We start from the raw sequence: 1,153,433 nt of genomic DNA, 5'->3' as shown, positions 1-1,153,433 counted from the left end.
CAAAACTCAAGCAAAGGAGAGAATGAGAAAAGGGAAGGGGGAACTTTCCTTTTGGATTTTCATTGCCCAAAAGGGGAGCATCAAAAATTTTCAGCTGGGCCTGACCTGTGGTGGCGCAGTGGATAAAGCGTCGACCTGGAATGCTGAGGTTGCCTGTTCGATACCCTGGGCTTGCCTGGTCAAGGCACATATGGGAGTTGATGCTTCCTGCTCCTCCCCTTTCTCTCTCTCTCTCCTCTCTGAAAATTGAATAAATAAAATCTTTAAAAAAAAATTTTTCAGCTGGCTGATGAAGGGTGAAATATTCCAGGCTGGGAGCTGCGCAGCTCAAAGAGAATTAATTTTGAAGTTTTCTGCCAATTATTTTCTCCTTCATCTCTCCCCCACAGAAATACTTGTCTTAGTCACATACTGGATGAATAAAATAAGCACATAGTCTGCTGCTATTCAGAGCTGGGGTAGGGGTCATTGTCTGCTTTGGAAGACATTCAAGGACTAATTAGACATCTATCTCTTCCTATCAAGATATGACAATCTGGAAATTTGGTGGCAGCACACAGATGGGTCTGTCGACAACGGCTCTTGGGTAGAAGACACTGTTTTTAAGATTAAGAGCCTCACAAAATTAGGCATCTGGTATTATTTGTCCTATTGCTTGCTTCCTGTATCTCCTTCACTGGTGATATTAAAATATGACTTAATGGGGGAATATTTTCCTTCAAATGTATGTGTTTTCTCAACCTCCATTTGAGATTTTATGAATAAGAATTTCTCAGGGTGGTTATCAATAATCTACAGTTTCAAAAAACATTTCCCAGGTATTTCCGATCATCACCCAAGTTTTGCATCCATAATCTAAGATGATAAGAATTTAACTGGGAAGTAGAACCACAGAAGAGGGAATACTTTCTTTTGTTGCTATATACCTGGAAGGTTCTAGAACAGATGAGAAAGTTCTCCATTTATTAAGAATGCTAGTAATGTAGCCGCACACCTCTTGAAAGAGCCATTGGTGGTTACTTCAGTTTTAACAAACACTCTTCTAAAAACTGCCAGCCACAGATGAATGGTCCTCTCTTTGACAACAAAACCTACTAAAGCTTGACAGAACTCCATCCTACATCACAGAATATCTTCTTTCAGAGACACCGAGATTAGAACACTGTTGCATGCACAGTGGAGACATCATTCAGTTAATTTTTTAGACTTTTTTCCTTATATATTGAGAGAAAGTGGACATATATCACTATATAACTTTAAGATGTATAATTTGATTTACACATAGTATGAAATGGTTAGCACAATAGGTTTAGTTAACATTCACTACCTCACATAGTTACAATATTGACAACTTGTCTGTGTATCACACAGCTGGGTTAATTATAGTCATCATGTTGTCCATTATGTGCCTTTATCTCATAACTGGAATTTTGTACATTTTAACCACTTTCATTTAATAATATCTATCATTCACCCACCTCTCGTCACCACAAATCTGATCTCTTTTTCAATGAGTTGATTATTACTGTGTGTGTGTGTGTGTGTGTGTGTGTGTGTGTGTAAGATTCCACATATAATTTAGGTCATACAGTATTTTTCTGACATTTCAGTTATCTGAATACCTTCAAGGTTCACCCATGTTGTCACAAGTGGCAGAATTTCCTACTATATTTTATGGCCAATTTTCCATTATGTAAATCACATCTTCGTTATCTATCCACCCATTAATAGACACGTAGGTTGTTTCCATGTCTTCTCTATATAATGCTGCTATGAACATTATGGTACAGATATCTTTTCAAATTAGTGAAATTAACAAGAGGTGCTACTGCTGAATCTTATGTTAGTTCTAATTCTAATTTTTTGAAGAAGCTCTATAATGTTTTCCCTCATGCACTGTCGGTGAAATTGCAAACTGGTGCAGCCACTCTGGGATACTAACCTCTTGTAGCATGTATCATTGGTCAGTATTATCTCCCATTTAGTACTTTGTCTTTTCATTTTGTTGATGGTTTCCTTTGCTTTACAAATTTTTTTCCCCTGACTGGCTAGCTCAGTTGGTTAGAGCATCGTAACGAAGAACAGAGGCTGCCAGTTCGATCCTCTGTCAGGGCACATGGAGAAACATATCTATGTCCCTGCCTCTGTCTCTTTCTCTTCAACTCAAGCTAAAATCAATCAATTAAAAAAAAAAAAAACTTTTTAGTTTGATGTAGTCCAATTTGTTCATTGTTTTTCTTTGCCTGAGGTGGTTCAATATAAATTTTAGAATTATTTGTTCTAGTTCTGTGAAAAACACCCCTGGTATTTTGAAAAGGATTGCATCATTGACTTTATATATATTTATAGATTCATTGGGTAGAGTGGACATTTTAGTGATGTTAATTATTTCTATGTATGAACACAATATATGCCTCTTTATTGGTATCTTGTTTTATTTTCTTCAATGTCTTATAATTTTTAGAGAACAAGTCTTTTAACTGCTTGTTTAACTTTATTCCTAGGTTTTATATTTTTATATAATTGTAAATGGAAGTATTTTCTTAATTTCTCTTTCCTTTTTCTTAAGTTTTTTTTTTTTTTTTCCAGAGACAGAGAGTTAGAGAGAAGGGTGGATAGGGACAGACAGACAGGAATAAAGAGAGATGAGAAGCATCAATCATCAATTTTTTATTGCGATACCTTAGTTGTTCATTGATTACTTTCTCATATGTGCCTTGACTGTGGGCCTTCAGCAGATCGAGTAACCCCTTGCTTGAGCCAGTGACCTTGGGTCCAAGCTGGTGAGCTTTGCTCAAACCAGATGAGCCAGCGCTCAAGCTGGCAACTTCGGGGTCTCGAGCCTGGGTCCTTGGATTCCAATCTGACGCTCTATCCACTGTGCCACTGCCTGGTCAGGCTCTTAAGTTTTTAAAAATACTTTATTCATTTTAAGGAGGAGAGAGAAAGAGACAGAGGCAGAGAGAGAAGGGGGGGAATAGGAAGCTTCCATATGTGCCTTGACCAGGCAAGCCCAGGATTTCAAACTGGTGACCTCAGCATTCCAGGTCAACACTTTATCCACTGTGCCACCACAGGTCAAGCTAAATTTCTCTTTCTGATAATTTATTATTGGTTTATTGAAATGCAACTATTTTCTGAATATTTTTGTATACTGCTACATTACTGAACTCAACTCATTTATCAGTTCTAACAGTTTTTAGACTGTAGGATTCTCTACATAATATCTTGTCATCTGCATATAATGACAGTTCTGCCTCCTTCTTTCTAATTTGGATGTCTTTATTTTTTATCTGGTTGCTGTGGCTAAGACTTCTAATACTGTGTTGAATAAAAGTGTTAAGAGTCTACATCTTGTCTTGTTCTTGATCTTAAAGCAAATACTCCCTGCTTTTCACCTTGAGTATGAGGTTAACTGTAAAACTGTCATATATGGTCTTTATTATATTGAGGTGTATTTTTTCCATTTCCACTTTGCTGAGAGCTTTTCTTATAAATGGATGCTGGATTTTGTTAAATGCTTTTTCTTCATCTATTGATATGATTATATAATTTTTATCCTTTATTTTGTTTATGTAGTATATCACACTAATTGATTTGCAGATATTAAACTAATCTTGCATCTGAAATAAATTCCACTTGATTAGGCTATATGATTTTAATATAATCTTTTAATATATTGCTGAATTTGGTTTGCAATTTTTTTAAGGGTTTTTGCATCTATGTTTGTTGGGCAGATAAAATATATTATGCTCACTTTGTTAAAGATGGCGCTGCCCACATGGATGCCATTGCCCAGGTGATATTAATGTGTGTTGGGGGCGGGCTGTGGGCAGGCAGGATCCTTGTAGCCTGGGGCTTGGTTCTAGGACTAAGCCTTTCCCACTCTTTTTGATGTGGGGTGGTACAATCCCATCATGCCTCAGATAAGTGACTTTGTATTAGAGACTTCCCTATTTTGTATATTGGATTAAAGGTTTTGATTTCTACACTATAAAATGGGGGCAGAACGGGAGCTTGCACTCTTGGTTCCTGAGATTAGCATTAGAGGAGAGAGCAGAGAAAGGCCACGTGGAGGAGGCCAGGAGAAGCAGCCAAGATGGTGGAGTGTTGAGTGAGAAGCCAGTTTGTGAAGAGTTTGTGCAGGGAGAAGGAAGGAGATGGGAAACAGAGGTGAATAAGTCTGACGAGCTAGAAACTTTTTATATTAGGAAACTCGGATAAGTCAGTAGCTTTGTGAGCACTGAATGAGTGGGTTTTGGAGCCCAGTGTGTGTTTTTACTTGCCCGCCAGGAGCAAGCTAGGATTAAAGATGATGGCCCATCAGCTTTTGGCTCTATTGTTTCTTTATTGACTGTCCGAATCCAATGCGAACCTGCATGGGCCAGGCGGCTGTGATGGTGGCCCTGGCCACTGTCTTTACAATGTTTATCAAGGATATTGGCCTATTATTTTCTTTTTCTTTCTTTCCTTTTTTTTTTCTTTTTTCTTTTTTGTTTCTGGTTTTAAAATCAGGATAATGCTTCATAAAACAAGCTTGGGAGCCTTCCTTCCTCTTGAATTTTTTGGAATAGGTTGAGAAGAATAGGTATCAATTCTCTTTTGACTGTTAAGTAAAATTCACCTGTTAAACCATCTAGTTCAGGGCTTGTGTGTGTTGGGAGTTCTGTTTTTATTACTTATTTGCTTTTGTTAGCAGTTATCAATCTGTTCAGATTTTCTGTTTCTTCTTGATTCCTACTTAGAATATTGCATGTTTTTTAGAAATTCACTTATTTCTTCCAGATTGTGCAATTTTGTTGGCATATAGTTGGTAGTATTTTCTTACAATCCTTTGTATTTCTGTGTCAGTTATCATTTCTCCTCTTTCATTTCTGCATTTATTTATTTATTTATTGTCTTTTTAATGAACCAGCTCATGGTTTTACTAATCCTTTGTATTTTTTATAGACTCTATTTTGTTTATTTCTGCTCTGACCTTTATTGTTTCCTTCCTTCTATTTATCCTGATGTCCTCTGGTTGTCCTTCATTTCTTAGGTCATTTGAACTTCTCTCCCAAAGAGAAATCTACTGCTTTTCTTGTCATCTTTGGTCACTTCACAGATCAGAAATGGTGTCCCTGGCACTCAGCTGAATAATAGTGTAATCCTTCCATTCCCAATTAATGCTTGAAGTACTCAACTACTCATTTCTATTTCTGTAAAAAGTGCCTTTGGAATTCTGATAGGGAATACATTGAATATCTAGATGGCTTTGGTAGTATGGACATTTTAACAATAATAATTCTTGCAATCCATGAACACAGAATACTTCTAGTGATATATCATCTTCAATTTATATTATAAATGTCTTATGGATTTTATAGTAGAGATCATTCTTCTCCTTGACTAAATTTATTCTTAGGTATTTCATTGTTTTTGAGGCTATTATAAATGCATTCAATATCACTATTTTTCAGAAAATTTGTTAGTGTATAGAAATGTAGCTGATTCTGGTATGTTAATTTTTTATCTTGCAACTTTATTGAATTTGTTTATTAATTGTATCCATTTTTTAGGGGGTGTTGCCTTTAAGATTTTTCTCTATGTAAAACCATGTGATGTGCAAATAGACAAAATTTTACTTCACCATTTCTATTTTTAATGCCTTTTTTTTTCTTGCCTGATTGCATTAGCTAGGACATCCAGTATGATATTTAATAGGAATGGTAAAAACGGGAATGCTTCTCTTGTTCCAGATTTCAGGAAAAAAGATTTCTAACTTTAACCATTGAGTATCATTTTAGCTCTGGGCTTGGCATATATGGTTTTAATTATGTTACTACTATGCCTAATTTAAGTATTTTTATCATGAACAAGTGCTGGATTTTTTTCAAATACTTTTTCTGCATCAATTGAGAATATCATATAATCCCTTTCTTAACACTAGTTATATTGATTAATTTATGAATGTTAAAACATCCTGGACTTTCAGGTATAAATTCCACTTGATATTGGTGAATAAACTTATTACTGTGCTGCCAACTTTATTTGCTAGTATTTTGTAGAGAAAGTTTGTATTTCTTAAGACATAAGATTGGGTTGTATATCCATCAGGGATATTGACCTGTAGTTTTCATTTGTAGTAGTAGTCTTTATCTGGCTTTGGTATCAAAATAATGCTGGCCTTGTAAAATGAGTCTGGGCATGTTGCCTCTTCTTGAATTTTTTTTGGAAGAGTTTGAGAAGGATTGGTATTAATTCTTCTTTAAAGTCTGGTAAAATTTATGAGTGATACTATCTGGCCCAGGACATTTTTCCATTAGGAGGTGGTTTTTGATTACTGATTCAATGTCCTTACTAGTAATTGATCTGTTCAGACTATTTATTATTTGATTCAGTCTTGGTAGTTTTATTCTCTTAAGAATCTATTTCTTGGTTCCCCAGTTTGTTGCATATAGTTGTTCATGGTAGTCTCTTAGAATTCTTTGTAATTTTTTGCTATCAGTTGTAAAGTCCTTTTTTATTTATAATTTTGTTGACGTGGGTCCTCTTTTTGCCTTGGTTAGTCAAGCTAAGACTTTGTCAGTTTTGTTTATGAAGAATCAACTCTTAGTTTGGTTAATCTCTATTTTCTGTTCTCTGATTCTTTTTTCTGTAATGTTTATTATTTCCTATTTTTCTGCTAAATTCGGGCTCAGTTTGTTCTTTTATGAGTTTCTTAAGACATAAGTTTAGGTTGTTTATTAAGTATTATTAAGTTTAGGCATCTTTCTTCTTAATGTAGGTGTTTATTGCAGTGAACTTTCCTTTTAGGACTGCTTTTCCTGTGTCCCATAAATTCTTATATGTGTTTCCATTATTATTGGTCTCAGAAACTTTTTTATTTTCTCCTTTAATTTATATTTGATCCATTGTGTGTTCGGGAGAGTGTGTTTTTATTCCCATGTATTTCTGAATTTTCTAGTTTTCCTCCTGGTACTGATTTCTAGTTCATGTCATTTTGCTAAGAAAAGATACTTGGTATGATTTCAATCTCCTTGAATTGGCTAATTCTTCCTTTCTGGTCTAATATATGGTCTATCTTTAAAAATGTTCCATGTGTGCTTGACAAGAATTTAAATTTTGTGGTTGTCTGTGGAATGTTTTGCATGTCTGTTAAGTTCATTTGACCTATATGGTGTTATTCAAATCTGCTGTTTCCTTATTAATTCTCTGTCTGGATTATTGATCCATTTTTTTAGTGTAGTATCTTAAAAGTTCCCAAGTATTATTGTATTACTGTTTATTTCTTTCCTTTAGCTATGTTAGTTTTTGCTCTGTGTATTTTGGTGCTCTTATGTTGGGCACATAACTATATACAATTGCTATATCTTCTTGGTGTATTGACCCCTTTATTATTATATAATGCTCTTCTTTGTCTACTTTAGCATTTGTATTTAAAAGATTATTTTGTCTAAGTATAGCTTCTCCTTTTTTATTGGTTATTATTCGCTTGAAATGTCTTTTTCCATCCCTCACTCTTATTTTATATGCCTTTAATGCCAAAATTACTGGTAGTCTCATGTAGATAGTATTTTGATGGATTTTGTATTTTTATTAATTCAGCCACTTTATCTTTTGATTAGAGAATTTAATTTGTTTACATTTAAGTAATTATTGATAAGTAAAGACTAACTTACCATTTTCTTTATTGTTTTCCTGTTGTTTGTATATCCATTGTTCCTTGTTTCTTATCCTTGTGTTTTTCGTGTGTTCTGCTCTCTTTCGACATCAGTGTGCTTTGACTTCTTTGTCAAATTGTTTTGTGTAATCCGTAAAATTTCGACAGTTTTTTCCCTTATGCTTATCACGAGGCTTACATAATATATATTTGAAAATTATAACACCTTTTTTTAACTAATAACTTCAATAAAACTTCTTAACTTTATGCTTTCACTTCTCCTCCCTCTAACATTTTACTTTACATGTTTTACATTGTGTAACTAATAACAGATTATTGCAGTTATGGTTATCTTTACTGTTTATTTTTTCAACTTTAAAGTTGTAAGTGGATTATATGCCACTAATACCATATTGAAAAATCTAACATTGACTATATATTTTTACCACCACCAGTGATTTTTATGTTACCATTTTATGTTTTTATGATTTTGTTGTCATCCTTTGTCATTCCAAAGAACTACCTTTAGCATTTTTTATAAAGCAGGTTTAGTGGTAATGATGATCCTCAGTTTTTGTTTATTCAATAAAATTTTTATTTCTCCTTAGTTTCTGAAAGACAGCTTTACAGGTATAGAATACTTGGTTGAGAGTTTTGCTTTTTTGTTTTTTTTCTTTTAGTATTTGATTATGGCATCCCGTTCTCTCCTGGTCTGAAAAGTTTGAGAGAAATTAGCCAATTATTTATGATGTTTCCATTTTCTGTAACTTCTTCTCTTTTCTCTTAATGCCTTTAAAATTGTCTTTGACTTTTCATAATTTGTGTCTTTGTGGAACCCTATTGAGGCTCAAATTATTTGGGATTCTTTAGGCCTCATGGATCTGGATTAGGGAAGTTTCCTCTTTTCAGTTTTGGAAACTTTCAGTCATTATTGCTTTAAACATACTTTCATCTCTTTCTTTTTTTTTTTTTTCTTACGTATTTCCCGTAACGCAAATATGGTTTCTTTTGACTGTGTCCTAAAAGTCCTATAGGCTTTCTTTACTCTTTTTATGTTTTATTTATTTTTCCTCTGACTGGATAGTTCAAATGCCTTATCCTCCACGTCACTGATTCTTTCTTCTCTATAGTTGAGTCTGCTTTTGAAGTTGTCTATTGAATTCTTTAGTTCAGTTATTATATTTTTAAATCTAGGATTTCTGGGAGTTTTTGAATGGTGTTTATTTCTTTGTAAAACTTCTAATATTGTTTGTGTATATTTTCCTAACTTTGTGTGTATATCTGTGTGTTCTTGTAATTTACTGAATTTCTTTAAGGGGATTATCCCAAATTCTTTGTCTAACTGTTCATATATTTTGATGTATTAGGGTAAGTTACTGGAACTTTGTTAGTTTCCTTCAGTGATCTCAGATTTATCTGATTTTCTATGGTCTTTGATTTCTTATATTGGTGTGTGTGCATTTGAGTAAGTGGTCTCCTCTTCAAAACTTTTCAGGTTTGCTTTGGCAGAGACTCTTATTATATCCGTCTGCTCAGTTTGGGGGAGTAGATGTCTGCTAGTAATGTTGTTGGGCAGGTGGTACATATACATATTTGGGCAATACAACTGCTTCAACTCTGAGGTCAGGGATAGGTTATGTTGAGAAGAGTTGGATAGGTCTGTTAACCCTACCCAAGTAAGGTAGGCTCTATAGTTTCTCAGATTCTCTTGTTGGGCTTACTAGACAGTCAGAATTGGGTACCCTATTCACTAATGATATGGGATTTGAATCAGCTTCATTGGCAAGGCAGTAGGACAGGACCCAGAGCCTATATATCTCTTTATTCGGAGACCTGAATCAAGCAAGAGTGTGCACTGAATTCCCTGGTCAGGTGTGGCCTCTGGGCCACTGGTGATACTCTGCAGAAAGGAAAACCACAGGTTGTGCTCTCTATTCAAGTGTCACTGAAAGTAGGGCTACTGGATGGGCTATGAAGCTTCAGATGTGCTCTAGTTGTTATGATCCTTGGTTGGAAAAGCTGAAGACGGTATTCAGCAATAAGAGCTATTCATTAGTTTCCCTGCCTGGGTACAGTGGGAGAAGCAACCCTCAAGTCAGTAAAGTACTTTGGTGGTGTCTTAATTCAAGCTGACCCATACCCCAAATTTCCCAGGCAAACAGGGCCACTGGCTTGGCTCTGGAGACTGAGGTCTTCCACCTTCTCTTGACTCAAGCATTGATGGCTTATGCAATTTTCAGGTGTTCTCACCAGCACTTCTGGTCAGATGGAGCCAGGAGCCACTCTTCACAGCCAGTGGGGTTATGTCTTAATTCACTTGCCAGGGTGAGGGTAGGGGCTACTATAGGCTTCTCCATTTTTTCCCAAACAGGCTTTTTACTGGGGTCAAGAGCTAATCTCAGCCTTTTCTATGGATTAAGCCCCCTGCCTGTGTATAGCATAGGGACCCTCTATACTTAATACTGATTTTTCTCTGGGGTGATCAGCTCTGTTTGTTCTCTCTGCTTGAGCTTTAGTCATCAGACAGCTGCCAGGTGATTTTTTAAGCCCTTCTAGTCTGATGGTGCCCAGGAGTCATAGGGTTGGAGCTATGTTTTAGTCCACCTCCAGGGGTAGGATGGGTAAGGAGCACACCAGGCAATTCCTAATACTTTTCAAGCTTTCTGGTTGGAAGGAGCCAGAAGTGTCCTCCACAGTGGCTGTAAATTAATTCCCCTGCATGAGCATAGCAGATGAACTCTCTAGACCAGGACTGCCTTTGTTCTGGAGACAATTAGTTTTACCTATCCAACTCTTAGCTCAAGTATGGCTGTTTATACTGTGTGAGGTGCTACTGCCAGCCTCTCTGGCCAACTGGGGCTGGGAGACACTTTCCTCAGTGTGGAGGTCTGTGACTCAGCCCGTAGGTCTGTGACTCAGCCAGTTGCGTGGCCATGGGTAAAGCAGTCTCAAGGAATGGTAAAATGATGGTTTGAGGAACTGAATCAGGTTAATATGCACCCCAGTGACTAACCTGGTTTAGTTCCTCAGATGAGTCAAGTTGCTGACTGAAATAACTACCGGGCACTTCAGGTCAGTGTGTCACCGCTCCTCTCACCCTTCTACTGCAGTCTGTCTTCTCCATGGTGCAGGGGCAGTGGAGGGTTCCGCATGCTTCAGCCTCACCTCCGTGTTCTAGGATTCTTTCTATGGTGTTGTGTTCATGAATAGTTGTTAGTTGTTCTTTTGAGGGGAAGCAAAGTCAGGAAAGACTTAAGTAGCCGTCTTGGTGATGTCGCCCCTATGTAACAACTTTGTTTAGAAGCTAGATCAATTTATAATAGATATGACTCCAGAATAGCCAAATGGAAGAGATGCATAGGGCAAGGTAGGTGGAAAAGAGCATGGAACTTCCATGCCCTCTCCAAGCGGGCTACTCCATCCAAGTTTCTACATGTTCACCAATCCAGAAATTCCCACTGGGTTAATTTTGATGAAAATGGCTTATAGGAAACTCTGAGCTTATCAACTCATTGAGTCCAGGTCCAATGTGTGTCTGTATTTGATTGCAAAATGGTGCTCATCCAGGTACAGGAAAGGCTCCTGCCCTCCAGAGATGGTTTGTAGTGACAGAAGACAGGGTCTATGGCTTGTGGTTCTACACACATGGAAGGGCATGTTATAATCAGGGAGCCAAAGGATGCTTCTTTAGATGGTCACTTGCCATTTCCCAAGACCAGACTTTCCCTATTGCTGGAGCTGCTCTGCTTGAAAAGTATTTGCTGGAGCTACTCTGCTTGAAAATTGCTATTGTATTCATCCCGGTGTTAAGATTGTATCTTGAGTAACCTCTCCTGACTTAGCCATTAACCCTCATCACAGTTCCCCACCTCCAACCTTCTAATCTAAGGAATCAGCCATGTAGACAGCTGTGATCATAATTAATGATGGAAAAATCAGTGCGTGTTCACATGCCAAGAGAGGCTGCACAAGAGGACTGACACACGTGTTGAGAAAGCAGTGCTATTTGGCAGGAACTAGAGCCTGCTGGCTCTGCACTGTTTCAAGTGTAGGCAGCAGCTGCATTTCAATTGCTGACAGGAAGCACAGGAGATCCAGGATTCCCAGATCTTCTGCAGAGAACGATTTCTTCATGTTCCCCCTGTTTGGTATCAAATATTAAAGGTAAAAGAGGCAAGAATATCAGTTAGAACAATTTGGCCAACAAGATTATTTGTTCCTGACAATAAAAAAAATAAAGTATTGAGAAGAGTTGGGTAGGTCTGTTAAATATGGAAAAAGCTCAACATGATAATGTCACTGTAGTTTAGAAAGATGATTAATATCAGTGGTTTCATAGGTTGTAGCTAAGAGAGAATGCCGGAAACAGGCATATTAGTTTCCAAAATGGAAAGAATAAAAAAAAAAAAAAACCACATAGTAGTCAATATATCAAAAAGAAAGACTATCCAATGTCACCTAGCCTCAAAATATTTCTTTAAGACAGTTTGTTTTTCTTCAATTAGCCCCCAAATAATATAAACATTGGATAAAATATATAACTTTTTTATATTCATCCTTTAAAAAAAGTTTCCCGTTCTTATTATCCTAATGTAGAGATTAACCGTCTTTTACAAGTGGTGCCTGCTTTTTCTAGTTTGCTGAGACCAGTGATTTTCAAAGTCTATTCTCCTGAACAGCAGGATCAGCCATCTCCTGGAAGCTCAGTAGAACTGTATGTATTCTTTCCGGTTCCACTGGAGATCTACTACATTTGAGGGACGCCTAAGTTTGAAAACCACTAAACTGGTGTATGCTGTTGTAATCATCTCCTAAATCTCAGAGGCATTAACGTGCCATGTATTTTTTAAATCACTTATTCAAAGTCTGTTAAGGGGAACCTCTTCAGTGCAGTGCCTTTCTAAGTGGCGAGTCAGAAATTTAAGACTGCTTTCATCACGTGGCTTTTACCCTTTCAACGTGAGGCCTCCAGGATCATCAGTGAAAAGGGAGAGAGAGCTGGAGAGTTAGTCTATTCATGAATCAACTCGGAAGTAACACATTTTCAGTCACAACTCAATGGCCAGAAATTATCATGTGGTCTCTCACATTTATAAGATGTGGATACACATGGATATTGGGTGAGCATGGCCCATATTTAATGGATGTAGTAGCCAGTCTTTTCTTTGATCAATATAGTCTACATAAAGAGAAGAGGTTAATTCTTCTAACCAAAGTTTACTTTATGGATTTTCTTCTTTCAGAATTATCAATATCCATTGTCTATAGTCTAATGGATGAGTGTAAATTAGTGTCATGATACTCAATAATCTCACAACCTAGTTACTTTACTGCTTTTCCAATTGCTGAAGTTCAACACAAATTTTCAGTATTAGCTTTATGTATTCACAAATGTCTTTCTTTTGCTTCCCCATAAGTTCTTCCCATGAAATGTGTTCCCCTCTCATTTCATACCACCTTCCTTTTCTACTTTCTCCCAATTCACATATTTCTTATCCTCCAAGACTAAAGTCAGCAGCTCTCAGCATGAATGTCACAGACTACTGCTCTAGGAATGACCCCATTGTTCCAGAAACTCTGTCTACACTATTTGACTCTGTTCCCTTGGTTATTTTTAGTACAACTGAGGCACACATGTACCCATCTGGAACACTAAGATTTATGTAGCAAATATATATATTCAATAACAGTGAAGAGGCTTCTAGTGATTATATACTTGGTGTGTATGTCATAAAACATTCTCTTAGTGAGATGTCATATGACCAGATAGGTTCCTTAACAATATGGTATATGTATGAAAAGGAAGTAATTGTCATTATGCAAGGTTGAATGCTGGGACAGTGACAACCATAACTGGTTCTGGTTCTACATTACCCAGATTCTTAAGTGTTTTGCCTGGAAAAAAATCACAGAATTATATTTATTTATTTATGTATGTATGTATGTATGTATGTATGTATGTATTTTTCCGAAGCTGGAAACGGGGAGAGACAGTCAGACAGACTCCCGCATGCGCCCGACTGGGATCCACCCGGCACGCCCACCAGGGGGCGTCGCTCTGTTGCGACCAGAGCCACTCTAGCACCTGGGGCGGGGGCCAAGGAGCCATCCCCAGCGCCCGGGCCATCTTTGCTCCAATGGAGCCTTGGCTGTGGGAGGGGAAGAGAGAGACAGAGAGGAAGGAGAGGGGGAGGAGTGGAGAAGCAGATGGGCGCTTCTCCTGTGTGCCCTGGGCGGGAATCGAACCCGGGACCCCTTGCACGCCAGGCCGACGCTCTACCACTGAGCCAACCGGCCATAGCCAAAAATCACAGAATTATTTTGGACTTAGTTTTATTCTTTATAAAGAAGGTTTAATCTTTTAATCTTAGAATTCATGGATCACTGGTTCTACCCCTTAAATGGGGATTATGAAGGAATCTATACTTGATTTGGTACTCAATGCCATTAAGGGTCAAGTCATCAAAATAAGTCTTTGAACAAATATAAAAGTTTATGCTTTCAAATATAAAAAAATGTATTGCAAATATCATTGTCATAATGCTAAAATTACATAAAATATGTATGCACAAAATTATATTGCAGTTCCAGTTTAATATGATATAATGCCTGTAATAAGCAGCTCTACGTGCTTCATTTTCTATTAATCTCATCAGTTTCACAAAAGGAAAGGTGTATTTTGACTCTAGAATACACTCTTGTCAAAGACATTGAAAACGTCCCAGGATATTGTCTGCTAGTTCCCCAGTTAGGAGAGAAAAAATAAAAATAAAATGCTTCATCGCCTCCTTCTGTTAACAAAACCAAGCAGTTTCAAAATCAATTCTCTGGTCCTCATCATAGAAACAATTTCTTTAATTAGGCTTTGCCATATCACATCTTCTGCTTGTTAGTCCATTATGTCCAGCCTAAGTTTCAGGGAAGGGACTAATCCACTAGGTATTTTAATGAGTTTTCAGAATTATCTGAGACAGGTAATTCTCTGAGGTTAAATAACTAAAATAGTGATTGACCTTTGTCATCTCAAATTCAGGTATAATTAATTCCTTAGCAGCTTACACTTAGGTTGCACTATGGAGGTTCATATATTTCTAACCTTGGTCTAGATTTATCTCTTTTTCAGTAATTGACTATGAATGTTGCCCACTTAGGGAGCATCATCACCTAAAGTGAGTTTGATTCGTATATGCTTACATTGCAAACTTTCCAAAATAAAAAAATAGGTTGGAATAAATTTAAGGTTATATACATGAAGGAAATTACTATCTATATACTGTAGTTGATCATAACAGTATATTTTTCATTAACTTTTTGAATGCAAACTTAATTGCTTGAAACACTAGCAGTTTTATTTATATTTTACCTACAGTTATAATTTACATGTGTTTGTGGTTCTTTTTAAGTAGCTTGATTATAGCCTTGTGTACAAAATGTAGACATAAATTATAGAAGTATTTTTACTGAAAATGAGATCATCATTTTTCCAAAACTTTTACAAATATAGAATTCAAAATAAATGGACATTAAATAAAAACTGTTTAAAAATGTGTTGAGTGTTTTTTGTATTCAATAAGCGTACAAAAAATTTATAAAGTAGTGACAAAAACAAAAATAACTACGCTCAACTGAATATCTTATAACATTACTAAGAATATCAGTTTGAAATTATTTTCCCCAGTCTTTTGTCACATGTATATATTTCATATAAGTGATATAAGACTTTATGTAAAAGTTCCTCTTCCTTCATATTTATAATAAAATATTTGATATTCTTGAATTATATCTTCATAGTCATAATTTTAACTTATATAATATTCCAATAGATAATGGTATCATAATTAATTTCCCCCAATAATTAAATATGTATATTATTTTTAATTTTCACTATTATATATAAATCAAGTTTTTGTATACTGATAATTTCTATATTTTGAATTATCTTAGTGTCCAGAGTTTTACTACAGAATAGGAAGATATAAATATTTTTGTAATACTTGCTATACATTGTCAAGTTGCTTAACAGAAAAAGCTATAGGCCATTATTAATACAAAGATTATTCTAATGTTCAGTGCTACCATATTTCTATTTCATCATATACTAGCTAATATTATTATTATTTTAATCTTTGTTTAATTAACAGGTAAAAATGTCTAATTGTTGTTTTGATCAGTCAAAACAGTTTCATTAGTCAATCTTTCGCTAGGTCTTTTTAAAACATTTTTCTAGTTACCAGTATGCTTTAATACTTATCTATTCATGTTCTTATATTTATTGATGGAAAACTTAATGTTTTTCTTATTAGTGTTGAAAAAATATTCAGCATACAGAAACATTTTATAAGAATTTGCTTGAGCCATAGTTTTGTGGACATTCCCAGAAGCAAAATTTCAATGGATTGAGAAAATTCTCTGGAAAATGGCAGTTCTGAAGCTTTTAAACATTAGAATCAAAGGAGAAAACAAAGAGTATTACATGAAATTCATTGGTTGTAGATTAAGGAGACAGGACAGAGCAGAGTAGTAAAGATTAGATAAAAAGCAAAATGGACTCAGTGGTAGAGCGTTGGCCTGGCGTGCAGGAGTCCCGGGTTCGATTCCCAGCCAGGGCACACAGGAGAAGCGCCCATTTGCTTCTCCACCCCTCCCCCTCTCCTTCCTCTCTTTCTCTCTCTTCCCCTCCAGCAGCCAAGGCTCCATTGGAGCAAAGATGGCCTGGGCGGGTGCTGAGAATGGCTCTGTGGCCTCTGCCTCAGGCGTTAGAATGGCTCTGGATGCAACAGAGCGACGCCCCAGAGGGGCAGAACATCGCCCCCTGGTGGGCATACTGGGTGGATCCCAGTCGGGCTCATGCAGGAGTCTGTCTGACTGCCTCCCCGTTTCCAACTTCAGAAAAGTGGAAAAAAAATGAAAAAAAATATTAAAAAAAAAAAAAGCAAAATGGAGAACCATACTTTTACACTGATGCGTACAAAATAGTTAATACTTGGTGTTTACAGTACATAGAGACGGACTGTGGGCAGTAAGAGTTCTATGGTCTTGTGTTTTGGTGCCAGCGGTTGTGCCTTCAGGTGTCTGGAAAAGAAAATTACATTGACATTTTAAAAATACTTTATAATAAATGAACAAAGATAATAGGGCTTACTTTAGGAAAAGACTTACCTTTGTCAAGGATGCTACAAGCCAATATTGCGATTACCCTCCATGATTCACTTAGGAATTTCTATGACTAGACCATCCAGTGTTATCTTCTATCTGCCATGGTAGTTTTTATTATATTTTATCTATTGATAACATAGCATGGCAGCAAGAAAGAGCAGTGTTATTACTTTCAGTCACTGGATTTGTAAGACATGCTGTTCAGGTCCCCCATGCGCTAGTCAGGGCGTGTCATATTTATAGTACTTAGGTTTCAATGTGGTCTTGCTAATTTTATTTGTGGGAGAGATGAAGAGAATTACAGATGCTTTATAAGTCAAATATGTCTATATGTATTTATTCTTCATTTGTATATGGTTTTTATGAATAGTCATCCCCATTTTTCTTAACATACCCACTTCTTAAATTATATTTTCAATGATGAGCTTCTTCCATGGCCTGATTTATTTTTTTCTTAATATTTGAATTCCTATGTGTACTAGGGTTCTCCAGAGAAACAGAATACATATGTCTTCTGAGAGAGACATTGATTTTAAGTATTTGGCTCATGCAATTAAGGGTGTCTCCCTCTCTGTACCAGGAAGAGGTCCAAATTCTAAAGACTCTTATCAATGGAGAAGTGTCAACTTAAGTCTGCATAGCAACCATACCCTCATTTACAGTGCTTTACCTGATAGACTCCTATAACTGGCTTCCCCAATCCCACATTTTCTTTTGTCTTTAGCTGAAGATGGTATTGAAGGTGGTGACTTAAGCCACGTGGGTGAGTTACTCAATTTTCCTGGGTATCTCCCAAGTATACAGGAAGTATACATGTTATTAAACTTCTGTGTGTTTTTCTTCTGTTAATTTGCCTTTTGTTAAAGGGTGAAGGGTGAGGGGAAGAGTCTCAGCCAAGAACCAGGAAAGGTAGAGGAAAAATGATTTTTTCTGTCCTATAGTTTGGTGACTTTATGATGAGACCTGCTGACAGAACCTACTCACTCCAGAGCCTGCAGACCAGATCCTGGAAAACTGGAAGACGCCAATGAAGGGTAAGAATTCTTACCAAACTTAAGCTCTTCTAGATTTCACTCTGGAGAGCCCCATTGAGAGAGGAAGAAAAATTTAATCTTCACACTTCTTTTCCAAATTGAGAGAGTAAGAGGAGAAAATATTTGTATAAAGTAGTTCCGTGGGTATAAGTACTCTGGCAAAGATTTGTTATGAGTAAGCATGTTTTCTATATGTTGATGTAAAAAACATCCAAACCTGTTGAGAATTTTGATTGGAGGCTATTTGAACAAAACTGTCAACGTATACCAGGAAGTAAGATCTCAAGTGCTCCAGAGAATAACAGTTTTTCAGTTTTTATGCATTTGAAATTAAGGAGTGAAGGTAAGGAAGATAACAAAGACCTGGGAAGGGATAAAATTACAGGATAGTCAACAAGATTATGTGCTTTTTTGTGGGTGGTCACTTTCACAGCTTGTTTCAAAGATGCACAGAAATAACAGAGTGGCTTGCTTACAGCAAAGACAAAACTTTTACCAAAAAGTTTAATGCCTGGGGCATGACTACCCATTATAACCTCCTTCCTAATTAGGAATTTTTTATCAGATCACACTGTGCGATTACTTTCCATAAAACCCACTTTTAAAAAAAATAAATACAAAAATATTGATTTTTTTTCTCCCAGAGTGTTTTCTTTTTATCTCTTTTATGTCATTTCTCATAAGGAGAACCATAGGCCAGATGACATTTCTTTTTGTCTTGTTTTATATCTTGAGAACTTGGCTTTGTGACCAGTGAGAATACATTCTCTGGTCTCTATCAGACAAAGGCATTCATCTAGCGGACAGCCAAACAGGCTGCAGATCTTAGAAGTAGCATTTCTTTGTGTCACCATGCCAGCTTTCAAGGGAGTTTGACATAAGGGGACTTTGTCTTATCAACTTTCATTGTCTTGTTACTGCTGGGAAACATCCACTCCAGTAATACCTCTCTGATTATCACAGATCAATGGGTCTGTGACGAGAGATGTCTTATGGGGAAGCCAGGGTCTCCATTTTCACCACAACCTTCTAGCCTCCCGTGACAAGGAAAGTCTTTGCCTTTTTTAGACTAACTCTGGTAGTGAACTTTCTGGGTCTTGTGAGGGTTGCCTCTTTGGGATACCTCTTGTATCTATGGTGAAATTTTAAAAAGTCTTTGAGTCACTATTGAGATTAATATAAGATCCTATATGTCAATGGCCAGTTGAAGATCCTTTGAATTGGAGACAAATAAATGAAATTAGCTCTTATCCAAAACAAGTAGCTTATTGGCACCAATAAAAAGACTGAATTGAAAATAGGATACTAAAGAGTATAGCTGCTAACCTTAGGGGATCCCTTCACAGGATAAACTGGGAAAGTCCTTTCCTGTCTCCTCTAACTTTGGTAGGATCTTCTCTAAGCGAACAAACAGTTAGAAGGTCATTGGTCATTTACCACAACCACATAGGTACCTGGGTAAGGAGGATTCTTCCTACTCATGGTTATACTGTAGTTAACAGATAAGCCAGATGACCCCCTGGGAACAACCCCTCACAGAGGAAACAAATGATCAAGAAATGGATCATCTGGAGGTCTGTATTTAGGGGCTGATAGCAGCAAAATTAGAGGGTCTTATGTTGAATTGTGCACTCAGAAAAATAAAAAAAATTTGAAGTCCTTTATCGACGCTTAATACAGACTCTACAAAGCCATACTGTGTTAAACCCAGAAGCTCTGGAATACTGATTTGCATTTTACATGGAAGTCTTCTACTTGATATATATAAAAAAAGAAACAATTTGAGGCCCTGGCCCATTAGCTCAGTTGGTAAAAGTGTCATCCCAAAATGCCAAGGTTGTGGTTCAGTCCCTGGTTGGGGCACATATGGGAAGCAACCAGCGAATGCATAACTAATTGGAACAGCAAATTAATGCTGCTCTCTATCTCAAATCAATCAATGAGATAATATAGTTGGATGGGCAAGTCAGTTTCTTGATATCCTTCAGACTGCAATCCAATTATTTGAGGCATTACAAGCAACTGTTACAAATCTTTACACTATTAGAAATGGGGCTCTAAAAGCAGTTCAAAGCCTACCATCGTCTTACCAATTCCAAACCCTCCCTGTTCCTCTCAGTGCTTGTAGATATTGCACAGGATCAGAACACTGGAAATAGAATTCTTCTGCACGTAAGAAGAAGAAGAAGAAAAAAAATTAAATTACTCTAAATCCCTGATAATAAGCAAATATAACCCAAACATTCCTAGAGAGTACCTGGATATTTATTCTGTGCCACTGTGATACAAGTTTTCTACCCCATCTTTTCTAGAACCTAAGCGACATTTCTTTCAAATTCAAACTTTAGAAAACTGATTCTTATTAGAAAAACAGATTCAGCTATCAGAGTGGGTAAATGGTTAGAAACACAATTTGAATTCAACTGTTATTTAAAAACTAGTAAGTTTTGTATCACTGTACCTAATTCATGGCTAAAATTTTATATTAATAGCTACAAGATCTCTGTTTGCATCTGTTGTAGCATCTGTTGCATGTTTATCTGTATATGTATTTTACATATATGCACTATTTTTCAATTTTTAGATGTTATTTCCCAAATTAATTTGTAAAAAAGCATTTTTTTAATTGTCTTAAAAATAAGGGCTTATCAAATTAAGAATTTCTAAACTCAGAAATACAAACGCTAACTCAAATGTTTTTCAAGTTAATGTTATCTGAGATCATCTTTGGGATTAAAGTTTATTTAGGTTTGTTGGTTAATTAAAATCAACATATCTGCAGTGCTATTATCACTAAATATAACACAAACATACATCTTTTATTCTATCTGAGTTTTCTAGTCAAGTAAAGTTCATGTTACAAAATTTGTCAGCCAACAAAAACAGCTTGGGATGATGGCTGACTTTTTCTAGAGTCTCAAAATTTTTGTGAATAGTCTAGACATAATTGTTGAGCAAGTGATTTAGATAAAATGGGATAAGAGCTTTTATGAAAACTTTTCAGCAATGATTGTTTATGGTATGCCCACTTAAAAGTCATTTTCCAAACTTCTTTGGTAACTTGAAACTAATTTTGCAAAGATAGTTAAATGATGGAAGGTCATTGGATATCTAGATCATTTCCAAATTAGATAAAATACTGAATATCATTAAAGGTGATTTTATTACTTTTTGGCTTTTTGTTAAAGGGGAGCTAAAGATTGTTGAGTCTGTTGTAAATTAGTCCTGTGCTTCACTGAAAGACGGAACTGGAAAGAAGCATTTTTCTAGAAATTATAAAATATATTAGTAAATTTGCCAATATAAAGAATGCTGGGTAACAGTCACAATTGCTTATTTCTTAGTTTTCACTGAAAATTAAAGATTTTAAGGGTTAATCTAATTAATGGATGTCATTAAAACCACTAGAAATAACTCTATGCAAAGAAAGCAGGATGTATTTTGGAGTAAGAAAATAAGATATGGAAATGTATTTTTGTTAAGGGAAATGAAAGAAATGTCCTAAAGTAAAACTAGTTATTGCAGAATTGGAAAAGGGGGAAAAAGGACAAACAAAACTGATTTAAAAGGGGAGAGGAAATGTTACCTTGTGTCAATGCAAGAAAGTCAAACCTGTTAGAATTTTCATGAGTTTGAGCCAAACTGATGTTAATTGCCCAGAAGCAAAATCTCAATAGATTGAGAAAATGCTCAAGAAAAAAAAAAAGTTAGTTTCACCACTTATGTTACTCATCAGAATCAAAGGGGTAGAGTTAATGGGGTCACATGCAATCCACTGGTGATAGATTTGGGAGGCAGGAGAAAGCAAGGCCAGGAAATCTTTGGGATTGGATAAAAAGTAAAATGTATAGACAGATACTTCTTGTACATAAGCATGCATGGGATACTTAGCAGTTAATAATGAACATGATAATAATAATGAGATTCCTGGGCTCTGTTTTATAGCATGGTGGCTGTGCTTTGAGGGGTCTGGGAGAGATCACTCCTATATTTCAAAGGTGTGCTATAGATGCAAAAAAGGCCACAGACTGGATCATTTAAGGTAAATATTGACTTTTGTTAGGGGAAAATACCACCCTAGGATATGACTACCTGCCATGAACTGCTTTTATTTTATTTTTTTAATAATTTTAATAGGGTGCCCTGGCCAGTTGGCTCAGCAGTAGAGCGTTGGCCTGGCGTGCGGGGGACCCGGGTTTGATTCCCGGCCAGGGCACATAGAAGAAGTGTCCATTTGCTTCTCCACCCACCCCCTCCTTCCTCTCTGTCTCTTTCTTCCCCTCCCACAGCCAGGGCTCCATTGGAGCAAGGATGGCCCGGGCGTTGGGGATGGCTCCTTGGCCGCTGCCCCAGGCGCTAGAGTGGCTCTGGTCGCGGCAGAGCGATGCCCCAGAGGGGCAGAGCGTCGCCCCTGGTGGGCGTGCCAGGTGGATCCCGGTCGGGCGCATGCGGGAGTCTGTCTGACTGTCTCTCCCCGTTTCCAGCTTCAGAAAAATACAAAAAATAAAAAAATTAAAAAAAAATAATTTTAATGGGGTGACATCAATAAATCAGGGTACATATGTTCAAAGAAAACATGTCCAGGTTATCTTGTCATTCAATTATGTTGCATACCCATCACCCAAAGTCAGATTGTCCTCCGTCACCTTCTATCTGGTTTTCTTTGTGCCCCTCTCCCTCCCTCTCCTCCCCCCCCCATAACCACCACACTCTTGTCCGTGTCTCTTAGTCTTGTTTTTATGTCCCACCTATGTATGGAATCGTGCAGATGAACTGCTTTTAGTTAGAAAGTTTTCATTGCAGACCATCCTGTGTGGTTACTTTAGGTCTCTGAGTCTGTACGGCCACCGTACAGGACTCCCTGAGCTTGTCAGGTTTAGTATGTGGCCCCTGTTCTGTTCACACTTGTGTGACCCAGTTGGCTAGAACTGAATAAATTCTTATAAGCATTTTAAAAGTAATCTTTAATAGCTACACTGTATGTATATAAAACAAATATTTTTTCATATGCTAAAAGGACAAAGTTTTATGGGACTGGTTGATTCTTCATAAGAGATTATAAAAGATTTTTCTTTACATTTTAAATAATCTACCTAGAAAGCCAAGATTTTGTGCTTTATCAAAATAATTTTCTGTGCTGCCTTTATTATCAGGGCTTTGATTACTTAGGAAAATTGAGTCTTAAAATATTAAGAGTCTTAAGTTTAGTCACAACTAAATAACCTTTTATATCTGCTCTATAAAAGCTTTTATTTTCACGTTGGTTAAATGGATAAGTATTGTTTCATAATAATCTGTAATCCTTTTCAGTCAAGTGTCCCAAATCTTTGATATGTTTAACAAACTTCCCAAAATCAAATTCTAAATAAGGTCTTCCTGACTTGAATTAACTTTGGGATTTTATAGAAAGCCAAAAGTTTCTTCTTTCTTTCTAAAAAGAGAAATTTTAAACTAATTAGGCTTCTTTGATATGTTAAATTACATGGGAAGCAATCTCAAATAAGAACACTAAGCCTTCTTAATGTTGTATTTTTATAGGTATTTATTGTGTTTCAAAAGTGGTATGAGGCCCTGGCCAGTCGTCTCAGTGGTAGAGTGTCAGCCTGGCGTGCAGGAGTCCCGGGTTCAATTCCCGGCCAGGGCACACAGGAGAGGTGCCCATTTGCTTCTCCACCCTTCCCCCTCTCCTTCCTCTCTGTCTCTCTCTTCCCCTCCTGCAGCTGAGGCTCCATTGGAGCAAAGATGGCCCGGGTGCTGGGGATGGCTCTGTGGCCTCTGCCTCGGGCACTAGAATGGCTCTGGACGCAACAGAGCAATGCCCAGAGGGGCAAAGCATCGCCCCCTGGTGGGCATGCCGGGTGGATCCCGGTCAGGCGCATGCAGGAGTCTGTCTGACTGCCTCCCCGTTTCCAGCTTCGGAAAAATGAAAAAAAAAAAAAATGGTATGAAATTCTGGTATAAGGCATTGGTCATAATTCTAATATCTTGAAATGTGTATCACAGAAAAACTAAATTTCTTTGTCAGTTGAATTGTAATAAACTATAATCAGATCTTTACCATGATCATTTTTAAAGTGTGTCAGTTGTAGACAGTTATTTTAGTCTAAGTCTTTTATAGAAGTTTTTTATTTTCAGAGAAATTCATGGAAAGGACTCTGACAAGTAGAGTACATGTTTCTATTAACTTTAAGATCATAAAATTGAACTGGTAAGAATTTACAGAACTCTAATAGAAAAACTGAATTCATAAAACTGCTTATAAAAGATCACAATTAACAAGAGTTAATTGAATGAGATTGAATGAACTGCTGAGAATAATTATAATTTTTACAACTTTTTGTTTGATACATTGCTGGTTCTTTAATGTTTTATTTTTCCAAATTTAAGGAAACTTATAGTTCACAGAGATATATTCTGCTCACAAAAATTAGGGAATATTTTCTTGCTTCATATTCATTTTGAAATATCCCCTAATTTTTGTGAGCAGTATACTTTACCAAATTTCTGTAAGTTGGAGCTTAGATGAAACAATTACTTTCTGTCTCTAACTGATCCCTTGAGAATTCAGAAACTCTTAGTGACAACCCTACTTTTTATGACCATATAGCTATATGCATAAGTTTACTAAGAATCAGTTCTTCATGTAAAGTACAAAATTGGAAACATTGGTGATATTACCAAGGCCTTGACTGATATGCTATACTTGAGAAATATGTACATAGACTCAGATATGTCCAGACAACATTATGGAATCAATAAAGCCCCTTGGGAATAGAGCCTGGTAACTTGCTTACACAGATTTCAGCAACCTAGCTCGTGAGTAAGGAATATCACTTCCTGGCATTCTCAGGAACCTCAGATATTTGGGGGCACTTGAGTAGAGAGGAATTAATCCAAATATATAGCCATCATAGGCAAAGTCTAATGGTACTTGGCTTGGCTTCCTAGCCTTGAGAACCTTTTAAGAGTCCAATATGAGATTCCTTTAAGTTACAGCAAAGCAGATTTAAAGAATCGATGTGGTCAATAATTCTAGCTGCAATTATATAAATAGTATTCAAGCTAAGTTTATTGAAACCAGACTTACCTTGCAGACAAATTAGTTTTACTGTTATATTTCTTTGGCAGAAGTGGGGGGGGTGACTGTAGAGAGAAAAGTTATGGTTGTACTTTTTAGATTAGATCCTAGTGCTGTTAGTCAATGTGGTTTTATTTTCTGTCTGAATCCTGAATTCCTTGTTTCTTCAAACACCTGGCTATGAATCTCCAAACTAACATTTTCAATTTTCTCGCAAACTTTTGATTTGCAATCAGTAAGGACAAAAAGTTTCCTTTTCCCTGAAGCCCTGCCAACTTATAAAAACAACTTGACATTAACCTCAGAGATGTCACCCCAATAGCTCACATTTATACAACCCTTCTGCCTGTAATGTAGCTGCTCAAAAAATTTACCTCAACACCAAAGACATTAATCAGACATTCAAACTGCAAAAGATGCTGTGAGCCCAAAGTGTAGAAGTCTAGGATGGCTGCCCTCAGGACTCAACTAGCTTTTTTTTTTTTTTTAATTTATTTATTCATTTTTTTAGAGAGGAGAGAGAGAGAGAGAGAGAGGAGAGACAGAGAGAGAGAAGGGGGGGAGAAGCTAGAAGCATCAACTCCCATATGTGCCTTGACCAGGCAAGCCCAGGGTTTCAAACCGGCGACCTCAGCATTTCCAGGTCAACGCTTTATCCACTGCGCCACCACAGGTCAGGCAGGACTCAACTAGCTTTATAGTCTGCTCCAACGTTAACTCTTACTTTTCTTCTGTTTTGCTAGAAATGCCTCTTACTAAGTATCTGATTGCTTTTTAGTTATAGTTGACATACAATATCATATTAGTTTCTAGTGTACAACATAGTGATGTAATATTTAAATACCTAGTGAGGTAATTACCACAATAAGTCTGGTAACCATTTGTCACTGTAGATAGCTATTACAATATGATTGACTAGAACAATGGTCCCCAACCTTTTTTGGGCCACGGACCAGTTTAATGTCAGAAAATATTTTCATGGACTGGCCTTTAGGATGGGACAGATAAATGTATCATGTGACCGAGACAAGCATTAAGAGTGAGTCTTAGATGAATGTAACAGAGGGAATCTGGTCATTTTTTAAAAATAAAACATCGTTTGGACAAATATAAATAAAACAGAAATAATGTAAGTTATTTATTCTTTCTCTGCGGACCAGTACCGGTCTGCAGCCTGGGATTTGGGGACCACTGGACTAGATTACCTGTACTGTACATTACACACCTGTGACTTATTTTATACCTGGAAATTTTTACTTCTTAATCCCTTTTTCTTTTTCCACCATTCCCCTCCACTCTGTCACTTCTAGTGTTTTTTGTATCTATGATTTTATTTGTATTTCACCTTATTTTGTATTTCACCTTATTTTGTTTTATAGATTCCACATATAATTGAAATCATATAGTATTTGTCTTTCTCTGTCCAACTTACTTCCCTTAGCACACCTCCTGGAACCAAAGACACACTGTTGAACTAGACTGACCAATACTCAGGACGGAGAGATGGGTTCAATGAGATACAGAGTATAAGGCTTCTACTTTTTACAAAAAGTACACCAGCCTTATACTCTGTGTATCCACCATACCAGCCACTTGGCCCATGCAGGTTCACATTTGATTTGGACAGACAGTAATGAAACAACAGAATCAAAAACTGGGCCATTACCTTTAATCCTAGCTCACACCTGGCAGGCGAGAAAATATACACAGTGGGAAAAGACTTCCCTTTCCATTCAGGGCTCCCAAAGCCACAAACTCTGCACAAACTGGCTTCTCCTTCAGCATTCTGCTATATTGGCTGCCTCTCCTCTGCAATGCTGATAGCAGGAACCAAGAGAGAGAGAGAGCCCCCAGTCTGTCTCATTTTATAGTGTAGAAATTAAAGCCTTTAAGCCAATATACAAATAAGGAAGTCTCTGATACAAAGCCACTTATATGAGGTATAAATGGGATTCCTTATAAGAGTGCAGCACCCCACATCATGCAACAGTCAAGGGTGTGGGGAAAAGCTCAGTTTTGAGAAGATCTTAGTATTAAAAGGATGGGAATGGCTTAGTCTTAAAACCAAGCCTTAGGCTATAAGGACCTTGCCAGCCTACAGCCTATCTCCCATACCCAATGCAAACTATAAGCGAGCAAACATACACAGTGTGTCCGTAAAGTCATGGTGCACTTTTTACCGGTCACAGGAAAGCAACAAAAGACGATAGAGCGTCGATCTGGAAATGCTGAGGTCGCCGGTTCGAAACCCTGGGCTTGCCTGGTCAAGGCACATATGGGAGTTGATGCTTCTAGCTCCTCCCCACTTTCTCTCTCTGTCTCTCTCTCCTCTCTCTCTTTCTCCCTTTCTCTGTCCTCTCTAAAATGAATAAATAAAATTTAAAAAAAATAAAAAAATAAAAAAAAAGACGATAGAAATGTGAAATCTGCACCAAATAAAAGGAAAACTCTCCCAGTTTCATACCTATTTAGTGCAGTTCAATGTGGGCTCATGCACAGATTTCTTAGGGCTCCTCAGGTAGCTATGCCGTATAGCCTCTACAGACTCGTCACTGACTGGTGGCCTACCAGAACGGGGTTTCTCCACCAAACTGCCGGTTTCCTTCAACTGCTTATCCCACCTAGTAATGTTTCTTATTCCTATGTGGTTGCGCTTCGTTATAAACGTGCCGATATTCACGTTGCACTTTGGTCACGGATTTGAATTTAGCGAGCCACAGAACACACTGAACTTTCCTCTGTACCATCCACATCTCGACTGGCATGGCTGTGGGCTGCTCCGCTGTATACACGGTGTTAACGTCATCATCTGCGCACACGCACATGCTGCCACATCATCCTACAGAAACTGGGAGGGTGTCCCTTGTATTTGGTGCAGATTTCACATTTCTATCATCTTTTGTTGCTTTCCTGTGACTGGTCAAAAGTGCACCATGACTTTATGGACACACTGTATATCATATTTACAAACTTATTTAACACAGAGCCAACTATCAACTCAGTTTCTGGATTGTAACGTTTCTTAAAAGTTTCAAAAGTAGGTCTGAAGAGAAGCGGAGTACACTACCCTAAACTATGCCTCTGGCATAAGAGTAATTTTCAGCTGGTTATTTTCAGGAAACAGCAGATGTAGAAACACCTCCAAAAACCAAGAAGTTAGCCTTTAATAAAAGACATTTACAAGGAAAATCTGTGTGGTGTCTCCCGCACTGTACCAGAAATAAGGACAAAATTATTAGAAAGTCTTATAAATACAAAAGCACTGACAAATCTGTATAACTAGCATACATTTGTCTACTGTGCTTTGCCAGCTAACTTCCCATAACTGCCTCCTCCCTACTCTCAACATCTTTGTCTTCAGCTAAAAATAGTATCTAAGGTGCTGGTGTTGGGCAGATAAAATATATTATGCTCACTTTGTTTAAGATGGCTCTTCCCACGTGGAAGCCATCGCCCAGGTGATATTAATGTGTGTTGGGGGTGGGCTGTGGGCAGGCAGGATCCTTGTAGTCTGGGGCTTGGTTTTAGGACTAAGCCTTTCCCACCCTTTCTGATGTGGGGTGATGCAGTGATGCAATCCCATCATGCCTCAGATAAGCGACTTTGTATTAGAGACTTCCCTATTTTGTATATTGGATTAAAGGTTTTGATTTCTGCACTATAAAGTGGGGCAGACCAGGAGCTTGCTCTCTCAGTTCCTGAGATTAGCATTAGAGGAGAAAGCAGAGAGAAAAGAAGAGAAAAGCCACGTGGAGGAGGCCAGGAGAAGCAGCCACGATGGTGGAGTGCTAAGTGAGAAGCCAGTTTGTGCAGAGTTTGTGTAGGGAGAAGGAAGGAGATGGGGAACAGAGGTCAATAAGTCTGGTGAGATAGAAACCTCAAATTCTAGAAAACTTGGATAAGTCAGTAGCTTTGTGAGCACTGAATGAGTAAGTTTTGGAGCCCAGTGTGTGTTTTACTTGCCCGCCTGGTGCAAGCTAGGATTAAAGATGATGGCCCACCAGTTTTTGGCTCCGTTGTTTCATTACCGACTGTCCGAATCCAATGCGAACCTGCATGGGCCAGGCTACTGTGATGGTGGCCGTGGCTACTGGCTTTACAGCTGGGTTGGGCCACTTCAGGGAGTTATTCAATTTTCTGGGGTGTTGTAAAGCCAGGAGCCATGGCCACTACTACTATCACAACAGCCTGGCCCATGCAGGTTCCCATTGGATTCGGACAGTCGGTAAAGAAACAGTGGAGCCAAAAACTGATGGGCCATAGTCTTTAAGTCTAGCTTGCACCCGGCGGGCAAGTAAAAATTCACACTGGGCTCCAAAACCCAGTCACATTCAGTGCTCACAAAGCCACTGACTTATCCGAGTTTCCTAGAATCAAAGGTTTCTAGCTCACCAGCCTTATTCTCCTCAGTTCCCCATCTCCTTCCTTATCCCAGATACAAACTCTACACAAACTGGCATCTCACTCAGTACTCCGCCATCTTGGCTGCTTCTCCTGGCCTACTCCACGTGGCCTCCTTCTGCTCTTTGCTCTGCTCTCTCCTCTAATCATCCCAGGAACCAAGAGCGCAAACTCCCGCTCCGTCTCCATTTTATAGTGTAGAAATCCAAACCCTTAATCCAATATACAAAATAGGGAAGTCTCTAACACAAAGTCACTTCTCTGAGGCATGATTGGATTGTACCACCCCACATCAAAAAGGGTGGGAAAGGCTTAATCCCAAAACCAAGCCCCAGGCTACAAGGATTCTCAATACACATTAATATCACCTGGGCAACGGCCTCCTCGTGGGCAGCATAATCTTTAACAAAGTGAGAATACATTTTATCTGCCCAACAGGTGTATTGCATGTATACAGGAGAAATACATGTTATTAAATTTGTTTGATTTTCCCTTCTCAATCTGCTTTTTGTTACAGCAGGATCTCGGAAGGATAGAGGGAAACATTCTTTTTCCATCTCATAATATTGCATTCTTGATTCTAAAATCTGGAAATTCCAGCAAAATTTGTAGATTATAGTCTAAAGGCAAAATTGCTTCCTGAGCAGTGACCTCAGACTTTGCTATAAGGGGCCTAAACTGACTGGACGAGGACCACCCATATAGAGGGTACTCTACTTTACTAGGAGGCTACTGATTTAAGTGAGAATGAGGGGAGTGATGTCACCAAGATGACACAAAGAATGTAAGGATTCACCTATCTAACCTTGAAGCCTCTGTGACTTGGACTGGGGAACTTCAGTTAAAAGCCCTGAGTGAGTGACCTTTGTGCAGATACAAAGGAATTCATGTGAAGGGGATTTAGAAAATTAGCCTAGAGGTTCTAGATTGCCCCTTCCTTTGTCCTTATTAGCAAAAGAAAAAGAGTGTACTGACCAAATTAGCCCTTTCTCCATGTCAGCAAAATGGCCATTAGTCATTCTTTCCCCTTATCACCTGATTTCCTTCCCTTGTAGTCCTGTTACCTCTGTTCTGCTTCTGATCAATAAAAGCTGAGGGAGAAGGAAATTCAGGAGGTCTTCTTGGCCTCCCTCGCAAACTTCCCCCTCTCCCTCTTGACATAAGTTTGCATCTTGAGTAGTTTTCTTCCCTGGGACATTGATAGTTGCCAACGGGCTGGCGTACTACAGTAGAACATCCCTCTTTTTCCCCCTCACAAGAACAACCACTACTCATGAACATTACTGAGAGAATGCTAGAACTTGAGGCTGGAGCACCCCACTGCACCACAGGGACCAAGACAGAGTTCATTTGAAGGCAAGAGACGCAGCCACTCACTGCCCCATTCCAGGCCAACACAGCCCCAAGCAAAGAGGTCTCCCTTAGCCTCTGTTTTCTCCAGTAAGAAAAGAAAGCAGATAGCAGACAAGCAGCTGCCCAGGGGGTGGGTTGCTTTATGGGAGTTCTTGCTCTGGTTTTGCCCTGCAATGATTTCTGGGGAACCTATAGGCTTAACTGCTGGAAATATGTGATAAAGAAGGAGGGGCTTCTAACAAAGGAATCCTGACAGATCCTTAATTCCTACCGGTAGTGTACAAGTAGTCCCAGCAAGTGGCTTTGCTCATCTGCAGAACCAAGTAAGTGATGCAGTCTGCCCAGGGACCTTGGGGAGATACAGATCTACCTGATTTGGGTCCTCAAAGAGTTTGCCATCCCTAGACCTGGTTTTAACATACCCAGGCAAGGAGCTGAGTCAGAGCGCTACCACACTGGGGAGAGCACCTCTTGTCCTATCTGGCCAGAGGGGCTGACAGGAACACCTGCAACCATGTAGAGAAGCAATGCATGAGCTGAGGGATGAGTTAGGGGAGCTGACAGCTCCCAGGATAAAGCCAGTACTGGGCTTGGAGGTTTTCAGCGCTATACCCAGGAAAGGAGATCATTCATAGCAAAGGCTGAGGATAGGTGCGGACCTGCAGGCAAAAAAAAGCCAGCTTGAAAAAAATTGGAGAGTTACCTAGAGTGGTCTCTCCCTCTCCCACCTGGCAAATGAGCTGAAACATACTAGCTCCTCCCTCTAGGGAGAGTGTGTCTCCAGGCCCCATCTATCTAGAAGGGTTGGCAAGAACATCTGGAAACTACATTAGACAGCAATGCTCAAGCTGAGAGAAGGGCATGTACAGCCAATAGTCTGAAGATCAAAGCCAGTAGCCCTGTGGGTTGAGAGTTGACTTGAATTAGGACAAGAGCTTTACCATCTGTAGAGCTGCCTTCTCCCACTGTGCCCAAGAGGAAAACTAATTTGTAGCCTGACTCAGGAAAACTAATCAGAGCATAATGGGCACTATATAGCATATCCAGCAACCCGTGGCTTCCTCTCTGGAGCAAAACCAATGAACACCTGACCAGAGAGTTTTATGCACATTGTTGCCTGATGTAGGTCCCCCAAAAACCAGGCCATACCAGACCCTGTCCTGCCAGTTACATAGATAAAGAAGTTGTGCTGTATGTATACAATGGAATATTACTTGACCATAAAAAAGAATGAACTCTTGCCATTTGCAACAACCTGGATAAACCAAGAGAGTCTTATGCTAAGGGAAGTAAGTTGGACAAAGAAAGACAAATGCTATATGATTTCAAGTATATGTGGAATCTATAAAACACAAATAAAATCATAGATACAAAAACAGTGGAAATGATAGAGTGGAGGAAAAAGGGATTAAGAAGTACAAATTTCCAGATATAAAATAAGTCACAGGTGTGTGTAATGTACAATGAAGGTAATCTAGTCAATAATATTGTAATAGCTGTCTACAGTGACAAATGGTTACCAGTCTTATTGTGGTAATTACTTCACTAGGTATTTAAATATTGCATCACTATGTTGTACACCAGAAACTAATATGATACTGTATGTCAATTTTAACTGAAAAGCAACAAAAAATTCCTGAAAATCCAAATGAAAAAGGACCAAGAATCTAAGGAGGATTAAGACTGGCTCAAGATATGTTAGACATTTGATAGAAAAGGAAATGTGCTGCTAAACATGTGAAAACACATTCAAATTCCTGAAACTCATTAATAGTAAGAGAAATTCCCATTTAAACCACATTAAATTTGGTAGACTTACCACCACATCCCCGCTTAATGAATCACGCCTCCAAGTGGTAAGGGGGTAATGGTGTTAAGAGGTGCCTTCCATTTTGACACTGCTTGCTTTGTCATTAAGACATTTGACAATGTGAGGTATTCACACAGAGTGACATGATCAGCTTTTGACTGTCCCATCAGTCTCTTCCCCCGAACCCGCCAAATAAATAAACCCAGGAAAAAACAACAGAACTGCCCAGTGAACCCACAGAGTGGTGAGAAATGGAAGTCTTACTTTTGTTTTTTGTTTTTTTAAATAAGTTGTGTGTGATGGTGGTGGTGGCTGTCACATACCAATAGATCATCATTACACTAAGATACTGTTCTCATGGAATCGGTAGAAATCCATGTATTTCAAAATTCACATTGGTGGTAAGTCATGGGGAAAAATACACCGCTGGTGGGAGAATGAATTAATATAATGCCCTGTAGAAGGCAATTTGTCAATGTCTACTAACATGACAAAAGCTTATTCTTTTCTACCTGACAGTCACATTTCTAGAGAATTATTCTACAGATATATTTATGCAGGCGCAAAAGTTAATCCAAGCTTATTTTTGTAGCACTTTGCGTCGCAGCAAAAGATAAAAATAACTGCAATGTTATTAATAGGAGTCTGGTAAATTTATAATAAAATTATCACATGTAAAATATTAAAAATGAGGAATCTTTTCATGTATTTATAGGAAAATAAAGATATATCATTTGATCATTAAGTAATAAAAGCACAGTGTAAATGATGCAAATGTATGCCACATTGTTTATGAAATGGAGGGAAAAAAGAAATCTATACTTATATGATTGTTCATCGATTGCTTTCTCATATGTGCCTTGACCACGGGCCTTCAGTAGACCAAGTAACCCCTTGTTCAAGCCAGTGAGCTTGGGTCCAAGCTGGTGAGCTTTGCTCAAACCAGATGAGCCCGCTCTCAAGCTGGCCACCTCAGGGTCTTGAACCTGGGTCCTCCGCATCCCAGTCCAACGCTCTGTTCACTGCACCACCACCTGGTCTGTACTTATATGATTGAATGGGTATTTTAAAAACTATGGAAAATATTTTAGAGTTAGATGGGTGGGGCATTTGGGCTGAGAGAAGATAGCAACATGTGTGGATTTTCTTACTATATTTATATTTTGGCCATTATGTAAATATAAATATTTATTTTGCAAGTTCAAAATATAAATAACTCTCAAAAACTTACTGTTTGTGATACATTTATCTAATGAAGCCCTTTTACTAGCAAAGTTGGTTATTACCAGTATAATGCTATTATAAACAACACTGCAGTAAACATCTTTGTAGTGGAAAACAAATTTTCCTTCTATCCTTGTAGTACAGGAGAGGTGGCTTTGGCAAGAATTTGGTACATATATACTACGGAATACTACTCAGCCATAAGAAATGATGACATCGGATCATTTACAATAACATGGATGGACCTTGATAACATTATACTGAGTAAAATAAGTAAATCAGAAAAAACTAAGAACTATATGAATCCATACATAGAGGGTACATAAAAATGAGACTCAGAGACATGGACAAGAATGTGATGGTAACGGGGCGGGGGAGCACAAAGAAAACCAGATAGAAGGTGATGGAAGACAATTTGACTTTGGGTGACGGGTATGCAACATAATCAAATGTCAAAATAATCTGGAGATGTTTTCTCTGAACATATGTACCCTGATTTATCACTGTCACCCCATTAAAATTAATAAAAAGACAAATGAATTCTTACCCTTGGTTGGCTTCTGCCAGTTTTCCAGGATCCCAGCAGGTGCCATCTTAAGTTGCTAAACTGTAGAAAAGGAAAAATAATTTTCCCTCTCTCTTTATAGCAGAGGTCCCCAAACTTTTTACACAGGGGGCCAGTTCACTGTCACTCAGACCATTGGAGGGCCGGACTATAAAAAAAAACTATGAACAATCCCTATGCACACTGCACATATTTTAAAGTAAAAAAACAAAACGGGAACAAATACAATATTTAAAATAAAGAACAAGTAAATTTAAATCAACAAACTGACCAGTATTTCAATGGGAACTATGCTCCTCTCACTGACCACCAATGAAAGAGGTACCCCTTCCGGAAGTGCGGTGGGGGCCGGATAAATGGCCTCAGGGGGCTGCATGCGGCCCGCGGGCTGGGCCGTAGTTTGGGGACCCCTGCTTTATAGGTTCCTGTCTGAGTCCCTCCCCTCATAATAAAAGGCAAATTAGCAGGCGATAAACATATTTAATAACTTGCATACCTCCCCTACACACGAATGATACCCAGGAAAACTGATTTAACTCTCTAAAACGGCCCATGCCTCCACCTTAAATTTCATCTTCAGCTAAAGACAAAGATGTTGGGGTGGGGGAGCCAGTTATGGGAAGTCATCAGGCAAAGCGCAGTAAATGAGATAGATTGTGGTACTTACGAAGATTTAAGCCAGCGCTGTTACATTGATAAGAATTTCTAGACAATTGGTTATTTTTCTCTTCCTGGTAGAGGGAGGGAGAAACCCTTACTCTACACAGAGATTTCCTTATAAATGGAAGAGCCTCTTACAAACAGGTAACTTCTACTTGTTTTTTTGGAGCTTTTCCTGTTTCCTATTTCTTAAAAATAAACTGCTGAAAATAATCCTTATGCCAAAGAGGTCTAGTTTGGTCTCATTTATTTTATGCAGACATTTTTCATTTTATCTTTAACTCTCTAAAACAAAAATGTAAAATGTGGACTATGTCAAAGGATATAAACATTTTAATTACTTATAAAACAAATTTTTTTTCCTAGAAATGAGTTTAAAACTTCTTTGTTTTGAAGTACTGGAATGTTTTTTATATTCCTATTTAAAATGGGTTATTTTGTTGATTTTCAATCCCCCTTTAAATTATAAGCAATCTTTTGTCAAACTTGAGGCTTAATATTTGCTACATTTCATTTCTTTATTAAATAACTCATTATATAAGCAACACAAGTACCTTAAAATAATTAAGACAATCAAGAAATAAATGGAAACAATATAGTTTTACCTGGGGCAACCATTGTTAAAGTTGTGGTTCATGTATTTCTGACTTTTCCAATTTAAATATATGAATTTTAATTAGCATTTGTAACTACTTTTATCAGCCAATCATCTCCACTCCTCTATTTCAGAAAATTTTAATCTCATTTAATAAAAACAACATATGCAGGTATCTCCAATAATCCTCAAAATGCCCAGTACAGGTGTTTGTCAAAGCCAGTATCCAGTACTAGCCCGCCCACATATTATATCTGGTTTTTAGGCACCCTAATTCAATGCAATAAGAAAATGGTTAACTGTTGGGTTAAGGCAAATCTTCAATTTCCTCATTTTTTAAACTATTGTTAATTTGGTCTTTATTTCTGCATGATGTTATGTTATATGATAACTAACCCAGAATTTGATATTTAGAAGTGAGGTGCTGCTACTCTGGATTTGTAGCTAGCCCGCGATGAGCACAGACCCATTGCAGACTGGAAAACTGGAACCTTGTCATCTCAGGGTAAAGCTTTTGGTTAAATTGTCATCTGTTACCTTTGGAAATCAGAAAAACTTTGTAAATCAAGTGAAATAGGTTGTAAAGCCAGGGCCAGGGCCACCATCACAGCAGCCCAGCCCATGCAGCTTCGCATTGGATTCGGACAGTCAGTAAAGAAACAACGGAGCCAAGAACTGATGGGCCATAGTCTTTAATTCTAGCTTTCACCCGGCGGGCAAGTAAAAACACACACTGGGCTCCAGAACCCACTCACATTCAGTGCTCACAAAGCCACTGATTTATCCGAGTTTCCTAGAATCAAAGGTTTCTAGCTCACCAGCCTTATTCTCCTCAGTTCCCCATCTCCTTCCTTCTCCAGCGTCAAACTGCACAAACTGGCCTCTCACTCAACACTCCGCCATCTTGGCTGCTTCTCCTGGCCTCCTCCACGTGGCCTCCTTCTGCTCTCTGCTCTGCTCTCTCCTCTAATGATAATCTCAGGAACCAAGAGCGCAAATTCCTGTTCTGCCCCCACTTTATACTGTAGCTTCACAACCTCTAATCCAATATATAAAGTAGGGAAGTCCCTAATACAAAGTCACTTCTCTGAGGCATGATTGGATTGTACCACCCCACATCAAAAAGGGTGGGAAAGGCTTAATCCCAAAACCAAGCTCCAGGCTACAACGATCCCCAACACACATTAATATCACCTGGGCGACGGCCTCCTCGTGGGCAGCATAATCTTTAACAAAGTGAGCATAATACATTTTATCTGCCCAACATGGGTTAAAAAATTTTAATGTGGGTATCCGTGGCTTAATTCTTATAGTTTTGTATTTTAATCAAATGACTACAAGAGACCAGAGTTTAACTCATACTCTAGTTATAAAAGCTGCCTCCACAGAAGCAAGCCAAGTAGCATGAGCCTGTGCCTCTACCCGTCACCTCCTGTTGGGTTCATCATCAGGTTGAGGGTTTTGCATCCCTATCCCCTGCAGACTCTGTCAGGACTGCCAGTATTCACTGTGATCCCTTCACTGCTCAGTGCACACCAGCTCTGAGACTGCTCCCTTTTCCTCCAGCCAACACCTGCAGCTTTTTTTCTTTCTTTGGCAGGCTGCCCTTGGGCTGCTGGAATATCTTGGCCTCAAACTGTTAGAGCCGGAAGTGCCTGTGAATGTTAATTTCTTCATTCAACCTGGTAGAGCCCCAAAACAATAACCAAGACGTGCAGAACTACAAATATGCCAGCTGTCTTTATTACTTGACTGGAACTTACAGTTGTGACTCCGACCATTCCACCACCTCCAGAACGTCCCAGCACATCTGAGGCGATGCTGCCTGCCCCTGGTACTTGCCATCCATCATGTCCTGTCCCACCGCCCTACTCCTTTATCGGTTTTCCTTGATTGCACTTGCTAAAGCCACATTTTCACATAAACACTTGTCTCACGTTGCACCTCCTGGGAGTCCAATTGAGGATGTCATTCAAGCTTGTTATTTTAATAGGGTTCCCTTGATCCTCTAGTAAGTTGTAAAAGATGGAAATGGGTATACCATTGAGGCTAAGATACAAAGAAACCAGACTTTAAAGTGTAATGAATATACCTTTGGCCATGTTTCTGGCACTTAGTATTGCCTGACAGCAAATAGACTAGAAGTCTACATGTCATTGAGGTTATTTTACTGTTCAAAAAACCACAAACCTGAACTTCAAAGCCTGTGGCTGTCTGATACCTAAAGTCAACCCAGGGTTCCATAGACCTAGAGAAGGGAATTTTCCCCAATGCCCACTTCAGGGGTGGCCACAGAAGATAAAATACAAGGAAAAGCCCCAAACCACAGAAGAAAATTGATCCCGAAACAAATGAACAACTACCTGTGTGTTGGGCAGATAAAATATATTATGCTCATTTTGTTAAAGATGGCATGGCCCACATGGAAGAACATCGCCCAGGTGATAATATTAAATTCTTGCTTGGGATGGGCGTTATTATATTAATGTGTGTTGGGGACAGGCTGTAAACAGGCAGGATCATTATAGCCTAAGGCTTAGTTTTGAGACTAAGCCTTTCCCACCCTTCTTGATGTAGGGTGGTACACTCTCATGAGGAATCCCATTATGCCTCAGATAATTGACTTTGTATCAGAGACTTCCTTGTTTGTATATTGGATTAAAGGTTTTGATTTCTACAATATAAAGTGGGGCAGACAGGGAGCTTGCTCTCTCGGTTCCTGAGATTAGCATTAGAGGAGAGAGCAGAGTAAGGCCACATGGAGGCCAGGAGAAGCAGCCAAGATGGCAGAGTGCTGAAAGAGAAGCCAGTTAGTGCAGAGAGGAGATGGGGAACAAAGGAGAATGAGGCTGGTGAGGTGGACACCTTTGATCCTAGGAAACTTGGATAAGTCAGTAGCTTTGTGAGCACTGAATAAGTGGGTTTTGGAGCCCTGTGTATGTTTTTACTTGCCCGCCGGGTGCAAGCTAGAATTAAAGATAATGGCCCACCAGTTTGTGGCTTTGTTGTTTCATTATCGTCTGTCCGAATCTAATGCAAACCTGCACTGGCCAGGCGGCTGTGATGGTGCCTGTGGCTACTGGCCATACACTGTGCTAAACCAGAGCGTTATTCATGAGCAGGACTGAGAATATTTAAAGTCCTTGCCCAGCAAGATTTAATAATTGTTCTGAAGAGTAAGTGCTGTGTCTTCCCCTTTCAAACCTTTTCAAAGAGGAGTTCTTATTGTAGGCATGAGGTGCCTACTCTATTCTGCATCATTCTGTATTGGACATACTCGGGATTGATTTCAAAGTAAAATACTTACATTTTTAGTTTTTACATTGCAAGACAATGAAAGGGCATCCTGAGAACTGAAGGAAAGTACTTTCTACAAACTGAAGACAGCTTGGATCTTGAGCTAAAGGCAATACCTAGATGGGATTTGTAATCCTTTTGGGAAGAGTGGTGATTATATCCCTGAAGAAGCTGCAATAAGTATGAGAAGGGTAGATTGTGGAAGATAGTTTTCCATACATATCTATTCTCCTTGCATTCTTCTACCTTTAGTAATGAAATCCCTATATTTTTTTAAATTTTTAGTGAGAGGAGGGAGATGGAGACAGACTCCTCACATGCACCCCAACCAAGATCCACCCGGCAAACCCACTAGGGAGTGGAGCTCTGCCCATCTGGGGCCCTTGCTCCGTTCTAACGAGCCATTTTTTAGCACTTGAGGCAAAGGCCATAGAGCCATCCTCAATGCCTGGGGCCAACCCACTCTAATAGAGCCTTGGCTGCAGGAGGAGAGGAGAAGAGAAAGAGAGAGAAGCAAGGGGGGAGGGGGAGAGAAGCAGATGGGTGCCTTTCCTGTGTGCCCTGACCGGGAATCAAACCTGGGACATCCACACACTGGGCCAATGCTCTACCACTGAGCCAACTGGCCAGGGCCAAAACCCCTAAATTTTGATGGGATATGAATTTCGTATGGCCATCCAGCTAAAAATATTTCCAGACCTCCTTTGCAGATAGGTGTGGCCAGGTAAATCCTGACCAAAGATATGTGGATATGTGAACAGAAATGATGAGTCTAACTTTCACTTTATGCCTTCAGAGAAAATAGGTATGTCGTGTGTGTGTGTGTGTCTTTTTCTCTTTTTTCTGCAGCTAGAATTGTTTTTGATAGTGAGATCTGAATAACAAGACCACGTCAAACCTGAACTTATAACTGGAATGTTAAAAAAGAAAGAAATCAGTCTCTACCTTTCACAACCATTTTTATCTGGGTGTTTGTGTTGGCTACTTATCTAGTATCCTAAGGAATAAGAATAGATTTGCATACACCAACAAATTTGAACTTCTATAAACACATGCATCACCTAATTTACCTTTATGTCTTCAACCAGGTACAGAGTTGTAAATGGACTTCAAGTTCTCTAGGCTTCCCAAACCAAACACCAGCTGAAGTCTTCATCCTTCTAGCCTCGTGCATCCTAGGAAGATAAAAACAACCACTATCAATTATTTTAGGTTACTGGACCTGGCTACCAAGGATAGACATCCCACTTATCATAATAAAATATTTTAAGTATGTCATTATAATTGCTCTATTTTATTATGTATGGTTGTTAGTTTCTTCCTTGCTTAATTTATAATTTAAGCTTTATCATAGGTATGTATATATAGGAATAAAAAGGGTATATGCCAGGTTGCATGCATTCAGTGGGGGTTTGGGATAAGTGGGAACAACTGTATTACCATATTCTGTGTGTACCGTGACACAAAAAACTGTTGAGAAGCAAAAGAATAAGGAGTGTCAACTATATATAACTTAGTATTTTAAACTGTGGTTCTCCCTAGTATTTTAAAAACATACCCTCTCATTTTTACAATTTGCTAAGACTACTCTTCTATGCAATAACTCCTTTATTTGAGATGCAATTGAAATTAAGATTTGTACTATTTTTCCACATATCTAAGCTCTTTCTTTATATTTCCTTGTAATCGTTACAATGTTCTGTAAAGTATATACTATTATTATTCCTATTTTACTGCTGAGGAAACTAAAGCAGAAGGTGTCAGCTGGGATTAGAATGTAAGCAACCTTAAGCAATATTTTGGGCTTCTAAACAGCACTCTCTACTCTTCCGTTCTATCGTGTATATCCTGAGGATTTGCAGAAAAAAGCCTTATTTTTCAGGAAATAAAAAGATTGAGGCATCCAGTCTAAATAATAGATACTAAGATGAATATTAAACATTTCAAAACCCATGCTTGGGGTCCAGGGATATAAATATGTACATTTTTAAAAAAAAACAAAATGTTTACAGGTTGAACTAAAAGGGATGGACATGAAAATAGAGAAGTTTTTATTTATTTTTGTTTGGCTCATTTTTTCGTGCAGAGGTGGTGAACAGAATCAGAACAGTTAAATTCTACTCTATCTCAGAAAGTAAATTATCCCTGTTGTATGTTTTTCTCTTAAAGTTCAGATCTGAGCCTCCTATAGGGAATGACTCCCACTCCCGGCCATTGCCGACATGCCCAGAGCAGAGCCCCATCATCACCTAGTTAGGGGGAGTAAAAAAAACGTAGAGAATGGAGTGGGCCAGTGGGCGTTAAGCCAGTGATGATATAGTTTAGAAACAATGAAATTGTTGGGAAGAGAGGAAAAGAATTGTAAAAGGAGGTAAGCAAAGTCCACGAAATCTGATTTCGACTGGTAGAGGAAACATGATTTTTTTTTTTTCCAAAAAGATTGTAAAGAGTAGCTGGAAAAAAAATTAAACAAAGCTGAGGATAGGAGGATACATTAAAAGCAAATGTCTTTCAATGTATAAATTCACTGATATATCAAATATACATTAATTATCTTAGAACCACTTGGATGATGTCCTACTGTTAATTCATTTGTCAGACAAAAGCTAGCAGCCCCAGAAGGAAGCCATCAAATGTGTAGCAGACAGGGATACTTGGCAGGCAGGCAGGCAGGGAGACTTTGGCCAAGCCAATACTAAACCACTGCAGGAAATGTAAACTTAAAGAATGTCCTGAGTAAGTCCAGGAACTCAACACCTGGCAGATTTAGGCCCCAAGGACAAAAGTGTATATTTCACTTACATGTGCATGAATAGGACTCTTGGAAACTGACCTAACTTAAGGTTTACATGCTTGATAATTTTGCTCTTCCTTACAGAAACCTTTCATAAAATAATAGGAAATGCCCTCTCTGGTTTTGGTTTCAAAATACATCACAAATAATTCTACAAGTGTGTATATATACACACGCACACACGCACACACACACACACACACACATATATATATATATACACACACACACATATATTCCTTTTTATCTTCTGTTTTTTTGGTTTTTTTTCTTTTGAAGCTGGAAACGGGGAGAGACAGTCAGACAGACTCCCGCATGCGCCCGACCGGGATCCACCCGGCATGTCCACCAGGGGCGACACTCTGCCCACCAGGGGGCGATGCTCTGCCCCTCTGGGGCGTCGCTCTGCCGCAACCAGAGCCACTCTAGTGCCTGGGGCAGAGGCCAAGGAGCCATCCCCAGCGCCCGGGCCATCTTTGCTCCAATGGAGCCTTGGCTGCGGGAGGGGAAGAGAGAGACAGAGAAGAAGGAGGGGGTGGGGATGGAGAAGCAAATGGGTGCTTCTCCTATGTGCCCTGGCCGGGAATCAAACCTGGGTCCCCCACACGCCAGGCCGACGCTCTCCCGCTGAGCCAACCGGCCAGGGCCTATATTCCTTTTTATTCAGCACATTATTTTATCTCTGAAGATTCTTAACTAAAGAAAATGCCCCTGAAAAAAATGACGTTAATTTCCCTAGCTGCTTAGGAAAGTGGATAAGGGTTTGCAAATGTCATGGCATGAAATTTAAATGGTTCAGTGTCAGTCTTAGTAGTGTGACTCCAGGGGGCCAACCTTCTCTTTCCCTGATCTTAGAGCAGCTCGGGTACCTTCCGTGTCAGAGCTGACATGGAAAGTGGTAGTTTGACAATTGCCTGTTTCATGGTTGGTAGGGAAGGTTGAGTCAGAAAGGCTCTGATTTGAATAACTTAAGATAATGCTCCAGAAATTATTTTTAGGTTGATATCCTGAATATACCTTGTCCAGCAGAGGACAGTTGTTTAGATCGGAACTTCAGGAGATGTGTGTTAGTTCTAACATTGTTTCTGCAGGCAATTGAGTTGTGTGACCCAAAAAGTGATATATGCTCTCTGGACAGCCCTCTAGCTCAATAACAAGTGAGAATGACTGCAGAGTCACTGAAGTTACACAAGAAACTCAAACTCTAATTTAATACCTCTATATCCAAAAAAGAGGAAGAATTTAGAAATGGGTATCCTTATCCCCAAAGGAAAAATTGAGATATTAAAAATCTCTTAATATCCACAAGTATTCTTTCTTAAAGCACTATAACTGTCCACCACATAATTTTTTTTTCTTATCTTAGTTTTATTCTTGTGGAAGACATGTTTAATCTTCATTCTCGAAATGATAATTCTTTTCCTTACAGCACACTTCATTTTGTCTTTATTCAATAACCTTTAACAGAAAGTACCGTATCTCAACCTTTAATGCATTTTTTAAACCCGTATTCTGGAAAGTTCTTAAAGCAGTGCTGTACAATAGAATTTTCTGAGATGATGGAAATATTTTATTTCTGTGCTGTCCATTATAGTAGCCACTAGTGACTTGTAGATACTGAAGCTCTTGAAATCTGGCTAATGTGAATAAGAAACTGAGATTTAATTTTAATTAACTTAAATGTAAATAGCTACATGTGGCTAGCTAGTGGCTACCATGTCAAGTACTGTAGCCTAGAAGACCAGAAAACCTGTCAATAAAAAATTCAACAAGGCCCTGGCCAGTTGGCTCAGCGGTAGAGCGTCGGCCTGGCATGCAGGGGACCCGGGTTTGATTCCCGGCCAGGGCACATAGGAGAGGCGCCCATTTGCTTCTCCACCCCCCCCCCCTTCCTCTCTGTCTCTCTCTTCCCCTCCCGCAGCCAAGGCTCCATTGGAGCAAAGATGGCCCGGGCGCTGGGGATGGCTCCTTGGCCTCTGCCCCAGGCACTAGAGTGGCTCTGGTTTCAGCGGAGCAACGCCCCAGGGGGGGGCAGAGCATTGCCCCCTGGTGGGCAGAGCGTCGCCCCTGGTGGGCGTGCCGGGTGGATCCCGGTCGGGCGCATGCGGGAGTCTGTCTGACTGTCTCTACCCGTTTCCAGCTTCAGAAAAATACAAAAAAGAAAAAAAATCCAACAAAATCTGACTATCTAACATTTAAAGAACCTGTCCAAAGGGTTGGAATAGATTTTAGGACTGGTGGTGGGTTCAAATCAGAAGGTTTTATTGATATTCGAAGTCCAATTTCTTTACCTAGCCCAGTCAGGGGGTTTGGCAGAAACTGACTGTATTAAAGAGGGAAATTTATGTGAAAACTATAGTGAACCTAGCAGAATCAAAGGAAAAGTTCAGTCACTGGGGCCTCAAAGTATTATATAAAACCCAGTGATGGGCCAGGGAAAAAGGCAGTGGGAGTAAATGGACCGCTTCTTTTGTAAATGTTCGCATGGAATGAGAGCCCTCCAACTACGTTCCTTTCTGGAACTTTCTTCCCCATATTCAAAAGGTGGTAAGATTGGGCTGGCTTGGGCCACAAAGCACTCTTTCCCCAGGGAAAGTCGGGTACCTAGATTCAGAAATCTACCATTAACTTTTCTGAAAGAAAAATTCAGGGGCTGCTCACAGGACAACCCGTGAGAGATGTCAGTTTTCATGAAGTGCAAGTGTAACAGATGCCATCCCTGTCCCATAGTTACAGACTGACCCCTGGACGAAGACATCTTCATTCTCTTGTCCTTCCTACTTGGTATGTTTTAATTCTAAATACAAGAAGATATATATTGCACAGTTATCATGTTAGGTGCTTTGATATACACTATTATCACTTAAGTTCTACAGAAATTTATGAGGAAAGTAGGACTTTTTTTACTTTTCCATCTGAAAACTGCATCTCTGCATATTTGTATAACGGGTTTGACTTTAGAAGAAAGAGGTACCTCCAGGTCCACGCTTGAAGCTGTTGCATTTAAGGCCATATTCTGCAAAAAAGCAGCACTACAGAGTTAAATATTCTTAAAATATGGATGAGATGGCCTATTAAACTGCTTTATTCTAGAAATTAGGCCCTGAGAGTCTAAAACTGCATTACCCAGTGGCTCTGAGCTGCAAGAGACTACTGAAGCCTTGAAATGTGACTAGCTTTAGTGGAAATGCATTGTAAATGCAAAATACATACTGAGGAGGGAGATATATTCGGGGGTACACTTGTAACTATGAAAACACAACAAATTAAAATCAATAAAAAACAAAAACAAAAAAAAAATCATATACTGAGTTGTGCAGACTTAGTGTGGGAAAATGTAAAATATCTCAGTAATTTTTAAACTGATTACTTATCATAAATGTAAAGCCAGTAGCCACGGCCACTGTCAGAGCTGCCTGGCCCATGCAGGTTCGCATTTGATTTGGACAGACAGTAAGGAAACAATGGAGCCAAGAACTGGTGGGCCATTACCTTTAATCCTAGCTTGCACCCAGCGGGCGAGAAATACACACAGTGAGAAAACACTTCCCTTTCCGTTCAGGGCTCCCAAAGCCACTGACTCATCCTACTTTCTTAGAATCAAAAGTGTCTACCTCACCAGCCTTATTCACCTCTGTTCCCCATCTTCTCTTTGCACAAACTGACTTCTTCTTTAGCACTCTGCTATCTTGGCTGCCTCTCATCTACAATGCCAATGACAGGAACCAAGAGAGAAAGAGAGAGAGCCCCCAGTCCGCCCCATTTTATAGTGTAGAAATCAAAGCTTTAAGCCAATATACAAATAAGGAAGTCTGATACAAAACCACTGGGGAAAAGCTTAGTTTTGAAAAGATCTCAGTATTAAAAGGGCAGGAAAGGCTTAGTCTTAAAACTAAGTTTTAAGACTAAGTCTTGGGCTATGAGGACCTTGCCAGCTTACAGCCTGTCTCTCACACCCAATACAAACTATAAGTGAGCAAACGTATATATCATATTTACAAACTTATTTGACTAACAATAAATAAAATACATTTAAAATTAACTACCTATTTTTTAAAAATATATTTAAGGTAGCCTAAATTTAATTTGATTAGGCAGCACTGATCCAGAAGGTTAAATGACTTGCACAAGTGCTCACAGCTAGCCAATGAGGCAGGAGTCAAATTGAATTTCTTGTGATCTTCTCCCTCCAGTATTGCAGCTGTGGTCCTGCTGGCTGGATCCTTCCTTCACTCTTTTTTCTTTTAGTTCTCTGCATGACAACTTTCTGTCCCTGTTTAAAATATTGCGCCTCTCAATCATGTCAAGTTGCTTAGCTGTAATTATTATAATTAAGAAACCACAGTCCAGTAAAAAGCACTTGGCAAGGAGAAATTATGTCAATGCATTTTTTTTTTGTCTCAAATCCGATGACATCAACATTAAAGCAAATGTGACCCTGAAATATCTAGAGACGGTTTTCAGTATTGTTCCTGGAACATTCGGTGTTGCACCATTTCACACCTTACCTTGAAGAGGGCTCCTACTGTGCTTTTTGTTATTGTTGTAGTTTGTTTGTTCTTTCTGCAGGTGAATTCCTACCTCAGTTCAGGCGCAGCCCTCTTGCTCACAAAGCAATCAGCAAGTAGATAAAGTTTAGAGCTGTCTGTCCAGCTTCTGTGAGAAGGAAAAGGTAGCCTCCAGGGGATGATTAGGGAAGATTTAATGACTCCTCCAATCTGCAAACTGAGGAACTCTCCATGTGGAACCATAAGAAAACAGAAGTAGAGATCTCCCATATTTAAACTCACCAACACACCTACAGAGATGGTGAGAGATGAGACTTATCATTTTAATGTGTTTTACTTGGCGTTCCTCAGTCCACTTCCACTTTGCATGGAGTGAGGAAATTCACTTCCACCATTCATTTCAATTATTTAGACAGGAATGCAAAGCTCACATGCATGTAATGAAACCAGTATACCTCACAGAGAAGAACAATTGTGAAAATGGGACATTCGTCTTTTGGTAAATATGTAACCTTATATGCTTATGTTGTTAAAAAGACATGAAGCTTTCTGAAATGTATTGCTACAAAGACAAAATCTCCAGACACAAATGTCTTGCTTACCTTACAATCTGCTCAGAATCATCACAAGTCAATTACATTCTGAGGCTACAGCAAATGATAGGTCCAGGGTTGGAGGGAAAATTATGGTGTCAGTTTCCTGAATCCAGTCAGCCAGGTCTTGTACTCACTCTATATAGTTTTAAAGTTAACCTTGAGAAAAAAAAACAAGATCACAATCAGTTTAGTTATTCTCTTTATAATAAATATTTAAGTTTATTATCTCTTCAAAACTGCATTGTCTTGGAGCTTCTGATCATTTATAAAGAAGCAGTAATCATACACATTTGTAAAATTGGTATGTGTAAAGCCAGTAGCCATGGCCACCTTCACAGCCTTCTGGCCCATGCAGGTTCGCATTTGATTCAGACAGACAGTAATGAAACACAGAATCAAGAACCGGGCCATTACCTTTAATCCTAGCTTGCACTTGGTGGGCTAGAAATACACACAGTGGGAAAACACTTCCCTTTCTATTCAGGGCCTCCAAAGCCACTGACTTATCCGAGTATTCCTAGAATCAAAGGTTTCTACTTCACCAGCCTTATTCACCTCTGTTCCCCATCTCCTTCTCTCTACACAAACTCTGCATAAACTGGCTTCTCCCTCAGCACTCTGCCATCTTGGCTGCTTCTCCTCTCCTCCACGTGGCCTTTCTCTGCTCTCCTCTCTAATGCTAATCTCAGGAACCAAGAGAGAGAAAGCTCCTGGTCTGCCCCATTTTATAGTGCAGAAACCAAAATCTTTAATCCAATATTCAAACAAGGAAGTCTCTGATACAGTCACTTAGGGTGGGAAAGGCTTAGTCTTAAAACTAAACCTTAGTGTTGGGCAGATAAAATATACTATGTTCACTTTGTTAAAGATGGTACTACTCATGTGGAAGCCCATCACCCAGGTGATATTAGTTGCCCTTCTTGCTTGGAATGGGTGTGATTATATTAATGTGTGTTGGGGGTACAGGCTGTGGGGAGGCAGGATCATTGTAGCCTGGGGCTTGATTTTAGGACTAAGCCTTTCAACCCTTTTTGATGTGGGGTGGCGCACTCTCATGAGGAATCCCATTATGCCTCAGATAAGTGACTTTGTATCAGAGATTTCCTTGTTTGTATATTGGATTAAAGGTTTTGAATCTACTCTATAAAGTGGGGCAAACCGGGAGCTTGCTCTCTCTTGGTTCCTGAGATTAACATTAGAGGAGAGAGCAGAGAGAGGCCACATGGAGGAGGCCAGGAGAGGCAGCCAAAATGGCAGAGTGTTGAAGGAGGAACCAGTTTGTGCAGGGAGAAGGAAGGAGATGGGGAACAGAGGTGAATAAGTCTGGTGAGCTAGAAACCTTTGGTTCTAGGAAACTCGGATAAGTCAGTAGCTTTGTGAGCACTGAATGAGTGGGTTTTGGAGCCCAGTGTGTGTTTTTACTTGCCCGCCGGGTGCAAGCTAGGATTAAAGGTAATGGCCTACCAGTTCTTGGCTCCTTTGTTTCATTACCGACTGTCCGAATCTAATGCGAATATCCATGGGCCAGGCGGCTGTGATGGTGGCCGTGCCTACTGGCTTTACACTTAGGCTATAATGACCATGCCTGTTTACAGCCTGTTCCCCACACTCAAAGCAAACTATAAGCGAGCAAACATATATATCATATTTACAAATTTATTTGACCAACAGTATGAGAAGTAAACAATACATCTGGGTTTTCTTTAAATATTACTTAAGATAAGGACACAGTACCACCAGACAAATGTTAATTTTTTCTAAAGAAAAAAATGTATCTAACTTCCTAATTCAAACAATTTCTCTTTAAAACTTCTCTCATCTGTCCATTATTGGTGCCAAGAACAAACCGGAGGCCCCAGGAAAAGAAGACTAATAGATCATATAAATTAGTACACTGCTCACAACAATTAGGGGGTCCGGGAACATGCAGATACTCCAGTATTTTCAGTCTTTTGTGTAGTGCATTTTCACCAATGAAGTAAAAGTTGGTTTTCACCAATGAAAGAAAGTTGCATAATTGAACAACTTTCTTTGACTTGTTTCCTTTTCTGCTATTCTTGTTTGATAAAAAAAAATCAAATGCCTTTTATCGCTTCATATTCATTTTGAAATATCCCATAATTTTTGTAAGCAGTGTATTTTATAATATATTTTTATCATTTGAAAGCTTTTTCTTTGTCCTAGAAATTTTTTTGACAATGAGTTTCTGAGATTTTAATTAAGAAGTTATGTTCATTGAGAACTTATTACATGCCAGGCACTCTACATGTTAATCTCATGTAATGTTTCCAACAACCCAGTGGACCCGATTTTTATCTCTTTCCTTTGGATATAAAGCCACTGAAGCTCAGAGGCACAAAGGATCTTCCAAGGTTGTGAAACTACATTAGAACTGAGATTTTTCACACTTGTTTTCTGACTGAAAGTTCTACCCAATTTCTTTGTACTGTACTGAAAATACTCTCTACTTCCAGGTATACATAGTTATAGATTATATATATATAATGCAGCAATGTATTTAACATTCAAGTATATATGATTATTTGTTATCCTCATTTTATCTCTAATAAGTGTGAAGTAAGTAATGCTATTTATGGTGCCTATTTGCTTCCAACCTCTTTCTTGTTTTGGATAATTTCTAACATCAATGGAAGTTGAAAGTGGGGAGAGAGAAAAGAGAGAATGAATATTTCTCAGTATAATTTCATTTGGTTGTCGCTTCCTTAAACAAAGAACTTACACTCATAGTGTACAAAGCTATGAATATAAAGAAATCTGTTTTATAGTTATCCTGACTTTTTGAAAAGTTGCTGAGTCAAGTGGAGTCTTTGACACAGAGAAAGTCAACAGGAAGCAAGGAGAAACTTCTGGAACAGACACAATGCTATCACCCATTTCTACTATAAGAGGCAGACTAACCTCAAAGATAACCTTGTCTCAGGATACAGTGAAACCTTTTTAGCAGGGGACACATAAGCTAAGTGACCCGATGTAAGACAGCACTCTGACCAATGCGAGAGTCAGTATGTGTCTACTAGCAACTCACTGGCAAAAGCAATTTTTATATGGCTATTAAAGCTGAGATTGACAGTTCAAGACCTGAAAATAAACAGAAATGGGATCAAAGCTTTGAAATATGAAGAATTTACTTGCAATTCGAGTAAGATTTACTGAGACAATAGAAATTTTAATTTGCTATTCTATTTAGATTTTAAAAATTGTTATTTAAAATTGCTTTTTTACTTTGTTCTGTTTGTATTTTGCAATACAGACTTTTTAAGTCATATTTTGCAAATTCTTTTCATCATTGGAAATATGAATATCCATATTTAAAAGACTGATGAGTACTATCAAGCTGTGCATCTTTGTTTAATTAGCTTTCTTCAAGATGTCAACCCATAAACACCTTCATGTTGTGCCAAATAATGTTGTGTCATTATCTAGTTGATGCTGACAATAAGTAATAAAAAAAATTAGGAAGAACTTCATAGTTTGCTTAAAATATCAATGATGGGGACACACTCAGCAAATCAGTTGGTCATGATGTCAACTTCTTAGGTAAAACTATAACTTGAGGATGAGCAAGAGAAAGTGAAAAAAAAATATGCTTAAAGATAAACCAGTCAGAAACATACTCCTCCCACCCCAAATGCTATACTCTCTGCCTTCCAGGACAAATGTCCAGACAAGGCACGAGTCAGAGGGAATGCCTATCAGAGGAAGAGCTGCATGTGTGGCATTTATTCACTGTGGGGCACTCTGAGGCTCCAATTGTTCCTACTAGGAGATGTGTAAGCATTATTATGTGAGTAATTTAAAATGTCCCTGACGGAAATCTCTGGGTAGAGGTCTATGGGGATCCATTTTTCTCTGACAAGGGGCAGCTGAAGGGGAGGCATAAGAAGTTCTATAAATAATTTACATTAATTCATGAGCATTACTCATTCGGCACAAATTTAAGTCCGTTGGGGGATATCAGTGTTCATTGCCAAGACTGCATCTTTGCAGCAGTTCCATTATTTAAAAGCTTTTCTCTCATTTTGATTTTTTTAAATGATAATATTTTAAAGTTCTTTTTGGAAGAGAGACCCAGCAATCATTTAAGCCACTTTCCAAAGTAAAGTTTTGACTTTGTACGTATCGCTGTCCCTCAAAACCCATCAGTAAAACCTGATGGGTTGAAACTCACAATTCTTGATACATTCGTTTCCTTCTTCCTCATTCCACTGCCATATTACTAGCAATTACATTGCACAGTTTTCTGATTGGGGATTTAACTGAATCATCTCCATCCACAAAATGAGGCCACTTACCTGTCCTTTGACATGCATAAATAACCTTCTCAGATCTATCCCTTTTATCTCAACAACATAACCAACTCTAATCATTTAACGTGAGAGGAAATGAAACTCAAACATAAGCCTTGGCACTCAGCTTAATGGACCATTTTCAAATTCTACCCTTGCCAAACCTTGTTCCAGATCTGATGTAATGCCACCTAAAGAGATTTTTGTGTCCTTTCTCCTCCCTTTGCACTTCTTGTAAGAATGCAATTGTGCAAATAGTTTGAGGCCAACACAGAAAGGGGGAAGGGCTTGAGGAAACCTCCAGGGGGTGGAGAGGGAAGGCTAAAAAAAAAAAGGTTGTTCTGAAAAATCTGAAATTGCCAAAGCAAGATAACCATTAGCTCTTGCACATGTCCATCTATCTGCAACACTAGCGTTCCAGCTTTCATGGTGGGCCAATCGCAGCGATGTTTAGTTGCACTGCTACCGCCCACCATGAAAGCTGAAACGCCCACTAGTGGGCGGTAGGGACTAGGTTGACCAGCACAGCAAAAGTGGGCGGTTTTTTATAAAAAGTTTGATGACCCCTGGCATGGGTAAAATGGATATCAGGTGTAGAATGATGGCTTATTAGTATATTTGGGCCAGCTGAGCCTACAGCAAGTTTTTTGTTTTTTTTTTTTAATTCTGTTGTTAATCTGCTTCTAAAAGATAGAAGTAATTGCAACAGGTTAACGAAATGAATGAATGAATGAATGAATGAATGAGATCAGGAATGTTATCCCAATTGAGATTTCACAAACCTCCTCTTAACCATGTGAAAAACTAACTCTCCCAACCTCTCTCATCCAGAGGTCTCCAAACTTTTTACACAGGGGGCCAGTTCACTGTCCCTCAGACCATTGGAGGGCTGCCAAATACAGTGGTCCTCTCACTGATCACCAATGAAAGAGGTGCCCCTTCCAGAAGTGCAGTGGGGGCTGGATAAATGGCCTCAGGGGGCCACATTGCGGCCCGCGGGCTGTAGTTTGGGGACGCCTGCAACAGACAACCATGCAGGTAATTTCTCACAAATACCAGATACACTTGTCCCGCTGGATTAAGAAATGTACAAAATATTTACTGTTGTGAGACATTTGCAGTTTTAAAAAAATTTTAAGAATTTCTAAGGCAAAAGCTCTGCATTGGCTGAAAAGTACAAGTCCATCAGCTTTGCTCCCTCCAACCTTCTGAGCGGGCTGCCGGTTAATTTCACACACTACTTGCCTTTTATGTTCAATGTTTTTTGTAGTCATGTCATAATTATGAAGTGATGAATTCCCCAGTTCCTTGCTGATGACCTTAAAATCAGATCATTCAAACCACAGTGAACCTCAGCTCTCAGGTTTAATCAGGTAGACAGATTTTGGAAATTTCAAGCTGACTTTTCAACACTTCATATTGCTTTACCAAAATAAAACACATGTATTTCACCCACTCAGCCTGTCTGATTAAATCTTAGGGATTTCCACCCTGGATACCTTGACTTTTCTATATTTCTGCCAGGTTCTTTATCAACAGGGAAGGGCAAAGAGACTTGCAGCGCTTGAGTAAGATTCTGAGTCTACATTATTTACTTCTAAGGGTATACACTCAATTGTCCTGTGATGATATATGCGATCTGGTCCCTGGTGTGTTTCTTCTGAATGTATCATTGTGTCTAATCAGAGCCCAGGTGAACTCTAAATGATGCAGCTCTCTCTGTTGGCTGAGAATAATGTATGGAGTTGTCCACCTTGAGATTCAGAGGGAGATTGTCGTCTGTGCACAGATGAGGAATAGCCAGGAGTGATACTCAATGCAGAAGATTATTCTTATCGATCCATCTCAGAAAAAGAAAGCTTGTATTCTTGGATGTCAGAAAGAATGCTGGTTCCATTTCATCAAAGAGAGAAATGTGCATCCACACCTGTCCCCAGAATAAATCCCCTGCCGTGGAGAATCTAAACTTACCAAATTGATACTGATGACTGTAATGTTAATGGGGGGATTAGAGAGGGAGGACAGGCAGACAGGGAGTGAGGGGAGGACCAACAGAGTTCCAGAATTCATGTGGGGAGAAGGATTTTCCATTTAGAATGAGTGATTTTATTTCCAGGTTTGTCTTTAATCCTCGGACCCAGGGTAAATTAGTCAAAAAGAAGCAGAGGTATTTTTTCCTCTGACAGAGGTAGCTTAGAAAGGTCACATTGCAGCAAGCCCTCAGTTCAACCACGCCCTATGGAAGATGTGACCACATCCTTTAACCTTCCAGATCCCTACAGTCTGGGAAGGTGGCAAGAAATGCCAGGATGCAGAAACTGCAGCAAGTTCTAATAAAACATAAATCCACAACACCTCTTGTCCAGGCTGCTCATTGGCAGTTACTCATATACTGTTATGTACCTTTACACTCTCTGTTGATCCTTAAACTTTTTTTGACCGGGATCCACCCGGCATGCCTACTAGGGGACGATGTTTTGCCTATCTGGGGCATTGCTCCTTTGCTGCCAGAGCCATTCTAGTGCCTGAGGCAGAGGCCATGGAGCTGTCCTCAGCACCTGGGCCAAATTTGCTCCAATGCAGTCTTGGCTGCAGGAGGGGAAGAGAGAGAGAGAAAGGAGAGGGGGAAGGGTGAAGAAGCAGACGGGCACTTCTCCTATGTGCCCTGACAGGGAATCGGACCTGGGACTTCCACATGCCAGGGCCAACGCTCTAATGCTGCACCAACTGGCCAGGGCTTGATCCTTAAACTTTTTAAGTTAGTTCAGTATCTTTTTTTCCCCATGTCTTTCTGTAGGATGCATGCATGTAATTACATTGCATATTTTATCTTTTATTGTCATTTCCCTCTGATCCTTACCTCTCCCCCCCAAAAAATTTTCACTCCACCTCTCTCCTTGACTCCTCTATCAGACTTTTTGAAGTAAAGAGAAAATGTATTTGAGAGTCACCGCCTTCTAATCTTCAAGTTTTTGTTCTCCTCGGCATTCAGAAATCTGAATTGTTTTGCCACAATTTCAAACTGCTTTTACAAAGGTAACCAACAGCTTCTTAACTCCTTGGCCATCACTTACCCTCGGAAGGGTGGGTATTTTTTTTTAACTTTTTATTTATTTTTATTTTATTCATTTTTAGAGAGGAGAGAGAGAGAGGAGAGAGAGACAGAGAAAGAGAGAAGGGGGGAGGAGCTGGAAGCATCAACTCCTATATGTGCCTTGACCAGGCAAGCCCAGGGTTTTGAACTGGCGACCTCAGCATTTCCAGGTCTACGCTTTATCCACTGCACCACCACAGGTCAGGCATGGAAGGGTGGGTATTATGTTTATCCTTTACCTCTGGAATGTTCCTCCTCCTTTTTAAGTAAGCCTACCACTTCCATCTGGTTTTCCTCTGGAGGCTTTTTTGTTTTTGTTTTTTTGTATTTTTCTGAAGTTGGAAATGGGGAGGCAGTCAGACAGTCTCCCGTATGTGCCCGACTGGGATCCACCTGGCACGTCCACCAGGGGGCGATGCTCTACCCATCTGGGGCGTTGCTCTGTTGCATCCAGAGCCATTCTAGCACCTGAGGCAGAGGCCACAGAGCCATCCTCAGTGCCCAGGCCAACTTTGCTCCAATGGAGCCTTGGCTGAGGAGGGGAAGAGAGAGACAGAGAGGAAGGAGGGGTGGAGGGGTGGAGAAGCAGATGGGCACTTCTCCTGTGTGCCCTGGACGGGAATCTAACCTGGGACTCCTGCACGCCAGGCCAACGCTCTACCACTGAGCCAACCGGCCAGGGCCTCCTCTGGAGTTTTTATTTAAACTTTGTATATTTTGTTCTCTGTGGATTTCTGTTTGTCTCCTCCAGGCCTCTTGGCTTTCAGATCTTCTTATTGTTCCCCATTCTGAGCAATGACGTGTGTGTCGTTGGCTCCTGTCTTGAGTTCTAGACATCTACTGTAAATCATCTGGTGCTTTCACAATGCTTGACACTAAACATCTCCAACAACCAGCTCTCCGAGTTCTCCCCACACCTGCCGCTCCTCACGCGTTTCCTCCTGCAGTTGCAGCCAAAGCCCCTCAGCCGGGTGTCAGATACAATTGTTGAAGTCATGCATAAATTCTCTTTCTAATCTTTACACTCAATACCTCACGTGGCTTCTGTGTTTGTCATGCTCATCACCTCTACTTCCCTGTACTTCATAGCTCTTGCCTGGACTCTGGATTATTAAAAAGAAAAAGAATTCCTAATTTATTTCAGTGTGATGCCTCTCTTCACTATTATTAACCTTATATTGCTTCCAGAGACATGGCTGCCACATATATAATTTTTCCAAAAAAAAATAATAATAATAATAAATAGTGCCATAGCTCACAAGCACCACTTACATGGCAGGAGGTATAGATTTTCAAATTATGGCAAACTTCCGGCTGATGACAGTATATTGGAACTTTTTTTTTTTTTTTTGATGTAAGGAAAGGAAAGTGACTTAGGAAAGGAATAAATGTCTTTTGCTAGTTTGAATCCAGGTGCCGTACGGAATAGCTAGCCCGGAGTCCAGTTCACCTTTTTGAACAGAGATTGAATGATGAGATTTCTCTGGGCAGGTCTTTAATTCTGCTTGCTTGTATGATAGATTCTAAACTTCTCAACACCTTGTACAAGGCCCTGCATACTCGAACCTATTGTTAGTGAAGTGCGTCTTTCATATTCGCTCTGTGCTTTAGCCCCACTGTGAGGCTTCGGTGTCATCACTTCTTTTTACCTACTCAGGTTTTCTTCCATCTCCTCCCCTTTCTTCTCTACCCACTTACCAAATCTAACTCAAAATGTGTCTTTCTGATGAGATACTTCCCGGGAGCATTCATTAATATCTTCACCTATGCATTTATATTTAACATTATAGCCAGTGTACAATTGTCGAGAATTAATTATGTAGCAGACTGGACTTAACATATAGGTTGGGCCATATAAAATTACCATAAATATGGCCAACTATTGGCAATTTTATATGACTCAATCATTTTTTTTTCATTTGCTAATGAAACTGTTTTATATAAGTTATCTATTTAGCCACTAATCCAGAGATCTGTTTTTGTATGACCATGACCCTAGAAAGGTTTTGACAGACACTTTAAATGGTTATGGAACAATAAAAAAAAAGAACATATGGCAGGCACTATATATGGCCAGAGAAGCCTAAAATATTGATGTCTGAACTATATACAGATAAGTTTGCAGACTCTTGAATTAAACCATTAACCAAATTAGGGGTAGATCTTTGTGTTACCAATATAATAGCACAGTGTGTGAGACTAAACTTTACTGCTCAATTAATGCTTTCTTTTGTGTGTGTGTGTGTGTGTGTGTGTGTGTGTGTGTGTGACAGAAACAAGAGAGACAGAGAGAGAAACAGAGAGGAACAGGCAGGGAGAGAGATAAGAAGCATTAAATTTTCATTGCAGTACCTTAGTTGTTCATTGATTGCTTTTTCATATATGCCTTGCTTTCTTGTGTGTGTGAGTGCACATGTGTGTGTGTCAGAAACAAAGAGAGACAGAGAAAGGGATAGATAGGGAGAGAGATGAGAAGCATCAATTCTTCATTGTGGCTCCTTAGTTGTCCATTGATTACTTTCTCATATGTGCCTTGACCGTGGGTCTACAGCAGACTGAGTGACCCCTTGCTCAAGCCAGCGACCTTGGGTCCAAGCTGGTGAGCTTTGCTCAAACCAGATGAGGCCGAGCTCAAGCTGGCAACCTCGGGGTCTCGAACCTGGGTCCTCTGCATCCCAGTCCGATGCTCTATCCACTGTGCCACCACCTGGTCAGGCAATTAATGCTTTCTTAACTGAACTAAATGACGATGAATTTCCTTAAAAAATAAATAAATAAATATAATAATAATATTGAAAATGTTTTTAATTTTGTTTCCTCAGTGAAGCCTGTTTGAAAAATAGGAAACACAAATATTGCTATTTTGAGCACACTTTGCATTTCACCCAAACTCAAGAATCGGGGAACAAGCACAGTCTAGTGGTCCTTCCCTTGTCTGCAGGGGATAACTGCCAAGACCCCCAGTGGTTCCCAATCGTGTGTGTGTGTGTGTGTGTTTATATTCCTCACTCTTTTTTAACATTCATATGCATAACAGTATATTCTAAGCGCCCACAGTCATGTTCATTCTGTCCATAGGTGAAAAGAATTGCAAGTGAGGATGCCAATCAAGAAGCAATATGGAAATATCTTAACAGCTTTATTGTTTTTTGTCAGGTATTATTTAATATTTTTTCATTAATATTTTAAAACTCTCCCTTATAACATAATCTAGTTTTATGTACCTCTTTTATTGTTCTTATTTAAGTACTAAGTGCATGAAATAACAAACTACCTTTCAGTATATTGTTTTTTAATACTTAGAATAGTCATATCTAGAGAACCAGTTGTTAAATTATTTGAATTCCACCAGTGCACACATACACGCCTATGATAAAGTTTAATTTATAAATTATGCACAGTAAGAGATTATCAATAATAACAATAAATAGAACAATTATAACAACATACTTTAATAAAATTTATGTGACTAAGGCATTTCTGTGCCTCTTTCAAAGTGTCTGCTTGTACTGGACTCCCCTTTCCACTTACAGGAAGCATTTTTCGGCTTCTCTTTGGCATATCTGAATTATCAGCTTTGCTACTCTTGCACTTTGGGCCGTTATTAAGTAAAATATGGTTACTTGAACACAAGCACTGTGACATCAGGACAGCTGATCTGATAACGCAGAGGGCTACCCGGTGACCAAGGAGTGGGGAGCATATACATACAGTGTGGATGTGGTGGACAAGGTACGATTCACACCCAGGGTGGGACGGACGGAGCAAGATTGCATTATGCGACACACCATGGCGCTCAACTTAAACCTTATCCATTATTTATTAAATTTTCCATTTAATAATTTTGGACCACGGTTGACTAAGGTAACTGAAACTGCAGAGAGCAAAACCACGGATAAGGGGGCAGGGGGGACTGCTGTATAATCAAATGATCTAAAGCAAAGATTTTCTGAGGCTGCCAGCCACAAGGTCACTGGGTCAGAGCTATCTGTCAGTAATCCAAATGTATCCTGGGAGGACACAGGGTTGGTGGTGGAAAGGGTGTGTGTGACACAGAGCTGCTATTAGCTTTAACATTAGTTGACATTATAAGTCTTAAGGAAAAAACCTCTTCCTGAAGTGCATCATTGCAAAGTGCTTAAGAACAAGGTCCAAGAGCCCAAAGCACTTCATCACTAGCTACATTCCCACGGAAGAAATTATCTGGAGAAGATTGTCCTTAAATCAAAAACTATGAAAGGGTACTTGGCAGCCACAATGCAGGGAAGAAAAATCCTGCTTGGAATAACAGCCTCTTCCTCTATTTTGTACACTCACTTTTTTCCTCATTTCTCTTGCTTTTGACCTTTAAGTTGGGTGTCTCCTGCCGGCTTAGAGAAAAGGGTCCGTTTTCAGGATCTTTCTGAAACTGGGGTCTTCTGAAATAGTCTGGTAAATTTCATCCATTCCTTCACGGTTAATCTCGGAGGGTATTGCCATGGGTCTTCTCCCTCTGACATTTAAGAATTTGCTTTGGAAATGTAGAATTATCGAAACTCCCATTTCCTGTGTTAAGTCTGTGTCTATCAGCAGCTGTACTCAAGTAAAGCTTCCTGTAAGCAGCAGATAGGAAAGAAAACAATGTCTTTTCTTTTCCATTCTTTGTAATTCTTTGTAATAAATAAATAAATAAGCCTTACACTTCCAAATAGAACCCCTCCCCCCAAAGCTTTTTAGAATTATAGACACCCTAAGGCATCATTTCTAAACAATAGGAAAAAATAGCACATTGCTAACTAAACAGCACAGTGTAGGGAGGCCCTTTATTTCCAACTATGTCCGGGACTATGTTAGTTCCTTTCTGGACTTCATAACTGCCAAACTCAAGTCATTTCAAACTCAACATAAAAGCTTTCTCGTGTTGCAAATACTACAGTGTGTCAGGAACTAGTTATAACAAGCTAGACTCTTCCTCAAGGCAGCAAAAGGTAGGAGAAAATCAAACAAGAGCTACAACTTTCAGTCTGGGTTGAGGAGTTCATCCAAAATATTGGACTATCCAGATCTCTTAACTATAGTTTGGCCTGTATGACACCCCCATGCTGCTGCACAACCATCAAAGAAACCTTTCTAAAATGTGAATGTAACAATGTCACTGAACTCCATGTGATCAGTGACTCCCAGTGACTAAGAGTGCTGATTACAAACTTTGCACGGGCATCAAAATCTCCTGCAGGCTTCTAAAAGTGTGTGTATGCTTCTCTCCACCCTAAAAGTTTCTGGCTCATTGGGTTAGGGATGAAGCTATAGGCATTTGCATATCTAAAAAGCATCCAGGGGATTCTGATGCACAAAATCAAAGGCAGACAGTCACTGGACCATAGAACAAGAGCCAAGCCCTTCCGCAGGGCATATAAGATTTCCCAGCTGGGCTCATTATGTTTCAAGCCCAAAGAGTACATTTTAGGAGTGATCTTCACTGACTTCTGGGCAGAATTTGATAGCATTGACTTAGGCCAGCGATTTTCAATCAGTGTGCCATGGCACCCTGGTGTGCAGAAGACTTTTTAAAACATGCAGCACCTGACTATCTAGTCAGGGGCACTGACCTCTTTTCCCTTTGATTGTCACATAAAAAAATGATTATAGCCAACACAACAATAGCTGTCTGGTGTGAATGAATCAAGTTTATGCCTTTTTTTTTTTTTGTCATATTGGCAAAAGATATATTTCTTGGTGGGCCATAGAATTTTAGTAATCAGTTTGTGTGTGCCACGGGATGAAAAAGGTTGAAGATTGCTGGCTTAAGATGTGGTTTTCTCTTCGCATTATGGCTATATAGACAATAGTTTCCTTTCTCTATTCTTCTCTCTTTTTTATTAATTTTAGAGATAGAGAGGAGGAGAGAGAAACACTGATTTGTTGTTTCACTGGTCGATTCTTGTATGTGCCCTGACTGGGGATCAAACCCATAACCTTAGCATATCGGGATGATTGCTCTAACCACCTGAGCTATCTGAAAAGGGCTCCTCTTCTTCTTCAAAAAAAGAAAAATCTTTTTTCTTTTTCTTCTTGTTCCAAGCTCTGAAATCTTGGTGCTTTTGGAGAGTCCAGGTTCCTCTTTGAGGCGGCATCTATAGTCACTCACACATTTTCCTTGGGTCATATACAGTGTGTCTGAAAGTCATGGTGCACTTTTGACCGGTCACAGGAAAGCAACAAAAGACGATAGAAATGTGAAATCTGCACCAAATAAAAGGAAAACTCTCCCACTTTCTGGAGGATGATGTGGCAGCATGTGCACATGTGCAGATGATGACGTAACACTGTGTATACAGCAGAGCAGCCCATGGCCATGCCAGTCAAGATGTGGATGGTACAGAGGAAAGTTCAGTGTGTTCTGTGGCTCGCTAAATTCGAATCCGTGACCAAAGTGCAATGTGAATATTGGTGCATTTATAACGAAGCGCCACCACATAGGAATAACATTACTCGGTGGGATAAGCAGTTGAAGGAAACCGGCAGTTTGGTGGAGAAGCCCCGTTCTGGTAGGCCATCAGTCAGTGACGAGTCTAGAGGCTATACAGGATTGCTACCTAAGGAGCCCTAACAAATCTATGCATGAGCCCACATTGAACTGCACTGAATAGGTATGAAACTGGGAGAGTTTTCCTTTTATTTGGTGCAGATTTCACATTTCTATCGTCTTTTGTTGCTTTCCTGTGACCAGTCAAAAGTGCACCATGACTTTACAGACATACTGTATTAATCTTCCTATGGGTTCAATTACTTTGGTGGTTAAGAGCACGGACCCTAGGGCCAGGCTGTTTGGATTCAAGTCTGGCTCTTTCACTTACCAACCTCTCTGTCCCTTTGTTTTATCTATAACATGGGAATACAAATAGTACATATAGCAAAGACTCTTTGTAAGGATTTAAGTAACTAATATGAATAAACTATTTAAAATAGTAATTAGGATATAGTAAATTCTAAATAAGGATTTATTTTTCTTATTATTATTCTGCTTATGTTGGTGACCTACTACCTTATTCCTTCTGTTCAAACCTCTCTCCTAAGTCCTAAATTACCACATCCAATGGCCTGCTTGACATTTCCACTCAGAGGTTACATGCACGCCAAAGACATAACTCTTCTAAAACTGAATCCCTGTTCTCATCTACCGGTCACAGTTTGCTTTTTTTTTTTTTTTTTTTAATCTGTAGCTCTCCTAACTACCACTCATCCAGGTGCTTAAGATAGGAAGTCGAGCCTCAAACCTGATCAGCTTCTAAATCGCTCCACATCAAATCCATCACCAAGCCTTGTTGATTCAATGTACACTAATGACTCAAATTCTTTCATATCTCTTGAATGTTACTTGTCACAAACCTATATATCAAACCACATCAACTTGTGATATTTCTTCTATTCTATATTCTTCACTTCAGCTATAGCAACCATTCTAAATCATGCCAATGTTCATTGGAAGATGTCTAGTGGCTTCCCATTGCCTTCCGAATTAAATTAGATGTTCTTATCACCTTCAGGGTCTACTTTGCTGACATCCCCTAACTCTACATCACTCCCCACACTGTACTTTATATTCAGCTTAGGCTGAAATCTATCCCATTTCCAAACATCATCTCCTTGGTCTTTGGACTGCTGTATGATTTCCTCCCTGCCCAGACTATTCTATTAACCTCCAATTTGCCTTGGTGCAAATGTAGCTTCTCCAGGCAGCTCTCTTAACATACCAGGTTCTAATTAGATGTTCTCTCTCTAGGTAACCCCTAATACCTATCAGACTTACCACCTAATTTTGTATTTGCTCTATCTTCTCCTAAAATGTTATTACTTTGGGAGAAAGAACTTAATTATCTCTCTATTCATAGTGGTTAGAACATTGTCTGGCACATGGTAAACATCCAAAGAATTTATGATAAGTAAAGGAATGTATAAATATATGAACACATACATCCCTATCACATATCTTGTGTTTTATCCATGTCAAAATTTGGTTCTAGTTACATTTATATTAAGACCTCTTCTGACTTTTTTCTAGTATATGTAAGCACAAATAAAACAAATGTCCAACTTTTAAAATAAGAAACATCTATAAAGTATTATATGAAATACAAATGCCGAGCATTACCACTTTTTAATACAGCATATTTATTATGGAAAATTATATTTGAAATAATGGCAGGGATTCCAAATCCTCTATTTGCCCCTTGGGCATTTATCCAAAACCGTCCCTGGTTGTGGGTAACCACAGCATCTTTGATATTAATGTTAGCATCTTAGGAGATTTTCAGTTCTTCCTGATTTCTGGTTTCTGGTCTGATTAGCTTGTGAAGTCTGGGTTTTGTGTCAAGTCTGGATTTTGCTGATTCTAATACCAACAAAACCAAAATACATGAAATGAGCATATGGGAAAGAGATTACGTAAGTTTCCAAGGATTGTCAATGCTGATAAAAGATATAAAAGCTGAAAGAGATTTGAAATATTACCAAGTCCAACCCATTCATTCTGTAGATGAAGAGAGCTACTATTCAGCCAGAGCAGCTAGGTAAATGGCCACAATGAGCAAGCTATTTATTAGCAGAGTTGGGTTTGTATTGGTTGAATCCTGAGCACTTTCTGCTCACTCATATGACTTAGAACTTTTACATAATGCTCTACAGCTTTATGTAAATCCATCCTGCCACCAGATTTTTGTTTTGTTTTCCCCAACCAGAGGACAGTTCACGATGACAGACCTTGATGGTCCCAATAAATTGTATCTCCCAATGTTCATGGTTGTTTAAAGCCAGTATATTTCAATACTATTGTTATATAGCAATAGAAAATAAAAACATTGGTCATATCATTCCTTAGCATATATTGCCCTGAAAAAAAAAAATCCTTATTGTCCATAGTCTTTTACCTGACTGGTAAGTTAATTTGTTCTCTGACCCTAACCTATTTTTCCACCCTTATTCTCTCTCAATATTTTACTTTCCTAATCCTGATTCCCAACCCACCTGGCACATACACTACTTTTCCCAGGAATACCATCACCTCCAAACATGTCTCACATTGTTCATCAATTTCTTCTATATAAAAATTATTGCCTCCTGGTCTAGCTTTTCTGGAATAAAAATCATCAAAAGACCTCAAAGAATAGCTTTACCATAAAATATAGTGGTAATTTTTTTCTTGTCTTTGAGAGCTTAAAAGTCTTGTTTCTTAGCATTCTAAGACCATCTCTACCTCTAAGACCATCTCTACCTTAAGAACAGTTCATATTAAACAACTCATGCTATTAATAAATAAGTTTTGAATGTCAAAATGTTTTTTTATTCCTTTGAAGGAAATTTCTACTTCCATCCTCCACTTTATCAAATGCTATCCCTAGAGGCAGAATCTCTGGAAAGCCTGTAACAATCAGAAGGTGACTTAGGTAGTGTGAGATTAGAGCAGGGTTAGGACATTCATGAGTTTCATGTTACCATGTCAACTCAGCCAGATTCATCCTTCTTCAATACAGGAAGTCACAGGAAATCCTTGTGTTCATCACCATTTCTTGGGCAGAGATTTCTGGAGCTCTGGGAAGTCCTCTTTAAATCCTCATGTCCCTCACTTCCATAGTAGACCAATACATTCTCTCTTTAGCCATGTTACCCCTTCGTTCACTCTGTATTTTAGTATGACTGATTTGAGAGCCAATGTCTTTAAGATGATTTTACAGACCTATGCATTAATATCTAATGTATTTATTTTTAAGTTCAAAGAAGACAAGTTTGTTTTTCTGTGTTTTAATCTATGAAAAACTTTCTGCCCCATACACTGACCTCATTGTTTTCATGTATAGTTAGTTATCAAACTGTATTATAGTTATCTTTGTGTAGGTTTTCAGAGCAATATGACCTTATTTTTAAAAACATGCTTCTATATAAAAGATACTCATATCTATTTGAGTGAATTATTTGATAAGTGATAAGAGATGAATTATCTTAAAAATAGCTCAGGTTTGAGCATGTTGACCCTGGGTGCTGAGGATGGTTCTGTTGAAATTCCACCTCAGACACTAAAAATAGCTTGGTTGCCAGTAGCCCCAGATGGGCAGAGCATTGGTCCCAAATGAGGGTTGTCGGGTGCATCCTGATCTGGGCATGTGCGGGTGTCTATCTCCCCTATACTCTTTTAAAAATAATAATAGGCCCTGGCCGGTTGGCTCAGCGGTAGAGCGTCGGCCTAGCGTGCGGAGGACCCGGGTTTGATTCCCAGCCAGGGCACATAGGAGAAGCGCCCATTTGCTTCTCCACCCCTCCGCCGCGCTTTCTTCTCTGTCTCTCTCGTCCCCTCCCGCAGCCAGGGCTCCATTGGAGCAAGGATGGCCCGGGCGCTGGGGATGGCTCTGTGGCCTCTGCCCCAGGCGCTAGAGTGGCTCTGGTCGCAATATGGCGACGCCCAGGATGGGCAGAGCATCGCCCCCTGGTGGACAGAGCGTCGCCCCTGGTGGGCGTGCCAGGTGGATCCCGGTCGGGCGCATGCGGGAGTCTGTCTGACTGTCTCTCCCTGTTTCTAGCTTCAGAAAAATGCAAAAAAAAAATAATAATAATAATAATAATAATAAGTAAATAAATAACTTACCTACGAAGTTGTCACACAATCTAAAATTTCCATCACTACACTTCTGATTAATTAAATTTAGGCAGATAAAATGTTTTAAAATAGAGGGAGAAACTAAAATTTATTGAAAGCTTACTATGTATCAGATATTTTACATCATTCTTATTTTAATATTCAAAACTAGTAATAGGAAAAAAGAATGAATAAGGCATAAAAAGAATTAGCATCTCATGGGAAACTGAAGATCAAAAGGAATAAATAACCCAGCCACATAGCTGATAAGTATTAGATTTTAAAACCGGTATTTTGCACCAAGTTTCACTATCTTGGGATCTCAGCAGAAAGGAAGAGAGAGAAGGTATATTTAAGGAGTATTAACTTGTAAGGTAATCAGCTAGGTTTTAAGGGATACAAATATTTTTGGAATGTTTTTCTTTCTCATAAGAATAAAATAACATTCTACAGGTATTCTTCTAAAAATTTTCCTACAGTGTATTTTCAGAAATGACCCTATAGCCATAAAACCAACAACTTAGAAACCTACAAAGCACCTAAAGAAGAATCTCCTCCATTTGATAAAAAAAGATCTACAGAAGACCTGGAACTATTAAGTGCTGAGAACTAGATCCCTTCCATTTAAGAGTGGGAACAAGGTAATGGGAACATGACTGCTGTTCATCAACTTACTGGAAGTCCTTGCTAGTCCAATAAGAAAGGGAAATAGCCCTGGCCGGTTGGCTCAGCGGTAGAGCGTTGGCCTAGCGTGCGGAGGACCCGGGTTCGATTCCCGGCCAGGGCACATAGGAGAAGTGCCCATTTGCTTCTCCACCCCTCCGCCGCGCTTTCCTCTCTGTCTCTCTCTTCCCCTCCCGCAGCCATGGCTCCATTGGAGCAAAGATGGCCCGGGCGCTGGGCATGGCTCTGTGGCCTCTGCCTCAGGCGCTAGAGTGGCTCTGGTCACAATATGGCGACGCCCAGGATGGTCAGAGCATCGCCCCCTGGGGGGCAGAGCACCGCCCCTGGTGGGCGTGCCGGGTGGATCCCGGTCGGGCGCATGCGGGAGTCTGTCTGACTGTCTCTCCCTGTTTCCAGCTTCAGAAAAATGAAAAAAAAAAAAAAAAAAAAGAAAGGGAAATAGAAGGTGCACAGATTGGAAAGAAAGAAAGAAAACTCTTTTTTCCACAGTGATACAATTGTCTATGTAGAATGGCTCAAAGAATCAATAAAAATATTCCTAGAACTAAAAAGCAACTATAGCAAGTTTGCAGGAAACGAGATTAATATGCAAGAGTTGATTGCTTTCCTACATACCACCAACTAGAAATTGAAACTTTTGTAAAATTAAGAACATTTATAATAGCACCAAAAATAAAATGGATGTAAACCTAGCAAAATAGATAGGTACCAGACCATCCTGCAGAAACTGTAAAGCTCTGATGAAAGAAATCAAAGAATATCTCAATAAATGGGGGACTATTCTGTGCTCATTAATTAAAAGGCTTAAGATTTTTAATATGTCAGTTTTTCTAAACTTGATCTGAAGCTTCGATGCAATCGCAGTCAAAATTCCAGCAAGCAATTTTGTAGATCTCTACAAACTAATTCTAAAGTTTATACGGGAAGTAAAAGTAGAATAATCAATGATACTGAAGAAAAAGAATAAAGTTACAGGACTGACATAAATTGACTTCAAGACTTAGTTTAAAGCTAGAGTAATCAAGACAATGTAGTGTTGGTGAAAATATAGACACACAGATCAATGGAACAAAATAGAGATCCCACAAATAAACTCACACAAATACAGTTAACTGGCCTTTTAAAAAGGAGAAAAGGCAATTCAGTGTAGAAAGAATAAGACTTTTTTCAACAAATGGTGCTGAGATAATTACATTTCCATATGTAAAAAATATGAAACAAAACAAAGACCTTGCATCTTTCCCCCAAATGAACTCATAGTGAATTAGACATAACGATAAAATGAGAAACTAAAATTCTAGAAGAAAACAGCAAAAATCGAAGTGATCCTGTTGTTTGGCAATGAATTTCTGGATACAACACCTAAAACACAGAAAAACTGATAAGGTGGGCTTCATTAAAATAAAACCATATTCACCATATTCTCACAAAGACACTGTTAAGAGACTAAAAAGACAAGCCACACACTTGGAGAGAATATTTGCAAGACACATATCTGATAAGAGCCTGTGTACAAAATCTACAAAGAACTCTTAGGAGGAAACAGCAAAACAGAACCCAATTAAGAACTGGGCACAAGATCGGAACAGAAAACCAGCATATGGAAAATAGGCATGTGAAAAGATACTCACATGATTTGCCATTAGAAAATTGCACATTAAAGCATCAATGAGTTCCTGCTGGATGCCTAATAAAAAGGCTAAAAAACAAAAAAGTGACACTACATAATGGTGAGAATGCAATGCAACAGTGACACTTAATCACTGCTGCTGGGAATGCACAATGGTACAGCCATGTTTGAAAGATAATTTGGCAGCTTCTTACAAAGCTAACATTTTTGCACTGGATAACGCATCAACTTCCTCCCAGCAATTAACCAACCAAATAAAAAAATTATGTCCGCACAAAAATCTATATACAGGTTTCACTAGGTTAATAAACAAACTGCGGTGCCCCCATACTATGGGATATTATTCAGTGATAAAAGGAAATGAGATGTCAAGCCACAAAAGAGATACGGATAAATCTTAAATGCATATTGCTAAACAAAAGAAACCCATCCTGGAAAAGCTACACGCTGTATGGTTTCAATTACATGACATTGTGGGTAGGCAACACTGTAGAGAAGGTTGCCAGGAGAACGGGGGAAGGGCAAAGAGTTAAACAGGTGAATCACAGGGACTTTCTTCGGCAGTGACACTACTCTGTATCGTGCCTAATGGTGCATACATGACATTATGCATTTGTCAAAACCCATGGAACTTTAGCACCTATAAAGTCAGAGTTAATATATTCTAATTTATAAAAAGTCACTTAGGAGTTAGGAAATTCAAGAAGGAATAAAACTAATGACAAGAGAATAGAACTGTATTAAAATATATGCTAACTAGACATTAATGGATGTTAACTAGGCTTACTGTGGTGATCATTTTGCAGTATATACAAATATCAAATTATTATGTTGTACACCTAATGTTGCACGTCAATTATACCTGAACTAAGAAAATGTATGGAATAATCTTACTGGAAGGTGTGGGGGGAAATGTACTAACCTAAGTATTTATATTTTTGGAATTTAGTACAGTCTATAAATAAAGACAAAACAGACTGTACATTAGCACTGTATTCTCATTGATAAAGTTGTTTTCAGTGGAGTTTTAGATTAACATCTTTAATGTATTCCGGAGTTGAACAGTTAAGTAGATGGATGGGGGATGCTGGGAGCCAGATTTCTCCCTATAGGAGCATGCACACACTGACAAGCTAGTGGAGGAAGCTAAAATGATCCATGTAGTAACAGATCAGAGTTCAAGACATCCATATGAATTTCTGTTTAGCTTAAAATAGATAAAGATGGCTACAGATAGAAGTATTTATAGATATGTGATATATATGGCTTTCTATAGATCTATATGTTCTTGCTCCGTTAGATGAAAGGGTTTAAAAGCAATGACACCCCAATAGCAACAAGTGGTTAACCAGATCGTGGTTAACAAGAACCAAGTCTAATCCTCTGGGAAATGACTGGGTCTAGGACTGGGACAGGAAATATATAAGATAACTGTAGAGCATCTCATTGTACCAGAAAGGAAGGAAGTGCTAAAATAAAAACAAATCACATTGAGGGAATGTGTTAAAGGGACACAAGTGCCAACTTTTAGCTTCAGCTCTCTCTGAGCTTACTGCAACCAAAGACAAAACAATTTGAGCCCAATAATGTAGTGTTGCTATATCACCCAAAATATAAAATAAATATCCATTATTCTATAACGATATAAGTGAATACTCAAGTCATTAAATAAATACATGCGAAAGAATAGACAAATCTCCTTCACAGAATTCCAAATAACGTACGTACACACTCTGCCCACGAAGAGAAGCAGCATACATACTCATTCTTAACTAAAGTGTGCACTAGGTATAATGACTCCCTCCTCCAAAGTGAAGTACGCCAAGGTAGATTCACGATGGAGAAAGCTGACAACCACCACCTCAGCCAGGTCATCAAGGTGAACACCTACACCAATAAACCACGTTGACAATATGTGCTCTTGATGTGCTGTGATGGAAATGTCTATTTATATCTCCCCAAATCTCATACCTGCAGTTTAATGATAACACGTCAGGAAAATTCCAACAAAAGGGCACCCTATGAAATGCTTGACAAACACTCCTCAAAAAGTATCGGGGCCATCAAAACCAAGGAAAGTCTGAGAAACGAGTGTAGCCAAGAGGAGCCGAAGAAGACACAAGAAATAAGTGTAATGTGGTGTCCTGCATGGGGTCCTGGAACAGAAAAAGGACATTAGGTAAAAATTAAATCTGAATAAACTATAGATGTTGGTTAATAATGTATCAATATTGATTCACTAATTATAACAATTATACTCATATAGGATGTTAATAGTAGGGGTAACTGGGGGTATATATAAAAACTGTATGTATTATTTTCTTAATTTTTCTGAAACTATTCCAAAGAATAAATTTTATTTAAAATGACGACAAAAATCAAAGCACCTAATTAATGGCTTTAGCTGGAACAGTTTTAGCAAAAAAATAAGTAATAGCCTTATATTAGAATACTAAAAATAAATAAATATCCTTAGTCCATACCAATGAAAACAAACAAATATAAATATAAAAGCAATGGCGAAAATAGGAAGTTGTCAACTGCACACTGCAGTAATAGTTGCTGTAGGCATGCACCGGAGACAGTTGTTGAAATTAGTGAAAAGAGTTTAAGGGAAACAGGATATTTGCATAGTCTAAAAGCAGCCACTCTGAATTAAATAATAGCAAAGGGAAAATATATAATAACTATATAGTGGAGAAAGTGTGTCAGATACCACTTTGACCAAGGATAGTGGTTAACATCACCAGTAACTAGACATTCTGACCCCCTGGACCCCTGATAGACTAAACCGAGCAAACCACAGTTCTTCTGTAGTTCTCTCCCCAATAATGTGTAACTCCAATGTAGTCATGCGAAAATATCAGATAAACTTACAAGGGACATTCTACAGAATAAACATTCAGTACTCTTCAAAATATCAAGGAAACAACTAAGTAACTATCATGAATGGAGAAGACAAAGATGAACATGAAAATTAAGAGGAATGTGTGATACTAGATTAGATTCGGGATGAGATCCTAGAACAGTATGAAAGGTCTATAGCAGGGGTCCCCAAACTACGGCCCGCAGGCCACATGCGGCCCCCTGAGGCCATTTATCCGGCCCCGCCGCACTTCCGGAAGGGGCACCTCTTTCATTGGTGGTCAGTGAGAGGAGCACATTGACCATCTCATTAGCCAAAAGCAGGTCCATTGTTCCCATTGAAATACTGGTCAGTTTGTTGATTTAAATTTACTTGTTCTTTATTTTAAATATTGTATTTGTTCCTGTTTTTTTTTGTTGTTGTTTTTTTACTTTAAAATAAGATATGTGCAGTATGCATAGGGATTTGTTCATAGTTTTTTTTATAGTCTGGCCCTCCAACGGTCTGAGGGACAGTGAACTGGCCCCCTGTGTAAAAAGTTTGGGGACCCCTGGTCTATAGTTTAGCTAATAATGGCATGACAACAATGTTAATTGTAAGAATGAGATGGCACTCAAACACCAGGTGTGAAGGTTTTATTAGAGGAGAAAGACCTGCCAGGGCACTCCTCCAGGAGAAGTGCACTGAAACAAACTCTGAGGCAAACATTTATTAAGGTGGGGAGAGCTTTGAGCAAGTGTGCGTTGAGTTAGCAATTCTGGTATGCTCCCTTCCGCAGTCCTATGATTTCAGCTTCCTGGAACGCTTCTCCTCGGGGCAGCTGATCAGCTTCCTAGAACTTTTCTGTTTCAGGGGCGATAGTCCAGTAAGTAAGGGTGGGGTCAGACAGACAAGTGGAACAGCAAAGGGGCAGTTTGGAAGTTTTGGTAAATTCATGTATCTATCATTAATTTGTTAGTTCGGATTATTGTAGTGCTTACAAAAAAAATCGTTAATATTAGGAGACAGGAGAAAGGAATAGAGAAACAGCAATTATTGCAACTTTTCTGCAGTTCTAAAAATTTCACAGAATAAAATCTTTCAAGGTTACAAAGTGAAACAAAACTTCTTTACAAAATTCTTCCCACTAATAAAGGTTTGCCCATTTTGTAGGAGCTGTTATTTTGAGGCAGTGTTTTTGTTTGCTTGTTTTTTTAACTAAGCAGTGGTATTTAGCAAAGAAACACCAAGGGACAAATAATCACTGAGCACTTAATTAAATGATAAGACAATATTTTTCTCCTTCAAGAATGTAGTAACTCCTTCAAAATACGTGTTGTTCTCTCATTTGTAAAAACAACAGGTTCCCTGCCGTTTTCAGTGTGTTCTAAATCAAACCCTTTCCGTTTGGGTAGGAGATTTGGTTCAGGGTCAGGTAGATTCCAATTCTTTGAGAAATTGCTTTTAATGATAACCAAAATCCAGGTACATAACAAACGCCAAGAGAAGAAATAACTCGTTCACCCAGTTCCACTTCCAACAACTTTCTTTAGTCCAATAAAGCTATTATATCCAATAGTGTATACACATAAGCCCCCAATTTATCAGTAGCCAAATCTCTTTAGACACAACATGGCTTGAAGTGTTTCATAAATTCATTCCAACAGTCACAAAGTACCTAGCTAGCCAATCTTATTTAGCTTTATAAACTAAATACAAATGCTAGAGGAGGTTGCAGGTAGGATAATCAGAGGTTGTAATTTGCTAGTTAAGTAACACGGGAGTAGGACTAGATTTAGAACTCCTGTCTTTTGATACTCCTCCCAAAGTTCCATTTTGAAGGCTAACTACTAACGAGCCATTAATGTCTGTCTGTTAGGCACTGAAAGGACCATCCTCTCCCCGCTCCCCCCCCTCCATGGAATGTTCTACTTCTCATCCCACCCCCAGGCCTTTTGCACCAACCCAAGAGTCCCTCTCTCTATTTGCTGTCTTGAACCACATTTTGTTCTTTTTCCTTAATTCATTTATGAATTTGACAAATATTTATGAGACCCAAATTTTGCCAGGTATTTTTTTCTAAATTCTAAGAAGAAATATATGGAAAGAAATCAAGACGTGAACCTATTAATGTGGGGTGATGTGTACATAAGCACATCACAATTTCATTTGAAGAGTTTATCCATTGAAGCCCTGCAGGAGCACCAAGGTAACAGTGGGGTGTGAACCAGGAGGAGAGGGAGGGGAAGGCTTCCAGGAGGAAGTATGGGAGTTTGCTCTAGTATTGTCATCATTGATTGAAGTGTTCCTCGGGTCATATTTTTCTTACATTCCATTAGAAGGACTAAAACTTCTGAATGAATGAATGAGTGAACAAGCTTTATTTTGGCCTTTTCAAATGGAAGCTCTAATGGAGATAATAGATAGTGTATTTACATTTGAACAGTGCCCTTTTCTGGGTCTTTGTAAAAGCGTGTTTATACACAGCATTTGTAGTCAGTCATTTTAATTAAGAATGACTCCAAAGCTCTTACTCATGCTAATCTGTCACTAAATTCATGAGAAACTTGACCTGATAATGTGCCTCAGAATTAGGTTCAAATTACCTTGGAACCTCCTAATAATATTTTGGTCTGCTCCAACTCTAGATAGCTGGAAAGGTCAGGAAAATAAAATTTTCATCAAGCATGTATGAAAGCATTCGTGGATTTTATTTTATTGCTAATCTCTGCCTAACACTGTTATATTTATTTTCCTTGGGCTGTTGTACTATTCACTGCTATTAATTAATTCTATAGATCCTCAGAATGCAAGGCTTTGAACAAGAAACTGAGGTACACAGCAATACACAGAATTATTATGGTGATTTAGATGGGAAAAGTATAACTTTTGGCTGGCTATAAAGACCAAACATGATACGTAGAAGAGTTGGCATTTGAGATAGAACTTAATACCTGGTTAAGGAGGCATCTCAATTGGAGGCAGCAGCATTACATTAGAAAGCAGTGTGTGGCCCTGGCCGGTTGGCTCAGTGGTAGAGCATCGGCCTGGCGTGCAGGAGTCCCGGGTTTGAATCCCAGCCAGGGTACACAGGAGAAGCGCCCATCTGCTTCTCCACCCCTCCCACTCTCCTTCCTCTTTCTCTCTTCCTCTCCCACAGCCAAGGCTCCATTGGAGCAAAGTTGGCCTGGGCGCTGAGGATGGCTCCATGGCTTCTGCCTCAGGCACTAGAATGGCCCTGGTTGCAACAGAGCAACACCCCAGATGGGCAGAGCATTGCCCCCTGGTGGGGATGCCGGGTGGGTCCCAGTTGGGCACATGCAGGAGTCTGTCTGACTGCCTCCCCGTTTTCAACTTCAAAAAAAATACAAAAAGAAAAAGAAAAAGAAAAAAGAAAGTAGTGTGTGTGTGTGTGTGTGTACTACACACGCATACATGCATATGTATGGAACAGTTAGTCACCAGCCAAGCAGGATGAAAAATATAAATGTGTGAATATGTGATGTAATTCCTTTGCTCATTGAACCCACAGTCTAAGGAGATCTGGAAATTCACCATGCAGGGAGATAAGCCTAGAAAGACAAGTTAGGAATATTCTGTTGAGAACTTGCTGGGCTTGTTCTTTAATGATCAAAATATGGAAAGCTGCTGAAGGAAAATTAGGTGCTCAGAACTATGCTTTATAAAATTTAAACCTGAAGAACTATTTAGAACAAATTGGAATGCGATGTGGCAAGGGGCAGGGTGACAAGCCACATAACATGAGTCTTTTGTTTTTTTTATTTCAAGTGAGAAGAGGAGAGATAGACAGACAGACTCCCACATGTGCCCACACTGGGATCCACCCATCAACCCTGTTTGGGGCCGATGCTCTGCCCATCTGGGGACATGCTCGCAATAGAGCTATTTTTAGCACCTGCGTCAGACGCTCCATGGAGCCATCCTCAGCACCCAGGTTGATGAGCTCAAACCAATTGAGCCATGGCTATGGGTGGGGAAGAGAGAGAGAGAAAGAATGGAGAGGGGTAAAGATGTAGAAGCACATGGTCATTTCTCCTGTGTGCCCTGAACAGAAATTGAACCCAGGACATCCACATGCAAAGCCAACGCTCTACCACTGAGCAACTGCCAGGGCCAACAGGAGTCTCACATAAATGTAATTCTATAAGATAGAGAAGTTTTTCAAATCCTACTCGTCTCTAAACTCCTGGTGCACAGATTGTATCTGCTTTCTCCACCAATTAAAAAATAGGATACACTTTACTGAGGAGGAAGGAGACATTATACAAGGGACACAGTATGAGCCATAGAGAGTCCTCTGAGATATAGGTAGCTTGCTAAGATAAGGCCCAGGAGCAATGATCTTGAATATATAAGATAAAAATGTTTAATTTCATATAATTTCCATTGTAGTTCACAAAAGACTGATAGCAAATAGCAGCAAACAGTAGGAACATTAGTTAGATCAAATGATTTAGAAGGTAAGGTTACAGTGGCCACAGAGTCTGGTTAATGGGTAATATACACATATATATTTATATTTATACAAGAGATGAGAAATGCTTGGACTGACATTCCGTTTCTAGTCTAGCATATAAGAAACTGGAAATTGATACTCTATCCTAAACAAATAAAAAGCTGAACTACAAAATCAACAATTCTTGAATCTGTCAGAGATGTGAGGTCACCAGGCAAACCATTGGCCCCAAATGGGAGACCGCATCCAGGGCCTTGATAGAAAACCGGAGCTCTGCTGACAAGTCAGAGGTAAAAGCTTCTGGGGGACCCAGTCATCTGGAGCTCCCCAAAATTGGAATTTTACCTCCATGAGCTCAACCGAGTTCTTACAGTAACTAGAAAACAACAAAACAAAACAAAAACAACAAAAAACGCAACTTCTTGTACTTTTAGAAGAAGAAGGGAGGGGAAAAGGATATATTTTGAAATAGACCAGAGTAATCTGTTGTTAACAGGGCTTCCCTCAGGAGACACTATTTAAACAAAGCCTAACCTGCTGAGGTTTTAACTAACCAATCTCAGGGCAAGGAAATACCGGGCCTCTCCCACCATCCTGTTGCACCGAATGGGGCAGGGCGAAGGAGGGAAGACTGAGAAGCATGTGTGAAGTTCAGAGCCCAGAGGCACAACCTCACTGAGAGACTGCCTAGATGCTCAGACCAACTCATAGAACTCTGGAATGCTTCTCCCCACACACCTCACCACCACATACTAAACATCTATCCACAGTGTTTTCATTGACTGAATACTTCCTTTTCAGCGATCAAGAACAAATTATAAGACATTCTAAAAGTCAAAAAGCACAGTGTGAAGAAACAAAGCATGCATCAAAACTAGACTCAGGAGAGAGGATGGCAGCGGAGTAGGCGGATGCACAGACACCCAGCTCTCAACACCAAACTGGAATACAAATCAATTTAGAAAAAATCAGCATGAAAAACCAACACTGAACTGCAAGAACAGCTCTCAAAAACCAAGGAGCAAAGAGGAAGCCACAATAATCCTGGTAAGGAGTGCCTGAATCTCCTCTGCTTACAGGAAGGGAAGGAGGGGGGTGAGGCTGAGAGCCCAGAGAGGATTTCACAGAGGAAAAAGAGCAGAAACTACTGCTCACAGCCACTTACCTGGCGACCAGGGAGCAAGGTGGGTTGAAAAGACCAGCTTATCTCAAAGTGGAAAAGACAGGGAGAGGGACAGACTGTGAGGGGCTAAGGTATGCAAGAAACAAAATAAAAAAGCTGACTCATTCATGCTGGAGGCGGCCATAGCTGGGGGAGGGACTGAACCTTTCACAAAACAGAGCTGAAGTGCTTCCAGATCAGAGATCTCCGGACATCTATCCAGCTCCAATCAGCACAACAAGACACAGCTGAAAACAAGAAGTGGGGAGGAGGGGCAGTAACTCAGGTCTCCATGGAGATCTGAGATACACCTCCCCCTACTAAAGCTGAGAAAAAACCCTGCCCCCAGTGAGATTAGTTGGTGGAAGAGACCTTCAGCGTCTCAGGTTGCACCCACAGCATTCCTGGATACAGTTTCAAGGAAGCCCCCTGCTGAGATCAGTTAACAAGACTATCACCTGTTAAAAAAACAAACAAATCAAGACTTCAAAGCTGCCCAAATCCAAAAGTGGATTACAAATAATAGCTGATACCAACCCACAAAGACCTAAAAATAACACAACTGAAAACTGGAGGCAGACAACACCAAGCCTAGACTCAACCAACTCTACAAATAAAAAATAAATAAATTAAAAAAAAAAAAGAAGATGAGAAGACAAAGGAGTGCAATCCAAATGAAACCACAAGAGACACCTTCGAGAGATGAACTGAGTGATATGGAAATAATCAAACTTCCAGATGCGGAGTTCAAAATAATGATTGTAAGGATGCTTAGGGATCTTAGAACAACAATGGAGGGGCAGTTTGAAAACCTAAATAAAGAAATAGCAAGTATAAAAAAGAATCAGTTGGAGACGAAAAATACAATATCAGAAATAAAGACCACAATGGAAGGAATTAAAAACAGGATAGATAGAGCAGAGGATCGAATCAGTGAGTTAGAAGACAACTGGAATGAAGGCATGAAAGCAGAGAAGAAAAGAGAAAAAAGACTCAAAAAGTCAGAGGAAACTCTTAGAGAGCTCTGTGACAACATGAAGAGAAATAACATCCGCATCATAGGGGTTCCTGAAGAAGAAGAAAAAGAACAAGGGATAGAGACTTTGTTCAATCATATCATAGCTGAAAACTTCCCTAAATTAATGCAAGAGAAACTCTCACAAATCCAAGAAGCACAGAGGACTCCATTAAAGAGAAACCCAAAGAAACCTACACCAAGACACATCATAATTAAAATACCAAAGCTAAGCGATAAAGAGAAAATATTAAAAGCTGCAAGAGAAAAAAAAGTTATCACTTACAAAGGAGCCCCCATAAGGATGACATCTGACTTCTCAACAGAAACACTTGAGGCCAGAAGGGAATGGCAAGAAATATTCAAAGAAATAATGCAGAACAAGAACCTACAACCAAGACTACTTTATCCAGCAAGGCTATCGTTTAAAATTGAAGGAGAAATAAAAAGCTTCCCAGACAAAAAACAACTCAAGGAATTCATTACAACCAAACCAATGCTGCAGGAAATATTAAGGGGCCTGGTGTAAACAGATAAAGTGGGAAAAGAATACAGAAAAAAAAAAAAAAAAGGAATACACCTTTTAAAAAGAAAATGGCAATAAACAACTACATATCAATAATAACCTTAAATGTAAATGGATTAAATGATCCAATCAAAAGACATAGGGTAGCTGCGTGGATAAGAAAACAGGACCCATACATATGTTGTCTACAAGAAACACACCTTAGAACAAAAGACACACACAGATTGAAGGTAAAAGGATGGAAAAAAACGTTTCATGCAAACGGAAATGAAAAAAAAGCTGGGGTAGCAATACTTATATCAGACAAATTGGACTTTAAAACAAAGGATATAGTAGGAGATAAAGAAGGCCACTACATAATGATAAAGGGAGTAATCCAACAGGAAGATATAACTATTATAAATATCTATGCACCTAATATAGGAGCACCCAAATATATAAAACAGACTTTGATGGATTTAAAGGGCGAGATCAACAGCAATACTATAATAGTAGGGGATTTCAATACCCCACTAACATCACTAGATAGATCCTCAAGAAAGAAAATTAACAAAGAAACAGCAGACTTATTGGAAACACTAGATCAATTTGATTTAATAGATATCTTCAGAACCTTTCACCCTAAAGCAGCAGAATATACATTCTTTTCAAGTGCTCATGGTACATTCTCTAGGATAGACCACATGTTAGGGCACAAAAGTGCTCTCAACAAATTTAAGAAGACTGAAATCATATCAAGCACTTTCTCCGATCACAACGGCATGAAACTAGAAATGAATCACAGCAGAAAAGCTCAAAAATTCTCAAACACACGGAAACTAAATAGCAGGGTGTTAAATAATGAATGGATTAAGAATGAGATCAAAGAAGAAATAAAGAAATTCCTAGAAACGAATGACAATGAGCATACAATAACTCAAAATTTATGGGACACAGCGAAAGCAGTGCTGAGAGGGAAGTTCATAGCACTACAGGCACACTTTCAGAAGCTAGAAAAAGCTCAAATAAACAACTTAACCCTGCATCTAAAAGAATTAGAAAAAGAACAGCAAGTAAAGCCCAAATGTAGTAGAAGGAAGGAAATAATAAAGATCAGAGCAGAAATAAATGACATAGAGGCTAAAGAAACAATACAGAGGATCAATGAAACTAGGAGCTGGTTCTTTGAAAAGGTAAACAAGATTGATGAACCTTTAAGTAGACTCACCAAGAAAAAGAGAGAGAGGACTCAAATAAATAAAATTAGAAATGAGAGAGGAGAAATAACAACTGACACAACAGAAATACAAAATATTGTAAGAAAATACTATGAAGAACTGTATGCCAAAAAACTAGACAACCTAGATGAAATGGACAAATTCCTTGAAACATACAATCTTCCAAAAATCAATCTGGAAGAATCAGAAAACTTAAACAGATTACACCAAAGGAGATCGAAACAGTTATCAAAAAACTCCCAACAAAGAAAAGTCCGGGGCCCGATGGCTTCACAACGGAATTCTACCAAATATTCAAAGAAGAACTAACTCCTATCCTTCTCAAACTATTTCAAAAAATTCAAGAGGAAGGAAGACTTCCAAACTCCTTTTATGAGGCGAGCATAATTCTGATACCAAAACCAGGCAAAGACAACACAAAGAAAGAAAATTATAGGCCAATATCTCTGATGAATATAGATGCTAAAATCCTCAACAAAATATTAGCAAACCAGATCCAACATATATGGAAAAAATCATACACCATGATCAAGTGGGATTTATTCTGGGGAGGCAAGGCTGGTACAATATTCGTAAATCAATCAATGTGATTCATCACATAAACAAAAAGAAGGAGAAAAACCATATGATAATTTCAATAGATGCAGAAAAAGCATTTGATAAAATCCAGCACCCATTCATGATCAAAACTCTCAGCAAAGTGGGAATACAGGGAACATACCTCAACATGATAAAAGCCATCTATGAGAAACCCACAGCCAACATCATACTCAATGGGCAAAAATTAAAAGCAATACCCTTAAGATCAGGAACAAGGCAGGGGTGCCCCCTTTCACCACTCTTATTTAACATAGTCCTGGAAGTCCTAGCCACAGCAATCAGACAAGAAGAAGAAATAAAAGGCATTCAAGTTGGAAAAGAAGAAGTAAAACTATCATTATTTGCAGATGATATGATATTGTATATAGAAAATCCTAAAGTCTCAGTCAAAAAACTACTGGACCTGATAAATAAATTCAGCAAAGTGGCAGGATATAAAATCAATACTCAGAAATCAGAAGCATTTTTATACACCAACAATGAACAGTCAGAAAGAGAAATTAAGGAAACAATCCCCTTCACAATTATAACCAAAAAAATAAAGTACCTAGGAGTAAACTTAACCAAGGAGACTAAAGACTTGCACTCGGAAAATTACAAAATATTGATAAAAGAAATCAAGGAAGATACAAACAAGTGGAAGCATATACCGTGCTCATGGTTAGGAAGAATAAACATCATTAAAATGTCTATATTACCCAAAGCAATTTATAAATTCAATGCAATACCAATTAAAATACCAATGACATACTTCAAAGATATAGAACACATATTCCAAAAATTTATATGGAACCAAAAAAGGACACGAATAGCCTCAGCAATCTTAAAAAAGAAGAATAAAGTGGGAGGTATCACACTTCCTGATATCAAGTTATACTACAAGGCCATTGTACTCAAAACAGCCTGGTACTGGCATAAGAACAGGCATATAGATCAATGGAACAGAACAGAGAACCCAGAAATAAACCCACAGTTCTATGGACAACTGATATTTGACAAAGGAGGTAAGGAAATACAATGGAGTAAAGACAGCCTCTTTAACAAATGGTGTTGGGGAAATTGGACAGCTACCTGCAAAAAAATGAAACTAGATCACCAGCTTACACCACTCACAAAAATAAACTCAAAATGGATAAAAGACTTGAATGTAGGCCGTAAAACCATAAGCATCTTAGAAGAAAACATAGGCAGTAAGCTCTCCGACATCTCTCGGAGCAATATATTTGCTGATTTATCTCCACAGGGAAGTGAAATAAAAGACAGGATAAACAAATGGGACTATATCAAACTAAAAAGCTTTTGCACAGCTAAAGACAACAAGAACAGAATAAAAAGACAAACTACACAATGGGAGAACATATTTGACAATACGTCTGATAAGGGGTTAATAACCAAAATTTATAAAGAACTTGTAAAACTCAACACCAGGAAGACAAACAACCCAATCCAAAAATGGGCAAAAGAGATGAACAGACACTTCTCCAAAGAGGACATACAGATGGCCAATAGGCATATGAAAAAATGCTCAACATCACTAATCATTAGAGAAATGCAAATTAAAACCACAATGAGATATCACCTTACACCAGCCAGAATGGCGCTTATCAACAAAACAACACAGAATAAGTGCTGGCGAGGATGTGGAGAAAAGGGAACCCTCCTGCACTGCTGGTGGGAATGCAGACTGGTGCAGCCACTGTGGAAAACAGTATGGAGATTCCTCAAAAAACTGAAAATCGAACTGCCTTTTGACCCAGCTATCCCACTTTTAGGAATATACCCCAAGGACACCATAGAACGGCTCGAAAAGGAGAAATGCACCCGCATGTTTGTGGCAGCATTGTTCATAATAGCGAAGATCTGGAAACAGCCCAAGTGTCTGTCAGAGGACGAGTGGTTTAAAAAACTTTGGTACATATATACTATGGAATACTACTCAGCCATAAAAAATGATGACATCGGATCATTTACAATAACATGGATGGACCTTGATAACATTATACAGAGTGAAATAAGTAAATCAGAAAAAAAAAACTGAGATGAATCCATACATAGAAGGGACATAAAAATGAGACTCAGAGACATGAACAAGAATGTGATGGCAACAGGGGCGGGGGGTTGGGGGAGGGGGGGTGGGGTGAAGAAGGAGAGAGGGGTTAGGGGAGGGGAGGGGCACAACGAAAACCAGATAGAAGGTGACAGAAGACAATTTAACTTTGCGGGAGGGGTATACAGCACAATCAAATGTCAAAATAATCTAGAGATATTTTCTCTCAACATATGTACCCTGATTTATCAATGTCACTGCATTAAATTTAATAAAAATTAAAAAATTAAAAAAAAAACACAATGAAATACCACTATAAAAACAAAAACAAAAACTAGACTCAGATATATGGCAAGGGTGTTAGAATTTCAGACCAGGAATTTAAAACAACTATGACTAAGATGCTACAGGCTGTAATGGATAAAGTATATAGCATGCAAGAACAGATGGACAACATAAGCAGAGAGATAGAAATTGTAAGAAATAACCAAAAGGAAATGGTAGGGGAAAAAAAAAAACTACAGCAGTAGAAATAATGACTTTGATGGGCCTCTGAGCTTGAGAATATCTCAATAAAAAGTTCCAAAACTTCAATGCATAGGAAAAAAGAGAACTGGGAAAAAGAAACAGGAAAAAAAATTATCCAGTATCTGTGGGACAACTATAAAAGGTGTAACATTATGTAATGAGAATTCTAGAAGAAGGAGAAGAAGAGAAAAGAACAGAACATTTGGAAAAGATAATAACTATTTCCCAAAATTAATGTCAGACACTAAACCACAGAAACAAGAAGTTCAGAGAAGGCAAAGCAAATAAATGCAAAAACAAACAACAACAAAAAACCCCACAAAATCCCAAAACAACAGCAACAAAAGCCAAAGAAACAAAACCGAAAAACCTACAGCTGGGCATATCATTTTACACTGTAAAAAAATCAAAGATAAATAGAAAAATCCAGAAAGTCAATGAAGGGTAGGTACACCTTCTATAAAGGAACAGAGAGAAGCATTTCATCCGACTTCTCCTCAGATCATGGAAAAAGAGAATGTAATAAAATATTTAAAGTATTGGGAGAAAAATATTCTGTGAACTACAAAATTACCTCCCAAAAATGAAAGAAAAATAGACATTCAAGGACAAACAAAAAATTGAGGAAATTTGTAGCCAATATACTTGCCTTGCAAGAAATGTTAGAATAAATTGTTTAGAGTGAAGGAAAGTGATGAAGATCAGAAACTCAGATTTACATAGAGAGAGAAAAAGCATCAGAGAAGGAATCAGTGACGCGTTGATAAAAGAAAAACTTAATTTTTTTATTTTTAATTGAGCTAACATAAATTTGTTCAAAAGAACAATAGCATCAATGTGCTTGATTATGTATGCTTATGTATAGATGTATCCATGAAATGAAATGGTAGCCATGAGGAACAAGGAACAAGAGGGAGGATTTAATATTATTCTGTTATTATAAGGTACTCAGCCTAGTGATCAGTGTTATTTGAAAGTTGATTTGAATTAGTTGTAAATGTATGTTTCAAACTCTAAAGCCATCACTAAAAAAATATTTATAAAAAAGACAACTAAGCCCTGGCCAGTTGGCTCAGCAGTAGAGCGTTGGCCTGGCATGCGGGGGACCCGGGTTCGATTCCCGGCCAGGGCACATAGGAGAAGCGCCCATTTGCTTCTCCACCCCCACCCCCCTCCTTCCTCTCTGTCTCTCTCTTCCCCTCCCACAGCCAAGGCTCCATTGGAGCAAAGATGGCCCAGGCGCTGGGGATGGCTCCTTGGCCTCTGCCCCAGGTGCTAGAGTGGCTCTGGTTGCGGCAGAGCAACGCCCCGGAGGGGCAGAGCATCGCCCCTGGTGGGCGTGCCAGGTGGATACCGGTCGGGCGCATGCGGGAGTCTGTCTGACTGTCTCTCCCGGATTCCAGCTTCAGAAAAATACAAAAAAAAAAAAATTAACAGCAGGAAAGAAATAAAAGGTTACAGCAGAAATAAACAAACTAGAGAATAAAAATAATAGAAAAGATTAACCAAACTAAGAATCGGTTCTTTGAAAAGATCAACCAAATTGCCAATTCCTCAGCTAGAATAACCAAGACAAAAAAGAGAAAGAATCCAAATTAACAAAATTATGAATGAAAAAGGAGACTTTATGACAGAAAACACAGAAATATGGAAGATCATATGAAATTTTAATAAAAAACACTCAGAAACTGACCAACCTAGAAGAAATGAAAACATTCTTAAAAACATACAAACTACTAGGAGTGAATCAGAAAGAGAGAGTCTGAATAAATCAGGGGTCAGGAACCTATGGCTCATGAGCCAGATGTGGCTCTTTTGATGGCTGCATCTGGCTCGTAGAGAAATCTTTAATAAAAAATAATAATAACGTTAAAAATATAAAACATTCTCATGTATTACAATCCATTCATTTCCTACCGCTCATGTTCATGGTTGCAGGTGGCTGGAGCCAATCACAGCTGTCCTCCGGGACTACACCAAATTTTTATTGGATAATGCGTAAAGTACACGGGTCGTTGTATGGCTCTCATGGAATTACATTTTAAAATATGTGGCGTTCATGGCTAGCTCAGCCAAAAAGTTTCCCAACCTCTGGAATAGATCAATTACTAGTAATGAAACTGAATACATAATTAAAAATTTGCCAAGGAATAAAAGTCCATACCAGGTTACTTCACTAGTAATTTTTTTTTTAATTGAGAGACAGAGAGAGGGACTAATAGGGACAGACAGACAGGCAAGAAGGGAGAGAGATGAGAAACATCAATTTTTTGTTGTGGCACTGTAGTTGTTCATTGATTATTTTTTCTGTGTGCCTTGACCAGGGGCCTCCAGCTGAGCCAGTGACACCGTGCCCAAGCCAGCAATCTTGAGCTTAAGCCAGTGACCATGGGGTCATGTTTATGATCTCACACTCAAGCTGCAACCTTGGGTTTCAGACCTAGGTCCTCTGCATCCCAGGCCAATGCTCTATTCACTGTGCTACTGCCAGGTCAGGCTTCACTAGTAAATTTTAGCAAACATTTTAAAAATAAACATTAATCCAATTCAAACACTTCTAAAAATATTGAAGAAGAGGGAACACTCCCAAACTCATTTTACAAGATCACCATTATTCTTATACTGAAGCCAGGTAAGAACACTACCAGTAAAAAAATAAAAATAAATTACTAACCAATAATTTTGATAAAAAAATAGTTACAATAATTCTCAACAAAATACTAGCAAACAAAATTCAGCAGCACATGAAAGGGATTGTTCATCATGATCAGGTGAGAGTTATCCCTGAAGGATGCTTCAACTAATGCAAATCAAAGAATGTGATACATAGCTTTCATAGAATGAAAAAAAAAATCATGTCATATATTTCAAAAGACAATTTTTTTTAATTTAACCTTTGCCAAGCCCACAACTAAGTTATTCTCACTAATGAAAGGTTGAAAGTTTTTTCCCTAAGATAAGGAATAAGGCAAGAGTTCCTATTCTCACCACTTCAATTCAAAATAGCTCTGGAAGTCCTAGCTAGATAAATCAGTCAAGAAAATCAAAAGGCATTCAATTTTAGAAGAAAGAAGCAAAATCTCTTATTTGCAGATGACATGACTATATATATAGAAAATCCAAAAGACTGAACAAAAACACAATGTTAGAACTAATCAAAGAATTTAGTCATTTGGGAGGACGCAAAATTAACATACAAAAATATTGTTTCTATACAACAAATTCTGAAAATGGAGGAAATTGACTTATAATAGCATCAAAGGGAATAACATACTTATAAATTTAATCACAGGTAAAAGATCTCTAATCTAAAAGGTATAATACATTCATGAAAGAAATCAAAGAAGACACAAATAAATTAAAAGGTACCCTGTGTTCATGACTGAAAAAATATTATTGTTTAAATGTCTATGCTCAAATCCCATTGTTAGATGCAATGAAATCCCTATCAGGATTCCAATGATGTTTTATTCAGAAATAGAAAAAAAACACTCCTAAAATTTTATGGAACCACTAAAGACCCAAAATAGACATCAAAATCTTGAAAAAGAAGAACAATTCAAGACGCACGGATTTCATTATTTTGAGCTATATTATCAAATTATAGTAATCAAAACCATATGGAACTGGCATAAAAAGAGAAATACAGACCAATGGAACAATATAGAGCCCAGAATAACCAAAGCATATATGGTCAACTAATATTTGAAAAGAAAGCCAAAAATGTTCAATGAATATACTCTCATTGCCAAATGGTGCTGGGAAACCTGGTTATTCACCTGTAAAACAACAAAACTTGGAACTTACACCATTCACAGAATTTAACTCAAAATAGATTAAGGATTTAATGTGAGAACTGAAACCCTAAACTGAAACCCAGAAACTTCTAGAAGAAATTATAGAAATAGAGCTTCTTGATGTGAGTCTTGGTAATGATTTTGATAGAAATTGTACCTAAAACACAAACAACAAAATAAAATATAAACAAGTGGATGATATCAAATTAAAAAGTTTCTGCATGGCACAAGAAATCATCAAGTGAGGAGAAAAAAAAAAACTATGGAATAGGAAAATCATTTGTAAATTATACATCTAATAAGGGGATAATATCCAAAATATATATTCACAATACTCAATAGCAAAACAGTCAATCCAATTTAAAATATGGGAGAAAGACCCGATTAGATATTTTTCCAAAGATGGTATAGGAATGGTCACAAGTACATGAAAAAATGCTCTACATCTAGTCATTAGGGAAATGCAAATTAAAACCATAATGAGATACTACCTCACAGTTAGAATGGCCATTATCAAAAAGCCATGAGTTACAAATGTTGGCATGAATGTGGAGTAACAGAATTCTTGTGCACTGTTGGTGGGAGTGTAAATTGGTACAGCTACTATGGAAAACAGTATGAAAGTTCTTCAAAGATTAAAAAAAAATGAAAAAACCTTTTGAGCCAGTAATCCGACTTCTGGGAATATATCCAAAGGAAATGAAAACACTAACTGAAAAAAATACCTGCGCCCCCATGTTCAAAGCAGCATTATTGCAATAGCCAAGACGTGGAAATAGTCCAAGTGTCTATCAATGGATGAATGGATAAAGAAGGTACTTTATATATATATATATATATATATATATATATATATATATATATATATATAATATATATTTATAAATATAAATGTACAGTTATTCAGCCATAAAGAAATGAGAAAATTTCACCATTTGCCACAACATGAATGGATGTTTGAGGCATTATGCTAAGTGTAATAAGTCAGACAGAAGAAGGCAAATACTATGTGACATATATAGAATGTAAAAAACAAAACAAAACTAATACTGAACCCACAGAAAAAAAATCAGATTTGTGGTTAGTATAGTTGGGGAGTGGGAGGAGGGAAAATTGGAAGCAATCAAAAGGTACCAGTTATGGTGATAAAATAAATAAATACTAGTGATATAATGTACAACCTGATGACTATAGTCAACACTGCTGTGTGAAAAATAGCATAGCCGAAGTGCTTTCATCATAAGGATAAATTTTCTTTTCATTCTATTTATATGAAATGATGGATGTTAACTTATCAATCACTTCACAATATATGTAAATCAAACCGCCATGCTGTACACTTTACACTTATACAGTGATGTATGTCAGTTACAAGGAGGGCAGAGAATTAGATGCCTAGCATTCAAAGTTGTTTCCACTTGCTCCTACTTCCTTATTTTTCCTGGAGTTAGTGATCAAATATTGAACTATTTTTTTTATGTCCAAATTCATTTGTGTGTGTGTGTATAAACCTTTATTTCATACACACACACAATTTACCCAAAATTCAAATTGTGAGTAATGTTTATAACGCTCTATAAAATATTTTTCAAGCCAAACTATTCTTCTAATTGAATGAATGCCACCTATATGCTTGTCTCTGAGCTCACTATCCCTATAAATGTTTTCCTTTTCTCTTTGCTTTTATAAAAGAAACCACTTTCTCAGAGCTTAGCTCAAGTTATTGCTCTTCTTTCTGTTCTTTCTCTTTTTATTCTTCCTCACTACCCACCTACATTGAAATCTGTTGCTTTCGTAATAGTATTTATTTAGTAAATGTGCTTTCTTGTTTTGTTTATCTCTTATATGTACGTGTATTTTATACCAAAGACAAGCTCTACTTTTCTACCACTGAGGGATAGGATGGTTCTCCTCTGTCTTGTCTATATATGTGTGAGTATATAGGTAAATAAATGGCAGAATATATTCATAATAATTGGTATTTTCAAGCTATACCAATGCTTTAAGCTAAGGTTACTCATAGTCCTCCCTATTCACTGAATTTTTAGGAGTTTTATCTGCACGTTTTTGTATCACCAAAATAGTGCAGTCACATATTTTTGCTTGCATAAGTCAATATAGGGGATTCATTACCCTATTATACAGCCTATTCCCAAGAGATGAAAATATAATAACATATTTGTATCATTATCCTCTTTGAAAACAGGATTTGGTAATTCAAAGATTTCCCCACTACTTATGTCCACTTTAACCAGATAACATTTTGTGATTTGGCCAATTAGCTAAAAGTCTGTTGAATAATTTAAATTCTTTGATAAGATATTAAGGTTTAGCTATCTCATTGTAGCTCAGATATTCTAATAATGATATCCAAAGGTGAAGCCACACACATAAATTACTGAAGAATTTGGTTTGCAATATGACAGCTTTTTTCCTTGGCTTTTCACAACTCACATCAAGTTCAAATTTGTATTCACAAGGCAAATCCAAGGAATAATTCATCTTATTGTACTCATATTTAGTATTTGGTCAGACATATAAAGGGACCTATACATGAAACCTTCGACTATGACATTAAAAAATAATCTATTCAAAATAAATCTTAGTTTAATTTCCTAATTTGGGAGGCAAAACTGTTAATGTGACTCCTCTCTGGGCTGTATCTTGATGTTTTTTGACAGAATGACTCTGACTGGCTTTAAAAAAAAATCAGTCTTAAAGAACTAGAAAGTGTGCTCTCCTGCATGGAGTTGGCATGCTGAGAGGTGGCACAGCCACCATGCAGTGAGGTCAGGTAAGAAGTATCTGCTCTGGTATCTGGCATATTAACCAGAAGAAATGGGGTAACAGCAGTCTCTTTGAGAAATACTATGTAGCCGGATGCAGGCCAACCAGACTTTGAAGGTGGTCGCTAACACGATTTATCTTTAAATTCCTCTGTTGAAGAGGAAGACCTAACACAGAGAACAAAAAAGGCAATGACACTGGATTGATAATCCAGGTCCAGTGAAGAAAATAACTCACCGCTACAAGCTCTCATAGGCTTAAATTTGTCCATTCACATTTGCTGCCATTAAGTTGATACATTATGGTATTGCCCCTTACCTGGTACAGCTCTGAATTCCTGGTGAAATGGGAATATGAGTTCCATGTAGTGTTTTTGAGGAGCCCTGAGGAGCCACTGTACCACTTCACCCACAGGTGTTGTAAGGTACCAAAAACTACAGAATTAATATTAATATTTTAACAGGCTTGAAGAACATTTTATTAATTTGGGTTAAGGTGTGCTGAGAAATTGTGAGAATAGTCTCTGTACTGTGTGATTGGCATAACCACGATGGCCCTTGGCATTGTGTTGTAAATGCAAAGGGGAGGAAAACATGGATTCCCAGACATTCCACCACACCTGTGGGGAAAGGGGTGAATGGCTAGCCAGGGGCAGGAAGAGAAAAGCCAAAATAAACCTTTTCTTATAGCAATGAGCCATTTGCGGGCATTTGTCCCCACGGAAACTACCTCTCCTATGTAAATGCATGTGGTTAATACGTGTGACTCTGGACAGAGAGATAGCAGATGAACACTAGAAAATATAGGAAGGCCTTTTAATATGTGAAGAGACATCTTTCTACCATTGTGTTGATTTGTAAATTTTGTTTTCTCCAAAATGATGTATGGCTTGCAAATTGAACATGGTCCTATCATATTAAAGGACATATGACTATAACCAATAGTGGTAAAGGGCTCCTAATTACAATTTTTGCTTCTGTACTTCCCACTTACAAAACTATAAAAACTAGGTAAAACAAAGGGCCAGGGCGCACTCTCCCTCAGATTTCTGTCGGAGTTACTGCCGCTTGGCCATGCTAGACAATAAAGCTTTGGTGTGTAATCGATGGACCTTGTTCGTGTCTTCAATGTTTTGGGTCCCTCCGGATTGGGCTTAACATCTTGGAGGCTGCTTGTCCAGGATCAAGGGACTGCTGTCGGTCTGCACACTGGAGTTTTTTTGTTCAAACCCAGGTAAGTAGAACAAGGTCACAACTGTTTGCCACGGAAGCCCTGGCTGACGAGCCAGGGAAGGGGCCGGTGGCCGTCTCCCTTCGGACGCGAGGTTAGGAGATTTGGGAGGGCACCCCGCTTTTAGGGAACCCGTTTGAGTTTAGATATTCCCAGCTCAAGGAAAGTGTGGCACCTGTTTGTCTATCTGTTTTTTGCTGTTTTGTCTGTTTTTGCTGTTTGTCTGTTTTTGTCACTGCATTCGTCTTGGTCCTATTCTCCCCACAGCCAGACATGGGTGGCAGAAGCAGCAAAGGTCTGCATTCCCCCCTTGAATGTAAGATTTCTCATTTTAAACTGGTTTATGTTCCACAGGAGGATGTGTAAGGGGAGAAATGCTCCAAGGGCTGCCTTCGCTCGTTGTGCGAACATGAATGGCCCACACTTGGGGTAAGCTGGCCCACCGAAGGGTCATTCGACTCAGTCCTGGCCCGGAGGGTATGGTCAGTAATAACAGGTAGGCCCGGGCATCCGGACCAATTCCCCTACTTTGACATTTGGGTCGCTCTCTGTGAACAACCCCCTCTGTGGATGCAGAAATGCTCCCTGAAAAGAAGTAGTAGGGTGTTAGTAACTAGAGTGGCCAGGCCCTGAGAAGAACCCAGGCCGGCAGTCCTGCCAAGCACACCAGAAGATGAGCTCCTTTTGCAGCCCTCTCCATATTGGGAGCCTCCACCACAGGAAGAAACCCCGAATCCCTCAGATGAGCCAGAGAGGGAATCTCCAACTGAGGAGAACAGGGAGCCTCGTCCCCAACCCCTCCTTTCCCTCACGCACACTAGGCAAGGCACCCCTTACCAAGGGGAGGACAGGGACAGTGAGGTAAGCTCTGCCGGGAGGCAGGAGTCCACCCTCTTGCCCCTCAGAGAGGTCCCCGGGGGTGCTTTCGTGTATGTGCCTTTCACCACTTCTGACCTGTACAACTGGAAGCACCAGAACCCTTCTTTTGGCGAGAAACCCCAAGCATTAACTGCCCTTCTTGAGTCTATTTTTCACACACATAGACCAACATGGGACGATTGCCATCAGTTGTTACAGGTCCTGTTCACAACGGAGCAGCGGAGCGTATCTGTGCCGAACCAGATGCACTTTCCTGGCGGGCCAGGAAGCCCCAGATACCCACACGGGGCGGGCAGCCCTAGAAGTGGCACTCCCCACTGAGAGACCTAACTGGGACCCCAACGACGACGGAGGCGGTAGGTAGGGATGCGCTCACAACTTACAGCCAGTATCTCCTGGTCAGGATGGGGGCGGCAGCTTGCAAACCCACAAACTTGACCAAAGTAAGTGAAGTAACGCGGGGACCGCAGGAATCCCCTGCCGCATTCTTAGAGCAGCTACTAGAGGCATACGGCACCTGGACTCCCATTGATCCCGATGCGGGACCCAATAGGCATGCGGTTAACCTAGCATTTGTTACCCAGTCGGCCCCAGACATTAGAAAAAAGTTACAGAAATTAGAGGGATTTGATGGGGAAACTAGGGAAAAATTAGTAAGCATAGCCACTCGGGTGTATAACAATAGGGACACTGAAGCAATAAAAGTGGCGAAAGAGACAAGCCGGTCCCTAGTGATGGCCCTACAACAACAGATTGTAACAAAGCAGGGCGAGGGAAAGCAGCGTAGCCGCGGGAAACCACATAGCCGCTGAGAGCCCCTAGGAAAGGATCAATGTGCCTACTGCCGCGAGCACGGCCACTTCAAGCGGGACTGCCCCAAGTTGAAAGGAAAAGGAACGGGCAGCCAGGGACAAAATCCCAAAGCCCTCTGAGGAAGAGGACTGACGGGGCCGGGGCTCAATTCCGCTAAACCCCTTGAGCCCATGGTCATAGTCCAAGTAGGGGGAAAACCCGTATCCTTCCTTGTGGACACGGGGGCGGAACACTCTGTCCTGAAAGAACCCCTGGGCCCCTCTCCAAGAACACAATCTCCGTGCAAGGGGCTACAGGGAAAGCCGACAGATATCCTGGGACCACGGCCCGGACGGTGGACCTGGGACGCGGGTTAGTCACTCATGTGTTCATAGTAATGCCCAACTGGCCCTACCCCCTGCTGGGACGAGACCTACTGCGGAAAGTGAGTGCCTCCATCACGTTCCAAGGGGGTACAGGTGCCATCGCTTTCAACAAACCGGAGACAATTACATTCACCCTGCCGCTGGTGGAGGAGCACCGCCTTGAATGAACCGGTAAGGGGCCCCAGGCGGACGGGGAGTGGAGGACTCAATACCCCAAAGTGTGGGCAGAGGATAACCGGCCTGGGCTAGCGAGCCACCACCCGCCCATCATCGTGGCTCTAAAAGCCCAGGCAGTACTGGTGCGAGTACGCCAATACCGGATTAGGCCCAAGGCCAGGCGGGGGGTAGCGTCCATAGCCGCCAACTGAAAGAGGCGGGGATTTTAACTGAATGTCAATCTCCCTGGAACACTCCGCTGCTGCCGGTATATAAAGGGGACACAAACGACTACAGGCAGGTCCAGGATCTTAGGGAAGTAAATGCCCGGACAGAAACCATTCACCCAGTGGTGACAAACCCGTACATCCTCCTGGGACAGTTGTCACCCGATTTAGCGTGGTTCTCAGTCCTAGATTTAAAGAATGCTTTCTTCACCATAGCCCTGGCTCTGCAGAGCCAGACCCTGTTCACCTTTGAGTGGGAAGATCCTGACACGGGTGACTCTGGTCAATTAACATGGACCCGATTGCCTCAAGGGTTCAAGAATTCTCGGACCTTGTTTGGAGAGGCACTAGTGAAAGACTTGGTCCCAGTCCGGGGGGCACACCCTAAAGCAATTGTCCTCCAGTATGTGGATGACCTGCTGGTAGCACCAAGCCTAGAGGGATGCGCGGTGGCTACAGAGGGGCTACTGCAGGCCCTACAGGACCTGGGATATAGGGTCTCTTGGAAAAAAGCCCAGATTTGCCAGAAAACTGTCCGATATCTAGGATACGTAATCAGCCAAGGGACGCGGGCGTTAGCTGAGTCAAGGACTCAAGTCATCCAGGCCCTTCGGGTCCCTGCGAGCAAGCGACAGCTTCGGGAATTCCTGGGCACAGAGGGGTACTGCGGAATCTGGATTCTTGGTTTTGCCCACATAGCAAAATCTCTGTACGAAGCCACGAAAGGAGATGGGCCTCTCCGGTGGACTCCCGGAGTGTGCCCAGGCTTTTAAGGATCTGAAAAGCCCCCTGCTTTGTCGCTGCCTGACTTAGAAAAGCCTTTCGATCTCTATGTGACTGAAAAAGGAGGGCCTGCTGTTGGCATGCTTACCCAAAAGCTAGGACCCTGGAGGTGTCCCGTAGCCTACCTCGACCCCGTCGCAAGAGGCTGGCCAACCTGCTTGCGGCATCTAGCGGCGGCGGCAGCCCTGGCGCGAGAGGCGGACAAGTTAACCTTAGGGCAGAGCCTCACAATCATCACTTCCCATTCGCTGGCACCAATTCTCACCCAGGTGTCAGGGAAATGGCTCTCGAATTCCCGTCTCATTCATTATCAGGGCTTGCTCCTAGAAATGCCCCGGGTCACCTTCGAGACTGTAGGAGGACTGAATCCCACTACGTTGCTGCCAGAAGGAACAGGGAACCGACCGGAACATGACTGCATAGAGGTACTGAACGGGGCACAGGGAACCAGAGAGGACCTTAAGGATGAGGCTATCCCTGGGGGAAAGGATATTTATATGACGGCAGCAGTTTTGTCCGGGAGGGCCATCGACTGGCAGGAGTGGCTGTGGTCTCAGGAGATGGGACAATCCTCTGGAGCTCAGCCCTACCCCAGGGTACCTCAGCCCAGAAGGCAGAATTAATTGCCCCGACCAAGGCCTTAGAACTATCACGAGGCGAGGTAGCCAACATCTACACAGACAGCCGATATGCCTTTGCTACAGCCCACGTCCACGGACAAATTTAACAGAACAGAGTGCTTCTCACCTCAGCAGGAAAAGAAATCAAGAATAAAGAGGAAATCCTTAGCCTCTTAGAGGCCCTCTGGCTCCCACGAGTGGCAATTATCCATTGCCCCGGGCATCAAAAAGGGGACTCCCCTCAAGCTGCGGAAACAGGTATGCAGATGCCGCCACCAGGGAGGTCGCCGCTCGAATTCTCCCCCTCGCCATAGAACCCACCATCCAGGGAAAGCCAGCTTACTCCAAAGAAGAACAAGAGACATACCAATGGGAGGGTTGGACTTTCTCAAGCAGATAGTGGAAGAACTCACAAGATAAGGTAGCCCTACCACAGCCCGGCCTAGGTGAAAAGCTTCTCAAGGAAATCCACGGAGCAACGCACCTAAGTGGAAAGAAACTGCAAACCCTGGTGTCACCCCGGTCCCAAATTCCACATGTACGCAGACTGGCAGAACAAGTTGCTCGCTGATGTCAGGTCAATGCTGGCAGAGGCCCTGGGACGTCTGGAATCAGGTATCGGGGAACAACCCCGGGGGGACACTGGGAAGTGGACTTTACTGAGATGAAGCCTGGCAAATACAGGTACCGCTACCTAGTAGTGCTCGTAGACACTTTTACAGGATGGCCAGAAGCCTACCCAACTTGGAGAGAGAATGCATCCACAGTAGCAAAGGCACTGCTACAGGAAATAACCCCCAGATTTGGCTTTCCCTTTTTCCTGGGGGCCGACAATGGCCCGGCCTTCACGGCCGGAATGTCAAAAGTCCTTGCTAAGGTGTGAGGAATAAATTGGAAACTATACTGTGCATATAGGCCTCAGAGTTCAGGACAGGTAGAAAGGTGTAATAGGACCATAAAGGAAATGGTCACAAAAATTCATCTGGAGACTGGCTTAGGTTGGGTGGAAGCGCTTCCCTATGCCCTCCTGAGGGCTTGGTGCACCCCGGGGACACATGGGTTTTCTTCCTACCAAATCCTCTTTGGCAGGGACCCCCCAATTGTCCCTCATATAGGCCTAGAGCTAACTCCAGCACTCACTAAATCACAACTTAGTTCTCACTTGAAGGCCTTTGAAGAAGCCCTACAGGAAATCCATGACAAGGTGAGACGAGCCCGCCCCCTAGGGGCTGCCTCCCCGAGCCCATGTAATCCAGGGGATCTTGTCCTCATCCACAGGTATACAGCTTCGAGCTTTGAACCTTGGTGGAAGGACCCATTCCTGGTGGTCCTCAGTACCCCCACGGCTGTAAAGGTTGCTGGCCACGCAGCGTGGATTCATCGAGCTCACATCAAGCCAGTTCCTGATCAAACTGACACAGCTAAATGGAGGGCTCAACCGGACCCCAAAGATCCACTCAAGGTCAGATTTACTCGTGTCGCACCTACCACATCTGGGTCCTAGCCCTGCTGGTAGCAACAACAACAGGGAGCCCTCATCTCCCCGTCAGACGAGTATGGGAACTAGTAAATTCAGATACTAACCAGGTTGTGAGCTCCATCACCAAGGTGGCTCCTGCGATGGCCAACCGGCCCACTTTTGTTTTTGGCTTTTGTTCTCTAGAAGGGGGCAGAATCAGTGGGAAGTTCCAATTTGTTGACTGTGCTGTTGGCTGGAGCTGCACACCTAACACTTGTGGGTAGGAGAGGCTACAGCGCCACTCCTTTTACATTTATTTGCCCTGGGTATGGGTCCCCCTTCCGCAAGCTGGCCTGTGGAGGACCCGAGCAGTATCACTGTTATACTCCCAAATGCGCCACAATTGAGACTACCCCCTCCTCCGCCATAATTCATCAACCCGGTGGCATAGTGATCCGTTGGGGAGCCACCAACTCTGACGGTAAGAACGGATGCAATTCCCTTACTCTTAGCATCTCTACAGAGGGGCAACAACTCTCGTGGGCCACATCAGAAACATGGGGTCTCCGAGTACGGCCTGAGAACACATGGAGAACCATGGGTGGGAAAGGGCATCATTACGGATTCACCTGTAGCATCCGCATGACAGAAACGCCTTATGCGCCCCCCATAGCAATTGGACCAAACTCTGGCTTGTACCCAGTGCAGCCAAAGCCCCACCTGAAAGTAGGAACTCAACCTACTACAGGGCCATCAGCGGGGCTGAAAACAGCAATCCTTCCTTCCCCAGGACCCCTATTTCCCCTGTCCATTATCCACCTGGCATATGAGGCTCTTAATAACTCCCTGCCGAATCTCACCAGTGACTGTTGCCTATGCCTGTCTAGCAGCCCCCATACTATGAAGGGGTAGGCCTCAATGCCTCCATCAGTACCAGCTCCGTTGCAGACAGCTACCAAGAGAACCCTGCCCGTCTCACCCTGCCTTTAGTCCAGGGACAGGGTACTTGCATCGGCTCTGAAACTGCCAAATTCTCGGAGACTCTTTGCGCCAGCTGGCACCTCCTCCAGGAAGATAACTCAACTTACTATCTAGCCCCTACAGGGGCCTGGTGGGCCTGTCCATCAGGTTTAACCAGAGGAGGACCTAGAGGCTCTCTATGACCAGCCACACTCTGACTCCCCTCACTGAAGAAAAAGGGCTATAGGCCCGGTGGCGGTAGCTTTGGCCAGCCTGTTAGGGGCCGTCTCACTAGGAACAGGTATCTCGGCCCTAGTTGTCCAGAACTCGGTTTCAGGGCTCTTCAGGAACTCATTGACCAGGACATCGCCGCCCTTGAGAGCTCAATCTGAGTTCTCGAGAAATCCTTGGGCTCCCTGGCAGAAGTTGCACTGCAGAACCGAAGGGGACTCAACCTGCTGTTCCTGCGCCAAGGAGGACTGTGTGCAGCTCTCCAGGAGCAGTGCTGTTTGTTGGGCAGATGAAATGTATTATGCTCACTTTGTTAAAAATGGTGCTGCCCATGTGAGGCTGTCACCCAGGTGATATTAATGTGTGTTGAGAATCCTTGTAGCCTGGGGCTTGGTTTTGGGATTAAGCCTTTCCCACCCTTTTTGATGTGGGGTGGTACAATCCCATCATGCCTCAGAGAAGTGACTTTGTATTAGAGACTTCCCTATTTTGTATATTGGATTAGAGATTGTGAAGCTACAGTATAAAATGGGGGCAGAACGAGAGTTTGCGCTCTTGGTTCCTGAGATTAGCATGAGAGAGCAGAGGAGAGCAGAGAAAGGCCACGTGGAGTAGGCCAGGAGAAGCAGCCAAGATGGCGGAGTGCTGAGTGAGATGCCAGTTTGTGCAGAGTTTGTATCTGGGATAAGGAAGGAGATGGGGAACTGAGGAGAATAAGGCTGGTGAGCTAGAAACCTTTGATTCTAGGAAACTCGGATAAGTCAGTAGCTTTGTGAGCACTGAATGTGAGTGGGTTTTGGAGCCCAGTGTGTGTTTTTACTTGCCCGCTGGGTGCAAGCTAGAATTAAAGACTATGGCCCACCAGTTTGTGGCTCCGTTGTTTCTTTACCTACTGTCCGAATCCAATCGAACCTGCATGGGCCAGGCGGCTGCTATGATGGTAGTCCTGGTTCCTGGCTTTACACTGTTTCTTCGCCAACCATTCTGGAGTCATCCGCCAATCTCTGGACCTCCTCAGAGATCGCCTGGATAAACACCGTTCGGACAGAGAAGCACATGGACTTTGGGTCCCCGGGTTTACCTGGCCCTCATGGGCTACTACATTGCTCTCCTCCCTTGCAGGTCCCATTCTGGTGCTCCTTGCTGTGCTCCTGATCAGCCCCTATGTTCTACGCACGGTGGCCACCCTGGTCAAATGCTAGCTAGGGGCTGCCAACCTCCTGGTCCTTTGACCCATGCTTCAGCCCACCTACCAGCCTCTCCCCTTGGTAGATACCACGTCTTATCCTCCCATTCAGAGGGGGGAATGAGGAGCCACTGCGCCACTTCAACCACAGGTGTTGTAATGTACCAAAAACTACAGAATTAATATTAATATTTCAACAGGCTTGAAGAACATTTTATTAATTTGGGTTAAGGTGTGCAGAGAAATTGTGAGAATAGTCTCTGTACTGTGTGATTGGCATAACCACGATGGCCCTTGGCATTGTGTTGTAAATGCAAAGGGGAGGAAAACATGGATTCCCAGACATTCCACCACACCTGTGGGGAAAGGGGTGAATGGCTAGCCAGGGGCAGGAAGAGAAAAGCCAAAATAAACCTTTTCTTATAGCAATGAGCCATTTGCGGGCATTTGTCCCCACGGAAACTACCTCTCTTATGTAAATGCATGTGGTTAATACGTGTGACTCTGGACAGAGAGATAGCAGATGAACACTAGAAAATATAGGAATGCCTTTTAATATGTAAAGAAACATCTTTCTACCATTGTGTTGATTTGTAAATTTTGTTTTCTCCAAAATGATGTATGGCTTGCAAATTGAACATGGTCCTATCATGTTAAAGGACATATGACTATAACCAATAGTGGTAAAGGGCTCCTAATTACAATTTTTGCTTCTGTACTTCCCACATACAAAACTATAAAAACTAGGTAAAACAAAGGGCTAGGGCGCGCTCTCCCTCAGATTTCTGTCGGAATTGCTGCCGCTTGGCCAAGCTAGACAATAAAGCTTTGGTATGTAATCGATGGACCTTGTTTGTATCTTCAATGTTTCAGGTCCCTCCAGATTGGGCTTAACATTTTCTTGGCCATTTTGTTAAGGTCACACTTGGCACTCTTATTCTCATTTGGCAACATGGGATAAATTGTTTTTTCATTACTATGTATTACTTTGACTAGTAATGGCACCAAACAAACCCTTAACCATGGCTGTTTTTTTCACATGCATTTGAAAACTTGGGATCAAGCCTAAAAGTATCCAGGAGTTCCACCTCTATTCAGAAAGATAAAGCAATGTTTGAACTCAATGTGGTATTATAATATTTAGTGAAGCTATTTAGAGCCAAAATATATAAAAAAAAATTAGTTGAAATGTAGTTATTACAATTGTGTCCCCAATCTAAAGCTATGTTTATTTTGGGAGTGTTTCCATTGCTGAAAACTCAACCTTGAAAAGACTGAGGTGATATTTAGATTTTTAGATGTCTTCTATGTGATTTATATTTCTGCTTGTATATAGGTTTATTAAACAACTTCAACCTGACATTGGGAACTGCTGTAGAGGGCTGTGGACTCTAAAAAAATTATTTGATTAATTGATTTTATAGAGAGAAGAAGGGAGAGAGAAAGGAAGGGAGAAAGAGAGAAAAATAAATTTGTTGTTCCACTTATTTATGCATTCAGTGTTTAATTTTTGTACTGTATGTGCCCTGACCAGGGATCAAACCTGCATCCTTGGCATACTGGGACAACACTCTAACCAGTTGAGCTACCTGGCCAGAGCTGAGGGATGTGGACTCCTATTCTTGCTCTGAGAAAACTAAAAGAGAGAGTAAGTTTATATATATTTTCATTTTATCTTTTCTCTTTCTTTGTTCATTTACTATTGCCTAACTTGGTAATGAAATGCTGTCATTGGTAAAATTTTTATATACACAGTGCTAAATTAAAGGTGATAATTGCTTTCTGTGGCAAGGTTTCAAATATGAAGAAAGTTTTCAAAATGGACTTGGGGAAAAGAAATAAAATATTATATTTGAACATCCGTGAGCACATTTTTCTTCATCAAAGAGAAAAAAAATAAGCCTAAGAGTTAGCCCAAAACAGAGATTAATTTTAATTAAGGTTCAGAAGAAGATGACAAGTCTATTGATAAATGACCTTTTTATTTGCTTTCCTTTTAGACTCCTTTCACAGTCTATGCTTGAGGTCAAAAGATTTTCAAGGCTTCGGGAGATGTTCATTATAGAGTAGAAAACTAGGGCACTTTCAGGTATTTCAAGGAAAGATCCAACAGTTTGGGGAAAGGTAAGATGCTGACATACTTCCCCAGACTTCACAATTCTATTAGCCTAAAATATTCATTGAGTTCTTGCTCACCAAAGGACACTGAATTAATTATACACCGTGAATACTACAGAAATACTTCAAAAACATACCAAATCTATTGAGCGATTGATATAAATGTACAAGTTTGTGTAAGGATCCCAGTGGAGGCAGGGAACTGGATTAGAAGTTCATGTTAACTACAGTACAGTAGTGAATCAGGCTTCAAGGTGATCAGTAAATACCGTAGTGCCCAGAGAGGGTGCTACCTTCACGTAGACCTAAACCTGGACCTAAAACATCCAGGGGACAGGAAACTGTGAAGATGGACCAAAGTCTTCCCACGCCAAAACAGACCTCTTGGGATGTTGATGTGAAACTGGTTATTTTTAAGAAACAAAAGACTCTGATATAACCTTTGACCCTCCTCCTTCTCTTTCCTAAAGGAATTCAGATAGAAAAACCTGCTTGCATATTCACCTTTGCATATTTATATTAAGTGTGGCAAACAGAAATCTATTAAAGCCTGTTGTTTGTTAAACTCTCTGTGTCCCATTGTTTCTGGGAAGCCCAGCAAGAACGCTTTTTAACCGTTTGTTTGCTCTTTTTCATCTACATGCGAATTGTTTCTCCTCCCTTTGAAATCCCAGACCCTTGTATCCCACTCCTTTGTGCAGAATGGCAGAAAGCCTCAACAGCCCAATGTACCCCGAGATCGCATACTCTTATAGAACCTTCATATGAACATATGTAATACATTCGGGCATTTTCTCCTACTAATCTGTCTCGTGTTAATTTGATTATAAGTCCAGCCAGAAGAACTTCTAAGGGGAGGAGGAAAATTATTTTTTGCACCCCCACACTATTATTGATTAAACACCAACTATGTGTTAATGTACTTTCTCATTTAATTATCACAATAGTCTTGTGAAGCAGACATTACCCCAGGTGAGCAGATGAGAAAACTGAGACTTGAAATGAATATATAATATAATAACCTCCAGTGAGCCCTGGCCAGTTGGCTCATTGAATAGCGCATCGACCCAGTGTGTGAAAGTCCTGGGTTTGATTCCTGGTCAGTGCACACATGAGAATCAACCCTCTGTTTCTCTTCCTTTCCCTCCCCCGCTTTGCTCTCTCTTTTCCACCCGCTGGTCCAAGCATCAGCCTCAGGTGCTGAGGATAGTTCAGTTGATTTGAGCACTGGCCCCAGAAGAGGGTTGCTGGGTGGATCCCGGTCAGGGCACATGTGGGAGTCTGTCTTACTTCTCTCCCCTCCTCTCACTTAAAAAAAAAGGCTCCAGTGGATATCACTAATTAAAATCTGTACATTTCAACACTGTTTCTGTGCAGTTAGAGAGGCACAAAGTGCGTGTGTGTGTGTGTGTGTGTGTGTATAAATTGCTGACTGATATTTTTTGGTATTTATTATGCAGATGCCCTTAAGCAAGAAATCTCAACCCTTTATCTATTATTAGATACACCATGGCAGGTAACGTTCAGAGTTAGAACATTCTCCTAAAGTTATAATCACAACTATCCCGACCCCTTAAAAAAAAACCTTAATTAAAAACAAACTTAGGAAAGCAGAAAGAATAGTCCTACTCTAAACACCTTAAAGCATTCGTTTAGATTCGGCAGTTGTCACAAGTTTGGCCCTTTGCTCTGTCACTCCCCTTTGCATTCTCCTCTTCTCTTTCTCTTTCCATCTCAGTTGTCTGGTAAAATATCCCACAATCAGGTTTTATATGATTATGTACTCAGGAGATTCAGCAGAAACATAATTTTGGCAACACCACCACACAGATGAGGTTTACATTCCATGTCTCACACCGGAGGCATAGAATATTTGTTTGATTCATAAATGGTGATTCTAAGTTTTCTCTCTTTCCCCTTTATAAATAATAAAAAAACCTATGGGACATATGGCATCAAACTTAAAGATGAACAAATATTCTGTTTCCCAATAACCTTCACTTAGACTTTAGCATTTATTAGATGTCCCCTGCCCAAATCAAATATTAATTATAGTTGTATAATTGAAATCCTATAATTCGAAACATTATCATGTATTTTAGTTGGCATGTAACAATGTACTTTAGAGTTTATCATATATGTAAAAGCAAAGTTTTTGACATAGGTCAAGAAGAGAAAACAGAACTATACTATTGTAAGACTGCTATACTATATGAACAGTAACATATTATTACTTGAAACTAGATTATAATAAATAGATATGTACACACTGGATTCTAAAGTGAACACTAAAATAAAAAAAAAGAATTAGCCCTGCCAGTTGGCTCAGTGGTAGAGGGTCGGCCTGGTGTGCAGGAGTCCTGGGTTCGATTCCCGGCCAGGGCACACAGGAGAATCACCCATCTGCTTCTCCACCCCTCCCCCTCTCCTTCCTCTCTGTCTCTCTCTTCCCCTCCCACAGCCAAGGCTCCATTGGAGCAAAGTTGGCCCGGGTGCTGAGAATGGCTCTATGGCCTCTGCTTCAGGTGCTAGAATGGCTCTAGTTGCAACAGAGCAACACTCCAGATAGGCAGAGCATCGCCCCGTGGTGGGCATGCCGGGTGGATCCCGGTCGGGCGCATGCAGGAGTCTGTCTGACTGCCTCCCCGTTTCCAACTTCAGAAAAATACCAAAAAATAAATAAAAAGAATTATAGCTAGGCCCTGGCCAAGTGGCTCAGTAGATAGAGCATTGTTCCAGTGCCCTGAGACTGCAGGTTTGATCCCTAATCAGGGCTCATACTAGAAGGAACCAAGGAATGCAAAACTAAGTGAAACAATGGATTAGTGCTTCTCTCTCTCTCTCTCTCTCTCTCCCCTCTCTCCTTTCTCTTTCTCTTTCTCCAGTCTTCCCCCCTTCTCAAAGAAAAAAATTAAAAAAGAATTTTAAAAAGAATTAGGTAATTAACTAAAGTCATTTATAAAAATCAGTTAATCCAAAAGAAGGCAGAAAAAAACAAAACAAAAAATTAGACGTGGTTCAAGATGATGACTTAGGAAAATCCTGAATTCACATTCGCCCACAGGCATACCTAAACTAGAGCTACAAATGGAACAATTACCTCAAAAAAAGACTTGGAAACTAGCTAAACAGCTCCTTCAAATAAGCAGAGGAGGGAGGGCCATAGGAGGCAAGCAGAAGAGGCTGAGCTATGGTGTCACCATGAACTTCACCCCAGCACAGCCAGCTACCCACAATGGGAGCGGACTCACACTTCTGGAGCTTGTCTCTGAGGAGCAAAGGGTTTATACCCCACCTGAGGCACCCCATCTTTAAAGACCTGCACCTGAGAGACAAATCCCCCCAAACATCTGGATTTGAAAACCAGTGGAGCTTGCTTCCAGGAGACCCAAAGGGCTGTGGAGACCCAGTGAGAGAAACTGCCCTGGCAAGGCTTGTGCCCAGACTCCCTCGCCCAGGGCCCAGTGCAAAGGCAGCAGTTTGAGAAACCGCCAGACTCTTTGTGAAGGGGGACATATTTGCTAACCTTAAAGTACCTGCTGGAAAGAGAGGGGCCTGTTGTGCTACTCTCCAGGGACAGAGGCACTGCTGGGTGCCATTTAATTGTGTTCTTTCAATGTTGCTAAAATGGGTCACTGCCATTTCTTTTTTCTTAGTAGGTGCCATCTTTACTCTCCAATTAGTGGAAGCCACCTCTGCACCTCTCCTCTGCATTGCCACCACCAGTGAGCACCATCGTCCCCGCCCACCCATCCTCAGTAGGCCCAATCTTTGCGCTCCCCCTCCTCAACCACACCCCACTGGGTCAGTATCAGTGGGAGGAGAGCTTGTCCATATGCCTGGTGTCTTGGTCCTTTGCAGATGGAGCTCAAGAAACACCTCTGATCACCTGACTTTGGAGGCCAGGCGGTGGCATTTCTGAGTCTTGTAGGACTGTAACATTTACAGAGTCAGTTCCTGGCAAACTTTGATCCCCATGGTGCAGAATGCAGACTGCAACACATGCCCAGTTATTCTCAGAAAGACACCTATTTGTGCATCCAGGAGCTCTGGGCTGAAGCGGGCTTCTGGTCGGGCCCACAGAGGTGCTCTCCCAGAACGGAGGCCAGTGATGCAATCTTTGTGCCTATCCTCTGCCTCACTCCAGCTTGCCGCTACTTCCAGAAAGGAGTTTATGCCTTTTGCCGGGTGCTCAAATTTAGCCACTTCCCAGGGACACTTCTACATCACCTGGCTCAGGTGGCCAACTGAGAAAAAGTTCTGAAGCAGCTACCACCCTCCAGGCACAGCAAGTGGCAAAAGACCCCACAGCTCAGGTTTTCTACAAAAAACGACCTATAAGCTTATCATCATAGCTGCCCCACGTATAAGCTTATCATCATAGCTGCAGACTTTGGGGCAGCCTTCTACTTAAAACACACATCTAAGGGCTGACTAGAAATCTTTCCAGAGGCCTTGGACTATGAGTGCTATCTTGTGCATTCCTCCGCTGTGCTACTGAACACCAGTATCCTTTGCAGGAGCGCTCTGACACATCTCCTACCCTGGGTTTCACGTCTAGTTCCATCTAAAAGCAGCAGTATACACAGTCTTCTCAAGTGTATGTTAGACCACAAAGCTAGTCTTAACAAATTGAAGAAGACTGAAATCTTATCAAGCATTAATAGTATGAAACTAGAAATTAATGAAAACTGGAAATTTTACAAATGAGTGGGGATTAAACCACATGCTTCTGAACAACCTGTGAGTCGATGAACAAAATCAAAGGAGAAATTAAAAAAGTACTTTGAGACTAATGAAAATGGAAAAAAAAACATTCCAAAATTTATTCAATTCCATAAAGGCATTTCTAAGCAGGAAGTTTATAGAGATAGAGATGTACCTCCAAAAACACGGGGGGAAAAAACCTCAAGGTACTAAATCAAAGAAGCAGCAAAGCCCAAAGTCAGCAGAAGAAAGCAGTAACAACAATCAGAGTGGAAATAAATGAAATAGAGACTAAAAGGACAACAGAGAAGATTAATGAAACCAAGGTCTGGCTCTTTCAAAGTAAACTTGATAAACTTTTTAGTTAGACTCCCCAAGGGGACAGGGGAGAATAGAGATGTCTCAAATATACATACATAAAATTACAAAGGAAAGAAGAGATGTTTCCATTGATACCACAAAAATAGGAGGCTGAATGCTCTCCCTTTTAGGAACATGACCACGCCGTTCCCTTCCCCACTTCTTCTTTCCAGGTGCATTACCTCTCCCGCTTTTCTCTCTCCTGAGCTCCAAGGGTCCTTCTTCTGCCTCTGTACCTTGTATCCTGAGCCCACACAGCCCATCTGGCTCACTTCTTCTACTTCTGTGACTTTCTAAAGAAACTTTCTCTTATAATTTGAAAAAAAAAAAGAGACTACTTTGATAATAAGAACTACTATGAACTACTATATGCCAACAAATAGAAAAACTTAGAAGAAATTATTAAATCCCTAGAAATATACAACCTTCCAAGATTAAATCATAAAAAGATAGGACAATTATTTGTAAGGAAATTAAGTCAAAAAACAAAACCTCCCAAAGAACAAAAGTCCAGAACCAGACAGCTTTACTGGTGAATTGTACCAAACAATCCAAAAGAATATTATCTTTTTTAAAATTCAAAAATAAAAGAGGAGGAAATTCTTTCAAACTCACTTTACAAGACCAGCATTACTCTGATACCAAAACTAGACAAATCATACACACAAAGAAAAAATTATAGAACAATATCCCTGATGAACATAGATTCAAAAGTCCTCAAGAAAATATTAACAGATAGAATTCATCAATACTTTGAATGAGTCATATATCATGATTAAATGGGATTTATTTCAGGAATGTAAGATCAGTTCAACATCTGCAAGCAATCAACGTGATATAGTACATTATTTAAAATAGCCAAGATATAAAGACAACCTAACTGTCCTTCAAGGTATGAAAATAAAATAAAATATGGTATAAAATAAAATAAAATATGGTATTTATATATAAAATGAAATACTATTCAGCCATAAAAAATAAAACCTTGCCATTTGTAGACAAATACCATATGATCTCACTTATATGTGAAATCTAAACAACAGAAGCAACAACTAAAAAATAAACTCAGAGATACAGAGAACTGATTGGTAGATGCCAGAGGCAGGAGCAGCCGGTAGGTAAAATGGGTGAAGGAGGCCAAAAAGGTACAAACTTCCAATTATAAATAAGTCATGAGAATGTCATGTATAACATGGTGGCTGTAGTTAATAATACATTATTGCATATTTGAAAGTTGCTGAGAAAATATTTTTAAGTTCTCATCACAAGGAAAAAAAAATTGTAACTATGTTAACTAGGTTTACTGTGATGGTTATTTCACAATGTATACAAATATTGAATCACTATGTTGTATACCTGCAACTAATATAGCATTGTATGTCAATTATAGCTCCAAAATGTAGAAATAGCACAAGAGTAAATCAAATAAAAAGATAATAGGTTTAGACTCAATCATATCAGTAATCAAAATAATGATGAATAACAAGAACACCACAGTTAAATGACAGAGATTGGCATATTGGATAAATTCATAAAATTCAACTATAAGCTGCACAAAAGAAAAGTATTGCAAATAAAAAGCGATAAATAGACTAAACATAAAAGGATGGGAAATATATACAATGCTAATAGTAATCAAAAGAATATTGGAGTGGCTATGTTAATATCAGACAGCAGATTTCATAGTAAAGAATATTAGTGGGATAAAGAGGATAATTTCATAATTATAAAGGAATCGATTTATTAATGTAAGATAGCAATTCTAAACACTTACGAAAATATTAAAGTTTTAATATAGTTAAGGAAAGAATTGTTGGAACTTCCAGGAGAAAATGACAAATCCACAATTATAGTTACAATCCTGCTTTCTCAGTAAATGATAAAACAATAGGTAGAAACTCCTTCAGAGCATAACAACCTTAAAAAATCTTATCAAATTACCCGACCAAACCGACATCTTTAGAACACCACCCAACAATAGAATTCATTTTAGAAAGTGCTCTTGGAACATTTTTACAGATGGGACTATATTCTGGGCCATAAATCAACTCTCAGTAGATTAAAAAAGATGAAGAGATTACAAAATACTTCTCTGACCACAGTGAAATTAAATTAGAAACGAAGAACAGAATGATAGTGGGGAGATTTAGAAGACCGAAGGTACCAACCATTGCCAAGAAAATGGAGCATTGGAACTCTCGCAAAACGTGAATGACACATTCATTTCTTAAAGAGTTTGGCCGTTTCTTAAAAGCTTAAATACATACTTCCCATGTGATCTATCAACTCCACTCCTAGAGAAATAAATGCACATATTCATGAAAGCCTTATATTGTACATGAGGTTTCATAGCAACATTATTTGTTAGACACCAACAAGAAGCAAATGCAATCAACAACTGAACAAATTGTTGTAGGGACCTACATGTTCAGCAACAAAAAGAAACTGTGAACACATATAACAACAGGAATAAATCTCCATATAATTATGCTGAGTGAAACTGCACACTAATCTAGAGTGACAGTCAAAACTTATCCAGTTGTACATTTTAAATATGTACAATTCATTTTGTGTCAATTATACCTTAATAAAGCTGTAAAAGCTAAGTAAGATTAAATTCATGGCTAAAAAAATAATAATATTGAGTAGTTTTAACCGCCATCTCTGTATCTTTCATTATATAAAATTGTGGGGAAGACAGCTATGTTATAGGCTCGCTTGCTGGTTTATGGTGGCAAGCGCTTTGCCTGATTAGTGCTTGAGCACGTGACAGTGCCCCATGTGGATGGTCTATGTAAGGCTACGGGAGCTTTCCCTCCGTGGTGATTCTCCCAGATTGCTCTCCTGCCACTGCGAGGTGCGGTTTTCCTGATCCCTTTCCCTTCACTGCAAAAAGCAGGTTTTCCTCTGTTTATTAACTCTTTTCCATTTTTGTTTATTCACTTGCCTGTTTTTGTGAACCTCCAATAAATGAGTATGGCCCTAGGCTTTCTGACTCCACAGTTTCTCTATCATCTGCCTGAATTCAGTGGGAACCTGCCTGGTCTCGGCCACCAGCATTACATCTATCTACCAGAATAGATGACTAATATATAAGACAGAGAAAAAGACACATTTACTTCCTAGAAATATATATCTTTTAACTGGATATTGTTCAAATATATTAAGGCTATGAATTTGGTTATTCTAACTTTATATTTTTGTCCTTTCTTATCAGTGTTAAACCTCTATCATGGATTATCTGAGCATCTCATCAGCAAATAGCTTTACTTTTCCAATTCTCATACCTGTATTAGATTTGCTAACCACAGCAAACACACACACACACACACAAACATGTTTTGTGCTGAATGCCAAAAGGTTTAAAAACTCCTTCCATGAGCAAAATTTAATATAGTTCTATTTCTTGTTAGATATCAAGAAATAAAATCTCATAACTGGGACAATGTTTAAGGGTATTCAAATATTTATATACTTCATACTTAAAGGAGGAAGAGTCACAAAAGAAACCATATAGTTTCCAAAAAATGCAAGTTATATTTATGTTGGTTGTATATATCAATAAAATTCTTAGGAGTAAAAAAGATGAGGAAAAATATTTTTTATTCATTATCTCACATAATTCTCAAAACAGCTCCAAGTAAAAAGTGATATTGTTATTGTCATTTTGTAGTCTTTGAGAATCAGAATGTTAAGAATGTGGCAACAGTAACCAGTAACTAATTTTGGAGGCTACTATATAAGCCAAGTCTGATTTCAAGGTACCTGATCTGACCATTACAGTTGGCTAACCCAGACTATAAATTTTAGAAATGATTTGCATTATCTGTTATTGTGTAATAAACCACCTCAAAACTAAGTGACCTAAAATAACATTTAACTCACAAGCCTACCATTTGGGCAGGGGTCAGCAGGGAAGGCTTCTCTGCTTCACATGGCATCAGCATCAGGCGGTGGCTCCATCGAGGCTGACCCACTTTTACAATGGCGCATTCCCGTGGCTGGCAAATTGATTCTAGCTGTCAGCTGAGGGATTAGCTAGTATTGTGGGCTGAAATAGCTACACATAGCCCCTTCAAGTGGCCTTTCTGCAGAGGATAGTTGTGTGTGGGGGGGGGGTTTCTTTCACATATGCAGCAGCTGGGTTCCAAAACAAGCCTCCCAAACGTACAAGGTAGAAGCTATGTCATCTTTTATAACCTAGCATCAAAAGCTACATAGCATGGCCCCAACTCACCTAGATTCAAAGGAGAGTGAGTTACTTAAATAAACCCTACCTCTTAGTGGGAGTTGTATTAATGCCACAGTATAAAGAGAACAGTTGAGATGTTATATAATGTGGAAGCCGTCTTTAAAAAATGCTACCTATCATAGGATTTATCTATAACAGGGGTCCCCAAACTACAGCCCGTGGGCCACATGCGGCCCCCTGAGGCCATTTATCCGGCCCCTGCCTCACTTCCGGAAGGGGCACCTCTTTCATTGGTGGTCAGTGAGAAGAGCATAGTTCCCATTGAAATACTGGTCAGTTGGTTGATTTAAATTTACTTGTTCTTTATTTTAAATATTGTATTTGTTCCCGTTTTGTTTTGTTTTTTACTTTAAAATAAGATCTGTGCAGTGTGCATAGGGATTTGTTCATAGTTTTTTTTATAGTCTGGCCCTCCAATGGTCTGAGGGACAGTGAACTGGCCCCCTGTGTAAAAAGTTTGGGGACCCCTGATCTATAACATTGTTTCTCAAAGCTTGGTCTGTATATAAAGATCATCTCAACAAAATTACCTAACATATAGTGATAGGTACCTGTTTAAAAATATGTAATGTAAAACTCTGAGATCAGGCCTAAGAATGCACCTTTTTAACAAGTTATGTGGGTGGGTCTTATGCATACCTAAAATCAGAGAATCACTTATCAATCCAACTCTCTCATTTGAAAAAGAAAAAGAAAATAAAAACAAGAGAAGTTAGACTATTCCAGGAACCCACAGAGTTAAATATGCTATTTTCAGCCTCACTTTAGAAGGAGGTTACTGTTGACTTGTTAGGAGCAAGGTTCTTTATGATTTCTATCATGAAGATAATAAAGAGTAAGCTCAGACAGGAGCATTGCATTCTCACACTCCTACGGGGCAAGCAGGTGATATAAATGCGTGTGGCAGACCCGATATAAGATAAAACAGGAAACCAGGAAAAGGTCCGAAACTGGGAACAGTTTAATCAAAAATCCAGGGGACAATAAGGTTTTATTCCAGACCCAGGTTACTTGGCCTGGGAAATAAGGCGAAGGCAATGGCCGCTGCAGTAAAAAGGTTACATGGAGAAATGAAAGATCCCACCGGAAGGCGTAAAATGCCTTTGGTCCAAAGGTGGGCAAGTATGTTTGCTGAATATTTATTGAATTGGGTACGAGAAGTCAGATTTCAGGGTCTCCAGGACATAGCCGAAACTGAGCAAATGGTACACGCTGAGTTGTTTGCCCTAAATTTTCACTGTGGGTGCCGTGGCATATTGGTGTGAGACAAGAATTTTTAAAAACCTGCCAGAACTGACTATTTAGCCAGGAACAGTGATCTCTTTTCCTTAGATTGTCAAATTAAAATGTGCCAGTAGCTAACACAATAGCCATCAGTGTGAATGAATCAAAATTATACCTATTTTTTTTTGTCAGATCAGTAATATATATATTTTTGGTGTGCTGCAGAATTTTAGTAATTAGTTTATGTGTGCCATCAGATAAAAAAGGTTGAAAATTGCTGGCTTATACCAATAGAAGTCTTTAGAACCTTGATAATACAGATACAATTCCTTTAGTATTTATAATTCTATGAACACACTGTCACTTCTGTAGGTAAAGGAATCAATCAAGAGTTTGTTTTGCCCAAGAGGTAGAAGATCTCCAAAAGTTGACATCAGTGATCCCTAAGGAAGAGGATCCCTGTTGACCTTGTTCAGGAACCCTCCAACAAACAGATCACCCTATCAAGAAATTGTCATTTTTAATTTTTTATATGTGCCTTGACCCAGGGCGCTACAGCAGACTGAGTGACTCCTTGCTCAAGCCAGTGACCTTGGGCTCAAGCTGGTGAGCTTTTTCTCAAACCAGATGAGCCTGTGCTCAAGCTAGTGACCTCGGGGTCTCAAACCTGGGTCTTCCGCATCCCAGTCCGATGCTATATCCACTGCGTCACCGCCTGGTCTATTTTTAAATTTTTTTTTTTTTGTATTTTTTTAATCCACCCGGCACGCCCACCAGGGGGCGTCGCTCTGCCACGACCAGAGCCACTCTAGCGCCTGGGGCAGAGGCCAAGGAGCCATCCCCAGCGCCCGGGCCATCTTTGCTCCAATGGAGCCTCGGCTGCAGGAGGGGAAGAGAGAGACAGAGAGGAAGGAGGGGGGGTGGAGAAGCAAATGGGTGCTTCTCCTATGTGCCCTGGCCGGGAATCAAACCCGGGTCCCCCGCACGCCAGGCCAACGCTCTACCGCTGAGCCAACCGGCCAGGGCCTATTTTTAATTTTTTAATGGCCCCTTATTATGGAAATAAACAGCCTGCACTCTCAAGTCCTGTTGCTTCAAAGGCTAGTTCTATTTCCATTGATTTAGAGGGGAAGGGGTGGAAGAGGAAGAGACAGACAGAGAGAAGCATCAACTTGTTTCACGTAGTTGTTCAATTTATTTGTGTACTCATTGATTGCTTCTTGTAGGTGTTCTGACCACAGTAGAACCTGTGACCTCTGGTGTGCCAAGTTGACGCTTTATCCACTGAGCACCCAACCAGGGCCTTATGTACACTTATCTTTATGCAAGAGGACAAAGAAAAATATTCTTGGAGTCTGATGAAGACTACTCATCAGAGTTCTTCCAAATATAGCAGAAAAAACAACCTCCTTAAAATAAATTTCCAAAAAGACCTGCTTCTACAATTCTGGGGTACTGAATAAGTAGCTTTTAAAAGAATCAGAACCAGAGAAAAAAAGGTTCTGCTGCTGCTGTTGGAATCTCTGTCATAAGCCCCTCATTGGCCTTTGCCTGTCAGGGGCGGTTGACATCCGTCCACATGTCCATTTTATCTCTCTGCCATTGCTGATTGCTAATTTCCCGAGTATTAATTACAAAGTTCAGTACTTCCCCTATTGTGTCTGAAATAGAGAATGAGGGCTAACTTTAGAACAAAAGCTGTCAAATTCACCCATCCACTCAGTACATTTAAGGCCAAGGACATGCAAAGCGAAGAGACACATTCCTCCCCTTTCAGGAAAATTCTGTGAAATTAGGATGACTCAAACTTTCCTTGTTGGTTCCTAAAATAAAGGGTGAGTGCTAAAGGCATTCCATTTCTGAATGGCCCTAAAAGTCTTTTTCTGGGAAATCTAGAAAGAGGGGTAAAATGATCTCAGCTTATTGAACACAAATTATTATTCTGGTCATCCTCCCCGCCCCATGATTAACCCATTGTCTTCATCACAGCCTGGCCTCCAATTCCCAGATGAGTGCATTGCCTCTATGGTCGTTTTTCAAGAGGAGATAAGAAAAAAAAGAATTTTGATTGTAATGAATTCCTTGAGATGGTTTTTTTTGGGGGGGGGTGCTGGGAAGCTTTTTATGTCTCCTTCAATTTTAAACAGCAGCCTTGCTGGATAAAGAAGTTTTGGTTATAGGTTCTTGCTTTGTATCCCTTTGAATATTTCTTGCCAACCCCTTATGGCCTCAAGTGTTTCTGTTGAGAAGTCGGATGTCATCCTTATGGGGGCTCCTCTGTAGGTAATTAGCTGCTTTTCTCTTGTAGTTTTTAGTTTTCTTTCATTGTCTCTTAACTTTGGCACTTTAATTATGATGTGTCTTGGTGTAGGCCTCCTTGGGTTCCTCTTTAATGAGACACTCTGTGTTTCTTGAACTTGTGTGACTTTTTCCTTCATCAATTTAGAGAAGTGTTCAGCTATGATTTCTTCTAAAAGGTTATCTATCCTTTGTTTGTTCTCTTCTCCTTCAGGAACCCCTATGACACAGATTTTGTTTCTCTTCATGTTATCACAGAGCTCTCTTAGAGTTTCCTCAGACTTTTTGAACTTCTTTTCTTTTTGCTGTTCTGCTTCTGTGCTTTTGTTTATCTTGTCCTCTAAATCGCTGATTCGATCCTCTGTTTCATCTAGCCTGCTGTTAATTCCTTCCAGTGCAGTCTTCATTTCTTTTTTTTTTTAATAAATAAATTTTTATTTTAATGGGGTGACATCAATAAATCCGGGTACATATATTCAAAGAAAACATTTCCAGGTTATCTTGTCATTTAGTTCTGTTGCATACCCATCACCCAAAGAGAGATCGTCCTCCATCACCCTCTATCCAGTTTTCTTTGTACCCCTCCCCCTCCCCCTCTTCCTCCTTCCCTCCCCCCACCCCCCGTAACCACCACCCTCCTGTCCATGTCTCTTAGTCACAGTCTTCATTTCTGATATTGTATTTGTCATTTCTGACTAGTTCGTTTTTATGATTTCAATGTCCTTTTTGATGCTTGCTATCTCTTTATTCAGGTCCTCATTGTGTCCATCCATTGTTGCTCTAAGATCCTTGAGCAACCTAAAAATCATTGTTTTAAACTCTGCATCTGGTAGTTTGGTTACTTTCATCTCATTTAGTTATTTTTCTGGGGATTTCTCTTGTTGATTAATTTGAGTCACATGTCTTTGTTTACCCATTTTGTCTGTGTATAGGCTCCTCCTTTGGGCATGCTGCTTGTGTAGCTAGCTGAGTCTAGGGTTGGTGCTGCCACTAGCTAGCAGTTGTGTTGGTTCTAGATCTTCTGAGCTTAGCATCAGCTGTTGTTTGTAACCTGCTGTGGGCTACTTGTCTGCAGTTACTGCTCTTTTTGCTGTTTGTGTCTGTGTTTTCTGTGCCTGGGTAGAGTGGGATGTGCCAACCTGTGTATAAGGATCAGCTTCCTCCTGACAGCAGCTCCATAAAAGCTCCAATCTCCATAAGGTTTGCCTCTACTTTTCAGCTGCTCCACTTCCTCTTGCAGCTCTTCTCAGAGTCTTCTGTAGAAAGAATGTAGTGTGGACCCAGACTGGCTTCACCCAACCAATCCCTCTACAGGTTGCAAGCTTGTTGGGTTAGGGCAGCTAAGGTTGGGAATACAATGCTATGGCATACTTTGAAGACACAGAACAAATATTCCAAAAATTTATATGGAACCGAAAAAGAACGTAAATAGCCTCAGCAATCTTGAAATAAAGAATAAAGTGGGAGGTATCACACCTCCTGATATCAAGTTATACTACAAGGCCATTGTACTCAAAACAGCTAGCTTGGTAGTGGCATAAGAACAGGCATATAGATCAATGGAACAGAACAGAGGACCCAGAAAAAAACCCACACCTTTGTGGTCAATTAATATTTGACAAAGGAGGCAAGAGCATACAATGGTGTAAAGACAGTCTCTTTAATAAATGGTGTTGGGAAAATTGGACAGGTACATGCAAAAAAATGAAATTATACCACCAACTTACACCATTCACACACAAAAAAAACTCCTCAAAATGAATAAAAGACTTAAATGTAAGTTGTAAAACCATAAACATCTTGGAAGAAAACATAGGCAGTAAACTCCAATATCTCTCGTAACAATATTTTTGCTGATTTATTTCCATGGGCAAGTGAAATAAAGGACAGGATGAACAAATGGGACTAAATCAAACTAAAAAGCTTTTGCATAGTAAAAGACAACATTAACAACAACAAAAAAGACAACCCACACAATGGAAGAATATGTTCGCCAATACATCTGATAAGGGGTTAATAACCAAAATTTATAAAGAAATTCTAAAACTCAACACCAGGAAGGTAAAGAATCCAATTAAAAAATGGGCAAAAGAACTGAACAGACACTTCTTCAAAGAGGATATACAGATGGCGAACATGAAAAAATGTTCAACATCACTAATCATCAGAGAAATGCAAATTAAAACCACAATGAGATACCACCTCACACCTGTCAGAATGGCGCTCATTAAAAAATCAACACACAGTAAGTGCTGGTAAGGGTGTGGAGAAAAGGGAACCCTCCTGCCCTTCTGGTGGGAATGCAGACTGGTGCAGCCACTGTGGAAAACGGTATGGCATTTTCTCAAAAAATTAAAAATAGAACTGCCTTTTGACCCAGCTATCCCACTTTTAGGAATATATCCTAAGAATATAAAATCACTGATTCAAAAGAAGATATGTACCCCCATGTTTATTGCAGCATTGTTTACAGTGGTTAAGATCTGGAAACAGCCCAAGTGTCCATCAGTGGACAAGTGAATTTAAAAGCTGTGGTACATATACACAATGGAATACTACGTGGCCATGAAAAAGAAGGAAATCGTACCTTTTGCGATGGCATGGATGACCTGCAGACTATTATGCTAAGTGAAATAAGCCAGGCAAAGGAAGACAAATATCATATGATCTCACTTATATGTGGAATCTAAGGAACAAAATAGAGGCAGAGGTGGGGTCACAGGGACCAGAAAGACAGCTGTCAGAGGAAAGGGGGGTGAGGGGATGGGATCAGAGAAGGTGAAGGGATTAGTGAAATTATATACATAACACAGAGATACAGATAGCAGGACAGCAGGTCCCAAATGGAAAGGGGGTAGGTGTTTGGGGGAGAGGGGCAAAAGGGGTATAGATAGGGACATGGGGGGTGGGGGGAGGGTGTTGTATTCAGTGGGATGCTTAAAACCTTGTTAACACAATAAATTAAAATTAATTAAAAAGGGGGGGCTCCCTAAGAGCAACTCCCAAAAAGGCAGTTTGAGGTGATAATCCTGTAGATTGACACCTGTTAGAAGGCATTGGCCAGAAAAGGTACTAAAGCTAAGGGGCCTCCTGCTGCAGTAGTCGCCCAGACTCCAATGTGTATGTGGACTATTTCCATGCCACTCTGAGCTCTGACCAAAGACAGCCGAGAGGAGAACGCCAATGGGGCCCCCTTAAGCTGTACCCAGGCGCACCAAAAGGATTTGTAGTAATAAACGGCCTATGATGTGATTCATGCAACTAAAAAAAAAAAAAAAAAAAGAAAGGATTGAGATAATTAACTTTTATATTTTTGATCTCAGGGACAAATCACACACACTGGGGCTGCCAATTGCCTGTTTCATTTGCAAGGGTCAGGTTTTGGTCCAACCTCATGCCTCCTTACCCAGAATTGTTTCATGGTTAGCAGTTCCCTTGTAGAACAGAAAGAAGAGGCAGAGAAAGAGAGGATCAATCTAGCTGATGTGGCGCAAGCGGCAGTATTTAAGAGTCTGTACTAGCCACAAACATGATTTTACTCAAGTGTGAACTTTAAAGTGAAATATATCTTCCATTTTAAAAATTTCTTAAGCAATTATGATAAAGTAAATGGAGAAGCTGGGAGAAAGTCAATCTGAAACTTGTGCACTGCGCCCACTTCTGAGGAACTGAGACTTCTCATCGAAAAGAGTATTCTAACTTTATAAAGTTAAAAAAAAAATGCTTTAAACCCTAAGAATAAGACTACATCATGAAAATCCATTTTGGTATTGTTCAGTGACTCTGTGACTCCAGTGAAAGACATGAGCCTTCTCCAGGGCTTCCTCACTTATAAGAAAGAGATGCTGGACTGAACAGTTTCCAAACTACATTCTCTCAATGTCCAAGAATATACCCTGTTTCAAAAGCTAGCCTGACCAGGTGGTGGTACAGTGGCTAGAGCATCAACCAGGGATGCTGAGGACCCAGGTTCGAAACCCCAAGGTTGCTGGCTTGAGCGTGGGATCATAGACATGACCCCATGGTTGCTGGCTTGAGCCCAAAAGTTGCTGGCTTGAAGCCCAAGGTTGCTGGCTTAAGCAAGAGATCATTGGCTCAGCTGGAGCCCCTCCCCCCATCAAGGCACATATGAGAAAGCAATCAATGAACAATTAAGGGGCTGCAAGTATGAGTTAATGTTTATCTCTCTCCCTTCTTGTCTGAAAGTCCCTCTCTCCCACTCTAAAAAAAAAAAAAAAAAAAAAAAGCCAGATGAAATTGTCCTTGTGTCTGAAATAAAGATACACATCTGCAAATCATCCTTTCTCTGCTTTTAGCTGAATCTAAATCTATTCTAAAAGGTGTGATAATCATTTAGTGGTGAGAAGGCAAAGGTCAGTTTGAAGCCCTCCGATGTACTGACCTATAAAAAAAACAGTCCATCTAACCCATGCCCTCCCACACTGGGAGCACCCCACACTCCTATCACCTGCACATCACTTTGAACATGATATCACATGGTCCATGATTCCTCCATACCAAACAGCTTATGAATGATGGTAACATGTTGATTAACCTCTACCTTCTCCTGGTAACTCTCTCTTCCTTGCCTTCCCCTGACCCACCGCTCTGATTAAAACCATTTGTCATTTAGCTATTGCTTTTTAAAAGTTTATGTTGTTGAATTCTCGTTTTCTACCCAAACTAGCTTAAGATTTTTTTTCCTTTCAAACAAGAGTATTTTCTTCACCTCCTCATACACATTTATTTTATGAATAATAATTTATTATGTTATTTGATGAAAATAACAAAATAAATATATTAGCTAGGATTCCCAGACTAGTGTTTAGTCTGATGTCTAGTTATCACAGCCTAACCAAGTTGGCGCATAAAGTTAATCATCGTAATGAATTATTACTTATTACTGAATGCAATTTGATCAATTCTTTCAAAAATAGGAATTCCAGACGATGAGAAGTTTGAAGACTATACCTGAAGAAGTTTTCTGAGATTTTTCCCAAATTCAAGGAAGGAGATAAATCCTGGCTCAGCTGACTTTTTGTTGGGTCGTTTAACAACAATAGGGTTTTCTCCTAACCTTTTGAGTACCTCTTGAAAAGATTAGTCCAAGGTCTTCTACCTGTATGCCCTGGACTGAGTGATAATGGTATATTTTCTGATACTCTCAAGCCCATTTTCTTCAGCTTGACTCAACTTATTATTGGTTTCTTATTGTTTATTTATTTTTGCAAAGATAGTCTTAGAACCAGAAGAAATAAGGAAGGTTGTGGATTGCCCCATAGCTTATCTCTTAGGAGATTTTAAAGATGTGCGAATACAGAAAAACTTTAAGCATCAAGGAATGAAAACAAAGTCAAAATAGAAATAAAATATGGTAATTGCCTTTGGATTTTCACTGAATGAAACCAAATCGTTTTTTTTCCAATATTTTTTTAAATCTTTATTTATTCATTTTTTTTCAGAGAAGAGAGAGAGAGAGAGAGAAGCAGAGAGGAGCAGGAAGTAACAACTCCCATATGTGCCTTGACCAGGCAAGCCTGGGGTTTTGAACTGGCGACCTCCACGTTCCAGGTCAATGCTCTATCGTCTGCGCCACCATAGGTCAGGCACCAAATCAGTTTTGAAGTCACTTTGGAATAAACTCTGCAGCAATCAACATTTTCTCCTGCAAAATTGCACTTTCCGAATCTGACCCAATACAGACAACTGGCAGAGACGCTTCTCATATCCCTCCTGGATCAGGGCTTTCTGCCCCTCACAGTTCTTGCAGCTCAGAAAACTGCCGCTCAGGAGAGTTTTACTCCCAATGGATAAATAGCTGTAAGCATTTTATTTTGTTATATTATTTAGTTTTCAAATATAGATAAAATTAGATCTAGATACACATTTAAATGAGATCAAAGCCCAAACACCTGTCTTCGCACATTTCAACGGCTAACTCTTCCTGTGGAAAGAAAAAGCCTGTGCACAGACTGGGTCTCGATTTGAAAATCAGTGTTCATCTTTTTTAAATACTTTTTAGAATTAATGTGCTTTGATGGAGATAAAAATGGAAAAATAATTAGACACTTTCCTCCTTATTTGCATTCTTCAGGCCCAATACTGATTAAATCAAACTAGTAGGGTGGTTTTTTTTTTTTCTTCCAGTGATGGCATTTTTTTTGTGGAGTGCTAATTAAGTCTCAGCCATGATGAGTGACCCACCAGCACCGTAGGAAAGCCATTTTCTGAGACAGGGCTCCCAACCAACCCGCTAATAAGCAATTGTTTGTGAGTTGAGGATTTCTGTGCACAGGCACAAAGACTGTATCACATTAGAACTAACAGTCTAGCTTTTGGAGCTAGAGTGAGCCTGAAGGTCTCTCTGGAAGCTGCTGAACTCCAGCCCTTATTTCCCTGGTGTGTTTGTGTAGGTGCGCATTGTGATCGAAAAGAGAAGAATCTAAAAACTTTGTAAACTTGCAAATATAGATTGTGCAAATCGCTGAACTCGGTTACAATGGCTGTTGGATGGAATTGGCAAGAAGCCGGAGCTGAAAGTAATGGTGTGGACAGCCTCACCCCATTACTTTCAAAGCAATTGATTCTGTTGTAGCCATTATATCACTCTCGTTTTAGAAAGAGAAAAATGGAGGTGGTTTATCATCTCTCCCTTCTAATGGATAGGAACATAAATTTACTCTCAATGTGGAATAAGTGAACTAAATATAAGGTGTTCAGCTTGTCAGTCTCCGGCTGACCCAGTGATGAGATGACAGATGCTCAGCTCAGTTGCCAAACATGCACACTTGCTTCGTGTATGAGGGAGCTTCTGACTTGTGTGCTTGCCTATAGTGGCTTCTGAAGGTCAGACTTGCTTGAAGGAAAAAGAGCTACTTGTCAAGTTTTGTCATTCTTCAATGCTTTAATACAACGTACCGTGTGATTGTAAGATGGAGGATTTTTTTAGGGTCTGGCACCATTATTACTATGCCTTTGGGTATATGAGTTTTGTTGTTTACTATACAGTTTGCTAGAAAGAGACATTATTGATTAAGGGTGGTTATATTGTCCTGCAGTGAAGAATTAAAAAAATAAAATAAACTGTAGAAAGAGAAAATTCTGTTCTCAATACCAAATACCTAGTTACTCAAACATACATGAGGGTTTTTTTTTTCAAAGCTTGTCTGCCAACATTGATTTAGAACAGATAAACAAACAAATATACCCCAGAAAACAATCTAATGTCAGAAAGTAAAGTTAAAGGGTGAATTAAAAACAAGGAAAATTTCTCCATTTTTATGGCTGTCTAATATTCCATTGCATAAATGTACTACAGCTTTTTTATCCACTCATCTACTGATGGGTACTTGGGTTATTTCAAGATATTGGCTATTGCATATAGAGATGTGTTATAGAATTGGGCACCTAAAACCTGTATAATTATGTTATCCAGTGTCACCCCAATAAATTCAATTAAAATGAAGAAACAAGGAGATTCAGATACATTTTATAACCTTCTAGTTGCTTGGTTAATTGCTTAAGTCAATTGTTGTATGCCTGCTGGTTTGGCTGCTGAGTATAAAGGAGAAAGCTAGAATGTGTTAAAAGGTCTTTGCAGCAAGATTTCTAATTGGCTAGTTAACCTTTTGAGTAGTGAGGTTTTTTTCATGCTCATTGACCCCTGGGAGTGAGTTTCTTTAAAAAAAAGAAAGAAATTAGTTCCAGTTCCAGTTTTATTATCTTAAAATCATGGGTTTTGATAACCAATTTATGGCAACAAGAAGAACATACATTTGCCTTTTTTTTTTTAACATTGCCTTATACATTTTTAAAATAAAAATTTTGTACGATTGTAACCCTAACTACACGAGGGCATACATAAATGTTTGTACTGCTCAAAAGGTTAATGAGAAGGAAGCCATTTTTTTTTTGGAGAGATGGCAGCCAAGATGGCGGGGTACTGAAGGAGAAACCAGTTTGTGCAGAGTTTGTACAGAGAGAAGGAGATGGGGAACATGAGGAGATTTAGGCTGGTGGGGGCCTTTGATTCTAGGAAAACCTACATGTGTCAGTAGTTTTGTGAGCGCTGAGTGAGTGGGTTTTGGTGCCCAGTGTGTTTTTTACTCGCCTGCCAGGTGCAAGGAATGGCCCACCAAAAAAAAAAAAAAAAAAAGGTTAATGATAAGTTCATGTTTCTGGGTTGAACACAAAAATTCTCACTTTGTGGCCCACTGGCTTGACACTGGAGCTTTAAAACATACTGATGACCTCTCACGGAGACTTGGATTTAAATGTTCTGGGTTTTTAGCTTAGCTATCAGGATATTTTAAAATTCAAGATTATTGCAGTGGGTAACCAAATTCAGAGCCCTAATTCTCAGAGATGAGATCCCAAATCATGTCCAATGGTCTCATAAATGCAGGCATATGAGATTAAATTGGTGTTGGTTTGGGGAAATTGTTGCTACCATTAAAGTATGACAGGACCCATAGGCTGTCTTTCTGCATAATGATGTCAATATCTTCAAGCACCGTTGAATTTACATTTTCATTTTTAAAAACAAAAGCTCAATGGGGAGTTACTGGAAATATTGAATGGCTCATTCAGTTGCTAAAGTTAAAGAAATTTTGAATATCAGCAACAAGTTATCCTTTAGCTTGCAATCCTCTCAAAGAACTTTGATTTAGGTAAGAAAATTCAAACCCTTACGGTCAATGGTTACAAATGTCCAATTACAAGAAGAATAAGTTCTGAGGATCTAATGTATAAAATGGTAACTATAGTTAACAATACTACACTTTGGATATTAAAAATTATTAAATGAGTAAATCTTAAATATTCTCACCATAACAAAAGTGGTAATTATGTGAGGTGAAGGATATGTTAAGTAACTATTGTAGACATTTTGCAATGTACACATATATCAGATCATCACATTGGACACCTTAACCTTACACCATATTATATATATGTACAATAACCATAAAACGAAATAGAAAACAATTACTAACCCCATTTTACAGAAGATGAAAATAAATTTTTGTGATATGTAATGACTTGCCAAGGCAACTCCTCTACAAAATAATGAAACCACAATCAAAACATGCTTTCTTGGCATAAACTAATATATCCTTTCTCTGGCAGAGTGGTACCTTACAAAGTCTCTTAGAGCCTTAATTTTCCCAAGGAGAAGCTAATTGAAATTGAAAACTTTTTAAAAAAATCTCTGCTGTTTTCTTCTTTTTCCAAGTGAGAGGAGGGGAGATAGAGAGATAGACTCCTGCATGAGTGCAGAGACTGGGATCCACCCGGCAACCCCTATCTGGTGTCAATGCTCTGCCCATCTGGGGCCATGTTCACAACCGAGCTAATTTTAGCACCTGAGGTGGAGGCTCTCTCTATCCTCAGCACCAGGGACAAATGCACTCAAACCAATTGAGCCATGGCTACAGGAGGTAAAGAGAGAGAGAGAGAGAGAGAGAGAGAGAGAGAGAGAGAGAAAGCGGAGGAAGATAGGTGGAGAGGCAGACGATCACTTCTCCTCTGTGCCCTGACAGGGAATTGAACCCAGAACATCCACATGCTGAGCCAACACACTACCACTGAGCCAACCAGCTGGGGCCAAAAACTTTTCTTTAAAATCAGAGCCAGTAGCAAAGCATTAGAAGGAAACACATCTATAGACAAACTAATTTTGAGCAAATATCCCTGCACAATTATAACACCTATTGCTGAATAGCGTTGTTGTTAGGTAACAAATTATGAAATATGGTACTTGGTAATTATATAAGAATTAATTTAAAATATATAACATAAATAAAAATTATTTTTTGGTTGATATGTTCATTTGCAAAAATATCTGTAAATAATCATTTAATGATTTGTGGGAGTTATATTTAACACCTACTTCTGATACATTGAGAAGATTTTGGTAAGCATACTGTCAAAAGGATGTTAGGATTCTGAGAGCTATTTTGACATTGATATTATTTCTAAGGGTCAAATTTAGAAATTAAGATCATAGAATGAAGTACGTACCTCTATGTACTGATTCTTAAATATTTTTACATTACATACCTCCTAGAGAAACTAATAAAAATTATAGAAGTTCTTTCTAGAGAAACTTGCCCATCATCACATTTTAAATACAACTTTGAGAAATTCATACTCTCAGACCTCCAGATAAAAACTGTGCTTCATTAGAAGAATATAAAAATTCAACTGATAGAAAGTAATCCTTTTAAATAGTCATTTTAGGCCAGGAGACTTTAAATGAAATTATTTTTTAATGGAGAACATTCTCGTTTAAAGAGTGACAGCAGGCCCTGGCCAGTTGGCTCAGTGGTAGAGCGTCGGCCTGGCGTGCAGAAGTCCCGGGTTCGATTCCCGGCCAGGGCACACAGGGGAAGCGCCCATCTGCTTCTCCTTCCTCTCTGTCTCTCTCTTCCCCTCCCACAGCCAAGGCTACATTGGAGCAAAGATGGCCCGGGCGCTGGGGATGGCTCCTTGGCCTCTGCCCCAGGCGCTAGAGTGGCTCTGGTCGCAACAGAGCAACGCCCTGGAGGGGCAGAGCATTGCCCCCTGGTGGGCAGAGCGTCACCCCTGGTGGGCGTGCCGGGTGGATCTCGGTTGGGCGCATGCGGGAGTCTGACTGTCTCTCCCCGTTTCCAGCTTCAAAAAATAAAGAAGAAGAAGAAGAAGAAGAAGAAAAAAGAATGACAGCACCTGTCATGTCTTTATCACTGGGAATATAACTTCAGATTGAAGAAATTGCTTATTTCCTCTTTTGCTTTTCACCAAAAATTTTAATACAGAACTAGAATCAACAGAATTAGATAACAGCTAGGTTTGGTAGAATTAATCATAAAGAGAAAATATATATTTATATATACATTTTACTCAAATATTCTAAAAACAAGCATATAAGGACTCTTCTCATAAAAGCTAAAGTTAAATGAGTTAGGAGAATTCTCCAAATCACTTTTAATAGACATTTTGGCTGCATTTGTTTTTTTTTGTTGTTGTTTTCTCACTGATCCTTAACTAGTATCACTTACTGAGTATAATTTAACATTGTTATTATACCCATTTAAAACATACTCTCAGATCACCCTAAATTGTCACAAATCTTTGTGTTTGATCTTCCCAGAATTCATTGGGAAGGTTTAAAAATTTCAGAGCTCAGAGTTAAAAATAGCATTATCAATGACTTCCAGTTTCAGTTCTGAGATGTAAAGAGCTTGGAAGTTTGTCATTTCAATCGTTACAAGAAATTTTTGGCAGCTGAAAATCAATGACTATTCTTGGACCCACCAGAAAATTAATGTTGCAGGGAAAACTGTCCCCCCCAAAATTGAGAGAGAGGGGCACATCAGAGACACAGTGACTGACCTGCTTACCTTGAACAGAAGAAGCTACTGGCATTATAGACTAGTAAGAAGGCTTAAATGGTAATTTTTGAATACTGGTTGGAGTTGGAGTGGAGACTAGTATGAGAGTGAAGTGGGAATGCCTGGAGACACCGTCTTAGGGGACCTCCCACATTTTTGTGGGTTCTACCTCTCAGAACGCCACTAGAGTCTCACAGTGAAAATCTAAGTCTCTTGTGGCTAAGCCCAGGGGAGGAGTGGAGAAATCACTGTGAAATATGTCAAGATCCTTCTGTATAAAATATAATAAATCCTCGTCTGCAGGGGTAAAGACTTTGCCAGAACTTTATCCCAGCTGGAAGAAGGGAATGTCTCCCATGACAGCCCTTCTAGCCCTTCCGAATCACTGAAGGATGAAAAAAAACATAGTCAACAAGGGTCAGGCTTCAAAGAAATAGATTAGGAGAGAAGAACAAGGAGATAGGGAAACTTTTCTACCAATGAAAAGTCATTTGTGAAGTTCATAGCCCCAAATTACAGACCCATTAAAACACTGAGATGCAATTGGATTATAGAATGCTTCCCACCCCAGTACCTTGTTAGGGCTCTAGCATAGTAATATTGGGTTACAACTTGAAAGAGCTATAAGGCAATGATTCTTTATGGGGAGAAATAGTTAAGGAAACCAGAAGTCATGAGGAGAGATGAACATAAGAAGACTAGAGGAATCTGAAGCCTCTCTAACACAAAGAGCTAGCTTCACAAACATTAAACACAGCCCTGCTCTTAGAGTAACATAAATCTTCACACTAAATAGAACATTATTATATCAGGTCCTATTACTCAAAACAACATGTCTACTTCTTAAAAATCATTTAGGAGGTTGACATATTCCATACAGAAAGCAGAATATATTAAAACAATATAACTATATTACAAATATATGAAAAACATCTTACTAAGGGTAAAAAGTGCTGATCTAATTATACACAAAAGTTAAAGGTACCCAATCACTGTACTCTAGCTGATAAAGTTGTTTCTCATGGGGATATGGGTAAATAATTCTGAAATTGTATACTGGAATTAAGTGATTTAAATAAATGAATGTGGATGGTTGAAGGCAGGTTTTTCACTGTTGGAGTGTGAAATTCCTGATTAGCAATGGGAGGAGTCCAGAATGATGGATGTGGTAAAAACTTGAATAGGAAACATCAGTATGCATTCTGGCTCTAGCTTAATATGGGTCAACTGGTTAGAGATAAAAAATATTTGTATGTGTGTGTGTGTGTGTGTGAATGGGTTAGTATAAATAAACATATATTTTCTTCTCTGTCAGCTAAGAGGGTCTAGAAGCAATAACATCTCATTATAAATGTACACAGTCAGTGCCTAGATCTTGGTTTCTAATATCATTCTACAATAAAAGGAACCAGAGGATACTACAGAAGTGGCTGATTCTAGGACTGAGCAGGAAATACTTCAAGTGTTCCTGTAAGTGAGAAAAAGTCAAGCAAAAAAGGACCACAATGATGAGACATGCCAAAGAAATGAAGGGGTCAACTGAAAAACTCCCAATAGCCAAAGCTGAGCAACAAAATAAAGTCATATCAGTTTATATCCAAAAGTCCAAGGTAAATATATAGAAGTTCATACTGATATAAAATACTGATTGAGTAAATAATCAATAATAGATTAAACTCTCTCACAGTAGATACTCCACTCACAGGTTATTGACACATAACTCCTTACTCTCACTCAGTATAAGCTGCACACTGTGACTTTTTTCCAAAAAGTAAAGTGTGGGCACCAGGAAAGAAAAGAAGCTAATTTGTAGGAAAGAAATCTGGTGAACACTACTTCAGCCAGGTGATCAAGGTTAATATTAGCAGTGATAAGTTAACTGTTTGTGCCCTTGACATGAGGTGGATTAGAATAGATTTTCTGTGGGTTTCCTTCCCAAAACCCACCAATCCAGTCTAATCATGAGACAACACCAGACAAATCCCAAGTGAGGAATCTGTTACAAAATATTGGACCGGCACTCCTCAAAATGTTTGAGATTATTAAAAACAAGGAACGTCTGAGAAGCTATCACATTCAAGAAAAGAGCCTAAGGAGACATGAGACCTAAATATAATGTGGTAGCCTATCTGAGAACCTGGAACAGAAAAATGACGTTATGTCAAAACTAAGGAAATCTGAGTAAGGTGTTGATTTGGGTTAGTAACATTATATCAACATTGGTTTGTTAATTGTGACAAAAAGACTATACTATAATAAGGTGTTAATAATAGGAGAAACTGGGTAAGTATGTGAAAATTCTGCTCTTTCTTTATAATTTTTTATAAATCTAAAACTATTCTAAAATAAAAAGTTAATTTTTAAAACTTTCATAGAGTGTTTAACATTTGTTAAATTTTATAAACTGTCTGTTCCTTGTTAAAACATAGCACTTACAAAAAGCTTTACTTTTGTCCTGGCCAGATAACTCAAGTTTGTTAGATAAAGCATCATCCCAAAGCGCAGAAGTTGCCAGTTTGATCCCTGATCAGGGCTCTTACAGGAACAGATTGATGTTCCTGTTTCTCTCTCCCTCTCTCCCTTCCCCCTGACCTCTCAAATCAATACAATAAACATTTAAAAAAAAAGTCTTGCTTTCACTTACACCTCTACACCCCATTTTTCTCTTTATCAGTCTCTGTATATGTAATATATAACTTTGTATGTTCACAACAACATAAATATTATAGAACCCTCTGCTATTTTTATAAAAAATTGCTTATTTCTAATTGCTTTGTCAAAACCATCTGACATGTCTTTAGAAAGATGTAAACTATTTTAATTAGTTCTCACTTTTTTTGGTGACTGCATTTCTGAGCTGACAAATGTGGATTAGACTCAAACTGCTTTCTTTTCAAAAGAACTAGTTCATTCACTAGATTAACTTTTAACAACACATTGAAAAATTAGTTACTAAAACCAGGCTATAGTTTTAATATACAAATGCATCATGTTGTGTCTTTAAATAATCAACAGAAGTCAGTTGAATACTAGAGACGTATCAACCTTGCTGGTTTCGCACATTCTCTGGATTGGAATCTACAGTCAGTGGGTTGTGAAAACATGATGAGACTCGGATTCCCTGCCTTCTGGAGACACATTTACAACTGCACCTGAACACAAACACAAGCAGAATCATAAATGGCAAATTGCATGTTTCAGATGCCAAACTGTGAGACCAGATTGATATTTACACCTGCAATTACAACCCAAAGCACATGGTACATTGAATGTTCCAAAAGACGTATGTGCTCACAGTTCACAAGCACAGCCTGACTGCTGGAAAGCACTACTGTTCCCAACACGCAGCGAGGATTCTGCAAACAGGCATGACTGCAGTGATGTGAGAGTCTCAGAACTGTGCTTTGGAGGAAAGTCTGCCTTTTTTATGTGTTCCAGCTTCAAGGCTATTTCTGCTAGAAATGAATTAATCATTGGAACTAAAATACAAAGGGGATAATTTGTATTCGTCAGTGAAAGATTTTGTCATTTCGGATCTCTGAAAACCTCAGAGTCATTTTTTTTCAGTGTCATTTTTTTTAAAAAAAGTTTATTTCTGTGTGAACAAGTGAAGGAGGAAAAAAGTGTAAGGATTATTTAAAAAGAAACATTTATTGGGTGCAATGCTATCTCGTGATGGAAATTAAATGGGATCTTAAATCACACAAGACTTTCCGATTGTAGAAATGTGGAAGAAAAAAATGGGGAGGTGGGAAGAGGAAGCCAATGTATGTAACATATAAAGAGACTCAAGAAGACTTGACTAAGGATAATGCGAGACATTCAAATAAAAATTTATTCATTTCTCCAATTTCTGAAAGTATAATCTCTCTAGATAAATGACTCGAGAAAAAAAAATAGAAGTATCCAATGAAGATATTTTAAGACCACAGAATATGAAACTGTGGGAAAAAAATCTAAACATGACAGAGCTGCAAGATATAATGGAAGACAACATAATAAATACAAATTAAAATATCATCAGTGATGTGTTAGACAGATCAGGGAAAATAATCCAAAACCAAATGGTGAAGAACTAAGATATAAACCTTATCATTAAAATGATAGATATAAAAAGCAAGGGAAGTTAAATTCCTGAAGATCAGAACTGAGTAAAACAGAAAACACCAGAAATATAATAGAAGAAAACTATTGACTGCAGATGAAAAGAATTTAGCATATCCTGGGATTTACTAATAGAGAGCAACATTATAATTCTGTGATGGAAATTTTGAGGTCAGTATTGAGAGCACCAGTATCAAAGGGAGAGATACATTTAGGTGGAGACACACTGGGCCTATGGGTAAGGTATCCTAATGAGGTAGTGAGTAGGCAGTTGCCGATACAGGTCTTGATTTCAAAAGAATTATATGTTAATATATTTAAATATATAGCTTATACAGAATCTTTCTGGAATTTAGTAAATAGAGAACAGATAATAGTATGTAATATATAAGGTCTACTGGAAAGTTCTGTTCATTTTTGGAGTAAAACAAAATACAAATTTTTCTTACAGTCAATAAACTTTATTAAATAATATAATTGCCATTATTATTAATGATTTCTTGCCAGCATGAGGGCAATTTGTATATCCCATTTTTGAAAAACGTTTTATCTTTTGATGAGAAAAATTGAACCAGTGCTTGTTTGATATCTTCTTCATTTTTGAATTTTTTGCCCTTCAAAAAATTTTGTAAGGACAAAAACAAGTGATAGTCGGAGGGTGCTAAGTCTGGGAAATATGGTGGATGCGACAGACATGCTTCTGTAGCATTTCTTCCTTGTTGAAATTCATAAAAATTACAGTGGCGTAAATGAACTTTATCAGTAGCCATGGGTACACTATGGCTTCACACATAAGACTAACGTGAATCAACTTTGTTTTAGTTAATTTGTTACGTCAGTATGCATACATTAAGTGATAAAAATAGAGAGGCACACATGCGCCAAATAAACATGTGCTTCGTGTCGAAACTTGTGATAGAAACAGAACTTTCTGGTAGACCTTATATAATAATTATGTGCTTGTCATACAAAAAGCAATGACAAAATCCACAGATTACTGGGAAAAAAATCACATCAGATGAAAAGAAATTAAAAAGACCATTTTTCTGATGCTTTCTTCATATTGTTGGTTTCCCTGGTGGATTGTGGGGTAGATATAACATAAAAATTTCTTTTTCCATATTCAAATAGTGAATTCAGTTTCTGATTGGTTCTAAAACTAACCTGAAAATAGAGGCAGAGAGTACTTTGAGTAACAGCAATGAACCCACAATTACAGAGTTTTTTTCTCAGGTCATAGTAAGCTCATGTTAAAAACAATATTTATCTGAGGAAAACCTGAAAGATACAGGTCTATGAGGTTTAATTTTATCTGTCAACTGGACTGAGCCACAGGCTGCCCCGGCATGTAGTCAAGCACTATTCTGGGTGTGTCTTTGAGGAGGGTTTGGGTGAAATTAACATTGGATTTGCTAAGCCAAGGAAAGCCGATTGTCCTCTCTCTAATATAGGGGTCCTCCTCCGATCAATGGAATGCCTAAGTAGAACTAGAGGCTGGGAAGAAGGAACTTCTCTGTGACTGCTTTTAGCTGAGATATTGTTCTTCCGCCTTCCGACTCAGACAAATTGGAAATATGCTCTCAGGATCCCTGGGGAAGGAGGAGAGAAAGAGAAAGAAAAAAAGAGAGACAGAAGCATCGACATTGCATTTAGTTGTGCACTCATTGCTTCTCGTGTGTGCCCTGACCAGGGATCACACCTGTGGCCTTAGTGTGCCCAGACAATGCTTTTATCCATTGAGCTACCTGGCCAGGGCTGCATGCTGTGTTTCTTAACACTCCACAATGAATACATATTGCCTTTTAATTACAAATTAATTTTTTAATTGGCATTTTAACATTTGGTCTCACAGCAGTGTACATTTTAGGAAATTTTGGTGTCCATGAAATTTTCACACATAACTGGGATAACTTTTCCATTTATCATTTTATGGGAGATACAGGCTTTTTCCTTTTTGCCAGTGTAGTAATTTTTGATGGTTAAACTACATTTCCCGTCTTCTTTTGAGATGAACTATTAAACAACTGTTATTTTAAAATGTACCCCCACCCGCACGATTGGTTGCCAGACTAACTCAGACTTGTCTTCCTGTAGGACAAGAGACCAAGGTGTGCACACTGTGCTTCTCACGGTGCTTCCACGCCTGGGTTGGAATGTGTGCAGGCGGCTCTTCTAGGCCTGTGACAGGCATCACCTCTCTGGTCATTAGGACCCGGGCTTTCTAAAGACGTTTACCAGGGATGTTATCTAGTTTCCAATTTCAAGTTTAGTCCTTCATACTACATGCAGGCTCCTCATGAGTCATTTCCCTTCGGACACATGTAGTATCTCCTCTCACTCCTCCAACACTGCTATTTAATTGGGCTCAAGGGCCCTAGAAGCAGCTGAAATGGGGGGGGCGTATAGGCGTGTGTGTAAATACGTTTGTATGAGTGTGTGTGTCTGTGCATATGTTTGTGTAAGGGGCAAGGTGCTGCCTTTTTTAACAGCCAATTCCCTCAAGAGCCGATTCCTTCTAAACTGGAAAGTGCCTTTATTTGGCGTGACTGGCTGGCGTGATGTCTGGTTAAATGATTGCCTTCTAAGTGCTGGCCCGAGTGCTTGGATCAGGCTGACAGGCCCAGGTAACCAAAACAGGCATCTATGCCAGCTGTTGTTAAATGAAGCAAAGAAAGAAGATTAAAATATACAGCTGGGGTTCCAAGAATGAGAATAGAGCAACACAGCAGTAACAGCAGCAGCGAGACAGAGGCATTAACTAGCTTTCTGTTCTTGTTACCATTTTAAGACGGGACAGCTTTGCATTTGGGAGGTAAATCTCAGTCCCGTTATATATTTATATATTTCCTAAAACTCATATGGTTTCTGCAAGGTTCGTGCTACCCAGAACAGACCCATGCCTTTCCATTCCTTTTGTTTGTTTCTCTTTTTGTATCTGCTCCCAGCAAAATCAATTGCTTTCCAGCAAATAGAAAAGGAGGCCTGTGACAATTGTTATTAGAAATGAAAATGAGGACTCCCGCCTCGCTCTTGGTAATTTAGTCCTACCTTTGTAGAGCCAGACTTAGTTTTAGTTTTTATTTTGAACCAACTTGAACTTTTAAAACTGGCTTAATAACTTGCACGGCATATATAGCTGTTAAGAAAACCTGAATCTTTGGATAAATCTTGCCAACAAATCAAGAAGGCAGATTATTACCCAACAAATGTCATTCTAATGTGAGGTTCCACTTTTATAAAATTTTCCAAGGCCTAATCAGCAGTTCATCTATTTTCAGCAATATTTGACACAGCAAAATGTCAGTGCATCAAAGGCATGTGGGCAATTTCATGGCATTCCTCACTGGATTTAACTAAGCAAAAAAGGTTTGGGTTTATTCTGGAATCTTTGCTTCCAACGCAAGTGATTTAGAGCAGAATATGCTTGAAATAGTTGACTGCTTTTTTTCCAAATTTAGGTGTACCTTCACACATAAGCAATTTGCCCCAAATAAAAAGTAACAGATTCACTGCACATCTAATTATTGCTCGCCAAAAGGCCAAATTCAGCATCTTCATTAAGAGTAACTGACCTCACTAGAAAATAAAAAGTTCATAAAATAATCAGATTAGGTTAATTACGTGGCAGTGTGCATGTGTGTGTATGGGCATTTAACTTGAAAAGACAATGCAAAATAATCAAGAGCTGGATGGTTGATTTAATTTCATTGACAAACACAATGTTTGAAATGGAAATGAAGGAACCTATCTTGATAATTGCTTTCACAGTAATTGAGACAAAAATGTTACTGAAATATTCAATTAGTTGTTTTACTTATCCATCTCATTTTGTATTTTAATAGAGAGATTTTGAGACCTCGGCTCTCAAAAACTTGTCAACTCATAGTTATTAAAAGGAGAAATCAATTTCTGCATATCTGTGAGATTAATTTCTAAAAAAAAAACCCAAATGAATAAATTAAAAATGAATGTAAATTAATGAAGCTGGTAGCTATTCAGTGCCCTCTGGGTTTCAAAGATTTTTACACATATGACTTAAGTAATAATTGTTAATAATCAGACAAAATTCAAATTTGAGAATTCAGCTTGTTTCTTCATTTCTCACCCTCACCACCAATCCACCCTAAGCTCTACCTCAATTTTTTATACAATAAAAACAGTAGGACATAGAAATATACACCAACTGACTCAACAGCAGGTACAACTCCATCCATCCATCCTTCTCTCTTTTCTTGCACTCATGCATTCATTCGTCCATACATTTAACAAATATTTCTCATTGCCAATGTTAGGCTGAAACTGATTATATACAAAAGGAAATAGATAAAAGTTTGATTTCTAAATTCCAGGTGCTTATACCATATATAATAAGCTGCACGATGTAGGAATGGAATAAGTAAATCTGTGAAATCCGGGATAAGATTCAGACTATCACTTTCTAGCTATGTGTGATAACTAGTTGTCCCAAATCCATCTTTGACTTTGCTTTAGAGACAAACATTTTCTGCCCCTTTTTCCCTACCAGCAGTGATACTATGATGGACCAATGGTGCTTAAGAGAGAGTTGTTGTGTCTGTGTGTAGTAGAGTTGAGAGAACGGGGGGACACTCCAAGAAAAATTTTTTGGAGAGGGACACACAACTTTAATGGACTCTTTCTAGTCTCCCTAATAGTTTCTCTCTCGTGCTTCTTGAGTGGAATATAAATGTGATATCCATCACTTCAGCAGCCATTCTGGGGGAGGAAAACTTGAGAATGAATGGCAGGTACATAGGTTGGCAGAGCAAGAAGAGAAAGAACACCTGTCTGTGATTACTTATTTGAGGCTCCACACAAATCATTGACTGCCTACTTCTAAATATGTTTAATGTGTGAGTGAAATTAACTTCTATTATGTTTAACAGTTAATTAACAACAATTCCTAACTGATAAAATGTGTGATCTTGGAGAGTCCCTAATGTTTCTGAGCCTCCTTCTTTTCAGCTTTAAAATAATGCTAGTTTTATAGAATTTTCAATTAAAAGGTCTGTTAGACAGCCAGTACATAATAAGGATGTACACAGCAGATACTTCCTGAGTCTGGAACACTCTGACAGTCTTACTGCTTGATTACAGTGAGTGTTTAAAAAAATACTTTCCATTTATTTAGAGAGAAAGAAAGAAAAAAGAAAAGGAGGGGGAAATAGGAGGGGAAAAAGAAAGAGACAGAGAAGCATCAACATGTCTCACTTAGTTGTTTCATTTAGATATGTACTCATTTATTGCTTCTCATATATAGGCTGACCAGGGATTGAACTTACAACTTCATTATGACAGGAAGAAGCTTTATCTTGTGAGCTACCTGACCAGGGTTCAGTGAGTTCAATTTGGATTGGTCAGAAACTATGTCTTATCAGGGGTTCATATGGCTTTGAATATCATCTCAGACTATGATAGAGCAATTAATTCCTCATCTATAGAGAAATTTTACATATATAGTCACAGCTGTAAAGCCAATATCCAAGGCCACTATCACAGCAGCCTGGCCCATGCGTTTGCATTGGATTCGGACAGTCGGCAATGAAACAATGGAGCCAAAAACTGGTGGGCCATCATCTTTAATTCTAGCTTGCACCCAGCGGGCAAGTAAAAACACACACTGGGCTCCAAAACCCACTCACATTCAGTGCTCACAAAGCTACTGACTTATCCGAGTTTCCTAGAATCAAAGGTTTCTAGCTCACCAGACTTATTCACCTCTGTTCCCCATCTCCTTCCTTCTCCCTGCACAAACTCTGCACAAATTGGTCTCTCATTCAACACTCCGCCATCTTGGCTGCTTCTCCTGGCCTCCTCCACGTGGCCTCACTTTGCTCTCCTCTCTGCTCTCTGCTCTCTAATGCTAATCTCAGGAACTAAGAGAGCAAGCTCCCGTTCTGCCCCTATTTTATAGTGTAGAAATCTAAACCTTTAATCCAATATACAAAATAGGGAAGTCTCTAATACAAAGTCACTTTCTGAGGCATGATAGGATTGTACCATCCCACATCAAAAAGGGTGGGAAAGGCTTAGTCCTAAAACCAAGCCCCAGGCTACAAGGATCCTGCCTGCCCACAGCCTGCCCCCAACACACATTAATATCACCTGGGCGACGGCTTCCATGTGGGCAGCGCCATCTTTAACAAAGTGAGCATAATATATTTTATCTGCCCAACAACGGCATGTTGGCATTAATGGGAAATGAGGCCATTAGAAAAATTATCAACAAAATATAAGATGTATATCCTGTTACAATGTGAATGGAAAAGTAGGAAAACCCCATATGTAAAAGCCATAACAATTACACATTCCTCAAACTGGCATTGTTTAATCCAAATGCACATTCTGTACATGTTTTTAAAGTTTAATTCTTATTTATTTCAAGTACATCTCAAACATATGTATCTTTTTAAAGCGACATAAATGCTGTTTGGAAATAAGAGGGTACACACTAAACAGCATTTAAAACAAGTGCATTGAAAAATAAATGTGGAAGAATGAAGCAGAAATAGGTAATGATTAGTTTTGTCTTTGGCTTTTGGTATAGAGAATTTATTATTGCAACCTGCTCACGAAATGCAGAACACTCCCAAATGTTTATAAGTTTATCTTAAGCCCTGATGTTTAACCTAATTAACACAAATAAAGGAAATGATAATTACTACACACCAGGTTCTACATGACATTTATGGTCCTCAGTGTGATGAATGAGGGGAAACGCCCAGCATTTTGAATGATGCGATAATTAAATAGGAAGAGAAGAGGGATCCATTGTCCCCATGATAATGAAAGACAAGATGACTTTCTAAGAACACAGACTGCCTCAGGTTTTGATCAACAGCTGCTCTAGACCAGAGAAGGAATAGCTGGATGTCTTTGTGGTCTGTCTCTTTAGGGAGAATTGAGTTATAGTCATCCCTTGCCATATCACAGTTCACTTTTCGCTGTCTCACTGTATCATGGATTTTTAAATTGTATATATCTAATTTTGTATTGCAGATTTTTTGCTATATTGTGGGGTTTTGCAATAAATGTTTTTATATATTTATTATTTTAAATATATTTTGCAGTAAAATAAGCATTTTCTAGACTAAAAAATTGAAAATAGTGTAGGAAAGGTTTATAAGAGTGTGGGAAGGGTTTATAAAGCCTTAAAATTAAATATAAGGTCACTACTTTGCGGATTTTCGCCTGTCGCAGGTGGTTCTGGAACCTAACTCCTGTGATAGACGAGGGACCACTGTACTTACAACCCTTTGAAATACCATACCCTTAACTACTGTGTCGTAGAAGAAATGCAGTTTAACAAGCACACAACCTTCCATTCTACAGTTAAAAAGGAGAGAGAGGCCCTGGCTGGTTGGCTCAGTGGTAGAGCGTCGGCCTGGCGTGCAGGAGTCCCGGGTTTGATTCCCGGCCAGAGCACGCAAGGAGAAGCGCCCATCTGCTTCTCCACCCTCCCCCTCTCCTTCCTCTCTGTCTCTCTCTTCCGCTCTGTCAGCCAAGGCTCCATAGGAGCAAAGTTGGCCCGGGCACTGACGATGGCTCTGTGGCCTCTGCCTCAGGCACTAGAATGGCTCTGATTGTGGCAGAGTGATGCCCCAAGATGAGCAGAGCATCACCCCCCTGGTGGGCATGCCGGGTGGATCCTGGTCGGGCGCATGCGGGAGTCTATCTGACTGCCTCTTCGTTTCCAACTTCGGGAAAAATCAAAAAAAAAAAAAAAAAAAGGTGGGAGAAGGTATGTCAGTCACATCACAGACAGAAGTGGAAGAATATTGGAGAGCCAAACTTTTAGTTTGTTTATGGGGCAGCCAAGGCCAGGAAGAGTAGTAGGGTTTTTTTCCTTTTTTAAAAAAAATTATTGATTTCAGGGAGAGAGGAAGGGAGAGAGAGACAGCAACATCAATCTGTTCCTGTATATGTGCCCTGACCGAGAACCTATGCGCATTAGGACGAAGCTCTAACTAACTGCACTATCCAACCAGGGCTGTTCATATTTTTTTGACTTAGAAATTTCTTTTAATTTACTTGAAGGAAACAATTCTAGAGAAAGACAATGTCCTTATCTATGTATAAGGGTATCTCCTTCACAGATTTACTTACAATGATAAACCAAAATCAACTCAAAACCCTAGATGTCAAAGCCAGAGAAGTGGAGCCTTTAGCAAACATAACAGTAATATATAAATATTAACAATTCACAAAAAATTTAAAAAATTCATTATATAATATAAGGTTAACAGGAAAAAGGATATGAAATGGTATGTATACGACAACTGAAATTTTGTCAAAATGTGTATCCTTAAGGAAAGTTAGTATTAGGAAATGCACTAAAATAATATGTTACTAGTTGTAGGCCTCTTCTCAGGTAACAGATGCCCTGCCAATTTCAGATGTTATGTGCCAACAGGCCTAAGACATGCTCTTTCAGTGTGTACCTCAGCCTCAAAGAAAGGCAGTTTTAACAAGCATTCGCTTCTCTCTCCCTCGGACACCTCATTTTACAAAGTTAAGTCTAAACACACTACCTCTGCAGCTACTCCACAAACCATAAACATACAGTACGAAAAAAAGGACGCACCTATCGTCTAACTTTTTAACCCGATAAAGCCAAGGGAGAGCGCACAGTCCCCCACTACCACAAATTATACAGTCAAGTTCCCCATATTTGGAGAAATCACAGAGGTCAGCACACTTGGAGTGCAAGGAGTGAGCCCCACTCTGGAAAAACCACCTTCATGATCATGGTATCTCCCCTGCTAAGTAAGTATGAGTTATAGCTTACCCTCGGCATTACCCGCTTTTGGGCACACTGCTGTAAGATTAGGGTGACTCATGAAACGACTCTAATTAGTCTTGATCTATATATATATAGCTATCCAAAACTCAGAATTTTGTACAAAAACTCAGTACTGAGAACAGAGAATATAATGCTTATCTTCCCAGGAAGCACAGTTCCAACGACCCTAAAGCTGTAATATACAATACATACTCCGCCTCCCTGCGATATGACAGCGCAGCCTGGCCTTCCTCGCTACCGCTTGGGAAGATCCGTTCCTCCTTCCAGTATCCCCGATTTAAGTGACTTCTCTCTGGCTGTTTACCTGACATAAACCCAAGATCTGGACTGCAGTTCAGTGTTCACATTGCATGACTCTAGATTAGCTTCTACCCTCTGAGTCAGTTCCGGCAGTTGGTACACAATGGGGAGGAAATATCCAGTTGGACGTCCCAGGCAGCTCAGGCTTTGTCTCCTGCCCAAGTTCTGTGATGGATTTTTTTTTAATGGGGTGACATTGATAAATCAGGGTACATATGTTCAGAGAAAACATCTCTAGGTTATTTTGACATTTGATTATGCTGCATTCCCATCACCCAAAGTCCAATTGTCTTCTGTCACCTTCTAACTAGTTTTCTTTGTTCCCCTCCCCTCTCCCACCTCCTCCCTCTCCTCCTCCCTAACCCTGTGACCCCCACACTCTTGTCCATGTCTCTGAGTTTCATTTTTATGTCCCACCTATGTATGGAATCATATAGTTCTTAGTTTTTTCTGATTTACTTATTTCGCTCAGTATAATATTATCAAGGTCCATCCATGTTTTTGTAAATGATCCGATGTCATCGTTTCTTATGGCTGAGTAGTATTCCATAGTATATATGTACCAAAGCTTTTTAACATCCTTTAATTTTTTATTTTTTTTTAATTCATTTTAGAGAGGCGAGGGAGAGACAGAGAGAGAGAGAGGGGAGAGACAGAGAGAGAGAAGGGGGGGAGGAGCTGGAAGCATCAACTCCCATATGTGCCTTGACCAGGCAAGCCCAGGGTTTTGAACCGGCGACCTCAGCATTTCCAGGTCGACGCTTTATCCACTGCGCCACCACAGGTCAGGCGTACCAAAGCTTTTTAATCCACTCGTCCACTGACGGACACTTGGGCTGTTTCCAGATCTTCACTATTGTGAACAATGCTGCCATAAACATGGGGGTGCATTTCTTCTTTTCAAACAGTGCTATGGTGTTCTTGGAGTATATTCCTAAAAGTGGGATAGCTGGGTCAAAGGCAATTCGATTTTTAATTTATTGAGGAACCTTCATACTATTTTCCACAGTGGCTGCACCAGTCTGCATTCCCACGAGCAGTGCAAGAGGGTTCCCTTTTCTCCACATCCTCGCCAGCACTTATTCTGTGTTGTTTTGTTAATGAGCGCCATTCTGACTGTTGTGAGGTGATATCTCATTGTGGTTTTAATTTGCATTTCTCTAATGATTAGTGATGTTCAGCATTTTTTCATATGCCTATTGGCCATCTGTATGTCCTCTTTGGAGAAGTGTCTATTCATTTCTTTCACCCATTTTTTCTTTGGATTATCTTCTTGGTATTGAGTTTTACAAGTTCTTTATAAATTTTGGTTACTAACCCCTTATCAGACGTATGGTCAAATATGTTCTCCCATTGTGTAGTTTGTCTTTTTATTCTGTTCTTATTGTCTTTAGCTGTGCAGAAGCTTTTTAGTTTGATATAGAATAAAATGGTAATAAACAATTACATATCAATAATAACCTTAAATGTAAATGGATTAAATAATCCAATCAAAAGACATAGGGTAGCTGCGTGGGTAAGAAAACAGGACTCATGCATATGCTATCTACAAGAGACACACCTTAAAACAAAAGATGCACATAGAGTGAAGATAAAAAAATGGAAAAAAATATTTCACGCAAATGGAAATGAAAAAAAAGCTGAGGTAGCTATACTTATATCAGACAAAATGGACTTTAAAACAATAGTAAGAGATAAAGAAGGTCACTACATACTGATAAAGGGAGCAATCCAACAGCAAGATATAACCATTATAAATATCTACACACCTAATATAGGTGCACCTTAATATATAAAGCAGACTTTGATGGAATTAAAGGGTGAGATCAACAGCAATACTATAATAGTAGGGGATTTCAATACCACACTAACATCACTAGATAGATCCTCAAGAAAGAAAATGAACAAAGAAACAGCAGACTTAAAGGACATACTAGATCAACTCGATTTAATAGATATCTTCAGAACCTTTCACCCTAAAACAGCAGAATATACATTCTTTTCAAGTGCTCATGGTACATTCTCTAGGATAGACCTCATGTTAGGGCACAAAAGTGGTCTCAACAAATTTAAAAAGATTGAAATCATATCGAGCACTTTCTCTGATCACAATGGCATTAAACTAGAAATCAACCACAACAGAAAAACTGAAAAATACTCAAACACATAAAAACTAAATAGCATGTTATTAAATAACAAATGGGTTAACAATGAGATCAAAGAAGAAATTTTAAAATTCCTAGAAATGAACGATAACGAGCATACATCAACTCAAAATTTATGGGACACAGCAAAAGCAGTCCTGAGAGGGAAGTTCATAGCATTACAGGCATACCTCAAGAAGCTAGAAAAAGCTCAAATAAACAACTTGACCCTACATCTAAAAGAACTAGTAAAAGACAACAAGTAAAGCCCAAATGTAGTAGAAGGAAGGAAATAATAAAAATCAGAGCAGAAATAAATGACATGAGGCTAAAGAAACAATACAGAGGATCAATAAAACCAGGAGCTGGTTCTTTGAAAAGGTAAACAAGATCAATGAAACTTTAACCAGACTCACCAAGAAAAAAAGAGAGAGGACTCAAATAAATAAAATTAGTAACGAGAGTGAAGAAATAACAACTGACACAACAGAAATACAAAATATTGTACGAAAATACTATGAAGACCTGTATGCCAAAAAATAGACAACCTAGATGAAATGGACAAATTCCTTGAAACATATAATCTTCCAAAAATTAATCTGAAAGAATCAGAAAACCTAAACAGACCAATTACAACAAATGAGATTGAAACAGTTATCAAAAAATTCCCAAAAAAGAAAAGTCCTGGGCCTGATGGTTTCACAAGTGAATTCTACCAAATATTCAAAGAAGAACTAACTCCTATCCTTCTCAAGCTATTTCAAAAAATTCAAGAGGAAGGAAGACTTCCAAGCTCCCTTCTGAGGTGAGCATAATTCTGATTCCAAACCAGGCAAAGGCAACACAAAGAAAGAAAATTATAGGCTAATATCCCTGATGAATTTAGATGCAAAAATCCTCAACAAAATATTAGCAAACCAGATCCAGCAATATATGAAAAAAATCATACACCATGATTAAGTGGAATTTATTCTTGGGAGGCAAGGCTGGTACAATATTTGCAAATCAATCAATGTGATTCATCACATAAACAAAAGGAAGGAGAAAAAACACATAATAATTTTAATAGATGCAGAAAAAGCATTTGATAAAATCCAGCACCATTCATGATCAAAACTCTCAGCAAAGCAGGAATACAGGGAACATACCTCAACATGATAAAGTCCATCTATGACAAACCCACAGCCAACATCATACTCAATGGACAAAAATTAAAAGCAATCCCCTTAAGATCAGGAACAAGGCAAGGGTGCCCCCTTTCACCACTCTTATTCAACATAGTTTTGGAAGTCTTAGCCACAGCAATCAGACAAAAGAAATAAAAGGCATCCAAATTGGAAAAGAAAAAGTAAAACTATCATTATTTTCAGATATGATATTGTATATAGAAAACCCTAAAGCCTCAGTCAAAAAACTATTGGACCTGATAAATGAATTCAGCAAGGTGACAGGATATAAAATTAATACTCAGAAATCAGAGGCATTTTTCCGAAGCTGGAAACGGGGAGGCAGTCAGACAGACTCCCACATGCACCCGACTGGAATCCACCCAGCATGCCCACCAGGGGGCGATGCTCTGCCCATCTGGGGCGTTGCTCTGTTGCATCCAGAGCCATCCTAGCCCTGAGGCAGAGGTCACAGAGCCATCTTCAGTGCCCGGGCCATCTTTGCTCCAATGGAGCCTCGGCTGCGGGAGGGGAAGAGAGAGACAGAGAGGAAGGAGAGGGGGAGGGGTGGAGAAGCAGATGGGCACCTCTCCTGTGTGTCCTGGTTGGGAATCGAACCCGGGACTCCTGCATGCCAGGCCGACACTCCACCACTGAGTCAACTGGCCAGGGCTCAGAGGCATTTTTATACACTAACAATGAACTGTGAGAAAGAGAAATTAAGGAAGCAATCCCCTTTACCATCGCAACCAAAAAAATAAAGTACCTAGGAATAAATTTAACCAGGGAGATTAAAGCCTTGTACTCAGAAAATTATAAAACATTGATAAAAGAAGTCAGGGAAGATACAAACAAGTGGAAGCATATACCATGCTCATGGTTAGGAAGAATAAACATCATTAAAATGTCTATATTACCCAAAGCAATTTATAAATTCAATGCAATACCTTAAAATATCAATGACTTACTTCAAAGATATATCATAGAACACATATTCCAAAAATTTATATGGAACAAAAAGAGAATACGAATAGCCTCAGCAATCTTGAAAAGGAAGAATAAAGCGGGAGGTATCACACTTCCAGACATCAAGTTATTTTATAAGGCCATTGTACTCAAAACACCCTGGTATGGCTTAAGAACAGGTGTATAGATCAGTGGAACAGAACAGAGAACCTAGAAATAAACCCACATTTTTATGGACCACTGATATTTGACAAAGGAGGTAAGAGCATACATTGGAATAAAGACAGCCTCTTCAACAAATGGTGTTGGGAAAATTGGACAGCTACCTGCAAAAAAGTGAAACTAGAACACCAACTTACACCATTCACAAAAATAAACTCAAAATGGATAAAAGACTTAAATGTAAGCTGTAAAACCATAAGCATCTTAGAAGAAAACATAGGCAGTGAGCTCTTTGACATCTCTCGCAGCAATATATTTGCCGATTTATCTCCACAGGCAAGTGAAATAAAAGACAGGATAAACAAATGGGATTATATCAAGGTTTGTTTTTTTAAGGAATTTTTCTGAAAGAAGAAAGTGTGGGATGGGGCTTTTAGGGTCAAAGTATACAATGGGTATCTGGAAAGGTAAATATCAATAAATTTCGGTTGTGTTTGAAGTACTTTTCGTAGAATTCCTGTCATTTGTAAGTGATAGAAGATTGACTAATTCAACTTTCAAAAAAAAAAATCTTCATTTTAAAATCAATGAACAGTAATAATATAATAAAAAATGTTTAAACCAAAATTGATTTTTTTCTTAAAGGACAGACTAATAGGCTAATCCATTTCAATGCTGAAATAAAATGTACTTCTCGGGTACTTTGCTAATACTGTTTGTAACAGTGTGTGTGGTGTAGGGTGAGGGGTGGGTTCAGGATAAAACTCAGAGCAAATAACTGAATATGTACAAAGCAATTCAGAAAAGGTGCAGGTTTTTGTTTGTTTGTTTGTTTGTATTTTAGTAGTAGGTATTGGGTAGATTCCCCAATTTCTTCGGCAAAAAAAAAAGTTTAAGTTGAATGTTAAGTTTTTCTTACAATAAAATTCATTTCCAAGACAAACAAAAACAACTTCAAAGAAATACGCTTAAGCAGCTCATCTTTAGGCTCAAACTTTCATGTAGTGCTTTTTGCAGAAGAAATTTAAAAGAAAAATATGTTTTGTTTTGTTTTCAACTACACACTCGTTGTGTAAACTTATTTCCCCGATTCTTCAACTGTGACCTAATCCAATAGGTTATCACATTTCAAATACTTCTAGGATTCTGTAGAAGAGGAAAGCATAGATGGAAAAAATGTGGCCATACTTGCAGGCTGCCACGGTGAATCTTAAAATGAGAAGCTAGTAACCACCGTGCCATTTCAATTTAAATGAACACCTGGTGCAGTATTAGAACAGGTAGGAGGCTGTGAGCACAGGAGGAAAATTAATGGACATGTTGGTGAGGAGATGGGAAGCAACTGAGGAATTTCCATGTTTATGTCAAATTAAATTTATTAAGTTTATTCTGTTGTTACCTGACTGTTTTACCCTTTCCCAACTTCCTGCTCTGCATTGTTTCTATTTGTTTATGCAGTTGGGCATAACCACACACAGCATGAGGCTTTTCATACAATTTTCATGTACTAGGAAGGGCACTGATTATAAGAGCCTTCAAAGCTCCCTGGGAGCCAAGGTAAACTCCATTAAGTGACTCATCTTGTGTAATGAAAAATGAGCTCTACTATATCTCAGAAGGTGGGCTCTCCCTCACTTTTCTTCTTTTTTTAAAAATTGATTGATTTTAGAGAAAGGAGAGAGAGAGTGAGAGAAGGGGGGAGGAGCAGGAAGCATCCATTCCTAGTTGCTTCCAGTATGTGCCTTGATCTTGCAAGCCCAGGGTTTCGAACCAGTGACCTCACCAATCCAGGTCAATGATTTATCCACTGCGCCACAACAGGTCAGGCTCTTCCCCACTCTTATAAGGTGCATTTGTACAACTACTTGACTATTCTGAGCCTCTATTCCTGCTATGTGTAAAAGGGGAATATATAAATACCTTTGTCCCAAGGTTGCTGTGAACACTGAAATGAGATAAAGATGTTTTACTCTGTATGCCCGAAGAGCATCTACACAAGGGAGTTATCAATCAGATGTCACTGCAACAAGAAAAAAAAAGGGGTAACAACTCTTCATCTTCATCTCCAAACCCAAATATATTGATACCATGCAATAGGTATACATATGTTTGTCTCTCTGGTGTTTATACTCCGTATTTTGATTGTATGTTAGGGCTGAAAGTTTCTTTTCATAATGCAGTTATGTAAATGTACTTTTATGTTCATGCCATAGAGACAAGTCACAAAGATAATAAGACAAAATGTGTTTGACAGTAAATATTTCTATACTTTTATATCTATGATAGCAAATATTTATAATATATACAAGGTAGGGCAAATTTAGGTTTATAGTCAAGTACACAAAACATAAAATTTATTCTTGTATCATTATTTATTAATTATTATATTTTCAAACAACTGTAAACCTACTTTTATCCAACCCTGTGTACATATTAAATATGAAAATGCATCATTGTCTGCTAGTCTGGGATATAATTTCAAGTGGAGAATTCCTCATTGTCGGCAAGTTCTTTGTTTATGCTATAATGAATGGCAGACATTTGTATCATAGGTAACTACTGTACTCAGTAATGAACAAAGTTTTAAAACTGCATTGTGATCAGACTGTATCTGGATGACAACTTTTTTGTACAAGATTGATGACTGTAAATCATACTGAATCAGATATCAACGTGGCAAGCACTTTGCTAAGGGCTTTACCTATATTATCTCACTTCATCTTTATAAAATCTTCAGTGAAAGCGACATTACTGCCATTTTATAGTGGATGTGCTTTATAAGTATTATCATATTGAATTCTCACAACAAACCTCATGGGTACCACTATCCTCTTTCTTTTGGAAATGATAAAACTGACATTGACAGAGGTTGAAGCAGTTGAGCAATATCTATTAAGTAGTAAATGTTGGACATCAAATTCAAACTCAGATCTGTCTGGCTTTTCACTCTTGCAAATGACATAATTTGGGCAGAAATAAGTACACTGACATTTTAGAATAGATGGTCTATGTTGAAGTTTTAACCTAGGAGTATTTGGTAAATTTAAGAACAATCATTTGTTAGCATCTCAATGAAACCAATATATATTTGTCAACTAACAACTTTCCTTTGTGTCTTGTGAAAATTTATGTCTAGACAAGCACCATCACAGTATTATACTATGATAAAAAAGAAAGTAACGAGGAGAGCTGATGAAAGAAGAAGGAAGATGTGAAGTAGGAGGTAGAACATGGGAGCAAGAGGGGAAAAAGGAGAAAAGGCAATTATTATTAAAGTTATTTTCTTCTTTGTTCATTGAAGACTTGACTGGATGGGGGCAGTGAACATATTGTAATACTGTATAAAGAGATGTGTTTAGGATTGGGCCCATGAAACCTATATAATTATGTTAACCAGTATCACCCCAATAAAGTCAATTGAAAACATAAATAAAAACATCAATAACACTACAGTCTGAAGAGACAAATCAAGCATCAGAACCAGATTGATATGATACATATGTTGGAATTATCACACAAGGAATTTAAAATCGCCATAATTACTATTAAAGGTTCTAAAGGAAAAAGTGGACAACATGCAAGAACAGATGGTAATGTAGCAGAGAGATTGGAAGTTCTATGATAGAATTAAAAAGAAATGTTAGAAACAAAAACCACAGCAACAGAAATGAAGAATACCTGGTCCGTCTGGCTGACAGCAAAATTCCCTTTCATACCCCACAGCACTAAGATGAGTCTGGGAGGGGAAAATCCTCAGTACCTAGGGTTCTGGCTTGGAGAAGTATTGATTTTTTTAAAATATCAAATATTTTAATTCATGAACCTGATTTCTTATCTAATTTGATTTGATTTTACTTAATTGGTTTACTTTCAGCAACATTTTCTGGGTTTTTTTTTGTTTGTTTGTTTGTTTGTTTTTTTACAGAGACAGAGAGTGAGTCAGAGAGAGGGATAGACATGGACAGACAGACAGGAACGGAGAGAGATGAGAAGCATCAATCATTAGTTTTTCTTTTCTTTTTTTCTTTTTTTTTTTTTTTTCATTTTTCTGAAGCTGGAAACAGGGAGAGACAGTCAGACAGACTCCCGCATGCGCCCGACCGGGATCCACCCGGCACGCCCACCAGGGGCGGTGCTCTGCCCCCCAGGGGGCGATGCTCTGCCCATCCTGGGCGTCACCATATTGCGACCAGAGCCACTCTAGCGCCTGAGGCGGAGGCCACAGAGCCATGCCCAGCGCCCGGGCCATCTTTGCTCCAATGGAGCCTTGGCTGCGGGAGGGGAAGAGAGAGACAGAGAGGAAAGCGCGGCGGAGGGGTGGAGAAGCAAATGGGCGCTTCTCCTATGTGCCCTGGCCGGGAATCGAACCCGGGTCCTCCGCACGCTAGGCTGACGCTCTACCGCTGAGCCAACCGGCCAGGGCAATCATTAGTTTTTCATTGCGCTTTGCAACACCTTAGTTGTTCATTGATTGCTTTCTCATATGTGCCTTGACTGTGGGCCTTCAGCATACCAAGTAGCCCCTTGTTGGAGCCAGCGACCTTCGGTTCAAGCTGGTGGGCTTTTGCTAAAATCACGGTGCTCAAGCGACCTCGAGGTCTTGAAGCTGGGTCCTCTGCATCCCAGTCCGACGCTTTATCCACTGCGCCACCGCCTGGTCAGGCCATTTTCTGGTTTTTAGTGTAGAAGTCAAACTATTTTGTTAGTTCACTTTTAGAAATGTTATGATTTGGGGTACTTTTAAAGATGGAATAGTGTTTTAAATTTAATTTCCTGCTGTTACCAATATAGATATAAAAATGTTTATGTATGTTGGTTTTAGAAGCATAGTCTGCTAAATTAACACATCAATGCCAACGTATATACATATATATTATATATATGTATATATGTATATATATATCAGCTATTTTTGGATTTTCTGTGTATACTATCTTGTCACTGGAAACAACATTTTATCTTTTATCAGTCACTATGCCTTTTATTCGTTTCTGTACTTCATTGTTTTCTCTAGAAATTTTATTAAAATGTTGAAAAGAAAACAATTATTTTCTAAATGACATGGCAGAAATGCAGAATGATAGTTGTATATGAAACCTATTAATATAAATACAGCATGTTCTTACTATGGAACATAAAAATATATTTAAGTAAAGTCTATGAAAAAGAAAATCAAAACAATGAATCTAAATCCAGAATTGAATATTTTAAGATTTAAGAAATAAAAATAAACTGTCCACCAAATAATTAATCATAGAACAAGAAACGCAGATCACATCTAAGAAAAGTACATTTAAGAAGAAAAGATATGTAACAAAACATTTTAGGTAATATAAACTTTCCTCTAAAATCAACCAAAAAATATAAGAAAACTATAACATCTCTGTACTAATTTGATATGGCATCTGTAACAAGTTCTCGATTCCCAGGGATTAGGACATGTATATTTTTGGAGACTATTATTATGGTCATCCTCTAAACTGAGTCAAATATCCTACTATATACCTGTGGGATATGCAAAACAATATGAATCTGTTATTTAAAACTTAAACACAGAAATGGACAAAAACAGTAAGAAGTCAAATATGTTGATTGAATTAAAAAGATATAGAAGAAAATACAAAATTATATCTGAATTGAAGATAAAATTGTAAGATATTCAAGATACCCAAGGAATAAATGTAAAAGATAATTAAATAAGGAACATTGTAAATAAGCAAGAGAATGAAAATGAGATAAAGTAAAAAAAAAAGAGTTAACGAGAAAATTGTTGAAAAGGAAAAGAGGTACCATGATATATACTAAAAACAAAACAAAGACACTGGGACAGATAAAATGCAGAAAATTATGACACCAGAAAAATTTCTAGATGCAAAAGAAAGCCTGAAAGTCTCCACCCACTTACTAGAAATACTGACTGGCAAGAATCAATTTTGAATTATATGCTAGTAAAATTATTTGAATTCAAAGGCAAAGAGGATACCTCAGTCTGTCAGGCGAAAAATAAAATAACTTGGAAGAACAAGATAATTACTAGCATCAGAGTCTTCAAAAATAACATATAAGTCACAATGGAGCAGCATTTTCTAAAAACAAAGAAAGTGGGAATGAAAGATTTCCTATTAAGTGTCAAAGCTATTGGAAAACAATTTTAACATGTGGGTACTGAGATACTATTGTATATATGTGTTCTCCCTGAGCAGACGACTAGAGGTAGACTTGACCCAACAAAAAGATGGCTGGGAAAACTTTGGCAAGCATATCAATAGTGAGTGTTTCATACACTTAATAAGGAAGCTCAGTTTAAACAAAAAGTGGAAGAATAATATACATATGTTATATGCTCTGGTAAAATAAAAAGAATGCAATTAAAAATGGGAGGATAAGAGAGAGAAAAAGAAAGTAGAATAAGTCATAGACTGTTGTGTCAAAATACCAATTAAGAGTGGCCAACCAGATAATAAAGAGAGAAAGGGAAATTAGGAGCACAGTAAATGGTATGAAAAGAAACGTTTCTCTGAAAAGAACAACAAAGCAAAAACCCACATCTTCATAAATACCAAAAGAAAATTTTAAAGTAGCAAAAACATACCAAATGCAGAAAAAACAGTAAATATAACTCACACGGTAATTATTAAATAATAATACACAGTTGAGAGCAAACATATCAATCACAACACAAGTTTTTAGGTTTAATTGATCTCTTAAAGGGAAATATTTTTGGATTAACTCATAAAGCAAAGTCTGCCTCTGTGTATATACCAGGGAATATGTAAAATATAGGGATTTGAAGGGCTTAAAATAAAGGGAAGGACAAGCATATATGAAAATATATATGAAAGCAGTGATCACAATCCTGATAGCCAGATAAAGTCAAATTCCGACCAAAAGAAGCATTAAGGAGACTGAAGAGGCAGTATAATGCTAAGAGTACATGCTTGGGAGAAAAATTGCATTGAGTTCTACTTCTAGTATGTACACTATAACATTGAGATCTTGGAAGCTCAATTTCCTCACGTGTGAAATGGTAATAATAAATTCACCACTCCGAAAGTACTTGCCTTTTGTATTGAATATAATCAGGGTCCAACAAGGAAACAATTCCTATCACCATCCAGATGTTTTAATGCTGAGTGTCATATACACACACTATTGGCTTCTGTGTCCAGAATATCTTAAGTTCTCCTCTAGATTTAAAAATATATATATATATATATATATATATATATATATATATATATATATAAAATTTATATAGGCACCCCTGTGTTCTTTTCAGCATTATTTACAGTGACCAAGACATGAAAACAACCAAAGTGTCCTTCACTACATGACTGAATAAAGAAGATATGGTACCTACTGCTCAAAAAAATTAGGGGCATTTCAAATGAATAGGAAACAAAAAAAAAGCAATTGATTTATTATTAAACAAGAACATCCGAAAAGCAAACAAGTCAAAGAAAGCTGTTAAATTATGCAAATGAGATGCAAAACAAACTTTTATTTCATTGGTAAAAATACACTATACAAAAGGCTGAAAGTACTGGAGTATCTGCATGTTCCTTGATTTGTGAGCAGTATATACAGTGTGCCCATAAAGTCATGGTGCACTTTTGACCAATCACAGGAAAGCAACAAAAGACAAGAGAAATGTGAAATCTGCACCAAATAAAAGGAAAACTCTCCCAGTTTCTGTAGGATGATGTGGCAGCATGTGCACATGCGCAGATGATGACATAACACCATGTATACAGCGGAGCAGCCCACGGCCATGCCAGTCGAGATGTACATGGTACAGAGGAAAGTTCAGTGTGTTCTGTGGCTCGCTAAATTCAAATCCATGACCAAAGTGCAACATGAATATCAGCGCGTTTAAAATGAAGCGTCACCACATAGGAATAACAAACATTACTTGGTGGGATAAGCAGTTGAAGGAAACCAGCAGTTTGGTGGAAAAACCCCGTTCTGGTAGGCCATCAGTCAGTGACGAGTCTGTAGAGGCTATACGGCATAGCTACCTAAGGAGCCCTAAAAAATCTGTGTGTGAGCCCACATCAAACTGCACTAAATAGGTATGAAACTGGGAGGGTTTTCCTTTTATTTGGTGATTTCACATTTCCATCACATTTTGTTGCTTTCCTGTGACCAATCAAAAGTGCACCATGACTTTATGAACACACTGTATACAGGGGAATAGTACTCAGCCATATGAAAAATGAAATACCACTATTTGCAACAATTTGGTTGAACCTTGAGACTACCATACTAAGTGAATTAAGCCACACAGAAAAAGCTAAGCCTAATATGATTTCACTAACATGTCATATGAGGGATGTAAAACTGAAAGCAATAAATGAACCAAAGGAAACCAAACATACAGAAACTCATGGACACAGACAACAATATGGTGCTTACCTCAGGGAAGGTGTGTGGGGGAGTGCATAGTAAAGGACACAAGGGGGTCAAATATATGGTGACAGAAGATGACTTTGGATGGTGGGTACCCAATGTAATATACAGACCATGTACCATAGAAACGTACACTCCAAACCTACATAATCTTATTAGCCAGTGTTACCCCAATAAAATTAATTAAAAATAACTGAGAACCTCCTGGTCCTTTTGTAGTTCTAAGATTACAGAACCATATTTTGGTTGTGGGTTTCCAAAGGAACTCACCCACAGTCTCCTGTGCTGAACACACAGAGAAAAAGCTGACCAGCTTTTGTCAAAACCCATTGCTTTTCCTCCTTTGGAATCAACACGAATTTTGAATTCTACTATGTGCCAGACACAAATGGCCCATTTTCTTGCATTGCGATTTATCTTAACTTCACACATTTTTATTGAGGCACTATTATGCCAGGCACTAAGTCCTGCTAGGGTTGCAGATATAAACACGTGAGTCATCATTTTCAGGGACCCCTGAAGGACAACTGCATTTCCCATCTCCTTATTCTAAGCAGTTCTATCTAATACTGCGGCCCCACGCATTCTGAACATGATTATGTATCTGGAAATTAGTCTGGAGGACCTTTAAATACTGATTTGTGGAGGTAGTTGAAGCAGGCACACAACAGTCCACAGGACAGTCCAATGTGGATCAATAAGGGAACCCCCAGCTTGACGTTCACAGACTAGATTGGGTTTCTACAGATGTGCAGTAAGCAAAGTCCGAGTTTCCTCTGCAGCCGCATAAGCAAGAAATCTTTCATTAAAGCACTAAAAAGGGGGTGGGGGATGGAAAGAAGAAGAAATTAAGGGAGAATATAAGATTTTTTTTTAAAAAAAGGAAGGGATGAAAGAAAACAGAGCACCTTGTATATATTTATAGATTTTCAAATGCCAGATAATTTGGCTTTTGAATATTGCTAGAATATACCTGTCTTTGACTTCAGCTTTTGCATTATGTATTTATGTAAAATACATATAGCCAAGAGGAGCCTTTGAAATTCTCATTACTATTCCATGAGAAAAAATTATAAACTTATTCCTGCTCATACAAACTCAAACTTGTTTGAGATCCTCTGCAATTTAATTTAATCCGAACCTAACTGCATGTCTCTTTTTCCTTTCTTGCCATCTGATTAATTGACATGAAATTGTCCCACAGTTATTATATTTCATTAATGCCTTTGGGTCCTGTTTTCCCATTTTGTTGTGCCATCATTTGATTTTAAATGCATTAGGTATGATCAGTTTAATCCCAGCTATACTATATCTTTTTCATCTTGTGGCACATAAACTAATGACTAAAATTCTGCAGTATACCGAAAAATCAATTTTTTTGCCAATCTGACAAAAAAGAGTGTAATTTTGATTTATTCACACTGAATATTGGCCATTGTAATTTTTTTAAAAAAACTCATGCTCTTTTTTTATTTTTATTTTTTATTTATTCATTTTAGAGAGGAGAGAGAGACAGACAGACAGGCAGACAGAAAGGAGGAGCTGGAAGCATCAACTCCCATATGTGCCTTGACCAGGCAAGCCCAGGGTTTTGAACCGGCGACCTCAGTGTTTCCAGGTCGACCCTTTACCCACTGCGTCACCACAGGTCAAGCCATTGTCATTTTTTAATTGACAATCTAAGTGAAAAGAGGTCAGTGCCCCAACTAAGTAGTCAGGTATTTCATGTTTGAAAAATTCTTGTGGGCATACCACTTGAAAATCGCTGCTATATCTAATGTTTGTCACCTACAAAGTTTTCAGGTGTATTTTCAGTTTGCAGAGTAAATAGAGAGTTGAGGGTCTCAGCCCTGACTGAGATTTGGGAACTATTCTTTGGAATAGCAGAGACTAAAAGAACTCACATTTAAAGGTGCAAGCTGTTTTCCTTTTGCAAGAAGATCTGAAGGCAACTTGAGGCATATAGTTTATCAGATACTACAAAACCATCCAAATGAACCATTTATTTATGCCAACATAAAGCAAAATCCATAATATAAATGCAAACATTGAAGTCATTGTGATGACACAAAAATACAACTGAAGTGTACTGTAATTGTGAGTTTTAACAGGCCATCTTTAATTGTGCCTTTGGGTGATCTGTTAGGTTTTATCAATATATCAAGATGATGCAAATTTAACTGTTAACACTGTAAATATTGTGATCATGTTTTCTAGGAGTTGAGGGAATAAAAATGAGAATAATTCCAATTCTGATGCAAACATGATCAGATATCACTGCAAAAATGAAGGCTAAATGTCTGTATTATTCCAATAACAAATGAAAGTACAACTGGACTAGTGAGGTAAATGATCAAAACGGAGCATATTAAATAATATTGTTGAAATAATTTGGGAATGGGCAGGAGTTTTGAAAACACATATGGAGACATAATCTCACAAGTTTGTGATGAGATACGCAAGTACTTCTTAATCAATTACAAGTTTTTTGCTCTGCCTAAAAGATAATGCTCGATCAAATATACCAACCACTTAATTCATGTGAACATCCCTCACACATGAATACACATATCAAATGTGACTTTGTTAAATCAACTTTTGGTAAGTAGGGAATGGTAAGCCTCAGTTCAACACAGCCACAAAGGAAATTGAAATAGAAGTCCTAGCTGATTGGTGGCCCAGTGGTTAGTGTTAACCTGGCATGCAGACATCCTATGTTTAATACCTGGTCAGGGTACACGTAAGAGGTAACCATCTGCTTCTCTTCCCTTCCTTCTCCCCCTTCTCTCTCTCTTCTTCTTGCAGCCAGTGGCTCAACTGGTTTGAGTGCTGGCTCCGAACACTGAGGATAGCTTGTTTGATTTGAGCATCAGCCCCAGATGATGGTTGCTGGGTGGATCTTGATCAGGGCATATGTGGGCATCTGTCTATCTCCCCTCCTCTCACTTAGAAAATGAACAAACAAACAGACAAATAAAATAAAGAAATTGAAAGAGAGACATGAAATACCCACAGATCTGGGAAGAAGTACATGGCAGGCCTCAAGGGGCCACATGGGGAGGTCAAGGAAGAGAAAGCTACGGAACCTGGGGCACATACATTTATTCCAGGGGTCGGGTACCTTTTTGGCTGAGCGAGCCATGAACACCACATTTTAAAATGTAATTCCATGAGAGCCATACAACGATCCGTGTATGTTACGCATTATCCAATAAAAATTTGGTGTTGTCCCAGAGGACAGCTGTGATTGGCTCCAGCCACCCGCAACCATGAACATGAGTGATAGGAAATGAATGGATTGTAATATATGAGAATGTTTTATATTTTTAATGTTATTTTTTTTTTTATTAAAGATTTGTCTGTGGGCCAGATGCAGCCATCAAAAGAGCCACATCTGGCTCGCGAGCCATAGGTTCCCAACCCCTGATTGATTAGGATTAATGAGTAGGATGCTTTAAAGTTCTCAGGCTAAGGCTAGATCAGTCAATTCAAACTAAAAAGAGCGCAGTTTTAGTAAGCTCCATGGGTTCTTATCTAAGGTGACACTAAGGAAGTCCTGGGAAGCTGGGGAGACTTTTATCACAAGGGCCACTGGGGACTTATATCTCCTTTTATCTATGAAAGGATTTCCATCTAAAATGGAACCAAAGATTATGACATGGAGAATCTCATACATGCACCCTCAGAAAAACAAAACTTAAAAACTGAGAGATTTATTTCCTAGAATTGCCTAACTTTCAGGAAATTGGGCCTTAGCTCCTGACCAGTGAACACCCACCAAGAATTTCTTCCCATCCTCGAGTCAATGAACTTACTGCTTGAATTCTGGCTAGACTCCTCCCCTCCCCCACTTTGTACATAAATACAGCCCACCTCAAGCCTTTAGTGGACTCACCTGCAGCTTGCTGCAATTTGCTTTTCCTGAATTGCAATTTCTCTGCTATTCCTGAATAGATTCAACATCCGGTATTTCAAGCTTAGCTTGCCTCTCTTTACCTCTTTATTTAGGTTTGAGAAGGCTGTGCTCTTGCATGAGGGGCAATTGTCAGTTTAAAGCCCCCATGTGACAAAATAAAATGGATGCCAAGACAACAGTGCCAAGCAGTACCTTAGCCACGGTCTTAACAATATCCTCTAGTTCCCTTCATTGGTCTGTGAAAATGAATAGTTACATTTCTTGCTTCAGAGACTGTAACTAAAATGTCACATGAGTAAACAAAAGCAGAAATTCTGAAAATAGATAGGTTGGCTCTTTATAGAGTACAGCTTTTTTTAGTCAGACCTTATCAATGGTCATACTTTCTATAGTGTATCAGCAATAAAGCTAAATCATGGCAAAAAAAAACACACCCCAATCAGAATGTTATCCCTGGCTACTAGGCACTTTGATTTAAAAAAAAAAAAAGTTTAAAATCATTTTCTAAATTTCTGTGAAGATTTTAATGAAACATCAGTAAATGTAAAATATAAGATTGTTAATACCTCATCCAAATACCCTCTAGAGAGTCTGCTTATAAATCTGCATATTTGGCCAGTTAGGGCAAAGATAAATTTTGAAAAATTATATTCAGTTTATAAACTTCTTACAATGAAAATAAAAAGATGTAATCTGTTCCATTTCCTGCAAATCTCATACACAACACTGTTAAACTGGGATGTGATTTTTTTATCTGTGATATCGAGAATTTTGTAATGAAAAATTTTTATCGCTTTGCAGTTTCCTTAAAATGTGCAGAAACACTTAATGGTGTTTTAGGCTTTTATGGAAATAAAAAGGAAATGGCCTTCACGTGTCTACAGGATGGATCACATTGATTTCAGCCATAGGGAAGATATGAAAATGTTGGCCTATTGTAAAACCATACTTTCAAAGACTGGGAAGAATGTTTTCCAATTTAGAAATGCATCGACGATGAGAAAGGGATTACTTAACAGAAACTTATATGCTGTTTCTCCAAGACTGTCTGATGATCTTGGAAGGGCCATTATGAGTCAAGAGAAGGATGAACTGACTGACTGAATTATTTGATGCTGTGTGTAGGTTGCAGCAAACACTCAGCGTAAAAAACATGACTCATTTTTATTTTTTGGAAATAAGACTGCTTCAGAATCCAAAGGTTTGTTTACAGAAAAGGGAAGCCAATTGTAATAGGACTTTCTCAATATCTTTACTAAAACTGTAACTTATTTGGAATCCAATTGTTATTTCAAAAATTGAAATGATCTCTGTAGCTATGCCAATCCTATTTCAGCTTCTAGGACCTTTGCACCTGCTGTACCTACTACCTGGAATTTTCTTCTTTTTAATATTTGCATGGCTTGCTCACTCATTTTATTCAGAACCATGATGAAATGTCACTTTTTCAGAGACTCCTTTCTCAGCATCTCCTTCTGTAAGATTTTCCTCTCCCTTTTACCTTTCTGCACTATTCCATTTTTATTCATTGTGCTAATGACTACCTGGAAATCTAGCTTTTAAATCTGTTTATTTCTCCTTTTTCTGTCTCCCCTTGGCAATGTAAGATCTGTTAGAGCTGGGCTCTGTCTTGATCATCATGATCTCTCCAGTGCCTTAAAACAGTGCCTAACTCAGAAGAGGCACTTCACAAATATTTGTCAGACTGTGACCAGAAAGAGGATTCAAAGTAGGTGTCTTCTAACTTTAATAAAATCTTTTGGCACATGTGTTGGCATTATGAGATATTATTATGTTTGTCTCAAACTATGCCATTATGGCAATAATATCATTCTCTTGGAGGAAAAACCAGGCCTTGGCTCTTGATATCTACTTTCAAAACAAAACTAATCAGTAGAGAAATAGAGGAAATTTCTCTAGATTTGTGTAAAGAAGCTTGAATGTTGCTTAGATAGAGTAATTGTTAAATAAATTATTCACATCTTTTCATTTTGTTTTGTTTCGATTCTTTGGCCAGTAGCTGGAAGGCAGTAGCTGAAGGATTGGCAACCTGTTTTTATCTCAACATCGTCCCCAAGTCCAAAGTCTTCTAATGTGCTTTCTAAAAAATATATAAATATATATAATATTTATATATATATAAATATTATATATATTTATATATATAATATTTATATATATAAATATATATAATATTTATAAATATATATATAAATATTATATATATATTTATATATATATAAGCCCTGGCTGGTTGGCTCAGTGGTAGAGTGTCAGCCTGGCGTGCAGGAGTCCCGGGTTTGATTCCTGGCCAGGGCACACAGGAGAAGCACCCATCTGCTTCTCCACCCCTCCCCCTCTCCTTCCTCTCTGTCTCTCTCTTCCTCTCCAGCAGCCGAGGCTCCATTGGAGCAAAGTTGGCCCAGGCGCTGAGGATGGCTCTGTGGCCTCTGCCTCAGGCACTAGAATGGCTCTGATTGTGGCAGAGTGACCTCTCAAGATGGGCAGAGCATCGCCCCCTGGTGGACATGCCGGGTGGATCCCGGTCGGGCGCATGCGGGAGTCTGTCTGACTGCCTCCCAGTTTCCAACTTCAGAAAAATACAAAAAAAAGAAAAATATATATATCTTTTATTATGAAAGATGTCAAATGCAAATAACAAAGTAATATAATGAACCCTCAGTTACTCATCACTTTTACTACATTATAGCCAATCTTTTTTTCATCTATAGACCCATATACTTAAAGTTCTCAATTATGTCAAAGAAAATTCAAATAATCTATTCTGACCACAGTATTTCATTGCGTGTATTTAAAAAACAAAAAAGCTTTGTAATATAACCACAATTGTATTATCTCTCATAACAAATTGACTAATTCCTTAATATTATCAAATATTCCTTCTACGTTCAAATTTCACAAGGCAGATACATAAGGCAAAATATTTAAAAAAAAACAATGAAACTAATAAAAAAATAAATACAGGTAATAAATGAAAACAGAAAAATAGTATAATCACATTAAATGTAAATAGTCCAAACACTCAAAGAGCAGTAATTGTGAGATAAGGTGAAAGATCAAGACTCAACTATATGCTGCCTAGACTAAACTTACTTTAAAAATAAGAACACACATACAGTGAAATTACAGAAAAAAATACACCAAGATAACAATAAAAAAAGATGTGTCAATATTAATAACAACCAAAGTAGATCCTTACAATAAAAAAAGAGCCATTACATAATGACAAATGGGTCAATTCTCCAAACAGATGTAACAGACCTACATGCCTTTTACATTATAACAGAACATACAAATAGATGAAGCAAAAACTGATAAAACTGAAAAGAGAAATAGGAACATCCATCATTACCAACAGAGATTTTAACAAGCTTCTCTCAATAACTAATAGAAGAAAGCAAACAGAAACTCAGTAAAGATATAGAATACTTAACAAGACCATCAATCAACTTTCCCCTAATTGACATTTATTGAATGCTCCAATCAAAACAAGCACAATATACATTCTTTTCCAGTCCACATAGGACTTTAACCAAAAGGACCAAGTAATACCAAGTATATTCTCTAATAAAAAAGAATTCATTTAGATATCAATAACAGTATATTTGGGGAATCCACATATATTTTGTTATTTAAAAAAATTTTTTTTAATTCTACCAAACACTTAAAGAATAAATAATACCAATTAGACACAAAATGTCCAGATAATTGAGGAGAAGAGCATACTTTTCCCTGCATTCTATGAGAAAAAGTTTGTCTGATATAAAGAAAGAGAAGGAAAGTGAGAGAAAGAAAGAAAGAAAGAAAGAAAGAGAGGGGGGAGTTGTAGGAAAAGTAAACAACAGATCTAAGCCCTTATTAACATAATACAAAATTTTAAGTCAAACAATACATAAAAAGGATGATATATTATTACCAAAGAAGGTCTATCCCAGAAATGCAAAATTGGCTTAACATTCAAAAATCAATAAATGTAATTCATCATAATGCCATACTATAAAAGAAACACCATATTAACATTTCAATAGATTCAGAAAAAGCTTTTGACAAAATCCAACATCTATTCATGGTAAAAGCTCTTCACAAACTAGGGAGAGAAGGGAACTGCCTCAACCTAATAAAAGACATCTATGAAAAACCTTCCACTAACATACTTCAATAATGAAATACTAAATTATTTGCTTCCAAGATAAGAAATAAGGGAGCTTTGCATTTGCAATACCCACAGACTTGAAGCTATGCCTCTCTCTTTAGCACAGTACTGGAGTTTCTGCTAGTCAATGATGGAAGAAAAAGAAAAGCATCCAGGCAGGCAAAAGAGAAGAAAAGTGGTCAAAATTCACAGATGGCATTATTGTCTATGTAGAAAATCTGATGGCATCTATACAAAATAGTATTAAAATTAGTAACTGAGCTTATCAAGATTTAGAATACGTGAGTGCAAAAATCAATTCTATTTTTATATATTCATAACAAATAATCAGATATTAAAATTTTTAAAATACCATTTAGAGTATGATAAAAATATGAAATTTGTGCCTGAGGATACTTCTGACAAACATGGGAAAGACTCTAGCTGAAAACTTGCCAACATTGCTGAAAGAAATTGAAGAAAACCAAACTAAATGGGGTGATACACCAGTTTCATATAAACTTTCTTTAATTTATATAAGTTGACATAATTTCAATCAACACTCCAAAATACTGTTCTTGTAGAAATAGGCAAGCTGAAATTAAAAATCCATACAGAAACTCAAGAGCCTTTTATAAAAAAGCTCAAAATTAGACTTAAGACATTATAAAACTATAGTATTGAAGACTATGATTTTGACACCACGATTGGTAAATAGAGCAATGGAACAAAATATGGAGCCCAGAAGTAAACCCATAGATTGGGAAAAGCCAAAGATTCGGAAAAAGCAGTCTTTGTAAAGTACATATCTGATAAAAGACTCAATTCAAGAATATATAAATATTTTCCAGATTTCAATAATAAGAAAATAAAGAACCCAGTTAAAAGAGATGGGGCAAAACATTTGAAGACGCACTTCACTGAACAAAATATATGGATGAAAAATTACACCAAATTCTTAAATGGTTAGTCTTTAGAATATCCAATTAAACCACAATAAGATACCACATCTATTAAAATGGCCAGAATGAAAAGAACTGACCATATAGTGGTAAGAATATAGAATAATTGAAAACAGAGTAATTGGAAACAAACAAGAAAATCAATGGTATGTCAATGCTAAAACAATGGAAAACAGCCCAGAAAATTTTTTTAAATTACTTATTGCCTCAAATGCCCTTGTCATGTCCTTTGTTGCCTAGATAATGCTTATTCATTTTTCATCTAATTCAGTTACTTCCTCCAGAAAGTCTTCTGTCACATCCTCTTCACCACCCACCACAGGCTCAAGTTTGTGGTCCTCCTTCGTGTTTCCTTTGTGCTTCGTTCTGCGTGGCAGACACTTCCAGAGGCTCATAAACCACTTCCTTCTCCCTGAGCTTATAGCTAATTGCATTTCCCAGTCTCCCTTGCAGTCAAGTGTGACTATGCAATCGGTTTCTAGTTGAGGGAACTCGGGCAGAAGTGGCATGTAACTCTTTCCGTTCTAACCTTCGAGAGCCTCTGTAGTGTGATCATCCATTCTCTTTGTCCACTACACTGAAGATTAAGCAATGTTTTCAGAAAAACGGAGTCATAAGATGAAGAAAGGATTCTGAGTGTTAAGAGAACCCGGGAAGCCCACTGACCTAACCATTAGGAACCCATATTGAAATTATTCACAAAAATTGTTAAATTGGCCTGACCTGTGGTGATGCAGTGGATAAAGTGTCGACCTGGAAATGCTGAGGTCACCGGTTCGAAACCCTGGGCTTGCCTGGTCAAGGCACATATGGGAGTTGATGCTTCCAGCTCCTCCCCCCTTTCTCTCTCTCTGTCTCTCCTCTCTCTCTCTCTCTGTCTCTCCCTCTCCTCTCTAAAATAAATTTAAAAAAGAAATAAAGTGCCCTTGTTTAAAAAAAATTGTTAAATTGCTGAGATTTAGGAATTTTTCTGTTACAGCAGTTAGCATTATCCCCAACCAATCCACTCTGCAGTCATACAAAAACATTGTATTAGAATTATACTTAATGTTTCTGAATCTCTTAGTAGACAGCTATAACAATTTGGACTTTAGAGCTTGTGCCCTGTCTTATTCATATTTGTGTCCCTAAGTAAATGCAGGTATTCAGTGAATGCTTGAGTTCAATGATCTATGATCTGATGTTCTACATTTATGGAAATAACATGTTTTAGGAAATTTGTAAGTTATCTTATTCAATCATCTCAACATTGCTCGTGATATAGATCATTTTCTCTCTGTTTAAGCAAGAAAAGAAATACAAAAGGGCTAGTAATTTGGGCAAGGTTGACAATCAACATATTGAGAATAAGAAATGATACTCAGATTTGCCTAACTCTAAAACCCACAATACTTTCTTGAAACATGTATTTCAGAGTCTGAACATCTGAAATTCATCTCTATCCCTGTATCTTGTCTTTCTCAGAAACATTTTGGCCATATTTGGTTTCATAGATTTCTGACAAGAGCTGAACACTTTCAAAAATCCCAGAAGTAACTTTTTATTCTATGAAACCTTATTAGAAGTTATTACTTTCCAAAATATTTTAGGTCTATCATGAGCATCTCTTTTGTCTCTGAAAATCCTGTAGGTTTACCCTTTGAATAAGTGCTCTAAGTTTTGTGGGGGTTTTTTTTGTATTTTTCTGAAGCTGGAAACAGGGAGAGACAGTCAGACAGACTCCCGCATGCGCCCGACCGGGATCTACCCCGCACGCCCACCAGGGGCAACGCTCTGCCCACCAGGGGGCGACGCTCTGCCCACCAGGGGGCGATGCTCTGCCCCTCCCGGCGTCGCTCTGCCGCGACCAGAGCCACTCTAGTGCCTGGGGCAGAGGCCAAGGAGCCATCCCCAGCGCCAGGGCCATCTTTGCTCCAATGGAGCCTTGGCTGCAGGAGAGGAAGAGAGAGACAGAGAGGAAGGAGGGGGGGGAGTGGAGAAGCAAATGGGTGCTTCTCCTATGTGCCCTGGCCGGGAATCGAACCTGGGTCCCCCGCACGCCAGGTCGGCACTCTACCACTGAGCCAACCGGCCAGGGCCTGCTCTAAGTTTTTTATAGGAGGGAGAAGATAATGTTTCTTCAAACAATGAGAGAGTTTATAACTTACTCAAAATCAGAATACCAGTGCCTTGTTATCTTCCAAAAAGAACTCCGCAGTCCTTTGCTTGCACACTCCTTATTAGTCTCCTTGGCAACGGGTAATCACTTGTTTTCCTTAAATAGATGAGATGCCAACAAATATGTAATAGTGGTTTGATACATCAGCAAAGAAAAGTGCTATAATGACAGTGTAATAAATCTGAACACGAAAAGTTAATAGCCACATTAGTGACAGTCTAACTATAGTGTGAGAAGCACATGGGGCCTGAATTTCAACTTCCGTTTCATTCTTTTTGTGATACTCAGTTCTCCCTAGAATGCCCTCCTCCTCCCTCCCTCCCTTTGCACAGCCACAAACCTGCAATGGATAAAAACTCTTCAAAATTCAAATAGGCCTGTTAATAATCCCCCCACACACAACAGAATAGATGCTAAATTTATCTGAATGTAGTTAAATATTTTTATTAAAAATATGACTGAGGTCACTCTTAAAGAGTTAAGTGTACAATTTGAACCTAATAATATGTTTACATAAATAGGTTATGCTTTGGGGTATTCACCTTGATCTGTTCCAGTCAAGGTCATTATTCTCCGTTAGGACAGTCTCTCTGATTAAGCATCACAGCTCTGTAATAAAGCCCAGTGTAGAACTCACCATGGTTCTTTCACAGTGGAGCCAGGGATAGCTGGGGTGGGTTTGAATCCCTGCCTCTGAGGGTGTAACTAGATACCATGACCCTGCTTGGTCCATGGAGGGGCCATCTCTTCTTCTCATGCTTGCTGGGCATATACGGGCATTTTGTGGTGGCCAGTGAACAGCCATTGCTTTAATTCATCCTGAGAATTAACTATGCTTAGCCCTGGCACCAGATTTAGGCCAAAATGAGGGGCCAGTCACTCAGGTCTCCTACATCTCCTCCCTTCTTTATTTTTAGCTTCACTTCCTCCAGTTCCAACGGTTCCTTCTAGTCTTTTCCATCTTCCCTTAACGTGGGCTACCCAGTTCTGTCTTTTTCTTTAACAGAGTAACAAAACCATCTAAAAAAAGTCTCCCCAAATATATTAAGTAGCCAACATTAACAGTGAGATGAAAACAGATTAGGGAAGTAAAAACTTAAACATAAATGATATTAGAAAATATTTCTGTCATCTTCCAACTATTGCCCATGTGTCAATCAGTGAGCCAAATTCTGTGTACATTCTTTCCATTGACTCCTTAAAATATGAATGTTACTGCCTTACTTTTACAGGCAACTTGGGCTTCCATAGAGGTTAAACATCCGGTCCAGTGTCACATAACTAGAAAGTGGCAGAGTCAGTATTTTAATCTGCATCACCTTGTTTCCAAAGCCAGTGAAGAGCTGAAAAGGGTCATTCAAGGCCAATAAAAATTTTTCTACAAATTACAGTCATCCTTCATCCAGAATTCCTAGAGGGTAATTAACCAAACTGAATAGTTCCAGGTCCCTGCTTTCCAAGGCATCTACTCCATTATTAATAATAAGAGAAGAAATAGCTATTATTTATGTAATGCTTTCAATGTGCCAAGCACATTCCTAATCCATAACATTATCACTGATTATAACCATGGGCTCTGGAGTTTGACTGCCTGGGTTGGATCTTTGTTCTACGATTGTGAGACCTTGGGTTTCCGTATCTTATTTAAGACCTCAGTTTTCTAATTTATAAAGTAGGGAATAATAATATTCCCCTTAATAGAGGGTTATCATGTGAATTAGATGAGGCAACACATATAGAACTCTTGAGACTGTTGAATGCACATAGGAAACATTTTGTAAATGAACTAGGTTGTAAATTGTTTTATTGTTATATTGAGGCAATGTGATTAACAATTCATATACATTATTTCATCTGCTTCTCTTATTAGTTCTATGAATTACACCCTATAATTATCCTTATTTTACAATTAAGAAAGATAAGGCACAGAGGGGTTATGTGATATTCCTAAAGACACAGAGCCGGTGGTCGAGCCAGGATTCCAAGTCAGGCATTACGTCTCCAGGCCTGCCTTCTCAATATGCTGGTACCCTGAATCTTCACTGTTGGCCAACACTCTTGGTCAGAAAACACATTTCTATTTGAAGCCAAACTGCGTTCATGAAACTTGAACCCTTTGATCTTAGTTTTTGTTATTAGTTTATGTACATCAGTGAACCATGAGAAATTTCTTTCTCCTCCTCTCATCCCATCCCTCTTTACTTATCCCATCCCAACAGTCCTGCTTCACTAACTTTCCATCATATGTAGCTTGTACAAGATATTCTAAGGAAATGTACAAAACAAATATGTGTAACCCAAAGCAAGAACACTGAAGTTTCATGTGTTTGCCCAAAAGCCTGTCTTAAATAGATTTATTTAGGCATCGATGCTTATGATGGAATTTAACAGTGGCAATCCATTTAATCTGTGAATTTCTCGGCCAGCTCTATGAGAGTCAGTTATGTTCCTTCTTCACCACCAGGAGAGGGACATAGATATCCAGATTTTACTCTGCCCCCAAGGAGACACAAAGCTCTACTTGACAGCGTAGGTTACCATACACCCACAATGCACAAGGACTGCCTTTCAGGAGTCAGCAAATTTATAGAAATTATGTGCCTGTTGCAAATTTGTATCATAGCAACACATTCAATTTTAATAAATAAATAAAGTTATTTGTTCTCCAAATAACTTTATTCACTGAGGGGAGATTTTAGGTTCTTGTCTCTCAGTCTAAGTAGCACTTGATGTTCCAGTCTTCCTGTGCTGAATCTAAAAACCACACACACTTTCTTCCCCTCTCTAAATTATTATCACAAATGGAAAATGCCTTGGTTTTCAGGGGACGGTAAAACATTGTTTTTCAAAATTCTCCGGAGTTATTACAGAAACAATGTCAGGGATGAGAGTTTGATTTAAAAAGATGACCCTCCTGTCATGTCATTTCTGAAGCTGACTTGGCTAAGGAGATATTCTGATTTCATTTCCAGTCAGACTGCCCTTTGAGAGCTCCTCTCAAGAATCTGGAAGTTTAGTGGAAGGGAAGAATGGTAGAGTGGAGTGACAGACAAAATATGACAAAATAGAACCTTAAACACATTAACACATAATTATGTGAGGAATTCCGCAACTCAACCAATGACCAGGCGAAGTTTCAAGTAATCTCTGTTGAAATGCCAATTATCTTTGTTTTCACTTACACCTCACCCTATCCTACTTCTGTTTTCCATGGTGTATGGTAAGTGAATCTAACATAGGCCAAAGACTCTGCGCATAAACATGTCTCCAGATGTCTGAAAAATACTTGCCCAGCCTCTACAGACCAGAATGTCATCCGTGAGAACAATCGTGGCATCCCTTCCTGTGTGGCTCTAGATAAGTTTCAGCTCATCTTTTTTCTGAAATGCTCTGCCGCCCGGGACCCTTCCCTGACCTCCCTTCTCCTCTTCTACCTAGAAGTTAGGTGCTGTCTCTTATGGTCCTCAAAGCATGTCTATCTACTTTCTAAAATGTGAACTTCTCAAGACAAATCCTATGCCTTAGGGTTTTTGTTTTGGGGGTTTTTGAAAAATCCCAGTTGCTTAGCAGATTTTTGCTTCAAGTAATGTTTGTTGGAGAGCTGGATGAATGATGTAACTGGTAAGATAGCACAGCAGAAACCTTGGCATCACTACCTTGAAGGCTCACTAATTAAAGTCATTAATTTAGGAGATGGCTAGCTAGATTACCTGGGTTTAAATAACTACTACAGTACCTATTGCTGTGTGGTCTTGTTCTGACTGCTTAACTTTTTAGACTGTAAACTATCTTCCATAAATTAGACCTATGAAAGCTTACCTCAAGGGAGTTTTATAAAAATTAAATAAAATTATAAAGGGTCCAGTCAACTATAAATGCTCAATAAATGGCAACTACTGTTACTTATAAACCTAAGAACCACACTTTAAAACATTTTTGTTTCTATATAAAGATTATTGAAGACCTCCCAGCACACACTGGGAGGTCTTCAATAATCTTTATATAGAATAGACAATACATGCATAGACAATTCCTCCTTAACACTAATGTTCAAACCAATAGATGACATACCACTTATGTGTGCCAATGCACATGTACACACTCAATCATCAATGCAACATGTCTACTGTTTCCTAAAACTACCAGGTTGCCTAGAAGCCCTTCCTTGTTTGTACAAGACAGCAGAGGAATAATAATAACAATAGCAATATTTATATAGTACTTATTATGTGCCAGGTGCTGTTTCAAGCACTTTACATATATTAAGATAGCTAATGGACACAAGGACAATATAATGTATGCATATTATTAGTATCCCCATTTATCATATGGGAAAAAACCCAGAGTAATTAAATAACTGGTGCAAGCTCATACAGTTTGTGAGAAGCGTAAGAGTTGGGCAAGTTTTTCAGGTAGCAATGACACGAAGTTGCAGCACTATCAAAGAGGTGGCTGGACAGGAGCTATTCAATATTTGCAGAACAGAATATAATCAACCTTATCAAGTTAAACTTCTTGGGAAGGAAGAGTGAACTGTACTATGCTAATCCAAGATACACATGGTTGGAATAGAGACTCAATTTCCACCTAAGTGAATGGTGCTTTTTTTCTGTTTTTTAAATTAAAATTTTATTTTGTGACAGAGACAAAGACAGACAGAGAGAGGGACAGACAGACAGTAAGGGAGAGAGATGAGAAGCATCAATTCTTTGTTGCAGCACCTTAGTTGTTCACTGATTACTTTCTCTTATGTGCCTACACTGGGGGCCTACAGCAGACTGAGTGACCCCTTGATCAAGCCAGCGACCTTGGGCTCAAGCTGGTGAGCCTTGCTCAAACCAGCTGAGCCCCTGATCAAGCTGGTGACCTTGGGGTTTTGAACCTGGGTCCTCTGCGTCCTAGTTCTCTGCTCTATACACTGTGCCCCTCCTGGTCAGGCTTTCTTTTTTTTTTTTTTTTAGACTTTATTCATTTTAGAGAGAGAAACAAGGGGGTGGTAGGAGCAGGAAGCATCAACTCCCATATGTACCTTGACCAGAAAGGCCAAGAGTTTCAAACTGGTGACCTCAGTGTTCCAGGCCGACACCCCATCCACTGCGCCACCACAGGTCAGACCAATTGGTGCTTTTTTATTGTTTGCTATCTACTGACCCTTAAAGTTAAAATACTCCCAGGTAGGCCCTGGCCGGTTGGCTCAGTGGTAGAGCATCGGCCTGGCGTGTGGGAGTCCCGGGTTCGATTCCTGGCCAGGGCACACAGGAGAAGCGCCCATCTGCTTCTCCACCCCTCCCCCTCTCCTTCGTCTCTGTCTCTCTCTTCCCCTCCCACAGCCAAGGCTCCATTGGAGCAAAGTTTGCCTAGGCGCTGAGGATGGCTCTGTGGCCCCTGCCTCAGGCACTAGAATGGCTCTGATTGTGGCAGAACGACGCCCCAGATGGGCAGAGCATCGCCCCCTGGTGGGCATGCCGGGTGGATCCCGGTTGGGTGCATGCGGGAGTCTGTCTGACTGCCTCCCCGTTTCCAACTTCGGAAAAATACTCCCAGGTATGGTGGGTGAAAGGCAGGGGTTCCTAATGTAGGCACCCATGGTTCCATTTGAATTTGGAGCTTACAATGATGTCCTTGCAGAGGCATACAATGATATCTGAGGCATGTCAACTCGCTAGCTGTTACCTAAGCTATGTAGTCATGGAAACACTCCCATTTTTATTCTGGCCTGTCTGCATAATGTTTAATCTATGAAAAACAATTTAGTTGTCCTTCATTATAAAGCCTTATGGAGTCATCGCAGAAAACAAACCAACCTACCTTTGCCCCTTCCCCATGTATATATATTTCCAAGTTGTTTGTTTCATCTGTGGAAAAGCAGGTGTGTAAATAATACCAAACCTCAAAACAATGTACCTGTTACCTAAATGCTGTTTATCTATCCACCGAAGAAGATTAACACCAACATGAAGACATCTCTTTGGAGGAAAAAGCCTACTCACGGTGGTGACAGTATTTCAGTGCTGCATATCATGCCCAAGATGATGAAGGAAGGGCACTGAAGAATGTCACAATGAGTGGCTCCTTTAGACAATGAGGTTTAGTGCACATAAAAATCACCAAGAGAACTAGAAACAGGGAGGTTATCAACTTCAAAGATTCTGATTCTTTTAGTTGAGGCCCAAGAATTTGACTACTAATGAGCTTTCCTGGTGATGCTGATAGAGCTGGTGTATGTACCCCAAACCAACACTGCTAGAGAGCATCTTTAATTGGTAATAGTCAACACTATTTGGTTGAAATGCCTAGAAACTGTAGAGAATTAAAAAAAATTCTTTCTGGACCCTCCTGTTATTACTCTAGACTCTAAGATACGCAGGTATTTTTATACCAGACGTTGGAAGGCAATTAGACCCAGATGCATCATAGATCATAACAAGATCCTCCATTAAGTGATGAAGATATTTTTGTCCTCAGAACTTTCAGAGTTCCCTCAGGAAGGCAAAATTTGGCCTTGAAAGCTTTTCTATCTTATTTTAAATGTCCATTTCCTGTCATACATTTCGCCTGCTTTGGTTGGAGCCTTTGCTCGCAACGGGGAGCAGACAAAACGCTATGATGAGAAGTCTTGGGGTTCTGTGATTTGACTGTTGTTAAAGAATTCATTAGGTTCAGCAGGGCCTCTCCTTGCCTCTGTGTAATTGGTGACCCTCTCCCATCAATATTATTATTATATTAAAGTGCCTACAACACACTGAAGACTACATTAAAATAAAATTGAAATTGAATATAACAGGGATTGCCAAGAACAGTAAAAGGGTTGATGACTGGGAATAGAAGTCATACTTTGGTCTGAAAGTCTTAGATCACTTTAGAGCAATAGCAAAGATGGTCAAAGTGAAGTGGTCTGAATCTGAAATGAGCTCAGAGCCATCAACACCGTCATCATCATCATTGTGATCATGGCCAACATTATTATTCCTCAACAAATTTAATTAAAAGCTGTGTCCTTTAGCTTGTACTACAAACGATTTCTAGTTATTTATTCTCTAGCCAGAGTCTATGACATTTTGTTAATTCTCTTGATGAAAGAGCCTGGTTAAATATTTTGCATTGTAAGGTGGAAAAAGAAATTAGGCATTGAAGTTCTTGATTTAAATATTGTCTCCAAAGCTCACTTACTATTTATCTTGGGGAAGCTGCTTGACTTCTCTGATCTTATTATACATTTTTAATATGGGAATGATAATATTTGTCCCTGTGATCATTGGAAAGATGATAGTAAAAATATATCCATAAGCATAGGGTTTGGTATAGACCCTGGTGCTAAATATGCTTTTGTTACCTTTTCTTCACCTATCCAATATAGTATAGGATATGTTATAACTGCACATAATAAAGAATGTATGAGTGGATGGATGGGGGATAAAAGGATGGACAAAGAGGAAATTTAATAAAAGTTCATTTATAATTTATAAATGAAACACATTCTCTTTCCCAAGTGAATTGCCCCCAAAAGCAACATGTTCTATTAAATACAAAACACTATGCAGAAACTTATTATCATCATCATCTATTTCATCTAACTCATTTAATAATTTGGGCAAAGAAGAATCACAATTAACTCTCCAATTTATCAACTAAACAAGGACATTTTTGAGCTTGAAGTGAAGCACTATTAAATATTACCAGTACAATATGTAAAAATTGGAAGTATTCCAGCAAAATGGGATTCCAGCAAAGTAGGTTTACTAATCAGCTTATCCAAAGATGGTCCATGCCTTGCCAAAAGTCCTTTTAACCATCCTTTCTTCTTAGTTCAGCACTTTTTCTGACCACATGTCTCTTTTAATACCTTATCCTTAGATTATATTAATGTTCAAATAATATATTAAAGAATTATTGAAAATATTCAGAGCTTCCTAAATATTCAGACCACTGTGAAGCTAGTTTTGCAGCTTTCTTCTCTGGCTCTATTCTGCTTTCCTTATTCATCTCTCCTGAGAGCATACCCCCAGTAAAAATCAACTCTCATTAGTTTTCCATTTTGGGTTCTGCTTCTCTGGGTCCAACCTAAGATGACAGAGTTGATCATGGAAAGGAAGAAACAGAATGCTTGAGAAATAGAAAAATAGAGGAATAGTTTCCAGGGTCCTGTTCTGCTTGCCTTGCCACCTCCAATTTCAATGATAAAGGTGGAGGTATTGTTGGTATTGGTTTGGCTCAAGAATTAAGCAAGTCCTGCCTGACCAGGTGGTAGCATAGTGGATAGAGCGTCAGACTGAGATGCAGAGGACCCAGGTTCAAAACCCCGAAGTCATCAGCTTGAGCATGGGCTCATCTTGTTTGGGCAAAACTCACCAGCTTGAGCCCAAGGTCTCTGGTTTGAGCAACAGGTCATTTGGTCTACTGTAGCCCTCCAGTCAAGGCACATATGAGAAATCAATCAATGAACAACTAAGGAACTGCAACAAAGACCTGATGCCTATCATCTCTCTCCCTTCCTATCTGTCTGTCCCTATCTGTCTCTCACTCTGCCTCTCTGTCTCTCACCAAAACAAAAAACAAACATACACAAACAAAAACAGATTATCCAAGTCCTATGATTATAAATAAGCATTTGAAAGGAAGGATACAAACTGTTGGTATAAGTTCTCTGGGAAAAGCACAGTAAACCTAAAGTGGGTTGGCTATCTTCTCCAAAAAAGATACATTGTAGTCCTGCCTTGAAATGTAAAAATGTGACCTTATTTGGAAATAGGATCTTTGCAGATGCAATTACTGAAGAAGGGCCACCCTGGAGGAAGGTGGCTTCTACATCTATTATGACTGGTTCTTATAAGAAAAGAAAAGACAGTGTCTCGGAGGGGAAGGTGATGTGGAGACCACACGGAGAACCTCAGTGTGAAAATAAAAGCAGAAACAGGAGTGTGAATGTATAAATCAAGGCCTGTTGGAAACCACCAAAACCAGGAGGGGGCATGGAACACATTCTCCCTGAGTCTGTAAGAAAGAACCAGTCCTGCCTACACCTTGATGTTGGACTTTCAGCCTGAAGAACTGGGAGAATGGATTTCTGTTGTTTTCAACCATCAAAGTGGATGATTATTTGTTAATGGCCTTCGGAAATGACAATGAGTTAGCATAGACTAGGCTTTTCCTCATAGATCTGGTAAAATCATAACTATACCAGGTGTCGCTTGCAGTTGTGTCCTTGTCACTCACACTTCTAGAAGGAACACAGGAAAAAGAAAACAGCGGCCAAAACAGACTTCATTTTCTTCAACCCCGTATAGCATTTTGCTTCCGCTAATTCTGCATTTTTTGGCTAAATAAATCACAAACTCGCAGAGGGTATGTTTATGCTGTCCTTCCCATCATCACCCTACCCACCTGAAATGCTCTGCCACTCTTGAAAATTATTCCAATTAATGAATAAAACATGATAAACTGATAATTAGCTTTTGAATGGTGAACCTTTTAACAGGAGGTTGATTCAGTAATGTTCTAATTGTTTTCCCCAGCATCAGACCTTAGCTGACATTTGGTTTTAGCTTTAGTTTAACAATTCCCAGGCTATGATTAGAGAGAGACCATGAGCAGCTTCCTAGGACTTGGCCAGAAATTATTCACAATGCCTGGAGTACACCCGTTGAAAAATGTGAAATTGTATGTTAGTCCAGATTCCAAATCTAGCTTTGGCTTAGGCCGCTGGCCTGGAATACTCAGCAGAAACTCATGATCCGCTTTGTTTCTTTTTATTTCCAAGCAAAACAACATGAAAGAGACCTTTGCTAGCAGATAGTTAGCAATTTAAAAATCATGGGTGTTAATGTCAATGTCAATGTGTCAGTTTACTGTCCAGGCAGATAAGCCTAGCTATTTTAACAGTATTCCTAAATGTGGAAAGGAAAGATGATTTCAAAAGCCAATGAAAACTATGTTTGTGTAGATTTTTCCCCAAGCTAATAACCTGGCAGCAAAGGTTATGTTCAGAAATATTATTTCTGATACTTTTCTTCATAGTTTACGTAAAGGAAGAAGAGATAAGGATTTATTTTCAGATGAAATATATGCTTGGTGTTTCTTCCTAAAATTCAATTTCTGCTAATAGCTAAAGCCAAACCTTCCTGTAGGGAAAAAGAGAGAAAATGCTAGCATCCCTTTCCTGAATGTAGTCACCCACTGCCTGACTCAAATCTTTCCTGGATGTCAACTCGAAGAAATCCCACACACATTCTATTCATTCATTTGTCACAGGTCATATTCTGGTGATGGGAGCCATAATGAGATTGACGTTTGCAAAACACCGCCCCTTATAAACGCGCATCCAAAAGGAAAATTTAAAGCGTAGCAAGATGAACCCAACAATAATGAATTGGGGGAAGAGTGGGAGGAAAAGGGCCTTGAGAACTAGCTGGCGAAAGAATATGTGGTGGTTGAGAAGCAATATTTCACGCTGGGGTTTGCAAATCGAATGATTACACGGGGCAGGAAACAGGAACTGAGGCCGGCGTGCAGATCATAATAAACCACAACACTCCGCTTTGTCCAAAGGGGGCAGTCACAGTTCAACGGAAGCTAAGAGTTGTTTAGTAGGAATGCAACATGAAGGCTCTCAGATTTTTCAAGAGAAATCAGAATTTCCAATTACAAACATAATTCTTTAATTTTTAGATTTAGGGGAGATGATTAAGATTTGTTTAAAAAACACTGTTCAGGCAAGAACACCTTTTTCAGTCCTATGAAAACATAGACTATGATCTTGCAACCCCTTACCTGCACTGAAATTTTATTTCAGCCAGGACCAAACACAAGGTGTTTTTTGATTTTTGGGGTGTTTTGTTTTGTTTTTTGTTTTTTGAGAGGGGCGGGGAGAGAGAGAGAGAGACAGGAAAATCAAGCTGCTGATGACCAGGGAATCCAACTGGCAACCTCTGCACCGGAACGACATCCCAGCCAACCAGCCAGGGTGAAGGTTTTCAGGTTTTAAATGAAATAACGGTTGTGCTTTACATTTAATTGAAATGTACTAAGTGGTCACTTTAAAGATGAAAATGCTTGCCTAACAAGAGGGAAAGAAGGGACAATGGAACAGGCATCGTTCAGAGATGAAAAAACCTTTTTTCTTCAAACACATTTCTTTTGAGAAACAGTCACAAGACGCGTACTGTGAATCACTAAAAGTCTTAGCTGGCACTTGGAACAATCATGTTTTGTCGATTTTCTTTACCTTTCTAAATGGTAAGATAATACAAGTAGAATAGAACATATCAAATACACACTTAATTTGTTCTAATATTCCCCCTCCAAAGAGCCTTAAAACAAATTGAGGTAAGTTTTCCCAAATTGATACATTGCCTATGGATTCTTTATAGATGAGAGGAAAATCAGCAACCATCTTTATTTCATGAACCAAGTGAAGAATAAGGACATAAATGTTTCCATTTCCTGAAACCACCAGTCATATTACATTTACCTGGACAATTTCAATATTGTCAAAGAGAGAGGAGATGATGGCTACAGATGTTTCTAGAGCTGCTGAAGTAACCACGGAGCTTCTATCGAATAGGAGTATCACTAGTGTCTTTCTTTTATTGAAACTGTAAAATTCTTAAAGAATTCTTGACAAAAAATGATTAATTTGTTCAGATCTGCAAGTTTAACTTAGTATGAATTGGAGACAGAATTATATGTGCTGCTTTTTTTTTTATGTCTGAGCCAAAAAAACCGATAGCTGCTTCATTTCATATTGGGGACATTTTTGGCTTATGGGGGAATTTTATTACATGATTTAAAACAGGAGAATAACATGATACAAATATACAAATTGTCCTGAAGTTATTTTCAATTTAAAGCTTTACTGGCATATAAAGGGTAGTTCTTTGGATCTGCAATCAGAATAAATAGTAACTGCATAAATTATCAGAATTCAAGTATTCAAATGTAAAACAAATAAATGCCATTTCAATGGTCCGAGCCTACCTGGGGAAAGCTAAAACATCTGACTAAAGGTCATTCAGCATGATTTGGCGAGATGAGAAGAGCAAAGTTAGTTACTGAACACATGGGCTGGTCAGTTGGCTCAGATTCCTGAGCATTTTGGCTTCTGCTGTTCAAGTCAAGCTCCCAGATGTGCAGATGAGACTAGAACTTGGTAGTTCTACCATAAGGTGGCAGTACTGAAGCCGACTGATGAATCAGAGACCCATAGCTGTATCTGTGTGGCAATAGGCAGTCAGTATCTTTAATCTTTGTTTTTCTTTTCCTTTTTCTTTTTTTTTAAATCAAGAAAGTCATGTTGACTATAGCTCTTCAATGTTTGTGGTAATTCTTTGTCAAATAGCAAGTATTATTGTTATCAGGTAAAACCTTATAAAAGTCTTTTGCCAAGCGGTTGATATTGAACGAAGCTCTGTTAGTATTTTCTAAGGTATGAGATTTTTAAGGAGAGAGAGAAAAAAATCACATCCCCCACCCCATTAAGTAGTTTTTTGCAGGGTTACAAAAATGTGGGACAAATTTTGGTCTATTTTTATTTAAAATTTTAAAATATGGTTTTGAATGTTAATGCCAAAATTTCCAATCAAAAACAAATACTGTCTTCAATGTGTGATCACTAAATGCATTGGGAATAAGCTATTTTTAGTCTTGAGACTAAGAGTCAAATTGACTGATGTCAGTTAATGAGCATAGACATCACTCAATTCATTTGATACAGTCGATTTGTAGTTCTATTGTTAAGAATAACTCTTTAAAAATAGCCAAAACTCTAGTGTTCATGGGAATTGATTATTTCATCACACATTGGCTAATACTATATTTCCTATAGACCACTCTTAGGAAACAATTTAATATTAACTATAAAATTCCAGTAAATTAAATATTACTGGCAGAAATAATTTCTTACCAATAACAAAAACTTAGTTGAAACTGACATGAGTTGAACTGATAAAAATTTTAAAAATACAACTAAAAATCTCCCAAGAAAAACAACAGTTCTACATGTATAAGGAAGTGGTTCTTTAAAAAGACATTACCCCCAGAACAAAATTGTCTAGTATAGCTACATACAACATGTCTTTGGTATCAAATTAGTCTAATTTCATATATATGGGAATATGAACACCATTAGTACAAAATACACTTTGGAACAATTTTATTGATATTTATAGGAATTAGACTTAAGATTCTGGAACCAATTTTGAGACAAAAATATCTAGCTTTTGCTAAATTCAGTCTTATTAAAAGCATATCTTTGTAAAGTAATCTTATTATCACCCACCCCCACCCCCAAGGGAATCATCAAAATAACCAGTTAGCCTAGTTTCCTCACAGAAATCATGATCAATGTCCTGTGATGATCAATCTTTTGCCACAATCCCTTGGCCACAAGGCTTTTCTCCAATATTTAACACTTCCATACAATTTTTTCCATAATTCTTTAAAAAAAAAAACAAAACAAATGTCATACCATGAAATTGCTTTGACTCTTTCATTAAAGCAAACTTTCCAGAATCTCAAGAACTTGGTTTCTTTTCTTATGTCTAAAAATATTAGCTCATAGTCATAATAGACACAAAGCATTTAACGGGGGGTCTTTACCCAATATTGACCTCCCCTAGCGTTAGGGTCCTAATCTTAAATTATACAATAATGGGTTTTTAATTTAGTTGACAAGTATCCAACCAATAAAACCCACATTGTTATTTTTGGTTAAAAAAATTTCCATATACTCTCACCATGGCTTAAAAACTCCATAACATTGTTTCTCTATGAATTTATGTCTCAAGAGATCTGAACAGTTAAATAACAGGTGACTTAAAAGGCAAAACAAAACTTGTTTCCTAAAAAAATGCAATAAAGGACCCTCTCTTTGCTAATTTTCTTTAGTTCTGTTTTACCATGTTCTGCATACTACCTGCATTTGAAGATTTGAGAAAGATTCAACTTCTATACTCAAAGTCAGTAGCTTGTGTGAAACATACAACTAAATTGTTAGCATAATATTACTAGAGAGCATAATACTTTGATACTACAGGATATCCACTCATCAAACTCTCCAATGCCCTAAAGTGATTTAGATTCCTTTGAACTGGTCACTGTGCAACTACTTATATTTAGTTAGACATTTTTGCTCACAAATTATTTTAGTTCTACTCTGGAAATTGCTTTTAAAACTAATTTGTCAGCCATAAAAAGAACATGATCCCATTTTCTAAGGTCTCAGTAAACGTCACTGAACTCTACGATACTCCACTTGCTCATTCATATTATCATATTTGACTTCAGATGCATTTTGGCAGTTTCTAGAGTCAACTCAACTATCCAAGAACGATGGTTTTCCATCACTGGGAAGAGGGACCAGAAGACACTCAGATTGAAGGTAATTCTTGCTCCCTTCACACATGAGCATTGATAAACCAACCAGGGACTTTTTAAAACTCTGTGACCCTTTGTAACCTGCATGAACTTCTAATCAAGTTGCACCTAGGAGGTTTATCTAGTGCAAATCAACCTCCCTTCACCATTCATAATTCTGGTCAGGCATAAATCTCTTTCTGAAAATAAAAACCTTATAGGCCTCCTGAGGATGATATAGCACCATATCCGTCTCTCCCTGGAAGCCCTGATATCATTCTCAGAAACAGTAAGTAGACAGTGGAGACCTGCCATATAAATGATCCATTTCACTGCCTGATAGTAGCCTCTGTAGTGATCGAAGCATACCTTGGAAAGACCAGCAGGGGCGTTTCCAAAAAAAAAAAAAAAAAGTCCGCCATTTTCATGAAAACCAACAGCAATCAAAATGTAAAACATCCACTGTCAGTATTGAATTCAAATATAGGCATACCTCAGACATATGGCAGGTTCATTTCCAGACCGCCGCAAACAAGCGCATGCAGGAACACCTCGGAGATATGATGGGATGGCCGCTCCGTTCCAAACCACTGTAATAAAACATGTCTCGCGATAAAGCAAACCATGATCTTTTATGCTGGTGGAGGGTCTTGCCTTCAATTTGCTAAAAAACCAACATCTGTGAGGCTCAACAAAGCGCAGCGCAATCAAATGAGGCATGCCTGGTGTTTGTGCTGTAACAATGGGGAGAGGGCACACATAATATGCTTTGGCTGTGGGGCATGTGATTTTAATAATGCGGCCGTTCGTTAAAACACCTGTAAAACTAGGGCAGAATTAGTGATTGATTCCATGTGTACTGTAGGCAGAAAGGACAACCGAAGGCGTAAGGAAGAGATGTTGAAAACTGTGGCTCCCTTCCACACCCACACGGCCAACTTCCTATTGCTTTCATTGGGATTTGTTTTGTTCAGAATTCAGTTATGTTCTACACTGAGAAAGGAGATGCAATGTATTCTTCATGACTTCATTGTGAATCAGCACATCCACATTGTTATCCTCTGACAATTGTCAGTCAAGTCAACATTCTGATTCATCAGATCAATGTCCTACTGTGTGGTGAATACCCAGGATGAAAAGGAATGCGGGGCACTTTTCTGGACACATGCAAATATGGGAAGAGCTGTATGATTCACTATGAGAAAGCTGTTTTATTCCTGAGAGGATGACAGAAGTGGTCTTTTAAGTGAGAAATAGTATGCCAGCTCCATCTTGATTCACACTCACCTATATCACTGACGAAGAAATGAAGGACAAAGCATTAGTTGACCTATTTCATTGTTACCCTGCTGGTCAGAGACTAAGTCTATGATAGCTGTAACTTCTTTCAGGCTCACTGTTTTCCCCACCACTTTATAGTGCTTTCCTGTATACAAATAGTGATGAATACAATGTTATTCATGCCATGCTTTCTGTAGTTCTATACACCAATTCAGATGTGAAGAAAGAACTCTCTAAATCACTGGAGTCATCTTTTAACTTTGTTATCTTATTTCTTCAGGAATGTTGAAACATTGCATGTGTATGGAGACAAAAATACTAGTTTGAAATTTAATTATAAGTGAAATTTAATGCCCACGTCTGCCATGTATTGGTTTTGTTCCTTAGAAACTTACTCAGGCATATCTATAGTAAATCTTGAACAACCTTTTTTAAACTTTATTGTCTTTTAATTTTTAATCCTTTGTTTTGTGATTTACTGCTTTTTTAATTTCTGAGAATAAACACTCAGTTAGTTGGCTAAATAGTTCTTTGGCAGCAACATATGTAGCACCTTTCAAAACAACAATATATATATGTGTATATATATATATTGTTCAATATATATATATAAACAGCAGTGAATTATCACGATAGATGAGGAAAAGCCCAAAAGTACCTAAGCATCACAATCCTTTCAGATGAGGCAGTGATGGTATAAATTGCCAACAGCCAACTGTGTTTGCTTATGTGAATAGAACAACCACTCTTCAAAATTTAGGACCAGTGAGAAGAGCAATTTGTCATTTGTAATCACCTGTTTTCTCAAAAGAGTAATACAGTACTTCCCCAACAACTGTTTCCCATTTGTCTGGATAATCTGGATGAGACGCAACAATGCTTTTTCCAGAGGCATTTGACTCTCGCAATGCATTTATATTTGTTTCAAATGAAATCAGAGATGCTTTCTCCCTCTCTCTCGTCACGGGTGTGATGCATCAGTAATGATATTTATAACCATAAAGCCAGACCACCCTTGGGGGTTTTTAGAGCACCACTGCTGACCAATCAGAAATATTGATCTTTATTCATGAAGAAAGTTCCCTCTAGGAAAGGCTATAGCTTTATAGCAGTCTGAACTGTAATAGATGTTGATCTGCTGTTGATAAATATGTGGGATGTGTGTGTGAAGGGGAAACAATTCACAGAGAATCCATATGTTCTAAGGTTAGGCTTCATCCTTTATTAGGTAGTGAGTAAAAGACAACTGATGATTACAACTCCAATTTAAGAGACCATTTAAACAAAAATGGTTCCATAGCGAAGTGAGGCAGAAGGGATTTACGTATTTCTGAGTTTTTTTGTTTGTTTGTTTGTTTTTTCATATGGCTGATGGAGAAAATATGGCTGATTTGTTTGTTCCCAGCAAATCATTAGTTAGTAACACCTTGTGGTCCAGGACTCCTGTAACCCACAGGCCCTGACTTCTAGCAGACTGGCTCATTCGCTATGGTGAAAACGGGACAGCGAAAGCACGCTGTAGTGAGATTGCATCAGTTAACACTAATTCTCCAACAGAAAGAGAGGTTCTATCAGGTGTAGGTGGTTGGATAAAGAATTCAGGCTGACTTATAGCGAAAGATCAAAATATTTAACAAAGCCAAAAAAGAGGAAACTCAAGTTCAAAACGGTCAGAGGACGGTCACATGAGATATAGACAAAATCCCAAACAACAAACTCATGAAGAACTCTCCGCCTGCTGTACTAGCAGAGTCTGTGGGTGAAGACAAACACTTGCTAAGACCAAAGAGGGGAGGTATCAGGAAATGCAAAGTCTCCAGATACCTCAAATACAAATCTCAATGCTACCCAACACATTTAAGCAAGATGTATAGATTAAAATTCTTCTCAGCAAAGACTGATGAAATAGTTTTTCTTTTGCTTCCTTCCTAACTGCCCTCCTCCCTTTTTTTTTTCTTTTGCTTGTTTAACAAAAGATATATAAAGCCAACTGCTTTAAAGATATATTTATATGACAAACATCTATAGCTAGATGGTAGACAAGGACTTCAAAGACCATGTTGAATGTTGAGCACCAAGCACGCTATGGGTGTTTCTTAAATATAAAATGACAAATGCTAAATACCTCTCTCTCGAATGGTTTCATCTTGAATCTTTATACCTCTCAAAAGGTTACTACTACAGCTTAGATAAGAGCAGTTTCAGAAAGGCCATTACCCGCCCTTCCCTATGTTTTTATAGTCTTTACAAAACCTTTTCAAAAATATTTTTTTTTTTCTTTAAACCTAAATCATGTAGAGTTGATTTGTACATGTTTTTTTTATCATTGTTCTAAGTTTGGCTGCCATTGTTCTTATTAATGCAACAGACTGGCTGCATCAAAACCCCATCTTAGTGCTAGGCATATGTTAGCTCTCTATGGGAAAAAGCAAATAGCCTTTATCACAAATTAAAGGCACAGCTATTTTTATGCCGTTTGTTACCAACTTAATGATAACATGAGATGGTTATATAATTATTTTATATAGATTTCCTTTTTATAAGTTATTCTCTTAATCTTTCTAACATATATACAATATACATAGATTTATATATACCCCTGATAAATCTTGTTTTAAAGGTAAAACATCAGCTCCTTTCAGCCTACGGTGAATATCAAAGGCTGTCCGTATTTTACAACTCCACTAGAGAAATGATGGTCAAATGCATCTTACCAGTAATTTTTTTTAACATTATATCCTTGGTCTGCAATGAACCCAGATTCATTTTTCATGTTTTACTAACATTTAAATATATATTAATTGTTTATATCATGTCAGTAGGAATGCTAAAAAACAAAAACAAAAAATCCACAACAATAGCTAATATCTACCATCATATTCAAAGCAGAAACCTTTGCCTAAGAGACAACCCTACTGGTATGATATAAAGGGATATTGCAGAGGTACAATATTCTGTTTTTACTGGATATGAACTAACAGGAAAAATCTTTACTTTGCATTATCATCCTAGGTTATGATTGTCTCTTATTCACAGAAGAGTTGTACTGATTTGTTTATAAACACCCACGATGCATGGTTTTACCTGTTTTCATATATAGGTTCATTCCACTTTCCTATTTCCAGCAACACTGCTTCAGGGTGGGAAAAATGGTATTTGCAAGAAATTATTAATATCATTTCCACATCTCTGCTTGGCACTGTTCTATTGTTCTGAACCTAAAGTCATCTCCGAGCTGGACAGGAGGAGGGAGAGTGTGGACCAGGGAGAACTCCACAACACCATGAGGTGTTTGTTTATTTTTTGACTGTTTACTGGCGTGAAATAGTTGTTCGTTCTACCTTTTGCAATTCTTTAAAACCTAGTGGCATAGATTGAGACACAGCACTATTGTTTTACAAGACATCTACTGTATCTACTTTTGTTGGGATTAAATACCCACTAACTGCTGTCATAGCAAGAGGACCAGCACGGGTACTACTATTCACAGTGTTGCTTTTGTTTTTTATCTCTTTTTCTTTTTGTATGATTTTAATCTACAGGGTAAATTATTATATATACACTGGAACCAGTTAATGCCCTTAGACAATATATAGTTGTTTCATTAAAGCAGAAAAGACAATGCAGAGGGAAACAGGTGCCCAAAAGCACAGTTACAAAGGCTTCAGAAGTTCTCGATACCACTACAAGTTGATGCTGGAGATCACTTCTAAAACAACCAATGTTCAAGAGGAATGCTTCAATTTGGAGAAAATACCACCCCTCCCCTCCCACCCCCCCAAGCCTCCCTCCTTTGTTTTGAATAATCTTTTCAATTCACTATCAAAAGTCCTGGCTCTTCAGATAGACTTTAAACTATAAATAAACACTGCATAGTTCTCTTTTGTTTGTTTGCTTTTTTGTTGTTGTTGTTGTTGTTCTTTGAAAAATTATTGCAGTACAATGACTCCCACGGGGAATTCAGTAAGGAGCAAACAGCACGGGAGTGTGGGCGGTCCGAATGGGCCCCGGGGCCGGCCGCAGGAGCGCTGGCGGAAGCGCGGACGTCTGGAACAGGGTCGCTGCTGGGGCAGTTCGGAGGCTGAAGGGGGAGTTCACGGCCACAGCAGCAGCGGCCGCCGCAGCTGCCAGGGGGTTTGGTAGAATTCGTGGAGCCAATGGCTTTGAAGGTTCTTTCGAAAATACTAATTTTACCTGCAAGGGAGAGAGAAAAAGAAAGAAAGAGTACAAGAACAAAGGACTTGGAGTCTACACTTAGAATCCGAAATGGTGGCAGTTTTGAAAAGACAGTAGTAAACAACTACAAAGATAAATGCCCCAACTGGAAACTGACAATGAAGACAATGGAAAGTGTAGAATATCTGTCCTTGGGAAGAGTTGGAAGATGCCTGGAAATGGCCAAACTGGGGTTTTGAAAAGTCCTTTGGGGCCCTGGCCAGTTGGCTCAGTGGTAGAGCATCAGCCTGGCGTGCAGAAGTCCTGGGTTCGATTCCCAGCCAGGGCACACAGGAGAAGTGCCCATCTGCTTCTCCACCCCTACCCCTCTCCTTCCTCTCTGTCTCTCTCTTCCCCTCCTGCAGCGGAGGCTCCATTGGAGCAAAGATGGCCCCGGGCGCTGGGGATGGTTTCTTGGCCTCTGCCCCAGGCGCTAGAGTGGCTTTGGTCGCAACAGAGCGACGCCCCGGAGGGGCAGAGCTTCGCCCCTGGTGGGCGTGCCAGGTGGATCCCGGTCAGGCGCATGCGGGAGTCTGACTGTCTCTCCCCGTTTCCAGCTTCAGGGAAAAAAAAAAAAATTAAGGAAAAAAAAATGTAAAGGAAAAAAAAATGTAAAAAAAAAAGAAAGAAAAAAAGAAAAGTCCTTCGGAAAAGGACTCAGCAACCTAATTTTATTTTCCTTGATACATTTACTTCCTGAGGAAGGTATTCATTTTGAGAAGAAATAAGGAGTTTTTACTCCACCCTTTAAACACACAATAAGTATCACAGAACAGACATTTTAAAAGAGAGATTCATAAATGCTGCCAGTTACTAATAAACTACCCAGGTGCGTAACTGAGTAGTGTAGAGAAGTATGAGGTACGAATGAAGAAAAATAAAAATAACAAAATTCCACTTTCAAAAAAGAAGTAAAGAAAACTTATCTTCCCAAGTATTTGATATGTTCTGCTTTGTCTGTGCAATGGTAACAACACCCTCTCAAGCCTACTTAAGGCACCAGTTCATTCTCTGATCAGTAGCACCAGTAAGATGGCTGGTCTAGTGAAGAAAATGTTCCCATTTATGAAAACAGTAACATAATGATAGGGAGTTCTGGATGCCAACATTATCACAATTTGACCTATTTAAGAACCATTCACTTGATTGTTGAAGGCTGCATCTATGCTGGTGAGACAGCACTCAAGTTCTGACTAGTGATGCTGAAACATCAGCTCTGAGCAGAATTCACAGCCTCACATGAAGATAAAATGGCTTCTGTACAAAAGATGAAAAGTGACTTCCTTTGCATAAAAATAGGTGACGCTACTAAATTAATTGGGTCAGCTCATACTTAGGTCTCATTATAGACTGAAGTTTTTCCCTTAACTATATTTTCGTGTGTCAGCAGCACATGATCGTGCCAATTATAGTTGACCCTTAAACAATGCAGGGGAAAAGGGGTGAGAGGTGCCAGCCTCATCCAATACTGTTGAAAATCCCCGGGGAACCTTTGACTTGTTACAAAATTTAACTACAGTCGGCCTGACCCTCCACATCCAAAGATTCTCAACCGTGAATTGAAAATTCTATTTTTGAACTGAGAGGTTGGTTGAATCCATGAATGCCAAACCCACAGATATGGAGAGTCAACTCTATTTACTGAAATTCGCATGTAAGTGGACCTACACGGTTCAAATTGTGTTGTTCAAGGGTCAACTGTATTAAGAAAACAGATTTCAAAATGCACAATTCAGTATGTATTTGTATATCAGTTGTTCTGAACTCTTTGTGCCCTGGGTCTCTCTGTTGAAAGCTATGCTCACCCGTTAACCAAGAAAAAGGACTATATGCTCATTAATATTAGCCTAAGATGTCAGGAACTTTACAGATTTCCCTTAAAATCTTACAAACATTGCAGGTCAGGACATCAGTACCAGTATGTTTACTAATCTAAAAGGTACATTTAAAGGAATGGAAAGAGAGCATTTCCCAGGAAGTTTTTCCCAGGTATTCTAGAATGACTTTGGGTGAATAATTAAATAAAATAAGCCATGCCTTTGAGACTGTATTACTCACAAGCCAAAATATTTTTTTGTTTGTTTTTGTATTTTTCTGAAGCTGGAAACGGGGAGAGACAGTCAGACAGACTCCCGCATGCACAGGACCGGGATCCACCCGGCATGCCCACCAGGGGGCGACGCTCTGCCCACCAGGGGGCGATGCTCTGCCCCTCCGGGGCATCGCTCTGCTGCGACCAGAGCCATTCTAGCGCCTGGGGCAGAGGCCAAGCCAAAATATTTTTGAGAGTATCAGTAATACCTATGCTTTGTCTCTTGAAGATACTACAAAGGATATATAAAAAACTTGATTTTCACTGATGTTCTTTCCTGAAGGTTTCCCCTAACATCAAGACCAGATTTTAGGCGATTACTTTTACCTGACTCAAAAGAGTTGGGCTTTTCCTCTGTCCCATGCTCTATAATAAACCTGAGCCTAGCTCAAGAAAATAAGATCCTGGGCTGTGGCTAAAGGTGGCAAAACACCCCAACAACTTAGAAAGCCAGTAATTCTATTGGTGACATAGGGGTTGGACTCCCGAATCAATGGTCTGTCATTACTTAGGCACCTCCCATTTATTCCATTTAGTGAATGACCAGAAATCCAAGTTCAGCAGACTGTGGGAAAGCAGAAATGACACTCACCCCCAGTGGATGTGCTGCCTTCTGTAACTTGTTGTAAGGACTGTATTTAGGTTTGGGGGGTTTCCCAGCAGCTCTGTCTTTGTGCCTTCTACTGCTAATGTGCTGTGAAAAGCAATGGATAATGACAGCTTAAAAAAAAATCCGCACAAATATTGCTTTAACCTGGGGAAGAATATTAATTATTTCATGCAGATTTCAGAAAGATAAATATAAAAAAGCATGCACTTTTTGTCCTTGGATTCTGATGCTTTTGAGGATATAGAAATTTACGCTCTCCATTTGAGTATATATTTTAACAAGTAGAAGGATCTTTTATTTCCCCAGCCTTTCTCTTTATCATTGCATAGATCTCCTTTTTTTTTTTTTAGAAGTTTATACAGGAAAGGAATGTCTGAAGGAATTTTATGGGCAAAGAAACAAAGATGCCTAGGAAGGCATGAATTTATCTCCATACCAATATTCATCCTCATATTTGTACAGCCAAGTGTCATCCCCTTACATTCTAAAGATAAATAACTAAGGGACATAGAATCAGCGGAATATTGTACACATGCATATAAAACACAACAGAATTTGAGGTGGGCCTTCAATCGGAAACATAACTGATCTCTTTGTAAGACCGCTCAGAGGAAAAGTAAACGCAACAGAATTAGTCATCATTTTAGCAGGTGTTGGCAGGATTTAGAAATACAGTACGACACCAGGTCATAAAGCACATCAAATAAAAGAATAGCAAAAGATAAAGTTAGCATGAAAATACCTAAACAAGTAAAATTGGAACATTTTAATTTGAACTGAAAAAATATCAACACTTTTTTTTTGAGTGGGAAACCTGGTAGAAAAATGATCTAACATACCTCTCCAGTCACTTTATATAGAAAAATCATGTAAACCTCATATAATTTCTAAAAGGTCTGAGAAACCATTATATTTTAGTATTCCCTCAGCCACTAAATAAAATAAACCTACATAAATAAGGACAGTGGATAGGAGATAAGTGGATGAATGGATGGGTGGATGGATGATAAAGGGTAGGTGGATAGAAGGAAAAAACCAGAAAGGGAGTAACAGAAGCACAGACATCCTGCTCATGAGGATGTCCCCTATCTGTTCTCATTCCTAGAACAGATGTGACCTACCTGTTTAAGTTGTGTTTCAGAGTTGACGTGCACATCACAGATTTCACAGTGAAATGTTTTGTTTTGCAGGCCTGTATTTCCTTTATTGACTGGTCCTTTGCCTTTCACACCTGCCCTGGGAAAGGCTTTGATAGTCCCGCTTCCATTCCGGGCTTCTAGCATGGTTTTGTGCTTTGTACCTGCCAGGAATATTTAGAAAAAAAGAGCAGACAAATCTTAGCTGGTATATGCCTTCCAGAAACAATACAGTAATAAAACAGGATGCCTAGTTTAAGTGCAGTTCTTCCGGAGACTGTGGTAGAAGTATGAGAGTGACACAGAAGACTGTAAGGATACATTCACACCACCTTATACAACATTATGTAATTACTGGTTCTTTTTTATTTTTTTTAATAATGTCCCACATTACAAATAAGCACCATCAATATAGTAACTCAACTCGAGAGTCCTGAAATGAAATTAAATGGGTGTGACTTCATTTCATTTCTTCGTGATGCTAATAATACATAAATGAAAGCTGATGAAGAAGAGTGGTTTAGCTGCTAAAAGGTATAGTGGAAGGTGATGTGTAACAAATGTAATGGCTTTAAATGTGGTGGATCCACAGAAGTGGCACTAATACTCATTTTGTAAACAGACTACAAATAGGCTTTCCTAGCTGTGTGCTTTAGGTTCAAAGAGGAATAGTATCAACATCTTAATGACAATAAAAGAAAAGAAACCTTATTAGGATAATAAAGCTCACACTGATGGGCTATGTGATTTCAAATGCAAATCACTGACCAAGAAGAAGAGAATGGAAGAAGTGGCTAAGTAGATAATACTATAAGAATCTTTTAAATAAACCAGCAACATCTTTGTACTGTCACACAAACTAACGTAACTCAGCATTTGCTTTTTTTTTTTTTATCACTAAAGTTCATATGGGGGTTTTCTCTCAAAATTTTGCTCACAATTTCTTTTTTCTTTTTTTAGAGTTGATAAGAAGTTTTTTTTTACTTAGCCATGTGTTTTTGATATGAAATTTTCACTTGAATCATTTATGTCCTTTTTGCCACTCTGGCTTTTTAAATCCTTTTTTAGTGATTTCTCCTTCCTGATTGTATTTATTAAATTGTTATCAGTTCTGCAAGCGCACAAAAAAAGATTCCTAACTTATAATTCTGGGGCCAGACTCCCGGAACCATTGAATATTAATGAGGAAACATGTTGAGGACACCCTAGGTCAGCGCTGAACCCAGTCTTAAATAAGAGGCAAGGAATACATGAAACAGGTGTATAGCCACGTTTCCGTTTTCCAAAATGATTACAACTTTACAAAGCTTCATATAAAATATGTATATTATTACAACTTAGATTCCTCACTTTGAATCTCAGAGAGCCATGGAAATGTTCCTATCTCAACATATAAAAAAAAGAAAAAATGTCAACATCTAGCAAGAAGACTAGAGAAACCGAAATGTGGGGCCACAGGTCTGCACCATGGTGGCTGCGGGACCTCACCCACCTCCCTTGCAACACAGTGACACAAACGCTTTCTACTTTTTATGAAGATAGTCTGAGAGTCAGGCAAAAGCGTGTTCATCTAGGGAGCAAGACATAATTAATATATACATTGTGTGCATGTGTATGCATAGATGGTTGCTGGTTATTCAACCTTCTTTATCCAAACAGGTGATGTTATCAGAATATTTCTTTTTCATGCAGCTTCTTCAGTCAAACTGCGACGCACTCCTGGGGCTGCTTTGGCATGTGAATGCCTAAACCAGTAAAAGGAGCCAGTAGGAGACTAATTCTCATCCTGACTTTCTTGATTCCCTTGTGATAGGAGTCAGCGAGTGGTGGGTGAAAACTGCGTGGATCAGAGGAGAGTTTTAACCTATTCAACAAAATTTAAGTAATGTATCTTTATCTTGCCAGAGAAGAGAAGAAAGCCAGATGCAGGTGGTTTGGCTCGGGATGGAGTGTTGGGTGAGTTAGGGAGATGAGAGGAAATTCAAAGGCTTTGGCCCCAATAGTGGGGGATTAGAAACAGTCGGTGGAGGTCCAGAAAATAAAAATTTCCTCATGATATTTTGGCAAGTTAAGTCCCACCTATGTCATGTCCCTAGAGGAAGAGGAGAAATGGAGTAATTCATATTTTTCACTCCATAAGATGCACCTAATCATAAGACATACCTAGGGTTTTAAGGAGGAAAATAAGAAAAAAAATATTCTGAACCAAGTGGTGCGTTAAAATACTTAATAAAATACTGTATTTTTCACTCCATAAGACTCATGGGTATTCCCCTCTCAACTTTTGGGGGGGGGGAGTGTGTCTTACGAAGCGGAAAATACGATATCTGAACATTTGAGAAATACCCATTCTCCTCAGAAAAATCAGTGGCTTTTTAGCATTATAATTTCACTGTTCATCTCTCCACAGAAGCTAGCAAAGATAGAAAAAGTAAAAATACCTGCTTATGCATGCCTTACCTTACTTGCATGCGTGGGCACACGCACGCACGCACACATCATACACCATGCACCATACACACGTGGTTAAAAATGTGGCAACCCTGCGTGAAAAACCTCTAACAGCTTTGACTCTGGGCTTACTGTTTATCATTAGTAAAGTGTGACTTTTGCACCATATAACCTCCTACATTTTGTAGCAGATTGTCAATCATAACCGAATAGCTATTAGATAGTTTCAGAAGATCTTAAAGCTTGAAGAAGCTGTGAGGGTAGCTGTATTGCCTCGAAGCAGAGCTAAAATTAAGGAAAGCTGTCCTCTTAATTTTAAAGCATTTACATTTTTAAGAGTTTGAATGTATGTTAATATATATAAAAATAGTGATTACGACGCTGGCCGGTTGGCTCAGTGGTAGAGCGTCGGCCTGGCATGCAGGAGTCCCAGGTTTGATTCCCGGCCAGGGCACACAGGAGAAGCGCCCATCTGCTTCTCCACCCCTCCCCCTCTCCTTCCTCTCTGTCTCTCTCTTCCCCTCCCGCAGCCAAGGCTCCATTGGAGCAAAGTTGGCCCGGGCACTGAGGATGGCTCTGTGGCCTCTGCCTCAGGCGCTAGAATGGCTCTGGTTGCAACAGAGCGATGCCCCGATGGGCAGAGCATCGCCCCCTGGTGGGCGTGCTGGGTGGATCCCGGTTGGGTGCATGCAGGAGTCTGTCTGACTGCCTCCCCGTTTCCAACTTCAGAAAAATACAAAAATAAATTGGGATTACTAGGAGAACTCATGCCCATTTTACTTCTGAACCATTGCATGTATTGCACTCCACTGTTTACCAGCTCACAGCTGCCCTATGCGTTCGGTGCATTTATTATACCCATTCTAGAAAAAAGGATTTGTGACTTAGAAAGGTTAAGTTGTTTGCCTGGCTCACAAAGCAAGCACTGCTTAAAGTTCCTGGCAGGTAGAAAGTGGATTTCTGAGTCCCTACAGCTATGGGGACTCAGCTAGAAATCCACTCAGATGATCTGAGCCAGCTAAAGTCCAGTTACACACACTCTCTTAGCACCTTTAATTTTCTCCTTTGTTAACGCAGTCTTTTCTAAACTTGAATTTTAATTTCTTTCAAATCCTCATCCCCCAGCTGTTTTTTTTTTTCTTTTTTCTTGCAATGCTCTATTCTGCTCAGCTCAGTACCATGAAACAAGATGCTGAAAGGAATGTGGCTCTGTGATGGCCAGTTTGATCAGCTCTCTGATTACTCTGGTTCAACTCTGTAAACATCTTGCGTGACTTGTGCCTGCCTCTGTGATTGCACAGCAGGTTGGCTGCGAGTCTGCTTCTGTATTTTATTCCTCGTCCCTCAGAGGACGGCATCTGCAAGAAGCTAAATGGGCTATTTTCTTCCTATCACTTTTAAAAGGCTGACACTGGCTATGACCTTCACTGGAAACTTCATGATTGCTGAAATGTGAAACCACACTCCAGCCCGTTTCAATTCAGTAAGTTGTAATGCTCCAATAAATACTATCGTTGTTTGCTTTTTTTGTTGTTGCTGTTTGTTTTTGGTGACCCTGGGTCAAGATATTTATTTATCTTATATCTGCAAAAATCAAAGTCATACATGGAAGGAGGTGAAATGAGCTGAGGCTTCCTTTTTATTCCCTATCATCTTTACAATGCCCCCTTTTCAGATGACTCTCAAATTAGGTACAAAGGAAAGGCAGATGAGTAAGAAAACTGGCAAACGACTTTTAAAAATTAAATCATTCATGGGGTCATCAGAAAAATTGAGGACCTGGCCAGTGGCTCAGTGGCTACAGCATCGGCCCAGCTTATGGATGTCCCATGTTTGATTTCTGGTCAGGGCACACAGGAGAAGTAACCATCTGCTTCTTTCCCACTCCCTCTCCCCCTTCTCTCCTTCTTACCCTCCTGCAGCCAGTGGCTTGATTGGTTACAGCATGGCCCTGGGCACTGAGGATAGCTCTATTAAAGTACATAAGCCTCAGGCACTAAAAATAGCTCAGTACTTGAGCACTGGCCCCAGATGAGTTGCCAGGTAGATCCTGGTCAAGGTGCATGGGAAGTCTGCCTCACTATCTCCTCCTCTCACCTAGGGACCAATGCTCTGCCAATCTGGGGCCCTTGCTCTGTTGCAACCAGAGACAGTTTTTAGTGCCTGAGGAGCCATCCTCAGCACCTGGGGACAACTTGCTCCAATTGAGCCATGGCTGCAGGAGGGAAGAAGAAGAAAGAAGAAGAAGGAGGAGGAAGAAGAAGAAGAAGAAGAAGAAGAAGAAGAAGAAGAAGAAGAAGAGGAGGAGGAGGAGGAGGAGGAGGAGGAGGAAAGAGGGAGACACACACACACACAGAGAAAAAGAGAGATGTGAGAGGGGAAGGAGTGAAGAAGCAGATGGGCACTTCTCCTGTATGCCCTGACCAGAGATCAAACCTTGGACATGCATACATTGAGCCGATGCTCTACCACTGAACCAACCAACCAGGGCCTAAAAAATATAAAAAAAAAATTTAAATTGAGGAAAAAAATTAAAAATAAGAAAAACATTTTAAGGAGAATTATATCAAAATATTAATAGTGGTTATCACGTTCCAGTCTTTTATTTTATCTTTGTATATGTCTATTTTCAAAAGTATGAATAACATAGTTAATGGGACTTTGTACAGAATTTCCCATGGAATTATATATACTTTCAGAAATGCACATGATTTTTAATGACAACGTAGGCTTACAATATGTGGATGTGATATATTTAACCACTAATCTTAGACATTTATATTGCTTCTGTTTTCCCTATATAATTAGGTTGTAATGAACATCCTACTCGTTAAATCTTTTATCCAATATTTGGTTGTTTTCTTAGAATAGATATTCATCAGGGATATTATAGGTGCAAAGAATATGACTATTTTTAAGTCCTGTTTCAAGCTGCCAAGCAACTTTCTAAACATTACAAAGAACGTTTCAGAGGGATTCATTTTATAGAAACATGTATCTTGGTATAGTTTGCAAAATTTGCTCCTGTATAAAATAAATTTCAGTACCTTACAATCAATTTCCAGAATGACCATAAAATGAGATTTTTAGAGTTAGACTAGACCAGCAATTTTGAAACTTTTTTATAATTTCATGGTACACATGAACTAATTACTAAAATTCTGTGGCACACCAAAAAATATATTTTGGTAGTCTGACACACACACACACACACACACACACACACACACACACACACACACGGTATAATTTTGATTCATTTACACCAAATGGCTACTTTTGTGTTAGCCGTTGTTTTCACTTTTTAAATTTTACTATCTAAGGGAAAAGAGGTCAGTGCCCCTCACTAAATAGTCAGGTACTGAATGTTTTAAAAATTCTTGTGGCATACCAGTTGAAAAGTGCTGGACTAGACCCTTAACAAACCCATGCAACTGCCAGCGATAATTTAGTTACCTTCTCATCGACAAATTCAGATGATTCAGCTTAGAGATAAATGGGTCAGTCTCCACACAAACAGCAAATGCAAAGGTGTTTTTTTGATGTGTTTATTTATGACATTTAGTATAATGACATTATTTTCCAACTCTTATGTCCTAAGAAAGAAAAGTGCTCTTGATTCTCTCTCTACACCTGAACTGTATAATTGGCATCAAAAGCCTCCACATTCTGTTTCTTTTTATCTTCTAAATGTCAAATTAGAGTTTTATTACCCTAACCTCCTGTAATAATATGCATTTTCCTTGTTAATAATGATTGCATGTTGTCTTAGCGATGAAAAGTCTGGTTTACTTTCTCAGCATATCAACAAACATTAAGCACCCAGAATGATATCCATGGTATCAGGTAATCAAGTAGTGTCCTGAATGAGTTTGGCTTCTGGTTAAAGAGAATTTGCTCGTTCATCAGTAATGTTTTGAAGTCCAAGTTGCTGAGGTGAAAGAAGAGAGAAGGGAAACAAGAAATCTAAAACAGAAAAAAAGGTAGAACTTCACTTTCAGCATCCGATGAAGAGCCCTGGAGTTGGGATGGGATGGGATGGGAGACAAGCCACATGTAGGACTACCAGTGGGGATGGACTTGGTGAACAATGAAGCCCCAGAGACCCAGCAAACTCAGGGACCCAGGGGGCAGCGCACGGGCTAGGTCTGATGGGAAGGTAAACACAGGGATCCTCACAGCAGCAACCCTCAAGATCCCGGGTTGTGAAGAGAAATGTTAGGCATTCAGAAACCCTCTTTTGTCCATAATCACTGACTGCAAAACACCGAGGCTTTCCCCTGTGTCCTTAGACATGCATTTAATACACTTTATGGGCACAGGTGTTATCTCCTTAAAGCAATACTCTTAAGAACATGAAAAAATGTCACATTGCTTTTCTATCCATTACACAAGAGGGCCAAGAAAAAAGGTCTTCACACAATAAACACTAAACAGTCAATCCCTGGACAGACGAGACACGTTTTCATAGTAAGATAGATATGAGGTTGTAATAGTTATGTATAAAAGCAGTGCCTTTGTTTACCTTTTGTCTAAACTGGTTTTATCTCTAATTTTTAAAATTATTTTTGATGAAAAGTAAAATATACTCTTAGTGGAAAATTCAAAGACCATCTAAAGTGAAAAGCAAAGGCCTGTCTACCTCTAACTATCAGGTGTGCTGCATGCCCTCGGGTGTAACACATTTTCAGATATATACTTCCAGAAATGTTCTAAGCATCAATGACTTTATATTAGGTAGGAGTAGGAAAAATAATACAGGTCGAACATTCCACTTGGTCTGTATATGAAACTACTTTCAACAGGAACAGGGACACAAAAGGACACATCAGGACCATTCATGTGGCCTAACCAGGAGGTGGCACAGTGAATAGAGCATCAGACTGGGATGCGAAGGACCCAGGTTCGAGACCCCAAGGTCGCCAGCTTGAGCACGGCTCATCTGGTTTGAGCAAAGCTCACCAGCTTGGACCCAAGGTCACTGGCTCGAGCAAGGGGTTACTCAGTCTGCTGAAGGCCCGAGGTCAAGGCACATATGAGAAAGCAATCAATGAACAACTAAGGTGTTGCAACGAAAAACTGATGATTGATGCTTCTCATCTCTCTCCATTCCGGTCTGTCTGCCCCAGCCTATCCCTCTCTCTCTGTCTCTGTAAAACAAAACAAAACAAAACAAAACAAAACAAAACAAAACAACAACAAAAAAACCCGTTCATCTGGATACAACTCTGAAGGTACTCCTTTTGATTCTTAATCAGCGAGATGTCACCAAATGTGAAATAACTAAACCTCAAATACTCACAGGTATGCAAAAATTCTTTTTATTAGGCAATACACTGCATATCATAATTCCCCAAATGTATCATTTGTGAATTATAGCTGTCTGAGGTGTGGTAATGAAAATGTTCCTGTACAGTCACTATGGTGGCCATTTGTCATATGTGGCTCTTGAACACATGAAATGAGGCCTCTGTGCTGTGCAAGTGAATTTGTAATTAATTTAAATTTAAATAGCTACTGGGGCTGGTGGTTACCATAGCAAGTAGTACGACTCGAGTATTCAAATATGCTCTACATGGGCATGTCGAACAGGAATGAGGTACAAAGCTGAATCGTTCTCTTTAATCATTTGTAGAAAGTTTAAAGAAGGCACAATAGTAGAACTGTGATGGGAGAATTTTTATCTTTATTTTTTCTTTCTTTTTTTTAAATTTTTTATTTTTTTCTTTCTGAAGCTGGAAATGGGGAGAGACAGTCAGACAAACTCCCGCATGCCCCCAACCGGGATCCACCCGGCACGCCCACCAGGGGCAACGCTCTGCCCACCAGGGGCCGATGCTCTGCCCCTCCAGGGCGTTGCTCTGCCACGATCAGAGCCACTCCAGTGCCTGGGGCAGAGGCCAAGGAGCCATCCCCAGTGCCCAGGCCATCTTTGCTCCAATGGAGCCTTGGCTGCGGGAGGGGAAGAGAGAGACAGAGAGGAAGTAGGAGGTGGGGGTGGAGAAGCAAATGGGCGCTTCTCCTATGTGCCCTGGCCGGGAATCGAACGCGGGTCCTCCGCACGCCAGGCCGATGCTCTACCGCTGAGCCAACCGGCCAGGGCTATTTATTTTCAATCAAACCAAAGTCTTACCATTATCAAAGAAGATGCTGAGTAGGACTAGCTCATCCTCTTTGGGCCTTAATGATAACAAGGACATGAACATTGGCCATGGCTTGCTTGCTTCAATGAGGTTTTCCCTTGAAGGATGACAACAACAGATCTCCTGATGGAACAAGTCTTTATGGATTTTATTCCTGAATTCAGAAGGACAAACTAGATACGGGGCTCTTGAAGACCTGGTTTTGCTCACATTTTTATTCTCAGTGCCTAAAACATTGTAGGTGATGAGTGAAGACAGCTTTAGTATTAGATACAGCTAGTGCTCGACTTACAACCACAATTGGTTCCGACAGACTGGTCGTAACACGATTTGGTTGTAAGTTGAGTAGACTATATGTACAGTACTGTGAAATGATGTTATAAAAATCTTTAAGTCATATTTTATCATAATTTTCTTTCATTATTGTTATATATCATAATTTTCTTTTGTTCATTTTATGCCATTTGTATCATCTCTATACCATTTTGTTTCTTATTTTTACATTTGTCAGGTTTAAGTAAAACACTGCATTACCAATACAACTGGTTTAATGTTCGCAAAGACAATTTCCTCTTGGTAGACATCTTGGGAAGGGTTTGATGAAAAATATCCAAGACACAAAACACAAATTGCTGTACCGAGTCTGGGATAACAGTGAAATGGTGCATGCAGAGATGGTAGTGCTGCCGGAAGCTGGTCCACACTGTCGTATGCCCAGCTGGGCAATGCTTGTGCTGCCAGACACGTAGCAGTCGTGGCTAGCAATTGTGGTCATAAAGTCGAATGGTCATAAGTTGCATGGGTCATAAGCCAATCAATATTTGTATTAATAACGTTCAGCAAACAAACAGTTGTAAAGAGAGTCATGAGTTCAGACTCTGGAATGGTATAATAAACCTTTAGCTGTGTGGTTTAGATTTCTGTGTGTCTCAAAATGCTCAGCTATAAGAAAGGAAATTATATGCTCTTTTAAAATGTCTTAAATGCATTTATTGTTTTAAAGATTATTTTTGGCACTTTATGTGCTCAATACATTTTAGCCAGTCTTCTCTTTCTCTTTACACTGTTGTTTTGTTTGGGCAAAAATTTAGAAATATTGAAGCATTTTAAAATTTAGTAAAACCCATCCTTAAACAACTATATTTTATGAATATTAAAACTTAGTGAGGGATGAAATAAACTCTGTTTAGGAACAGAAGAGCTAGAAGAAGCTTACTGGAAATTGTCAAATGGTACCACTTCAAGCCATCACCAGAAAAATCTGCCTAATATATTATAGTAATGTGTTAATTATAAAACATTTTAAAGTTTTGTCTTTCAATTATATTGAAAAAAAAATCATCAAAATTTGCTAAGCAAAGCATTACCTAGTAGGATGTTTGGGGAAATTTTTAAAAAAACAAAACATTTTGTAGTATCTGTGTCTATAATATACAATAAAAGGGGAGTTCCAGATTTCTTGAAAAGAGTATTTCTACCTAAGAAGTTTTAAGCATCCTTAGAGTATTTTGTGAACCCTGCTAGTAAGCTCAAGAGAGCTACTTCTCTTCCCAAATAAAAAAAACAACAACAACAAAAAACAAGACAAAGTGGGAATGGTTCTATTCAAATTCTGTATTCTAATGTTATGAAACATAAGCCAATTAGCATCAACTTTGAATGGCTACACATTTGTGAAAAAGGAAGAGAAAGAAAACGAGGTAACACAATTAATCCCTGAATAATGCAACCAGCAGCTGTGGTTTTATCAATAATTATGCCATTATATTTGATCCTTAAAAAGTGCCATATGGCGACCTGGCCGGTTGGCTCAGTGGTAGAGTGTCGGCCTGGCGTGCAGAAGTCCCAGGTTCGATTCCCAGCCAGGGCACACAGGAGAAGTGCCCATCTGCTTCTCCAACCCTCCCCCTCTCCTTCCTCTCTGTCTCTCTCTTCCCCTCCAGCAGCCGAGCCTCCATTGGAGCAAAGATGGCCGGGGCGCTGGGGACGGCCCCTTGGCCGCTGCCCCAGGTGCTAGAGTGGCTCTGGTGGCAAAAGAGCGATGCCCCGGAGGGGCAGAGCATCGCCCCCTGGTGGGCGTGCCGGGTGGATCCCGGTCGGGTGCATGCGGGAGTCTGTCTGACTGTCTCTCCCCGTTTCCAGCTTCAGAAAAATACAAAAACAAACAAACAAAAAAGCCATATGGCTTCTTAACTCAGAGAGAGAGAAAGAGAGATGGAAAGAGAGAGACTACATGGGCTCAAAGAGGACAATTAACTTGCCCAGGTTCACATTGAAAAGCTATTGCAGATCTGTGATAAAAACTAAGTCTGACCACTTCTAGCCCACTCTAGTACATTCTACTAGACAGTGCCACAAGCAATGTTTGATGAAAGTTATACTCCCAAAATGTGTTTATGATTAAGAATGCATTTTTCCAAGATTAAAAGAAAAATACACTTTGAAAGGTCATTGGCATCCCATGAGCAGACCATAAATGCACAATTCCACTCAGTGCTGCAGGCCTTATTTATGCATACAATATGCTTTTAAAGGAAAAACAAACAAATGAAAAACACTTCCATTTATAATATGGATGCAAGGAACACATTTCCCCATCCTGCATCTTGGTTGCTTTTGATCAGAATTGGCTTTCCCACCTGGTTCCCTGAAAAACACCATCCAATCTTAGTAATGCTTTCATATTTTGAAGGCGCAGGCATGAGAGAGTAGGAGGCAGTGGACTATCATTCATATCAAACTGTTTATTCAGATAATTCTTGGGAGTATAATTTTACTTGTGTATCTTTCCCAGGGAAATTTCTGTATATATTTCAGCTTGCAACTGTATACTATAAAATATTCTCATAATTCTCTTTCTCATTCACATTAGTGCAAATGGATTAGAAAAGGTAGTCTGCTTTCCACTAGCATGGTGAGCTGGCAGCTCGAAATAATGTCAGTAATAGACTACTTCCCCCCAAATATTTTGTTGGCCTATATTCTAAATCATTGATGTGGTTACTGTGAAGCTTTCATACATTAAATGATCACATTTTATTACTAATCCTATAGTAAATATCGTATGATACATTGAAATTAATTGGAAGAACTCTCCATTATACAGTCAGCCCCAGACACAAAGGCAGTCATCTATAAACTTTTGTTTCATTAATAAGTTGTAATAGTTTGAAATCCTGTGAGATCCCAAATGCTTAAGTTGATGCAATCAACCTGTGTGGTACTATATATATTTCTTATGAAAACAATGACCTCTAAGTAAACAGTGATAGCCCAGTGATTATGAAGAGGAAGAAACAATATTTGAGTTAATTCAGTTCCGTCAGTGTGTGTGGCCACTTGAAGTGGTAAAACCACTGAGCAGTGTCCACATTTTCATTGAGCTTCAGTTGCCCACACTGATAATCGCTTCAGTGAAGCTCCCTGCAATGCCTTCCCCCCCCCCCCCATTCCCTTTCCCGCTGCCCTAACCCGTTTCCTTCACCTCTTCTGAAAACTATCTGCTCTCAAATCCTTGTCTCTGATGTTGCTTCTGACGAAACACAAACTAAAACACACCACAGCAATCCCGGGATAAACCTTGCAACTCCTGCTTCTGTTCCTCCAGGGAGAGTGACACACACACAGCCCCTCTCCTTCCCATTCACCCAGTGGGTTTCCCACATCAGACCCTACAGGAAAGATGCAGGACACCAGTGGGCAAGTGGCACTTGTCCGGATGCAGGAAGGACAGCATTCGCCTTTGCTTTGCAGTGGTCCCCAACCCCCGGACTGCGGACCAGTACCGGTCCGTGGGCCATTTGGTACCAGTCTCCAGAGAAAGAATAAATAACTTACATTTTTTCCGTTTTATTTATATTTAAGTCTGAACGATGTTTTATTTTTTAAAAATGACCAGATTTCCTCTGTTACATCCATCTAAGACTCACTCTTGACGCTTGTCTCGGTCACGTGATACATTTATCCATCCCACCCTAAAGGCTGGTCCGTGAAAATATTTTCTGACATTAAACCGGTCCGTGGCCCAAAAAAGGTTGGGGAGCACTGATGTAGAGGGAGTCCCAGACCAGACGAGCCTCCCAACACTACTGAAGGTACAAACAACACAGCTGAATCTGGAGCTCAAAACTGGTGCCCAGATTGTGTCGTCCAAGAGCATCTAGCGGTACACCCTTCCTTCTTCCCTGGCCGCCGCCCGTTCTGGCACAGCTGGCTCATCCAAACCTAGGGTGACGCCTAAAATGAGCATTATTAGGCCTGGACCCTGAAACAGGTCCCTGACATGGAAAGGGGAACACAGGGGGACGGAACTCGCGCAGAGCAGGGAGGGAAGGGAAGTGCCTGCAGTCCATTGCTTAGGCTGAAGGTTCAGAGCACACGCCCCATAGACAGATTCAAGTAAGGGTGACAACCACACTCACCACCTTAAATTTCCAGATGAGACAGTTTTAATACTTCTCAGCTATGACGGCACAACATTTGTGAGAGTTTTTGCTTTTATTTTCTCCCCTAACGCTATACCTTACAAATCTTGGATATGTAATAAATAAGAACCCCTGGATATAGAAAATATATTTGAAATATAAATTTACTTAAAATAGAAATTTAACATATACTTAATATATTTAAAAATATTTTAAATACGTAACTATAAATATTTAATTATATATTTATATAAAATTAATGTAAATATTAAAAAATATATTTAAAATATATTTAGAAAAAATGTTAATACATTTATGTATTATATGAACATAGTTAATATTCATATAAAGTATATGAATATATACACACATATATTTAAAGCACCATGAGTGAAGGTTTTTAAAGCTCAGAGAGTAATTCTGACACACAAAGCAGAAATGAAGAGAATGTAATTGTAATATGAAAAATGTTGAGATGATGTGATATAATCAAGTCAGTGATTCCTCTTTCCTTCTTTATCAGATATTTCTGATAAGAATTCAGAAAGGATATCTAAGTTCTTCGTAAATTAACTCCAGCCTCAAAGAATATGGTTTGTGTCCCTCAACTCATGAATATTTCTCTGTTACTATGCAAATGATCAAGAATTCTTGAGAAATATATGGTCTTCCAAAGACATCTATGCTCTCCCAATTATCTTGCATCCAGAAGAATGTTTGTATGAATAAATCCGTGGCACATCTGCATAGTATAGATTCTGACTAGTGGACAGGTGCTCTTCTGGGTTTCTTGGCCCCTGAGCTCATGAACTCTGCCTGAGTACAGCTTATTTTGTACTCAGGAGAAAGGGACATGTGAAGGAATTGTTTTTCATCTGCAATTACTCCCTTAGAGTCTTGAAGTCAATACTAGCATATTACCAAGTGCAGCACAGTGACTGGTCAATGACTCAGTTAACATACAACTGCTGTACTAACTCAGGGTATAATTCACAAATGATTCATTTTTTACTGTAATTACTGACAGAGTCCTGGCAGTGAACCCAGTCTTTTAGGGAAAAGTTGAACTTGGGCAAAAAGGCCGGCGAGGCAAGCCATCACTAACTGACTAACTAAACGAATAAATAAATAAACACATAATTATTTATATCTAGAGAGATAGCTATACCCTATATATACACATCTTGACAGATAAATATAGATACAGATATATAATATATTTATATAGATATAGAACAGGTGGATGAAATAAAAATATATTAAGAAAAATATATATTAAGAAAGAATTTTTATCTTGATTTACCAGTATTTTCTGTTACGATAGATTAGAGTTTATAGTTTACGTCATCAAGAACTGAGTTTGAATGATGGCTCAGTTACTTACATTGTCACATGCCTTTTCTGAGCCTCAAATAAGATAATTAGTATCTTCAGGTTGTGAGAAAGAGTGAATAAAATATTACATGTAAAAGTCATGCCTCAATAGCTGCCCATAGTAGGCCCTTTCTTAAATTTAATTGCCTAGCTCATATAGACTTAGCCCAAACAACATTATTTGTCATAAAATTATAATAGCCAAAAGTATAAGGAGTTAAGGAACCAAATTTTGCAACCATGTTATTGGTACAACTTTAGAAAACTTCATTTAGATGCAAATGCATGGAAGCACTTAGTAATCTAGAAATCAAATAAATGGAGAACTTATATTTTAGAATTATACTTTACTTTATCCCCTAATGTTTAATAACATGCGCGTGCACACACACACACACCCACACACACACACTCGCACACACCCCAAACACATAAACAACGCAGCCCAGGGTCCCTGGAAACCCTCCCATGACCCCATGTAGATGGTACTTTGTGTGTCATTTTTATTTTTTAATGGTTAATGAATTGCATGTAATAATTGCCCGTTTTCTGGCACCTCTTTGTCCCCTGCTGCAAAAGATCTAATCTATTCAGAGGAAGATAATTGCCGAGCTGTTGAGACAGGAAAGAAATTGCTGCATCTCACCACTGTTGTGGGCCTCCAGCTGTGAGGCGGAGTTGACAGCAACCTTGCATAGTGAACAGTAAAGAAGCCGTTTTGCCTTTTCTTCTTCGGTCTCCGTAGAAGGACATGAGCTATTGCCAGTGGCTGTGGTAGGGCTTTTTTCCACTTTAGAGGTGATCTCAGTTGTCATAACACTGCTTTTGCGAATTTCCACAGTTGTCGTTGTAGATATTGCTGGTGTCCCTGGAGTACTGTCTGCATTCAAAATAGCATAAAAAAAAAGAGGGAAAAACAGTGGTGTGTTATCTTTTTCTATTTGGAAATATATCACTAATATTACATTCTGCTAATAATGATAAGAGCAGCTAGCAATTGCTGCCTGTCAACTATAAGTCAGTCATTGCATGAGGAATTTTACATAGATGACCATATGGAGTTTCGTAAATTGATAAAAAACATTCAGACAATTCTTGAATATATACAAATACATTTTACATTATTTTTCTATGGAGTCAATAAATATACCCACAACTTTCTGTTGTTAACATATGACCTTGGTATAATAATCTTTACAATGTATTATACCTTGTATACAGATATGTTTATGCAGATGACTTTTTAAAAAACAGGATAAATCTTTTTAATATATTTTTATTTTTACGTTTATTTTTACAAAAATAGAGACTATTTTCCTTTTTTGTTCATGTCTTTAATGAAAAAGTAAGTACTGATCCTTTTGTACATGCTTATACAAAAGAAAAAAAAATGGAACCTTGATGATATATTGCTTTGTCCAGATCAACAGTTTAGAAAACCATCCTTTTATTTACAAAGTGTATATTCAACACGAAGTACTAAGGTCATTAATATACAAAATCAGAGGATTCTAGTATGGCGTATTTAGTAAATGCATACTCTGTACCAGGCTGTGTTTGGGGAATGTGTGACATAGCATTCAAACATTAATGGCCACTCTTTACAAGGAATTCACAGACTGGTCACACCATGTTAATGTCAAATAGTTTCAAGAATTGATAACCGTGGAAGTGTTGATACACTGTAACCCTATAATCTTCTGTCTTCATTGTCCTAACTTCATTGTCCTAACTTCAGTTGGATATACACAGCTCTCATTCCAAATACACCAATTACCATAATGTTAGCAATGTTTGCATATCCAGCAACCAACTGCAAATGAGCTCTACGCTGCTTATATCCTTTCTACTCTTATACTACTTATTCTGCCTCCAGGCTGGCTGTTTCTTCAACCTCCTATTCAAAATATTCCCAGGTGGTCTCTCCAGCTCCAGCAGCTGCTGCAACTTGCAATTTCTTCTCATTTCATATGCTGCTGATGTCACTACCTAATGCCACACTGAAAAGTCCATGATAAATGGATGGAGCAGTGGCTGTAACAGACAGTGGTCTACCTGTAGTGAAATGCTGTCCTCATCGGCACTTACTTCTTGTTAGCTCATCCTATCAAGAGTTGATTTCAGCTACAGGATGCATTTTAACTTGGGGACCCCTTTGATCCAGAAACAGACGTTGGGAATATAGGTGAGATTAATGGTGGCTTCTTTCCCAAACATGGTGTCAGAAACACTAGTCAATAAGAAGATAAATGAGGTCTTGTTGAGGGCTGTGTATAAAACAATTCATCTGGATCCTATTTCCTTTGCCTGACACTTCACACACTTTTAATCACTTATTTTAGCTGCTAAGATCATCAAGTAAGCCTCCTTCAGTGTCATGGAAATTATCCACCAGCCTTGGGGGGGGGGGAGACATCAGTCTCTCATGGCTAGAGAAAAATAAAATTACTGTTAACACCAAGTTTTGCCACCAGAATTCATTCATTCTTTCGAACATGGAGAGGTCCATTCCCTGAATAGTTTTTACTTGCCTAATGAGGTACCTGAATAAAATGACAATTATAGGTAATAGCAAGAACAACTATAAATACAGAGATATATAAACTCAGTGCGGCCACTTGTTGGAGCTAGAGTACAATTCGATGATTATTTATTTCATTTTAAATCTAAGTAAAGATAGTCCTAGTAATATCTTACTTCTAACAAATTTTCCTTTGGATTGACCATGTTTATTTTAGGTCTTGGTCTGAAAATTACACAGAGCATAGATCATAGCAATCTTAAACCAACTTACCTATGTATAGTGAAAATCATAATAAAAGTGTAAAATAAACAAAACCATGGATCTTCCAATCCCTGTGACAGCTACTTTAGTGTCTTTTTCCCTAACTCCAGAGGATAATGTGCATTGAGGGCAGACACCATAAGATAGAGATGCTAGAATTTAAGATAATCTATGCCCAGGATTTAGCAAAGCATTAACATTTCTTAAGGCAAGTCCCTTGCATAAGACAGGTTTAGGGAATTAGTATCAAAACGATTAATTTCTGGCGCTTCTACTTTGTTGCATTCTTTAGACCACACAGCTGAGCACAGATCTGTTATCAGTTTGCAGTAAATCTGAAAAAAACTGCAGTTATATGTTTCATTTTTAATTTTATATAGAGAACTTGAGTCCACAAAGGTAGGATTAGCATTAATTTAGAACAAGATGCATTTTCCACTTACTTTTTATTTGTAAGTGGTGAAGGGGATGTTTTTAACAAAAAATTATGGTACATATATATTTTAAGATTATGCTGGATTCAAAGAGAACCAACTATTTTGAAACTGAATAAAAAATTACATATAGCAAAGAAATTTGTCTTAATATGCTATGTTAAATTAACAATTATACATAATTATCTTTTTGAAAATTTGTTATTTATTGATTTTAGAGAGAGAGGAAGGGAAGGTGATGGGAGAGAAAGAGACGGGAACATCAATCTGTTCCTGTATGTATGTGCCTTGACGGGGGATCGAACTGGTATCCTCTACACTTCACAATGATGTTCAACCGAGCTATCTGGCCAGGAAAATACATAATTCTTACCCACACATTAAAATGGAATCTTAAATCGGTGGTTGTGTTAAAAGCATATACTATTTATATGATGTGATGAGAATGACGATTACCGCTGTGATCTTCCTCCCCAAAAGTCATAATTCCTGTCTCACCATGAGAAAAGCATAAGACAACCTTCACTTTAAAGGACATTCTACAAAATTCCTGACCAATAGTTTTGAAAACTGTCAAGGACATCAAAGCAAGGAAGTCTGAGAAACTGTCACAGTCCAGCAGAGTTTTAGGAGACATTAGGACTAAACATAATATGGTATTCTGGTTGTGATCCCGAGGCCAAAAAAACAAAAAAGCTTTTTATGCAAAGAAATCTGACTGAAGTATACATTAAGAATAATGTATCAATGTTGGTTCATTAGTTTTGAGAAATTCACCATAGTAATGTGATATATTAGCACTAAAGGAAACTGGGTGCAGGGTATACTGGAACCCCATGTAATCTTGCATCTTTTCTAAAAATCTAAAAATATTAAAAATTTACTATATTTAAGGAAATAGAATGATAACCAGTCACCTGTGTATCATTGTTACTTTGCAGACTCACAGTAAGACAGGATCTTAGATCATAGGCAGAAGCTACAGTATAGCTTTCTTAGTTTTTGGATTAGAAAATTTTAGTAAACTTCTCAAGGTCATATAGTATTCTAGGGGAGAAGCTGGGACTTGACATTGCATCTCCCAGTTCCAAATCCAGTGCTTGTTGTCCTACATTGCAATGACTTCGGTATTCAAACTTCATTCCATCAACATATGTTAGGTAGCTATTTTGTGCTAGGTTCTATATTAAGTCACTAAGAATGAGAAGGCCAATAAATATCCACCCCAAACTAAAGGGGTTAATGAGACATTTCATTATGATTTTAAATAATAACAATAAACTTAACCCTCAATCAGCATAAAAGGAAGTCAATAAATATTTATTGAAAGAAAATAAATGAATGAACGACTAAATAAACAACAATTATAGAGAATGATTGTGGATGCACTTTTTTTTTGACAGAGACAGAGAGATTCAGAGAGAGGGATAGACAGACAAGAAGGGAGAGAGTTAAGCATCAACTTATATTTGCAGAACCTTAGTTGTTCATTGATTGCTTTCTCACATGTGCCTTGACTAGGGGGCTACAGCAGAGCAAGTGACCCCTTGCTTAAGCCAGTGACCTTGGGCTCAAGCCAGCGACCTTTGGGCTCAAGCTAGCAACCATGCGGTCATGTATATGGTCCCACACACTCAAGCCAGCGACCCTGCGCTCAAGCTGGTGAGCCCGTGCTCAAGCAGGATGAGTCTGCGCTCAAGCTGCCAACCTTGGGGTTTTGAACCTGGGTCCTTCACGTCCCAGTCTGATGCTCTAGTGGATGCACTTTTAAAGCATTTACAGGTATTAATTAACTCATTCAATCATCACAAAAACCTGTAATGGGCATGCCATTTTATCCTTGTCTGAGAAAAAAGACTGAGGCACAGAGAGATTTGGGAATTCAGTCGATGCCAAAGCTGCTACTCAGACAGTCTGGCTCAGAATAACATGATCTTCACTTATTTTATCCATTTTTTATTACTAGAATGTTAATCTTTTCATAAAGGAATTAACTACCTCTTCTTCAATTAATTCACACTGGTCATGATTTATTACACACATTTGAAGATAGCATCTTAAAAATTTGATTTTAAAAGAAACTAAACATGGCCTGAGCTACAGTCTATCCTGTATGTCTAAAGCAGTGGTAGTCAACCTGGTCCCTACCGCCTACTAGGGGGCATTCCAGCTTTCATGGTGGGCGGTAGCGGAGCAACCAAAGTATAAATAAAAAGATAGATTTAACTATAGTAAGTTGTTTCATAAAGATTTATTCTGCCAAACTTAGCAAAAATCTGACATAAAGTACTTGATAAGTAATTATTATTATATGCTTTAACTTGCTGTTAACTCTGTTACAAAGTAAAGTTACTTCCCTACTTTATAAATCATCATTACTGTGGAACCGGTGAGTGGTTAGAAAATTTTACTACTAACAGTGGGCGGTAGGTATAAAAAGGTTGACTACCCCTGTTCTAAACATTCATTTATGTTAAAGTATTTAAGTTACTGGAATCCATTTAGGAGGAGGAAAGAAAAACCTACAGTTCTCAAACAACCTCTTGTGCAAAATGATAAAATGTAAAGCACAGGCCTTCCTTATTCTCCTTTTTTTCTTAGTTTTTTTTTTTAAATAAGAAAATAGAGAAATAATTCACTTTTCTTACTGTTTCCCAAAGGCGGATTCAGATTTCTTTGCACTATTCAACCAATGACCCTTCTCGGAACAATCGATGTGACAGGGAGTTGAAAATAATGGGTGCAGCTCAGAGGGAAGAGAGAGGTTTGAGATGATCTGAGTTTGCATTTCTAGGTCATTTTTTTTTTTTGCCAGTGCCCTGTAGCAAATACTCATTATTACAACTGCCACAGTTTGGCTCTGGCATCAAAACAGACTGCCAGTTCTCTGTGGAATGGGGCGTTAGTCGAGAATAAAAGGAAACTTGACTGCAGAGTGGCCCCTTTGCTGTTCTCATCTTTGTATGAAACAACTGTAAATAAAATATATATATATATATATATATATTTTTTTTTTTTTTAAATCCACAAAACATAAGAAAAGATCCCAGAAAATACCAACAAGTGATATGGTCTAACAAATTTATTCTCCTAGTTACAGACCTCATTCATGAAGTGGGAGAATGGGTGGTGAGTTAAGTTTTCTCCTAGGGAACCGGAAATAAGATTATGATCCAAAGATGCTCCTCATGTTTTTCTGTAGATTGAAGACTCACAATTACACACAACTTATTTCCTTCTTCCCTAAGTGAATTTAAGTCTCACCTAGGCTTGCTAAAAAGTGAGCAGAGAGCTCCTTCCTCTTGAATATGTTGACATTTTGAAGAATAAAATGGCGCTATGACAAAAAAAAATCACAAAGTTTTTAGAAATTATTACTGGTGGTTTCTTTCCTATGCATTTTATTTAATTTAACCGACATTTATTTAGCACTCTAGGCTCAGGCAGAAATGGCCCCTGCATTGGGCTCTGTATTAGGAGAGCTCCATGTATCACCAAGCCACTAAAAATAGTCTATTGTGTTTTTCGATTTTGTAAAATGTTTTAGAGACTTTGATGACCAATTGAGCAAATAGGACTTATAGGAAAGGCATGTGAGAACTGAACTGGGTGCCCCAAAGGCCAGAGTTCACAAGTTTGTGTGTGTTTGTGTGCATGTTTGTGACAGTGTGTGTGTGTGTACGGCTGGCTTTGTGTGTGTTGAGAGCTAAGAGGACATCACAGCTTCTATGTGGAAATCAGAGAGGAAGGTTGGTTTGTATAAACTTGGCTGTGTCATCACTAACACTAATGTATGTCTATGCAGACAAAGGTCCTCAAAACATTCCTTCCGTCCCCTCTACTATGGTGGATGGGAAGTGCTTTAAACTGCCTGGTAATGCTGAACCCAGAAAATGAGGTTGTGATAAATGAATACCTCCTCCAGAGGGCTACCCAGTTTCTCTGGGCCCAGTCACCCTTTAAACGTCCTGGCTTTGCAAACAGCTTCTGACCTGTCCCTGCAGATCTGTGTCACCACTCTGTAGGACTCAGGAGAGTAGATTCCTCATCCTCCAGGTCCCAAGGGCAATTCCCAGGCTTAAAGGCTGCCAGGTGAAGCTCAGGCATAGCCTGTACATCTTCAGCTACATGGCATATGGGTCCATCTGTACTCTTGTCTTGGCCCTGCAAATTGTACGGTGGTCCTGATTAAACCCTCTTATGGCAGGTCCTCTGCCTCATTACTGGAGGTTTATTTAAATATACCTGATTTGAACACTGAAGAGTGGCAGGGATCTCATGTGATGAGAATGGAGGGGCTATGGGTTTGCTTTCTTTGAGGAGGAAGAGCAGGAGGAGGTGTCACTGGAAATTATTAGAAAAACAAGTTGTACTTCAAACTGGTTTATCTCACCCCCAATACTTTGTACCATGCAAAAAGTGATCCACTGCGCTTTCTTAATCAACTGGTATATTCGGTCCTATAGTGACCTGAATAAAACTCTTAATGTCCTAAAAATTTCTTTTGAGAGCCAAATTTTTTTAAACTTAAACTATATAGGTAGAGGTACATTCCTTACCAAGGTAGTGCCTGCACGTGGTATTTTATGGAAGAGCCACACTCAAGGGGCCAAAGAGCCGCATGTGGCTTGTGAGCCGCAGTTTGCCGACCACTGTAAGGGATCAGGTGAGTAATTCTTTCTACTTTTATACCATTTGAACTAGAGTTGCCATGTCTTGCATTTAACAGAAATTATAGAAAGGCAAGAGATTTCAAAAACCTAGAAAGCAAAAATATTGAACTGCATCTTTTGAGATGCTCTCCAAAGCTTCCCAGTCTATGGTCTGTCTGAGACAATTCTATCACATATAGACTCACACTTGGCGATGTCGGTTATCTACTGAACTCACTCTGTGCCATGTACACCACATACAGGTTAAAACGCAAATTATTCTGATGAAAAGTACTTCATTTCTCCACATATAAGATGCATCTTTTTTTTTTTTTTTTTTTTTGGAAAATCTGGGGTCTAAAAACTGGGTGCATCTTAGACAGTTGTAGGTATTTTTATAGATTTTTTATTTGCATTTCCTGCTTTTTTGTGAGGATGAGGAGTTGTATGAATTTTTATGATGAATAAAACTTGAGTTCAATAACTTTATGTAATACATTTTTTTTTTCAAATTTCGGGCCCCAAAATTAAGGTGCGTCTTATACATGGGGGAATATGGTAATATGGTACTTGGGCAAGAGCTTTTTTTTTTTTTTTTTTTAAGGTGATCTAACTTTTGGATTTCCCTCTTGAACTGGGACCAATGAGGTTCATTTGGATTGGCCCATTTTTCAGAGGATGTGTTTTGAGAGAGTAATGTCAGACTAACCTTCTTTTCATGGGATAATTTATCAGAAATTTAGGGTATTATTATACTCAGTGACTAAAATTTTGGGCTAAGAAGGCTGGAGAACGCGGTTGTCCGGTTAGCGTGTGGCTGCAGAAGCCCTCAGAGGAAGGCGCTGTTCAGGGCCAGATTAAAGAAGGCTTGACTTGGGTCAGGCAACCGATAGCGGTGCTAATGAGGAGGAGGATCAGGTCACGCAGGAGGGAGATCAGAGGCTCCAGAGGCACAACCCAGTCCCCTGGGGAGTTAGGCAAGCTCGCTTCAACAGCTGGCCAACCAAAGCTGAGATCTACTTTGTATCTTTAAAGCTTCCATCTCTGAAATGTCCTTGACCTCAAAATGGAATTGAAATTTCATCAAGTATAAAAGTAGGCATAAAATTAGAAAATTAGGCAACAGTCACACACACACACACACACACACACACACACACACACGCCCAGCAGCAGCAGAGAAAGACAGAAGATATAAATGAATGAATAAGGCAATTACCAACCTCAGTAGACGGGCGAGTACACAGCCTCATGAAAACACAGGTAGCACATTACACCGCTCAAGTCAGTTCCTGTCCTTTTCGACATGCAGGTCCAGTTTTACCAGCCATTTTGATTATCATTTTGAGAAAAGCCAAAGAGTCTTATGTAAAAATTCTACATTTCCAGTTTTAGCAACTATGTATCCGTGTGTGTGTGTATAAAACCTTGTGTGGGGCACAACCTTCTCTGTGTTCTGCATGAGCTGCAGGAAGCTGGCTTTGAAAGGTTCTCGAGGGACACCGTGCTCCCACACACTGCTCATTGCCACAATGGTTCAGAGACTCCGATCCGACGGCTTGACTAAGGTTCCCCTTCATATGGCAGGGTTACTACTTCAAGGAGAGATGTAACGATGATGGCCTGTCTTAGTTTTCCCTTTACCAGATAATTTGCCCTTGTTCCTTTCTTTCAAGTCCACAAGAAGAGACTCGCTGTAGGGCTGAAGCCTTGGCACGTCTTGTCAGCTGTGGGTAAGGGTTCCTACTTCATAGCCCAGTGGGATTCTTGACTGGTAACAGTCACCTCAGCAATCTCTAATATCTTACCACAATGGAGCTTCAGTTCCTGCAAGTCAATGAGGACTACATTCCCTACTCCTATAGCGCATATGCGCACGCGCGCGCGCGCACACACACACACACACACTCCATAATACATCTAGATCAGAGCTTGTGAGATATTTGGTAATTGATAAATGTAGCGGCTATGGTCAATACATTTGTTCTGTTAGGCACCTGCCTTTCTTTGAAAAGTTGAGATTATCCTCCCCAGCAGGCGCTAACATGAAAATGGGCACAGCAATTCAAATAGCAAATCTCTGACCTGCTAACCTAAGTTTTCCCTCTTACTCGTTCTTTGTCACATTAATTTTTCAAACTCTGCTGTTTTCACTCTATTCTCTCTGCTCTTTCTGCTCTCACCACATCCACCAATGATGGGGCCAAGGGACTGGGAACTTCTGTGCATCAGAAATCATCCTGTCCCTGTGAACTAGTGGTTCTAAAACTTCCCTACACTTCACCATCACCTGGGGGTTTCAGAGGAGACAGGCTGTTGACTCCTGCCCACGGGGGGGTCTATGATTGCTAGGTTTGGGTTGGGGCCTAGATGCGAGCATTTCCAACAAGGACCCAAGTGTCGCTGCTGCAGCCGGGCTCAGGACCACACTTCTAGAGCCACCACTGACAGATCTGCCAATTAGTTTCTGGTTTAGCTTAACTGGTCTTAGCTTCAGCGCTCTAATGTCACTTAAATAGAAAGTCACGAAAGTCAAAATGGGAAATGAGGGATCAGATGACCACCGACTTGTTTTGGCCTGTGACTAAGGAGTTCCTGAGAAACGGAACTTTCAGTCCTAAAGCAGAGAAAGTCCCCAGTAAGTCAGGACAAGTTGATTACCCTGATTGGGAATTTGGAATACATTAGAAACCAACTCTTGAGAAAATATTTTAAATGCTACTCAAGCAAGCAATAAACCATGTCTATTAAAAAATGCATTTTTTAAGATATAGGTAATAATACACGAGGGAGGATGGAGACACATTCAGATCTTTGAAGCTGAAATAAATAACTACTTAGTGGTTCCATTTAGCAGTTAAACTAGGAGTCCTTTTGTAAGAAGAGAGTCTTCTCTCTGTAAGTTGGAGTCTATGTTTCTAAAGAAATTTGTTTTCTAAATTTTTTTTTCTTTACAGGGACAGAGAGAAAGAGTCCGAGAGAGGGATAGATAGGGACAGACAGACAGGAACAAAGAGAGATGAGAAGCATCAATCATCAGTTTTTCATTGCGACACCTTAGTTGTTCATTGATTGCTTTCTCATATGTGCCTTGACTACGGCCTTCAGCAGACCGAGTAACCCCTTGCTTGAGCCAGCGACCTTGGGTCTAGGCTGATGAGCATTTTTTATTTTGCTCAAGCCAGATGAGCCCGCGCTCAAATTGGCAACCTCGGGGTCTCGAACCTGGGTCCTCGGCATCCCAGTCCAACGCTCTATCCACTGTGCCACCGCCTGGTCAGGCGGAAATTTGTTTTCTATATTGTTCACAGAATCTATGTTTTATCTCTTCTGAGTATTATCAGAAGGGATAAAGTTAATTGGAAGGCAAGACCGCTAGGCCCCGAGAGTTCATTGAGAGCGTCTGGCCAGCGGACAGACAATTGAGAAGGACGAAGGGGTTTGCTTTGTCCAAATTTCTAAACTTTCTGATACATAGTACAAAGAGAAAGAAAGGGGGAAAAAATCAATGTATTCCAAAGCTATTTTAAGTGACTTGGATGCCACTGCATTAGGACACTGCCTTTTTCAGGCTTCTAATAAAGATTTTTTTTTCTTCTCTCACTAAGGCAGAAGAAAACAAATCATCTTTTCAAATCTATAAATGGCAGTTCCCCTGTTCTGAGAGCTTTCAGAGGGACAAAAGCGTTGCCCGCCACCGTAACAGCTGCCATTTCATTCATGAGACCTGTGCATTGAAAAACTCCATGTGATCGCCATCAGAAGTCATGGCCTGCTTTTCCAGTGGTTGCCTCCGGCAGTTTATCTGTCTATAGTAATAGTCTTCTTCCTTTGGCTCTGTGCTAGGTTAAATGCAAGGGTTCGCCTTGTGTCCTTAATGTCCATAACGTCTAACTACCGAGGTTTATGACACGGTAGATCATGAATCCTGAAAGCTTTCACTAATTGAAACAGAACACAAAGTGAGGGAGATCGTGCCGTCTGAACAGTGAATTTAGAATGTGTAGAGAATCGAGAATGTGGAGGGAGTCACGCCAAGCCATTTAGGATATAAATCTTTGCTGTCAGGCAGCCCATTTAATAAGAAAGTAATAATTGTCAGCTCTTCAAGTTTTTTTGTACCTTAGTCTTAGAGATAAGAAAACAAGCCTCATCATGGATGGCACAATGATACAATATTTCATTTTAATAATATAAAACAGTATTCCATGTGGTCTCACGCGTTTCATTGTACGTGTACGAGTTACTTAGCAATTGTCAGTACAGTGTTAGTGTTTCATAGCTTAACTATGTAGGGAATATTCAAATCACTAGAAAGACACCATGGTGTAACTGCTAGGACCTTGTCATATTGATATCCAGATGCAATTTTTTTTGTCTTCAAATTTTAATGTGACCAGGAAGGAGTTTTCAGGGAATAAGTTCCACTGGAAAAATTGTGGGAAATGGTTGGTAAAGACGAGAGAAATAAAGAAAAAAAGAGAGGACACTTAAAAAATTCAGAATACATATTATATATTTTTTAAATGACAAATTTTCAACAAGTTCTAAGCATTACATTTAAATGATAAAGTATATTGTCTCAGGAATCAAACTCCGAGTCATTCCATCCCCAAAAGCAATTTATTACTAATTCATTTCCCCCTCTGCAGAATAGAGAACAGAAGGAAGGTCATCATATAATCATTTTTGATAACATTTCTCTCCTCAAAGTAGTTGTTTCCATGTAATGTTAATATATTGATACTTCAACCAAGAGGATTTTTAAGAGTTGGAGGACAAATAAAAATTAGAAAAAATGTGCACATCAAAATAGAGCAGCAGAAATCAAAATTCTACTCATTATTTACTGAAGGGTTGGCTGCTGAAAAATTAATAGAATTACCTGGAAACTAATAAAATTATGGAGCACATGCCTCTTAGTGAAACCAACAGACCTCATTCTAAAATGGGAGAATTCCCCTTTTACCTGCACAAACCATATAAACCAGATTTTCATGAAATTCCAGATATAAAACAATCTCTCCTATTATTTCCATAAACTACCATACTTCCAGAAATTCCAAGCTACAATAGACAGCTCCTGCACAAAAATGTACCACACTGTGCATTCTTGTTGTTTTTGAGAATACAGTCATTATAATCATATCACAATTCCACCAGAACACTAATTAAAACACTAAAGAAAAATCCACTTCTCTTTTGTCTATATAATACAGAATAACCATGTTGATTTTCCTTAGACCTCATTTAACAGATTAGTTATTTTGGAATTATTGAAATAGCTTCAAATCTAATTATGTATTTTGTGTACATACGAAGGGGGGAAAAAAAGACTTCTTGGTTAGCTCAATCATCCAAGATATAACTCAGTACTTTATGATAAATAGATTTTAAGGTAGAGCTATGTTAAAGAATAAACCATCTGAGAATTAATTTCAAAATAAATCTGTATTATCTCTGATGGTTCGTCCTGGCCATTCATGTCTCGTAGAATATTTTTATAGCTACAAAAGATATAAAATAAAGAGCTACTATATATAAATTATCTAGTCCCATGATGTATCAAAAAATGATGGCATTTCTATTCCATTTCACCCTTTGCTAGATCATCTCATAAGGCAAATCCTAATACGACTGTAGAGACCATTTGATATAAATAGAAGTTCTGAATTTTCATCACTAATTTAGATAAAATGATTAAAAATTAATTCTGAGTTAAGCCTTAGAAAACAACCATTATTTTATTTTGGACATATGTTTGTTTAGCTGTTTTTAATTAGCATTATTTCAATTTTTGAACAAAGCCCAGCTGTGAAATTAAAATTCAGAGCTAGCACTTTGGGTAAACCACGTTGCTTTATTGATCACTTTAAAAAAAAATCATTTTCTTGGAATAGAAGAGATTCTTTTTTTTACGAATCCTGTTTTCTGTAGACCTGTTTTAAATCAACATTGGGTTCTTTTGATGATGTTTCCCCACAAATGGAAAAGGCTCACTGCAATGTGGGACTAGTTTTGTTCCCGTTCTTCCTGGCAGTCTCCCCCGGCTCCGGGGGGGGGGGGGTGAAGCCAGGCCGAGAAGCTAGCAGTCCAGGGCTGGGCGTGTGCAGTGAATAGTCTGAGCAGCTAGGGAGTGTGCGAGGTGGACCACATCCAGGCGGTTGCCAAGGAGTCGAGATCACAGCCAGATCATGACAGCCAATTCACAGGCCTGGGGAGAGAAGTCAGAGCCAGAAGGCAAGTTGGGTGAGAATGAAGAGCCTGGGGTTATTTGAGGCCGTGGCCACCAGACAAGGTGGCGACCTTTTCATGTTATTTTTAGCAGGAATGCCTTACCTCTTGGACAGCTTTGTCCTGATTTTATTGAGAAAAGAGTATCCATGGCCACTGTCTGCCTCTCCCACAGAAGGGGAGATGAGACAAAAAAAAAAAAAAAAAGATGATCACCCTGTGTCTGAGACTTTGGGCTTCGCACCCCTGGATCTCACTGGAAACCAGGACGGAGAGGCAGGTGAGGCCAGCACACGGCTCAAGCTTCCTTTCTTCCTCTTGTGTTCAACTCGCCTACTCCCCACCTCACCCCAAACAGAATAACAGTATAAACACATTTATAAAATAACACATGTGTAGATGTATTTCTTCTTCTGAGATTTCATTCTGCTCCCATAAGCCACCCCTCATTGAGGACATTTCTAGAGAAAGCAAATTTAAAATATTCCAGATCGGCTGGGCAAAAACAATAACAAGTGACCAAGGATTGGGCAGTCAGCTCACAGAGTTGAGCTGTATGTTCTGGTTCAGTGAAGTCATCTTTTCTCAGAAGTTCATCCAGAGAACATTGCTGCTCTGGCCTAGCTTTGTGCAAATGCAATGCTTTTTACCAAAATTGAAACCGAGAATAAATCTACTTGGATAAATAATTTAAGTGCACCGATGATTCTAAGGGGGAATTCTTTTTTAAAAAAAATATTTTTTTAATTCATTTTAGAAAGGGGAGGGTGGGTGTGTGTGTGTGGGGAGAGAGAGAGAGAGAGAGAGAGAGAGAGAGAGAGAGAGAGAGAGAACGGGGCAGAAGTAGGCAGCATTAACTCCCACATGTGCCTTGACCAGGCAAGCCTGGAGTTTTGAACTGGCAATCTCAGCATTCCAAGTCGACACTTTATCCACTGTGCCCTCACAAGTCAGGCCCGGGAATTCTTGCAAAATGCTTAGACATTAAAAAAATAATGCTTTTTATTTCCACTCAACACATGATATACGCATCTTTAGCATCGTGATGCCATAGTTTCAACGGTCATTTGCTTTTACTTCACACTAGAAAAATTCCATTGTGACTTAACCTTCAAAGTACAATCCCAAAGTCAATGAAAGTCTCTTCACCACCCGATTTGCCAATCTGGGTTAATAAGCGTTTCCTCAGACTTGCAGTTTAATTAAGTTGAGTTGATCCGAAGGAGATAGAAATTATTTATTTTTGCTTATTAGCTTCACTTTTTACAAGATAAGAGAGAACTCGAAAGAAGGAAGAGGGCAAGAGAAATGTCTTATTTGCCCTTTTAAATTACAGATGTCATAGGAAGAGAACTTTTGTGAGCTTCTCCTCTTAAAGGATATTTTTTTATCAGTCAGCCCAGATGGATCAATGTGATGAACCAACCCATAGAATGTGGATAAATTTCTTCTCTTTCGATCTTTGAAGATCCCATCATCACAGATGCTCCGTTTCTATTGAGGGATATATCCTGTTAAGATGTCTGAGATGCTAATGGAAAAGGTGCCACCGGATATGATGATTTATGAATTCTGATGTGAATATTGCTGACATGCCAAAGTAAATGTCGAAGAAGTCTGGAGCTGATTTTGCAAGATATATGGTACACAATATACTCAGAATGCGAGATAATGCATCACTCAAAATGAGATAAAGACTGCTTCTTCAACTATTTTCTGTCTCATTATTTTTGTTATTTTTAATTTTGCATAGTATAGAGAGGCTCTCTCTAGTTAGTCCAACAATCTAATTGCTGCCTACTTTTATAGGTCCTTATTCTAATTATCATTACTGGTACATAAATCAGCTATTGGGTATAACTACCTTTAAAAGTACAACTAAAAAATTATAAAATTAAACACATATGTAATAAAGAAAAGTTAAAAGATGCAAGTAACATTAATGTACAACATTACTTTTTAGTCCTTTTCAGTTTTCAAATAAATGTTGTAGATTCTTCTCTTTTTATCCTCAAAACAATACTGTGAGGTAGATATCAGACTTCTTATTTCATAAAAGAGAAGACTGGCTTATTATTATAAAGTCACTTGCTAGAAACACATAGTGATTAATTAGAAAAGCCATTACTGGTACCAAGATTTTTTAAAGTTTATTGTTGCTGCCTGGTAGAAAATATTTAATCATCAAGAGCTAAGTATAAAAATAGTTACCTAATATCAGTAGGACATTGCAGAATCATATATTAATTTTTATATATAAAGTGGGGCAAAAATAGAATTATAGTTGTATGTGAAACACAGTTTATTCTTGCATTATTATTAATTATTGAATTATTTCCCGTAAGAACAACTGTAAACCTACTTTTGCCCTACCCTGTATTACTGCTAAGGCAATGTATATGGCTAGAATACATTACATGTTTAGTTTTGAAGTAATTTTGTAGTACTTAGAATAAAGACATATGTATTACACATTTTTATGGAGTAATACTATTATTAAAGTTTAATGAAGCATGTCAGATTTATATATATAAATAAAAGGAAATAAAAGGTATCCAAATAGGAAAAGATTTAGTATCTCTTTCACAGATGACATGATCTTACATACAGAAAACCCTAAAGAATCTTTAAAAAAAAATTAGAGCTAATAGACACATTCAGCCATGTTGCAGTACACAACATCAATGTAAAAAAATCAGTTGGAGTTCTATAAACTAGCAATGAGCAATCCAAAAATAAAATCAAGAAAACAACTTGCTTTACCACAGCACGAAAATAATAAAATACTTAGGAATACATGTAACCAATAAATGTAAGACTATACACTAAAAACTACAAAACACAATTGAAAAAGTTTTGGGTTTTTTTTTTTTTGACAGAGACTGAGAGAGTCAGAGAGAGGGACAGATAAGGAGAGATAGACAGGAAGGGAGAGAGATGAGAAGCAACAATTCTTCATTATAGCACCTTACTTGTTTATGGACAGCTTTTTCAAACTTGCCTTGACTGGGGGCAGGGAGCTACAGCAGAGTGAGTGACCCCTTGCTCAAGCCGTGACCTTGGGCTCAAGCCAGAGAATATGGGGTCATGTTTATGATCCTACACTCAAGCCAGCAACCTTGGAATTTCAAATCTGGGTCCTCCCTGTTCCAGTCTGATGCTCTATCCCCTGCACTACTACCTGGTCAGGTTGAAGAAAGTTTTAATACACTGAAATAGCCCTGGCCAGTTGGCTCACTGGATAAAGCATCAGTCTGGAGTATGGATGTCCTGGTTTTGATTCCCAGTCAAGGCACATAAGAGAAGGCCATCTACTTCTCTCTCCATTCCTTTCTACCTTCTCTTCCTCTTCCCCTCCTGCAGCAGTGGCTTGACTGGTTCAAGCATTGGACTCAGATGGGGGTTGCCAGGTGGATCCCCATTAGGGCTCATGCAGGAATCTGTCTCACTCTCTCCCCTTCTCTCACATAAAAATAAACAAAATAAAATAAAAATAAATAAAACATAACACAACACTTAAATAAAAATATATTTCTTACTCATAGATTGGAAGACAATATTGTTAAGATGTGAATATTTTCTGGAGTGATCTATAACTTAAATACAAAACCTATAAAATTTCCAATGGCTTTTTTTTTTTTAGAAATGAACAAGCTGACCTCAAGGGCATACAGAAATGAAGAGATCCCTTATAGCCAAAACCATATTGAAAAAATAAGTAGCATTGGAGTACCATACTTTCTGATTTCAAAGCTTACTAAAAAGCTATTGTAATCAAAACAGTACAGCACAGACTAGACAAACATAGATTAATGAAATAAAATTGTGAATCCTGAAATAAATCCATATATCTATTGCCAATTGATTTTTGACAAGAGTGATAAGACAATTCAATGGAATAATAGTCTCTTTAACAAATGGTGCTAGAACAAATGAGTATACACATGTAAAAGAATGAAGTTGAATCTCTGCTTCATATCATATACCTTTCAAAATAAATCAACCACCTATAAAAGAGTTACAATGACAAAACTCTTAGAAGAAAACATATGTGACCTTGGATTAGGCAATAGTTTTTAAACATTTATTCAGAATTTTGTTTTAAACAAAATTCAAAATAAGTTGGAAAAACTTCTCACTAAAAGGATCAAATATTTGCACCATATACCTGATAAGGGCCTGGTGTCCAGAATATATAAAGAACACTTGTAATTCAATAGTAAATATACAAACAACCCAATAAAAATATAGACTAATAATTTGAATAGATATTTATCAAAGTAAGACATAATAAATGGCCAAGAAAGATATAAAAAGATGTTCACCGTCATTTTACACTAGAGAAACACATATAAAAACCACAGTGAGATAGATACCACTTTCACACCTGCTAGGATATCTATAATGATAATGACAAGTTATATTAAAAAGAAAATAACGAGTGTTGGCAAGCTTGTGAAAACACTGGAATCCTCATGCACTGCTGGTAGGAATATAAAATGATACAGTGACTGTGGAAATGTCTGCTAGTTTCTCAAACAGTTAAATATAGAGTCAATATATGACTCAGCAATTCCACTTCTAAGTATATACACAAGATAAATGAAAAAATTGTTTTAGACACAATCTTGTAAATGAAAGCTTATAGCAGCCCTTCATAATTGGCCCAAACTGGAAACAACCCAAATATCCATCAACTAATGAGAGGATGCACAAATATGGTATGTCTATACAATGTAATATTACCCAGCCATATAAAGAAACGAAGCACAACGCGTTACACCATGGACGACTCTTGGAAACTTTATGCAAAGTGAAAGGAGTCAGTCATAAAAGACCACACATCCCATTATTTCATTTGCCAGAACAGCCAAATTCATACTTACAGAAAGTAGATTAGTGGCTACCAGAGAATGGGGAAAGGGAAAATTAGAAGCTACAAGGTTTATTTTGGCGGTAATGAAAATATTCTGGACTTAGATCATTGTAATGGTTGCACAACATTATGAACATACTTAAAACCTCTAGTGGCACACTTTAAAATAGTCAAAATAGGGAACTATGTTATGTGATTTTTATCTGCCTAAAAATAGTTACTTTTTGAAGCTGATGTCCTGCAGTGGCCAGAAGGCCCTATGTGGCCTAGTCCTCCATTAGCTACCTGGCTTTATCTTTTTCTGCCCTCCCGTTGGTAACAACTACCACCCCCTGTAACAACCACATTGCACTGGTCTTTGTTCTTCTTCAAGCCTCCAAACATGCTCCCATCTTAGAAACTCTGAATTTGATGTTCCACCTACTCAGCATCCTCTTCCCCAGACAGGCACATGACTCACCCTCTCTCCGTCTGTAAGTCTGTAGCACCTTCTCAGGCAGGCTTTTCCCTTCCGCCCTCGATACAACTTTATCCCTCCACCCATGCCTGCAGTTCCTCTTTCTCTTCCCTTCTGCATGTAACCTCAACAAGGGCAGGGGTTTTTAACTGTTTTGTTTTCTGCTGATCTTTATCATCTAACAACCTAAAAGATTCCCAATATATATTTCTTTTTCTTTACTTTTTAATTTTTTTTTTTAGTGAGAGTAGGGGAGATACAGAGACAGACTCCCACATGTGTCCCCACTGGGATCTACCAGATGATCCTCATCTGAGACCTATGCTCTGCCCATCTGGGGCCATGCTTGCAACCAAGCTATTTTTAGCACATTAGGCAGAGGCTCCATGGAGCCATCATCAGTGCCCAGGGCCGACATGCTCGAATCAATTGAGCCATGGCTGCAGGAAGGGACGAGAGAGAGAGAAAGAGAGAGAAGGAAAGAGGGAGGGGGAAAGAGGGAGGGGGAAGGATGGGGAAGTAGACGGTCACTTCTCTTGTGTGCCCTGACTGGAAATCAAACCCGGGACTTCCACAGGCCGGGTTGGCACTCTACTTTTAAGCCAACCGGCCGTGGGCAATACATATTTCTTGAATGAATTAATATACAAAACAGTCTCAAAGAAAATGATGCTTGGAAAAGAAAACAGAATAGTAGAAGACAGAGAAAGACTCAACATCAGTGTGACTGCATTTATGTAGAAATCTTTTTTTTTTTTCACTTTAAAATGTCTGCTTTCTTTTGGTCAAAGTCTGGTTTAATTAGGTGATTGAAGAAAAGTGGCTATGATTTTTTTAAATGAGGAAACATGTTGTATGATTTCTGAAGTTCCTCCCAGCTCTAAAATAAAAGGATGCTCTGAAAACCAGATGTCTATAAAAATTCAGCTGTAATAGCCACAGTTTCTTTAAAAAAAAAAAAGTGATTAATAAATTTGACAATTACACACATAGGTAATTCTTCACTAGCTCTTCCATTACTGAAAGCCAATAGGCAAATTAGGCAAGATATATGTAGAAAATTATTTTCTGTATTTGTGAAATTATGCTAGGAATCATATCAAGGCATTTCAACATGCTTTTTTTTTTTTTTTTTTTCTTCACTGTTCTGCTAGGTCAGGGAGAAAGGGAAGATACAGTCCAGAAAAAAAATGTTTCTGAGACACTTGGAGGAAAAAAACTCCAAATAACTAAAGGTTAAGCAGCTGAAAAAAAGATTAAGCTAGTAATGCAAGAAGAGAGACTGTAGGAAAAATGTGAACTTCCAAGCATTGAATAGTTGTGTAAAACTTAGAAAAGTGACTCAACATTGAGAAAAATATTTAGGTTTTCTCTTTAAAACCACAGGTAAAAATATAAAAATAAAAAAACCTTTTACTTTTACTAACAAGGTTCTTTAAACCTTGTTCTAAACTTAAATAAATGTTATTCATGTTATTAGGACTAGTTCATAGTTATAGTTTGTTTATTGATTTAATTTTTTTAAATTTAAGTGAGAGGAGGGGAGATAGAGAGACAGACTCCCACATGCACCCCAACTGAGATCCACCCAGTGACCCCCATCTGGGGCTGATGTCTGCCTATCTTGGGCTGATGATCATAACCAAGCTATTTCTAGTGCCTGAGGAGGATGCTCCCATTTCAGTTTTTAAAAACAAGAACCAACAACATTGAGTAAAAACACACACTGACTTTTTTTTAGTTAGTTAATTCCACAAAAGGCTATATACTAAGAGTATCAACCTCTGGAAACTTAAGCAATTTTTAATGTGGTGGCTAAGAATAAATAGTCTCAAGACTAATAGCCAATAAGTTGGGGCAGTCACTTTGGAGAACACTTTGACACAGCTCCTCAAAAGACTAACCACAGGGTTACCACAGGACCCAGAAATTTCCATCCTATCCAACACCATACATACCTAAGAGAAAGAAAAACATATATCCACACAAACACTTGCAAACAAATGTTCAGAGTAGCATTATTTATAATATTCCTAAAGGGGAAAATCCAAATGTCCATCAACTGAAAAAAAAAATCTAGCATATTCAAACAATGAATATTCTGCCCTGAGGAGAAATGAAGTTGTGATACATGGCACATTGTGAATAAACTTGGAAAACATTATGTTAAGCAAAAGAAATCTGTTGCAAAATACCAGGTATTACGTGATTCCACTTTTATGAAATATCCAGCATAGGAAAATCTATAGAAATGTATTAGTGGTTGGCAGGGGAGAGGGGCTTCCAGGAGTGAGAGAGAGTGACCACTAATGGGTAGGAGGTTCCTTTTGGGAGTTCTAACATTGATTGTGGTGATGATCACACTACTCTGAAAACACTAAACACCACTGTGCTGAAGACTTTCAACAGGCACATTGTATAGTATGTGAATTATATCTCAAAAGAAGCAGTTACCTTAAATAAGTAATGAGCTGTGAAAACACCTCTTAAATTTTAGCTCCTTCATTTCTGGCTTATTATAAAGAAACATGGCCACCTGCCGACCACGTTGTCACCAGGGAGGACAAGAGGGTAGCACAGGTCATATTGACTGTTATGTTGGTGCAGGAATAGACTTCAGAGCTATCAAGAGAGGGGCAGGGTCCCAGTGCTACTTATGCTGCAGGTGACTCTGTTGGGAGGTTGAGCCATATAAAGCCATATATTTCCCCATGTATAAGATGCATCTTAATTTTGGGGCCTGAAATTTGAAATAAAAATGTATTATATAAAGTTAGTGAACTCAAGTTTTATTCCTCATAAAATACATACAACTGCTCATCACTATCAAAACTCCCATCCACTAGCTTGTCCTCATCTACATCTGATGACGAATCACTATCTTCAACAATGAGCGCAAAGGACAAGTGCAAAAAAGTGGGACAAGTAAAAGTAAGACACACCCCGTTTTTAGACCCAAATTTTTTGAAGAAAAAAAAAAGGTGCATCTTACACATAGGGAAATATGGGTAATAACATGCAAATGGGACAGTAGTTATCATGTATCTCAAACCAAAAAAAAAAAAAAAAAAGAAGATCCTTCTAAAAGACAAGTATAATCACTCCTCTGCTAAAAACCTTGTAAAACAAAATCTAAACTACTGTGTCTAATATACCAGCCTGGCCCTCGAGAGTTGCTGAGATTCAATTCTATCTCCTCACCCACGCAGTACATTTTAATCTTGTCAAACTATCTTAGTGGTCCCCAAAGCTATGCTCTTTCCTAACTTTGTTTGCACCCTTCGGCCAGGGCTTAGCACAAATGTCACTATAGAAATTTGGTGACTCCCTCTCCATGTGCTCATAACACCTTGTCCGTATTTCTATTTGGGTACTAATCATTTTACTATAATGATTTTTTAAATCAGTAATCTTTTCCCCAGACTATGAGTCTCCCAAGGCCAATATTGGCAAATGGTAAGTGCTTTAATAAAATACTTATTACTTCGCTGGCTGGATGATTAAACCTAGTGTCGCATTTAACTACCTCTGCTTAATGTCTCTGCTCTACAGGGAAGGAGGGGCAGGGTGGAGTGAAACAATATTTTATCAATAAAATGTAAGTTTAAAATTATTTCAGTGGTGTGAGCCATCCCAATTAAATGGGTGGAAAACAGCATGGAATTAACAGTTAGGATATGTTTCACTCCTAACGAGTTCTCAGTCCCTGACAGGTGAGCAGCATTCCACCGAACTACGTAAATTATATTTTTAAACAACATGGCCCATAAACACAAGCCAACTCCCTCATCTAGTACTCACACAATGTACCAATCTATGGTATGATTTGATAAGAATGGAAGAGGTTGAGCATTCAAGAGAGATAAAATGTCTACACCAACCCGCCACCTTTCGAAGGTATGTTCGAAGGTAACTAGGCTAATACCTCATTTTCATCTTAGGTGAAGAGCAGAGCGCACCTCCCATGTAAGATGGAACTCTATTCTCTACGTCTGGGGATACAGGATTCTGTTCTAGGTCCCAGAATGACCACTTCCTACCTCCCACAGCGGGGCTTCACAATCCAGGCTGCAGCAAGCATGGACCCACGTCACTAGTATTATTGTCTGCTGCTAACTCAGCTGTCAAATTATCTGAATTCTCAGCCAGTTTGCTCTGGATGTTAAGTGTGATGTTTTGTGTCAAGATTTCTGATGCTGTTTATATAAGGATGCCTAAGAGACTCAGGTTTGACCTCAGTTTCATGCTCAGATGCTCTCTCACTAACACTGTCTTTTTTTCTTTCCTGTGTTAGATAAAATGAAATTCAAAGATAGTTAAGTGTTGTAGGCACCAGCTTGCATGAACGACAGATGTAGACTTGGAGCAGAATGCTTTTAGTTTCTATCTCTGCCTGAAATTCAGATGCCTCAGCCTAATGCTCTGTGTAACTATTTCATAGATTTCAGATTATGTGAGATATAGTGTACAGAGTCATAAAACAGCTGGTAGATATTGGGTATTTACCCTTTAACTTTGTATCAAATTATATTCAGTATAAAGCTTTAACATCATGCTTTTAGAGTGTGTATTTCAATGGGGACAAAAGCAATAAAGCACTGATTTTTCTTCAAACACTATATTGCATGTTAACTTAGAAATTAAATCTTTGTGTGTAACCTGGTGATGAAGCTACAAGAAGAAGTTGATTTTTTAATAGACATATGAGAGTTTTCATGTGCGGTTTTTGTGCTGTATAAGAGAATACCATTTTTTTTATTGATCACGATGTTATTTATTAGAGCAATTGTGATCTATATAATCGATGGTTTTCTAATTTGATATACAGTCATGATGTAGAATTTTTATTTTTTTGTATTTTTCTGAAGCTGGAAACAGGGAGGCAGTCAGACTCCCGCATGCGCCCCACCGGGATCCACCTGGCACGCCCACCAGGGGGCGATGCTCTGCCCATCCGGGGCGTTGCTCTGTTACGACCATAGAATATTTTTTAAAGAACAATAATTAAGGCAACTGAATTTCTGATATAGTTCCTGAAAGACTGAGAACTCAGTTTTCTGTCATAAAAATTTAAGCTATCAAGTTGATTGCCTTAATAAATCCTAAGATTTGTTTAGCGCTGTACAGTTTGATAAATGCTTTTACACCCATTCTTTCTCACTGAATTCTTTAACAGAACAGGAGCTATTCTTGCTACTTTTAAAATGAGTGTAGTTGATAACACTATATTGTAGAATTTAAATTTGGTAAAAGAGTAGAACATTATGTGTTCTCACCAAAACAAACAAATAATCAAACGAAAACAAACAAACAAAAAGATATATTAACCAGATTGGGGGCGGGGGGGGGATCCTTTTACAATGTATACATATAATAAAGCGCCACCATGTGCACTTTAAATATCTCGTAAATTTGTATGCCAATTAAAAATGAAAAATTAAAAAAAAAACAAAAAAATAAAAATAAAACACAGAAACAAAAGTTGGTGACTCGAATCAACTCACCGAAAGACATAAACTGTGCCTCAGTGCCCCGTCCATAGGCTCCTCCCCCATCGCATATAGTATCTTAGAGAATTATGGTGACGGAAGGATAGAAACGGGAAGAAGCAGCTCAGCTTTTCACGTTCTTAAATCATGTTCACTGTGTTGTTTTTCCTCTTCGGTATTCACATTTTAAATGATATGTGCGGGGTTTTTTTTGAAATTTAAAATTTCTCTTTGAAATTAAGTTTTAATTTAGAAGAAGACAATTTAAGAGAGCAATTCTAGTACAGATGTTATAAATTCAAATTATTCGTGTTGGGCCAAATGTTAAATAGGAACCTAATTGCCTTCAAATTTGCAGAGCGACTAATTAGGCCTCTAGCCAGTTGAAATCACACAGTACCACTTGTAGCCGCGCATTTCATTGCTCTCAGAGAGGAGCCCGCTCCGCTTGTGACCGCGTGCTCCCTGAACAGCTGCAAATGGCCAGTAAAGCTGCTTGCTGGTGCAAACGGTGATAAAAATACATCTGCAGCCACACGAAAGTATTTTTAACTTCTGAGCACCTAATATCTGGCTTAGATTACTCCCTGTGACTTTCTAGTTCTTAGTATGCTACGTAAAAGTAGGTACCTGGCATATAGTAGTTGCTTAATAAATCACTTACAAGTGAGCTAATTTTTTGGAACCTTTGAACATTTTCATAGCTGAGTTTTGTCAGGTGTACACATGATTTGCATGCATAATTCCAACAACAATCAAGAAGAAATCCCTTAGACTAGAATCTCCAGGTGCCCCATAGTGGCTTGGTGGTTGGAACAGTTATTTTCAAATTTAAACACAACTTTTTCTATTTTTAATTTCATCTCTTTCTATTTCCCTCCCACCCCCCGCCCCTATTCACAAGACAGGATGGAACAATTTTCAGGTACCTAAGATTTCTCAGACTATAATGTTGTGAACCAGGATTTACTCTCTACAGGCAAAGTTATATGATTACTGAGAGCACCTAGACTAAGCAACTGTCATGGCATTAACTAACTGGTCAAGAGAGAGAGATTTACTTCACAACTGATCCTGACGCCTATGATGCTTGCTTGCAATTGACTAAGTCAACAGAAGAAATATAAGCTATAAGCAGAGAGAGATAAGTAGATAAATAGCTAAATATTACATCAATGGCAAAAGTAGACATTAGAATGTGTGTAACATTATACAAGACATAAATAGCAATTTTTAGGAGGCTAAGAATAAAAACATAATGGAGATAAAGAGACAAAATAAATTCAAATAAATTTTCAATGCTATAAAGTTTGAGTTATATAAGGTTACCTTATAATTATAATCACAGTAATTATATGTAATAAATAATTATGTAATTTATATATTATACATAAGCATTATTATATAATGTTTTACATGAAAAAAAATCTAGGTAAGCAATACCAAGTAAAATAGTCTTTAAAATATTAATATTGTTTGATCAAAAATAAAATACAGACTTGAAAGATTTAAAAAGAAGAGCTAAAATAACATCAAGGGTAATAACATATAATTTTATTAATCTAATTGGTAATTAAAATAGTAACTATCCCAAAATAATATAGTTTAAGAGGAAAAATAAAGTAGAATAGAAAACATCCAATAACATAAGATTACAAAACATTATGTGTAATGTGATCCCATTTTTATAAAAAAGTACATCCCAGATATTTTTAAAGGGAGACCAGAAGGGTCTATCAGTGATTGACAGAATCTGTCTTTCTGTGTTAAAATACACACACAAGTTATCGCTTTCACAATTAGGAAAAACACTAAATTACCTACAGTAATGCAGAGACAGAATGCTGGGCAGCGGCACAGCCAGGCAGTCCCCGGAGGCTCAGCAGCTGGGACACACACAGAAGCCCAGAGGAGCCTAGCTAACCTGGCGGTGGCCTCAGAGCAGAACACACGGGGCTGGGAGGGAAGGCGCAGCTAAGCCCCTTCAGACCTGACCTTGCAGAAGGCTCTCAGTAACAGCTGGTTAGTTTTTGCTCACCCATGACTGCAGACTGGCTAGCCTTCTCCATCGATGCCTTAGAGATATGAAAAGATGCCCATTTCCAGGTGGTTCCACGACAGCCCAACTATCTGAGAAGCAGGAGAAACCTCTTCAGATCTGAGGTCTTACCATTTTTTTCCGTGACAGAACTTACTAGACATAATCCAAAATCATGCATGGGGTTAAAATGTACATTTCTGTCTTCCTAGATTGGAACTACTAGATAGTGCTCTCTTGGGAGACTCAGCCTCAGTTTCCTCACACGCAACAGGAATAAAGAGTATCTGCCCTATACTCTCTTATTTATAGGAGGTGACAGGACCCACAGAATGGAAACAACTGACACACAGCCAAGAACTGAAGTGAGTTCTGCTGAGGTACATGCTTTATACAATTCTCGGTTTAACCAAAGGAAGCAAAGGTTGTAAGACTTAAACTTATTTAAATCTCTACCTAAAGCTGATATTTTAGATTACAATATTCTCAAGAGTTTTTCATGAAGCAATGCTTCAAACACATAAAGCAGACTTTTGAGAAAGTAATTGCAGAAATTTCAAAATAACTTCATAGTCACTGACTGGAATTTTAATGTAGAATAACACATTTTATTTTGTTAACTATGTATGTAATCTTAGGATCTTAAATGGACAACCGAAAGCTTTCTTTTCAATGGTTACTAATTTGAAGCAAATAAATCTTAATGTTTATAAATGCATTTTTTTATTAAAAAGAAAACCAAGACTATATTGGCATGCTGTCCCTCTGTCTGCCCGTCTGTCCATCTGTCCCTCTCATTGGCACAAGCCCACACTGTGTGCCCGCCCAGACAACCTCACTGAAACGCTCATTGTTTTTTGTTCACCCTGGAACATTGTATTAGCTCCATAAACAACAGCAGTCAACTCTTCTCCAAATAAAGTAGGCTCTATCTAGAATGGCAGTTTTAAAACCACAGCTGTTAGAAGCTGCACTCCAAAGTTAGTATGTTTAGGCTGTGTTTTCAACTCATAGTCTCCAAAAATCCCTTTCTTTTTTTTTGTAAAAAACACAGATGCACGCCCTCAATTATTTACAGCCACCGGAAAAGAATCACACCCATGCGTGTGCACACATACATATGCAACTCATGGATACCATTGCTGTGGTAATTTCTGAATTAAGAGGGAAGAATAATTACAAACCAATGTGCAACATATTAAAATAGTCACAGAAAGAAAACCCATGTGAAAAGAAGACAGTACTTCTGCTTACCACACACTACTCGCTACTCTCTGCTTCTCAGTGGGGTGCAGGCGGAGGGTTCCAAGAGAATTTATGAGGTTGTCATGTGATGCCACTGCCGGCCAAAGTCTCCGCTTCAAAGTAAGATGCTATAAATTTCTTTCTCATTAAATACTTAGTCATCTTCACAGAAAGATTTTATATCCAAGTTCTTGATATCCTGCGGTTCAGATTTCTGTCTCTCTCTCTCCATACGGGACATTCTCTGTTAAATATTTCTTTGCACGTCTGTTTTTACTGTCCTTGACCACTTGGGAAACCGACACTTGTTCCCATGTAGACAACTATACTTACATCTAGAATCTTCCCACTTTCTTTTGCCTTTAGATTATGTTTTTACACAACCCATTAATGAAACACACTATTTTTTTAAAAAAAAGACTGGTGTTTATTGAATATTTTTAATTAGACCCATGGTTTTGTAGGTGCTAGAAATTGGTATACCACTGCCATATATGATCTTGGTGAATTTGAAGTCCTCTCTCTCTTCTCAATGGGAAGAATGGCATATTGAAATAGTTCACACAGAGCTTAGATCTAACAGGCTGATCTCGTCCTATCTATACATCTGTAGGCACCTCTCCACCAAGCTCCATCACAACGGGAGGGCCATATCTTCTCATCACCTGGCAACGGTAGACAACACAAGCCAAAACTTGTGCAAGTCCAGGAAAAGCCATAAAAATGAGAGCATCAGAAACCAAACCTGCCAATGAGCGCCGGGGCTTACGCCTCAGTTCTTGAACAATTCCCCTAAGAATGCATTAGAGCTATTTCTTTTTCTTGGCACTCTTGCCTCACATCTGCGGGAGCTCCAATGTAGCTTGTTTGCTGTCCTGACCCTGCCTCTTCTTTTATTGTGAGAAGTAAGCTGTTCAGCGTCCACCCGTGCGAATTTCGTAACAGTCCTGTAATTTGTTTCCTAGTCACCCATGGTCTGTTTGTGGTGAACTGTGCGGTAGAGGTAAGCGGAGCAGTGCGGATGGGAGTTGGCACATGCGCAGGCTCATCGCCTGCAGGCTGACCTGCTCTCTCAGGCTGTGCTATACGCTCCTGCTCCGTCATGCTTCAAGCCACAGAAACTGATGTGCATGGGAAGAGAGATGCTCTTCTGCATGAATTTGTTCCAGGCACTTTTGCTACTGTTTGCAAGGATCTTAGAAAGTTGTCTCCGTTTCAATAATAAAGCTCAGAGTACTATTACTTCTTACCTACACCACTGAAAGAGCTCTGTGAATGATTCCACACACCTTCTATACCCCACCCCAATCCATTCTAATAGGCAAATCTATTACAATTATTACCTTATACTACAGTCATTTGCTCACCATTTTGGAGATCGAAATCCAATATCCTGCCCTTAATAGGACTTGTAAGTCCTTCAGGATCGGGTCCCTGCTTAACGTTCTAGACCCATCTTTCACCTTGCCTGGTCCTCCATATATCCAGGACCAGGCATATGATATTGATATGACCAGGCTCTGGTCATATCAGACTTTTCTCATTTCCTAGAAAACCATTCTTACCTTAATGCTTCAAACATTATGTTACCTGTGCCTTTAACATCATTCCTTCTCATTATCTGGGAAATGCCTATTTATCGCTCAGCTAAGAGAATTCTTTCTCCAGGAAGCCTTCAAGGATCCCCTACTTCATATCAATGATCATGGCTTTGAACTTATTTATGTTGATTTCCTGCCTACTACATGCATTCCTCACTAGTCTGAAAGCTCTATAATAAATAGCAATGTATTCATCTGTTCTCCATTATGTCTTGTGATTTTCTTAAGATATTTATTAGGCACCCCCCAAAAATTGATAAATGAATGGAAAACTGGTTTCATCTCCTTAAACTCCATGTTCTCTTCCAATTACACATGTCCTCTTTGTTCCTGTCTTAGGTCTCCCTGTGTTATTGACCTTGATAAGTAAATACAGAAAAATGCAGGGGACTAGAAACTTCAGAGAGTACCTATTACTGTCTCACCATTTGAAAAATGAGAGCATAGGAGCCCAAAGAGGTTAGAGAGCCTGCCTGAGACACTGAGCTGAAGAGAATCTGGCTCTGGATCTGAATTCAAATCTTCTAAATCCCTGGTTTACACTCTCTCAACCACACCTACAATAATCAAGAATTTCTCATCAATTCTCTCTCCAACAGGTGCTTGTACCACTGGCCCTAGCTTTTACATCCTTTTCCGTGCCAAATACTGACGGGGGCTGGTAACTCATTTCATTAATGTCTCTTCATCAGTGTGCTCATTAAGTACACATGATAGCAAAATTAAAAAGGAAACAGTGAACTTCTGTGTCAAAACTTACCGGACACATTACAATTACTTTTCTACTGCATGAATTTGATAGCATTTTCAGAACATGAAAACCAAGGAGAGTTTTGTTTTTTGGGTGTCATTGTTCTTGTTAGAGGTTTACAAAATATCCTAGATATTAAATACTTTTTCCTCCACGAGAGTCATGTGCTCCTAAATGAACATAAACTGAAAGACTAAGTAAGACAGTTTCTTTGAGACATTGTTACTGACACACGAAGACTTTGAGTTTACCGCATTGTTTGCCAGTTGTAAGCCATCTCCCCTTGAGTCTAATTTGCAGAATAAGGAGAAAGCAAACCTGCTGATTTTGGTTCACTTCCATGACTGGAGCTTTGTCCTGGCCTTAGATGTTTGGTGTCAGTGACATTTTTTCTTGTGGGATTTCCCTAATTATTCATACTATCCTGGTTCTGTCCCAGCAAACCCACGCTTCCCTTCAATGACCATTCGAGGCTCACCTGGGAGCTGCATTCATCAGGACTCAGAAATTCCACTTGTGAGAATATGCACGGTAGTTAAGAGCACATTGGAAATGCTGGTTCCGCCACTTGTGCATGGTGTGAATTTGAACAAGTTAACATTTCTAAATTACAGTTTCAGCACCTATAGAGTGCGGGGCGGGGGTATTAACCACAACAAGGTATCTATTACATCACACCCACTCAGCAAGGCTAAAGTTTAAAAGAACACCACCTCCATGTTGGCAAATGAGACCTATCTATTGTCTATGAAATGTAAAATGGCACAATCTCTTTGGATTAAAAAAAGAAATTTGAGTTTCTTTGATAAAGTGAAACATATTCCTATCTTAGGAGATAGCAATTCTACTTTCTAGGTATTTAGAAAGAAAAATAAACGATGTCCACACAAAAAGTATACAGACATATTCAGAGCAGCTTTGTACATAAAAGCATCCCAGCAACTCAAACTGCCATCGCCAGGCAAATGGATAATTTGTGGTATAGTCATTAAATGTGGTACTATCCAGCAAAAAGAGAAAAAACAAATTATCTAATATAAAAACAACATGAATAAACCTCAGAAACCATGCAGTGCAAATGACACTAAGCACATAAGAGTACACAGTGTGATTCCATTTATATCACATTCTGGAAAAGGCAAAACTAGCCTACCATGAGAGGAAGCAGACCAGAGTTTGCCTCTGAGTTGGGAGGGAACAGGGTATGAGTGAGCTTTCTGGGGCAATGGAAAGGTCCTATCTTTTGGTGAGGTTGATGGTTATACTGCTGAATACAATTGTTGAAGTTAATTGAAAATTTGTGCACTTGATTGTGTATCAAATATGCCTCAATAAAACAACAAAGCAACTGAAATTTGTTCACCCATTCTGATTCTTGCAGTATTGTAAACAGAACATGGGAGGAAGCCACAGACTTTCGTGCAGTGAACTTGGAAAATAATCCTTGTCACACTAATTTCAGCAAGGTGAATGACACACTCAGCCCTCCCCATAAACTGCCAAATTTGAGTTCACCTCCAGCTGACCCCATCATGCTTCACAGAGCACATTTTAGTACATGTGGCTTTCTTTTTGAGGAGGAAATATAAGGACATTTTACTAGTTCTTTTCAAACATCATTTTCCCCCTAAAAGAAATTTAAGAAATGTAGGGGGTTTCAAAATGAGGGGGATTTTGAAACCCTAACAATTAATATACATGGGACAAATAGATAAAAGAGTAGTCTTAGGTTCACGTTATGAGAAAAAATTTTAGTCTGTTTTTATTATGTTATTCCACGATGTTCAAGTTGCTTTCTTTTCTCTGAAAAAATAATTACATAGGCCCTACCTAGCCAGTGGCTCACTGGATAAGAGCATCAGTCAGGGGTATGAAAGTGCTGGGTTAGATTCTGGTCAGGACACATAGGAGAAGAGACCATCTGGTTCTTGCCCATCCCTCACCCCCCTTCTTTCCCTCTTGCCCCCCTGCAGCCAGAGGCTTGATTAGTTCAAGCATGACCTGAGCCACTGAGCATAGCTCCATTGGAACTCATCAGACTCAGGCACTAAAAATAGCTCAGTACTTGAGCATCCACCCCAGATGGAGTTGTTGGGTGGACCCCAGTCAGGGTGCATGTGGGAGTCTGCCTCACTACCCCCTCCTCTTACCTACAAAAAAATAAAAATAAAAATAACTACATAGACTAATAGAAGTTCAATTACTTGAGAAAAGTTTTAAAGTTTTCTTTACCTTATTTTATTGTAACAAATAATTTGGCATAGGCACGGCCACTTAAAACTCAAGATAGAATTATTAAAATGGAACTCAATGTATTAAAAAACCACACAAAGAAGACGTAAAGAGGAAAAAAGAAAGCCAGTAATTGCTTTGTGGTCTAGAAGTTTAATATTAGATATCCAAAGCAATCTCTCATCTCTTGCAAAGTACTCCACAAAGCAGGTGCATTAAGGAAAAATTGATGGGTAAGAGTACTATGAGTACAGCTACTAATGCAATGTGTTGATTTTAAAGTCGGATAAAATGGAAGTCATATCAAGTAAGTGTAACTGTTTTTCTCTCAGCACTTTGCTTGCTGCATGTCGCATTAGGCACTTATAGCACATCTTCCCTCTTGAAGCTACAAGTTCACTTGCATAATCATGGTAAGGAAACATCGTGTGCTTCTTTTCCATTTTCTTGCATTGCCTAGTAGAGCGCTGCACAGACCGACTCTTCCACAAGTGCTAACAGAACTGAAGAATGGAAGGCACATTATGAAAGGCCTTTATCTTTAAAATGCCCTGGGACCTAAGTCATTATTAAGGTCGTCTGAGGAAAGTAGGGAGCCTCCCAGCTTTAGGGTTTTCAGAGTCACTAGTATTGTTCTGAAATGTGATGGGGATGGGTGTTTTCTGCCTACATTATCCTCAGATTTCTAGAAAGCTGTCAGAGTATAAAATGACTGAGAAAACACAATATAAATTTTCATATAAACCTTTTTAAAAATGTAAGATATTGTTTTGAGAATGAACATCAAAAGGACATCACTCTAAAGAAATTGGTGATCTGAAAATATATTTTAAAAAGGCCAAATAAAATGAGATATGAACCTAATATAATTTCTATCTTTTAACTTTCAGGGAAAGCAAAAATTAAATGGTTTACCTAACGTTTGATCCATGACTGTTCTTTCCTGTCATATCGCAAATCCTAACCAAGTAGGACAACAAGTTGAAAACTGCTCCTGGAGACGGAAGACATGTCCTCTGAGGCTATGAAGATGAAAAGATTTAGGACACAGCAAAATGCTGAAGAAAAGGCCTGGTGAAAACTACCCTTTTGTGAGGCAATAGTTTCTGAATGATCATTCATAACCTTCAGCCACCACTGGGCCCAAGGTACTTTTATCTACATGGAACATACGTTGGGAAGGTTTGCATTCCATTCCAACACAATGTGGCCATCAGAGTCTGATGGCAAACTAAAGCAAGTAATGGGACCCAAATTCATATTCTGCATCCAGTTCTTAAGGTCAGTATAAGTTAGTGAGTCATAAAATTATTGAATTTGAGACTTCAATGGTGGGCCTTATATTATAACTCTCTCAATTTAATATGAAAAAAAAGGGGTAAAGGCCCTGGCCGGTTGGCTCAGTGGTAAAGCATCAGCCTGGCATGCAGGAGTCCCGGGTTCGATTCCCAGCCAGGGCACACAGGAGAAGCACCCATCTGCTTCTCCATCCCTCCCCCTCTCCTTTCTCTCTGTCTCTCTCTTCCCCTCCCACAGCCAAGGCTCTATTGGAGCAAAAGTTGGCCCGGGCACTGAGGATGGCTCTGCGGCCTCTGCCTCAGGTGCTAGAATGGCTCTGGTTGCAACAGAGTGATGCCCCAGATGGGCAAAGCATCGCCCATTGGTGGGCATGCCGGGTGGATCCCGGTTGGATCCCGGTTGGGTGCATGCGGGAGTCTGTCTGACTCCTCCCCATTTCCAAATTCAGAAAAATACAAAAAAATAATAATAATAGGGGTAAAGAAAAAGATGAATAACTTGCAAAAGCAACACACATATGTTGTGTCATACCTGGGGCCAATCCCAAATCCTTCAGAATTCTGAGTTTGGGTTTCTTTACTGCATCATTCTTTAGATTATTGTCTTATCATTATGTAGTAGGATCTGTTCATACAAGGACATTATTTTTATGAACAAAGTTCAAAGCCATAGTCTGCTGATAGTACAGAGGTTCCACTATAATATATAACCCCTAAAGCAGCTCTGAAAACTCTCACTGAAGAGCTCAGAGCAAGTAGGCAAACTCACTCCTCTGTAATAAAATGTCAGCCTTTTAAAACTGTGGTAAAAATCCTTTACCTTTAATTAATCTATTGTATCATGTCTTCTAACAATAAAAATTTCCCAGAAGATAGAGTACAGGGAACAGTTTTCACCCCTCAAGTTAAAATACAAAAATATTTCTATTATGCATAATCAGTTTTGCCTTATTGGAAATAGCCTGCAGTATGTAGGGTTACATTTCCTTGAAGATTTTTTAGTTTTGACACAATTGAAAAAATGATTTCTTTCTGAGAATATTTACAGGGTCTTTCTGGATATTTTTCACAGACAAAGAAAATCAATTATCACTTGCTGGTTCAGTTTTCCCCCCTCCCTGGTGGAAGAAAAAATAACAATTCTTTTTACCTGTTTCATTATGTACACAGGTTCAGAAAACAAAATGGTAAATTTGCTAAATCACTTTGCTTAATTTAGGGAGAAACTGTGTTTATGTGAGTACTGGTTACCACTATTGTCATCTCAAAATACGTTCAAGACAGCCTGACCTGAATGTTTAAACTTTATCTCATATTACACTCTTTGTTGAATTCTCAAGATCCAACTTTTCCTATAAGCTTTTAAAGTGACAATTCCTTATGTAGCCATGTTTCCAAAGATTGGCAGGTGACAGAGAAAGAAACGTTTAATTCTATCTTAACATTTTGTGACATAAGGAACTGTGCTAGACACTTCAAGAGGATAAAAAAAATAAGTTGTAAAAACATATGACAAGCCTGACCAGGTGGTGGCACAGTGGATAGAGCATCGGCCTGGGACACTGAGGACCCAGGTTCAAACCCCAAAGTCTCTGGCTTGAGCGTGGGCTCATACGGTTTGAGCACGGGCTCATCAGCTTGAGCATGGAATCATAGACATGACCCTATAGCTGCTGTCTTGAGACCAAAGGTCACTGTCTTGAAGCCCAAGGTCACTGGCTTGAGTAAGGGGTCACTCACTCTGCTGTAAACCCTGGCTCAAGGCACATATGAGAAAGCAATCAATGAACAACTATGAGTTGATGCTTCTCATCTCTCTCCCTTCCTATCTGTCCCTCCATTTCTCTCTCTCTCTTTCTCTTTCTCTCTCTCTCTCCTTCTCACTAAAAACAAACAAACAAACAAAAAGAGAATAGTATGAGAAGCAGTCAATGAACAATTAAAGTGAAGCAACTACAGGTTGATGCTTCGCATCTCTCTTCTCCCTCTCTCTCCCTTCTTGGCTCTCTCACTTTTACTCTTGCTCTTTCTGTCTCAAAAAAATATGACAAGACATCTCTACCCTCGAAGAGCTTAAAGCTAACAGAAGAGAACAGACAAGCGTTTTACCCAATGACACTTCAAGGGGACATAGTGGGAGGGCTGCAGCCCAGGAGTGGACCCCGAAGAGGAAATGATGACTCCCATTTAAAAAATACGACCCTCAGCCACAAATGGCACCACGACACAGCCGACTGCTTACACTGCTTACACCTGCTGCTTGTCCTTGTCTCTTACCTCTCACCTCCAATCTGATCCATTAACAATTCCCTTCCTTCTCTATCAAAATGTAATTTAAACCCACCCACCATTTCTGTGGCCATGCTGTTCCTGGTCACCATCCCTTCTTGCCTTGACTGGTTGATCACCTTCAGTAGGTCTCCCCGATTCCACTCCTAATTTCAAATACATTCCGTGCACTACAATGAAGGGAATCATTTCCAGAACATGAAAAAGATAACTCCTACTTTAAATCCTATAATGGCTTCCCATTGCTCTGAGAAGTCCAATGGCTTGTCATAGTGTGCAAGACATTAGCATGACCGAGTTCCTGCCTGGCTGCACACCCTGCTCCTTTCTTTTGTTGAAGACGTGGTAGTGTGGCTCAGTGTTCCCACTAGAGGTGGAGAGCAACCAACTCTATGTCCCAGATTCCCTCCCACAAAGGTCCTGGCTATAATTTAGTTTCTATCAATTCAATTGTGTGAGATTGAAAGACAGGATATTTTAGACCAGTGGCCCAACCTTTTTTGGGCCACGGACTGGTTTAATGTCAGAAAATATTTTCACGGACCGGCCTTTAGGGTGGGACGGATAAATGTATCACGTGACTGAGACAAGCATCAAGAGTAAGTCTTAGATGGATGTAAAAGAGGGAATCTGGTCATTTTTAAAAAAATAAACATTGTTCAGCCTTAAATATAAATAAAACGGAAATAATGTAAGTTATTTATTCTTTCTCTGCGGACCAGTACCAAATGGCCCACGGACCAGTACCGGTCCGCAGCCTGGGGGTTGGGGACCACTGTTTTAGACTACATTTCTCTCCCTGTTTTCTCTGCTTTTTCCAGCAAGTAGTGTGAAGGAAGAGTCCGGGTTTTCTGGGGACATTTCCCACGTGTGACTATTTCCTGATCGTAGTGTCCCCCTGAAACTAGATGTGGCCCTTGCTGGCCTAGTGCTCCAGCTTGGTTTGTTTCTTTCCTTAGCTTCCTTAATGAATCTGTCATCCATTTTACCCTCCTTACTACAGCTAGCTCAGGTGGATTCTAAAGCCTGCTGTTTAGCCCTGAATGATATATTTATGTACAATTTCACTAACATACCGAACTATTTTTGCTGTTGTGTTAAGGTCTTGGTACGTACTTTCCTTCATGATTGAGCTGGCTCTGTCTGGGCTCTTTCTCGTATCTAATTTCTTAATGTAAATCTTAGCACATCAGAGATATTTTCCTTGGTTAGTGAACCCAACTTAAAATACTCCCTAATTATCTCCTATAAAATCCTCTATTTTGTAATCTAATAATTGTATAAGCTGTAGTATATTAACAATTATCATTCAATATCAAATATTTTGTATATTATATATAAGCTATAGTTATATACTTATCTATAGGTATCTACAGGGTGGGAAAAGTAGGTTTAGTTGTTTATATGGAAAATAATACAGTAATAATATAAATAATACATACAAGAGTAAACTTTTGCAAACTCACACCTGTAAACCTACTTTACCTACACCTGTACATAACCTTGTTTACCATGTTCAGCCACCAAATTGTTAAGTTCTGCTACTTGCTCAGCAATGTATATCTAGTACCTTGGAGATTGCCTAGCACAACTACTTTTAGAATAAATTTACATTGCTTCAAGCAGTTTGCCAACGTTTCAGTCTGCCCCGTCTTCTTCCATAGCTTCTCACTGATCATGGTGTAGCTAGGGAAACCAAAAGGGAGGTTCCTATCCTGAGTGGCAGGGGGGTGGGGTGGGGAGGGGTGTTTCTTCAGACCACAGCCTCAGGGAAAACCACAGCACAAAAGTTGGAGCTGGTGAGGATCACAGATGTGGGGAAATAAGGCAGAGCCTTATTTAGGTCTGTGAACTTTGCATAGGTGCTTGAGAAGTAAATGTTTGGGTCAGTAAAGAGGTCTCATTCAATCATTTCATCTGAGAGTGATCCAAGGTCAAGGAAGGTTAAATCACTCTCTCAAGGTCAAGTATGTTGTTTGGAGGTGACTCTAGCTCCAGTATCATCAGATACGCAGGGATCACCCTTTTCCTTGTGCCATTCTCTTAGAGGTCAGTCTGTCATACATCTGACCTTTCTCATATTTTACTTATGAGATTAGAAACATACTTCATTGATTTTAAATCCTGCATGATAAAATCAAGTAAAGTTTGAGGATTTTGGATCCTTAAACTTTAAAATGTATAGAATATTTTCTAAGCAAAGCCCTCTCACAAGTCTCACTGTTCTCAAAATCCAAAATGATTTTACACAGCTTGAGTCCCAGATCGAGCCTTTGCTAATAACATTTTATGTGAATGATAAAGTCCTCATACGAATGGTTTCATTCCTCATGACGTTTTCTTCAATAGTTTCATTATAACTAAGATATATTTGTGTAATTGATAAAGATCCATTTTTCTATCTGTTGATATAGAAAATACAGAATAAGTTCAGAAAAAATTTTTGTTTTGCAGTAAAATCTCAGAGATATTTATTGTTCATATGGTATAAAGAGTGATAAGATATGACTGGGATAATTAGAAATTTAAAATAAAAAAATAAAAAATAAGAAAATTTGGTTGGGAGAGACAATAATTGTTTTCTGTTATTCGTTACCAGTAGTTGAATAATATTTATATTAAGTAATGTGATTAGACTAAGCATTGTTATTAAAATGTATATGTATTCTGTGACAACAGAAACAACATGTCTGAAGCCATCTATTTTAAATCGAGAACAGTTAACTCCTGTTTTTGATGTTTAGGTAAATAATGACATGCAAAATAATACATCTTCATTTAAAATACCGACTGGCTCTTTAGTTTGATTTTTGTGTTCAGGAAATTAGGGACTTGATATATATTTTTAAATCTCTCACAGCTACTAAAACAAAAGTTTCCTCTTTTAAAAAAAATATTCCAAAGCCATTATTTAGACTGAACTCATTAATATAAAAAAAGACCCAAGGGGCAAGGCCTTCTGAGATCCAGCACTGTAAAACTGTATAAAATGTCAATATATGCTTATTTTTCTTATAAGTCAAAAAATTCTATTCTGCTCGAAGGACACACACATTCATATCAGGCTCTGGGATTTGGGGGGCTGGATGAAAAAGTAATGGTACTAAGCAAAGAAAAACCACTTAGAACACAGACAACAGCGTGGGGATTGCAGGAGGGAGTGGGGATGTGGGGAGGCAGAGAGGGTAGCGGAGGGGACAGATGGTGTCGGAGGAGACTGGACTTGGGGTGGTGAACACACAGTGCAATATACAGATGATGTACTGTAGAATTATGCACCTGCAACCTGACTAATTTTATTAATCAATGTCACCCCAATAAATCCAATATATTTTTAAAATAAAATAAAATGTCAGACCCAGCCCTGGCCAGGTAGCTCAGTGGGTTAGAGAGTCATCCTGCTACATCGGGGCTACGGGTTTGATTCTAAGTCAGGGCATGTACAAGAATCAACCAATGAATACATAAATAAGTGGAACAACAAATCAATGTTTCTCTCCCCCTTCCACTCTCTCTCTCTCAAATCAATAAATATATGTTTAAAAGAATAAAGATAAAAATAAATAAGATGTCAGGCCCATTAACTTTTTCGGTCCCCCAAAGAAACAATCAATGCATACCCGTATCAGTACAAATCAAATTTAAGACAAGAAAAAAAGATTTCATTTTACAAATACTTAAATTTTGAATTTTAAGCGGACTCCATTGGCACTCTTTAAAGAACCTATTTCTTTCCTCTTTGTTTTTACGGTTTGATATAAAATTATTTCCAGTGTTTACATAGGGAAAAGATCTCACTTTTTTAATAAAGCTTGTGTGTATATGTATTTTGCATAACCAGTTAATCATCAACAAACAGAAAAGCATGTTGTTTTCTTGGCAATTACTGATCATATGGATTAACAGATAGAGCACAGTTAAATATTCCTGATTATTTGAACATAGCTCTGTAAATATTCCTCAGCTCTGAACTGAAGTGTCAGACATTTTAAAAAAACTGAAATTTGTTTGGGCAGAGAAGCTGCAAGCTATCACAGTGTGTGTGTGGTGGCTTTACTCCTTTAAACCACAGCATTTTTTTTTTTGTATTTTTCTGAAGCTGGAAACGGGGAGAGACAGTCAGACAGACTCCCGCATGCACCCGACCGGGATCCACCCGGCATGCCCACCAGGGGCGATGTTCTGCCCACCACGGGGCGATGCTCTGCCCACCAGGGGGCGATGCTCTGCCGCGACCAGAGCCACTCTAGCGCCTGGGGCAGAGGCCAAGGAGCCATCCCCAGCGCCCAGGCCATCTTTGCTCCAATGGAGCCTTGGCTGCGGGAGGTGAAGAGAGAGACAGAGAGGAAGGAGGGGCGGGGTGGAGAAGCAGATGGGCGCTTCTCCTGTGTGCCCTGGATGGGAATCGAACCGGGACCTCTGCACGTCAGGCCGACGCTCTACCGCTGAGCCAACCGGCCAGGGCCTAAACCACAGCATTTTAAACACAGTTAAATCCACTTTAGTGATGGTCTGAGGCTGGAATTAAACATGTCTCCTTTAAGGAAGGCCATTCTTTATTTAATCATCCACTCAGCTCCAAAGACAGGACGAAGCAACCATAAAAGGGGACTGTTTCAAGGGATAATTGACAAATATATTATTTACCTAATAATTCTAAAAATCAGAGCCTTCTATTCCTCTCACATATATTAAAATATTTTTTTAATGATGTCAAACTCAATTTTCTCCTTCTTACATATATCTTTGTTTGAATTATGTCTTTAAGATGCTTAACCTCAGGCTGGCGTGTGTGTGCACATGTGTGTGCCTGTGTGATGAAAGGAAACATTTTTTTTATTTTGCATTTGTAGCCCATTAAATGTAACCGTTTTGAGGTGAGAGTGGCTGCCCTTTTCTGATTACAGAAAGTGAATATAGGTCATAATTAAAATAGAACATTTCTATTGAAGAAAATATTTCCTTATCCAAAAATCTATTTATTATCTCCCCTTTTACTTTTAATTTTGGCCAGTCCAAGTTCTTCCCTGAAAACTAGTCCCAGGAAGCTTTCATTCTTTCCCATTTAATGGAAGAGATTCCAGGGTGACCATATTGTTGGATGCAGAATCTCACCTATATCCACATCCCTCTCTTTGTTCTGATCACTTGAAAAGCTTACAGTTACTCTCTGAATCCTTTTCTGTCACATGACCCTTGACCATTTTTGTAACTGCCCCCAAACTCCTCTAGGACCATCAAACTTGGTCTTTAAGGCGCTCTTACCTCTTCCCTTACTGCATGTGATAAACAAAATCTCCCCAACTTCAAACTTCTCTCCAGCTCACCCCTTCCTTCCCTGTGATAGACACCCCAATGTTCTGGACAGTCATTGCATCACATTTATAATTTAGCAAAGATCTCCCCAACATACTCCCTTCTTCATGTCATTGCTGGCTCCCCAATATCCTACCAGCCATCAGATTGGTCTCACTAATGTCAAGCCCTGAGTCCTTAATCTAATCGACTGTGTCTTACTTTTTTTGCTGGTGTTCCATCCTCCTATCCAACCCGAGCATTCTAACTCCCCAACAACCAACATAATGTTCATTCTTGCATCCCTATCTTTGTTCACAGTTACTTCCACCAGGCTTGCTTTATCTCTGACATCCCCAAAACCCATGTCTAAGCAAAAGTTTCCTTCAAATTTTACATCTCTCATAGAGCCTCATCTCCAGAAACTAAATCCAGCAAACATATATACATGGTCACCAATTTTCTACCCTATATGCTACTACCCACATGAAAAGACACAAATCTGCCTGACCAGGTGGTGGTGCAGTAAATAGAGCATCAGCCTGGGATGCTGAGGACCCAGGTTCAAAACCCCGAGGTTGCTGACTTGAGTGCAGGCTCATCCAACTTGAGTGTAGGTTCACCTGCTTGAGTGTGGGATCATATTCATGACCCCAAAGGTCACTTGAAGTCCCGGGTCATTGGCTTGCGCCCAAAATTGCTGGCTTGAGCAAGGGGTCACTGGCTTGGCTGGAGCCCCCTGGTCAAGGTACATAAGAGAAAGCAATCAATGAATGACTAAAGTGCCACAACTATGAGTTGATGCTTCTCATCTTTCTCTCTTCCTGTCTGTCTCTCTCTGTTCCTCCATCTCTTTCTCACTCTCTAAAAAAAACACCCACAAATCTATGGGTGACAGTGACATTCTCTACTATTACAATAAGGTTGGAGAGGGCATCTTACAGAATTGCTCAGTCTCTAGACTGTGTATGAAAATGTCCTTGAGTCATTTCATGCTCCCTAAACCTTTAAGATATTTCTTTCAGAAAGGAAATTACTCTATGAAATCAGCATAAAATTTCAATCAACACAATAACTATGAAAGAAAAAATTATGTTTATGTTATTCATGACTGTAGCCTAACCCCAGCACAGACCTTAGCGCCTATTAGATATTCCAAAACATGTATTATAATAACAAATACTTACTGTGTAGATGATTGCATCATTGTTCAAAACCCTTTCTCTACAGTGCCCTTCTCTACCAGACAATTGTATATGTCTGTGCCCCACTGACATTAGGACTCACCAACCGACTTGACTTTGGCCCCTCAATAGAGACATGAATGAAAGTGATCCATGACACCTCCTAGCAGATAGTGGCTACCATTTCTTTATCCCTGTACTGTAAGACAAGCAATGCCCAGGTACACTTGCTCCATCAGACTATGTCCAGAAATAAAAGCATATTCAGCAAAGTCATAGCAAAGAACAAACCTTTGTTTTTATAAGCCACTGAGATTTGGGGCCCGTTTATTACCATAACATAACTCAACCTAAGCTGTCTGGTACAGAGATAATCAAATATTTGAAGTAGAATCATTATCTTCTAGTACTGGTTATAGTTTCTGAAAGAAAGAAAAGAGAATCCCTTTTTTCAAATTTCTGAATATCTTCAATACAAAAGCCTTGTCCACAAGAAACAGAAAGCTGACTCTGAAGGAACAGAAAATGTGACGACACCTTATTTTTTCTTCTTTGTTCGAATCTGGTAGCAGAAAAGCTGTGGAAAAGGAGATTATAGGAAGTTTTTTTTTACCTTTGAGGTCATAGAAACCTTATAAAATGTGTATAATGAGCTTGTATTATGTGTGTGTGTATATATATATTTTTTTATTTTTTTATTTTTATTTTTTGCATTTTTCCGAAGCTGGAAACGGGAGGCACGGGATCCACCTGGCACGCCCACCAGGGGGCGATGCTCTGCTCATCTGGGGTGTCGCTCTGTTGCATCCAGAGCCATCCTAGCGCCTGAGGCAAGAGGCCACAGAGCCATCCTCAGTGCCCGGGCCATCTTTGCTCCAATGGAGCTCTGGCTGTGGGAGGGGAAGAGAGAGACAGAGAGGAAGGAGAGGGGGAGGGGTGGAGAAGCAGATGGGCGCTTCTTCTGTGTGCCCTGGCCGGGAATCAAACCCGGGAATCTTGCCAGGCCGACGCTCTACCACTGAGCCAACCGGCCAGGGCGTATTATGTATAACTTTAAAAATAGTGATAAAAAAAATAGATGACAGGGTAAAGTGACAACCATAAGATTCTGATGTAAACATTGGTAGAAATATCTTTGTGAACATGGATATTAACTATTTCAGATCCAAAACATAAATGATCAAGTTAATGTTTTTATACTTGAACTGCTAGCCTAGAAGTATTGGTATATTCCCTGTATAAAAAAGTGAAGAAGATTCTAGAACTGTTAGTTAATATAGTTCAATATTCAGGCAGGAAATGCATAGCTCTCTGTATAATTTCATCTAGGATACCACTTGAGAAATTTATCTTTGCTTTATGTAACTTTTGTGGCAATTTTACTCCTCAGATCTGATCCATAATTTAGCATGTGTAATTAACACATGTAATGATGTGTTAATGATCTCTTATTTATACAGCATCTAGCTTCAGTGAACACAAAGTACTCTATTTACTTAATTTATTCTCTAAACATATGCATCTGGAACTAACTTTGGACTTAAAATAAATTAACTCCACTAAAGAGTAGATTTCTGTAAAAAGATTTATTTAAAAGCAAGAATAGAAAATCAAGACATGCAAATATTCTTTTGCATGACGAACTATATGAAGCTTTTGATTTAGAATGAAGAGTACCCAAAAGTATCTCCTACCTTCTATCAGTGTTCAACAGGCTCCTGATGACAACCTAGAAACTTACATTTTTATTAACATCATAAGAACTTAATTTGTAATGAAAGGCTATTTTGCAGTTGCAGCTAATTCTACATTTACCTGCCTCTATAATTTGCTTTACTTAGGGCTGTCTCTTACATTAATATTCATCACAAAAGCCCACTTCTGATATTACTTGATTTGACAGAAATGCATTAGCTATGAAAAATGCTTCATAATGTACTCAGTGTTAATGCAAGCTGAATCTATGGTAATTATTGGTATTTAAACACACAGATTAATCCTGTTCTTCTTCAAGAAGTGGAAATAAAATCTACAGCTATCAGAAATTAGAAATATCTGTTTTTAAAGTACACTATATGAATATCATTCCCCTAAAACAGCCATATAAAGAGGTAGTGACATGTCATCATTATGGTGGACTCATACATATATATATTTATTAGAAGTAAATAAAAAAGAATAAACTTCTCACTTGCATGGGAGAAAAAGGGATCTCCAGAGTATGAGCTACTTAGTAGAACAAACAGAAAGGTTCTGCCTTCCCTCACTCAATATCAGTTCAGCCTCCAGACGGCCCTTTCTGTAACCAATCCCCTGTCCTCGTCACAGACAGCCAGATCACCAGCTCCTCCCCAGCAGAATCCAGAAGATGAAGAGGGATTCCTCTCTCACTTTAATGACACTGAAATGCATAACACGCATGGCGTGGTTCACTGGTAAGTTATTTGACGTGGTGGTATTTGATATTTGCCTTGTTTGATTGTGTAAGGTCAGCCCACAAACGTAGTCATGTCCCAAATCATTCAACTTATTTTGGGGGGTAGGGATCATTTCCAATTAGCAATTAATTTAAAACTATCCTAGGAGTCAAATATATTCATATGGATATTTGGATATATGTGGTGTTCTCAAGGATTTTAATCAAATAGCAGTACCATTAACAGTCGTTTGATCAGTTACCTAAATCACTAAATGTCATTTTCCAAAAGCACATTTCAAGTTTACTTGTCGCATAAGGGAATTCTTAACTATATATTTATTTAACCTTCTAGGTTTTCCAGATTTGTGAATTGATTTATTGAGGCTGACTCCATGCTAGGCAGAGTGAGTGCTGACAGGAAACACAAAGCTTCCTGAGACTGGCTGACAGAGCCCTGAGTGGCTGAGTCACCTGCAAGGGACATTGAGATTTCTACTATCACAAAAATGGGGACCTAGACAGAATTTGTTGGATAATAGGAACAGAAGTAACCTATTAAGTATCAGAATGTACAGAATGTAAAAAATTGAATATAAATGGGTTGTGACGCAATAAACAAAGTAAACCACTTTTTAGAAATAAGAGGCAAGTCCAAAAAACAGTAAAAAAATAAAAAAAGATACTATCAAAATAGGTATTATTTCCAACAGAGTAACCTAGGAATTTCTGTAAAGTCTCTTCAAATTATAGTTTCTGATCATGTATTATAATTTTGAAGAACTCTACTTGCAGCTGCCTACTTTAATAAAATAAAAATTCAAATGTAAAAAAAAAAAAATCCCTCAAAATGAGAAGAAACACATTTGATTAAAACATTGTATCGGTGGTTTTGAAAATTTTCTCCAAAAGAAAAAGATTATGCAGTTTAACTGTTAAAAGAGAAATACAGAGATGAACATTAGATCGAGGGATTCAGAGCTCTGAACTCCACACTATGGTCATCTGTGGAGCTCAGTGTGGGGCCTTCCAGAGGGCAGAGAGTAACCCTCTGTCCCTACATACTCCCCACTAACATGCCCTAAGCCATATTATTCTATTTGTTAGATTGTTTTTGCACAGCTCCAAACACAGAACTGACCATCCTCTGAGGCAGCCCAGTCCCCCAGATAGCTCTCAGTTTTCAGAGAAGCTTTTCTTATGAAACTAGAATACATCCCTCTGCAACTTCATTTCACCATCCAGTTAACTAGTAGATCTCTGGGGGCCAGTGCAGCACATGCATGTAGTATGTGCTCAATAAAGACTTGTTGAATGGATGAGTGAACCAACAACCCTCTTATTTATTTATTGCTTTGTCCTAAACTTCATAATCTCTTTTCCAAATAACGAAGTATAATATTTGGGCGCTATTCTCTACATTTTGTGCAGGCTCAGTGTTCCTGTTGCTTTAGGTACTTTCCCATGGTGTGGTTTCCAGACCCTTCACTGTCCTTGGTCATTTATTTTAGCCTTAAACAGTAACACGAACGTTTTTGAAGTGAGGAGGCCAAAATTAAGCTCAATGCACTAAGTGTGAGTTGACAAGAACAAAGTAAGTCAAGCCATTGGTTTTATAAGTCTGAACTCATTTGTTTATTAATTCTGAATAGGATTGCAATAATTCATGGGTTAGGATCATCATTTAGTTGACTCCCACTAAGTATATGGTCTGTTCAATTCTTTCAGTTAATGGTCAGTGAATTATGACCCATAGGCCAACTCTATTTCAATGTCTGTTTTTTTGCTTTGTTTTGTTTTCTTTTTTTTTTATATATAATTTTTATTTTATTTATTCATTTTAGAGAGGAGAGAGAGACAGAGAGAGAGAGAGAGACAGGGGGGAGGAGCTGGAAGCATCAACTCCCATATGTGCCTTGACCAGGTAAGCCCAGGGTTTTGAACCGGCGACCTCAGCATTTCCAGGTCGACGCTTTATCCACTGCGCCACCACAGGTCAGGCTGTTTTGTTTTCTTAAGTAAGAGGATGGGAGACAGAGACAGACTCTCTCATGTGTACTGACTAGGATCCACCCTGCAACCCCTGTCTGGGGCTGATGTTCCAATCAACCAAACTATCCTCAGTGCCCAGGCAGGTGCTTGGACCAACCCAGTTATCTTCAGTGCTTGAGGCTGATGCTTGAACCAATTGAGCCACTGGCTGTGGGAGGGGAACAGAAAGAGAAGAGGGGGGGGAAGCAGATGGTTGCTTCTCCTGTGTGCCCTGACTGGGTATCAAACCTGGGAAATCCACACACTGGGTCAACACTCTATCCAGGAGCTAGCAAGCCAGGGAGGGCCAATGTCTGTTTTTATAAATAAAGTTTTATTAGAATCTAGGCACACCCATTCATTTATGCATCATCTATAACTTCTTTCACATGACAATGGCAGCACTGAGTAGGCATGAAAGGATTATACGGCCTGCAAACTTTCAAATATTCTCATTTGATCTTTTACAGAAAATAAAATTCCAATCTTGCTCTAAATCACTCTTGCCCAGAATCCATTAAAGTTCAAGCCAAGATAAATAGTGCCGCTAAACATCATGAACCCAGGGAACCTAGGAAAATACTCCCTCCAAGGCAAAGCTAACGTTTGCTTTAGAATTCCTTTAAATCAGCATTCCCTCAATCTCTGTATCCAGAAGAATTACCTGTGAAATTTTTTTCAAGTGCCAATTCCTGGGACTCTAACTAGGTCAACTGGCTCAGAGACTCGAAGGTGTGGCTTTGACTAATCCCTGGATCAGCAGCCCTGCCTTAGTCCTCTCCTACCACAGTGCCCCTCAGCTTCCTTCTGTTTTTATCGTGGATGTCTGCTTGCTTAATTATTACCTTGAAATTATTTTAGAGCCACAGAGAACTTGTAAAATTAGTATAGAAAGGGTTCTTGTGTAGTCTTCATCCAGATCCCTAGCAAAATTGTCAAAATCAGAAAACCAATGTTGGATAGTACTATTAACAGATTACATATTTTTTCAGATTTTACTAGTTTTATTTTTTTACTTTTTAAATTTTATTTAGAAAGTTAACTTTAACATGGTGACATTGATCCATAAGGGTACATAGGTTACAGGTGAACATTTCTAGAGCATTTGAACCGTTCATTATGTTGTATACCCATCACCCCAAAATCAAATTATTTTCTGTCACCTTATATTTGTCCCTCTTTACACCCTTTCCCCCACCCCATCCTCCATACCCATTATGACAACCATGATGAAAGAAAGTATAGTGGTTCTTCAAAAAGTTAAGAATAGAATTACCATATAACTCAGCAATCCCTCTACTGGGTATCTACCCCCAAAACTCAAAAACATTGGTGTGTAAACCCACATGCACTTCCATGTTCATCACAGTATTATTCACAGTGGCCAAGGCATGGAAACACCAAAATGTCCCTCAATAGAATAGAAGATTGAATAAAGAAGATGTGGTATATATATATATATATATATATATATATATATATATATACACACACACACACACACACACACACACACACACACACACAATGGAATACTACTCAGCCATAAGAAATGATGACATAGTGCCATTTATGACAACATAGATGGCCCTCGAGAATATTGTACTGAGTGAAATAGGTCAATCAGAAAAAGCTAAGAACTGTATGATATCACACATAGGTGGGATATAAAACTGAGATTTTACAAGTTTTAACATGCAACCTTCTAAAATGTATATTTCTTTGAAGTTTTATCACATATAGAGATACTTGTAATCACCATCACAACCAGGAAATAGACTATTACATCACACAAAGGAAACTTGCTCATGCTTCCCATGGTAGCCTTCCTCCAACTGTAAATCCTGAAAAGTATTGCACGTAATTTGGAGAATGGTACAAACGTGAAACAATGAAATATGGACCCTACTGAGATTGGTTCTGTCCGCTCACCTCAATGCCCTTGAGATCTGCCCAGGTTGTTGCATATAATAATAATTTATCCCTTTTTATTGGTGAATAACAATCCATTGCATTGATGCACGCTAGTTTGTTAATCCATTTGCCCAGTGAAGGACATCTGGGTTGTTTCCAGCATTTATTAAGTATGAATAAAATTGCTCTAAAAATACGTTTTCTTTTTCTTTTTCTTTTTTTCTGAAGCTGGAAACGGGGAAAGACAGTCAGACAGACTCCCGCATGCACCCGACCGGGATCCACCTGGCACGCCCACCAGGGGCGACGCTCTGCCCACCAGGGGGCGATGCCCTGCCCCTCCAGGGCATCACTCTGCCACGACCAGAGCCACTCTAGCGCCTGGGGCAGAGGCCAAGGAGCCATCCCCAGAGCCTGGGCCATCTTTGCTCCAATGGAGCCTTGGCTGCGGGAGGGGAAGAGAGAGACAGAGAGGAAGGAGAGGGGGAGGGGTGGAGAAGCAAATGGGCGCTTCTCCTATGTGCCCTGGCCGGGAATTGAACCCGGTCCCCTGCATGCCAGGCTGACACTCTACCACTGAGCCAACCGGCCAGGGCCAAAAATACGTTTTCAATGCTCTTGGGTAAATCCTCAGGAGTAAGGATGCTGGTTCACGTTACAAGTGTATATTTACCTTCATAAGAAACTGTCAGGTGTTGGCCTTGGCCAGTTGGCTCAGTGGTAGAGTGTCAGTCCAGCATGTGAAAGTCCCGGGTTCAATTCCCAGTCAGGGCACACAGGAGAAGCACCCATCTGCTTCTCCTCCCCTTCCCCTCTCCTTTCTCTCTCACTCTCTCTTCCTCTCCTGCAGCCAAGGCTCCACTGGAGCAAAGTTGGCCCGGGCGCTGAGGATGGCTCCATGGCCTCTGCCTCTGGTGCTAGAATGGCTCCGATTGCAGCGGAACAACATCCCAGAGGGGCGGAGCATGGCCCCCTGGTGGGCATGCCTGGTGGATGGCAGCTGGGTGTATGCAGGAGTCTGTCTGTCTGCCTCTCCCCCCACCCTGTTTCTCACTTCTGAAAAAAAAAATTGCAGGTGTTTTCCTCAGTGTCTGGACCAGTTTGCTTTCCCACCAGCAATGTGTTCTAGCCATTCTGCTTCCTCATCAGTGCTCAGCATTGGATTTATTTATCTTATTTTAGCCATTCTAATCCCTGTGCAGTCTCAGAATGGCTTTATTCTGCCTTTCCCTAACACCTCATGATGTTGAATATCTTCTCATGTGCTCATTTACCATAGATGCATTCTCTGGTGAAAGTCTGGTCAAGGTATTTGCCCATTTTCTAATCAGAATGTCTGCCTTCTTACTCTTGAGTTTACTGTGTTCTTTATATATTCTGGATATAACATCTTTGTCAGATAAGTGAATTGAAAATAATTTCTCCCAGACTGAGGTTTTGCTGTGGCAGATCAAAAGTTTTAATTTTGATGAAGTCCAACTTATCGATTTTCTTTTTTGCTTTTAACAGGTCATGCTTTTGGTGTCATTCCTTATCAGCCAAGCTCCAATCAGGAGAGAGAAATTACATAATAATTCAAACACAGAAAGGTTACTATGAGCTGTAATAGGGGATTGCTTAATGACGGTTGGCTACTAGGAAGTAAAGAGACCTCTAAGTATTACAGGACTAGCAGATACAAGGAGCAGCCACTCCTCTCAGGCTGAGCTCCAGACCTTGCGGTAGTGGGTGTGGCCATGGCTCACACAATGGTTGAGAGGTAGCTGTGGGGCCTTGCTGTTGGACCTTGCTGGAAAGCTGTCCTCTAGGGAAAGCTGTCCACGGGTAGGTATCATGCTGGAGTCACAAAGCTACCAAACGGCCAAGGAGTGTGCTGTTCTGTGGGTATCTCTGCATTTACATCAGGATCCGAGTATCTAGGGGAGAAGCTGTCCACGCTGCAAGAGTCTGGCCAGGGAGGCCAAGAAGACAGACCCCTTCTTCCTCCTGCAATGTCTCTTCCGCGCCCTCTACTAACACACCTTCTAATCATGCCAGTTGGTAAAGGAAGGAGAGTAAGAGGACCCATTTTCACAGGCTGGGGCTGGTTTACAGGGCCTGTGGAGAGGGCACTGCCTCTGCCTGCATCAGGATTGAGCACAGTGGTCAACAGACCCTCAGCCCCAGTTTTTAATGTGCCCAGTGGGAAGGGGGCAGAGGCCTGGCTTCCCTGCGACATTCACCCAGAGAAGAGAGTGTATAGCCATAGGATGCTCTCTATAGGGCTACCATCTTCTAGATCTAGAAGAGGGCTCGACATAGCAGACTTTTCTTGCAGCTGTTGTGTCTGCAACCATTTCCGGTTCCAGGTTGCAGGCTGTGCTGGCACCCAGGCTGGGATATATGGGAGGCAAACCAAAAACAAAAAAACACAGAAAGAAATAAACAAACAGAAAAACAGGAAACTTCCTAGTGGGTCATCCTGATGTCCTTAGTCTCTCCACCCTTCAAAGTCTTCTAATAGCTGCTTTATGGATTTTGTCCAGGATTTATACATGTAATTTGGAGGATAGGATGGAATGAGCTTCCTCCATCTTCTCAGGATCAAGCTACTCCCCAGGGCCTATGCTTACACTGATTTATTTCCCAGACCTCCCACCAACGCTTGTTCCACGTGTCGGTGTTTCTGAGCTGGCCTCGGGGAGATTCCTTCTCAGACGCTTATCCTGATCCACAAGGTTCCTTATTTTCAGAAACTGGAGATGAGCCAGGTTGTGGGCAATAAAGAGAAAGCCATATCTTTAAGAAAGAGGGGCAAGCTTGACGAAATACGGGAGCAGCTCTACGGAATACTGAAATTGTCCTAACCTGCAGCTGGTGGTGACAAATGTTCATCTGGCATCACTGGGTGTCAGCTCGTGGCATATCAAAGGTCCCAGAATGCCTTGGCACTCTTTCCACTAGATTACCATTTTTTAAAAAATTATTTTTATTTATTCATTTTAGAGAAACAGAGACAGAGAGGAGAAAGAGAGAAAGTGAGAGAGAGAGAGAAAGAAGGGGGGAGGAGCAGGAAGCATCAACTCCCATATGTGCCTTGACTGGGCAAGCCCAGGATTTTGAACCGGCGACCTCAGTGTTCCAGGTTGATGCTTTATCCACTGCACCACCACAAGTCAGGCCTAGACTACCATTTTTGACCTTGCTAAATATCAGCTTACTTCACGAGATTTCCTTTTTGTAGATGACTTCTTTTTAATCCTCTCCCCATTTCTCCCCCCATAAAAGTGTAGACCACAGAAAAGTGGGAGATTCAACTTCCATCTCAAAATTACACAAAAATTCAACAATCATGATAATGATAATGATCACAGCAGTAAATAGTAACAGTGATGGTACTGCCATTTCATAGTACCTACTATGTGCCAGTCACTGAGATAGGTGCCTGAAATGCCTTATTGATCATCCTCACTACAATTTATCATTTGACAGATGAAGAAAATTAAACGGTACAGCAGAGATTAGAAACCTAGAGTCTGATTCCAAGTCTTATCTACTTTTCCTAAAATATTCCCTCATGCTTACTACTCCCACACTCCTTCCCCCCACATCTGTACCACCATTTTTTTTTAATTTTTTTATTTTTTTTATTTTTCTGAAGTTGGAAACGGGAGGCAGTCAGACAGACTCCCGCATGCGCCCAACTGGGATCCACCCAGCACGCCCACCAGGTGGCGATGCTCTGCCCATCTAGGGAGTTGCTCTGTTGCAACCAGAGCCATTCTAGCACCTGAGGCAGCGGCCATAGAGCCATCCTCAGCGCCTGGGCCAACTTTGCTCCAGTGGAGCCTTGGCTGCAGGAGGGGAAGAGAGAGACAGAGAGAGGAAGGAGAGGGGGAGGGGTGGAGAAGCAGATGGGTGCTTCTCCTGTGTGCCCTGGCTGGGAATCAAACCCAGGACTCCTGCACGCCAGGCCGACGCTCTACCACTGAGCCAACCGGCCAGGGCTGTACTACCTTTTTTGTCTCTACATTTGGCGTGCATCATAGTATTTAGATTTTGGTTTTATCCATAAAGTAAACATAAAAGCTCCCAGTAAATTATCGTAGGTGTTAAAATACCTACGTGACACCTAATCCTGCTTTAGGCATTGAGTGGCTACTAATTTTCAGAGCTGGTAATGTAGAGGCTGTCCCTGTCTGGAAACTGACTTAGCAGAGAGATTAACAGAATTTATCTAGAGAGTCACAAATCCATTCAATGACCAGCTGAGTGGAAGGGATGCTCAGTGATTAATGAGGCTCATCTGACGGATGGTCAAAAGTTGACCATGCATACATATGAGCACCCAGCTTGAGACAGGGAGTCCCTACATGCATTAATTTATAGCTACATATTAAAAAATGGAGCCAAGTGTCATAAATGCAAGTACAAGCATTTCAAACCCACACGTTCCGGAAACACATATTTGACAATGATACCTGATAAAGGCTCCCATCAGTCATGCCACAGCCTCCCGTCCTGATTACAAAGTACACGCTGTCCATTTCTCTGCACATGATGACATGTTGTCAAAAGATGATAAATGACCTCACAAATAGGTAGGGCTAAAAAAAAATGCTTGCAATATTTCTCTGTGGTTTTGCAACAACAAACATCTTGACTGAATTTCCTACATGCTGGGAAATAGAAAGCCAAAGGCTATCAGAAGAGCTCAAATGTAAAAAGATAAAAATCAGGGATTCTGGGCATTGGAATGGACATTATATTACATAGAGCATAACCACAATCCAGAGCTGGAATTTGCTCTAAAAATCCTTAATGACTAGTCACACAGGCAGTACCAGAAATTTCTCCACAGTCAGCAAAATATCTGGAGTGCTTTATTTGATAGAAAGTTCTTTTGTTTATTTGATCATTCATTCATTCATTCATTCAAAGACTATTTACATCATGATTTTTAAAAAGTAGGTCAAGAGTATATGCAAGGCACTGGGAAAATAGCCATGAACGAGGCAGACATATTTCTGCTCTTAAGGAACTCCTTTCATCACTGGAGGTGAGAGACAAGCAAAACTGTACAAGAAATGATTTGCAAGTGTAATAGAGAGACCATCTGTGGTATCAAAAATAAGTTCCTTTTTCCATTGAACCTAGTCAGCCCCTCTGTATTTTTCCCCAAATAGCACAGGTTGTATACTTAGGTGCCATACAGAATGAGGCTTCACTCATTCTTCTACATGGTGACACACTAGATACTTGAGGACAGTGAGCATTGTACCTTCAAAATATCTTCAGGACAAATTCCTCCAGAATTTTAAAAATTCTTTCAGTCAACAAAAAGTTATGGCTCTTAATTCACAACTCTGGTCTTACATGATGAGTTTTTTTTCTCTATAAATGCAGGGGTTCACAATCTATCACATCTGCTCATAATCACATGTGCTACAATTCATTATAAGGCCCCAATTGTAAGAAGGGCTTGAGAATGGAGGGGAGTACCTAGGTATTTGCTGAATGCTACGAATTTGCCATCTCACCTTAACATCCTGATAATACATCTAACCACAATTATTAGTGCTAGACCTTTACTTACATTACTTCCTTCTGTAATCACAGAACTCACATGCACTATAGTATGTACATAAACAATATTAAAATAATATTAGAATGGAGAAAACTTGACTGAGGAGAGAGAATCAAATAACATGCCCACTGAAAATACAACACATAGAGCTGGCTCCTAACCTCGCATCACAGAGGCAACAAGCCCACTGCTCAGGATTGGGCCTCGGGAGCTACGTCTGCTCGATTCCAATCTTAGCTCCATCGTCACCGGTTGTGTGACTCTGGGCAGGTACTTAACCTCTCTGTTCCTAAGTATCTTCATTCACAAATAATAAGATCAGAACCTTTGTTGACCTGTTGTGTGAATTATATAAATCAAAAATATGTAAAATGTTAGCATGCTTGACTCATAGTATAGATTACAGATGTGTACACTATTGTCATAATCACAATGAAACGTGCAACAAAAATGTAACTTCTTTATTGCTAAACCCAAGCCAGTCTTCCGTAAGAGCTTCCACCATGCCAAGTCAGTGGGAAAATGGACTTTCACGTTGAATTTATTAACAGCATCATAATCTTTCCAGGTTGAATCGTGTCTTTGGATTTTTTTTTTTTTAACTATGGCACAGAGCTAAAATTTGTCTCTTTCTCCTTTCTTAAAATGATATGAGACCTTTTGATTTTTTTTCTTAGTAACAGTTTCTTCATGCTAATTATGTTCCAGGCAGAGACCTATGAGGAAACCTATTTGTCAAATACGACAAAATAGGGGGAGACACATAGGACAGGCGACACAAGGGAAGGGCTGCCTGTCCTGGATGACCTCTTCCTCTTTCCTTTCATGAACTGCAGGAGAATTGCAATCGTTCATAAAATTCATCCTCATCTTTGTGGCAGTCAAGGCGAAAAGAAAACACAACTCTTGTGAGACAGAGAGAGCATGTCAGTCTCACAGACAGCGAGTATCAATGAGCTTTTCTGTACCCTGCATGCATCTCTGTATCTAGAATAGAATCTTCATGGTACTACGACCAAGGCGTAGTTTATAATCTTATTCTAGTACATATGTCTCTCTGCAGAGCTGACATGCATCCCTCTGATTAACCTGGTTTTTAACCTTCTGTCCACCCAATGTCACAGCTCTATAGAAACAGGACAGAAATGACATTAAGGAGTTTGCAGTTGGGTCTACTGGGCAGTTTGCTACTTACGTCTTGGCTGTTTTCTTATTTTAGAAGATGAATAAATTCAAGCTCTCCGGATGGAAAATTGTAGCATTTATTTGTTTAATCTCTCCAAGCAGTCCAAAAGTATTACCTGAAGGTAGAACTTAGAATTGGATTTCTAGTCCCAGAGGACATTGCTGTTGCTGCTAGAATCAGCCTAAAGCCCTAGCATGCAACAAGCACATTTGCAGTTAAAATCTATTAATAAACTGATGAAAGCTCACCAGGTAAAAGCTGAACAATGCTATTTAATGCTCTCTTTTGCTTTTAATGGACTGAAATATGTTAAAACACTGCTAAATAAAAAGGCAAAATTTTCTTACAGTTGACAGAGGGACAAGAATGCATACATACGCAATTGAGAGATTAATTTCAATGGGCTCTCTACTAAAAGCAGCTGGAATTGAGCAAAACCTAATGTCTAGAGGGTCCAAGAAGTCCCATAGAAAGACTGGAGATAAAACTCAAGACATTTTGCTCAGCCAGAATTCTATGATTAGATTATCAACTTTTCCCAGAGCTATTAAATCACTGGAGCAAAAAATAGGCACATTTGGTCCACAGACAGAGAGAACTGGGTACAACAGAGAGAAGACCGAAATGGCACAGCAGATGTCTCAGCGCTCTCATATTAAGGTGCATGCTCGGAAGGACTCTTCTGGGGGCTCTAATGCAGAGAATGGCTTATTGAGCGCAAAAATGAGAGAAGTTAAGGGATGGGGTTTTAAAGACTTTCTCTATCCTTTAAGTCCCCAGATGGGTTGTTTCATCTATTTTTGGAGTCATGATGTCAAAAGCAACCAGCTGATGCAGCCACTGCAGTGAGACTTTTGCTTTTGTGACACCTGTCAGGATTCAGCTTCACGGTCAACTCTTGGTTCTTCCTTTCCACTTGGAACATTCACTGGTCTGACCTACTCTACGCCATGGGTTGCCCTTGACTTACAGTGGGTTTTAGATCACCAGAAGATTTTGAAATTCATGGTCAATTGAATGTGGCCCCAATGTCAAGGGCACCTTACTTCTCTGGTTATGGAGCCCTCTTCTGATTTCTTGTCGTTTGCCTGAATTTGAATTCACAACCTCCATCTGAAAGGTTGAGGCAATACATTCATCTTTTATAGATACAGTTTTCCTAAAATTCTTTTGTCTTGATGTATGGCTCTGGTGTTTTGAACTTTATACGGACCTAGATTCAGCTCCTTCTTACCTTAGTCACCCCAATCAATGTGTCCTTCCCTGCTACCGACCCGATTTCCCCCTTGCTCTCCAATATGTGTCATCCTGCCCTTTTCTATTAGGATAGGATAGGATAATATAGGATAGGATACATAGGGTAGGGTAGAGTAGGATAGGATAGGATATGTAGGATAGGATAGGATAGAGTAGAATAGGATAGGTATGGTAGGATAGGATAGGGTAGGTAGGATAGGGTAGGGTAGGATAGGATAGGGTAGGGTAGAGTAGGATAGGATAGGTATGGTAGGATAGGATAGGGTAGGTAGGGTAGGGTAGGGCAGGGTAGGGTAAGATAGGATAGGATAGGATAGGTAGGGTAGGGTAGGATAGGATAGGATAGGGTAGGTAGGATAGGGTAGGATAGGATAGGGTAGGGTAGAGTAGGATAGGATAGGTAGGGTAGGATAGGATAGGATAGGGTAGGTAGGATAGGGTAGGGTAGGATAGGGTAGGGTAGGATAGGGTAGGGTAGGGTAGGATAGGATAGGGTAGGGTAGGATAGGGTAGGGTAGAGTAGGATAGGATAGGTATGGTAGGATAGGATAGGATAGGGTAGGTAGGGTAGGGTAGGGCAGGGTAGGGTAAGATAGGATAGGATAGGTAGGGTAGGGTAGGATAGGGTAGGTAGGGTACGGTAGGGTAGGATAGGACAGAATAGAATAGAATGGAATACCACTGTGGCACATTTTATTTTACTTTTTCTTTCTAAATTTTATTTAGAAAATTATCTTTAATAGGGTGACATTGATCAATAAGAGTACATCGGTTTCAGGTAAACATTTTTATAGCATTTGAACTGTTGATGATGTTGTATACACATCACCTAATGTCAAATCATTTTCTATCACTTTATATTTGTCCCTCTTTACACCCTTTCCCCCACCAACTCCCCCATGTCACCTTCCTCCTGGTAACCACTCACTTTTATCTGTGTCCATGAGTCTCAGTTTTATATCCCAACTATGTGTAAAATCATACAGTTCTTAGCTTTTTCTGATTTACTTATTTCACTCAGTACAATGTTCTCAAGGTCCATCCATGTTGTAAAAGTCAATATGTCATCATTTCTATGGCTGAGTAGTATTCCGTTGTGTATGTGTACCACATCTTCTTTACCTAATCCTCTATTGAGGGGCACTTTGGGTATTTCCATGTCTTGGCCACTGTGATTAATGCTGCACTAAACATGGGGGTGCATGAGTCTTTATGTACCATTGTTTTCAAGTTTTAGGGGTAGATACCTGGTAGAGGGATTTCTGGGTCATATGGTAATTCTATTCTTAATTTTTTGAGAAACCACCATACTTCCTTCCATAATGATTGTACTAATTTGCATTTTCACCAGCAATGAATGAGGGTTCCTTTTTCTCCACAGCCTCTCCAACACTTGTTATTACTGGTCTTGTTGATAACAGCCAATCTAATAGGTTGTGAGGTGGTATCTCATTGTAGTTTTGATTTGCATTTCTTGAATAGCTAGTGAGGATGAGCATCTTTTCATATATCTATTAGCCATTTGTATGTCCTCTTGGGAGAAGTGTCTATTCAGGTCCTCTCCCCATTTTTAATTGGATTGTTTGCTTGTTTGTTACTGAGCTTTGTGAGTTTTTTTATATATTTTGGATATTAACCCCTTATCAGAGCTGTTGTTTGCAAATATCATCTCCCATTTAGTTGACTATTTGTTTTGTTGTCAGGTTTTTTTGCTGGATAGAAGCCTTTTAGTTTGATAGTCCCATTCATTTATTTTTGCCTTTATTACTCTTGCCTTAGGGGTCAAATTCATAAATTGTTCTCTACAGCCAAGGTCCATGAGCTTAGTACCTATGTTTTCTTCTATGTAATTTATTGTTTCAGATCTTATATTTAGGTCTTTGATCCATTTTGAATTAATTTTTGTACATGGAGACAAACTGTTGTCAAGATTCATTCTTTTGCATGTGGCTTTCCAATTTTCCCAGCACCATTTATTGAAGAGACTTTCTTTTTTCCATTTTTTTGGCTCCTTTGTCAAAGACAATTTGTTCATATATGTGTGGTTTTATTCCTGGGCTCACAATTCTGTTCCATTGGTCTGTATGTGTGTTTTTCTGCCAATATCACACTTTTTTGATTATCATGGATCTATATAGTATAATTTGAAGTCAGGTACTGTGATACCTCCAGCTTCATTCTTTTTCCTCAGGATTGCTTTGGCTATTTGGGGTTTCTTATGGTTCCATACAAACCTGGTAATTTTTTGTTCCATTTCTTTAAAAAATGACATTGGGGTTTTGATGGAGACTGCATTAAATTTGTATATTGCTTTCAGTAATATGGCCATTTTAACTATGTTGATTCTTCCAATCTATGAATATGAAATATTTTTCCATTTTATTGTGTCTTTTTTAGTTTCTTTCAATAATATTTTGTAGTTTTCAGTATACAGGTCCTTCACGTCCTTTGTTAAGTTTATTCCTAAATATTTTATTATTATTTTTTGTTGCAATCATAAAAGGAATTGTTATTTTTAGTTCATTTTCTGATGTTTCATTGTTGGTGCATAAAAAAGCAATAGACTTTGTATATTGATTTTGTTTCCGGCAACTTTATTGTATTGGTTTATAGTTTCTTGGTGGAGTCTGGGGTTTTTTATATACAGAATCATGTCATCTGAAAAATGGGCTACCTTTACTTCTTCTTTCCCAATATGGAGGCCTTTTATTTCTTTCTCTTGCCTGATTGCTCTGGCTAAAACTTCCAGAACTATGTTGAATAAGAGTGAAGAGAGTAGGCAGTTTTGTCTTGTTCCTGATTTTAGAGAAAAAGCCTTCATTTTTTCACCATTTAGTATGATATTAGCTGATGGTTTGTCATATATATATGACCTTTATTATATTGAAGTGCATTCCTTCTATTCCAATTTTATTGAGTGTTTAAAACATAAATGGATGTTGTATCTTACACCAAATGCCTTTTCAGCATCTATTAATAGGATCTTACATTTTTTGTTCTTTGTTTTATTGATTTGGTATATTATGTTGATCAACTTCCATATGTACCATCCTTGTGCTCGTGGAATAAATCCCACTTGATAATGATGCATTATTTTTTTTAAATATGTTGTTCTATTCTATTTGTTAATATTCTTTTTTTTAAGGATATTTGCATCTGAGATATTTGTATTCATTAGAGATATTGGTCTGTAGTTTTCTTTTTCTGTGTTGTCCTTGCCAGGTTTTGATATGAGGGTTATATTGGGCTCATAAAATATGTTAGGGAGTATTGCTTCTTCCTCTATTTTTTTGGAAGACTTTGAGAAGGATAGGAACCAAATCTTTGAATGTTTGGTAGAATTCACTAGTGTAGCCATCTGGTCCTGGACTTTTGTTTTTGGGGAGGTTTTTGATAGTTGTTTCTATTTCCTCCCTGCTTATAAGTCTATTTAGGTTTTCCACTTCTTTGTGACTCAGTCTAGGAACATTGTATTGTTTTAGGGATTTATCCATTTTCTCTAGGTGTTGATTTGGTGGCACCTCTGTTGTTCAGGGGAGAGAGTGGCTCTGGAGAACCAGCTGTGAGGTTTGTCTCTGACACTCTTGGTACCGTGAGATTAGGGAGGTGTGATCTGGGAGGCTGGGGGCCACACCTTAGCATTCTCAGTCTCTGCTGAATGCAGGCTGCAGGCAGACCGTGGAAACACTGGCCATGACCCTGTGTTCTGGCCGCCTTGCTTTATCTTCCCCTCTGCCCCTCTGTCTCACTGCTCATCCGGGCAGAAGGAGACCCAGTCACTCCAGGTTTCCCTCTCTGTACCCTTCAGACAAAATCCAAACAGCCTGAACTCCCCTTCTCCCTGTAGTCCAGCAGAGAAAAAAAATCCAGTCACACTGGGTTTGTCTCCTCCTTGGAGCTGACCATGAGTGCAGTTTATTTTCTCCCCCTTTTCAACCCACCCCACCGTTAGTCCATTCAGTGTGCAGATCTCTCAGGTACACCTGCGAGCCAGCTGGGGTTTCTTTGCTGCATTAGAGTTGTTCAATCTGTTGACATTTCAAAGGGAGAGATCAGGAGTATTTCTCACACCACCATACTCTGACATCCTTACATTTTATTTTACAAGAAGACCAAAGCAATAGTTTTCACCTTACATGACCATCATACATTGTGACTTTGACCATCTGCCATCATTGAATGGAATCTAGGCCCTCTCCCCTTGTACCTGTCTCAACCAATACAACATGGTAGAAAGACATTATGCTTTTAGATGCTAGGTCAAAGGAAATAAATCATCAGCCTAGCTGTCTCTTTGGAACTCAGATGCCATGCTGTGAGAAGTCCAGGAAACAAAGAGGCCACCAGTAGGTGCTCTAACAGAAAGTCCCACTGAGCTTCCAGCCAAAAGGGGACATCAACAGCCTCACATGTGAGTGAGGAAGGCTTCAAGATGACTCCAGCACAAGCTGCAATTGAACTGTAACTTCACAGAAGACAGTCCTCTTCCTCCTTTACCAAAGCAAATAATCCCAGAATCATGATATAGTAATAATAGCATCGATATTCCTAAGACACTAATAATCATAAGAGACTAAAATAAATAATTGTTTTTCCCCCACTGCCAAGGTTGTAGTGTCTTGTTTTATATACTCAAATAATTGAAACAAACAAACAAACATTACATAGCTGAATACTCAGAGGCCACTAGACTAGGTATAGAGAAATAGAGCCCTTGAGATAAATCCAGCAGACTGCACATTTTAATAAAGTTTTATTGGAACTCAGCTCATTTGTTTCCATATTGCCAATGCTGCTTTTGTAAAATAGTGTTAAAGTTGAGTAGTTGTGACAGTGAGGGCATGAACCACAAAGGCTAAAGTATTTAAAACCGGCTCCTCATAGAAAAATATGTTCTGACCCATAATCTAGACAAATGGCTTACTTTTCTTCTATTATTTTTTTTTTAATTCAGTGAGAGGAGGAGATGCAGAGAGACAGACTCTAGCAAATGCCCCAACTGGGATCCACCTGGCAAGCCCACTAAGGTTGATGCTCTGCCCATCTGGGGAATAGCTCCATTACTCAGCAACTGAGCTCTTTTTAGTGCTTGGGGCAAAGGCCATGGAGCCATCCTCAGTGCCTGGGATCAACTCGCTCAAATCGAGTCATGGCTGCAGGAGAGGGAGAGAGAGAGAGAGAGAGAAGCAATAAGGGGAAAGGTGGAGAAGCAGATGGGCACTTCTCCTGTGTGTCCTGACTGGGAATCGAACCTGGGACATCCACACACCAGGCAATGTTCTACTACTGAACCAATTGGCCAGGGCTCTGCTGTTACTTTTGACATTGTATATTTACCATATTGCAATGTAATATACTTGTATCCTACCCAGCTATGTAAAGTTATTTTCACTTATGCACCAAAGGTAAAGCTATATACATAAACGCTTACATATCTGAGTAAAGCTTTCATTAAACTAAAATAAACCACAAAGCTTCTAAATAGCCACATATGTGATTTTTATAATGCTAATGTTGAATTTAGTGTGATATGAGGTACCCAAAAGTAAATATTCTCATTGCCCAAACGAAGGAGTGTGACACATTATAATAAATGTCTGATTTTTCCTTCTGGAATTAGCAGACAGCTGATAAAATCAGAAGTTCCTGACTTTTTGGAAGTTTACACTGGGTTGGATTTTAATGAAGATAAAAACAAATTTTTCAGGTCTTTAAGTAAAAACAGATATTCTAAAAAAAATAATAATAATGGGCCTGGCCTGTGGTGACGCAGTGGATAAAGCGTCGACCTGGAAATGCTGAGGTCGCCGGTTCGAAACCTTGGGCTTGCCTGGTCAAGGCACATATGGGAGTTGATGCTTCCTGCTCCTCCCCCCTTCTCTTTCTCTGTCTCTCCTCTCTCTCTGTCTGTCTCTCCCTCCCCTCTCAAAAAAAAGAAAAAAAAAGAAAAAAAATAACATCTCATCCGCATTAACCTGATCACAAAGTATCTACAAATTGAATGGGCTTGCGTTATTGATTCTAAATGTGTTCTGTGTAAAAAACATAACTTTGTCAATCAAGGTCCACTTGACCTTTTTCCTTCATTACTTTTTGCACTCTAGAAAAATAAATGTTTGCAGGCTACAACTTTGGAGAATTATCTTACCCTCTTCTCTTAATTGCAAGTGTGATAAAAGATGCTTTTATCCTTTTGAATAAAAGGAATAAGAGTTAGCAGAAGTATTCAATGGTTTGACAGCCATGATAATGAAATTATTCTATCACGGATCCAACCATATGTATTAGGTCAGTGGTTTGGACACCAAGATACATAATCTGGTTAGAATCTAGGGTTACTTTGAAGTAAGATACCATATTCACCTACTGTTTGACATTTTTATGACCCATTAATCCTTCAGGGTGATGACTAGTTCCCTTCTTTACTAGGACACAAAAGTTAACACATACTAGTACCTGGAAATAACTAAAAGACAAATACTACTACATCACAAATATGTTTCCCATAATATTTGCAAATGAAGCATTTATGTAATGTTTCCACAAGAAGAGAAATAACTATCATTTCTTTCTAATTTATGATACTCATAGCCTTCAACACGATGATTCTTTAAAATGGGGATATCAATAACTTAGTAATAATTATTTACAAATAAACTGTTTTTAAATGTATAATTTATATGATGACATATTGAAATTTTAAACCTATATAAATAAAAATCACCCTGTTTTTCATGTTTTGGAAAGTGTCCACGTTATAGGGAAAACTTTTTATAACCTTGAACTCTAGACCACATTACCTTATTTTTAAATATCACTACATACTGATTTAACATGTTTTACTAACATAAGAGGAAGCTTGCATTTATCATCCCTGAAGCAATCTTTTCTAGGTTACTGGGCTTTCAATTACCAAAATTACTGCACTAAATATCACCTTAGTTGCTTGAAAGAATTAAAGCACTTTTCCAAAGCAGAAATTCCTAGGACTTAATATATATTCTCTTAGACATTAATCTGTTCCAATGTAAGTCATCTTGTATCTTTATTGATAATTTTGTATACTCACTAAGAAAATTAACATTTAATGGCAAAAATAAAAACCAGACTTTTCTTTTTCTTTTATATAAGGCCTGAGTTTTGTTCTTCCAGAGAATACTGCTGTTGTCTAGGGAGTATTACAAAATCAACATATACAGAAACACTAAGGTTGAAACAGCTTCGTGTGCAACTCCTAAATCATCTGCCAAAATTTTTACATAGAGATATCAAAGACTTTACTTTCCAATACACATGAAGCTTTTCTGTCTGGCAAAATAATTAAAACAGCACGATTTTCATTTACAAAATGTAAATGAGCAAATAGCTTTGGCCCTTAACCTTATCTTCTTTTACCAGTATCTCTGCAGGCGAAAACCACAATAAGGACGTGAAGGGCATAAATGTAGCCAGACACACACTAAATTTAAGAGGTCCAAGGGCTGATATGCAAAAGTAACTATATATTTATAGTGGCACTTTATAGAGGTGTCAGAAGCTTTTGCAAAATAAGAGGACTGTCTTGAATAATCCAACAGACATGGTAATAGCAATTAGCAACCAACACTGTGTCTAGAGCTAGCAAGGACTATGGGAGGATTAGGCATTTTGCTGACTAAGAGAAGATAAAATGGCAGATCCCTGGGAGGAATCAGAACTCAGTTCAAATCCCAACTCTGTCTTGGACAAATTTGTTGACCTCAGTCAAGTAATCTAACTCAGAACCTGGTTTCTTTAACTGCAAGTTAAGAATGTCTGAACTTGTAAAACTCAACACCAGGAAGACAAACAATCCAATCAAAAAATGGGTGAAATAAATAAATAGACACTTCTCCAAAGAGGACATACAGATGGCCAATAGGCATATGAAAAAATGCTCAACATCACTAATCATTAGAGAAATGCAAATTAAAACCACAATGAGATATCACCTCACACCAGTCAGAATGGCACTCATCAACAAAACAACACAGAATAATGCTGGGGAGGATGTGGAGAAAAGGGAACCCTCCTGCACTGCTGGTGGGAATGCAGACTGGTGCAGCCACTGTGGAAAACAGTAATGAGATTCCTCAAAAAATTAAAAATTGAACTGCCTTTTTACCCAGCTATACCACTGTTAGGAATATATCCCAAGAACACCATAGCACTGTTTCAAAAGGAGAAATGAAACCCCACGTTTATCACAGCATTGTTCACAATAGCAAAGATCTGGAAATAGCCCAAGTGTCCATCAGAGGATGAGTGGATTAAAAAGCTTTGGTACATATATACTATGGAATACTACTCAGCCATATAAAATGATGACATTGGATCATTAACAACAACATGGATGGACCTTGATAACATTATACTGAGCGAAATAAGTAAATCAGAAAAAACTAAGAACTATATGATCCCATACGTAAGTGGGACATAAAAATGAACCTCAGAGACATGGACAAGAGTGTAGTGGTTATGGGGGGGGGAGGGAGGGGGTTGGGGGAGGGGAGGAGCACATAGAAAACCAGTTAGAAGGTGACAGAAGACAATTTGACTTTGGGTGATGGGAATGCAGCATAATCGAATGTCAGAATAACCTAGAGATGTTTTCTCTGAACATATGTACCCTGATTTATCAATGTCACCCCATTAAAATTAATTAAAAAAAGAAAAGAATGTCTACAGCTAAGAGTCAGATACTCCCATAACCTTCACAAAACTCTAGCACAGAATTTCTAAACCACTTTGTATAGAACTTTGTCTCTGTCCCCTCCACTACAGTGAGTCACTGGAGGGCAGGAGCCGCATACTACACACCAAGCAAAAACTGAGTACTCATTAAATGTTGTTTAAAGAAACATTTCGGCCCTGGCTGGTTGGCTCAGCGGTAGAGCGTCAGCCTGGCGTGCGGGGGACCTGGGTTCGATTCCCGGCCAGGGCACATGGGAGAAGCGCCCATTTGCTTCTCCACCCTCACCCCCTCCTTCCTCTCTGTCTCTCTCTTCTCCTCCTGCAGCCAAGGCTCCATTGGAGCAAAGATGGCCCAGGCTCTGGGGGTGGCTCCTTGGCCTCTGCCCCAGGCGCTAGAGTGGCTCTGATCATGGCAGAGCCACGCCCCAGAGGGGCAGAGCATCGCCCCCTGGTGGGCAGAGCGTCGCCCCTGGTGGGCGTGCCGGGTGGATCCCGGTTGGGCGCATGCGGGAGTCTGTCTGACTGTCTCTCCCCGTTTCCAGCTTCAGAAAAATACAAAAAAATAAAAAATAAAAAAATAATAATAATAAAGAAACATTTCGTCTATGGAGTTACCTTGGGGATTCTATACCCTTGACATTAAGTTAAGCGCATGCTGGTTAATAATATTTGTGTCTCTTTTTACCTTTCGTATATAAAAGGGCCATTTCAATAGCTCTAGACTTACGGGGCACCCTATCTGCTATTTTCCCCAACACACCATTTCCCACCCTGGAATATATCTGGGGTTTCTTTCTTGTTTTCCCAACCTTGAGATAGAACTTGTATTCTGTATCTTAGTTTTTTTCATCTTGCAGCATCTTCTATATTATAGCAAAAATACTTATAGATGAAGAAGTGGGTATGAAAGAATGGACGGATAAAAGAGTAGATAAATAACCTAAACTTCATGATTCAGACTTTAATCTCTGAGTAATTCAGAGAAGGATGAAGATTTTCTTTTCCACAAATTCTCCTACTTCCTGGGTAGCGTGAAAGAAACGCATCATTATTTTTTTTTCTGGTTTTACTTAATTCTACGTGGGGAAACAGAAAACTAAAATAAGGTACCCATGGGTATCATTACTGCTACATATGCGGAATCTTGACCTTCTCCTTGCAGCTTGGCCAGGCACCAATTGTTTGTCTGAGGGTGACTGATTTGAGCAGTTCCATAAATGTAAAGAGCCATCAAGGCTGCCCCCAAACTGAGTCACAACAGAAGCAAATCTGAGCACTGGCTGTGCACGTACAAGTGGCAGACGCCCTCCCATGGAGTTAAAAATGCTCTCTGCCCTCAAATTTAACCTGATACCAATGTCACAAGTTGAAGTTAGTACATAGTCAATGTGACTCAATAGAGCTTTTCAAAAATGTTCTTAGCTCTCATTAGAAACTGAAGTAGCACAGTAATTTAATGATGAATCTGAATGCAATTATGATAATTAAAATAGCAACTTAATTTTATGCTGTCTCTGAAAAATGCTCCACCCAGGGGTTGCATATTCAAAGTCTGAGTTACACCAGTTAATACCTTCGATTTGGATCATAAAGAAGTAAATGGAAGAAAGTTCAATTAGCTGAACTTATTGACTATGTGCCTTCAAACCATTACTAAATATTTTAGACTGTGTTAGTTTTTTTGCTGTTAAAAAGAATTCTTAGGATGGTTGTCCAGAAAATAAAAGTAATACATCATTGTTCATTGATTGTTTTCATGTAAAACTGCTAGTTGCTGAGATAAAAATGTGTAGGACTAAGGTGTGTGCCCCATGAAGGAGGTGAAAATTTGACAGGGGTGACAAGGAGGTAGATAAACCATTTCAACAGGTGCTGGAAGACAGAGCTTCTGTAGAAGACTGGGAACAGAAATCATCCAGAGAAAGAGCGTGATTGCATTCGTACACATTTGCACATGTCCATTCACGTATGCACTAGGCCATAACACGTACATCTTCTGTGTGTAAGTACATGACACATGGCATGAGGTGAGGCGTCAAGGGGACTTTGTCAGGCAAAAAAAAAAAAAAAAAAAAAAACGTATGGGCCTTGCTTTCGATCTTCTAGTGATTTCGCTGGGCTGTTGTAGCTAAGGAGAGATTTGGAGGCCTGCCAAACAATGGTAGGCGATGGCTAGATCACAAAACAGGTTCGGATGCCACGTATAGAGTTTGGACTTCACAGAATGCAAACGTAATTGTGATTTTTAATTTAAATATGTTTCAGTTTGGGTTTCACCAAGAATTCAGTATAAGCTTTTGTCTCCTAAAAATCTCCTAAATACAAGAACTGTGCTGTTAACAGGTTTTGTTTCCCACGTCATGTCTATTACTGCCAGCTACTGAACGCTTCCCTTCCCCACCTTGGAGACCAGGTTCTCCACAGCATTTTACAGGTGCTTATTTAACATTCTGTCATATTGGATAACGGTCCAACTTTTTGTTACAGTGAAGATTCTACCTTTAAGAATTATCTTGCAGTGGGAAAATTTTATCATTATATAAAGTATTGTCTATTCAATTCCTAAGAACAGCATTAAAAACAGAGAAAAAACACCTCTTCAGAAATGGGGAAAAAAACACATAAAAATGCACACATAGGACACAGATGTTTCCATATGTATGACATCTGTAGACAAAGCCAATGGGAATTTAATTTAATTTTTAAAATTCATCCAGATGCCTACTATTTCATAGGTAATGATTAGGTGTTTAGCTTATCAGTTATTTTCGATTTGATATTTGTGGTAAAGAAAATCCCATGCACAGTATATATGCATACACACACATGCATACCAATACAGACCTGTAACACGCATAAGTAAGGAAGCTGGGAGCATTGGACTAGAATATAAAATCATCACTAGCTTGTCAATTTAGTTTCAATTCCCCTCTTTCACACCATACAGTAGCATCTGAATAAAGCTATATGACAGGTTCTTTAAGCATTTACTTTAAGCATCTTACTACTTCACTCATTCATTATGTTGAAGAACACAACATGTTCTTGTCCAGATGACAAGATTGTGAAATTCTCCTGTGATTCAAGGAGTTCATATGTAATGTAGCTAGGTCAAAAATAACCTAATGGAACTATAAAAAATAAACTTCATCTTGATTTCCTCATGCACAAAAAAAAAACCACACACAAAAAAAACCATGATAGGATTTCTTTTGTTATTCCGCATCACGGCTAATATACAATCTGTCATCACTGATTCAAATACAAAGATTGTGGAACCACAATATTCAAATGAGTGTTAGGTCTATCTTCTTTAATCCCTTCTGAATTTCCCTTCTCTTTTATCAATCTCTCTAAATACCTGCTACCACCATACTCTGTTAGCACATCACACATTGAGGGAAGGGGACAGTTGATAAAGTCTCTTCCTTTGACCATTCTGAAACATGTCATGAGTCAGTGCTAAGGAAAGAAAAAGCACCTTTTAAAAAAATAAATGGTCTCACAATGATGCTTCAACTCCTGTGCCAAGATGCTTGCAATAGGGTCTTTTATCATCGTACTGATTGTCCCTGGGAGGCTTTGTTTGGGACAATGGGTTGGGAAAAAAACACCCAGGAGCTAGCACAATTTCTACTATGCCAAGGAGGCATTTGTACACCTCTGCACCTGATCTATAAGTGCTGATAGAAATGTGTCCCTCTTCAAATGGCTTTATATTGCCTCTTAAAGTACAACAGTGCTATGGATTCATAAGCCACAAAAGTGTTTTTGTGTGTGTGTGTTTTTTTCTTCTTAAACAAAATGTACCACACTGATTATAAAGAGCAGGTATACTGGGATACTTTTCAGACAGGTATTAAAGACAGAATCTTGCATATAAATATGCATATAAAATATTTATGTATAATACATATATACCATACTATAGCACCTGTACACATACAATATCGAAAATACATGGCTTTCTGATGTCAAGACCAGTTTGTGCTCTGTTATAATTTGCAACATTTGGGACATTTGTATGAAACCTACATCAAAGAAAAGGAAACAAAAACTTTTCCCATCTTCCTTTTGAAAACAGAAAGAAAGCTAATTCCTACTTACCTTCCTCTGAAAACTCTATGCCTATTTTCTAAATTACATTGGGACTGGCTTTTCCTTACAAACTATTCATCTACCACTTTTATTTCCAGATCACCAGTCTATTGATTTACCTCCTAGCTAAATGAAAAGGGCAAAAATGTGTATGGCTACTTGTGCCTGGCACTGGGCCTGATATAAATAAGATAATGGTCAGAAAAGGAAAGAACCCAGACTTTGTGACCTTCTAATTGACTGCTTTTCCCAAAGAGGCTTTGTTTCCTGATGCATTTGTTTGCAGTCCCGGACATCACTTTACATTAGCTTTTTTTGTTTGTTTGTTTATTTTTTAAGGTGAGAGGAGGGAGATAGTAAGGCAGATTTCCACATGCACCCTGAATGGGATCCATCTGGCAACTCCATCTGGGGCCAATGCTCAAGTACTGAGCTATGTTTAGCATCTGAGGCTGATGCGCTCCCAGGGAGCTATCCTCAGCACCCAGGGCCACGCTCAAACCAATCGAGCCACTGGCTGTGGGAGAAGAGGGAGAGGGTGGTGGGCGGAAGCAGATGTTGCTTCTCCTGTGTGCCCTGACCAGGAATCAAACCTGGGATGTCCATTTGCTGGGCTGATGCTCTATCCACTGAGCCACCATCCAGGGCCCAGCTATTTTCGTTATCATTAGAAAAAGTCTTCTATTGATCTACGTCCTTGAAAAAATAATGTGAATTCCACTGAACATTTAGAGTTGATTATTAATCCCAAGAAATGCTCCTTGCATTCACAGACTTTCTCAACAAGATTCAAAAGTACTTCACTCTTGGGCCCTTTGAGAGGTGAGTATAGCATTCCTGGGTTATAATTTTGTATTTAAAAATAAAGGGAGGGAAAATGGATGCAAAAAAGTCTATAAATAAATGAAAAATAAAAATTTAAATGGTAATATTGTAACGAATATATTGGCAATTCACGGAAACTTCATAAGGAATTGTGTAACAGAATCCAGGAAAAATGTTCTCAGAGCTTACCAATTAGATGATAACGGTAAATCCACATATCTAACAGGCTTATTAACTCCTGATTGCTAGTTGCTAAAAGGCATTAGAAATGTCTAGCATTCTTTGTGCAAATAGAGAATCTCAAAGAATAACTAAACAAATTTTATGGGTTAGACTTGGTGACCCTTATGAAAACTCTCACCTCTAAAATTTGATAAGCAATATCTCAGAATTTTTTAGAATTCCTTAAAATTAATGAGAACCATTGTTCTTCCATGAAACTATCTACTCAGAAATTTAAAAAAGTCTAAAGCTTTGCTATTCTTCAGATCAAGAAAAAAACCCCCACAAAACTCAGTGCTTCAACTTTTAAAACTACTTACTATGTTTTATATGAAAAGTACTCTATAGAGAAATGAATAAATAGAAAGATTATTCAAGTATTACTCTCAACAAACGTGTCAACTAGCAAAGCAATAAAAATAGGCTAAAGATGTAAAAATTATATTTTAAGAAGACTATGACAGAATAGTTAGAAAATTATGGATTCTTATGTGAATTCATGGGCAGAAGGACAAAGAGAAAAGTAATATACTTTTAAGAAATTTAAAAGAACAATATAAGAAACAGACAAAAAAAAAAAAACTACCTGTGCCTTTAGTGGAAAATATTGCAAGTGAGTAAGAGAAGAGAAGTTTAGAAAGGAGGTTGTGGTCAAATCCCAGGGGACCATAAAGTTCAGCACAAAGACCCATTAGAGTTTTCTGAATGGGTAAGTGCTGTAACCTGTGCACTATCTAGTATAAACAGACAGTAGAATGAAGATGGTTGTCAAGGGGCAAGAATTGAGGCTAGGGCTATTATACAAGCAAGTCACAGATCTCTGAGATGCCAGGAAATGGACAGTTACCATGTGTGAAAGAGAGAAAGACCTTCTCTGGGATTGTGAGGGAAGTGGATTTCAACAGTTGAATCAATGTGAGAACAGAGATAGCCAGAAGAGGCAAAGACAAACTAGAAGGTTTCAACTCTGTGATCTGCAGGAGCAAAAATAAAAACAGAAGAGACAGGATGAAGAGAAAGTTGGAAATGCTCATAAAAATTAGCTCTACTTTTTTTTTTTTTGGAACCTGTAAAATAGAGGTGCCTCAAACCATCCGAGCGAGTGACTAATAATTCATGAAAAAACCAGTGGGGAACTGAGGACAAGAACACAGTTAGAAATGTGGGATGCTGAGACATCTAGAGGCACAAGTGATAGTTGAAGCCGTGGTGGAATAGTGTTTCACTGTTTACTAGCACTGCTTCTCCTGCCCGGAGGAGATTACTCCTCCTTGGCCATTATAATCAGGTTTGATCACATAGGTGGCCCGTGGAAGGGAGAGATATATTTATTATATGTCACTTCTATTAAAAAGCTTTAAAAGCCTATTGGTTCATGACTCTCTTTTCCCTCTGCCATAGAATTGGTAATATTCAACTCATGGCTGCTTCAGTCGCCTGGACCTGGAGTTAAATTAACACGGAAAGAAAGCTACGGTTGATGTGTTGTGTAAGAAGTAAGTAGTTGTTGTAAAAACCACTGCGATTTAGAAGTTGTTTATTATTGTAGTATAATCTAACCTAACCGACCTGATAGGTGATGGGAACAAGTAAGATTTCCCAAAAAGGGGAAGTAAATAAAGATCATAAGATGGTCTAGCATAAGGTTAAATTTAACAACTCTGAAATGGTCATTTCATAGAAAAAAAAATCAGCGGAGTTACATTTGCCAACTTTGAGCAAAATTTCTTAATTTTTGTCATTGCGTTTTCTGTATAAAACCCTTGTATTTAAAAAAAAATAAACTTGCTAGATCAGACAAAGTTATTCTGGCCAATTTTGAAAATGTTTGCTCTATGAAATATTCTGTAATAGCCTGACCTGCGATGAGACAGTGGATCAAGTGTCGACCTGGAATGCGGAGGTCATTGGTTCGCAACCCTGGGCTTGCCCAGTCAAGGCACATACGAGAAGCAACAAGTTGATGCTTCCCGCTCCTCACACCCACTCCCCCACACCCCTCTCTCCCCTCTCTTTAAAATCAATAAATAAAATCTTCAAAAAAAAAGAGAAATATTTGGTAATAAATAACAACCACCCTCATATACCAACAATTTTAAGTGTTCAGAAATATTACTTTCGCCTATAAATTTTTCTTTGTGTAAATTCACCAACCTAATAATCCTCATTAGATCACAAAAACCAAAGTTATGTTTTAATGTTAGGAAGTATCTTTCTTGCCTAGAGATAGAACTATGCTTTCTTTGAGCAGTTGGTGGTTGATCACTGCACATTCTCTATTACTCACCACTCCAGCATGCAGACTGACATAAGCAATAAAAAAGAATTCCAAGATCATAAAGTTAGTGGCTAAAAGCTTACCCAATGTGTCATTTAGACATATTTGTTAGCCTAAGGCAGCAATTAAAACCCATAATATATGATTTAGAAATTTGGGAGGAAGAATTGTTTGTCACAATTCTCTTTTCATCAAGTAGATTTGCGAGGAAACTTTGTTATTCTATGAGTCTTTTATTTCTTGTATGTTTGAGACACCCAGAAAAACCTCCAAGTGTATTTCCTAATTCAAGTTCAAAATCTTTTTTCTCCTTTTCTTTACTGTTGCCAAACCTTCTCTCAAGGTTCTTATCTACAAAATCATTGTATATCTAGACTTTTTTTAAAAAGCAATTAGTTTTTATACAGTTGGATTATATTTAAGAGTAATTTGGTAAAATGTCATTTAATACATCTGTACTTTTCAAGTGTGGTTAAGTCCACAAAACAACTTTGTGTATCAAGCAAAATGGATAATATTTTTAATTATTAAAAGATACCCGATCTTTATAACTGGAGTCTTATCTCTCTTTCCGTCTGCCTCAGAGTATTTAACTGTCCTAGGAAAGGATCCCAGAGGCCCATCTTGTTTTCCGAGCTGTGTTTCTTTCTAATCAGTATGAGAAAACAGGAAGTAATAAGAAGAACAAGAAATAGTTTTAAGAAAATTCCAATTGGTTAATATAGTTGCCTCTGATTTATATTACTATACAAATGGGATAAGAATCGATAAAATGACAGAAGCTTTCTTGGGCTACTTCTTAGAGATAGTTTTGTGGAAATTCCAGTTTGATAAAATTTGGCTTAAAACATCTGGTAAATGTGTTAGACTTCTTAGTCTTTCTCCCTAACATACTGGGGTTTTTTTGTTTGTTTGTTTTTGTTTTTTAGTATAGTTCCCCATAGATTAGGACAACAATGTTCTCCTTGATGCCCATCATTCCTCCTTGGTCTTTAGAATATTGGTAACAACTTTTCCGATCGTTTACATCTCTTCTGCTTTCTGGAATTTTCTCTAGCGAACAGCTTGAAAGAACGGCTCACCGTTTCAATGCCATTCCAACCATTAGGTAAGTTCTGGCATCTCCACTGTGAATCGGTTTATTTTAAGTAGGTTGTCACCCTCAGCCCAACCCAAAAATGGTTTCCATTCAACATCTAAAAGGACAGAGCCTTGATGACTGCCACCTTTATATTTTAAGTCTTTAGGCTGAGGAATGGAAGAATGTGCTCATAACACAGACAACACATGTAGGAGCCTTTTCTAACCCAAGTTAGCAGCTCTACCCACCATGTACATATATTTTTGTAAATGACGTGCATCCTCAATGTAACAGGGACTTCTGCACTCTAAAGAGGAGTCAAGGTAACCTAAATAACCATTATTAATTAAAATGTGTAAACATGGAAATGTCTGGGGCCAAGCAAACTGTTTACAGCAAACACATCTTTTTGAAGCAAACCCTTTACATTAGACCCATCTCTTTGTTCTCCCCTACCTACTACTTTTATTTTTTTTGCCAATGAAAGAAATTTCTTTGTGGGAAATAAGGCTCTAAAGAGACCCCGATATCTGGGAATAAAAATTATACTCACCTGCTTCATTACTGCTCATTCCTCTACAGCCCCCCCCCCCAAGCAAGGAGTACGTTTTAAATCAATAGAGAAAAGATGAATGCTGTCCCTGTTAGAGTGACATCTACATTAATAAAACGGCATAACCCAGCTCTTGCTCTGGATCCCAAAGAAGTGAAGTTGTCAGGCCCTTCTTTGTTACCTCTAGTATGTTGTGGCACAAAACTGAGTGAATCGGAGAAGCAAGGGGGTGGGGGGAAATTCAGCCATCCAATAAACATTTTACTCAACACCTACAACCTGGTGACAGGGTACAAAATGACAGATGTACTCAGCCGCAGAGAGTACACAGGGTTTTCAGGGAGGGCAGCCCGATGCGTCTACCAATAATACCTGGGTAAAGGGCAACAATCTTGTCATGGGGATTTGGAGGAAACATCAGTGTCCCTTACAGGTTCATGCAGAAGCAAGCATGTTCCCAGATCCTTCAGCTCGCATGTGTGTCTAACCGGCTGTAACAAAGTCACTATCATCTGTTCTACTTGTTCACTGTAGCATTTTCTATTTCTATCAGTCAGAAGAGTCTCTCTTGGATAAGACATTACCCTGTAGGATGATATGAATGTTCCCTGATCACTACCGTTTGAGGGACCGGAAAACAGGGACCAGCCCTTCTGTTGTAGACAGTGCTTTATTAAAGGTACATCTATGAATCACAGAGGACTCCCTTGCATGGAAATTTTGAGGACCAGTGTTCTATTTTTTAAACTGTCGGCGCAGGGAAACCCCTCGGGCTTCCTTTGCCACAAATAAACCGGCTGTTTGCAGGCGCTATCCCAAGGGGCCATTCAGTGCCCATTATTTCACTGTGAAGACTCTGTTAAAAAGAATAATTGGTATCAATAACACTTACCTGTGTATGCAGAGGGAAGGTTAGCCAGCCGTAACAAGCCCAGAATTACACAGCCAACTACTTAAAACACTGCAATGCTTGGGATTTATGGGAAGCAGGCCTGTCAGTAATAATGCCCTTATTGGGGCCTTCTCGACTCATTTAGCATACTTTGCTGTGTGCTCACAGTTCAATCAGATCTGCAAACAGTGCACACTGAAAAGATTCACTTCTCAAACAATGCTTCCTGGGGATCTGGATTCGAATGCCTTGCTGACTCTCATGCCGCTTGAAAACAGCCATGGGCCTGTTTCAAAGGCAGACCCCGCAGTACCACGCGCGATTATCTCCATGTCTCAAGGGCATTAGAAAAACGAGGGGAAACAATTACCATCACAGGGAAAGATGGAGCAAGCATGACTCAACGCGGCAGGAACATAAGTAAACAGACACGGGGTTAGACAAGGGGAGAAGCCCCAGCGAACAGCAACGATGGTGAGGACAGCAACAAGAACAACAACAACAACAACAAAGATTGTCGCTTAACCTGTTTTGTCAGAGCTGGTATTGATGGTATTGGTAGTGATGGAGGTGAAGGTAGTCTTTGCGCTGTCCTTGGCAGTGACAGATTTCTGCTTATTTTTCATGGCTTCCAGTGCTTTGAGCTTCTTGGCATGTTTCGTGCCTTTGTAGTGGGCCGCAGCCTGGCTCTACAAAGGAGAACAAAATGAACCATGCAATCAGGCTCATTTCTAAACTAGCATTCTCTGTATTACTGCAAATACAGACTCCCTTTCAATAATAGGTACCATTCATGCTAACTTTGGCCGCGGCCAAGCAGTGGGTTTCTATTTAGAATGATGCTAGAAAGCAATGGGAATCAAGTTCTAAAAACCTCTGGATGGAAGGAAGGAGTACTCAGTTGCTTCTCTTAAGAAAAACGTAGCTGAACACTAACACATCAATGAAATTTTCTTCATGGAGCGGAGGGGGGGGGCAAATAAGAATTTATACCCGTGTCATCATTGTTCTGCCATAGGAGATGCTGGGCTCCCAAAGATTAACAAGAGCCCTGGAAAAAAAATAGCTCTCACCTTCCTGGCTTGGGAAATGTGTTTTCTCTTTCTACAATGTGTCTTATTAATACAGTCCCCAACAGGTGTCTACAAGAAAAAGTTCACATATAACAAGGGAAGTGGGCACCCTGGAGACAGAGATTGAGGCTTCAAGAGTTCAAAAGCAAAAAGTACTTGCCTAAGTCCCAATGGAATAACACAGAGGCTGGGCAATTTTCTGATTCTTTCTTTCTCCTTGCTTCCCACAGAGGGTAGTCTGAGAAATGCAAGGTAGTGGCATTCTTTCCACATGGGGGTCTTTCATGCCCCGGTCCATTGTCAGAAGGCTCCTGTGTGTTCTGACTACCTAATGGGGCCAATGTGATTCTTTTGTCCGTGTCTCTGTGCCTTCTGAGTTGTTTTTTTTTAAAAAGCAATATACATTTTCCCAAGTTTATATTTTCTCAATACTATTTTATTTTTTAGTCCTGGAGAGATATATCCATTGAGATAGAAAGTCATCTTAAAGAAATCTATATTGACTAATGTTTATTTATGCAAAAAGAAAAAAGGTTTTGTCGCTTGGGGTGGGCTGGGAGTGGGCAGGAAAATTCTTAGATCAGAAAGTTTTCCAGCTTAAAACCTTTAAAGATGTCATCTCACAAAGAAGGCATCTTAGTGGAGGACTGTGAGTGTTAGACTACCCATTACTTTCAAAGGCTTACTTAAATTCGAGTTTCCATTTTGCAAGAAAAATAATAATCACATTGTCCTCTTCATCATAGCAACTGTGGTAGGTAGGCTGTTGCAGTCTATCTTTTTATGAATGATACATAAATAATCCACACCTTCATTTGCATCATTCTGACAAGCCTCCTCAAAGGACTAGGTACCCTTATTGAAAGAACACTGGACAAGGAAATTATATATTAGAAACAGTTTGAACAGAGAGGACACTCATGCATCAGTTACAAGTTTTCCAACAACACATAACATCAAAAGACATAGTGTGAGCCAAAATATGAAGTTAAGACTTGCTATAGTTAATTGAAGAACCAGTGATAGATTGGATTGGTTTGATTCTACATGGAGAATGCTACTTTGACGGACAGAGAGGTTTTTATTTCCTGCCTAGTTTTCCTTATTAATACATCAAGTCCTTTGGAGATATCTTTTGAGGGCAATATGCTATAGTCAATTAAATCCATAATATAGTTGGTCATCTGTAGGCAATTGGTTACATACTTTTCCTTAAAGCAAAGTTCCTCTCTTCTTGCTGTCAGTATTCCTACCCTGGTAGAGAAGTGAATGGTTTATATACAATACATATTAAAAGACAGTGTTTAAATTAACATTAATACTTCTGTTTATATCTCCAAAATATACATCTTAAGGTTTTTAGCAAATCTGCATTTTCACTGGTATTTCAAACCAGAAAAAAACTTGGTTTTAGAACATCATAGGGCCAGGAGAACGATACCATTTTGAAAGTTACGAAACTTACTCCAAAAGAATCCAATAGAGAGGACTTATAGACCCAAAATACTGTCTACCCACATATAACTAAGCCAATACGTCCAATAAGTGAAATGGCTCAGGGAGTTGTGGGGACAAAGGGATCATAAAATGACCAATAGTTGGTGTGACGCAACTGAGACATTTGTTATATTAAAAAAACAAAAAGGAAACAATATTAAGAAATGCACACTCACTCGTTAATTGAATAACAGTCCCGAAGCACCTGATAATAATCATCTTAATTAAAAATTATCTGATTAAAAGAAATACAACTAAGCCTCCCATGCATTTGAAAAAAAAAATCCAATAATATGAAGGTCCAATGTGCTATGGAAAACTCATGCATGTAGACTTTAGGGGATGATAGCCTATAGAAGGGATACAGCACTGGGGGAGATCAGTGTGATTGTGATGGTGCAGGTGTGTGTGTGTGTGTGTGTGTGTGTGTGCAGTAGAAGTGAAGGTACAAGTTGGAAACCAAATGTAGACAGATAACCCTTTTGGATATTATACATTCTTATTGTCATCGACCTTTATTTAATGTTTTTAGAATTTATTGGACTACTCTTGGGTTATACTAGTATTAATTTTTCTATGTATGTATATAAGCCCATATATATATATATATATATATACACACACACACACACACACCGATCCACTTTGATAGAGGTACGTTGTATAAAAGCGTGTTCCAAAAAAACAAAAACAAACAAACAAAAAAACACAGCCAGCTCTCCTTACTACCTCTTTCTGTCCCTTTACTGAGTTGGATAGATTATTCAGCCACGTCTAACCTGTCTGTGGCTGTAGACAAAGCTACAGCCTCAGAAACAATACTGCTGGGAGATTTTTTAAAAAGCAGCAGTTGGCCAGAGATGTCTCTCTGAGCCTCGTCTGGGCAGAGACCCCGGCTGTAACCTAGCACCCCGCATTCCCTCCAAGGTTGTTTCCCGTTATTTATTAGCCAGTCTCTGAGTCAAGTCTTTCCCAGAAACCTAGGAACGGTCAGACACAAGCAAACAGTTATTTTTCACGGGAATGATTTCAAAGTTAAAGAAGTGTAGTACTTCATTATGACACGTTTCAGAATTTCGTAGTTTAAAACTAAAACAGGATCAAGGCGATCGTAGTACACATAGAAGTGAGCAGAACAATCAAAACTGGGCTTTGACAACTTACTTTTAAATAATCAGTGGAATACTGAAGTATTGTGTAATAAAAATCACTATCACCGACCTTGAAATAGCACATGACACCAACAAATCTAACACACGTGTCATCACAGAGGCAAGTGCTGACATTAAAGACGTGTGCACATTCCTGTAGAAAAGAATGGTGCTACTTTAAATGTCATCACCAATCCTAGTCATCAGTGGCCAGTCAGACTGTTCAGTTGTCAAATTTTATCTTCGGTATTTCAAAATGGCTTCCAATTAGAAAACAGCGGAAGTTCCAAAGTAGATAAAAATAATTGTTCAGTGGCTAACGTTTGGGAGAAGAGTTTCATCCTTCTAAAACAAACACACACATTTATTTTACTTATCTAAGTAAGAGGCATCTTTGTAAAATAAATCAGTAGGATCCCATGAAACTCACAGGTACTTAATATTCATGTATCATTTTATTCCTTTAGCACCGATACCTTCAATACTTGTACTCTACATTTTAATATACTCCTTTTAAAACTAGGAAGTGTATTACAGGCATACATATCTGGTTATCATAATGAATAAATTTTCAGGAACATATTATTTCAAAAGGAATAATGTGGTCTTTGTTGGTTGATATCATGTAATTTTACCACATATAAAATTTATTAAAATGAACATTATTACATTAAAATATGAGAAAAATGAAGAGTAATTACTAAAGAAGTTACCATCCTCTTTGGGGAGGACAGAGATAACACTTGAGCCAAGAGAATTCTTTTTCTTTTTTCTTTACTGAGTTTGAAAATTTTAGCTTATTGTTTGGAGATGACAAAATGAAATGATAAAACATGATATAGCATCCTAAACTTTAAACACTTACTTTAGATTTCTATTTTGAGAACTAGTAAAAAATTACTCCAGACAAAAATGTTTAAAATTTTGATTACTCTTAAGTACAGTTGTTTTTATGTAGCATACACTCACTCAAGTCTACTATTGAGGCAGTGGGCACAGACTCAGCCACATGTGTTAACACGAGTATACATTCTGATTAGTCCGTGGTTTTGTTAAATATTTTGAATATCACGTTTGTTTACACCAACAGAGCACTTCCAGGTCCTTATTCTATCTTAATCCCCTTGTTATCAACTTTCAGCTTAATTTAACATTCACATAAAGCCTTAGTCCTCAAAGTGTGGTCCCAAGACCAGCAGCTGCAGCAGAAGCAGGGAGCTTGTTAGAAATGCAAAATTTCTACCTCTATCCCAGTCCTACGGAATCAGAAACAATGAAGAGAGGGCTCAGCAATCTATGTTTTACAAGCTCTCCTGGTGATTCAGATGTATACGGAAGTTTCAGAACCACACATCTTAAACCAGGGGTCAGGAACCTATGGCTCGCGAGCCAAACGTGGCTCTTTTGATGGTTGAATCTGGCTCACAGACAAATCTTTAATAAAAAATAATAATAATGTTAAAAATATAAAACATTCTCATGTATTACAATCCATTCATTTCCTACCACTCATGATCATGGTTGCAGGTGGCTGGAGCCAATCACAGCTGTCCTCCGGGACAACACCAAATTTTATTGGATAATGTGTAACATACACGGGTCGTTGTATGGCTCTCACAGAATTACGTTTTAAAATATGTGGTGTACATGGCTCTCTCAGCCAAAAAGGTTCCCGACCCCTGTTAAACACTAGTGCATTTTCTTCAAAGATGACCCCTTCGTCTCTAAGGAGCCCAAGTCTAGGTTTTTTAAGACTGATGCGTAATCATTTGAAGACTGAACATTTACAAACAGGGGTGGGCAAAAGCAGGTTTACAGTTGTTCACATGGAAAAAAGACATGCAGGTTATAATTATTACAATAACTTTATTAACTGTATTTTGCATACTCAGAACTGTAAACCTACTTTTGCCCACCCTGCATGTCTAAACGTCAGCAATACCTCAAGAAAAAAAATTTTTTTTTTCTTTTTTTTTTCTTTCTGAAGCTGGAAACAGGGAGAGACAGTCAGACAGACTCCCGCATGCGCCCGACCGGGATCCACCCGGCACGCCCACCAGGGGCGACGCTCTGCCCACCAGGGGGCGATTCTCTGCCCATCCTGGGCGTCGCCATGTTGTGACCAGAGCCACTCTAGCGCCTGAGGCAGAGACCACAGAGCCATCCCCAGCGCCCGGGCCATCTTTGCTCCAATGGAGCCTTGGCTGCGGGAGGGGAAGAGAGAGACAGAGAGGAAAGCGCGGCGGAGGGGTGGAGAAGCAAATGGGCGCTTCTCCTGTGTGCCCTGGCCGGGAATCGAACCCGGGTCCTCCGCACGCTAGGCCGACGCTCTACCGCTGAGCCAACCGGCCAGGGCCAAGAAAAATTTTAAAATGTTTCATTCCTTAAAAACAAGTTATAAACAATAGTCCAAAAAATAACTCAGATACTTATGTAATTGGAGAACTTCCCTCCAAGATTGTTGAAGGAAAAATAAGAAATCAACCTTGGAAATCTCCATACAATGCTAAAATTCCATGTAAGTGCTTTCCAAGTCCTTGTGACTTTCTCTTTCCAGTTTTTCCTTTCTGTCTCCAAGCTCATTATTAATGTGGCGTGACCCTCTGACCACATTATTATTATTTTTTTTTACCTCTATATGATATGGTTTGCCATGATCTGTTTTGTGGGGGTTGGAGGAAACTCCATGTTGGGCAGATAAAATATATTATGCTCACTTTGTTAAAGGTGGTGCTGCCCGCGTGGAAGCCCATAGCCCAGGTGATATTAGTTGCTCTTCTTCTTGGGATGGTCATGATTTATTAATGTGTATTGGAGGCGGGCTGTGGGCAGGTAAGATCCTTGTATCCTAGGACTTGGTTTTGGGACTAAGCCTTTCCCACTCTTTTTGATGTGGGGTGGTGCACTCTCATGAGAAATCCCATTATGCCTCAGATAAGTGACTTTGTATCAGAGACTTCCTTATTTTGTATATTGGATTAAAGGTTTTGATTTCTGCACTATAAAGTGGGGCAGACTGGGAGCTTGCTGTCTCTCGGTTCCTGAGATTAGCATTAGAGGAGAGAGCAGAGAGGAGAGCAGAGAAAGGCCACATGGAGGAGGCCAGAAGAAGCAGCCAAGATGACAGAATGCTAAAGGAGAAGCCAGTTAGTGCAGAGTTTGTGCAGGGAGAAGGAAGGAGATGGGGAACAGAGGTGAATAAGTCTGGTGAGCTAGAAACCTTTGGTTCTAGGAAACCCAGATAAGTCAGTAGCTTTGTGAGCACTGAATGAGTGTGTTTTGGAGCCCAGTGTGTGTTTTTACTTGCCCACTGGGTGCAAGCTAGGATTAAAGATGATGGCCCACCAGTTCTTGGTTCCATTGTTTCATTACCTTCTGTCCAAATCCAATGTGAACCTGCATGGGCCGGGCTGCTGTGATGGTGGCCGGGCAACTGGCTTTACACCCCAGCTCCGTGAAAAAATCAGTAAAGACAAGCCCTGTATCACAATTCTTAACACTTCACTGTAACAAGGCTCTAATTCACTATTTTATTTGCATTAAACTAGTGTAGTGTTAGTCATATCCTGGTTCTTTCTTTATGACCTTAGGGCTTTTTTATTGAGGAAAACTTCATGCCAGGAGGCAAATAAAATCCCCTCTACTGAGCCAAGAAGAGTGCCTCCTCAGCCACTCCACTTAACAAACTATTTGAAAGAGAAATTTAAACACAGAAGAGTTCATTGTTTTACATTTTCCTCCCTGCTGTGAATACACATACCTTTCAAATACTCTCACAGGATAGGAGAAATGATGTGTTATAGATATCGTTATTCCTTAATTATATGTCCCATAAAAAGTATTTACTAATTTATGCTAACTTGTGATTGTGTAGTTAATGTGGAAGCAGATGACTGCATTATAACTGAAAATGAAAATTTACTGGCATTGAGTCCAAAGTAAAAAAAAAATTTAAAACATGATTCGATAGTGTTCTCTCTGAGCTCCAGGGATGGGCGCCTTACTTTAAATGCGTTCTTGTCTTCTGCATTCTTCAATATAGAAATGAACAGTATCAGTCAGAGGAATAGAAAAATAGAAAAAAAGTGGTAATATAGCAAAAGTGAATTTTATACTCTACCACTACTCACTGGGAAAAAAAAATCTAAATAAACAAAGAAGAGAGGCTTGTCCTGATCTCTCAGATACATTAGGTAACTCTAACTTTTATTTTATAAGCAAAGAAAATACCCTGCCAGTAAGTACTTACGCGTTTGTAAAAAATATAATCTAGATGGACTCATCTTTTCAAAGCTCTTTAACTCTTCTACAAACATCACGATTTTTAAACATTAAGCATTTAATGTTGTCAAGTTGTTAATGTGAATGATAAACCAGAGAGTACTTATCTGAGTGAGAGAGGCTAATATGAGAGGTTTTGCTTGGTTCCTGTTGTGAAACCGTTGTTTTTTCGTAAATTTGGAATCCAAACAGCTGTCTCATTGACCTCTATTGTTGGGGCCCCGACTGGGGGACACAGGCTAACAGTTGGCTTATGGAAGCTGATGCACATGGTCTAGTTGAACGAAAGGAATGTTTGGCTCTGGTTAAGTTGGCTCGAAATTTGTGGGAGCTTTTTTGTAAGCCAGAGACCTCCAGTGAGTTTTAACTCTAGTGATATAATCACAGAAACGTCTTGTATGGAACCGAGACGTATTAAAAAATAATTTTGTCTAGCTACATAATGCCTGTAGTTTAATACTTTACTCTGTGTGTGATTGTCACATACCGTTTAAAAGTTTACAGGCAATTAGAAATGTTGAATCTAATTATGTCCAAGAGTCAGGCTGTCATAGGTGTTGATAACAGTAGCAGAGAAAAATGTCTAGTTCCTGGCACACAGTACATGCTTCCTCTAAGTAATCCCCCAACTTCCTCCTTCAGGCAACCTACCTGCCCCAACCTCCATGCCTCTGAGTCACAGGCACGATGTCTCTTCTCTAGCAAGGATAACTGCTTGCAGTGTAGATAAATGAGAGATATACCTCCCTCGGATTCTCTTAAGAAAAATACCACAAGAAGAAATCATTTTCAAGCCTGCGTCTGACTAGTTCCCTCTGCCTAGCGTACCTTATATCTCACTGGCAGATGTCTATCCATCATATGTCCCCTCCTCCCTGTTGTCTTGCATCTGCCTGCATTCTAACACTGATGTCGCTGCCATCGCGGAATTTCTTCCCATAGAGAGTGAATCTCTCAACAGAAAAGGAAAGGCCTGACGTTCCTTGTCATTCCATCCCTAGCTCCTAGGTTAGATCTCTAAATAGGTGTCTATTAAATACACTTTGAATTAGCTTCACATTTTGATTTCAAAGTGGAAATATGCATATGGTGTCTCGGTGGATTTTATATGTGAACAGGGTTCGACTTAATTCTCTGCCATTCTTTGGCACTTTGCCTTATCTGTTGAATACACTTCAGGGGATTTTTATGGCACTTAATGCTGGAAAAGCATCTGGCACCAACACAAACTATTATTATTTTTTTCTCCAGGAGAAGCTTACCACCAACTGCAAATTGTGCTATTTATCGGAGCTCTCTTTGCAAAGGAATAATATGAAGATCGTTTCACTTTTAAAAAATTCTGATGAATAACAAGTTTTTGTTTTTTTTTAATTTGGGAAAAGCAATGAGTAAATTCAGTGATGACTTTGCATTTTAAGATTTATTTAAAAGACCCAATTCTTATAAATATACAGATAGAACTTTTCAGTACTCAAGAATGGTATTTCTCTGTTTATACCATTTTTAAACTCTAAAATGGAATATTTTATGCTCTAAAATACTATAGAGAAATTAATTCTGACACCATTACCCTTTTCCTCCCTATAAATCTACATAACAATATATACCCTGTATTTGCTGAGGAAGAGCATCTTTCATTAGGGAAAAATGATTAAATTCCTTATTTCTCCGTAAATCAAGGAAGGACTGCTTTCTACAGGTTTGTAGCGTTTCTAATTTCTAATGAATACATCTGAGAATTGTAACATTGTTCCTTTAATGAACTTGTCCCAAAGATCACCTCAAAAATATGCAATTTTTAGTGAAACTCTTCTGTAATGGTTTCTATTTGAGCCAGATGTTCCCTAGTGTTAAAGCACCATAGCAATTTTCTGAAGCACTCTGGGTACACTGGGAGTATGAGATCACAAACAGCCTCAAGAACCTAGTCTAGTAGGCGGAATCCACTCTTATTCCAGTCCTTCTGCTGTTCATTCATTCACAAAGGCCTCACTGACCCGTGTCCAGGCACTGTTGGAGTTATGGGGACAGAGAAGAAGTCAGACTGATAAACCAAATTTACATATCTGCTCTATTAAAAAAATACACTATAGGCAAAGAAAAAGAATACAAAGAATAGGCAAAGTTTGAAAAATATAAAAACTATTGGCCAGTCCTATTGCAAAGGGGTTAAACTTCACATCACTGATTTTACTCTGTCTTAGGCCCACGCTTGAGATGCCATTATGAGTGTCATTCTATCTAAGCATTCACCTATTTCAGTTATTTCAATACAAGCTCTTGAGAAATTAATGCTGATGCGCTGAACAAAAGGGTGGAAAACTATGTGATGTTTGTTTGTATCTCAAAATGTGAAGCCTTCAGGCATCAGAATGTGTCACTGAGCACAAGTCATTTCCTGCAGAGAGCCTTGTAGTCTCAGTTGAGGATTACGTTCTTTACTCTCTATTCAAATGGAAGGCTGCTCAAAGGTTTTTTTAAGAAATGCAGACACATAAACACGTTTGCACGTTTTATGGGGTCACTCTGGCAAGAGCAACGGGGCTTGGCTGGGAAGAGGAGGGCAAGAATGAGGAAGTAGCCGAGGGTGGGATTCTTGTCGATTATTACTACAATTAGTGGTCCACAGAAGAGAGGTTCACAGCTAAGAATTTGATGATGACAGGGAAAGCAGAGAGAAGAGTGTACACAGGTTTGGTTAACAGGTGAGTTAAAAATGTTAAGAACTGATGGCAGATTTTGAGGCATGGCCTGCCTCAAAGACGCCTCACAGAATTCTGCTTCTTGCAAACACATGATTGGAAGTGCCATTTCCTACATTTGTTCGTATTCCAACAGGTCCAAATGTTTGGGGAGAAGCATATGAGTTGGGTTAGGATATGTTGGGTTTGAGTACTCTTTAAAACTCAAAAGTAAAACGTGGCTCTGCATTTAGCCACGTGGTCTGGCGCTTAGAGATGAGGTCTAGTCTGTAGCTAAATTGGGACATTATCAGCAACAGATGGTAACCCAAGCCACTGGGACATGCCATTTGAAAGGCAAATAAAACATTTTTCCCTGGGTAACCACTGAAACACAATCCTTAATCAGCTGCCACAGCTGAATAAATGAATTAAGACTCCAACCGACGGTGTATGAGATAACCTATTTCCAAATTCTTCATTGAGCGAACGTATACATCACTTAGCTTTAAAAAAAAAGCCTTGTCTTAAAGTATTTCAACTCTTCAAATTTCAGCTACCGAATGAATCGTTCCCTTTTCTCTTCACACCAAAGTTCACTAGAAAGAAAGGCCCCATTTCTTCCGATATATAGAGGATCCTATCTTAGCATTTGGTATCTAGCCAAGCCCATAGGATAAAGGTCCTATCACTAGAGCAGCGACACCAGGATGGGTAAAGTCTGACTATCTAAGGCTACAATGAGGTGCCCTCCAAACCTAGTGGGAGGTCAGTTAAAATTATAGTGGATGGAATTAGCCATTACGGGGAAACTTATTAAAGGGTAGGTCAAAAGCAACAAGGCGGGCCCAGAGTAGTAATCAAGGATTGACTATATAAAAAAGAGAGCTGTGCTTAATGAATATTATTAACATGTCTGAAGTAAGACTGTCTGAGTTGAATAGGTTACATCCTGGCATCCAAAAATAGAGAATTTAAAGATTAATGTCATATTGATTTCTTTCTCTTCCCCCGATAAATATAGGAGGAAAAAAAAATTAATGCCATCTGTCTCTATGTATAATGACCAAAGTTTATAAATGTAACATTTGAAAGTCTCAATCCTATGAAATTTAAGCACTCTCTGGCTTCCGTATCTAAAGAGGTAAAAAGTTGCAACACTGTGAGATTTCTAAGATTTTAGTCCATATAGTTTTTTTTCAATATTTTCAAATGTTAATTTTCAATTTTTAAACAGAATTTTAATTTCAATGCTTTGGGGGATGGTGTCAAAAAGGGGAGCTTCGTTTGACATGGTTTTCTAATATTTTTTGTGACTGACACAAAAAAAGTCAAAGAAAAGTTTATTTAAGTAAGAATTATGAAAACTTGAACTTTTGAAATATTAAGAAATTTCTAACCATAAGATTTTCCATGGTATTATTGGAATCCCTAAATTGTTGGAATTTACCAGGGTCAAAGGAAGTTAACAAAATGAATGAACATTAATATTTTCATGACAAGTTAGAATATTTTGAATCCAATCTTAAATACAAGCTTTGTCTAAGTGGTACTTGTTAATATCACTGTTTCCACTGCTTAAGCCAGGGAGAGATTTCCCCCCTTGGGCATATATTAACAATTTACTTTTTGCAGACAAGTGCACAAATATGATTAGCTTTTGCAAATTGCTCTTTATTCTGTTACTGGTAAGTAATTTTTATATTATTACAGTGTAAACAGATGCTATTTTCTACTACATATTCAGCTGTAATGAGCTAATTTAATGTGTTAAAACAACAAAAGAACTTCAAGAATGATTCACTGATTCAAGCTTCATGGAAACCAAGAGAAAAATCAAGCATGAAGTTTGCAAAATTATTCTAACATTTAGTTTTCAACAAGGAATTGCAGAGCCCCTGTTCTTTGAGGTTGTTTTATACAAGACCGTCCAGAGCGAGTTTTGCCAAATGAAAAAATTCAACAGCTTCCTCTGCTCACTCTTCTCTCATTTCCTGAAACTCCCACCATTAGTGCCTCTCCTTTAGATTGAAAATTAGATTTATTTGTTTGTACATCTGGTCATTTAAATACTGATGTACTTAACAAACACTCATGCCATGGGGCACTCCAACATACAGACTGGCACTATAGGAAGTGAAGCTAGAAAAGGGATGAAGAACATGGGAAATAAGATAAAAACCTAAAGAATCTGTGAGGATCATGAAAGCCAAGAAAAATACCGGCTTGTTAAAGGCAATGGATTTCACTATCTTTTTTTTAAACCTATTTATTACCTTTTATAGAGAAGAAGGGAGTGAGAATGAGGAAAACATCAATTTGCTGTTCCACATATGTATGCATTCATTGGTTGATTATTGTATGTGTCCTGACCAGGGATTGAACCCACAACCTTGGTGAATGGGAACAATGCTCTAAACAACTGAGCTACCTGGCCAGGTCAGCTTTCACTATTGATAGATGCTACTGCATCAGATAAAGGGAGAGCACAGGATGTCCCTTGAATTTTTACAATACGTATATTGTTGATGATTGTGATATAGGACAGGAAATTTAATGCTTAATCAATGAACTGGAACAACAGGTTTTTGGAAAGGTATGCAGAAATGAAAAATCTGAATGCTTGCTCACGGAGCTGCTAATTCAAGTGGCCGCCAGATGCATGCACACTTCATCCATCTGACACTACCATTCTGACCTGGGCACCATCACCTTATTTAATTCTACTAATACATGTTTCCATATTATAAGTGGATATGTGGCAACAGACCTGCATTTTGATTCCATCATTTGTAAAAATCACAAAAATGAGCTAAGATTTTTAATAACATCAATGAGTTATCTTAAAATAGTTTCACATTTTTATTTAGACAGTCCTTCGAATAGAAAATCTTGAATGTTTCAAGAAAGAGAAGAAATAACATAAAATAACCTATAAACAAACTATCCAGTATTAATCTTTGCAGACTTTTAGGAATTTTATTTTGTCAGTAGGTGCATGGAAGATGCTCAATACCCATTTGTTGAATGATAATTATATATTATGCAAGAAAATAAAATCACACTCATTATGGTCATAAGAAATACTTATTAATATATATATTTGACATTTCTTCATTTGATCAATAACTTTGGATCACATCTTCATGATGATAGCCACTCTTAGGGAGAGGCGGTGTAGCTTGGAACAATAAGTAACAAGCTAGAAATGAGAAGGCACAGCTCCCAACCAGTCTCCTAACTTTATCCTTATACCTAACGTACATCATTTTACCTCCTGGGTGAAATTTTCCCCATCCCTAAGATAGAGCACTGTTACAAGAAGTTGTAAGTAGGTTACTGAATGAAATAATTTATTAGTGACTTATAAAAAGTAAATTTTGGGTTAAAAAAATTAATCTTAATTATTCATCGAAATAATAACTCCAGGCTTCCTTCCATAGATTCGTATTATAAATAGGCTACCCTCTATCTTCAACACCCTCAATGTCAGCAAAGGCCGTGACTTGCTAAATCACGAGAACCACACGGAGCATGGCTGCCTGATCAGAAATGCTCACTGCAAGATTATGTATATGGTAAATAGACATCAATGTTTTCTAAATTTAAGGTCTATTTGTTATAGCAGCTCAGCATTAACATAACTAATACAAATCCTTTTCACAGATTTTTCAGATGAGGAACAGAGAACTTAAGAGTTGCTCTAATAATGACAAAAGTACTCCCTCCTTATCCACAGAATATATGTTGCAAAATACCTAAGAAGATGCCTGAAACCATAAATATTACCAAAGCCTATATATTCTATGTTTTTCGCATACATATAATGAAGGATTTATTGTAAAATTCATAATTTGCCTCAAATTTTTATTTCATTATATCCATTTCACAGATGAGAAAACTGAGGCTCATAACGTTTAAGCAACTTGCTCAAGATTGACAGAGGAAAGGTTTGAAACCAAGTCTTCATGTCTCCAAAGCTCATGATCCTTCTATTATATCATAAATAAAATTTTCATATATCTCTGCCTTCAATGCAAATATTTAGCCAAATTAAGAAAAAAAAAATGATCCAGGAAGGGAAGAAAACATTAAAAAGAGAAATATACTTCTGATAGAGCAGATTTCACACCTTCTTTTATGACCCTCTACCACAGAAAGAAAATAATACCTTTTGTAATATTCTACCTAGATTCTGGGGCACAATGTCAGGAACTCACAGAAGAAATTTATTTTTTCTTCCTTGGCACACAACTGCACTATGCTATCCTTATACTTAAGTGTTATGTGATTAAGTTGTAGACAAGGAGTGTGAGTGGAAGTTATCTGCAATATATCCAGCCTTGGTTTACTAAAACTTTCCAAGCACAGTTTTCCAGGCTCTTTTACCTTCTGCGTGGTTGATGCAAATAAGCACAGCCACTTGGAACAGGGGTCCCCAAACTTTTTACACAGGGGGCCAGTTCACTCTCCCTCAGACTGTTGGAGGGCCGGACTATAAAAAAAACTATGAACAAATTCCTATGCACACTGCACATATCTTATTTTAAAGTAAAAAAAAAAAAAAACGGGAACAAATACAATATTTAAAATAAAGAACAAGTAAATTTAAATCAACAAACTGACCAATATTTTAATGGGAACTATGCTCCTCTCACTGACCACCAATGGAAGAGGTGCCCTTCCAGAAGTGTGGCGGGGCCGGATAAATGGCCTCAGGGGGCCGCATGTGGCCCGCAGGGCCATAGTTTGGGGACCCCTGACTTGGAATCTACACATTAAATTTGTGAAAACCACAAGATAACAGGGCCTGGATTCCTGAGTCGCAACCTAGAAGAGATGTGCCAATAAAGGAAGGACACATGTTTTGGCTATTACATAAGCAAAATTTAAATATCTATTATTAGAGTCATGTTACATCTTTTGATTGATTTACATGACAGCCAGGGGTTATGTTAACCTAATGAATGCATCTACCTTCTTATTATGCTTTAAATCTAGATAAACAGAGCTCCCAGCCAAGGAGAAAAGAGACTTTGGGTGAGCAGAAATGCACTACTAAGTCTGCATAATTTACTTTGTAGATAATCTTTGCCTAAATGAAGCACTGAAGTGCTCTGAAAATCTACATCAGGGGTCCTCAAACTACGCCCAGCAGGAGGCCGTATATCCGGCCCCTGCCGCACTTCCACTTCCGGAAGAGGCACCTCTTCCATTGGTGGTCAGTGAGAGGAGCATAGTTCCCATTGAAATACTGGTCAGTTTGTTGATTTAAATTTACTTGTTCTTTATTTTAAATATTGTATTTGTTCCTGTTTTGTTTTTTTTACTTTAAAATAAGATATGTGCAGTGTGCATAGGGATTTGTTCATAGTTTTTTTTTTATAGTCTGGCCCTCCAATGGTCTGAGGGACAGTGAACTGGCCCCCTGTGTAAAAAGTTTGGGGACTCCTGATCTACATGTTCCATGATTTTAAGAGAAGCAAGAATATTACATATCTTTCTTTGGGCCCTTTTGGGTACTTCTTGGGATATCCTAGAGTAAAGAAATATCTAGGAGGGGTGCTGAACCATAGATCTGGATAAATCCAAATCACACTTTCCATATAATTCCCATCCATTCTTTTTTTTTTTTTTTTTTTTTTTTTGTATTTTTCTGAAGCTGGAAATGGGGAGGCAGTCAGACAGACTCCCGCATGCGCCCGACCGGGATCCACCCAGCATGCCCACCAGGGGGCGATGCTCTGCCCACCCATCTGGGGCGTCGCTCTGTTGCGACCAGAGCCACTCTAGCACCTGGGGCAGAGGCCACAGAGCCATCCCCAGCGCCCGGGCCATCTTTGCTCCAGTGGAGCCTTGCTGCGGGAGGGGAAGAGAGAGACAGAGAGGAAGGAGAGGGGGAGGAGTGGAGAAGCAGATGGGCGCCTCTTCTGTGTGCCCTGGCCGGGAATCGAACCAGGGACTTCCGCACGCCAGGCCGACGCTCTACCACTGAGCCAACCGGCAGGGCCTCCCATCCATTCTTAATAAACCAATATGGTTGGCAAACCTGGGTTCCCCAAATGCTCACTGTGCCTGAAACCAGAGGCAAGACTATGACTGAACAGTTTTCTCAAATCCAGGCAATGTCTACTTACAACATGCAATGGAATTTTAGTTTCTGATAACCTATTTGATTTTGACAGAATAAATCAAAAGACCTTGCTTCTTCCTAAAGAGACCTGCAATTGATGGATGAAACTATCCACAATTTTAACATCATGCACTTTATAAATAAGTATTGCTTTTATTCTAAGAACTCTTCAAACGTACAGCTTCTTAAGTTTCTTCATTTTTCCTGGCTGTCCTTTCTCATCGCATACTTAGAAAGCTTAAAAAATAAAATAACTTACTTTATGTCTTTAAAAAAAATCTTTTTAGGAGTCACAAAGATAATCTTGTGATTCTTTTTTCAAACTTAAATGAATTTCATCTAAAGATTTCAAGTCCCTTTTGCAAACATTCATTCATTTTTCATTATCTTCAAGTGAAGAAGATAAGAAACAGTGCCTTGCAATACGTGTCTGAAAGCATAAGATGAATACATCTTTGTACAAATCTTAATACAACCCAACCCAGGAGATCACGGCACCAGATTGATGTGTTAAGTTTTAAGTGTCAGTCTTATTCTAAGTAAAATGGAATAAAACTAAGTTTGATTTTAATGGTTCTACATTTAAATTTTGACTTCCCAATCATGGACTGTGTGACCTTATGCAAGATATTATGTGCCAAATCTCAGTCTTTTTCACTTGAAAAAAGTATAATTAAAAATGCTATTTTTTACTTTGTGAGGATCAAATTAGAGAAGCAAAATTTTAGTGCCTTGAACAAAGACTAAATCTGAGTGAGAAGTTCTGCAGTCTCCAACCTGGCCTTTGATTTACTTATTCTTTATCATATTAGAATTCTCTTGTAGTAGAAATAGCATTTTCTCCATCCAACTATCAGACTCATCCTCTTCCAGGAACCTCAACTAACTGCACCCTGTCATGTCTAAGTTACACTAATGGGAGGAGAAAATGGTCTTAGCGAGATAGAAAAACAATATTAAGAAGGTTTCCAGAATAACTTACAGAATTGAGCTAAAATGGACCCTCAGCATGTGGAGGGAAGGTTTGTTTTATGGGTATTTCATTCTAAGGAACTTTGAAAGTCTATGTTCCCCCTCCAGAGCCCAGAGGATGCAAGCTCTACAGTTGCTCCACCCAGTTACAGTTACAGGAATACAAACTGGAAAAACAGTGAAATAGAAAATGAAGAACAGGGGGTCAGGGAGGAAGAAGTCCCTGATTCTCATTCAAAGGGACTAACAGATGACTTTATACACTGATTGAAGATTATCTGGGAAAGATAAGCCAATGGATGAACGTACACAGTCATCTAACATACGATTTCCTTACTAGCGAGGGATTGGATCTTCCCAACTTAATATTATGGACATAGCTATGTTTTTAAAAGTTCTTGCAATGAAATCATTCTTATCTATATGTAAATACAGAAAAGAGGATCTTCTATGCTACAAGCTAGGAGGGGAAGGAGGTGAGAACATTTTTCAATCCTTCACTCCTTTGCCTTACTCTCCACAGATGCTAGTTGCTCCCCCCCCCCCAGATGGTTACTGAGGACTTTCTTTTTCTTTGGGACCCTTAATACTCAAGGGGAAGGCATGGGAAAAAGGGATGTTCTCAGAGAGACCTTTCAGTGAAAACATTATATGGAACTATCACAGTACATTTTATTTTATTTTATTTATTTATTTTTTAAAGTCTATCTCAGATCGTTGTTATGACTATTTATTTATTATTTTTTTACAGAGACAGAGAGAGGGATAGATAGGGACAGACAGACAGGAACGGAGATGAGGAGCATCAATTATTAGTTTTTCATTGTGATACCTTAGTTGTTCATTGATTGCTTTCTCACATGTGCCTTGACCACGGGCCTTCAGCAGACTGAGTAACCCCTTGGGTCCAGCGATCTTGGGTCCAAGCTGGTGAGCCCTGCTCAAACCAGATGAGCCCGCGCTCAAGCTGGAGACCTTGAGGTCTTGAACCTGGGTCCTCCACATCCCAGTCTGATGCTCTATCCACTGCGCCACTGCCTGGTCAGGCATATCACAGTACATTTTAAAGAAACAGAAAGCAAGACATGCTGTGTTTTAGAAACATTCCTTTTCCTTCCTGAATATTTTAATTCTTGTTGGAAGTTACTTGAAGAAATATGGTCAAAAATTTTTTTTATTTTTTATTTTTGATGGGACACAATAAACAATGTTTTTTTGTTGGTTTTGTTTGGTAAATACTGGCTTGACTACCATCACAGTTTTGACTCTCACGCTCTCATTTTCTCTATAATCCAAATCTGTGCCAGATCTTTCTTAGAACTTTCAGGGTCTCCGTTCAAACTGCCAAAGAAGGAAGGGGTTGTGAGGGAAGGAGAGGGGAAGAGGAGTAAAGAGGACAATTATACGATGAATGATTTGACTTTGGGTGATGGGTACACAACATAATCAATGATTCAAATGTTGCAGAAATGTTTACCTGAAACCCTGAAACCTCTGTACTCTTATTGATCAATGACACCCTATTAAATTTAATTCTCTAAATAAAATTAAAAAGAAAGGTGTATCTTCCCTTTTGTGATGGCCATAGGGAAGTGCTACATGTAATGAAATGCATGGCCTTTGAGGTCCGAAGACGCGGTTCCAATCCTAGCGCCACCGCCTGGTGGTAAAGGGGATTTACATAGCCTTTTAAAGTTTGAGCTTCTCATTGGCAAAGAAGTAACAATGCATAATCGTCTCTTCATTTTTTCCTCACATCAAATGTTGTTGAAATCCATGCCTGACCTGTGGTGGCGCAGTGGATAAAGTGTCGACCTGGAAATGCTGAGGTCGCCTGTTCGAAACCCTGGGCTTGCCTGGTCAAGGCACATATGGGAGTTGATGCTTCCAGCTCCTCCCCCTTCTCTCTCACTGTCTCTCTCTCCTCTCTCTCTCTTTCTCCTCTCTAAAAATGAATAAATAAAAAAAATAAAAAATAAAAAAAGAAATCCATGCCATGGACTAAACTCAGTGCTAAATACCAGAGCTGTCCTGGTGGATACAAACCAAGACATCACTCAATCCTTGTCCTTGATGACCTTGGCTTCATAAGGATTAAAGGAAGCAGTGAATTCAAAAACATTCAATACATAATAGTCATATCTATTATTGCTCTAGACACTGCTATTATTTAAGACACATAAACCAATATGGTGCAGGTCGTGAGGCTTTTAGATCATTTCAAGACTTACATTTGAAAAAACCAGCACAAAAGGGCAATTTGCTTTCAGATGAAGTATATTCCTCCCACAGATTCTGCTGTCAGAATAACCAAAATGCAGTTGTATGCACCTATGTATGAATCATATTAAATTGCCAGTGTCTGACCATTTTTTGACCTAGAAAACCAGCAATTTCCTATGCCCATCCTGCTGTATCACCAGTGGGGGGTGGGCTGCACAAAACGTGTGCAGGAAGGAGAAGGGAGTGATCAATAGTCCATGTTGTGAAAATTTCAGCCTATTCAACATCATTATTTAACTAAATATACATTTCTGATTATTAGATTTTAAGATAGTCTTAAACATGGAACAGTGTTGGCTTTAGCTCCCATGTGAATTTTTTCAAAACCTAATGAATAATACTTTAAAAATGAAATCATCTACACCCCATATACGAAACAAATGCTGGAAGCATTTGTACACAGTTTGTATCTGTCAATTGTCCATAATATAATATCTTGAGTAAATATTCCAAAGAAAAATATAACCAGCAACTTCCAGGGTCATATTCTTCACATTTCTGTCTATCTTCCACCAGCACATATTCATCTCAGCCTATACTGAATTCAGTCAATGCTTGTTAAATGCCTACGATGGCCAGAAACTATTCTAGTTACTGTGTATTCACAAACACACGTAAGGTAGTAGATCAAAGCATTTCCCAGAGACAAACAGCCTATACAATTCATTCTCTGGCACTCTAAACTATCACTAACCTCTGATTTTGGAGCATTTGTATAGCTGCCTCACCTAGGCCCAGAAATAGAAGGGTTAAAAATCTTGCAATGCAAAGCTTGAGTCTGTATTCTGTGAAAATGGATATAATCACTGCCATACACTGATAAGTGATGCAGAAAGCCACAGTGACAAACAAGGCCACAGCCATCACAGGTCCCTGAAATTACTGATGTACAACAAAACCTCCAGTGGCCCTCGCCCAGGCGGCTGCAGCTTTAAATCTTCCCAATGGACTGGCAAATAAGCACTTCACCATTTAACAGGAGCAGAGGAAGTCACTTCATCACTGGCCTGTCGCATGAATTGCTGACACAAGAAACTTTTCCCTTCTTAGGAAACCACAAGTACCATGCGATTGCTTATCAGTTAGAAAATACCTGTGTGTTTTTTTGGGTTTTTTTTTTTGCCCATGCTAACTGTCTCATAATCGAGATTAAAGGCCAGTTCTCTTTGAGAAACATTTTGGTGCACTAAGCATCTGAACTCCAGTCATTCTCTGCTCATCTTGTATCAGCAAAACTTTCGTGAATCTGTCAATGGTACGTACATTTATTTATAACCATAGCTGTGCATCTATTATCCATCTATACAACTCCAAATGCCAGCTGTCTGACACCTGAACAGCAATTTGCTGGGTACCATTTTCCAAAAATGTTAGGTCAAACCCGCTTGTATTACACAAAAATCTAGTGGCTTTGGATTGGAAAACAAGAGAGAGAAAATCCAGAATCCACCTGTCAGTTACAGAATGAAGCTATAAATTGCTCTCAGAATTAATTTTTAAAAATAAATTAATGGCTTTGTATGTTCAAAGCTTTGCTGAAAGAAATAGTCAAAAGGATAGAATACATTGGAAGGTCCAAATTCACACTCATTTATTGAATTGAGAAAGAAAGACAGAAGAATTGGACATCTAGCAATCCTTATCACAGACACATAATTTGTGATTTTGGAAATCTATATCAAGTATAAAAATATTAGTATTTGTATGCCAGTATTGAATATAAGGAAAGAAAATTAATACCTACTATGAATCTGTAGGCAAAGTACCTGTACTTTGCTTACAGTACTTTCTTTAATCCGCACAGACATCTTATTTGCTAGTCTTATCATCTTCACTGTACGAGTGAAAATCTGAGATTCACTGGTGAAAAACTAGCTCAATATCACACCACTAATAAGTGCTGAGACAGGATTAGCCTGATCTAAGTCTTTCCATATTGTGACCTGGAACAAACAGTATTCTGGAAAATAACTCTTTTCTCATCTGAACCGGCACTGTGGATTAGGCACAAACCTGAAACAATTGTCTTGGTGATTTATCAAGGGATCATCCAAAGATTCGGATTGCTGTATCCACACTCTCAGGTGTTTGCCGCAGTAGGCTTAATATAATCTTCCCTCCTCTGCCCTCCACATCCAACAAAAGGGGGTTCAGTTCTCTGCCACAAAGAAACTGGAACTAAATAAACTCAACTTACTCAGCAACAAATCCCTCACATGCTGACGGGCAAAGGAGAGAGCCGGAGTAGTGCTCGTACATGTCGCTCACTACGATAAGCACAGCTGGGCTGCGGAGACCACTTTTCCTAAATTCTGTTGCCAAGTTGAATTTTATGATCTTTACTGGCAGATGATCAAATGCGAACTCTTAACTTCCAGCCAAGTTACCTTACCAGCAGCTGCTGGAAGAGCTCATTTAGAATGCAAATCTACCCCCCATCTATGGGAAAACCATTGCAGTGATGGATGACTTCTGAAGCCCTAGTTCATGAAAAGACACCCCTGATGCCCTCTAATATTATAGAAGAAATATTTAGGTGCCATATATTTACTTTTGAGCAACTGCCCCCACAGTGGGGATTGTAGTGCCATGAAAAGAGGGTCCCGGTGCTTAAAATCAGCCTCAACTCTCTTTTCCACATGAGGAAAATTGAGATCAGATGACAGATGTGTAGACTAATTTCAGACAATGTCTTCTTGTAGTTAGGACTCCACTTCTTTAGACTAAACCATCTAAAGGGCAAGGCAAATGAAATCTAACCATTTGCCTAGAATTCTTTGTGATTTCAGGAAAGTAGAAATGTTAGCACCTATCATTGATCCTGCATTTAAAAAATCCTATTACTGTAAGTATGAATTATCAGTTAAAGTTGATACTCTCTCTTCTTTTTATTCATTTAACTGCTAGCGGACATTGACCTTTTAGAATACCTAATATATGACGAGTTCACGGAATCATTCCACAGCTTTGATCTTCATCTCTTCAGTTGTATAAAATCTTTGAAAAAAAACTAAGGCCTGGTTATTAGGAAGTTTCTCATTATTCCACTGAGTAAAGAAACCTAGGCTTGTGCAATATATATGAAGCTCTCATATCTTGGTAACTGTTAAAGTTGATGCAATAGAAAAAAAAATGTACGTTTTTATCTGTTCTTCTGTTTTGTCAGGCATGGAGAATGATTATTACGGAACTTGAAAAATTCAAAGAGTTACTAGAATAAGAATAAAAGGAAAATGCTATAGTAAGTAAAGAATTAGAAAAGGGAAGATATAACCATTTTAATTTCTTTTCTATCTGCTTGGCTTTGTATACAATGGAGAAACACATACCTACCTTTGATTATTAGACTAGAAACTCTCGTAATGTGTTATATCATCCGGTCACTTTCACATGTGTTCACTGTTCTACATGAGCCAACACGCATGAAGGAAAAACCAAAATGGTGCTACTGATCATGACTGTTTGTGGTCCTGCAAATCCCTGACCCTATCCCATCACTGTCACCCCTGGTTTTCTTAGATGCACAACTGTCTATATTACTGATTTACAACAGTCTGTGGTAGAGAAGGTGGGGCTCAGAAAATATTGTCCATTCCCCACATTCACAGCAAGGAGCTGGATCTATTGTTGTTAACAAATACTCCTCTATTAGGCACTAAGATCTGGACCATCGTAAGTTTTCCTGGTGAACAAACTGTGGCAACTTACCTGGAAACCCAGAACACTTCTCTTTCATTTCACTACTGCCCTAGTTGACATGTGAAAATTTACATATTTGGGTATTCATCCTATTTGCTGATACAGTATGTGGTAAAGGAGCCTATCCATGTGTTTGATGTTAAGATACAAGAAAAGCCTGGATCAGTCTATCATGTCCATAGACAGACCAAATACTACGATGTAGTAAATGATATAGACCAGGGGTAGTCAACCTTTTTATACCTACCGCCCACTTTTGTATCTCTGTTAGTAGAAAAATTTTCTAACTGCCCATTGGTTCCACAGTAATGGTGATTTATAAAGTAGGAAAGTAACTTTACTTTATAAAATTTATAAAGCAGAGTTACAGCAAGTTAAATCATATAATAATAATTACTTACCAAGTACTTTATGTCGGATTTTTGCTGTTTGGCAGAATAAGTCTTTATAAAACAACTTACTATAGTTAAATCTATCTTTTTTTATACTTTGGTTGCTCCGCTACTGCCTATCATGAAAGTTGGAATGCCCATTAGTGGGTGGTAGGGACCAGGTTGACTACCACTGATGTAGACAATGAAGTGAGCTCTCAGGAGGAAGACCAAACTGGGGCAAAAGCAGCTTCTCCCATCTCTCCAAAGAATGGCTCTTTTTCATGTTATGGGGCATAGGACTTTTATGGTTTGAGTTGGAAAGAGGAGGAAGATGAATTGGGAAGGAAATGAAATATTAGAACGTTTGGGTAAAATAGAGCTTGGATATATGAAACGTTATATTAATTTAGTCCCTAATATATGTACTCAATAAGTATTTATTAAGCACTATATATCAAATACTGCTTTAATTAATTAGAAAAAAACAGTGAACCACACGGGCCAAAGTCTGTGACATACTAGAACTTACATATGAATTGTCAGTGGATAATAAACATAATCTAATCAATAAGTAAATTATATATATAGCATATTAGAAGGTGATTAGTTCTTAGGAGAAAAAAACATCAGGAATAAAAGGGACTGAATCCCTAAACACAGCAGTTATAATAAGCATCACAAGGTGGTGACATTTTATTTAATTTATTTTTATTTTTATTTTTTTTGGATTTTTTTTTTTTTAATTTTCTGAAGCTGGAAACAGGGAGGCAGTCAGACAGACTCCCGTATGCGCCCGACCAGGATCCACCCAGCACGCCCACCAGGGGGCGATGCTCTGCCCATCCAGGGCGTCGCTCTGTCGCAACCAGAGCCACTCCAGCGCCTGGGGCAGAGGCCAAGGAGCCATCCCCAACGCCCGGGCCATCTTTTTGCTCCAATGGAGCCTCGGCTGCGGGAGGGGAAGAGAGAGACAGAGAGGAAGGGGGGGGGGGTGGAGAAGCAGATGGGCGCTTCTCCTGTGTGCCCTGGCCGGGAATCGAACCCGGGACTCCTGCACGCCAGGGCGACGCTCTACCACGGTGCCAACCGGCCAGGGCAAGGTGGTGACGTTTTAGTAGAGTTTAAGAAACATGTACAAATATGAGGAAAGAGGGTTCCAGAAGAGAGGAGAGTCAGCGCAAAGGCTGATGGGTAGGAATGAGCCTGGTGTACTCACCTATAGTGAGGACAGCGCTGGAAAATAGGGGAGGCAAGAGCAGGACTTGCCTAGAAGACAAATGTAAGGGGATGCTAAAAAACCCAGCCATCGAGAAAAATAATATTTTAAAACAATTAAACCAAAGTAATAAAGAAAGTCCATGCTGAACAAAATAATCCAAATTTTAACTTAAGCCAGGAACGGACCCTGCACTGGTACAACCCTGCCTCATTCACCTGGTTCCAATAAAAATTTATTTACAAAACTAGGTAGCCAATGTGATGGTCACAGTTGGCTAATTTTATCTTTTGGATACTGCATTTATTATTTGTCCTGCTTCCTGGGTGTTTTAGCAGCCCTAATATTGCACTCGAGTGCCTTACTTGCCCTACCCTAGTCTGGGGTCTCGCCAAGAAGGCCACTGTCTCCAGAGTAACAAGGGAGGGGTGGTGGGGGAAGAAGTCAGAAAGGCACCTGGAGGCCACATTTCATAGGGCTGTGTCGCCATTCTAAGGATTCTACCTGTCAATCAAAGCCAGACACCTGATCTCAACTTACAGTTTTTAAATGATGAATGAAAGAGGGAGAAGCAGAGAGAGTTTGTAATAATCCAGGTGAGAGACGATGGTGGCTTGGACCAGCGCAGCAGCACAAAGATGGGGAAAAGTGGCCAGATTCTGGACACAGTTTGGAGGTGTGACTAACACGATTTGTGTAGCATTGGACATCGGGTGTGAGATGGGAAGGAAGGATGATTCCAATATTTTTCCAAGATCAAACGGAAAGATGGAGTTGCCACTATCAGAGAAATGCCGTCTCTGGAGCAGGTTTGAGGGAGGGAACCATAGCCTTTAGTTTTGAGCATTTTAGATTTTGGATATCTATTAATTACACAAGTGAAGATACTGAGCGAGCACTTGATACTCTAGTATGAAGTTGAGGAAGTGATTTCAGCTGGAGATATAACAGGGAAGTCATCCTGAAATTTATATAGATAACATATTCCTTTCTTCCACTTCCAGATAATGAAGCCATTCTTCTGTGAACTAAAACTGAGAAACCTTTTTTTTTTTTTTTTCCATTTTTCTGAAGCTGGAAACGGGGAGAGACAGTCAGACTCCCGCATGCGCCTGACCGGGATCCACCCCCCACGCCCACCATGGGGCGACGCTCTGCCCATCCTGGGCGTCGCCATATTGCGGCCAGAGCCACTCTAGTGCCTGAGGCAGAGGCCACAGAGCCATCCCCAGCGCCCGGGCCATCTTTGCTCCAATGGAGCCTTGGCTGCGGGAGGGGAAGAGAGAGACAGAGAGGAAAGCGCGCGGAGGGGTGGAGAAGCAAATGGGCGCTTCTCCTATGTGCCCTGGCCGGGAATTGAACCCGGGTCCTCCGCACGCCAGAGCCTGAGAAACCTTTTATGGAGACTACATCTCTTCATGAGTCAGGACTGTGCTAATTTCCGCTCTTTCCAGACTCTTTCTTTCCTCTGACGTTTAAATTCGTAGTATTTTTTTTTTTTTTTCCAATTTAAAATATTGGCAACATGCTTTAAGTTAGAGAGGTGACTTTGGTCAAAATGTTAGTAACCTGATCCCACAACAAATGTGTCACTTCCTAAAATCTGCATCAAATTTTCTACCAGCATGTAAGGTGCTAATATAATTACAATATAACTAAATATCTCCTCAGTGGAAAAAAAAAATGGAGAAAGGAAACTCTTCCTTGAATTATTCAGTTAAAATAAACATCTGTCATTTCCCACCAATCTTTAATAAGTTGTAATAAATTTTCAGCCAATCTAAGTGTTTTATGAACATACAAACCTGGCCACTTTTTCTTTAAAGTTAAACATTAGGTCATATAATGTGGCAACTGTTTAAAATTATAAAAATCATACGGCAGGCTAAGATGACAAGTTCCTTGTGGCAAACCATTTGACTGGCTTCTCTGGGCTAAGAAGTGATGAACTATTTTGACCTCCTGTTCATGATATGATGCAGTTTGCTGACTGCTAATAAAAAGAGAGAGAGCGGGTGCAGCAAAATATTCATGTTAATTATTAAACCTGCATAATAATGACAAAGCACCTCTTGACAAAACTAATCAGCTCCTATCCTGGGAAGATTCCAGACCGACATATATCAGTGAACCGGTTTGAGCTCCTAGCTCAACTTTTCAAAAGCAAATCCCATTCAGTGCTGTGTGGTTTATGTTTCTCCATGAATCAGTTTCTCATCAATTGATGCCATTTACCCTTGTTTTGTTTCATAGATTAAAGAAAAAACTAACGGTTTCTGTATATCGGTATCAAATGAAAACAGCAATTTTTCTTTATTGTCCTACTTCACTCAAAAATAGAAATACATCATTACCACTAGAAGTCCATCCATAGAAGAAATTTTAAGTTTTCTGAATAGTCCTTTTAACAGAGAGCCAAGATTTGTAATCAAATCCATGTTATCTTATAATTTCATATTCTACTCAGTTTTATTTATACTTTAAATTCTAAAAGTTAAAATACATTTTATATGTCTCTCAACGATTGTTCCTGATTTTATAAAGTAATAAAAATACCACAAAATACAAAAAAAAGAGAATCTTTGTGGAATATACAAAGGACATGTTAAATGTTTATTTAATCTGATATTTATTTTAAATACTTTATGAAACCAATAAATATTTTACCATAATAATGTTCTATCATTACTCTGGTACTGTACTGAAAATACTACCATTTTAAGAAATATAAGTTGGCCTAGAGAGAAAACATATCATTTCACTGCATATAGCATGTATTACAGACACAGCTAAGAGCAATGCTGACTTTGAGGAAATTTTAAAACACATTTACTTCTCAATGTCTTTTTAAACCATGGGAATAGCTAGTTAGTGTTACTTAAAATAAAATGAAAATTAAAGATAAATATTCCCTAGCCCAAGTTAAAACATAAAACAAAAAGCCTAACTTAGGAAACCATTAAAAATCAACAAAATTAGACTTGCAAACATTCTAGTAAAAGCATATGCTAAACTGTTTCTTACAGAATTACTGAATATTCATTGAATTATAATTCACATGATTTTAATATCTACAAGAACAACATTAAGCACTGGGGAAAGTTAATATGAAAATAAGGAAATAATAGATCATAAACTATTCTTTTGCATTAAGAAGGCAAAATCATGATGACAGTAACATAGCAAAAATTATCAACCAGACTTTGAAAGCTATGTCTTGGAGAATATTTTATATGAGAGAGTGATAGAGTCAAAAGATAGACATGACGACTCAATGAGACCCAAATGTAAATGATAAAACCATCGACAAAAGCCTTCAAGAAAAACACTTTTCCCATCGAGGGATGATTTGTACTGGCCTCCAGGTGTAATATTATGTGCACTGATGAGCTGATCAACAGAACAGAACTTCTACCCAGCTGTAATCAAGAGTGATTGATGGTTGGGACAAAAAAAGTTGATTATCATGACAAGTTCACTGATGCAGAGAAAATAAGCTCTGCCTGGGAAATGGATAAAACCTGTTCAGAGACTACCTTCTGAAAGGTATAAGGAATCTAAGAGAAGGTTTCAAGTTGTGCAGACGGACCTGAAATTCCAATAAGCCAGATAAGAATACATTTACCGTACATCAATTTTCAGTTTTCCTATGTAAGGAATTTAAAAGCTCATTTAGGTCCAATACGTGGTAAACCACATAACGCTCAATTATATGTGTGAGGCTCCTATGTTATCTACTTCTCAAAGTACCACTGCAAATCATACACAGACACAGAGAATTAAACTTGCACAGCATACCATGCCTCCAGTTGCCCTCCTCAGCTCCCTCCTCCCAAAGAATGAGTTCCCCAAATGACTGCAACCTTTACCACTATCAGATTCAATTTACATCAAAGCATAGATTGGGGCTGAGACAACAGATCCCAGAGGCAGTAGTCTGCATTTAAAATGAGGTTTGGTAGGCTTGAAAAAGGTGAATCTGGGCCAAAATCGTGGTTCTAAGGACAGTGCTCTAAAACAGTAGCTAGATCATGCAGAGAATCATAGAATATGAAGAAATATATCCATGTTTTCAAGTTCTGGTTCTGTCGTAGAAGAAATTCCAGAGATGCAATGCCTGTGTAGTATGTGATTACAGCATGCATGGGTCAACTTCATTCTCCTTAAACTCACGATAAAACCAAAGAACCACTTCTAATCCAGGCATCGGAAGAAACTTTGAGCGTGAAGAAGGTAAAATGAATGGATAGGTTCATTTCATCTATATAGAGATCTTTGCTCAGGTGGACACTTGAGAAAGGTAAATGAATTTCCCTGTAATTTTTCTAGTTAAAACAGAAAATAGGACTCAGGAGAAGAGATAATACAAAATAGCAACTGTTAAGAAAGGCAGGATACAGCCTGACCAGGCGGTGGTGCAGTGGATGGAACTTCGAACTGGGATGCGGAGGACCCACGTTCGAGACCCCGAGGTCACCAGCTTGAGCATGGGCTCATCTGACTTGAGCAAAGCTCACCAGCTTGGACCCAAGGTCGCTCAAGGGGTTACTCGGTCTGCTGAAGGCCCACAGTCAAGGCAAATATGAGAAAGCAATCAATGAACAACTAAGGTGTCGCAACGAAAAACTAATGATTGATGCTTCTCATCTCTCTCCGCTCCTGTCTGTCTGTCCGTATCTATCCCTCTCTCTGACTCTATCTCTGTCCCTGGAAAAAAAAAAAAAAGAAAGGCAGGATACAAAGGATCACGAAAACCAAAATGACTCAATAACAGCCACTAATATGAATTACCTTTTTCTCAAAATGTTTTGCTCCTCTGCCCTGAAACAATTCTCTGTTTTTTCCCCCCAATATCCAGGGTTGTAGTGAAACTGATAATTTAGTAAATGCTGAAATAAACTATAATGAAACAGAACAAAAGGACAAGGTGTCTGAGAGACAGCAACTTCAATGAGTGAAAAGGGATGAACAAATTTTATTCTTAAGACTTTCAGTTATTGGTGATTTTTAATCCAGTTTGTTGTGTCTTGTCATACTCCGAGAAATGTCTATAGTTGTTAAAGGAGATACAAAACAATTGCTAGTATTGATATTGGATATGTCTATCAAGCAATATCTGGGCGACTGCATGACATCAAGGATTTTATTCCGTGGCTACTAAAGATTTCATTAGCCAAACAGACTTAAGGTTGCTGATGTGCGCTAAAGATCTTCAGGGCATAATCATCCAAGTTATAATTGGGTACTTTTGACTATACTGATACATTTTATAATAGTTTAAAATTCAGAGGTCGCTATAGGGAAAGCTTTCAAAATCAGTCTCCAGGCAGCACTCAGACCCAATTCCACTTTCTCATTTCCCTTCCGAGTTATGTGAATTTTCTTTTTTAGGTGTTAGGGAACCAGTCGCTGAAGACACGCACTGCATTGCAGAGGAATGAGGCCCTGGGGAAAAGGCAGCCTACAACTCTATTTGTATCAAAATGTAGTGATTATTCTTAATGGCCTTAATGAAGCTGAAACTTAGATCCTCTCAGAGATTCCCATTTCTATCTCTATTTTCTTGTTACACGAAAAATGTACTTACTCAACATTTTTTTTTGAGTGATATCTAAGACTCATAGAGCTTTCTCAACATTAATAGGCTTCTTGCCTCATCATTTGGGGACACGAGGACAACATTTAGTTCATTTAATTGGAAACATAGCTTTTGCTTCAACAAGTACTATCCACCCCATCCCATTCTTTTTTTTTTTTTTTCATTTTTCTGAAGCTGGAAACAGGGAGAGACAGTCAGACAGACTCCCGCATGCGCCCAACCGGGATCCACCCGGCACGCCCACCAGGGGCGACGCTCTCCCCACCAGGGGGCGATGCTCTGCCCATCCTGGGCGTCGCCATGTTGCGACCAGAGCCACTCTAGCACCTGAGGCAGAGGCCACAGAGCCATCCCCAGCGCCCGGGCCATCTTTGCTCCAATGGAGCCTTGGCTGCGGGAGGGGAAGAGAGAGACAGAGAGGAAAGCGCGGCAGAGGGGTGGAGAAGCAAATGGGCGCTTCTCCTGTGTGCCCTGGCTGGGAATCGAACCCGGGTCCTCCGCACGCTAGGCCGATGCTCTACCGCTGAGCCAACCGGCCAGGGCCACCCCATCCCATTCTTTCCTTTCAATCTTCTCCCATATTTAACCCTCTGCACAAACTCACTGCATTCAACAGGGTGGCATTTGATGAAACACACTCAGCCCAGATTCTCTCTCATCCCCTTCGACACCTACTACATTATTATTGCCCATTAAATGCTTCTCAATTTTGAAATGTGTTTCTCTGTTTTAGCTATCTGGACTTCTAGGAATCTAGCTGTGAGTGTACAGCTAGGATTAACCTTGATTGACTCCTGCATTGTGTGCAGTAGACCTTAAGGTGATCCATTGTCTTTGCTGAACACTGTCAGCTGATACCAGGGTAAGTCTCAAAATAAATTTCCCTTAGGGTCTGTCACTCGGGGTGATAAACAAAAGTGCTATGCTGGGACTTAAGAGCCCTGTTTCCAGTCCAACTAGCCGTTTCAACATCTTCAAGACCTTGAAAAAACTCAACTTAGTATTTTGGCCTTTGATATTTTCTATCTCTATAATCTATAAAATGGACAGAATGGTTTCCAGACATCTCTTAAGTCCTAATATATAACAATTCTCTGAGGGGCTCTCAGTTCTCCCTGGAAATATAAATATCTCTTTGATTCCTGGAGGTTATATTCACATTTACCTGTCACATCGAAAATCAACTTTCTCTTTCTAGATTTGAAGGTCAAATGTTCCTTGTCTAGGAGAGTGCCATAGAAAAGTACATTTTATTATTGTGTTTTTCTTTGTCCCCTCCCCAAAAAAGGACCAGAGAAATATGGCCTCTTTTATTTTTATTTATTTATTTATTTATTTATGTATTTATGTATTTATTGTTTTGTGTGGGAGTGACAGAGAGAGTCAGAGAGAGGGACAGATAGGGACAGACAGACAGGAAGGGAGAGAGATAAGAAGCATCAATTCTTCGTTGCAAATATGGCCTCTTTTATAAAGATTTCTCTTTCCTCAGTCCTTACTCTTCATTCCATCCACAGATGAAACTCTAGAATATCAAAGCTTGCCTCAGCGAGTCCTAAAATGCCCCAATGTTGAAGTTTGATTTTCAAAAGCCTGGCAAAGAAGTACAGTGCTTAAATAGATCCCTGTGCTCTTGACTGGCTTATTTGCTCCTGAAATATCTAGCAGCCCAACCCAATTTTTCTCGCTTGGTCTTTCTGTTCGTTTTGTGTTCTGAGAATGCCGACAGTGGTGTGGGCTCTGTTTAGGAGGGTAAAGCTAGTGACAGTGATGGATGAAATAGGGTTGAAATGCCCACTCAGAGTAGAACCCCTTCCGAAGAGACATCCTAGTTACTTCTTTCAAACTCAGCCACTAGCTCCAGTCCATCAGCACATACTCCAGAGCCAGCTCCTCACGCAGGCTTGACCCGACAGCCCGACTGACCGACCGTCCTCGCGTCCCAGGCGTGTCTCCTCTTTCTCAGAAACCGAATGGCCCTGTCATCGAACTACTTCTGAAGAAGAAAAGCCCCAGTAGGAAGGTCACGGCGCACAGGCTACAGCTCTAAATAGCTCTGTGCGTCCTGGAGACTAACAGAGGACACTCTCTAATGAAAGAGATGTTTCAAAGCTGCCTGAAAATTTAATTTATAACTGGGTCCGGCAGACCCTTTGAGACTTCGCAGCTGCAGCAGCAACAGACTTAAAGAGGTTGAGAGTTTTTTAATAAACGCAGCTTTGCCAGGGACAAGTTGCCCCTGCAGCTTTTCAAAGGTTAAAGGAAAAGATTTACCAGGAATGAGAACCTCAAATCAGTCAAAAATGCATTCATGGCGGACACTTTAAATTGAATAGGTTCCTTTACATACTTAAAGATATAAAAAGATTTTAAATATTTATATTACTTAGGAAGTAGGTTAGCATTCCAAAAAACAAAACAAACAAACAAACAAAAAAACGTTTGTAATGGTATTGTTTATCCCATAAAATAAAAATGATCTTTCCATTTCATTTAGTATCATTCATAAACCAATTGCCTAGCATGTTGTATGCTATAATCCTTACAACATGGCTGTAAAAAATGGCTAGTCATTTCATTCTATTTTTTATTTATTTATGTTAAATTATGAGTTGATTAAATTAGTGTCATCCTCATACTCTCAATGGACACCTCACTCTGGGCTCCTGTCATAAAAATAAATGGAAACACCTTGTCCTGTTTCTGATGGTGACAGTTGGGGCCCAGGTTATATTTTTCCCTGTTCCTGTAAACTGACCACAGTCTAGCCTTGGAGATTGAACTGTCTCTTTCACCCTCTCAGTCCCAGAAAAACAGGGCTTTGGCCATGAGCTACAGCAGGAATCTGTTGGGTCCAGGCTTTCTTTTTTTTTTTTTTTTTTGTATTTTTCTGAAGCTGGAAACGGGGAGAGACAGTCGGACAGACTCCCGCATGCGCCCGACCGGGATCCACCCGGCACGCCCACCAGGGGCGACACTCTGCCCACTAGGGAGTGATGCTCTGCCCCCGGGCGTCGCTCTGTTGCGACCAGAGCCACTCCAGCGCCTGGGGCAGAGGTCAAGGAGCCATCCCCAGTGCCCAGGCCATCTTTGCTCCAATGGAGCCTTGGCTGTGGGAGGGGAAGAGAGAGACAGAGAGGAAGGAGGGGGGGGTGGAGAAGCAAATGGGCACTTCTCCTATGTGCCCTGGCCAGGAATCGAACCTGGGTCCCCCACACGCCAGGCCGACACTCTACCACTGAGCCAACCGGCCAGGGCCTGGGTCCAGGCTTTCAACACCCATTTGTTATCAAAGGAGCAGCCATAGTAGAATTTCACCTAGAGTCTGTAGGCCAGGGGTCCTCAAACTTTTTACACAGGGGGCCAGTTCACTGTCCCTCAGACCGTTGTAGGGCCAGACTATAAAATAAACTATGAACAAATCCTATATCTTATTTTATTGTAAAAAAAAACTGCACATATCTTATCTTAAAGTAAAAAAACAAAACGGGAATACTATATTTAAAATAAAGAACAAGTAAATTTAAATCAACAAACTGACCAGTATTTCAATGGGAACTATGGGCCTGCTTTTGGCTAATGAGATGGTCAGTGTCCGGTTCCATATTTGTCACTGCTAGCCATAACAAGTGATATGATGCGCTTCCTGAGCCGTGGCGCGTGCGTCCTGCATCACCGGAAGTAGTACTGCGTGAGCAACGCTGCGCTTTGCATTCACATCCTGTGCTCCTCTCACTGACCACCAATGAAAGAGGTGCCCCTTTCGGAAGTGCGGCGGGGGCAGGTTAAACGGCCTCCGGGGGCCACATGCGGCCCACAGACCATAGTTTGGGGACCCCTGCTGTAGGCAATCTTTCCTGAGGTTTCCATGAGGACCTGGAATTTTAAAGCAATTTCGGGGAGGAACATTGGAAAGAAACTGAGGGGCAAAATGGTAGTATAGTGACACTGTTCTAGCACACACCATTTCTAGAACCATAGGCAACGGATGAGTCACTTCCCCTCTGTGCCACTTCCTCTCGCAGGGTGCAGGGCTGTGCGTGACTTCCTTGGGTACAGGTATGACCTAATCTCTGCACTCAACACTGGAAAAATTAGATTTGAATCCTCAGAACACATTGCAGAATCACTTTTGTTAGTTACTTGCGGTGTGACCTTGGGGAAGTCACTTAACCTCTCTGAGCCTGGGTAGCCTTGAGAAAAAGTTATTTTGAAAGACCTCAGATGAGATTGTGTGCAAATCCGCATGCATGCGTGTGTCTGTGAAAGAGAATTTTTCATATTATGAATGGTAAAGTGTTTTAAACAGCTCACATTTACTGTGTGCCTAATAACAATATATGCCAGGTAGCTCTTCTAAGCCTTTATGTGTATTAACCCAGTTAATTCTCAACACAGGAATATAAGGTAGATACTATTATTCTCTCCTTATTACAGGTGGAAAACCAAGGCAAGTGAGTTAAAGTAACTTGTCCAATTCCATATAGGTAGCAAGGCAAGATTTGAATCTAGGCAATCCCCTCGAGGGCCAGCTGCCATCATTCATTTTATCCAGTTCCCGGTCCCCCCACATCCGTAATCCAATTCCCATCACTAGAGAGTTGTTCTCTATTGTGGCGCAGGAGTGGGGCATCCAGCTGCCCTTGCCCATAGCCTGGGGCAAGTGTCCTTCAAAGCTGTTCACCCAAAGTAAACTACCTTGTAGTTACTACAGAGAGCATTTATCAGTGAATTTCAAACTTTATGAACTTAAGATTCATTGGAGATTGTACAAAAGAAAGGGAGGGAGAGAGGTAAGAAAGGAAGGAAAGGAGGAAGGGAGGGAGGGAGAGAGGGAGGGAGGGAGGGAGCTGATGTTTAAACACCTCCCTGAGACATTCTGATTCAGTGAGCACACCAGTCAGGCTTCAGTTACAGACAACAGCAATCACTATTGCTACTGGAAGCTGATGTGATTCAACATCACGGAGAAGGGGAAACAAACATCTGGACAGGGCTCATTAGGTGTAGCAGTCGGAGATGCCTCGCTTCTCTCCCTTGAAGTGACCCATGAATTCTGGCAGCACCATCACTGGCTCAGAGCACACACTACATCCTATAGGACAGAACTCCAATGTCTCCAAGCTGGTGTCATTCCTCTGCCTTCAACAGGCCATTTGTTCTACCATCTAGAACAGCGGTTCTCAACCTGTGGGTCGCGACCCCGGCGGGGGTCGAACGACCAAAACACAGGGGTCGCCTAAAGCCATCGGAAATACTTATGTTGAGAACCGCTGTTCTAGAAGATCAGCTACCTTGGGTTCAGGGAACATTGTTAAGACCAGAGAGGATCCCGGAATACCAGGTCATGGACTCACTTATTTTACTGTAAATGGTTTCATGATCAGGAGCAACGTGGCTTTGTTATGTTACTTGAACTCACTGCGTTTAGTTACATGAGTCCCCAATGCCAAATTCCAGAGGTTGTGGCCTTCCATTTCAAAGTTTCCCATAAGCTGAGCGTGCTTATATTTCCAGATCAACACCTCAGAGAATAACCACCCTGCTTGTTCCCAATGCTTTTGAATGTCGAGTGAACTTACAATGAAGGAACCTGTAAATTCAACGAAGAGCTCAAGAACACAAGGCCACTTAAGAGATGACAGACCTGGACAACCAGTAGTTCAATTCCTGATCCAGTGATTTTCTTACCGTTCCACTCAGCTTCCCTAGATGCTGTTTTTTAGGTCTGGGGTTAGATGCATATCCCCCCCGTGCACAGATTTTTATTAACTTTCTCCTAGGACATGTAATAAAATACTGAAATCGGAATGAAACAATGATAATATCTGTGAACTCTCCTGGGCATGTTTTGAGCCTGCAGACTGCCAGACACAGGCAAGAGAAATGGAAAGTTGCAACAGAGGCCTTCAAAATGGAATTTATCATTTTGTATAAAACATGCAGTTTAAAAAACCATAATAGGATAATAGGTGCAACAATTTCTTTTAAAATTTAAGTGTGCTTATAAAGAGGATTTGGAAAATTAAAAAAAATGTATAAAGAAGTAAAAGAATAGTTTTTCTACTCAAATATAATCACCATTAGTTTCTGTTTTTCTCTCCATCTAAGTAGTATTTCCTTTAAATATTACCACCTCCAGGAAATATGCTGACATATATATAGTTAAAAAATGTGTCTTAAGATGATGTTAAGAAAGTTGAATTACGTAACTTGGTCATTTGATAGGAAAAAGTATTCCCGTTAGCCTTTGTATCCTTATATTGCCACATTTGGTTATGGGAGTTATGACAGATACGAATTAAATTCAGATACACTGCTTAGCTTCACTACATTTCTGGGTTCTACAATACAGAACCCTATAATGTTATAATACCATTGGAAATGTAGCAATTTCTATTATTGAGGATTCCAAGGGTCCCCCTTTGGAGGGGTCTGCAACCTCTGAGCAACTTTAACTCCTAACAATGGGATTGTTTTCCTTTCTGGTTGATCACAGTCCCCTGAACTAATTAATGCTTGACAGTCCTGAGTCATAAAGTACATGTTGCTACAGTATTAAAGTTCAGTAATTTGCGCTGTGTTTACAACCGAACTGTGAGTGTGATTGACTGAGGGCTCGAAGCCATGTGAGAGCACATGTGAGTCGTTAGGTCAGTGGTCCCCAACCCCTGGGCTGCGGACCGGTACCAGTGTCCATGGGCCATTTGGTACCGGTCCATAGAGAAAGAATAAATAATAAATAATTTACATTATTTCCGTTTTATTTATATTTAAGTCTGAATGATGTTTTATTTTTAAAAAATGACCAGATTCCCTCTGTTACATCTGTCTAAGACTCACTCTTGACACTTGTCTCGTAAGTTCGACAATTATATTTTAAAATACCAGTTTTTATACTGGTCGCATAATTTTATTTTGTGCATTTATCCGTCCCACCCTAAAGGTTGGTCCATGAAAATATTTTCTGACATTAAACCAGTCCGTGGCCCAGAAAAGGTTGGGGACCACTGCCTTAGGTGACACCTTACCTGGGCTACAAATGACTTTCCTCAACAGTGCAGACTTCACCCTGTAAGTTCTACAAGAGCAGGAGGCCTCAGGGTCTCTCCTGAGATAGCTGGACAGGGCAGAAAAAAACACAGATCTCCATCCACGCCATTACTGTAGGATCTGCTGGAACTTAGGGATGGATGTGCTGGTTCACCAGGGCTGGATGAAGGAGCAACATCCGAGATGTGCGCACTGACCCTGTGGGGTCAGCTGTTATCTGGTGGCCTTGTATAACCTCCCATGCTCTCTGCACTTCAGTTTCCACATGTAAAATTAGCAGAAATTTTCTTTTGTCTCTACCATATTCCGGAATGCTATTACAGTACAGAATTAGGAAGTTAACCATAGTGACTCTGAGATGCTACAATGTTACAATTCCTTATTTTGGGGCCCAAGATCTAATTTTCCATTAATAAACAGTTACTGAGCAATTATTCTCTACCTCACTTAATCTTACGTCCATGCTATAAACTGTGTTTCAAAGGCACACTTACTAAATTGCCCAGGCCAATGGTAATTTATGCTTATTTTAGAATGCTGATAAAATAATTGGGCAAATTGCAACTTCAGTCTTTAACTAGAAGCTTTTTGCATACCTGCATGTGTGTGTTTCATATAAACCTCCAGCATAGTCTTTTTTTGTCCCTCCCTCCCCCCCCCCCCCAAAGAATAGCCTACTCCAGGAGCAGGCAATCTGATGTAAAGTACATACACTATAATGTGACTTTTCAAAAGATATCGTCAGGGCTCCAAATGGAGAATGAACGACTACACAGGAAACAGGTACAGCGTTAACACCAAGCTATGGGGTTAATAACAGAAAGGGTTAAAAAAATAAATAAAAGCTTAGAGGAAAAGGAAATTGAATTTTCATGATGCAGAGATGAAAAGAGCCACAAACTATTATTTTCCTTGGAAGGGGAAGAAGCTTTGAAATGTAAAAAGCTAGCTTCATAAGGCAAAAATACTTCCCTATGTGATAGAGGATCCAGCCAAGCATACGAGTGATTTGCAGTGTTACTTTTCCAAAAAGATTCTAGGTTTAAGAATGAAAACAGGAAGATAAATCCCAGATTTACCTGTAAAGAGTGAAGAGGCAGTTGTATTGGGATTATAAATGGCATTCTCGGAATTAAAATGATTCAGTATGATAAACGTCTGAATCTTCTCTTTATTTAGTGATTATTTTCTTATATGTGAATGAAGGGATGATAAAGTCGATTGATTTTGGTGTTCAGTTTTAAATATTATATAAAATTGATATTTATGGATATGACCAGTCAATAAGTAAATAAAACTAATATTTCCAGTACATAAATTCCCTTTATTGACATAATAATGCCACAGAGATCTTTTTAAAGTTCTACTAGAGTTGCTACCCCTGTATCTCAATTTTGTGTAATTATATTTTGCTTGTAAATCATAGTTAAAATATTGCTGTGTCATTTATAAACTCAATTACATTGAGTCTTCCTATTTAAAAAAAAACTTCAATTTTAAAAATTAGCACTGTGTAGTGAATTTACGTTCAGGTTCAAGAGAAGGAAAAATGTGAGGACAGTGAATTTACATGTGTTCAGTTTATATAGACCCACAAAAATGGATTGATTATCTGGTAAATTCAGGTAGTCATGAAATTCAATTTAAACCTAAATCAGATATGCAAATGAGTATCTGTGGTAGGCAGAACAATGATATTTTAAGTTCTAATCCCTGGAAACAGTAAGTATATTACATTACACGACAAAGGGAGATTAAGTTACAGATGAAATTCGGTTGCTAATCGGCTGAATTTAAAATAGAAAAATTGGTCCTGGATGGTTGGCTCAGTGCATAGAGTGTCACCCTAGCATATGGATGTCCTGGGTTCGATCTCTAGTCAGGGCACACAAAAGAAGCAACTTTCTGCTTCTCTTCCACTCCCTCTTCCCCTCCTGTAGCCAGGGGCTCATTTGGTTTGAGCATAGTCCTCAGGTGCTGAGGATAGCTTGGTTGGTCCGAGTATCAGCCTCAGATGCTAAAAACAGTTCCATTGATTTGAGCATCAGCCCCAGATGGGGGTTGCCAGGTGGAGCCCAGTCAGCACAGGCAGGAGTCTGGCTCACTATTTCCCCTCCACTCAGCTAAAAAGAAAATCCTGGATTATACAGGTAGGTCTACATATGTAATCACATAGTTCCATAATTGTGGAAAAGGGAGCAGATGAATGAGAATCACAGTAATAAAGACTCGATTGGCCCTAACTGACTTTGAAGATGGAAGGGAGTCGCGAGCCAAGGAAAGAGGGCAGCCTCTAGAACAGGGGTCCCCAAACTTTTTTCACAGGGGGCCAGTTCACTGTCCCTCAGACCATTGGAGGGCCAGACTATAAAAAAAACTATGAACAAATCCCTGTGCACACTGCACATATCTTATTTTAAAGTAAAAAAACAAAACGGGAACAAATACAATATTTAAAATAAAGAACAAGTAAATTTAAATCAACAAACTGACCAGTATTTCAATGGGAACTATGCTCCTCTCGCTGACCACCAATGAAAGAGGTGCCCCTTCTGGAAGTGCGGCGGGGGCCGCATAAATGGCCTCAGGGGGCCGCATGCGGCCCGCGGGCCGTAGTTTGGGGACCCCTGCTCTAGAACAAAAGGCAAGAACTGAAGTCTCCCTCACAGGCTCCAGCAAGAACATAATCCTGCCGACATCTGGATTCTAGCCCAGTGAGACCCACTTCTGACTTCTCAGCTCCAGAGCTATAAAACAATACATCTGTGCTGTTTTAAACCACTAAGTTTGCGGGAACTTGTTCCACCAGCAATAGAAGATTAATATAGTCATCACAGGGAACAGACATGCCCACAATTGTTTAACTATGACCAGCCTGATTAATCTGCATTCCCCAATACCTTGGCTGTTTTCCTTTTACCACATGCCAGACAAACCTGAAAGCGAAGTTGTGAGAATGAGAAACAATTGTCCCTAATAAATACACATTGACTGCTGTATCATTTTGAAACTTCACTAGCAAAATAAGTTGCTATGCTTTTTCACCATGGAAATAAAACTACATTTTAGAAAAGAAGTATGTATTATGTTTCTATTCTTTATGTTAATGTAAATAATCACCTATGTAACTATATATATGTAATAATCACATATGTAACGATAATGTATTTCCTAAAGCATACCTGACAATACTGCTAAAGTCTTTAAACATGCCTTTGAGTTCTATCTACAGAATAAGAAACAATAAAAAAAGAAAGAAAGAATTGTCAAAGTGGTGAGCGAGCCATCACTGGGGGTAATCAAACAAAAGAGCTCACTTGGATGTGTCAGATGGGTTTCCTAATAAAAAGGAAAATGATAGTGAAAGTGTTGGCAGGCGGGGGTCTTAAAATAGCCTTCACTAGATGAGTAAAGTATCAGTATGATTAAAAAAGAAAATAAACCAATGAAAAGCCACTTAAATTTACAATTACAGAACTATCCGATTGTTGGCTGAGTGTCTAGAAATGATCAAAATTGCAACTACAGTTGACCCTTGAACAACATGGGGATTAGAAGTGTCAATGCCCTGTGGAGTTGAAATTCCATGTATAACTTTGACTCCCACAAAACTTAACTACTAGTAGCCTACTGATGACTAGACACCTTACTAATAACATAGACAGTTGATTAATACATATTTTCTATGTTGATTGTATTATATACTGTATTCTTACAATACAGTAGGCTAGAGAAAAATGTTATTAAGAAAATCATGGCCCTGGCCAGTTGGCTCAGCGGTAGAGCGTCGGCCTGACGTGCGGGGGACCGGGGTTCAATTCCCGGCCAGAGCACATAGGAGAAGCACCCATTTGCTTCTCCACCCCACCCCCCCTCCTTCCTCTCTGTCTCTCTCTTCCCCTCCCGCAGCCAAGGCTCCATTGGAGCAAAGATGGCCCGGGCGCTGGGGATGGTTCCTTGGCCTCTGCCCCAGGCGCTAGAGTGGCTCTGGTTGTGGCAGAGCGACGCCCCGGAGGGGCAGAGCATCACCCCCTGGTGGGCAGAGTGTCGCCCCTGGTGGGCGTGCCGGGTGGATCCCGGTTGGGCCCATGCGGGAGTCTGTCTGGCTGTCTCTCCCCGTTTCCAGCTTCAGAAAAATACAAAAAGAAAAAGAAAAAGAAAATCATAAGGAAGAGAAAATATATCTACAGTACTATACGTATTTATTGAAACAAAATCTACCTATAAATGGACCCATACAGTTCAAACACATGTTGTTCAAGGGTCAACTAACTGTACTGAGTTTAGGATTTTTATTTACATGTCAGACTCTCTCTCACTCTCTCTATTTTACAACAGCTAAAAGATTACTATGTAATATTGATCACTTGAAAATATTACCGGTTAAATTACGGTGAATTTCTTAAAATTCAAATCAAAGTGCTCAGTATTAAAAAGCAACAAACCAAAACAAAAAACAAAAAAAACACCCCTTCAAGTAAAATGCTTTAGTGCATTCTTTTTTATAGCAGCAAAAACCTTTCAGATGCTGTGCAGGTAATCCACTCTTCTCTTTTTTTAAGCCAACAGAAGAAATGTTATAAAATTACCTGATGATTGTACTGTACTAGCAGGTATGAGTTCATAGGACGGTAGCAATCCTTATACAAACTGAAATGCTCTCACAGAAGAGAAAAGCCACTTTATTTGCACCCCATCTATTTCCTGTGCCTGATTCTCTCATCTACTATCCTCACTGGAGAGGATACGACCTAAGGGAACGACTTGCAGCCCAGGGAGATTAAATACTGGAAGTACTAACATTCTTTAGAACCCAGACCTGTTAGGTCATCTCCACAATGCATATTAATTGAGTGCAAGATAATGGCACTGTGGAGGGGCCATTCTGCTAAGAGGAGGTCTTCTGTTTGCCTAGAGTATCCACAAGGTACTATTCAATTCCTATTTCTTACAAACCAACATCCCCTCTCTTTTCCGTATTTCTCAGGACCAACTCCACACCAACGAACGCTGTGGGAGCAGTATTTTTTCACATTGGCCACAAGCCAAAACTAGCGTCTCTCTGATGAACCAAGAGTCTTCTTTGACTCTTAGTAAAGGCATGAAAGAGGTGACTAACGCTCTGTGAATAATTCGCAAAGCACTGATCACGTCCACAATTGTCTACCTTCTGTCATGTTCTCCTCTCTAGTTTTATTCATTAGGGGCTTGAGTGTTTCAAGGTCTTTAGGATCCCTGTTAAAGAGATAATACTTCCAGGGCAGTAAATTGAGAGCTCAACATAAATATAATTAAGGACACATGCCTGACCTGGAATTGGACACCACCAAGGCAGGCAAAAAGGATTTACAAAGCCAAAATCTTGATCTTGAAATATAATTTGGTCCCCCCCCTCCTTCCTCTCTGTCTCTCTCTTCCCCTCCCGCAGCCAAGGCTCCATTGGAGCAAAAATGGCCCGGGCGCTGGGGATGGCTCCTTGGCCTCTGCCCCAGGCGCTAGAGTGGCTCTGGTCGTGGCAGAGCGACGCCCCGGAGGGGCAGAGCATCGCCCCCTGGTGGGCGTGCTGGGTGGATCCTGGTCGGGCGCATGCGGGAGTCTGTCTGACTGTCTCTCCCCGTTTCCAGCTTCAGAAAAATAAGAAAAAAAAAAAAAAAAAGAAATATAATTTGAGACCTAAGTTATTTCAGACATGCCATTTATTGAAAACCTTAGTGGTGCTATATTTGACTATTCCCTGAAGAGAAAGTATATGACCTAAACTAAGCATTCTTAAGAGACTAAAACAATACCATTCAACAGCAAGTGTATAAGATGATATATATGAGATTTATCCATAGTAAACAACCAAATATAATATAATAAGCCCCCAAATTAAAGCACATAAGGAGTTAAAATATTATCTCAGCTTTGACAGGCTCCATTATTGGAGAAAAATGTTTAAGAAATCCCTTCTGCAAGATTAGAATAGCATAATACATTTTTTTTAGTGCACACTAAATGATAAACTTACATCGGAATTAAATCTCAACTGGCAAATGTTGCATGATATGATTTGCTTTCTTCGATGAGGAAGAGGAACCCCGAATGTATGATTTATTACAGCTTTCTGAATCGGGTCCATCTGTAATGAGAAAAAAAAATACAACAAATAAAAAGAAAGCTTGTCAGTTCCATTGGAATGTTGCCTATTTCATTAAAGAGCCAATCTGTACAGCTTCAATCTACTGCTCACATAATAAAAAATATTTTTATTCTAAGAAATGGCATTTCTACTTTGTCAAAAAATAGAAAACAATAAGCTCGAAGCTCACTATGATAAGGAAAAATAATAAATGTACTCATTAGAGTCTGCATACTAACTGTTTTTCTCATTTAGGATCAACAATTGTCTCAATTTGATAATCCTAAAAAATAATGAAAGGTTTATCAAAACTCATGTTATTATAAATGCCAGCAATCTTATACAGAAGTGCGTCTTCCACATTGCTCCAAATGGACTTCAAAGAATCAGCTTTAATATAAATTATATACCATTATTCAATATTAACTTTATGTATGTTTGGTATCTTTTCTACTTTAAGAATATACTAGAGTAGAGAAGTTCTGCTTCCTGAGAATTCAAACATATGGAGCTATCAATGCATTCAACAAACATTTATCGATCCCCTAACATATACTGATATCCTACAGATTTATTACTTGGTGTTCAAAAAGTTTGAGCCATATATCAGTTTTTCTTTCTCCATCTTATTTTCCCAGGACAGAACAAATGACACCAAAACCATACTGTCAATAATCCAGCTCTAATAAAACTTAATGTCTCCTCACCAAGCTTTGTTCTACAGTACACATCAGTGGTTCTCACCTGTGAGAGTCAACTAAAATTTTTGATCTGCTTCTTAATATGTGTACAAACTCTTTGTTTATCTGTGTCTATTAAGGCTGTGATGAGGTTTAATAGTGATAATTCATGAATTAGCACAGTGTTGGGCACATTAAGAAATCAATAAAGATTGGTTATTAGATTTTCTCTATTGTAGCACATGTGAGATCAAGGTTACCATGAGCCTCACACTCCTCTAGGCATTGTTGGCATATTACCCATTTCTCATGTGGCCCAAACAAACAAACAAACAAACAACAAAAAACACATTTCAAAATGATTTAAATGTTACACATATAGTCATGACTTCTGATGAATGCCTGCACACTTCGGAACTCTTAACTCTCACCAGATATGAAGGTCTTATGAAAGTGCTCACGATGGGTTGAAATATTTCAGACATGATTTGACAGATACACAACAAAGCTAAGAATGTATCTATAAATAATGCTCTAATATTCACTTTCTTTGATATACTGTAGTTTGTTAATTACCCCAAATAAGGCATTGATAAATTCTACCTCCTTTTGTGTGTTTCAAATCATCAGAAACAGTTGACTCACAGGCTCTCCTCACTGACAGGTAGGAGAAAGTTCCTGTCGAAATTTACAACTCCTATCAAGTTACCTAAATACTCTTAATGTCCTGTTCTAAATAACACCTGCAACAATAAAAATTAAAGCACTCAATATTTATGAAGTGCTTTCTATGTACTAAGCACTAGGCTAGATGGCTTATAAATTAAACAGTTATCATGGATATAACCATTTTTATCTTCATCACTTTAATTTTATTTATCTGATGTTAAATCTTGTCCAGATACTGGGTGAAACTCAGCTACTTGATATTTCTGGTCACTTCCAGGTATTAAAAAATTCTAGGGCCCTGGCTGGTTGGCTCAGTGGTAGAGCGTCAGCCTGGCGTGCAGGAGTCCCAGGTTCGATTCCCAGCCAGGGCACACAGAAGAAGTGTCCATCTGCTTCTCCACCCCTCCCTCTCTCCTTCCTCTCCGTCTCTCTCTTCCCCTCCTGCAGTCAAGGCTCCATTGGAGCAAAGTTGGCCCGGGTGCTGAGGATGGCTCCATGGCCTCTGCCTCAGGTGCTAGGATGGCCCTGGTTGTAATGGAGCAATGCCCTAGATGGGCAGAGCATCGCCCCCTGGCGGGCATGCCGGGTGGATCCCAGTCGGACATGCGGGATGACTGCCTCCCCATTTCCAACTTCAGAAAAATACAAAAAACAAAAACAAAAACAAAAAAAAATTCTAATATCCTTGACCCCCTTACTAGTAAATTCAAACATATTTTCTTTTTCACAAGTTTTATTTAAGTATAATTTGCATACAATAAAATTCACCAATGTTAACTGTTGAATTGGTTGTGATTTTGACCAATACATACAGTAATACTAATTACAACATAGAACGCTTGCATTACCTGGAAAAGTTCCATTCTACCCCTCTGTAGCCAACCCTTCCTCCCACTTCAGGTCTTTGAAACTACTGGTCTGCTATGGTCAGTATAATTTTGCCTTTATCAGAAGTTCATATAAAAGGAATGGTACAATCTGAGGTCTCTGTGTTGGGCATCTTTCATTAAGGACAAGGCATTTGAGAATCAATCACGTTAGTGAGTCTACCTGTAGCTACTCCTTTCTACCCCTGCGTTGTATTCCTTTGTATGGAAATACCACAATGTGTTTATACCTTTGTCAGCTGATGAGTATTTCAATTGTTTCCAGTGAATTCTATCATCTCTTTAAATCTCAATACACATCTAAAGCTCATTCCTAAATTCAGTTCAGTGACTTAATCCAAACCTTAAAATTAATTTAAAATTACAGTCTCTTTTCCATAGGTTGAACCTACTATCAGAGAGCAGTTTTAAAGGGCATAGGGAATGGTAAGGATTCCTGTCTCTCCCTCCCTCTCATACACACACACACTTCTCCAAGTCCCCCCACCCCCCCTCAGCTACTCTTCCAAACCTTTGTCAACTCCGCATCACCCCTATCTGCTCAAACCCAAACTGGACAGTGCGCAGAGCTTGAGAAAGCACACAGGCAAATGAGAAAATCTGGGCTGCTTCAACAGCCTTCAGTGTACTGTGCAGGATCATTCTCATACTACTTTAAACATACCAACACAATGCTTCTATGACAACAGTCAGAGAACGCTGGGGGATCATTTCCCTTTTAGCCAACAGCTACAGAAAATTAAAAGCAGAAAAGGGGTCAATGACTTAGAGAAAGTTGTCTCATCATGTTATATTGCATCTGTTCTGTGCATAAATGGGGCCCATTTCCATCAGGGGATAAGGTGAATTATGCCTATAACCCACTTAGGTATATTGCAGTCCCCTTATAATAATACTTATGAAATAAAAATGAACTACACATTTATATGAAATATTCTCTCTGAGATGTAGTGCTGAGTTTTTATCATATATTGGTGAGTAAGCCTATTATTTCGATCTCTCAGTAACCCTGGGGAAGCAGTGACCGCATTCAATTCAAATTTGTGTAGGAGGTAGTTTGGAACTAGACACCATACAAATGTGGCATATTCCCTAGATTCAATTCTTTTGTTTGAATTGAATGATGTTCTGATCACTGTGACTATAAAAATCAAATTTCACAATGCAAAGTCATGTATTCTTCTTCAGAAACAATTTTATTCCCCAGTATACTTAAAAAAAAGATACCTAACTAAATTATATTTTAAAGATGAATTTCACAAACTATAGTTGCACCAACACAAGTATTTATCTTTTCTTTATCTTTAAAGATTTTATTTATTCATTTTGGAAAGAAGAGAGAGAGAGAGAGAGAGAAGGGGAGTGGAGCAGGAAGCAACAACTCCCATATGTGCCTTGACCAGGGAAGCCCAGGTTTTGAACCTGGATCAATGCTTTATCCACTGCATCACCACAGGTCAGGCAGAAATAATCTTTTATAATTTTAGGAATCTTGCACAACAAAATGATAAGTTTAATGCCTTTATTAATGAACATAAATCATATTCAAACCCCTAATACATACATCTATAAATATATGTAAAACCATTCACAACAAGAAATGATGAAAGGGTAAAATCTAAATAATAACCAATTCTGCTGCTAAATAGTTAAATGAATCTATATAGTATGCAATAAAAGTAGCATCTACTATAAACTCAGGTACACGCACACAGCCACTTTGATAATTTTGTTTAAACATACCATTATTCACCATTGTGATTAAACTTTTTGTTAAAAAAAAAAGTCATATATGTTAGTCCTCCCCCTAAATAGAACTGATCTGTCAAAAAAATCATCCCTTACTATAAAACTCCTAGAGATGTCAATATGTGCAGGCAAGAAAAAAATTAGGGTCAAATAAGTTGTAGGATACCCAGGTATTACAATTTGGATATTCACAGTGCACAATAAAATATTAAATTCCCTGAGAAGCTCCATCATAAAAAAAATCTTTCAAATAAGTTCTTTCTAAAATAATATAACTAAAGCTTTCATTGTTTTGTTTGTTTTTAAATTTAGCATCCCTGGTTCAATTCTGCAGTTTACAAAATAACAATCCGAAAAATAAAATCATTATCAAATAAGAATGAAATGTAAAGCCTTCAGTACAAGAACATTTAAAGCCTTCAGTACAAAAATAAAAACACTAAACTAAAACGTAATACTTGGAAATCAGATCTGCAAAAGCTTTGATACATTTCACTAATGCCATGCAGCACTGAATTAAAAACTGATAGACGTGGTAAAATATACATGGTATTTTAAGCCATATTTATCTAATTTCTAAAGTGGAATATTTTGAAAGCTATTCTTTTCTAAATACAATATCCAATCTCCCAAAACGAACAAACACAAGTAAAGAATGATTCTGTACCTGTTAATATGCTTCCACAGACTCTAGACAAAAATTCAATTTCAAACTCAGCCTATGGCCTTATTTAAAGCCAAAGGAATATGTTTTTCTTCATTTCAGGCTGAAGGGATCTTTGCATTTCTATCTTAGGCCCTGCTTTCCCCTCCCCTCCCCTCTGGGTATTCTGCTAAATTGATTTGTAAATAAGTGTGCAGGGCACAGCCTCAGGTAAACAGCCACAACTCAAGGTTCCCTTCTCTAGGGTGTTGGCTGTATTTTCAGAGAGGATGGGACTTAACCCCAAGTTTACATTTCCGGCTCTAAGAGACCTCTTCTTTTTTTGTTCCTATTATTATTGTGGCTGTTTTAAATTCAAAGAATAAGAACCTAAATGCCAGGCAGTTTAGAAGTCCAGAAATATAAAGATTGTGTCTTCCAGTTGGCATTTCTCTGTGACAATGGCAGTGACGAGAGCTCTAAAGGTTACACTTAGGGCACCTCAGTACGTTTTTATGTTTATAAGCATTATTTCTATCCTAGCAACTGACTGAGGAGCTCTCACTGCCCCTTGCTAAAATCATACAACCAGTAAGCACTGTGCTATCCATTGTCCCGGTACTTGTGACCCTGTGGTATTAAGTGACAATCAGTAGATTCCACTGTAGATTTATTACATCAACTATGAATTAGTAAAATGTGTGTTTATATTACTTAGATTCAACATTCCTAATAATACCATTCCTGCAACCAATTTGTCCATTGGAAAATTTTGAATTTGTCCTTTTTCTTTAATTTTTTATAACTCATAGAAAAAAAGTATATACATTTTAACTGTATCATTAGTTCATTTTTAATATATGCATACTTTGCATGTTATCATTATCCCAATAAAGATATTGATCATCTTCTGTAATCCAGAACTTTCCTAGTCCTGCTCTTGCCCAATCAATACCCCCTAGTAATCACTACCTTTATAAGATTATCAATGTAGATTTTGTCTGCTTTTGTACATCATAAAATATAATTGTACAGCCTGACCTGTGGTGGCACAGTGGATGGAGCGTCAACCTGTAAATGCTGAGGTTGCCGGTTCAAAACCCTGGGCTTGCCTGGTCAAGGCACATATGGGAGTTGATGCTTCCAGCTCCTCCTCACCTTCTCTCTCTCTCCCTTTCTCTCTCCTCTCTAAAATGAATAAAAAAAAAATCCATTCCCCTTTAAAAAAAATGTAATTGTACAGTATGTAGTCTTTGGTGTACAGCTTCTTGCATTCAGCATTGTGTTTATATTTTATCCATTTTCAGTGCTGTATGCTATACTATCATGTGACCATAACACAACTGTTTGCCAACTCTACACTTGATGGAGATCTGGTTTTTCAGTTTAAATCTATTATGAATAAAGTTATTGTAAGTATTTGTGAGTATGTGTTTAGTTGGGTATAGCAGTCATTTCTCTGAGGTCTAGAACTAGTAATTAAATATCTAAATAGAGCATGTAAATTAAGCTTTAATAGGTAATACCAGAGAGTTTTTAAAAAATGGTTGTTATATACTGCAATAGTCCTGGAACTAAATACTTGGAGTTAGTGTAGTCTGCATGGGTTAAGAACACAGTATCCAACAAGACTGTCCTCATTTTAGAATCTAGCTATAATTTCAAAGTCCCCAAGCCACCAGTACTTCTGACAAACTGCCAATTTGAGAATTAACATGACCCTGAAGGTTCAATAACTTCCTAGAATGACTAACAAAACAAAGGACTATACTTATGATTACAGTTTTAGGATAATGGCATTAAGTCAGAATCAGTATAATGGAGAGACCCTGAAGGCAAGGTCTGGAAGAATCCTCAAGGTGAAGCTTCCCCGTCTTCTCCCCACAGAGTCAGGGCACCTTAGCAGGATGATTACCATCCCGACACCTTCCCAACCAAGAGGTTTGCCCAAGCCTTGCTTTCCAGAGTTTTTAGTGGGATTTCAGTACATAGGCATAATTGACTGAATAATTGGCCATATGACTAAACTCAGTCTTCAGCCCCTTTCCCCTCCTTGGAGGTCATACTGACATTAACTGCTCAGAGACAATCCCCTAATCACATGGTTAGTCTTTCTAGTGACTGGTCCCCATTCTGAGGCATCTTGTTAGCATAAGCCAGGGGTCGCCAAACTGTGGCCCGAATGCGGCTCCCTGAGGCTATTTATCCGGTCCCGCCACACTTCCGTAAGGAGCACCTCTTTCATTGGTGGTCAGTGAGAGGCGCACAGGATGCAGATGCACAGGAGTACTGTATGTGGTGGCTCCGCAAAGTACGGCGTCGCTCACGTACAGTACTACTTCCGGTGACGCGGGATGCATGCGTCATGGCTCCGAAAGCGCATCATATCACTTGTTACGGCTAGCAGTGACAAATATGGAACTGGACATTGACCAACTCATTAGCCAAAAGTAGACCCATAGTTCCCATTGAAATACTGGTCAGTTTGTTGATTTAAATTTATTTGTTCTTTATTTTAAATATTGTATTTGTTCCCGTTTTATTTTTTTACTTTAAAATAAGATATGTGCAGTGTGCATAGGGATTTGTTCATAGTTTTTTTTATAGTCTGGCCCTCCAACGGTCTGAGGGACAGTGAACTGGCCCCCTGTGTAAAAAATTTGGGGACCCCTGGCATAAGCCCTGGTGTGATCCAAGGAGTGAGTGATTAAGGAAGACACTCTCATTATTCAGGAAAATCCAAGATGTTAGAGGTTACCTCCCAGCAACCAAGGATGAAGATAGCCAAATTCTTTATTATACAACAGTTATATACCTTTATACTTTTGAAAACATTTTACATAGCTGTATGCATAAAATAGAAAATTTTCTGTCTTTTCATTTAATGTTGCATCAGATTATTATGTTCATTTAACTTCAGTTTTTATACTTACCAAATAAATAGCAGCATACTGTTTCATGGAATAATTGTACCACAATTTCCTGAGCCAATTCTCTGTCACTGCACATTTAGGTTGTCACAATTTCAAATTACACTACACAGATTACCTTTTTTGGGTGTAACTTTTTTTCCCCCTCGTCAAGAAAAAGACAGAGACAGGAAGGGAAGAGAGATGAGAAACATCAACTCATAGTTGTGGCCCCTTAGTTGTCATTGATTACTTTCTCATATGTGCCTTGAACGGGGTTGGGGGTAGGCACCAGTTAAACCAGTGACCCCTTGCTTAATCCAGAGACCTTAGACTCAAGCCAGAGACCATAGGATCATGTTGATGATACCATGTTCAAGCCAGTGACCCCATACTCAAGCCAGATGAGCCGGTGCACAGGCTGGCGACCTCGAGGTTTCAAACTTGGGTCCTCCATGTCCCAGGTCGACACTCTATCCACTATGCCACCATCAGTCAGGTTGGATATAACTTTTTCTAAGAATCATAGCATCTTAGAGCTGGAAAAATTGCAGTGATTACAATTCCCCTCTCGTTCTATTGCCAAGGCCACTAAAGCTGAAAGAGTTGTATTATTCTTGTAAAAAAATGAAAAAAAACAACAACAACTTTCCACCTCCCAGTTCTAGGTTCTTGCAGCTGTTATATATGACACTAAGAACTGACCCGTCCTATTTCCTCACGAATGGGCATGACAAATAGTTAATTAAGAGGTACTTTAAATCCCGCTCTTTTATTTGCTGTTTTATTTTAATGTTTCTAAGCTTCTCTAAAATGGAATAACAATCACTACTGCGCTGTGGTGAATAATGAATTATATAAAGTGTACACAGACTCCCAGCACTGAGTCTGACACATAGAAAGCACTCAGTAAATGAAACTGCATCTGCTATTATTTTATAGCAATACTAGTAAATGTCACCATTACTTTTCAGAAGCAGAAAACATAGAAAAATGCCTCAAAGGATCCATATGATCCAAAACCATCCAAGAAAAGATATATAAATTCAACTGTGTTAACTCTAAGTTATATTTAAGAAAACAATAACTAACTTTAGGAGAGCACTTAGAGGTGTGATGTGAGGCACTGTGGACAGGAGCTGTCTTATCTCGTTAGGTCTTTACAGTATCGCTACCAGGTAGATAGTTGAATTGAATTTTTCCTTTTAACTTTACATTATTTTTAGAGCAGTTTTTGATTCACAGCAGAATTGTGCAGAAAGGACAATGATAGGTACTTTCTTTGCTCTCAGTTTGCATATGAGAATGTCTAAGTACAGGACCATGAAGTTAGCTGGACTAGGGTCAGCACGCTAGGCACTTACAGAGCGGTTATTTGAATTCAGGTAATCTGACTCTACCATTTGTACTCTTAAATGCTGCGCTAGGTTTTCTTTCATCAGCAAAAATAATCAATCAATTGATCATTAAGTATAAACAAACAAAAAAAGATGGAGAGAAACTGTCTGCAACAAATCTAAATAAAATCTAAAGCAATCCAAGTTTATGCATTCCAGGAACACAGAAGAGCTCTAGACATCATGTATAAAAAAGTTGGAGAAATGATTAACGGCCAAAGAGCTATAAAATGAAATGCCAATACAAAAGTTGTAAGCATTTTGCTAAGTATTTCCATATCAGTATGGATAAACAGAAACAAAATGCATAAGACTATCTACATATAACAGACACGCACACACACGCACACACACACACACGCACACACACACACGCACACACACGCACACGCACACACACGCACACGCACACACACACACACACGCACACACACACACACATCACACGTGCACACACACACACACACGCACACACACGCACACGCACACACACGCACACGCACACACACACACGCACACACACACACACACACGCACACACACACACACACATCACACGTGCACAGTCAATGAAGTGGAAAAGAGAAAATAAAACTGAATATTTATAAGAAATTATTTTTTATTTTAAATTGTGATGACTGCATTGTAATTATGTGTTTAAAAAGGCATTGTCATTTAATAATACACAGTAACATGTAAACTGAGTAAGTAACTTTGATTTGCTTCAGAATAATCGAGGATATTTGGGGACTAAGATGAAGGGTGTAGAGATGAAACAAGATCGGTCTTGAGCCTGACCTGTGGTGGCGCAGTGGATAAAAAATGTCGACCTGGAAATGCTGAGGTCGCCGGTTCGAAACCCTGGGCTTGCCTGGTCAAGGCACATATGGGAGTTGATGCTTCCAGCTCCTCCCCCCTTCTCTCTCTCTCTCTCTCTGTCCTCTCTAAAAAGGAATAAATAAAAAATTAAAAAAAAAAGACATTAAAAAAAAAAAAAAAAAGATCGGTCTTGAATTGCTAGAGCTAGAGGATGGCTATATATGGGCTTTGCATTACACTGTTCTATTCTTCATGTTTGAAATAGTCCATAATAAAAGTGAACAATAATCACATATAAAAAACATAAATTGTTTGAGATGCACATGCTTGCATGTAAAAGTATGCAAACTCAAATGTAAGGAAGAGTGCACTCCAAACTCACAGCAGTTCTTTCTGGGATCTAAGGGAGGGAGTAAGTAGGACAGTGGCTACTAAGAAAGACATTCATAATGCTCTATTTCTTCTAAAATTCATAAGACATTCATAATGCTCTATTTCTTCTAAAATATAAAACTAGAAACAAAAATGACAAAATACTAACAACTGTAAAATTCTCATTGAATGTGGGTTTTGTTATACTATTTTTCACATTTTTAATGCTTTTTAAAAATCTAAAAGTAAAGTTCATGTGCAAATCATTCTGTAGAGCATACATAAGTAAAATTCATTTCAGGGATGATGACTTTATTCTCCTTTCTATGGAATTTGGGTTGGTAGGGAGTTTAACAGGAATACCAACTACCTAAGTCAAGACATAGCTCTGGCATGTGTGTGTGAGTGTGAGTGTGTGTGTGTGTGTGTGTGTGTGTGTGTAGATTGAGTGCAGGTACACATGAAGCCGGATCATTTCTTTGCTTTTCCCAAATAACAAAGGACATACATGAGTTGATTTAACAAATACATTCATACAACTAGAGGCAGATTTATTTCCATCAATCTCTTTAATTGGTTCAAGCCCAAATCTGCTAATTTAAATCAAGTAAGAAATAGAACACATATAAGTCACCTAAATACATTAAGGAAACAATTTTTTAATTCACCAAGCTCTCTCTCCCTCCAAGTCTTATGCACATTTCACTTCCTCTGACTGGAAAACTCTTTTCCCATGCTTTCCAGTTCATCTTCCCCCCATCAGGACTCCAATTAGAACTCATCTTTTTCTCCAGAATTTATAGCTGACCCCCTTCAAAAGGCCAGGTGCTCCCACTCATCCTTCACAACATTCCATCATGGCATCTGAAGTTATCTCATAATTTTTTTTTTCATTTTTCTGAAGCTGGAAACAGGGAGAGACAGTCAGACAGACTCCCGCATGCGCCCGACTGGGATCCACCCGGCAAGCCCACCATGGGGCGATGCTCTGCCCACCAGGGGGCGAAGCTCTGCCCATCCTGGGCGTCGCCATGTTGTGACCAGAGCCACTGTAGCGCCTGAGGCAGAGGCCACAGAGCCATCCCCAGCGCCCGGGCCATCTTTGCTCCAATGGAGCCTTGGCTGCGGGAGGGGAAGAGAGAGACAGAGAGGAAAGCGTGGCGGAGGGGTGGAGAAGCAAATGGGCACTTCTCCTGTGTGCCCTGGCCGGGAATCAAACCCTGGTCCTCCGCACGCTAGGCTCTTAAATTTTTTTTAATCTCCCAACACAGTCAAGTCAAGGCTGGTCTGACTCTTTATCATTCTTTGTACGCAGCAATTAGTAGAGTGGCTCACACTTACCAAAGGCTTAACACATACTTGTTGAATTGCTAAATTAATCAGAGCCCCACATCAAATCATAATAGTGTTGGAATGGTCTTAACAATAGCAGTGGGAAAATCTGGCTTCACAAGGAACCTTTAGACATTAGGGGTATAAAGAACTTATTAGGAGCAAAGGAAAGTGGGAAATGACTTCATGATATAATACGGGATAAAGGATATAGACAACGGGAGTAAAATCTACAACTTCAAGCCACGAAGCAGAATTTTCAAATTATCTATTGTTATCTAAGCAGTAGAAAAAGGTTGATGGGCTCTCTTTACAATTTATGTGCCAACACCAAACCATTTTTCCACCAGGCATCTTCCTAGATGCAGGCTAACAAACATACTGGTCCTCTGATCAGTTGAGAAGTTGATTTTGTTGAGAAAACCAATGCTTAAACTTCAATGAGCAAATTCATTTGGATGCTCTCCAAGTAAGTCAGGACAGAACCACACTGTCGGTAGCTTTCTGCCATGGCTATTTTCCATAATGTTCTATGAGTCGGACAGTCAAGCGAAACACAGAAAGTTCAAAGTAAAGGATGGATAAGCTTGAGGGTATCTTAAGACATTATTTTTCTTTGAATGATTTATGTGCTCAAGCAAATTGCATTTAACCAATATATGTAGCCCTGTCATGGAATGTCCACAAATACCTTCACTCAGATTTTTAAGTGTATATATAGAATTGTTACCAACACAATTTCTCAGCCATGGAAATTTAATAATGGGTATACTTTCAGAAATTATCTATCTATGACATTTTCAGTGGGTAAGGGCTAAGTTTCACCTGTGCTCATACTCCCAATGGTTCTCAATCCTTTCCCTAATCCAGTGAGCACTCAATATGTATTTAAATTTTATTGAGATTTATCGATTAATAAATAAAAAAATCTATACCCCTAGGAATAAATAAAGGTCAGAAAAAAAGAATAGAAGGCAATTTCAGTCTATTAAATGGGCTTCCTTTTTCTACAACATTATTTTTTTCTAGCCAAAAATATATTTAGTTTCTTTAAAAAAAGACTGAATAGTGCCTGTTCTACTAACAGTGTTTAATTTGGGTACTTTAGAAACCTTGTTAACAGCACATTATAGAGACTTAATCTGACTCAAATGTTTTGATCAGAATCCTGTTTCTGGTAGACAAATATATAACAAAATCTCTTTCAAAGACAATGGATGCCTATGGAGCCTAACTGAATAAGAAGACAGGTTTCACTATGGTCTTCAGGCCTGGGCTCTGAATAAGGGTTCAGGTAACCAAACCCAACAACTCCAGAACTGGGATTCCATTCCTAGGGAATGTCCCAGAGAGCATGGCATTGACTGAGCAGGGGAATAAATTCCCCAAATCCATTCTATTAAGCACCTGTACTGGAAGTCTACAAACACATCTGGTTCCTGGGAAGGTCACTGAAGAGTGGGACAGCTGTTAAAATCCGCTGTATTCCGAGATGAAAAGAAAGATAAGGACAAAATACTTTTGTACATAAATCGCTGATGCCTAGATTGAAAGGGTTTTTTTTTTTTAATTCTGAAATCCCATCCTTGCTACTTTTCTATTGTTAAACTTCTTTCTTTTTCAAATTCATGGTGCTATTAGTTAGGTTGATTGACTGAAACAATTAAAATGTGAAAGTACTATGTTAATTGGGCTTTTAATAATACTTTTTTAAAAAATATTTTAACTGTGCATTAGTTTCCTAGGGCTTCTGTGAAAAAAGTATTGCAAATTTGGTGGCTTAAAACAAAGAAATTCCTTATCTCACAGTTTGGGGGTTGGGAGTTTGAAATCAAGGTGTTGACAACCCAATCCCCCGACACCTGTCAGGAGAATCGTTCCTGTCTATTACTAGCTTCTGCGGTTTCAGCGGCATCTTTGGGAATCCTTGGCTTATATTGAATAGATACACATCACCCCAATATTTCACCTTTATGATGAATTTTTCCTATGTGTGTTGGTCTCTGTGTCCGAATTTCTATTTTTTATAAGGACACCATTCATATTGGGTTATGGACCACTCTCCTGAACTCATTTTAACTTGGTAACCTCTGTAAAAAGCCTATTTCCAATTAAAGTCTCATTCTTATGTGGTTAAAACTACAACGTATCTTTTTCTTTTCTTTTCTTTTTCTTTTTTTGTGGACACAATTCAAGCCATAATAAATGGAATGGACAATATAAACATCTAGAGACCACTGTAAAATTTTACTCAGGCACTAATTCTAGGATTTCTTGGTTACAGGGCAAACACAAATTAAAGTAAGTTTTCTTGTCTAGTGATTATAACTAAAAGGGAAAATCTGAACAATTAATATGTCACTGAGACCATTCTTTACATGCCTTCTCCTTAACATGATCAATTTTACACTAAAAGAGTTTTGTGATCCCAACATTCTGGGAAAACCAGAAGAGTTTGAGGAACTGAAATGTACATGGAAATGAGGATGATGGAATTGCAAGAAGTAATGTAGATCAGTGGTCCCCAACCTTTTTTGGGCCACGGACCAGTTTAATGTCAGAAAATATTTTCACAGACCGGCCTTTAGGGTGGGACGGATAAATGTATCACGTGACCAAGACAAGCGTCAAGAGTGAGTCTTAGACGGATGTAACAGAGGGAATCTGGTCATTTTTTAAAAATAAAACATCGTTCAGACTTAAATATAAATAAAACGGAAATAATGTAAGTTATTAATTCTTTCTCTGTGGACCAGTACCAGTCTGCGGCCTGGGGGTTGGGGACCACTGATGTAGATCATTACTAGTAAGCCTGCATATAATTTGGATGAGGGATATTAAAAAGTCACAAAATCAAAGTTATAAAGTCTATAGAAAAAAATTAAATAAGGCATATTGCTATTAGCTATGTGAGTGATTATTTTAATTTTAATTGTTTGGTTAAATTAGAGAAAACAAACTTTGGGCTACATGTTTTTGCCTTGTTCTTTCTCATTTTTATTTTTATTTTTTGCTCCTTTATTTGGTTGTTTCTTTGTTTAAACCACCAATTAATGACTTTGAGAAAATAAAATGATGGGTGAAATGGCTTTTTTTTTTTTTTTTTTTTTTTTCCATTTTTCTGAAGCTAGAAACAGGGAAAGACAGTCAGACAGACTCCCGCATGCGCCCGACCGGGATCTACCCAGCACGCCCACCATGGGGCGCCGCTCTGCCCACCAGGGGGCGATGCTCTGCCCATCCTGGGCATCGCCATGTTGCGACCAGAGCCACTCTAGCGCCTGGGGCAGAGGCCACAGAGCCATCCCCAGCGCCCGGGCCATCTTTGCTCCAATGGAGCCTTGGCTGCGGGAAGGGAAGAGAGATACAGAGAGGAAAGCACAGCGGAGGGGTGGAGAAGCAAATGGGTGCTTCTCCTGTGTGCCCTGGCCGGAATCGAACCCGGGTCCTCCGCACGCTAGGCCGACGCTCTACCGCTGAGCCAACCGGCCAGGGCTGAAATGGCTCTTTTTATACAAATTCCATCTCTGTAGGTAATCTATATGCTCTCTTCTCGCATAAAAATGCCAAAATAACACATGCCTATGGAATTAAGCACATAAGGATATCTTTGCTTTTTATGTTTGTTTCAAAAATGCAAAGAGACATAGCTGTCTCTGCATATATATGCATGTGTGTGTATACAATTTCTGGACCATTTCTGTAACAGTATTTATCCACTCTACATAAAATCTCTCACCGCTTGAAATTTGGCATAACTGAATTTCTGTGTTGGGGCTAGACTTAATAATTTCATAAAATTTTCTACTTCTCCTTGGATTGAAGTAGTCATTCACTAATTTTCACACGTATTTGCCCCCATCCCCTGTGGGTGGCCCAGATATCCCTTTCTGGTGGCCAGTGATGTGGAATTCAGGCCATGGGGGCATTTTGTGCCAGCAGACACAGCCTTCCAAGAACCTGCCCAGCTCACACATCTCTGGATTCATGTCCATTCCTCCTTGCCTCCGACATTCTCCTCTGGTAATACAGAATCAACTTTCCGTGATGAAAATGTTTTCAACAGATGTTTCCAGGAAACCAGTGTCTTCTTTTCCACCAATAAATAATGTTTAGATAAATAATCCTATAAAGGATGTGATATTATCCTCATTTTATAGAAGTGGAAACCCAGGAACAGCCAAGATAAGTGATTTGCCATGGCAACCGATTTCTTATCAGGCAGCCCCAAGATTTAAATCCGGGTTTATGAAAATCTAGCGTTCTTTCTACATATCACACTGACCTCCAAACATGTTTAGCAGCTCAATAGACTTCTGAGCTCAATTTCAAACTAGATCTGAATTGGGGGTCTTGGGTAATTGGCAAAACACAGTCAGGAACACAGAAGACATTTTTAAAAGAAGAAAGAACTGATGAAGAAAACTAAACCAGAACAACTTGAACAAGGGCTATTATTATAAAGTATTTCCAACAACTGACTCGGTTTTTTTCATGGCAGGCTATTTTTAATCCCCAAACTGTCAGTTAATCGCTGTTTCACTTATGCCTAATCTTTTTCTGCTTTGCCTGTTTTTCACTTCCTTTCCTTTGGAAAGAACTTACAGAAAACTAATGTAAAGTTAAACTATAATAAGAAGCTTGTATGTGATACAATGAAGGCAAAGTGGTCAGCAAAATGTTTCCAACTGTGGAGGTCAAGGAAGAATGAAACTGAGGCTATCTGGTCCGCCCAGAAATCCTCAAGATCAAATCCACCTGAACCAAGAAAAGGTAACCCGCCCTGGCCGGTTGGCTCAGCGGTAGAGCGTCGGCCTAGCATGCAGAGGACCCGGGTTCGATTCCCAGCCAGGGCACACAGGAGAAGCGCCCATTTGCTTCTCCACCCCTCTGCCGCGCCTTCCTCTCTGTCTCTCTCTTCCCCTCCCGCAGCCAAGGCTCCATTGGAGCAAAGATGGCCCAGGCGCTGGGGATGGCTCCTTGGCCTCTGCCCCAGGCGCTAGAGTGGCTCTGGTCCCAACATGGCGACGCCCAGGATGGGCAGAGTATCGCCCCATGGTGGGCGTGCCGGGTGGATCCCGTTGGGTGCATGCGGGAGTCTGTCTGACTGTCTCTCCCTGTTTCCAGCTTCAGAAAAATGCAAAAAAAAAAAAAAAGAAAAAAAAAAAAAGAAAAGGTAACCCAAAACCTAAGAACCTCTCTTAGCCATGAAGGCACAGTTACATTCTGGTTGCATTTTAAACACTTAATATTTTTTTAATTTTATTAAAAATGTTAAATTACAGTTTACAGTCAGTATTGATTTGTAGATATTAATCGTGTTAGCTTAGGCAGTTAGGTACTTATTAACAGTGGGAGGAAATGGAATCAGATATGAAGCCTGCCTGACTAGGAAGGGGTAGCTTCCAGGCCCCCCAGGGGATAGCCATAGCACCACCAAGGGGGAAACAGTCAAGGGGAAAGTCCTGTGCTGAGCGAGGTACGTGCAGCAGAAGCCCAGATGGGCAGGTGCTGGGAGGTGGTCTTTCACTAGGAGGTATGCAGAGTAGGAGCCCAATGAATCTGGGATGATCCAGGAAAGGAACTCATGAAGGGGAGGGCTCAGCAAATAATTAGGAAGAAGATTGTTTAGTGTGAAAGAAAGCTTACACCTCCCCAAACCTAAGGAGATACAATCAAAGTTTAACCAAAGCCTGGCGCTCATTGGTTCACTCAATCTGCTAGCATGATCTCTCTACAGAGTTGCCATGTGGTCTGAGCAGCAGGGTGGCCCGTCTGCCACTGGGCCTTGGCTACGGATGGACAGGTGGGGAAATAAGGCTCAGAGAAGTTTCTGTATCTCTGGGTCTTGGCTGTTCTGGACTTGATGGGTGGGGGTGCAGTTCTAAGGCCCCAGAGGCTGGACTTCTTTCACAGTCAGACAGAGTTGAGCCACTTGGTTGCGAATGAGACATCGGGCACTTGGTCCAATAAATCTTATCACTAAGCCTCAAGTCCTCCGATGCATGGGCCCCCGAAACGCATTTCTCATGACTCTGGAAGAATTCTGTTGCCTCCGGCAATAGTTTCATTGTACAGCATTGTGTTTAGCCGATCACATACTTTACAAATCCCCTGATGTTGCCCGTACCCAACGGTTTACAATAATTACAATATTATTGACTATATTTCTTACGTGGTATTTTACATCCCCATGACTATTTTGTAACTTCCAAACTGCACTTTTCAATCCCTTCACCTTTTCCCATCCACTATCCCTCCCCACCCCCTACCCCCAGCAGCCACTAGTCTGTTCTCTGTATCTAAACACTTTTGGTGTCTCCCATATAGAAACACATGCAAAATTTTTTTGAAAAATAAAACAATACAGTGTCATTGAAGTATTGGTGACTTATTGTATAAATTGTAGTCTAAACTGTACCCACTCAAACCACTCTTCACATGGCCTGAAGAGGTCCGAAGAATCTCAGATGGAGTCCTATGAGCAGGCACACTGAGAACCACTGACATAAGAAGTTATTTTGTTAGTGGGTGCATTCGCACATGTTGTATTTCTCATTCACTTCAAGTCTCCTTATACAGGAACTCTTGGAATATATTATTCTATAATTTCTGTTCTAGTTTTGTTCATTTTTATCAATGCATGCATTATAACGAACCGGAGTACAAAGAGCTTCAGATAAAAAGTAAAACTCTCCCATATTAATCCTCCCAGGCCAGAAGTAAATGCTTGAAATGCTTATTGTTATCTTAGTTGACATTATTGCTCTAACATGTTAACATCTTAATACCTCTGGATACTAATAAAGAACTACAAAGTTCTGATTTCATACTTTTCTCTATTTCTTTATCTGTGCACTTCTGTTTCTATCAGAAATCTATCAACCTGCACCTGTTGGCTACTCAATACATTTCTGTTCTTGTGCAGTTATGTCTCCTCTATGTATTTCTTTAGGTTTATTTCAAGGAAATCTTACATTTGTGTGATCGTTGTCCCTTTTTAAAAAGAAAATGACAAGCTCTTTCCAAATGTGTTTTAATAAAAAAAAAATCTGAGAAAAGGTGAAAACTGTACACAAGTACAAAATACCTGATATCTGATATCACTAAATTACAGTCTTCAGCTAAAGGATTATTGTTGCTCACATTTGATCAGAAGAAAACTATTTCACTTAAATAATCACCATTCTAAACAGCATTTTAACATCAAGAACATGATTTAGGATCATGCCTCTTCATCTGAATTCTTCTGGGAACATTTAGTGAAAGTCTTTTTGCCCTGCTTCTTAGAATATGAATTTCCTTCCATCAAAACAGTAATACATGACAGCTAAAAACTATAGCTTTCTCCTCCCTCCGTTGCTAAGTTTACTTTGTTTTAAGTGAAATTTCCAAAGCAATCCTCCAGATCTCGATAATAATTTGCATTTTGTAAAAAAAAGAAAAATAAATAATAATCCTTGGCTAAAGGAAAGCAAATGTAAAAAAGGCAATCACAAGGAAGAAAATGTACTAGTACTAAAGATTTCTGCTAATTACCTGGCAAAATTATCTGGCTGCCTGAGTACCACCAGGAAGTCAATGCTAACTCTTAAGAAAAACACATCACAGATCAAGTGCAGGCTGCTAAGCTGAATTTCCAACAAGTCCACAATATTAAACAGGAAAAGACCGTGCACTGCATGACACAGCTTGGTGAGTGCTCCTACAACCATTTTCACTTTATCATGTAACCGTACACAGGAATAAAAAGACAATAGACAGTTCCAAAAAGTGGTCAAGTGGACAGCTGAGAATTGGAAATGGAGAGATAGAAATGAATCTAAAAACAAAATAAGGTATCCTGGTATACCAATCTTTGGGTGGATAGCCTTGGATTTACATCTGGGCGTGGTCATCTACTATTCTTCTTTTGACCTTGGGAGAGAGTCCTGGGAGGATTAAATGACGTAATCCACAGGAAGGCCCTGAGGCACAGACAGGCACAGACAGAACCCATAATAGTACTGTGGTTTTCAGACACCATCCTTCTATTAACGGGGACCATAGAAGTGGGAGAAACAGTTAGTCCTATGCTGTTTTTCCCAGGCCTAAAATACACAAATGAAAAGATATTCTGTATTGATTGTTGAGAGAATGGTTCAGATGATAACAAATGGAAAGCGCTGAATTAAAGACAAACTGGGAGGGCTGATTAGTTTGATATGGTTTTAAAGCAAAACCTCAACCTATAGAACAAATATGTCGACTTGCAAGAAGGATGGCCTTCGACTGGTGTTGATGAGAGGGAAGGGCGCCTTGGGAAGGGAAGCAGACGGAAGGCATTTTCTGGAACCCTGCAGACTTTTGTCTGAGAAAGGATATACATTCTAACCACTGGGGCAGATACAATAACACAAAACACATGTTCTGATCTCCAGCAAGGAACTTAGAATAATGAAAGTTAGAAAAGCATATAAATTTTAGATCAAATCTGCAAGCGTTGGACTAAAGATACGAGCACAGTGCCACGGAGGCCGAGGGAAGGAGGCCGTTACTCAGCTCAGGGCGCTCTGGACGACGTCAGATAAATGACCATACTGGGGTTAAAGGAGTAGGAAATACTTAGATAAACAAAGGGAAATGATGATTGTAACAGAAACCACCTATGTAAAGGGATAAAAGAATGTGACGTTTTCAGTAAACATTTACAACCAAGGTATGAATGGAGACCAGTATAAATGGACGATATACAAAAGCGGCCCAGGTCAGTCGGGCCTGTGCACAGCACATGTGCTCTGTCAACGGAGTTGGACTCTTGTCCTTCAAGCAGTGTTCAGGTATAAGAAAACATGCAGCTCAAAAGTATGTGTAACAGCATTTGTATTTTTAGGAGAATAATTTACGCAAGAACCTGAAGGGAGAAAATCAATCTGGAGTCAGAAAGACAAATCTGGAGGCGTTCGCAGCAGCCCAGCTGCAAACCGCAGGTCATAACTCAGGCAGGAGCAACTGGGATGTTGAGAGAGAGAGATGGGGGAGATTTTTAGGAGACAAACTCTGAAGTCAGCATTTTCTTTTTGAAATAAAGCCCAAGGAAAACTGATTCTACTCATTTGGGCAACTGAATGTGTAGTAACAACGTCTAACCATCACATAAATAATGGAAGAATGGCAGATTTCAGAAAGGGATGTTTGCAGGTTTATGCATGGGTAGATGGATTAATGAGCTCATTATTGGAACTTATTAAATTTTATGTGCTAATAGCAATCTTTATATGAGAAGCAGAGAAGATATGGAGGAAATCAGAAATAAGACTCCATAGAGTTTAAGAGTGTGTTCAGTGTAGAAGTTACAAATTTTATAATTCTTGGTGCAACTGAAGAGTGGATGCCATAGAATAGACTTTTAAGTAAAATGAGAAGAGAGGGGACTACAGAGAGATTCCTGGAGGAGCCCTGATGTTTCCAGAGATGACAGAGGTAAAATTCAACAAGGGAGTTCAAGAAGACAGAGTTGGAAAAGAAATAGGAGAAAATGGAACAATTGAATCTAAAGGGACAGAGAAATTGGAAGGAATTACCTCACATACAGGCCAATTTCTGTACAATTTTTGAAGATTTTACCGAGATCAGATTCTAGTATTGCCTTCGGATGCCCAATTTTAATGCCTGAAAGCTTACAGTGCTACATTCTACCTGGGAGGCACTATGACTGATCCTAGTGATACAGAGACAAGATAAAATCCCTGGTGTAAGTGTGCAGTAGTGTGCAATCCAGTGCGGAAGATAGATTTGTGTGGAGATAATTACAGCACAAACCAATTTTATTATAATTGCTGTAAAACAGGGTGATAGTTAAGAAAACAAGTGAGAAACTAATGACTGTTGTTGGGGATGGATCATCGAAGGCCTTATAGTGGGAGAAGAGATGCTAGTTAAGAGTAAAGCAGTTTTCTCCTTAAGCCTTCTCAGTAGTTTTAATTAGGTTCTTCTTTTTAGATTCTCATCTCTTCGCTAAATGGAAATCTTCTGATGACTTGTAATTACTAGCGTCTTACAAAAATTTACTTCTATTCAAAAATCCATGATATTTTATGATTTAATTTTGAGAAAGTATAGTGTCAATGTTTCGTTAAAGGACATCCTGATTCAAATGGAAGAATATATCATACAAAGAATTTTACTGTGTATGCAAGCATAATAAGAATTTATCACAGCGCAGAACCATTTATAAAGATAGTTTTAAAAATATATGAAAAAACATTAAAGAAGAACTAAATAAGAGATATATTCTACTATGGATAGAAAAATTCCAAATAATAAAATTTGTCTTTTTGTTTTCTCCAAATCGAACTAAAGAGTCAATGCAATGTGAATCAAAAAGCCACAAATGTTTTTCATGGGACTTAACAGGATAATTCTAAAATTGACAAGAGAAAAGGAATTATCAAGACTAAACAAAGCATCCTTAAAGAATGGGAACGTACAGAGGTTATATTTTATCAGCCATCAAACCTTATTGTAAAGCTATGGATCAAGACAATGGTACTCACCCAGAGAAAAAGATACAGACAAATAAAGCAGGCCTGAGGTTTATAAATAGATCCATTTTCAAAATGAAATGCACTCCTTCATCCAGTCATTCCATGAGTATGACTGAGTGCTGATTATGTGCAGAAATTTTCTAAGTGCTGTGTTTCTAATAGCAAATAAAACACACAAAAATACCTTTCTCTTCATTGGACTCAACGTCGTTATAGTCAGAGAGATACACAATAAAATATACAAGACAAGCACATACAAATTCAAATAGTCAGAAGAGTGACAGGAGAGTATAGTAAAGTAGGGACAAGACATTGAATAAGTTTGGGGAAGTGTTGAACTTTAAATAGAAGTAAATGGGGTCTCACTGAAAAGGGACCTTACAGACAAAGGCCGAGGGAAGCGTGGAAGAAGGCATGCAGCCACCTGAGGAAGAGAACTTCAGGCAGAGGGCAAAGCAGGTGCAATTACCCTGACCCGGGAGTGAACTGGAGGCGTATATGTCACTGTCATGTGGTGGAGACAGAAATGACAAATCAATGAGCGAGGTGGGACATTTGTTTACCCTTGTGACAAAAAATGAAATTGGATTTATACTTCATGCTGTACACAAAACTAATTCCCAGTAGATTATAGACTTAAATGGGAAAAGTAAAATTTTACCTTTTAGAAGACAGGGAGAATATTTTATTGGATTTGTAGAAAAATTTTTTCTTTACTTAAAACAAGAAATGGCTCAAACAACTTTGAAACTAAGAACATTTGTTCATCAAAAGTCACTGTAAAGAGGACAAAAAGACAAGTCGCCAACCTGACAAAGGATTAATATCCTTTATATATATATATATATATATATATATATATATATATATATATATATATATATATATATATATATAAAGAACTTCAATTATTCAGTAAGAAAAAGTCATAACCGAATAGAAAATGGACATTTCACAGAATAGAAAAAATAAATAGTTAATGACCATGACAAGTTGATCAATGCTGTTAGTAATCAGGGAAATTTTGTAAAACACAACGTAACTATAGGACTTTACGTTTATTCAAGAAATTGACACAGATTTTAAAAAATATACAATAAGCCCTGGCTGGATGGCTCAGTGGATAAAGTGTTGATCCTATTCACCAAGGACATGGGCTCAACCCCCAGTGAGGGCATATACAAGAAGCAACCAATGGGTACACAACTAAATGGAACAACTAAGTGAAACAACCAGTTGATGCTTCTCTCTCTCTTTCTCAATAGAAACATTTTTTTTTAAAGTACAATAGCACCAACCACTGGTATAGATATTGAAGAAAAAGAACTCTTATGCACCCAGGTGGGAGTAAAAGCAGGTACTACTTTTTGGTAATATCTAGGGAAGTTGAATTTCTGGTACTGTAAGACCCAGCAATTCTATTGCCAGACAAGAAACTCATGAGGCTATGTACAGATACACATATGCAAAAGCATGAGGAGTAGCAGTCCTTTTTAACTGCCAAAACCTGGATTCAGATACTCATCTGTACTAGAATAGACCATTACCCTGTGGTCTAGTCATACAATGGATTAGCTGTGCAGCATAAGAAAAGAAGTATAGGTAAATGTGTCAACATGGGCGAATCTCAAACATGTGGTCTTGAGTGAAAAAACAAGTAACAGGAGATATATATATATATCTGTTATATATATATATCATAGTTTTATATATATATATCATATATATATATGATATATATATATAAAATATTCCTGTGGTGCTAAAGAACAAGAACTAAATGATCCCTTATTTAAGGTTATATCCTTAGGAGCTAAAATGATAAAGAAAAACATAGGAATGATACATAAAACATTTTGGATAGCGGTTACCTCTGATCAGCAGACAAAAGAATACAAAACCAAAGGGAGAAAAAAACAAATGATTTTGAAAGTTAAAGATAATGTTCAATTTCTTAAGCTGGATAGGTGGTTCACGATGTTTTACATTACAGTATGTTTTATAACTTCTTTTTCTTCATTTGGTGGTGAGGAATAGAAAGTAAAAGGGGTGTGTCATAGCCTACATAATAGTTATTGCTTTCCACCTAATCAAATTAAATTGTAATAAACTAAAAGTTCACATTGTAAATTTATCTTTTTTCACAGGTGATGCTTTGTCTCCTCAGTAAACAAAGCTATTTTACAATATTCTCTTCTATCTAATCAAAAAGAAATAGTCTATTCATTCCTATATTACGTAAATACTTCTTTGGGAGGGACAGAGGAATCACTAAATGGTTATGGAAATAAAAAGAAATGAAATAAATTTAATGGATACCCCAAATCATTATTTACTCAGACTTCCCTTTAATGAATGGATTATATAATTAAAAATTAAGATAAGCAATGTTTAGTTTTAAAAGCCAACTTTATTAAGTTCAATATAAATTAACTTACGAGGTACTCATAAATTTTACTATGCAATAATTTAGTATGTATTAACGTACTTAAGGGCCACACCCAAAACCTTTATTTTACCAGAACTGCCTCTGAAATTTTAAGTACCTTGTTCACTCTGTCCACAAGCTTCTTCAAGTTCTACTCCATTCATTTCTCACTGTATTATGGTTTTAACTTTCTTCAAAACACTAGTTCTTCATAGTTAAATTATTTTACTCGATATCCAGCCTATAAATTTCACACCAATGGCTTTCATGCCTCATGGTTCCACTCTACTTATAACACATTTTTTAAAAAAAATGCCCATCACAGATCAAGCAAACACTTGAAGTTTCTAAGCTCTTTTGATTATTATTGTTTATTTATTACCAGTTGCTCAAGCCTGACACTCCTTCATGTATCACCTCCTAACTCTTACTAGTGGTGGAGATATCAAACAAGTTAATTAACCTCTTTAAGCCTGAGTATTTATAATTAAGATAATGATATGGGACACAGAGGTATGTTGTGGGAGATCAAGTGAGATTATATTTGCAGAGGACTTAATTAGCATATTTTCTGGCATGCAAGAAATTCTCATAATTATCAATTATGACTATTAGTAGTTTTCATGATCTACCTGAGACAAATAAAACCCTCATGTAAATTTTCCTGCTTGGTTCCCACATTCTTGCTGCTTCTCTTGTAAATTCTATTACAAGATCCTGTTCCTCTGCCCATCTCTTAAATAATATCATTCTCCAATATTCCACTATTTTAAAAATTGCGAACACTAAGAGAAAAACGTTACTGATTGCAAAGGATGGCAATATACTGATGTCTTACATTGCCTTCTTCTCATTGTGTCCTCCATTTACACATTCTCATAAAGTCCCCCTTCTTTCATAATTTTGTCTTCAAGGCAAAAAACAACTCTTGCATTATGTATAATTTTCTGCTCTTTGAGAAAAAAAATACTTAAAAGAAAATGTATCTGCAGTAAAGCTTTGGTTGTTTCCAACTCTTGTTCTCAAATCAGATCTTTGAGATGCGAAAGGAATGGCAACTTCTATTTAAAGATTTTTGAGTCCCAGCAACAGGTGCCCTTCAAGAATAAAACCTATTCCATTTTCTTCTAAGCAGAAAGCAGTTAGAATGCGTCAATCACAGCACAAAACATCCACAAGGGGAAAGCATTCTAGAACATAAAGCCATTCATTGATCTAAATCAAATGAAAAGGTAGATCTCTTAGGCAGGCTCCTTCCTTAACATGCTCTATTCCCTACACTGGCTAAGGGATGAGAGCTGAAATACGGCCTGCACAGCAAGCTACGGACTGCAAAATGCCACCCTGCACGGCAGATTCTCGTAGACCTCCGAGTGTGCCTGCGCGTCTACAACCACCAGAGGGTAAGATCCCAGATCACAGGATGCTGCTTCCCCAGCTGCTCTCCTCTATTTCGTGGTTACTCCCAACTAGTCATGCTTGAAATCTCTCAGCCCAGCTCTACTTCTCATTTTATAATGCGGATGCTGTTTATCTATCTATTTAAAGAAGGGCTAGTGGACCAGCGGTGGGGATGGGGTGACCTAGGATCTGGCTTTTCTCCACCCTGCCCCGCCTCCCCTGGCTCCAAAGGCAGGGATGTCGGTAATGTTTCTGGCTTCCCTTCCATCACCTCTTTTCCAGACAAAGCTTTTGTCTGACTCCCTTCACCCCTGGACTAGACCCAAACAATCACAGTCCAAACAGAATCAGGCTGAGGTCAATCAGACTGGGTCAAAACAGCTTCTGCAATGTAAATGACTCTTCTTCCATCCTTGATGGGAAAAGATTCATCTTTTCTCTATGAGTTTAACTGAAAGACAGAAGGATGGGGAAGCAGCACCTAAGTGAAACACAGTCTTGGCCCATTTCTTGTTTTCAATACAAGCAGTAAATCTTTCTCTCTAAGCACTAGCCCCACCCCACTCTAAAAACGCGCGCATGCATGTACGTGCACGCACACACACACACACATATACATGTACACACAGTGCACTTGAACAAAGCTTATTTTTGTATCCGGGTCCCTAGGAATATATACTGCTCACAACAATTAGGAGATATTTTATGGCTTCATATTCATTTTGAAATATCCCCTAATTGTTGTGAGCAGTATATTATAAACTTTGTTTCAAATTACAACGGACAGCAGGAAAGACAAATGTGATCTGAAACTACTGGTGATGAAAACAAAGAGGCTGAAGGAGAGGCCAGTCCCAGAAAAATGCAGGAAAAAAGAAAAAGAGAGGTTTTTAAAGCAGAAAATAATATAAAGGCGCCGGGGCACTTGTCAGAGCCGAGAGGATTTCCGATGGGTTTATTCTGCCATGAAGACCTATCCTCCTGCCGCTTACTGTCTAAACCCTGGCTTCTCGGTTTACAGCTTTACTTGCAGCGGAGTGGACGTGGAAGAGTTACAGTAGTACCACTCCAAGGAGACAGAAACAGATAGCCTCTCACTAGCCTTGCTGTCCCTGAAGAACACTGGTAATGGAAGGCAAGAAGCAACTCTAAGAAATCAGGCTTCTGTATGATGGGGTGGGTTAATTCAGCCAATGTTCTAAAGTTGTTCTTTTATCCATGAAAACCATAGGGCTTTCTATATAATCCTTCACCCCAGAACTGCCAAGATCATTTATTTATTTTGCAGTGTGTATCTGTCCTGTCGATTTCCCATGATTGTAGCATCTTCCTGGAAGCACAGAATGACAAAGAGGAACAGAGCTAGCTAACTGATGAAGTCTGTGTAGCTTTTCTTTGTTTGTTTATTTGTTTATTTGTTTGACTTTTTTAAATGAGAGGAGGGGTGATGCACCCCAACTGGGATCCACCCAGCAATGTCCCTCTGGGGACTGATGTTCAAATCAAGGAAGCTATTTTTAGCACCTGAAGCTGATGTGCTCAGATCAACTAAGTCATCCTCAGCACCCAGGGCCAACACTGGAACAAATTGAGCCACTGGCTGCGGGGAGAGAAGGCGGAGAAGAAGGGGTGAGGAAGCAGATGGTTGCTTCTCTTGTGTGCCCTGACCAGAGATCAAACCCAGGACCTCCACATGCTGGGTTGATGCTCTATTTCCTGAGCCAATTGGTCAGGGCCAGTATACCTTTGTTTTAAACAGCCCTGTCTTAGTCCAATTTCCCAGAAGCAGGCTCTGACACACAGATTACCCTGTACAAGTGATTTTAAATGACATCCTTCTAGGGGAGATTTATAAATCAGCAGGGGAAGAAGGACAGAGAGAAGGAAGAAGATAATTAAGGGTGTAACTTCAGGCTCTGCCCATGGAGAATGACTTCAGCTTGATCCTGCAGGGGTTGTTGAGAGCTTAGACTATACCACAATTTGTCCTGACTTGATATAGGGGAGTTGAGCTTGCATTTTCCCACATTTGTCAATCATAGCTAAGGACCTCCCTAAGACATCTTGCTTAAACTTGCAGAGCTATCTAGTGCTCAGCCTGAATTGGAAATGTGGCTTCAGCAGCCCAATGGCTGTGTTATAAAGAGTCTAGGTGTGAGTGTTGGAAGTAGGCACATGCCAAAGCCAGAAGGGGCACACAGATATAGTCAAGGAGATCGAGGGGATCTGGGTGGATGAGAGACAGTACCCACTTAAATAGCAGGACACAGTAACTGCAAAATTTAAGCTCAGTGGTCACTCCGATGTGAATAGGAATTGGAGAAAAATGTAAGCTAATCCTGAACTGCAGTGTTCTTTCCATTTTGACTTGCATAAGGATATTTGACTTTGGGTGGTAAATATATAATGCAATACCCAGATGATGTATCAAGGAATTGTATACTTGAAACCTATATAACTTTATTAACCATTGTCACCTCAACACATTTAATAAAAATAAAGATACCTGTCAAAGATTTAAAAATAACAGCATTCAGCAAAACTAAAGACAATAAAGTTCATTATAATCTTAAAAAATATTTTTAAACTTTTCAACCTGTTTAAGTCTATGTTCATTTACACATACTATTATTTCAATCTTCTAGTCATGAGCCACAGAAAAAAGAGGCAAAATACACCCATGACCTAGGATACAACTTCCCTTTACAATTACGTATTGAATCATAATCATAATTATGTACACATTTTTAAAAAAACTCATGGACATATATACACACCCATGTGTCATACAGTCAATCAATAATAAAGTACAAAGTTAAACTGCTCATTTGCTATGACAGGTAAAACCAATATTTAATCAAATGTCCTAACCTTTTATAACCAATGTTAAGTAGTTGTAACATTCTGTAGCCCGGTTAAAAAGATATGGGTTTTTTTTTGTTTGTTTTTTTAACAGAATGTAGAGCAAAAGAAGGAACCAGGGAAAGAATGCTCATCACTGCTCACAGACACCAAGGGTCTGTGTGAGTTCCAACAGACAGCCATGTACTCGGACCCCACCCAATATTTCTCCCAGGACAAGAGTACAGCATCTCTGTAAGCTTGGTTCTTTATTGCTCCAGGCCCTATAAATGGCTAGAACAGTCTGTATTTGTAGGCCTTCTTAACAACGAGACTTCGAACCTTTGTTCAGTTCTCTGCTTCATTCTGCATGCCCTATCATTCATGTACAAGTGTTACTTTCGCATAGCTGGGGGCATGAATCCAACACATATAAAACAGGGAAATCGGTTACCTACTACATGAACAATATTGAATACCAGACCATCTTTAGAAATCAAAATGAACTAATCCCCAGTTTCCAATTGCATTAGAATCTATAATCAATGTGATACACCCGCCAGCAGCACTTCCTCACTAGAGAGGAACAGTGTTTTAACAACTGAGGTGATGTCTGAGTAGCAGAAATCACTGTCTTCAGGCATGAACTTTCTAGACCAAGAAAGACAAAGAAAAGAGGATGATCATGAAGTCTTAGAGCGATCTCCCAGAGTACTGGTATATATCAAACATCAGCCTCCAATCCTTCTTCTGTCACAGTTTTCCACCGAAAACATGCACAGCACCTAGTCATGGATGAAACTCTCCTAACAACATTCATCAGAGGCACAGGTATCGATGCAGTTTTACAATGCATGGCATTTTGTTTTTCAGGCCATAAAACCCAGCCATTTGATAGCTGTGACTGAAACATACTAAATATTTAATTGCAAAAGTTTGCACAGACTTTTTCTCTATCATCTTTTCATGAAAAGACAAGATGACACAGGAAAGCAGTTACCCATAGTGGTTCTGAATTTTAGCTTTGACATCTGTAAGCAGGAAAGAAGGAAATTTTAGTTTGAGAGTAGTTTATTGTCAAATGCTTCAGTAATATTTTTTAAAGGAAGATAAATAAATTACAAAGCAGAGATAAAATTAGAAAGTCACAAACCACACTATTCAGTTTACAGAGCTAGGGAGCCATTTTTAGAGGGGAAAATTACTATTCTTCAGAGATTCCTTGAACTCATCTTCAAATAGTCTACAAGATATGTGACCCTGTCTGAAGACAAATTTTCACCTGTCAAATGTCCTCTGATTTTTTGAGGTGATGCTTTGAGGAAATGGAAGTTGAGGTACAGCATAAACAGAGGTGCTCCTGCACGTAGTTGTAATTCCCCTTCATGTTCCTGAGAAGTTGGGTCCTTGCAGACCTCATCTTTTCTTTCTCTTCATAGGTACGAGATACAAAGAGGATTAATGATGGAAAGAAAAAGGTAATATCACTTTATGATATCCTTTTCCTCCATTTCCTGACCTGAAAATAACTAATTCAGCCTGAGAATGCATCCCTTTGCTAATGTACCCTGAGAAATGGCAAATCTTACATTTATCATAGTTATCTTGATTTTTCCGGGTATCCATTATGCTGGCAAACTTGATGCTAGCAGATATTGGAGGCAATAGTTGGTGTATTCATAGATTTGAAGAAAAAAAAACATTGATGACTGACCTAAAAACAAGGCATTTTAACTGAATAGAGTTTGCTTTAAAAATGAAGCTATGTTCCAGTTCAAGGTTTAATCAACTAGTTGTAATTTATAGCCTAATTAAGTAGTGGCTTCATTTTCTTTTCTAGTGGGAACACTCAGAGATTATATTCAAGTACGGTTATCATGTGACTCAAAAAGTTCTGCAATTCAAGTTGCATTTTAATACTTAATAAATGGAATAAGCAGAGTTCCTACAGATGTATTCAACTTATATGAACTAGAAGCTGTGTTATTTTTTCAAAAAAAATCTTTAAAAATGAGACATTATCTCTCCTCTCATAAAATTTACAAACAGAATTCACAGAGTCAACAAACCACATACAAATAAAATGTTATAAGAATTCAGAAGAAGCCTGACCAGGCAGTGGCGCAGTGGATAGAGCATCGGACTGGGATGCGAAAGGACCCAGGTTCGAGACCCCGAGGTTGCCAGCTTGAGCGTGGGCTCATCTGGTTTGAGCAAAAAGCTCACCAGCTTGGACCCAAGGTCACTGGCTCGAGCAGGGGGGTTACTCGGTCTGCTGAAGGCCCACGGTCATGGCACATATGAGAAAGCAATCAATGAACAACTATGGTGTTGCAACGAAAAACTGATGATTGATGCTTCTCATCTCTCTCCGTTCCTGTCTGTCTGTCCCTGTCTATCCCTCTATCTGACTACTCTCTCTCTGTCCCTATTAAAATAATAATAATAATAATTCAGAAGAAGAAAGAGAAAATGAGTGATTCCTGATAGTGGTAAAAAAGAAAGATTTCAATAAAGAACAGCTTTAAAGCTCAGAATTGAGAACCGGGTAGAACCATAAAAGTGGAAGGAATGGTGAGAGGCACATTGGACGTGGCAACTTTATAGGAAAATGGGTGGGATGGAAAAGACATGAAAGTAACAGCTTTTTCTCAGCCAACTGAGAGGTCTGTGATGCATCTGCAATATGGAGTAAGAGGAGGTGATAAACCTAGAAGGTTGTGTGAAAACAAATTTACTGAAGACCTGGAATGTGTTTTTTAATGGATAGCAAATGGCATCATAGACAGACTTTAGAAAGTTTAATCCAACATTCATGTGACGAGACGGTTGAATAGGTAAGAAAGGTGAAGACATAGAAACGTAAGATCTGTCTGAGAATGAGCCAGGCAATGTTTAATGAGTGATGGAAAACAAAAGGTGAACTGGAAGGATAACAGACATTGCAGAAAGGAAGAGTTAAATGGAAATAGCTGATTCACATGTATCCTTAAATCAAACAAACAGCAACAACAACAAAAAAACCCCGATTACTTTATAGGACACCTATTAGAAAGAAAATACATTTATAATATTTCATAAAGGGCTGCATGATCCATGACAAAAGATAACCATGCGAGTCTTAGAGAAAATGATCAAGGAGCATTCCACTGAAAAAAAGGTAGTGCTTTCTAAATATATTTCAACCATTTTAAATGGGAATCTGAGGTCACATATAAACCTTTCTGCAGAAGGTCACTGAGAAGCAAATGCTGCTTCCAATTGCAGACTGGCTCTATTGTTTACAGACAGACTCCTTATAGCAAATGGATGGCAAGATATTTCATAGATCTGGTTGAAATACTGGTACTGAAAATGTGAAGATGTGAAAGTTGAGTAGGATTTTGGAAAGAATTTTCAAGAGAGAAGTGCCGTGCTTGGAAATACCAGAACACATATTTATTGAATGGGTAAGTTGTATGCTATCAAAAGATAAAAACATTAAACATGAAGAGTTTGCATTTAGTACTTTTAAATGCCAATGTTTATTTTAACTTGATAAGCACTTGTGTCTTGGTTTATAGAAGAGACAATTTCTCTAGGTGAACTAGAACAGGCATTATTTATTGAGCATCTGCCCCATGCTAAGTTTTTGCTGACTCTAATGCTAAGCTATTGTATAAATTTGAAACTTGGTGTTGTAATTCTTGTTTACAGATGAGCAAAATAATGCTCAAAGATGTTATTTACATAAAGTCACAGGGTATGTAGAACAATATTTAAGGCTGACCAAAAATACATATGTTGAAAAGAAAGTAGTCTTAAAAAAGTAGTATTCTGAAGATTTAAAAATTTTTAACAGTAGAGCATTTCTATTTTAAAAATGTCCAGTCCCTTTTATAAAATTTCCAAATAAGGCTTTCTTACCTGATATTTATTTTTTCCTCAAAATGACATAGTCAAATATATTCATTAATATTAATGATATAAAATCAATCATATAAATGTAAGATACCAATTTTAAAAGGGCAAATTATTGCATCTAATATGTCTTATTTTCATTTTTAATATAAAATGCTTAAATGTCTATTTTAAAATAAACTAAATTATATTTACCCATAAAATATACTATAAAGATGTATGGAACATTCATCTTAATGCTTTTTATAGAGAAAAAATAAAAACTTATAATCAGATCAAATTTTCTAACCAAATATAAATTATTGTTTTAGACAGGTCTGGACTTACACTATGAATATCTATGCAACATGTTACTAGATGATCAAAATATTTCAATTCTTAAGAAAATGATTTTTAAGGTGGTTAGTGCAAGTTCTAAATTAAGTATTTGAAGAAAGTCAAAGAAAGCATTATTTTATGGAATCAAAACAAATTCAAACGGAAGGTAAAGCAGCTCTATCATAAGATGGGGGATGAATACATTTCTGTCTCTTTCTTCTTCATCATCTGAAAAAAATTCATGAACACAAGAACTTGAATCAATATCTCTATGTGGGATCATAGCAAGATACACATCCCTGTACCAAAAATATTAAACAAAGTATAAAAAGATGAAGACTAAAGACTTCAAGAGAGAAAGAAGAACAACAAAAAATCAATTTGAGCTACCCCTCAGAGTCCCATAGCAAGCATTAGTAATCTGCAACACCAAACCCCTTGGGGTCAATACTCAGGGCTTAGAGGAGTAGTGGGTGCTCTATGAGCAGTGGTTAGACCTGCAGGCCCCACCTCCATTTCCTGTCTCATTCCTAGTCTTGATCCATCACATGGGAACCAAGAGATACAGTCTATGGAAATGTTAAAAACCAGAAGATAATCAAATACAGTAGTCATCGGGAGTAGAGTAATTGACTAAATGGGAGTTTACTAAATATCAGTGGAATAAATGGTAAAATTTCCCAGGCATTTTATTTTCTTTCTCCCAACATATAGAACTGTGCTGTTCATCATGGTAGCCACCAGCCAGTTGCAGCTATGGAAATTAAATTAAACTAAATTAAAACTTATTTCCGCAATTGCATTCTCTACCGTCTAAGTGCTCAAGAGCTACATGTGGCTAGTGGTTAATCTCCTAACAGGACAGGTGCAGAACATGCCCATCATCATAGGACAGACAGTTGTAAGGACAGTGCTGAAGGACTAAGCAATCTGTATCACTGCCACCAGGGAGAAGATTAAATGATACATCTCAATAACATCTGAAAGCCCCATAATAAGATACGCCATCTTTAATGTTAGGTTCTTCTAATAAACCGTACCTGTCAGTCACAGTCACATATTTACTTCTACATTGCTGATCCTACCACTGTTCACACAGGGCATCAAATGAACTGCTCGTGATGTCCTTTTAAAAATAAATTTAAAGGTGTGGATCGTGAGACAGTTGAGAAACATTCCTACACGGACGACAGAGATTAGAAAACAAAGATAAAAACAAAACCCACCCACACTGAGGAAATGCAGAGGAAACAGAAACAGTGCAGGAAACAGAATATATTATTTTCTCCATGAAATATAACAGACTGTGTTCATAAAATAAGAAGATACTGTTAAAATAGAAATATTCAAATATGAAAGAAGTCCAGAGAACTTATAAATATGCATGTAAAAAGTAATAGAAAATATTAAAGATAGACTTGAGAAAATATCCTCACGGTTAAAAATAAAAACAAACAAAAATAAGCCAAATGTATTATTCACCATGGATTAAAAAATGTGAAAAGTAAAGATTAATCCTAGAGATCCCACACCTGAGAAAATCCGGAGAAAATGTGGATAGAGAACTGCTGTAAAGCCCAGGGAATGTTGATTAATTTTACTGATAAACATTAACATAGTAATTATGATTTGAAAACCCACAATTTTACAAAACAAGTTGAATCCGTATCTTCCACTAGATGGATGACCCAGTTATCTTACCAAATGCATAGCTGAGTCAGTTCCTTAGGGTGAACCCCAAAGATCTTCCCATTTAGAAAGCAGAAGATACACAAAGGCCAAGACAGATCTAAACTCTTACTGCTGACTCATTTGCATGAATGTAGCAAAACAGTCAAAACCTCCCTAAAGATAAAAACTCCAGCTAATTAGGCCATTTGTGCAATTTCATTACCATGAATACTTCCAATTGATTAACACAAAGTGCTATGAGGAAACCTCAAGAGGAAAAAGTAACACAGACAATTGGAGGCTGCTCTCCCCAAACACAGAAAATTCCCCGGATGCAGCACCAGGGAGTTAAGAAAAGCATCTGGCCTCCTTTGTAAACGAAAGTCTCATAAAAAGCATCTAGCAGTACTTATAAGACTGGATTAGAGCACGTGCTTCACTTTTACAAGGTTACAAAGTGTGAATGAGTTAAAGAAAGCAAAGTTTAATGCCACTTAATTGTAAAGTGTTACCATTTATTTTTTATAAACGGTCACATCACTTGGACGCACAAGCATCCAAAGATGCCTTGTTCCGTCCCAAGCCAGGTGACTATCTTTATATCAATGATCGGGAAGACATATATGACCCCTGAGATGACTGCAGCTGTTCCATTCCTCTAAGTCCAGGAAGAACAGATCAGCTAATTCTGTGGTGGGGGAGGTGCTCCCACTAATGGCATACACTACCCTTATGCGTGTTCATTTGCAGCACTTCTCACAACACTGGACTGATCTCTTCATTTGGTCCCTGTTCTCCATGATAGGTTATGTTCAGAGAGCATTAGGGACCAGGCTATCTTATCCAGGGCTGTACGCATAACAGCTGACAAACTGACCGGCACACCTTGGCAGGTGTACAAATACTGATGGAAAAAAAAAACAATAAGTAAATTGAACTCTTTACTTTAAGATAGGAACTGCAGTGCTAGGGAAGCAAATACCAGCCCAGGGTCAGTGAGTAGAAAAACCAGGAGCAGAACTTAGGTGTTTTGCATCCCTGCTTATTGCTTTTTTTTTTTTTTTTGTATTTTTCCGAAGCTGGAAACGGGGAAAGACAGACTCCCGCATGCGCCCGACTGGGATCCACCCGGCACGCCCACCAGGGGGCGACGCTCTGTCCACCAGGGGGCGATGCTCTGCCCCTCCAGGGCGCTGCTCCATCACGACCAGAGCCACTCCAGCGCCTGGGGCAGAGGCCAAGGAACAATCCCCAGCACCCGGGCCATCCTTGCTCCAATGAAGCCTCGCTGTGGGAGGGGAAGAGAGAGACAGAGAGGAAGGAGAGGGGGAGGGGTGGAGAAGCAGTTGGTCACCTCTCCTGTGTGCCCTGGCCGGAAATTGAACCCAGGACCCCTTGCACGCCAGGCCAACGCTCTACCACTGAGCCAACCGGCCAGGGCTGCTTATTGCTTTTCTTAAAGCATTCAAGTAAGTCTAATGCAGTCATTTGTAAATTTAAAATATGAAAACAGAATCTGTTAAGCCCATATTGAAGAGCCACGACTGGCTACACTAGTAGAATATAATATGTCAACAATAATTGAAAAATAAAGTCTTTACAAGTTACCCAAGCATCTTTTTGTATGTAATTTGTTAACACTCTAAAAAGATAATGGAGAAGATATTGTTATCAGTGGCATTGTGAGGAATGCCATTATGAGAGAACTTTCATGATTGGCTTCATAGATTTCTATAATGTCTTAATTTTCTATAATCACGCATTTTGTAAACTTAAAGAAGTAAAAACACTGCAAAAGAAGGAGAGCCACAATATTGTGATTATAATCTTCACCTCCCGCCCTCTACTATTGTCATAGCTCTGGACACAAAGCTGTTTACTGTTTGATAAAGCCGCTACTCCCTCCCACTGCCTTCTCCATGCTGCTGCCCGTAGCAGGAACCTCCTGCCTCTGTCGTTAGCTACTCCAGACCTACTACTAGCATCCAGGGACCAGCTCAAAGAACACCATGTTCAATTACCAAAAATAAAAATAAAAATAACTTGATACAAAGCAGGGGTAGTCAACCTTTTTATACCTACCGCCCACTTTTGTATCTCTGTTAGTAGTAAAATTTTCTAACCGCCCACCGGTTCCACAGTAACGGTGATATATAAAGCAGAAAAGTAACTTTACTTTATACAATTTATAAAGCAGAGTTACAGCAAGTTAAAGCATATAATAATTACTTACCAAGTATTTTATGTCGGATTTTCGCTAAGTTTGGCAGAATAAATCTTTGTAAAACAACTTAGTATAGTTATATCTATCTTTTTATTTATATCATACTTTGGTTGCTCCGCTACCGCCCACCATGAAAGCTGGAACGCCCACTAGTGGTGGTAGGGACATGGTTGACTACTACCAATATAAAGTAATATACCGGCCCTGGCCGGTTGGCTCAGCGGTAGAGCGTCGGCCTAGCGTGCGGAGGACCCGGGTTCGATTCCTGGCCAGGGCACACAGGAGAAGCGCCCATTTGCTTCTCCACCCCTCCGCCGCGCTTTCCTCTCTGTCTCTCTCTTCCCCTCCCGCAGCCAAGGCTCCATTGGAGCAAAGATGGCCCGGGCGCTGGGGATGGCTCTGTGGCTTCTGCCTCAGGCGCTAGAGTGGCTCTGGTCGCAACATGGCGATGCCCAGGATGGGCAGAGCATCGTCCCCTGGTGGGCAGAGCGTCGCCCCCTGGTGGGTGTGCCGGGTGGATCCCGGTCGGGTGCATGTGGGAGTCTGTCTGACTGTCTCTCCCTGTTTCCAGCTTCAGAAAAATGAAAAATGAAAAAAAAATAAAATAAAATAAAGTAATATACCGAACACTTTCTACGTATCAAGCAAGAGGGGGGAAAAAAAGATGGAGAATAAATGGTCTCTCTTAAAGCAGATCATTTAATTAGATGTTTAAGAGATTGACAATATCTAGAGCTGCTGAGTGGGTGAGGAAAAGACACCTGTATACAATAGTGGCAGAGATGTAAGTCAGTGCCAAGGTCCTGTGTACTCTTATATTGGGAGGAAAGGATTTGACAGTGTCCTTCCAAGTGCAAAACACATGTGCCCTCAGCAATTTTGCTTCTAGTAACTACTTATGAAGATATGTGTTCAATACGTTTTACATTATGATGCCATATTAGGTATGGCCATGTGATTTGTTCTAGCCAATGAAATGTGAGTGGAAGCAGAACACCTCATCTCCAGGGTACCACAGTGAGAGCCCTTGTATAATTGGATTCAATGATTGAGAAGGGCTTGTGTTGAGTTGGTGGAACAAGATTGCTGAGTACTTTAAAAAGAACAGCTGCCCTGTTGTACCACATGAATCATCATGAATGAAAAATAGAATTTCATTGTGTAAAAACCAAAAAGCTTTGAAGCTATTTGCTACTATGGCCAAACTTAGCCTGACTGTTGCAGACAATATCAGACGAGGAAATAACATTATAGGGAAAGGTTTCAACAAAAGGGGTCTGTGTTTAGAACAGAATGTCTACTCCATGTGTAGAGGCAGAGATGGAGGAGGTGTTGAACACGTGGTCTGGAGTTGAAAGGCAGATTAAAATTGATGGTTATAAATGAGAGGTCAATCAATGAGGATTAACAAGATGAGAAAAGTGTTTTGTTTGCATATTTTTGCTGTTGGTGTTGTGTGTTTGTTTTCATTTTAAGATGAGAAGTGACATGATTAAAGTTTAGGAACTTTAAAAACCCAGGAAGATGAGTCTGGCAGTGCTGTGCTGAAAGGGACATGTAGCTTTAGGAATGGAAGAGGAGTACTCAGCCAAGAAGACAGCACAGAGTACCAGTACGAGTAGTTTATGTTCTAGAATCCAAGGACAAAGGAAAGAATGGGCAGGTGGTTTGCCATGTGAAACCCGGAGGGGTGAACTAAGGTAAAGCCTGAGAGTTAAAGTGATTCTGGTGATTAAGGGACAGACTTAGAGAAAGTAATTAGTTGAGTAAGGTGGAAAGAAACTAGGCTGTAAGAGTGGAGCAGTGAGTAGGTGGGTAAGGAAATGGGGCTAGTGCGGGAAACTTTGTATAAAGACATATACAAAGACAAGAGAAGAGGGAAAAAGGAAGCAGGTTGAAAGAAAACTTTTAAAAGTTAAAGAGAGGTTGTTTATTGACTTAGCTATTTGTTTAGAGGGAGAGGATCATGAAATATTTATGGACAAAGAGGAGTCGGGTTGGGAGGAAGAAACGATGCTAGAGGCTGGTCAGCAATGCCATGTCGTGGCACACACGTTAGCAATGGGCCAAATCAAACGTACAGGTGAACGGAGTAGCCTTGACCGTACTTCTGACCTAAGCAAGAATCGTGAGACAATGGGCCAACTCACTGAAAGATGCTGAAGGGCAGAAGAGGGAACGTAAAGAAAAATTGAACTTAGTCCTAGCTCTTCCGGTAGAAGAAACTAAAGGCATGCCCTTTGCATCACAGTCTGGAGGCTGCAAGTAGAATTTAGAAATAAGATCACTGGAGCGGGGTGGTGTGGGGAGTTGGGGACAGTTAATTTCCAGGAATGGATAAGGAATTGGGGGGAGGAGTTAAGGATATCTGAGCCCAGCTGCGAGTTCATATACAGAGAGAAAGATCTGTATTGGACTTAATGCAGATCTTTGATAATTATCTCCCATTGGGTACAGCACCCCGAGAACAGAAGGGAGAAAACAGGACTGGGTGTTACTGGGCTTAAACTGAGCTAAGAAGAGTAAGACAAAGGTGACTCATAGCATGTCTAACACTGACTTTTCTGTATTCGATGGCTCACAGGTGTGGCCAGGGTACAGAGTTATGAGGGTCAGAGGTGGTGGGCCACACAGAGGGACAGCAGAATGGTAGTAACAGACAACCTAATCAATGAAGCTTTTCCTGGTCACACTAAAGAAAAGAGATCATACCCTCTTCAAAGCCTTTCAATATTTTTGTCTGACCCACTCCCTTGGTATTTATAGCCTCTCCATGCCTCAGTTTCTTCATCTGTAAAATGGATGTACTACTACTATCAAGCACCCACAGGGTTAATGTGAAGATTAAATATTATTGTTGTCTGAGTTAATCATCTCTACCATCTGGTGAGTTGGGTATTATCATTAACTGCAAAGCTATAGGTGAAGAAATTGAAAGATTCTTACTCTGATGTTGAATAACTGTATTAAAATATTTTAACATAAACATTTCTTAACAAGAGCCTGTGCTACTCAACACTAGCCAACACTGGATGAAACATGCATAGCGGTTCTGTACACTACATGTAGGAAAACCAGATGGTACTCACTCCAGAAAGTGCAGACTGGATCGGTCATTCTCTTCTTGCCACCTCCACCCAGCCCCTGATGTCCTCTTGCCTCTGTTCCCTGAGGGGGCTCACTCCGTGGACCACCCACGACCCGGATCCCTTCCACCTGACTTTGGGTTGTGTTAGACGGTAGAGGCACCAACAAGGGAACTGAGGAGTGGACGTGAGAGAGGTCAGAGCACACCTACCCCTGTGCCCTCCAACAGTCCTCACCTCCCTGACAGCACACGCTTCTGTTTAGGGCCCTTCGGCACAACAGCCCAGCGTCTCAGCTCTCCTGGACTCCAACAGCATTCTTCCCTCCCCACTTCCTGTCCCTGCCAGCCCTGAGGTGGTCATGATGCCACCTCTGGGTACCTCGACACAACCTGCTGGCTCCTTTAGCACTGCCCTCACTTCTGAGCAGTGCCGTTTTAATTCTTTTCTATTAAACCTTTTGAGTAGATTTTGTTTTCCTATTGGTACCCTGACTGATCCACAGAGTATTATGAAATACTGTATCAGGGGTCCCCAAAATTTTTACAAAGGGGGCCAGTACACTGTCCCTCAGACCGTTGGAGGGCCGCCACATACAGTGCTCCTCTCACTGACCACCAATGAAAGAGGTGCCTCTTCCAGAAGTGTGGCAGGGGCCGGATAAGTGGCCTCAGGGGCCGCATGTGGTCCATGGGCCATAGTTTGGGGATACCTGCATCTTATGCACAAAATGGAACACCAATAATACATGTTAGAACCCTAGGTAAGCCTGACCAGGTGGTGGCGCAGTGGACAGAGCATCAGACTGGGATGCGGAGGACCCAGGTTCGAGACCCTGAGGTCGCCAGCTTGAGTGTGGGCTCATCTGGTTTGAGCAAAGCTCACCAGCTTGGATCCAAGGTTGCTGGCTCGAACAAGGGGTTACTCGGTCTGCCGAAGGCCCACGATCAAGGCACATATGAGAAAGCAATCCATGAACAACTAAGATGTCGCAACTAAAAACTAATGATTGATGCTTCTCATCTCTCTTTTTTCCTGTCTGTCTGTCCCTGACTATTCCTCTCTCTGACTCTCTCTCTCTGTCGCTGTAAAAAAAACCAACCAAACAAAAAAACAAACCACAGGTGACTTGAGAATGCATTTGAACTAGATGAAGAAACTGAAGCCTGTAGAAGTCACTCAGCTCCTGGGCTGAGTTAGTGCAGAGCTAAGTGAAGGACCAGTCTGAGGACTCCCAGAACAGATGATTTGTGCTCCATCATGCGATCTCCCCTGCAGAGGGACCCGGATGGAAAAACAAAAGGTTCTGATTATAGGAAGCAGCTGCAAGACAGTGACTGTGGCTTCTATAAAATAAATTCCACTGCCAGACCTTTCCACCCCATCCTCAGAGCAGTCCTACCAGCTCTCTCTGCGGAGGTAATTAGGATTTAACCTCCATGTTGGAGACGGAAAGCCGCTAGCTTTCCAAAAGAGGTGTTCCTGAAGGGTCAAAACTATTTTCTTCTGATCAATTCTGCTGCAAATGGATGAAGTTCTTCTGTGTGCTTCTCGTTGGGGGAGTGGCCCGGTACACTTCTCTCTGCTTCTCTTGCCTACCTACTTACAAATCATGTATCATTAGGCGAAGTTAAAGGATAGAGCCTTTAATTAAAACAATTCCTCAATTCTGATGCATTACAGAGCAGAGAAGTTATTTACATTAATCAAAATAGACTTCCTGGCTGTGTTTTGTTCTCCACAAAATTATTCTTAAAATTGATGGTGGGCGCAATAATTGATGGCATCTTAAATATACACATACACACATATCACACAAACACACACATAAAAATATATACAAATACATACACACAACTATATACAGACATACACACACAAATGCAGTCTTTAAAAACTAATATAAATTTAATTAGTTTAATGTACAATAAATAATAATAAACATTTATGGTTTCGTTGGGAAAACTTTTGCATTAATGACTTAATGGACTACTCTATTATTGTTGTCATGTTGGACCGGAGAGAACTAGCTATAAAGACAATGCAAAGATGCACATCTTCAAAGCGAATCATCTACAAATTAGAGAGCACTTGGTTCTGTCTGAAGAAAGGGAGAAAGTAATCCAGGTCCCTGATGGCTTCCTGGTCTTGTCCCTTTAAGAGGCCTCATTGTTGGATCCTGACTTTGAGTTCCATGAGATATCCCTTTTATTATTATAACATTCAATCTGCTCTTTTAACTTACATAAACAAGTTTAAATAGTTTCATGTTCCTTATAACGAAGTGACCCATAATGCAGAAATAAACTTCTTTCTGATAATTACAGATTGTTTTTAGGAATGGGATTAAGAATATGAATTCCAAGTATTGGTTATTAAACCATAGCATGAATAGAATATCAGATCACTAACAATGGAGAATTACCAACAGTGTTTAAAAGTCCAGGCTCTGGATTGGGATCGCCTAGGCTCTAACCTTTGCATCAGTAGAAAATAAATCAACTTTGTTTTACCTGTATGCTTCGGCTTTCTCTGCTAAAGAATATGGAAAAATAAGAGAATTTACCTGAAAAGGTTGTTTTGAAAATAAAGTAATATATAGAAAGCAGCTGCCACAGTAACTGACCCAAGTAACTGCTCAAAAATGTCAGTTCTTTTTTGTTATTTTTACTAGAATGATTCTCGTCATTATTTTTCCCTGTCTTACTCTCTAGATAAAGCCTCATTTGGGGGTTCACACAGTAAGGTCAAAATGTCATCTACAAATGAGAGCAGTTTCAAACTCATCTGTGAAATAAGATCAAGGTCTGCTAACATTTATAATTCTTCCTATACCCTTGTTTAAATTCCCAATAAGTTTCATTTATTCCTATAAGAATGGGCTGGGGTGATGAGACTTGGCTGAGACAGGGAGAAAAATGCATTTTCAACATCTTGTCAATGCTAAGTCAGACAACCTTGGGACATAATCAGATACCTAATATGAAAATAATTGTGCCATCACTCATAAATGTAAATGACTGCCAACCACTTTCGTGAGGAGTTGTCCAGGAGTTCCTGTCCCAGTTGTGCTAAGTAGAATTGTGCTAAGTAATTTTGCTTGCTATGTCCTAGATCCCACAGCAAGTATTTTCAGAAGAAGAAAGTTAGAGCAAGAGTATAGAGTTCATATTCCAGAACGAGTAAAACCTACTGGTCGACACAGGGATGTATCCACCACATCAGGCTCATTAACATACAGCTCTAGCCAATTGAGCTAAATAATTAGGGTCAGCTATAGATAGAATTATCATTAATTGTTTCCAGATTTCAATCTCTGGTCCTTTCATTCCAGAATTACTAATTAAAATAAGGAAGGAAAAAAAATTACTCAGAAATATAGTCAATTTATGCTTCATAATCATCTATTAGCAAGCCAAATGGCTCATTTATGGGGACTGCTATCCAAATCAGGTTTTTCAGTAGTAAATATTTAAATTCAAGGCACTTGAGAAAAATGTCACTAAATAAATGCTAGCCGCCACTGTTTTGTCTAGTTTACATATCTTCCCACTCTTATTCTGAGAATAGTTCCACTCAGGAACTATTTATTCTGAGCATCTTAGAGTACCTTGCCCACAGTGGTCATACTCATTGTTCATCAATTTTAGTGTAGAACTTAAAGGGAGCCCATAATATTTATCTTTGAAAGAAGGAACTTAGAGAAGATGTGTTCTTGAAACTGTGTATCTCTAAGCTAGATTGGTTTGCAATCATTTCCAAAGCTACACAAAGACAAATGAAACCCACTATAGAGGAAAACAGAGATGAAAAAAGAGGAATGATGGCATTTGAACTCCCTTCCAACTGTCCCTAGCTTTACTCTTACCACTCCCCAATTATACAAGCTAATATACTTTCTCATTTTATTAAACTAATCCACTACACCAGGATTATGTGTTTAAAATATCGTTGAGCCTTGCTTCAGCACAAAGACCCTAGAATTATAGGGACAATTTAGATAGTACTTATTTATACAAAAATATGCATATAAATATGCATGAATATAGAAATATGTCTTTTTTATTTATTTACTTTTTTAGATTTTATTTATTCATTTTTATTAGGGGGGGGGGAGAGAGAGATAGAGAGAGAGAACAGGGGGAGGAGCAGGAAGCATCAACTCCCATATGTGTCTTGACCAGGCAAGCCCAGGGTTTTGAACCGGTGACCTCAGCATTCCAGGTCGACGCTTTATCCACTGTGCCACCAGAGGTCAGGCCAGAAATATGTCTTTATAAAGGCCTGATACCAAGCTCCTAAGATATTATATGGTAACAAAGGACAGGCATCATGGAGCCAACTATACAAGAGCACATATCAATCAGGATATGACTCCAGAACTGTCCTGACGTTACGGGATTAAAGAGTAAAGCATAATGGCGGTGCTAACTTTTATTGAGTTATAATGTGCCTGCCATAGGTATAGCATTTACACATCTATTACCAGATTTAATCCCACAATATTTCTAATTAGGGTGAATTAATGATCTACTACTGTATGGTAATCTAACTATGAATTTAGTGGCTGAAAACAACATGCATTTATAATGTCACCGTTTCTATGGCACAAGTCCAGACACAGCTTAGCTGGATCCTAAGCCTGAAATCAAGATGCCACCCTGGGACACAATCTCATCAAAGGCTTAGAGGGGGAAGGATCTGTCTCCTCCCACACTCACTTGGTCATTGGTTGCGTTCAGCTCCTGGTCAGCTGTTGGACTGGGACCCATTTTCTTGCTGGCAGTTAGCCAGAGGCTGTCCCAAGTTTCCTGTCATGGGAAATCTCTTCTATAAGGAATGCGCAACAGGTCAACCTGCTTCTTCAAAGCCAATGAGAGAGTATCTCCTTGCAAGACTGGCATTTCTATCATATGCAACAAAATCAAATACATATAAGCATGCTCTTTCCTGTCACCTCTGCCATATCCTTTGGTTAGAAGTACTTCAAAGGTCCTGCTTACAGGTAAAAGGAGGAATTACACAGGGTTGTGAAGGTGGAGCTGATGGGAGCCACCCTAGGGTCTGTCTCCCGCACAGGTTGATATTATTTCCCATTTACAGACAAGGGTGCTGAGGAATCTTTATCAGAGCAGTTACGATGCAGAGCTATGCCTCAAATCTATATCCATATGAAGAAACTAAGAATCAGGGAGAGTCAAAGAACTCTTTCAATGGAACACTTAAACCCAAGATTTCTTCAAGTTGGACAAAAGGGGGAATATATATTTAAATATTTATATTTTATATATAGCATATCATGGTGAGATTCATTAATTTATTCAGTTGTCAAATCACCAAGGAATAATTAAGCCCAGATGTCAGTCACAGATATACGAAAGGAATGAGAAGTGAGATTAATGTCACAGCATTTTGAAAGAGAAACCATTTACTTGGAACTCAGAAGACATCACTCTTCTATCTGGCTGTACTTCTAACTAGATATATGTCCAAGTCATCTGATTTTGATTTTATAGTCCAAGCCTCAGTTTTTCCTTTGTAAGAATGTGCCAATTCCCTCTGTTCTTTTTTTTTTTTAAACAAAGCAGCGATTGGAATCAAATTAATTAAGATGTCCATAAAAATAAAGCTCTATAAATGTAAGAAATTATCACAGTCATGGGTAAACAAACCCAATCTGAGACTCACTCAGCTTTGAATAATAGTCAAAACAAGCCACCCTTATTCAACATCTTTCACCAGAGTACTCAACACACTCTATTTAAGACAACTTTGAAGCCTCTCAGATTTAATAGTAAATGTAAAATATGTCCAAGAAATAACTAAACTAAATAACTGTGACTTTTAATCATTACATACATTCACATGAGCTAATTTCAGAAAATGATGATACAATTTTATGAACTACGAAGAGGTACAGGCATTCTATTTACAGAGATTTCTTTCCCCATAAATCTTTCATGTTTCATTTAAAAGCATGATAGGTTTTAATAAAAACCAATCTAGAAAACATGCTACACTTCACACACTCACTTCCCTGTAATGTCAGTGTTTAACTGTGAATACACGGAAGAAAAATGGGACTTTCTCTCCAGGTCTCCAGGTCCCTGGAAAATCCAAGACAATGAGTAGAAACTGATTTCAGCACAACTGAATCCACACAAACAAGGGAACAACAACACTAACAACATACTAACATTTTCCTGATTAGGACCACCCTACATCGACAGGAGAGACCTTCCGGTGGGGTGAGAGGTTCTTGTCACTAGAAGAGTTCAAGCAAAGGTTTATTACTGCGCTAGATTCAGGTTTTATACAATCTAAAGTTAAAGTTCATACAATTTTGGTGAATATTTTTAAGAACATATTGTTACAAATACAAAATTTGAGAAAGAATATTAACTTATAAAGAAGAATATTACAATTAATCCAAATATTAAAAAATACTCCAAGAGACACCACAAATATATACAAACTTCAGAAAAATAATAAATATTTTTAAATTAACCCACCTTGATAACACTTTTTTCCCTCCTCTACATCACTTGGATGCATACTCTTGGATTGCCCCTTTATATGACAATGATTTTATATGATAATTTTCTTTTTTTCTCTCTCTCTCTTTTTAAATTAATTGATAAGTAGGGAGACAGGGAGGCAAAGAGACAGACTCTTGCATGCATTGTAACTGGGATTCACCCGGCAGATCCCTTATAGGGCGATGCTTTGCCCATCTGGGGCCGCTGCTCCATTGCTTGGCAACCAAGCTATTTCAGTTCCTGAGGAAAAGCCATGGAGTCATCCTCAGTGCCTGGGGCCAAATTGCTCAAGTCATTTGAGCCAGGGCTGCAGGAAGGGGAGAGAGAGAGAAAGAGAGAGAAAGACAGAGGGGTGGGAAGAGGTGGAGAAGCAGATAGGCACTTCTCCTGTGTGCCCTGACCAGAAATTGAACCTGGGACTTCCATATGCCGGGCCAACGCTCTACCACTGAGCCAACCGGCCTGAGCCAAATAATTTCCAATGAAGAGTTTAAAAATCAAAATCAGTCTTTCTTCTTGTATCGGTGACTTTTTAAAAATAATAATTTTACAACAATTTTTCCTTCACCTTCTAAATAACTTATTATTGACAATGTAAAGTAAATTTTTAGGGTGGCTGTCCAATTTGGGACACTTTTAAATCTGTTTTCTGATCTGAGCTATAAGATTTAGAATTATTTTCCATAGAATAGCTATGGCTTCATAATTTCAAACCTCATTTCTCTTTTATTACACACACCCTTTCCATGTAAGACGTTTTGGAATTGGTTCATATTAAATTTAAACTCTATCTGACATTTTTGTTATGGCACTCTGTGTATCACTGATAATATAGAAGAGAACCTAACATCAGATGAAGTTTGGTCAGGAAGACCTCTCATGAACTTCCTATTATAGTTACATTTTGTTTCTTTATTCAGTAGATGACCCTTTAAACTTCTGAATCAGCAACTAGGGAGACTCATATTATCAGACTGGGAGAGAGTAAGAATTTTAAGGTTGAAAGTTGGAGTTAAGCATGTGGACGAATCTTAAAAAACTGCTTCGTAAGGCGGTGGGCACATTTGGTTCTCAGCTCGTTTCTATGCCCGCCCCTTCTGTGTTTATTTGAGCAATCAACTCCTGCCCTTATATTTCAAGGTCGTTGTGCATAGAAACCACTTCTACTAGATGGGAAAGGCAAACTGCTCTAACAATTAGACCTCAAACACAGAATGAGTCAAATGCAGGAAAGGCTTTAAGTCTTGTGCACAAGACAATACTGGAAGGGTGAGCAGGTCTGAGTGAGATTCTCATCCATGTAGTCACTCAGGGACCATGGAAAACAATGGTTCCACCAGCTGTAACAGGTGGTTTCCACTGCCACTGCATTAAGTTTTTCAGGGCTGCCATAAAATATATACCACAGACTGGCTGACTTAAACAACAGAAATTTGACACCTCATTGTTGTGGTGGTTAGAAGTTCAAGATCAAAATGTTCTGGTGGTTAGAAGTTCAAGATCAAAATGTTTGATTTCCCCTGAGGTCTGTCACCTTGGCTTGCAGATGACCACCTCCTCACTGTGCCCTCACATGGCCTTTCTGCTATACATGTGCCTCCCTAGTGTCTCTTTATGTATGTCCTAATCTCCTCATTTTATAAGGACACTGATCAGATTGGATTAGAGCCCAACCTAACAACCTCATTTTAACTTACTTACTTCTTGAAAGGCTGTATCTTCAAATACAGAGGTGCTGGAGGTTGAGGCTTCAACATATACATTTGTCAGGAGGTACATGATTCAGCCCATAATAGTTACCCTGGGGACTCGATTCCAGTTATGCAGAAGTAGAAAGAAATATAGGAGAAAATGATATAGTGTGACTTTTTTTAGCCAGGCCTGAAATACAGGATTATCGATTCCAGTTTCATTCCTTTAGCTAGAATTCAGACATCGGGCTATACTCACAAGGAAAGCTGGGAAACTCAGTACCCCGGGGAGCCACCTCCCAGCAAAAGCTCACACGTGAAAAGTAGGACACATTTGGGGTAGACAGGTGGGTATTAATGCTACAGAGCTGTATTCTAATCTGCAAGTTGATTATATTAAAGCACCGAGTCTCACAGAGTGAGAACAAAGTGTGTGTGTGTGTGTGTGTGTGTGTGTGCGTGCATGTGTGTGTGTGTGTGTGTATTGGGAGAACGGTGAAAAAAAGAACTGCTCATTTTGTAAAGACCTCATTATTCAGTGGAAAAGGGGAAAAGGCATGAAAGCTCATCTAAGTGCAGCTTCAGAAATCTGAGCAGTTTTATTTACCTAGGATATGAACACACGAATTTCTGAAAGGCTAATCAGAATTAATGAAAAGAAAAATTAAGGAATAGAATTAATGCATGGGAGACAGGAAAAGAAAAATTGTAATCAGGCATCAAGTTTGCTCTATTTAAATAAGTTGAAATCTCTTAGAATTTACAAACTAAAGACATCTGAAGACTTCCCCTTCACCTTGACAGCAACCGCTCCAGAAAGAATGCTGGTATGGTTAAAAACCAAAGCAAGAAGAAACAGAATGTAAAGGAAACATACACAAGCATATATCCAGTAGCTGTACTCATAACAGACCACACCAGGAAACAATACATTGTCTCTCTACGTTAGGATTAAAAAATAAATAGTAGTTACCTTTGGATGACGGTATTTACTGGGAACAGACCTCATGTAACCTTGTGGGTTGCTCAAAATACTTTATAATGGTATCTAGATTGTAGTTAAAACAAGTGTTTTGTATATGAAAAATTGCTAAAACTCTTATGGTAGTATACTGGATTGTATGCATATTACGACTCAACTAAAACCCTAAAATAAAAAAAAAATGGTTATGTATTTATTTTTTTAAAAAGAGGACTACCCACCCTGTAAATTATGAAGAAATAAATGAATAAAATATAAGACAAAAGAGAAAAGGCAATCTGATAGTAATCGTATAATGTGTACAACGTGAGGAACATAGAGGACAACCAATGGGTTATGCTCACACAATACCAGGGAGTTTGAGAATCTGGGGTGGCCACACTTCCTGCTATTCCCTTACAAAGAAATCTCAGTAACAGAGGCAGGGCAAGGAATGGCTTAATTCTTGTTTACTGTGGGGAATATACAGACATCTGACTCACTGATAGTGCTAAATTAGTTGCTTCTCCACTGATGCTAAAGATACCCTTCAGTACCTTCCATCAGAAAATCAATTTCCTTGCAGGAGAGTTTCTGAAGGAGGCTTGGGGACCTTCTATAACCAGCCGTAGAAAACATGCTTTCATTTCTAAAGTGACCTCTACGAAACAGGGCGCATTTCTTTTGCAAATCACAAATGTTTCCCTTTCCTTTCAGTAAAACCAGGTTTGCCATTTAAAAAATTTAAAAACAACTCATGTTCTCCTGCTTTTTTTTTAAATTGTTTGTTACACTTATTAAGTGGTTTGTTTAAATGTCTCCAGACAATACTGAACAACTACGGAAGTGTGTGTGTCTGCGTGTGTGTAAGGCTCACTCGATAAATATAGTATCTGGTATCTAAACTCACAGGATAAAATACTTTTCATGATATTTGTATTTTTTGATAAATAGGACAGAAATTACCAACACTGGTCATTTTGAAGCTGGAATTTCAATTCGTTATAAAAAGAATGTGCACACTGTCATCCCTACCAAATCTGCAATAGAGTTCTTCATTGCAGCAAATACCCAAATTATTACTTCCTTTTGGCTGATTATTTTTTGAGAAGTCAGGAGATACCACATCTGACTAAATCACTAGAGTACATTGATTTTGCCCCTACCACAAATTTTAAAAATACGAACCTAGTATTTTCCTTCTTTGCAAGAGCCTGAATTTCAGCCACGTCCTCTCTGTCCTTGAAACCCGTACCATCAATAATAATTTCTACCTGTACAAGCCTTAATGTGTTGAGTGATAGAAAACCCCGGCTTCTCAAGCCACTAAGGATACCAACTTTTCTACTTAATACAGTTGAGATCAAGGTGTCTCTTCTCCCATGTGCTCTGAACAATCAGCTAAGCTAGTCATGAAAGTTTTCTGGAAAGAACCAAAGGTGTAATATAGGTGCTGGATTCCAGAGAGATGGGTTTGAGTCTAGTTCTGCTATTAAAGAGCTGTGTGATCTGGAACAAGTCACAACTCTTGGGACCTCCTGCGCGCATCTATAAAGTGTGTATTTGGACGAAATCCTTGCTAGTAATAGCAAATGCTATAGAATGCACTTGTGGCCCCATTACGTCTTGGACATGTATTAGTTTGCTGCATCCTCTGAACAACTCCAAGAGCAAAGTACTTTTATTACCTTTGCTGTAGACATGTAGAAACAAATCCAAGGCATGATGAAGTTAAGATTCTTGCCCATGGTCAAAGCAGCAAGTGATTATGAAGCAAATTCAACCCAGAAGTAAATGCTCTTAGCCACCTCATCATACTGCCAAGGTCTTTCTTAGCACTGCTTCTCTCTGAGATGGATATATATCTCAACCTTTTTTACAAGGCACTTAGATCTAGTGTCTCCTTGGTAAGATTTTTGAGACAAGTAATATGACCAAAACAAATGAACTTGGATCAGGAAGGAACCAGACCACGGGCCTTCTCTCCCTCCTGCACTCTTGAGAAGTTGTGTGTTGCCAGAATGGTTGCCAGTAAGCTTTCTGTGCCTCACAAATCCTTAAAGCCCCTTCTGCTTCTCCATTTGTGGAATTTTAATTCAGGATTAACAAACGGTGCCTCAGTCATTGTGAACGAACACCTAGATTCCTGGTGCAATGGGTCCTTTCCTCCTATGTAGGGAGTAGAACAGTGGCCTCCCAAAAGATATGGTCGTGACCTGATCCCTAGAACCTGTGACTATTTCCTTATGTAGCAAAAGAGTAAAGGTTACCTTACTTGGGAAAAGGGTCTTTATTATGTAATTAAGTGAAGGATCTTGAGTTAGACTCCCTGGATCTTCCGGGTGAGCCCTAAATGCTTAATAACCAATCACAGCAAAACATACTTTCATTCCTAAAACGACCTCTACCAAAAAGAACATAGTTCTACAAACGACAAATGCTTCCCTATCTTGTAAATCTAGCCTTTTTTTTTTTTTGTATTTTTCTGAAGCTAGAAATGGGGAGAGACAGTCAGACAGATTCCCGCATGCGCCCGACCGGGATCCACCCGGCACGCCCACCAGGGGGCGACGCTCTGCCCCTCCGGGGCTTCGCTCTGCTGTGACCAGAGCCACTCTAGCGCCTGGGGCAGAGGCCAAGGAGCCATCCCCAGCTACCGGGCCTTCTTTGTTCCAATGAAGCCTCGGCTGCGGGAGGGGAAGAGAGAGACAGAGAGGAAGGACAGGGGGAGGGGTGGAGAAGCAGATGGGTGCTTCTCCTGTGTGCCCTGGCCAAAACTGAACCCGGGACCCCTGCACGCCAGGCCGACGCTCTACCACTGAGCCAACCGGCCAGGGGCCATTTTTTTTTTTACCGTAAAACAAACTGGAAAACAGTTCATATGAGTGTACTTATAAAACAGAGGCAGAGGAGAGTTCACTCATGGACACACAGAGAACAACATGTGTAAACAGAGGCAGGGATGGGAGGGAAGGATGTGGCTACAAACCAAGGAATGCAAGGATTTCCCAGAGCCAGCAGAAGCTAGGGAAGGGCAAGAAAAAAAATTTTTGAGCCTGACCTGTGGTGGCGCAATGGATAAAGCGTCAACCTGGAAACACTGAGGTTGCCGGTTCAAAACCCTGGGCTTGCCTGGTCAAGGCGCATATGGGAGTTGATGCTTCCTGCTCCTCCCCCCTTCTCTCTCTCTCTCTCTCCTCTCTATAATGAATAAATAAAATCTAAAAAAAAAAAAAATTTTTGAGAGCTATCAGAAGGAACCCACCCTGCCTATACCTAATTTTGGGTTGCCAGCCACCAGAACTGTAAGAAAATAATTTCTGTTGTTTTAAGACACCCATTGTGTGGTACTTGGTTACAGCAGCCCTATAAAACTAATATAGTATCCTGTTCAGAATGAAGTGGATAAATCAAATACGTAATAGCATCAGAAATATATTTATATCCAGTGACTGCACTGTAAGTAAGCAAGGCGTATATTCTTTGAAATGTCAAATCATGTCATAGAAATTAGTATACTGTAGGCCTTTTAAGTATAAATCTGGAAACACTAGCAAAAATTGGTAATCTTTTATTTATTTTTTTATGACAGAGACAGAGAGAAGGACAGATAGGGACAGACAGACAGGAAGGAAGAGAGATGAGAAGCATCAATTCTTTGTTGTGACACCTTAGTTGTTTATTGATTGCTTTCTCATATGTGCCTTGACCGGGGACTACAGCAGACCAAGTGATACTTGCTCAAGCCAGAGACCTTGGGTCCAAGCTGGTGAGCCTTGCTCAAACCAGATGAGCCCACGCTCAAGCTGGCGACTTCGGGGTCTTGAATCTGGGTCCTCTGCATCCCAGTCCAATGCTCTATCCACTGCGCCACTGCCAGGTCAGGCAAAAAAAAAAAAATTGGTAATCTTAAATAAGGAAAAAGTCTATTAGGAAAAGAACAGAAGTCTACCTAATGTAAAGTAATATAGTCAAGAGGACTTGAAACTTAAACTTACCATCTTCAGGCCTCGACCTTTATGTGTTATGTGAATATATATGTATATATGTATATAAAGTACAGACATATTTAGATCCAACCAGGTATGCCTGTAGTTTTTCTTTTCTAAATTTATACTCCATTATCCAGCCAAAACAACACTGATAAAACAAATCTAAAGATCACATTATTTTGCTTAACACTAATGATGCTATAAAAGAGAGGTTCGCCCTGGCCAGTTGGCTCAGCGGTAGAGCGTCGGCCTGGCGTGCGGGGGACCCGGGTTCGATTCCCGGCCAGGGCACATAGGAGAAGTGCCCATTTGCTTCTCCACCCCCCCTCCTTCCTCTCTGTCTCTCTCTTCCCCTCCCGTAGCCAAGGCTCCATTGGAGCAAAGATGGCCCGGGCACTGGGGATGGCTCCTTGGCCTCTGCCCCAGGCGCTAGAGTGGCTCTGGTCGCAGCAGAGCGACGCCCCGGAGGGGCAGAGCATCGCCCCCTGGTGGGCAGAGTGTAGCCCCTGGTGAGAGTGCCAGGTGGATCCCGGTGGGGCGCATGCGGGAGTCTGTCTGACTGTCTTTCTCCGTTTCCAGCTTCAGAAAAATACAAAAAAAAAAGAGAGGTTCTATTCCACTAAAAATTCCATGAAGGGAACAAGTCTCTGTCTGGAAAATGGTGGTAACAGTGGCAGAACCTGAGGCAGCTTTCGTGTTCTCAGCCCACACCTGCTAAAGAAACGAGGAAGAAGACCCTACTCTCCTTGGATCTAATTGACAAGGTCATTCTGGGCACTCCGTCAGATCAAGAGCAATTTGCCCACGTTGTACCTGAGAAAAGAACGAGGAGGGACTGACTACATCATGTCTCTGGAGGCAACAGCATCCCGTGCTGGGTACCAAGCAGGCACTCTCTTCAACACACGCTATCAACCAATGCAATGTAAAGGTATGTGTCACCTGCCTGAAAGCCCATCAAAACTAGCACCGTGAGTACCCTAGCATGGTAGCAAAGCACGGGCACAGATTTCAGTGCCATCTTAGAAAGCAATGAATAGTACAGTGTATCAGAAATACAGCATGGGGAAGTTGCTGTTTGAAAACAAATGTAGTCAGAGGTCTCTGGATACTCTGTATTTTAACTTGAGGCCAGAAGATCTAGACACCGGGTCTCCCACCTCTAGAGTTCAAAATCGAGGATGGATGGGACGGCTAAAATGGGGCTGTTTGCTATTCCCATTAATCACCATAACTCACTACAGAAGTTCTCTTCATGCAGAGCTTTAAAACTTTTCCCCCCTCTCTCCCCATGTCCTCAGCCCCTATTTAATGACTCTAGGTGAACAGACATACAATTGCATCCAATGTTTTCTTGCTTCCTTAGCAGGAAGCTTTGTGCTAATGAAGTGCCATTTTATATTAACAAGCCAATAATTAGTCTCGTTCAAATCAGTCACTGAGTACGGGCTTGGATGCAGGCTCACCCTACGCCAGGGCAGTTCGCTTTGAGCACCTAAGCTCCTCCTTTCCTCCTCGGGGAGCACAGGAGAGCAAGCAAGAGGGATTTTAATCTCAGCTCACTGATTCTTCTCATTTGAATGCCTTCTGCCTATTTGATTCCATGTTTTGATTGAGTCATACACCCAACAGGAACATGGGTGGCTATGATAGAATGCTTGCCAGTATACCCCAACCCTGAAGTGTCACAGTGGTAGGAGGCAGTTTTCCACAAAGGCTTCAGGAGGCAGAACTGGCAAGAGATGCTAAGTCCAGAACTGGCAAGCTGCCTATGCAAACGAATAGTGTGTTATTGTCCTGAAAATCGGCGCAGGTGAGCTCATCACAAATCAAACACACTAAGTAAAGCAAGGCTGTGTGTGCCTGCCTATGTATGCTGTCCACACGTGCACACACACTCGCACATTCATTATTTTCTGAAGCATTAAATACCTAGCGTGGGTTAATCGGTAAGCAACAGAAAGCAATCATTTCTTCTAAAAACCTGCCCTACTTACCCCGATGCTACTGGGAAGGCTGCAGAAGCACAAGTCAGAAAGCTGGACGCCTTGGCTGCAAATATTGGGTGGCTCTTTCCCTTGATAATTATGCATTTGCTGTCTAAGATTAATCAGGGAAGTTAATGATGCAAAAAATTACATTTATAATCCAGTCTGAATACAGCTGTACTGCAAGCTAAGTTCTAAGTCCTATTAAAGTAAATGGAATTAATGGGCTGTCGCTGGCAATCTTTATATCTATCAGTTACTAATTAACATTCTTCTGTAAAGAATAGTTTGTGGTGGGGAAAAAATAAAACATACCTTAACATCAGCTATGGTAAAGCTTAAGGGGAATCGTTAAATACAGGCCAAAGCAGGGGCTGGTTAGGGGTGGCGGTGCAGGGTGTTCACAATGCAGTGAACGAGAAACTGCCGATTGCTCACGTCATTAGTTTACAAAAAATCGTGTGTGTGTGTGTGTGTGTGTGTGTGTGTGAAGTTGTCTGTTTTGTGCAGAGGCAAATGATCACCACTAAGAACAGCCTTTCAGTGGGAAATGCCGACGTCAGCTAATAATGCAAGAACAGGATGCACTGGAGCTGTGAAATGGGTTAAATTAGTTACCGAGGACAAAGGAAAGCTGCCTGTGATCTTCAGAGACGCTCAAGCACACTTTCTGCTCTCGTGACAAAAAAAGAATAAGAAAAAGCTCCCTGTTTGATTACTAATTCTAAACTGCTTTCTGTCCTTGTACTAATTTGAAGTGTCTCTTCCTTCCTGCCCTTTACTGTGTGTGCACGTGAGTCTCTGTGTGTGTCTGGTCCTTAGTACACAAGGGGATATATATGACTCTGCTGGACTTTCATTCTCTTGTATTTTGGATTTGCTTTCATTTCCTTGGCTGGGAACATGGGCTCCATTGCTTTACAGTCAAGAAGAGCCTCAATTTGCTAATAAAGACTGCAGTTACTTTTATAGGAGACACAAAGTTTCCACTCATTTTTTATTTTTTTTTAATTCTTTGCTTTAATTTTTTTTTAATTTTTCTTTTTTATTAATTTTTTAGAAAGGAGAGAGAATGAGAGAGAGAGAGAGAGAGAGAGAGAGAGAGGAGGGAGGAGCAGGAAGCATCAACTCCCATATGTGCCTTGACCAGGCAAGCCCACGGTTTTGAACCGGCGACCTCAGCATTCCAGGTCGACGCAGTGGATACACTGCGCCACCACAGGTCAGGCTCCACTCATTTTTTATTACTCACAAATTGAGACTCTGATGTACTAAAATCTCCCGCAGGTCTTATCATAGATCAAAGATGAATATATTTTAACAGAAAAAAAAAGTGACAGAAGAGGAAGGCAGTCAAAAATAATGCTTTTAAAAAATAAAAGGTCAAGACCATTTGCCCTCAGAGTTTCAATATCCCCAGTTTGCCTTGACACCAAATAGTAAACACTGGTAGACACCAGTGTTCGTTTGTAAACTTTCCAGATGGGCGGGTCTTCGGTCCTTCTGTTAGATTCACGCTGAACCTCACAAAGCAGAGGAAAGACAAGTCTTTTGCGAAGTCAAATGATAAAATAAATTGAGCTCTGAATTTTGAGTAGAAAGATCAAGGTTCAAATTGTACGTTTGTTACTTACTAGAAGCAAAAGCCTGCAAGTTACATTTTTGCTCCATTGAAAGAGGATAAAGCATATAACCTTCATTCCTCCACAGGAAAGCATTCGATGTTAAAGACTTCATGTAAGCTTATGAATAGAAGAATGTTCATAAATGTAAATTAATCCACGGTGTTAAATGTAGTCCATCTACATAGCTAGCAAGAGACATATGTAACTTTGGTACAGACTGTCTTTCAGAATCCCTAGGGCTGGGGCCCAGGCATTAATATGGTCCTTATTATTAAATTTTTATTTTATTTATTCATTTTAAAGAAGGGAGAGAGAGACAGAGAGATAGAGAGAGAGAGAGAGAGAGGAGAGAGAGACAGGGGGGAGGAGCTGGAAGCATCAACTCCCATATGTGCCCTGACCAGGCAAGCCCAGGGTTTCGAACCGGCGAATTCAGCATTTCCAGGTCGACACTTTATCCACTGCGCCACCACAGGTCAGGCTAATATGGTCCTTAGACTTAGGAATGAAGCCAGCCTGCCTCCACCCTGCACTTTGGGGTGTTTTCCTCAAAATATTCTAAGTCTGGCATGGGTGCCAGGACCCGCAGGTGATGTCAGGGTCATCCTTGGAGATACCCAGATGCCCTACTCAGAGCTCAGGGACTTGCTCTTCTGAGGCCATCACACCTGTGGCCAGCATAGTTCCAGGAGCATGATCATGAATAGCTTGTATGTATCAGGCTACCAAAGCTGCTGACACCTGATTTGGGATAATATTTACATCCATCAAACCCACGGCTCGTTTGGGGCTCTGGTCTATCTACCACCCACCATGGACCCTGCTTGAGTTGCACCCCTGGGACCTACAAGGGACCTTGCACCCCCTGTTCTGACCATCTAGGTCCATTCCATTGACACAGTGGGCACTGACCTTGGCCCTGTGCACCCCCTCAGTCGACACCCAGAACAGCTACCCAACCTCACCATCAGCTCCACTGTTAACAGACTCCTCCTCAGGTTAACAAATCCTTCTGGTCAAAGTCCTTTCCTGTCTCCCACTGACGTCTTCCATCTTGTGCTGTCCCTGTAATCTTAGGCGATGCCTGAGTGTGGACCATTTTTTTGCCAGAATGGAACTGCCCTTCTCTCTCTGTCCTTGCAGGCCAGCGGTCTTGTTTTGGTGGCAGGGGTGTAGTGCCCATTGAAAAGAGCACATTCTAGAAAAGCAATGATTACCTCCTCAATTGTTCAGAACGCAGCGGGAGACATTTATGCTATGTTTACGCAAGAAAATTCAAATTGTAAATTTAATGTCACCAAGAATTATCCTCCACACTTTGTTACATACTTTGGAAGACTTGCAATTCTTGTCATCATCAAGGGGAAAAGCACATAACAACCTTTGATCATTAGATCACTGGGTCACTGGATGTAATCTTCATCTGGAGCTGATGGATGAAGCAGCTCGTGAATAACAATGCAACAACCCTTAAATAATGGTGGTTAAAAAAAGCGAAAGCAAGATCTACTCTTTTAATACAAACCAGCTCTGAAGGGCCCTGGCATTTTTATACAACGCTGTTCCCTCCTTCTTACAGTGAAAGATCTCAAATCCACCTGGAATTGTACACTGGGTAATAAAGAACAGAAACAGACACTATCTGGACCCTACAAAAAATCATGGGCACTAAGTGGACAACAAATATAGAAGGAGCTCTTGCTACTCATTATTCTAATTTTTCTTTTCTTTAAATGAGCATCTTTTTTAAAAATAACTTTATTTAGAAAGTTAAATTTGTGCCTGACCTCTGGTGGCGCAGTGGATAAAGCGTCAACCTGGGAACACTGAGGTTGCCGGTTCAAAACCCTGCACTTGTCTGGTCAAGGCATATATGGGAGTTGATGCTTTCTGCTCCTCCCCCTTTCTCTCTCTCTTTCTCTCTCTCTCTCTCTCTCTCTCCCTCCCTCCCTCCTCTCTAAAATAAATAAATAAAAAAAAAAAGTTAAATTTAATGGGGTGACAATCAATAGGATTCAGGTAAACATCTCTACAGCATTGGAATTGTTGATTGTGTTGTGTGTCCATAACCCAAGTCAGATCATTTCCCGCCATCATCTATTTGTCCCTCTTTACTCCCTTCCCCCCAACTCCCTCCCCTGGTAACCACTTCATTTTTATCTATGTCCATGAGTCTCAGTTTTATATCCCACCTAGGTTTGAAATCATATGGTTCTTAGCTTTTCCTGATTTACTAATTTCACTCAGTATAATGTTCTCAGGTCCATCCATGCTGTCGTAAATGGCAATATGTCTTTATTTCTTATGGCTGAGTAGTATTCCATTATATACATGTACCACATCTTCTTTATCCAATCCTCTATCAAGGGACACTTTGGTTGTTTCCATGTTTTGGCCACTGTAAATAATGCTGTAATGAACATGGAGGTGCATGTGACTTTGTATACCAACATGTTTTGGGGGGTTTTCTTTAGTGTTTTGAATAGATGCCCAGTAAAAGTATTGCTGGGTCATATGGTAGTTCATTTCTCACTACACCTCGTATGGGCCCATTGATTTTGTTATACATATTAAAATCAACTTGTTCCAGAGCCAGGATCCCCACTAAACAATACTTGGCCAGGCTCTGCAGATACTAGGGGAAATTCTGTGGGGTATCCTGTTTTGTTCATTTAAAAAATATATATATATATACACACACACATACACACACATACACATACATATCTATATCTATGTCTATATATCTCTACCTACATATGTATATAAAATTTATATAGCTATATAGTCAAATTCACTTTTGTGTTAAATTCAATTCATCTAGATAGCTTAAGAGGTCTTCATTTTAATTTCCCTTGGACACAATTATTATTTTTGCTTTTTCATGTAAACTAGATGCAGTTTGCCCAATTCTCACTTTACCTGATGATGGCTGTAATACTTCTATATGTAGCTTCATTTTAACTAAGACTCAAGTCTTTAAAATAATTCATCTGTTCTTTCAAAATGATTTATGTGGAGGCTCGAAGCAAAATGTAATGGTAAAGGAAAATAATTTAAAAATCCTGCCCCCAAATGAAAAAGAAAATGTTTATTAGCTTTTCTTTCTCAACTTGTCACTGAAACGAAACAATGATAAAATAATGTCCCCAGCTAGAAGAAGTACCATTTTTTATAGTCAGAAGTAGTATAACTGGTGTTTGAGAATACGAGCTCAGATTTCAAACTGCTTTCATTCACAGGAGCGCTCTGCTCTTTATCAGTGGCGTGATTTACGTGAGTGTGGCTCTCAGTTTCCCTGTCTGTATATGAAGATATCACAGCACCCACTCCACTGAGCTGTTGTAAATAGCCAAAGAAATGATGTTGGTCAGGCATTAATGTATAGTACTTACACAAATACAAGTTCCTATTACTTTATCATAGGCTATAAAATGATGCTTTGCCTTAATAACAATACTTTTATTACACATTAATAACAAATCTCAGGGAAAAAATAACTTTGTACATGATCCTTAAAATATCACTGCAGTATATGGTATGGTCATAGCACCATAGCAGTTTTGTTTTGCTTCTTTATATAATACATGGGGATGATATTAATTTTAAACCATCTCCCCCACCATTTCAGTAACTCATGATTATCTGAACTGCAGATTATCTTTCTTGCAAAAGTAGTACTGAGCCCTGGCCGGTAGGCTCAGCGGTAAAGCATTGGCCAGCATGTGGAATTTCTGGGCTTGATTCCCAGTCAGGGCACACAGGAGAAGCAACCAATTGCTTGTCTTACCCTGCCCACTTGCTCTCCCCGCCCCCCCTCCTGCAGCCATGGCTCAATTGATTCCAGTGCACTGGCCCCAGATGCAGAGGATGGCTTTGTGAAGCCTGTGCCTCAGACGCTAAAAATAGTTCTGTTGCAAGCATGGCCCCAGATGGTTTGCCAGGTAGATCCTGGTTGGCATGTAGGAGTCTGTCTCTCTATCTTTCCTCCTCTCACTTAGTACTGAATTATGCTCATCAATGAGTTTGAAGTGAAAAGTTGAAATATGTTAAAATCATCAGGATCTATTGAGAAAAAGGGAGAAATGGCCCTAAGGTGTTTTATGGTGATTGATTTGTTTGCTTTTGCACACATAAATGGATTGAACCATGTATCTGGTCAAAATGGAACAAGACACAGTAAAGAAAATGTTACAAGTACCTATTCAGTTTAGCTTTTATTCCCAATTCATGTGCAACCAACGACACTATTTTAAGAGATGCCTCTACTCATAAAAGTGCTTTTTCTGCATCACAGCACAGCTTGGGAAATCACAGTGTGATCTGCTGTGGAGCCTCCCAGGTTGGCCACAACCTTAAAATGAAGCCCTGCTTCCCTGCCTGAGGAGGACCTGTCATATATCCGCTTTCTGCGAGACTAATAAAATGAGCCCCAAACTAAAACTTGGCATTAAAGAAAGTAATTATTTTTTTTTGCAATAAAAATAAAAATGCTATTTCCAGTCAGATACGTGTAAAAGATAAAAATGCATTACCTAAATGGGAAAAGATTTTTTTTGACTATTTGTTGTTGTTTTTTTTTATTTAAATTTATTGTGTTTACATATTCAGGTGTCTCACCAAATACATCTCTCCCCACCCCCGTGTTCCCTCCACATCCCCCCTGCCCCCTCCCCCAATACCCTCCTCCCTTCCCCTCCAGGATTTGCTTTTCTGCTCTCTATAATGGTGTGCTATGGATATATAATTTAACCAATCTCTTTCCCTTCTCTGATCCCATCTTCTCTTCTACTTTCCCTCTGTCCACTTTCCCTCTCATCCCTTTGATTCCACTTCTGCCTCTATTCCCTTTCTCAGTTCACATTGTTCATTGGTTTCCTCAAATGAGTGAGGTCATATGATATTTGTCTTTCTCTGCCTGGCTTATTTCACTTAGCATAATAATCTATAGGTCCATCCATACCATCACAAAAGGCAAGATTTCCTTCTTTTTCATGGCCCCATAGTATTCCATTGTGTATATGTACCTTTTTTTTTTTTTTTTTTGTATTTTTCCGAAGTTGGAAACAGGGAGGCAGTCAGACAGACTTCCGCATGCGCCCGACCGGGATCTACCCGGCATGCCCACCAGGGGGTGATGCTCTGCCCATCTTGGGGTGTCGCTCTGCCGCAATCAAAGCCATTCTAGCGCCTGAGGCAGAGGCCACAGAGCCATCCTCAGCGCCCAAGCAAACTTTGCTTCAATGGAGCTTTGACTGCAGGAGGGGAAGAGAGAGACAGAGAGGAAGGAGAGGGGGAGAGGTGGAGAAGCAGATGGGCGCTTCTTCTGTGTGCCCTGGCCGGGAATCGAACCTGGGACTCCTGCACGCTAGGCCAACACTCTACCACTGAGCCAACCGGCCAAGGCCTGTACCACTGCTTTTTAATCCACTTGTCCACAGACAGACACCTGGGCTGTTTCCAGATCTTGGCTATTATAAACAATGCTGCCATAAACATGGAGGTGCATTTCTTCTTTTGAAATATGAAAAATAATTATATTCTGAGGCCTTATAATGACAATTAGCAAGAACTGGATGGGTGGTGCCTTGGCTGGTTAGCTCAATTGGTTAAAGCATTGTCCCTAAATGCCAAGGTTGCCAGTTCGATTCCCAATGAATGCACAACTGAGTGGAACGACAAATTGATACTTCTCTCTTTCACTTTCTCTCTTGTTCTTGCTCTCTCTCTCTCTCTCCCTTTATTTCTCTAAAATCAATAAACATTTTAAAATAAATACGTGAAAAAAGAATTGGATGGGTGGAAATCCAGGCACCTGGACAAATGCTGGCTCAACAACATTCCCAGAAACCCTTGGGTGCCTACATAGAACTCAGAAAGGGAAGCATCACTGCCCAGCGCTCTACCAGCACCTCAGAAGACCCAGCACAAGCATCATGCAGGGTTAGTATTCCAGGAAAACCATGAGCCAGCTGCAATCTGAATCCCGGATGGCGAGAGAAGCACATCTTATTTCAACTGCAGTCACACTGCGGTCTCCAGACTGTTTCCTGCTTCTGAGTTGAAGCCAAGTTTCAATTTATTAAAGACCAGAGGTAAAAAAATCTTCTCCTTAGAATGACCTGCCAAACCCACCCCTTTCCTACCACCAAATATGAGGTTTTCAAAGGATTAAGATCCCATAAAAATTGGACTTTTTAACAGTCTAGTCACTCATAAATATTCATCATCAGCCTCTTGCCTACCTCTCCAATACTTTCTTTAATCCAAGTTTAAGGATGCATAAGCTAAAATGATAATGTAAAAAGGTAGAACAAAATTGATTTTTAGAAAATACTTGACATTCTTTGATGGTAGACCACAATAGTCAAAGTAGTCAAGAACTAATCTAATTAGCTTTGTAAGTAAGAAGAAATAAAACATTTCTAATGATTCCAAAATCAAGGTAGGGGACTTCCTAAGTCTTCCCAAGATTCCTATTTTTGCAGATACGGGCATTTTAGATGTTTTGGCTCTTCCTGTTGATAGTAAGAATATGAGGTGATCCAAATGAAGAATAAGCAGGAAGGACTACCTCAGAATTGTGCAGGGCACACTGAAATGTAAAGGTTCGAAACCGGCTGTGCGGAAAAGCTTTCAGGACTGCAGGGACACAAAAAGCTCACACGGCTTCTGTTCCTGTGTTGTCCAATACTGAGGACAGAGTTAACTGTGACTATTTACTTTTAAATGAATCAAAAGTAAATATTCAGTTCCTAGATCTCCTTAGCCACATTTCCTGTGGTCAATAGCCAGTTGTGGGGTGGAGGAGGCGGTGGAGGGTACAGGGGGATAGATGGTGATGGACAGAGACTTAACTTGGGAGGCAGATTAACACACAAAAGAGTACATGGATGATGTGTTTTAGAATTGTGCACCTGAACCCTGTATAATTGTGTTAACCAGTGTCACCCCAATAAATTCAGTTTAAAAAAATAGCCAGATGTGGCCACCACATAGAACAAAAACTTTACTTCTGATGGACAGAGCTGCCAAGGTGGTCAAAGCAATCTGACGCTGTCACTCAAGCACTCTTTCCTTCCAGAGTTCTTAAAGGTTCCATTTTATTTAAATCATACTGTTGGTCAGGTACTTTCCACATTTTTATCTCCATTTAATTCTCAGAGCTGCCCTATGGAACAAATGATACAATTCTCATTTTACAGATGAGGAAACTTGGAATTGAAGGAGGATAAACACACTGCCAAGGTCACCTCCCCAGGACTGAACCCCATGTCTACCTAGCTCAGAGCTCCTGCTCTATGTATAATGCTCCAAGGCTTTTGGAGTTTATACTCACTAGTCCAGAATATTTCAGGGACACAGCCAAGAAGAATAAACCTACCCAGGTGCCCTTGCTAGGTATCTTTTGTGTGACTATGTGACAAGGTGAGGAAGTAGAAAAGAAATTGGCATGGTCCAAGAGCCACCTGTGCTAGAAACTATGCCTAACGTGTCTCGATTTTCACCAAAAGCCCTTACAACATATACACCTAACACAGACAGGCAAAGTGATGGCCACTGAACTTGAGTAATAAAAGGGCTTATTTATTGAAACGGATGAAATGTCATGTGCTGAGATCAGATCTCTCTCTCTCCTTGCGGGATGCTCCTATCTGGTTCCAGTCACATTCCAGTAGCTAAGGCAGGATCAAGTCCTGAGCAGATTTATCACTACCACCACCTTGTGGCGACCTTGGCCACTGCCGGTACTTCCTCCCCTGAAGGGAAGGCTAGGTAAGTGGCGGAAGCACCTCTCACCTTTGGTTGAGGTGCCTGGATGTGATGGGAAGTGTCAAGATGGAACTGATCCTCCTTCTTCAAAGACTTATATGTCAACATAGAGCTCCATGTTTCATAGGACATACTCAAGCTCACTCCATGCTCCCTGGAGCTTTTTTAGCACAAGGGAATGCCCTGCTTTTTGTTGGGTTTTTTTTTGTTTTGTTTTGTTTTGTTTCTCTCTTTTTTTTTTTGTTGCATTTTTTTCTTTTATTTATTTATTTCTGTATTTTTCTGAAGATGGAAATGGGGAGGCAGTCAGACAGACTCCCGCATGCACCTGACCGGGATCCGCATGGCATGCCTACCAGGGGGGAATGCTCTGCCCATCTGGGGGGTAGCTCTGTTGCAACCAGAGCCATTCTAGCGCCTGAGGCAGGGGCCATCCTTAGTGCCTGGGGTGGCTTTGCTCTGGTGGAGCCTTGGCTGCGGGAGGGGAAGAGAGAGACAGAGAGGAAGGAGAGGGGGAGGGGTGGAGAAGTAGATGGACTCTTCTTCTGTGTGCTCTGACTGGGAATCGAACCCAGGAATCCTGCACACCAGGCCAATGCTCTACCACTGAGCCAACCGGCCAGGGCCTAGGAATGCCCTTGTTGATCAAGCTACCCAAAAGAAAATTATATGGAGCAACCATGACAGACCGAGCAAGTCAGTCTCATACTATTCATCACCAGAACGCTGCAGCCCGGTTTAAACTTTCCCAGGAAGCAGCATGAAAGATTGGGAAATCCTGTCCAAGGGGTCCTATACTGCCCCTTCATTTGGAGTTAACCCTCAAGGACCCCTACCAGGACAACTTTGGCAGATGGATGTTACTCATATACCTTCATTTGGCAAACAGTCGTATGTCCACATTACAGTTGATACATATTCCGGATCTATAGTAACCTCTGTCAGAACAGGAGAGGCTGCTAAGCATGTTATAGCTCATTGTCTGTATGCATTGTTCTATTATTGGATTTCCTAAACTGGCTAAAATGAAAATGCTCCTGCATATGGAGCAAAAGCATTCACTGTATTTTGTCATGCTTATAATCTTTAAAGTTAAGGTATTATTAAAGGGTACTCAGCAAACATTTTAAGGTTAATTTAAAAAAAAAAATTAAAAGAGTGTAGTCATATCCTGGAACTCCTACGGGTCTACTATATCATGCTTTTTACTTAAAAAAAAAATTACATTTCTTTTGAATGCTGATGAACAGGAGACACCAAATCTTTTTTGCCTGCAAACTACTACCTTCTTTATTAGATCCAGCTAATAACACTGTTTTGTCTTTTTCCAAATAGCTCCAGATATATGGAAAAGATTTATATAGGCGGATGGGGATCCTCAAATCCCTCAGCGAGATCTTCTGAGCATGGCTTTTAAGATACCTAGAGGCAGAAAAAGCCCAATAGAGATCAGCGGAACTACCAGCTTTTAGGATACACCCTTAAAGGCTCCAATGCCCCAAAGGGGTCTCATAGGATGCCATCTGGGGCCTGCTTCAATAGTGGAAAGGAAGGTCATTGAGCTAAAGCATGCCAGGCTTACACGCCTCTGCTGTGAAGAAACAGGGACACTGGAAGGTAGGCTTCCCCCTCGCTCCTCTAAGGGAGGGTTCAGTCTCTTCCAGCCCTGCTCCAGCCACCTATGACCTAACCTTGCCCAGAATGCTGGGGTTTGCCACTGAAGGCTGAAGGTGCCCAGGGCCGTCGGCCCCATCTACAACACTGTGGACGAGCCTAGGGTATTTCTTCCAAGAAGCAGGTAAACTGATCTCATTTGCACAAGGGCCACTTAACTATGTTTTGCCTGAATAGTCAGGTTTTTTATTCTTCCCTCAAAGATCTCTGTTGTGGGTGTTGATAATCCTATTTTCTGCTGCTTTGCTTAATATATAGTGTTTCCTTTATCCCTCCTGCCTCAGTGCCCCACTCATATTTCAGGCTGGGACTTACTCCTAATTTAGAGCTCTCTTTCCTCCTTTTGCCAACTTCTATTATGAATCTACCTGGATACAGCTTAGTGTATCCCAAGGTTCTCTTTACCATGCCACAGTCACAGAGCTCCAGGGAAGAGCAACCTGGTCTCATCTCTCCAGGCAGAGAACAGAAGCTCCATATCCACGCATGCTGCAAATGGCTTTTCCAGTCTACCTGAATCATTACCAGCTAGAAGCAGCGGTCATTGGGACTTGGACATGAGCTGCAAAGTATAGAATGGTGACAACAATTCCAGTGCCATGAGGACTTTTCCTGGATGGGGACTTTTCTGGACTCCTGCTCCCTGTGACAGCTCCTAACAGAATGAACTGTGGTTGGGTTGCATTTTTCAGGGATTTGGCATGGTGATGGGGCCAACTTGGACTTGGTGAACATGTTAAGGACACTACTCTTTTATGGATTCTTGCTGTATTGGCCAAGAGTTTGCTTAAAGGCTTTTAATCACTGTAAAAAAAAAAGAGAAGACTGGGTAAAGAAGATGGGGCACATATACACCATGGTATACTATTCAGCTAGAAGAAATGATGACATCAGATCACTTACAGCAGAATGGTGGAATCTTGATAACAGTATGCAGAGTGAAATAAGTGAATCAGAAAAAAACAAGAACTGCAGGATTCCATACATTGATGGGACATAAAAACGAGACTAAGAGACATGGACAGGAGTGGGGTGGTTACGGGGGGTGGGGGGAGGGAAGGAGGAAGAGGGGGAGGGGGAGGGGTACAAAGAAAACTGGATAGAGGGTGATGGAGAACGATCTCTCTTTGGGTGATAGGTATGCAACAGAACTAAATGACAAGATAACTTGGAAATGTTTTCTTTGAATATATGTACCCTGATTTATTGATGTCACCCCATTATAATAAAAATTTATTTATAAAAAAAGTAGTGATGATTACACAGTTTTGTGAATATACTAAAAGCCAAATTGTACGCATTGAAAGGCTGAATTCTGTAATTATATATCAAAAAGATTTTATTTAAAATAAATTGCACCTCTATAATGAAAAAAAAAAAAAGATGGAACTGAAAAGTGAGCCCAAGATGGGTGCCAATACAAAAGACCTAAGGCAAATACTTGGAGACAGAATGGAGAACGCGAGAGCATTAGAGACAGACAAATGCATTAGAATTTGTAAACAGGCAGTGATCCAAACAAATTTCAGAGGCGGGGGCCGAGGCTGGTGGGCTATTTCCACGCTTCAGTGCACACGGACATGGCTGTGACAGGCACGGTTAAAGGATTTGTGTATTCAGGGGCTTAGGAGAAAAAAGAAAATGTCAATTAGGGATTTGATGTCTATCAATGATGAGTTTTACCGTGCTTTGCAGTAAAACACAATTTAAAAATTAGGACATTTTAGGCAAGTTTTTTTGTTTGTTTGTTTCTTTTTATAAAACTAGATGACTGTGATGATAAGATTACCTTTTTTTTTTTTTGAGGTTACCTCATTTGGTGCTAAAATATATTTTTCTAGATGACATGACATCAATAGCTTATGCAAGGTTGTTTGGTTTAATGACCTTTGTTGTCAAAATCAAAAACTGTGTGTGTATCTGTGAGAATGAGAGAGAAAGAGAGAGAGAATCATTAGCAGGTTGTGAAGGTCAAGCCCAGGAACCACGGTGCTACGAGACTCCTAGCGAGGAAGCTAAACTAAGGCCAGCCTGCATATTTGAAGGTTTGCACATATTTCTGTTTACACTGGGTTCTGAATAATTTTAAGAATGACCCTTTATTCAATATGTCATGTTTTATGAGGAAAGCTGGGAGTTTGCAAAAGATGCCAGGAAATGCAGGTGGTAGATCAAATGTCTTTTTCTCACCATCCAATCCCATCTCAATTACCGAAATTCTACATGCCTCCTTTGATTATTGTGGCTTCTAAGCTGGTGCAGATCATAAACAACAGAACAGATACAGATAAAAATGGAATACAAAAAAAAAAAAGGTTTAAAACAACCTCCTAAGGCAATACAGAGTAGTATGAGGCAGACGGTTTCCCGTGAAACAATACATCAGAGTGTGTGGTTAGAGCTCTCTATCAGGTGCTGTTCACTATAATAAGGCTTGACTTCTACAATCCATTCAGCATGCCATTCTCATTTTGTTCATGGCTAATGAATGTGATGTTCTTTTTTTTAGTGAGAGGAGGAGAGGCAGAGACAAAACTCCCACATGTGCCCCGACCAGGATCCATGTGGCATGTCTGCTAGGGGGCGATGCTCTGCCCATCTGGGGCCCTTGCTCAGTTGCTCCCAGAGCCAATTTTAGCACCTGAGGCGGAGGCCATGGAGCCATCCTCAGCACCTGAGGCCAACTTGCTCTAATCGAGTCTTGGAGGTAGGAGGAGAGAAGAAGAGAGAAAAGTGAGAGGGGAAGAGGTGGAGAAGCAGATGGGTGCTTCTCTTCTGTGCCCTGACCAGGAATCAAACCTGGGACATCCACACGCCAGGCCAACACTCTACCACTGAGCTAACCGGCCAGGGTTGTATGGGATGTTTTTATAGATATTTGTAGATATATTGAGAAAAGCTGTTCTTCATGGGGTTAATTAAAATGAATTATTAAAACTAAAAAAAAAATGTGTATTGTTGGGACAGGCATCACTCATGAAGTATTCATTGCTCAGGAGTGGAAGGAAATTTTCCTGTAAAATGCTAAGCCAGCTGCTTCTGTGGAAAGAGATCTGCTAGTCATCTATCTGCCTTTGTATCAAGCAGTGATACTGATAGATTTTTATGTATATCACAACTATTATCTGATCTAAAGAGTTTAAATTTGTTGTACAGACAACAAGCAGAGTGGACCAAAAATGTCTAGCATTCCCTTTGCAAATATATTTTAAAATAAGGAGCGGGTAGATTAATAACCCCTTTGTCTGTAATTTGCAAGACGTTGAGCAACGACCTGAACGACTACACTCTTTCCAAGTAGAGCCCCCCCCCCCCCCGCTCGGCCCTAACACTGTGGACAAAGGCTTGTTGACTGCTGCTGTGTGAAAGTCTTAGAAGCACGTAAAGGGGGCAATGAATTCATGAAAGCTGAAGCTGGAGATGAGTGAAAGGCTGTTTCAAAAAGTCTGTACTCAGACACCACAGGCTTTAAGTGGCATTTCATTGTCAGAAGGGATCCAGTTTAATTGGTCACAAGTTACAGCTTTGCTGTAAGGCAAAGTGACATTAACTGAGGAAGGCTGTGGGGTTTGATAGAGGAGATATTAACTGGTAGTAAAAAAAAAAAAAAAAAAAAAGGAGAATTTATTCCCAAATCTGCCACCCGCTGGCTATGTCACCTTAGGCAAGTCATTTCTATTCGTTTCCGAAAGGGTACACTTGGAGGGAAAGAATGTAAGTTAGCTTTCATGAACATTTTAGGTTAAAGGGGGGAAAAGGGCAAGAGAATAAGAGGAAAATAAGAAGTTGTTTAACTTCTCCAAATTCCTATTTACTGTTTTCTAGGAGGCAGGTGGGTCTGTAGGTAGCTGCTGAATTCTATATCATAGCTCAGTGACTGGCTGCTGACATCCGAGTAACATGGGCTCTTCTGCATTCCGCAGATTTCCTGAAACCACTCCCAAAGTTTTCACTTCTTAATATGGGGAGGAGCCATGGAGTCTGAACTGTTATAAGCACCCTAGGTATTTAGAAATACATAACATAAACTGGAAGTAGTCATAGTAATAGTAATAGTAAAAATAATAGCTAAACTTCCATGGTTCATAATGTGTACAAGAGACTCTATTAAAGTAATAATTCTGCCCTGGCCAGCTAGCTCAGTGGTAGAGCATTGGCCAGCATTTAGAAGTCCTGGGTTCGATTCCCGGCCAGGGCACACAGGAGAAGCGCCCATCTGTTTCTCTGCCCTTCCCCTTCTCCTTCCTCTCTCTCTCTTTCTTCCCCTCACACAGCCAAGGCTCCATTGGAGCAAAGTTGGCCCGGATGCTGAGGATGGCTCCATGGCCTCTGTCTCAGGCACTAGAATGGCTCCAGTTACAATGGAGCAACGCCCCAGATGGACAGAGCATTGCCCCCTGGTGGGCTTGCCGGGTGGATCCCAGTCAGGCACATGCGGGAGTCTGTCTCTCTCCCTCCCTGTTTCTCACTTCAGAAAAATACAAAAAAATACAAAAAATTAATTAAATAAAAAATAATACACCCCTTTATCTCTTAAAATGTGACCTATAATTTCCTTCATGACTCCATGATTTTATGATTCCATGTACCCTCCCACTCTTATTTTTGCCTGGGAAGTATTTAGGAAGGGTAGAACTAGCAATTTTTAAAATCACCCAACTAGCAATGTACCATATAGACAGTAAAGTTGGCTAAAATGCAGAGAATCAGACTAAAGTCTCTTTTACTTGTAATCTGTTCTTAGCCAATCTGGGGAGAACAAGTCTGTCATATTGGTGACTTGCACTTCCTCTTTTCCTGGAGATCTACTAAAAGTATGGTCTGCCCAAGCCATTTGCTATGGGCAGGAGAACCAAGACAGGCGCAGGGCTCTTCCTTGCGCCTTGAGCTGGGCTGGAAGTTGGGGGTTGTGAGAAGCTCATTCAGCAGGTGGTTCTTCTCCATAAACACTCTATGAAAATGTACTTCTGATTTTCGTCTGGTTTTTTGCCACATCTAGTCTCCTCTTACCAGGTAAGATGGCTCAATTTTAAAACAAAAGAAAAAAAATAACATATGCGTGTTCTATATTCCCTATTCCCTTGTTCACTTTGAAACTGAAAGGATTAAACACATGAAGAATGACCACTTGACTCGGCAATGGGAACCGCTGCCAATAACTGTTTAATCAAGCACACACTTCTATCTGTCCCTGTGGAATTTCTTATTTCTCCCCATCCGTACCCCCCTGCATTTTTTCAGTCTTCCTTGTAGAAAAAAAAGTGACCTCAAATTCCATCAGAAGACGGGCAGCCTTTCATGTGAGCTATTTTAAGCTCTATAGGCAACTTGTTTCCAGTATTTATCAGAGAGGAGAATCTAAGATGCAGTACATAACACAAACTCATCTAGCTTTGGAAAGTCCAGTCTTGGATTCAGCAGAAAGATGTGAAACTGGAACACACTGTCCTGGCTCATTCTAGAATTGCTCTGATGGAACTGTACTCTGACATCATTTCATGGGTCTCTGCCATATAACACTGAGGAAACCCATCAGAATCTTTGCTGCAAGGACGTGATTAAACATCCATCATACTGGTGGTACTTTCTCTGGGAGGAACCAGGGAGGAAGTGTCCCTCTGTATATATTTCCTCACTGAATCCACCCAGGCATCCTCTGAAGCAGTTTTTGTCACCATCAATCATCACTGTATTGGACAGGAAAAAGAGATTATAAAATATAAGAATTTTTTTTTCACTTTTATTTAGCTAGTAAATGGAGGAACCAGTGTTCAGAATCAAAATTTCCCAAATCCACAACCTTAACTTTCGATGTGAATTGAATTTCTAAAACACCTGCCATGTTCCAGTGTCACTAACACACTATGTACACTTAGGGCAAGTCACTTCACTCTTTTAAGCCTCACTCTGCTCACCTGTGAAACAGGAATCTATAGCTAAGCAACCTCAAAAGTACAACTGAGTGTGGATGTTATGATGACTCTGGAATCACTGCTGTCATCAGCAATGTAAAAATCAAGTTCCTCTTCATCAGCATCATGAATTCATCATCATAACAATCTCCATCACCAGTATCTATCTATTGAGCACACGTTATGGTTTATCACTGTGTAGGGTTCTACTCCTCTAACACACCCTGTGATTTAGGTACTGCTGATTTCTCTAGTTGAAAGATGAAGTAAAGGAGAATTAAAGGCATGAAGTAATTGTCCCAAATACACATAATTAGTAGGCGATGAGGATAAAATGAAAATCCAAATTGTCTATTGAGTTTCATGGACAGATACCAGAGAACAGCCCTTTGACTCATGCAAAGAAATATTTTTTTAAATATGCATAATACTTAGTTATACTTAATGGTTTTGTTTGTTTTTTATCAAGAATGACAAACGTATCATGTGTAAGTTTGTGCTTTGGTTGGTAGAGAGGGTGAAGTATGTCAGTGTGACATTATATCACACATACTCAACATGGAAACACTGAATCACAATTTCCTGGTGACCTCCTCCTTTTCTGTGCTGGATTTCAGTGGAAGGTTGGGTGGCAGTAGCCCCCGGCTCCTCACTTGCCCTCTCAGAGACCATGGCGCACAGATGCAGAGTTCTTCCTTCCTACTCGCCTAATAAAACAGGTCAATCTGAAACTATCTCATGCCAGTCAGCGTTTCTAGGTTACGTCTCTTGAGCTTCCTGGATTCTGTATTACCACAACACAGACTCGACTCTTCTCACCCTCTCTCCCCGCTCCAGCACCATTATAGATGGGCTTCGATATATTTGGAACCAAGCAAAGAAAGATTTTTAAAAATCCCTTCCTTTGGAGAAAAAACCTACTGTAATACCAAGGAGATCACCACGAGTCATTTTTTCTTCTCATTTTTGTGGCCAGAAATCTGTCCTTATCCTCATTGTTTGAAAAATATGTATTTGTTTATATTTTTCAAAATATCCTAATGCCCTTGGGGCAATCAATCAGCCTTTCTGAACCTCAGTTTCTTCCGCTTTAGACAGGCATCTAAAGGCATTTTGAGCTTGCAAAATCTTTGAATTTGTGGCTTTCTTTATTTAAACTTAAGTCCAGATTTGAGATAGGGAGAAGGTTCCTAATGCCAGTACTTGGGTACAAAATCATCAGATATTCCTGGTAAGCACTGGGGTAAAAGATATTTATTTTCATCAGTTTACAAGAAATAAAAGCCTTTTCTTGAAGGCTTCAGATTCCCAGAAATGGATCCTTGTTCATTAGGGGTTTATATAAAATCTAAATGTATATACCGTATTTTTGCTCCATCAGACACACTTTTCCCCCAAAAAAAAGTGGAGGAGAAAATGCCCATGCATCTTATAGAACAAATGTTTTGTTTTGTTTTGTTTTAGCTGCTGTAGAGCATAGCACAGATAGCAGCGGGAGCGTAATCATACCCGCCACAGGGGTGTGCAGAACCCCGGCATCTGCTGAGTGATCTCCTGGTTCTGGTTTCCACTGCAGCGCAGGAGGGAAGGCGAGCGATGTCGTGTGGGCGCATTCATCTGGCACTATCGAGGGCAGAGGTGAGAGGCGTGCGACAGCAGTGGAGGGCTGCGCTGCAGCAGCTGGAGCTCTGTGCGAAGTGCTGATGTCATTGACTGCCCTATTAGTGCTTGACCAGTTTAGAGAACATATTAGTGAAACCACTCACACACACACACACACACACACACACAAAAAAAAAAACTTTAAAGAGGTGAAGACTCGTCTAGCTATAATTCCTGGGGGTCTTACAAGCTAGTTACAACCTCTGGACATTTCCATCAACAAACCGTTTAAAGTCTTTATGCAAGAAGAGTGGAACAAGTAGATGGCTGCTGGTAATCATGATTTGACAAATCATGGACGAATGAAGAGACCCACTGTCACTCAAGTTTGTGAATGGGTGGAAACATCATGGCAGTCAGTAGAGAATAAAACTGTAGTAGAGTCATTCAAAAAATGTGGCATCAGCAATGCCTTAGATGGCACAGAACATGGTATCATATATGAAAATAGCGAAGAAAGTGATACCAGTGATTGTGAGCAACTGAGCTTCTTAAATTCTGACACTAGCGATGATGAGTTCCTGGGGTTCCCGAACAACTAGAAGAGTATTTGAACTTTAAAGTCTCTCCTCATTTGTTAATAATAGTGCTAATGGCTGTTAATATTGCTGTTGAGTTTACATTGTTGAAATATTATTATGGCATATTTTATTAAATATTTTAACACACCATTTGGTTCAGAATATTATTTTTTCTTATTTTCCTCCTTAAAACCCTAGGTGCATCTTATGGTCAGGTGCATCTTAAGGAGCAAAAACTACAGTAAGTGTATAGACAGCATGTCATGCCTATGGATATTCAATAAAGATTCCCCTCATTTAACCATTTTTTAAACCCAAAATAGGCCAGGCACTATACCAGGCACAGTGACATGGTGGTAAACAAAAAGAAAAAGAAAATCCTCAATGTCACAGAGATTACAATCCAGTAGTAGGTCAGACAGTCAACTAAAAATTACCTAGGTATACTGCGGTAATAATTTTGCAATATATACAAATATTGGACCATTACGTTGTTCGTGTGAAACTAATATGGGGGTCCTCGGGTTATGACAGCCTCGACATATGTTTTGAGTTTACGATGCTCACTCTCATAAAAACTTTAAAAAATTGAGACATGAGTGTTTCAGCTTACATCTTTAGCATCATACTTATGGACAATGTGGGCAAACTTGTTTGGTTGCGTGTAGCAGAAGAATATGCAGTACAGTGTACAGTACAGTATTTTACGTCCTTTTCCTTTTCTGAGGCTTAGTTGCGTTTTTATGTTCCAGATTATGATTTTACCACTGTGTTAGGATAGGTAAGTGATTTAGGCTAGGGTGTGTTTCAACTTACACCAAAATTCAGGTTACGTCACTGTTGTAGGAACAGAACTGTATTGTAAGCCAAGGACCCCTGTATGATGTTATATATCAATTATATCTTAATAAAACATAATAAAAATAAAAATCTAAATGGGAGGGAAATTATAACATCCTTACCCTCAAAGAGTTTATAACTAGTGATGGAGAGATAAAAAGCAAACAAATGTATAAAATAATGTCAGATGTTGGTAAGTATCACGTAGAAAAACAGTATTCAGGAGGTGGCAGGGCATACTGATGAGGTAATGGAAGATTATAAGTTGCAATTAAAAGTGACCAATTTGAGGCTACTTTTCTTAATTTGTTCATTTACTGAGTTTATACCATTAGTTTAAATCCTTAGCAAATATATTAAATTTTTACTTTCTTCTCATGCTGATTTTTGTCAATTCACAACAATTCTGCATGAAATATATTAAGTTAATTTACAAAAGAATGTAATTAAAGGGGGGAGGAAAGGCAATATAATAGTGTCTTGCTCTAGGAGATTGAACAATAATGCATGACATGAATTAAGATCATGAAGTGTATTCTTTGATGGAAAAAACTAGAGAGGCCCTGGCCGGTTGGCTCAGCAGTAGAGCGTCGGCCTAGCGTGCGGAGGACCCGGGTTCGATTCCTGGCCAGGGCACACAGGAGAAGCGCCCATTTGCTTCTCCACCCCTCCAACGCGCTTTCCTCTCTGTCTCTCTCTTCCCCTCCTGCAGCCAAGGCTCCGTTGGAGCAAAGATGGCCCGGGTGCTGGGGATGGCTCTGTGGCCTCTGCCTCAGGCGCTAGAGTGGCTCTGGTCGCAACATGGCGACGCCCAGGATGGGCAGAGCATCGCCCCCTGGTGGGCAGAGCATCGCCCCTGGTGGGCGTGCTGGGTGGATCCCGGTCGGGCGCATGCGGGAGTCTGTCTGACTGTCTCTCCCTGTTTCCAGCTTCAGAAAAATGAAAAAAAAAAAAAAAAAGAATAAACTAGAGAAAGGAGACATCACAAATCGAATTTTGGATTCAGCTGACATGGACTGTTGCCATTCTCTAATTTGTAGTGGAGAACCCAATATCTCTGCTGGAAAGGACATGACAAAATTTGAGGAAATTAATAGAAATCATCATTTTGTGCAAAAATTGGAATCGTTACACTGTCATCAAGCAATATGAAATTCTGAAAAATTATTTTTTCATGTATCTTAGTCAAATATAGTCTTAACTGGGGCATTTGTATTATATCAATTTTATTTACTTATTTGATGAGTCAGTTTATAGCAAAATCATTTTTATATGTTTACTTCAATAAATTGATTATGAGTGAATCTATGATGTCATTAGAGTGGAACTTTTGTAAGTTGGATGAAATTTGAACATACAGAAAGAAACAAACCAGTATAGTTTTGAGATTTAATAGAAAAATGATCAATTTTCTAGCTGGCATTTAAAAGCAGGAGAAGATAGAAATATATAAACTCATTCATTTTGGTTTCCTTTATGAGAGTGAAATTAAAATTAAATCATTAAAAGCATACCATTTTTTACTCTATTCCATTACCTTTATTTTACTCCTATTTAGGGTTTTCATTTACTTTGAATAAGAGTTGGCTAGACCACTTGAATTACACAGTCACATAAGTGTGCTTGGCAATACGATAGATCTTTAAATTGGAGAAGGTATGCAAATGTACAAAAGCACAACAAACTAACAAGAAACAAAATGTAAAGAGAGGCACCAGAAAGAAACTTCAATATTCAGCTATTGTGCCAAATTACTATTTTAAGATTATTAGTTTTGGATGTCCTGACTTTACTAAAGAAACTTCAAATTACATCTTAAGTTATTTAGACAATCAATAAATCCATTAAGATTCTAAAAGATGGAGCTTTTAGCATTGCGTTCTTATGATTCTGGTAAACAGAAAGAATTATATTCAAATATAAACAGTTCATTAAACTGGATATTTCTCCCAACGCTAACCTCCCAATAATATATATATATATATATATATATATTACATTATTCATAGCATATTGGTAAACCTAATGAATTGATGATCATATACTTATATATTGTCTTTGTTAATGTTTTAAAACAGTGATACTGGTGGCTCCTACACATAGCAAACTAAAAAAGAGAGATGGCTTGTTTTTCATAATGAAATAAGCCAAAATATCAGTCATAAAGAAAATCCATGTTTTTCTAGCTCTAAATACCATTGCATGATACATATTTTCATATATAAAAATTAGCATATTTTTAGTATTAAATTTGAGAGGTACTTATCAAAATTGAAAAATTCTCATCTTCCAGTCAGTAGAAAAGTGAATATATGACATACTTAGTTAAGAAGGACATAAATCTAAGTCACATCCTTCTAGCTTTTTCAACTACACAATACCACTTGTGGTAAACTGCATATATGTTATGTTATTGTGATGGCATCTTAAGTATACAGCTAATCAAATTACATATAAATAAATCAGTATTTTTAAGTCTAGTGCTTTCCTTCAGTATGTTCTGTAATGTCAAGCTAACTCTTTTTATTTTTGGATTGCAATATTTTTTCTTTTAGATTTTTATTTTTCAGAGGGAAGAAAACTATCACTTAGAAGAAATATAACCTAAAATGTGTAGCAAGAAAATAAATTGATTCATACACATCAGCGTAACCAGTGTCAACTGGTTTATGATTTCAATGGGAGCAAACTATGCTTTTGCTCTTCAGGTTTAATTGTGGTATCAAGAGCCACTTCCCTAAGAATCAAAGCCAATCCTTATGCAAATAGAAGCCTATAAACACCTACACATTCATACTACCACAGCCATAATTTACATGCCTGAAATTCTGTGATCAGAATTTTAATAGAATGATTTCTTTTATTCACCTATTTAATAAATATTGATCGAGCATCTACTTTGTACAAGGCATTGTGATTGCCTAAGAACATAGTGGTGATGAAGCAGAGTAGGGCCTTGTTTTGGTAGGATATAATGGATTTAGAAATGTCATTATTTTCTAAGAAAAATTGTACACGTAATTAGATGATATCTAATAATTAGACGTACTGAGTGTCCATCATATGCCTGGTTTTGTTCAAAGTATATACTTAATTTGTAGTAAGCAACAGTCCTACAAGTTGTGTTCACTAGTATCCCTTCTACATAGATGTAGAAACCGAGGCACAATAAATGTAAGTGACTTGGTCCCCCACTACATAGCTACTAGAGTGGGTTGGATGAGATTCTAGCTTAGGGTGTCTTCTTCCAGAGTCCACACTCAAAACAAACACAAACCAATAAAAACAAAACAAAACAAAATCTGAATAAACTTCAGGCCCTGGCCAGTTGGCTCAGTGGTAGAGCATCGGCCTGGTGTGCAGGAGTCCCAGGTTCGATTCCTGGCCAGGGCACACAGGAGAAGCGCCCATCTGCTTCTCCACCTCTCCCCCTCTCTTTCCTCTCTGTCTCTTCCCCCTCCCGCAGCCAAGGCTCTATTGGAGCAAAGTTGGCCCAGGCGCTGGGGATGGCTCTATAGCCTCTGCCTCAGGTGCTAGAATGGCTCTGGTTGCAAGAGTGCGACGCCCCAGATGGGCAGAGCATTGCCCCCTGGTGGGTGTGCCGGGTGGATCCCGGTCCGGCGCATGTGGGAGTCTGTCTGGCTGCCTCCCCGTTTCTAACTTAGGAAAAATACAAAAAAAAAAAAAAATCTGAATAAACTTCAGTAAGTGATTGACTAAACCACCAACAATTCATATTTTCCAAGTAACTTTCACTGTGGAGTTTAAAGAGTAAATTCTCTCCAAGAGATCCAGTTTTCTTTTCCAATTCTTCTGCTTTTCTTCCCTAATATCTTTTCCCCAAAAAATCTAGATTCTACATTTTAGATTACTTCAATGGGTGATCTTCAGGATAAATTGCTTCTTTGTTAAAGGGGAAAATAAAATTTGATTATTTCCATAAATTCAAAATATTTACTGCTGACTCTGGATCTAAACTGAATCTAAAATTTAATCACAATATTTGTCTCTGTACTTTCCTATCCTTATCTTTTATTGAACACATAGCCCACAAAAATTCCAAATAATAATCAGAGGAAATTTGTAAAAAAAAAAAACAAAACCATAGCAGTGAAAAATACTGGTCATTTCTTTATACTGTGTACATGTTAATAGAGAAACTTCAGCCTGCATTTTTCTTAAACATACTAACAAAGGTGAACAAACTCAAGCAAAGACACAAGATTTAAGAAAATACAAATAACTCATCAAGAAACTTAACATGCAATATTCAATTGGGAGAAAATTCTCACTGGGTTTTACATTTCTGCACTTCTGAGCAAAGGGCCTTGATACATTTTTTTGGATTATCTTTTGAAGGATGTCTGTATAGCAAACACCTTTAGAAGTTAGTGTATCTCTTTGAGCAGAGGACAAATTTATTTCTGGACCAGTTTAATAAAGATAATACCTTTCTCTGGGGGAAATATGGGCAGGTTTGCTAGGAGTTTCCTTAAGAAGATTGTGTTTTTGCTAAGTTCAGGGTTACTCAGCTATGACTTAAAGGTACTACATACATAGTATCAACCGGAATCCACCCCTGCATCACCCTGTGGACTTGACAGGCAATGTGAACACAGAGCTCATGGTGCCTGATATGCTGAAAGTAATGAAGTCATTTGTCTCTGACCTAGGAGTTTCATGTTCTGTCAGCATCAATAAAACCGTGATAAGACTTATTTGTTAACTTGCTAGTAGTGTTAAGTCTCAGATCCTGTATTGTTCTTGAGATATACTAGTCAATAAGAGGAATATTGGTTTTGTGTCTAGAAAGCTATTTTAGTTATAATTTATGTAAATCTTTATCTAGCTCATGTAATCCTCAGTTTTCTAGAAGAATGCATAGTGAAATACAAACTTGCACTTGAACTTGACAAAAAATGACCCAATGGCAATCAAATATTAATCTTTATACCTAGAAAAATTTCCTTAATTGCTGAAGAATACACACATATTCATTGATATGAAACCACAAAGAAATGATAATTTATACAAATCCAACCTCAAAAAGAGTTCACCTCATATTCTCATCTAATCAATCTACCAATCTGTTATCAGAATTCCAGAACATGGATAGCAAATGATTACTATTTTTCAACTTATTCAAGAACAATTATACATAACAGTTTCATACTCAAATCTTTCAATAACATAGAAATAGACACCCACTACTTCCACATTCCCTACATCTCCTCTGCTTTTATTCTCGAGTACCTGGCACCATCTGACATTTTATAAATCACCTCTTTATTAGCTAATTATCTGTCTCCCTCCACTAAAATGCAAGCAGTATGATCCTCAGAGCTATAATAGAATACGATATATAGAAGAAACCCAATTAATGTTTGCTGAAGAAATTGATTACTAAATACATTAAATAAATAAACATTCAAATTAAATTATTTTCAAAATTAGGAAACTACTAAAACAGTTTTATATTCTGCTTTTATAAGTTAAAATATTATGAGCCTTTCTCTATGCTATTAAATATCCTTTTAAACAATTAATTTTTATGGCAATATAAAAATTCTACTTTAGCAATCCAATGTAACTTAAATATTTCCTCATTAGTAGGGACATGGCTTTTGTCCAGTATCTTGATACTATAAATAAACTGCATCATACTTCTATGAATATTAATCTTTGGCTATCTCAATCTGCTATTGGATGATATCCTCATTTCAGTAAACTCTTGTATATAGAATTTTACATATAAATCAATGTGCTACAGATCTTTCCTACTTAAAAAAAATTTGGATAAAGTGTAATTATTTGTATTAGTTATAGCTCTTATTTTAAAATATATTTATCATATGAGTTCCCTGAAAATAGATTCCCTTCACCAAAGTGTTTTTTATTTTAGTTTAGAAAAAAAAAATTGCGACCAAACATCTCAGATATAGTTTTATTTTATAATACACAGTCCAGATATACCTTAAAGCTTTCAAAGGATCTTTCTGTATTATTACTCTTTCCCCAACAGTTGAAGTAACTAACTATTTAAATTACTGACTCAAAATTATCTTGGACTTAAAAATTGGAGTTCTTTTCCCCCTTGTTTAACTTACTTTCTTTTTCCAAATCTTTGAGAAAGAAAGACGTTTGAAATCCACTCTGCAGAGTGGGAGATCTACAGATCTTACATGTTCCTCCTAATGTTACTAATTCACATATTATGCTGTAGTTAGCGTTGTGGAGAGTCTGCCTCAGAGTTGAAACACACACATACCCACACTTATTGTATCACAGCAGTTTATCATCCAAGTTTTGCCTCTCCCACTTTCTTGGACTTTCTGGTTGAGCCATGACAGTGGCCACACACACCCCCAAAAAAGTGAAAGAGTGTCCCACACCAACCACACTCCTAATATCTATCTTCAAATAACAAACCATTTTAGGCCCACCACTCTTGAAACTAAGATGCTTACTATTTTCCAAATGTATTCTATTTTTTCCTACGTATTAAGAAGTACAATGGCTATTAAAGGTGAAAGTGGCTCTATAACTGCAACTGCCAACTCCATATAAATGTATTTTATATATATATTTATATTATTGGCCCAGAATTTTCTGTAAATGTGTTCTTCAGTATGTGTGATGGCACACGTAAGAATCTACAGCTTTGCTTCCTAGGAAACCTATATAAACGGGTTGGATGGTATGGTAACTCTAAGTTGAAAGATTTCACTGCCTTCTTATGCACACTGAGCACAGCTCTTCAGGAAGTTAGAACTTTTCTGTGGCAAAGGACATGGTAGGATAGCCCTTCTGTCTTTTTGACCACAGGGTCAAAGTCGTTCCAACACACTAAATTTAAGTGTTTCATACCAGCTATATTCAGTCGTCTGCAAACTGACTATACAGAGAGCTGAGAACTATATTAAGCATACCTGATATGTGCAATTATAATGCAAAGAGATCTGGAATGAGACCGAATCTATACCACAGGCTGACAAACATTTTCTGTAGAGAGCCAGATATTAGTATTTTAGGCTTGGTGGGCCATAGGGTCTTTGTCACAACTAGTCAATTCTGCTATTGTAGCATAAAAGCAGCCATAGACAATATGTAAACTAATGAGTGTGGTGTGTTCCAATAAAACTTTATTTATAAAAATAGGTAGCCCTGACCGGTTGGCTCAGCGGTAGAGCGTCGGCCTGGTGTGCGGGGGACCCGGGATCGGTTCCCGGCCAGGGCACATAGGAGAAGCGCCCATTTGCTTCTCCACCCCTCCCCTTCCTCTCTGTCTCTCTCTTCCCCTCCCACAGCCAAGGCTCCATTGGAGCAAAGATGGCCTCTGGTCACGGCAGAGCATCACCCCCTGGTGGGCAGAGCATCGCCCCTGGTGGGCGTGCCGGGTGGATCCCGGTCGGGCGCATGTGGGAGTCTGTCTGACTGTCTCTCCCCGTTTCCAGCTTCAGAAAAATACAAAAAAAAAAATAGGTGGATCACTGGATTTGGCCTACGACCACTGTTTGCTGACTCTCATCTTCTATCGGCTTCTATTCTAGCAAGGTGACTAAGCACAGGTAAATTACCTAATTACTTTGGCCTAAAATGTACTGTCTATAAAAATATTTATAGAATTCTAGAGTCTTAATGTACTAAATGATACTGGCAATGTGTCTATACAAAAAAAGACAATCACACATTGACCTGCAAATATTGATTTGCTATAAATACACAGACACATGTGAATTTGATAAGATGCCATAATTGACGTCTGTACTTTAGTTATTCCGAAGATACCTTCAAATATCAAATCAGAAAAATGTTGTCTGTAGCCTGGGTCTGTCAACTTCTAGCTTTGTGAACACGGGTAAATTAGTAACGTTATGTCTCAAATTCTTTTATACAATTTAACTACATATAATGTAACCAAAATGTTCAAATCTAGATGGCCCAAGTCATTCAATCTTTTAGTCTACTCATTCATAAGCAAGACTGTCCTGATGTTCATCTTAATGTAGCGGAATGTCCCAAATTCTCACCAATATCTCCAAAAGCAAGTAGAGTTATAGTTTTTTTCTACACATGCATTTGCTGTATCTACTTCCCCACTCACTCCAGCAGTAAGCATCCCTTCTCACTGGACTGCTTTTGTCCACAGTGGAGATCACCCCTAACCTTCAATTTTCCTAAAGCTTTTGCATTTAGTTGAGTATTATAAACAATTAAGGTATATCAAGAGTACATTTTAGAATGAGGAAGGAAGCATAGTATCAGACAAGTTGGAATAGAAGCAAGAGGGGAGGAGGAAGAAAAGAAGGGGAGGGGAAGGGAAAGGAGGACGAGAAAAAATTTTTATTATTATAATTTTTTTATTACTGGGGATTTCATGGGTTATATCCCTTTATTGCTAGTCTTCATGCCATGGACGCAGGCTCCTCTTTCTTGATATATTGTTACATCTCTCTGTTGTCTCTATTCCCAACTTCCACAACCAGACAATGTCAAATTTTTCTCACTTTACTATGCAGAACAAAGCAGATCTCCTTTGAAACGATATCTTTATAAGTCAAGATGCACAACAGAGATATTTTTATTCTAACCCCATTTAGTCAGCAGCATTCACTAGTTACAGGAAAGCAGAGACTCTTGGGTAATACTCAAAAATATGAAAGCAGAAACTTGAACAGATATTGGCACACCTATATTTATAGCAACATGATTCATAATACCCCAAAGGTAGAAATAACCCAATCATTCATTGAGGGTGGATGGATGAACAAAACGTGGTCTATGTGTACAATGGAATATTATTCAGGTTGTAAAAGGAAAGAATTTCTGGCACATGTTACAATACAGAAGAACTGTGAAGATATCCTAAGTGAAAAAAGTCAGATACAAAAGGACAAACATTGTATGATTTCACTTATATAAGGTGCCTAGATAGTTCAGAATCATAGAGACAGAAAGCAGAACGGTGGTTTCCAGGGGCTGGGAGTGGAAGGAATGGGGAGTTGTTATTTAATGGGAATAGCTTCAGGTTTGGAGAAAAAAAAAGTTCTGGATGGTGGTGATGGTTACACAACAATTTGAATATACTTAATGCCACTGAACTATATACATTTAGAAATGGTTAGAATGGCTAATTTTGTGTTACATATATTTTAACACAGTAAAAGAAGACAAAGCAGAGAGAATGCATTTGATTTTCAAAAGCCAATGTTTTTGAACTCTAAGAGCTGGTTTTTTGAGTTTAAAAGCATAAGCTCTAAAGGCCACAGAGTATAGAGTTTCCACCATAAAAAGACAGATTGAGAAAAATGCATGCTCATTAAGAGCTATTTTTCTCACTTCAAAAGATAACACCAATCTCTGGGGTGGGGAAGGCAGCGGAGGCAGAGAAGACGAAAACTTAAGAGTTGCCTGGTAAATAATAAGAGTCAAGCTGAGTACTATCAAGTGCTTCTTTTGAGAAAGTAGAGAACAAAAGATCTGTTTCAGCTTCAACCCCTACCTGCGACCTCCACCACACCAAGAACACCCAGTAACACAGCAGGAGACCTGAGAATCCTTGTGCCCACCATAATTCAGAAGCAAAATATATGTCTGAATTGGGGTGGGGGATGGAGATCTACACAAATAAGTGAATCAATCTCACAGAATTCGAGAATACTCCAGTAATGTCAAGTTGAGCAGAATGACCAGAGTAGCACCGAAGTTGTTACAGCTTTAGAGAGCCCCTTCAATTTCCTGAGGACCTAGAGCATCAGGGAGAAGGGACTGAATTTACACTGCTCACAAAAATTAGGGGGTCAGGGAACGTGCAGATACTCCAGTACTTTCAGCCTTTTGCAGAGTGCATTTTCACCAATGAAATAAAAGTTGTGTTTGCATTCATTTGCATAATTGAACTTTCTTTGACTTGTCATTTGCTTTTCTGATGTTCTTGTTTAATAAAAATAAAATCCAATGCTTCTTTTCTTATCATTTCATATTCATTGTGAAATGTCCCCTAATTTTTGTGAACAGTATATTTTAAGATCCATCACGGTGTGTAGAAATGGCTGGAGGTGAAGTGACCTGTAGCGACCCTAAGTCTTAGAGTGTGCTATCCAATACAGTGGACATTTCCATGTGTGGCTCTTTAAGTATAAATAAGTTAAATTGAAATGTTCAGGCATAGTAGCTACCCAATTAGAGCAGATAGAGATCATCCCCAGCACCACAAAAAGTTCAACTGGATAATGCTGGTTTGGAACAAAAAGCTACAATAGCAATATATATAGCTGGACAACCCAAAATCATACAGAATAGAGCAGCATGCATGCCACCTACTGCCCACATAGACAGAAACGGATGCAGGCACCTCCTGCCCCCTGACATTTTTAAGACATCCAGAATATAAATAAAACCCAGAAAAGTAAAGAATACAATCCTGGAAAGTAAAGAGGAAAACTCTGAATTAATAAAAATAGTATTCTTACTACACACATAAGAAAGTGGAAGTTTGCTCTGGCCAGATAGCTCGGTTGGTTAGAGCATCATCCCAAAGCGCAGAGCAGGGGTCCCCAAACTACGGCCCGCAGGCCACTGAGGCCATTTATCTGGCCCCCACTGCACTTCCGGAAGGGGCACCTCCTTCATTGGTGGTCAGTGAGAGGAGCATAGTTCCCATTGAAATACTGGTCAGTTTGTTGATTTAAATTTACTTGTTCTTTATTTTAAATATTGTATTTGTTCCCATTTTGTTTTGTTTTTTTTTTACTTTAAAATAAGATATGTGCAGTGTGCATAGGGATTTGTTCATAGTTTTTTTTTATAGTCCGGCTCTCCAACGGTCTGAGGGACAGTGAACTGGCTCCCTGTGTAAAAAGTTTGAGGACCCCTGGCACAGAAGTTGCTGGTTCCATCCTCAATTAGGGCACATATGGGAACAGATTTAAATTCCTCTGTCCCCCCTCCTCTTTCTCTCTCTCTAAAATAAATTAAATTTTTAAAAAAGAAAATGGAAGTTCAAAATAGATAATAAATTCAGTTTTAGGGGAGAAAAAGTCAAGTTCTCAGCACATATAACCTTACAAATTAAATTTTATATCTCATCACATGTAAATCACACTTCCCTGAGATGAAACAGGCCACGCTGTTGTGTGAAAGTGACAGCAGCAACTTTTTAAGATACAATCATGTTCTTATTACCACCCTTACATAAAACTAGGTCCAGTTTATAGGCCTAGTTTATAGATAGCACTTAAGAATAGTAGCTTTTCCGATTATTATACTCTCTGAACACATCTGGTTAAAACACACAAAATAAAAGCGTGTATCTGAGAAGAAACAAAATCTCAGTGTCTGAAAACGACAAAACTACCTGGGAGGATAAGCAGCCAATCAACGCCAAGAGACCTTGAAGTCTTTTAAGTGAGAAAACTCCTCGTGTCTCCTATACAACGGTCTCTGAGAAAGTTTTGCGAATCCCCAATTGTAGGATACACCAGATTCTGGCCCCCACTGACAGTACTGGAACTGGTGACAGCTGCACTCTCAAATTTACAGTCAGTGAACAGTTGTCTAAATCCAACGGCAGTGAAGGTTGTTAAAGAGTGGCTGATAAAATAAAATAAACAGTTGTTGAGAAGGAAATGGCACATGCTGGTGAGATCACACTAGCAGCTGGACCTTGGGGTGTGAACGAGGATGCACAGGAAGTAGGAGGTCGGTTGAGTCTTCTGTGACCCTCACATTTGCTGACACTAGTATAGCTAACCGACCAACCCTTTTGTCTCGAATCTTCTAATGGCGGGGATCTCAACCATAGCGGAACTAATGGAGGAAGAAAGTATACATAGATAACAAGCCACAGGGGTGTTCCTGACATACAGCCTCCATTTTCAGGGTAAGACCAGGGCTTAGAAATAAATAATGAGCCTCAGAATCCAGTGGTAGGCCAAACTGGGTATTTAAAGGTAGGCTGGGAGGTGGAGAAAATAGAGCTATTAAATTAGCAGTTGATACAACTGCTATAGGAGTGTGCGTAACCCAAGAGTTTCCAGAAAAGCTAAAGTTCCTTGTGGTCAGTGACTCGCCAGGAAGCCACTAACCCTCATTCTCGGCCAAGTTTAATGCCAACAGTACCTGCACATGGGGGAAGAACAGACAGAAAAAAGGGCAACTGAACAACAGTCAAGTGACTTCATTTGAACTAGCTGTTTTGTTTTTTTCTACCCCATTACCAAGTCACAGCTTCTGGATCTTGATGTAAATTGAGCTTGTCTGGGTGCATGTTCAGGATTAGATACAGAGAAAAACTACATTAATAAAGCTTGAGCAAATGTCTCACCAGGAAAGATTTTAGTTTTGCATTTGATTTATAATTCAATACAGGCAAATCTCAAATTTGTCTTCCCCCTGAAAGGGTGGCCAATGCCAAGAAGTGAGCGGAAATGAGCATATTGCGAATCTCAGAGAAGTGTCGCCCCATTGACAGGAACTTTTAGAAAGTAACAAAAAGGAGAGTGGTTGCCAAAGAGCACAGGGCTAAATTCAAGGCACCTTTTTTTGTTGTTGTTGTTAGAGACAGAGAGACAGAGAGGGACAGGCAGACAGGAAGGGAGAGATGGGAAGCATTGATTCTTTGTTGCAGCTCCTTAGTTGTTCATTGATTGCTTTCTGATATATGCCTTGACTGGATAGGGGGAGGGTTACAGCAGAGCAAGTGACCCCTTACTCAAGCCAGCAACCTTGGGCTCAAACCAGCAAACTTGGGCTTCAAGCCAATGACCTTTGGGCTCAAGCCAGTGACCATGGAATCATGTCTATGATCCCACGCTCAAGCCAGCGACCCCACGCTCAAGCTGATGAAGACTGCACTCAAGTCGGCTATCTCGGGGTTTTGAACCTGGGTCCTCTGCATCCCAGTTCGACGCTCTATCCACTGTGCCACTGCCTGGTCAGGCTCTAGGTAATTTTTAAAGTAGTTCTCCTTTTCAAAAATTGAGAAAGAAGGGTACACACTGTGGGTGTAAATGCAGTTGTGGATTTGGTTATGTTTAAAAAAATAAAGAGAGAGGGAAAATGCCATTTATTGAGTACCTACTTATTCAGGACTTTCTTAGTACTATGTAAAGTTGTTAGATTAGAGGTTTTGTGTGCTACGGTGTTACACATTATTATCCTTATTTTATAGATGAGGAATTAGTCACTTAAGCAGGTGAAGTACATGGACCAAGAGCCAAACCTGCCAAGTGGCAATGCTTGGATCTGAACCCAGATCATTATCTTCAAAGGTAAGCTAAAGCTGTGAAAGAACACGTATCAGCCACAGACTTTGTTCAGTGGTCACTGTGACTAATTCATTCAGCCAACATCAAGTGAATGCTCACTGTGTGTCAACCACTGTGATGGGAAAATGGAAACCCATTAAACTTGAAGAAAATCTGAGTTTAGACAACTTTACAGTCTCATCTCCACCTACATCCGAGACCATTACAATAAAAGAAACTAACCTTTCTTCCCTCTCTGCCATCAGAGGGAACGCCCCTCCACTCACTCTCCTTCCACACAGTATCTGGGAACGTTGGCAACCCGCATGGAAGGCCAACATCTGCAGCACGCTGGATCACAGAAAGCTCCAGAGAGGACTGGTTGTCACCTGACTGACAGCCCAGCCCAGCCCCACTTTGCCTGAGTCTATGGCTTGCTGACATCAAGGCCCAACACAATCGAGAGCCAGTCCAAAGTGATTCTGTAATCTGTCATTTATCCTATGCTACCAGTGATCTTTTCATTGGTAATCAATTTCTTAGTGACATAAGTAGTTTCTCATTCCTAAGCAAAACAGAATCCTCAAGGAAAACAGCAGGTATAGACAGATCTAAGGTTTTCAATGTTTTATTTACAGATAATCCAACTGTCCAGAAGAATTCTTACTATATAAATTCTGATATGGCTGTTAAGTAAATTGTTGCCATTTTCTAAGTACTAATCTTTGAAAGGGATTAAGTAACATGTAGTAGAAACAACACAAAACCACAAAATGAGTTTCCTTACTGTTTTGCTGTAAATCATTTCCAGACCCATATTTCTTTGGCAGAATATTCTAGAATGACAGTGATGAATGAATCCTCCCTTGCTTCCCACCCTTTTTCCCTTCATCCTTTTATTTATTTACCACCACAAATAAAACCATGCTTATTTTTCAAGAATGCTTTAAGTTCTGAAGAATGTCAGATAATATAGCTAATTAAATAATACCCATTACTACAGCTAATTTCCTTAAAAAATTATTATGTTTCATTTGCATTATCTGTAAGTTTGTTTTCTTTACCCACAGAATTAATTGTGATGGTAAAATTTGCTTCTCTCTTTATATTCCTGATAACTTTAATCAAATAATTTCTTAAAGTATATCACTTTTTATTTTAAATATAGCTTTAAAAAATAGGTGAACAACTGTCTACACATAACTGTAGATTTTATGTGCTATAATATTATGTTATCCATTACCAATTTTATAGGCTTGGTGGAATAAAATAATCATTGATCTTTTTCACATAATGTTATTAAGAAACACAGCGTAAACTTCAACTGATTAAAATGTTACTTAAGGTGCTTTATTAAAATTTATTTTAAAGTGATTTTTCTCATTAAAAGTTGACAACTCTGAAGAGCACTTCATTTAATCTCCTTTGTGTGGGTGTTCTGCCTGCTGAAGGAACTGTGAGATTCCGGAGTTGGGCGGTCTGGATTTACTGGAACCTGTAGGTAGTTATTTCTTGCAGATCTGCTGTGCAAATTGCTTTTTACACAAATCAAGGTAGGAAAAAAAAGCAGGAAATCATAATCTTGTTTGTAGGTTCAGTTTTCTATAAACATCAGCAGCAAACGTAAAGGACAGCAACTGCCAATTAAAATCTATGATTCTTACACATTTCTAATGATTACTGTACTTGAATAAAATAGCCCATAACAACAAGTCTACCAAGAAATAACAAAAATGCAATTATCATTGACATTTTCACAACTACCCAAGGCCCGTACACTATTCTGGAGGTCAGCTGTGTTCCCAGAAATAAAATATATGTGATATCACATTTAATCCACAAATAACCCAGGAGTCAGTTCGTAGTATTCCTTCCATTTTGCAGATGAGAAAATGAGCTATACGAAAGACCAAGTAACTTCCCCATCGGTAGGAAGTAGGGAATCTACACCATAAACCTTAGGTTCTTATTATAAAACTCATCATCTTAAACTCTACGGACTTGTTCTTCAATGTGTGGTCCTCGGACAGACAATATCAGCTTTACCTGTGATTTTGTTAGAAGTACATACTCTGATTTAATTGCATAATGACATTTGGGAGCACTGCTCTGTATTATAACAACAACATAAATAATAAATAGCATATATTGCATAATATCTTTCTTTATGGTTTAAAAGTATGTGTGCATACACCACTCACCTGTGGGCGAGACAAGGCAAAAAGTCAAATTAAAAAAGAATGTTCCAGAAGAAAAAGAGTCTATTTGGATATCACTAGCGAGTATTTTGTCTTGCAGTTGATAAGATAACACGATCATGCTGTAATCTTGCATGATTATGAAGGGAGTGATCATGGATTCATGTTCTCAGAACCTACTTAGTGGGTTGACATCATGGAAATTTGCCAAATTTGCCTGGGAAGAGGTGTCCAACCACATCACAAAGCTATCTTAACAAAAGGAACACAAAATGTTCTTTCTGAGGATGTAATGAAAGGAACTCTATTCATGAGTGTTTCCATTTATACAAGGAGAAATCTTGGCCAAGAAACTCTTCAGCACCAAAAACTATTTAAAGCTCCAGTCAATTTTATTGAATATTTTAAATAGCTCAAAAAACACATGTAATTAATTTATATTGAATGCAAAACTGAATATAGTTCTTTTATCAAAAATGCAGGTTAGCTAAAAAAATTGATGGGATAAAATTTTTTTTTTTTCTAATTCTTTGACATTGTCCAAATAAGCCAATTCAATAAAGGAACTCAATCTGTCAAATTAGTAGTATCAAATTTACTACTAAAAGTATTTTAAATGTATTGATTCTTGTGCCTGCCTCCATGGCTAAATTATAAGCTTTATTCTTCATTTATTCAACAACATACCACAACATTTATGATATTGTAACTCTGAGAGTGCCTAGCATGGTATGGAGTTACATTAGTAACATAATAAATAAATCATTATTGATTCGTAAATTAAAATAAAATTTATTCAAATTTCCTGAATCAACATGCTAATTCTTTCCTTGAAGAAAAAAATTGGGTCTTTGGTCAGTTGTATTTCCCATGACTAGAACTTGACAATAATAAGAGTATTTACTGGAATTAACTAATGAGCTAAAAGTTGGAGAGAGGTAGAAAGTTACCATGCTTTGAAGCATACCATGAAATATATTAATTCCAACAAATAATGCCCATTTTGATGGCAATAATGTCAATATTTTATATTTTAAAATAGAAATTAATAATAGAACCCTATGTCTTAAACACCTATAGTTCACTTAATTAAGACAAGCTATTACCAAAGTTTTCAGTTTATATTCACTTTCCATGAGTTTATACGTGTGGTTCAATATTATCTGCTAGCAACCAAGCCGATAAGTACATTTTTATATTTGCAAATGTTTCTTTTATTTCCCCCAATTAACTTCTACTTAATACTCACATTACCAAGAGTCAAAATTTATGGGAGCCAAGCTCACAACTATGAAGCATGCATTAATGTTTTTAATAGCAGAATTCCTTAAGTTAGGTCCTTTTTAAACATCAGCTCTATAGAATGACAATTTTTACAAAAGTATTGGTAAAATACAGGTTTTTATTACAACAGGTGTTTTTTAAGAGCACTTCACATCCATAAGATTTTTGTTTAAGTTATTCTTTAAACAATAAAAAAGAAGAAAATAATGCAGACATGCTGAGGACAGGAAAGAAACCTAAAGCCATTTACTCCTTCACGTCATCCACTCAAATATACAAGATGTCAATACCAGTTAAAAATAATGGCAACCAACCAGCCAATACATCCATATGAAGAACGAAAACAGCTTGATGGAAGCAGGCCAATGCACTAAATATGGAATTCACAGAGCTAATTACCATATTTACAGTCAGACACTGAAGGTTGCAAGAAGATTCAAAGATGTGTTCAAAGGGAAGCATCCTGGAGTACTAGTATTTAAAAATCTGAAAGTGTGGGAAAGGTGACCAAAATTAAAGCAGAATACGAGGAGGAATCACATACATAATCAATATTTCCAAAAACCTACGAAATTGCGTATTCAATAAAAATAATTTTTTTTCTTTCTTGTCTGAAGCTGGAACCGGGGAGAGACAGTCAGACAGACTCCCGCATGCACCCGACCGGGATCCATCCGGCACGCCCACCAGGGGCGATGCTCTGCCCCTCCGGGGCGTAGCTCTGTCGCGACCAGAGCCACTCTAGCGCCTGGGGCAGAGGCCAAGGAGCCATCCCCAGTACCCAGGCCATCTTTGCTCCAATGGAGCCTTGGCTGCGGGAGGGGAAGAGAGAGACAGAGAGGAAGGAGGGGGGGGGGTGGAGAAGCAAATGGGTGCTTCTCCTATGTGCCCTGGCCGGGAGTCGAACCCGGGTCCCCCGCGCGCCAGGCTGATGCTCTACCGCTGAGCCAACCAGCCAGGGCCAAAAATAAATTTTAGATGTTGTCATCTTGAAATCCCCAGAATGATTCCAGGAGCCGAAACTCAACCTGGAACATTTTTCTTGACTCCTGGGGTGAATCTTTTCCTTCCAGATGTTCAGAAAGGTTTACTTGCATCTATTAAGGGTACAGCCAATGCCTCCTCCCAGCCACTATTGTAAGGACCTTTTTATTTATTTATTTTTTATAAAAAAATTATTTTTATTTATTTATTCATTTTAGAGAAGAGAGAGAGAGAGAGAGAGAGAGAGAGGGAGAAGGGGGAGGAGCAGAAAGCATCAACTCCCATATGTGCCTTGACCAGGCAAGCTCAGGGTTTTTGGAACCGGTGACACCTCAGTGTTCCAGGTCAACACTTTATCCACTGTGCCACCATATGTAAGGACCTTTTTAACCAGATGAAAATAGGCAGCCCAATACACAAATGAAAGGAAGTGGCTTCATTCACTTATGTTTCTTTATTAGCCATACAAGTTTTTAAAACAAATTTAAAAAGTATTCCTCCAAACAGCTCACTGGCATCTGCAAAGGATATTGAGGATAATACATACAGGGCATCACACTTTCAAAAGAATTTTGAAAGCAACATAGGCTTTTCAGTTCTGCATGTTCTCACAGATTCCCAAAACTTTTTAACCAAGTTGGAAATCAGCTATTATCCAATAAGGCATTGTGTTTTTCCTCCTCATTTTGTACTTAAGAGTTTCGGGGAAGAGGACATTTGGCTTTGAACAGAGTAAAAGTCATCATACAACACTTGCAGACTTAGTCACCTGAATGGAAGGTTGTTGATGTGAGTTGTTTTCCCTTTTAAGGAATATGTTAGCTTTCACATTTTTATTTCTGCCAGAAATGCGTTTTCAGGCTCTTACAATTATCTTAACAATTTACATTTTTTAAAGAAGGAAAAAAAAGTGAAGAAACATTCTGGGGCTAAGGCCTATAAAATATATATTTTCTCATTTATGTTTTGGCTCGTGTTTTCACTATGTTCATCCAGCTAAAGCTGTATATATTCATCAGATATGCCACACAGTGTATCTAGTATAGTCACTAAATTCTACTGCGTTAAAGAAATGGTTCAAAGGTTCTGTTTGGGTTAGTAAGCCTAACAGTCTGATTTTTTTTTTCTGTTGGCGAAGGGGAGAGTTTCCTACAAGTTATTACTAAAACTATTTATAATAACAGTATTTATATAGCAAGTTAAATGTATAGACAAGTCTGGTCAACCAACTTTAAATTAAAATTCGTCTGTTTTAACCTCATACAGGAATTCTATAATAGATATGTGATAGCGGGCTCAATGATCCTTTCTTCCAAAATGAAAATTTTCCTAATACTCAAACTCAGTAGTTATCTCAAACTATAGCAAGCCCTTTAAAACGGTAGACCATTCAACAGAAGATTGTCAATTTGACATTTTAAATTTGCTGCCTGGACCACACTTGTTTTAAGAAAGTGTAAATGAAATTAACCATTTCTGAGAAATGATACAAAAGCAGTGTTTGAATGGTGATTCTAATTTGCCCGACACTCTAAAATACCATCCTTACTGTACTATGAAACTTTATGTGAGCTAGAATACCATCTCAATCAAATTCCAGTATAACTGACTTTAATAAAAAAAAAAAACACAGAAGTTTTGCTAACAACCTCTTTTTGATTTGCACTGATCGTCCAAGTACTTAAATGATATTTTTAATAAGTAAATTTGAATTGGATTTTAGGAGTAAGTTGCCAAGCTTGGTCAACACATTTTCTGATTGATTTTGCTATCTCAACTAAATAATAGGTTATAAGAATCAATACGGCAACCTTTCTACCTGGATATTAATCTAAAATAGTTCTCCTAGAAGGCCTTTGAGCAAGCCAAATCATGTGTGCCATAGAAAGCTCAGAGTTGAGGGCATGTTGATCACAAAATACAAACTAGCATCTTGAAGCTGCCAAATCTAAGTATTAATATCAGTGAGGCCCTGAGCTAAGAACATATTATCATAATACATAATATAATTAAATATTTTTCTGAAGACATTTGCAACTTAAAAAATTAGAGACTTTTTAATTCATAAATTACTCAGACTCTTATAAAGAACCATGTGCTGATCACCTAGATTAAAACACTAAATATTAATGACTCTTTACTTTTGTTACAGTTATTTCTATTTTAAACAGAGCTGGAATATTATAGGTATACTGAAGTCTCCTCTGTTCCTCTATCCAGCGCTGCTGACTCACTCACTCCTCAGAACCACTGCCACTGAGGGTTCGATGTGTGCTCTTCGGGTCCATGTTGTTATATGTAATAAAAAGCAATCTGAGGCATTGGCCGATTGGCTCAGTGGTAGAGTGTAGGCCTGGTGTGCAGGAGTCCCGGGTTCGATTCCCGGCCAGGGCACACAGGAGAAGCGCCCATCTTTTTCTCCACCCCTCCCCCTCTCCTTCCTCTCTGTCTCTCTCTTCCCCTCCCACAGCAGAGACTCCATTGGAGCAAAGATGGCCCGGGTGCTGAAGATGGCTCTGTGGCCTCTGCCTCAGGCGCTAGGATGGCTCTGGATGCAACAGAGTGACACCCCAGAGGGGCAGAGCATCGCCCCCTGGTGGGCATGCCGGGTGGATCCCGGTTGGGCGCATGCAGGAGTCTGTCTGACTGCCTCCCGGTTTCCAGCTTCAGAAAAAATGCAAAAAAATAAAAATAAAATAAAGAAAATAAAAAAAGCAATCTGATAAGACTGTAAACCAGTCTCAGCCCATCTCTCTCTCTCTCTCTCTCTCTCTCTCACTTGTTCACTGTGTCATTGCCATGTGATTATAAAATACACAGATACACACACACATTCTTAAATTCCATACACATTCTGAAATTGCTTCCTTCCTAGCCAATATTATTCTGTTATGCTATGTCCATGTAAAAAAAAAAAAGGTTTCATTCCAAATTCCTAAGGTACATTTGATAATTGATCTCAATTTATATATCCATTTCCCCATTGATAATCATATTTGTTATATATATTTTTCTTTTTTGCTAATAAAAACATTGCCACAATAAATCTTTTTTTTTTTTTTTCCTGAAGCTGGAAACGGGGGGAGACAGTCAGACTCCCGCATGCGCCCGACCAGGATCCACGGGGCATGCCCACCAGGGGGCGGCACTCTGCCCACCAGGGGGCAATGCTCTGCCCCTCCGGGGCGTCATTCTGTTGCGACCAGAGCCACTCCAGCGCCTGGGGCAGAGGCCAAGGAGCCATCCCCAGCGCCGGGCCATCCTTGCTCCAATGGAGCCTCGCTGCAGGAGGGGAAGAGAGAGACAGAGAGGAAGGAGAGGGGGAGGGGTGGAGAAGCAGATGGGCGCTCCTCCTGTGTGCCCTGGCCAGGAATCAAACCCGGGACCCCTGCACGCCAGGCTGACGCTCTACCACTGAGCCAATCGGCCAGGGCCACAAAAAATCTTTAAATTAGGCCTTTTGACATTCATATGGAAAATTGTGTCTACATTGCGTTCAGTATTTTAAACCATGATCCACAGTGGGAAGCATGTATACATGCATAAACATATAATACGCATGTGTGTGTGTATATATTTCCTTCTTCAAAATTTTAAACTTTTTACTATGATTTTAGGTAAGTAGAATTAAAAATTCGAAGCTCAAAATCATTCTACTCCATTTCTCTGCCTCAAAACCAGAGTATGTCAATAAGACCTTATATTGTATATAGGTAGTCCAAGATCTGCTTAAGTTGATTCTGAAAATCAAATTAGTATTTTCTGAACATTTTTTACTGAAAAAATAACCAGGTACATCTGAAACTAATATAATATTGAATGTCAACTGTAATTGAAAAAATAAAATTTAATTTAAAAAAAGCAGGATTCCCTGGGAAAAAGGGAGGAGTTTTCCCCCTAGCCCAACAAACCCATGTACCTTCTACCTGAGTATATAAATTCTACATATGTAGAAAGCGCTAGGAAGTCCTGGTTACCTCTCTTGTTTCTCTTTTCCACTACAAGTGCTTAGGAAAGCAGAGGAAGCTACATTTCCATTCAGTGGGTAACAGAGTCAAATCAGCACTAAACAGTAGGTATGCATTGATGTTCTAAAGAACACAAGGATGTTTTGGTAAAAACTGACTACTTTTCTGTGTAATTTCCTTGAAGAATCTCCTTCACAAATGTCCCAACCTATTGTGCTACTAGACTATTATTTATTCTAGTTTCTTTTTTTAAAAAAAATGATACGAATTAGAAATCAAAACAATAACATTTCTTACCCCCACACATAGTCACTTGAAATTTCCAAATGTTTTTAGCTTCTTAAAAACCCCTCAGCAAGGTCCTTGAAGTCAATTCCATTTAAAGATGTTCATGAAAAGAAGCTCAAGAATTAACTACTGACTCTACTGCTATGTTATGTGCCCAAACTCAAGATAAAATGTGGCGTAAGCGGTTCTGCTTCAGAGAGACAAAACGCAAATTATCTCACTTTGAATTCTACTACTGTCTTGATTTATGAGTTTCAGCGAGAGCCATTTGCCATTGCCACACCTCACCAGGATAAGGGAAATTGGATAGAGCTAAAATAATCTGAATCAAATTGTATTTGCAGCTTTCTCAACCATACATTATGCGAATTACTTGAATAACTGCTTCCAAGTCTCCTTTACTCTCTACAGATAGAGGGAACTCTGAGATCCTTAACAGTGACAGCATAGTGCCTCCCAACTCTCTCTGCTGAAGGATCAGCCTCCCCCCATCAATCACAGACCAATACTTTCATAAAATATAATAAAAACGAATTACCAGGAAATAAATAGAATGAAAAAGACATATAAAATATAAGCTTATTAAAATATAAAATATAATTGCTTATTAGCGTCAACAGATGTAATATTGCTTTCTTAACGTTGCTACAAAAATTTCTAATAGCTACTCCCTCTCAATCTCTGTCTTTACCTCTCTTCAGATCTGTAAACAGTTCTTGGGCGAGTACAGCTCTATGAACCAGATTTGGAGAAGCACTAAGTCATGAAACAAAATAGTCTTGCTGGCAAAAAGTTTTTATTCCTTTGATAAAGAGTAATAAGAAATATCATTAACCCTGTTCTTTACATTTGTTTGGGGGTGTGTGGAAAAGACATATTTCCTCAAAAAGTCTGAGAAGGTTATTTTTTCCTCTGTACTTAAGCTGTGAAAATGAATTTTCCTGCCCATATTGGCCACAGGGGGAATGCAGTGATTTTCAACATTTAAGGGGCAAAGAAATCACCTTGGGGAGGCTATAAAAACATGCCCATTCAGATCCCAATGCCAGATGCACTGATTCAATAGACTTCCTTAATGCCTACTCTATCTGTAGCACTTTCAATCTTTAAACACCTTTAGACGCTCCTGTGTGGTCAATATGATGATTCCTAATTTCACAAATAAAGAAACGTGAACCCAAGGTTTTGCCAAAGAGAAAGTATTAAACATAGAACTTAAACCTTTCAGATTCTAAGTTTAGTATTCTTTTTTATGTTATGTGTGCAAATGTGTCTTGAGCCTTAAAAAGCCTAAACCGTTACTGGGATGGGAATTTTTTCATTTACTACCACCTAAAGTGATTCATTCCCCTTTACAATGATTGCCCATATGCAACACAAATGTTTCTGAAGCTGACACAATCTATAATCCACTGGTGTTCTTGACGTTCTTAAATTATTCAAGAAAGAGCTTACTACTGGCTTAGAGTTCAGTCTTTCAAGGCATTACAGATTATTGGATTAATTAGCTATCACAATGCGCCAAGGCTTTGACAGCTGATGAAAGAAATGACAACTTTTCAGGCAGGAGACCAGCAACCAATGTTTAGATGCAATGTCATTGGACTTGGACCACTAGACCTAAATCTAGTCATGATTCACAAACTCACTCTTTGTGTGATTTGGGACAAATTATTTTATGTCTCACCTTAAGTAACATTTCCTTACCCACACCACTCAGATAATACCTATAACATGCAAGGCTCTTATCCAATTAGATTTTTAAAATAGTGAGTGTAAAATTGCCATCCTTAATAGCCCTTGTCACTTCGTTTGTGATTGATGAAAAAACAGTGTATAAAAAAAAGCAACATATCATGCACTGTCTTCTTCCATGGTTTACAGTGGTTACAGAGAGCCTCCAATAAAGAACTTCCTTATAGTGTAGGCAATGCAGGGGTAGAGCTGAAGATGAGTAAAAAGGGTGGATTGCAAGTTGTCAAAAACATCATAGAGCCTGGAAAGAATCCTGGCTTGTTAGAGTAGCCGTAAGATAGTACTACAGGCCCTGGCCGGTTGGCTCAGCGGTAGAGCGTCGGCCTGGTGTGCGGGGGACCCGGGTTGGATTCTCGGCCAGGGCACATAGGACAAGCGCCCATTTGCTTCTCCAACCCCCACCCCTCCTTCTTCTCTGTCTCTCTCTTCCCCTCCCACAGCCAAGGCTCCATTGGAGCAAAGATGGCCCGGGCGCTGGGGATGGCTCCTTGGCCTCTGCCCCAGGCGCTAGAGTGGCTCTGGTCGCGGCAGAGCGACGCCCCGAGGGGCAGAGCATCACTCCCTGGTGGGCAGAGCATCGTCCCTTGCTGGGCATGCCGGGTGGATCCCGGTTGGGTGCATGCGGGAGTCTGTCTGACTGTCTCTCCCCGTTTCCAGCTTCAGAAAAATACAAAAAAAAAAAAAAAAAAAAAAAAAAAAGATAGTACTACAAACTTGGTGGCTTAAACAACAGAAATCTATTTTCTCCGAGTTCTGGAGGCTAGAGGTCCAAAATCCATGTGTCAGCAGGATTGGTTCCTTCCGAGTGCTGAGAGGAAGGATGTGCTCCAGACCTCTCTCCCGTGGCTTGTACCTGGTGGTCGTACTGAGTCTCTTCACATCATCTCCCCTCTGTGTGTGTCTCTGTGTCTCAATTTCACCTATTTATAAGTATACCATTTTTAATGGATTAGGCCTCACTCTAATGACCTCCCCTTAGCTAATTACATTTTCAATGACCCTATTTCTAAATCAGGTCACATTCTGTGGCACTGTGGGTCACTAATTTTGGAGAGACACAACTAAACTCACAAAACTATGGTTCAATGATTAGCATTCTCATGAGAGACAGAAGTCAGAAGTCAAGTTTTCTCTTAGTTCTGCACTTCCTAGCCATGAACCTGGAAATCTCTCAATCATTTCCGGGCTTATCAGTAAAATAACTGTGTTAGAGTAGACACAAATTAACCCTAAAAAAAAAGAGCCTTTCATTTCTAAAATATCTATATCTATGTGTGAGCAGGGATCTCCAAAATAACTGCTGGGGCACAAAATGAGCTATGAGCTTAGGTATTCTCTTATTCAAATCCCCTGATATGCCCAGAATCACAGCTAGTAAGAAAGCAGACGAGGAAACAGGTCAAATATATTCTTTTCAAGAACAGAGCTTCAGCTCATTATGATTAGGTTGACTGAAAAAGGAAAATAAATATATGCTGTGTGTTATGCCTCAATTTTTAGTGAGAAGAAGGTATTCATGCATCCAGATATGTCTGGAAGGATAGATACAAAACCAATTTACCACTTTGTCACTTAGGTGAGAAGTGAGCAGCATGGGAAGAGCACTAAGGGAATACTTTTTGTTCTCTTTACATCTGAACCACAGGAAAATGTGTTACCTGTTCTGTTTGATAGTTATCAAAACAGAAAAATACTCATGTATTGTGCTTTTGTTTAGCCTTTTATTTTCAAGCCTAGATACCCTGTATTTAAGTCCTTTTCTGTTTGGGGGTCATTATAAGTAGCCGTGACTTTTGCACACTTTGGGTTTTCACAGGAAGCAGGAGGGCTCAGCCAACGTGCTTATATATATATTTGTTTCAGTGTGAAGATATATAATGAAAGAAGACTTCATAAGCAGATGTTTCTGAAGAGGCTTTTGCTCTACAAATATGATACACTCAGTACTCAGAACCTGCGAGCAATCTGCTACATCTGTCTTCGAACAACAAAGAACTCAGCAATCAATACCATATTTACTGTGGAATTTTTCACACCCTTTACCAGTTGTGACTAAGAAAGACAGGCTTATTTTTCGACCCATAACTTCAACCTGGCTGCCTACCCTTTTTAGTGACAGCAGCAGTTGTAAAAGCTTCAAAAGAGCAGTTAGTAATGTATAAACAGAATTTAGTTTAATATCTTTCTGAACCAAACAAACGAAAGTGCGCTTAAATCACTGTTTCTATCACTGCATTGCTGGCTGCGGTTGGGAGAAGTCCGCATACCTGAACCATGGAACAAAATGCAGAGCTACAGAGGAGAGCAACGTCAGAAACGATTTTTGAAAGAAAAGGAGACAAAATGTGACAAATAATATGATGGTGTTTGCATTTTAAAGATGGAGAAAATAAAGATCCTAAAGGATAGATATCCAAGTATAAACAATAACTTGAATTTGAAACTTCCTAGTTGGGGTTCTGTATTTTTGTCATTTACTTATAATATTATAAATGAAAATTTAAGATGCAATTGTAGAATAACCTCTATATTTTAAGCATATTTAATGCTGTCATTTTAGAGTCTGAAAGCGACTCACCACTCTTCTGTGGTGATGGACCTTCAACTATGTGAAATAGTTAATGAGTAGTATGAAGAACGGATTTTAGAATACATTCTATAAGCAACCACTAGGATTTTTACATCACTGTCCTTTTATATGACCAGAGTAAACAGATACATGAGCTAACATAAAATTATGAATGCAAATGAAGGGCATGAGTTGATGCTATGCTTGCTTATGGTTTTTAGTAATTGCTTCAAATAATAATTTTGTTTAGCTGTAAATGATGTAATGTATAAAACCAGTGAGAAATTGGACTTATTTATTAAGATATTGCTATCAATTATGTTTATTATGGTATAACTGTAATGGCTATTTCTCTTCTATTAATTATCTGTCACGCATTTATCTATCAATTGATCGATAGACCGATCTATCATCTATTTATCTCTTCATGGATCTTACTATCCTCCACTCATACATTCAATAAATGTATGTTGAGTCTTTGAGAAGTTTCAGGCTCTATAACACATTACGGTGACTATGGTTACATTAACAAATCAGATAAAGAGAGTATCACCACCCAAATGAAACCATAATCCTTACCCTCTAGCTTCCGTGGACACCTCCAAGAGACCTTTTCTTTTCTTTTCTTTTTCTTTTTTTAATTTTTTAATTTTTTTTTCTTTTTCTGAAGCTGGAAACAGGGAGAGACAGACAGACTCCCGCATGTGCCCGACCGGGATCCACCCGGCACGCCCACCAGGGGGTGGCGCTCTGCCCACCAGGGGGAGATGCTCTGCCCCTCCGGGGCGTCGCTCTGTTGTGACCAGAGCCACTCTAGCGCCTGGGACAGAGGCCAAGGAGCCATCCCCAGCGCCCGGGCCATCTTTGCTCCAATGGAGCCTCTGCTGGGGGAGGGGAAGAGAGAGACAGAGAGGAAGGAGAGGGGGAGGGGTGGAGAAGCAGATGGGCGCTTCTCCTGTGTGCCCTGGCCAGGAATCGAATCCGGGACTTCTGCACGCCAGGCCGACGCTCTACCACTGAACCAACCGGCCAGGGCCGGGGACCTTTTCTTTTCTTAAACCCAGGGAGCACTTACATTTCCAAAGAATTTAGTTAAGCATTTGATTACAGAGTTCTTTATGAAGTTACTTATCTACACCACCCTATTTCTAAATAAATGAAGCAAACTATATAGACAGGGTTCCTGCATGCACAGAGTTTACTGTCTAATGTAGTGCATTGACATTTAGACGGTTTACTAGTGGCAGACAGAAGAGTGTTTTAAGGAGTGAATAATGAACTATGTCAATGCCATAGATACCAGAACCATTCCTCCCCTTTGCCCTCTCTTCCTCCTGCTCCCTTCACATCCTCCGCCTCCTCCTCCTTGTTGACTTTGCATGTCCAGTGTCTCCTATAGTGTCAGACGCATAGCCAGTGTATAACAAATGCCGAGTGTGTGCACCACGGAGTAAGAGATGAACTACCTCTCCTTTCTCATACTGTCCATATATATATATATATATATATATATATATATATATATATATATTTTTTTTTTTTTTTTTGTATTTTTCTGAAGCTGGAAACAGGGAGAGACAGTCAGACAGACTCCCGCATGTGCCCGACCGGGATCCACCCGGCACGCCCACCAGGGGCGACGCTCTGCCCACCAGGGGACGATGCTCTGCCCCTCCAGGGCATCGCTCTGCCGCAACCAGAGCCACTCTAGCGCCTGGGGCAGAGGCCAAGGAGCCATCCCCAGCGCCCGGGCCATCTTTGCTCCAATGGAGCCTTGGCTGCGGGAGGGGAAGAGAGAGACAGAGAGGAAGGAGGGGGGGGTGGAGAAGCAAATGGGCGCTTGTCCTATGTGCCCTGGCCAGGAATTGAACCCGGGTCCCCCGCATGCGAGGCCGACGCTCTACTGCTGAGCCAACCAGCCAGGGCCTGTCCATTATATTTATTAGTGCTGCCGTTATAACAGACACTTGTGATGAAGTCCAAGGCACTGAACCACTCTCTAGACTTCCCCTCCCTCCACCCACATAAGTTTAAAATCTCAGGCCCCACCCCTAAGCTGATGTATCTCCCCATGTATAAAACACACCTTATTTTGAAAAATTTGGAGTCTAAAAACTGGGTGCGTCTTACACAGTGGTTGTAGATATTTTTTTACTTGTATTTCCCACTTTTTCATGCCGTGATAAAGAGTTGTATGTATTTTAGGATGAATAAAACTTGAGCTCAATAACTTTATGTAATTCTTTTTTTTTTTTTTAATTTCAGGCCCCCAAATTAAGGTGCATCTTATACATGGGAGCATCTTTTTTTTTTTTTTTTTTTTTTTTTTTTTTTTTTTTCTGAAGCTGGAAACGGGGAGGCAGTCAGACAGACTCCCACATGCAGCTGACCGGGATCCACCCGGCATGCCCACCAGGGGACAATGCTCCGCCCATCCGGGGCGTTGCTCTGCCAAGACCAGAACCACTCTAGCGTCTGGGGCAGAGGCCAAGGAGCCATCCCCAGCGCCCGAGCGGGCCATCTTTTGCTCCAATGGAGCCTCGGCTGCGGGAGGGGACGAGAGAGACAGAGAGGAAGGAGAGGGGGAGGGGTGGAGAAGCAGATGGGTGCCTCTCCTGTATGCCCTGGCCGGGAATCGAACCCGGGACTTCCGCACACCAGGCCGACAACGCTCTACCACTGAGCCAACCGGCCAGGGCCGGGAGCATCTTATACATAGGTAAATACAGTACCTTATCAGAATCTGCCTTTTAAATACTTTCCCTGATGATTTATAGGCTCCCTAGAGTCTGAGAAGCACTGCTACAGCTCACACAAACTTCACTTTCCTGCCTCCAACTAATAAAACTTCTGTCCCCAAACTAACACTACATTCCAGTTTTTAGGGAAACTGGTTTTTGAGAAATGGGAAGAACTAGAATAGAGTCACATGCAAGGCTGGGATCTCTTCTTCTCTCTCAGTCTTTCTCTGTCCTCTTCTTTCCTTCCTTTCCTCTCTCCCCCTTTTCTCCCTCTCCCATAATGAAATCTTATTATACAGAGCAGCAGCACAGTCAAAATTCTATGCTAATCGACATAGCTTAATCTTTATAGACTATTAGCCAAAGCTAGCTGAAAGCAAACCAGCCCCTCTCCTGGATTTTCCCACCTTTCTGCCTCTGTGTGTGACCCCCTTACTCATCTGTGTGCGTCTCCTGGAAGGGGGGGACTTACTATTTATTATCAGATACCTGCAGGTGCATCAGGGCAGGTTATTCATTTAATCTTTACACCAACAGGAAGCACAGCCACGGATAGGAAAGCATGGAATCAGGTTCAGTCAGTCCCCGAAAACACAGCCCAAAAGTTGTACTTTCCAACCACATTTTGAAGGTTTGTTATTGTCATAGCTATTGATCCAAGTATGCAGAAAAGATGTTAGAGAAATAAAAAACGAAAGGGATACTGCGAGACCCGGGGAGCAGGGGGTAGACTGTCAGGAGTATACTCACTTTTTAATGATTAGCTACCATTCTAAACAACATCCCAAGGTCTTACTTATTTAAGCTCATTTTCGGCTTCAGTCTCCAGCATTTTAAAACTCAGCCATCCCCCAGATAACAAGCCTAAGAAAGAAACATTTAGTCCTTCTCATTTTACAGGACAGGACACTGGAAGACCAATGGATTTCGCGTCTTGCCCACAACTGCAGACACGCTCAGGTTTGGCTTATCCCTCACAGCACTCTGCATCCCGCCATTACGCTGTCTTCTGTTGGCAAGTCAGTACTGTACTCCCCTTCTGGGTGTCTCCCTTCCATCACAAGGACTGGAAGCCTGAGATGGTCATGCCTACACATCTCTGCCAACAGGGCTCATGTTGGATTCCACTAAGAAGAGGCATTTCATGGGATTTGGATCAAAGTGACTGGGATTACTGGGTATCCTGTATTTCTGCAACTTCCTGAAAGCAAGCAGAAAAAATGGGGTCATCAACAGCCTTCTCTAACCTCCAATGGTTTTGTAAGTACCTAAATCCTTATTTGAAATCCTTTCCTGTTTGCATGCCTAAAATAGTTTCTATTTTTCTCACCAAATCCTCACTAAGACAAACACATACAGCCTTTCACAGCTTTCCCCAAACTGCCATCCTATCCTACATACATCTTTTTCTCTAATAGCACCTGTATTTATAAATATGTCTTTAGTTGTCCTACTTGTCCTTTATAAACTGAATTATTTTGTGGCAGAAGTCACAACATAATTTTTGTTATCCTTCCACGTAATAGATGCTTAATACATTGTGGTTACCTACGTGGAACAAGATCACACCATGTCTTAACATTTTTTTTTACTAAACCTCATCTACTTTTTTGCCAGTATGTGTTGCCTAAACATCATCCGCTTACTTACAGGATTGATTCCTGTCAAGAAACGCAGACTCAGACCCTGGCCGGTTGGCTCAGTGGTAGAGCGTCGGCCTGACGTGCAGAAGTCCCGGGTTCAATTCCTGGGCAGGGCACACAGGAGAAGCGCCCATTTGCTTCTCCACCCCTCCCCCTCTCCTTCCTCTCTGTCTCTCTCTTCCCCTCCCGCAGCAAGGCTCCACTGGAGCAAAGATGGCCCGGGCACTGGGGATGGCTCCTTGGCCTCTGCCCAGGTGCTAGAGTGGCTCTGGTCGCAGCAGAGCGACGCCCCGGAGGGGCAGAGCATCGCCTCCTGGTGGGCGTGCTGGGTGGATCCCGGTAGGGCGCATGCGGGAGTCTGTCTGACTGTCTCTCCCCGTTTCCAGCTTCAGAAAAATACAAAAAAAAAAAAAAAAGAAAGAATCGCAGACTCAGAATGGGACCACGGGGATCAGAATGGCCCTACGCACTGATACTCCAATGTCCTAAGAGATTGAGGAGCAGGGTGGGGTACATGAGAAATTCAAGAAAAGCTATTTCTTATCTGAAAGCTACTAGAACACCCAGTGATACACTATCCCTAGGTCAAGAGAACAGCTTCTGTTGCTATTTTTTAAAAGCTGGCTCTAGGTAGTCTAGGAGATCCTACTAATTTCATCGAATGCCCTCGTTTTACATTCACATCTGAGCTCAGGTCCCACATCTGTTCTCCTTTCCCCTCCAACTGTGCTTATTTTTACAATATTTTTTGGGTTTGTTTTGTTTTTTTACACAGAGACAGAGAGAGAGAGCCAGAGATAGAGATAGATAGGGACAGACAAACAGGAACAGAGAGAGATGAGAAGCATCAATCATCAGTTTTTCGTTGTGACACCTTAGTTGTTCATTGATTGCTTTCTCATATGTGCCTTGACTGTGGGGCTACAGCAGACTGAGTAACCCCTTGCTCAAGCCAGTGACCTTAGGTTCAAGCTGGTGAGCTTTGCTCAAACTAGATGAGCCCGTGCTCAAGCTAGTGATCTCGGGGTCTCGAACCTGGGTCCTCCACAACCCAGTCCAATGCTCTATCCACTGTGCCACCGCCTGGTCAGGCATTACAGATGTTTTGTTATTCTTCCTGACTCACCTCCAAACCCAATGGCCTATACTCTTGGGGAAGGACGATAATTAAAGATACCTACTTTTGTTTTCAGGTATTTTATTTTATGTGTATATATATTTTAAATTTTCCTTCACTATTCTGCCTCCCCTCTCCCCAATGGATAAATGGTCCCTACTCCAATCCTCAGAGGAGACATATAACAGGCAGATGGTCTTCAGTTTTTACCAACATTGCTTCAAAAAGGTCAGATGGGGTGAGGTTTGTTGGGTGGCAATGTGGTTCATCATTTTCTTGGCAAAGAAGTAATAGCAGTATGGCACATCTAAGCAGGAGGGACCACTGACGGTCTCTCATAGTTTGTATGCCCAGAGTTGAGAGCTGGGGACTTGAAGGATCCTGCTAACCAGGTGCTGACCATCACATGAGTCCCTAGGTGTTTAAGTAACTTGATGACCAGAGAAAGTCTCCCATCAGATGCTGGATGAGTAACCTATTGATTCGTGAACCTCAGTACACCCTGAAGCAGCATTCATTGCATTCCCCTCCAGTCTGATCAAATGAGCTCTTGCACCAGATAGAACGTCAGTTCACAGAAATAAAGAGCTATGTTGCATACGCCCTGAATGTGTGGACTGAGATTCACACAAGAACTCAGGGTGTTACTTAAAGAGACGCTCTCTGCCCTAATTCTGAGTCTGAAACCGCCCGATTCTGGCTTTGCAACCATTCCCCTCAGCTGAGAGCAAGGAGCGGCTTCCCCCATGGCGGCCTGCACCCTGGCTTGCCCTGGAAGGAAATAACCAATAGATGGAGCAAGAGAGGGTTGCTTGATTTAAATGGAATAAGTGCCAACACGCGTCAAAATCCATCATAGGAAAAAAAAAATAATAATCAAGTCAAACTTTTGCAATCAGTGCACCAATGAATTTCTACATTCAAAATAAGAAGGCTTTACACGCTATGATACCTATCACTCAAGTAGCGCTTGTTATATACTGAGCCCTGTTTTAAGTGATTTAACCCACACACATGTGACCACACACCTATAAAGCAGGTTAATTAACAGCCCCATTTTATAGATGAAGGTATTGAGATTCAAGGGGTCATGCGACTTACCCACGGTCATATTGATAGTAAGTAGCAGCTCTGAGAGCTGAACTTAGTCAGTCTAGCTACAGAATCCAGCTTGATCACACACAACTCTGCCTTTGCTCCCAAAAACTCAAATATTTGATAGTTCAGCCTCCAAAGAAAGGGGTCATCAGGTTCACTCCCTTTACGGGAAAGAAGAGGGAAGGAACGGTAGTAAAGGAGGTAAAGAAATTGGCTCAGTGTCCTATAACTCAGCATATCGCTCATCAATTTAATCATTTTGTTTTTAATGTTTCCCAAAGGGCAAATCAGAAGTTGTAAACCGGGCCTTTACATCTAGCCTTCCAGGAGTTTTACTTCATCTGCTGTCAAGCTGACATGAAACCTGAGTGACAGGATGCCACGTGGTCCCAGAGGCCAGGTAAAGCACCTGACTGTGCATCCCCGGGGGTCCGCGAAGAGAGACTGTACCAGGAAGCTACTTAACAGAAGAGCAGAGAAGCAGCTCAGGGCAAGGGAACTAACTCAGGGGACTTTAGTGTGGTCATTTAAGAATCAGGGGATGCTGAGCAACTGTTTTCTACTTTCATTGAAACACCTAGAATTAGAAACCTTTACTTAGGAAATGTGATCTCTTCATGCTGTCCTATTTGGGCTCCAACGATTTCAAATTAAGAGTCCCATGGGAAACTCCCTCAACCCCCCAAAACAGCAAATTAGTCATTGTGATTCTCGTGTGCCCTGAAGTCAAGATTAGCATATATGGGTACCATCTCACTGATGTGTCCAAAGTATACCCATGGTGAACTTTTATTAAAAAGTATAGGACCCACTATATTCTTCTGAAGGAGAAAGATCTAATTTGGGGCAGATTGAAAAAAAAAATCCACCATGGGTACACAATACTGCAATGAGAAATCTGTACTATTAATATCATTGGGCACTCAGTGACCTCCCATCTTAATCCTCTTTGCTTTCCTTGTGTTGACATGTCCTGTCACTGATAAGCTCAGACCTGCATTCTAATAACCGCTGACAGCTGAATCAGATGATATTAGAAAAAAAAAAAGGTCACTTACTGGCTTCTAACCTTTTCAACTCTTATTTCTGTTTCCATCCTAAGAAGATGATCACTGTTCACACACAAAAATGATGATGAATCTGAGGAATCCGCCAGCTTACAAAGGCATGCTTAAGAGTGAAAACAGAGGCAAGGAAGTAATCGAACTTTTGTTAAGAAGGCTGTTGACAAAGTGACCCCAAAACAGGGTCACTTCAGAAAGACAGCTGAGCAGAAAAAAGAAAAAGAAAAACTCTTGCCACCAGAACCCTGAGCTGTTTGAAGGAAGCAAAAAAAAATGTTCTATGCAGGGAACGCATCACTACTGGTGATTTGCACGATTATCTTTATTAAATTAGATAAGAAGTAACAGATTTGAAAATTAAAATAGAGGGTCTATACAGAAGAAACATGTTTAAGTGTTTAGACATCTGTTTGAATTCTAATGTCCTGTCTAACAAATTCCTTCAACTTCAAGGTAGATACAGTTCAACAAAATAATAAATGTGTTCACGTTACCCAAAAAGACACTAAAGGGGAGACATGAAGTTATTATGGTCAATCTGATAGACTGAATCTCTTTTTATTTTCCATTGAAGGAGTCTGGCTCCAGGAACCTTACATAACCAGGAGGCAATTAGTTTCATTGTGGCTTTCAGACAATCATGGAATAAAAAAAAAACATAGCAAAATAGAGGTAGTGACCGACTCACCCCTGACCTTAATCGTTTCCCAGTTACTTACCACTCTGGTGCAGTCAAATATGACAGCGGGACTTACCGCATTAAAATTGGGAAAGAGGTTGACTGCGGCTGCAGTGTCAAGAGGAAAAGGAAGAAACGGCTTAATATCCAGCGAGGGTTGCAAAGGAGGGGCTGGTGGACGGACCAGGGCTGGGAGAGCAGGGCTCTGGCATGTACCACCTGCAGAGAGGAGAGCAGAGGGAGCAATCAGGGACATCCAACACATTAAACACACACACACACACACAATCACCAAGGTCTCTCTTGAGACCAAAAGGCCAGCTTTGTGGGTCACTGGAAAAAACAAGACATGGAGTGTACTGACCTCCATTGGGAACAGGCCAGTGGGCAGATTTACCATTAGGCAGAGGAAACTGGTTGAACTGCCTCTTTCTCCTCCTTGGATTATAACTATCTGGTTATATAAATAACAGTTGACATTTCCAACATTTCATACTCCCCACCCTGGCCTTCTTTTCCTGCCTAGAGCTCCGGATTGGGTCAGCAACCAATCTGCTACCCATATCCCACGATTCACAAGGAAAACTTCTTCATGACACCCCATCCCTCTTTACAAACGAATTTCTGCTCAGAATAAACATCCAGTCTGAGTGACTCTTTCACAAAACTGCTCCCTTTCAATCACATCCAAAACTCCGGCAGCCAGATGCCATGAACTCGGTAGAGCAAAGCAACTCAACCACAAATACAAGCAGCTGCTCCTTCCTCCTGGGCAACTGGAGGGTTAAAACCAGCGAACCCAGCTACAAGTAGAGCAATCCCTGAGCTAGTCAGCAACCCCATAGCTCTAGCAGTCAGCCACTACCTGCATTCTTCCCAATCTTGAGCTGGTGGACTTCAGAAGGTCACCAATGAGCAGGCAGCGGAGTATTACACCAATAAAGACACCCTCTCTGCGTACAGTAGTCCATCTACGGGTGGTTTGCAAGGAAGCGCACACTTGCCCTCCATAATAGAAATCCGCTGCACTCAGAGGCTGGAAGGACGGACGCCCACTTCACTGTTCCATATTTTGTTAACATTGCAAAACATCAACTTTCTGTTAATCGAAGGCTGTTGAATCCTAGGAATCTTAAAATATGCGAGCATTCTTCTCATCTGAGAGGCAAGCAACAGACTGTAACAACCTGCTGGTGAGAATCCAAGAAGCATCAGAAAAACAAAATGCAATTGGGTATTTTTTTTCTTTCTCACCGACAAGAATTCTAAGAGATAGAAAAGAGAAAAAGGCTCCTGCCTGTGCCGCTTACTCGCCTGTCATCATGTTGGTAAGACAAGGGGGTAGTGAGACCCCATACGAATAACCTCGACAAATCTCACAGTCAACTCTGTCCATTGTACACAGACCACCAGCTGGTCGCCATCAGTTACCTGAATACTAGGTAAATGTTTTAAAAATGATTCCCCAATCAGTACCGGGGGATCCAAGCCTACTGGACCAGAGGATCATGCTAACAAGGTGGGTGACTTAGGACCTAAACCAGGCGCCATCAGCACAAGGTTTAACTAACCATCCCAAAAAATCATCAGCTCTCCTGCTTCCGGGGATAAAATCAGCTGGAGCCAAATTAGCACAAATAGCATTTTGCCCACTCCTTTAATTTCCTTCTTGAAAAGTTTTCTCAGCAACAGCAAGGACAACAGCAGCAAGTGTAAATCTGCAGAGCAATTAAAATAAAAAGTAGCACGAATCAGAAAACAGAGGGCAGCTATTAAAACAAACAGAGATAAAAGTAAAATATAACAAGTCCACATTTACCAGATCACACCATAAACTTCTTTTATTGTCCACATGGTAATATATTGAGTGTGGGTGTGTGAACTTTCAAAGAGAACATCCATAAAACTTGTGTGATAGACCTGTCATGAGTTTAGTATTGCTAAAAATTTCTCTTTTGATGAAAAGTTCAAGAACCAAAATAAATTTTTCAGTGGGTGCCTGTTTAGAAAACTCAGAAGTAAAACTAAGTTTTGGTTGAAATCAGAGGTATGGTTTAACATGCCCACAAATAATAGTAAGTTTCCCTAAATCATTTCAAGTTATTTTTATTTGTGTCACATGTCATGCGATGCAGAATGTATTTATTATCTTATTAAATCCAAACATCATGAAGAGAAAAGTAAGTTGGTAAACCCTTTAGGTATTTATGCTGCCTCCACAGAAACATTCCATTCTTTTAACTACAAGAATGTAATTTAGCACGAATAGCATATTCTGTAATGATTTCATTTACAAATCCCCCTCTCGTTCAGTATATCCAAAGAGAATAAGAGAGAGTTCAAATTTAGTTTCTCAACCAGCACAATGCTTGGCAGAAAGAATAAACAGATGTTGATCTGAGTGCTAGGTAAAGTTGATCCTCACTTTCTCACTTCTTCCAGGATATATATATATATATATATATATATATATATATATATAGTCTACCGGAAAGTTCTGTCCGTTTTTGGAATAAAACGAAATACAAATTTTTTTTTTACCGTCAATAAACTTTATTAAATAATATAATTGCCATTATTGTTAATGATTTCTTGCCAGCGTGAGGGCAATTTGTATATCCCACTTTTGAAAAATGTTTTATCTTTTGATGCGAAAAATTGAAACAGTGCTTGTTTGATATCTTCTTCATTTTTGAATTTTTTGTCCTTCAAAAATTTTTCTAAGGACAAAAACAAGTGATAGTTGGTATTATTCCTTCACCAAACACTTTCAATAAATTTCTACATGCTACTGTAGCATTTCTTCCTTGTTGAAATTCGTAAAAATTACAGTGGCGTAAATGAACTTTATCAGTAGCCATGGGTACACTATGGCTTCACACATAAGACTAACGTGAATCAACTTTGTTTTAGTTAATTTGCTACGTCAGTATGTATACATTAAGTGATAAAAATAGAGAGGCACACATGCGCCAAATAAACATGTGCTTATGTGTCAAAACTTGTGATAAAAATGGACAGAACTTGCCAGTAGACCTTATATATGGTTTAGGGCCTTTCTCAATAATGTAAGTGGGATTTCCTTCCTGAGGATTAAAAAAAAAAATTAAGGAAGAGTCATCAAAGTCTGGGAAGCTGGAAAAACTATTTGAGTTCATTTCTTCCTACCTGTCTGAAGAGAGAAAACGAAAAGATTATTGGGAAGCAGAGGATGTGTGACTACATATTCTTTGAACCTTCCTGTGCAAATACAGGCATAGTGGATGCTGTGGTGTGCTTCCCATAGTCCTTTTCAGGAATGAGAACTCATTCTCCCCACTGATGGCAGTGCTGGAGCTGGGGACACACACTTAAAGTGCTCTTCACAAGTTGCCCCAGACCAAACAGGGCTGCCTCAGCTAAAGTCACACCGCCTTCCAGTGTGCATTGGGTTGGCAGGCCAAGGCAATGATTTACCGTATTTCCTCATGTATAAGACTCCCCCACATATAAGAGGCACCTTAATTTGGGGGCCCAAAATTTGAAAAATAATGTATTACATAAAGTCATTGAACTCACGTTTTACTCATCTTAAAATTCATACAACTCCTCCTCCACGTGCAAAAGCGGGATGTGTAAGTAAAAAAGAAAAACAACAAACTACAACCACTTTATAAGATGCGCCCAGTGTTTAGACCCCAAATTTTCTGAAAAAGTTTGCATCTTATACATGGGGAAATACGGTATTCATGGAAGGCTTTAACTGCTTTTTCCCCTTGCCTCAAGGTTGAACAAATCTGAAACTGTATCTCAGCCTTAAAGCTCCTCCCAGGATCTAGAACAGACTCGATCTCCTTTGTAATCGCATAGTAGCACAACTTCTCCCTCCGCCCAGTCCTGCACTCCTCACTCCTTGCAGCAGATGTTCCCAATGGCACTATCAGTCAAGTCCGAGCCCATTTCCAGAAGAACGTGACCTGTGACACCAGTGTATAACAATTCATGAGACTAAGTGAAATGTTGAATCACTGTAAATCTACAGTGTTGATACTGAAGCACAAAACTGAGGCTACCTCTTAAAAATTATCTATGACTGCCCTGGCCGGTTGGCTCAGTGGTAGAGCGTTGGCCTGCCGTACAGAAGTCCCGGGTTCGATTCCCAGCCAGGGCACACAGGAGAAGCACCCATTTGCTTCTCCACCCTCCCCCTCTCCTTCCTCTCTGTCTCTCTCTTCCCCTCCCGCAGCCAAGGCTCCACTGGAGCAAAGATGGCCCAGGCGCTGGGGATGGCTCCTTGGCCTCTGCCCCAGGCGCTAGAGTGGCTCTGGTCGCAACAGAGCGACGCCCCGGAGGGGCAGAGCATCGCCCCCTGGTGGGCAGTGCATCGCCCCCTGGTGGGCGTGCCGGGTGGATCCCGGTCGGGCGCATGTGGGAGTCTGTCTGACTGTCTCTCCCCGTTTCCAGCTTCAGAAAAAGGAAAAAAAAAAAAAACCTTAAAAAAAAATTATCTGTGACTAACATTTCTGCCTTTAAAATTTGGGTACTTGTACCAACCTGTACCGGTTTAGCAGTAAGAATATTACGTCAATAGTGCAGAATAAAAACCAGCAAAAAAATCTACAAAGCAGATTAAAATTCGTTCTTAAGGTAATAGCTGTCTCATTCCTTTGTTTCTTAATAGAAACTATTGCCTAGAAGATATGAATACATGTTTATTACTATTTTCCTTATCATAAAATTGTCTTGAAAGTAATAAACATCAAAATACATAGAGTGTTTATAGACATTTCTGTAAGTTAAAAAGAGTTGTTTTGTTGTTACTAGGTACAAGCAGTGCTGCTTCATAGAGTGGAATGTCACACTTCTGAAAATACTGATATTCTTTTTTTTTGTTTTTGTTTGTCAGAGAGAGAGAGACAGAGAGACAGAAACATCGAGCTATTCCTGTATGTGCTCTGACCGGGAATCGAACCAGCCACCTCTGAAATTCGGGACAACGCTCCAACCAAGTTATCTGGCCAGGGCTAAAGTTTGAATTTTTGATACATTAAAATGTAAACTTGGAAACGTTTAACAATTAATACAGACAAAAAGGAATTCTAACCAGTGGTTATCAGTTAAAGCTTATTGTATAAGAGATCATGTATATAAAGTGCCTAGATAGTGTCTAGCCAATTGGTGCTAAGTTAGGTATATCTTTTAATTGAACCTAATAAACTCTAAAGGAGCTGTTTAGGTCAGTCCAGACTCTAATACAGGTTCTCTGAAAGTAGTCAATCAAGATAAAATTTAAAAGAAACTGCAAATTATTCACTTTATTTTGAATCCCGCAGAAAGAGACTCTTTACAGTAATAGGCTACTTTTTAAATCAATCTTTTGAAAGATTCCTTGAGAGTAGAATTGTCTTCTTTCCACAGTACAACACATTTAACCTTGAATTTCTGCACTTGATTCATTTAGAGTTCATCAAACAGTCACACAGTCATAGACTTGCTGTCTGACAGCTTAACCTACTACTTAATCTTTCATTTTCAAATTGACAAAACCAAAGTTCAAAATAATCAGGGGGTGCTGCTGTTAAATATTCATGCCACTGTGTGCTCATGAACTGTGAATCACGTGTGTGTGTGTGTGTGTGTGTGTGTGTGTGTGTATCTATATATACATAGAAAATCTACATTTACAGAAAGCAGCAGAAATCTGTTACTTCCCAGTGGGGAAATAATTCCTATAGTATCTTCTTTCTTCACCACCAATTTAATTATAAGTATATATAAATTATATATATGTAATATATAGTGAGCTATTATTAAATTATAAAACTATTCAGAATATTCATACCTAACAGGAAAACATTTATGGCATTTATATAACATCAAGTCCTAAGTAGTTACTTGCAAAGCAACTAATTTCATAACACTAAGTCTATGCATAATGACTCCCAACTACTTTGCCATGTCCTTGTGGGAGAGGTAGGCACACTAGTTTTGGGGGCTAGGTGATGGTAGGAATAAGGAATTTAGTTCTGATACTACAAATAGGAAGTAGAAAAGAAATTATGGATTTAGGGTATTAAGGCAAAACTTGATTTGACATAAAACATGGCCAGAGAGTGCTCTAGCTAGTAAAAGTGACCACCCAGGGTAGTAGGAATGATTTTAAAGAATATAGCTAAATTTTATTTTTTTAATTTCTTTTATTTTTAAATTTTATTTATTTATTCTAGAGAGAAAGGTAGAGAGATGAGAAAGAAATATCCATTTGCTGCTCACCCATTTATGCATTCACTGGTTGATTTTTGTATGTGCCCTGACCAGGTATCAAACCCACAACCTTGGTGTATCCAGATGATGCTCTAACCAATTGAGCTATCTGGCCAGGGCAAAACTATAACTAAATTTTATACATCTACCCATTAATTAGCATGAACTAGGACTGCTATCCCTTAAATCCATTTAAAAGCACCGTAGCTCTGCCAGGTATCTATTTAAATACCCAATTTGCAAACTCAAAGTCAAGACCCTAGGAAGCAAAATACATTACCTAAAATCATACAGGTAAGAAACGGCATTTAACGCGAACCTGAGAAAACCTAGCAATTTCCAATGCACTGATGAAAACAGCTTTTACATTGAAACAAGAACAAACAAATGCTAAATCAACAAAGTCTACCAAGTCAGTTTTGTCATATCAGGCACACCAGCTCTCTTGCACCCAGAATGCAATGCAATTTAAAATCATACATCTTGTGAGAATCTGTTACTATGGTTCAAAAAGGGAAGAGACACATTCCTTATAAAGGAGATGATAAGGGAACGTTCAGTATTTATAACCAATATTTATCTTCCATGGGGACAAGCTGGCACATGCTGGATTTGAGAAAGAATCCAGAAAGACATGCCTATCATATCAAACTTGTTTCAAAAGCCCTTGACTTTATATTCTTTAACATCTACTTGACAAATCAGAAAGAGGAATGTGTATTCCTGTGTGTGGCTGCCTCTCACCTACTCAAGGTTGTTAGCTGGGTATTATACTGGCAGATTATTGCTATTTTTTACTCCTTGACTAGGAAAACTGTATATTTATCATGTTTCCTAAAACTTCAGTGATCCAAACTCTCATTCAGTTCCTATCTTTGTGCAAATGTTCTCAACTGAATGATAAAACTAGAAATGTATTTTAAGGTAAAATTTAAATTTTGTGTAAACTGGACACAGGTTTTCTTTTTGTTTTTAAGTTTCCTCTCTGTTTTGGAGTGTTAATTCACCTACTAGGTTTTGAAAAGTTGATCCGGCACTTTCTACTTCAGGAAGAAGGTCCCCATTGGCTTAAAGTGACTTGCCCTTGGCAGGTCAATTCCAGTGTTAAAGCAAGGTCTGATCAACAGGGGTAGTTGGTAGCATTAAAGCCAAAGAGGACGATGACTGCTGTCTTACACACCCACTCCTGACCACAGAAAGGAATGAGGTAAGAATGGAAGCCTGAGTCAGGGCAGCCAGAGCACCATTCTGGAAACACTGATTCAAAACACCATTTGCCGCCCTGGCCGGTTGGCTCAGTGGTAGAGCGTCGACCTGGCGTGCAGGAGTCCTGGGTTCAATTCCTGGCCAGGGCACACAGGAGAAGCGCCCATCTGCTCCTCCACCCCTCCCCCTCTCCTTCCTCTCTGTCTCTCTCTTCCCCTCCCGCAGCCAAGGCTCCACTGGAGCAAAAAGTTGGCCCAGGCACTGAGGATGGCTCCATGGCCTCTGCCTCAGGCACTAGAATGACACTGGTTGCAACAGAGCAATGCCCCAGATGGGCAGAGCATCGCCCCCTGGTGGGCATGCTAGTTGGATCCCAGTCGGGCGCATGTGGGAGTCTGTCTGATTGCCTCCCCTTTTCCAACTTCAGAAAAATACAAAAAAAAAAAACCCAATACCATTTGCCTGAATCTATGTTCAGTGCCTTGATCTTTCACTTGACACGTGAAATAAAGCACGTGTCAGTGATTCAAGTTTTCCATTATCCAAATTCTTTATTTGTTCATAATAAGTTGTGGTGTTTACATAGTCCAGTAAGTCACCTCAAACCTCATTTTGGAAGTCAGCTAAGAAAGTGAGACTAACTAATCTTGTTTTCTTTGTTACTGTCATTAAATGTTGTGACCAAAAGCAAAATACTGCTATTGTCTATATCCTGAGGCAAGTCTTCACTGGACGAAAAGTGGAGTCTTGGGCCCTGGCCGGTTGGCTCAGCGGTAGAGCGTCGGCCTAGCGTGTGGAGGACCGGGGTTCGATTCCGGCCAGGGCACATAGGAGAAGCGCCCATTTGCTTCTCCACCCCTCCGCCGCGCTTTCCTCTCTGTCTCTCTCTTCCCCTCCCGCAGCCAAGGCTCCATTGGAGCAAAGATGGCCCGGGCGCTGGGCATGGCTCTGTGGCCTCTGCCTCAGGCGCTAGAGTGGCTCTGGTCGCCGCAATATGGCGACGCCCAGGATGGGCAGAGCACCCCCCCCTGGGGGGCAGAGCACCGCCCCTGGTGGGCGTGCCGGGTGGATCCCGGTCGGGCGCATGCGGGAGTCTGACTGTCTCTCCCTGTTTCCAGCTTCAGAAAAAAGAAAAAAAAAAAAAAAAAGAAAAGTGGAGTCTTTCTCTTCTTTAACCAGGTTTCAAGACAATTTCCGGTACCTGGGCAACACTGGAGAAGATTCTGCTAGGAATGCAGGAGCACAGAGTTTTAGCCATTTAACCCTATGTCTCCCTTCATACGCCAGGCCCTCTGTCCAACAGTGCCTAAGTCAGGACAAGCACCTACTCATAGGAAATCAAAAGATTTGCCTGGAAACATCCTCTGAAGTCAGCAACAGTGAAGGTAAAATGTAAAATTTCCCTCCTGGGGAATTTCCCAAGATTTAATCATTTAATTAATCACAAAATCAATTATAACTAATAAAAGAAGGTGCTCTAGTGCTGAGCTGTCCAATATGGTAATCATTAGCCCTATGTAGCTATTTTAAATGAAAGTTAAATAAAATTTAAAATTCAGGGTCTCAGTCACATTAGCCATACTTGTAAATGCTCAATAGCCACATGTGGCTAGAAGCTACCATACTGATATATTGCCGTTAAAAACACAACATTTCTATCACTGCAGAAGCTTCTATAGGACACCACAGCTCCAGTGCAAAACCAACCTTCTCAAGTGATGAGTTATGTACAGATAAGGTTGCCTTACACAGTCTGTTTCAAAACACATTGTAGATAGGAGAGGAAGTCTTGCTTTCTCCTGGGTCCTTCTCCATTTGGGCTTGAGGAGGAGAGCATTCCCAGAGCCAAACAAGGACAGTGCCAGACACTGCAGGGATCGTGCCAGAAAGGATCAGTTACCCATTCCTAGAGAAGACAGTGGTCTATCTCTGAATCTTCATGCGTGATCAATGATGAGAACAAAGGGCAACCCAATTTTTAAAAAAAATTGTTAATGCTGAAATCAATATTAATAAATGAGTATTTTGGATAAAAATTATACCATATCTTCAAGTAAAGTATGCAAAATAGAATAGTTATGGAATAAATGGGCATTTCTTAATGTCTGATCATCCTTGAGTGTGCTATCACAAAGTTTTTATTCCATCGATGTGTGTCATAAGCTGGTCTCACTCACAGCCAAGTGTTTAAATCCGGCTAATACAGGCAATTAAACCTGGCTCGAGCCTGGCCTGTGGTGGCGCAGTGGATAAAGCGTCGACCTGGAAATGCTGAGGTCGCCGGTTCGAAACCCTGGGCTTGCCTGGTCAAGGCACATATGGGAGTTGATGCTTCCAGCTCCTCCCCCCTTCTCTCTCTCTGTCTCTCACTGTCTCTCTCTCTCTCTCCTCTCTAAAAAAAAAAAAAAAAAAAAAAAAAAAACCTGGCTCGATATGTCTGCATCTCAAGGTAATTTTGCCATAATATCTAGGCTTTAGTCATCTCATTCATTTAAGAGATTAGAAGATCCTGAAGTCGTGTTACATGGTCCCCTTCTTCTGTGATCTCTGCCTTTCAACTGGGACTTGCCTGCCTGATCTTCTTTATGCCAGTAAAGCCAGGTGTGTGGCTTCTCCAGAGCCTGATAAATATCTTCTTTCCCCCATTTTCTCCCACGTGATAACTGTGTCCTATTCTTTGCTTCATCTACAAGCACTTGCCAATCTATGTAGGCACTAAATGTGATCTAAGCGGTATCAGTGAAAGAAAGACTTCCTGAGCTTCAGGGGTTGAGTGTAGCTCTCCCAGTACAACAAGGAGAGTTGAGTAGGACTCACACAAAACAGGACACACCTTCATTTCTCTCACTTAACTGCCCTTACCATGTAGATGGTGAGGCTACTGGCTGAGATAGAGAACAGCAGAGGAAGGGGGGGTCTAAGAGAAGAAGACAAGCTAAGTTTGTGACATGTGAGTTTGAGGTGGAAGTGGAAGTGCGGCCATTGGGTAAGTGGGACTAGAGCGTAGAAGACAGTTCTGGGAAGACTTCATTCAGAGTAAATACTGGGGAGAGTCACGTAGGCACTTGAAGTCATGGACAGGATAAAGATTTCCTTGGGAATGTATAGATAGAACAGACCAGGGCTTAAGTCTTGAGGACCTTTAGCCAGTGAAGAAGATTGAGAACTAGCAAAGGAGCCAAAAGGGGGTCAGAGGGGAGAATGTGCTTGCCCAGAGGAACAAAAGGGCAGACTGGTTAAAAAAGGAAGGAGAAGTCAACAGTGTCTAAGGCAGCCTGCGGGGGGATCAAGAAAGACAGCAACATCTGTTAGATTCAATGTCTTGGAAATTTTTGGAGACTTTTATGAGTCATCTAAGTGCAGTCATGTGAGTTGAAAACATCAAAGAGGAGCCACTTTTGAGAAGGATCAGGGATGATGGATCAGGGATTCAGAACGGAGACAAATGAAGAAAATTATTTTTGAAAAATTTGACTGGGAAAGAAAATAAAGGTTACCAGAGATATGGGTAAAAACATTTTAAAGGCAGGAAAAGAAACTGATTCAATCCAGAATTGCTACTATAATTCACTTGTGGAATGGTACATATCAACTAATTAAGCCCAGAAAATGTGAACCTATGACAGCATACTAAGCATTGTAATTTAGATTTGTCTCAGTACATCCCTCCCTATGTATTCTCTAAACCAGCGGTTCTCAACCTGTGGGTCACGACCCCAGCGGGGTCGCCTAAAGCCATCGGAAAATACATAATGCATATCAGGTATTTACATTCCGAATCATAACTGTAGCAAAATTACAGTTATGAAGTAGCCACCAAAATTATCTTTTGGTTTGGGGTCACCGCAACATGAGGAACTGTATTGCGGGGTCACGGCATTAGAAAGGTTGGGAACCACTGCAAACCTACATCAAAGTGTGGCAAATAACCAATCATGTACTTCTGGTTCAGGACACACCTCAAACATGATGTCCGCTGTGTAGTATCTGACGTCACTGCAGAAAGATCGCTCTTGCAGTGCCCTAGTCTGTCTACCCAGCATGCACTGCCATCTGAACATACATCGCTGGACTCAGAGCATCCACATAAGGATGCTGGGTCTTGAGGAGTATGTTATTGTGTTCCTCCTTGATGTCAGTGTATTGGGAAGTTCTTGACACCCACTCAGTGATTGTTTTAGAAATGGATAGATGAACAAAGAGTTGGATAAACTAACAAATGACTGGCAGTGAATCACAGGCTTCTGAGATACTGTTCCCTCTCTTCTATTGAGCCCAAATTGCCAATTTCTGTCCATTTCAAAAACCAGAAACTCTCTTGAAGAACTAGAAAAGAAACAGGTAATAAACAATCAGAAAGTTTATTGGAATACATTAATAAAAGTTGAGAAAAAACGTATCATAGATAACGGAAGTTCAATTAAACTTCCATTGTTGATTTTTTTTTTCTTGAAAATAAACAAATGGCCTGACCAGGCAGTGGTGCAGTGAATGGAGCATCAGACTGGGACCTGGAGGACCCAGGTTCAAAACCCCGAGGTTGCCAGCTTGAGCGAGGGCTCATCTGGTTTGAGCAAAGCTCACCAGTTTAAGCCCAAAGTCACTGGCTTGGGCAAGGGGTCACTCGGTCTGCTTTAGCCCTTCAGTCAAGGCATATATGAGAAAGCAATCAATGAACAACTAAGAGGCCCAATGAAGAATTGATGCTTCTCATCTCTCTCCCTTTGTGTGTGTATGTCCCTATCTGTCCCTCTCTGTGTCTCTCTCTGTCTCTGTCACAATAAATAAATAAATAAATAAAAGGACCAAACACAAGAAAGCTCTATTTTTTTATCTTATAATTTTATTAACATTTTTCTCTACATAAGTTACTTAAATATGAGTTCATTTTTAGGTGTACATTTATTCTATCTTTGTAAGCGTTCCCTTTCCTCCACAGGCTTAAAAGCAGTAACATTTCAGTGCCTGCACACTAGGCGCTGCGCTGGATACTCTATGTAATATATCTCCTGTGTCCTTTCATAGCTTATGCATAAGGAAACAGAGCAACGGTGAGATTAACACAATTGCTCAGGGTCACAGAGTTAATAAGCTGTAGAGCCAAAAGTGACATCAAATATTCTGCTTCCACAGTCCAAACTCTTTCTTTTTTTTTTTTTTTTTTTTTTTTTTTTTCATTTTTCTGAAGCTGGAAACGGGGAGAGACAGCCAGACAGACTCCCGCATGCGCCCGACCGGGATCCACCCGGCACGCCCACCAGGGGCGACGCTCTGCCCACCAGGGGGCGATGCTCTGCCCATCCTGGGCATCGCCATGTTGCGACCAGAGCCACTCTAGCGCCTGGGGCAGAGGCCACAGAGCCATCCCCAGCGCCCGGGCCATCTTTGCTCCAACGGAGCCTTGGCTGCGGGAGGGGAAGAGAGAGACAGAGAGGGAAAGCGCGGCAGAGGGGTGGAGAAGCAAATGGGCGCTTCTCCTATGTGCCCTGGCCGGAATCGAACCCGGGTCCTCCACACGCTAGGCCGACGCTCTACCGCTGAGCCAACCGGCCAGGGCCAGTCCAAACTCTTATAGCAGCATTTTATTCAGAGATTGCCATTTGCCAATAACAGGGGGTAGAGAAAAATAATTTTATAAATGCAAAGCTTCAATTAAACTTTACCAAAGCAAATCTCATTAATGCATACTAAGAGGCACTCTTTTGTAAGGGACCAGACAGTTCAAGCAATTTCATCTATTTCTTGCCTCCACTTGGGGCTTATACTGTATATAGCAGATTATGCATTTATTGTGTCTACCAGACACTATAACACTACAGACTCAGTATTTGTGTTCCCCAAAAATTAATATGACAAACCTAACTTCATGTGATAGTATTTGGAGGTGAGGCCTTTGGGAGTTAATTAGGTCATAAGGGCAGAACCCTTAAGAATGGAATTAGTCATACCCTTATTAAAGAGGTTCCAGAAAGATTCCACACCCCTTCCATCATGTAAGGTGGCCATCTAGGAACCAGAAGTGGACTCTCATTAAACGCCATATTTGCTGACACCTTGATCTTGGGCATCCAAATCTCTAAAACTGTTACAAATACATGTCTGTTGTTTATCCGCCACCCAGGCTATGATATTCTGTTTTAGCAGCCCAAACAGACTAATAGGTACATAAACATATATGTTTATCTGCAAGTACCAGATTTTTATTCTATTTGAATTAACCTAATTTTGGTTCAGCTCTACATTTCCCTTTGTTTACATAATCCACAAGAGTATAATTAATCTTATTGAACCTCATGGTAATAACTCCTAGAGCAGGGGTCAGGAACCTATGGCTCGCGAGCCAGATATGGCTCTTTTGAGGGCTGCATCTGGCTCACAGACAAATCTTTAATAAAAAATAGTAATAACGTTAAAAATACAAAATATTCTCATGTATTACAATCCATTCATTTCCTACCGCTCATGTTCATGGTTGCAGGTAGCTGAAGCCAATCACAGCTGTCCTCCAGGATAACACCAAATTTTTATTGGATAATGCGTAACGTACACGGGTCGTTGTATGGCTCTCACAGAATTACATTTTAAAATATGTGGCATTCATGGCTTTCTCAGCCAAAAAGTTTCCCGACTCCTGTCCTAGAGCCTCTGCTTGATTGTACATGTTTTTACCGAATGTTTCACTATAATTTTTCCCCACGGTTCAATTAAATTTTCTTGCATAGCCATGCACAAAATTCCTAGAAAAGGCTATTAGAGTTAGCACTGGGTGACACTAAGAAAGAACCATACAAGAAGAGACTCTGTCACTATCAACATCATCAAATTAAATACGAGGTGTTAAGAACAGTGAAGATCACATCGATGCTATCTTGAGGAGCCTCTACTTAACACGTCCTATATACAGCATCCATTAGCTTCCAAGGTGTAGGAACTGTTAGTTCTGGTGTTCCATTTTGGTGAACATTCTTACCAACTCTCTAATAGCAAAAAGAAATTCTGACTTCAGTTGCCTCAAGAACATTCCCTGTGGAGCTGACATGGGCTGTGTTTAGTCTCAACCTGAATGGGATTGTTTCTTCTGGCAAGATTTTGCTTAAAACAAACCTAATTTTAGATTTTCTTTTAATTCTGAAACAATTTGGTCCTTGGAAAAGCTGTGAATTGGTCACTAATGGAATTGCACTAATTGTGGTATCCTGAAAATGGGTGGCTTTAAATGGAAGAGAAATAAAATGCTTGTTAAGCGACTGTAAGCAAGAAGATGCTCATCACCATATTTCTTTTTCATAAGGAGTCCTGTCGTTTTGAGCACTGGCTTTATTCTAGACTCTGTGCTAGATGGCTTTACATACATTATTTATATAAACAGTGAAGGTATTCTTATTCTCATTTCACAGGTGAAGAAATGGAGGCTTAGCGAGATCATTGTACTAAAGATAAACCACCCTGTTAAATGGTAGAGCCAAGAAGAATTAGAAACCAAAGAAGTCTTATTCCAAAGCCCATATTCTTTGATTATATTACAGCCTTCTCCCTCTCCAGTAGCTACCAAGCTACAATTCCCACCCATTTAAATGAGGAACTGATGGAAGCAGAAATTCCTCTGAGAAATGAACCCAAGTGTTCACATTCCAACAGCCAGGAGGCAGCAGGTACAGGATTTACAAATCCAAGGGGGTGGGAAGGGGGGAGAAGTTGCTTATAGCCTCAGGGAGGAGAAAGTCATCACACCAAGGTTATGGAGTCATCATCAAGATACAGCACACACTGAAAAGGGACAGCTATGTTGTGATAAAATAAAAGACATCATAAAACAGTGCAGTTAAATAAAGGATTAAAGCTAACCTAGAATGAAAGGGAAGCAGATAATAGTGGGAGCTGTCATTCTGGGGAGCCATGTTGGTAGAGAGGATGAGCACTTAAGGTTGAATCCGGGGAGTCCCTGAGCTCAGAGAATACCAGACATTCACTGAATGTCCAGGATCAGAGACTGAGGTAATCAGAGAACACAGGTTCTTCCATCTCCATGATCAAGTTCTTACCTTCCTGTGAACTGAAGCCTAAAATACACAGTTTTTGAGTTGCCATGAGGCACCTATGTTTCTTGACTTCTGCTACTAATTCCCACTGATTTTGCTCAACACAGACTGAACCAGAATTAACTGGCTGATGTACGAAATCAGAGAAGTTGTCTCTGATTTTTATTTTAAATGCAAGTTTACAAGAAACCCATTTCTTATTATTGCTTAGAATTTGGGTGTCCAGAATAGCACAGGCCTAAATAAATTTCTAAGAGAACAATTTAATATAGCGATGAGAACAAAATATTCCAGTAATAAAATTACGCTATGCTGGCATGTGGTGAACCATATAAACTGAATTACTCCAAGTATTCTCAATTTCAAAAAATAATGATAACCACTAAAATAATAATTATAACCACAATTACATACATATGCATATATATGATTTTAATTTTCACAACAATTCCATTAGGTCTTAAAATTTTAGTTGTTTAGCAGTGGAAACAGGACATATGAGAATAAGTACTGTATGGTAGTTAATTCAACGTAGGGATGCAAATCTAGTTGACTGATTTCAATCCTCTTGTTCTTTGTAAAAATCATATTCTGTCCATTGTCCCCACTGACGATGGGCAGAAATCCATAATGCTGCTTTCCTTTAAGGTACTCAGAGCATATGTCACCAATTAATCCATTTGTAGTGGGACTCAGAATCTAACACAACATACCAGTATCTACTGTAATTCAGTTGGTCGGAGTTTGCTATCCCCAACATACATGTTTAAAATGATCTCAACATGACAACATTAGGGCATCTGAAACTACGCATATGCTCATTCATCAGGTTAGAGCAGGCGTCCCCAAACTATGGCCCGCGGGCCACATGCAGCCCCCTGAGGCCATTTATACACACACACACACACACACACACACACACCACCGCACTTCCAGAAGGGGCACCTCTTTCATTGGTGGTCAGTTAGAGGAGCACTGTATGTGGTGGCCCTCCAACGGTCTGAGGGACGGTGAACTGGCCCCTATGTAAAAAGTTTGGGGACCCCTGGTTAGAGGATTTACAGAATTCCTTTGCAAGCAGTGAAAGATGGATAGCGGAATAACCCTCATGGATTTTTTACACTAAAGCAATTGACTGAGTGCTCAGCATTCTTTCGGTTAGAATCTGGTGAGAGAACTACGAAGAGAATTCGAGTTTCCTGACAAAGCGTGTCCAGGTTACAGGCTAACTGGAGATTTGCATTTGCTCCTCAATAACTGGAGACTTCCATTCCCTGGCTCTGTGTAACAGTGGGTGTTGCCATAGTAAACATGTTTTCTAAGACTCCTCATGAGTCAGATGTGATTGACCGTCTTGAGAATACAAAGCTCCTTTGCTGTTATTCTTCCTCATTGATCTGTCTTAAGACAGTGGAAGTCTGTGGATTGACTTGATCAATGTAAACCCTCAAAATTCTGTGGAAAACAAAACAACTACTGGTCCCAAAATGAAACTTGAGGAGGGGCTCTAATCACAGGCCCCAGGAACTGGAGTTAGTAGTTTTGAATTCAAGGGCCTGTTTGCCTTACATTGTAAAGATTATTTTGTGCTTTTGAAGGACATTCATCCCAAAGGAAGAAAGAAACAGAATGAGTCCAATTGCTTTGAACAGGAATACCTGCTGAGAATGGAGAGAAATTCTGCAAAAAATGTCTCATCTGAAATTGGCCCCTATTTTCCTAAGTGATTCTGATCTGTCCTGCATATCATTTTCAAAAGTCGTTATGCCTTCCAAGGGCTAACGATATGTCTCCTGTGCTATCAATGTCATTATGACTTTTTCTTGCCTACTCGTACTATTTGTTGACCTCCTCATATAACTAAGATAAGAAAATAGTTTTTAATTTTTTTTTTAATTTTGTGCCATATCTTTAACTCCTCCCTGCCCTTCAAGGTTTAGCTGAAACACCACCACTTCCTCCTCCCCCTGCCTCCTCTGTCCATGCAGCATGGTGATCAATTTTCTCTTTTGTAAACCTCCACGGGCTATTTTAAGTGGTTTTGGGAACAGGCTTTGTCATCAGAAACCTGAATCCAAATTTCAACGTCTTCATGTCCTCAGGAACTTGGCAGCTATTTAGTTTCTTCCTAAGTTCAGGAAAAACAGTACCCGAATCACAGGGATTCTTTAAGGATTCCACGAAGAAATAGTTCACAGAGTAAATACTAAACTGGAGTGACTATTATTACTGCCTCTTTTATTCAGGATTATTTTGTTAAAATTATTAAAAAAGTAAATTTATAGTATTACATTTGATTTTATTAATGTGATTGTTTAAATATTCAAACATTATGTCTCTTTTTTTTTTTTTTCTTTTTTGCATTTTTCTGAAGCTGGAAACGGAGAGAGACAGTCAGACAGACTCCCGCATGCGCCCAACCAGGATCCACCCGGCACGCCCACCAGGGGCGACGCTCTGCCCACCAGGGGGCGATGCTCTGCCCCTCCAGGGTGTCGCTCTGCCGCAACCAGAGCCACTCTAGCGCCTGGGGCAGAGGTCAAGGAGCCATCCCCAGCGCCCGGGCCATCTTTGCTCCAATGGAGCCTTGGCTGCGGGAGGGGAAGAGAGAGACAGAGAGGAAGGAGGGGGGGTGGAGAAGCAAATGGGCGCTTCTCCTATGTGCCCTGGCCGGGAATCGAACCCGGGTTCCCCCGCACGCCAGGCCGACGCTCTACCGCTGAGCCAACTGGCCAGGGCTAAACATTATGTCTCTTATGAGTCTTATTTTTTGTTTAGTTATTTGGTTGTGGCTTAAACGTTTTTGAAAAGAAGTGCCCATGTCTGTATTGCTTTAATTTTTTTCCATGTCGCCTAACAAAGTACTTTGAAAATTACAGGCATTTGAGTGTTCCTGAGTGAATAAAATAGTAAATGAATGCATAAATAAGACAGTGTTTATTGGAAAGTGCATCTAAAGAGAATAAATGGAAATGGTAAAATACATTTAATTTCATTACTACTATTTGGTTGATTCCTATTAAAAACATGAAGTATTATTCATTGATGCCTGTTTCCAAAATATGTAATGAGTATAGAAAACAATATGAAAATGAAAGAGAAAAAATAAAAAGGAAGGAAAGAAGGAAGAAAGGAAAGAAGGAAGAGGGAGGCAAAGAGGGAGTGAAAGAGAGAGGCTAGGAAAAACAGTTATCTGGTGAAATGATCAAATCCAAGTCAGACAGATACACAGTTGACTCCCTCAACCTGGAGTCAAACTGTAACTGACACAGCCTCCTGTAAACAAGATGGCAAATGTCTCAAAAGATATCTGATATGGAAATAACCAATACAAAAGATCTCATCGTGAATTATGGAAGTATTTCCATCTTTTAACGTGGGCAGTAACCAATCAAGGACATAACAAAGTATTTATATTATACAGACTAGAGACTAGCTCCATGCCTGCTACCCTGTGGCAACTTAAAACATGACCACTGACTAGGAATCTGGGAAGGACACATTTACTAATATTCTTTTTTGGTCAGTAGAAAAATAAACACACACTATTTCATAATCATCCTTTTTTAGTTCTGTTCTCAAATACTTGCTCTGCCATCTCTCTTACTGCCTCACTTCTCCTTCCTCTTGGATTTATTTCTTGGTTCATTCATTCTTTCTCACGAACATGTATCAAATATTTATTGGTTGTCTACTGTTTTGAATGCACTGGGTAAATTTCAATGAAAGTAAATATTATCCTAAGCCCTTTAAATAAAGATAAAGTAAAAGCAATAGCAAGGAATAAGCAAAACAAGTTTCCCCCCCACTTCTATTCTTTCTAGTTTCCCCTCTCGGATAATAGTTTTCTCCTATTTCATAAAATGAAATCCTTTCCTGAACCATCAAGTAAAACAAATGCAATTTGTTTTTTTGTTTGTTTTTTTTATTCATTTTTTTTATTAGAGAGAGAAAGAGAACAAGGGGAGGAGCTGGAAGCTTCAACTCCCATATGTGCCTTGACCAGGCAAGCCCAGGGTTTTGAACCGGTGACCTCAGCATTCCAGGTCGATGCTTTATCCACTGTGCCACCACAGGTCAGGCTGCAATTTGTTAATATTAGCATATGTCAACAAGAGCAAACTAACTTCTAACTGGACATTGATTGGTATCAGTTTGGTCTTTCTTCCATATTTTCAAATAGTTCAAAATCTACTTCTTTAGCGAAGAGCCATTACGTGCTGTTTAATGAACAGTATCAGATATGATAACTGACACTTTTTTTTAAAGCAGTATGTGACAGGCTCTAGCATTCAAATGGACTAGAAGCAAGGCCACTGGACTTTATGAGGGGCTCTCTTGTCCATTTGCTACATTTCCATTGACTATTTCAGGCAAAGTTTCAATGTTCTATGGGCACTTGGGAAATCTCGGTAATAGTTTTTTATGTCAGTCTTGCCTGTAGCTGAATTCAATTAGCCCAGCCAAAATTTCAGTGGGCTCTTTTTTTTTTCAATTACTCCTAGCCAAATCACGAGCACTGCACAGTTCTGCACAGAAGTATTCTGTCTTCTCTACCCTTCATACAAGCTCAAAATTTTACAGTCCCTCTTCCCGACTGCTGCATACACAGTCTTTCTTCAATAACCACTGCCACGAAGCCAAGGGACATTTTGGATTTTTTTTTTTGTAATTTTGTTTTTAATTTTGTGTTCCAGTTTGAATTGCCCTAGGCTACATTTTCATTTGGCCAGTTTGGGTTGGGTCTCACCCAATTGATAAATTCCAGTTCTAGACATGAACACAGTAAAAACTGTTTGCCAAGAACGCTCCCATCACATTTCAGAATATAATGAGTATAATGCTGTAATAAATTTCTCAAGTCCTTCCCTGATAACAAAAGAATGTGGTGAGGCAAATCTTCTTAGGAAATGGTATTTTTATTTTAAATCAGCCGTACGTTTAGAAAGCCTCTGTGAATAGATTCTGTGAGTAAAAATCTACATTTTGGCACAAGGGATGCGAATTTGATTGGCATGGAGCAAATTATGTTATTCATTATGTTTCTGAAAAGGTAAAGGCTGTACAATTGGTAAATTAAAAGTGATTATTTTGGTAATGAGATATTTCAAACAAGCAGGCTTTAATTTTCTCAAGGAAATAGCAGGATGTACCTCAAGGGGCAAGCTTAGGAGAGCTGGCTGTCCCTCAGAGAGGTCTGGAATACCAAGAGCACAAATGTACATCACAGATAAAGTTGGTGGAGTGGAAACTAAAAGGGAACAAAGCAACTGCTCCGCATATACACTGCTCACAAAAATGAGGGGATATTTTATCGCATTAACGATGAAAATTTTTGTGAGCAGTATATTTGGAAGATGCATACACACACAAACACACATGTACAAATATATACATATATACATATACACACAAGTTTCCTGGAAGAATCTAGACTAAGAATAATAAAAGAATACCAAAGAAAATGTTGAAACAACAATCATGTGTATTTTTAGTGCCACGAGTCAGAAAATATGAAGACTGAAGACCAAACTCAATGTAATAAAAAGAAAGAAACAGAAATTTCACTGACTTCATGGATTGATGAATTTGATTGGCTGCTCTGCCAGGTACTGAAAATATGGACAATAATAAGAAAAAGACTGTAAAATTAGAGTTGGATACCCTAGAATATGTTGAACCAATTATTGGCCAATTAAAAATACCAAATGCCAGTGTAAACCTTCACTATGCCAAAAATGTTTGACATCATTGAGCCCAGCCTCAAAAAGTCAGAATTATCCACAAGAAACTCATCACTCAAATCTGATTGTTGGACTTGTTTTGGAGAGAAAGGATTTGAAGTAAGGGATGAAGGTCACATTTGGTGAGCTTCAAGCAAAGGAAAGCTGAGAAGATACACAATTATGTATGTAGAACTCCAGAAAAGAAAGAGCTGAAAACGAGACTATTAAAGCGTTTGTTATTTCGTTTGGTTTTCGTGTAGACGCCAGAAAGATGGGCTAAATATGTTCCTAGTCTAATAACCTATGAAATATCCAAGGCAGAGAAAAAAAACATGACTAAAAGGTATACAAATAGAAAAAGGGAAAGAATGGGGAAGAGCTAACGGTGCTGTACTGACGATGTTGGCCTGAAGACTCGATAGCCTTCAACTCTTCGCAAAGTAATGTGGGAAGGATGGTGAACAGATATTCTCCGTTTCAACTTAAGACAGCAAAAGCAGACAGAGCACTGGAAGTGCACAAGAGGGATAAAAGAAAAACTCACTGTAGTTGCAAACATATCTAGAGAAAATGACACACTTTCAGGCCCTCTCACAGGAATGACATGACCGCCAAGGATTCATCCTATTTAGAAGAATGAGCCTCTACCCTGGGCGCTGGGGATGGCTCCTTGGCCTCTGCCCCAGGCGCTGGAGTGGCTCTGGTCGCAACAGAGCGACACCCCGGAGGGGCAGAGCGTCGCCCCCTGGTAGGCGTGCCGGGTGGATCCCGGTCAGGCGCATGCGGGAGTCTGTCTGACTGTCTCTCCCTGTTTCCAGCTTCAGAAAAATACAAAAAAAAAAAAAAAAAAAAAAAAGAAGAAGAAGAAGAATGAGCCTCTAAATCTCATGCAATTCTGTAGGATTCATATGGGAAGATGTGCAAAATCAGAACAAGTTAGAATTGGATAGGACTTAAGCAATCAAGTAACCTACTTCATTGGTTTTTTGTTTTTTTTTTGGAAAAGGCCAAATAATAAATATTTTAGGCTACATGGGCCGTAGGCTTTATACTATAATTCTATCACTGTAGTGTGAAAAAAAGCCATAGAGAATATGTAAACACATGGGCGTGACTATGTTCCAATAAAATTTTTATTTACATCCTGACCAGGCGGTGGCGCAGTGGATAGAGCATCAGCCTGGGACACAGAGGACCCAGGTTCAAACCTTGAGGTTGCCAGCTTGAGCACAGGCTCACAGCTTGAGCACTGGGTCTCTGCCTTGAGCATGGTCACTGGCTTGAAGTCCAAGGTTGTTGGCTTGGGCAAGGGTTCACTGGCATGGCTGGAGCTCCCCTGGTCAAGGCACATATGAGAAAGGAATCAATGAACAAACTAAGGTGCTACAACAAAGAATTGATGCTTCTTATTTCATTCCCCGTCTCTCTATCTCTCTCTCTCTGTCTCTTTAGCCAACAATAATAAATTTATTTATTAGTGATCACGTGAGATTGGGCTCTCCAGCACCAGCCTTAGTTTGCTAATCCTGGCCTAAAATGTGGGTTCTCAAACTCTGGTGAGCATCGGAAATACCTGGCAGACTTGTTAAAGCAGTGGGTTACAAGCTTTTTCTTGTGGCACACATAAACTAATTATTGCCGAAAAGGAGAGGCCCTGATTTCTTCTCCCTTACTAACTCATTTATTTATTGGTGCCATGAGATGAAGACAGTTGTATTTAGTCAGGGGCCCTGACCTCTTCTCCTTTAGTAATTAGTTTATGTGTGCCATGAGGGAAAAAAAAAAGGTTGAAAATCACTGTGTTAAAACACAAACTGCTGAGGACTGTTCCTATTTACAGTTTTTTTATTGGGTCTTGAGTAAGGTCTGCTAATTTGCACTTCTTGCTAATTGCCAGGTAATGCTGACACCTATTGGTCCAAGAACTGACTATATGTTAAGATCCCTGAGGCTAGAGAATGGAAATGATAAGCCCAAAGTCCAGGTAAGGGTGTGCGCGTGCACGCATGTGTGTGTCTGTGTGTGTTGAGCAGAATTCTAACATGGCCCCTTAGAGTTCCTGCCCCTTGGTGTGCACACTGCATAATCCCCAAGACTGTGCTTTTCGTGTGGATATCACTTTTATGTTTAGGTTATGCTAACTGACGTGGCTTCGAAATTGAGAGATTATGAGAATAGGCCTGAGTTAATCATATATACCCTTTAAAAGTAAACATTTTTCTGCTGGTCACAAAAGCACTCAAGGATGGATGGATGGATGGATGGATGGATGGATGGATGGATGGATGGATTTATTTATTTATTTATTTATTTATTTATTTATTTATTTTTAATTAAGTTAGGCAGGCAGAGAGACCGACTCCCACATGCGCCCCGACTGGGAGGTACCCAGTACCCCTACCAGGTAATGTTCTACCCATCTGGCACCATTGCTCCATTGCTCGCCAACTGAGCTATTTTAGCACCTGAGGCAAGGCCATGGTGCCATCCTCACAGCCAAGGATCAATTTGCTCAAATGAGCCATGGCTGCAGGAGGGGAGGAGGAGAAGGGGGGGGGAGGGTGGAGAAGCAGATGGTTGCTTCTCCTGTGTGCCCTGACCAGGAATCAAACCTGGGACTTCCACACACCAGGCTGACACTCTTCCACTAAGCCAACCAGCCAGGACTGCACCCATGGATTTAATGTACTGGTGCTGCCTTGAAAATGGAGGTCATGTGTTTAGGAGCTAAGAGTAACCCCTGGGCTGACAGTACCAATGAGACAGACCTCAGTCCCACACCCACAGGATCGACGGAATTCTGCCAATAAGAATAAGCTGGAAAACAGATTCCCCCCCCCCCCCCGACGGGGCCTCCAGATCAGTACTCAGTCCAAGCACTATCTTGATTTCAGCCTTACGATGCCCTGAGCAGAAAATACAACCACACCCCTGCTGGACTTTAGAACAACCAAATTCTGAACTAATAAATGAGTGCTGTTTGAAGCCACCAAGTTTCTGATAAACATAATCCACAGGAATAGAAGCCTAATTCTGTGTGTGGTATGTGTCCCACCTTAGACCTAAGCCTCTCCAGTGGAAGTGTTATATATCCACGACCAAATGTCATTATTAACTCCAACAACTTCCAGGCATGCTCTGCTCTACCCACTGCCCTCTTTACACGCAGAGTCCCCAAAGCACTGTGCTCAGGAAACATCTCTCTTTGAATGAAAACATCCTCCAACGGCTCTTTTGGTCAGGGGCTCAAAGAAATCAAGGCAAAAAACAGCTTATATGTTTGGCAAACTTAATAATACTAAACCTAAAAACACTTGCCTGTTCTTTCTTTCTTTCAAAGCCAGAAACGGGGAGGAAGTCAGACAGACTCCCACATGCACCCTACCGGGATCCACCCGGCACGCCCACCAGGGGCGACGCTCTGCCCACCAGGGGGCGATGCTCTGCCCATCGGGGGCATCACTCTGTTGCGACCAGAGCCATCCTAGCACCTGAGGCAGAGGACACAGAGCCATCCTCAGCGCTTGGGGCCAACTTTGCTCCAATGGAGCCTCGGCTGCGGGAGGGGAAGAGAGGGACAGAGAGGAAGGAGGGGGGGAGGGGTGGAGAAGCAGATGGGCACTTCTCCTGTGTGCCCTGGCCGGGAATTAAACCCAGGACTCCTGCACGCCAGGCCGACGCTCTACCACTGAGCCAACCGGCCAGGGCCTCTTTCTTTCTTTCTAAGTAGCTTTACATTCTCTAGCATCTCATTTCAAGCCAACTCCATTTCAGCGACAGACCCCTTTAAGAATCTTTAATAAGTCCCCAAATTCATAAAAAGTTCAGAAATACCCTCAGCAGTTAAGTATTACAAAATTACATTAATTTAAAAGCATTATATTTTCTGACATTTAAAAAGTCTCTGACATGGCGTATCCATAGTTTGATTTTTCTAATGTTTTTATAAAGGTCATGTTTATGGTATAATAAGCACACATTTGCAAGGGTTATTAATCAGAGCAATGCTAGGTTGCAAACAGATTTCCAACAAATATCCCATTTTTATTCTGAACATATTAGCTACTTAAGAATGTCACATTTTTCAAGAGCCTACTTGGAAAAAAAATTAATGATTAATTTTGTTCAAAGGGATGTCTTCATTTTAAATGAAGTGGAAGTGCAGCTTAAGAAAATGAATGATACAGGTGTATTTTGCTAGTTCAGCAAACTTCCTTGGCAATTTGGAAAATTCTGATTTTTAAGCTAATACTTTAGAACAGGTACATTGCCAGTTAGTGAGAAACTGATGGAGTCTGTGAGCTTCATAAGGAATCCGCTGGGTATCTGTCAACAATACACTACTAATTTCTATGCTGCAAGAAATGCTAAGAAATGCAGCAAAGTCTTGTTCCATATAGGTGTTAAACTTTATTTTTCAAACAATTACCTTCCCATTTTGTTTTTTTTTTTTAGGTGAGAGAAGAGGAGATAGTGAATCAAACTCCCACATGCACCCTGACCAGTATCCATTTGGAAACTCCATTTTGAGCCAATGCTTGAGTACAGAGCTATTTTTAATGCCTGAGGCTGATGCAGTCCAACACAACCATCCTCAGTGCCTGGGGCCATGCTCAAACCAATGAAGTCACTACCTTCAGGAGCAAAAGAGGGAAAGAAGGGGGAGCAGAAGGGGTAGAGAAGCAGATGGTCACTTCTCCTCTGTGCCCTGACCAAGAATCGAACCTGGGACATGTATATGCCAGGCCAATGCTCTATCCACTGAGCCACCAGCCAGGGCCCCCGTTTTGTCTTAGCAAGAGAGGTATTAAATAGATTCCTTCTTGATGAATCTAAAAAAAATACTTTTTATAATATTCATGAAATGCCCAGAAGAGGAGCGTCCCTATACAGTTTTGGCTGCTATCTATTTGGAAACATTATTTGTCTTGGTGATAAGAATTCAACCTACCCTTAAAATATAAACACACTGTCAACATACTTAAGCTTAGCAGAAAAAAAAAACAAAACAACTATATAGCAGAGCCTCACAGTTCATGAATGAGAGCACAAGTAGAAATCTTTTAAGCATCTGATATTTAAATTTCTGTATTTCTCTTCAGTTTTTCCATATGAATGTCTCTAACCTTGTGTGTGATGAACTTTACAAACCAAACAGATGAACTGGCACATGCGATTTTGCTCCAACAAGAGGAAGTATCAGCTTCAAAGAGCTGTTTCCCCAGAGGGGTGTTTAAACCAAAGGCTATAGCCAGATTTCAAGGGCTCCAAATAGCACGGCACATAAGAAGACAAAGTACAAACCCAGTAGAAAATGATAAAATTTGTCATTGGCATCACCAAATTACCAACGACACGGGATTTCTGGAAAATGCTTCTCCTATGGAACAACACCTCTTCCTCTCCTACTTTAGAAAATGAAGTGTTAGAGATACAAAGAGTGAGCCACCCAGAGGTTTTGGCCAACGGACCAGTAAAGCAATAAGCCAAGAGTGACACCAAGACAGGTGATTTCCCAAGGCATTAATTCCTCAACTGAGACAATCAGAGCAGGGACAATGGGTCAACCAATAAAGCAGAAAGAGAACAACAGGGAAAACTGGCAGGCAGGCCTCGTGGGTGTCACGGATTTCCATCTTGAGTTTCCATGTGGACAAGGGACAAAGGCAAATTGAAACATTCTAGCCTTTCATGTGACCCACATAAAAGTAGTTCAAGATAAGTAATACAGAAAAAATGATAAAGAAACAATAAAAACGAAGAAATTCTCTTCAGTATCTAGCCATTTGGTAGCTATAAATATTATAACAGTGAGCAAAAATGTGTATCAATTCACCATACTTTATTTCTAGTTCTCTTCACCAATATACCACGAAATAATTATTGTGTTTGGATTATAGGGTTGCTATAATTAGTTCTGGCAAAGAAACAGGTGAAATTAGTTTAATAATATCTTATATTTAATTCGATATACAGCAAATAACATTTCTACATATAAGCAATCTAAAAAAAAACAACCCATTTTACATCCCTTTTTTCTCTGTTTTCATAAACCAGTGTGGACCTCACCCCTACAGCGCACTTCCCCTGACACTAGCCAATTCTAAGTCTGCAATAGCCACATGTGACCAGCGGCTACTGTACCTGACAGTGCAGACACAGAAGAAATACATCGGGCTTCGGAGTCAGACTTTGAATTTAAATCCTATTTCCACCATTAACTAGCGGGGCCCTGGGCAGCATGGTTAGTATCTCTCAACCTAATCTCTCTTATCAGTAAAATGAAAAAAAAAAAAAATAGTATTGTCCTTTAGTGTTATTCTGTTGATTGAATGAGATAATTCCCACAAAATAACAGAAATACTGACTTCATAATTACTAAACATTTGATTCTTTTGAATTCTAATAATATTTTAACAGGACACTGAAAACACTTAGAGTTTCAAGATGTGAGAGCTACAAACACCTTTTATGAATCACTATGGGATCCTGCCTTTAACAGTTTGATCATCCCTCATGACAAATTAGACATGGCCACTAATATTTTGCTGATCCTCTTATCATAAAGAGATGCCTATTTTATCATCCCACAAGTCATCACTGGACTCGTGACCTGCTTTCCCAATAGAATATGGCAGAAGGGATACCGTGGGCAGTCCTCAGCCTGGGCCTCAAGAGGCCTTGCACACCTGCCCTTGTTCTCTGGTAACGGTGTCTGGAGAGCATCAGGTGAGGAAGCAAGTCTAGCTTCTTGCTGGAGGATGAGAGACCTGAACAAGCAGAACCAGGGTCCGCAGTCAACAACTAGTACCAGACTCCTGAAAGGCGAGTATAGTCACCTTGGACCTTACAGCCAAGAAGACCCTCCAAATAAATGATGCTAAATGAATAAGCCAGGCAAAACAGAGGAAGTGCCCAAACGCAAAATACTGTGAGAAATAATATAATACATTGTAAATAGCATAAGCCAGTTAGTTTTGGAGTTGGTGTATTATGCAGCAATAGCTAACAAAACTATTACCCATAATCCATGAATGTGTGTGTGTGTGTGTGTGTGTGTGTGTGAATAAACAAAGGCACTTCTAAATTCAGAGGGGATAAACACAAAGAAGAAAAAGCTATGGCTTATCAATGATGATCCTGTATGTACTGTTTTGATTTGTTCCATTTGAGAAATATACGATAGCTAAATGGATTAATGAAGCTTTATGGTTATTGTAGAAAAGTTAGAAAATATAAATCATCAAAGAATAGAAAAAAAATGAAATTACTATAATCTCACTAGCAGAAATCACCTCTGTTATTTTTGGTATTTCTGTGGCTTTTCTCCTTTAAAAAATATATATATTTGAGGGAAGCAAACACATTAGTTTACAGTAACAGAATCATTTGATGCTGCCTTTGTCCTGTTAAGCATAAGTGCACATCTTAGTAAATATCCTTCTAAAACATCATTTTATTATCTTTCATTTTTTCTTTTATTTCTTTTTTAAGTGAGAGAAGGGGAGAAAATGCAACAGACTCCCTTATGCACCCTGTCTGGGATCTACCCAGAGACCCCTGTCTGGGGCCGATGCTCAATCAATTGAGTTATTTTTAGCACCAAGGCTGCTGTGCTTGGACCAACCCAGCGTTCCTTAGTGCCTAGGGCCAACGTTTGAACCAATTTAGCCAGTGGCTGCAGGAGAGGAAAAGAGAGCGATGGGGGAGAGTAGGGGGGAGAGAAGCAGATGGTCACTTTTCTTGTGTGGCCTGATCAGGAATTGAACCTGGGATGTCCATATACCAAGCTGGCACTCTATCCACTGAGCCACAGGCCAGCGCCTAAAATATCATTTTAAATTATGAAAAGTACTATACAATATATTTTAGAGATATAACATAACTGATTTAACCAAGGCCCATCATTGACAATTTTTTTTTGCCATTTTAAGTGAAACATATATAATACTTTTACATCATAAATAAGTTATTTCAAATAAAACAAAATAAGGCGATCAATAAACTGAAGGGAGATGATATGGCATACCATGAAACATATAATGACATTATTTGTTAATTATCTTTTTATAATAAAAATTGGAAAACAAGTCTTTATCACAGCTAGACATTAACTGCATTTTTTTCGAAGTCTCAGCTACTTTAAGTGTTTTTACTAATGTCTCTACTCCCATAGGGTGTGCATACTGATAAACTGTTTTTAAAATTCATGAATTATATCAAAACTATTATAATCTTATGAAATTCTAGTATTCAATTAATAATCTAATGTTCAATTAACAACTCCAGAAATACAACATAAAAACTAAATACCAAGCCAAATAATTATAAAAATGACAAAGAAAAATTTCTCAGTTCCCACACAACAGCTTTTACTATACCATATGTTTAGAAAATCATTAAGAGCACACCAGGGTTTCTGAAAACAGTATTTGAATACCATGACATTGTTATAAGTGCTTGTGTTCCCAACAACATACTTTGATAATGTATAGAGAGATAGTTCTTTGCCAAGAAGTTCAAGTCTAGTTAAATAAATAAACTTAAAAAAAATGAAAGGGTACTTACTTGCACGTACAAATCTTATATACTCTATACTCCCCTGGCTGAGACTGTGTAATCTCAACATCCAGAGAATTTTCTAATATCCAAATATTTAGAACCATCTGGCCTGCACTACCTTCTTAAAGTACAAAGTTACTATCACATTTAAAGATTTGACAGTGAAATCTCAGAGTGGTTAAGACAAGTTGTGTTCTAATATAATACTATAAAAGTAGAGGTTAGAGAGAGAATGTTGCCGTGTTTATCTATTACTATCCAGAGGAGAAGACCACCAAATTTATGAACCACTGGAATTCAGTCACTGGGGAGGTGTGTTCTGTTGTGGGGTAACATAAGCCCCTATTAAAATTATAATGCCTACATGAACTATCACTCAAAGTGATCAACCGCCCATTATCTCCAATACTCACCAAGCAACCTGCATATTGATAATGTCTTTTTAACAACCTGAAGAGTAGACTAGAAAAGCAGTTATAAATATAATTCTTACAGGAAATTCAATGTAGACTCAGTTACGTATTAATAGTTAGATACACTTAGGTTGAGATTTCATGTGGATTTAGTTCGTAGGTATCAATCTTTGAGAACTGGCTAGCTTTTTGTTGTAGTAATAACATTAGAGGGAGATCAGTCAAGGAGCTGTCTAAGGCTTCGATCTATAAGGAGCTCTGAAGCAGTGATTCTCAAACTTTTTCAGAATCATCTGGAGGGTTAAAAAAAAACAAGATTTCTGGCCACCCCCACCTGATAATTTGCATTTCTAAGATCTCCCCAGGTGATGCTGCTGATGTTACTGGTTTGATGGCCTTGAAAGTCACTGCCCTAAAATATCCCTGGATTACCTTGGGAATGTTACAGCAGTTTGCATTGGTTTCTAAATATGGCTCTTCACAGATCCAGTGAAATATAAGTGCTTCTGCTCTTGCCAAAGTAGGTAGTGACCTTGAGTGATGTCTCAGACCTGGTTCCTTAGGTAGCAGACCTAAGCTGAGACTTAAGTGTTCAGGCTTTATTTGGGAAGTGCAGGGCCAGGGCAGAAAGAGTGAAGAAAAGGAATGCGAGGCAGGGAAGAAGAGCAAACAATGCGAGGTAATGCACTGACACACTGACCGCTGCTTCTGGACAGTCTGTGAGGAGGCACAGCCAATTCCGCTGCGACCCACACGTGACATCTCTGGACAGACTATTCAGAGAAGCTGTACCTTGCAGGCGTAGGGCAGAGAGGGAAGGGCGAGGGAATTTAGCTGCTTTCCTTCTCTGCGCACAGTGAGCTCCACAGGAAGTTATCACCCTGCCCTTCCAAGTTTCATCATCTGACCTCCTTGGGGGAAAACCACACTCCAGTTTTCAAAAGGTGTGGCATCTCATCCCAGTCTGGAAGCGTGAGGAGAAAGCAGAAACCCCGGACTTAGCGCTGACTGTACTAGTCTTTTAGCAGAAGCTTAAAAGAGTTGGGCCCTCCCAGCTAGCTGCTAGACTGCACCAGCTGACAGAACGATGAGAGCCCAGGCAAGTTGAACTGTGTTGGTGGGTAACGGAGAGCAAGAAGCATAGGTCTAATAAATGGGGGTACTGAGTATTTCCAAGGAAGGCCATAAAAATCTGTCTAATGCCAGTAAACACTGAAAACAGTACCTCATTTCACCTACTTACCTCTAATGAATGGGGCAGCATAAGCCCCACCCAACTCTGAAATGACAGATGCTGCTACCCAGTCTGTGATCAATGATTTCACAGTGGCCTGAAAATGCTAGACACCAGCTGCAATTCTGAGGCTGAATAGTGCTGCTGACTGGGGATGAGGAGAGTATTCTCGTTATTTTTGGAGATCTACATGTAAAACTCTTTCACACATCTTCTAAAATGTTGGCTGGGTCAAAAAAAAATTTTTAATTAATAAAGAAAAAAAAGAGGAAGTGCTGTTTGTATTTTTAAGTGAAAAAACATTTGCCGGTAAGAAAGAATGAGGACATTTAAACATGTCTGAATGAGACTCGGCAACTGTCTTAAGAAGTGTGATCCAATAAACATTTGTGAGCGACAGAAAATTAAATGGAAAGTCCAAAAATTAAATATATCAAATATATGAAGTATGTGTTTAAAAAATCCTTCATTCTAGACATAAAATTTATATCCAGTTTTTTATTCATATGAAATATTTATTTTATCAGAAAGATCTATTCTTTATTCTCTTCACTAAACATGGTTTTCATGTAGAATAAAAATATACATGGATAAACATACACGTTCACTAATAAAAAGGGTTTGAAGGGGCACTAAATCATTGAACCATCTGGGATGCATATATAACTCAACCCAGCCTGTCTAGGGGTCCTTCGGGACTCTGAGTCTGCACACTCAGTGCCTGCCACACCGAAGTCTGAACACTACGAAAGCCTTGATTGCAGGGTAAAACAGTCAACCTAGCAGAAATAGCACGTGTACGTCACACTCTCCTCATCGTCCTCTTCAGACCCCTAGGTCATCTCCTTATGATCTTTGAAAACTTTAGCATATGGAATAGAGCCCTCCTTCTCCACCTTCTGCCATGTGGAACATCTCTAATGAAAATCCACCCAACCTTCTACACTCTATTCCAGTGGTTCTCCAAGTACGGTTCCCAGGCCAGTAGCATCAGCATCAACTGAAAACCTGTTAGGAATGCAAAGTCACTGGCCCCACTCCTGTCCTATGGATCAGAAACGCTGGGTGCCCAGCAAAGCATGTGTTCAAGGACCTCAGGTCATTCTGATGGGCCTAAGGTTTAAGAACCACCACGTTGCATCCTTCACCAGCCACGTGCCTTCATCCTGAGCACTTAGCCGATCAATATCTGGAACCACTCTGGCATTCTAATCCTTGGTCACAATCCATGTTTACTTGAGTTTCCCTTCATTAAAATCTCTGATCACTTGAAAGCCATCCAGGTTTCCTCTCAGTCCCTCAACCCCTCCCTCCCTCCTTGCTTTCTTTCCTCTCCAGCCTGGACCACACAGTCAGCCAATTACATTGTATTCTCAGGAGTACCCTCAATTCCCTCGACTCTTTAACTTTCAACTATAACCGTCCTGCCAACGCCATCCCCTAAATCAATCCCACTGCCTGCTTCCCCAGGGTGTTGTTGTGTGGCGGCCAAGTTCTACTACAGAAAATGACATACCCATGCTCACTGGCCCCATTACAAATGTCTCACAGCCAACTTCAGCTGGTTGCTCTCTGCTACTTAGCAATGGTTTGATTCTTCCCGTTTCCTTTCCTTTCTACAGCTTTGTGACGTTCCCCATGCCTCCAACCTTACCTTCAACTTTCACATTCCTTCACCAAGAGAAGAAAGTCACCATGCAGGAGTTCCTTACACCACCTTCCCCTCTGTATCGAAAAGGATTCCAATATCTGTGTCCATCCTTTCCCCCATTCCTTCCTCTAAGAAGAGGTGTCTTGACCTTCCTTCCTAAGCCTTCCCACCCATCTCCCTTTGCTCCTGGTCCACATTTGCCAAGATCCGATGCCTAGCTATTGATCATTCTGGTCATCATTGCCTAACATAACTATGTTATGTATAGGCACTACCCACCTCAATGCTCACAACACTTTGTTCTTTATGGTGGTAAAATCGATACAACAAAACTTACAATTTTAAGCATCTTTAATGGTTAGTTCAGTGGCATTTAGTACATTTGCACTATTGTTTTATTGGGGGATGCTTTTTATTTATTTTCTTTTAATTTTTATTGAATTTACTGGAGCGACATTGGTTAATAAAATTAGACAGGTTTCAGGTGCACAATTCTACAAAACGTCATCTGCATAGTACATTGTTTGTTCACTACACCAACTCTATCCCCCCTCTACCTGCTCCACCTCTCCCCAACTCCTTTTCCTTCTAAAATCCCCACATTGTTAACCAGGGGTCCCTAAACTTTTTACACAGGGGGCCAGTTCACTGTCCCTCAGACCGTTGAAGGGCCGGACTATAATAAAAAAAAAAAACTATGACCAAATCCCTATGAACACTGCACATACCTTATTTTAAAGTAAAAAAACAAAACAGGAACAAATACAATATTTAAAATAAAGAACAAGTAAATTTAAATCAACAAACTGACCAGTATTTCAATGGGAACTATGCTCCTCTCACTGACCACCAATGAAAGAGGTGCCCCTTCCAGAAGTGCGGCGGGGGCCGGATAAATGGCCTCAGGGGGCCACATGCGGCCCGCGGGCCGTAGTTTGGGGACCCCTGTTGTTAACCATCACTGCTACCCACCTTCAAAACGTCACCATCTCAAACTAAAACTCTATTTCCCTACCCTAGCTAACTTATATGAATGCAATCATGCAACATTTGTACTTTTGTGTCCAGCTTCATACTCCGTTTAGCATAATGCTTCCAAAGTTTAACCATGTTGTAGCATGTATCAAAATTTCATTCCTTCTTAAGGCTGAATAATACATCATTGTATGTATTTAGGCTGTTCCAGGATTATGAACAAGATAGGGTCTGTAGGGTTGTTCTTAAGTTGAATTTGTGTGTAGTTGAAACAGGCACATTTACCTATTAAATAAAAGCAACTTAGCTGTTTGTCTTACAATAGCATTTTTACTTTTCTGTGCATATAAATACTTAAATATTTTCAAACCTACAAAACCTATCTCGTTCATAACTCCAGGACTGCGTGTATACCACATTTTGCTTATCCATTCATTCATCAGTGGACATGTGATTTGTTTCCACTTGCAAAACTTTTGTGTGATGTCTCTTTTTTATCTCATATTTAGATGAATATCATAAGGTTTACAGAGGTTAAACTAAATTGTTCACATCCACACAACTGTTAATCAAGTGAAATAATCACATCTAAAAATGTCTAGCTTTGTATCTCTGGCTTTTTTGCACTATCTCCCAGAGACTTGATCACAAACACTTTCCCATCTCCGGTGACTGTACCGCATCAGTTTTCACCCTCAGTCAAGCTGACTCTCTCCCTCATTACCCACTCCTTTCTAAAATCATACTCAATTCTGTTCAATCCTATAAATCATTGACTTCTCACATTCAATTTACTGCCCAAACTCTCCCAAATTTGGCCATCAACAGTCACTAATGATATCCTAAGGGTCTCTTCTCTCTCCTCTTCCTACTCAACGCTGGTCATTCTGTGCCTTTACAACCTACCACCAATGTCCTTTTCAAGCCTCATCTGCCAATAACACTCTCACTGCATAACTCTATGCCACAGGCATGCTGGATGCTCATCCCTCCCAAACAGTGCATGCCTCCATTCTCCTCCCTACACTCCCCTTAGAATGTCCTCTTTGGTTATTGCCCCTTCTGACAATCTCCTGTTCATGCCCAGGACAAAAGTCACCTTTGTGGAGACTCCCAGGTCACCCCAACTCGCACCTGTCTCAGGCACATAACCACACCTTTCTTTGAGCTACCATTATTTACCCTACTGCCCAGCATTTTCTTACCATTATCTGAACATCTGTCAGCCTCCTCCGGTACACTGTGACTTCCTTGAAAGCAATCACTATTTTTAAATAGAGCAGAAAAGTTATATATTAGATATTTCTGGTGACCTCCTCAAAACCTCTTAGCCGTTTATTTGTCCAGATACAGTTGTGGCAGCCAGCTTCACGCTGCTATAACCAGCCAACTCCTTGCCTCAATAACAATGGTTATATCCCCAGGGCTTTTCTCGTACCTCAATGAGACATGCCAAGGGAAGGCTGAATTTGCACACATATTCAGAACTGAATGCAGGCAGGAGTTATCCCATGTTGCCACCTATACCCAAAGGGAAACTGGGAGCTGGTAGACTGCCTCCATCTTCAGTTGCTTGAGTGGAAATTTCTGAGGCTACTGAACACAGAGACGAGGGGTCCCTGTCAGACTGAGCCTTGTTGCCCATATCAGTGATCAGCTTGGTAATATACCTTTCTTTTGCTCTTTCCAGTTCTCCGCTCCTGATCCTTGTGATGCTTTCTAAAAATAAAACTAGAGTTCGCCTTTGAACAACAAGTATTTGAACCGCACAGGTCTATGTATACAGAATTTTTTTTTCAATAAATACAACATTGGCAAGTTTTGCATCTGCTGGAAAACTATTTTTGCATTCCCAACCCAGTTCAAAATTAATATTTTCAATCCACACTTGTTTGAATCTGCAGAGATGCAAGACCCACTATAGAATCAGAAGCTATAACAGGATTTTCAACTGCCTCACCCTTTTCTCCCACCACCATCGTTCAAGGGTCAAGTGTACTTGCATTGCAGACCCTTCTCTCAAGCTCTGCTTTCTGGAGGTGGGGGGATCTCTGACTTATAATCAGAATGCTAATCTTGAGCCCAGCTTTGCCAATTATAGCTATGTATCCTTGGACAGGTTACCTGAGCTCCCTGTGATTCATATGGAAGAGATGCTAAGAGGAATTATACTATAAAGCTCGTAAGCTGAAGAAGTCTATGGCATTTTGTAAATTATAACTGGTTTTAGAAATAGGAGAATTATCTCCATATTGTTATGTTTCAAATTTAAAAGTAAATTCCCAAAGATTTATGCAAATTAAAAAAAGCCAATAGACGGTTGATAAATTTTAAAAATAAGAAAATAATGGTGTATCACCTAGCTAGAGAGAAGTAGAAATTACAGTCAAAATGATTGACACTGTAAAATTTTAGGAAATGTTTCAGTAGGCTCTTTTAAGTTATGCCCTCTAATATAATAAAGGCTCATGGGGAACACCCTGCACCTTGGAAATATATTCGAGAGCATCCCAACAAAGTGGAAGGAGCTCAGGTTAGGAGGTTATCACTTGTCCGAGTGGCCTGAATCTGCTTTCTCTCAGCCTTTCCAAAATACTAACTGGTCCTACAGCCAGATCTGGGCACTCTGGGCAAGATTCTTGTGTCTTGGACTATCTTATACTGGGTAGAGGATGACACTCTTGGGGCAAAAAGAGAAATCTGAATGATAGCGACTAATTCTCTAGATCTGGGGTCCTCAAACTTTTTACACAGGAGGCCAGTTCACTGTCCCTCAGACCATTGAAGGGCTGCCACATACAGTGCTCCTCTCACTGACCACCAATGAAAGAGGTGCCCTTTCTGGAAGTGCGGTGGGGGACCGGATAAATGGCCTCAGGGGGCTGCATGTGGCCGGTGGGCCGTAGTTTGGGGACGCCTGCTCTAGATGATAACTTAAATACTCATTTGTGTACAATATTCTGTCTAGACAAAAGACAGAATATCCAGTGTTTGAACATATGACAATGAATGGGATAACTTAGAAAGTTTTTTTGTGATGAATTTCAATTATTCAGTCTTGTAATTACAACTAAGATCCACCTCTTATCAACTATTCAGGGTCAAACCAGTTATTTAAGTTCACTGAGACTAATTAAAAAAAATGAAAGAGAGAATTTTTCAAAGAAAAAGAAAGGGGAGAAAAGGAGGGGGAAAGAAAATAGGGAGAAAAGAGAAGAAGAGAAAAAAGGAGGAAGGGGAAAGAAAGAATTAGCTTAGCTTTAGAAGTGAGGCCAACCTGGGCTTAGATGTTAGTTCCACCACAGAATTGCTTTTGTGATTTAACACATCATTTAACTTTTCTGTAAAAGGAGAGTATTATCTCGGCGATACAGGGTGTATAAATCTCCTGAAACACAGGAGTTGTGCAAAAAAAAGGATGTCATCTTCGCCTTCGTCGTCATCGTCGTCATCATCATCATCATCATCATCACAATTAGCATCATACCACTTCCCAGAATGCAAAAGCGCAACGCGAAAAGCCAAGGGTCAGGCAGCCGAAAGCACATCAAAAGAAGAGCAGTGTAATGGAGTTATTTTTCTCTTCCAAAGTAGCTCTCAGAAATTACCTCTCTTTTCTCTTTTAAATTAATCTTGGAATGCCTCTGGAGACAGGTAATTTTCAAGAGCTGAGCATAAGTGAAGCTGATCCGTAGTGGATGGCAATACCCAGGGGACATGGTCTGGTTTGCAGAATGTAGATCATCAGCAAGATGCACCCTATGAAGCTCTTTCAGTTCAAAGGTTGCAGCGCCAGATGATTTTAAGATCCCTGCAGGACACAGGATGTATTATATCTTAAATAAAACTGACCAATAGACCATCTAGCTAACACCAGGCTTCTTCTTCAAATGATACCAGATGCTTCAATAAAAACTACAAAATGCATCAATATTCCTCAGCATGCTCTACCACACCATCAGAGAACATAGTCTTGACCTCAGCAAGTCACAGAGCCATGCCTAGGAGCGTGAGATGAGATCTTACCGCCCTCCTAATAATTCTACCCTTGTAGTGAAACTGCACGCTATTAAGAATATTTATATACATATAGAGTCCATGTAGGTATTTCATTCCATTCCTTTGAAATGCTCTCCCTTTTCATTCTAATTGCTGCTACCTCCTGTTAGGGTAAAAAGATGTAGTTTAAATAAGAACAGCCTTTTATTCTCCTGAAGTATAATTATAGATCATTTCCGTTACCGTGGTTCCTCAACACCAGACCTCGTGCTAAGCAACTTTCATATAGGACTTTTCATCATATTCGTTCTAGTGGCATCATGGCCCCATTCTCCAAATTAGAAGAGTGAGGCTCTCAGTGGGTAAATCACTTCCCTCTGTTTCCTAGAGTTCCTAAGTGTCAGAGCTGGATGGGAATCCATTTTTGTCATCTCCAAGGCCATCATAGTGTATTTTTTTAAGTGCCTTCAGAGAGTAGAGAGAGACAGAGGCCTGGTGAGTTCGGGTACTTAAACTGTCAGGGTGGGGGTGGGGAAGTTGAACATGGACTTCAGAATCAGGTCAGAGCTCCGACACTCAGCAGGTGTGTGACCATGGGGAATTTGCTTAATCTTTTCATGTTCAGTTACTCTCTCTGGAATGGAGACTGCCTAAACCTGCTTGAGATATCCACTCACCCCATATATATGTGGCTTAAAGAATACACACAACAAATATTGGTTGTTATTTTGATGGTCATTGTGTTATGACAGCGTATCACCATTACGTGCAGTCAAGTAGAAGCTGGCCCACATGAGTGAAACCAAGATCGTAAATTCAGCCATCGTTCAGAGCATTTAAACATTTTTCTCTTAAACCACTTGATCAATGAGTAAGAGGCTTTCTGATCTAATCAGCAGAGCTGTGTGTCCACATAGCCTACCACATCCATCAAATCGCAGCCCTTTAAACAACTGATCATTGTCTATCAAGCCCATATAATGCATTTCCAGTGAATTATCCAACGAAATAATGAGAACTTAGCTTCTACAGAACAATGCTTTATTGTGAGGGAAAAATCTGCTCCTGAGCCAACCTCCCCACAAATCAGTAAAGCCTGCAATTACTGGGATCAGAAGGAAGCGAGGGCATTACCACTGAACCAGTCCTCTCTGGCTAGCTATAAAAGACCTGATGTTATTTTATTGATCAGTTTGTGTCTTGTTAATATTCCTTTGTTTGAATATTATTTAATACAGAAAACGTATGAGTTTATCATTTTCATCAATGTGTATGTATAATTTTGTTAGTTCAGCAGAACAGCTTAGATTAAGCTTGTGCTCCAGAAGAGCAGGTGGCCTGGGTAGAAAGCCATTAACTAGTCGTGCAACCTAAAGACAGGTTCTTGTCTTCCTATGTTACTGTCTCCTCGTCTTACATTGGTGGGTGCAGCGATCAAAGCTGAATCTTCTCCGTAACATCACTATTCATCCAACAAAAACTTTGAGTGCTTCCTTTCAGCGAGATACTGTTCCACATAACGCAGGTATAACAGTGAATCATTTTACTGCCCTTAAAAAAAGTTATAATCACAATAAATCGATATGTACTACATTTATATATACAGATGCACAAAAAAAACGTTTATAGAGTAATGTTTTCATAATATAGTTCTCTCATAGAAGTCCAAAGTATATGAAACAAAGCTACTAATTAGAACCTAATGTGAACCTTAATGAAAAGTGAATTGTACTGTGGTAAAAACTCAATGATCTCAAGGATCCCAGGATTTTCAATTCATTTGTAATGTGGTTCTTCTTACTCAATGGGCATGGGAGGGGGGCACAGAACACAAGTGTACAAAGTGTCCCTTGAAACACATTTTGTCAATTTCTTCCTATCACAGATAAGGAAATTAAAAGTGGTCGAATATGCGACCTGCCAGAGGTCACGTGACAGCAGAGCTGAAATCAGAACTCACTTCGTGTTCTTCTGCCTCTTTCTACCATCCCAACATCCACTTGCTCCTGCGCCTCTCCTGTGGTCCAGGCCCTCTCTTTGCATTAGATGTGGGCTTTGCTGTTCTATTCACATGTTTGGGTTTGGCTCTCCCGATTGTCCTTTGCTTTCTGCCCCAGAAGTACTCAATGGCCCAATTCCTGCCACTCCCACATCAAGGCCCGGTTGCCAAAGCCTCAGCCTGGGACATGTGCCCAGATGAGCTCAGTCACCAGGGAGAAAGCATAACCTGACTAATGATGGCGGAGGTGGGGGTGGCAAGTGGAAATTTACCATTCCCGTACACTGCAGAACATCTGATGCACTGTTTTGCTTCCTCTAATGGTCTAACTTACTTCCACACAGTGACTTGTCCTTAAAATAACTACTCAGTGGTCATAGGACTAACAATGACTAAAAAACCATCATACTTTCCTCTGGGACCAAAATAGAAGAGACTTCAGCAAGGCCATAGAGCATTACAATGATTATACATTGATGTATCGCAAAGCTCTTTATTGAGAATTTTATCAGCTTTTAAAACTGTTTTTCTAACAGTTTGATTAAGATATTGTTCACATACCCATATGATTCATCCTCTTCACAATAACTATATATGAGGTCCGGGTGGGTACTTGAAACATCAGAGTACCACTCTCTAAAGTACATTATTTTTCTACCTACTATGCTATACCTCAGAAACTAATACAGAATAATATTCGATGTTAACTGTAATTGAAAAAAAAGTTTTTTAAACAATCAACTTTTGATAGCTCACCTCTAACTTCTTACACTGGAGTCAATGGAAAACCATATATCTCTATAAACAAATGAATCCTTTGGTAGAAACGGCAATGAGGCCAGGCATTAAGTACTCACAGCCTATTTACGACTTGATACAATAAAGAAGAGTTTCTGACTTTTACTAAGCTACAGCTGTCCTCTTGAGTAGAAGCAGAAATTAGGGCTCCAAGGACAGTTGTTCAAATTCATATCTCTTAGCTTTAAAATGTTATGATCAGAAGTGAACATGAACCAGGCTTTATTCCAATTTCTCATCCTTTTAGGTGTTAAAGAGTCTATTATAATTAAGGCTGACATTCAGAAAAGCCTATTGCTTTGCATGTACCATGAAGGCAGCAGTTAGGGTAATAAGAGTACCATATCTCCTAAAAATCGATTTCTGGGGAAGGGCTAGTAAGATAGATACTAATGCTAGAAATAAAATCAAGTTTAGAGAGCTGACAGTTTGGTTTTTTTCTTCCTCCTTCAAGTGGCTGCCTTAACTCGCCTTCCTTTGTACACAGACATATCCATAGAGACAACTTGATAAGCTTGAGGAAATTTAAGTTCAGACTCTCAGCAGCTTACCTTTAATAAAACACCCAGATGTGAGTCAATCTTGAGTGGATCTTAGTTGCTAAGAATATTTGTTATTATTGAAAGAAAAATTGAGTGAGCTGATGATCTGAATCACACTGCCGGGGGGGGGAAGAGAGAGATGCTCAGTTTAAATAGTTATTATTCTTTTTAAATAACTCCTCGTTAGATCGGCTTCAAATCACATCATCTTTATTAAAGACACTTAAAATATTCAACAAGAAATGAAATTCGAAATGCTTGATTTACTACAAATTGTGCACAGGTGTGGGACTGTTTACAGTCCTTCGGTACAGCAGGAACTTCAGCTTTCTTTTACATTGCATGGTGCAGGAAGTACCGTTTACCTCACAAATGTTAGGATCACTACAAGAAGGCTTTAAAATGAAGTCATGGTCAGGACAGACTAACTTTAAGACTCAACCATCATCATGGTCTCTCTTTAAAACACTGCAAGTGCTTCTCTGTTTGCACCCCAAACGGGATAGATCCCTACATATAGAAAACGTTTAAATCACTAAGTGCTCTAGGGAGATAAAAAGACAAGATTCGCCTGACCAGGCGGTGGCGCAGTGGATAGAGCGTTGGACTGGGATGCCGAGGACCCAGGTTCGAGACCTCGAGGTCACCAGCTTGAGCACAGGCTCAACTGGTTTGAGCAAAAAGCTCACCAGCTTGGACCCAAGGTCGCTGGCTCCAGCAAGGGGTTACTCGGTCTGCTGAAGGCCAGTGGTCAAGGCACATATGAGAGAGCAATCAATGAACAACTAAGATGTCGAAATGCGCAATGAGAAACTCATGATTGACTGCTTCTCATCTCTTCGTTTCTGTCTGTCTGTCCTTGTCTATCCCTCTCTCTGACTCTCTCTCTCTCTGTCTCTGTTAAAAAAAAAAAAAAAAAAAAAAAAAAAAAAGCCCTGGCCAGTTGGCTCAATGGTAGAATGTCGGCCTGGCGTGCAAGGGGTCCCGGGTTTGATTCCCGACCAGGGCACACAGAAGAAGCGCCCATTTGCTTCTCCACCCCTCCCCCTCTCCTTCCTCTCTGTCTCTCTCTTCCCCTCCCGCAGCCAAGGCTCCATTGGAGCAAAGATGGCCCGGGTGCTGGGGATGGCTCCTTGGCCTCTGCCCCAGGCGCTAGAGTGGCTCTGGTCACGACAGAGCAACGCCCCGGAGGGGCAGAGCATCGCCCCCTGGTGGGCGAGCCAGGTGGATCCCGGTCGGGCGCATGTGGGAGTCTGTCTGTCTCTCCCTGTTTCCAGCTTCGGAAAAATACAAAAAAAAAGAGACTGGAGATTAGACAGGTGTATGCCAGTATGGACAAAACCTGAAACAGGCTCCCTGGGACAGCAGCGTTTGGGAAGGGCACGTCCAATCTGAGTACAGCTATAAATTTCTTCTGAAGGTGAGATCATTTGAGAATGTACTTGTCTCTTTAACTACGTCTTGGTTTAATGTTTCCAATTAGTAAGCTCTAGTCCCTAATCAGCCCTGGGAGACTGGAAAAATACAAATTGTAAAAGATGACACATCAGCTCTTTTAAAATTTTAACAGATGAGGAGTGAGTGAGCAGGATTATATGTGTGTATCCGTGCTTAGTGACCTGAAGTCATTTATTCTGTGAAGTGGAGGAGGTCTGGGCTGGGAACAGACAGCTGGGTTTTAGTGCTGGCTCTGGAAGGAAAGGCAGGAGGGATATTGGAAAGTAATAACCTCTCTGTGACTAAGTTTTTGGATCTGTCAAAGGAGCAGCTGGAAATTCACCTGGACTTCCTCCTTGCTCCTAAACCCTATGACGAGGGGAGTTCTAATATTAGGTCAAAGCTCATGAGTATCAGCTTAAAATTGTTGCTGGTTATAAGTAAAAAAGAAAAAAAACAAAGTCCCTTTGGGTTAATTGTGGTTACTATTACTAACATGGGCTGCAGCAATAACTATGGGACACTGAGTTATTGCTCCCAGGTGCTGAGCTAAGGAATTTGCAAGTTCACGTCATGCTTACAACAATGTTTGGAGGAATCTGATATGTCCTCTAGGATAAAGTGAAGTAACTTCACCAAGATGCCTCAGCTCCTAAGTGGGAAAAATTGGATTTAAACTCAGGATAGTGTGTCTCAACACCACTGCTCTTAAGTAAATACTATCACTTCCTCATGTAATTTGGGATCTAGAATGTTTCTGCTAATCTGCCAATCTCATAGTTGCCTCCCTCCCATGGACATTCGAGCAACCTTCATATTTTACCAATTTTCTAGATAAAATTATTTGTTCTAAGTACCAAAGTATGGAAATAAATTTCATATTGATGTTAACATTACTTACGATTAAAAACATGCTTTTACTCCTTCCTTTTAATTTCATTTTTTTGTTTTTCATTTTTTTGTATTAAATGTTAAAAACCATTTTATTTAACTATGGTTTGAGTCCCTTCGATTCCACTATTTATATTTCATCACTATTAAAAAGAAACATATTTTATTGTCTAACAATTTCAACTGATTTGTGTCCATAGCTTTCATTGGTTCTTCTTTTTACAGAGGACCAGTTTAATTGAGCCAAAGATTCAAACTTCTGGAGTGTGTTTTACACATATACAATAGGGGAGGGATAGAGAGAGAGAGAGAGAGAGAGAGAGAGAGATAAAGCAATACCTTGATCATAATGTCCTTACCAGAACTTGCCTGACCTGTGGTGGCGCAGTGGATAAAGCATTGACCTGGAACGCTGAGGTTTCCGGTTTGAATCCCTGAGCTTTCCTGATCAAGGCACCTATGGGAGTTGATGCTTCCTGCCCCTCCTTCTCTTCTCTCTTTCTCTCTCTCCCCCCCTCTCTAAAATGAATAAAATATTTTTTAAAAAATTTCCTTAGTAGGACTTGAATATCATAGAGCAATTTTTCCTAGAAGGCAAGGTTTCTGTGGTAGAAGAATGCATAGTTAACAGACTTGAGACCACACGGGTTAGACTGGGATTCAAGTTGTGATAAAAATTCTATAGGCTCAATACTTCCCTTCATATTTCTTAAAATAAAAAGTGTACAGACCACAAACATAATGCACGTCAGTGACACATGACACATTTTACATTCGTGATGACTGACACCAAACTGTTGGCCCAGCTTGACCCCTCTTAGGTACTTTCACACTATTTCTGAATGTCTACAGTGAAGTTACTACTTGGAATCACCAAAAACTGGAGGCAAGAAAACGATCCTTCAACAAATGAATGGATTGAAAAACTACAGTTCACCCATTCATGGAATACGATATGTAAAATAGTAAATAAATAAAATTAAATAAATCAGATCAAATTGTTGATGCACAAAACAACATGGATAGATCTCAAAAGCTTGAGGTTCACTGAAAAGAGCCTGCCTCTAGAGATTACATATTCTGTGGTTTTATTTATGTGATAATCTGGAAAAGACAAAACTACAGCGACAGAAGTCTGTAAGTCTTCCAGAATCTGGAGCTGGAAGTAGGCATTTACTCTTAGACAGCACAGAGAAATTCAGGGAGAACAAATGGAACAGTTCTACATTTTAATCATAATGGTAGTTATGAGATTATATGCACCTGACACAATTCACAGATTGACAGACTAAACTAAGGGAGAAGTTATACCTTAATAAAAATAATCAGACTTTTTAAAAGTAAATTGGGCCCTGGCCGGTTGGCTCAGCGGTAGAACGTCGGCCTAGCGTGCGGAGGACCTGGGTTCGATTCCCGGCCAGGGCACATAGGAGAAGCGCCCATTTGCTTCTCCACCCCTCTGCCGTGCCTTCTTCTCTCTCTCTCTCTTCCCCTCCCACAGTCAAGGCTCCATTGGAGCAAAGATGGCCCGGGCGCTGGGGATGGCTCTGTGGCCTCTGCCCCAGGCGCTAGAGTGGCTCTGGTCGCAACATGGCGACGCCCAGGATGGGCAGAGCATCGCCCCCTGGTGGGCATGCCAGGTGGATCCCGGTCGGGCACATGCGGGAGTCTGTCTGACTGTCTCTCCCTGTTTCCAGCTTCAGAAAAATACAAAAAAAAAAAAAAGTAAATTGGGTCTGCCAGACCCAGTGCTCTGGTGAAAACAGGTGTAGGGTGATACGGGTTATAAAATGTCAGACACAGGACTGCAAGGAAAAAATGTCGGTCTTAGAAATGACAGTCTTCCTCTAAAGGAAGAGTGACACGTTCTGCATCTCATGTTTGACCTTGTCTCTTCCTGGCCACAGCAGAATGGACCCCGTGTGACAGTCACTGCCAGGGCAGGTTCTGAAGTTTTTATGATGTAGACGACAAGGAAAGAGAAAAAATGCTGTAGGCTTTAGCTTGGGCTCTCAGAATTGTTTTGGAGAATTTAAACTGAGAAAAAAAGAGAAAACTGGGGAGTGGAGAGCGAAGATTGTGCGAGAAGCAGTAGGCGAGTCAAGTCATGGGAGAAGGGTGAGAACGAAGCCACGTGAACCGCTGCTGAGGAGACATCAAGCTGAGCTACCCAACCCCTGAATCCCACCGTGTCTCCCCAAGGTCCAGCTGTCTGACTTTCTCTGAGTCCCTAGGAGGTGCTTGCTTGCTCGGACCTCTGTCTCCTCATCTTTATCACAAGCCTCCATCACTTCACGATTAGACCGTTCAACTCCGAAATGCCTATTATTGGGCAGTGCCTAACTGGCACTGAATTTTTAAGTTAGTATTTCACAGTGCTCCTGTTTACCCAAGTTTGTCCCCTCAGTCATTATCACCTATGCTCAGGCATGTTTGTGACAGGGTTCGTTAAGTTCTAGTGAGGAGCAAGCGGGCGTCTGTGCTAATTCCGCACACTCTCCGTGTTGGGAGAGGTGTAAGGCTTAGGAACCATGGATGCTTGACTATGGCCTCTGTGATATCTCCTCCAAGAAGTTATCTAGCCTGTGCTCCACTCCCTGTGGGGAGGGAGGAACTCATCACTGTGTAGCTAGGCTGATTACGTTATTCCTTCACAGCCCTGATGTTGAGAAGTTCTTTGTAAAATTCAGTCACTCCTCATGAACCAAATGCTCAGATTTTTCATGCTATTCTAAAGCCTCTCTCATTTTCCTTTATCCCCTCCTCTACCATAGCTGTGTGACCCTTGTCCTTGGGCAATTTGAGTTTCTCTGGGCCTAACTTTCCCATCCATCCAAAGGTTATCTAGCAATAAAATTTACAAGGGGTGGCAAAAGTAGGTTTACAGTTGTGAGTATGCAAAACACAGTTTATTCTTGTGTTATTAGTTATTATTTTTCATACACAGCACTGTCAACCCACTTTCGCCCCACCCTGAAATGGGATCCTCTGGTATCTCCTCTTAGGTAGTCAAGTCACATTCCTCCATGCTCCCTGGTACTGTCTGTGCTGTTAGTGCTAAATATCATACCTGGCAACTGTGTGCTCAACCCCCATAATGCTTTTCAGAATTTCTTATATGCTATTAGTAAGTGTGTCAAGATGAGAGCAATGGTTGGGATGTCTGGAAAGGATTCACCTCTATCTCATTTCAACACTTGGTTTTGTGTAACTGTGATCACAGGGCGATTCCGGTAAGAAATCTAGTTCCGGCAGCCCCGCTGCCCATGCATCCCTGGCACACAGCCCGTAGTTACCATGTGGAGAAAATAGAATATTTCCTAAAAGATTCATACTGCCTTTGCAAATTTTAAAACAGTCAAGGAAGTTGGGCTTTATATTTAGCTTTACTGACATGTGCGTTTCCAAAGATATTACAAGGAAAATAAACAACATCCAAGGCCAATCCTAGCTCCTGCCGGAGAGGGCGAGAGGTTTCTGAGAGTCTGGGAGACGGACCAAAGCACTGGGGCTGGAACTCCACCTGGAAAACCCCATTTTTCTACCTTCTTCATATCACTGGGCATGACAGTGAGCATACAGAATTATGAACCAAACAGCTACTGTCTGAAAAACATACAAGGATACGAATGTCATTTTACTAATTAAAACTTTCTAAGCCCTGGCCGGTTGGCTCAGTAGTAGAGCATCAGCCTGGCGTGCAGGAGTCCCGGGTTCGATTCCCGGCCAGGACACACAGGAGAAGCGCCCATCTGCTTCTCCACCTCTCCCCTCTCCTTCCTCTCTGTCTCTCTCTTCCCCTCCCGCAGCCGAGGCTCCATTGGAGCAAAGATGGCCTGGGCGCTGAGGATGGCTCTGTGGCCTCTGCCTCAGACGCTAGGATGGCTCTGGATGCAAGAGAGCGACGCCCCAGATGGGCAGAGCATCGCCCCCTGGTGGTCATGCTGGGTGGATCCCTGTCAGGCACATGCAGGAGTCTGTCTGACTGCCTCCCCATTTCCAGCTTCGGAAAAATACAAACAAACAAAAAAACCTTTCTATATTCCCTCTAACCTATTGTGACAATAATACCTGAACCTTTAGTTGATGGAGCATTTGAGGCCATTGCTAAAGGCCCCATCACCATCTCCGGTCTCCTCCACCACCACTTACCACCACGATGCTTACTCTCTGGGGCAGTGGACCAGTAATGGCTCCCTGAAATCACCGTGTTCTTTCACATCCTGCAACCCAACCCTGTTCACACTGGTCACTCTGCCCTAAAATCAGTACCTCTTGAAAAATCACTACAGGTATCCTCAAGCCTCCCTTCTTCCCTTGGATATGTCTGTTTCCAAGGCATCACTTCAGGAATGTGATGCCCACATTATGAGCCAAGATCTCTGCCACTTAAGGCCAGGTGTCCTCTATTCCTTATTCCCCAGTGAGCACCTCAGCCACTTGCCCTAGTGGAGCTCATGGCCTCTTCCTGTCTTACTTCTTTATGTGGAATGTCACTCCCATCCCCATATTTCAACGTGTACTGTTTCTAAAACTTGTAACATCTTTGCACTTTCTTGGCTTAAACTGCCACAAAGTAATGTCTTAAATAATGAAAAAGCACAGATGTAAGAAAAATATTTCTCAGTAATATGTAGACCCTTGCAAAATTCTATTAAATAAAATTCTTATTTGGAGATATTTCACTCTGTACCACATTGGTATCCCATGTGAAAAACACACGCTGAAGGAAATAAGAAGAGTTCATAAAGAGCGTATTCAGGTTTGCAAATACGCAAGCTCTTAAAAACATGGATTTGAATGTTAGCTAAATACCTAAGACCTAGTGGCTGCCTTTACCAACTCTGAGCAAATACAGTTTTCTCTACTCGATCAAGAGTAAATTATTTCTTGAATCCATCATATACTTTCAGCCTCTACTGGCAGTAAATTAATCCATTCTCTATGTATCTGATGAAATATTGCAATGGATTCCTAAACGACACTATGCTTTCAGTCTGAACCTGCCACTCACACAAATACAGACACACGCGGACTTTCTCTTTTCAACTTCCCGATGGTGCCACATTTTTTAAAATACACTAGACTCTTGGACAACAGGAGTGTGAACAGTGCAGATCCACTTCCATGCACATCCCCCCCCCCAATAAATACAGTCAATCCCTGCTATCTTCAAATATCTTATTGATTGATTTTTTTATTTTTTATTTATTCATTTTTTAGAGAGGAGAGGGAGAGACAGAGAGAGAAAGAGAGAGAGAGAGAGAAGAGACAGAGAGAGAGAAGGGGGGAGGAGCTGGAAGCATCAACTCCTATATGTGCCATGACCAGGCAAGCCCAGGGTTTCGAACCAGCAACCTCAGCATTTCCAGGTCGATGCTTTATCCACTGCGCCACCACAGGTCAGGCCAAATCTTCAAATATCTTATCCGCAGATTCGAGCAATCCCAAATGGAAAACAGTATTTTCACATTAACATCACAGTTTCACAACCACAGCTTCTCAGTCACAGATTCCCAGCCTGAGTGGAAAGTACTATCTGTGATCCCTGGGTGGTTGAATCCCGGAATAGAATGTGCTGTGACTGAAGTTAGGTTTTGGGGGGAGTCAAAAACTATAAAGGGATTTTTGACTCAGTGAGGGTCCATGCCCCTAACCCCCAAGTTGTTCAAGGATCAGTTTTTTCATGTAAAAATAATTTTCTTTTACTTCCTTACCATGCCACCTTGACCAACCTTGGAGCCTCTAATAGAAAGTCAACAGAGTAAATTAATTAAGATGGCTTCTCTATTTCCATTGCCAGAAGTTATGGGCAAGTCTACTAATAGAATAATCCCTTTGCAAAGACACCAAGGATTCTACCAGGTGAGTATAAGCCAAGTCCCATTCTAGAGAAAAGATGGCTCCTTTTCTCAACTTCCGCTTGTCAAAGTGGCAGCCCCCATGCTCTGGGTGCTCCTGCAAAACTCTTCCATGGTTTTCCTTTCAGCGTCTTCCCTGAGGACACTGCTTCCACTTTAACCCTCTCAGGCACTGGCTTTTTCTCTTCCATCCTCCTTGTACCAATGGGCACAGAGTTGTCTCTCATCACCATCCCTGAGGAATACTCAACCTCCCTATGCCCAGCCTCAAATTTTATACAATTCAGGCAACCACTGTCAACACTGACCCAGTTTCTCTTCTTTTCTTCATGGTGTCAGCACGTTTCTCTACCATCTACATTACTTTTGACATACGCCCTGCAATTATTTCAATACACCCCTAGCCGATACTTCTAGTTCACTGGCATTTCTGCAGCTCGGCTTCCTCTTCTCCAACAATCTTGTCTTCCACTCTACCTCCCCGACCTCCCCGACTCTTTACTAGAGTCATCAGTTAGACCCTGCCATTCACAAGGTCATCAAGACCTTGCCATTCACAACAACTGCAATTTCACCATAATCCCAGTTTCAAACATCCGGTCCTCCAAACACCACCATCATTATTAACAGATCACTCCAATTATATCAACTCAAACAACCTTTCATCCCATGAGTATCTACACTCTGCTCATTTTACCACCTTTTCAGTCCTTCGCCCTGTTCATGCTTTTCTATCTCTACTCAGCTTAAATATTTGGTTAATCATAATAACATTTTTTGCATGTATCCTCAACTCCCATGCCCTTTCTTGCTTTTTTTTATCCCCCTGACTAAATGAAACCATGCTTAATCTCTGCCTACTTTTGCCTACACTCATTCAGCTGAATTGGACAGGAGAAGAAATTAAATGGGCCATAATGACTATTCTCAGCTTAAACCTATGTTAACAACAAGTGGACCATCCGTGCTGCCCAGTAAATAGTCTGTTTATTCACTCCCCTTTTTTCGTAGATGAGTGACTTATTTTTCCTTTTTTCTCTTGAAACTTCCAAACTCTTCACCAACTCCATCCTTGCTTCACGTCCCATTGAGTAAATGGAAGTGAAAAAAAGTAAATACTAAAGTTCCCACAATCTCCTCTGTGCTCATCTTGCTCTTGACCCCTGCGCTGACATCTGACACAAACTCCACTCCTTCACTCTTCCCTCTTTCCTGCATCCTTAAATTTCCCTCCCTACTGAATCAGTCCTGTTAATATTCAAAGGTTTTGTTATTTCTCCCCTATTCAAAACTGAGAAAAAATGTTTCCTGATCTCACATCCTTTTCCAGCTGATATATAATTTTCTTCCTTAACGGCAAAGCTGCTTGACCGTGGCACAAGTGGGCTACAGGTTATCTATAACAGCTGTCCCCCAAATCCTCATTCCTGTGCTCTCTTAACCCCAATCCAACCAAGCCTGTGCTCACAGCATGGCATGCAAACTTCTCCGACTCAGATCACTAAAGACAGTGGCCAGTCCTCATTTTACCTAACCCTCTTTCTCTTTGGGTTGTAGGTCTTGGCTTTTCTCCTCCTACTCTAGCTGGTCTTTCTTATTCTCCTTTGCTAGTTCTAACTCATCCCCACAGTTTCTAAATGTTAAAATAAAAACAAAAAACAAAAACAAAAATACTCCTCAGAGTTGGGTCCTTATAACTTATTTAATTTCTATTTATTTGTACTAATTTCTTTGGCAATTTCTTCCAGTCTCATGTTTTAAGTATCCTCTATATGCTGATGGTTCCCACATTTACATCGCTAGCCCAGACCTTTCCTGTAGACTTCTGACTCAGCATATCTATCTGCCTACTCAGTATTTCCCACATGCATATCTAGCAAACATGTCAAGACGTTTATGTTCAAAACCAAACTCCTGCTACTCCATCCTTCAAATCTGCTCCTCCTAACATTGTCTCCATCTCAGATAATATGGAAGTTCCCCATAATCTCAAACCTCCCCCCAAGAAAGAAAAATGAAACTTTTGAATCAACCTCCATAACCACACCCAACCCCTCAACAAGTCATGTCAACTCTACCTAGAGAACAGACATTTCCCATTGTCTCTGCTCTTACCACCCTTGCCCGGGGCACTATCATGCCCCAGCTAAAATAGTTCCCCAGCTTTCTAACAGGTTTCCTTGCTTCCACCTTTGTCCACGTTCAAATTATTCCCAACACAACAGCCAGAATAATACTATTGAAACATTATTTCAGGTCATTTTTGTCCTGTCCTCAGAAACTGTCAATATCTTTTACTCACAGTCAAATCAAAGGTCTTACCATATCCTAAGGTCCTTATATAATCACTCTAGTATCTATTTCCCATATTATCTTTACCACCACCAACCTTAACCACTCGAAGTTCACCCTCTGCAAGTCTGTCCCCCTCCACTGCCACTCCAGCACACTGACTCCTTGTCATTCCTCTAACATAACAGGGACAGTTCTCCCTCAGGCCTTTTACATTTGCTGTTCTCTATGCATGGGACAATTTTTGCCTATATATATGCCTGGCTCAATTTCTGAGCTTCTGAAATATATTACTCAAAGTTCACCTTGTTATTGAAACCTTTCATGAATCCCCAACATTTCTCTTCACCCTTCTTTTCTTTATTTTTCTATTTTAAAATGTATTCCTATATAGCATAGAAAATGCTTTACTTATTTATGTTGGTGTGTATCGCTATATCCCTACTAGAATGTAAGTTCCATCAAGGTAAGAAACTTTATTGCTTTTTGTTCATTGTTCTGTCCCCAATGCCAAGAAAAGTTTCCGGCACATAGACATCCTTACTAAATATTGCATGAATAAATGCTTTACCTCCAGCTATCAGCTGACTGAGAAAATGCATGGTGAAAAGATTTTCATAGATACATTTATGCCTTTCAATGGATTCATCCTTATCAATCATGAAGTCCCTTAATACATACAAGGAAGGGTAAAATGGATATGTACAAGAGAATGTTCTGAGCCCCCTCTGAAACTTTCAAACTTGCAGATAATATTGGGAACCATGTGAGATTTTCAAATCCCTTGTGATGACTTCCTGGATCTATCTGCAGTCCTGATCCAGAGACTGGAATCTATGCTCCATCGTTCTCCTGAGATGGTCTTTCCAAAATACAAAGCCGCATCACATCAGTCCTGGGTTCAAGTCCTTCAGGTTTGCCTGTGCCTAGAGCAGTGCTTCACAAATTTTCACCAGCAGCAAAGTCACCTGGAGGAACCCTTAAGGTACAGACTATTGGGCCCCACCTTAGGGTTTCAAATCCAGTCCGTCTGAGGGAAAGGCAGACAATTTGCACTGCTAACAAGTTCTCAGACACTCGGCTGCTACTAGTGCTGGGTCCACACTTTGCAAACCACTGAGTTAAACGCGTTTGCTTGCCATAAGGTGTCCCCCACATGTGAACCAATATTATATATTTCAGAAATAGGAGTTCTGGGGCCCTCCCAGGCCAACTCACTGGGACTTTCCTGGAATGCTCACGCAGTTTGCTCCTGACAACTGCTTCTGGGGACTCCCGACTCAGATTACTCCACTCTGCAATTTCATCCCCTGGGGCTGATATGATGAAGGGTTCTGATTTGGTCTCCTGAGAAAGCCTTCCAGGGACATTTCTGACAGACAAGCCAGAAGATGAAGTCCTGGGAAGCACAGGTGTCCACACCAGTCATTTGGTGGTAGCCACCACCCCATGAGACAGGATAACAACGAAAGCCAGGGTTTAAGTGCTTACAAAGTGCCTGAATATTTGCTAAGAACTTTCCACGTCATGGTTTATTCAGTCCTCTCGAAAACACTACTACTATAAAGGCAGGTACCATTATGATCTCCATTTTATAGATGAGAAAACCGAACCTCCTCAAGATGAAGTGCTGTGCTCTTAATGAAATTTAGTTAGTGGCAAAGCCTGGGCTTGAGCCCAGATAGTCGGACTCCAGAGGCCAAAGTCGTCAGCAGGACGCAATAATACCTGCTCCTAAATACGGAATCAGGAAGGAAAAACTAAAACAATCAAAGCATTTACTTTCCAACATGATACAGGAATTCTGAGACAGAACGGGAAACCGAATTGAATCACTTTCAAAAAATATTAGCATGGTGGAACTTAGTTGTCTTCGAATCACTCAATTTTCATTTGTCTTACATATAAACTTTATTTTCAGCAGAAAGCTAAAAGGGTTAAAATGATTAAAATTCTTACCCCCAAAATAAAGGAGCGAGCATGAAAAAAATTCACTATTCAAAGGGTTAAGGTGTCTTCCTTAGACCAGCAAATTAAAATTATTCAAAAGCTTCTAAAACTTTAAATGGCTAAAAATTGATCTAATATAGTTGCCTAAGCTGTGCCTATTTTCTTTATAGTACCTATTATCTTATATTTGGGGTCACAGTTTCTATTATAGGTAAATTTAAAATCCTGATAATGCCCAGGTAAAGGTTCATTCCAACCTCACCACTGAAATTGTGTTCCATATGGAGCAAACCTGGGGCTTGTTAGATATGCAGACTCTCAGACCTCACCCTTGACCTTCTGAGACAGAATCCACATTTTGACAAGATCTCGGGCGACTCTTATGCAGAAGTCACAATATGCAATTGCTGCTAAGTTTTAAATCTCAGTATCCTGTTAAAGAACTGCTATGTAGTGAAAGTGCCCTGCTCCAGATATCAGGAGATTCTCCACGACTACCTGGATGACCAAGAATGCTTTTATTTCTTTTGGTATCATTTCTTCATTGAAAAACAAGAAGAAAGCCTGACCAGACGGCAGCACAGTGTATAGAGGGTCAGCCTGGCACACGGAGGACCCAGGTTCAAAACCCCAAGGTTGCTGGCTTGAGCACAGGGTCATCTGGCTTGAGCGTGAGATCACTGGCTTGAGCCCAAAGGTCGCTGGCCTGGAGCCCAAGGTCGCTGGCTTGAGCCCAATGTCATTGGCTTAAGCAAGTGGTCACTGGCTCAGCTATAGCCTCCGGGTCAAGGCACATTAGAAAACAATCAATGAACAACTAAGGTGCTGCAACAAAGAACTGATGCTTCTTATCTCACTCCCTTCCTATCTGTCTGTCTCTATCTGTCCCTCTCACTAAAAAAAAAAACACAAAAAAAAACAAAAAAAAAAAAAACAAGAAGTCAGATGGACCTAGAATAGTGGCTTGCAAACTTAGCTGCACATTGGGGTCCTCTGGGAATCTTGAAAAAAATACTGATGGCCTACTTTGCACTGCTAAGATCTTATTTAAATTAGTCAGGGGTATGGCCTAAGCACTAGGATTTTAAAAACTTCCCCCAACAATCCACATATGCAGCCAAGAGTGAGAACCACTGGCCTCAAAAAGTAGCTCTTAACCCTTTTAGTACAAACATTCATGTACGTCCTTGTGCCTCCTGACCATCCAGAGTATGATCGATTTATTTTAAAAATGTGTAAGGCAACATTAAAAAAAAGGCAAATGTATGTTCTTCTTGTTTCCATAAATTAGTTATCAAACAAACATGATTTTAAGTTAATAAAACTGTAACTGGAACTAATTTCTTTTTTGAAAAAAAAAACACAAAAAACTCATTCCCTGTAGTCAGCGAGCATGAAAAAAAATCACTATTCAAAGGGTTAAGGTGTTTTCCTTAGATCAGCATCACCTGGAGACCCCTGAGAAATGCTGGTTCTCAGGCCCTCCCCCAGACCTTCTGAGTCAGAAGATCTGGAGTGGAGTCCAGCAGCCTGCATTCAACAAGTCCTCTGAATCCGCTGTGCACTCCAGTGGCAAAACTCTGGCCCAAAGAAACCATCAAGGCCCCTTTCATTCTGTGCAGCTACTGTAATTTTTGCACATATCTCTGACAGCAAATATTAACAATATGTTATCTAATGATACCTAATTTGAAAACCTTCTCTTTGAGGCCAGTGAGTGAGGAAGAAAGAGGAGAGGCCCAGGAAGATTTCCAAATGGTGACAAGAACCATCCCAAAAAGCCATGCAGCTATTTGTACCTTTTTCCTGTAAGATGGACTTCACAATCGAGGGGGCAACGAGCATACGCCCATATGCCAAACGAAGTGCTCTATTTAGATGTTCTTCGTTCATTGTCTTAACGTACCTCTCAGGATCATGAGAAAATTGAAACAGAATTGTTTCTAACGAGTTGACTTCAAATGTAAGTATGACCCTGTGGTCTATGTTCCTGGAAAGGGACACATCCATCTCACCTGCTCCATTGTTGCACTGGTTGCCTAGAAGTCCCTTACAAGATCTCAGTGGGTATTGGTCCTCACTCTGCCTGTTCCAACATCCGGGATCAGTCAAAGAATTTAAGATGTCCACCTGCAGGCAGAGAGCTGAAGCAGGGTGGGTGAGATCTGAACATGGCTGGATATTTTGATGCATTGGGAAAAAGAGCAAGTGAAATCCTTTGGTCCGGGCTCTGTCTCTCAACAGTCTGAAACAGCCTTCCCATGGTTATAAAAAGAAAGAAGCCAATAAGAAATGTACCAAAAGTTGGCATACCCTAAAAAAAGATTCCACCAAAAAATTCCCCTCTCATTAAATATGAAGAAATAATTTTCTGGTGCTTTGGGTTTCTTTGAGGTTTTATAATAAAAATGAGGACAAGAATATCCTATTTTAGAGTACCTAATTTATTTTGAAATGCTTTTGATCCTTAAATCCCTTAGCAATGACAGTAATATTAATTCAGACTATTTTAAGTGATACAAGGGTAATGTTACACTTTATGGAAAAGATGTGTTTATAAATACACAAAGCCTGTCAACTGTATTTTACAAAGATCGGGATGGAATCTGAAACTCAGCCTGGTGTTTTATCTCTGAATTGTAACATTGTCCCATCTCCCAGAAATATTATGAACATATGGGGCAGCAGGGGTGGCTCTGGGTCCCCCAAAGGGACAAGTAATGTAAGTGGCTGTTTCTTACAGACATGAGGTACAACAGCCGTTCCTTCCCTGTGGTTGTACAAATCCACAAGCAGCTCCAAATAAAAATTGTTTCTTAGACTCCACAGTGTGTGCACAATAGATATTTTGTATGTTATGTCTATATATCCCTCTTCCTCTCTACCTTTGAAAACACAATGATTTTTCGCTACCTGATGTTTAGGCCTTATCTGTCTGCCTTGCCTTTTCTGTCTCTCTGCGTTAGGAAATGCTATGGTACCCATGTAGCAGGTCTGAGAGCCCAGGGCCTGAGCTCTCAGGGGTCTGCGTCCCTCTGGCTGGAGGCACTTAGAATTCTACCTTGCTCCCCATGAGGAAGGCCACAGTGAGCTGTGAGATGCAGCTCTGATTTTCCTCATTCCACCCCCTCCAGGGGCCTGCTGGGGTTCCATACCTCATACTCAGAACTCCTTCTATCTCCTGAAGCCTGCTGTGACCTAAATCCTCTGGCCAACAATCAGACCAATGAGACCAGATCCTTTCCTCCAGGTTTCTAACCCATTTTGAAGCCCGCTGACCTGAACAAATGCCCTAAACCCAGCACATAAGTAACCCTAACCAGCTCCCATCTATAGTGTGACTGTTCTCCGTCAGCAGACTTCCCACCATCCCCTCTGCCATTCCACATACCTTTGTGACTTGCACACCTTCGGAGAGTGGGTCTCTGCCTGGCTGTCCTCCGTTAGTGTCCCAGCTCCATGCAGCCCTGGCTCAACCTGCTGCCCACCCAGCTCCCGGGTGCCTTCTGGTTTGATGCCTCACATCAAGCCTGTCTGGGTGAGGACCCAGGGGGGTAACCCCGATATTATAGAAAAGTAAACAGAAGGAAAGTTCAGATTGCCACCCAACCAGTATGGTGGCATTTTCTTTCCCAGTGTCAGTTTACAAAAAAACAAAACAAAAATAAATAAATAAATAAATACATGACCAAGCTTTTCCTAGATCATAGAAGCTTAAGGCCTGTGTGACATTGTCACAGCACACACATCCACTTAAAAAATACATGTAATTATAAACAGTTTTATTAACCTTTTAATAAGTGTTAAGACCACCTGGATATGAGATAAAACAAGCAACAACCCTACACTGTCCGAGGATCTACCGTAGGACAGCTGCATCCCTGGGGTCAGCTGCGTCCCTGGGGTCTGCTGCGTCACTGAGGTCAGCTGCGTCCCTGGGGTCCGCCCATGTAACTCGCTCCGCAGCACAAGTCACATGCTTTTCTGCCACTTCACAGGTAAGATGCCAGTGTGTTCAGATGTTCTGTCCAACATACTCAGCAGGATAGTGGCAGAGGAGGGATTGAACTCATTCAGATCTTGGCTGAGCTCTGACCTCCATGAAGAAGCCCCCTCTGGCCAGCTGCCAGCCCCTCCAGTGGGTGGCCAGATCTCTCCTGAACTGCAGTTCCCACACACAGCCCATCTTATCTTCTAACATCTACTTCCCATGTTTGTGGTTTCATATCTGTCCCTTGCCAAGAAAATCTCAATTCTTCAAGGGCAAGGATCTTTGTTTTTGTTTTGTTTGTTTTTTTTCACTGAGTTACGTCTAGTATCTAGAACTGTGCCTGGGACATGGAAGAACTCAGGATATATGTGAGGAACCTACTAATCAAATTGCTGGTCACCTTTACTGCCTATGTCTCAGCGACTGCTCTCCACTGTCTCTGTTCTGAGTGCAGAAATAGAAACTCCATCTCATTCCATCCTGAGCTACTCTCTCTTGCTAATAATTCAGGAAGGGTGAATGGGAGATCTTCTCCCACCATTCAGGTCTCCCTGGTGGCAAAAATCAAAGACATAAGTATTCAAGTCTGCCTTGAAGGCATAAAGATTTATAAATAATGAAGATTTAAAAGCAATAAAATCCTAAAAACAAGTTGCTCATTAAGACATATTTATTTAAATATTGGTTTGCTAGTCATTGGCTAAAAGACCTGCATTCAAGTTATCTTAAGACATTTTAAAATGAGGCAGCACTTATTTCATAACCCACAGTGAAAATGGATTGTCTTCACACTCCAGTGTCTTTGAAGATAACACCGCTATTTCCACAATCTGTGGAACTTAGTGTGTCTCAAGGACCTTGGCAATCTTGTCAATTTTAAGGAACTCCAGTGGGATGGAGGCATCTCCCCTCAAAATATTTAAAAGATTTTATTAAAAATTTTAGAGGGAGATAGAAAGAAAGAGAGAGAGATAGAAACATCAATTTGTTGTTCCACTTACTTATGTATTCATTGGTTGACTCTTGTATGTGCCCTGACCGGGGATGGAACATGCAACCTTGATGTGTCCGGATAACACTCTAACCAACTGAGCTACCAGACCAGGGCTCTCCCTACAAAGAATTTTTTTTTTTTCTGAAGCTGGAAACAGGTAGAGACAGTCAGACAGACTCCTGCATGCACCCAACCGGGATCCACCCAGCACGCCCACCAGGGGCGACGCTCTGCCCACCAGGGGGCGATGCTCTGCCCCTTCGGGGCGTCGCTCTGCAGCGACCAGAGCCACTCTAGTGCCCGGGGCAGAGGCCAAGGAGCCATCCTCAGTGCCCGGGCCATCCCTGCCCCAATGGAGCCCTGGCTGCAGAGGGGAAGAGAGAGACAGAGAGGAAGGGGGGGTGGAGAAGCAAATGGGCGCTTCTCCTATGTGCCCTGGCCGGGAATCGAACCCGGGTCCCCCGCACACCAGGTGGACGCTCTACCGCTGAGCCAACCTGCCAGGGCCTCCCTACAAAGAATTTTAAAGAATAAAGTCTTTGGCTTATCAGTGATTTACCAGGCTTCTGTATCTCTCAGGATACAGAATTGGGCTGTCAACTGACTGACTGGGAAATCTGGCAAAAAATGAAACCGAGGGAGGTTTAAGAAAGACAGCAAGATCTCAGAGAGCCAGGTTTAGAAAGACAGCAAGATCTCAGAAAGCCAGGCGATGAAGACACCACTCAGAACACCTCCTAGGAAATACACCTGCAATAATAAGTGACTTGGCTAAGGAACAAGAAATATAGACTAGGCCCCCCCATTTAGATTGAAGGGGATAAACTGGATATCCAATTAGGAATAAATCAGGTAACTTTATAAAATTAAAATCCCTCCAGAGCTATGTGATGCAGAAGGAGCCTGCTTCAGGCCTCCCAATACAATGTGTGAGCTTTATTCTTCCCAAGTATCCACTGTCCATTCATTCGGTGATCATTTACAGGCTACGTCACTTCAAGCTAGATAACTAACTGCCACCATCTAACCCTAAGACGATTTTATTATGCATGACCTCATTCAAGAAAAACCCTATGAGAAAACTGAGACACAGACGTTAAATTTCGGGTGATCGGGGCAGGGTCCCTCAGCTGACCTGCACGAGAAGTGGGACTAAAACCAGGCAACCTGACAACACAAGGGGCCCAAACCATTTCTCAGCATCGGCCAAGAAATGCCTCTACCTGCCAAGAGCTAGGTGATGCCTGACCACAAACATCTGTCCTGCTATCTGAACAGGCCCATTCTCAAAGGCAAAAAGATGGGGCAACAACTGTCATCTCCAACTCTGGCTGAACATCAGCACCACCTGCGAAGCTTTTACTTACATTGCTTATCATTCTCTACTAATCTATTTCCTATCTTTGCTAATGCAGAGTAATATAAACAAGAGGAAAAAAACAACGTGGTTCCTAGTCCAATGACAGATTCCACTTACAGTGATTGAGCAGCTATGAAGGGCCAGGCGCCTTCTCCTGCCAGGCATGGAGCACTGGACAAGAGACATGAACTCCCGGCCTCATGGAGCATTCCAACTGCACAGAATGATGTAACAGCTGGACCGCACTGCCCACCTGGACGAGGAGTTTGGGTGCTCTGCATCAGTCCTGCCCAACTCTAACAACTGCTAACAACTTTTTTGTATTTTTCTGAAGTTGGAAACGGGGAGGCAGTCAGACTCCCGCATGCGCCCAACCGGGATCCACCTGGCATGCTCACCAGGAGGCGATGCTCTGCCCATCTGGGGCATTGCTCTGTTGCAACCAGAGCCATTCTAGCACCTGAGGCAGAGGCCATAGAGCCATCCTCAGTGCCCGTGCCAACTTTGCTCCAATGGAGCCTTGGCTGCGGGAGGGAAAGAGAGAGATAGAGAGAAAGGAGAGGGGGAGGGGTGGAGAAGCAGATGGGCGCTTCTCCTGTGTGCCCTGGCCGGGAATAGAACCAGGGACTCCTGCACGCCAGGCTGACGCTCTACCACTACATGAGCAAACCAGCCAGGGCCGCTAACAATTTCTTACGTTCATTTTTGGAAATAGTTGTTGGTGTTTTCTAGTTGATTCTTAAGAGTTCTCGGTTTCTTAAAGAAATTACTTTTCTGACATTGGTGTATAAATACTATTTTCAAAATTTGTCATTTTTTAAACTTAGTTTTAGATTTTTTTCACTAACACAAGTTATTAATTTTATGCAGTGAAAGTTATGATTTGTCTCCCTTCTAGTTTTGGATTTGTATCCTGATTCCAAAGGCCTTCTCCATTGTAAGAGTATAAATTTATTCACCTGGGCTTTTTCTCTATAAATTTATGGCTTTAGTGTTTAGGTCTATAATTTATTCTTGTGTGAAAAGTGAAACAGGAACACACTGTATTTGTTTTATCTAAATGTTTATCCAGTTGTGCCTAAACCATTTATTACTTCCTGCTTCCAACAATGAACTGAAATGTCATTTTTATTATAACCAAAATCCCCTCAATACATAAGTATTAAGATTTACTTCTAGATAGTCTAATCTGATTTTTATTACCTATCTTTCAGGACCAAATTGTTTAATTATTATGGTTTTATGATATAATTTAGGATAAGTCTCTCTTGTCAGAACATTGCTTCTTCCCAGTTTCCTGGAAAGGTTGCTTGTGTTTCTTCTTTCACATAAGTTGAAGTGTAATTTTGTCTGGTTCACAAGCAAGTCCCACGAGCATTCTAAGCGTATTTGTATTACAGTTATAGATTTATTTATGGAGCGCCAGCTGAGAATCTCGTGATATTAAATTTGGGGGTGGGGTGGGGGTTGAACACACTGGTAACTGGGCTCCATCCTTGGAGATTCTAACTCAGAAATCCTGAGTGGGAAATACAAAACCTAGAACGTTTAAAACATCCCAGGTTCTTTCTGAGACAGGCTTTAGCGATACTATACATGGAAATTCAGAGAAGAGTTGTTTATTCTTTTTATAAAGAATTAGATGGTCTTCCTAAAGATGAGGCATTTGTAGACCTTCATGAAGATTGAGTAAGATTGTGTTTTTACATAAAACACTGAAAAGGCAGAAAAGAATAAAAATGAAAAAATGAATGTTTCCATGTTGGTGACATAGAGGCCAAACAGTGTGAGGCACAGTTTCCAAAGGGTTAAATACAAAAACAGGGAGAGGTTTTGCAGAGTTTAGGATGAAATAAGGGGAGTTTTGTAAAAATAAAACTGCAAGGTGAACCGGTGCCAGAACCCAAGTTCACTGACCATCCGATAAGAAGTTCGAATGCTTTGTATCAGAAATAAGGATCACTGAAGGCATCTGAATGTGTGCGGACACTGGCAGGCGGGCATCATGTCTAGAGCTATGCCTCGGGACAGCGAAGTGCTGGTTGAGTTGGAAACATGAGAGAATGAAGTCCGGAAACTCATTAAAGACAATTATAGCAGTTCACTCAAGAGACAAATGATGCAGGCTGCTGACAGTGAGCAATGGAATGAGGGAGACATGATCATGCTTTTGGGACTCATGTAGGCTGTCGTGATTTATTGCTCCAACGAATTTCACCCTTTTATCTCCATGCCTATTGTAGGATTAGTGATTTTTAGGGCTGAGAGAGAACTTTGAATTCATTTAGACCCCGAGACGTACAGAGATCCACCCGTTTTTTAAACCTAACGCACATAAGTTAGCCTGGAGAGCAGAGCATTGAATCCAGGAGGCAAAGAGGAGGGGTAGAGCCTGAATTTAACTCCTGCCTTCTATACTCTCTGTAGGACCTTGGGGAAGTAACTTAACTTCAGTTCCCTCATCTATAAAATGGGAAGAATCATATTCATCTCTTCTATTCACATGAAGAAAGAATAAGCCCCTGAGCATCCCTCTTTCATCCCAAGAAAGGCAAACAGTAACTGGGAAGGAGCCAACAGACCTGATTCCTAGGCAGCCCGGCTCTCCCACTCAGTACTGACTCTTTATTTGGGTTAAATAATTAAACTGTTATCTTTCTTTTCCTCATTTGTAATTTTAAGGGTGTCAGATGAGATCCTAAGCTACAGTCCAGGTATGAAATTATTTTAGTGCATATTACACAAGGTATGTGTGTCCAATAGGGTGGGGAAGACTTCCAATGTCTCAGTAAAAAGAACGGATACAAACTAGGACCCTAGAAGGTGATTCTACACAGCATTCTTAATTAGCATATTATAAAGCTCAATGGTTTACTGGTTTCCTTCACCTAAATTATATTGCTTTGTAAGCACTGGGGCCTGCTAAGATGGTCCAAAGAGACAGCGCTCTCTTCTCTCCAACAGAAGAGAGAACAGATGACTGGTCACCCCTGCCTCCTCAGAACCCCTGCTGTAGGGTAGGCATCATAATAGAATTTCTGTGATTATCCTTAAGACTTCAACAGCAAGGACCAGGAAAGGGAGGATTTGCACTTGATAGGGAGTTCCTTCCCTACTCCCTAAGTTCCACAGACATGGTCCAAGAGTAGTGTGCTCGATGGGAAATACCAAAGGGCAGGGTCAACAGTTTGACCTACAAGATGTCCAATCAGAAGATCTTGGGTTCGAATCCTGTGTTGGCTATTTTCAATCTATGTCAGCGGCTCTCAATCTGTGGGTCACGACCCCGGCGGGGGTCGAACGACCAAAACACAGGGGTCCCCTAAAGCCATCGGAAATACATATTTTATTTAAAAATTAGGCGACCCCTGTGTTTTGGTCGTTCGACCCCCGCCGGGGTCGCGACCCACAGGTTGAGAACCGCTGATCTATGTGATCTTGTGAAAGAAACTTAACCTTTAGTCACATCTCTCCCCATTTGTAAAATAGAAAGAATAGCACCAAGTTCATTAAAACAGTATTATCCCTTTAAGGAATAAATGAGTTGATGTTTGTAAAGAGTTCAAGAACTCAATAAATGGTGACTGTTAGCAAGACTTGATATAATTTAGGTTATTTTTCCTTTAATAAATGTCACATTTTTATCACAGAGACATGCTATAAACATTCCAGATTATTCCTAAGCCTAATGTGTTCTAAACAGAGATACTGAAAAAGTAACATAAGAACAAAGAGGAATAGAAGAAAAAACACTGAAATATGTAATTATGCAAATGTACTTTTACTTTTAATGCCCACTGGCTGCAAAAAAAAATTAAACTGACAAAGAAATTAATAAAAATAAAACTGCCAATCATATTTAGCTTTAGATCTAATTAATTTAGAGATCTTTCAAGGATCAACATCCTGGTTTCAAAGCAGAGGGGTACAATGTTACTTACAAGATGCATTCATTTTGTTGTATTTATCCCCATTCTGAAGCATAGGAAATCTTTCAATTTTACAGCACCATTGCTTCTTTGAATACTGAAATTAATATCCACATGGAATTAGCACAAGGGAAGTGAAATGGAGAAACAGATTGGGGAGGGAGAGCGATGAGAGAAAGCAAGACACTGCTTCCCTTTGGTGGCCTTTATTCCACTTCGAGGATCCAGGCCCTGAGTCTTCCAGGCAGTTTCCACATGAACAGTTATCAGTTTGAAAGTAACTGACGTATTTATTTATTTATTTATTTATTTGCTTGCTTGCTTGCTTGTCTTTTTCCAAGTGAGAGGAGGGGAGACAGAGAGACAGATTCCCACATGTGCCCCCACTGGGACCCACCTGGCAACCCCTGTCCAGGGCTGATACCCCACCCATCTGGGGCCATGCTCACAACAAGCCACTCCTAGTGCCTGAGGCAGAGGCTCCATGGAGCCATCCTCAGCGCCTGAGGCCAACACACTCGAATCAGCTGAGCCATAGCTACAGGAGTAGAGACAGAGAGAGGCAGAGAGAGAGAAGGGGAAGTGGGGTGTGGGGTGCAGAAGCAGATGTTCACCTCTCCTGTGTGCCCTGATCAGAAATCAAACCCAGGACTTCCACATGCCAGACCAACGCTCTACCACTGAGCCAACTGGCCAAGGCCTGAAAATGACTAATATATTTTATAATGACAGAAGTACATAGAGAAATTTACCAATAAAAATTTTCCATGGGGCACTTTGGAAGTACTCATGAGTATTAAACATGCCTTGTCCCATAAACTCCACGTCTAAGAATTTATTCTATAGACATGTGTGTCCACGTGCACAAAGAATTGTGTGTGCACAAAGACAATCATTGTTTATATTGGTAAAAGAGTGGAAATAAATTATTTTTTCTTTGAAAGGGGCCAGTAAAATAAATCAAAATATGTTCCTGCATTAGAATACTATGCAGTCCTACAGGACAAAGAATGAGAAACACAAATATATGCTGAATGAAGCACATGCAAAACAGGGTAGATGATATGCTCCCATTTCATGTAAGAGAGGGAGGTGTGTAAATATATATATATATATACACACACATACACACACACACACACACACACACATATATATATATATCTCCCCTTCCATAGAATTTATTTTTTATAATTTTTAGATATAATTGACATATAATATTATATAAGTTTTAGGTGTATAGTATAATAATTTGATATAGGTATATAATAGTAAGAAATGGTCACTCCCATAAGTTTAATTTACACTCATCGTCTTAGATAGCTTCAATTGTTTTTTCTTGTGAGGAGAACTTTTAAGTTCTATTCTCTTAGCAACTTTCAAATATACAATACAGTGTTATTAGCTATGGTCACCAAGTGTACATTACACCCCCAGGACTTACTTATTTTACTTGAATTTTGTACCTCTTGACCACCATCAACCATTTCCCCCACCTATCTCCCCCTGCCTTTCATAGAATTTAGTCTCTCAAATGCAAAAACTGGTAACTAGGAGGTTTGATTTTCACTATTTAGAATATTTGATCTTTAAAATTGTACATATTTTCTTTTTGAAAAAGAGAAAATACTCTACTGAGGATATAGAAAGGTTTCATGGTCTCTCTCAGTGCCTGGTATTCCATGGACCTAAAAGAAATCCCCGCATGATGTGCCAGGGAGGAAACAGAAAGGAAAGCCATCTGGTAGAACAGGGCCCCGATGTAAGGCAGGGAGAGGCCACAGCGTACCTCCTGGCACCCAGAAGCCAGCTGTCAACGGGATTAGCATCATCTGTAAGCCAGCACTTTGGAGCATCACTGGGAGTGGTGCTGCGTGGTCCACAAACAAGATTTTCCATCTCCTGCCCTCGTGCCTTTCTGGAAGGGAACTGGAATCTTTTCCTGGTCTCAGCCTCAGGTCCCACCCACCACCTGGTAGGCGGCTGGTTGGCATGCAAGCACACAGGGGTTTGGCTTGTGTGTGGATTCACTTTTCAGCTGGTTTCCTGCTTCAACCCCCACCGTTCCATCTGAATGGTGAGAATAGCGTCCTGGGCTTGGGCTTGCGGAGGCTGAGTTTTATTCAAGGTCACCCCACACGGTGTGGTGGGTGGCGGCTGTGCCGGGGAGCTAAACCTCTCAGGTATGAACCAGCGCGCCTGCTGACTGCAGTCTCATTGCTTCACCTCTCTGACCCTCATTTCCTCACCTGTAAAGCAGGTATAGTGATCATTCCTTCATCACAGGGCCGTTATGAAGACTGCTTGAGCTGATAAACTCAGAACAGTGGCTAGCAAGGACTAAGTACTTAATAAACCTTAGCTATTTTTAGTAGTCATAGCTCTGCCCTGTGAGATAGGGTGAGTTCCCATTATCTCAATTTATTGATTGGAAGTGGAGGCTCCAGGGGCAATTCATCCAAATTCACACCACTATATCAAGACTTTGTTTTAATTACATAGTTTGAGTATCGGTACTAGCCAGTGAGATGCATTTCCTAGACACTGGGCCTCCACTTTACCGCCTATGAAATGGAGACTTCGACTTCGCATGGGGAATGAGAGCACATAGGCTACGACAATGGCAATCCGAGATAGGAAGAGGGACAAAAATCTCCCACTTTTGCCTCTATAATGGGCACAATCAGCGAAAGTGCGATTGTAACTGGGCCCTTTCTGCAATAGCATTTTGTGCTTGAGGAAAGTGCAAGTACTGTAGCTTCTGCTTCGTTGTTCATTTGTTTTCCTGTCAAAAATGCTAATCAGCAGCAGTTCAGGCCTGGTAACCCCTACTGTGGAATAATTTGCCGCCTGTAGCAGCCCTACTTACTAGGCATAATGAAAACACGAAAGGTGCACCTTGTTTCGCACATGCAAGTCACATATTTGGCAGACGAGATGCTCTGATGAGCGGATGGCATCTGACAGGAGGTGAGTGAATTGGACTTGCTAGGTAAGAGCTGGCAAAGCCAACTTCTTCACTCAACACCAGCCAATTGAACATGAGGAAGTGGAACCTCGGGTTTCTACTGGAAGTTCATCAAAGGGAGGCGCCTGCCCACAGCTTGGCATGACGCTCAATAAACATTTACGAGTCCAGCGCCCTTGTGCCAGGCTCTGTGCTAGGAAGTGTGTGGGGTTAAAAGTCTATTTTTCCCCTCCATGGGCACTGAGTGAAAATGTCAGCACAGGGGCTACCTTGTCTGTTTGTGTGCATGTTGTTTTAAGGATATCGATCGCTAACACGACGACAGGTCAGGAGACGGAAGGCACAGTTATTAGCTGCAGCTGCCCTCATAAGTTGTTACAGAGCTCAGAGAAACGCTAATGGATAAACAGGGTCGACAGAAACACATGGGGCCAGTTCAAAAAGTCCCAGGGTGGCTAAGCCTTTAGCCAGGCCTTTCTTTCCCTAAACAGCAAACAGAAACCATTAGTATTGATATTCAGGGTAGAAAAACTGTCCAGTGAACCAAGAATGACTTCACCCTGGCTCACCCATCGTGTCAGGGCAGGGAGTGATTTAGAAGCGGCTTCCTCTGTACAGTGATAGTGCAATAAGATGGTCCACGAGCACTTACATTTGATCTATGGGGTGTTTCTTCTCTTCAGCCACGGAGAAGAATGCAGAGTCAGGTCTATGAATTTGTGGCCATAGCCACTGCCAACATTTAGTGTGAATAATCATTGTGACAGCATGTTGAATACATTCTATAAGGCTAAGCCATTTAACTTCATCCTTGCAAATATCCTAGGAGGTAGCATTTATTATTCCCACTTCACAGATAGGGAAACCAAGGTTCAAAGGAATCAAGTTACTTGCGCAAGTTCTCCACGGGGAAACTTGGTCTTGACAGTTGATTCTAAGATTTCAAACTTGATCTATTGAAACCTAGGGTTTAATTCATCCCAGCCTGCATGAGACTTCCTTCATCTGAGCACCAAAAGTTCTACATCCTGGGATATAGATACCTCTCAGTCTCAAGCAAAGCGGGATAGTTGGTCACCCTAAGTGGACCTGTAACCACGGACCACTCAGTATGTTGCAGAAGATAAAGAGAGCAATTTAGGTTAGACATTTAGACCTGATTTCCCATATGTGCGGAAAGCAGTCAGCAAAGCTCAGCTGAACAATCTCTAAAGCCTTACTACTTCAAGTGTGGTCATCAGACCAGCAGCACTAACATCACCTGGGAGCTCCTCAGAAAGGCAGTATCCCAGGACACACCTGAGACCTAAGGAATCAAGATCTGCATATTAATATGCTCCTTAGGCCTTGGCTGGTTGGCTCAGTGGTAGAGCGTCGGCCTGGTGTGCGGGGGACCCAGGTTCGATTCCCGGCCAGGGCACATAGGAGAAGCGCCCATTTGCTTCTCCACCCCCACCCCCACTCCTTCCTCTCTGTCTCTTTCTTCCCCTCCCACAGCCAAAGCTCCATTGGAGCAAAGATGGCCCGGGCGCTGGAGATGGCTCCTTGGCCTCTGCCCCAGGCGCTAGAGTGGCTCTGGTCGCAGCAGAGCGACACCCTGGAGGGGCAGAGCATCGCCCCCTGGTGGGCAGAGCGTCGCCCCTGGTGGGCGTGCCGGGTGGATCCCGGTCGGGCGCATGTGGGAGTCTGTCTGACTGTCTCTCCCAGTTTCCAGCTTCAGAAAAATACAAAAAAAAAAACAAATGCTCCTTGGGTGATCTGTACCAATATTAAATTTTGAGCAAAGTTCTAAAATCATTTCCAGACCCATACCTGTGTATCCTGAATCGACTAATGTACCACAAACCTTTTTTTTTTTTTTTTGGTGCCAGCTCTATAAAGGTTCCCAAATATAGGGGAGGGGAGCCCATTGCTAGGGATTTCATTTTGAAAACAGAGGGACAGGATAGAGGAGGTGGATATCACGCCATGGAATGAGTGTCCTAGGAGGAAACAGCATGTCAGGCAGAAATGAACACAAGCTTTGAATTCAGATTGACCTTGGTCAGAATCCTGATCCCACGGCCTGGGTGAGCTGGGGCAAGCTGGGAACGCCTAGGGCAGGGGTTGTGAACCTATGGCTCTTGAGCCAGATGTGGCTCTTTTGAGGGCTGCATCTGGCTCACAGACAAATCTTTAATAAAAAATAATAATGTTAGCCCATGTTAAAAATATAAAACATTCTCATGTATTACATTCCATTTCCTACTGCTCATGTTCATGGTTGCGGGTGGCTAGAGCCAATCACAGCTGTCCTCTGGGACAACACCAAATTTTTTATTTATTTATTTATTTATTTTAGAGAGGACAGAGAGAGAGAAAGGGAGAGAGAGAGAGAGAGAGAGAGAGAGAGAGAAGGGAGAGGAGCAGGAAGCATCAACTCCCATATATGCCTTGACCAGACAAGTACAGGTTTCGAACTGGTGACCTCAGCGTTCCAGGTCGATGCTTTATCCACTGTGCCACCATAGGCACAACACCAAATTTTTATTGGATAATGCATAACGTACACAGGTCTCTCACGGAATTACATTTTAAAATATGTGGCGTTCATGGCTCTCTCAGCCAAAAAGATTCCCGACCCCTGGCCTAGGGGCACAGGATACATTTTTCAAAATGGTTAAATTACCCATCTTCGAGGTTCTCAATTCCGGCCATCCTTCAGAATCAACTGATGTGTTTTAAAAGAAAATGCAGCAATGCAGCCTGACCAGGCAATGGCACAGTGGATGGAGCGTCGACCTGGGATGCTGAGAACCCAGGTTCAAAACCCCGAGGTGAAGCGTGGGCTCATCCAGCTTGAGCACTGTCTCACCAGCTTGAGTTTGGGCTTGCTGGATTGAGTGTGGAATCACAGACATGACCCCTTGGTCACTGGCTTGAAGCCCAAGGTCTCTGGCTTGAGAAAAAGGGTCACTGGCTCAGCTGGAGCCTCCCGGTCAAGGCACATATGAGAAAGCATTTAATGAACAACTAGGACACTGCAAGTATGAGTTGATGCTTCTCATCTCTCTACTTTCTTGTCTGTCTGTCTCTGTCTGTCTCCCCCTCTCTCACTCGCGCAAAAAAAAGGGAGGGCAGATGCCCGGACTCCACCCTCGCAGAGGTTTATTCAATCCGATTACGGTGGGGCCTTGACAGGAGCATCACTTCAAAGTTCCCCAGGGGATTCCTCTGTGTGGCCAGGACTTAGATCTACTGAAATTCCTCTTCAGGAAGGTGGTAAGGTGCCAATGAAGTAACTCACACCAGCACCTGGCACGAAGCAGGCATTCAGGCTTTGTGCAATCCCCCTTTCTGTCAGGAGTAGCGTATCACCTGTCGGTGCCAGGGCAGCTCTCCACCAAAAGGAGTTGAGAAATTCTCTCAGGAAACCAAGTGACCCTCAAAGCCCATGCCTTGGGCGTCTCACATCGTCTTACTGGTTAGGCATGTTAAAGTGAAGAAAACCCAGGAAATAGTGCCAAAAAAGAAGAAATTTACCCAAAGATTCATGTGTAAGACCTTAATACAACATATTTTTTTAAAGAAAAAATTTTGGCCCTGGCCAGTTGGCTCAGTGATAGAGTGTTGGCCTGGTGTGTGGAAGTCCTGGGTTTGGTTCCCAGTCAGGGCACAGAAGGGAAGTGCCCATCTGCTTCTCCACCCCTCCCCCACTCAATTCTCTCCCCCCCCCCCTCTCTCTCTTTCTCTCCTGCAACCATGGCTCGATTAGAGTGAGTTGCCCCTGGGTGCTGAGGATGGCTCTATGGCCTCTGCCTCAGGCACTAAGAAAAGCTTGGTTGCTGAACAACAGAGCAACAGCCCTAATGGACACAGCATCACCCCCTAGTGGGCTTGCCTGGTGGATGCCAGTCCGTTTGCTTGTGGGAGTCTGTCTTTCTGCCTCCCTCCTCTAACTGAATAAAAAAGAAAAAAAAAAGAAAAACATTTTTAAAAAATGCCTGATTCTAATGCATCGTTTAACTGATAAAGCTGTCTTAAGATGTGACTCTCAAGAACCCCCACAGCCCTCTAAGTTATAGCCTGCCATTCCTCGGGGCAGCTAATGAAAACACCTGGTGCTAATCAGCACCTTCCATATTGTGTGCGGCGAGGGCGATGCTCCCCAGCAGTTACTGCTGTGTTGTCTCAGAACGAGGGTACCATAAGTTATGAACTGTCACAGGGCTTTGCAAGCAGCCTTTGAGAGGGACGCTAATCATTCCATACAGAAAGGGCAGAATGTTTTGCCTTCGTTTATTTATTTATTTTAATAGGAGGGCCAGTCAGCCAAAGAAACCAGTGTTTAGAAGAGCAGCAACACAAGGAAGGATATATAGAAATCGATAGCAAACCCCTCATTCCTTCCAAACCACTATGAATAAAGTCCCACGGCTCTCACAATGTCTAGCCCCATTAGCACCTTGGAGGGAAAGAAATACGGGGTACAGGTTCTTCATGGAGGGTCTCCTGCCCAGCTTGACTTCTCTCCGCCGCCTCTGCTTCTGCAGTTTCCCTTCGGTATAGAACACTGACAAAGAACAGATTAGAAGTAGCCTCGAAGGTCCACCTGACCCTGTAATACAAGGGGCTATTTGAGGGAGTAATCAAATGCTCCCTTCCTCAGTGCACTAGAAATCTCTGCTGGAATGCTAATCTGCAGAGCTGAACATATTATTTCCAAATTGTTATTATTTTTTTTTTCTTTCCAAAATCCACTCTTCTTCTCATTTACTTGGTTTTCATATCCTTGGAGCAAGGTCCTTTCATGTGGCGCTTTGCAGATTATGAAGCATGCGTTAAACTTCTTGTTGACCCTCGCTGTCAGACAGACTCTTTAACCCGCTGTCTAAAGGGAATGGCTGACACAGAGAGAGTCACTCACTTGTCCAATGTCACACTCTGCTCGTGTGACAAAGTAGATACTTGAAACTGGGAGGACAGGTGAAAGCTCTTCAGCTATACTTTTAATCCCACTTGTGTCTCCCCCAAGTGAACCTCTCTCTGACAACCTGAGACGCGTCTACAGATGCGCTGTCTCATCGCAAGTGCTACGTAAAGCAGATGTAAGACCTCCTTCCAGGTCCTTGGCCAGTTTGCCCTGAGCGGTCCAGGTGCTGACACCTGCAGGATACAATGCCCAGGCTGCCTTGTCAGTTGGCCATCATTAGCTCAGTTCCACCAATAAGGGGTCAGAAGCAGTTCATTGGAGGCTGGGCAAAAGGGAAAAGGCAGGGTACATCTCTGCCTCTCTCTGGGCGGAAAGCTGAATCCTTCCATCCTTCCATGTGGTAGGCCTGCCATGACTCCAGCTCTTCCCACAAGGCCCCGGGCCTTGGCCTCCAGGTTGACATCTCGTCACTCCATCTCACAACAACCAATTTCTTGCTACTGCTAATCCCTGGTTTGTCTGATTGTCCCTCATGTGGCTTCTCGGCTCTTTCATCACCCATATAACCAACTACCTGCACGTAAGTCCTTTTTGTTAATTAGTTGGCATGGTTCCTGTTTTCTGGTTGTCCCAACAGAAATAATCACCTTTTTCACTGTTTATACATTTGTATATTTGGTTGGATAGAAAGGGAAAAAGTAAAAAAAGAATCAAATTTTACTGACGGCTTAACATGTACTTCCTAGGGCTTGGCACTTTTATGTAACTTGTATATTTTAGTCCTCAAAATAGAACTGTGGGAAACATATTATCATTATTCTCCTTCTACTAAAAAAAAAATCTAGATATCAAAAAAGTATGGTGACTTGCCCAAAGATACAAAGCCAGTAAATAGAACAGCTCAAACTCTAATATAGGCCATTTTCTCCTCTTTCTAAGTCAAGGAATAAAGGCTGGGACTTAATCTTGAAAAAATATTGGAGATGTTGTCACTGTAAATACCACAGTTTATAGCACAAATGACTTAGTTTTTTTACAAGCATTGAGTTAAACAGCAAGACAACAGGAATATGTAACATACAATTAGTACAAGCCTTCATATCTAACACTGCCTTAGAAAAACTGAGGCAGGCCCTGGTGAGATAGTTTGGTTGGTTAAAGCATTGTCCCAAAGTGCAGACATTGCTGGTTCGAGCCCCGGTCAGGGGACATCCAAAAATAGATGGATGTCCCTGTCTCTCTCTCCCTTTCTTTTCCTCTAAAATCAATACAATAAATAAATAAATAAATAAATAAATTTTTAAAAAAAAGAAAGAATGAGGCAGTAGAAAAAGCCTGAGTCCTGCCTGAAGCCACTTCATGCCTTCTAATTAGTATTTTTTCCTGATGATTAATTATGTAATATAAAAAGACATGGCAGAATAAATAAAAGTATGATTTACCGATATGTTCAGACCTCTGATCGAAGAGAATTCCACAAAGTCAAGCAGCAATGTAGCTTAGTTCCTAATCATTTGTATTGAATTCTTCACCTATTGGCCGGAATATTTTTTCTAGCATTATTATCATAGATAATCTTTCATTCATAAAATATCCCCTCCCCCCCCCGTTTCTGCTGCGAGGAGTAAAGAGCACTGAAGTAAGTCTCAGAAGGACTGAATTAGAGTCTTGGCCTTAACATGTACTAACTGTGTGACCTTGAGAAGCTTGTCTCAGTCATCTGAGACTCAGGTTCCTCATCTAAAAATAGGAACAATTACATTTTGTCTATCTCCCGCAATGGGTCATTTGGAGTACAAAAATAATGCAGAGTGTTGATGCATTTTAAAAAACACAAATTGCTCTGAAAGTGTAAGCGATCATGTTTATTAAAGTAACGTTTCCATTCATTCTTGCAGTTTTTATCCTCCGAGCAATCTGCCACAAGTACTTTCCTTCATCAGCAAGAGGCATGAATATGAAAAAGGTTAAGTGCGAAGAACAATTTTATAAAATCCTTGCAAACAGTGTCAAAATTATCTCCACTTTCTTCAGCCTTCACAAATGGCAGTCTTTGAAATGAGTGGCCTTCCTGGGCATTTCGCTTCCTTACACATGGGGAAGGTTTCCCCACCTGTCCCCAACTCCCAGCTCTGCCAACATCGGGGTCAGATTCACTGAAACTAATGAAGCTGAAAACTGAAGTTGAGATCAGGTGAATTGATACAAGGTATAATTCTACCATTTTATATGATGATTTTAGATATTCTTCAGCATCGATCTTAATATTCTAATAGATCTGAATATTCTAAATCTTAATATTCTCCATCTTACAAATATAAGATGTAAGATCTTACTATGTAAGATCTTCTATCTTACATAGATCTTAATATTCTAAAGATCTAATAGATCTTTTACATGGCAAAGTCCTATGAAGACGGATGTCAACAGAAGCAGAAAAAAAAAGGATTGTGAAATTCCTCACATTTATTGTAAGATCTCATTTTCAAAGTCTAGTCCCATGCCTGACCTGTGGTGGCGCAGTGGATAAAGCGTCAACCTGGAAACACTGAGGTTGCCGGTTCAAAACCCTGGCTTGCCTGGTCAAGGCACATATGGGAGTTGATGCTTCCTGCTCCTCCCCCTTCTCTCTCTCTCTCTCCCCCTCCTCTCTAAAATAAATTAAAAAAGAAAAAAACTATCACAAAGTCTAGTCCTTACTTTTACAGATTTTTTTTTAAAAAAAGATAATGTTTCAGGAGCAGGAGGAGTGTTTCTCTTGTCAACACACACAAACCAGCTTTCCCAGGGAACACGGTCAGCCCTACGGGATCTCAGGCAGGGGAAGCGGGCTCCCTTGCTCTCTGATCTCCAATTCCCCCTTCAATCTTGCACGTTCAACACATACTTCTAAGTGCTGATGTGCCTGACACTGAGCTAAGCAGGGAGCTGAGCATACCAGCTAAACATTCATCCATTAAAGAACTCGGCGGACCATAGGCCCCATCTCCCACCAGGTACAATGGTGCTTTGGGACGGACAGCGGCTGTGGGCTCAGAGCACCAATCAGGACACTGCTGCTGACTTCCCTCCTGACCTTGGCCAGGTTACTTTTCTCTTTCCTCCCGATTTAAAAAAGTGTGATAGTGCAAGTGGGCAAAAAAAGAAAAAGGAGGAAACTGAAAGGCTGATAAGGAGAAGGGGTGCAATGCATTTCTCCCCATGCCCCGATGAACGTGCGCGCGCACTTAAATTAGGGAATGGAGAGTTTCACGGCACTACCTTCAATTTGAAAGGCTGTGCAACCCTGGAGTTCACATTCAACAAAGGCTGACTTCCAGCTGCTTCGTAACGATTTTAACGCTGCGACAGAGCAAAGCATCTTCCTATTTTCAACCTAGGCAATTTGGTTCGAGCATGATCTCAACCACTTTAAGCTCTGATATTTCTAGCCACTTCTTATGCTGTATTTTCTCGTAATGCCACCAATCATGTGTGAAATTCTGTTGCAAAACTAATCTTTGTGGGAAATGATATGTAATGGCTTCTTTAAAGAAAGAGAGAGGGGGCAGAGACTATGACCTTTGTTGTTTTCTGCCATGTTTTTCATAGTATAATAGAAATGAAAACATCTTTTTCTTAAGGTCAAAGTAGAAACAGGTTTCTGCCGATAAAAACATCATTCTTCCTTAAGCAGGAAAAGCCCTGACAATTATCCTTATGACTTTATTTAAAAAAGAAAACTGCTAGTGTAGATAATGGTTCTTAAACTTAAAAGTCAACTGTGTTAAAAAAAATAGTTAAATTTCCATCTTATTAAATCAATACTTGATGTTTTACCTTGTAAACAATGTGAAAAGATTTAGAAATACACAAAAGATGTGAATAAGAAATAATAGCTGAGTATTTATATAACAAGGCAGTATTCAACAATCCAGTCTTACACACACACACACACACACACACACACACACACACACCAGCACATCTTGTCATATCAAGGGAGGTCTCAGTCAAAAACAGCTGTGACCATATCTTCTGGGATAAAAGTCAGAAACCACTCATTTAAATTTTTCATTTGTTTTTTTGGAACAATTATACCCACCCACAAAAGGGTAACTTTGCAAGTTGTCATTATCTTATGAATTTTGGAACTAATCCCTTAAATAAACCCATCTCATTTCCATTTAATTACAGCAACTAAGAAGTTCCTTTAAAAAAAAAATAGAAAAATTTTAGCTCCCAAAACTTAATGATATAAATTAATAAGGAATCTATGTTACTGGCATATGGATTAATTTAAAACTTGATTACTTAAAATAAGAACTTCATATGAATTTATCAGAGATCAATCTGGAGGTTTTCCAAATTCTCTTCGATTTTAGGTTCCTTCACACAATCCTTTGCGACAGTATTTACCTGTCAAATTCTCCTCCCCTGTCATGTATTGCATGTTGTTGAGATTCATGTGTAATGAAACGTAATGGTAATGACTTCAAACTTTAAAAAGAGGGAATATGAACTAACAAATTTCTTCCTGAATTACTCTGTCCCTGGGTCAGCCTCAGGAAGACAGAAACGCCTCCAGAGTGTTTAAAAGACTCTAGTGGACCTCATTCCCCATAACAGATCACTCAGTGCAAACTAATTAGAACGAGTTAAATGTTTCCACTGAAAACACCAAAAAAAAAGAGGAATGTTTTTCTCTGCTGCCTGCTGGTTTCTGCTCACTTCCTTCCTCATAACCTTGCCACTTAACTGTGTTCTAACATACTGCGTTAGAGGTGAAACTTGATGGGCCAGCCACAGCCAAAAGTGTAAATGCTGACTTAAAAATGTTCTAAACGTCCCAGAGGAAAAACAAAAGTCCTTCTTACGACAATGTACAAACGTGTTTATTATAGGCAGAGGTAGGTTTCTGGTCCAGAATTTTCCTACTAAATTTGTTCTAGCTTTTGTATTAAAAGCTTCCTCAATTAAGTGGTTCTTGTTATGACAGGCATACCACTAAGTATTTTTTTCTGTTTTTCTTAGGCATTTTAAGAAAGACAGCTGATCCACAATTAACATGGAGCAGAAATGGCTTAGTCACACGTTCTAAATTTTGCTCACCCCTTTCTTGCGGTTTAACTAATATGCCATTAATAGTAGCATTTAGAGTAACCTCTAATATCTTGTCCCCAGTTCTGCTCATTTGTTCAAGATGTCTCACTTCCATTATCATGTCTTTCTTCATGTGATAGACTCGGGCCTGAGACTGTCCTGATGTTCAACCATGTAGAATTTCTCAGTGCAATCAGCCTCCCACTTTCTCTCCTGATGCCAGAGGGTTGTGACATGGCACCTCTCTCTGACCAACCATGGACAGTCGGTGAGCTTGACATGACTAGTGGCAACGACTCACCACTCCAGCAGTGGAGAAATGTGTTGGGCCAGATGGAAAGGGGAAGATGATTCAGACACACAGTGCTTAAAGCTGGAGACAGTATATGGTTACAACCTTCTGCCAGGCTCCAAGAAATAACCGGGCTGCACTCAAGCAAAGAATCTCTCTTCATACCAGCACATGCCTCTTAACCAAACTGTAACCTGGTGGCCCCTGTCTGTGTACTGACAACCACCCACGGCCTCTGTTGCTTAATCTGAGAAGAAGTCTCCCAACTGCCTTTCTTTCATTTCTGGATAAATTTTTAATGGCTATTCATCCTTGGCACATGTAATTTTTAACTATGTAAAATATTTATGGGGGTGGAGAGGGTAACTTCATAAGCATTTATTACTCTCCCTTGCATTTACAGTAAATCCCAATCAGCTTGCTGACTGGGATTTTCCTTACTTCTTCTCCCAAGTGAACCTTATTTTTTAACTCTAAGTAATGAATGCAAGATCGATAGAATAAGTAACAAAAGTATCCAGGGTGACTGAACAGCGAACTCTTAAATCACTGCGCAGTAAGTGCGAACGAACAATTATTGAAAACACTGCAGCGAAATCTCAATAGGAGATGAGAGTGAGACTTAAGCCATTAAAAGAGTCCATTAGTCATGTTAAGTCTGAGACAGCATACTCAAACATGAGCTGTTCCTGAGAACTGGAAATATGACATCTTCCACCAACTTGCATACAAACAACTGACTTCAACGGAACAAGGGCAGGGTCCAACTGTCTAGTCCCTAAGGGTCAAGAGGCCAGCAGAGAAGCCAGACCAGCCTGTTTAGGCAGTGATTCTTCAGTTATATTTGGGGGGCGGGTATAACAACTGACAAACTAGATTATTTATGAGGGAAGTAAATATCCTGCCCAGAAATCTAATCACTCCACATTACAGCATCATTACGCTCTTCATCACCCCCTGCCCAGGACACAAATGAAAGAATTCTGACACTTCTCCCCCATCCCCACACATCACCAGAAAAGTCCCAAAATGCAGCCCGGCTTTCCCTTTGTCCCTGTTCTCCCTGACTTGATAAATCATTTGCAGTTCAAAAATGAAGGGAAAGTAATAAGCAAAGTAAAAGCATGGCTCTGAAAAATTACCTGAAATAGCTGAATTTTGGACATGCACGCATAAATATACACATAAACACACACACATATCTATACATATTAGCCCAGTCTCAGGGGTTTGCAAACATTAGAATGCTACCAAATCTTCACATGCCTGGCTTGTAATGCTCAATGCTTCTTGCCCTCACTCTTGCACCACGTGTTTGATTAGAGACAGGTGGGCTCTCCGTTCTGGGTGTCTAACAGCTTGAGCAAGGGGCTGCGCAGCCTACCCTGAAAGAACTGGCATTCCTGAATCCACACAAATTCCTCCGCGAATAGAAAAACATATCTCATGCCGGAATTATGGTAAGACTGAAGCATGCTCGTGACACAGAGGGCAACTTTAGCCTTGCCTTTAAAAGCTAATCGTTTCATCTGAAGTAGGACATCACATTTCAATTTGTACTATTAAAAACTTGCATTGCACAGTGAAACTAACTGCCCTGTGAATCACCCTGCTTTACAATGGCTGGACTAGCGTACAGTTAATAACCTGAGTTAGCCCAGCGAACATTTCTCCCATGGCCACATGACAATCCAGTACAGCACGGATGTCCCCTGATCAGTACTTTTAGACTATGCCACTACTCCCGTTAACACTACTCCCTCACTGCAGTCACATAAGGAATTGTTGCAAGAGGCTGAAAACTTTAAGTAAAATTACAATCTACTTTCTACCCCTCAAATATCATTACAAATGCCAAAATTTTATTTTGTCCAACAGATATATTATCTTTACAAGCTTTTCCATTTATCAAAAATACATTCATGATAAACAATAACCACTTGCTATTTTCATTAACTGCCCCCCAAAACAAGCTTACCGCCTCCATCCATAACCTCAGAAAAAGGGTATTGTTTCACTCTGAAGTCTGCTTACATTTGGTTATTAAATGAGGATTGTGTCTTCCAAATTAATTTTAATTATTTCAAGAGCTCTTTTCTAATATGACACAAATTTCAGAGAAATCAAAACCGCTGTCACAACGAAAGGCATTCAGCTTTTGCAACTTGTGTTCCTCTCATACTTTCACAAACGCTTCAGAGGCTCAAGAAAACAAAACAAAGCACACGGTACACACGGAAATAAACACCCAAGAAACTAATACTGTCCCAAATGCATTTATCTAAATATTTCTTTAATCTGAAAAAATGACTCTCCACTTCATATTTAAGCTAACCAAGAAATCACCCAAAGCCTTTGCCTCTTGGAATCCTTTCCTAGACCACCCCCCACCCTCTCCAGTTGCTCTCACAAACCTTTTAATATCAGATAGATGCCCTTAGATGATGACCCAGGGTGGAATTTACAGAAGGAAAGCATAACTTCAGGGAGCAGGAAAGGATATTCAGTCCTAATCCGTGGCTTCCTATTTAGTGAAGGGGCTATGCCTTCTCTCCTAGCAGTAAGTTGCAGCGTTACAGTGAACGTGTACAGCTCCCCGCCTGCTTACACTGTTCCACTGATAGCCCAGATCTACGCCTCAACACGCTTTCTGGAAATGCAGGCAGCTCAGCTGAAAACCTCAGGGAGGCTTCCACCGTAGCACCCAACTACGCTGCACAAAAATTGAACAGCTCCGAGACCTCTGAAGGTTTTAAATCATATGCATTTTGTGCTAGGCTGCTCTAGCTAGACGGAAAACTGGGATGGTATGGAGAAGCGTTCGCTGCTCAACCACCGCACGCCAAAGAATGTTTTTATCCCTTTCTGCCTCGGAATTACAGAAAATCCGAAATGTTTAAGGAAACACTGATATTGACTAAGCGTTCACAACATCGGTGGCATAGGAACTTTGTTTTACATTCCATTAAGTTAGCCCATGACTTCCCACGCGGCCCCATTTCTCCCTCTCCACCTCGCTAAAAAAGCCAACTTCATGCAGACAAATCAAGGCACAAAGTTTATCCACCCTCACCCCTGTCTCTTTTCCTTTTCCAACTTAAGCTCATCCACGACTAATAAATAGCCTCAGCTGGAGCACAAAGGAAGCTTTGAAGGCTGCACCAGCCTGGTCCTCCAGTTGCCAACTGGAGGTAGGTTTAATGTAATAGATTCTCGCGGTTTAAAGGTTGTTTTTTTGTTTTTTTAAAGGGCTTGTCTGCACCGACGAAGCGCTAGGCACCCTCAGAATCACATCATCAGAGTGAACACTCACCAAAATACATTATGTTTCTCATTAATCGGACAGCCGGAACCCCACCGCAGCGTCTTCAGCATCGGCTCGCACCCCAGGCTGCCACGCCGAGCAGAGCCGTTTCATGCTACATTCGGCGGAAGCGTCCCCGGCGTGGAGAGCAGCGAGCGCCGAGCGTGCGTCCGCCCGCCCGCCGCGGGATGCGCGCCTCGCAGGCTGCCTCTCCCGGGCTACGAGCCCTGGCGGCTGGAGCGTGCGCTCCGGCTGCCTGCTGCACTGCCCATCCTTACTGTAATCCGACTCCTCCTTGCGATGTCCTTGCCGCGCCTGTGACATCAGGACTGAGAGTACTACAAACAGACCCCCCCGCCCCAGCGCACCCCACCCCCGGTTCGCGGCGGCTCCAGGAGGTGCTCCGCTTGCCGGCCTGGACCAACCATGGCTCTCGGGAAGCTTTGACGAGCCCCGAGACCCGGAGTGGGCGGAGTGAGGGGCGCGGGAGGCTCTCTTAAAGAGAGAAGGGTCTCTGTATCCACCCAGGAGCACGCGGAGGATGTACACCGGGGTGCGGGAGGGGACATGGTGAAGGGGAGGTCTACCATTAACGTGTAATTAGACACACTTTTATCCCGCCCCTCCCGTGAATGGCATCATCCTCGCCAACAGTGAGCCTCCCTTACCAAGTTAAAAAGGCAAGTGCGAAGAGGAAAATGCTGTCTTGTGTGCCGGCGTTTTCTTTGCCATGGGCTTGAGGGTTTCCCGTTTGTGATGTCTATATCCACGAGGAATAAAAGACTCAAGGGACCATAGCTAGGGACTTAGAGGTTTTCACTTAGGAGTGGTCAGATCACAGAGAACCAGTACTGGATGAAGAGTTCTTTTTTGTTGTTGTTGAGTATTTCCTCAGAGCTGGGTTGATAGAGAAATGTAAACAAAAATAAATGCTAATAAAAGTCTCCTCCCACACACAAGATCACATTTGCTGATTCCCAGTAGTAGATGATGGAAAGGACGCTGAGGCTGAAATGATATCTCGACCCCTTAAAGGCAACCAAGATCGTGTCAAAATTGCAGTCTAATGGCCAGTATAATATAGACACACGCACACACACTCCCATTAAATTTGCGATGAACAGTCAAGAAAGGAGAGCTTAGAAAAGCCTCTGGCTCCTCCAATGGTCTAATGAATTGCAGTTCTTATCTTACATAGAAAAGGGATGTTAGAAAGAAATCCCTGAAAGCTTCCTGATTAATACTTAAATGCTCAGCATGGAAAATAAACCCACAGAGCAAGTTCATTTTCCTGAGGACTCCTCACTTTGCCGTCCAACTTATGTACTGGACTATTTAAACTTAAAAATGTTTTACAAAAATGTGTGAAATGAAGAACTAAAGATAAAGAACTGTAGCCTCTGAAAGGAAGCAATTGATATCCTTTTTAATGTGGGTGTTTTTTTAATATGGGTGTTAGCAAATATTTCTACATTTTGATATTAAAATATCCAAGGGTCTTCCCTTGCAGAATTCTGTATTTGTTTGGTGTATTTAACACATATTTTCGGAACTAGGGAGCTGACGCTGAAAATAATGACAGCTTGCTATATAATTTTGCAAAAAATAAAATAAATAAAAGCTTAACTGCCTATATCCTCTCTCTGAAAGGAACCCTATAACCAATATCCTCTCTCACAATGAATTACAAAGAGTTTGGCAAATAGACAATCATACACAGGAGTGGGCAAAAGTAGGTTTACAGTTGTAAGTACGTGAAACAGTTTATTCTTGTATTATTATTTACTGATTATTGTATTATTTTCCATACAAACTCTAAGTCTACTTTTGCCCACCTCTGTCTAAATCAGAAACATTACACTGAGTCTTAGAATAAATCTAGTGATGTCTTTTAGGAATAAGACTATTCAGGTAGAGCTATTTGGAGAAAGAAATTTTAAATAGTAAAGAATATTTACTTTTTTACTCCTCCTATAAAATTAGAAATGAAAATAATGTTACAGGAGAACACTAAAGAAAACACATAAGTGTTTTTCCTTTTGGACAGATGGAAATCATCCAAAAGCCCAGTTAATGGCCCTCCCCTCAGACAGAAGAACCACATGTGGTAAAGCTTATTCATGAAGCTCATCAGCTGCCTTGACAGCCGATATGGGCTAGGGGGCACTGCAGTTTAATGTTAGAATTTTTGGTCCTTTTGAGTTCCTGTAGTTGGAAGATGCAAGCATTGACAGTGGAGTTTAAAACAGGAGATTTGAGACACTAAAGGACTGTTTAATAATTAATAACACCCTTGCATTTGCATGGCATTTGCAGTTACAAGGTACATGCACTCATGTCATCTTTCTTACTTCCAAACTGAGATCTAGGAATGTGAATATGATCAGTGTCACACATGAACAACATGAGACTCAGAGATGTTAGCAACTTTTTCAATGATGTGGTCAATAACGAGCAGTCGTCTTACTATTTTTATGTTGAATTTATGTTCCAGTCCCCATCAGGTTTCTTTACTCAAAGAAATAAATTATTAAATTTCTATTTATAATGCCTCAGGTAAACATCTTCCTCAGTCAAATTATGTCACAGCATGCTCCAGGAGGGGAAATAATACATATAATTATTTTTCTTCTCTGCTCCCACATCCAGATATATATATATATATATATATATATATATATATATAGAGAGAGAGAGAGAGAGAGAGAGAGAGGAGAGAGAGAGAGAGAGAGATTCATGAATATACAGGCAAAAAGCATTTGGTAATATTAATAGAATATTCCAACCTCTGCCTGATCTATAGAGAGTTAGCCTAAAAGAGCCGCATACAGCCTCTAAAAGAGAAGGGAATCCAAGAGGCAACTAGTGTTATATCTAAACAATGGAATTCTGTTCAATCAAGAAAAGAAAGACTAGGCCCTGGCCATTTGGCTCAGTGGTAAAGCGTCAGCCCAGCATGTGGAAGTCCCTGGTTTGATTCCTGGCCAGGGCACACAGGAGAAGCACCCATCTGTTTCTCCACCCTTCCCCTTCTCCTTTCTCTCTTTCTCTCTCTTCCCCTCCCACAGCCAAGGCTACATTGGAGCCAAGTTTGCCTGGGCACTGAAAATGGCTCCATGGCCTCTGCCTCAGGTGCTAGAATGGCTCCAGTTGCAACAGAGCAATGCCCCAGATGGGCAGAGCATTGCCCCCTCGTAGGCATGTTGGGTGGATCTTGGTCGGGGCATGTGAGAGTCTGTCTCTCTACCTCCCTGCTTCTCACTTCAGAAAAATACAAGGAAAAAAAAAACAACAAAGAAAAAGAAAGACCAAGTATCTTTATTTAAAGGTGTGTGCCCCTCTTGCCTCCAGTTAAGGGTTATCTGGAATGCCAAGGCCTCAGAGATAAACACTGCTTATCTCTGGATGGAAAACAAATAATTTTAATTTTAATGTTATTCTCTTTATTATTTCACTTAAATGCATTTGTATATATTATATTGAAAGAGTGAAAAATGCAACTATTTTTATTTTGAAACAGAATAGGATCCAAAGGACGGCGCAGCTAGACACGAGGTTGTGGACCTGCCACCCGTGCCTGAGAGATGCTCCCATATGTCAACTCAAGGACAGCACCTGGCAGCTTCCAAGGAAGGACTAGCGCACACTCCTGACCTTTATCTGTCTCTGAAAAGGTTTGAGAAGCTGGGAGATGCTGAGGAGGAATTAGGTCATTGCTTGCCTGATAGAACTCTATTCTTCACTATTAAAATGAAGGATGCTATCAAAGCAGTTACATATTTGGGGCTAAAACTGTAATAAACATGAATTAAAATTCTAAGTGATAAGAAAAAACACGACGTTAACATGAGAATTTTCTCTCTGCTCCCAATTCCAGATAGCTGCCTCCTTGGATCCCTTATCTCCTTCAAGTCTTGCTCAAAGGTCTGTCCTGCTCTCTCTTTCACAGTCTGACTGCCTTGGTTTCTCCCCTGGCGTTTCCTCCCTCCTCCCTCCCCTTCGGATTCTCCACTGCAGTCACCACCATCTGACACACTACTGTACACATTATTTATTTTGGTCTCGCGTCTCTGGAATATAATCTCTATGAGGACAGAGTTTTGTTTGCTGTTCATTGTTGTAGCCACGGTTCTGGCACTTGTTGTTACTCAATAAATATTTGTGAAAGAATGAATGAACATTACCGAGTACAACCAGATAATGTATAAAAGATCATACTTTTCTGTGCACCAGCAGTCAACTCTTTGAGGTTGATGGTGTCTTATGCAAAGTGTTGACACAAATTGAATTTGTCTGTGCTTAGCAGCAGCTGTTCTCAGCTTCTATGCAATACAGATGCCAGGTGGGACTGCAGGCCACAGTTTGTGAGCTTGCTTGTCCTTTCAAATTCTCATAGCCTTATGCAGCAGTAATTTAGTGTTGAGTTAGCAGACCCCAGTTGTCTTACAATGCCTTCCTTGAGCCTCGGTTTAGTCCACTTTCATCTTTTACATTGCGGCAATAAAATTTTATCCAGTGTTCCTGACTCCAGGCTTGCTCAAGTTCAATTTATTCTACATATTGGATACATCATTCTCTTTTAAGAACAGAGATGATCAAGTCACTCAGTGCTCTTCATGTCTTTTTATTTCACCTACCAGGGATAGAAAGGTCAACAGGATCCCTGATTACTCTCCTTCACACTCTTCACTCCAATCCTACTGCATGACTACAGTTTCCCTAAAGACTGTTCTCCCTCTTACTTGCTCTCTTTGCCTGGACAGTTTCTATTCAACCTTGATTTTCTAGTCAATATTATTTCTCTGAGGCTACTTTCCTAACTTCGAGACTGAATGAGGTGCTGTTTCTATTTGTTTGTTTGTTTGTTTGTTTTTTTAATATAGCACACAAGACGATTTCTGATAAAGCACACAACACTAATTCCTACTCTGGCACTTAAACATAGTGCTAGACATAATGTATTTGTTTATCTCCCAAATAAAAGAGGATGCTCTTTTATCTCCATGACCTAATATAAATTGGTATTTAATGAATGAATCCTTTATTAACCTGTTCATTCATTCAATATTTATTGAATACATTTAGTATCTTTTGAATGCCTATTTAATACCATCCATTGTTCTAGGTGCTGGATAAAGAACACTGCAGAAAGTGCAGAGGGCAATGGAAAGACATGCCCGAGGGGTCCCAGGAAGAGCAACAAGACCAGCGTGCTAGAGCAGAGTAGGTACTGAAGAGTATATAGGAGTTAAAGTCAAATGGGTCACGTGGAGTCTAATTCGGTAGGCTTGTAAGTGATCATGTTAGAACTCTGACTGTCATTCTGACTTATACAGGATGCCTTTGAAGGAACATGATTTTGCATATTTTAATAGGTTCACTATGACTAATGTATGGAGAATGGATTAAATGGAAGAAGGACAGAGGAAAGGTGACCATCTAGGTAGCCTTTGTAATAATCTAGAGAAAAGTTGGTGATTTGGATCAAGGTAGGAGCTGTGGAGGCGGTAAAAAAAAATGGTTAGGACCTAGACTTATGTCAAAATGGATCAACAGAATTTCCTGATTGCTTGGATAGGTGATGTAAGAGTCAAAAGAGTAATGTATAAGGTCTACCAGAAAGTTCTGTCCATTTTTGGAATAAAACAAAATATAAATTTTTCTTACCGTTAATAAACTTTATTAAATAATATAATTGCATTATTATTAATGATTTCTTGCCAGCGTGAGGGCAATTTGTATATCCCATTTTTGAAAAATGTTTTATCTTTTGATGTGAAAAATTGAACCAGTGCTTGTTTGATATCTTCTTCATTTTTGAATTTTTTGCCCTTCAAAAAATTTTGTAAGGACAAAAACAAGTGATAGTCGGAGGGTGCTAAGTCCGGGCAATATGGTGGATGCGACAGACATGCTTCTGTAGCATTTCTTTCTTGTTGAAATTTGTAAAAATTACAGTGGCGTAAATGAACTTTATCAGTAGCCATGGGTACACTATGGCTTCACACATAAGACTAACGTGAATCAACTTTGTTTTAGTTAATTTGCTACGTCAGTATGTATACATTAAGTGATAAAAATAGAGAGGCACACATGCGCCAAATAAAGATCTGCTTACATGTCGAAACTTGTTGTGATAGAAACAGACAGAACTTTCTGGTAGACCTTATATTATTCAAGAATGGGGAATGAACAATGGAAAGGTGGAATTTTTACTGATATGGAGAAGACAGTGGAAGAACATGATGGTTGGGGACTAGTAGGTAGCCAATGTGGGGCATATTTAGTTTGAGATACCTATCACATGTTCAAGTGGGAAAGTACCATAGTTCATAGAGTTGACTAGGTGACTCTGAAGTTCATGGAAGAACGTTGGATATTATATTAAAGTTCTGAAGCCATTAATTTGTAGACGGTAATTAAATGCATCAGGTCAGATGATATCTCTTAGGGAATATAGATAGAAATGGACAAGCAGGAGGATTAACACTGAGCCCTGAACATGACAAGCAAGAGGCCAAGTATGTGAGTATTTGGTGATTGAATATTTGTTGAAAGCATAACAATTTGTTGAATAAATATTTATTGCCATATGAATGGCATTTTATGAAATGCTGTTTATTTTAAGCCTGACTTTGCCTCTGTCTGATATACCACCATCCACTGTAAAACAGTTTGAAAAGTGGAGAAATAAGTAATTTGTCTTATATGAGAACAAATGCCTAATTCAATTGATCTGTGTAGTGTTTTGATCAGAATTTTTCAGATTGTGTAGATACTGCTATAAACTCATAAATCATTTTTATTATCAGATTCACACTTGAAGCTTTCATTGAAATTAATGCCTAGAAACCGTAGTCTGAAAAAATTAATTGTCCACAAGAAAAGACATGCTAATACCTTGATAAAAATACAACCATATAAATAGTTTAATATTCTAAAATTCTATCTATCTAATTTTCTGTGATTTTACAGACATCCAATAAGTATCTTTTATCTGAGGTCCTGTCTATTCTGAAAATCAGTTAATAGGGGCTCTTTTAAAATATTTAATAACTGGCATTGAGAACCTGCTTATAATTCTTACCTTAGAGCTGGCTATGACCTAGACCTAGGTATGTTTTATTTATTTAAAGAATAATTATTGTATACTCAGTATTGCCAAGTGCTACTCTACTCCAGGTGCTCAAGGTACATCAGTGAAGTTACAAAAATCTTTGTCTACAAGGAGTTTACATTCTAGGTGTTTTCATGTTCCAACTTGTACTGTTGGATTTGGAACCTCTTCCACCTTTCTCTCATACAGAGGAAAGGACTTGAAACATACTTCATATTATTTATTCATGAGTTACAGTTTCTTTCTTCTTTTCCCTCAATAGGTGAACAGGAGGGCAGGAGCATGTCTATCATGCTTATAGTATATATAATGCCTCAAATAGTGGCTAAACAATAGGAAGTATGTAATAAATACTTGTTAAGTGAATAAGTATCACAAAAGTCTTCTACCTCTAGGTAATGCTCCATTCTGGTCCTACTGAGGATATAGTTATATTCTACCAAGAATGCCCTATTCTATTACTCTTTATTTGTCAAAACAGTTATATTTACCACCCCAAACTATCCATATATTGTTTTGTTTTCTTTTCTTTTTTCTCTTTTTTTTATGACAGAGACAGAGAGACAGAGAAAGGGACAGATAGGGACAGACAGAAAGGGTGAGAGATGAGAAGCATCAATTCTTCGTTGCAGCACTTTAGTTGTTCATTGATTGCTTTCTCATATATGCCTTGATTGAGGGGCTACAGCAGAGCTAGTGAGCTCTTGCTCAAGCCAGTGACCTTGGGCTTCAAGCCAGCATCCTTTGGGCTTCACGTCAGCGACCTTCGGGCTCAAGCCAGCGACCATGGGGGTCATGTCTATGATCCCACACTCAAACCAGTGATCCCACGCTCAAGCAGGGTGAGCCCACGCTTAAGATGGATGAGCCTGTGCTCAAGCTGACAACCTCAGGGTTTGAACCTGGGTCCTCTACATACCAGTCCAACACACTATCCACTGTGCCACCGCCTGGTCAGGCTATATTTTGTTTTCTAATAACGCTTCCCTGGGTTTATATATGACTCCTGTGTTTTCTTAAGGAGCTGCCAAACATTCTTTGTGTAACTATATTACAATATTTATCAGATTGCATTTCAATGACCTGTTCAGTTGTCAATATCCCCAAAGTGGAATGAAGTCCCATTGGAGTCTTGGAAAAAGTTATATAAATGTTAATTCCTTGAATGTTCTAACATATCCCAGAACATAGCAGAAATGAATGCCCAGGACCAAGGACATACTGGGTTAGTGACTAAAGCATGCCATTAATATCAGACACTGTCCATGATTTAGGAGGCAGAAAATTTTGCTGTGGTTGGAGACAAGAACCAGAATTACATAGACAAAGAGGAGACACCAAGAGTAAATCTCAGGATACAAAGAGAAACCCCAAAGCTCTGAGGAAAGGCCAGGCGGGAACCAGAGGGCTGATCAGTCAGTAGGCAAGAGACAGATAAAAATTTTGTGGGTAGAAGAGGTCAGGAGGCTGATATAGGAACCAAATAGGAAGGTCAAAATCAGGAAGTTTAGGCCAAGGGTCCCCAAACTACGGCCGCATGCGGCTTCCTGAGGCCATTTATCTGGCCCCCACCACACTTCCGGTAGGGGCACCTCTTTCGTCTGTGGTCAGTGAGAGGAGCACAGTATGCATCCTGTGCTCCTGGAGTACTGTATGTGGTGGCGCCACCAAGCATGGTGTTGTTCACACACAGTACTACTTCCAGTGATGCGGGACACACGCATCATGGCTCCGGAAGCACGTCATATCACTTGTTACGGCTAGCAGTGACAAATATGGAACCGGACATTGACCATCTCATTAGCCAAAAGCAGGCCCATAGTTTCCACTGAAATACTGGTCAGTTTGTTGATTTAAATTTACTTGTTCTTTATTTTAAATATTGCATTTGTTTCCGTTTTGTTTTTTTTAATTTAAAATAAGATATGTGCAGTATGCATAGGGATTTGTTCAGTTTTTTTTTATAGTCTGGCCCTCCAACAGTCTGAGGGACAGTGAACTGGCCCCCTGTGTAAAAAGTTTGGGGCCCCCTGGTTTAGGCCAAGAGTGATTCAGGGGAAGCTAATCAAACCCCTAGCTTCTCGTACAGGCGGCATTCATTAGTGCCCTTGCCGTCACTGAGAGTACTGATTTCCTTATAACCGGTAAGCATCATAAGCTTCCTTTCTGAAGCCTTTCAGAGTATCTCTCTGCTGTGCCTTGCTTTCTTTTCTTTCCCACAAAGCCCTTTAGGAAGTTGTTTATATTTTATCTGGTATTGTATAAGGTCAACTCTGGCCTGTTGGCAGTACCAGATCACCTAGTTTGGTGCCTCACTCATAAGAAATTAAATTGTTACTATCATGAACATCACTGGCAAAAAATATAAAAGGAGGAAGGTCTGGAAGAGAAGGGAGGAAGGGAAGGAAGGAGGAAAGGAGGAAGTGGAAGAGAGGAGAAGTAGATGCTACATAACAAGGCCCTGAACTCTAACATCTAAGCTCTCATTCTGCACCTCAAAGCATTTGTATCATATTAAAGAAGATGAAGCGCATTGCCAAATATATACATAAAAATAAAAATATATACATAAAAATAAAGGCAATATGAAGAAAATGACAAATTAATAATCTAGGAAATGTATATAAAGGTTTGGTAAAAAAAAAAAAAATTAAATCCTGATAGCTTTAGGCAAACCTGGAAAACTGCAGAAAAGAATTAGAATTTATGCTTGGTCTTTGAACACTTGACCAGATTGATAAAATGCAGTAAAAATTGCCAAACAACATAAAGCAAAGGTGGGATTGTTAATGACATGCCTGGAAGAGCAAAAAAAAAAAAAATGCGAGTAGTTAAGAGCAGTTTTTATAGATCTTCATACAAAGTAAAGTTGGAAAGCAAAATACAGAATCCATATTGGATGTGATCTCACATTCCAGGTTAAAGAATTTGAATTTTATTTGACAGATAACACAGGAAGTGTTTGCTGAATGAATAAAGAAATGAGCCTCAAAGTGCTTCCAAAGACAGAAATGTAATAAAACGGCTCCGAAGACACTTGGTGACACAATAACATGAGTTAATACACCTTGTATAACAGGTTGAAAGATCTTATACACTCCAGAGGTTTCCAATTTTTCTTAAAATAAGATTCAATTGTGGTTCCTGGGCAGCTATTTGAAAATCAGCCTTGTCCCCACCCAGCCTCACTACAAATGTGTTTGCAAACAAAATGAAAGAAAAAAAAGAAACATATTGAATTTCTTCTTATGCTTAAAAAAAATAAAAAGATCTTTCAAGATAAATTGAGTACAGTGCTAGTAAATATGGATGCTTTAGGTCACAGACATTCCATTTTTATATATACTGTGATAATAACTATATACAGTGAGCAGAGAAACAATGCTGTCCCAATGTTGCAAGAATTCACAAAGTAATTGAAAGTGTTTCCAAGTGTGCATAATTCTGTGCCTCCAGTCAAAAAAGGTAGATGGAAATTTGTTTGGCTTCCTCTGTCAAAATGTCTAAAACACATAAAGAAAATGTGTAAACGAAAAACAAAATATTACAGTTTCAAAATTCTTTTAATTATATTTCAATTTCAATCTTGGCTTTGCTCAAATATATTAATAATCCTAAGGGCTCATCTCTGATCTTTCTGGTGGGTAAAATGACCGAATGTGATTTTTACCCTTGACTCAAAGTGTCAGTTCTGGAAATCTATAGTATTTGTCACCATGAATACCATTTAACTGCAGCCGTACCCAAAGGAACTCGACACAGCCATACGTGAATACAACTGGATGAACTTAATTAATCTTGCTGTCACTTCCATGATGCTTTTCATTAGTTTTGCTGCTATCTGATCAACTGGCCTTCTCCATATTGGAAATGCTACCCACAGCTTCTTGTAAAAGCATTTTCAAAAGGTAAACAAAGACTCACCTCTGTCACAGGGAGCTTTTATGCAGATGGACATTATTACTGCAACTCCGACTCTGATATGGAGATAACCCTCACATTTCATATTTAGATTATTAAATCATAGAAAACATAAATATCTACTCTGTCCCCAACTGAGAATGTGCTTTAAAATCTATACACAGATTACATATTTAAAGTAAAAGGTCATATTTTTCTTTACATTCTTTTTCATGAATACTGATGCTTACTACACGACCAGGAGTTAGACTGAATAAATATAGAATTTAATTCATAAGAAATCCAGACTTTTTCACAGACCACTGGGAAATAGATTAGAAGAAAAACAGATTTAATTGATGGAACAAAGCAAGTGATAATTCAATGAAAGTATCAGCCTTCTTTGAGTCACATTTTTAAAATAATTGATTTAATATGTGTATATTTTAAGTATAATTGTATTTATATGCAATCTCTTTTGCACTATTTTTAAACGATAACCATAATTTAATTTACTTAAACTTGGAACGATTTTATAAAAAGTTACCACATTTTGATGACAGTTGACTCAAACGAAGGAAGGATTAGGGGTGCCAACCTCCCTACACAAATAAAAATTTATGTATCACTTTTGACTCCTTCAAAATTTAACTAATAATAGCTTACTGGTGACTGGCAACCTTACTGATAACATACTCAGTTAACACATCTTTTGTATATATATTATGTACTATATTTTTACAATAAAGTAAGTTAGAGAAAATGAAATGTTAGAACTCAAAAGAGAAAATACATTTAAAATATTTATTTTTAAAAATCCGTGCACAAGTGGACCTATACAGTTCAAACCAATGTTGAAGAGTCAACTGGATATGAAAGGTAATTCATACCTATGGGATAGCCACGGAGAACTAGGAAAGGAACTCACTGACAGCTCAACTTACATGGTGGGCTCTGATGGAGAAATATCAGAAAGTAATGTAGCCCCTTTTTTCATGTGCGGAAGTCAGCCTTCAAAATAGTCCCCGGGGATTCTTGCTTCCCAGTAGTTACACTTTTTTTTTTTTTTTTGTATTTTTCTGAAGCTGGAAACAGGGAGAGATAGTCAGACAGACTCCCGCATGCGCCCGACCGGGATCCACCCGGCACGCCCACCAGGGGGCGATGCTCTGCTCCTGGGGGGGTGGTCACTCTGTTGTGACCAGAGCCACTCCAGCGCCTGGGGCAGAGGCCAAGGAGCCATCCCCAGCGTCCTGGCCATCTTTTGCTCCAATGGAGCCTCGCTGCAGGAGGGGAAGAGAGAGACAGAGAGGAAGGAGAGGGGGAGGGGTGGAGAAGCAGACGGGCACCTCTCCTTTGTGCCCTGGCTGGAATTCGAACCCGGGACTTCTGCACGCCAGGCCGATGCTCTACCACTGAGCCAACCGGCCAGGGCCTAGTTACACTCTTATGTAGTCCCTTCCCAGTCTGAAGAGGCTGACCTGTGTAACCAACAGGATAATGTTAAAATGACCAAGTGTGACTTTTAAGATTAGGTCATAAAAGGCAAAGTAGCTTCTTTTCCTCTGTCTTAGATCACAGACTCTAGAAGAAAGCAGCCGCCGCCATGCTGTGAGGACACTCAAGAAACCCTATGAAGCAGTACCCGTGAAGAGGAGCCGAGACTGCCAATCAACATCCAGCATCACATTGTCGGGTATGTGAGTAAGCCACCCTGGAAGTGGATCCTTCAACTTGGGTCAAGCCTTCCGATATCTGTAGCCATGTTTAAATAAAAATCCTGGGAGAGGCCCTGGCCGGTTGGCTCAGTGGTAGAGCATCGGCCTGGCTGCAGAAGTCCCGGGTTCGATTCCCGGCCAGGGCACACAGGAGAAGCACCCATCTGCTTCTCCACCCCTCCCCCTCTCCTTCCTCTCTGTCTCTCTCTTCCCCTCCCGCAGCTGAGGCTCCACTGGAGCAAAGATGGCCCGGGCGCTGGGGATGGCTCCTTGGCCTCTGCCCCAGGCGCTAAAGTGGCTCTGGTTGCAACAGAGAGACGCCCAGGAGGGGCAGAGCATCGCCCCCTAGTGGGCAGAGCGTCGCCCCCTGGTGGGCGTGCCGGGTGGGTCCCGGTCGGGCGCATGTGGGAGTCTGACTGTCTCTCCCCGTTTCCGGCTTCAGAAAAATACAGAGAAAAAAAAAAAAATCCTGGGAGACCTCAAGTCAAAACCAGTCATCTGAGCAACTTCCAAATTCCTGATTCACAAATGTGTAAGATGATAAACAAATTTATTGTTGTTTTAAGCTTCTAAGTTTTGGGGTTGTTCTTTGTTTTGTTTTGTTTTTAAGCATCAATAGATAACTAATACACCATGGAACTTCACAGCCTAGTTGTAACAATCAGACAGCTCTGCAGTGTTAATTAACATGATCAAAATGTGATCTAGATCTTAGGTGAGATAGAAATAAAGCTTTGAGGGTGTCACATATCCTTGTGGGTCTTGGTTTCTTAATTAGTGAAATGGTCCTGTGGGGATGAATGTGGCCACCCCCGCAAAAACCTATAGAGGTTGGAAAAGTAACACAGTTGCCTAGGTTTTATAGAGAGTTTTGAGGGATTAAAGAGTGTATCAGCTATAAAGGGTGTATCTGTTAGTTTCAACTGATAGCATGTCATGAGGAAAGCAGACAGAGGCCTCCATATTTTTTCCCCTTAGGTTTTATTTTCTATGACAAAAACATTACCCATTTGATAAGAACTTTCATATAACTTCATTTTGAAGCTATGTGCTTTAAAATTATGATGGAAACTTTTCTTTTTTTTAACTTTTATGCATTTTTCAATATCTTCTTTAAGACTTTATTCAAGGATATATCTGTTATTGTATTCAGCAGCTCCAGCCCTTCTTCCCTTCCAATACTATCTCTACCCGTGTCTATCTCACTCTCAAACTTCTACCATTTGTCTACCAAGACATATTCCTCTCTTGATGGTCCAATCACATGGCACCTCCTCTAGGAGGCTTTTCTTAGTTGCCAGTCATAATTAGTGACTAGTTTTATTGTAACTCAAGAATTATTTATCCCTTATGTCCTACTAGGTATATCTCCCTTCCCCCCTCCCCCATTGATTTGAGAGGAAGTGTCAAGGAGTGGAAGACAGAAAGAGAGAGAGAAGCATCACCTCATTGTACCACTTAGTTGTTCAATTTAGTTGTGCACTCATTGGTTGTGGGTAGAGCGCAGAGCGCATTCCTAGCAGCTGTGGCTGATGCAATGTTGTGAGAATACTCCAGCTCCCAGAAGCCTCCTGGGTATACCCAGGAAGGAAGCTCACCCGCTATAAGGAAGTGACTTAGCGCCTACCACACAGCTTTCTGATCTTTTCAGCCATTGGCTATGAAGGACATGCTGTAATACTCTATAGGCTGAACCCATGTATATAAGCTAGCTTACTTCCTGAATAAAGTGGATCTGTGTCACTGAACCTGGTCCCCGGAGTCGGGTCTTTGCGTCTCCATTGTCCTCACCCCCTGCAGGACTTGTCCATAGTTGGTTGCTTCTCATATGTGCCCTGACCAGAGATTGAATCTGTGACCTCAGACCTCTGGAACGACAGTCTATCCTCTAAGCTGAACAACCAGGTTCTATACCTCCCTGTTTTTAATGTAAAAATTCATTAGGCAAAATTAATATGTTTTATTTTATTTCCCACAGTTAGAAACAAGGATCAGAATTACACAAGCAATGCCTGCCTGCGACGCACTGTCCTGGTCTGCCTAAAATGACAGAGTTGTTGCTCAGCTTCTGGGAGTGCTGTAGTCAGATAGTTTTCAACTGCCAGGACCTTTAGTTATTGTGTCAGCTACCAGAAGCTGCTTTGCCAATGCTCCTGGCCTTTGTGGTGGACCATATCAAATGATCAATGCAGGAGTAAAAGAACTGGGTCACTCAAGCTCCAGAGTATCCAACACTGTCTTTGGACCTGCAGCTCAACTTCTTCCTCTCCCTGCTCCAATTCCTCTTCTCCCTTTCATAGAGCTGACCCAGAGCACTCCCTGATAAATATCCTGTGTGCTAACCTTCATCGGAGTCTGTTTCTTGGAGAACCCCTCCTGTGGCCCTATGATTATATATATATATACTCAATAAATGCTTGGTGGTATAAACTTCAGTTCTTAGTATGATATTTACAGACAAATAAGACTAATTTCTTAAAGAAAAGAATATGGTTATTCCTCCAGAAGCCCTTGGAATTGCTGGTAAACTTAGAAAGAAAGCCAATCTATTCTCCAGGGACTTGTTGATTTTGGAATTAAAGAAAGGAAAGCCCAGAATTGAAATAAATGCCCTGGTTGGTGTACTCCATCTGAGTAATAGTGATGGCTCCCAGCTATCAGCCCTGCCAGGAGATACTCAATCATGATACTCTCTTCTTTTTCTCTTCAACAAAGGTAATCACTCATCATTTTATCTTTTCTAGAAGGTGTCATTACTTTGAAAAGACAGTAAAAGTCTCACAAGGGCTTCTATGTAATGGAAAGATTTCTCTTCACCTTCAAGAAGAAAAAAAAAAACTAAAGGAGAAAAAGAGCCTAATTAATTTGAGCATAAAGAAATAAATTAGCTTTGAGGAACTTCCATAATTTTCAAGTATATATAAAATTTCTTGGGAAATTTTTTGAAACTGAGTAAGTGATCATGTTCTTTAGTGCCTACACTATATAAAAAATATATTTTAAAATTACATTTGTTTGGTTACATAACAAAACCACTCTTTCTGGAGAAAAAAAACAAACAAATAAACAAACTTTGCTTTGGAACTATCTGTGATGCAGAGGTACGTGTGAACAGTCTACCCTAAATAAACTATCAACAGTAAGTTCTTCTTAACCTCTGACAACATGTTACCAACAACCGAGCACGGACTAAAACCAAGTGATTTATCACCTATTTTCAAATCAAGTCTCAATCTGGATGTCATTTATTTTTTCTCATTTTTTTTCTTCATTTAACAAATATTCACTGAGCACCTATTTGTCAAACACTTTTCTTGGGACTAGGGATATAAGAGTGATCAAGATAGATATTGTTCTTATTTTATGGAACTTACAGTGTTTCAGAGAATGGAGGATTGTAATGAAAGGTGAATCTATGAATCTATGGCTGCAATAATGTGTTGAGAAGCAAGGAAGAAAAAAGGTGGGCATTCAGGGAAGTTAGAAAAGAATTTTTTTGAGAATGTTACATTTAAGTTACAAGGTGGGTATAATTTGAAATTAGACAGATAAACATAAAGAAAGAGTATACCAGGCAGAGTTAACAGCATGGGCAAAGGCCCCCGAAAAAAGGAGTATGGGACAGCAGCTAAGAGATATTCAATAAGGAAATGCAGGAGAAAGTGGTACAGAATAAGGAAGGACTGGTAGTTTGGAGACATTCATGAACCTGTAACAAGGATGTGGAAAACCACACAAAGAGCTTAATCAAGAAAGTGATGGGCTGCATGGTTATAGATTCAAAAAGTATTAGACTAGCACTGGTTGGTTGGCTCAGTGGTAGAGCGTTGGCCCAACCGACGGGTTTGATTTCTGGACCAGGGCATACAGTAGAAGCACCCATTTGCTTCTCTACCTTTCCCCTCTCCCTTCTCTCTATCTCTCTTCCCCTCCCACAGCCAAGGCTACATTGGAGCTAAATATTGGCCTGGGCATTGAGGATGGCTCCATGGCCTCTGCCTCAGGCACTGGAATGGCTCCAGTTGCAATGGAGCAACATCCCAGATAGGCAGAGAATCACTCCCTAGTGGGCATGCCGGGTGGATCCTGGTCGGGCACATGTGGGAGTCTGTCTCTCTTCCTCTCCGCTTCTCACTCCAGAAAAATACAAGGAAAAAAAATGGTACTAGACTAGTTAACAACTAAGAATATTGTGGAAATAAAGCTTGAGATAAGCACATGCACATGCAGGAATGCTGTAAATCTTTGGTATAAGCCACAGTTTTCCTGGCTCAGGTTTTCTGTCTATATAACATTCAATAAAACACAGCAGGCAAGGGGGAAAAATGTCTTGCATAGTTGGGCTTGTTTAGTTGGGAATCACTAATTGAACCAGTTTCTAGATAAATCAGCTTTTTTTTAGCTGTCATGGAAACTGAGCATTTAATACAGGAATAAACATTCTAGTTGATTTTTTACAGTGACCTAGATTAGTCTTCAAATGAAGGAGTCAGTATGTTTGCTAGGTTGCATTCTGAGCCACACACATATGGGCACTGAAAGATAGATTAGATGTATGGTTCTCAAACTTTTTGAAGTCGGGAACATTTAAAATCCTACAAATAATTGTAGATGCACTATATACAAATTTCTGAGAAATATGTTATAATAATTAAGTCAAATATTAAAGAAAAAATATAAAGTCCAAGCATGCTTTTATGGTAATTAAACAAAATAAATATGACAAAATTAAATTTATTCTGACATTTAAAAAGTTTTATGTTACATTTTTTGAGTTATGCTTTTTAGAATTTATAAAAAAGAGGGGTTAAAAAATTTAAAAAGAACAAAAAATTATCTTTTTATATATATAGACACATTCTTAGTAAGATTTAGTAAATTCGGCAGGTCCCAGCACAAATGTGTTTTTTCATTCTTGTGTTTATGAGAAACATAAGCCTGATGTTTCCTAGCGATTTCTTCAATGTTTGGGCATATATTTGAAAGGCAAAACTCTTATTTCCTCATCAATACATTGAAGAATTTCTCTCTTTTTACTCTTAATTGTGTTGAGTGCAGAAAACCCTACCATATAGATCATCTTAACTTTACACTAAACAAAGACTAGAAGAAACTTGCCTCCAGTCTTTTCAGGGAACATAGGGGGTAGTGTAAACAATTCAGCACCACAGTTTAACAGCCTTTTGCAACCTAATCAGGCAAGTGAGGTGGGGAGTTGGGCAGACTGTCAGTTTACAGCCAATTCCCCACACCTCTGTCCCCCAAAAATCTAAACTCCAAAAACCCTGTTGGTGTTTTGGTCCCCAACAGGCACATATTTCTCTGGAATACCATTAGGTTGCACCTGGAAATCTTCTAGGGTGCATCAGTGCACCCTGGCGCACACTTGAGAAACACTGGATTAGATAGATAGATAGGTAGATAGATAATATATGTTATCTATTTATAGGAATCATGAAAGAAAATAGGGAAAATGACACCGCTGAGTCATATACCATAAGTTTTAGGTTTATATGCAAGTTGTGGTATAATTTTTTATTTCTGGCTTCCAAACCTTTTTTTTTTTTTTTTTTTTTTCAATTTTTCACTTCTCTCCTGCCTACAAATTTTCTAAATAATTTCTGACAAATTATGAGTGGCCCTGTTTTTGAAGATGTTCAGGGACAGAAGAGTATTCTTAGACTCCCTCAAGGAAATAAAGCCCTAGATATTTTCTGTGTCCAAGAATTTCATTTCTTCTCTAAAATTTCAAAAATAAATGCCTTTCTAATCTCAGTAATATCTTCACAAAATAAGTTGGCTATTGCATTTATTTCAGAAACATAAAAGAGGCCGTTTCCAAAATGTTGTGTTTATGTGTAGCATTCACACACTATACAACATGAGTATGTGAGATTGCACTCTTCCTTTTCTAGAAACATAAGTGCATCAATCTTGATGGGAAATAAAGAAAACTTTGACATATTTTAGGGTGGCTGCCAAGCCATCTTCCTCTCTGGGGAAATTCCTTCGCCATATGAAATATGCAGGCCTTATGCACTTCTGGACATGACTGATTTGATTAGGGCGGCCTCTGAACAGGATTTTCTGAGACCTATGACTTACATGACCTCGCTTGAAAAGATGAACTGAGACAATCACGTTTGTTCTCGAAAACATAAATTAAAAGATGGAGAAGGAACTTGTCAATTGGTGATGGGCCATGAAACAAGGAGGTCATATAGACTCAAGTCATCTAGATTCCTGTGTGAAATTGATCAGCCCAGGAAAGTAGAAAAGAGAGGAAAGGGCAGAGACAAAGAAAGCATGTACACACTGGATGCTGGATGTAGAGAGAGGCACATTTATATAGGTGGGCTTTGGTCATTCAATGGTTTCTTTTCCCCACGCACCTTTCCAATAATCTCATTTTTCTTCTTGAGGCAAGTTTAATTAGTCTATTAGTTAACTGGAACAGATTCAGTAGACTGACACTAGGAGGAGTCATGGACACGCCTTGTGTACTATCCTTTGACTACTCCTGAACAAGGGAACACAAGATGGCAGCATTGTGAAGCAGGGAAAGATGGGAGTCAAGGAAAAAAGGAGGAGTCAGTCATACTGGGGTCAGGGGAATACAGGGCCTTCAGGAAGTGAACTTAAGGCTAATTACAGGATAAATAATAATTTCTACTGAGAAAAATAATTATTTCTAGCTCTCCAGATCAAACATTTATTCTCTTTTGATCTTTATTTTCTACTAATATGTTGTACATGTAAACAATAAAGGTAAAAAATTTTTGACTCTTAGTATTGATATGTAGCCTGTATTAATTATGCTTTTATGTATTATTTTCCTAATAATCGAACCTCTTTTATCACTAGACTTTTGTCAACTAGATGATTTCTTATCTGTATGGGTGAGGGGCATGCTTATTATAAGTGTTAGAACATTAAATCATGACTTTGGTCCATGTATTGAGGCTCAGTCAGCATAGTTTTAAGGGATAAACTTGTGTTTTAGTGAAGAGTAGGAGTGTGAAATATTATTGGCCATAAGTAACATGAATTCATTGATTCTCTGCTTTATCTCAATTTCTGGTAGTTCACAACAAATCTGCTCTAAGATGTAAATCTCAGGGAAGATCTCGCAGGAGAATAGAGAAAATTTTATTAAATCATTATAGAAAGTCAGGTATGGGCTAGAGAATAACAGAGAAATAAGTAGTGAGGACAAAGGTACGTTAGAATAGATGAAATTTAAAAGGCGGTCTCTTAGAAACAGAGTAAAGTAGAATGAAAGGATATAATGAGTTAGAAATCAGGATAAAGAAGTAGAGATCCTTGAAGTCAAGAGCATATAGTTAAAATTGTATTTACTAGAAACATCTTTTATAGTTGGAGCCAATGTACTTGAAAGGATTTGTGGCTGTGGGTAAAGAGGACAGCCAGATGACGTTCTATTAATATAAATCTTGCCTAATCCTATACTTGATTCAAGTGGTGGGCTCAGTGACCATATATAATGGTAGCTATCAAATATAAGATCTTTTTTTAATACCAATCTTTTCTTTTTGCTCATGAAAAGTGGCTAAAGAAAGTATGTAACACCCTCCCCGCAGCCCATACATACACATGCACACCCCAGCTAGATCTGTCTAAGCATACATTGAAATAAGATTTGGTAGCAAAGATGATCAGTTGAAAGCCTTCCAGAAATCACAGTTCTTAGAGGAATACTAAGGCAGCATGAGATAGCTAGCCACTTTTAAACATGACCGAAGCTACGCATGTTTTCTTTAGGTTTGTATTTTTGGTCTACAAAATATATTTTCTCTTTTTTAGCTCAACTCCCTTCTTATAGCTGACAAAACTTACACATTTTTTATTACCTCCAAACTTAGATACAATTTCTTCCAGAGCATTCCATGACTCTGTGGATAAACCTCCGATGTGCTCCCTCAGCACTCTCTCCTTAGTGATAACACATTTGTTTTAAATGCTTCTACACTTGCCTGTTCTATCACAAGACCCTAAGATCCTGAAAACAGATACCATGGTGAGTTCACCACTGTACCTCCAGGGTCCAGTGTGTAATTCACAGTAAGTACCCACTACATACTTGTTAAGTGATGGGTGGATGAATGGATGGTGAATGAAAAGAGAGTTGGGTGGAGTGTGGGATGGGGGAGAGAAAAGAGGAAGACAGGGGATTACATTCTGTGATGGGAGTACATAAAGTGATAGTTGTAGATGTTTGGGTAACAGACAACTATGCCCTTTGTTTTGGAGCATTTTGGTATATAAAGATGTGGACTCTCTTTATAATGTTAGGTTAAAGCTCAGAAACCTGCATATGATACTTTTATATTGTGATGACTATCCATTGCATACCCAAGTCTAACCAACAATTAAGACTACTCATATTTCTACATTACTGAAATTTGTTGTCACCATCTACATAATTACCGTCTTAAGTATGAGGGGATTTTACAACGTGTGCTTGTCTCTCATTTATAGGGAGAAATCTTAGTGGGATATAGAAACAGATGAATGCAAGGAATGAGAGAATCATCAAGGTCACTCATGCCATGTGAACTGGAATGGGCAAAGATGAAGGATCTCCTTGAAGTTACACTTATGACCCGTTTTATAACCAGAATAGAGCATTTATAAAGGAGTGATATACTATGGTTAAATATATATATAAAAAAAGGAAGTTGATAATAAGAATGTATTCTTTTTTTTTATTTTATTTTATTATTATTATTTTTTTTCTGAAGCTAGAAACGGGGAGAGTCAGACAGACTCCTGCGTGTGCCCGACCGGGATCCACCCGGCACGCCCACCAGGGGGCGACGCTCTGCCCACCAGAGGGCGATGCTCTGCCCCTCTGGGGCGTCGCTCTGTTGCGACCAGAGCCACTCCAGTGCCTGGGGCAGAGGCCAAGGAGCCATCCCCAGCGCCCGGGCCATCTTTGCTCCAATGGAGCCTCGGCTGCAGGAGGGGAAGAGAGAGACAGAGAGGAAGGAGAGGGGGGAGGGGAGGGAAGCAGATGGGCACCTCTCCTGTGTGCCCTGGCCGGGAATCGAACCCGGGACTTCTGCACGCCAGGCCAACGTTCTACCACTGAGTCAACCTGCCAGGGCCAAGAATGTATTCTTAAACTAAAAATTTTTTTTTCTTGCTAGCTTCTATTTCCTCTTTATTTTTATTTCAAGTATCAGAATCAAGGTGCAGTTAACAGGTTTGTCCAGGCCAGGCAAGCTTACCTTAAGGAATGAAACTCTAAAGAAAGTCTTCTTTGACTACTCTTTTCTCAAGGGAGAGATAAGGCCTTGCCTCTTTCTCCATCAATTTCAATCTAAATACAATTCTCTTGAAGCTTTGATGGCAGTGAGTGGCACATCTTGGTTTGTATGTCCTTTTCCTTCACTGGACTGTGCATTCCCTGAGGGCAGTGTTGTCTCTATATTTGTCTTACTCATATTTGTGCTTCCGGCACCCACAATAGTGCCAGGTGCATAGTGAACTCTCTATAGATGGTTGTTAGATGAGTGAATAAATGTATGTATTTGGAGTGAATGGATGACTATGAGAGGAATAAGAGTCGCCATTGACCATGTTACTGGGAAAATGTATATTTTGTCTAATCAATCTCTGAAAATATGGTTAAAAATATTTTAGGATAGAATGCTGCCATGAGAATCTGTTTTACTGTTTTGGTTTGTTTATACCACAAATAATTATTGGTTTAAGATAGGAAAGCTCTTTCCAATGGAATATGCCAATGTTCCCTATATAAGACTTTCTCCCTTTCCTAATATTATTTCACTGAAGAATAGAAATATTAGATGATTAGTTCTTAGGGAACATAACACCAGACCTAAAGGAGATAGAAAGACAAAATTTATCCAGGTCATGGGGAGGGACTCAGCAAAACTCTTGTCATATATCCTTAATGTTTATGTCATTAGAACCTAACATCTCACTCATCTGGACAGTGTTGGACAGATACTGCCAAGTTTGAGGCATTTATTTATTATTATTTAACCACAAAAGTCCTATGAAACTGCTTTATTTCCAAAGCTGATTTTCTAGGACCCCATGAGAAAGGCACATTTGCTACCCCTCTGGGCAGTGTTCCACTGAAGAAATTCTATACACCTTAATTGAGGTAGTGGTTAAATAGGGGACATTTGTCAAACTAATCAAACTTTAAACTTAAGAATTGTGTTTTTTGTTAAATGTAATTTGTATTTTAAGAAAGACAATGGAAAAAAATAAATGTTAAAAACACACACAGATCTACAAGAAAGAACTGGATTGGGTGAACATAAAGTTGAAAGTTAGATCAGACATATATTCAGAAAAAAACAAAAAAACAAAATGAGTCTTATATGTCTAACAGGTTTGAATGAATTTGGTTACAACATAAGAAACACTGGGCTCCTTGGGTTTGCTGACAAGCAAAATGTTATAGTAGAAAGGGCATAGATTTAAGGTAATATTGACCTAGGATGGACTCAAAGCATTGACACTCAGATGCTGTGTGACCCTATGAAAGTTACTTAATTTTTGAGATTCCATTTCATCATCTGTAAAACAGGGACAATAACTCCTACTTTGTTTTGTGGTTTTGAACAGATGGTTCATATAAGTGCTTAATTAATAGTTGCTATCATTATTATCCATCATCGATGCATAATGTTAATTGCTGTACATTTTAAATTGTTATAGTAATGTTAAAAAGACATTCACTATTTTGTGATTTTTGTGCTTGGCATCTTCAAACTTTGCTAGTAGTCTCCTCCCTGGTGTGGGTTTTCCTGTTAAAAACAGGGGTCAAATTGAAGGAACACCTTTAGCAAGAGAGGCCATGAGACACTGTGATGGAAGCAGAAATGGAAAATAGGGAGAAAGTCTCAATTCCATAGTAATCATGAAGCTCCAAGACCAGTCAAAAAGAGAACGGTTCCCAGTTAAGGCTATTATGGTAGACACCGGGATGGACGGTGTTGGGAAAACAGCTGTGTGAGGCTTACTCGCTGTTTTACCGGCTGCAAGAACTTTGTTTGATTAGTGCATGAGCACGTGGCAGCGCCACGTGTATATAGCCTATGTAAGGCTATGGGTGCTTGTGCTTGAGGGGATTGCAGATGGCAGATTGTAGATTGCCTCCCAGCCACTGCGAGGGGCCGTTTTTTTGCTGTTTCTTTGCCTGAGAAGAAGTTTTCCCCTGCCTGTTTGCTTGTCCGCTGTTGCGAGAATCTATTAAACAGGAATGGCCCAACCCTTTCCGGCTCCGCAGTTTTCTCTTCCGTCTGCCCGAATCCAATGTGGACCTGCCTGACCTTGGCCACCGGCATTCCAGATGGATTTGAGAAATATTACAGAGATTTTGTTGACTAACTGGATAGATAATGATGGGTGCTGCTGGGTTTGATGAAGGAGTGACTATGATTAAGAATAATTTAGGCCCTGGCCGGTTAGCTCAGCGGTAGAGCGTTGGCCTGGCGTGCGGGAGTCCCGGGTTCGATTCCTGGCCAGGGCACACAGGAGAGGCGCCCATTTGCTTCTCCACCCCTCCCCCTCTCCTTCCTCTCTGTCTCTCTCTTCCCCTCCCGCAGCCAAGGCTCCATTGGAGCGAGGATGGCCCGGGCGCTGGGGATGGCTCTGTGGCCTCTGCCTCAGGCGCTGGAATGGCTCTGGACACAACAGAGCGACGCCCCAGAGGGGCAGGGCATCGCCCCCTGGTGGGCATGCTGGGTAGATCCCGGTCGGGCACATGCGGGAGTCTGTCTGACTGCCTCCCCGTTTCCAGCTTCGAAAAATTGGGAAAAAAAAAAAGAATAATTTAAGATTTTGACTTTTCCCATTCAGTGCCTCTCACTGATATGGGAACTTGAGGAACTTTCAAGATGCCCTGTGTGTGTGTTGGGGCGCAGGTATCAGATTTGGATACGATCTTTGTGGTATCTGGGAAACAAGGAAATGGAAATAACATGGGCAGTTGAACAAAGGGTCTGAAACTGAGAAGGCAGATCTAGGCTAGTGGTATGGTGATGTAGGTAAATGCTTCAACAACTGGTTCTCCAAAGAAACAAAGCCCTGGTTTGTAGTATTTGACAATCTCCATGGTGTAAATACTCCCACCAAAATACCAATTTTACATTATCAGTGCAACCAACATAGCTTTGGAAGAGATGCATGTGACCTGCTCTTGCATAGGGGTGCAACCCAGCTCTATCACATAAGGGGATGTTCAAGAAGCAGCACATAGTCAAAAGTGTAAAATATTTATGCAAAGCTGTATAAATTCCCCTGGATGGGGGTTTCCTTTTGCATATATTTTCCTTTTTATTTCACATGTGTTTCCTTTTTTATTAATTTTATAATGCCTGTTTACATAGTACTTGCAGGAAGAATTGGCATCTGATCCTTAAATCAACTTAGAGCTTTCAATGTCTGCATCTACAACACCAGGAGGTTAGGATAAATAATAAATAGCTTCTCCTTACGGAAAAAAAAAAGAGAGAAAGAAAAAAGGAAAGAGAGACAGAAAAAAAGAAAGAAAGAAAGAGAGAAAGAAAGAAAGAAAGAAAGAGAAAGAAAGAAAGAAAAAGAGACAAAGAAAGAAAGAAAAAGGAAGGAAAGAAGGAAGGAAGAAAGGAAGGAAGGAAGGAAGGAAGGAAGGAAGGAAGGAAGGAAGGAAGGAAGAAAGAAAAAGTGATGGAAACTACTTTTATGGATCTATTATCCTAAAAGTAGTCTAAACTGTTAATGAACCTATTTGTACCTATCTGAAGTTAAACTCTCTGGCTCTGGCTATCTCCTTCAGCAAACGGGACCAACCCTGTATGGTATCTAATTTCCAAATTTAAATCTTCTATAATTTTATCATGACTGTATTGATTATTTGTGTCTTTTTTTTCCTCCATACATGTTTGCCGTTTTAGTATCCCCAGAAATTAAATTTTTATATTGCAACGCTTGCGGGTTTCAATGACAGGGAAATAATTATTCTCTTAATGATAGGAAAATATGAATCTAGAGTACATTTTGGATTATGTAAGCTAAAAATAGTACACATTGCCCTCATTTTAAAAAATTGCACTTTTCACTAAATATAAAATTACAAAACACTCCTGTTAAAAATTTTGGAAAAGTCAGAAACAAAGTAATGGAGAAAATAAAAACCCATAACCCCATACACAAATATTTTAATAGTATTTTCTTTCAGATAGGAAACTATATATTCACAAAGGCATATGTTGTTTACATGCTAAATATTTCACACTATATTTTTGTATTCTAAAATTTTAATATTCTACTCTCATCTTTCCCATGTAATTAAAATTTTGTATAACATAACCTTAACTGTTGAACAATATCTGTGGTGGGCAGTTAGACAGACATGAGCAGAGCAAGGACTATAGGCCAGGTGCAGAAGGTCACAAGGGCCGAAAGACTCAGGTGACTAAGCAACAGGCAAATGAGAAAAAAAGGACCTCACCCCCCAGGGTGATGTTTCTTCCACTAGCATATGCTGGTAATGCAGTTGAGACCCCCTGATTTCATTTCTCTGGTCATGCGGTTCAGACTCTCCCCTGACCTTTCCTCTCCTGGCATGTTGCTAGTCACGTGGGCCAGAGAATAGTGCTTAAGCATTAAGTCAGGGGTCCCCAAATTATGGCCCGTGGGCCGCCTGCGGCCCCCTGAGGCCATTTATCTGGCCCCCACTGCACTTCTGGGAGGGGCACCTCTTTCATTGGTGGTCAGTGAGAGGAGCATAGTTCCCATTGAAATACTGGTCAGTTTGTTGATTTAAATTTACTTGTTCTTTATTTTAAATATTGTATTTGTTCCTGTTTTGTTTTTTACTTTAAAATAAGATCTGTGCAGTGTGCGTAGGGATTTGTTCATAGTTTTTTTTATACTCCGGCCCTCCAACGATCTGAGGGACAGTGAACTTGCCCCCTGTGTAAAAAGTTTGGGGACCCCTGCATTAAGCTGTAGGGATAACATCTAGGCCTCAGATGTGTTTCAGCTCTAAGCCCAGAAAAGCAGAAAACCAGACAACTGATGCCACAGCTGACCCTCAGCACCAGCTGTATTGACTAATGTTCCCTCGCCCTGGTGCCAACCAATCAGGGGAGACCACGACCCTAAAAGGACCTGGAGAGCTCAGAAATATTCTGTTGACATCCTTATAATCCCCACCCTTAAAATTCCTTAGGACTGAGGACCCAGAGCACTCTCCCTCCCAGGAGCTCACCCCTGCCTTTCCCTTCACTCTCTCCATCTTCTTCCCCCACGTGAATGTATCTCCTAAATGCTAAGGGTCCTCATGAGACTCGCAACCAGGGAATCGGTGGACAGCAGCAACTCATCCTGGGCTAACCCCCTAACCCCAAGGTGCCCTTTCCCTGACTTCCCAGTGAGCCAAAGCAGCCCTGCCTATGCTCTCTCCTGGTGCTTTTTCTATTCTAGGCTCTTCCTTGTTTCATCAACCCCTGCTTTATTAACTTACTCTCAAAACCACCTGGACTCATGCTGTAAAACTTTCCCAGCATAAAGTCAAGAACCCACAGGTTACCAGCTGTCCCTGGGTGGACCCAAAGGGCCAGGTTCCATGTCTGGTAACATCTCTGCCCATGGCCAGGCAGTAATGTATCCTCTGAGTGTACCATATGTATTTAAACATTGTTCTATTTTTGGACACTTAAGATGGTTTTTATGTTTTCATTATTGTAAATGAAATGGCAACGGACATCCTCTTTCATTAGTTTTTGTGCTTATTACCCATTGCTTCCTTGGATAAAATCCTAGAAATGTAATTACGGGGTTACAGTATAAAATTGCCGCAAAGAATTTTGGTACAGTGTTTAATCGTACTCTCAAACTGATTATATCGATTTATATTCATATCAATGCTTCATGTGAGTGTCAGTTTTCACTCCATCACCAGCATTGAATATTATCTTTAAGAAAAGAAATGTTTGTGTGTGCGCACCCCATTTGAAAAGCAATAACTAGCATGTCATTGTTATTTGCATTTATTTTTCTTTTATTGATAGGTTAATAATGTTTATAGAAGAAATTTTTGTGTCTGTGTGAATCTCTTTATATCCCTTGCTCATTTGTTTCTATTGATGTCTAATGTTTTACTTTATCCAAAGAATTTGATGTAATTTAGAAGTAACTGAAATAATAAACTTTATTTGAGCTTCTGAAAATATAATTTCTAAGTAGAGCATCAGCAATGATCATAACAGAGAAAATAAAGCTCAACTATGAAAGTGATATTTACAAATCATGATTACACAAAGCAAATTCCTTACACCTATTTGGACCCCCTTAAGAAAGGCACATTTTCTACCCCTTTGGGCAGAGGCTAAAGGTATATTCTTCTGTCCATGAATGCAGTTGGATTTTAGAGTGAAGATGAGATTCAGAAGGGTTTCCAGCTTCCTTCCCATCACTGCTGAGCCGTGCTCCAAAGGAATCCTTGCAAACATTTGCTATGAGCTTTAGATATGATTTTCTAATCCTCCATTGGCCCCAAAACATGTGTTTTCCTCAGCCTTTTCCCACATGGGATTGTGCTGCCAATAGAGTCTTTGGGATAAATTTAAATTCATCAGGTTTGAGTTTAATTACATTACGTAAGCTAGAAAATGTCGCCAGTCAGCTTTGAGAGAGTAGCTTCTGTATACAATTGCAATGTCCCGTTTTGTTTTAAATATTTGTATTCTGAGAAATCCACTTGGACTCCAAGCCCTTTTTGTTGCTGCTGTTGTTATCCTTGTCAAGAACTTATCTTTTTCACATTGGCCAGAAATTACTCTTTGTAAAAAGTATTTTTAAAAATTTTGCATAAATTCCTTTCCTCTATTCTACATCCTTCCCCAAAGCCTCTTTCTTTACCCAGCTGGGGCAGGGATGGTAAGAGAAGATGGACAAAGCATCATTTTTACAGGTTGTCCTCTGGACACCGTGCAGGTTGACAAATATTCATCAAGTTCTGAAGAGAGTATTCTTAGAGCAAAGGGAAGAAAGGCTTTCAAACTGCTCGAACTGGGAAAGAAGAATCATTTGAAACACGAAATGGGCTCTACACCTGGGTCCATTATGACATTTGTGAAGTGGCTCATACAGAACTCCCACTGTAAATTGCACCAGTGACCTGAATGTTCATTCCCTACCCCATAACTATGCCCTTTGCCATTTAACTTTATAGTTCCACCTTCCAATGGGCATATATTTCAACCCCTGCCTCATTTTGGACTTGGCTCTGTGACCACTTTTTTTTTTTTTGCATTTTTCCGAAGCTGGAAACAGAGAGGCAGTCAGACAGATTCCCGCATGCGCCCAACCGGGATCCACCCAGCATGCCCACCAGAGGGCAATGCTCTGCCCCTCTGGGGCGTCACTCTGTTGCATCCAGATCCATTCTAGAGCCTGAGGAAGAGGCCACAGTCTGTGACCACTTTTGATCAGTAGAATGAGATGTGCCGTATTTGAGCCCTGCTCTCTCACATCTCCAGTATCATTGCTAGAAGAACCTCCCCTGGAAGCTTGCTGGTCCAAGACGAATGAGAAACACAAGGAACAGAGACAACCCAGATGGCTGAACACCTGCAATGAGAAGCTGAGCTTCCCAGAATCGCAGCCTGAAGCAGACCCAGGCAGCTGAGCCAAGCCTAGGTCCACTGAACCCTGGCCCATACACAGAGCAAATCCAAGAAGGAAGACCATAAGTAATTGCTCTTTTAAATCAATGAGTTCTGTTTGTTAAATAACAACAACAAACTAACATATTATCCTAGGAGTTTTGCCACTTATAACTTACACACTCCAATGCAAAAATGGAAAAAAATTAAAAATTCCTCAGTTAGGAAGAAAGCCAGTCAATGCTCCTCATTTAGGAATGCTGTTCAATTTTCTCAGGCTCTTGTTTATAGCTCCTAAATGGTGCCTTCCACTGGAAGCCTATCTAGGTGTTGGTTTTTAAAGTAACAGTTCTCACAATAAATATCCTTTTCTCTCCTCCTCGACATAACTAGTCATCTCTTTTCAAAGCTCATCCCAACTACTTCACTCTTTTCCTACCCACAGAGACACATAGAGCTTGAGTGAAAGGTGGCAGGTGGTTGAGTTCAGAAATAAAGCAAGCCTTTCCGTTTCCCATCCATCTCATAGGAATAATCTAAACACCGAAGCACCCTGGAGTCAATCAGACTTGCTCTCACTGCCAGCTCTTGAAAGATGCAGAGAAATAATTCTGATTCAGGGCATGGCTCATGAAAAACAACATCTACAATCACAGAAAATAATATATGTCCACCTGTCTCAAAGGAGGCAGAAAAATAATCTCCCATATCTTTTATTTATTTACTTTTCTAGGTGAGAGAAAGGGAGATAGTGAGACAGACTAACGCATAAACCCTGACCAGGATCAACCTGGCAACCCCATCTGGGGCCAATGCTGTAATCAACTGAGCTATTTTTAGTACCTGAGGCTGACGCACTTGGATCAACTGAGCTATCCTTAGCGCATGGGGCTGATGCTTGAACCAATCAAACCACTGGCTGCAGGAGAAGAAGAGGGAGAGAAGGGGGAGAGGGAGGGGGAGAGAAGCAGATGGTTGCTTTTCCTGTGTGCCCTGACTAGGAGTCAAACCTAGGACGTCCATATGCCAGGCTGACACTCTATCCACTGAGCAAACAGGCCAGGACCCATGTTTATTTTATAATCTCATTAAAATAAATTTTAAAATACCAATTCAAATTCTCCAATGGTCATGTTGTGATTCCATTTTACCCAAATCAATAAGCCACATGTGGCTAAGTTTTTGATAAATAGTCAGCAAACTGAGGGGAAAATACTATGATTAAAAGACTATTTTAGGCCCTGGCCGGTTGGCTCAGCGGTAGAGCGTCGGCCTGGTGTGCGGGGGACCCGGGTTCGATTCCCGGCCAGGGCACATAGGAGAAGTGCCCATCTGCTTCTCCACCCCCACCCCCTCCTTCCTTTCTGTCTCTTTCTTCCCCTCCCGCAGCCAAGGCTCCACTGGAGCAAAGATGGCCCTGGCGCTGGGGATGGCTCCTTGGCCTCTGCCCCAGGCGCTAGAGTGGCTCTGGTCGCGACGCCCCGGAGGGGCAGAGCATCGCCCCCTGGTGGGCAGAGCGTCGCCCCTGGTGGGCGTGCCGGGTGGATCCCGGTCCGGCGCATGCGGGAGTCTGTCTGACTGTCTCTCCCCGTTTCCAGTTTCAGAAAGAAAAAAAAAAAAGACTATTTTAATAAAGCAAAATCACTGTCTGGCATGCAGTCTGGAACATTACTACATGTGGACCAGTCCTATTAATATCCCTAAATTTTCTAAGAACAACAAACCTAGCCCGGTTCTTTAGACAAAGCTAAAACTTCCCACGGAAAACCAGGTTGGACAAGGAGATACTCTTTTAGCAACACTCGGGGTGGTGATCAGTGGATAACGAGGACAGAAGCACACTTTTAGGCTGGAACAGAAAAATAAATCAACCTCAGTCATGGCTGGAACACAGACAGCTACCTAGGGATTACTTTGCATTCAGAAACATGTCTAAATAATGCACATGAAGAAATATATTTACTTTTTTTCCTGCTTTTTAAAAAGATGAGGAGAGAACGCATTAGGAAAGGATCATTGTTGCCCTTCTTTAAACAAAAGCATAATGGTTTATTATATGGTAAATATAATAAAAAGGCAATTAAATATTGATTGTAATTAGAGAATTTAGCACATTGACTTTATACAATAGCAATTTTTTAACACGAGAAACAAACTCTTTTTCTGACTTTAATTTCTATCTTGGGGCCTGGCCAGGTAGTGGCGCAGTGGATAGAGCATCAGACTAGGATGTGGAGGACCCAGGTTCGAGACCCCGAGGTCGCCAGCTTGAGCACAAGCTCATCTGGTTTGAGCAAAGCTCACCAGCTTGAGCCCAAGGTCTCTGGCTCAAGCAAGGGTTCACTTGGTCTGCTGTAGCCCCCCCCCGTCAAGGCACATATGAGAAATCAGTCAATGAACAACTAAGGAACCGCAATGAAGAATTGATGTTTCTCATCTCTCTCCCTTCCTGTCTGTCGGTCCCTATCTGTCCCTCTCTCTGACTCTCTCTGTGTCTCCCACAAGAAAAAAAAATATTTTTTCTATCTTGGGGAAACAGAAAGGGGTCAGAAGTTAACACTGACTATCTTCTGACTGATTGCTACTGTACCTATGTCAGTTCATTTAATACAGTGCAGCAAAAGGATCTATAACAGAATTGTAAGGAGAATGTGATGCCCAGGCCTGTTCAGAACTGCCAGGTCTCAGCTACCTAGACATGTTTATATGAGTTTCTGGCCACAGCCTTAGATTTAGCAAACTCTATAGCCTATTGAAAAGGACAAGCATCTACTAACTCAGTTATTCAAAATAACTTTTTATTTTCCTTTTTGGCCTCTCTATATATTTCCTTCGACTTTGCCTCAAAATTAAATTTACATTTTATAAAAACAGACTCAGAAGAAACCCTGGCTCTAAATGTAATTTCTGGGTATTGTCTTACGAGGTTGTCTTGCTCACTGAGAATAAAGAAAGATGAGCTTATCTCTTGTGTTATGTGCAAGTGGCTTACGGGATCTAACTAGTATGTCAGTGACTAGCACCCATTTACAAAGAAGCACACACACAGCATCCTTATAGAAAACAGACACTTCCAGAGAGCCAACAACAACCGTAATAGCAGCAAGTACATAGCACTTACCATGCGTCAGGCACTGCTCTAAATACTTCTATTAACTATTTTAATCTGCCTAACAATCCTATGAGACAGGTTTCACACACTTCACAGGGAAGTAACAGCTTAACAGGGTGCTAACAGCCAAAGTGAATAGGAGATGAAGGGCATAATAAAATCATCGCAACTTCTAACAAGGGAGCCATGTCACCGTTAACTGGGTTTCTCTCTGATGTTTCCTGCTCCTCCTTACTTTCTCCGGTTTCTACTGCTCAGCTTACGTATTCTTCTGTCTCAATATTTTCCATATATAAATATATCTTTATACTCTCCTGCTATACTGAAAAATATAAATATATTTCTGTTCTTCATATTAGGAGTAACTTTCTTTAGTATTTTTTTTTTCTCTTTACATAAAAATGTGTTTCGGAACAATAGGAGGACATATAGTATCTTTTAAATGTCCACAGGGGCAGTATTAGTGCCTCTAACTACATTCCGGACTAGCCCACATGACCTTCAGGGAGTTACTGGATTGTCCTCCAATACACCCTCTTTTCTCCAACTTTTACCTTGGGAAACATTTGTTGGAGCCATCTCCACCAGGTGACTAATAACAATACTCAGACATTAACAACAACAAAACCAAGGTCTTCCTGTGAGGTCCATCACCAGGGCTGCTTGTGTATTTCCAAAGCTGTCACAGCAGTTATTTAACCCATAAGCCTCTGAAACAATCAGTTTTAGATCTATCATACTTGAGAAATTTTAAGGCACTGATTTTACTGGAGTTCCCCAAGTTGGAAGGAGATGCTAGGAGATTATAACAGAGAGATAACTCAGAAGAGAGAGGTAAGGTCAGGTACATTAATCTTTCAGAAAATTAAAGGGTACAAGAGAAATATGAAGTCTATGAATAGGGTAGCTATCCATTTCTTTGAAAAATAAAGAGAGGAGAGGGAAACAAATGGACTTTAGCAAGAGAAAAAAAATAAAATAACAGTGTCTTCAGATAAAATATTGTCAGAAGGAATGGGAGGTGGAAACCTACTGTTCTCTGTGTACAATGGGCAGCCTTTCTACATCTAAAAAGGAAACATTGTATACAATATGCCCCAAATTCCTGATTTATCTCTCTCTCGACATCATCTGAAAGCAAACCATGTATAACAATGATTAAAACATATCCAAGGTTCTCCTAAGGAGTGGCAGGTCTTCCGTGTCCATGTACGGTGCAATATTTTGAGAAACCAAAAAATTCTTTATAGAAAACCTTTTTGAATAATAATGGTTCCTTCATGTCATTTGGGACAAGTGTTTCATGAGTCTCATCTCTAATAACACCTCATATAAATTCAAGCCAGAGAATGACTAAGGATTCCTTGCTGTGTTAATGACGTAAGCCAGACACCTGGAGCAAACACTTAAGTTTTGTTACTATTAGGCCTCCTAAAGTCGTCATATGGAAGGTTATAAATATCTAAGCATCAGGGGTTTTAGAGGCTCATCCCTTTACCACGTTGACAGGGAAAACTTCTTACAAATAGGCCTCTAGCCCACAGGTCAAGATGAATCAAATAATTGACTTCCCCAGCAGTGTCATTTGATCAAGAAAAATGCTTTAGCAATAAAGTGAAAGCTTGAAAAGGCTAAATGGGGATGGAACAACTAGCAAGTTTCATCACTTCTCAACTGATGTGAATTTGCCTCCTTCAATAAAATCGGCTCTTTACTTGGCTGGCTCTCTCTCCTCTCCACCAGGGGGAAGACTGGACCGTTCACATTCTCCGCTCCTCTCTGATGATAATGCACTCATTTCAGGACTTGGATCAAAAGCTGAAGCTCTCTCATCATTGAATACACTGTTAGCATAATTCATTCAGAAAAGATGCTGCCCTGCTTTTCATGGAGGTCAACAGCTACTCCTGTTAAGGGCTGTGCATCTGTACTTGTTGGTGGTATTCAGTATCCTGGGCAGTATTCAGTGGTGCCTTCTGAGTGGAGGGCAAAATAGGAGTCCTTGTCTTTAGGAAACATCAACATAAAATTTTTCAAGCTTGGAACAGAGAGAAAGGATTGGTCACCTGGAGGGAATTTAGAGATCAGAGAATTTAAATACATTTTTATAAAGTGAGGAAACTGAGGCTCGGTGAGATGAAGAGGTTTGCTGAAGGTCATCCATTGACTCAAAACAAATGAGCCTCTGAGCTAAGTTCTTCTCATTTAAACTCTGATCATTTTCATTTTCATACTATGAGCAGATCATCAATTTATGTCTCCTTTTCCAACTTGTCTTTACCTTTAAGCCTCTCCAGATGTGCTATCTGTGTGACTCTGAGCAGGTTGCTCAACCTCTCTGAGATTATTTCTTTATAAGTAAAAACGTGCATCATAATTACACGATTAATATTGTATAATGACTCTCTTTAGGATTATTCGGAGAATTAGATAACACTTTTAGGAAACATAGTCAATTACTTATATAATCAGTATTTGATAAATATTAATTCTCTGCCATTACACTTTTGGGTGAGGGTGATAAAGGCATTGGAATAATGAATCTCTAGGTTATGATGTGTATGAACAGAGGCTAAGAGGCAAAATGGAGCAGGAACTTAATTTAACCTGGTCACTTCAAATCATGCATAATTAGACTTACCCACTTGAAAATCTGTTGTGCAGTTATAATTACATTCAGACTTGGAAAAGCAGGATGTCACTGAAATATTCACGCCTCAACTGCATTTCCTACTCATAGTCCTGCTGTTTTGCTTGACCTTCATGATTAGTAAGTGATCACTATTCTTCCTAACCTTGAGTTCAGTATTTCAAGATCATCATAGAAGGAGAACACTATATTCCTTTCACAAACTAATTTAGGAATGCTCATGTATTATGATTTTCTGGTGTTGTAAATAGAGAGCTAGCTGAAACAATCTGATATATGGATGACCTAGATAGGTAATGCACAGCCATTAATTCAGACAAAGTTTTATGGGGAGAGGGTTTTACTTGATCAGGGCTTCCATTAAAATACATTCAAAAATCAAACACTCCCAGAGTCTCACACATTCCATCAGAACAGTGGAGAGAGAAGAGCCTGAGAAGACATCTTCCCTGAAAAATCTTCCAAGTAGAGGGGAAACAGCACCTTTTCTTAAGAAGACAGTTGGATGTTATCACCCATCACCCTTTGGCAAAAACATTTTCAGAGAGATCTAATTGCGTGTAGACTGTCTACATAATGCATGAATCTAAAATATCATCAGCAAACATCTCAGATGCTCTAACAGCACAGTTTAATGTGTAAGCACTCGGCCCTTGGAAAATCCATCTGACACATTTTATAATGAACTAACAATCTGTCCATTTTTGTTCCCACAGTGTCAGGATCCTCACCCAGCCTTTCTGCATTCAAGAGGAGCACCCAGGGCCCTGGCTGGTTGGCTCAGTGGTAGAGCGTTGGCCTGGCGTGCAGAAGTCCCAGGTTCGATTCCCGGCCAGGGCACACAGGAGACGCGCCCATCTGCTTCTCCACCCCTCCCCCCCTCCTTCCTCTCTGTCTCTCTCTTCCCCTCCCGCAGCGAGGCTCCATTGGAGCAAGGATGGCCCGGGCGCTGGGGATGGCTCCTTGTCCTCTGCCCCAGGCGCTATAGTGGCTCTGGCATAGCATTGCCCCCTGGTGGGCAGAGCGTCGCCCCCTGGTGGGCGTGCCTGGTGAATCCTGGTGGGGCGCATGCGGGAGTCTGTCTGACTGTCTCTCCCCGTTTCCAGCTTCAGAAAAATACAAAAAAAAATAAATAAATAAAAGAGGAGCACCCAGGACAGAAGTGCGAAGGTACCAGCTAAAAGATGCTCTTTACAAACATAAATAATAAAATAAACTAAAATAAAATAGCCCCAGAAAAAGCCCACTGATCTCTCTTCCTTTACAAATGTGGGGATATTTATTTGAACTAGGAAACATTCAAAAGCTTACACTATAGCTGAGGAAAGTTAAGCTTTTCCTAAAACATCTGATGGACACTCACTTCCCATGACAAGACGAAAAATATAGCACGAAAGTAAATCTTCCAGAAACCTATGGCAGTGATATATTTTTTCTCTTTTTTTTTTTCCTTCTCTATCAGACCTCATAGACTGCAGTACAGCGTTATCAGCACTGCCAGACTAATACAGCAAGCAGTCAGGTTCTCTGCTACACATGCTTATCAGTCTCCTGTAAGAAGTTTGTCATTTAGGGCACTATGGGCATTAGGACTGAGTTACTGGGAACAAATTCTGCCAAGAACAAAACTTTAAAAATCAGTCTGTAAAAGAAGACTGCTATTATGGCTTCAAAATCTATATTATTTAAAAGGAAACTATATTCAGCCGTTGGATGTGTATTCTTAAAAATGGAAATGTCTCTTACTACCCAACTCTTGGTGTGACCTACTTACTTACTTAGCTAAAGATCTATCTATTGGGTCATTCCCTTTAAGGCCAGCTATGCTTTGAACTTCTGGTCAAGATGGTGGCATAGGTAAATACGGTACTCAGATTTTCCCACAACCATATCCAAAATACAACTAAACTACAGAATAACCACCATTCCAACCACCTGAAGTCTGGCTGAGTAGAAGTCCTAATAGGGAAAACTTAAGAATTTAAAATTTAGCTTGAGTAAAGGCACTTTGGTTGTGGTCAGTGGGCATAATGTTTTCTTTTTCTTTTCTTTTTTATTTTTATTTTTGACAGAGTCAGAGAGAGGGACAGATAAGGACAGACAGACAGGAAGGGAGAGAGATGAGAAGCATCAATTCTTCATTGCGGCTCCTTGGCTCCTTAATTCATTATTGATTGCTTTCCCTTATGTTAATTGTAGGTGGGGTAGGGAGTGCTACAACAGAGTGAGTGACCCCTTGCTCAAGCCAGCAACTTTGGGCTTCAAACCAGCAACCCTTGGGCTCATGCCAGTGACCATGGGGTCATGTCTATGATCCCATGCTCAAGCTGCAACCTCACGCTCAAGTTGGTGAGCCTACACTCAAGCCGGTGACCTCGGATCTTCAAACCTGGGTCCTCAATGTCCCAGTCCAATGCTCTATCCACTGTGCCACCACCAGGTCAGGCACATAATGGTTAATGCAAATAAAAGCTTTGCTGCAGCAGTTGGGATACCTGAAGAGGCCTACAAGACTTAATGAAATCTGAGGTCTGTGCATGATCCCATGGGGCTGCAAGCAAAGCCTTTGTACTCCAAGGATAAGTGCCGGCTGATTACAGTCCTTATTAACCGACTGTGATCTGATTAACTCTCCCTTGAAGTTCCAGAACTCATACTTGTCCTTTTCTTTCTCTTATAAAAGGTTGGCTGGGGAAAAAGGGTTGAGATGATTTGTGAATGTAACTGCCATCTCCCCCCAAATTGCCGGCCATTTGAGTAAAATGCCTATAAAGATTAAATACTTGTCTCTATTTTCAGCTGCATTGGTGACAGGCAGCATGACTCTGATACTTTCTAGTTTCAGTCCTCTATGTAGGGATTTAAAGCAGAAGCCACATCCAGTCTGGTAAAAGGGGCATACACGAAGAAAGGGCTGACCCTGCGTCTACATGTGGAGGATAAAAATCTGGTAGATTAAAATCCGGAGGCATATCTTGGCTGTGGAAGTCCCTCGGGATGAGCAAGGGGTCACAGTCTCATACCAGGCCCACAGCCTAGGATTCCTATGCTGGAAAGATAGGTACCCATAAATTCTGGCTCTAAAACTCAGCGGGAATGAAAGTTGAGTGAGACAGAGGGCTGCTGGAGTCCCAGGCAGTTTCTCTGAAAGGGCCCACACACAGACTTACTCTGACTCACTTTATCTGAGCTCCAGTGCTGGGGCAGCAGCTTGAAAGGCACCAGAGACACATGGGGAGGAACTGAATTGTCTGGCATCAGAGAGAGACCGGGGGCAGCTTTCCACCAAAAAAAAAAAAAAACGCTGGCAAAGGCCACTATTCCTTCTCTGAGACCCCTTCCCCCATCACAGAACCTGCAGGTAAATGCCATATCTGAGTCTTCATTAACCTGGCTATCACTGTGTCCCACCCTAGTGATTCCCTGATACACTGTCCCTCCAAACATGGAGGCTGACCCAAACTGTTTCCAGTGCCTTTTCCATATGCATGGCCTGTCTTGGCACATGCTTCAGACTTTCCTAAAAATCTCTCAAGTAAGCAGTATTTGGCCTCAGCATGCCCTGTACCTCTTGTTTAAATGGCCCCAGGCCCAGCACAAGCAGCAGCTGGTGGTGGCTCACAGCTTGGTCTTTCCTGTGTATCTCCAAGCAAGCAGCTGCAAATTGCTTTGTAGCTCAAGCTGGGTGTCCCTGGGCAGAGCACAGATGGCAGCTGACCTTAGCCTGCACCTCTTAGGAGGCCCGAGAGCCAGCACACCTGGTAGACAGCTTCAGATCATGTAGAAACACCACCCATCTACCTCCTCAGTGACACACTTGAGGGGTGGACTCAGTGGGCAACACAGCTTTTCCGAAGTAAGTCCTGCTCTGTTGGGTCGGCTGATCCTTCACAGCTGGCAGTTGTTGCAGCCAGTCCACACAGCGGATCAGCCCGGGGAGCAAATCCCTCCCATTGACGTGCCAACAGCATCGAGGCTCAACTATAACAGGAGGCTGCACGCTGCCCATAGTGGGGGGCGCATACCTTAAGCACCCAGTTTGGATGACCAGGAAGGCTGTGCCAGCCACCAGATGCTACAGAATACCTACATTAGGCCACTCTACCAAGCCCAGAAGATGTAGCAGCTCTTCCAAATAAATACCTAGAAACAAACCCAGGAAGGCTGCCCAAACAAGGAGACAAAGAAACACATCCCAAAGGAAAGAACAGGTCAAAACTACAGAAAAAATACTAAAAAGGATGGAGACAAGCAATCTAACAGATCAGAATTCCAGAGTTTCAAAATACTGGTTATAAGGATGTCCAATTGGACATAGGGCAAGAGTAGCTGAACTCAGGGAGAACTTCAACAGCATAAAAAAGGACACAGAAACCATAAAAAGGGAACATGGAAACCATGAAAAAAGAACCAGTCAGAAATGAAGGATACACTAACTGAAATGAAGAATAATTTATAGGAAACCAATAGTAGAGTAGGTAAAGCAAAAAATCATATCAGTGATTTCGACCATAAGAAACCAAAATATACTGTTGGGCAGATAAAATATATTGTGCTCACTTTGTTAAAGATGGCACTGCCCACATGGAAGCCTGTCGCCCAGGTGGTATTAATGTGTGTTGGGGGCGGGCTGTGGGCAGGCAGGATCCTTGTAGCCTGGGGCTTGGTTTTAGGACTAAGCCTTTCCCACCCTTTTTGATGTAGGGTGGTGCATTCTCATGAGGAATCCCATTATGCCTCAGATAAGTGACTTTGTATCAGAAACTTCCTTGTTTGTATATTGGATTAAAGGTTTTGATTTCTGCACTATAAAATGGGGCAGACCGGGAGCTTGCTCTCTTGGTTCCTGAGATTAGCATTAGAGCAGAGAACAGGTTGGAGAGCAGAGTAAGGCCACGTGGAGGACAGGAGAGGCAGCCAAGATGGCAGAATGCTGAAAGAGAAGCCAGTTAGTGCAGAGTTTTTGCAGAGAAAAGGAGATGAGGAACAAAGGAGAATGAGGCTAGTGAGCTAGAAACCTTTGATTCTAGGAAACTGGGATAAGTCAGTAGCTTTGTGAGCACTGAATGAGTGGGTTTTGGAGCCTGGTGTGTGTTTCTACTTCCCCACTGAGTGCAAGCTAGGATTAAAGATATTGGCCCACCAGTTCTTTGCTCCATTGTTTCATTACCGTCTGTCCAAATCTAATGCAAACCTGCATGTGAATGACCACGATGGCGGCTCCTGGCCTTACAAGTGAGTTATACAATGTCTAATCACCTAAAACTAACATAATATTGTTACTGTATGTCAACTATAATTGAAAAATAAAAAATGATTTAATTTTTTTTAAAAAAATCTATTTTTTGGTGTTACTTTTCAAGATACCAACATAATGAGATTAACCATTTTATCAGCCCCTGGAAGCTCTTAAGAAGTTTTGAACTAAGTCTCCTTTTCAGTGCTAAGTAAATGTACACACACTCATATAGATAATCAGGAAATGAACTTGGGTGAGGAGAGTGAGAACACCAAACATCTAAGTAATCAATATAGAAGTATATTCATATATATATATATATATTGATATATACATATATACACACACATACATATAAAAACAAACAAACAGAAAATCTAAAATAATGCAAAAAAAAAAAGAGAACAAAATAAAGAAAATTTAAGCCATTTAATTAAAGGCAAGATGGTTCTTATTAATTTCTCTTCTTGCTTTAGGCTCCATATGGGTCCACACAGCACTGTTACTGATTGTGACTTTTATTTAAAACTTTCATATTTTATTTGTCAAGGACTTTTATTTTATTTTATTTAAAAAAAAAACGCTGTGTTAAAATATTGTTTACATGGTGGTTTTGGAGTATTAAGGGATATTTTGTGACTGAGACAAGTGCCCCACTACCCTCACCCTAGTCTGGCCCTGAGGGAGATGAACATGGAGCTGGGTGCTCTGGCTGTCACTCATGGCCTCACATCTGGGCCTCACATCTGGGTCTCCTTCACTGTGCTGTGCAGGAGGCACGGTACAGAGTTGCAATTACTCACGGATGGATTTTAGGAGAAAATTTACTATGATTAATAACAATAAAAATATAATTAAGGCAAAATCAAAAGGGGATTTGAACATATATAACCTAAAATAGAATAAAGAAAAGGCTTGGTATAATCAACACAATGATAAGCTATACATATCCCCAGACAGAGGAATATCAGCCTGGGCTCTAAAGTAAAAGCCCTACACAATGTCTCCACACAGAGAAACATCAGCCTGAGTTCCAGAGTAATAGCTAGTGAAAGCAATTGACTAAGAAAAAGAGAATTATGAGTATGCGCAAATCTCACCAAACCAGGAGGAACACATCACCAGGCCGGAAGCATCAGCCTGGGCTCCAGAGTCAGCCGCCCGCCCTGCCCGTGGATGAAGACGAGTTCTCTAGACTGGGGCAGTCCGAGACCCTAACTATTTTATGGGGAAAGTTTGGCTGGAGGCTAATATACGGAAGCCCTTTGTGCATAGTCTCTAGTAACAAAGAAAGGTCACCACATTCTGGAAGAATTAACTAGGCCAGGAGCCAAGTGATAAGAACCTCCTACCTGGCTTCAGGGGAAACTGCACACCTGAGCAGCCTCGGGGAAAGCAGGGTGTCTAAAACCGTCCTTCCTGGCTTCTGGGGAAAAGACAGGAGACATCTCAACCTGCCCTGAGTAAATGACTCAGTCATTCCTACAGTCGTTTTTTGTGACCCTTATTGTTCATGTTCAATTGAATTCAAACACACACACACACACACACACACACACTCACACACACATATTTTATATACTGTTCCTCCACACTCACACCCCACAGCCGTAGGAGAGCGGAGTTGGGAAAGCTGAGTGTTACAGTGCTTTAATGACTTTCCCTAAATCATGTACTGAAGAGGGCAGCTGGCATGTGAACCCCCATCTGTGTCACACCTGGAGCTCCACATTTAACCTCTCTGCTGCATTGTCTCTCATGTCTTTCCAGGATTATCACAACATAATAACATACTCCCCTAAACCCAGTGTTGGGCAAACAAGTTTGTAACAAGTGTTCTTTAGATTGGCTTGCTTGTATTGGGGCAGTGCCATGTGTGTATAGTCTACAGAAGGCTGTAGGTGTTTGCCCGAGAGATTGAAAATTGTGAATTGCCTTTCTGCTTGGGAGGGGCCGTTGTTTACTACTGTTTGCTGGAGAAGGAGTTTTAACCCCCCGCTGGTTTTGGCTGGAGAGAGCAGAGAGAGTGAGAGAGTGCTGAGGCTGGTGGGAGCCTGTGAGTTCGGGTTGTGAGTCCAGAGGGGAGTCAGTGCTTTGAGGAGCCCCGAGTGAGAGGGAAGCAGTCTTCAGTGCCTGTTTGCTCATCCGCTGTTATGAGACTTTAATAAATGCAATGGCCCATCATTTTCTGCCTCCACAGTTCCTTTACCATCTGCCCAAATTCAATGAGAACCTGTGTGGCCATGGTGGCGGCCACTGGCCTTGTATCTGGCGTAGTGGCAGGATTTGGGTCATCTCAGTATGGAGCCACCACCACCTTTGAAGGGTGGGGTAGAGGACTGGTCATTGTTATGGTTCCCCTTAGCTATCCTTTTGGGGACTGTGGGCTGGCTGTTTTTTACAGCCGTACAAGAGGCTGCACGAGGTCTAGAGTTCCAGAATGAGCCGCAAACCAAGGGACAGCAACAGCTTGAACGGGAGCAATGCTGGAAAAGGGGGACAACCGGGCTCAAGAGCTGCTGAGCACTGATGGTGCCTGGAACTGGAGCGATCTACAGGTTCTTGAGGATCTTCAGTTGCAGATTGCCCTGGAAGTTGAACGTCGGCAGCAGCAGTTGTTTCTCCAACAACTGCTGGTTCAGCTTTAGGCCAAGAGCTGGCAGCCGCAGGAGCTGAAGATGGAGCTGTACCTGTGGAGTGGCTCTGAGTCAGCGGGAGCAGGCGTTTCCAGCTCCTCTTCTGAGGATGAGGAGGTTTGGGCTGAAGCTGCCATCTGCACACTCATAGCTTAGCCAGTGTTCATCCAGAAGGTAAAAATTCAGTAGCAAAGAGTACTTACTGAGCCCCTGGTAGGCTAGTTGTGGTCGTGGGATACAGGGGTGGACAGCATCATGCTCTCTGAAGTAGAAGTGGATAGGTTGGCCCCTGTTACCACGTGCTCCTCCTTGAGGTGGCGTCTTCAGAGCTGCCATGATGGCAGGGATGAGGGGAGAGGCCTGAGGCTCTATGTAAACCTACTTGCCTGTAATGGACCTTTACCTCGGTGATTTTCACAGACAGCTGGGCTGTCTATCATGAACTAATCACTAAGTGGTGTACTGGACTCTTGGACTGCAGCCAGAGAGGGGGCACCAGCTCCCTTGTTGGATGGACATGCTGCTTTTGGACAGTGTCTCATCCAGTTGGAGAGACACACCAAGGACACATTAAGGTTTTCATGGACACAGCCCTGGACTATACAGGCCCTCCCATCTACCGTGGAATAGGGGGCTAGAGATGGGCCTCCAGTTAGCACACTGGGCAGAGTGCTCAGGAAGACATTGTGAAGGGCACCTTTGTAATTGTTGCAATTGTATAACTTGTGCTGTTGCTGTAGTCTGTTTATGTAATATATCTCATTCCTTACATAGGGATACCTGTTATGTAGATTGTGAAGCGAGCAGAAGTGTTGGAATATAGAGCAAAAAAGTTTGTAACAAGTGTTTTATAGGTTTGCTCGCTTGTATTAGGGCAGCATCATGTGTGTATAGTCTATGGAAGGCTGCAGGTGCTTCCCTTCAGGGCAGCAGATTGCAAATTGTGGATTGCCTTCCTGCTTAAGAGGGGCCATTGTTTGCTACTGTTTGCTGGAGAAGGGGTTTTTCTCCCAGCTGGTTTTGGCTGGAGAAGAGAGAGAGAGAGAGAGAGAGAGAGAGAGAGAGAATGCTGAGGCTAGTGAGGGCTGTGAGTCTGGATTGTGAGTTTGAAGGGGGTCAGGGGTTTTGGGGAGCCCTGAGTGAGAGGAAGAGGTCTTCCCCACCTATTTGCTAGTCTGCCATTATAAGACTTTAATAAACAGAATGCCCCATCATTTTCTGGCTCCACTGTTCCTTTACCGTCTGCCCAAATCCAATGAGAACCTGCATGGCCATGGTAGCAGCCACTGGCCTTACACTAGGAAGTGCCTACTCCATAGTTCAGTGGTTCTCAAACGTTTTGAAGTCAGTGTGCATTTAAAATCCTACAAATAATTGTAGATGCACTATATACAAATTTCTGAGAAATATAATAATTAAGTCAAATATTAAAGAAAAAAAATATAAAGTCCAAGCATGCTTTTATGGTAATTAAAACAAAATAAATATGACAAAATTAAATTTATTTTGAGATTAAAAAACACTTTTATGTTACATTTTATGAATTATGGTTTTTATTTATTTTATTTTTTTATTTTTTGTATTTTTCTGAAGCTGGAAATGGGGAGAGACAGTCAGACAGATTCCCACATGCGCCCAACCGGGATCCACCCAGCACGCCCACCAGGGGCGACGCTCTGCCCACCAGGGGGCGATGCTCTGCCCATCCTGGGCATTGCTATGTCGTGACCAGAGCCACTCTAGCGCCTGGGGCAGAGGCCGAGGAGCCATCCCCAGCGCCCGGGCAATCTTCGCTCCAATGGAGCCTTGGCTGCGGGAGGGTAACAGAGAGACAGAGAGGAAGGAGAGGGGGAGGGGTGGAGAAGCAGATGGGCGCCTCCCCTGTGTGCCCTGGCCGGGAATCGAACCCGGGACTTCTGCACGCCAGGCCGACGCTCTACCACTGAGCCAACCGGCCGGGGCCATGATTTATGCTTTTTAAAACAACAAAAAGTTATCTTTTTATATATATAGATACATTCTTAGTAAGATTTAGTAAATTCGGCAGGTCCCAGCACAAATGTGTTAAGTTTTTTCATTCTTGTGTTTATGAGAAACATGAGTCTGATATGTCCTAGCAATTTCTTCAATGTTTGGGCATCTATTTGAAAGGCAAATTCTCATTTCCTTGTCAATACATTGAAGAATTCCTCTCTTTTACTCTTAATAGTGTTGATTGCAGAAAACCGCCACCATACATATCATCTTAACTTTACACCAAACAAAGGATAGAAGAAACTTGCCTCCAGTCTTTCCGGGGAACATGGGGGTTAATGTAAACAATCCAGCACCACAGCTTAACAGCCTTTTGCAACCTAATCAGGCAAGTGAGGTGCGGGGTTGGACTGACTGTCAGCTTACAGCCAATTCCTCACACCTCTGTTCCCCAAAAATCTAAACTCCAAAAACTGTGTTGGTGTTTTGGTCCCCAACAGGCACATATTTCTCTGGAATACCATAGGCACACCTGGAAATCTTCTAGGGTGCTCCAGTGCACCCTGGCACACACTTTGAGAACCACTGCCATAGTTTATGGCACTCTGCTAGAAATCTGAAAGTAAACAGAACACTCTTTTTTCAGTGTAGTCTGACTTACCGAAGCAGACATAAATCTATTTGATTAACTGTACTAAATACGATAATCATAAGTCATACAGCATGATACTCCATTTCCATAGAGGTCAAAACCTTGATGGGAGACAGGGAGGGGAGGAACGCAAGAAACATGGAGCATGCTATTTTTCCCAAATGTTGGTATTTTAGGATATTTTAACATGTGGCTTCATGTCACCTTCATAAAATCCTTGAGTGATATTGATAGCTTTATTATTCTAACAAAGAGGTTCACAAAGGTTTATAATCTATTCAATATCACAAACATATAAATGATAGAACTGGGACCCAAGTTCAACTCTCCGACTGTCTTTTTACAGAATTTCTCCTGAAGAACTTTCCAAGCTGCTCCGAATGCAGCGTGGCCCTACTAACTGCCCTGGGAAAGAACAGGGCACTGTGTCCTAAGCACGACGTGCTAGTTAATGGCCTGACCAGAAATGTTTTTGAAAGTCTCAGTCTAAGAGAGCCAAGACTGTTGTTAGTACAGTACTTCTCTAAAGAAGTCTGGTTTTTTTTTTTTTTTTAATCTTCATCGTTTGCTTTGGCATATTTCCTATTTTAAACATACACAAATTCACAGCAAATGGAATATAGCGCCTCTGGCAAGAATTATTCAAAAGGTTTTAATCAGAAATTTTGCTCCTATTCCCAGTGCCCTGCAACCACATATCCTGTCTTCCTCAGCACATTATCTCTGACTCAATCTATCTCGGCCATCAGTGAGAAAAACAACTTTAAAATACCTCCTATTGTGCAAAAACTATGATCTGGAACAGTACAGCATCAGTGGTGACAGAATAATAAGGTCATTTATACTTTTCTGTTTGGTAATTCATAAAACCAAGCTGCATCTAAGTAATTTCTTTAGCATTAAGCTTTGCCATGTCTGTGGACATATGTTAATAAAGGAAATAAACAGATTTTTGTGTGTGTAAATGAATCTTATCTTTTAAACCAGAAACAAATTCCCAAGCTGAATCTCCAAATATATTTTCTTAAGCCCATGCAAAGTAAATCATTATGTTATTTTAGGAATTAAGCTACAAAAATAAGAGAATAAAAGAAAAAGAGAATTTTACATTTATTTATGCCTAATGAAACAACATAGTGGATTGAACACGCGTTTATCTTTATTTTTGCCTGAAACCACACTTAAACGATAGCAAGAAATGAGAAAAGAATTAATCCACAAAGATGTACAGTGAACAACAATATATAAGTAATATTAACTCATTTTTGGAGGATAGAGAGTAGAAGAAAAATACGTGATCAAGCAAAAGGAGTGGAAGCTAAAAAAAACCCTAAATATTCAGAGGAGTTGTTAATGTGATCAAGTTGTTGAACTTCCAGAACTTCCAGGAATTGGAGGTGGGAGGTATCTCCTCCCAAGGCGTGGGTACAATCAGAGGGCATTTCTTCTCTAAAATTTGCAGAAGAAAGGGGGTTTCAAAGACAGACCAAGTTGAGACATGAGGCACACAGGAGGGAGGAAGGGAGACACTAAAATAGAAACAGAAGTACTTAGTGAGAATCTAAAAATTAAATGGTAACATCCATCCCAACCCCAAGTCTTCTGCTCCTGCTCATCATTTGAACATCGGCATTTGGCACACCCCCTGAACACACACACCTTGCCCCACAAGGCACTAGCAGCTGCTTCTCTGGAGAAACAGAAAGACCCAAGAGAAATGCCATTCTGATGCTAACACTTTGGAAACTGCCAAGAAAAAAAACCCAGCTTTCTACCCAATCACCCTACTGAGAAGGACAGCAACCCCACAAACTCTGCCATTAATTTTTTAACACTTTTTTTTTTTTTTTTTTTGTATTTTTCTGAAGCTGGAAACGGGGAGAGATAGTCAGACAGACTCCCGCATGCACCCGACCGGGATCCACCCGGCACGCCCACCAGGGGCGATGCTCTGCCCACCAGGGGGCGATGCTCTGCCCCTCCGGGGCGTGGCTCTGCTGCAACCAGAGCCACTCTAGCGCCTGGGGCAGAGGCCAAGGAGCCATCCCCAGCACCCGGGCCATCCTTGCTCCAATGAATGGAGCCTTGGCTGTGGGAGGGGAAGAGAGAGACAGAGAGGAAGGAGAGGGGGTGGAGAAGCAAATGGGTGCTTCTCCCATGTGCCCTGGCTGGGAATCGAACCCGGGTCCCCCACACGCCAGGCCGACACTCTACCGCTGAGCCAACCAGCCAGGGCCAACACTTCATTCTTAAATACATATGAACAGAAAGATCATCACATATTTGAGGAAAGTCTTTCCCATGAAAACCAGAGACCAAGATAATTGAGAATAAGACTCAAAGAAAGAGAAGCTATTTTTTTTTTCAAAGAACAATGGTTAATATAACCTCAGAGAAGTAGGAGTTAGTATTGCATCATTAAAAAGAAAGAAAGAAAAAAAAAGAAGATGCCAGGAAAAGGAGCCATCAGATAAGAAGAGCTCAGAGAAATTAAAATTATAATAGGAGCAATCAAATATTCAACAGGAGCAGTAAAAGGTAAAATTAAATATGTCTTCCAAAGAATAGAAATAAAAAGACAATTGGATGGGAAGTGAGAGAGAGAAATGATAACAAAATTAGAGAATCAATCTACACAATTTGATATCTGCCTAACAAGAGTTCCAGAAACAAAATTAAGGCTAGCAAGTTATAAAAAATAAATAACAGAGAAATCGAAGGACATGGCCAGAGAGATAAGACATAAAATAAAATTTTAAAAAGAAAAATGATCCCTGGCTGGTGGCTCACTGGATAGAACATTGGCCTGGCATATGAATGTCCTGGTTCAAATCCTGATCAGGTCACACAGGAGAAGTGACCATCTGCTTCTCGCCTCCTCCCTCTCCCTTTCTTCTCCCTCTTCTCTACCTGCAGCCAGTATGGCTTGATTGGTTCAAGTGTCAGCCTGGGCACAGAGGATAGCTCGGTTGGTCCCCATGCATCAGCCTCAGGTGCTAAAAATAGTTAGGTACATGAGCAACAGCCCCAGAGGGGGTTGCCAGGTGGATCCCAGGCAGCGTACATGCGGGGGTCTGCCTCACTATCTCCCCTGCTCTCACCAAAAAAAAAAAAAAAAAAAAAAAAAAAAAAAGAGGACAGGATCCGCACTAAAGCACATAATATAAGCGTGAGGCTAGAATAAAAACATTTTTGAGACACTAGATTTTTCAAAGAATAACTTGTTCTCTACTCTTTCTATCCACATTAGGAGGCACTTCATTCTAAAGAGGCAATAACCATGCCGAAGGATACATGGAATCCACAGGACCGGAATCATGGGCTCCAATACCTGCTGGGTGTGGAGAACTCCAAGGTGGCAGTTAATGGGATATGTGATACAACAGCCACAAAGGAGGTTTAGAGGGCTGCTGGTCTAGATTAGGGCAGGAAGTCAGAGGATATAAAGAAAGAGAAATTTAAAAAAAAAAAGAATAAATCAGCCCTGGCCAGATAGCTTGGTTCATTAGAGCTTCACTTGGATGTGCAGAGATTGTCAGTTCTAACATTGGTCAGGGCATATAAAGGAATAGATTGATTTTCCTCTCTGTCTATCTCTCTCTCCCCTTCTCTCTTTAAAATTGCAAAATAAGTTTTTGTTTTTTTTTTTTTAAAGAATAAGTCAGATGGAGAATCTGACAGACTAGACCATATGCGACAGACTAGACCATATGCTCTTGAAAGGTGTGGGGGAAAAAAAATAACCCAAAAGCCCTGAAAAAAATGAAAACAATGTTCTAGACAAACAAAAATTAATTATACAATAAAGTAAAAGTAATTATAGTCCATTGCTTGGCTTCACCGTGAAGAGTATGTCCACAGGCATAATAAATATAACACAAAATTCTGATTTAATTAAAACTATAATATAATTATCTTGGGAAGATGGGAGGGTGTGTGTGCCAGACACATTTGGAATTCCAGACATACTTTCTAAAATTATAAGTAAAAACAAAAGCAATAAAGCCCTGTTATTAGTAAAATTAATTAATTAATTAAAACCTGGAAGAAGTATGCAGGAGAATGGCAAGTGGTGGCTCTGGTGAACAGGACAATTGGGGCAGAATGTTGGTCTCGTTTGTTGAACTTAAATTTCAAGTACAATTTAACTTTTAGACTATGCTCGTGTGTTCATTTGTTCAACATATAAGATAATAAAAAGTTAAAATCTTGGCCCTGGCCAGTGACTCAGTGAACAGAACATTGGTCCAGTGTATGGACATCCAGAATTTGATACCCAGTCAGGGCACACCAGAGAAGTGACCATCTGCTTCTCTTCTCCTCCTTCTCCTCTTCTCTCTCTCTTCTCCTCTCATAGCCAGTGGCTCAGTTGGTCCATGCATCAGCCCTGGGGGCTGATAGCTTTGTTGGTCCGAGCATGTCAGCCTCAGGCACTAAAAATAGCTGATTTGAGCATCGGCCCAAGATAGGGATTATCAGGTGGATCCTGGTTGGGGCGCATGTGGGAGTCAGTCTCTCTACCTCCCCTCCTCTCACTAAAAAAAAAAAAAAAAAAAAAAAGAAATAAAAAAAAATCAAAATCTTAATAGATGTCTTTTAAGAGTATTCTTGCAGATAAATCTTCTGCAAGAAGTAGACCTCACTGATTTACAAGGTCAGAAAACAGCCTTATTCACCTCTCTTTAAGAAATTCTGGCCTGACCAGGCAGTGGCGCAGTGGATAGAGCAGGAGTCCCCAAACTATGGCCTGTGGGCCGCATGCAGCTCCCTGAGGCCATTTATCCGGCCCCCACTGCACTTCTGGAAGGGGCATCTCTTTCATTGGTGGTCAGTGAGAGGAGCACAGGATGCGGATGCAAAGCGTGGCGTTGCTCACGTACAGTACTACTTCCGGTGATGCAGAATGCACGCCTCTCGGCTCCGGAAGCACATCATATCACTTGTTACGGCTAGCAGTGACAAATATGGAACCGTACATTGACCATCTCATTAGCCAAAAGCAGGCCCATAGTTTCCACTGAAATACTGGTCAGTTTGTTGATTTAAATTTACTTGTTCTTTATTTTAAATATTGTATTTGTTCCCATTTTGTTTTTTACTTTAAAATAAGATATGTGCGGTTTGCATAGGAATTTGTTCATAGTTTTTTTTATAGTCTAGCCCTCCAACAGTCTGAGGGACAGTGAACTGGCCCCCTGTGTAAAAAGTTTGGGGAGCCCAGGGATAGAGCATCCAAATGGGATGCCAAGGACCAGGTTCGAGACCCCGAGGTCGCCAGCTTGAGCATGGGCTCATCTGGTTTGAGCAAAAGCTCACCAGCTTGGACCCAAGGTCGCTGGCTCGAGGAAGGGGTTACTCGGTCTGCTGAAGGCCCACAGTCAAGGTACATATGAAAAAGTAATCAATGAACAACTAAGGTATTGCAATGCGCAACGAGAAACTAATGATTGATGCTTCTCATCTCTCCGTTCCTGTCTGTCTGTCCCTGTCTATCCCTCTCTCTGAAAAAAAAAAGAAAAAAAAAATAGAAAAAGAAATTCTGATTTTACTTGTTTATTTAAACCCAAAAAGAATAAAACACAATAGGAAATTAAACATTAAACAAAGATCGAGAATGCTTAAAGTATTTAGCAACATTATTACATTTTTATTATGTTTATTACAGGTACTCTGACAAATTTTTGGACATAATCAGTGAATATTCTATGACCTTCATGCATGTGACTTCTGGGCTTCCTTCAATTTGTCCATGTCATCAGGTTACGGCAAAGGATGGGGTAAAGGAACTCACACTCTTCAACTAGGCAGACCTTAAAATGAAACATTGTGAAGCTGTTACTAGCCTGAGATAGATCTATTATAAAAAGATGTCCAGCAAATATTAAGTAAAAGAATAAAGAGGTGAAAGAATAGCACATATTCTGTGATTACACACACACACACACCACACACACACACACACACACAATTATTGCTTGTGGACACACAGACTAATATTGAAAGGACACATATTGCTAAGTGTTGGCCTCTCAGGAAGAAATATCAGGGTAAAGATTCACATTTCATTGTAGACTCTTTCATTCTCTGTTTTTTTTTTAAAAAAAATTATGTCTATGTGTTTATTTTCAAGATAAAAAGAGTTTCATAAAGATAAATAAAATGTTGATTTTTTTTATGCTACTGTTAAAATAGATGGTGTTGAAGAAGAATGGAAAGCTCAATCAAGTTATACAAAGGGAAACAGACATTATGATATTTATATAAAACTAACACACTGAGTTATCTGTTGGTTATATGATTTAAAGTGACGGCTGTTTATTCTTTATGGCTTTTTTTTTAAGTTTACAAATTTTCTACAGTTATATTTCTATTACTTTTAAAATAAAAAAAATGCTATTCAAAAGGAAAAAAAAAAAGGAAGAGGAAATGCCATTTCTTTATCAGTTCTCAAGGGCACAGAAGATGTGCAGTCAGACCGTAGCTTTCCTGCAAAGGGGAGTGAACATCTGGGTATTACATTTGCAGATGGACTTTATGCAAAGCATATGGTAGATTTTCTCAAGGAAAATTGTTGCTGTAGAGGCACAAGTTGCTATTTAAACCTTGGCAGACTAGGTCTTTTTTTATGCCTGATTTTTTTTTTCTTTCCAATATGCGAATTAAGCTTCTTCTCAGATTTTCTTAAGGAGTTCCCCCATTATTGAAAGGATTTTTCTTCTTTGTAAATACTTTAAATTATAGAATGTGAAAGGTGGATAGCTTAGAGAGTCAAGGGGGGATCATTTTTTAACTTGTCCTTTAGGCCTATATTTATTTTTTTCCCTTTCCGCTCCCTAAGTGGCCAGATATGTTAAAACAAGGTCAAAGGAAAACAAAACACGAGAAAACACTCCAAGCCAATATGAAGATATTCACTGAGCCAAGCAGGCATAGCACCAATTCTGAATAACAAGCAACTTCATCCTCAATTTATCAGAGGTTATATAGCTCAAAAAATCACAAGCACTTTTCATGAAAAATAAATGGCTTTATAAAGGTCAATGCAGAATTTATCAACTTCATTGCATGTTTTCTGTCCTTTCTTAGGGTATGTATAAGGAATACAATAGTTGTTTTGTTTTTTTTTTCTTAAATCTCTTTTCTGCAACAGGACTAGACAGAGCGATTGCTTTGCTTCTACTTTAGTAAGTTGTTTGGGTAAGTTGTAGGTCCATTTTTTAAAAATATTTTTTTATTGATTGATTTCTTTAGAGAGAGAGGAGTGAGAGAGAGAGACAGAGAGAGAGAGAAGGGGGAGGAGCAGGAAGCATCAACTCCCATATGTGCCTTGACCAGGCAAGCCCAAGGTTTCGAACCGGCGACCTCAGTGTTCCAGGTCGACGCTTTATCCCACTGCGCCACCACAGGTCAGGTCCTATTTTTAACAATAAACAAACCTACCTTCAGTGGCCCAAACTAAGAAACAGACACAAGGTGTGCAGTAGCAATGTGACAAACATTTATGCAGGAGAAACGATGACAGATGCCAAAGGCATTGCAGAAATGTCTTCTCTGCAGGTAACTGGCCCCTTCACCTTTAGGGTTTTCAGCTAAAAGCCTTAGAAGACAGTCTGTTCCCAAAGAAGAAATATGGCCCCTTCTCTTTCTCATCCTGCTCTGGGGACAAAAATCTGGAAATCAGCCAGTGCTTAGAGTCCCCCCAGGGGATATTTTACAAAACATTAGCAACTCTAATGGTTTTCATTATTTAATGATTTCTCACATTATGTAGCTGAATGATAAGTAAAGCAAAGTTTAGAAAGTTTAACAATTCATAGTCTACTTGATGAGACTAATTTTTTTTTTGTGTGTGTTTTTTTATTTATTCATTTTTTAGAGAGGAGAGGGAGAGACAGAGAGAGAAGGGGGGGAGGAGCTGGAAGCATCAACTCCCATATGTGACTTGACTAGGAAAGCCTAGGTTTTCGAACCGGCGACCTCAGCATTTCCATGTCGACGCTTCATCCACTGCACCACCACAGGTCAGGCCTGATGAGACTGATTTCAATCATGTTCACAAGCTCTTTCTCCTTGTCTGCAAAGAAGTATTGCGTAATCAAAAGATGGGAGCTGAAAGTTTTTAAATTCCCTTGTAAATTGTATGGTTTTGAGCACATAACTTCTCTTGGCCTTACATTTTCATATTTGTAAAATAAAGTGACAGAGCAAATAAACTCTGATGATGCTCCTGACTTTAATATTCAATGACAAAGGCATAACTTTCCCGGGAGGGCGCTTTCCACCCTCCGTTATGAGACTATGGAGATGTATAAAGTCATGGCAACCGCTCTGTGTCTCTAGGTAGGTAACAGTTTGTCTAGGGAAGAGGTTGACATAGTTCAGCCCTCGGGCCAAATCTGGCCAGCCACTGTTTCTTAGGATAACATTGTATAAGAACACAACCACACTTATTTATTTGTGTATTGTCTGGCTGTTTTCAGGCTGCGTTGGTACATTACTTACATCAAACATCATCCGGCATACAAAGCATAAAATATTCACTGGCTAGCCTTGTACAGAGAGAGCCAATCCCTGGTCTAAAAGCTCTCCCAACTGCCAAAGACTTTCTAGGCACCTGGGTGTAGCTGGGAACTGACACAGATGTCCAGGTCAGAATGCAAAAGAAGGGCGTACACAGCCAAAGGCAGACCTCACTTTCCATCTCATCTTGCTCACTCCTCAGAGATAGGCCCCCTCTACCCCCTTCAAATGAGCAAAACCCAATATCCAGAATCTTGACATTAATAAAACAAGCTTTCACCAGGACCATCCAGCTACATGATAACAAATGATTCTTTTCACTGTCTTAAAATATTGTTCTCAATTCTCCTTGCTTCGTACATTTTAATCTCTGACCAATACTCACACTTTTTGGTTGGCCACTGACATTTTTGAAAATCTAATAAAAAGCTATGGCCCTGCCCCAGGAAAATGTGCTTAGCATAATTCAAACAACATTTTGCATCCAATTTTCTGAATGGGATTAGTTAACATGAAGTCTAAGACTTCACACACATAGCCGCCATAGCTTTTAAATGAAATAATTTGTACAATATTCTCACCATAAAGGTCACTGCTACATAGTATTGAATGTCAATGTGGCATATCATAAAGAATTATCACAGGAGGAACGAAAAGAACAAGTTCATGCATTGTCTCTGCCACTAACTAGACACGACAGCCCAGTGAAGCACTCCACTGCTTTGGGTTCATTTGTTAATTAGGGAACATAATTAATGTCCCGCCTACCCCACAGGCTGTGGCACGAATCAAATGAGGTAATGTGTAACAGAAAATTTTCTAAGCCACACAATTCTTCCCATCTGAGCGATGAGAGATTTGAAAACCCATTTCATAGGTAAGAACCAAGGACCACGGATACTTGGCGCTCGAAGTGGGATCCTTGGACCAGCAGCACCAGCATTATCTGGAGGCTTGTGACAAATGCAGGTTCCCAGACCTCCCCCCAGACTAAGTGAATCAAAATCTGTATTTTAACCAGCTCACCGGGAGATCTGTGTGCATGTTGAAGCCCGACGAGGAACATTACCCTGGAAAGATCTCTCCGCTCTCAAAGTACAAACCACACACAGCCTAAGGCTGTTCTCCTTCGGGAAAGGAAACTGAGGCACATAGAAATAGCAGGACATGCTGAGGTTTGGCACAAGTCAAGATGCAAAGGGATGGAAGCAAACAGAGGTCAGGTTTAAAAAAATATTTTCTAAATAACTCTGAGCTCACGGTGCTCACTGCCTAGTGAAACTTCAGCATATCATTAAATTAATACAACGTGCTGTGGGAGCGCGTAGAAAAAGCTTGACCCGGTCACTGAAATCCACAAAGAGCTGCTGTTATTGTGAGGTCACGGAACCACTGTCAGGGCAAGCTGCTGATGTCTAGGTCTTCTTTTTTATCTGCAAACTTGTCATATGAAAAGCGGCATATCTACTTCCCTGTGTTCTCTCACTGAGGTCGAGTAAAATTAGTAATGATAATTGCATAGCTTTCTTGCCAACACACCCTGCCACACTTCACTTCTGCCTCTAAAAGGGAAGTTTTAGAAAATAACAAGATCAAGGGCACGGCATAGAGGAAGATGTGGACAGAGAAACAAAGAATGACTGGAGATATTAAAACAAAACCCACTGCCGACAGTATAACCAAGAAGATCGAGGAAGTCTACATGGGAAATAGTGTTACCTTGGCTTATAGAGGAAGACACTCTCTCTCGACCTTCTCATCCTTTGTCACCAGGTGTCACTTGCCAGGTGAGGGAGGCAGGGATTAGGGATGAGAAGGAAGGGAGAAGAAATGGAAAGTTTTAAAGAAACGAGAGCTTAAACTGATAGGGAAAAATGGGTTGGGTTTACACAAGTGGGAACCCCTGCACACAGGACTTTCCTGACGGTTTCTGGGTTCTGAGGTCTCTCTCCTCTTGAGAACTAGAGGTGCCAGAGTGCTACTCAGAGGATAGACAACAAAGAGTGGATTGAGAGGTTTTGCCTGAACTGTAAAAGAAAGCCAGCTTCTAGATGTTTTAGTTCAGACCACCAAGTTGAAGGAAAATAAGGATTCAGAGAAGAAGCCATACATAGAGATACAGTTGTAGAGACCTTACACATCAAGTTAAAGCACTGTCCCTGCCTTTTATTTCTCAGAACCCTGAGCATAGTGGAACATTGAGAATAAGCCAAGAGGTGATAGCATTAAACATCTGAGAATCTTTGAATCTGCCGTGGCTACTCACTCGGGGGGTATAAGAGAAAGGGGCAGAGTTTGGAATCCAAGAAGCAGGGGTTTGAAGCCCTGTTCTGCCCCATACTTTACTGTGTGACCTCATGTACTCCAGTCACCTGCTCTGGGCTTCATCTGAAGATAACACATTATTGTCACGCGTCACAAAATGTTATTGTGATAATTACATGAAACAATGACTATGAAGTGTTGACAAACTGGGAGTGCACATGACATTCACTCCCTCTTCCTTTTGTACTCACACTCAGTGTGTTAGTCCACACTCACAGTGTCAGTACCCAAAGTGTCTTGGGAATAGCACTCTAAGAGAAATCAAGTCAGACACAAACCACTATGGAAGAAAGTATGGTGGTTCCTTGAAAAATTAAGAACAGAATTATCATATGATCTAGCAATTCCTCTACTGGGTATTTATCCCCCAAACTCAAAAACATTGGTACATAAAGACACATGCACCCCCATGTTCACCGCAGCATTATTCACAGTGGCCAAGACATGGAAACAACCAAAGTGTCCCTCGATAGAGGATTCGATAAAGAAAATATGGCACATCTATCCAATGGAATACAACTCAGCCATAAGAAATGATGACATAGTGCCTGACCTGTGGTGGCGCAGTGGATAAAGCGTCGACCTAGAAATGCTGAGGTCGCCGGTTTGAAACCCTGGGCTTGCCTGGTCAAGGCACATATGGGAGTTGATGCTTCCAGCTCCTCCCCCACTTCTCTCTCTCTGTCTCTCCTCTCTTTCTCCTCTCTAAAAATGAATAAATAAAAAAAAAAATTAAAAAAAAAAAAAAAAAAGAAATGATGACATAGTGACATGTATGACCACATGGATGGACCTTGAGAACATTATACCGAGTGAAATAAGTAAATCTGAAAAAGCTAAGAACTGTGTGATTTCACACATAGATGAGATATAGAACTGAGACACATGCACATAGATAAAAGTGAAGTGGTTACCAAGGGGAAGGGGATGTGGGGAAGAGAAGGGGGAAGGAGTGAGGGCAAAGGGGTAAAGAGGGACAAATATCAGGTGACGGAAAATAATTCGACTTTGAGTGATGGGTATACAACATAATCAACAGTTCAAAGGCTATAGAAATGTTCACCTGAAACCTATGTACTCTTATTGATCAATGTCACCCTGTTAATGTTAATTTTCTAAACAAAATTTAAAAATTAAAAAAACTAAGAATCATAAGATTTCACTCTAATGTGGGATATAAAACTGAAAGCAACAAATGAACAAACAAGAAAACAAAAACTCATAGACACAGACAACAATATGGTGGTTGCAAGAGGGAGGGGGATGGGAGGTTAGAAAAGGGTAAAAGGGGTCCGACATGTGGTGATGAAATATTTGACTTTGGGAGGTGGGCACACAATGCGATATACAGATGAGGTATCATCGAATTATATACTTTAAACTTACTTGATCTTTTAACCACTGTCAAAGAAGTGGTCAAAGAAGTGTCAGTCTCATAAATTTAATTAAAAAAAAAAAAAACAGAATGAAAAAGTTAAGAAAAAGAATGCTTACGTTGGGGTCCTCCAGCCCTGGTTGTCCTCAGCTCACCCTTCTGGTTAAGTTACCCAACAACAGCATGAGCCTGCTCTGTGATCACCCAGTGTGAATGGGAAAGCCATCGAAGTCTTTCGTGTAATTACGGACACAGTTACTATAGACCTCAGGGGCCCCACTGGCCCTCTCATAACGGAGGCAACTGGAAAGCTGTTCCGCCCCAGATTACAGCAGCGGCAGGCTGTGGACTCACCCCAGTAACAGATGGTATTATTAGTGGCCACTGCCAGACACTTGGCTTCAGCAGAGCACATGCCATTAGCGTCTGTTCCACTTTGGTGAAGTAGTGACCATGTGCGCAGAGAATGCTGGGTCCGAAAACAATTGACAGCGAGGGAAACGATGTGTACTTGATGTCACCTGGGGACAAAACCAAACTGCAAAAACAAAAGTCCTGTCCTTCAGCTCCTAAAACAGAAAAGATCAGCTCAAATAACTGTGTTATTTCCATGGAAGGGGAAGGTCAGCCCATCTCCTAGTGGGGGAAAAATATGTCCTCGCAGGGAAAACATTATGTTCACAGGTGCCTACTGCTCAGGGAATTTGGGGGAAGAAATTCCGACTCTGGCTAGTTAGCAAACAAATTAAAAACAAAACTCTTCGCCATTGACCACTTTCTACAATTATAGGCTCACAAATATGGTGAAGAGACAACGATCAGACAGCATGCAATAGAAAAGGCATGCTCCATTCTCAACGGCAAACATATAATAATTCTTTTTAACCCAAACAAAGGGATATAAATATTTAAGACCAGAAAAGCAAAAGGTGATAGCTAGCTATCAACACAAGTATTTAAGTATTTAAAAGATCTTGGAGTTGCCTGACCTGTGGTGGCGCAGTGGATAAAGCGTTGACCTGGAAATGCTGAGGTCACCGGTTCGAAACCCTGGGCTTGCCTGGTCAAGGCACATATGGGAGTTGATGCTTCCAGCTCCTCCCCCCCTTCTCTCTCTCTGTCTCTCTCTCCTCTCTCTCCCTCTCTGTCTTTCTCTCTCCCTCTCTCTCTCCTCTCTAAAAATGAATAAAAATAAATAAAAAATAAAAATAAAATAAAAAAGATCTTGGAGTTTATGGTCAGCCACTCAAACAGAAGTAGATTTGCAGCAATAGCATCGTTGCAAAGCCCAGAGAGCACTCAGTTTCTTTTCGCACTTGGCATCAAAGAATAGAAATACTGTCACCAGCTGTTTTGTTTTTATTTTTAATCAAGTTCTAGTAGGTTTCCCTAGCTCTTTGGAGCTTTCAGAGTCAGCATGTATTAGAGAACTTCACTGCAGTGAAATCTCTCTATCCATCTTAGTTTTCTACTGATCAGTGACAAATTACCACCCAATCAGCAGCATAAAACAGCACAAATTTGTTATCTCACAGTTACATGGGTAGGAGTCCAGGCCCAGGTGAGCTGTCTGTTCTGCTGACAGCCTCACTAGACTGAGACAGAGACGGTGCCTAGGTCTGATACCTCCTCTGAGGGCCAGGATCCACCTCCAAGCCCACTGAGTGTCAGAAGGACCCATATCCTTGGGTCTGTACAACTGAGGTCCCCATTTTCTTGCTACCTTTAGATCAGGGGTCACTCTCAGCTCCTAGAGACCACCCTCAGGTCCTTGCCATATGGTCCTTTCCTCTTAAAACATGGCAGCTGACTTCTTTGAGGTTAGCAGGAAGGAATCTGAGACAACAGCTTGCTTTTTTAAAGGACTCGACTAATCAGGTCTGGCCCACCCAGGATAAACTCCTTTTTTGATCAACTCAAATCTAGTAATTTGGGACCTCATTTATATCTGTAAAATTCAACTTTGCTACATGATGTAACTGAATCAGAGGTGTGGATGTCATAATCACACTACCACTCAGGGGAAGAGAATCATATATATAAGGCGTGGGAACCATGGAGGCTAGCTTTGATTTCTGTGTGAGGCATTATTTTTTTAATTGATGCAAAATTTGCATGACATAGAATTAAGTGTTTTAAAGTATACAGTTCAGTGGAATGTAGTACATTCACAGTGTTGTGCAACAATCATCTCTATCTAGTCCCACAATATTGTCATCACCCCTAAAGGAACCTCATACCTGTTATGTAGTCACTCACCATTACCCTCTTCCCTTGACCCCTGGCAACCACTAATCTACTTTCTGTCTTTCTAGATTGAGCTATTCTGGATTATTTTTGTATGAATGGAATTATAAATATGTGATCTTTTGTGTCTGGCTTCCAACAGTTGCTGGACATTTGAGTTGTTTCCATCTTTTGCTGATTGAGAACAGTGCTGCTATAAACATTCTTATACGTTTCTAAACATCTGTTATCAATTCTTTTGAGTATGTATATACCTGCGAGTGAAATTTCTGCCCTGTGTAGTAAATGACAAACTATTTTTCACAGAGGCTGCACCATTTTACATTCCTACCAGCCATATGTGAATGTTTCACTTTCTTAACATCTGCACCAACACTTATTTCAATATATACTGTATTTTTTTTTTTTTTTGGTAAATTGTACCCATTCTAGAGGGTACCCATTCTAGAGGGGATAAAGTGACTGATTGTGGTTTTGATTTACATTTCCTAATGATTAGCAATGTGGACATCATTTCTTGAGCTTTTTGGCCACTTTTATATCTTCTTTGGAAAAATGTCTGAAGAACAAGTTCATGGTCCATTTCTTAAGTGGGTTGGCTTTTTGTTGTTGAGTTGTAAGAGTTCTTCATATATTCTATATAACAGACCCTTATCAGCTGTCCCAGAAATAGTTGTTGAAGGGACTGTTTTTTTCTTATAAAATAATACAGTACGTTTGATGAAAATCAATTGATCAAAGATTTATGGGTTTATCTCTAGACTCAATTCTTCTAATTCACTTATATATCTATTCTTTTCCCAGTACAATAGTGATTTGGTTAGTGTAGCTTTGTAGTAAATTTTTTTTTTATTTTTGTATTTTTCTGAAGCTGGAAATGGGGAGAGACAGACAGACTCCCGCATGCCCCCGACCGGGATCCACCCGGCACGCCCACCAGGGGTGACGCTCTGCCCACCAGGGGGCGTCGCTCTGCCGCGACCAGAGCCACTCTAGTGCCTGGGGCAGAGGCCAAGGAGCCATCCCCAGCGCCCGGGCCATCTTTGCTCCAATGGAGCCTTGGCTGTGGAGGGGAAGAGAGAGACAGAGAGGAAGGAGAGGGGGAGGGGAGGAGAAGCAGATGGGCGCTTCTCCTGTGTGCCCTGGCCGGGTCCCCCGCACGCCAGGCTGACGCTCTACTGCTGAGCCAACCGGCCAGGGCCTGTAGTAAATTTTGAGATTGGGAAATGTGAGCAATCTACTGTATTACCCTTTTTCAAGACTGTCTTGTCTATTTGAGGTGCCCTGCAATTCCATAGGAATTTTAGGATCAACTTGTTCATTTATGCAAAAATGTCCATTAAGATTTTGATATAGCCCTGGCCGGTTGGTTCAGCGGTAGAGCGTCAGCCTAGTGTGCGGAGGACCCGGGTTGATTCCCGGCCAGGGCACACACACAGGAGAAGCGCCCATTTGCTTCTCCACCCCTCCAGCGCGCTTTCCTCTCTGACTCCCCCTCCCCCCCCCCCCCCCCCCCCCCCCCCCGTAACCAAGGCTCCATTGGAGCAAAGATGGCCCGGGCGCTGGGGATGGCTCTGTGGCCTCTGCCTCAGGCGCTAGAGTGGCTCTGGTCGCAACATGGCGACGCCCAGGATGGGCAGAGCATCGCCCCCTGGTGGGCAGAGCGTGGCCCCATGGTGGGCGTGCCGGGTGGATCCCGGTCGGGGGCATGCGGGAGTCTGTCTGTCTCTCCCTGTTTCCAGCTTCAGAAAAAATGAAAAAAAAAAAAAAAAGATTTTGATATAGATTGCAATGAGTCTGTAGGTTACTTTCTGTAGTACTATCATCTTAATAATATTAAGACTTCCAATCCATGAACATGGGCCGTATCTCCATTTATTTAGAGGTTCTTTAATGGTGACCATCAATGTTTAGTATTTTTCACTATATAAGCACCTCCTCAGTTAAATTTACTTTTAGGTATTTTTATACTATTGTAAATCAAATTGTTTCTCATCTTCATTTTTCAAATTGTTTAATCATTAATAATTCATAGAAATACAATTGATGTTGACTCTGTATCCTGCAATTTTGCTGAATTTGTTGATTTGCTCGAATAGTTATTTTTTGTAGATCCATTATGATTCTATATATAAGATCAAATCATCAGCAAATAGTAAGTTTTACAACTCCATTTCCAATTTGAAAGTCTTTTATTTTATTTTCTTGCCTAACTCTTGCTGTCTAATATTTATAGTATTAGCATTCTTGTCAGATACATCATCAGAGAGGGAAGGTTTTTTCTTTCACTATTGAGTATACTACTAGCTGTGTGTTTTTATAAATGCCCTTCACCACATTAAGAAAGTTGGCATCTATTCCTAGTTTGAGTGTTTTGTTTTTGTGTTTAATCCTAAAAAAGTATTAGATTTTGTCAAATGATTTTTCTGCATCAGTTGAAATGACCATGCATTTTTATTCCCATTCATTCTATTAATGTTGTATCTTACACTGATTGATTTCATATGGTGAATAACCTTGCATTCTTGGACTATGTCCCACATGATCCTGGTGTACAATATTCTTAGTAGACTGCTGGATTTTGTTTGCTATTCCTTTCTTGAGGATTTTCCTGTCAAGATTAAAAATGCCTTTTGGTTATACAATAGTTCTCTTTCAGTCTTTATCTAGCTTTGGTATCAAGATAATACTGGCCTTGCCTGCCTGTGGTGGCGCAGTGGATAAAGCGTCGACCTGGAAATGCTGGGGTCGCCGGTTCGAAACTCTGGGCTTGCCTGGTCAAGGCACATATGGGAGTTGATGCTTCCTGCTCCTCCCTCCTTCTCTCTCTCTGTCTCTCTTCTCTCTCTCTCTCTCCTTTCTAAAATGAATAAAAAAATAAAAGGTAATACTGGCCTTAAGATTGAATTAGGAAATATACCCACCTCTTTGATTTTTTGAAAAGGTATAGAAGGCTTGGTCTCAATTTATTTTAAATGTTTGGTAAAATTCACTAGTGAAAAGCCTTCCCAGGCTTTTCTTTGTTGTAAGATTTTTTAAATTACCAATTCACCCTCTTTACTTTTTTTATTTATCTATTTTTAATTATAATCGTCCATATAATGTATCTGGCACTTAACAGAGGCACTGTTTTCTTCCAGTCTTTTGCCAACATACTTACTTGTATTATGAATCTCTTAAAGCAAAGCCATCAAACTGAAAACTATGTGGGAATGAAATGGGAGTTAACAGTTCATGCAGCTGCAGTGGCTCAGAGAGAGGATCAGGTCATTTGCCATCTTAGAACTATGCAGCACAAAAATTGTTATTAACTTAAAGGTATTAAAACTTGGGTGATTTAGAAGCTAAATTGTCTACAAGGAATTGATACCTGTCTCATTAACACTACAAGGAAAAAATAAAGAATTAAGAAATGATAGCTCTATCCACAAAGGGGAAAAATATAATTTTTAACTTTTGTAAAAGTCTGGATAGTTTTCTTAAGCTAGATCACACATGTGGGGCAATCAGAGGCCACAGATATGTCTAATCAGTACATTTCCTTAAAGATAAGGACATTAGGGAATAAAATCTAATTTATGACTCTATTAATTTCTCATGAAAATGATATACACTAGCTAATATAGATTGCAATTCCAATATTGTCCCAGAGTTTATACTTATAAAGGGGGTAGCATATATTAAATATTGTTTCCAAACAGAGTAGAGAATAAGAAAGGCTTTTAGCATAGGTTCTAGGGATGGAATAACTTCTTTGATAAATCCAATTATTGTTTACATAGGGAAATGGGCTCACTCCTTTGGAAAGGATTTTCCATTATTGTTTCCAAAACAACTTGATGTTTTTGTTTGTTTGTTTTAAGTCCCCTGAAGCAGAAGGTCCTGAGCCTCTTCAAACCCACAGAGTCCAAACAATGTTTATGTAATCGATATCTTCAAATAATACATAACACTCAAACAAGCACCTTATCATGCAAAATGTGAACTTAATTTCCAAAGTGGATCCATTTTGGTTTATAAAGTGTGACAAGTGGCCTGACCTGTGGTGGCGCAGTGGATAAAGCATCGACCTGGAAATGCTGAGGTCGCCGGTTCAAAACCCTAGGCTTGCCTGGTCAAGGCACATATGGGAGTTGATGCTTCCAGCTCCTCCCCCTCTTCTCTCTCTCTGTCTCTCCTCCCTCTCTCTCTTTCTCTCTGTCTCTTCCTCTCCTCTCAAAAATGAATAAATAAATTAAAAAAAACAAAACAAACAAACAAAAAAACAAACAACAAAAAAAAAACTTTAAAGTGTGACAAGTGCAACCTAAACTGAATGTACATGGGTGACAATCAGGGCCATTCACAGGGGCTAACTGCATCAAAAGATAATGATGATGAGACAATGATAATGATGATGATGATGATGGTGGTGGTGGTGATCCTATTCTGGAGGTCAGAACATACTCAGTAGAACCCTGTCCTGTTGTGGACCGCAAATGGCAAAAAGCCTTTGTAGATTTGAGGCTTAGCAAAAGGCTAAGTTCTCCCCCCTTCACCTCCATATTGGCTATGATGCTGAGTATTTGCACCCACTTCACTTGGGGAGTTCCGTCACCTGTCTTCAGTTTTAGTTTCCTCGTACTCAAGTCTTCTGTTCTGGCGCCACTTGCCGCGAACCAGTGTGGCTCCTAATTCTAGGTTTTGAGTGAGAATAGTGCGGAATTAAGAAGATAGACTTATTAAGAATAAAGGATGAGATTGGGAGGACTCTTCAATGCTGATGGCAATATCTGAGTGCCCCATAGCCCCAGTTTGCTTTATTATATAACCATATGCAAATCAAGGAAGCCCTTGATACAAAGTTACACATCTGAGGCTAAAAACAGGAACTCTCCCAAGGCATAAAAAGGAATCCACCTACCATGTATAAACGAAATCAACCAACATCTGAACAAACAAAGAGTAAGAGGAAGGGCATGTAAATCGCTTCTAGCAACTTAAGCAAGCAAGTGAAGTGGGTGCAAATACTCAGCACCATAGCCAATATGGAGGTGAAGGGGGGAGAACTTAGCCTTTTGCTAAGCCTCGAATCTACAAAGGCTTTTTGCCATTTACAGTTCACAACACTGTCCCATCTCAATATCATGTTAAACCTGGGAGAGTCACTTAATCTCTGAGTCTTCATTTCTGTGTATGCAGGGGATTGATTGGCAAGTGCTCCCAGGAGAAAAAAAAGGAGCCAGGGAAGCAGTACAGGAAAGGAGCAGAAGATAGGGAAGGGGGAGAGGGGTTTAGGCAATCTTGATCCTATTGGCAGCTTTGGAGTTGTAATGGTATCAGAGTTTGTCTCCCTTCAAGAGAAGCTGCTGAGTTCTAAAACTCAGGTGGTCATTGCCAACGGACCACCTTATGAGATAAAAACTCTTCAGGTACTCAAGTTCTCTAGATCTATGAGTGAAGCAGCTCCAGAAACTTAAAGACAGTCTCTGAAGAGAGGTACAGGCAAAGATGGCTTCTTAGAAGCAAAACACCAATTGTGAAGGAAGGAGGACTGGGTGCTTAAATGGACAACTGATCTGCCAGAATCTGTTTGGAACAAGAGCATTCACTATAACCATTTTCTCTTAACATTTGATTTTCTTTCTAGACTTAAATTTTTTAGCAGTTTTTTTTTAAAAGAAATTTGTCTAGACACATCTTTTTTTTCTTTCATAAGAGTAGATAGTGTCACTGCTATGTGAAATCTAAATGCTTTAGCTTAAACAGGTGATAGCACAGTAGATAGAGCGTCAGTCTGGGATGCAGATGACCCAGGTTCGAAACCCCAAGGTTGCCGGCTTAAGCATGGAATCATAGACATGACCCCATGGTCACTGGCTTGAGCAAGGGATTACTGGCTTGGCTGAAGCCCTCTGGTCAGGGTACATATGAGGAAGCAATCAATGAACAACTATGGTGCTGCAATGAAGAACTGATGCTTCGTATCTCTCTCCCTTCCTCTCTCTCTCTCTCTCTCTCACACTAAAAATAAATAAATAAATAAATAAATAAATAGATAGATAAAATCTAAATGCTTTAAACATTGTGCAAACCAATTATGGTTTTAGAACTCAGCATAAAGCCTAAACATGCCACAATAAAATTTCTAAAACTTTAAATTTTCAGCTTAATTTTAAAATAAGAAATATATTTTTTCTTTAAAAGCATATAGATGTGGAAAAAAATGTGAGAAAATGCCTGTTTGTTCTAGTACATAAAAGGAACATGTACCATCCCTGTCATAATTCAAATAAAATGTGACTTCTTCCGATAGCACATCAAGAAACAAAAGCATTTTTCTCAGGCCTTCACTGTTTTTCAGGCTTCCTTATGTTGGACATATTCAAGTCATTTTTTAATATCTCCATATGAGATACAGTTTGCACAGAATCATTTTTCCCAAGAGTCTTGGAGAGCAAACTGGTGGATGGGGATATGCCTTAACAAGCCCCTTGGGATAATTAATCATGGCTCATTTTGGAAACTGCACTCAGCATTTGTGGTACTGTCACTTGAGAATAAGAAACTAAGTTTTCTTCAACCTCAATAGAAATACTGTCAAATTCTATACAGTTTGGCTTCATGTTTAGACAATGAAGGAATCTTTGCTGGAAGTATTTCAAGTCATTGAAAAACATCGTTCAGGGGTTTTATAAAGGTATAAGTTGTTTCAGTCAAGAATTTGCACTGTCACAGGAAAAATGAAACATACTGTTCATTTTTATCCACAATGAAACATTTGGATATAATTATGATTAAATTAAGATGTATTTGACTAGGTTGTTTTAGTAAACAGAAGAGTATTTTTTTATAGCACACGCCTGTTGTTCACAATTATTGTCTTCTATGAATTTTTAATCTGTTTTATTACATGATGAAATGTAACTGCCTTCCCAAATTGAAAAGGCTAAACAGGTCTCTCTCTATTTACAGGCTGTAATTAAAATGATCTCACATTTGGTGATAGCAGTTATCAGTGGAGAGTAAGGTTTTTAAGAAATCAATCAGATCAAAAATAAGTAAATCTATCCCAAGGAAGTATTTCAGTTTCTCCAGAAAATGCAGAATGGCTATGAATAAGAAATGATTCAAAAGTTGAGGTGGTGGTATTTCTTGTCCATCTGCCATGCCTTACCGGAACAGGAGCCCCCTAGTGTGTGAAAAGTGCATGCGTTCAATCAGAAGTCAAGAGTTTGAATTCTTCCTTCTTCAGAGCTGTTCATCCCTGGGCAATTCATTTTAGACTTTCCTGTCTTCAGAGTCTTTATAATTTACTCAATTTAAAATGTTTTTTTAATTTTTATTTACATTATTTTCTTAATTTGGCAGATGATAAAAAGCATCAAAAAGGTTAAATAATATCTCCAAGATCATAACTAATGAAGGTGGGTCTATCTTGGTTTAACATTATTCTATTTGTATGGTTTTCACTGTCTTTCCATACTTACTTCTTTCAACTCATTGTTAGAATGTTACTTGAAAAATCAATCTGATGACTAAAATTGAATATCATTATTTCTTCTTTGAGAAATTCAAGTTCAAACAAGAAAACTCAAGGAGAGTTTAGACTAGAGCTATGCCAACCACCATGGCAACTAGTCACGTGTGGCCATTCCAATTTAAGTAAATTCAAATAAAAAAACAACGACACTACAAATACCTAAATTTCAGGAGTCACAGTTAAGTGCTCAATAGTCACATATAGCTCCTGGCTACCATACTGGAGAGTACAAATAAAGAATATTTTTATTTATTTATTCATTTTTAGAGAGGAGAGAGAGACAGAGAGGGAGAGAGAGGAGAGAGAGAGAGAGAGAGAGAGAGAGAGAAGGGGGGAGGAGCTGGAAGCATCAACTCCCATATGTGCCTTGACCAGGCAAGCCCAGGGTTTTGAACCGGTGACCTCAGCATTTCCAGGTCAACGCTTTATCCACCGCGCCACCACAGGTCAGGCAATAAAGAATATTTTTATCATCACAGAAATTTCTGTTGGAAAATGCTGGTTAAAGTCTAGATCCAGGACTGCCTACATTGTATTTATAGTACCAATGTTTTACCTCTGTTCCCGTCCTCACTCCTAGGCATGATATTTTAGCTTACTTTGACAACAATGAAAGGTGGCAATGTTCACCTTTAAGTATTTTGTCAGGTAGGTGCTAGCAGAAACATCATGTTGCAAAATAGCAGATGAGCCAAGAGGTTTGGAAAAAAGTCATTTCACTCATTATTTGAGAGGCTTGGGACATTGCTAAAAGTTGAACTTCAAGCAAGATACAACTTAGACTGCTATGAACAAGAAGTCAGGTGGATAAGACAATGATTATTAAGAGACTCCATTACTACTAAGAATTCCTGCCATTTCATTCATTCATTCATTCATTCATTCATTCATTCATTCATTCATTCATGGAGAAACATGTAGCCAAGGCAATTGTCACCTTGAAGAGAAGCAACAATTTGATTTCTATCAATTTTTGGAGGTAGAGTGGGAAAAGACTGATTAGATACTCATGAGAGTGGGTTTTTATTTACAAGATGTTCAGAGTAGAGATTATGATCACCAGCCTTTTGCTCCTTGGACCATCTCTTCCCTTTTGTATGAATGATGAAGGAAACAGTAGCAGGTACAGATAACATAAGAGAAGATTGTCTGTTTAGTGGCATTGAAAAATTGGTAATTATATCTAAATTAGATTACTAATTAGTAATTAGTGCTCTGTGTTTGTGGGTGCATTTGTATGCATGTGAGAGATATAGACAGATAGATCGATGGGTAGATAGATAGGAAACCCACATGCCTGTATGAGTGATGTGTTTAAATTTATTGTAAATTTGGGTGTAAATGTGGGTGTTTAGGTATGGAAACAGGTCACTGGCAGGCTCTGAAAATTAATACTGCTGACTCTCAATGATTCCTGGTCACAGGTAACAAATCCATAAATGAATATTATCTGCTCAATCCAATTCATGTCAGTCAGCCTATTTGTGATTAGAGGAAATAATAAAAGACCATTCTCTGAAACAAGGATTTGTCTCTAATCATATGACCCCCCTCTGGAGACCAGTTTTTTGATATACAAATTGAATAGACTGAACCGTCTTTGACCTTCCCACCTCTGACATTAGGATTCTTCCCCCTGTCAGAACTTCCCTCAGAGTGGCCAGGAGTAGTACCTGCAAGATGACCAGACCGGCCTTATCCTTTTCCTCTCCCATCAGTCAAGTGGAGGAGCTAATGAGCAGTGAAATCCCAGTAGTGCAGATTGGGGAAAGAATGGGCAGCTGCTTGGAGCGTGACATCTCAGAAAAAATGAAACATTTAAACATTTTTCCCCAGACAATTACTATTTGGCAAAAATGTCTGCTGCATATCCCTTCTACTTAACTCCCATACACCACAGATAAGAACGGGAGAGAGGTCACTTTCAATATGTTTTGGACACCATACAAATATAATGTCTCTAAGTAGACAGCATTTGAATAAACAGTCTTGCATAAACCCTTATTCTCATTTGCCCTGAACAGTTAATATGCATGTTAGCCAAACAGCAAAGCATCCTTATTTGTCTAATACTCAAGTGGGGCTTGCCTCCCTCCCTCCCTCCCTCCCCTCCCTCCTTCCCTCCCTCCTTTCCTTCCATTTTCCTTTCTTCATTCTTTCTTTCTTTTCTGTTCCCTTCCCTTCTTTCTTTTTTTTTCTTTTGCTTGTTATACCAATCTAAAGTCCTTTTGCATTTAGTACCTGAAAAGAGAACACTATGACTCAGGTGTATAGTAACACTCACGTTGATATGGTCTCTAACACTGTTTTATCAAAGCTTTGCTCACTCCCTTTATAAAATACTATCAAGGTCAGCAGCCACTCCCTTCAAGAATCCTGTTTACCAAGTACTCTGGACTACCCATATGATTTTTTAAATTGACTTCCTCTATTAATTTTATCATTCAGTACTAGTTAATTAGGACAAAAAGAAGCTATATGGATTAGATAGAGCTTTAATTTTTAAATCAACTCATAAGAATTTGTATTTTTCCCCCCTTTAGTGGTTTCTCAAATTTCCTATTCAGACAACTTACCTAAGGCTCTTGTTAAGATTACAAACATTGGAACCTACCTTTTAACCTGAAGGAGAATGTCAAGGATAGAAATCTTTGTATCTATTAATATATGTTTACTAGGCATCAATTATTTTTTTCCTCAATTTTTCATTGATGAGAGAGAGAGAGAGAAAGGGAGAGAGAGAGAGAGAGAGATGAGGGGAGAGAGAGAGAGAAGCATCAACTCACTCCACTTAGTTGTTCCATTTAATTGTGCATTCATTGGCTGCTTCTCACATTCCCTAATCAGGTATTGAATCTGCAACCTTGGTGTACCAAGATGATGCTCTATCCACTAAGCAACCCAGTCAGGGACAACAGTAATTCTTACAATAAAAGCCAAGTTTGGAAACTATTCATTTATATTCAGAATAGACATTTCATTGTCCATGCATGCTTTTTCTGAAATCAATGCCAACTTCTCTCCTATTTCTCTGCTGTCAATCTAGCCCATTTCATAGTTTCTACACCATTGTGGGAAACCAGAAGAAAGAGAGAGGAAACCAAAAATTTAGAATGGCACTGTTCAATAAGAATATAATACCATTCACCTGTATAATTTTCAATTTTCTAGAAGCCACATTTTAAAAGTAAAGAAATAGCCCTGGCTGGTTGGCTCAGTGGTAGAGCGTCAGCCTGGCATGCAGGAGTCCTGGGTTCAATTCCTGGCCAGGGCACACAGGAGAAGCACCCATCTGCTTCTCCACCCCTTCCCCTCTCCTTCCTCTCTGTCTCTCTCTTCCCTCCCGCAGCCAAGGCTCCATTGGAGCAAAGTTGGCCTGGGTGCTGAGGATGGCTCTGTGGCCTCTGCCTCAGGCACTAGAATGACTTTGGTTGCAACAGAGCGATGTCCCAGATGGGCAGAGCATCACCCCCTGGTGGGCGTGCCAGGTGGATCCCAGTCAGGTGCATGCGGGAGTCTGTCTGACTGCCTCCCGGTTTCCAACTTCAGAAAAAAATACAAAAAAATAAAAAATAAATAAAAAACAAAAGTAAAGAAATAGTTTAAACTAATTTTAACTAAATTTAATAGTATATTTTATAAAACAATATATATAAAGCATTATTTCAATATATAAATAATATATAATTATTGAAATATTTTGCTTTTTTTTTTTAGAACGAAATCTTAGAAGTATGATTTTTATACTTGGAGGACACTGATTACAAAAATGATATGGCTTGCCTTTACAGTTTCTTGAGTTGGCTTTACACTAAGAAATAAAATAGAGAATATATTCTAATTCTCATTAGTAGTTGTTAAGTATTAATTTTTATCATCACAATAATACCTTATATTTAAAAATATCTTATTAAGATTAGTGGAATGGAATCATGGGAAAAATGTTTCTTATAATCGTTCAGTTTCTTTCTCTTGTATATTTTTAACAAAATAAGAGCTTTGCTTATATCATTTCTTATGTTTTTCAGAATACCAACCTATGTTTTTGAATAGCATCTTGAAATACATTGCTTTTTGAAAAGGCCCGATTTCTGAGTCAGGCTTGAAGACAGTCTCTCAGATAATGTCACAATTTTTACAAAAGCTCTTTACTCAGTTCTTATAAGTAATCCCCCAAAATAAGACCCACATAATTCTTTCACGGTTATTTTATTAAAATAAAGTAAGAATATAAACTAAATTAAGCATTAGGACAAGTACTTCAAAGCCAAATCCATTTCCCCTTAGTAATATGTGAAGACAAATTTGCTCCCTGAGATAGACAAAGTTTTAATAAATATTATAAAGTCAAAATTACCTAGTTGCTTAGCCTAAATCCAAAATTTGTATTATTTTTAGGGTATAAACTAAACTTACATAAGAAAATTATTTCCTGAACATTTGCACTGTGTAGAAAATTCAAATCTTAATTTTGTATTAGGTCTAATGTCATGTGTGGCCAAATGTGTTTGAAAACAGAATAGTTTACATTAGTTAGTTTGTTTTTTTTTATCGTGTTGCCTGATACTGTGATGAAATGATGGAGAGATAGAAAGCCAAAAGCAGGCTTAGGCAGAAAAGAGCAAAAAATAATTTGCCAATCAAAAATTTCTATGCATAATAATAGTGCTGATATTTTCCTTTATGTTGTCTTGTGTATATGTTATTGCATACATGTGTTTCCTAGTTCTTTTATGTACAATCACATACTTACACACAAACACACTTTTTTTTTTTTGTATTTCTTCCGAAGATAGAAGCGGGAGGCAGTTAGACTCCCACATGTGCCTGACCGGAAACCACCCAGCATGCCCACCAGGGGGCGATGCTCTGCCCATCTGGGCCGTTGCTCTGTTGTGGCCCAAGCTATTCTAGTGCCTGAGGCAGAGGCCATGGAGCCATCCTCGGTGCCCGGGCCAACTTTGCTCTAATGGAATCTTGGCTGCAGGAGGGAAAGAGAGAGAGAGAGGAGAGGGGGAAGGGTAAAAAAGCAGATGGGTGCTTCTCCTGTGTGCCCAGACCAGGAATCAAACCTGGGACTTCCACACGCCAGGCCACCGCTCTACTACCGAGCCAACCAGCCAGGGCTAAACACACACTTGATAATAATGAAAAATGGCTACAAATCTCCAGAGGTCCTAAATTCAAATATATCATACTGAACACAGTGGCACATATTTTGGATAACTCTCTCTAATCTTCTAGTTCCTTTTACTAATATAGAACCTCAGTTAAGTTAAGTATCAATATTTCTCAGCTTACCTTGGAATTAGGACTGCTCATGTGACAATCAAATGTAAGCGGAGTTCTGGTTGGGTCATTTAGTGAAGACTTTACCATAGATAAGACCTTGTTAGTTTGTTGCTTATTCACGATCCTTTACATTTCCTTAGGTCGCCTAGACCACACAGGTGATTTCTGGAGATAAATTAGCCCTTTGATCTTCAGATCAAATGGCATGAGGATGGTGGCTTGCCCTAATGCTAATGAAAGAAAAAGTCAGAATAATCTTGAGTGCCTAGTGACATCACGGATTATACTTCTGCACCAACCTTCTTTCATCTAAAACTGAAATGAGTCCACTTGGAAACTTTTCCTGAAACTACGGACAAAGGCTTGGAAAAAAAATTGAGGCACTCTTCTGAATTTATTAGCAATATTATCATTTTTCAGAAGGAAGAAATCGCTCAATGATAATGATGTGCTCTTCATGACAGTTGCCTTGAATAGGTATAATATTCAAAAAGGTCCCCTAATTTTCTGAATCTTCCTCACTGGTATAATTTTACCTATGGACGTTGGCTTGAGTTTTTATTAACAAATGACATAGTGAAATTATGGGTAGAAATCAATGATTGGGAAGAAATTTTTAAAAGATTTGCCCATGGGATTAAAGATATTAATGGGGTCATCTTGACTTTGCTAAGGTACTGAGTTGAGAAAATCAGGAAACAGTTCACTTGGACTCAAAATGTCTCTCAATGCTGTCAAAAAACTTCCTACAGTGTCCACAGACAGGAGCTGCATTGTGCTGATAAGAAATAGAAAGTAATTTCTTATATGTAATATACAAACTCTTTAAATTGATTTTCAAATCTTCTCTTTCCAAATTGTCTATTCCATAACTCATCCTGATATTCTCATGGCCTTGAAAGTCAGTTGAGGTGGTGATTGCATGCCAAGCACATAGTCCTGTCTCCCCATGACTTACAAGAAGACATAGACTGTCCATCTGCTTCAGATGCAAGAGCTCTATCAGATGTTAGATTCCGCAACGAAGATGAAAGATGTTGTCAGTCACCAGTTTTAATATGCATTTTCTGAAGTAGACTTTATAACAGCCCACAAGTTCTCTTTCCAAAATAAACAATTCATGCTATAGATCATTTTTTGTGTGTGAGGGAAAATATTCGCAGAAAACTAAGAGTTTGAGAAATAAAAACAAGCAAATAGGAAAACAAATTGAATACATTATAAAAATGTGAAATAGGTATACTTTATGAGACTATGTATGTTATATAACATTTTATGTAATATATGAAAAAAGTATATAATTTATGAAAACTTGAATATGCTAATGGTCCAAGATAAGGAAATGAATGTATATTTTAATACATTTATTTTAATGTGACAGGCTTAATATGTATGTGATCTACAAACAACGTCAAATATTAGTATCAATCTTTAAAAAATGTGTAAAGCATAACAAAATTACAGAAACCATATAATCCATGAGAGGAACTATTTCTCTGGTAGTTATTTCTCCGAGAGTTTATTAAGGGACTTAGTTCTTTGGCTTAAAAAGACAAAATGCTCATCTCATTGTGCTTTTATGTGAGATAAAAGTAACAGTGTAGGCCCTGGCTGGTTGGCTCAGCGGTAGAGCGTCGGCCTGGCGTGCGGGGGACCTGGGTTCGATTCCCAGCCAGGGCACATAGGAGAAGCGCCCATTTGCTTCTCTACCCCCCCTCCTTCTTCCTCTCTGTCTCTCTCTTCCCCTCCCGCAGCCAAGGCTCCATTGGAGCAAAGATGGCCCGGGTGCTGGGGATGGCTCCTTGGCCTCTGCCCCAGGCGCTAGTGTGGCTCTGGTAGCGGCAGAGCGACGCCCCAGAGGGGCAGAGCATCGCCCCCTGGTGGGCAGAGCATCACCCCTGGTGGGCGTGCCGGGTGGATCCCGGTCGGGCGCATGCGGGAGTCTGTCTGACTGTCTCTCCCCGTTTCCAGCTTCAGAAAATACAAAAAAAAAAAAAAAAAAAAAGTAACAGTGTAAACAAATGAGTATTAGCACCTTTCAAATATACATTTAAAAAAGAAAAATTGAAGATGCTTGAAGGACTGAATTAGATAAATATTATAGGCAATTAAAAAAAAATCACCCCAAAACAAAAACATACTCTCTTTACAAAAGGACATGGGAGATAAAACTGTTTGAATATACCTGCCCTCCTCTCCAGGCAAACACCAGAAACTGTGACTCCCAACACCCAGCTCTGTGCTGTAGCCTCAGAAACCATAGTGACGTACGCTTGACCATCCCGTTCTGTGCTAAGTGAATGCAAACAGAGATGGCATCCATCACACTCATCTCTGGGCATGAGAGTTGCAGAGACTGAGGAAAACTCTGTTGAGGAACCCTGCTCTGCCCTAACAGAAGCACCATACCACCCCTTCCCTTTGTCAGTGCTGTGGTCATACAATTGGGTATAATATTGTCCACTATTCTCCTGCCCCAAGCTAATAACAGCAGCGGGACAAATCACCTCTCTCTTGAAACAGAGAGGGGGAAAGGAGTGCGTTAAATAAAGCAGTGCTTTATTTTTATTTATTTATTTACTTTAGCGAGAGTGAGAGAGAGTGAGAGGGAGACAGAAAGACAGGGACAGACAGACAGGAAGAGAGAGGAGAAGCATCAATTCTTTCTTGTGGCACTATAGTTGTTTATTTATTGCTTTCTCATTTGTGCCTTGACCAGGGACTACAGCAGACTGAGTGATACTTGCTCAAGCCAGCAACATTGGGGTCAAGCCATTGACTATGGGGTCATGTCTATGATCCCACACTCAAGCCAGTGGCCCCTGCAGTCAAGCTGGTGAGCCCAGGCTCAAGCTGGCGACACCGGGGTTTCAAACCTAGGACCTCTGTGTCCCAGGTTGATGATCTATCCACTTCCCACTGCCTGGTCAGTCTAAAGAAGTGTTTTAAATCAGTGTACAAAGTCCCAGGGCATACCCTGGTGAGGCCTATGCATAAAACCAAGCTGACTCAGACCCTGGCCAGTTGGCTCAGTGGTAGAGCGTCGGCCTGGTGTGCGGGAGTCCTGTGGCCAGGGCACACAGGAGAAGCGCCCATTTGCTTCTCCACCCCTCCCCCTCTCCTTCCTCTCTGTCTCTCTCTTCCCCTCCCGCAGCCAAGGCTCCATTGGAGCAAAGTTGGCCCACGCACTGAGGATGGCTCCATGGCCTCTGCCTCAGGCGCTAGAATGGCTCTGATTGCGGCAGAGCGACGCCCCAGATGGGCAGAGCATCGCCCTCGGTGGGCGTGCCGGGTGGATCCCGGTCCGGTCGGGCGCATGCAGGAGTCTGTCTGACTGCCTCCCTGTTTCCAACTTCAGAAAAAAAAAAAAACAACACAAAAAACTCCCAAACCAAGCTGACTCAGTACAGAAAGAGTCTTGAGAACTGAACAATGGGTGGAGCACTGCCCAGGATTCAGACAGACCTTTGGGAAGCACACAAGTGGGATAGATGAGAACACATGGTACTGCAAAGACTATGAAAAATAAATTGGCATTTGATCTACAGCCTACAAAAGACAGCCAGGACATGAATTCTAAACTTCAAGGGGCTGCCTGAATGCTATACCAGATGATTTAAATAGGGACCTAAGTCTCATAATGTATAAACATCCAGCATATAATGCAAAATTGTTCATCATATCTACAACTAAAAAAAATCTCAGCTGAACAAGAGAAGATCATGAAAAGGTCATGAAAAGATTCCAAGTGCCCAGACAACACATATATTGGAATTATCTATGAAGACTTTAAAGCAGCTATCACAGAATGTTCCAGTAAGCCATCACAAACATTCCTGGGGGAGGGGGTTAAAAAAAAAAAAGAAAAAAATGGAAGTCTCAGCAAAGAAAAAAACAGAAATTCAGGAAGTTTTCAGGAATAAAGAGCCACAGAGACAGTAACTATCTGGGGCTGAATGGAATACGCTATTCTTATCCCCCCTTGAGTTTTTTTTTTTTTTAAATTACGTTTGGTGATTGAAAGCAAAACATAACATTTTGTGATGTGCTTTTCAATACGTGTACAGGTAATAGTAAAGATAATTACATTATAAAGGTGGGCAAGGAAGAGGCACGTAAAGAGTGGTTAGGATTTTACAGTCCCCTTGAAGTCATAAAATATTGAAACAAGATCGTAAATTGTGATAACTTAGGAATGTATGAAACCCCGAGGGTTCCCACTAAAATCACTATGCAAAGATATATACTCAAAAACACTAAAGATAAATTAAAACTGAATGCTGAAAAATGAACAGGAAGGCAAGGAAGAATCAAAAGCACTGAGTGAGTACAAAGAAAACCAACAGATATAACCTGAATAGAGCTATAACCAAAAAGGAAATTAAATTCATAGTAAGGAAAAAAAAAAAAAAGCGCCTTCTGAAACAAAATATCTAGGCACAGATTGTTTCTCTGGAGAATCCTCTAAAGCATTTCAGGACAAAATAACACTCATTTTACACAATCTTTTCCAGAAAATAAAAGAGAAGGGAACATTCATTTCTCAATTCCTTTTATGAGACCATCATTACCCTGATACCAACACAGGACAGAGATAGTACCAAAAAAGATTGCAGACCAAGACCCGCCCCCCAAGAATATTGACAGAAAAGTCATCAATAAAATATAAGCAAATCAAATTCAGCAATATTTACAAAGAAAAATACATCATGACGGTGTACATTCCAAAAATTCAAGGCAGGTGTAATATTTAATAATCAATTTATCTAAATAATCTAAAGACATAAACTACATATGTATCAGTAGACGTGGAATAAATATTTACTGTTTACCGTTTATGATAAAAAAGATGTTGCCTTTTATTTTATGTATGTATATATGCATACACACATATTTATATTAAAAAAATTAAAAAATAAAGCAAAATGAAAGAAGTTGGTTACCTGGGGGGAAGGAATGGAACAAGGTGGAGAGAAAAGAGATTGAAGCTGGATTCTATAAATATACTTTGTTTTAAAATTTGGTCTTGGATTTATATAAATGTTTTACATAATTATTAAACAAATTAGATGAAATGAAGCTAGTTATATATCAATTTGAAGACTTAAGTACATAGGTAAGAATTGTTTTGAGTGAATTTAAACAAAGGATTTTGAATATACATTCCTGGTGAATATATCCAAAGGATACAATAAATTATAAAGCTAACTTAAATGGTAATCATATCATTATATATATTATTATGAAGTGAGGAAGTATGTTAAGTCTTTAGTGACCACATTTTCCATGTATGAGAAAGGAGATAGAACACAGACACAAATGCAAAAATCAGAATAAAGCTAATAAAAATAACCTGAAATATTAAATTTGAATTGAAAATACCAGAATAAATTCATTTCACTCTGGTTAACATAAATCCTCCCGGATAATATTCCGGATTAGCTCATACCATGAAAAATTTTGAAAGTAATGACAAATGTAGAAGCAATGAATGCTTTAATCATTGAGATTGTGGTCTTTGAATAACATTTCCAACTTAGAAGAACAGGGACTTCTTCAGAAAATTGTTGATTAGCAGGACTGGGAGAGGAAACCTTTAAAACAAGACCAGAATATATTTTCATATTAAAAAGAAAGAAAGCTATCAAAGATTATTGTGGTCATTTCAAAAGAACCAAGAGTCAATAGAAGGGGCTCTTACTTCTCAAGATGATGCAATTTTAATAACAAAAAATATAATAATAAAATGTAATTTATTGAACATATCTTTAAATGTGAGAACTCAATAAAAACAACATAGAACGAAATAGAAATCAAACATATTTAGAGGTTGCTAGTATATGGAACCAACTAATTATTTCAAAAATTCATAAAGGAAGGAAATCATTTAGCATTTACTCTGCCATTACTGTGTAAACTGTCCCTCAGGAAACTAAATTGATGAGAATGGTAAAAGAGGATGATAAAAAAGTTCCAGCTAATTAATGCAGAAGGGAAGGTAGAGTTAGAATATTGCCATTTTGCAAACTCTAATGAAATTATGTACCTAGGCAATGATCAGCCACTGTTGCTAAATGATTTAGTAAAAGGCTGATTGATGGTGAGCTGTATAATGAATAGATGAGGGTAACAAAACCGGAGTTCGCCAATCAACTGGGACACCACAGGAAAAGAGACAATAAAACATTTTGTACCTCCTGATAGAACACAATAAAAGGTACATAGAACTAACTATAAAATGTTTTTGTGAAAAAATAATAAAAGCTATCTTGAACCTCACCAAGTCTGAACTACTAGTTTATAGGAAACACAGGAAGAAAAAGAAGGAGTATGCCACCACTGGCATGTAACAGACAAATTCAGAACGTGGGAAATTTTACAAAAAAAAAAAAATCTAGTTACTTTAATTAAAAAATCAGCAAGGTAATTTTTTATAAATTAAAAAATCCTTTAAAACATAGTCAAGAGATTGATCAATGATGTTTTGACCTTGCTTAAAATTATATTGAAGTAATCAAATATAAAAATATACTAATGGCATAATTGGGAGAAATTTAAACAATAACTAGATATAAGATGATATTGGGAAATTATTTTTTATATTTAGGCATGATCATGATCATCTGTTAGTTTTTAAATAAAGACTTGTTATTTCTTAAAGATACATCTTGGACTATTTCTGGATTAAAATATAACTAGTATTCTCTTGAAATTCATTAGTGTATGATGTTAATAGACTAAACTCTAAAATAAAAAGGCATATTATCAGGCAAGACTGGGGAAAAAAATAGTCATACGCTCTTTAGCAAAGACTTAAACCTAAGACAAGATTAAAAAAGTGTCTGCAAATAAAATGGGAAAATATGTATATAACAGCCAAATCCTAAATATAAAGAGATTTGAGATTCTTTTATTACCATAATAAAAATAATGCTTCAGGAAAAAATTAATAGTAAAATGTTCCTCATGATAATAATACTCAATTTTCCAAGAACAAACAAATTATATAAGACAGCATTACTTCAGAATTAGAAAGCAAATTTTGAAACAACTACAAGAAGAAATTAATGAATCACCATAATACAGGCCTATGTTATATAAATGTACCTTTTAGTAATAACAGATTAACTATATAAAAACCAATAGGCAAAAGAATATATGAATAGCCCATTTAATATGCTTTATCAAATAAACATACTTATAATACTTCATTTCAAGATTATAGAATATACATTCTTTCTAAGCATAGTAAAAATAAACAGTATTAAGAATGAATCAAGAAAACATGAAAAACCTCAATAAACTCACAATAATGAACTAAATTGAATCAATAATTTTAAATATTTCAATAGGTACTGATGTTTTCTCAAAGATGTTTTACCAAGCTTCCAAGAATAGGAAATTACAATCTTTTATAAATTCTATTTTTCCATAATTTTTACAGGAAAAACTCTGTAAGTAGTTTGATCAAATGAGGATAATAGAAGACAATTAAATTATGAGACAATTTCATAAGCTTAGGTTGGCAATTCTTCAATAAGGGATAAATATGTCAAATTAAGTAGGATACTTAAAATATAAATGATCAGAAATAAACTGGTTTTTCTCAATAGTGCAAGGTTGGCTCTAGTAAAAAACACTTATGATCATCCTAATATTTGAAAATTATTAAGTATTAGACAATTTTTAAAAAGGCTTTCATGATAAAACAAACAAAAAATTCTAACCCACTAAAAGTTCAAGGGAACCCTTTTAACTTATATTACTAAAGGGTACTGTGAATCTAAAAAATCTGCATCAAACATATTTAACAATAAAATGTAAAATCTATTAAATTTAAAATCAGAAATAAGGTAAGAATGCTGATAAATGCAATGGAAAATCTGGTAGAAGAGTTAAATGAGCATCTCGGAGAAGGAAATAAAAAGTATCATCATGCTTAAGAAAAGATGTTCAACACACTGGCAATCGGAAAAATGTAAATTGAAATTACAAGGTGATGCCATTGCACACTCACCGGGTTGTCCAAAATTAAAAAGTCAGCTGAACATAAGGGTTGGTGAACTAACAGGTAACCTCACCCTTCGCTGGTGGGCAAGCACATTTGTACAACCATTTTGCAAAACAATTTATCATTACATAGAAAAGCTAAAGATTCACGTATCCTGTAACTTGTGAAAAGTTACAAAGAATGACCTAGACAAGAAAGTTGACACTGGCATTATCACTAGATTAAACTCTGGGAACAAGGCAAATAGCGCTAGTAGAATGGCTTCGTAAGTTGTGGTGTACCCACAGATTGGAAAAAAGCAGGAAAGCGAAGGAACTGCGGTGAGACGCATTAACACAGATTCCTCTCAGAAACAACAGTGTGTGAAAAAAGCGAGCAACAAAATAATACATGTAGAATCTTACAGAAAAATCAAAAGCAAGCAGGAAAAACTGCATAGAATACTGTTGAGAGGTGTACATATATCATAAAGTTATAAACAAAAGGAAGTGGATCGCTCAAAACTCAGGATAGCAGTTACCTGGAAAGGGAGCAAGAAGAAGTAGTTTGCAATCAAAAGGGTAACAAAAGAGATTTCAAAGATATTGTCATTTTCTACTTTTCAAGCCACATATCATCATACTTACACTACATACATGATATGCTGCATGAAAAGTTTCTCAGGCTCTATAATTAGATAGTAGGTAGAAACACCTTTCTACCTACTTTCATAATTTATGTAGTTGCTTATTCATACTAAACCCAACATTAAACAAATTAGTAACATACAATTTAGCCAGCTCTAGGCTTTAATCATTGCAGCCAAATCTTCACTTTCTGAATGTTGGCAATTCCAATTTTAACCTAACACTGATTCACTGCACTTGTATTCATTACTTGTCCAACACCTATGAGCTTCCTTGTAGCCCCCCACCCCCAGTGTAAGACTATGCACACATAGTATATAAACACATCTTGCTTTTAATTCACTTCTCTTTTCAGCAGGCATTCAGGCTCTCTCTGAGGATGAAGTCAAGCGTTACTATGTTCAGATGAATTTTCTGGCCCAAGGAGATAATTTTGCGCAGTCAATAGCAATATCCCAGAAGTGAACCAGAAAACTCAACCGGTGAAACAAAATTCAATAGCAATATCAGAGCAGAAAACTCCTTAACAACAGAAGGTATGTTTATCAAAGAACACACCAGTAAATGTAAATTGGAGCACATAATACCTAGATATGATGGGAGTTGATTGTGCTACATTGTCAGATAAAGATGCAACAGAAAAAAACAATAATAATTTTGCCTCTGTCACTGCCAAAGGGCCTCGATGGCTACGTTTACTGAGAGTCAGTTTATGCTCATGGATTGCACAGAGCTGTACATCAAACTTGAGATGAAGTTGTCACTTTATTGAGAAATCATTGAATTACTACACTACTCAATGATGCATGAAAACAAAATGCAATTGTGAAGACAAGCATTTTGGGTATAGAACGTGCGTTTTAGTAATGTAAAATGGTGCGTTTCTGTCAATTCCCCAAACACAGCATGGCCATCTGTGCAAACCTAAAACTGAAAGGAGATGACAAAAGGTGACTAATTAAAACACGACTTCTTTCAAAATTCATTATATCACAGTACAGCGCACCACCCGAGGCCTTGAGACTTCCTAGCAAAACAGCGAAGGCTCGCCCTCACATTGTTTACATTCCAAATAAAATGTCTGTGCTTTGAGAAGTTTTATTAAAAAGACTACGGGGGTGGGGGGAGATATATTCAGTGGGACACTTGAATGTAAGTAAACACAATAAATTAAAATCATAAAAAAAAATGACTACATAGCAATGGTGCCCTTCTAAAAACAACTGTTGGGGCACATATTTGTCCATACACATGAGTACAATGTAGGACTATGCATAGCTAGGAAAAGTATTGGTATATAAAAATCAATACAAAACAGATTTTCTCCTTTAAACCAAAAAAATCATACACACACATATACATGTATGTACATATATGTATATATACATTCAGAAAAAGCCTATCTATATCTCACCTTATCTTATATATGTTATATATTCTGATGAAATAGAAACATATATAACTATGTATAGTTTTATACTGCCTCTATAAAATATATATATATATGTATAGTTATGTAGTTAAATGCATATACCGCATTTTAATTTTAAAACCTGATGAGGAATGGTGTTAAAATTCAGAAGAGCCTGACCTGTGGTGGCGCAGTGGATAAAGCGTCAACCTGGAAACACTGAGGTTGCCGGTTCAAAACCCTGGCTTGCCTGGTCAAGGCACATATGGGAGTTGATGCTTCCTGCTCCTCCTCCTTCTATCTCTCTCTCTCTGTTTCTCTCTCTCTCTCTCTCTCTCTCTCCACCTCCTCTCTAAAATGAATAAATAAAAAAAAAATTCAGAAGAAACCAAAATGATTCCACTTGGTGGTGATGTCAACGTGCGAGTTCTAGTAAGTGAAAAATATTAGTTATGGATGAAAATAGAATAGTTTACTATCTTATAAAATAATTTAGAAAATTTAAGGAAAATATCAGAACTTGTTCTACAATCTCTAGCTGATGAGCCTTGATGATGGTTTTCACCCTATAAGAAAAAGCCAGAGAAATGCTGGCTAGCTTGCTCCTTTCCTACCCTAATGCTGATTGTAACTATCATATGATAATGTGACATTTCAAACAAGATTGCTTCCATTAACAATGTTATGTATAAGTGCTTTTTAGAAAATTAACATATTCAGATTACTGAAGGGAAAAGAGACTCCCATATCATTTAACTATTGATCCCATTGTCTATTTGAGATTTTTTTCAAAGTGGTCAAGTATTAGCACCACAAGGTCACTGACACACACACAAACCCATTTTGTCCAATATTTACTCTATTTTGCCCTACCAATATTTAATAAATACATACGTCAATGAAAACAAGAATAATAACACAATATTCCCCTTTTAGCCTGTTCTAAACTGACATGCACTTCTAAGGGGAATGTCAAAAGGAACGTGAGATCCAAGTAAACCTGTCCAAGCTCCTGGAAGCTGGCAGCAGACGCATGTATCACTGCAGTTGTTTCTTACTGCATGCACTGAGTGCTAGAACAATTTTGCCACTTGAGTACACACCATTTCGTATTCCTCGCCAATTATTTACAGTGTTTGTGGTTTGTCTCCTCATATCAGTCCAACTGCTTTTAGTTTCAAGAAGTAACATAGGAAACTTGAACTGGCTAAACATTTGATATTGTTTGCCAGTGACAAAACTCTCCTGCAGAATTCCCCTTCTGTTTCTTTGACCAGAAGTAGGTCACATGATCATTGCCAGAAGTAAATGGAGCTGGGAAAATCCATATGTGATTTTGTAGTCTCCATCATGGATGGTTGACTCTACCAATAAGAATGTGGAAGAGGAGAATGGCTGGTGGATACAAAATCAAAAGTGTCTACTGCTATCTCTGACTTGATTATTAGTTACCCGAAGATTGAGCTGGGTAATAGATAACTTACGTTTTTAGCAGACTGGACAGTTCAGTGCTGGGAGATTTATACCCCCACCGCAATTCTGACCAGGTAGCACCAGTCAGAAGTAGTATTTCATAAAGCACACAGAGAGCCAGCTAGTTATTGGTGTCTAAACAGTGGTGGGAGGATAGGAGAGAGGATCAGTAGTTCACTTAGAAGTTATTCCCTTTCTTCAGTAAGTATGGGTGATTTAGGTAATGTCTGTCACTGTTTAATCTCACAGAAAAATAAGCAGGTTTGGGGTCAGACACAACAGCTATTTTGCCGATGTGAACTATAATGGGGTTGGGAGATGCACTCCTAAGTCCAAGAATTTCACAAATAGATGAAAGTTTTATAGCATAATGAAGGCTTTGTTGATCATTAAACACCTGCAGAAGGAAAAGTAGAGCATTCTCTGTAATTAGTATAAACAGAGATGAGATGGGAGGGTTATTAGGAATCAAGAGAACGACAGAAAACTCTCCTGCAGGACAAGATGGAAATGGTCTCATGGTCCCCGACTGCATGTACCTGAATGAAACTGTGAATAGTATGGGCTTCAAGGTCAAAGTGCCCGAGCAGAGAGCTTGGCTCTGCCACCTGCTCTACTATACCGCTCTTCTCAATTCAACCTCTGTCACCAAATATCTCTGGAGTGGAGATTCGAATAATGCTCCTCTCATAGCGTGATTGTCAGGATAAGATTAGGTAGTATATGCAACCGTCTTTGAACGCTGACTCACTGTAAGTACTCAATTCTTGTTAGCTTCTGTCACCACCATCCACATCCATAAGCCACACCTGAGACAGGGGTTGGCAGTCCTTTATGAAGAGATGTGAAATCAATACCACAACCTCTCAAAATATTGTTTATTTTATACTAATACATCTGTAAATCAGCTATTAGGCAAACTATGCATATATACATATACATATACATATGTATGTATATATATGTATTTGTGTGTGTGTGTATATATATATAATTGGATCACTGCAAGCTTTTACAGGCTTTAGAGTCCTGACTTACAAGGACTCCTTCAAATAGTCTTTAAGAGATCAGCTGGCACTTGTGAGCCAGCAGCACCTTTTATAATTATAGGTGACTGGTTTAAGTTTACTCCTGTCTCAAGATGCCAAAGGCTACACTAGATCAATCAAATCACTTGAACTAAATTCACATACTAAGTCATTTCTACTTCATCCAGATTTCACACAGGAAGGAGATCAGAAATCACACCAACACCTCCTTACATTAATATACTGAAGTGCCTCAATTGTGAAGCGTTACAACTCTTCTTGGAATGCTGAAGGATGACAAAGCACCAAAAGTAATTCTCTGAGGGGCGACAACTCTAGGAAGGAAGCCTTCAAAATGTGCGTGACATTTGGCTCTTCATTCATATTCAATTTCTGATCCTCTTGAAATCTGCCTTTCACTAGTCAAATATATAGTGTGCAGGAAAAAACACGCTGAGTTTGTAGCATATGTTTCTCTCTATATTAAAAAAATATTGGTGAAGGGCTGAACATATTGAGAGCAATTAATCTTCAGTTTATTTACCCAAATAAGTGCCACTATGAGTCAGTGGTATTGCATATTGAGAAAAATTTGACTTACAGTTTATGCATTTTCTTGATTACTTTTTATTTTCTTTCCTATGCTGTACTTACAACTAAGCCCTTGGGAATATCATGTCAATAAGTGAATCAGAAATAAACCATAAATAAACACTATGTACATATTTTACAAAGGAACAAATCTAGGCATACCGGGGTTGGTTCTAATTTCTAAACACCGGAGCCATATTTCATTACATAGAACATTCCCTTTAAACCAATATGTTCATCTCTGCTGAGAAGTCTGGTGGCCTTATGGTCACCCGTATTCATCCTGCACATGCTATTTCTGAACGTCAATTCCAAAGAGACAGTCAGAAAGTGTCCACAGGCAGCTTTCAGAAAAACTTGAAGTTGGCAAGGGTCATGTTTTAAACATTTCATGTTTTTGTTTTTGTTTTTTTCGTTTTTTCTTTTTTTAAAAGCTGGAAACGGGGATAGACAGACTCCCGCATGCGCCCGACCGGGATTCACCCGGCACGCCCACCAGGGGCGATGCTCTGCCCACCAGGGGCCGATGCTCTGCCCCTGGGGGGGGGTCGCTCTGCCACGACCAGAGCCACTCTAGCGCCTGGGGCAGAGGCCAAGGAGCCATCCCCAGCGCCCAGGCCATCTTTGCTCCAATGGAGCCTTGGCTGCGGGAGGGGAAGAGAGAGACAGAGAGGAAGGAGGGGGGGTGGAGAAGCAAATGGGCGCTTCTCCTATGTGCCCTGGCCGGGAATGGAACCCGGGTCCCCCGCACGCCAGGCAGACGCTCTACTGCTGAGCCAACCGGCCAGGGCCTAAACATTTCATGTTTTGAAATTTTCAGGAGTAAATATGTACTACAAGAAAGCTTTGAAGGCATAATAAGAGAGATAGCAATTGGATAGGGAGGTCATAGCTCTTTTATCTGATGTGGTCATAGAAAGCCTCTGAGAAATGAGACTTGAAATCTAAATGATGAGAAAGAGGAATAGAACTCTCATGTGGAAGGAACAGCAAGTGCAAAGGCTGAGCATTAGGAACAATGGGTGTTTTAGGGCAGGAAAAGGCCATGGTGGTAGCTTAGACAAGCCAAAGTAAAAGGAGACACAGTCACAGAGCAAGGTTGTGCCCTGACCAGGTAGGTCTCTGCGCATCATGGGAAAAGGCTTGACTTTTATCCAAATAATAGGGAAAGCAAAGGAGAATTTCAATCAACTAGAAGACATGATATAGTCTATCTGGAGAAGAGCACGTTGGCCACTGATTAAAAGTGTGGACCACAGAGGGTCACGCTGGTGGCTGTGAGTCAGGTTGGGAGGACAAGTTGCAGTAGGCTAGGTAGGAAATGATGGTTTTCACATATTAGGGTTTTCATGGGGGAGATGCTGGGAAGTCATGGAAATAAGTTTTAGAATAGCGTCAACAAGATTTGCTGGTAAGCCGCTAATTACTCTAGCAGAACTGTAATCTTCCATCACACCGACACTGCCTCTACGATGCACACACATAACAGGCATGTGGATTTGGGGATTGTTTTCCAGTCTGTTTGATCTGGCAGTGGATGTGACTAATATTTGTTTAACTGAGTTGACCAGCTGCTTGGCTGAATGAATCGGATTGATCTGTTATTTTAGCAGTGTTGACGTAGCTGTCACCAATCTCTAGGGTGTCCTAGGGTCTACCCTCATATTTCCTCTACATAAAGCTACTTGTAATCATCTTAGCGGATATCATTTTGGCAACATTAGGAAGAATTCTACATACCTGTAATTTTACTGATGGTTGTTTGATGTCAAATTGATTCTGTAGCCAAAACCTTATTTGCTTAGCTATTCTTACTCAGTGTTTGCTTCCCCTGGCCCTGTCCTTCCGCGATGAGGTAAATTCTGGCCAACATCTTGTTCAAAGTATCTTATTAGGAGGGCTGTAAAATATGCCTGAAAATTAAAGTAGTTGTTCCAGGTTTGTGATTTCTTAACCTAAGCAAATGTTTGTGTCTGGAAATTTTGCTTACAGTGTACAAAGCAACCTTGTAGTTCTGGGGCGAAAAATTCAGCATGTTCATATTTGCCATTGCCTTAGGACAGACAGAAATCCTGGAATGTGTCTGGAGGAAAATACTCCAATTGGTCTAATTTATTAACCCAAGGTCATTCAGAGGATGGCATGTCATAAACTTGCTTTAAGAACTAGTATATTCAATATTTTATTTTAAAAATTAGTATTTGGATTTGAAGAATAAAGTTTTATAAAACTAAAGTCAGATTCCAGGACTTTAGGATGGATGCATACAGTCAGACAGAAGACTGAATCTAAGCATGAAAGGAAATGTTTCTCTTGACATTTCTTTCCAAAACACATCAACACTCAGAGTTGTTTTTAGAGGCATAGGAACTGGGTAAAAACATTTCGCCTGAAAATTTCCTCTCCTTTGCTACCTGGAATACCCTTTCTCTTAGGTTTTATCATTTCCTTCAAAATTTAACTGTTCCAGAACTTTCTTGGGGATTACCCTCACTCGTGGTAGGGAGGAGTGGAAATGGAATTCACCTCACAGGATACTATGAGAAAACAGAAACCAAGTCATGTGGCAGAGACACAGCAGATACTCAAAAGCGTTATGTATTTCATTTTTTAAGTATATTCCTTTAGACCAGGGGTAGTCAACCTTTTTATACCTACTGCCCACTTTTGTATCTGTTAGTAGTAAAATTTTCTAACCGCTCACAGGTTCCACAATAATGGTGATTTATAAAGTAGGGAAGTAACTTTACTTTATAAAAGTTATAAAACAGAGTTACAGCAAGTTAAAGCATATAATAATAATTACTTACCAAGTACTTTATGTCATATTTTCGCTAAGTTTGACAGAATAAATCTTTATAAAACAACTTACAATAGTTAAATCTATCTTTTTACTTATACTTTGGTTGCTCCGCTACTGCCCACCATGAAAGCTGGAACACCCACTAGTGGGCGGTAGGGACCAGGTTGACTACTACTGCTTTAGACCTTTCATAGTTAATTGATTCCAGTAAATTGTTCCTGACGGATGAGCCCTGGACTGGGAATAAGAAAAACTCAGGTTTGTTCCACGCTAGTGGTTGTGTTTGAACTTAAACCCAGACCTTTCTATATTCAATTCCAAGGTCATACACCACACTTGGCTACTAATTTATTCAATAAATATTTGCAGAGACTCAATCTGGTTCAAATTAACCTCATTTCATCCATGAATACAACCTTTGGGAACAAAGAACGTTGGCACTCTCCTATTCTAACCATTGTGAACGTAGATGGCTCTCTGCTCCGTGAAAAGTAAATGCACACACGGCCCTTTAACAAGCCACAGATCCAATACTGGATTTAGACAACTGATTCTGATTTTTTTTTCTCAGTTTTTTTTTTTATTAATTTTAATGGGGTGACATTGATAAATCAGGATACATATGTTCAGAGAAAACATCTCTAGGTTATTTTGGCATTTAAATTATGCTACATTCCCATCACCCAAAGTCCAATTGTCTTCCGTCACCTTCTAACTGGTTTTCTTTGTGCCCATCCCCTCCTCCAACCCCCTCCCTCTCTTCCCTCCCACCCTGTAACCCCCACACTCTTGTCCATGTCTCTGATTTTTTTTATCGTGGGTTTCACCACATAGAATTTCAACAGCGTTATCTTAGGAATATATTTAATATTGCATAACGTTGCACTGAGACCGAAATAACCTACAGTTTGAAAATATTAAAGGGCCTGACCTTTGGTGGCGCAGTGGATAAAGCATCGACCTGGAAATGCTGAGGTCGCCGGTTCGAAACCCTGGGCTTGCCTGGTCAAGGCACATATGGGAGTTGATGCTTCCAGCTCCTCCCTGCTTCTCTCTCTCTGTCTCTCCTCTCTCTCTCTCTGTCTCTCCCTCCCCTCTCTAAAAATGAATAAATAAAAAATAAAAAAAAATATAAAAAAAAGAAAATATTAAAGGAAGCTTACATGCACATATTTATACTTCAACATCTTATGAGAAATGGGGTAATAAATGTGCTTCTAAAATATAAACATTTTGACATTAAAATGCACTATCCCTTTAACTAGCATGGATATCATCTTTCCAGATTTACCTCTAAAAACATTAAAAAATCAGCCCAATGTATTTTTTAGATAGAGTTGTTAAATCATTTATCTTCTGCTTATTCTTGTCGTGTCTTCTCCTTCAAGACCATACATTTAAATTTTTTCTTTTTATTAAGTTTGACAATACTGAATATGTTAATAAACCACATGTCTTTTTTGATTTGTTTTTCTTCACATCTACTTTCATTTAAAAATGATTCAATAAAAACATGAACAATAATTACAGAATTTTTCCTCACTGTAACAAACCTTACAGCACATCAACTCATCTCTATAATGTGGCCTGCCTTTTAGCATTTTATATGTTAGACTCACCCAAATTCTGTCAGGGGTTTATAATAAATAATAAACATTGTTTTCAACAAACAATTTGAGATTTGCTGGAGCTCAGTCCCTATTTCTGAGTAGTAACTACCTTCAAGTTAATAGATGGCCTTGAATTCTCCTAGATCAGAAAAACAGGTGACCTCTCAAGATCATAGAACTTAACAATATGGGAAGTAGCTCTTCCTTTGCTACGAGATTCTCCCAAGACTTAGAAATTATAGCTGCTTCAGGAAATGTGCTTTGGAACTGACCATGTATCTTGGAAGCTTTTTGTTACTCATCTTACCCTCTTGGCACAGCCCAATAAGAAAATGGGCTAGAAAGTCAGGGATGTGTGATTCTCAGCATTAGGGTATTTAAGTGGAAACTGTCACTGTTTCTCAAGTGTGATAATTTTCACTGGGTGTGAAATTAGACTGGAAGACACTTCAAGTCCTTTTAAACTTGCAGAGGATATGATTCTATGAGTTTCTCTGCTGTCTTTGGTATCTTCTTCTGTTTCTGCCTATAACAGGGAAAAGAGTCATGCAATGGATACTAAATTATTTCTCTGATGTCACTTAAGTCCTTGTAGTCAAAAACTTTTTTTTTATGAGAACATCTGAGTTTCTTCTATAAAATCAATCTCACTTGCTCAACTATGTTTTTAACCCACAGATTCTTTTCAATGGTACGATACATCCTAATGCTACTCTCCACTCCCATATCCTAAATGTTCATTAATCCACCTAACAATTTTTTTTTCATTAAATGAGAGGTGGAAAGGCAGAAAGATAGACTCCCGTATGTGCCCTGACCGGGATCCACCTGGCAAGCCCACTAGGAGGCGATGCTCTGACCATCTGGGGCGTTGCTCCATTGCTCAGGAACTGAGCTATTTTAACGCATGAGACAAGGCCATGGTGCCATCCTTAGCACCTGGGGCCAACTTGCTCAAATAAGCCATGGCTTCAAGAGGGCAAGAGAGAGACAGAGAAGGAGAGAGAGAGAGAAAGAGAAGTGGAAAAGCAGCTGGTTGCTTCTCCTATGTGCCCTAACCAGGGGACTTACACATGCCAGGCTGACACTCTATCACTGAGCAAATGGACCAGCACCATCTAACAAATGTTTATTGAGCACATACTATATAAGATATCATGTTGTGTTGGAAACTGGGAAAACAGCAGAGATCAAGATAGACAGGAATCCTGTATCAAGGAGTTTTCTTTTAATCAGATTTTCAGCATGGTATGCTTAATGGGCTGAAAGGTGGTCCCCAAAATATGTCCTTATCCTAGTCTCTGGAAGCCATGATTATTGTTTTATATGGCAAAAGAGTGAATATTAAGATATATGGCAAAATATGTGATTAAATTAAGACTCTTGAGAATAGAAGTTAATTCTGAACTATCTGGGTATGTTGTAAATGCAATCACATATATCCTTTTAACAGAAAAGTGAGGAAGATTCCACACTATACACAGTGGAAAAGGTGATATGAAGATTGAGCAGATAGAAATGTGGCCAAAACCAGGGAATGCCAACAACCACCAGACGCTGGAAGAGGCAAGAAGTAAATTGTGCCCTTGAACTTGCAGAGAGCATGTGGCCTTGCAGAGAGCATGTGGCCCTGTAGACAACTTGATTTTGAGTTTCTGGCTTCCAAAACTGTGGGAGAATAAATTTCTATTGCTTTAAGCCACTGAGTTTTCAGTAGTTTATTGTAACTCCAGGAAATAAAATAGTAAAGAAAATCAGGACTTAGGAACCAAAAGACTTGGGAACTCTGAATTCTGAAATAGTAAATGGATGGCTTCAGGCAAATCACTTACGCTTTCCGGATCTTAGTTGACTAATCTGTCTAATAAGAAAATGCTAGCCACCTCCTATAACATCACTGCCTTACAAGGTAGTATGTGTTTGAGTGACAAGCCCAGACCATAGGAAGCAGACAAACACGGTAGGCATTTCAGTAGAGTAGCCAGTAGTCCTTTAAATAATTATATAAGAAATAAAGTTATTTTAGGGTTCTTTCATTGAGAATATAACTGTCACTTTAGAATTACTTCTGTGGTGATAAGAAAATGAATACTGCACACACAAAATCTCTTATCTCATTGTGATCTTTGATAGCCACAACAACAAAATAAAAAGACTAGGGAAAGGGGGATGCAGTTGCCCTGTAACATCAAAGTCTCATTGCATTTTACAAACGTAGATACGGACGGAAATGGATACTAATGTTTGGCTACCTATCTGTCCCCTTTGCTTTCTCCCCATTTGAACATACCCCTCGTTATGTTCAAATAGTCACACAGGCCATGTCACACAGAGCTGACCTCCTTTCAGCTTGAGCTTCAAGCCTAAGCTCCGAAACCCCACCCTCTTTAAAAAGAACTGGATCAGGAATTGTCATATGCTGGGATTTGACCAATGAGACCCAGAGGACCCATTTATTGAAGGCTTCTTAGAAAGTTCCTTTTTGCTTCTCTGGGAAAAAGTCTAGGAGTGTTCTCCTTCTGCCCAATGTCAGTAAGGAAGAAGGCCACTATTGCCATTCTATGACATTTTAGGATGAATGTAGCACTTTGGAATGCAGAATTGAGATATGGTTGAGTATTCCATCACTGATCTTTTGAATAAGCCAACATAGAGCTGTAACCTGTCTTTGCATTCCAAGTTAAGTAAACCAATAAAGAATTTTATTTTTTAAATGGCAATTTTGTATTATATTTTCAGTCATCTGCACATATCCTAAGTGTCAGACTGGCCTGGCAAACACTAGGCACAGTTCTGGCCCTCAATAATCCATTTATTCACTGGCATACAATTATGGCCCTAAATAAGCATTTAATTACTACAATTTAGTTATTATTTAAATTTAAATCTCATGTAGATAGTATCATATGTGTGATCTGACGAGAAAAACAGGGGATTCTTAATAGTTAGGGAAGAAAGATAAAAAGTAGTGAGAATATGTATAGTTTTTTATTTCTTTTTTAGGTTTGGGGAAATGAAGCAAAAAAACAAAAATGCAGTTCTTAATATTGAATAGACTCTGTGTGACTCTACAGCAAATGGCTCTAGATTCTTCCATTGTAAAGCTTGCTTAGAACAAGTTTGTACAGAAAGTTTTTACAGTAGCTTATGTTGTCTCCAAAATTCTCTTGTAGGATAATATTCCTAGCTGAAATACTGTTAGCCTTGTCAGAAATGCAGTAGACACAATGTGATTTGGAAGATGAATCAACATCAGATTACTTTTTTTAAATACCTAAATCAAATACATATATTCACTAAGGCAAAATACATAAGTAATACATATTAATGTAGAGTCCAATAGAAAAAGCTAAAATATATGAGGAAAGAGGCAGGTGTCCTAAAAGGGGGATTGTTTTCGATATTATTTGGAAAAGTTCTTGGTAAATCAGAAATTATACTTTAAACTAAATTGTTCCAGAGAATGAGAATTCATTTTCCCTTGTTTCATTCATAAGGAATGGTGTGTCATATCCAGAAAAAATTAAAAATTCTCCTAGGCTTAACAATCATTGTTCCTGAGATGACGTTCCATAATCCCTCAACTACTGTATAAGTAAAAATCTATTAATAGGTTCTGAATATTATTTTTAAATAAATTATTTTTTAAAGTGCTTTACGGTTACCTCTTTGATTGATGGTGGAAAGGGCGCAGAACCTATAAACAGGCAGGTTTTTCAGGGATCCTGAAAAACAGGCAGGTAAGAAGAATGCATTTAGCTTTTTTACTTATATATTAACTTATATGTTGTCAGTGACACTGTCACAGAAAATCTTTTGGAAAATTTTTAGCTGCTGCTGATGGAAACAGACCAAAAAGAAATAAGTTATTTTTTAGGGCATGCCATTAGTCATTTGCTATAACAGCTCTTCACAAACAGTTTTGCTCTATGAACAAAAATGTTATTCAGAAGATGTACCAAGTGAGAAACAAGGAGTTTTAGAGTCACTTCTTTAATTATTATCATCAAACACTAAATCAGAGGTCCACTGCTCTCTTTCTTCTCCTTGACTCTTCTCTGAACCAGATTTAGAACTTAAGCACATTTACACTTCTCTTTATTTGATCAACAAGGTGTGAGGACTGTGGATGGAGAGAGTCAGCAAGTCAGTGGGGCGGGGCTGAGGGCTGTGTGTGTGTGTGTTTATTTATAGGTTCACAAATACTGCCATGGGATAGAACACATTACAGAAACCTAAAAAAGAAAATACTCAAGTCTCCCTTAGAGACCAAAAACTGGCAAACCTCTTCTGTAAAGAGCCAGATAGTAAACAATCTTAGGTTTTGCATGTCCTTCTCTATCATAACTGTTCAATACTGCTTTTGGGAGTAGAAAAAGTCACCATGGACGACATGTTAATGAAAGAGCATTGTTGTGTTCTCATAATACTTTCCTTATAAATACTGAAATTTGATTTTCAAATAATTCCCACATACTATGAAGTATTATTTTTATCTTTTGGCCTTTTTTTTTTTTAACATTTTTTTTCCTTTCATTTTTTCCGAAGCTGGAAACGGGGAGGCAGTCAGACAGACTCCCGCATGCGCCCGACCAGGATCCACCCGGCATGCCCACCAGGGGGCGATGCTCTGCCCCTCTGGGGCGTCACTCTGTTGCATCCAGAGCCATTCTAGCGCCTGAGGCAGAGGCCACAGAGCCATCCTCAGCGCCCAGGTAATCTCTGCTGCAATGGAGCCTCGGCTGCGGGAGGGGAAGAGAGAGACAGAGAGGAAGGAGAGGGGGAAGGTTGGAGAAGCAGATGGGCGCTTCTCCTGTGTGCCCTGGCCAGGAATCGAACCCAGGACTCCTGCACGCCAGGCCGACGCTCTACCGCTGAGCCAACCGGCCGGGGCCTCTTTTGGCCTTTTCTTTCAACCATTTAAAAAATGTCATAGTTATTCTTAGCTCCTAGACATACAAGAGCATATGGTAGACAGATTCGGCCCCTTGGCGGTGGTTTGCTGACCCTGCTCTAGGTCTGCCCTGTCTTGAATATCTGAGAATGCTGAAAAGCAGGAAGCATCAGCCAGTTTGCTCTAAGCTTCTCTCTCCCCACTCCCTACCGGGTCCCCTCCCTTTCCTTTGTTGCAGCATGAGACATTGTTCAGGGGGAACAAGCACCTTGTTTGAAGAGTACTTTGTGATGATTTTCTGAAAGGGCTGTAAAGAATTCAAACTGTTTATCTTCATAGCTCTATCAAATGTAAAGAAGTCTTTCGCATGTCACAAACACTGGAGTGACAGAAACAAGAGTTTAAAAAATTACGTGAAACATTTTTTCATGTTTTACTGTCAGATGTCTTCCTGTAGGATTCCTTCATTCTGTTTCTGACTCAGAGAATTGCCTTTTAGTTACTGAAATCCTTCAACTTCTTTCCGTCCCCTTTGAGTATATAAAAATGATTCCAAATATGTCTTCAGATGACAGTAATTTATTATGTCCATAGCAATATGGTGGATTGGCGGTGGGTTTCTTCAGATGGTCTCACCATGGCTCACTCACATAGCTGTGTTCGGCTGGTGGGTAGGAAGAGGCCAGGGCTCATCAGGGACAGGAGAAATGAGTAGGCCCCGCTCTTCACATTCCAGGCTTCTGCATGGTCTGGTGAGCTCAGGGCTGTCTTCCAAGTGAACCGCGGTAGAAGCTGTGAAGCCTCTTGAAGCCCAGATTCCTGAATTTGCATGGCGTCATTACTTCCACACTCCATCGTTCAAATCAAGTTGTAATACCAATCTAGATCCAAAAGAGAATTTGAGGCTAGCAAATAACTTACCATATCCCACATATCTCAAGGCTAATCAAGGCTATGAGCACAGCTTGACCAGGGGGTGGAGCAGTAGATAAGAGCATCAACTTGGGATGCTGAAGACCCAGGTTTGAAACCCTGAGGTTGCCAGCCTGAGTGGCACAGGATCAACAGCTTGAGCCCAAGGTCACTGGCATGAGGAAGGGGTCACTGGCTTGGCTAGAACCTCCCCCCCCCCCCCCCCCCCCCCCCCCCCGCGCGTCAAGGTATGTATGAGAAGCAATCACCGAACAACTAAAGTGCCACCACCAACAAATTAATGCTTGTCATCTCTCTCCCTTCCTATCTCTCTGTCAGTCTCTGTCTTTATGTCTCTCTCTCTCTTGCTAAAAAATAAAAAAAAGTCTAGGGGTGCAAATTATCCCTCTTATTTCTAAGCATTTAGATTTTCATAACTTCATATTAAGAGAAACAACCTTAATGGCATGTTTTACAAAGTTGATTGATAAACTTCCAGAACAACACAGATGAACACCATTTATAAGGCTAGGTGTTGTCATAAAATTGGTTTGTCTTTTGTCTTTTGTCATTTTGGTAATATGAAAAATTTAAGAAGATTGCCCCTGGACATGATGCAGAGAATGAGCATGAGAAATATGCTATTGATAACCTCAAATACATCAGGGAGGGGCTTCAACATAGGTACTCGAAGGATTAGGGCTGAAGCAAGCCAAGTATGGTATTGATCGTAGAGACCAAGAGACGAAGGTAATGAAAATGCTTTGATCATTATCCCAGACAGAATGGTGGGTCAGGAAGAATTCCCAGAAGCTGTCAGAGTGAATGAACTTAGGCCTGAGTCAACAATAAAGTGGCCAGCCTTCCTTGTTAAGAGTGACTTCCATTTGGATTTAAGATCTCTTCATATCACACTAGCTCTTTATGATACTGGAGAACACATTTTCAAAGTTGTCTAGAAAACAGCTGCACCTCTGAGTTTCAGTAGTTGAAGTGATGGGAAGGAGAGATGTAGCAAGGTTAGGACACTGCTGCAGGACCCCAAACTGACCTCATCCATCATGACTCATTGCTCAAGTCAGCTCCGCCCAGAATCTTGCTAACAATGTTTATAATAACCTGTTTCTTTAAATCTAAGATGCCATCTATTACACTGGGGAACAAAATTTTTGTTGCATCCACAAAAACACTTGTTCTTACCTAATTTGAGTGTGCTGATCTCAAATCTGAGATTAGTTTTTCTCTGTAAACTACAGGTTTTTTTTGCAATTCAAGATTGTAGGTTTTCATCTTATTGTAAAATTTTCAACATTTATTAATAGTTTAACATAATGAAGTAGAATGTCTTCTTGGGAATCATCTTTGTGAAAATATAATAATTTATATAATGCAGTAAATACACTAATACACTAAAAGATATGGTTGCATCAGAATTTGTCTACAATTTCAAAATAGAACATATTAAAACACTTATTTTAATCATAAAATTTGCACAAAACTTATTTAAATTCTATTCAAGCAAAAAATTTGCATTTGTAGCTCTTGCATTTGTGTACTTGTTGAGGACAATCTCGTTTGATGCTCCAGCAGTAGTCTGCCATCATATTTCTGTCCCATTGCCCCTGATAACGCTCTTCCATCGTCTTCAGATCTTGATGAAAGCATTCTCCCTGCTCATCACTAACAGCTCCAAGATTTTCGGGAAACTTATCAAGGTGACTGTTCAGAAAGTGAATCTTAACACTCATGTTACATCCAATGTCGTGGAAAGCCAACAGCATCCTTTAAACGAGAAGTTCATAGTTTTCTGCTTTTTTGTTGCCAAGGAAGTTCTTTGTAACTTCCACAAAAGACTGCCATGCTGCTTTCTCCTCCTTATTCATCTTCCTGGTAAATTCTTCATCACATATGAGGGTTCGAATTTGAGGTCCATTGAATACACCTGCTTTTATCTTCTCAAAAAACAAGGCAGGAAAAGCAGAAATAATATGTTGAAAGCACTCACTTTCTCTATTCAAAGTCTGAACAAAATGCTTCATTAAGCCCAGTTTCATGTGAAGTGGGGGAAAAATGATCCTGTCTCGATTAACTACAGGTTCATTCACAATATTTTGCATCCCTACTTCCAGAGCTTCACGTTTCGGCCACTCCTTCTGTGTCCAGTGTTTCTCCCAAGCTCGGCTGTCCCACAAACACAGGAAGCAAGGATACTTTGTGAAAACTCTCTGTTGTCCTAGCAGGAAATTTACCATTTTAAGATCCACACAAATGATCCAGTTATGCTCCTCATACTTCAGAAAGTCAAAGACAATTTTTATGTCATTATAATCTTCTCGCAGATGAGTTGAATAACCAATAGGAACTGCTGTGTAAACATTACCGTTGTGTAAGAGAACACATTTCTGTCTAGAGCTGTCAAGAAATAGCCACCATTCTGTTGGACTGTAAGTGGTAACACCTAGCTGGCTGAGAAGTCTACTGATATCATGACAGTAAACAAAGTGTTTGTCTTCAGAAAAAAAGTCCACAAAACTTTGTTCACGCTTCCTGAAACGGGATACTTTAGGTGACTGATGAAGTACATTCTTTTCTTGAAGCCTGGAGGCTAATAACTCAGCTGCTTTCTTTGATAGGCCCAAATATCTTAATAAGTCATTCTATTTGGGCTGGCTGAACTGCTGAGGGGTGAATGACTGCTTGGCATCAGAAGAAGACCCTTAAGATTCTACAACCATTTCCTCATGCATCTTATCAAAATACACTTGATCACCATGTTCACTTTCTTCGTCCTTAGAAGAAATAAAACCATTGAAAACTGGAACCCGGAGTGTCTCAGAGTATGGGATAGGTCGTATTACTGAAGGAATATTAGGATATGTGATCATATGCCATTTTTTTCTTGCTGATGCCCTTTGTATAGATCAGACAGAAATAACAGTCACTGCTATGGTCCTTAGGTTCACGCCAAACCATGGGAATACCAAAATGCATTCCTTTGTGTTTCCCTTTTGTCCAGTCACGAAGCATTTCCTCACAATTATGACACACAATATGAGGATGAGGAGCCCAATTCTTGTCTTGATTGCCAAGGGGAACTTGAAAACAGGCAATATATGCACATGTCACAAATGATAAAATATTGTGCCTTTGACGTTGAAGTGTGTAACAGCCATATATATAACAGAATGTATCAGGACTATTCTTACATTTACGCCTACTCGAAGAAGCCATGATTCAATCTTAAAACAAAATAAGAGGGTGTTTTTATCAGATAATAATTTTTTACATTTAAAACAACTACAATTATATAAAAGTGATATTTGTAAAACATTAATTGCCTTGTGGTTATGTTCAGTCCAAAAGTCGTTGCCCTTTAGCTCCAATTTAAAACAAATGCATACCATTAACTAGAACAAAAAGAAATTAAAATTGCATAAAAACTAGAGCGTGCACCAAAAAACGGATTTCATATTTGGAATCAGCGATGCAGAAATATATAGAAACAGTTCTAAAACTTCATGCAACAGAAAATGAAAAAAAAAAATTATTCCCCAGTGTGATTTATGTACCATTCAGCAACTATAGTTATAAGGTGCCACTAATTGTAAGATGCATCCAGATTAATTTCAGAAATAAGCTGTGAAAAAACATGCTTGTTAGAGGTGATGGAATTTGCTAGTAACAATAACAAAACAACATAAACTAAGCAATAAGCCTAGGATCGCGCTAAATATTTTTCATATTCTTTTTCTGTCAATGATTATAAGGGTCTGTGAAGGAATTCTATTATCATTCCTATTGTTTAGACTTGCCAACTGAGGTTAAAGAGATGACATCACTTGTTAAAGTTCACATGACTACTTAATGCAAATCCAGTGTCTATCATTGATCTTTCTAATGTCAAAACCTGAATGAACTCTTAATCACTAAGCAATTCGGCTTTTCCTGCACATTGGTTGTAGACATGGAGCAAAATACTAGCGCAACAAACTCTCACAAACACAGTTTAAAACCAATTAAGACTTCAAAGACCTGAAACTGAAACAGAATAAAGAAAAGCTGCAGGCAATTGGGATCATTTCCACTTTCTAGCCATCAAAGAGTACTGTGAGGAATTTACTTATTACAAGAAACTAGCATGCTTTCTTCTCCCAAACATCTTCCTGTACACATTTCCTTTCCCTCCTTTTGTATAATCCAGTAGTCTTCAAACATAGCATAGGAATTGCTGTATTCACAGTCTTAAAATTCTGTACTTTATGAGAAGTTTCCAAAAAAGTGTTGTCTTTAGCCTATCTTGCTGCACAAATGTATCTGGGATTTGATCATCCTTAAACTAGATACTATTGTGAAAGCACCGAGCGCATGACACGCTTCAATATATTTGGTAATGTTCCATCTAATTCTAACATGCTAGCGTTACCAATTTAAGCACTAACTTTTGAAATGTGGCTGAACCGCTGCTTTTATATCCGTTCAACATAGCTTGATAAATCATTCCTTCTGTCAGGTACTAGACCTAAACACTATGCTGGGAATGCTGAGATACGATATATAGTTCCTGGCTTCAAAGAATTTGTGGTCTACAAGAAACCAAGAATTGAATAAATAGCCATGACTAAGGTCTGCTTATGATAACTTGGCCACACAAGTAACGGACATATATCACACCTGGGTTGACCAGTTTACCTTCACTGATAAGGTGAGGCTCCTACTGAATATTTAAGAATGTGTAAAAATTAGGGTAGATGGTGGGAAATAGTTTGCAAGTAAGAGGAAGCAACTCACAGGCAAGTAGGAAAGGACATTCAAAAGCAAGTCCATCAAAGGCTAGCTATTTATATTAATATTACGCTGCAGCTGTGTTTTTCTCTAAACAGTATATCATGAGCATGCCTACAGAGCAGTGATAACAGACCTAATTCATTGTTTTAGTAGCCATATCGTAATCCCAGAACTAGTTTCACTTTCTTGATTCAACTATTCCTCTACTGATAGGCATTCCAATTATTTCCAGTGCTTTGCTACTACAATATTGCCATAAACACTCTTTTATTTATAATTGTATGTTTAGATGCTTTTATTTCTCCTAAGATAAATTTGCAAATTTGACATTGTTGAGTGAAAGGATATTTCTTTTTTTTTTTTTTTTTGTATTTTTCTGAAGCTGGAAACGGGGAGAGACAGTCAGACAGACTCCCGCATGCACCCGACTGGGATCCACCCGGCACGCCCACCAGGGGGCGATGCTCTGCCCCTCTGGGGCATCGCTCTGCCCCTCTGGGGCATCGCTCTGTCGCGACGAGAGCCACTCTAGCGCCTGGGGCAGAGGCCAAGGAGCCATCCCCAGCGCCTGGGCCATCTTTGCTCCAATGGAGCCTCGGCTGCGGGAGGGGAAGAGAAAGACAGAGAGGAAGGAGAGGGGGAGGGGTGGAGAAGCAGATGGGTGCTTCTCCTGTGTGCCCTGGCCGGGAATCAAACCCGGGACTTCTGCACACCAGGCCGACGCTCTACCACTGAGCCAACTGGCCAGGGCCAGGATATTTCATTTTTAATTTTATATTTATTTATTTTATTTTTTCTTATCACAGAGACAGAAAGAGACAGAGAGAGGGACAAATAGGAACGCACAGGCAGGAAGGGAGAGAGATAAGAAGCATCACTTCTTTACAGCTCCTTAGTCTCCTTAGTTATTCATTATTGCATTATTGCTTTCTCATACATGCCTCGATGGGGAGGGGGCTACAGCTGATCAGTGACCCCTTACTCAAGCCAGCGACCCTGGGCTCAAGCCAGCAACCCTGTGCTGAAGCTGGTGAGCCCGCACTCAAGCTGGCAACCTCAGGGCTTTGAACCTGGGTCCTCTGCATCCCAGTCTGACATTCTATTCACTGCACCACCACCTGGTTAATGAAGATATTTCTTTCTTTCCTTTTTTTTTTTTTTTTTGCATTTTTCTGAAGCTGGAAACAGGGAGAGATAGTCAGACAGACTCCCACATGCGCCCGACCGGGATCCACCCGGCATGCCCACCAGGGGGCGACGCTCTGCCCACCAGGGGGCGATGCTCTGCCCATCCTGGGTGTCGCCATGTTGCGACCAGAGCCACTCTAGCGCCTGAGGCAGAGGCCACAGAGCCATCCCCAGCGCCTGGGCCATCTTTGCTCCAATGGAGCCTTGGCTGCGGGAGGGGAAGAGAGAGACAGAGAGGAAAGCGCGGCGGAGGGGTGGAGAAGCAAATGGGCGCTTCTCCTGTGTGCCCTGGCGGGGAATCGAACCCTGGTCCTCCGCACGCTAGGCCGACGCTCTACCGCTGAGCCAACCGGCCAGGGCAGGATATTTCACTTTTTAAAAATTGTAGACTACTGTATTAATCTATCTTCTCACCCAGGAGTGTAGGTTACAAATCTTATTACATTTTGCTAATTTTAAAAGCACAATGATAACACTCTTCATTGCAATTTCATTGAAAATGTTTCCTGGCCCTGGCCGGTTGGCTCAGCGGTAGGCGTCGGCCTGGCGTGCGGGGGACCCGGGTTCGATTCCTGGCCAGGGCACATAGGAGAAGCACCCATTTGCTTCTCCACCCCCCCTCCTTCCTCTCTGTCTCTCTCTTCCCCTCCCGCAGCCAAGGCTCCATTGGAGCAAAGATGGCCCGGGCGCTGGGGATGGCTTCTTGGCCTCTGCCCCAGGCGCTAGAGTGGCTCTGGTCGTGGCAGAGTGACACCCCAGAGGGGCAGAGCATCGCCCCTGGTGGGCGTGCCGGGTGGATCCCGGTCAGGCACATGCGGGAGTCTGTCTGACTGTCTCTCCCCGTTTCCAGCTTCAGAAAAATACAAAAAAAAAAAAAATCTGATTTGTATCAAGTCTGAATTCCATTGCTTAAGTGGACTTCTCTCCACTTATTTCTAGCAATAATAAATTGAATTTGATCCACTTTTGAAAGGCCAGGCAGTGAATGGTAGACACGAGAGATGACTTCACATTCAGCTTGGCTCACCAGAGGTTCTTTGGTAGATGCTCATACTGATGTTTCTTTATATTGAGGCTATAATTAGATCTCTGCTATGGTTGCTTATGTACTGGCCCGAGAATGTTAACGAATATCCAAAGGGTTGTTTCACAGTTATAAAACTTTGTGAGTGAAACGAAAGTCTTTTCTTGCTTCATTCAGCTTCACAGTCAATCCGTCACTTTTCAAATGCCAAAATGGAGCAGAAATATAGTCCTTTTTGACTTTGGTTACCTCTACATTTCATCTACTGTCAAACAGCAGTTAAGCTGATGCAGAAGGATTATTTTGATAAGGCCATTTCTAAAGACAGAATTCCAAACAAGAACATTCTGGTCGCCCCCGTTAATGTCAAATATATGGTATTCTGTCAGACTCTGTTGGGGCACACTTCTGAGAATCTATTTTCTTTCAACTCGCACTGCATTTTATTTTCTGAAGAATGCTTGGTCCCTGTTAGAAATAGTTTAGAGTAAAAACTTTTAAGAACAGGTTCTTTAGAAGCTGGGTTGGCTTTTATTGGAAACTGTGGTTTATCCTAGAAAGTAGTTAGTTCCTGGCTAACTGCTAGAGAATGATATTGGCACTATTTCAGAACAAGCTGAATAGGACCACCCCTGTCTGCAGTGTGCAGAGGTCTAAGATGGTGGAAGGACATTGAACTCTTAGCTGTGGGGAAGAGGGTTTTAGACAGAAGATGGCTCCTTTATCTCTTCACTTTTTGCTGAGAGTCTTCAAATAGGTCTAGTCAAAAGGTGGCCAACGTGGTATCAGTGTCCCAGGTATTATCCTGGCCGTCTGGGTTATCCCCAAGGCTTCAGACCAGGAGAAATTCAATCCTGTTTTCTATTTTAGAAAAGTGGGCTCTAGCCCTGGCCAGTTGGCTCAGTGGTAGAGCGTTGGCCTGGCGTGCAGAAGTTCCGGGTTCGATTCCCGGCCAGGGTGCATAGGAGAAGCGCCCATCTGCTTCTCTACCCCTCCCCCTCTCCTTCCTCTCTGTCTCTCTCTTCCCCTCCCGCAGCCAAGGCTCCATTGGAGCAAAGATGGCCTGGGCGCTGGGGATGGCTCCTTGGCCTCTGCCCCAGGCGCTAGAGTGGCTCTGGTCACAACAGAGCGATGCCCCGGAGGGGCAGAGCATTGCCCCCTGGTGGGCAGAGCGTCGCCCCCTGGTGGGCGTGCCGGGTGGATCCCGGTCGGGCACATGCGGGAGTCTGTCTGACTGTCTCTTCCCATTTCCAGCTTCAGAAAAATACAAAAAAAAAAAAAAAAAGAAAGAAAGAAAAGAAAAGTGGGCTCTAAGGGCACAAAGCCACTTATATATATTTGTTCAGCCTCACAAACAAATAAACATCAGTATACAACGCCACTGTGACCATGCTGCTGAGATAATTAAAGAGATCCTGATGGACCTCAGAATGGGTTTTATAGTTGTTGGTTTCACTTGGTTCAAGGGTGGTAATGACTGACAACACTGATTTGTTAATTCAACTAAAATTTATTGAGCCAATACAATATATAAGACACTGCACTTGACACTGCAGGAAAAACAAAGGAATTATCTCATAGTGGGCATACATGAAAGTCAGACTATAATAAAGAGAAACAAATCAGGCATTAACAACTTTGAATAGGAAAAATATCTCAGCATATAATGAATATTCTCTTTCTTAAAGCTGTTTGATAGGAATGATGACAGGTAGAAACCATTCCAAGGGTCTCAGGTGGAAATAAGAAGACTGTTCCCTCCAAAGTGAGAGTAGAGCATTTATTCTTTTCTTTTTATTTATTTTTTATTTTTGTATTTTTGTATTTTTCTGAAGCTGGAAATGGGGAGGCAATCAGACAGACTCCCACATGCGCCCGACCAGGATACACCCGGCATGCCCACCAGGGGGCAATGCTCTGCCCATCTGGGGCATCGTTCTGTTGCGACCAGAGCCACTCTAGCGCCTGAGGCAGAGGCCATGGAGCCATCCTCAGCATCTGGGCCAACTTTGCTCCAATGGAGCCTCGGCTGCGGTAAGAGAGAGACAGAGAGGAAGGAGAGGGGGAGGGGTGGAAAAGCAAATGGGCGCCTCTCCTGTGTGCCCTGGCCGGGAATCCAACCCGGGACTTCCGCATACCAGGCCGACGTTCCACCACAGAGCCAACCGGCCAGGGCCTAGTGCAGGGGTCCCCAAACTACGGCCCTCGGGCCACATGCGGCCCCCTGAGGCCATTTATCCGGCCCCCGCGGCACTTCTGGAAGGATACCTCTTTCATTGGTGGTCAGTGAGAGGAGCATAGTTCCCACTGAAATATTGGTCAGTTTGTTGATTTAAATTTACTTGTTCTTTATTTTAAATATTGTATTTGTTCCCTTTTTGTTTTTTTACTTTAAAATAAGATATGTGCAGTGTGCATAGGAATTTGTTCATAGTTTTTTTTATAGTCCGGCCCTCCAATGGTCTGAGAGACAGTGAACTGGCCCCCTGTGTAAAAAGTTTGGGGACCCCTGGCCTAGAGCATTTATTCTAATCGTCATTCTAGTGACCTTCACCTCCATTCAAAGCTTCATGTTTCCTCCTGGGGAACAAATTCAAAACACAAATGGATTGTACAAAGAGGAACTCTAGTAGGGAGATAAGATACATTTATGAATAAACATGATACAAGTTAGAAAGCAATGCATTACAGGGGAAGTATAGAGCCTAGTTCTGCAAAGTGTGTTGGAATTTAGAGACCACTGATACTCAGCAGGACAGGAGGCTGGAAGTGGGGATTTGGAGGCACATACATCTTGTAGCATTTTTACTAGCTTTCCCAATTTTAAAAAAGAACCGTGAGAGGTAGACAACACAGGGCAGTTTGAGATGAGGAAACTCATCAGGTCTAGAGAGGAGGGGTTTTGTTATTATTTTTTGTTATAACATACTTTTTTGTTATTATTATTTTGTATTATATTTTGTTTCACTCTTCAGCACATACAGTTGACCCCTGAACAACTCAGGTTTGAACTGCATGGGTTTAAACGAATTATTTTCTATTGACTGTAGTTCAGTTGACCTGTGTAGTCCAAATCCGTGTTGTTCGTCAGCTGGTGATTGGGAATCAATCTATGCTAAGGGCCAACCTAAATTATGCATGGACTTTCCACTGCACAGGCAGTCAGTGCCTGAAGCACACAACATTGTTCAAGGGTCAACTATAGTTTCACAAGAGTCTTTTTGCTACATATTAATTCATCCGGAGTAGGAACCAGAGAATCAGTCGCTTTGTTCTGGCTAATCAGCGGATTGGACATTATGGATAGTACTTTTCTGGTGTTTTTGACTAGCAACCTGTCTGCTGAAGTTGTCTGAAGCCAGTTTCCCCAAGTGTCAAGTGCGGGTACTAAAGCCTGCCCTACTTACAAAGATTAAACTGGAGAGCCTTTTATAAAAACTATAAATCACACAAAGGTAAGATGTGAAGTATTGCACGGTGAGCAGTCAGTCCAACACTAACGTCATGACATCACTTATAAAATTCATTTCAGTTAAAGATGCTTAAAACCTGAACTATTGAGACCCAGGCGGATTTGTCACAATCAGCAATATTGGACTATCAGTAAATTGTTTACTTTCTGCGTGGAGCTAGAATTTTCATTTAGCTTTGAAAGACAAAGATTAATTTTACCGTAATTTTACAGAGCTGCTTGTTCAGCCTCACAGATAAACAAAGTATGCAACGCCACTGTGACCATGCTGAGATAACCGAAGAGATCCTGATGGACCTTAGGATGGGTTTTATAGTTGTTGGTTTCACTTATAACAGTCCTATTGTACTCTGACACCTTAAAACGTGTGTTGATGCTGCTAAATCAGGAATTGAGGCAAAAAACATCAAAGGAAGAGCACTAGCTGATCTCTGATTCACAGGTCTTCATGTTACTTTGCAACTTCCTCATTTACTGATAAAATGGTGGGACTATTGTTAGTCATTTACTCTCCAGTCTAACTCAATGAATGCCAGATCACAGGGTGCATTTCTGTGTTGCAAATTCATTCACAGTGGGTCACAGAATAGAGTGAGTTCCCTGAGATTAAAAATAAAGAGAGAAAAAAAATGTGGAGATTTAAATTTGCCTAGTGGCAATATTTTTCCTCACAAATGTGACTTCTAGTGTAATGGAATATAATAATGATAATGATTTTGGTTGTGGCATGAATTCGCTCATAAAAAGTACACAGTCGCGCTCAGGGCTAGAGCTATTCTATATTCCTCTCTTTCTCCTTCCTCTCTCTCTCTCTTTATTAAATTCCTTTCAGTTAGAAAAATCTATCTCTGAACTGATATGGGGATCTTTCTAAGCAAAAAGAAATTTGTTCAGTGTTAAATTTTAGAAAGATGAACTGGAAAAAAAAAAGCCATGCCAGTTTTCATTAATCCAGAAAACCTTTCAGCGTTACAACCTCTCCCAGGAAGCAAACAGTTCTCCAGTCCTGTAAGTGCTTTCTGATGTATAAATATACACTTGCAAAGAAACCCGAATAACCTCAGCCACGCTGGCCATATTATAATATCAGGAGAGAGAGTGCTTAAAAGACTTGATTATTAGAGATGGGGTTTTTGTGGTTAACGCGAGTTCCTCAGAACCAAGGGTTTTTGGCTTTTAAAGGAGACAGCTGGCTGCAATATCCACATCAATGTCAGGTTAGAAAAATACACACGAATACTTGGAAATATGCACAAAAAAGAGGTCATAAGAGTGAAAATAAATTAATCTTATTGATAATGGCCAAGAAGTAACTTCACACAACATACCGAAAGCATGCCAGAGCTGAAAGCTATACTGCAATTGTGACTGCTGGGAAGCTGGCTAGTGGCCTACAGCGACAACATCTGCTCCAAAGTCAGAGAGAACACGTAGTCTGTATCAACCAAGGCTACAGAATTTGAAGAAAAAACTACACATTAGACATTGTCGTGGAAAGGCTTCCTTGTTATAACTGCACAACTGGGAAACTAAGTCAGTAGAGTAAAGGATTTGAAAAGTATTTGGGGCCCTGGCTGGTTGGTTCAGTGGATAGAGCTTCGACCAGGTGTATGGGCCTCCTGGATTTGATCCTCAGTTAGGGCACATAAGAGACGCAACCATCTGATTCTTTCCCCCTCAGTCTTCGCCTTCTCTCCTTCTCCTCCACAGCCAGTGGCTCGATTGGTTTGAATGTCACCCCAGGCACTGAGGATAGCTTGGTGGATCTGAGCATCAGCTCAGGTGCTAAAAATAGCTCAGTTGATTCGAGCATCAGCCTCACACACAGGGTATCCAGGTGGATCCAGATTGGGGCACATGTGAGAGTCTGTTTTACTATTTCCCCTCCTTTCACTTGAAATTAAATTTAATTAAATTTAAAAAAAAAAAAAGTATTTGAGAGGTTATTCTCAAATGTAGAGTTCTCAAGATGCTCAAATCTAACCAATATTACTATAGCCTTTCAAATTTTCATGTTTACATCCATGCCTGATGCTAGAACAGGTAATAACCAAATAATTCAAAAGTCTTTTCATGTTGGGGTAGCATTTTACAGATTTACAAAGCACCTTTCCATAAACAAGTATACTGGGAAAATTATTGACGTTAAATTGTCTATGTTCTTTTGATTTTTTTCCTTTGTCTTTAAATTTGAGAAATGTATTGTTTTAGGTCTTTTCTCTGGCTAAGAGATGAAGCAGTTTTTTTCCTCCAGCACATGAAGAAACAGGAATTTATTGAGAAGCCCACGACACAGTGTTGAAAGGGCAGAAGCATCATAGTACCCTTGTGATGTATAAAGATCTAAGAGAATGGAAAGTGACTCTGAAATCTCTGGGTACCCAAGTCTGGCTTCTAGGCATTAACCAGATCCCCAACGCACACCTCAAGTTTAGAGAGGGAGAATGGAAAAGGTTCAGAGGACTGGCTTACTGGTCCACCTAAAGAAGCTTGAACCTCACACAAATCACAGCCCAAGCCACAATACTTGGGACCCGAGGGGACCTTGCAGGTTGAGATAGTGGCTGTCCTGGCAGAAGACAATGAGAGTAATGGTCTATTACTGTTGTACTATGGGTTTATGATTTAATAAAGATCACATGATTCATTAAAGGTCAAGCAAAAGCAAGAGCCTGGATGTTTCCACACCCCATTCAGATTCCTTTCTGTGGCAGTGCTCCAACCTCAACTTTGCAGTTAAGGCAAATTCTAATTTTATATCAGCTGCCAAAGAATGTACCTTCTGGAAATGCAGCTGCTAAAGCCATTCCTCACTGGTAGGAATAGGAAAGAATTTATATTTTTATGACTGACTTCCAAGAGACCCTGAACAAATAAAAAGCTTGTCTAAGCAAAGGACATTTTTGGTTGTTTGGAAGCATCCCATCACCTGTGTTCAAAACTACTGCTGGCTGAGGGTTCCTTTGCTTCAAGGGGCTTGACTGAGAATAGAATAAGATGGAGTCTGTGACATTTTCACAATTTCAAAAAATATATCCATTGATAAGCCTGCATAAATTAAGTTGAAGTTTGCATTCTTATGCTTTAGAAAAGGATACTAGCTAAATAATAATCTAATTGTTTCATACTGATTGGAATCTTTCTTAAGCCTTTAATATATTTTAGATTACTAGAAAAAAATTAAATACTTACATAATTAATATGGTGTATTGACTATAACAATGCTTTTCCAGTTTCCCCCTAATCTGGGAACCTGCGTATCAATCTCACAGAGGTATGATTTACATACAGTAAAATTCACTAATTTTAATTGTATAATGTTATAAGTTTTATTGGCCTGACCAGTGGATAGAGTGTTGGACTGGGATACAGAGGACCCAGGTTCAAAACACCAAGGTCACTGGCTTGAGCATAGGCTCATTTGGCTTGAGCACAGGCTCACCAGCTTAAGTGAGGGGTCACTGGCTTGAAAGGGGGACCATACATGTGACCCCATGGTCATTGGCATGATGCCCAAGGTCACTGGCTTGAGCAAGAATCACTTGCTCTGCTGTAGCCCCCTGGTAAAGGTAGAGAAAGCAATCAATGAACAACTAAAATACCACAATGAAGAATTGATGCTTCTTATATCTCTCCCTTCCTGCCTGTCTATCCCTATCTCTCTCTCTCTCTCTCTCTCTCTCTCTCTCTCTCTCTCTCTCTCGCTAAAAAATAAAATAAAATAAACACATAGTGTCTTGCAAGACCACTACAGTGGCAATAGAGGGTAGTCTGTCACCTGCAGAGAGTTCCCTCTTGTTCTTTTACAGTCAATCTCCTCTCCTACCCCTGGTTTTTGGCAGCCATGGATATTTTCCTTTGTTTTACTTTTATTTTGATGAGAACTCTTAACTTGAGACATAACCTCAATATATTGTTGTGTATGATACAGTATTGCGAACTATAAGCACAATGCTGTGTAGATCTCCGTACTCAGTGACTAGCAACATTCCACTTTGCTTCCACCCTGCCGCTAGTAACCATTATTGTAGCCTCTGCTTCTGTGAACTTAGCTCTTTTAGTTATCTTCTATAAGTGGAAATTTGCAGTATTTGTTCTTCTGTGAAATCCCTTAACATAACGCTCTTCCTTTTATAAAGACTGAATAGTATTTTACTGACTGTATGTACCTCCATTTATTTATTTCACTCGTGATGGGCATTAACATTGTTTTTATGTCTTGGCTATTGTAAACATTGTTTCACTGAGCATGACATTGCTAAGATCCCTTTTGAGATCCTGATTCCATGCTTTTCGATAAATACACAGGGAGTGAGATTAATGATGCATATGGTAGAAAATAAATATTAGAGTAAAAAAAGAGATAAGAAAAATCACATGATCATCTCAACAGATGCAGAAAATTGTTTGATAAAATTTACTGTACTTTTATGAAAAAAACTCTCAAGAAACTAGAAATAGAGGAAAACTACTTCAATATATAAAGACCATATATGAAAAGACCACAGCTAATACCACACTTAAAATGAAAAACTGAAAGCCTTTGTTTTTAACCATGAAGGTTTTAATTTTTTTATATAAATAATTTTTTATTAATTTTAATGGGGTGACATCAATAAATCAGGGTACATATATTCAAAGAAAACATGTCCAGGTTATCTTGTCATTCAATTATAAATATTTTTTTATTTATTCATTTTAGAGAGAGAGAGAGAGAGAGAGAGGAGGGGGGAGGAGTAGGAAGCATCAACTCCCACATGTGCCCTGACCAGGCAAGCCCAGGGATTCGAACCGGCGACCTCTGTGTTTCCAGGTCGATGCCCCATCCACTGTGCCACCACAGGTCAGGCTTGTCATTCAATTATGTTGCATACCCATCACCCAAAGTCAGATAGATTGTCCTCCATCACCTTCTATCTAATAGTTTTCTTTGTGCCCCTCCCCCAAAAGCCTTTTTTTTTTTAAATTGGTCTATCACCATAAACTGTTCAAGGATGTCCACTGTTGCCAATTCTATTTAATAGTACTGGAAAGTCCTAGTCAGGGTAATTAGGCAAGAAAAATAAATAAGAGGTATTCAAATCATAAAGGAAGAAATAAAATTGTTCTCATTTTTATTTAAGATGCTCTGTATAAAAAAAAAAAATCCTAAAGACTACCCCCACCAATACTGTTAGAAGTAATAAAAGGATTCAGTAAAACTGCAGGATACAAAATCAACCTATAAAAGTCATTTGCCTTTCTCACACTAAAAAGAAACAAAAAGAAATAAAGCAAAATATTACCAAAAACTCAATCCAAAATACAAAAATAAAAAATACCAGAAAAAGAACAATGCATAGATGAGACAAAGAAAATAACAACTGCAAAATAGTAGACTTAAGTCCAGGCACATCTATCATTACATTAAATACAAATTTTCCAAATATACTAAATAGAATGCAGATACTGTAAGAATACAATTTTTAAAAGCAAGAAACAACTTTATAATCTTTTCAAGAAATACACTTTAACGGTAATGTGAATAAAATGAACAAAATGAGCTAACATGCAAAACAGAAGCACATTCATAAAGAATAGGCTGACAGCTGTCGGATGGGAGTGTTGGGTGAGAGAGGTAAAGAGATAGAGCAAAAAAGGGCAATCCCCCCAAAAAAAACCTCATGGACATGAACAACAGTGTACAGATTTCTAGGAGAAGGGAGGGGTGGAGGGTATAGGGTTGATAAACGGTGATGGATGAAACTTGACTTGGGGGACTGAACATACAACGTAGTGTACAGAAATATGTTGTAGAATTGGACACCTGAAACCTGTATAATTAAGCTAATCAGTGTCATCTCAATAAATATAAAAAAAGGATAAGAAATTTCAGATTGCAAAATAATAAAGAAATATACTTTAAATGTAGAGACTGAAGCTTAGTAAACATAAAAATGTTGGAGTGACTATATTAATATGAGACAAAGTATTTCTAAAAAGAAATATTACCAGATATAAAGACAAATATTAGTGACGATAAATATTATATATAAAACTAAAACAACTCACATTGCTTAATGATATTTGTAGGATTCTCTTAACAAGTGTAGCATATATATATATATATATATATATGTTCATTTCAAGTACAACAGAGATATTCACCAAGATTGACAATATTCTGGGTCACAAAACAAGTCTCAATATTTAAAATCAATGATTAAAACACAACTTCTATTCAACATTATACTGAAAGTCCCAAACAGTATAATATGCAAGAGAACAATAAAATAAAATTAAATAAATAATTATGCAAGTTGAAAGAAAGAAGTAAAATTATTTTTGTATATAAAATATTCATATGCCAAAAATACTAATAAATTTACAGAATCTAAAACAGGGGTCCTCAAACTACAGCCCACAGGCCGCATGTGGTCCCCTGAGGCCATTTATCCGGCCCCGCTGCACTTCCAGAAGGGGCACTTCTTTCAGTGGTAGTCAGTGAGAGGAGCACATTGACCAACTCATTAGGCAAAAGCAGGCCCATAGTTCCCATTGAAATACTGGTCAGTTTGTTGATTTAAATTTACTTGTTCTTTATTTTAAATAGTGTATTTGTTCCTGTTTTGTTTTTTTATGTTAAAATATGTACAGTATGCATAGGGATTTGTTCATAGTTTTTTTTATAGTCTGGCCCTCCAATGGTCTGAAGGACAGTGAACTGGCCCTCTGTGTAAAAAGTTTGGGGACCCCTGATCTAAAAGAAATGGGCAACTTAGCAGTATTATATGGTATAAGACAATATAAAAAGTAAAAAAATATATATTTTAATAAAATTATTTATTTATTTATTTGTATTTTTCTGAAGTGAGAAGCAGAGAGGCAGAGAGACAGACTCCCGCATGCGCCCGACTGGGATCCACCTGGCAAGCCTACTGGGGGTAATGTTCTCTGCCCATCTGGGGCATTACTCCATTGTAACCAAAGCCAGTCTAGCACCTGAGGTGGAGACCATGGAGCCATCCTCAGCACCCGAGCCAACTTTGTTCCAATGGAGACTTGACTGTAGAAGTGGAAGAGAGAGACAGAGAGAGAGGAGAGGGGGGAAGGGTGGAGAAGAAGATAGGTGCTTCTCCTGTGTGCCCTGACCAGGAATCGAACCTGAGACATCCACGTGCCGGGCTGATACTCTACCTCTGAGCCAACCAGCCAGGGCCATTATATTTCTATATATGGTCAAGAATTATATTTTAAAAATATCATTTTAAATATACAGGGCTAAGTTTATGAAAGATTTGCAATACCTATATGTTGAAAAGAATAAGATTGCTCAGAAAAACTTAAAAAAATAGGATAAATGAAAAGATATACCTTGTTCATGGATTAGAAGACACACTATTGTTAAAATGAAAATTTTCTTCAAAGTTATCTGCACATTCAGAACTATCCTATTCAAAATTTATGCATGCTTCACTGTAGAACTTGAGAAATCTAATCATAAAACTTATGTATAAATGCAAAAAACATAGGTTAACAAAAAAATTTTTGAAAAATCAAAACAAAGTAGGGAACATTACATATACTGTACATTAACATTAATAAAGAATTTGTGGTATTTGAATTCAAATACAGACATATAGGGGACCAATATGTCTAGCCATCAATGAGCCCAAGTAGAGGAATCAGAAATTGACATATGCATGAATGGTGAATTAAATTTCAATAAGCCAATGTTAAGTAATGGGAAAAAATATGGAAATGAATGTACCTTGATGCCCACCTCATATTATACTGAAAAGTAAATTCAAATGTATCAAAACCCTAAGCATGAAAGAAATATTAGAAAATTTTTAGAAGAAAACATGGCATAAACCTTTTATGTTCTTGAAATAGGAAAAGACTTTTTAGTCCACAAAAGGCATTACTCATAAAGTGATAAGTTGGATTCTATGTAAGTTTAAAAATTCTGGTTTTCTAAATTTTCCGTTAAGGAAATAAAAACAAACCACAAAAGGCAAGAAATTATTTCTAATGTATATGCATAAAGGGAACATAATAAAGAAACTTTTAAACAAAACTTGGAACTCATTAATAAAAAGAAAAATGACCCATTTTTTAAAAAAGTAAAAGACTTGAACATGTACTTTCATTCATACCTACTTCATGAAGAGATTCATACCTACTTCATCCTTTATGCCCTGGTTACTCATGAGGACAAAAATTAAAACTGCAATAAGACACTAGCACTCCTCTATTAGAATGGCTAAAATTAAGACTTACAAACATATCAAGCATTAGTTAGGATGTGGATCAACCAGCAGTAGTACAACATTGTGCTGGTGAGAGTGAAAGATGTACAACCATTATGTTTTGGCAGCTTCTTGTAAAGTTAAACACACATATATGTAACATATGACTCAGCACTTCTACTCCTAAGTATTTATGGAGAAATCAAAACATATCACCACATGAATATTCACAAAACCTTACTTAAAATACTAAAAACTAGAAATCTTCCAACCATACTTAACAAAGTAATGGCTAAAAAAATTTGTGGCATATACTCTTCAGGCATATAACACAGCACAAAAAGCAACAAGTGAAAAAAAAAATCTGTGATTATAAGACTCCATGTGTTAAAAATTTCTTGTGATTATTATTAATAATAGGTTATTAAAAGAACATAAGAACAAATTTTACAAAATATTCATAATGATATAAACTTCAGCATCAATTCTCTTTCCTTTTCATGTTTATAGATGTAAGCACTCAGCATTATATTCACTTGGTTAAATATATGGAAATAGAAGTTATGTCATGACAATACTAATAAATTATCAAATCTCTCTATATGCCAACAGTCACATTGCAATCTATCAAAAGATATTTAAAAAAAAACTTATTAAAGTGAAGAATAGAAAATAAACTGATTTGTAAAATGATTTGTTATCCCATAACTACAGTCATTCAGTTTCCAGTACCAAAAACAATAATTCTAATTGTCCCGTTTGTTGGTGTCCCAGATGGATTTTCCAGGACAATATACCACTTCAGATTTTTGACAGGTAAGAGGTAAGTATTTATTCAGAAATTACAAATTACAAAAAGGGGAGGTGAGAAAACAGAAGATGCATAGATCATTTTCAGAAAGACCTACTTTAGAAAAGGGTACATATGTAAGTTAAGAAGTTGTAAATTGATTCCTGTAAAAGAAGTCATGCCCTTTAAAATGATGACACCCAGTGGTGACACCCCTGGTCTGGAGACCACTGCTCTAACAGATCTCCAATTTTACCTCTTGCTTCCCGTAGTCCACTCTCTTGATAGCAGCAGCCTAAGTGATATATATTTTTTATTTTATTAATTTTTTTAAAATTAATTTTAATGGGGTGACATTGATAAATCAGGGTACATATGTTTAGAGAAAACATCTCTAGGTTATTTTGACATTTGATTATGCTGCATTCCCATCACCCAAAGTCCAATTGTCTTCCATCACTTTCTAACTGGTTTTCTTTGTGCCACTCCCCTCCCCCAACCCCCTCCCTTTCCTCCTCTCCACTCCGTAACCCCCACACCTTGTCCATGTCTCTGAGTCTCATTTTTATGTCCCACCTATGTATGGAATCATATAGTTCTTAGTTTTTTCTGATTTACTTATTTCGCTCAGCATAATGTTATCCAGGTCCATCCATGTTGTTGTAAATGACCCGATGTCATCATTTCTTATGGCTGAGTAGTATTCCATAGTATATATGTCTCAAAGCTTTTTAATCCACTTGTCCACTGACAGACACTTGGGCTGTTTCCAGATCTTCGCTATTGTGAACAATGCTGCCATAAACATGGGAGTGCATTTCTTCTTTTCAAACAGTGCTATGGTGTTCTTGGGGTATATTCCTAACAGTGGTATAGCTGGGTCAAAAGGCAGTTTGATTTTTAATTTCTTGAGGAATCTCCATACTGTTTTCCACAGTGGCTGCACCAGTCTGCATTCCCACCAGCAGTGCAGGAGGGTTCTCTTTTCTCCACATCCTCGCCAGCACTTACTCTGTGTTGTTTTGTTGATGAGCGCCATTCCAACTGGTGTGAGGTGATATCTCATTGTGGTTTTAATTTGCATTTCTCTAATGATTAGTGATGTTGAGCATTTTTTCATATGCCTATTGGCCATCTGTATGTCCTCTTTGGAGAAGTGTCTATTCATTTCTTTTGCCCATTTTTTGATTGGATTGTTTGTCTTCCTGGTATTGAGTTTTACAGGTTCTTTATAAATTTTGGTTATTAACCCCTTATCAGATGTACTGTCAAATATATTCTCTCATTGTGTAGTTTGTCTTTTTATTCTGTTCTTATTGCCTTTAGCTGTGCAGAAGCTTTTTAGTTTGATATAGTCCCATTTGTTTATCCTGTCTTTTATTTCACTTGCCTGTGGAGATAAATCGGCAAATATATTGCTGCGAGAGATGTCAGAGAACTTACTGCCTATGTTTTCTTCTAAGATGCTTTTGGTTTTACGGCTTACATTTAAATCTTTTATCCATTTTGAGTTTATTTTTGTGAATGGTGTAAATTGGTGGTCTAGTTTCATTTTTTTGCAGATAGCTGTTCAGTTTTCCCAACACCATTTGTTGAAGAGGCTGTCTTTACTCCAATGTATGCTCTTACCTCCTTTGTCAAATATCAGTTGTCCATAAAAGTGTGGGTTTATTTCTGGGTTCTCTGTTCTGTTCCATTGATCTGTATGCCTGTTCTTATGTCAGTACCAGGTTGTTTTGAGTACAGTGACCTTATAGTATAACTTGATATCTGGAAGTGTGATACCTCCCACTTTATTCTTCCTTTTCAAGATTGCTGAGGCTATTCGTGTTCTCTTTTGGTTCCATATAAATTTTTGGAATATGTGTTCTATATCTTTGAAGTAAGTCATTGGTATTTTAATCGGTATTGCATTGAATTTATAAATATAAACTAAAAAAAAATTCTCTTTCATTGCAATTCATTCAATGCCCAACCCCCTGTCACCTCCCGCCCCACCCCCACCCCACAGGGTGCTCACTGTAATTAGAATAAAGTGTGAACTCTCTGCAGCCAGTTTCTTTTTTCTCATTTCCTACTTCTCCTTCTCTAATTCAGGGTTCCAGATAGTTACATTCTTCTGTTTCTCAGGCATGTTAAGTTCACATCTATCTCAGCCTTTGTTCCTGGCCAATCAATCAGCAGAGACCCTGAAGACAACTGTCTTATGGCTGTTTCATCTTTCCAACGTTCATCACCATCTGTTATTATTAATTTCCCTCTTCTAACTATAATTCATGACAGCAAAATCAAAATCTTCTTGTCTTTTGTTTCCTTTCCATTACCAACAACTGTGCCTGATAAGTTCTCAGAATATATTTTTCAAATAGGTGAATGAGCCCCTAAATTAACACCAAGTAGTTTCACTAAGCATTAGTTTTCAGAAGACATTTTGATGTCGTTGAACGTTTTAAACAATTGCTCTAATTTTTAGTACCAATTGAATGCTTCCTGAAGCTATTGGAAGCATGTGGTATGTCTCTTGTTTCCCTGTACATCTCTAAGCAATCTTTGAGTGTAAGACAATTTAGAGAAGGTATGCATTTCAACAAGTTCACTTAATTACATAGTAGTTTCCCTTAAGACATTTCCAAAGATGTTCCTAGGTCTTATTCGTAAAGAGCTTCCCTAAGTGATTGTAATAGACAGCATTCTTGTGAAAATTGTCACCTCTAGACCTGTGTCTTGATTGATTTCTACATTGCTTTTACTTTCAAGGCATCAAAGTCAGAAACAAAATGAATATGATGCTAAATGGTTGATCATAAAGGGGATTATTTTCTCAAAAAAATTTTAAAGAAATGTTGTGATTCTAAGAAAGGATGATTAGACAGTAATTACTGTTCTGAGCTGAGCAGTATATTCTATTATTTCTACTGTTGAATTTAGAACAAGATAATGATGTAATTATTAAGAATTGACTACGAATGAAATGGTGAACAGGATGAGAAGTTATGAATTGAGGACTGATTTCAAGGGTGAAGGTCAGAATGTGATAATTGAATTTTAATAGAGAATGGATTAGAGGAGGGGTTAGGATAGTGAAAGATAATAGGATCTGAAAAAATTTTGTCCAAAGAGAAACTGTTTCTCCTCAAACCCTTGATAAGGTCATCATGAAAAACAACAGGATTATTTCATGAAGAACAATGTTAAATATTCACGTTCACAAATATTGTAGGAGACCTAAATTCAACTTTAAGTTCTTCTACTTGTTTCCCCTAAACACTGATGCAAAATCTATCCGTATCTATTTCTAAGATTTCCTTACCTTGTGGTATAAAAGCCAGTTAAAGTCCTGCATACATTTCAAAAATGAAACTTCAAAGAAATTGAAAATAGCTTGTGATAAAATTAAACAATCAACAAAAAGATACATTCTGAGCTATGTTAATTATACATATATATTTATATATGTTAAAATTAAGTGTGATTGAAATGACATATTCTCACCTATGTGTAAGGGTATAAAGTATTTCTTATTGTTGGTAAAAAAACAACAAAAAAAAACTCCCACTGTTGTTTTCAGTGAAAGCAGAGCAAAAAGTCTACAAAAATATATCTGACTTTTTTTTTTCTCAACTATTTTCCCTTCTTGGTGTATTTAATAAAAAAATTGTTTTGAAGAAAAAAGTTGGCTGTCTTTATTAGCTCAAAAATAGTATCTTGGGAAATCAATCCACTTTCATATTTATAGCAAGATGACAATAAAGGTCATTATAATTAGTGATGAAATGCTAGTTTTCATGTGTTTTAGAATCTAATATTGCAAATTTGCATTTCTGTTTCTTTTGTGTTCTTTACAAATGGAAGAAATATTAGGCTTACAATTAGAAGAATGGATTTTGAACCTTGATTTTATAATTTGTTGATCATATGATATGACATGCTATGTCATAATTATGAGTGTTAATTTCCTTATCTGTAAAAAGGCCAACTATAATTTCCTCATTGTATTACTATAAAGATTAACTGAAAATATGTCTGTGAAGTCATGCATCAAAATATAAAGTATAAAACAAGCCTGACCAGGCGGTGGCACAGTGGATAGAGCGTTGGACTGGGATGCAGAGGACCCAGGTTCGAGACCCCGAGGTCGCCAGCTTGAGTGCGGGCTCATCTCCTTTGAGGAAAAGCCCACCAGCTTGGACCCAGGGTCGCTGGCTCCAGCAAGGGGTTGCTCGGTCTGCTGAAGGCCCGCGGTCAAGGCACATGTGAGAAAGCAATCAATGAGCAACTAAGGTGTTGCAACGCGCAATGAAAAACTGATGATTGATGCTTCTCATCTCTCTCTGTTCCTGTCTGTCTGTCCCTGTCTATCCCTCTCTCTGACTTACTCTCTGTCTCTGTAAATAAATAAATAAATAAATAAATATTTTTAAAAAAGTATAAAACAAAAGGAAGAATATATAATAGATTATTCCACTTATATGAAGATTAAGAAAGGCAAAATTTATGTACGTGACAGAAATCCAAACAGTGAATATGGGGGGATGAGCTATTTACTGAAAAAAAAAACACAAGGGAACATTCTAAGGTGATAAATTATTCTTTAGTTTTAGATAGATGGTAGTGAAAAAATCATACACAATATAAAAAGTCATGGGGATGTGTACTTAAGATCTGTGCATTTTGTGGTAAATAAACCTCAACAAAATAAAGAGAAGGGCCTGACCAGGTGGTGGTGCATTGGACAGAGCATAGGACTGGGATGTGGAAGACCCAGGTTTGAAACTCTGAAGTTTGATCATAGACATGAAAGCATGGGCACTGGCTAGAGCTCCAAGGTCAATGGCTTGAAGCCCAAGATTGCTGACTTGAGCCCAAGGTCTCTGGCTTGAGCAGGTTGTCACTCAGTCTTCTGTAGCCCCCAGTCAAGGCACATAGGAGAAAACAATCAATGAATAACTAAGGAGCTGCGACAAAGAATTGATGCTTCTCATCTCTCTCCCTTGTCTGTCTGTCCCTAACTGTCTCTCTCTCTGTCACAACAAAATAAAATAAAATAAATAAAATAAAATAAAAAATAAAGAGAAGGAAGATCTAGCTGTGATATCATGTTCCTTAGCATGGCCACAAAGCCAGTCATGACCTGTTCCTTATGTATTTTTCTATTTTTTCTACTCTCATATGTGGCCACTCCATTCTCTTTCTTCAATCAACTTTTCAACCAATTATTATTTTCTGGCCACAAGTATTTGCCTTTTACAGTTGAAAAGAAATTTTAATAGGTCCACTGCTTTGCTTATTTACATCCTAACCTAACCTTGCCAAGCAAACTCCAGGTTCCCTCTCAAATCAGAGCTCATATAGCACTGATTCTAAAAACCTCTCCAGAAATGTTCTATACAGACAGAGACAATCATATAATCCTCCTTTGCAGGGTTACTAGCTTCATGGGCATGCAACCTTGGCAGTAGTTTAGAGTCCTGCGCTTAGAAAGGCCTTGCACTTGGTTAATGCTGCTATAGTCACCCTGTCATTTTGAATATTTCAACAAGGGCTCATGCACTTTCATTTTTCACTGGGTCCTAAAACTGTGTACTGAATCCTGATCTTTTGACATTTCACTGTACCTATACCAGCATCTTTTTTTGTTGGGATGTATTATTTTCTTCTCTGACTTCTTGGCTTACCAAGAATCTCTTTAATCGTGACTATAGCTTTTCCATTTGTATTCAAAGAATCTAGCATATCTCTGAGCATTTAATTGGCAGTGAATGGGTATTTGTTGACTGATAGATTAACTAACTGATACATTCATTGGATTCATTAATTAATAACAAAGTAAGTTGCCTGGCCAGGCAGTGGTGCAGTGGAGAGAGCATTGGACTCGGACACAGAGGACCCAGGTTTAAAACCCCAAGGTCGCCGGCTTGAGTGCAGGCTCATCTGGTTTGAGCAAGGCTCACCAGCTTGAGCCCAAGGTCACTGGCTTGAGCAAGGGGTCACTTGGTCTGCTGTAGCCCCCCGGTCAAGGCACATATGAGAAAGCAATCAATGAACAACTAAGGTGCCACAACAAAGAATTGATGCTTCTTATCTCTCTCCCTTCCTGTCTGTCCCTATCTGTCTCTCTCTCTGTCTCTCTCAGTCTCTGTCACATACAGAAAAAAAAAACACAACAAAGTTATTAATCTTATTGGGTAAAAGGGTGATATGCCATGCTCAGAAATATATTAGAGCGGAATAGTTAACTGAAAACTGTAATCACTCCTTAATCAGATCTGTAAATTCATTCAACAAACATAAAGTACCTACTCTGTGGCAGAATACTTGATTAAGGTGGCAAACACAACTATCATTTCCCTTCCTTGACAGCCTCAGTTGACTGCCCTCCTCTCCATTTGCCTGGGCTAGAGCAACAGAGGACTCTGCCTCTGTAGCATACCTTTCCCTGAAGACCATGGTGAGAACTGGAGGCAAAGCTGGGCGGAATCAGTGAGTTTGGGGCACACTGCCATATTTCTCAAGCTTACTTTCTAAAAAGTTTTAAAACTCTGCTCATCTGGTATCCTCATAAAAATTACTCTTCAGCAGTTCCCTAAGCATTTTACTTCCTGTCAATCAAGTGAGACAAAGAAGACAGGAGTAAATGCTTAGGGGGATGGGGTTGAGACTTGGCAATATCTATTCTGTTTTAGAGGCAAACCCTCTAGAAGGCAACTATTGGAGACACCATTATTTTATTTTATGTTCCAACACTACCACAGTTCTCATTGAGCCCTTGTGGCTTCTAGGTCTTTTAATAAATGGGCAAGGTTGTTATCAAAACTACACTACCACTCTCCAATCTACTGCTGTACCCATCCTCCAAAGTGATTTAACACAGTGTTATTTTTTCTTAAAATTTGCTTGCAATCTAGGCCTCAAAATAATGTTTCTTTCACCTTAAAACTTCTCGCCTGACCTGTGGTGGCGCAGTGGATAAAGCGTCGACCTGGAAATGCTGAGGTCGCTGGTTCGAAACCCTGGGCTTGCCTGGTCAAGGCACATATGGGAGTTGATGCTTCCAGCTCCTCCCCCCTTCTCTCCCTCTGTCTCTCCCTCTCCTCTCCAAAAATGAATAAATAAAAAAAATTAAAAAAAAAAACTTCTCAAGTTGATAAAAACGGCACTCTTTGGCACCCCACACTGCCTCCTCAGGTCAAGATTGCTCCTAGACAACCCCAGGAATAAATCTCAGCGTGGCATGTGACTAGATGTGCACTCTCTTACACACTGCTCAGCGTTGCATTTCTTCATGAGGATAAGGTACTATCGGCTCCCTATCAGTATCAGTTTTCCTCTATGGAAGTAAGGCCTTTCTTGTCTTTCTACTCTTTTAATCTTGTGAGTCCAGGTATCATTTCTTGCCTTTACCCACAGGATATTAGACTCACAATCCATTGGAAGCAGTTTCTAGCTTTCTTCCTTCCCACAGATATCAGAAAGCATCATCCAGATGACATGGAGGCTACCACAGACCTGGGACCCTTCTACCTGTAGGATCACCATTCAGTCTATCTCTAAACTGTACTTAACCTTTTGCGCTAAGAGGTACACAGTGAGAAGTTGTTTTTAAAGTTAACTTAATCACTTATGTTTTTAAAGTAACTTAGTTACTTTTATTCAATGTAAAGATGCTTTAAGTGCTACAAGCTGATCTAGATCTTGTTTGAATCTTCATAATGATGATTTGTGGCACTAACTTTAATACAGTGTTGTGCTAATTTAGTTTATTTAGATTTTGCTGAAGGTGTTAAAAGGTGGTAGCTAGTAAAAATACACCAATAAACACAGGAATGGAAGAAATCTATCATCTATCTTCATGTAATATACATATAATATACTATGTGGTAGAGTATGTGTATGTGTGTGTTTTTATGTATATATGTTTATATGTGTTTATGTTTATATGTGTACATATATAGTGTGTGAATTGTGTGTATGTAATCAGGTTCTGTAAGTTCTATTAGTTGAGCATTAAGTGGAAGAGTATAAATTACAAAATGCTTATTATCTAAGAGGAGATGCTCTCTTTGCTATAATCTCCAAAAGAAATTATTTACATGAGGTATGTTGTAGCATTGGTTGACATCAAACCTTCTTACTTTCCTTAATTGCTCATTAATCATTTCTTTATAGTCATTTTTGGTGTGTGTGTATTAATCGCTGCTGTTTAGACATAGGAGTGTCCAGGGTTATTTCCATGGACCCTCTACTTCTTTGTGGGCATTCCTCACCCCAGTCTCATCTAGCTCCTTGGCTCTAAGTACCAAACTATAATTACCTAATTCCAGCCCTCACTAGTTTTTCTTATTCCTTTGATCCTTTTAATGTCACATCATAGCACAATTGAGATAGTATATATTGAGTTGTTTATTGACGTCTATGTTTTTAATTGTTGGTTTCCCTATTAGAGTATAATGACATGAGGGTAGGGTTCTTCAGATGTCTTGTTCACATTGTATTGCCAGGTTAAAGCAGTGCCTAGCATAATTAAGTTGAATTGTTTAGATCCCAGCAGAAAATAGAATTCTTTTCATGTTTTAAGAGGCTTTTTTTTTGTTTTGTTTTTTGTACAAAGTACATAGGGAGGTGTATAAGGAAATCACAAGGGATTTGGAACACCCCAAAATTAGCAAATGGAGGAAGTCCTTAATCTGGAGGCGCAGAGGGGAAGTGGAAGGGCTAGAGAGGGGCCAGCGCTCGGTGAGAGCCAAGCCATGGTGGGAACTGCCTTCAGGAGCAGCGGTATGAGAAGGAAAGGAAATGGCCCAGTCACACGGCTTGAAGTAGCAAGGGTGCAGGAGACCTACGCCCTGACCTCTGCTGTCTCCTAAACCTGATGCTCTCTAGCAGCCAGACCCAATGGCAGGCCAAGGTCAATAGAGCCCAGCAGTGGAAGGCAAGGGTCAGCCAGAGAAGGACAGGACTGGATCTCAGTGACAATCGGAGAACAAACAGCTAATGTACACTTCACGCACAGCCACAAAACAAAGGCAAGGCAATGTCCTTAAAATATGGTTTCAAAGGAAACTTAGACATTGAATTCAAATGACAGTTAATCTCCAAGACCTTAAAAATGTCAGGGGCATGAAATGAAAATAAAACAGAAGAAGCAATTCTGAGAGGGGTTAATATAAGGAGGTTCTCACATGAGTTGCTGAGGAAGGGTTATTTGCACAGTGGACCCTTTGGTTAAATTAAAATGTCAGTATGAATGAGTAGATACATATCCCTGGACTTCCTAGTCTGTTTAAGTCCTACCTTTAACACTTCTGCTTAACCAAGTAGCAGCCACGGATTGTATCATTAGCTCAATTTCCTGCCATGGTGCAGCTCTCTGCTGCTCACCTGGCGTGCAGGTAAGATAGAAAGGCTTCCCGGTGACAAGTGATCAGATAACAGGGACAGTCTGTGAACGCCATGTGGTTCCTGTTTTCCTTGATTGTATACCCCACTTTTGGAGAGCGCTGCTTTATGTCCAGAGATCTAGGAACTGATCTGACATCAGGAAGCCAGAATAGCAGACATCACAGGCATCAACCCCTACCTACCATGGGGAAGAAAATGTAAGACTCGACTTGCATAGCTGAAGTTGGAGAAAGGGATTCTTTCAAGGAGCAATGCCACCCAGGACTAGGATTTATTAGTTCTGTAAATGAAACACAGGTAGGAGATGAAAATGACAGAGCAGCTACTGAGCCTTCCTGCTCTGAGGGATCCCGGAAGTTCAAAACATCTCCCTGAGCAAGAACTGCACTTGCCGCCGGGTTTGCAGATTTCCGATTTCCTTCCGCTCCAGGAAGAAAGTGCAGAGCAAAAACAAGCCTGCGGAGCGCCCAGAAGTTGGAGGGTCGGCGTTACATAGGTGTGGATTTATCTTTCCTCTTAAGTATTTGGCTTTGGGGCGGGGGGAGACAGAAAACAATAAAGGGAAAACTATAATGGCCCATTTTTATGATCGTGTAGATGAAAAGAATATTCTGCTTTCCTTCCCTTGACTCTCATCAGAGGCCCCGAAATAGGGCGTTCAGGAAAAATGAAACAAAACTGCACATCTCACGCCAGGTCATGATGCAGAGCTGCCTCCCCGCGAAGGGCCTGCACCTGCAGAACATGATTGCTGCCTTTGACTGGGGAAGCTCTAAAGGCATTTTACTCCCGGAGCTCTGAGGTGCTGACCTCACTGCTGGAACTGGAAGATAAGAAAAATGTTTTAATCCGCATGTTAATTATTGAAATTAGAAATGCAAACAAATATTTTGGGAAACTTCACGTTGCTTCCAAACATGGTGCTTTCCATTTTAAGCCCAAAGTATAATTGTGTATGCAAAGGCTCAGATCGTCCCTAAGATTCATACATTATGTATGCTGTACTTCCCTGGGACACGAAGGATGTCACGCTCCGCATCCTGCTGAAATGGGGAAATGATTTCAGACAGAGTTTGATTTGAAAACGTATCAAAACGGAAAGAGAAAGAAAAATAAACAAAATTGGAAGCCAGTTTTGGGGACTCAAACTTAACTAATATGGAGGTTCTCTGTTAGGTAAAAAAAAAAAAAATTATGAAGTTAAGATGCATGTTGACATGGCACAGTAACAGCTACAGAGAAGAACGTTCTTTTATGCCAAACAACAACAAAATAAGTATTTCTGAAAGAGGTTGTTATTGAACAAGGTTCAACATACTTTTGCTCTAAAGTGCCAGATACTAAATATTTTAGGCTTTTCAGTGACACGATCCCCTTCATAAATACTCAGCTCTGTCACTGCAGTGCAAAAACAGACGTAAACAAATGGAACTGTGTTCCAATTAAACTGTATTTACAAGGACAGGTGGTCAAACAGATTTGGTCTGTCAAATCTGTTTGACAACCCCCCGAAGTAAAATATATAGTTTTACAGATTAATATCTTTCCCAGGCAAGTTAAATATTTAAAAGCATACAATATTGCCTGCTTTTGTTAAGATGATTATTGCCCGATAGATTCCTAGCCTCTTTCATCAGCTGGACAAGTACAGATTCCCCTCCATCAGCATCAATTAAGAAGGGAGACAGTTTCATTGCCCACATCCAAGTGCTCCTGGGAACAGATCAAGCATCCCTTCTGTATGAGGTTTAACATTTCCACCATCAGGCTTAATAAAATCTTAACCGTTTTCAAAGCCAGGCCCACAAATGTTTTCTCTCACTTCTACCTCAAAACCATATATTAACTTCAGCCCTCGGTACTAGTGGCTTTCTGCTGCTCTGGGGAAGACCAGGCTAGGGAAATTTGAACATGGGTCTGTCGCGACTCCACTCAGAGTCTCTGTTCAGAGATTCCCTGTCAAACCAATTGGAAAGAAGCAGAATGCAGTAACATCCCTTTAGATTCACTGCCCACTTCTCACTTAGTTATCTTGATTTCTTTTGGTCTCTGGGCACCTTTGCCAGTGTTCATTTTTGTAGCTGATTTATGGTAAAGGTTTGATTAAGTTACCTTCATATCTTGCAATGCTTAAAATAACCTCCGTATCTTGCATGCTTAATTGCAGCAAGGACCACTCAAAGGGCAGAGTTTAAACTGTCAATTCCAGGTCAAACTAAAATATTCCAGTCCACACAGCCAAGCCAATGAGGTTGGCCAACTCACCAGTCTATTCACAGATAGCCTCTCTTCATCTCTGGTGCATTTGGCAAACTCAAGGCAACAGACTGCTTTTGAACAAGCTCTCTCTGTATTTTTTTGTCATGCCCATAGCACAGGTGTTTCAACTGTATCAGTACAGTCTGTCATCATAAATTGGAAAATTCAGACTCATTACAGTTTTTCTGTGTTCAGAAGTAAGGGAAAATTTTCATTTAGGGGCATCATTTGCTGCTCATGAAAATGCATTTATCTAATTGCCTTCACTCACACCACTTACTGTGCTACATTCAATGCCATTTCTAACATGACCTTGAAAACAGGTAAACTCTGTGTGCAGAGTGAAAATTTAGATAAATTCAATTAATTAAAATGAGTATGAGGAGAATTTGACCAATATAAAATTGAGTTGAAACAGCTTAACACTAAAATCTTTGACCAAGCAGCCTTGTTCTGCAAAATCCAGTTGGAAAAGCTAGATGGCCTATGGTAGAAAAATCCTTCCAATACTCACTTGTGGGTGTGGTGTCAAACGAATAGAAGAATGCAGTAAATACAGTGGTTGTCTCCCCAAGAGCCTTTCCTTCTCTGATTTTATTAAATGTGTCAATCTGTGGGTAGAATCTACTTTGTCTAACCCAATCAAGGTCATCCCATGCCCAGTTGTTATTTGAGGAAACCTGGTCTACACCAATCAGCACATAGCATTCCCTTGGTAGTTTGCATGCATAATTAGGGCCAGTAAGACAGGAAGAAAAGTCCTAGGAACTATATAGAAAAGAGGTTACTTTCGCCCTGGCCGGTTTGCTCAGTGGTAGAGCATCGATTCCCGGCCAGGGCACACAGGAGAGGCGCCCATCTGCTTCTCCACCCCTCCCCCTCTCCTTCCTCTCTATCTCTCTCTTCTCCTCCCGTAGCCGAGCAAAAGATGGCCCGGGCGCTGGGGATGGCTCTGTGGCCTCTGCCTCATGTGCTAGAATGGCTCTGGTCGCAACAGAGCGCCGCCCGGATGGGCAGAGCACCCCCCCTTGTGGGTGTGCCGGTGGATCCCAGTCGGGCGCATGCGGGAGTCTGTCTGACTGCCTCCCCGTTTCCAGCTTCAGAAAAATACAAAAAAAAAAAAAAAAAAAAAAAAAGAGGTTACTCTCACATCAGGAAAACTACACCATGCCTTAAAAATAGCATTGCACAGTTATATCAAACCAACCCTAAAGCTTTACTACCTGGTTATATGACCTAAATAATCTGTTTGCTATTTTATAAGTATAATTTATATTTTTCAATTACAAAGTACTTAAAATATACAGAAAATGAAGTAAACATTAGAACAAATACCCAAGTACTTCATTTATATTAGGAAATGTCAACAGTTTTCTTTATTGATTTCAAATCCTTTCTTTTTTTAAAAAAAGTGTTTAAAATGTTGTAGAATGTTTTAACTCATAGTTCTGCACTCAAATGATTAGGAATGTGACTGTCACTAACATGGAAGCATTATTGATGAATTAATTTTGTGCACTAAAGGCAGGATACCTTTACTTTTTAGTAAGTTCACGTTAAAAGCCTAAGATAAATGCAGTATGACAGCATTGATATGAAAACATGACCCAAATGATATGAATCAGCATAAAATGTAGACCCTGTTGAGATTTTTATACCACACTAGAATTATAGGAATGGAAAATGAATAACAGAAACAAACAAAATATTTTCCTTTATCATTTCTGATCAGAAATATGCTAATACATTGATAAGGAGGCCACAATTAATTCCACCATTACCACGTCAAATCATTATGCTGTGTGTATGGGATTTCAGCATTAGGACGTACGCTAAAGATAGGTGATTGAATTAGAACAAACCAGGCCCTGGATGGTTGGCTTAGTGGTAGAGTGTCTGCCCAGCACGTGGAAGTCCCAGGTTTGATTCCCAGTCGGGGCATATAGGACAAGTGACCATTTGCTTCTCCACCCCTCCCTTTTTCTATTCTCTCTTTCTTTCTCTCTTCCTATCCCGCAGTCATGGCTCAATTGCTTTGAGCATACTGTCTGGGCGCTGAGGATGGCTCTGTGGAGCCTCTTCCTCAGATGCTAAAAATAGCCCCATTGTGAGCATTGGCCCCAGATGGGCAGAGTATCAGCCCCAGATGGGAATTGCCAGGTAGATCCTGGTTGGGCACTTGCAGGAGTCTGTTTCTCTGTCTCCCCCACTTCTCCATCTCTTGGAAAAAAGAAAAAATTAGAAGGAATCAACAAACCTTGGAGACCATCATTCCACAGCCTAGATAAAGCTGTCCAGGCAAGCAGTTGTGCCTCCTTAAAAAGGCCCTCTTCCTGTTTGCATGGGCCCTGTGACATCTGCCATTACAGATCTCAGAGTGTTGTGCCAACAGCTCTTTGACCTAACACATGCCTAACTTTAAGTCAAACTGAACTATTAGCTCAATTACAACTGCTCTTGGTTGTTTCCAGGATTTCTGGAGCCTAATGAAAGTGTCATCCTTCATTCCTCTCCATTTAGTCTGAAAAATTCACTTTCCCTTCCTTCCCTGTCTTTACCTCAATTTGTGCACAGATATGTGAAAACACATGCAAATAATATGCTTGCAAAGGGTATACATATTTGAAAATACACACATAAATATTCATAGAATCCACTGTCTTCAAAATTCCAGATGCCAGGAGCAAAAAGTCATGTTGGGAAACCATATTAGAGCTCATATCTAAGCAAAATAACTTAATTATATTGGTATAGAAGTATCATTAAAAAAATAAAACTATATAATACTGATAGTTTAATTTCTTTTACTTTTATATTTCATAATTTACCTCATTAATTTTAATTTCATCAAACTAAATGTTCAAAATGTTGCTTTTTAAAAAAAATAAATGTCAACATTTGATTATATTTTATAGTGTACCTTTTCTAGGTTATTGGAGGTACTCATTATATTTTAAGTGTATAAATGGCTTAATAAATGTCAAAATGCTCATATTAAGCATGTCCTCATTGATTGAGCAACCTTCTTGACTATTAGAAATAAAAATAGCCTGAGAAATAAAAGTAGCTCAGTTGGTTAGAGCATTGCCCAATATACCAAGGGTGAAGGTTTGATCCCTGGTCAGTATACATACAAGAATCAACCAATGAGTACATAAATAAATGGAACAACAAATCGATGTTTCTCTCTATCTCCTTTCTTCTTTTTCTCATAAAAATATCATTAAATATTTTTTAAAAATAAAGAAAATTAGTGTTCACATTTAACACAAATAGAATCATCCTCAAATTATAGGTTTTAAACCTGTTCTCTAGAACAAACCAGTGTTTAATCAAATAGCATTTAACTCGAGAGTTTGGGAAAATTAATAGTGGAGGTAAGATAGGAAGCTATGAAGGATCTACTGAATATCGGAAGAGAGTTCAGCAAGGATTTAACTCACAAAAGGATCAAGACTTGCAAAGATAGACAGTCAATATATGTCAGTACAACTGATGCAGAAAGGCTGAAATATTTAAGATGGGACTCAGCAGAAAACAAAAAGCTACTAGTGTGTCTGTGTAACCATAAGGAAGTGGCTAGCCAGATCCAGGCATCTTTGGAATATGAACATAGTGAGTTAATAGTGTTCTTCTTCTTTTTTTTTTTTTTTTTCTATTTTTCTGAAGCTGGAAACGGGGAGAGACAGTCAGACAGACTCCCACATGTGCCCGACAGGGGTCCACCCGGCACGCTCAGCAGGGGGAGATGCTCTGCCCCTCCGGGGGGTCACTCTGCTGCGACCAAAGCCACTCTAGCATCTGGGGCAGAGGCCAAGGAGCCATCCCCAGCGCCCGGGCCATCTTTGCTCCAATGGAGCCTCGGCTGCGGGAGGGGAAGAGAAAGACAGAGAGGAAGGAGAGGGGAGGGGTGGAGAAGCAGATGGGCGCTTCTCCTTTGTGCCCTAGCTGGGAATTGAACCCGGGACTTCTGCACGCCAGGCCGACGCTCTACCACTGAGCCAACCAGCCAGGGCAGTTAATAGTGTTCTTAAACATTGACGTGCATATTAATCACCTGAGGATTTTGTTCAAAATGCAGAATCTGATTGGTCATGTCTGGGGAAAAGTCAACATTTTCAACAAGCTTTCAGATGATACCTATGCTATTGGTTCTCGGAGCCAACATTTAGAAGGAAAGAGACAGAATCCTCAAAATGAATCAAGAAGATTCAAGTAATGATTATGACATATATATATATATGTATATGTTTTGGGTATAATTTGCTTATGTGCAAACACACGCACACAGAGTTCATTCCATAGTTTAAATCTCAACTACTCCTGTTATTTCCATTTTACAAACCTGAGTTCAACAACCCATATTATTGAAAGCTATAAGATATTGAACCTTATTATGGTCTCATTGGTTAAAGCGTTAGTTTCATATCAACCTCATTTATTATAAACAGGGGACGTATTGCATGACGTGTTAGAGAAGTTACAAATTATCTGAGCATCAATTACATAAACTCTCATTTAGGATGTTGGTCTTGCTTCTCCAAGTTCCTGGTCCTCAAATTTTAGCTAAGTGACTAGAGAAGTGGCCTAATCCTTATAAGCCTCAGTTTCCCTGTAACTAAATTATTGATAAAATTTATAGTTTTAAAGATCAAACAGGCTAATAAATTCAAAATATTTATCATAGGTTAATAAATTTAAAATGTTTATCACAGTCTTTGGTATATCACAATTTCTCATTAAGTGACAGTGTTATAAATACCAGTAAAATAATATAATACTATTATGCATTTTCCAAAGGACTGTTCGGGTTTATTATTATTGTCATGACTCTATAATTAGTCTTTTGGCTCTGGGTGTGCCTGGAGGTAACTATAATGCTTTCTATTCCATTATTTATTTCCTTTTAACACTTGTTTCATTCCATTCCTTGTCTCTTCTTGCTAAGAAGCTTAGCATTCTGAGACTAAAAACATCCTCATAAAATAGCATTATTTATTATTCCAATAACTCAGAAATGTAGGTCAAGTAAATACAAGTGGTGTGTGAAATGAAGCCTTCAGAGTTAATAGTACCGCTGACCAAATAGTCAAACATTGTTATTGTGGTTTGATGGCCTGGAAGAGCCAGCCTACCTTCAGAACAATGCCTTTCTTTTCTTCTACGGCACATGCACTAGGAGACGAGGGGAGGACAATTTTATTTTTAGAGAAGCTGACCACTTGCCATTATCCAGTTTCATCTGGTGTAATACAGTCGTTTTTCTTCAAGCCATTATAAAATAGTAGCCCATGATAGCAGTGCAAGTAATTAGTGTTTGCTACACATTATGGGTTTCTAGAGTCTGTTTAAGAAAGATCATGAATCTGCCATACAAACCTATAAATGGACGGAATCAATACACAGTGAAACCTCAAAAATTCATGCCATGCTAGAGTAGAATTTGTGATCTACCAAACATAGGTCTGACTGAATTTGCTTTCTGCATTATATATGGAAGGCAAATAAGATCTTCTTTTTTTTCTTTTTTTTTTTTTTTTGTATTTTTCTGAAGCTGGAAACGGGGAGAGACAGTCAGACAGACTCCCACATGTGCCCGACCGGGATCCACCGGGCACGCCCACCAGGGGCGACGCTCTGCCCACCAGGGGGCGATGCTCTGCCCCTCCGGGGCGTCGCTCTGTTGTGACCAGAGCCACTCCAGAGCCTGGGGCAGAGGCCAAGGAGCCATCCCCAGCGCCCAGGCCATCTTTGCTCCAATGGAGCCTCACTGCGGGAGGGGAAGAGAGAGACAGAGAGGAAGGAGAGGGGGAGGGGTGGAGAAGCAGATGGGCGCTTCTCCTTTGTGCCCTGGCCGGGAATCGAACCCGGGACTTCTGCACGCCAGGCCGACACTCTACCACTGAGCCAACCAGCCAGGGCCCAAATAAGATCTTTGTTAAGTAATTTAACAATATCATTTACTTTTCTTAAGGTATACAGTCATGTGCCATATAATGACTCTTCAGCCCACAATGGACTGTATACACGATGGTGGTCTCATAAGATTACAAGGGAGCTGAACAACTCTTATTGCCTAGTGGCATCCTAACTAACATCATGTTCCAGTGTAACACACTACTCACATGTTTTTGGTGACACTGGCATAAACAAAGCTACTGCACTGCCAATCAAAGAAAAGAACAGTGCATGCAGTTATATATGGTACGGAATGCTTGATAGTGATAATACATGATCATATTACTACAGTATGCTTTTTGTCATTACCTTAGAATGTACACTTTTACTTATTAAAAAAATAAAGTTTGCTGTAAAACAGTATGCTACATTATGACTGCAGCAGCCTTATGTATCTCATATTTACTGTCTCTTCTGATTATATTACTTTCTCTTGTGCTTGATTTTATCTCCTGTTGTTTTATAAATTTAGTGTAGCCTAGTGTACAGCATTCACAAAGTCTACAGTAGTGGAGAGTAATGTCCTAGGTCTTTACATTCACTCACTGCTCAATCACTGACTCACCCAGAACAACTTCCTATCCTGTAAGCTCCATTCAAGGTAAGTGCCCTATACAGGTGTATTATTTTTTATATCATATTTTTATTGTATCTTTTTTATTTTTATTGATTTAAATTTATTGTGTTTACATAGATTCAAGTATCCTATCGAATACATACCCCCCACCGCTGTGTTCCCCTCAACATTCCCCTTGCCCCTCCCCCCAACGCCCTCCCCTATCTTTTATATGTTTTGACACACAGATACTTAATATCATGTTAAAATGGCCTAAAGCACTGAGTACAGTAACATGCTTTATAGGTTTGCAGCCTAGGAGCAGCAGTATACCATACAGCCTATCTGCTCAGTAGGCTACCATCTAGGTTTGTGTAGGTGCGCTCTGATGTTCGCACAACAATGAAATTTCCCATCCCCCATTTCTCAGAACACATACCCATCATTCAGTGATGCATCACTGTACATTATTATAAAGGCATTTTAAACAGGTCTGAGGAAATACAGTATCATAAGCACCAACACTGTTTTCAGTTCGTTAAAGCAGGATATGCAAATCTTCTTCCATGATCTTGTTAATATGCCTTCTTGAATATTACAAAATAAATTTTAAAAAATCTTTCAGACTTTTTTGGGAACTTGCTAAGGTGGGTAGACATCTGAACATTGCTAGGTAATGTATAAGGTCTTCAAACTTGAACTTCTTTTGTGGATTGAGCTTTTGTTTAGATTGAATTTCTTTCACATTAGATTTGCCTTGTTCAATACCAAGATACCTGAAATGCAAGTACAGTACTGCATAAATGATCCTGTCGCTTTATTCAAAGTGTACACTTTGCTACTTCAACACAAACAAGAGATTTTTAAGTGCAAATATAAATATTTTATTTGCAGCTTAGAGCTATAATTTATCCCGTTTGGGTTACCAGATGCTGCAACAGTGCAATGAATGCTCACAAAATTTACATCAAAAAGCTTTTAAGTGACTAAACACTAGTTTGATAAATAATACTAAATTATATCATCATTTAAATTACAAATAACTGGTATACTTTAATACCCATATGTTTATAACATTAAATATACATATAAATATATACACAGAAACCTGACCAGGTGGCTGCTAGTGGACAGAGCTTCAGACTGGAATGCTGAAGATTTGAAACCCTGAGGTCCCCAGCTTGAGCGAGGGCTCATCCAGTTTGAGCATGGGCTCACCAACTTGAGCACGGGGTCGCTGACTTGAGCGTAGGATCATAGACATGACCCCAAGGTCGCTGGCTTGAGCCCAAAGGTCACTAGCTTGAAGCCCAAAGTCACTGACTTGAGCAAAATGTCACTCTCTCTGCAGTGCCCCCCCCAGTCAAGGCACATCTGAGAAAGCAATCAACAAACAACTAAAGTGCTGCAACAAAGAACTGATGCTTCTCATCTCTCTCCTGTCCTGTCTGCCTATCCCTCTCTCTGACTCTCTCTCTCTCTTTCTCTCTCTCTCTCTCTCTCTCTGTCAAATAAATAAATAAATATACAGGTAATTTAAAATAGAGAAAATAGGTTTATTTTGATTTTATAAATCTGGAATTCAAAAAAATTTCTGTGCAGGTTTCATGAGTCCATCACCATGTGTCCATGGCATTGGCTTTCCAACTTGTGTTTGCGTCAGGCTCAGCTGGAAGGAGGGCTTGCTAAAAGAGTTCTGATTCGGTAGGCCTGGGGTGGAACCCAGGAACTGGCATTTCTAACATGTCCCCCAGCTGATGCTGACGCTGCCTGTCCTGGCAGCCACACCTTGAGTGCCACTGCTCTAGAATACCTTATTTTTATTTGACATACAGAGCAGTTTGTTCTCTTTTGACACTGATTTCCCTCATTACACCAAACGTATTCAGAATTTGTTAGCACGCTTTTACTGTCATAGTCTTTACATCAATTATTAGAACCATGTGAGTGTTTGAAAATATACAGATACTTGGGCTTCCTATTTTTGAGCATAAGGCGAGGCCAGGATTTTCAAACTTCGCTGCCTCTCAGAATCCATTGGGGATCTTTTCAAAGTCATGAGGCCCAGGGTGACACCATACCACTTAAGTGAGCATCTCTGGGGGTGGGAATTGGGTCTCATTAAGTCTCTATGTGATTCCAGTGTGCAGCCCAAGTTGAGACCGATCTGCATGCTTGAGAAACACGGCCCTAGGAGTCTGTATTCCAAAGGTTCCTCTCCAGCTCTCTTCCTACGAGATGACAATAACCACAAAATGTCAAGTGCTCTCTTTTTCTGTGTCAAACTGCATCTTGATCACATATTTGTATTCACTCTATTTACAACATTTAAATCTCTACTCTTTTAGATATTTATAAGTGTTCTACTGGAAATACATTTATTTTAATGCCTATTTTAAAATAAGACATGCTACTTTATTAGCATATTTTAAAGCCTTTTAATATTTCAATGCCAAGAGGAAATATATTTTACAGGAAAAAAAAAACTCAACAAACTTTTTAGTAAGTTTTGAGAACTTTAGACCTAAGCTATCCAATAGAATTTTCTGAGTGGATGAAAATTTTCTAGCTGTTCTGTTTAATAAAGTAGCCACTAGCCACATGTGACTTTTAAATTTTTTTTATTTATTAATTTTTATAAAAACAGGAAGGGAGTGCCTGACCAGGTGGTGGCACAGTGGATAGAGCATCGGACTGGGATGTGGAGGACCCAGGTTTGAGACCCCGAGGTCGCCGGCTTGAGCGCTAGCTCATCTGGTTTGAGTAAAGCTCACCAGCTTGGACCCAAGGTCACTGGCTTGAGCAAGGGTCTGCTGAAGGCCACGGTCAGGGCACATGTGAGAAAGCAATCAATGAACAACTAAGGTGTCGCAATGAAAAACTAATGATTGGATTGATGCTTCTCATCTCTCTCCATTCCTGTCTGTCTGTCTCTATATATCCTTCTCTCTGACTCTCTCTCTGTCTCTGTAAAAAAAAAAAAATAATAATAATAAATAAAAAGAATAAGGGAGAGAGAAAGAGACAGAAAGAAAAAGAAAGACATCAATTTCTTGTTCCACTTATTTATGCATTCATTGGTTGTTTCTTGTTTGTTCCCTGATCAGGGATCCAGCACGCAATCTTGGTATATCAGAATGTAATTCTAACCAAAAGACCTACTTGGCCGGGGCTCACATGTGACTTTTGAACACGTAAAATGTGACTTTTGAACACGTAAAATGTAGCTAGTGCACCTAAGAAACTGAACTTCAAGTTATGTTTAATTTTAATTAATTTAAATTTAAATAGTCACATGTAGCTAGCAGCCACCATATTGTACAAATAACCTGAAATAATAAACATAGTTTAGCATAAAACTGGCCTGCAACAAGTGGTAATAAACGTTTTTTTAACTTCTAATAATACATACATATATGCAGTATATATAATGATTCTTGAAGATTTTCTATGTGCTAGGCTCTGTGTTAAGAAATGACATACATTATTTCATTTGATTCTCATGATAGCAGTTGGTAACATTTTTCTTAGAGCCAGAGAATAAGTATTTTAAGCTTTTGAGCTATACAATAACTGATACAACCTCTCAACTTTTATGCTGTAGTGAAGCATATGTAGACAATCTGTATAGTATAAATAGGTATGGGTGTGTCCTAAGAACTGTTTATATAATAGGCTGTGGTTAAATTTGGTCAATGGAGAATAATTTATAGATCCTTATTAATGGTAATCCTATGATTTTATGAATGAGGAAATAATTGCAGAAAGTGAGTGCATAGCCACTTCAAGCAAGAGTCTTATTTCTACTAAAAACATTTCCTTCAAAATTCACCTTCCTACTTCTGATTGTCAGTTTATTGGAACCATGGAGGCAACTGCTTGACATGGATTATCTACATACCAGTGTGTCCGCAAAGTCATGGTGCACATTTGACCGGTCACAGGGAAGCAAAAAAAGACGATAGAAATGTGAAATCTGCACCAAATAAAAGGAAAACTCTCCCAGTTTCATACCTATTCAGTGCAGTTCGATGTGGGCTCACGCACAGATTTTTTAGGGCTCCTTAGGTAGCTATCCCATATAGCCTCTACAGACTCGTCACTGACTGATGGCCTACCAGAACGGGGTTTCTCCACCAAACTGCCAGTTTCCTTCAACTGCTTATCCCATCGAGTAATGTTATTCCTATGTGGTGTCACTTTGTTATAAACGCCCTGATATTCACGTTGCACTTTGGTCACGGATTCGAATTTAGCGAGCACACGGAACTTTCCTCTGTACCGTCCACATCTCGACTGGCATGGCCATGGGCTGCTCCACTGTAAACACGGTGTTACGTCATCATCTACACATGCACACATGCTGCCACATCATCCTACAGAAACTGGGAGGGTTTTCCTTTTATTTGGTGCAGATTTCACATTTCTATCATCTTTTGTTGCTTTCTTGTGACTGGTCAAAAGTGCATCATGACTTTACGGACACACTGTATAATGAGGAATGTCTTCTTCCACTTTTCTCCCTGGCCATCTGTTCAGAAACAAGTTCCCTTAAACTGTTATTAGACCCACTATTATAAGGTGCTCGTAAGGTGAAACATTATGGTCTAATTCAGTGGTTCTCAAACTTTTTAAAGTCGGGGCACATTTAAAATCCTACAAATAATTGTAGATGCACTATATACAAATTTCTGAGTAATATGTTATAATAATTAAGTCAAATATTAAAGAAAAAAATATAAAGTCCAGCATGCTTTTATGGTAATTAAACAAAATAAATATGACAAAATTACAATAAGTTTATTCTGACAAAAAAAAATTTTTATGTTATATTTCTGAGTTATGCTTTTTAGAATTTGTAAAAAAGAGGGGTTAAAAAATGACAAAAACATTATCTTTTTACATATAAGATACATTCTTAGTGCGATTTAGTAAATTTGGCAGGTCCCAGTGTGAATGTGTTAAGTTTTTTCAATCTTGTATTTATGAGAAACATGAGCCTGATGTGTCCTAGCGATTTCTTCAATGTTTCGGCATATATTTGAAAAGCAAACTCTCATTACCTCATTAATACATTGAGGAATTTCTCTCTTTTTACTCTTAATTGTGTTGAGGGTAGAAAATCCTAATTCACATAAATAGAATGTTGAAAATTGTAGTAAAATGTTCAAAGTGTTTTTAGAAATTGCCACATATTCTTTTATAGAAATCCAAAAGGCTTCAAGAGACAATTCCTTATGTTTAATCATCAATCCAAAAGCCCCACCATACATATCATCTAAACTTTACACCAAACAAAGGATAGAAGAAACTTGCCTCCAGTCTTTCTGGGGAACATGGGGGGTAGTGTAAACAATCCAGCACCACAGCTTAACAGCCTTTTGCAACCTAATCAGGCAAGTGAGGTGGCGGATTGGGCAAACTGTCAGCTTACAGCCAATTCCCCACACCTCTGTCCCCCAAAAATCTAAACTCCAAAAACCTTGGTGGTTTTTTGGTCCCCAACAGGCACATATTTCTCTGGAATACTATAGGGCACACCTGAAAATCTTCTAGGGTGCACTGGTGCACCCTGGCACACACATTGAGAACCACTGGTCTAATTCATGGTCCCAATTACCAAACAGTAAAGGGAGTTAGTACACAGCAGTTAAATATTTATGTGAATGCATGTATATTATTGTTCAATACTACTATATAAAGCTGATCTGTCACATGTTTATTAATTAATCTAACAGTAATTAAATACCTATCATGTTCAAGGTCAATACTGAGTACTATTGTGCAATACAGAAGAATACAGCATGATTCATTCTAGGGAACTTATAGTCTGAGTTGGGAGATGCAGTGTACATAAATCACTGTAATACAAGTTAACTTAGAAGAGGTAGAGGCTGAATGTTTGGGAGTCCAGAGAAGGCAAGGATCACTTGTCACTAGAATTGAATTCAATTAATGTTCACCCATTAAATGTCTACTTTCCCAGGAATTTTGTCAGGCTACTGGAAAAGTACAAAAGAAGAAAAACATTAGGTTTCTTGTTCTTTAGTTTAAGACAGTGGTCCCCAACCTTTTTTGGGCCACAGACCAGTTTAATGTCCGAAAATATTTTCACAGACCAGCCTTTAGGGTGGATGGATAAATGCACAAAATAAAATTATGCGAACGGTGTAAAAACTGTGGTATTTTTAAATATAATTGTTGAACTTACGAGACAAGCATCAAGAGTGAGTCTTAGATGGATGTAACAAAGGGAATCTGGTCATTTTTAAAAAATAAAACATCATTCAAACTTAAATATAAATAAAACAGAAATAATGTAAGTTATTTATTCTTTCTCTGAGGACCAGTACCAAATGGCCCACAGACTGGTACCGGTTCACGGCCCGGGGGTTGGGGACCACTGGTTTAAGATATTATTAAATAGGAGAAACATTAATACATGCCTCAAACAACTAATAGAAATTCCATGTGGTTAGTTCCAAAAGTATTCTATAAACTATATAACATAGCTAGCCAAGAAAATCAGAGGAAGGAAGACTACTGTAAAATATAATTAGCTTAGATCAGAAATAGTCAACCTTTTTATACCTACTGCCCACTTCTGTATCTCTGTTAGTAGTAAAATTTTCTAACTGCCCACCGGTTCCACAATAATGGTGATTTATAAAGTAGGGAAGTAACTTTACGTTATAAAACTTATAAAGCAGAGTTACAGCAAGTTAAAGCATATAATAATAATTACTTACCAAGGACTTTATGTCGGATTTTTGTTAAGTTTGGCAGAATAAATCTTTATAAAACACCTTACTATAGTTAAATCTATCTTTTCGTTTATACTTTGGTTGCTCTGCTACTGCCCACCATGAAAGCTGGAATGCCCACTAGTGGGCGGTAGGGACCAGGTTGACTAGCACTGGCTTAGATGATGCATATTCTAAGAAGGACCAATATATGGGGCTAAAAAGTTTGTGTCTACAAAAGAAGCAGTATCATAATTTATTATTATGTGAGATCCTGGTTTTCAGTTAAAAAACAATTTTGAGTCAAATTGATATAACTATCACCCAGCAATCACTAGGATCAAAGACTTCCCAGTCTATATTGTAGAATGTATAACAAACTATGCCAAAATGTGTCCAGTCAATATAAAAATCTTAGATATCTTGTAGTAGAACTGTATGATGCATGGGGTGAAGACTTTTGTGGCCACTGAATAGATGAAGGATGCTAAAGCCTTTAATAAGTAATTATTATTGGGGCAAAAGCCAGTTTGGCAAATGTCTGGTCCAAAGCACACAGAATGCAATAGTGTAGAAACAAACCATAAATAGTAATGGAATAGTAACAATGAGCATCCCTTAGTACCCACACTCATTTTTTATCCATGTTTTAAAAAATGGCTTTCAGTATATTTCTGTTCTTTCACTCTATTAATAATATTACTTATTTCTTGTTTCTCCCCCTCCCCCTCACTTTTCTTCTTACCACATCTTGCAAATGGAACATGTTGACATTTTCAGAGATTGTTTGACAACTCCACTTTATTTTTCGTTTATGTGAATTCTTAATATAGCCATTAATCCAAAATGTATATTTGACAGTTTCATGGTGAGGAAAAGTACATTATTTCATACATGTAAATCATATGGGAGGTAAGAAGTACTTTTTCAGTGTCTAAATCGGTGAGTACAGATAATATGCTTTTACCTGAACAGAACATAGTATTCTCAATTACAGCAAAGCCTTCCTTAACTGCCTTCTTGTTTCACTGTGGACATGTTATCCATCTGTTACAGGGATATCTGAGGCAAATTGTGCTTTCCTGAATAAGAACCTGGTTTCAGAGATAAAATTTAGGCTCTCTCATATTCTATAGGTTGCCTAAAGCAAGAAGTACTAAAATGCTACATCAGCTGGCAAAAATTATGGAAAAGACAAGTTTCATTTTATATCTATTTTCATTGCAGCTTATTATTATTATTATTTTTTATTTAAAGTACCTGTATTCCTTGCTACAAAAGTAGTGTGCTGCATAACAATGTTTTGAGGAACTCAGAAACAACATTATACAAGCTCATTAGCACATAGATTAAGCCAAGAGAAAGAGATTACTTTACTGTTTCATTTACAGAATATCATTCCAGTGCTAATGGGTTGGTATATTGTCCACAGGGCAGAGGTACAATGTCAAACACTGTAACATTCAGATGAGACTTGAAACCCTCTTTAGAGGGAACACACACACATTTTATCCTAACATATAGTCATCAAGATATGTTTTTTTTAATTATTATAGTTATTGTTTTAACTATAATTCACATAGAAATTATTACAAACCTTCAGATCAAACATCTCTTCAACATGGGACATCCTTATTTCGCATACAGGCAGCCTTTCTAAATTGGGAATATATATTACTTTGGGAGAGCAACCCTGATACTGTCAGGTTGAAGGTCAGCAAAATTCATTAAATTGAATAAACACCATTAAATTATATTCTGAAGGATCAATTACAAATTATTGACAAGCTAAATGCAGGCTTACAAAATATTACATGATGTAGTTCAGATGCACTCGGTGAAAAATTGCATAATATTCTTAGTCTTTAATGCTATATAAGAAGAAAAATAGTTTGTGCATTATAATAATTTGTTAATGTCACCTGTTTGAGTGCACAGTAGATTCTTGCACCAAAAGACAGAAAATTAAGCCTGGAGCCAATCTAAAATATAATTTAAATAGATTTCTTCCCAGAGCAGTATTAAAAGCAGTTCAATGATGCAACTGCAGATCTCTTAAAAAAAAAAAAAGTTCAACTTGGCATTAGGGCAAATTTTTCTTTAAATTAGATAAAAACAAATAAGCTCAACATTGGTAAAAGAAGATTTTTAAGTAAAGATGATAAGACAAAAAAATACTCATCAGGAAGTTTAAAAATAAGTTTTACAAATACAGAACATATTCCCAGTTCTACATTTGAATCATCTATCCAATAAACTGCAGATACAAATTTAAAGAAAATGTCAGGGGAAGATAGCTAAGTATTTTGGTAAGAAGTCTTCTCCCACAGAAAGTTTACATTCTTCCTAACACCCCAAATTTCAACAAGTATCGCTGGATAGTGTGACCGCTTTTCACCTGTCTGGTGTCAGCTATAAATGAAAATGTCCATGAATAGGCAGGTTACACAGAGACTGGGCAGTTCCTCCCTGATACGTCTTTCCACGCAGATGTTACCCCTGAAGGAGAAGGCAAGCCCTAGCTCTGTTTTCATCATGGTAACACTAAGACTGGATTCAAGATATGGATGCCTTTATATCCAGTAACAAACTAAATACACCATTAAATAAATTCATTCTTACTGCTAGCATGTCTAAATAAATCTACAGCATGTACATATGTGTGATTCACGAATATCTTTTGCTGTCATTATCTGGTTTTGTAGGGCACCTTTTGCTGCATGTACCTCTTGTTGAAATGCACTGTTAATGGCATCAAACTTAAGTGTGCATTACAATTACTCGGAACATTTGCAAAATAATCAGTCTTGGACCACACCCCTGGAGATTCTGATTCAATAGGTCTGACATAGGGCGGTTTTTTTTTTGTTTTTTGTTTTTGTCTTTTTCTGAAGCTGGAAACGGGGAGAGACAGTCAGACAGACTCCCGCATGTGCCCAACCGGGATCCACCGGCACGCCCACCAGGGGCCACGCTCTACCCACCAGGGGGTGACGCTCTGCCCCTCCGGGGCGCTGACCAGCGGTGACCAGAGCCACTCTAGCGCCTGGGTCAGAGGCCAAGGAGCCATCCCCAGCGCCCAGGCCATCTTTGCTCCAATGGAGCCTCGGCTGCGGGAGGGGAAGAGAGAGACAGAGAGGAAGGGGGGGTGGAGAAGCAAATGGGCGCTTCTCCCATGTGCCCTGGCCAGGAATCGAACCCGGGTCCCCCGCATGCCAGCCCTCTACCGCTGAGCCAACCGGCCAGGGCCTCAATAGGTCTGACATAGGGTTTTTAGCCTGCAATTCTAACAAGTCCACAGGTGATGCTGCTGTTGCTATTCCACAGAACACACTTTAGTAATGGTACTAGAGGATGTCTATCAGGAGGTTGGTGGTGTGTCTGTCTTTGGAGATACATAATATCTTTTCTTTGAAGAGTGACAAGGTATCTCCAATAAACTTCATTCACATTATAAAGCCTATATTTAATTTCAGACTATTTCAAATAAACTCTCCAAATTTGATGAAATTCTTGCTATTATCATAAGCTGTAATAGCCAAGTGGCAGAAAATATTAACACACTGACTAAAATCTCCTTTTTTATAATGTTAATAAAGACTTGGTCAAGATATAATAGTAAGAATATTTTAAAAGAAATATGGATGCATAACCATGATTAATAAGGGGTAATTATACCAAAAAGCTGTACATCATCTACAATTTACCTACATGTTGAAAGAGAGAACTTAAAAGATCAACTTCTGGTGTCAACTTCAACTAGTAAAATGCTGTAATTCATCACTTCCAACCACACCAAACAAAACAAAAGAAAATAAAACTGAGCAAACAAGTTCAATGATGTTTCTTAGCTCTATCTCAAATCTCAGAATTTGTTTTCTTTTTCTTTCTTTTTTATATATATATATAGAGAGAGAGAGACGAGAAGGGAAAGAGATGAGAAGCATCAACTCGTACTTGTGGCACTTCAGTTGTTCATTGATTGCTTCTTATATGTGCCTTGATGGGGTGAGGGGGGCTATAGCAGAACCAATGACCAACTTGCTAAAGCCAGTGACCTGGGGCTCAAGCCAGTGACCTTGGGCTTCAAGCCAGGGACCTTTAGGTTCAAGCCCATGACCGTGTAATCATGTCAATGATCCCATGCTCAACTTGGTGACCCTGTGCTCAAGCTCATGAGCCTCTTCTCAAGCCAGTGACCTCAGAGTTTTGAACATGGGACCTCAGAGTCCCAGGTCAACACTCTATATACTGCATTACCACTGGTCAGGTGGTCCATCTCAGAATTGAGGTAACAGGGCAAAACACCACCCTCAAATCTGGAGAAGACAGGTGAATACAGAAAATCACAACTAAGATCAATTTATCTGAAGGAAAAGACCCTGAAGCCAGTAATGACAGGAACATTTAAATGGTAATTTGATGAATTGCTGGAGGCTCAGTGTTAACTAAAGAGAATATTTAAGAGTCTTGGGGACTAAATTTTAGGAGGGAGACCCCACACTCTTACCTGCAATAATTTCATCAGGTTTTCAAGAGTAAAGACTGGAGAATAATCTACTCTTGTGTTGGGCAGATGGAGGTGAAATGTAACAATTTTGAAACATTATTAGGGCATTCTCTATAAGAAAACAAAACATAGCATGGTTACTATATCGAAGCTATCTGGCTTGCAAAAGGGACAATAAGACAACTCTAGGCCACTCCAGCCCTCCTGCATCATGTAATAAAAGAGAAAAATAAAGGCTAAGAAATGTTCTGAAGTCCAAAGCCAAGGGACTCAGGCCAATTAGAAATCTGAGTTTAAACCTGAAACCAAAGAATGCTTCCTCTTCCCCACATCATACTAATACATCAACAGGACTTTAGGATAACAGTAGACTACAACTGAGAAAGCTGCAAGAGACGTACTCTATTTGAGTTGGAGTTCTTAGGGAAAAACCAAAGAGGTATCCAAATGAAAAAAGACAACGATATGAGGTCTCTGAAGCCTCCAGCTGGGACTAACATTGAAGCACAGCGCAGCTTCTAGACAAATGAATATAAAAATCTCACATTAAAAGTTTAATAACCTCAGTTCCTACAACCAGAAACATGTCCAGCTTTCACAAAAATTACAAAGTATATTCAAAGACAAGAGACAAAACAGTTTAAAAAAAGAAAAAGCAAGTGTCAGAACCAGATTCAGATATGACATATATTTCGGAATGATCAGAAAGGTAATTTAAATAATTATGACTCATATGTTAAGGGTTATAACTGAAAGAGTAGACAGGGAACTTGAAAAAAACTATGTCTCATATATTAAGGGTTATAACTAAAAGAGTACACAGCATGCTAGAATAGATGGATCATGTAAGCAGAGAAAGTAAAATTCTAAGACAGAATAAAAATACACTAGAAATAAAAAAACAAACAAAAAATAAGTATATAATCATGTATCACGTAACATTTTGGTTAGTGGTGGAATGCATATATGACAGCGGTCAAGTAAGATTATAATGGAGCTGAAAATTCTTATTACATACTGACATTGTAGCCATTGTAACATTGCCACACAATTCATTACTTACATGTTCGAGGTGAAACTGGGTAAGTAAACCTACTGTGCTTCCAGTCCTATAAAAGCTAGAACCACCATGTACAGTACATAATATTAATAGTGGTAATAAATGACTGTGTAACTGGTTTACCTATTCACTATACTATAGTTTGATCACTACTTTAGCAGTGGTAGTCAACCTGGTCCCTACCGCCCACTAGTGGGCATTCCAGCTTTCATGGTGGGAGGTAGTGGAGCAACCAAAGTATAAATAAAAAGATAGATTTAACTATAGTAAGGTGTTTTTTAAAGATTTATTCTGCCAAACTTAGCAAAAATTCGACATAAAGTACTTGGTAAGTAATTATTATTATATGCTTTAACTTGCTGTAACTCTGCTTTATAAATTTTATAAAGTAAAGTTACTTCCTTACTTTATAAATCACCATTACTGTGGAACCAGTGGGTGGTTAGAAAATTTTACTACTAACAGAGATACAAAAGTGGGTGGTAGGTATAAAAAGGTTGACTACCCCTGCTTTAGAGTGTACCTTTCTACTTATAAAAAAGTTTTGAGCTTTGGCCAATTGGTTATAGCATTTTACCGAAACGCAAACATTGCAGGTTTGATCCTGTTGAGGGCACATACAAGAATCAACTAATCAATGAATGAATAAGTGGAACAACAAATTAACCTTTCTCTCTCTCTTTCCTTTCCTCTCTCTAAGATCAATCAATAAAAAAATTTTTAAGTCTTTTAAAAATATGCCATGTTACGCCGGCAGAGTGTTTATTGTGTCTCTTGATTGCACCATTATCTCTTGTGTTTGATTTAATCTTGTGTTGTTTTGTTCATCATGGCCCCTAAGTGTGCAAAATGCACTGCTAATGATGCCATTATGAGGCCACATCAAGTGACTGACCTGAAAACAATTACAAAAGTAATCAAATATTATGAAGGTGGAAAGTCAGTGATGGTTATTGTTCGCCAGTCAGGCAAGTCTCATTCCACAACCGCTGTGATCTTGAGGGACAGGAACAAAGGGACAGAAGCTGTGAAAGGATCTGCTTCCTTGAGGGCAGTGAGACTAACAAAAAATTTGAGAAGAGTCTGCAGCAGAGAGAAAGCTCTATGTCAGGAGAAAGTTCTAATTGCCTGAATTGAAGACCAGACACAGAAGCATATCTGTCTCAGCACCAAGACAATAACAGCCAAAGGAAAGAGTCAGTTTGAGATGTTGAAAGAAAAGGCTTGACCTGACTATAATGTTTAATTTACTGCTAGCTCTGGGTTAGTTTAAACACTCTGGGTTAGTTTTTTTATTACATTACGGAAAGTCTGAGAATCCTAATATGAAGGCAGCTGAAGAATTTTTAGCTAAGCTGATTGTAAAGAAAAATTATTGGCCAGAGCAAATATTCAATATGAATGAAACTCCCCATTCTGTAAAAACTTGCCTCAAAGGACTTTCATCCGTGAGGAGGCCAAGACAATACCAGATTCAAGACTTTTAAGAATAGGATAACAGTCTTGCTTGGCGACAATGTTGTGGGCGACATGTTTAAACCCTTTGTGGTCTGGTACAATGAGATCCCCACGGCCTTCAAGCATATCAGTAAGCACACACTGCATTGTGCTATAGGAGCAACAGGAAGTCATAGATGACCCAGATCCTCTTCCAAGATGCCATCCAGAACGGCTATGCCAGCAGAAATGGAAAAGTACTGTTGGGAGAATAGCATATGTCTAGGATGTTGCTTGCTGTTGAAGTGCTCCCAGACATCCTCCTTTAATTGGTGATCTGCCTCCCATTATCAAAGTGGTGTTTCTCCCTCCAAATACCATCTCTTTGATCCAACTACTGGATCAAGGAGTTTCGTTAGCTTTTAGGTACTATTACCTGAGGAGGAACTTTGCTGAGGACATTACTGCAACTGAGGAAGACACTGAGAAAACACTGATTGAATTCTGAAAGGATTATATCTATGGCTGTATCAAAACTTCGCTTGGGCCTGGGGAGATGACACCAAGGAGTATATGATGGCACCTGGAAGAAGACACTCAAGAGGTCCATCCATGATTTCAAAGGATTTTCTCAGTATGAGGAGGTTGCAAAAATCAACAAAACTGTGGCTGATGTGGCAAACAATTTTAACTTGGATGTGATTGTAGGTGACATTAAGGAGCTCCTAGACACGGTTCCTGAGGTACTGACTAATGAGGAGCTGTTGGAACTGAAACAGGAATGCATGACTGAAAAAGAGGCAACAACAACAACAAAAAAGCTATAGGAGAAAAATAAGAAATCCTCCCTCCATAATAATTCATAGTAAAAAGTTTAGCAAAAGCTATTACAGAATTCAACAAACTCCTTTAAGAATTTGATAACATGGACTCCGATACTGAAAGGTTTTCAAAATAGAGAGGAATATTCCTGGTTCATTATCTGCTTACAAGCAAATCTATGATTAAAGGAAGGAAGGAAGGAAGGAAGGAAGGAAGGAAGGAAGGAAGGAAGGAAGGAAGGAAGGAAGGAAGGAAGGAAGGAAGGGAGGGAGGGAGGGAGGGAGGAAAGAAGAGGGAGACCATGTTAACCACTGTGTACATATTTATGAAAAAAAAAATAACAACACCTCCTCAAGCTGAGCCTCACGCAGAGCCTTCAGGATGTGTCCCGAAGAAGGCATTATCACAGAAGATGACAACTCCATGTCTGTGTTTGTTCTTGAAGACCTTCTTATGGGACAAGATGTGGAGGTAAAAGATAGTGACATTGATGATCCTGACGCTATATAGGCCTAGGCTAATATGTGTATTTGTGTCTTAGTTTTTAACAACAAAAAGTTTGAAAAGTAAAATAATGAGCCTGACCAGGAGGTGGTGCCCAGTGGATAGAGCATCAGACTGGTACGCGGAGGACCCAGGTTTGAAACCCCAAATTTGCCAGCTGGAACACAGGCTCCTCCAGCTTCAGCGCCAGCTCACCAGCTTAAACGCAGGGTCACTGGCTTACGCATGGGATCATAGACATGCCCCCATGGTCGCTGGCTTGAGCCCAAAGGTTGCTGGCTTGAAGCCCAAGATCACTGGCTTGAGCAAGGGGTCTCCCGCTCTGCAATAGCCCCCTAGCCAAGTCACATATAAGAAAATAATCACTGAACAACTTACGGTGCCGCAATGAGAAATTGATGCCTCTCATCTTTCTCCCTTCCTGTCTGTCCCTGTCTGTCCCTCTCTCTGACCCTCTCTGTAAAAAATAAATAAATAATAAATAAAAATTGAATAAAGCTTCTAAAATAAGGACATAAAAAGAAAATACATTTTTTCCCTTCTTTTCCAAGTGAGAGGTGGGGAGATAGAGACAGACTCCCACATGTGCCATAACCGGGATACACTCAGAAACCCCCATCTGGGGCCGATGCTCTGCCCATCTGGGGCCATGCTTGCAACCAAGCTATTTTTAGTGCCTTGGGTGGAGGCTCCATGGAGCCATTCTCAACACCCAGGGCAATGTGCTTGAACCAATTGAGCCATGGCTGTGGGAAGTGAAGAGAGAGAGAGAAGGGGGTGGGAGAAGGGTGGAGAAGCAGATGGTCATCTCTCTTATGTGCCCTGACCAGGAATCGAGCCCAGGATATCCACACACAAGGCCGACACTCTACCACTGAACAACCTGCCTGGAATGAAGAATATACTTTTGTACAGATGTACAATGTGTTTGTGATTTAAACTATGTTATTACATAACAGTCAAAAAGTTTAAAAAAAATAAATGATTCATAAAGTAAAAGTTACACTAAGATAAGTTTAATTTATTACTGAAGAAAGAGCAATTGGTATATCATAGAGCATAGTTGTGTCACAGATTATATCATCTAGGTTTATGTAAGTGCCCCCTATAACATTTGCACAATGAGAAAATTGCCTAAATATGTATTTCTCAGAATGTTTCCCTGTCATTAAGTGACATATGATTGTACTTTTATGGGGATTGTCAATAACCTAGACACAAAAATAAAGATGTGTCATTAGAAACTTTCCAGCTTAAAATAAAAAGAGAAAAAAGAATAAAAAAATAAAGTATATCTAAGAACTGTGGAATAATTGCAAAATGTGTAACATAAAGTGAATAGCAGAAGGAGAAAAAATACTTTAATTAATAATAGGTAGATATTTTCCCATGTATAATGAATGATACCAAAATATAGCTTCAGGAAACTCAGAAAACATCAAGCAGAATACTTAGCCAAAAAAAGGAAAAAAAATATACCTAAGTATACCAAGTTCAAACTGCAGAATCAAAGAAAAAAGAAAATATTGAAGAAATCAGGATGTGTGTGGGGGACACTTAACTGTAGAGAAACATACAAGAATTGCAATGGACTTCCTATTATATACCACAAAAGGAAGAAAAGAGTGCAGTGAAATTCGTAAAATGTTAAAACAAAAGCAACATAAACTTATGTAGCAGTGAAATTATTCTTCAAAGGGTATACAGAAAGAAACAAAAATATTTTTTTTTGCCAGTAGATATGTCATGTTAAGAAATGTTAAAAGATATGCGTCATAGAGAAGGAAAAGGAAATTCAGATCTACATAAAGAAAGGAAGAGTTTTAGAGAAGGAATAATTGGAAGTAAAATAAAATTTTTATTATTCTTATTCTTAATTACTCTTGACAGTATTTGTTCAGAGTAATAATAATAACAATGTATTTGGTCATTTTGGCTTCAGGATAACTGAAATGAATGCCAGCAATGTAATAAGAGATGGGGAAGAGGACTTGGTAATACTCTGCTATGAGGTACTTACATTACCAGGAAATGGCAAGAAGTTATCTGAAAGTGGACTTGGAATAGTTATAAATGTATATATACATTGCACCAAGATATTTTTTAAAAAGTATAATTGAGATGCAAAGAAAGGGTATCATATATGATCACACGGAATGCTCAATAAAAACCACAGTAGGCAGAAAAAATGTGGTACACATAAAATAAAAAAGAACGAAGGCAACAAATAGGAAACAGTTGCAAATACTACAAATATTGTAGGTATTACTCCAACTACACCAATAAACTATATCAATAGTCACTTTGGATGTAAATGGTCTAAATACATAAAATTAATGATAAAGACTGTCAGTGGATTATAACGAGACACAAATATAATATATAAAGCCACTGGGTTCGATTCCCGGCCAGGGCACACAGGAGAAGCGCCCATTTGCTTCTCCACCCCCCCTCCTTCCTCTCTGTCTCTCTCTTCCCCTCCCGCAACCAAGGCTCCATTGGAGCAAAGATGGCCCGGGCGCTGGGGATGGCTCTGTGGCCTCTGCCCCAGGCGCTAGAGTGGCTCTGGTCGCAACATGGCGACACCCAGGATGGGCAGAGCATCGCCCCCTGGTGGGCAGAGCGTCGCCCCTGGTGGGCGTGCCGGGTGGATCTCGGTCGGGCGCATGCAGGAGTTTGTCTGACTGTCTCTCCCTGTTTCCAGCTTCAGAGAAATGAAAAAAAAAAAAAAAAAAAAAAAAAAAAAATATATATATATATATATATATATAAAGCCAGTTTAAATGTAAGGGCACAAGTAGATGAAAAGTAAAGAGATGGAGAAAGATATATCACACTAACACTAATGAAAAGAAAGCTGAGGTAGCAATATTAGTTTCAGACAAAGCTTACTTCAGTGCAAAGAATATTATCAGTGATAAAGAAGGTCATTACATAATGATAAAAGGGTCAATGCTCCAAGAAGAAATAGCACTCCTTAATGTTTATGTGACTAACAAAAGAGCATCAAAATACATGAGGTAAAAACTGATAGAAATTCAAGTAGTAATAGAATAATCCACTATTATAATTGGAGACTTCAACACTCTATCAGTAATTGACAGATCCAACAGGCAGAAAAATCAGTAAGTATATACAACAGCACCATCATTCAGCAGAACCTAACTGATATTTTGAGGATACTTCACCCTAAAATAGCAGAACACATTCTTCTCAAGCTCACGTGGAATATTCACTGAGAGACCAAATTTGGGCCATAAAACACAATTTATGAAACTGAAAGGAACAGATATTATACAAAGTATGTTTTCAAACTACGATGAGATTAAACTAGAAATCAGTAACAGAAGGATAGCTGAAATATTCTAATCTATCTATCTATCTATCATCTATTTATCATCTATCTATCTATCTTATTGAGAGCAGGGGAGGGCAGAGGTAGAATTCCACATAAGCCCCTACCAGGATCCACCTGGCATGCCCCCTATGGGGATGCTCTGCTCATCTGGGGACCCATTGCTCCATTGCTTGGCAAACCAAGCTATTTCTAGCGTTTGAAGAGAGGCAATGGAGCCATCTTCAGCCACAGGGGCCAACTCACTTGAAACAATTTTTTTTTTGACCTTCCATCAGTTATCTGAACACACTGGGCTAGCTTGCAGTAGCCCCTCTACCCCCTCAGCAAAGAACTCTCAACCCTCTCCTTTTGACTCCTTTGTTCTCTTTTTTGTTTATTCCTCCTCTTACTCCCTCCTTATAAAAACCCCAGCCTGCACCAAAAGAATAAGATGGGCTTTTGAGAACAGGAGTCCCCCTATCTTCTCAAGTGGCTGGCACTTGAATAAACCTCTGTGCTTCTCATCAGCACTTGTCACGTGACTTTGGCTTTTCTTGGGAACAGGCAGACGAACTTGAGGGCCACTTTCCCAGTTTCAATATCGCTTAAAAACTTAGATATGAAAATCCTCAAAAATTTGGCAAATTGAATCCAACGATGTATAAAAAGAAGTCTACACCGTGACCAAACAAGATTTATTCCAGGTATGGGCAAGGCTGGTATTACATTCAAAGTCAATGAATGTAATCCATTTCATCAACAGGCTACAGTAGAAAAATCACATGATTATATTAATAGATGCAGAAAAAAGCATTCAGAAAATGCTTTTTGAAGAGCATTCGGAAAAACCCTCAGCAAATTAGAAATACAGAGAAATTTTCTCAACTTGATAAAATATCTATGAAAAGACTACAGATTAACATCAGACTTAACCTGAAAAGGGGGATGGTGAGCTTAAAGGGCAGCTCTTCTACTAAGATCAGGACCAAAGCAGGTATGTCCGCTTTCACTGGTAAATATAGCACTACAAGGTACATTTGTAGGTCTACGTAGTGCAATTTCCTAATACAGCCTTAGCAAGATTTACTTCTATTTGAGTGTGTTTGAGGTTGCTTTTTCCCATAGTGCATGTTATACTAGAATGCAAACTCTCTGAGGGCAAGAACTATCTGACATCATATGGATAGTCCTAACACCACACACAACTGGAACTCAATAGACATGTTTCTGAAAGAATGAAATTAAGGTGAGTTGAAAATACTATAGGTATTCCAGATAATCAAATAAGAATATATTTGTCTTATGCAATAACAACACATCTTTAAGGAAACAATTTAAAAAATTACAGCGCTTAATGCAGAAGTCTTCTAATTACATGGTTTTTCATACCACCCTTGTAGACTTAACACAGTTCCTATGCCTCAGTGAAGCCTTACTATTCAGACTTTGAGACCGTGGCCTGGGACAGTGTACAGAGTTTGCAAATCTAGAGTTAGAGAGGGACAGGAGCTCCACAAAACACAACCTTCTATGTTCAGCAAAATTTGCAGCCACTACCATATTGCCTTGATAGCACATTCTCTCTACTAATGGAATTGGAACCATATACTTTAGAGTGCTGAGCATGCAAAGCTGATGTCAGTATTAATAACAGAGGACGCCCATAAAGAAGTTTAGCTTCTGTTTACAGTTGAAGGGCTATAGTGTACACCCAGGAGAGTTGCTATGTGTAAAAGCAGTGCCTACCAGATCAAGTCAAGGTCACCCCTCACACAATTTAGTCTAACTCTCCTATCAAAGTTTATCTATATTTGTATCAAATAGATATAATAATTAAATATGTTCTGAAATGAAAAACTATACACTTTATATACAGCTAGAATGAGAGATAAAGCTATGGTTTAGAAATATGAACACATAGATATGTGCATATATGTGTGTTTGTGTAACATGCACATGGGTTAGTAAATACTTTACATATGTTATGCATAGTACATATGTGCTCAAAATCTCAGTGAGCCCATTATGCATGTGTGTGTGTGTGTGTGTATATATATTAATATATATATTTTAATTAAAGTGAGAAGGGGGGAGATAGACAGATAGAGATCCCACATGCATGAGGACTGGGATCCACCCGGCAACCACGCCCCTCCATGCCCCGTCTGAAGCTATTGCTTGAACCAACCGAGCTACCCTCAGCACCTGAGGCCAATGCACTCAGAACAACTGAGCTATCCTCAGTGCCCAGGGTCAATGTTCTGACCAATCGAGCTAATACCTCTAAACACTTCGGTATGCCTGTGCCTCACTTGCTAAGATCCCCATGTCCTTCAAGATAGCACTCTCCAATCTTATTTTCTGAAGATATGTGATCTGCTGCCATGGGAAATGATCTTGATGCTGCCCTGTGATTCTCCTCTCACCATTGCTCAGGCTTTCTTACACATGTAATGTACTCTTGCTTCACTCTCAACCAGCTCTGACTCAGTCCAGCCTTTGAAATCCAACTCGGGGCCCTCTCTGAGTAGCAGCAAGAGTGTCATTGTCATTGTCATCATCACTGTGTTGTCATTGTCATTGTCATCATCACTGTGTTGTCATTGTCATCATTGTCATCATCATCGTCATCATCATCATCGCTCTATTTGTCAGACACTAAAAGCATCTTGATTCAAAGAGTAAACCCTGGGAGACCCTGGCCAGTGAGCAAACCATTTCCTCCTGCTCCATAAGGAGGTAGGAGAGAAAGCATTTGAAACCTTGAAATCGATTTAACATTGCTGTGACATTGACATGTGGAGATGTAAAACTATCAGTTTTTTAATGGACTGGAAATGAAAAACCAAGAAGAAAAAGGTGGACAGACCTTCATCAGCAAGACTATAAAGTATAGCTTTATAGACATTCAAAGCATTTTCACAAGTAATATAAGCATTCCATTTATGCTGACATATTAAAAATAGAAACTGTTTTTATCTTATAAAAGTAAAACACACACACACAAAAACAAACAAACAAACAAAAAAACAAAACAAAACTGAGGAATAGAAAATGTTCTATGATTTGCCAAAACACATTATCTTGTTAGTTGTAGAACTTTTCAAATAAAAGAGTAAAATATGTATTTATTCTTTCTACTAAGAATTACTCTAAAGACTGAATGACTTTCTCATCCATTCATTTATCTTTTCAGTCAACTCACATTTATACATTTGCTGAGTATTTACTATATCCCAGACTTTGGGCTCAGTACCGGGTATATATGAAGAAAAAGCAACTTTCCTACAGTAAGTTCATAGGAGAAAATAACAGGGGTTTGGATAACTTTCCTCATATTTCATGTAATTTTGTGCATCATTTGAGTCATTGGAAACTCAATTTTCCTGTTTTGTAGTACAAAAAGCTTTGGAAGGGTTCTATCTAATGTGGACATAAAATTCTGCAAGGCTTCACCCTGCTGCAAGCTACTAAGTATTTGCTTCCATCTAAATGTTCTTTCTTTCTGTAATTGCTTTCTTTAGGATCGCTAATCTTCCAGAGAATCATTGTTTACATTATGCCTTTGCCCATTAACCAGAGAGTCATTTCTTTTTATCCTTTCCCCACTCCCAGGAAGGATTAAGAGCAACTGTTAACACAATTAAAGCTCAGTTTAATTTCTATGATCCATTTGCAGTAAAACACCATGACTGTGGACTCCTGGAGGGTTTTAAGTACCATGAGATCAGGTTTGTTCTGCTACCCTAAGTGATCTCTATAGCAAGAAGACAAGGCTTTTTATGTGGAGCACCAAATCCCTCAGATTCCCTAAGCAAGGTCATTTGGATGTTCTGTTGGCAGAGGAATAAGCTTTATAATAACCACCGTGTTTTGACACTCTATGAAGCTGAGAGTCAACCCGGCAAACACTGTACCCATATAACGTGGCAGCCTGAAGTGGAGTCTCGAAGGCATGGTGGCCTGGAAGTTTGATCCACTAAGGAAATCAATTCACGAGCAAATGCCCTCAATATAATAAGACCCATTCTCTGAGCCTGTGACTCCAGGCAGCACACACATTCCCAGAAACGTGTTAGATCAGAAAGACAATAGTGGTGTCACACAGACTTTGGTAGTTATTTCAAGTTAATTCATTTAACCTGACCCTTCCCTATAACCATAAGGCAACAATAGAATACTACTGATAATGGATACTAGACAGTCTCTGAAATGGTTCAAGAAAAACACAGCTGTGCTGCGTAACAGTGCTTGTTTGCTCTGGATTATAAACTATTTTTAGTACTTAGTTAATAAAGGTGGTTTTCTTAAAGGGACCTGCAGTGGAATGCGGGAACTGCCAGGCCATGCTGTTGAAATTGGGACTTGCAATGCGTGAACCTACGAAAATTAACTCCGCCAACGCTGCCTGATTTTTAGAGCTGAGGCATTGGTGTGCCTGCTTGTGAAGAGATCTAATGAAAGTAGTTAGAGACTCTTTCATACTTTCCCAAAATAAATCTACTTTTGAAGTCACAGATGGACTAGTAGTGTCTATCTCCCTTTGCTTTCTTTTATGTGTCTTTATATTTTATTAATTTTCATTATAACAGCAATAAATAAAGATTGCCGAATATGATAAGCAGCATATATTAAGTGCTCCTTATAAATGCTTTACCTATATTTTGACATCTTTGAAATTGATGATGTATCATAATAGTGCATCTTAGATGACATGGTTAGTAAAATATGGTGACTGATGTAATCATCTAAGTAACTTTCTTAAAAGGATATTATTTTTAGTCCCATCTTACAGATGAGGAAGCTGAATCACAAAGAGTAACATCCAAGGTGATATATCTAGTTTACAGAGCTGTGATTTAAATGTAAACAATCTGATTCCAGATTCAAATTCTTAATTACTATGAGATGTCTCAAGGACCCATTTAGATTTATTCAACTGCCATCTGAACAAGACCTTCTGCTAAAGAACTAACATTAGTAGTTTCATAAAGACAACATTAATATGTATAAAATAAAAATATAAATAGTATTCTGTGTGTTTACAGAAGAGTATATCATACTGTGAAAAATCTTTCTATTTTGTTATCACTCAATAATAATTTCTGCATAAAGTCTTCTTAACATCTTAACTTTCTTCTTAACTGCTGCATAGTGTTCCATTATATGAACAGGCATGTAAGTGACTTTCGTATTTACATTATTATAAACAGTCCTATAACAAAATATGATTAAACAAATTATTTAGGTAGACATAAAGAATTAGAATTGGCCCTGGCCAGTTGGCTCAGTGGTAGAGCGTCAGCCTGGCGTGCAGAAGTCCCAGGTTCGATTTCCAGCCAGGGCACACAGGAGAAGCACCCATCTGCTTCTCCACCCCTCCCCCTCTCCTTCCTCTCTGTCTCTCTTCCCCTCCTGCAGCCAAGCCAAGGCTCCATTGGAGCAAAGTTGGTCCGGGCGCTGGGGATGGCTCTATGGCCTCTGCCTCAGGCGCTAGAATGGCTCTGGTTGCTGCAGAGCAACGCCCCAGATGGGCAGAGCATCGCCCCCTGGTGGGCATACCGGGTGGATCCCGGTAGGATGCGGGAGTCTGTCTGACTGCCTCCCCGTTTCCAACTTCAGAAAAATACAAAAAAAAAAAAAAAAAAGAATTAGAATTCCTGGGTCATGGATGTGCTTTTGTTTGCTTTTAAATATTTTAACTATAATGCACCAAGCTTATTATATTGCATTTTACTCCTAAAATCAGCAAATTATTTAACATTATATATTGGATCAGTTATTTCTCAAACTCATTTGAAGTGCTTTTCTATGTTATGCAGAGAATCCTTTATAACCCATTTTTTATGTAGGTTTGTACACAACCTAAAGATATTTTGTATCCAGAACCCTATGCATGTGGAGAACAGGAGGCCTGTACAAGAATTGTTGCTGATCGTAGTTCCCCTGTGATACAATACTGAAAAAACCAAGTGCCCTTGTTATTTTTCATTATTCAAATGCCTCTCAGATTTGTTATACATGCCAGGATGGTGACACTTTGCTTGTCACCAGTGGCACTAACAGGAAATCAAATATGATAATTTATCTGTTATTGCATCAAAAAAAATTCTGAATGAGAAAGAAATAGCGTGTGTTTGTCATATTCTTTCAGCACGGTAAGTTTAGTCCTCCTAACACCGAAGTGTTTGTCTTCATAAATTACTTCTGACAAACTTGCAGTCCTGTCTAAATGACAGAATGTCTGTTCAGGAGAGGATACTGGGATCTGTTTATTACATTCCCTGGGATTAAAATGCTGGCTCTCAGCTACCTTTACAGATGCATTTTGTCTGTGTTCTTAATATAGTTGTTAAGCATGAATATAGTTACGTCATCATAACACTTAATATAAATAGCAGGCCTTTAACCTTGAAATAGTGGAGGTTTTGTGTATTAGCTGATCTGCTATAAACCAACCTTTCTTCAAATGCAGGAAGTTAATTCAGATAACTTCAGCATCACATCCTTTACACACTCTAAATACAACACTTTCCTCACAGCTGCTGTGACACATAACAGCGCTTCAATTAAAAAAAATAAATCATCACATGGTTTAGGCATAATAAACATAATAAAAATAGCTGTCTCTGAGCCACCGGGTGCTACATTTAAAATAGCGTAAGGGTCCTCATTTGAAAAGTTGCTTACAAACTTCAGCATCAAAGGACACATAAATATGCACGACGGGAGTCTGTTTCATGATGGTATTTTTAAAAGATGTTTTATTTATTGATTTTAGAGAGGAAGGAAGAGAAACTTAATCTGTTGTTCCACTTATTTATGCTTTCATTGGTTACTTTCTTTTTAATTGATTTTTGAGAGACAGAGAGAGAAAGAGAGAAAGAAAGAGAAACAGTTATCTGTAATTCCACTTAGATGCACATTCATTGGTCACTTCCCCATGCGCCCTAAACCAGGGAATCAAACCTGCAAACTTGGGGTTTCTTCCTTCTCATTTTGCAAGTAGGAGCACGTACCCTTCTCCAATACTACCCTTGAACGGTTAAGTCAGTCTACCAAATTAGTTCTTGGCCATGATTTGGCTCTGCATGGTGAAAATAAAGTTAATAGATTAAAATAAGTTTTGAAATGTAATAATAATATGGATGTACAATTAGCTTTCAAGTTTGAGAAGCACTGCTCTCTATGGTAGAGTCAGTAATAATTTTTTAATTTTCATAAGACCATGCATATTAACAGTTGCAACACTGTGTTTACTTAGCTAATTATGTGGACTTTGCTTTAAAGAGGCACAGCTACCTGGAAATTTTCCCAGTTTCTCCATTTTGTCCTCAAAAAAGTGTGCAAGAATCTTTAAGTGAGTACAAAAAAGTAAATAAGAAAATCATGCTAATAGCAACTACATTTACAATATTTACTCTGAAGAATGGAGTAAAATTTAACACTTCTCACTATTTAACAAAATTGCCAGGTACAGATTATTCTTAAAAAAAAAAAAAGAATTTATGGTGATTTGGTGTGATAAAATTATGCTTTGTCTCTTACAACATTAAAGAAATGTCATAGAAAATACCATCTAAATAATATTATTATCTTACCTTTTTTGTCTAGCTTTATGACAATGACATGGAAGTTTGTCTTCTCATCAAGAACTCTATTGCCCTGGCCAGTTAGCTCAGTCTGTTGAGAGCATTGTACCAAAACAACAAGGTTGCAGGTTCTGTCCCAGGTCAGGCACACATGGGAAGCTACCAAGAAATACGACTGAGTGGAACAACAAATGCTGCCTTCCCTCTCCCTTCTCCTAACCTTCCTCTCTTTGCCTTTCTAAAAATTAATCAAAAATTAATACCTGGCCAGATAGCCTGGTTGGTTGAAGTGTTGACCTGTTTGATTCCCCATTCAGGGCACATACGGGAGTAGTTTAGTGTTCCTGTTTTGCTCTCTCCCTGCTTCTCTCTCAAAAATAAAAAACTCTATTGTTTTATATTATAATTATCTGATCTGTAAGAATTAGTCCATGGAGAAAAAAAATCAAGGTGATTTCAAAGTTAGAAACAAGTAATAGTATCATTTAAAATAATATTCTTATTTTTAACAATAAACCCCCAAATCTCCCTTTTTCTCCTGTTAAAAAAATTTATATCTATCTATCTATCTATCTATCTATCTATCTATCTATCTATCTATCTGTCATCATCATCTATCTATCTATTATCTATTATCTATCTATCTATCTATCTATCTATCTATCTACATTAGATATTTTCTAATTAGACAAGTGTCTAGCCAAAATGACCATGTCAGTCATATATTCTAGGTCTTTCTTTTCCATGTGTGTAAAAGTTTACCTTATCATAAGGTTCCAAGATATACAATCACATATAAAATTTTATAATTTTATGAATCTACCAGTCATTTTTGGTCATGCCGTTTCATGATATGAATAACACATACAGTTTGGCAGTTTTTCCCCAAGATTCCTGAAGCTCAGAATGGCAGAAGTTAAATAAATTTCCTGGGAAAGGTGAGAAATGGATTTTGGGGATACTCAAAGCTTTCTGCACAGGAAAATAAAGCCTATCAATGACAAAACTGCAAATTTATTTTACTTGTATTATATTTCATCAAACTGTTGCACACATAAGGATAGAATTCATATTTATCAAAATGAGACTGTTTATGAAAGCAATGCATTTCTGTCACCATCTTTGTTTCTATCAGCAGCTAATGGAGGTTAAGCCATATGTAAAAACAGTTGGTCTCAGACTGTAACATGCTACACCATCTCATTCCTTTCATCATAGATATTAAGTTGAATTTCTTGTATTTCGAAAGGGGGGGATCCATGTGTGCAACATTTTATGGTATCCTAAGTCATGTTAACAGAGGTAGGCTAAGACTTTTAGAACCAGACACACATTGATGATGCAAGTGGTCTACCCAGGGTTAAGTAAGACTGAGGGTTTGTCATCTGATTGCTTGTTACCATTTTGCAAAAAAAAAAAAAAAAAAAAAAATCAAACACTTAGTAAAACCATTACTATGAATTCTCATCACTAGTATGGCAAAATATAATTTACCAATACAAAAACGATCCTGTTGTTTGTATACGTACAGGAAGTCTACAAGTTACGAACACAGTGCTTTAACAAGTTCCAAATTGGTTGTTTGCAATCTGAGATTTATTTTCCATATACAGTGGTACCTTGAGATACAAGCAGACCAACATACAATTTTTTTTAAGATATAAACTGTGACTCAGTCCGTATTTTTGTTCGAGATCCAAGCGAAATTCTGAGATACGAGTTGTGATTCAGGAAGCTGCTGCTAGTTGGTGCATTGGCGCACGGGTCGGCAGTACAACACCAGCATCTCGTTCTTTCTCACGTGTTACCTGCAGAATCAAGTCAAATCTTGTGCGTTGTACTCGTTCTTGCATCATTTTTGCATTTTTTTTACTAAATTTTTTTTGTATGCTATCATGAGGCAGAAGAAAGTGAGTGTAAAAGACAGTGGTGAGAAGAAGAAGAGAATGATGTCAATAGAAGTAAAGCAAGAAATAATAGAAAAACATGAGAGTGGTGTATGAGTGATTGAACTGGCAAGGCTGTATGACCGCAGTACATCTACAATTTGTACCATCCTTAAACAAAAGGATGCTATCAAAAGCGCAAATCCAGTGAAAGGAACTACAATTCTGTCCTAATTAAGGACAAATATCCATGAAGAAATGGAAAAACTTCTGCTGGTGTGGGTGAAAGAGAAAGAGCTGGCGGGAGATACAGTGACAGAGACTGTAATATGTGAAAAGGCATGTATTATTTATGGCAACTTAAAGAAGAAAGAATCATCAACCTCAAAAGAGGCAGCAGAAGATACGTTTAAGGCAAGTCATGGATGGTTTAAAAATTTCAAGAAGAGATCTGGCATCCACTCGGTGGTGAGGCGTGGTGAAGCTGCGAGTGCTGACGTTAAGGCAGCTGAGGAGTACATCACACGTTTTGCTGTGCTTATCACAAAGGAAGGCTACATCCCCCAACAAGTGTTCAACTGTGATGAAACAGGATTGTTTTGGAAAAAAATGCCCTGGAAGACTTTCATCACTGCAGAGGAGAAGAAACTGCCAGGCCATAAACCCATAAAGGACCATCTGACCTTTGCATTGTGTACAAATGCTAGCGGTGGCTCTAAAGTAAAGCTACTGTTAGTGTATCATTCCGAAAATCCTCGAGCCTTTAAGACTCACAAGATTCTTAAAGAAAAACTGCAGGTTATGTGGCGCACCAATGCTAGGGCATGGGTTACATGGCAGTTTTTTATTGAATGGGTAAATCTCGTCTTTGGTCCTACACTGAAGAAATATCTTCAAGAAAATAAACTCCTGATGAAAGCATTACTAATCCTTGATAATACTCCAGCCCACCTACCTGGTCTTGAGGATGACATTCTCGATGAGTTCTAATTCATGAAAGTCCTCTACCTCCCACCCAACACAACTTTAATCTTGCAACCTATGGATCAGCAGCAGGTCATTTCCAACTTTAAAAAGCTTTACACAAAGCACTTGTTCCACCGCTGCTTTGAGGTAACTGAGAATATAAATCTAACCCTTCAAGACTTTTGGAAAGATGGTTACAACATCGTAATATACAGTATTTATACATTATTGATTTGGCATGGCAAGAGGTTACAAGAAGAACCTTGAACTCAGCATGGAAAAAGTTATGGCCTGATGTATCTGCAGACAGGGACTTTGAAGGATCCGAACCAGAGACCGAGACTGAGGTAGAAGCATTGGAGGAGATTGTGTCCCTTGGAAAGTCAATAGGTTTGGGGGTAGATGAGGATGATGTAAACAAGCTTGTCAAGGAACATGAGAAGGTACTCTCACCTGAGGAGTTGAAGGAGTTACAGATGATGCAACATACGGAGCTTCTGCAAGAGATTAGTAGTGAGGAGGAGGTAGAGTGGGAGGAAGTGATTTCTACAAGTGAAATTAAAGACATGCTGGCAATATGGGAAAAGCTTTCAAGTTTCATTGAAAAGAAACACCCAGAAAAAGTTTCAACTGGTCGTGCTTCAGCACTTTTTAATGACACCTGTTTGTCACATTTCTGTAATATTTTAAAAGGCAGGCAAAAGCAAACATCTTTGGATAGATTTTTATTCAAAAGTCCTGCAAGTGAAAGTGCTGAAAGTGCAGCCAAAAAGGCAAAAACAGGTGATGATTGAATGAAAAATATGTATTGTTAAGCTTAGATTAAGTTTAAAGTGAAGAAAGTGCATATTTTACAATTAAGTTTTTGTGGTTTCATTTTAAGTAAAGAAAGTGCAGTTTTAGTTTACATTTAGTGTTAAGAAAGTGCAGTTTTAGTTTACATGTCTACAGTGCCTGCATCCCTTCCTCCCTCTCTCCTCCACCATTCACCTCCATTATCCACACTCGTCTGTCTCCAAGGTAAGAATACAGTATTAAATAACACTTTTTTTCATATATTTTGTTATGCATTGGTAAAGTATACATGTGTGTTTCTTAATTTAAAAAAGTATTTTTTCATAATTTAGGATGGTTTGGGGATGTTTCACAGGGCTGGAATGGATTAAATCTATTTCAGTTATTTTAAATCAGAAAAAACAAGAACTATATGAACCCATGCATAGATGGGACATAAAAAGACATGGACAAGAATGTGATGGTAACAGGGAGTGGGGTGGAGGGCTGGGGAGGGGGTGAGGAAGGAGAGGGAGGGGGTGGGGGGAGTGTAGGGGCACAAAGAAAACCAGATAGAAGGTGACAGAGGACGATTTGACTTTGAGTGAGAGGTATGCAGCATAATCAAAGGTCAAAATAATCTGGAGATGTTTTCTCAGAATATATGTACACTGATTTATCAATGTCACTGCATTAAAATTAATAAAATAAGATTAAAAAAAAGAAAATATTTCAGTTGTTTTAAATGGGAGAAATTTGTTTGATGTATGAGTTGACTGATTTACGAGCTCGGTTACAGAACGAATTAAACTCGTATCTCAAGGTACCACTGTATAGGGTGTTTTAAATAATTATTGTATTCTCTGGACAATTAGAAAAACCTTTTCAACCTAGAATATTGCTAAACTGATGTTATCATGGCATGTGTTACAGAGTGTGCCTTGAAAATTAGCTAACAACTCTGCAAATAGTTTTGCCTTCATTCTTATTGCTATTTGAGTGCCCCTCCTAACGTCTTTACCTTGTATCTAAGTTTCCTGGTGATTTCAGAGGGGAAGGGGGGGCAGTGACGTAGAAGAAATTAAAGGGAGGATAAATAGCGACGGAAGGATACTTGACAGGGTGATGAACACACAATACAATATACAGATGAGGCATTATAGAATTGCACTCCAAAAACCTACAGAATTTTATTAACCAGTGTCACCTAAATAAATTTAATAAAAATAAGAAAAAGGTAATTTCTATCCTGTAGTTATCCCCTGTGGCAGTTTTGTGGCCTTGACCCAGATATTAAGTTGGTTCTTGACCCTGGCTAGTTGTGTGTTGGAGCCAGCTCAGACAGGCTCACTAGAGATCATTAATTTTCAGAAATTTTGAAAGCCATCTGTTCAACACAGCCAATATTAAAAATCAGATCATATATGCTTACAATTAAATTACATTAAAAACAAAGATAGTTCTCAAAACTCATCAGTTGTTAATTATTTTACTACATTTTAATATTACATATTCTGAGGTAATTTATGTATATTAAAAATGTTACACAATGGTGTGGTATTGCACATCTCTTTCTAATTCCATGTTCAGCGACATCGTGTTGGTAGCTTGAAATTAACTATGATATGAATATTTACACAATGGAAATCAGCAAACATTGAAGATCAAAGCTTAATTTCATTGATTGTTGATTTCTAAACTAGGGGACAGGAAAGTACAACCCTTAAACCAAAATTAATCTTTCACTTATTTTTGTTAATAAGTCCAATGAAATATAGCCATGTCCACTCATTTGCATATTGTCATGGCTATTTTTACACTGCAATGATAGATTAAGTAGTTGAGACACAGAGAGTGTATGGCCCACAAAGCCTAAAATAATTACCATCAGGCCATTTAAACAAAAAGTTTACCAACTCTTCTAAATTTAAGAAAGCAATAAAGAAAATATTGATAATTTAAACTAAATGCAAAAGCATGTCAAGTCTGTTCCTGTTACATTGAGAATAGCACTGAAATTTCTTTCTATTATTCTAAAACTAATACCCATTCAGTAAAGAGTCAAATGAGCTTCCAGATTATTTCCGCTTTGCCTTATTTATTAACATAAATTAAAATACCAACTAATTCTTATGACAAACTATACATGTTCACAATGATATAACTAACTTTTTGCTGAATCAAATAATAATTGAACATTTATTTTTAGTTTAATTTTGTGAACTGATTATTAGCAATAGAATTTCATAAAAAGAATAGTAGATTTCACAAGTTTATATACCAGATTTTATAACAATATATATATTTCCTCAATAAAGAATAAGTAGATTGGGGCCTGACCTGTGGTGGCGCAGTGGATAAAGCGTCGACCTGGAAATGCTGAGGTCGCCGGTTCGAAACCCTGGGCCTGCTTGGTCAAGGCACATATGGGAGTTGATGCTTCCAGCTCCTCCCCCCTTCTCTCTCTGTCTGTCTGTCTGTCTCTCTCTCTCTCTCTCTCTCCCCCCTCCTTTCTAAAATGAATAAATAAAAAATTAAAAAAAAATAACAATTTGGCCTGACCTGTGGTGGCACAGTGGATAAAGCGTCGACCTGGAAATGCTGAGGTCGCCGGTTCGAAACCCTGGGCTTGCCTGGTCAAGGCACATATGGGAGTTGATGCTTCCAGCTCCTCCCCCCCTTCTCTCTTTCTGTCTCTCCTCTCTTTCTCTCCCTCTTCTCTCTAAAATGAATAAATAAATAAAAAATTAAAAAAAAAAAAAGAATAAGTAGATTGGGATATAGCTCTATTTGTTAAATCATGGTAAGTCGCAACCTTAAGTTAGCTACAGATAAAATCATTTGTCAAAAAACAACAAAGCAGTTGAGACTCAATTGGCTAGATGAAATTTACAGTAAAGAGTTATATATATATATGTGATATTTTATATATTGGGTGCTACACAAGTTTTATATCGGTAAAATTCATATAACCTTATGTATATGGTATTAATCATAGTTCTCCTGGGGGAAATAAAAATCCAACAGGTTTTATATATATATGAGTGTGTGTGTGTATTTAGAGAGAGTGATAGAAAGGTATGTAAAGATAGAAAGATCTATCTATCTGTCTATTATTTTAAGGACTTGGCTTACAAGATTATGGAGGCTTAGTAAATCCAAAGACTACAGAATAGGCTGGAAGTCTAAAAATCCAGAGAAGAGTCCAGAGGAAGTTGGCTGGCAGAACTCCTCCTTGCTCAGAGAAGAAAGAGTCCAGAGGAAGTTGGCTGGCAGAACTCCTCCTTGCTCAGAGAAGATTATTCTTTGTTCTGTTAAGGTCATCAACTAATTGGATGAGGCCCATTCACATTACAGAGCATAATCTCTTTTACTCACAGTCCACTGATTTAAATATTACTCTCATCCAAAACCAAAACAGAACAAAACAAAACTTCCACAGAAACATCCAGAATAACGTTAACCAAATATCTGGGTGCCATTGCCCAGAAAAGTTGACACATAAAATTAACCATCACATATATAAATACATGCACTTTTTTTCCCCTAGAAGTGCTTAAAAACTGACAAGCACGCACTGCCCTCCAACTCTGCATATCCTGTAGTGGTGTGCCTATTTCACGCAAGCTGTTCAGCTCCCTACTTCAATGTTATACCTGGAGGGTAGAAGAAGCTCCTCTTCTGTATGAGTCATGGTATAGATGAGATCATACACTCAATTTTCTGCACAATGATAATGGATATGGCGGATGGATATTGGTGTGACTGATGGAGTGGAGAGGAGAAGGAAGAAGAACCTTCTTACTCCCCTTCTTACTTTGTAACTAGCTACCTTTTGCAGAGAGCTCTGTCTGTGTTTGACATCCTTTCCCCCTCTTTTCTGAGCATTACTCTCTCTTACTGATGTCCCAGGAGCTAGCTCTGGTCCTTAATCTGTCCAAACAAGCAGGTCTTGGGTGGATATAAGGTAGATGATGCCAAAAAAAAAAAAAAAAGCAAAAATAATAATTATTAGTCTTGTTAAATCTTAGAATTCTTCCTTGTCCATATTGAATTGGCATGTACTATAGAAAGAAATGGAGGCATGGGCAGCTAATATCTATTTATGGAATTCCCTCTGGTTTATATTTGGCAAAGACAATGATAAGTTAATGAGATCTGAATTCAAAGACATGATTAGCATTGGCCCTTCATAAGCAAGTCTAAAATGAGTTGTGTATTTTTTTTAATAGTTCTTCCTACCTAATAGAATTAACTTAATCTTCATCTGAGCTCATGATTGGATCTACAGTGTCCCTGTGGGTCCCCTTCCAACATATCTTTTCATTTATATCTGTGGACCACCTGGCTAGAACGTCTGTCACTCCATTTGATGCCAGACTTTGTCAGGAGACTTGGCAACTCTTTCTTCCCCTCCTCACCTCTCCATGAATGTCCCTCTGGAAGTGGCATTTATTAGTTGTTTCTTACGGATCTTTCAAGTTGCTCCATTATATGCCTTACTGGAGAAGAAAAAACATTTTCCACCCCCCCTGGGGGGGTTGAGGTTACATAACAACTTTACCTTTGGGAAACATTTATGAGAAGACTTTACCTTGAATTTTTGTAGTTTTTAGATCCTCAGCTGTGGAGTGACAATTTATTTCATGTATTGAAACGTCATGAAAGATGTTTAATTTTTGCAGATTTAGTCTAAAATTTCAGAGTTTGTTTCTAAGTGTGCCCTGTTAGTTATCTAACCATTGATTCTAATATTTTGGAAATCATTTAAAAAAAAAAACATAACTGTACTGCTTAATGGCATAGTTTATAAAAGTGAATTTATGGAGTGAAGAGAGAATACTTACGCATGAAGGATTTAAAAGAACAAAAAAGAGCAACAAAAAAATCTGGAAGTTTCTGAAATTTAGCAGATTAGTAAATGTAGTAGAAATAAACAAAAAAATAGAATTTTGTTTTACTCTTTTAATAAACATTTTTCTAACAATTATATATCAGTTGCTGCATGTTGGGGAGGCAAAAATGAACAACACAGATGGTATTTGCTCTCCTTTAAGTAGTTTATAGGCAAAACAGAGTGATAAAAGCAAAAATATGTTAAATAAGCCCTGGCCAGTTGGCTCAGCGGTAGAGCGTTGGCCTGGCGTGCGGGGGACCCGGGTTCGATTCCCGGCCAGGGCACATAGGAGAAGCGCCCATTTGTTTCTCCACCTCCCCCTCTCCTTCCTCTCTATCTCTCTCTTCCCCTCCCGCAGCCAAGGCTCCATTGGAGCAAAGATGGCCCGGGCGCTGGGGATGGCTCCTTGGCCTCTGCCCCAGGCGCTAGAGTGGCTCTGGTCCGGAGGGGCAGAGCATCGCCCCCTGGTGGGCAGAGCGTCGCCCCTGGTGGGCGTGCCGGGTGGATCCTGGTCGGGCGCATGCGGGAGTCTGTCTGACTGTCTCTCCCCGTTTCCAGCTTCAGAAAAATACAAAAAAAATATATATATATATATATTAAATAACATGAATAACAATCATTCAGTAAAAAGATCCAGGAAATAATAAATTTTAAATCCTTCAGCACAAGTGATTATAATTCCTAAATAAAGAATGCATAGAAGAGATACTTCTAAGATGCTGACTATTTAATCTTATATTACTCAGAACAATATAAGGAGTTGAAGAGAGAGAAAAAAGACATGCTTAATAAATTCAGTAAAATAATTTAAAATGTTGCTTTAAAAAGTTACAATAGCTTTGGCCGGTTGGCTCAGCAATAGAGCATTGGCTTGGTGTGTGGAAGTCCAGGGTTCGATTCCCAGTCTAGGCACACAGGGTAAGTGACCATCTGGTTCTCCGCCCCTCCCCCTCCATTTCTCTCTCTCTCTCTTTCTCTCTTTCTCTTTCTCCTCCCTTCTCTCAGCCATGGCTAGAATGATCTGAGCAAGTTGGTCCCGGGCACTGAGGATGGCTCCATGTCCTTGCCTCAGGTGCTGAAATGGCTTGGTTCCAAGCAATGGAGTAGCAGCCACAGATAGGCAGAGCATCGCCCCCTAGTGGGCTTTCCAGGTGCATCCCAGTCAGGGTACATGTGGGTGTCTGTCTCTCTGCCTCCCTGCCTTTCACTTAATAATAATAACAATAATAATAAAAAGTTACAACAAATTTCCCAAATGGTGACACACTTCAACTGAAAGTATATTAATATATTATAAAATAACTCGAGCATTTATGGAAAAGAATTATATCACAATGAATAAAATTTTATTTTGAATAAAGTGATTAAACAAAATTCCCTTTTATTTTTCTCCTTTTATTCAAACTCAATAATTGCTCACCCTCTTTTTTTTGAGAGACAACCTCCTCAATGTTTTCAAATCTAGGTAATTCTTCCTCAATTGTTTAGATTGCAAAATTCCTGTATCAAGAATAACAGTTCAAAATTATCTATCTTCAAAAATGTTCATTAGTTAGTTAGTTAAATATTTGATTAATCATCTGAAGTTTAGAAAAGTGAGTGAGTATGGACTTTTGGGTTTAGAAATGATTGGGCAAAAACCTATTTTATTGCATTAAATAGCAATGAGGCCAAAATAATAAGAATAATAAGTTTCCAAGGAAGAAACCTGAAGTCCACTTGCATTTAATGGAGATCAGGGACTTTTGGAATGAGACGGAGAAGACAGAGGAGGGAGAGGGGTGTCAGAAAACACTGTGGGCACATTTTCAAGAAGAAAGGAGAAATTCACAGCGATTTGTAGGGGTTCAGAATGCCAGAGTGGCCTGAACTGAGAATTGAACACCGGGTGGAGCAATCAGGAGTTTATTAGTAGTTCCCTTCAGGCCAGTTTTCAGGTTGCTGTAGAAACAGGAGCTACAGCTACTGGTTGAGAAGTAAGTGGAAGAAAATGGAAACAACTACATTTTTCAGGGAAGTTGCCTGAAAAGGAAAAAGAAATAAGGTGTAGGGACAGGTAGACAGGGAGAAGATGGACATAGATGATAGCAGGATGTTAAAAGTGAACCTGTTTTGCATTTCATCCAAGACCTCAGATTGATAGCAAAATAATAGGTGGTGAGTTTTTCCCAAAGCGAGATGCCAGTTCGGCTGAGTTCAGGGAAACAACGAGGTGTCACAGGGCCAGATCTGTGGCTCTCATCTGACCACCCACCTCCGGGCAATTTCCTGTTTAGAAAGCAGAGCTTGCAGGGTGAGATCAGAAAGTCACTTGACTCTCCCCACCCCCCATCCCCAGGCCAATTAAAGAGGCTGGAGGCCTAGAGTTACTTAGCAAACTACAGATGATATCTATGAAGAGAGTGGACAGTGTGAGTCCCCTTGACATCTGGTGAGGGGCACAGAAGGGAAACTCCTCAGAGACCTTGGTAAGAGCAGTGTAAGGGCCAGAGTGGACAAACATCTGACACTGAAAGTTGCCTCTAGAGGAGCAATTAGCTGAGGCTGCTTGTGATCCCAGAACAGAATATCTGCAATACCACCAGTCTCTCTGATATCAGGTGAAAAGTATGCATTTCCCATGAACCGAGTGGGACACACGTGAGGTATAGAGCAGGCCTAGCCCGGCATTAGACCCCGCCTGAGAGGCCTGTCCAGAAGGGTGAGGAGCATCCAGCAGCAAGAGGATGGAGGTGAGGTGCCAGGTACCCTGGCACGAGTCAGAATCCTAACCAACCTGAAGGTGGGGATTCATTGGACCAGATCCTTCCCTGGCGTCTTCACAAAAGCACAAGGTGGCTTTGAATGTCTGTCAGGTCATTGAAAACAGGTGTTTTACATGAGCAATAATCAAATAGGAATTGGCTGACTCCTAACTTTCCTCAGAAAGTGTTGGCAAGAGAAATGGCGGGAAGAGAAAGAAGAGGCTATAGGAGGAAACACACCGTGCGTATTACTTTTCCGGGACTGCCATAGCAAAGTTCTGCACATGGAGGGGCTCGAACAACAGAAATGTACTGCCTGACAGTGCCAGAGGCTCACAGTCCATGAGCACGTGTCAGCAGGACCAGCTCTCCAGAGGTCCTGGGGAAGATCTGCCTCAGCCAAGGCAGAATACCTCTTCACACAGCATCTCCTGTGTGTGCACCAGTCTCTGTGCTCAAACTGTCCCTTCTTGATAAAGATGTAAGTCATATTGAATTAGGATCTACCTTAATGACCTCCTTTTCAATTGATTGCCTCTCTAAAGACCCTATCTCCAAATAAGGTCATTTTCTGATGTACTATGGGTTAGAATTCCATATATATTGATATATTCTCATCTGGAGGCTAAACTGGAGAAGGATCCATGTACAAATTCAGTAAAGTTGTTGGCAGAATTTCCATGAGGCTGTCTCACCTGGTTTACTACTGGCTACCAATTGGAAGTTAGAACAGAGCCTACTGCCAAACCATAGCTCCTAGAGACCACCCAGAACTCCTTGTCACATAAATTTCTCCAATATGGCCACTTATTTCATCAAGCCCATAAGGATAATCTCTAGGTCCAATACACACACACACACACACACACACACACACACACACATATACATACATATACATTGGTGGGGTCACAATTCCAAGCCTTCCTACCTGACAAGTCTTAATTTTTGAATATACAGGTTGCATAAGCAAGAGAGGAAATAATCAATGTATACAATGTATAGAGGAGGGAAAGGATTTAATGTTAAAACATATGTCTCAAACTGGGGGAAAAAAGTCTTCCTTAATACCAGAAAGAAAAAAAAAGATTGTTGCTACATTTTGGTGGGTATGATAAAAGTTATAGGGTATGGGGTCCAGGTGGGTATAAGAAAATATTCTTTGGTGAGCTATATCCTCTTGGGGGATAGTAAAGTTGTCGGCTCAAGTGTTCAGGGGAACAGTGGAAGAGTTGCTGATAAAAGGAGCCATGAGCAGGATCAGAGCAAAGTAAAAATTGACTTGTGGTATTGAGGTCAAAGTAAACAACTCATGAACTTGAGGTGATCTCAAATCATATTGGTTGTATAATTTTGCTTTTGTTTTTGTTTTCTGTCCCCAGAAGCACATAAGTGTTTGAGAGTGGACGACGAAAAAGTGAATTTTTAAAGCGCTGTGGTACAGTGACCAGTTTACCCTGAGTTGGATGGTCATGGGTTTGAATTCTGACTCATTATAGAGCTAGGTTACAGATGTTCTGGAATGTGATGTTTCAATTACATATAAAATGTTTAAAATAGCCCTGGCCAGTTGGCTCAGCGGTAGAGCGTCGGCCTGGCGTGCGGGGGACCTGGGTTCGATTCCCGGCCAGGGCACATAGGAGAAGTGCCCATTTGCTTCTCCACCCCCACCCCCTCCTTCCTCTCTGTCTCTCTCTTCCCCTCCCGCAGCCAAGGCTCCATTGGAGCAAAGATGGCCCGGGCGCTGGGGATGGCTCCTTGGCTTCTGCCCCAGGCGCTAGAGTGGCTCTGGTCGCGGCAGAGCGACGCCCCGGAGGGGCAGAGCATCGCCCCCTGGTGGGCAGAGCGTCGCCCCTGGTGGGCGTGCCGGGTGGATCTCGGTCGGGCGCATGCGGGAGTCTGTCTGACTGTCTCTCCCCGTTTCCAGCTTCAGAAAAACACACACACACAAAAAAAAAATGTTTAAAATAATACTTTCTTTATAATGATTTTATAATAAAGAAAATGATAGAGGTAAAGTGTATCTAATGCATTGCTTGGCACACAGTGGGTACTCAATTGAAAGACACTTTTTATTGTTTTATTATTATTATGTTTTCAGTGTTAAATTCTCATCATCATCATCATTTTTTCAGGTTTGGTGGTTTGATGCATACTTGGGGAAAAAGGATATGAAGGAGTTCAATGGGCTTTTATTAGTTTTTGTTGTTGCTGTTATTGCTGTGTACCAAATTATTGAAAACTTATCTGCTTAATGTAACACACACTTATTACGTCAATATTTCAGTGGATCAGAAGTTTAACCATGCTTAGCTGAGTCCTCTGCTCAGGGTCTCACAAGGCTGCAATCAAATTGTTGGGCTACATACTCATCTGAAGGCTAAACTGGGGAAGAATCCATGTCCAAGTTCAATAAAATTGTTGGCAGAATTTCTGTGAGGCTGTCTAACCTGGGATCCTGGCTTACTAATGGCTATCAATCAGAAGCCAGCTCAGAGCCTACTGCCAAACCATAGCTCCTAGAGACCACCCAGAACTCCTTGTCACATAAATTTCTCCAATACGGCTGCTTCTTTCATCAAGCCCATAAAAACAATCTCTAGGTCCACTCTGCTAAGATACAGTCTTATGTAACATAAAATATTAAAGAAAGTGGCATCTCATTCCTTCAGTCACATTATATGGTTAGGAGCAAGTCACAGGTCCTACTCACACTTTAGTGGAAAGGTTTACACAAAAGTGAGAACACCATGAGGTAGGAATAATTGGGTGTCTCCTTAAGGTCCATTTGCCACAGACACCAAAACATCAATGAATCCAATATGCAGATAAAATAGACTGTCAAACATTAGCGCTCTCTTCTATAACCCTACTGTGTTAGGCAGTTTCTAGAGAAAGTTCTTCAACACTGTCCATAGGCAACAATGGACGTTAAATGGAACTCTCCCTGACTGGGAATGTCTAAAAAGGCAAGCCATTTGCCAGCATTAAAGTACATGCTGTTCTAACTGTCCTGAATAAAATGCTGGGAGCAGTGACTACACAGTAGTGCAGTGAATAGGGCATCGGCCTGGTATTCTGAGGATCCAGGTTCAAAACCCCAAGGTTGCTGGCTTTAGCATGAGCTCACCAGCTTGAGTGTGAGGTCACCAGCTTGAGCATGGGATCACAGACATGACCTTATTATAGTTGCTGGCTTGAGCCCAAAGATCACTAGCTTGAAGCCCAAAGGTTGTTGGCTTGAAGCCCAAGGTCGCTGGCTTGAGCCCAAAGTTTCTGGCTTGAGCCCAAGGTCGCTGGCTTGAGCAAGTGGTCACTGGCTTGGCTGGAGCCCCCTGTTCAAGGCACATGTGAGAAAGCAATGAATGAACAGAAAGGTTTTGTCTGCTTCACCTGTATTGTCCATCTAGTGCTTAGAACGGGGCCTAGCACACAGGAAGCTCAATGCTCACTGAGGAATGAACTCCATGACTTCAGAGCTGTGGCGGCTATCCAGCACATGACCTAATATGAGTAACAAGTTTGAAATAAGGCCTTGAAGCCTTAACATGTCCTACTATCTGAGATATGAATTACCAGGTTATATCCTACTATCATTATTACTAAGTGGTATACATCTAACATTCTGAAGCTATAGTAAATTTCTGTTATTTTAAAATCTATACTAATTTCCAAAATTCAACAATACACAGAACGATTATCTGGGATTGATGTGATTTAGGAAAATTCCACTTTGCCCTCTTAATAGCTTTTTGAAATAGAGATCCAAGCTGATCAGAAAACACTAAATCAAAATAATATTATCAAAAACAATAGAGATACTGGTTTGCATGTGGGCCTGCAAAATACCCATTTAAATTCTACTGTAGCTTATTATTCATTTCAAGGACAATTAAAATTTACTTAAAAAATTAAGTTCCAGTACTTGCTTCATGGGGTAGGAGACATTCTGAATAAAAATATTACTAATAACAGTGGAAATGAAAATGCCTGAAATGAAATTTGATTTTAATAATGGAAATGGAAAAATCCAAATTTTCAGAGAGTGAGAAAGATGCTTGCCTGGAGTTATCAGCTGTTTTAGTTCAGAGCCTTGAAAACCTACAGTGTCAGGGATACGCTGGTTCAGCAAGAAATCTCCAGGGACGAACTAAAGTAAAATGGCTGCCTCGGATTTGCCCAAATAAATTCCTCAAGAAATCTCAAAGGTTGTAACGGTCCAGAAAAATCATTCTCAAAATACACTCTTATCCTCACCTCAATATTGCTCCTCCAAATAGATTTGTTTGTGCTTTATTTTTATTAGATTTAAAACTATTATTAGCCTTACTGATTTAATTTGGTAAAACCCTTGTTAATGCAATCATGACTTCTTTCAAAACAGACTTGAAGAAATATCAAGGTTAAGCTTTATTGGTTTTCTGCCACAACAAGGCCTATTTATATTCAAAGGAGCTAAACATAGGTGCTTAATGGATTTTATGTTTAAATTAAATTTAAAAGACACTGACTCCCTCCATCAACTTTTCTACTTCTCTTACCTCAACTGGTCCATGACTTTCTGAAGTTAATTTCCAGAAATGATGAATTCCCACAGAAAGATAAAGTCCAGAAGTAAACTAAAGATCAGTGTTTTTCAAACTATAAGTGTGACCAGTAAATGTTTTTATTATGCATATCTGCATTTGGTCTCATGTAAAACCTTTTTTTAAAAGAGATTCCAATCTATTTAAAGAAATATTTGAAAAAATACAGAGGCAGAGAAGAGAAGAGAATGGAATTCAGAGGCAAACAGGCCTCATGTGAACGCTGGCTCCAACATGCCCAACGTGGCACCAGGAGTGACCTCTCCGAGCCTATAATGTCTCATCTAAAATGGTGGTGAGAGGCCCTGGCCGGTTGGCTCAGTGGTAGAGCGTCGGCCTGGCGCGCGGGGGACCCGGGTTCAATTCCCGGCCAGGGCACATAGGAGAAGCGCCCATTTGCTTCTCCACCCCCCCCTTCATCTCTGTCTCTCTCTTCCCCTCCCGCAGCCAAGGCTCTATTGGAGCAAAGATGGCCCGGGCGCTGGGGATGGCTCCTTAGCCTCTGCCCCAGGCGCTAGAGTGGCTCTCGGTGCGGCAGAGCGATGCTCCAGAGGTGCAGAGCATCGCCCCCTGGTGGGCAGAGCCTCACCCCTGGTGGGCGTGCCGGGTGGATCCCGGTCGGGCGCATGCGGGAGTCTATCTGACTGTCTCTCCCCGTTTCCAGCTTCAGAAAAAAAAAAAAATTAAATTAAATTTTAAAAAAAGAATAAATAAATAAAAGTTACCAATTGATTTAAAATGGTGGTGATAATTCCACATGGCGAAGTGGAAGAAGACTGGTAGATTAGAACCATTATGAATAGGAGGTAGAACAAAGTAGAATAACATCGTATCTCATCCTCATCTGCCTTTATCACAGACATTCCCCATTTTAAATATGAATTGCACATGTCTGGAAGTGAGGGAGATCTAGCACAAAATTTAAAACATGAGTTAAAGTATCAGCAAACGAAAATGGCATCTTCCCCACGGCAGCCAGCCGACTGACTCCTCATGAGCTCCCAGGTCATCACTGTGTTTTACTGTACCGGACTGTGGTCTGGGAGCAAGCCCGCGAGATAGGCAAAAATGAGTCATGATCTACATGCATAGTATTTTAAAAGGGTACACAGTAAAGATAACAGCATTCATGTGGAATATAAAACTCTTTAAACATTTTAATGTGTCCTCAAATAATTTAGCTCATTGAATATCTTTCTACTGAATTTATTCAAATTAATTATCTTGAGAAGTCCGTATGAAATTTTTTTTTTATTTTTTTTTTCTGAACTTGGAAATGGGGAGGCTGTCAGACAGACTCCCGCATGCGCCCGACCGGGATCCACCCGGCATGCCCACCAGGGGGCGATGCTCTGCCATCTGGGGTGTTGCTGTGTTTTAACCAGAGCCATTCTAGCGCCTGAGGCAGAGGCCATAGAGCCATCCCCAGCGCCCCGGCCAACTTTGCTCCAATGGTTGCGGGAGGGGAAGAGAGAGACAGAGAGGAAGGAGAGGGGGAGGGGTGGAGAAGCAGATGGGCACTTCTCCTGTGTGCCTTGGCCGGGAATCGAACCCAGGACTCCTGCACGCCAGGCCAATGCTCTACCACTGAGCCAACCGGCCAGGGCCTCGTCTGAAATTTTAACCATGCCAGGAGAAAGAGTATCAATGGTGTCCTAAAAGGTTGAACACTATTTTCTAAAGAAATTTAAAATTGAGAGTTGACAAAAATTAGAATTCCCCTGTTAGATCTAGCTGCCTCAGCACTAGGGAAATTACTAAAGAGACATTCCACATTTCATCAAAGCCACTGTTATAAATTTTAGTATTTCAGTTAGGCAATCGTCAGTTCTACACTGTGCAGACTTGCAGTAACAACTAACTAACACTTGAGATTGAATTCAGTTTTTTGATTTTATAATCCAGAGAAAAAGTTTTGATTACATAGGCTATAGATCAATCTAATGATAGTTACTGCCTTAGATAATTTACAAAAGCAACATTTTACTATATTCAAAACCTTCACTTGCATTAGCAAGTTTGGAAAGGTCCAATGATAGAATACTTGTATATGTGTCTTTAGGGAATTATAAAATGTGTGTGTGTGTGTGTGTGTGTGTGTATGTATATATACATATATATGTTTTACAGTTCTTTTTTTTATTTTTTTATTTTATTTATTTATTCATTTTTAGAGAGGAGAGGGAGAGACAGAGAGAAAGAGAGAGAGAGAGAGAGAGAGAGAGAGAAGGGGGGGAGGAGCTGGAAGCATCAACTCCCATATGTGCCTTGACCAGGCAAGCCCAGGGTTTCGAACCGGCGACCTCAGCATTTCCAGGTCGACGCTTTATCCACTGCGCCACCACAGGTCAGGCCTACAGTTCTTAAAATCTCAGATTTTAACATGAAAATCATGTCCATAAAAATTATATTATAAAATTACCTTAATCTAGAAAATTTCTGATTTTTTCTTTGAACAATATACAAGGAAAACAACAGTATTATCCCTATCATAATTAATTAAAATGAAAGAAATTCAGGCCACTAAATTAATAACAAACCATTCTGTATATAACAAATACTGTCTTAAGGTTATAATTTGTCTATTTATCTAATATCACCACTTGAAAAATATGCTGTTTTAGGAAAATGTCTAAATATATTGTCATAAATGCAAAAAAAAATTTGCTAAACCAGTCTACCAAGTGAAAAACACCCCTGAATTTGGGATTTCCTATTTCTTTTCCATTTGCTCTCTTCTTTATCTTCCAAAATATAACTTGTCTTTGTGGTAAAAACACAAGCTGAAACTAGTTTAGTGATTATTTTAGTAGCATGACTCACCTTATTTTATATTTGAAGACCTACTATAAGTATTTTTAATTAATATACTTTGTGAGTGGTAACAATTCCCTAAATTCATGGGTTGTGGGCTCCCTCCAGTGGCTAATTTAGCATCCACAAATCTACACAAATGGCCATTTTAAAGTACTAAGCCTATTTTAGCAATGATGAACCATAGTTTCAAAACCTTTGAGTTTAAATCTTATAAGAAAGAGTATTAGGTGTGTATGTAGCCCTAACCCATTAGTTCCTTCATTTAACAAGAAACGGTAAGGCTTAAAACATATGACAGGCACCATGTCAATCTCTGGAGATTCAAGATATGAAGCAACCTCTCTCTAGCGCTCACTTTGAAGAATTGACACAGATATTTATAAACAATGACAAGCACCACCAATCAAAACACAGTGAGGTGAGCACAAGAATGATGGTATGCACAAAGTAGAGTAGAGATCCCACAGAGTAAGTAAATAATCCTAGACAGACAGACCAGGAAAGTCTTCTCAATAGATTATTAAATAAGAACATGTCATTTTGAAGAACGAACATTCTAACCAAAGAGAGTAGCATGCCCAAAGGCCCTGATTAAAAAAAATAGTTGGGCCTATATATTATAGAAAATTAAGTATTGCCATTGGACTGACTAGAGTTCACTTGGGTAACTGATAAGAGCCAAGGATGTTCAGGAAGATAGGAACAGATTGTGAAGGACAGAAGAAACCTACAAATAGCTGGAAGACACCCACTTGGCATGGATGAACCCCTAAAGCATTTTACAAAAGGAAATGACATAGACAGATTCCCATTTGGGAAAAGGAAATTGTGGTGATGATATGATAGACACATTGGAGCAGGGAGTGAAACCAAATTCAGGGATTCAGGTAGGTGATTCTGAGGAAAGAACTAAATGGGAAGAAGAAAGTGATTGCTAGAGATTACAAGATGGAAATAAGCAGATAGAGTCAAGTGATGTTAACATCTTAGATACATGGCAGAGGAAGGGACATGTGTCTACAATGTCTCCTAGAAGTCTGGTTTACATTAAATTCAAACTAGTATCTAATGTGTAAAAATTTTAAAATTTAAAATGATGTTATTGGAAATATATGCAACATCATCAATGACAGTTATATTTAATGAGTAAAATAGTTATTTGGACCATATTAAAATTAAATTTTGGGTGTGGGTAAGGGATTCCTGTCTTGAACATTTGGCATACCACTGTTCCTGAGATGTCTTTGCTCCCATATCATTAAAAAAAAAAAAAAAAAAACAAACAAACTGTGACACTATGTTTTCTCCGACAGGAATGTTAATGGAAACCAGGAAAGAGAAACTTAGGAAACCTGTCATTTCAGAACCTGAACAGTTTAGTCTACAAATACGTTAAATTTGAGTGGGAAAATCTGTCCTTTGGTACGCATTGATGCTTTGGATAGATGTCACTCATGCCTACCCCCAAACTCCATAATTTAATAGTTTCCCACAATATATTCACCATGTTCCGACAGTAGAATTGAAAAAACAAACAAACAAACAAACAAAAAACTATAACTTTCCCAGCCCCCTGTAAGGCTAAGGCACATACATACACAGGGGTTGGGTTCCACAATCAGATGTATCCACGAAGACTTTGATTCGTAACTGAGTTATGTAGTGGGAATAAGGAAGGGCCTGGTGAATCCTTTTATTTATTTATTTTTCCTGGATACACTTTATGAACAGGTAACATGTACCTGGAACCAAGAGCTATGGAAGCAGCTTCCCATGTAGGAACTCCCCCATGGTAGAGGTGGTATCACTTTGGAGCCAGCAATTGTAGTTTCTTGATGCAAGGGATGCATGATTGTGACAGAGTAAGCAGCTCTGTTCTTTTGGGGAAACAGTGCAAGTTGGAGAGAATAGCGATATAATAATGTTCTTGACACTTGTTGTGGAGTCTTTATTTCTCCAATGTATTCTTAATAAATGTATGCTTAAATTAGGCAGAGATGGGTCTGTTGTCTGCAATTTTGAATTCTGGCCAAAAATTGCTAGTAGAAGTCACTGTAGGCAGCAAGCTCTAAGGAAACAAGAACCTTGGGTTGGTTTACTAATGGATGGTTTTATAGGCAGGATGGCTGGTTTTATAGGGAGTGAGGTACCAGTTATCATTAGAGGATGGAACATTGGTAGTCCATAAAAGCAGTCATAAAACAGCTATGGCAATTATCATCCAAGGGCACGTGGAATGCAGTCTATTGAAGGCAAGGCTTTAGTTGATCACATGGAAGCTTCAATAGACTTGCCACTTTAGGCTTTGAATACCTGAATAAGTATGCTTAGACCAGTGAATACAAGAGTGGTTCTCTATAGATAGCCACATGGCTTTTTAAGACTACTCATGCTAAAAACAGGCAAATGAAGATTAATACATTGCCTGGGTGATTGATCTTGATTATGAAGTGAAAATAGAGTGGTTTACAATATTTTGGAAAGAATATATATTGAATCCAGGAAATCAAAAATTATCTTGAGTTTTAATAACCTCATGACTAGCTGCAGAAATCAGGACTATGATAACAATTATTTTCTTTCCTTTTTACTGTGTCTTTTATTTCTTATATATGCTAGCTAATTCTACTTTCTTCTACCTCCTTTCTCCTTACTATTGTACAGAGGACATGCTGGCTCTGTCATTAATTTTATAACATTTCTAGATTTCAAATTGTTGTGATAAATTGTGAGTAAGCAAGAGAATTGAACATCAAACAGAGATTCTTGGTTTGGATTTAGATGCATTCATATGGCCATCCTGTTAATTTAACTAGGTCTGAGAGTTGAAAATTTTACCACTATTCGTCCAAGAAAGAAATGAGCTAAATTCTAATAAATACCCAACATGGATTTATTAGTTTTTGTTGTTCTTATTTGTTTTAAATAAACTTTAACATTTAACTTTGATCTTTATATAAACCAAAACTTACTCTTCATTTCAATCAACCTAGAGTTTCTTTGTGAATGCTGATAAATAACTCATGAGCGCTGAGGTTGTATTTTTTTTTCATTCAAATGTTAGACTATAAAATATGTGAATCAAAATGTACAATTTTCCATTCTTCTAGCACTTAAGTATTACTTTTGAGGCCAATTATTTTAAAACAAAAAAAGAAGGAACAATGTGCAATAAAGAGATAAAATTACATTTCAGTGATCTTGAATGTTACAAAAAATTTTCATTATCACTGAGCAAAGACACCTGGGTGCATATTCACTAATAAAACCGCCTGAGATCTAGCATAATGGAACCACTCTATGCCAAAATAGCTCATTGAAATGGAATTTTCCTAATATAGATATCCTGAATGTGATTTCTGGAGTTTCATTTTCATTGCTATTGGAAGACAAACTTCATACATAAACACGTAAAAAATGTTGTTCATGCATAAACTACTTGCAGATTATCTTTTCTGAAATAGTTTAGCATTGTTTCATATAATTTATATTTGCGGTTTGCTGCAATTCAGTTATTTGAAAAGGACTAAATTATATACATATTATAACTTTCCATTACCAGAATTTGTAAACGCAGCATCATCACTTTTACTGTATCAGGATGTTTTAGCTCCAAGTTATGCAAACCAACTAAAGATTGCAAAAACAATAGGTTATTTTCTCAAATAATAGAAAGTCTAGCCTGACCAGGCAGTGGTGCAGTGGGTAGACTGTCAGACTGGGATGTTGATGACCCAGGTTTGAAAACCTGAAGTCACAGGCTTGAGCGCGGGTTCACCAGGTTGAGCGTGGGGTTGCTGGCGTGAGTGCGGGATTATAGACATGACCCCGTGATCTCTGGCTTGAGCCCAAAGGTCACTGGCTTGAAACCCAAGGTTGCTGGCTTGAGCAATGGGTCAATCGCTCTGCTGTAGCCCCTGGTCAAGGCACATATGAGAAAGCAATCAATGAACAACTGAGATGCCACAATGAATAATTGATGCTTCTCATCTCTCTCCCTTCCTATCTGTCCCTCTCTCTGACTCTCTGTCTCAGTCAAAAATAAATAAATAAATAAATAAATAAATGAAAGGTCTGATAGTGGCTGTTTTCTGGACCTGCTGATGCAATAGCTCAATTATGACCAGTTCTCTTTGATCTAATAGGCATTTCCCTGATGATACAAGGATGCTACAGTTGTGCATTTCATACACAAAGATAATATCCAAAGTGAAGAAAGAATAAAGACATTTCCTTCTATACATCTCCAATTTATTAAAAGAATAGCTTTTCTGAAAACTTCACTGAAGACTTCAGGACTCCTTGACCTGAAAACTAAGTCACATACCTCTAATCCTATCACAGGAAATCCAGAAAAGATATTATGCTCAGATTACCATAGATACCAGTCATTTCCTAGAGCAGTGATTCCCATCAGCAGAAGACGCAGTTATCCCCCAGGGGACGTTGGGCATTGCTTGAAGACATTTTTGGTCGTCACCATGTGGGGGTAGGATGTGACATTTCTAAAATCTAGTGACTAGAGGACAGTCTTTTTACAATTCTCAGGACAGCCTCCCATAACAAAAAAAAATTATCTGGCTCCAAATATCAATAGTGCTAAGGCCGAGAAACCCTGTCCTAGCTTTTCATTCACCTTCCCTGTTACATTGCCTTTTGATAAGTGAAAAACATCAAGGTTCTATTAGCAAGAAATCAATCATTTCTCCCACACAGGAAAAGAATCTATTACATCAGTGGTTTTCAAACTTTAGGAACCATAAGCAGTACCTGGAGGGCTTGTTAAACCGACTATTGGACCCACTTCCAGATACTGTGATTCAGTAGTTCTGGGATGGAGGCTAAAATTTTTCCATTTCTAACAAGTTTCCAGGTGATATTTATGCTGTTGGTCTATACACCACCATGTTGAAAACCATTGTATTTGATCACACCCAGGAGGTTGTGAATAAACATCCATCAGATAGTGACATTGGGCAACTTACCTAGCTTCTCTAGGCTTCTACTTTCTTACTGGGAAAATAAGCAATATACTTGTAAGGCCAGTTGCCACGGCCACCATCACAGTCACCTGACCCATGCAGGTTAGAATTTGATTCGGACAGACAGTAATGAAACAACAAATCCAAGAACTGGTGGGGCATTAGCTTTAATCCTAGCTAGCACCCGGTGGGCAAGAAATACACACAGTGGGAAAACACTTCCCTTTCCATTCAGGGCTCCCAAAGCCACTGGCTTATCTGAGTTTCCTAGAATCAAAGCTTTCTACATCACCAACCTTATTCACCTGTTTCCCATCTCCTTCTCTCTGCACAAAGTCTGCACAAACTGGCTTCTTCTTCAGCACTCCGCCATCTTGGTTGCTTCTCCTCTCTTCCACATGGCCTTTTTCTGCTCCCCCAGCATGGGCTTCTCTACCCCATTTTATAGTATAGAAATCAAAACTTTTAATCCAATATACAAACAAGGAAATATCTGATACAAAGTCACTTATCTGAGGCATAATGGGATTACTCATGAGAGTGCATCACCTACATCATGCAACAGTCAAGGGTGTGAGGAAAACCTTAGTCTTAAAACTAAGCCTTAGGCCAGTGGTTGGAAACATATGGCTTGTGAGCCAGATGTGGATCTTTTAATGGCTGCATCTGGCTCGCAGAGAAATCTTTAATAAAAAAAATAATGTTATAAATATAAAAAATTCTCATGTATTACAATCCATTCATTTCCTACTGCTCATGTTCATGGTTGTGGGTAGCTGGAGCCAATCACAGCTGTCCTCCGGGGCAACACCAAATTTTTATTGGATAATGTGTAACGTACATGGATCGTTGTGAGGTCAGGAATTAAACTTCCCTCCTTTTAATCAAGTAGTCAGCTAGCTAATTGCAGAAACCCTTTTGAAGAAGAAAATGGCTAAAAGAAAAAAAGATGAGGAGTATTGTACTTTTCAGCAGAAATGGACAGAGGAATTCACCTTTGTGGAGAGAGCAGGTTCTGCAGTGTGTCTAATAGGCAATGATAAAATTGCATCGATGAAATGGTCAAATATAAAGCGGCACTTCGACACATACCATACTACATTTGCATCGAAATATCTAGCGGGGAACAGCAGGAAGAAAGCATGTCAAGAGCTCCTGTGCAGAGTGCAATCTAGTCAGCAGCAACTCCATGTTTGGACCCAACAAGGTGACTGGAATTTGGCTAGCTTTGCTGGTGCTTTAGCAATTGTGAGAAATGGAAAGCCATTCACAGATGGGGAGTATGCCAAAACATTCGTGCTAGATGTTGCCAATGAACTTTTTGACGACTTTTCGGATAAAGACAAGATAATCAAACAAATAAAAGACATGCCTCAGTCAGCAAGAACTATTCACGATCGTACCATCATGATGGCAAATCAAATTGAGGCAACACAAGTGAAGGACATAAACGCAGCACCATTCTTTTCTGTTGCTTTGGATGAGTCAACAGACATAAACCATTTATCCCAGTTCAGCGTGATTGCAAGGTATGCTGTCGGTGACACACTACGTGAGTAAAGACTTGCTGTTTTGCCTATGAAAGAGACAACAAGAGGGGAGGATTTATTCAAGTCTTTCACTGAATTTGCTAAAGAAAAAAAATCTACCAATGGATAAACTTATTTCGGTGTGCACTGAGGGTGCTCCATGCATGGTGGGGAAAAACAGAGGATTTGTAGTGCTTCTTTGTGAACATGAAAAGAGACCCATCCTAAGTTTTTACTGCATCCTACATCAGGAGGCGATTTGTGCTCAGATGTGTGGTGAGCAGCTTGGTGAGGTGATGTTGCTGGTCATTCGGGTGGTCAACTTTATTGTTGCCTGAGCGTTAAATGATCGCCAGTTTTAAACACTGCTGGATGAAGTTGGCAATAATTATCCTGGTCTGCTTCTGCACAGCAATGTGTGTTGGTTGTCAAGAGGGAAGGTGCTCAGCCATTTAACGGCTTGTCTGAGCGAGATCCAGACTTTTCTTGAAATGAAAAATGTCGAGCATCCTGAGTTAGCTAACACTGAGTGGCTCCTGAAGTTCTATTATCTCGTGGACATGACTGAAAATCTGAACCAGGTCAATGTAAAAATGCAAGGTGTTGGAAATATAGTCTTATCCCTTTAACAAGTAGTGTTTGCATTTGAAAACAAGCTGAGACTCTTCATCACCGACATTGAAACAGGTCATTTACTACACTTTGAAAAACTGGGAGAGTTTAAAGATACATGCACAGCAAGTGACCCTGCTCAACATCTTGATCTCTAGCAGCTAGCGGACTTCACATCTAATCTCCTGCAGTCATTCAAAGAGCGCTTTGAAGAATTTCGTGAGCGCACTCATCTTTTTTAAGTTCATCACCCATCCACACGAGTGTGCAGTGGACAGCGCCGACCTGAGCTATATCCCCAGTGTCTCCGTCAGAGATTTTGAGCTACAAGCTGCTGATCTGAAGGCTTCAGTCATGTGGGTGAATAAGTTCAAGTCACTGAATGAAGATTTGAAAAGACTTGCACGACAGCAAGCAGGGTTGGTGAACAAACATAAGTGGAGAAAAATGAAAAAACTTCAACCAGCAAACCAGCTGATTGTCAAAACTTGGAACACGCTTCCTGTGACATACCACACACTGCAGCATGTGAGTATTGCTGTACTGACAATGTTTGGCTCTTCGTATGCATGTGAGCAGTCTTTCTCACATCCAAAGAACATTAAGACCAACCTACGATCACGTTTAATGGATGGAAGTCTCAATGTCTACATGAAGCTTAACCTTGCCACGTATCAATCAGACTACAAAGCCATCAGCAAAACCATTCAGCGCCAGAAGTTGCAATAATGGTAAGAAGTACTTTATTCATTATTGGTTAGCAAGAGCATAACAATGTTATTAAAAAGAATTCAGAGACTTATTGTACTTTAAGAGTGTTGGTCTTACATAAAATGCACACATTTACTTGTGTTTAGTGTTAAACATATTGTATGGCTCTCATGGAATTACATTTTAAAATATGTGGCATTCATGGCTCTCTCAACCAAAAAGGTTCCTGACCCTTGCCTTGGGCTATAATGACCCTGCTTGCTTACAGCCTGTCCACTACACCCAATGCAAGCTATAAGCGATATATATATCATATTTGCAAACTTATTTGACCCATAATACTAAAGGAACAATCTAAGCAAATTGTGCTAAACAAATTATCTGCATTATCCCAAGAAATACAAATTTTAATGATAAATAGATAAAATGTTCAATTTAACCAACAAAGAAAGACCAATTAAAACAACCATGAAATATATTTTATGTTTTGAAAAAGGTAAAAGCAAATAAGGAAAACTGAATGCTAGTAATTAGGAGAAAACAATTAGAGCCACACCTGACACTATTTAGCAAATTTCACTAGGAGGATGACAGAATAAAATAAGAAAGACAAAATGATGGGAAAAAAATGAAACAGGATATAAAATGGGATATTTCCTAGATCTATGGAAGAATGATAACCAGCCTTAAGACAAGAGAACATTATGGCTATTTCATGATGATGCTGACAATATTTTTGCTTATTAACATACATATGAGATACTAAAAATATTATTTTAAATAGATCAGAAAATGGGTAATATGCATACTTTCTAAGTGCTATTTAGATGTAACAAAATAATAGATAGGAAGATAATAAGACCTATGAGTCCCAGAAGATAAACTATATAACATGAAACCAAGTCGAGAAGGTAAACTGAAAAAATAAAATAGTAGTATTGGGGTAGAGTCATTATAGTTGATATGTTTATACAACTGTGTAAAAAGAAAAACAATTCAGTGATCATTCACTAGGTAGGCCTGGTAAAAGATCTGTAATGACTGACTTTGGCCTTGGACTTTGATTTCCAAAGTCACCTTGCCTTGTTGCTTCTTATGGACATCATCTAATTTGGTGCATACTATAGCCCTCTCAAGAAAGTATTATTATCTCCATTTTTTAAAATGAAGACATTGGAATTCAAAGAGGTAAAGTGACCCGCCCAGTCCTGCCAGGCATCAAAGCTCTTTCTACTGCAATTTTGGTGTTACCCTTGGATGGTGATAATAAACATCGTAGCACTAATGACTAACATTTATTAAGTAGCAAGCGCTGTGCTAAGCAAATTGTCTTCATCATCCCATTTAATTCTCAATATAATCCTGTTATCTACTCCCATTTGTACATGATGAAAGAAGAGGATACCTTCACGATCATAGAACTATTAAAGCCAGGTCTGCAAGATTCTGAAGGCTATACATAAAACACTTTCTCCCATTTTCCTCTCTAAAGTCATTTAAAAAATAGATAAAATTTTAAAAAGGAAACTAAAATATCCAGAGAAAGAAACAAATTTTCCACTGATGATCACCTGACCAATTTGACAGTGGCATTTGCCACTTTGTTAGGGATTAAGAAACTGGTGGGAAGGCTTTATCTGAAGTGGTTTATCTTTTCATTTCCATCCTTATCTCCCAATCCTAACTTCTGGCTTTAAACGAAATTTTTGTCATCAAATTTACTAATGGTTTAATCTCCAAAATTTGGAAGAGTGTGAAAAGTGGGAATTAAGATTAAGTTTAAAAACTGCCTGTCTTTCTCAAAAAGTACACTAAAAAGCTCAGAATACATATGTTAGGTCAGCGGTCCCCAAACTACGGCCCATGGGCTGCATGCAGCACCCTAAGGCCATTTATCCGGCCCCCACCGCACTTCCAGAAGGGGCACCTCTTTCATTGGTGGTCAGCCACAAAGCGTGGCGTCGCTCACATACAGTACTACTTCCAGTGACACTGGAAGCGCATGGCCAGCAGTGACAAATATGGAACTGGACATTGACCATCTCATTAGCCAAAAGCAGGCCCATAGTTCCTATTGAATACTGGTCAGATTGTTGATTTAAATTTACTTGTTCTTATTTTAAATATTGTATTTGTTCCCATTTTATTTTTTTACTTTAAAATAAGATATGTGCAGTGTGCTTAGGGATTTGTTCATAGTTTTTTTTTATAGTCCAGCCCTCCAACGGTCTGAGGGACAGTGAACTGGCCCCCTGTGTAAAAAGTTTGGGGACTCCTGTGTTAGGTAATAGTAGATGTAAGAGAATTACAAGAGTAATACCAATGGCTAGCATGCATTACATGCATACTGGATGCCAGGCCTTGTGCTATATACATGCTTTAAAAACATATTGCCATTTAAGCCTCAAAACAGTCCTGAAAGGTACATGAGTATCGCCATTCATAGACAAGGGAAGTGATAGTTACCAGATAGGATACCTTAGAATGGTTATTTAAACTGTTGACTGGTTGAACTAGAATTTTGTTCCCTAACTATTTAGCTCCAAAGGATAGTGCTAAATTGCAAAACAGGCCACTTTGTAGAAAGCTATGAGAGTGAGAAGTATTGGTCTGAAGTTCCTTCAGAAAGAACCAGATGGACAGGTTATCTCCAGGGTGAAAAGGAAGGTCGGAAGACTTTGATAATGTGTAAAGAATCTCATCAAAAGGAAGGAAGACATAGATGAGCCTAAAGTCTAGTATTAAAAATGCCATATGTAGCCCTGGCTGGTTGGCTCAGTGGTAGAGCTTCGGCCTGGCGTGCAGGAGTCCCGGGTTCGATTCCCGACCAGGGCACACAGGAGAAGTGCCCATCTGCTTCTCCACCCCTCCCCCTCTCCTTCCTCTCTCTCTCTTCCCCTCCCGCAGCCAAAGCTCCATTGGAGCAAAGGTGGCCCGGGCACTGAGGATGGCTCTGTGGCCTCTGCCTCAGGTGCTAGAATGGCTCTGGTTGCAACAGAGCAATGCCCCAGATGGGCAGAGCATCGCCCCCTCCTGGGCATGCCAGGTGGATCCCGGTCGGGCGCATGCGGGAGTCTGTCTGACTGCCTCCCTGTTTCCAACTTCAGAAAAGTACAAAAAAAAAAAAAAGAAAAAGAAAAGCCATGTGTGGTAGATCATCTGCCAGTATTAGGTTCCTAGAAGGGTAGAGATGCTCACAGTCTCCCCCTCCACTGGGTAATAGGCTGTTCTTCTCTGTTCCCTTTGAGTCACCTCAAACACAACGCTAAAGTTCAATTTCCACTTAGCAGTAATGGGTGCCCAAGTAAAATGCAATGTTGAAGCTAAATATCTGGATCAAAAGCGACTTTTTCTCCATGTCGAAATATTTGTAGAAGTATATACCTATCACCTATCTGCATTTAGAACTTTATTCTATTATTCTCAGTTAGCTTTAAATTAAATGCAAAACCTTTAAAGATACACACTTTTTAAAAAATAAAACACAATGACTCATAGAGGCCCCAAAGTATTGAGCAGTCATATAGCTGGGAATAGATCAAGTTATCTATCTTTATGTTCTACTCCCTCTTGCTTTTATAAAATAAAATGGTTTGCAATGAAAAAAAAAGAAAGAAAGGAAGCAGGAATTAATAGAATTTCGGAGTAGAAACTAATGGAGCTTTTCCAATAGCAGAATGGTGTCACTGAAAATTAATTTTCCTTGGATTATCATTTGTATTTATTTTTAATATTATAATTCTATTTTCTAGGAAGTAAGGCAAACATAACTTACAGAAAATGATATTTTTAAAAAGATTAGTGGAGCAGTTATTTAATGGGAATAAGTAACTGCTGTACTTATTTTTTGTAGAATTGAACAGTCTTTGGCCTTTCATTAGCCTCATCAATATAAGCCACTCCTTAGTCTTTCAGACTATGACTCAAACTTTACCATTGACCCAGTAGAAGGATAACTTAGTTTCTGGTGTGGTTATTTGTAAGTAAACATCCTTTGCAGTGCTATCTTTGCAACCCCACTCCTATAAAATGATTGCACCTGTCACACCATGCCATGAGGTCTTGACAACATAAGATAAACCAAACCACCTAGTCACTTTCTAAAAAGGAATCACCCATGTCAGATGGGTCCAAGACTTATTGAGATGGTCACTTAGTAAGTTCTATAATGTCTAATCACTAGTTGTACACTTAAAACTAATATAGTATTGTATGTCAACTGTAACTGAAAAAAAATTAAAAATAATTAAAAAATAAAATAAATTAAAAGGGATGGCCCATTTTAATATCTAATAATATACATAAGCTATTTAAACTTAGGGAAAAAAACCGATTATTAGATGGTTTGAGAAGGTATTTCCTCTTCTTTCAAGCACAGTATCACAGAATTAGATGTGTGTGAGGAGGCTCACTTCAAATAAGAACCACTGCCCGGGGCAAAACACAATATTTGATGCAATGATTCAGTCATTTAAAATAGAACCTGCACTCTATTGTGTCACACTGGCACCTGTGTTCTATTTTAAAAAGATCCTCAGAGTCTGTGAGGCTGGCTTAACAGCCCCGTCGCAGACTGGCAAAAGTCCAAGTACCTAAGCAAGCATTCTGTGAAAATCAAAATTGATAGCTGTCACAGGACTCGATTAGTTGATGAAATTGTTCTGAATTTTGATTGTGGCGGTGGTAACGTTGGTGTAAACATTTCTTAAAATTCATTGAACCATGCATTGAAAATGGTTGTGTTTCATTGTGTGGAAATTATACTTCAATAAAGTTGATTTAAAAAAATGACAGCTGTCCGTGTCGACCATGAACACATGCCCCGCTGGCAAAAGCAATAGAAACCAGAAAGTTGGCTCTCCGTGCACACTAATAAAGATTAAATATAGCATTTAAGACTGTGCAGTCATGAACAGGACTTCCTTGTGAGAAATTGACAGTATAATTAAAGATCTTTGGGGGAACTTCAGCTTACCCTGAAAGATAAAAACAGTCACTCAATGTGAGCCTCTGGAGTTTGCCTTTTCCTCTTTCAGATCAATCATTGAGTCTGTCAGCATGTTCAATGGCTTTCCAAAGGTTTGTGTCTCCACCTATGCACACAGCTCATCGTCACGACTGGTAAAGCTTAAGCTCAAAATGCATTAAAACTATAAACAGTACATCTTCTCCCTGTTTCAAAAAAAGTAAAACATAGCACAGTTCTCTGCAAGTATTGAAAATATATCTAAGAAATATATTTATGAATGCTAATTTCCTAAATATGTTAACTTTGTACCTACTGAGAAGCAACACGAAGTTCTAGAAACTCCCTTTAATTGTGTGACCTTGGCAAAGTCATCTCAACTCTCTGGATCTATCGCTATTCTGGCTTCTGTAAACTAAAGGGATGAGACCAGATAAAGCCCTATGACACAGAGCATCATTAATCATGCTTATCCCATGGATTAGAAGCTCTATTTTTACTAACTGGAAATTTTCTCGTTTTATGATCTAACACTTTCTCTTTTTGTCATACTAAATTTTGAGAAAGGGCTGTGCTGATGAGAGAATAAAAAAATTTTTTAATTATTTCGTTGAGATACACAGCAGACACTCTAAAATACTAATGTCATTTCAGAAGGCAGGAGACAATAGAAATATTCTAAAAGTTGGGGTTATTGGGAAAATATTAGAAAGGAGAAGCATATTATTGATGATGAAAAAAATAAAAAAAGAAATGGAACTATGATTTGTTTTACTAATATTTTAACAAAAAGATCCATAATAGATTAAAATATTTTTCCTGAAAAAAAGTTGAACACAACTTTTGCTTTTGTGACAATTACTTCATGTTTTAGGAATTCTACCATTATAGAATGTTGGATTTATAAGGGAACATTATCGCTCACCAATACCAATTTCTCACTGAGTTGGATGGTACCCCAGCATTTTAACATAACATACAAAAATAACTAACCCGACTTGAGTATTTATACTTTCATTTTTTAAAAAAGGGCATAGAATCAACTTCACACACCTGTCACTCTGTATATTTAAGCCAAGCTGTGATTAATATTTTAGAGATAAATATTCAGAAAGAGCACCAGGGGCTTTCTCTTATCACATAAAGGTTAAATTTGACCCGAGGTTGCATTTATTCATTTACTCTAAATTGTCAGCATCAGGCACTCTTTCTCAGTTTCAGATCAGGGCACATATCTCAAGCTAAAAAGAGCTTCTAAAATAATGGATTTGCCCAGAGAGTCTAAACCTTTGGAGTCTGGAAGATAAAATATAAAGCAAAAAAACCAAATGATTGAAGTACAAAGCATCAAAGAACTTGGACTTAATGTGCACAAAGGTTATTTGTTTTGTTTTGTTTTGTTTAATGGGGAAAAAGTCACCCAAGGATTATCTACAGGAATATACTAAATTCAATGCATTGTTTACTATTGATTAAAGGTCTCAAACTCAGTCAAGTTACTTGTTTATCTGTTAACTTAATGATTTCTCTTATAAAGATACAAATAAATCTTCATTTTTATTTATTTATTATTTTTACTAAAACAGATTAACTCTAAAATTAATGATGGCCCCTTTTGAATATTTACCAGTATTTTCTAAAGCTAAGTTATCTTAACATAACATTTCTTTGTTAAATGGTCTATATATGCCTGATTGCTTAAATAATCTCTGAATTGATTTGTAACATCTCACTCTTTGTCTCATTAACCAATGAGTTAAATGAAATAAAAGATTTCACATGTTCACTTTATAATAGCCAATTATGATTTTACTTTTTGAAAATTATATACTTACAGGAGAATGAGGTGTTAAATGCAAACTGCAAACTCCTAATTGCTGTTTTGGTTTTTTTAAGAAAGTTAAAATTAAAGGGCTGAACCATGTCATTGGAGGTTAAAAGAATCATGGATGCTTGAGAGAAAAACTTAACAAAGAAATGCCTTGCCTGAACAGGCAGTGGCGCAGTGGATAGAGCATCGGACTGCAACGTGGAGGACCCAGGTTTGAAACCCCAAGGTCGTTGGCTTGAGTGCGGGCTCATTCCGCCTGAGCTCAGGGTCACTGGCTTAAGTGTGGGATCATAGACATGACCCCATGGTCTCTGGCTTGAGCCCAAAGGTCACTGGCTTGAAGCCCAAGGTCGCTGGCTTGAGTCCAGGGTCACTGGCTTGAGCAAGGCATCAATTGCTCTGCTGTAGCTCCCCAATCAAGGCACATATGAGAAATCAGTCAGTGAACAACTAAGGTTCCAAGATACTGCAACAAAAAATGGATGCTTCTCATCTCTCTCTCTTTCTGTCTGTCTGTCCCTATCTGTCCCTCTGTCTATCTCTGTCACACACAAAAGAAGAAATGCCTTAAAAGCGGGTTCAAGCCCTGTGAAAATGAGGCTGTGCTGAAAAGAACCTCACCTCCACACACTCAGCTCCTACTCATCCCTCAACACCCAGCCACGTGTCTTCACATTTGCAAAGCTTCATATTTCCCAAGAATCGTTATTTCCTTCAGATCATTTGGGTCACACTTCTTTAAAGCACCTACTATTTGTATTGTAATTGAGATGTTTAAGTGTCATTACTGACTTCTTTTCCGCTTCATGCCCACTGAGTTCCTTTAAACACAGGCCCAGCACTGACTGGCCTTGGTTGGCATAAGATGAACATAAAAGATGCACAATAATTGCTCCCTGACTTACAGCTTCTTAGCTGGTGGCAACCCAATGGAGCTTTACCTTGGATAGTGTTAATCTGCCATTTTGGGTGGTCAAAGTCCTAAACAAAGGATCACCTAAAGAACCCATTTGGGCTCTACCACCCAACTGTGACTTGAAGAACAGATTCTAGAACTTTCAGGATGGTTCTAGTTCTTGTCTCTGCTTCCTTCCCTCATTTAATGATTTCATATCTAACCTTGCCTTCACCCAGTGTGCTCTCTTTGGTTTCTCTGGGCTCCTTTTCCACAGCCATGGGACACTACCATGTTATTTTTATGACCATCTTGGCTCCAAAACCACAGATTTGGCCAGAGACCAAATTCAAAAAGTTATCCCCAGGTGTTTGACTTCTAGAAGCTCCTATTAATCTTCTCACATTCGGGACCCTTGCCTGTCTACCACACTACCTTGTCCCCCAGCTGCAACTGGTATGAGCAGCAGAAAGAACGTATTGTGTGATCAGAGGATACAGCCCAAAGTCCTGCATTCACAGTCTTCAGTTTAGACAGCCTTCAAAGTCCATTGGCGGGTGAACTAGAACTTTGTATTGATTTTACAGATCTGTCTTTCCCTGTTTACCATTGTTCAAGAGTTAGTATGTTGTCATTCTCCTGAGTGCCTCATTGTGAGGTATTTACCCAGAATCCAGATTGATATCACTCTCTAGTACTGCTAATTTGGCCCCTTGCACCAGACAATTTTAAAATATATCCACCAACTACTCATCAAGAATGTTTGTCAGCATTTAAACCTCCTTAGTTAATCCAATGTTCTTTTAATCTTCATTTTAGCTTTTCTTTTACTTTTCATTAGATTTATAATAAATCTAGGTCTAGTGAAATTTTAAAATATATATATATATATTTAATAAGTTTTTTAAGAAAGCAGAGTTATAACCCTACTAGCCAGAGACAAACAGTGCTCACATTGTGGTTTATAAATTCATACTTTTTCCTCAACCATACATAAATAAACATTGTTATTGTGAAAATGACATTTTATTACTCTATGCAATCTCTTTTGTTTTCATATTAGAAAATCCATTTCCATGTCAATGTGTATACTTTTAAATAGCTGAACTGCTTTTCATTCTATAGATGACCGATTTTATATGATTAATTCCTTATAGTTGGAAATTAGGTAGTTTCCTCCCCCCCCCCATTCACTATAAACATCACTGCAATGGATGTTTGGGTGGCAAACATACATTAGTCAGGTTAGGACACATCCCTAGTCATGGGATCAGTTTAAAGGGGACGAGCTGTAAGACTCTCTGATACATACTACCCTTCCCAAACGTTTTTCGTTTACTTATCCATGTCTTCACACTCTCATCAAGATTCAGTACTATCAATCTTTTACAAAGTTTGATACCAAAATACAAGAAATGACTAGCAGTCCAGTGTTACAAATGCTTCAGACCATGCACATCGTTGTACCCTGGAGCTTAACCTCTGTGATCAGAACCCTAATAGGACCCAAGCACAGGATGACCGAGGCCTAGGGGAATCTGTGAACCTGCCTGCTGGAAACCACAGGCCCAGACAGACCTTTTCTCATGGAAAGATAAGCAAATCATATCAAACAGAGCACCTGTGAAAGGGCGAAACACTAGAATAGAGGACATTATACTCAAGATGAAGATGAAAACAATATGTTTGAAACATGATTGACAAAACCCGGAGAAAATGTGTTTGTTTTGTTTTTGTTTACTTCATATATTGTTTGAAAACAAGGACTTTCAGAAACAGAAAAGAAAGATGAAACCAAGATACAAATGCATGATTTAAAAATTAGATGGATGAATCAATAAAAATGGTAAGAAACAGAAAAATGTAATTGTAGGATCCCAAAGCTGTACTAGAAAGAGGAAAGAGCTGGAGGGATAGTGCCTGAGATGTACCTTTTCTATTGAGAATAGCGCAATGTTTTGTGCAATGTCGCAATCGTTCATTTATTCTAACGAACACTTTTGGGCACCTACTGTGCATGTCGACATTTGAGGATAAATGATGAGAATCCCGTTTGCAAAGAACTCCGCTGTCCAGGGGGAGGCCAACTGGAAACACTGCAACAGGCTGAGTTCTGAAAGGAGGCTGGGCACAGGGTGGAAGAGCACAATAAAGGAAGGATTAACTACTCACAGTGTGGGGAAGGTCTGCGTATAGCCTGTAAATTGGGGCTTGGAGAATGAGGCAGATGCGGCCAGACTGGAGGGATGGGAGGAATTCCAGGGAATGGAAACCACAAAGGGCAAGTTCTCAAAACTGTCTCCATCAAGAATGAATTACCCTTCCTATACACCCTCTTAACTTTGTGAGGGATCATTTCAGCGCCTTAAAATACCTTTGCCTAAGCCTGACCTGTGGTGACGCAGTGGATAAAGCGTCGACCTGGAAATGCTGAGGTCACCGGTTCGAAACCCTGGGCTTGCCTGATCAAGGCACATATGGGTAGTTGATGCTTCCAGCTCCTCCCCCCTTCTCTCTCTGTCTCTCTCTCCTCTGTCTCTCTCCCTCCCTTTCTCTCTCCTCTCTAAAATGAATAAAAAAATATCTTTGCCTAAGAAACATGAAAGTTATGAGCATGCACACCCACGTGTCAATGTTATGACAAGTTAGCTGTTAGAAAAGGGCGTATGACCACAGAATTTGAGTTATTTGTCCCATGGCGTAGCTGAATGTTGCATGGTAAATAATGCCATGGTTTTTTTTGTCTCTGGAAAAGTTACAAGAAAACTCAACTTGGAATTTTTTAATATATGGTAAAACAAACCAGAAGTATGATTCCCAATATTTAAATTACTTTTTCTCCAAAGGTCCCAAAACAAAGAGTTATTGATAGTACAAGTGTTGAAAACACAGATGTTCTATTTCTTTAAATAACTTCCTACAGAATGGCTATGGCATGTGAGATATAATTCAGTCAAATATAATATGGATCACATATGAAAATAATCACTTTCTATTTTTGGAGCCACTTGACAGAACCCTGTCACTGTACAAAATACAACCTTCTAACCCTCCAACATTTTTTGTTCTTTATGTAGCAAGCAAGCAGTTTAACAACACACAATAACCTGGAGTTTCCGAGAACTTGTTGACATTTTGTTTTCATTTTGTTTTCCATTATGTCAGGTGGGATTGATAAAAATGTTAGAAAAGGTTGTCAGATTATATGCAGGTGGGAATCATCATCAGTAACAAAATCATTGTAATAATCATTTTCATCCCTAAATATAGTTAAACATGGAGTTTCACGGCTAAATTAGGAAAGAGAGAAGGTTAATAGATGGGCATACACATTCTACTTCATCCTGAGACTGTCCAGGTCAAGACTCTGAATGGAAAGCTCCTGAGTCAATACGTATTCTGTTTCTCATGGTTAAATGTCAGGAATGGCACAGGTCTGGTAATTAATGTGGAGACAAAATATAGCCTACATGGAGCAGGAAGACCAATTCCAGACATTTCAGTCTAAGAACACACTAAAATTACTTAAAATTAATGGGTTTCTGTTTTCTTTCATGAAAAATGGGGAGATTAATGAGGCTATCTCTTGCAAAAAAGAAAACGAGACTGTATATGGGATAATTTTTATAAACTGTAAAATACATATATAAGCCAGTATTTATGAATAATGCATCATCATATGGGATAAGAGTTTACAACAAATTCTTTTGTGACTTTGACAATTAACATATAACTAAAGGTGACTATGGAAAAAGTATCAACTGCTTTTCAGACACAAATACTATTTACTAATTACTGCATTTTAAAAAAATAATTTTATTTAGACAATTAATTTTAACAGGGTGACATTGGTTAAAATTTCTCATAGATTTAGAGAAAACATCTCCACATCATTTTGACATTCAATTATGTTGAATACCCATCACCTAAGGACAAATCATCCTCCTTCACCCTTCATTTGGTTTTCTTTTATGCCCCTCCCTCCCACCACCCCAAATTACTGCATTTTAAAGTGTGGATAGACCCAAATAGCTATGGGTTATTTAAAACACACACACACACACACACACACACACACACAAATTATCTTTCTTCTTCCAAAACCATCATTGTCCTACTTCATCCCCACGTAGGATTGCTCTGCCACCCACTAGTTATGTGGCCCTGGGGTTTCATTCAGCCATTTAGTTCACTGTTACTGGAAATGATAACATCGGCCATGCATTATATCTGTTTCATGTGTTTATTATACAGGTTCCACATGTTCCATGCAGTATCTAAATCTTTGAAATAGGGAAGAAACAGTGCTTATTAAAAGCTGTTAAGATGATAATCTTGAAATTTCTCAGCTCAGAAAATAACCTTTTAAAATATCTAAACATGAAGAGCTTTCACACTTCAAACTTTTAAATATTGTCTGCTCTGCTTGCTGCTAAACATGCAAATACTAAAAAGTGGAATTTACTACTTGCGGGAAATTATTAATTTTTTTTTAGAAAAAATGATATAACTGTTCCAGTGCATGAGTTAAAAGTCTTGGAAGGTCTACCCAGCAACCCGAAAGCATATTCGGAAACCAGTAATGATAGCATCTCATGTATAATATTCATGTGTGAATGAACAGATATGATTAGGTCAAAACATAAATGTGGAAATGTGAGATGTGACCGGGGCTAGAGGAGGGGAAGCGAAAGAGGTTTTAACACTGCCTAAGTTCCCTGAAAATAAAATGACGGTATTTGGTGAACAAAATAAATAGTATCACTCATAATTTCAAAATATAGAGTATATAAGCTTTAAAATTAAATTTATTTGTAAAATTTTATCTTATATGATGACTAAGTATTTTTATACAGCTATTAGGAGTAAGAAATAAACACCATGCTTTTTAGTTAGTGTTCAAAAAACTACATGGTGTTTTCCAAAGCTCCTAAGAATGAAATGTGCATGTGTTTGTAGGTGCGCTCTGTGTTGGGGGAGGGTGTTGATGAGGAGAAAGGGCCTGTGTGTTTTCAAAATGATATAGTTTAATAATCTCTCACATAACACTGGAGCTTCTAATGCTCAGAATGAACTTGTAAATACCCAGGACAATTAAAACTGGAAAAAGCTGTATAATAAACTCAAAAAGTAATTGCTATTTCAAAATAAACTAAAAAAAATACGATTTCATGACAACTTATTCTCTCTCATTTCTATATTTAACGTTTGTTATAAAAATAGTAGCAAAGCTTCTTGTTGAGTTTCTAACAAAGTAAAAGAAAATGTTAAGTGTTTTGTAGATCAGCCATTTCATGGTGACAATATGCCCACTGTGACAAGGCCATGATGCTGTGAAGAGGCTGGAGACAGGTTCATATTCTTGTTCTGCCATGTATTAGCTAGACAACTACAGGAAAGTTGCATAAGTTCATAAGGTTTCGGTTTTGAAACCTGGCCATATTCTTAATATTCAGCTCATAAAGCTGTTTTGCGAATCAAATGATCTAAGATGGTACTCATAAATTATTCATTGTGACAAATTGGAAAAGCTCAACATATTTTAGCATGCTTAATGAAAAATAAGAGCCACCTTGCAGAAGTTATAAGTTTTTTAACATTTCGACTGAATTTTATTATTTTAGTTTTGAGACATAATTGACATGCATAAGTTTAAGGTGTATATGCTTTGATATAAGAATACAGTGTACAATGATAACCACAAAAGGGTAAGTTAACACTTCTGTTACTTTACGTAATTACCTTTTTTTGGTGTTAAGAACATTTCTGAGCTACTCTTAGCATTGTACCATTTTTATGGTACAGTTAAAAGCCATTAAATAATTTCCTTATTTAATTATTTTTTGACAAGTTATTACTAAATTGGAGTGATATAAAGGATTGACCAGGTATCTATACATAGGTTATTTGTCATGCTTGGAAATTATTTCAAGGTTTAGAGAGAATTTTATAAGATGGACATCTATGATCACTTGTGTTAACTATCTCAGAAGTCAAAGTTGATATTTATATAGACATTTATCAGATAATCAAACTAAAAATAAAACTTGAGAGTGATTTGGAACTTGGAAGCTAAAATTAGTGAGAACTAAAACTAAAATAAAGTCCTATTTCTGTGTTAAACAATACTCAAACTAAACAAAATTAACCTAGTTTCTTGCTCTAAGAAATGGTTGTTCCTGGAATTTAAGACTGTGAACCAACTAAGGAGAACATTTATCAAGACTAACCATTTGCTTATTAAACTCACTTCAAGACTTGTTTTGCTATTCACATCAACCCAAAATTGGGTTCTGCTCAATCTCAACTGTTTATCTTACAAGGCCTCTCTTAAAATTATTTAGCCCAGTCCCTAACACGGTTATATACTTTGCTCTTGCTCATTCTGAGCCATTTTGAACTCTCAGTGATATACTTCACTAACAATTTTTCAAGTAGACCTTCAGGGAGTTGATGGTTGACCTCAGTTTTTGAGTATTTGGAAGGATAAGATTTTAATTTCTATATCTTTATGATGGTAAAAGACAAAGTGTTTTTCTTACTGGTATACAGATACATCTGAACATGTGCATAAATATGAAAGTAAATATGATCATGTTTTGATTTAGGAGTTGTACGCCACCCAAAGCAATCCAGTGGGTTGGTCTCTAGTGCACACAGGCCAGGAGACAGATAGCTAATTGTCCATCAGTAGAAACAACATACCATTAGAATTGGCTCCATGCTTCCGGACTTAAAAATAGAGAAAATTCAATTAATTATATTATATTCTGCATTACACTAACAATAAATGATGCTAGACTTGGGCCTCTACAGAAAATCTGTTCATAAGAAAGACTGGTATTCCTATTTTGTTATGGGCCCCTTTGTTCTTGAACACTTCTCTGAAATAGCATTTGGCTTCCTCCCCAGAATCTATAGAAAAATCTTAAATTGTCTTGGTTTTCACATCTAGGAAATTGAAATAGTCCTGACAATCTTACTCAAGAAGATTGGAAATAGAGTTGCCATGAGAAGAAAAGAGTAAGTTGTTCACTTTCTGAGTGGGTTCTTTCGCACTTTTGTGGACCAGTGGGTAATCACTCTGAATGAGGGGTCTAGAAAAGTACTCTGGAGGAGTGATTGAACCAAATGGAATCTTTTGGCTGGAGAGGCCGTGTTCCTCCAAATGTAAGTAATTTGCTACTTTCTCTTCAGGAGAATGTATCTTGTGAGCACTGGGTATAAGGACAGTGGAAATGGATGATGGAAGGAAATGGTGAGACAGGGACAGTGACGCCATGCAGGGCTGCTATGGGTCTTATATACAGTGTGTCCATAAAGTCATGAATTAGCATTGTGATCAAAGGCTGGGAGGGTGGCCAGGTGTTTTATACAACACCAGGTATATAAACCTGAGGAGACAGTTTTTATATATATAAGAAAGATAAAGCTGCAGGAACTTTATTCTGTAGCTGAAGGTGTAATGGTTATACAGTATGTCTGTAAAGTCATGATGCACTTTTGACTTTATAAATGCACCGATATTCATGTTGCACTTTGGTCATGGACTCAAATTTAGCGAGCCACAGAACACACTGAACTTTCCTCTGTACCATCTACATCTCGACTAGCATGGCCGTGGGCTGCTCCGCTGTATACATGGTGTTACGTCATCATCTGTGCATGCACTCATGCTGCTGCATCATCCTACAGAAACTGGGAGGATTTTCCTTTTATTTGATGCAAATTTCACATTTCTATCGTCTTTTGTTGCTTTCCTGTGACTGGTCAAAAGTGCACCATGACTTTACAGACACACTGTATAACCATTACACCTTCAACTACAGAATAAAGTTCCTGCAGCTCTATCTTCCTTATATATATAAAAACTATCTCCTCAGGCTTATATATCTGGTGTTGCATGAAATAACTAATTAACAGAAAAAGCACATTTCACTTCCCAAATTTGATGTCAGAAGGAGACAACCTATGTGAATTTCTGAGCTTTGCATTGCTACTTTATTCAAAAGCATTTACTAAGTGACTATTACCTTCCAGGTACCATTGCCATCCTTAAAGGAATGAGTTTTACTATTTCAATAGAGAAATGCACTTCTATACAGGTATTCCTATCATCTTGTTCATTTGGGAGAAGCTTCTATATCAAAAGCCTTGTCTTTATTAAACCGTATACCAAACATCATCTGCTGTTCCTTTTTTTCATATAAAGGTTTATTGTGTCTCTCTTAATTTCGGATGAAAGTATCAAATACTTGGCTTTCTAAGAGAGATTAGAACTCTTACTTGGTTGGGATTAGTAACTGCACATCCCTTACCACGCACTCTGTGGCCACCCTCCCAGCCTTTGATCACAATGCTAATTCATCACAAACCCATTCCTCATAATGAACCATCTGTCTAGATTTTCTCATCAGTAGTTGTTAAAATTAGGCAAGGATTTGTTGGTTAGTTATTTTTATTCACAACCACATTAATGTGCCCTAAAGTAATCAGCTTATATTATGTGGCCTTTCATGCAGGGTGCACAGATTTGCAGCTTGTTTGGTTTATCTAGGCTCATGCTTGTGAGGCAGCTGTTAGGCATTTAGTTAATAAAATCCTCTTCCTCTGGGGCTGTGCTTTGTCCATTCTCAGGGAGACGCACGTAGCCTACAGTTCAATACCGCAAGCAATTTAAATCATTTTTCTTCTTCTTCTACTTCTTCTCCTTTTTTTAAATGATGCCAGCTCCAGAATTTTGGTGGACGGGTTCTCTAAAATTAGCTAACTAACTCAAGCATGGCAAAACTTGGCCAGTGCGCTTCTTAAATTTTCTTTCTTAAAGTAGGTGGGTTAACCCTTCCTTTTCTACTCTTGAGATATCACATTGACTTCAAGTGTTACTAAGTAAATGATCTTCTAATGTCCTTAAACAATTTAGCCTCTAACCTAGCTTTTTCTTTAGTGCTTCTATTTCATCTTTTTTTTTTTTTGGAGGGGGGGTGTCTTATCTGTCTTTTTCAAATATTGAAGAAATGAAAATATGAGATTAAACCTTTTCTCATTTGATTGTGTCCCTGCCAAAAGATCATATCAATGAAAACTCATTCCAATACTTCATTAAAATTCAGTCCCTAGATGAGTGAATTTAATTGGCATGAAGTCAGGATACATAATTATTTAAATTATGAATATTTCTAGAAACAGAAAATTATGATAGAAGGCATCTATTTACATTATATGATTGCATTGTGTTGGAAGTTACAATAAAAATATCATGTATTATTGCTAAAAAGGAAGTGAAATATAAAAATATAAATATATAGCAACTTTAAAACAAAAAAAATTATTTAAAATATCTCAAATGCCCTTTGGGTCAATTGTACTGAAAAGTAATTTTATTATCTAAAAGGTAAAGTCTTTCTTTATGAAGAGTTCAGATCAAATCTAGCAACATTGTGACAAGTTATCCTGATGTTCAGTACAGACAGCTTTTGACATAAATGGCAAAAAATTTCAATAAGAATATATAAAAAATGAGTATGTATGCACATACCACAAGCAAGAGAACACTGGGAGACTTGGTTAATGTGAGTCATCAAAACCATAATTAGTAGAAAGTTGTAGTGTAAAAATTACGTTAAGATTAGTAAGAATTAGTAAAAACACAATTTAAGTAAGACTAATGCATGTCTCTTAACACCCTTCATATTTCTTTGCTATTCCATTTATATGGCATATTTTTATTACTAACTACAAGGGACCTTGGGTGGTACTCCTTAAGAGTACTGTGGTTATCTGGGAATAAAACAAATACTTTCAGAATCTCACAGAAGGAGTTTATAGTTCATTAAAATTCAACCCACTACAGAACTGCTGACACTCTGCTTTCCATTTGCCAAAAGATACCGCGGGTTGAGGTTATTTTTCCTTTTTTTAAAAAAAGATTGGTATTATTATTATTGCAGGTAGTTGCTAGGTTATGACAATATGGATAGACTTGTAAGCGTAAAATATCTAATGGCACTGTGTAACTTTAGAAATGCTATGATGCCTCTTTTTAATGGAAGTGTATCTTTTACTTTTATTTTTTATATTCTTATTTTAATTATTATTTTTCTGTTATTAGGTAAAATGAATAGATAAGAGATTTTAAATATTGTCTGTATAGATGGTTTATATTAGTGGTTACAGTAAAGCAAATAGTTCACTCAAGAAACATGAAACTTCTTCCCTCCAGCTCCAAAAAAGTAAAAACACAAAAGTGGAATGGGTCCCCATATACAATCAACAGGGAGTCAATTAAATAGAGATTCAGCAGGTAGTGTATCAATGGTAGGTTGGAAGAAGGGACTTAATTAGAAAGGAGGCAGAGAGCAAAGATCCTGCTCACATCTCATATCTTTTATGGAACTCAGGCCAAACAAGATAACTAGAAAATTTTGTCTCTAGTATATGACTTTCACCGTATACATCAAGACGTGATGCAGAAGTGAGAGTTTCCAGCTGAGACTACCATGGCTATGGTTCTTATTAAAATGGCCAGTGGCAGCTTAAAAGCTGAACTGGTTTCATAAAATTCTAGTTTACAACCAGAAAAGATGACCAACAACAACCAGGTGTACACTAGACTTTGTTTTAATAGTAGATTTCAAATTTCTTGCTTTAATACCAGAAATGATTCTATCTTTTAAAATGTTCATGAATATTGAAGGTATGTTAAGGCACATCAAAAGCTTAATAGTGTACATATATCAAAAGGTAAAAGGTCTATGTAGATCTGCTATGTATGTTCTGCTACCAGGAGGCAATACAACTTGACATTTATAATAAAAGAATAAAAAAAAAATTCCAATATTTAAAAGTAGTATGTTTCACCCTGGCCAGTTGGCTCAGTGGTAGAGTGTTGACCTGGCATGCAGGAGTCCCAGGTTTGATGCTTAGTCAGGGCACACAGGAGAAGCGCCCATTTGCTTCTCTACCCCTCCCCCTCTCCTTCCTCTATGTCTCTCTCTTCCCCTCCTGCAGCCAAGGCTCCATTGGAGCAAAGTTGGCCCGGGCACTGAGGATGGCTCCATGGCCTCTGCCTCAGGAGCTAGAATGACTATGGTTGTGACAGAGCAATGCCCCAGATGGGCAGAGCATCACCCTCTGGTGGGCGTGCCGGGTGGATCCCAGTCGGGCGCATGCGGGAGTCTGTCTGACTGCCTCCCGTTTCCAACTTCAGGAAAATACAAAAAAAAAAAAAAAAAGTGGATGTTTCTTGCATAGGTGTGATTAACTTAAGTAGTGAATATTTTGTACACTTTTTTGTAGTATTTGAATCTTATTTCTGATTTGATTTTTGTTAGCACCTTAAGCTTCCACATTATTTAGTTAATTTTCTATTGGGCTGATTTTATACCTGGCTGCTTCTGTTGCATATTTTTAATTGTAAATTTATATTTAAAATATAATATTTACATACATAATACCTATTATAGACTTTAGTGAAAAGAATAATCAAAAAGAACAACAAAATAACACATATTCCTATACTCAAGAGTAATCATTTTAACCACTGTTAATATGGCTATATAAGTCAGTTGTATGTTCTTTGGAATAAATTCTTCCAGTTTAGCATGTATATTGCTTTGCAACTTCACTTTTAATTTTAATACTCTGCTGTTAGTTTTTTCAAGTAATTAAAAATGTGATTCAAAAGCAATTTCTATTAATATTAATTATTTTGTAAAGGTCTGTCACAATTTATTGATATTTTTGATATACCTATACCATATTGTTTGATATCTGGGTATAAAAAAAAAAAGAAAGAAGCTATTAGTACTATTGTTTTTATTTTGCTTCTTTTACTCAAGAATGTAGCAAGCAGAATGAGGTGACTCTTACAGTGGAGTTCATAATTCCAAAATTGCCTCCCTTGAAATTACAAAAAATTGCCTGACCTGTGGTGGCGCAGTGGATAAAGCGTCAACCTGGAAACACTGAGGTTGCCAGTTCAAAACCCTGGCTTGCCTGGTCAAGGCACATATGGGAGTTGATGCTTCCTGCTCCTCCCCCTTCTCTCTCTCTTTCTCTCTTTCTCCCCCCTCTCTAAAATGAAAAAAAAAAAAGAAATTACAAAAAATTGTAGGTTGTTGGCTGAATCATATAAATATCTTTGTTCCTCATAACTGTCATTTTGACATTAATGTCAATAGTTCTAGTAATCAGCATATCCAATATAAAAAGTAAAATAATGTAAAATAATGACATAGGGGATTACATGTAGTTTAAAAAAGTCTATTCTCTTTAACATTGTTCCTCTTTTCCTCTTATTCCAATATCATTTTACAATTCTACATTATATTGTATTTATCTCTTTGTTGGCTGAAGGGGCAGTGTTTAAATCATTTTACCTCCTTTTAATATTTAATCATTTCAGTTAAACTGGCAGCTTGAAATGACTTCTTAAGACGGAGATCCTGTGATATTAATCAATGTCTTTATCTCCATGTTCAGCCTTTGTTATTTATTAGCTTCAAGGTTATTTCAAATGCTTGCCCTGGATCCTAACATCTAAGAGAAAATATTCAAACCCTTCCTGCTCCTGTTAAATAAAGACAGCCTTAATTTAAAATCTCTTCAATTGCCATCAGATGGTTTCATAATGTATTAAATAGTACCAGGAACATGGTCTTCTCTAATAACATTTGTTTGAATAGTTGTCCTTCATATCTTGCCTTTGATAGCTTTATTATAAAATCGCTGAAATAGAGAATGATGTCAGAATTTAGTCCTCATATATTAATTAATCATCAAGGATGTCAGAATTTAGTCCTCATATATTAATTATGGTCAACCATGTGTCAGGCACTATTAGTTCAAAGATGTAATGCACAGTCACGTGCTAGTTAATAAGGGGATACGTTTTAAGAAATGTATTGTTAGATTTCATCATGTGAACATCACAGAGTGCACTTCCACAAACCTAGCTAGTACAGCCTTCTAAACAGCTTGACTATATAGTGTAGCCAATTGCACCTAGGTTACAAACCTGTACAGCTTGCCATTGTACCGAAAACAGTAAGCAACTGTAACCTAATGGTTAGTATGTGTGTAAACATATAAAAGGTACAGAAAAAATATGCTATGGAAGATTAAAAAAAATGATACAGCTGTGTAGGGCGCTTATCGTAAATGGAGCTTGGACAACTAGAAGTTTCTCTGGGTGAATCAGTGAGTGGTGAGTGAATGTGAAGCCCTATGACATGACTGTACACTATTGGCACTTTATAAACACTGTATACATAAGGTATACTAAATTTATAAAACACTTTTCTTTAAAAATAATAAATTAATCTGAGGTTACTGTAACTTTATAATCTTATGGGATCACCATCATATATGAGGTTCATCACTGAGCAACACGTCACATGCAGTGTGTGACTATACATGGCACCTGTCATAAGAATTTGGACATTCTAGCTATAGATTGAGATAATTACAATTACAATGCACTTTGAAAATTGTTTTATAATACTAGCTGTGTAATGAGGGGAAAATTAATTTGCTTAAGTCAGTGGTCAAATATATAAAATGAAAATTGTAACTGTACATAACCCATAGAATTGGTGAGAGGGTTAAATGACATTTGTAGGTAAAGCATTTCACACAAATTCTGGCACACAGTAACATTCAATACGTGAAACTTTGAACCGTGAGGGGCTTACGCTGTGTCTAGATCTGGTGAAGTCTTTTCAGATAAGGACATAACTGAGCTGACAATTGGGTTATGTAGGAGTTTACCTTAGATTAGAGAAGGGGAGAGAGGATGTTCACACAATGGGTACAGCGAGAACAAAAGCATGAAGAGGGCCCTGGCCAGTTAGCTCAGTGGTAGAGCATCGGCCTGGCGTGCGGGAGTACCGGGTTCAATTCCCGGCCAGGGCACACAGGAGAAGTGCCATCTGCTTCTCCACCCCTCCCCCTCTCCTTCCTGTCTCTCTCTTCCCCTCTCGCAGCCAAGGCTCCATTGGAGCAAAGTTGGCCCAGGCGCTGGGGATGGCTCTATGGCCTCTGCCTCAGGCGCTAGAATGGCTCTGGTTGCAACAGAGCAACGTGGTTGGGCCATGCGGGAGTCTGTCTGACTGCCTCCCGGTTTCCAACTTAAGAAAAATACAAAAAAAAAAAAAAGCATGAAGAGGTAAGAGTGTACAACATGATCGTCTGTGAAGTATCAAAAATGGGAACCAGACTGATGCTTGACAAAATGTTGATGCTTACATAAATCCCTTCCAGCCTATATCAGAGGTTGGCAACATTCACCTTTTATGAAAAAAATAGAAGAGTAAATATTTTATTCTTTGGGACTCAAAGAGGTTCTGTCACAACTTCTCAACTCTTCCACGGGAATGTGAAAACAGCCATAGCAACACAGTGCAGGGCAAAAGTAGGTTGACAGTTATTGGTATGGAAAAAAATACAAGAATTAATAAATAATAATGCAATTTTTTATTTTTTTAAAGGTTTTTTAAATTCATTTTAAAGAGAAGAGAGAGAGAGAGAGAGAGAGAGAGAGAGAAATGGGGGAAGAGCAGGAAGCAACAACTCCAATATGTGCCCTGACCAGACAAGCCCAGGGTCTTAAACCGGTGACCTGAGCATTCCAAGTCAATGCTTTATCCATTGCATCACCACAGGTCAGGCAAGAGTAAACTATGTTTCGCATAGTCACAACAATAACTTACTTTTGCTCCACCCTATATATAAACAAATAAGTATGGTTGTGTTCTAATAGAACTTTATTAACAGAAATTCAAATTAAATTTCATATAATTTTCATGTTTTGTAAAATACTATTATTACAGGAGTTCTCAGGTTAAGACAGTCTCAACATATGACGTTTTGAGTTTATGACACTCACTTCCATAAAAACTTTTAAAAATTGAGATGTGAATGTTTCAGCTTACGCCATTAGTGTTGTACTTATGCGCCATGTGGGTAAACTATAGTAGTTTGGTTGCACGTGGCAGAAGAACATGCTGTATTCTTTTTCTGTGGCTTAGTTGTGTTTTTATGCTCTAGATTATGATTTTCAAACTGTGTTAGGATAGGTAAGTAAGTTAGGCTAGGGTGTGTTTTGACTTACACCAAAATTTAGGTTACCTCACTTTTTTGTAGGAACAGAACTATGTCATAATCCTAGGACTCTCTGTATTACTATGGTATTTTCAACAATTTAAAAGTATAAAATACGAGGGTGGATTTAACAGTGGGTGCACTGGGTGCACACCCTGAGCCCTGGCCTCTGAAGGGCACCTCAGAACCCCAACTTTACACTTTTTTAAATGATACCAAGTTGTTTCATATTGTACAATTTTAACATTAATAGTGCATAACATTTTTTATTTATTTTAAAATATGGTTAACATGTATTTTTATTTTCCCTGTCTCTCTCTTTCTCTAAAGGGGCCCAATATTTTCTTCTGTGCCTGAGGCTTCAACTGACCTTAATCCACTTCTGATAAAATCCATTTAGTACTCATGGGCTGTACAAAAACAGGATTTGGACTCCAGACAATAGTCTGTCAATCTTAGTCTGTATAATGACATATTATGCAACATTTAAAATATTGTATTGATTTAGAAGAATACTTAATCATATACCAAAGTGTGCCTGCTTAATAACTGTAAGCATAAAGAAAAGATAGAGAAAAATATGTATCAAAAAGTCAGCAGTAGTTTATGCTCAGTGGTATAACTTGTCTTACATTATAGTGGCTATACTTTTTATTATTTCCAAAATTTTAGGCTGAGCAGGAATTACTTTTAAAATTAGAACATATATCCTTTATATGTTAATATGCAAAGTTGTTGATTGATAAGTCATTTAATGTGGTTTTAGTGTATGTTCATTCAAAATAAAATTCAAATATTCAAAAAAAGCATAGATCAAAATAATTTTTATTTCTTTTAGAATTTTCATCAGCATAGAGTGAAAAAATGACTAGTTAGAGGTGAGTTGGATAACAACATATATATATATAATCTGTAAATATGTAGCACTTCCTATATTTTCTAATCTCACTTTTGTGTTACATGCAGTTATTTTTAAAAAGAAATATCAGATAGTGGCAATCAGTCTTGGACATTACTGACATATTTGCATGAGGGGAGGAGTGGATGCTCGTAAATGGGAGTCCAGAGAAAATACCACAAAGAAGAATCAGGCTTTTAGGTAAACTTACAATTTGGAAAGAAATTGTTTTGTTTATCCTTCCTTAAAATCCCCAAAATAGACAAATAATAAAATTCCTTTGAAATTAAATCACTCAAAATGAAATATGATACTTTCTGGGAACATAACCAATTTCAGATCCATTCATTCACAAATATTTATTAAATCTCTACTAGAACTAGACATTGCTATAACCACTGAAGAGAACACTGAGACAGAGGCACCATATTTAATGGGGAAACATTCTCTTTAAGTAAAAATGAGACAAGTAGCTCCATTAACCACTCTATGTAGTAACCATGAACATGCTATTTGGTACAGTAGCAACAATGACACCAATAACTTTAAAATCCCAAATGTTTGCCAAATATAAAATACAAATGTCATTGCTTGCCAATACACTTCAGAAAGCCATAAAAATTCACATATTATTAAAAATAAAAATATTCATCAATATAGTTAGACTCATGGTCAATACAAAACCAATTCAATTCCTATATAACAGTAAAGAGTTGAAATAATTAGAAAAAACATAGCACTACAATAGTAACATAGATATAAAGTACACCTATCAATAATGCTATAATAAGCCTGACCAGGAGATGGCAGAGTGGATAGAGCATTGAACTAGGATGTGGAGGACCCATGGTTGGAACCTTGAAGTTAGTGGCGTGAACGTGGGCTCATCTGGTTTGAGCAAGGCTCACCAGCTTGAGCCCAAGGTCGCTGGCTTGTGCAAGAAATCACTCAGTCTGCTATAACTCCCCCCACCCCTGGTCAAGGCACATATGAGAAAGCAATCAATGAGCAACTAAGGTGCTATACTGAAGAACTGATGTTTCTCATCTCTCTCCCTTGCTATCTGTCCCTCTCTCTGTCTCTCTCTGTCTCTGTTACAAAAATAAATAAAATAAATAAATAAATAAAGCTATAATAAAACCCATGCAGGATATTTTTTTTTAGAGAAAACAGTATTAAAAGACATTAAAAAAAATTGGATAAATGTAGGGCAATATATGTCATACATTACTGATTCCCTCAAAATTAACATATAAATTTAATTCAATTTCCATCTAAATTTTAAAAAGTATGTTATGGTGTTTGAGAAGATGGTGGCAAAATTTGTATGAGAGAGAAAAGGCCAAGGAATAGTCAAGACAATTTTGAAAATGAATAAAATGAAAAAAACTTTTCATATCAGATAACACGAATTACTATAAAGTTACAGTAATGTAGAGTATGAGGTATTGGTATTGGTATTAAAGAGTCTAATAGTGTGGAGCAGAATGGAGAGCTCAGAAATATATTTATGTTCATTAGTGCTTTAAAAAGATCTATTCAATAATTCATCTAGAATAACACTATTAGACCTCCCATATAACATCACATACAAATACAAAATCTCTCTACTTTCCTATGTATATTTTCCACAGTACAAAAAGTAAAAGAAATTAGTCAGACTCTGACAGATGGTCATTAATCTGGATTTTGGCCCATGAGAAAGAATGGACTATTATCAGAAGTCACTCTGATTGCACTGTTTATTATTCAATCCCAAGAGGATGGGTACTCTGTGATTCCAGGAGTCTTAAGCCTTTGATGCCATGGCATCCTTTTAGCAAAGATCACTTGAAGTTTTCAACTGAACTATAAAAGAATACATAAGTAAGGTTCACTGAAGATGCTATCATGATCCCTCATTTCTTCTTAACTCAACTGTCAAGAAATCCTCAAAGTCCTCAGGACCAGTGTTTCCTCCTTTCAGTGTTTACTAACCAGTATTTACTGGTTATCTTAAACACACACACACACACAAGCACACAACTCCTACTACCCCTTACCACATATAGCTATGTGATAAATTATAAAACTATAATTGACAGGAATTATTATTCTCTTGGATATTATGAGAGCCTGAAGAGCCAGATTTGCACATGGCGCTGGGTTTACCATATGGCCAATAAAATGGCCCTTGGATTCTGCCAGCCTTTCTAGAATGTATATTCTATATCTTGCCACCGTTGTAAGCTACATTTGGATATGGGCATTTGCCAATACTTATTAGACTACACATTTAAGATCCACTTAATTCATTATATATAAATTATATCTCAATAAAAAGGTTCTCAAGAAAGAAAAAGTCTGGAAGTTTGGGAACTATTTCTGTCCACACCCATCTATACTGTGGAGACTGCGCAATGCACCTGAATATTCAAGTCTGACGAATGCTGCAGAAAGACTTGATTAGCTTTGCTAATACAGACAGTGCAGTGCTGGTGTAAGGAGAGACAATGGACAGAACAGGCCAGAAATTAATTCTTACGTTCGTAGCCAATTGATTTTTGGCAGTGACGCAGAGACAATTCAGTGAAACAAAGGATACTTTTTCCAACTAACTGTGCTAGGAAAATTAGATATCCATATGCAAAACATAACTTTCAGCCTTTTGCATACCACATACAGAAATAATAACTCAAAATTTATTATAGGCTTAAATATAAGAAATGAACTATAAAACATAGGAGAGAAACTATTCAGAATTTTTGGCTAGGCAAAATTTCTTGGATATGACAACCAGAAATACCATCCATTAAAAAACTTACAATTTTGACTACATCAAGATATAAGACATTTGGGCTTTAAAAGACCACATTAAGACAATGAAGAGTCAAGCCACAGAATGGGAGAAAATATACACAAATGATATTTCATAAAGGATTTGTATCCAGAATACATAACTAACTTTTACAACTTAATTATAAAAAGACACCCCAATTTGCAAAAGGGACAAATGATCTGAATATCAAAAGAAGATATACAAACTGCTTATCAAGAAGCACATGAAGAATGATCATCATTAGTTATTAGAGAAATGCAAATTAAAATTGCAATGAAATATGATTTTTCACCCAATGGAAGAGCTACAATAAAAAAAAAAGACAGTAACAAATGTCAGAGAGCATATAGAGACACCAAAACTCTCATGTAGAGCTGGTGGGAATATAAAATGATATAGTCACTTAAGAAAACAATTTGATACCTTTAAAAATTAAATGTATCAGATGACCCATAGGTTCCATTTCTAGGTATCTAGCTTAGACAAATGAAAAACACATGTCCACATAAAGATTTGTATGAAAATGTTCACAATAACACATGTTGAGACAATCCAACATTTCCATCAATTGGTGAATGGATATTTTTATTTTCTCTATAGAGTGGAATACGATTCAACACTAAATAGAAACATGCTACAATATCGATGAACTCCCCCCAAAACACTAAGTAAGATGCCACATGTAGAGAGGCACACTGTATAACTTCATTTTATGAATATCTATAGTGCCGGGCTGGGAGTGAGAGTAGGACTTGATTGCAACTGACATGTGTGATATTTTGGGGATGATTTACCCCCCAAATATTTGTGTAAATATTTGCATAATTCTGTAAATGACTAAATGTCACTAGATTGTATAATTAAATGGGTATATTTTACAGTGTGTATATAACTCCATAAAGCTGTTAAAAAAGTATGAGTTAATCAAAGCAAATAAAAAGAAAACAGACCCTTTTTGATACAGAAAAAAAAATACTTGAACACCATCCTTATAATTAGTACCATATTTAGCTGCTTTATTAATGATCCGAAATTTGGACCTATGAAAAATGTGAAGATGAAATTAAGTAGAAGCCAGTTTTCAGTACATAATGCAGCACTCAGTGGCTTAAGACAGGGATAGATTTTTTTTTTTTTTACATTTAAGTGATCTTCTTCAGGCTATCTGCCATAGGTATTACATCTCTCTTCCCAGCTTTTGATTAAATATTGAATAGCAGTGAGTTTGAGGTTATAATTCTTGACAAGTATCTGGAGTGCAGTTATTCTATGTGGCTGATTAGGTGGGGAACCATCAGCTTTAACAGTCAATTGAGCTGGTGCCAGGCTTACTCTTTTCTTGAGAAAGTTAAGCAGCTTGAAAAAATATGCTGGAATAGAAAGCCACCCACCTTATGTTTTGACTTCCCAGTTTCTCAAACAGAACAGGGGGACAACTTCTAAAAAGTCAGACACTTCAAGTCACATTGGCACTAGAATACACCACAGAGTAATAACAGCGTATAGAACGGTTTTACAACGAGGCTTACTCTATTTGCATGGCCATGATTAAGATTTTATTTTATATTAACAATGGCAATAATAATTACTTAAGGACTGTTACCCAGACCTATCTTGAAGTATCTACCAAAATTAGATATAGGGATGGAAGGTCATAGGGCTAGAGTAGATGCTTGGCTTCTTCTAAACCATTCCCTAAGGCAGTAGTTCTCAAACTTTTTGAAGTCAGGGCGCATATAAAATCCTACAAATAATTGTAGGCACACTATTTATAAATTTCTGAGAAATATGTTATAATAATTAAGTCAAATATTAAAGAAAAAATATAAAGTCCAAGCTTGCTTTTATGGTAATTAAACAAAATAAATATGACAAAATTAAATTTATTCTGAGATTAAAAAACATTTTTGTTACATTTTTTTAGTGATACTCTTTAGAATTTGTAAAAAATAGAGGTTAAAAATGACAGAAAAGTTATCTTTTTATATATATATATAGATACATTCTTAGTAAGATTTAGTAAATTCAGCAGGTGCCGGCACGAATGTGTTAAGTTTTTTCATTCTTGTGTTTATGAGAAACATGAGCCTGATGTGTCCTAGCCATTTCTTCAATGTTTGGGCATATATTTGAAAGGCAAACTTTCATTTCCTTGTCAATACATTGAATAATTCCTCTCTTTTTACTCTTAATTGTGTTGAGGGTAGAAAATCCTAATTCACATAAATAGGATGTTGAAAATTGCAAATTATTTTATATTAACAATGGCAATAATAATTACTTAAGGACTGTTACCCAGACAGTTGCAAAAAATGTTCAAAGCTTTTTTAGATATTGCCACATTCTCTTCTTTTATAGAAATCCAAAAGGCTTCAAAAGATAATTCCTTATGTTTAATCATCAATCCATGATCGGTAGATATAGCTGCCAGTTCTTCTTCTGTTAATGTTAAACCAAAATCAGTTGAAGCTTCCATGTTGGGTTTCTAATCCAATCGTATTGGTCAGTGTTAAGTGATGGAAAATGCTATAAACTAAATTTTTCCCATCAACCTTCAAGTACTATTTTATTTACACTTAACTTTTGCTCACTTCCAGAATCGAATTCTTCAATATCACGCTTCTTTTTGAGATATCTATCCATTTTATTTGGGTGTATTTATCTAAAAATAATATAATGATGTGTTAATAATAAATATAATAATGATATGCTAACAAAAAGAGCGCTATTTCCGTAATAAAAATGGTATAATAGAGTAACTATATTTATTTTTATATCTGGGCAATGCTGCGAACCAGCGCAGCTAGTAGTTCCAGGTCCCAAGTGGGAACGGTGCAGAATTAAGAAAATACACGGAATTAAGAAAATATGGGGTTGGGAGGGCCCTGTAATTGCTGCTGGCAATAACAAAGCATGCCCCAAAACCGCATTTTGCTTTGTTTATATGGCAAAGTGAGGCCATTAGGAAATCAATGGTCTCTGATCACATTTTCAAGGCAACCCAAGAATTTTACCAAGTGCAAAAAACCCCCACCATACATACATATCATCTTAACTTTACACCAAACAAAGGATAGAAGAAACTTGCCTCCAGTCTTTCTGGAGAACATGGGGGGTAGTGTAAACAATCCAGCACCACAGCTTAACAGCCTTTTGCAACCTAATCAGGCAACTGAAGTGGGGGGTTGGGCAGACTGTCAGTTTACAGCCAATTCCCCACACCTCTGTTTCCCAAAAATCTAAATTCCAAAAACCGTGTTGGATTTTTGCTCCCCAATAGGCACATATTTCTCTGGAATACCATAGGGCACACCTGGAAATCTTCTAGGCGCACCAGTGCACCCTGGCGCACACTTTGAGAACCACTGCCCTAAGGTGATGATTAACTGAGGCCAAGAGAAACAGAGGAAAACTTCCTGAATTTGGCTGCTTTGGACTGATTCCTGTGTTAACATTTCCCCCTATTCCAACCTTCTGTTACAATATTGGCACCTGCTCCACTTGGGGACTTGTAGATTTAAAAACCAATAAAATATGCTTGTATCATCAACCATTTGTTGATAAAAGGATTCTTGTAATATAAAGACTATTTTACGTTGCTTTTCCTCTGTTCCATCTACACCTTAACCTCCTCTAGATCTGAGACCTATGACATCAAAAGGGTCATCACAGCTTCTTTCTTTCTTTGTCCCTGAAAGGAATTTCTCTGATGTTTAGATCTTGCTATTTAACTTGCATGCTTTATTTCATAGTACATTTGAAATTATGTAACCGTGATCTGATTTATAAATACATAATGGGAATGTGTTAGCGATTTAAAAAGCTATTAATATACAGAATTTTTACCCATTTACAAAAAAGCCAATGCTTCATAGCTATAATTTTTTTAGTATATCAGGACTAAAACTGATAAATCTATTTTGTATACACAGGGCCTAACCTACTGGTATCAAGCATTGACTCAGGAAACAAAAATATAACATTTACTTATTTGGGAGAAGGGGGAGGGAGAACCATTATTAATTGTTGTATACTATGACAAATACCAGTAAATGGGTCTTACTTCAATATGACTGTACCAGTGAGTCTTTATATTAATTAAATCTTATTGAGAAAGTCAAAATATTTCCAAGTCACTTCAAAAAAGCCTACAAACAGTAAAATCTGCACAACTTTCAGCTCTCTTGGTCACTTTCATATAGCATTTAAACTTTCTTTTTAAAATTAAGTTTATTGGAATGACATTGGTTAATAAGATGATAAAGGTGGTGTACCTTTCTATGGTACATGAACTTTCTTATCATCTGTTTTCTCAAGTCCAAAAAGGAGTTAATTTAAATTCTACTTAGATAGAATTTCCAGAAATTTGAATGAGATAATGCATACAAACTGTTAGTAGAGTTACAAGTGCATTATTATCTCTCAATTAATTAGTTATTATTATTTACAAAGCAATTCATTGGTAATAATAAAACTAATTTTGGCAGAAAACGTGTTAGAGAAAAATTCAGTGAGAAATCTGTTGTTCAGAATTTATGAAACCTGAGTATTTCAAACAAGGGAAATGAAGCACAATTCAATATACTCTATAATTTTTTTCCTTTGCTCTGAGAAGCAAATATTATTAGTTTTGTTGAATTTTATTTTGGAAATCATCTGAAAACAATGGTTGTTGCATTATAGTTCTCTCTTTGGATGGAAATACATTTAAAGTGAGGGGAAATCTATAAAAAATAAATGGAATACCAAGCAGGAGCTATATTTGATTGAAAGATGTTCTATGTTCTGGGTAGGTATTCCTTCCACATTTGAAGAATTTCCTAGAAATAACTGTTAATTGATTATCTAAATTCCAAGGAAATCTCTGTTGCTGCTTTTTAAATTACTAGCATTCATCATCAACTGTTTATTCTCAGATTTGTAATGGAGAACTTGGCTTTTTACCACATGACCCTCTCTTAAAACTATATGTGTAAAAAAATCAATGTGTAACTGTAATTTCTAAGACTTCAACTATTTATTGACTACATCACAGAGACATTACAATATGTTAACAAACAAAATTTGACTATAGGTAGGTTGATAACACAGCATGAGCGAATCCTAATGATCTAAAAGAGTTTAGAATTTGGGACCAAATCACTCCAGTGATGAGATAATTAAACAATTTCAGCCCCCAGAAAGGCTGCTCTGGCTGGCAGCTTGACTGAACTAACAGATTAACTTGTTTTGGAAGCAAATGAATAAACAATCTGTTAAATATAATTAATTTAAATCTGTTAAATATAAATTAATTTCACTTTTTATTTACCAAATACTCTCATCTCCACTTGAATATAGAGGACTGATTTTACAAATACTAGTTACAGCTTCAATGACACAAATAAGAAATTGAGTGAAAACTGTTTTTACTCCACTATCCCATAGTATTTGGCACATTGTTTGACCTTAGTTATATTGTTAATATTGAGTATGCTCCTTAAAATTACACAACAATTGATTTACTTGATTTGTCTAATAAGTTCCTTTTATAGTTGAGTTATCTGGTTAAATGTAAAATTATCTAGTAATAAATTATACCGAAGGAGAAGACAGCGGAGGAGTATTTGTCCTCTGATCATGAAAAGTTTACACTGTTGGTGTTAGTTATTAACAAGTCAATTTTTAGTTCTACGCATGTCTCAAAATAATCTTCATAAGAACATCCACGTAATAAAACACTAATTTGTTTACTTTATATAACAAACACATAGAATTAAGCAACATGTATTGTTCCAGTGCTGTATTAACTCATTTATTCCTCAAAATAACCACAGGATTAGGCAATATTCCCAAAAGATGCAAGGAAAGTGCATAAAGTAAAATAATTCACTGATGTCACAAAATTGACCTGTGGATTTAAACATATGTAGGTGGGTCACACGACATAGTTTTTTTTTTTTTTTTTTTTTTTTCTTTTCATTTTTTCTGAAGCTGGAAACAGGGAGAGACAGTCAGACAGACTCCCGCATGCGCCCGACCGGGGATCCACCCGGCCCGCCCACCAGGGGCGGTGCTCTGCCCCCCAGGGGGCGATGCTCTGCCCATCCTGGGCGTCGCCATATTGCGACCAGAGCCACTCTAGCGCCTGAGGCAGAGGCCACAGAGCCATGCCCAGCGCCCGGGCCATCTCTGCTCCAATGGAGCCTTGGCTGCGGGAGGGGAAGAGAGAGACAGAGAGGAAAGCGCGGCGGAGGGGTGGAGAAGCAAATGGGCGCTTCTCCTGTGTGCCCTGGCCGGGAATCGAACCCGGGTCCTCCGCACGCTAGGCCGATGCTCTACCGCTGAGCCAACCGGCCAGGGCACACGACATAGCTTTAAACATCTATTGGTACTCTCAAAGCTGTCTCCTTAGATTTCATTTCAGAACCATAAAATTTTGAGTTTTTCTGTTTGTTTGTTTTTTTTATTTTTACCAAATTTCCTATGTCTTTCTCTTGAACATACTAAAAGTTGCTTGCCTGTTTGGAAGTTATCTTCTCTTAGCACATAGACCAAAGACTATCTGAGCTGACTCAGTTTCCCTAAAAGATCAGCCAGAGGAGTGCAAAGCTTAAATGGACCTGAGCCAAGTCACCTTGTATTCAGTCGGGCACACCTCATGGGAGTATCTTCTCTAGCTGGCTTTTGGAAAATAAGTGTTCTAGAAGCCTACATGGGTGATGTTTTGGAATTTGTCACAACATAGTGTAAACAGAGTTTGGCTTATTTGAGTATTCAGATTTTAAAAGAGCTTGAAGATAGAGTTTGAGGTATTGAGGTATTCAGTATAAATTGTAAGAGAACGGTGACCACTGAAGGTTCTTGGGTTGTGAGTTGACAGAAGGAAGCTGCATAAGGACAATCTTGTGGTAAGGTGCGGCATGATTGAGGCAGGGCATGAATATGGTCAGAGAGACAAACTAGACAGGTCGCTTTGGTGAGGAGGCCAGAAAGGGAGGACAAGATAAAGACAGAGGTCTAAGGTGATTCCAGAGCTTCCAGTATGAGTAACCAGCAGAATGTCAATTTGTTAAGATCACTGGAAGTCAAAGATGTGGTCTGGGAGGAGAAGAGAGAGACAGGGAAGGTGGCACAGAGTTGGTAGAGAGAAGTGAGTGAGACTTTTTTTTCCCTTTTTATTGAATTTATTGGGGTGGACTGGTTAACAAAATTATATAGGTTTCAGATGCACAATTCTACAACACCTCTCAGTATACTGTATTGTATGTTCAACTTCCCAATTCAAGTTTGTGTCCATCACCATATATCCCCCCATAACTCCCTCTACTTCCCCTCCTCCCAGAAATCACCACACTGTTGTCCATGTCCAAGAGTGTTTTTCTCTTTTGGTTTATCTTTTTTGCTCAATCCCTCTAAGACCCCAGCGACTCCCCCCTCCCTGTGCTGCAATGGCAGTCTGCCTGCTCTCTATGATTGTGTCTCTATTTTGTTGTTAAATCATTTTGTTCATTACATTCCACATATGAGTGAAATCATATGGTATTTGTCTTTCTCTAACTGGCTTATTTCACTTAGCATAATGCTCTGAACGAGAGTTTTGAGCGACATACATAAAGTCTTATTTTTGTCATCATTTAGCATAATGAGGCTAAAAATGCTCGAGGCTAAAAATTTTCAATGTAAAAGTGCAACTTCTGTCACTGTGTAAACTTATCACAATGTTATTAGCTAGATTCCTTTTCCCCAGTCACCTGTTACCTCACCCCTCATCGCCTCCCTTCCAGTGACTATCCCTTTGGTTGTTATTTCTATGAGTCTATTTTTCTTTTGAAAAGTAGAACTGATTTAAGTTGTATAATTTTTTTGGTTATGTCAGGAGAGGTCTATGAAAAGAAAGTATTTACCAATATTCTAATTTTCTCATTGTAACTAGCCCTACCCTGTATCATAAATAATTTAAATTGTCACCCCCTATAACCTTCTCATGGAGCCCACAAGTTTTTCTACATTAGCACTTATCATAATTTATAATTATACACTCATTTACATATTTATTTGTTAAATGTCTGTTTCCTCCACTAGAGTGAAATCTTCATGAAGCTATGCACTTTATTTCATTGTACGGCAATGTGTATTCACAGTTTATGGGACAAGATGAATAAATGACCCAAGTTTCTTCTCAGTAAAAGCTAAGATTTTTTAAAAATCTCACAGACCAAAAAAATAAAGAAAAGAAAAAGAACTGAGGTAATACCAAGGAGATGCTATTCACTTACCGTGCTAAGAAAAATAATATCTAAGTCTATAAACTATAGACTGGGCTTTTATTAGAAATCAAAGATTAGGGGCCCTGGCCGGTTGGCTCAGTGGTAGAGCATCGGCCTGGCGTGCGGGGGACCAGGGTTCGATTCCCGGCCAGGACACATAGGAGAAGCGCCCATTTGCTTCTCCACCCCCTCCCCCTCCTTCCTCTCTGTCTCTCTCCTCCTCTCCCGCAGCCAAGGCTCCATTGGAGCAAAGATGGCTCGGGCGCTGGGGATGGCTCCTTGGCCTCTGCCCCAAGCGCTAGAGTGGCTCTGGTCGTGGCAGAGCGACACTCCGGAGGGGCAGAGCGTCGCCCCTGGTGGGCGTGCCGGGTGGATCCCGGTTGGGCGCATGCGGGAGTCTAACTGTCTCTCCCCGTTTCCAGCTTCAGAAAATACAAAAAAAAAAAAAAAAAAAGAAATCAAAGATTAGGAATAGTTGCAACTAGGTTAGCAGTGAATTGCCAAATTTAAACATTTCTCTTCCAAGTGGTTAAACTCAATTAACTTTTCAACTGTTCGGGTTCTTGAATGTAAAATATTTATGAATACAAAAGGTTATTCATTATGTAACAGCATAATAAGCAAAGAGGAAAGCACTACTCTGGATGAGAGAGATTTACTTATAACTAATGGAAGCAAGTCGAACAGCCGGTGCTACAGAAAAGAAAAAAGTACATCTTGAGATGGAAAAAAAAATGTGTTCATAAAAGTTCAAATATTTCAAAGTGTAGTACTGCATCCACTAATATTTTTCCACAGATGAAAGATCCAAATAAAGCAAGCTTTAAAAAAAAAATCAAAGTACAATAAAGGTCTGTGATCCAGAACATCTTCAATCACAGCCTCTTATTCCGCTCTGTCATCTAATTTCACCATTCTCCACTTCAGTGACTTTGACCTTCGGAGAACAATAATGCCAATTACTTTTACAGTTATTTGCCCCATTGTGCTGCTGCAATTGAGTTCACCTAAGGACCTGTTTGATATTGTATTAATAATTGTTTGTGCAAAAGATATTTTAGCCACACTAATAATTCTTTGTAAAATCTAATCAAGGAATGTAAGAGATTTTTTAAAAAAAATTTTTTTTTAATTTATTTTTTACTGAGGTAGAGAGTGAGTCAGAGATAGGGATAGACAGAGACAGACAGACAGGAACAGAGAGAGATGAGAAGCATCAATCGTTAGTGGGGTTTTTTTTTCATTGCACATTGCAACACCTTAGTTCTTCATTGATTGCTTTCTCATATGTGCCTTGACCGCGGGCTTTCAGCAGACCCAGTAACCCCTTGCTGGAGCCAGGGACCTTGGGTTCAAGCTGGTTGGCTGTTGGCTTTTTTTTTTTTTTTTTTTTTTTGCTCAAACCAGATGAGCCCGCGCTGAAGCTGGTGACCTCGAGGGTCTCGAACCTGGGTCCTCTGCATCCCAGTCCGACGCTCTATCCACTGTGCCACCACTTGGTCAGGCAAGAGATGTATTGTGCTACTAGGGAAGAAGCATCCTGAACTCTATTGAATGTCTCACTATTTGAATTTTAAAAATGTATTTATCTTCACACTTATTTAGAAATAAAAACACAGGGGACATTTGTACTTTATTATGTCCTTTTGCCTTGAGATGAAAGGAAAAATTCTCCCTCCAGCAGTGTTCCTGCAGTTTGGTATCATCAAGAGAACTACTCGTGTTTTCCTTTTACTGATGAATAAAATGTGCCTAAACAATTTTAATTGTTTCATACATTCTCAAAGCCATTCTCATCCCAACATTTTTCTAAAAATATATTCAACATTAAGAATGTGTACAGCTTAAAACAGTCTCTACAAGTAACCATATTTTTCAATCATCTCAAGCAAAAAGACTGAAAGTAGGAAATAATATTCTTTAACATAATATCTCTCCTCCTTGCAACAAGAGTCCAAACTTTTTCAAATGCCAGACATGTCATTTTCAGAAACATCAACAGAATGCCCAATCTCCGTGCAAGAAAAGAATACTCGTTTTTTTATTCGCTTCAAGTAATACTTGACACACAAAAAATGCCAATGCATCGACACAATGGCGACAATGATTTTCAAAGGTATCCATTTAAGGTGAAAAACTCTTCCTAATGCCTACATAGGCTTTGACCTTACATCTGGCAAGGGTGTGTTTCCAAGCAGGTCAAGATCCGAATACAGCCACCCAGAAAGCTTCTATGCACTGACATCAGTGAGCCTTTGGGCAGATGTCTAAGACTTAGACCATTGAAGTGCATCAGGTGCAAGCCTGAATGAACCTCCTGCAAAAGTGTGTGGGCTGCAAGTGGGAGGAGGGTAGTGACTGAGGAATGAAAGGAGGGAGAATTGCTCTCGTCAGTTACAGCCTGCCCACCTCCCCTACACGAGTTAGCCCACTGTCAGGCGGTCATTCATCACATACTTCGCAGGTGATAAATGTGGTTTTTTTGATCCACTCCCCACTCCCTCACTGTAAACCTCTGTGTACTTTTTAATTAGGTCTATAAATCGGCCACGCTCTTCCTCTTCAACTATGTCACACACCTGCCATGTCAGTCACTTATAGCTCATCACACACAACACATACTTAACTCATTTATTCCTCACGGTTTTAAGTGCACTTTTTCATCCCAACACCTTAATCTGAAATGTTTAACTTTTGACCTGTACTAAATACAATGTCCATCAGCCCTCCAAGCCCAGATCAAACTCACTTTTACATTCCCTTGCCCAATTTCTGTTCTTCTTGATTATTTTCACTATCATTTCAGTCATTACTTTAAAACTGAATACATACAAGTTACCGTATTCATTGTTTTACGCCCAATGAGTAGTCAGTCATCTAACTGAACTGTGAGGTCAACATGTCAGAGCCCATATTTTGTGCTTCTTGGTACCTGCAATTTGGTTACTAGCAGGGTGGGATGTCTTACTGACGGGGCAGGCTTTTAACTGAACTGATTTTCCCATAGTGGCGGCTAAAGGAGAAGTAGAAATCCACTCAGTAATGACAGGTGGACAGTAACTTGTGCTGTCATTGCCAGGGTAAGAAGAGTCCTCCGCATCTGACTACTGAAATACCTATGAGTAACAACACTATTAAGCAGGTATTCCTATCTGCATTTCACAGAGGAGGAAAGGGAGTCAGAGAGCAAGGAACTTGTCAAAGACCGTTCATCAGTAAAGAGCAGTGAAATTAAATAAATAAAAACTTAGTTTGGTCTGACGCTAAAGCTTTTTACCAGAGAACTCTAGAAAAGATTCCACCTCTTAAAATTACGTACTTGTTCATTAAAACATTAATTACCCACAAAAATTAGCCATATGTAATTTATTAGTTTGCATTATTTAAAAACAATAATCATGCCATCAAGCCTTATTGAGTTCCTAGATATTGAAAAATGTACAAGAAATTAAAATATACAATTCTTATAATTAAGAATACAATTTAGATGAATTGCAAGAAATGAAGAATTACATAAAAATATAATAAAATAATAAGTGTCTTCAAAGCAATCTGTGCAATGGCCAATCAATGACACCATGAGTTTTTACGGGGGGTAACTGTCATTACAAGCTATCAGCTTCAAGAACAAGATGGGCTAGGAGAAAGGTCTTAGGAAACAAATGGAAAGCATTTCGCCTTCTATCATGAGAAAAGAAAACCTCAAAGTTGGAAGGAGATCTACTTAAGCAAAGCACAGTTTTGGGTTCAGATGACACCGCGTAAACTCACTTGGCAAAGGAGAAAGTCCGCATAGAAGGTGATGGATGGAAGGCTAGACACTTGTCCCAAAAAAGAGAAAGTAAAGTCCTTCTGGACCAGCATGGTAAGAACAGTTGAAACTAATAGAATGTTCTCTGTGCATGCCTCACTTTTTTCCAATTTTTACCTCTCTTTTCTTCCCTGGCCCTTTCTCCTATAGAAGTCTTTGGAGACTCTCATTTTCTTTATGTTCTTTTGTAAGTTTCTGGCCAGTCATGAACTGTGACAGTGTTTACCAGTATTTCTCTATTCTCCCCCAATCCCTTTGTTTTATTTTTCAATATGTGAAAGAAAAAATTTTGCAAGTGCAATGTTATCAGACAATGGTTTGCAACAAAAAGGAACTCACACAGAGCTGGATTTGACTCCAGTGCAGACTTTAGTGGAAGTTGCTGACTCTCAATGTATTCTCACATGCTTAATCTATGAAATGGTGAAAATAGCTACCTGACAAATTTAATGTGAAAATTGGGAATCATATATGCAGAGTACCCTTTTTACAACACAGTAAATAAAATATGAGCTCTGAGTAATATCAATTCATTCAAGATTGATATGAAAAATTTATATTTTATACCAGAAACTCTTTCTTTTTATAGTACAGCTATAAACATAAAACAAAACACAGCCTACATGCCATTGACAAACTTACATTGTAGTCAGGGAGAGAGAAAACATTCAGGTAGTAAACATGCAACATAATTTCAGCTATAGTTAAATGCTATGAAGAAATATAAGACAGGCTAAGAGAACATGAGTGAAGATAGGGGTATAGATGATTCAGGCAGAGTTTCAGGAAAGTCCCAACATACAGATTTGTTCTGAATAAAGAAAATACCACATGTAAAAATATGCTGTATGAAATATTGGTCAACAAAGACATTATTCAGAAATAGTTTTGATACTACAAAAATATTATCAACTTCACAATAATTTACATCAAATAGAGATGTATCACAGAAGATCCATCCATCCAATCATTTTTGGATAATTAGCATTTTACCAATGGTAGAAATCCAAAGAATATTATAAGTCTAATAATGACTGATAAAGATCAATAAGAAACAAAAACATTGAAAGGATGATTTCAGCCATCAGAACAATATGATATGTTTTAAGTATTTATGTCCTTTCAAGAATAAACTATTCAATAAAATGAGTTGAGTACTCTACTTTTTGGTGGTCAAAAGAGAAGCTTCAAAAAACAAAATATCTGGGATCTCAAGCTCTGATTTTTCTTAGCTCTCTGACCTAGCTTATATAAATTGCATGTTACTTTGTTGATGATGCCCATTTTGTGGAAATTTCATTTTTATAAAAAGGCCAATATATTCTATGACAAAAAATGTACTCTCTTTGGAAACAGAGATGTATTATATGAATATAGGCCAAGTCAAATGTCAGCTGTAATAAAATTTCCTGCTAAACCTAAACAAGTAAAGAAAATAATGGTCTATAAAAATATAGCGATTAGGTTATATATTTTCTACGGTCTTTTCCAATTTTAACTCCATGTCTAATTTCCTTTATATATTATATGCAACATCCCTCAAAGTTAATTACAGGTAGCTAAAGCTCTATGATTGGAAAGCAAAATAAAATAAAAAATATGTTGTACTTTTTCTTTTATAGACTCGGGATTTTTACAATGTAGACTCAGCAGGATGCCATCAGGTTATATGGACTTTGGGAAATTCTACTTTACTAAACTTTATCTTAGTTTAATAATGAAAATGTATACAATATACACATATGTATACATGTATACATTATAGCTGAGAACATGGCATAATAAACAATAACACTGTAGTTTGATTTGTTTATGTTATTTCAAGCAACTTATCACGTGTCAACAATCTTATGTGCTAATTTTTTAAAATTCTATTAAATTAATAAATTCTCATTTCCAGAGAAACCATATCTACTATGTACTCAAGTAGCTTGTATCTGAAATATAATGACACATTTTTTCGAGTTGTGAGGGAAGACTAAATAATTATTTCAAGTTCATTTGCTAAATGTGTGCACTAGTAAAGGGCTCTTTAAGATTATCCTCCAAGTCTAATTTTAATGAGTCATCCTTCTGTCCTTCAAAGTAGGATGCAAACAGAATGCAAAGACTCATCCTTCAGCTAATACATTGTTTAGAGACTTACTGACTTTGGATAAAAGCACGTGGCCATGAGGACACAAGAAATCTAAGCACTGCAGAAGCAAGCACATAATTTGCTTTTTGATTTATTACATCTTTGGCAGGCAAGGCTCCAAGCTTCCATGCATATATGGGCAATTGGGGCATCCATGATGAAGTGCTGTTGACAGAAGTATGGCCCGCGGTAACATGATTGCTATAATAAGGAACCACAGTAAGGCAGACAGCTGTATCAATGGCTATTCTCTGCTCTGATATTTCAGAATGTCAATGCATCATCCCAAACTGTCAGGGGGAAAAAATGTAAAGATATGAGAGAGAAAAGAGCACTTCTATCTGTAGTTCCTTAATCAAGCCATTGTTTGAAACGTCCCAAATCACAGGTATATATAATGCATGTGGTTCTGCTACTTCTCTAAAAAAACTGACAATTTCACCAAAAGCTGAATGCCAAGATCATTCAGCAGTTTTAAAGTCATCATTTATTTCACTTCATGAGATATTACAACTTAACCCTTCTAGGTCCTTAATGGAATCTTCTGGACAATACCTAAAACATAGAATTCTAATATCATTTCACATTAAAACATATTTTTAATAATAAAAACTTAATTGGGGAAGCCAAAAAATTCTTAACTTTAGGCTGAATTTACCTATCTTGTAGCTGAAGACAAAAATAAGGAAAGAATTAATTTAGCTTGCTCATTACACATTTTGGTTTTGTGTAACCTACAGAAAAAACAAAGCAAAGCAAAGTGTCTTAACAAAGTAACTAACTGTTCCAAATAAGTATTCCTTAGTTGATTTATCCTGATTTGCTAGTCTCTTTATCTGTTCTCCAATTTATCAATATTAAACTTTAAAGTATAAAAAATGACTTCTGCAGTCATAACTTCAAATAAACAAGTGATTTATCTACTGACTACAATATATATGGTATATTTTATCAATCCTTTAATTCGGGAATTAGTCCCCATGATAAAATGTAGAATAAATTTTAAAAGAGAATTAAGAATAATATGCAACCAAAGTTATACAGTGTATAGCAGATGAAATTTCTTTATCTGAGAGGTATCCTGCTCTTATACATAGATAATATATAAATACATTCATAGGTTAGTGGGCTGTGCTATACCATACATAAACAAGTGTATTTTTCTCAACAAGAGTTAGGGATTTTACTAAAATGGTAGACTTTTTCTAGCAAAGAAGAAAGGAAAAAAGCCATATGAACAATAAGTTAGTTCTGGCAGTTTGATGCAATGGTCCAACTAAGCCTAAAAATACTGATGCATTTTGTTGTATATGGAAATACACAGAACTCATTAAATAGGGTTCCATTTCCTGACAAGAACTATGATTGTGCTGAAAATTCAATCATGTTTCCTCACCAGCCCAATAACAATAATTTTAATTTTAACAAGTTTGTACCAAAAAAAAAAAAAAAAAAAACAACCCAGTGAACCATGATATTGAATTCAAGAAACAGAATGAAGTTAGACTAAGTCGATGGTTTAAAAACACAAAAGTATATTTACTACTTTTTGATGTTTCAGTTGTTTTGCACTTAACTAAAAGGAGTTTTAAAAACTGAAATAAAAATTCATACACACACACGCGCGCGCGCGCACACACACACATATACTGCTTTTTTATAATCTTTCACGTTAACTTACCCAACAGCATTGTACTTGCTGCTAATGAAAAGGGAGCAGGCTGTACAAATCTTCTTAAGTCTCCTGTGGCAAGAAAACTATTACAAAAATGAATAGAAGGAAGTCTCTGGAGCTTTTCCCCTGCCTTCTTGTTTTACCAAAGGCAGTTAGGATCACACTGAGAACTGTCAAAGCCGAATAAACCACTGACAATTGGGTTTATACCCTTTGGGCAGTCAGGCTTTCATAGGGGATGATTTGACTTTGTCCAAGCACCAGTATATTAGAAACAATATGAAAACGTCCAGAGACTGGAGCCTGGCTTATAACTGTAGACAAAGAGGCACTTTGCTGCTGGTGGTTTGCAAGAAGAGGGCTTGTCAGAGAGAGTTCATTCAAGCAGCCCAAAATTACATCAAATCCGGACATCTAAGTACTGTTAATCTACAGCTTTGCACATTGTATTCTTAAAGCTGTTCAGCTGCGGGGTGGGAGAAGAACTGGGTTTCGAGAATCATTTAGAAATGCAAAATTTCTGAACTCCCATCTTGAACAAGAAAATGCACAATGAGTCTTAAGGGGGGAGAGGGAGGGATGGCTTCCAAGCCACCTCTGGGAAATTATATTTTAAGGCAAATTCAGAGGATTATTTTATAGTGTCTTCTGAACACATTTGTTTATTTTCAGAATAAATGAGTAAACTCATTAAAAACTGGAATTATAAAAAATATTGAGACACATGAAACGTACTTGGAAGGTTGAGACCTTTATCTATATTTTACAGATGAGTACACACGAGTTTTTAACCATTGAGCTTTGGAAATCTCATTTATATAGAAAACATTACAAATGCACTACCAATATGCATAATTTTAAATAATTGTTATTTTAAATGTTCACGTAAGTAGACTCAGATAATGTATATAATAATGTTAAGATTTCTCAAACATTGAATGCATATATTCACTGACTCTATTCATGAATGTACACACATGTACATTAGAATGCACAAAGAGAGGTGGGATAGGAAAGAGAAAGGAGCGATTTCCCTATGCCAAGCGAGCCCTGGATGGAACAGAAAAATGGTATCTGAGTTAATAGAGTTTATGAAAATATCTGTATCCTTCAAAAGTGTCTGAACTTCAATAGAAATTTGGTAACTTATATGGATACCTGTGCCTATACATGCATGTTTATGGTGAGATTTATGTTAGTTGTATGTTTTATGCAGAGAAGAGCTAAAAATTTAAGGCTGGTTCTTTTATTTATTAGCTATATGAATATTGCCATCTCATTTAAAAATTTTCAATTCTGTAAAACAGAAATCATAATATCTAATTAGAAGGCTGTCAAGATTAAATTATTCTGCTACTATTAAAGAATATGACATGAAGTAGGTTGAACAAATGTTGGTTTTGCTAGACTCGGAATTTCACATGATGGCAAAAATTTATCTTCAAAAACATATTTTGTGCTTGTATTAGAATGTGCCTTTGCTCAATGGGCCCATGCCTAATTAATATACCATCTTAATCATACTCTTAACTAGGATTCTCATATTAACCTATATTATCAAATTGCTAAACTTGGTGAAAATATCTTAGAAGACATTTAAATATGTGCACTGATATACCCAGTTTATGACCTGTTACTATGTGTTTATTCCAAAAATATTAGCAACTTTGCTTCATTTCCACTTTAAGCAATGTACATTAATAAGGATAAATTTCACATTCTGCCTTATGCTGCTCAATTTCAGAGCTCTAAAAATTAACAAATAAGTTCACAGTAATATGAATTTAAGATGAACCCAGTAATCATCTCTTAATTTTACTTAATGCAGAATGTACATTCACATGGAAAATTAGCTGATTTAGCTGACCCTGCTCAAATCATGGATCAGTTCACCAAGTATATTTATCTATTTCTCCAAAGTCATACACCAGTGAACCACAAAATTAGGATCTTTTCTTTTGAGGAGGCACTGGTCCCTTGATTTTCCAACTTTTCTCTTTTAACTTAGCCATTTCCATCCTTCATTTATAACCCAGCAATTAGAGAGAGTGCATAATAAAATATTTTACTAGTTATTTTATACACTCAAAAGATGTGCATGCTTTTTCAATGCTTTGCATCATGTACAAAGAAAACCAATACATAAACCAGTCTACACTGTCACCTGTTCTTGTACAGCTATCCCAAAGTTGAGACTGCATTTTATTATATTCTAGAGATAGTCATTGAATAGCTGCTTTAATGTTTTCATTATTTCCTTTGACATGTATTTTAAATAGAATTTCTTAGAAGCTTTTTTTTTTTAACTTACACTGTATCAGAAATGATTCTCTAACATTGTAAGAGTCTTCTTATGAAAGCAATTTTAAGAGGCCATATAGTATTGCAATGGGTAGATCTACTATGGTTTTTAAATAATCTCCTGGTCTTGGATATGTGAATTAATGCCAATTTGAGCCTCCTGACAAAACATTAGTTTGAGCATTCCCCAAAAATATCGTTATAAATCTCTATGATTTATATCTTAACCTAAACCTTAATGATTTCTTTCTTAACCTAAATCTCAAAATGGAATTTTGGGGCAAAAGGTAATATAAATGTTTTAGCTTGCCTTCATGAAACTTTGTAATAATTCACATACCACTTTTAAATAAGAATGCCTAAATATTTTACATATAACTCTATATACAATGTTAAATTAATAAAAATATTTATAATTTGAATTAAACTTTGAAAATCTTGATTATAAATGTTGACAAATTTATATTATATTAGCTACTCTTTAATAAATGTAACATTTTTTCAAAGCATGCTTTTCTTTAAAAAGTGCAGCTGGCTGCAACACCTAGACAGTCTTTATTCTGGTTTTTATTATGCATTAAAATAAACCCCACTAATCTTTTATTTGTTTTTGCATATAATGTTATTTTTTTAATTTTATTTTATTTATTCATTTTAGAAAGGAGAGAGAGAGAAGAGAGAGAGAGAGACAGAGAGAGAGAAAGGGGGGAGGAGCAGGAAGAATCAACTCCCATATGTGCCTTGACCAGGCAAGCCTAGGGTTTTGAACCGGCGACCTCAGCATTTCCAGGTCAACGTTTTATCCACTGTGCCACCACAGGTCAGGCCATATAATGTTATTTTTAAAATTCATGGTTTACATACAGTTTTTTACTTCTCAGGTTTAAATTCTTTTACTTAGCTCTTGTAAAAGAAAAAGAACTTTTCACTTTATTAGGATGTGCCTAGAAATTATCAAAACTATTACATTTTCCTCAAACTAAATCAAATCAGCAGGGGTTATTCAAGAACCAGGCACTTTGAGGAACCTCAGTATGTCAGACCCTTACTGGACTTTCTTGAACAAAGCATAATGAAACTTATTTTACCCAATCAAATATCAGTGACCTCATACCTTTCTACCTAGAATTTAGCTTTCGGTCCTTAGAGAGAATAAGCAAAATGGAGACCCTTCCCCTCCTAGGGCTTAAAAACCTGCCTTCAGTCCTCAGCAGAATACTCCGATTTTTCCCACTGATCTGTATTCCTTTGCCTGTTCCTTCCCCACCCTCAAGATCTGGTGACTTAGCTTTATTCTCTAACACCCCATTTCCTGGATTCTAAGACACCATACATCTTTAAGACATATCATGGATTTAATATGTCTTTATCAGGTGAAAGCATTAGTAAACACAAGCATAATATGATGCTCTTTACATTTGTTTAAATGCACCTAGTCTTATTTTTTACGATGCTTTCAAAGAAGGTCTAAAGGTAAGCATGTCCACTTACCTTGTGTTTGGAATAAACTAAACTCAAAGGAAAGAAGTTTAGATGCTAAAGGTAGAATTGCTGGGTACATGAAAAATTCTGATGATCTCATTTCTAAGACTTCCAGAAAGGTTCCCTACAGTGCCCTAAATACATTTTCTTATTCTCCCCTTAGCGAACGCATTCCGCATGCACAAAATCAAGATTACAGGTGGCAGACGTCTTTATTTTCTAACTTTCTGTTCTATGGCGGGTTACAAACTACCACAGTTATCAAACCTCAATACTCTACGATATTATCTCCTCTGCGGTCCAGATTTTCTAGTGTCTCCTTACGTTTGTAAAGGTCATCTGGAAAACACATTTCAAGTAGCAGCACTTAAAAACTAAAGGCTCAGAATATGCCTTCTTTTCCTTCAAAAGTCGTACCAAGCTCGATGGGTAACTGTTTAGTTTCTGAGTGGCAGTAAAACATCTGGGAAAGAGGAATTGACTAGCTATTTGAGTTCCATTCTGATTTTTCCTGGTGTTGTTATATTTTGACGTGTCTTTCGGGATCTCATTCATTATGATACACCACACCTGAAATCTCTTAAGTAAATACAACTTCAGTAAGTTTTAGTTACTTTCAAGTAAGACTTTCTGAAAAATTTCACGAGGCAGCTAAAATAGAATATTTGAACAGCTTTGGTTATCAGTGAAATGATTATATCTTCCTGTTATTATTTTCAAATAATACAACTTCCAGGAAAATGACATTAACTCATCTTTTTGATTTGACATAAATCCTGTATTTGCTAACTGCCCAAGGAATACAGAGCAGTTTTTGCACTTTCATTTAATTTTAGCAAATATATACTCGACCATTCATTATTTTAATGTTCATATAACTAAAATGAATATGGGAGCTAGGAGAGCAATTTGTTTAGGCTTACATCAAGATATCCCTGCAGTACTTGGAAATTAGGGAAAATTGCAACCGCAGATTTCTAATTAGAATAGAAAACACACACACACACACACACAAACACTGAAGACACAGGTAGTCTGAAACAAAACATTGCCAGAAATTTGTTTTAATAAAGAACTTTTCTAACCTGTTTTGCTGAACTGTGTTTAAAACATCATGAACAAATCTGACTTGGCTGTGAAATACAAGAAAAAAAGAGATGGGTACTTTTAAATTATTTCTAATTGAATTCCTTAAGGTAAAAAGAGGCCCTTCAATCGTGTTTAACCATGTTAACCAGTGTCACCCCAATCAATTCAATTGAAAACATTTTTAACTACTATCATCTACTTTGTGCTCATATCTGCCCTTGGAAATGTCACTTGTTCAGTCTACATTCGTAATGTGGCAGTGCTTACTGTCAAGGTCTATGAAAGAAATATTAAAATCTTAGAAAGTCTTTTAAAAAACCTTGATTTGAGTTTAGTTTGTTTAATTACAGAATGTGAGCTACTGACTCTCCCCATTTAGAAGATAAAGACATGAAATATATCATAAAAAATACCATTTTGAGATTTTGAGTCACAGTCTTCTCATTGTTTTATTGTGAAATAAAATTCTCTGAACCTCAGTTTCTTCATAGTAACAAGGGTCTTATAATAATAATGGTAACTTCAAAGGCTGAATATTTCATTTTAGCACATATTTATGGGTGATATTTGACTTATAGTAGCTGGAAATTTACCTCTAAGTAATCCATCCTAATATATTTTTCCTTTAAGTAACTACATAGGGATCAATTTGTTCAAAACTGTGGTTTTTTGATACCTTCTCAAAATGAAAAATTTTCATTTATTTTGTAAACTTACAGTAATCTAAAAAGCAAGTAAAATAATTACTCAACCTAAGAGGTTTCCAAACATTTTTATTTAGAAAAGTGGCATTTTTTATTTTCTTAGAAATTTTACATAATACTTCCAGAAATAGATAAGTTCTATTTATTAAGTAGTTGGGTCCAAACAACTTATATATATTTACTGAGTAGCCCAACAATTAAATAATATATATTATTTAGTAGCTTAGTAGCCCAACAATTAAATAATATATATTAATAAAAGCAAACCACTATTTTTACTTTATTTTTCAATTATCACAATTACTTGCTAATGGATGTACATATCTGTTCAGCCTGACACAATTTCTCAAACGTTGAAATAAGACTGAACACCTTCACCACCATTTCCTGTTCTTCATTGCCTTTCGTGTTGTACTTGTTCTTCTACCACAGTGACTACCAAAAACTAAGCTTTGCAAAAATATAACATCACACACACAAAAAATAATGTATGTCATTTAATGCTAAAACTGTGAACAGTCTCAGTCAAGTGGTTTGTGAAGTGGACAGCCTCTTAGAATCAAAGAAACGGGATGTCAGAGGACAAAGGACCACCAGGTCTTGAGGGTGCGGAAGTTACCAGGCAAGGGAACCCAGACCAGTGGGAAAGATCTACTGAGGACTGAAGGCGGGTTTTTAAGCCCTAGGAGGGAGGAGGGGGAGGCTCTCCATTATGCTTATTCTATCTAGGGACCAAAAGTCTGAAAGGCTGTGTTGTCTTTGAAAAATTTTAAATATCTGCTGATGACCCTGTGAATTTACTGAAGTGTTTTATTTTATTTATTTATTTTTTTTAATAATTTTATTTTTTTAATGGGGTGACATCAATAAATCAGGATACATATATTCAAGGATAACAAGTCCAGGTTATCTTGTCGTTCAATTATGTTGCATACCCACCACCCAAAGTCAGATTGTCCTCTGTCACCTTCTATTTTGTTTTCTTTGTGCCCCTCCCCACTCCCTTTCCCTCTCCCTTTCCCCCCTCCCCCCTGTAACCACCACACTCTTATCAATGTCTCTTAGTTTCACTTTTATGTCCCACCTACGTATGGAATAATGCAGTTCCTGGTTTTTTCTGATTTACTTATTTCGCTTCATATCATGTTATCAAGATCCCACCATTTTGCTGTAAATGTTCCGATGTCATCATTTCTTATGGCTGAGTAGTATTCCATAGTGTATATGTGCCACATCTTCTTTATCCAGCCATCTATTGATGGGATTTTTGGTTGTTTCCATGTCCTGGCCACTGTGAACAATGCTGCAATAAACATGGGGCTGCATGTGTCTTTACGTATCAATGTTTCTGAGTTTTTGGGATATATACCCAGTAGAGGGATTGCTGGGTCATAAGGTAGTTCTATTTTCAGTTTTTTGAGGAACCACCATACTTTCTTCCATAATGGTTGTACTACTTTACATTCCCACCAACAGTGTATGAGGGTTCCTTTTTCTCCACAGCCTCTCCAACATTTGCTATTACCTGTCTTGCTAATAATAGCTAATCGAACAGGTGTGAGGTGGTATCTCATTGCCGTTTTGATTTGCATTTCTCTAATAGCTAAAGAAGATGAGCATCTTTTCATATATCTGTTGGCCATTTGTATTTCTTCCTGGGAGAAGTGTCTATTCATATCCTCTTCCCATTTTTTTATTGGATTGTTTGTTTGTTTGTTGTTGAGTTTTATGAGTTCTTTGTATATTTTGGATATTAGGCCCTTATCTGAGCTGTTGTTTGAAAATATCATTTCCCATTTAGTTGGCTGTCTGTTTATTTTGTTATCAGTTTCTCTTGCTGAGCAAAAACTTCTTAGTCTGATGTAGTCCCATTCATTAATTTTTGCCTTCACTTCTCTTGCCATTGGAGTCAAATTCATAAAATGCTCTTTAAAACCCAGGTCCATGAGTTGAGTACCTATGTCTTCTTCTATGTACTTAATTGTTTCAGGTCTTATGTTTAGATCTTTGATCCATTTTGAGTTAATTTTTGTACAGGGGGAGAGACTGTAGTCCAGTTTCATTCTTTTGCATGTGGCTTTCCAGTTTTCCCAGCACCATTTATTGAAGAGGCTTTCTTTTCTCCATTGTGTGTTGTTGGCCCCTTTATCAAAAATTATTTGACTATATATATGTGGTTTTATTTCTGAAAAAAAAATACTTAGGAATAAACATAACAAAGAATGTAAAGGACTTATATAATGAAAACTATAAACCATTGTTAAGGGAAATCGAAAAAGATATAATGAGATGGAAGAATATACCTTGTTCTTGGCTAGGACGAATAAATATAATCAAGATGGCTATATTACCCAAAGCAATATACAAATTTAATGCAATTCCCATCAAACTTCCAATGACGTTTTTTAAAGAAATAGAGCAAAAAATCATCAGATTCATATGGAACTATAAAAAACCCCGAATAGCCAAAGCAATCCTAAAGAAAAAGAATGAAGCTGGGGGCATTACAATACCTGACTTCAAACTATATTATAGGGCCACGACAATCAAAACAGCATGGTATTGGCAGAAAAATAGACACTCAGACCAATGGAACAGAATTGAAGTGTTTTAGATCACCCTCACACACAGCTTGGAAACTATAACCTTAAGTAATTTTTTTTTTTTTATATTTTCCCGAAATTGGAAACGGGGAGGCAGTCAGACAGACTCCCGCATGCGCCTGACCAGGATCCACCCGGCATGCCCACCAGGGGGCAATGCTCTGCCCATCTTGGGGCATTGCCCTGCCGCAATCAGAGCCATTCTAGCACCTGAGGCAGAAGCCATGGAGCCATCCTCGGCACCTGGGCCAACCTTGCTCCAATGGAGCCTTGGCTGCGGGAGGGGAAGAGAGAGACAGGGAGGAAGGAGAGAGGGAGGGGTGGAGAAGCAGATGGGCGCTTCTCCTGTGTGCCCTGGCCGGGAATCGAACCCGGGACTCCTGCACACCAGGCCGACACTCTACCACTGAGCCAACCGGCCAGGGCCTACCTTAAGTAATTTTTTTTAAATGAAAATTCAAAGTATTTTGTTATCATCAACAAAGGTTTTTGTGTCCGACTACAAGGGCAGTGTCATTGTGGAAAAATATGACAAGGCCTTTCCTCAAATAAAGAGAACCAATCAGATAAAACCCTTCTTTCTCCCCATAACATCCGGCACAATATATAATACAAATTCAGCTGCATTGTTAATGGTGCCTGGCTTCTAACCCTTCTTCCTTGTCCTGGCCTCAAAATGGCTGGGGGAGAAGGAGTGGTTTAGTAGGTCGTACCTAAGTTCCTAATTTGTTATGGGATGTGAGATAGGACATGAAAGAGAGAACAAGGCTGGAAGAAAAGTGCAGGAAACTTCAACCCAAGAACTGGGGAGGGGGAGGATAGGCTCTCTCATCTCCAATATTCTCCTATGCTCATCACCCCATTCTGGCCAACATATATCATCCAAACAGGCGATTCTGTAAGGTCCTGATAGCCTCCAGGAAGCCCCAGCCAGCCACTGGATCCAAAATCATCTCCAACCTACTTAAGCCAGGGCAAGCAAACACACTGCAGTGGTGTCGAACCAAACAAGAACTTGGATTTGTCTAAACTTTTCAGTCTCTTTCCAAGTTCCTAGCTAGCTAGATGCATAGGCTCAGTCTGGCTGTTTCATTAACTCACATTTTGTAGAACTGAATATTTTGGATCCACTTACTGAGTTATGGTGGTAGGAGGATTCACTTTATCATATCTGTAGTAGATATCTAACTGAAAGTCAGTTCAGTACTACTAGTACATGCTAGGTGTTCCAGGAATGATATAGATAATCACTTCTTCTATCATTCAGAAAAGAGAATATATTTGTAGTTTTCTCACAAGCAGATAAGAATCTGAGTTTATTTATCCAGAGTCATGGCTATGAGCCATATCTTTGTCCCTGGCTCCAGTAGGACACCAAAGGAGAGGCATCCAAACTTCTGCTAATAAGGCTAGACTTCAGAGAACTCAGGAACCTGGGGGATTCCACCAGAAGTAGGAAGTACATCCTACTACTCTAAAATATAACCGAACCTCTTTGGAGTAGGTATGGATTTTTCAATATTCATTTTGTAACCAGTCATCTTATTGAGTTTGTGATGTTCATTAGTAGTGCTTTAGTTATCACATTATTGTCAAAAAAGGAGGTATAAATATTACAAACAAGAAACACACATTTGAAAAGACGGTGTTACATGACAGTAAACCAAAGGATGTCTGAAGCCAGCATGTAGTTTGAAATACGAGGCCAAAAATAGAGAGAAAAAAATACTACTCAAGAAAAGTATGGCACATGAGGCCTAAATGTTTCTGAATATGTGAGACAACATTTATTAAAAGACCTCTCAGACCCATTGGTCTTTTAAGAGCTGCTATAATATTAATATTTTGCTTGAGCCCTAGCAATCTGCTAACTCTTTAACTACAACTGTAAAATATCCCTGCCACTCACTTTAATTTATCTATGATAAATAGGCACTAATAAAGGACTGTATCATTTAAATAAATGGGATACTTCATCACCTCCTTTAAACAGTTTCTGCCACCCCTTATATTATCAGCACAGCTGACAAGCTGCAAGATTAAATGAGTCTTATCTCTGTTTTGTAGTCTGCCCACCATCTGGTAGGTTATCAAGGCCTTGATGTCTGTGTTTTGGCCTGTTTGTCACTTGCTTTCATTTTAACAGATAAGAAAAAATATTAAACTTGAAGTGTCTAATACTTCTTGTTACCACAAACATTAATGCTAATTGATTTTTCAAAAATGAACTCATTCAAATACGTTTCAATGGTTTAAGTTTGACTTCTTTGGTTATAACTAGTCAGTGTTAGGCCATAAATTCAAATGTGTTAGAAAAATAAAAAGTAATCAATACATAGAGAGGTCTTGAAATACGTCACTTGCTTTACATTATTGTTACTATTTTATTGTTTTAATGAAAACAACAGAACACTATTAATAGATTTTTGTCCTGTTGTATTGTACACTTTGAAATGCAATGGAATGTAGTTTAATGAAAAACTAACCTGTTTCAGACATTATTGTGCTGGAAAAAATTTGTGTATTTAAATGACAGTAAATGAAAAGGAAATATAAAATATATATCTATTGCATAATTTTTAATTGGCACATGTTCCCAGATATATATTTAATAGTCTAATGCTAGAAAAATTTTCATTAAATCAGGAATAGTCTTAATCTGATATCAGCAACATCCTTTAAAATCATTCTGAAAGTTTTAGTCAATTCATAGTATTGCCAATTTATTTAATTTCATAATAAACTGATTGGGGAGGAAAACTGTTTTTACATTTCATAAAATTAAGTTTCAACTTTTACCATAAGAAGTGGTATTAGTTCTGCCCAATCCTATCACTTGAGGTTTGTTTTACAAATGCAATATTCTTGGTCACTTTTAAATTTATATATAAAATTTAGTATTACTTAAAAGAAGATGGAGACAACTTTAAAAATGATAAAGTTTGTGGGCGGAAGCAGAGGAAGGACTGACCCTCTCTAGTGATCTAACTGTCAATATTTCAAAGGCAGACAACAACTAAAATGTTGTCCTGGGAAAAGAAAATACTTTCCATTTTATGTAGCTTTTCAATAATTGGGGAGAAAGTTCCCGGCCAACAGAGGGACATATTTAAAGCAATATGTCAGAGAAACCCGTTCACAGTGATGGATGAACCTTCTGCTTTGGACACACATGCGCAATGGGAAAGAGTGATTCACAATACTGGTAATTTGAAGAAGTATTACGCTAAGCAGAGTCTCTCAAAAGAATCATAATAAACCTGCTCTCAGAAAGAGGGATGCATGGTCTCAGGGGCCAATTCCAACCTTTAATGAAAGCACTCCTCAAGCAGAAGGCACTCTGTACTATTATTATCTCCTGTGATCTGCAGTCACTCGTCAACAGGTGATCCAATTTAACTTTGACTTAAAGGTTATTATCTCTGAATAGTCTGTCCTTAGTCTTAGTATTCAAAACGTTTCCTGCGTTAAAGTTGGCCTTACCTTGCAAGTGACCTAACTCAGTAATCGCACTACCCCACTGCACTCTTCCCTGAAAATTTGACATCTATTTCACAACTTTGTTCTGGTAATAACTCCATGACAAATACATTGCTTCCTGGTTTTAAAGCCCCGGGTCTTATCCCATAACTAAGCTTTCTAAATCTTCCAACCTTATGAACAATGACATCCTTGGGGGGTATCATAGTTCTCTCATCCATGTCTGAAAGAGGAGGGCATTCATCTAGAGTAAAAACTCTCTACTGTTGCAACTCCGCTGAACAGTCTTAAAACTAAAATTATGCACTTTTCCCACCGACATAAACTCACATGGCATAAGCTTGGCTGGGTCCCAGAGGATATGCATAAGATATTGCTCCAACGGTGTGATGTGCTGCTTGGGGAATTACTGCAGGCTTGGTCTCAGACAGGCTGCTTTGAACATCACCATCTGGTCACCCTTGTTTCCATCCCATTTCCTCCTACGTGAATTTCCTCTCATGGCTTAGAAGCTGATAGTGCATTTTAGTTGGCCTGCCCATTATTTTGCTTTGGCTTTCCCCTCTTTAATTATTTATTCTGTAGCCCCTAGGACCTCTTCTCACCATTACTCTACCAATAAATAAAATGCCCGATCAGTAAACATACTAGTTCCGTTCAGTGTATAAACTGACCACCAATTTGGGGGTGCGAGGAGCAGACGGTACTTGATGAAACAGTTTTATTTAAATCAGCACCCTAATTCTCATGATCACCCCTGGTGTATCCAAATGCTACTGTACCCAAGTGGTACCTCACACACTTGCACACACACGTATTTACACACATTCATGGAGAAGGACGTGGTGGGTGCAAGGTAACTATGGAGGCATCCTCTTTTAACAAAACTGTCATACTTTCTTGGTATGACATGTGCAGGCTTACCCCTCTCCTCCCCGAAAATCCTTGAGTACTTAGTGGTTTCCAAAATTAATGTAACTAAGCCTTGTAGATCATACAGCATCTTCTCTACTTAAGATTATTGCCTTGTGCAAATGATCAGCAACATCATTTTATTGGCGGGTCACAATAAGAAGGCCTATATTTGTGGTAGGGACATTAGATAGTGAGAATAGAGGTCAGGAACATGGGCTTTGCTCTCAGACAGACCAGAGCTCAAACTTTATTCCTTTCCATAAGTTTCATATCTTGTATAAGTTTCGTATCTCGAAACCTCAGTACCTTCACCTCTAAAATGGAAATAACAACAAAAAAATAAAATGGGATAGCAATGCTTCTCCTTAGGCTTGCTGTGAGAACAAATGAAATACATTTATAGAGTGGCCACATGTTGTACAATTAATAAATTGAAGCTATTATTTTATAGCTAATATTACTATTACTGAGAAGGAGCTATATACCTAATTTTAAAATGCTCTTAGTCAATGAAAATGAAGATTTTTTTACCTATAACATAATCCCGGGGTAGAAGTAGATTCTGTTGCCAAATTATATAATCACTAACTAGATAAATTATTTTTTTCCAAATTATTGCAGAAAATTTTACAATTAATTTAAAAATTTAAATAAATATTATGCTAGAAAGGGATGGCCTAGGGTTTAAAATTCAGAAAGTTTGCTAAATGTAAACCACTGATGTTGACATATAATTTTCATCTCTTAGCAAACAATGTGCCAGTATTTTTTCATTATAATAGTCCAAGGGAAATAAACCATTGAAGGTAAATGAAACAATGTGTTACATTTTCTATAAGGTGAAAAAGTACAAACCATAACGTCCTCTCCTTCAAGTCCTGACATATCATAATGCAACATTACAAGATTAATACCTACTGGGATCCCAGCATAAACTATAGGCTTCAAGTATTAGCTGTTTTTTATTCCATGTGGTTAATAAAGGTACATTTAAAGTGTTTCTACAGCCAATACTTGTTATATAAATGCCTTTGCTTGTATCACAAATAACATGTTATCCAGGTCAGAAATCTAATTTTCACAATTTGAGATTTTTTTCTGCTTTTCATTATTCAGAGATCTATTTTAATTAGCTAATCAGAATGAAGTTTAATGCTTCCGATAGACAAGAAAAACATATCTCAAATAGGACCAAATGCATAGTCAAAAACAAACAAAAGCATGCTGAGTGCAATTAAAGAAATACAATTTTTCCTTCAAGGTCGATTTTCCATCTGCTAGGCCAAAATGATGAGAAAATAATTCATAAAGTTGTAAAATATCACAGTGTTTCTGATGAAAGAGTAATAAATTAATTTCTTTTTCCTCTAGCTGAGAATGCAGGCGATTAAGGCATTGATTTCAATTTGATGTTTTTGGAGCACTGGAAACAACCATCTGAGGTTCTGTCCACCGGTCAGAGGAGTTGAAATTCAAAGCCTATGGACATAATGCAAGAGACTCTGGGTCCAAGACTCCTTCTATGCAGGGCGGGGACTAGTCCCACGATGGGCACAGGGAAAAGGACCCTTGGGCCAGTGTGACTGCCTGGACCAGGGGGATCCTGGAAGGCACCACTTTCCTTAACTCACGACAAAATCTGACCCTGAAAGAGAAAATGACTGGCATAGAGTGGGCTTGAGCCACAAAGAGCCTTCTCTGTCCTGTTCAGTTCTGGCTGACCATACTCTAGAAGAGTACCTGGCATACACAATGTCTTGGTGACTAATGAATGAATGAAGGAATATATGAACAAGAACGTATTTACTTAAAGGATAATTTTTTTCCCAGTACCAGTTTGGCAAATTTCATATCATATGTGAAGAACACTGAATTTCAAACAATTTTAAGTTAATAACTTTTCTTTTTCTACTGGTTTACAACAGATATCACCCACCCCCATCCTTTTAAAAAAGGAGCCCGTTTAATTATAAATTCTAAGCAATTGCAGAATTGGTTCAATTGCAGTGAAACAAATTATGGCAAGGCAGAAAAAAAGTCCTTAGAAAGAAAAATAAAAAGTGATAAATAAATTTTTTGCATTTTCATTAAAATGCCTTTTATTTGCCACCCTACATGTATAAGATTTGTAAAGTAATGTTATAAATATTATAGCATAACATTGCTATATTTTAATTGATGAATAACTGATTCCATATTATTCTGTAAGTGAATGAATTGTAGTCCCTAGCCAATTATTTATTAATATTTAATCATTATTAATAAAAAAGAAACAAACATACCATGAGCTCCCTCCAAGAATGCTACCCTCCAAATTCAGTGTGGGATAGAAAGCCAAAGCATGTAATAGAAACAGAATACTAAATACAAATGAAAATAGTGAAAGAAAGAAATGTCTCAGTCTTGAGGTACTAACCAAGTCCAGAAAGGTCATATTTCAGCATTAAATTTACTTGTATAAAGAGAGCTCATCTTTGAAATTATTGTGAATAATAAATGTAGTAAAAACATTTGTTATCTTTTAAAGTGCAAGCATGGGCCCTGGCTGGTTGGCTCAGCGGTAGAGCGTCAGCCTGGCGTGCGGGGGACCCGGGTTCGATTCCCGGCCAGGGCACATAGGAGAAACGCCCATTTGCTTCTCCACCCTCACCACCTCCTTCCTCTCTGTCTCTCTCTTCCCCTCCCGCAGCCAAGGCTCCATTGGAGCAAAGATGGCCCGGGCGCTGGGGATGGCTCCTTGGCCTCTGCCCCAGGCGTTAGAGTGGCTCTGGTCACAACAGAGTGATGCCCCAGAGGGGCAGAGCATCGCCCCCTGGTGGGCAGAGCATTGCCCCTGGTGGGCATGCCGGGTGGATCCCGGTCAGGCACATGCGGGAGTCTGTTTGACTGTCTCTCCCCGTTTCCAGCTTCAGAAAAGTACAAAAATAAATAAATAAATAAATAATAAAACAGCAATAAAAAGGTTGAATACAATACAGGGATTGCCGTTGTAAGAGACTTGGACCATTCTCCAGGTCAAGAGTCAAGATTCATGATTAGTCTCTAAGCTATTCACCATACCACCACTGCCCTTAATATTAAGCAAAAAAAAAGAAAAAATAAAGTGCAAGTATGTTCTTATATTCATAGAATGAGGACTCATGAATGTATACATTTTAAAAAATGTATTCATCCATTTAGCCAACCATCCATTTGTTCATCTATGCACTCATCCATCTCCACATCCATCTATCTAAGATTTTGTTCATTCATTTAGCTGCTTAGTGCTAAGACTATGGATTTAGTGTTAAAAAAAAAATCATCCTGTCTTTCTACCACTCTAGAGAGGCAGAAAAACATTCACTAACTAATTAACCAATTAAGCATTAAATTAATATTGTGATAAATACTATAAGTGTAGAAATGTAAGGAGCTGTGATTGCTTATATCAGGTGTTCTGAAATTATATATTTCAGGGTCAGGAAAGGCTTCTTTGAATACATGAATTCTGAAGGATAGATACAAATCCATTATTTAATGCGAGAGCATGGGTAACAATTTTGAAATGAGGAGGGATATTTATAGAACTAGAAATTAAAAGAACCGTAGAAACTACGAGCAATTGAAAAAAGACCGACTAAAAGGAAGAGAGTAAGAAGAAGAGAGGTCATCCCAAGAGAGGGGAGTTGGGTTGTTGTAAGATCATGCAAGGTCTGTGACCATTTAAGAAACTTGGCCCTAATCCTAAAAGCAAAAGAAAGACACTGAAAAATAAAAAGCAGTGGTGAGATATGGTCATACGATTGTTCAAAGATCCTGCTCAGTGATGTACGGAGAAGAAATTATGTGCAACTAAAAAAGAAGCAGAAAATGGTCTAGAGGCTACTGCTGGAGAAAAATGATTATGTATTCAATTAGACATAAAGAAAAGTAGATAAATAAGGATTTCAAAAGTAAGCAACATGATGTTCAAAAGGAGGGTTGGCCTGGATTTGAAAGTCTTAATAGAGAAAATTGGGTTATTTTCTTCTTTTTTAAGAACATGAAACTTGGAAGCACTGATTTCCTCCAGATACAATCCAGCAATTCAGTCCCCAGAAGGGAATTTGGTACAATATTTGTTTATATTTTTTTATATATATAAATATATATTTGTGCCAGATGATCATATATTTTTCTCTGTTATAACTTCTTGGTCAGCATATAAACTCATAAATTTGTGGTTTTGAAGCTGTTTCCTGATGAAGGAATATCAATATGTATTTGGGAAATGTTTTATTAAACAAAGTTACATTGACTTTGATTTTATAAGACATCTTGGAGTCACTATTATCCTATTGTGTGAGAAACACAGGAATGACCCATTTCCCAAATTATTTGAACATGCAACACTTTTTCCAATATCATCTCTTACAACTATTGTGCCATGAATGAACTTTTAGCAACTCTTTTCTTAAACAGTAGTATCTTGCTCTGAGTAGTATCTTTTATTCAATAGTCCCATTCTGGCTTTAAAAACAAAAATAGCCACAGTGATCTTTTTTCTAAGAGAGTCAATAGGATTTGTCGGGAAAAACGTTAAAATGTTTGTGTTTCAGGCTGTTAAAATTGGAGCAGACTGGGCTGTGTCACTTACGTCTCTGTTGCACTGATCATTTCAGAGGAGTTCATCATCTGTTCAGCAGGTCGTCTTTCTCCCTTGTGGTGGCATTGGCTCTGGGTTAGGTGTGTTTGGAGGTAGGGTGGAGGCAAGTGGCCAGGAGGATTTTACTCCAGTTTTCTAGATTATTATCAATGATCTAGCCATGGTAGTTTGCAGGAAAGTAGTTAAGGATAGAGACGAAAAAGTTCCCATTGCTTCTTCTATTTGCTGCTTCCCATCCTTATCCAAATTAATTTCCCTATTGCCTAAGTATCTGACACAGTATCTAAACTGACTCTACATTCTTAAAATCTCTATCAATCAAAATGCTGAACAGTACTTCTAATAACATCTTTCTTTTTCTAATTTAATGCCCTTGGTGTTCTCCATCCATCTACCTTTAAGGTATAATAGAATGTTCAAGAAATCTCTTTATGAGACTTTATGTATGTCTTCTCTTTGGTAATTAAAAATGTATGTATACACAGAATTCTGGAGGTACTCCTTAAAAGCAACAATGTTTAAATAAAAACGATGGTTCTGGCAATGAAACTGGCCAAAAACAAAACAAAACAAAACAAAAAAACCAAAAGACAAATTAGAGCAGAAATACAATTACCCAAACTCAAAGCATGGTTTTGAGTTACTAATAGTCACTAATGCTAATGTTATGTTATATACTATTCTGGGTGCCAACTTCATGAAGATATTAATGTAAAAGGGACTGTTTACTAAAATATTTTAAATAAACTATTCATACTCAAGAAATTGCAGGCAAAGTGTTCAGTTCAGTGCCTGAAATATAATAATTGGTATATAAATACTACATACCATGTAGTATATGACATATATTTATTTTCACCATGCTTAATTCTTCTAATTCAATATTTTACAGTAGTCTTCTTGGTCCACAATTCAATTTATAATCTTGAGTAAAGAATGAACTAAATTTACTAGTATAAAAAAATCAAGATTAATAATTTAAAACTCTTTCAAATATGAAATATAAACTTTATCTCTTTCTGCATCTCTTTCATCCACTCAACTCTGGAGTTGTCATCATCATATGGGCAACAAAGTGAAAAAATGTTCACAAGTGGGGGAAAAACATCCTGGGGCTTTTAAAAAACACTTGTTTCAGAGAATTATTCAGAAGAACCTGATCCACTGTTGGTCCTTCAAAAAGGGAAAATGATAAAAATCTCTAATTTTGAAGATTTTGAATCAGTAGACTGTCTTGTTTTCCATCCAAAGGTAATTTCTATTTTTATATACTAGCAATAAGTGTCTGTGGAACATCCTTAGGAGCTATCAAACTTAGAAAGATGTATGTATTTGTATTCTGAGCAGATAAAAATAAGGTTAGCCCTTAGGTTTATTTCATTCCATTCAGCTACAGTTATATCTTAATAGATTTTCAGCATAATCAATTCCAAAGATGCCCCTAGAACTGAAAAGTACAATGCTCAGGAGATGAAACACATATGTACTAACTCTGTCATAAGATGGAACACGGCCATGTGTGACAATATGGATGGATTTTGAGACTATCATGCTACGCAATGTATGTCAGATGGAAAAAGTCAAGAACCATATGATTTCACTCATAGTGGAATATAAAACTAAAAGTAAAAATTAACAAACAAGTCAAACAAAAACTCGATGATATGGACAACAGTATGGTGGTTACGAGGGGGAAAGAAAATTGAGGAGAAATAGCCAATGGTAAAGAGGAAAATATTCAGTGACAGATTTGTCTTTGGGTGGTAAATACACAATGTAATATGTAGATGATGCATTACTGAACTGTACACTTGAAACCTATATAATTTCATTAACCAGTGTTACTACAATAAATTTAATTGAAAATTTTTAAGAGTGTGTAGAGATAGTTAATCAAGAGAGATGTGGCTTCCTATCATAGAACTGCAATTCAATAGCTTGTGTAATTTGGTGATTAGTATACTCCAATCTAAGTTCCCTTATCTACAAAATGGATTTAAGGATAGTCAGATTTCAAAGTTGGATCAAGGGTTCAAAAATGAAGTAATATGCATAAAGTACACACCGCATAGAAACACTCATATATTCAAAAATCAATACTGAGCACCCATTATGAACCAAGACACGGTTTTAACGATGAGGAAAAAAACAGATTCGTTTCCTTGGGTAGATGGAAAGTAATGATGTAAACAGACATGTTTTAAAAACATAATGTCAAAAATACAGATTGAGGATCATTCTTCAGAATAACTGCTATGTATTGTACTATTAACAAAATGTCAAGAAAAGAAAAATAAAGGAATACCTAAGAACAGTGTCACAATAAAAGTCTAAAGAGCACAAAAACTAAATGCAGTGCATGATCCAGATTGGATTCTAGACGGGGAGTAAATGGCTATAGAGGGCAGCACTGAAGTAATTGACAAATGCGAATATGAGCTGTGGATTTGGTAATACTATAGCAATGTTAACTTTCCTGATTTGGATAATTGTTCTATCTTCAGAGGATATCCTTGCTCTTAGAAACACACTGAAATATTAGAGGTAAAGGAGCGAAATGCTTCCAATGACCCTCAAAAGGCTGAGAAAATATGGCAAGAAGAAGAGAGGGAGCATATAAAGAGGAAAAATAACAGTAAAACAAATGGGAAAAAATGTGAACAATTAGTGAATTTGTGAAAAGTCTATATAAAAGTTGACCGTTCTTGCAAGTTCTTGAAAGTTTGAATTTATATAAAATTAAGAAAGGTATTTTGTTTGAGAGAAGACAGAGGGTGATTCAACAAGTACCATTTTGGTTTTTTCCTTCTTTTGGAACCTGCCTTTTGGAGGTAAATTCTGCTAGTCTTACTTTGAATTTCAGCAGTAGAAAAAGAGACAGTTTTGTAGGCCCTTCATATTGAGTAGTAAAGTTCTATCTCCATGGATTTGAAGAAATCGATCCTTTATTGTACAGGACTTTAGGTAGAATTAGATTACTGAAAAGAATGAGTTGAAAAACATCCCTAAACACCCAGCACAGCTTCTGAGGCTGGCATTTTATTTAGAAAATAAACTCAATGTGTAGCAAATATAAAAAAACATATTGACATTTCAAGACTAAGGAACTGACCTCACCTTTATTTCCCAGAACAAGTGGGATAAATGAAGGACTCTAGGTTAGTAAAGATGTGTTCGTGGTTTTCACTTTAATTACTACAGTGTGTCTTGTACTGGTTCAAATTTATAACATGTGGCCCAGGCTCTATAATCAGAACTGCTCATTATAGTCATTTCTCGTTTATTCTAATAATGTGTCAATTACCAGATTTACTTCTGATGTTTAGAATAAATGTAAACATGAATGTATGAGTTTCTGTGTGTGTTTGAGAGCAGACAACCATGGACACAAAAGAACACATATAATAGATGAAATTGTTTAGTGTATAAGATAAATAAGGTCATACAACGTGCAAACTACTATACACCACATGTTCTACAAAGAAAATTTCTACCTTTAACTTGTGAAAATACAGAATCTAAAAGGTCTGCAATGTTCGTAATATGAAGACAATTTATGTCGTTCAAATTTACTACCTTTAAAGATGGCAGTAGCTTCATCATATTACCATTTGAGTATTTATTCTAAACAAAGGATACATAAAATTCAAGCCTATAACTTGTACTTCCCAGTCATGTTGGAGCATCTTATAGCAGTTCTATATTTCTGCTAAGAATAAAACATACCACAGTGAAATTTTAAGCAATAAATAAGAAAGCATGAGAGAGTTGCTGAGGTAGCCAGTTCTTAAGGGCCAGATCCTGGAGAATCTTATTTAGGTAAGCTAATTTTCTGCACACTGGCTTTCTCTCTGGGACATTTACTGACACTTGATGTATCCCAGGATGCAACTAAGCTGAGTAGAGAAGCTGCTGAGAGCCTTAAAACTCAAAAGAACTTTTGATGATTTCACAGGGTTGGGGAAATAGAAATCAGAGTTCTGGTATAAAACTGCATTCAGAACTTGATTGACCAAAATTGCAATGATGAATAAAGTTTGCAGAAGTAAGATTGGCACTCAAGACCTGCAGTCCCATTAGGCATTATCTAATTAAGCTACATAGAAAAAGATACAAAGGAACCAAGCAGAAAGTGAAACAACACCAAATATGACTAAAGAGCTGTGTGGCATCTTCTACATTGCCACCATGTGAGGAACATCCAAATCGCAGTTCAAGACTTCCAAGAGGAGTGGCCCTAAAAACACTCCAGGCCCTAATTGAGTCCCCTGGAGGGATAGCCATAGGTGTGGGAGTAAAGCAAAGGTAACTAAACCTTGCCAAGACTGCAAACTAGCATCAAGTTAGTTCCAGACGTGATTGGATTTAGGTGATATGTTTCTTTTTCCCCTGCCGGAATACAGGGGAAATCATCACTAGAATTTTTCATATACAGGATTGGCAGTGGACACAAAATTATCTGGAATATTGGGCAATAGGATCAGGAAACAAAACAGGCAATACAAAGTGACACAAATGACAGAGCTACCAGCTGAGATTTTGAAACTGTGACTAATACCTTTAAGTAAATAGATGATCAGGTAAAGAATTTTAGGAGAACAAAAGAATCAAATGGAAATTTTTAGAATGAAAAATACAATCGCTGAAATTATAGCACGATGGATGGGACACAGCTAAAGAGAGGATGGGTGAAGTGAAAGATAGATCAATATGAAATAGACCGTGACACAGAGAGCCAAACAGATGGAGAGTACAGAGAGACTCATAAGAGACATGTTAAATGCAACAGATAAGCACAAAACACATTACTTCATTGTTTTTGTTCATTTAAATTATAATAGTCCTGAACATTCCATCAGCTTATGCTTAACTACATTTTGGTATGTTCATATAATGGAAAACTACTAAGTATTGAGAAATCCTGTACCATTGCTATATACAAAAACATTAATGAATCATTCAAACATAATATTATATAAAATAAACCATATACAAAAGAGTACACACTACATGATGCTGCTGATATATACTTCAAAATTTAGTAGAATCAGTTTATTATTATTAGAGATGAATTAATTACTGGGGCCACTGGGAGTGCTGTTAATATTCTATTTCTTGATTAAGTGAAGTGTCCAGAAGAATATTTGCCTCGTGAAAATCCATTGACTTATAAACTTATGATTTCTATGACTTTTATATATGTATGCTAAACTTCAAAAGATTTTAAACAATTAAATCCTATATTAAAATTAAAGTTTTGTGGAATAATATCAGTCACTTTCATTCTCCCACAGCTTATAAAGCTACTTCGACATTGATTGTTTTGGCTTTTAAGAAATTTGAAGAATTAATTAGGAGAGAGAATATCAAAAATAAAAAAAATTGTAATAGGAGGTTAAATGGGAGATGTGTGTGTGTATCTGAGCGACTACTCAATGGTCCTGTATTCCTTAAGGAATGAACAAGCAAACGGTTCTACCAATTCTTTCCTTCTCTGGTATTTTGACAGAACCAGGGCCACATGATATTGTCATGGGGAAGAATAAGAAATACCAGAAATTGATAATAACAGTATTATAGAATTTTTAAGCAAATGATAAATTATTTCCAATCTCCTTTCCCAAATAAAGACAAAATTTTTCCTCAGTGGTTTCTTTGTTTGCTTATTTTTTTTTTTTACCATTTCCAGAGGTAAAATCTCACAAATTTATTTGGTGGCTTTTCATAACTTTATTTTCTTCCGGTTAGGATCTCTTGTTTCTAGACTCTGAGCTTCTTGGGAGAGGCGTCTGTTTCTTAGTTTTGCATCTACATTGCCGAGTAAGGCACCTGTCAAAAAGTAAGCACTAAACAAATATGTGTTTCTTATTACTAGCACCATCTAAATCCAGGATTTAAATAAGAACTAATACTGTAACTTTTTAGATATGGTATATGTTTGTCTTTGCTTCTTTATTTTTCCCCCTGGAACGAGAGGAAAATAACCCAGGAACTATGCCATCATTGGCAAACATCGATTAGAATGTGTTTGTCCTGGTGTGACTTAAGCTCTTGCTAAATTTTCTCTAAGATTAAATGTTTTGACTGTGATCTGGCACATATGTTTATGATCAGATTTTGCCTTTGTCTCCAAGCCAGATTGGATATTAGTAAAAATTTCCATATAACTTTTTATCTGATTATCCTTTGTGAGTACAAGGCATTTCCATTAATTATGTCACTAGATGGCTCCCCGCAAATGTAATCAGTAAGAACATCACAAATTGGCAGATGGACACTTTAAAAAGTCTTCGTGGGGAGTGAGGCTAGATTGCATGTGAAAGCTGTATTAAGGTGTGCAGTATTACCACAAATGTTTCCTGCACAGCTGACCTCAATTCCATAAAAATATTCACAAACGTACTCTACAAGGCTACAAAATCTATGAAAAAAAAAAACACACCAAAATGCATCTGCTTCATGTAATATCAACATCAGAACTTTAGGTTTAAAACTTTATTTGCTCTGGATACAGCTTCCAAGAATCCAGATTCATCAGTTCCATCAGGCGTCCCCGAACTACGGCCCGTGGGCCACATGCGGCCCCCTGAGGCCATTTATCCGGCCCCCCTCCGCACTTCCGGAAGGGGCACCTCTTTCATTGGTGGTCAGTGAGAGGAGCACTGTATGTGGCGGCCCTCCAACGGTCTGAGGGACAGTGAACTGGCCCCCTGTGTAAAAAGTTTGGGGACCCCTGAACCTGGCATTGGGTGTGATGACATGGAAAAGAATAAAAAATAATTGTGACTAGATCTAATACATGCCAATCTCCTTTTCCAATGATCATTTTGACAAAATGATAAGTGGTTGATTTATTTGCCTGTAGCATTTTTGCATTTTCTGGGCTAGGTCCAATCAGTACAAAAAAAAAAAAAAAAAAAAAAAAAAAAAAGTATAACACGTTTTGTTACTTCCCTGTTTAACTACAACAACTCAACAAAACACCATCTGCACACCACATTGTATGCCTCCTGCCCCGAGCAAAGTCCCTTTCTGTTTCCATCTTCCCCCTACTCCCCACCCCTGCCTAATTCCACCTAGTCTCCACCACTCTTTCCCTCTGGCTATAGCCACACTGTTCTCTGGGTCTGTGTTTGAGATATATATATATATATATATATATATATATATATATATATATATATATATATATATATATAAATAATAGTTTTTGGCTAATCCCTTCACTATTTTCCTCCAATCCCAAACTCCACCACCCCCTCACGCCCGACAGTTGTCAGTCTATTCCATGTATCCATGCTTCTGTTTCCATTTTGTTCATCAGTTTAAACTGTGTGATTTTGAGGTCTGAAATAAATAGGGAAAATTCTTTCCTTCTCTAATAATACTTTTACTTTATAACTTAGAATATTCTATAATAACTGCCTCTTAGCTCCCTGAAACAGCTGCTCCATCTCACAAAAATATTGAGAAAAGGAAGAGAGGAGAATAAAGTTTTTGCAGGAACATTCAAAATGAAGACGAGGCAAGTATTCAGAAAAAGAAAACACCAGGGTAGAAAATATGTGTTAAGCCTTAGGCTAACAGGCACTTGTGTTGAAAATATTCTATGATGATCAATCATATATGTTTTCATGGAGAGTAAACATTGCTATTGTGGTTTTAAAAGTATGTCCATAGATTCTCTGATAATCCTCTCATTAAATGGTAGAATCTAATTTTCCTCTTCTTGACTTTGGGCTGAATTTAGTAACTCATTACTAATGAATGAAATGATAAAAACGATGTCGCTGATTTACAAGATTAGGTTACAGAAGGCATAGATTAAGCCTGTAGCCATATTTTAGGGACATTAAAATAGCCTTTTAGAGAGCCCTTGTCAAAAGGAACTCAGGCTTCTGGTCAAAAACCAACACTAATTTGCCAGGCATGTCAGTGAGCCATCTTGAAAATGGAACCGGAAGTCCTAGTCAAGCCTTCAGCTAACTGCAAATGATATCGTGACTTTAAACTCAAGAGACTTTGTACTGGAACCACTCAAGCCATTTTCTAATTCTTGCATCATGGAAACTATACTATAATAAGTGCTTATTGTTTTAAACCACTACATTTGGGAGTGATTTTTTACAGAGCAATAGATAAGTAATAATGTTGTACATGTCGGAGTAAAGAGCAGCGTCTTAACTTATAAAACACAACTACTATTAGGATGAACCTAGCTTACAAATCAGCCATTTCATATGCTTCAACCTATGAAATTGTTTCATTCCTGATTTCAACTGGACTTTGGTCTCCCAAGATGCTTCTGTTCAATATGTTTGTCATTTTCCAAATTACATTCACATGAAAATACAGCCATGATTTTCTGACACAAAATGTTCTGATGCAACAGTTGGAAACCAACTATTTGTGGATTACCTCTTGCTTTAGACATGTAAAAGATAATTATTAGCAAATGATGATCATCCTCTTTTTCAAAAGGTATTTTTGGAATACTTGAATAAATAATGAAATATGCTTCAACTATCTTACACAATTATAAGTACAAGAAGCTATTTTTTTTTAATTGTTAGAAGTACTGGGTAGATAAGGACATGTTTTTCCTGCATTAAAAAAGCAAAATAGACAAACCATCCAGTCTATAAGTATGTAATTACCTTTGAGTTCTCTCCTCATTTTCATTCCATTACGATATCTCAGCCAGCCCGGGTAACACAAAATTAGCCTCTTAGTAACCTACTACCTTGCTTGGCACAACTTATACCACTTGCACATTTCTATTAACGGTATATGTCAAGCTTATGAGCGAAAATTTACTTCTGCTTCTAGTCTCCCTGGAACTTTCACTTGTGTGTTTGATTTAATGCAAAATTTTATGCATAACCTTTTCAGCACCAGATCACAACAATTAATGACTTATCTTTATCATTTTGAGCTTTAATTGAAGTGAATCTTCAATTTGTTATCAAAAACTTGTATATTTTATCCTGATCCCAAAATTTAAGATTCTGCTATTATTTTAAAGGGTTTTTATTAATTATATTTTAAAGGAATTTGTAGGGCTGTGTCATTCATAGATAGATAGATAGATAGATAGATGATAGATAACTTCTCTGGGAAACTCATTTTCTGTAAAAAATATTCTCTAAGCTAAACTTTTTGAGTAACTAATGAAATTATTCTGTCTTCTTAGAAATCTATTGACAGTACAACAAATGTGCAACAAATGTACTCATGACTGCATCTAGCAAAGCTTTGGTCAACATTAGAAATTAATTGGAAGCAACAGGAATTCTTCACAAATTCTAAGTCAGAAAACATGTTCCAGTTTGTATATTGCCAGAGTATGAAAAATTCAAAGTTAGGAAACACATTCCGTTTTGTGTACTGCCAGAGCATGAACTTGCCGAACTCCCTAACAAGAATGCAAAATCTTCACTGTGTCTTTTTGTGGGTAATGATGTTAGAATTGTTTTGTATTTTTATTTTTGCCCACTTCTATTCCTTAATGTTAATTTTAAGAGTAAATACCTAGTTCTATTCTATTATATAAATATGTAATTATTAGTAATCATTTGCACTTCATATACAATTTATATATGATAATTTATATCTTTTTTTTTTTTTTCTTTTCATTTTTTCATTTTTCTGAAGCTGGAAACGGGGAGAGACAGTCAGACAGACTCCCGCATGCGCCCGACCGGGATCCACCCGGCACGCCCACCAGGGGCGACGCTCTGCCCATCCTGGGCGTCGCCATATTGCGACCAGAGCCACTCTAGCGCCTGAGGCAGAGGCCACAGAGCCATCCCCAGCGCCCGGGCCATCTCTGCTCCAATGGAGCCTTGGCTGCGGGAGGGGAAGAGAGAGACAGAGAGGAAAGCGCGGCGGAGGGGTGGAGAAGCAAATGGGCGCTTCTCCTGTGTGCCCTGGCCGGGAATCGAACCCGGGTCCTCCGCACGCTAGGCCGACGCTCTACCGCTGAGCCAACCGGCCAGGGCAATAATTTATATCTTTATATAACTATCTCGCACACTGATGCCAGAAAAAAAAATACATAGTTATAAATTTAAACAAATATAGGGACAAAAGTCTTATATTTTTTCTTCTTTTCTTTTTATAGAGCTCAGCATATCTCTACATCCTCTACAGAGAAAAACTGTGAGCTAAAACACCTATTGTTACCTAGGGGAAATTCTGAGCTTCTTAAAACTATCTAAAACTGTTCGGCTTGGACTTCCTCTGAAAACAGAGTGCTGCATTAAAGGACAACAAACCTTCTGGCAATAGCTCAAATATAATAGGTTGCTCCCGCAAATCTACTTTTCAAAATAACCAGAGCACGATCCCACAGCAGAATCGATAGTGTGCCGAATCGAGAGTGAGATGCTATCTTAAACCTGCTAATTTACGGTGGCTTTTATGGAGGTCTAATTTGCCACTTAAAATGTAAAATTCCCTGTACAAAAACACTCAGGTAATTATGAAAATGTAAATAATTCTTTGCAAAAAGTAATTAGGGTGAGGGAGACTTCTCTTTGCCTTCAGTATTTTTACATGTGTTTGGTCCCATTGGCAAACTCATTAAAATGTTACAAGACACCCTGAAATGCTAGCATTTTAGTTGGAAAGCAGTTGTGCTCCTGCAAAGACTGTTTTGTGTTTCTCAGAAATTTTTAAATTGTAGTGATAATGAACTATTCAGTCAAGCAAACTGAACATAAGAGCCAAAATCATACGCTCAGCTTTGAGATCTGTAGTCACGCGCTGATGCTACCACAAAGCCGTGAATTTTCTCAGTCTAAAGTGAGATACGAAACACATTTGTTTCATTAGCAAACATTTGGGGCAACGGGGGATAAAACTGGAGTATTTACACAGTCGAGTTTAAGAAAATAATTTGGAACTCATCTTATTTTTTTAGGTTAATTGTTTCCATGATTTAAAAATAACTGGCCAAATGGCTGGCAAATAATGTTTCCACCGCAGATAGGAAAGTGTGTCAACTTAAAAGATGAACAGCTGGATTATGGGACAGCCTCCATAGTGGGTACCTGACTGGAGAGCCCGGGGGTAAAAGGAATCTACAGAAGGATTTCAGGAGTACTGCATGCAAGAAGATTGCATTTGGAATGGGAAATATCCATTCTCCTCACTTTTTGGCCAGTCAGTCATACTTTGAGCAAGATTTATTGAGTGCTGGGAAGTAAAGTTGCAGTGGTCTTGAGTCTGACATCGTGCCTGTCGGCATGGAGTAGACAGTCCAATCTCTCTAGGAGGCAATCCAATGTGTTCATGAATTATGGGCTCCAGTGCCAGACCACATAGGCTTACATCTGGCTTGTCTAGTACTTGTCTGTGTGATATCTCCAGTATGCTCAACTGTGGAGAGAGAATAATTACAGTCCTGCCTCATGTAGCTGCTACGGAAATTAAATGAGTTAACTTATGTGTAAATGTATAAATATAATTCCTCACATTCAGTATTATATAGGTTGTTATTATTTTTACCTCCACTCCACCCCAGGAGTATTATAAATATTGCCTACTAGATAGTATAATATTTGATACTTAATTTTACAGAAGATAGATATCCAATAAAAGTCAAATAACAGAAAAAATCCCTGGAGGGTATCTCATAGCTATGGACATTTGAAAGCCTCTACTCTTAACTCTGCATGTAAAACATTAGGATACACTTACACTGTTACTCAAGTTCAGGTTAAACCCAAGAAAAGACATACAAATAATGGAAGACAGCAGCTGGAGGCAGTAGAAGAATTTCTTGGAGATGGAAGAAAAATAGTAGTTTGAAATGATAAAGTTGCTATCCATCCTAGCTATCATTTATTCATCCCTTATTGTAGAGCCAGGCATTAACCTCTTTCAATGTCACCTCAATCAGCTCTCACAGCAACCTCTCAGAGCAAGCACTATTATTTTACCCACTATAGACGACTTAAGTAACTCTTCCCAGGTTACCTGGATAATGAGTGATGAAGATGGGACAAGAACTCAGGTCTCTGTGAGGTGAAAGTGCTCATGACTATACTTTACTGAAATCCATATATTATCAGCATGTTGCCACTTCGCATGGTTAAATGCTCTCCTCCAGAAAACAAAACATTTTCTGATTGGCTGCAAAGTATCCTGGACTATGTCCGTACTATCATTTATTTACCCCTTTCTGTTCTGTAGAATGCTTAGGTTGTATCTAGTACCTTCACTATTGTTAATTATTTGAAATTAAAATCCTCATTTATAAGTCTTTGTATACATAGCTGATTAGTTTCTCCATATAAATTCTGAGAAGTAGAGTCACCAGGACCAAGGACTTTTAACATTTCTAAAACTGTTAAGGCAAATTACCCATCGGAAATGTTATAGCAATTTACTCCTTCTTTGGCAATTTTAAGCTTGCTTGTTTCATTGCATCCTTGCCAATCCTGAATATTAGCAATATATCCTTTCTGTGAATCATTAAGCACAAGGCAAAACCTAGACCAAGTGCCTCCGCATGCCCTCTCACTCTCCCAAGACCTCTTCCTCAGCTTGGTTTCTTCCGCTGCAACCAGCTAAATGAACCGGGCTTTGATTGGAGATGTGTCTCAGGTCATCTTCAGCTGGTGTTTCGTAGGTCACTCCATGGAATTAGACCAGGGGTCGAGAACCTTTTCGGCTGAGAGAGCCATGAATGCCACATATTTTAAAATGTAATTCTGTGAGAGCCATACAACAAGCCGTGTATGTTACGCATTATCCAATAAAAATTTGGTGTTGTCCCGGAGGACAGCTGTGATTGGCTCCAGCCACCCACAACCATGAACATGAGTGGTAGGAAATGAATGGATTGTAATACATGAGAATGTTTTATATTTTTAACATTATTATTATTTTTTTTTAAATAAATTTTTATTAATGGTAATGGGATGACATTAATAAATCAGGGTACATATATTCAAAGAAAACATGTCTAGGTTATTTTGTCATTAAATTATGTTGCATACCCCTCGCCCAAAGTCAGATTGTCCTCCGCCACCCTCTATCTAGTTCTCTGTGCCCCTCCCCCTCCCCCTAACTCTCTCCCTCCCACCCTCCCATGTCCTCCCTCCTCCCACCCCTGGTAACCACCACACTCTTGTCCATGTCTCTTAGTCTCGTTTTTATGTTCCACCAATGTATGGAATCATGTAGTTCTTGTTTTTTTCTGATTTACTTATTTCACTCCGTATAATGTTATCAAGATCCCACCATTTTGCTGTAAATGATCTGATGTCATCATTTCTTATGGCTGAGTAGTATTCCAGATTATTATTATTTTTATTAAAGATTTGTCTGCCAGCCAGATGCAGCCATCAAAAGAGCCACATCTGGCTCGCGAGCCATAGGTTCTCGACCCCTGAATTTGACCGTCACATTGTTTATACTTCAACATCATTTACCAACCGAATAAATACTTGCTAAAAGGAAATTGATAAATCAAGATTATCTTCAACTTTTAAGCCTAAAAACCTTGTTCAAATGTTTATGTCCTTTTCATACATGGTGAAGTTCGAGAGCTGCTTTTGAAAGAAGAAAAGGTTCAGTGTTAGACTTACTTTGTGTGAGCACCACTAAGACTTCCTCATTCTTTTGTTCAGTGGCTGCCATGGAAATGCAGAACTCTGGTTCCTGAGGGAGAGGTAGGTGGGAGTCAAGGCTGAGGAATCATAATAGTGGATAATAGTAATGACTGCTCCTTATCTTGCATCTACTGTGTGCACTTACTATATGCCCGGTTCTCTGCAAGATATTAGGTGTGTGTGTGTGTGTGTGTGTTTATATGTATGTATGTATGTGTGTGTGTGTATATATGTATATATATATACACACACACACACATACATACACACATATACATTAATATATACTGTTTCATTTAGTTCTTAAACAATCATGGGGTATAACTGCTTCAATTTTTTTTATAAACAAAAGGAACTGTGTTAGAGATATTAGTCGACAGACTGAAGGTCACAAAGTGATGACAGAATAACATTTGAATATTAATCATGCTAACTTCATAAATTCTGCTCTGTCTTCCAACAGTACAATGAAGTTAAAGAATTTGATAAGAATATTGTAGAAGACAGGAGGTCTAAAGACATTGATGATGGCTAATTTTTTTTATTTTAAAGAATTATACTCACAAAGTATTGCAATCAAACAAGCAATAATAAATATTCTCATTTCACATGCTTAGATTGTATTAAAATTTATCCATGTTAACTTTGGATATTGCAGGAAGAAGAAAAAACGTGTTTATTTTTATCTTAGTCATTTCAGGTGGAAACAACACCATACATCGTTAAGATATCAAGCTAACTTCATAGAAGTTGTTTGTCATTTGAAACCTGAGAAAATACCTTTGTAGTATGGCATTTTACTGCAGTGTGGTGCCCTTGGCTTTTTACTGATAAAATCAACAACAAAACCACAAGGGACACGCTGCAGCTCAGTGAGTCTGGCTGACGTGTGTGGCTCAACTTCTACTTTGCTAAAATAAAACTCAAAATGAGTAGGATTGTTAAGAGCAGACAGGATTTAGGAGGTTATGGCAAGACCTTTTAAAAAGCTAAACCCAGGAAATCAATTCTGCATCATTCTTTTTCAAGTGAAAATGCACTGCAGAAGAAAATTTCTTCTTTACTATAATTGCATAAAGTAATGCAAGAACTCAGAGTGTGTGTGAGAATGCATGCAATCGACCCCTTTGCAGTCAGTTTAAGCCTTCTAATATTGACAGTTTTATACCTGAAATAAAGTATTGAACTACAAATAGTTACAAAGCAAAATAATATGTTCAAATACCATTGTCAAAATATTTTAAAAATGTGATATGAGCATATATGTTCTTGTTTGCTAACATTAAATAGCAGATTTCTTGGCAGGTGTAATAATAATTGTCATTTCAAGGGAATGATAAGTATAAGTAATTGGTCAAGAGATATGCAACAACATCAAATTTTCATTAGGTCTATTGGTCACAGGAATTGCCACTAGTACTATGCTTTGTCCTTTACATTCACGATTGAAAAAAATGCAGCATTTCCCTTAGAGGTGTTAAAATTAATAAATGGGAGATTTTTTTATGTGATTACACACACACACACACACATACATCAACTACCACTACCAACACCAAAAAACACTAGAGTCTATAAACAAACCCCATGTTAAGAACTCCTGTATTAATGTGGTTCTACTTTATAATACAACTTGCCATCTTCTTGAAAAGATAACAAAAATTAAATTATCCTATAGGAATTTCAAGTAAGGGAAACTTTGACTATTTGAAAGACAGAAAAGCTACAAGAGAAATGACCTATGACATGTAAACACAGAAAACATGCTTTTACATATGGAAATGAGTTTGGAAATAAAAAGGTTAAGATACTTAGTTCAGCAATTTTCAACCCTTTCATCTTATGGCACACATAAATTAATTACTAAAATTCTGAGACACAATAAAGATATATCCTTTTGCCAATGCGACAAAAAAATGGGCATAGTTTTGATTTATTTACACTGAACGTGTAAATAAATTTATTGTCGTTTTGGCTATTGTCATTTTTTCATTAAACCATCTAAGGGCAAAGAGGTCAGTGCCCTGACTAAATATATAGTAACGTATTGCACGTTTTAAAAATTCTTGTTTTTAAATTGAATGTATTGGGGTGACTGGTTAACATAATTAAGTTTCGGGTGCTCAATTCTAAAACATATCCTTATATAACATATTGTGTGTTGAGCCCCCAAGTCATCTTTGCCCATCACCATGTATCCCTACACCCCCTGCCACATCCCTGCCACAGCCCCCTGCAATTACCACACTGTTGCCTATGGGTTTTCCCCTCTTTTTCGTCCTTTTTTGCTCAATCCCTCCACCTCCCTCACCAGTTCCTCTGCCAAGACAGCGGTCAGCCTGCTCTCTCCTATGAGTCTGTCTCTATTGTGCTTGTTAGTTTATTTTGTTCATTAGATTCCACAAGTGAGTGAATTTATATGGTACTTGTCTTTCTCTGACTGGCTTATTTCACTTAACATAATGCTTTCCGGGTCCATCCAGGCTGTTGCAAATGATAAAATTTCTTTCTTATGACCATATAGTATCCCATAGTATAAATGTACTACAGCTTCTTTATCCACTCATCTACTAATGGGCACTTGCGCTATTTCCAGATCTTGGCTATTATAAATAACGCTGAAATGAACATAGAGGTACATATATTCTTTTAAATTAGTGTTTCAGGATTCTTAGGACATATTCTCAGAAGTGGTATTGTTGGATCAAAAGGCAGTTCCTGTTCTAATTTTTTGAGGGAAGTCCATACTGCTTTCCCCAGTGGCTGCACTAATCTGCGTCCCCACCAACAGTGCTCGAGGGTTCTCTTTTCTCCACACCCTTACCAACACTTAGTGTTTATTGATGTATTCATCATAGCCATTCTGACAGGTGTGATATGATATCTCATTGTGGATTTAATTAGCATTTCCCTGATGATTAGTGAAATTGAGCATCTTTACATATGTGTATTGGCCATCTCTATGTCCTCTTTAGGAAAATGTTTATTCACATCCTTTGCCAGTTTTTTAATTGAGTTTTTTTTCGGTGTTAATTTTTATGACTTTTTTGTAAACGTTGTGTATTAAGCCTTTATGGAATATGTCTCCATTCAGTGGGGTTGTCTTTTCACTTCGTTCATGGTTTTCTTTGCCGTGCAAACATTTTTTAGTTTTATGTAGTCCCATTTGTTCATTTTTTTCTTTTGCTTCCTTCCCAATTGCCTGAGGAGATATATCAGAAAAAATATTGCTATGCGAACTGTCCAAGATTTTATTGCCTATGTTTTCTTTTAGGATTTTGATGGCTTTTGAGTCTTACATTTAAGTCTTTAATCTATTTTGAGTTTATTCTTGTGTATGGTGTGATAAGGTGGTCTAGTTTCATTTCTTTTGCACATTTCTGTCCAATTTTCCTGTCACCATTTACAATCTAAGGGAAAAGAGGTCAGTGTCCAGTATCCCTGACTAAATAGTCAGGTATTGCATGTTTTAGAATTCTTTAGGCACATTGGTGGAAATTTGCTGGTCTAGTAAATCATTTTCCTTTGATCTTTGAGGTCTAGCATAAGTTGAACGAAGCTAATCTTGTTTCCTTGTAATGTTTTAAATTTTACAACATGTTGCCCAGAACATCATACTATTTTCCATTTTTTCCCCTTTGCCTGCCGGAGTCACATTCTCTCTCTCCCTCCCTCCCCCCTCTGCTTTTTGTATTGTTTCTTTGCAAGGACAGTTACACAAAAAGGAAATCTTTGGACTAACAATAATCACTATTTGAAAATGCTATCTTTTTGATGGTCTTATTAAGGAATGAACTTTAAATAACGTTGCTTTAAGTGTCTGAATAAATTGAAATTTAGATTTGTGGTTTGGCAGGAAACCCTGATGCTACTCATGGACAGTGTTGCTAGAATTTAAGTTTTGGTTAATTATTGAGACAGAGAAGCAATGAATTCATTATTTATTTTTTCAAGCAGAAATACATGATACAGAGAAACAATAATCTTTTTTTTTAATTTCAACAAGAAATACCTATGAATCTGCCAATCCTCTTTACTCTCATATTGAATAAACACCTTTATAACTAAGGTTAAGATGATATTTAAATATTTTAGGAGTCTTCCTATCCTTGGTGAAGAAAATTACACTTTCTAAGATAACAAGAATACTTCTGAAGGAAAAGTGATTTTCTAAAACTGTACATAAGATTAATTCTGAACAAATCAGTGGGAGTGCAAGGCGATGATAATTGAACTAACACCATCCCTGGGAAATAAATGTGTGCCAGTGGGTGCCCACTCATTAAAATAATTGCTTAAAATTTGAAAATGATAATTATTTTCACAGAATGTAAGTTTCAGCAATTACAATCCAACATTCAATGTTACCCCCTTTTCACTTTCCTATTTAAGAACAATCCTCTATAAGCCCCCCTCTGAAAATTTCACATAATGAACGGAGGACCCATTAGACAATTTTTAGAACACTTAGTGTGAAATATCAAAGTGCTACTATTTTACTAAAAATGTCCATGCCTTTGTTCCAACAGGCATTTGTAGAAATGGGAACGACCTTTAGAGTATTTAAAAGCAGAAGCAAAAATACACAGAAGACCATTATTTTGGCGTCTGCCTCTATCTCTATTGACTAATTCTCAGGCATTGAAAGTTTTAAAAGCTTTTTCCCCCACCTTAAATGTGTGTTTTTGAGCTCTGACTACAAACGTAAAGGGAAAGAATAGCACTTTTATGTATTTAATACACCCCAAGAGACACACCTTCTGGTTCTAATTCCACATCAGGATCTGGGCTTGAATAATTCTTCAATCTATGTACATATAAAAGCGGAGGCCAAATGAATACACTTTCGATAAATTTATGTCCAGCTCTACATTTAGAGAAGAGAAGGGAAAGAAACTTAACAACTAGGGCACCTGCGAAAAGTCAACATGTCATCTTTGTTGATATCTATCACACACACAACAGTCAATGGTGAAGTCTTTGGAGGTTTCTTAGTGAAAAGATATCTAGGTATCTGGGTCAGTCCTGTTTCTTTTCTTGTTAACTTAATGAAATTCCTATAAAATTAGAAATGTTTCTGATATACTGCTTCAAATTTACAACTCTGAAAATAGTACAGGTCTTTACCAGAGATTACATTTTAATTTTTTTATTACTATTAAGTTTTAGAGAGAGAGAGAAACATCAATTTGTTGTTCCACTTATTTATGCATTCATTGGTTAATTCTTGTATGTGCCCTGCCTGGGGATCAAACCCGCAACCTTGGCGTGTCAGGAGTATGCTATAACCAACTGAGCTATGGGGCCAGGGCCCCAGAGATGACTTTTTTAAAGTGAGCTTTCATCATCATATATACAAAGTATTTTGGATAGTTATCTCATTTTAACTGTAGTAAGAAATGGAGAAAATAGACATGAGAGAAAGGAAGTTGAATCTTATATTTTAAATGATCAATAGAATATCAATAAGATTAAAAAGACAATTATTATAGAATAGAAAGAGAAGTGGGAAGAGAGGGAAAGAAAACGAAAATATGAGATCAAGAAAGAAGGTGCCTTACTTTTGTCAGTCCAGCAAACTAGATTTTTTCTCTCCTGTCAGTTATTTTACTTGTTAAGGTGTATTCCTTTAGTTCATACAAAACATTCCTTTCTATAATTCTTTAGGGTCAAATTTTCCAATCTTTTCTTTATCACATCTTAATTTTGAGTTCTGTTTAGCCATACTTTCTTTCAGTGCTTGCTAATCCCTTTATAATTGAATGTTTGATGCATTTGAACTTTATTCTGATGTTTAGGGAGAAGTGCGGTTAAGTTTTATTTTTTAACAATTATTTTAGTTGACTTACCATTACTTTTTTTTAATTACCTTTATCTTGATGGGCATTGGAACAGAGCCTCCTCATAAAATTGAGACTTTCAAAGTGTTATACTTCAAAATAAGGTAGACTGGAAATATATCCACTTGGAAACAGAGTGAGTTGACAAGGAAAATTACTTTTATTAACCTGGGTTTGGGGGAAAATACTTCCCAGAACATAAGGAAAAGGTCAACAAATATAATCACTTTCATACAAACCTGGTTTTTCTAACCATAATGCAATCACATTGAAAAGCAAGAACAATACACAGCTAAAAGTTAAACATAACATTTAGAAGGTGCACGGAAATTTTTACACACACTTTGAGTAACATGAATTCAAGTCAGGAAATGCTTAAAACCAAATAATTATAAGACTAGTGTAAATTAAGACAAGTAGTTACAAGCTTAATCTGTGTGTATAATAAAAATAGTAGACTTAAATTCTTATATTAGGAAAGAAGGTCTAAAATGAATTAGATGCATGCTTAACATAGGAGAACAGAATTAAACCACAGAATAAATCAAAAGAAGTTGGGAGAAGAGAAATAATTTAAAAGAAAAAGGAATTAAAGAAATAAAAACAAATTTGTACAAATCCTAGAATTAGAAGAGATGAGGAGGAATGGAATTCTCAGACACTGAGAATAAATAGAGCATCTTAATCAAATCACTTTTGAGAAAAACACAAAATATCCTAAACCAGCAATCCCCAGGAATCCTACTGTTAGGTATCCAGTCTGTTAAAACATATGTGAAAATATTGATTCCAATAAGTTTGAAATGGGGGAAAATTTTTAAATAATATCCACATCCATCAATAGGAAAATGAACAAATAAATTGCAGTATATCCATGTAATGGAGCATTATAGAATATAAATCAACCTTTTAAAAAAATCAGTTAAGTTGCAGAAGGTAGCCTGACCTGTGGTGGTGCAGTGGATAAAATGTTGACCTGGAAATGCTGAGGTCGCCGGTTCGAAACCCTGGGCTTGCCTGGTCAAGGCACATATGGGAGTTGATGCTTCCTGCTCCTCCCCCCTTCTCTCTCTCTGTTTCTCTCTCTCTCTCCCTCTCTCTCTCCTTTCTAAAATGAATAAATAAAAATAAAAATAAATAAATAAAAATACTCTAGAAAAAGTTGCAGAAGGTAAGGTCAAATATATAAGATTCATGGACACAGCCAACAATTTAGTGATTATCCAGGTAGTGGGGAGGCAGAGGAGGAAATGGATAATAAATGGTGATGGCTGAAGACTTGGGGGGCTGAACACACAATATGGAGTACAGAGATGTATGGTTGAGTTGGGCACCTGAAACCTGTATAATTGTTTTAACCAGTGTCAGCCCAATAAATTCAATGAAAAATAAAATATAATATGAAAATTAATAGTAAAATACAAAATTGTTAAATGCCAAAATTTGGAGGACAGTGGTTACTTCTGGTTGAAGGAGAGGCGGGGAATTTTAAAGTGGTATTCAGGGGTCCTCCCCAGTATTACCATGTTTTATTTTTAAGTTTGTTATGGTTATAAAGATTTTTATTATACTGAATCTACAGTCTTTTTAAAGCATGATAATATCAAAGTATTACAAAATAAAAGGTAACGGAAGAATAGCAAGAAAGAAGGAGAAATAACAATAGGATAGAAACAGTATAATGGAGATAAAGTGGGAAAGAAGGAAAAGAGATGAACATATCCCCCTCCAAACTGTTATCAAAGTCCTACAGTTAGGCTAATCATATACCTGACTGTATTTGCCCTTAATAGCCTATTGCAGGAAAAACAAAAACAAAACTCTAAATGATTTTAAGACTAGCAGATTATAATGAAGAAAATACTTTTTGTTGTGTTTTTTTTTTTGTTTTGTTTTGTATTTTTCTGAAGCTGGAAACGGGGAGGCAGTCAGACAGACTCCCGCATGTGCCCGACCGGGATCCACCGGGAATACCCACCAGGGGGTGATGCTCTGCCTGCCCACCTGGGGCATTGCTCTATTGCAACCAGAGCCATTCTAGTGCCTGAGGCAGAGGCCATAGAGCCATCCTCAGCGCCCAGGCCAACTTTGCTCCTATGGAGCCTTGGCTGCAGGAGGGGAAGAGAGAGAGACAGAGAGGAAGGAGGGGAGGGGGGGTGGAGAAGCAGATGGGCGCTTCTCCTGTGTGCCCTGGCAGGAAATCAAACCCGAGACTTATTTTTAAAAGTAGTTTGTATTCAAAAACAGGGTGAACATAGAAGGCAGAATAATAAAAGTTAGAAAGATCAGGGACATTTTAGCAGCTATCGCTGGAAATACCCTACCAGCTTATGTCATACAACTCAGAATATTTAGAAAATTAACTTTGGGGCAGAACAAAGTTCATGAGTCCTACAACAAAATTCACCAACAGAATCTTTTCCACTTTGGCAAGGAAAGGAATTATTAGCTCCAAGAACAATTAACGTATTTTTCGCTCCATAAGACGCACTTTTCCCCCCAAAAGTAGAGGGGAAAATGACCGTGTGTCATATGGAGCGAATGTTCATTATTTTTTAGCTGCTGTGGGGCACTGAGCTGGTAAACATATGTAGAATGAACGCCAGCGGGAATGTAATCATACCCGCCACACAGCATGTGGAATCCTGGCATCTGCTGAGTGATCTCCCGGACAACTAGAAGAGTATTTGAACATTAAAGTCTCTTCTCATTTGTAAATAACAGTGCTAATGGTTGTTAATACTGCTGTTGAGTTTACACTGTTGAAATATTGTGGTATATTTTATTAAATATTTTAACACACCATTTGGTGCAAATATTTTTTTTTCTTATTTTCCTCCCTAAAACCCAAGGTGCCTCTTATGGTCAGGTGCGTCTTATGGAGCAAAAAATACGGTATTAATTTCCATAAATATTTATTGAGTTTGCACTGCGTAGGCCCAGACCTGCATTCTACCCCATCTATATCATGTCCCAAATAACAGAGTTGAAATAACCATATTTTAAGCCTGCAAATAACTCTACCTTCTAAGACTCTGCTTCGTTCTAGATAGACGTCAGGTTCCCATGGATTCAATACCACAAAACGTCTCAGGGTCAAACTGGATATCAAAAATCCATCTCACCCCACAAGCAGAAGAAAACCAGCTGGAGTTTTTTCCAGCTACATCATTATTCCTCACAATCATTTAACAATTTTGGCACTTCTGTATGAATATCTATTTTGACAGATGGTGTTGGGTTGTTTATATTTTGAACAGGAAAAATAATGTAAGGGGAGCTATTTCAATAAATCTTTGTCTGCTTTTTTTCTCTCCCCCCTTTTCCTGTTCCCTCCACACACCCCGATGATATTATCATCTATCTATTCAACACTGAATATGCATGATAGATTCCTGGACAGACGATTTCAACAGATTATAATTGAAAAGGTTTTATTGCTAATATAATTCATTGAAGACATGATACATGGATTTCTACAAGTTCTGATAATAAATCATCCCTAAATTATGCCCAAAAGCATAATAAATAATTACTTAGAGCTTGACTTATTTTTGTATATATCTGTAGTAATTTATGAGTAAATTCCACTCTGTTGATTATTTCTAACATAAGTATATGTAAGTATAAAAAATTTCCAACTAAGAGAGCTTTTCATAGAAATAAATAGAATGTATGGCTAGATGGTTATTTTACAACATCTAAAATATTAAAGAACAGTATTATTCTAAGAAAAAAAGTCATGTCTATATTTCCTCAGAACCTTATTATCTGTTTCCAAATATAGCTATCATTAAAACAGAAGCAAAATGCCCAAGAATGAACCCAATATTGGGTTTATCCACCTGACTTCATTTATTAACACTGAACTTGGCAGATTGAGTTCAAGGCAAGAACATGGCAACCCTGACTTACTATTATGGAATTTAATGGGCACATGGAAATAAGAAACAGGTAATAATACTGTTTGATATTCCTTTGAAAGTTTTTCAATTTTAATGCATAAATAGGTAATTAGCAAAGTGGTTTTATCAATAAGCATAGTTGTAAACATCTAGTGATATAATTAAAATATGTACTTTTTAAAACAATTATTTAATATTTATAACAATCCTTTGAAGAAGGTAGGGAATTATTATTATTCCACATTAAGGAGAGAGTTACTGAGAAACATGGTAACCCAGTAATTTACCTAAGATCATACTGTTGGTAAATCCCAGAACTAAAAACCAAATGTAATGATGCTGATTATGCCACTTCAATACCCCATGTATTTAATAGCACAAAGAAATTACACATATTTTTTAAAGGATGTGAGCAGGTGGCAACTTTTCTTCCTCCTTCCTCACTTTTTTTTAATTTCTTTCCAATATTATATTCAGAATACACATAAAAAATCAGCACATGTGTATGATATTATCAAACAGGGAATTATATTAACTTTCAATAAGACTTCCTAACTATAGATGGACCCCAGAGATCCCACCATCCTCTGGAATCATTAATACAATTTGTTTTTCATCTTTCTGGGAGAAATGCCTTGTTTTCAACAACAGATTCTTGAAAGGGTACAGGACACACCTCTTTCTTGACATTTTAAGATTTATTATCCTAAATTCTTCACATTTGCAAACTAAGATTGAAATGCATAGCACTTTCTAAAGTTCATTCTAAACATTGGTTCCATTAACAATTATTAGCAAACACTTGGTGAATCCTAAGGAGTTAACACACTGTTTTCCGCAAATGTGTTTCAATACTACAAACTAAGGTCCTTGTTTGCATTTGCCTTTCTCTCTCCCCCACCCTACTTCTCTCCTTCCCTCCCTCTCATGCTTCTTCTTTTTCCTCTCTACCTCCAGAAAATGCACATACTCCAGAAAATATCCCATAATTGGGAATCATACAGATGAATAAATTGTTACTTATAAATTGTATTCTAGTGAGGAGACCAAACTTATACTAAAACAAGTATTTAAAATATTTACCATAAGATAGGTACTATAAGATTTAGCATCAACGACATGGCAGCTTGGTATATATACTTTCCAGTGCTGCCTTCACTTGCATTCTCACTCAGAAAGCAACTATAATGCCTCTACCTGGTCTTCGGATGCATTGTCTTATTCAGGAGTGCCCACCCCTCCAGGTTACAGTCTAAGGTTATAAGAACATTCTCCTTGAGCTGCTGAACACAGAATTCTTAAGAACTGCATTACCAGCTTCTGTCTAAATTTAAGCACTGGTCATAGGTTATATTTATTTAAAATGTATCTGGTATAATCAAGCGTTTTGCAATCAAAAGTGATTGCAGGCTCCTGGTCAAATATAGCTGCCTCAACAACTGTGTTTAGTTTTTCTATCTCCCAAATCCCATTAAGATGATAAAAGAAATGTAAAACTAAAAATAAATCAGTATAAGCACTGGAAAGTAAAAGCTTCCCATTAACTGAACAAAAATCTGAGGACTTTATGAAAAATTTAAAATAAATAAGCTCAAATGGAAGGTAAAACTCTAAAGAGCTTATAAATGTACAAATGCAGAAAGGTTAGAGAGGTTAAGATCACAAATATGTGGTCCTGGCCAGTTGTCTCAGTGGTAGAGCATCAGCCTGCCTGATGTGTGAAAATCCAGATTCGATTCCCAGTTAGAGCACACAGGAGAAGCGACCATCTGCTTCTCCCCTCCCCCCCAATCTCTATCATTATCTCTCTCTCTCTCTCTCTCTCTCTCTCTCTTTTCCCCTCCCACAGCCATGGTGACAATGGTTCAAGCAAATTGGCCCCGGATCTGAGGATGGCTCCATGGCCTTGCCTCAGGCTCTAAAATAGCTTGGTTGCTTAGCAACGGGCAATGGCCTAGATGGTCAGAGCATCCCCTGGTAGGGGGTTTGTGGAGTGGATCCTGGTCAAGGAGCATCCGGGAGTTTGTCTCTGCCTCCCCGCCTCTCACTTAATTTAAAAAAAAAAAATCACAAATTTGTTTCAATAGTAAAATATTCTATTGGCTTTAAAATACAAAAAGTGCAATAGTTGAATAAAAAAAAACTCGCTCGAATGTCCTCTAAATTTAAAATTCTAGTAACTGTCTTAATTGTTAAACATAACATATATAAAAATTCTATTACGATGCTAATAAAGTTAGATATTCTCATTTTGCAAAAATTCCCAAGCCTGATAACAGTTACTGAAAAACCTGAGTCAACTATATTATTAAGTTAGTTACATTAGGTCAAATATATTTTTAATTAATATTTTAACTTTTTGTACTGCAAAATATTTGCATTTATTGTTGATGTGAGAACACTTGAATGTGCTTGATGATATTTGGGTTGCGGCCTCCAAAAATAATAATTGAAAAAAGTAAATTTTCTCTGCAGAGCTTTGAGATAGCTCCAGCAGCTTAAGTAGCAGCGTGGGAAGCAAAATCAGCCTGTAGGTTGACAGGCAGTCAACTTAATTAAGGAAACGACTAGCTGAGAAGTTCCAGCCAGGCTAAAGCTTGAAGTACATCTTGCTAAGTGAAGGAGACAGTCCTCCAGGAAACTTACAAATGGGTGAGAGGCAGGGGGACGAAGCTGGGTGGTGCCTCGGGGAGCATCTAGAATGGTTCACAGGCAGAGGAGTTGCCCCTCTCAGAACACAAGTGTTCTGTCGTCTCAGAAAAATGAGCCGACTGGACTACAGGTTCCCATCAGTGGCATCTAATCAATGACACAGATCTTCAAGACCTTGGGTCAATCAAGGCCCTTATTTACAATATAAACAAACTACCCAAATCATCAAGTGCTTGAGGGAGATCTTTTTGGCAGGAAAGTCTGCAAAACAAGGAGTAACCACAAGATACAGAGCTAAATCAGGAATGAGAAGAAATCTTTGAGGGAAATTAATGCGTAACGTGTATCTTCAAAGAGTTTCAGCCTGACCTGTGGTGGCGCAGTGGATAAAGCGTCGACCTGGAAATGCTGAGGTCGCCGGTTCAAAACCCTGGGCTTGCCTGGTCAAGGCACATATGGGAGTTGATGCTTCCAGCTCCTCCCCCTGTCTCTTTCTCTCCTCTCTCTCTCCCTCTCTCTCTCCTCTCTAAAAAAAATGAATAAATAAAATTAAAAAAAAAAAAAAAAGTTTCAGGATGCAGTCACATAATTGGAAATAGAAGATCCTGTTATTTACAAAACAAAACCACTAAACCCAAGGTATTTAGAAGTAAACTTATGACTGCTAAATTGTTTTTTTTAGAAAAGAAAAAAAAAAAGGAACTCAACAGAAGTAGAGAATTACCTAATAGTCAATCAAGTTTGAATTGGTAAAATCAGAAATACAAGCAAATATTAAATTGGTGTATTAGAAGTTTAAAACAGGGGGACAGGCCCTGGCCGGTTGGCTCAGTGGTAGAGCGTCGGCCTGGCATGCAGAAGTCCCGGGTTCGATTCCTGGCCAGGGCACACAGGAGAAGCGCCCATCTGCTTCTCCACCCCTCCCCCTCTCCTTCCTCTCTGTCTTTCTCTTCCCCTCCCGCAGCCGAGGCTCCACTGGAGCAAAGATGGCCCGGGCGCTGGGGATGGCTCCTTGGCCTCTGCCCCAGGCGCTAGAGTGGCTCTGGTAGCAACAGAGCGACGCCCCGGAGGGGCAGAGCATCGCCCCCTGGTGGGCAGAGCATAGCCCCCTGGTGGGCGTGCCGGGTGGATCCCGGTCGGGCGCATGCGGGAGTCTGTCTGACTGTCTCTCCCCGTTTCCGGCTTCAGAAATGCTGAAATCTGCAAAATAAAAATAATAACCCTACAAACTGTGGAGAGAAGAAAGATGATACCTATGAAGAAACATGAGTCAAACTCATTTGTACAAAGGAATGCTAATAAAATTTAAGAACTACAAAATATCAGTATAGAAACATTTAAAACATGCTAAGGTGAAACATTTTATAGCTGAAACCTATACCCGCTCACCCCCAAAATGTTCAAAATAGAGAAAATGTTATACATATGACTACTCAGAAGAAATTATCACTCATGGAATTTTTTAAATGACAGATGATGACGTGTGTAAAAACAGTGAATATCATGAACTGAAAAGAAAGTAAAGATGATATAAAAAATAAGAATGAGGAAACAAAACTGTTAAGGGTAATCATTAACTTTTATTTGTTAATAATGCAATGTCTATGTAAATATTCACTAAACAAATGCAAAATGCAATAAAAATAGAAATTAATAAATGGGTGACAAAAACTAGTTCTTTGGATATAGGCTTCACACAAATTAAAAAATTTTTAAACCTTAAAAGTGAAGACTACAAATTAATCTGAAAATAAATTACAATTTAAAGTGACTCTTACAAAATTTGGGGAGTGGATTTGAGGCAGAATAAGAGAGAATTCCATTCTTGATATATGTCTTTATTGTTTGCATCGTTTATAATGAGTATATATCACTATATCATTCCTTTTTTTTTTCCAAAAAAAAATTAAACATCACTGTGGCCATAGAATATTTGCCATTTACCTAAGCAAATAATTTATGGATTAAGATACTTCTAAAAAATTTCTTTCTTGACAATTACAGGATTTAATTTAAAACAAATAGATTTAGTGTCAAACTTTAAACAAGATACCAGTGAATTGATTTTATAACACCACTTTATCAATTTATTATACTATAAATTAGCACATAAATATTCATAATAGCTAAATAGATTGAAAAGACATACATGGTACTATAATTTTCACCCCCTTATGTTCCATAGTGCATCATGAAAATATACAAACTCTTTGTATCATTAATACCTAAAGGAACTTGAAAGAAAATATCTCGGATTGTCATGACTTGAAACTGATTATCTCCTTTCCCCTTCCTTAGCAATAACTCTTGAGGAACCTCCTCTCTACCCTCCTCAGGCAGCCTCACTGCTCACTGCAATTCATTTTCAGTCCGTTGGTTTATTAATGTAGTGGACGGTGACAGTCCCATTCCTGTCCATTCATCTAGCGGAACACCGCTGTGCTTCCTCAGTTGTGAACATGAAGCTACGAGTGAATGCAAACATCAACACTTCCTGTTCATTTCCAGCAACAATGGCTTGATTACAGAAGAGAGCTGGTTCCTGGTTCTTGGTGTTTCTCTTGTTTTCACTGTCCTAGCAAGTTCTCTCTGCATTACATCTCTGGTCTCCATCTCCTGGCTCCCCTCTGCTGATTGGCTTGAATTCACACTTGGTGCTTTTGGTGTTTGAGTCACCAGGCTAGGGTTTGAGGGAAACATCCCAAGGCTGCACTTTCTGCCTAGAACCTTGATTTACATGTCCTCATTTTTTTTGTCAAGGAGACATATTTTTCCACTGACATAGGAAACAATAGATAAGCATATGATTTTCATCCTTTTTGGAGCAAACCAAAAGGGAATGTTTTCTCATATTGTTAAGGACTATATGAAGGTCAGGGGTGGATCAATATAAATCTGTAGATAAACTTATTTATATGCTCAGCACTTGCTATGTCTTATTATAGAATCTCATAGATTTATAATCTATTCTATAATTATACATTATAAATCTCTATATAGATTTAAAACCTATTCTGTAGCTATATATATATATATATATATATATATATTTTAGTCCAGGGTTTCACAACCTGGAACAATTTTTCTTCTAGGAAACATGGTAATGTCTCAGATATCTGGAGTCACCACAGTTGGGGGTTACCACTGGCATTTAATAGGGCTATATATCTCTTGTAGAACTGTCCCCTAGAAAAAAAATGGTCTAGTCCAAAATGACAATAGTGCTGAAGTTAGAAATCATGGTCTAGATTCCTGATGGCAAACCTTTTTATAAAAACCACCCACTTTTGCAGTGCTGGTCAACCTGGTTCCTCCCGCCCACTACTGGGCGGTCCAGCTTTCATGGTGGGCCAGTTGTAGTGCTTGGTTGCTCCACTACCACCCACCATGAAAGCTGAAACACCCACTAGTGGGTGGGAGGGACCAGGTTGACCAGCACTGCAAAAGTGGGTGGTTTTTATAAAAAGATTCGCCATCACAGTTCTAGGTAATATTTTTTCTAAGTTAATTTTGTCTTATATTAGTACTGCTGTGTAAATGGTCTTTTGATTAGATCACTTTTCAGCTCTACTTTAAACTTCTCTATACCATTATCTTTCAGTTGTAAAGAAATAAAGTTCTCTTATTTTGGGTCTCAAATTCTGCCAACAATTCCTGGGTAACTTCAAAAATTCATAAGTTTAAAATTACTTTGATTTAGATTTATTTCTATGGTATATTTTTGTTACCATTGTTTCTTTCCCTATTTCCCCATTTTTAATAATCTACTAATTTATAGATTTAATTTATTCACCCTCTACCCCCTACCTATTTGCAATAAATGAGTAACTATTTTAATTCCTTTAGCAATTATATTTAATTGTTAAGTTGTACACTTGGTAACAATGTCTAAAGTTAATAAAATATTTTTCTTATTTTTATTTTTATAGTTTTATAGTATTTTAACACTCCATGCTTATAATATTTTCCCCCAAATTAATATTTTCTTCTTTTTTACCACCTATACACTTTGGATTTATTTATATGTTTACCTATGTATTTGAACTGATTTTCTCCTTGCATCTAACTTGTTTATTACAAATTCAATTTACTGCTTGCTGAACCACAGCTTTGTAGTTCTTTTAGTAGAGTTCTATGGGTGGAAAACAAACTTTATTTTGTCTTTATTTCATACTTAGTATTGAGTAATATTTAGCTGGGTACAGGATTTTACTACATTTATTTCTCATTAACAGTCTGAAGATAATATTTCTAGTTGATAAAAATTTAACAAATTATTTTCTATTTGTAGTTAAAACTATCTTTTTCTAGTTTCTTATATGACATTCTTTTAATTTTAAGATGTTTTACATTATGAATTACTTAGAACTATGTATAATTATTGTCTTTGAAGTCTGTATGTTTTTAAACAATTTCAGAAAATCTTGGTTAACTTTTTTTTATTATCTATTTTATATTCTGGTTATTTCACTCTGGATATTCTATTAACATAGAGATAGTGCCTTATCATTCTAAACTCTATTTCTATTAATCTTCCTTTTATAATTATCTTGTTTTCATATCTTTGTAACATTTGCTGGTAATTTTCTCATGTGGAGTTTCCAACACATTAACACTTCCTTCTTCAAAGTTGTCAAATCTGCCTATTAATATACCTAATAATATTTAAAAAGCTCTGCTAAATTTTTCATTTACAATTATATTTGACTAGTTCCTAATTCCTGAATTGCTTTTTGTTTTCATCTTCTGTTATATACTTGGTTTTTCCATCACTTGAATAATTTCAGAAATTATTATTCAGAATTTTTTTAAGTATCCATTTTACCTAGCTTTCAAGTATAAATCCTCCTGTTTCTTGGGTTGGTTTTCTCCCCCAAATAAAGATTTATTCACGTCTGTCAATCAAGTGTTTATGTTTAGCTTGCATTGAATTATATTAGATGAAACTGTGTGTGCTGAGTTGTGGAAGTACTCCTACCAGAACATTTATATTAACCTTTGCTTCTGTAGGGTGACACAGCAGTTTTACAGAATTCGTTGTAATTGAACTGTTAATTTTTTAGTTTACATTTACAATGCACAAACTGCATTTGGACTCTACACCTATAGAAGACAGGTTTTCAAGTGCCATTTCCACTTCCCTTCTCTCCACCCGTATACCTACAAACCCTGATGGATATATAACTTCCTTGCCACTTCCCAGTCTCATGCGTAGAGTTATTTAAGTCCTCTTTTATGAAGAGGTGATCCCTAAAGGGTCCCGACTTCATGTTGTACCTTCATCACAGTCTCTTGTCCCCTCTGCATGGCTGGGTAATCAACTGAGAACTGAGGGCACAGGGTCTGTATGTGATCCAAACTCCTCCAGAGCAAGGCATTCTCACCTTGTTTGTGGACTATGAGAATTTCATTCAGCTCTAATATGTATTCCTTTAAAATTATTTCATTTTCATTTTTACCAGCAGAGATGAGAAAGTCCATTTCAATTCATATAGATAAGTTCAGAACAGGATATCAATTATGACAAGGACACCATTAATGTCAAATACATATTTAACTCCCCTCACCTAGTAACAGTTACACTTCTAGCAATTAGGAATTCAGTAAATGATACTAAATGAAATTGTACTCTATTAATTATAGCTACGTACATGAAAAGCATGAGCATGCATACATAAAACATGGTCATTCAGTCTAATTCTAAAGAAAATTCTTTTATTTATATAATACTTTCTATATTTACTGAAATAATCAATATACTTCTTAGGTGTCTCTGAGCAATATGTTCAGAGGTAGGAATTTAAGTATCCCCAAAAGTTCTGCATAAGCATTTTGGAGATGCGAAGTCTATGCTTAGACATGTGCCCTCTATGCAGGACCAGCTACAAGCACATATGCTCCAATACGTAATTTGTGGGAACTGGTGAAAAATGAAGATGCAGGGTCCTTGTTCACAAATCATTAAAATGTTCAAGGTAGTAACAGCTGAGCATTAACCTAAGCATGGAGTCCTGAGGGACTGCCCAAGTCACAGGCCACAGAACTGGCTTTGCTTTTATAGGTTCCACTAGAAATTCTACTGCCAGATCCCATTGACCTAATTCATTCATTTATTCAAGGTGCTTTTCTTAATTTTTCATGACCCAAATGCTGTGATATAAAACAAACAAAAGAAGCCCTGGCCTGGCGTGCAGAAGTCCCTGGTTCGATTCCTGGCCAGAGCACACAGGAGAAGCGCCCATTTGCTTCTCCACCCCTCACACCCCCCTTCCTCTCTGTCTCTCTCTTCCCCTCCCACAGCCGAGGCTCCATTGGGGCAAAGATGGCCCGGGCGCTGGGGATGGCTCCTTGGCCTCTGCCCCAGGCGCTGGGGTGGCTCTGGTCGCAACAGCGACGCCCCAGAGGGGCAGAGCATCGTCCCCTGGTGGGCAGAGCATCGCCCCTGGTGGGCATGCCAGGTGGATCCTGGTCGGGCGCATGCGGGAGTCTGTCTGACTGTCTCTCCCCGTTTCCAGCTTCAGAAAAAAATACAAAAAAAAATACAAAAAAAACCCAAAAAACCAAACAAACAAACAAAAGAAACTAATAACTTGTCATTGTTACAGCCTAAATATTTTGTAGCTTTTACTAATTAAAATCGGCAATTGTTGATGTCAATTTAATTAGTAAAACTAAAAGCGAAATTCATCAATTTCAAAAATATAAGTATATATATATAAATATATAATAAATATTTTATTTATATTATTCTCGAATAAGAATCTGTGATTCATGGACGGCTAGGAAATTCTGGAATCCAAAGAACCATGTCATGATTTGTCACAAAATACATGATAAGGAACTCTTAAAGTTGTGTGGAGTTACAGAGCTATGATTGGGGATTCAGAGCTCAAAAAAGTGACAGCCAGTGAGAGCTCTCTGGAAAAGAGAACCAAGTGGCAGGGGCAAAGCTGGATACACAGATGTTAAGAATGTTGTAGAAGCATTCTCTCTCTCTCTCTCTCTCTCTCTCTGCTCCCTCCCCCATTGGGGAACACAGGAGGGAGATAGTCTCTATGCTCTGGCAGTTTCACCAGCAAAAAGAAACAGCTGGAACCTAAATATAGATGAGGATCTAAACACGGCAGTTAGTGTGACTAGGAACTCATCATGGGAAGAAGCAACCAGAGTTATGCTAAACATGGCTGCTCCAAACCTCCAAGCTTTGGGAGGAGTCAGGGACAGCGAACAGAAATGTCAAAAAAGCCCCAGCACAAATAGACTCCCTGGTAGTATAATAACAGAAACAAAGAAAAGTGACCTCAAAATAGGAACAGTTAATATGACTCCCAGAGTACCTGCATCTGGGTTCTGACACAAGCCCACTGGAGTTTTAAATGCTGTCCCCACCACTAACTGGGTGTGTGGCTTTGAGTCAGTTGCTTTAATTCTCTCAGCCTCAGTTTTATCAGACACTTTATGGGAGGACTGACTGAGATAACCAAGGTGAGGTTCTCAGTTCACTGCCAGGTGAAGCACAAAGATATTTTGGGAATCTCCAACCGATTCAGGGTGCTTATTATAATGAAAAAATGGCTTAGGAATGAGCACATTTTGACTGTTTCTTAGCATTTCCTGTAGCTCACTGGTTCCCAAACTGGTCTGCATATTGGAATCCCATGAGGAGCTTAGAAATAACTGATGCTAGTGTCCTTCTCTCTGAGATTGTGATTTACTTACTCCAGGGTGTGGATTGGGTTTGAAATAGTTGAAAGACTCTTCGGCTTGTTTTAATGTATAGACAACTCTGAAAACTGTGCTCCAACTTGTTCTGTGACAGGCGTCCCCAAACTGCGGCCCACGGGCTGCATGTGGCCCCCTAAGGCCATTTATCTGGCCCCACGTCACACTTCTGGAAGGGGCACCTCTTTCATCGGTGGTCAGTGAGAGGAGCACTGTATGTGGCAGCCCTCCAACAGTCTGAGGGACAGTGAACTAGCCCCCTGTGTAAAAAGTTTGGGGACCCCTGTGTGAATCTCATAAAAATCTCACTGAGACTCAGTTTCCCTGTATATGACATATTTGGGGGCACAGAAAGGTATAGAATAGACTCTTTCATCAATAGCACCAGAGTGGAAGCCAGAACGGACTGAGCATGAATAAGATTTTAGTCACTGTCTAGCTCTGCAATGTTGACAACTTAATTTTTCTGCACTTCACCTTTCTTATCTATATATATCTATATCTATATCTATATCTATATCTATATCTATATCTATAGATGAGGGTCTATATCTATATCTATATAGATATAGATATATGGCACCCACAACTAAAAACCTCAGAGGGTTATTATAAAAACTAAATCAGATAGCCCATATAACATATGTAAAGTACAGTGACTAACATATGGGAAAATTTCTAAAGATCGTTAGCTGTATTATTACCATCATCATCATCATCATCATCTGCAACTCGCAAGCATTTTGTAGACAGTCATCCCTTGCCATATCGTGGTTCACTTTCCAGATCTCACTGTATTGCAGATTTTTAAATTGTATATATCTAATTTTGTATCACGGATTTTTCGCTATGTCGTGGGATTTTTGCAGTATATAGGTATTTTTATGTATTTAATATTTTAATTATTTTTGCGGTAAAATAAGTATAGGAAGTATTTATAAGAGTGTGGGAAAGGTTAATAACAGTGTAGAAAAGGTTTATAAGAGTATGAGGAGGGTTTATAAAGCCTTAATATATATATAATAAAATAAATATAAGGTCACTACTTTGCGGATTTTCATCTATTGCGGGGGGTTCTGGAAACTAACCCTCGCAATAGATGAGGGACCATTGTATTAGGTTGCCATTTTCTCACTCTGATTCCTGTATGGATTTATTGATTTCAACACTGATTTTATAAAAAAGACCCTTCCCAAACTGTCACCTTCTTAACATGGGCATACTCTATGAACTTTCTATTCTTGGCTATGATGATATTCTTAGTGAATATTTTTTACTAGTCAAGACCACTGTGGCTCACTTATTTATTAATTTAGCACAGAAGGCAGCAAAGGCTCACAAGCTCACACCGTGCGGATCAGTGGAGAGAAGAAGAACTAAAGATAAAATGGAAAGTCCGGAGGAGATAAAAAAAAAAATAAGTACCCAGTTCTCTCTGTACCTTATAAATAGTGTGTATTTCCATCTGCTCTTTACAAGTATTTCTCTCACACTGAGGCCTTTTCTTACTTTTATCTTCCCTACCCATCCCTGTCTATGGCATGGTATCATGAACCTTTCAATAATATGATTAAATTGCAATAATGACGGGAGAGGGGGAGGAGAAAGAGATGGTGAGAAATGAAAAGTGAGAACAAAAGCAACTGGAATCCCCTCAACTCTCATTTATGCCTAGTGTCACCAGTTAGCTCAGTCCACTTAGAGACCTCATGCTTTAAACTCAAGGACCGGGACTGAGAGGAGGTACTCATAATGTTATCATCACTCCATATCACTTTGATATTAACACCGGATAACCCAGTGGGCCCAGAACACTAAAGAGGATCACACTGAGACTCTGACTCCTCCTTTCAAATTAAAGTTTTACACAAACCCCCATCTTCACTGAGAATCAAATGGAGTCATTCTGATGATGTTGCTTTCCTCTGCACATTGAAATAAATTACAAACCTAATTCAGGCTGAGAGCGAATCAAGAGATGTCGATCAAAACAAACAAAAAGACATGCTAAACATGTTTTGAAAGCAAAGAAATACATTTTATATCCAACTGATGATCTAGTGGATTGCAATAGAAATGTCTTTGTTCTATTGTAGATTCAAATATACCGCAGGTTAAGTCATCTACCACCCACATCGCTAAAAGGTACAATTTATTATAAAGGCTGAAAGTAAGAACTTCAAAGAGTGCTTTGTACCTGAGATAGAGCTGTAGGATGAGGCCAGGGGATGTTGGGTTCATTAAGAGACTCAGTATATGTCAGGTCCGAGCATTGTTTAAAATTGAGAACAGAGGTGACTTTCTTCAATCTACGGGCTTAGATTTTAACAGAGCTGTGCCAAATTATCTTACTGACAAATACTAACCAATTAAGTAAAATCAGCGTGTCGGGTTGTAGTGACTTACTACAATGGTCAGATAAAAAAGTATCAAGATGAATAATGTTAACACATCACACACTTACCGCATGCTATGGGCTGATTTAAGGGCTGTATGTGATTCAATTTTAACCTTCAAAAAATCCCTGAAAGAGGTAGAGGTCCTCTTGTCACCCTAGTTAAGCAGCTGAGAGGTGAAGTTAAGACAGAGAGGTGAAGTAACGTGCCAAGTTACTTAGCTGGTAAAGAGAGCTAACGTCTGGGCTACACCATCTAATTATGAAGTTCTTGTTCTCAGCTACCATGCCATCCTACAGACAAAGAAGAAGATGGAGATGAAACTCAGAGATGAGTTCTTATCCAAAACATTTATGTTCAGTGGTGTGAGGGTCCAAGAGTACAAATATTGATTGACTTATGACCTATGCAACTTACGACCATTCGACTTTATGACCACAATCACTAGCCACGACTGCTCCGTGTCTGGCAGCGCAAGCGTTGCCCAGCTGGGTGTACGACAGTGTGGACCAGCTTCCGGCAGCACTACCATCTCCATGTGCACCATTTCAACTGTTATCCCAGACTCGGTACAGCAATTTGTGTTTTGTGTCTTGGATATTTTTCATCAAACACTTCCTAAGATGTCTACCAAGAGGAAATTGTCTTTGCAAATATTAAACCAGTTGTTCTGATAATGCAGGGTTTTACTTAAACCTGACATATATAAAAGTAAGAAACAAAATGGTGTAGAGATGATACAAATGGCATAAAATGAACAAAGAAAATTATGATATATAACAATAATGAAAGAAAATTATGATCAAATATGACTTAAAGATTTTTATAACATCATGTCACAGTCCTGTACATATAGCCTACTCAACTTACGACCAAATAATGCTATGGCTGATCTGTCGGAACCAATCGTGGTCGTTAAGTTGAGCACTAGCTGTAGAAGGTGAAAAGTGTGACGAGTTGAAGACAGAAGTTGATGGAACTAGGCAAATCCTGAGAGAAAAGGGTATGACATATTTTAAAAAGACCTCAAGTTTCACTGGTCATCAGTACATACCAGAAGGAGATGTGACCTATTAGTGTTTAGAGTGCAACTAACTCCACTAAGAAGAGTGCATTCTGAGAGTAAAAGGCAAGCTGAAAGCATTCTCTGGACTATCACTATAGATACTGAGGAGATTCTATCAGGAAAAAGTCTACAACACTTTCCTGAACGATTTGTGATCAAGTAGAAATCAAAATCATTAAAAACATTTTTTCCGCCTGACCAGGAGGTGGCACAGCGGACAGAGCGTCGGACTGGGATGCTAAGGACCCAGGTTCGAGACCCCGAGGTCGCCAGTTTGAGCACGGGCTCATCTGGTTTAAGCAAAAAAGCTCACCAGCTTGGACCCAAGGTCTCTGGCTCAAGCAAGGGGTTACTCGGTCTGCTGAAGGCCGTGGTCAAGGCACATATGAGAAAGCAATCAATGAACAACTAAGGTGTCGCAATGCGCAACGAAAAACTAATGATAGATGCTTCTCATCTCTCCGTTCCCGTCTGTCTGTCCCTATCTATCCCTCACTCTGACTCCCTCTCTGTCTCTGTAGAAAAAAAAACAAAAAAAACCCGAAAAACAGTTTTTCCAGCAAAAAACATTTGAGCAGTCTGAATGTATTTACAACAGATTCTCTTCAATATTTACTTCAAAACAAAGCGTCATGACTACAAATATTCTAAATTAAAAACTGTAATAATAATTAGGAATTGGTGTTATGAAACATCCCAGTTCACCTAGAACTTGTCTTTATTTTAACTAAAAATCCTGCATCCTGGGAAACCCCTCTGTCTCTAGGCAAATGGGGTGATTTTCCTTGGATAGTTCCCATAAGTCCTGTTGTCAGAGAACCTTTTTGGTCCTGCACAAACCAGATGGTGGGTAACTTATCAGGATAATATAGGACATAATTATATTCATAATTATCATGAATTGAATCTCAAAAGGGGGTATTTATGTGGTCAAAAATTATTGACAGAAAGACATTTAAAATGAGGAAGAATGAAATCAATTTGAACACAGGCTACAAAAACTACACCATAGATTTAAAACGTAGTGCAACAATAAATAGATATTGGAGCTATCAAATGATTTTGTAAGTGGTATCACAGAATTATTTCATACCAGCTTTCCTACAAACATGCTATTTTCAAGAATATTCTAATTATCACAGATGACTGAATTCAAGAATAACAGTAAATATTAAAAATAACTAGCATTAAATATGGTAAAAGCAATAATCAGGGAAATATAATATTGTACATTTCAAAGTTGTCCTTAATATTCTAGGCAAATATGTATGTGTGTGTGTGTTTGTATAAAATAGAATCAAAATATCTAAAATCAACCCATATATGTGTTGAATTTACTCTTTAGGATGACAGTATTTCAAGATTTAGGTGTAAAATACTTTTAAACATATGTTCAATAGGAAAATTCACAAAATAATACCACCTAATCATTTTATATTGTTTTTAGGTTGCCCAAAAGATCTGTACAGAAAGTCAACACTGCAGATTTATATACTGCTGTCTGTGCAAGAAAATCACTGAACATCACATAGTATAATGTTAGCCTACATCTGGGTATCAATGAACTGTACAGTGAACATAAAATGTTCTGGATGAAGTGTGTTAAATTACTTATATCATTTAGTTAGATTTCCATTAAAAAGCAATCAGGTTCAAACAACCAGTGGAGTAAAAAAAAAAAAAATTACTAGGAGAACAGACAAAGCTCTCCAACCTTGTCCACATAGGCTCATTTAAATTACCGTGAGACACAGAGATGGATGGCATTTTCCCCAGTGACCATCTAGCAAAATCCTTCCTCTCCCATCTCTTTTTAAATGATATTTTGAATGTTAAGCAAAATGCTGCACTATTTCCAAGCATAATCCCCTTTAAATTATAACAAATAACCTTATCAGAGCATATCGAAACATGCAATAAAAGGTGATTTCCCACAAAGTTTTATACATGGTCAAGAATCATGGGAACAAGATCTTAATTAGAACTTAGGAGACTTGCTTGCCATTTGATATTCCAGAATGTTATCAACAGAACTCTGTGTAAAGAAAAGAAAGAAGACAGATACTAAGTATAGTCATTATACAAAGCTGGAATAGAAGACTAATAGAATGAGAAATTTAAAAAGTTATGAGAAAGTAGGCAATTCACTCATCCTCCCCCTAACTTTCTTGGCTATACAACTGGATTGTTCTATCTAGTTGTGATAGATGTTTCTTTTGTGTTACTAAACATTTGGTTATCTTAAATAATTGTTCTACAGCAGAAGAGACTCTAGTATAAGGGATTCATCTAATCCTTTTGCAACAAACCGTTTCCTTGAGCTGGCCGTCATTCAGGCCCAGTTCTTGATGATGCTATGAAGTACTAGTGATGAATTTCTCTGCTGGGAAAGTCCAAAAAAGCACCATAGCTTGTCTTCCAATATTTCAGTTCTCTAAAAAAATCAAAAGTCTAAATCTCACTAAAAAAGACATTGTCTAGGCCCTGGCCGGTTGGCTCAGCGGTAGAGCGTCGGCCTGGTGTGCGGGGAACCCGGGTTCGATTCCTGGCCAGGGCACATAGGAGAAGCGCCCATCTGCTTCTCCATTCCCCCCTCCTTCCTCTCTGTCTCTCTCTTCCCCTCCCGCAGCCAAGGCTCCATTGGAGCAGGGATGGCCCGGGCGCTGGGGATGGCTCCTTGGCCTCTGCCCCAGGTGCTAGAGTGGCTCTGGTCATGGCAGAGCGACCCCCAGAGGGGCAGAGCATCGCCCCCTGGTGGGCAGAGCGCCACCCCTGGTGGGCGTGCCGGGTGGATCCCGGTCGGGCGCATGCGGGAGTCTGTCTGGCTGTCTCTCCCCGTTTCCAGCTTCAGAAAAAAAAAAAAAAAAAAAAAGAATAAAAAAGACATTGTCTAGAAACCAACAAATACATTTAATATCTAGATTTTTATACACAATGGGGCAAAAGTAGGTTTATAGCCATGAATATGTGAAACATAGTTTATTCTTATATTATTATTTATTAATTATTGTATTATTATTCATATGAAAAACTGTAAACCTACTTTTGCCCCACCTTGTATATCTTTAGAGTCAAAAGAAACTCCATGTCCGAGACTTTACTTGTTTAGGTTTAGTAGATCACAGACTTGTGTCAAATACTGACTATTCAATCTCTTTTGGTTTTATTCTTTATTATGCAGGAGGTCTGAGCTTTGAAATCACCAAATCAAATTAAATTAAAATGTTAATTCTCTCATCCAGAATGAGTTGTGTTCTTTTCATTTCCAGACCCTATTAGCAAGGCTGCAGTTTGCAATGTGACAGAGCTGTACAGGACTCCAAACGGAGAAGTCCCTTGCAGCTGACTTTGCCACACAATTATCTATTTACATTGCTCAGAAAACAGAAGCCACTGTCATTTGGTTTAGAAGGAACAAAGCCAAAAGCTTTTGGGGTATCCAAATGGATACACAGTGTCAGGGATTAAATGGGAAATCTCCGTAATCTCTGCTCAATTTTACTATGAAGCTGGAAGTGCTGTAAAAAATAGATAAATTCTTTAAAAATATATTTTTACAGATAGCTGAATATGGGGGATAAGAGTAAGAGAGCAAATGAACTAGTAGTTTTCGTGATGACAGAAAGAGATGGTGAATGTATAAAGTTCCTTGTAATGACCTACTGTACAAGCGTACCTTGGAGATATTGTAGGTTCAGTTTTCAGCCACTTCAATAAAGTGAGGATCACAATCAGTCAAGTCACACGCATTTTTGGTTTTCCATTATGTAAAATAGTTGTGTTTACCATAATCTATTAAGCTGGCAATAGCAATCTAAAAATATGCATATATCTTAATTTAAAAATACTTATTGCTAAAAATTGCTAGCCACCGTCTGAGCTTTCAATGAGTCGTAATCTTTTTGGGGCATCTTGTCTTGTTGATGGCTGTTGGCTAACCATGCTGCTGGTGGCTGAAGGTATGGCCGTGGCAGTTTCTTAAAGTGAGACCACAGTGAGGTTTGCAGCGTTGATTGGCTCATCTTTCACAGGCAATTTCTCTGTACCATACAATGCATTTTGATAGCATTTTACCCACATAGAACACTTTTAAAATTTAATTCAAACCTATCAAACCCGGCCACTGCTTTATCAACTAAGCCTATGTAATAGTTTAAATCCTATGCTGGCGTTTTAATAATCTTCAAAGCATTTTCATCAGGAGTAGATTTCATCTTAAGAAACCACTTTTGTGACTCACCCATAAGAAGCAACTCATCATCCATTAAAGTTTTATCATAAGATTTTAGTAATTCAGTTACATCTTTAGGCTTTACTTTTCATTTTAGTTTTCTTGCTATTTCTATCATGTCTGCAGTTAACTTCTACCACTTAAGTCTTAAACCCTTCAAAGTCATCCATAAGGATTGGAATCAACTTCTTCCAAACTCCTTGTAATGGTGATATTTTTTACTTCTTCCCTTGAAATGCACTTACTCTTAATGGCATTAATATGCAAATTTCTTACAGAAGGTTTTCACTAGACTATGGCCAGAGCCAGTGGAGGAATCACTACCGATGGGAGCCACAGCTTTATAAAATGTATTTCTTAAATAATAAGACTTGAAACTCAAAATTGGTTCATGGGCTGCAGAACAGATGCTGTGTTAGCAGGTATGAAGACAACATTACTCTCATTGTGCATCTCCATCAGAGCTTTGGGTGACCAAGTACGTTGTCAGTGAGCTCTCATGTTTTGAAAGGATTTTTTTTCCTGAGCAGTAGGTTTTAATAGTGGGCTTAAAATATTCAGTAAACCATGTTGGAAACAGATGTCTGTGATCCAGACTTTGTTGTTCCATTTATAGAGCACCAGCAGAGTAAATTTAGCATAGTTTTTAAAAGCCCCAGGATTTTCAGAATAGTAAATGAGCACTGGCTTCAATGTAAAGTCACCAGCTGTGTTAGCTCCTAGGGTGAGAGTCAGCCTGTCCTGTGAAGGTTGAAACTTGGCAATGACTTCTCTGTAGCTACGGATATCCTAGATGGTATCTTCTTTCCATATAAGGCTGTTTTGCCTATGCTGTTTTCTGTAGCGACCTTCATTTATTCCCTTAGCTAGATCTTCTAGATCAGTGGTCCCAACCCCCGGGCCGCAGACCTGTACCGGTCCGTGGGCCACTTGGTACCGGTCTGCAGAGAAAGGATAAGTAACTTACATTATTTCTGTTTTATTTATATTTAAGTCTGAACGATGTTTTATTTTAAAAAAATGACCAGATTCCCTTTGTTACATCCGTCTAAGACTCACTCTTGACACTTGTCTCGGTCACGTGATACATTTATCTGTCCTACCCTAAAGGCCGCTCTGTGAAAATATTTTCTGACATTAACCCAGTCCATGGCCCAAAGAAGGTTTGGGATCACTGCTCTAGATAACTTGCTGCAGCTTCTACATCAGCATTTGTTGTTTCATCTTGAACTTTTTATTTTATGTAGAGGGCTTCTCTCCTTAAACCTCATGAATCAACCTCAGCTAGCTTCAAACTATTTTTCGGCAGCTTCCTTGCCTCTTTCAGCCTTCACCAAATTGATCAGAGTTAGGGCCTTGCTGTGAATTAGGCTTTGGCTTAAGGGAATGTTGCGGCTGGTTTGATCTTCTATCCAGACCACTAAAACTTTCTCCATTATCAGCAATAAGACTTTTACTCTATTATCACTCATATGTTTACGGAAGTAGCCCTTGTAATTTCCTTTAAGAACTGTTCCTTTGGATTCACAAGTCAGCTAACTGTATGGCACAAAAGTCCCAGCCTTTGGCCTGTCTTAGCTTTCCACATGCCTTTATCACTAAGCTTAATCATTTCTAGCTTTTGAGTTAAAGTGAGAGGTTTGCCTCTTCCTTTCACTAGACTACTTAGTGGCCATTGTAGGATTAATTGAACTAATTTCAATGGAGCTGTGAGTCAAGGAATAGGCGATCCCAGACAAAGGGAGAGAGAAGGGGGAACATAATGTCTGTGTGCAGTCAGAACACTCACAACACCTATCTGTTAAGGTTGCTGCCTTATAAATAGGTGTGGTGTGTGATGCCCCCAAACAATTACAATAATAACATCGAAGATCAATCATCACAGATAACCATACCAAATATAATAATAATAAAAAAAATGTTGACATATTACAAAAATTATTGAAATGTGGCAGAAAAACAGGAAATGAGCAGATGCTGACGGGGAAATGGCGCAGATAGGCTTGATCAACATAGGGTTGCCACAAACCTTCAATCTGTACAATATGCAACACCTGCAAAATGCAATACAGAGAAGCACAATAAATTGAAGTATACCTGTAAATGAAATTAGAAGCACGGTGCAGAAGAGGGTGTTGGTGGTACAAAGAAGGAGTCTTTCTGTTTAGTGTGATTTAATATGGTATACACATACACACACATGCAGTCATCTTCCAGTAAAGAGAAGGACTTAAACAGGAACTTGGAAGGGGACTGCTATCCAGGACACAAAACAGAATTTAGTCTTTCATTGCATAAGGAACTCTTCTTCCAATATCAACCTGGGAAGGGAATGCTACGAGCTCATCTCCCTTTTATTCTCCACTTCATTGCCAGTTACTGTCAAGTTCTGTAGAGATTCAAAAATATGAGTTCTTCACATACACCTTTTAATTCTAACACCACCCCAAATGTGGGAAATTCTCTACAGGTTTCATTAACATATCTAAAGCCGAGGTGATATTTTTATGCATAAAATGCTGTAATCACTTTGGAAGAGTATTCACAATATCTAGTTTTGTTGGGGTTTTTTTGTATTTTTCTGAATCTGGAAACGGGGAGAGACAGTCAGACAGACTCCCACATGCGCCCGACCGGGATCCACCTGGCATGCCCACCAGGGGCAATGCTCTGCCCACCAGGGGGCGATGCTCTGCCCCTCCGGGGCGTCGCTCTGCCGTGACCAGAGCCACTCTAGCGCCTGGGGCAGAGGCCAAGGGGCCACCCCAGCGCCCGGGCCATCTTTGCTCCAATGGAGCCCTGGCTGCGGGAGGGGAAGAGAGAGACAGAGAGGAAGGAGGGGGGGTGGAGAAGCAAATGGGCGCTTCTCCTATGTGCCCTGGCTGGGAATCGAACCCAGGTGCCCCGCACACCAGGCCGACGCTCTACCACTGAGCCAACCGGCCAGGGCCCACAATATCTAGTTTTTATATTTTTTCTTTTTCTTTTTCTTTTTGTTGTCTAGACCTTTCCCTCATCCAAGGAAGCCTGGGAACACTGGGGTCACAACCAGGCTCTCTATATGTGGCTACTCAGCACCACAGTGCTCCCGAGAAAAGAGACTCAAATCTCTTTGCCATTAATCTGAGATCACTGAGATCTAAACAAATCTCTCTATCTCTAAACCCCAGGTGAAGAGCCAGAGATTGTTCCTATCAATTGCCTCCAGGGACGAAAAATAATGAGGGAGGCAATCTGAATGACTGAACATTACTGAACAAGCACTTGTTAGGATAATAATTGTCAGCCTTGGCAGATTCAACTGGGAGGAAAATTGATGATAGTGGCTCAACACAACTGCTCCCACCAAGATGAGAGTGGAGTGGGCAGCAGGGGATCTGCTAAGTGGAATAAACAAATGGCCACTGAGAGGGAAAACATCAAAGGAAAATACTCACTTAGGGTTTCAATTCAAAGCACCAATACACATTTTTTTTTTTTTTGCAAACCAGAAAAATATCTCTTTTCTAAAATTGCTCACTTTTGTCACAATTTCATTAACCCTATGTTTTCAGGTCTATTATTCCTTACTATCTGTCACACTGTTCCAGAATGCTCACTAGAGACGTTCTCTAAAAAAAAAGAGAATGTCTTGAAAGTCCATTAAGCCTGCGTTTTTACGAAAAAGATATTGTAGATTGACTAAAGTTCCTTTGAAGGTAGTTTTTTTTTGACATTTATTCAAAATGGGCACTCCACTAGCAAATTTTCTCCCTGTTTGCTGAAATGTTTAGGGAACTGCCGTTAAAGGGAATTTTCTTTTCTTTCATTGATGTTTCCTTCTTTTATTTTCATTCAAATTAGCAATTGTAAAAATCTCGAGATTTACTGAATAGGTGACTTTTACCATCTAAGAAATTCAGCATCTGCTTGTCAATTCATTCAAGACAAGTTACATTTCAGCTGTGATGGAAAGAGCCCAGTGTCTTCTTGTCCTCAGCTCAGTATTTTATTTGGAGTAGACTGTAAAAAAGTCAGCAAAAGGTTCTTTTCTAAATTGTATTGGGAGATGTAATTTATGGAATATTTCTAAGGCTTTTTATTATTTTTTTTGTATTTTTCTGAAGTTGGAAAAGGGGAGGCAGTCAGATAAACTCCTGCATGCACCTAACTGGGATCCACCTGGCACGCCCACCAGGGGGCGATGCTCTGCCCATCTGGAGCGTCGCTCTGTGGTGACCAGAGCCATTCTAGCGCCTGAGGCAGAGGCCACAGAGCCATCCTTAGCGCCCGAGCCAACTTTGCTCCACTGGAGCCTTGGCTGCAGGAGGGGAAGAGAGAGACAGAGAGGAAGGAGAGGGGGAGGGGTGGAGAAGCAGATGGGTGCTTCTCCTGTGTGCCCTGGCCGGGAATCAAACCCAGGACTCCTGCACGCCAGGCCGACGCTCTACCACTGATCCAACTGGCCAGGGCCAAGGCTTTTAAAATAAGAACAAAGGAAAAGCTGAAACCAGAAAAACTTTGAAATAGGTTGTATTGCATAAGATTCAAAGATAACTAGAAAATATATGTCTGTGCATATAACATCTACTTTAAATAAACAAAGAATCATTACTAAGATTTGTATTCATTTCCAGGTGACCAATGTTGAAGAATTTGGACAATAAACTATACTAGCAACTGGACAATAAATGAACAGTTCACCTGCTTTCTCTATGCCAACAGTGAAAGTGAAGTTTTCTGGTTTTTGATTAAATCATTAAATAGATACAGTATAAGACACATCATTGTCCCATGTAAACTATGCAGATTTAACAAGTTAATTTCTCAGGTCTTATGTAATTTTTAGACATTTATTTATTTTATTATAGTACATATTTATATACCGTATTTTCCAATGTGTAAATGCACCTTATTTCAAAAAATTGGGGGTCTAAAAACTGGATGCGTCTTATACAGTGGTTGTAGACTTTTTTTACTTGAATTTCTCACTTTTTTGAGCTTGTTTTTGCATTCATTATTGAAGACAGTGATTCATCATCAGACAAAGATGAGGACAAGCTAATGGATGGGAGTTTTGACAGTGATGAGGAGTTGTATGACTTTCATGATGGATAAAATTTGAGTTCAGTAACTTCATGTAATACATTTTTTTTTTCAAATTTTGGGCCCCAAAATTAAGGTGCGTCTTATACATGGGAGTCTCATACAAGGGGAAATACGGTAAAAATTGTATGTTTATAAAAAGAAACTAAACACAAACAACACAAACTAGTGAATATTGCTGCCTGACTTTCACACTCGATCCCTACGTTTCTTACCCTAAAAATCTTATGTAATGCAGAACTTTAGAGGGTGAGCTGAAAGCTGAAAGGAGACAAAATAAACCATGCGGAAGCTTCGGATCAGATACCAAAATGCTACCGAGGGCCAGGTATGTGAGACTGTCACTGAGCAAACCCCCGGGCACATCTGGCTCGAGTTTTGGGAACCATGGCGCACAGGATGGCACCTACCCTCCTGAAGCCACTCAAATTCACGAGAAAAGAAAGTTTAAAAATGGTTCGACCAAGACACAATACAATAAACAAAAAGAACATCTACAGACCAGATTCAGCTGGTGCATTGTGACAGCCTTAATTCAAATTCCTGTTCTGCAGCATGTGTCTCCTGTCCCCTAATAACGCTGTGTAATAAGCCACAGCAGAGCTCAGTGAATTACAATAGCTCTCCTTTGTTCTCATGCTTGCAGGCTGCAGACTGCAGGTTCCACTCACGTCAGGTCCTGTATCTTGCTGTGGAGCCCAGGCAGGGCGGGCAACGGTCACTCGGAACAAGAGGGCAACTGTGTGAGCACATAACCCTCTGACCACATCATTTCTACCAAAGCTCTATTGACCACAGGAAGTCACAGGGCTGGCTGAGGGCAGGGGATTGGGGCACATACTCCTCCATCCACTGGGAAGTTGAGGCAGAGATGAAAGGTAAAACATAGAGAAATGAAATAATAACACCAATAACTAACCATATCTGAGGGTTTGCTGTGTGACCTTGTGCAAGGTATCGGTGGTTAAAACTCAGTTTCCAGAGACACGTGGGCTTGATTTGAATTCTACTCAAATCATTCACTAGCTATGTGACCTGGGACAAGTGCATTAAATTCCCTTTGTTTATAAAATAGAAATAACCAAAACCAATAATACCCATTTCATATTTTCTGAGCATTAACTCAGATAATCATTTTAAAATGATTAACACTGGCCCTGGCCGGTTGGCTCAGCGGTAGAGCGTCGGCCTGGCGTGCGGGGAACCCAGGTTCGATTCCCGGCCAGGGCACATAGGAGAAGCGCCCATTTGCTTCTCCACCCCCCCTCCTTCTCTCTGTCTCTCTCTTCCCCTCCCGCAGCCGAGGTTCCATTGGAGCAAAGATGGCCCGGGCGCTGGGGATGGCTCCTTGGCCTCTGCCCCAGGCACTAGAGTGGCTCTGGTCACGGCAGAGGCAGAGCGACGCCCAGGATGGGCAGAGCATCACCCCCTGGTGGGCAGAGCGTCGCCCCTGGTGGGCGTGCCGGGTGGATCCCAGTCGGGCGCATGTGGGAGTCTAACTGTCTCTCCCCGTTTCCAGCTTCAGAAAAATACAAAAAAAAAAATTAAAATAAATAAATAAATAAATAAATAAATAAATAAAATGATTAACACTGTTCTTGGAACACATTTAAATATTCAAAATGACATATTAGATCACAACATTAACTGCTTCGGAACAAAACTTGAAATAAGAAAATGAGTATTTTCTTTCTATTATATCAGCTAATATTGTAATCCCATTATTTAAAAGCATTTCTTTTAAATCCAATTCACCTTTTCTGACCTCCCTGGAAACACCAAATTGGCAGATCATTAGATAGTTTAAATAAAGACTGGTGGAGAAAATCATTACAGTCCATGGTTTCACTCTGTCAAAGCCTGGCATTTCAGATGTATTTCTGTTTATCTCTATCAAGCAGTATAATAAAAAACAAATAAAGGAAGAAAGGAAGGAAGTGGGGGAGAGGGAGGAAGGAAGGAAAAGAAAACCAACTTGAAATAATTCCAGTTGATCACGAGGGATCCTTAAGCACAGAAGAAAGAAAAAAAAAAGATTTTATGCTATTTGAAAGAGAGATGGTTTCTTAAAACATCTTTAGTTCACATTTCTATAATTCAACTTTATGGAGTAGTATCATTCAATTTCTTGTTGGACAAAACAAACTCTTAGAACACTTTTAGCTTAAAATGAGACGTGACTCCATGTTGCTAAACTGAATTATCAAAAGTGGGGTTGAGAATTTGATATGAGCCACTCCAACAAACTGCCTTCTATTAGCAACAGCTGCATGGGACCAAGGCTGCCAGGATTCCAGCCAGGGTAGCAACATTACTGAACTCCACTGTTTAAAAGGGGACTTCATAGACCAGTACATATAGCTAAGTTGGATAGAATATCATCTCGATACACTAGGTTGTGAGTTCAGTCCTGGTCAGGGCACCTACGAGAATCAACCAATAGCCCTGGCCAGATAGCTTGGTTCGTTGAGCATCATCCAGAAGCACAAGGGTTGCTGGTTCGAAACCTGGTCAGGTGTCTCTCTTTCTTTCTCTCTCTCTTCCCCACTTCTTCTCTTGCTAAAATCAATAAATACTTTTTTTTTTTAAATCAAGCAATAAATTCATAAATAAATGAAACAACAAATCTCTTTCTCTCCCTTTCTTTCTATATAAAATCAATAAGTTTTTCTTTTTTTTTTTTTTTTTGTATTTTTCCGAAGCTAGAGACGGGCAGAGACAGTCAGACAGACTCCCGCATGGGCGCGACCGGGATCCACCCGGCGGCACGCCCACCCGGGGCGACGCTCTGCCCACCAGAGGGCGATGCTCTGCCCCTCCAGGGCGTCACTCTGCCGCGACCAGAGCCACTCCAGCGCCTGGGGCAGAGGCCAAGGAGCCATCCCCAGCGCCCCGGCCATCCTTGCTCCAATGGAGCCTTGGCTGCGGGAGGGGAAGAGAGAGACAGAGAGGAAGGAGGGGGGGAGGGGTAGAGAAGCAGATGGGCGCTTCTCCTGTGTGCCCTGGCCGGGAATCGAACCCGGGACTTCTGCACGCCAGGCCGACACTCTACCACTGAGCCAACCGGCCAGGGCAAAATCAATAAGTTTTAAAAACTTATAAAAGGGGACTTGACAACATGGATTCTTCCACTTCTCAGGTGACTGTGGACTCTTCACAGAACTGGATAAGCAACATGCCATAGAGTGAGGCTATAGCTCCAACCCCTAATTGGTCAGGGGGGTTTTCACAGGCCCAGGCAAATGAGTGCAACCAAAGAATATTTCAGGATTATGAGCTAATGTGAGAGTTTTTACCTTTAAATAATTTAGTGATGCCAAAGAAAAGTAGGACCTCACATGTGTTTTCTTTATTATTTCAAATATTTTAAATTATTTTAAAATATTTTCATTGCAAATCTATCCCATTTTAAATTTATGATGTGTTAAATGAGCTTTGGAAAACCAGCCTGAAAGTTTAACCTGAATTAATAATTTTAATTTAATATTTGGCTAGGGTCCTGTAACCGGAATGATGGTGTTTAAGTAAACCACTGCCCATTTCCATATCAAGAAGATTGACATATCCGCTGAACTCGAGACTTTTCCTCTTAACATCATTTCGTCTGGTCAGCTATCAGTCAATAGTGTAACTGACCTCACAGGAATTTTATTTTAATTCTTCCTAAACATCCTACTAACTTTAATTTGAGGAGAAGAAAAAGGACAACCATGGACACATTGCTTCGTGGACAGCCAAGCAGCTAGGAAATTACTGACTGATTTATTGTGAGTTGTATCTTTAAAATGGTCTTATACAGGACCTGGCCAGGTCGCTCATTGGATAAAGCATTGTCCCCGCACACTGAGGTCACGGGTTCAGTCCCCAGTCAGAGTATCCACGAGAAGCAAGCAACGAGTACATAACTAAATGAACAACTAAGTGGAATGAGTCAATGTTTCTCTCTCTCTCTTCCCTTCCCCCGCCCCTGTCTCTTTCAATCAATGGAAAATTTTTTTTTAAATAAAATGGTATTATGTAATCACAGGAAGTGACAGCCCTTCTGGTGAGCACCTAGTTAATAAAAAATAATAATAAAATTTTATTTAAGTGGCAAATGTGAAAAAAAAAAGTGGCAAATGTGTGTGTGTGTGTGTGTGTGTGTTTGAATGTGTAAGAAAGAGAGGGAAATGGCCCTGGCCAGTTGGATCAATGGTAGAGCATCAACCCAGCCTGTGGAAGTCCCACCCAGGTTCAAGGCACACAGGAAAAGTGGCCATCTGCTTCTCCTCCCTTCCCCTATTCCTCCCTTTCTCTCTCTCACTCTCTCTTTCTCTCTCCCTCTCTTTTTCCCTCCTCATTCTCCCACAGCCATGGCTCAACTGATTTCTGCAGATTGGCCCTGGGCACTGAGGATGGCTTTGTGCAGCCTCCACCTCAGGCGCTAAACGTAGCTCAGTTGCAAGCATGGCCCCAGACAGGGATTGCCAGGTGGATCCCGTTAGGGTGCATGCAAGAGTCTGTCTATTTCCTCTCCTCTCACTTAAATTTAAAAAATAAAGAAAAAAGAAAAAAGATTAGAAAAAGAAAGAAAGAAAGAAACAAAGAAAGAAAGAAACAAAGAAAGAAAGAAACAAAGAAAGAAAAGGAAAGAAAGAGGAAGGACCAGAAAGAAAGGGAGAGAAAAGACAGAAAACCAGAGACTATGTGCTGAGTTTGGGGAAGGGAGTTTGAACAAGAACCAGTAAATTAGGGTGATTCACTTTCTTAACGACAACATCAACCAGCAGGTTGTCTTCTAGGAGATTTTCTTCCTTATTCCACAGTTAAATAAGGTAAGTAAGGTAAAAGATGGTGACAGTCTCCCTTTTTTTTTTACAAAGCTAGAGAATTTCTTTGTATAGGGTTGTTCGTGGGGTGGGGTGGGTAGGAATCCTTTGCAGGGACTTTCTCAGGTATATTTATTTTAGAAAAGGGTATTGACAGAGATGAAAATCTGGAAACATATTTCTAAAAAACATTCATTAGCATTGTGGAATCTCTTTGGGGGCTCCCAAGGGTAGGTGGAATCCATTTGGAAGATCTATATAAATTCCAAAGGGCAAGGATAATGTCAGTGTAGTTCTCTGCTGTATCTCTGTGCCTAAGCATCCATAATAGATGCTCAATAAATAGTTCTTGAGAAGTTAATCATAGTGACTAAACTCAAATAGAATTTCTATCAATAATTAATATATACTCTGTTTTTGATAATTAAAGAGTAATATTAATAAAGAAACTAGAGTAGGCAAGCGTTTATCAAATGGGGGATAAACCATTGCTGGTCCATTTCTAATTTTGAAAATTATGTTTCTGCTTTGCAAACTGATAACACACATTAAATGCTCTAGAAAATTCTAAGGAGTGTTTTCTGTTGAACTTCGTTTCTATTTCCAAAACTGATTTCAACAATGAACTTGTAAACATTTCTGGAAACCAGTGATCTTAGAGCATGAGGAAATAAATATTGATAATTAAATGTTGATACTAACATAACCTAACATAGTAGGTTATTTTTAGTTTAGCACTGCTCAGTTAGATAATAAGAGAAAAACCTAATAAGAAAAACCATCCACATGAGTGTTTTTATGAAAACAGAGACTATTAATTAAAGAAAGGATTGTTGAGTTTTAGTTTTAATTAATTCTTTATTCAATAACCAGAAGGAGAATATTATGGCTCTTATAGCAAAATATAAAAAATGCTATCAAAAGAAACAGTAAATTGATAATCAAGTTAACTTCATATCAAATTAAGTAATGACACTTTTACCAAGTAAACTTATTGTAAATGTATAAGGAAATGATAATCATGAATATTTAAAAGCTTTATTGATTTTTTTCAATTCTGAGGGCAGAATTAATTGGGCTATAGCTTGGGTAATGAGGATAATGTTAATCGCTTGAGAGTTGTAAAAAACTAAAAATAAAGCATTTAGTACTTTAATGTGCATTTTGAAGCTAGACTCCCTAAGTTTTTTTTTTCTTCTGATATTTCTTCAAGTGCAAAAACAAAGTCTGAAAGCGTTTCTGCAGTGAGTGCAAGAAAAGTTGTCATTTATACATGAACTGAATGGTGTCTATGGCCAAAAGCCTTTGAGTTACCCTTTACTCCTTTTCTCTCTTCTGTCCAAATATATCTGAGCCTAACCACTGCTTTTCCCTCCCCTGCTTCCTCTGATTCTCAGACACCATTGTCTGCAGATTACTGTAGTCATCTCACAGCTGGGAGTCTTGCCTGAAGTTTTTGCTCCACTAGAGTTTATTCTCCAAAGAACAGCTGGCATCTTGCTTTTCAACACGCATCAGATGATGTCACCCTCATGCTTTCAAGCCCCCCTTGGCTTATGTAATACCTCCAATAAAAAATAAAGTCTTTACTTCCTACAGACTCTAAGACTCTTGGGATCTGGTTCCTGGCTTCCTTTCCAACCTCATTTCTATCCACTCCCTTCCAACATTTGAGCCGGACTAGTCTCCATCCTGTTCCTTGGACATATCAAATGTTACCTTGGCAGAGAAGTCTCCTGTGACCTTTATATCAAAAACACGCTTTTCATTTTGCCTGACCAGGTGTTGGCACAATGGACAGAGCATCAACCTGGGACACTGAGGACTCAGGTTCCAACCCTCAAGGTTGCCAGCTTGAGTGTGTGCTCATCAGCTTGAGCACGGGGGGTGGGGGGGTGGGGTCACCGGCTTGAACATGGAATCATAGACACGACCCCATGGTCGCTGGCTTGAGCCCAAACATTGCTGGCTTGAGCAAGGGGTCACTGGCTCAGTTGGAGTCCCCCTCATCAAAGCAGTTATAAGAAAGCAATCAATGACAACTAAAGTGCCGCAACTACAAGTTGATGCTTTTCATCTCTTTCCCTTCCTGTCTATCTGTCTCTTTCTCTCTCTCACTAAAAACAAAAAAAGTCCTTTCTTCCTCTCCCCGCCCTCTGCCACTGTCCCTGCACACACTCACCTTACCCTGAGCCACAGATCATGTCAAAATCTAGATTACTTTGGTTTATTCATGTGGTTATTTTTTATTATTTGTCTCTGCCATTAAAATATAAAATAGATGAAGACATGTTGTAATCCCTGTTTTCTTTGTTGCTTTATCCCCAGCACCAGAACAGTATTGATGAGTAGCATAAACTCAATTAATAGTCACTGACTAAATTAATAAATAAAACAATTTAAAACATGAAGATATTAATTGCTGCATTAGAATATTTTACTTAGAATATACAAAATTGCCATAATTACTATTTGTTCCACTTCGTAACATATAACACAAGCAAATCTATACTCACAACTAAGTCAATATTGCTATATACAGAAAGCACCTGCTTCTTGTAGCAATCAACAAAGTTGGTTCAATTCTAATGGGCCTAACCCATGATAAAGTTGTTGAAAGTTAAGCAAACATGCTACTTTAACATATTCAATACCATATTGATTTTAAAATATACGTCCTTAGATGACACATCTGCCTTCCCACACCAAAAGTCCAGTGATTCCACTCTCACTAAGTGTGGGCTGGACTCGGGAATCACTTTTCAGGAAATGATTGTGGCAGGATTGACACTGTGTGTCTTGTCCGATTAGGCCATTAAAGACATTGAAGTTCCCTTGCTCCTTCTCAGGGGTGCCAGCTGCCACGTTACAAAGACATGCAAGCTGCCACATGGATCACCCATGCCTCCACCCAGCAGCCTTCCAAGTGAGCCACATGAACGTGCACCCCCCAGCCCTCCCTAAACAGCTCCATGACTGCAGCCTGGACTGACATCTCAACTACAGCCTTCTGAGAAACCCTGAGCCAGAATCACCCTACGTAGCCACTCCTGTGACCTACGGCGATTATGTGACATAACAATTGTTTTATTATCTAACCACTAATTTGGGGGCAATTTGTCATGCAGCCTTGTATCACCAATACAAACACATAACATACCTTTTTTTTTTACTAAAAGGGAATTCCTGCAGCAGCCACGTGATCTATAATGTTAGCTAACTTATTTATTTCACCTCTCTGAACCTCTGTGTCTCCAACTGAATAACACTGGTTTACCATGAATATTAAATGTTTTTATATGGGCACAATGGCTGGAATATTGTCTAACTAATTTCAGTTTACTTAATTTTTTTTATCAGTAAGAAGTGAACAAACATATTATTTTGTTTACTTGTTTCTTAAAAGATTGATTAAAAACAGAGTGAAGCCTCAGAGTTATAAAGCCAAATTACTAAATGCAACATTATACAAAATCTAGTGCATAAACAGTTTATTCAAAATAGATTTCCTCATAAAAACTTCTAGGTTAAAAGAATATAACAACTGGAAAGCCCATTAAAACCTATTACAACTAATAAAGTCCACAAAGTAGTTAAGTTGAAAACAACAGTGGAATATGATATATTTATAGAGCACTCCGTGCTCAGATGTCCTTTGGAGACTGAAGGATTTATGTCCCATGGCTGGGGTGCTGCCTGCTGATAGCCCTCAAAGCCACACCCATTCTCTGGGGCAGCTATCTTGGTTCCTATGGGCCTGTAAATGTCCAGCTCAGTTCCTCCAACTCGGTACAACTCTCAAGAGCAGGGGTCCCCAAACTACGGCCTGTGGGCCGCATGCGGCCCCCTGAGGCCATTTATCCGGCCCCCGCCGCACTTCCGGAAGGGGCACCTCTTTCATTGGTGGTCAGTGAGAGGAGCATAGTTCCCACTGAAATACTGGTCAGTTTGTTGATTTAAATTTACTTGTTCTCTATTTTAAATATTGTATTCATTCCCATTTTGTTTGTTTACTTTAAAATAAGATATGTGTAGTGTGCATAGGGATTTGTTCATAGTTTTTTTATAGTCCGGCCCTCCAACAGTCTGAGGGACAGTGAACTGCCCCCCTGTGTAAAAAGTTTGGGGACCCCTGCTCAAGAGGCAGCCCAGCTCCAGAGCTCCCCTTGGGGCTGGCTGAAGCCTTTGTTGCTCCTTCCAAACAGCCCATCTTCCCCACTGCCCAAGCCTGCTTCCTTTCCTGAAACACACAGTTCTCTATCCTGAGAGCCCGCCCCACCCCTAAGCTTCCTGCAGGCCAATCTCCATCTCAGAATCTGCTTCCTGAGGATCCCAAATTGTGACGTGTTGGAGTGTAGTGCATCTCCTCCTGGGCTTCCCTTTGACTCAGCTTTAGGGGCTGCTGAGACCTAAGGGTAGTTGTAGGTCTAGAAGCACCGAGGGGGGCTGGGGTGGGTTGTGGGAAGGTTCAGCCCTGCCTTGCATGACAACGGTCTTAAGTTAGGGGCCCACTACAGTCCTCAGACAGTACAGGTCTCATCCCCGCAGAGGGGAGTGAGAAGAGATGGTTCTCCAACCTAATGGCTGTTGTTTAAGGTAGCGATTTTCAGACTGTCCTGCTAACTGCACATAAAACTTAATTACTAAAATGCAGCAGCACACCCAAAAAAAAATATGTTTCTTGCCAATCTAACAACAACAACAACAACAACAACAAACTACAGGTATAATTTTGATCTATTCATACCAAATAGCTATTGTGCTTGCTGTCATTTTATTTTTTTAATTTAGCAATCTAAGAAAAAAGAGGTCAGTGCCCCTGACTAAATAGTCAGGTATTGCACGTTTTAAAAAGTCTTGTGGCATACCAGTTGAAAATTGCTGGTTTAAGGAACAGGAAATTTACATAGAAGAGCACAGAGGGGCAGGAATTTTTTGTAATCATTTGCATGATAACTTAAGGAAAGCTTTAAGAGTAATTAAAAAGTAGTGCTTATTATAGGTATTTCTTTAAGGATCTTACGTTTCCTTAATGCTAGTGTTTCAATAGCATGGTTCACTTAGGTAGATACAAATCATGTTTAGACAATAAAGTGTCATCACTAAGATTAAAACTTTTAGAATTTCAGAAATATGAGTTCAAATCCAAGTTACACCACTTACCAGCTCAAAGTTGATAAATCAGTTAACTTCTCCCAGCTTGATGTACATCTCCATATAATGGGGGATATAAGATCTACCTCTGAAAAGTATTGTGTTCACTACATGAGGTAATACCTGTAAAACATCTAGTTGTATGTCATGCTTGTCTTAAAACCTGAATGCTTGGTGATTATTTCATCTTTATTACAAATTCAGAAAGTGAAAATACAAGAAAAAGATTTTTCTGATGTTTCCACTGGTTTATCTTAAAAGAGAGGAGCAAAGATGAAATCTAACACAATGTTTTATGCTAGAGCTGTTCTTATGTCTCAAAAATTCGGCTGAATCCCCCAAACCTGAGACCATTAGATAAATGCCCACAAGATTCTCTAAAAAGTGGCCAGACTGGCCCTCCTGCCCTTAACCTACATTTATTAAAAAAATACAACCATTAACATAAACAAGATAAATATAAAGAGTAAATATAAATAGAAACATACACATTAATTTAAAAATATACAGAACAGAAACTTGTTTAGCCAGTTCCGTGGTTAATAAGAACAACTTGGCACAAAGAACAACTTTGGCCATTCTCTGGCCCTCCCTCCTCTCAGAACTGTTAGGGATATTCCAGGAGAAGCACCAACAGACAAAAAGGACCTTTAGGAGAACGGGATGAACATCTACTTCCCAGGCAGATAAATGCCGGCAAAGCTGCAGAGATACTCAAACCTACACCAGAATTCAGACATCCAAAGAGAGTGCTTGGGAGAGTTTGTCTCCTACTTGACTGTCAAGACTGGGACCTGCTGCTCCAGAAAATTCGGAAGGTGGGAGACAGTTGGAGCGTCATTCCACAGCAGAGGAGTAGAGAGTAAGGGTAACTCGAGTTCATGGCCTGCCCTCTCAGGCTGGGACAGCAGGGGTAAGTGAGGTTTTCTAGGCCAGGTGGGGGTTCAATAGCATCTAAATGTGAACCAACTTTATGAGCCCCAACTCAAAAGGGCTGCCTGCTTTACCACAGCAAAAAGATCAATCTGTTGAGAAAAAGATGGGTGTGAGAATGCACAAGTGGCAAGGTGGAGTCGGCATTGACCCATTAGGCAAAGATATAGGACAGAAACCCGGGTGTGTGGGGGATGGTGAAAAGAGGGTGTTCCCAAAGGACATAAAACACCCTACCTAAGAGAACTAGCATATAAATACCTGACGGGACTGAGGGCATGGGCAGCCACAAAGTGTACTAGTCATACAAGATGCTTTGTCCTTCTTCTAATCTCTACTCTCTTCATGGAGGTTGGGGTTAGAACAGTGAGAAGGAAAGGTGATAGAGATAATGGAAGCACAGATCACACTCTATCTAAAATGGTATAAGCTAGGCAGAATGGAGGGATCTGAATAGTATCTAGGCTCAATTTTGAAGTTGGATTACCTAAGCATTGCTCGTTCCTAAACGTGAGAATTATCAAAAGAATATGACATCCCTGAATAATTGAAAATTACCAGAGAGATCCTGTATCTTCCGGAGATGTCTTTAGTGAGCAGGGAAGAGAAATGTTGAAAAGAGTCATGGGAAAAAAAATCAAGTCTTTATTTGTGATATAGTATGTTTAGCCCATTTAATAAATAAATGGGTTTACGTCTCAAAATGACTAGGTTGTGGGTTTGATCACTGGTCACAGCACACAGGGGAAGCAACCAAAAAATGCATGATTGAGTGGAACAACAAATACTTCCCTTCCCCCTCCCCTCTCTCTCCCTTCCTTTCTCTGTCTTTCTAAAAGTCAGTAAAAATTAAGCCCTGGCCAGATAGCTCGGTTGGTTGGAGCATCGTCCCACAGTCTGGTTTGATTCCCCTGTCAGGGCACATACAGGAGCAGTTCGATGTTCCACTCTGTCCCTACTTCTCTCTCTCTCTCTCTCTCTCTCTCTCTCTCTCTCTCTCTCTCAAAATAAAAAGGGGAGGGGGTTATAGTTAAAAGGCATTTACAGGAAATAGAAAAAAATATACTGTTATAAGACAAAATAAAATGTTTTGAAAGATCAAAACTGAAGGAAAGGAAAAAATTGATATACTCTTCCTTGTTGCTAAGGAGAAAAAAAAATAGTTGAAAAGATGTTGAAGATGTTGACTGAGGTAATTCCCTGTATATACACCAGGGGGCACCATAAGACCAGGGCAGCTTTGTCATAGGCAGTTATCAGGCCAGAAGAGGAAACAGTTAGGAAGAGACTGATAAGGTTAAGTGGTGTACACTTGGCTATTCATCTTTAGGTGATGCTCCCTAGTTGATTGTTCATGACCTGAGATGTGTCTATTCGAGTAAGCTGTATGAACAGAAAAAAAGAAATTAAAAATCTATTTCTTTGGAAACATTATCCAGTTGCTAAATAAATTTCACCTCCAGTGGATGCTTCATCAAAATCAATGATGCCTGGAATCAGAAGTACCCCGTTCCTGTGTAGTTTCCCTACTTTCTAATATCCATAAATTCAGCAATGGATTATGAAAGTCTAGATCACACTCGGGCATCTAATGTGACTATAAAGAAGCATTCTTTTCCTCAGTGGAATTGCTCTTTTAATGTTTCTGCTTTCCAATTTACATCAGTTAGAAGCTCTAAAAGTAATGGCATAGGCATTAGGAAAATAAAGGGAATATGGAAAAAAAGATTGCTTATGTCTGTTTTATTCATCACGCTGCCTCTTGAGTTTATATCACTGGCTTCAGATTTATCCAGTTTCTCTCCTTTTATGACTGGAGACATTAAAGGCAACCTGTCAGCTCTGTAAAATAACATTTGTATCACTCTGAATCTTCTCAGTGTAATCTTTAATAACTGTCTTATGTTCAAAGTGACAGCCAGCAAGTAATAAAATGCCTAATACCATTTTATAGGTCACATAATACAACAGTTTGTTTTAGTTCAACAGGGCAATAACAGGTAACAGATAATGAAGCCACTATAGATTTGTATAATATCGTTTCTGAGTTGGCAACGGTTTCAGAAAAGCCTTAGGAGTCTTCCTTTGAGCTAGAACAAAACAGAAGCACATTTCCCAGTGATTCATAACACTAAAGTTAACCTCGGAGATAGTGCAATTCAATTTCCAAAAGTTGATGTATATTATTATGCAAACAAATCAAATTTTAATAGGAAAAATTGATTTTCTCCCAGAACTTCAAATTGCATAAGTAAAGAAAGCAATTATTCAATAACTATTGAGAAATACAAAAATATCTAAGACATATCTGTCCAATACAGTCACCTAACCACCTATGACTATTGAAATTAAATAAAATTTAGCATTCAGTAGCTTTAACAAGGTTAATTTTTTATTATGGGTTATCTCCCTTATATCAATTTTATTTGTTTAAACATAGTTGTTTAGAGAGTACTTCCATATAGTTGCATTATTTCTACATTTTGTGGTGCTAATCCTACTCTCTGCTGCACTTAATAACACTGCCTCTTCATAAGAATGGGTACTCCATAGCAGTTTTAGTTACAGCTCAACTCTTTTAGCAACACTACAATTCCTGCTCCCCCAGTGTTAAAACTCAAGATGCCACCCGCAAGCCTATACTATCTTTAGGGATCTAAGAACCATATATGTCCCTACATCCTTTTCTTTTTGTCTCTCTCTCTCTCTCTCTCTCATTATCTCTACCTCTATCTCTTTGTCTAACTCTACCTCAATCCTGCCTTCCCTCTTTCCCTTCCTCTTGAGGTCTACTAATTTTTATCATATTATATCATATTATTTTGAATATCTACTCTAGCAATTAGATGTGCCTGGATTTTTACAAAATTGAATTCCTACCAGTTCAATGTCATTCACTCATACCTTGACTACTTAGCAATTTTTCTTTGACCCCGTTTTGATCTTCTTTTCCTCATTTCTTCCCTCATATGTGTAAGGTATAATTCTTTTAATAAATTTTTCATTCTATATACTCCTAGGTGAGCTCTTATACAAGAGATAAGTAACTTTCCACAACTGATGCATTAGGAAAGATGCTACAGAAGTTTTGGCAAGTGCATGACCATGAGGACATGCTGCCAGTTATAAGTAGCAGAGAGTCTAATAGATCCCAGTGGCATACATAGCTAACTTAATAAATATGAAAGAAGTTATTACAGAATCAGTGCAGACACTTCAGGATGTCATTGAGTAACCAGGCTCTACCTTTACTCTCCATCACCCTCAGTCCTAGTCTCTTGATTTTATGGTGGGTATTTCATTGTCACAAGATGGCGGTCATGTCTCCAGAAATCACATCTGTGTTCAACTAGTTAAAAAGTATAAAGTGCAGAATTAGCTACAGGTATCACTTGTGTGGGAAAAAAAATCTAATGTTATCATAAATTCTCCCATAACTCACTTCTCCTTTTATCTCATTGGTCAGTATTGAGCAAATGGAAAAAATGAGATCACAGTGACCATCTCAGGCTAATACAAATAATTTCTTGAAACTGGAAGAGGGTCTACATACCCTCACAACCAAAGATCTCTTGCCACTGGGCAACAAATCAAAGTTCTGCTACTAGGAAGTGAAGACGTGTGGGGGAAGCCAAATGCTTTTTGGGTGGGCCATCAACAGTGGTGGCTTTGGAGTGGGGGAAGCAGGAACAGGATCTATTCAGGATGTGGCAAAACTCCACAGGGTCTGTATTGTATAGTTAGTTATATCAGTGAAATGAAAGCCAAGTGAATGAAAAAAGGGTATGCTAAAATTTTTGGACTTTGAAAACTCAAATTACTAGAAGAGTTTGAAACAAAAAAAATGGCACAAAAACAGTATTTTAGAAATGTTATTTAATAGAGCTTTTTGATCTCTAAGGAGAAATCAAACACATCCTTGATAACTCCCTCTTCCGATAATCTTTCCCTAAGAAGGAAGAATGAAGAAGAAACTCCAGGACGAATGTGCCTCGGTGCTAACTCAGCTTGGACTCCTGCAAATGGCCCTCTTCCTGCTTTGTCCCATGAAACAGCCAGGACCTAGCCAGGAGCCTCAGTAACCATGACCAAAGGCAGGCACCGTCCTTTGCTTCCCCCATGTCCTATGATGCAAGATATATTCGGGAGTGCTGAGCTCTCAGCCGCACTTAGAAAAAGAGCAACCTAGGGCAAATGAGCCCTCTGTCGCCTTGCTGTCCTTCTCGCTTTATTTTCGTGTGTCACAAATTAGCTGAGCCCTGTATTGTGTGCTCATGTTGATAATGGTGCTTTTCTAGAATTGGAAACACATTCAATTATTTTTAAATAATCTTTCATAAATATTTCACATAGGACTTTCAAGATATCACAAGCTTTTTGATGAATATTATTCAAACATTAAAAAAGAAAAAAAAAATCAGCGGTCTCATCGATTTAAAGTGCAATTTAAGATAGTGACCTCACGGAAATGGCGCCGTGAGCAGCGCGTCAGACAGATCTCCCCTAAATCACAACAAATTTATCAACTAGAAACAGAAAAATTTATCCTCAGAGCATTCCAGAGTTCCACACAAACTTAAAGTGAAAGGACTGTTATCACTTGAATCTGAGAGATGAGGGTGTGGAGGAAGCTACCGCAGGGATGTTCATTCAAGCCGCGAGGGAGTGCGCCTGTGGTGAGTCAGCCCACACTCGGGAGCCGCGAGCAGCCACCGGCGTGCCTGGTCCGGTTGCAGAGTGAGCACCGCCCACACTCGGGAGCCGCGAGCAGCCGCGGGCACGCGCCGGTCCGGTTGCAGAGCGAGCACCGCCCACACTCGGGAGCAGCGAGCAGGCGCCGGCGCGCGCCCGGTCCAGTTGCAGAGCGAGCACTGCTAATGTTCCCAGCGGCCCACGCACTGCGAGTGAGAGTCGCCAGCCACCGGTGCCCGTAGCACCCCATTCGCGCGCGTGCCCTGGGCATTCCACACGCCCAGAGCGCCCTACTGGCCCGCACACCCAGGGTGCCCCATTATCCTGCGCCTGGTGCGATCCAGCCGCCAGCGGCAGGGCGAGCGGGAGAGGCACCAGGGTGGTCTTCTACTTGGGAGATTCTCTCCGTGGGCGGGGCACCTCACCCAGCCATTCAAGCTAACAATCAAGCATTGGGGGAGGGGCACGCACAGGCAGCCTAAAATACCTTCGGGAGCACAGCTGCGACCCAATCACTGAAATTAGCTTAACCCATGAAATCTGCACACCCTCGGTTCTAATTGATAAGATCTCTCTCAGTTCAGCGATCCAAGACAAGAGGCGTGATATTTTTTAGTGCCTCTCGCTAAAGGGGCGGGGGCAACTTCTGATTGATAGAGCCTCCATATTCAGGGATAAACGCTAACAAGAGGGACTTGGCAGATAATAAGATCTATACTACACTAGTCGCAAGCAGAGACTAGTGCCTCTTCTTCCCAGCCAAAACAGGCTACAAAGTGTGGAAAGCCTGGGTTGAGAGGTCCAACTGAATGCTAGGCGCTGAACAGTCACCTTGACAACAATTGACTCCCACCCCCGCCTGATTACACTGGAGGCTCTGACTGCCAGAGCCTTTCCCAAAGCCTTGCACTGAGTGGGGACAGAGTGGGGATTTCCCAGCTCTTTGAGCCTCTTACTCCCCAGGCAGAAGCAGTTGCAGCCTTATAGCTGGATCACCAGGCTGCTAATTCAGGAAGGGGGGACTAGGAGAGAGAATCCAGGAAAGCAAACTCTCTCATCGTTGGACCCTGCAAACGCCAACAAGCCTTTACTTCCAGCAAGACTAAAGCCAATTATATGACATTGCCATAGAATCCCATCAACTGCAAATCCCTACCTAAGTGTGACACAGGGGCAGAGCCTGGGGTACAGAGTCACCGACCAGGAAGAGGGAGAGAAAAGAAAAAGGAAGAAGTTAACCTCTCAAAATCAAGAAAAATCCACAGACTTTACAACTTGTTCCACTAATTTTTTTGTTGTTGTTGTTTGTTTCTTCTATCTTATTGCCTTTATTTCCTCCACCTCGGTCCTTCTATTCTCTGCCCATCTTATGCTTCCCCTTTCTTGAACTACACTACCCATGAGTGTTACATTTTATTTCTCTTCTTCATCCTCACCCTCCTTTAAGGTTATACTCCAAAACACTTAACTCTCACTCTCTCTTTTTTTTTTTATTTGCTTTATTTTGTTTTTTTCTCTTCCTTTATTTCTTCCTTCGTTTTTCTCTTTTTCTTATTTTTTCCTTTCTATTCGTTTTTTCTTTTCTCGTTTTACTTTCCTCCCATTTAATCCTCAATCACGAACAAATTAGTTAATTTGGGACTCAAGGCTTTTTTTGGCTTTATTTTTCTTTTTTGCTTTTGTTTTTGTTTTTTTTCTTGTTTGTTTAATTTTGTGGCATTTTGGGTCCTCCCAACCCAAGGTCTCCATAGTATTTAGTCTTCGCTCCACTTAATACAACAGATTTTTACTTATTATTTTTATTTTTTTCTTCTTTATTATTCTTTTTTTGGTCCTTTTTTCTGGTTCCCTCTTATCGCTCACATTATATCTCTTAGTTGACCATCACTTACAAGCAAATCATCTTATGCTTGTCTAAAATTTTCTTCCTTTTTTTTTTTTTGCATTTAGTAGGTCCCTACTCCCTTTTTTTGCCCCTTGAACTCTTCACCCCAAATCAGGCCCTCCATTATAGGCACGATATTTCCCTGAGGAGGGAAGAGGAGGGAAAGAGAAGAAAGAAAAAAGGGCGAAATAATAAATTATTACTGTTTTTTTTTGTGGGGTGTTTTACCTTTTTTTTTTTTTTACTTTTTACTCTTTATTAATTCTAATTAGTGCTATCAACAAGACCACCCTCAGATGCCAATAAGAAAGAGGAAATCGAATATTATGGATACAAAAGAAAGAGAGGTAACACAAATAGATGTGGAAAAATCTATGGAGAAAAGACTTAACATATTGGAAGCCTTGGAGCTAAATGACAGAGAATTTAAAATAGAAATCTTAAAAATACTCAGAGATATAAAAGAAAACACAGAAAGGCAATATAGGGAGATCAGAAAACAACTCAATGAACACAAAGAATATATTACCAAGGAAATTGAAACTATAAAAACAAATCAAACAGAAATGAAAAACTCAATTCATGAGCTGAAAAACGAGGTAACAAGCTTAGCTAACAGAACAGCCCAGATTGAAGATAGGATTAGTGAAATAGAAGACAAACAACTTGAGGCACAACAGAGAGAAGAAGAAAGAGACTCAAAAATAATAAAAAACGAGAAAGCCCTACAGGAATTGTCTGACTCCATCAGAAAGAATAACATAAGAATAATAGGTATATCAGAGGGAGAAGAGAAAGAAAATGGAATGGAGAATATACTCAAACAAATAATAGACGAGAACTTCCCAAGCCTGTGGAAGGAACTAAAGCCTCAAATTCAAGAAGCAAACAGAACACCAAGTTTTCTTAACCCCAACAAACCCACTCCAAGGCACATCATAATAAAGATGACACAAACCAATGACAAAGAAAAAATTCTCAAGGCAGCCAGGGAAAAGAAGAGTACAACATATAAAGGAAGGCCTATTAGATTATCATCAGATTTCTCAGCAGAAACTCTACAAGCTAGAAGAGAGTGGACCCCAATATTTAAAGCTCTGAAAGAGAGGAACTTTCAGCCAAGAATACTATACCCATCAAAGCTATCCTTCAAGTATGAAGGAGATATAAAAACATTCACAAATACAGAAAAGATGAGAGAATTTATCAACAGAAAGCCCCCACTCCAGGAAATACTAAAGGGGGTTTTCCAACCAGATTCAAAGAACAAAAGAAAACAACACCACAAGTAACAGCTCCACCAAGAACACAATAAAACCAAACTTAAACTGTGACAACAAAGGAAAAAAAGGGGGGAGAGGATGGAGATTAACAGTAGTAAAGGATGATGAAGTGCAGAAATACTTATAAGATAGGGTACTACAATGAATATGGTAGGTACCCTTTTCATTACTTAATGGTAACCACCCTTAAAAAAACCACCACAAAAACACTTGACTTAAAAAAGATAGCAACAGAGGAAAGAAGTATGGAACACAAACAAACAAATGATAGAAAAACAAAAGAGAAGAATCAAACTAGATACAAAACTAACAGAAAGCAATTTATAAAATGGCAGTAGGGAACCCACAAGTGTCAATAATTACACTAAATGTAAATGGATTAAACTTACCAATAAAAAGACACAGAGTAGCAGAATGGATTAAAAAAGAAAATCCAACTATATTCTGCCTACAAAAAACACATCTAAGCAACAAGGATAAAAACAAATTCAAAGTGAAAGGCTGGAAAACAATACTCCAAGCAAACAACACCCAAAAAAAAAGCAGGCGTAGCAATACTCATATCAAATAATGCTGACTACAAGACAGAAAAAGTACTCAGAGACAAAAATGGTCATTTCATAATGATTAAGGGGAAGTTGAATCAAGAAGACATAACAATCCTTAATATATATGCACCAAACCAAGGAGCACCAAAATATATAAGACAGCTACTTATTGACCTTAAAACAAAAACTAACAAAAATACAATCATACTTGGAGACCTCAATACACCGCTGACGGCTCTAGATCGGTCATCCAAACAGAGAATCAATAAAGATATAGTGGCCTTAAACGAAATACTAGAACACCTGGATATGATAGACATCTACAGGACACTTCATCCCAAAGCGACAGAGTATACATTTTTCTCTAGTGTACATGGAACATTCTCAAGAATTGACCATATGTTGGGCCACAAAGACAATATCAGCAAATTTAGAAAAATTGAAATTGTACCAAGCATATTTTCTGATCATAAAGCCTTGAAACTAGAATTCAACTGCAAAAAAGAGGGGGAAAAACCCACAAAAATGTGGAAACTAAACAACATACTTCTAAAAAATGAATGGGTCAAAGAAGAAATAAGCGCAGAGATCAAAAGATATATACAGACAAATGAAAATGAAAATACGACATATCAGAATCTCTGGGATGCAGCAAAAGCAGTAATAAGAGGAAAGTTCATATCACTTCAGGCCTATATGAACAAACAAGAGAGAGCGGAAGTAAACCACTTAACTTCACACCTTAAGGAACTAGAAAAAGAAGAACAAAGACAACCCAAAACCAGCCGAAGAAAGGAGATAATAAAAATCAGAGCAGAAATAAATGAAATAGAGAACAGAAAAACTATAGAAAAAATCAATAAAACAAGGAGCTGGTTCTTTGAAAAGATCAACAAAATTGACAAACCCTTGGCAAGACTCACCAAGGAAAAAAGCCACAGGACTCAAATAAATAAAATCCAAAATGAAAGAGGAGAGATCACCACAGACATCATAGATATACAAAGAATTATTGTAGAATACTATGAAAAATTATATGCCACCAAATACAACAATCTAGAAGAAATGGATAAATTCCTAGAACAATACAACCTTCCTAGACTGAGTCATGAAGAAGCAGAAAGCCTAAACAGACCAATCAGCAGGGAGGAAATAGAAAAAACTATTAAAAACCTCCCCAAAAATAAAAGTCCAGGCCCAGACGGTTATACTAGTGAATTCTATCAAACATTCAAAGAAGACTTGGTTCCTATTCTACTCAAAGTCTTCCAAAAAATTGAAGAAGAAGCAATACTTCCAAACACATTTTATGAGGCCAACATAACCCTCATACCAAAACCTGGCAAGGATGGCACAAAGAAAACTACAGACCAATATCTCTAATGAATACAGATGCTAAAATACTAAACAAAATACTGGCAAACCGAATACAACAACATATTAAAAAAATAATACATCATGATCAAGTGGGATTCATCCCAGAATCTCAAGGATGGTTCAACATACGCAAAACGGTTAACGTAATACACCATATCAACAAAACAAAGAACAAAAACCACATGATCTTTATCAATAGAAGCAGAAAAGGCTTTTGATAAAATACAACACAATTTTATGTTTAAGACTCTCAACAAAATGGGTATAGAAGGAAAATATCTCAACATGATAAAGGCCATATATGATAAACCATCAGCCAACATCCTATTAAACGGCATAAAACTGAGGACTTTCTACCTTAAATCAGGAACAAGACAGGGTTGTCCACTCTCTCCACTCTTATTTAACGTGGTGCTAGAAGTTCTGGCCAGAGCAATCAGACAAGAAAAAGAAATAAAAGGCATCCATATCGGAAAAGAAGAAGTAAAGCTATCACTTTTTGCTGATGATATGATCCTATACATCGAAAACCCGAAGGACTCCACAAAAAGATTATTAGAAACAATAAACCAATACAATAAGGTCGCAGGATACAAAATTAACATACAAAAGTCCATAGCCTTTCTATATGCCAACAATGAAATATTAGAAAACGAACTCAAAAAAAATAATCCCCTTCACGATTGCAACAAAAAAAAATAAAATACCTAGGAATAAACATAACAAAGAATGTAAAGGACCTATATAATGAAAATTACAAAGCATTGTTAAGGGAAATCGAAAAAGATACAATGAGATGGAAAAATATTCCTTGTTCTTGGATAGGAAGAATAAATATAATCAAAATGGCCATATTACCCAAAGCAATATACAAATTTAATGCAATTCCCATCAAAATCCCTATGAGATTTTTTAAAGAAATGGAACAAAAAATCATCAGATTTATATGGAACTATAAAAAACCCTGAATAGCCAAAACAATCCTAAGGAAAAAGAATGAAGCTGGGGGCATTACAATACCTGACTTTAAACTATATTATAGGGCCACGATAATCAAAACAGCATGGTATTGGCAGAAAAATAGACACTCAGACTAATGGAACAGAATAGAAAGCCCAGAAATAAAACCACATATATATGGTCAAATGATCTTTGATAAAGGGGCCAACAACACACAATGGAGAAAAGAAAGCCTCTTCAACAAATGGTGTTGGGAAAACTGGAAAGCCACATGCAAAAGAATGAAACTCCACTACAGCCTGTCCCCGTGTACTAAAATTAATTCAAAATGGATCAAAGACCTAAATATAAGACCTGAAACAATAAAGTACATAGAAGAAGACATAGGTACTAAAATCATGGACCTGGGTTTTAAAGAACATTTTATGAACTTGACTCCAATGGCAAGAGAAGTGAAGGCAAAGATAAATGAATGGGACTACATCAGAATAAAAAGTTTTTGCTCAGCAAGAGAAACTGATATAAAAATAAACAGACAGCCAACTAAATGGGAAATGATATTTTCAAACAACAGCTCAGATAAGGGCCTAATATCCAAAATTTACAAAGAACTCATAAAACTCAACACAAACAAACAAACAATCCCATAAAAAAATGGGAAGAGGACATGAACAGACACTTCTCCCAGGAAGAGATACAAATGGCCAACAGATATATGAAAAGATGCTCAGCTTCATTAGTTATTAGAGAAATGCAAATCAAAACTACAATGAGATACCACCTCACCCCTGTTAGATTAGCTATTATCAACAAGACGGGTAATAGCAAATGTTGGAGAGGCTGTGGAGAAAAAGGAACCCTCATTCACTGTTGGTGGGACTGTAAAGTAGTACAACCATTATGGAGGAAAGTATGGTGGTTCCTCAAAAAACTGCAAATAGTACTACCTTATGACCCAGCAATCCCTCTACTGGGTATATACCCCAAAACCTCAGAAACATTGATACGTGAAGACACATGTAGCCCCATGTTCATTGCAGCACTGTTCACATTGGCCAAGACATGGAAACAACCAAAAAGCCCTTCAATAGAAGACTGGATAAAGAAGATGTGGCACATATACACTATGGAATACTACTCAGCCACAAGAAATGATGACATCAGATCATTTACAGCAAAATGGTGGGATCTTGATAACATTATAAGGAGTGAAATAAGTAAATCAGAAAAAAACAAGAACTACATGATTCCATACATTGGTGGAACATAAAAATGAGACTAAGAGACATGGACAAGAGTGTGGTGGTTACCAGGGGTGAGGGGAGGGAGGACATGGGAGGGAGGGAGGGAGAGAGTTAGGGGGAGGGCGAGGGGCACAGAGAACTAGATAGAGGGTGGCGGAGGACAATCTGACTTTGGGCGAGGGGTACGCAACATAATTTAATGACAAAATAACCTAGACATGTTTTCTTTGAATATATGTACCCTGATTTATTAATGTCATCCCATTACCATTAATAAAAATTTATTTAAAAAAAAAACAAAAACAAAAACAAAAAAAAAAAAAAGTGCAATTTAAGTCCTAGATCAAAAAAATGGGTCCACTTATTTTAAGTGGTGCCACCTGAAATTATTTTTTTTAAAGATAAGATGGTCAATATATATTGCAGAGAAATAGATGTCTATAAGAAACTGCTTTTCAGATACACTGTTCCCAACTTTGAAAACTTTATATTAAACATCAATTGATGGCACACATATGTTTTTGTTATAACATATTAAGGGTGTGGCATACTCTGCTCATTATCTCAAATTTACATATAGAAAAATAAAATGGGTTTCTACAACAGTTCTTTTCATTCTTGGATACATTATGATGAGGGAACATAAAAGAATGGACCTATTTCCAAACAAAAAACAACAACAAAAAACAGCTGTTCTAATCATGGGAAATCCTACAATCACTCAAGGATAAAGGTCATGAGAAAATACAAAATAAAAATATTAAAGAAATAAACAAAATTTTCAAATAATATCAGAATATTTATAATGTTGAAAATTTGCTAAGAGAGGAATCTAGAGAAACAGTATTGCCAAAGCCAACCCATGCAGCATCTCCAGGTTTATAGGTGTTATGAAATTACGGAAAGCATAAACATTGATGAACAAGGCCACATATAGTTATATTTGTAACAACTTACTATTTTACCTAGATTCACTTCAATCACTGTTATGAAACTCTCTTCTTATTTCATATAGAAAGTATTTACTATATAGAAACATTTAAGAACTAGATTTTTTGTTTGTTTGTTTGCTTGTTTTTAGCAAGACAGACAGAGAAACAGAGAGGACAGACAGGCAGGAAGGGAGATAGATGAAAAATAGGGACAGACAGACAGGAACAGAGAGAGATGAGAAGCATCAGTCATCAGGGGTTTTTTTTGTTGCAACACCTTAGTTGTTCATTGACTGCTTTCTCATCTGTGCCTTGACCGCGGGCCTTCAGCAGACTGAGTAACCCCTTGCTTGAGCCAACGACCTTGGGTCCAAGCTGGTGAGCTTTTTGCTCAAGCCAGATGAGCCCGTGCTCAGGCTGGCGACCTCGGGGTCTCAAACCTGGGTCCTTCCACATCCCCGTTCAACGCTCTATCCACTGTGCCACTGCCTGGTCAGGTGAAAAGCATCAATTCTTCATTGTAAATCCTTAGTTGTTCATTGATTGCTTTGTCAAACGTGTCTTGACTGGGGGCTACAGCAGAGTGAGTAACCCCTCCCCTTGCTCAAGTCAGCGACCATGGGGTCATGTCTATGATCTCATACTCAAGCCAGCGACCCCGCGCTTAAGCAGGATGAGCCCACACTCAAGCCGGTGACCTCGGGGTTTCGAACTTGGGTTCTCTGCATCCCAAGCCAGTGCTCTATCCACTGTGCCACTGCCTGGTCAGGCAAGAACTAGTTTTATAAGAAGTATAGGTGTAGGTGTTAACATTATATTAAGGAAAAACAAAACCATTGAATCCAGCTTTCTCCATAGTCTGAAGCTTAAAGCTCTCTACCTGTTTATCAAATATCTGAATAGAACAGAAAGTGTTTATGAACTGAGCACTTTGAAACTGAAAGGTGACGTGATACTTAGAAGTAGCTCAATTGTGGGTGCTGAAAGGGATGGTCTGGTGCTGGCTTTGCACAGGTTAAAGAATGCACACTTCTTCATTGCAGATTACCTTCCTCTCTCACTCATTCTAAGAATTAAATAAATAGTATTTTACAGATAAACATTATTCCAAAGTTCTCATCCCATTCATCCTTATCTCTTGTTCATCCTAATCAAATCTCTACCCAGTGCAGGAATCTCAGTAATTTTTATGGTAGATGGCAACCTATGTAAACACTGGGAAGTCTAATAGTTCCCTCGAAGTATGAAACAGTAGTCTAGACCCACACCTGAGAAAGAAGAGTTCATCTACTTTCATCCTCGGGGTCACTGAGTGATTGGAGAGAAATTGCCAGCATTTGTCTCCCAACCATACCTTTGATTATTAAACCCACTGCTAACCTGCCATCACTGGCCTTCCCTCCACTCTTCTGGAGTATCCTTTGAAGTTAATTTTACTCATGCTGCTATGTGTCTCTCATTTTCCAGAGACTAAACATCAGTTCTGAATTTCAATGTACTCAGAAAATACCCTGATTCTTTCAGAGCTAGTCCACATTCTCTTGAGTGGGCGGGCGTGAACGTTGAAGGACAGAACACATCTCTTATCCAAAACCCAGGTAAGGTCAGTAAAAGCCCAAAACCTAAGTGTCCCATTTCTGGGCATGTAGTAAAGTGCTAAGTGTACATGTTCAGGCTGTGTTCACTCTGCCATTATAGGCAATGCATTTTAAAAGGTCTCATTGCAAACTCCTTTCAAGTAAGCCAAAGACCATTAATGCACTGCCTTTAGTCAATGATTCTGTTTATCAGGGTGTCTATAGTAAGCTATCAAATTCAGGGGAAAATAAGGATATAAAATTATTTTCTTGAGAAGGGTAATAATTTATACCTATAATATCCATGGTAGGTAAATTGTAATATTACATTCATTTCCACATCTTAGCGACAATGATGACTTTAAGCATTGAAGGAACTGAATCGTGGGATCATAAATGAGATTCTTTTATTCCACATTCATGTTATAGAAGGTAACTGAAGCCATCTTGTGGTACAAAGGTCTGAGAAAGGGTAGACTTTCTTTACCAAACATGGAAATTTCCTTAACTAGACATGGGCAAAGCTGTGTGCAACAGACAATTATGACTAAACTTTGGTCCTGTATACTCCCTAGAAGTTATGAGCGAATGAAAGATAAAAAAGCAAGTGGGACTATCATATTAAATTATTCATGATTCTGGTCATACAAAAGACTTCAGTTCCTTCAAGTAGAATCAAGTGTTCTCTAAAGAATTTCATCAACACCTGACCAGGTGGTGGCACAGTGGATAGAGTGTTGGAGTTGGACACAGAGAACCATGGTTCAAAACCCTGAGCTTGCCAGCTTGAGTGTGGGCTCATCCTGCTTGAGCACGGGTTTACCAGCTGAAGGGTGGGGTCGTTGGCTTGAGTGTGAGATCATAGACATGACCCCATGGTTTCTGGATTAAGCCCAAAGGTCACTGGCTTGAGGAAGGGGTCACTCAGTCTGCTGTAGCTCCCTAGTCAAGGCACATAGGAGAAAGCAATCAATGAACAACTAAGTAGCCACAACAAAGAATTGATGCTTCTCATCTTTCTCCCTCTGTGTGTCCCTCTCTCTCTCTGTCTCACACACACACACACACACACACACACTAATAATAATAATAATAATTTCATCAAGGATAAACTAGAACTGAAGAATAACAGATCTTTGCTGAAGAGCTGGGATAAAAATAAATGTATTGTACTTATATAATGTCCTTCTACGGATCAGGTTACAGCATTTAAAATGTTTTAAGCAAAATGACTTTTACATCTAAAATATATTGTTATATAAAATAAGTAAAGTTGAACAAAAGAAGTAAAGGAAATGAAGTTAGATCTAAAGGAAGGAAGGGAGAGAGGGAGGAAGCATAGAAGGAGAGGAAGAGAGAGGGAGAGAGGGAAGGAGGGAGGGAGGGAAGAGAAGAGGAGGGAGGGAGGGAAGAGAAGAGGAGGGAGTGATAAGACAAGTCACCCCAAAGAAAATAAAGAGGAAATGTTCCGGTTGGGAGAAAGATGGGACAGAGAAGAGGAACTAAGAAAACTAAGAATGAAAGAAAACGTCTGGATCCGATTCTTAGTGCCCCGGAATACACACGCTTCCCTGAAGCTGTGCTGTCTGATTCTAAATTGAGGTTTCCCGGAAGACGCGGGCCAAGTTGAAAGCACCTGCTCTCAGTGCCGACAGAATAGAGGCCATGGCTGGCTTGCCTCTCAGAGGGGTTCAAGGCACTTTCATTTTTTCTGAAGTTCAGAGCTTCTAGCTCTAAGCACTCAAATCACCCTTGAATTAGAAGTCTCTTCAGTCATAGGAAAAAAAAATCAACTTCACTCAGGGCAGAAGGGCAGAGAAAGCAGACTTGGGTAGACCAAAGAGCCCTTGGAAAAGACCTCCTAGAAACAAAACTAGGTTCTGGTCAAAGCCCAGACCTTCCATCATCTGTAAGTCTCAAATTACTAAGGTTCGAATTTGGAGACAAATCCAATACTATTCCCCTTTCGAGACTCTGCTTTTCCTTCTGTAAATTCCCTTCTGTTGGTTTCTGTAAAGAAGAATCTGCAATGAGAGAAAAGGAAATGAGAATAATTTGCTCTGGAGGGCATGGGGTGAGAAGGGTAACCCACCATGATATGGCCATTGTTCATGCTATAGTCTTTAAGGTAAAAGGAGTTTAAATTTCCTGAAATTTAATAATTGTTCTATTTTTAAAAAAAGGATTAAAAAGCCACACTCAACAATCTTTCTTAGGGAGAGACACATTGGCAAGAAATCAAAACACATGGGTCCTAGCCCCATGGCTGCCACCAACTGCAAGACAATGCAAATTATTCCAACTCTTTATTTTTCTTCACTTGGTAAAGAGGCCTATTAGCTTCCCCATCTCACCAGTTTGCTGTGAAAATTAAAGGAACTGAAGCTGGCACAGTAGGGATAAGAACTGTTTGCTGAATTGAAGAATGCGTTTGGAAGCTTTCTGAATAGTAAAAGCGTACTATTTTTAGTATTATTAAAAAACATGCAGAAAGAGGTTAACTGTCAATCCCAAATATACCCATTTAGACCAAAAGAAACATTTCTCATTTAGAAAGAAACTTTTTGCAAACAAGATTGTTTTACATAATTCATGAATGGTTTTGCATCCTTTAAAAGGGCACTGTATTCTCATGCATTGAAAGGAACGTCATTATAAAATATCTGCTACTTTAATTTTTTTTTTATTCTGCTGGTACATTGTTTTAATGTTCCTTGCACGTTTCTAGGCATCTTCAAATTTGATTCCTGAGTATTCTGGTACCGTAAGTAACTCTAGTCGACATTTATATTTTCCCAGGGTATTTTTTCCGTGACTGTGTACCTATAAAATGAAGACATCTAGAGTGACATTCCCAAAGGATTATACAGGAACCAGCATCAACAGCTGTGTGATTGGCTTGTCTGTGCCAGCTCATTTGCTCTGAAGAGAAAAGGCAACAACAAGCTGATCCCACAACCATCAGCTGGAGTGAAGACATTGATTATGTCAATGCAAGAATAATTAGATACATAGTTACCCTAAACAGCCTTTGAAGTGTTTCAATAGCTTAATTCCATCCATTGCTATCACTAGCTCTTGGCAGAGAAGCAACTCTCAATTTTTCTGTGGCTGAATCTAAGCAAAAGCATCTAGTCTGCTGCCTCATACTAGATTACTAATAAATGGCAGTTGAACAAGAATCCTACGCCTGACCTGTGATGGCACAATGGATTAAGCGCAGACCTGGACTGCTGAGGTTGCCGGTTCAAAACATCTGGTTTGCCTAGTCAAGGCACATATGAGAGTTGATGCTTCTTGTTCCCCCACTCTTCTCTCTCTCTCTCTCTCTCTCCCTCTCTTTTCCCTCTATCTCTCTACCCTCTCTAAAATGAATACATTTTTTAAAAAGAAAAATTTTAAAATGTATATAAAAAAAGAACCCTACCTATTGGTCACTTCTGATTATTGTAAGAGAAAAGTATTATTATACAAACAGCTGACTGATTTCCTTTTTTATTTCCCATTTCAAATCACAAGTATGGGCTGCCTTGTATTCGTATTTTTTTTCATAGTTTGCTTATTACAAACAACAACAACTCTCCTTTCTCTTTGAACTTTTATACTCCAGTTCCCCACCCCACTCTCACTGGACTTCCTCACATACACTTCATTGAAATGGCCACGCCCTTGCCTTCCCATCACAGATCAGTCTTACATCACCATCACCACCTTCCCTGCCTGTGATACAGGAAGAGGTAGCCGTCAAGGATGTGTACTTGTACTGGTACCCTGCTTTCCCTTTCACACTTTTATATCAGGTACCTTCAATCTCTTCAGTGGTTTCTGAAAATGGTCCTCAGACAAGTCACATCAGCATCACTTAGGGAAGAAATCAGAAGCTCTGAAGTGTGATTCTGATGTACTCTGAAGGTTGAGAAACTTTTGAGTGGTCCAACGTTCCTCAACACTAACTTCCTATTTGAATCATGTGAGCAATTTTTCAAAATGCCAATTTAAAAGCCCCAGTCCCAGAGATTCTAATTCACTGCTCTGGGATTGGCTCAACCATTGACTTTTTTTTTTAAAATCTCCCCACGTGATTCTAATGTGATGCTAGTGTTGAAACCACTGATGCTAGTCATTTCTCTGGGATATCGTTAATCTCATTTCTACTACTGGGTTATTCCTATAAACATATATATACACCCTAATCATTTAACTTTAAAAAAAATTTCCTCGCCAGATATATGTATCAAAGCCATCCACAACCACCTCCCCTTCCCAATTTCCCATTCACTCTTCAATGCACTCCGATCTGAATCTGTTGTTAATATTCCATTGAAAGCGCTCTTGCAAAAGTTGCCAACGAACTTGCCAAATCCAGACGGTGCTCCTCTGCCTTCATAGACTCCCTTCACCTTTCCTCTCCCTCTTTAACACACCTTCCGTGTTGGATATAGCCCTCCATGCCCTTGGACTTCTTCCTCCAGAACGGCCACTCTTTTCTTATATTCTTTTTTTTGTGTGTATTTTTCTGAAGCTAGAAACGGGGATAGACAGTCAGACAGACTCCCGCATGCGCCCGACTGGGATCCACCCGGCACGCCCACCAGGGGGCGACGCTCTGCCCACCAGGAGGCGATGCTCTGCCCCTCCGGGGCATTGCTCTGCCTTGACCAGAGCCACTCTAGCGCCTGGGGCAGAGGCCGAGGAGCCACCCCCAGTGCCCGGGCCATCTTTGCTCCAATGGAGCCTCAGCTGCGGGAGGGGAAGAGAGAGACAGAGAGGAAGGAGAGGGGGAGGGGTGGAGAAGCAGATGGGCGCCTCTCCTGTGTGCCCTGGCCGGGAATCGAACCTGGGACTTCCGCACGCCAGGCCGATGCTCTACCACTGAGCCAACCGGCCAGGGCCTCTTTTCTTATATTCTATGGGAGACATCCCTTCTCTGTTCAACTGCTGAAGCTTGGAGATCCTCGGGGCTTCTTTCTGGTTTCTCTTTTCTTTCTTGGACACCCTTTCCAAAATGACTTCATCCAGTGCTCTGGCTTTGACTATCACCTAAGTAAAATAACTCAAATCTATCCCTCATTTATTGTCTCTGAGCTACACTTTCAATATCTAACTACAATTACCTCCATCTTCCCATGCACAAACCTGAGTTCTTAGCTGTTAACTCTCCTGGTCTTCCTCAGTTGAGTAAATGCCATTATTATCCATCCAATTTCTTGAGCTGGATGTTAATTTCTGAATGTTTTATGAATACTCTTTCCTTTTTTCATTCCTCATGACTGAACAAACAAGCAACAAGTCCTACAGATTCAAACTGCAAAACATATCTAAAATGTTTAAAATGTATCCACCTTTTATTTTTCTCATTTCCACCTCACTCCAAACCATTATGATTTCATCTAGACTTGTCTTTTAGTCTCACATCCCACTTCCAGTGTAAGCCTGTTCCGTTCTATTTTCCACAGAGCTACCGAAGAATGTTGAATGCCTAAATCAGATTTTGTAACACTCTTCCATTTAAAATTCTGCACTATCTTCTCATTTAATTCCTTTGCAGTAAAAACGTACCTGATCCTGGATTATCTATATTCTGCTGTCTATTCGTGTCTCCAACTTCTCATGTTATACTCTCTACCCCCAACCTTGTTCACTTTGGTCCAGTTTCTCTTATTTTCTTTCAGTTATCTTTTTCGGGGGCATTTTTTTTTTCTTATGAACTATTCTATAGATAATTCCTTTTTCTCCTTATCATTCAGGTTTCAACTGAAGACCTATCTCCCCCAAAAGGAACCAATGCAAAGAAAAAGTATGTTAATTAGCTCCTAATGCTCAAAATAAGATGTGTTGCTGATGTTAAAGCAGAGCCCTGTCTGGAACAAGAAGATTTTACAAACTTGGTCATTAACTCAATAAATGAGAACCAAACATGGAAGGGAGGGCAGAAGTCATAGATTTTCTCCCATGCAATTTGAGATACCGTTCCACCCATGATGCCAGGTCAAAGGGCATATAAATTTAAGTCCAGCCTGACCTGTGGTGGCGCAGTGGATAACACGTCGACCTGGAAATGCTGAGGTCGCCGGTTCGAAACCCTGGACTTGCCTGGTCAAGGCACATATGGGAGTTGATGCTTCCAGCTCCTCCCCCCTTCTCTCTCTCTGTCTCTCTCTCTCCCTCTCTCTCTCCTCTCTAAAAATGAATAAAGAAAAAAATTAAAAAAAAATGTAAGTCCAATGTACATATGAGGTAGAGAAAGAGAAAACCTAAATTCTGGCTTTCCTGGCTCAACAAATTGAGAGGAAGAAGAAAGGCAATCTATGAGATAACAAATGATGGAGTTCTAAATAATCTCCTTCCCATCTTCCTCTTTATAGGGAACAGCCTTAGAAACATTCCAATAAATGTGAAGGGACCTGACATCAAAGTCTGGTGAACTCCTTCCTTTGTGGCAGCATTGGGCAACCCGCAGGTCCAGGTTCAGCTTGGACTCATCCAACATGGCGGGAGAGAAAGGTGTGCGTCTATGAATCCTAGTCCAGACGCCTAGTTTCCTGTAATCTGAAATGGTTGAATGGATGAGAGACTTATTCTCGGGCCTGAGTATGGACACCAGTGATGAGAGATCTGGTGGCATGGCTCAGACTAGAGGCAAAGCAGTGACCTAAACTATGTGGGAACCTTAGATGGAGGTTTTGTCCTGGAATATAGACTCCAGTGGTGGAAGCCACTGCCCCACAATAAACAAACAAACAACAACAACAAAAACACAATCCAAGATGAGACCTTAGTAGTAAAAGGAGAAAAGACAACATTGCAGCAAGATTTAATGAGAATTCAGAAAACAGTGACCAGTGAGAACTGAGATTCATCTTTTTCTACTGTAACTAAATTGTCTAAGCTGCCTTGCCCCTAAACCTAGATACCATCAGGAGAAGACCATAGGACGGGGTAAGGGATCAAAAAGACTGAACATTATACTTAAAAGGACTGAGTTTATCTAAAAGGACAGTTTTCATAAACTTCATTAAAGACTGTAAATTATAAAATTCACATTGTAGTATTTTTTCTTACCCAGTGGGTAGAGATCTTAAGAAGAATTAGATAAGTTAAAAGAATCAATAAAGATATACATTTCCTTTATACATCTAAGTGTTGTGTCAGTTAATTAGCTAGGTTACAATATTTACAGTGTTCAAAGTGAAGGCATGCCAGACACCACTCTTTAAAAATTATACCAAAGAGCTTTAGAAGAGAATATTTCTTAAAAGATTATAATAATTCATGTGTGTACCTCCTTATTTCTGAGAACTGAAAAAGAGTAAAAGAGTTTATCAACATGAAACAGATGAGGCTGAATAAATTATTGGAAAGTTCCTTTAGGGAACTTCAGAGGTAAATCTATCAATTTATTCCAAGTTCAGATGATCTGTCTCTTCCTTTTATTCTTATAAATCATCTGTTAAAATGCTGTGTTGGTTGGGTCACCAATACCTTGATAGGCTCAGTTTTCCTCGAAGATCCTTTCTTCTGTTTCTTTTGTTGTCATTTTTGTTATTATCTTGATCCCACAAGGATCCAATATTAATATATAGATTTCTTGACCCATTTATTATTAGGAGAAAAAAATTTTTTTTTAATCTGGTTCATTCTCCTACATTCTCAACATTATATTAGAGCATATGTTCGTAATTGCTGGGTAAATTGATCTGAAAACATCTTAATTGAATAATGTTCTGTTAATAGCCATTATTTCCATCTTTCTAATCTATATTCACCCTTCATTGCCTATGCTGTCACAATGTTGATGGACCCTGTAAATATTTCTCATTTGTTAGCAGACATGATGTTCAGCTTTATCAGTAGAGAGTGCTAAAGAAATAGGGGAGGAGAAAAGGGTTCCTTTTCCTGATTCTGGTGAGCTTGAGACAGCCTCCTGAAGGACTGGCTATTTCTACAACACCTGGTCCCTGCAGGTGTGCATGTCCCCTGCAGTGTGCATGTCCCCTGCAAGTGTGCATGGCCTCTGAAATGTGTATGGCCCCCGCAGGTGTACATAGCCCCTGAAGTGTGCATGTCCTCTACAGGTGTGCATGGTGCCCACAGTGTGCCTGATCCCTTCAGGCGTGCATGGCCTCTGAAGTGTCTATGACCCCTGCAGGTGTGCATGGCCCCCACAGTGTGCATGGCCCCTGCAGGTGTACATAGCCCCTGCAGTGTGCATGGCCTCTGCAGGTGTGCATGGCTCCAGCAGTGTGCAAGGCCCCTGCAGGTGTGCATGGTCCCCGCAGTGTGCATGGCCCCCAATGGTGTACATAGCCCCTGCAGTGCGCATGGCTTCTGCAGGTATGCATGGCTCCAGCAGTGTGCATGGCCCCTGCTGCTGTGTAGGGTCCCCTGCAGTGTGCATGGCCCCCACAGGTGTACATAGCCCCCACAGTGCGCATGGCTTCTGCAGGTGTGCATGGCTTCAGCAGTGTGCATGGCCCCCGCAGTGTGCATGGCCCCCACAGGTGTGCATGGCCCCCACAGTGTGCATGGACTTTGCAGGTGCACTTCCAGTAGTGGCCAGCAGCATACAGTACTGGTGGCCACTTCCCTTGGCACTCTCCCAGGTGGCTCATGACCTCATTGAACTTTTGCTATCCAATGAGCCATGAATGCACTCTCTTTAATGAGGTTTAGACCTCATCCCTGGGAAAGGGGGATGGGTGCCCAATTCCTAATGATTCCATGGCTATATTATCTCAGCCTAAGCAGTAATAGGTGCTCTTCCTATATTCTTTGTAGCCCTTATTGTGTGCCATTACCTCAACCCGCTGTTGTAAGTGATTATTCTATATTCAACTTTTCCTATTCAGTTCATTATGAGGTTTCTGCCCTGAGAGTGGTCCCAGGTGGCAGACCTGTAAAGATGAGATTTGGGGGGTGGGGTTTGGTTATATCCTTAGGCTTGACTGCTGGGCTGAGTTCCTGGGTAATGGCAAATGGAGTTCTAGGAATCTACTGCATGTGGTGACATCACAATTAATCAAAATACCACCTGCGGTGTATTGTGATAAAGAGCCAACCATGATAAGTGTCTCGCTTGAGAGCTCAAGTGGCGGCTGCACTTCACCATCATGAAAATAATGATGACGATAAGGACTGCGGTGTAGGAGAGATTATTCTGAGCTCACTTGAGCACTTGATGAAGAAAAAGTGACAAGCTCTCAGCTCAAGTCACAGCTTGAGGACCATGGAGCTACCATGACAACCATGAAAGAATATTTTACTTAAATAGCCATAGAGCTGACATTGCTGAAAGTCAGACACCCTCTCCAGTTGCATGAGTTGTTAAATGACAGAACAGTTCAAATCCACAATTCATAGCCTTCTCTATGACAAAGGAGCTGGGCCTGTAAACTTTTCTCCCTTGACCGTTGGCACAATGTTAAGCTTTGTCAGTAGAAAGTACTAAAAGGAAACTGAAGGAGGAAGGGGTTTCTCTGTCGAGTTCTGGAATGTTCCTTGAGGCAGTGTCCTGAAGCATGCCTGTCTTCTTCAATGTCTGGGCTCCAGCCAATCCACAGCTTTTGCAGAGCCAGCTCCAGGCATTCAGGGAGCGGTTCCTTGGAGCTCCTCCAGGGATCATCATGGCAGAGGATTGCTGCCATGGCATCTCCTTGTGGATGACTTCCACTGCTTCCCTCCTGAGCAGCTTTGCAACCTCAGAAATATCTGTCATCCGACAGCCGCGGCTATACCCTCTCCAATGTAGTCTGGATCTGATTATGTGCTGTGGGGGCTTCTTCACAATCAAGGGAGAGTGACCCTGTTCCTATATCTACTATTACTATATTCTTTCCAGTTCAGTTTATTGACTGCTAGTCAGTCCCCTGTTCTAGAAAGTAATTTTTGATGTTCAGATTTTTGTACGAGTTCATCTCCTGAGTTCTGACTCATAACACCTTTTAAAATTTTAATACTTTAGTTAGGTAAGAAGAAGGTATTAAAACTAAGATCTGACTTAATCCTGATCTCCAGGGAATCACTATTTTAATTCTTTATTCTTTATATCTTACCTAGTTTTTTAATTGAATGTATTGGGGGGTGACACTGGTTAACATAATTATACAGGTTTCAGGTGCCCAATTCTACAACACAGCTCAGTGCTCCGTATTGTATGTTCACTGCCTCCCTCTCTCAAGTCATCTTCATCCATCACCATTTATTATTTCTATACCCTCCTCCCCTTTTCCCTCCCACTCCTAGCACTCACCACACTGCTGCGTTGTCTGTATTGAATCTTTCTCTCTCTCTCTCGCTCTCATCTTTTTTTGCTCAATTCCCATCAACCAGATGTAACAAAATATTTATTCTGAATGTTAAGTAAAGTTAAAACTAGTAAACCTATCAGACCTTAGTATTATAAAAACTTATATAAGAAGAATGTATGATTCAATTTTACCTGATTTATTGATAAAATACTAAGTATATTAAGAATTTAGTGAAGCCAAAATCTTTGAAAGCTCTATTAAAATGAACAGCAATGTCATATATGTATATATAATTCTAATGAAAAGATTAAACAAACATACCACATGGAATATGAGATATAACTTTGTCCATCAATATTCTTTTAAATTTTAGGGGAAACCCATTTTTTCTCCTCATCCAGGATGAAATCTTAGAATCTAGTAGGTAGGTCTCTTGCTTATTGGCTGATTTAATCATAAACACCATGTGAATTGAAAGATTTCCAAGAATTGGTACTTTAGTCTTTACATCTAAAGTAAGGAGACACAGAGCCTTCTACTCCATTTAGAAAAATGATGGAATTCTCAATACTCCAGGGGTATAGTATTAATGAATATATATATATATATATATTTATATTTACAAATACTATATTTATATTTATAGTATTTATAAATATATATATTTGATAACTTTGTATTTTGGTTCAATATCTCATTTTGTATATGCACCTTCCATTGCATCTTGCTGCTGTGATGAAAAGATATTCTACATGGCTTCTTCCCACTGTGATAAAATGTAAAATGAAGGAACAAGGATTTGTTTGTATCTCCATTCTTATGCCCAAGGAGATAAAAGCCAGTATTGCCATTTTATTGGGTCATATGTAGGGAATTATGCTGAATCATCTCTAAGCAGAAGGAGATATGTGCTTGAGAAGTAGAGAAGGAAGTAGGTATCCTTAAAATAATGTGTACAGGCCCTGGTCAGTTGGTTCAGCAGTAGAGCGTTGGCCTGGCGTGAAGGAGTCCCAGGTTCGATTCCCGGCCAGGGCACACAGGAGAAGCACCTATCTGCTTCTCCACCCCTCCCCCTCTTCTTCCTCTCTGTCTCTCTCTTCCCCTCCAGCAGCCAGGGCTCCATTGGAGCAAAGTTGGCCCGGGCACTGAGGATGGCTCCATGACCTCTGCCTCAGGCACTAGACTGGCTTCTGGTTGCAATAGAGCAACGCCCCAGATGGGCAGAGCATTGCCCCCTGGTGGGCATGCCGGGTGGATCCTGGTCGGGTGCATGCGGGGGTCTGTCTGACTGCCTCCCCGTTTCCAACTTCAGAAAATACAAAATAATAATAATAATAATGTGTACAGTATCCTTTGTGACAGAGAAAGAACTCTGGACACTAGGGACTTCAATTTCACCCAGATACCCTTAGAAAGTCAGGACTTTGAGAGCATGCCTAAGAATAATGATGGCCTTGCCAGGCAGAGTAATAATTGCCCACAATGATACAGAGATAGTGGTGTTGCACTCCTTTAGAAGCTCATGTGAGCTTGGACAAGGAGAACGCCATATTGACTAAAGGCCACTGAAAACCAGAGGACTTTTCCCAGGCTGTGTATGTGTGAGTACTGGTGAATGTTATGGGGGGAGGGATTTATAAAACGTAACTGAAACAGAATTTCCTCCTAGCCAGGCAGGGTGTGGAGTTCAAAATATACTAAATTGTGGGTGAGCAATAAAGTATGATATGACTTGCAGTCTTGAGTCATGGACAAAAACATTTTTCTACAATTCCCAGAAGGCATTGGTATGAGAGAAAGTGACCATTCAAGTTGAGCAATTTTTCTGGAAGAAGTGAGACCAAGTCAAATATTTTTGGAAAGTGCAAGAACTTTAAAAGCATATGAAGTGTCACTGAAGTTATAGAGAATGGCTTTGCAAATTAGGAGAAGAAAGCATTTTGTTTTGCTTAAGAGAAGGTAGCATTTTGGACAGGGGAAGATTTGCCTCCCCTTCTTTGAAAGAAAACGTGCTAAATGTGTGAGGGTAACTCAAAATTGATTTAAATGTGGGATGCTTAACCAACTTCCAGATGTCTCTGATAATGGTCATCTCACCAACACTAAATAGAAGAATTTCAAGACTTCTGTTTTTGAATTGGATACTTGTCATTTGAAGTTCCTACCTGGGAATCAGGGACTTATTATATAATTATGGGTGCAAGTGATATGAAGAGTCTATGAAGAACAAGAAAGGAAATATATGTTGATTACACATAAGAAAAGTTATTTAATCTCCTTAGTAATCAAAGAAATATACTCTAAATAAAGATATATATAAATATAGATATAGATATATAGACTAGCAAATAACCAAAGATAAAAATTAAAGGATCATACACAGTGTTAGTGACAGAGCAGAAAAATAGGAGATTCCAGCTAGGCAAGAACTCCTGCAAAAATATTGGCACTATTTATCAAAAGTTTTAACACTTGCACACTATTTAAGCCAAAGATTTCCATTCCAATACTTTATACTAAAGACAAAATTAGAATTTTGGACAACTTCTTCACAAATGTTTATCACAGTGCAGTGTAATAGAGAACAATAGAAACAAAAGGAGAGAAAAATCTGCTTGTTCAAATTTGGGGGATTGCTTAAATAAAGTATGATATTCCGAGACAATAAAATGCTTAGCAGACAATGAAAATATTTATGCTATGTGTCAGTTGACATGGGAATACGTTCATGATAATTTTTTTTTATTTTATTTATTCACTTTAGAGGGGAGAGAGAGAAGAGAGAGACAGGGGGTGAGGAGCTGGAAGCATCAACTCCCATATGTGTCTTGACCAGGCAAGCCCAGGGTTTCGAACCGGCGACCTCAGCATTTCCAGGTTGATGCTTTATCCACTGCGCCACCACAGGTCAGGCCGTCCATGATAATTTTTTTAAGTGAAACAGCAAACTACAAAATAGTAAGCACAGTGTTACACTACTGTTTTTATGTTGTGCAAACATACATATGCACATACATCTGGATGAACAGACTCCGTGAAAGTGGAGTAGATAACTAGAGGAAAGTGTTGAAGGTTTGGAATAGACACAAGATCCACAGGAAAGGAAGCAGAACAGGTATGAGTAATGTAAAGAATTTCTCAATGTACTTAAAAATATGAGATGTAATAATGATCAGAATGTGACAGTCATAGCAGCGAACTGGAATAAGCGATCTTCTTCAGCTTGTCTTCAAGTCTTGATGTGTAAATTGAGAATGGAAATGGCTGCATTTATCTAGAGAGATTGGGACTTACTGAAAGAGTGTGAGTGGATGACAAGTGCCTAAAAGGACTGACAAAAAAACTTAAGTGATAACACGAATTGAGTGGAAATGGCAACAATGCCTCATGTGTTCACACAGAATAAATAAGGTAAGCAGTCATCCTGGGTTTTACGAAGATGTTGGATTTGCAGTGGACCTTGCAGCATAGGGTGAATACCAACAGATGGACTGAATGTAAGGAGACTCGATATCAGCAAAAGTGGGCATGTCATGATTGAAGTCCCTGGGAAGACCAGAAGTACAATGGTTACCCTGGCAGTGAGTGGGAGTTCCGACTATAAGAATAAATCAGTCGGGGTCTGGTTGTAGAACCCTTAAAGTGTTAAGTCAAAGAACAGGGATTCTGTTAAGTGCCCGTTATCAAAATGATCCAACATTAAATGTCAGTTTTTAAGATATTTTCAGAAATAATAAGACTTTGAGGGCTGAGCTAGAGATTCCTGAAATAAATAAAATGGTAAATGTGAAGTCAGGCAACATTTTATTGACTACAAATATTCAGGTCTACAATGCAATCCAAGGGACCTATTATAAATGGGCTATCCAAAAAGCTCTTAATGTTATAGATTCTGAGTTATATTCACTTGAAATTAATAGAAGCTTAGAGAAAATGAGATTTTGTTGAATGCTAACGCTCATAAATAATAAGGTTCTATTTGGACTAAAATTTTTATAAAAATCAATGATCTACTGTCTCCTCTAGTAGTATACGAAATGTATTTGGGAGTTAAAAAGCACCAAAATGGACTATAAAGTAATGAATTAAAATGCTTAACTTGTAGCAAAGTACAAAACAATACGATATATAGATACATCTATCTGTCTAGACTTCCATGAGTGTGTATATAAGATGCTGGCAAAAAAAGCAAAAGAAAGAGATGTCAGTTCACTGAGCAGGCACCATGGACCAGCCCATGTACAAGGTAGCCTCAAAGTGATAAAATAACATACTTAGTATCATACTGGTAGTAAAGAGTAGAAATGAGGTTTAAACATTAATCTAAATGACTGAAAAATAGCATATTACTACTTTCACAATGAACTATTTGCTTATGAGTTCTATTCATACTATGCAAAGACCAGAAACACCAAAATAGAAACTGACACACTTGATTTTGCCAACTATAGCTTCTAAAAAAAAAAAAATACGGAGATGTAAGATTTGCAAAATATCAGTTGTACTACAAATCACAAAAAGAATTCTCTGGCAAAAATAATACCAAGTCAGCAGTGCTCTTGTGCCTATAAATTGTAGAGCAAAGAAGATGAAATCAATATCAAAAAATGTACACTTCTTGGAAATCTTAGAATGAATCCAAGGACACATTTTAAATCATCTGGTGACTACAGACCTCATTTTACAAATGAGTAAGTGAAAGCCCAGGGAGGCAATGTGACTTACTCCAAGTAACAGAATGAGTTAGTGGACAAATTGAACTTCCAGAGTGATCCAGTTCTATGGGGGGTAGTAGCCTGTTCTGTTGAACACATCAGGTTTTTCTCTCAATAGAATAAAAGTTAAAAAGTGTTAGTTTCCATGGGAAAGCGTAGCCCTGACAAGAAAGAAAAGCATCAATCACGGCAAGTTCTCCTTTAGAACTCAAAATGCCCCAGGACTGAGAGTCAAGACAGCTGACCATCCCCCTTCCCGTACCCCTGCCAATGGAAATACCTTTAATCTGTTGTGTCACTAAGGGCTGGTAGCACTGCTCATGTTAGTCAACGTTTACTGAAGCACTTACTACATGCCAGATGCTGTGCTAAGTGCTTTGCACTCATGAATTCATTTCATTCTTCTGGTTACCATATGAAGTAAGTAGAGTTATTTGTATTCCCATTTAAAAAGTGAAGAAAGCACATTTTATTTTTAAATAACTTTTTTGCATTTTGATGATCTGGAAAACCAACAATTTTATGGAGTATGTGAGTGATCCATAAAACTAAAATTGAATCCTATTTTGTAACTTTAGAGCCCACATTTAGGTGAATGCTTATGGTCACACTGATACCATAAGATGGTCAAGTGACATCACTCGTGAACTAAAAATCTCATGATAATACAAGTAGCAACAAGTGGTAGGAATATTGAGTTCTCATATGGTTCATTTCAGCCTTTGTGTAGTCACAAGGGGTAATTTCAGACTTAGCCTTTGCGTAGTCACAAGGGGTAATTTCATATGAAAAGGGATAATCTCATCTTCAGAAAGTACGAACATCCACCCTATAAAATTAACATAAATAACTTGAATTGTATGGCCTTGAAGTTTTATTTGAATTTAATAGGGAAACTGCTCTTGACTTCAGTTGTATAAAAGCAGAATCAGGAATTTATTCTTCACTTATAATTAACATGAAGCATATATTATGTATAATATATGTCATACATATATATTAAATTTAATACATAAAAGTCACATTATAAAAATAATTTTTCCACCTGGTAAGGTCTGTGAGAGCCTTCCCTTTCTTTCTTTAAAAGGCGTCTATATATTATTCAAGTTGGAAACATACTGACTGATCCAGCTCTTATGGAAAATTGACTCTGCCAATGGAATTTCCATCACTTCCATGATGGATTCCAGCAGACAGATCTGGGGAAATCCTCCATCTCCCTACATATGGTGTCCTCTGTAGAGTGCTACCACTCTTAGCTTTCAAGTGTGCTACAATTCACCCTGTGCCTCCTGCTATCAAAGACTGCTTGGGGAAAAAAAAGGAATGTTTTATTACTTGTCCACTGTAATCTATTACTTTGTTGATTTTTGTTACTGCCCAACTATAGAGGAAGAATAATGCGTTCTTCTGCAGGTAATGTTATGAAGCTTGGGCTCATTTTTTTTTTACACAGCAGTTTCTTCTATTTTACTGACTGTAAATGTTTCATTCAATATTTTACAACCCCAAATTCGGTAGGCAGTTCCTGTTGGGATATGCACTTCTTAGTGATCTTTTCTCCTTTTTTTTTTTTTTTGAATTGTAAATTTCTAGTGCATCCTACATAAAAACTACAACATGAAACAGTGGCATAAAAATGAGCCAAAAGTTGTTAGACTCTTCCTAGAAAGAAAAAAAATATAGTTCCCATCAAAAGCACTAGAAAATAAAGAATTGTTACGGGAGATAAATAGAACCATCTAGCAAGCATGAATCATATTCTGTGCTAGGAGGCATACTGCCTGCAAGTAGATTGTCTAAAATCTCAGAAAGAGAGTCTATAAACTTGAGTAAATTAACTAAAAGATTTTTTCCCCCATGGAACCAGGTGACTGCTTCTGTAACTGAAGAGAATTCTGAGTAGTCAAACTAAACCTGTTGCTATGACCTCTTTACACTGACCATTAAAGGAATCAGCAGGTTAAAATTGCTGATGTGTTTGAAATTGAACTGTTTCAACAAGAAAAAAAAACAACTCTTTATGAAGAGATGTGCGAACTAGTGTAAATATTCACTTTTACCGTCTATTCTCAGACACCATTCATTCATTCATTCATTCACACATACAAGGGCTATGGGAGGTAGGCAGAAGGAATTACAACCTTCTGTATATCCAAATCATGAAATAAAACCATTAGCACGATGCCTTTCTCTATTGTGAATACAAATACCAAAAGAGTACATTTTAACACCTAAGACAAATTCAGAGTTTATTAAACAGATTGATTTTTCTTTCTTCAGAGACTAGCTTAGTAGCTATTTCAGTTATAAGCTTGTGACTTATCTAATTAGATAGTACACATCCGTTACTATTGTGCTACTTTAAGTAATCATAAATAATTTGTGCTGCTTTAAATAGTCATAAATAATTTTTAGTAAATGAAACAGTGTCAAACTTGCTTAGTCATTCTTTACAGGATAAACTAGCCCTGACATTTTCTGAATATTAGTAGAGATCCTCAGACTTGAGCCCGAGAAATCTAATTTAATAAGACTGGAGTGGAGCTCAGGTATTTGTAGCTACAAAAGGCTCCACTGGTTATTCTCACTTGTTATCTGAGTTGCAAGCCACTGGAATAAACATTAGGTTATAAGGAAACTGGTCATCAAAAATAACCAATAACAAATCACTTGACACACATTATCATTCCACACAACTCTTGTGTGAGATGGGAGCAATTATTGCCCCAATTGGCAGATGAGTTAACTGAGATACAGTTGGCCAGTTAGTGACTGTCCTCCTGGATTCAGCTCTAGAGACTAAAAACCTGGTCTTACAGAGTTACTCTCACATAATAGAAAGAACCTGAATGGTCAGCATATTAGGACCCTCTGGGCTTTTCATTTCCATGCGTGTCTGGGAAGTGTTTGCTGTCCTCTCTCCTAGTGTGACTTTACTTTGTAGGCATCCGCCCTGTGGCTTCTATTAGTCAGCTGAGTCTCTCACCAGACCCTCCCTCCCTGGCTCAATACCAGTTCCTCAAGCCCAGCCTTGAACCTGAGTCCAGCTGGCTGGAGGCCTGCTCACCTCTTGTCTAGTACTTGATGGTCCTTAGCCATACAGGTGGACCCATCTTTCTGAGTTCCCTCAAATAGTTTCACAGGACCCATCTTCACCTATTACTGTCTTACGCGATGTTGACGAGCCTGTCCAGCTTGTATTAGTATCACCTAGATTAGCTCTGTGTCCCTATGATGCCTTAACTTGGTGATGTGGAGATTCAGTCGACACTGGAGGACTTCGTTTCCTCTTCCTCTACCCCTGCTGGTCCTGCTAGGTGCTGCTCGCTCTCAAACAGCTCCAGTAAGTGTTCCCAGCAGTCCTCATCTACCTGATACAGCTACCTTATCTAATTATGCAAAAAAAAAAATGCAATTACAGTTTTTAAAGGCAGCTTTTCTTTTAAGAGGAAGTTATGTTAAAATTTCTTGATTCTTTCACTGTTGGTGGGAATGTAAAGTAGTACAACCATTATGGAAGAAAGTATGGTGGTTCCTCAAAAAACTGAAAATAGAACTACCTTATGACCCAGCAATCCTTCTATTGGGTATATACCCTTAAAACTCAAAAACATTGATACATAAAGACACATGCAGCCCCATGTTCATTGCAGCACTGTTCACAGTGGCCAGGACATGGAAACAACCAAAAAGCCCTTTAATAGATAACTGGATAAAGAAGATGTGGCACATATACACTATGGAATACTACTCAGCCATAAAAAATGATGACATCGGATCATTTACAACAAAATGGTTGGATCTTGATAAAATTATACGGAGTGAAATAAGTAAATCAGAGAAAACCAAGAACTGCATGATTCAATACATAGGTGGGACATAAAAACGAGACTGAGAGACATGGACAAGAGTGTGTCAGTTACCAGAGGGATGGGGGAGGAGAGAGAAAAAAAATTTCTGGATTCTTTCAGAGTTGGGATTGTAGAAGGAACGGATATATAGAAGAGTATGGGGAAAAAAGCAGAGGTTGTACATGGAAAAATACTTTAGAAACTGCCAAGCTTTTCAAAAATCTACTATTTTCTGAAATAAATAATGGGGTCAGTTTACAATGAAAAGATTGATATGAAAACAGAAACCTAACATGAGGTGACTTATTTAATGACTATAATTCTAGAGCTTTATTTAAATTAAAAAAACAATGTATGCTTACTACAAAACATACATTAAAACTGAGTAATTTATCAATAGCTGATTGCTAATGGTTGGTATAATTCCTTCTAGACTCTTTTTTCGGTGCATGTGATGTATGATGCAAACTATGTAAGTGTTATTTTATATACCCATAGTATTATTTTAATAATATTGGTTTATGCAGATATTTGTATACAGAATGAGTGGAAATATTCATATATCTGCATACATACACAAACAATATTATAGAAGAGGTCTTTTTTTTTTCTTTTATCCTTTTTTTTTACTTTGTTTTATTTTCAATAATGATTTCCCTTTCATTTTAATCCAGTTTCAGTCTGAACAGCTGCCAAGTGTGTGATTTACTCCCTAGAGGTGATTTTCGACACAGAAGCTATATGGATGATGGAGTTTCTTTTGCATGGTCTGTTAAAGCATAAAATTCCTTAAGAAGGAAGAAGTTGGGGTGTGAAATGAAGCTATAGCTTGACGGGGACAGAGATAGGACAATTTGAATGACTGGACACATTTTTGACACTGATCACCATGAAACGATTGGCAAATTAGTGCACAGTATATGGACTGAGGCTTTTGCAGTTAGACAAACTGGAGTTCAAACTCAAGCTCTGGAACTCGTTAACAGAGTGGTCTTACAAAGGTTATGTAATTTCTTTGAATCCGGTTCTCTCATCTGTGGAATGAATATAATTTATAATTACTTCACAGAGTTGTTATAAAATCTAAATAAGATTAACATGAAAATCATTAAGCAATGATGTTTGCATAGGGGAAAGTATTACAATTGGTCACCTACATTAATACCACCAAATCCTTGAGTATACTCCTCGGGAGTATACCCGATTTAATTTCTACTCCTTGAGTCTAGATAACTAAACTCAGCTCTTCCTGATGGCAGGCCATTGTGGGAGGGTGGCTCAGCCAGAGGCCTAACCTCGTCAGTTCCTTCATTCACTTATCCACTTATTTACTTACTATACTCACTCACTCAATAATGGTTTATTGATTTCCTGGTATGCGCCAGGCACTAAAAGGATTTGGATATAATGCATAAATATAAGATACTGCCCTGTGTATAGACATGGAATAGAAGCCCCTAAAATGCCATAACTACCATTTCAGAAGTATGTACAAGTATGTACACATAAAGCTTAAGTTATTTGAGGAATGCTTCTTGCTGGGAAGTAAAGAGAAAACTTTTTAGGGAAAATAATTTTTGAAAAAAAAATTGGTAATGCATAATAAGTATTTACCAGATAGTTGGGGTTGCAGGCAGAATAATAGGATTTTTTCCCAATGGAAGTAGCAAAAGTGAATAAAATGTCAAGGGAACAAAAGGGACATCAAAGGCTATAAGGGTATTAGAGCAGAATACACAGCTACCAAGAGAGGTTGGATTAAACCAGGAGTAGTCAAGCTTTTTAATACCTACTGCCCACTTTTGTATCTCTGTTAGTAGTAAAATTTTCTAACCACTCACTGGTTCCACAGTAATGGTGATTTTATAAAGTAGGGAAGTAACTTTATATAAAATTTATAAAGCATAGTTACAGCAAGTTAAAGCACATAATAATAATTACTTACCAAGTACTTTATGTTGGATTTTCGCGAAGTTTGGCAGAATAAATCTTTATAAAACAACTTACTATAGTTAAATCTATGTTTTTATTTATACTTTGGTTGCTCTGCTACCGCCCACCATGAAAGCTGAACGCCCATTAGTGGGCGGTAGGGACCAGTTTGACTGCCACTGGAAACTGAGAGTCTTGGATATAAGGACAATAAAATGTGAAATGGATTGTATAGATGATTTTGAAAAGTAAAGTGCTGAAGACTTTTAAGCTGTGGTAAGTAGTGTCATCAGAGCGTATGAGAGAGGCCACAGTGGTATCATTTTTAAAGGAAGATTAAAAAGTTGTAAATTCAGAGACTGGGACTAAGACTCTCATAAGACTTCAGTAAGCCAGCTCAGTATTCAAACTATGGCTGCGACATGAGGGGGTTCCATGTTGGCTGTCTGTACTCTCAGGAGACTGATACTTTCCAAATGGGGAAAGGGGTCAGTAAACAGCTCTACTTATTTAGGAATCATTGAAGAAAAGATGAGGACTATCTAAAAGGTAGAACTCTGCCCTCACTGTGAATTTAGAAAATGTAAATTTACTAAGTATGTAAGAGAGCTTCAACTTAGGAAATTTAAACAGATGTAAGCAGAGCAGTCAGGACTCAGGCCGAGAGTACCCGGGTTGGACTGGCGAAGTCCTGGAGAATGGATATAATGACACAATCAAATGTCATTAGGTGCAGACTGCGAGAAAAAAACACACTGAACCGATTGGAAATGGTCAGAATAGGCACTATGTGGTGCTTTTGCTAATTTACCATCTTGGCATTTTCTTCAGCCACCATTGATTCCTTATCTATTTCTCTTCAGAGACTCAATGAATTGAACAAATGATATCATTGTTAGACTTCTTACCGGACAAAATGATGAGACCTTGATTCTCGCTCGCCTTCTTGAGAGAAAGAATTCAATCAAGAGACAAAGTGCAGCAAGTACAGGAAGAATTTATTGGCCAGGCAGGAAGAAAGTCAGAGACAAGGGGCCTTGGACACAGGTTCAGGGGTTTAGGTCAGGACAAACTGCTGCTTCCCCCTGCTCCCCTGGTTTCAAGTCTCCTGGGGTCCCTTAGAGCGTAGGAGAGGCGAGGAAAATGCTCCTCAGGAGAAAGAAGTCAAGGAGGGGGTAGGGAAAGGCAGAGGTGTGATTCTGGAAGGGAGAGCATAATGGGACATTCATCCTAAGGGATCTTAAGGGTGGGTACTTTAAGGGAAGTCCCAGGAGAGGACCTCAGTAGAAGACTCATCAGCTCTCCAGGTGTGTCCTTTTAGAGTCATGCTCTCCACTGATTGGTCGGTGCCAAGGTTGGGGGGTCTTTAGTCAGTGCAGCTGGTTTTGAGGTCACCCTTGGCATGGCTTGTCTGCTTTTGCTGCTTTTCTGGGCCTGGAGCTGAAACACAACTGAGGCTTAGATGTTATCTCTAGGGCTTAGTGTTTAAGGGAGTAGTCATGCAAGGGCTTGCAGGAAAGTCAAAGGAGGCTGTTCTCCTGCTCCTTGTTCCTCCTTTAAGAGGGTCTGAAACCATATGACCAGCAATACGCCAGCGTAAGAAAGGATACCCCGGGTGCCAGATCCTTGGTTTCCCGGTTTTGCCTGTGGCTAGTAACCGGGGGTTTTCTGTCCTCGTGACCTTCTGAGCCTGGAGGCCTACAGTCCTTGCTCCGCTCCCATCTGTCTGACTGCCTGCCACGGACTTATACTGTGTTGGTAGATGGTAAGCTTAAACCCATAAAACGTAGAAGGCATCAGGTCAAACTTTTATTTCCTCTTTTATTTCTTCTGCCCATTTACCAAATGCTTTTACTCAGGACTGTCATGAAAATCTGAACAATAAAACATGGAGTTAACTATTTAACTCACTGTTCTGCTTGTTTTAAAAAGCAGAGATACACGGGCTGGGTTTACAGGACGGAGAACAATCTCCAGACCAGTGAAAAAGCATAAAAGAAGCTACATTCAGTTTTAATGCTGACTTGTCAATCTCTACCAAATGTACTTTGGTCATTAAAAAGTCGAAAAGCTGGCTGCAATAATATATTAAATTAATCAGACATATTTTACCCTTATTTTACCTTAATCACAAGGGCTTGCAACCAAATTTACTTGACTTGATACTAATTAAAAGAGGTCAAGATGCTGTAGCAAAGCCAATAGAATATAAATTAACATGTGAATACAACTAAAGTAGCAGTTCCCAGAACTTCAAAACCATGAAGGTTATTGTTTAATGTAGTGTTATTTATTTATCCTTATGTCTGATTAGCTTTAGTTGCAAAATTAAGTCTATTTTATTTGTATCAATTATAAATAGAATAATATCTGAATTTTATAGTCTGGGAAATTAAAATAATGAATGAGTAATCATTACATCAATTAACAATTTTAGTTTGTTTTCCTCTATCCATCAAAAACTAGAAGAAAAAGAACTTAAAACAACATAGCATAGAATTTTTAGAAATATAATGATAGTGGTGGGTGATAACTTTACCAGGGGAACTCAAGAGTTAGAAATTTAACAGTAGCTTTTAGTTATAATCAATAGACTCAATGATTAATGCAAATAAAAAGCTTTTTTTCCCGAAGTTGGATACATGAACTAGCCGATGTGACTTGATGAGGCTGCAAGCAATCCCCCTTATGCACCTGGCCCAGGAGATCCACCAGCAAAATGGTATCTAAGCCCTGCTGCTCCAAGGATGGAAGGCCTATGGCTAAAGGAGTACTGGTCAGCACATGAAGAGATGCCAGAAGAACCCCTGGACTGCACATTAATCTAATGAACTTCTCTCCCTAATTTCCAACCCCCTTAAACATCCTTTTCTTCCCCTTATAGGAAAGGTTGGCTGAGATGAGGTGTTAAGATTTTTGGGGGGGTGCAGAACCCCCATCTTCTCAGCTCGCTGGCCATCTGAATCAAGTACCCATAAAGATTCAGTCCCTGTCTCTACTTATTTGGCTGAGTGGTGACAGGCAGCATGGATATCTTTCCTGTTTCAATCACACTACTAATTCTTTATTTCTTGCTGCCAAAATTATATTTATTGATATTATCAACTTATATATATCTATCATCTATTCATATGTTTTATACTTACATATTTATACAAATTGCATAATTATTAAGACTTAGAATTAATCCTTTCTGATTTAGCTTTATTTTTACTCTTTAAAAATAAACGAGGACTGGATATATGCAAATGAAATTTGGGACAATAAGCCCAGGCAGCATATTGAGAAAGTTATGCACCAAAGCTCAAGAGACATGAGGCTCCATTCTTGGAAACAGATAAGACATTTGAATGGAGTGTCAAGAGATACAGGTTTCATTCAGACTTAAACCTCCCATGGGGGAAAAGAGAGAAGAGATTTTCTACCCAGTTTGTGTTCTCTCTGGTGAATTCAGAGATTAAAAAAAATGATAGAGTGACATAATATACATGGGTAGTGAGAGAGAATGTGCCCAGGAAATAGGGACTTCTTATTCTCTTCTTCGACTAACCAGCTGTGTGGCTTTGGTCAACCCCATTAATCTCTCTGTGTCTCATGTGTAAAAATAAGGAATTAGATTAGATCTGAAAGACAAATCATTCTCACATCAGTGCCAATAATGATGGTCTGGAAAAGCTGCTTAGTGCTCGGTGTTAAAATAGACTGTAAGGGCCTGACCTGTGGTGGCGCAGTGGGATAAAGCGTCGACCTGGAACACTGAGGTCGCCGGTTCGAATCCTTGGGCTTGCCTGGTCAAGGCACATATGGGAGTTGATGCTTCCTGCTCCTCCCCCTTCTCTCTCTCTCTCTGTCTCTCTCTCTCACTCCTCTCTCTCTCTAAAAAAAAAAAATCAATAAATAAAATATTAAAAAAAAAAATAGACTGTAAGCTTGTGTCAGAGCTCAGTGAGTAAGAGCAAGGGTGGAGTAGGGGCTTTGACAGTTCAAGTGCTTTTTATTGCTACTCCTGAATTGGTTTATCCCCAGATAATTTCTAGTTTGAAATCTCTCTGACTCTATAATTTAATATCAAGATAATAGGCAATGCTGAAACACATAGGAGAAGCAGGCAATCGTTTAACAGACTTTAGGAAAGATCCCTGTACTTAAAAAGATCACTTTCAATTGCATTGCCTTATACAGTGTTTAAATTTCTCTAGTTGTTCATGCCTTTTATTTAGGTGATAAAGGCAGTTATTATCAGATTGACCTGTTACTAATCATTAACACTTTGATTCAAATTTATTGATCGATATAACTAACCTATGATGATAAAAGACCTTGGAAAAAAATGAGGTCTATGATAAATATGTTTATATAAGTAAAAAAAAAAAGGTCATATGTGGGGGATATTACTGTCAATAAAGGTAGGACAGGCAAAAATAGACAGTGGGAAATCCGGAAACCAGGAGACCATCAGATGTGTTTTATTGCCAAATAGTGGGAGTGTGTTTCAAAGTCAGGGATATGAGTGAAGGGAAATTGACTAAATAATATCCAGACACAAAAGAAAGCTCATTTATATCTACACTGTTACAAGGGGCCTTTTCTGCTAAAGGAAGTATAAAAAAATTGGCTCTTTTTCAAGAATAAATATATTAAGAGATCATTTCTACTACCCATGATTAAAGGTCATGGTTCTACTTTGATAATCTAGATAAGAAGAATTAAATGAAAATATTAGATTTCATTTATCTGCTGTGAAGTCTCCAATCCCAGCCTGGCATTAGTTAATTGTTTTCATTTGCCCTTAATAAAAACAAATTGAGAATAGCAATAAATTTTATCATATGAATGCAGTAATTATTAATAGTATTAAAATGCATCAATAGATACTTAACAAGGAAAAAGAGAAAACATAAAACATTCTTTCTGAACATTTAAAACTAAATGTGTATAGTTATTGAATAAAAATATCAATGACTAAATTTTAAATCACTGCTAGAGGCTAAGTGAAAATAATTATTTAGGTTGGTTATATATTTATTTATCTATCAAAAACATCTATCAATAAGGATTTATATAACATTAAATATTTACATTGGAAAAAAGACATTTACATATATAAAATATGGCTATCTATATGTGATGCACAGGCTGTATAGGTATATACACGTAGGTGGATAAACAATTTTCATACATATGTACATAAATGTGCAATTTTAATAAATTATATTTGGTATTTCTATATTTGAAATGACAGAATGAACTAATCTCTTTGTCAACTTGGTTTTGTTTGTAGGCACCTTCAGTGGACATATGCTGTGAAAAATTTGAAGAATGTTTGAGCTCTCAGTAGAAATGAATGTTCCGATTGATTAATGATGTCTGCCAAAACATAGCAATACAATGTTGATACTCGTTTTATGTATGTAATATCCCTATTCTGTGCATCCAGGTAGGGCATTACTGAAAAAAATTTTTCAATCTTTCACATCACATACATACTTTTAATTTTTTTTTCTTTTCTTTTTTTTTTTTTTTGTATTTTTCTGAAGCTGGAAACGGGGAGAGACAGTCAGACAGACTCCCGCATGCGTCGCTCTGTTGTGACCAGAGCCACTCTAGCGCCTGAGGCAAAGGCCAAGGAGCCATCCCCAGCACCCAGGCCATCTTTGCTCCAATGGAGCCTTGCTGCAGGAGGGGAAGAGAGAGACAGAGGGGAAGAAGAGGGGGAGGGGTGGAGAAGCAGATGGGCACTTCTCCTGTGTGCCCTGGCCGGGAATCAAACCCGGGACTTCTGCACGCCAGGCCGATGCTCTACCACTGAGCAAACCGGCCAGGGCCATATACTTTTAATTTTTTTTTGAATTTATTGGGTGACATTGTTTAATAAAATTATACAGGTTTCAGGTGTACAATCTTACAATCCATCATCTGTATCATGCACTGTGTGTTCACCACCCCAAGTCAAGTCTCCTTCCATCACCATCTATCCCCTCACTATTCCGCTCCTCTTCCTTTTTCCCTCCTGCAATCCCCACATTGTTGTCTTGTCTTTAAGTGTATTTTAATATTCAGAACCAGAGTAATCAAAAATGATTATAATTAAAAACATGTCAAACTATGAGAGGGTAAAAAAAAAATCCCTCAAATATCTAAGTAAATTCAAACTTCAATAATACCTATTAGAATAATTACACATGGTTTTTAAGTAATAAAAAGTCACAAAAGCTCTACAGATTCTAAAATTCTAGAGCTGTGTTAGAGTCATTAGAATTGCAGTACTTGAGAGATTAAAAAATGTCTGCTAAAACTGTTATGTAACCAATTTTACTAGGAATGCAAGCTGTTGTTAAAACATTCAGAAAGATAGCTTTTAAATTTTATGTTGTTCTTAAAGTTTGACTATTCAGTAGCTACAGTGATCAACAATTTAATGCTAAAAAGTTATAGTATATCAGGGTATATAATGTTTGTTTTACAGTAAAATGTTACTTTTCCTTGTCATGCACAGTGAACATATAACAATTAAAATTTTCCTGTATAAAATTATTATACAAAATTTCCTGAGGATATTAATTCAGCAATAGCAATGCTTTCATGACCTATATAACTATAAGCTGTGGAATCATAGTGAATGCCTTTTAAAGAGAAAGCTTTCAGAAATAACAGCATTCAGATTTTACCTTTGAAAGAACCCATCACATATGGAAATAACAGAGGCACCTTTTTACCTTCCTCTGTATCTGATTTCTTTTTTAACCATAGCAATTATGTCAGATTTAAAACACTTATAGTTTAAAGTAACAACATCTTAACAGATTGGTCTTTTGCATTGAATTAAACTCAAAGTGCAATAGTAGCTCTCAATAAATACCTGTTGAAAACCGCTTATCCTGGTCTTTTTACCTGTGAAGAATAACGCAATTTCTCCTCCTCTTGGTTACTGTGTCAAAGGACTTTTTATCTATCTGGTAAATTACCTTATGTTGGTATATTATATATATGAAACAAAAATAACTCTGAGGAAACAGAACTGAAATGTTTCGACTGTTTCCTTTGCATTACAGTCTAAGTTAATTAGTATATATCTACATTTGGTAATTAACATTAAATAGTACTTTTTATGGAGCTCATAATTACTAGAATCGATATAGTAAAATCTTTAGCAGTTAATATATACAGCCTTCCTTTTCAATAAATTAAAAAGTTAGCTACTCAGGAATCACAGATTCATTTTGTTCATTTGCCTACATAACTAATCCAAGAAGGAATTTAGGCCTCTTGAAAAATAGATACAATAAAATTAAATAGAAGTGAATTAAGAAAACAGAAAAGCAAGGGATGTGTATACAGAAGATATAAAGAAATATTAGAGGATGAATTATATAAAATTTGCTAAAAATGAGGCCAAATTCTGAATGTAAGCTTTCTAACAACCAATGCAAAGACAGAACCATGTCAGGCAGTTAATTCAAAGTAATCATCAAATAAAGCAAAAATAAATAAATAAATAACAACATAATCCAAAATATGACAGTGCTAAAATTAGAGACATAGTTCTTACCCAGGGGCCTAGTGATATGATAACAATGTCCTTACAAATAGTTTTTCTACATATAGGATCATACGTTTTACAAGGCTATTTCTAATAGTCTCTTTATGAAAACTATATGAAACACTAAAACCAAATAATATAAACATGTATTAAGTTGTTCTTACATCCTAGTTACCTCATTAAGTGTTATAGCATTTACTTATGATAACCACCTTATATAATAGGCAAACTGATTATCCTTAGCCTTTTCCAGCAGATTAGGGAAATGGCTCAGAAAAGCCACATACATTTTCTGGATCACTTATGCATCAGCGGCATGGACAGAATTCAAACTGATGACTCCAAGCTCAGGCTCTAAGATGCTAGGCTTTAAGAGTTTCCATTAGTTAGGTCCAATGCCATGATATCTAACTGTCTGTGAACAGAAAAATCCAACATTCTGGAGCTTATAGAAATATCTTAAATTGTGACAAGTAGAAGTATGCTTTAATATCCTGATATTTGAGTTTTATAGGAAATTACTGTAAATAGAACCTTGTTAAATCACTCATAAGTCATCCTTTCAGTAACACAACTTCCTAATGTTCTTTCCAAGACACAGGTTGCAGAATGGATTCTTTGTAATTGAGTTACCTTGCTATGTGAGAATGTTAGTTTTGAGCCAACTTAAATATGGGAGATGATAATATAAATGATGATTTTGAAATTAAGAAAGTGCTTACTTCTTGGCTTCAGAAGAAACAGATGAGGCACAGACATCTTGCTTAACCAAAATTAGTATTAAACAATTAAGTAACAGGTTAAATAGAAAAGTCATCTGAATTCACACAGATTCATACCATTGGATTCTTTTTATAAACACTTGATATTTTCTCAATTAAAAAAATAAACCCACATTTAGTTATATATTTACTTTTAAATAACCTTAATGGTCATGAACTTCTAACTTGATGAATGTTATGGGTGATATCACCATTGCTTATTATTAATGAATAATATATATATATGTGTGTGTGTGTGTGTGTGTGTGTGTATATATATATATATTAGAGGATTCCACTACTGCCAATAAAAGAATTAAGAAATACATTCTCCTTTATATACTACAGCATTTAGTTGACAAAGGTCTCAATATCTTTTATCTAATATGATCATAACAGTCACTCAGAGGTTGAGTCTTTTTTAAAAAAGAATTTCATGTGGCTCAATTTCTTAACATCTGAATCAGGTACTCTACTGCCCTCTCCTGGATTTCATGCAAAGTAGCATGGAGACCAAATACATCACCTTAAGAAGGATCAAAAAAATAAATTCTGTTTAAACAAAGCCTGAGACAAGTAATAGTACCACCATAATTTTTTTAAAAAAGTGATGTTTTTATCATAAAAAACATCAGATTTATAATAAATATCACAAAATATCTAGGCAGACACTTGTAGTTGTAAAGTAAAATAAATGCAGTACACTTTACTTACGGTACCATGAACTATGGTATTACTAACATCTTGTTCACTCCTGAAATCCTATGATTCTAAAGGTTTGCTATTATTTCCCTGCCTTTGGTCATCTCAGATGACTGGCAGAGAGCAAATGACTTTACATTGGTAATCTCTCCAATTTTATGAAAAATTGTTTTGCCATAAATTGATGAAATCATTCATGGACCAAGAGGTAAGAAATCTTAGGAAATAGCCATATAGGTAGAAATGCATGCATGGTGCTCAGAGTAAGAGGTTGTGGTTATGGGGGTGAGGGGGTAAGTGAGAGGAAGGTGTTGCACACAGTTGTATAGGTCATAGACTCTATCTCCAGTGGTGTGTGTACATAAGGTATTTTTAAATGACAGTACTCCTGCAAATGACACCATTAGGAATTCTAATACTTTGAATTAAGAAATTAAACATATTTTTTTCTAAGGATACCACTGAGTGGTTAAAAAAATTCATTGGTCCTGGTAGGTAAGTGCAGCCTAGCACATCCTCGACTAAGCGCAGCTGTTCAGGCTGAGAATTCCACAGACCTTCAGAGTATAATGTAAGCACTATCGTAACTCTGTTTCCTGGTTCATTATGAACATGGAAATATGAACATTCCACATGTACTTCTTACTACTACTATTTTTTTAAATAAATGTTTTGAGAGTTACAAGTCTTAAAACACTGTCAACTGAGTTGAAAATGCTTTTAGTTGTTGAATATCTAATATGACCCAAAACACACACACAAAAAAATCACACCTGCTATCTGTATTATTTCTTTGGGGATCATCTATTTCTAACAGAAGAGCACATTAGTTCTACACCAGTGGATCAAGTCCAGATGAACTGTTCTAGAGGAGCTACAGCGCTCACTAAGGACACGTCCGTGGGACCTGCCAAGAATGCCACCTGCCACATGAACTTTGCCATTGGCCCTGCCTTCAAAAGGGATTTACTTGGAACTTAATATAAAATAAATAACCAGTCAGCTACTCAACATGGATTAAGGGTGAAAGTAAACATCTTCATTGTCCTGAAACTAAGAAGAAATATGAAGTAAATGTTTTTTTTGTTTGTTTGTTTTTTCTTTATTCATTTTTAGAGAGGAGAGAGAGAGGGAGAGAGAGAGAGACAGAGAGAGAGAAGGGGGGAGGAGCTGGAAGCATCAACTCCCATATGTGCCTTGACCAGGCAAGCCCAGGGTTTCGAACCAGCGACCTCAGCATTTCCAGGTTGACGCGTTATCCACTGCGCCACCACAGGTCAGGCCTGAAGTAAATGTAAAAAAAAAAAAAAAAGCATTGACCTATATGAAATTTTTTAAATCTACACTAAAATCATATTTCCCTCACACACAAACTGGAACTTATTCTGAAGTAATTTATTTCCATTTAGAAATGTCCATGAAACCTTTAGAAACAGTTTTAGGGTACAGGGGGGTATGTCAGTGTATATGCTTGTTCAAATAATTTTTCATAATGCCTCATCACCCTGTATTGAGCTGGTCTATTTCCTTACCAGGTTCTGTTTCCATAGTAGGCTCCTCATCTACTACATTTTTAGAGTTTGTTGCTCACCTTTAAGCCATTGTTCTCTCTCACACACACGATAGCTTCTAATCATTTGTTCTGCTACCAGGGACTTCTGGCTCCTTCAGCCACCAAGCAGGTCCTGATGCTAGGACCTCTCAAATGCCGGTAGATTGGAAAACAGTCTGTTTCTCATCAATTCAATAAATTTGCTGTCATAAGACTGATTGGGATCTCTTTGCTGAATTGTTTCTGAGAGGTGTTTGATGAGCCTCTATTAGTGAATATTTATTCAGTTTCTACAGCATAATACATACATACTGTGGCAAATTAAAATGTGGAGGGGGCCTCAGGAACTTGGAAAAGGCACAATGTCTTAGTCAATTGGGGCTGTCACAATAAATTACCACAGACTGGCTGGCTTAGACAACAGAAATATATATCTCACGTTTTTGGAGGCCGGAAGGCCAAGGTTGAGGGAGTCCAGGTCTGGCTTCTCCCCCAGCAATTCTCTTTGGCTTGCAGATGGCCACCTTCTCATTACTGTCCCACGTGGCCTTTCCCCCGTGTTGTATGCCCGATATTTCTTCCTCTTCTTCTAAAGACACCAGTTAGATTAGGGACGACCCTTATGACCTCATTTAACCTTATCCAGCTCTTTAAAGACCTGATTTCCAAGTGCAGCCTCGTGAGGAGTTAGCGTGTTGACATATGAATTAGTTCGGGGTGGGGGGGTGGGACACAATGCAGTCCACAATATGCAGCATAGCACAGAAATGTTCCAGCTTTGAATTCAGGCCACCATAGTGTGGATTCTGCCTCCAGCTCTCTCTAGCTGTGCCATACTGTACAAATCACTCCAAGGAAATTAAAGCTTAATTTCCCATCTGCATTTTGTGAAAATGTAATAACATAATCTAGTCCATAGCACTATGGTTTAGCTCATTTGATACTCATCACAACCCTAGGAGGTAGTTTTTAAAGTAAAAAAAAAAGTTTTAAAATGCTTTCTTACTCACTGAGGACATTTTTTTTATATTCTGAGGACATGACATAGGACTTGAAACAAACAGGCCTTTAAAAAAGTATTTATTTCCACTGAGTAAAACATTGAAAGCAGTGACTGTTGAAGGCAGAAGGAAGCCTTAAGACAGGGGTCCCCAAACTACGGCCCACGGGCTGCATGCGGCCCCCTGAGGCCATTTATCCGGCCCCCGCCGAACTTCTGGAAGGGGCACCTCTTTCATTGGTGGTCAGTGAGAGGAACATAGTTCCCATTGAAATACTGGTCAGTTTGTTGATTTAAATTTACTTGTTCTTTATTTTAAATATTGTATTTGTTCCCGTTTTGTTTTTTTACTTTAAAATAAGATATGTGCAGTGTGCATAGGGATTTGTTCATAGTTTTTTTTTATAGTCCGGCCCTCCAACGGTCTGAGGGACAGTGAACTGGCTCCCTGTGTAAAAAGTCTGGGCACCCCTGCTAAGACCATCCACTTTTAAACCCATAAACCAAAATGAGTCAACAAGTTTGTGTGTTCTTATCTGGAAGCCTACTAAAAGACATCAATAGTAAGGCAGGGTAGCTTTATATCAAAATCATTTTTATTTAAAGAGAGCCCGATTAAGCCACCTGGTCATTGCACACTGTGCACACCTGTGGGTTTTTTTCTTTTAAACAATGTGTTTTTATTTTCTCAACTTCTTCATTAACACCGAACTCGAAGCACAGAAAGTGCAGTCTCCTTCTTTCACCTGCTCCTGAACCCTCACTGTCTTGGTGATCTGTAAATAATTGACCAGGCAAGCACAGAAGCACAAAGGCAAACAGATCAATACTCCTCCTGCAAGTGCTCAGAGAAACCCTGCTTCCCTGTATTTGCTGCCATAGAGGACCTCATCTACCAATCATTTCACAGTTGGCAGCCCCCAGATTTAATTCAGCATGCATAATCAGCAACATTTGCTGAGGTCTTTGATTAAACTTCTAAATTGCTTCTTAATATGATGTAAATGGAAAAAAGGTATTGATTAAAGAATCTTAAAATGGTAACCTGTTCCGATGAGAAAGGAAAACGCTTTGGGTTGGGGAAGTCTGCTTTGCAAGATAAACAGTTTGAACAATGCTCAGAGGATTTCCAATCCACAGATGCAATACACGCCTTAAAATACCTACTGGCTGTCATGTTCATGGACTTAAAAAAATAGAGAAAGTTATTAAATGGCATGGCCTTCATTTAGAATACAAAATGAGATCAATAACCCGCAAACCATACCCCTTAAGACCTAAATATTGATTTGATTTTTACCATGGAAAATGGTTTGTTTTTTTCTACTAAAATGATTCTGGATTTTACAGAGTAACTAGTGATAGCTGTCATTCCCCCAAAGTAGTCTCTCAAATAGAATCATAACAATTATATCAAATAGAATCTTTTTCTGCATGAAGAATTTATTCATTGGCTCTAATCACTCTATAAATATTATTGAGCATACAATATAAGCCAGTCTTTTCTAGGTAATGATGACACAAAATTAAGAAAACTGATAAAATTTTTTTTTGCCTTCATGAAGCTTAGTTTCAAGTGTATAAGAGAGAAAATAAACAAAATAAATAAGTACAAAATATAATTTGTTGAATGATAACTCAAATGTAAAGAAAGAAAAAATATGTTTATGGAAGGGTCACAATTTGGATATACAATGTGTCAGAAGAGGGAGCTCTCCTGAGATGATAATGTTTCAGTAAAGAGCTAAGTTGATAAGAGAAAGAGTCATGCAATTTTCTGGGTAAAAAATAATTTAAACAAAGGCAACAGCAAGTGCAAAAGCCCTGAGGTAAAATCAAACTTAGTCTGCATCAGAGAAAGAGCAAATAGTTTAGAATGGCTGGTACACTATAGGTAAGGTATGAAGGGAATCAGATGATAGAAGGCTTTGGAGGCCACCATAAGAACATTGCTTTTATTCTAAGTACAATGGAAAGTCACTGGAGGATTTTGAGGGGAAGAGAAACATAATCTGTTTTCTGGGTTTTTTTTGGTTTGTTTGTTTTGTATTGATATTTTTCTGAAGCTGGAAACGGGGAGAGACAGTCAGACAGACTCCCGCATGCGCCCGACCGGGATCCACCCGGCATGCCCACCAGGGGCGACCTCTGCCCACCTAGGCATCGCTGTGCTGTGACCAGAGCCACTCTAGCGCCTGAGGCAGAGGCCACAGAGCCATCCCCAGCGCCCAGGCCATCTTTGCTCCAATGGAGCCTTGGCTGCGGGAGGGGAAGAGAGAGACAGAGAGGAAGGAGAGGGGGAGGGTTGGAGAAGCAGATGGGTGCTTCTCCTGTGTGCCCTGGCCGGGAATCGAACCCGGGACTTCTGCACGCCAGGCCGATGCTCTACCACTGAGCCAACTGGCCAGGGCTGTTTTCTGTTTTGATAGGAACACTCTGTCTGATGTATTCAGGATAGATTTTTGGGAATTACTAGAATAGTATAGGATGGGAGGGGATTAAATAGAACAGAATAAACAGAATAGAAAAGAACAGAACAGAAATAAATGAATGGAATGGAATAGAATGGAATGGAATGGAATGAAATGGGATGGAATGGAATTAAACAAAATGGAACCAAACACAATACCGAATTGTCAAGAAAGTAAGAGGAGCAGATATAAAAGTGGAAATATCAGGAGCTCAGTTTTATACGTTATATTTGAGAGATTAATTGATTACCAGTAATTATATATTAATCCAGTCATTAAGTAACAATTAGCTAATGAATCTCATTGTTATTTGAGTTCAGGGGAGAGATGCAAGCTAGAAATGCAATTTGGAAATTACCAATGTTTAGAGAGCTCTTGTAGTGATGCCATTGGATGAACTCAACAGGGAAGTAAAATGGGTAGAACAGAAAGGAGATCCAAGGGCTAAGCCCTGTAGAACTTCAACATTCAGAGGTCAGGGAAGTGAGGAACCAGCAACAGACAGAGAGCATGTGCTCAGGACAGTGGGAGAAAACCAGATTAGAAGCATAATAATGATCATCTTCCAATGAGAAAAGAATGATCTGCTCTTAATAAGTCAGGTAAAATGAGGACTGAGAGTTCACCTTGAGATTTATTAGCAGAAAGTCACTGTTGTCCTTGAAAAGAATAGTTTCAGAGACTAGCTTAAAAAAAAAAAGAAGAAGAAGAAGCAGTACCTGTTCGGAATAGAGTCAAGAAAAAAATGCAAGAGAGCAATTAGAGATAGCCAGTATAAATAGCTCTTTCAAGGAGTTTTTCTATAAAGGGAAAGAAATAAGTGGGGTTGAAAGTAGAGGAGAAAATGAAGTGAAGAGAATAATATTAAGGTGAAAGAATAAATAGTGATAGGGAATACCCATTGGAGAATGGAAACTGATGCATCAGGAGAGAATGGGGAGAATGCTACAGGAATCATGGGGACTAGGAAAGAGGACAGGATCTCAAGAAGAAGGGGAGGGCAAGGCCATTGCCAAGGGAATGGCTGTCTATCCAGAGTAAGAGGAAAGCGGGCGGCTGTAGATGGGTACAGAGGCAAGGAGGCAGCAAGATGCCAGAGGGCGAGCTCATGGGAGTTCTTTGCTGATCTCTTCAATTTTTATAGGGACATAGGCAGCAAATTCATCAGCTGAGAATAAAGATGGAAAGAAGGCTATGAAGGTGTGAGGAGGAAGGAAACATATGAAGGAATTATCAGTGGATTGAAAGAAGAAATAAAGCAGGGAAGTTTCATTACCAGGTATGATTACCCAGCACTGCTGAGAGCCGCTGGAAGTCAATGAGCATGCATTTAAAATGAAACAAGTCAGCATGGGGGTCCCCATGCATGTGTGTTAAATATGATTGTCTGCGTGGGTGCAAGCCTAAAGTAGAAAAAGTGTGGTATGATTTAACTAGAGTTGACAGTCTGTCTGCCAAGTGAGAAAGGACAAAAAAAAGTTTAGATTATATGCAAGGAAGGGATTATAATGGTGAAATGTATACTTTAAGCTAGATAAAGAGAGAACTAAGAACATGATAAGGGTAATTTTCAGTGCATAGATAGTAAAAGCAATGAGAGGGATTGCTTAATTCAAATTTATTTTAGCATACACCTCCATACTATAAAACTAGCGTTCCATTAACTACATTTTGTAAAAATATTCCTGTAGAAGCAATACCGTAGGATATTAACAATTAATGGTCTGTAATTTATCAATATTGCAGAAACTAGCTGCCTGATGATTTAATGCCTAGGATATATTAATACTTAAAAATTTAATGATATAACCATATGTTTAATAGTAACTTACCCAAAAGGCACTAAACATATATTTATAATATATAACTAGTTATTTCTTTCTATTCTGAAATTCCAGAAATGTACATTGTGTAAAATGTTAAATATATTTCAACACTTAAGAAAGAGATTAATTATTCTAACTTATTCACTAAAACTTCTGTTACTTATAAAAATATAACACAATAGAGTCAAGCTGTATGCATATGTTATGAAGTTGGTTCAAATTGTTCCTTTTTAAATGAAAAAAAAAAAAAGACTAGAAAATCCCTATAGTCCTTCAAAGAACTAAAAACCCAGATGTTTATGAAACTTTTTAAATGTCCTAATAGCTTGAAGTACAGTAAATTTATTTTTTTAAATAAAACAGTAGCTAGTTTTATATAAATGATCATTCTAAAAACACCTTCAAATATTCTCTTTCTGGTAGGGATAAACAAAGAACTTGAATTCTTAAATTAAATAATTTTGGCTTTGGAGAATATTTTATATCTTCAACTTTCTTTTTTTCTTCATTTCCACAAATAAAGTTTCCTTAATATCCTATTCAATAACAAATATTTTAAGGTTTAAAAAATAAATTTAAGCCCTGGCCGATTGGCTCAGTGGTAGAGCGTTGGCCTGGCATTCAGGAGTCCTGGGTTCGATTCCCGGCCAAGGCACACAGGAGAAGCACCCATCTGCTTCTCCACCCCTCCCCCTCTCCTTCCTCTCTGTCTCTCTCTTCCCCTCCCACAGCCGAGGCTCCACTGAAGCAAAGTTGGCCTGGGTGCTGGGGACAGCTCCATGGCCCCTGTCTCAGGTGCTAGAATGGCTCTGGTTGCAACAGAGCAACACCCCAGATGGGCAGAGCATCACCCCCTGGTGGGCATCCCAGGTGGATCCCGGTAGGGCACATGCAGGAGTCTGTTTGACTGCCTCCCTGTTTCCAACTTCAGAAAAATACAAAAAAAAAATAATAAATTAAAAATAAATAAATAAATAAATTTAATCAGACTATGGAGTATAATACTGAGCACAGACTCTGTGGCTGTGTGGAGGGGTGCAGGTGTATTTGTGAATGAGAAAGAAAGAGAGACAGAGAGAGAACCTATATACAAAAATAGACAACCAAAGAAGTGCTATTATTTTATTGTATGCAATTCTAGAACATAGTATAATAGCCATATTAAAATAAGAATGATTAAGAAATATATACAGGCCCTGGCCAGTTGGCTCAGCGGTAGAACGTTGGCCTGGCGTGTGGAGGTCCCAGGTTCGATTCCTGGCCAGGGCACACAGGAGAAGTGCCCATCTGCTTCTCTACCTTTCCCTCTTTCCTTTCTCTCTATCACTCTCTTCCCCTCCCATAGCCAAGGTCTCTCTCTTTCCCTCCCACAGCCAAGGCTCCATGGGAGCAAAGCTGGCCCTGGCACTGATGATGGCTCCATGGCCTCCATCTCAGGTGTGAGAGTGGCTCCGATTGCAGTGGAGCAAAGCCCTAGATGGGCCGAGCATCGCCCCCTGGTGGGCATGCCAGGTGGATCCTGGTCGGCACATGTGGGAGTCTGTCTGCCACCCCCCACTTCTCACTTCGGAAAAACACAAAAAAATAAAATAAAAAAGAAATATATACAGATCACATTTCTTTAAGGCAAGATAAAGTAAATACATTATACCCTATTCCTCCTACTAAGTAAACTAATAACCCTGGACAAAATGCATAAAGCAACCATCAGAAAACCGAATGATAGAGAAAAGAAGGCACTAGATAGAGAACTTATTACTCAAAGAAATGATGTTTTCAGTTCTTCCCACCTGCACTAACACCATCCCCTTCTCCACAGGCATAGCATTTGTGGAGACCATGAGAAGGAGCTTGGTTGATCATCCTCTCCATGGTCATAAACTACCGGTAAGTGACAGTAAAGAACAGTGCCTATCCCCCTCCCAACTATAAAGTGACGGGAGAATTATGGGCGATGGCATTGCTGATGACAAAGATTATTTAAGCTCTGTATAAACCCCTGAACAGACCCCGGAGTGATTTATAAAAAAAAACTACACACAGTGTTCTGAGGATCTAATGTACACCATGATGATTACAGTTAACAATACATCTTTGACAGTTGCTAAGAGAGTAGATTTGCAATATTCTCACCACAAAAAAAGGGTAATTACATGAGGTGATATAGGTATTAACTTACCTTTTCATGGTAATCATTTTGCAATATATACATATATCAAATCATCACATTGTACATTAAACTTACACAATATTGCATGTCAATTACACCTGCATAAAGCTGGAAAAACAAAGTAACAGTAAAGAAACTGCATATAAGCACTGATCAAAGAAAGCTGAAGTTCTATGTTAATTTTAGACAAATTAAAAATCAGAACAAAGAATACCACCAAGGGTCCATTCACAAAGATATATAACAATGCTAATTGGATATGTAAAATGATAAAGCAATGATAAAGCTTCAAAATGAATGAATCAACATGGCAGAACTAAAAGAAGAGATGTAATCACTAAAACTACTAAATAGAAAATTAGCAAGGCTAGAGAAGATATAAACAACACTATCAATCTACAGAATCTGACAATTACAGAACACTTCACCAAACAGAAGGATATACATTTTTTTTAATTCACACAGAAATTTCATCGAGAGTCCATATCCTGACTAATAAAACAAACCTCAACAAATTGAAAATAATTAAAAATTATACAAAGTATGGTCTCTAGTCATAAGGAAATATTTAAAATCTTATAAAGAGAACAGTAAAATCTCCAAACATTAAGTAATTACTTTTTCCACTCCTATTCAGTGTCATAATATAAATTTAACCAATGCAACAAAGCAAGAAAAACAAGTGAAAGACATACAGATCCAAAAGAACGAGATAAAATCTTGCCTATTTACTACTGACATAATTAGTTACATAGAAATTTGCAAGACATATACAAAGAATTCTTAGAACTAAAAGAGTTTAATAAGGCACACATGCATACATTCATATACACATGTACATCAATCTTATTTCTATATAGCAGAAGCAATGGACAATTGAAAACAGAAATTTAGAATGCAATTTATAATAGTTCTAAAATTGCAATACTAAAGTATAAGTCTAAGAAAACATAAGAATTTATATCCGAACTACAAAAAGTTCTAAATAAATGGAGAGGCACACTATGTTTATGGAGGACTCAATATAATGAAGTCAAATACCTCTCAACTGATCTCTAGACTTAATATATTCTTATCAAAATGCCAGCAAGAATTTTTCAGATATAAAGTAGCTGAATCTACCATTTAAAGTAACTAAGACTAAAAAAAAAAAAAAAAAAAGAAACTAAAGAGCTATAATCACTAAAATTACTTTAAAAAAGAATAAAATTTGAAACACCGTATTAACCAATAGTAATACTTACAATAAAGCTATAGTGATTGGGGCACTATAATATCAGCAAAATCGTAAGCATAGATCAACAGAACAAAGTAGAGATTCCAAAAAAAAACCCACGGAAGTGCAGAATATTGATATTGGAGAAAGGTGCAGAAATAATCAAATGAAAAAGGTTAAATTTTCAACAAATGGCGTTGAAACAGTTGGAACATCTATAAATAAAATAATAACAAAATAAAAACCTCAATCTAAATCTGGCACGTTAAACAAAATTTAATTAAAAATGAATCAAAATTCTTTTTAAAATTAATTAATTTATTTTTTAGAGAGAGAAAAGAAGAGAAATGAGAAGCATCAACTTGTACTTACTTGTGGTACTTTAGTTGTTCATTGATTGCTTCTCATACATACCTTGACCAGGGTTAGGGTTGGCTCCAGCTGAGCCAGGGACCCCTTGCACAAGCCAGCAACCTTGGGCTCAAGCCAGTAACCATGGAATCACATCAATGAGCCCATACTCAAGCCAGAGACCATGTGATTTTGAACCTGGGATCTCAGCATCCCAGGTCAACTCTCTATCTACTGCACCACCACCAGTCAGGCCTCAAAACTCTTAATGCAAACTATAACACTAAAAAACTAATAAGAGTTCTTGGGCATAGCACCAACAGTACAATACATAAAACAAAAATATCGTAATCTGGCCATCATCAGATTAAAATATTTTTTTCAGTGAAATACATGTTAAAGTAATGAAAAGGTAAGTCATAGATTGGGAAGAAATATTTCCAAATGACATATTCAATAAAGGATCTGTTTCCAAAGTATTTAAATAACTATAAAGTCAATAATAAGTGACGATGTATAATTTACAAATAATAAAAAGACTTGAACAGATATTTGACCAAAGGGGATATGTGGATAACAGTTACGCTAAAGGGAGCTGAATATCATTTGTTACCCGAAAAATGCAAATTACAATTACAATGAAATACTTCTATACTCCTATTAGAGTGGACAAAATTGGGCAAAACTCCCCCAGAAAATCAAAGCAAGTGTTGATGAGGATATGGAGAAACTGTGTCTTTCATGCATTGCTAGTTGGAAAATATAATGGAAAGTGATATAGCAGTTACTTATAAAAGTAAACATGTATTACCATACAACTCAATAATTTCACTTCTATGTATTTATCCTGAAGAAATAAAAAACTTATGTCCACCCAAAAATATGTGCATCAATGTTCATAACAGCTTTATTTGCAATAGTCACATGTCTTGTAGTTGATGAATAAATAAATATAACAATACAATGGAATACTACTCAGCAATAAAAGCAAGTGGATTACTGAAATACACAAATTGGATGGATCTCAAATTTGCTATGATGCACTAAAAAAAGTAAACTGATCAACGAAATAAAAACAGAGGCATAGATACATGGAACAGAAGGAATGGGGGTTAGGGGAATGGATGAAAGAAGGCAATGGAATTAGCAAAAAAAACCCCCAACAAATATACATAACACATACAGAGGAATAATAGTGTGGTGATAGCCAGAGGGAAAGGGGGGTGAGGAGTAGGTGAAGGTGAGTAAAAGGGAGAAAAATGGGGACTGAAAGAGACTCTGCTTGGAGCATGATGGGAACATGATGCCGTACACAGATGATGTTTTATTGAGTGTACAGTTGACACCTGTATGGTTTTGTGAACCAATGTCATCTCAATTAATTCAATTAACAACAACAACAAAAAACTATCCAAGAGGTTAGATACTGTATTACTTCATGTATATAATTCTTGAAATGACAAAAGTTTAGTAATGGAGAACAGATCAGCGATTAGAGAAAGGGAGTTAGGGGTGAGTGTTATGGGGAGGATGGGAATTTCTTTATTTTGATGGAACAATTCTGTATGTGGCTTATGGTGGTGGTTATACAAATCTATTCATGTGATGAAATTTCACAGACAGACCTACACAAAGCAAAACAAAACAAAAAAAGTTTGTATAAAAACTAGTACAATCTGAATAAGTCTATTGTTTAATAGTATTATCCCAATGCCAATTCCCTGATTGATAAAGTACTGTGGTTGTATAAAGTGTTACCATTGGAGAAAACTGGATAAAAGGTACATAAACTCTGTTTTGTTGAGTTGTACACTTGAAACCTGTATGGTTTTATGAACCAATGTCGCCCAATAAATTAATTTTTAAAAAAGCAGCTATCTGAAAAAGCTATATACTGTATTATTTATGTAACTTCTTAGTCTTAAATTATTTCAAAACAAAAAAAAGTTGAAATGCATATGGAAAAATAAAGTTGGTAATTTTTAGGAAATTTGAGTCAATACGCACCCTCAAGTTGTCATTTCTAAAATCATTTTTTTGAAGGCCAACGTCAGAAAAGAGTTGTGCTAAAGTTACATTTTTATTCAAAGACAAATAACAAATGGAACAATACTCTGTTTTTTTTAATCATTCATATTTTGGAGTTGCATGAAATAAGGTACATTGAAGCTCATATAATTGCCAAATTTAAATGCAAATTGGACACCAAGGCTACTGGAATTCAAGTTCTGAACAATTTATAGTACAAGAAATACTCAGAGATTAAATAATTTACTGAATGAATCTGGAAGCCAAATATTTGAAGAACAAATTTTCTTACTTAAAAATACAAAAGAGGTTTATCTATCTCCTAGAGAAATTTAAAAAAACACTTCACAAGAAAATTGAAAATTTCCCTGGATGCTTTATTTACAACTGTAAAGAGTCACTAATTTTTCATGTGGACAATAATAATTACAAAACAACTTTATTGTTAAAAAATTCTCTGGTAAGACTCATTCTCAAACAATACATTTTCCTTTTTCTTCAAATCATCTCACTATGGAACAAAAAGACACCAACAAAAGAATAACTTTATTATTTATAACAACACACCTTGAAAACTTATAAAATAGTTCCTCATCTACCTTGCTCTAAATTTTTATTTGTTTATATATTGGGCAAAGACAAAGCAGGCATCCTAGGAACTTTTTTCAATTTTCTGAACTTCTCAAGATTAAGAATATACATACACACATAATTAAATTAATTTTATAGGTGTATGTTGTTCATAAGTTCAGGATAACTACCCCATTTGGGGGGTTGATTTTGTTTCCCACTTTGAACTTTATTATACATCACCTATTTGAATTTGGCCTTTTTCAGACTTTAAGGATAATAGGTATAGAGATCAAAAACAAAGAGAAAGAAACAGTTGAATTTAAAATGAAACCCAAAGACTCAAATTCATTATACATATAAACTCCTAACAGCAACCCTAGTAAAAACTCCCAGTAATAAAGGAAACATAGATTTATTTAGAAAAAAACATAGCATGAAAACAAAACACACAACAACAAAAAAGAAACCCATAGTAATACTGTGAGCTAAATATTATACCAAAAATAGAGACATTTCCTATGGTATGATTGGGTGTTTTCCAAGTTTCCTTCAATTCCTAAGTCTTTTTGTGCGAGACAATTGCAGTGTTCTCATGTTTCAATTTCTCTGAATAAGCTGTCAACCTGATGATGCTTTTTAACTATCTCTTAAACTGGCTATCATTTTACCATGTATTATGCAGATAAATGTTAAAACGCAATCAGGCAATGTCTTATGATCTGTACATATTCAAGAGGCAATGGGATGATTCAAGGCAAAGAGTACCACGTCGGGGGATAAAGAGACCTGAATTTGATTTGGCTAACTGTGTGTCCTGTGTCAAGGTATTCATTATCTCTAAGCTTCAGTTTCCTCACCTATAAAACTGAGAAATGAATCACAAGTTCTTAGAGCACTGTAAATTCACTGAGATAATATGGAATAAGTGTTAGTTCATTTTGTCCAACACAGGTAAGATCCCTAGGACAGTGCTTCCAGTTCTCAATCTGATTCTTGTCTTCATGAAGTAAATGGCAAACCAATCAACTATGGACAGTCTCACCAGAGGGGCTCTGGAGGTCTGAGATTCACCAGGCTGACTTAAAGCATTTTCTACTTTCTATTACAGCATTTTTTGATCCTGTAGCTATTCTCTCCATTCTTCTCTGCCTTGATCTATAATCTGACAAACTTATATGATCAACGGTACTCAAAATACTCTGTGTCTCTATTCCAACTTTGCTTTGTGGAATTTGGATTGAAATTAGCTGTGTGATAGAAAACATAAAATGTTTAGTAATGTAAACATGTGTTTATTTTTAAAAAGAACCATAATTGAGAGAGCTGATTCTTAAAATGCAGTTTTGGCAAGCTAGCCAGATCACTAGGGTTAGAAAGATATACATATTTAAGTATATGTGTAAATATGAAACCTAATTATTACTAGCGAATTTTCTTCAAACGTTAGCAACTATTCAATATAAACAGACTGTTTTGAGTGAATACTATATTTCATTCTTTATATGTATTTTTTTCTATTCTAAGCAATCACCATGAAATATGACTATAATTTTGTGAATCTAAGATGTTAAATACAAAGGCTGAAAAATAAAATTCTCAAGCCTACACAGTTCGCGAGCAGACCTTTATTTAAACTCCAGTCCCCTGTCTTCTGAACCCCTGCCTTTGTAACTTCCATGTGCTCTCTTTCCTCAACAAACGGACTCTTTGCCTGTGCTGGAAACTCAGTCTCTAGAAGAAAAATTGGTCATAAACACAAGGCAGAATACTTTTCATGCAATATTACTCTAGGCTTATATTCTGGGCATATTCTTTGACCATTAATTCTCCTCTCACGTGCAACCCAAGATTTATGTCTAAGGGAACAGATAGAACAATAAAGACGAAAAGAAAAAAATATCAATATGATATCTGGGTTTTGAGTTTCCAAAACTAGCCTTGATTGTTTCAAGGAGTCAGCAGAGAAGAGCTCATACATGAAGAGAGCACATTTATAGGAAGAGACTCAGTTGTTCTGCATTTAGATCAGATAGCAATGGTTCAGACAGGTAGAGAGTCTAAACTGAAATTTAAGAGCCAGTGGTTCCTTAACAACAAGGAGCCCCGTGTCTTAGCCACTGACCGTGCTAGACACTAGTCCAAAGAAAAATGGGAAACAGAGGGAGCTAAATCTTCAGGTAGTTGGAGATCAGAGAAGAGGAATCTTTCTTCCCCAATAAAGACATAAGATCATGGTTTTATTCCTTATCCCAGTTGATAAAAAACAGATAGATTTTCTGTGGGTCTTAGAGCAAAAAGAATGCAATGATGAAAGCCTGTGCCTGAGGAGCCTGCTGCTCAGTGGAGGGAGAACAGAGCAGTGACCTACAACACTGATGACCAGGACCAGACACACAAGACTCTGAAACCAAGCAAGCTGTGGACTGCGCCCAGCACAGTGGAGTCCTGTGAACATTAAGGAAAAGACTAGTTCGTCTGAGGGAGAATCATCATGTCCACTACAAAGGTAGGAGGGTTGCATTTTTATTTATAGGATTTGACATAACATTTCTACAGTGTTTCATGTACTAGACATATACATTAACATTTGATGGACGGCTCCAGTTAGAATTATTTTATTTTCCAATACTTAATTAAGCAGGCTAAAACTACAAGCACTTTGTAGGTGACCACCATTAATATCATTAACTATTATAAACCAAAAAGCTACAACAATGAGTTGAACAGAATGAAATTCTTAGTATGTCTTTCCCCTTTGTCTTAAAGCTGAAGACAGAAAGAAATCACATTAAGTACCTAAAATAGAATCTGCATAGTCCTCAGACAATATTATGCTACACTGGCATTATAGTACTACAATGTAATTTACTTTAATTGTCTGTCTCCACTGGCTAAATTATACACTCCATGAAGATAAAATTTTTGCCTGAAAAAATAAGAGGTTCTCTATAATATTTGTTGAGTGAATTAATAAGCATATTATATAAAATATTTTTTGTTTATGCTTACATTTAGTTCGTAATAATTCTAATGTTTTGGTTTTCTTGAGACTATAAACACTAAAATCTCTACATTATTAAAGGAATCTTCACAGAATAATTTAGCTGAATAAAACACTACCTTGCAGAGCACAGCAAAATAATACACTTCAATGATAATCTTATATAAAAATAGTTAAATGATCTGTAAGCCAATATGTCTTGAGTTTCTTCTAAATTGCAAAGCATATTATATGAAGACTTTTTTTGAGGGAGGCAGTGTTTGTTTTCAGAAGACTTGTTTTTCACTACTAATAAAAAATAAAATGGAAAATAATAGAGTAAGTTCTTCAAATATGACAAAAATTTTGGTAATTAACGCTACAATCTAGTTGTTAGTGAATCTGATATTGTACTTAGGTTAGTGAACTAAATGTATAGTACTAAATATTCCTATTGTCATTCTACAAACGCTTGCAATTAGAAAGAGACCGAAGTAAACATAAGAATCTAGGCAAAGTCCTCAAATAAAAGCTCAAAAACTTTAAAATAAGCAGCTATCCTTTTCTTCCCAAATCGACTTTCTTCTCTTTTGGTAAGAGGACCTCAATCTTCCTTGAGAACCACCCCTTTGCACTCTAAGACTGCGTGGGATTGATGTCCGACCCAGGGGTGGGCATGTGACCATACAGGCAGGGCTTATGATTCCTGGCCACAGGGATTGGCCATAACTCAAAGCAGAGTTTAGTGAATGTTATCCTGAAGCTTTCGCTATAATGACAAGGACAGAGATACTCTCTCTTGCTGAATGTGGTGTTGGGAAATGGAAAGCTGGAACATTTGGTAAGGACGGTTCAAAGGAGAGAAAAGCTCACCTGCATAATGAAGACTTGGAAATAAAATATTTTGGTAATGGCATATGCTTTCTATGTATCACGTCTCATTCTAAGTACTTCATGTGTATTAATACAACAATACTCTGAAGAAGATACTGTTACACACATTACATAGTTGAAGAAAGTGAGGCCCATAGACTTTAAGAAATGTGAGCCTTAACGTAGAACTTGTAAGTTCTGATAAAAGTAATAAAGGTCTTGCCATCGAATATGGCTGTCCTGTAAGTCAGACGTACCCCACCATCTCACTCCCTCACCTGTGACTTTTTATTAAATGAGTCCATAAACTTCCTTTTTAAGTGAAGTTAGATATTTTTGACATTTGCAACTAAACGTTCTGAATAATACTACACCATATTAATAATAACAATATCAAATATACTGAAATAGCAGAAGGTCTCATGTATAATTTGTCTCTCCAAATAAAAAAATCATGAGGACAAAATCTGTGTTTGTGTTTAATAAAAGAAAACATCTTTAAAACTATTGCTGTAGTAATCATTTACATATGATTATTCTTTAAATCAGGCGTCCCCAAACTGCAGCCCCCTGAGACCATTTATCCGGCCCCCTGCCACACTTCCGGAAGGGACACCTCTTTCATTGGTGGTCAGTGAGAGGAGCACTATATGTGGCAGTCCTCCAATGGTCTGAGGGATAGTGAACTGGACCCCTGTGTACAAAGTTTGGGGACCCCTGCTTTAAATGTTTTAATTGCACTGTTAGAATGTTGTGCAAAATAAAGTTGAGTTTAGTTTTAAAATATTTATATATAGTTTTTAAAAGTTCCCCTTCTAAGATAAACTTAGATATATGACAGTGAAACTGTTTAAAAGGCTGTTACTGAGAGCAAAATAACATTTACACTAATTAATAGCAAGTAAACTAGCTACTAAAGTGCTCTTAATAAGAATCTTGGGTGTGATTTTTGAAGGGGATCCTGCTAGACTTTTTCCCCCCTTCTTGAGGTAATAATATGAAGTGAAAACATAAGGATACCTACTATTAGAATATTCATTTATGATAAAAAAATTATCTAAGTACTAAACATCAAAATCTAAACTTAGAAAAGGACAGCAAGAAATAAAATGTTTCTATGTTCTGCTTTGAAATCTTGATACTGCAATGGAATTACAATGTTATTAAATGTATTTGATATGCTACTTATTATATATTGATTTCACCTTTTTTGCTTTCTTCTTTTTCTAGTTGTGTGCTTCCTTTTACAACAAGCCTCTAGAAACAGTTCCTGAGAATTACTGAGCCATGTTTGCAATGCAGAAGTATTTAGAAGAGATATAAAATCATCATTTTAACAAAATAAATAGATATTTGAAATTTAATACTAACTACAGGAAAAGGGTCCATACATAGTTTATCTTTGGATTCCATATTTGTCTTTGGTCTTACAAAGTAGCTTGTATTTTCAGTAATTTTCTGCATAATAGGATTATATGCAAGAAATTGCGATGCATCAATAAAGTGGGCAAACTTTCTGAAAAAAATCAATTTTCTTAGCAAAGATTGAAATTAATTTAAAATCCAAATAATTAGTCAAATGCTGCCCATAAGATATATAATATGAAGCTTCAACCTAATGTTTTAAGAGGCTCTCTTAAAAGCTATTAGATGCCAAAGTACGCTTTTGAGTTTACAGAGATCGTGATTTTTCCCACAGATATTTTGGCAAAGGTGATTCTATTCTTTGTCTATATAAGATCTTGGTTAGTGTTTATTATCCTTTAAATATCTGTCATTTCTTATAAGGGCTTTAAATTTGCAAATTTCCTGATACTTTCATTCAGGAAATACTTCCTCCACAGAAAGATAGTCAGGGTTAATTCTAGAACTTACTAACATTCTCCAGACCTGCATTTGCCACAAAATTCAGTGATAAATGAGGCTTTCTGCTATAATAACTAAGAAAGTCACTTTCCAAATTCTCTTTTGCTGACCTTGGGGCTGGAAAAATAGAAGCCTGGAGCTGCTGGTTTCTACACAGACAAAGGCTGACCCAAGAAATGGGGATTTAAAAACAATGTATCTGAGGCTGACATTGAGTAAATATTGCATTCCTGTGATAACTGTCTTATGATCATTTATTATAAAAATGTAGTTTTATCCTCATCAGATAGCTCAGTTGGTTAGAGCATTGTCCCTATACACCAAGATTTTGGGTTCAATCCCTGTCAGGGGACATGCAAGAATCTATCAATAAATGTATAAAAATAAGTGGAATAGCAAATCAATGTATTTCTTTCTCTGTCTCTCTCTCCCTCTCTAATAACCTGCTTCCTCTCTCTCTCTCTCTCTAAAATCAGTAAGTAAATAATTTTTAAAAATAGAGATGTTGTTTGATTATAGCTTATCCTCAGGATTCAACACCAATTGTAGACTGGTGATTTTCAACCTTTTTATCTCATGACACAAAAAAACTAATTACTACAATTCTGCAGCACACCAAAAAAATATATTTTTTGCCGATACAACAAAAAATAGTTATAATTTGACTCATTCACAGTGGATAGGTATTATTGTGTTGGCTGCTGTCTTTTTTTATTTGATAATCTAAGGGAAAAGAGGCCAGGAATCCTGACTAAATAGTCAAGAGTTTTATGTTTAAAAATTCTTGCCACATACTGGTTGAAAAATCACTGCTCTAGACCAAGAGCTTCATGATTACAATTCCAATTGTGTAAAACTGGTATAACAACCTTGATATAGAACTATATAATTCAAAGAAACTCAACTGAGTTAGAAATCATGCTTTTTAAATTTGTCTTCAACCATGCATGATGGAGTGATCAAATCCAATTAAGTAAAAATTTACCAGATTTAAACAAACAGAGTCCAGAGCAGCAAAAAGTCTTACACTTAAGCGAGTTCCACCTAAATCAGTTGTGTCATTTCTAGTCTGGCACACCACTGTTTTTACAACTTCACTGTGCTGGGTAAAGGGCAAAATCACTTAACACCACTCAACTTCCGCTAGTCAAGTGTAGAGTATGTTTTCAATCATTTCTGGGAAGACCCTTGAAACTGCCAAGGAATGTACTGACCATAATTAAAGGTAATTTAATTATTTTTAAATTCCCTTTGCTAGGATCTCTGTGGCTACCCACCAAAAATCTATCTATATGAATAACCAATTAAAATTGAGTTTAGCATCAACAAAGTAAATGTGAAAGGTTTACTTGAAAAGGCAAGACCATATGAATTCATTGATACTTGGATTCTAAAGAGCAAAATAAATGAATGAACAGAATAGAAACAGCCTCACGGATACACAGGTCAGATTGATGGCTGCCAGAGGGGAGGAGGTTTAGGGGGCTGGGTGAAAGAGCTGAAGGGATTGAGAAGTACAAATTGGTAGTCACAGAATAGTTATGGGGATGTAAATTACAGCATAGGAAACATAGCCAATAATATTGTAATAACTGTATGATGCCAGGGGGGGTGCTGGAAATATCGGTAGAAACATGTCAAGTATATGACTGTCTAACCACTATGCTGTACACCTGAACTAATACATAAACTGTAATTGAAAAAAAATTTAAAAACTCCATGAATTAGAAAGAGAGGAAGAAAGAAAGAAAGAAAAAAAGAAAGAGAGAGAGAGGGAGGGAGGGAGGGAGGGAGGGAGGGAGGAAGGAAGGAAGGAAGGAAGGAAGGAAGGAAGGAAGGAAGGAAGGAAGGGAAGGAGGAAGGAAGGAAGGAAGGAAAGAAGGAAGGAAGGAAGGAAGGAAGGAAGGAAGGAAGGAAGGAAGGAAGGAAGGGAGGGAGGGAGGGAGGGAGGGAGGGAGGGAGGAAAGAAGGAAGGAAGGAAGGAAGGAAGGAAGGAAGGAAGGAAGGAAGGAAGGAAGGAAGGAAAAAAGAATGAAAGAAAAAAGAAAGAAGACAGAAAGAAAGAAAGAAAGAAAGAAAGAAAGAAAGAAAGAAAGAAAGAAAGAAAGAAAGAAAGAAAGGTTTACTCAGCGAAGCAGAAGCAAGGACTCTAGATAGGTTTGTAAAGACCTTCACACCCATAGTCATGTACGGCTTGTCTAAGGCATCAGTCACACATTTATTTAGTCCAGCAAATACCATTTCTCTCTTTCTAACGTCATGTATTTAATGGGAAATGACCATAACACTTTAGGGATTTATGATTACTTTCCTAATTCTCTTTTCTGAGAAGTGTTAAATTGATTCCTAAGAGAGATGGACAAAGGCTACAAGTCAAGGGAGTATACGATGTGAACTCCAGAGACTTCCTATGTGCTGCCCGCCTTCTGTCCTTTGACTTTCCCAGGAACACTCAATCTTCTGATTCAGATTACTTTGCAGGCTTCAAAGACTGTCAAGTAGGAGGAAAGGGGGCCGTAGCCCATCCACTTGCTACTCAAAGTGTGGTCCTAGGACCAGGAGCAACGGCATCATCTGGGAGCTGATCAGAAATGTGGAAACTCAGACTCTGCCCCAGCGCTGTCTGAAACAGAGTCAGCATTCTCATCCCCACATCTCATGTGTGCAGGGCAAAGTGTTAGAAGTCCGTGAGCAATATTTTAAGGACACTATTATTCATAAGAGTCTCTATGTGCATGTGTGTATAAAATATGTATTGTATATATATGCATATATATTAGTTTCCGAACCTTGACTTTTCTAGCATTGAACAAGGGCTAACCATATTATAGCTAACCCATTTTATGGAAGATTAACTGCATGCTTTACATAAATTAACTTACTTAATCTTAAAATGATTGTTTCTGGGATGGTATTTAGTACATAGGGTAGTGCTTCTCAGACTTGAGCTTGTAGCAGAAGCACCCGCAGGGCTAAAGCCATAGACTGCTCGGCCACGCCCCCAGACTTTCTGACTCAATACAGTTGGGGTAGGCTCACCAAGAGTTGGGTTTTATCAAGTACTCAGGTGATGCTGACTGATCCCACTAATTCAGAGGCCCCCAATAGAAGTGCCTGTCAATTCAACTACCTGAGCCCACACAGAAGATGCTGACTATTTGTTCTTCATACTCATTCAGTTTACTTGTTTTGTTTTATTTTTCCTGGCAAGTCCTAGGGATTTGGCTTGTGCTCCTCTCCTTCCCTCAGTGGTCACTGCTCATTTGCCCCTTATTTCTCAGACCACCTGTAAAAGGCGATGCACCTTTTCCATCGCTCCTCCTCCTTACAGCTCATCAATCTCAAATCCTTTGGCTTTGAGGCTGTCAGTACTAAGTACTAGAGCAGGGGTCCCCAAACTACAGCCCGTGGGCCACATGCGGCCCCCTGAGGCTATTTATCCGGCCCCCGCCGCACTTCCGGAAGGGGTACCTCTTTCATTGGTGGTCAGTGAGAGGAGCATAGTTCCCATTGAAATACTGGTCAGTTTGTTGATTTAAATTTACTTGTTCTTTATTTTAAATACTGTATTTGTTCCTGTTTTGTTTTTTTTACTTTAAAATAAGATCTGTGCAGTGTGCATAGGGATTTGTTCATAGTTTTTTTTTATAGTCTGGCCCTCCAATGGTCTGAGGGACAGTGAACTGGCCCCCTGTGTAAAAAGTTTGGGGACCCCTGTACTAGAGAGTGATGGGTAATCGCTGTGTGTAAGAAACATTTCAGAACTCTCACAGATCTAAAATTTCTTCCCATGCCTGCTACTCCAGGCTTTAATGTAGAATTAAATTCCTATTAAAGTCTTGGAGCTTTTTGAGTTCAAATAACTCAGAGTTTCGTCAGAGAAAATTCCCAATTAAAAGTCACATTTCTGTTAAAAAAAAAAAAGAAATAAAAAGAGGTTGTTAAAACTTCTACCTATATTACCTCATTTGCTTCTTTCAAGAATCTTATTAAATAGGCAAGATAAATAAAATAATGCCACAAAGAATTAGAAGGAGTTGGAAACAAAGTAACAGCAGCATAATAAGTCTTAGTTTAGGAAGATCTTTGTTTCATAATAGGCGTTATTTCCATATTTGTGTACATTTCGATATTTGTGTACATAGGGTATACTCATGCACATACATAGTTTTTCTGCTTTATTTACATAAATATTCCTCAGTAGGAAAGAGTTGTATTTATACCAGATTGTGCCTAAAGAAATCAAGTGTTAGATGCTTAGAATAACATCCCTGGAAATATGAAAACTGACAAAAAGTTTTTCCTTAGATCAATAATTAATAGAATTCATGTTTACTTTCCTTCTCTCCTAGGTTTTAAATAGGAATGCTTTTATCCATTGCATCGAGTATTAAGTAGAAGATAAATATTTTTAATCTTCCTTCAGGCCACTAACCCAATTAATCTACTAACGCATTAGATTGCAGAAGGATGGGGCAGTGGTTAAGACCTGATTTACCAAGCTTACTGTGAACATACATATTTTTTTTTTAAATATATTTAATGTTCTAAGAGGAACATCCAGAATAAAATTTAAATAAATATCACCAGTGGAGACTTTAGCTTAATCTCAGCTATACTTGTGTGAAAATCTAGACCTATCTGATCATATATAAAGGGCATATTGGGTGGGTCCCTCAGGAGATGATATGACTGATCATTAAGTCTCTTGGGAAGGCTTATCTCATAAGGGACTAAAAGTCAACCTTTCTAGAAGTACCGAAGGCAAAAAATGAGTCTCAGTTCACATCTATTTGTATTGTGTATTCACCAATATAATTCAGTTACAATTGTTTTTCTTACTTTAGAGAGAGAGAGACAGACAGACAGACAGGGACAGACAGAAAGGAAGGAAAAGAGATGAGAAGCATCAATTCTTCATCACTGCACCTTAGTTGTTCATTGATTGCTTTCTCATATGTGCCTTGAACAGGCAGTAGGGGGATTCCCATCAAGTCAGTGACCCCTTGATCAAGCCAGCAACCTTGGACTCAAGCTAGCGACCATGGGGTCATGTCTATGATCTCACACTCAAGCCAGTGACCCAGTGCTCAAACCAGATGAGCCCGTGCTCAAGCTGGCAACCCTGGGGTTTCAAACCTGGATCCTCTGCATCCCAGGCTGACACTCTATCCGCTGTGCCACTGCCTGGTCAGGCCAGTTACAGTTATTTTTTAACACTTTGTCTTGTACTGGAATTAAAGGTGATTACCCAGCAAGAGAATGGCATGTGTAATAGCTTCCTATTGCTGCTATAATCATCTACTATAAACTTGGTGGCTCAAAACAAAATAAATTTATCTCATAATTCTGGAGGTCAAAAGCCTGAAATGTGTTCTATAGGCCAAATCAAGGTATCACCAGGGTCCCCCTTCTGGGGGCTCTAAGAGGAAAGTCCCTTTCCTTGCCTTCCCAGCTTTAAAGGCCACTGGCACTCCATGACCCCCACCTCCATCTTCAGAGTGTGTCACTCCAACCTCTACTTCTGTCCTCACCTTTCTTTATCTGACTCTGGCCTTCCTGCTTCCCACTTATAAGAGCTTTGTAATTACAATTGTCCTTTCCAGATAATACAGGACAATGGCCCTATCTCAATTCATTGATTTAATCACATCTGCAAAGTCCCTTTTGCATATTCACAGTTCTCAAGGATTAGGATATATCTAAGGCAATACTATTTGGCATATTTCAATACCATTTGACATATTCGAGGCCTTGTACTATCTTCTGAACCCACCGGTCATACATACAACCAAGATTTTGGTGAAGCCTGGCAATGGCTCACAATAACCAGTTGTGTGCACTTCTTCCCTCCTCTGTGTTCTGGCATGCCATGTTAGTAGCCTGAAACCAGCCGATGTGAAAAAGAGGTATTGTTGCAAGTCATGGCTTTCATTTTCTGGAGAGCAAGATAGTAAACATTCACTAGCATACAACTACATACAAGCATTTTCTACATGGTGTGGGGCTCTCCGCTGATCTCCCATGTACCAGTCTGTGGCCAGTCAATTCACATTTGGTTCTCTAGCTTTGGAAATGCTCCCACAGAGAATACACTATGACTCCTCTGCTGATTGGGCTCTAGTACTCTGCTCTTTGGTACCATAGTCCCAACTGAGTCAAACTAGGACTCTCTTTATGTGTTAGATGTACTGGTTTGACCTGTAGCCATTGCTTACAGGGGCAAGTCTTTCCTGAACCCTTAGCCCCATCATGTAAGCTCACAGCCAGGACTAGGTTCATGGCCCTGTGACCTGCAAAGACAGAAAGAGCCCCACACTAACAATGACCCTCTGCCTGGTTTAATGCTCCATTGTCAGCATTTTGAATTTCTCCATAGAATTTGGGCAGGTGATCCCACATTTGCATGCTGCACTGAGCCCTGTAGACAATGTGGTTGGTCTTGCTCACAGTGAGCATCCTTAACTACATATCACCAGGAACCACTGAATAGTTTTTACTTCCACACCATGTGGGGCACATGGCAGGGTTACAAATTAATCCCTAAATGTGCCGGTCACAGTAGCTCTTCCTGCTGATTCAAATGCCTCCGCTCCCCAACCCACCCCACCGTGAATAATTCAGCTACTTCTAGTTTTTATATTTATTTCAGGTTAATCTCTGTCTCCTCTGCTGCTGTTTTAGAAGGATTTGTACATGGGGCAAGTCTATGTGGACAAATTGGAAGGGAAACCTCTGGCCACGTGATGCTGGCCCTTGAGGATATGCTGGCTGGTGTCCACTGGGATGTGGTTAGTTAGGTGCCCATCCGAGGGTACTTTGCAATGTCCGCTACTGAAGTCCTGTTGCTATGACTGATACTCATTTCATTTTTACTTAAATCAGGAATCAAGATACGTATCTGCCTGCTAACCTGACCTTATATTGATTCATATTGATGCTGTAAACCACTCTGAGTCCCTGCTACATTATCGAACCAAGCCCAAGTCTAGGATATAGACTTTCCTGGCCTCTCACTATGCCTTGAAGTACAAAGGCCTTGCATGCAGTCCCCTGGGGCAAAAAGGTAGGTCACTCCCAGATCTCCTTAAATCGTGTAGGCCTGCTCAGGTACTCCAGCTCCTGGAACAAAGCTTTTACTTGCACTAACCATTATGCATGCCCACTGACCATAACCGAAACCAGCATTACTCAATCTAAAATTTTAAGTCCGTGATGGCAAATCTATGACACACGTGTCAGCACTGACAAGCGTAGCCATTTTTGATGACACGTGGCCGCATGCGGCTGTATACCAGAGAAGTATGGGGCCACGTGCCGAGAAGGATGTTTCATCCTTAGCTCCTACACGGCCAGGTGCAGGAGCCGAGGATAAAACATTTGCTGTAGTGCACTCTGTGCCGGAGGTCTGTAGGACACAACAACAGAACTCTGGCGCAGAGCATCTAGTTCTGGGACTTCCGGTTAGGTTGTTAGGGGATCTTTCACCTCACTTCTGGCCAGTGGAGCAGGGAGCAGTGGAATGCAAGGGGGGGCACATCTCTGGGGCCCTGTGATCACCATTACCAGCAATCACATAACCACAGCACCATCATCCAATCTACTGTTCTGGGGTGTCGTGGATTTCTAATTGACCATCGTTACTGAGATAAGTGAGGGGGAGGCTGGGAGAGGCGAGGGCCTGTGCTATGGGTGCCGTTTCCCACCATTAGAAATAGCGGCAGCCATCTTAATTTACGTAAGAGGCAACTTGCAGAATTTCAAGACAGCATCTGGGCTCAGGTGTTTGTAGACTTGAGGCCAAAGCTTGAGAATCTGGAAAGGTGACGCTTGAAGAATCAAGAGGAGTGCCACTATGAACAGGAAATTTGGAGTGCCTGGAACCAATTACCAGACACTTTTAGCACCCTGAAAAATATAGCAATGGCTTTACTCACAATTTTTCCCTCTACGTACTTTTGTGAGACCTTATTCTCAGCGTTAAATAATATCAATACCAACAAAAGAAACAGAATGACAGATGAAGTTAGTAGCACTTGCTTGGGTTTGAAGTATACAAAATACCAACCTTCAATTGAAGATTTAGTCAATGAAATTCATCAACAAAAAAGTCACTAATAGGCAGGTTAGTTAAAGAATTCCCCCTCCCCCTCACTTATCTTAGTTCACGGCACCCCACACAAGTTAAATAATATCAAGACCCACAAAAGAAACCGACTGACAGATGAACAAAGAAGTCACTAAGCAGGTAAGTTAAATAATTAGTTTTTGGTTTATTAAATACAGTTATATATTACAATTATACATTTTTTGTTATTTAAACTATCAATATCGCAAAATTATGTTTTTTTTTTCTTGAAGTGACACACCACCCGAGTTATGCTCGGGTTTTTGGCAAATTTTGACACACCAAGCTCAAAAGATTGCCCATCACCGTTTTAAGTCTTAAGTTCCTTGCAGCACTAGTACTGGACGTGGTTGGTGACTGAAAGAGGCAAAAGGCAAGGGAATAAGAAGAAGTTCTACTTGTGACAAGCAGATTTGAAGTCCAGGTGCACAAGACAAATATGCTTCCCTTTCAGTTTTATACCAGCAGTGCTAGGAGCTCCCCGTTCCTGTAACTAACTCTTCACACCTCCCCAGACCCACACATGCAAATACACACAGAGAATCTCCAACGACCAATGGAAAGTTCTTGCATCTCAAATAAATTTCATTCCCAAACTAAATGGCATGCATGTGAATCATTCTTTTTTCTCTTAAGGCTTTCCTTAGCGGTCATTTAATCTCACTGTGGCTGAACCTTCTAAGGACATGGTCAATACGAGAGAGAGAAGTATGAACAAAGCAATATTTTTTACTGCCACTCTAAAAATACGCCATATACTAACTTGGACAAGATATAATTAAAACACAGTCATCATTATTAAATAAAATGATCCCAAAAGGAATTAATACTAGCCCACTAAGGTACTGGCAAGTTCTAATTAGTCTATTGACATTCTATAAAAGTACAAATAGTCCTTGGAGATCAAAAAGATGAGACAAATTTATATAAAATGAGTTTGTATATAAAACCAAGTCCTGAGATACCAGAAAATTCTAAGGAGCTGTTTTGTTTTTATTAACTACCAATGTTACAGGAGAAGGAACTCTGTAAATTGAATATCTACTGACATTTAAACCTCATCTGGGACAATCAATTCAATGAGAACAGAGAATAGATCAGCTAGAAAATAAAATCTTATTTAGCTTTTCTGTTAAATAAAAGAAAATTTAATGCTAAGGGGACAGATAAGGGTGAAAATACTTTAGATTTATTTGCTATAAAACTATGAGCACTAAAATATTTTGGAATACTGTTAGATATAACTGAATTATTTGATAGCAGTTTCAGCCCAATAAAAACGGAAAACCAGGCTTAATAAAATTACTCAAATGTGACAAAGATAGTGTGAATAAAATAAAGCTGTCACAATAGGTCAACTTATTACTTAATCCTTCAGCAAGCATTAACAACAGTTTAACCCTGGTGAGCACAGGAAACTGAATTAAATTCATTGTTCAGAGAAGCTATGAACCTCCTCAAAGTTTTAGGCTTTGTAATATGTATTCCAAAATGCTCTTCTGAATCAAAGAAACATTTTTATGTAAATCTTCTAGTTTCTATTTTTTGATAAAACCCCATACTTCATTTTAAACCTCATTACAATGTATATAGGTTTTCCTATTATATATATAATGGACCACATTTTTGAAAAGCAAAATGACACACTTGGCACAATCTCAATGGCTAGTTAGAAATTTTGCTCCATTATTAATTTCTTTAAAACATTCATTCCTAAAAAGGTGATGCATATAATATTGTACATATAGTATTGCTTACTCATACATATTTGCATACCTGGGAGAATCGTAAAAGAAGTTTAGAAGTACCTTACTTTTGTAAGATTCTTCGTGATTTGCCTTTTATTTCTGTACATTCTGGATACAGCCCAAATGGGATATTATTGTTATCAAAAATTAAGTAATTAATTATATGCAAAACTTAACATTCTCATAACTCTAAAATCAGAGATTTTATCCAAAGATAAAGTTAGTAAGCCATATAGATTGTATTTGAATTTCTTTGGTTTATTTGTAAAAGGAGGATCATCTGTGATTATAACCAAAAAATGAATAAAAAAGTACACAAAGTCTTTATTACAATGCTAGCCCAAAATTAGTGTATTGATGCAATCAGTTTTAAAATATTAGATTTGAAGAAAATATATTCCTAGGATTGTGCTTTGAAAGTTGGTGACCATTTTGGTCTGTGACTAGGTCTGATTTGAGTATCTAAACCAGGTATATCTTTGGTCCTAGTTTCTTTCTATCATATCTTTTGTTACTTCTTCAAAAATTTTTTAAAATATCAAGGTAGCTGAAATAAAACATCAAAGCTGACATTATCACCACCAATTATACAAACTTAAAGAAAAACAGGCCCTGGCTGGTTGGCTCAGTGGTGGAGCATCAGCATGGTGTGCAGGAGTCCCAGGTTCAATTCCCAGCCAGGGCACACAGGAAAAGCGCCCCTCTGCTTCTCCACCCCTCCCCCTCTCCTTCCTCTCTGTCTCTCTCTTCCCCTCCCGCAACCAGGGCTCCATTGGAGCAAGGTTGGCCCAGGCGCTGAGGATGACTCCATGGCCTCTGCCTCAGGCACTAGAATGGCTCTGGTTGAAACAGAGCAATGCCCTGGATGGGCAGAGCATCGCCCCCTGGTGGGTATGCCAGGTGGATTCCGGTCGGGCACATGCGGGAGTCTGTCTAACTGCCTCCCCATTTCCAACTTCAGAAAAATACAAAAAAAGAAAAGAAAAAAAGAAAAACCACTTTAAATTAGATCATTCTGTCCTCAAAATGATTTTTACCTAAATGTCAATGATGAGGAATAGACTTCCCTTAAGACTTTCACAATAGACTCTGTGAAATATATTTTTAGACACAATAAGTTCATTTGCCTTCCTAATTCATTGTATGCATATAAAATTCAGTGTTTATTACTTCCAATGACTATTTCTATTTTTACATCCCTTTGACCAATAACATCCACAATGAACTATTTGCCATGCAACAGAAAGAGAAATATGGAGTTCTATTAAAATACTGCAGCTTATTCACACTAAATTATCCCAAACAAGATAAAATAATTTCCGCTTTAAAAATGTACTTTTTTTTTCTTCTCATGATTTGGTAACCTTAAAGAAAAATACACAATTATATTTAAAAACCTTCAGGCTACCAAATATTTGAAGAGATCAAAATTTATTCCAACTTTTAAATGTCATGAAAATTTTGATAAAGTATATCTTACTTATCAAACATGAAACATCCCACCAGAGTATAACATTGTAACTCTTTGTAGTTGCTATTGCTTTAGCATTCCAAAGTTCCCAAGGCAGGAATTCACTGTCCCCACCTCTCCATAATTTCTCTGATAACCTTCCATTTGTTCCCAAATGCTATTTTTTTTAAATCTGTGTAGTCCTATAATCATGTATACTTTAAAATAATAATCTAAAGTAATTAAACCATGAATTTCTACTAGCGAATTTAAACAATTTGTATATATTAATAAACCCAATTTTATTGGTTAAACACTACTTTAAAAGATAAACTTTTTTTTTCAAATCAGCTTCAATCCGCCAGTCAGTTGAAGCCCCCAACATGCGTATGACAAGGAGAAAATTCCAAGATGGCCAAAATCAAATTACAGTAAGCCAGAGTGAAGAAGGGACAAGAGAAGTTAATCAGTGACAAGTACAGGGCAAACCCGAGACTGCTTACATTCCTGAATGCACGCTGGAACTTCGAATTCCGGGTGGCTATTTCTGTGATGATCTAAAGCAGGGGTCTCAAACCTGCGGCCGCAGGCCGCATGCGGCCCGCCGAACAATTTTGTGCGGCCCGCAGACTAATCCACGAAATTCAAAATATTTTGGATAAAATTAAGTAAGCCTAGGGGCCTACTTGTATTTTTCATTTCTCTAGCACCCTAGCTAGATATTAGCTTAGTTAACAGCAGTTGTGATGCGAACTACAGTTTCTGGTCGTTTTGTGACACTGAGTAAACTGCATGTACAATTGTGCTTGTTGTACTGATTTTTTTTTGTTTTCAACTGCAGTGAGAAAAGTGTTGCGTAACAGTTGCCTTTTGTAGACCTAGTGTGGCCCGCTGAACGGCTGTGATCTTGCTCTGCGGCCCACATGCTGAGTTGAGTTTGAGACCCCTGATCTAAAGAGAACAGCCAGTTGCCAATGACACACCTCTTGCTTACACATGTATTTTCCAGACTGTTGCCCACCACCAATCCAAAGGAGCAAACTTTCTTCCTTACGGACTATGGACCTATTCCAGAACTAGCCCCCATTCACCTCCTCTCTCTACAGCTAATGTACATTGTTTCAAAACAACTTACATCTTTCTTCCCCAAACAGTTTCCGTAAAAGAGCACATCCACTGCAGGACAGCTGCCACGTTTGTCTTTTTCACCTGGCCCTGCTGTACGAGGATCAGCCCAAAAGCCCCACAATGGGTTCCTCTCAGGCTAGCGTTTGGTTTAATATACAGCTTTCTTTCAGAAAATCTGTCAGCCACGAGAGTTTTTGGTTTAACACATAAAACAAAGATACAAAAACAATATATATCGTTTTATATGAAATGTAAAAGGATGCCCATTTCCAAACAACTAAGTTAAAGGCAACCAAATGTCAAGAAACTTGCAGGTTAACTTTATCAAATAATAACAAATGTCCTGGTGGGTCATGATCACACCCTAATACAGTTAGATGTACACAACAAACAAAATTTTTTTCTCTTCTCCAAAAAGCTGTGAGAAATTATTCCGTTTAATGTGCTGTGCTAATAAAGCTTTCATTCAATGTCTTTTTCTCCAGGTTTTTTAAAATAGAAATTAATCCGTTCTCTTACCTTTACAACTGCAGTTACACAAAGAATTTAAGTTGACGATGCAAAACTGAGGAGCCATATTTTTAGAAAAACTTACTGTTGTCGTTCTTCAGCATGCCGTTGCTGAGCTGTTTTAACCTCTTCTGATGTGACTTGCCATTGTAGTGGATCTGGGCTTGAGCGGTCGAATTCAGCTGGATGTTACACACGCTGCACAGAGTGAAATTAGCCTGTTTCTTTTCTCTTTCTGGTTTTTCTTCGAAGTCATCAGGTAACAATTCAGCCTCACTCTCTCCATCTTGTACACAGGTGACATCTAGGGTTGCAAAGAAAGTTACAAATAAGCCCATCAAGATTTCTGGGTTCCTTTACATAATTAAATTGGGTAGCAAATAAAGATTGTCTTCTAGACACTGAGAATTTAAAATGCCCACCTCCTCCCATTTTATTAGGTTGCTTTTGTACTATCCAAAAATGAATAGCTTCTTTAATGGAACACAAATGGCAAATATTTTACATTATCTTTGTTATGCCAAATACTGTGTTAAAAGTCTGAAAGTGTTCATCACATTTATCTCAGTTAATATTAGGCGTCTAAGTTTCCCTGTTTCCAAGCTGAGGAAAGGAAGGTCTAGAGTGGGTAAAGAACTTGCCTAGGTTATACAGGTAATAAACTGTATAGTTGGGATAAGCATTTTTCATTCATCTCCAAATTGCAAGTTTTTAATCATTTTGTTCTCTAGCATTTAGTAATGTATTAGATATTTCAACTTTTGACCTAAATAAATGTCTCGTAATTTTATATTTCTTGCAATGAAGTCAAGTCATTTATATCTGGATGGATGTAACCTCAGTACAAGGTGGTACAAAAGGAGGTTTAAGCAAAACATATAGTTAATACAGCTATTTCTATAATCATAACTTGCATGTCTTTTTCCATATGAACTACAAACCAATTTTTGCCCCATCCTTTATACAAAAATGCTAACATCTAAATATTATGTTCAATATCTAAAATTTTATAATTTATATCAGAAGCACAAAACAGGCTTTGAATTCTCAAGATAGCCTCATAATCAGGGTTTAAATGTGTAACTGATCTATAAATTACATTTGCTATATTACTTTTAGATAAATACCAGTACATGCTTTGTATAAGCAAATCTAAGAGAAAAGGGCAAATTACATCTCTAGCACCTCTGGCCTTAAAATGGTAATAAGTAAAGAAACTATTGAATATGTGTATATTTTTTAAGCCTTTATTCCTTTTTAGAGAGGAGAGAGAGAGATAGAGAAAGAGAGAGAGAAGATGGGGGAGGAGCAGGAAGCATCAACTCCCATATGTTCCTTGACCAGCAAACCCAGGGTTTCAAACCAGTAACCTCAGCGTTTCAGGTCAATGCTTTATCCACTGCACCACCACAGGTCAGGCAGAAATACACATTTTACTATTTATTTACAAATAACTGAAAATAATGACTCTTTTCTAAAAATTTTTTGTGCTTTCTCCATATAAAATTTTAAAGAAATGTTATGGTTCAAATATGATTTCTTTATTCTAATTTTCCATATTTTTCAAGGATTTATTTTATAGTCTTTGTAATTATTGGCAGAGCAAGCAATCATTATGTGTGTGCATTTATTAATGCCTACTATGTGGCAGGCACTCTCTAAGTGGTGAAGATAAACTGATGAGCAAGACAAAGATGGTCCTTGTCATTACACACCCTACTTATAATGATGGGAAGGACATAGGCTTTGGAATCAGGCAAATGAGATAAAATGCCCAGATGATGTTAATAATATGCAATTAGTAATTTGCTAGGAATTTTTTTTAATTCAACTACTGAACTTAAGCCAAACACAACACTTTTATGTCTTCAAGGTTATGGAGGCACTATTTTAATTCTAAAAGGAGTAAGAGATTTTTAAGTATATAATTCATGTTTCATGTGGACTAATTTATTCAAAATATTTTAACCTCATCCTAAAAAGGAAACTTGACCTTTCTTACTCAGGTAGCCCCTATTAGGATACTATTAAATTGAAATAGTCACAGTTAAAAGAAAATTTTGAAACTTTGTAAAATTATCACATAATTTTAGTTAAAGCAAAATATATAAACATATTAGTTTTCCTATTTTATATAAATCAGTGAATTTCAGTATATACTCCAGGTTGAATTCAGAATATTTCAAAAAATTTTTTTCAGAGTTGATTTATAATTTTAGTCTTTTATCTCAAATATTATTATGTAATGAAAAAGAATAAATGATGATACATATATGCAATCACTGTGATATTTTATAGACGATAAAAGCAGATTGGAAAAACTTTATAACATTGGAAATTCTTTCCATACAAGTAAAAAACAAATATAAGATGTAAATTTTCATGCAATATGTTTACAAATATGTAAACCACAAATAATACTTAGAAAACCATTAGTAGGAGTTGATATTTTATGGTAGGGTTAGAGGTAGTTTTTTTCTAAATTTTCAAATTTTTAAATCTAATTACATTTATTATGAAAAAATTCATACATTTGAAAAACATAAGCCAAAAGTAAAGCTTTAGTTTATAGTAGCAATTTTCAACCTTTTTAATCTCATGCCACATATAAACTGATTACTAAAATTCTGTTGCACACCAAAAATTATGTTTTTCCCAGAAAACAAAAAAAAAGAGGGGTATAATTTGATTCATTCACACTGGATGACTATTGGTGTGTTAACTCGTGTCATTTTTTGTATTTGACAATGTAAGGGAAAAGAGGTTAGTGCCCCTGACTAAACAGTCAGGTAGTACATATTTTAAAAACTCTTGTGGCGTACCAGTGTGGCTCTTGAAAATCACTGGTCTATAGAATGAATGGTTTAGGTTTGTCAGAGCTAGGTACAGATAGACCCAGCACCTGAGCCCTTGTGACATATCACTTCACTTTTCATATATATAAGGTCTACCGGAAAGTTCTGTCCATTTCTATCACAACAAATTTTGACACGTAAGCACATGTTTATTTGGCGCATGTGTGCCTCTCTATTTTTATCACTTAATGTATACCTACTGACGTAGCAAATTAACTAAAACAAAGTTGATTCACGTTAGTCTTATGTGTGAAGCGATAGTGTACCCATGGCTACTGATAAAGTTCATTTATGTCACTGTAATTTTTACAAATTTCAACAAGGAAGAAATGCTACAGAAGCATGTCTGTCGCATCCACCATATTCCCCGGACTTAGCACCCTCCGATTATCACTTGTTTTTGTCCTTACAAAATTTTTTGAAGGGCAAAAAATTCAAAAATGAAGAAGATATCACACAAGCACTGGTTCAATTTTTCACATCAAAAGATAAAACATTTTTCAAAAATGAGATATACAAATTGCCCTCACGCTGGCAAGAAATCATTAATAATAATGGCAATTATATTATTTAATAAAGTTTATTGATGGTAAGAAAAATTTGTATTTTGTTTTATTCCAAAAACAGACAGAACTTTCCAGTAGACCTTATATATGTAATTTCTTCCTTGACTCATATTTTCACCTTGCCCAATGTTTAGCAGAGGAAAATGAAGGCTTGTCACCAGAGTCAACAATTAATTTTGCACGGGGAGGGTGAGGGGCGAGAACAACAACTCAAAGGAAATATGTTAAAGTTGAAAGTAATTATGTTAACTATGTGGTATGGACAATAGGAGAAAAAGAGACTGCTGAATAAATTCTTGTGACTGGGTGTAACATTGCAAAACATTGGTAGATTTTGCAATAATGCTGTAATGTGTTGAACAGTTCTCTGAAGTCGGAGGCTTTATAGAAGTAATCTTTTAATTCCCATTGTGGTAAACCTATCATGTTTAAATATTGGGGAGGAAATTTTGCTCATTGGAGCTCTACTGACAAAAAAAAAAATTCAGTGTTCATACATAGCTTTTTGACAACTGGTTGAAACCCCCTGAATTTTATCAATTTGCCCATTTTTTTATCCCACCTAACCTCCCTCCCCCAAACCACTAAGGCACTATGAAAGTCTGTTGTTTAATGTAATAATGTGGCTCTAAACTGCATAATATAATAGATTCAAGAATTTGAATTACCTGGGGATGATTAGTGTATAAATTAGGAATTTGCTTGTATGTATTTTTCAAATTTTGGAACTTAAGTTAATATAATAGATTCATAGAAATAATTAAAACATGCCATACATAAAAGAACTCATTTTTGGTAAGCTACATTAATCTCTGTATATAAGCATAAGTTAAGTTAAAACTGGGAATAATAATTTCCCTGGGAGGCAAGATTGTTCCTGAAATTGATTTATAGTCCATTCTTTAGACTCACTAGAGAGCCTTCTGACATAAAAGCTGAAATGCCACTACTTGTACCAAAAGCACCAGCTTTTGGTATCAAAACTTCCCTGAAAAATGCTTACCTTGTCTTTCCCACCCCACCCCCAGGGTAACAGGCCATGCCCCTGGTAGACCCTAACATTGATATAACTCAACTAATTAATAATCAAAAATTGAGGAATAAATACAAAAGGCAACTGAAGGAGCCCCAATTAACCAATGCTAGAACAATAACCTAAATAGCATATTATTGGATTATTATCCATACCACAAGATAAAAATCAATGAGGATATACTGATATTAAAAAGGGAGGAGAAGATAAAAAGCAGCAGATGAAAATATTTCAAATATTATAAATAGATACACCTCCCCTCAAGGAGGGACGGGGTATAACTCACAATCCTTTAAGTGTACACTATGCTTAGTGACTTGCTTCCAAACAATGCAGTACAGAAAGAGTAAAGAAGAGCAACTGCACAGTGCAGACACCTTGCAAACATGGCCTTATCCATGCAATCAAGGCTAACAACACTGACAGTCATGTTGATGGGTGTTCCCCGGATATGACGTTTTGAGAGTGGCACTTCACCAGTGAGGTCTTCCTCATAACAACACATAACCCAAGTCACGTACTGAGAAAAACATCATACAAACTCAAAAGAGGTGACATTTGACCGAAGACCTCACCATCATTCCTGACAACTGTCAAGGTTATCAAAAACAAGGAAGGTCTGAGAAATAACCACAGCCCAGAGTAGCCTAAGGAAATATTAAGACTAAATAAACATAAATAGTATCCTGGATGGGACTGTGGAACAGTACAAGAACACTGGGTGAAACAAACTAACGCAAGCCCAATAGAGTAGAGAGTTTCAGTAGTAGTAATGAGTTATTAATTGTGACAACTACACCAAACTAATCCAACATGTCAACAACAGAGGAAACTGGGGAGTTGAGGTATACAGTAATTCCACTAGTGTGGCAACTTTTCTGTAAATCTAAAACCATTCTAAAACAAAAGGTTTATTTTGGCCCCGGTTGGTTTGCTCAGTGGTAGAGCATCAGCCAGTGTGTGGAAGTCCTGGGTTTGATTCCCAGTCAGGGCATACAGGAAAAGCAACCATCTGCTTCTCTACCCCTTCCCCTTCTCTCTCTCTCTCTCTCTCTCTCTCTCTTTCTCTTCCTCCCACAGCCATGGCTCAAAGGCTGGAGCAAGTTGGCCTTGGGTACTAAGGATGGCCTCCACCTCAGGCACTAAAAAATGGCTCTGATTGTAACAGAGCAAGGGTCCCAGATAGGCAGAGCATTGCCCCCTAGTGGGCTTGCTGGGTGGATCCCGGTGGAAGCACATGTAGGAGTCTATCTCTCTGCCTCCCCTCCTCTCACTAAAAAATAAAAAAATAAAAAATAAAAAAATAAACTTTTTTTTTTTCTGAAGCTGGAAATGGGGAGAGACAGTCAGACAGACTCCCGCATGCGCCTGACCGGGGATCTGACTGGGATCCACCCAGCACGCCCACCAGGGGCGATGCTCTGCCCACCGGGGGCGATGTTCTGCCCCTCCGGGGCATCGCTCTGCTGCGACCAGAGCCACTCTAGCGCCTGGGGCAGAGGCCAAGGAGCCATCCCCAGCGCCCAGGCCATCTTTGCTCCAATGGAGCCTCTGCTGCGGGAGGGGAAGAGAGAGACAGAGAGGAAGGGGGGGGGTGGAGAAGCAAATGGGCGCTTCTCCTGTGTGCCCTGGCTGGGAATCGAACCGGGGTCCCCCGCACGCCAGGCCGACGCTCTACCGCTGAGCCAACCGGCCAGGACAAAAAGTTTATTTTTTAAGTTAGGGAATATATATGTTCCACTTATTTATCCATAGATTGGTTGATTCTAGTATGTGCCATGGGGGTGGGGTGGGGTGGAGTGTGGTGATGGATGAAGAGTTGACTTGTGGGGGGCTAAACACACAATATGGTGTACAGAGATGTGTTGTGGCATTGGGTACTTGGAGCCTGTATAATTTTGTTAACCAAGTGTCACCTTACTAAATGCTTTTTAAAAACAACATGCCTTAGCACAGACACTAAAAAGAAAAGAAAAGAAAAGAAAAGAAAAGAAAAGAAAAGAAAAGAAAAGAAAAGTTGGGGAACAGGGCAGGGACCATGCTCTGTTTCTCTCCTTGAGACATAAAACAGGAATTTCTCCATTTTTATAACTTGTGAAGTGCCCTGGGGAATCAAACTGAGAAAGCAGCTCCCCTTCTTTTCTTCATCTCTTGTTCTTTCATTTCCATGACAGAAAAAGAAAACTGTGTGGTTGGAAAGTTGAGGGAAAGGATCACTGCCCCATGTGTGGCCCACTGTCTTGGCTGTACATTTCAAAATTAGCCTAGAATTACATTCTTTTGTTTTCTCAGTTGCCATATATTAACTTACACCGGCATGGTTTTGCATTCCCGAATGGAAGGCTCAGAATTCTCCAGCTGCCCTATAACTGCTGCAGTGTAAACACAATTCAGAAAGAAAAGGGTGGGAAATCCATTATGGACCATGGTTCCACACCATTTTCTCTATTTCAACTTTGCTTACTAAATAACTAACCGACAAACCTATCAACAAAAACTCTAATATACATCCACTGAGTCCCTGTGTCTATTTACAATTTGTTCCAATCAATATGAATAATGAGCTAGTCACAAACACAAGCACACATGCACACACGTATACAGTGTTATCCAGCCAATCTCCACATAAGAATTCATAAACTTCAGTTTTTGTTTAGTATTTCAACTAACACAACCATCAATACAAAATTAAAGTATCTAAAAGAGTGTATATTAGTTGACAGCAATACTTGATTTAATTAAGTAGAAAATTTTCCCTACAAAAATTTCAATGTTTTATTTCAAAGTTACAAAGTGAGGTTTCATGGTTTTGTCCTTGATTGGTTCTATCCCTTGTTCTTAGATCTGCTACCCTGTCAAAATGGTAACCCTCTTAATTCTCCAAGAACCTTGAGGTTCTATAATTTGAACCAATAATGAAATATCAGTAGATGACATCAGCTAACATAAAGTTTAAAGCACAATAAACCATATTACAAAAATAGTATTTATTTTTAAAAAGTTTTTAAAAGAAGCTACGGAGTCATACAACTGTAAGTGACTTAAGTAAACTAAACTAAAATTGTTTTGTTTTTGCAATGACTTCTTCCACTATAATTTTTTTAAATAAGGTAGACAAGGACTTATATATAGTACAACACATGTAGTAGAGACTTGTTCCCAGAAATCGTGGGCAAAAACAATATTACGCTTCTGAAATCTTGGTTTGACAGTGTATCTAGCAGTAATTTTTTGCCTAAAAGAAAAAAAGAAAGATCTATGAATATTTAGTGATATACTTGGGAAATGACTGGTTAGGGAGGATGAGAACTAACTACGAAAGAAAGAAAGGAAAGAAGGAAGGAAGGAAGGAAGGAAGGAAGGAAGGAAGGAAGGAAGGAAGGAAGGAAGGGGGGAGGAAGGGAGGGAGGGAAGAAGGAAGGAAGGAAGGAAGGAAGGAAGGAAGGAAGGAAGGAAGGAAGGAAGGAAGGAAGGAAGGAAGACGAAAGAAAGAAAGAAAGAAAGAAAGAAAGAAAGAAAGAAAGAAAGAAAGAAAAGAAAGAAAGAAAGAAAGAAAGAAAGAAAGAAAGAAAGAAAAAAGAAAAGAAAAGAAAAGAAAGAGAAAGAGAAAGGGAGGGAGGGAGAGAGAGAGGGAGGGAGGGAGGAATCCTGTGCTTATTTGATAATGTTTTAAGTCTCTGAGTTTTAACAGTATTTATACAGAGGAAAACAGGTGACAAATTTTTGCTAGTTCTTTCAAAATCAATTTCTTTGAGAAAATAAAAGGTCTAAATATTGCCCAAAGGTAAGACAGTGAGTGTGTTCTCAAATATTCTCTTTCTAAAAGGAGAATCTACTGATATTGAATTCCCTAGAGACTCTATTATATTATTAAGAGCTTTGTCAATAGCCTTATTATGTTTTTTTAAAAGAGCACTGTTTGCAAAAGACATATCAATCTAGACCATTCTACTGAAGAAAAGTTATACTTTGTACAATCTGTACAAATTATACAGGGTTTGTAGTTCTTATGCAATTTTTCTTGACTGGCTCAGTAAGAAAGAAGGTAAAAAATATAAAAAAAATTTAGCAATTATTTGTGAGAACATGATCTCACAAATGTAATTGTAAGATGTCATTTTGGAAAAACCTTTAAAGCATCATCTTAAAATTTATTAAAAATTTGTGAAGATCATGAAAAAGCATTTGTAGATTGAAATGATTAAAAAATACTATTATGTGATTGAATGCTGATTACTTGCAATAAATTTTCCAGAGATGACATTATATATGAATTTTAAAAGCATTCATTCAATTGAAAAATAATTAGACAAAATGAAAACGATTAGGTTTTCAAAAGGTGATTCTAGTGCAGACAAAAGTGCCTGCGTAGAGTTGAAATAAAGTTGCTTCATAAAATTAAGCTTTATTTTTTAATTGAAACATGATAAGCAAATATTTAAAAATCTAATGCTCACTTGAAATTTAGCAGAAAAAGTTGTCATTCTTTTGACTTTTTGGTAGAAAAAACAATAAGGGTTAACTTTTATTCAGTATTTCTTATGTTAGGAATTACACAGTATAAATACATCTATATATACATGTATATATATTTCAAATATACTACTGGAAGTCAAACGTACTGCTCATAAAAATTAGGAGATATTTTAAAATGAATATGAAGTTATAAAATATCCCCTAATTTTTGTGAGCAGTATATTTTGGTAATGAGCTTTCTTCAGTTTTCCTAACTAGTTAGCAACAAAATCATATGGCACTGTACTGTTTAAATATTAAAATATTATACAAATAATATATTAATTATATTTATAGCATTTCGCCATGAGAAAATTATACACTACAGAATTCCTCTACATTTCACTTTTAAATGTAAATAGTTCATAATTAACGCTGTGAAGTAGCAACACCAGAAGAACTTGGCATTGATCTCATTCCCCACTAGAGTGCAGTATGAATTTAAAATTAAAACTACACTATCAGGAGATTCCCATAACACTAGGCATAAAAATAGCATTACCGTAATTTTGTAAATACATAATACACACATATATTTACTGCACATTATTCAGCTTTAGTAGCATATATATATATATAATAATAATATCTAATGTATTCCACATAAATTCACAAAAAGGTAGCTATAATAATCAGACTTTAAAGATAAATTGGAGGAAAGTCAGAAAAGCAATGTAAATCAACCATATGTTATCATAAACATTTTTTATTAATAAGCAGCATTTTTTTAATATAGCCCCCTGACTTAAATATTACTTGTGAACTTTTTAAATGAGGACATTTTAATTGTAATATCTCCCTTTTATCATAATAAAATGATATTATAGAAGATTACATGAGACAAATCAAGGTTAATGGATTGTTACTTCACTTATAGTCTTTATGATATCATGGCACCAAACTAAAGTTGTCATTTTCAGTAAGATTATGGTTTTCACAAGGTGAAGGAACTTTTACTGCATAATCCTGGATTCACATATAAAAATTAAACCAGGAGAGGCAGGATGAGAAAGAAAATGTATTCCTTTCCTTTGTTTAAACAGTAAGCTTTTAAAATTGTAATCTCAATTAAAATTTTTATTTTGAAACCTCAGATAAAAAAAAAAAATCGTACCTTACTTTTCAAGTGACTCATCTTGAGTTCATGGCAAAAATATTTTCTGAGACCAAACAAGAGCTTATTTTGTAATCTCAAAATTAAAATAAAGGCAATACTTTTTTGAAAAAAAAAGTCATTCTTTAATTTGAACCTATATTCAATAATAGGTCAGATATGTCTTAAATTTCAATGGAGTTAAAGTTATCACTCAGTGTATCAAAGTCCAATTGACGGCTTTATTTTTAATTTATTTTAGGAATCTCTTCTTGAATCAGGCGTGTCCTGAGGGCCTCTTTGGCAAAATATGACACCCGTATTTATGCCACCCAGTGTTCATGCCATTCTAGCAGAAATGTTGAGGTTGGATTATGCGCTGTGCTCTTGAGTTTCCAGGTCATATATATTTTTTATGAGTCTACTTTAAAAATTAACTTGTTCCCTTGAGAATGTACCAAATATCTTTGTGCTTTCATCTATATCCTACTTTGCCCTTAAAACAGCTTATATAAAACTTAAGAGTGGTATGCCCCAGAAAAACTTTTGGAGACCTAAATTAGAGATTGTTTTGGCTTATAGCTGGTGAAAGTTTTATCAGGAACAGACTAGGCGATCGCTGAAGATCTTTGAAAAGTGATGCAACAAATGTATTTTAAGCACCTCCTCTGTGTTTAGCACTCTTTTAGGATATTAGCACATCACAGAAGCAAATATCCAAGTTCTGAGTGGAGTTTGAGGGTGAAACTATGGGTTATAGGAGCTTTAGGATGACTTTTGATGATCAGTTAGTTACATGTGGAAGAAGGGTAAAACTGTAGTATTTGTTGTGATTAAGATTTGGGCTTGCAGCCCTGCCTGGTCCGCCCTGCAAACGTCACGGGTTCAATTCCCAGTCAGCGTACATATGAGAAGCAACCATCTGCTTCTCTCCTGTCCCTCTTCTCTCTCTCTTCCCCTCCCACAGCCAGTGGCTTGATTGATTCCAGCATTGGTCTTGGGTGCCGAGGATAGTTTAGTTGATTTAAGCATAGACCCCAGACAGGGGTTGCCGGGTAGATCCCTGTCAGGGAGCACATAGGAGTCTGTTTATCTCCCCTCCTCTCACTTGAAAAAAAAAAGATTTAGGCTTGCAAATTCAGCAACTGGATGCTTAAGTTGTTAGTTTATTTTAAGAAACAGCTTTGCCTTCTTTTTTATTCATAATGCTTAAAGTCCCAGGATTTTCTTGCCTTTTTTCCCCCCATAAGACTCTATGTTCTTAAAATGTATTTTGATATTTTGGTGATTTCAACGGTTGCCTTTTTATAATATAAACTTAGCATGATGTTATCAGCATTCAGTTTTATCATAACCATTCTTATGAATCACATAATTACTCTTAGTTCAATGTTTCACATTTCCCCCTTTCTTGAATTCAGAGGAGTAGAACGAATACTACTAATGATTCAGAATATCTTTTTGCTGTTTGAGAATATTTTCTCATACCAAGAAAAAGTTTCCTAGAAAATTAGTGCATTCCAATAGTGGCAAACATAATGTCTCTATGATGGGCCCTATGATTTCTATCTCATGGTAGCCAGATGTTGCATAGTTGACTCCTCTGGGGCGTACGGAGAACCTGTCACGTGCTTCCACCAATAGAACAGGGTAAAGGGGATGTGATAACATGTGTTTAGATGTATGGGGTGTACAGGAGTATGTTACATAAGAAGGTAATGGTGATCTTGTGAGAAGAGACATTCTTTTCCCTTGCTTTGAAGACTCAAGCTGCCTTGTTAGAGCTGCCCTATGAAGAGAAACACCTAGCAAGGAGCTTAGGGGAGTCTCTGGCCAACAGGCAGGAAGAAACTGAGGCCATCATGAACAGCTGAATGCTACCAAAAACCACTTGAGTAAGGAGGATGTGGTTCCTTCTCCAGCCAGACCTTAGATGAGACCACATCCCTGGTTGATACCTTGCTAACCAACTTCTGGAAACCTAAAAGCATCCAAAAGATCCACCATAACTTCCCTTCATCAGTTTTCTTATTCAGTATTTCATACGAACATTTACCGTATGCTCTCAGATGATACATTTTCTGTAGAGCCATTTTGTTCTAAACCTGTAAGACCGCACAAAGTAACTGGTTTGTCATTGAGTAATTTGACCCTTGCGTCAGAGCGTTTTAACCAGCCATCCGGTCAATACTTGAACTTCTCTGTTTTTGCTCATGAGCTGCAAGCTGGCCGAGGACCCAGAGGACCCAGCTGATCAATGTCTGAAATCCTGATGCTCAGGAGCTATGAAATAATAAATCATTGCTGTTTCAAGCCATTAAATTTGCTGTGCTAACATAGCAATACATAACTAATACACCACCTAACTCCTCCACATTAATTAAGAGTGAAATCGAAATTAACCCAAATTTTCAGGAAATGTATTTGTGTCCCAAGGAAAAAGTCCCACAACAACCTATTGCCTCAACTTTTTAAAAGTTATTTAAGTCATTTTTTTTCACATGCTTCAAAGTATCTCAGCTCTATCCTTAACCCTAAACACAGAAAGCATGTAAAACAGATAAAAAATAAATAATTTCTCCCATTCTGATCTAGGTCACCTGATGTACAGCCATGGTCAATACCACCAAGCAATCATGACCCCCTTTTCTCCAGAGCCTGGGTCCAGTTTCACACACTCAACAACAGCTCGGGGTACAAATCCACAATTTGGTCCAATTTGTCATATAGGATAAAAAGGTTATTTGTTATACTAGATACATCGACTAATATATAATTGTCAAATTTCACTTAGGGAGAAGTATAAAACCATTTTAAAGAGGATGAAACTGAAACTATGATGCAATCTCCCATTTAACATATTTTTTAATCTAATTGATAAACTTGAAGTCTGTCAATTAAGTTTGTAGAACTTAATAATTCTAGACCCTGTAAGAAGAATCAAAATTGAAAATAACTTTGTAAAATTATAGTAGGTTTTTGTTTGTTTGTTTTTTGCATTTTTTCTGAAGTTGGAAACGGAGAGGCAGTCAGATAGACTCCAGCATGCGCCAGACCGGGATCCACCCGGTATGCCCACCAGGGGGCGGTGCTCTGCCCATCTGGGGCATTGTTCTACTGCAACCAGAGCCATTATACCGCCTGAGGCAGAGGCCACACAGCCATCCTCAGCACTGGGGCCAGCTTTGCTCCAATGGAGCCTTGGCTGCGGGAGGGGAAGAGAGAGACAGAAAGGAAGGAGACGGGGAGGGGTGGAGAAGCAGATGGGCGCCTCTCCTGTGTGCCCTGGCCGGGAATCGAACCTGGGACTCCTGTACGCCAGGCCGACACTCTACCACTGAGCCAACTGGCCAGGGCCATAGCAGTTTTTATAAATGATAAAGCAATATAGGATGGTAAATTTGAGACAAAATAAATGCAATGCAATAGAGATTTTTTTTAATATGTAGAAGACTTTAGGAAAAATTTCATTATAGTCAAGTTTTTTAAATGTGTTGTATTTAGAGTTGAGTTCCAAATAAAAGCTTGATAGATATGAATAAAGATCTATAAGAAATATGAGGACCACTGAAACATTAGAGTAGATTTATAATTTTAAGTGATAAAAAATTAGATTCTTAGATCTAAAAAGAAGACTAAGAAGAAACTTAATAATGGTCTTAAAATATATAAGGAAATATTATTAAATTGAAGATGGTTTTCAGCATGTCTATTTCTATTAATGAAAGAAAAATAATGAGTTTAAACTATGGTGTGAAGAATTTAGGCTACATACAGTAATATCAAGGAAGAAAGTTCTGTCATTGCACTTCATTTGTTTTGTTATAGAGTTTTCGTTTATCTAGTGTAGTTAAAATTAAATCCTTCTAAAGGGAAAAGTATGGTTTCTGTTCTTTTTCAGTGCTTTGATCTCCAGAGAATAAAAAGTTTCAAAAACAAGAATTCTTCATGAAATAAAAAGTTCCTTATAAAGGTAATTTACATTCCACCATTGCTAAATATATTTTAATTTTAAAAACTAATTTCAGTATGCAAATAAACTATAATTCTCCCTTTGAATGTTGCTTTGTAATTGAAATAGAATGTAACAAAATATTGGTTTTGGGATTATAAATTATTTTTTCACTTTATTTGTAGCTTCAGTTTTTTCTTTAGTTCAGTTTTCAATAATATACAGAGTTCATCTTTTTGTTATTTCACTTTTATAATCTGAGAAGTGTTAATTTTAAAAAAGTCTCCATATTTAAATCAAGTTTATTTAAGAGATGTGGGATACAAAACCACAAGTTTCACTTTATAATACCTGGATTTTATCTAAATATCAACTCCAAGTCTCTGGTGAATCCAAAAACCATTTATAGAGTGCTGATCATGAGTTCACAGTAGTTTTATAAAGAACAAGTCTCATTGAAGCGTGCAGATCCTAATATTTGCCAGTGGTGTAAGTCTCCAGAAAACCCTTCACCCCTCCGGTTCTTTTTCATTTCTGTAAAATGAAAAGAGTGGGCAAGTGACCTCTGTTCCCTTCTAATGCTATGAAATGTAGCTCCCTTTGGTAAAGAGGTAGTTTACACTCATGCTGATATCACCATTGTTGACCTCAGTGCAATGTGGTGCTTTGCCTTTCAAATAATTTTTTAATCTGATACTTGTTTATATTTCAAGGGTTGGTAAACTATTTTTACATATATTTTCTCATTTGATTTCTTTCTAATTTTATAGATCTTACATCTTCAGCAATTGTTTATGTTAATTTATGAGACGTTTGATTGATGCCTCTCAGCATAAACCACTTAAACAACGTCTTCGTGGCCCAAGAGTCAAGCATGAGGAGGTGGACAAGATTGCTATGAAGTCTGTTTATCCTCCAAGATTGTATAGACTTACCATTTGTATATTCCTGATGTTTAAATTTATGGTAGTGCTATATGGATATTAAAAAAAAAACCTTGGGTAATTCTAATTTGCTATACATTGAATGATATTTACTATCAATTTCAGTGCCTTGCAACTATAATTTGCCAAGTGAGAAAGCGATCTATTTTATCTGATCCAAAGTACTAGAGATGCAAATGGAAAAGGCTGTGGAAACTTTAAAATTATGAATGTTGGGATATAAACATATAGAACAACAATTGAACTAGGAGAGAAAGAGAATACTAAGAAAGTATTTAAGCCAAATGAAATGATGTAGTAGGTAAATATTTAGATATTGTATTCTCAGCCTCATACTCATTTCTAACTCAGTCATGCTTATTGGTAATATATACAACTTTTATTGCAGCCTTACTGAAAGCTAGACTACAATTCCATGTGCAAAAAGTATGTCTAGGGACACTATTTATTTTTTCTCAAAATAATTCACAGATACAAACATGATGCAAACCTTTCAGCATTCACGTAAATTTTATTTTTAGAAGAGTCCTTTTCCACCTGGAAAAGAGGCTGTTGCATCTGAAATTTGTCCAGAAGAAAAAGAGTTTACTGCTGTCTCTATAAGTAACCTGTTGTCACTAGAGAACTCTATATTACATAAGGACAGGGCAATCACAGAAATTAGCATGAAAGACATTTATACTAAACTCCTACTGGCTTATTTATTTATTTATTTGTATTTTTCTGAAGTTGGAAACGGGGAGGTGGCCAGATAGACTTCCTCATGCGACTGACAGGGATCCAACCGGCATGCCCACCAGAGGGCGATGCTCTGCCCATCTGGGGCATTGCTCTGTTGCAACCAGAGCCATTCTAGCGCCTGAGGCAGAGGCCACGGAGCCGTCCCCAGCGCCTGGGCCAACTCTGCTCCAGTGGAGCCTCGGCTGCGGGAGGGGAAGAGAGAGACAGAGAGGAAGGAGAGGGGGAGGGGTAGAGAAGCAGATGGGCGCCTCTCCTGTGTGCCCTGGCTGGGAATCGAACCCGGGATTCCCGCACAAGAGGCCAATGCTCTACCACCCTGCTGGCTTATCTTAATGCAACTTTTAATAGTAATACTTTGCAAAATTAGAAACAGGCATAACTTGAAACTTTCCTGGTCAGATGATCCCATTCTTTTAAGTATGTCAAAATTCAACTAAGTTTTACGACCTGATTATTTAATTAAGAAGATTTACCCAATGTGCAAAGAATTTAAAAAGTGAGGCTTCTTGAAAATAAGAAAAGTCTCTGAAGAAGTAACCTTTGAAATCCATACACTATGAATCAGAAAAGAGATTTTCAAAGTTACAATGAAGATAAAGAACGCTCCTAGGCTAGCACAAGTTGAGGTAACTTGAATTAACTTAAAAAGGCACTCAGATATATGAAGGAATATTGACTTAAAAGGATTGGTCAACCAGGAAAGCATGTGAAATAGTCAGAGAGACAAGTCACCTAGATCTATTAAAGCACTGTCCGGGACACCATCCCTATAGACGAGAACTGGCCATTGTTATGATCATTTTTGTTATGAGAGATACTGCAAGCGTCAATGTCCTGATATCATAAAACTCTTGGTTGATTTAACTCTCCCTGTCCTGATAACATGAACACTAAGCAACCTTTAGATTTTGATCTGGTTTTCTTTATTGTACCACAAGGGAGAAATGAATGAATCATAGGACTTTGATATGCTTTTGGTCCTGTGGCCATAATTGCCTACTGAAATTCTGGTGTCTTAATTCATTTTATATTCTTATTACACACACACACACACACACACACATACACACACACACAGTACTTATAAAATAGTCTTGTTAAAGACAAGTGTCCTGAGAACTTGGCACCAATACCATATTTGAAATGTGTTCACAATTAATTGGTATTTTATAAATAACACTAATGCAAATATCAGGGGTTTTGGTGTTTTTTTTTAAACTAATAATTTAGAAACACTTATGTAGTATATATACTAGGTGCCATATACTGATGAAACACTTTAGGCCCTGGTCGGTTAGTTCCGTCTGTTAAGAGTGTCTTCCTGAAACAAGGTTGCAGGTTCAATCCCCAGTCAGGGCACACATGGGAAGCAACCAATGATGCACAGCTAAGTGTAACAACAAATGAACGCTTCCCCTCCCCCTTCCTTCTTGCTCCCTTCCTCTCTCTGTCTCAAAAAAAACAAAAAACAAAATTGCCTTGGCTGGACAGTTCAGTTGGTTTGAGCATTGTCCTGGAGCAAGGAGGCTGCTGGCTTGATTCCTCAGTCAGGACACATACAGGAGCAGCTCTATATTTCTATCTCTCCCTGCCTCTCTGGGAAAAAAAAAACAACGAAAGAAAACAAAAGAAACACTACAAACATCAATTCATTTAACACTCAAAATGTTGCCAGTGAGGTAGATTTTATAATTAACTCGTTTCACAGAGAAGGAAACTGAGTCACAGCCAATAAGTGGAAGAGCTGGGCTTTGAACTCAGGCTCTGGTTCTAGCGTCAGAGCCTAATGCTTTCTTCAGTCTAGATTATAACAAATGAGGAAATCCTACAATCTAAAACTCCCTCACGCTAAAGAGGAGTGTGTAAATTCTTAAGAAAGTAGATGGCCATCCCTTACCTAGATTTCTTATTTCATACCTTTACCTAGCAGCAACTCTTAACTGGCATCATGAAGACTGTATAAACTGTAGTCATTGATGTTCTTGAGAGCTAGTAAAATAAGATCGCTAAGCACTAATCAACACCTTACGTTTTTCAATTAATTGGTAATATATACCTATTTTTCAAGTTCATGTTAACTAATGGGGCACTTTGGGTGGTTCAGAATTATTTTATCTTAATTAATTTATAAAAACCAACTTGTAAAATATAAAAGCTCTCTTTCAATGATTTCATCTTTCTTCATATATGAATATATATACACACACAAACACATACACACACATCTACATATATGCCCATGCACATTTTTAAAATAGCATTTAATTTCATAGACCTGTGACAAATCAGAGCATTCAAAATTCCATTTAAAAGGCAAAGTGATAACCAAGGGGAGATTTGAATCAGGAGCAGGGAGACGTAAAAGAGGGAGGGAGGGAGTTTGATAAGAGGACACATTTCATTATCTAGAGAAAGGTGTTTCAAGAATACAAATCTTTATTGTCCTCACCATCATAAATTTTACACTTTTAGACTTGCGGATCTCTCTTTGGGTGATCGTACTAAGTCTAATTTAAATAGCTCTACAACATTTGGCTTGACAACTACGGAAGCAGCAGTGAATAGATAAGGGAACTAAGTAGACCAGGGGTCCCCAAACTTTTTACACAGGGGGCCAGTTCACTGTCCCTCAGACCATTGGAGGGCCGGACTATAAAAAAAACTATGAACAAATCCCTATGCACACTGCACATATCTTATTTTAAAGTAAAAAAAAAAAAAAACAGAACGGGAACAAATACAATATTTTAAATAAAGAACAAGTAAATTTAAATCAACAAACTGACCAGTATTTCAATGGGAACTATGCTCCTCTCACTGACCACCAATGAAAGAGGTGCCCCTTCCGGAAGTGCGGTGGGGGCCGGATAAATGGCCTTAGGGGGCCGCATGCGGCCCGCGGGCCGTAGTTTGGGGACCCTTGAAGTAGACCATTCTATACTGCCTTGTGTCCTCTTGAAAAGGCAGATTAAGATTGGTTAAGGCCCTGAACAGAGAAGAAAACATTGGGCCCCTTAAACTTGATGTCATTAGAAAAAAGTATAAAGTTGGGGTTTTACAGGGCCCTTCAGAATTTGGGACCCAGGTGCATACCCAGTGCGCCCACCATTAAATCCACACCTGCTCTTGAATGTGTTCTATTGTTCATTCAGCACAAGCACTAGGCCCTGATCAGTTGGCTTAGGGGTAGAGCATTGGCCGGCATGTGGAAGTCCTGGGTTTGATTTCTAGGCAGGGCACACAGGAGTAGCAATCATCTGCTTCTCCACCCTTGCCCTTCCTCCTTCTCTCTCTTCTACTCACACAGCCATAACTTGAATGGTTCGAGTGAGTTGGCCCTGGGTGCTGAGGATGGTTCCACGGCTTCACCTCAGGCACTAAAATGGCTCAGTTGCCAAGCAACAGAGCAGTGGTTCCAGATGGGCAGAACATCGCCCCCTAGTGGGCTTGCCATGTGGATCCTAGTTGGGGTGCATGCGGGAGTCTGTCCTTCTGCCCCCCCTGCCTCTCATTTAAAATTTTTAAAAAGCACAAACACTGCCTTCCAAATGATATTAGGCTATCCTAGAAAGTGAGCTGTACTTACAGAGCTATATATATGCCAACCCTCATATGCCATCTGTCATTCTTTACTAATTCTAACACACTTTTGCCCTGATGTGTTTGCATTGCTTGGAAATGAACACTTACTGATTAAATTCAACAATAAAAATGGCCCAGTGGGTGTAATAAAGCAATAAAAACAGTATTGTTGGTAAGTGTGGCCATCATAGTTTGCGATTTTTACACCGCAGCTGAGGAGTGTTTTCTAAAACTTGTGGGCAAATATATTAATAATATTCAAATATAGTAGAAGTTGAAGAGCAAATCTACAAGATGAGAAATTTGAAGTTAGACTGACATTCTCTTCATGATATAACATATCCCCTGGGCCCAGATCCCGCAGTGTGTATTAATTTTATTTTGACTTGTGCCCTCTGTAATGATAGCTGCACGTATGAGGTATAGCAAATAGATTTTTTAAGAATAGTTCTTTTTTTGTTGATAATTTCTTTTTAATTCATACATTGGTTACCTTGAGTTCATCTTTTTAAATGAGAAGAAGGTTATTTTTGAAGTATCTAGAAGTAATTTCTCCAAATATATGGGTTAAGGATTTTGCTGTGCTTATTGAGTGTAATGCTTAGTAGCCACAAATTCACAAAGCAGTCGCTAATATGGTATCATAAAGTCTAAAGGCTCAAGGTTACATAAATAGTAACCTAGTGATACCAAAAAAGCCCTCTTCTGCAGAACTGTCTGCAGAACCTTGGAATTGAGGTAAAATTAAATATTGATATATATATAAAACTGATCGCAATGAATTATGTGCTTCTCCAGGATTTTCTGGTCAAGTTTCAATCATTTAAACGCATCCATACATAGGAAAGGACAAGTAATGACACAGATAAAGGCCTTTGTTTTTCCCTACATGGATAGCTCTCTGTTCTTATATTTAATTTGGAATATAAATTCAGCTTTTTAAAAATAACAATGAGCCCTGGCCGGTTGGCTCAGCGGTAGAGCGTCGGCCTAGCGTGCAGAGGACCCGGGTTCGATTCCCGGCCAGGGCACACAGGAGAAGCGCCCATTTGCTTCTCCACCCCTCCGCCGTGCTTTCCTCTCTGTCTCTCTCTTCCCCTCCCGCAGCCAAGGCTCCATTGGAGCAAAGATGGCCCGGGCGCTGGGGATGGCTCTGTGGCCTCTGCCTCAGGCGCTAGAGTGGCTCTGGTCGCAACATGGCAACGCCCGGAGGGGCAGAGCATCGCCCCCTGATGGGCAGAGCGTCGCCCCTGGTGGGCGTGCCGGGTGGATCCCGGTTGGGCACATGCGGGAGTCTGTCTGACTGTCTCTCCCCGTTTCCAGCTTCAGAAAAATGAAAAAAAATAAAAATAAAAATAAAAATAAAAAAATAAATAAAAATAACAATGACATGACCTAACATTTTACAGTGAATATTTACAAAGGATATTCTGCAAAATTCTAAAATTTACAAAAAGTGGTTGAAAAAAATACCTAAAACTCATATTCAAAGAAGTTTCCTCCCCCCATAACTCTTATTATTCAGCTGCTGTTGATTTAGCACAGTGAATTAAATTAAGCACCATGTTTTTACTATTTGCTTTATAAGCATAGAAAGTGCAAAGCAGAAACGGCTTTCTATATTGTTAATTGGGTTAGATAATTATTATTGGTCTAGTTAAATATACTTTTTAAAAAATATTTTATTTATTCATTTTAAAAAGGAGAGAGAGAGAGAGAGAAGGGAGTGAGAAGGTAGGAAGAAGCAGGAAGCATCAACTCCCATATGTGCCTTTAACTGAGCAAACCCAGGGCTTTGAACTAGTGACCTCAGCATTCCAGGTCGACTTTATCCACTGAGCCAGCACAGGTCAGGCTAAATATACTTTTCAGTAGTATATTATACAGACTTTTTAAAATGTGGTCACTTACAGGTGTCCTCAAAGCACATTCTTCTTCTAGAGTTCATTCTAGCCTTTGAATATTATGATAGAATGTGAGATTTTTGTTTTTATAAATCTCTTTATTGTTTTTAAGTCTTTAAGCAGATAAAGTCTTTTTCTCAAAAAAAAATCTAGAGACATTATTAAAATGTGCAGTACTTGCAAAAATAGTAACTAATAATTAAGTTTCTGATGCACAATCTAAGAAAAAATAATTAAAATAAAGCCTATAATTCAAAGTACTTCAGTGAATGAATAAAATGACCCAGACATAAGTAATATAAGCTTTGCAAAATTTATACTTTATGAGAAACACAAGGAAAATGTACAAATATCTTACTACTGATGCTTATAGAATCATCCTGAAGTGCCAATCACTAAAAATTCACTGGTAATCCTTAGATCCATATTATAAAGCAATATTTTTCTTGTAGACTTTGGCACGGTGGCAACAATAAAGTAGATGTAATTTTCTTCTGCCCAGCTACCTCAAAAGCCTGCGCTCAATCCTTTCCACATCCCACTTACATGATTTAAGTGAGTCTATCAACCTGAGACCCTACCCCAGAGCCCAGGGTTAGGAGTATGACCTCAGAACTACGAAACCATGATGACTTGTTCCAAAGAGGACATATAACCCCAATGTGAGCCAATCAGAGAACTCAGTACGATTTGATGTTTAGATTCTCAGTTACTTTTCCCTAGATTACAAACTGTGATGCCAGTATTATTGCTTCCTGCTCATTAAAGAAATCCTATTGTAGCCTACGAAAATTGAGCAGTGTCAACCCGATTCCAAAACCATCCCCAGTGATCCTTACCTCTGTATTCATGCTGTTGTGTTGTCCCCTTCCACAATGAATAAGGATAACATATGTAACCAATAGAATATAGTCCAAAACTAATAGTGTGTGACTCCCAAGGCTAGATCATAAGTCTTCTGCCTTGCACCCTCTTGAACAGGGGTCCCCAAACTTTTTACACAGGAGGCCAATTCACTGTCCCTCAGACCGTTGGAGGGCCGGACTATAAAAAAAAAAAACTATGAACAAATTCCTATGCACACTGCACATATCTTATTTTAAAGGAAAAAAACAAAACGGGAACAAATACAATATTTAAAATAAAGAACAAGTAAATTTAAATCGACAAACTGACCAGTATTTCAATGGGAACTATGCTCCTCTCACTGACCACCAATGAAAGAGGTGCCCCTTCCGGAAGTGTGGTGGGGGCCTGATAAATGGCCGCAGGGGGCTGCATTTGGCCACTGGCTATAGTTTGGGGACCCTTGCTCTTGAATCATCAGTTTGGAAAGAAACCAGCTGCCGCATATGTGAACATAGAAGCAATTTCTGTGAAGCGGTAACCATGGCAAGGAACTAAGGCCTCCTGCTAAGAGCAAGCCCCAACTCACCAGAGATGCATGTGATTAACCTTGTAAATTAATCTTCCAGCCCAATCAGGCAGGTAGGACTACAAGAGATCACTGATGTTACGGTTAACATCTTGACTACAACTCATGAGAAACCCTGAGCTAGAACCACCTAGCTAGGTTGCTTTTAAATTCCAAACCTACAGAAAATGGGTGAGATGATAAATGTCACCCTGGCCAGGTGGCTCAATTGGTTAGAGTGTCATCCTGATATATCAAGGTTATGTGCCTGATCCCTGGTCAGGGCACATACTAGAGTCAACCAGTAAACTCATAAATAAGTGGAACAACAAATTGATGTTTCTCTCTCCCTTCCTCTTTCTCTCTAAAATCACTAAATAAAAAAAAAATGTAGAAAGAAGTGTTTATTGCTTTAGATTGCCAAGTTTTGGAATAAACTGTTGCACAGAGATTGATAATTAATTTTGAATTTGTAGAGTCATGAAGAAATGAGAAGCAGAAAAGGAAAGAGAGAATTCTGGCAAAAGTGTTCAACCTTGAGCTCTGGTTTACTTAACTTTTCCCTTCTCTCTTTAAGTTACCCAATAGCCTTCCCATTTATACGTGTCAATTAATTTCTTATTATTTTTCTTGTTCAGGGACTTGATTTGCTGTTAAGTCATCTGTAACTTAAAGAGTATTAATAGGGTTGATGATAGTGATGTAGCAACCTTTTAGTGACAGCTCTAAAGAACCTGGCATTGTGAGAGACTCAACTATTTACACCAATCTTTTAACAACTCTGCTTTGCTCTATGATCAAATCACAACAACTGTGTACTAAATTATATTGACCAGGAAACAAAACTTGGTTTTAGACATAGATCTATTTAATACCAAAGTCTAAGTTTTTTCCACTATGAATGTAAACTTCATATTTCCATATATATGGATAGCATTTCATCTCAGATAAGACAGAAGTAACTGTTTCTATCATTCTACATTCATAGAAAATTATTAGTTATCACAAATTAAATTTTAATCATCAGAAAATTAATAGTTCTTCTTTATGGATATTTCCTATCTCAACTACCTTGAGGATGTCCTTTACTTAAGGCCTTCTTCCAATAGCAAATTCTTCCTTCCAAGCAGAATTAATTCCCTCATCACTTTGTTAACTTAGAAATTCATTCATAAAGCTAACATAACCCTTTTACAATGTAGCCTCTTTTAATTAGAAAAGTCTTTCTCCAATTGGTTATGAACATTTTTAGGGTACTAATTTGAGCTTAGTCATTCTTTTCATATTCTTCTACTGTATGATAAAATAACAAAAGCACTCCTAGTTTGAAGTTAAGAAAAACATTACAATCTTTTTTTTTTTTTTCTTTTCTTTTCTGAAGCTGGGAACAGGGAGACACAGTCAGACAGACTCCCGCATGCGCCCGACCGGGATCCACCCGGCACGCCCACCAGGGGGCGATGCTCTGCCCCTCCGGGGCGTCGCTCTGCCACGACCAGAGCCACTCTAGCGCCTGGGGCAGAGGCCAAGGAGCCATCCCCAGTGCCCGGGCCATCTTTGCTCCAATGGAGCCTTGGTTGCAGGAGGGGAAGAGAGAGACAGAGAGGAAGGAGGGGGGGTGGAGAAGCAAATGGGCACTTCTCCTATGTGCCCTGGCCGGGAATCGAACCCGGGTCCCCCGCACGCCAGGCCGACGCTCTACTGCTGAGCCAACTGGCCAGGGCAAAAACATTACAATCTTAATGCAAATAGTCTAACATCGCTTCTCCCAAAATTTATTATATAAGGATTACTAGTTATTACATAAAAAATATATGAATTAGTTTGGGAAAGTCTAGGTTAAACAAAGTTAGGTAGAATTCTTTCCTGCAATACAGAAATCTTATAATCTTTAACGTATAGATAGTTGTAACTTTACAAATGAAGAATATAGCATGCAGGTTTATTAATTTATTCAACTTGAGAATCCTTCTATCACAAAGCTTATGGACTAGTGGTCAATGCAACTTTGGGAATGAGTGGAATATATTATTATATATTTAGGCACTTTTTTTTCTCTCTCTCATAAATAAGGCCAGAATAATTATCTTTGGGCATTAACATTTTTCATGCATCTGGGTAATTTCCTTAAATAAGAGTCTCAGAAATATAAGTATTCTTTCAAAGATTATGAGCAACTTAAGTCTTTCATCTATATTGTTAAATGATTTTCAAAATGATTATACACAATTTTACACTACAATGACAGTGTGAGAATGTCAGTTTCATTGTACCCTTGTAAGTACATAATACATAGCTGTGAATATTTTTATTTTATTAGGAGGTAGGACATCTCTCTACATGTATTTCTTAGTAGAATTTTCTCTGTGTGTAATATACATTTCTACACTTCATGCATGTGTGAATGATGATTTAGAAAACTAAAATAATTTTTTTAATATCATGTTTATAATTGTTTGCAAATAAGTATTAACTATTAGGTATAGTTATTGATATTTTAAAATTTAATTTAATTTAGGCCCTGGCCAGGTAAATTAGTTGGTTAGCCTGGGCATTGTTTAGATATGCCAAGGTTGTGGGTTCAATCCATAGTCAGGACACATACAAAAATCAACCAAGCCTGACCAGGTGGTGGCGCAGTGGATAGAGCGTCGGACTGGGATGCGGAGGACCCAGATTCAAGACCCCGAGGTCACCAGCTTGAGTGCGGGATCATCTGGTTTGAGCAAAGCTCACCAGCTTGGACCCAAGGTCGCTGGCTTGAGCAAAGAGTTACTAGGTCTGCTGAAGGCCCACGGTCAAGGCACATATGAGAAATCAATCAATGAACAACTAAGGTGTCACACGAAAAACTGATGATTGATGCTTCTCATTTCTCTCCGTTCCTGTCTGTCTGTCCCTATCTATCCCTCTCTCTGATTCTATCTCTGTCTCTTTAATAAAAAAAAAAAAATCAACCAATGAATGCAGAAATAAATAGAACAAGAAATTGATGTTTTCTCTTTCCTTTCCTCTCTCTTTCTAAAAAGAAAATCAATCAATCAATAATTTAATTTATATATAATGTGCATGTACCATTAATGTAGAATATATATATTATTTAATGTAGAAAATATTATCTTTATATACAATCTAACAAAAATTATTACCCTCAATTCCATTAGATAAAATACATTTTCTTTGATGCTAACCCTGAGTAGAAAACTGTATATATATGGCATAGTGGATTATACAATAAGGATGTCAAATAATAAGCAGTTTACTCACAAATCAATATATATATTTTTCAAAACAAAACAAAGTCCATGATAGGGGGTTGTGGGTAAACCAACACCCAGCAAAATGTGCTAACTTTTGACAACTGTTCAATTATCATTACCAAAACTCATACAATTTTCATCTCTCATATATATTTTCACAATTCATACCCAAAGGTTGCTTTTCTATCATATTCACAACAGATACACTGTAGAAGAGTTTTAGCGGCTAAAATGTAAAGCTATGCATGCATACACTATATACATACTAGGTGGGGCAAAAGGAGGTTTGCTGTTGTTGGTACAGAAAACGATACAATAATTCATAAACAGTAACACAAGAACAAACTCTGTGTCTCACATACGCAGCACTGTAAATCTCCTTTTGCCCACCCTGTGTATGTATATGTTCTGGAAACAAGTCTTTTGCTGGCAGGTCCAAATTCAAGGGCATTTGGCCTGTGCTGTTATATGGGCCTCACGCTCAGAAGGGCCCTGTTCTTAGAGTTTCATGTTCTGCAGTGCAGTCATAGTCTGAAATTCTTAATAATTCAACCTTTGATTGTGTGTGTGTGTGTGTGTGTGTGTGTGTGTACACATGCGCGTTCACCAGTGAACTCCAGCAGGATAGTGGAGCATACATCAACTTTAGGGTTTCCACTTAGACACGACCTTTATGTCTCCCAGGACAGGGCTGCCCACTCCCCACTCCCTCGTGCTCCAGGCCCTACTGGGTTTGCCCTCCCTGGGTCACAGGACAGCTGCTGCCACCCGCTGCCAAGAGCTGTGCCCGAACTGCGCTTGCAGGAGAAGGGCTGCCGTCTCCCCTCTGCCTCTGGTGGCAGCCTCGGCCCTGGCAGGGGTCGAGGTCCGAGCTGGGCACACATGTTCTGCTGCACCGGAGGTGGGGGGCTGTGCTGCTGGCCATCCGTGCTCTGGGCTGTCACCGCCACAGCGCAGTCAGGGACTCGGCACAGGGTGATCTCACTTATCCCGGATCCAGGCACCCAGCAGAGGTTTCACTCTGTTGGGCGTCGCCCTTCTGTCACAGTGGAGCACTGAGGACTTTTATCCCAATTTTACACTCATTCCCCTTACACGCAGCCAAACCAGACTACCGCGCAGACCACGGATTTCTCTGCAATCACACTGCTGAGCCCTTACCACGCAGGTTTTCCCCACTCGGCCCCAACAGTGCCTCCTCCTTCCTTCTCCCTATAGACAGGCGGCTTCGTTACTTGTTCATGAGGATCATTATTTAAAGCCAGTTTCCTCCCCATCACCTTAGAAATATTTATGAAGAGATAAAACAAAATATGTGAAGACAGACCAGCCTCAGTAAATAAGAATGTCTACAACATAATATGCAATTCTGCCAGTACAGCTTTGATGGAGAGGACGCTCCTGGTACTGAGCTAAGACAAAAAGAAACTGGAGAAGGAGAACATTTTTTTAACCACAAGAAAGAGAAAAGTTGAGTGCAGGGATAAGAGATTTAGAAATGTCACTTGCTAGGAATCTGGAAAAGACTTCTCTCTTTGTTACCCCTGTCAAATTCATTACATATAAAAATTGCTTCACGATTTCTATATAGATACAATACCAAAGGCCCAATCTATGAAAGAAATAATTGATAAACTGAACTTTAGTAAAATTTAAAAATTTTTGCTCTGCAAAAGATAATGTCAAGAGAACGAGAAGACAAGTCCTACTCTGCGAGAAAACATCTGCAAAATATACTTCTGAGAAAGGGCCGTTATCCAAAATATGAAGAAATAGAGAATCATTTTCAGAATGGTAAGCATTATTACTTACTCTGGCAATTGTCACTAACCCTACAGTTTACATGAAATACCTCCAATTGTTCTTCAAATAAAAGAAATGAAATAAAAAACATGATATATGGACATACACACAAAGATCTCTGAAACTCAAAAGTAAGAATACAACATGATTAAAAAATGGGCCAAAGACCTCAGCACACACCTCACCAAAGATATACAGATACAAATAAGCATCAAAAAGATGGTCCACATAAGAAGTCATCAAGAAAATGCAAATTAATACAAGATGTCACTATGTACCCACTAGAATGGCCAGAACCAAGAACGATGGCATCACCAAATGCTGGCAACCATAGGGAGCAACTGGAAATCTCTCATCCCACTGTGGTGGGAATGCAAAATGGTCCAGTCACGTTGAAAGATGGTTTGACAGTTTCTTACAAAACTAAAAATACTCTTAACATTTGATCCAGCAATCAAGCTCCTTAGTATAATATTGTATTTTTACTCAAAGGAGTAGATATGTGCACATAAAATCTGCACACAGATATAGCTGTATTGATAACCACCCAAACTTGGAGCCACAAAGATATCCTTCAGAAGAGGAATGGATAAATAAACTGTGACGCTTCTAGCCAGGAGAATAAGATTTCATGCTAAAAGGAAACAACCGATCAAGTCATAGTAATGCATGGGGGTCTCCAAACTTTTTACACAGGGGGCCAGCTCACTGTCCCTCAGACCATTGGAGGGCTGCCAAATACAGTGGTCCTCTCACTGACCACCAATGAAAGAGGTGCCCCTTCCAGAAGTGCAGTGGGGGCTGGATAAATGGCCTCAGGGGGCCGCATTGCGGCCCGTGAGCCGTAATTTGGGGACGCCTGCACATTGCTAAGTGAAAGAAGCCAGTCTGAGAAGGCTAGGTACTCTATGATTTTAACTATATGATCTTCTGGAAAAAGGCAAAATTATGACGAAAGGAAAAAGATCAGTGTTTGCCAGAGTTGCAGGGTGAGTGTAGGGTTTGAGTAGGCAAAGAGGGGTTTGGCTGCACTGAAAATTCTCTATAATAAAATGATGATAAACATATGTCATTATACATTTGCCCAAACCGACAGAATGTATGACACCAAGAGTGAACTCCAAGATAAACCGTGGACTTTGGGTGATGATGATGCGTCAATGTAGACTCATCAGCTGTAATAAACATACCACTCTGGTGGGGATGTTTATCACGAGGGAGGCCATGCGTGTTTCAGGACAGTTAGTATATGGAAGACCTCTAAACGTTCCTCTCAGTTTTACTATGAACCTAAAGCTGCTCTAGAAAGAGTTGTTTAAAAAAATACTATGAAGATGAAAAAAACACTGTGTAAGATAGAGACAAGTTTTACATTTTCAAGCACTGAATAACTTTTTCTGCTTTTTGTACAAGAAAACCTACATTGTCATTTTGCACTAGGCCCACTTATCATGTGTCCAAAACTGCTGAATATGTGCTTTGCAAATATTTTCTCATATTCTGTAGCACATCTTTTTATTCCCTTAACAGGATCTTTTGCAGATCAAAGATTTTAAATGGAATTATTATCTTTTTTTTTTTTTTTTTTTTTTTTTTCTTACTGAGTTGTGTTACTGGTGGCACAAACAAGAACACTTATCCTGAGCCAGATCACAGAAATTTTCTGTATATTTTCTACTAAACATTTTATATGTTTACATTTTAATATTAAAGATCTATGATCCAAACATTATGAGCCCCGTATGGTTTCATCTATTTTGTTTCTACTCATGACTCTCTCCCTTTCTTCTGGAATTATACTTACATCAAGGTTAGAGCTTTTCTCAATGAACCAGAGATCTCCTTTCTTCCTGAATTTTCAAGTGTCTGTTTCCTACCACTGCCTCATTCCAGATGATTCTACTGAGTTGTATGGCAATTCTAAACACTCTTTTCTGCTTTGACTAATTGGCTATCAAATCATCTGTTGCACTCTTAATTAAGATTCTGTATTTCAGTTCTAAAATTTGAGTTCTACTTATAAAGATTTTGTTTATTGATTTGAGAGAGAGAGAAGGGGGGGTAGAAGAAGGAAGCATCAACTCATAGTAGTTGCTTCTCCTGTGTGCCTTGACCAGACAAGCCCAGAGTTTTGAACAATTGACTTCAACATTCTAGGTCGATGCGTTATGCACTGTATCACCACAGATCAGGCAAGTTCCACTTATTTGTATAGGTTGCAGTCATCTGGTAAAATTCTATATCATATCATTTATTTTGCTCAAGATTTTTTTTTTTTTTTTCATTTTTCTGAAGCTGGAAACAGGGAGAGACAGTCAGACAGACTCCCGCATGCGCCCGACCGGGATCCACCCAGCACGCCCACCAGGGGCGACGCTCTGCCCATCAGGGGGCGATGCTCTGCCCATCCTGGGCGTCGCCATGTTGCGACCAGAGCCACTCTAGCGCCTGGGGCAGAGGCCAAGGAGCCATCCCCAGCGCCCGGGCCATCTTTGCTCCAGTGGAGCCTTGGCTGTGGGAGGGGAAGAGAGAGACAGAGAGGAAAGCGCGGCAGAGGGGTGGAGAAGCAAATGGGCGCTTCTCCTGTGTGCCCTGGCCGGGAATCGAACCCGGGTCCTCCGCACGCTAGGCTGACGCTCTACCGCTGAGCCAACCGGCCAGGGCCTTGCTCAAGATTTTAATCTTGCTTATAATTTATTTTCAGGACATATATTTCTTGCTTAAAATATAAATAATCTGTGGTCTTTGGCTTTTGGTATCTGGTAATTTTTCCTGATATGATTGAAACATGTATTGAATGGTGGTAAATGTGCATAAAATTTTACAGGGGCTCCAGAAGATGTTTGTACCCTCTGGAGAGAATTAGTTTTCTTTTGGACTTCAACTAGAATTTAGCAGATCCTCTTAATTCAATTTAAAAATGAGTTATTTTTAGACTATGGGCTCTTGGCCTTTCTTCCTAGATGGTAAGTCTTCTTGAGTCTCAGATGAAAGTCGTAGAATCTACCCTAGCTTTTCCTTCAGACCTTGAACTCTAATGTTTATCTCTCCAGCTCTGCGAATGTGTCAGAAGCTCTCTTTAGAATTTCAATCTCTTTGCACTTTTATTCTGTTTGGTCTCTGGGGACCATGATCTCATACAGTTTAGGATTAGACAAATGCCTTGATGAACAAACGCTGCTTGAAATATCTATCTCACTTCTTTTTGTTTCTTCCTTTGTTTATCCAGTTTCAAACAGCCTTTTGTTGTTATTTCATGTTACTCTCATAGTTGTGCTTGAAGAGAGTATTGACTTGATACTCTGCAAGTCATAAATAAATAGCCTTTTTCATTTTATACCTCATATGTTTATGTGCTGCTTTATGACAAGTATGTATTATGACAAGTATGTATCCATGAATTACCTGTATACAATTTACAAAGGAAAGTAAAATGTTTTAATACTCCAAATTAAAAGGCTGGGGAACAGACCCAGCAAGTGTGTACAGAGTCATAAAGATACGAGAGCATTTAAACAATAATATAGAAAAGAGAACCAAAATGAACAAGGAACTCTTAACCAAACCTGCATTTGGCAGGTTGGTTCATCTAATAAATTTAAAAGATGAAATTAAGTTTAAAGGTTGATTAAAGACTACAGACTTCACATTTAGAAGGTAGAGGACAATAGTAGTCTCAATTTATGGTACTGAGGCAGGCACGGATTTTTGCAGCAAAGACATAGATATTAAACTTGATTTGTGAAAGAACATTCAATGAGAGATAGCTTCAGGATAACTAATGATCTGGTACTAAGCATATTGTAAAAGAGCACTAAATCTTTTATACATAGAAGATAACTGATGAGTTCTTGCTTGTATAAAGAAGTTTTCCGTGAATGGATATGGAAAAGGAGAGGAAAGTTAGGTTTTATTTCCATCAATGATTGACTTGCAAGTGTTCATAAAGCATGGAAATATAATATAAAAAAGTTCCTTGACATGTTTCAAATCTCTTTTTAGACTTCTTATATTGTTTTTTTCTCTTGTATTTCATGCTAACACAAAATTTCAATAAATGGTCATATATTTGTATTCTTGTTATTAAAATATATGCATGGCAGGCAAGCATGGCAATAAAACATATGTTTAATAAAAAAGTAAATAATGCAACAAATAATACTTCCTCAGTCTTAATTTATAAGACCTTTCCCTATCCTTAACTTCCTTTTCATAAGTGAGATTTCCCATTTCTTTTAAATGGAAATTAGCAGTTTTATAATTTACCATGTTGTCCTTATGATGCATATTAATTGAAGAAAGACAAAGTAACAACTTTCTTGTTGCTGCAAATTTCATCAAATTGTCTTTAACAGCTTCAGAAATATAAATTCTACAGCATCTACTGCTCTTCAATACCTCTCATGATTACTGAACATTACACATACCACTTCTCATTGACTAAATCTGACACACCTTGCTTCTCTTTACAAATTTCTGAAAATCCCAGAATTTAATTCTGATTAAGGGGGGGGGGGTTTGAAAAAAACCAACCAAACAAAAGACACAATCCCACACTCCCATCTCCAAATTATTTCTACCATTTCATGGTCTGAGGGCCCCTTCTTCCATCTCTTTGTTTCATCAAGTTGTAATTAACTGTCTGCCCAATGTAGATGACATTTTACGTCTCAGATCATGGAAATGTGTGCAAGGAAATGCATAAGTTATAAATAACATGATTCAAATGTTTTATTCAGTGCATCCTTAAATAGGCAGCATCATTAACAACACTGACTGACAATACGGGTGAATGCAAGAGCTATCCAAAAAGGGTGTGTTTGTCCCTACAAAAGAACAAGATGCTAGGCTATGGAAATATGGAAGGCTTGAAGTTTCACTTGGCAGGTTCCATGTAGCCAAGAAATCAGACTTGTTGGCTCAGACTTAGCATGATTAGGCAGGTGTGTGATGTAGATTAAAGAAGGGAGAGAGGGTGGGAATCAGCACTTGCACAATCTCACCGTCAGAAAAGAACGTGCTCACCCTGCGTGATGTCCCCTGTCATCTTCACTGTCCTGGTGAAAACACCGAAGCCCAAATTTTAAGTAAATAATCTGAAGTAAGACGGCTTTTCTTTAAAGCCAAAGTTCAGAGTCAAATGAGGTATGGCTACCAGCAAGGCCAAGAAATGAAAAGAATTAATATTATATATATATATATAATGTTAACCAAAAATATACATATATGTGATAATATAGGCAGAATTTATGTATTTTATTTTAAATTGGAAACAAGATAAAATGTGGATTTTTATGAAAAGAGACTCAAAATCTAACAATAGTGATTAAGATGTAATATTAGGGATATTTATTATATCCCAGAAACTCATTTTAGAAACTCTTTTGAGACTTTACCTGCCCTGATATATTTAATCAGCTAAGTAACCCTATCAAATAGGCACTGATAAATATTTTTCTATTTAATAAATGGAGCATAGTATATTTTCTGATTATTTTTTTAAGTGAGGGGAAGGGTGATAAAGAGACAGACTCCCGCATGGCACCCCAACCAGGACACAATAGGCAACCCCCTCTGGGGCCAATGCTCAAATCAGTCAAGCTATATTCAGTGCCTGAGGCCAACGCTCGGATTAACCAAGCCACTGGCTGCAAGTGGGAAAGACAGAAGCGGGAGAAATTGATGGTCACTACTCATGTGTGCCCTGACCTGGGATTGAACCCAGGACTTTCACAAATCAGGTGAAACTCTATCTACTGAGCTAAATGGCCAGGGCCTATTTTCCACTTTCATAGGAGGTCACAGAGAGATCAAGCTCATACAACTCAAAGCTTTCAGAAAGGACACTGGAACCTCCAGAATTCATATCCTGACCATTACACCACACAGCCTTAAGTTCTAGGGATCTTATACATGATGAATTTAATTGGCAACTTTAAAAAAAGAAGGCAATTTACTTTTATTCAACTTAATAATGGAAATCTCAGAGTCAAATGAGAGAGGTATTTAAAATATACATTTGCTTCATTCTTAATTCTTACAGTTGAAACCATATATAAACACTATTTTTCTACTCATCTAGCCATCAAAACGTTTTTACTCATATATGTAAAAGAAAAAACTGGAACTGGATATCCTGATAAAACAAATATAAAAATCATTTTAATTTGATAACCTTGACAGCTGAAAATTATTCTTGCATTTCCCCTTTGAACTTAGATATAAAGAAAATCAGTTGTTAACTAAAGGAACAACATACAAGAAAATAAAGAAATAAAAATAAAAGCAGCAATAGTCCAAAAAGCCGTGTGTCAAACAAACTGAGATTTTTAAATGAGGCTTTTTGAAATTTATTTAAAAATTGTATTGGTGACGTTTGCACCAATCTTTTTATTTCTACTTGAGACCAGCAAACTGGGAACTCAGAGGACTACAAACTGATGATTTACCATCTCTCTAAGTTTTATTTTATTTTTTTAAATCCATAGAACAACACTAACACTTTACTGGGGAGGATAGAAGAATAAACTGAGTTAAAATGAAGCATACAAAAAAGTTCCTGGCCAAGGATACCAATAAACTTCATTGAAACTATTGTTCCTGTATTCTGACACTGATCTTGTAAAAGGTCTTTGGGGAAAAAAAAATTGGCAGTGCCTTTTCTGGGAAGAGTTCAGATTGGGCCACACACCCTCGTCATCTCATAGGCAAGAGATGACAGGAAATGGTAGTTAAATCTCCCGATGCCACCCAGGAAAGTGTGCTTGGGTGAGGTGACAAACAAGGACTATGGGCCCTTTAAAGTGCTTATTGTGCATGACAGCTTTCTGATAGGTGTTATCAGCCATCAGATGTCAAGTAGTCAGCAGTTTCCAAAATTTATAAGCTGACAAAACTAAGGAGAAAGAGAAGTTGAATCACAGTCCTGAGAGCTGAAAGGGCTCTTAGAGGACTGGGGGTGGCCTGGTAATGACATCAGGGAATCTGTGTTGCCAGTTTTGTAATGATTGTTGTCAGTTTATTGCCCCATTTGCAGATTCCAAGGTGATCCCCACTTTACGAGACTATAAACGATGTCTCAGTCTCTGATACGGCCACCTGGAGCCGCTGAAAACGGCATTATAGTGGAGGACAGCAGGCCATAAAGCATCCTGCTTCTCACATTCATTCGCTCAGCTCATAATATTTACTCAAGGCACACTGTGAACAACAACAACAACAAAAACATTGTAATATGTATATTACAATGGAGGAATTAAATTTTTAAAAAGCAGATATGACACATTCCCATGAAAAGCATAGCCTCTTAGAGACCTATCACAAATACCCCTAGTCATGTTTGATCTTATAAAATACAAAATTAAATAAGCAGTTAGATTAAAATTCCAAGTGGAAGCTAATTAAAGAAAGAGGAATACAATGGGAGTTGATTGAACTGCAGAGTACATCAATACTCAGAAGACATTCATATTTAGTAAAAAACATTGTGTATATCTCATAAGTAATGCTTTTAATTTCCTCTATAGCTATTATGATGTTTATATTAGTATCTTTGCACAATAAAGTTGGTTTAGAGAGAAAAATATAAACATGAATTATTTTTTAAGCAAATTTAGTTCTTTTTTTTAATTTTTTAAAATTTATTTATTCATTTTTAGAGAGGAGGGAGACAGAGGAGAGAGAGACAGAGAGAGAGAAGGGGGGGAGGAGCTGGAAGCATCAACTCCCATATGTGCCTTGACCAGGCAAGCCCAGGGTTTCGAACCGGCGACCTCGGGATTTCCAGGTCAATGCTTTATCCACTGCGCCGCCACAGGTCAGGCATAAACATGAATTATAAGCAAACAATTCATTTTGTTCTGTACACTGGCAAAATTTTTTTTGTATTTTTCTAAGACTATTCATGACAAACAAGTGTTCCTGAAATCATTTTATTTCTTTACATGTATCTTTGAGAATTCTAGGGAAACATCTAGTTACTAGTTACTGCAGACCCTACTACCATCCTCCTAAGCGTATGCATTTACCCTGCTTTCATTTGTGATTTAATCTTTACCAGAACAATCATCTCTTCTTTTGTTCACTTAACTAAGCAACACTACAGACACACATAAAAATAAACTGAAAATAAATGTGAAAATTATAAGACAATTATTTATTTACCCTTTCCACTGAAAGGGTGTAGGTATAAATATTCATTTTGAATGGCCAGTTGTTTAGCAAGTTCTAGGACATAGGCAACTTTCGTTCTGAATTTTTAAATATCTTGAAAACTCTTTTATCCATAATTATATTCAGTTATATTCCATTAAGAGTAGTATATTGGGGATTGTAATTTGCTACGTACTAAGGTGTTTAGGATAAAAGTAACCCGTAGAAAACTAAACAGCTAATTTCACAGTATTTGTGTCAGTCAAGCCCTAGGAAACGATCCTACGGAAGGCCAGGAAGGGGGTCACTGAGTGGAGATCGCTCTGCGGTGCTTAATATTAATTTAGACCCCTGCATTAATAATCAGTGAGATGTCTCTCCAAATGTATAATACAGATCATGCTTTCATATTGATTAATAGTTTAAATAGCTAATGTTGTAGCAGGGATAATTTTTCTGTTTTAGAAAGCATGGAAAAAAAAAAGAACATTTGTATACTAGTCCTATATTTATATCCCTGAAGTAACAGAGGTATCTGTAAGTGAACTGGGAATTAGAAAAGTCTAATTACACTTAACGTTAATGAACATAAAGGCTTAGTCGGTTAAAATATATGTACTGATCACCCAAAGAATCTATAAAGCTGTAGGAAAAGAAATGTGTGTCTAAAATGCCATATTAAGAGATAATTTAAGAAAAAAATATCTGATCTGCAGAAGCCTGCAATTCATTAAAATTAAATGGATATGAATAATTATAAAATCAATTTAAGTTAATGTATCCACATTATATTTTGTTGTGCCTATTTTTCAGAAATTAACTCATTGATATACAAAAACCTACTGAAAGGTCATTTACTTCCCTTCCCCCGCCGCACTTTTTTCTGTCCAATTTGTGTTTTGTGCTCTGGCGATAACAAACAAGAACTTGGGCCCTTACAACTCTGAATCCATGCACTTGAAAGCAAGCTGAAATACCCAGTCAATGCACTGAATTACAGATTTACTAAATATCAACCTCACTATATGATCAATTCAATAAAACTATAAAACTCACCATGTATCTATAAACATAATATATTCATATTTAATATGTACTGAATATATTCATATTGAAAAGATGATATTCCTTAAAACAAATTTTCATAATAGGCAAGTTGGCAAATAGAGCCTTTGGTGAATTTGCTTTTTGGCAGATTATTCTTTTTGACAATTGATCTCTTTCTTTTCCTCTCTTCTAAGTGAAAGGAGGAAGGATAGAGAGACAGACTCCCACAGGTACCCCAACCAGGATCTACCCGGCAACCCTCATCTGGGGCTGATGCTCTGCCCATCTGAGACCATGCTCGCAACTGAGCTATTTTTAGTGCCTGGAGCAGAGGATCCATGAGCCATCATCAGCATCCAGGGCCAATGCACTCAAACCAATAGAGCATGGCTGTGGGAGGGGAACAGAGAGAGAGAAAAGGGGGAGGGATAGAGAAGCAGATGGTCACTTCTCCTGAGTGCCCTGACCAGGAATCAAGCCTGGGACATCCACATGTTGGGCTGACGTTCTATCACTGAACCAGCAAGCCAGGGCGACAACTGATCTTAATCAAATGAACAGATCCTGAACTTTACCACCCCCATCTGGTTTTCCCCAGCTCTCTCTAGCTGGCTGAGTTCTATTCATCTTTTAATAGATAGCTATCTCTCTCATGCTCTACCAGGAAATCTTTTGAATCCCCCAGAATTCCTTTTATGGGCACCCTGTGCTTACCCAGATGAAGAACTGCTTTTAGTAAATGAAAGAGTTTGTAGAATTGTTTATCAAACTCAGTAGATTACAAATTCCTTAAAAGAAAGGACTGTATTTTAGTCATCATATCTCTAACCCATACCTTATGCTCAATAAAACATATGATGAATGACTATTTCTCTATGTTTATAATGACTGGAAAATAAACTAATGTCCTGAGTATGTAAATGTCAGTAGCCACTTTATTTTAACCCTAAGTCCCCACTTTTTCAGATCCTCTGGTTCCCTGGACCCTCTTGCATAGTCAATGGATCACTTCACGTTACCCAAGAGATTGCAGTACATCCATGTCAAAAGTGGGTACCAGGCCCAAACAAGGACAACCTGATTCTCTCATCTTAGCATTTGGAATTTAGATTCAGATACTAGACTTGTAGTTTTCTTTGGGTGGTTGAACTAGGAGGGAATAGAGTGTAGGAGGAGCAACTGTGTGTTCTATTTATACATGATACCAAAGAACCAAGTTTATAGAATATGAAAGTAGAGTGCTTCTTTGGGCAGAAAGAAACAGCAGGTAAGACAGAGAGAGGATAGAAATCACAGGGTGATGGAGGACAGCGGGGTAGAGAGGGGAATGGGCAAGAAAGGTTCTTATGGTTCCAAAATCTTATACAGTGTGTCCATAAAGTCATGGTGCACTTTTGACTGGTCACAGGAAAGCAACAAGAGATGATAGAAATGTGAAATCTGCACCAAATAAAAGGAAAACCCTCCCAGTTTCTGTAGGATGATGTGGCAGCATGTGCGCATGCGCAGATGATGATGTAACACCATGTATACAGCGGAGCAGCCCATGGCCATGCCAGTCGAGATGTGGACGGTACAGAGGAAAGTTCAGTGTGTTCTGTGGCTCGCTAAATTCGAATCCGTGACCAAAATGCAATGTAAATATCGGCGCATTTATAACGAAGCTCCACCACATAGGAATAACATGACTCGGTGGGATAAGCAGTTGAAGGAAACTGGCAGTTTGGGGGAGAAACCCCATTCTGGTAGGCCATCAGTCAGTGATGAGTCTGTAGAGGCTATACGGGATAGCTACCTAAAAAGCCCTAAAAAAATCTGTGCATGAGCCCACATCGAACTGCACTGAATAGGTATGAAACTGGGAGAGTTTTCCTTTTACTTGGTGCAGATTTCACATTTCTATCGTCTTTTGTTGCTTTCCTGTGACCGGTCAAAAGTGCACCATGACTTTACGGACACAAAGTATTTCTCGTATATACTTTTATGGGAGTCTTTACTAGATTCTTTCAATTAGCATATGTAAGATTACCCTAAATACTTCCAGAAAGTTCCTTCAACTCCTTTTTCCTTCCTACATCTAGTTTTTTAATTCAACCAAATAATCCCTGGTTCTGACAGTAGATACCTAAGTAATGAGTGCCATTCAGAAGTCTTCTCCAATTTTCTCTGCCCTGAGAATACCCTTTAGACATGAGATAACACACAATGGTAGTTTCCTATGATGTTGTGGCCCAGAGAAGTGGTAATTTTACAGCATCATTATATCTAGCTTTCTTTTCCACAAAGCTCTATTTTCTATTGCAAACATAAGAAAGACCTCATAGTCTCTTGCTCGGTTATTCCCAGTGGATTTGAAAAGGCAGAAGAGGAAGACAAATGGGTAGAAGAGAAGGGGTGGACCACCACATACTGCATTGTCTCACCTGCTTACCACCACGCAGTCTCGGTTCTAACCATCTATCAAATCAATCTGTGCTCCACCGAAGGACAAAAGCTACAACAAAACGTCTATGCGTTCTTCGCTTCATGCCATCTTGCTACATTTTCAAACGCGTATGTCTTCCTGTAATGATTTTTAAATCAAGAAGTTTGGAGGAAAAAAGAAATCGATTCGCTCAGATCAAGTGCCTCTGATCCACCCTTTAAAAGGTAATAAATTGTTGACCTTTTGGAAGCACATTAGCAATGTTTCACTTAAGAGATCCTCTTTTCTTGGGACCAATATGTCTTCAAAATGTCAGGCTTTATTCCCTCATCATTAAAGAAATTAGTCTTAATATGTTTCTCCTTTCAAGTGACTATTCTAAATAAGTCAAAAAGGACACTTCTAATGTCAATATAATGACGATTTAGGAGAGGAAATGTAAAGGCAAATAAAAGCTTATCTTAGGGTTAAGTAACATATAATGTGTGTTCATTGTATAATTAGAAAAGTTAAATTAAGGCAAAGCTAATTGTATAGCTACAGTTAGTGTGGAACTAGTCAGATGAAAAACATCCCCTTGTTCTCTTATTTACAGCCTGAGAGGGAATCACTAAATAATACTCAACTGCAAGATACTGGGCTAAGAAGCACATCTAAAATGAATGACATTAAGGTAAAATGAACATAAAATCTATTAATTTGAAACCAATGTAAGACTGTTTAAACATAATGGTTAGAGTGCATTTATTTGGAGGTAGTAAGATAACTAAAATAACTTTTTAGCCTCTGATGAATAAAATACAAGTTAATTAATCTATGAAAATCTATAAATCACATTATTTTCAGAAACTTCCTTTCCTATTGAAAGGGCATTTCTCCAGAACAACATGACAAGATACTTGGTAAAGGATCATAATGTCATGGCTTACCTTGGTAATCTAAGGTAGGGGTTGACAAAATATTTTCCATAAAAGACTAGGTATGAAATAGTTTAGATTTTGTGGGCCACTCACAATCTCTGTTGCATATGCTCTTTTTGTTTTTGTTTCTTTGTCTTTATAAACTTTTAAAAATGTTAAAAACTACCCCTTGCTCCTTGGCAGCATAATAAAAAGCCAGATCACATTTGCCTCATGGGCTGTATTTTGTTGTTCTAAAGAAAAGCCTGATTCGGATGTCCCATAATCAGAGAAGTTTTCTCTTGGGAAGGAGAATGCTGTGAATATATCACATTCTTGTTGGTTCCTAATTGAACAAATAATAATTTATGGTACAGGGTAGGCACATTAGATACCAGCCTGACTCTCTTAGATCCAGTACTCAAAGTTAGCATGGCAAATCTATATTAACATATTCATCAAACTATAACAAGGTAAGACTGGATGAAGGCCATAAGAAAGCCCCAGGTCATTGACACTGGACATATTTTATTTATTAGATCACTATAACTCCAAAGGTTTCAGAGGACAAATTTTCCATGGGCCAGATTCTTATACTCAGTAAGAAACATAGTTGTATTAGTATACCAAAGGGGAGAAATCGCTGGGAGATTAACAGTAATTTGTAAAATGATAAAAATAAATTGTTCAAAGTCCCAAATGCCAACTCATATTGTTGTATCTTCTATATTCACCCATTCATAGGCAGATTTACAAGGGAAGCCAATTTATGAAGCATAGGTTGTAACTGTTGTTATGGAATTAGAGCAAGAAAAGTTAGTTTGTTGAGTCAGATTTTTAAATTATTAAGAACCCATTCATCACACATGGGGTACATCTGCCATAGCCCAGACTGAACAGCGCTGGGTCAAAGCAAACTTCTGCACAGAACTAAGGAGCTGTTGCCAGTTCTGCCTCTACGCTCTTGCCATGTTCTATGTTCCAGAAAAATTACATTCTTCCTAAACGACTCCTTCTTCACCCTTTATCCCCTATACAGTGGTACCTTGAGATACAAATTTAATTCATTCTGTAATTGAGCTTGTAAGTTAGTCAACTCGTATATCAAACTGCCGATACTGGACCTGTGCGCCAACATGCCAACTAGTGGCAGCTTCTGGAATAATGATTTGTATCTCGAAATTTTGCTCAGATCTCGAACAAAAATACGAACCAAGTCGCAGCTCGTATCTTAAAAATTTGTATGTTGGTCTATTTGTATTTCAAGGTACCACTGTAATTCACTTACCCCATTTAATCTTTTTTTTTTTCTGAAGCTGGAAACGGGGAGAGACAGTCAGACAGACTCCCGCATGCGCCCGATCGGGATCCCCCTCCCCGGCATGCCCACCAGGGGGCAACGCTCTGCCCACCAGGGGGCGATGCTCTGCCCCTCCGGGGCATTGCTCTGTTGCGACCAGAGCCACTCTAGCGCCTGGGGCAGAGGCCAAGGAGCCATCCCCAGCGCCCGGGCCATCTTTGCTCCAATGGAGCCTCGGCTGCGGGAGGGGAAGAGAGAGACAGAGAGGAAGGAGAGGGGGAGGGGTGGAGAAGCAAATGGGCGCTTCTCCTGTGTGCCCTGGCTGGGAATCGAACCCAGGACTTCTGCACGCCAGGCCGATGCTCTACCACTGAGCCAACTGGCCAGGGCTGGTAATCTTTATTTTTTTATTAAGTGAGGGGCAGGGAGGCAGAGAAAGAGACTCCCGCATGGGCCCCGACTGGGTTCCACTTGGCAAGCACCCTACTGAACAAATAATAATTTCCTTTGCGCTACTGGGGCCACTGCTCTGTTGCTCGGCAACTGAGCTATTTTAGCACCTGAGGCAAGGCCATGATGCCATTCTCAGTGCCCAGGGCCAACATGCTCAAACTATTCAAGCCATGGCTGTGGGCGGGAAGGAGAGAGAGAGAGAGAGAGAGAGAGAGAGAGAGAGAGAGAGAGAGAGAAGGGTAGGGAAAGGGATGGAGAATTGGATGGTTGATCCTCCTGTGTGCCCTGACCAGGAATCAAACACAGGACTTCCACACACCCGGCCAATGCTCTACAGCTGAGCCAACCAGCCAGGGCCCCCTTTAACCTTTAAAGTTCAGATAATTTTCTCTGAAACAGTTTAGATATTTAAGTAGAATCTGACTTAAAATAGAATCATCCTCATTCTTGTTGCCAGAATAATTTTCCTTATGTTAAAGAAACATGTTTTATATTTATCAAATATCATAATTTGATAAAATTTTAATAAATAACTTCATAGCTTCATAAATATAAACATTCACTCCATTTCTAATTCATGTCTCGGGCTCTCACAGCTCTCTCGTCCACAGCACCACCTTTGAGGATAAGCTGCTACGGGAATCCCAAAGAGGGCAAGGCCTTTTTTTAAGGCATGGAAAGTAGAAGCGACATTTCTTTTTTTTTTTTTTTTTCTTGTGGGAGAGACAGAGAGAGTCAGAGAGAGGGACAGATAGAAACAGACAGACAGGAAGGGAGAGATGAGAAACATTAATTCTTCGTTGTGGTTCCTTAGTTGTTCATTGATTGATTTCTCATATGTGCCTTGACTGGGGGGCTACAGCAGACCGAGTGACCCCTTACTCGAGCCAGCGACCTTGGGCTCAAGCTGGTGAGCCTTGCTCAAACCAGATGAGCTCGCGCTCAAGCTGGTGACCTCGGGGTCTCGAACCTGGGTCCTCCACATTCCAGTCAGACGCTCTATCCACTGAACTACCACCTGGTCAGGCCAAGGGACATTTCTTGATGGCAGTAATATAAGAAGTAAAATTCTTCACGGAGAGCTTGATGTGAAGAGGCAGGGATTTCAGGAAGAAGCAAATCTTTAGTATTGTCCCAGATGTGAAAACACAAGAGAAAAATGTGGAATATAATATCTCATCTTGGCTTAAACATAGTTCACAAAAGGAATGCATGTGAAGAATGCATTGGGAAAGTGGATTGGACTGTATTATATAGATTAAATAGCAAGCAAGAAAGATTGCTTGCAGCTCACCCAACCATTTCTTCTTCATATAAGGCAACAGATGGAAGGTACTCCCTAGTCTCCCTTGTATATAGTTAGATGTGGCCAGATGACTAAAGTCTAGTTAATAAAGAATGACTGGAAATGATCTATGGCAGCTCTCCATCTGACCCAGAAAAGCGTCCCATGCATGATTCTTCATTCTATTTTGCCTTCTGTGGCCAGTTTGGAAACTATATGTTGAAGATGAGTGAGCCACAAAATCACCACTGGGAAGAGAAGTACCTGCCAAGTAGAAGCACCTGTCTTGAATTTTCATCAATAAGGATTAAACATCGATTGTGTTAAGCCATTTAGATTTTGCTGTGTGTTTGCTGGAGCAGCTAGCATGATCTTAACCTCCGGGGATAATCCGAAAGGTAAAAGAAAATGATTTAAAAACAATACACTTGAAAGAGCAGGAGGAACCAATTAGAGAGCTGTTGCAATATTCTCCAAGAGAATATACCCCGCTCTCCACAAATTACAGTACAGATTGTGAAGTTAGAGAGGTGGAGAAAATTTGTCAAACACTGCGCAGGTAATAGCATTAGAAATTCTTCAACAGCCACATAAAAGCTAGCTTTAAATCCTCTCTTCAGCTCTCTGCCATGCTTAGGTTACTCCAGGGGTCCCCAAACTTTTTACACAGGGGGCCAGTTCACTGTCCCTCAGACCGTTGGAGGGCCAGACTATAAAAAAAAAACTATGAACAAATCCCTATGCACATTGCATATATCTTATTTTAAAGTAAAAAAACAAAACGGGAACAAATACAATATTTCAAATAAAGACCAAGTAAATTTAAATCAACAAACTGACCAGTATTTCAATGGGAACTATGCTCCTCTCACTGACCACCAATGAAAGAGGTGCCCCTTCTGGAAGTGCGGCGGGGGCCGGATAAATGGCCTCAGGGGGCCGCATGCCGCCCACAGGCCGTAGTTTGGGGACCCCTGGGTTACTCTCTACTCTTTTTTCTCTAATCCTATCATCCTCTACAATACATTAACATTTGCCATGACACGATATACCATAGAATGTTATATGTTATGAAGTTTTTTAGATTTTCTTTTAACTCAAGAAGTCCACAAATAAAATAGTGCAATTGACCTCTGTTATGGATTGAATTGTGTCCTCCAAAAGTTCACATGTCAAAGCCTTAACTACCAGTGCCACAGAACGTAACCTTATTTGAAATAGGGTCATTGCAGACATAATTGGTTAAGAAAAGGTCATGCTGGAATAGAGTGGGCTCCTGTATTCAGGTAGCTGGGCTTTGTTTGAACCAGGTATGATGAGCCAACAGATTAGGAGACTACTGGCACAGAGGAAGAAGACTTTCCTTCCAGTTGCCTGCATGGAGGAACTGCACACCATGCAGGGCCTCACAGGGAAGCACCCGGGTTGGGCAGGAAATAGGAATGATGGGAAAAGCATGGATAAAAGCTTTTACTATGGTTTTCATGAGAAAAAAACGAGTAAGGGAGAAGGAACAGGCTGACCATGTTTGGGGTTGTTGATTTTGAATATTTTAGTGGCCTCCAGGCATTAGAGACCGCTCCTCATCATCTGATGTCAGCCCCTGGGATGAGGGCAGAGGAATATTGCCTCCCACAATGTAAAAGCCAGACAGAGGAGGTGGATTAGAGTATGAGCTCTGGATTGGCTGGTTTGCATATCAAAGATGTATCAATACTAGCAGCAACATCCTTTACTATTTCTAGGAGTTAGCCAGTTCTAGAAGGACCAGTTTCTCTAGAATTAGCATATATCCCCAAATGTCAAACCATTATAAAACAGAGAAAAAATTTCAAACAGGATTCATATAGACTCTAATCCAGCGGTTCTCAACCTGTGGGTCGCGACCCCGGCAGGGGTCGAACGACCAAAACACAGGGGTCGCCTATGTATTTTCCGATGGCTTTAGGCGACCCCTGTGTTTTGGTCGTTCGACCCCTGCCGGGGTCGTGACCCACAGGTTGAGAACCGCTGCTCTAATCAAATATGACGGAAGTCCTTATGAAAAGGGGAAACCTGAACACAGGAACACACATAGAACACAGTGTGAAGATAAAGGCAGAAATCTGGGTGTTCCTTCTATAAAGCACGACATACCAAAAGCTGCCAGCAAAGCACCCCACGGTGGGCAAGAGCCACGGAACAGATTCTCACAGCCCTCGGGAGGAAGCAACCCTGCTGACATCTTGATCTCAGACTTCTAGCCTCCAGAAATGTAAGACAATAAATCTCCATTGTTTAACCAACCAATCTGTGGTACCTTGTTGCACCGCTCTGAGCAGACAAAGATGACTGACCGCTAATGTCTTCACATTAAATTGCCATCCAGCAAACATTTTATTCCAGCTCCAACCAAAGGAGACACTAGGTAAGGCGGGTTAGGAGAAACGAAAGAGTCATAGAATCTCTGTCTTCCAAAAATTTATATAATAATATGAAACAGGAAAGAAAAGATACGGGCCCAATATCCACATCAGGAGGCAAAAACCAATTGCTGCAGAAACTTTCTCGATTAATGGAAACAATCAAGTCAAGCACATGGCTAATTTGGTTCAAAGTGAGATGCAATTTAGGGGAAAAAAATATTTTTTTAATGAACTTTAGTACTGAATACAATTTTAAAAATTTAGCTTCAAAAACTTTTTATAGAATACCCATGTCCTTGGAACCATTGAATAAACTGAGGCCTAGATAAAATGACCGCAATTCTAGGTCAGGAGCAGTGACATCTGTGACTTCTGGGAAGTAAAGTCACATTTCTGAGCCTCACTTTTCTCACTCACAGTCATGGGGATGTTGGTGTCGCCATTTTAGTACAATCAGGGAAATCAAATTAGGTTGCTCTGAAGCCTAGAAATCACCCTAGACAGAACTAGACATATTAGACATTACTATTCTAGCCTCCTATGGACAGTTTTGTACCGTAATATGACAAGTTTTCTGAAATACTGGCTCTGGTAGATTTGTTTAAAAACCTCATGGTTACACTATGGTCCCGGCTGTGGTATTTTCATAAACTATCTAATTTTAAATTAAATATATGTTACAGACATTTTTGGACCTGTATTTCTGGAGAGGGTTGAACAGGGTGGCCTATGGAATGGTCACATAGTTTAGGCACTAAATAACTGTAATGAGACTTAAATTATTGATTTCTTGTCCTATTTCTGTGACTATAGAGTTCACAGTTTAAAATGCTAAGAATGTGTACCAAAGGAAGCACTGCACACGCTGAAATTTGTGAGGCTGTATCCATTCACATGCTGGTAGCAGACGGTCAAGAGCACATTGCGGTCTGACCAGGTGGTGGCGCAGTGGGTAGAGCATGGGACTGGGATACGGAGGACACAGGTTCGAGACCCCGAGGTCACCAGCTTGAGCGTGGGCTCATCTGGTTTGAGCAAAGCTCACCAGCTTGGACCCAAGGTCGCTGGCTTGAGCAAGGGGTTACTTGGTCTGCTGAAGGCCCATGGTCAAGGTACATATGAGAAAGCAATCAATGAACAACTAAGGTGTCACAACGAAAAACTAATAATTGATGTTTCTCATCTCTCTCCATTCCTGTCTGTCTGTCCCTACCTATTCCTCTCTCTGACTCTCTCTCTCTAAAAAAAAAAAGAAAAAAGAAAAAAAAAAGCACATTGCGGCCTAACCTTGGAACAGAGTGTTGTATGGGATGAAGCCAGAGGGGTTCAGGTATTGTGTTGGCTATATTTTTGCTACGGGGCTTTGAGAAAATGCTGAAATTGCTCTAGATCTTCCACATTTTATAGATAAAAATAGTTAAAGCCAGGGCCCAGCGCTGCCTTAGGATGAAATGGGGTAATGGTGTGGAACAGTGCCTAGAACGGTGTCTGGTCCATAGTAAGTCCTCAACCAAGTATGGAAACAGTTAAACAATAACAATGCATAATTTAAAATATACAACCACCAGTGCAGGCAGGGTCTTCTCTTTGTCTATCACTAACGCTGGATTAATTCCATGGCTGACTTGTTCATCTCAAAAAAGAGATTTCTATAGGCAGCACAAAACCCTTCTCACACACGAATGTGCCAGTACTAAACAAAAGGCCAGTTTTCATTTCAGGCTCACTGTGGGTGCAACTGTAATTTCCAGAAACTTGAAAACGCGAAGGGACCCTTCTTCTTTAGATCACTGCTTAAGTAGCAGTTAAGGCAATTAGCAGTGATTTTGGTGTAACTATAGGTATTAGCGTCTGAGGAAAACTCTTACCTCCAGGGCCTGTAAAAGACGGAGGTAGGTAGCATCTAGACCACAAGAAGATTCAGATAAATTTACACGCCAGCTTAAATTTTATCCCATTTCACACAGGCTTAAAATATCAGTCACTGAAAACCATGATCTAATTAATCATTGGCTATTGTTTGCCAAACACTGTACTAGGCACTGAGGTAAAGTGATACACAAAACAGACATGGGCTTGTCCTATTAGCACTGGAGGGGCTAGAGTGTACCACATAACCATTAGCCACAGGATTTGAAAATGGGTTGGGTGAACCAGAGACATGCCTGCTCCTTCCTGTTGGTAATATTCTCATTTGTCATGGAACGCTCAAACCACTTCCCACTGCAGCCCATAAGTGAATATGATTGCCTTCAGAGAAAGGCAATTTAACATACATGACAGTGATAGATAGGAGGAGAATCACGTTAGTGCTGATTTAGTGCTATGAAACCAGACATCCCTTAATTCTTTTAGCTCATGAAGAAAACAAGCATAAGATAGGCATAAAAAAGATATCATTAGTTTTCCTTTTCTAGATGAATTGGAGCGCTGTCATATGAGAATCAATCATTGGGATACAAAAAAAACCCAGCCCAAATATCTTCTAACCGATTAACAAATAGTTACTGAGTCTGGATTCTTAATTCAAATGGAAACAAAAGTAATCAGTTATTTAAATGTTAATGCCCAGTAATATTTATACCATAAAATCATGAAAATTCAGGGAGCAATTTAATCCCATCAGCATAAAGTAGTGTGATGTATGTTAATATCTTTCTGTCTCTGTGCTTATACTATACATATATATATATACATATATTATATATAATATATATAAATATTTATTCAATTACATTTATATAATATAGCAATTTCTAAAGTAAAAAGAAAAGGGTATAAGAATAAATGATTGGGCTCTGGTGAGTTGGCCCAGTGGTAGAGCATCAGCTCAGCATGTGGATGTCCCAGGTTCGATTCCTGGTCAGGGCACACAGGAGAAGCAACTGTCTGCTTCTCCACCCCTTCCCTTCTCCCTTCCCTCTCTTGCTCTTTCTCTTCTCCTCCCATAGCCATGGCTTGATTGACTCTAGTGCACTGGCCCAAGTGCTGAGGATCACTCCATGGAGCCTCTGCCTCAACTGCTAAAAGTAGCTTGGTTGAGAGCATGGCCCCAGATGGGGAGAGCATCAGTCCCAGGGGGGTTGCTGGTGGATCCTGGTCAGGGCACATGCAGGAGTCTATCTTCCCTTCTCTCATTTGTCTCACTTGTAAAAGAAGAAGAAAAAAGAATAAATTATTATAGAATACAGTTTTCTTTAAAATTAGCATGCCTGCCTGACCAGGCGGTGGTGCAGTGGGTAGCATGTCAGACAGGGACGTGGAGGACTCAGGTTCAAAATCCCAATGTTGCCAGCTTGAGTGCGGGCACATCTGGTTTGGGCAAGACTCACCAGCTTGAGCCCAAGGTTGTTGGCTTGAGCAAGGGGTCACTTAGTCTGCTGTAGCCCCCTAGTCAAGGCACACATGAGAAAGTAGTCAATAAACAACTAAGGTGCCACAACAAAGAATTGATGTTTCTCATCTCTCTCCCTTCCTATCTGTCCCTTTCTCTGTCTCTCTCTGTCTCTGTCACAAAAAAAAACAACATAAAAAAAAAATAAAATTAGCATGCCTGTTATAGAAAATAAAAAATAGATAATTGTATAAGGAAAAAAGTTAAATAAACATATTTTTATTTATATTCTATTATTCATGCAGAGATTCAAACTGCATAGGCAATTTTATATCAGCTTTACTATAATTTCATATTTTTGGCATTTAATGGCTAAACAATATAAATGCTCCATAATTGATTTTAAAATTCTCTACTTTTAGGCATTTAGGTAATTTCAAATGTACATTCATTCACTTCTATTATTTCTCAAGGATAGAGTTTTAGAAAAAATATTAGACCAAGGACTAAAATAGATTTGCCAAGCTATTTTGTAAAACAGTGTACCATTTGCAATTCTGAGTTATTGTATAAATGTAATAATATTACCAATATTTCCTCAATATTGAGTATATACCAGTCAATTCAGTAAGTGATATCTTGTTCTACTTGGCAATTAGTTGATTTCAAGGGAAACTGATTTATTTTTCTTATTTCTCTGTTATTTGTGGTTCATCATTTGTGAATTGTCTATTCACATTATTTGCCCTCTATTTTATTGGAATATTTTGTTAATATTTATTGCCAAGAGCTTTTCAGATGATATCAATATTGTTATCTGTTATGTTTATATAAATACTTCTCCAAAATTGCCATCTGCCTCTTTTTATATTTCTATAGTAAAGAAAATTAGTATACCTATGTATACTTATTATGATTTCTTATTGTGATTTCTTTGATTACCTTTGTTAAACATTTCAACAATGGCCCTGGTTGGTTGACTCAGTGGTAGAGCATCGGCCCAGCATGTGGAAGTTCAGGGTTTGATTCCTGGTCAAGGCACACAGGAGCCCCTACTCCTCTTCCTTCTCTTTCTCTTTCCCTCCTGAAGCCATGGCTGGAATGGTTTGAGCAAGTTGGCCCTGGGAGCTGAGGATGGCTCTAAAGCCTCAGCCTCAGGTGCTTAAAAATAGCTTGGTTGCTGAGCAATGAAGCATCATCCCAGATGGGCAAAACATCAACCAGTAGGGAGCTTGCTAGGTGAATTCCAGTTGGGGTGCATGCAGGAGTCTGTCTCTCTGCCTCCCAGCTTCTCACTTAATTAAAAAAAAAATCTTTTTCTACCTCAAAATTTAATATTTGCTTAATTTTCTTCAAGTTTTTATTCCATTTTCTTCTTTTTCAGTTCTAACTCTTCAAATGATCAGGGATTTATATTTCCATATCAGTTGCTGACTCTTGGCAGTTAATAAAAACTCTCAACTTGAAAGTTCTATAGTGCTCTCAAGAAGAATTTTTAAATATACATTTTTATCCAGAAACTCTATTTGTCCTTAGTTCAAGGATCATCTGGTTTATCTAAAATGCATCTTCGAGATTGTTCCTTGTAATTTAGAAGACAAATGTTTCCCTCAGCTTGACTAAACTTTATACAAGTTTCTTCCTTCTTAGAGGTCCTGACCTCACTTTTCTTAGAGCATGTCCCCTTTGAAATACAACTCTTCTCCCAGTCTCTTGCCAGGTTTACAACCCAGGAATGATTTCTCAAGGACCTGGGAGCATTCCTTTGAAATGTAATCCTCAAGAAAGATAGCACCTCTATCTCCAAGTCTCTGTGAGATGGTAGGAGATTTAGATCAGTGCCAATTAGCACACATAGATGGCTTGAGCTAATTGACCAGCCTCCCTACCACCACCCATGTCCAGTATATTTCCACTCACTCATGCCAGTGCTTCACATCTCTTTCACCTTTTGTTTCGAAAGAGTTGAATTTCACTTCTTTCCCCTATTGCAATCATCTTGATCTATACTGCAGTAGTCTTGAATAAAATTTTCCTTGACTAACTCTGCACAATGCAATTCTCCTTTGACACATATTAGTACATAAAAATTGACCTCACTCTTTTTATTCTCTACAGAGAATTAAGAAGTATAAATGTATCATAATTTAATAATTCTTCTTTTGCTGGGTGTTTCAATTATATATTTTCAAAGTTTAGCTACAAGCAAGGCAAATCAATTGACATTACTCATTTGAAATGTATGATAATAAGCTGGTACTTTTTGTGGCCATTTATTTATTTATTTATTTATTATTTTTTTGGCTGAAACAGGTTTTCTTTTTGTTTCACATACCCTAAAACTGACTTTGAAGAAATGTTGTGCTTTGATAATTCATAATAAATTTGGTTCAAATTTTCAATAAATGTGTATCAGAAACACTATGTTCACTTAGAAAACTCTTCTTTCAACGTTCTCATAGCAACATCCCTGAAAATTTTAATCTTTGTCTTTCCACATCAGAGTACTCCCATATCTCCTCCTTCCAACTTTCATGTACATTCTAGTCAAGGGACTATATACAAACCAAGCACTGGAAATCTAGAAATAGGACAAAGGAAAGTACATTCTGCCTAGTCCACATGTGACTCAGTCTTTGATACTTTTTTCCCTGACACCATTATACACCTGTTTTGCAGGTAATTCCCAGAAATATCATGCTTGAATATAATAAGAGTTATTTTACCTTTTAAGAGACTTGGTGGCATCTTATTAAATAGTACTATAAACTCATTATCTCTATCAAAAACCATTGAGTCTAGCTATATATTCGTATTCAGAAAATTCTGGATTTTATATTAATAATGAGGTACAGGCAACATGTATTATATAATACTTCCAGCTCTTTCTAGGGCAATAACTCATAAGTAAACACAATATTTTTGCATGAAATGCATGAATATTTATACCAAGTGGAATAAATAGAATTTTTTGAACAGTCTTGGATCAATTGAAGAAATGGTTTGCTCCATATCATAGACACAGACAACATAGAATTTACTTTCCATTTTTCTGTTGGAAAGAACCAAGCCTCATGCAGACAATTAAAGTAATCTCTAGAGAGCAGAAAAATAAGTCTCCATTTATTTCTAGATGGTAGCTTAATTTGTGCCTGAACATTGCAGCTATAGCACTTAATCAGATCCAAAATACTTCATCATCATTATATCTAGTTGGAAGCAATATTTTCATGTGTGTATACAAACAGAAAAATACATGTGCATACATGCCTACATAGAGACACATGCGTACACACATGTATAAATACAAAATATATGTATATGTACTTAATGTATATAGGAATTATAAGAATTAAAAACTTTTTTTATTTTTTTACTTTTCATAGATAAGTAGAAAAATTATGTTGATATATTTCATATGTTCATTGCCCAGCTTCAACAATTATCAACTGATAACTAATTATACTGAATCTATATTCCCTTTGCAATTCTGAAGCAAATCCCAGACATCATAACATTTAATTCATAAATATGGTAATCGGTATGTATGCACATTCATGTTTGACAAGCATTGCGTTAGAATGTTCTTAAGACTGAAAATTATCACTAATTTTCAAATTCACAGAGGCAATTTTGATAAATGATGGCTTAATTTCATTTTGCTTTATTTTATAGAGATATCTAATCACTTCAGGGCTTATAAGAAAATAGCTTTCTTTGTAGCTGTAGTTTTTGATCTTTTTAATAAAAAAAGACAACTCATTTTGTTCTTTCTAACTTGTTAATATAGACATCCTGATGGTGTATAGTCTACATGGCTGACAGTAACTAAATTATCCCATATATGGACAAAAAACAGGTATAAAGATTAAAGAAATTTAAATTTAATTTACATATAATTTAAATTCATCTTGTTTGAGTGATCCAATTTAAGCTTTGTCTTCTTTATCATCAAAGCCTCTAAGATATCCATAAAAAAAATCTTCACGACTGAGGAGCTGATATGAATGCCCTCAGTGAATACATAAAGAAACCACTAGTTTTCTAGGATCTTTTTCAAAACTATTTATACAGAAGATTTTTACTAATCACCCTTAATTCTGCTGACTATAAAAGCTATATAGCCTTTACCAGCCAGCCACACAAGAAAAAAAGAAAAACATTGGAATGTCAGGCTGGTGAATGAACAAAATCTGTATCCACCTAGTTATAAAGTTATCATAAAAATACAGTATATTCTGAGTCAAATACATTTAAATTAAGGATCCTAAAGGGTAAAGGTTATTTCTTCCTCTATCTTCATAAGGACAATGACAGTAAGGAGTGGGAGAGTCAATTTTATTTTGAACTTGCTTATTAGCATAGCTGGAACTGATGTTCTCTATAGTCACCAAAATAAAACCACAGAAGAATTGTTTTTCTTCTTTTCCAAATGGGAGGAGGGGAGAAACAGAGACAGACTCCTGTATGCACCCTGAATGATCCACCCAGCAACCCCTGTCTGGGGCTATGTTCTGCCCATCTGGGGCCATGCTTGAAACTGAGCTATTTTTTTCCCCTGAGGCGGAGGCTCCATGGAGCCATCCTCAGTGTACAGAGATGATGTGTTTGAAACAATTGAGCCATGGCTATGGGAGGGGAAGAGAGAGAGAGGGAGAAGAGGGAGGAGGGAAAAAGAAGCAGATGTTCACTTCTCCTGTGTGCCCTGACCAGGAATCATATCTAGGACATCCACACACTGGGCTGACGCTCTACCACTTAGCCTACTAGCCAGAGTCAAGAAGATTTTTTTAAATGACAGTAAAAATCTGAGACTTTTAAAGCCTATTCTGCTGGTAGTGCTGATCTATTCATTGTTAATATCATGTAACTCAGTTAACATAACACATTTTGTACTTTTTATGTGGCTTTGCTTAAATCATCTGACAATACCCTAAAGTCTTCCTTTTCCAAACCGAGTTCAGTTAGGCAAGCCATTATTTTCATTATTTTAGATATTAAGAATTTAATGTTACCAATCTATAATTTCTGGAATAATATCATTTCGTGTTTTAATATAAGAACTATGATAATTATATTTTAGTTCTCCATTTCCTCATTAGCCCAACTGCAGTTTTCAAAAGGAAATACTTAGTCTTTAATATTAAATGTTCTCTAACTTAAATCAAGTTGGGCCAATGAAAAGGAAGTAAAAACAAATAATGAGAAATCTAATATATTGCACTTCTTATGTTTTCTTAAAGTGTTCTGTATCTGTATTTTGTGTTTTAGAAATTTTTGATAATTTTCATAGACGTCGTTATGACTTCTGGTAGACTGAGCTCCTAGAAGCTAATGTGTAGAGTGCTAAGAATGTAGGCTCTTAAATGAAACAAATCTTTACTTCTGCACATACACTTGCTGAATGTAATGACACTGGATACATTATTTAATTTTCCTGGACTTCAAATTTAATTTATAAATTGGGGATAATTATAGTGGCTGTATCATAGGACTGTTATGAATGTTAAATAGGGTGATTGGAAAGAACGTGGCAGGATTTCTGACCATTAGCAGAACACAATGTATTTAACATTAATAAATAGTATTTATGGAAATCATACTGTGTGACAGTCACTCTACTTAGCACTAAATACACTTTAATGATTTTAAGCAATTCAAATGCACATGACAAAGAAACAAAGATGTCTAAGAATGTAACAAAAGAAAATAAAGTGAATGAAAAATTTAAATGTTAAATTGACTGTATGTAGCTTAATGGTTTTGAACTATTATTTGTAAAATCCAAGGAGAAGGTATATATTTTTATATAACCTGAAGTATCCTAATAATTTTACTGATTGGCAGATTGATCTTTTTGTGTGTGTGTGACAGAGACAGAGAGAGATACAGAGAGAGGGACAGATAGAGACAGATAGACAAGAAGGGAGAGAGATAAGAAGCATCAACTCTTTGTTGTGGCACCTTAGTTGTTCATTGATTGCTTTCTCATATGTGCCTTGCTGGGAGACTACATTAGAGCAGGTGACCCCTTGCTCAAGTCAGCAACCCCATGCTCAAGCTGATGAGCCCGCACTCCAGCCGGATAAGCCCACAATCAAGCCGGAGACCTTGGGGTTTCCAACCTGGTTCTTCTGCGTCCCAGTCTGATACCCTACTACAGCACCACCGCCTGGTCAGGTGATTTTTTTACTGAGTGCCAACTTCACTATAACAAAGTTATGTAAAGTCAGGGTCCTAACCTATTTTTGTCACCATTATACACTGCATTTCCCCAGCAGTTGACACCTGGCTCATAAAATAACCCCCGAAATAATTGTATAGACAATAAATGCATTTAAAAAATGAATGAGGTCTGACCTGTGGTGGCGCAGTGGATCAAGCATCAACCTGGAAGGTCGCCGGTTCAAAACCCTGGGCTTGCCCGGTCAAGGCACATATGGGAGTTGATGTTTCCTGCTCCTCCCCCTTTCTCTCTCTCTCTCTCCCTCTCCCTCTCTGTCTCTCTCTCTTCTCTAAAATTAATAAATAAATAAAATAATTTTTAAAAAAGAATGAAATTTTGACATTTCAAGTATATGCAAAGCACTAGCTTAAACATTTTGAAACAAACATAAACCAGTCATAAACTTGACCCTAAAAGTTAGAATGAAGAGAAAGAATATTTGTAATAATACAGTCAAATATAAGATATAAATATAAATAAATTCACCAGACCAGGTGGTGGCACCCGGGATGCTGAGGACCCAGGTTCAAAAGTCCAAGGTCACCAGTGAAGCACAGGCTTATCTGGCTTGAGGGCAGGCTCACCAGCTTGACTGCAGGGTCACAAGCTTGAACCTGGGATCATAGACATGACCCCATAGTCACAGACTTGAGCCCAAAGGTTGACGGCTTGAAGCCCAAGGTCTCTGGCTTGAGCAAGGGGTCACTGACTCAGCTGGAGACCCCCCAGTCAAGGTACATATGTAAAGCAGTCATTGGACAACTACTAACACAACTACAAGCTAATACTTCTCATCTCTCTCCCTTCCTGTCTGTCTCAGTCTCTGTCTCTCTCAAATAAATAAACAAACAAATAAAATTATATACAGGCATATTTCAAGAGAGAGAAATATTATTTCAACCATTAAAAAAAAAGATAATTAAACTACATTTTTTATTTATATTTTTAATCTTCATTGGAGTAGTAGTCACCTACATGCTGTGTACCGGCTTAGCATACCTTGTGAATAAATTTACTTAGGTGAGTGTTTAAAATATCTGAATTTAAATATCTTCAGTGGAAACATGCATTCTCCAGTCATCCCAAACTCTACCTCTCTATGCTCTCAATTCTTCAAGACACTTCAAATGGTTTTATTGATATTCTGAACCTGAAGGTACAGCAGATGGCCATGTCTATTAAACAAAGCTTTGCAGTGACTGGCCAGGGGTGAGAAAGTGACAGCAGGCCCATGGAGAGCATAGTTCAGACACGGTGATGCACGAGCTGGGAGCCCAAGGACACACTGTAGGGCAGGGGTCCCCAAACTATGTCCCGCGGGCCGCATGCGGTCCCCTGAGGCCATTTATCTGGCCCCCGCTGTACTTCCGGAAAGGGCACCTCTTTCATTGGTGGTCAGTGAGAGGAGCATAGTTCCCATTGAAATACTGGTCAGTTTGTTGATTTAAATTTACTTGTTCTTTATTTAAAATATTGTATTTGTTCCCATTCTGTTTTTTTTACTTTAAAATAAGATATGTGCAGTGTGCATAGGGATTTGTTCATAGTTTTCTTTATAGTCCGGCCCTCCAATGGTCTGAGGGACAGTGAACTGGCCCCCTGTGTAAAAAGTTTGGGGACCCCTGCTGTAGGGAAAGCAAAATTGTGGAAGACACTTGTCTGCAAGTCAGAACAAGAGCCAACACCAAATGAAGCAACTTTTGTTGAAGTGATTTGATCAACCACCCTCAGACCAGTGAAGCTTGGGACAGTCTAGTTCCAAAAGGTTTATGACACATGATGTCACCATTCCAGCCCAACTGACTGAGCACTGTCTTTGGGCATGATAGACACACCCTGAAAGCTACCAGGGCACCTTAATTCACTAACGTTTGGCTACAAGCTTTGTTCGTTACCAAACAGTATTACACATTTCCATGCCTTCTTTTATTCTCAAAGACGAAACTGTATCATCAGAAAATCTGATTTCTGAGAATACACCATGTTCCTAATAGTTCTAATTCTTAAGGGAAAAAAAAATTCAGATAACAATGGATGTATAGCTACAATCGCAGCTAATATCATGCTCTAAGAACATTTTTCACTGTCACATCTCTAAATTCTTGACTTCATATAGAAATCATTTGTTTCATTTACCTCCCTTCTTATAGTTAAAAACAATTCTGATTGAGTAGCATGTACTTATAGGAAAAAATGACGCATGCAAAGCGGAAATCAGTATTATAAGCAGTAGACACTGTGGGTGCCCCATCACATTCTTCCATTACTATGCCACCATGCACCGGCCTGATGTCCCACTGCCGGCTCGTGCACTTCTTTGCCTGATGCTCTCCTGCTACCCAAGCCCACCCTGCACCCTGTGGCAGGCTGGAAGTGCCGGAGAATTAGATCCCCTCTCCAATGGAAGCAACTTTCAAACAGGGGTCGGGAACCTATGGCTTGCTAGCCAGATGTGGCTCTTTTGATGCCTGCATCTGGCACGCAGACAAACCTTTAATAAAAAAATAATAACGTTAAAAATATAAAACATTCTCAGCCTGACCTGTGGTGGTGCAGTGGATAAAGCGTCGACCTGGAAATGCTGAGGTCGCTGGTTCGAAACCCTGGGCTTACCTGGTCAAGGCACATATGGGAGTTGATGCTTCCAGCTCCTCCCCCTCTTCTCTCTCTCTGTTTCTCCTCTCTCTCTCTCTCTCTCTCTCTATCTCTCCCTCTCCTCTCTAAAATGAATAAATTAATTAATTAATTTAAAAATATATATAAAACATTCTCATGTATTACAATCCATTCATTTCCTACTGCTCATGTTCATGGTTGCAGGTGACTGGAGCCAATCACAGCTGTCCTCCGGGACAACACCAAATTTTTATTGGATAATGCGTAATGGACAAGGGTCGTTGTATGGCTCTCATGGGATTACATTTTAAAATATGTGGCATTCATTGCTCTTTCAGCCAAAAAGTTTCCTGACCTCTGAACTAATAGCTGGTGGGAGTTCCTATATACGCACCCAGCCCCCTTGCCCTCCGTGCAGATGTGTACAGGGTTAGAAGTATCAGGGATAACACCAGCTACGTGAGGTACGTGTTCTACACTGTCTCCGAGGTTTCTTCAGGGCCTTCGGCACAGTCGCCCACTGTGTTAGCCGCACGACACCCCTACGGCTGGCTGCCTTTCCCTCCCTCTCCCCCTTTCCCATTTCTGTCCCAGTATTTGCTGGCTTCTGCGGGCAAAGAAACCACTTAGTCTCAAATCCTTGTCCCAGGACTAACTCAGAGGGGACCCAAAGTAAGACAGAGTAATATCAAAATTTCATACTCACTTAAATGAAGGAAGCACCCACTTGCTAGCTAGACTTAAACAAATGCAATCTGGTTAATATGTATCAAATGGTCTTTGCTCGCAATGGTAACACAGTTACCGTGTTTAGTTTAGCCCAAGTGGCTTTAGTACCTACACTTCTTTTCAGTGGTTTATACTGTATCTGAAAGAGCATACAACGGTTCTCTAAACTACTCCCTGGACCTTAACCCACCTCTGATTCCCATTGAAATGAAAACCATACAGACTACTTCCATATGCAGGATCCAACATGAAAAACAAGGACAAGTGGAATTCTCAAATTATCTCTCCCAAAGTAAATGGAAGTGAAAATAATTATCTAAGTACTGCTCATTTTCTATCACTGTCCTCTTTTTCAAGTTTGCCCCTATCGAAAGGGAAAAAACCTTCCATTCCTTTTTAGAGAACATTCACTTTTCCCACAGTGCGGCACAAAAATCATAAGCAAGTTCTCAGCCTCAATGAAGGGACTTAGCACGACAGGCCAGTGAAATCTGAGAATCATAAACAGACAAGGGGAAGGACTGTCATTTAAGATGGCTGCAAAATACCAGTGAAGGGAGCTCAAGAAAAAATAACTGAGGATTCCCTGATCCCTAGATAACTGTTTTAGATAGCCTTCGGAAGTTAGCTTTCAAAGGGCCACTGTTCTGCTCTCTTATCCGTAGGTGAGAAAAACACTCTTAAATTGTGAAAACAGGAACCTTGGCAACCCATGTGTAATAATAACTTTTGGCCCTGACCAGATAGATAGCCCAGTTGGGAGCATTGTCTGGAAACACAGAGGTTGCTGGTTCGATCCCCAATCAGGGTATATACAGGAGTAGATTGCTGTTCCTGTCTCTCTCTCCCTCTCTCTTTTCCTCACTCTCTTTCTGTAATCAATACAATAAACACTAAAAAATAATAATTACATTTGTTTCAGAATTTTTAATTCAACTCACCAGGCGGAACACAAACGTCATTTGTTTAGGATGTGTCGTTATGACTGTTTTTCTCCCCTACGCTACATTTCAACAGTTGCCTCCTTTGAAGTCAGGGTCATCCATTTTTAGCATCCTCTTCACATACCTGTCCATCATGCTTTCACTTCCATCACAATTCTTTTACTCCCTTTCCTTGTCTTGCTTTTCTCTCTACATCATCATCTGTCATTTTATCATACGGCACTAGTTAGCATCTGTGTCAATTTTCTTATCTAACAGCACAATGCTGACAACTCCAGTGACCTGAATATTCTCTCCATTCAATCTTTTCACATGTTTAATCATATCTTTGAGCTCATTCTTCCTTGACACACTTCTGATGGCAAAAGCCAAGAGGGAGAAGTCCAGGCTCGATCTATACTACTCCGTGCAATTCAAGCACATCAGCATATTGTGGTAGGTTGCTAGAAATGCTGATTCTCGGGTCCCAGACATACACAATCAGACTCTGCATTTAATAAGGCCTCACGTTATTCGTATGTACATTAAAGTTCTAGAAGCGGTCATATAAGTAATGTAGATGGCAATGGATATGATTTATAGCTGTTGTAAATTTTCCTCCTGAAGGCATGCATTACTGGATAAGAGTCAAGTGGTGCAGCAGGAACTGCAAAGATTTCACAGAGAAGAAATGAGAAGCACTTACTTGACCATAGGGCACTCTGGGAGCTCCAAATTACAGAATAGGAAGGCGGCTGAATGCAAGGCAGTAGTGTGTTTTTCTGAGGAGGTAAGTGTGGTTTCGATCACTTAGTCCGAAGAGCTTTCAGAGACTTCTAGTCCAACCTAGGAAAGCATCAATCCCCAAAGGACCTTATCTTCAAGAGAGGACACACTGATGTCTAACTGATGAAACATTAGATATACCCAAGATTCAGTGGATTGGATGTTTTCAGGTTCTTCACTCATTTTTCTATTTCTTGCTCCATTTTTCTTATTCTACTCATCCATCAACTTCCTGGGCTTCTCTTCCCTCTCAATCAAAACAGTTAAGTTAGAGGACAACCTGACTTTGGGTGGTGGGTATGCAACATAATTGAACGACAAGATAACCTGGACTTGTTATCTTTGAATATATGTATCCTGATTTATTGATGTCACCCATTAAAAAAATAAAATTATTAAAAAAAAAACAGTTAAGTTAATGTTTTAAATGATACTTCCTGTAACATACTAACCCTTCTCTTTCTTGACCTCATACCATACTGATTGTGAAATCCCCAAATGCAACACTACACTTAATTTCACCCTACTTTTCAAATATGTTGCTAAAGTAAATAAGACATGTGCTGAGTATAATAGAAGTCATCAGCTGATACTATACTGTGTTAATAAAACCCTTATCTTTTTCCTCCGATTTCAAGCACTAACACAAATTTCTCACTCACAGAAAATGGCTTCACTTTCTACTTTCTTACAAGGAAAATTTAAGCCACTGGATGTACATTTTCTCTACTATTTTATTCCTTCTAAAATTCCTAACAAATTCTTTACATCCTGAATATTTCATGTTGACTAGATTCTTTTTAGTTTATCTTATCTCCTTTACTCTGTATGTTTTCTTGTTGTTATTGTTGTTTTTATATTCTAAAGCTAAATTCACTGCTTGACTCTAATAACCTTTTCCTCTTATAACCAACCCATGGTCCTCTGGGAATATTTTAAATAAATCATTTCCTTATTAGCACTCCCTATTTAGCTTTTCCATTGAGACCTTTTATCTGCTTATAAACTGTAGAGGTGCTGAACAGGAACATAAAACAGGGACAGAGTTCAGTGCTCTGAGGCAAAGGCCACAGTGACTTTACTGACACAAGTACTGAACTCTACTGAGCTGAATGCAGCACAATAGGGATAGAATCAGCGATTCTGATTAATCAATAGGTGGGGGCATTTGAGAGGCTTCGCTTGCCCTTTAATCTGCTCTAAAGAAGTTCCCCTTCTCTTCTTATTCTTTCATCTGCTTCCTGACTTCCTCACTTTGGTCCTTGCTTCCATTTTCTGTGTATCAATAAATACCCATAAGGCCTGGGGGTCAAGGTCGTCTCACTGTATAGAGGATTGTGATGGGGTCTCCCCTAGGTCCCTCAATGCACATGTAGTCTCCAAGTAGTCATTGTCTCCACAACATAAACACCCTCAGCTTTCTTGTTCACTCAAAAAATGTAAGAAATTAATTTGTATTTGTCTCTTATTACCTGTTTCTTACCTCTCTAATAAAACTGTGCAAAAACTTATTCTCCATCCTCAGCAATAAAATGAGAAAAGCTCAATTATGGACACAGACAACACCATGAATGAATCTCAAAGTCATGCTGAACGCAAAAAGCCAAGGCACAAAATATTACGTACAATGTGACTGCACTTACAAGAAATTCTAGAAAAGACAAATCTAATCTGTAGTGAAGGAAAGCAGAGCTGCGGTTGCCTGGGGCAACTAGTTAGGAGACTGAATTGAGAAGGGCCATAAAATCATTTTGGAGAGTAATGAAAATATTCTGTATCTTGATTGTGGTAATCTGTATAAATTCATCAAAACTCATTGAAATGCACCCTTGGAATGGGTGCATATCATTGCATGTCATTTATACTTCAGTAAAGTAGATGTAAAATATTCCTCACTTACTTTGTCTCTGACCTCAAATCTAGATTATTAACCCCCAGGATATCTGGTTTCTGCTCACAGCACTTCACTGAAACTATTTCAGAAAATGTCAGAAATCTACTCCTAGTAGTCTCTACCTTAAAATTTGTTTTCTTTTGACTTCTTTGGCTGAATGGCTTATTTACCCTCTTATTTATCTGAGTATTTCTTCTACGTCTTCTCCTAAATCGCTTCCCTCTACTGTTATTCTGATATTTGGAAGCAATGTAATGATGGCATTAAAATCTCATTGCCCTGCTCATGAATTATCAAGACTTGCTAAAGCTTTAATTATTCTCTCCTTTGGGATGGGCTAAGACTCTCAACTCTCTGGTCTCCTAATGTGCTCTCCACAGCCTCATCTGTGTCCAAGTTCACAGATTTGAAAACAAATCCATTCTCCAATCTTAAACCAGACATTCTGCCTAACTTCTTTGACAATTTTGCAGATATTCAACTTAAGAATTTCAAAATAATTTTATCTGCACTTATTCACACAAAACATTCAGAGAGTGTGGAAATATATTATGCATTACTTGTATTGACTTTTTCTCTTTTTTCTTTTCTTTTCTTTTTTTTTGTAAGAGAGAGGCAGACAAGGACAGATAGACAAGAAAGGAGAGAGATGAGAAGCATCAATTCGAACTTGCAGCACCATGGTTGTGCATTGATTGCTTTCTCATATGGTAATACTAGAAAGCCCGGCGGTCATACGAAATGACCGCTGTTCTAGATATTATAAATTGTAAATAAAATGATTTGTGCAAAGGTGTCTGCTAATTCAAACTGAATTACCCAGGGCAGGCGGCGAGAACGCCCCTTTGCTTAGTGCCCCACAGGGTTTCCCCCTTCTACTTGCTTAATTGCTTAAAGTAGTGTGCAATGAAGGAAACCACTGGTGGTACAATTCTTAAGAGCCACCGCTAGCTCAATAAATAAAGGTGATTTAAATAATAAAATGTTAATTCACATGTCAAAGATCTCTTTGTACACATTTTTTGTGTAGATCTTTCCATCATTTTTAAGCTCGCCTTGCAGAGGACCATCAATTATTTTTAATTTTACGTCCGTTCTTTCACGAACTCTTGAACAGGCAACATAAAGTTGACTGTGTCCAAATGCAGGCTCAGGTAAAAAAATGCCAACACGCTTAAGCGTTTTGGCCCTGAGACTTATTGATGGTCATAGCAAAGGCAAGTTTTACAGGAAATTGTCTCCGCCCCCTGACCTGCTCAATTTGCGTTCAGCCGTGGCAACTTCACCCCATTGGCTAGTACAGTTATGCAAGCAACCAATAAGCTATTGGCGACAAACAGACACTTAAGCCGCATATAATAAAGATGTGCCTTGAGGGCTGGTGGGGGGGGGGCGGATGGGGAGATGGGATTCTAGTTGAGCCAGTAACCCCTTGCTCAAGCCAGTGTGACCTTGAGCTCTGTTGGGCAAATGAGTTTGTGTTTTTTTAGTTTGCTCACTTTTATTGTTAAAAATGGTGCTGGGTAGCACCAGGTATGTGATCTGTGAAATTGCAAATTATCTCCCTGCTTGAAAAGAGCTATTGTCTTGCTAATGTTTGCTGGAGGGGAGCTTTTCATGTCAGAAATGTTTTGAAAGGAAAGAAGGGGAGGGGGAAGAGATGGAGAGAAGCCATTTTTGCAGAGTGAGAGAGAATGCAGGATACTGAAGAAGAAGCTAGTTTGTGCAGAGAAAGAGAAGGTGTGCAGATGGGGAGCCAGAGGTGAGGGGCTTTGGGACTGGTGAGGCCTTTGATTCTAGGAAGAACCAGAGAAGATTCTCCTGGTTGTAGAACCGGATAATGTGTCAAGGCTTTGTAAGCTCTGAATGAATGAAGAGGGAAGTGTTTTCCCCTGTGTGTTGGCTCGTCAGCCGGCATTAGACTTCAATAAATGAATGGCCCACCATTCTCTGGCTCCACTGTTTCTTCACCGTCTGTCCGAATCTAATGGGAACTGGCATGTGCATGGCAATGACAGCAGCGACTACTGGCCATACAGGCTTCAAGCCAGGAACTGTTGGGCGCAAGCCAGGAACCACAGGGTCATGTCTATGATCCCATGATCAAGCCACCAACTCCACACTTAGGCTTTTGAGCCCATGCTCAAGCCGGTGAGCCCGTGCTCACCACCTGGTCAGACTTGACATTCAAAGTCAGATTTTACTCTCTGTTTCTATTACATCTTTCTGAACTCAGGCCTTAATCTGTTGCCTTATTAACACAACTGGTCATCCTGCCTCCAGAACTCTTATTTTAAGTATCATCTCCTCAATATATTCTATTTACTGCCATAGATTTATTGCCTTAAATACAATACATTGTGGTGGTTGTTCCACCAAGCACACACCAATACACACACACACACACACACACAATCCCATACACACATGGTTATTGTCCTTAATCTACACACAAGGAGTTATTTTACCAAAAGCTAGCACATGCCTTGGTGGCTCCAACCTATTTTGACACCACTTAAAACCTTCCTGTTAGATAGTTAAGATTTGGTATACATAATGAAATGAAGAAAATTTATATTTTCTTATTTGGTGCTACAAACATGTCTTCTTGAAGATTATTTTGCCTAAGAAACATAGCCTTAAGTACATTATTTGAGGATTAACAGAATGATAATACAACATAGTTAGTGAAATATTGTTGAGTTGCCATATTTATGGAGCATCTAGACTTTGAAGGTCCATGTTAGCACTCAATTACAGAAATATATTTTACCGAACTGCCATTTGGAGAGAATATTCTCTGGAAAACAAAAAAGACACATATTCATTCAAATCATTATAATATAAAAGAGTACATTATTGTCAAATAAAAGGTAAACTAAATACTTTAGGAACACCAAGGAATGTATCCCTTAAGAACCATAAATAAAACCATTCTGGGCCCTGGCCGGTTGGCTCAGCGGTAGAGTGTCAGCCTGGCGTGCGGGGGACCTGAGTTTGATTCCCGGCCAGGGCACATAGGAGAAGCGCCCATTTGCTTCTCCACGCCCCCTCCTTCCTCTCTGTCTCTCTCTTCCCCTCCTGCAGCCAAGGCTCCATTGGAGCAAAGATGGTCCGGGTGCTGGGGATGGCTCCTTGGCCTCTGCCCCAGGTGCTAGAGTGGCTCTGGTCTCAGCAGAGCATCGCCCCTGGTGGGCGTGCTGGGTGGATCCCGGTCGGGCGCATGCGGGAGTTGAGACTTGCTTTGTGATCAAGGCATTGATAGTCATCACAAGACACCTATAGGCTAAGATTGTGATGAGATAGTTTTCCATCAAAAACAAGAATAAAACAGAAGTCCTAGAATAAAAAAAAAGCTTAGAACATTCTTGGGGAGCAGTGTATCTAACAAAATAATAAAAATATCCCTTTTTGTATGAACCCAGAATTTTACCTTCAGTCAGATCCAGATCTGTACCTTTTACATATTTTCATACCCATGTAATGTGTCTTCTCAAAAGTAGTGAATACTTTACTTTGAAATATTTTTACAAATTTTAAACTGGAATAAAGATATAAATGTGGCAAATAAACATGGGAGAAAAAACTAAGTGTGAATTTGTCTTTAATCTTAAAGGAAGGTAAAGTAAGGCTGATTACTAGAGAAACAGAAAAGATGGCATTCATATAACAGGGCAAAACACTGAGAAGCCATAAAATTAAAGATGGATAAAACAAGAATTTTAGAATCTTCAGCATAGCCAAATTATCCAAAAACAATGTGAATATGACAACTAGAGATGGAATATGCAATTCTTATGCTAAACAGAGCTTCGTTGATGTTTCAAGAGCCCTTGCAAACAACACATTTCAGTCAAAAGAAAAACGCTGAAATGATGTATGCAAGCAATTCTTTAAAAAAGGAGAGAAACAACTAACAAACATCAAAATATGCTCGATCATATCCCGAGACAAAAATTGGAAATTAAAACAATTTGCAGTTATCCACTTATCAAAGATTAATGTGCTTAATAAAACTGTGTGCTTGCAAAGGCAACAGGAAACAGAATTTCACACGTAATCTGGTAAGAGTGCAAACTGACACAATCTCTTTGAAAGGTAATATGGAAATATCCATTAAAATAAGTGCCTAGATTAATGCCTGGCAAGTAAGAAGTGGAAAATATTTATTGGTGAATTAGTTTTTCAGTTTGCACATGCCTTTTAATCTAACCATTTCATTTTTCTAAATTTTTAATGAAGATATACACTCAAAAGCGCACAAGTTCTAACATCAAAAATTACTGCAACACTGATTGTCATGGCATAGAATTTGGAAAAGACTCAAAGGGGACAAGGTACTTCAAGAAAAATAACATCCAGCAGAAAGAATGATACAAATTTTAAGTGCAAATCAATCAAGAAATAATTTAAGCAAAATATCATCTGGGAAAGAAAATTTTATAAGTGTGTATATTTATGATTATATATGTGTATATTTATATATGTTCACACACATATATTTACATGTGAAAGTATTTCAAACTATTGAGAACTGTTATCACTAGAAAGTTGACTAGGAAAGAAAGATTTTTAGTCCTAATGGCTTTCCATATGAATCTTTATAACTAATATTATCATATTGTTATATTCAAGAGTATGCCATGTCATCTGCTCTGGTAGCTTTTAAAACATGGTTGCAAGTTCTGTGATACTTTTTTCTGTTAAGAGGTAGGGGTTTTTGTTTCCTTGTCTTGAATCTGACAGGTGGTTATGACTGGTTTGATCAGTGGTGCCGATTATACTACATAACTTTCAAGACTGGCTAATAAAAGTCATGCAACTTCTTCCTGGTTCACTGGGAATACTTGCTCTGGGCGAAGGCAGACCCATTTAAAAAAATGTAATTATCCTAAAACCACCATGTTTGAGAGGCGGCATGTAAATACTCTGTTAACAGTCATGGCTGAGTACACAGCAACAAGCCAGCATCACCTTCCAGCTCTCTGAGTGAGACACCCTGGATAGCCTGCTAGACCAAGCTTTCAGAGCAGGGACAACTGCACGGGCATTTGACATGCGCAGTGACAGAGGGTTCCATGCTCTAGAGACCCTCTTCTTGGTGTAGTACTCGTCAGTCACTATCAGGAAATTGAATGATTTTATCTTTGAACTTGTATTTGTGATTGGATTCCAACGGAATGACGGACCATGTACAAGAACAAGGAGATATATGTATAGTATGATACAGTGATAGGATGAATTACTGAAACTCTGAAATTCAGTTCTCTGGGAGTTTGAAATCCCTTTGCCAGTTCAGTTGAGCTATGTGAAGTCATTGGCTTCTTTTAGCTTCCTAACCTATGAATGAGTTTTATAATGCTACCTTTATATACGTATCAGGTTATTAGAGGAATTAAATGAGATAATGCATGGAAATTATGCTAAACAATGCCCGGTATATAAATACTTAATAAATATTAGGTGGTACCATTAAGAATGGTATCAGAATAATGTCACACTTTTACTTTTTTTTCTCTCTTTCTATATATATTTACTTTGTCCAGTTTTTCAAAATACTAAGTAATTAATATTATTTAGGTTATTAGAGAATTACAAATCTATATTTTACTGAGGGCTTTTAACTTCAAATGATAAACCCATAGGCCCCCAAAAGATGGCCACAGTAATTCCCAGCATCCTTAAGACATTTAAGAAGTATATTAGGTTATACTACTTGAATAATTTTGATTTCTTATTGTAATCATCTCCTCTGCTCAAAACTTCATAGTTTACTATATTCAATTTTATATATATTTCACATGCCTTTCCTTTTGTCTGAGTTAGAAAGCTATTAGCATTACTTTCCACACACTGAAGAAAAAAACACAAGGGAAGGAACAAATCACTAACATTTACTTATTGTAAAGAAAAGAAACAAGGAGATTTCTGGTTTCTGAATTACGGGATGATTGAAGATTTTAAATATGTTCCTTATACTTTTCTGTATAGCCAAAAGAGTAAAATTTAGTCCTTCACTCTCTATTTTTTTCCTTCAAGATTCACAAATCTCTAGACTAATTTAAGGATGTTTCAATTTTTGCTTTCTAAATAATGTTGTTCACAAGGAAGACTGATCCAATAAAAAAAAAAAACAACACAATGATGTCTGGTTCAAAGTACACAGTGGTAAAGTTTGGCAAACTTCCTCATTTTCAAAATTTACCAAGTGATTTGCAGAATGCCACCTAAGTTATTCAGTTTCAGGCTCTCCAAACCCCCAAATGGGAACATTTATTGCCTCTTTAATTTCCTCAGTTGACACGAGTCCTTTAGAGAGGCATTTTAATAGTCATGTAATCAGATTTCACTATTCCTATCTCTTTAACTGTCTAAAATTATATTCCCTATACTCCCTAACCTCTCAAGCATTTTCAACAGATTACAAAAATTTTCTATAATCTTGCTCATCATGAAAATGAGTAGGAAGATTGGCACAGCAGGGAAGTTCATGCATATATGTGTGCAATAGAGTTCATGCATGTGGGTATATGATTTTTAAAGACAATTTACAATGCCAATTGTTTTCTTGCTGCTAGACTCCAGAAATTCTCTATGCTCCATATCCCCAAAACGAGAGTCCTCTTTTTTGCTTTGTCTGCTCTCTTAACAGGCTTTTTGCTGACTTTTTCCACTGTGAAGCACAATTTTAAAGAAATAGCTTTTAATATTTCCCCAATTCAAGAAGTAACATAGACATTAACAGAAAAGTAGAAAAATACAGAAAAGTATAAAGACAGATTTAAAATCGTCAATCATCCTATAATCCAGAAAAATACTTCTAGGACTGTGATGTAGTTGCTTTCAATTAATCCTCTTTTCTTCTTCCTCCTCCCTCTTCCCCCTTTTTCTCATCTTTCTGAATTTCCATTTTATTTTTTGAGGGTCCCTGTTGCCCCACACTTAAACAGTAGATACTAGGCTATCTGTTTCCAGACTATAAACCTTAGGGAAGGGATTCTATCAACAATCACCATACATTCCATCTCCTCCCAGGAGCCTTCCTTGACCAAATCCCCTAACGTTATATCCACATATCTAATCATTTCCTCCTCAGCAGGACCTCCATTTTAAGGGCATGTTTCTACTGTTGCAATCAAAATAAAGGATAATTAGTTTGCTTCCACACCCATTGTTTGTCTTACACTAGGAATATCTTCCACAACCCCATACACATACACACTTTAGGCCATCTGGGAATGTCTATCCAATTGAGTAAATTTATGTATTTTTGAATCCTGAACACCCAAAGATGAGCTCATAAGTAGGAGAGATTAAGTATATGTTTGAAAGGGGATGAAATGAATAAACTCTCTTTGTTATAGTCTAAGAAAGTCAACCAACCTAATTGCTCTAAGACTTTTTACCGCCTTTCCCCAATAAAAATGTCAAGTGATGTTCTCAGAAAATCAACCAAAACATTGAAAGTAATGAAAGCTGGGTCTAGTGGGAAAGTTGGCAGAACTTTGTCTTCATAAATAAAACTGACTTCCAGAGGGCACAGGGTGTCAACTAAAACTGGCCACTGGTTATTTTTAGGGTGATGATGGAAATGTTCTGTATATGCTACTAGTGGTGGATATATAGCGAGAAATGTATCAAATCGCATAGAAGTATAGACCAGAAAAAGTGAATTTCACCATATGCAAATTTTTTCAAAACAAAATCAACTTATGCCAGGGGATCCCAGGACAGAATGCAGATTGTTACAAATAAATCTGACTGTATTGCAAATGCTTAACCAAACCTCCCTGAGGAGGGTGGGGGACATGGAGCAGATCTAAAGTAAGCCTGGGAAATGGTGTTTTGACTGAACACTGTCAGGCTAAGCATAAGTGAACTGTACACACAAATACTGCCAAGGGTTATTCTACAACTACTTTTCACGTAGTTTAGAGCCGAACAAATAAATACGAGTGTCCCTCGCTGCCAACCCCAACTAAAAATGAGTTCCTTCTTCACCTAAAGAACCAAATAAGGGCTAATTAGAAAAATTAATAAAATACAATCTATAGAATCTATGCGCACCTAGTCCCTGACCCTTCACTGTATTCCTCACCTCCTGTGTCCCTCTCAGTCCTCTCTAGGCTGCGTTCTCAGGCTAGTCACAGTCTCCTTGTTCACCTTCACATGGACCAATCTCTAGTCTGGATGATTAGGTATTGGCCCAGCTTGACTCAGTTTTGAAATCATGGAAAAGATGTATTATGTGTGTCCTGTTTATATATCTTTAGACACTGTTAGACAATTGAGTTTTGTCTGCTTCAGGTTTTTGATTTATTATTTCTAAGCTTGTAGCCCACTGGACCTTAATGAATTCATCCAGTTTTTAGCTTGGGAAATGATGTTACCTTCCACATCCATTCTTTTCTGGATGGGAGGCAAGAATGCTTATGGTTTTTACTTAGTAGAAAGTGAAGAAAGAAATACTTTAGAAAACAGTTTTTCTCTAGGAAAAAAAAAAAGCTACATAGTGGTTAATACATATTCTATAAGGCAATGCTCATGGTTTAAAATCCCAGCCATAATATACAAATAACTCTGGCATATTCTGAATGTAGTATTTATTCCCATGTTTTAGCACAGTAATATTTACTGTACAAAAAGCTTTTTTAGACAAAAGGGGAGACTATTCTAAAAATTCACATCTTAAGAAATAGAATATTGTTTGTAGATTGCACCTAGGAGAAATTTAAACTTAGGAAGAAAACCATAACAATTTACTTTATAGTTAAGAAACTGTTCCACAGTTACCAAAACATAGCTATAAATTCAATAGAGAAAAGATAGTCTTTTCAAGAAACAGTTCTGGTACAACTGAACTACTACAGGTAAGAAAATGAACCTTAATATATTACTTGTGGTCTTAGCTGTTTGGCTCAGTGGTAAAGCATCAACCTGGCCTATGGATGTCCCAGGTTTGATTCCTGGTCAGGGCACACAGAAGAAGGCCCCATCTGCTTCTCCACCCCCTCCTCTTCTTAATTGTCTCTCTCTCTTTCTTCTCCTCCTGCAGTCATGGCTCAATTGGAACGAGTTGGCCCCAGGCATTAAGGATGGCTACATGGTCTCTGCCTCAGGTGCTATGAAGAGCTCAGTTGCTGAGCAATGGAGCAATGTCCCAGATAAGCAGAGCATCGCCCCCTAGTGGGCATGCCAGGTGGATCCCAATCAGGGTGTATACAGAAGTCTGTCTCTGCCCTCCCATACTGAATTAAATATGATAAATACATTACTTGCATTTTATAAAAATTTACTGAAAATTCAACATAGACTGAAGTATGAAATGTAAAAATATAAGACTTTCAGAAATAAAAGAATATCTTGGTGATCTCTGGTTTTTAGATAAGACTCTAAAAGCACTTTAATAAGAGAAAAAAACTGACACTTTGGTTTTTGTCAAAATTAAACCTTTCAAGATAGCTCTATGAAAGGTATTGTTATGAGAGTATAAAAACAAGCTACAGTCTACAAGAAAATATTTACTAATTATTCAGTTAAAGGATTTATATCTACAATACAGAAAGACTACTTCACCAAAGATGATAAAGAAATGACAAATACAAATATGAAAATTTGCTCAGTATATTAGTTATAAGAAAAATAACTGTAAGATACAACTGCATACCTATTAGAATAAATAAAAACCAGCAAACAGAAACTGACAATATGAAATACTAGTGACATTGAATAACATGGCCACTCCAGTCATTGCTGATGGAAATGCCAACTGATATTGCCAGTTTCAAAAAGCAGATTGTACCTTTTTTTGTTTTTGTTTTTCATATGGTTAAATGTATACTTACTGTATGACCTAGCTCCTACTCCTACTTATTCATGTGACAACATGGATGACTCTTAAATGCATTCTGCTGCGTGAGTGAAGCCAGACCCCCAAAGGTGGAGCTTGCAATTGTTTACACGACGTTCTAAAAAATGCAAAATTATACTGGAAACAGATTAGTAGTTGCTCACAATTGAAAACAGGGTGTCAACTAAAACTGGCCACACTAGTTATTTATAGGGTGATGATGGAAATGTTCTGTATATGCTATTAGTGGTGGATAGATAGCGAGAAATTTATCAAATCGCATAGAAGTATAGACCAGAAAAAGTGAATTTCACCATATGCAAATTTTTTCAAAACAAAATCAATTTATGCCAGGGGATCCCAGGACAGAATGCAGATTGTTACAAATAAATCTGACTGTATTGCAAATGCTTAGCCAAACCTCCCTGAAGAGGGTGGGGGACATGGAGCAGATCTAAAGTAAGCCTGGGAAATGGTGTTTTGACTGAACACTGTCAGGCTAAGCATAAGTGAACTGTACACACAAACACTGCCAAGGGTTATTCTACAACTACTTTCCACGTAGTTTAGAGCCGAACAAATAGATACAAGTATCCCCCACTGCCAACCCCAACTAAAAATGAGTTGCTTCTTCACCTAAAGGATGAAATAAGGGCTAATTAGAAAAATTAATAAAATACAATCTATAGAAATAGAAACTTTGGAAGTAAAGGTTCTGAATTAAAGTTTAAAAACAGAAGAATAGTTATAGAGTTGTAGGATCCAAAGAAACTTGTTTCTCGTGTTGAAGCTAACTAAAGGTTTGGAAGGGAAAAGAGCTATCAGGATTTAGGATACAGAGTCCAGTTAGATTTAAAAAAATTACACTGGGACTAGGCAATTTAAAAGGAGTGAAATATACCTATGTATATATCTTTGTAAGAAGTGCTGTTCACATATATGTTCCAGCCTTTTTTTTTTTTTTTTTTACAGAGACAGAGAGAGAGTCAGAGAGAAGGATAGATAGGGACAGACAGACAGAAACAGAGAGAGATGAGAAGCATCAATCATCAGTTTTTTGTTGCGAGATCTTAGTTGTTCATTGATTGCTTTCTCATATGTGCCTTGACCGTGGGCCTTCAGCAGACTGAGTAACCCCTTGCTCAAGCCAGCGACATTGGGTCCAAGCTGGTGAGATTTGCTCAAACCAGATGAGCACGTGCTCAAGCTGGCGACCTTGGGGTCTTGAACCTGAGTCCTCCGCATCCCAGTCTGACACTCTATCCACTGCGCCACTGCCTGGTCAGGCCATATATGTTCCAGCTTTAAAAACAACACCTACAGATTGGTAAAATCAAGAGTGACATTTAAATACAAAGAACTTTAAAAACAAAGGACAATGACTCAAGAGAAGTTATCTTTCTTGATTTTATTTGTTTCTCAGAGTAAATTTAAAGGTAAGAAATAAACTCAAACACTCCCTTTTTCCCTCTCACCACTATAGCCTTGAATGAGGATTGTGAATTCATGAGGTAGCTAAAGGGAAAATGCAACTTCCAGGGTTTGCTAAAAACAAATAAGTAATACACCCCAAAATGCTGAGGTCTTGGTGAAGTTAGTGATGCAAGTCACCATTAGCACCTCATTGAAGTGATTCTCCAAGGAAGATGTTGATTCATGTTCCTAGGGTTCCCAAAGGCAAAAATCTATATTTGTGTCTCCTTAAGACAGTTTCCTTGAGGACACAAGATTCTTTGAGGAATGTAAGAATAGGAAAAGTGTCATAAACTTGACACTAAAAACAAAGGGAGGAAGGTATATTATCATTTTCATTAAGTAGTTGTGTCCCCCTCTTAAAGCTAAAATTAAGATTTTTAAGATCTTTTTTCTTCCACAAAGTAGTTATGTTTGTGTACGTGCAATTGATACATAAAGGAAAATGCCATTTCACTAACAATCCTACATTATATACTGGTTGCAATAAGAGCAAAGCACTTAACATATAACTGCCAAGGACATGGCAACTAATACTTCTTGGGTAACCGCTGTCTAACAAGCATATTTGAGGTGTTTTACAAGGAGAATTTATTTACTCTTCAAAATAACCTAGAAGTACTCTTATGTTTACTTTATAGATGAGGAAACAAACTACAGTTTACCAAAGCCAAGGTCAGGCTCCTCTTGATTCCACATTCCTCTATTAGACTACCTAGGTAAACATGAGAAATCCAGGGCACCAAAAATAATCCACATCAATTTACAGCTCCCTCCCTCCCTCCCTCCCTCCCTCCCTCCCTTCCTTCCTTTCTTTCTTTCTTTCCTAGAAAGAGAGAAGCATCAACTCATAGTTACTTTCACTTTAGTTGTGCATTGATACCTTCTCGACATACCTTGACCAGGGATAAAACCTCAGGCTTAAGCAAAGCCAGAGGCCCTTTGTTCAAACCAGCAATTATGGGCTTTTCACGCCAGTGACCTTTGGGATTATGTGGAAAATCCCCTGCTCAAACCAGTGACCCCACCCTGCATTCAAGCTGAGGGGCCCGCTCTCAAGCTGGTGACCCGGGGTTTTCAAACCTGCAACCACAGCATTCCAGGTTGATGCTTTATCCACCACGCCACCACTGACCAATCTACACGTTTTAAAGTTTGCTATGCTTTCCTCTGAACTGATTGACATTTTTCTTAATCAAAACAAAGAATTGGTTACAGGAAATTATGCAAGGCATTATACTAGCAAATGTGAAAAATGCAAAGAAAAATCAAATTATTGTCTAACCTCAAGAATTTCAAGGTATTTTTGAAGGAATTAAAATGAAAACAAACAGTATAAATATGAATGCATTTTAAGACCATTTTTAAGACTGCACTATGGGAAATCTCTTAAGAGACACGCTCATGATTAGGTATTAAATGACCTGCCTGAGCTTGGGAGTAGGTTATTTGCTATTTCATTATTCATGGCAGCAAGACAGAGCCAGGTTTTCCCATCAGCTGGCCTGCCCAGCCTCTCCCAGATGTGCAGGCGTGGGAAGTGTGTATGCCATAGCTCTCTCTCGGTCTTCTACCTACGACCTGTGATTGTCCTAGCTCAATGCTTGATGGCAGAGACTGAGCCACAAGTGTGGGTTACAGAGCAATGTTAGTCTGGGCACTATTTGCTAAAACACAATAAATTCAGGCATTGCAAGTTAATGCCTAAAAATTTTATAGTGATTTGACCCGATAATATCATGACTGTTGATTCTTATAAGATATTTGAACTTGAGTGTTTAAAACACCTTTGTTTTATTCATTCCATTTTTTTTTAGCAATTCATTCTTATTACGTGTTGTGAAAGTATGAGTCCATACTCAGTTGGAGGTTAAAAACTTTAAAAAAATAAATAAATAAATAACTGATCCTTAACTCCAGAGGGTTTGAGAAGCATCCTGCCAAGGTTCTTGACCATGGAAAAAGGCTGCTGACCAATGGACAGGCTGCGATGGAAAATCTCAAGTTACAAGTGGGCCTCATGCCTCAGGAGGTAACAAGCCAGCTACTTGTAAAGAATGGACCACTCAGATAGCAGTGAGCTGAAACTTCTGTGAAGCTTCTAATTCCTCTCTTGCCCACATAAGCCCTCTCTTTCCCTTCTCCAGCCCACGGAAAAGTAACCAGAAAAGGGGAACTCCTGTTTCAAATGTTCACACATTTCTTTCTGTCTTATACCCAAGTCATCAGCATTTATTCTTAAGTGCTAAGAATATACCATATTTCCGTATGTATAAGATGCTCACATGTATAAGACACGCCTTAATTTGGGGGCTCAAAATTTGAAAAAAAATGTATTACATAGAGTTATTGAACTTAAGTTTTATTCATCATAAAATTTATATAATTCCTGAACAAGCGCGAAAAAGCAGAAAATGCAAGTAAAAACAATCTACACTTATTGTGTAAGATGCATCCAGTTTTTAGACCCTAAATTTTTCGAAAAAGGGTGTGTCTTTTACATGGGAAACACGGTACTGATGTACTTTCAATTCTCTGGCTCTATAGTGACTACTGTCTGAAAAAAGTACTAGAGACTTATGTCTAATTCTCTAAGCAGAATGCAGAAATAGGGGGTGGTTGGGGTACATAGGAAAAAAAATAATGGAAACTAACAGGAAGGACATCGTTTTTATTAAGTTACACTTGGAAATATTCCACTGCTACCGAAACAGTAATTTCTGTGCAAGTTCAACAAATTATTTCAGACTGAGTTACCAGGAAAGATTCTGTGCAAGAAAACAAATTGGAAATACAGAAAAAATTGAAGAAACTTGGTAACTGTATAAGATGAAAAAGAATGTTCTGAAAGATGGCTCAAATGGAAAATTGGAAAAATTACATTAACAATCATTGTCAACGTTATATGGCAACATGTAAAAATTCAGTGACGTTCCATACTATGTTCAATTGCAGTTATGTGAGGTGTTAGGGCATTTCTACCAGACCCTGAATGTGCAGCTGTGGTTTGTATCTCTTCACTAAATAAACCTGGGCCAATAGCATTACTGTGTGGAAGTAATCAAGAGGCTTCCTTCAGGTCTGGTAAGCCAACAGCCCACTTTTCATGGCTACGTCATCCAAGCCAGCTCTGGAAGTCATCGTATGAAGAGTCCTCCATCACTGGAAACAGTGGGCATTATGTCAACCTGCTTTAGTCATTCAAGGTGACATTTTCCTCCTTCAAAGATTATCAAAGAGAGGCATTAAGTAGTCATTTAATATGGTCAAATTTGTCAAAGTTTGTCTATGCATCTAAACCTTATGGGCATGCTATATTTAGCCAAATGACTTGAGCTGAATCATTGAGACTGAATATTTTGAAGGAAGGAACAGGAAGTTGTCAAGGAATAATTTGGTATTTGTTTAAAAAAGCAACCTAACCCTAAAAATATATAGTTATATCCTAAAGCAATGGGGAGCCAGCCAGCAAAGATTCTGAGCAAGAGAGTAAGAGGCTAAAAGGTGCATGATGCAAGGTGGACTGAGTCAGAAAGCAGTGAGAAAAACTGGTCTTCCATTGTGACAGAGGAAATACCATGCATCATTTCAAGTCATGGCATGAAAATAAATGTCAAGATGTTTCGGTGTATTTGAAAGGCAAGAACAAGTTAAGCAAAGTGGCCAACTGAATTGTTTATGAGGGAAAAGAACAAAGTAAGCCTTAGGTTTTGAGCCTGGCAAAATGACCATACTGGTACCAAACATGGGCACATGGGGTGGAGAACCGGGATTGGATTTGAGAGATATTCAGAACCTCGGGACACAGATGGAGCTCAGCGCTTCATCAAATCAATCAGTAGCTGAAAATATGGAAATTAAGCTCAGGACTAAGTCAAGAGCCGCTTTGAAATCTACCCATTACATAGTACTCATAATAGTGAGTAAAAATTTACAATCCATAACACAGCCAGCCTTTCATTTATTAAATCACTTCATTGACTAAGCACTCCTTCACCAGAACAAAGAAAGTGATTGAGAAAACCTCTTGAGATAGTATTTTTCATTTCCACTTCAAGCTAACCAGACTCTACAAAATCTCCAGTTCCAAAAAGTATCAGTACTCTGTGCAAAAACCTTCCTAAGGGAAAAAATTAATTATCCATTCCTAACTTCTTCTCCAGGGTTTATAATACCTGCAGTTTGCGACAATGTGTTGCTTTGCTATAACTGCCAAAGCCGTGAGAAGTGATTTATCTTAAAATTGTCTTAGTCTTTGGAGAGTTTCAAGAGATATTCCTTACTTAGATTTGAAACAAAGTAATTCTGCACAACTGAACATGAATAAAATAAAATTATCAAAAGCAAAAAAGTAAAGTATAATAATTACTTTCAGGTACTGTATATTTTTATTATCAATCTAGGAAAGAAATGTCTTATCTTTTTTTTTTTTCAAAGTGAAACCATTAGCTACTTTGAATAGGGATCATCAAATCTAAACTGCGAGTCTTACAGTGATTATTTAATGTCTCTTTCAGGAACACCAGCTCCCAACGTACAACTGGTAAGTTTGAAATAGGATGGGTTTTAAAGTGTGTTTAATCCCCCTTAAATACAAATGTCTTCACAGTCTATAACTCTACACTAAAATTACTATTTCATGGAACTTTCCAAATGCAGGCATTTCTTGCCTCATAGATACATTCAAAAGTAATAGCATATACTAAACACATTCTAGGTACAATTATTTATTTTAGGTAATATTTTTGGATTACTTTTTAGCTCACATGATGTACAACCTGACTCTAGCATGCACTCAAATTAATAAACATCAGGTCACTGAATCTTCCAAGGTCTCCATATTAGCAGTTATTTCCAAAATTTATGCATGAAGAACTGTAACATTGGCATATCCCAGATCCAAAATGGCCTAACTAATTCTTTTTAAGTTGTCGGCACCTGCATCAAAATTGCCAAAGAAACGAGGCAGTAATTTCCAAGGGGGGGGAAAAAAAGACCTATGTTCTGTAAGTCCTAACTCAATGGCAAACTAGAAATAGAGTTATAGACTGAATTTTTGTGTCCGCAACCCACAAAATTCATTTACTAAAATCCTCACCCCCTTTATGATGGCATTAGAAGGTGAGGTGTGGCAGATAAATGAGGTTGTATGGGTGGAGCTCTCGTGAATAGGATTAAGAAGAGACACGAGGGTTTGCTTTCAGTTATTACAGGACACAAGAAGCAAGTCATCTGCCAGCCAGGAAGCAGGTTTCACCAGACACTGGACCTGCTGGCACCTTCATCGTGGACTTCCCAGCTGCCAGAACTGTGAAAAATAAGTATTTGTTGTTTAAGCCACGCAGTCTCTGGTACTCCATTATAGCCACCTGAGTTCATACTGTGTATTGTATTTAAGAAAACTGTGAAGTTCTAGTTTGAGGAGAAAGTGCAAATAATAGTACATTTCAATGGATTTATTATTACTATTTTGCTTTCCGTTTATTTACTCTTGATATAACTTTTTTTTTTATTAGAGAGATGGCACAATAAAAAGAAGAATGGGATTTATATCTTGCTTTTTTTTTTTTATCACCATTCTGGCTTCAAAATTCCTACCATAGAACATAAAAGCAAACTGAGGCTGGTCCTGCCTTCCAAGCAAAGCATACTACTGGCTTCATACTGCAGCAAATTCCATATAAAGCAGTGTGTTCCCAAATATTTAGCAATGGTGCAATATGATTCAGCTATTTGACTTTGCAAGGACAGGATGAGTAAAAAAAAAAGAAATAAAAATTACAGAGTACATTTCCTCTTCCATTCTACCTAATCAGCATTTTCAAGTCACCAGGTGACAGCCTTTTGATTTTAAAATGGCAAAATTGTTTCATATTGAACAGCTTGCTACAATAGACAGTAGACAGATACATGCAGCGTAGCAACGATGATGGATTTAGTGAAAACCTGAGAAGGAAAGTGAATCAGAAAATTTTGTTTCGTTCGTGTGAAAAAGGTCTAGTCCCACCTGCCTTCTCAGGAGGATGATATACTTTCTGAACCTGCCACAAAGTAGAAGGAACTGTGATTGAAGTTGACATGAAGAACCACTCTAGTAAAGTAATAATCACTCTGAATCATTCCCAGGAAAATCTTCAGAGTGGTTTAGGCTTTCGTGTCATGGCTCCATCTGTGCTCCTTGTAAAGGGAGAAGTCTCAGTCCCCACCAATCTCCATGACAGGGACAGTGCCAGGAAGCCAGCCTACCTCTGTTTCACTTCCTGACACACAGTACTTGTCCAGGGAATCTGGACACCATAACAGATGCAAGGATCAGATGAAATGATGAACAATGACAGAGTATATCAAATGGAAAGTTTTTTTTTTCAAGTATTTGATTATTTTAATAATTCACACAAGAAGAAATATATTTCTTTTCAAATCCAAATCTGTCTTTCCTTAGAATATTTCTCAAGCCGTCCTGTGCCTTTCTAGGGCTAATAGCGAAATCATTTTTTTTCCAGTCCTTGATCTTCAAATATAAGGGCTAACATTGCCATTTTGCTGACTTATATCTATGCTGAATCACGTTGCCTGCCACAGAAAAAAATAATTTATCTTGTGTATTGTAAATACAGCCTTCAGCACCCAAAAGCATCAAGTGACTACGTATAGGGGCTCTCAAAAACCACACCAATGGATTTGACAAAAGAAACTCCACCACCAAGTAAGAACCACACACTCTGAACCACATTGGTGAACTTCAAAAACGTATTTTATCCCAGTCCAATCCTAGAACTGACCTTGTTATAAATTTAGCTGAAATGCTCTGGAGTGGTATTAACTTTTTTTTTTAATTTTTTATTTATTTACTTTTTTAGATTTTTTAAAAAATTTATTCATTTTTATTAAAGAGAGAGGGGAGAGAGAGAGAGAGAGAGAGAGAGACAGGGAGAGAGAGAGAGAGAACAGGGGGAGGAGCAGGAAGCATAAACTCCCATATGTGCCTTGACCAGGCAAGCCCAGGGTTTTTAACCGGTGACCTCAGCGTTCCAGGTTGACGCTTTATCCACTGCGCCACCACAGGTCAGGCCGAGTGGTATTAACTTTCTGTAACGAGGTTCGAGGTTAGTATTGCAATTGTACACCAAATCATTCAAACAAACAAAAAGCTCTGAGTAGTTTTCATTTTCTTAATCTATAAACAGGTAGGGGGTATTACAACTTGTTAATCCTACGATAAAGAAAGGAAAAACTTTCAGAAGTGACTCCACTAACTAATTCTATTTTAAACACTCCTATTCTCAAGCCTTTTTTTCACTTTTTCTGATAAAGAATGGTTGTGTTTCCCTAGGAATATGGGGATTCTAATTAATTGCTATACTGCTCAGTTATGTTTTTCAGAACTAGCATTCTCTGATTAGGTATATTTGTAGTATAAGTCATCGCAGCTTTTTGTCAACTTTATGCACATAGAGAGCACTCACACTCTTCAATTTATATAAGCACCCAATTCAATTTATCCACACACACATATACACACACAATTTCATTTATACACTTAGAGATAATAATTTATATTCACATACAGTTTTATTTGTCCTTTATTTTCTCTTAGATTCTAAGTTTCTGGGTATCAGAAAACAGAACTATAGTGTTTACTGTGCCAATTATCTTGGGACATAAAAATGCAGCTTCATTTCCTATCGTCTTTATTAATAATGTCATTCAGAGTGCTGATTATTTAACGTATTAAGCAGACTGATTAGCAGGTAAATTTACTTTGTAGCTAATTATAAACCTAGAAACAGAAACGTTTTTCCTTGAATTAAGTCTAAAAATGTAAGTGATAGTGGTAACAGAAAAAAGTATGCCTATTCAGCGTGCAAATCTAACCAGCTTTAAATCAGATTTTTAAATTACGTGAGAAATCATTGCTGATGACTAATTTAAGCTCCATATAACCAATATTAACAATTGTATCAATGAAAAATATGAGATCTTAAAAAAACATATTTTGATGAAGATTTGTAGAAATGTTTTGGAAATCAACTGATTTTTGAAAATGTAACATACTTCGATTTGTTTTCCAATATTTAGTGGGTTGCTATTTATGTACCAAATTTTTCAGTTTTCTAATATAACAATTTGCAAGACACAGTTGCCATGGATTCAATGAATACAGACAAAACCCGAAAATTTTACTATGTATCCTTTACAAATAAATTCACAAAAGCATATAATAGAGTTTGATGTCTACGAAAAAAAAAGTGACAACATGGTCTGATCCTCTGTCAAGCTGTTTCATTGGTTCATTAACTACACAAACTTGCTCTCTGAATAGTCTGTTTCCTTGAATCAAGCAAATCTCTACATTCCAGGTAATCAAGGTTTTTTTAGTTAATCACTCATTTTGCTAATAGGGAAGAAATCCAACAGTCACCACTCACTCACCTGCACAGCATATAATGACCACACATCGTATACAGGACCACACATTTGTAAGAAGGTAAGTTCAACTTTCCTCAATCTTGATCAGTTGAACGCTTCTACTTTCATTTATTTAACAAATAGTTAGTAAGGTATTAATCTGCTTTGGGGATATGGGGAAGAAGATAGACACAGATCTCACTTTTCATGAAGTGTTATAGGAAGTAACAGATCATTAAAGAAAATCCCACAATTAACTATATATACACAATTAAGATCAAGGTTAGTGTCCTAAGCATTGCACCAACATTTACAAACTTCAGGTCACTGCACTGTCATACTTCTGATCTATATTTAGGATATCTAGTAACATCAAATTTAAATGTGTATAAATAGAAGGATGCAGTGTATGCCCTACCACACACCCCTATTTAGGTAAGGATGAGGTCAGCAGGCTGGTTTTTTATGCCAGAAATGACTTAAGGATAGAGATTCCTCTACTGCAGATAAATCCATAAGTCACTGAAGAGCAAGAGCAATAGTTTTTGACAAACTCTCTCAAAGCTCTGTGAAATGTGCACAAGTGCATTATTTGAAATTATGCTGAGCTTCAACTTTTAAATGTTGGAAGCTAAAATAGCATTGTCGCTATTTATATATACTTCAGTCCACGAGAGTCTATCTGAAACAGGAGAGGGGCGTAAATGCCACGTTAGCTTTCCCTTTGGCAGAGAAACCTCTCCATCACGTGGCCCCAACAGATATTGATCACCCCTTCTAGACTAATCCACTACCTCTCCTCTCAGCAGATGTTACACCAATTACCCAAAGCAAGTACATGGAATGGAAACTTACTTCTGCCAAAAACAAAACACATTTTGACCTTCACACAGCACAGTGAAATAAAGGCTATTTCAAATGCAAATACTTATGCATTCATAAATTTGTATTCTGGGAAAGAAGCGAGGATGAGATAAACATAAGGTGAGGAGCCCTGAGGAGCCACTGCACCACTTCACCCGCAGGTGTTGTAAGGTACCAAAAACTACAGAATTAATATTAATATTTTAAGAGGCTTGAAGAACATTTTATTAATTTGGGTTAAGGTGTGCAGAGAAATTGAGAAATAGTCTCTGTACTGTGTGATTGGTATAACCAGGATGGCCCTTGGCATTGTATTGTAAATGCAAAGGGGAGGAAAACATGGATTCCCAGACATTCCACCACACCTGTGGGGAAAGGGGTGAATGGCTAGCCAGGTGCAGGAAGAGAAAAGCCAAAATAAACCTTTTCTTATAGCAATGAGCCATTTGCAGGCATTTGTCCCCACGGAAACTACCTCTCCTATGTAAATGCGTGTGGTTAACACGTGTGACTCTGGACAGAGAGATGGCGGATAAACACTAGAAAATATAGGAATGCCTTTTAATATGTAAAGAGACATCTTTTTACCATTGTGTTGGCTTGTAAATTTTGTTTTCTCCAAAATGATGTATGGCTTGCAAATTGAACATGGTCCTATCATGTTAAAGGACATATGACTATAACCAATAGTGGTAAAGGGCTCCTAATTACAATTTTTGCTTCTGTACTTCCCACTTGCAAAACTATAAAAACTAGGTAGAACAAAGGGCCGGCGCACTCTCCCTCAGATTTCTGTCAGAGTTGCCACCGCTTGGCCAAGCTAGACAATAAAGCTTTGGTGTGTAATCGACGGACCTTGTTCATGTCTTCAATATTTCGGGTACCTCCGGATTAGGCTTAACAAAGGTATTTTCTCGAAATGTTACTTCTATATGGCAAAATATCGTGCTATGCGATTATATAAGATACAACAACAGAATAACTGAAAGTAATTTCATAGAGATGTTTCTAGAATTCCCTGAATGGGCTGTAACATTTTTTTTTTTTAATTGCAAAAGGCCTCTCAATATTTTCTCTGATGTCCCAAACTTGTCTTGAAGCTTTCTGGTCCCTGAATTGCAAATGTGTCACCATTTCCTCTTCTATTTTCCTGGGGATTTCTCCTCTGTCTCCTCCATTCTGTGTCCCTCTATTTGCTCTCGTTTTAAATGTAAGCTCTCAGGATTTCAGATGCAGTCTATATATTTTAAGAGGCTTGTATCTGTATCTGTTGGAGATGAAGGAAAAAAGTAATTAAGAACACCTCCACTCTGCCCAGCATCTGAGTAAAGGATGTGAAGATGCAGTGCTGTCCATCTTCCCTCCAAAACCCCTTTTAAATCTATTGCATCCTTCTCCCTCTGGACTACTGCAGCAATCTCTCTTCCAGTCTTCTTTTGCGTAGTGCCAACTTCAAATTTCTCACTGGATCACTCCGCTCTTAAAACCCTTCTGTGATTCACATGCATTTATAGGATAGAGTCAACGTCTCCCGTAATCTAGTTTTATCCTGTTTCTCAGCCCCATTTCTCTTCCAAGCCTCGCTGAATAATTGATGCTTCATCAATACAAAGGAAGCTGCAAATTAATTTGTAAAGATATGGTTCATATTTCTAAGTTCTCTACAAATGTTATTTCTCTGACTAAATTATCTGCACTATATGCATTTCTCTACCCCCCCCCCAACATTTCTATTCATCTTTCAAAAACATGCTAAGATACAGCATCTTCAGTGGAGGCATTCTAAATGTCTCTCCAATCCCCCAAAGAATAAATCATTTTTTTCCTTTCTGCTGTATCTGAATTTTGTATACAATTTAAATATTGCATGGATCACTATGTACATGCATGTTTACAATCCTCTATCTATGCAATGTGGTTTCCTCTCTTGACGGTGAATCCTGTAAAATCTAAAATATATAACACATTCCTTAGTAGAATAAATGGGTGGAGAATAGACAAGTGTTATAGGGGTTTTAATTCTTACCAGGTGACTGAAATGCTAAAGAAATAAAAAATTTCTAGTGACTACCTCAATATGACATGCTTTAGTAGCAAATCCTTTTCTACTGATGTTTACAGAAGAAATATTAGGTCCACAAATACTACAAAAAATAGCTTTTATTCTTTTTTAATTAGTTGAGGTTCTGTAGCAGTATTTAATAGTAAAATGGGTATGCTTTATGCAGGAGAGGGGTTATTACCATGACAGACTCAGAATGAAATGTTTCTATAGACGTGCAATAGAATATCAAGTCAACTGATGAATCTGCATTTCAAGGTAGAGGAAAGGTTTGTATTTTACAAAAAGAGCACATTATACTTCTAGTCTGTGTGGATGAAACTTTGCCAGAGAAAATTAATTAGAATAATTTGTTTTGAAAGATTGGGGTCTGCTGCTGTGAACGAGCAGCAAATGTTAGAGGTAACATTTTGCACTAAAAGAGGGAAGGATATAAAAAGAGAAATTGTCTATGCAGCCAAACTTATGCAACATTAAACTGAAAAAAGAGAAGAGAGAATTGTGCATTATTTTCTCAAGTCATTAAATATCTATTTGTAGATATTTATATCGAGCTTAGTTGAAAAGTAAATTGTGAAAACAAATAGAATTTTTTTTTGTTATTTTGGAAGAGATACATATTGCACATTAAAACCATTTTGCTTTAGAACCAAATTTATTCTTTTTTAAGAATGACAGGATTTGGCTTGGGGAAGTGATCACACAATTTAATGTACAAATGATGTACTGTAGAACTGTGCACCTGAAACCTGTATAATTTTATCAACCAATCTCACCTCAATAAATTCAATAAAAAATTTAAAGAATGACAAGAAAAGACCTGCCTGGGCAGCAGAAATCAAAATATTCCTCTTAAAATAGCTTCTAAGAACTGATTTGGCCTACTTTGACCTACGGCAGAAGTTCTCGAAAATTTTATCTCAAAACTCAAATATATAAATACATCTACATTTGGAAAATGAGTATAACTGAGTGAACAAATATTTTATATATAGTTTAAAATATATTATATATATATATATAGTTGAAATTCTCACTGAGCTAATCAGAAAAGTCAGTAAGAATTGTGAAGTTATCTAACTCATAATGGTAACTTTAAGTTTTCCAAAATTCTAGTGTTTCCTTAAAAGTTTGAATTTTATCATTGATAGAATATACTAAATGCTGGTTTCTTTGAAATGATAAGCTCACTTCATGGTGCCAATTACCAATGTCTGCAAAACCATAGTCTGTCAGCTGTTACCTCAAGTACAATGGGCATTTTATGATAAAAGTGGATAGTTTAACCCACAATTCAGTCACACCAGTGTTTTTCTTAGAGATGACAGTCGTATGCTGGTTATATAGCAGATCTTTATTTGTACTTACTGTTTTTTGTTACTAAACTATATAAAAAAGATGTATACTTAAGAGTTGAAATTTAATAAAAAGAGTAAGTTTAACTACCTCATAGGAGATGTTTGTAAATAAAACCAGAGGATTTTTAGGGCAGTGAAAATACTCTCGATGATACCATTATAGAGATACATGTCACTAAACATTTTTCCAAATGCATAGCATGCACACCACGAAGAGTGAACTATACTGTACAATACGGACTTTGGGGAGTTATGATGTGTCAATAGATATTCACCAATTAAAGGAAACGTACAACTCAGATGGAAGTTGTTGATAATGAGGGAGGCTGTGCATGGGGGAGGGGCAGCAGGTTGTGTGGGTCATATCTCACTTTCTCTTCAATTTTACTGGGAACCTAAAAATGCTCTAAAAATAGCCTTAACTGATTTTTTAAAAATTGTTTGCATGTGGTGTAAAGAATTCAATGACCACTAGTATAGTTGGTGGCGCTACCTTGGTTTGGGCTATGCGCCGGCATTTTTATCATCATGGCTTTGTTCACTGTCAATGGGAATGTCAACACAGTGAAACAAGGCAAATAAAAAATCATGGTTTTACTATGAAAATAGTTTTCCCCTCTCAGGCGCTCTAAAAGAAAATTATCAACCTTGTGCTTCTCTACTTTCTTTATTTTTTATTCTTTTTTTTATTAATATTAATGGGATGACATTAATAAATCAGGGTACGTATGTTCAAAGAATACATCTCCAGGTTATCGTGTCATTCAATTATGTTGCATACCCGTCACCCAAAGTCAAATTGTCCTCCGTCACCTATCTGGTTTTCTTTGTGCCCCTCCCCTCCCCCCTCTCTCTCCCTCTCCCCCCCCCCCGCCTCGTAACCACCACACTCTTGTCCATGTCTCTTAGTCTCATTTTTATGTCCCACCTAAGTATGGAAACATGCAGTTCTTAGTTTTTTCTGATTTACTTATTTCACTCAGTATAATGTTATCAAGATCCATCCATTTTGTTGTAAATGATCCGATGTCATCATTTCTTATGGCTGAGTAGTATTCCATAGTGTATATGTACCACATCTTCTTTATCCAGTCATCTATTGAAGGGATTTTTGGTTGTTTCCATGTCTTGGCCACTGTGAACAATGCTGCAATGAACATGGGGCTGCATGTGTCTTTACGTACCAGTGTTTTTGAGTTATGTGGTTATATTCCCAGTAGAGGGATTGCTGGGTCATATGGTAGTTCTATTTTCAATTTTTTGAGGAACCACGATACTTTCTTCCATAATGGTTGTACTACTTTGCATTCCCACCAACAGTAGATGAGGGTTCCTTTTTCTCCACAGCCTCTCCAACACTTGCTATTACCTGTCTTGTTGATAATAGCTAATCTAACAAGCGTGAGGTAGTATCTCATTGTAGTTTTTTTGTGTGTTTTTTTTTGTATTTTTCCGAAGTTGGAAACGAGGAAGCAGTCAGACAGACTCCCGCATGCGCCCAACTGGAATCCACTCGGCATGCCCACCAGGGGGCGATGCTCTGCCCATCCGGGGCGTTGCTCTGTTGCAACCAGAGCCATTCTAGCGCCTGAGGCAGAGGCCACAGAGCCATTCTCAGCGCCTGGGCCAACTTTGCTCCAATGGAGCCTTGGCTGCGGGAGGGGAAGAAAGAGACAGAGAGGAAAGAGAGGGGGAGGGGTGGAGAAGCAGATGGGTGCTTCTCCTGTGTGCCCTGGCCGGGAATCGAACCCAGGACTCCTGCACACCAGGCCGATGCTCTACCACTGAGCTAACAGGCCAGGGCTTTATTGTAGTTTTGATTTGCATTTCTCTATAAGCTAATGAAGATAAGCATTTTTTCATATATCTGTTGGCCATTTGTATTTCTTCCCAGGAGAAGTGTCTGTTCATATCCTCTTCCCATTTTTTTATTGGATTGTTTGTTTGTTTGTTGTTGAGTTTTATGAGTTCTTTGTAAAAAAAAAAAAAAAAAGCTTCTCTACTTTCAAGGAGCTCAAAAAGCCACATAAAAGACAAAAGGGTTGTTGGGACATAAAAATGTAATAAAGATTAATAGAAATTCAATGTGTGCAAGAGATATGCATCTAATATGTACAGTTAATAAGGTAAAGGCACATTCATGGTATTTTCAATGTGTTCCACTCTAGGTATTATTATTCAAATATATTTCATTCAAATACATTCAGGCTTTCTGTGCTAATGTAGATTTTAAAGGAAAATTAAATAATATTTCAATTAAAAGTTGTGACTTATATCTAATAAATGAAAATTACATTAGAATTTATTTTGATAGGTTATAAATCATTTTGGAATTCCATAAGAAGAATAAAATGGTTATGAATTTGATAGATATTTTAGGAATTCTATTTAATACAGAACAAGACTTCATTAGTAAAGTGGTTTTAATCTGTCTGTTCTCAACAAAAAAGCATTTAACCTAACATAATAAATATCTTCTCATTTTACTGTATATAAAAATGCTAATTCAACTATAAATTTTTGGTTATGGTTTTAATTTTAACATTGAATGTGATTTTCCTTCTATTTATCAAACTCAAAAATTACAGTCTTATTTTCACTTCTGAAACAGTATGTTTTTATCAACTTTTCAATGGAAATAACCTTTAGGAAAGCAATATGTTTAATAAACCCAGCTATTATGTTATTATTTCAAAATGACATTTAAAAATTTAGCATAAAATGGTTCAGATACTTGAAAACAATTAAAAGTAGTATTTTAATATTATTTAAATGATAATTATTTAATTTAAATGATAATAATTGTAAGGCCAGTGGCCACCACCATCGTAGCCATTCACATGCATGTCCTCATTATGTTCGGACAGACGGTAAAGACAGTGGAGCCAAAGACTGGTGGGCCATTCTTTTATTCCAGTCTCACATAGCACCAGCTGGTGAGAAAAACACAGGGAAAAACACTTCCCTCTTCATTCATTCGGAGCTCACAAAGCTACTGACACATTATCCAGTTCCACAACCAGGAGAATCTTCTCTGGTTCCTCCTAGATTCAAAGGCCTCACCAGTCCCAAAGCCCCTCACCTCTGGACCCCCATCTGACAGCATGGCTTCTTACTGTGCAAAACTGGCTTCTCTCTTTTTTTTTCATGCCATTTTGGCTTCTCTTTTAAGCACTCTGCATCCTCTCTGCTCTAAGTCTGCAGAAATGGTTTCCTCTTCTCCAACACACATAAGCAAGACAATGGCTCTTCCCAAGCAGGAAGGTAATTTGCAGTTTCGCAGATCACATACCTGGTGCTGCCCAACACCATTTTTAACAATAAGAGTGAGAAAACTCAAAAAACACAAATTTTACAAACTCATTTGCCCAACACTAATATATACAAGAAATAATCTGAAATTAATTTATTTCAAGTTTCTCTTAGAATTACTTATATATCTACCTACTTAACTTCCTATATATGTTTATATTACCACCAACCCTCTTCTCTCCCATACTCCTCCAACAGCAAAGCATAGTAAAAGGGTAACCAGACCTTGACTTACATTTAAGTAGCTGGAGAACAGAGAAAGAATAAGCCAGAAAAACTGCAGCATCATAAAGACCAGGTAGGAAGTAATGCAGCATTATATCATGAAAACAATTCAGGAGATTCATTTACAATGCAAAGTGGTATGCAAATGAATCGAGTGGAATTTAGTTTAAGAAGAGGGGATTGACTTTGCAGTAAGCATAAAAAACTGTTTCAGAGGAACAGAAGAGAATGTCTGATCAAAGGTGTTCCAGCAGCTAATATATGTAAAAAATAAAATAAAATGATAGCGCCAATAAGTGTCCTAGATTTGCCCCTCCAGAACCAGTCTTTATCCTTACCCATTCTATTCTATGCCAGGGAGCCAGAACTGTCTCAATGGGCCTCTTCCATTCTGACTGGACTGAGCAATGCTGGTAGGAATGGGGGTGTCAGGGAGACTGAAGGTGAGAAAATGTGAGGCTGGAATTTTCATCTGCCCTTGCCATGTGGCCTCCAGTTTGCTGTGATTATCTACCGAAGGCCACAGTTCCCATCTGTTGGTCTCTTCCAACAGGGTTCTCTCTGAGTTTCTGAAACCCAGCTCTCCACTTCCCCTTTGGATCTAAAGGTGGCAATTTAATTCTAGCTCCATGAGGCTTCCCACTCCCTTTATCTTAACCTTGCTCTTCTCATTAAACTCTCTTTCTTAAAGTTTTTAAAAAGATTTTATTTATTCATTTCAGTGGGGGGAGACGGGGGAGAGGAGCGGGAAGCATCAACTCCTAGTTGCTTTTCATTTGTGCCTTGACTAGGCAAGCCCGGGGTTTGGAACCAGCGACCTCAGCGTTCCAGGTCACTTTATTCACTGGGCCATCACAAGTCAGGGTCATTAAAATATTCTATTTGAGTGTAGCACCTATTTCCTACAAGAACACTGACTGATCTATCAATATCTTTTATTTTAAAAACAATTCTAATGTTATATAAAGTATAAGGTCTACCGGAAAGTTCTGTCCGTTTCTATCACAACAAGTTTCGACACGTAAGCACATGTTTATTTGGCGCATGTGTGCCTCTCTATTTTTTTTTTTTTTTTTTTTTTTGTACTTTTCTGAAGCTGGAAACAGGGAGAGACAGTCAGACAGACTCCCGCATGCGTCTGACCGGGATCCACCCGGCACGCCCACCAGGGGCACCGCTCTGCCCACCAGGGGGCAATGCTCTGCCCCTCCAGGGCATCGCTATGCTGCGACCAGAGCCACTCTAGCGCCTGGGGCAGAAGCCAAGGAGCCATCCCCAGCGCCTGGGTCATCTTTGCTCCAATGGAGCCTCGCTTCGGGAGGGGAAGAGAGAGAGAGAGAGGAAGGAGGGGGTGGGGGTAGAGAAGCAAATGGGCGCTTCTCCTGTGTGCCCTGGCTGGTAATTGAACCCAGGTCCCCCGCACGCCAGGCCGACTCTCTACCGCTGAGCCAACTGGCTAGGGCCATGCCTCTCTATTTTTATCACTTAATGTATACATACTGACATAGCAAATTAACTAAAACAAAGTTGATTCACGTTAGTCTTATGTGTGAAGCCATAGTGTACCCATGACTACTGATAAAGTTCATTTACGCCACTGTAATTTTTACGAATTTCAACAAGGAAGAAATGCTACAGAAGCACGTCTGTCGCATCCACCATATTCCCCGGACTTAGCACCCTCTGACTATCACTTGTTTTTGTCCTTACAAAATTTTTTGAAGGGCAAAAAATTCAAAAATGAAGAAGATATCAAACAAGCACTGGTTCAATTTTTCGCATCAAAAGATAAAACATTTTTCAAAAATGGGATATACAAATTGCCCTCATGCTGGCAAGAAATCATTAATAATATGGCAATTATATTATTTAATAAAGTTTATTGATGGTAAGAAAAAATTGTATTTTGTTTTATTCCAAAAATGGACAGAACTTTCCGGTAGACCTTATATTTAAAAATATTATTCTAAAATCATTTCACACATGTTGGCTTTTTTCAATGTTAAAAATCTCATAAATACTAAAATATTATCTCTCAATCTTATTATCTTTTTTTCTCTAGAGATGCAATAAAAGCAGAAAACTTTGGGATTTAGTTGAAGCATAATGCGGTGATTTCAGGAAAGAGATCTCTGCTATTATGTGAATAATCGCTAGAGGCCTCGAGGCCCGCAGGCATTAACTATAATGGGAAAAATTAGGAAAATCTTCCAAGTGATTCATAGAGTTAATTCTCACTGATAAATGGGTAAAAAAAAAAAAAAAAAAAAAAAGACTAGGACCTGAAAATGGTCTTTGGAGGAAGTTGATCAGATTATGCTACGGCAAATATAATCATTCAGTTTGGACTTGTACATACTTTCTATTTGCTGCAAAGTACAATAGCAAATGCTCTCTGTTCTACAGTTTTAATGGAAAAAATATCAGGAAATCATTTGGTAGCAATAATTAAGGATAACTTCAGAGTCTCAATTAAGAGCATGAATTTTTTAGTACAAATCCTGGTTTACTCAGGTTTGCATTTTAGTCTCCTCATTTAAAAAAATAATCATAATAAAGGTTATACCATTTACCCCCTACACACTTTTGTCTTGAAAAAAAAAAAAAGATAATTGAGGTAAAATTAATGGCTTATGCTCAACATCCTCCCTGAGTTCTTAACCCCACCCAGCCTGCTCCTCCCCTAATCCCGTCCACCTCAGAAGATTCATCAAGAGTCACCTAGATCCTCATACCATGATTCACTCTTGGGAGTTTCTTTTGTTCATATCCAAAATCCAGTCCATCAGCACGTACAGCCAGGTCTTCCTTCAAATGACATCTCATCATCTTCAGTGTCATCATTACCCCAGTTCCAGCCACCATCTTCCCTCACTTATCCTCCTGCAGTAACCTTAATGGATCTCTTCAATCCCATCCTTGGCTCCCTTGCTATTGTGAATTCTGTCCAGAGCAGTCAACATGTCCTTTCGTGATTAAAAGCCAGATTTTAGTGCTGCTCAGCTCAAAGCTCTCCAGAGACTGCTCACGCCAGCTGGACCTACCACTCTGACCCATGTCCTCCCACAGCAGCAGGGGTGCTGGCCATCACGCTGTTTGCCTATCACAACAAGCTTGTTTCCACTCAGGGACTTGTCACTCGCTGCTTCCTTCTCTCTGCAATGGTTCTGTCTGAGATCTTTGCAAAGAAACTCCAAGTTTATCTTCCTTATGTCTCTGCTAATAAATGGTCACCTCAGAGACACTATTTTTTTTTTTTTACTATCTTTCTAAAATATATTCTGCCTCCTGGCTTTTAATATAGTGTACTTTTTATGAACTGACATTACATTCCTTTTCTATTTAGTATATTTTCCTTCTACAAAACTGTGCACCCTTTTATAAGGGCAAAGGTTTTGTCTGTATTTATTACAGCTGTACTTTCAATGCCTTGAATAGCTACTGACACCAAGCAGGTGCTCAATAAATATATATTTGTCAAATGAGTGCTGGAATGACTAAATGAATGACGACAACATACCTCAGTCACTGGATAGCATATTCAGGTCTCAGTTGGGGGGAATTTTGATCCCAGGGGACATTTTGCAGCGTCTGGACACATGTTTGGTTGTTGCAGCTAGAAGAGGGGTGCTATTGGCATCTAGTGGGTGCAGGTCAGGGGTGCTGCTAAACATCCTACAGTGTACCCCTCACAGCACAGAATTGCCAGACATAAAATGTCAACAGTGCTGAGGATGAGGAACTCTGATAAAATGGTTAAACCATATCAATATGTCCAGCTGTCATAGTTCATAGTCACCAGCAAGGGGAATGCATAACTATGGAACCAAGAGGGTCATGGGATGGAGTGAGAGAGGTAGAGAGAAAAGAAAACTGACTTGAAGCAAAAGAAGACTGGGAGAATCTGAATGTAATCAAAATCCAACTTACACATTAGGGGAATTTGGGCTAAGCCCTGACATGTCGAGGAAGTGTGTGACAACATAAGGCAGGTAGTAGAGGAAAAGAATGCATCAGTTAATCCAGAACAGGAAATAAGCCAGCAGCTACTATACAGAAGACAACGTGCTTTCCCTTACATGAAGGATTGGCGGAGAGGAGGAGGCAGGGTCCTAGGCAAAACTGGGGTGCACCACAGGGCAGAACACCAATCCCACCGATAGAGATGAATGCTTACTAGGACCCAGGACAACCTGCCTGTAATAGATCTGTGCCAATACGGCAAGGACTACGGATCCTCTGAACCCAGTAATGCATGGGTGTAGAGTGCAGGACCACCAAGTCAGCAGAGTGGCTAACTGCAGATGACAAAGGTGGGACCGAAGACCCTAATGTCTCTTCCATAGAAAGAGTTTGAGAGACTGTTTGCCCCATTGTTTAAATTAAGTTTTCCACTTGCTTTCCTTATTATGCTTCACACCATATGTAGTGATATATTCATGTTTGTGTTTACTTGATTAATTTGGGCCATCCCCAATGCATTCTGAAGTCTACTGGAGAAAGAGCCCTATCTGTGTAACACTTGATACACAGAGTCCGCTTGATGAATATTTGTTGAATAACTAATGAATAAAAAGTACACCTAGCAATGAACAGCATTGTAATATGATAAAATTCGCTATCAAAAGTGAATACTCAGGTGTCTAACATTCAACTCTGTATCCCAGTGTAAGACAAAAGGATTCAAAAATTATAGGGACCCCCTTCCAAGCCAGGATCTGGAATAATTGATTCGGTACTTCCTTGTCACCTTCTACTCCAAACTCCTTAGATAACAGACAATACTTTTTTTCTTTCAGTATATGTTTTATTAAACACCATCTATGTGCCATGGTTGAGATAGAATGATATCCACAACAGAGCTAGCCCCAGTTCTGGTGGAACTTACACACTAGTGAAGGAAGCAAACATTCACAAATGTATTTGCAAATCATGGCAGGTGCCACGCAAAGACAGAAAAAACTACAGCCAAAGACAGAGATTACAAAGCAACCTACTCAGTTAATATAATTAGCAAAACCTGTCTGAGAAGGGATGTTTAAGGGAAAACTACAATATTTAAGGATTTAAAAAGCAAAACCTGGTATTGTTTTTAAATGAATAAAAACACTTAAGCGTTCATCATAAAACTACAAAATCTTTTTGTGAAACATTATTGGGCAATGAGATTAAGTGAAACTTTTTGTATTGAAATAATAAATATTTGTTGAGTAGGGACATTAAAAACTCTCCAGGCTGTTTAAGATCTCCACGTGCCAGAGGAATAAAGTTGATTACTTAGAGAGAAAAGCAAATCGAACTCAGTTGACCTTGACGCCATCAACCCAACATACACTATCAATTTTTGTCACGTAAAGATTATGACACAGGGCCTGTGAGTCAGCTTTCCGAACTGACTGAGTGATGGAATTGTGGACACGAGAAAAAAGAGCCATCAAAGAGGACTGGCTTGGCCCTGGCCGGTTGGCTCAGCGGTAGAGCGTCGGCCTAGCGTGCGGAGGACCCGGGTTCGATTCCCGGCCAGGGCACACAGGAGAAGCGCCCATTTGCTTCTCCACCCCTCTGCCGCGCTTTCCTCTCTGTCTCTCTCTTCCCCTCCCGCAGCCAAGGCTCCATTGGAGCAAAGATGGCCCGGGCGCTGGGGATGGCTCTGTGGCCTCTGCCTCAGGCACTAGAGTGGCTCTGGTCGCAATATGGCGACGCCCAGGATGGGCAGAGCATCGCCCCCTGGTGGGCAGAGTGTCGCCTCTGGTGGGCGTGCCGGGTGGATCCCGGTCGGGCGCATGCGGGAGTCTGTCTGACTGTCTCTCTCTGTTTCCAGCTTCAGAAAAATGGAAAAGAAAAAAAAAAAAAAAAAGGACTGGCTTGAGTATCAACGTTCTAAGGTCTCTTGAAGAAGAGAAATGCTTCTTTTTTTTTTTTTTTATCGTTTCATATTCATTTTGAAATATCCCCTAATTTTTGTGAGAAGTATGTAAGCTGAATTGATCTTGTACTTTTGTTTGAACAGGGGCTGGTACAGTTTACTTTGAAGAGCCAGATAATAAATATTTTTTAAGTTTTTGGGTCAGAAGGTCTCTGCCACAATGACTCACCGCAATGTCATTTTAGCCCAAACACAGTCATGGGCAAAATGTAAACAAATGGGCATGGCTGTGTTCCAAAACATTTTATTTACAAAATAAATCACGCACGGGCCATCACTTAGAGACCTCTCGCATAGAAGAGAGGGGGAAGTGGTATTAGAATGCAAAATGAGGAAGATATTATTTTCATTTATCATGTAGGTATTGAGAGGCACTTTATGTTATAGATGACTTATGTGCATCACACACAGTAAATCATAAGGGGTAAGAGCTCTGGAGGTAGACCACCTCCATTTCCATCTCCAGCTCTTCCACCAGCCAACGCTGGCCCTTGTCTGTTACTTAACCCCGTCTTCTCAGCTTCCTCCTCTGGAAAGTGGGGGTAGGGGAGCAGAAATGGGGTTATTGTGAGGATTTAGTGAACTAATTCAGGTAAGCTACTCAGAACCAGGCCTGAGAGGAAAAAGTAAGAACTAAGCAATACTATCTGTTATCATGAAAGTTAATTGTCACACACCAAAGCCTTTCAAGAAATAAAAAGGCCCATTCATATTTTCCAGCATTTCCTTACTGTCAGAAAATAAATAAGAAATAAACAAATAGAAACGTAAGCGCTGTCAGTATAAAAGAGATCTGTATGTATAAAATCATTCTGAGCTCCCCAAGGGCTGTGCCTGAGGCTTATTTATCCCTGTATCCCCAGAATTAAACTACTGTCTACCACACACTTGGGAAAATGTGAAATGAATGAGGAAGAAGATTCTGAATACATTTAGGACAATAAAAGCTAACAGAGACATCCCCGGTGGCCAATGACTGTAGAGATAGCAGACCCCCCACAGTTCACAAAAGCCAGGATTTTCGATTTAGACAGTGAGGTGCTAACATCAGATACCTCTTAAATAGTAGAGCAATTAGGGGTCTTGAGGGCAAGCACAAATACATGGCTTGTGAAGAATTCAATGTCAAAGCTAGAATAGAGCCAAGGCAGCCCGGCTTCCAGCCCGTGACATTGGAAGGACTGTTGAGGGCACCTTGAGTGATGGGGAGAGAGCACTGGCAATTTGAAGCAGAAAAGGTATTCCAAGGAAAGGCACAGATGACAAGGTGAAACTGGAATTTAATGACAACACGGGAGAAAGGATATTTCCAGTTTCTTCAAGGTCTCCAAAGAGAAAATACAATTGCACATTTTCTTTTTTTTTCTTTTTTTTTTTTTTTTCTTTTTTTTTTTTGCAGGCACAGAATTGTCAATATGACCTCCAGACACCATGCTACAGAATCATGCTTCAATATTCTTAAATCGTGCTTCTGGTCTAAATCTCAGCGCTAACCCCGAACCCTAACATAATGGCAAAGCTTGGCTTGTTTTCACTTGTATCACTTTCTCAGGACCTGGGACTCAGCCTGTGCTGAGCGCTCAGACTTCTTAAATGCTCTGTAGTAGTGAGCAGCAGCAATCCTCAGACGTAAAGGTGTGTGTGGTTCACCCAGTACCTGGCCAAGTGCAGATTCCGACTCCGAAGGCCTGGGATGGAGTCTGAGAGTCAGTGTCTCTAACGAGCTGCTGATTGTGAACCCACATTGAGGAGCAAAGGTGTAGAGAGCATTTAATTCTCATTTTGTGCCTAATGTCGTTCTGCGCTTTTCCTTGGGAAAAAAAAAAAAGGCTCCTCTCTGGTTCACAGAACAAATGGAACATTAGTGGTCACTTACTCTTTCTACCTTCACTTTGGGAACTGTTATCTACAATTTCCCTCAATTGCCTAAATGGATTTTTACAGTTAAGGATTTAGGGCAGCGTCTTAGAATTTTCAAAAATTGAAGCTATCCAACAGGGCTTTCATATACAGCCTTTGATCCTCACTTTGATACTGAGAAGCTTGTTTTGGTCCTCCTCTGCTAAAATCTACCACACAACACTTTTTTCCTCAATTTTATTCCTTTTAACATGCTTGAAAATGTAAAGAGAATGCTTATTCCTCATTTTAAATTATATTATTAGATAGAGTGAATGTCAGTGTAATATACATATCTATCTAGATATAATAAAATTTAAATTTTCTATTGCTCTAGTAAGACATATAGAAAAAAGCTGCAAGACATGAAGTCTTACATATTACTGCAGGATTTGTGGTAATAGTCTATTAGGATTCATTTTTCACTGACACGGTTGTACAATAATATGTTACATCTCTTGAATTAAGTATGCTGAATATTTTCCAGATTTAAATTATTTTAAATATATGCACCTTCAATAAATGTACTGAATTCACTTATAAAATCGCTGTCTTCTGCCTCTAGCCTGAAATGCTCTTTGAAATTCTGAAGTCAAGAACCATCTCATAAAGACATCTGACTGCGTCTTCCTCGAACCCATTTCTCAGTTCATTTCCAAGTGTTTCCTTTGTTGGTTCTGTCTCTTGACAGTCTCCATTTTTTCTGTCACATGTGTGACACTTTTCTGATGTATTTACCCAAGTACCCCTTCCTGCAAACTTTTTCTGGGACTCTCCCTGTCTTGAACCAAAGATACTGCCATCTACCCATCTATTCAGTCATCTGCTCATTCATTTGTTCATATCCATTAATATTAAGTGTTAGAAACCCACTTAGTAATACATTGGACATTATCCTTGGGGCTATTACAGACAGGAGAAAGCCACGGAAGCTTCCCTTTATAGGAGGAAAAGGAGGAAAAAAGAGATGTTAACACTAATTCGGGTTCATCTGTCACACAGTGTTTCTATTCAGACATGTCATTTTAGTCTGAAAGGTTTCTTAGTGTAAATATTTATATCCAAACTTTTCAAAGATTATCACAAATAATTTAAAGATAAAAACAAGAAAAATAGCCCTGGCTGGTTGGCTCAGTGCTAGAGTTTTGGCCCAGCATGTGGATGTCCCAGGTTTGATTCCCAATCAAGGCACACAGGAGAAGCAATCATCTGATTCTCTCCCCCTCCCCATCCTCTCTCTCTTATCCTCCCGCAGCCATGGCTGGATTGGTTCGAGCACATCGGCTCCAGACACTGAGGATGACTCCATGTAGCCTCTGCTTTAGGTGTAAAAAATAGTTCAGTTGCAAGTATGGCCCCAGACAGGCAAAGCATGGGCCCCAGAAGGAGGTTGCTAGGTAGATTCCGGTCCATGCAAATGCAAGAGTCTATCTTCCTTTCTCTCACTTGGAAAAGAAAAAAAAAATAAAGAAAAATAAACATGATGGCATAGAGAAAAATAAATTACCCTTGAAACAAAACATAGATTTCTTAGCATGGCTTCATCTGGCCACAGCCTACTTCTCCAAATTCACTACCACTTTCATTCCACACTCATGTGTCGACTAACTCCGGCCACATTCTATGTTTGTGTTTTCTGAAACACAATTTCATTCCCAATTCAAAATTATGCGTTTGTTGTTTCAGCTTAAAAGACTTCCTCTAGGCCTTCCCGAGTAGGCTCCTTCTCACCATTTTAAGCTTCTGCACACGTTCTGTTCTCAAAGAGGCCTCCTTACATTTCCAAACCACCAGTCACCACCAGTCAGGCTTAATTAGTTTCCCTATTTCATATCTTCTTAGTACCCTTCAGTAGCTGAAATTATCTTTTTTCATCTTATAATTTACTTTGTTTCCCCCAGAGCAGGATATAAGTTATTTGAGGGTAAGGTATCTGTCTTATGGTTTAATTCTATATCTTCACTTCTTAGGACATGACCTAGATTATGCTCAGTAAATATACAATGACTGACCAAAACTTAATGATTACATCTCCTTCACTGCTGCCCCCGCAGACATATGTTCTCTGGGTGCACAGGGAGCAGTGCCCTGTGATTGTCAATGATAGAAGCAGCCTTGTAAAGCCGGTGATTGACTTCAGCTAGGGATATTCTGAGGACGTTATCTACCACCATGTCATCATCACTATGACCTTCTACTCATAAAACTTCTTTTTTCATATTTGTTTCTGGAATGATTCTCAGAAGATGTATTGCATTAAGGAACTGGTGTATTTGTTTCCTATGGTCTATATTTAAATAATTGTATTTCTTGTTTGGCTTGGTTACCACTAAGCTCCACTGGAGTATCATGCACATGTCCTACATGTAAGTGTCTTTTCTAACATATATACTATATGCCAAAATATATTCTAAGTGCTTATATAATTTTTGACTAAATATTTTATTCGTGGGTTACCACCATGGCCAACTTCCCGGAACTCCCAGGGAGAAGGGAGGACCACATTAATGAGGACTATTCTCAGCTACACATATACTGCTGACAGTTCCTAGATCTACAGTGTACTGTTAGGTGGCACTGGGGCTATTATTTAACTTACAAATGAAAGGGAAAAAAAAAGTTGGGAAAGAGAGAGAATAAAGAGAGAAAACAGGTGAAACAAGGAGGAAAAAAGTAACAACATTTTCAAGGACTAAAAGGTAAACAAAAATTTGCATAAAAAGGATATAATCCTAAATAGATTAGCCACAAGTCTCCTAATAGCAAATTTGTGATTGTCCTTACTCACAAACAATTGTATGTGTGTGTGTGTGCACCTGTGTGGTAACAATAAACATTAGTTACATAAATAAATAAGCAGAGGACATTAATTTTTTGTAGAAAATTATAGCACATCTATTTTACTCTAGAGCAGTGATTTACAACTAGGGGTGATTTTAAGTACTCTCAACTGGGACCTCTGAAATGTCAATGCCTGAAGACATTTCTGGTTGCTACAACTGAGGGGGTATCACTGGTGTCTACAGCTTAAGTCCAGAAAAGCTGCTAAGTATCCTACAATGCACAGAACAACCCCTCACAACAAAGAAGGATGTGGCCCAAAATGCCAGTAATACTAATGTTGAAAATATATGCTCTAGTCTAGAGAAAGAAGTGATAACTGATAATATTCAAAAAGAATAACATCAGGATTCTCATACAGATATAAAATGTAGATGTCTTAAAGATTTTATTTCAATCAATAAATGAGGGAACCAGAAAGATGTTAGTGGTTTAAAAGAGAATCTGAAAAACCAATGTATACTTTAGGAACTTGAAATGTACGTGCAAGTGAGGGCAAAACTATCTTTTCTACCTGATGGGAATTCAACTGAACCTCTATCAGATCAGTAGAGCTTATCTAAACTTTATAGAATTGTAAAACAGTTCCCAAAGAATCTGAATAAGGTAAGACTAAAGGGTGCAACTATGGCCTTGCATAGTTTCCTAGCAAAAGACACCCTTTTCCCCCTCCAGTAAGAAGAGGTAAAATAGAGACACTGATCACCATCAAATGCTACCACTGGCTAAGTATATTCTGATGGCTATTGGAGTAGTGAGATTTTTTTCATGCTCGCTGACCCCCAGGAGTGAGGTGTTTTGTTTTGTTTTTTCAAAAAATGAAATTATTTCCAGTTACAGTTTTATTACCTTAAAATCATGTTTATTTGATAATCAATTTATGGAAACAAGAACATCATACATTTGCCTTTTTTTAATGTTGCCTTACACATGTACGATCGTACTCTGGATGGTCAGGAGGCATGAGGACAATACATGAACATTCGTACTACTCAAAGGGTTACCCATCCAAGTACTAACCAGGCCCGACCCTGCTTAGCTTCCGAGATCAGACGAGATCGGGCGCGTTCAGGGTGGTATGGCCGTAGACCAAAGGGTTACCCAGAGAATGAGTTTAGTTAGTATATTAAAAAATTTTCTATTTACATGGTATTTCAAATTGATTCATTCAAGGATCTCCTTGAATGTATCCCTTTTTCCTGGAAGGTGCACATCTCAAATGGATTTTTAAATCAGATTTTATATTCTCTATCCCCACATTTCTTTTTCTTTTTTTTTTTTTTTCCTAAGCTGGAAATGGGGAGAGACAGTCAGACAGACTCCCGCATGCACCCGACCGGGATCCACCCAGCACACCCACCAAGGGCGACGCTCTGCCCACCAGGGGGCGACGCTCTGCCCCTCCAGGGGTGGCTCTGCCGCGACCAGAGCCACTCTAGCGCCTGGGGCAGAGGCCAAGAAGCCATCCCCAGCGCCCGGGCCATCTTTGCCCCAATGGAGCCTTGGCTGCGGGAGGGGAAGAGAGAGACAGAGAGGAAGGAGTGGGGGTGGGTGGAGAAGCAAATGGGCGCTTCTCCTATGTGCCCTGGCCGGGAATCGAACCCGGGTCCCCCGCACGCCAGGCCGACGCTCTACCGCTGAGCCAACCAGCCAGGGCCTATCCCCACATTTCTTTAACAAAACTTAAGATGCATCAGAATATAGCACATACGGGAAAGAAAAAGAATACGTGATATTGTATTATCTTTGTCACTTAGTTACTAAAACTAGAATCAAATGTTCTGTTGTTTTAAATGCAACTTATGGAAGAAGATGTCATTCTTCATTTTAATATAACCATGAGGCCAGTACAATATCTCATAATAATCTATAAGGACAAATTTATGGTTCATAAAAAAGCCATAAGCCTAGAAATAATGATTGAGCTAATGAGTTTAACAGAGGCTATTTAGAATGTCCAGTATAGGCCCCTAAGGAAACATGGATAATTCAACTTCATATAAATCACTTATGATTTGTGAAGGCTCACCCCCTTAACTACATTTATGTGTGAACTGCTTCACCAAGGTTGGCCAAGAGTGCCTTTGCAATCAAGATGTTAAATTCTTTTGGCTTTCTAACACTTTGGTTGATTGAACATGAAAAGAGTATATTCTTCCATCAGTGATACCTATAAGGCTGATGGCTGTGGTCATGCAGGTTCACACTGGATTCAGGCAGACAATAAATAAACTGTGGAGCCGGAGGATGGTGGGTCATTCCATTTATTAGAGTATCACAACGGTGGACCAGCAAGCAGGCAGGGAAAACCACTTTTCTCTGTCAGAGCTGACAAGCAAACAGGCTGGGTGGGGGGGGAGGGCTTCTCCAGCAAATAATACCAAAAATGGCCCCTTCCAATGGCGGCAGGCAATCTGCAATCTACAATCTGCTATCCTAAGGGCAAGAACCTGCAGCCTTACATAGACTATACACACAAGGTACTGCCCATGGTCAAGCACCAATCAGGCAAAATGCAAGCGAGCAAGCCTAACACACTTGTTTGCCCAATAATACCAAGTGTGCTCATTTACTAAATTTGAAAAAAAACAAAGTAGAATATGTATATATAAAACCCTGTACCTAAAATAGATAATTTTTTCTATTTAATCATCTCGTAGAAATAGAAATTTTGGCTGTGATTCAAGCAAAGTTAATCTTCATTTTATTAAAAGTCTTCTTATTATTTTTAAAGTATTGAAATCTTCAGATATCTTACCATTCAGAATGACAGTGTTACCAAAACTATAATCAAAACTAAGAGAATGTAAGTGTATAAGAAGTACAATCAACATACTAAATTACATACAGAATTTGATTGGGTAAGCAACAAAGAAGTGTATACCACAGATCAATTGATTAGAGGATAAGACAAACCCACGCCGATAGCTGTCAGGGCTATCGAAAGATTCTTTAACTGAGTCAGAACCAGACTCATCCATCACTAATTTAAAAATTAGAATCAAATATGTTACTCCTGTCAGCTGGGTTCTATCATCACTCTATTGTCATTTCTCAATTACTTAAGAATATTATTATTATATCTCACAATATCTAGTGGAAACACATAGTAAAGATAAATGCTTTTGCTACACTAGTGAGAGCATACTTCAATGAGGGATAATTTTACATTGTATTCTAGTTCCTTAAATGATTACTGTGGCATTAATAAAAAGAAATCCTGATTAGCAAATTAAATTTTTGATTAGCTCTTTTCAGAATTAGAAGAAATATATTAATCAAAGCCTGTCAGTAGGGCATGGCTGTTCCACTATTTCAACCAACATCTGCACGGTGAGGCAGGGAGATAATGGATGTTAACACATGAGATTTTGAGAGCCCTTTGACTACTAAGAAACCTTTTTTTGTCCTTCTTTAATCAAGGTAATTATAGACTACAATGGTTCTTCAAGGCTTACACTGTATTTATCAAGGCAGACTAAGGTGTTTTTAAGACACAGTTTACTTATGCCAAGGTTTAAAAATACATCTCAATACTATTCCTGGGGTTGTAGATTTTGCTTTCCACTTCAAAGAGTTAAAAGCCAGATTAATATTCTTATCTGAAAAAAATATCACATTTTACCTTTGAGAGCATGAATGTTTGGAATTGGGAAAAGGCAGTTAATGATAGTTTTATCAACCTAAAAGATGACAGAAAACTCATAGCCTTATAGATGTTCATGGCAAAACTCCAATGTGGGTAACCTTCCATAAACTGGCATATCCAGGTTCTTTTTTTTTTTTTTCTGAAGCTGGAAACAGGGAGAGACAGTCAGACAGACTCCCACATGCACCCGACCAGGATCCACCCAGCACGCCCACCAGGGGCGACGCTCTGCCCACCAGAGGGTGATGCTCTGCCCCTGCCCCTCCGGGGTGTCGCTCTGCCGCGACCAGAGCCACCCTAGCGCCTGGGGCAGAGGCCAAGGAGCCATCCCCAGCGCCCGGGCCATCTTTGCTCCAATGGAGCCTTGGCTGCGGGAGGGGAAGAGAGAGACAGAGAGGAAGGAGGGGGGTGGTGGAGAAGCAAATGGGCGCTTCTCCTATGTGCCCTGGCCAGGAATCGAACCCGGGTCCCCCGCACGCCAGGCCAATGCTCTACCGCTAAGCCAACCGGCCAGGGCCTATCTAGGTTCTTTAAAGAATTGAAATGGTGACAGTCATGATGGACATGGACGCAAAAATGAAAAATGTTCCTTTACTATGAATGAATTTAAGTTTATTTGTTGTGTGCATTTCAATACTTCCGGGATGTCTGTGAATGAAAGAAACAGTTGGATCCAGTTTTTCTCATAAAAGTTCAGAATTTAAATTAGGAAGATTCATCCTTTGGTAAGCGTGTACCTTAATTGCCACTATACATTCTAATTTATGATAGCCACTCTTTTTATTTACACACTCAGAAAATGCTTCGGCAGTGTTCTCCTGGGCATAGTAATCTCACAAAGGGGTAAAGAGTGTAACGTATGACCTGGACCAAGAGTCATGGTCATGAGACCGACCTTTGAGACCCAGTTCTACCAATTCTTTAGCCATAAAAGCTCAGGCAAGGCACTTAAAGATACTAAGACAAAGTTTATATTTTAAAATTGATAAATGATGGTACACTTCCTACTTATTTCACAGTGCTACTTTGTGGGTTAAATTGGAAAGCCCATTTAGGCAATATTGGGATAAATCACAATAAAAATATGTGCTCTTCCTAATCATTACCAGAAGGGCACAAACTATTTGCATCTCTATTTATTGTTCAGTAAGCCAGAGAACTGGCCTTTGCAGTTTAAGGATGGTGCTCTCATGGACCCAAAATCAATCATTATGAGGATGTCAGGGGAACGAAATATAGAACGGAACTAAATCACAGAGGGTAAAATACCAGCCTTCTATTCTGTTCTAAAATGTTTGCATCTAGAGAAATCATGAGTAGAAATATCAGAAATGACAAGAGAGGGGGTATTTCAACCACACATTAATACCTTACTTTACACGGTTGGTAATGAAAAATAGAAAATAGAAGCACTAATTATTTAAACATGACACCATAATTCCTTGCATTGCAACTATTTGAGCTTAGTTATTTCTATCCTTACAAAACATGAGACAGCTCAAAATTTTAACTCTAAGCTACAGATTGAACTCTTTCCACACCAAAATTATCTTAAAACTTTCCAAAAATAAGTAATAAATTAAAATAAAGACAGAGAAGGGGGAAGACAGACAGCATGCAAAGGAAGTAATGTTACCAGTGGGGAGAACAGAAAGAGGGCTATGGGTCCGAGGAAAAAGGAGGGGGAAATAAACGACCACAAAGAGAAGGACTGGGGACAGAGGCTTTAAGCAGTTTCAAGATGCTGGGCCTAGAAGAATCCCTGGATACAATCTGTACAGGGGAAGGGATTTTTTTATGGAGTGCCAGGATATGAGCTATAGCCTAAAACATATGTGTAGTTAAAGGCAGCTGGGCCATTCAGACTGGCTCTAGGTAGCTCTGAACAATAAAATCATCAAATTCAAGAAAGCAGCAGGGGTCTGACCAGGCAGTGATGCAGAGGATAGAAGTCAGCCAGGGATGCTGAGGACCCAGGTTTGAAACCCTGAGGTCACTGGCTTGAGTAAGGAGTCACTGGTTCAGCTGGAGCCCCCTGGTCAATGCATATATGAGAGAGTAATCAATGAACAACTAAAGTGATGCAACTACAAGTTCATGCTTCTCATCTCTCCCCCTTCCTGTCTGTATGCCTGTTTTACTCTTTGTCTCTCTGTCTCTGGCTTAAAAACAACAACAACAACAACAACAACAAAAAAAAACGAGGATCAGTGCTTCTAAAAGAGGTTTAATATTTTAATACAGACCTCCTCCTCCAGGAAGCTTTCCTGATTTTTTTCTGACCCAGGGTGCCATTTATTGTGTTCCACAAAGTTGTATGTGTCTTTATTACTATACTTACTGGATTTTGTGATAATGACTTGCTTAAATTATGCTTTCTGCACAGCATCACTGAATCACTTGGAAAGTACAGGGTATGCATTTTGGGGGTTCATATCCAGTTGGCCTACAACAATGTCAAGAAAATAGACTCTCAATAAATTATTGTTAAATAGAAAAAAATGAATACAGTTATAAAGGTAGTCATTAAGTACATAACAGTGAATTCAAAAAGCACACATAGAAAATTAATAAAACTTCCCATTTTGCACTGTCCTAATTCATGATTGTGACCATGTGAATATATTTTCAATCTGATGCCAGTGTTGTTTCATCTGTTACAGAGATCAGAGGCTTAGGTGGCTAGTGTGTTGAACACTCTGAACCTAGAGATAGACCTCATGAAAACTTTTGATTCTTTTCTCCAATCATTTTTTTCCTTCTCTAATTCAGTTGTATTCACTCTCTCCCTTTTTTGTACTTTGAAATTACCTTGGGTAGATCCAATGACTGCCTGTAATTAAGATGTTGAACAATTCAGTTCAGTTCATTGGATTTCAAATGCGATGTCATATCTAATTATGTTGCCAACTCACTCTCCCCTGCACATTTCTGCATCAGCCAACCCATTGCCCCAAAACAGCTGGAGAAGGCCCATCTGTGCTCTTTATTTTTCCTCCCAGACCTCCTGCTCCTCTTCCAATTCTTTTAGGGGGTTGGGAAAGGATCAGAGATAAACGTAAAAATTTGTTTCAGTTAAAGATGTAATTGCTGTCTTTTCTTGGTCAATAATCCCTTCCCTTGGCTGAGAATCCAAATGCTGACCCTTGTGAAACGGGGCTTTTTGGGAAGTCTGGCTGGGTGCTAGTCTTGGTCCATGCATGGGAAATGAGACTGATGCGGAGCAACCTCTTCTAAATCTTCCCTGGGGTCTCTTCTGCAGGGGCAGCTCTCTTGGGTGAGTTACTAGAAACACAGACATAGATATTCTATTTTTTTATGATATCCACTTAATGCACAAGAACACTGAGCATCCTGACATAGCAAACAGTGGAAACGGAGATCTGTCTCCAACCACTCTGAATTTCTTTCCAAATCCTTTTTTTTTTTTTTTTTTTTGTCCTTTGAAATAGGCACAGAGCCCAGACCTGCAAGTCCATGTGTAAGCAGATGTCCGATCAGGAAACAAGAGTCCTCATCTTTCTTTCTTGCTCTTACCAAAACCTTATCCGGGTGAGACAATATAACTTTTAATGAGGAAAGCATCTCTAGACCCAGAAAATATAGGTTGAAGTCAGATTCTAACAAGTGATAGTTGTGTGTAACTTTGAGCGAGTTATTTGTCTTTACCTCCGTTTTCTCCTCTGTAAATTCTGGATAACAGCAGCAGCTCCTACTTCATAGAGTAGCTGTGAGATGCAGATGAGTTCATGGTAAAGGGCACAATTAGTCTATTCCCAGGCACTGAGTAAATACTCAATAAATGTTAGCTACTATCCTTCTCTTGGATTCTATGTATTTATTAGTGGGAAGGCATAATCCTCTATCCATTTCCTCCACAAGAAAGAAAGAGAGCAATCTCTTAATGGGAATAATTACCACTGACCTCTGGCTCTCAAATTACTCTAGTTCTTTAGGAAGAGAGTTGGGGGCAGTGGTGGGATTCAGTCGGTTCGCACCAGTTTGGCAGAACCGATACCTAATTTTTTGTTGAGTTTGGTGAACCGGTTGTTAAAATGACACTTGTCATCAGGGTTCCAAGGTGGGTGCTTGGGCAGCCACCCAATGTGGGAATCACAAATTTACATTCTTTACTCTTTTTTAACGTTTCTCTGCGTAATAGCGTATTCTAAGTGCCCATAGTAATGTTCATTCTGTTCATAGGTGAAAGAATTTGACAGAACTATGCTTGTAATATTTATTTTTCATTTCATAAAACTCATTATATCTTTGATGAAACACTACATTTTAATTCCCTCGCATTTGTTAGTTCAGTAAACAAACATAAAGAGAAAAAGTGCCAAACAACCAGAGGGTGACAAGCTTTCATTGGAAATATCTTAAACAACAATTGTTTTGTTTGTTGTCAGGTATTAATCAATATTTTTCATTAATATTTCAAAATTCTTATAACATAATCTAGTTTTGTATACCTCTTTTATTGTTCATATTTAAGTACTAAATGCATGAAATAATAAACTACATTTCGATATATTGTTTTTATACTTAAAATGGTCATTAGGGCAGAGAACCAGTTGTTAAATTATTTGAATTCCACCACTGCTTGGGGGTGATGGTTAGTTTCTCATAATTGGGTCAGATTTGAGGCTGTGTTTATGTGTTTGATGAATCTCTTTATTATGGGTGGATTCTTGGCTATCATCTCAAGTCAACAGGTAAATTAACACCCAACTTCTTTTCCCACTGTTGGTCAAATAAGTTCGTAAATATGATGTACATGTTTGCTTGCTTATAGTTTGCATTGGGGGCTGGGCAATGCCAGATATAATGGTCTGTGAGGTTGCAGGTTGCCTTCCTGCTTGGCAGAAGCCATTGTCTTGCTAATATTTACTGGAAGGGAGATTCTGCCCCACCACCCAGAGGTGCGGGAGGATTTCTTTTCTCTCTCCTCCCTGATCCCTTGTCTTCCCTGGGAAAGGCAGGTTTTCTGCTTTTCCTTTGGCTTTTCTTGTGGCTTGCCTGTCTTGGTGAGACCAATAACAGAATAACCCACTGCAAAGTCAGTAACCACGGCCACCGTCACAGCCGCCTGGCCCGTGCAGGTTCGCATTATATTTGGACAGACAGTAATGGAACAACAGAGCCAAGAACTGGTGGGCCATTACCTTTAATCCCAGCTTGCACCGGGCAGGCAAGAAATACACACAGTGGGAAAACACTTCCCTTTCCATTCAGGGCTCCCAAGGACACTGACTCATCTGAGTATTCTTAGAATTAAGGGCCCCGCCAGTCTTATTCATCTCTATAAAGCCAGTAGCCACGGGTACCATCACAGTCGCCTGGCCCATGCAGGTTCGCATTTGATTTGGACAGACGGTAATGAAACAATGGAGCCAAGAACTGGTGGGCCGTTGAAGGTAGGGTGCAGAGTGCATTCCTAGCAGCTGTGGCTGATGCAATGCTGTGAGAACACTCCAGCACCTGAAACCCTCCTAGGCACACCCAGGAGGGAGCTCGCCCACTATAAGGAAGTGACTCAGAGCCAACCAGGCAGCTCCCTGATCCTTTCAGCCATTGGCTGTGAAAGACATACTGTAACACCCTATAGGCTGAACCTGTGTATATAGACCAGCTTGCTTCCTGAATAAAGCAAATCTGCGTCACGGAACCTGGTCTCTGGAGTTGGGTCTCTGCGTCTCCATCATCTTAAACCCCCTGTGGGCCTTGTCCACTACTGGTGCCTCAAACAGGGACCCAGCCAGCACTCAAAGGATGAGTGAGTGACCCTCTGCAATGGGAAATCTTCTCCCTCACTCTCAAGCCCTGCAGGCTCGAGCCCTGCATGCCCTATTGCAGAGTAGGCAAGTTAAAGTTAGTGAAAAGGACCTTTATACCTACTAGGAAATCCTCTCAGGTTTCAACCCTTGGCTTCAGGATGCGCCTCTTTGGGACCCCGATACTTGGGCCCGAGCTCTCCAGCACATCTTTCAGTGGAAGTGCACGAAGGACAAACCTTCCTTCTCGGCCTCACACCTGCCCTACTAGCCATCTCCTGCCGAGGACCCTCCCCCTACTCCAAAAATATTACGGCTACCCCTCTCCCTGAGGAGCCCCTACCTCTCTCTACACTGGAAGGACCCAGCCATGGCACAGTGGTGGGATCCACACCCCTTCTAACACAAGGGAGAGCTTATGCTTGTGTCTTTCCAGAAAACAGCCCTCAGTCAATTTGGATCCCAGGACAAACCATAAGGCCAGTCCCGGTGTCCCAAGATGACCCCTCCAAGGAACCCCCCAACCCAGGAGATGGCGAGTCTCCAGAAGAAGACCTCGCAGCTGGTGTGTGTGCCCCATCACTTGGGGGTTGTGAAGGCTTTAGCAGAGCAAGACCAGAGAATGGCCCCTGACAGGCCCCCAGGCCCTGGTACTCTGTTCCTGCTTATGTGTGCTATAGTAACCGCTAACTCCCAGATGCAGCCCCATGTCTGGGCTGCTTTTTCCCATCCTGGCATAATTCTGCACGTAAAGACAACAACAGTAAGCTGTCATTCATCAAGTCCAACTGGCCCTAATTAAAAGAGAAGGGGGAAATGTAAGTAGAGCGCAGAGCACATTCCTAACAGCTGTGGCTGATGCAATGCTGTGAGAACACTCCAGCACCTGAAACCCTCCTAGGCACACCCAGGAGGGAGCTCGCCCGCTATAAGGAAGTGACTCAGCACCATCCAGGCAGCTCCCCGACCTTTTCAGCCATTGGCTGTGAAAGACATACTGTAACAACCTATAGGCTGAACCTGTGTATGTAGGCTAGCTTGCTTCCTGAATAAAGTGGATCTGCATCACTGAACCTGGTCTCCGGAGTCGGGTCTCCACGTCTCTGTCATCCTCACCCCCAGCAGGCCTTGTCCACAGGCCATTACCTTTAAACCTAGCTTGCACCCGGTGGGCGAGAAATACACACAGTGGGAAAACACTTCCCTTTCCATTCAGGGCTTTCAAAGCCACTGACTCATCCAAGTATTTCTAAAATCAAGAGCCCCACCAGCCTTATTCACCTCTCTTCCCATCTTCTTTTCTCTGCACAAACTGGTTTCTCCTTCAGCACTCCGCCATCTTGGCTGCCTCTCCTCTGCAATGCTGATGGCAGGATTTGAGCAAGAGAGCCCTGGTCTTCCTTATCTCATAGTGTAGAAATTAAAGCCTTTAAGCCAATATACAAATAAAGAAGTCTCTGATACAAAGCCACTTATCTGAGGCATAAATGGGATTCCTCATAAGAGTGTACCACCGCACATCATGCAACAGTTAAGGGTGTGGGGAAAAGCTTAGTTTTGAGAAGATCTTAGTATTAGAAGGATGTTGAGAAGATCTGAGTATTAAAAGGGTGGGAAAGGCTTAGTCTTAAAACTAATCCTTAGGCTATAATGACTTTGCTAGCTTACAGCCTGTCTCATATACCCCATGCAAACTATAAGCGAGTAAACATATATATCATATTTACAAACTTATTTGACTAACACCCACCATCCTCTGACTCTACCATTTCTTTACTGTCTGCCTGACTTTAATGAGAACCTGCATGTGAATGGCCATGATAGCAGTAGCAGCCCCTGGCCTTATACCCACTCAAATGAGACAAGACACAACTGCCAGTCTACATCCACCACCAAAAAGGATTCTCTTCTTTAAAAGCTTAAGTATTAAGATTGAGCACAGATATCTTTTAAATGCCCTAAACCTTTTGCATGTCATATATCAATTCTAAACTGTCTAGCCAACTACAAAGAAGAGTAACCCCTCAAGAGTCATTAGAGACTGCAGCTAATTTTAATATAAAAGGCTCAAAATTGAAAAACCTGGCCCTGGCCGGTTGGGTCAGTGGTAGAACGTCAGCCTGGCATGTGGAAGTCCCAGATTCGATTCCCGGCCAGGGCACACAGGGGAGGCGCCCATCTGTTTCTCCACCCCCCCCCCTCCTTCCTCTCTGTCTCTCTCTTCCCCTCCTGCAGCCAAGGCTCCATTGGAGCAAAGATGGCCCGGGTGCTGAGGATGGCTCTATGCCCTCTGCCTCAGGCGCTAGAATGGCTCTGGTTGCAACAGCGACGCCCCAGATGGGCAGAGCATCACCCCCTGGTGGGTGTGCCGGGTGGATCCCGGTCGGGTGCATGCAGGAGTCTGTCTGACTGCCTCCCTGTTTCCAACTTCAGAAAAATACAAAAAAAAAAAAAATTGAAAAACCTTGTCATTGCATGTGAAATAAAGAAAAAGCAAGCATGAACCAATCACACCCTGCAAGCACAGCTACTTCCCACTTCGGCCTCCTTGCTCTATGAATCATTCATTCTTGTGGAAAGATAGAAGAGAAAATTCAAAGTCATAATTTAAGAATGTCAGGGGGAGAGGAGAAGGCTATGAATCTGATATATTTTTTTTAAAAAAGAACCCATTCTGAGAGTTTATTTTGACAGACCAAAATCACTTTAGATAAAAGAATATTTCATTATACTAAGGTACAGACAGAAAAAAATGACACAAAGAAGTGAGTATGGAAGGAAGGAGACACAGAGGAAAATAAGCAAAGAGGAGGCAAAGTTACAGGATAAACGCAGGGGTTGCTGAGTACAGATAAATGTTGCTGAATAAGCCATTGGAAACTGGCCCTGCACAAACTGAAAAGGTAGGAAAAGGAATTTCTCAACAGTGATGAGAGGTGGTGTCTCCCTGACAAAGAAGCTAACTCATTAATTTGGTTACAAAATAAGATTAATGTCTTTAGGAAAGGTATCTCCAAATAGACTATCTTGGAAGTGTTTTGAATATGCTACAGTGTGTTTGGTGAGAAGCGGCTCACCCAACGTTACCCTCCAACACACTCTTCTTGTATCTATGACTAAGTAGAGAGTAAGACCTGAACAACATTTATTTTTCATTTATTTTGTTGAAAAACACTATATACATTTCAAAGTTGAGTGTTTTCAAATATCATTTTTCCCCCACTGAGGAACTGAGTGGGAAGAAGGAAGAACTTTTCTAATTGGAAGGGAACAATTGGCTTTCTTTTCACGCAGAGATTGAGTTAGCAATCTGGGAATTTCCTCTCCTCCAAGCTACATACATGTCTAGTTTTAATGCTATCATGTAATCCTTGAAGAAGTATTTGCTGGAAATCTATGCCAAGTCATACTGTGAGAAAACAGAAGCCACACTTAAATTCAGGTGGTCTAATCACTGAGGAATTAACTAGACCTTAATACCTACTTCCCCTGAGCATTTCCTTTTAAATGCATTTCCTTTGTAAACAGATGAAGTAAAGACAGGCGGAGAAGGTTTGAAATAAAAACTACAGTGAGGTATGGATAGCATTTACTCTACCCTCCTTTGATTCAATGTAAAGAATTTTTTTTAATGTGTAGGGTACTTTCAGCATTATTATTTATCAACTTATATATAAAATCTGGCAGGTGTATTTTAGGTTTAAGATGAGTAAATTGACATTTTCCTAATTCTTTTATAATGTGTAATGTATTCTTATGCAAAGCATATAAAATCTTTTTAAAAATAATCATAGCAAGGCCCTGGCCAGTTGGCTCAGTGGTAGAGCGTCGGCCTGGTGTGCAGGAGTCCCGGGTTCGATTCCCGGCCAGGGCACACAGGAGAAGCGCCCATCTGCTTCTCCACCCCTCCCCCTCTCCTTCCTCTCTGTCTCTCTCTTCCCCTCCTGCAGCCAAGGCTCCATTGGAGCAAAGTTTGCCCAGGCGCTGAGGATGGCTCTGTGGCCTCTGCCTCAGGCGCTAGAATGGCTCTGATTGCGACAGAGCATTGCCCCAAGATGGGCAGAGCATCGCCCCCTGGTGGGCATGCCAGGTGGATCCCGGTCAGGCGCATGCGGGAGTCTGTCTGACTGCCTACCCGTTTCCAGCTTCGGAAAAATACAAAAAAAAAAATAAAAATAAAATAATAATAATAATAATCCTAGCAAGGGGAGTTCTGAATTATTGAATTTCCTGGAAATAATCATTTTGTTTCAATCAGTTCCATTAAAGTCATTTAAAAATATAACGGTAGATTTTCATGCCCCAAAAAGAATATATTGACTATAAATGAAGGTTTGCTGTCAGCATTATTGTTTTGTTGACTGAAACTATTTTAGTCCTGTAAGGCGCGGGGCTGTCACCACCATCGCGGCCATTCACATGCAGGTTCTCACTGAATTTAGGCAGACGGTAAAGAAATAGCAGAGTCGGAGAATGGTGAGCCATTCTGTTTATTGGTGTCTCATCAAGACAGGCAAGCCACAAGAAAAGCCAAGGAAAAAGAAGGAAACACGCTTTTCCCATGGAGGACAAAAAAGATCAGAGAGCAGAGAAAAAAGAAATCCTCCCGCACCTCTGGGTAGTGGGGCAGAATCTCCCTTCCAGTAAATAATAGCAAGACAATGGCCCCTCCAAAGCAGGAAGGCAACCTGCAACCTCACAGACCACTAAATCTGGCTGCCCAGCCTCCAGTGCAAACGATAAGCTTGCAAACAAAAATCATATTTACAAACTTATTTGACCAACAAGTCCCCCTTAGTATCATAAAAGTAAACCACAGGGATCGTTGTAAATAAGCGTGTAACAGGTATAGAAATTTAGTGCCAAAAAATCCCTGAAAAGTTTATTTTTTACATGCATACACATACATGCATACACACATTTACACATATATAAGACTTGTATGTACAAGGACATATGACTTTAAACAGGTGCTACCTGTTTGTATATGTGTTCATATCCACCAATATCTAAGTTGACAAATGATCTTATACTTCATTTAGCATTTCTTTATTACAGAGTCTAAATACTGTTCTTTATTACTAGGTCTAAATATTGTTCAAATATAGTGAATACTGACTATATTTGTCCTTCATAAATCACACAGTAATGGCCTTCGACCAATTTTTCCATTGGCTTTTTTATTTTTTGCCTTGATTTATAAGATGCCTTCATACATGAAAAGATACTGATTTATTTTTTTCATACATGTTCCAAATTTTGCAAAAAAATTTTTTGTGCTTTGAGTATGTAACTTGAAACAGGGATCCAACTCTACCTCCTCCAATGTTAATTAATTAATCATATTCATTTTCTAAAAATCTCATCCCTCCCTTTCAAAATAGCTTTTCTGTAATATTCAGAAGTCTAACGGCTTGAAGGATCTGTTTCTCTGTTATTCATCTGCACAGTTCTGCCTATAGTGATAGTTTATTTAAATTACTTCTCCTTCCTTCTTTTCCCCTCTTCTTCCTTCCTTCCCTCTTTCCTTTCTTCCATTGGCTTTTCTTCCTTTGCTCCCTCCTCTCCCTCTTTTCCTCCCTTTTCTTCTTCCTTCTTTCCTTTTCTCTTCCTCACTTCTCGGCCTTCTGTAAACTTCTGTCTACCATCTTTACTGTGTCTTTCTTCCCTGTCTTTTATCCCCCCCCCTCTGATGTTCTATCAGAAATCTGCTAGTCACTCTGGGTGTTGTTCTTGAGTTCTTGCTGATGTTCCAGATCTGGGCACAGCACACCAAATTTTGCTGCCCCATTAACCACATCTGACGGCAGCACCAAAGCGAAGATCCCATATCAATCCCAATAAATAGTTTGGAAGGAGGCGGGACAAAAACAGAATGTTAATATGTTTGTTAGTGACAAAGGTTCATCCATATTAAATAGCGGCCCATGGTAAGTAGCATGAATTCTGCCATCTAACCTTCCTTATATATACTCAGTAAATATTTAGTTATTGAACTCATATTATCAGTGTTTTGAAGACTTTAGCTTTAAATAAAACTGCATTTTTTTGTTTATGTAGTTCTTACTACCTACCCTCCTACTCATCTTTACTCTTCTTTGTAAAAATGGTTTATGACTGTTTTCTGATTTCCTTTTTTATTCAAATGAATTTAAATTAATTTTGCAAAGCCTCCTCTAAAAATATTGTTGAACAGTTAGCCCTGGCCGGTTGGCTCAGCGGTAGAGCGTCGGCCTAGCGTGCGGAGGACCCAGGTTTGATTCCCGGCCAGGGCACACAGGAGAAGCGCCCATTTGCTTCTCCACCCTTCTGCCGCGCCTTCCTCTCTGTCTCTCTCTTCCCCTCCCGCAGCCAAGGCTCCATTGGAGCAAAGATGGCCCGAGCGCTGGGGTTGGCTCTGTGGCCTCTGCCCCAGGCGCTAGAGTGGCTATGGTCGCAACATGGCGACGCCCAGGATGGGCAGAGCATTGCCCCCTGGTGGGCAGAGCGTCGCCCCATGGTGGGCGTGCCGGGTGGATCCCGGTGGGGCGCATGCGGGAGTCTGTCTGACTGTCTCTCCCTGTTTCCAGCTTCAGAAAAATGCAAAAAAAAATAATAATAAAATAAAAAATAAAATAAAAATATTGTTGAACAGTTAATGTCATGATGCTAAAAATGTACATTGATAAAAGAAAAGAGTTACACACACTGTTATACAACAAATAATCATCATGGCTTTTTTTCTGCCCTTTTAAATTTTTTGGTTTTCTTTTTAATCATTTGTATCGTATGTCTTTCTTGATCATCTTATTTCAAGGTACATTAATTTAATAATAAATTATTAAATAATTTTTATTCAATTTTACATACTACCATATGTAAACATTAATGGCTTTCCTAAATAGCTTTTATAATTGATTATCCTACTGAACTTTCTCTTTCCAGTAGATCTTAGTTGAATAGTGTATTATTCACAAATAATGATAGTTTTGTACTATTCTTTACAATAGTTAAAACTTTTAGCCCTGGCTGGTTGGCTCAGCGGTAGAGCGTCGGCCTAGCATGCGGAGGACCCGGGTTCGATTCCCGGCCAGGGCACACAGGAGAAGCGCCCATTTGCTTCTCCACCCCTCCGCTGCACTTTCCTCTCTGTCTCTCTCTTCCCCTCCCGCAGCCAAGGCTCCACTGGAGCAAAGATGGCCCGGGCGCTGGGGATGGCTCTGTGGCCTCTGCCTCAGGCGCTAGAGTGGCTCTGGTCGCAACATGGCGACGCCCAGGATGGGCAGAGCATCGCCCCCTGGTGGGCAGAGCGTCGCCCCTGGTGGGCGTGCCGGGTGGATCCCGGTCGGGCGCATGCGGGAGTCTGTCTGACTGTCTCTCCCTGTTTCCAGCTTCAGAAAAATGAAAAAATAAAAATAAAAAAAATAAAAAAAAACTTTTATACTTCTTTTCTGTTATACTGCATTACCAATAATTTCTTGAATTGCTTTAAATATTGTGGAGTTTGGGATAATGGATTTCTGTGCTTTTTTTCTACTTCATTTTTTTTTCACTTTCTATTTAATGATGTGATGCTTTATAACAGATTTCATAATATTGAAAAATGTTTGCATTTGTAGCATTAAACCTACTTGGTTATGCCCTATTACTCTTTCAATATGCAGAATTCAACATTAACATTTAATTTATTTACATATTTATTTCAATTTCCATATGTGCAATTAGTCAGGAGATTTCTTTTCCTTCATTCTGCTTCACAGATTGTGCTATCATAATCAAGCCGGATTCATAATATCAATTAAGATTTGGTTAATCTTCACACAGTATAGTTGCATGCTATGTGCTCTGTAATCGCCCTGAGAATATTAGATGTTGAAACTTTTTTAATTTTTATCTCTACATTTTTCTTTCAGAACTGGGTGAATTTCTAATTCTGGTTTCTTAAACAATGTTTGTGGCCCTTCAAAATTTATACATTGAAATTTTATTCCCAATGGGGTGATATTAAGAGGTAGTTTTGGGGAAGTGATTAGGTCATGAGGGTGAAGCCCTCATGAATGAGATTAATGCCCTTATGAAAAGGACTCAGAGAGCTTCCTCGCCCCTTCAGTCATGTGAGGTTACAGAGGGAGACAGCCATCTATGAACCAGAACCAGGCTCTTACCAGACATCAAGTATGACAGTGTCTTGACCTTGGACTTCCCAGTTTCCAGAACTGGAGAAATAAATGTTTGTTATTAAGATACCCAGTATTTTTGTTATAGCAGCACAAACAATTTCTAATTGACTAATTCTGTAGTATCTAATATGCATTCTACAACCTTCATTATTTTTTAACTTTATCTCTTGGAAAGTTACCATATGCTTTTGAAAGTTTTTTTGTGTGTATGTGTTTGTTTATTTCAAGAAGGGAATATGGGGACTTTATCTTCTCAGCCTTAGCATATATGTAGAATTTTTTGGTTATTGTTGCTTCAACATGGAAAATGCTGTGTATTTAAATACTTGCATTTTCATCTCACTTTTCTTTATATATTTTCCAATGTAATCTGGAATTAAGTGTTGCACAAAAGTCAAAGGTTTTATATCTGTTTATAAATGAACTGATTGTATACTTTAATATGAATCTTTTTAAGTTCATCTTTATAGTGCTCGCTTTGGCAGCACATAAGCACATATACTAAAAAAAAAAAAAAAAAAAAAAAAAAAAAAAAAAGGTCATCCTTATAAGGAATGGCACTTTATTTTTGGGACTATTATAAGGAACTCCATGAGCAATTCTGTAGACCTGTAATTAAAAGAGTAACAAACACACATGAAGTTCAGAATAAAAAATTTACATTTGTCTGTAGTTTTACAATGTAAAGATCTAAAAGCTTCAAGAAATAAGGAAAGAGGTCAGATACAAGTATAATAGTGGCATAGCATTTTACTTCAATAACAAATATGTTTTCTGATATGATGGTTAGAAATTTTTAAGGATGGCTAGAGTCTCATTCTTTTCCTGGGTTTTGATTATTTTTCTGTTGATTCCCTGCTGTGCTTCCACTACTTCCATTACTTCCTGGAACCAAAATTCTAGAATAAAATAAAATCAAGAAATGATTCTAAGTAACAGCTGTCGTAATTATTCCAGCTCCTGGTCTCCAAGAGAACAAATTTTTGTATTACCTCTATCCCAAGTTCCAGTTTTTGTTTTCCCCTAGAGAGGATACCAATGAGTTGAATAGTGTATATATACAATTACATGATTGATTATCTTCATTGATCTGAAGTTACATGGATAAACAATTAGTGGTACCAAGGAACTCTCTGAAATGTGCATGCTAAACTTAACTCTTTTACGAACAACTAAATACCATCTCACTATCATTTTTACATTATAAATGCCTCCAAAAAGCCTTCACAGAAATCTCCCAAATCTGATCCTAGTTATTATGATCTTCATTTGCATCTGCCATTATCATTTCATTACCTTGGAGAGTGAGCCCCACTGTTTGGGCCAGTAGGCATCAGAAAGATATTGAAGCCTGTGCTACTTTAATTGATTAAACTCCAACTATGTCCTTGGCTCACCTCAATTAGTGGTAACATACATTCCTAATTTAGTCCTCCTTTCTCTCCAGAAGACTTTAATCATAGATCCATATTCCTCTGAGTTTAGAAAGTTCAGACATTCTCTTTCTAGTAGCTCAACCTAATACTTTTCCTGAGCCAATGCCACAGCTTGTTCTTCGGTCAGTGGTGCTCTGTCATTCTTATTCTCACAAGCTACCTGTGGCAGTGTTCTTTATGATGCCTGGCAGAACATCTAGGCTCAGCGGAAGCTGGAACTACGTCCCACAGACATATACATGCATTTGACACCATACATTACCTTTTCTGCCAAATGAAGTCTATCTGGAGATTTTTCTCAAGTGCTCCACAGCGCCACTTCCCCATATGGGATGTGGTTCTCAAAGAGTGGTCCCAGGACCAGCAGAATCAACTTTAGTGTCAGCATCACCTGGTACTCTTCTGTAAATATTCACAGTTCCCAGTCAACCATAACATCAGAAACCCTGGGGGTGGGGTCTGGTATTCTCTTCCAGGTAACTCTGATGAAAGCTAAAGTTTGCCAATGCTAATCTAAGTTAGGTTGAGTTCTGTAATTATTTCTTCATTTTATCTAAGTTAAATATGGGTCAATAAGGTTTTTTCCAGATATTAGTAATTTAATTGTTTCTTAGACTATAGTGTTTGTTGATAATCCTGCCCCCAATTTATTATATTCTCTTGGGTATTTGGAGAATGAGTGTTGGATAAATACACTTATAATCTCTTGAGGTTATCTTGAAGATAAGCTTGATGCTACATTGTATAATTCTACTGGGTATGTCTAAGAAACAAAAAGGTGGCAGGAAACTCCAGAAGAGTGGTTCAAATAAGAGGTGGGTATAGTTTTAGCTTTCCCACAACTTAACAGTCCTTTAGCCTCTCTGTACAATTTCTCTCCTTGATAATCTCCAGTATTAAGTGACATTTTTATTATATTGTCTACCAGTATCTCTCCTGATAAGAAAATTGTGCCTGGGATTCTTGTTCCTTATTCTATTATAGGCTGTGTGTGTGTGTGTGTCCATGTGTGTGTCATTCCTTCATAATCCTAAGTGACTAGCTAAATAGATACATTCATTTCATTTACCACTTCCAAGCTAAAGTAAATCAAAGGAAATATCAGCATCAGATAGAACAGAATTTTAATTATCAGCTGTGTGTTAATGGGTGAGCTATTTAACATTTCTAAGACTCTGCTTTCTCAATTGCAAAAACTAAAATTCTAGACTGTTGTAAGAATTCAAAATGAGTAAGCAACACCTTAAGATTTTGTAGGAATTTGATGCATTTTGGCTTTCATTATAAAATTACTAAATATTAAATCTTTAAAATGTTACCAACACTAGATATTCTTTTTGTTCAAAACACATTTAATATATTATTCTAAAGAAGAAAATTAGATACCTGGTTTCAATTATAGGACCACAGGAATAACTATCTACTTCTGTTTATTTACTTACAGAGACACACACGCAGGCGTACACACACACGACTTTCACTATAGAATATTAATTGTTTCAAATATTTGCTTATTAATTTCTATGACTCTTAGTGGGAAACGGCAGTGTTCCTAAAAATGGAAAAGTCACCATGCTGGTAATAACAATAATATGTGTTTAGAATTACCTACCATAAATAAAATAAATTATTTCTCCACACTTGAATAAATAAAATGCAAAAATTTTTAAACTAAACTTGGCAGTCTTTTCAGAGGCTGGGTAAGTTATAGTACAAATAGAACTTAAAACGTCCCCGATATGTTTGGGTGTAATGTTTGCACAAACCTAAGGTGATATTCGAGGGAACAGCTTGAATTTGGATACAAACGCATGAACGGTAGAGCAGAGTGAGCAGTGTTCACACACTAAGATGAGAAAGAGACAAGTCTACCTTACAGGCCAACCAAAGGCCGTTCGACGTCTGCAGGCCCCATTAGAGAAAAACAGCAAATAAAATAAAAATAAGTAAGTAAAATAATAAAATAAAATAAAAATTAATCTTTGCCAAGTAAAACTTGAAATATATTTACATGTCTATCTCCAATTATTAAAAAGTCACAGTAAGAACATTTATAAGAAAGTGCTTAAATTTAATAAAAGATGTTTTTTTTTTCCATCAGTAGATTAATCTCAGGGCTAAACCAGGTGAAAGAGGTGAACCTGAACTTTCGCTTGGTAGAAAAACATAAACATAAAAAAAAATAAAATAAAATAAAAAGTCACTGGCTCCATTGGAGCAAAGTTGGCCTGGGTGCTGAGGATGGCTCTGTGGCCTCTGCCTCAGGCGCTAGAGTGGCTCTGGTTGCTAAAGAGCAACGCCCCAGATGGGCAGAGCATCGCCCCCTGGTGGGCATGCCGGGTGGATCCTGGTCAGGCGCATGCGGGAGTCTGTCTGACTGCCTCCCTGTTTCCAGCTTCAGAAAAATACAAATAAAAAAAAAAAGTCACTACCTTTTTTGATTATTTTGCACATCTCACCATCTGACTTCTGATATTTCAGGCTCTTATTTAACAATTTTTAAGCCAACATATCCCACCACCCTCTTAGCAACAACCAAAAAAATCCCTCTGATCTAGGTTGTACTGGCCAATAAACTGGGAATTGTTAACCTTTGAAAGGTGTAATCAGAGAAACCTACCACCCCCGTCCCATGACCCTCCCAGTGGAATTTCTGATGAAGGGATAGAAAGGTGAATCTGTGAAGGAGGCTAACACTTAGAAATGGGAAAACAAAACAGGAGAAAGTGTGTAAGAATATTTAAGGAAAAAGCAGAAGAGAAATAGCAGTCTCATGAGAACCCCTGCCTGGCCCAGCTATCAACAATAACATTTGCAGGCCTAGGGAAAAAGTACAAATAGTACAAATTAAGGTTCACAAATCAGATATCTAAATATCTACACATTTAACAGTTAAATATCAAGCCAATGCCATATGTTTCAGACTTTTTGTTATGCCATCATTATCTCTGAGTAACAATTTCTATTTTAGTTATCTACAGCTACAAACTACTCCTAAAACTTACAGGCCTTAAAGCATTTCGTTTATTATTTGCTCAGGATTCTGTGATTTGGGCTGGGATTGGTGGATGCAGTCTGTCGTTGCTTCAACTGGGGCAGTCTGAATGGCTGTGGGCTGGTGGGAATGACTCAACCAGTGTCACTGGCTTGAGTCCTAGGATTTTGCTGCTGGCTGGTGCCCTGTCTGTTGGGTCCTCCAGGAAGAAGATATTGAGAAGGAGTTAGGATTGCAAGTACATATCTTGCTCAATTTATGATGAGGTTACCTCCTGATGAACCTATCACAAATCGAAATGCATTTAACCCACCCAGACTGGCGACTATCACAGCTTAGCCCAGACTACCTTAAACATGCTCAAAGCCCTTACAGTAGCCTACAGTTGACCAAAAGTATCTAACACAGTGAACAAACTGATGAATATCGGTTGTTTACCCTCGTGATCCCGTGACTGGCTGCCCAGCATCTCAAATATTGTACCACTTATCACTAGCTGAGGAAAAGATTAAAGTTCAAAGTACAGTGTCTACTAAAAGTGTGTCACATCGCAAAGTTGAAAAATCAGCAAGTCATACCATTGTAAATCGGGGACCCTCTGTAAGGGGAAGGGGAGGAGGAAATACCCGTGAGAGTAAAAAGGAAGGGGAAGCTGAATTGGGTAGAGATGACTTCAGACCATGAGCAGACTTGGCACCCATGAAAGGAAACAGAGCTGGGCAGGGAGTTGGTGACTTCAGTGCAGATACAAGACTCAGTCAACCTGAATGTGGGACTCCACAGCGAAAGCCGTCATGTTGGGCAGAGCTGGCCAGCCCCTAGGATCCCCACTCCGCTCAGTCACTGGCGGGGGCTGACTGAGACAAGCAGGTCTTGACCTTGAACATGGAGAAAGGAGATTCAGCCAGCAGCTCTCAGCTCCCTGCACTCCTGGCTGAATGGAAAGTTCCTTCTCATACACCTCCAGGGCCACTACAGGAACATCCATTGGCCTCCCCACGTGTTAGCTTGAGCTTCTTCCAAGTACAGTGATCTTGGACCAGGTGAGGGGCTTCACCCAATATGTTCTATTGGTGAAAGCAAGTCAAAGGCCAGCCCAGACTTATGGGCCTGAGACTCTAAATACCAGGACACACGGTTCACTGAGGGTCTATAAAGTAACCATTTATGCTGGAAAACCTGACAGGCCCATCCTCCCATTGGCAGGTCCTGAGGCACTACTGTTAATTGGAGCCATCTTTCCTAATTATTCATATTATAGATTGTATTTATGTTATATATGGACCTAGTAAACTACTAAAGTATATATTGTATTCTTCTATCTTGACAACTATAATCTCCTAAGGACCTGAAAGACCAAGCTCAAATGTAGAATTCTTCTATATATCTCAGGTTTCCACAGAATATTATGGAACAGGGAGACTAACTGGTTTCTAGTCCCCAGCTCCCAGGCTGGTGCCATCCACCTTTATTCCCAAGCCCAGCTCCCTCCAAAGGTCCTATCACACATACGTCTACACAGCCAGATAAACATATCCCAAATCCATTCACCCTTTCCACCCTCCAGCTGAAAAAATAGTTCTATCTTCTGTGGGACAGGCTCACACAGACCCTGGAGTGATTCCGGAATCTCTGTGCCCAGAGCAAAGTCTAGGACGGCAGACCCGAGCTATACAAGGGCAAGCTTCTTGGCCTACAAACATCTTGCCTCAGAGAGTTGGTGGCATGATCAGAGCAGGGCCAGAGGAGGGCTTTGCAAAGGACAAAGCCTAGACCAGAAATCCCTCTGATCTAGGTCGTACTGGCCAATAAACTGGGAATTGTTAAGAGGAGTGGAGTAGTATGGGACCTAATATTCCCCCTTTCTTCTTACATCCTTCTTTGAAACATCATGACAACTTGAGTAAACACATGTAGGAGAAAGAACAACAGATGAGATTTTTAAAAATATATAATACAGGAAAGTTTCTATATAAAAAATATAAAAATATGAACATTAAAATAAAATAAATAGGTCCTGACCTGTTTGTTCAGTGGTTAGCACATTGGCCAAGTGTGCTGACGTCCTAGGTTCAATCCCCAGCCAGGGCACACATGAGAAGCAACTCTCTACTTCTCTCCCCCTTCTCCTCCCTTTCCCCTTTCTTTCTCTTTTCTCCTCTCACAGTCAGTGGTTCAAATGATTCAAGTGTAGGTCCCCGGCACTGAGGATAGCTCAGTTGTTTCAAGCATCGGCCCCAGAGAGAGTTGCTGGGTGGATCCCCATCAGGGCACAGGTGGGGGTCTGTTTCTCTATTTCTCCTCCTTTCACTTAAAAAATGTTTTGTAAAATAAACTAAACTAAAATAAATAGCCATGATTTCTGCATTGGTCTAGAAGCACAATATTGCATTGGCATTTTAAAAGCATGTTTAGATGTGCAATGTATATTCATAGTCAGTGGAAGAAAAACAAAAAATAATCTGAGCAAAATATGTGTCTATACCTCTGAGCACTAAGGAAATCAACTAGTGACAGCTACCAGACTATTGACACCGACCGCTACTTTGGGGACATGGATCAGTGGAGGGCGCGGGGTGGGAAAGGGGGAGTTTGAGTTTCTTCTCACATGTGTGCCAATCACGTGATCTACTAAAGTAAGCATTCTTCTCTATGCCTTAAAAAAATTAAGTCAAATAACTTAAAGTTAAGGAAAATAGAAGATATTAAAGATAAAAAGTTTTCCTGTTAACTCTTTTTCTTAATTATTATTTTTTAATTTATTGAGATGACATGGTTTGCCAACCCTACAGATTTCAAGTGCTTGACTCAATTTTACACCATCCGCACACCACATCGAGTACGTTCCACCCCAAGCAAAGTCTCTTTCCTTCCCCTTTCCCCCACTTTCCCTCCTCCTCCCACCTCCACCCCCACCCCCACTCCCACTTCCCCTCTAGCTATTACCATCCTGTTGTCTATATGAGTTATAAGTGGAATCTAATGAGCACAATAAAATGATGAACAAATAGAAACAGAGGCATGGACACGGGAACAGATGGACAACTGTCAGGGTGGGGGGTGAGGGAGGCTAAGGGGGGTGTAGGGGCTAAGGGGGGGGTGTGGGGACAGGATGAAAGAAGGCGTAGGGGCCAACCAGAAAACATCTACATAACACATAGGCAGAGACAAAATATTTTTTTTTTAAAGGTTGGTAAGATGTGTTTAAAAGAGACAGAGTACTTAAAGAGAATAGACACTTAGGAAAGGGCATCAGACTTAGTGACTTAAAGGTCACTGTACAACGTGCCATTTGAACAGAGTAGTGGCAGCAGACAGTGACAGAGCCTCAAAGAGCAAGTGGGCTGTGAGGGAAAGAAACACGGTGGCACCCAGCGCCCTCAGCTGTGCTTCTCTAGCTAAGTTCTGGGACTAACGCTAATGATCGTGCTTAGAATAATTATAAATACAAAACAAAACAGAAATTTTAAAACAATCTGATTTTGATTTGGGGCACTTAATTTTCATGGCATCAAAATAATAAAAGGTTCTGAAAAACAGTAAACACATTTTTGAATTCTGTTTAAAATTTTCTTGAACATAGTTGGGCATGGGAATACGAGCTTTCATTTTATTTTCCCACCAGTCATGCAATTATAACTGTATTCTGCTAGTTCTAAAAATTAATTAATTAATTAGTTAAAATCTTGCAGCATTCTTCTGATTCCACTTAATTCTAGGGAAACATGATTTGGCAGAAGGGACCCAGGCAGTGTTAAGGTCCTTTTAGGATTAAAACATATTGCAAAGCAGGTTCTACCGTAATTCAAATTCCGGGAGCTTGTGTCAGAAGGAGAATATGCTTCTATCAATAATGAACTGGCATCTCTTCTCAAATTGCTTTCAGGGTTCACTGGGTCTGTGGAAATTAAATGGGCTGATGGTGAGTTTAATAACCAATAAAATAACTAACATTACACAGGTTTGCTGTGGAAATCACTGTCTGTTCTCTTAAGATTATAATTTGTAGGATGGTTATAATTTAGAATATATGTACAATAACTGACAAAAAAAAATACTGAAAGAGCAAAATTGAAGAAGTCTTCTCTTAAAATAAGCCTTATCACTACTTTACTGTGGAATTGAAATCCTAGAAATATTTGCTACCCAATGGAGGATTACACTACAGACAGAGAATAGAGGAATACATAAGTAATATTAAATGATCTTTAATTTTTTTAAAAAAAACAGCAGAGGTACAACATTTCATAAGAATACCATTAAAAAAAATTTCTGTGTGAAATAAAAATGTTTAGACACACAAAAAAGTAAAGAAAAAAATCCTAAGTACTGGCCACGGCTGGTTGGCTCAGCAGTAGAGTGCTAGCCTGATGTGTGGAAGTCCCCCGGTTCGATTCCCAGCCAAGGCACACAGGAGAAGCGCCCATCTGCTTCTCCACCCCTTCCCCCTCTCCTTCCTCTCTGTCTCTCTCTTCCTCTCCTGCAGCCAAGGCTCCATTGGAGCAAAGTTGGCCCCAGATGCTGAGTGTGGCTCCATGGCCTCTGCCTCAGGCGCTAGAATGGCTCCCATTGCAGCAGAGCAATGCCCCAGATGAGCAGAGCATCACCCCCTGGTGGGCATGCCGGGGTGGATCCCGGTCGGCGCATGCGGGAGTCTGTCTGTCTGCCCCCCCCCGCCCACCCCCCCTTGCCACTCCCCCTTTCTCACTTTGGAAAAAAAAAATCCTATGTACCAATAAGCTTAAGAAATGAAATATAGAAAATATAGCTGAATCTTCTACCCAGGGAAAGCTATTGTTATGAATTTAGGGTTCATCATTTCAAGCTACCGTATATGAACTTGGCGTTATATAGAAATATAAATCATTTACGAATCAATACAATTGTTTTGTATATTTTCAAACTCATTTGCTTTTCTTTACTCCATTTGTGTTTTTGAGATTCTCTTCACTGTCAATACATAGACTTCTTCTTTTGGCTTCGCTAGTGTATTTCATTATTTATCCAGAGTTTATAATTTATTACTTATTCATTCTGTTTATTGACAATTGTGTTGTTTCCATGCTTACACTCTGCAAACAACACTGGTAAGAGCCTTCTTGCTTGTGTCTCCTTATGTATATAGCATCAGAGTTTTTCTAAACTGTATAATTGGACTCCCACTTCCAGAACGTAGGGATGGATGCAGATTTTCCATTTTACTATCTCTTTACAAATTTATTTCCCAAAAATGCTATAGCAATTTTCTCTATCACCAGCTGTCCTATTGCTCCATGTCCTCAGCAACACACTAGTGCCAGAATTTTATAATTTGATTCCAAATTTTGTGGACAAGTTGATTCTCATTGTGATTTGCACTGTTTTTCAATCAATAGTAAAATTATATATATTTAACATAATGTATTCATTTATACTCATTGTATATTTGCAAATGGTCTTGGCTATTTTTGGTCCTCTGTTCTTTCATTAAAATTTGAAATATTTCAATTCAGATAATGCATCTCTGCTGCTTTATTAATTGTGTTATATTGACTTTGTAGATTAATGTGGAGACAATTAAAATCCTCAAAACATTAGACATCATAACCTTGTACTTGATTTCTGATTATTTATAAATTTTCTATTACCTTTTCCACACATCTTAATATTTATATAAAGCTCTGAATGTCTTTCAATTAGTTTATTGTTAATTACCTATTTTTTTGTTTTTATTTTAAACAAAATATTTAAATATTTGTCTTATTTCTCTTGGTTAAAAAAAAAAAACTAGCTTTCTCAAATAAATGTCCCTATAATGCATTTTCCTATTAACTGTGACTTTTTATCAGAAATATTTTTGAATTTGACTCAAAACATAATACTTTGTAATTTAAGTACTATAACACATTGAAAGGCAAATAATTTTATGAGTTATATCCTGTTGAATAAAAATTACTTGCATTTTTAAGATTCTTGACTACTTACATTTCAGCTGACATTGCTGCGTAATTTTCTTTTGTTCTTTGCCATTCATATTAAGAGGGTGGGAATATTGTGAAGTGGATTGGAGACTTTCCTCTTTATGTGTCAGAAAGTTTGAAATAAACAACTTTTAAATCAGCCTGAGACCAGGGCCCTCATGGAGGTAATTCTTTGATAAATTTTTAATATCTTCTATGGTTAGTGATATCATTATGCGTCTAGTACCAATTTCAATAATTTATCCTTTCTTTAACTTTTTTTTTTTTTTTTTTTTTTTTAGGGAGAGAAAAAGAGAGGGGAAAAAAAAGCATTGATTTGTTGTTCCACTTATTTATGTATTCATCGGTTGATTTTTGTATGTGCCCTGACCCGAGATTGAACCCACAACATTGGCATATTGGGACAGTGCTTTAACCAGTGAGCTACCAGGCCAAGGAAATAATTTATCTTTTCTTAAATAATGATTACCATAATGAGATTTCCAATGACATCTAATATATTCTTTAAAAATTTTTTAATATTTATGATTAAAATATTTTTGTACTGTTTTCAATATTTCCTATCCTTCCTCTTTATATGTAAGAACTATTTAAGTAGCCAGATATATTATTTTTCACTGCTACACTTGTTTCTCTATATTTCAATTAATATCTGCTTTAAGAGTCACCAAATGAAAGTCTTCTTTTACTAAAATCATTATTTAATTTACTTATTTTTTCATAATGAAAGCATTGAGTCTTTACTACAATGTTATTTCTCTTTTCCTATAGTGTCAGTTTTACTTGTGATTAGACCCAATAAAGATTCCCACTTTTTTTGCATTTTTAATTTCTAAATGTTTACTTTATCTAATCCAGCTTTCTTTTTTAATTTCAGATTTCATTTTAGGAAGCTCCCTTTAATCTTTTTTATTACTTTATTCTGTGTAATATTTTTATTTATGAATTGCTGGTCTATTAGATTGTATTGAGACTCCAAAGAAGATGTTTTCTAAATGTGTATATAATTCTATTTTTTTTTCTCCTAAACTATGTTATCATCTATCTGCTCTTGGAATATTTTGTTACTCCCTTTGTTATTGCTGCTACAGATAACGTCTCGTAGTATCTAGAGTTCTGTCCTTTTTCTTTCCTTTCTCTAAAATTATTCAGCCTTGTATGAATACCCTCAAAATCTTTGTGGCTTAAAACAACAAGTGTTGCTCATATCACGTGGTCACATTACAATCCTCACTGGGCTCTGCTTAAAGCCGTCATGCAGAATATACAACTGATGTAGCCTTCACCTTCTGGCGTTGCACCAGTCTTCATAGCACAAGAAAGAGAATATGCTGAAGGGACAGACCAGCTCTTAAAACTGTGCCTGGATGTTTGTCACTGCTGCTTTTATGTCATTGGCCTAAACAAGTCACACCGCCATACCTAATTTCAGGGGGGCTTGAAAGTATGTTTCTACTACGTGCCCAGAAAGAGTAGAGAACGAAGTATCTAAGAACAACCAATTATACCAGAGCAACAAATAGGACAGGCATACTCTCTTGGATTTTGTCACTGTCCCCCTGTGTATTGTTACACTCCTTTCCTAGAATCTTAAACTAGAGGGAAATTTTCAAACATAACTTCTAAACATGACATTTAACATTAATGTCCTCCTTGGGACTAATTTTTCTAACGGGGTTCTGCAGCACTATATAAAGATGTTTATCTTGCTCCTGTTAGCTATTTCTCATACTAATTGAGGGCAAATTCTCTCCAAAATAACTTGGAAAAATCTACAGTTCATTTCCTTCTAAATGTAGGGCAAGAATACTAGAAAAAAAAAATCAGAGTTCCTTACTAATTCTTTGTGTTTTCTGCTCCTTAATTTCAGAATAATACTTAGTGATTAGTGTGGATTGGGAAGTGGAGGTGGAAATAAATTACCCCAGCTACCTCAACAAGAAATTAAAAACAAAACACTTTTAAAGAAGTTTTAGGTTCACAGCACAATTGAGCAGAAGATAAAGAGCTTTGCCTTTAAACCCCCTGCTCCCACACATGCATAGTCTCCCCCGTTACCAACATCCCCCAGCAGAGTGCTACAGTCCTTAAAATCAATGAATGTACACGAACACATCGCAATTATCCAAAGCTCACAGTTTACCTTAGGGTTCACTTTTGGTGTTGTGTATGTGATGGGTTTGAATAAATGCATAATAACCTATATCCATTATTATAGTATCACATGCAGTATTTTTTTTTTTGTATTTTTCTGAAGTTGGAAATGGGGAAGCAGTCAAATAGACTCCTGCATGTGCCCGACCGGGATCCACCCGGCATGCCCACCAGGGGGTGATGCTCCGCCCATCTGGGGCATTGCTTTGTTGCGACCAGAGCCACTCTAGCGCCTGAGGCAGAGGCCACAGAGCCATCCCCAGCGCCCGGGCCAACATTGCTCCAATGGAGCCTTGGCTGCAGGAGGGGAAGAGAGAGACAGAGAGGAAGAAGAGGGGGAGGGATGGAGAAGCAGATGGGTGCTTCTCCTGTGTGCCCTGGCCGGGAATCGAACCCAGGACTCCTGCACGCCAGGCCGACGCTCTACCTCTGAGCCAACCGGCCAGGGCCACATGCAGTATTTTGAATGCCCTGAAAGTCCTCTGTGAAAGCCTATTCATTCCTCCCTGCAGACACCTGGCAACCACTAATCTTTCTATTGTGTTCATAGTTCTCAGTTTTTATCTTTTCCAGAATGTCTTATAGTTGAAATTACAGATAATATAGCTTTTTCAGATTTCCTTCTTTCACTTGGTAATAATATGCATTTAAGGTTCTTTCATGTATTTCCATGGCTTGAGAACCCGTTTCTTTTTTTAGTGCTGAATAATATTCCATTGAACAGATGCGCCACAGAATATATATAATTAGCCATTTACCTGCTAAAGGATGTCTTGGTTGCTTCCAAGTTTGGGAAATTATAAATAAAGTTATTGTAAACATATACATGCAGGTTTTGTGTGGAACTAAATTTTCAACTCCCCTGGGCAGAGAGCAAGGAGCACCATTGCCGGACAGTGTGGCAAGAGTACGTTTAGTTTTGTAAGACACTGTCAAACTAGCTTCCAAAGTGGATGCACCCTGTTGCATTTCCACCAGACGTGAGAGTGTCTGTTGCTCCCTATCCTCACCAGTGTTTGGTGTTTTTAGTGTTCTGGATCATGGCAATTTGAATGGGTGTGTGGTGGTATCTCATTGCTGTTTCATGCATTTTCCTGACGACACGGGATGTGGAACAACTTTTCATATACTTATTTGCCATCTAGATATCCTCTTTCAGTGAGATGTGTGTTAGGGCCTTTGGTCCTGTTTATAACCAGCTTATTTTTCTTACTGTTGACTTTTAAGAACCCTCTGGATCACAGTCTTTGCATATATAGTCTCCCAGCTTATCAATTGTTTCTTTCATAGATTGGGCCTTTGGGGATGTATCTAAAAATCATAAAATAATTTTCACATATAATGAATTTGACAGGGGTGGCAGAGAGAAGTCTTCTTTTCCAGTTTTGTTTGTTTTTTTTGGCCACTGACACTTCTCAATTTCTTAGCTATGAATGTAAAGTAGGATAACCTTTTCTAACTTCTTGTGGTTAAGAAAGTGGTGCCTTTCTTCAGAGACTGTTGTTCTGTCTTGTTCAGCACTGGCAGCACACTCTATAAGAAAAAGTTCCTCCAGGGGAATGGCAAATATTTTAGTTCAGGACTCACGAGCCAGATGTGGCTCTTTTGATGGCTGCATTTGGCTCGCAGACAAATCTTTAATGAAAAATAATAACGTTAAAAATATAAAACATTCTCATGTATTACAATCCATTCATTTCCTACTGCTCATGTTCATGGTTTCGGGTGGCTGGAGCCAATCACAGCTGTCCTCCGGGACAACACCAAATTTTTATTTGATAATGCATAAGGTACACAGGTCATTGTATGGCTTTCACGGAATTACATTTTAAAATATGTGGCGTTCATGGATGGCTCTCTCAGCCAAAAAGGTTCCCGACCCCTGTTTTAGTTGGTATTTACTAAGGCTGATCTGCCCTCACATATTTTGTTTTCTCTGTCCATTAATAATTCTAAGATGATGGGGAGGAACCTATGGTTCCATTAAATAACTGTTCTCATAGCCAAGCAAAAAAGCAGTTGCTTGTCTGTCTGTAAAAGGAGGAGGAGGGCACTGACTTTGGGGTAGATCAGAGAGCTGCTCTAGCAGGAGGGGAACCCTCAGTACGTCCCTTAGTCTGGTATGGCTGTGGTGTAGGCTGAACGGACCTGCGACACCTCAGATAATCATAAGGTAGAATTTGCTAGTTTCTAGTTTCAGGAGTGAGGGGAGAGGGGATTTCAGCTCTCTAGGCTAGGTCTCCTGGATTTGTAGAAATGTAAAACAGCAAATTCACGTATAATTCACTAAATGTTAGAAATGATATTTTGGAAGAACGACCTGTCTTCAAGGCATCTTCACTTCGATAAGGGGAAAGCACAACTCCAGAAATAACTCCAGGTTGTTAGAAGCCTTGCAGAGGTTCTGTATAAACGCGCATCAGAGCTCCACACAGGCAAAGGTGATAACCCCCTGCTGGCTCTGCGGAGAGCAGTTAATTTGAAAGTTATATAAAGTGCATGAAGCCCTTTTATCTATTTATTTTTAAATCTACTGATTGAGTTTGGAGAGACAGAGAAGAAGAAAGGGAGGGAGAAAGAAGGCAGGAGGGAGAGAAAGAGAGAGGGAGTGAGGGAGGGAGAAAGAAAAGGAGGGAGGGAGAGAGAGAAACAGAAAGGGGAAAGCATTCATTTGTTGTACCACTTAGTTGTACATTCATTGGTTGCTTCCCATGTGTGCCCTGACCGGGGATAGAAGAACCCACAAACTTGGCGATGCCAGACGACATTCTAATCCACCGAGTTTACTAGCCAGGGCCCTGTGAAGCCCTTTTGTTCCTCTAAAACCTAGGATTTAAATTATAGGGAGAGACGCACGGTGTCCAAGCATGGAGCTGAGCTTGGAAGAGTAGAACAGGGAAGTGAACCACAGACAGAAATACTTGCCTGTGGGCAGTCCTTTTGGGTGAGGGGCTGGGTTTGCAAAGGAGACAGTTTCATTCAAACAGGGAGAAGAAAATATTAATGAAGATTAGTTTGTAACGCTACATTGGAGTCATAATGCAGGAAGCCTTCAATGACATAATGAAGGTATTAAACTTCATGTCGGTAATAAAGAGTTTTTTGAACACAGACTTGAAGTTTGGGAGTGCAATTGGGCTAAAGATGTAGATTTTGGAAACCTTCATGACAGCAATGGCTGAAAAACATCCATCTGGAAATGAGCATTGAAGGTATGGGAAAAGATGGGATTACACAGAGAACATAAAAATTCTGTGTGTGTGTGTGTGTGTGTGTGTGTGTGTACACATACACATAGTAATGTATGTGTTTATTTAAAAATCATATTCTCAACATAACCTAAAATTTATTCTATCGGCTTTTTTTATAATTGTTTTCTTAAGGTAATTTAAACAAGGTAAAGTTTAAGGCAAATATATAAGACTCATAGGCAAAGAAACAACACTGTATTTTCAGGGAAGGTTAATAACATCACCAATATCAGAATATATTTCTAAGGGGAAATTATAAAAGATAAATGAGGCTCTTTAAAGCCAAATAAAATTTAAATGACCCTTAATTTTTAACGAGTTGAATTGGTTTCCAATGTATAATCAAATTCCATATTATATTTTAGGCCTCTTGAAAGCTCCACTTACTTTCAGGTCAGGAGAATAGAGCAGGGGTTGAAATAGTAATTAAAGAGCTCTCTGGTGATCTCAGGAGTTACTGCACCTTTCAAAAGAGTGTACATTATTTAAAGCACAAAGAAACTCTACTTTCAGGTGCCAAAAGTGCTGAAACCATTATTATATTAGAAACACATTTACCCCTGGTTACATTTTATTCTTTATTTCACGTCATTTACTCATCCAGCTGAATAAAATTTGATAATTTAAAAATCATTTTTTAGTTCCTTTATATAAATGTCATATTTTCTTTACATACATTTCAAAACATTAACAGCAGAGTTTACCATCAGGGCTAAATAAAATTTGAAAGATCATGTTCTTATAACAAAAATAATATAAGAACACTACAACTTGCCTTTCTTTCTTTTTTTTTTTTTTTTTTTTGAAAAAAAATGGCATCACTCTCTTGAATTCCATTAAATGATGCCCAATGACCAAGTGAAAAAACTCAGTGATGGAAGAGGTAGAACGTTCTCTGATGAAGAAACACGTGGTCATCGCTCATTGGGCCCTGCTCAGATGGAGCAGAGAGATGGGGGCGGGACCCCGACAGAGGCAGCATGGGAAAAGGCACTGAGATTGGAGTATATGCGTATTAGAATTCACTGAGAGAACTCGTGCCAGACTTGAAATATTCCGGGGGGGGGGGGGGGTAGGGGAAAGATGTGGCCAAAAAGAGGCCATATTAGATAATCAAAGCATGGGGGTTTTAACAAGGGCTTACAAAACTACTACTATGCAGAATAGAAATGTGCAGCCAACCCATTTTTCTTGTAAGGTTTCAATTTCCTCTCAGCAGAGAGAAAACAAATACAGCCAAAATTCCTTCTGTAGCCTGCAAATTAATAAATTACAAAAGTGTGCTTAATAATCTTGAGAATGTTTTCTAACTGCAAACTAATTAATCCCTACATCGCTTCTGCAATCAAATGAGAGACTACAAAGATAATTTTTCCATTTTCTGTACTTGTATTAAAATACTGCCAGAGAAGAAATAATAAGCCAGAAACCCACACTGCGCAGCCCTAAGGGTGCCAAGTTATTCCACTAATGCATTTGAAACAAGAAAGGGGTAAGCGGCCTTCGTGTTAATCTCAGGCTATTCACGATGTTGAATAAGTGTGCTAAAATGGATAAAGGAAGAAGTTGTCCTCCTTAAGAAAGTCACCGCCGTCTTAAATTCTCCTCTGCAGCAGCTTTTACTCTAAATAAAAGAGTTTTGCTCATAATTATTTACTTCCCTTTGCCCTGTATGTTTGAAACTTTAATTATTCATGTGGTAATCCTTTTCATAATACAACAGTCAAGGGAAGAGGAGAAGCCAGTACAAATACACTTCTTGGATTTAAGAGGATATGACCTTGTTCTGGGTTTTCACTTCTAAAGGTGAAAATTAGAACGTCTATCTATTTTGGTGTAGTAGGCTATACCATAGTGAGAGAGGTTTCATGTAAGTATCAGGTCAAACATATATTCTATTCAAGAGGTGAAATATAAGTAAAATTTAAAAGACAGGATCCCAGATAAATTACAGCCAGGTGTGGAATAAACTAACATGCATCTAGATAGCTTTCTTGTATTTTATAATAATTAAAAGGTCAATAGCGACAGTGGACAATTATCTGACCAAACTCACTTTTGAATTATGGCCTGATTTTGTTGAATCTCAAACGTTTTTCACTGCTTTGGAAAGGTTACTGTGCCACTCTTCTCTGAAATCAGCTCATCTATTTTAGCCTTTCAAAAGTCTTTTCAACCATCAGCTTTCCATTCTTCCTACTTCACACTTTATCATTCAGAACCAGTCTTGATATCCAAGAGAAAAGGGTACCAATGACGGAAAGGGTGGAATCTTACACCCTCAGCAGGAACAGACATTACAAGAGCCAAAGTAAGTACAAGAAAATATGTCAATATTAACGTTGTCCTGTCTCATAATATGATACAAATCTAGTAATTTCTAAAGCTTCAGAAGGTCAGCTTTGCTACAACCAATTATGTTGATTTTTACCACTATAATCCCCACGGGCTATGAAATCAGTATGCCCAGTGTAAGGCCAAGGGCCGCCCCCGCCATTGTGGTCATTCACATGCAGGTTCCCATTGAATTCAGACAGATGGTAAAGAAACAGTGGAGCCAAAGAATTTTGAGCCATTCCTTTTTTTTTTTTTTTTTAAATAAATTTTTATTAATGGTAATGGGATGACATTAATAAATCAGGGTACATATATTCAAAGAAAACATGTCTAGGTTATTTTGTCATTAAATTATGTTGCATACCCCTCGCCCAAAGTCAGATTGTCCTCCGTCACCCTCTATCTAGTTCTCTGTGCCCCTCCCCCTCCCCCTAACTCTCTCCCTCCCTCCCTCCCATGTCCTCCCTCCCCCCACCCCTGGTAACCACCACACTCTTGTCCATGTCTCTTAGTCTCATTTTTATGTTCCACCAATGTATGGAATCATGTAGTTCTTGTTTTTTTCTGATTTACTTATTTCACTCCTTATAATGTTATCAAGATCCCACCATTTTGCTGTAAATGATCTGATATCATCATTTCTTATGGCTGAGTGGTATTCCATAGTGTATATGTGCCACATCTTCTTTATCCAGTCTTCTATTGAAGGGCTTTTTGGTTGTTTCCATGTCTTGGCCACTGTGAACAGTGCTGCAATGAACATGGGGCTACATGTGTCTTCACGTATCAATGTTTCTGAGGTTTTGGGGTATATACCCAGTAGAGGGATTGCTGGGTCATAAGGTAGTTCTATTTTCAGTTTTTTGAGGAACAACCATACTTTCCTCCATAATGGTTGTACTACTTTACAGTCCCACCAACAGTGAATGAGGGTTCCTTTTTCTCCACAGCCTCTCCAAAATTTGCTATTACCCGTCTTGTTGATAATAGCTAATCTAACAGGGGTGAGGTGGTATCTCATTGTAGTTTTGATTTGCATTTCTCTAATAACTAATGAAGCTGAGCATCTTTTCATATATCTGTTGGCCATTTGTATCTCTTCCTGGGAGAAGTGTCTGTTCATGTCCTCTTCCCATTTTTTTTTTAATTTTTATTTATTTATTCATTTTAGAGAGGAGAGGGAGAGACAGAAGAGAGAAAGAGAGAGAGGAGAGACAGAGAGAGAGAGAAGGGGGGAGGAGCTGGAAGCATCAACTCCCATATGTGCCTTGACCAGGCAAGCCCAGGGTTTTGAACCGGCGACCTCAGCATTTCCAGGTCGACGCTTTATCCACTGTGCCATCACAGGTCAGGCCCTCTTCCCATTTTTTTATGGGATTGTTTGTTTGTTGTTGAGTTTTACGAGTTCTTTGTAAATTTTGGATATTAGGCCCTTATCTGAGCTGTTGTTTGAAAATATCATTTCCCATTTAGTTGGCTGTCTGTTTATTTTGATATCAGTTTCTCTTGCTGAGCAAAAACTTTTTATTCTGATGTAGTCCCATTCATTTATCTTTGCCTTCACTTCTCTTGCCATTGGAGTCAAGTTCATAAAATGTTCTTTAAAACCCAGGTCCATGATTTTAGTACCTATGTCTTCTTCTATGTACTTTATTGTTTCAGGTCTTATATTTAGGTCTTTGATCCATTTTGAATTAATTTTAGTACACGGGGACAGGCTGTAGTCGAGTTTCATTCTTTTGCATGTGGCTTTCCAGTTTTCCCAACACCATTTGTTGAAGAGGCTTTCTTTTCTCCATTGTGTGTTGTTGGCCCCTTTATCAAAGATCATTTGACCATATATATGTGGTTTTATTTCTGGGCTTTCTATTCTGTTCCATTGGTCTGAGTGTCTATTTTTCTGCCAATACCATGCTGTTTTGATTATCGTGGCCCTATAATATAGTTTAAAGTCAGGTATTGTAATGCCCCCAGCTTCATTCTTTTTCCTTAGGATTGTTTTGGCTATTCGGGGTTTTTTATAGTTCCATATAAATCTGATGATTTTTTGTTCCATTTCTTTAAAAAATCTCATAGGGATTTTGATGGGAATTGCATTAAATTTGTATATTCCTTTGGGTAATATGGCCATTTTGATTATATTTATTCTTCCTATCCAAGAACAAGGAATATTTTTCCATCTCATTGTATCTTTTTCGATTTCCCTTAACAATGCTTTGTAATTTTCATTATATAGGTCCTTTACATTCTTTGTTATGTTTATTCCTAGGTATTTTATTTTTTTTGTTGCAATCGTGAAGGGGATTATTTTTTGAGTTCGTTTTCTAATATTTCATTGTTGGCATATAGAAAGGCTATGGACTTTTGTATGTTAATTTTGTATCCTGCGACCTTACTGTATTGGTTTATTGTTTCTAATAATCTTTTTGTGGAGTCCTTCGGGTTTTCGATGTATAGGATCATATCATCAGCAAAAAGTGATACCTTTACTTCTTCCTTTCCGATATGGATGCCTTTTATTTCTTTTTCTTGTCTGATTGCTCTGGCCAGAACTTCTAGCACCACGTTAAATAAGAGTGGAGAGAGTGGACAACCCTGTCTTGTTCCTGATTTAAGGTAGAAAGTCCTCAGTTTTATGCCGTTTAATAGGATGTTGGCTGATGGTTTATCATATATGGCCTTTATCATGTTGAGATATTTTCCTTCTATACCCATTTTGTTGAAAGTCTTAAACATAAAATTGTGTTGTATTTTATCAAAAGCCTTTTCTGCATCTATTGATAAGATCATGTGGTTTTTGTTCTTTGTTTTGTTGATATGGTGTATTACGTTAACCGTTTTGCGTATGTTGAACCATCCTTGAGATTCTGGGATGAATCCCACTTGATCATGATGTATTATTTTTTTAATATGTTGTTGTATTCAGTTTGCCAGTATTTTGTTTAGTATTTTAGCATCTGTATTCATTAGAGATATTGGTCTGTAGTTTTCTTTTTTTGTGCCATCCTTGCCTGGTTTTGGTATGAGGATTATGTTGGCCTCATAAAATGTGTTTGGAAGTATTGCTTCTTCTTCAATTTTTTGGAAGACTTTGAGTAGAATAGGAACCAAGTCTTCTTTGAATGTTTGATAGAATTCACTAGTATAACCGTCTGGGCCTGGACTTTTATTTTTGGGGAGGTTTTTAATAGTTTTTTCTATTTCCTCCCTGCTGATTGGTCTGTTTAGGCTTTCTGCTTCTTCATGACTCAGTCTAGGAAGGTTGTATTGTTCTAGGAATTTATCCATTTCTTCTAGATTGTTGTATTTGGTGGCACATAATTTTTCATAGTATTCTACAATAATTCTTTGTATATCTATGATGTCTGTGGTGATCTCTCCTCTTTCATTTTGGATTTTATTTATTTGTGTCCTGTGCCTTTTTTCCTTGGTGAGTCTTGCCAAGGGTTTGTCAATTTCGTTGATCTTTTCAAAGAACCAGCTCCTTGTTTTATTGATTTTTTCTATAGTTTTTCTGTTCTCTATTTCATTTATTTCTGCTCTGATTTTTATTATCTCCTTTCTTTGGCTGGTTTTGGGTTGTCTTTGTTCTTCTTTTTCTAGTTCCTTAAGGTGTGAAGTTAAGTGGTTTACTTCAGCTCTCTCTTGTTTGTTCATATAGGCCTGAAGTGATATGAACTTTCCTCTTATTACTGCTTTTGCTGCATCCCAGAGATTCTGATATGTCGTATTTTCATTTTCATTTGTCTGTATATATCTTTTGATCTCTGCGCTTATTTCTTCTTTGACCCATTCATTTTTTAGAAGTATGTTGTTTAGTTTCCACATTTTTGTGGGTTTTTCCCCCTCTTTTTTGCAGTTGAATTCTAGTTTTAAGGCTTTATGATCAGAAAATATGCTTGGTACAATTTCAATTTTTCTAAATTTGCTGATATTGTCTTTGTGGCCCAACATATGGTCAATTCTTGAGAATGTTCCATGTACACTAGAGAAAAATGTATACTCTGTCGCTTTGGGATGAAGTGTCCTGTAGATGTCTATCATATCCAGGTGTTCTAGTATTTCGTTTAAGTCCACTATATCTTTATTGATTCTCTGTTTGGATGACCGATCTAGAGCCGTCAGCGGTGTATTGAGGTCTCCAAGTATGATTGTATTTTTGTTAGTTTTTGTTTTAAGGTCAGTAAGTAGCTGTCTTATATATTTTGGTGCTCCTTGGTTTGGTGCATATATATTAAGGATTGTTATGTCTTCTTGATTCAACTTCCCCTTAATCATTATGAAATGACCATTTTTGTCTCTGAGTACTTTTTCTGTCTTGTAGTCAGCATTATTAGATATGAGTATTGCTACGCCTGCTTTTTTTTGGGTGTTGTTTGCTTGGAGTATTGTTTTCCAGCCTTTCACTTTGAATTTGTTTTTATCCTTGTTGCTTAGATGTGTTTCTTGTAGGCAGCATATAGTTGGATTTTCTTTTTTAATCCATTCTGCTACTCTGTGTCTTTTTATTGGTAAGTTTAATCCATTTACATTTAGTGTAATTATTGACACTTGTGGGTTTCCTACTGCCATTTTATAAATTGCTTTCTGTTAGTTTTGTATCTAGTTTGATTCTTCTCTTTTGTTTTTCTATCATTTGTTTTTGTTTGTTTGTGTTCCATACTTCTTTCCTCTGTTGCTACCTTTTTTAAGTCAAGTGTTTTTGTGGTGGTTTTTTCAAGGGTGGTTACTATTAAGTAATGAAAAGGGTACCTACCATATTCATTGTAGTACCCTATCTTATAAGTATTTCTGCACTTCATCGTCCTTTGCTACTGTTAATCTCCATCCTCTCCCCCCTTTTTTTCCTTTGTTGTCACAGTTTAAGTTTGGTTTTATTGTGTTCTTGGTGGAGCTGTTACTTGTGGTGTTGTTTTCTTTTGTTCTTTGAATCTGGTTGGAAAACCCCCTTTAGTATTTCCTGGAGTGGGGACTTTCTGTTGATAAATTCTCTCATCTTTTCTGTATTTGTGAATGTTTTTATATCTCCTTCATACTTGAAGGATAGCTTTGATGGGTATAGTATTCTTGGCTGAAAGTTCCTCTCTTTCAGGGCTTTAAATATTGGGGTCCACTCTCTTCTAGCTTGTAGAGTTTCTGCTGAGAAATCTGATGATAATCTAATAGGCCTTCCTTTATACGTTGTACTCTTATTTTCCCTGGCTGCCTTGAGAATTTTTTCTTTGTCATTGGTTTGTGTCATCTTTATTATGATGTGCCTTGGAGTGGGTTTGTTGGGGTTAAGAAAACTCGGTGTTCTGTTTGCTTCTTGAATTTGAGGCTTTAGTTCTTTCCACAGGCTTGGGAAGTTCTCGTCTATTATTTGTTTGAGTATATTCTCCATTCCATTTTCTTTCTCTTCTCCCTCTGATATACCTATTATTCTTATGTTATTCTTTCTGATGGAGTCAGACAATTCCTGTAGGGCTTTCTCGTTTTTTATTATTTTTGAGTCTCTTTCTTCTTCTCTCTGTTGTGCCTCAAGTTGTTTGTCTTCTATTTCACTAATCCTATCCTCAATCTGGGCTGTTCTGTTAGCTAAGCTTGTTACCTCGTTTTTCAGCTCGTGAACTGAGTTTTTCATTTCTGTTTGATTTGTTTTAATAGTTTCAATTTCCTTGGTAATATATTCTTTGTGTTCATTGAGTTGTTTTCTGATCTCCCTATATTGCCTTTCTGTGTTTTCTTGTATATCTCTGAGTATTTTTAAGATTTCTATTTTAAATTCTCTTTCATTTAGCTCCAAGGCTTCCAATATGTTAAGTCTTTTCTCCATAGATTTTTCCACATCTATTTGTGTTACCTCTCTTTCTTTTGTATCCATAATATTCGATTTCCTCTTTCTTATTGGCATCTGAGGGTGGTCTTGTTGATAGCACTAATTAGAATTAATAAAGAGTAAAAAGTAAAAAAAAAAAAAAAAAGGGTAAAACACCCCACAAAAAAAAAAAAAAAACAGTAATAATTTATTATTTCCCCCTTTTTTTCTTTCTTCTCTTTCCCTCCTCTCCCCTCCTCAGGGAAATATTGTGCCTATAATGGAGGGCCTGATTTGGGGTGAAGAGTTCAAGGGGCAAAAAAAGGGAGTAGGGACCTACTAAATGCAAAAAAAAAGGAAGAAAATTTTAGACAAGCATAAGATGATTTGCTTTTAAGTGATGGTCAACTAAGAGATATAATGAGAGGGATAAGAGGGAACCAGAAAAAAGGACCAAAAAAAGAATAATAAAGAAGAAAAAAATAAAAATAATAAGTAAAAATCTGTTGTATTAAGTGGAGCGAAGACTAAATACAATGGAGACCTTGGGTTGGGAGGACCCAAAATGCCACAAAAATAAACAAACAAGAAAAAAACAAAAACAAAAGCAAAAAAGAAAAAAAAAGCCAAAAAAAGCCTTGAGTCCCAAATTAACTAATTTGTTCGTGATTGAGGATTAAATGGGAGGAAAGTAAAACGAGAAAAGAAAAAACGAATAGAAAGGAAAAAATAAGAAAAAGAGAAAAACGAAGGAAGAAATAAAAAAGGAAGAGAAAAAAACAAAATAAAGCAAATCAAAAAAAAAAAAAAGAGGAGAGAGTGAGAGTTAAGTGTTTCGGAGTATAACATTAAAGGAGGGTGAGGATGAAGAAGAGAAATAAAATGTAACACTTATGGGTAGTGTAGTTCAAGAAAAGGGAAGCATAAGATGGGCAGAGAATAGAAGGACCGAGGTGGAGGAAATAAAGGCAATAAGATAGAAGAAACAAACAACAACAACAAAAAATTAGTGGGACAAGTTGTAAAGTCTGTGGATTTTTCTTGATTTTGAGAGGTTAACTTCTTCCTTTTTCTTTTCTCTCCCTCTTCCTGGTCGGTGACTCTGTACCCCAGGCTCTGCCCCTGTGTCACACTTAGGTAGGGATTTGCAGTTGATGGGATTCTATAGCAATGTCATATAATTGGCTTTAGTCTTGCTGGTAGTCAAGGCTTGTTGGCGTTTGCAGGGTCCAACGATGAGAGAGTTTGCTTTCCTGGATTCTCTCTCCTAGTCCCCACTTCCTGAATTAGCAGCCTGGTGATCCAGCTATAAGGATGCAACTGCTTCTGCCTGGGGAGTAAGAGGCTCAAAGAGCTGGGAAATCCCCACTCTATCCCCACTCAGTGCAAGGCTTTGGGAAAGGCTCTGGCAGTCAGGGCCTCCAGTGTAATCAGGCGGGGGTGGGAGTCAATTGTTGTCAAGGTGACTGTTCAGCGCCTAGCATTCAGTTGGACCTCTCAACCCAGGCTTTCCACACTTTGTAGCCTGTTTTGGCTGAGAAGAAGAGGCACTAGTCTCTGATTGCGACTAGTGTAGTATAGATCTTATTATCTGCCAAGTCCCTCTTGTTAGCGTTTATCCCTGAATATGGAGGCTCTATCAATCAGAAGTTGCCCCCGCCCCTTTAGTGAGAGGCACTAAAAAATATCACGCCTCTTGTCTTGGGTCGCTGAACTGAGAGAGATCTTATCAATTAGAACCGAGGGTGCGCAGATTTCATGGGTTAAGCTAATTTCAGTGATTGGGTCGCAGCTGTGCTCCCGAAGGTATTTTAGGCTGCCTGCGTGCACCCCTCCCCCAACGCTTGATTGTTAGCTTGAATGGCTGGGTGAGGTGTCCCGCCCACAGAGAGAATCTCCCAAGTAGAAGACTACCCTGGTGCCTCTCCCGCTCGCCCCGCCGCTGGCGGCTGGATCGCACCAGGCGCAGGATAATGGGGCACCCTGGGTGTGCGGGCCAGTAGGGCGCTCTGGGCGTGTGGAATGCCCAGGGCATGTGCGCGAATGGGGTGCTCCGGGCACCGGTGGCTTGAGACTCTCACTCGCAGTGCGCAGGCCGCTGGGAACGTTAGCGGTGCTCGCTCTGCAACCGGACCGGCGCGTGCCCGCGGCTGCTCGCGGCTCCCGAGTGTGGGCGGTGCTCACTCTGCAACCCGACGGGGCATGCCGGTGGCTGCTCATGGCTCCCGAGTGTGGGCTGACTCACCACAGGCGCACTCCCTGGTGGCTTGAATGAACGTCGCTGTGGTAGCTTCCTCCACACCCTTGTCTCTCAGATTCAAGTGATAACAGTCCTTTCACTTTCAGTTTGTGTGGAACTCTGGAATGCTCCGAGGATAAATTTTTCTGTTTCTAGTTGATAAATTTGTTGTGATTTAGGGGAGATCTGTCGGACGCGCTGCTCACGGCGCCATTTCCGTGACGTCACTCCGCCATTCCTTTATTAAAGTCTTGCACCGGCCAACGAGCAACACACACAGGGAAACACACTTCCCTTTCACTTCGGGCTCCCAAAGCCACTGACACATTCTCCAGTTCCACAACCAGGAGAATCTTTGGTTTCTCCTATAATCAAAGGCCCCACCAAGTCTTGGCGGAGATCACAAAAGCCCCTCAGCTCTGGTCCCCATCTGCACACCTTCTCCCTTCTCTGCCAACATGGTTTCTTCCTCAGTACCCCGCATTCTCTCTGCTCTCACTCTGCAATCATGGCTTCTTTCTTTCCTTCTTCTTCTGCTCTCTTTTTCAAATCTTTCTGGCATGAAAACCTTTCCTCCAGCAAACATTAGCAAGACAATGGCCCTTCCCAAGCAGGAATATAATTCGCAATTTCACAGATCACATATACCTGGTGCTGCCTAGCCCCAATGCAAACTATAAGAGAGCAAACATAAAAATCATATTTTATAAACTTATTTGACCAATACCCAGCAATACAGTCATACATCTACAATTCTGTCAAGTGGCATACTGGTCTTTAGTCTGATGAGGGATGTTGGTTCTAACACAAATTAGCCCTGATTTGTAGATTATGCAACATCCCTTGGGGACATTGGAGCCCTATAATTAATCCTTGCCTCAGTATCAACCACCATTCAGGACCACTGTGCTGGAAGTCCTCACACTGTGCATTCACATTCCACTCATTCGGTGTGGCCAAATGGACTAGTATGTAGGGAACCAGTTAATTCATTGTTTATGAAACACTGTTTATGTGTCTTTTCTGTGGATTTGCTTTTGCTTCCTTCACTTGTATAAATAATGTTCTGATAATAAACTTCCTTCTCTTCAAAAAGAGTGAGGGAAAATTAGATATGTACAGTAATTTGCTAGTGAAAATTCAATAAAATCATTTTCATGAGCCATAATAATTCTGAAAGCACTCTACCATAACCTGGAGATACAAAATTAAAAGTCTTATTAAAAAAAACACTCCAAAATCTCACATTCTCACTAGGATATATACATATTAAATTTTAAAAATACAATATGAAGACTTCAAAAATTCACTTATGGATAAATTTATATTACAGTGTGGCACGGGAGAAATTTACTGAAGACTATAGTGTAGATGTCTTAGTTAATATGTCTTAAAAAGAAAAGTTTACACTGTAGAAACTCAAGAACATTATGACTAAGAAAAAAAACTTAAGCTAAGACAAAGAGGTATGAATGTATAATTTATGAGAAAATTGAAAGAGAAGATGAAGAATAAAGAAGTACGTACACGGGGCAGAGTCAGAATATCCTTAAGGGCTGGTACTGCAGAAAGTTATTAAAAAATAATAACATAAAGTGTCAGCCCAGTTTATGGACATTCATGTTCAATTCCCAGTGAGGGCACACAGGAGAAGTCACCATCTGATTCTCTCTCCCTCGCTCTTCCTTTTATCTCCCTCTTCCCCTCCTGCAGCCAGTGGCTAGATTGGTTCTCACATGGGCCCAGGTGCTGAGGATAGCTCAGCTGGTCCAGCTGTTTCAGCCTCAGGTGCTAAAAGTAGTTTGTTTTATTGGAGCATCTGCCCCAGACAGGGGTTGCTGGGTGGATCCCAGTTTGGGTACATGCAGGAGTCTGCCTATCTTCCCTCCTCTCACCTAAAAAATAAATAATTAAAAAAATAATAACAACTCAAAATGGCTTAAAAAAATGGGAGTTTGTCTATTTAATTACCTAGTCCAGCATTAGTTGGCACTTCAGAAATAGCTATATTCAGGGGTACAGAGGGCATCACCAATACTCAGCCTCTCTGACTCATCCACGGGTATGCCTTCTCTTTATGGCTCTACTTCCAGACATACTATTGTTAGGGCTGCCGAAGTTCAAACTTAGAATTTTTTTATTTTTGTCAGATCCTAGTCTTGCTGGGTATGATAGTATGTTTCTCTTTCAGTCGCTCTAGCTCACTATTTCCCAAATCTTTCTCAATGTCATTCCCGCAAAAAAAGATGTTATTTCCCAATTGCCCATTTCTTGGAAATTACAGAATAAGATTTTGTCAGGTAGGGTTGAACAGGAGGGTTGAGCATCAGAGGACCAAAAACCATCTGATATTAAGATTTTCTCATCTCGATACTCCAGGGACCAAGTTTCGCCCCCTTGGGGGAAACAGTCCCCATTGTGAGTACATAGTTGACATCTCAGTGGCTCTACAGCTGAGCGGCCCTAACTCAGAACCAATCATCATGGCCTTTGCTGAAAGGCCAGGCATGGATCATGGGCTACATACAGGGGAAGATACAGTCAACCCAGCATAAACAAAATAGGTGTTGGAAGAACAGTGCAACAAATGGAAATTTACAGTACTGTGAGCAACAGGAAAGTGAACTGATGTAGAGTAAAAATTCAAGAGCAAAAAAAAAAGGAAACATAAAAGCCCATTACATCTAGATTTTGAAGAAAGACCTACTTAGACAAAGGCATCATGGCAAAGACTGTATTGAATAAGGGAATAATTAGAAGCAAGCAATCAGCTTATTGTGATAGTTGATATTAACAAAGAGAAATGATTTTAAACAATCATGGTACAAGCAAGGGAAAAGAAATGGATAAAAAGAAAGCCACAGATCACTAAAATAGAATCAATAGGATTTGGTGACCAACTGACTACTGATCAAGGAAATTGATATTGATACATTTGTACTGAAATTAATGAAGGAAAAGTAGAATCCAAAACATCTTAGCCAACTGAGTGAATGGCAATGCCTTTGGTGAAGACAAGTCAGGAGGAGTGAATGAAGTCGCAGGGAAATCATGACATGTTTTCTGGATATTTGGGTTGCCTTTAAGGACTTTCAAGAACAGATGACCATAAGACTGCTGGAATATCAAGTCTGGCAATCAGGAGAGACTTCAAAGTTACTGTTTATCTTAGGGAGACACTGACCTATAGAGATGGTATTTGACTCTGTGGAAGAGGATGATAGATTCTACCACATGCAATATCCAAAGACAGAACCTTACGGAATACACCATCTGGGGAGAGACTAAGGATAGATGAGGGAGGGCAGTGGTGTCAGCAATATCAGAGGACACCAGGGAAAAGAGTCATTGAAGATGAAAGGATCTGTCTCACTGACAACAATGTCAACACTACGGAAGTCTCAGCTGAGACAGGGTTTTAAAGGAAGCAGGCCTATGTCAATGTGTTGGGTATATTAATGTAACTAAGCAGCAAAGCAAGAATGAAACATATAAGAAACCAAATGCAGATATTTCCCCCAATAAGGTTAATCATAAAAAAAGGAAAGAGAGTAACAGTATTGGAACTAGATGTTGAAGAATGTTTGTTTGGGAGATATAGGTCCTAATTTGAGTCCCATTGTTGACATTTACTCGCATTCTCTTAAGACTTAGTTTGCTCATCTACATATGGGATTAATAATCCTATTTGCCACACACGATTATCTTAATGACTAAATTGAATAATTCATCTAAAATATACCATAGAGTTTCAGTACACTGGGAGTACTCAATATGTTATGGCAATATATTTTTTTTAATTTTCTGACAGAGACAGAGTCAGAGAGAGGGACCAACAGGAAGGGAGAGAAATGAGAAGCATCAATTCTTTGTTGCAGCTCCTTAGTTGTTCATTGATAGCTTTCTCAGATGTGCCTTGACCGGTGGGGTGGGGGGAGGCTACAGCAAAGCAAGTGATCCTTTGCTCAAGCCAGCGACCTTGGGCTTCAAGCCAGCAACCTTTGGGTTCAAGTCAGAGACCATGGGGTCATGTCTACGATCTCATGCACAAGCCAGTGACCTTGGTGTTTTGAACCTGGGTTCTCCGCATCCTAGTCCAACGGACTATTGACTGCGCCACCACCTGATCAGGCTATAGCTTTTTTTTTTTTTTTTTTTAACTGCAGGGAAGAATTTTGAGAAAATTACAATACCGACAATGCTAACAAAGCCCCGACAGGGCAAGGCACACACGGAAGCAGACGGAGACTGCACTGAGTGCCCAGGCGGACGGCGAGCTTGAAGCAGGGTGAAGTGAGAGGTCTTTGATCTTGGGTAAGACTGAGAAAATGGATGATGGTGTTCACTACAGGGAGAATCGGCCGCGGAAAGGAGAACCCTGAAGAGGGCACACATCAGAAAGCCCTGATAAATCAATCAAGCATCAGCGAAGTCTGTCTCCAGGGTGAAGAGAGCTAGGTCAGAGCTGGAGGCAAGGAGGAAGTCATGAGGCTAGAGATGCAGAGAATAAACCAGGCGATGAGAGTTGAGCATAAGTGTTTCTGATTGAGACGGGAGCCAAGATAGATCAGCCCTCAGTGAACTGGTGGTGGAACACACCGCCGGGCTGGCCGGCGGCTGCCTGGCATGTGTCAGCAATATTTTGGAAGCAGCAAGCAGAGAAACAGATATAAAGTAGCAAAAATTATCCACGGTTGAGTATCAGCAATACAAGACTAACAAAAAAAAAAAAAAAAAGATCACAGAAAATATCACATTATTTTTGAGAGAAGGAAGCAGAGCCTAGAGGATTAAAAACACTGTAGAAACAGGAAGGTGCTATGCATAAATTGAAGATGTACTATGAAAAAAGATGATTATGACAGAGTTGGAGGTCGTGATGAGGATAAAGATACATAAGAAAGACTAGCGAAATATAAGATTGGTTGCTGTGACCAGAAAATATTCAAAGGTTAAGTTCTCTAAAAAGAATTTTTTTTTTTGCCTTTTTTATTGAATTCATTGAGGTGGCATTGGTTTAATAAAATTATATAGGTTTCAGGTACCTGGCTGTGAAAATCGGTGGGGAATCTGTCCGCCAGGGAGAGATGGGAGTCTGCCAGAGACACAGGTACCCTCTTAAAGGGCCAGCACACAAAATTTCATTTGCAGCCACTCATCCTGAGCTCTTGTGGAGGGAGGGTGGAGTGAATTAGAGTTGCCTAAGGAGAGACTGTGGTTTGTGGCTCTGGGGGCAGAGCTGAAGGGACAGCCACCAGAATCCCTGTATTGAGTCCCCTCCCACACCACAGAGGCCATATTTCTTGGGTGGAGCACTCCGCTCCTTACTGCATCAGCCTGGGGAATGCAATCGCTCCACCCTCTGGACTCCCAGGACAGAAAGTATAGTTTGAAAAGTAAATTACTTTGCCTTTTAAAAGCATGTATATTTTCCTGGTATGTTACCAAAGAGATTACTTGAAATACATGCAGTATCAGCTTTTAGAAATTTTCCTGGAAGGTTGGCTCAGTGGATAGAGCATTGGCCCAAGTATGTATATCCCAGGTTCAATTCCCAGTCAGGGCACGTGTGAGAAGAGACTGCTTCTCCCCTCTATTCTTTCCCTCTTCTTTCCCTCTTCCCCTCCTGAAGCCAGTGGCTTGATTAGTTGGAGCATCAGCCTGGGTGCTGAAGATAGTTTGGTTGGTCCCAGAGTATCACCCTCAGGTGCTAAAAATAGCTCAGCTTATTTGAGCACTGGCCATGGAGAGGTGTTGCTGGGTGAATCTAGGTAGGGGTACATGTGGGAGTCTGTCTCACTACCTCCCCTCCACTCACTTAAAAAGAAAGAAAGAAAGAAATTGTACTATTTCAGGAAATATGCCACAAAATAGCCCAAAGCAAAAGCTAAATTTGTGACTAGCATGAGGCTTCCTAATACAAACACCATGGAGAACATAGACAGCAAATCGTTTTTAAAGGCATATGAAAAAAAAATGCCCCAAACTCATTTTTAACCTAGTCTTCACTGTCTGTAAAGTTTTTTTTAGAAAGTTACAAGTATTATCTGGAACATTAATTAAATTAACACAGTTATATAAGTGTTATTTAATTCAAAAAGCTCTTTTGAATGGATATTCATGTCTAAAAAACATCACAACAAAGACTACATAAAATATTTGCAACAATAAAATAGTTTTTCTATGAAAGAGACTTGCCAGAATTTCCAAATTTTGGACAAATTGAATACACATTACTTTTCATAAAAGAAACAACAGAATATCTTCAGGGCAAGTTGCCAAATGGTCATATGGAATGCTAGGAATGGTGTTCTTCAAATGCCAGTGACAAGGTTTATCTTAATGCAGTGCGTACAGAGATTCACAGTAGACAGATCTCTGAGAATACGGTAAGAGCCATGCACCTTCTGCTTCATGTAGAAGAAATTGTAGTTACGAGCAAGTGAAAGTGTGTACTTACACTGTCAGGAGATCCACAGATTGCCCCATAGTTCATGGGCTCTAGTTTGTGAGTCACTAGATACTGACTCACAACCTCCTCCTGTGAAAAGCTATGCTCCCAAGAAGCACCTGGATGATGTTCTATGAAAATATCAAGAAAATGCTCTATTTCAGGAGGACAAGGGCAGATTGGGAATCAAAAGGCTAAAAAGAAACACAAAGCTGATATTCTCAATAACTCTCCTTCATTGGGACAGGAAGGAGTTGACCTTGAAATTATTTTAACATCCGACAGATTTTTTTTTAATGATAGCATTTTAGCTATGCATGTTCCTTTGAGAGTAGCTATTGTTATCACATAGATTTTAGTAGGAAACATATATCTTTGTTAATTACTCAGATATTTTATAATCAGAACAGCCTTCGACACAGGCAGAAGAGACCCCTGTCCTGGGCACTGTTTTGTTGGACCCTTCATATCACAAAACGTGAGCACACCAATTTTTCTGGAGTATATGTGTGCCTCGTGTGGGAGGTGATGGTCTGCACATCCTTAAGCATCCACTCATGCTACTTACACTAATAAGGTCACAAGGAAAATGCTTCTGTGCATCTCCTAAACTACTGTATTTCCCCGTGTATAAGATGCACCCTTTTTCAAAACACCTGGGGTCTAAAAAACTGGTGCATCTTATACAGTGGTTGTAGATTTTTTTAAATTTGTACTTCCCGCTTGAGGCATTGTATGAATTTTATGATGACTAAAACTTGAGTTCAATAACTTTATCTAATGCATTTTTTTTCAAGTTTTGGGGCCCAAAATTAAGGTGTGTCTTATATATGGGAGCATTTTATACATGGAGAAATACGGTATGTCCTTGAAACTTAAGGTGACTCCAGACATCATCAAATTTGGGGGAATGTTCTCCACCTAAAACCAGAGATGAACATTGCTTTACAGCTCAAAGAGAATTTACATGGGATTAGTACTCCTGTAAAGAAAAAGACAAATTAACTTATCCCAAATCCTTTCAGTTGTTAAGAATGCAATAAATTACTGCCTAAAGGATCATTTCCCTATACTTTCAGAATACTAGAATACACTAGAGTGAGAAATTTTATGTTTATTAAACCAATTAATAGAAGGAAATTTAAATTTTCAAATAATGATTGTAAGATGTTAGTTTTCATTAAAGAATATTATTTTCGTCTTTAATTTTAATAGAATAAATACTTTTAAAGAGGCCCTGGCTCATTGGCTTAGTGGTAGAGTGTCAGTCAGGCATGTAGATGTCCAGGTTTGATTCCCAGTCAGGGCACACAGGAAGAGCAACCGTCTGCTTCTTCATCCCTCTCATCCCTCTCATCCCTCTCATCCCTTTCCTTCCTTCCTTCCTTCCTTCCTTCCTTCCTTCCTTCCTTCCTTCCTTCCTTCCTTCCCTCCTCCCTCCTTCCTTCCTTCCTTCCTTTCTTCTTTCCTTCCTTCCTTCCTTCCTTCCTTCCTTCCTTCCTTCCTTCCTCTCCCTCTCTCTCTCTCTCTCTCTCTCTCTCTCTCTCTCTCTCTTGCTTCCACTCTTGATTGGTTCCAGTTCATCTGCCCCAGACACTGAGGATGGCTCCATAGAGCCTCTGCCTCAGGCACTAAAAATAGCTTAGCGGTGAGCATGGCCCCAGATGGACAGAGCATCGTCCACAGGTGGGGGTATGCCCGGTGGACCCCAGTTGGGGCACATGTGGGAGTCTGTCCTCTATCTCCCCTTCTCTCAACTTGGAAAAGAAGAAATACTTTTAAAGAAAAGTAACTACAATGATCTTATGTAAATTAATTTTTCATTTTGTATTGTTTGCAAATTTATTTTTATTTCTGAAAAAAAATTTAATTCAGTTTTATACACTTTTAATGTAATTACTTTGTAATTGTTTAAAGTATGTCCCTTACTATATTGAAAATGGATTATGTTAACATAATTAAGCATTTTGTTGAAATTAAAGCAAGAAAAATCAATTTATGGAAAAGCATAATTAACAGTTCATAGTATGCGGCTTGCTACATAAGCTCCTGATTTATCTTTATTTAATACCACATTTCATCCTGTTTGGATTTCTTAACCAAAAGTTTTACCTTATCTGATACTAACATTCTTGGGTCTTCATTTTTTTGCCACTTTCTAGTATACTGTTTTTCTTTATTATCACCTTTCATTATCATTTTAAGCGTGTTCCATAAAAATCACATATATTCACTTTTTTTTTTTAAACTGTGCTACAAGTCCTTACATTTTAATGCAGGAATCCAGGTATTCATATTTAATATAATGACTGACCTTTTATATTTTAATCTTTTATCTTGTTTTATTACTTATTTCAAGTGCTGCTTCCTTTTTTTTCCTTCATTTTTTGGTGTTAACAATTTACTACTTTTTTCTAAATATAACGCATTTAACTATGATTCTATCAATCTTTGCTAAATATAAATCTATTGTGCTTTTCTACCTTTAAAGTGCTCTATTCTGTTATTAGGTACGGTCCTCTTATTGAAAGTCTAAATACTACCAAATATTAATTTTTTTAAGATTATTATATCCCCTACTTATACAAACTATAACATTGTTGTTCATCACCTCTCTTTCCCACTTCTATTCCCTCACATCTTCTAATAAAATCAGGTCTTTACAGTACTTTCTTCCTCCCCAACTCATAGCTGTTGTTGTTTTCCTAAGACTGTTTAGCCCATTTACGTCTGAGCTATGACTAAGTCTGGTTAGCATGTATATTTTCTAAAGCCCTTCATGCACACTGATATACCATGTATTCCCAGGCAAGATCTCTTTACCCCATATCACATCTAACCATTTCTCCTTACTATTTAACACTCATCTTTAACTTTCCATAACTTGCGCTACCCATTGTTGGTTATTTATGGTCTTGCCATGAATACCTTCTCCGACAGGGACATAGGATATACTCTGAACTATTTTTTTAAAAAGTTTTTTTAGTTCAGGGATAGTTTACTGTATTATATAATTTTTGTCTTCCCTTCACTCTGTTGTGTTCTCTTCATCGGGAATACAATTACTCCCACATAGAATCTCCGGGCTAAATTCTCCAAGTCTGTTACAAACATAGTCTCACATGCTATTCATCTTTATGTTGGCCTTTCCATTTGCCCAACCATGACATGATATTTTTCTCTTTCAAGTCTTCTCCTAAATGATTAAGATCAGAAATATTTTTTTTAAAGCTCTAGATAGTCTTCATAGAGTACTTTTTATTATTTTCATCAGGTTGTCACCTATGTCTGCTCTCAGCCCTGGCTAGATGTTCTGTTGCTCTGTCCTGTCTTCCTTTCTCATTGCTAGGGCAGCTCACAGGAGGACTTTTACGGTTCTGTTTTCTCTCACTGGGATCTGCAGGATGGTAGGTGACTACAGTGCCAGAGGCAGTGGACAGTAGACAGTCTCCGCCCTCACAGCCAGGAAATGTGTAAGGAGCCTCTGTGCAGAAGACTCCTCTTGGGTCTGGCCTTGCTGCACTCTTTGGGGCAGACGGACTTGCCCAGCCTTCTGGGCAAGAGGCTCACAGAGAGATGGCACAAACATTTGAGGTTACGATCAATCACCCACACACAGAGCCCATAGGTTTCTGCGGGTCCAGCTCTGCCTGGAATGGGTCCCTTTCTGGTCCTTGCCCAGTGCTCACGATGGCTGGTTTACAGGAGTCTGCCTGGCTTAAAACTGAGAAAACATCCCCCATTGTCTCTGATACTCAGAAGGCTCCATAGGGTTCCAGATAAGAGGTAAATGAGAGTGGGGAATGAAGCAGAAAGCGGGGGAAGTGCTGAGTCCTAAGATTCCTCCACCCTCTGTGGCTTGGAATCGCCATCTGATTACATACACCGCTTACACATGTCATCATAACAACCATCTAGACTTGAAACCTCGAGTTTAAAACTGGGAGGCGGAAAAGGAAGATTGAGTGTGGAATTCAGCCTAAAGATGATGACATTTCTTATTTTTTTAAAAGAGGAAGTACTGAATATTATTCATTCTTAAAGATGATTAAAAAAATAGATTTTTTTCAAAGCAAAGATAACACAAAAATTCCACACAACAATCTCTTTATAATAGAGATGTAAAACCATACAAAATAATAAATTGAACCTGTTAATATAAATAATAGCTGAAAACCTTTATTATATATTTAAAATGTATAAGGCAATGTGCTAAATGATGAATAAGAACCAGACTCCAACTACCTAAAACTAATATGATATTTCAGTAAGGATCCATTTGTGAAATAAATATACAGAATTTAATGACTCTTCCATAAACCAAGAATAGGATTTATAATGTAATGGAAGTCCATTTACAATGGCAACACGAATAAAACTAGAAATGAATTACAGAAATGTACACAGTTTAGATGATAAAATATGCAAATTTGCTAATATAAAATAGGAAAACAAAATGGAAAAACATTTCATGATCCTACGAGCAGTCTCAGTATTGTAAAGATTCAATTCTCCCAAATTATCTATATGTTCAGTGCAACCCCAAACTCTCAGCAGTATTTTTAGTAGAATCTGACAAGCCAATTCTAATGTTTACTTCGAAAATGAAATTTAAAATATAGCACAAACATTGTAGAAGGAGCAACCTTTTACTCCCCTCTACACACCTTGACCTCTACACAGCAAGTGCGACCTCTTCAATCCTGCCTGCCCTTGGACTTATCAACAGCATCATCTAAACTAGTCATGAGCCTGACAAGGCGTTCTTTTTAGAGACAATAAAACAGAAAGATTAAAAGTAGAAACCCAGGAGCAGGCAAGCTGCCAGAGGTTGAATCTGAGCTCTGCCGCCTCCCAGCTGTGCGACTTTGAGAAAGTCATTTAACCTCTCTGAACCGTTTTTCTTCTTCAGTAACATGCAAATGAGAATTATAATAATAGTGCCCATTTTATACTTTTATTGTGAAGAATAAATGAAAATGTAAAGTTTTTAGTATAGTACATGCCACAGAGGACTAATTATTCATTTTAATTGTTACTGAAGAAAGTTCACATGTTTTGGCCTTGAGTTTTATTAGAAATTTGTTCCATGAATTTTTTAAGTTTGAGATGAAAAGGAAACCAGTCAGAAAACTCCAGCTTTGGCAGTTTAAATATCGTTAGAGGCATTGGGGGTGTTGAAAGTTCCTTTTAGTAGGAAGAGGTGACTGGGGGGAGAAGCCCTTTAAATTGCTCATTTAGGTATACAACAATAAAGTAAAAAAAAACCCCAAAACCTATCCTAAATAACAAGTTCTGAAAAGTTGCTCTGGAAAGCTTTATACATAAATGTAAATAAAAATCTTTCTATCTACTACATATTACATGTAATGTAACCTGGTAAAACTGGGCCATCCTGCTCTCGTTTAATGCCAGTCCCAGTATCATGAGGGAACAAAAATAATTACTTTTTTTTTTTCTAACGGCTTAGTCGTTTTCAACTGAAAATACTCTTGGAAGGTGGCACAGAGAACAACTCACGACAGAACATAAAGCAAAATTTCTTAATAATTATCATTATTTCTCTCTTTCCCGAAAGCACCATACCTCATAGCTCTACAGTCTCCCCTTTCTTGTAACCAGTTCAGACACACTGGCTCCCTTTCTTCTCATTCTCTAGTTCCCAGTGGCAAGGGCAGACCAGTTCTCCTATTTTCCCTCCCTTCTGTTTTCCCCTCCACTGAGTTCCTAAGGTATGGGCCTTAATATTGCCTCTTTGAATTTAGACATGAGTATGTATCTTCACTCATTACCTGACAAGGGAAAAGGCCATGACACTTATACTTCAATTACTGATTGTGCCCCTATCTTATGCAAGAAGATATGGCCATTGTGGTCAAAGGTCCTGTTCGTGTTTATTATGCTGACTTCGGGGTAGACTTGAGTCTGAGAGATAGGGGGAACTCCAAGCCCTGTACAAGTTTGGGGTCCCAGAATCCCAAGTAGAGAAGAGGGAACAGTGACAAAGAAACTCCTGTGGTCAAGGAGCTGGGTGTCTGGCCCCACAACACAATGAGATCCAGCCAAGAGCCACAATGACATCTAGCCACGAGTCTATGCAGAAGGCTACAGCCATGGCTCCTGCCTATCCCCTAGGCATTTTCTGCATGTGGTTTAATTCCTTTTTGTTATTCCCGATGACATGAGGAATGTTTCATTAAAGTCTATTCTCCTCTATGCTTTGGGACTAAAGGGAGAGGTCTGAGTTGACATGAAGGACAAGGCAGAATGAAGAGAGTCGGGGCAAGTTAAAACGGCAAGAAGAAACTAGCCAAGAATGGAGCATCACTCTCAGATGGTAGGTCAAGAGATGGGACAAGTAACACCCAGATGGATTGGTATATTAAAAAGTTTTTAGTAAATAAATCTACCCACAGAAATGTACTGATCATAATGATAGGGGAGCCCAAAAGTGAGAAATCTGGCTTTAGTAATAATAGTGTTTTAGATGTAATGAATAGGAGATACGTAAGGGTTAGAAAATAGTTAATCTGCTTGCTATTCCCTCTTAAATGCCTCCCTGGCCTTTACTTTGAAATGCAGGCAGAAGTTTACCTTTGCAGAAATGTAGGGGTGGTGGAGAGAGAGAATGACTTACATTAGGGAGGAACCAGACCATTAAGGGAGTTTAAATCTCAACTGTTGTTTGTAAAAGCCTAGCCACCGGATTTACTGTGAAAAGTTAAGGCCTATAAATTGGTTAGAAACTTAGTTCACTGATTTTAAATCTTTACTTTGTGTGCTAAGAAAACAGGGAGTCTTTTTGCAGACAATTCCCAGAGGCAGATGGTCTCAGAGGTGCCAGGTCCCGGCTGTTCCTGGGAGACACCTGACCTTATCTGTCTTGAAGATAAATCAAGGACACCAGGTAGGACCATGCTAATTGGGCCTGTGTAACATCAGAAGAACTTGCAGAGGAGACAATCCAGCAATTGAACCCCCACCTCCTGCCTATTATTGTTACATGACTGACTACACAGACTTCTTTTTCTTTTGCCCCTTATACTGTTTCTAACAGCCTATGAACCTTATAAAACCACCAGCACCAGCAGTCTCCTGCCTTTTCAAGTCGCTGCAATTTGAATTAAAGACACTCTCATACCTACTTGGACCCTGTCTCTCATGAAATTGACAAAAAAGGGAGACAGAAAACACACAAATCCTGGCTTGTTCTGGTAATAACAATGTTCAGCTTGATAAATTTTCAGACTAAACAACATTACATGTAAGGTCGGTGGATAGAGGGATGGTCACGTAGGAACTCAGACCTGCCCACTTTGGCTAAGACCGCCCACAATCAAGCCAGCCAAAGGAAGCTTCCCAGGAACCATTTGGAAAGAAGCGATCATCTGCCAGCCAGTGAAATTTCACCATGTCATAGTAGCTCCACTTCCCTAGAGGGACCCTTTAAATATCTGCCACGCGGTTTAATCCGTGCAACTTCCCTGGCCTCCATCTTTCTTTCCTCGGGGCCAGGGAACCTTGCCGGGCGGGATATGTGCTCTGTACCCAATAAAGCCGTTTATTATTCCACATTTTGCGGCTCCGGCCCGTTCCTTCCTTCTCAGCGGGGAAAAATACCTTACACTACATATATAAGGAACATCTGTAACTCAATTCAAGAAACAGAACCTTCTCAACACCCAGTGATTGTTCCCTTCCAATCACTGCCTTACTCAAGAGGTAAATGGAATCAGACTGTGTGTGGTCTTCTGTGTCTGCTTCTGTTCACTCAATATTTTGCTTGTGAGAGATTCTTCCCCACTGTGTATCTAATTATATACAGCTCATTCTTACTGCCTTATAGCATTAAGAAAACATTCTTTAGAAAAACTCAAAAATTTGAAAAGAGGAAAACAATAAACTATTGCATTTGCTCTCCTAAAATGGGAAAAAGAAAAAAACTAGTGTTACTTGAATATTTTTTTAATGTGTATTTTGTTGATGAAGAGGGAGAGAGAGAGACAAGAACATTAATCTGATCCTGTATGTGCCTGTTGGTCAAATAAGTTTGTCAAATGTGATTTTTATGTTTGCTCACTTATAGTTTGCAGTGGGGACTGGGCAGCGCCAGGTAAAAGTGGTCTGTGAAATTGCAAATTGCCTTCCTGCTTGGGAAGGGCCATTGTCTTGTTAATGTTTGCTGGAGCAGAAGGGAAGAGAAGCTGTGTTTACAGAGTGAGAGGAGAGAATGCAGGGTGCTGAGGAAGAAGCCAGTTTATGCAGAAAGAGAAGGTGTGCAGATGGGGAACCAGAGGTGAGGGGCTTTTTCGAGCTCTGCTGAGACTGATGGGGCCTTTGATCCTAAGAGAAACCAGAGAAGATTCTCCTGGTTGTGGAACCAGATAATGTGTCCGTAGCTTTGGGAGCCCTGTGTATTTGCTCGTCAGCCAGTGCAAGACTTTAATAAAGGAATGGCCCACCATTTTTTGGCTCCACAGTTTCTTTACCGTCTGTCTGAATCTAATGTGAACCTGCATGTGCGTGGCCACAACGGCTGTGACTACTGGCCATACACTGCTTTGACCGAGTATCGAACTGGTAACCTCTATTCTTCCAGATGATGCTCTAACCAACTGGGCTATCCAGCCATGGTGGTGTTACTTGGATATTTAAAAGGAATATTGTGTACTTTATTAAATCATTTTTTTCTTGAAAATGGGCTAGTGCTTTTGTCCTCACAATGACTCTATAAATGATGATGATGTCACCATCCACATTAGAGGTTAAAAAATTGAAGCTTAGAAAAGTTAAGTAAACCACCTAAGATCCTTCTAATTTTAAGTAGCAGTAGAGCTGAGCTTTAAATTAACTAGCCGATTTTTAGAGTCCTCATTGACAGATACTCTGCTTATAATAAAGTGCATTATACTCTAAATTATAATATAGCACTGTCACCAAAAGTGAAACTCAATAGGGCAAGCTGATCTCAGTGCCATATTCGTGATGGCTTGGTTACTAAATACCACAGGACCTCCTTAACTCGAGCCTTTGGTTTAGGATAAAAGCAATCACAGGTCCTGTTGCATAAAAAATAATATAGAGTCAAATTCTAAAAAAACATTACATACGTGTTTTCATTACGTGAACTTTCATTCTGATTTTTCCTGAGAAAATAAGCAAGATGACAAGAACAGAACACATGACACATTTTATATTATTTATTCGCACCTACGTCTATATTTATCAAAAGACTGAAAGCAGGTTGACAGAAGCAGCTGGGGTGCCAGAAAATAGGAAATTGCCTTCTGTTTAAACTCCTTAAGCCTTTTACAAGGTTCCAGGTCTTTTGCTTTGGGTCATTAACACCTTCACCACGGAGGAGAGAGGGACAGTAGATGGAAGTGAAATTCAAATGACTTATTTTTGAAATCTTTTTTTTTTTTTTAAGTTCTTGTAAAAACAAAAATGGAGAAGTACAGAAATTACAGGCTCAAATGAGGTTTGGAGATTTTCTGAAGGTTTCTTTTATCACTCAATCACTCTGACTAATTTGCAAATATAAATGAGAATGGGCCCCAAAAGTCCATTAGAAAACCAGGGTGTCAGGATCAGTAAAACCTCACAAGTTGAATAATGAATGTAAGAACACCTTTATCACAAAAGAGAGTAGTGTTGGGGGTGAGGAGTGTCTTTCAGATGATGACAGGTATGTATTGTAAAATGAGAAATCTGGTATCTCTAGTTAAATTAAAAATAAGGAAAATTAAAAAAAAAAATGAAACATTGCCTTTTCCTTTCTTCTTTTTTTTTTTTTTTTTTTCTGAAGCTGGAAACAGGGAGAGACAGTCAGACAGACTCCCGCATGCGCCCGACCGGGATCCACCCGGCACGCCCACCAGGGGCGATGCTCTGCCCACCAGGGGGCGATCGATGCTCTGCCCATCCTGGGCGTCGCCATGTTGCGACCCTCCTGGGTGTCGTCATGTTGCGACCAGAGCCACTCTAGCTCCTGGGGCAGAGGCCACAGAGCCATCCCCAGCGCCCAGGCCATCTTTGCTCCAATGGAACCTTGGCTGCGGGAGGGGAAGAGAGAGACAGAGAGGAAGGCGCGGCGGAGGGGTGGAGAAGCAAATGGGCGCTTCTCCTATGTGCCCTGGCCGGAATCGAACCCGGGTCCTCCGCACGCTAGGCCGACGCTCTACCGCTGAGCCAACCGGCCAGGGCTTCCTTTCTTCTTGTAACCTTTATGGGCCCACATTAACTAACGGATTCTAGAGTGGTGGTATAGAAATTTGAGGAAGACAACAACCCTTCCAGAATGTGATGAGAGGCATTGACCTATAACACTGAAAAAAAAAATGCATATATCAAGATAGGTTTTGTTGCATATTATCTCAGGAGTCAAAAGATTTCCTGAAGCCGCACATGAACCTTCATCTAGATCCACCTACCCAGGTAAGAATTTCTTCTCTAGGCTATGACCTCCACAGAGCAAGCTGAGTCATGCTTTCTTATTTTGCTGACCCAGTGGCAGACTGCACACACTGCTCGGCAGATAAAAGCCTGCCCTGTATATAAACTGTCCAGGCCACACTAAACAAGCTATATTCCCTATTTCCCCAAAAATAAGACCTAGTGCAATTTTTTTCAAGCTTAGAAATATAAGGCCTCCCCTGAAAATAAGACCTAGCGCATCTTTAGAAGCAAAAATTAATATAAGACAGTGTTTTATTTTTGGGGAAATGGGGTAGATTGTTGTACATGGAAATAGAGTCACAAGAAATTCTTGATAGAATTCAGAGTTTGGCTGGTTATGCTGATGTTTGTGATAACATGACTACAGTATATTAATAAATGTTGATTTTTTGTTCAACAATAAATGTGAATTCCTGTTCATGGAAAAATAAGACATCCCCTGAAAATAAGATCTAGTGCGTCTTTAGGAGCAAAAATTAATATAAGGCACTGTCTTACTTTTGGGGAAACACGGTAGTTAAGAGATGCTGACTAGATGTGACTTATCATCCTTGCCCCTATGCTTTGTAAATGTTGCCATTGTATACAAAAGACGACTGCTATTTCTTAAGCTGTTTCTCTCATTTTGTCTCTGTGTCAACACTTTGATGTAAACGATAATGAAGCTAGTAATTGTTAAACATGAAAACATAAATCATCTGCCTGACCAGGCAGGGGTGCAGTAGATAGAGCGTCGGACTGGGATGCGGAGGACCCAGGTTCGAGACCTCGAGGTCACCAGCTTGAGCGCGGGCTCATCTAGTTTGAGCAAAGCTCATCAGCTTTGACCCAAGGTCACTGGCTCGAGCAAAGGTTTACTTGGTCTGCTATAGCCCCACGGTCAAGGCACATATGAGAAAGTAATCAATGAACAACTAAGGTGTTGCAACAAAAAACTAATGATTGATGCTTCTCATCTCTCCCTGTTCCTGTTTGTCTGTCCCTATCTATCCCTCTCTCTGATTCTCTCTCTGACGCTGTAAAAAAAAAGAAAGAAAAAAAAAAGAAAGAAAACTTAGATCATCTAGAAGAAAATAGTGAAAAGATAAGTAACATTTATTGGTTCCTAGTATGTAGTAAGCACTCTTCTGAGAACATACTTTTTCTCTTTTCCACGTTTTGGTTGGTCCTACATTATCTGAGTCTTTTACAAATGCCTTTTTTTTATATTATATTTATTTTTCTCTGATAATTTCTGACTTCTGACTTTTCATAAGAGTATTTAAACCACTTACATATGATGTGATTACTGATTCATTTTAATTTAAAAAAAAAACCCAAACTTGTTTCCTCTTTCTTGTTTCCTATCCATTTTTCCTCCCTTTCTTATTTCCCTTCTTCACTTCATGCTCCTTTTGGATTGATTCATTTTTATGGATTCCTTTTTCTTCTCCATTTTGGAAACTATATATGACATATCTATTCTTTTAAGGATTATCATTGTCTGGCCAGTCATTGCGGCCATCGCTGCCAGGGGCCAGGGGTCGTCAAACTTTTTATAAAAACCGCCCACTTTTGCAGTGCTGGTCGACCTGGTCCCTACTGCCCACTAGTGGGCGTTCCAGCTTTCATGATGGGCCAATCGCAGTGCTGTTTGGTTGCACGGTAGGGACCAGGTTGACCAGCACTGCAAAAGTGGGTGGTTTTTATAAAAAGTTTGACGACCCCTGCATGGGTCATACCTTTTATTCCAGCCTCGCACCCAGCAAGTAAAAAACACACATGGCACCAAAACCCACTCTCTCAATGCTCACAAAGCTACTGACACATCCAGTATCCTTGAATCAAAGGCCCCCACCAGCTCAGTCCCCTTTGATTCCCCATCTGCACACCTTCTCCCTTCTCATCTCTGCACAAACTGGCTTCTCCTTCAGCACCCCGCCATCCTGGCTGCTTCTCTGCAAAAAACGTGGTCTCTTCTTAAAACCTTTTGGCATGACAACTCCTCCTCCAGCACACATGAGCATGACAAAGCCTCTTCCCAAGCAGGAAGGTAATTAGCCATTTCACCTGGCAGCAGCCACTTTTAACAATAAAAGCGAGCAAAATCAAATGACACAAATTTTACAAACTCATTTGCCCAACAATCATTGTCTTGATTGTACACGGGGTCAGTATTTCTATACTCCTGGTGTTAGCATACTCTATACACTGAATATGCGCCTGACCCATTTTATTACTTTTATCAAACATTTTTTGAAATGAATGTGTTAAAGTTATTAATATTTTATCACTTTCTAGATTCACTACTATTTATTTACTTATTTCTCCATCAACATATAGTTATAGCAAAATGCAGGATAGGTAGGTTATTTTTACACAGTTCCCCAATACCTGCCTCCAGGATTATAATCTCACCTGAGGTTAGGCATGTCCCCTTTCAGAGCTATAGCTACAGTTGTAGGTTGGTTTGTGAAGCTCATATTTTAGTTCCAAGAGACTAAATGTTTTCATCTAGTATGGCCGTGATGGTGAACCTTTCGCAGAGCCATTCGGTTGATCCGCTACGGCCCACCATAAAAGCTGGACTGCCCACTAGTGGGCAGGAGAGACCAGGTTGACCAGCACTGCAAAAGTGGGCAGTTTTTATAAGAAGGATCGCCATCACGGTAGTATGGCATCATAGGCTGAAGTGAACATTCTTCCTACACACTGATAATATTGAAGATTTAATGTAATTTAATTACTGGAAGATTTAATAAAGAAATTTCTTATGAAAATGATGTATATAGATATAAATATTTTGAAAGCTATTTTGTAATGGTCAAAAGAAGAAGCATGTCAGCTATCGATTATATGTGTTGAAAGCAATAAGGGGTAATAGACTTTATATTAAAAGACAGCAGGGTAAAATTTAACAACTGAAGAATAATAAAAAAGAACAGATTACAAGGGAACCGAAAATGCAATGGTAGAATTAAAAAAATCCACAATGACAAACCCATAGCCAACATCATACACAAAGGGCACAAACTAAAAGTGTCTCCACTAAGATCAGGAACAGGGATGTGTGCTTTCACCACTCTTATTCAACATAGTACTGTTATTGCCACAGCAATCAGACCAAATGACAAAATAAAAGACATCCAAATTGGAAAGGAGAAAGTAAAACTGTCATTATTATTCACAGCTGATATAATACTGTACCTAGAGAATCCTAAGACTCCACCAAAAAACTATTAGATCTAATAAATGAGTTTGGTAAATTATCAAGATAAAAAATATTAATATTCAGAAATTGGTGGCATTCTTATACACCAATAATGGACTATCAGAAAGAGACATTAAGAAAACAATCCCATTTACTATTGAGACAACAACAACCATAAAAGAAGATACCTAGTAATAAATTTAACCAAGAAGGTAAAATACCTATACTCAGAAAACAACAGGACATTGAAGAAAGAACTTGAGAAAGATACAAGTAAATGGAAGTATGTATTGTGTTCAGGGATTGGAAGAATTAACATGATTAAAATATCCATACTACCCAAAGCAATCTACAGAATCAACACAATGCCTATTAAAATACCAATGATCTATTTCACAGATCTAGAATAAATATCCCAAAAATGTATATGGAACCAAAAAAGACCCCGTATAGACTCAGCAGTCTTGAGAAAGAAGAGCACAGTTGGCGGTATCACAATGACTAATATCAAATTGTACTACAAGGCCATTGTAATCAAAACAGCTGGGTACTAGCATGAAACCAGACATATAGATCAATGGAACAGAAAGCCCAGAAATATAAACCCACACCTTTATGGTTAATTAATACTTGACAAAGGAGGCAAGAGCATACAATGCAGTCAAGAAAGTCTCTTCAACAAATGGTGTTGGAAAAAATTGCACAGGTGCATGAAAAAATGAATGAAACTAAACCACCAACTTACACCGTACACAAGAATAAATTCAAAATGGATAAAAGACTTAAAACTAAATCATGAAGCCATAAAAATTCTAGAAGAAAACATAGGCAGTAAAATCTCAGACATCTCTCACAGCAATATCTCTGCCAATATAGCTCCTCGGGCAAGGAAAAAAATAAATAAATGGGACTGTATCAAACTAAAAATCTTTTGCTCAGCAAACTAAAAAGGAAATCCACTGAATAGGAGAACATATTTGCCAATGATATATCTGATAAAGGGTTAATTTCCAAAATATATAAGTAATTTATACAACTCAACAACAGGAAGACAAAAATTTAAAAATGAGCAAAGGACCTGAATGGACACTTTTCAAAAAGGATATACAGATGACCAATAGACAGATGAAAAATTGCTCAAAGTCACTAGTCATCAGAGAGATGCCAATTAAACTATAGTGAGCTATCACCTCACACCTATCAGAATAGCTTTCATTAATAAATCAACAAACAACAAGTCTGGCGAGGATGTGGAGAAAAGGGAACCCTATGGCACAGATGGTGAAAATGCAGACTGGTGTAGCCACTGTGGAAAACAGCATGGAGTATTCTCAAAAAATTAAAAATGGAACTGCCTTTGACCCCCCAATCCCACTTCTGGGAATATGTCCTAAGAATCCCAAAACACTAATTCAAAAGAATATATGTACCCTTATGTTCACTGCAGCATTATTTACAATAGCCAATATCTGGGAACAGCCCAATTGCCCATCAGTACATGAATGGCAAAAAAAACTGTGGTTCATTTACAAAATGGAATACTACACTGCTGTTAAAAAGGAAGAAAATCTTATATTTTGCAACAACATGGGTGGACCTGGAGGTTATTATACTTAGTGAAATAAGCCAGACAGGGGAAGATAAATACTATATGAACTAACTCATATGTTGAATTTAATGAACAAATTAAACTGACAAACAAAATAAAAACAGAGATACGGATACATGGAATAAACTGACAGCTGTCAGAGGGGAGTGGGGCTAGGGGAATAGGTGGTATAACGTGAAGGGATTAAGCAATAAATAAATAAGCAAATAAACAAACAAAAAGGTAGACAGGGACAACAGTCTGGTGACAGTCAGAGGGAAAGGAGTGGGAAATCCGTGGAGGTGAGCAAAGTGTGTGTGGGGGATGGGAACAAAAAAGACTTTGCTTGGGGCAATGGGCACAGGATGCAGTGTGCAGGTGATGCTTTGAGTTTCACACCTGAAACTCTACCCCAATAAATTCAATTAAAAATAAATATAGCCTGACCAGATGGTGGCGCAGTGCATAGAGTGTCGGACTGGAATGCAGAAGACCCAGGTTTGAGACCCCGAGGTTGCCAGCTTGAGCACAGGCTCATTTGGTTTGAGCAAAGCTCACCAGCTTAGACCCAAGGTCACTGGCTCGAGCAAGGGGTTACTCGGTCTACTGAAGGCCCACGGTCAAGGCACGTATGAGAAAGCAAGCAATGAACAACTAAGGTGTTGCAATGAAAAACTAATGATTGATGCTTCTCATCTCTCTCCGTTCCTGTCTGTCTGTCCCTCTCTCTGACTCTCTCTCTGTCTCTGTAAAAAATAAATAAATAAATAAATATAAAAATATGAATAAAATAAAATTCAGAAATTTTAAACATAAAAGAATGATACCGTCTTGTATTTTGTAATACAATATGGAACTTTAAGTAAAATATCTAAAGATATTTAGAGCTGTCCTCCAACACTAATTAAAATAGTACTGAGAGTTCCATAATACCAAAACTTAATTGTGTTTTTATTTGTTGGAACTCTAAAACCAGTCAACTGTATCAGAAATAGTTTTATGAAACTGACTTATTCAGCAGTAATTTATATTACTGTGTGCCTTCTGATTTATTGGTTTTTGTCTTAATTACATACAGACTATTTATATACTCCGTGTGTCTTTTGCTGAAGAAATCCAAAGTATTATTTGCAAAAGTTAAGCTGCTGACCTACAGTGGAAATTGTGTATTTTTTTCTTGTCACATATGATTGCTATTTTTTCATTAAATATTATAAAGTATTTCAATACATAGCAAATGCTCATATTTATACCTGGTAAGATTAAATACCAACCTAGACCAAAATTATTTCTGTATCATTTCTATTATAAAAAGTAAATGATTTTATTACAGTATTCCCAAAAGCAGAGCCACATTTTATACCAAATTTTAATATAATATGGTTTAGTAATCTTGAAACACTAAGTTTTAATACATAAGACCAGAGTGCTTAAGGGAGATACCTCCTGTGCTTAAAATGTTTTATTACACACATAATGGCAATTAGTGACATCCTTGCAACCATTGTGCAAAGAGTGTTTTATTCTTCCCGAAGAAAAAAAAACCTTTGTGTTAGTAGAGAAGGCATTTTTTAATGTACCTTTAATGAACAACTCTAGCAGCTTTCCTTAAGGACAATAATTAAAATAAAGTGTCTTAAAAGCCCATTTATTTGTCTGCTGTTAAAGAGTGGAAAGTCATTCAGAATTATATATTTTGTAAACTTTGTCAATCATTCTAATGATATTTTATGAATCACTCCAACATTTGGAAATAACACTTAATTTTTTCGTGACATTTTTTTTCTAACGCACTCTGCTCATTATACAAACAGATAGTCCCACGTCTTATAAAAACAAAGATAACCACTTGGCATTACAATCTACCCGGAATGACAATTAGCTCAACGGTCACTGAAAAGTAGACAGGCTTGACATGGACTTTAGATATGCTTGTTGATTTTAAGAGAAGGCAGATGCTAATAGAATTAAGCAGCAGAACCTCAATAAACAATGAAAGCTAAAACAAAACCCAAAATTAAAATTAAGTGAGATAATATATAAGAAATCCAGTCTATAGAGCTTAGCATGTAATAACGTAATAAACACAGTTTAGACATTAAAATAATTAAGCAGCAGAAATAATTGATTCTTTTTTAAATTTTTTTCCTTTTATATTTGCATGGAATCATAAAATTTCAAACGGGCCAGTGAGGAACAGCATCACAGTAGCTTATGGTCCCAAAGGGAGAGGAAAGTCTTAAAAGTGGCCAGAGCTCTGACTGTCTGGTTCTGCATCCAGTTAATCCTTGACTGGAAGGTAAACTAACTCACTGACAGGAAAGGGAGTGAACCCTTCGACTTTCCAACAAGGAACTCTGTACAACGTGCTGCCTGAAGAAAGAAAAGACAGTGCCTATTTCCCAACTGGAGTTGAAGCTCGGTAGGAATTTGGTCTCACTCACACATCATTTGTCTTACAGCTTCTAATAAAATGTTCAAAGAATGGAAACCTCTGACTTACTATAACTGGTGAAATATTTTTTCTAGTAAGTTGAGAAATATGAAGAAGTGGGAGGAAGGTGACTTAATAGCAAAGAGAACGTTATCAGGTCTCTTTTCAGTAATTTCTTAAGTAATGACCACTTAGGGCATCCTTACTTTTACATACCGCATAAAACTCAATTCAAGAAAATAATGCTTTAAAAATTATTTGCTGAGAAAAACTTTATTTCATATGTGATTCCTAAATAAATTTCTAAATGAGTAATTCAGAGATATCAACAAGTAAGAGAAAATATCTTAGTTTTGATAACAGAATTTCATAGTAGTTTAGAAATTCAAGATCTATATAGATTATACTTCCACTACATGGAAAAAAAAGTGTGAAATGTGTTTTTTTTTCATAGAATAAAAACAGAAATTACAGAAATATCAATGTAGACTGAATGGAAATTGATGCTGACTCAGGAAAAACAATTACTATAAATGACTGTAGCTACTTCTTGTCCTTTCCAGGAGAGATGTTTTTAGAGCATAGACCGTAACAAGATTTTTTAGTTCTAAAATTTATTCGGAAGCAATTCTAAAGGAATGTAAAGGTAACCAAGATAATGTGCAACAAAACAATGTTTATTTGGCTTTTTAAAAAAGAAAACCTTGTTGATGTTCAAACATTAGAAGTATGCATATACACATATATACATTATATGTATATGCACGTTATATATGTACATGTATTTTAAACTGTATTCCTGCATCTTGCCTTGCTTAGAAATTTCCTCTCCCTGTTTTGTTTTACAATCATTTATAAAGTTCAGTAGATTTTCCTAAAATACAATAACTAAATACTATAAAACATTGATACCACAAAAAATTAAAGAAATTGAAACTGCCAAAGCCTATAGCTAGAATATTTGGAAATTACTTACAGTGGTGTTGGTATACTTTAATAATTGTCCATATCATTCTCATTGATTTTGCAAGTTACCCAATATCCTTCAGTAAATTCCCATTTTGCTTAGGTTAAAGTTGATTTCTATGCTAGCATCTAGAAATACTAAGTAATACACCTAAAATACTATTTTTTTCATTAGAAAACAATGTCACAGCCAGTGACATTTCCCACACATTGGTATTCAAAAGATACAAGTTATGTGATGCCGTATTAGCTATACTAATAACGACAATAATAGTAATAAATGCAAACTATATTTATAATGATTAATGGCATTGTTTTTTATTATGAATTGCATTTATGGTAGTTCTCTATTAACCTATTTATTGTCCATTTAATTCCATTATTAGATCATAATAGATACAGAACAAAAAATCCCAACTCCTTCGCTTGCCTTGTAACAATAAATTTCTTTGTTTGTACTTCAAAAATAAATACACCTACTTGGGCAATGGCTAAAAGCTATGTAATTACTCGCCTCATTACACATCAAGTAAAATCCTTAGTTTTAGAATACCAAGGCTTTAACTTTTGTTAAGCAAACATTTTAAATTACTTTTTATGACATCACGTGACCACACTATCCCAAGTACCATTTTAGGCAGTGAAGGTACACATTCCAGGCATGTCCCTGCTGTCATGGGTTTTTCACTCTGGTGGACAGACAGACAATAACCAGGTGAATAAATACATACTTCCTATAACTTGTAGAGGAAATAAAACTGCTATGCACAGGATAGTGGCTGTGTTATGGGCTCTGTGCAGCACCATTCAGACGCATGCGCCTGCAGTAGTGAATGACTTCATCTTTCTTTTTTTTTTTTTTTTTTTTTTTTTTTTAAAGATTTTATTTATTCATTATAGAGAGGAGAGAGAGAGAGAGAAGGGGGGAGGAGCAGGAAGCATCAACTCCCATATGTGCCTTGACCAGGCAAGCCCAGGGTATTGAACCGGCAACCTCAGTATTTCCAGGTTGACGCTTTATCCACTGCGCCACCACAGGTCAGGCGACTTCATCTTTCAGTGTCTAGCAATGCTATTGGCCGATACACACCTGTTCTGCCTCTCCAGTTATGTCACTCAGATAAAGAGGAATCCCTGGCCCAATGTGAGGATATAAAGGCGGCCAACTTGGGGCAACTCTAAGGGGCCATCCCAGTTCTAGGGTTCATGGTTTGGCTGAACCTTCTTTGTGATCGCCTCGCAGTTCAGCTTCTCCTCCGTCCTGTCCTGCTCTCTTCCCTTCCCCCATACATGCTGATCCCCACTAAATCTGTGCCCGCAATTCTCCGGAGTCTGCTTCCCACAGAACCAAACTACACTGGGCTGGAAATGCAAATGGAATGTCTGCTTGCCTCTCTTGGCATCCCCTGCCATACCAGAATATATAGAAATTTTCCTACTCCCATTAACTTTTATACATACATATATATATGAACTTGATTTATATACCAGGCTTTCTATACATTCACGTCTACCACTTCTTCAGCTGGAAAGAAAAAAAATTGACTCTTTGCCTCAAAGACATACTCATTTACTTTATCCAGAAATACTTATCTGAAATACAAGTAATGATTTAATCTGTTTGAAGAGGAGAAAATACGAAATATTGGAAGCACTATACTAGGAAACTTTCACTTTATTCTAACGCATCTTAATGACAATCACAGCCAGTTACATTTATAGAGCATTTTCTATACATCAAATGTGAAGTGCTTTTATATTTATTCATTATCTCATTTTATCCAAAGAAAATCTGTATGAGTTACAATTATAATATTATTATCCCGTTATACTGAGAAAAAAACAAAAACAAACCTGAGGTTTAATTACAGTAAACATATCCAGTGAACCCAATCCAGTAGGTGATAAATTTTTCATTGAAAGCCAGGCAATGGATGCTTGACCCACAGCTACCATACAGCACTGACTTTCATAACGTTTAGGAACTCTTCTAAGGTTGGGTGGCATTTTATATACTCACTTTTAGACTCCCATTCTCTGTCCCCATCCCCAAAAGAGCCCATCACACTTTATACTAATCATGAAAATGAAGACAACCAGGTAGTATTCAAATGTGTAAAATTCAAATACAACCTGATGCTTTTTCCTACTATACAAAGAAAAAAGAAATTCTCTTTTCTTCTCCAAAGATTCCACCATCATAATGCCCTCTTCCATTCTGTTCTGTTTGATGATCAGATCAGTCAGATGGCTATTTTTGTTTGTTTGTTTTTTACAGAGACAGAGAAAGAGTCAGAGAGAGGGATAGATAGGGACAGACAGACAGGAATGGAGAGAGATGAAAAGCATCAATCATCAGTTTTTCATTGTGACACCTTAGTTGTTCATTGATTGCTTTCTCATATGTGCCTTGACCATGGGGCTACAGCAGACCGAGTAACCCTTTGCTCGAGCCAGTGACCTTGGGTCTAAGATGGTGAGCTTTACTCAAATCAGATGAGCCCACACTCAAGCTGGCGACCTTGGGGTCTCGAACCTGGGTCCTCCGCATCCCAGTCCAGCGCTCTATCCATGTGCCACCACCTGGTCAGGCAAGACCAGTCAGATGTTCATATGCTAGTGGGACAATACATAAACGAAGTACCCAAATGAATCAATGGCCACTTGAAACTTTTTTTTTCTGAAGTGAGAAGTGGGGAGGCAGACAGACAGACTTCTACATGCACCTGACCGGGATCCACCTGGCAAGCCCACTATAGGGTGATGCTCTGCCCATCTGAGGCATGGCTTTGTTGCAACTGGAGCCATTCTAGCACCTAAGGTGGAGGCCATGGAGTCATCTTCAGTGCCCGGTCTAACTTTGCTCCAATGGAACCTTGGCTGCGGGAGGGGGAGAGAGAGAGAGAAAGGAGAGGTTTAAGGGTGGAGAACAGATGGGCGCTTCTCCTGTGTGTCCTGGCCAGGGGTTGAACCTGGGACTTCTACATGTTGGCTGAAGCTCTACCACTGAGCCAACTGGCCAGGGCCTGAAACTTTTAGTCCCACCTGAATATAATGCTGAAACAAGAAGTCAAATTTCAAACATTAGGGTAAGACAGTGCAAAAAGGAAAGTGACAGAGAGAAGAGGGACATGGTATATTATACACTATTTAGTAGTTTTTTATTACCCTTTCCAAAACCAATTCCATTTCGAGCGAGCTACAGGGCATAATCGCATGGTTTGGTCCACAACATACCTATTCATATTTCAATCATTCACATTTAAACAATGCATCTGACTAAATTTACCATGAAAATTCTTTTAAAAAAAATAGGTTTGAAAGAAACACCTACCAGTTACAGGAAAATATTACCCTTGGTAGTACTGGAGCACAGTAATTTTAGGTCATACCACCACAGGGAAGAAAGATTTACCTCTCTGAATTTTGATCTCTACATGTCTGAAATGAAGTCAAACAGTCTCTCCTAGAATCATAAAAGCAAACTGTACTAAATCCATAGCTCCTAAAGAAAAGGAAGCCAAGTTGATAGGAAGTCAATTTAGGAAAGACTGGGTAACATCAGAAACGCTGCAGTTTCAAAACAATCAGACATAGCAGGGGAAGCTTAGCCCGTTTACTGCTCATCAAAATCAAAATCTGAGTTGGAAGCACAATGAAAACAGCTTCTCCAGTTTGGTTGTATCATCAGAAAGGTGAGGTTCAATTGTCGGCAGGTTTATAAAATGATAATTAGATCTATGTGTGCCATAATAATAGTGTATTCGGAAAAGGAGAAGGAGGGAATGCTCAGATGTGAAATCTTAGAAACAAAATTTTCCAAAACCACATTCATATAAGCATATATAGTCTGTCAAATAATACGCTTAAATTTTGCAAAGAAAGAAAGAAAGTTCTAAGTTTCTTATTTTTATAAATTCGCTCATCACTCAAAAGCTAGATTGGATAAAACAGAATATACAAATCTAGACCTTGTGTTCAGGGTGAGGGCTGTGTTTCCTTTCAACTAATCTCTGAATAAATTCCAAGGGAAATTGTTGTACATCCATTTCTAAAATTCTGTGACAACTGCAGCATGTATGAAATCTACATAAAGTCTACACTTAGAACATTAATAATATGATTTGTTCTTTACCTGGTGCATATCTTCCATGGAACCTACATTAATAGGAGGAAACATGTAGGCAACTAACTGTCTAATTGTTTAATGGGCTTTTCTAAATATAAAATAATATAAGCTAATTATTAGAAAGCCATTGTTATGGGCTGTTACATCTCCCTGAAATTCATATGCTGAAGTCTTTACCCCATTGCCTCAAAATGTGATTATATTAGAAAAAAGTCTTTTAAGAGGTAATTATGTTAAAATGGGGTTATTAGTATGGACCCCAATCCAATATTAAATCCAATATTTAAAAAGAGGAAATTAGCCTGACCTGTGGTGGCACAGTGGATAAAGCGTCAACCTGGAAATGCTGAGGTCGCCGGTTCGAAACCCTGGGCTTGCCTGGTCAAGGCACATATGGGAGTTGATGCTTCCTGCTCCTCCCTCCCCCTTCTCTCTCTCTCTCTCCCTCTCTCTCTCTCTCTCCTCTCTAAAAATTAATAAAAGTAAAATTAAAAAAAATAAAAATAAAAACACCAAAATTAAAAAAAAATAATAAAAAGAAGAGGAAATTAAGATACAAACAGGGAAGACCATGTGAGGACCCAGGAGAATGCTGCCACCTATAAGCCAGGAAAAGAGGCCTCAAAGAAAGCAACTCTGCCAACACTATGATCTCTGACCTCTGGTTTTCAGTATTGTGAGTAAACTAATTTCTCTGATTTCAGACAGGCAGTCTATATAAGTACTTTGTTTCGGCAGCCCTAGGAAACAACTACAGAAAAATAGAATAAAGCTAGCCTTTGAATGGTATAACTACATAAAATTGTTCATGCTTGTTGTTACCTGACAGCAAATGATTATAACCAGAGCAAATGCTAACTGTTACATCCATGACTCAAACAATTAATCAATGTTACTTATCTAGTTTGCCATCTTTCAGGTTAATCTTTACTTAAAATTCAAAGTCAGTGACTCCTCCGCTAGATTGTAAAATTATCAGGGAAAGAATAGAATTTGTTAAACTTTAAAAAAATATTAAATGTATTTGTTGTTCTTAGAGAGAGAGGAAGGAGAGAAAGAAACACTGATTTGCTGTTCCACTTATTCATGAATTCATTGCTTGATTCCATAGTACCCTCATCAGGGATCAAATCCCAAACCTTGGCATATCTGGATGATGCTCTAGCTAACTGAGCTACCAGTCCAGAGCAGGACTTCTTAATCTTAATAGGCAGAGTGCCTAGAACAAAGTCTAACACATATTAAATGCTTCTAGAATGAAATAAGTCCATGACGTGTTGAATAAACAAATGCTTGTTTGGCTGGATAGTAGCAGCAGAAGAGCATCCCAATCGAAGATGGCCATTCACCCTATTCACTGTCACAATGTAAATAAAGAGTGGTAGAAGGGGCCTGTTTTGAAAAAAAAATGTGATTTAGTAGAAAAATTGCTCCAAGTGAAGCCAGAAGTTATGAGTTCAGTGGCAGTGTCACGCTCTGAGTACATCCTTTAACTTCCAAGTCTATTCTTCAGTGGTAACGCTGGTGATATATGCCTTGCCTACCTCACACACACACTCAGCATTTACTGCTCAAGGGTGAGAAATAAACAAGATAATGTAACTGAACATATTTTGTAAAACATCTTTTATGAGATTTGACACATCTGGGACCAAACCCAATGTTTTACTGTTTCTGGCATCCTTCATTTTGAAAAATGGAAGTCCTATATGATCAGGATTTGGTGAAAGATAATAAATGCCCTGGACCATAAATCCACATGACACCTGAGTTCTCATGTCATTTACAATACGGAATTTATAATCTGGGTTCCACCACACTATTGTGAGAATAAAATGAAGAAGATTTGAAAGTACATTGAGAATGATTAAATCTATAAACTTATTGCATTGTCATTATTTTTCTTTTAATTTTCTGCAGAGTAGAGTAGGACATTAACCAATCAATAAAGTAGGCTGTAACCACTCATAACATTGTAAGATGTAAACAAAAGATTACTGAAAGGTTAGAAAACAATAATACAAGTGGGTACAATGTGAACCATAACTTGGCTATGTTATAAGTAAAAGTGTATACACTTCAGTTCAATTGCTCAATTTATAACCATAAAATGTACAGTAGAACTTAATAACACTCTCTTCCGTCTTGTGATTTCACAATGCTTAAGGTTCTGAATGTCCAATGCATCTTTATTGCTTACCCATGATGCTAGGCCAAGCTGTTTATAAGCAAATTATTTTCCTTACTCGTTATTTAGACTAGAAAAAAAAATGTTAAGGTATTCTATCAATGGTTATTTATAATTGTCTTCCCATTATTTTATATCTTTTCACTTGAGATTCAATAATTTTTTAAATGAAAAGAAAGAGGTGTAAGCGTGAGGTATGCTTCAGTAAAAATTTCTCTGCAAAAAAAAAAGCTTGAGATTGGCATTACCTGGTGTTTAAGTACTCGTCCTTGAACCCAAGTGCAGATGATATACTAATAAAACACTGACTATGAGAAATGTTTCTCATAACTAATCAAGATCCAAACTCTGAGTATGCTAAGCCCAAGACAAGTCCTATTTGTGTAAGTTATAGCAACCCTTGGCAAGACCTTAACTCAACTAATATTTGCTAAGGTCACACTGCGTGCAAAATACTATGGTGCCATTATCTTCAGAGAACTTATAATGTGGTAAAGAAAATAAGCCTATACTCAGATAACAAAACTCCAAGCGATAATATATCTTATAAGTAAAGTAAACATTGAATTGATCTATACACAAGTATAGCTTCCTTCATGAAATGGACCCAAATCTTGAAAGAGTACCCATTCTGAATGTATAAAATATTTGGATATTTTCCATTGTGTGTTTTGCTATGTGGGAGACGTGGCTTTCTCTTGTAAAAAAAAAATAAGTTAAAAATAGCTAAAATTCATCACAAGACTTTAAGAAAATTGTTAATAATAACCACTGCTAAGGACTAGAAGGCACACTCTCCATCCTGAGTACCTATCTCCTAAATCATCCTGAGAAGTCTACAGTATTTTAGACATTTCATTGAAGAAGAAACTTATCTCAGTGAGGCTGCATAATGTCCCATAACTAGGACGTGTCAGACCAGTTTCAGCAGGCAAACCTGCTCCTCTTTTATTCTCACCACTCTTCTCCACAATGTGATCTCATCATTAAAAAGTAAAAGTAATCAGTAGTGGTTCTGGCCATTTGGCTCAGTGATAGAGCATCAGTCCAGCATGTGGATGTCCCAGGTTCAATTCCCAGTCAGGGCACACAGCAGAAGCACCCACCTGCTTCTCCATCCCTCCCCCTCTAGCTTCTCTCTCTTTCTCCCTCTCTTCTTCTCCCCTCCTGCAGCCATGTCTCGATTAGAATCAGTTGGTTCTAGGCACTGAAGATGACTCCATGGCCTCTACCTCAGGCACTAAAAAATGGCTCCAGTTGCAAAGGAGAAAAGACCCCAGATGGGCAAAGCATCACTCCCTAGAGGGCTTGTTGGGTGGATTCTGGTTGGGGCACATGTGGAAGTCTGTCTCTGCCTCTCCTCCTCTCACTAAAATAAAAATTAATTAACTAATTAAAAAAAAGTAATTAGTAACAATTCTACAATGGCATGTGCATCTACAATTGTCTCAAAATAAAAAATTTTAATTTAAAAATTAGCCTTATAAAGTTTACCCGGCTGGTAAAATAGGAATGCAAAGTGGTCAAAATTGTTTGTATTTATCATGAAAATAGCATTTTCAGTTTGTCTCAATGAATACACTGTATTCTAAAGTCACTAAGATTCTATCAAAACACTTCCATAAAAAGTATAGCCATATAATGTTTGCTTATTGTTTGTTCTTAGACCACTCTGTTTTAGGCTTTCGGGAAGATTCCATATTTCAGAAATAAACAGGTTTGTTCAAAGAAAAGAGATATTCAGACATAAGAGATACACTTACTAAAAATAAGCAAGCAAAATTACTAAAACACTTGGCCAAACTGGCTTAAAAATACTTCAAGGATAATTTCCTGGATACTGCATTATAAAAATCTTAATCAGATTTTTTTTATATGCCAAGCTGCAATACAAGTAGTGTGCTGGTCGTAACTAAGTTGCTTCAAATACAAATACATCCAAGAACTTTATATAATAAAAGTAAACTGAAACTTCACTGCAAATAAGCCAACAGTGGAAAATTGTAGTAGTTTGATTCTAACTAAATATCTATCAGCACAAAGCACATTTAAGATTAACTTGTATCACCTGACTAGCAGTGGCGCAGTGGATAGAGTGCAGGACTGGGATGCGGAGGACCCAGGCTCAAAATACTGAGTCGTTGGCTTGAGTACAGGTTCATCCAGCTTGAGCGTGGGATCACACACATGACCCCATGGTCACTGGCTTGAAGCCCAAGGTCACTGGATTGAGCAAGGGGTCATTCACTCTGCTATAGTGCCCTTCCCACACCCTCAAGGCAAATATGAGAAAGCAATCAATTATTGTAACAACTAAGGTGCCATAATGAAGAATTGATGCTTCTCATCTCTCTCCCTTCTTGTCTGTCTCTGTCACAAAAAGAAATAAATAAAAGATTAACTTGTATCTTTAACATAGATTTCAAGTCATGGTACATACAATTGTGGGAGGCACGGAACTCATACTCCAAAGGTTTAAATCGCTTCCCTCTCTACAAAAAAATAAATAAATAAAAGAGAAAAGAAAAAGTAGAAGAAGAAAAGGCAATTCAAAATCAGGTTAAGTGTAAGTAATAGATTTGAGAGATTTAAGCTAATTTCCTTCCAAATATGGAAGGAAACCAGCATCAATTTGAAGAGAAAGCTGTGCTCTTCTTACTGACCTTTAAGTGAGTCTTCCTTTTATCTATATTTTGTATCATTAGCTCACGTTTCTCATGTAGCCAACATAAAAGGAATAAAAGGATGTTTCCTGATCTGAGCCAGCCACAGACCTTTCTACCCAGGCACGAAAAAAAAAAACCCTCCACGGGCACAATGGACATCACAGACCTGCTTCTTCCCTGCAAGGCTAAATGACTTCAAATTGGAAGATGTTTACAATACTTTTCCTGGCACATATAAAGTAAAATCTGAAGAAGAAAAAAACAAGGCAAAGGTTACCATTTTCTGCTTAAAAATCTATTAATTTCCTTACAGTTCTCTAATAAGCTTACAAACATATTCAAATATAGACATGAGCAGCATTCACCAAAGTACTGCTAAGTGTTTGTATACAGTTTATATTTACTGAGGTTAGCAAACCTTCATTTTCATAATCCATGTGACCCTGTTTCTATACATGACATGGTGTAACTGAGGTTTGCACTTTTCAAGGTGAAAAGTGTAATTCACAGCCCAGAGGAAAGAGTTGTCTGTGAGACTTGGATTACAAATTAAGACTTCTTTGGATCTTGGATTCTTGCAATATAATCACTGCCTGATCCATTTTTAGAGGAGTGGCTTCATCTTGATCCAATGAGGACAAAGCTACCATATAGGTCTCTATAATATCCTGTCACTAAAGATTCATGTATAACTGTTTCCAGTACTGAGTATGCGATACTGAATTGTAATGCAGTCCAAGTTTTTCATCCACTTTACACATATCACCAGGAAAAATCTGGGATCATACAGAGTTGTAGAAACTGCTACCAAATATTTTCTCTAGAAGCATCCTTTTCATTAAGTAACAGGCTCCCCTAAATCATTTCATCTAATTATATAATCTGAGTCATTTTCCATTATTAAGATTCATTCATCTCTGTTTTAACACTTTGGTCTTACCTTTGGTGAAAAGCTCTGGAGTTTTGGCCCTGGCCGGTTGGCTCAGCGGTAGAGCGTCAGCCTGGCGTGCGGGGGACCCGGGTTTGATTCCCGGCCAGGGCACATAGGAGAAGCGTCCATTTGCTTCTCCACCCCCCCTCCTCTCCTTCCTCTCTGTCTCTCTCTTTCCCTCCCGCAGCCAAGGCTCTGGTCTCAGCAGAGCGACGCCCCGGAGGGGCAGAGCATCACCTCCTGGTGGGCAGAGTGTGGCCCCTGGTGGGCGTGCCGGGTGGATCCCGGTCGGGCACTGTCTCTCCCTGTTTCCAGCTTCAGAAAAATACAAAAAAAAAAAAAAAAAAAAAAAAAAAAAGCTCTGGAGTTTTATGTGGAGGAACATGGGGTCTCCCCTTATTCCACTGAAGAAGGGGTAGGAATTAAGAAGAGGGAGAAAAGATGTTTCCAGCTGTGCTAGCCCATGAAGAGTCAGCTGTCTTCTCCACATGATGGTTTGTTCCTAACGTGAACAATCCCACACGCTGCCTGAGCTGATGGATTCCCTCGTGTTGATTTCATCCAGGAGAGCAGCTCCAAAGGCTGCTGCATTTATCATAAACCATGCCCACAACCTCAAGCAATTTTCTGATTTCCTGGTGTGGGAGGTCTGGTCTTGTCTAAAACTATCAGCCCTGTGAGAGCATCTTATTGATAGAATCTCCTTATCGAGTGGATGGCCATCTCTCCATGGAAACTGACTCATCTGTGCCAATGGTGGAAGCAGGTTGTGCCCTTGGCTCTCCTGAGTTCCACCACCATGTCCAAGACACGACCATGCCCAAGCAACATCAGTTCTCACCCAGGTCAGCGGCTCAGCAACTTCCATACAAGGTACAGTGACTCCTCCCTGATTCACTAGTGCAGGCAATATGTCCAATTGGCACTCATGACATCCTGATACAATTACTTACCATGGGCCAGACACTGGAGTTACAATACAAAGTAGAACAAGGCAATGACTCATTCGTCATTGGACTAAGTGCCATGTCCCCTTCCTTGCTGACGTCGTCCACAAACTGCTCCAAAATGTAGCTGGCTCATGATCGCTCTCTCCAAAACCACTTCTTGTCATACTTCCTGGGGGTTTCATGCATGTACACACACTTCCAAAGCCTTGTTCTTTTACGCCTTTAACGTGAAATGATCTTACCTGCCATCCTACCTCAGCCACACACCGTTACATTTATACCCTAATCTTAACTGTGCAGAACAGTGAATCCCCTTCAGTCTCAGCCATCTGACTATCTGACCACCGTCTCCCATCTCTCCTACTCACGTGTTCTCCTACTAGGACTGAGAGGATGTTCTATCCCTTCCTGCCACAACTTGGTGGTCTTCCTCTTTCTGCTTTTACTTTCCATCCTACCCATTTTAATTTCATGGACAATGATTCTGATCACAAACACATCAACTCTTAACTTCCTTACCTTGTCCTTGTTTTTATATTCCTTTTGCTGTTAGTTTCTTTAATCTTTTTTTATTTTTCTACTACAGTTGACGTTCAATATTATATTAGGTTCAGGTATATAGCATAATGATTAGACATTTATATAACTTACTGTGTGTTTCCTTAATAAGTCTAGTACCCACCTGGCACCATACATAAAATTGACGATATTATTCACTTTTTTCCCCTATGCTGTACTTTACAACCCCATGATTAAGAAGTACAAATTGGCTCTTTTATTTGCTTTCTTGATTGTCCAGAAAATAACCGTGTTTAAATCTAATACTCTGCCCGCTTCTCACTAGCACGGTCTCTCCTGCAGGGGGTTAAAACATACAGTTATGCTGATGACAGGTCTTTTGCATTACTTGGGTTAAGAGTCACAGTCTCTCCCTCCATACCCCTATTTGCTAGCTGTGTAATCTTAGGAAACCTATTTAAATTCTCTGTGCCTCAAATTCTTCATCTATAAAATAAAGTATCACTGCTCATTTCAAAGATATTCACTAAGGGTTAAATTAATTAATTCATGAAAAGCAGTGCCTGGCACTTAGTAAGCTCTAATAAGTGTTGGCTGCTACTGTTGCTATTACTAAAAATATCTTTCCGTGCTTAAAAACACAGACTTAATCTAAGAGACACAGGTAAATCCTTCATAAATATTTCATTATTTCTGAAATATGACAAATATTGATATAAAAGAAATGAACAATTTGTTTATATATTAGACCTTAAATAATGATTTACATATATGGTTTTGGTAGAATATCTATCAGGCATGCTTTTTTTCAAAATGAAGCTTCCTTTACTGTTTTTATCATAAATTTCATTTAAACATGTAAATGAGAACAAAAAACTATAAAGAAAATCTATAATGAAGGACCACCTACTAGAAACAGTTACCATTAATACCTTGGAATATAATATAACCTACGCTATCCAATATGACATCATGGTTATTTAACTTAAATGAAACCAAAGTCAAAATTCTGTTCTTTGGTCACACTAACAACATTTCAAATATTTAGTAGCCATGAGTGACTAGCAACTACCATGTTCTTTTCTTTTCTTTTTTTTTCTGTATTTTTCTGAAGCCGGAATCGGGGAGAGACAGTCAGACTCCCGCATGCGCCAGACCGGGATCCACCCGGCACGCCCACCAGGGGGCGATGCTCTGCCCCTCCGGGGTGTCGCTCTGTTGCGACCAGAGCCACTCTAGTGCCTGGGGCAGAGGCCGAGGAGCCATCCCCAGCACCCGGGCCATCTCTGCTCCAGTGGAGCCTTGGCTGCGGGAGAGGAAGAGAGAGACAGAGAGGAAGGAGAGGGGGAGGGGTGGAGAAGCAGATGGGCGCTTCTCCTGTGTGCCCTAGCCGGGAATCAAACCCGGGACTTCTGCATGCCAGGCGGACGCTCTACCACTGAGCCAACCGGCCAGGGCCTAGCAGCTACCATGTTGAACAAAACAGATATAGAACACTACCCTCACCCAGAAAGCACTACTGAACAGCACTGTGCACACCTCTTATTATACACATATAATTGAAAATTGAATAGAAATCTGAATCTACATTTTATTGTGATTTCTTTTATTTACCTACAATATAGTGGGTATAATTCAATGTCAATAGATGTGTTTTGTCTACCTCCTATATTCCATCACATTGCTGGAATGTGTTCTGGGGTCCTTCATGTAGTCTCCACTGTCTTGCAAAAAAAGGTTGCAACTATTCTTTAAACCTACAGACACTGTAATATTTTCATTAAATAAATGCATTTTAGAAGAAATTTCCAAATGTTTATTTGTTATATCAAATAATATACATATTTTCTAACCTTTGGATATATGTGGTCAAGTCTTCTGTAAAGACTCAGATATATTTTACATCACACACATTTCTTCTAACATAGTTGCTTGTTATTTATTCCTGTAAAAATGACAGTAAGATACAGGAAGATGATGGTATTGGACATAAGAAAAAGTAGAAAATAGTAGCATACAAAAACAAAATAAAATCTCAGACTGGCAGTTGCTTAAGAGGCCTAAAAAGCAACTGAGATTAAGAAGCCAGCGAACATCATGAAAAATTAAAGAAGGCATCGTGAATGGATTCCAAAATATTAAGAAGAAGATGGACAATGTTAGCAAGATGATAAACCAAAAGAGCCTCTAAAAAAACCAAACAAATGAAACAATAAAATAGAAAATAACCAGAAAAAAATGTTAAACCCACAAGAATATTATAATTAAATATGAAGCAAGTTAAAATGTATTATAACTTTGAATCATCTGCGAAGTGTAACAAAATAATATTGATTTGTCCTTGACCCAAGGAACAAATAAAAGATTTTTAACATACACAGTACACAATCATATCACAAACTTAAAAGTGGATCCCCTTGACAAAGAACAACATATTTTCAAATCATGAAATAGAAAAACTATAATACATGAAAAACAAATAGACACATAATTCAGTAAATCCTTGTGTTATCATCTAAGTAGTATTTTTCCTTTCTGTACAGAGGTTACAAATACTTTTGATTTCCTTTCAAAGAACAAACATGTAAGAAACATGTAATAATAAAAACTCTTCATGTATATATGTATATGTGTCTGCGTGAGCACATGTGCATGTTTTAAGCAGCTTGAGATTCAATGACTTTGAGTTCCGTTGACCAGCTGGAGATGGAAATCAAGACACCAAACCATGCAAACTCTATATAACCAAAGCTCTGCATTTATATATACTTCACAGGTACCCTGATGTGCTTTATTATTGTGCATTTGTAAAATGGTCCTCACACAAAAACAGCACACTGCACAGGAGGTATATTTTGATGGATACAAAATACAACATTTTAGATACATTGTTGTTTTGAGTATTACATATTTTTCATGACTTTTCTTTTAGAATCACAATCCTTTCTTAAAGAAGGAGTTATAAATGGGGATTTTAGAGGTGGGGGAGCAAACAGCAAGGGCAGGCCTAGCAGTAGGACAGAGAGAGGAGGCGAAGAATAAAGAAGCCAAACACCGTGGTGTCCTTCCCTCCTGATCACAGAAACTTCTGTTTCAATAAGAGTCTAGCAGGCCTTGCATGCTACAATTCTGTTTCCCATCTGGTTATCCTTATAGCTAAGATTTCAAGGAAATATAAATATATGGTTATAAGTATAAATAATAGATATATTAGATAAATAGATAGATAGATAGATAGATGATAGATAGGATTGTTATGGTTTAATTCTTTAAGAGATGGAAAGAAAGGAAACATCTATGAGCACATATCAAAGGTAAGGCCATTCTAATGGGATATTTCTGAGTTTAGTCTATTCAAAGTTATCCTGAATTATATGTAATTGAGCACATTGCCAAGTAAGGTTTTGGCAAAATATTTAAGAGAGGAAAAGATGACATAAAATAGCAAGAACGAGAGGTAAGAGTGGTAACAAAATGAGAGACTGCTATTAAGTGAGCAAAACATTTACTATTCAGACAATGCCCTTCACTATGTATAAAAAATTGGATAGCAAGTTATAATAGGACCGATGTTAATGTGAGCATATTAATTATAGGAGATGTGCTGGAATGAATGTTAGCACATAAAAAGAAAATTCCATCATTGAGATTATCAAGAAGTTCATACACATAATTACATAGTACTTTTCCAGTCTTAACACAATAAAGCTTTCAGATAGGAAGAAAAATAGACCAAAGCATATCATTATCCCCAAATTTATAAATGAACTTGAAATGTTTTTAGGTTTCCAGAAGTTTGTAGAGAAGAAAATACAAACTTCTGAGTAGCCATGAATCACAATAATAAGTATGTTAAGAAATCTATATAGTTGGTTGAGAATTGATTCTTCTCAAGACCCTGTCTATGACTTATCAGTTAAATGCGAGAAAGTTAAATTCAATCACTTATTGCCTAGCAATAATTGATATTTTAAAGATTTTTTTCAATATGGTGAATTTAAGGTGACTTTGGAACATCCAGTTTGAAAAGTCTAGTAGGAAGCTTGAAAGTACAGTTATAAATGCTTCAAAGGGCTGAGTTATATTTTTGAAGTACTTTATTTATATTTCTTTTAGCACTATGTCAGTCAGGATATGTTAGGTTTTGCAGCAGTAACAAAATCCTAAAATCTAAGTGAACTAAACAAACGAAGACTTACTTCTTGCTCACACTACATGTTCATTTAGGTCCACAGGTCCTCCCTCTATTCGAAGTTATACTCATTGAAGGTCACAAGCTATCAAGACCACCACCATATAAAACAGTCCCTGTGATGGGGAAAAGGAACCCAACAAAACACGCCAGTTTTTACAATCTTTTGCAGAAAAATGAGACGGTACTTCCTTTCACATTGTCTTGACCACAGTAAATATGTCATAACCTTACTTCAGGGGATGGGGTAATGCTGGAATTACAACCCCCCCCCCAAGTGACCAGAAAGAGGAAAATAAATATTATAAACAGATCGCATCACACCAAGCAATCAATATGTCCTATTTTAAAGTATTTATTTCCTCCTTTCCCCCAATTAACTTTTAGTTCCTGGAAAGAGAATGTGAAATCTCATCCATATTTCCAGGATTTACACTGGACATTCAGTAAGTATTTGTTGAATGAATAACAAGGAGAGACAGCATTATGATATATTTTAGCATATTCAAGAAGTAATGTTGGAAACAGACCTTTGGGATGTTACATAAAGTTCATGTGTAATCATTCAAAAGTGTCTCAAAAATATGGCAAATTGAGGAGAGAAAATGAAGGAAACATATGGAGACCGCCCTTTCCAAAAGATTGACAACGATGCCAAGGACAGATATAGGACAGCAGCTTAAAGGAAGTTATTCTATACAAACAGAATGGAACACACAGCAGCTCTGGGAGGAAAACAGATGGAAGCAAAGAGTGACGTTTTAAGAGAGAGGATGAGTAATTAATGAAATGTTTAGGAGGCACCAGGAGGAAGTGGATGTGGATCATAAAATAGGTAAGTGGGATTTGGAACAGCAATCTTTTAGAGAGAGATATGTGAATCAGGATGGTTCTAAATAAAACTATGCCAGTAACAGAAGAAGGAAAATTTGAAGATGTGCCTGTCTAATGGTCCTTATTTCATCTGAGAAGCAGAAGCCAGATAATATTCTAAATGTGAGAGCAGGCACAGAATAAAGACTTGAAATGCATGGCAAAATTAAGAATGCCCTTTACAGGATGAAGGTTACTTGGGATTAGAAGAATGACTGAGAAACATTAAGAATGGATGTCCAGTCTGAGTTAAAATTTACGTGGCAAACACTCATCTCCACAGTTATTGGAACCGTCTATATCAGGGGTAGTCAACCTTTTTATACCTACCGCCCAGTTTTGTATCTCTGTTAGTAGTAAAATTTTCTAACCGCCCACCGGTTCCACAATAATGGTGATTTATAAAGTAGGGAAGTAACTTTACTTTATAAAATTTATAAAGCAGAGTGACAGCAAGTTAAAGCATATAATAATAATTACTTACCAAATACTTTATGTCGAATTTTTGCTAGATTTGGCAGAATAAATCTTTATAAAACAACTTACTTAAATCTATCTTTTTATTTATACTTTGGTTGCTCCACTACCACCCACCATGAAAACTGGAATGCCCCCTAGTGGGCGGTAGGGACCAGGTTGACTACCACTGGTCTATATGATTTAGTGACTCAATATCATGATCCTACAAATCATCTTGTTACATATCCAGGTCCAGAACCCAGGAAATGCAAGCATGACCTCTTCCCAGCATCCAGCAAAAAGTGTAATTGCTTGACTCCCTGTACCAAAAAATCTAAAACTATGGTTGACCATTTTTACTTAATTATTGGAAACAAAACAAAAATGTAGTTGGGAAATGACTTCTGTCAGTCACCATTTTAAATCTACTACCACTGGATAATGCTAGAAGAAGACTGGAATTGATTCAAAAAGATATATTGTTGTCCCTCGACTATCAAGGGGGTTAGGTTCCAGAACCCCCTGCCATAGGTGAAAATCCAGGAAGTAGCGACCTTATATTTATTTTATTATTTATTATTATTTTTTTATTTATTCATTTTAGAGAGGAGAGGGAGAGACAGAGAGAGAGAAGGGGGGAGGAGCAGGAAGCATCAACTCCCATATGTGCCTTGACCAGGCAAGCCCAGGGTTTCAAACCAGCAACCTCAGCATTTCCAGGTCGATGCTTTATCCACTGCGCCACCACAGGTCAGGCTATTTCATTATTTATATATATTTTAAGGCTTTATAAACCCTCCCCACATTCTTATAAACCTTTTGTACAGTGTTATTAACCTTTTGCACACTTATTTTGCTTATTCTACCACAAAAAGATAATTAAAATAATATAAATAAATATATAAAAATACCTATATACTGCAAAATCGCGCGATATAGCGAAAAAATCAGTGATACAGTGAGTCCGCGAAAAGTGAACTGCAATAGGACGAAAGACTACTGTATTATGCAAATTCCAAGAGATTTTTCTGTCATGTAGAATCCAATACCTCCCTAAAAACGAGCTGGTATTAGCGTTTTAAATGAAAAAAAGATAGACAGTGTTTGCATTTTGTCTAAAAAAAAATGCAGCTAAACCTGCTTTGGCTATTTGCAGATGCTTTGCTACCTCGGGTGTATTGATGGCATTTAGTACTGGTCTCCTCCATAGTGTGATTGGAACATGAAACGTCATGATACTAAGTATAGGACCTTTTTAAGGTTCCTGTGTATTATAAATATGTGCCAATCATTGCAGAACATAGTAAATCAGGATAAGTTTCTGCTGTGTAAATGTATAAAAATAGTTCAAACAGTTTTGGTATAGAAAAAAAGGAGTCTAGTCAAGAAGAAGTGACATTGAATTTAGGGGTGAAACGATGAACTAGGTTTGAGATGACAATGGGAATGAATGCCAGTAGAAATGAAGGGAAACGATGCCCTACGGAGACAGTAAATGTCTCATTGACAAAGAAACTCGTTATAAATTGCATGTATGCAAAAACAATGTATAGTATCATTTGTTACTTGGCCAATATCATTTATGTTACTTGGCCATAAGATTTTTATTTTTACAGAGGTTTTAAGACAGAATTAGACATATATATTAAAAGTAGTACAGTGTTCAATAAAAAGGTAATTTTAACGTAGAGTTAATTTTTCAAAATGTTTTGCGGGACTACATTTTACTTGAACAGTATGACGAGAAAGAAGAGCTGCAAACAACACGATGAGGCTGGGATTCCCGTGAATTATAAAGTCACAGCCACTTGGTGACATTTCCAATGTTCTCTTGGAAAGTATTCACATTTGAACTCTTACAACTCCTTTCATTTTCTGAAAAAAAATCAGGAACTAGTAAAGCAAGTACTAAATAAACCTTCACAGGACTAACAGCGATGGTTTCTTTCTTTAAAACGTGTACCTGGTAATTGTACTCTTATAGACCAAATTTCTTTTGATTTTTCACAAAAGTATGCCAAGGCATCCTAAAACTAACTTCTCAACTGCTTTAGTCTGTAGATGCACATTACACTCCCATATAGATACATACACATCATCACATTCATGGAATCAGTACACAGTTCAAGGTCCGGACACAGTAAGTACTGCATGGTGCTTCACAATATCCTAAAGAACGTACTCCACTGTGTTCTCCACACACATGACAGTCAACCGAAGTTCAATAACTTATCACCATCATCACTTATTAGACTATGGATTGACATTTCGGTAAGAGCCAACTTTCAAGATTCAGTGCTGTATAATTTAAATGACAAAGCCATTGCATAAAGTCTGAACAATTCTTTCAAAAATGCAACAAACACCAATGCCCTTGAGTGCCTTGTTTGTTACAGGGAGCATGAGAGGCACTGTGCTAGCTGGCACGCATTGCCTCACTACGTGCCCTTCTGTCCACCTTGTGCTTTAACTGTTAGAAACAAAGGAACAACGCTTCATCTTCAGTGTTTCGGTTCTCCTTTAGTGGGAATTCATGAAATAAATGTGAATAATGCTGTATTTCTATTAGATGCTGATAATCAGGGTGATCACTCATTTGGCAAATTTCTGTTTCCTTCAGGTTATAAAAATTGAGAGCCTTCTAATACTATTTGGTTATGCTGCTCCTCTAGAGATCACTAGCTATTATTCCTTTAAACCTCTTATTATTCTGAAACACACAATGTTGATTATTAAAATATTTCATTTGCTTTATAACGATGGAAACTAAAAAAATACACCGCAGCCTTTTGCTGCTGAAAACACTAGTTGATGTTGCATCACAAACACATTTGGGAAAGTGGTTAAGTTGTCAGGTTTCGAATAATCAAAGGGATGAGGGGAAAACAGATTCATTGAATAGCACAGAGTTTCCAAACTCAGCTAAGGGACAAAATGATTCATTATTCTGATGTGGCAAGATCAAATGGAAAGCCAACGACTGGAAAAGCACAAAAATGCAGAGACTGGAAACTTTTAAACTTGAGCTTGGAAAGCAAGCAATTTGCTAAAATTGGAATGTAATAAGCAGCATTAATTTATTGGAAGATGCATTTAGGGGTATTAAATTAGCCTAATCAATTTAGAAAATTATTAATGGGCCCGATAATTTTCCTTAAGGACCACAGCAAGGTATATAAAATAACTTGTCGAAGTCACTTTAGCATATTAGTTTATCTTCACATCAAATATGAATATGGTTAGAAAGTCTATATTAGAGTACATTTTGGAACAATTTTCAAATTAACATTTCATTAGTGCTGCCTTAATACTGAACGTTTATCGATCGCTCTCACGTCCTTTCCATTCACATATTAGCGTTGCCCCCTGGTAAATCACTCCAATGTCTGCTAAACTTACCAGAAGCTAGTTCCCTGTGTGTGTGTGGAAAGAAAAAGAAACTATTCAGGGGAGCACAGAGAACATAGGCTCTGAGTCAGACATGGTTACTTCATAATCCAACTGTATCACCCAAAAGGTGCTTGGCTTTGCAAAATCATTTGACCTTCCTTAGTTCTGTTCCCTTACCATAAAAAAAGGAAGTGTGGCTAATAGTAACACCTGCCCACCAAATTTAAAAGAAATAAGTTAGAAATTACAAGTCACCACTTTTAATTCTGGGGGAAAAAAATTTCAATGTAATGTTTTAGTATCTGCATTGAAAGAAAAAGATAAAAAGTTTTACTCTAAATGGACATAGAAATGTGCATTTCATCATTTGTAATGATAATCTTTTCTATCCAGAATATCACTTAGTTTTTTCTCAAGTGTTCTTATGCATGCTAAAAAAAAAATAAAAATCTTTATTGGGGAAACTTTATTCCTTTTAAAGGCAACTTTTTTTTTCCCCCAGGGACAGAGAGTCAGAGAAAGGGATAGATAGGGACAGACAGACAGAAACGGAGAGAGATGAGAAGCATCAATCAGTTTTTCGTTGCGACACCTTAGTTGTTTATTGATTGCTTTCTCATATGTGTCTTGACTGTGGGCCTTCCGCAGACTGAGTAAGCCCTTGCTTGAGCCAGCGACCTTGGGTCCAAGCTGGTGAGCTATTTTTTTGCTCAAGCCAGATGAGCCCGTGCTCAAGCTGGCGACCTCAGGGTCTCAAACCTGGGTCCTCCACATCCCAGTCTGATGCTCTATCCACTGCGCCACCGCCTGGTCAGGCTAAAGGCAACCTTTTAACACAGGAATTTTTGTTCAACTTCCTTAAAGTTCTGATTGGTTTCTCCTTAACTTTTGATAACTTAAATTCATAGTTTATGAATAATAAATAAGAATTATACCAGTAAATGAAAAGGAATTTTTAGAAATACAAAGTGCTCACCAAAGTCCATAAGAATTAAAATATTGGTTTTTTGGGGTATTTTTTTTTTGTATTTTTCTGAAGCTGGAAACGGGGAGAGACAGTCAGACAGACTCCCGCATGCGCCTGACCGGGATCCACCCAGCACGCCCACCAGGGGCCACGCTCTGCCCACCAGGGGGCGATGCTCTGTCCCTCCAGGGCATCGCTCTGCCACGACCAGAGCCACTCTAGCGCCTGGGGCAGAGGCCAAGGAGCCATCCCCAGCGCCCGGGCCATCTTTGCTCCATTTGCTCCAATGGAGCCTTGGCTGCGGGAGGGGAATAGAGAGTCAGAGAGGAAGGGGGGGAGGGAGAAGCAAATGGGCGTCTCTCCTATGTGCCCTGGCCAGGAATCGAACCTGGGTCCCCCGCACGCCAGGCTGATGCTCTGCCGCTGAGCCAACCGGCCAGGGCCGGTTTTTTGGGTTTTTTTTTACTGACACAGAGAGAGTCAGAGAGGGGGACAGATAGGGACAGACAGACAGGAAAGGAGAGAGATAAGAAGCATCAATTTTTTGTTGCAGCAACCTTAGCTGTTCATTGATTGCTTTCTCATATGTGCCTTGACTGGTGGGCTACAACAGAACTAGTGACCCCTTGCTCAAGCCAGTGACCTTGGGCTTCAAGCCAGTGACCCTGGGGTCATGTCTATGATCCCATGCTCAAGACAGTGACCCCACACTCAAACTGTTGAGCCTGCGCTCAAGCCAGCAACCTTGGGGTTTCAAACCTGGGTTCTCTGCATCCCAGTCCAACACTCTAATCACTGCACAACCGCCTGGTCAGGCTGAAAAACATTATTTTAAAAGCAATTTCCAAAGGTCAAATTCTCCTTTATAAGATGCTAAAAAACTTAACTTACCAAAAGCCATCAATTAATCAGTAATTGATCTGTGTCTACTTTACTCAGGAGAGAGAAAATAAAAAGGTTTCTCAAAATCTGATAGATTATCATACTATTTCTAAGGCAATTTTCAGACTATCTTTAGAACCTGATAGCTATTTTGCTCAATTTTCTATAAATTTTATGTCAACCACATAGCAGAATGTATTTATTCACTCAAACAATGTTTTGGGATGTCCACTTTGTTCAAAACAGTGACAAGCATTGCAGGAGATAGAAAGATGAATAAATCACAATCCCTGCTATAATGAGATTATTATCCTTGGGATTATGTCTATTATTCTGTAGATTATTGATACTCATGTAGGACTGTGAAGAACTATCAAGAGAGATTTAAGTTAGTTCACTGTACTCAACTTATTAATTCTTAAGGCAAATATGGACTTGCCCACTGTTCTCATCTAGACATATCTATATCCCTACCATTAATGGAAAGTGTCCCTTTTCTCAGGTTACCCTGTGTCAAACTGACTCCAGCTTTTCACTCATCACAAAGAATGTCAGCACTCCGAATCTGTCAAAGTAAGTTGCCTCAAGCTGCCATAAAACCATGGCTAAAAATGTCATTAAAAGGAAGTAAAATTCATAAAGCATTGTCTAAGGGGTACGTAGCCTTCTCATCCTTCTAGAAACATTGAAATATTTGAAGTTCAACGAGACCAGAAGGCATCCCAGTAAGTAAACTGCTCTGTACTTGGTAAGAAAGATTCCTATCACAGTCTTTGCTACATTAACAAGGACGTAGCAACACTCAGTTCCCTCTTCATGAAGATTCATGGGAAAAATTCTCTTCGGTCTCAGTAAAAGAAAGGTTTTTTTGTTTTTTTTTTTGAACAATAGAGTACTGATGATTGCTTCTGTGGGTCTGATAATTATTTAAACACTGGGACCAAATTTATGGACCAAGTTCTTTGTGTGGATATTCCCTGGGGTCCCCAAATTTTTTACACAGGGGGCCAGTTCACTGTCCCTCAGACCGTTGGAGGGCTGCCACATACAGTGCTCCTCTCACTGACCACCAGTGAAAGAGGTGCCCCTTCTGGAAGTGCGGTGTCGGCTGGATAAATGGCCTCAGGGGGTCGCATGCGGCCCACCAGCAGTAGTTTGGGGACGCCTGCTAGAACATAGGTTGGAGTGCTTTTTTACTTACCTTTCCTACTTTCAGGGAATTTTTCTTTGTCATATGCTTCTCAATGGCACATTGTGTTTGGTTTTTGGTTTTTTTTTTTACCTTTTGCAGTATAATTCAAATGTGCCTAATCATATGTACAACTTGATGAATTTTTACAAGTGAACAGACCATGTAATCAATACCCAGATCAGGAAACAGAGTATTTTCTGTCATGTGCCTCTTTTCTTACCAATTAATTATGATGTATTTACAAGATAGTTGTGCTTAAGTTTGAATTTGATGCAATTGAAATTAAGCTTTTTTTATTTTTTCTGGCTTTTGTTGGTCACATTTACATATGTGAGATTATCCATATTTTAGTCTATACTATAGTTTATTTATTTTCATTCTATTCTAATCCCTTATTTTTAATTTAATTTAGCAATATTTAACACTGTTTTTTTTTTTTTTTTTCATTTTTCCGAAGCTGGAAACGGGGAGGCAGTCAGACAGACTCCCGCATGCACCCAACCGGGATCCACCCGGCATGCCCACCAGGGGGCGATGCTCTGCCCCTCTGGGGCATCGCTCTGTTGCATCCAGAGCCATCCTAGCACCTGAGGCAGAGGTCACAGAGCCATCCTCAGCACCCGGGCCATCTTTGCTCCAATGGAGCCTTGGCTGCAAGAGGGGAAGAGAGAGACAGAGAGGAAGGGGGGGAGAGGGGAGGAGAAGCAGATGGGTGCTTCTCCTGTGTGCCCTGGCCAGGAATCGAACCCAGGGCTCCTGCATGCCAGGCCGACGCTCTACCACTGAGCCAATCGTCCAGGGCCTTAACACTGTATTTTTAATATTTAAAATTTATTTATCAATTAGAGAGAGAAGGAAACATTGATTTGTTGGTTCACTTAATTATGCATTCATTGGTTGGTTCTTATAGGTGCCCCAATTGAGGATTGAACCCACAACCCTTGGCTTATTGGGATAATACTCTAACTAACTTAGCTACCCAACTAGGACTAACTTTGTTCTTAAAACATCCTAACCAATTACCAAAAAAAGGTAAAGAAACGGCAATGACTTCTTAGATATAATAGGCAACAAAAGAATAAAATAGCCCAAAGTTTAAAATTTTATATCAGAAGTATTAATGAGGCAACTCATAGAATGGGAAGTATTTGCAAATCACAAACCTATTAAGAATTCAGATTCAGAATTTATAGACAACTCCGAAAACTCAACAACTATAACATAAAAACCAAACCACCCAATTCAAAAATGGGCAAAGGACTAGAACACACATTTCTTTGAAGAAGATATAAATAAAAACTCAATAAGCACATGAAAAAGATATTCAACACACTAATTGCTAAGGAAATGAAAAACAAAACTATAGTGAGATACCACTTCACATCTATACATATTAGGATCCTTACTATTAAAAAATATAAATAAACAGAAAATGACTGTTGGTGTAGATCAGAGAAACTGGAACCCTTGTGCCTTGGAAATGTAAAATGGTATAGCCATGAGAAAAACATTACAGTCTTTCCTCAAAAAATTAAAACCTCAATGACCATATAATCCAGCAATTCCACTTCTGGATATATCCCAAATTAACTGAAAGCAGCCTCTAAGGATATTTGTAGACCCATGTTCAGAGTACCATTACTCACTATAAAGCAGGAATGCAACCTAGGTGTCTACAAATGGATGAACGAATAAACAAAATATAGCACTCAATTGAATATCTCCTTCCTTAAAAGGAAGGAAATAGAAAGTCTGCCACATGTCACAGATGGATGAACCTTGAGGATACTATGCTAAGTCGAATAAGCCAGTATAAAAAGACAAATACTGTATGAATCCACTTAGATAGGGCACTAGAGAGTCAAAATCATAGAGACAGAAAGTGGAATGGTGGTTGCTAGAGAATGGGGTAAAGGTTAATGAGAGTTATCATTTAATGAGTATAGAGCTTTAGTTTTGCAATAAGAAAAGATATCTGGAGATGTGTGATGGATGTACAACTATATAAATTTACTTACTGCCACTTAGTGGCATACTTGAAAATGGTTAAGATGATAAATTTCATGTTATATGTGTTTTATTACAATTAAAAATTTGAAAAAGGTAAATAATAACTAATTAATTAGTGTCTATTCACTAAGAGCAGAAAATCAACTTATTCCCTTTTAGAGAAAAAATGTAAAAAATAAACAATTCCAAAGAATGATTCTTAACTTATCAATTAAACCAAAAGTCCAATTAACCAGATACCTCATTACTTGATATTTATAGTGAATTATAGCATATGGTTTATCTTTCTGAATATTTTTATTTATTTTGTTAAATTTGCTCCTGGATATTTATCCAGTATAACCAGAAGGAAGAGGGTCAAAAGTTGTCTCTTCCTACCTGTGTATGTACAAATTACTTGACTCAGTTCCTTATGTCTAAAGTAAATTTAATAGTAATTCTTTTCTCCTAAAATTTTGAGGTTAAACTAACTCTACTCAACAATACTACTCACTAAAAGTTATTTATACACGGACACTCTACGAGCCCAGGGCCTCACTTTTCCTGACATTGATGTCCTTAACATTATCATTCTATAAGCACATGGTAATCACTCCTCAAATATTTATTGACTTTATTATGTTAAAAGTAAGGTTAACAAAAAATAATTAATTGTCTTGAAGTCAATAATCCAAAACATGGTCAAAATCTACACATAAGACAATATACTTTAAAAATATAGGAAATTTCTGGTCCTTCTAGCATTTTCCACAATAGTTATATTAGTTTTTATCTTTTCATATATCTAATAGATTTTTTTTAAAAAATAAGAAGGTGATGATTGTAGGAGGCAAAATGATTTGCATAGCCTTCCGCCCTACCCCCCAATACATCAGATCTTAATCTTTGAAACCTATAAATGTGACCTTATTTATAGGAAAAAAGTCTTTGCTGATGTGATTAAATCAAGGATTTTAAAATGGAAGGTTAGCCTGCATTATCAAGGTAGGCCCCAACTGTAATCACAAATGTTCTTCTAAGAGAAAAACAGGGGAAAATTAGACTCACAGAGAAGACAATGGGAAGACAAAGGCAGAGATCAGGAGGATGGTGACCACAAACTAAGAAATGCACAGCCACCTGAGGCTGCAAGAGGCAGGTACAGATTCTCTCCTGGAGCCTTCTAAGGGAAAACAGCCCTGCTGATGCCATTTAGCTCAGTGACACTGATTCCAGATGTGTGATCTCCAGCACTGTGACAGAATAGATATCTGTTATTTTAAGCTACCAAGTTTGGGACAATCTGGCTCAGTAGTCACAGGAATCTATTACCTGATGATGATTAAAAAAAGCTAACATCATGGCATATTCACTTTTTATGGGACACCATTTGAAGCACTTTATAGATATTATCTTTGTAGGTCTTCAATCAACCTCCTGAGGTAGGTCATTTATTATCACCATTTTATGGATGAAAACACTAGGGCAAAGAGATGTACAGTAAGCCCACGCAGTCCTCACTGTTTATAAGGCACAAACAAGGATTCAAACCCAGGCATTCCAGTTCTTTAAGTCACAGTCTTAAACTCTATACCATGTTAATTATCTAATGTCAAATTTTACTATGAATGTAAAATTATAACAACCTGATAACTCAGCCCAGTACCTACAACTTTCATTCTTAAAATTCTAGGTGATCTGGATAGATTCAGTACACTGAGACTAACTTCTCAACAAATGCAGTTTTAAAATCTCTATTTCTCAGGATGCCCTCTATAGTTTCATGTGTTTAAGTAAAAGTAAAGATATTACGGAAACATTTCATTAATTTTTCTTTCATTTCATCTGAGGGTCGATGAGTCATTGTTAAAGGGAAAAAACCTAATAATTTATAATTATACATTATAAAATAGCAGCAAATAATTTGTTAGAGATATAAAAACAGAACACATGACAAGATCACTCACACACACACACACATAAAAACCACTAAACAGAGAACATTTGACCCATATTATGAAAAACCCTTAAAAATATCCTCGTCTGACCAGGTGGTGGCACAGTGAATAGAGCATTGGACTGGGGTGCGGAGGACCCAGGTTCGAGACCCCGAGGTCGCCAGCTTGAGTGTGGGCTCATCTGGCTTGAGCATAAAAGCTCACCAGCTTGGACCCAAGGTTGCTGGCTCGAGCAAGGGGTTACTCGGTCTGCTGAAGGCTCACAGTCAAGGCCCATATGAGAAAAAACAATCAATGAACAACTAAGGTGTTGCAACAAAAAAAAACTGATGATTGATGCTTCTCATCTCTCTCTGTTCCTGTCTGACTGTCCTATCGATCCCTCTCTCTGTCCCTGTAAAAAAAAAAAAAAAAAAAAAAATCCTCAAGTGAATCTACCTAACACTGTACTGTAATAATATTTCTTCTTCTTATGGAAACAGATAGTTCCAATGAGTAATCTACCAAGATCAGTGCTGTTTGCTGTGAGATGGGCTACAGTACTGCATGGAAGTACGAAATCTCTTTACTGCAGACTTCTTCTCCCTTAAAAGACCTACTTAGGAATCCCACATGCCTGCTGTTTTGGTAGATATAATTCTATATACAGATCATAGAGAACTGCCCCTTTGTATTTCAAATTGGCAAAAAAAAAAAAAATTAAAGAGACAGTTGGATGAGTACTCTATAGACAGAGTAATAAGGTCATTAAAGGGTCTAGAGAACCCTACCCCAATCGAGAACTTCATGTGAGTATTTTCTACAGATTCATCAATTGGTTGGGTTTCTTTGAAACCCATTCTTTAATCTAGACAAAATACTAAAAATGGTACCAAATTATCTGGACATGATTAAAATCACAATGGGAAAAAGGCTTTGTGAAGAAATTTGAATCCTCTCGGCTTCTTGATCTCCTTAAACCTCTCTCTTTGCAATTAAAAAAAAAAGTTAAGGCTGGGTTATTCCAGAAAGGGGAGTTATTGCTAATTTTATCAAGCCCTGGAAGATATAAATGAACACATTTTAGATGTAGCATAATTTAAAAAATAGTCCACAATGTGTTATCCAATTGTTCAACAGATTATTTTCACTAAGAAGTTTCAGGTAGGTACTCTAATTGAGCTGAGGTTTTCCGAGGCTATTTAAGTGCTTGCTTGATTTTCAACCCACAGGCTTTAATTTAATAAAAAGTCTTACTTTGGAAACTTTGTCAAAAACTAAAAAAGTGTTATCCACTTTGAGTTCTAAGCACTTGAAACATTCAAAATTACAAATCTTTCCCCAATATTAGTTTCTTCATCTATGAAATAATTGTGACTCAGATATTCAGTTTAAATCCATTTCCAAAAATCTGGTTGTTCAGGCCCTGGCTCAGCGGTAGAGCATTATCCTGGCGTGTGAAGTCCTGGGTTTGATTCCTGGCCAGGGCACACAGGAGAAGTGCCCTTCTGATTCTCCACCCTTGCCCCTCTCCTTTCTCTCTCTTTCTTCCCCTCCCACAGCCAAGGCTCCACTGGAGCAAAGTTGGCCCGGGCACCGAGGATAGCACCATGGCCTCTGCCTCAGGTGCTAGAATGGCTCCCGCTGCAAAGGAGCAATGGCCCAGATGGGCAGAGCATCGCCCCCTGGTGGTATGCTGGGTGGATCCCTGTCAGGCACATGCAGGAGTTGAACTGTCTCCCTGCTTCTTCTAACTTGGAAAAAATACAAAAAAAAAAAAAAAAAAAAAAGTCTGGTTGTTCAAATCACCAAGTAATAGCAAAGTATTAGTTCTATTGTGCAAAAATGGAATTTAGATAATTTCTAAAACATAGTAGAAAATTTGTTCATGTTATTATAAGGTTAACCTATTTATAAGACTCCCACTGTAATAAGATATTTTTCAAAAACTCAAGTTTATAATTTAATATAAAATAAAATATAAAATATATATTTAAAATAATATAATAAAGTTTAATACTTATTACTGAAATGAAATGTTAGTCAGTTTAACAACTTGCTTATCTACTTCCAAAAAATAAACAAAACCTCTAGGCTAGTTATTACTATGCTATTTTTACACTTTGAGTAAAATCCTTACAATATTCAGAAATGTATTGTTTCCTTACAATATTCAGAAATGTATTGTTTCTGGTAGTTAGGCAAAATATGAGTTTTTAAAGATATATCTATATCAAGAAAGAAACAAAATTTCTACTTGATGCAATGCTAAGTTATTAATAGAAAACACAATTTAACCCTAAAACAAAAGAGAAATCATGGCAATGCATAACAGAGTAATGGAACAGAGAAATGTAGCTTCATTTGAAAACAAGATAGCTGCAGTGACAATGAAACATAGTAAAACTCTAACTTCTCAAAGTATCTCTGTATTCCCAAAGCTGCTCTCACATCTTAGATGTTAATATCATTTTTGTCCTAATAGATTTACATGCGTTTATTTGATAAGCCTATTCATGTGCGTGCACATCGTATCTGTGACTTAAGTATATCACTATTCCCCAAACAAGCATAATTACAGCTTGTGAAGAAATATGACGAATGCATCTTATTGACCGTTCTTGCTCTTAGTTTTAAAAACCTCAAAATATTTAGAAAGACTTAATAACTTATATGAAGAACTCATGAATAATGAATTTATAAAGTTGGAGATTATAAGAAAATAATGGAAGATGTGTACTCAGCTATCTTCGTGCACTTGGCAGTAAGACATGAAACATCTTAATTAAATTTCAAATAAAATGAGTCCTAAATTAGACACGAATCTTTTAGCTGGAGTTGTTAATATAGATGGAACACTATGTTTTGTTGATTGCAAATATCTTTATTATTAAAATTTTGATGCACCTAGTAAATAGCAAATCACAACAGGGGGTGCAATTGTTTTTGAAAATACTGTAGAAAATAAAAAGGACATTTAAAAGAAGCTGTTAGTGTCTCTTAATTGAAATCCAACATCTTATTAGGATCTTAACATCAATAATATGCTGTGTGAAATAAGAGGGTATCCACGTAGACCACAGGATAACTCTACAGGGTCATACAAATGTGATGTTAGCACCAGGTGTGTTTGATGTCATAAATCACCCACTGTTAAGAGCACAGCTATCATACAGTACTATTGATTTACAATAAAGAGGCTCAAGGAAGGAACATTGTCAAGGGGAACACCAAGGCCTCAGCATTTAGCCCTCTCTAGAGCCAGCAAGCAGAATTACATAAATGCCACCCAATTTTCATTTGAATTCAGGTCTCAAGTTCTACATTTCTGTTAAACATTAGAAACAGTGGTGGATGAACCGGTCTATCATATTATCATCACTGTACTGTTTTTTATGAGACTTAGAACTTAGGGAAGTCATCCTTCTACTTTTCAAATGAGGCTCCCAGAGGCTGTGTAGCGGTTAATGAAACTGGCTTTGGAGTTCAGTAATCTTGATTTCCAAGACACTAACTCCGGAACTTTCCCAAATTAAATATCTGTGAGGCTCCTTTCTCTTTATCCACAAAATGGTGATGATAAAGTGGCTGCCTTCTTGAGGTTGTTATAAATTTGCAGGGGCTGTGAAGAACTTAACACACTGAACGATGTACAGTAAACGGGAAACAAGTGTTTGGTGTTATTATTGTTGTTGTTTTTATTATTAAATGACCCCAAAAATCCTTCAGCTGCTTTGTCATAGAACAAAAAACAGTCCAGAAATCCTACATTTTCACTTAGGTCCCTTTCTCCTAACTCAGAGTGCTTTCCACCACTTTGTTTACTTAAATCTAAAACCTCAACTCAAGAAGCTTGTCCTTTCCCCCAAGTCTGTACGTTAGCTGCATGAATAGAGTGCTCAAGTTGATTTTCTGAGAAACATCTGGAAGGAAACAAGAAGAAATTGCAGCAAGCCCCAGACACGCTATGCTGCACCAATCTACATAATTTGAAATGACCCATATTTGCCTTTCATGCTTAGGGATCACAGTAAAGTGACTGCATTACTCAGTACAGGGCAAGGGTGGCACGAAACCCAGAGGGGGACCCACCTTTCCAGTCTATTTCAGGGAACATGGTGAACTCGCCTTGAGCGGACAACGTCACAGACACATTGAACAGACCAGCAAACAGCCTCAAGAGAAGGGAGAGCAATTTCCCCCACAACATCTTCGTCAACACCACAGGAATGTCCTAGAAAAGCTTCAGCCCAGGAGTCCCTCGTGTCACCTGCAAGAAGGTAGGGCAGTCTTCGAAGTGAGTTCAAGGTTCCAGAATTGGAATCTCTCAAACACCCAGAACAAGCGCATCACGCGTTATTGTAGCCGCGGCTCAGGCTAAAGCAGGTATCCACGCGGCCACCGAACAAGCCAGAGGCTGTTCAGTCTGAATGGTCAGGGGGACAGATATAGAAAATTGGGCATTCCACAAGGGGTGATGTGACATCATAGTAGGGGTAGTGGGTTCCCGCTGACCTCCATTCGCACCCACAATAAAACTTATCCCGAAACGCAGGATGTCACAAGGTACGAAGACCCTGTGTTCTCCTGTTCTCACTGGGTCTCTGGACTGGGAGAGTGATCAGATTCGCTGGCATTGGTTTATCCTTAGCCTCCCAAACCCACCGCACATGTCAATGTGCTTTCCTGGAACTCAAAGGCTTCTCTCACACTGCTCTCGAACCGTGTGCATACCGACGATAAATTTTTAAAAAATAAAATAGAAGAAAGAAGGAAAATAAGAAGACAATCACCAAGCTGGCCCGCTGTGTTTTCTTATCTCAACAACTTCGCCAGGTTTCCCGAGGAGGCAGCGCAGCGCACACACCCAATAGGAAGCAGGCAGCAGGGCGCCGGTCCCGGTGGCCCAGCCCCGACTCCAGCCAGAGCAGGCTGACCCTGTGGCCCCCCGCTGCTGCCTGCCGCCTCCGCTGCCCCTCGGTCCTCTGCAGCGCGTGGTGGCGGAGACCCCCCCAGCTCTGCACACTCCATTCCGGCCCTGGGACCTCGCGTGTCTTCTCGGCACGGCGCAGCAGGGGTACTGACCGACAGTGTGGGGTCCGGGGTGTATCCGCGTCCGGACGCTCCATATGCCCAATGCACGCGCTCCTTCCTTCCCTCCCGCGGGGGCGCAACCCCAGAGCGGCACCAGCACCCTAGCCAACTCCATTGCCCCAGCCCGAGCCGAGACGCCAATTCTGCATTCAACTTACCTTGGCTGGGCTGAGCTTTCGGCGCCCCCAGGAGCTTTTCTCTCCGTCCTCCCACCGAGCCCTTCATCCTCCTGTTGGCTGCAGCCTGGCGCCCTGGCCCTGGCATTCGGGAGGCGCTGCCGCCCGGGATGGCTGTCCCCGGGGGCACACGGCTGCCCTGCTCTCCCGCCCGCGGCTTCCCCCGCGGTGGTTGCGGAGAGGCGTGAGCGGTGGCCTCCCAGAGCCGTCCCTGAAGCACAGCGCGCACTGTCCCCGAGGCGCGGCTGGAGTTGGCAGTCAGTGCGCCTCTGCCTCCTCCGCGCCCGTGGAGCTCCGCACGCGTCCCGCGCCCGCGCCGGAGCCAGCCTCAGGTGCATCCGGCTGCGAGAGGGGCAGCCGCCCAGGGAGGGAGGGGCCGGCCCGGGGCCACGAGAGAGGGCGAGGGCGAGGGCGAGGGCGAGGGCTGAGGAGGAGGAAAGAAACCGCCAGGCGAGGAACTAGGTTTTCTGGAGTGAGGGGATCGTGAGTGTCAAGGGAAAACGCTGGCAGAAATGCATCCAGCAACTAGAAGAATTGGAAATGAGCTCCAGTGAGCTGTAGAGGCTCCAGAACGGGGCTTTCCTTTGTGCTTAGGTCCTTCATCCTCCTTGTTTGGGTACAATTACCAGAAAAATAATGTCCCCCCCCATTTTTATATTACAGTTAACCTCAATAATCTCAGAGAACAGATACAAAGTGACAGGGTGAAGCTACTGCAAATATAGGGAAGCCCCGCCTCCACAAAACCCTAGAGCTCACCACTTTTGAGGGACCCATACCCTACTGAGATTTCTTTTTCCTTACCTGAACCCTCCACCCCGTCTCTCTCCCTCCCTCTGTCTCACAAACAAACACACATTCACACTCTGTACCCTCTGTTGCCCCACTGTAGGACTTTAACGAGTGTTTCTCGTTAATCCTTAGTGAGCACAAGAAATTTCCTAGAGATCTTGTTAAAGTTCATATTCTGATCCAAGAGGTCTGGATCCCATCCTGAGATTTTATATTTCTAATGGTGTGGTAGATGCCACTGTTCTAAGGACCACCACATTTTGAGTTGCAAAAATATATAAATAAAATAAAATAACCCGCTAATATCAACTGAGCCACTATTTGTAAGATAATAGTTACAAATAGTTACTCAGCTGATAAGGCACCGGTTTTCACGAGATTTCAGGATGTTATGGGGGCCAAATAAATTACTAACATAAACAGCGCAAAAGGATAAAGTACCCTACAGATACAAGGCTATCCTTATTGTCTGTAATTATTACTATTAATAAAAGTCATTAGGAATACTAATGTTGATGAAACTATAGAGACATATTAATATTCACCACTGTATATGTTCTCAGCAGATGCTCTAACAAACAATGCACAGTGACCACCCCACCAGCACACCATTGTTTAGAAAGAAAATTCTAAGTAACATCCTCTAAGGGGCAGTCTGTTCCTCCTGTGAGCCTGTTGTTGACTTTTGCTGATATGCAGCAGCACAGTTCAAGTGTGTATTATCAAGTAGTTCAGTTGCTTATCAAGCTCATAGAGAAAGCAAACCAAGAAAAGTAAATGCCAAGAACAAAGAGAGAAAAAAGAAACATAGCCAATACACCAAAAGATATACAGTTCTGTATTACAAACCTACCATCCTGTGTTAGCTTGGTTTGATTCCCCCTCGACATGTTTTCCTCTGGCCTTAACCACTCATCCCACTGTTGCAATTCATCAAGTGTTAATAAGCTTTTACTGTGGTCAAGGCCTTTCCTGGGAGTGAACAGAATCTGCTCTCGCTCCTGCTTTGAATGAGTAATTTGACAATATCACAATGAACAAGTATTAGGTAGCGTCTGGTGTCAGAGGAGAGCACCAAATATGTTACTGCAGAGAGTTCAAAGACGGTGAGGTATGGAGGAAAGACTTCAAGGAAGGGAGATGCTTTGAGATAAACCTTAAAATGTGGTCTGAGTACCATCAGGCTGAGGTAAAAAGGATGGACCTTTCAGGTGAAGGAGTGAAGGCAGAAAAGTATGGGGGGTAGTGGACCCTTTTGCCCAGAAGATAAGTGTAGGGAGGAAAGTAAGAGAAATAGTTTAAAAAATGGGCCGTGGGCCCTGGCTGGTTGGCTCAGCGGTAGAGCGTCGGCCTGGCGTGCGGGGGACCCGGGTTCGATTCCCGGCCAGGGCACATAGGAGAAACGCCCATTTGCTTCTCCACCCCCCCTCCTTCTTCTCTGTCTCTCTCTTCCCCTCCCGCAGCCAAGGCTCCATTGGAGCAAAGATGGCCCGGGCGCTGGGGATGGCTCCTTGGCCTCTGCCCCAGGTGCTAGAGTGGCTCTGGTTGCGGCAGAGCGACGCCCCAGAGGGGCAGAGCATCGCCCCCTGGTGGGCAGAGCATCGCCCCCTGATGGGCAGAGCTTCGCCCCTGGTGGGCATACCCGGTGGATCCCGGTCTGGCGCATGCGGGAGTCTGTCTGTCTCTCCCCATTTCCAGCTTCAGAAAAATACAAAAAAAAAAAAAAAAAAAAAAAGGGGGCCGTGGCTCTGATTGCTAGCCTGAGAAGGCAGTCCTTCAGCAGTGTGTACTTGGTACTTGGCGTCGGCGGGTACACCATGATCAGAAAACAAGCAAGAAGACTGATCTGCCTGACCAGGTGGTGGCACAGTGGATAGCACGCCTGGGAGGCTGAGGACCCTTGGTTTGAAACCCCGAGATTGTCGGCTTGAGCAAGGGGTCCCGGGCTTGTCTGGAGCCACCCCTCCCCCAGTCAAGGCATGTATGAGAAAGCAATGAACAAACAATAAGATGCTGCAACAAAGAAATGATGCTTCTCATCTCTCTCCCTTCCTCTCTGTCCCTGCCGCCCCTCCCCCCCCCCACACGCAAAAGATGATGGATAGACAGAAGTTAATAGGTTGAATCAGAACCAGAAAGTAATGGAGGTTAATGCTTGAGAGGGAGCAGAAACTGTATGTAAAGGATCATAAAGGTAAGAACAATAATAATTGTGGGAAATGAAATAGAAAGATATTTAAAAGGAGACACTGCTAAGACATAATTAGCAGTAATGTAACAATTATGTGTAGGAGAGGGATTTGTTCAGTACCACTGTAAGATTTTGTGCCTGGAGGACTAGAAAAATGTTGACACCTTCAAGAATGGAGAAGTCAAGAATTTACAGTTGGTTGGTTTTATTTTTATGTTTATTTGGGAAAAGGTATCAGATAATGAGTTCTCTTTGGACATTTTTAGTCAGAGGTTTAAGGGAGGTGTTCAGGTAGAGATGTTTACACAGTAAGAAATCTAAGCCTTGCTTTGAAGGAGTGGGTTTTGGGTTAAAGCCTGTGTTTACTCTAACCTGGGCATGTATAAGGAGTTAAAAGGTTGGGTATGAGAGGTAAGTGAGGCAGAATAGAAAGAGAAATGCAAAGTGCTTTGGACAGAATCTTGGAGCTATGTGACCTACCTGATTCTTCTGCAGCAGCATCTGTAAAATATCCATAATAACATCTCTGGTAACCTCCACACTCTTGTCCATGTCTCTGAGTCTCATTTATGTCCTACCTATGTATGGAATTATACAGTTCTTAGTTTTTTCTGATTTACTTATTTCACTCAGTATAATGTTATCAAGGTCCATCCATGTTGTTGTAAATGACTGGGAGGGGGGAAGGAAGGGAAGAGAGGGAGGGATTGGGGGGAGGGGAGGGGCACAAATAAAACCAGATAGAAGCCTGACCTGTGGTGGCGCAGCGGGTAAAAGCGTCGACCTGAAACTCTGGGGTCGCTGGTTCGAAATCCTGGACTTCCCTTGTCAGGGCACATACGGGAGTTGATGCTTTCTGCTCCTCCTTCCCTTCTCTCTCTGTCTGTCTCTCCTCTCTCTAAAATGAATAAATAAAATCTTAAAAAAAAACAAAACAGATAGAAGGTGATGGAGGACAATTTGACTTTGGGCGATGGGTATGCAACATAACCAAATGTCAAAATAACCTGGAGATGTTTTCTCTGAACATATGTACCCTGATTTATCAATGTCACCCCATTAAAATTAATAATAATAAGAATAAGAACATCTCTACATAAAGCAGTTGTGAGGATTTAGTGAGATAGCATACTGTTTTCATATATATGTGTGTGTGTGTGTGTGTGTGTGTGTATGTATTTGTACTAATCTGTAGGGCCTGTATGAGAAGATGGAGACATATGTGTCATCTACACTCTTATAGCCCCAGCACCTCACTTAGTGTTTGGCACATAGTAGGCCCTAAAAATGTTCACCAAATGATATTAATTATTTGAGAGGAAGCAGAGACACCAAAGTGTAACCAAAAAGAGGCTAAGTGGGTTCTGTTATTTCAATGCCATGGACACCAAGTCAGGAAAAAATATTGTTACAGAGATGCACACTGGTAACAGATCTGCCCATGAGATTAAAAGGGAAACATCAATATATATACAGTGGGAAAGCTTTTGGCTTTGTTCTGGAGAAGGTGCTGGTTGAAAATTTAATGGATTACATTCAAGAGAACTGTCGCACTAGAAAAGTATCAATCACTATTATAAGGGGCAAAGGAATTTACGGGAAGAATAATAGATTATTCTTTAAAGAAATTTGACAGTGAACTGAAGTTAAAGAGATTGGAGGTAGAAGGCTGGTGGCAGAACTGAGGAAGATCGTTCCTCTTTAGTAAACGGAAAGTCCAGACCAACTTTATTGATAGAGTTACAGGCCAAAAGTGTAGGAGAGAAGTTCCAGGCGAGAAAGGAAAAATTGATTGAGCAATATCTGAAAAGAGAAACAGAACTCGTGAGCCAAGAGCGTAAGTAATCAATCTGAGCGGAGAAAAGGGTCAACCATGCCTTAGAAGCAAGAACAAAGGAGCAGACATAGGAAAAAGTACAGACTCTATAAAGTAGCATGGCAGGGAGTGAGAAAGCCGCGCATTGTCTTGTCCCTGCGTCACGGGGAAAACAGCTTCTACCAATACCTCGTAATCAAGAAATAGCCCACTGTGAGTGAGAAAAAAGGTGGAGACTAGTTGGAGCAAGTTTTAACAAGGCTACTATATTGAATATAAAAGTTGGGGAAGGAAGATCACTAAGTGATCCCACCAGATGGGAACAGACCTTAGGGGGTAAAAAAAGGGCACATTTATTATCATGGAGACAATTGGCACTTTTATTTGCTATTCTCTTAGCAATTTCCAGTGACCTAAGTGCAGAGACAAAGTGTACAGCATGTTTACCCACATTTTATCATCAACAAAGTAGAAATTACAGGAGAGTGGACAAGTGAGGGATTTCACAGAATAGAACCTGAGAGAATTAACTCTCAAATCTATATAAATAGTCACAAGATGTAAAGTACAGCATAAATAATAGAGTCAATGATATTTAATAACAATAGTACTGCACTTATTGGGGTGATCACTTTGTAAGGTATATAAATGTCTCATCACTATGCTATACATCTGAAACTAATAAAATATTGTATGCCAACTGTAATTTTAAAAGTTTAAAAAATCAAAAATATGAATAATTAAAAATAAAATCTTTCAGCCCTGGCCGGTTGGCTCAGCGGTAGAGCGTCGGCCTGGCGTGCGGAGGACCCGGGTTTGATTCCCGGCCAGGGCACACAGGAGAAGCGCCCATTTGCTTCTCCACCCCTCCTCTCCTTCCTCTCTGTCTCTCTCTTCCCCTCCCGCAGCCAAGGCTCCATTGGAACAAAGATGGCCCGGGCGCTGGGGATGGCTCCTTGGCCTCTGCCCCAGGCGCTAGAGTGGCTCTGGTCGCAGCAGAGCGACGCCCTGGAGGGTCAGAGCATCGCCCCCTGGTGGGCAGAGCGTCGCCCCTGGTGGGCGTGCCGGGTGGATCCCGGTCGGGCGCATGCGGGAGTCTGTCTGACTGTCTCTCCCCGTTTCCAGCTTCAGAAAAAAAAAAAATGAATAATTAAAAATAAAATCTTTCAGACCTGGGGTCGGTTTGCCATGCTGCCCTTTGTAATTTGTGAGGTCTTACACAGTTGACTGAACCTCTCTGAGTTGTAGTTTTCTCATCTGTAAAACTGGGGTAAGACTATTGACCTCTTCAGGCTTAGGCTTTGATAATAAAATAAAGTAATACTGGAAAAGCAGGTCTTCACAAACTAGAGCCTTCATCAGAATCATCTGGAGGACTTGTTAAAACACAGATTGCTGGTCTTAGAATTACTGATTTACTAGGTCTCGAATGGGTCTCAGAAATTTGGGTTTCTTTTTTTTGTTATTTTTTATTTTTATTTTTTGTATTTTTCTGAAGCTGGAAACGGGGAGAGACAGTCAGACAGACTCCTGCATGCGCCCAGCCGGGATCCACCCGGCATGCCCACCAGGGGCGACGCTCTGCCCACCAGGGGGCGATGCTCTGTCGCGACCAGAGCCACTTCAACACCTGGGGCAGAGGCCAAGGAGCCATCCCCAGCGCCTGGGCCATCCCTGCTCCAATGGAGCCTTGGCTGCAGGAGGGGAAGAGAGAGACAGAGAGGAAGGAGGGGGTGGGGGTGGAGAAGCAAATGGGCGCTTCCCCTGTGTGCCCTGGTCAGAAATCGAACCCGGGTCCCCCGCATGCCAGGCCGACGCTCTACCGCTGAGCCAACCAGCCAGGGCCAGAAATTTGGGTTTCTAACAAGTTTCCTGGTAATGCGGATGCTGCTGTTTTGGAAAAACCACACCTTCCAAACACCCCCCCCCCCATCTCCTGTCCAACATCATAATCATTTATCATAATGCTTGATACATAGTAAGTACTAAATGCTTAGTAGCTAGTGTTTAGGGTTGGTGGCCAACTCATGGTATGACAGCTGAAGATGGAGTTCAAGCTGAAAAGCATAAAAATGAATGTGAGTGATGGACAGTGACTGTTGGGAGAGACTGAGGATCCAAAGGTCATAAAAATGAAGATCATGTATAGTGTAAGGGAGGTTGGGCCTGACCTGCAGTGGCGCAGTAGAAAGTGTCAACCTGGAATGCTTAGGTCACCAGTTCAAAACCCTGGGCTTGCCCGGTCAAGGCACATATGGGAGTTGATGCTACCTGCTCCTCCTCCTTCTCTCTCTCTTATCTAAAATGAATAAATAAAATCTTTTAAAAAATAAAAAGGAATGTTATGGGAAAGATTCAAGATTAAGGGGTTTTAGCTAGGAAGAGAATTCAAGAGTTCAGAATCTTGCAGATCAATTTATGTTTAGCTCAACACTTTCTAAAAGGGTGGTTGATAATAAAAACTAAGTCCATAAAAATAAATCAGATCATAGAATGAGGAAATTGGGTCAAGGAAGTAAAGCCGATCTGTCAAAAAAAATGGCTCAATACCATTGCTGTGAGTGAGCAGAGAGCCAGGCTCTTGGCCATAGAAGCCACCAAGAAGCAGGAGTCAGGTGATCATATGTAACTCACTGAAGCAAAAAGTTATAAATCACAGTTTCTCTTGCTGGAAAAAAATTTCCCTACTCTCAAAGTCAGGAAAATCTCACCTCTGGAGCATTAAATAATCTGTAATCCATATGGCTTCTTTAACTAGGAAACTTCAACACATATCAAGGCATAGTATTGCAACATAGTGAATAAAAGCACATCTGGGAGGGGTTAAGAAGATGCACTCTAGATATTTGGCCTTCTAGTGATTCAACTTTACCCACTTGTATGCCTCCATGTTCTGAGCACCTGTATCGTGTCAAAAGCTATGGCAGGTTGGCCCTGGCCAGTTGGCTCAGCAATAGAGCATTGGCCCGGTGTGTGGATGTCCTAGGTTCGATTCCTGGTCAGGGCACACAGGAGAAGAGATTATCTGCTTCTCCACCCCTATCCCTTCCCCTTCACTCTCTCTCTCTTCCTCTTCTCCTTCCACAGCCATGGCTTGATTGATTCGAAGCATTGGCTCCAGGAGCTGAGGATGGCTCCAAGTAGCTTTGTCCTCAGGCACTAAAAATAGCTTGGTTGTGAGAATGGGCCCAGATGGGCAAAGCATTGGCTCCAGATGGAGATTGCCAGATGAATCCTGGTTGGGACACATGCAGGAGTCAGTCTTTCTATCTCCCCTCTTCTCACTTGGAAAATAAGGGGGGGGGGTGAGCTGTGACAGGTGCTTTATGTGGACTGTTTTTACCATATTACCCCAGGTATAAGATGCACCCTTTTTCAAAAAATTTGAGATCTAAAAACTGGGTGCATCTTATACAGTGGTTGTAGATTTCTATTACTTGCATTTCCCACTTTTTTGCGCTTGTTTTTGCACTCATTATTGAAGACAGTGATTCATCATCAGACACAGATGAGGACAAGCTAATAGATGGGAGTTTTGACAATGATGAAGAGTTGTATGAATTTTATGATGAATAAAACTTAAGTTCAATAACTTTATGTAATACACTTTTTTTTTTCAAATTTTGGGCCCCCAAATTAAGTGGCGTCTTATCCATGGGAGCGACTTCTACATGGGGAAATACAGTCATCTTACTTAGTAAGATCTCTCTTTCAAGTTGAGAAAACAGGTTCAGAGAAATGGAATAACTTCACTGAGATCATACCTAATGAGCTCCAATATCTGACTACAAAATTTGCATTTCCATTCTAAAACACCATCTCTAAAAAAAGTCAAATAAAGTTAATATAGGCGATCAGCCCATACTCCTTTTGTTGTAGATTGGGTCCTTCAGGAAGCAGACCCTGGAGACGTGGGAGTTTGTGTGCAGGAAGTTTATCGGGAGAGCTCCTGAGATCAAGAGCTGTGGACTAGCAAAGGAGTGGAGACTGGGTACGGGAGGAGCAGAACTTCCATGCAGTCTCCGGGCCTCAGCCAGTCCCAGAGCTCTGGGCTGAATAGGCCCTTCAGAGTTATCCTGAACCGAGGACAGGGAAGCAGGCTTTGGGCCTTTTCTGTTAACCTATCATTCTGAATAATACAGAGTGTAGTTCTCAGAGAAGCCTATAGAACAGGGGTCCCCAAACTATGGCCCACGGGCTGCATGCGGCCCCCTGAGGCCATTTATCTGAAGGGGCACCTCTTTCATTGGTGGTCAGTGAGAGGAGCATAGTTCCCATTGAAATATTGGTCAGTTTGTTGATTTAACTTTACTTGTTCTTTATTTTAAATATTGTATTTGTTCCCATTTTGTTTTTTTACTTTAAAATAAGATATGTGCAGTGTGCATAGGGATTTGTTTAGTTTTTTTTATAGTCCAGCCCTCCATCGGTCTGAGGGACAGTGAACTGGCCCCCTGTGTAAAAAGTTTGGGGACCCCTGCTATAGAACAAACCTGCTCAAATATTTTATCATCACTGCTTTATAATATTCCGGTGGTGACTATCTTGAATGCAGCAATTATTTTAATAAACATTATTTGCAAAGCACTGTGATGGGCAATTTGGGGGGACACAAATGTATTTAAATCACATGTTTGATGTCACATAAATTTAGAAGTAAAATGAACTATGCCGAAAAAAAATTATCTGTGAAAATGGATATAAGAAGAGTATCTATTTCACAGGGATGATCTGAAGACTAAAAAAACTGCCACAAAATAAATGCTATAAAAGTATTTGATTTCTTTTCTCTAACAACAGTAGGTTGAAACAAAAGGTTTTGCAAAATGAAAATAACAAAATACATACAAGTATGTGATAAGTTCAGGGTAAGGAGTTCTCTCTTTATCTGAGAAAATTTAAAAAAGGGGAAGAAATTTAGTTGAGTCTTCAAGAATGGGTTAGAGTCCAGTGGTAGTCAGCCTGGTCCCTACCGCCCACTAGTGGGCGTTCCAGCTTTCATGGTGGGTGGTAGCGGAGCAACCAAAGTATAAATAAAAAGATAGATTTAACTCTAGTAAGTTGTTTTATAAAAATTTATTCTGCCAAACAGTGAAAATCCAACATAAAATACTTGGTAAGTAATTATTATTGTATGCTTTAACTTGCTGTAACTCTGCTTTATAAATATTATAGTTACTTCTCTACTTTATAAATCACCATTACTGTGGAACCGGTGGGTGGTTAGAAAATTTTACTACTAAGAGAGATACAAAAGTGGGCGGTAGGTATAAAAAGGTTGACTATCCCTAGGTTAGACTTTGAAAGACAAACACTATGGTAAGGCTAGGACAGCATTATGGGAGAAAAACTGGAATGAGTAATTGTACAGGGCATGAAGGACTAGCTTGTCAGAAATACAAGTGAGCCTGACCTGTGGTTGTGCAGTGGATAAAGCGTAGACCTGGAAATGCTGAGGTCGCCGGTTCAAAACCCTGGGCTTGCCTGGTCAAGGCACATATGGGAGTTCATGCTTCCAGCTCTTCCCCACCTTCCCTCTCTGTCTCTCTTTCCTCTCTGTCTCCATCTCTATCTCTCTCTCTCCCTTTCTCTCTCCTCTCTAAAATGAATAAATAAAATTAAAAAAAAAAAGAAATACAAGTGAAAGGTTGGCAATACTGCTCATGACTTTCAGTTTCTGGTGAATTATTATGGCTTTATTTAAAAGAAAATGAAGAGTGGAAGCTTTGAGAAAATTAGTAGTGTGAACAACAAAGTGGTGTTAAGTGAAAATTAACCTGTGCACAATTAAAATGGAAAGAAATTAGAAGCAAAAAAAAACCCCCCAAAAAACAAGGTTCCTTTTTCCTTTCCTGCCTAGCACTAACCTTTCTTCCTAGGGGATGTTGTTGCAATGGCAGGGGTTCTCAAAGTATGGAACCTGGACCAGCAACATCAGCGTCACCTGGAGAGTCCACAGAAATGCAGATTCCTGGGCTCTGACCTTGACCTACTGCAGCAGAGATGGCTGGGCGTGGGTCCCAACAGTCTTTGTTTCAACAAGCCCAGCAGGTGATTCTGACAGAAGCTCAGGCAGGAGAATCACAGCTACAGTGTTTCAATAGTACATTTTTCTCCCAGAGCAAATACCTTCTAAACTATCCTGAAGCAATTTTCCCCCCTCTCTAACACTTGGGAGAGCATGATGGCTGTCTTACTAACATCTTTCCTGACTGGCTCTGACCAGATGACTCAGCACTGAACTATGCTATGCTGATACAAGATTCAGATAGTTTTTAAACAGTTTTTCAGAATAAATCTTTAATACACAGTTTCTTCTGTTTGGCATGCATACAGTCCATCTTGGCACCAGGGTGTCTATTCTACTAGATTAAAGTAAGACACCAGGACAAGTCCTGAAGGGGGAATAGGCATCCCCAAACTATGGCCCGCGAGCCACAATGCGGCCCCCTGAGGCCATTTATCCAGCCCCCACTGCACTTCCGGAAGGGGCACCTCTTTCATTGGTGGTCAGTGAGAGGAGCACTGTATTTGGCAGCCCTCCAATGGTCTGAGGGACAGTGAACTGGCCCCCTGTGTAAAAAGTTTGGAGACCCCTGGTAGGGTATCAGAATGAGGCTGGCTACTGTAAAATAAATTTTTTCATGAAAAAACAATTCTCATTATTAATAAAACTCTTAAATGACTAATGAAAAAATATTTAAACAATTTTTAAGATTTTATTTATTTATTTTAGAGAGGAGAGAGAGACAGAAGAGGGGAGGAGCAGGAAGCATCAACTTCCATATGGTGCCTTGACCAGGCAAGCCCAGTTTTAAACCAGTGACCTCAGCATTCCAGGTCGACACTGTATCCACTGCACCACCACAGGTCAGGCTGAAGATATATTTAAAACTACAGCAAAAAAAAAAAAAAAAAAAAAAAAAAAGCGTTCAAAATAACTAGAACTTGGGCCTGACCAGGAGTGGCACAGTGGATACAGTGTCGACCTGGGATGCTGAGGACCCAGGTTCAAAACCCCAAGGTCGCTGGCTTGAGAATGGGCTCATCTGGCTTGAGTCCAGGCTCACTAGCTTGAGCATGGGGTTTCCGTCTTCAGTGTGGAATCATAGATATGACCCCATGGTCGCTGGCTTAAGCCCAAAGATTGCTGGTTTGATCAAGGGGTCACTGGCTTGACTGGAGCCCTCCGGTCAAAGCATGTATGAGAAAGCAATCAATGAAGAAATAAGGTGCCAGAACTATTAATTGATGCTTCTCCTCTCTCTCCTTTCCTGTCTGTCCCTGTCTGTCTCTCTCTTGCTTAAAAATAAATAAAAAAAATAACTAGAACTTGGGCACTGAAGAGGGGACTATGGTCAAAAGAAAACGGTTTTGAGTACGTTAAATAAAAAATCAATAATGGTTAAATACAGTACATGCATGTGAGTCTGTGGGGATCTTGGATCAAATGAATGAGAAGGTGAAAGGAAGAAAATGAACTGAGGAGGAGTAAACTTAGTTGCAGGAGGTCACCAGAAAAACATGACCTCTTGTTGACCCCTGAGCTGGACCTGGGCAAGGGGAGGCTGCCAGCCCCTCCCTTGTTTTTAGAATGAACGTTCTGCCCACTCTCCCAGCACTAGGAGCCACTTGAAGGAAACAGTCTTGAGAGAATAATCTATTGTTTAGGCCATCTGGATGGTGTCTGTGACTGAACCCAGTTAAAGCCTCTGCATAAACTCTTATTCTGATGGGAGGGTGCAGTGATCTACTCATCTGGCCGCTGCCAAGACAAACCTCCCAAGGCCCCTTGCTTGTTAGAATCGCCACCTAACAATCGACCTGCCTCTTTTTTTGGTCTCGCCTTGCCCTTTGTATTAGGGGCCAGTTTTGAATTTCACCCCAGAGAAGTCCCAAGGCTGTGACCAAACCCCTTGGTCCTTGGTGCGGCCAGCCTGGATGGGAGGTATGCTTGGAACTGCACAGAGCAACCTCATGCAGTCAATTCACCATAAACTGCACAGTTCACAAACAGACAACAAATCGTATCTAAGCGCAATGTGTTATGTATGTGATCCATTCATTCTTTTAAACCATTTTTATTTTAGTATTCAAACATGAATCCCTCCCAAAACTAATGCATTAATTGTCGTAGAGTCAATATGAGTTAGCAGAGACTGAAGTTTGTCTTAAAGTATAGGCGTACATTACACAGAGTTCAGTTTTCCCATCTAGCTCTCTTCCCAGGGAAATTCACAGTTTTGGATTTGTCAGAACAGTACAATTTTAGATTTCTTAGATGGAATAATACGGTAACCCATAAGTCCCACGTCCCCTCACACTGTGTGTGTGTGTCTCCTTTGGCTAATTCTCCTCTCACTGGCTCCCATTTGCTGACAGTGATATTCCCATTCTGTCACGCTTAAAACCTCAAAGCCATTGTTAAATCACCTTCCGTCTTTCACCTTAACTTCCAGGCAAGTGGATTTCCCCCTCTCAACAGGTCTCAGATTATTTTCCACTTCTCCTTCCTAGTGAGAATGCCAGCACCCGATTCAGGCCTTCCTGTGGATTAACTTATATCTTTACTGAGTTCCCAGCTTGAAAGCTTGATCTTTCTCTAGTTGAAGTAGATCAGTGTTAGATAAGTCTGCCCAAATCATTCTTTTCATGATGTGACTCTCCGTCCTTCACATCCTGTGCCTCACCACTGCCTTTACATTGTAGTTAACAGCACAGCTCGGCACCTGAAGCTCCTTTTATCCTCATGACAACCTGCCATTCTGAGCCGTCCACTTCTGGCTCCCCTGAGCTGACTCTCTTTGACTCAGGGATGCATTTGGAATTGTTGAAATAATTAGTAAAATTCAACCTCACTTTGATAACCAGGTTATAAATATTAGGCCATCAGGTAGAAAGGAAGGAAGGAAGGAAGGGAGGGTGGAGGGTGGAAAAGAGGGGGAAGGAAGGAAGGAAGGAAGGAAGGAAGGAAGGAAGGAAGGAAGGAAGGAAGGAAGGGAGGGAGGGAGGGAGGGAGGGAGGGAGGGAGGGAGGAAGGAAGGAAGGAAGGAAGGAAGGAAGGAAGGAAGGAAAGAAGGAAAGGGGGAGGGGGAGGTAGGAGGTAAAGAAAGGAAGAAGGGAATAGATGGGAAATAGGAGGAAAGAAAAGCAACAGGGAGGACAATGAAGGCAGAATATTAACACTTACTTGGCCCCCAAGTGGCAGGTGTCATCACATTTGTCATCACACCTCTCATGTTTGGAAACTAAACATCAGAGGAGTAGATAAGTTCCCTGAAAGCTCACAGTCACAAACTGCTACAGTGTTGTCAAACTTGAGCATGAAAGAGATGATGAAAACACAGACAATTCATTGGACCTCAGCCCCAGAGGGTCTGAGAAAGTCAATCTGGGTGGAACCTGATCATCTGCGTTTCTAACCAATTCCTAGGTGAGGTTGATGTTGCTGATCCAGTGATCACAATTTAAGAACCAGGGGCCTCGCAGGCCCCTCCATTGCTATCACTGTTAATTGGCATGCTGTCATCACTCTATTTCTATTTGTTGTTGGGAAGATAAATAACCTATGAAACACACAGATTTGGCTATATTCTGAAGCCTCTTCTAATTACGGCACTTGGAAGCGACAGCCCTTACCTCTGAAACCCTCTAACACATACTGCCTATATTACTTAGTCTACACTTAACTGTTGTCCTAGGACAGCTTCCCCAGAAATATACCTTGAGTGAAAAAATGTTGTGCAACTTATGCATTAAGGGCATTCTCCAGGCAATGCCAGTAATAGAGTGGGAACACAGAAAAGGAGAGAGGAGGAATTGCAGTGTTTTAATTCAGATGTTTTTGGCTGGAAATAACAGAAATCTTACTTGAAAAGCAAAAGAATATTGGCATTGCCATTCCAGTTAGCTAGAAGTCAGGAGGCAGAACAGCTCCCGGCTTGTTTACTACACCAACTTCATCAAGTCTTCCTGTTTCATTTCCACCTTGTTCAGTCCAGACTGTTATCGCTATTGGCAACCTTCCTTCATGGAATCAAAATGGCTGCCGTAGATCAAGGCATCTCATCCCCATCAATCAAAAGTAAAGGCTGAAAAGATCCTTAGATCCCCTGAGCATTGCTTTGTAAAAGCAAAAATATTTTTCAAAGAGGTTTCCCAGGTTTCTTTTGTGTCTCATTGGCCAGGAGCAAGATGTATACACCTAACGCCATTCGTTGGCAAGGTAGAGAACCACCCAGTTCGCTGGGGAAAGGAGAGGGCACAAGGAGAACAAGTTTCTTGGCAGTATGGAAGAGGGGAGTCGGTGTTAGATAGAGAACCAATACCATGTGCAGCAGACAGATTATGTATCATGAGTTAATCAAGAGAGATGACAATGAATACCTATACTAAAAAGCCTTACATTAAGAAATGCTGGGCCCTGGCCGGTTGGCTCAGCGGGAAAGCGTCGGCCTGGCATGCAGGGGACCCGGGTTCGATTCCCGGCCAGGGCACATAGAAGAAGCGCCCATTTGCTTCTCCACCCCCCCCCCCTCCTTCCTCTCTGTCTCTCTCTTCCCCTCCTGCAGCCGAGGCTCCATTGGAGCAAAGATGGCCCCGGGCACGGGGGATGGCTCCTTGGCCTCTGCCCCAGACGCTAGAGTGGCTCTGGTAGCTGCAGAGCGACACCCCGGAGGGGCAGAGCATCGCCCCCTGGTGGGCAGAGCATCGCCCCTGGTGGGCGTGCCGGGTGGATCCTGGTCGGGCGCATGTGGGAGTCTGTCTGACTGTCTCTCCCCGTTTCCAGCTTCAGAAAAATACAAAAAAAAAAAGAAGAAATGCTGGTGAGTGAATGCACATTCCTTTGTATCCAGTCAACACTAAAAATCTTTAAGTCCTTTATGCCCTGTTTAACTGACTTTTACTGATGTAATCATTCTGATCACATCAGGTGAAACAGTTCCTAATGTACATATTGAACTTTGTATTTTTTCAAGAGTATGCAGGACAGCGTCTCACACATAGTATGTAGTCAATAGGTGTTAACAACAGTGTTCATTTTACGTAGTTGGTACAACAGAAGCTCGATCAGTGTCTATTGATTTGCAACAGATGGGAATGTTACATATGACTAGTAAATGGTTTGTCCCTGTCTGGGAAATCATATCTAGTGCCAAGCAAATGTCTGTTCTTCAAACTTTAAAAAGACTTTTGCCTTTAAGATGATTATTTCTATTAATAACTTTGAAAGCTAATAGTGGCAAAAAAAAAAAAAAAAAAAAGCTGTCTATTCACCAAATCAGCTACTTTCCTTCCTAGGAACATGGAAAAACTACTCTTCCCACCCTTCTGGCACCTAGGAGAGTTCTTATCATTACTTATGACCAAGGAAATGTCAACAGGAAATACCGACCCAAGTCTAAGCCCCCCAAATCTGTGATTTTTGCTCAAACACCTGCTCACTCCTTCTCTCTCTTGTCATCTGTAGATTTGAAGCAAAAGAAAAATGGAGGACTCCAGGTTCCAAGGGTCTGACAGACTCATCATCCTTTAGAAATGTGCCCTTTTATGTTAACTTCTTGAGATGATCTGGTCATTACATATGTATAGAGTAATAAAATAGAAGTGATTAGAGCAATAATTGTGAAATACAAAATACTGGTCATTAGCACATCTCTCTCCCTACTTTTCTGAAAATTTGCTTATCTCCTCCCATTTTTAATGTCACACTTTGTGTATTTCATTCCAAACACTTAAAAACATTTATGTTATTATGCTAAGAAATGAATCCCTCTGATATTTGCAACCACTCTAAATTGTAAAGAACTTAATTTGTTTGCACTCTTTCATGTTCATTTGCATTTTAAAAGGCCTATAGAAAGACCACTACATTTGCACCTAGGGAATGAATCACTATGGTTGAATTTCAATAATCAGATAGAGAAAAAATATTATCATGCAAATTATACTATACAGCAACAGCCTACTTTAATTAGAATTCCAGCCCTGAACAGAAATTAAGTTTACATTTTAATTATTTTTCTAAAACAAATACTAAAAAAAAAAAGGCAGATTTTTTGATGCCCATCCCTTTCTCTGCAGGGTTCTTGATCCACACTTATTTATAATATACTATCTAAAATTCTAACTAGAAGTATGGCAGGTCAGACAGGCACGAGCAGGGCAGGATAATAAGCCAGGTATGGAATGTCACCAGGGCAGAAAGTCCCAGGCCCATAGCAACGAATACCTAGCAACAAGCAGAACTGGGAGAGCAAGTATTAGAAATAAGTACCGTTAATTAGGACCTCACCCCTGAGGAAGCCTTTCCTCTCCTAGATGTCTGTGGGTATATGGGCCAGATCCCCCCCTGACCTTATCTCCCCTGGCACATAGCTAATCATGTGGTACATGACTCCGCCTCTCAGCTTCAGAGAAGAAAAAGGGGCTAGAGAAAAACCTTATCTGACTTCCATATAAGGAGACAAAAGGACAGAAGATAACAGGATAGACTCCAATAAGTCAGCTCAAAGAAGAAAGCAGTTAACCCTGGACTTCAGAATAAGCCTGGGAAGTTGATGAATATTCTATTGGGATCCTCCACTGAGATCTCCAGATAAATACTGTCAGGACAGAGGAGGACCAAGTGCTCGCTCTCACTGTGGAGCATGGCTTCCCATACCCCCCCTCCCCCCAGGCACGTTTCCCTTGTCTCTGTTTCCCCTAAGCTCCACGGGCACTTCTTCGGGTCCGCCACTTATATCCTGAGCCTGTTTATTCTACCTCTGTGACTTTGTAAATACTTTCTCTTACAGTTTGAGTCTTGGCTCTGAATTTCTTCTTAGCCAGAACTCAAGTACTAATGTTGCTGCATCGAGGTCTGGTCTGACCCCTCTGGTCTAACACCTGGCTCTGTTCTCGCTGCCAACAGAAAAGTCTTTATAATACTTATGTTATAGCTTATGAATGTAAACTGTCTAAAATAGAGAAAGATGATTAATGGAAAGATTGCATACAATTTAATTGCTCAAATGAACCATAGTCACTAATTAAGGTATGAACTCAGAAGTACTCTACTCATATTCAGAAATGTTTACACAACACTGTTAATTTTTTCTATTTTAGACTGTAAGTAACTCTAGGGCAAGAACTTGCACTTTATTGTATATATGTTGTGTGGTATAATATATACATTTCTATTAGGATTAATTCTTACCTTTTAAAATATGTGACAGATGTCCTGGCTGAATAGATCAGTTGGTTAGAGCATTGTCCCAAAATGCAGAGGTTGCTGGTTCAATCCCCAGTCAGGGCACATACAGGAGTAGATAGATGTTTCTGTCTCTCCCTTTCTCCCTTCCTCTCTCTCTAAAATCAATACAATAAACATTAAAATAAATAAAAGAGATGACAGATTTTACACATGTGGTGAGGTTAAAATTCATGACACAATTGAGATAGTATAATACAAACACAATAGAGTAACTCATCTACTTCTCTAAAATTGAACAACTTCTTGTTGTGTCCCAATCCCTACTGATAACATGTTGGGGAAGAAAGGCAGAAGAGAATAGAAAGGAAGATTTACACCAGAGGTCCCCAAACTAAGGCCCGTGGGCTGCATGAGGCCATTTATCCAGCCCGGTCACGCTTCCGGAAGAGGCACCTCTTTCATTGGTGGTCAGTGAGAGGAGCATAGTTCCCATTGAAATACTGGTCAGTTTGTTGATTTAAATTTACTTGTTCTTTATTTCAAATATTGTATTTGTTCCCATTTTGTATTTTTACTTTAAAATAAGATATGTGCAGTGTGCATAGGGATTTGTTCATAGTTTTTTTTTATAGTCCGGCCCTCCAATGGTCTGAGGGACAGTGAACTGGCCCCTGTGTAAAAAGTTTGGGGACCCCTAATTTACCTATAATCGAAGTCAACTTGGTCCCTGGTAGTTTCAAATAATCCCTCCTGAGTAAATATTCAGTCAATTCAACACGCAATTTTTTAAAAGGATTTTCCCCTCTGAAAATGTCTCCCTGGTCTATATTCCTTCCAAAATGATTTCTGGTTCTCTGGAAAAGTCTGATAGTGTCGTGGCTCTGCAGAAGATGAGTAGCTAATGGGTACTGACTCTCTCTAGCCTGAAATTGATGAAAAGTGTCCTTCAAGATGGAAGCAGCACCATGCCAGGGCACATGGCTGGGATTTCTGTCTCCACTTGTCACCTAAGCTGTCCACCTTCCTGTAAATTTACAATGGTCCACAGCAGTCATGAACATCTCTAGTCAGCTCAAAAGTTACTTTTAAAAAGAGTTTTTTAGAGATAATTTTCAAACAGCCGGTTGTTCAGGATAATCGAGAGGCAATTTATGACTGCAAAGTATTATATAACAGTAAAACTAATTTTATTTTGATACTGTTCTGAAAAGAGTGAAGATGGAAATGAAAAATGTTAAGCAAGCATTTGTCTGATGTATTGTTCACTGAGTTAGGAGTTGAAATTCCTAGATTTAATTTTACTATATGTTAGTTTTGACTTTATTTAGATTCTGGAACCTTAGTTGTTCTGCAAAATAGGTGATAATGTGTCTACTTCACATTATCTTGGATATTGACTATCCTAATAAATTAGAAAACTCTTTGAGACTTATAATATCTGATACAAATGGAAGGTTTCTCTTTTATCCCCGTGTGCCACTGTCTATCTCAATTGTAAACTCCTTGGGAGCAGTGGTAATATCTCACCTTTTCTTGAATCCTTACAATTCTTTGCACGTAGTATAATTCCATTAAATGTCCCATGCAGCCACATGCCAATGATTGTTTAGCTAAAGAGCAACTCAGATAACTAAGGTAGCTGGTATGGAAGCATAGATGGTCTGATAAAGGAACTCTCTAGAGCAGGGTCAAGAAACTTTTTGGCTGAGAGAGCCATGAACGCCACATATTTTAAAATGTAATTCCGTGAGAGCCATACAATGACCCGTGTATGTTACGCATCATCCAGTAAGAATTTGGTGTTGTCCCGGAGGACAGCTGTGATCGGCTCTAGCCACCCGCAACCATGAACATGAGCGGTAGGAAATGAATGGACTGTAATACATGAGAATGTTTTATATTTTTAACGTTATTATTTTTTTTATTAAAGGTTTGTCTGCGAGCCAGATGCAGCCATCAAAAGAGCCACATCTGGCTCACAAGCTATAGGTTCCTGACCCCTGCTCTAGAGTGTAAAAGAATTTTAGAAATCTTTTTTTGAATGTTCATGAAATGCTTTAAAAGAGCAATTTGATTAAAACACAGTGATGTTTGTTTATATTAATTAAAGTAGGTTATAAGTGGCAGAGAAAAGATCAGATTTACAATGGTTTAAACCAGAAGTTCTCAAAGTGTCCACAGTCACATCAGTGTCAACTGGGAACTTGTAAGAGATACAAATTCTCAACCCTTTTCTAGACCTCTATAGAGTTAGGTCCCAGGTAAGTCTGACATGTGCTGAAGTTGAGAATCACTGGCTTCAATGATATAAATGGTTACTATCTGATCTAAAAAAAATTGAGAAAATTGGGTGCAAGGACTGGTTCAGCTGGTCAAGGCAACCAGCAAGTCTTAGACTCTGATTTTCCCACTACTGTCATCTTAGCTTGCTGAAATTTTGCCCTTAAATTCGTCTTCTCAAGGTTGCCATATGGCTGATGTATCCCCAATAATTGTGTTTTCTCCCTCAAGACAGAAAGAAAAGAGACAAAAGGAAAATGGACAATGCCAACTGGGAATATCACTTTTACTGGAAAACTAGGTGCTTTCCCAGAAAGTCTTCAGCTAAGTTCCCCTTATCTCACATTGGCCAGAACTGAGTCTAATCATTACCCTGAGCTGATTATCAAACTTTATTTTGGAGGTAAGTAGGGGAGAAGGAAGTTCAGAGAACAGCTAATGCTCGACTTACGACCAAATTGGTTCTGAAAGACTGGTCATAACACGATTTGGTCGTAAGTTAAGTAGGCTACATATACAGTACTGTGAAATGATATTATAAAAATCTTTAAGTCATATTTTATCATAATTTTCTTTCAATATTGTTATATATCATAATTTTCTTTGTTCATTTTATGCCATTTGTATCATCTCTACACCATTTTGTTTCTTTCCTTCTTGGCAGGCTGAGGCATAGACAAAGACAATTTCCTCTTGGTAGACATCTTGGGAGGGGTTTGATGAAAAATATCCAAGACACAAAACACAAATTGCTGTACTGAGTCTGGGATAACAGTTGAATGGTGCATGCGGAGAGGGTAGTGCTACTGGAAGCTGGTCCGCACTGTCGTACGCCCAGCTGGGAAACACTTGCACTGCCAGATGTAGAGCAGTCTTGGCTAGCAATTGTGGTTGTAAAGTCGAATGGTCATAAGTTGCATAGGTCATAAGTCGATCAATACCTGTAGATATTTAATTAGTCAGTCGACACTGTCCTTAAAAAATGGAGACTTATAACATAAACCCAACAATCTAGGAGAGTTAGCCTAGAAATGAGAAAATATGAAAAATGAGTTATCTGTCTTTCAATACTGTATTTGAGAGGCTGCCATGCAGAAGAAAGTTCAACATGATATGATGCTTCATGAGCCAGAAGCAAAAGGGGGAAGTTAGAGATCACAGATGTTGGCTCAACAAGAAAGAATTTTCTAATGATTAGAACTAGTCAAGAAGAAATAGGATGCTTACAGAGCAACCCATTACTTTATAACAATTTCTCAAAAGTATATTGGAGAAAATTCCTGCAATGCTCTCTCCCAAGTCTAACTTTGTTTTGACCGACTACCGTGAAAGTATGTTGTGATAGTAAGAATTACTAACCCTTGGTGCATATTTACTCTATTCCTGATGCTGTATTAAATGCTTTACATGCATTATTTAACTTTCTACCATAACAATCTCATGAAGTAAGCACAGTTATTACTCATTTTTAAAAATTGAGACAGAGAGAAGTAATGTATTTTGTTAAAGGGCGTGGAGGTGATGTATAAACCCAGGTATTATTACTTTGGAAGTCAAACTTTTTATCGTTACAGCCATCTCCTAGATTTAAGCAATCCCACAATGTGGGAAATTTAAGAAATCAAATGCAAATTCCTCAGCTAGCTGTAAGTACAGTTTTGTACCTCACTCCCCTCTAGATACTTAAGGTAAACAAAGTCATCTTTGAAAACTACATTCTGGCATGCTAACATTCCCACGTCTTTATTTTCAAAGCTCCCATTTAGATTATTGCTCTTCTAGACCCCCGTTCAAACAATTAGAAAATCTGTCATGGTGAATTAACTTGACTTCTCAATATTTTTCTTTTAGAAAACTGTGTATTTATTTTGGAGTAAAAATCCTAACTGCAAAAATACTTCCAGAGAATGCATGTTTATTTACAACACCTTGACTAATTTGAGAATAATTTTGGCAGCTTATCTATTCCTACTGTCAGTTTCAAATGCCTAGAAGTTAGATATTAACTGAAAATTTGTTGAATGGAGGAATGAAATGATATATCTTAATCATAACAGCTTTTTTGAAACAATGTACAGTCTCAAACATATAAATCTCCTGGTCATTTTCTCATGCTGTACACTAACCTAGAAATAATGGCAGACCATTTTGACATGTTTGGTGAAAACAAAACAACACTATTTGTTCTCATATAATAGGGTTAATTCTATCAATAGAGAACATAGCTACCCCAAGAATCACTATATTGTTATTGTGTGAGGATACCTATCTGAAAACAAACACCAATCTGAAAATTCAATCTAGTCTTCCACAACCATACTCACAAACATAAAAAGGAATTCCATGTTCAGAAACTAAGAAGTGAACATAGTTTTACTAATTTCCAAATAAAAGATAAAGGTTAAAATAAAGACAATGGAAAGCAGAATTCCTAAGCTTAACAAAAGAGAGGAGCAAGAATAGAAGACGTCAGACCCAAAATATAGAAGAGATGCCTCCCCCCAAAGAAGCATTGGCAAGAGCAACCCAATCACAGTCTCTTGAACTTATCTGTATGTGATGCTAATGATGTCTGTATTCTAATGCTACTGCTGAAATCCCAATTAGGACCATATAGTTCACTATTAAACCAGAATATTTCTGAAAATAAATATGCTGAAAAAAGAAATGTATTTTTGTAAGAGGAAGCTTATCCTCATGATTTACAGCAACAATTATAGATGTCAAACTCATGTCCCTAAAATATGTAGAGAAAAAATTATATAGTGTTATTTAGAAATAAATACCAATGTGAACTCATGAAAATGTTGGATCATTCTGCCTTTTTCTTTTTTTGCATCAGACAGAAACAGACATTTATAGGCTCTTTCTGCAATTTTTCAACACATTACATATAAAAACTAAATTTGCCAACAGATGAAGTGGATTTTGCCAACCAAAATGAAGTACCCTTGACTATTAAGCAAAACCTACATGTTCTCTATTTTTTGTGTATGATACCAAGAATGTAGATGCAGCAAGTCAAAGATATGCCCGGTCCCCAAAACATTCAGGTTCACAGCTGAGAAATTACGACAGACTCATCGTTTTGACATACAACAATCAGAAATAAGGTGTTGCACTTAAAATAAAAACTCTCTGCTATCACTTATGCAAAAAAACCCCCCCAAAAAACCCACAACAGGTTGTAACTAGGGATTAGAGGCACAAAACAACTATTTATGTGCATAAAAGTGGAAAGATCTGAAGATTGTAAATCTATCCCAGCAGTGACATTATCAGTCTTAGTGTTCCAACCTCTTCATTCAGCAATGAAGGAAATTGGTTACCTAAAAAAACTAAATGAATTGTTTAAGGTTATGCATCTGATTAATGACAAAGCTAGAATGAGGTCTAGTCCAATGTGCCTCTGTTCTTCCTATACATTAGGGGTACCCCCCATCACAAAATGGGAAGGGGGCAGGTTGGAGAAAGACTAATTAGTTTTCCTCCAGCACCAACATAATTCTAATCCACAGACATTCACTAGAGCTTTACTAACACAAAGAGACATAAAAAGGTAAAAGGTATCATTTAAACTGGGGAGTTTGTAATTTAGTGAAAGGAAAATATTGCTTTCCTGCAGTGTAGAATACTACACTGTTAATATAAAACACTCTAACATATTGTCTCCTCTTATTTTCATAAACATCTATGAAAATTTATTCCACTGTAGCACCTTCTTGAACCCTTTAAAATTTTTTTCAAACTTTTTTAAAAAATGAAATAGTATAATATAAAAAATAAGGAACAATTAATCTTATAACAAAGATTACATTTCACCATTGCACCTTAAGAAAGAAAATTATGGCTTTGGCCGGTGGCTCAGTGAATAGAGTGCTGGCCCGGCATATGGATGTCCTGGGTTTGATTCCTGGTCAGGGCACACAGGAGAAGTGACTATCTGCTTCCCCCCCCCTCTCTCCCCCTTTCTCTTCCTCTTCCCCTCCTGCAGCCAGTGGCTCAATTAGTTCCAGCGTGACCCTGGGCACAGAGGATCGATCTGTTGGAGTGCATCAGCCTCAGGTGCTAAAAATAGCTTGGTACTCGAGCATGAACATTGGCCCCAGATGGGATTGCTGGGCATATGTGGGAGTCCTCCTCACTATCTCCCCTCCTCTCAGCTAAAAGAAAAAGAAAGAAAGAAAATTATGAAGTCCTTTCTATGACCCTCCCACAGACTTTGAATGACTTTTTGTCACATACATACATATATGTATACTGTATGTTGTTAGATTTTATATATTTTGGACTAAAAATGGTAAACTATTGTATATGTACTTGTATAATTAATATATTTATTCAACTTTATATTTTCAAAAACCAAAAACATTTATAGGTGATTTATAACTTATTCTTTTTCTCTGTTGTATATAATTAAACTGTCTGGCTATGACACAATATAATTATTTGCCTAAGAATAGGTCTTTAAGTAGCTTCTGATTGTTTTATTATTTTACTGCTTTTAATTTTACTATGAAAAATAATGATAATCATTTTACAGCTACATTGTTGCATATATGTAGATAGGACTTTCTTCTGGTCATGTTCAAGGCATTACCACAATGCTTTCCTAAGTGGTTATACCCACGTACACTCCCAGAATCTGTAAGGACAAGTTCCCATTTTTCAATATCCTCACTGCACTTGATATAATCTGACCTTTTAAATGTTGCCAACATGGTTGGTGGGAATTATATCAGAGTGTGGTTTTAATTTTCATTTTGCTGTTTATTGATATTGAGCATCTTTTTATACATTTAGTAGCTTCTCAGGTTTTCTCTTCTGTGAAATACAAGTTCACATCTTTTGCCCATTTTTTCAAGTGCTTTTCATTTTTTTATTGATGCATAACAATGTTATCCTCAAAATTAATGATTCATTGCTTATATTTGTTGCAGACATCTAGGTTGAAAAGTGAAGTTGCAGATTTCTTTATATTATCTTTTTTTTTTTTTTTTTTTACAGAGACAGAGAGAGAGTCAAAGAGAAGAATAGATAGGGACAGACAGACAGGAACAGAGAGAGATAAGAAGCATCAATCATTAGTTTTTTGTTGCGACACCTCAGTTGTTCATTGATTGCTTTCTCATATGTGCCTTGACCGTGGGGCTATAGCAGACCAAGTAACTCCTTGCTCAAGCCAGCAACCTTGGGTCCAAACTGGTGAGCCTCGCTCAAACCAGATGAGCCCACACTCAAGCTGGCGACCTCGGGGTCTCAAACCTGGGTTTTCCGCATCCCAGTCCAATGCTCTATCCACTGCGCCACCGCCTGGTCAGGCTTTACATTACCTTTTGATAAGTGGAAAGGTCAATTTTAGTATAACTGTTTTTACCATGTTTGTGGTTAGTGAATTTTGTGTCTTGTTTAGGAAATCTTTCTCTACAATGAAGTCATAAGGAAGAGTGACTGATCCATTCCTCCAGATCCTAATTTAATTTAGTCTTTATTAACCCTGCCAAATGCAACAGCATTCCAAATGACATGCGACTCCACTATTTTCTATTCCTAAATCTATACTGCAAAGTGTAGCCCACTGCATGTTGCAGCCCTGCAGTGAATCTCTCCCCACCTTGCCGGTCCTAGGTCTTTGCCTGCTCAGATTCATGCCTTCCCTCCCCTGCTTGACCAGCTTGATAAGGGTTGAGTGCTGACTCCTTGCAAGCATTTTCCAGGCCTCTGTTGCTTGTCTACTGAGAGACAACAACCAGAGAGTGAGAGGCTGTTTCTCAGCCCCAAAGCCCTGTCCTATGTGACTACTCAGCAGCATCTCTCGCGACAGCTCCATTCCCTCCCTGGCAGGTCAGGCTCAAATGGAGTGACTTCCATGAGTAATTCTGGGGCATGGGACCCAGGAACACTGCTGCCCTCCTCTGCACCTCGGACTTAGGGGCCTCATGCCTTCTACTGGGGTTCCCCTTGGATCACCTCGCCGTCCTTTGTTCGGCTGTCCGCTCTTTTATTATCTGTGTGGCCACTTCCTACATTATGTTTCTTCTGATAGAAATATTTGGAAGCCGATTCTGGTTTCTTGGTTTCAACCCCAAGTAGTGCTCTCCCCATAATCCGCTTTCTAATCTCCTCACATTGTTTCCATGACCCTTCAGAATTCAGCCCTGTTTCCTCTTCAGTTTTATCCCCTGAGTCTTTCTTAAAGTTTGTGATAAGGAAAAGCCAAACTTCATATGCTTCTTTTATTATTATTATTGTTATTATTATTATTATTTATCATTATTATAACTTGGCTTCCCTGCTGGGAAGATGCCAACACCACCACCACCACCAATGCCAACCACCACCACCCCAGTTCTATTTCTCTCATCTTCTGGGAAAACTATTCACTCATCAAAACTCTGCTCACTCTACTGTGAATCCATTTCTATGTTTCAATCAGACAGAATTAATCAATGCATCTTCTTTAAGAACACATAAGAGCTTCTGCTCTGCATTATGCAGGACGGGGGGGGGGGGGAGAGTTGTAGCATAACATTTAAGTACACTGATGCTTGAGCCAGGTTTTCGTTGGTTTGAAACCAGCTCTTCTGCTAAGAGCTATACAGCTTTGGGCAAGTTTCTTAGTCTCCCTGAACTTTATCCTACCTCATGGTAGTCAGTATTTAATGAGTTATTATGCATGAAGCATTTGAAAATAAATAGCTATCTATTAATATAACCTTATATTGACTCACATTTTTGCCTTCAACACATCTGCACATTTTTGTATAACTGGAGCTACTTGAGGATAGGGACCACAGCTTTGGTGGTCGTTGTTGTTTTTCTTGTTCCTGTTTTGTTTAGCAGCCCTTTAACTAAACACTTTGTGTTGCATATAATAAATGTTCCGTAAATCTCTGTTAAAAGGAACCGGTCTATTCCAGCCCTCGGGCAGGATAAAGCAGAGAGGTTGGAGGTCAGGAAGCATTCCTTTCTTGCCTCCTCTTCCACGTGTCACAATCTTTCACAGAGTTTACCTTTACATTCTTACACATCCAGTCCCTCAGCTCCCAAATACATTTAAATAGAAAAAAAAAATCTAATAATACACCTGATTTACCTCTGAGAGAATGGACAAGCAGGAAACTCACTACATCTGCAAAACTTTCACTCTCTAAAATATACAATGAACCGCATTTACAAAGCGTACACTCCTCTCAGAAACTCAGGGAACACTGTTTCCCCTTCAATGTTATCAGCAGGGAGTGAGAAACACAGCAGAAGCTTGTATCCCTGATGGTGAGCCTAGTGCAAAGGGGAGGACCAAGCTTAGCCTGTCAAGGCAAGAAAGTGATGCGTTTAGCAAAGATTATGTAAGGAAGGTTACCCAGAAAGCAAGTCACTGCAAGAGCAGTCCAGATGCCAAGCCTTTCAAAGCTTCTGCTCAGACCAGGTCCGGTGATCAGCAAACTTCTCTCAGCTGAAAACCCCAGATTACATATCATTCCCTTTTAGACTACAGAAAAGCTAACAACTGAAAACTCTTAGTTCCATAAAATTAGACATGATCACTCATATTAATAAAAAACAAACAAAAACCTATAACCTTAAAATAGATGCTGCATGATTCTTAAAGCATTTGAAGCAACAATTATAACAGAAATACCTATTAGTTTGCCAAGACACCATTTTGTTATAAAGCGTTTTAGGCTTTATAACAACAGCAAAGAAATTATTTAAGTTGGAGTTAACATATCCAGGTTTTGCCAGTTTTAGATGCGCTCATCACTGAAGCGTAAGACAGCTCTCAACTCTTTAGTTACTCTGTGGAGCATTAGGGCATCTTCCTTCCAACATTCTCTATGGCAGGTGTAGCCAGTGCCAAGACAAATCATTAAGTTATCTTGCTATTAACCAGAAAAGCCAGAGTGCCGTGCTACTAGAAATCTTGCTGAAAGTTAAGAGATTAAATATGAAAAAAAACACACAAACAAACCTGTATTCCTTTTCCTTAAAGCTTTTTGCCTATTTTGTACTTTGTCGAATCGATGCTGATAAAATTCACCACAATTAAAGAGAAGAAAATGAGAGAGGCAAAACCAGTCTTACTGATCAGCAAGTTTCCCAGCATCAGTAAACTTCTATGGAAAATTAATTTCATGCTTGTCTGCTCTGGTAAAACCCCTTACTGAGTTGTTAGGAAAAGAGAAAATTGAGATCGGCTGCGGGCATACCAAAAAGAGTTGATGCAGCTAAAAAGAACTGTCATGTTTACATACTCTATTGCTGTAGAGCCCACACCCACCTAGAACCTTCAGCATGGTCGCATCGACGCTGACATCAGAGCTCAGAAGGATTGGCCACAGGGGTCCTCACAAAAATTCCATAAAGATGCGTGTCTACAAACAGTTTGTAATTAAGTAAATAATAACGATGATGCGGGTGACGGTGATGAAATGATTACCACGTTTCAAGAATACTGGAAAAGCTGTGTACTGTTCACTGTACAGAGTTCCTACCTCCACTCTCTAATATTTGTGTTTGCTCTAATTTTTTTCGCAAGCCTAGTTCTAGGGTACGTGCGTGCACCCAGGTTAGGGAGCTACAGAGCTTCATAAATTCTGTAAAAAAATAATAATAAATTCTTAGCCGAAACTAAATATGTTGTTTTGTTTATTTTAGGAAACAATTTGTTTCAAGGTGAAAAATTTTTTTTTTAAATTTACTTTCCAAATGATTTCACATTTTTGTTATTATGCATTTGAAAACAGCTTGGGCATGACATATCCCACCTTCTGCTCTTCTAAATAAGACTGAGGAACAGATGGCTGCTGACCTTTATCTCCAATCAAGTTCTGCCTGCCTGCATATTATCTTATTTGTAAAAATTAATCTTCTTACCTTCCAATATTTTTCAGATTGGAACAGTTGATTCAAGAGCCTATCAGTAATCAACATAATTATTAAAAGGTTCACACACATGCTTATTCTCTCATGAATTCCAGTTTAGAAAAATTAGCTTTTTTTTGATATTTTTAACAATCCAAACCCCTAGTTGGAGATAAAGAAGAATAAGTGTATTTGCAAAACCCTAAAATGCTCTGGTGCATTTATCGGACAAATGGGCCAATCATTCAAATATCAACATAGGAAAAGACAATTTTCTATGGTCAAATTCACACAGAAAAATTTATCGTGGCTAAAAAACATGTATGATCATCATTCTGAAGCAAAAGGAAGGTACTCTATACATGAAGAACCTTTTGTGATGCACACTATTTCTTTAACAATTGAGCATATATTTTATGAAGACAAAATTGATGTGCTTCATAGAAAATATTTCTCAGAACTGGAAGTTTAAGTCCACATGACCATAGACAGATCACAGACCTAGGTATTAGTTGAGGGAGTGATAAACACATCCTTTCTCAAAAGGTTACAAATCTTGCCTGACCTGTGGTGGCGCAGTGGATAAAGCATCAACCTGGAAACGCTGAGGTTGCTGGTTCAAAGCCCTGGGTTTGCCCTGGCTGGTTGGCTCAGTGGTAGAGCATCGGCCTGGCGTGCAGAAGTCCTGGGTTCAATTCCCGGCCAGGGCACACAGGAGAAGTGTCCATCTGCTTCTCCACCCCTCCCTCTCTCCTTCCTCTCTGTCTCTCTTCCCCTCCCACAGCTGAGGCTCCATTGGAGCAAAGATGGCCCGGGCGCTGGGGATGGCTCCTTGGCCTCTGCCCCAGGCGCTAGAGTGGCTCTGGTCACAACAGAGCAACGCCCCGGAGGGGCAGAGCATCGCCCCCTGGTGGGCGTGCCAGGTGGATCCTGGTCGGGCGCATGCGGGAGTCTGTCTGACTGTCTCTCCCTGTTTCTAGCTTCAGAAAAATACAAAAAAACCCAACAAAACCAACCAACCAAACAAACAAAAAACCCTGGGCTTGCCTGGTGGAGGCACATATGGGAGTTGATGCTTCCTGCTCCTCCCCCCTTCTCTCTCTCTCTCTCTTCCCTCTCTATAATGAATAAATAAAATCTAAAAAAAAATAAAGTTTACAAATCTTTAACATAGATTTTCTCATTTCATCTTTATATCTTAAGTGGTATATATTATATTTTGGTAGGTGTCAATCTAGTGAACAAATATGTATTCAAAAAATTGCAGCAATAATCTACAAGTTTCAGAAGATACTTTCTTAGAACTAAAATATCCAAAATTATCCCAAAGTGCACTATTCATATAGAAAATTCAAGCATCACGTGGCATACCTAGAGCGAGTCCAAAATGATAGTCTAATAATAATTGGAGAAAATGGCTGTTTCGGGATTAAATGATTGCTTAACAAGTTTTATGTTCATAAAATCACCTTTTCTTAAATTAACAGTAACTATTGTTATATAACTCATCCTTTAGAAAGACTTAAATGTTTGCTCTCTCTACACTGGCATAGTTTTTATAAAACAAATAAGTCAGGTTAAAAGACATCTCTTTGAAAACAATAGTCTTAGTGCTATCTATACAACTTTTTGCAGTTGGTTTTTTTGTTTGATTTTTGTTTTTTTAATAATAGCATCATTATCCTGAATTTTTCTACCTGAGAAGAAAGCAAATTTTCAGGGTAAACATTGCTGGAGAACTTTAATCTCTCACCAATGTGCCCACAGATTCAATTCTGTATGACAATTTACATGTAACATAAAGTAAAATGTTACTCACTGTCTAGGAGTCTGTGGAAACATTTCTTTGATCCTAATAGCAATTTAAAAAATCTAGATGATAAGGTCAGAGTTCAGAATTTTACCTGCATGAGTTTTCATGAGATTGACTACAAATACTTAAATACGCTTTGAAGAAAAAAATTATAATTGTTCACCTATCCTGGCTTATTAATAGCTTAAAGCAAAACTTGACAATTCAAGCTGCAATTATAAAAAAGATAATGATACTAGTATTTCCCTAAAGTATTACTAAAATTGAACACTAGTTCATCATTAAAAGTGTACAATGATATATTCAAGCTAATTAATAGCTTTATGAGCATATTTTGTTTAATTGCATTTTTAAAAGTCTAATAAAAGGATTTTAAGAAAGAATCCAACACATATCATGTTTAATGCTCTGGAATACAAAATACATATAAGTAATATATTCTAAATACTTTATTTTAAACTTTGTAAATGTTATTTAAACTAAACTATTTTAAAGGGCTATAGCTAATAAATGATAATAACTAATATTATATTCATTTGTTAAAAACCAGTGATCTTAAATAAGACACTGTTGAGAATATATAAAGTTAGATTGTAGTAAAACAGGCACTGTAAAATCAATTAATTTCAGCCTAGACATTTGAGATTTCTCAAATTTTCTCCATCAAAGTATATCTAAAGATTTGACATATTGTCCATGCATATCTGAAGAACTAATCCAAAGAAGCCGAGATACTAATTCTAAATTTCCTTTGTCACATATTTTGTTTTAAAAATCTGATAATATACTAATTTTATTATTATTAATCAGATAATATATCTTTCCCAGATCTTTGCTCTAAAAGATGTGCCCATATAAATGCTATGAATTTATATAAACTTTTTTTTTGACAGAGAGAGAGAGAGAGAGACAGACAGACAGACAGATAGACAGATAGGGGCAGACAGACAGGAAGAGAGAGAGAGATGAGAAGTGTCAGTTCTTGGTTGTGGCTCCTTAGTTGTTCATTGATTGCTTTTTCATATGTGCCTTGACTGCTACAGCTGAGCGAGTGACCCCTAGCTCAAGCCAGTGACCTTGGGCTTCAAGCCAGTGACCATGGGGTCATATCTATGATCCCATGCTCAAGCCAGTGGCCCCGCACTCAAGCTGAATGAGCCCGCACTCAAGCCAACAACCTTAGTGTTTTGAATCTGGGTCCTCTGCATCCCAATCCAACATCCTATCTACTGTGCCACCACCTGGTTAGGTGAATTTGTGTAAACTCTTCCAGTCACATATGACCCCAAAGTCCTAGAATATGGGTAAACCTTCATAAAAAGGCATAGATTTGGACTAGTCTCTACCTAGATCCAGCTAGGTTACATTGAACTTGACCAAGGCCAGCAGCTACACAATGGTAGCTCTAAAACAGGGGTTGGGAACCTATGGCCCACGAGCCAGAGATGTGGCTCTTTTGATGGCTGCATCTGGCTTGCAGAAAATCTTTTATAAAAAAAATAATAACGTTAAAAATATAAAACATTCTCATGTATAACAATCAATTCATTTTCTACCACTCACGTTCATGGTTGCGGGTGGCTGGAGCCAATCACAGCTGTCCTCTGGGACAACACCAAATTTTTATTGGATAATGCATAAGGTTCATGGGTCGTTGTATGGCTCTCACGGAATTACATTTTAAAATATGTGACATTCATGGCTCTCTCAGCCAAAAAGTTTCCCAATCCCTGTTCTAAAACAAGTACTCTGCTTTTCTCCTAATCTGTCTGTCTTTTATGTCACACCTTTCCTAACAGATTTGTATTTGTGGCTACAATTCAGAAACTACCGATTCTACTTACAGTTTTACCTGGAAACCTGTATATAATATAGCTTGCTATTAAATGCATGCAGGCATTACATAACTTAAAGTTAATCCCATCAACATCTTTCTCAAAGAATGAAAAAATACACAAATCAAAAAAATCATATTTATCTTAAAGAGCCTTGAAAATTCTGGAATGGTTCTAAATCTAAAAAGTAAATAGTGGGAAAGATAGAAAAGGCATATAATAATTGGAAGAAAAGAGAAAAATATTTAATAATGGAAACACAAATTGGCATTTAGTGAGTCTTTACCTGATTCTAAGCACTTTAGAAAATACTTTACATACATTAATCTTCTTGGTCCTCATCATAACCCTATGAGGTCATTATTATTAATATCCCCAATTTTGGAAGTGGGGAAAAATGGACATTTTGAGGAGTTAAAGAAAATCATGTACAAGTTAAGTAATATAAGCCATCTGGTCGCAAAGAGTGTACTCTTAATCACTATGGTCTAATCCAGGGGTCCCCAAACTTTTTACACAGGGGGCCAGTTCACTGTCCCCTCAGACCGTTGGAGGGCCGGACTATAAAAAAAACTATGAACAAATCCCTATGCACACTGCACATATCTTATTTTAAAGTGAAAAAAAAAATGGGAACAAATACAATATTTAAAATAAAGAACGAGCAAATTTAAATCAACAAACTGACCAGTATTTCAATGGGAACTATGGGCCTGCTTTTGGCTAATGAGATGGTCAATGTCCGGTTCCATATTTGTCACTGCTAGCCGTAACAGGTGATATAACATGCTTCCAGAGCTGTGATGCATGCATCCCATGTCACCGGAAGTAGTACTGTACGTGAGCCATGCTGTGCTTTGTGGCGCTGCCACATACAGTACTCCCGGAGCACAGGATGAGGATGGATCCTGTGCTCCTCTCACTGACCACCAATGAAAGGAGGTGCCCCTATCGGAGGTGCAGTGGGGGCTGGATAAATGGCCTCAGGGGGCCGCATGTGGCCCGTGGGCCGTAGTTTGGGGACCCCTGGTCTAATCCTTGCAAAACAAAAATGGACGGCTAAAACATGAAGATTATCCCATTATATACCATGAGTAATTAGTTCACCAACTAGAAATTATGGAAGGTTCCGAACCATTGCCACTGCCCTTCACAAGGTACTCAACGTGAAGGCTCAGATACTTGAGAGACTAGGAAGAGAAAGAAATAAAGTCATAGGATGAGAGAAGTCAGAGATGCAGACTGAAGCAGGGCAGCACTGGAAGTAGCAAAGGTGATACGGTGAGAACTCAGAAATCCCACGGAGAGTGAGGATGGAAGGCAAGTGTGAAGCAGCAGGGTCATGAGCACCAGACGCTGCAGCAGGAGAAACAGGGAACAAAGGTTCAGAGAAAGACAAACATTCCTGCAGTGAAGTGAGCCTCGTGAGAAAGGTGAGCATTTGGAATGTGGGGAGGTAGGAAGAGGAGAGGGAAGAGCATAAAGGTTAATTTAATGTCTACTTCCATTTATAAAGAGGGTTTAAAACAAAGTCAGTCCTGTGAGATTCCCATTGCAACAAGAGCATTAGCAATGCCCAAAACTACAGTTCCAGGGACTTGTAAGGTGCAAGGTGTAGGCTGCAGCTATTGGAACGCATTGGGAAAGGCACAGAAAATTGGCCCCCACAAAATGAAGGAATATGTGATTTTAATTTGAATTAGTTGTCATAATTTCACAATTAGGTCTTCCCATAAAAAAAATACAGATTTAAAGGTTGCTTTTCTTTTTCTTTCTTTCTTTAAATTATAACCATTGGCAATCCTGGGCTCTTAAGGATAGGCTTCTTTAGATTCCTAGAGTGACACCTATGTCCACACCAATGCCAATGCAATCTTCGAAAATGCATATTTTTTGTCATGCTTCTACCTGAAATCATTCAAAATCCAAACTCTAGCAAGATACTAGCCTTCTGCAGCCTGGTATTGCCTAGTTCTCTAGTGTTACTTCTGTCAAGCTTTCCATATGACTCCACCAAATGAAATCACTAACAGAACTTCAAAAGCCCAGAGCTCCTGTGGCCCACACACCTTTCCATAGCATGATGCTTCTGTTTCGAGCACCATCACTTCACCATCTTGGCCTAACCAACTTCACATCCTTCAATCTCAGCAACCGTCTTCTCTGGGAATCCTTGTGTTCCCCTAGTCCTGTGCTTGTCTATGTCACAGTACTCATCTTACTTAAAATTATACCTGTCTGATCATTTTTCTCAAATTGACCAAATCTTTGTCTTCAATCCAAATTGCTAATTTATTTAACATTTATGTTCCATTTCCATATTTGTAACTTCTATATTCAGAGTTATAGTTTGTCCGTTTGAATGGGCTTCAGCCGTATACAAGCCTGCATTCCTATGTCTCCAAGAATCTCCCCTGGAACTTAACCAGATCCTCCCCAGCTATTCCCTATTTCAATGAACGTCTCAGGTACTCAAGACACCTGGGCTCAACCTTGATGCCATCCATGGTGACCATGAGAATGTACACACAGATCACCAACTAGAGGGTTACAGGTAATGCCCTTAGAAATCCATCCCCACATTCGTACTGAGCCCATATTTCCCAAGAACTGATGATGATGGATTGCATCAGGGATACCCTGTTAGAACCATTACTGGAGACAAGAGACTCTGCCCATGGCAAACTTTAGCTTGAGGACTCCCTAAAAATTTGGCAGAAAGTTTGCTAGACTATACAGTAATCTAGGATACCCCTACCTAACTTTCTCTCTCCTTCACTTGGTGTCAGATTATATCAAGATTTCCTGGCTCTCCCAACAACCTTACCTAAAAACCTCCCTCCCTATTTTTTTATACACAGATCCTTCTTCCAATAAAATTCTTTTACCTTCAATCCCATGCTGGCTCTGCTTCTTGGAGTATCTAGACTAATACTCTGTCATTCTCCTTCTTATCTAATTTCAGCTGATCCTTTTTCTTAAATACGCCTTGAATTTATTCTCATTGCCATGAATATGGTACACCAGGCTCCTAGCAGCTTTTGTCTATTTTTTAATGTAACAGCTTTATTGAGATATAATTAACATCCATCTTCTTCACTCATTTAAAGTGTACAATCCAATGATTTTGACTATATTCACCAAATTTGTAACTATCACTGCAATCAATTCTAGAACATTTTTTTCAGCCCAGAAAGGAACCCCACACTGTGTTACCAGTCACCCCCTATTTCTTTCATTACTCTCAGCCCTAGGCAACCACTAATTTATTTTTTTCTTTCTATATATTTGCCTATTCTGAACATTTCATGTAAACAGAACCATATGATATGTGGTCTTTGGTAACTGAGTACTTTCCCTTTGAATAGTGATTTCAAAATTTACATGTTTTGTTGCACAGATTAATACTCCATTCCTTTTTATTGCTAAATAACCTTGTATTGTGTGGATATGTCCACACAATATGTCTTTTATTTATATATTCACCTATTGGTGGAAATTTGTTGTTTTTCCTCATATAGGGGCTATTATGAATAATTTTGCTGTAAATATTTGTGTGTAAGTTGTTGTGCAGACATATTTATCTTGGATATATACACCTACAAGTGGAATCACACTTCACATGGTAACTATGCTTAACCTTTTGAAAATCTGGTTTTTATAATGGCTGCACAATAATACATTTGCACCAGCAGTGTGTGGGGGTTCCATTTCATCCATATTCTCATGAACAGTTATAGTTGCTGGTTTTTTTAATTATATCTATGCTAGTGGATATGAAGTATATCTTATTATAATTTTAATTTGCATTTTTCTGATGAAGAAAGACATTGAGCATCTTTGCATGTTCTTGATGGCTATTTGTGTATCTTTGAAGAGATGTTTATTCAGAAGATCCTGTTTCCATTTTTACATAGGTTTATTTGTCTTTTGGGTTATCATGGATTTTTCCATATTCTGATATAAGAAATTTACCTGATAAGTGATTTGCAATATTTTCACTTATTCTGTTGGTTGTCTTTTCATTTTCTTGGTATCCTTGAGGCACAAATTTTGATAAACCCTAGTTTATCTTTTTTGTTTGTTTGTTATATGTGCTTTGAGTGCCATATTAAAAAACTATTGCTTAATCCAAGGCTGCAAATATTTACACCCATGCTTTCTTCTAAGCATTTTAGCTCTTACTTTTAGTTTCTGATTTATTTTAGGTTAATTTTTTGCATATGGTACAAGAAAGGCCTTCAACTTTTTTCTTTTGCATGTAAATATCCAGTAACTTTGACACAATTTGTTTATTTTTTCATATTTTAATTGAACTATTGGATGACATTGGTAAATAAAATTATATAGTTTTCAGATGTTCAATTCTATCATACATTGTCTGTATATTGTATTGTGTGTTCGCCACCCCAAGTCAAGTCTCCTGCCATCGCCATCTATCTCCCTTGAACCTTTCCTACCCTCCCTCCATTTCCCTCTGGTAATCACCAAACTGTTGACTGTGTCTATAAGATTTTTTTTTTGCTTAATTCCTTCACCTTTTTACCCAGACTCCCAATCCCCCTCCCCTCAGACAGCTGTCAGCCTACTCTCAGTATCTATGAGTCTGTTACTACTTTGTTTGTTAGTTTATTTTCTTCATTAGATTCCACATAAAAGTAAAAACATATGGTACTTGTCTTTCTCTGACAGGCTTATTTCACTCAGCTAATCTTCTTTAGGTCCATTCATGCTGTTGCAAAAGGTAAGATTTACTTTTTTTTTTTTTTTTTACAGCTGAGTAGTATTTTTTTTTCACAAAGGAGAGAGAGAGAGAGAGAGAGAGAGAGAGAGAGAGGAACACACAGGGACAGGCAGATAGAGAGAGAGATGAGAAGCATCAACATGTGGTTGCACCACTTCAGTTGCCCATTGATTGTTTTCTCATATGTGCCTTGACTGGGGGGCTATAGCTGAGCCAATGACCCCTTCCTCAAGCCAGCAACCCTAGGCCCTCACCAGCAACCTTTGGGCTTAAGCCAATGACCATGACTTCATGTCTTTGATCCCAAGCTCAAGCCAGTGACCCCATGCTCAAGCTGGTGACCTCAAGGTTTTGAACGTGGGTCCCCCGTGTCCCAGCCAACACTATATCCAGTGTCACTGCCTGGTCAGGCAAGGTATAGCTTTTTAACATAATTTTAATACACTGGCTTCTCCCTACCTGCCAGGCTTATTCCTTGCTATTGCCTTCCTTGGCCTCTATGCACTAGCCATATTGATTCTGTTTTTCATGATGACAGAACATATCACTTTCTTTTTACTCCATGCTTTTCAACATGTTGTTCCTATATCTAGAGCACTATTTTTTCTCTTCTTCTTCACCTCCTAGATCCACTTATTTTTTAGAGCTTTGTTTAATTAAGTTTTCCACTAACTGTCAATTAGCCTTGAATTTGAAATCCTACTCCTATTCCACCATAAGTCTCCCATTTTAGACCTTATTCTTTCTCATTTTTCTTTGTGCACTTATCTACCATAGAAATTTTTTAGCTTCATTGTTTACTATTATTTCACTTTTGTCATTAAATTATTCAACAAATGTTATAGAATAGGACATTCATGATTTTTAGACTCAAGGAGTTTACAATCTAACAAGTTAACAAGAAAATAATTAAAATAAATTGTTGCTATAAAAACAAAGATTACTAGAATTGAAAACAAAGATTTTTTTCTTTTTGGCTTATTGCTGTATTTCTAGCACTGAGGATAGTCCTGTGATCTTGTAGAAATGCAATAAATATGTATTTATTGAATAATATTGAACACAGAAAAGTGCAAAAGACTGAGAAGGAGACTAACAGATCATTGTGAGCAAAAACAACAGAGAAATCTAAAGTGAGAACTACATCCTACAGGAGCCCTGCTATTGAAAATGTGAAGGAAAGAGCATTCTAACCAAAGAAAATATCATGTGTAAAATCCCTGACAGATGGTGGATGGCAGATAGGTGGATGAATACATAGACAGAGAAATGAATAACAGATAAAGAAATGTTCTCTGTATTTATTGGGAACTACTCACAAATGTCTGATTTTGAGTTCCTGAATTTGGAAAAAGCCTTCAGAAACATATAAGCAAAGTTAGGCTTATAGAGATGACAATACACTCCTACCCCATCCCCATAGGTCTAAAATAAGGTGCTTTAACCAAATTTATCTTCCTCTTCTCTGGTCCAGAGTCCCAAAGTGATTCCCAGTGTCTTGTCTGGTGCATACCAACCTACTCATTGGGGGACCAGTTTCCATGGCCTGAAGCAACTGTCACTCTACTTTTGCCCATTTAATGTCAATAGTTGCAGTCTTCTACTACAATGACCCACTCACCAGATAATATCTAGTTGAGTCCTTTATGGCCTGAGCCAAGTTCTAATTCACCATATCCTTTAGAGAGTTGATATTAGCATCACCTGGGAGCTTCTTAGAAATGCAGATTCCGCCCTGGCCGGTTGGCTCAGTGGTAGAGCGTCGGCCTGGCGTGCAGAAGTCCCGGGTTCAATTCCCATTCAGGGCACACAGGAGAAGCGCCCATCTGCTTCTCCACCCCTCCCCCTCTCCTTCCTCTCTGTCTCTCTCTTCCCCTCCCGCAGCCGAGGCTCCATTGGAGCAAAGATGGCCTGGGCGCTGGGGATGGCTCCTTGGCCTCTGCCCCAGGTGCTAGAGTGGCTCTGGTCGCAACACAGCGACGCCCCGGAGGGGCAGAGCGTCGCCCCCTGGTGGGCGTGCCGGGTGGATCCCGGTTGGGCGCATACGGGAGTCTGTCTGACTGTCTCTCCCCGTTTCCAGCTTCAGAAAAATAACCAAAAAATGCAGATTCCCAGGCCTACTGAATCAGCACCTGCATTTATTTTATTTTATTTTTTTAATGTATTCATTTTAGAAAGGAGATAGAGAGGGAGAGGAGAGAGAGACAGAGACAGAGAAGGGGGAGGAGCAGGAAGCATCAACTCCCATATGTGCCTTAACCAGGCAAGCCCAGGGTTTTGAACTGGCGACCTCAGCATTTCCAGGTCAACACTTTATCCACTGCGCCACCACAGGTCAGGCAGCACCTGCATTTAAAGAGGATTTCATGGGTGCTGTGTACACTCATTCAAGTTTGAGAAGCACTGTTCTAACTACTCCTCAAATTCTACTTTTACTTGTTTTTAGCATCCTGATTCTTTTTACTAATAGATTGATGCAAGAACCAGAGTCACTCATACTGAACCTTTCTGACTTTTGCCATTCTTATATGATTTCTCTCTTCTTTCCATAAGAAAAATTATCTGTTGCCATGGTTTCTGGGGCTGGGGGCAGGAGAAGGAATTAACTTTCAGGTGTTGTTACAGCAAAAAAAAGCTCTGTTTTGATGAAAGCTTGAACAGCCCATGTTAATCTGGTTAGCAGTATGACGCAAGTCTACAGCAAATGAGGAAGTATCCTATTTAAACTAAAAGGTGGGGCTGGTATAAAGCCTCCCCAAGCTCAATAATAGTACCCCTTTCAGTACCATACCACTTCAAGGCCTTTGGTCCCCTCTAAGTTCTCATGAGTTGCTTAGAGGATCATCTTCTATTAGAGCAGAACCTTCAAATATCTGTTCATCATTTTAACATCAAAACATATTTACCATTCATCTTTCAATTAGAAACAAGATATTTTCTAGACTTGTGATATTCTAGACAATCTCTTAATCAACATCTGCTAAAAATTTTAAATGCCACAAGGAAAACCCATAACCTGTTATGACCATAAGTGCTTAAAGAGCCAAACCATCAAGAACTGGTATTAGGACCCACCACTTTTTCCCCCTCTAACTGATCAAACTTGGAGCCCTTAAGGATTCAGGGGCAATTTAGAAAAAGGTGTCATGTCACTCACAGATATTTGATTCATTTCTCAACCACACATTATCTATCAATGCTATAAATTCAAACAAAACTCTGGTTTGATGCAGAATGAAAGGAGAATAAAGATTTCATAAGCTCTAATTTTGCAAAATAGTCTTCAGCCTCCTCCCAATCCCTTCTTTCTGACCTTATCACCACATGCATAGTAAAGAGGGAAGAAGTGATGTTTCAGATATTTATCATACGCAGGGGCCTTATCATGTTCTTTGATTTCCATAATTTATACCACCAAACAGTCATAACCAGAATCCTTATCACCGCAAGGAAAAAATTCAAAGTCTTAAATTACATAAACGGTATTATATATATGGGCTGTGGGAAGCACACATTCCTCACGTTCTCCTAATCAGATCCTCAATCTTGGTACACCAAAGCTGATCCCTGGTACTACCCGAAGCGGAAATATGTGTGTGGAAAATAGTCACCTTTATAATCATTGTGCTTAATTTCTCTGAAAATTATGAATATTATTTTTCTTAACTCCCCTAGGTTCAACTTCTAAATTTTGCTAATTTATTTATAAATCTGGTGATTTGGGTTAATTAAAATGAAAAATACTCATTTTTACTTTCTTATTTGATTACTTTATAAATCTGACAGTTTTATGTTCCCTAGACATCTGTAACTGTTATCATCTTTAGTTTATTAAATTCCATTCAATAATTTAAATGCTAGGCATAATTTTCCTGAACAATTAGAACACTTATCATTTAAATCATGGTTTTTCTGAGGATTAGAAACACCCCAAGAAAAAAAAATAATCCACATGGATTATAAAATGTTTACAAAAATATTATTAGTATAATTATAATTGAATTAGTCTGGCTCATTCATTCATCATCTTTATCCTTTCATAAATTCGCTGGGATTGTATAATGACTTAATACTCATGGAGAGTGAAATTAACAGTACCAATTTTAACCAAGTCTTATCAGTGGAAAATTTAAGACTAAGAAACAGTTACAAATGTGGGCTACAAACTACTGGAGAGCTGTAATTAGGACCCAGAAACCTGTGTACTTCCCAGGATAATTTGAGTAGAAATGGTATATAAGGGCTGATGTCCTAATAACTGATCTTTTCAAGACCAAGTATTTTCCTCCAAAACACATCATGGATGTTCTTAGTTTTTCATTTTATAAAATTACTACTGTACCTTTCACGATACATTTTACAACTTTATTGTTTAGCCTCTATCACAGCTTAATGTTGCTTATTCTAACTTCCCAAGCCTTTTGTGCTCCACACCTGGATTACATTTTACAACGGCAACGGCCGTAGTTGGTGGACTATCATCATTCTCATCTCCTAACAGAATCTGATTTTGTTCAGGAATTCATTCCATGTAATCAGAGGAATCTGACCCTATCCTTTAAATCAAGGGTGTTTTCTTATGAATCGTAGTTGGTTACATCAAAGGCTGAAACCTGGGGACTCTTTTTGGTCACTTAGAGACAAGCTCGAGGCTAAAGTTGTCCTGAACAGATTGAAAGGAAGAAATGGCTGAGAAGTTCTCCTATTTAATCCTGGGAACCACCGTATGATCACTTCTCATCATTAGACAACCAGCCTTGGTCACGCACAAACACTGTGTGTGACCAAATGACATGGGAAGGACAGGGTCTCTGGTGACACGGGCAGCGAGCTTACCCTACCTCTGGATGGTCTTTTACTTGGGTAAAAGATGGGTTTGTTTTTTCTCTTTCTTTTAGCAATGAGGTACAATGGAAAGCTGTGGAAAACAGCAAAAAGATTTTAAGTTCTGATATTTAGCAATACTCGAATGTAATATGCACACACTCAAGTGGCTTAATACGAACCCTTTCATATTAACTTCTTGGAAATTATGGCTGCCTTCCCTTTGAAATAGGTGATATGATTTGTTCATAGCTTTGGGGAATTATGATTTCCTTTATGAGGCTAAAAATGTAAGATCTATACCTGTGGAAGCCACTTTAACTGAGCTACATCAGTTTAACAAAACCCTTCCTCCTACCCATCCACACCTTTTTTCTTTTTTTAAAAAAAAATATTGTCTCTGGGAAGAATAAGAAGGTCCTGGATCACCATGAGATTCATGTCACAAGGAGTTCTGGTTCCTTTTGGGTAAAGGATTGTATTAGAGACCAAAATCTGAGTGCAAATAGGCTGTTCCACATGATTAATGGCAGTTTCTAAAGAAGTGACACTTTTTGTGGACCTGTTTAGTTATACAGCTTAAAAATATATTTTTAATGGTGATAGATTCATATTGATATTTCTGATGTAAGTCTTAAAAAGCTAAATTCTTTTACAAATTTTATACCTAAATAAAAATATTTACAACATGCTTACTTAGATTTTTTTTTCACTCCTCACCCCAATTATATACAGAATCCTCTTATCTTTTAGAACCTTTGCTCCAGGAGATAGCAGTGGCCAGTCACCTTAGTGACAGATATTCTAAAGTGATTATCTGTAGGCCAAAGTAAGAATAGAAAGTTCAGTTTGTAAGAAAGAGTCTTTTTGTTTTAAAAAAATATCAAGGAATGGGGAAGGGTGTATGTTATAGCTTTCTGGCTAACTGAATTCATTTCAGATTTCCAGTTGTGTCTGAATAAAAAGATCTCCTTATGATTAATATTAGCATTCTGTACCCATAAAGCTCATCTTAACTTACCAGTTATAGTACTTAGTCATACCGTCTGTATAAATTTTAGAATTCAGGGGGACCACGAATGGTAAGATGCAGGCTCATCCTGCATGTGGAATTCACAATGCGGCACTCTAGCGATGCATCTTGACTGAAACGAATGCAACATTTATAATGTTCCATGAAAAGAAGCATGCTATAGGGCTGTGTCTGTATAGGCCAGTCAAAATTTAAAAGCAGCTTCTCCTACACTCTCGCAATAAACAAGGTTGCAAGCAGATCATCTAAAATGCCCCTTACATTTGAAAGAGGGGAAGTAAAGATCAGAATATGGGGACTGTGTCTGCTATAGTATTTACTGGGTGCACCAGCCTCATACTATTCTTACAGTTTCTAAAAGGCAAAACATATGTATTCTACAGAAGGAAAGGATCGTTTTAGATACTAAACTTTTCACAATCAAAAATTATTGGAAAGAAGCAGTTTTATGTCCCATTATATGATATTATCATTTACATGGCAAACACAGCAAGTTCATAAATTATGAAAATATAAGAATGTAGAGTGTAGAAGATCTAACATGTAATGTAGATATCGGTCCATGCTTGTAGGAATATGCTCTGAAAATATGCAGGGTTAGGACAACAATAAGAGACAGCAAGAAGCCCTATGGCAAAAGCCCTGAGTGGATGAGAGTCCAGGGGCCTCCCTGACCCGTACTGGAGACAGTGCGTGCTGGAAACAGCAAAGCCGCAGGATAAGTATCAGCAACAAGAAGTATTTAGGCTCTCAAAACAGAGATTAGAAGTCTGCATGTTCCTTGTACTTTACTTCACCCCCTGAAAACTTCTGCTTTCTGCTTCCTTGAGTTCTTTGTACTCGCTAATAAATATCTGAGTAAGGCTGGGGATAGGGTTTTAGTCTTTCAGTCTGCTGATTGGGGCTATTCCTTCCCTAGGCTCCTAAGAGCATGTCATCTGGTCTCCGAGTAGTTCAGTGTTGCTGACACACATGCTATGTTTAACAAAGCTTTTATATTCTCTCAAGATAGGCCTTTATCAAAAGGGTTGCACATACAGTATGTCCTTGAGTGTGCCCATCATCAAGATGATGCTAGAGCTGGTGTTGTTACGAGGTCAGGAAGCAGAACTTTTCACAGGAAGGATTTTACTTATCATAGCACGGGGAGCACAAATGGAGGGAAAACAATTATTCACACCAGGAAAAAATATCAGAGTACATAGCATTTTACCATTAAAACAGCCTAGCCAGCCCTGGATGGTTGGCTTAGCGGTAGAGCGTCGGCCTGGCATGCGGGGGACCTGGGTTCGATTCCCGGCCAGGGCACATAGGAGAAGCGCCCATTTGCTTCTCCACCCCCACCCCCTCCTTCCTCTCTGTCTCTCTCTTCCCCTCCCACAGCCAAGACTCCATTGGAGCAAAGATGGCCCGGGCGCTGGGGATGGCTCCTTGGCCTCTGCCCCAGGCGCTAGAGTGGCTCTGGTCGTGGCAGAGCGACGCCCTGGAGGGGCAGAGCATCGCCCCCTGGTGGGCAGAGCGTCCGCCCCTGGTGGGTGTGCCGGGTGGATCCCGGTCGGGCGCATGCGGGAGTCTGTCTGTCTCTCCCCGTTTCCAGCTTCAGAAAAGTACAAAAATAAATAAATAAATAAATAAAATAAAACAGCCTAGCTGAAGGAAACTGTCAATAGACTCCTTAAATTACTCTCAAAGACTCGAGACAAGGAATCAGCCAGATTCTGTCTGAATCCAGCCTCTGCACTGATTTACTTGAACTCCAATAGTATAATGTGATGTGTGAAGGAATAAAACTGAGGACTATTTTGAACCTCTTATCAAAGAAGGCACCTTTGAATCAGCTGCACAGGGAAGTTCTCTAGCACATGTCCCAAGAAGTCTCTCCATCTTGAATGCCATCTTTGAATGTTTTGCTAAGGTGAGCTTTAGGAAGGCCACTAATGTCCTTGAACAGCAAGCATTTTAATAGGCTTTAGGATTAGTCATATCTGGGTTCAGATTTTTACTCAGCGAAACACTTGTTATCTGTGTGAGTTTAATGAGACACTGTTCTCTGGAGCCCATATCCTAAGGAAGCATAATAATAGTGCTTGGTAGCACAGTTGGAGAAAAATATAACATATAACATGCAGAAGCAAATGTCACATCTGAAGAATTAAGGTTATTTAAAAAGCCAATATGACTTATGTGTTCAAAAAATGATTTAAAAAATTGAATGTTTTTCAAGGGAGCATTTGTCATACCTTAGCCATACTCTAGGACACATAGTCATAAATTGTTAAACAAAAATATTATCTTCAAGTTGTGCCTGATTTGGATATGAAAAAGAGTACCATAGCATACTCCTTATGTATTTGGCATAAGTAATGAAAGTAATCTAAATAATAGTCAATAATTCATTCTGGCCTGACCAGGCAGTGGTGCAGTGGATAGAGTGTCGGAATGGGATGCAGAGAACTCAGGTTCAAAACCATGAGGTTGCTGGCTTGACACGGGCTCATCTGGTTTGAGCACAGCTCACCAGCTTGAACCCAAGGTCGCTGGCTTGAGCAAGGGGTCATTGGTCTTCTGTAGCCCCCAAGTCAAGGAATATATGAGAAAACAATCAATGAACAACTAAGGTGTTGCAACAAAGAATTGATGCTTCTCATCTCTCTCCGTTCCTGTCTATCTGTCCCTATCTGTCCCTCTCTCTGTCTCTCTGTCTCTGTCACAAAAATAAAAAAGAATTAATTCTGAATTTTATCAGTATTATTAAGCAAATAACACTGGGGAACATTTTTTTTTCCATTTTCTGTTGAATGAGGTTTTAGAACTGTTTCTATATATTTCTGCATCACTGATTCCAAATATGAAATCTCTTTTTTGGTGCATGCTCTAGTTTTTATGCAATTTTAATTTCTTTTTGTTACTCTAATGGCATGCATTGGTTTTTTAATTGGAGTTAAAGGGCAACAACTCTTGGATTGAACATAACCTCAAGGCAATTAATGTTTTACAAACATCACTTTTACATAATTGTAGTTGTTTATAAATGTAAAAAAATAATTATCTGATAAAAACACCCTCTTATTTTGTTTTAAGATTGAATCATGGCTCCTTCGAGTAGATGTCAATGTAAGGATAGTCCTGACACCTTCTGTTATATATGTGGCTGTTATACACTTCAACATCAAAGGCGCAATATTTCATCATTTGTGACACATGCATATATTGCTTATTTTCAAGTTCCTCTTGGCGATCAAGACAAGAATTGGGCTCCTCATATAGTGTGTCATAATTGTGAGGAAATGCTTTGTGACTGGACAATAGGAAAACGCAAAGGAATTCCTTTTGGCATTTCCATGGTTTGGCATGAACCTAAGGACCACAGCAATGACTGTTATTTCTGTCTGATCTATACAAAGGGCATCGGCAAGAAAAAAATGGCATATGATCACATATCCTAATATTCCTTCAGTAATACAACCTATCCCATACTCTGAGATACTCCCAGTTCCAGTTTTCAATGGTTTTATTTCTTCTAAGGATGAAGAAAGTGAACATGGTGATCAAGTGTATTTTGATAAGATGCATGAGGAAATGGTTGTAGAATCTGAAGGGTCTTCTTCTGATGCCAAGCAGTCATTAACCCCTCAGCAGTTTAGCCAACCTGAATTGAATGACTTAGTAAGAGATTTGGGCCTATCAAAGAAAGCAGCTGAATTATTAGCCTCCAGGCTTCAAGAAAAAAATGTACCTCACTGGTCAGCTAAAGTATCCCATTTCAGGAAGCGTGAACAAATTTTTGTGGACATTTTTTACAAAGACAAACATTTTGTTTATTGTCATGATATCAGTAGTCTTCTCAGCCAGTTAGGTGTTACCACTTACAGTTCAACAGAATGGCGGCTATTTCTTGACAGCTCTAAATGGACTCTGAAATGTGTTCTCCTACACAACGGTAATGTTTACGCAGCAGTTCCAATTGGTTATTCAACTCATCTGCGAGAAGATTATAATGACAAAAAAATTATCTTCGACTTTCTGAAGTATGAGGAGCATAATTGGATCATTTGTGTGGATCTTAAAATGGTAAATTTCCTGCTAGGACAACAGAGAGATTTCACAAAGTATCCTTGCTTCCTGTGTTTGTGGGACAGCCGAGCTTGGGAGAAACACTGGACACAGAAGGAGTGGCCAAAACATGAAGCTCTGGAAGTAGTGATGCAAAATATTGTGAATGAACCTGTAGTTAATCGAGACAGAATCATTTTTCTCCCACTTCATGTAAAACTTGGCTTAATAAAGCAGTTTGTTCAGGCTTTGAATAGAGAAAGTGAATGCTTTCAGCATATTATTTCTATTTTTCCTGCCTTGTCTTTCAAGAAGATAAAAGCAGGTGTATTCAATGGACCTCAAATTCAAATCCTCATACATGACGACAAATTTGTCAGGAAGATGAATAAGGAGGAGAAAGCAGCATAGCAGTCTTTCGTGACAGTTACAAAGAACCTCCTTGGCAACAAAAAAGCAGAAAACTATGAACTTCTGGTTCAAAGGATGCTGTTGGCTTTCCATGACATTGAATGTAACACGAGTATTAAGATTCACTTCCTGGGCCCTGGCCAGTTAGCTCAGTGGTAGAGTGTTGGCCTGGCATGCAGGAGTCCCAGGTTTGATTCCTGGCCAGGGCACACAGGAGAGGCGCCCATCTGCTTCTCCACCTCTACCCCTCTCCTTCCTCTCTGTCTCTCTCTTCCCCTCCTGCAGCCAAGGCTCCATTGGAACAAGGTTGGCCTGGGCGCTGAGGATGGCTCTGTGGCCTCTGCCTCAAGCGCTAGAATAGCTCTGGTTGCAGCAGAGCGACACCCCAGATGGGCAGAGCATTGCCCCCTGGTGGGCGTGCTGGGTGGATCCTGGTTGGGCCCATGCAGGAGTCTGTCTGACTGCCTCCCCGTTTCCAACTTCAGAAAAATACAAAAAAAAAAAAAAAAAAAAAAGATTCACTTCCTGAACAGTAACCTGATAAGTTTCCCAAAAATCTTGGAGCTGTTAGTGATGAGCAGACTACTGCTGGAGCATCAAACAAGATTGTCCTCAACAAGTACACAAACACAACAGCTACAAACACAAATTTTTGCCTGCATAGAATTTTAAATAAGTTTTGTGAAAATTTATGGTTAAAATAAGTGTTTTAATATGTTCTCTTTCAAAACTGTAGACAAATTCTGATGCAATCATACCTTTTAGTATATTAGTGTATTTACTGCATTATATAAATTATTATATTTTCACAAAGATGATGCCCAAGAAGACATTCTACTTCATTAGGTTAAACTAAATGTTGAAAAATTTACAATAAGATGAAAACCTAAAATCTTGAATTGCAAAAAAAAACTGCAGCTTACAGAGAAAAACTAATGTCAGATTTGAGATCAGCACACTCGAATTAGGTAAGAACAAGTGTTTTTGTAGATGCAACAAAAATTTTGTTCCCCGTGTAATGAGTTATTGACGCTCCTTGATATCTGTATTAGTTATCTATCACTGCACAGCAAATTGCCCCAAACTTAATGTTTAAAAAATATATATTATTTACCTTCTATGGGTATATTATTTTATATCTCTAAGACACCAATTAGAACACACATTTGGAATATGGCAAAATTCAGTACATTTCATAAATGTCAATGCTAATGCCCTTGTATGTCTTTTTATAAAGTGGAGGAACACGAGGAGAGTAAGGCTTTGCACTTAGTCTCAGCTAAGGTTGGACACAAGATACCAAGAGAATTAACCATCCTGGACCATGGGCTGCTACCCTGGCTACTGTATAAATGCTCAGTGTTGGGACTCTCCCCAAGGCCTGTAAGATAGACAGACTGCCTCACTGCTCTTGGTAGTTCCTACAATATAATAATTCAGTTTAGGCAAAAGCTGCCTTGGCAGTCTGCATACAACTAGCCTTACAAGAGAGTACTAGGGCTCAGCGTGAATAACTTACCTTCAGAAAGTAACTTTATATGGGGAATATTGTATTTTTGTACCTTACTCTTTGTGATATGTATATTACCCTCATGTTTTGTTGTGGAAGGATTTTGCACAACTTAAAAGCTATCCATTCACATCCTCCTTTCATAGAAGGAAAAAATAAAGCAAAAAATTTCACTAAGGAATTTATCATTAATATGGCTTGGACTTAGATTTTTTTTTTTGCCCTTTTTATATTTAAAAATGGATAAATAGAGGTTCGAAACCACATAACTTATAAAATGTTCTTATGTAGAAGTGAACCTGCTTTTAGGTAACAGTACAGATCAAAGAATATAATATCTTTTTTTAAAGCCACACTTCAAAAGCTGTGTTAGACAAGCCTCAGCTCACCTTGACCTTTACTGTATTTTCCCTTTATCTTTGACATTAAATTAGTTGACTTTTCCTCATCTGTATCTTTTTAATGACTTAAGCCTTTACCTGGAGAGAAGGTCTTTTTTATTAGATATAAACTCCATCCTTTTGTGCCCCATTACTGCCCAACAATCTTCAAAACCTAAAGAGCATGGCATTCATTTGGCTGACTGATTGACTATGACTTCGAATTGTTGTACCAGATTTTCTCATCCATAAATTATGACTTGATGGCAGGTTGACCAATTCCTGGGCTGCAGCAGGTGGAGTAGGACAACAGAAAACTCATCTAGAGAACACCTGTTTAAATTTATGTGGCCTCCAATGTGCCCAATTAACTCTCAGGATGGAACTCATTCCCTGGAGTCATTTATCTTATTAAGTTTATGTTCCTCCAAATGAAAAGATTGTTTGAAAAGAAAGGATGTTGCACACTCTATATCTTTTTGTTCCTCAGCCGAGAAACTCCAAATGTGATTTGATTAGCTTCCTATTTTTCTGCAGTGTTTTATAGTTTTGCAAGTAGTTCCACACTTGCTCTACATACAGGTCCTGGGAGCCAAGCAGACCCAGCATTTTTTATACTGTAATCTGACAGTGTAAAAACAGTGACTTGGAGGAATCAAGAGATTTTTATTAAGGTCACATCACTAGCCAGAGGCAAAGCTGGCACCTACCCCAGTGCTATTTTCCACATCCCACCATACCTTCCTCCCATCAATATTTTTGTGATTTTCTTATACACCCCACAAGCCTACGCATCCACCCATAGTTTAGTCGTTGGATAATGGAATGACATTGTTTCCAAACTTTTTTTTTTAATAAAGACAGAGAAGCCACCTTCCTCCACTGCACTTATTTCTTCTAATGTAGCAGCAACTTTCCCAAGGTAAATATGCATTTAAGGACGCCCAGCTGGACAGGGTGATGGAGACAGAGCGAGGAGGGGAAGGAACGCTTCTGCCAGTTGTAAGGACACTCTTCATTACCTCTTTTCTCCACTCCATTACATACACCTTAGGGCTTCAGAAAACAAATCAGCAGAGCGCAGACCAGCCACCACGCTTGCAAATGAGCAGAGGGGGAAGGAATCCTTGTCCTCTAGGACTGTGAGGGGGAAGAGTTAGACAGACAAGGCTGACAAGAAAGCTCTGCCTCTTTCACAGACATATCGTATCTTGTGTTAAAAAGAATTCTAAGGGGAAATGAAAAAGACATTATAACAGAACTAAATCCAAATGTGTCTCGTGAAGTCCTGTCAGACCAATATCTCCCACTGAAATGAAGAATTAGTGGTATAACAAAGGGGACAATTACATTCTGAGGCCGTAGAGGTGAGGACTGTTAGACAACTGTTTTGACTAATAATTTAATTTGTGACATCAAAGAATTGGGTTACCTTTTTTTTTTTTTGCTACCTTTATTTTAAAATCTCAACAAAATGAAGAGACAAAAAAATACTTCCAGCCTAATTATCAAAAGTTTTCTTATGGGTCTTAGAAACAAATAAAGGAACACATTAAACAACAATATAGAAAAAAAAAATCCAATCAGGTAGTTTAAGTTCAGGATAAAAGGTTAATAAGGCTCCCCCAAATCTGAAGTTGCATTCTTTCTTTTGAATATATTTTGAACACTGTGTGTGCATTGGGAAAACTTATTTTTAATGTAAATTAACTGAACAGGTTATTTCACCTCTCAGGATCCCAGTCTCTTCAATCCTGTGTACCTCTCACTAAGTTTTCATAAGAAGTAAGTAATTCAAGGTGTGTAAAAGTATCTTGTAAACATACGTGATTTATCTTGCACTCTGCCTCTCTGACAGAAGGGTGCAAACAGATGAGATGGAGAGTCATATGATTCCGGCCCTTCATAATTTTTCTTCATAGAACATTTATGTTATCACAGTGACAGATGACTTTTTCTGGTTTACTTTAAAGTTTTTGGTGTGGCTTCCATTTCTTATGTAAAATGTTTTTAGGGTACAGTACTTGGCTCAGTAAAATGTGAGACGCAGATGAGCCTGCCAAGCAGAGTCAAGCAAACCTCAGTCAGAGGTCTCAAGCTGCATTAGGCAGACAGGGTTAGGCAATACTGATTCAGGGATATTGACACCCTCATTAATGCGCAATGACTTCTGTGGGCCCTACAAGTCCTGGGGGAAAGATCTTCAACTTTGTCCACAATGTAGATTCAGAAATACACATGCTGATTGACCAGGCCTTTGGGAGGTTGAATTCCCAAGGGCAGCTCCTCCAAGCAACGAAGAGGCCTTGAAGTGGGCAGTCCCTGTGGGTACAGAAGGACGAAATCTGACCGGAGGGAATGGACACTGTTGGGTTTCTGAGGGAAGGGATTCCAGTGTGAGGGTTGGAGTCACCAGACCTGAAACCGGCTTTTCCTGCCGCCGTGGCCACGCCCGTTGGGGAGAGAACAAGGGTGGTGGAAGTGACAGAGGAGCGTGGCAGCACCACCCGCCATAAAAGGCGATACAAGGAAAGGACAGATTTTTTAAAAGAATATTATTTCTGTTATTTTTCTTATTGGCTAGAAAAAGGGGTTAAACACTTAAGCTTCATGAACAAATTCTCTCTGAGAAGTTTTGACAAGACAGTTCCAGGTTATGTAGACAGGCCCACAAAACCATAACATCTGAGTTTCCCCTTCAGAAAACCAATGTATGTATGTATGCCCCGTTTCTACAAATGCTTGTTATCCTGCTAGCAAGATACAGAAAGAGGGGAAGTAAACAAGAAAACAAGAAGTCTTTTTTATTCATTTTTGTCTAATTCCTTCACCTTTTCACCTTGACAGCTGTCAGTCTGTTCTCTGTCTCCATGAGCCTGTTTCTATTTTGTTTGTTAGTATATTTTGTTCATTAGAGGCCACATATGAGTGAAATAATATGTACTTGTCTTGCTCTAACTGGCTTACTTTACTTCAGATAATACTCTCCAAGTCCATCCATGCTGTTGCAAAAGGTAAGATTTCCTTTTCTTCACAGCTCAGTAGTATTCCATTGTGTATATATACCATAGCTTGTGTGTGTGTGTGTGTGTGTGTGTGTGTGTGTGTGTGTGTGATAGAAACAGAGAGGGACAGATAGGAACAGAAAGACAGAATGGAGAAATATGAGAAGCATCAATTCTTCGTTGCAGTACTTTAGTTGTTCATTGATTGCTTTCTCATATGTGCATATGTGCCTTGGCCGGGGGGCTACAGCAGACTGAATGACCCCGTGCTCAAGCCAACAACCTTGAGCTCAAGCTGGTGAGCCTTGCTCAAACCAGATGAACCCGCACTCAAGCTGGCGACCTCAGGGTTTCAAGCCTGGCTGCTCCGTGTCCCAGTCTGGCACTCTTATCAACTGCACCACCACCTGGTCAGGTAACTCCATATAGTTCTCTACAGTGGCAGCACTAATCTGCATTCCCACCAACAGTGCACAAGGGTTCTCTTCTCTCTACATCCTTGCCAACACATTGTTTATTGATTTATTGATGATAGCCCTTCTCATAGGTACGGGTGATATCTCACTGTGGTTTCAATTTACATTTCTCTGATGACTAGTGACCTTGAGCATCTTTTCATGTCTATTGGTTATATGTATGTTCACTTTGGAGAAGTATCTATTCACATCCTCTGCCTATTTTTTAATTGGATTGTTTGTTTCCTTGGTCTTGAGTTGTGTAAGTTCTTTATAAATTTTGGATATTAACACTTTATCAGGTGTATCATTGGTGAATATGCTCTTCACCCATTTAGTGGGCTGTCTTCATTTTGTTGATGGTTTACTGTGCAAAAAAATTTAGTTTGATGTAGTCCTATTTGTTTATTTTTTGCTTCTTTTGTCCAAGGAGATATACTAGACAAAATATTGCTATAAGAAATGTTCAAAATTTTACTACCTATGTTTTCTTCTAGGAATTTTATGTTTTTGAGTCTAACATTTTATCTTTAATTCATTTTTGAGTTTATCTTGTGTACAGTATAAGAAGGTGGTCTAGTTTTATTTTTTGCATGTAGCTATCCAATTTTTCCAATAGCATTTATTGAATAGACTATCTTTACCCCATTGCTATGTTCTTGCCTCCTTTGTTAAATATTAATTGATAATAAAGTCATGGGCTTCTTTTGGGCTCTCTATTCTGTTCTATTGGTCAATATGTCTGTTTTTATGCCAGTACCATGCTGTTTTGATTACTATGGCCTTGGAGGGTAGTTTGATATCAGGTAGTACTACGACTCCTCCAACTTTGTTCTCCTTTCTCAAGATTGCTGTATCTATTTGGGGTCTTCTATGTTTCCATAAAAACTTTTGGAATATTTTTTCTAGTTCTTTGAAATATGTCATTGGTTTCTTGGTAGGATTGCACTGAATCTATAGATTGCTCTGGGTAGTGTGGACATTTCAATTATGTTAATTCTTACTCTCCATGAGCACAGTATATACTTTCTCCTTATATGTCTCTTCTTTAATTTCTTCAATGTCTTATAATTTTCTGAGTACAGGTCTTTTACATCCTTTGTTAAATTTATTCCTAGGCATTTTTTTTAATGCAATTTTAAGTGGGATTGGTTTTGTACTTTCTCTTTCTGATAGTTCATTATTGGTATATAAAATGTAACTGATTTCTGGATATTTATTTTGAATCCTGCTATATTCATTTATCATTTTTAGTAGTCTTTTGGTGGAATCTCTAGGTTCTCTATATACAGTATCATGTCATCTGCAACTAATGTCAGTTTTACTTATTTATTTCCAATTTGGATGCCTTTTATTTCTTCCTGTTATCTGATTGCTGTGGCTAGAACTTCCAGCATTATGTTGTATAAAGTGATACAAGTGGACATCCCTGTCTTTTTCCCAATCTTAAGAGAAACACTTGTAGTTTTTGCCCATTGAGTATTTTGGCTGTGGGTTTGTGATATGTGGCCTTTATTATTTTGAGGTATGTCCCCTCTATTTCTACTTTGCTAATAGTTTTGATCATAAATGGGTGCTTGGTTTTATCAAATGCTTTTTCTGCATCTACTGATGTGATTATGTAGTTTTTATCCTTCATTTTGTTTATGTGGTAGATCACCTTTACTGACTTCTGGTTATTGTACCAACCTTGTGTTCCCAGAGTAAATCCCACTTGATCATGGTGGGTTATCTATTTAATGTATCGCTGGATCTGGTTTGCTAATATTTTGTTAAGTTTTAGCATCTATGTTCATCAGGATATTGATCTGTAATTTTCTTTTTTTGTAGTGTCTTTATCTGGTTTTGGAATTAGGATAATAATGGCCTTATAAATGAGGTTGGGAGTCTTTCATCTGCTTGAATTTTTTGAAATAGTTTGACAAGGATAGGTATTAGTTCTTCTTTAAATGTTTGGTAAAATTCACCAGTAATGTCATCCAGTCCAGGGCTTTTGTTTGTTTGGTGGTTTGTTTGTTTTTTTGTTTTTTTTAATTACTGTTTCAATATCATTAGTTGTAACCTATCAATTCAGATTCTCTGATTCTTCCTGATTCAATTTTGGAAGATTGTATGTTTCTAGGAATTTATCCATTTCACCCAATTTGTTAGTATATAGGTTTTGTAATATTTTCTTACAATCCTTTGTATTTCTCTGGTGTCAGTTGTTACTTCTCTAATTTTTTTTATTTATTTGTGTCTTCTTTTTCTCTTGATAAGTCTGGTTAAACTTTGTAAATCATGTTCATCTTTTCTAAGAACCTGCTCTTGGCTTCATTGATCTTTGGTATTGGTTTTATAAACTCTATTTAGTTATTTATGTTCTGATCTTTATTATTTCCTGTCTTTTACTTACTTTGGGATGTTTGTTGTTTTTCTTTCAAGTTTCTTTAAGTGCAAAGTAGATTTATTTTATTTAGAAAATTAACTTTAATAGAGTAACATTGATCAATAAGAGTATATAGATTCCAGGTAAACATTCTATAGCATTGAACTGTTGATTATGTTGTATACTCATCACCCAAAATCAAATCATTTTCTGTTACCTTATATTTGTCCCTCTTTACATCCATTTCCCACCCTTTCTATTGTTCCCCTCCACCACATATCTCTCCCCCTGGTAACCACTTCACTTTTTTTAATGTCCATGAGTCTCAGTTTTATATCCCACCTATGTATAAAATCATACAGTTTTTAGTTTTTTTAGATTTACTTATTTCACTCAGTATAATTTTCTCAAGGTCTGTCCATGTTGTTATAAATGTCACTATGTTTATTTGAGATTTTTCTTGATTCTCTTTTTTTTTGTATTTTTCTGAAGTGAGAAGTGGGGAGGCAGACAGACAGACTCCCGCATATGCCCAACCAGGATCCACCCAGCAAAGCCCACCAGGGTGCAATGCTCTTCCCATCTGGGGCATTGCTCCATTGCAACTGGAGACATTCTAGCATCTGAGGAGGAGGCCAAGGAGTCATTCTCAGCACCCAGACAAACTTTGCTCCAATGGAGCCTTGGTTGTGGGAGGAGAAGAGAGAGACAGAGAGAAAGGAGAGGGGGAAAGGTGTAGAAGCAGATGGGTGCTTCTCCTGTGTGCTCTGGCTGGGAATCGAACCTGGGATTTCCACATGCCAGACCAATGCTCGACCACTGAGCCAACCAGCCAGGGCCGATATTTTTCTTGATTCTTGAGATAAATTTGTAATGCTATAAATTTCTCTTTTAGGACTACTTTCTCTGTGTCCCATAGCTTGTGGGTTGTGTTCTTATTTTCATTTGTTTCAAAGTATCTTTTGATTTCATCCTTGATCTCATTGTTAATCCATTTCCTGTTTAGTAACATGTTTTTTAACTTCCATGTCTTTGTGTGTTTTTCAGTTTTTTCTTGTGATTGACTTCTAGTTTCATACCATTATGGTCAGAGAAGATGCCTGATACAATTTCAATCTTCTTAAATTTATTGAGACTTGTTTTGTGTCTTATCATGCAGTCTATCCTAGAACATGTTCTGTGTGCATTTAAAAAAATGTATGTTCTTCTGCTTTGGGGTGAAATGTTATGAAGATATCAATTAAATCTATCTGATTGAGTGTATCATTTAAGGCCACCATTCCTTCTTCTGAAAGATCTGTCCACTGATGTGAATAGGGTGTTAAAATCCTCTGTTGTGACTATATTACTGTCTCTCTCTCCCTTTTTGTCCTTCAAGATTTGCTTTCCATGTTTAGGTGTTCCTATGTGGAGAACATAAATATTCAAAAGAGATATATCCTCTTGTCAAACTGCTCCCTTTACCATTGTGTAGTGTCCTTCTTTGCCTCTTACTATCACTTTTTAAACAAGGAGTTTTTAAGTGTGGTATTAAGACAGGCCTCCTATTAAAACCCAATTCCAAGTGAATGAAGATACCTACACATTCCTGCAACAAGGAAGTATATAACAAGGGGATAATATCCAGCACTCAGGAATTAGCATGAAAGACATCAATCTTCAGGCAAAACTCTGAATATTTTCTTTCTTTTTTTATATTTATTGATTTTAGTGAGAGAGGAAGGGGGAGAGAGGAAAGGGGAGGGAAGGAGAGGGAAAGAGAGAAAGGGACAGGAGAGAGTTGGAAGAAGAGGGAGGAAGAGGGATGGAAAGGAAGGGAAAGGAGAGAGAGGGGGGAGAAAGGGAGAGAAAGAGAGAGAGAGAGAAAGAGAGAGAGAGAGAGAGAGGAACATCAAGCTGCTCCTGTATGTTTCCTGACCAGGGATCAAACAGACAACTTCTGCACTTCAGGGTGATGCTCTAACCAACTGAGATATCTGGCCAGGGCTACTCTGAATCTTTTCAATAAATTTTATAATAAAATTTTTAAGTGCAAGCCCTGGCCAGTTGGCTCAGTGATAGAGCATCATCCCAGTGTATAGAAGTCCTGGGTTCAATTCCTGGTCAGGGCACACATGAGAAGCACCCATCTGCTTCTCCATCCCTCCCCCTCTCCTTTCTCTCTACCTCTCTCTTCCCTTCCCACAGCCAAGGCTCCATTGGAGCAAAGTTGACCCAGGTGCTGAGGATGGCTCCATGACTTCCACTTCAGGCACTAAAATGACTCCAGTTGCAATGAAGCAAGGCCCCAGATAGTCAGAGCATCGCCCCTGGTGGGCATGCTGGGTGGATCCCAGTCGGGTACATGCGGGAGTCTGTGTGTCTGCCTCCCCCCTTCTCACTTTGGAAAAATATAAACAAACAAAGAAAATTTTAAGTGCAACCAGCATATAACTCATTCAACTGGTTTCCTGATTAGGTTTATAGAGTAGTGGTGGAATGGCAGATACCTTAAAAAATGTCCACATAATCTGCATCAGTGGTCGGAGACTGAGTGCTCCAGGTGGACCAAAAACAACCGCAGTGTTAGGAAGACAAGAGGTAGCAATAAATACTAAGTCATGGAAGGGCTAAGTTCAGATTTAAAATTCTCCAAAGTTACCCCGAAGGGACATTAGTAATAATGTGTGTGTAGTCCTGGAGATTCGAGAGCTGACTGACAATAGGGAAAGCAATGGTCCAAAGCGCAATGATTAGTGGTACAGAAGCTTAAAGGGAGACAGCATGTGATCCAAATCCCACAGAGATAAAGAGTTGAAGGAGAGAGAAAATAGCCATTCTTGTCCAAATTCCATGTAGGATCTAGTAACCCTGTAGAAATGATACTATCCTGAACCGAGAGGTCCAATATGGTAACCACCACCCATATACGTCCATTTAAATTTAAATAAAATTAAAATTTTGGTTCCTCTATCACACTAACCATGTATCAAATACTGAACCTGCATATGTAGTTGTGGCTAATACTATAAGGAGAATGCAGCTATAGAATAGTCCCATCAGTCACAAAAATAATTCTATTGCGCAGCACTGATCTAAAAGCGACCTTACTTATGACTAAGAAACTACTGCCTAGAGGACACTTGCATTAAATATGTAAGAGTTTTTAGATAAAAGGTGACAGAGGACAATCTGACTTTAGGTGATGGATATGCAACATAATTGAACGACAAGATAACCTGGACATGTTATCTTTGAATATATGTATCCTGATTTATTGATGTCGCCCCATTAAAAAAATAAAATTATTTAAAAAATAAATAAATAAATATGTAAGAGTTTTAAGTGATACCTAAATTGAGTGTGTGCTAAATAAGTAATTGTTGAATTAGTTAAAGAGGAGAAAGCATATAAAATGCTAGAATTCCTACTGTTCAAACAAATGGAAACAAAAAGTGTGAGGCACTGAAGTGTTACTGAGAAGGTGACCCTGAAAGTATGAGCCCGGAGTGTTCCAACTACATCTATAATGACAGCCAGATGTTCTAGTAACAATAATGATGATGGTAGAGTCAAATTATATTTGTTCACACACAGTTGCATTTCCATAGCTAGAATTAGATGCCACAACCCTTGTGCTGTTTTTTTTTTAATTGCTTGTATGTCTAACTTATTGTGTATGACTGCATACTGCAGTCACCATTACATTTTGTAATGGAGAAAAATAAAGCAATTCCAAATAGGCATCAGGAGCATCTTGTCAATGGCTTTCAACTCCTCTGATTCTTCTTTGAAAAATATGGGCGATGAAAGATAAATGTGTGCATCAATAATCTTAAAGACAAACTTTAAGAATTGGGTCAACTTCAATATCAATTACTATCTTTACAAGTGGGAAATGCTTCTGGCATTCAGAGTAGATAAATATAATTTACTACAAGGGTTCTATGTTAATAAACAAAGTTCTGTTTTAAAAACTATTTAACACAAGGAAAGTAGCATTAAACCTAAAATTGTGTTAAGGAAACGTAGTCATTGGCTTCATTACACATCAAAGAGCATTTTAGGAACAATTTCTTTCAGGCAACAGAAATTAATTCAAACAAGTAATATTCAAAGCTTTAGATGTACTCGTAATACTAACGTTCAGTCCAATTAAAACATATAGATGTGTAAGATAAAGAAGGCATGTTAGTACTACACCCCCCAAATAATCTATTTTTCTTTCTTTGGAATTACTGCATCCAACATTTCCACTCAAATGCAGTAGTTACTGATGCTTAAAGATATCAAGCATTTGTATGGCTCATTCAAACTGGAGGAACAGATCATTCAGGTGTGCTAAAACAGAGTACACATTCTGACCCAGGACAGATAAATAATTAGAAACAGCTGCAATCTGTGGAAATATACTTTTAAAAACTCAGTTATTCCACATCTACCTCAGGTAATTCAGTAAATTAATTACACGGGACAGATACTATGTATCTATGATGTAAGCTAAGGTGCACAACAAACTTTATTATTTTTAAGTGTATTTGGATAAAATGATTATAAAGAAGCAAAATAAAGAAGCTTCTCAGTGGACTGGTTAAATCTATAGAAAGAAATATCTGTTCTGTACCCATAGAGTAAATATGTTGTCCTTCTCCTATATTCAAAGCATTGATTTCAACTGTCACTGTGATAAATAATATAATTTACTTCATTCAACAACTATGAATCAGCCCTGGCCGGTTGGCTCAGTGGTAGAGCATCGGCCTGGCGTGCAGAAGTCCTGAGTTTGATTCCCGGCCAGGGCACACAGGAGAAGTGCCCATCTGCTTCTCCAACCCTCCCCCTCTCTTTCCTCTCTGTCTCTCTCTTCCCCTCTCGCAGCCAAGGCTCCATTGGAGCAAAGATGGCCCGGGCGCTGGGGATGGCTCCTTGGCCTCTGCCCCAGGTGCTGGAGTGGCTCTGGTTGCAACAGAGCAATGCCCCAGAGGGGCAGAGCGTCGCCCCCTGGTGGGTGTGCCGGGTGGATCCCAGTCGGGCACATATGGAAGTCTGTCTGACTGTCTCTCCCCGTTTCTGGCTTCAGAAAAATACAAAAACAAAACAAAACAAAACAAAACAAAAAAAAACAATTATGAATCAATCAAGTACCTATTATTTACTGTGACAAATTAAAAGGGGGAAAAAAGACAGTGTAGGAGACAATTTAAAAATCTGGAGGGCCAGGGACCATTTTAAATAGGGTGACAAAGGAAAATCTCATTTTGAAGGGGGACATTTGAGCAAGAATGTGAATGTAAAAGGCGAGGGTGGTAGTCATGAGAACATCTGGGAAATAGTATCCCAGGAAGGAGAAATAATTTCCTACTACAAAGGCCTCAGAGAAGAGCATGTCTAGTCTTGATGAAGAAGAGCAAGAAAACAGCGTGGCTGGTGCCCAATGAGTGTGGAGAAGAGGGTTTAAGAGAAGCCAGCAGGACAACAGGAGGCCAGATTAGGGAAAGCCTTACAAGTTATAAGTAATGTGTGCTTTTACTTGGGGTACAATGGGTGACATTATGGAATTCAGCACAGAGAGGAACATTGCTGGATATCCCTTTAAAAGGATCACTCCAGGTTCTTTATTGAGAATAGATCGGGAAGGGGAAGAATTGTCTGATGGAAAACAGAATTTTCTGATGTCAAGTATCAACAATGTTTCATTGTAAGCTAATAAATTCTTAGAAAAAGAATAAATGCACACACACACACACACACACACACATATATATCATATAATATGGGAGTCCTTGGGTTACAGCAGTCTTGACATACGATGTTTAGCATTTACCATATTCATTCCCATAAAAACTATAAAAAAATTGAGATATGAGGGTTTTGGCTTACGCCGTTAGTATTGTACTTACGGACTATGTGGGTGAACTAGTTTGGTTGTGCACCATGGTGCACAACAATACACAGTAACACAGCGAATGAGTGAGGGAGTTGGCTTCCCCCTGTTTGCTTACCTATGCCATTTGGACTATTAAAAGCACAAATGTTCTGCCTGACCAGGCGGTGGTGCAGTGGATGGAGCGTTGGACTAGGATGTGGAGGACCCAAGTTCAAGACCCCGAGGTTGCCAGCTTGAGTGCAGGCTCATCTAGTTTGAGCAAAGCTCACCAGCTTGGACCCAAGGTCGCTGGCTCGAGCAAGGGGTTACTTGGTCTGCTGAAGGCCCACGGTCAAGGGCACATATGAGAAAGCAATCAATGAATAACTAAGGTGTCGCAACAAAAAACTGATGATTGATGCTTCTCATCTCTCTCTGTTCCTGTCTGTCCATCCCTATCTGTCCCTCTCTCTGACTCTATCTCTGTCTCTGTAAAAAAACAAAACAAAACACAAGTGTTCCACTTGCGTTAGGCTAGTGTGTGTTTCAACTTACACCAAAATTCAGGTTATGTCACTGTCACAGGAATAGAACTGTGTCATAACCCAAGGACCTCCTGTGTGTGTGTGTGTGTGTGTGTGTGTGTGTGTGTGTGTGTGTATTCATGATATACTGATATCATATCCTGACTATAACATTTGTAAGTGCTCTGTTCTTCTCTAGCAAATAGATAATAAATACTCTCCACCACCCAAAAGGGGGGGGTCAAAGTTTAAGCAAATCAAGAAAACTCTTCAAAAGGGTAAAGTTCTTTTGTGACCAAAGTATTTTTAGTGAATTCCTATGTCATGAAAACAAACAAACAAACACTTTAACCTTATTTACCAGCTGCAACTGGCCTTTGGGTATTACAATAGTAAGTGAAAATGTATCCTAGCTTTTGTTGTCTTTATTTAATAATATTAATAGCCATGGTCTCAATTTTTTTAATTGAAGATTGAAGTATTCCTGCTCCCAAGAATAGAATAGGTTTCTAATTGAGCCATCTTCCAGGTTCTGCACTATGCTCTCTGTGATATTACCTTTTAATCACTAAAACTGCTTTCCATCGCTGCCTTGAGAGTATCTGGAATTTGCCTCTCATTATAATGTCCTTGGTCGTCTTCCTGGGATACTGAGTTTATGGGAGACAATAAAAAGCTCTAAAGGAGAAATGATTTTGATGAAATAAAGATGTTTTTAGACATCTATTATTGATAGAAGATTTGTAACTATACTAAAAATCTCAATGGTAAACCCATTATTAAATTGACTAACATTTATAGAATAAAATTGTACACATTGTTCCCTCAATCACAATTTCTTTAGAATAAAACTGAGAGGCAAACAGGACACATGGAAAAGTAATGAAAATATGAACTGTTTTCAGAATACAGCTAACATATGGTTGTTGAATATGGCATAAACTTGTAGGGTTTGCAGTATTAGGTACATAGAAGAGAAAAGGTAATTTAAACTTATGCAAACAACTTTCTTCACACAGGTAAGATATAAATCCAAATAGTTTAAACACTAAAGAAATTAAATCTTCTGCAGCCTAATTTGCTATTAGGAAAAAAAAAAGAAGAAAAAATATTCATGAAAATTAGGTTTAAAATATTTAGGTTATATCATATCAGTGGAAGACTTTTATATTTTAAAAGCAGAAAGTCCCCTCAAATTGCTTCAATGGGACAATAGAGAGCTTGGTGGTAGAGGGTAT

At 39.0% G+C, this 1,153,433-nt stretch overlaps 1 protein-coding gene, 2 non-coding genes and 1 pseudogene across 5 annotated transcripts; all 4 read right to left on the bottom strand.

Moving 5' to 3' along the window:
• Positions 1-136,011: 136,011 nt before the first annotated feature.
• On the bottom strand, positions 136,012-136,171 carry LOC136314876 (U1 spliceosomal RNA). The gene has a single exon (XR_010727446.1). It is a non-coding gene; the product is annotated as a U1 spliceosomal RNA (small nuclear RNA).
• Positions 136,172-179,951: 43,780 nt separating this feature from the next.
• On the bottom strand, positions 179,952-1,090,476 carry ZNF385D (zinc finger protein 385D). Of its 3 annotated transcripts, XM_066244601.1 has the most exons (9): positions 1,090,239-1,090,476; positions 888,616-888,834; positions 428,380-428,522; positions 318,528-318,638; positions 275,029-275,191; positions 199,258-199,491; positions 184,205-184,383; positions 183,066-183,167; positions 179,952-180,360 (listed from the first exon to the last, which is right to left on the bottom strand). In XM_066244601.1, exons 1-9 carry the CDS (start codon positions 1,090,342-1,090,344, stop codon positions 180,127-180,129), a joined length of 1,491 nt encoding a protein of 496 aa, XP_066100698.1. In that variant the 5' UTR covers positions 1,090,345-1,090,476; the 3' UTR covers positions 179,952-180,126. The 3 variants fall into 3 exon arrangements, with proteins under 3 accessions (XP_066100698.1, XP_066100700.1, XP_066100699.1); XM_066244603.1 differs by lacking the exons at positions 888,616-888,834; positions 1,090,239-1,090,476 and adding an exon at positions 508,963-509,281; XM_066244602.1 differs by lacking the exons at positions 888,616-888,834; positions 1,090,239-1,090,476 and adding an exon at positions 508,064-508,127.
• TRNAA-CGC (transfer RNA alanine (anticodon CGC)) lies at positions 421,812-421,887 on the bottom strand. Its single transcript has one exon. It is a non-coding gene; the product is annotated as a tRNA-Ala (tRNA).
• Positions 989,855-989,974, bottom strand: LOC136314863 (5S ribosomal RNA; annotated as a pseudogene).
• Positions 1,090,477-1,153,433: the final 62,957 nt, after the last annotated feature.

This window comes from Saccopteryx bilineata, chromosome 10, assembly GCF_036850765.1.
Source record: "Saccopteryx bilineata isolate mSacBil1 chromosome 10, mSacBil1_pri_phased_curated, whole genome shotgun sequence".
Lineage (NCBI taxonomy): Eukaryota > Metazoa > Chordata > Mammalia > Chiroptera > Emballonuridae > Saccopteryx > Saccopteryx bilineata.
Note: the sequence above shows the minus strand (reverse complement) of the source record. Positions and strands in the feature narration are given on the sequence as shown.

Excerpts from the sequence above, each read along its gene's own strand:
- ZNF385D (XM_066244601.1), bottom strand. The coding sequence starts at position 1,090,344 with ATGCCAGGGCCAGGGCGCCAGGCTGCAGCCAACAGGAGGATGAAGGGC. Across the intron at positions 888,835-1,090,238 it reads GAAAGCTCAGCCCAGCCAAG|ATGTCACCTGTGTACAAGAT; the intron begins GTAAGTTGAATG and ends TTGCAACCCTAG. Across the intron at positions 180,361-183,065 it reads AGGCAGCACATCCACTGGGG|GTAAAATTAGTATTTTCGAA; the intron begins GTGAGTGTCATT and ends TCTCCCTTGCAG.